The sequence below is a fragment of the Cydia amplana genome, chromosome 17 (assembly GCF_948474715.1).
Source record: "Cydia amplana chromosome 17, ilCydAmpl1.1, whole genome shotgun sequence".
Lineage (NCBI taxonomy): Eukaryota > Metazoa > Arthropoda > Insecta > Lepidoptera > Tortricidae > Cydia > Cydia amplana.
The window spans coordinates 13,890,924-14,806,243 of NC_086085.1; the positions used below are offsets into that span (position 1 = coordinate 13,890,924).

Consider the following 915,320-nt stretch of genomic DNA (forward strand, 5'->3'; position numbering starts at 1 on the left):
TGAAAATCTTCATTCAGGAAAGAAGATTCCTTCGTGCGGCTTCAGAAACCGTTGCAAGTTTTAGAAGAAACCGTTCAAAAATTCGTCAGAAAAGCAACAGTGTCATGGACTAATAGTATTGGCATTTCAATTTGAAAGAAGAAGAAAGAAAATACATTTATTTATGACACACATATGACAAAAACTTGTGGACACATATACAATGTATATATTATATAACATAAAGTGCAAATGCCATAAAAGGGTCACAACTCAGCATGTAGCTGGCAAAGCCAGCGCTGTTGTTCCGTTGTGACCCAGGTGTACGCCGTTCGACGACGAGGCGGCTATGCTTCAATTAACTAATTAATAACTAGATCTATAACTATACCTAAAACATAAAAATTAAACTAAACTATTACATAAAAATTAAACTAAACTATTAATACACTGCAACATTGCGGCAATTGCCGTATCTACAACAGCCCTGACAGCTGTCACTTGGCGTTGACAGCTGTCAGCTGGCCACACGTCACGGCCACGTCACACAGCACGGTACCAGAACGGCCATATTTAATTTTGTGCTATGACACAGCAAGCCACGTGTACATTTTGTGCAGAAAACTTAAAAACTTCCAGTCGTAAAAGTTTTTTAAAATTTAGGTAAGTACATTTGATATCGATTGGATTTCACTTTGACAAAGACGCAGTACATCTCACATGGAATAATAAATTGTTGCAAGCGTAATCATGCACTGCGCTGCGAGTGATATGAGTATGAGATCGAAAGTGAGGTCCAAATGGGTTTTACATAGTTTGCGAATTACGGGCAACGGCCTAAAAATCACCTTCCTCGCGTTATCCCGGCATTTTGCCACGGCTTATACTCCTATAAGCCCAGGCTCCCCTGGGGTCCGCTTGACAGCTAATCCCAAGAATTGACGTAGGCACTAGTTTTTACGAAAGCGAATGCCATCTGACCTTCCAACCCAGAGGGGAAACTAGACCTGGTTAGGATTAGTCCGGTTTCCTCACGATGTTTTCCTTCACCGAAAAGCGACTGGTAAATATCAAATGATGTTTCGTACTGTATAAGTTCCGAAAAACTCATTGATACGAGCCGGGGTTTGAACCCGCGACCTCCGGATGGATTGTCGCACGCTTTTAACGCTAGGCCACCAACGCTTCTCGGCCACGCCAGTGTGTATGCAGCTTAAATCAGATTATTATCTCTTGTTATTGTAAACGGCAGCGCAAAGGTATAAAATAAATGTTACTTGCATGTATTTAACAGTTATTTAGTTTCTTCTGCTTTTAAATGGACGGTATAATTTCAATACTTATCATTATCACACATTGGGTAACTTACAAACGGGTATTATATGAAACTGGTTTTAAGTACAGTCAAGTGTATAAATATGGGTGCACAAATCATCTCAAAAATATGTCCCATAGCTCTTACGATGGGGCATATTTTTGAGTAAGTTGTCTACACCCATATTATTACACTTGACTGTACAAATATGCATCGTACCTACTCTAAAACGTACTTACATGTGAACTAGCACTTCGCTCTGGTATGTTTATATGCAAATCTACATTTATATCATACTTAAATGTCAAATTTGAAATCAAAACGTAAACATTATCTTATTAAGTCGGCTTAATATAAACAGTTAAAAATAAGATACAACCATACGAAACTACTAAAAGATACCAGGCTTAGAAAGTTACTATTATTTTGGTAGTTTAGAAACAAATTTAGTTATCAAACTAAAAGCTATTATTTTTTAAGTATAAATACAAAGTTTCCTTTAACTACAAATATTTGTCTCATACAAAATTCGCTCTGAAACTATCGAAAATGCAAGTGGCTCCTTCATGCCATTTCTCCTCTATGTATACAAAATGGGGCATTATCTATGAAAAGGGACCTTATTGTCGATGGCGCTTACGCCGCATGGCCGATGGCATTGTATTTATATCGAAGCATCGTTAATAATGGCGTAAGCGCCATCGACAATAAGGTCCCTTTTCATAGATAACGTCACAAATAATTGACTCTTAACAACCAATAGGTTGCATCGCTTTCATGAAAGGCATAAACGTGGCCTACGCCATAAAAGGGGAAGAAAATATGGCCGATGGCATTGTATTTATATCGGAGCATTGTTAATAATGGCGTAAGCGCCATCGACAATAAGGTCCCTTTTCATAGATAACGTCACAAATAATTGACTCTTAACAACCAATAGGTTGCATCGCTTTCATGAAAGGCATAAACGTGGCCTACGCCATAAAAGGGGAAGAAAATAAAGCAATTTCCGATCCCATTTAGGATACCTTCGTAAAATGGACTATTAAACAATATACTATGTTGTTCAATACAGTCGAGTTATAGGATTGAGAGATAAAACCTCAAGTGTATGGAGCTATAGGAAAGAACATTAATGGATTAATGGTCAGTCATGGCAAAGAGAATTTTAGATAGAAGCGTATTATCAAAGTAAATTTTGCAGCCACAGTAAATTTACTGCCATCTTTCGACACATGATAAAACTTTTAGAAGGACATTTGACTTTAATTTAAACTTTTGTTAAATTTGTTAAATACCATGTTTATTTAATGTAGGCAAGTAGAATGAGCTCGTGATACCCATGAGAATAAGGAGGTTTCAATATTACAGTGTATTTGCTCTTGTACCTCGTTTAAAAAGTTAAACCGGGGAAATATTACGAATGGAAGCATAAAAGGAAAGAACAAAAGACATACGGTGATGAACAACGAATGAAAGTCTCAAAACGTAGTACAGTCGACTCTCGTTAATTCGAAATTCAAAGGACTTTTAAAATATTACGAATTATCGAGAGTTTGAAATATCAAATGGTTCGAAATTTTTGAGAGAAAAAATATGAAAGTTCGAATTATTGAGGAGGTTCAAATACTGATTAACTGCAATTTTTTTTACTATATAAGTACATAAAAGGTTAGTTTCGGAAGAAGTCTGAAACATGAGTTTACTTCAATGCACATTGCTGAGACTGATCTGAAAATTCTTTTGCAACATCACTTGTCTTCCCATCTACCTCCACTTTTTCGATTAACTCCTTCTTTTCAGCAATCGCCAAGCATTTATACTTTTTAGGACTAACACTAACTTTTAATATGTACACATAACCAACGAAACAGTGCAACGACGAACTTGAACTTGTCTCAAAATGTGCGGTCTATTATTTATTACCTCTGTGAGGTCTGCAATCTGATAATAACTTCGAATTGTAGAGTGTTTGACGCCTATGAGTACGAATTAACGCGTCGTTTTGTGTTACTTAGCGTTGATTATTTTTGTTCGAATTACCAAGAGCTTATAAATGTATTGATTTATTTCGATATATAAAGAGATATTCTAGGGAACTCGTGATAACTTCGAATTATAGAGAGGTTCGAATTATCGCAGGTTTGAATTAACAAGAGTCGACTGTATTTAAGGTTCATCATTATGTTTTTTGCCGATTCAGTTTTAGGAAAAAAATTGATATGGTTGAGCCAGGGTTCAGCGAGGTCTACAGGTCATAGAAGAGCCGCTTGTTATTACACCTAATATGAGGATTTAGCAGGATTTAGAACAAAATAGATACTATAATTCCACCCAACTAAAGTCCAAAAGCTTCAAACTGGTCCAAAAAGGATCTCGTCTATACGTATGTATAGCCGTGATGTCCTCAGCCGTGTCGTGCCACAGCATACGTCTTGGCCACAGAATAAATAATAATACTAGGTACAGAAGGTTCACTCTCTAACAAAACGCGTCTATTACGAGAGATACAAGTCCAGGCATACATACAGACGAGAGATACATACAGGCGTCCCTTCTGTAGCGGTGCGCGGCAACTACGAGTACTATGACGTCTATGGATAGACACCAAAATTGGTGTGGACCGCAAGTACTTTAAATGACGCGACGAAATCGCGGAGTAAACCACGCCTGTGTTGGCCTAATACTGGTGACGCATAAAGTCGGTAACTCACTTTGAGGATTTTGCTGTGACACCAGAGAGCCTTGTTGTGTGCCTAAAGCCGTAAAGCGGCACAAGATAGGTACTTGACTTCATGATAATCCTGTGAAAACTCGGCGTCTGCGGACGTGATTGCGGTTTTGACGACGTAAAAATGATCAGCTACAGACGTGGTGCCATATCACTAGTCACTATATAGGGTCTCATTTTACGTCTCTCGACGGATTGTTCGTGAGCGTGCTAAAAATATGAATACAAGCTATTAACTATTGTTCACAGGCGTCACAAGTATCGTTAAAAATTGTGTGTGACCCACGTAAGAAATTAACACATACGCCTACACATCGATATTACCTACATCGATCGAAACACGAAATAAACGACGCGGCGTTTATATTAATTGTACTCATTAGTAAAATGTCTTTCCCACACGCATTGCCATCTTAAATTGCAGCTTTTGACAAGAAGAGGTTGTAACGTAATCGTCGTTCTTAAAATATTTACACAAATTAGGAAAGTAAACTCAATGCAATAAAAAAATCAATCGCATATATTAATGGTGGTCCCACTCTGGCTGTGATATAATATTGCTAACAATTTACTTCACAAATATTTGGTATAGATACTTCAGATATTCAGATCAATCGAGGTGACTCACTCCCTCCCTATCACTACATAGTATAAAACAAAGTCGCTTCCCGCTGTCTGTCTGTATGTGTGCTTAGATCTTTAAAACAACTAAACGGATTTTGATGCGGTTTTTTTTAATAGATAGAGTGATTCAAGAGGAAGGTTTATGTATAATTTGTTACCCCGTGCGAAGCCAGGGCGGGTCGCTAGTTAATTATAGATGAGAAAGTAGCTCTGTCTGTCTGGGTGTAATACGTCTGAATAGATTTAGATGAAATTCGGTATAGAGATAGAGATAGTTAGAGGCCCATAGAAGGACATGGTGTTAAGGATGTAAATAAAACACCAAGTTCGGGCTGAGACTAACTCGTACTTTATTTACTTACCCACATGCGTATATCACAAATATCAGATCTACCCACAACCTCCTTTTTATAATAATTGTTTACAATTAAATTAAGCTACTACATTATCCTTTTCTAAACAAACAAAAAAAAAAAAGTAAAAAATGTAGCTTGACAAAGTACAATAAATTAGCCATTATTAGCTATTTTTACATCTTACACATGCATTTTCAACATCTATTCTTTACAAACAATAAAGAAAGATATGAATGTAAAAAAAATTCATAACTGAAAACATCGAATTATTACTATTTTTTATAATCAAAAGTAGAATTTATATTCAATGTATTTTAAACAATATAATGATTAATGTTGATTTAAATCTATAACTGCATTTGAAATAAATTCTTATACAAAAATAATTTTATTTGAATTGACATTTTAACTGTAAGTAGGTACGAGTACATATAGGTAGGTAGGTAGGTAGTATTTCTATTTTTTATTTATTTAACAATATACATTTAAGTATCTACTTATTACTGCAATGTAATTAATACCTTGTTTTATTTATAGGTAGACCTACCTTATGTTTTATTTTCATTAAATTACACAATAATTTATAATTAACATGCATTATCATATTTTAATATTACCTATTAATTTAAACACTTGTATGCATAAAATTTATAATAATTACCTATTATTATTATTACGAATTACAACTTATCATGGATTTATTATGATAACAGATATTTCCATTTACGGGTAACATCTTTAACGTGAGATAAAAACATAAGCCATAGGCATTGCACATTATACATCTTAGTGACATTTTTATACAGGTTTTTTTTTTTTTTTATACCTATAAATATATAATGTTTTTAAATATTAATACATTTCGTTTTACCACGACTTGATGAGTCATCAGTGTCATCACTCTGCACGTTTAGTAGCCCCATCGATCAGGTGGAATGACCGTCCTGCCGGAACGAGTAATATACAGATTATTGTTTGCATTATTATCATTAGACGCTGGGACCGGGCGAGAATCGCTTGCAGTGCAGAGGGCCTACCGCGAACCACGTTCGACGTGTTACCTCTTTGTCGCACTTGTAAATTCGTAAGTATGTGTGACAGGGAGACAACACCTCGAACGTGGTTCGCGGTAGGCCCTCAGTTGTCCGACCGCTGCATAAGTGAAGCATTCGAGAGTGACGTCATCGCGGCGTTATCAGTTGGAATGTCTAAGTCGTCATAAGGCAGGAGGCACACAGGGCTTTCAGATTCGGAATCCGAACGATTATCAGAATCACATATTAGGTGACGTCTGTTTCTTATTAAAATGCCTCCACCTATTATTTGTATTGCATACGATCGTATTCCACGAATCGATTGCACAATACCGTTGACCCACTTTTTGTTTACCCTAACTTTTACTTTCTGACCTGGCACAAGAGGAGTTAGATCGCGAGCACCTTTATCATAATAGTCTTTTTGCTTACTTTGCCGTAGTTGAAGCTCGGATCTAACATGCTTTGGAATTTTTGGTTTAAGAAGTTTCGGTGGGCAAGGAACTATACTTCTCAATTTGCGGCTATTAAGTAATTCAGAAGGAGAAGCGATTGTACTACTTATAGGGGTATTCAAGTATTCCAGCAAACCTAACCTAAACTCTGTACCCTCAACCTGCGTTTTCTTGAAAATTTTCTTAACCGTTTGTATAGTTCGCTCCACTTGGCCATTTGACTGGGCGTAATGGGGCGAAGAAGTGACATGCTGAAATTTCCATGATTGAGCAAATAACTTAAAGTTTTGGGAACTGAATTCAGGGCCATTATCAGACATAACTATATCTGGAATACCTTGACGGCTGAAAATCATCTTCATATGCTGAATTACATTGTCAGATGTCAACGACTTTAATTCTACAACTTCTACATACTTGCTGTAGTAGTCGACGACTATTAGATACTTTTTATCATTCCAGTGAAAAATGTCGGCACCGATTTTGGACCATGTTCTGCTAGGAACCTCATGCGAAATAAGTGTTTCCTTTCTATTTTCATTTTTAAATAATAAACAGGGTTGGCAATTATTGATTAAGTCTTCTAACTGTGAATTTATATTTGGCCAAAACATTATTTCACGAATTCTCAATTTACATTTTTCGAGACCAAGGTGACCAATGTGCACCCGCCTTAACAATTCACTACGCATGTCGGAGGGAATAATTATTCTATCACCCTTCCATAGCATACCGTAAGCCTCAGTTAATTCATCCCGATATCCCCAGTAGGGCCTAACTTCATTACATACTTCTTGTTTATTATTTGGCCACCCATTTTTTATATACTTTGCCAACAATTGTAATTCCGTATCCTCTTGTGTTAACTTCTGAATATGCATAAAATGTGTGTCTACAAGCGGGTTACTAACTGCCACAGCACAAACCTGCGCTCGGGCATCTAGGTAATCGCGCGGTTCTATTATCGGCGCACTGGACGGCTCAACAGCGCGCGACAGCGTATCGGCTATAAACAAATATTTACCCGGCTTGTACATTAATTTAAAAGTATACGGTTGCAAACGCAATAGCATTCTCTGTAGACGTGCCGGAGCCGATGCTATTGGTTTGCTAATAATACTGACAAGTGGTTTGTGGTCCGTCTCTATAGTAATATCGCTTCGACCGTATATGTACGTATAAAACTTTTCGCATGCGTACACGCAAGCCAAAAGCTCTTTTTCAATTTGAGCATACGATTGCTCAGCTTTAGTCATAGCACGTGACGCGTAACACACGGGCAAGTTATTTTGCATAAGGCAACATCCTAGACCGTTTTTACAAGCATCTACTGATATCACGACGGGGGTGTCCAAACTGTAATATTGTAAGATAGGAACACTTGTCAAGCATTCTTTAAGACTATTGAATGACTTTTCGTGCTCATTATTCCAGTGCCATTCTACTTCTTTCTTAAGAAGCTGTCTCAAAGCATGATTCCTATCTGATAAGTTAGGTATAAAATTACCAACATAATTAACCATACCTAGAAAACGTTCTAAGTCCTTTACGTTCAATGGACGTGGCATATTTCTTATCGCGGACGTGTGCGCATCGTCAGGGTAAATGCCGCGAGGAGTGATCTTGTGACCTAAATATTTAATTTCGGATAATCCAATTTTACATTTGTGTAAATTCAGTTTTAAATTTATTTCTCTGCATCTGTCCAATACCATTTTCAATCTACGGTCGTGTTCCTCCTTAGTACTGCCGTAAATAAGTAAATCGTCAACAAATAAACATACACCTGGAATGTCGTCGAAGTGCTCATACATTTTTTTATGAAACACTTCCGACGCAGATGAAATTCCGAAAGGAAGACGCAAGAATTTATATCTACCGAAACTGGTATTAAATGTACAAAGGTCTGTACTATCAGCATGTAATTTTAGTTGCCAGAAACCCTGTTTGGCATCCAAAGTACTGAAATACTTGGATCCACCTAGGTTAGCTGTAATTTCGTCCAAAGTAGGCAGTTTAAAATGCTCGCGCTTGATTGCTAAATTTAAATCACGTGGATCCAAGCAAATCCTAATGTCCCCGTTGGCCTTTCTAGCGACTGTCATGCTGTTGACCCAGTCTGTCGGGCCCTCAACCTTTGCAATAATTCCGTCTTTAATCATTTCATCTAATTTACACTTTACCGAATCTTTCAAGGCTACTGGGAGCTTTCTAGGTGCATGCACCACTGGCCTGACGTTTTCGTTGAGCTCAATTTTATAATGCCCTGGCATGCAACCTACCCCCTCAAAAACGTCACTGTACTGTGTAAAAATACTATGATTTAAATTACATTCCTCATCACTTTTCACCTCCAATACTAATTTTACTAAATTTAACTCGCGACAAGAGTCACGACCTAAAACAGGTGGCGAATCTACATCGGCTATTATAAAATCTAGAATGTAGCTACTATCTTTATGCTGCACTTTTAAATTACACTGGCCTACAACTTTTATGCCCGTACCAGAATAACCCTTTAATCGGACTAAAGACATTCCTAACTCTCGCTCAGCTATGCCTAAATCTCGCAAATATGTACGCGGGATAATATTCACGTCGGCCCCAGTGTCCAATTTAAACTTCAACTTACAATCATTAATCGTCAAATCGACGGACCAATCATTTTGAGAATCAGAAAGATAATATATTACTCGTACCTGATCGGTTGAGTCATCCGCTTGAATTTCGTAAATTGTGCACATCCGGGAAAAGTGATCAAATCGGTTGCAGTTCAAACACCTCTTTCCTGCAGCAGGACATCTAGAGTTCCCATGTTCATAACCACACATTGAACACCATGCACTACGCTCACTACCACGACCGTGTTTGTGCGTCAGCTGATTTCGTTGCATCGGTGGATCCCAGCGCTGCACTGGCGCGGGCGCGGGCGCGGGCGCGGGCGCGGGCGCGGGCGCGGGCGCGGGCGCGGGCGCGGGCGCGGGCGGGTGAGCGGGGAACGCACGAGGACGCGATAGCTGCTTACGACCGCGGGGCCACCCGCGCGTTGCTCCTCGATGCGCGGGCGCTCCTCGCCGAGATACCCACATTACGCGATTTACATCACTACTGTCTTCACAAACCGTTTCCCGCACTACTCCGTGATGCCCAAAATAATCTCGTTGTACCGCATAGGCATGATGCTCCACAGATTCTTTTTTTATGGCTCCGGCCTGTACCTTCGAAATTTGCGCAACATTACAAATATCTAATGATTTTTTCAAAGTTAACTCTGGTTCCCGTAGTAGTCTTTCCCGAATCGCCTGGTCCTTTATTCCACAAATAAGTCTGTCCCGAATTAACGTCTCCATTAGGTCTTTAAATTCACACGAACTCGCCAATTTTTTTAACTCGAACGAGTATTGTTCGATAGACTCGCCTTCCTTTTGATCGCGAGTAAAAAATCTGTGCCGTTCAATAGTTAGATTCTTTTGAGGCAGGAAAAATGAGTCAAACTTAGCCAATAATTCCGTTGATGTCGTTATCGACGATTTATCAAATTGCTCGTACACTTCTCGGCACTGCTCGCCGATGATATGTAAAAGGATGCTTAATTGCACTTTCTTGTCTTTCTTCGACAGCTCACACGCTTCATAATAAATGAGAAATGCGTTCTTCCATTTTTCCCACTCTTTTGATAAATTTCCCGTCGTAACATTTTCTAAACTATTAACGAACGAAAATGGCGGCGGCGGTGGCAAAATCGAGTCCATGATGAAAGTTCACACGAGTATTTTCACAAATTGTCACCAAATCGTATCTTCTACAGCACGTATACACACAGCTAACTACGTGAACCGTAAAACACAAATTACTTAAAAAAAATTCTGTGTAGATTCTTTTATTTCGGCTGCGCCATGTTAAGGATGTAAATAAAACACCAAGTTCGGGCTGAGACTAACTCGTACTTTATTTACTTACCCACATGCGTATATCACAAATATCAGATCTACCCACACATGGGACCGTTTTTATCAACCGAAGTCGCGGGCAGAAGCTAGTATTTAAAAAGTAGGTAACGAAACTCCGAGAACTTATTATTTTCGTTTTATTCTTTAGCGCGTTTATAAATCAAACCATAAACGCCCAAACTCATAAAATTTTGTAAAAGCATTCGAAATTGTCAATCCCAGATATAAAAAACCAATTAAAATACACCGGCCATTCTACCCTCGCCTGTAAAACTGTATCACGTTTTATTTATGGCACCCAATGGAAAACAAACAGAATTAATTGATGATTCACATGTCGATGCAAGCTTGATTATTTTGAATTAATTACGTCGCTTCCTCCTTTATGGATAGGTCTAGGCCCCTAGGGGCCGATTCGGTTTCACCAGTTTGGTTTTTTTGTTAGTAGTTCATAGGCATACTACGGTGACCGATTACCATCGAGCGGGCCGTATTCCTGTTTGCCACCATCATTGTAAGTACCTATTATTTAAAAACTTTACTACATCGGGAAAAATATATTTCTCTTGCGAAGTTTATGACAATTGTCACAAGATTTAAAAGAATTTTCAGTAATTCTTGACAGGAAATGAGGTCTGTGTCGGAATTTCGTGACAATTACTGTCGTGTTTCTAGTAACAATTGTCATTATAGCTTCGCAAAATAAGTACCTACTTCTTTATTGGCAATATAATGGAGTTTTTTAGGGTTCCGTACCTTATAAACGGGACCCTATACTAAGACTTCGCTGTCCGTCCGACCGTCCGTCCGTCCGTCCGTCTGTCACCAGGCTGTATCTCATGAACCGCGATAGCTAGACAGTTGAAATTTTCACAAATTATGTATCTCTGTTGCCGCTATAACAACAAATACTAAAAATAAAATAAAATAAATATTTAAGGGGGGCTCCCATACAACAAACACGATTTTTTGCTCTATTTTTTGTTGATGGTGCGGAACCCTCCGTGCGCGAGTCCGACTCGCACTTGGCCGGTTTTTTATTTATTAAAATGTTGGTGGCAAACAAGCACATCGCCATCGGACGGGCGATGTGTTGTAAGCGGTTACCGTACCCTATGGAGGCCTGTGACGTCAGCAACAGTGATGTCGACAATTGTTACACCTGTCACCGTGGTCAAATAGGGGCCAGGTGGGCTGGCTTGCTGGTTCTCCACCGACATAGTAAAAAACATCACAAGTCAAGGTCGTATCAAAATAAGAGCCCTAAAAATCAGAATCGATTCCCCGTGAGACGTAAAATTAATCAAAATTCATAAACGTCGACTTAATTAAAGCGTACGCAGTTTTCATTTGGAATTTGACGGGATTAGCGTATAAAGTCATGGTTTATTGATTTGAATGACAAAGCACAGTGAAATCTTAGCAGAATAGACATATAACATACAGTAGGTAGGTATTAATTTTATGCTATAAATAAATGAAATAGGAATGTTTTGAATAGATCAATGTAAAATGCCGTAACATTGTATTAAACCCGTATTATAATAGTAGGTAAACTTGGTCGTGTTAAGCAGTTTATATTTTAATTGTAGGTAAGTACTATCATATTAATTATTAATTCGATACCGAATCGAGTTTAACTTACAAACTATCGCTCAATAATAGCATTAACAGAAAAAACCGTATACTTAGGTAGGTCCAGACTTTAGTTACTAATCTAGTAAAAACTGGATTGCAAAAAAATAACAGATATTTTGTTATTAACATTCAGAAGGAACCCTACAATTGCAATTAGTTGCACAAAAACGAAAAAGTGCGAAATTAAAATAATCGTGTCTCGAAATCTGGCTTATTACACGGTTGGACGGTCGTTATTGCAAAGATCTGATACATTTTTGGAGATAATCTGATATAAAGTATGGTATTAACAGACTCACTGCTCCTTTAATTTGAAAATTAGCATCATTAAATTAAAACTATCGCGAATCATACGGTCATTAAATACTCATTAGCTTCTAGAATATCACGATTTTCAATTGGTATGAATATAAATCTTTATAATATATATGTAAAAGTAAATCATATCACCTTCCCTGAGACAGACATATTAAATACAAAAGAACGTGGTTTACGTGAGTGTCTTACTCACCTTTTTTTAGTGGAAGATTGCTCCACTTGTTTCATTCCACTCCACTCCACGTTCAATTGAGCCATTTTAATATCATATTCACTCGTGGGATCCTTTGAAGAAACTCACTTCGTTCGTTTCTTAAATACACACTCGTATTTTAATGCCTTTCATTATGTAGCAGTCACATAAACTATCATTACTCGTTTACTTAACACACCAACAAGCCTATGTTTTCGCTTCTGTCAAGAGATAGGTATCAATTGTGAAATAAAGGCATTTTTCAGTTAAATCAAATACGATTCATGGAACGTATAATCTGTTGAAGTGACTTTTTGTGTAATTCCACTAGTTGGCCGTCTAGACATGATCTTAACGGCACAAGGTAAAAGTGGACTCGGATTGAATGGCCCGGGTAATTTTTAGATATAGTTGAATATTCAAATAGCTTTTACTGTAGGTAAACTAGATATCCAACTTCTAACGTCTTAGGTACTCATTTTAATTATCTTTAAGTGGACATTTGCAGAAAAAGGTGTAGGTTTTTTATCACTTTTATCATTAACTTTTTATTAGATTTGGGCAATACATCTATTATTTTGCTAAATTTATTTTTCTATTCAAAATTACATAAGGTACTATCCTGACTTAAAATGCACAATATATATCGTTTTCGATAAGATTTTTGAAGTGAAAACTTCTTTAGCGGCGCTGGGCACTTTTTGAGGTGGGGAAAAAATGATAAACTCGAGCAGCGTAAGGCGATCACGTGACCGTAAGGGGCGTAAAGCGATCACATGACCGTAAGCTCCGTAAGGTGGCCACTCATAATTTAAATGGCATTTAAATCAACAAAGAAAAATATTTGACATTTATGTTGCGGACTCCTTTTCAAGACTCTTTACCTATCTTCAAATAATTTGACGTTGTCATGGCAGTATGTAAATAAACATGTCAATGAAAAAGTGTGATCTTATTTGAGAATGATAATAATATATAATAAATAAATAGAATACCTCCGCTAAACGTATGTACCTATATTGTATCGTGTTACCGGGCGTCGGTAACATAGTGAGGTGAGTTTTCACTTCTATCGGTACTCCCGGAGTGCAACCGTTGTTGCTTGTTTTTAAATAGATTACGCGGCTTAAGTGATTTAATTATAAAGTACCTAATATGTACCTACAAAAATATATAAGAAGGCATGTCAACACCAAATGTATTTACCTACTGTACTCCTACAAACACCTCAGCTTCCAACGTTCTGCATCTTTTCTTTTCTAGTCTATAATTACAAAAAAAATTAGCGTACTGTGTGGTCGCACCATACAAAAACTCGTTCCGAGATATTCCGATCTCTCTCCGAGTTCGAGCAATAGCCAGGACAATCCAGTGTAAGCGGAGACATGAGGGAATCATAATACGGTTGATGGCACATATCGGAAAAACACTGACATAGTGTAGTTTTCGTCGGGATGTAGTATATTTATTCATTTTATTCAATATACCTACGCGATATAATCCATTTTAATAGTTTTATTTCATGACTAACTATCGCGGTAACCAAAGACAATATTAACAACTATGTTCACATTTTTTTATACGCGATACTTCACTCAAAATTGAATATTATTAACATATTCCTCTAGATCATCGGTGCAGCAGTTTAGGTAAGTGTGTACAATTAAAAGATAGAAAACTGTACAGAGTGATTTTCGCAATCATAGTATTATAACCGGGATTAGTAATGTATAGGTATTCGTAAAACTTTATTCACCCGCGCATGCGCGCGCGCGTTCAACGATGTACCAGTGTACACCTACAGTTCCGGTCAGTACAATCGGGGACATTCCCGGTGAACCACTTCAGAAAAAAATTACCTTCGATCCTTACGAGCGAGCTAAACTCCGCCTCCCATAGAGATAACCAATTACGATGCATTTAGGATTCTTTATGTTAATAATGAAAAGGGTAAAAACAGGTAATGAGACAAACAATAGGTAGTAAGGACAGTTTATTAGTTGTTGTTGTTTAGGCTAATTAAGATTCGCCTCCCCATAAAGATAACCAATTAGGATGTATTCTGGATTCCTTATCTTATTTTGCAAATGACGGCAATAAACTTTACCTGAGCTAATATTTTTTTTCAACACCCACATTTTTAAGTGCCATGCATGCAAGCAAGCAAGCATGCAAAGTCTTCACTTTTATGATATCGCCTGACCGTCTGCAAGACGTTTAACCTTTTGAACGCCAAACGGCGCATCCATTTGTCGTGCCACTGACGCCACGGGGGTAAAATTTAGTTTTGTGAATAAATAATGCCAACCTAAAAGTGGGTTGTTTTTCAGTAGATTTTCATCAAAAAACGATCGACGTCAAATGCCATCTTTGGCGTCGTTGTCACGATTTTGCGTTGACGTCAATTGCCGTCTGTGGCGTTCAAAAGGTTAAACGAGTTTTGCCCTTAAGGTGGTTCACCACGAATGTCCCCGATTGAACATACTACCCTATACTTATATGTAGTACCAAAACACATCATCGGCTGTCAATTTAATTAAAAAAGAATTCATTTCACGGGTTAAGTCGGATGAAAGGGCTTGTTAACCCGTCGTTTGGGGCTCATTACGCGATGTTTCATCGTAACGAGCGCGTATAATGTACACTTAAGTATACAGGGTGGTTGGTAAGTTTAGATAAAATAAAATAGTTAACTATACCGAAAGATAGAAAATTATGTAGCTAGTCGACTTTGTTAAAGTTGTGGAGGATGGGATGGGATTTATCTTGCTAGCTTACAATACCTAATACATTTCTTCTTTTAAGGGGACCCCACCAAAAAGGTAAAAAGGATTATGAACCATAGTTCGACTCCGTCCGTTTGTCTGTCTGTCACATCCTCAGATCGCTAAATGTCGCGAGCACTAGCTACTCTATCGATTTAAAATTAGGTCTCACTCGCGCCAAATTAGGGCATGCTCCCGGGAATTCCCGGTTCTCAAATTCCCGGGAATTCCCGGGAATTTTATAGTGTCGAAAGAACCGGTACTGAAGACCCGGTACCGGTACTTCCCGGTTCTTATCAGTATGCGTATTTATTCCCATTTCAATAGTAGTTGTCTTAGTACTTTAGCTCCGGACATTAAATAACATTTTAATAATGGTGCTATGAAACGGGGAACCCAAAAATAACCCGACAAACTAACCTAGTAAACTTCAAAAGTTTTCTATTTCAACTTTGTTTTTATCTGAAACATCCTTCAGTACTCTTATGTCGGTTACATAAAGGACTAATGATATTAGCAATCTATGTATGTTTGTGTCATATGTCCCAATGGAGCCTTAAAGCCTAATTACACCCATTTAGATTAATTAGGTGTCTATATCTATACATTTTGACCCGGGTGACTTAAGCTATAATGTTTAAACAACTTTTGAGTCATAAGTAGGATATTATTTATTTATTATATTCGAATATTCTTCTCCTAGGTTTGGTTTTAGGTATATGAAAATATTCCGTACACGGGTTAAATTTTTAACTCCCGTATCCCGTCAATCCCGTGCCGTCATAGTCCTGAGTGCATCGACTACCGGCCGTGTTGCTCGTACACCCAGGCGCAGGCAAAGTGTGCCGGTTAATTTCGTAAAATAGGTGGGAACGCTAAAAGTGCTTTTTTATATCAAATAAGTCGTTTATTAATCCTTATAAAATTGTTCATATCAAAATAAGTAATTCATAAAGATTGTAGATACGCTATAACAAACAATTTCTTAAAAAGAATCATAAGATTCCTTGAGAACCGGGAAGAACCGGGAATCCCGGTTCCGGCCATGTTCAGAACCGGGAAATACAATTCTTGGTACCGGGACTGGTACTGCATGCCCTACGCCAAATACATACATACATGGACGAATACGAAAAAATACGAGCGAAATGGACGATAACTGAATGACATCATTTAGATGCCATTTATTTAGAATTTGATGTCAGTGTACGTTCGAATTGGCCTGTAGTACAACTTTATTCCAAAACATTTTTTTTTACTGAGGATGCCGAAGACCGGGCAAAGTGGAGAAGACAGCAGGAAAGCGGACCCTGGCGCTAGGCCGGGAAAACGCTAGGTTGAAGAAGAAGTGAAAAAAAAAATTGATGTCGTCCAATTTCCTCGTAAGGATTATCGAGGCAGAATCTCATCTCCAGTCAAGATAGTTAATCTAGTTTTTACTAAAACTAACTTCAGTCTGAAATAACTTCTTAACGCCATTCTCGCAAAGTTAAAATTTTTCTGTTGTAAAATAAGTTTTTACGAGATTAGGAAACTTTGAGTTTTATTAGCATATTTTATTAAGATTAACTTAAACTTAAAAAGAATAAGATCGGGCGGTGTAGCGCTTCAGGTACCTACTTATAAGCTCTTTTTACGGGAGTATAATAATTAAACCAACTTTCAAAATGGCGAAGATTCCCAATTTCATTTTTATGATGATAGTAAGTAATAAGACGTTCATTAGTGAATTAAATGACCGAAAGTCGTAACCAACAAAACTACATTTATAAGGTCAACCGAGGTAAATGTGTCTTTTTAAAGATTTCTTCTAGGCGGAACATTTTAGAACTATTGCAACCCTCTCTGTTTGAAGTATGGTCACTGAACTTTTAATTCAGACGGCTATAATAAGTTATAATATGTTGTGTTTCAAATAAATCTTTAAAACACGCATTTACCTCTAGTGACGCATTTACCTCGGTTGACCTTACTAGGCACCATCTAAAACCAAGTTCAAAAGAAGAGAACTGGCGACGCAGCGGTCGTGTGCTATATAAATTACACCACATGGGTCAAAAGTTGAACCATTTGGAGCATTTTTGACCCCTACGAAACTCAAAACATATAACATAAAGATATGAAATTTGGTTCATTTATTAAGACCCTTAAGGCTAACTAGAACTCCAAATTTCATGAATAAAGCTTATACTAGGAACAATATTACCTATACAAGACATGTAAAACAGTAAGTAGTTACCTACGCTTAAAAAGTGGTGGTGGGGGTGGATGGTAAGTATTTAGACACCTGCTATGTCAAAAACTTTAAAATAAAAAGTATGGAACTACTAGCTGTCGAATAGTGTTTTATTTGATTGTTCGTGATGCAACCGGTTTGGCGTGGGATGGTCACTTTCACTGCTGCCCTTTATATAAGAATAACTTATTTGATTGAAATGCTTACTAAGATACGACCTTCTAAACCTAGATGCAGTTACCCAATAAAAGTCGTCATGTTGTATATCTATTTTTTTGCATCCGTTTGTGTAAACTGTGTTTTGTTTTGTTTCTTTATTTTGTCTGTTACCTTCCGTGATTATTTCTTACTTGATGGTCTCATCGGAAGATCAGCGCTGGCAGTCGCCAGCAACATGCTGAGATAGGGCCGTTTCGTGACACTTTATTTTCACTATGTTTTTTATGTGTATACTTATGTGTATTGTCTGTGGTTACCTACGAATAAAAACTATTATATTCTATAAAGAACAAAATTACACATTCTAACACCAAAAATGTCCATACATAGTATACAAATGTAATATTTTTTTCTGTAACTGATTACAGTGATTACATCTCTAAATAGGTCAAATGTCAATCGTACTCATCTGTTTGTAGACGCCAGCGACGGATTTTCTAAAGTGATTTAGCTCCAAACCGAAGTTACAATCCAATTATTCAATAGTCCGGATAATCGATGTCGAGCTTTATCTTTGATCAGCTCCAATCACAAAAAGAGCTTAAAAGCAACCTTGGCTTGCTATTGCCACGGCGTATCGAGTGCCTGTATTATGAGCCCTACCGCATAAACTGAAATGTAAGTATACTTTTATTTGTCATTTAAAGGGTCGTGCACACGCCTTTAAAACCCTACCTTATAGTTGTCAAGACAAGTCTTTAGTCTATTCCCCAAAAAAGCATTTGTGCATACACGCATTATCTTTTTGGCACTTTACGATACTTCGTGTAAGTACCACTTAAACAATATTGAATGAATTACGGTGTTGCCAACCTTATTTTAAATGTCATCTCTGACAAATAAGTGAACCATAGACATGTTTTTTTAATACTATTTTTTTGTTCCAATAATTACACAGTACTAATTCGCTGTGAAATTAAATAAAAATGTATACATACATACTTGAACAAATAAATATTCTACATTAGGTCGAATTTAACTGGTTTCTGAAGCATGCGCACAGTAAACTGGGAATAACACCTAAGACCTTTGACCATCCAATCCTATTTAAGACCATGAAAACGACGAAACTCACACAGAATTCAATGTCGCTTAAGCTCTTTCTTACCGTCCCCGAAATATCGCGCCCATTAAGATTCCTGGCTTGGCCCCATTAATTCCGAGGGTTCCCTAAAGATCTGATGATAACTGGCCGGGGCGATACGCTCCTTGAACTAAGCTCCCCCGGAGATTCTTGGCTACTGATTGATGCTTCACTTGAACGATCGGCCGTGATCGGTTGCGCTCGGTTTTGAGGAGACCACCGAGACTGACCGAAATTATAGCAAACACGTTCGTACGTTTCTGTGAAAATACCTACGATGGAAAATAATTATCAGTGATCGTTAATTTTCCAGCAATTTTGCAGCATAGTAAAAATAAAGGATTTACTTAATTTTTTTTCTAGGGAGAGGATTGGTTAAGGTTAATATTACTGTTATTATTAACCCTAATTATCTATTTCACCTAGAGTAGGGCATACAGATGCTTTTAACCAACAATGCTGCACCAAAATTGCTGGAAAATTATCGATCTCTGATAATTATGCACTACATCTGTAATGTAATTTTGACATATTTTTACGCAATACAAATCAGTTAATTGTTTTATAACACAAATTGAGAATAGATAACGATTTATGTGTTTGCGGACCACAAAATGTGGGTTTTAGTAATTAATATCGTTCTATCATATTCAATTCTACTGCGATTGGCGATTTTTTTTGACAGGCAAATGCATTAACCTCGTGCCGCCCAATGTACTTTAGGATGTACACTCGGTTTCGAAGGAATATGCTGTGCTCCAAGTAAAACTCGTTCAACTGATGATTTAAAGGTATGCCTAATTTATATTTAAACTGTCCCATTACGGCATTTCACTGATTTATTCATCCTTCCAGCTATATTAGCCTAATTACTTGTTTGACAGGGACTTTCTGATGTGTATCGGGTTTTATTATTTCCTGTTGTAAGTACCAATGCCTTGCTAAGTTAAAAAGCGGTATCTCAAATGAAATTTAAATGCAAATATGTACCTTAAAATAATGATCTGAAAGTTCAATTTTCAAGTTCATTTGTTTTTGAGATACCGCATTTTAGCTTAGGAAGCCAGATCGGTTAATTGATCATTTTTGAGCTTTATTGCAACGAAATAAGGTATATGAATGGAAAGTCAGATTTAAATGTGTTGTAAGAAGAGGTGGTGAACATGAGTTTATGGTAAACAAGTGAACAGGAATATATGTTAAGTAGGAAATAATGGCTTGTTAGTTGTTTGGTTGTCATAGTGAATAGAGAGACGTAGGTGAGACTTAATGTTTTTTCCAATAGAATTACATTTATACTGACCCCGCACACTCTTAGCTCGTATATTTCTCGCTTATAGATAAGTACCTAAACCTTTTTGTCATACACACGTCTGAACTACTGAAAACTAAATAAAAACCCTGTAACCGCCTCACCTCTCACTGTAAGGTGAGGCGGGTGAAGTGCGCCATGTGGGATGAGTGCGGTTACCATTAATATATCAAAAACCGCTTTTAGAATACTAGTAATATTACTAGTAGATTGCAAAAAAAATTACGCTTCCGGCAGGACTTGAACCCGCATCCTCCACAATCCGTGTGTTGCTCTTAACCAATTGAGCTACGGAAGCCTACCAGGACCTCGCAAATCTTTCCATTCCTTCCCTTATCCCCTTATTCCTTCACGGATTGTGGAGGATGCGGGTTCAAGTCCTGCCGGAAGCGTAACTTTTTCCATTTTTTTCCTTTAATATAAAATTTGGAATATCGCTCGCAGACGTATCTGCTAGTTAAAAAATTGATTTAGTAGCTTGCAGTTTTATTAATATTATTACCTACTATCAGATATTAAGCAGTTTTTGATATATTATATTAACGGAAGGCGCACTTACTCCGCCTCACCTTACAGCTACTAACTTTTCTACCTACACTGTGTTTTTACGTTTTATTTTGTAGAAGCAATCTACTAAATACACCCCAATGAGTGCACACGCATAACTTGACGTGCGAGCAGGACAGACATAGTGTTGATTAAAACAAATGTTACTTTTTATTACCGATGCGCGGCGACGCGACGAATGCAAAATGCAACCCGTGTTAAACAGCGCATTCAGATTACAAAATCTGATACTGATTTGATAGTGTTATTATAATTATCATGAGCGTGACTACGGACAGACTGACAGCGGAGTCTTAGTAATAGGGTCCCGTTTTTACCTTGGGTACGGAACCTTAAAAATCAATTAAAGGAGGATTTTACATTTATTACCCTTAACCTTTTGGCCGCCGGACCTAGTCCGCAAAGACGCTCACTCACACGCCAGAGCAAATTTTAAGTAAACAACTAATAAAAAGTTTAGGGATTGCAAATAGTGATATCGATATTTACAATTTATGGTAAAAAAACTTCTCAATTTGGCTTTGTTCTTATCCAACTTTAATTTATTTCGAAAATGCCAAAAGTTAACATATTTTTTAAACACGACAATGTTAAAAATAAAGGTCTTTATCATTAAAAACGACCACTAAACAATATCGATTCATGACGTAATATCACCGCACTAGGCTGTACAAGAAGTCGTTTATACAAGACAACGGCGCGCATGGACTGTCCGCAGTGCAGACCGACAAGGACTGTTTCCGTGCGGATTAAGTAATAATAGTCTCTAGGTCAACGGCGTAAGCGCTTGTCGGTACGTAAACTTTATAAGCGTAACGTTAGAGCCGCGCATCGTGTGTCGATAATATAAATGTAAGTACCGGAACTGCATTGGGGAAAATTGCACGTGGGTTAATTGAATTGTCAATGAGTGAAGAACAATAATATTGGAAAAGGGTGGGGATCGGAAATGTTCGGGAATGCATGTTTCACATTCGACATGTTCCTTAGATGAGCTTCTCAGTTCCCGTATTACATCCTCCATACCATGACAATTTTTCGTCAATTTCAAATATATAACATTCTCATAGTTAGGCGACACTGACTATATAGTCCTAGCGTCCGCCTGTACCATTCTTGTGCGAAGCGGTCACTGCAGGGTATCGCTCCCCACTACACTATCATCTTAAAATGAATCTTTTGTTCTGCAAATAAACCACAAGGACAGATTTACTTGTCTGGCTCTACTATCAACAGCTGAAGAAGCTCCCTGAACTTCAGCTATAGTTAATGCCTGTCTCTCTCGTCTCGTTTTACGTATTCTAGTTACTAGTTACCACCAATTGGCATTTAACAAGTGTTCAAATGCTTAAATAAAACCAGATTTGCGATTTGATATTTATTTTGAATATTCTCATATCGAGTTAACATTCCCATCCCTAGCTGTCTTGTATACATGACAACGGCGACGAGGAACAAGAAAAACGTTGAAATCTGGAGCAATTTTTTTGAGAGCCTTATTATAAAAGAATGGATTTCTATAGCTGCAATAAATGCAATTTTTTTTTAACCAAGGACCTAAAACATTGACATGAGTGTAAAAAAAAATATAATTGATATTTTTTCCACATTTACCGAGCGGTTGAATTTTTGTCTTGTATACAAGACAGCGGCGCCAGTGTATCGTTCTATCGTTGTCTTGTATACATGCCAACGGCGGTCAAAGGGTTAATCAAAAATAAAGGCAAAACCTACCTTTCTCATGTTTACGAACTTTTAAATTTGAAATGCGAGGTCTAATTCCGATAAATCCAGATTCAATGCGTACCCCAAGGGATTCTCAACCCTAATTTTATTCAGATAAGTTTCAAATTCCCTTAATAAAAATCCTAAAACCTTTACACGGTTATAGGGCCGAACATCAAAACTAGTTTTAGTAGTTTTATGATTAAGCGCCATATTTTAGATAGGGATCTATCGGGTTGATCATTTTGTCCCTTATAATGCCCATTTCTCTGTACTATTCTACCGTACATTTCCAAAAAGACATAACTTCTATGAGTCTAGTATATTTTACGACTTTTCGACTTAGAAAACAGTTTTATAAAAGGGTTTAAGTAACTAGAAACGTAAGAACAGTTGTGACGTTTCGAATTTAAAAGTATCGCGCCATAGACGATTTCGTAAGTATTTTAAAGGGCATTTTTACTTTTTATTTGATCACTGGGCTGACAAATTGAGCTTCTTTGTGCCCAAAGCATTGGGTGTAGCAACATGAAATTGTTTGAATGTAATGAGCTACTCAAGAAATGTAAAAAAAACGATCAAAATTAAAGTAGGAATTTTACGGAACAAACTTTACCCACTTACCAGAACAGAATAGAGATAAGTAATAATATATTGGTTTTTGATTAACCCTACCTACATGTGTCAATGGTTTTTGCCAAAAATGTATACCTACACCTGGAATAATAATAAAAAAATGCTTTATTACGCCTAGCAAAGCCATATTTATGTCTGGCACCTGTAATTTCGGTTTAATGAAAAATTTAATTAATTTTACGCGATTTGCATTTAAATTGTTAGAGTCGCGGAAAGGGAAGAGCCGTGGAATATAAAAGAAACCAATACATTCTACGACTCTTCTCTTTCCACACAGACTCTAACTGAAGATTAATTACTTACCAAAGTTTTTTTAAGCTCAAGCCACCCGAATATAAAAGAAACCAATACATTCTACGACTCTTCTCTTTCCACACAGACTCTAACTGAAGATTAATTATTTACCAAAGTTTTTTTAAGCTCAAGCCACCCACAAAGCAAGCGAAAGTTGCTATAACATTCCCGAAGTTAACATTTGGGAGGTTGTAACTATAAGCTACAAATTCAAGGTTGCAATGTTGTGGCAAGCTACGAGAGAGGTGGCAAAGCTGTAACGGCCAAACGTTTCATGTTATTTACAACTTACCCATTTAGCTCATAGGGCCATAGGCAAGTTGTTGAAACTTACCAATGTAATTTTCCCAAAAGTTCCAAAAATAACATTAGCAGATGTGCGTTATTGTAATTTTTGTTAAGTTACTATCGGTAGGTACTTTGTAAAGACATTACAAGTGAAAATTTTGTGCAAGTTTCATACGGCTCATTGCTAAAAAAATTGCTTAGGTGCACCTAACTGATAAGCCCAAATTAGACCTCTTCACAGAGGTGGAGTATAGGGCTGCGAGGCCAAAAGCCACCGTCAAAAAGGTTGGATATTAATTATCGATGGGTTACTGGTTACTGCCTCTTGATGTAGATAAATCACCGGGTAATTGCGTCGGCTCAGACGAAGCTGCTCTAATGGCGGCCATTTGTTTTGGGTCACGTATGGGAGTTTAGGGGTCCGTGGGTAATAAATAATAAATAAATATTATAGGACATTCTTAAACAGATTGACTAAGTCCCACAGTAAGCTCAAGAATCCAGTATTCCCAGGCTCAGGATTTGAACCCAGGACCGCAGCTTCACAGGCAGGGTCACTACCCACTAGGCCAGACCGTCCAGACCAGGTAAGTGGTGTATCTGCAATGAGTTTTTTTTAATTATATAGGTGGCAAACAAGCAGACTAATCGCCTGTGTGTCAAAGGACTATCTCATTTCAAACATTGACAGAGAGAATCATACTATCTTTGTCTTACACTAGTACTAGCACCAAAAGAAAAGGATGAGTATAGGTATAGTTTTTTTTGTTCCTATTTTATTTGAACAAATAATGCACGTCATTGAAAAACGTAGAACCAAATGTATAGGTCACATACTCCGACACGAAGGGTTAAACAAAATCATATTGGAGGGCAGAATTGAGGAAAAAAGAGGAAGAGGAAGACCTAGAATATCATACATGACACAGATAAAAGAATGGTGCTGTAGCCACTCGTATCAGGAAATAAAAACGAAAGCCCAAAATAGGCTGGAATGGAAAATGCTGCAGCGACAGAGGGCCAGGCCCTCTTAATATTGATGATGATGATTTTATTTGACGAACTATATTACCGTCGCCATAGACGCCTGCAACACCAGAGGGGTTGTAAGTGCGTTGCCTGCCTTTGATATAAGAGTAGGTACCTACGCTCTTTTCTTGATGACTATAAATTGACAGACGATAATTACGATACAGATTACCGAAGCAAGGTTAAATAAAAAATCTTGCTTAATATTCCTTAAATTTTGCTTAAATTGCGTTAATTTATTGGTACCATAAATTATACAACTCTCCTAAACTTTTTTAATACGAACGACTCCCGCTTAACATGTTTTTTTACAACGGAAATTACATTTTTATTGTAAGGAATTATAACATAAATCATTATAATAATGTATTGAAACAGAAGCTCTGTTTCTGACTGATGGTCATTAAATTGCAGTTAGAGAGTTACACGGTTATCACACTGAACCCCGCTTACCGCTACAGATGTGCCTTAATGAAAGTTTCTAAAAAAGTTGGATTCAGGATTATAAGGAAAGTTTTAGAAATTCCATACATTACGATTTTCATTCAATTTGAGAAGTTCCGTTCCGTACATTTACAACGTTGCGTCGAGCAACAGCCTGAATTGACTAGACGTCGACGCTCGGGAGGTGGTATTCCACCTATCCAATTTCTTTGTCCAATGTGCATTGCGTCTCACTCTCGCACTTAGCAAAATGAGAGATGCAAATACACATTGAACAGATGGAATACCATCCGGAGACGATAGTGTACGGGTACGTGCTGTAACAGATTGAAACTTTTTTATTTAATTAGATACCTTTATTTTTACACGACTGCCCCAAAAAAGGAGTGTAGGTATTGTTTTTGTTATATATTATAGCATATTTTAAAATCAATGCCGTACAGCAGCACACATAGGACATACGAGGGCTGTTTGATAAGTACCCGTTTATGAAAAAAATAATCAGTTGTTTTTGTTTATATGCATTTATTTTTCTTCATAGTCTCCTTTTAACTCTATACACTTGTTCCACCTATATTCAAGCTTCAATAAACCATCCAAAAAGTATGATTTCGGAAAGTCATTAAAATAGGCCTCTGTGGCGGCAATGACTTCGTCATTTGATCCAAATCGCTTACCACCGAGCCATTTTTTCAGGTTGGGAAACAAAAATAAATCGCATGGGGTCAAATCTGGAGAATACGGGGGGTAAGGCAATAGGGCGTAGCGTAATTGTGTTAATTTAGCCATCACAACTCTAGACGAATGAGCTGGTGCGTTGTCGTGATGAGACAGTACTTTTTTATTTTTTAAATGGGGTCGTTTGTCCTTCAACCCAGCGTCAAATTCATCCAATAAATTGGCATAGTACTGCCCTGTTATCGTTTTCCCCTTTTCTAAGAACTCAATATGTATAATACCCTGCGAATCCCAAAAAACGGTCGCCATGACCTTTCCAGCCGATGGAACGATTTTTGCTATCTTTCGCGCAGGTTCACCCGGTAAAATCCACTGCTTCGACTGCCCTTTCATTTCCGGGGGGTAGTGGTGACCCACGTTTCGTCTACGGTCACGAAACGACGCAGAAACTCCTTCGGGTTACGTTTGAACACGGCCAAACACTGCTCCGAAGTAGTCAGTCGGTTCCGTTTTTGCTCCTCCGTGAGTAAACGTGGCACCCACCTCGCCGATACTGTCTTCATACCCAATTTTTCTTCTAATATGTTTTGTACCCGCTCGATTGGAACATTTACAGCATCAACGATTTCTCGAAGTTCAATTCGGCGGTCGGCTAAAACGATATTTTCAATTTTCTTAACCATATCGTCTGTAGTCACCTCAATTGGGCGGCCTGGGCGATCCTCATCAAAGACGGTTGTTCTCCCCCGCTTAAACTCGTTAAACCAGTATCTGACGGTTGTCATAGAAGGAGCACATTCATGGTAAACCACTTGCATTCTTACTTTTATTTCATCACATTTTTTAAATTTTCCCACCTCTAAAAAATGGCTTAAAACGATTGTATGCATATTTTCGGCCCGTGATATTAATACATTTGGAAAACGGGTACTTATCAAACAGCCCTCGTAGGTGCACCTAATGTGAACGCAGCCTTACAGAAGGTAAGAGTAACAGTTCGCTAATGAGACGGTAATTAATGTATGATTTAAACAGGTAAGGTTTTGACGGGGCCCAACTGTTTTGTAATGGTGGGCGGTTTGTCGGCACCTACATTTAATTTAGGTATTAATGGCTTAAGTTTTAAATGAACCGTTCAAGTGTAAGTCAGATTTTGGCACCGAGGGTTCTTTCTTTGGTTTTTTTACAGCTGACAACACTTTACAAAAAAAATATTTTTCTGGTTCTAAACAATGATATTATATAACCATAGATAGGTTATACTCATACTTGAGGAGCACAAAAAATATAGGTACTTCCATATTTATTTCTGTGCCTACGAAGAAATCTGTTATTTTTGATTAATTTTCTCATTCCATCCATCTTTGTCACACTCGTTGTTAAACATAAGGTCGACCCTTTCTCTTTCGGTGTGCGGGAGCTCGTTAGCACGTGCACATTCCTCGCTTGTCCAGCCGCGACTAAAGGAAACTTGTCCAATTTGTCACAAGTTAAGCGCTTCAATTTTGGAACGCCTAACGTAATGGACCCTATAATGGACGTGGAACCGGTAATGGGACATAAAACCACAAATCCTCTAAAATAAGTATGTAAAAGTAGTTTATAAACACTGGCAATATTTAACCATAAATAAGAGTCATATTAGAGCTGCTTAAGTTTGACTTTTTATTAATTTCGGTTACTTTTTAAGAAATTGGCGCCAACCCAAAAGTTGCCGTGTCACTGAAAAAATAACCAGTAAGAATTCTTAACAACTTCGCTAAGAGAGGTGAGTTCATATATTAAATTGTAATTAAATATTTCTTGGTGTAAACTAGAATGTGTTTTGTTAATTGCATTTACCATGAGATAAGGTATACAACACACTATGTTGTGACTCTAGATATGTATAAAAAATAGTGGTATTTTGCCCAATCCCATTATAGGAGCTGTAAAACTGCATACCTCCTATGATGGGACAATTTACATAATGATGCTTGCCATGGCGTAATTTCATGTTTAAACAATACAGAAGTATAATGTAGTTACGAACTATGTCAGGAGGTCTCCTCGGACCTGATCTTATGATGGAGACAGGAGGTGGCCATAGGAACTCTGTGATAAACGCAACCTAATTGTGTTTGTGTTTGTTAGAATTGTCTCGATGAGTATTAGTTGGCTGTCGAAAGAAAAATACATTCTTACATAAAAGCTTAAAATACCAAAAATGACTAATAACTAGTTTTTTGCCAAAAACTTATTCCCTTTTCCAATATCTTATACTGATCGGGTATGTCCATTATGGGGGGCCCATTACTGGAGCTTTGCTGTCCATGACGGGAGAAAAAAAACATACTTTTAATTTATTAATTATGTGGAAACTAATTGCAGTATCTTTGATACAACACGCCTTAAACATGAAAGAAGGATAGGATATTCATCTTTTAACAAGCTAAGCCGTAGTACTTTTACATGTATCAGGGAAATATCACAAATACTCCAGATTTCCTCTTAAATGTCCCATGACTGGTGCCGTTACTATATAACCTATCTTGAGTTATAAATCATTGGTTCTAAATAAATCCATCAAATAAATTATGTAAAACTCACAGTCGCATTAAGTCCCTGTTTACTGTAGATCTTTGCAAGTAGAACTCCATGTCATAAGAAAACACAAGTTGTCATACAATTTAACAAAGATTAATCGGTCGTAATTGCCTGTAAGAGCAGATACGATCTAGACTTTACACTTTACGAGATCTAAACGGAGTCTCCAAGCCGGCGCCTTTAGGTAATCATGCAATTTATATGTCATAGATTTTAGATGGGTTGGGAGATAGAGGCGGCCAATTGGAATGGCGCGTGGCGTGCGATTCGGACCCCAGCTCATGCCAGTGAGTCTCTTTCGTACAAGTCACTGCGGTGAATGAAAACATCGTGAGAAACCGGACTAAAATAAACCCCAATAAAGTGCCAGTGGCAAGTCGGATTTATGCAATATTGCCTGTGCTAATTCTTTGGATTAGGTTGCTAGGCGGACCCTAGGCTCCTTAAGAGATCCGTGACAAAATGACGGGGCAACGCTAGGAAGATAGACAAGGATTTCGTCGCTTTTAACTCTTGCGTTTATACAGTCAAGTGTAAAAATATACCCATATTTACTTACAACTTACTCAAAAATATGTCCCATAGTGCTTAATTCGCTGACATAAGAGCTATTATGGGACACATTTTTGAGTATGATGAATGCACACATATTTTTACACTTGACTGTACAAGTGTACACATACTTCGCTTGCAGAAGGCCAGTAGAGCAGAGCCCTTCCTTTGTGTTTGAGCGACGTACATATAAATACGTATCTAAGTATACGAAGACATATCATATTAAACATCGTAGGTATTGGTTATGTTATATATAACCACTAGCTACAATATTTGATATGTAATCGCATCTACCGCTTTACCCATTCTTTCCAAGGATAGGTCATTAGCATCGATGCCGCTAATGGCTTTCTAGAACCAGTCATTGAAACAAATAAGATGATATTTCTAGGATGCCTGTGTTGACTTCCATTCCTATTCTGGAATTTCAAAAGAATAAGATTGCCTACCGTTAGATACAATGTAAGTATTATTTAAATAGAATATTATGCATACCTATACTGTTACTTGTAGTATTACTTTCAATCGCTGGCAGATAAGCACAGATATCACACCGAAAAGCATCGTCTAAGACGTACCGCTTACAGTCCATAGTACCTAGTGAGTACCACCAACCTACCTACCTTTGAAAATCATAAGTAGGTATTAGGTACAGCAATAACATGAATGTTACCAATTGCGGAAAAAAGCTAAAATAAGAGTCCATCTAATCTAAGCTAACTTTCCTCAGACTTAAACCGAACAAAATGAAGTTGTTCCGCGGCCGCCTCCCTGACACTGCGGGGTTGCGTGCATCGCAATCATAATGTGATTTTTAGTGTTTAAGTACTTAGTTATATTTTTATAATGTTATGTATGCTAGTTTTAAGGTATTTATGTATGGGTCACTAGTTGCCTGAAATAAAGATTTCATTCATTCATTCATTAAAACCGTCATATTTTCATAGCAATTTTACTTTGTCATGCATAGTTAACTTGGTCCGACTTTATAATTTTTGCACTTTCTTCTAATCGTACAACGAGCGACATCTATCATATGACGATGCACACTGATAGTGAGAAACTCCGGCTTGGAATTACAACAGCGCTTTAAACACTTCCTAGATGGCGCTGACATTTAAAAAAAGGCGCAGGGTTCTGGTACGATTATTTAATATGTGTGCGTACTTTTTAACCCGACGCAAATGAAAAGAATCGTGTGATAAATTTGACCGCTATGTGTGTTTGTCCGTCTGTGGCAGCGTAGCTCGAAATGCGTGAACCGTTTTTAGATACGATTTTATTTGAAGGTTTTATAAAGATTGGTTCATCCGTTTCATTGCGTAGGGTTTTATTTTATGTGCGTAAGTATTGTTTTTAGTATTGAATGTTATTTTTTTTCTGTCGTATGTAGCTGGTAATGCAGGTAATCCTAATCTTGACGTCATATATCAAGGATAAGAGATATTTCAAAGACATTAGTTTAATTCTTTATTTATTCATAATTTTACGTTGTTTTGAAATCTACCAGCGCTTCGGAAAGGACCCATTGCTTAGAGAAGAAACGCTGCAAGAAACTCTGCAGGAAGTCATCTTTTATAACATTTCAACTTAAAACTAAATACAAACCAATTTTACATGTCTGAGTCTACCAGCGCTTTTCTAGAGGAAAAACGCTGAGAAACTACAAAAAAATCACATTTTTATTTTAACTCACTTAACTACATTAACCAACTTTAAAGTAAAGAGATTAAAATGGGTTAACTACTTAAGCTAAATTAAAAATATGTTTTGTAAACTAAATACTAAGCACAATTAAAGATAGATCGAATGGAATAGACATTATCGGATTTAAAATGAAAATAAAATTAAAGATAATTGCAATTACTAAAAGAAAAGAAAATGTTTTATATGTACTTATATAAATCAGAATTAGACTAACTACAAAAAATGTTTCGATACAAAATGTACCTATCTAATAATCCTATTGTTACTAAACAACTATGGAATCGGACTATTGACAATAATTAACATTATGTGTAGTGGGTGGTTTGAAAATGTGATGTCTACCCCAAACTTTTTCATACACTTTTCGTCGGGTAGTTGCACAAATCTCTGTTTTGACATTTTGCTGAGACTTTAGTTGGCCGCGACCATGACCAGTGAAACCTGTGTCGAAACGTCGGTATATAAAGGTAATTGAATAAATTTCGCGTTAGACCCGTCTATAAATGTGAGTTAATATGGAATCGGACTCTAATATTTTTTTCAGTCACTCAGTCTCTGTAACACGTTAGCTATTTTCGAAACCAGTGAAGGCACAGTCCTCATGATCATGATAAAAAAAATACCACTTTATTCAGCTAAGCCAATGTAGGCGCAGAGGGCCTACCCCGAAAACCGAATTTCGCAAATTGCGGGGATCTTTCTCTTTTACTCCAATGGAGACGTAATAGGGTAGGTATTTGACACATGTTGAATTTTATAACTAAATCTAGTTAAATAGATAGAAAATGAGCAATTTATCACAATACTCTGGAAATTTACAAAATATATGGGAATAGTAAAAAAATACAAGGCCATAAAGTTTCAAAAAAACATTTTTTTAACTTCCAAATAGTAAAAAAATAATGATACCATTGGATTATATTACATTACATTTTATTTAAAAAAATAATGTATAGCAACCATATACATAAACGCAATATTTCACCAACAAAATCGCAATTTCCTTGTTTTCCATACATTGAAACCGCTTCTAACGTTACATGATGACGTCACGATGTATTGCCATTTTCTATGAAGCGTTTCGTCAGTTAAGTTCGGGTGCCATACTTTGACCATCATTTGTGACTTTTGTATTGCTTTAAAACAATGGGTCCCATACAGACATTTGATCCTCAAAACATACCTGATCGACTGATACTATTTATAAAAAAATGTCAAATACCCTATTAGAGTGACAGAGAAAAATGCCCGCATTTGCGAACTTCAATTTTCGCGGTTATAGGTAGCCCAGCTCGCACGCAGCAGTTCGCGTCAGGATCCACTTAGCCACAGAAGAAGCTTCCTGGGGTAAATCACGTCGATGGCCTTAACACGATATTATAGTCTGTCAAGCCATTTCCGTCAGTAGAAAAAAGCGGCAAATATCAAAAATGTAGGCGCGAAGGGTAATCGTCCCATAGAAAATTTGAATTTTGCACCATTTTCTACTGACAGACTTGTCTGACCGACTATAGTAGCTTCATCCGCTGTGTCTGAAAAAAAGGGAAACAAAATCATAAGCAAATTAAAGAAAAATATCTATATTATTATGAGCTTCATTCTCTTCCCCAATAATAGCCTCTTTGTATTCAAATCTTAACCGGGACACAAATCAAGTTTTTGACCCATTTCCCGGTGCTTGATTAAGCTGAAATTTTGCATTCACATATGTTTCAGTCATCTAGTCACCAATTTGAATATCAGTCTTAGTAATATCAGTACTCCAGCGAATTTGAAAAATACTTTGCATCAGTAAATAATAACTAAGCATAACTACAAAAACGGGTAGGTATGCAGTCGTGTTAGAAAAAGACACTAGAGCGCAGTATCTATTTAGGGCTTTGTAAAAGTGCCTTTTTTGTTCCTTTCGTCTATAAATTGTCACCGCTTGCTGCCACGAGCTATGACCCACCGTATTATAAACTTTAACAAATATTTACAACAATTGTAACAAATAATAAACACTATCTACTTGTTGGAGATGTATAGGGTCTCCAAGCGTAACAAAGCTTTTCCTCGCCTCCATAGTTTCATTTTTGGAGGCGTAAAACATCTCTTAACAACAAAAAATGACTAGAAAATGTTGATTGTGATGATGCTTGTAAAGATCATCTATAATACCTCCAGTTCGGAGGTGTAAGAAATCTCCAAACAATTAGTGACATTTACAAGAAATATAAGATTCACGTCAGTGCCACTAGCGCATCTTATCATGCGACTCGACCGTAGGTGAGAAAAACTACTTTTCTTATTGGTAGGTACTTTGCGAAAGAGACGGAGGCTCTCTTGCGACTTGACAGACAGACAAATACTAGACTAAACCCTGATGTCCGTATAATGCAGAATTCAAAAAGCTAACAAAAAAAAAAAAGCAGCCTGTAGCAATAATCATGAAACAACACGCAGACTTTCAGAGTACCTTTGTTCGACTTTCAAACCTCAAACCTGGACAATAGTTCCGTTTATCTTCTTAAAGAGCGAGATGTACCGCTCTTATCGTCATACAGTTAGCAATAGAAATATATGCGCCCCTGTATAGAAGCTTCTATGCAGGTGAGTTTACTTTTCTCTGCTACTAACTGTAGGTTTCAAAGTCTCATCTCCGCCCTTACATTAGAGTTTAGTGCGTGAGATACTACAGTTTTGATAAAACGATAAATTAGTATTACACATTTCCTTTCAACCTTCTCCATTTCTTGTAGTATCTCACACAGTTACTCATGTATCTGATCACTCCGCGTCCGATCAGTATTCCAAAATACCTTATAGTGATGCTGCACTGGTTTCATACCAATGCCTCGAACAATGTCGAACCTGTCGATTTCTGCGTCTGCCTTGGAATGAGTAACATACAAAAAAACGACGGACTAGTACCTTAATTGGGTTCTTCAGTCGTATTGCCTTTTGTAGTCACGAGATAAATAGATATTAGATGTATTGTTGCTCTTAGGACCCAGTATCTTGTGCATACATTTTCTGTTTGATTACATAAAAACTCTTCATCATGTTCATGTCTCGTAAATCAGCCGAATGCCACTCCGAATCAGGTAGAGATTTCATAAAATATGTTTATAAGCGAGACTAAATCTCTTAATTTATTGGCAATTTGCATGTTATGGAATTCATTTTTAATATCTGACAATATTTTCCAACTTGTCTTAATGATGGGCTATTGCGATTGTATCTGTCTTCTTTCGTATTTTTTTTTAAATTTTAATTATTCACATAATTCAAATTTTCTGGAATTTTCCTCCTCCTCAGTCGTTGACTCTTGGCAGAATGGTGGTGGTTGTATGGTGATACGTATCTATTGTGGACAATGCAGCCCTCACAATGCACCTCCACTTGAAACAGCGGTCTTCAGCGTTACGGGAACATTGGACTATGATGGTTTTTGTGTCGCAGCTTTTGCTGTTTTGGTTTGTTTTAAATGTTAATCAGCTATGTAAGGTTTCTTCTTGATTGCCGCTGTATATGCTGACAAAACTCGTAAGGTGAGTTATACACGCGTGTCAGAGATGTACCTATAGATTTCCTTTTTCATTGCCACTGAGCAACATGACACAACTCCAACTCAAGGAGATCCATGAGTGTATTTTGTATATCATTCATCTTCTTTTTATTAAATTCCTTCCAGTCGCTTTGATCATTTTGAGCGGGTGATCAGATTAAGGGCGGTGAGTGTTGATTAGGCCAACCCAAGCGAAATAGCAGTTTGTAGAAGTTGAGGGGCTAGGCCTGAATAAATCATTCTCAGTTACATGTAGAGAAAAGGTCTTGTCTGGTGGGGTTGCCTCAAATCTTCATAGTTTTCAGATGTTTATTACCGCTGATCATCATCGTAAGAATATGTGGCAATAGAAAAAACAACGTGGAACAACGGGCCATACCGCCTTTGGGCCGAATCGGAATCAAAGTTGGTCGGAAGTACTTACCTAATGCAACCGACCCAAGTCTATGACGAAATGTAGAGCATGTCAGAATTGACAGAAGACAGAAGTGATACAAGAAAAACAATGAACAATACAAGAAAAACAATGAACAGACTGTTTAGAATAAATACAGTCTTAATCCTTTTGTGAAAGTCTGCAACAATACAAAATAATTGTCATTTCCACTCGAAGAATTAAGTTTCAATAATATGATATACTAAAAACCTATTACAAAACGTATGGGGAAGAATATAGTGCAAAATATAAAGTTAATTTAACTATGGAAGACTAAAAACAATATGAAACTTATCGAAGTTGGGTTTCGCGCATTCGTTTCGTATTGTCATCTTGTAATTGTACGGCTTGGCGTTTCCTCCATCTTAGCTTCTGTTCAAACCCCAATTTAACTGGACCCAGGAGTTCGGCACAGGTCGGACGGTCGTTAGGGTCGTCTTTCAGGAGAAGGCTGAAATTTAGAAAAGTGATTATTAACAATTACAATCAGGATTACACGCTGTTTATCCCCTTGAGACCTACGGACGCGATATCGTGTCCGGGTTAACAATAAATCAATTTTTGACTGGCCTTAGACCCCTGGGGCTCCAGGGGTTATTTTCTATCCAGTATTAGAAAAAGTAAACTTATAACTCCAGGCGTGTATTTTATCAGATTTACGACTTAAAATTACTCTGATTTCTGTAGCTCCATGATTTCTCAATCTTATTTCTTACATAAACACGCCTAAAAGTTTTTTTTTGCAAACTGCTGTCAGTTTTTCAAGTCTTGATATAATTTGATATCAGCTAAGTAAGGAAGTACCTAAGTCATTAGTTTATGCATACATCCCACTGTAGAACATTTTCTAGAGGTTTTTGCGCATTGATTACGTACCTTAATAAATATATTAAGGCCATGTTTTGCGGGTCTTTGTTCCGCAGAACAGTATCCTTCTTTAGACGCACATTCCAGCCACTGCATAGCTTCTTGTCAATTATAGAATACATGAACATATCCAGCAAAATCACGCCTAGACGGTAGATGTCGTCCTTTTGAGTATAACCTAAAACCAAATGCTAAATCAAAAACATTTTTATTGTTTCAACGATAAATAATTTTGAAGTTAGGTATAGATAGACAATATGAGATGGTTTAACATTATTAAATTAAACATAGTACAAAACTCTTTCATCAATTATGTATCTGCACATAAACGTCATTCATTACATATAAATTTAAATTAGTATTAACTATGTTTATTGTAATCAAAGTAATACTGGAGAGTAGGTATGTATTGACGCTACGGCCACCGTAATATAATGATGAAATATTAAAATCTTAAACTGGCACCGAATCGACAATGTGGAAGAAATATTTACCTAGATTGTTATAGTCTGTTTCTTTTTAAACCGTAATAGTACATTATTGCAGAGGCCGGGAAAGGGCAATTCGTGGATGAGTTTCGATTTTGTCGGACGACGCGAAGCGGAGTCCGACAAAGAAGACGAATCCACGAATTGCTATTCCTGCCGAGGCATATATAGTGCTTTTCTCCAAACATGCGAGGAAATAAGGTAAAATAATAATTATTTAAGCATCAAGCATGACTCAAATCGAACCTTCACATCAAAAATGTCAAAAACAATTTCCCTCTAAAATTAATTTTTAAAAGTTAAGGGCACAAAGTTATTCTGCCATTCAGTACCATTCAATATAATTGTTCAATATAGTTGGTCAAACCAATATGTCAGACAGTAAGAACCAGGAAAACTATACCCATCCTTTTCTTTTGGGTACTAGTACTAGTGTAAGACAAAGATAGTATGATTCTCTCTGTCTATGTTTGAAATGAGAAAGTCCTTTGACAAACTATATAAACTTTATGTACACGGATGAGATCCTTAAAAAAATATAAAAATAATCTTTGATTTTATTAAGCAGTATTCGCACGATCATACACGAGCACAACGGTCTTGTAAGGACGAGACAAGTAAGGTCGTTTATCTTACTATCTCACTCTATCCTATAGCTTGAAATGATAGCTGATCGGGTCGTGTAGACGCGGCTCGCGGCTTTAATAATTGGCTGTTTGCGTTTTTTATTTTTAAAAAGTAAAAAACACTACAGTAATAAGTTATTACTGTAGTGTTTTTTTCATTCCCGTCCGCTAGAACAGGACAGCGATAGTTTGGTTTTTTTAAATTAGAGTTTGACAATAACGTAGAACTTCCTGTACTATTTTTGCTACAATAAGGTGAACATTTCCGAGCATATTGGAGAAAAGTATCTTTCCTATGCAAGAAACAAATTAGTGTTCATACTATTTGCTATGGGCTGTACTTCAGTTAAAAAAAAACTATACGAAAGGATATCATTTTTTTTAATGATATAGGAGGCAAACGAGCAGACGGATCACCTGATGGTAAGCGATTACCGCCGCCCATGGACAGAGTGCAACACCAGAAGGGTTGTTAGTACATTTTGTAATAAACAGACTTTACAATATTTACCCGTAAATATATCCGATGTCAACTTAGTAAGTCCAAAATCTCCGATCTTAACGTCATCTGTGTCATCATCTGCATACAAAAAAATCGTTTATAATAAAAATGTAAGCTTCCGTCTTTATGACAACAAAAAATAGGTACAATAAATCCATTATAAGATCTATCTATCATAGTTTAAATATGTGTTACTTGACTCTAATAAGAAAATTACTTAGAGATGTATGAAGTCTCTAAGTTTTTATATTTAACCAACATTCTCATAGTGATCAAAATAATAAACAGAAAATTTAAAGGTGCACAAGGTCTCCAAGCGTCAATAATTTAGTAAAGTTGTGTTCATGTTACTTTTGACCGATTAGAGATATGCGAGACCCCCAACCATCAATAATGAAGTAAAATTGTTATATCATGTTATATCTGAATGAAAAGCTTTTTAAATTTGCCGCTTTTTTCTACTGACGGAAACGGCTTGACAGACTATAAATACAAAATAGATACCTTTGGCTATCAATGGAGGTGGTTCCCTCCTAATTTTGCGAGTCTTAGTTCTATCAGTCTCTTGCATTTGTACCATGTATTGAAAATTAATTCGGTACATGGTGTGTTGAATTCTTACGCTGCATTCTAGATATCCATCGTTAAATGCATTTTCTAAAGCGACGTTGTGTTGGTCACCGTATGGATACCATCCTGGGAAACAATATTTACTAAAAAAATACAATTAACAGGCTAAAGTGAAGGTCAAAGACAAATAAGTGACTTAAGTATCCAGTGCCCAGCGAATCGAACTTATCGAACCTGGCTTTTAGCAAAGAGAATTTGATTAATTCTAAGATCTGGGGCCCGTTTCTCAAAAGCTTGTAACTTGTAATACAAGCGGATGTCACTTTTTGACAGCTTTTGTTAGAAAGGGACTTCCACTTGTAATAAAAGTTATAACACTTATAACCTTTGAGAAACGGGCCTCTGCCCACGACGTTTGTATATTACCTATATGTTATCTTGAAGTTTTACAAAGACCTCGATACTTGAGTTGAGTTTATGAACACAACAAGATGTCATAATTATAATAAGAGCGAGATTTCAAGATTTCAGTAAGTACCTAAGTATATTACTTATACTGATTACAACTGATTGATTGACCAAAAAATGTTATCAAGCGACTTAGCTTAAAAATCGTTTACTTAAATCAAATTAATTATTTCACTACATTTTTTGCAATTATTAAGTTACTATACTACAAGTGTTTGTGTGTGTTTTAAAATACATTGATTTGTTCCATTCTTTACATCCTAAGTATATCAAAACTGAAACTTATACTATGTGTATATTGTGTATACGTACCCTTTTTTCCCGCAAATTTCCATTGGTACACTTCGTTTTCTTTATCAATACTTGCTTCTGGATTATCAAAATAACCAAAAGGGATCTTTAACTGGCATATGGCACACTCCTTAGATTCAAATGCAATTACCTAAAGGAAAATAAAACAATATGTCAATAATAAATAAGTTAACTCTTTAGCCGGCATCAATCATTATGAGTTGTTGGAAATTAAACTTACTGTCAATCAATTAAATTTTAATTTTGCATTCCCGCTGCGAGAGTAGTCATACTAAGTTTTTTTTTTAATTCATAAAGTTGAAAGTGCAAAGTAGTGCAAACTTACCTTAACACAATGGGAACAACAGATGTGTCTACACGGCAACTGAAAAGAACTGTAGCACCCTTGAAAACAGACTCCGCAATCACCTTCTGTAATATAAATAAACAGTTAATTTACTGAGCTTTTTTTACTACAAAAAACCGGCTAAGTGCGAGTCGGACTCGCGTTCCAAGGGTTCCGTACATTAAGTCCGACTCACGCTTGACTGCACATTTCTAATAGGTTTGCCATCTATAGGTAAAGAACTACATTTTTTTTTTTCAAATTTTAGACCTAGTAGTTTCGGAAATAAAGGGAATGGTCGGACAGACAGACAGACAGACAGACGCACGAGTTTTCCTATAAGGGTTCCATTTTTTCCTTTTGAGGTTCGGAACCCTAAAATCGATTTTTCACAGTTTTAAGGTAATATGCGTAATTGCGTATACTTACTTTTGTTTAAGTCCTTTTTCTTGACAAGTATATTGTCCGACCTCAGATCTCCGTGAATGAAGCCTCTGGCGTGCAAATAAGCCAGGCCTGAAATAATTATTTACGATACAAGTGCGGAAAAGAGGAAATTCGAAACGAGTGGCGATAAATTAAAACACGACCGAAGGGAGTGTTTTAAATCGACACGAGTTGCGAATTACCTATTCGCACGTGTATCGTACAACGTTTTACAGTACATATGGCCCTTTAAACTTTTGAAATCACACGAAAAGTGCTATTTTACGCACTAGTGCGGGAAAATAGGACCATATGTACTGTAAAATTGTTTTCCATTGTCATGCTAGTTCAATCAATGTCAGTCAGTACTTTTTATACCGAGACGAACTGAAATAGCAAACGTTCGTAAGTTTCCGTGAAATTACGATGGAACATAATTTTGCATTACATCTGTACATCAATTAGATGGTATATTAAATTAGTAATACTTATACTTAACCGCATAATTTCTAATGTAGGTAATTAGGTATTGGAAATGTTCAGATTAGATGAAAAAAGCGATTTCCTAACACGTTACTATTTTTAATAACAAAACTTCCGTGAGACACAGACATATTAAATTTATTGAGAACTCAGGATCACTTACACGTATTTTAAGTCCAAAACGACGATTTGCAGTTTTTACCTAAAATAAAAACTGATAGTTTCAGATATTCTGATTACATTTTATGTGTTTAGCTAGAAAATCAAATATATAAAAACAATATGTCATCATAATCAACGGCCTCCTAGCCTAGTCAGTAGTCATAGTTAGTATTGATTGACCCTGCTTACGAAGCCAGAGGTTCCGGGTTCGAATCTCGGTAAGGACATATTTGTGTTTATTACGAACTAGCGACCCGCCCCGGCTTCGAACGGGTTAACAAATTATACATAAACCTTCCTCTTGAATCACTCTATCTATTTAAAAAAAACCGCATCAAAATCCGTTGCGTAATTTTAAAGATCTAAGCATGCATAGGGACAGACAGACAGCGGGAAGCGACTTTGTTTTATACTAAAGTCCGTCAACCAAATCTTGTCAGTAGTAAAAGACGGCAAATTTGAAAAATCGCGGGTTAGCAACACTGTGTTCAAATAATTCCAAAACGCGTGTCATCTGTGTTTTATCTGTGGAATGTGGACCGTGAATGACAGCCGTCACCTTATTTGTTTTCATTTGGTTTTCATTCTGAATCGTTTCTGTTTCAAGAGATATTTCTGCTGTCACCATTAAATACCAATACATTAAATAAGAATAAGCAAAGCTAAGGGGCCTACAATGTACAATCATGCTCGTTGATGGTAAACATTACTAAAAATTGAGGTTATGACAAGTATTGGAAGAACTCTTTCGAACTTTTAAGATTATGTTCAGTTTTTTTGTTTTAGGGTTAAAAGGCATAAATAAAATTAAAACGTATGCCTAAATCTATCCAACAAGACCATAAATTGTGTCCTGGAAACCGTCCATAGGCCCACATGTCTAATATTTTCAGCAATCAGTTGTGACTATTTACAAAGGTAAACCTTTTAAACAGTATTAAGAGCCTTGATTATATCGCCGTTCTTTCGCAATATCTACCTAATCCATACATGTTTGTTGCAGGATTAAATCTTGCCCAATATAAGGCGTTCGTAGTAGGTAGTATCTTTTCAGACAATACTTACCTATGGCGGTTTATGTACGTGTACAACGCAACCAAGTCGAAAAGTGACCCTTATCTTATTTACCTTTAAATTAAATAAACACCCAAATATCAGTTGTTTTATTTTTAATATGTATATTGTACAATATATACCAATCAAAAAAATTACACAGGTATGTCATATTCATCCAGAACAGTACACTAATTTACATTAACAAGTGGCATATTATATTGTAAATAACAAATATATGCACTATCTAATTATCTGCATTTTGATATGATTTTATTTTAGTAAACTTAGAAGACATAGATAGGGAACAAAGAGAATATAAGCATTACGATAGGGAGTTGTTTTTGATATCTTCAAATTTGTTCATCATTTTGATTAACATTGTTTTAACATCGCTTTTAAATTGTCCGTCCATGTTTCAATTTTTTTCAATAAACCGCGAGTGACAATTTGAATTGACGTACGCAGGGCGCGCTCAGCGGAAAAAAAAACTGTTGGTTCGATGTACATTGCTGCTTTTCTTAGCGCAATACTGCTCTTTGAGTGTTGCCCTACTTTAGTTTGCTTTACATTGCTACTGACAAGATTTGGTTGACGGACTATATGTAGTGATATTTGTTCCTGTGTTATTTTATATTATTTTATTATGGATGTTATGTATGCATCTTTAAGTATGTATTAGCTTTGCTTAGTTTTGGGGCTTGGTGGATTTGTGTAAGATCGTCCCAAATTTTTCATTATATTTTATAAACTACAAGCCCGCAACTAAACTACCCGCACTTGGTCTTTTACAAGACCAAGTGCGGGTAGTTCGAAAAACTCGCACGGTTAGAAGATGTTGATGTCAACTTTAGCCAGTCTTCTCCGAGACCACGGGGACAACGCCGTCCTCGAAACGTCGGAGGTGAATCTTAAAATTTAGATACGCGATTAAGTCCCCTTGTACAGTTCAATAATGTGTAAAAATCGTGAAAGTTTAAATCAGTGTTTATAAACTAACTTTGGAATACCAGTACAATCATGCCCTCGTGTCATACCTTCCGCTATCTTCCAGAAAATACTCCTCGCTCTAGAAGGCTGTAGGTGTAAGTCGGCATCAATAAGTCGAGTTAGATTGGTGTCACATAATTCTGTTAGTATGCACAGGAGTGATGTCCTTGAACTATAATAAATACAGATTATAAATTACATATTAGAAAAAAAAACATGTAAATGGAGGTAAGTTTAAGTGTAAGGCCTGAGTGGACGCTCGAGTTGGACGTGCAGCGGGGCGGGGCGTGCGGCGTGCATGTTAAACAAATGCAAGCGTATAGGAGCGGCCTTAGTGCACGCTGCTCACATCACGCGTGAGCCCGACGCCACGCTGCACGCCCCGCCGAACGCTCCGTTTCGAGCGTCCACTCAGGCCTTACACTAACGGAGGCAGTTAGTAAGAATTTATTATGGTCAGTTATTGAAGGTTTGCTGCATGAAGCTGATTTATAATCAATGTATAAATTCGTTTTAGTCCCAAAACTCGGCTACACATCTTTATCAACAGCCAGAGATATGTGAGCGCCTGACCTACATGTATTACTCGCATGTGCAATGAACTGTCGCCTGCGGTATTTCCAACCGATACGACCGTACTAAAAGAGCGTACTCATATCTTACAACCCATCTGGTGTTGCGGGTGTCCATGGGTGGCGGTAATGGCTTACCATCAGGTGTATATCATTAAATAATTGTCGACAGATTCCATGCTGCGCCTTGACGCTACGCAGAGTGCGCGACAGCCGCCACAGTCTTCTGATCGTCGTGCTGCCGCGCTAAGCATAAGAGCAATAAGTCATTTTGAAATCTCTTTCAATTGTTCTATTGTTTCTGTATCTTTGTTTTGTTTAATACTATTATTATAGTTTTTTTTTGTAATTCGACATTTAGAGACTTTATACATCTCTATGTAATACTTTGGTTTAATTTGATATTTGCGGCTTAGATGTATTTTATAATTGCTGATGTGTTTTTTTTTGCTTGTATGTAAATTCCATGTTGACGTGTAAAAGTGCCCTTAATCATAATCATAATTCTTTATTGCTGTGGCCTATTTGCTGAATAAATGTTGATGTTGATGTTGAATTATAGAACAAGTACAAAGTCTATGTACATTAAATGACATTTCAAAATGAGTGACTGCTCTGCAGCGTGGCAGTCTCTTAACACTTACGTTTAGGTACTAACATAGGTTTTTAATATGTATATTATGTATTACTAGCACTGAAATGCACATATAACTATAAATGAAATATTATTATATTGTTCTAATTATGTTTTAAATTAAAATTTTCCTTTTAATGAAATTTACTTAATTTCAATATTTATTGTTCATGACATTATTGACATTATAATTTTTTGTTTATTTACTATTATTTCTTAGTGTAGGTTGGTGTAGGTATTTAATTTGACGTTTTGTATGTTTTGTTATATTATAAGTATTTTATAAGATTTGTAATTTATATGTAAATTCATTTCAAACACAATGAAAATTGTTTATGGATACCTAAACTATGACCATGACTGTAGGTATGGATTATTTTGTCGATGATCCTTTTGTCATTATGCAGCCGTGCGATGGCCAAGTCATTATATGTATTACAAATTAAAGATATCTTATTGATACGGTTTTAACACCCCCTGGCACTGATTAAAATAACCGACTTGGTTTTACATTACATCTCAAAACTTTTTTGTAGTAAAAGTGTTGCGAGACTTGCATCTTTTTACATGTAATGTTTTTGATGGGATGCTTTTTTCTTAATATACCTGATGTAGTTCAGAGTACTCACTCACCTAGTATTATCATTATCACAACATGATATATCTTCCAAGGGGTAATATATATTGATCCAGGAGTCACCATAACGAAGCAAGTTTTCATGTTTGAGCTCTGCTAGCGTTTTGGCCTCTTGCATTATTTTGATTCTTTTTTCTTTGTCTTCCGTAGTTAACTCAATACATTTTAAAGCATGAAATTGCTTATCTATTTGGTGGTGTACCTAGAATTTAAAATAGAAACATATAAAACACATTAATCATTATACACGAACAAGGCGATAAATGAATAGTAAGATTAGGGTTTGTATGATGGATCCGAAAAGAATGGGAATATCCGCGAATCCGGATCCGGATAATTTCATACATTTCGGATCCGGATTGCAAACCCTAAGTAAGATGCATTTCTATTTTGCAGTAGAAATAGAAATTTTACAATAAATTTGCAGATTTTGCAAATTTTGAAAGCAACTTACATAGTTAACATAGTTAACAGTATCGCTGGTGGCCTAGCGGTAAAAGCGTGCGACTTGCAATCCGGAGGTCGCGGGTTTGAACCCCGGCTCGTACCAATGAGTTTTCGGAACTTATGTATTTACCAGTCGCTTTTCGGTGAAGGAAAACATCGTGAGGAAACCAGACTAATCCCAATACGGGCCTAGTTTACCCTCTGGGTTGGAAGGTCAGATGGCAGTCGCTTTCGTAAAAACTAGTGGCCACGCCAATTACTGGGATTAGTTGCCAAGCGGACCCCAGGCTCCCATGAGCCGTGGCAAAATGCCGGGACAACGCGAGGAAGATGATGATGATGATGATGAACTTACATAGTTAACAACAAACATTACAAATTAAATAAAAGCCTGTAAAAATAAGAAAACGATATACTTACTTGTAACACAGTTCCAAAAGCACCTTCGTCAATTTTCCTAATTATTTTCATGTCATTACCGAGCCTTGATATTGGTATTATCGCATGAATAGGATCCTCAATGCAGGTTAAGCCTCCGCCAGTCTGGTGATTACTTCGATCAAAGAGTCCCTGTAAAGATAGGCGATAATCACTTTGGGAAGAATAACTGACCCCCCTGCATAAAAATTTGTTTGCTAACTATGCATCTGACTGTACATCAATTGTTGGATAACTGAGAGATAACCGTTGGATATTCCATCCTTAAGTTTGGAAAAACTAATTGGTAATTTGGTACAAGCTAGAATTTGACCCCACAACCTCCGGATTGAAAGACGGACAATTGGACATCAAATCAACTTGGCCACCACCATGTGCACTGATTAAACTGTTTAAAAATGAAAGTGTGGACAGGTAATAAATATACCTAATTATTAAATAGACTAGTTCAGTGATTGAGGCAGGGCTGCCAGATCGTATAGAATTGGATACGAAATTCGTATAATGGAATTTTTATTCATATAGGTGGTCAATCGGTATAATTGGATACGAAAAAAAACACCGATGTCAAACTACTGACAATGCTTCAAAAACAGTGAGTCAATACTGTTATAAAATTTAATGGAACCGTACCTCAACGTTAGGGCTATAATTGCAAAAATCGAAGATCACAAATTGCGAGCGTCCCTCTGTCACTCTTATTACGCCCTCATAGGAGTAAAAGAGAAAGACCCCCGCAATTTGCGAATTTCGGCCTTTGTGCTAAGACCCCAGTTTTTCAAAATATCGAGTTAATATTAATCGATTTTTTTTAAATTGTGTTCTCGTATAATGCAATCGAATTTCGTATAATGGCAGGCACTGGATCGTATAATCAAAAATTATGTAGGTACTGGCAGCCCTGGATTGAGGTCATTCACCTCTAGTGCAACCAAATCACCAATCACTGCTTATTAGAGTAAAATATGTATTAAAAATATGTAATGTCTTATTATAAACCTTGTCAAATCCTATTACATCATTTTGCATAATTATTTCTCAAAGCAAAATAAAGTTTTCATTCCCATGAATGAGAACTTTATTTATTTTGTGTCTTTTGAGTTGATATTTCATCATCATTCATATTATAATTATTTTTCATAAAATATATGATTATTCATAAGTTTTAGAGCCAAAAATATCAAATCCCCAATATAGTAATAATATGTCAATAAAGTAATTTAAACCACATATTTTTGGCTTGTAGATGGATATAATGCTTTGTTAAAAATATGACCAAGACAAACTTTTAAGACCAAGTTTATAAAAATGTATCAATGAAATTCTATACCTAGCTAAATAAAAAGATTATTACCTGATTTATTAATTCCTGATGTTCCTGATCAACCGGGCTCGCAGCCCGGGAAGATGCTGGGGTTAACAAAGTTAGTTCAGTAACTTCTCGCCGCTCATCACAATCAACATATTCAAAATTGTCCATTATTATATTAAAATATCACAAGTTTACAGTGATTCGAGCGATACTCAAATCAATAGCACCAAAATATGGTAAATTAAACTACTTTCTTCCTCTGAATGCACATGCGGTAGCAAATAATAAAAAAACACGTATACACCCCTCCGAATTCAACACCAAAATGGAGGAGGGACGAGCAGAGGGGGGACCATAACCTGAGGAGAGGAAGTCTAGACGTCCAGGTTTGACACTGACAGAGAAAAATCTAGATATATTTTCGCGCCTTTTTCCTATTCCGATCGATCAGTGTTTCAAGTAGTAAAATAAAAGTCAGAGAGCACAGTATTAAGAAAGGTAAAATTATTTGAAATAAATTCTAAATGTTTGAATAGTATGCTATTATGTCTTCTTAAAATTTCCAGCGTCGCTAAAATAAATATAATAATGAAATTATAATCCAATGCAACACTGCCACTGCCAGTCGGGGAAAATCATAATCATAATCGTCTGACAGTTCAGTCGTTCAGTGTTGCTCTTTTATTTTGTTTTCAACGTTTTCAGTCTTGCCAGATATTTGACATGACCATAGAAGGTAGGATCCTATAGAAGTGGTATACGCGTGCCTCCGTGAGGGACAAAACATACGCAATACGACACTATGATTGGTCGAATTTATTTGTTGCCCACCATAGTAATCCATACTATACTTGGTCAACCAGATCTTGACAGTAGAAAAAGGCGGCAAATTTGAAAAATGGCGCGAAGGGATATAGTCCCATAGAAAATTTGAATTTCGCGCCTTTTTTAGGGTTCCGTACCCAAAGGGTAAAAACGGGACCCTATTACTAAGACTTCGCTGTCCGTCCGTCCGTCCGTCCGTCCGTCTGTCACCAGGCTGTATCTCACAAACCGTGATAGCTAGACAGTTGAAATTTGAAAGTTGAAATGCCGCTATAACAACAAATACTAAAAACAGAATAAAATAAAGATTTAAGTGGGGCTCCCATACAACAAACGTGATTTTTGACCGAAGTTAAGCAACGTCGGGCGGGGTCAGTTCTTGGATGGGTGACCGTTTTTTTGCTTGTTTTTTTTTCTTGTTTTGCTCTATTTTTGTTGATGGTGCGGAACCCTCCGTGCGCGAGTCCGACTCGCACTTGGCCGGTTTTTTACTGACAAGATTTGGTTGACCAGCTATATCTAATTTAGGGTGAATAAAAAAAAATGTGAGACTGTGACAAGGACAAAGAATATTAGCCCTGTCGCTGCTACTCCTACTGAAACATACATAAGACTATCCCGTTCGGTCATTTCCCCACACCCCTCATGACCGATCCAGTTAAAATACTAGATTCATGGGCATGACATTTTATTGACAGTTGACACTGACAGTAGTGACAGTATCTTATTTATATGGCGAATGAATGTCTGTGAAAAGCTGTGTCTCAACTTCCTTCCACTGTGATGTGCGCCAGAAAACTATAAGTTTTTGCTGAAAACGCAAAATTATAGACAATTGATACGTGGTTTGTTTGAAATTGATGCAAAATGTACCGTTTATGTTAGCGAAATGGGTGACGAAACTAGGGAAGAGCGGCAGGACAACGAATATGCGGCTTTGGAGGTTAGTTTAGTTTATTTATTTTGGTAACATATTCCAATTAAATATTATGTGCAAATTGGTTAAAATCTCAATATAACAGTTAAAAACATGATTTTGAGGTTATTTACACATTTATAGATTTTTATTTCATTAAGACACTTAACAAGTTTTTTTAAATAAGTTATTTAATTTAAATGAAGATGATCATGTTTTTTTTTTATAATGTTACATCATTTTGGATTTTTGTTACAAGTTGGCCTTTAGAAAAAATAAAGTTTCTGATAACAGATTCATAAATAATATCTTATAGACTCTTGTCTTAGACTAAAATATACACATGAAATACACACATTAAGACTGGTTTTAGTGTCACGCGGACCGTCTGTGCGGTACCAATATGTATTAAGTTAAGCCTAAATCTATGACTCTTGTTATTCACAAAGGCATACCTACTTACAAATCACAGAACAAGTTAGAATGGCGATGCGAGCAGGGTACGTGTCGCCGCCGGTTTTGAGCAAAAGCTCGCATGCTACTCGCCTGCGCTGACCGAAAAGCGAAGTAAACATGCCTTTTTGCGCCACAATAACCTTCAGATTAAGAAGCCAGACATCAAATCTGTCTAAAGAAGGCGTATCCATTCACCACGCACACAAGGCGCTAGCTAGTTTTTACTACCGTTGAGCGAGTGTTAGTAAATGTGGAGAGGAACGAGCGGCGACACCGGTTCCGATACTAACTGCGCGCGATAGCCATTCTAACCTCTTTAATATGTTCTGTGTTACAAATAGTCATTCAATAACTCAATTTTGTAGCTAACACAAAATTGTATTTTTCATATTGAATTGTTCGGTTAGTACACATTTTATTGCTATTATATGAAACATTTCAAACAGAATGTTCCTACCTCTGGATGCAAGTTTCGCTTTTGGTACACTTGTAGATTTAATCTAGTCTTGGCCACTGTAGGAATTGGTCACTTTTTCCTTAGTATGTTGTTTCTATTTTGGTTCATCCATATTCCATTTAGGAAAATAAATAAATAAATTGACAGTTTCCTTACCCATTGCACAAATTAGTACATAAAAGTCAAGAGTAGAATATACTATTGTGATTGAATAGCACTGAATAAACATTATATCAAAATATACCATGCAATGTACACCTTTATTTATTTTCCAGTCCATATTTGGTGATGCGGTGTCTGACAACCGAGGGCAGAACGCCTGGAAGGTGTGGCGTCCACTGGACCTGATGCTAACACTCCATCCGTTGCATAATTCTGATGTGCAGGGCGTCCATTGCTCTGTTACATTGCATATAACATGCTGCCCAAACTATCCTGATAAGTATGTTCAAATTTTTATCCATCAAATTGGATAACAGTTATTAACTGCATAGCATAGGACCAATTTTCTATTTTTAGGCACACAATAATTCCGTAACATTGAATTACTATTATATATTTTGATAGTTTATTGCTGCTGGAAACTGAACTGATAGAAAAACTTGTATCTAATGATACAGAACTGCAATAAGAAAATTGTTGTTTGACCAACAGGAAGTTAATAACAGGGTTTTAAAGACAATAATTGCTGATCAATCATTTATAACTTGATGAAATTGTGCCCTAAGGCCTGCTCAAGGGTGAATCCAGCTTTATGGTCAGGGGCGGTCACATATAGCTAGTTATTTTTCGCAAGTAAAACATTGAAACTTATGTAGGCCGTAGGCCCAGTCCAGGTTCCAGGGGGTCATATACCTGGATCCGCCTATGGCCTGCTTAGTTCCCAAAAAATTTGCTTGTTTAAAATCGGTGTTTACTTCTATTTTATAAACTTTCAGGCCGCCAGACCTGAAGATCTATAAAATGCGTGGTCTGTCTACGGAGAATGCTGTCAAACTCTTGGACGAACTGAACGCATTGGCTCAACAGTTGTGTGGGGAAGTCATGATATTCGAACTAGCTCAGCATGCACAGGTAACTTTGCTTATTTTACAAGCTTTTATTTAACTTGCAATGTTTGTTGGTTTAGAATATGCTTGTTCCGGTAAAATCTTGCAAGGTAAATTAGACCCACTTCCCATTATTCAGTGGCTAATTCCGTCATAGGGTCTATTCCGTCCACTAGCGTTTTTCTCGAACAACAAACAAAATTGATAATTTCATCAACAAAGCAGCAATTACTTGAGTTTCAAAAGCAGATTTTTTTTTCCTACAAATGAAAATCAAACAACTTTACGCTCGTATACGTAATGCCCTATGACGGAATTAGCCACATTGACGTTACATATATGTATATATAAGTTAGGTGACAATGCAATATTATGGTACCACCAAGCTTATCTGATGATGGAGACAGGACATAATATAATTATGGCCATTGGAACTCTGTGATAAAACCTAACCTAATTGTTTTGGGTTTGTTAGAATTGTCCTGAGGAGTATTCGTTGCCTGTTGAAAGAAAAGTACAGTCAGCAATAAAGCTAGTATCAAAAATGCAATAAACTTATTCTAGACCAAATTATATCTGATCGTGCAACAAAGGGGACAGCCAAGTTTTTACGCAAAATATAAATTTACTTAAAAAGTATTTGTAATCAGGACGTATTATTATGTTTTCAGCAATTTCTACATGACCATAACAAGCCTACCCTTTCTTTCTACGAGGAAATGTTGAAACGGAAGACAGAGATGGAACAGCTTAAGTTACATGATAAGCAAGTGAAGGAAGATGAAGAGGTAACACTTATTGATTACGGCAAGTCCAGGCGTGGCTCACTCCGCGGTTTCGTCACGTCGCTACAAGTTCATGCGACCCACACCATTTTTGGTGTTTAGCATTAGGTTGCCGCGCTCCGCCGGAACGGACGCCTGCTCGCGCTTGCGCCAACTTACGGTCATAACTGTCGTAATAGACGCATTTTGTTAGAGAGTGAACCTTCTGTACCTAGTACTATTATTGATTCTGTGGCAAGGCTGAGGGGTTGTGTTTTTTATATTATAGGAGGCAAAAAAGCACACGAATCGCCTAATTGTAAGCGATTACCGTCGCCCATAGACACCGGCAACACCAGGGGTAGGATGTGTTGCCGGCCTTTAAGTATAGACTTTAGTATTAACTATAGAAGTAAAAAAAAAGATGGAAGTATATAAGATGTATGTACACGTATTAGTAGGGTTATTAGCGACAAAAACCGATTGATTGAATAAGACGTCTAAAGTTAATAACAAATTCGTGTCTCGAATCTCATAGCTGATATAGATGGCCCTGTACGGATCTTTACATCATGTGGTAACTCTAGCTGTCAAACGTATCTTTATTTTTTATATTTGCAGAGAAAGAAAATAAAAGATGAAATACAACGAAGGGAAGAGATCCTAAAAGCTGCTGGGAGACAAAGGATACATAGATCTAGTGCTAGTCAAGAAAATAGCACTGATGGACTAGAGGCTCCGGAGTTAGTCTAGTGAGTATTGAAATTTCAACCATATGTGCACTTGTATTGGGTTGAATTTACAATAAACAGTTGCCTTAACGTGTCATTTAAGAAAGAGCACCGATGGGATAGAAGCTCCGGAGTTAGTCTAGTGAGTATTGTAATTTCAACCGTATGTATTCTGGTATTAGGTTGAATTTACAATAAACAATGTCCATATCGTGTCATTCAAGGAAATAGCACTGATGGAATAGAAGCGCCAGAGTTAGGCTAGTGAGTATTGAAATATCAACCATATGTGCACTAATATTAGGTTGAATTTACAATAAAACTTGTTAGATGGAGCTTTACGATATTTTAAAACCCTATTGCTGCGAAATAAGTCTTAATAGTTGTCGATGGGAATGCTTTTAAACTGTTTAGACGACAACGGCTTCACTCACTTGAAATTTTAGTCGCTATTGGCGACTTGTTGCCCCGCGCCCCCCGCCCCCGCCCTGTCAGTGCGCGCGCAACGAGCGACGAGGCGCCCGAAGAAGGACCCCCGACGGGCCCGAAACATTTAAATTTATATATTGTTCTTTACTTACAGCTACGCAGACAACAAGGCGACACCAATAAAGACGTGTCGCAGTGAAAGTGTTAACGTGGCGTGTACTTGCAATATTAAGAGTGCGCAGGTAGTACGCGTCACACAACGTAATAACAAGAAGGTTTACGTTGGGAACTGTTTAGGTAAGTTGCCTGAATCCCAGTTAACACATTCAGTGTCGAAAACTCTATCGGGTATTTTATGATTTCGTTCTTAGGCCGGACGACCCGATAGTCGGGATCGTGGTACTACTGTAAGGTGCATTAGTTACTGTGTAAAACGAAACGTATTGGCTCAAAGCCGGGTCTCCACCAAGCGCACGCGCTCGCGAGGCAGCCTCGGATGTGTGGCTCGCGAGCCTGGCCTCGCGAGGCAGCCTCGAGGTTTAGCTCGGAGACACTGAGGCGAGCCTCGCGAGGCAGACCGAGCCATCAGAAGTCCGAGGCAATTCACAATGGATAGTTGTGTTATTTCTGCTGGTGCTATTTTTCTAGTGGCTTATTGTTTAAAAAAGAGGAAAAACTCACGTTTTAAGAAAAGACCAAGACGCTGGTGGATAAAAAAACTTTATGAGCGTCGCAATAAACACGGCAATAAATTATTTCAAGATTTGACACATGACGAAACCGTACATAATTTTACACGTATGTCCCTGGAAGATTTTGAAAATTTGTGCTCATTGTTATCTGAGAAAGTTAAAAAGTGCGACACAAATTATAGAGAAGCAATAACTGTGAGAGAAAGAATTTTAATAACTTTAAGATTTTTAGCAAGTGGGGACTCTTATACCAGCTTGCAATACTTATTTCGAATATCGAAACAGAGTATTTCAAAAATAATTCCAGATGTTTGCGACGCTATTATCGAAACCTTAAGTGATTACGTAAAGGTAAGTAAAAAAAATATTTATGTATAATATTTATTTTAGCTTTACAATCATTCAATTACCTAACTTTAGTGTATCGCGTTATTCTTTTACAAATTTGGTGTGTCCTCATCTTGCAAATCTAAATATTGTGCATCGGTAACGGCAGGTGATGATACAGCGGCAGGTGACGGTATCATAACTTGTGACATAGGTGACAACGGTGTCATGGCTAGTGACGATGACGATGTAGATGAATGCCGCGAGTATTTGCCTAAATCAGCTTCAAAAATAATATTATTTATCGCGTTCTTTACACAGGCTAATGTATGGTGATCATATTTTTTTAATTCATTAGCTATGTGTTTTCCAAAGGAAAAGTATGGATTATTGACGTCGTTAGAAGACTTTTGTAAGAACTGAAAGGCTTCTTGAAGCATGGTATCTGCAGAATCTACCTGCGGCTGCGTTTGAGATTTCGGATTTTTATTATTACGTTATGACGCTGTGTTAGACTGCGATTGTTGTGCCTGGTTCGATGAATCGTTGTCAGTATGTACGACCACCTCACAAATTGGAGAAGACCGCTGGACCTCCTGAAAACAAAAATTGTTATGAAATGTTATAAGCAGTGAGAACACGACTTATTGCAGAAACCATCAACCTACCGCTACGTTATTTTGAACCTTTGCGCGTTAGTTTAAATTACAATTTTGTCGCTCAGCCGTTTCTGGTTGATTGGGTCTATCTGAGGAACAATGGGGGCACGTGCATCTGTTGTTACTAGCCGGTTAACTGACCTGGCTTGTGCAAATTGTTTTGTTGTTCCTTCCTGGTTATTTATTTGTGCTTTTGTTTTATCCTGCCACGGTTTTTCTTTTGTTCGTTAATATCTCTCGTGTGCATAGTTGAAACTAGCAAACAGTGTCCCTTTATTTGTTAATGTCATCCTTTTTAGGGTTCCGTACCCAAAGGGTAAAAACGGGACCCTATTACTAAGACTCCGCTGTCCGTCTGTCCGTCCGTCTGTCCGTCCGTCCGTCCGTCCGTCCGTCCGTCTGTCACCAGGCTGTATCTCACGAACCGTGATAGCTAGACAGTTGAAATTTTCACAGATGATGTATTTCTGTTGCCGCTATAACAACAAATACTAAAAACAGAATAAAATAAAGATTTAAGTGGGGCTCCCATACAACAAACGTGATTTTTGACCGAAGTTAAGCAACGTCGGGCGGGGTCAGTACTTGGATGGGTGACCGTTTTTTTGCTTGTTTTTTGTTGATGGTGCGGAACCCTCCGTGCGCGAGTCCGACTCGCACTTGGCCGGTTTTTTTTAGTTTAATGATAAGGAATTGGTTGAGGGCCCATTTCTAGTGAAATGCACAATGTAGTAAAATCACATTTTTACTACATTGTCTACACAAAACGGTGCTGTTGGTAATGACCAACAGCACTGTTTTTGTGTTGGGTTACACTCTAAAAAATGAAGACCAACTAAGAGCAGTTTTCTCTTAGTTGACGTTAAGTTAATTATAACAATAACGATCTTATATAAATCAAAGAAACCTGATTACTTAAAACAATAAGTGTATCTGTGATTGAACTAATAAAGTAGGTATGTTATTAATCCTAACAATTGTATACTTTGCATCTATCATTAACTTGTTGGCATAATTATGTAACGTAGGTTGATTCAATCCTTAACAAATTAATTAAAACAGATAAATATGGTAATAGTTATGAACATCTTAATAGTTTATGTGATTATTTTCTCTTTGTTGATTTACGTAAGACTTGGTATTTTAATCAACTAAACATATAATATTTAGAACAACGAAGATAAAACATTCAATCCCATTATGATCAAGTTATTGTATTAATTACGAAACTAATATTCCATTCTATTAAGAATTATTTGTTAAATCGATTTTCTTCATAATTAAATTAAATAATCAGTTAATCCGTTCAATCAAGAGATAAGTAGGGGGGCGCCGGTGCACCCGCGGTCCTCCCCGCCCGCGCCCCTGCGGCGCCTGTGACCGTGCGAGTGGGGAGTCAGTCTCAGCCTCGACGTTCAACATTCAACTACTTAGTCATTCAAGTACGCGTCAACGAAATAAACTTTACTTGTGCCTTTATTTCACGGCAAGCCTGGAACAGTGAACGTGTTACCTTTGCTTTGTGTACCTAATGTATAATAGTGTATGTGCAACATGGAGCAAGTGCTAATCGCGGCGACGGGAATAAAAGGCGCGGGGACGGGCCGGGATGGTTATGTGGGCGTTGGCGGCCTCAAGGCTTTAAGGCGAGGCACGGGAAACGATCGGGACCATGCTTCCGAAACCCCGCCAGCGGCTGTCCGAACTGCGGACTCGACTTCGGAGGAACTGTTTCCCTTTACTTCTCTAAGAGTGCGCCATTTTTTGCGCATTGGCCATCCCAGGGACCCTCGTGTAGGCGACAGACGTCCCCGAGCCTGCCGCCAACGGGTACCCATAAGGGGGAAATCGACGGTTGTGCGCCAAACGGTCATTATATTTGTAGCCCGTTTTACGTAAATGTTAATTATAATATATATGTAAGGTATGTAAAAGAAAGTTCGATTTTTAAATGTAAAACGTTTAGTTTTCTAAATGTTTAGATGAATAAATAACATCTTATTATATATATTTTTTGTTTTATTCATTTACCCCCTTTTCATAAAACTTTACTTTGTTAAATTTGAATCTCAATTGTTTAATCAGTTCAACTATGAAGCTTGTTGTTTGTTGTTGTGTTTTATTGTACTAGTACAATTGATGAAGAATGGTATATTGTACTAGACAAGCTTCATAGTTGAACTGATTAAACAATTGAGATTCAAATTTAACAATTTCTTAGTTCTGGCTAATAAGATGCATAACTCGATGCAATCATGTTCTTAGTTGAACTTATTAGGGTCAAATAGTTGATACAGTAATTCTTCATGTTAACATTGATTTACATCTTAGTTGAAATGATTAAACAATTGAGATTCAAATTTAACAATATCTTAGTTCAGGCTAATAAGGTGCATTAGTCGATGTAATCATGTTCTTAGTTGAACTTATTTGGGTCAAATAGTTAATACAGTAATTCTTCATGTTAATATTGACCTACATCTTAGTTAAACTGACTTGTTTGTATTAGTTGGTACAGTAACTTATCATGATAATAATGATCAAGCCCTTAGTTGATCTTGCTAGGATCAATTAGTTAGCATAATTATTTTTCGTGTAAATATTGAACAAGATCTTAATTGGTTCAGTTACATAGATATAGTAATAGCAATCAGAATTACCTTATTTGATGTGTCTAAGTTCTTGTTAGGCTCGTATGGAATCAAGATGCTTGATTACGACTATCAAGATATTGATAGGGCCAATCAAATTTTTTTTAGAGTGTAGGACAAAGCAAAAACATAAATGCAATGAATAATACCTAGTATTTTTTTTAGATTCCGTCTACAGAAGAAGAGTGGCTAGCTATATCGGAAGAATTTGAGAACAAATGGAATTTCCCCCATGTGATTGGAGCAATGGATGGAAAACATGTTATGTTACAAGCACCAATTAATAGTGGGACTGATTATATCAATTATAAGCAATTCCCAAGCATTGTCCTCTTTGCATTGGTTGATGCTAATTACAATTTTCTGTATGTGAACGTAGGTAGCAAAGGGCGTATCTCGGATGGTGGAGTTTTTAAAAACACGTCATTATATAGAAAACTAGAATCTAAAGAATTAAACGTGCCTAAAGAGAGGATATTGGAAATACCATATGTAACGAAAGTGCCCTATTTTATTTTGTCAGATAAGGCATTTGCACTGAACGAATATACCATGAAGCCATTTGATGGTAACCCAGGACATGGTTCCAAAGAAAGAATATTTAATTATCGCCTCAGCCGAGCTCGACGTGTCGTTGAAAATGCATTTGGCATATTAAGTGCTGTTTTTCGCGTTTTTAGAAAACCCATTTTGCTAGATCCAAACAAAGCGAGAAAAGTAGTCTTAGCAGCTATATATTTGTATAACTATATCCGGAAAAACACTTCTACCAATAATATTCCACCCGAGCTATTTGACAGGGAACTTGAAGATGGTGTACTAATTCCCGGCCAATGGAGAAATAATATAAATGAAATTACATTCACACCAATTGCAGCGATTCCTAGGCGAGGTACTAATAACGCAAAAGAAACACGGTTGTACTTAGCAGAACATTTTGTAACTAATGGCTCTATTCCATGGCAACTTCAGTATGCATAATACAAAACATACTTACGATCGGCATCGTATCCTGAGTATCTCCAGGTTCATTTTTGTTTCTCATGAAATCAAAATAAGGGTACCCAAACCACTTTGATGTATATACGTCTTCAGCTCCTGCAGCAGAAAAAAATACAATGAATATTATAATATAAATATGATTAGACATTTTATGATAAAATAATAGTTTATAAAATTGAAGTTTTCTTGTGACGCGTGCATTGCAATCAGTTCGAATCTTTTGTATTCAAATCCTATTTCTGTGTAGGTATCAAAACGGTACCTAGGTATTCGCTTTTTCTTTGAGAGATAAGTATTTGTTCGTAAATGAATAATAGAAATAAATAATAAAGCAATCTTTACCTGAACCTGTAACATGGCTTTTCTTTTCTCTGCTTTTTTCGCGCCTGTATGATCCCAACAATGAATCCATTTTCCTTTTAACCTCATCAACAGAACATTGAATTTCTGCAGACATTTTCCTCCAACAGTCTTCCCGCGTAAATTTATTTAAATGTTTTGGATGTTTGGGATCCCACAACACCTTATGTTCACCATATAGTTGAATCAAACGGATCGACTGCTCTTGAGAGTTCATAATTATTTAAAACTATTTGCGCTCGCGAGCCAAAACCACCACCAGTCCACACCGAACGAACAGCGCACACTGAGGCACCTTTGAGCATGCCACATTTACCGACAGCGGACGGCTCAACCCCGAGGCACGCACGGCCGAGCCAACGTGCGCCCGAACGGCCTCGAGGCACGTCCACATAGACCGAGCATTTGGCTCGCGAGGCTGCCTCGCGGGCGCGTGCGCTTGGTGGAGACGCGGCTTTGAGTGAGCGAGACAGTATGATTGAAGATACCTTAGAAAGAAAGGGAAGGATGATTGATTGAATGAAAGAGATAGAAATAGGATTAGGTTAGAGTAAGTTGAGATAGAAATACATCCATTATGGCCGAAAACGTTGTTTCAATTCTTACACTACAGCTTTACTTATATGAAGAAATTGTTGTGGCGTGGCGCGGATGTCTTGTTTGGCTGGGTGGCAATAATGAATGTGTTAAGTACTATTTTATGCGCCTATTTTAGTGCGTACCTAATTAAAATTTTAAGACGATTTTTTTGTGTCCATTCATACCTATACCTGGGTGGATCAACTATTTCTTGTTGTTATTCTGTCCGGTCAGCCAAGAGACAATAGTAGCATAGTTTGTTAGAAGACATTGTACACCACCTTCTTCTGACACGCCTGGTAGACGACCCTCAATGGAAAGGGTTTATAAGTATCACAAAAAAGCGTGTTTTGTCAATTCCTAAAAATCAGGTTTTAAAGAGTGACCCAGGAGAACGTAACCATGGCAACGAGTGACAAGAAAAAGTTGATTCACCCACCTAATTTTATTTATTTTAATATTATCTTAGATGTATACCTATGGATCGTTGTTGTCTGGAATAAATCATTTATTTATTTATAATAGAAATAGATGTTTAAATTTCCAAAAAAAAAGTGTTCCTATGGAATTTACGTTATATAACCCAGCCCTTTTTTTAAATAAAGTATTCTAATTTTGTGTCCGATTGCTGGACAAGACAAAGGCTTCCCCTCATTTCTGCCACTCGATCCTTTCATTTGTACTATTTGTTTGTAAACAGAAAACTAAGAACTATAAATATAGATTGACGCTAGTCAGCGACTTGATGGTCTTGTCGCTAAGGTGATTACTTGATTAGGTCTTCAGTAGGTTTATTGGCATAACATGTTATGGGAGAATCCTCAATAATTGCTGGAGTATTTGTTCAGGCACGCCACAATCCATCCACGAATTATGTGCCCCGAAAGTTTATAATCGGCTAAGCCAAAAAAGTAAGGAAATTATTATATCAGCTAGTAGTATTGGCGGGATGACCTCGACGCCTTTGACAGGAACTGGTGGGGGACGGGTCAAGACCGGGATACGTGGAAAGGAAGGAGGGAGGCCTTTGCCCACCAGTGGGACACTAGGCTCATATAGGTATAGTTTGTAGCTTTCTAATAGACCCCGAAGGCTAATCCTATTGTCTATTGTTAAGAAAAACCGCTCGTGCCACGTGCCACAACCACCTGCATAAAAAATCGGTACTTCGGTTACTGAGTGCCGGCGAGCCGAACGCTACAGAACCAGTCTAAAATGTGTCATCGAGATGCGTAACAAAGGCGCGTTATCGGAGAGCGCACCTACACTGGTTTTTTGAGCGTTGGACTAGCCCGCGCTCAGGTGCCAAATAGAATAATTAGGACCCTTTTTTGCAGGTAAGTAGCACGTGCGGTTTTACTGAACAATAGACAATAGGATTAGCCTTCGGGGTCTATTAGAAAGCTACAAACTATAAATAGGTAATCAATCACAGACAATCCAACCTCTAGACATAGCATAGTCGCGCTACCCCCTCTGCCACACATACGGTAGTTTTACTCCATCTTCGAGTCAATCCCGTGCCGTGATTGGTCCGTGACTTTGAACGGACCAATCACGGCACGGGATTCGCTCACCTCGTCCCCCCGCACCCCCGTATTTTTGGCAGCATCGGTTTCATGAAATAATTGGCCTAAGCTCAGTCTAGAGGTTGGATTGTCAGTGTAATAAATAAATAAATAAATAGTAGTATGTGTGCCTGTGGGTGAGGTAGTGAGTTTATTTGTGTTCCGTTGCCTTGAAGGTAGTAAGGCTAACTTAATTCTTTAAAAAAACAGTGTACAGTCACCTGCAATAATATGTTACACAACGAAGGCCGCAAAAATATCTGACACGAACCTATTTGTAGAGCCATAAGAGCGTGTCACATATTTTTGCAGCCTTCGAAGAGTACCATATTATTGCAGGTGACTGTAGTTGGGTTAGTTTTTAAACCTTTCACTTATTTCTTTACAGGTCACTCATCAAACGGCTCAACAACCTACCTAGCAATAGACGATGAGACTGGCGAACGCCTAATAACCAAAAAATGGCTCCTCCCCCCCGCCACAGACTTCCAAACCCGCAGTAGACAACTCAACTCCCTACAACAGGACTTGAAAAACATGTGTCGCATCACCAAATCAACTTTACTACCCTACACCGCCATGGAAACGTCAAAAGAAACAAATAAACGAACTGTCAAAATATGCATTTACATATTCAGAGATTTCGTTCTAGGAACATCGCTGAATTACTTAAGGACCAAGTTGAAAGTGTATAAAGATAAATATGAAGCGCTGAAGTTGTTAAGGCATGTAGGTTTAGGTGTGTTTAGTGGTTTAAAAGTGTTACATGAAGTTGGTGTTGTGCATAAAGATGTGAGGAGTGAAAATGTGTTTTTAGATGATAGCGGGAGTGTGAAGTTGGTTGGTGCGAGTTTGGACATGAGGTTGTCGGAGATGATGGTGGGAGAAGATTATTGTGATAGGTAAGCGAGGTAATTCTATTTTTCTTTATTCTATAGTTCGTTTTTTTTAGCATTAGAAAAAGGTAAACAATCTTGATGTGTCTTTGAATTGAAAAACATGTTTTAATAATAAGTCATGGCAAATATGTAACAATTATGAATCTAATACGATCATTTATATTCTTCTGCTTTCATAAGTATAAGTTACTGATTTTTAAAAAGCGTTTTTCAATTAAAATACATGTCAAGATCGCTTACCTTCTTTCTAATGCTAAAAAAAACGAACTATAGTAAAAATACGAATGCTAGTTTTATTATCTGTATGTCACGTGACCGAAAACGATGACCACCATTTTTTCTCGTGAGTGACGTCACTATAGCAGAAATAAGTGTTAAATTTATAACAACGGCGAAAAGTTTGCGCTACACACTAGATGTTTCTGTGTGTTACTGCACTGATATTATGACGTCACAAAATGGCGTCACTTTTTGGCGCGAACATTTATCGTTTAAAGTTTAATTTTTCTTTACATAAAGGGATAGTGTTATTATTTTCAGGAAATAAAAATACCAGTTGGCTATATGAATAATTATAAATATATGTGGGATAGCCTATTGTTTTATACCGTCGTAAAAAAACAACTCAATATTTCCCCGCTCCGTTTCAGGCAAACCAAAGCTCAAGATATATATGCGGCAGCACTGATGCTTTTATCTATAGTATCACAAGACAGTGCTGTGCTCGAAGTACCTTCAGACCTGCCGAGCTCTGCAAAGGATTTTCTATCAAGGTAATTTTTTTACACACCAAATTTCAGGTCTCTTCTAGAGATTTCGAGCTTTGTCCTAGTTCGTTTGTGCTATGTTTTTAAACCAAAAGTTATAAATAAAAGTTAAGTTATAAGTAAATTGTCAATAAGTGGAAGAGATCCCTTGAAGGGATAAGTTCGCCTTTGTACTAATGACGAATGTTTTTTTTCCTGTTTTGTTCTGATTTTTTTACAGTAAAGTGTTTTACTACTACTACTACTACTAAGTCGCAACTGCCATAAATAACCCATTTTAGATTTTCCTTGTAATCGCTGGTACTTTTTACTTGAAAACTACACATTATTCAAGTGTAAAAAAAGCAAATGTCTAATTTTACTTTATTCTTTAGATGTTTGACAGAAGAAGAGCATTCCCAGTGGTCGGCCGAGCAACTCGTCAACCACGGGTTCTTGGTTGACACACCAGTCATTCAGCCTAGCGCCAACCATAAAGATGAAGTTGGCAGCGGTTCTGAGGTAGGTTACTATAGGGAACTAGAGTATATTCCATGTGGTTAACAGAGCATTCCCAGTGGTCGGCCGAGCAACTCGTCAACCACGGGTTCTTGGTTGACACACCAGTCATTCAGCCTAGTACCAACCATAAAGATGAAGTTGGCAGCGGTTCTGACGGAGGGTACTATAGGGAACCAGTGTATACTTCAGGTGGTTGAAAGAGCATTCCCAGTGGTCGGCCGAGCAACTCGTCAACCACGGGTTCTTGGTTGACACACCAGTCATTCAGCCTAGTGCGAACCATAAAGATGAAGTTGGCAGCGGTTCTGAGGTAGGTTACTATAGGGAACTAGTGTACACTCCAAGTGGTTGACAGAGCATTCCCAGTGGTAGGCCGAGCAACTTGTTAACCACGGGTTCTTGGTTGACACACCAGTCATTCAACCTAGTACCAACCATAAAGATGAAGTTGGCAGCGGTTCTGAGGTAGGTTACTATAGGGAACTAGAGTATACTCCATGTGGTTAACAGAGCATTCCCAGTGGTCGGCCGAGCAACTCGTCAACCACGGGTTCTTGGTTGACACACCAGTCATTCAGCCTAGCGCCAACCATAAAGATGAAGTTGGAAGCGGTTCTGAGGGAAGTTACTATAGGGAATTAGTGTATACTCCAAGTGGTTGACAGAGCATTCCCAGTGGTAGGCCGAGCAACTTGTCAACCACGGGTTCTTGGTTGACACACCAGTCATTCAGCCTAGCGCCAACCATAAAGATGAAGTTGGCAGCGGTTCTGAGGTAGGTTACTATAGGGAACTAGTGTATACTCCAGGTGGATGACAGAGCATTCCCAGTGGTCGGCCGAGCAACTCGTCAACCACGGGTTCTTGGTTGACACACCAGTCATTCAGCCTAGTACCAACTATAGAGAGGACGTTGGTAGCGGTTCTGAGGTAGGTTATTATAGGGAAGTAGTGTATACTCCAGGTGGTTAACATAGCATTCCCAGTGGTCGGCCGAGCAACTTGTCAACCACGGGTTCTTGGTTGACACACCAGTCATTCAGCCTAGCGCCAACCATAAAGATGAAGTTGGCAGCGGTTCTGAGGTAGGTTACTATAGGGAACTAGTGTACACTCCAAGTGGTTGACAGAGCATTCCCAGTGGTCGGCCGAGCAACTCGTCAACCACGGGTTCTTGGTTGACACACCAGTCATTCAGCCTAGTGCGAACCATAAAGATGAAGTTGGCAGCGGTTCTGAGGTAGGTTACTATAGGGAACTAGTGTACACTCCAAGTGGTTGACAGAGCATTCCCAGTGGTAGGCCGAGCAACTTGTCAACCACGGGTTCTTGGTTGACACACCAGTCTTTCAACCTAGTACCAACCATAAAGATGAAGTTGGCAGCGGTTCTGAGGTAGGTTACTATAGGGAACTAGAGTATACTCCATGTGGTTAACAGAGCATTCCCAGTGGTCGGCCGAGCAACTCGTCAACCACGGGTTCTTGGTTGACACACCAGTCATTCAGCCTAGTGCCAACCATAAAGATGAAGTTGGCAGCGGTTCTGAGGTAGGTTATTATAGGGAAGTAGTGTATACTCCAGGTGGTTAACATAGCATTCCCAGTGGTCGGCCGAGCAACTTGTCAACCACGGGTTCTTGGTTGACACACCAGTCATTCAGCCTAGCGCCAACCATAAAGATGAAGTTGGCAGCGGTTCTGAGGTAGGTTACTATAGGGAACTAGAGTATACTCCATGTGGTTAACAGAGCATTCCCAGTGGTCGGCCGAGCAACTTGTCAACCACGGGTTCTTGGTTGACACACCAGTCATTCAGCCTAGTGCGAACCATAAAGATGAAGTTGGCAGCGGTTCTGAGGTAAGTTACTATAGGGAACTAGTGTATACTCCAAGTGGTTGACAGAGCATTCCCAGTGGTCGGCCGAGCAACTCGTCAACCACGGGTTCTTGGTTGACACACCAGTCATTCAGCCTAGCGCCAACCATAAAGATGAAGTTGGCAGCGGTTCTGAGGTAGGTTACTATAGGGAACTAGTGTACACTCCAAGTGGTTGACAGAGCATTCCCAGTGGTCGGCCGAGCAACTCGTCAACCACGGGTTCTTGGTTGACACACCAGTCATTCAGCCTAGCGCCAACCATAAAGATGAAGTTGGCAGCGGTTCTGAGGTAGGTTACTATAGGGAACTAGTGTACACTCCAAGTGGTTGACAGAGCATTCCCAGTGGTCGGCCGAGCAACTCGTCAACCACGGGTTCTTGGTTGACACACCAGTCATTCAGCCTAGCGCCAACCATAAAGATGAAGTTGGCAGCGGTTCTGAGGTAGGTTACTATAGGGAACTAGTGTACACTCCAAGTGGTTGACAGAGCATTCCCAGTGGTCGGCCGAGCAACTCGTCAACCACGGGTTCTTGGTTGACACACCAGTCATTCAGCCTAGTGCCAACCATAAAGATGAAGTTGGCAGCGGTTCTGAGGTAGGTTATTATAGGGAAGTAGTGTATACTCCAGGTGGTTAACATAGCATTCCCAGTGGTCGGCCGAGCAACTTGTCAACCACGGGTTCTTGGTTGACACACCAGTCATTCAGCCTAGCGCCAACCATAAAGATGAAGTTGGCAGCGGTTCTGAGGTAGGTTACTATAGGGAAGTAGTGTATACTCCAGGTAGTTGACAGAGCATTTCAAGTGGTCGGCCGAGCAACTCGTCAACCACGGGTTCTTGGTTGACACACCAGTCTTTCAACCTAGTACCAACCATAAAGATGAAGTTGGCAGCGGTTCTGAGGTAGGTTACTATAGGGAACTAGAGTATACTCCATGTGGTTAACAGAGCATTCCCAGTGGTCGGCCGAGCAACTCGTCAACCACGGGTTCTTGGTTGACACACCAGTCATTCAGCCTAGCGCCAACCATAAAGATGAAGTTGGCAGCGGTTCTGAGGTAGGTTACTATAGGGAACTAGAGTATACTCCATGTGGTTAACAGAGCATTCCCAGTGGTCGGCCGAGCAACTCGTCAACCACGGGTTCTTGGTTGACACACCAGTCTTTCAACCTAGTACCAACCATAAAGATGAAGTTGGCAGCGGTTCTGAGGTAGGTTACTATAGGGAACTAGAGTATACTCCATGTGGTTAACAGAGCATTCCCAGTGGTCGGCCGAGCAACTTGTCAACCACGGGTTCTTGGTTGACACACCAGTCATTCAGCCTAGCGCCAACCATAAAGATGAAGTTGGCAGCGGTTCTGAGGTAGGTTATTATAGGGAAGTAGTGTATACTCCAGGTGGTTAACATAGCATTCCCAGTGGTCGGCCGAGCAACTTGTCAACCACGGGTTCTTGGTTGACACACCAGTCATTCAGCCTAGCGCCAACCATAAAGATGAAGTTGGCAGCGGTTCTGAGGTAGGTTACTATAGGGAACTAGAGTATACTCCATGTGGTTAACAGAGCATTCCCAGTGGTCGGCCGAGCAACTTGTCAACCACGGGTTCTTGGTTGACACACCAGTCTTTCAACCTAGTACCAACCATAAAGATGAAGTTGGCAGCGGTTCTGAGGTAGGTTACTATAGGGAACTAGAGTATACTCCATGTGGTTAACAGAGCATTCCCAGTGGTCGGCCGAGCAACTCGTCAACCACGGGTTCTTGGTTGACACACCAGTCATTCAGCCTAGTGCCAACCATAAAGATGAAGTTGGCAGCGGTTCTGAGGTAGGTTACTATAGGGAACTAGTGTATACTCCATGTGGTTAACAGAGCATTCCCAGTGGTCGGCCGAGCAACTTGTCAACCACGGGTTCTTGGTTGACACACCAGTCATTCAGCCTAGCGCCAACCATAAAGATGAAGTTGGCAGCGGTTCTGAGGTAGGTTACTATAGGGAACTAGTGTACACTCCAAGTGGTTGACAGAGCATTCCCAGTGGTCGGCCGAGCAACTCGTCAACCACGGGTTCTTGGTTGACACACCAGTCATTCAGCCTAGTGCGAACCATAAAGATGAAGTTGGCAGCGGTTCTGAGGTAGGTTACTATAGGGAACTAGTGTACACTCCAAGTGGTTGACAGAGCATTCCCAGTGGTAGGCCGAGCAACTTGTCAACCACGGGTTCTTGGTTGACACACCAGTCTTTCAACCTAGTACCAACCATAAAGATGAAGTTGGCAGCGGTTCTGAGGTAGGTTACTATAGGGAACTAGAGTATACTCCATGTGGTTAACAGAGCATTCCCAGTGGTCGGCCGAGCAACTCGTCAACCACGGGTTCTTGGTTGACACACCAGTCATTCAGCCTAGTGCCAACCATAAAGATGAAGTTGGCAGCGGTTCTGAGGTAGGTTATTATAGGGAAGTAGTGTATACTCCAGGTGGTTAACATAGCATTCCCAGTGGTCGGCCGAGCAACTTGTCAACCACGGGTTCTTGGTTGACACACCAGTCATTCAGCCTAGCGCCAACCATAAAGATGAAGTTGGCAGCGGTTCTGAGGTAGGTTACTATAGGGAACTAGAGTATACTCCATGTGGTTAACAGAGCATTCCCAGTGGTCGGCCGAGCAACTTGTCAACCACGGGTTCTTGGTTGACACACCAGTCATTCAGCCTAGTGCGAACCATAAAGATGAAGTTGGCAGCGGTTCTGAGGTAAGTTACTATAGGGAACTAGTGTATACTCCAAGTGGTTGACAGAGCATTCCCAGTGGTCGGCCGAGCAACTCGTCAACCACGGGTTCTTGGTTGACACACCAGTCATTCAGCCTAGCGCCAACCATAAAGATGAAGTTGGCAGCGGTTCTGAGGTAGGTTACTATAGGGAACTAGTGTACACTCCAAGTGGTTGACAGAGCATTCCCAGTGGTCGGCCGAGCAACTCGTCAACCACGGGTTCTTGGTTGACACACCAGTCATTCAGCCTAGCGCCAACCATAAAGATGAAGTTGGCAGCGGTTCTGAGGTAGGTTACTATAGGGAACTAGTGTACACTCCAAGTGGTTGACAGAGCATTCCCAGTGGTCGGCCGAGCAACTCGTCAACCACGGGTTCTTGGTTGACACACCAGTCATTCAGCCTAGCGCCAACCATAAAGATGAAGTTGGCAGCGGTTCTGAGGTAGGTTACTATAGGGAACTAGTGTACACTCCAAGTGGTTGACAGAGCATTCCCAGTGGTCGGCCGAGCAACTCGTCAACCACGGGTTCTTGGTTGACACACCAGTCATTCAGCCTAGTGCCAACCATAAAGATGAAGTTGGCAGCGGTTCTGAGGTAGGTTATTATAGGGAAGTAGTGTATACTCCAGGTGGTTAACATAGCATTCCCAGTGGTCGGCCGAGCAACTTGTCAACCACGGGTTCTTGGTTGACACACCAGTCATTCAGCCTAGCGCCAACCATAAAGATGAAGTTGGCAGCGGTTCTGAGGTAGGTTACTATAGGGAAGTAGTGTATACTCCAGGTAGTTGACAGAGCATTTCAAGTGGTCGGCCGAGCAACTCGTCAACCACGGGTTCTTGGTTGACACACCAGTCTTTCAACCTAGTACCAACCATAAAGATGAAGTTGGCAGCGGTTCTGAGGTAGGTTACTATAGGGAACTAGAGTATACTCCATGTGGTTAACAGAGCATTCCCAGTGGTCGGCCGAGCAACTCGTCAACCACGGGTTCTTGGTTGACACACCAGTCATTCAGCCTAGCGCCAACCATAAAGATGAAGTTGGCAGCGGTTCTGAGGTAGGTTACTATAGGGAACTAGAGTATACTCCATGTGGTTAACAGAGCATTCCCAGTGGTCGGCCGAGCAACTCGTCAACCACGGGTTCTTGGTTGACACACCAGTCTTTCAACCTAGTACCAACCATAAAGATGAAGTTGGCAGCGGTTCTGAGGTAGGTTACTATAGGGAACTAGAGTATACTCCATGTGGTTAACAGAGCATTCCCAGTGGTCGGCCGAGCAACTTGTCAACCACGGGTTCTTGGTTGACACACCAGTCATTCAGCCTAGCGCCAACCATAAAGATGAAGTTGGCAGCGGTTCTGAGGTAGGTTATTATAGGGAAGTAGTGTATACTCCAGGTGGTTAACATAGCATTCCCAGTGGTCGGCCGAGCAACTTGTCAACCACGGGTTCTTGGTTGACACACCAGTCATTCAGCCTAGCGCCAACCATAAAGATGAAGTTGGCAGCGGTTCTGAGGTAGGTTACTATAGGGAACTAGAGTATACTCCATGTGGTTAACAGAGCATTCCCAGTGGTCGGCCGAGCAACTTGTCAACCACGGGTTCTTGGTTGACACACCAGTCTTTCAACCTAGTACCAACCATAAAGATGAAGTTGGCAGCGGTTCTGAGGTAGGTTACTATAGGGAACTAGAGTATACTCCATGTGGTTAACAGAGCATTCCCAGTGGTCGGCCGAGCAACTCGTCAACCACGGGTTCTTGGTTGACACACCAGTCATTCAGCCTAGTGCCAACCATAAAGATGAAGTTGGCAGCGGTTCTGAGGTAGGTTACTATAGGGAACTAGTGTATACTCCATGTGGTTAACAGAGCATTCCCAGTGGTCGGCCGAGCAACTTGTCAACCACGGGTTCTTGGTTGACACACCAGTCATTCAGCCTAGTGCGAACCATAAAGATGAAGTTAGCAGCGGTTCTGAGGTAGGTTACTATAGGGAACTAGAGTATACTCCATGTGGTTAACAGAGCATTCCCAGTGGTCGGCCGAGCAACTCGTCAACCACGGGTTCTTGGTTGACACACCAGTCTTTCAACCTAGTACCAACCATAAAGATGAAGTTGGCAGCGGTTCTGAGGTAGGTTACTATAGGGAACTAGAGTATACTCCATGTGGTTAACAGAGCATTCCCAGTGGTCGGCCGAGCAACTTGTCAACCACGGGTTCTTGGTTGACACACCAGTCATTCAGCCTAGCGCCAACCATAAAGATGAAGTTGGCAGCGGTTCTGAGGTAGGTTATTATAGGGAAGTAGTGTATACTCCAGGTGGTTAACATAGCATTCCCAGTGGTCGGCCGAGCAACTTGTCAACCACGGGTTCTTGGTTGACACACCAGTCATTCAGCCTAGCGCCAACCATAAAGATGAAGTTGGCAGCGGTTCTGAGGTAGGTTACTATAGGGAACTAGAGTATACTCCATGTGGTTAACAGAGCATTCCCAGTGGTCGGCCGAGCAACTTGTCAACCACGGGTTCTTGGTTGACACACCAGTCTTTCAACCTAGTACCAACCATAAAGATGAAGTTGGCAGCGGTTCTGAGGTAGGTTATTATAGGGAAGTAGTGTATACTCCAGGTGGTTAACATAGCATTCCCAGTGGTCGGCCGAGCAACTTGTCAACCACGGGTTCTTGGTTGACACACCAGTCATTCAGCCTAGCGCCAACCATAAAGATGAAGTTGGCAGCGGTTCTGAGGTAGGTTACTATAGGGAACTAGAGTATACTCCATGTGGTTAACAGAGCATTCCCAGTGGTCGGCCGAGCAACTCGTCAACCACGGGTTCTTGGTTGACACACCAGTCATTCAGCCTAGTGCGAACCATAAAGAGGACATTGGCAGCGGTTCTGAGGTAGCTAGGTTTGTTCTGCTACTTAATGTTTAGTAGGAAGTCAAGGACTCTTTTTTTTACGCTGGAACGGTCCCGGAACGGGCTAAGGCTTTCTGTACACTACGTTTTCTATGACGGGTGAGCGGTTTTCACGTGATGTTTCTATCTATAGAAAACAATAGAAAACGAAGCGTCGGATCCATCGGCCCGGACCCGGACAGTTCTAACGTGAGTCCTTCTTTCATTAATATGTTCTCGTCAAGTACCCATAATAATACAAGCCTTATTAAGCTTGTTCTTGGTTTAGGCAGGCGTGGCTCACTCCGCGATTTCGTCGCGTCGCTAAAAGTGCCTACAAGTAGGTACATGCGGCCATAGAGAAATAAGTAAGACAAGAGTGCTCACTCCATACATCAGTTCAGACTATTAATTTCAGTATCTACATCTAGGATCGAGTAGCGGAACTATCAGTACTGCTATTTGACAATAGATGTAGCACCGACCGGAAAGTCTTATCTCATCAGCATAAGACTTTCCGGTCGGTGCTACATCTATTGTCAAGTAGCAGTACTGATAGTTCCGCTACTCGATGCTAGATGCTAATAGTCTTTTTGGTACTAAAACTGATGTATGGAGTGAGCACTCTATGTATTTTTTTCTCTATGATGCGGCCCACACCAATTTTGGTATCTAGCCATAGTAGTTGCTGCGCACCGCTACGGACGCCTGCTCGCGCTTGCGCCACCTACCGGTCATATCTGTCGTAATAACCGTGTTTTGCTAGAGAGTGAATCTTCTGTACCTAGTAGGTACCTACCTACTATTACTTATTCTGTGGTTTAGGTCCGTTTGTGTAAGATTGTAAATTTATGTTCAAAGGATGAAGACCCAGTGAAGCGGATCCAAAGAACAAGTCTACAGATGAACGGGCATTCGCGTCTCAACGCAGAGTTTGAGGTCCTAACCTGGCTTGGGAAAGGCGCTTTCGGTGATGTACTGAAGGTAGGCACACTCGGTATTATATCATCATCATCTTCCTCGCGTTGTCCCGGCATTTTGCCACGGCTCATGAGAGCCTGGGCTCCGCTTGGCAACCAATCCCAGTAATTGGCGTGGGCACTAGTTTTTACGAAAGCGACTGCCATACGACCTTCCAACCCAGAGGGTAAACTAGGCCCGTATTGGGATTAGACCGGTTTCCTCACGATGAAAACTCAATTACTACTGCAAAATGTCTGAGCACTATGTATAATTGAGGTTAACGCCATCTAGCGTTATTTCGTCGCATTACTTGAAACCCCTAAGCACATCACAGTACTCGAGTTATATTAATACCAGTTAGAGGGAAACTCACTAGATGGCATTTAAATCAATAAAGAAAAACTCAATGACATTGTAACAGTTTTTCTATCAGGTCACGTGTCCGTCTTACGCTTATGTCGCGAGTTTAACATTTTTTCCCCACCTCAAAAAGTGCACAGCGCCGCTAAAGAAGTTTTCACTTCAAAAAACACCAGGTATAAATTGTGCTGTACTGATAATACGAAGGAGTGTCACGTTCTAATCTAATTTCTAAATTAAATAATATTTAAATATTTATTACATTTTTCAGGTGAAGAACAAACTCGACGGCGGTTTCTACGCCATCAAACGCATCCAACTGAACCCCGAAAACGTGAATCTTAACAAGAAAATAACTCGCGAAGTTAAATTACTGTCTCGTTTGAATCACGAGAACGTCGTGAGATACTACAACGCTTGGATAGAGTCCAGCGTTGAGGTGTCAGAGTGTCCTAGCGAAGAGAAAACTCCTACTAGGTATGTCATTTAAGTGTTTAGTTAGTCTAAAGACAGTAAAAGAACCTAACCAAGAAAAAGCCCGCAAAGTGAAGTTACTGTCCCGTCTCAACCATGAGAACGTCGTGAGATACTACAACGCTTGCATAGAGTCCAGTGTTGAGGTGTCAGAGTGTCCTAGCGAAGAGAAAACTCCTACAAGGTATATAAAACTGTGTTAGTTATAGTTTGTCGATTTGGAACTGGTCCCGAACGGCTTATCCTTTGTCTATTGTTAAGTGTAACCGCGTGTGCTTCTACCTGCCTAACAAAATAGTGGGGCCGTTTTTATTTTATTTTACCGGTTATTGAATTACCACTCTATGGAGATTGCAATAAGGTTCAAAATGAACTAATGGAAAATATTTTTCTAGGCTGTGTGTGGTCCATTCGATTCGCCGGCACTCAGTACTACGGTTACTGAGTGCCGGCGAGTCGAACGCTACAGAACCAGTCTAAAATGTAACACTGATTTAAACTTTCACGATTTTTACACATTATTAAATTATACGCGATTAAGTCCCGTTGTATAATTTAACAGTCTAAAATGTGTCATCGACATGCGTAATAAAGGCGCGTTATCGGAGAGCGCACCTACACTGGTTTTTTGAGCGTTGGACTTGCCCGCGCTCAGGTGCCAATTAGAATAAATTAAGACCCTTTTTTTCCAGGTAAGTAGCACGTGCGGTTTTACTTAACAATAGACAAAGGATTAGCCGTCGGGGCCTATTAAAAATCAAATCGACAAACTATACACCTGACCATCTAGCATGAGTTGCGTTCTCGTGCGCGAGTCAATACTTGAAGTCGCGCTAGATGTATGGTGTCGCGCGTGATAACGCATCATGCTAGCAGGTCTGGTCTAGTTTTAAAGACGAGTCTCGTTTTTTTTAAGACTCTGCTAAGGCCTTGCTCACAACACCAACCTATAAAATTAGAAAGTTTCATGAGAGAGCTCATTAGAGGGGTATTCCATCTGTCCAATATGTATAGCGTTTCACATTTTGCTTCAATGAGAGAGTGTGAGACGCAATGACATTGGACCAAGAAATTGGACAGGTGGAATACCACCCTAAGTCAATAATTACTAGACAGAGCCATAGAGAAAAAAATACATAGAGTGCTCACTCCATACATCAGTTTTAGTACCAAAAAGACTATTAGCATGTAGCATCGAGAAGCGGAACTATCAGTACTGCTACTTGACAATAGATGTAGCACCGACCGGAAAGTCTTATGCTGTTGAGATAAGACTTTCCGGTCGGTGCTACATCTATTGTCAAGTAGCAGTACTGATAGTTCCGCTACTGGATGCTAGATGTAGACACTGAAATTAATAGTCTGAACTGATGTATGGAGTGAGCACTCTATGTATTTTTTTCTCTATGACAGAGCTAAGCATCCACCATCGCGAGCACGGACTTCTGGACGAACGGTGTACAATGTGCATTCCATATTCCGATGACGGTTCAGTGGGAATCTTATAACTTGTGTCGCCAAAATTGTTTTTTATTTTTAAAATTATAATTATTGTTTATTTTTGCGTGTTGCCTGATAATTAATGATATTTTTGATTGACACACAGCAAAGCAAGTATCCGTAACTATAAGATTTTATTTCATAATAACGGTATTTATTTACTAATTTCATTCCATTTCCTTTATAGAAAACGACCAGGCCTTAGCTTAGAAGGCGTGGTGGCGAAATTGGGACAAGAGGTGAAGGTGGAATGGTCCATGTCAGAAGGTATCGTGCAGAAATGCGAAGATAGCGAGGATGAAGACCCTTGGTTCAATGGCAGGTTGGTAAATAGTTATTTGTACAACAAGAGATCAAAGTTTGATATTTCTTCGAGTGCTTATTTTGAGTCCCGTGCAAGCGAAAGATTCTATACTAATTTAGAATCTTGAGCGTAGTAAGGGACTCAAAAGCTCACGAGATGTAAATAACTTTGATCTCGTGTAGTTCACAAAACTTTTCACCTCAGCAGTGAGAACATATTAGAGAACCCGAAAAATGTATTCCTTCTTCATCACTTACCTCTATTCACTCATGTTTTCTTAAGATATACCAACAATTAAATTTTCAGCTCAGCAGCTCGACCAAGGGTACTTTTCTACTTAAAAACAGTGAGCAAAATCTTATTTTGCTCACTGAGTGAGCAAAATCGCATTTTGCTCATTTTGTCTCACTCAGTGAGCAAAATGCGATTTTGCTCACTGTTTTTAAGTAGCAAAGTACCCTTGTTCGAGCTGCTGAGGTGAAAAAGTATCTTATGCTTTTAAACGAGCAATTCTTGTATATTATTGTTAATATAAATTACATAGTAAGGCACTATTGTATTATGGTTAACCTGTAACTTGGAGGATACAATTAAACGGAGTAGCCATTACAGGCTTACCCCTCTGTCGAAAATAGGCGGCCGACGGTCATACACAATGTATGGTCTGACGTTTATCTGACATGGCTATTTTTACGTTACGCATACATTTGACGTTCCCCTCCCCCGCAAAAATCGGCAGACTGTTTTGTACAGAAAATTACAGACATGGCGTCTCCATTTGATTATATCCTTCAAGGCCTGTAAGGATAGTTGCTAAGTGACAATAAATAAAATAAAAAATAAAATAAAATATATATTTCGGGATCTCGGAAACGGCTCTAACGATTTCGATGAAATTTGCGGGGCGTTCGGGGGCGAAAAACCGATCTAGCTAGGTCTTATCTCTGACAAAACGCGCAATTTTGAGTTTTTATATATGTTTCCTGAGCAAAGCTCGGTCTCCCAGATATTGGAGTTGATTTGTATAAGTTTCTAAAGGGTCGGCAACGCGCGTGTAGACGTCCATAGACTGCTTTCCATAGGGCGGACAGTATGCTTACTTGCCCCCAACGTGGCATAAAAGAACCACAGATGGACTAATTAGCTACTGATAGTGATAACTAAGAAGGTTTATTCAATTCGACTTTTAATTTTTTTTTGTTTCTTTGCGCCACCTATATTATAATCTTATTGTCTCCGATACCCAAAGGTTTTCTGGAAGAGATCGCTCTTAAGCGACAAGACTGCCTGATGTTACCTCTATTGTCTTTGTTTATTTTTTGTTTGTTACTGTACATTTATTGTAAACTACGAGTTTGGTGAGGTGTGCAATAAAGAGTATAGGGATGATGACACATGTTGAATTTTATAACAAAATCTAGTAAAATTGATAGCAAACGAGCAATTTATCACAATAATGTGGATATTAAAATAAAATATTGAAAAATTACAAAAATACAGGACCTGAAAGTTTCAAAATTTAAGTTTTTTTTAACTTCCAAAAACGATAAAAGTAAGGGTACTATTCGATTCCTTACATTTCATCCAAAAAAATATTGTATAGCAACTATATACATAAACGCAATATTTCACCGACAAAAACGCAATTTTCTTGTTTTGTCCATACTACTCCATACTACAAGATGGGCTCCCAGAGACCTTGACGTCACGGTCCCTTGCCGTTTTGTATAGGGCGTTTCGCGAGTGAAGTGCGACTGTCGGCCTTTGACTACAATTTCTGACTTTTGTGTTACTTTAATGCAATGGGTCCCATATAGACATTTGATCCTAAACATAAACCCGATCGATTGATACCATAAATGAAAATTAGTCATGTAGCCTATTGTATTGTTTATGAACCTTCGCTGTGGGAATCTTTGGGAAACCTAATTATTTTCAATGTAGAGCCACTTAACCACTCTCTGCATATGCTATACGGTATTTTCTTTTACCCGAAAAGAAAATACTTACGGTATAACATTTTTTTTGTATACCCGGATAGGGTAGCCGTTGTGACTAAATATTATGTATCATTTTAACATTTTGTTTTACACGGTATTATAAACAAATTCTTATTCTTACAGTCCCGAATCCGAATCCAGTGACGACATAGAATTCGAGGACCTATCCAACAAGTCGGAAACGATCCCGTCCGAAAATATTCCGTCAGACGCGCCAACCCGCCCGCCCTCTGAGAGGCTCAAGCAACTCCTTTACATACAGATGGAGTTCTGCGAGAAAAATACGCTGCGACACGCTATAGATAATGGTCTGTTTAAGGAGCGTTATAGGGCTTGGAGGCTTTTTAGGGAGATCGTTGAGGGTAAGTGGAAATCATTTATTGGCAAAAAAAAAATTTGGTAGGTACAGTCAGTAGCAGAAGTTGCTAAGCGGGTGAGGTGTTCAAAATGAATGAACGACTTTATTGTTAAAACAATAAGAGCGTGTGAAGGTAATTTTGAACACCTCGCCCGCTTAGCAACTTTTTCTGCTGACTGTACAAGCTTTTATCTCTTACTGTACTTTTCTACAGGCAACTAATACTCATCGAGACAATTGTAAAAATCCCAAACACAATTAGGTTGCGTTGTTTTATCACAGAGTTCCTATTGCCACCTACTGTCTCTATCATCAGATCAGCTCGATGGTACGATTTGTCACGTACAATGATAGATACATTGCAAGTTAAGAAAACGCTTGTAAAATTCACTGTCTTAGGTCTGATTGTCAAAAGTTGACGTTTGACAATTCAGTGACAGCAAAACATATGGCGCAGTACAGCGCCATCTGTTCTGGATGTCAAACTAAGAGGAACGTTTTTTCTTAGACATTACCTCTCTTTTTACAATCAATTATCTTTGTTATTAGTTTAAAACCTAGTAATTATTGTTTCAGGGTTGGCCCACGTCCATCAGAGAGGAATGATCCACAGAGACTTGAAGCCGGTGAATATTTTCTTGGATTCCAACGACCATGTCAAAATTGGAGACTTCGGTTTGGCCACCAAAGCTTTTAGTGGAATGCCAGTTGATGGTAAGATTAAGAATATGTAATACTAGCTTTTGCCCGCGACTTCGTCTGCGTGGAGTTAGTAATTTGGGTAGCTTATTTTTATCCAATCTGCTTTTTATCGATTCCCCTTACACACTTCCACCCCCTCGGGCGGTGACCCTTAAAGGGTGATTTCTGGGATAAAAACTAGCCTATGTCATTCCCCGGGACTCAAACTATCGCTATGCAAAATATAAACAAAATCGGAGGAGGTAACAGACAGACAGACATACACATAGTCGTACAGTCATCGTACAGTATGGATTTATGTACTTAAATAATTAATAATAATAATTTGAGCTTATATACATCCCACTGCTGGGCACAGGCCTCCTCTCATGCGCGAGAGGGCTTGGGCTATAGTCCCCACGCTAGCCCAATGCGGATTGGGGACTTCACATACACCTTTGAATTTCTTCGCATGTTTTCCTTCACCGAAAAGCTAGTGGTAGACATCAAATGATATTTCGTACATAAGTTCCGAAAAACTCATTGGTACGAGCCAGGATTTGAACCCGCGATCTCCGGATTGAAAGTCGGACGTCATATCCACTCGGCCACCACCGTTTTTTTTTGGCCACCATCACTTAAGGGCTTAAGGTTCAAATTTATTCAATTTTTCCCGCCAGTTATCAACTTCTTCCCGCCGTGTAGGTACGGATATTTTGTACCGTAGCTGATTTTCCTTATTGTTATTTTCAGAAAGAAGTAAACAGGAAGAAATTAGCGGCTCCCTTACTGGTCAGGTATGTTTTAGGTAATAACCGTGTTTTCTATTACGCTTAAGTACACTTCTTTGCTGAAAATTTGTACGGAACCCTCGGTGCGCGAGTTAAACGAACAAGCACTTGACCGGTTTATTAATTTACTCTACAACAAGAGAATGTGACATAATTTATCTATAAGAAACATTCAGAGTTTCAGCACCCATATGCTACTTTGTCTGAGTATATGATTATGTTTGTTGTCAAACTTTTGAAGTGAAAACTTCTTTAGTAGCGCTGTGCACTTTTTGTGATGGAGAAAAAATGTTAAACTCGTAACATGTGTCACGTGACCGTAAGACGCACACGTGACCTGATCGAAAAACTTACTTCAATGTCATTGAGTTTTTCTTTATTGATTTGAATGCCATCTAGTGAGTTTCGCTCTATCTGGTATTAATATAACTAGAGTACTAACAGTGATGTGTTTAGGGGTTTCAAGTATTTTTGCAATAGTCATTGAGTTTTCACTTCTGCCGGCACTCCCGGAGTGCAACCCGTTGTTTTTTTTATTAATTTATTCTACAACAAGAGAATTTGATGTATCTATAAGAAACATTCAGAGTTACAGCGTCCATATGCTACTTTTTGTGCTTACTATGACTATGTTTGTTGTTAAACTTTTTCATTCACAGATCGGCACAGCCCTATACGTGGCCCCAGAACTCCTACAGTCAGCCAGCAAAGTGATATACAACCAGAAAGTGGACATTTACTCGTTGGGTATAATTCTCTTCGAAATGTTTCACCCGCCGCTAAGTACGGGCATGGAACGTATGGTGGTGTTGACTAATTTGAGGACGAAGGATATCATCATGCCGGAAGAATTCGAGTGCGAGGATAATGACAAGCAGATTATTGTTATAAGGTACGTTTTTAAGGCACTAAACAAGCCATCAATGTGTAACAATATTTTTTTCACCTCAGCAGCTCGAACAAGGGTACTTTGCTACTTAAAAACAGTGAGCAAAATCGCATTTTGCTCACTGAGTGAGCAAAATCGCTTTTGCTCATTTTGTCTCACAAAGCAAAGCAAAGTACCCTTGTTCGAGCTGCTGAGGTGAAAACTTAATTGTTGATATATCTTAAGAAAACATGAGTGAATATAGGTAAGTGATGAAGAAGGAATACATTTTCGGGTTCTCTAATATGTTCTCACTGCTGAGGTGAAAAGTTTTGTGAACTACACGAGATCAAAGTTATTTACATCTCGTGCGCTTTTGAGTCCCTTACTACGCTCAAGATTCTAAATTAGATTCACTCGCTACGCTCGTGAATCTAGTATAGAATCTTTCGCTTGCACGGGACTCAAAATAAGCACTCGAAGAAATATCAAACTTTGATCTCTTGTTGCACAAATAACTATTAAGCCTCATTAGGTATTTGATTGTGTTGACTCGGTCTGAAGGCATAGTCTAATAAAACATGGTCTTCTCTTCCCAGAGTGACACAAGCCTACGTCACAATAACATTGCCACTTTATATAGCGCTATTGCATATTATTATATAGCGCTGTCGCATGATGACGTAGGCTTGTGTCAGTCACGTGGTCGAAAGAGAGTACCAGGCGGAGTATATTATTATACCATGATCTGAAGGTTAGTTTGTTGCGGAAAGGATTAACAGAGGGCGTAACTTAGCTCGCTATCTGCTTTTTCTTCAATAAAAGGTTTCCTTTTCTTAATATACAGAAATTAAAACCTAATTAAATGTTTTACAACTGTTATTCTTTCCTTTTTTGAAAATGATTATTATCTTTTTTTATTGAAACGGGTTTTGGAAGCTGTATCTACGTCGTACGCGCAACATAACGCAGCGGTAGTATCTGTGGTTTGATCTGTCAGCTGTCATTTGCATTTCGGATGAGATGTTGTAGTAAGACGAATCCGTTTTCTTTATAGGCCTGTGTGCCACATTGTTTTTAATCGCGGGGTACATTACTACATAGACAGGGAAATAGATAATTGCTGACCGAGAGTGATATAAAGTGCCTATAAGTTCGTTTTTTTAGCATTAGAAATAAGGTAAACAATCTTGATGTTTTTTAATTGAAAAACACATTTTAAAAATAAGTTACGGTAAATATGTAACAATTATGAATCTAATACAATCTTTTTCTCAAAAATGGACGGCAAAGTCGACGTTGCCGGTTAAAAAATAGGTCGCGAAGTGCGTAGTTTATGGTCATTCAAAAAATTAAAAAGTTAAAAACATTGCAGTCTCGATTTCGGGACTGCAATGTCGCATACAAATTCCATTATTTAACGAGTTCCAAACTTTTTAAAACTTCAAATGGCCATATCAAATGAAGGCATAGGTCCCTTAAACAGCCAAACAGATGATCAGTACTTATTATTATAAAGCCTATAACAGACTATCGCACCGCACCGCGACCTTGGAGCGTCGCACCCATAAGTGAGAGCGAGAAAGAGATATCTGTTTCTGTTACAGGCTTAATGTTGGTACCGCGACTATTTAGGTGTCTCAAATAGTTTGGCGTATTTTCAGCAGAAAAATACACTTCTTTTTTTTTTAAAGGCGGCAAGCTAATTTTTTTAATGGTTGTACTTTTTTCTGTGAAAATTAATGGAAAATTAGAACGTTGCTTCTGTAAGTTCTGTAAAATATTTCTATTTCTTGCACCATTTTTGAGAAAAGCACTATATATGACTCGGCTGGAAGGCTACTTGCTGGCTTCGGATTCAATTAAACGGACTCCCAAGGTCGTCCGTTTAAAACGAATCCTCAGCCTGCAAGTAGCTACTTCCGAACCTCGACAATAATGTACTATTATAGTCTTCTGCTTTCATAACTAATAGTTATTAATTTTTAAAAAGTGTTTTTCAAAGACATGTCAAAATCGCTTACCTTCTTTCAAGTTCTTTCTAATGCTAAAAAAAACGAACTATAGTGAAACGAAGCCATTTTATGAACACGGTATTTCTTATCCTGACTAAAGCATACTCAATAAGTTTTTCTAAAGACCTGCCTCTTACCGACTAATTTCCTTAAAGATGGCTACTAAACCACGACGCAAGCGTTCGACCAACCTGCGCCGAGCTATTATCTAGTTCGCACGTACCCCGCCCAGTAGCCGAAGGTGCCTTATCAGGGCTACTGTCACATACGCTTAGTTCGCGAGGGTCACGTGGTTACCAGAGGCTAATCGGTGCGTGCCTACAGCAGGCGCCTTCGACCGCAGAAGATATCACTTACCATAATGGGATGAGGCGAGTCCAGTTAAGATGGCTGACAGATCGAGTTGCCGAGGTAAGTACATATGTATAGAGAGGCACTATACATATCAGGAATGTTGCGAACATCCACATCCGCATCCGCAACCGCGGAACTTCCGCATTATTTTCAACATCCGCATCCGCATAAAATCGATGCGAAGCTTATGCGGATGCGGATGTCGAACAAGTCGGTACAGGAACGTCTTAGCAGTGGCGTAAGTGCTAGGTAATTTCGTCATTACCTATAATGAAATTGTCTAGATCCAGAAAAGTCGGCCAAGTTACTGTTTATTAAATATAAAGCACTATAAAGTATTATTCTTGCTCAAATACTAAACGTTTCGTTTTTTTTTAATAAAAAAAATACTAAAAATGTAATATTTGACGTTTTTAAGTACCTAATCTTGACATCCGCATCCGCATCCGCATCCGCGGATGTGAGCCTTTAAATATCCGCATCCGCGGATGTCAAAAAATCTACATCCGCAACATCCCTGATACATATCAATAGTCCTGTATCGGGATGAAACTGAAGGCGTTATTTTGAATTTGACAATCTCATCACCATAATATTTTTTTATCTGCTTTTTATGTTTCTGTTTGCTTCATTATATAATGTTTATTTTGATTTTCCTTGCCTTGCCTAGTTCTTGTAGTTGATTAGTTTTGAGTTTAATTTTTTTAATTTTATTACAGTTGGTGTCATAGTAGACACAAAAATTGTAGTACCTATACTTAGTACTGACTGTAATGAAGCATGCATTTTGTTAATTTAGCTGATAGTAGTGAATTCTTTAGCGCCTAATGTAATCAATAAAAAACTGGCAAACTAGGAAAAGTGCCATCCTGCGAGACAGGCATAGTCTAGTGCAGGTGTCACGGACAATTTATATATCTTGCAACAACTTTAGCAGTGTTTAACTATAGAATAAGTTTACGAAACCTTGTTTAATAATCATAAGTTTCACTGTCAATATTTATTGTTTAATGTTTTAATGTTTATTAGGGCATAAACGGTACATGTTGTGAAATAAAACCATAACTCTAACATTACCAGGTATTCAGAAGTCACGGCGCGGTCGAATTCTCCCCGCCTCTCCTGACCCCCCGGGTTAAGGCGTGGGACGCTTACCCCAACGCGGTCAAAGTCATGACCGCTTCTGGAACCGTCTGTCATCTGCCGCATGACTTGAGGCTGCCTTTTGCTAGGTAATGTATCAATGTGACCGTTATTTGTCTAAGTATTCAGAAGTCACGGCGCGGTCGAGTTCTCCCCGCCTCTCCTGACCCCCCGAGTTAAGGCGTGGGACGCTTACCCCAACGCGGTCAAAGTCATGAGCGCTTCTGGAACCGTATGTCATCTGCCGCATGACTTGAGGCTGCCTTTTGCTAGGTAATGTATCAATTGGACCATTATTTGACTAAGTATTCCGATGTCACGGGGCGGTCGAGTTCTCCTCGCCTCTCCTGACCCCCCGGGTTAAGGCGTGGGACGCTTACCCCAACGCGGTCAAAGTCATGACCGCTTCTGGAACCGTCTGTCATCTGCCGCATGACTTGAGGCTGCCTTTTGCTAGGTAATGTATCAATGTGACCGTTATTTGTCTAAGTATTCAGAAGTCACGGCGCGGTCGAGTTCTCTCCGCCTCTCCTGACCCCCCGAGTTAAGGCGTGGGACGCTTACCCCAACGCGGTCAAAGTCATGACCGCTTCTGTAAGTAAGTAAGTAAGTAAGTAAGTAAGTAATCATTTATTGTCAGATTGTGCATGTCAGTTTACAGATATTACAATATTATTAGATTGGTGAGTGTCACAATCAACCGGTTTACGGTATACAACCGTATACCGTAAGTATTCCGATGTCACGGGGCGGTCGAGTTCTCCCCGCCTCTCCCTAACCCTCGGGTTAAGGCTCGGGACGCTTACCCCAACGCGGTCAAAGTCATGACCGCTTCTGGAACCGTCTGTCATCTGCCGCATGACTTGAGGCTGCCCTTTGCTCGGTAAGTTTATATTTTATTGAAATATCTCCTCGCCTATCAGTACGGCTAGATCCACCCCCCCTCCCCCCTCGATATGAGCGTCAGGAACCAATTAGTACCTACTTGTTAATATAGTGACTAAATATTCTGTGTTATTTCCAGACACGTGGCATACTCCGGTTCGAAGTACATGCGTCGTTACGTTATTGATCGGGTGTTCAGGGAAAAACACGTACCAGGTTTTCATCCGAGAGAGATTATTGAGTGCGCGTTTGACATATTCAACCCTAAGTCAGGTGAGGAAGGTTTAATTTTGTAAATTCTGGTCATTAGCAACAGTGGTAAAACATCCTCAACAACAGCTTTATAAGTTTTCTACTACCCTGGAAATTAAGGCGAGAGCACATCGGTTGCGTACAGTCAACAGCAGAAGATGCTAAGCGGGTGAGGTGTTCAAAATGATCTTGACGTGACTTTAATCTTCACTACATAGTATGAAACAAAGTCGCTTCCCGATGTCTGTTCCTATGTATGCTTAGATCTTTAAAACTAAACAACGGATTTTGATGCGGTTTTTTAAATAGATAGACTGATTCAAGGGGAAGGTTTATGTATAATTGGTTAACCCGTGCGAAGCCGCCGGGTCGCTAGTAAGAGAATAAGGGTGAAGGTAATTTTGAACACCTCGCCCGCTTAGCAATTTCTGCTGCTGACTGTACACGTGCATTACATTTTCTGGTATTTTATTTGTGCATGGTGTGAAATAATTTCTTTTTCACCACACCAGCTCGGCTTACTTTGCACTTCAAAAACTGATAGCAAAGTTGCATTTTATTCACATGTGAGGCAAAGTAATCAAATGCTAATTGTGAGTTGTTTGCTGCTAGAATTGACTTTTAAATGATGATTTTCGATGATACATATTTAATAACATTCATTTGGATTTGATTTGGTTTGATTTTATTTGATATATTACATTTAATATTTGCTTCGGGTTGGTGTAGTGAAAAATTTTGTGTTTCACTCGGGGACAATTTTTGTTTAACCCTCGTGCTTTGAAACCCTCGAAAATTAAACCAAATCAAATCCAAATGAATGTTTGTTTGTATTTATCATTCAATCATCTATTAAAAGTCATATCTACCAGCAAACTTAAGAAGACAACTCAAAATTTGCATTTGATTACTTTGCCTCGCATGTGAAAAAAAGAAATTTTGTTGTTACTTTTCGAACAATCGAGAGAGCCTTTACCAGTTGGTGTGGTGAAAATAACTATTATCTTTCAGACACTCTCTGGCCAGATGCCGAGTTGCTAGTAGTCGCAAGTCGGGCGGCGTCTGAAAGTGGCCTGAAAGTGACCATACATCTCAACCATACAGAACTGCTAAAGGCTCTACTAATGTCCTGTGGGGTTCCATTGGATAAACATGCTGACATATACCCTATACTTGTTGATGTCACCTTTGGTAAGTTCAAGTAATATCTATAGGAAAGCGGCTTGAAAGTGACCATACACCTGAACCATACAGAACTGCTGAAGGCTTTACTAATGTCCTGTGGGGTTCCATTGGATAAACATGCTGACATATACCCTATACTTGTTGATGTTACCTTTGGTAAGTTCAAGTAATATCTATAGGGAAGTGGCTTGAAAGTGACCAAACACCTGAACCATACAGAACTGCTGAAGGCTCTACTAATGTCCTGTGGGGTGCCATTGGATAAACATGCTGACATATACCCTATACTAGTTGATGTTACCTTTGGTAAGTTCAAGTAATATCTATAGGAAAGTGGCCTGAAAGTGACCATACATCTGAACCATACAGAACTGCTGAAGGCTTTACTAATGTCCTGTGGAGTACCATTGGATAAACACGCTGACATATACCCTATACTTGTTGATGTCACCTTTGGTAAGTTCAAGTAATATCTATAGGAAAGTGGCCTTAAAATGACCATACACCTGAACCATACAGAGCTGCTGAAGGCTCTACTAATGTCCTGTGGGGTGCCATTTGATAAACATGCTGATATTTACCCTATACTTGTTGATGTTACCTTTGGCCAATTATAAGTGCCCAACATGTCAAACCATCAACAGACAGAGTGGAAAGACTGATCGCATTCGCGCTTCGTCCGCAAATAAAGGAAAAACTCAGCCCCGTGCCCAAAATGAAAGTAATACCTTAGCTCAGACAAAACTAAATAATCAAAAGTCCCCCATACGACATGCGGAATTAACAGAACCTGAACAATGCAGTATTAACCAAGAGAACTCAAAGAAGATTACTACTTCACTAAACCATTGTTCCTTAAATTTATCAAATATCTCGAAATCATATAGCGACGCCCTTAAATCTTCATTCTGTAGCGTCAACAGTTTTGAGGCCTTAAATTCTACTCCCAACGAAACGACGACTGAAGACATTGCCTCACTTAGCCTTCCAAATCTGGAATCTCAAAGCTCCACTGTCGAGGAACTTAAAACTAGGATCACACAGCTAGAAGAACACCTTCAAAGTGCCGATGCAGAGGTACAAAAGCTTCTAAATGAGAATTACGAGCTTCAGGACGCGCTACGTGATACACGGAAAAAATGCGACTTTTATCGAAATTTATTACAATGTCAAGCGGAAAAATCGCCCATTAAGACCCCCACCAATAAAACTAAGAAGCGCGATAAGGGACCGATTTTAAGCAAAGAGTCATCGTCAGATTCTACAGGAACAACCTCACCTTTGTCTAGGAAGACGACAGTCAATAGATTAACAACTACCGCGATAGAGCCAGCGTCTGCGCAAGTCACAACTAATCAAATCATAGAAGTGGAAAACGAGATCGATACAAACTCAACTAAACCAGTTTCTACCACACAGGCCACTCCAACTCCAGACTTGTCAAAAATATCCTTGCAAAACAACGAGAGTCAAGCAATGAAATCTAATAACATGCACCAGGATTATACCAAGAATAAAATCTGCATTGTGAGCGCGAATAATACAAATCAAGTGCTCCTTACTGCACAACGTCACCTGGCTGCGTTTTATCTGTGTCATTTTCTATACCCACGTGTAGGAATAAAGCATTTGTTAAAGGACTTACCGAGTAAGGTCAAAGGCCTTACAAAGCGTGACCATTGCATTATATTAATTGGGGAGGAAGACTTTAAAGAATCACAGAATTATTCGAAGCTAGTTACTGTTGTAAGAAACGGTGTCCAAACCATTGAACATACAAATATCATTATTTGCGTCCCAACCTTCTACTGTGGACATGACGCAAACTTGTTTAACGGAAGAGTGGAAGCTTTTAATAGATTACTATACCTTGACAATGTAAAGCATGAATATGCCTACATTCTAGATAGTAACAGAAATCTGGTTTATGACTATACAATGTTTTATAGGAAGTCTGGCCACATAAACAAGTCTGGTATAGAACAAATCTTCCAGGATTTAAAGTCATTCTTAGACGTCTTAACCTTCCTCAATATGGACACAAATAACACATTGTATCAGTCAAAATCAGTAGACCCTGACGTAGAATCCGTAAAGAACAAATCAAGTAGCTCTACCGTTAATAGAATCACAAACTACTTTAAGCCTAAGAGGAAAAGTGGAGATGGCCGGCTTTTTCGTGAATAATACTAGAGATATATTAATTTTGCACCAAAATATAGCGGGAATAATTAACAAAAAAGATATTTTTGAACTCACACTAGACATTCTATGTAAACAGATAGGGGAAATCGACATTATATGCCTAAGTGAAACATTTATTAAACTTGGATCAGAATCAAACTAGAAAATTAATGATTATAGGGTAGCAGCTTTCTATTCACGTCCCAATCAAAAAAGAGGGGGAACCTGTATTCTGGTTCGCTCTGATATACATTACATTCCCCTAGATGTTAATGAGTTTTCTCAGGATTATGATTTTGAATGCTGTGGTATTGAAATTCCATTTGTAAACCTTTTAGTAATATGTATTTATAGAACACCATCATCTAACGTATATATATTCTTTGAGGCTCTTAACAATCTCTTAAAAAGAGTCTGCCGAGGGAAAAATAAAAATATCATTTTGTGCGGTGACTGGAATATTGATATGATTAAATGTAACACTCAAAGTAGAGAGTTGAAAAGTATTCTAAGTAACTACAACATAATTAATTACATTACAAAACCAACGAGAAAGACATCATGCATTGACATAATAGCTAGCAATATTCAGAAGGGAATACCGGGTATACACACACTTGGCTTATCTGACCATGATACTGGTCAAACGTTATCGTGTAGTCTTAGCATAAAAAACAACTTTTATAAAAAACCTTTAGTGTGGTATGAAAAGAAAAGAGACTACAGTGATGAAAACATTCAGAAATTTATAAACGCTATTGCTTCGCTTTCGTTCTCCGAGGTCTATGAAAACAATACCACAAATGCGGCCTTCAATGCGTTTCACGACTTATTCATGTTATTCTATAACCTCTGCTTCCCATTTGTCCGAATCAAGCATGTAAGTAAACCCACTGGGAACGCGTGGATAACAAAAGGACTTAAAAAATGTTGCATTAAAAAAAGAATTTTATATTGCAAGTATCAATATTCCAATTCTAATAAAAAAGAAAATCTTAGCCGCTACAAACAATACTGCAAAATTCTTAAAAAATGTATGAATGCAGCACAACAAGCAATTAACCTCAAAAAAATTCGAAATGCCAAAAACGTGTGCAAGACTTCATGGAGCATTATAAAAAAAACTTGTAGCTCCGCCGCAGAACCTTTTGAAATAAAAGAAATTACTACAACAATATTACATACAACAACCCCTTAGAAATTGCAAAACAATTTAACCAATACCTAATAAAATTAACAAACAACAGTATTAAACACACTTGTAACGTAACATCCTTAATTGATCAAAACAGGCATACTATATTTTTCTTACCTGATGATCACTATGAGATTTTTAAAGCTATAAGGAACCTTAAAAATACCCAGTCTACGGGCTACGACGGCATCAATGCAAAACTCCTGAAATTAACTGCGAATATTATATCATTACCATTATATCATATTATAAATTTGTCATACGCAGAAGGGGTATTTCCGGATAGGCTCAAGATTTCTGTAGTGAAACCGCTATTTAAAAAGGGCGATAAATGTGACATGGCAAACTATCGTCCTATCACTTTAATCCCTGTCCTATCCAAAGTTTTTGAACGATTAGTATTTAGGAAAATAATCGACTTTCTAGCCAAGCATAATTTAATAACCCCTCAGCAATACGGTTTCCAAAAGAATAAATCAACAACACATGCCTGTTTCGAGCTAATACGAAACGTTACTTTAGGTTTAAATGACAAAGCAGCTGTAGTAGCACTTATGCTGGATATGAGTAAGGCGTTTGACTTCGTGTGCCATGAGTCCTTACTTGCAAAATTATATAAATTCGGCATAAGGGGACAAGCATATCTGTGGTTGGAAAGCTACCTCAATGGACGGCAACAATGTGTTGAAGTTACGAAAATGGTGAATAATCACAAGGAGTCATATAATTCACCCTATGTGGTAAATAAATGCGGCGTGCCACAGGGCAGCATACTGGGGCCGATATTGTTTCTATTATATATTAACGATTTACCTAGAGCCACACATAATGATACGATACTCTTCGCAGATGATACAACTATCATAATTAAAGAGACGAATGGTGGTTCTCTATGTCATAATATTGCACAGACGCTAACAAATATTACTAAATGGTTAGATGATAATAATCTTAATGTAAATCTAAAAAAAACACAGCTAATCCAATTTCAAACTTATAAAAGTAAATCATTTGATGTAACTACCGACTTTAATAGCGTGCAACTTAAGGAAACTGATGCTGCAGTTTTCTTAGGTATACATATTGATAAATACTGCAATTGGAAAGCTCATATCAACTACTTATGTAATAAGCTAGATCGTTTTGTTTATGTTTTGTATCGTTTGCGTTCTATTGTCTCTGAAGCGGCAGCAACCGCAGCCTTTCACGGCTATGTATCATCACAAATTCGATACGGGTTAATAATATGGGGCAACTCTACCGAGGCCGATAGAGTTTTCAAAGCGCAAAAAAGATGTGTGAGATCATTATGCGGGGCCCACTACTTAGATAGCTGCAAGCCATTATTTAAAAGAAAAAAAATTCTGCCTTTACCATCCTTGTACGTGTTCGAAATGTGTAAATTTGTTAAAAATAATATAGGTTTGTTTAAAAAAAAGGGCAACGATAAACGGCACAAATACGACCTAGAGATACCGACGCATCAAAGGCTTAAGCTGTTCCAAAATAACTGCTATTGTACGGCTGTAAATTTGTATAATTCTATTCCTGTTGCTATAAGGACACTAGAAGGAAAGGCTTTTCGGAAAAATTTGTATAGTTTACTATTGGAACATTGTTTTTATAACTTAAATGATATAATACAACATTTTAAAATTAATAATTTTAGATAGGATTTAGTTAAGTAGGAATTTGATATTGATACACATTAACATTTGTTTTTTTCCGTAAATTTTCTTTTATTGGAAATTTAATTTATACATAATACTATGAATGCTGAAATTTCAGCCGGACATGTGAATAACTGTACAGTTTACTGTCGAAAAATTGATAATGACATTAATGATTTAAATTTAATACAACTATTTATAATTAACAATATTGAGATAATTTAGTTCAGTAATTTGACATTGGTACACATTGTCATTTTTTTTCTCTTCAACATGATTCTATACTGCTTATTTAATATTTGTAATTTAATTTTGTAATAAATATTTGAATGCTGAAATTCCAGCCAGACATGTAAAGAACTGAATTTGTATATATTGACATCTTATGTATAACTCGTGTTTTATCAAATAAACGATTATCTTATCTTATCTTATCTTATCTTGGTGAGTCCATTATCAGCAATATCGTCATTAATTAAGGCTAGGATAGGGCCCTAAATATGACTATTAGTTTAGCCATAAAAGCTAACTATAGAAAACTGCTTGAAGAGAGAAAAAACAAGGTGAATTAAAAATAATGCAACAATCTAAGACTGGGTGTATTTCCAGCTACGCTTAGCTTTAATTTCGAAAGTTTAAAGTGGTAATTTTTTATGAATTTTGCCTAGTCTTAAATGTCAGTTTTGAATGTAACCAAAATGTACAAAAATCTACATTCAACCTTTCAAGAGTTGCTTGCTAACCAAACCTGACCTGTTCGTGTTTTATAAGACAATCTTACATAAGTCAACTTAGTCTCCCAGTAAGCTCAAATAGGCATCTGTTGTGGGTACCTACTCGACGAGATATGGAGGATACACGGAAAGAACATGTCTAATCACTTTAGTAACATTTTGAGTAGGTACTCGCTTTTTTTTAAAGTTTGGAACAATGTCAAAATGTATGTTAATTCCGTGACTAGACATAATAAAAAGTTGTGTTAAATATATTATACGGTGGTAAAAAAAGTAATAGTTCATTAAATGCTCTACATTTTGAGGTGAAAAATCTCATTTTCCGATAAAAAGTGACTAGACATGTTATCTGAATCATTCTGGGTGTCATTCTGAATCCCTAACAACGTTTGTCCTAAAGTCACTTGCCCTAACTGGTTTGTCCTAATGGGCACATGTCCTAACGATCAATTGTCATAACGATTATTTTCCATAATGTAAGGTTCTGAAAAATGGTTAGGTTTTAGAACTTGCTGCCACAAAAGTGGGTTAGGTTAGGGTTAGAACTGCGATCCTCGCAAAATAAAAAATATGCTTAAATAACATTAGGATAAGCAATCAATAATTAGGGAAACCAAAATTAGGGTTTTTAGTGTTAAGACAACTGATCATTATGACAAACAATATTAGGGAATGCAAAGATAGGAGAAAAGACTTTAGGGATTCAGATATAGATCCGTTCTTTCCGTGTACCCTTCATATACTTATAATAGATCTGCAGCTTCGTAGGCTAACTGTCTACGATTATATAGGCTAGGGGGCCGTTAACTATTATCATTGTCTATCCATATTAGGATGCCCTCCTCCAATTGAGGGGGGATTTAAATCTACTCGAGGCAGTAGGGTTGGAGCCGGTGTAGCTTTATTTGACGTTCATAAGCGCATTGTAATATGCCCACTTGAATAAACTATCTTTTATCTTGACTAAACAGTTCAAAATGGCGGCCGCTGACAATTACTTTTCTTCCAGGTCGCATAACCAGCTTACAGCTCCAAACCCACCTCACATCCCTCTGCATCACGAATCGCGACGTCTCGAACCTCCTCGGCCTCATGGAGGCAGACATCGCGGTGTACGAAGTGAAGGAGCTGGTCACACGCTTCGTGAAGCAAGCCAAGTGGGCGAAGTTGGTGGCCCAGGCCGTGGCCGAGTTGGAGGCGGTCTATAGGAACGCTAAGGCGCTAGGGTGCGAGGTAAGTTTGTTTTCGAGGGTCTTTATGAGAAAAAACATCAGTGGGCATGCACTAGTGGTATCTCTGTCACTCTGTATGCGCGAAGCGCATATAGCATGAGATCCCAAGCAATAGTGCTATCTCTATCAGTGTTAGACATTAGAGCTTGCGCACTAGCGCTATCTCTGTCACGTGGTCTAAAACCTCCTCGGGCTGATGGAGGCGGACATCGCGGTGTACGAAGTGAAGGAGCTGGTCACACGCTTCGTGAAGCAAGCCAAGTGGGCGAAGTTGGTGGCCCAGGCCGTGGCCGAGTTGGAGGCGGTCTATAGGAACGCTAAGGCGCTAGGGTGCGAGGTAAGTTTGTTTCCGAGGGTCTTTATAAGAAAATACATCAGTGGGCATGCACTAGTGCTATCTCTGTCGCTCTGTATGCGCGAAGCGCATATAGCATGAGATCCCAAGCAATAGTGCTATCTCTATCAGTGTTAGACATTAGAGCTTGCGCACTAGCGCTATCTCAGTCATGTGGTCTAAAACCTCCTCGGGCTGATGGAGGCGGACATCGCGGTGTACGAAGTGAAGGAGCTGGTCACACGCTTCGTGAAGCAAGCCAAGTGGGCGAAGTTGGTGGCCCAGGCCGTGGCCGAGTTGGAGGCGGTCTATAGGAACGCTAAGGCGCTAGGGTGCGAGGTAAGTTCGCCATCTTTGAATCCAATACCGACACAGTTCTTTGAATCCTCACGGATAAAATGTCTCGCTTGTTTACGCTATAAGTCGCTATCTCTATCAGTCTTTACTAGATATCAGAGCTTGCGCACTAGCGCTATCTCAGTCACGTGGTCTAAAACCTCCTCGGGCTGATGGAGGCGGACATCGCGGTGTACGAAGTGAAGGAGCTGGTCACACGCTTCGTGAAGCAAGCCAAGTGGGCGAAGTTGGTGGCCCAGGCCGTGGCCGAGTTGGAGGCGGTCTATAGGAACGCTAAGGCGCTAGGGTGCGAGGTAAGTTTGTTTTCGAGGGTCTTTATAAGGAAATACATTAGTAGCCATGCAGTAGTGCTATCTTTGTCAGTCTGTATGCGCGAAGCGCATATAGCATGAGATCCCAAGCAATAGTGCTATCTCTATCAGTGTTAGACATTAGAGCTTGCGCACTAGCGCTATCTCTGTCACGTGGTCTAAAACCTCCTCGGGCTGATGGAGGCGGACATCGCGGTGTACGAAGTGAAGGAGCTGGTCACACGCTTCGTGAAGCAAGCCAAGTGGGCGAAGTTGGTGGCCCAGGCCGTGGCCGAGTTGGAGGCGGTCTATAGGAACGCTAAGGCGCTAGGGTGCGAGGTAAGTTTGTTTCCGAGGGTCTTTATAAGAAAATACGTTAGTAGCCATGCAGTAGAGCTATCTTTGTCACTCTGTATGCGCGAAGCGCATATAGCATGAGATCCCAAGCAATAGTGCTATCTCTATCAGTGTTAGACATTAGAGCTTGCGCACTAGCGCTATCTCTGTCACGTGGTCTAAAACTTCCTCGGGCTGATGGAGGCGGACATCGCGGTGTACGAAGTGCAGGAGCTGGTCACACGCTTCGTGAAGCAAGCCAAGTGGGCGAAGTTGGTGGCCCAGGCCGTGGCCGAGTTGGAGGCGGTCTATAGGAACGCTAAGGCGCTAGGGTGCGAGGTAAGTTTGTTTCCGAGGGTCTTTATGAGAAAATACATCGGTGGGCATGCACTAGTGGTATCTCTGTCGCTCTGTATGCGCGAAGCACATATAGCATGAGATCCCAAGCAATAGTGCTATCTCTATCAGTGTTAGACATTAGAGCTTGCGCACTAGCGCTATCTCTGTCACGTGGCCTAAAACCTACTCGGGCTGATGGAGGCGGACATCGCGGTGTACGAAGTGAAGGAGCTGGTCACACGCTTCGTGAAGCAAGCCAAGTGGGCGAAGTTGGTGGCCCAGGCCGTGGCCGAGTTGGAGGCGGTCTATAGGAACGCTAAGGCGCTAGGGTGCGAGGTAAGTTTGTTTCCGAGGGTCTTTATAAGGAAATACATTAGTAGCCATGCAGTAGTGCTATCTTTGTCAGTCTGTATGCGCGAAGCGCATATAGCATGAGATCCCAAGCAATAGTGCTATCTCTATCAGTGTTAGACATTAGAGCTTGCGCACTAGCGCTATCTCTGTCACGTGGTCTAAAACCTCCTCGGGCTGATGGAGGCGGACATCGCGGTATACGAAGTGAAGGAGCTGGTCACACGCTTCGTGAAGCAAGCCAAGTGGGCGAAGTTGGTGGCCCAGGCCGTGGCCGAGTTGGAGGCGGTCTATAGGAACGCTAAGGCGCTAGGGTGCGAGGTAAGTTTGTTTCCGAGGGTCTTTATAAGAAAATACGTTAGTAGCCATGCAGTAGAGCTATCTTTGTCACTCTGTTTCGCGCATATAGCATGAGATCCCAAGCAATAGTGCTATCTCTATCAGTGTTAGACATTAGAGCTTGCGCACTAGCGCTATCTCTGTCACGTGGTCTAAAACTTCCTCGGGCTGATGGAGGCGGACATCGCGGTGTACGAAGTGAAGGAGCTGGTCACACGCTTCGTGAAGCAAGCCAAGTGGGCGAAGTTGGTGGCCCAGGCCGTGGCCGAGTTGGAGGCGGTCTATAGGAACGCTAAGGCGCTAGGGTGCGAGGTAAGTTTGTTTCCGAGGGTCTTTATAAGAAAATACGTTAGTAGCCATGCAGTAGAGCTATCTTTGTCACTCAGTATGCGCGAAGCGCATATAGCATGAGATCCCAAGCAATAGTGCTATCTCTATCAGTCTTAACTAGACGTTAGAGCTTGCGCACTAGCGCTATCTCAGTCATGTGGCCTAAAACCTACTCGGGCTAATGGAGGCGGACATCGCGGTGTACGAAGTGAAGGAGCTGGTCACACGCTTCGTGAAGCAAGCCAAGTGGGCGAAGTTGGTGGCCCAGGCCGTGGCCGAGTTGGAGGCGGTCTATAGGAACGCTAAGGCGCTAGGGTGCGAGGTAAGTTTGTTTCCGAGGGTTTTTATAAGAAAATACGTTAGTAGCCATGCAGTAGAGCTATCTTTGTCACTCAGTATGCGCGAAGCGCATATAGCATGAGATCCCAAGCAATAGTGCTATCTCTATCAGTCTTAACTAGACGTTAGAGCTTGCGCACTAGCGCTATCTCAGTCATGTGGCCTAAAACCTACTCGGGCTAATGGAGGCGGACATCGCGGTGTACGAAGTGAAGGAGCTGGTCACACGCTTCGTGAAGCAAGCCAAGTGGGCGAAGTTGGTGGCCCAGGCCGTGGCCGAGTTGGAGGCGGTCTATAGGAACGCTAAGGCGCTAGGGTGCGAGGTAAGTTTGTTTCCGAGGGTTTTTATAAGAAAATACGTTAGTAGCCATGCAGTAGAGCTATCTTTGTCACTCAGTATGCGCGAAGCGCATATAGCATGAGATCCCAAGCAATAGTGCTATCTCTATCAGTCTTAACTAGACGTTAGAGCTTGCGCACTAGCGCTATCTCAGTCATGTGGCCTAAAACCTACTCGGGCTAATGGAGGCGGACATCGCGGTGTACGAAGTGAAGGAGCTGGTCACACGCTTCGTGAAGCAAGCCAAGTGGGCGAAGTTGGTGGCCCAGGCCGTGGCCGAGTTGGAGGCGGTCTATAGGAACGCTAAGGCGCTAGGGTGCGAGGTAAGTTTGTTTCCGAGGGTCTTTATGAGAAAATACATCAGTGGGCATGCACTAGTGCTATCTCTGTCACGTGGTCTAAAACCTCCTCGGGCTGATGGAGGCGGACATCGCGGTGTACGAAGTGAAGGAGCTGGTCACACGCTTCGTCAAGCAAGCCAAGTGGGCGAAGTTGGTGGCCCAGGCCGTGGCCGAGTTGGAGGCGGTCTATAGGAACGCTAAGGCGCTAGGGTGCGAGGTAAGTTTGTTTCCGAGGGTCTTTATGAGAAAATACATCAGTGGGCATGCACTAGTGCTATCTCTGTCACGTGGTCTAAAACCTCCTCGGGCTGATGGAGGCGGACATCGCGGTGTACGAAGTGAAGGAGCTGGTCACACGCTTCGTGAAGCAAGCCAAGTGGGCGAAGTTGGTGGCCCAGGCCGTGGCCGAGTTGGAGGCGGTCTATAGGAACGCTAAGGCGCTAGGGTGCGAGGTAAGTTTGTTTCCGAGGGTTTTTATAAGAAAATACGTTAGTAGCCATGCAGTAGAGCTATCTTTGTCACTCTGTATGCGCGAAGCGCATATAGCATGAGATCCCAAGCAATAGTGCTATCTCTATCAGTCTTAACTAGACGTTAGAGCTTGCGCACTAGCGCTATCTCCGTCATGTGGCCTAAAACCTATTCGGGCTGACGGAGGCGGACATCGCGGTGTACGAAGTGAAGGAGCTGGTCACACGCTTCGTGAAGCAAGCCAAGTGGGCGAAGTTGGTGGCCCAGGCCGTGGCCGAGTTGGAGGCGGTCTATAGGAACGCTAAGGCGCTAGGGTGCGAGGTAAGTTTGTTTCCGAGGGTCTTTGTAAGAAAAAACATTAGTAGCCATGCAGTAGTGCTATCTCTGTCAGTAGCATGATATCCCAAGCAATAGTGCTATCTCTATCAGTCTTTACTAGATATCAGAGCTTGCGCACTAGCGCTATCTCTGTCACGTGGTCTAAAACCTCCTCGGGCTGATGGAGGCGGACATCGCGGTGTACGAAGTGAAGGAGCTGGTCACACGCTTCGTGAAGCAAGCCAAGTGGGCGAAGTTGGTGGCCCAGGCCGTGGCCGAGTTGGAGGCGGTCTATAGGAACGCTAAGGCGCTAGGGTGTGAGGTAAGTTCGCCATGTTTGAATCCAATACCGACACAGTTTGAATCCTCAAGGATAAGATGTCGCTCTTGTTTACGCTATAACTATCATAGTGTCTATATTTATCTACCGTGCGATATTAAAATTATTTTATCACTTATCACTTCCATGAATAAAGTCATGTCATTGTCATAAATTCATCATATCATCATATGCCTTTCAGTTGCATAACTATAAGTACCTATTACATATAATATGTCATACAAAACAGCATCCGCAGAAGAACAAATGATAAATTGCTATAAAATATTGTGTAGGTACTTATTCTGCAAAGTCTGTGCAGAGTTACCTTTGACAGATTCTATACCCGTCACAGTCTACCTATAAAACAACACAGTTATTCAACGAAGCCGTCTAGACAGGGCAATCGTGCGGGGTGCGAGGGGCGAGGGGTGGATCGCGCGCACCCGACCTGCATACATCGCCACTGTTAGTAGCTCGGTATTACTTGCAGGGCAAATACAAATCTTTATTAATAACACCAAAGTCACAGGTCAAATAGTCTCAATAATAGGTACAATAGTACTTAAACCAAATATCTCAATGTCAGAGTAATATTTCATATAGATCTGATTCATATTAATTATTCAACTATTATAAGTACAACGTATGAGTATCTTAATAACCTATGTTACCTATGTATACGGTAGTTTGAAAAACTCCTCGACGTCATACAAAGATAAGGTTAGTATTAGCCACTTTCGCAGTTTATATTTAAATATGTATATCGGTTGTCATTTTACTTTGTCATTAAACAAGCGCTGGTGGCCTAGCGGTAAGAGCGTGCGACTTGCAATCCGGAGGTCGCGGGTACGAACCCCGGCTCGTACCAATGAGTTTTTCGGAACTTATGTACGAAATATCATTTGATATTTACCAGTCGCTTTTCGGTGAAGGAAAACATCGTGAGGAAACCGGACTAATCCCAATACGGGCCTAGTTTACCCTCTGGGTAAGGTCAGATGGCAGTCGCTTTCGTAAAAACTAGTGCCCACGCCAATTACTGGGATTAGTTGCCAAGCGGACCCCAGGCTCCCATGAGCCGTGGCAAAAATTCCGGGACAAACGCGAGGACGATGGTTGTCATTTTACTTTGGTCAGTTGTGTAAAAGTCTGTGACGTCGGTCCACTGTTACTTTTTACACCCGTGTTGTGATTTGGCAATTTGTTTACAGTGCCCTATAACGGTAGCGCCATTCCTGGCGTACAACGCGACGCAGCACAGCGGTGTGTTCTGGCAGATGTCCATCGCGCGCGACGAGCGACACACGAAACGCAGAGCTGGGGACTTAATCGCGGCAGGTGGAAGGTGTGTACCATCGCCCACTTTGTAAACCTTATTACAAAAGGCATAAGGTCCACCGATGAGCAGTTAAGAGTGGTTTATTTGGCTGAATGGAAAACTATCATTGCCAAGTTGGCGTTAACAGAAAAAATTAAAATGTAAAACCGGCGCCCGCTATTTTCACTTAAAATGTAGTTGTATCAAAATAATTAACTTAAATTGCAACTGTAAGTGTTTTTGTGTGAAATGACTGACTGAATGACTTAATGTGATTTAATTTTGTAATGTAAATCAACGCGGAACGTAGTTTATAGTGCTGATTAATATATAATATACAAATCATTCCAGTTCAAGCGAAAATTCGTCACTGTAAGTGTAATTCTCAGTGAGGATAACCAATATTAGTTTTATTGTGACTTTTTTCGCAAATGTATTAAAAAAGTCGTTCATGAACGTGTGAAAGTGTTATTATTTACTTGTCCCGTGTCTTTTATTCGCCTACGGCTCATAAAAGACATTTCGGGACTCTTATGTAATAACACACTTTCCACACTTGCATTGAAATGTACTATTATATTGTCTGACAGATACGACGCCTTAGTAGAAGAGTTCCGCAAGATAGCCCGTACGAAAGAAATCGACAGTGCCAAGCAAAAAAGCTCTTGCGTCGGATTTTCCATGTCTTTAGAGAGAATGGCTACGATAGTCAAGAAAATGGAGTCGGATACGCCGCATGCTGTACCGAGCGAGGTAATTTGAACCTTATTGTGTGTTGTGAAAGTGCTTTATTGATAAATCTCTTACTGTACCTTGCCTATATTTTGTGGCCTGGTAATCACAGCTCATGAGAACAGAGTTCTCACTCCATACATGTAAAGAACTATTTATAATAGGGAATATTACGCGAAACTCTGCGTAGGGGGCGCCACTTCCACAATCCGTCACAATCTAAGGGTTTACCGCAAACGAGAGAGTCAAATTTTGTTATCTAACCTCTCTATCACTTGCATATTCGAGCGATAAAGAGGCAGATAGCTGAGTTTCTACTTTTGCGTTTCCCGGTAGGCCCTTCGTAAACAAACCGCCTTGATGTATCAATGTCATGTTTTATTGTCTGTGAAAACTTGTCAAAAAACAGTTTAAGGCACAGTATGTATAAGTTACTATATGGTTTACGATGGGTGTTAGTTCTGCACTCTAGCGGCAGAACATTGCAGTAATACCCCCTATTAGATTTAGGCTTAATAAGTACATATTTACATATATGACACTTCCCATACAATCTATTATTAATAAGTTACCTAATTCAATTAACTCACCTTTATAGACGGGTCTAACGCGAAATTTATTCAATTACAATTATTTACCGACGTTTCGACACAGGTTTCACTGGTCATGGTCGTGGCTAACTGATAACTAATTCAATTGCTCTTTATCAATCAATCAATCAATCAATCAATTCAATTCAATTGTTCTTTTATTCAACTTTTTTCTTCTAGCCAACTCTCATCTGCGTAAACGTCCACGGCAAGGCCGGCAATGGCCGCGACGGCCTCGCGGCCTCGCAACGGGCCAACCTAGCCCGAGACCTGTGGGCCTCCGGCCTCAGTTGCTGCCCCTGCCCAAGTACTGTGGACCGAGAAAACAGCGGCGCTGGTATAGTACTGGAGTATGAAGATTCTGGGGTTAAAGCCGCCTGGTACAGTGGAGACAGGTAAGAAAGGACTTTATTTTGAAGCGTTAAAGTTCATATTAGCTTGACATTTGATATTTATTCAAAGTTAAAACAACATATATTTTACAATGTACTTTATTACCAGGGTTTTAGAGTTCAAAGTGCCGTACATCGACGCGGTGGATTTCGTCAAACAGAAGTTGAATCCGGAAACAATGAGGACGCCTGAAAGTAAGTTATTTTATTTATACAGTCAACTTTATAAATATGTACCTACCTATTTTTTCGCCTTATTGCAATGGAGGTGAAGAAATGTATTTCTGAACTCGATTGTACCTATTTACGGATAGCTAAAAAGTTCGAAAAGTTCTAGAAAAAATAATAATCGAAAATTTTGAAGATTTTCCAATATTAAAATGTTTTTTTTTTTTTTGTATTAGTTATTAGCATTGTTTAACCTTATAAAACTTAAAATAATCTTATAAATAAACACATTAAAAACATCAAGTTTTTTAAACTACCTACATATTTATGTTACAAGATGTATTATTTCTGTTCTTAGTTTAATTTATTTTTGTTAGTTTTAATTTGAATAAATATACAAGTCCCATTTCCTGTTTGCTTTATTAAAGCTCTTGTAATACCTATTTTTTTTCTACATACTACTACTAATTTTAATAACTAAATTTTGCAATGACTTGCTTCAGGTTCCAACAGCCGCCTAACGTACCAAAACTGGAACGACGTGGAAAAGTCCAACAGCCCCAACATATCTGTCACATTTATCACGTCAGCCAGTGAGAAGATGAGCAAGAATTCTAAGAGGCACTGCGAAAACTCGGTGAGTGCTCATTTAAGACATCTCTGTTCGTAGTCGCTTTCCTCTACAGAGCGGGAAAACGCTGGGATCGGCTACGAGCGTAGCGCTATGAAAAAGGGGACGACCGCCTCGAAACTGGTTTCCTCTCTGGATATATACATTAGGTATTGAAAATATTTTTACACAATTTGATGTATTTTAATCATAGCTATGCCCGTTTGATTTCTTACTTTTTTTGGTTGTTATAAAAGTTAAATACGGGTTTCATACAAATATTTAAGTAAGTGCTCATAACTCTTAAAATAATGAAAAAATATATAAAAAAGCGGCCAAGTGCGAGTCGGACTCGCCCATGAAGGGTTCCGTATTTAGGCGATTTATGACGTATAAAAATAACTACTTACTAGATCTCGTTCAAACCAATTTTCGGTGGAAGTTTACATGGTAATGTACATCATATATTTTTTTTAGTTTTATCATTCTCTTATTTTAGAAGTTACAGGGGGGGGACACACATTTTACCACTTTGGAAGTGTCTCTCGCGCAAACTATTCAGTTTAGAAAAAAATTATATTAGAAACCTCAATATCATTTTTGAAGACCTATCCATAGATACCCCACACGTATGGGTAAAAATTTTTTGAGTTTCAGTTCGAAGTATGGGGAACCCCAAAAATTTATTGTTTTTTTTTCTATTTGTGTGTGAAATTCGTAATGCGGTTTACAGAATACATCTACTTACCAAGTTTCAACAGTATAGTTCTTATAGTTTCGGAGAAAAGTGGCTGTGACATACGGACGGACAGACAGACGGACAGACGGACAGACAGACAGACAGACATGACGAATCTATAAGGGTTCCGTTTTTTGCCATTTGGCTACGGAACCCTAAAAAGGCCCATAGCTATGATTAAAACACACCTATCAATAGAGTGACTCTTGAGGAAGGTTTAGGTGTATAATTTGTTAAGTTTTTGTGTAACCCGTTCGAAGCCGGGGCGCTTTCGCTAGTACTTATTATAAAAAAGTTACAAACTTTCTTTCTTACTATCCTTTTGCGCGATTCCTTGTTGTTGCAGTAATCATCTTTAAGTGAACCCTGAAGATAAGGCGTCCTGCACATTACGATAATATTGTTTATAAATATCCTGACATGCTACTGGTCCTTACTATTTATTGCGACCTGTTTGTCACTGCGATAACGAACCGTGTCAATTCTAAGGAAAACTAAAATACATTTCAACACGTTGGTCGTTAAATTCACCTTATAAAATAAATTACAATTAAATAAAAACTAAATTACAACTACTTAACACAAATAGTCTCCCAGATCCGATCCCTGCGGAAGGGTGCCCATAATGCTGGCTACATTCCCCCGCTGAATGGCAACTCCGATTCTTTGGCCAAGAAATGAGCCAGCCCTAGGATCTCTGGTGGTGTCAAGGAGCATCTTCTTCAAATCTTTATACAGACTAAGCGCATCCTGACACCAAGGTCCCAAAGTTTCAACCGCAAACGCCGCAAATAAGTGATTGCTTGATAGTCCAGCATAATTAATAATAACAAGAGATTACACCTAACGTTCATTGTACAGTCAAGGGTTAAATATCGACATGGACAATGTGCCATAAATATGTGTACCTACACGACCTTAGCGCCTATATGTTAAGGTATTGTGTACATATTTTTGGCAGTTTGTACGTGTCGATATTTAACCCTTGACTGTACAATGAACGTAAGGTGTAATCTCTTGTCATTATTAGTTATGTAAATACAAATAGTAACATATTGAGTGGAAATTATTTAGTTTTCTTATTATATATTTCGTTTTATATTTAATACCTTGACTGCACCCACGTTGGAAAGAAAACGGTGTAGGTAATAAGTTATTATTGTATATTTATTTGGAGGAATTGTTTTGTTTTTGTGATGATAATGATCATTGGACTTTGTATGCTGACAGTCCCCGTTAATTTTTGTAACTATTTTTTATTTGCACAAGGTCTCACCTGGGGATTTTCAAAAAGATTCGTGATAATCTTTTATCTATGAATTTGACCCAAAAGCAACCTAGAAAACAAGTGAATCGCTTCACAGATAAACACTCAGCTGACGTCCACCTTAGTAAACCTAGGCCTACAACCGTTGCTCAGCCGCGTGCGTTGCGCGTGCGTGGCGTTAGCGTGCGACGAGGCCTGCGTGCGCGTGCTGGCCGCGCGCCTCGCCGCGCCGCTGCGCGCGCAGGATGTACAGAATGCCATCGCACAGGTGGTTACTGAGTAAGTACAAGCAAACGTTAGCCATGTGTGACGATGTTGCTAATAAAGCCAGGGTTTTTAACCGCATAAACATTCAGACGTCTCTTATAAACGCTCATGGCGTTCGGCCCCATAACTCCCATAAGGAACTCAGCCTTCGGCCTCGCCGCGGCGAATATACATAATGCCACGCACATGTCGTCATCAAATTCTCAATCAATCAATCAATCAATCAATCAAAATGTTTATTTCAGGCAAAGATACCCATACATCAAAACATAAAATACGGATGTCTTTTTCGGAAGTTTTTTTAGAAAATGACTATTATTTAACTATCTTCAGTTTGTGCTTATTATATAACGTTTATGAATCTTTTCTAAATGTTTTTTTATCATATTAACCTAGGCCAAATGACAATCTGCGCGCCGAACTGTCAATTTTTTTATACATATTATTTTCCATACATCAAAACATAAAATACAGAAGTCTTTTTCGGAAGTTTTTTTATAAAATGACTATTATTTAACTATCTTCAGTTTGTGCTTATTATATAACGTTTATGAATCTTTTCTAAATGTTTTTTTATCATATTAACCTAGGCCAAATGACAATCTGCGCGCCGAACTGAAACTTTTTTATACATACCTATTATTTTACTTCAGATATCCAAAACGTCAGAAGATTCTAGAAGAGGCACAGGAGGAATTAATAAACATCAGTAAACAGAGTAGCCAGAGCCGATCGTCAGATGAAACGCAACTGTACGCGTTGTATTCTATACCCGACTCCTTATGTAGGCTTATTACTTGAATATGGAAACACAGTGGTATCTTTATTAAGGTATATCCAGCAGTAGGCGTTGCTAAAACGCTTCATACACCTTACCAAAGAGAATAGTGTATAGAGTTACTGTCAGGGTAAATTATGTAGTTCGACAGAAGGTTAAAACTGTTAGAACGTAGAACGCCATTTGAATTTGATCCAGAGCTGATTTGGATGGCGCGCAAACTCGCATACGATTTTAGTTACATTGCGGACTACCGACCGATCAAAACCCGCAATGTAATGAAACTCGCATGCGAGTTCTCGCATCGTCTAAATTGACCCTTATTCTTTCACTGATATGTGTCAATTTGTTAAATGTCAAAAATTAACGCCACCTACTAGACAGTAGGCCAAAGGTAAGGCGCCATCCCTCGAAAAGATTGCACCATAACTTTGGCCTAGTCTCGAGTAGATGGCGTTAATTTTTGACATTTAACAAATTGACACATATCAGTGAAAGAATAAGGATAAAAGTCAAATGGCGTTCTAACAGTTTTAATCTTCTGTCGAAAGATGATGACGACAATCCGCCTCTATTTCAAATTCCCTTTTACGCTTCATACACCTTTCTTTAACTTTTAACAGGACCGCAGCTATGGGCCGTACCCCACACTGGCGTCTTTTGAGCGTCGGTGTCTAGTCAGTGCTATGGAAAATGGCGTCGCACTTGCGCCAACGCTGCGTCGAGCAGCAGCCATAGAGTTGACTAGACGCCGACGCTCGGGAGACGCTAGTGTGGGGTGGATCTATATGTTAGACTGTGCATCTCACTTCTACGTATTGTTGCGTCCCTGTCGTTAGACTGAATTAAGTAAGGTGTGCGAAGCGCACTAAAGAAGCGCCAAAAAACTATTATGCATTTTTTACTAATAAAATACGGACCTTTACTAATAAAATTTAATCCTACTATGCGGCCTATGGGCGCTCGGAATTAAGTGGTTGATAACATTATAATTTAATTTAATACAGTATAAAAACAGTAAAGTAGTTAAATAATCCAAATGCAATTTCAACCATATGCGTAAATAAATAAAACTTAAATTTCTGCATGGAATGGTTTTATACTTTTTAAACTGAGATTGTATGTGCCAGTTACTAAGTTATAGTATTTTTAAGTTTTAAATTTATAGTTGGTCAAGCAGATCTTGTCAGTAAAAAAGGCGCGAAATTCAAATTTTCTATGGGACGATATCCCTTCGCGCCTACATTTTTCAAATTTGCCGCCTTTTTCTACTGACAAGATCTGCTTGACCATCTATATTCTATTCACTTCGCCGTGTACCTATACGCAAATACGTTTCTGCGTATTGTGTTTTTCTATGTATACCAAATAAATATTAAAGCAAATACTGTGAAGTGAATAGGAAGATTCGGATGATAACAAACTATTTAAAATAAGATGTTTTGTACAAATGAAAATAATGAATTTTGTAATGTTTGATTAAATTGTATTATTTTTAATATTTATTTCATTTTGCTAAATACAATAGAATTCAACATTAAAGGACCACTTAACGGACGCAGACAGGCTAAATATTAAATTACATAATATAATAACATATTGCATTTATACAGGCAGCAGATCACGAAAATTGAAAACCAATATGTCCTTATCTGTGTCCCTATCGCTCGAATATGCATAAATTTTCGCGGTAGACCTTGTTAAGTGACTTCCTTAAAAACTGACTTCATTTCCCATGAGGTTGGCAACTGTCAAAGGTTTGCATAGATGGCGCCATCACAGCTTGCCCCTTTTGCTATGAGATTTGGCTTTAAGGGCTGGCATCCAGGGCATTAAAAAACAAATTGACACAATTCTAGGGATTGATAGGGCAAGCTATAATGGCGCCATCTGTTAAATACTTCGACCGGACAACCCTTGGAGGATATAATCAAACGGAGACGCCATGTCTGTAATTTTCTGTACAAAACCGTCTGCCGATTTTTGCGGGGGAGGGGAACGTCAAATGTATGCGTAACGTAAAAATAGCCATGTAAGATTAACGTCAGTCCATACATTGTGTATGACCGTCGGCCGCCTATTTTCGACAGAGGGGAAAGCCTGTTAATGGCTACTCCGTTTAGTTGTATCCTCCAAGGGACAACCCCATTAGAGTATGTACGCATCAGCTCGCGTAGAAGCTATGAGCGGCGCCATCGTCAAATGTACTGGCGGTATCCCTTTAACACTGGACAGTTCTGGCCGACATTGTGTCTTCAGCAGCAGGCAAGTTATCATAGACAGGAACATAGCTATCGTCGCCCAGAATATCAGGATCAGGATGAGGCGACAGCGGCGCCAAATGCTGTTCTGACGGACGGCGAGAACCTCGTCGAAGGTTAAAGCTCTGAAAGAAGGTTTATCGTTTTAAATATGACTGTATAAAGTGTCATTTTATGGAACTTGGAACCGCCATAAGTATTGAAATTGTCTCTGAATGATGAATTTACTAGTGCCTTTTGTTTACATAGCAAGTTCGATAGAATGACACTAAGTAGATATTGCTTCTTGGAGTATTTTTGAAGTGAAAACTTCTTTAGCGGCGCTGTGCACTTTTTGAGGTGGGGAAAAAATGTTAAACTCGAGACAGCGTAAGACGATCACGTGACCGTAAGATTTAGATGGCCAGTCATTTAGATGGCATTTAAATCAATAAAGAACAACTCAATGACATTACATGAAAAACTGTTACATGTAATGTCATTGAGTTTTTCTTTATTGATTTAAATGCTATCTAGTGAGTTTCGCTCTAACTGGTATTAATATAACTCGAGTACTAACCGTGATGTGCTTAGGGGTTTCAAGTAATTAACGCTAACGCTAGATGGCGTTAACCTCAATTATACATAGTGCATTTTGCACTAGTCATTGAGTTTTCACTTCTGCCGGCACTCCCTGAGTGCAACCCGTTGTTTTTTGTTCTAGTTTAGGAGCACAGACTACTTAGACATATGTGCAATTTCAATTGAAAAATACTACGCCCCGAGCACAACCGTAAAATCAGGTAACTTTAGTCCATAATTTACAACTATCGAAAACTAGGGGCCTCTTGCATCATTCACTAACCCGGGGTTAACCGGTTAAACCTGGAGTTACCATGGTTACAATTTGACTGGGTTAACGGTTTAACCGGTTAACCCCGGGTTATTGGGATGGTAAGTGGCGCTAGGTATCGCATGCACCCACTTTACCTAACTCTCCGGCACCTCAAATCGGACAAAAGCGGCTGCCTCTCTGGATCCATCTATTTTATTTTAACACATCGCACGAGTATCAAACGTTGTACAGCATGAGTAGGTTTTGACACGAATAACTTTTTAGTGTTCCGTACAAAAGTTTGTTTACGGAAAACTTTGGGAACACTTCGGTCTTGTTTATTTTATAAGAACGTGTAGCTCAGGATGTCGAGCAGAGACTGTCCCACGCAAAAAGTGATAAGTAATCGAGGACGGCTTGTTATAAATAAACGATAGGTAGTAGTTATCTTTGAGTGTAAGTATTATTTACGAGAAATTACCAACGATATACTCGTAGTTATTAAGTAGGTACATATAGATAACTATATGAACGAGTAGGTACATACACTGGTATCAGAGGCCGACACAAACTACTAAGAAGATACTACGTGAGGCCGATTTCACGAAAACGTACGGAAGGCTCTTAGGTCCTTTTAAATTCCTATTACATAATACGAAAGTAACTTTGGCTGTCTGTCTGTCTTACCTCTATACGCTTAACCCGCTAACAGGTGAAAGAGTTTGTGTATCTGGGAACCTTGTTCACTATATAGGGACGGTAAGCATGATAAAGGCTGCTTTGTAGATGGTTTGAAGCCCAGGGGGGGCGTTGTAAGGGGGGACAAATATCTATTTCTCGCTCTCACTTATCGGTGGTGCGCGTGCGTGCGATAGTGTGTTACGGCCAGTTACGGCTGTTAATTGGAGCCCAGACGAGACAATTTTTCGCCAATCTGATGAAATTGTCCGATCGAATCAGGCCGTGCGGACGCAAACGCCAATTTGATTCCCCGATCAAATCAGCAGGCGCGGACACAAAAATGCTAATTTTAGAAGTTAGTAGGCCTATCTATGGAATGCAAATTGGTGATTGAAATTGTGTACCTACGTGTGGACGCTAGATCCCAAAACCAATAGATGAAATTGGCGCCAATTATTTTCCTGATCAAATCGTTCGATTTGCCCAGCTCGTCTGGATACGGCTTTAGAGCAAATCCGCCACTGGGCTACAACCGCGAAAATCGAAGTTCGCAAATTGCGGGCATTTTTCTCTGTCACTCTAATTAGGCCTTCATTGGAGTAAAAGTAAAATAGAAAGATCCCTGCAATATGCGAACCTATCGGTTTTCGCGGTAGCCCCTCTGAGACCAACTACATTTGGAAATTTCGTTTGCGATAAAATATATTGTAATCTTTGGTCGGAAACGTTGTTCAATTGTTTTGGAAACGTGTTTCAATATTTAAATGACAGCGAACTTTTTTGATGCATGTAAGTAATTTATTATCTAAATATAAAATATAGGCCTTAATTTGACATTTAACAATTAGAATTTTGGCATTATTTGATGAGCACGCAGTATGTAAATAGTTGACTTTTAGTAGTTTATGCAACAGTGATATAATAAGGGTTCTTAAAATCCAAGGGTCGAAGTTACAAAACGAGACGTAGTCGAGTTTTGTAAAAAAAGACCCGAGAATTTTAAGAACCAATTATGAGCTGTTGCATACATTACTTTTTCTATGACAGCTGCAGCAAAAAAAAAAAAAAAGACCCTTGAATTTTAAGAACCAATTATGAGCTGTTGCATACATTACTTTTTCTATGACAGCTGCAGCAAAAAAAAAAAAAAAAAAAAAAAAAAAAAAAAAAAAAAAAAAAAAAAAAAGAGAGATTATTAAAAAAAATTATTATTAAAAAAAAAGAGTTATTATTAAAAAAAAAGAGTTATTATTAAAAAAAAGAGTTATTATTTAAAAAAAATTGAGTTATTATTTAAAAAAAAAAAAAGAGTTATTATTGTAAATGAAAACATACCTCTTTCAATCAAGATGATCGGAACTTGTATCTTTAAAAAAAATATAGCAGTTGTATTATACTCATAAGATGACTGCTAGCAGTCATCTTATGAGCCTATAGACAAAGCATTCAAATGACATTGCTTTAGATATCACTGTCAGTCATTTAATTGACACATTTAAGTGCTGGAGTAGAAAAAATTATTAAGATGATGACAATTAATTTGTAACTCATGCATGAGCTACACCGCCACTCACGTTAAATATTTGTATGCCTCATACGGCCAAAAGTACTGAATGTCATCGAGGAATATCATCAATTTTGCATTATTTCGACTTTCCTTGAGGGAGCGCTCTTAATAAGCAATAGAAGCACCTTGAATTAAAATTCGAGATAATTACTGTGACAAAATAACATACAATGTACTTAGCTTTCAATATCGAATATTTTGCACTAAAAACACATTTTGACTCGTCACCGACGACGCTCACAGCGTCAGCTAGCGTCACAGGGAGCGGTCCCTGTGACGCTTGCCGCTCATAGAGCGAAGGATCCTGAACATCATATAGGCGCGTGGTGCGACAAAGTCGAATAGTTTAGGATTGGGAGCCCGAATTCGCCTGGGTTGTTCGCTTTACCCGGACTTCCCCTAAAGGATTTAATGTTGACATGTGTAAAGACCGAAAAGTGCGGTACCTAGTAGGTTTATATTCAAATTTCTAGTGGACGAAAACTAAAGCTGGACGAAAACTTCAAACTTCAACATTTATTCAGCAAATAGGCCACAAGGGCACTTTTACACGTCAACATTGAATTTACATACAAGCAAAAGCTAAAGCAAAGCGTCAAACCATCCCGCTAAATATTTACTTTTTTTTCGTTGCAGATTGCTTAAACAACTCAAGGATGCTTTCAAACGTAAGCGTTCACCGCGCGCCGACGCGTGCGCCGATTTGTTAAAATACTACAATGAAAATATTCAAGGCATCGCATATCGATGAAATAAGCGCCAATAGTTTTAGATCTTGACCTGTAAATAAAAATTGGAAGTCTAAAGACTTAACAATTTTTTTAAAGTCGCCCAATAAATCTATTTAATAGGTAAGATTTTTATAGGTTTGGTACAAGTGCCTACAAAAAAAATATTTAGATGTGTTTTAGAAGCGGTGGTGGCCGAGTGGATATGACGTCCTATTTTCAATCCGGAGGCCGCGGGTTCAAATCCTGGGAACTTGTGTACGAAATATCATTTCATATTTACCACTAGCTTTTAGGTGAAGGAAAACATCGTGAAAACCCTGCATACATCTGCGAAGAAATTCAAAGGTGTATGTGAAGTCTCCAATCCGCATTGGGCTAGCGTGGGGACTATAGCCCAAGCCCTCTCGCGCATGAGAGGAGGCCTATGCCCAGTAGTGGGACGTATATAGGCTCAAATTATATTATTTTTTTATTTTAGAAATTATACTCCGTTATGTAATATTAGAGTATAAAGAGCCATTAGGGAAGTAGTAGAACTATTTTTAAAATTTTACGAATTTATGCGATTAACATTATATATTCTGTAAACTTTTTTATAAATTTAAATAAATAATTTTATGAATTATGTTGGTACCAACTATTTTTATTGTAAATTGTATAAATAAAATATTGCTAAATTTAATAATTATATACATATAGAGTATTGTATTGTATTGTATTAATATTGCAGCAATGCTATTTTTTTTTTAGTTTTGTGTGTTAATAAACAGTTATTATTTTTATTATTAACCATGCCAGAATCATCTAATAAGGTAAACGTCCCAGTGCTCGACATGCTAAATTGCCCAATAGGCCCTTTGCCCTTTTGTCATCCTTTATTATTAATGAAGTACCCGGGGCCCGTTTCTCAAAAGATTGTAACTTGTAATACCTACAAGCGGATGCCACTTTATGACAGCTTTTATTAGAAAGGGACTTCCACTTGTATTACAAGTTACAAGCTTTTGAGAAACGGGCCTCCTTGTAACTTAATTGGGGGCTAGCCAAGTTGACAATCGTAAATCGATAAACGCCAAACGAAAAGACAAAATGTATCAGGATGACAGTTGCTACGATAAGTCACGTGGCTATTTCCGTACATTATTTAAGTTTCGGTTGGCGTTCTCTATCAACGAGTGTCATCTTAACTAGGCCCCCAGGCAAGATATCGTTGCCGTTGGTTAGTAAAATCGAAATACCGCCCCTAAATTCGCACTGTGGCGTCGCAATCAGGGATCAGAACCGGTTTTTCGCAAGAACTTCGAAATACCTATATTTCGAGTATAAAATAATTCGAACAATTATGGATTTTTCGAATTATTTTATACTCGAAATGTAGCACTCAGTTGTGTTTTTAGGTAACGACTTCGTATTATTAGATTGTCCAATTAGAAATGAAATAATTAGCAAAGAATGAAAAAATACAGTTTTCGTTCCCATACAAAAAATACCGGTATCCGATCCCTGGTCGCAATAACCTTAATTTAGCACTAGTAATTACGAGTGCGGCGTGTTGTTATTGCCTATAAACTATTCTAAAGCAATAATGCCTACTGGACTGCCGAATTTGTAATAAGAAACGTTTGAAACCAATGTGGCCGATCCGGGTTTGACAATTTGTGATTCAACTATTTTGGATAAGAGAGAATTAAGAGAAAATTTGGAATTTTTTTGATATTTGTAACATATACTTAAAATATTATTTACTACCGCTTTGAGTTAAAGTTGAATGTCCTATACCTACGTCTTTTATGATAGACGTGTTAATGAAATATGCAGGTATCTAGCTGAAATTGGTGTCAATATATACAACTTTGGGAACAAATCAAATTATTTTATTAAATATTTTGATTTATGTTTTTTTATACATATAATCCGGCCTTCACCACTGGAGGGCTTCGTCACTTGTTCTTTAATGCATGACATCTATTTCAGTTTATGGTTTCAATATAATTAATTTACAAATTAAAACTAATATAGTCTGGCAAACCAACTTAGTAAGAAAAGGTGCAAAATTTAAAATTTGTGTTTATCTAGCCTTCGTGCCTGGTTCTAAAATTGTCCGCCTTTTTCTACTGACAGAAATGACATTTCACTCACACTTAAATATTGGTGCTCTCGAGACTCCTTATCGACTCAAAGTCGTATCAAAATGAAATCAAAACCTTTTCAAATTGTATTAACAGAATGGACTCCAATGGCTCGCAAACTTTTTTATTGCACCCTCTTTCAGAGAATTTACTATAAACACTAATTTGGCACCCCTGGAAGATCTAGTGATATCGTTTCTCGAAGGGTAAGTTGAAAAAAAAATAATTGTAAGTACAGTCACGAGTGTCACGATTAAAAATATCGATACGAACAAAGTCCTAAAAATACCACCCAGCTACCACCGTTACGTGATACCTGATGTTCCAAAACAGATTAAATACGTACATATTTCTATCCGAGAATGACTGAAAGTGACAGTTTTATTTGCACGAAGATAGATGGCGCCATTCGGCCGTATTCGATATTTAAATCTCATTTGTTTTGAACTCCGAATTTGAATAACCTCGTTTCATGGCGCAATCTATTTTACATTTTTATTTGAATTTAGAACTGGAACCGACGTTATATTTTGATGGCGAGATTTGTAGAGACTATTTGTAACGAGGGCATGGCATGAGTGGTGGGGATAACTGACAGAACGGGATGGTCTTATGTATCTTTCACTAGGAATAGCAGAGAAAGCGCTATTATTGTTTGTCTTTGTCACAGTCTCATATTTTTTTATTCCCCACCGTAGTTTATGGTGGGATACAAACAATGCGTAAACGTCAAATTGGTGTGAAACATATGAACAGTGCAAAGATTATCAGGAAAAATATTGAAATCAGTGTTTCGTGTGCATGTAGTAGTACTTAACAATTCAACAAATATGGTGAATTGCTCAGTTTTGTGCTGTATAAGTGACTGCCGGCAAAAACAGGACAACGTAACATTTCACAGGTAAATACAGTATTTTATACTTCGGTCACATTATCATGCTTAGTAACAGCATCCTACAATCTATATCAATTAAAATCTGAGTAGAAAAAGCATTTACAGTAAATAATAACTCGGGTAAAAAAATTAACCTATAAATATTTCCTGATAAATTAACCGACCAAATTACGTACGCATATTGACAGTAAGCCGTCACCCTTTTAATAACGTGTATTCAATTTAGTCGCATTGCTATTATTCGAGGGATACCAGCCCGTGATGCATACAATTACCCCAAAATTCGGGTATTTTGTATTTTAATAACATTTTTATAAATAATTTTGCTGTAGAACTGGACATATACGAACAATAAAATTGAACTGTGTTTAAATTAGAATGTAAATTATATTTATTTAATCATTACGGATTCTTTCTAACGTTATAGGGCGTTTTGCCGCGACTCAGAGAATCTAATTGATATGCTGCAGGCACTAATTCTTAATTTTGCAATAAGAGTGACAGATTACAAAATGAATATTTCGTTTATTACCTCCAGATTTCCACAAGATGCAGGCACGCGTGCTAAATGGATTTTAGCAACCGGAAAGAGAAACTGGGCACCGACGCAAAACTGCCGAATATGCTCAAAGCATATTACGAAAACCTACCTTTTCTATTTCTTCCTGTGGCACACAGTATGCTAAAAATTCTTTCTTTAGGCGTACTTGTAATATGTATAATGAATCGCTTAATGATATAAGCCCTTGCTACACGGTCGCCGACAAGCCTTCTAACCGTCTGTCCTTGGTCTGACCTTGGTCAGTTTTGGTCAAATTTTGTTGGAAACAACTGTCTACACGGTCCGTCCACACCAAGGCCACGCGGTCTGAGGGGCTTGTCGGCGACCGTGTAGCAAGTGCTATAGACATTTTTGTTCATAGTTTGTCCGTTTTCAAGAATAAAGTTCGGCATATTTTGTTTACTAGTAATTGAAAAAAATTTTCAAGTAAATATTTTGCATTGTTTTCTTACTTTATTTGCGTGTTGTACTCACAACTATACCTACGGGTAATTTATAATTAAGTAACCTATTTACTTTTCTTTGTAATAGTCAACTTAGTAACGTATGAAACTTTAGGCCTATTTTTAGTCATTTTTGTAAGACTTATTTGTAAAAGGCTGTTTGTTTTCTAAATAAATAAGAAAAGAAAAGAAAATTGGCCCATTGATATTTTATTTATCGCTGCGTCTTACGTAGGCGAACAACTCGCGAACGTGATTAAAATTACCCCAACATTTGATAATATTGGGGTAATTTTTAACTATATGGTATCCCCGGGTTTGTGACGTCATCTATGTCTATCCCTTACGGGGGCACGCGGTAGGCCACATCTATAGAAATACTACCATCTATGATTTGTAAGCAATAAAAATAGTACATTATGATACAAGTGTGCTGTGTAATTAGTTAATTACCAATATATATATATTTATATATTTAATATTTAATTCAGATAACAAGATCCATACATTACAAATTAAATTAAACTAAAACTATTACTTAAATAACTTAAATAACTAAATTAGCCTAACAGCACCTCTATTATGGTCCATGTGCATATCGTTCCATTTGAGCACTATTGGACACTGTAAATTGTCAATAACAGTGTTCAGAAGGCTGCTGGGGCTGTCCCTAACACGGCGCATCAGGGAGGCCACTCTCTTGCGCATTATGGCTTGGAAGCCATCCACGCGAGCTTCGGCAAACATCCCCGACGCGCTGCAAAATCGAGGCAACCCCAACAACACCCTGAACCCGTTATTATACTGAATGCGTAAGGCATTGAGAGATCTCTGCGTACACTTGACCCACAGGCTGCACGTATAAAAAGATTGACAAAATGCTTTAAAAAGAGTTATTTTGACGGTCCTCGTGCAACGTGCAAACCTGCGAGCCAACATGTTGCTTCTCACCGCCAATGCCCTACGCTCCCGCTCCACATCAAGGTCGTCAGATAGGTCCTCGGTGACCCAGTGCCCCAGATACCTGAACTGAGTGACATTTTTTAATTCAGTTCCTCCAAGTTTTAGTGGTGGTATGTACATCGGTTTTTTTGAGCCCGCCTTAAACACGAGAAGCTCACTTTTCTTGGAGTTGTATCTGAGACCGTGGGTCTCCGCGTACCGCTCACAAATCCTAATCAGTATCTCGAGGGCTCCGATCGATGGGCTCAGCAGAGCCATGTCATCAGCGTAGCTTATATTGTTCATTATTTTTCCACCAACTGAGCACCCAATGCCGGCTCCGCTGAGCTCCTCGATCAGGTTGTTGACGTACAGATTGAAAAGCCGCGGATACGTCAACCCACCCTGTCTCACGCCGCATTCCAACCTGTACTCCTCTGAGTATGAACCGGCCCATCTTACACTGTTGTTCTGGTTCTGGTACCAGTATTTCATAATGTAGACCAACTCTCTGGGTGTAGACGTCTCCCTCAAGAGCTTATCACATAAGATATTGTACGAAACAAGGTCGAATGCCAATGCACACGCATTTCATACGACGTATTTCAACACTTGCGAGGAATAATAAACCTTATTTTAATTGTCAAAATGTTTTCCAAGAAAGACTCCGTTTTGCTGATTTTCCATTGTACAAAAGTTTCTCCAACCAAGCTACCTCTCAACAAACATTAATGTAGAATATTTATGAAAATAAGACGATTACATTGACACTTCCTCACTCCGTTCTATTCGCGTTTATGCGAAGTTAGCTTAGACGTACTCTATTAAAGTCTTATTCTTCCGGTAAAGCATCAAAGATCTTTGTCTAAAACTCATTTCGTGATTCCAATAGAACTGCACAATGGGAGACAAACAATGAGACAAAGCAGGACATAAATCAAGCGGTTAATCGATGTCGAGCGGTCGTTAATTTGTCGTTCGCTTTCAGAATAGGGGCGAGAATGACAGAAGGTTGGAAATTAATAGTACTGGAATGTCGATTTAACAAATTGATGAAATGAGGCACGAACTGCAATAAAAATACACAATAGGTGTGTATAATTTGTATATCTGTAATAGTTGAAGAGCTTTTCGGTTTCTACAATATGATGATGATTCGATGATAAAACAAAGATGTTTCGCTTCAAATACAAGGTTTATTCGCACCCATTAACAGCTTCACATAAACATAATTAATTGACATTTGACATAATTGTTTGGCATAAGAGCTTCGCCCGGTCAAATAATATGTCTTCTACTATAGCAAAAGCATGTTACGATACGATAATAAAAAAATATGTTTTAAATATTATGAAAGCTCGAATATGCCTCCTTGTCAATGTAAATATTCAGCCAAGCGCAGCGAGTGCTTTGCCAATATTTGCCGTTTAAAGACAATTGGGGGAATATGTTGTGAATTGTGCTGTTCGCTTTGTTTCATTTGCTTTCATATTTACTGGTTAATAATTTTAAGGTAAAATATGCGTCATAAAGATAAAAGGATTTTTACCACATATTTCTGAGACTATAAAGAAATAAGTTAACTTAGAGTACACTCCATACAAAAAGCGCTGGTGGCCTAGCGGTTAGAGCGTTTGACTTTCAATCCGGAGGTCGCAGGTTCAAACCCCAGCTCGTACCAATGAGTTTTTCGGAACTTATATACGAAAATATCATTTGATTACTAAAAACTAGGAAACTTAGATTACTTATATATTTGCAAGGCCTGACTCCAAATACCCTACTTCTTGGTTAAAGGTGGCTCTAAAATATGTCTAATTTTCATTTAATTTCAATTGTACCTACATATATCGTTACCATAATTATACCACAGAAGTATAAATTTACCATATAATAGATACTGTAAAATAAAGCCAAGCAGGCATGACGAGTAAAATTTTAAACAAATGTATTTTCCCCGTGCGATGGTCATATTTTTCGTCCCAAATTTATTTTGTTTATTTATTTTTCCCGGTTTTATGCCCCTTCAGTTTGACGTAGCCAAACCAGCGGATTATACGAGGTTTATGCCATTATTGTTTCTTCCTATTCGCGATTCTGCACAAAATAAATTCAACACAGCTGAGTTTGACTATAAAAAAAATTACAACCAGAATATTCTCCCACAACATACGAACAAATAAAAAAAACCGGCCAAGTGCGAGTCGGACTCGCGCACGGAGGGTTCCGCACCATCAACAAAAAACAAGCAAAAAAACGGTCACCCATCCAAGTACTGACCCCGCCCGACGTTGCTTTACTTCGGTCAAAAATCACGTTTGTTGTATGGGAGCCCCACTTAAATCTTTATTTTATTCTGTTTTTAGTATTTGTTGTTATAGCGGCAACAGAAATACATCATCTGTGAAAATTTCAACTGTCTAGCTATCACGGTTCGTGAGATACAGCCTGGTCACAGACGGACGGACGGACGGACGGACAGCGGAGTCTTAGTAATAGGGTCCCGTTTTTACCCTTTGGGTACGGAACCCTAAAAAGTAGCTTCTTAGATTATTGCAAAAGTTTGCAAATTAAGAATTTCTCTTTCGCCTATTACGATTAAAATTTCTGCGAAAACGAAAGTAGAAGTGCTTTCGTAGAATAATTTTTTCGTTTGTAGGAGCCCAATTCGACATTATTTTTAGGGTTCCGTACCCAAAGGGTAAAAACGGGAATATGCCATGAGGTTGATTTTAGCTAAACTTTGACGTGTTTATGTTTTTTATTAGACCCTTTCAAATGAGGTTTTCATGTGGGTCAAAGTTACCCTCCATTGGGTTAAAGTAACCCGAGTTTACGGTACTCATTATGATTGCGAAAGTAACTTTATCTGTCCGTCTGTCTGCAACCGATGGAGATGAAATTTGGTACGGAGACAGTAAGTGACTCTGGGAAGGACATAGGATAGGATGGTTTCTTATTACCTAATCATCATCAGTGCACGCAGACAAAGTTGCGGGCAGAAACTAGTACCTATATGCAAAATTTGGTTAAGGGTTACCTGTATGATATGAAACCATTTGTGAGCTACGTTCCACTGGCCCATGGCTCCACAAATATTGACACTTCCCGCCCTTGACCGCCCAAATGAGGACACACATTAGCTACTTTTTTAACCACAACGCCATGAAGTCATAAAATGACGTCACAGTCCCAGCGAGGTGACCCAAATAGCTACGAAGCATTTAGGAACGAGGGTCTGTTTCACTGCTAGTGACGGACCGTTTTAATGGCGAGTATTTTGCCTGCGAGTATTTTTTTAAAAGTATCTTAAATACTTAGTATTTGCGAATTGTAGGGAGCTACTCGGTTTCGAATAATTTCATTTTGATTTAAGCATATGTAATCATTACAGTGCTATACTAAAGCGCTTACATACTAGTCACATCAAATAACATTAAACATTATAAACACAAATTAATTCACGTAAAGTGCTAATTACCGCACTAGAGCAGTAAACTACACCATAATTATGTAAAAGGGAATTTTAAATTCTTGAGGTTCAACATATTTTAACAAGTATTTTTTACTCTGTAGGTATTCAATTGGGAATTCGGACAAGCCTTAGCGACCATAATGGGAAGTTACCGCCGAAGTAGAAAACTACAAAACTGTGTTTAGTTAAAGCACCACAGTTTTGTTTGTTTTTGTTGGTCTACTATTCTCAGTTAACTCCAGTATTTTATCGTATAAAAAGACTACGGTGTATGGTGATTTCACAACATTGCATAAGGTACAAACCTGTATAAGCATCGGAGGTCCTCACTCTAATTCTGCGCCCCAATCATCATCATCCTGCCCTGGCCGATTTTCTCGGCGACTGAGTCGTACTGGCTAGTGAGAGCAACGTTGGTGGCTGCCGTGGCCATTTTTTGCAGTAAATGTACGGCCACACTCACCGCAGGTCAGCACCCCTCCGACAAAATTGTAGTTTATGACTGCAGGTCGGGCGTTTAACTCGTCACGCTTCGCGTCGAATACCACTCGCCTCTGCTTGAAGAGGCTTGTACTTTTGTACTCACTGTATTCCTCCACTGCGCCCGAATATGGGAGATTCATATCAAATCAATACCATATTTATAATATCAGAATAAGTAGCTGTACGTCTTGTACCTACTTGAATGAGTACGTATACAAATTCAACACTTTCCCCGAACAAGCTTGAAATCAGTATTATTGAATATTCAACACGAAACAATACTCTTAAAATGCCTTGAAAATCTCGTTAACGTTACCTAAAGAAGGTGCGAGTTGGCACCTTTCCCATCCTAGAATACCACGATAACTTAACCACTTATCAAAGTCCTTAATGTATTTAAAATAGGGTATGATATCGCAGGTTTTATGAGTTTTATTAAGTGGTTTTTCCTTCAGCAAGGTTTGAACACGTTTACATAAAAAATGTGGAACATTACAGGCTGTATTGAGCTCAAAAACCGTTCGTACCCTAATCTCAGATAGGTACTATGTAGAAATGTAGGTAGTAGCGATGCAGGTACGAGTATATTACTTTTAGTTTGAGAGACTGAGCCTGGTAAATTTTTAAACTAGTAGGTACCAAGGTAACGAGAAAGTCAAGTATTTTATACCACACCCGCTCGTATAGGTTATATGAAAGAAAATACATTTAGGTAGAGGCAACAGAAGTATTATTGCTAAAATATAGAACGCAGGTTATAGATAATACATTTATTAAATGAAAAATATTTATTACATAGGGTCATATAAGTACCTACTCGTAAGGGTAATAATAACTAAAGGCTTATACTATGTCGAAAACAATTGTGATTAGATTTATTCAAACAAACGTATCTACATTTTAGTTATTTCATAGTAAATAAGAGTTCCTTGTGTACCTTTTTGGTACAGAACCCTTAAAAAAAGGACAATGAATGTAAATACCCAAATATGGACATTAAATTAATACAAAGAAAAAATAAAATAGAAACAAATCACCGTAAAAAAAGAATTAGAACACTAAGTAGTTACAATAAATTCAGACAATTATTTCAGGTAATTATAAATACATTGTTCATGTTTTATTTTTATGAATTGTATTTCTGACATAAGGTATTTTATTATATAGTTTTTAGGGTTTTAGCATTTTGAACGAATTTAGCTATTTCTTCAATGTTTGTCCACATCTTTTCCCACATTGGTTTTTGAGCAATAATGTTCATCATATGAGTGCCTGAACTCTGACTCAGGGCTTCCTTACTCTTTTCTGTAAATTGAGTCGCTATATTCACAGTTTCTCTTACCAACTTTTCGCATTGTTCAATTGACCTGACTTGATTATTTTCGTTAAAACTAATCATAGGTTCGTCTTCAAAATCGTCATAATCTTCATCTGAATCAATTAGATCTATTAAGTTAGCAGCAATCGGTTTTCTGATTTTAGGCTCAGTACTTTTCCACCTATCTGGTAGTTCATTATCCATTTTCTGTAGGAAAGCGGCTGCTGCTGAGATAGTGCGTTGCCCAGTTGCCTGCCATCTATTTAGGACAACATCTGAAAAATGGCTTATGATGTCAAAAACCAGGTCTTCTTCGGCGATTTGCCTTGTAAGCAATTTCGCTTGAGCTACCAGACAATTAAAGTGTTCTGCCATAGTCTCTCGTTTACTATCCCATACACCGCAAACAATTTCCCTTCTCAGCAAATTCTGTTCGGCGTGGCCCCAGTATTGTTGAAGGAAATCTTTCTTAAAATCGTCAACATTCGACCAACGTTCTTTAAATATTATTGCCCAACTGTACGCGTCTCCTTGTAAACAATCAACTATGTTCCCAACTGTGCGATATTCACTAGGTATCTCTTCTAAGTAATCGGTTAGATCTTCAAGGAAATTTAGCGGATGACGATATTTGGGTGACGCAAATTCTGGCCTCTTGGTATTATTCAATTCCGCCTTCATTTGTTCTTCTAATTCGTTTAGTTTTGTGTGTATATTGTCCACTTTTGCTATCGCCGATAGCACCTTTTCATTCTGGACATTTGTGGCGCATTGTTTTTCTTGTGGTGATAAACACATTTTAGATAATGTGGTTTCGGAGACTTTGATACCTTCTCTAACATAAGAAATTTTTTGAAGTGCATTTTTTAATTCATCTATTTTCTTTTTCATCGCCATTGTGATAAAATCTGAAAAAAATACACAATTTAAAGACTACGTTACTGTAAATATTTTATTCCTTCGCGTGCTAAATAATCGCAGTAAGAATTTGGAATGTCATTTGGAATTTAATTAATTGGCAGAAAATTTATTTTCAAAAAAAATCTAACGTGAAATATTGATTGTTAATAACCCAATAAAATATGATTGTAGGTAGGAATTTAATATGTAACCTATTTTTTATTATTAGTATTTTATGCAACCGTTGTTTAAGAGAGGTCAAAAAAGGCGAGTGGCGTGAGTAACAATTTGAGGCGAAGCCGAAAATTGTTAATAAAGACGCCACGAGTATTTTTTGACTCAGTTAAACAACGTTGCATACAATACTTTTTCTACGACCAAGCACTTACTTTGAAATAAAATTGTATATTTAACAATTTTTTTTAATTCAAGAAGTAGCAAAAATGGAGGGTACGGGCGGGAAGAGAATGAATGAATAAATGAAATTTAAAAAAAACATGTGTTCTATGGTTCACTTATTTGTCAGAGATGACATTTAAAATAAGGTTGGCAACACTGTATTTCATTCAATATTTTTTAAGTGGTCATTACACGAAGTATCGTAAATTCGCCAAAAAGATACTGCGTGTATGCACAAATATTTTTTTGGGGAATAGACTAAAGTCTTTACAACTATAAGGTAGGGTTTTAAAGGTGTGTGCACGACCCTTTAAATGACAAATAAAAGTACGGGAGTAGAAAAAATACTTTAAGTATATCATTGAAATCATTTAAAAACATTTACCTACTCAATTAAATTGACTTATGGCAAACTCCTAAATGAAAACCGCATCAAAATCGGTTCAGCCAAATGCGAGATAATCGCGGACAAACATACATACAAACATATGGGTCAAACTGAGAACCTCCTTTTTTAAGCTGAATAAAAAATAAAATTAATCTTAATCATATATTATTTTGATTGCTTACCAGACACGGGTACTTTGAACAGTAATAAGTCGTTTAGTCGAAAACAAATGATATTCACTGATACAATTAATTTATACTCTGTACGAAATACAAACACGTAAGTTACATTACATACTCTCCTAAAGTTTCACTTTAACTTACTTCACATGTTCAATGGACCGCGGTCCAAATCATACTGTGGATAAATTCACAAAAGCATGGTATTTATGCTATATTTGCGTTATCTCTCCCTTCTCATTAGTGACAGGAGAGGAACGACAAGAAGACATAAAATAATGATAGAAAGAGATAGCATTATTGTCAAGTATGTATGTGACATTACAGTGACTGTGTACTAAAGTCAGTAGCATTTTGCGTAGGGATTCTGACTACCCTTTTTTTAGCATTTTAGCATTAGAAAAAAGGTACACAATATTGATGTATTTTTATTGAAAAACACTTGTGAAAAAAAAACACGGCAAATATGTAACAATTATGATTAATATACGATTGTTTACATTCTTTTGCTTTCACTGATATTTAAAAAGCGTTTCTCAATTAAAAGGCACGTCAAGATCACGTAGGTAGTCTTTTTATGATGCTAAAAAAATAAACTATAGTAGGTAGCTCAGTTGCTGCGTCTGTATGTTTCCTCACTGACTATGTAATGAATTAAAAAAACTAATCGCTGCAGAGTTAATTTGGTCTGACTCTATTTCAATGATTGCTATGCATATTAACTTAATGAAACAAAAATACATTATATCTATATATTTTATTTATGAAATTTTACACGAAATGAGCTTACGGGTAACAACTTATATACTATCAGAGCAATATGCATCAGTGACATAATTTTACAAATCACGTTTGATTTTCTTATTTAGGTACATGTTGTTAATTAACTACATCACATGAAGTTTTATTAACACTTGTCACGTTTTCTCTTACACGAAACCTATACTTGCAGTTTATATTTCTTCTCTGCTTATTTTCTTTCAAATCTACCAACATTTCTATTTCATCCAATTTTCTTAAATACTCCGCCGCTTCTAAAACCGTACTTTTTTTATCGGCATACCATCCAACTTGAACTTGTTTAGGAAAATGATTCATGATATCTGCTATAAGCTCTTCATCCGGAATTTTATTCGGCAGCCATCTTGCTTGAGAAACTAGGTTTATGAAATATTTAGACATAGATTCATCTTCATCACTATAACTGCCACTGACAATTGTTTTCCGCAGCGCGTGTTGCGATGGTTTTTGCCAGAATCTCATAATAAAAGATTTTTTTAAATCATCTATGTTAGACCAGTATTCCCTATTAGCGCCAGCCCAATCTTTTGCAGCTCCTTCTAAGCATTCGAATGCTGTGTCCAATTGGTTTTCTTTTGGTACGTTCTTCAGATGAATATTTAAAATATCTAGAAAATTCAAAGGATGTTGTTGTTCGCAACAACTAAACACAGGTTTCTTCGCCTCTAAAAAACTTGTACTAGCTCTGAGTTCTAGCTTTGTTAGTTCATCAATTTTTTCTGAGGCTTTCGTGATTGCGATTCTAAGTTTCTTCTTGTTGTGGTAAAAAGCATCCATTTTGCGATTGGTTGATACTCGTATTGGTTGTTGTGGGTTGGTCCGTGCAGAGTGGTTCGTGTTCGTTGTTCGTATTATTTTATCAGTTTGAGGTCTTGTCGTCGCATTCTGAATTGCCTCGTTTACTCGTTCTTCATTTAATAACCCAGGATTCTTCGGTTGTTCCATTTTTAAACTGGAACAAGAATATTGAAGTAGGCAAAAAAAATGCACGAAGTTAAAGTAAAAAACGGAATACGTGTTAAATAAAAAAATAACATTATTATTACACATCGGTAACTCGTGGCATTTAGGTAGCACTTAAAAGATTAGTGATGTCTACACATCAGTAACTCGTGGCACTTAGGTAGCACTACTAGCACTTGACACTCTTGACAGTTTCTAACAGACTAGTGATGTGACAATGTTCTTCCTATACGAGTCGAGAAAAAGAAACCACTAAAAAAAGGAATCAATCTTTTAAGTGCTACCTAAATGTCACGAGTTACCGATGTGTAATTATTATCCTTATTTATCTCTAATATAAACCATTGTAAACTGTAATACATACAAAAGTAAGAACAACTAATGAAATTCTTTAAATACAAATATTTAAGAATAAAACTTACCTTATTTATACGTACCTAATACGTAAAAATTGATGGAAGTAAGTCTAACTAAAATTAAATTTGAAATGGTAACTGAATTATAATTTATTTGAGTTGGTGTTCTCACAACCAACAATATTAAGACACTGGCATAAATAAGTCCTACCTGCACTTTAAACACCTTCCCTCAATTATTTGAAAGAATGGTAATTTTTATCATCCATTAGTATTTGTATTTGCTAGAAATAGCGTTTAAGTGATAAGAAGAAAATATTCTCCGGTGATAACACAAACAATAGGATTATTTTTTGACCAAACCCGTATTCGTGGTGATTTGCTAACTAGATCAAGAACGACGCTTTTATAACTCTTCATTGTGTTCTTCCTCTTAAATATTTATCTGTGACATGTAGGTGTGTGTGCATGTAGGTATACAACACTATTAGAAAATGAAATAGAAATTTCAAGTTTAAGCAATAAACAGACGCAAAGGTGGTCAAGATATAGGTGTGATTAGGATGTTTTTCCTTTAATATATGTGATAATGCTAATGATATTATGTTAAATTTCATATTTTTCCATAACATTAATATTGAAGTTTGGTCTTCTCCTATTGAGTATTAAGGATAACTCACTAGACCGGGCCTAGGCGTCCGACATGTCATTTTCTATGACGGATCGTCACGTGGTGCTTTCCATAGAAAATGAAGCGCCGTAAGCTCCGGCCCGGCCCGTGCCCCGTCTAGCGTGAGTCATCCTTTATCCATAACGAATAAACCTTAATAAGTTAGCTTAGTTCGTAATTAATTAAAATTTCAAATCGATAGCCCTATTCGTTTTCGAGAAAACACAGAGCCTCACCTTTTTGGTACCTACGGAACCCTAAAAAGATGAACAGTGAAAAGAGATAACCATATACAAATAAGGAACATAAAGAAGAAGGATAGATAGAGAGGTTCGTCGGTATCGCTGTAGATAATGCCGCGGCACTAATTTGTTCTCTGGCACCTGAGACTACGGGCCGGTGGCGACACGGATTAACCATCGTTTTATTATCGGTATAGATACCTGTGGTTTTTAATTTATATTACGGGTATACCTCGATTATATTGAAGTTTCTGTTGCCGTTGAAATATTGATGTTCGCAAAATAATGTTTTTGAAACCTACAACATAAAGCAAGAACTAGTGCAAAGTACATAACCTAAAAAGTATTTCATTATGATGCCAGATTTAATTTCTTATATGATAACCAATATTACCTTAATAACGCATATTATAACATTTATAACCTCATCTAGATGTTCAAAAATAAACAATTATGTATAAAATAAATAAAAAAAAAAATTATGTATAAATAGGTACTGATATAATTTTTAATTTTTACTGACCATATAATAGTTTTTATTGAGTTCCCTATTTACTTACAGGTATATTTAAATAGCATAACCAACGTATCCAATTTGTTTATGTTGAAAGCGTTATTATTTTATAATTGATAAAAAATGTATTTAAAAAAACTTCACGAGTATTTATCATGAATTGTTCACTTCTTAAATATTCAACACGTGTTGTTGGTGGTAAAAATTAGAAGTCGTAAACTTGACTACTAGTTATCACTTTTACGATCAGTCTTTTATTTAACCCTTCCCAATGGAAATAAAAGAACGCTAATGGTTGTTAATAGGAGAAGCGTGTTATTTTGCAGCCACGTTTAAGATTGTTTTGTAGATTATGCATAATAGAAACAAAAGAAGTGCATTAATCCGTATTTGTAAAAGCCCCTTAGATAGTATGACAACAGCATTGGCTTTAAAAAAACCCATAATTATAAATGAATACTTTACTTGCTTGGTATGTACGCATTTGTACATATTATACATTATACCTATAAACTTAGTTATTCGTGTGGTATTTTGATAGTTGTTTAGTTTAACATCAATTTGCATGCATTGAATTACGTTGTCAAATATAATTGTCGACCGATGGTTAACTAAGAGTCATTAAATTGTTCAACCGGGCCTGACCCGCTTATTATGCAAGGGAGCAGTGGGGTGCTTCCGTAAAAATGACACGCGGAATGGGATGTACTTTTTCGTCCACTTAATTCCAGGAACCGCCCATCAGGAAAGGAATAAGCTATAGGGCCTTAAATCATTTTCGGAAATTGTTAAATTTCCTGAATGTAAAGGATGACTCACGCTAGACCAGGCCGGGGCCGGGTCGGAGCTTCCGGCGCTTCGTTTTCTATGGAAAGTACCATCATCGCCGATCAGCCGTTATTGAAAATGACATGTCAGACGCCTCGGCCCGGGCCCGGCCCGGTCTAGTGTGAGTCATCCAGCTCTCCGAAACTTGTTGAAGTTGAAATATCGAAAATAATGTATAATACAGTGTGATTTTGTTATGTCTTACCATATGTCTGTAGGTAACTATGTATTTAAGACTAAGTCAAACTGAACAAATTTTACGCTAAAAAAAATCTGCTGTGTCATACATTTCAGAGAATCATATGTATAATCATTCGAATGTCACCTTTACTTAAATTTTATTTTTAACAAAATTTTATTCTGATAACAATTTGTAAACTATACTTGGTCAACCAGATCTTGACAGTAGAAAAAGTCGGCAAATTTGAAAAATGTAGGCGCGAAGGGATATCGTCCCATAGAAAATTTGAATTTCGCGCCTTTTTTTACTGACAATATTTGGTTGACCAGCTATAAAGTAGGTACAAGTCTGTAGTCTGTGTCCTTATTTTTGCATTGTCATCTAAAACCCATTGCGGGCTCATCGAAAAAAGTTTATACCAGTACTTTCCGTTTTATAGCCCAGATTTAGTACTAGTTGAATGCCCATAAACGGTGATCCTGCTGTAAACCGATTCCAGAGACAGTTCGCTAATAAAGACTGCAAGTAACTGTACAAAATTCCATTACTTGTCGTTGTCACCGTTTTGTAATAAATGTTGACATTTGTAATTGTAATTTGTGATTCTGGAATTTTATATACTTATCTTCAGTATTTATTTTATTTTTTGATAACAATGTACATAATTTTAATTATTAAGCAATTCAATGTTCGACACAATAATTATTGTTCAGAATAAAGAAATAAATATAGAAATGTATACAGGAGTATTCAAAGGATCAGCAACGCGCATATTACAGCTTTACACCCCTGTGTAGGCGTCTAGATAGACTTTGCTTACCGCTTACCATTAGGCGGGCCGTATGCTTATTTGTCATTGACGAGGTATCAAAAAAGTTATTTCCCCACTTCGATTTGGATAGAACGAATTCGATCTAAGTCATTTGACATTAGTGGGATGACTCACGCTAAACCGGGTTGGGCCCGAGCGGAGGGGTCCGACATGTCATTTTCTATGATGGCTGATCGGTGATCACGTGGCGCTTTCCATAGAAAACGAAGCGCAGGAAGCTCCGGCCCGGCCCCGGCCCGGTCTAGCGTGAGTCATCCTTTACTCTCTCTAGAGAAAAATGTGTCATATATACTTGGTCAACTAGATCTTGACAGTAGAAAAAGGCGGCAAATTTGAAAAATGTAGTCGCGAAGGGATATCGTCCCATAGAAAATTTGAATTACGCGCCTTTTTTACTGACAAGATTTGGTTGACCAGCTATAATTAATAATGGAATAGCTAACGGATATCGTAACGAACGATATTAAGTAGGAATAAAAGCGTGTATAGTAGTAGTAGTGCTTAATCATTTTATTGTACAGTCGACGTCAAAATTATGTTTACACTGTTGAACCTTACTACTTTGTAATGAGGCGAAAGATGTAAACATATGTTTGACGTCGACTGTACACAACACAGGTGCAATAAAAGGTGGGGGTGGGCGTGTTGCAAAATATAATAGGTATCTAAAATACTTGATTGTACCAAATATATTTCTAAAAATTCTTTCTCAACGTATTTTTGGGTCACCCTGGATTGAAGAATCGCTACTTTGTATGGTAGTTAACAGTCTTTATTATTATCTTGTCTATGCCCATACCTAAGCGACAGAAAACGGATAAAACGAGATAAGGTTCTTTATGACCACACATGTCTACACACTGTGTGGTCTTTATTTTGTTTGTAACAGTCATAAACTTGATATTTTATTTTAAATTTTGTAGTGAGGTATATCATAATGCCATAACCCGAGTATGTAGTAATGGCAGTATACTATGTTATTATCACTACACCTTAGCCTGTACCATGAGTCACTGACAGTATCAAAACTGACATATACGCTATCGATAACGTAATTTACTTTCTATGCATCTCGCTCGCTCTAATACGCGAGTACGAGCGAGGTGCATAGAAAGTAAATTACGTTCTCAATGCTGTTTATGTCAGTGGCAAACTGGTGGTAGCTACACTTATAAAACAAAGTCCCCGCCGCGTCTGTCTGTGTGTATGTATGTTCGCGATAAACTCAAAAACTACTGAATGGATTTTCATTTTTTATCATTCAAAATCATTACCTACTAAAGTCAATTCCACCAGCCAAAATGGGGAATCAATTCAAAATTTGCACTCTTGTGGATAAAATGCAACTCTCATTTTTCAAGTATCAAGAGGGCTTTACGAGCTGGTGTGGTGAAAAGAATTTAGATTCACTTTGTGTGGAGATAGGTCAGATGTCAGTCGCTTTAAAAAAAAATAGTGCCTATGCTAATCCTGGGATTAGTTGCCAAGCGGACCCCAAGCTCCCATGAGCCGTGGCAAATGCCGGGACAACGCGAGGAAGATGATGATCGTATCGACAAAACAACATCGCATCGCTATAATAATCCAACCGTATACTTACTACATATTAATGACATACGAAAGCGCAATATTATACATCACAGACCGTGTGAACACTATAATACATTGTGAAAGCTCCATTTTGTACCTAAATCGTCTCGTGTCTGCGAGTCATATAATCTGAACACGTTAGACACATATCAATCCTAACTAACCGTGAACGTGGCTCATGTTACCTATTTGGATTTTATACACAGGAGACAAAGTACATATTTCAACACAGACAATCCAACCTCTAGACATAGCATAGTCGCGCTACCCCCTCTGCCACACATACGGTAGCGTTACTCCATCTTTGAGTCAATCCCGTGCCGTGATTGGTCCGTGTCTTTGAACGGACCAATCACGGCACGGGATTCGCTAACCCCGTCCCCCCACACCCCCGTATTTTTGGCAGCATCGGTTTCATGAAAGAATTGGCCTAAGCTCAGTCTAGAGGTTGGATTGTCAGTGTATTTCAATGACAATCAGTTATAGAAATGGGACACGCCTGCTTATTTAGATTCATTATAAATATTACTCGCTTGTTTGTTATACAGGGTGATTCAGGAGACGTGAGCAGGATCAAGCCTACGCATACAGTAAGTTATAAACAACCGTACCAGTATTTGTGACATTAACTTAAATTTATTTTAAACTGTTTAAAAAAGAAGTTATAATTTATTTACGACATTAATGGTCATCCTCTTTATTTTATTCATAACAAGTGCCAAAATGAATGTCATCGGGGTCTGGTTACTTTTGAAAAATCGTATCTCACTCAAGTGTGACATTTTATTTTCTTCTACTTCTACTTCTACTCAAAGTGCTGTCATAACGGTTAAAAAGGTTTTATCTTCGTTATTTAAATGTTGTAGTGTATCCATGATTGTAGATAATTAAATTTGTCCTTACCAAAAAGTGTAACAACAGAGAAAAAGCGTGATTGTTTTACTTAAATATTGTGGTGAACGATTCTTTTACATTTACCTACTTATTATGTAGGCTTAGTCCTGCTTACGTCTCATGAATCACCCTGTATTAAAATGGGGACTACTTTGTTACTTACTTACTTACTGTTGCTGTGAGCTTGTTACTTACACATGCGCTACGAGGGCGCTACGGAGTTACGGACGTGCTACGGATAAATACTCGCTTTGCTACGGAGACAGAATAAATGATGACTCACGTTAGACCGATATATGTCCGGGACGGAGCTTCCGGCGCTTACTTTTCTATGACAGATGACAGGTGATCACGTGGTGCTAGACATGGGCTGGTGGTGCTACAAATGTGTCAGTAGAGGGAAAAGATTGATATATATCTTTTTATCATTGGGATATGTATCACTCTTTTATATCTTTATATCCGTGTGTAACAGTCGTCCCGCTCGCAACATCGGCACCTGCTGACTTTGAGTCATGAGAGAGAGAGAGAGTAGTTAATTATAATGACGCGTCCGAATCCGTCCGAACGACCGCTGTCGCTCGTTCGTGTTACTTCGGTTGATGCGCGACCGAGACTTCGCTTATCGCTTTCATAAATCGTCGCCGAGGGAGTGAGACGTACGGATATACTGATACATTCGGATTCGTAAAGACAAGAAGAGTGATTCATGAAACGAGAAAGATATATATCTTTTTTATCTATCACTCCGGAGTTACCCATGTCTACGTGGTGCTTTCCATAGAAAACGAAGCTCCGGAAGCTCCGGCCCGGACACGGCCCGGTCTAACGTGAGTCATCATTTAAATGTAGGTCGTATTGGAACAATGCTTATAAGATTTCACAGCGATACGATAACGATCTGTCTTAGTCAAAAGTGTCATTTATTGAGCCAAAAACGACATAATAATCCGACATTATAGCCTGAACTTTCCTCGAATGATTTCTAAAAAATATAAATATATTACGAAGAAATGCCGCCAGCATCCTGGGTACAATGCCCCAAGGGCCTAAATATTATAGATTTAAGCTAGTAATTAATTTAGTTTTATATTCGTACGGTTACCTTTGTATATATGTATCTATTATGTAATAAATAATAATAATAAAATACAAATTGATTTATATTACAAATCTTCAACGCGCATTTTCAGCAATTAAAAACTTTTACTTCGAAAGTTGTCTCAATAAATTTAATCCGAAATCTTTGAACTCGCGACAAAGACAATAATGGTAAAGAAAGTGACAAAAGACAATTCCTAAATCATTAGAGAAATGAGACGGCGGAATATTAAACTGAAAACAACGATTTATTGCCTCGATTCATAAACTAGGAATCCTCTAGACGGAGTTTAGAGCAATTATTTCATGAAACCGATGCTGCCAAAAATACGGGGTTGCGGGGGGACGAGGTGAGCGAATCCCGTGCCGTGATTGGTCCGTTCAAAGACACGGACCAATCACGGCACGGGATTCTAACACTTTGGCTCGAAGATGGAGTAAAACTACCGTATATAGTGGCAGAGGGCTAGCGTTACTATGCTCAGTCTAGGGGATGTCTTGTCTGTGCCTCGATTTCATTGCCGAATAGATGACGCCATTATAAATTTGTACGGATGATTATTTAGTTAACCGATTCTTTGCAGATGGCACGACAGGCGTGTCATAAATATTTTTAACGTGTGGCGTATGATAGGCGTGCCATCATATTCTTTGGCGTAAGGCACGCCTGTCGTGTCATGAAATAATTGTTCGCCGCCACAGCTATTTAACCTTTTGGACGCCAATGACCGATATATCCGCACCGCAGGTTCAACGCCAAAGACCGATTAATCGGTCACAGACCACAGAGCAACATAGACCTACGTGCATATGCATAAAGTTCAATTTCAGTTTTGACACTTGGGTGACGTGACGTCCGAGTGACAGCTTTTGTGTTTGGCACGGCGTCGAAAAGGTTAAAAGTTTTCGAAAATTGAAAACGCAACGAAACGGTCAATTGGCCGAGCGGAGCGAAGGTCTTCGTTTCAGTCGTTGTCCTTGTACAAATATAGTGGCGCAACCAATTAAATTCGGACCAAGCTTACTCTGCACGGCATTTGCATTGTCAAAGTGTAGTAATTTCAACATTAATGTCAAAATACCATGAAAATATGACGTTTATAATGACAGACCCTCACTTTGTTCTGTTCACGTCGGTACAAAGTTAACTCAGATAGACTCGCACCCTTTCTTTGTTTCAAACCTAACTCGATCAACGGAGCACCGCCTTCCATTCAATTAACTCCCGATCGATGTAGTTTACGCCGACCCGCCGCCGAGCGATAATTTGATTGCAGTTTGATATCTTACTTTAACTTTAGAGAGTTAAGATCAAATCTTGTCAATAGAAAAAGGCGGCAAATTTGAAAAAATGCGGCTTTGCAACACTACCTTTTATCTGTTTTGTTTACATTTCATCGTTGTTCGATGTACCTACATGGCTGCTTTTTGTTCTTTTCCTAGGGATACCATACTTTAGTTTGCTTTACATTGATGCATTGCTACTGACATATCCAGCTTGACAGACTAGTATTTTCTGAACAATTTTGACTATTTAAATGTCGCCAGCAGTATTAAACAATATATAGGTACTTATATTGACAAAAAAAAAACTTTGCACATTGTGCGTCTTTATCTACGTGCAATGACAGCGTGATTACGTCAGTACATATATCGCGTGGTGTTAAAAATTGACGCTTATTTTATCACGTGGATAAACAAATCCATAGTACGTCTGCTGGAAGAATTATCAATTAGATTAGGTAGGTACTAATAAATAAGCGGTCGAAAAACAGTTTGCGAATTTTGACGATAACTAACACATACATATGTGCATAATTGCCTACTTACTTAAGAACACTGCAAACTCAATCCTCCAACAACAAACTAAGCAAAATACATTGTTGTACTACAAACCACTTAAAACACCTTCCCCAGCGAAACACCGGCTGGTATTAAGTAAGTTAGGGCCCTCATTTCACCGATCCCGGCGTTCGATTACCGGTAAATACTTTACCGATACGTACGAGGCTCAGCGGGGCAACTCGAGGCATTTAGCAAACATGGTGTGATGTATTCTGCCCTTTTAAAGAGGTTTATACCTATACAGTGTATTTTATATTCGTAATTTTATATTTGGTTTTAGAACCATGTCACTGTAAATAGAACAATTTGAATACGTTGCCATAGTAGTCTAAAAACCATCCTCGTCTTAACAAGACCTATTAATGTAACTTTTCCCTGTAAATAAATTGTGATTCGTTTAACAAGGTGTTTCTGTGATAGCGTGACCATTACATCTGGCGACCGTGACAGGACATGGGATTCGATCTTTTTTCAAATCAGTGCTTTTCGAATTGCGTACAATGCTTGTTATAACGTATAGTAGCCAGTCAGGAAAACTATTGGCTTAGCACCCCTGCATACATATTTGTACGAGTAAAGTTAATAGTTTAAGATAAGACCACTTGTTGTCTACCATAGTTTAAGTTTTTATATGCTTAATATACTGTATAATATGTATTGTATGTGTTAATATACTGTTTCAATGATTTCCGAAATAAAACATTTGTTTTGTATTTTTGAATTGTTATTGGTGAACAATAATTACATTATACATCGGAAACATCCACAAATAAATTGCTCTTACTAGGATTCGAATCCGGGACCTCCAGTTACGCAGGCAAAGTCACTACCAACTAGGCTAGGAGGCCGTCAAAGACCTATATTTCTGCAGCCTGAACACTAAATTTTCAACAAAATGACCTACAATTTATTCAACAAAACCAGCCTGAAAACCTCGGTAACTCCTAAATGTAATACTGTTATTCCGCTTACATTTAAATTGTTACAAATACACATTTCGCTCGCAACCTGTCAAGTCAAACCGCGAAATTCATGGTCAAATAAATTCTCTCATTTATTTACGCGATCCCACGCATTCGGGAGCCCGATTCAGATCTGATAACTTCTTATGGTTTTGATCTTATTTTGTTACATTACAACTTAGAAGATCGCTCACGCTGATTGGTGCATGAGAAATGAAGTGAAAGTCGCGCGTGGGTTACGCGTCAATCACCAAAACAATCGTGAAGGTCGCATCAAAACCATAGCAAAATGTTTAGTTAGAATCGACCTCAAAATCTGTGTGAAATCCCATTTATTACAATTGTGCTTGAATGATATTAATGTTTCATTACATTTAGCCTTAAACCTGATTTTCATGTTAATTGTAATGAATGTTGAAGGTTAATCAAAACTTAATTAACGCATGAAATATTTAGGTGTTTAAATAAATAAGAGCAAAAAGGTTAGCCATTATCAAGGCAATTGACAGTGATATCGCCCGTGTCGATTTCGCTACAGTAGGTATATCCGAATATCGAGTGAGAAATTTAATGTAAATCGCGAAGCGTCTGGTTGACGTAACTGGTGACCGAAGAGCTGGCGGCTACCTCGCACAACGTATCAGCATTGCGATACAGCGAGGAAATGTCGCCAGCATCCTTGGTACAATGCCTCAAGGGCCTATTTTAAATTTATACTAGTTTTTAATTTCTTTTAGTAATACCACTGTATATATCTTGTTTGTAAATAAATTATATTATTTCCATGTACCTATGTCATGAGTTAAGAAGGAACAGCGTCAATGTTGCAAAACATTTTAATTATGAACTGATAAGTAATCGAAAATACGACGAAACGTGCCGAGAAAAAATATGCAATGCCTTTTGCCATTTGTCTCATCTTGGTGGCGGCACGGCCGCGGCCGTGCCGTGCAGATTACTCTACTCTTCGTTCAATTGATTCCATTATACATATTACGAAAATTAGTTCATTTCTTTTGTAAACGCTAACACACCTATTAGCGTAATCTAGAAACTTATGAGTTTCCGCTTTTTAGTGCGCAATGTTATTGCGAATCCATTAAGTGATCTGTGTTTATGGCGACTGGTACAATTTTACACTCGTCCGCACAGTAACGTCACGTCCCGGGCAGATGCCTGCACACACTCGTGCAGTTTGGCATGCTCGTGGTCATTCCCAACCGATTCGGATTATTTAAATGTTGAAATTTGGGAAATGTGCACTTATTATTGTTGAAAACGAACGATTGCGAATCGGACTCGCCCACCGAGGGTTCCGTACTTTTTAGTATTTGTTGTTATAGCGGGAACAAAAATACATCGTCTGTGAAAATTTCAACTGTCTAGCTATCACGGTTCATGAGATGTAGCCTGGTGACAGACAAATGGACAGTGAAGTCTTAATCATACCTACTTAATCATTTATTTGCACATAAAAAGGGTTTTACATAAGTATAAAGTTACATGTCCTAGCCTTTTTAGCTGTAATAGAGTTCCGTTTTTACCCGTACGGAACCCTAAAAACTACATAGGTACTATGAATTGTAAGTTTACTAAAAATATTTTAAATTATATTTATTCACAATTCACAACAGTATCCACTGAAATACTTCAAATGCCAGCACGGCCAACAATCCCTAATCAAAACTCGGCCCCCGTTTGAAGTATAACTCGAAAAGTTTTAATGATCCCCTACTTCCGGGCCTCTAATGTTAATTATGTTACTTAAAATTTTCACTTAGGTAATCTTAGATTTTTGGAGACTAAGGGCTTGAAAGGGCAAGTGGGACACACACATCACGAAATAGTATTAAACAAAGTCACTTCCCGCTGTCTGTTTGTCCCTATGTATGCTTAGATCTTTATCCTACGCAACGGATTTTGATGCGTTTTTTTAATAATAATAATAGTTGTTTCAGCGAACGGTCTAATAGTGAAGAGTCTCGACCAACATCTTGAGAGACTCTCGCTAGGTGGTTGGATCAAGGGCCAGATGCAGAAGGCGGTGATCTTGGACACGGCGCGGATAGTCCGCCGGTTCCTCTCTCTGCGGCCCTGACCACCGGCAGCTTGGGCCTTGCCCCGCTGCTGGCGGCACCCTAGGTTAGGTTTTTTGTAATGTGTTTTATGTATTTTTTATTGTTTTGTGTTTTTTATTTTACTTTTATATTCATATTATAAAAACCCTAGCCTAAGAAGGATGATGAATAAAGAGAATATAATATATCATTTATTTCAGAATTAATAAATTATTCCATATATTAATAGATAGTGATTCAAGAGAAAGGTTTATGTATAATTTGTTAACCCGTGCAAAGCCGGGGCGGGTTGCTAGTAGGCTATTAAAAAAAAGATGAATGGGCAAAATGTGAGAATCTTATTCTGATTATATTTCTTATGTGGGTTGGTTTTCATTATCATTGGTGTCGCAAGAAAATAACGACTTATTATTAAGATTTTTTTTAAATATTTCAGATGCTATATATTAGTTATGTTAATATCAAGCCAAGTTCTGAACCAAATTATACTCCACAGTGGCCATTAAAGTTTTAGAATGATTATGGCTATCAGCATTGCTAATATTATAGGCATTTAAATTAAAAGTTTCGACCGATTTAAACGTCCCTGGTGTATAAATGGTCGCTGTATTATTTTAGAGCAAGTTAGGGGAACATGCATTTAGATTTAGGTATATCAAAAAGTGGAGTTCTCTTGGTAGCCATTAATTTCAGAGGATCATAATTTTCTAATATAAATGGAATGGTCAATTTGTTATAAAAAACATCCGTCTCGTTTATAAGTTATAAACGAGACGGATGTTTTTTAGTGAACCGGGATAAATATTGAATATCCTAGCAACTTATATAACCGTTATACAAGTATACATTTGTGATCACTTTATTGTACAAAACACAGGTTTATGTAAAATTTACATTGAAGTACAAAGGCGAACTTATCCCTATAAGTGATCTCTTTCTGCTAACTTTCGTAAGTTAATTTGTAATCTGGCCCTAAACCCTTAATTAATGATACCGAAGGTCTCTATCAGTTTTTGTTTTAATATAATTTCAATACTAAACTACTCAAGACTACAATTTTAAATACTAAAATTATTCACCAGTAATGAACCCAAGCTACGCCATCTTGTAATTGCACTGCCGATTGGAATTATAGTAAATTGTGCGAACTTGGCCTGCGCACTGCCGAGCCCGATCGGAAACTTTTCTTATTAACATGCAGATTGCATTGGACAACTTTGTTATTAAATTGTATGTCGTTCGGTAAGCGGGAGGCAGCAATGTAAATAAATATTTATTTATGTACCTACTTACAGAATTAATTTACACGCGAGTTAGGCCGTGGCCTGGTACAAAAGGGTCCAAAGACTCTCCATAGTTATCCGTCGTGGAAATGTTGCATCATGGGCACCTTCACACCGCAAACGGCAGGTAACGGTTTAGTTGTATACATTTTTAGTTCTAATTCTTAACCGTAATTTTTAGTCGTAATTTAGTTCGTATCATTAATTTTGTAATGTAAATAAATGAAACATTTGGACACAAAATATACATATATCAGTTATCACTTTAACCCAAAACAAAAAAAGACGCTAGACTTTTAAAACCGCTTTTCACACCACAAGAGTAACCTGTCGCTCACAAGCTATTATCCAATATTTTGTGCACAAAAGCAATGTATGTCTTTAGAATAGAGTTCAAATTAGAATGAAAAAAATAATGCTAGGGGCCTAGACATATTTAATAATAGTAGCCATTATATACAGTAGTCGTATGAAAGCTACGTGTCTAAAATATATTGGCATTCACAAGTTATGCGATGTCACCATTTCACCAGGGTGTTAACTGTTAACGGATTAGAATTAAGTATAAATCACTAACTACGAAATAACCACGAAATAGCTTTTTAATTACCTATACAACACTTCATCGATTCAGTTTATTGTTCGCGGCAAAAAGAAAACTCTCTGTATATACGGTAAGGGACCCGTTTCTCAATAGCTTGTAACTTATAATACAAGTGGATGTCCCTTTCTAACAAAAGCTGTCAAAAAGTGACATCTACTTGTATTACAATTTACAAGCCTCTGAGAAACGGGTCCAAAGGACACGTGGCCGTTAACACACATAGTGGCGTTTGCGTGGTCTACTTATACAATAAGTCTGTGCACAGTGATTCTTTTTTATTTGTTTTATATCTGGGCTATAAATCAGAGGTGTCGAAGGTCGAGGTGAGGCTTGAAAACTGTCGCTTGGCTTTTGTAAAGGGATTTGCTAAAGCCTGCCGTTGCTCATGGAGTGTTAACGTTTGACGCCAATGATGGAAATGTCGCCACCGTGATATGGCCGGATTTATCCCACAGTTTTATGGTCAAATCCGAGCTCAGTAGGGAAGGTGGAGATGGTGAACTAAAATTATCTTTTCAATTCTCATGCTTTATCCCACAGTTTTAAGGATGACTCACGTTAGACCGGGCCGAACGTTTCGCTTCGTTTTCTATGGAAAGCATCACGTGATCATCTGTCATAGAAAAGTAAGCGCCGGAAGCTCCGGCCCGGACACGGTCCGGTCGGCCAGGTCTAACGTGAGTCATCCTTTATGGTCAAATCCGTGCTCAGTAAGGAAGGTGGAGATGTCATTTAACTGAAATTATCTTTTCATTACTCATACCTACTCTGAAAGTGGGTCAATTTTATTAATATTTGTAGGTAGTTTATCTATGAAGCAGGCTGTAGGCTGCATAAGTGGATATAGGTACGTTTCTGCCCTAGATAAAATTAAAAAGATTCCGAAGGAACCACATCAAGAACGCGTCTTGTATGGGAAATGAATCGTGAAGATGTATGAAAACAAGTTGCAGGTAGGCTGTGTTGTGTTTACCTGTGTAAATTCGCGTGTTACGTAGGAACGTATCAAACGAAAAATTAATAGTATTAAGGGCGTTTTTTTTCTTGTCCCCTACACCTTTTTTTCAAATTTGGGATTTTTTATGTTATTTCTACTCAGAATCACGAGCTCTTTCTATCCTAATAGGGGAAAAAAGTGTCCTAAGGTTTTTATTTCCGTTACGTCACCATTTTTCATAGACTTTGTATGGCGGTCGCGGAATGGAAACATCGAAAAATGTATGGAAATTTTGCGACAATTTTTTCTCCTATTAGGATAGAAAGAGCTCGTGATTCTGAGTAGAAATAACATAAAAAATCCCGAATTTGGAAAAAAAAAGTGTAGGGGACAACAAAAAAAAAACGCCCTTAACCGAAAGCGACTGTATATAATATATTTCTATAGTTTTAATGGCTATTGATCTCCGTTTTCACGAATGTGAGATCTCGTAATCCAGCGGATCGAAGAAGAGATGTGGATTACAATGGGTTGACTCCCCCACGGTCGGTTCCTCGTCTCCACTTCAGTGGAAAGTAAGCCTTAAGGATGACTCACGCTAGACCGGGCCGTGGCCGGGCCGGAGCCGGAGTTTTCTATGGAAAGCACCACGTGATCATCGATGAGCCGTCATAGAAAATGACATGACGGACGCCTAAGTGCCCGGAGGTACGGCCCGGTCTTAGGGCCATTTTATTTAAAGTTGACCCTAAATTTTTTTGTAAATTGGGATAGTTTATGCCATTTCTACTCAGCATCATGAGCTCTTTTGATCCTAATAGGAGAAAAAAAGTGTCCCATAATTTCCATACATTTTTCGATCTTTCCATTCCGTGACCACTATACAAAGTCTGAAAAATGGTAAAGTAATGGGAAAAAACCTTGGGACACTTTTTTTCTCCTATTAGGATAGAAAGAGCTCGTGATTCTGAGTAGAAATAACATAGAAATTCACAAATTAAAAAAAAAAGTGTAGGGGACAACTTTAAATAAAATGGCCCTCTATCGTGAGTCATTCTTTACCCGCGAATACACCTAAGTATAATAGCTATAGAAATTTTTCTGTTAGATAATGTATCAGTGAGGAGTGCGCAGTTCTGTTCAGTTGGCACTAGAGCCTTTGGCGTCATTTCCGGGGCAGGAGGCCAACGACAGGGCGCGCTGAGGTAACGTACTGATACGGAAAGGCTTAACATCATAGAAAATCATAATCATATGTCTCACGAAAGTTTAATATCGATCATAGAAAATGTTTTACGCAGTATCTACCTAATACCTTTAAACAAACAATTCTTGTTTATTTATTTAATTTTGATAAATTTGATAAATATTATAAGAGTTTACATATTTGTGAGGAATCCGTTTTCGCTCCTAACTCTTAAATTATAAACAAAAATTTAATTTACAATAGTTTTTAAATGTTTTTCATTATGTATTGACATTGTAAAAAATATTGATAGATATTGAGCCAGGGAGGAAAATGAGGACGATGTTTTTGGATAAACGGTCGTCTTAACGGTTTTCGCAACGCAACATGATCGGATAATATTCGCGCATATCTTAATCTAATGAGGGGACGATTTCTGCCAGCGACATACCCCCACGCTTCACAGCGTCGATGTGAAGATTTACCGCCCCCTGCAGATAGGGCTGCGTATTTCATCCCCCCGATAGCGCCCGGCGGTTTTCATTCACTTAAGTACCGAGTAAACGGCCAAAAATATAAATTTCGGGATGGGTCGTTATGTCACTCCTGGCTAAAGTATAGCACGTACGTTTACGGATAAATCATAACATAATCCTTTATTTTGACCGAGCGTTACCGAAGGTCTCCTTTCAGCTTGGGCAAAAATGTTCTCCTCTCGAGGTTCTCAACAAATTTCTCGTGTAAATTTGTTAGCAGATTCGATTAATTTATTACCCTAAATAGTTTCATTTCTCGATTCAGTTTTAAGATTTTTTTTTCAAAATGGCGGAGTCTTACCTATATTTATTGAGTTTTAAGCTATGCTCGCGAGAAATAAAAAATATCAACGTATTTTTGGACCACTCTGTTCTGTATACTTGTCCAACAACATCTTAATTAAGGAGCGTAATTAAGATATTTTGGTGAACGTAAGCCCCCGCCATCGTTTTTCACGAAATTCTCGCAGGATTAATGGAGTGCCACTCTCCGCCGTCGTTAAGAACCAAATTGAGTTTTTCTGGAGGAAGATACGAATTATATTTCTATCGTGTTAAACTATAAACTCGTAGGCTCCATTATTTTTTTAGACAAGTGAAATAAGGACTCAGTATCCTAAAAGTGGGAAATTTATTTTAAACTCTCAGTTTCCAATATAAGGTCTAATTTTCTTTGAAAAGCCTAATGTTTTGGACCGTTATAACTAAATATTTTAGGCCTAATTATTTTGGACCTTACGAGGATAAATAGAGAGTGGTTTGTTTGTACGAGAAACGGCGCAAGCACTGGTTTATGCAAAAATTACTGCCATCTGACTAAACTGAAATTATTGCCACTAGACATTGTACATGTGGATAGGTAAGTTAATTATTCTTGCAAATTATATTTTCCTATTTAAAACAAAACAAGTCATTTATAAGCATAATGCTATCAAAATATTAGCCTAGCCCGAGCAAACATGTTGACTTGACCACTTAAACGGTTCCAGTAATTTTTGTTTAAATAAGAACATCACAAAACACGAACGAATCCATTTAAAGCAAATTGAACCCGTTATCCTTGAAATAAGGTCGAAATTAAGAATGAGTAGAAAAATATTTTTATTAGGAATCGTTTTTAAGAACAACTTTTCGTTTGGCAGCTTGAGTGCTAATTTAAAAAGAAACATGGGCACCAGTGTTTTTGTAACTTTTCATTTCTCATGCTCTGAAGGAGGGTCATTATTGTTCTAAAAGGTGTGCAGAAAATGATACGTTTCTGCACTAGAGCATTTAACTTTCCAAGAACGATCGTTTTATGATAAACAATTTAAATTTGTTTTTAAATGGGTCTGTTATACAATTTCCATTCTGATTTTTAACTCTCCATTCCATAAATAACGATTCTTTTACCTAACTTGGTTAGGTACCCTCGAGAAACAGTATAAAAAGTTATGCTCAGTTATGTTTTTAAAAATCACATGCATTTTACTTTCCTCGTATTCGAAATGAAAAGAAGAGTGTTTAACTCGGGTGCAAGGCATCATTTCAGCCTCGGACTATTGGCGCTCTCACTGCGTTCGAGCACCAAACTACCTCGGCAGAAATGAGTGCCTTTCACCCCTTGGTTAACAATCTACTATTGTTGTGTCGTAGTTGAATAGGTAGAGAGGTTGGTAGGTAGGTAGAGTCCCCAGCAAACTCGGTTCTGCTAGGTACTGCTAGCGACCTCTAGTTTAAGCGGATAGCGCTGGGAGTCGGATCGGTACCTACAGAATCGGGGGCTCGTTAATCTCAGCTTCGTTAACAACATCAATTTACGTTCTCAAGTTTGTTTCATAGCTGACACAGATACACAGTAGGTTAACAAAATGGAAACAAGACACAACAAACTCTACGAAAATATAGTCATTAACACATTCACTACCAACGTTTTCGTAGCGCGCTTTTTTTTTGACGGAGTGGGAATGCGTTTACGCACGGTGTGTGGGACTCGCCGCTCCTTTCCCCTCTCAGCGAGAGGGGGGGGGGGAGAGAATTTGGCCCTACCCTCTAAACCCACTCCGGCGTTTCACCTTCCTTGCCGTTCGTGAGGGCGCACAAATAACATGTTAGGGGTGTAAACGTCACATTTTAATAGTAATTTGACATTAATGACACTGCCAGATTTTATCATTGCAAATGCCATGCAGTTTTAGGTTGGTCCGACTCTAACTTTCCTTACAAGAAGTCAATAGGTACCTAAACTACTTTATTAAACGACCTAGAAAATATATTTTCATAAAAATCCTACAGAAATAATATCATTATTGTTATGTTTATTTCAACGAGCCTACTGCGTCCGTGCCTCTAGAGTAGTGTCGGACGACAGAACTCAATTTGTGTCGGGGCAGATAAATCGGTGTCGCTACTGATGGATGCTGACACCGCGACACCCAATACTAGACTACTAGTCCCACGTCCCAGGGTCCCAGGACACTATTCTACATGATTCAATGACAGTTTACGACATGGATATTCTGAGGGTAATTTTGTCAAAATTAACTATTCATCTGTTTTTTTCTGTGTTATTGCTTTATTTAATTACGTAACTATACAAAATAATAATAATCAGTTATGAGATTGTACATCCCACGGAAATGTGGAGGCCGAGGCTTCCTAAACGCCAAGGATCTCCACAACCGCGAGGTGTACAATCTCAGGAATTATTTCCTTAACAACGAGTGTGGGATGCATCGTGATGTGGTGGCAGTAGACAGGAACCTCACGCCGCTCTCCTTGGCAAACGAGAACTGGCGCAAACCTGTGGTACTAAGTACTGCGGATCGCAAGGCGGCATGGGAGAGTAAGGTGCTACACGGGCGGTTCTACAAGGCCCTCACGGGACCCGATGTAGATCTGCTCGCGTCGGTGAACTGGTTACGATTCGGGGACCTCTTCGGAGAAACCGAGGGTTTTGCCTGTGCAATTGCGGACGAAGTAATGATGACGAACAACTATCGGAAATATATCCTGAAGGACGGTACGGTCGACATTTGTCGGGCATGCCGCCGTCCCGGAGAGTCACTCAGGCATATCATTTCCGGTTGTTCTCATCTTGCTAACGGCGAGTACTTGCACAGACATAATCTCGTAGCCAGGATTATTCACCAGCAGCTTGCTCTTCTATACGGCCTTGTGGACCGCGAAGTACCGTACTACAAGTATTCACCTGCGCAAGTTCTCGAGAATGGTCGTGCCACGCTCTATTGGGATCGATCTATCATCACTGACAGGACTATTGTAGCCAATAAGCCTGACATTGTGATAATAGATCGATCGCAGCGCCGGGCCGTGCTCGTTGACATCACCATCCCCCATGATGAGAATCTCGTGAAAGCCGAGAAGGACAAGTCTAGTAAGTACCTAGACTTGGCTCACGAGATAACCGCCATGTGGGATGTTGATTCGACGATCATTGTCCCGATAGTTGTTTCAGCGAACGGTCTAATAGCGAAGAGTCTCGACCAACATCTTGAGAGACTCTCGCTAGGTGGTTGGATCAAGGGTCAGATGCAGAAGGCGGTGATCTTGGACACGGCGCGGATAGTCCGCCGGTTCCTCTCTCTGCAGCCCTGACCACCGGCAGCTTGGGCCTTGCCCCGCTGCTGGCGGCGCCCTAGGTTAGGTTTTTTATAATATGTTTATAAGTTTTTGTATTGTTTTTGTAAATGCTTTTGTATTTTATTTTTATATCCATATTATAAACAACCTAACTTGTGATGAAAAATAAATAGTAATATTGATTATAAAATAAGTAAATTAAATTACCTAGAAAGTAAATTAATTCTAACAAATAAAACATAAAAAGAAGAATAGAAAAATATACTTTCCTACATATTCTAATTTCTTGTATTGGTACGTTTTGGGAGATTCAAGCGGCTGTTAGCAGCCGCTATGTGGTTCAAAAGTGTGGTGTGGTGCATTTATAGTCTGCCTCTGTCGCACTCATGAAACATCATACGTGATGGCTTCCCTTTTGCACACTTTAATTATATTTAATTTAAGCATCATTCTGGATCTGTGAGCGTTACCAGCGATGTTATAACACAAGCGAGCTCATTTCCGACTTTTCGCCGGTGGTACGAAGCCCAGTAATTGGCCTAAGTAATAAATTTGCTTCGCTGACTAGATTAGTAGCGCTGAGCGGTAGTTTTTACCGTCCTGCGTCGGGGGACGGAATCTAAAATATATTTTCTGAAGGTTCTAAAAATGTTAGTGTACAACATTAAACAAAAATGACAACAGATGGAAACAAATCCATTATTAGGGCATATTCCACCACTTCAGCAGTCGTGACAGTCGTACATAGAAAACACCCAAGACTCAGGAACAAATAAATGCCTTTACCGGGATTCGAACCCAGGACCGCGGCTTCACAGCCAGGGTCACTACCCACTAGGCCAGACCAGTCGTCAGTTCGTAGTAGTTAATCACTTTTTTGTACCATTAAATAGGTAGTTCAGATGAAATTATAATATTTCGCAACTACATATTTCATTGTACAGTTTTAAAGATGAAATTCTATACAAACCTCCACTAAAAGTAAGCTTCCAAACATTTCCGTCTCCCAAAGAACCCTGGCTCCGTCACAGAGTTGAAGCATAACAGAGATAGCGATCCCGAATCAGATTAAACAATATGTAATGTGTCAAAACACGACCTTGAAGAGCGCTCAATTAAATTGCTAAAATAAAATCGACCTCAGGATTACTACAAAATTGTGACTTTATATATAGTTAATTTTGGACGCAAACATTTACATACACACACATATGATACTTCTGTCAGAGTCAAAAGTCACGTTTTTTCAACCGGAAACATCACTTTTTACACTGACAGATCGTATCCATAACAAATCCAGATCATATTTATAATCTATTATTACAAAATATGCCTCACTTAGAGGGTTTGAGTCATTTGCAAACTATAATAAGTATTGAATGTGTACGAGTCACGCGTAAAAGCGAGGAAATCTGCGTGTTATAAAATCACAGACTCGTTTCAGCAATTGTACCTCTGACTATCTTTATAACTCTGTGAGCTCTGCTGTATCTGATTAACTAGCTTGAAGAGTTTTAATTTCTGCAACGAAGCCAGACAATTACGGTTTGGAATTTACTGCGTCCTTCCAAAATGGCGGCCATGATTAATCAAAAATTTTACGATTCTTTTGGAATAAAAGGGGAATTAAATTACTTTTTGCCTCAATTTTATGAGTGAGTATTTTCGGTTTTATTTTGGGTTGATGCGCAGAGTGCTTTCCGCGAACCACGTTCGACGTGTTGCCTCTCTGTCGCACTTGTGAATTTGTACGTAAGTGTGACAGGGAGGCAGCACGTCGAACGCGGTAGGCCTTCTGATTTGGTCTTGAGCGACTAATTATTAGTGTAATTAATGAGCAGTGCCACATTAAACGTCATATTTTTATAGAAATGTGACATGGCGACATTTCCACACATTGTCATTGCAGAGACTGTACAGAATTAGTTTTGCCTTATATTATCAATTTATCACAATTTTACAGTTCAGCTATTTTTTTGTCTTTGTAACAAATAACAAAGTATGCAAAGACCAGTATTTCACAAGAAATATATATCCAGTCACCTTGTACGTTACGTTCACACCATTTGCTTTCCCTACGTTTCTCCTTATCACTCTACCCTCATAATTCTTGCCTAAAACATAGTAAACAAAGAAAAGAAAGTCATTCTAGTGAACTTTTGTAAATGTTGGATTTCAAAGCGAGTGTCCAGATGCTTCGATGTTTGCTTGCCAAGTGGCTCGTATGCTTGTTTGCCACCATAGTGATGCAAAAAATCCTACCTTCATACACAATATAATCTTAAGTAGGTATGATTTTTTTCATACATGACTAACCACTTGTTTGACATTGTTGAATTGGGGCCAGTTTCTCAAAAGCTTGTAACTTGTATTACAAGTGGAAGTCCATTTCTAACAAAAGCTGTCAAAAATGATATCCGCTTGTATTACAAGTTACAAACTTTTGAGAAACGGGCCTCTGTTCTGTCTGTCTTATTTTGCTCTTCGAAAAACAAACTATGTTCCTCTTATCTTATTTGACCCTTTGGAGTTAAAAATACCAGCCACTGAGCTCTGAATTACTGATAAAGAAAATTTAGGTACCTTATCTTAGTTATTTTAACAGAGATTTTTTTGTACTAAGTGACTAAGGCTTCGGGCTTTCATAAGTCATAAGTAATTTATTTACGAAAGATAGGGTAGGTATACATAGCATGTTACATTTCATAGTTAAGTGAGCCAAGCTACCTTGTCACACACAGTTTGAAAGGCCTTGGTCACTTTTTCCTAGCTCATAACTCATAAGTTAAAAGTCGCTTGTGTACTAGTTTAATTTAACTACGAAACTTGAAAATACCTCCCATAATAAATTACGATCGGTAATTAATAAAGTGCTTTTGAAAGGAAAAGTGTGAAGGCTTTTCGATATCGATTTTGCACTTTAATAAAAATGAACGGTTTTGAAAAAGTTTTTATGAAAAATAGACAGTGCAAATGATAAATCTGTTTAAAGTACCTACACTCACAATGGGCGCTCGTATTTTTTTAAGCAGCGCCTTGATAAACTTTAATTTGATTAATTTTTTTTTTATTTAATTTTTACTGTGTTGCTGATGACAAAAACGGTGCACCAGAGCTTACTGTGAATGAGCTACTTAATTAACTATCGCTAAAAAAAATCCCCACTTATCATCTTTTATGGTCACCCTACTCGGACCACGTGACTAAAAATGTTTTTTTTTTCAAGTACAAAGGTTAAGTAAGATTCACCAACAAAATAAATTTTACAATTAAATAGAGCAACACGAAAATACATGATACATTAAATTAAATATAGGTACATAGACACAGGGAATAGTTATTTGTACAACAAGAGATCAAAGTTTGATATTTCTTCGAGTGCTTATTTTGAGTCCCGTGCAAGCGAAAGATTCTATACTATCTAATTTAGGATCTTATCTAATTTAGGATCTTGAGCGTAGTAAGGGACTCAAAAGCGCACGACTCGCACGAGATGTAAATAACTTTGAACTCGTGTAGTTCACAAAACTTTTCAACTCAGCAGTGAGAACATATTAGAGAACCCGAAAAATGTATTCCTTCTTCATCACTTACCTATTCACTCATGTTTTCTTAAGATATACCAACAATTAAGTTTTCACCTCAGCAGCTCGAACAAGGGTACTTTGCTACTTAAAAACAGTGAGCAAAGTCGCATTTTGCTCACTGTTTTTAAGTAGCAAAGTACCCTTGTTCAAGCTGCTGAGGTGAAAAAAATTTCTACACACGTGCTTTGTACTTATAAGTAAGTATTTCGTTTCGTATTCACCTCGCGTTTCAAGCATCACGGTTGACTTTGATTGAAACTGGGTAAATGAAAAGTTTCGTTTCGTTGGGAAATCCCTAACGCATGTTTTAACCCAACTTCTGGCAGACATCAGGCAGCACAGGCATCTTCTGGGCAGGCTCGCTCCATCGTAGGCCACGTCTTCGCCTCGGCTAGTCTGTGGCCATGAGTAAGCCCATTTTTAATAAAAAAAATAAACTTAAAATTCACCCAATAAAGGCTATTGGATATTCAGATTTTTTAACACTACAATAAACTTCAGGTAATTGCCAAAATGTTTTTGAAAATTGCCCAATTTTGTCTTAAATTAATCAGCGGTTTTTGCGTGAATAAATAAAAGAATAATAATATCTTATAACCTTATAAATAGGTAAGTACATACTAAAAATTTTCCCATTGATAATATTAATGTGGTTAGATAATACAATATATGTAATTAACTTTTAAACTGACAAAACCAGGCGTAATCCAGCACCATTACACAATTATAAATTAAAATAAGAGCAATCAATGGATAAATACTCGGTTTTCATTATCCAAAGTGTAAAGCGAACTTCTGTTTCACCGGGAAATGGCGCGTTTTTGTCAAACAAACAAACAGACGGAGCAAACACAATTAGCGCTGTTTGAACGCCATAGGCTTCGGGACGCAGTTTTTAGGGTTCCGTACCCAAATAGTAAAAACGGGACCCTATTATTACTAAGACTCCGCTGTCCGTCTGTCCGTCCGTCCGTCCGTCTGTCTTTACCAGGCTGTATCTCACGAACCGTGATGTCTGTCTGTTACCACTTACCAGGCTGTAATTCATGAACGTTGCCGAAAAATTCTGTCGCCGCTATAACAATATATACTAAAAATAAAATAAAATAAATATTTAAGTGGGGTTCCCATACAACAAACGTGATATTTTTTACCGTTTTTTGCGTAATGGTACGGAACCCTTCTTGCGCGAGTCCAACTCTCACTTGGCCGGTTTTTGTAAAGTCATTTGATACGGGGAAAATAAAGTTGGTAAATGGAAAAAGTGCGATGGAATAGCTTTGTTGCCGATGCATAAAATAAAGTTAGGTTGTGTGTGTTTTTATGTTTTATTTCAATAGGTATGTTTCTGAGTTTCTTCATACATATAATACCGGTATTATCTAGTAATACGAAGTTGTTACCTAAAAACATAATCAAAAATATTTAATCATATTGGGCTATTTTCGGTTTTCCACAAAAACGGTTCCGAGCCCTGTTTCTGACACTATGTCCCATTGCTTAGTACTTAACAGAGACCTAAAAATCCAATTGATTAAAATTTGAGTGCTAAACTAAACGAGTACCTATCAAAATACCATATGAACAAATAAGTAGATTTAATACAAATCCATACATATTTAGTTACCGAAGAAGTAAGGTATTATCTGTTAATAATCATGGGGATTTTATTTTTATGTGAATGCTTATCTTGACTTAAAAGAGGAATTTGCAAACACCGATTAATGCCGCTCTATTGTTTCTATTATGTGTAACCTAAATATAAAAGAATGTCAAACGTGGCTGCAAAATAACACGCTTCTCCTGATAATGATTATTGAAATTCGTTTGTTTCCTTTTAAACGGTAAGGGCCGCTTGCACCATCCTACTAACCCGGGGTTAAGCGGTTAAACCGTTTTCCCAGTGTCAAATTGTACTTGTAACCATGGTAACTCCAGGTTAAACGGGTTTACCCCGGGTTAGTAGAATGGTGCAAGTCGCGCTAAGACTGATACGATAGTGCTAACTGGTGGGTATAATACTTTACTTCTTGTTTTTACTAACAATAACATGTGTTGGTTATAATATGTCTTACACCGATTCTTGCTTTATGGTGCAGAGCCTCTACCATCAGTTGCCTGAGTATTTCTCACTTACTTTATGTGAATAAACGTGCCTTATGTCACGTTTTACGTTTCTTTACGGTCTAATGTGCCTAACTTCACTCCACTAGAAACGATGCTGTCCCTTTCTAAGTATACTAAAAAACAGTGCAAGAATTATATCGGAGGATTGTACAGCGCCCCTAGGAGTCACCTAAAGAACTAAATATCAAAGTAACCTACCGAAAACATCGAAGTTTGCAAATTGCGGGCATCTTTCTCTGTCAGTCTAATTACTCCTTAATTAGAGTAAAAGAGAAGCATGCCCGCATATTGCGAACTGTGAAATGTTTTAGCTGTTTCTATGGTTTCTAATAGGGTGATCAAAAACATAAATGTGAAATGAGAGCCAAGTCCAATATTTAGAATATGCCTCGGTGTTGATTTTGCGGAAAAAAGAATTGATAGGGGAAACTGGGGAGGGTTGATCACCCCTTTTGTTTTTAGCATACATTTTCTTAACTATTTGTAGTATTGAAAAACTTCATAGACCATACGACTCAGAATTTATCTCTTCATTAATAGTTTGAATTAGAACAGATTTGTGCAATAAATTAGATCATTATTTAATGAAAACCCATACTGTTGACTTTTACCATGTGTCCCCTATGTAAGGGAGACTTGTTTACCCCTGGTCGGGAGCCTTGATCCTAGGGGGATCAAGTGACCCTGGTTCTTGGGACACATGGTAAACATATTTTTACCATGTCTCCCCATACCAGATTCTCATTGATTATATAACTCGGATCGCTATTAGCAATGCATCTATAATTTGTAAAATACACAGCAAACATATATATATTGCATCTTCCATGCTTTGAAGTTGTATTTCCGGTAATCAGATGTCTAAGCCGAAGGGATCAAGTCTTCCAGATTTGGGGACACTTGGTAAAAAGATTTTAAGGGGCAATGTCATATTTCGAGGGTAGTATCTACATTAATTTATTCACTTTATCTACAGAAAATTAATATATGAAGATATCAAACACATATTAATCCATAATCTTATACTTTTAAAAAACAATATAATCGTATTATCCATAAAACAACATAAAATAGGGAATCAATTTTTGTACCAAAAAAAAGTAAAAAAAAAAAAACAAAAATCTAAGTTATTAACATAAAATTTCTTGTAACAAGCTAATTTTTTTTAAAGTTCTTATGAAGGTATTTTTAGCGTCAGATACCTACAGCAATTTTAATTTTTTTACCCATCACTGGTCGTTATTGCTTACTATAATAAATAAGTTTAGAAATTTACTGCTCACGTTTCGAGGACGGTGTTTGAGCTGCATAATCCTAAAATCCTTTCTATGGACCGTCGGTTCTATAGTACATAAGGTCGGAAAGCCATTGAAATAGCATTTCATCCATAAAAACAAATATCGCCGGTTGAAAACCAAATATCGTTATAAGTGTTTCTTGTCGACCGAGTAACATCCCCTGTGTGTAAAACGTTTAACTTGATAAAAAAGACCAAGTACGGGTAGTTCGTAAAATGTTGATGTCAACTTAGTCAGTTTTTTCAAAGGCCACGGGGATAATTCCGTTTTCGGAGTCGGTTGTATAATTGAAAACTGAATTATACGCCATTAAATTCCGTTTTAATAAACAATAATGAGTCAAAAACCTTGAAAGTTTAAATCAGTGTTTCCTTTCGCGGCATGATTTACTAAAGAAAAGAAAATATTTATGATAGCTCTATGAATCATTTTGTAAGTAAATTTATTACAATGTATACTTGATCGCTTTGGGGGTGACATGATCCCGGAATCTTATCTCCCCTGAAGAAAAAGACAAAGTATCCCCATACATAGTAAGATTATAAAACGTGTCGTACTCGAAACATGTGTTCGCGTATATCAATGTAATCCAAGTTAATCATCACTTCAATAAACAACAAATAAAATAAGCACACTCACTAACATCATTTCCATCTCATATTATAAAATAAATCCAGTTAAAGCTTACCGAAAATTGAATATAGTACGCAGAAAATCTTTCACCGTCCGCCATTTTTGAACCACTGACTTTTCCGATACAGTGCCATGACAGAACGTGAAGTTAGGAACGAATGAATGAGTGTTACCAGCGCAAAAAATTGTATCTCGTTTGGTTTGATTAAAAATGAAGTTTACCAAGTGTCCCCTAGGGATCGACCCTCCCCACCCTCACCTATCTATATGGGTGCCAAGTTCTAGTTCGCTTGTGATGTAATTAAAGTTCAGGATTTTACTTGACTAGTTTTTACGTACACGCTATATTATATTTGTCTATGTTACTTTTTTAAGAATTTAGTTTGTTGGTATAAAAACTAGACAAGACAAATCCTGAACTTTAATTTCATCCCAAGCGAACTAGGACTTGCACCCAGGGTAATTCGCCAGTGACTGGCCAGCTGGCCACCTTAAACTAATGATGAATTCTATTCATCTATAAACAGAATTCAATGTAGTATAGGTTCAATAACTGGTCAGCTTTCAGTAACTGGCCACCTAATACTAAAATGAATTCTGTTTAATACGTGAATATAATTCATTTTTAGTTTAGGGCCAGTAACTGGCAAAATACCCCGTATAGGTAAAGATTTCAATTCGTTTTCCGGCGAAGTCAACAACGACGCATATTTTTTATAAGTACCTAGTATTGAACTTGACTTTCATTTCAAATTATTTTATGTTTTTGATGCATTATCATTACTTTTTGTACAGAAATTATTTGTATTCATCATAATTGATTTCGAAACTAACATTTATTTCTATTTAACAATTATTTCTAGTTAATATAACACATAGCCGCTGAGTCGCCAGTTCTCTTTTAAACTTGGCTTGACACGCTACCCGCCATTCTTGAATTTGTGCGAGCTATTTTGTCACTTTTTACAGATTCAACATTCATTCTACAATTTTTAAAGATTTGACGTTGCCATAGTTACGAAAATATTAAACATATCAATGTTAGTAAACAATGTATAAACAGTGCTGTGTTCAAGAAAAAAATGCAAAATAATATATGATAAATACGTAAACACCATTAATAATCGTGTTAGAATTATACCTTTGCGTGTTAAAAAATATGAAGCAAATTATACGGGCTACTTTTGGCTACATAAATAAGATTATTATGTACTTATGTTGAAAATAGTACACACGTGAGAAGAAATCTGTATTAAAATAGGTATGTATATATGTTAGGTCTTGCCCTGGCCTCGCTTTGTGTAGGTTGCTGTACGTGCCGGCGTACTAAGTAAGTAACATTATACGGCCTTAACAGCGATCTAAATTTTATGGTACCTAAATGATCTCGATCTTAGCACTTTCAGTGCCAAGCGCCCCTTCCCAATACAAAATGAACCCACTCAGCGGGTTTTTGGGCAGTGAATGTGTTAAACCTTATTTTAATTTTCAGATTGTGAACTACCAGCAAAAAATGTTAAGTTTTATATTTCCTGTTGCCAAACTGACGAGACATGAAACATCATCACCACACACATGAAACATCGAACTGAACTTGAACATCGGGAAATAATATATAGGTAGTAAAGAAAAATAAATAAACTCACAGAACATTTGTATGTTTTATTTTATTTAAGATATAAAATAATAGGTAATAATATAAAAAATACGTAGGAACTCTCTCTGTGTACATATAAACAACAGGTCTTGCAGTAAGTATGTATATTGTGTTACTATGTGGTATGTGCACCCGGCAACAACAACACAACATGTCTATGTACCGCTCCTTGACATCATCATCTTCCTCAAGTTGTTGTCCCGGAATTTAGCCACTTGCCAACTAATCACTTCTACAATGCATACAACAATGAACGATTTGCTTGCACGCATGTACCGCTGGATGCCATCCGGGTTTGTATGGAAATGTTGTTTTCAATCATAGGTTCATGCCTAAAAGCAAAAACTGCTCGTAAGTAATGTGATCTTTGCAAATGTACTTAACTAAACAGTAGAAATAGGAGTAAATATAACTCATTACCTTTGTATCAAATCAGCCTTTTTTCGAGCTACTAATTGATTTATTCCGTATTAGTTTTGCCTGGAGTTCACGTAACTCTTATAAATAAATACATACTACGTTGAAAATTGCAAAGATAATCGTGAAAAATATGTTTATTTGTTGTGTTTACAAGTTGACAGAAATGTAACGTCGAAAACGCACGTATTTTTCGATGACATCTGTCACGTTTATTCGCGTAAACGGCGTAAAGTAATTAACTTGTATAATTCTGGCTCAGTTTTCTTTATATAGTTAGAAAGAGAGCGTTTTAGGTGTGAAGTTAGGCATGAATAGAAAACTTACGTAAAAACGTTAGGAACTCATGGTACCAGTTGAAATTTTTAGTTCTTTAAGTGACCGGTAGAGGCACTGTACAAATACTCCATACATTTTCCTTAACGTTCTCACTATCGACTGTCATTTACGGAACTCATGGTAGTGCTTCAGGTACCTAATAAATTATTATGCGATTTCAAGGGTAACATAAACTTATATAATCGAGGCAAACCCATAAAATACATTATAAACCACAGGCATCTATGCCGAATTGCCGATTATAAAACGACTAACGACCCGCCCCGGCTTCGCACGGGTTAACAAATTATACATAAACCTTCCTCTTGAATCAATCTATCAATTAATAAAACCGCATCAAAATCCGTTGTGTAGTTTTAAAGATCTAAGCATACATACAGACAGAGGGGAGCGACTTTGTTTTATACTATCTAGTGAAGCTTAATCCGTGTCGTCACCGTCCCATAGTCTCAGGTGGCAGAGAACAGATTAGTGCCGCGGCATTATCTACAGCGCTACCGACGAACCTCTCTATCTATCCTTCTTCTTTATGTTTTTATTTGTATATGTTTATCTCTTTTCGCTGGTTCTATTTTATGGTGTTGTATAGTTCAAGTAGGCACACAGAACGGGTACATATTTCAGAGGATGGACAATGGACATAATACTGAGTTATATAAAAGTGTCGTTCTTAATCTAGATATTATTGTAAAATACCACGAGTCACACGAGTTAAATGGATAATCCCATCGTTTATGCTAGCGCCGTAAAATAGTTTCTCCTTATCACTCTTACTTAAATGATAGAAAGAGACAAAAGTAAATCGGCGATAAGAATTACCATTCTTAAAAAATTGGTGGGATGGGCTTAAAAGGGCAGGTAGGAATAATTTGTACCAGTGTCATAATAGTGCTGGTTATGAGAACACCAACTCACAATATATAAATAAGTTTATTTTAAATTTGGTTGTTATTATATTTATTTACATCCATCGCCTTCTTACGAATTTTATTAGTTAATTTTGGTTTTAAGAGATTTTCAAAAGTTGCTCTTATTTAAGTACCCATTGCAGTACTTCAAACTAGAGTTAGCAGAGAATATTTTTTTAAAATATATATACGTATTTTTCCATTTCGTATTTGAACACTTTACAAATAAATATACTTACGTACTTTCATTATTATTTTCATTCCAGGTAAAAAAAATGGAACAACCGAAGAATCCAGGATTACCACTAAACATGTCTGCAATTCAGAATATGATGAGACCTCAAACTGATCAAATGATACGAACAACGAACACGAACCAACTTTCAACAAGGACCAATCAAATAAAGGACGCTTATTACCACAACAAGAAGAAGCTTAGAACTGCAATAGTGAAAGCCAGTGAAAAAATAGATGGACTAGTGAAGCTGGAACTCAGAGCAAGTACAAGTTTTTTGGAGGCGAAGAAACCTGTGTTTAGTTGTTGCGAACAACAACATCCATTGAATTTTCTAGATATTCTAAATATTCATCTGAAAAACGTACCAATAGAAGAACAATTGGATACAGGAATCGAATGCTTGGTAGATTCTGCAAAAGACTGGACAGGACCAAATAGGCAGTACTGGTCTAATATAAGCGAATTTAAAAAATCTTTTATTATAAAATTCTGGGGGAAACCATCGCAGAATGCGCTGCGGAGAAAAATTGTTGGTGGCAGTTATACTGATGAAGATGAATCTATGTCTAAATATTTCATAAGCCTTATATCTCAAGCAAGATGGCTGCCGAATAAAATTCCGGATGAAGAGCTTATAGCAGATATAATGAATCATTTTCCTAAGCCAGTTCAAGTTGGATGGTACGCCAGTAAAAAAAGTACGGTTTTAGAAGCGGCGGAGTATTTAAGAAACTTGGATGAAGTAGAAATGTTATCCGACGTGAACAGAAATACCCAGAGAAGTAATATAAACAGCAAATACAAATTGCGTGTAAGAGAAAATGTGACGAATGGTATTAAAACTCCTGGGGGTGATATAGTTCATTATCAACCTGCAAATAAGAAAATCAGACATGAATCGTAAAATCTTGTCACGGATGCTGCATGTTGCTAGTATATAAGTTGTAACTGTAAGCTTATTTTTATTGTAAAAATTCATAAATAAAATATATATATTATAATTTATTTTGGTTTTATTAACTTAATGCATGTAAGGTTTATCTATTTATGCTAATATTACATTATAAAATAAACGAAAAAAGATGAAATAAATGCTGTGTAATCAATATAATCAATGAATCACTCCCTACCTAAAAATAATGAGATAATATTTTTTTCCTTTTGTCATCTCTCTCTCTCTCTCTCTCTGACAGGATTAGTGACAATAATGAGAAGGGGAAGGGGGGAGGTAACGCAAAAATAGCATAAATTACCATGCTTTTGTCAGTAGTCCGTTGAACAGGTCTATGTGAAGTGAGTTTGGACGAACTATTTAAATAAATAAAAAGTTAAAAACCATTAGGCATTACATGCGCCTTATGTATTTTGTACACTAAAGTATAAATCAATGAAACTTATAGGTACAGTCAGTGAATATCATTTATCTTGTGTTTTACTAAACGACTAGGTAGTTAAGTACCTAGCTACTTCCGGTAAGCAATCAAAATAATGTATGATTAGGATTAATATTAATTTTGCTTAGAAGTTTGTCTTAAGTATGCAACTTTAATTGTGGGAATGATTTTTTAATGAATTTGAATGTTTTGAAGCATTTTAATATTTTTTAATAAGTATTTATATTTGACTGTTTTAGTAGTCAATCAATATGTTAACAATAAATCTGATAACATGTAGATTAATTAAAACTATTACTTACTATCTCTTAATTTAAAAAAAACAAATAATAGACATTTTATATCTCCTTGCTGAAATATGCCACACGAAGGGTAAAAATATTTACGGGCATACAAACATTAAAACCGATATTTTATTTTTTGTTTCAGATTTTATTTTACAATGGAGATGAAAACTAAAATAGCAGAATTAAGGACTGCACTCAAAAAAACCATATACGTGAGAGAAGGTGTAAAAGTTGCCGAAACCACATTATCTAAAATGTGTTTATCGCCACAAGAAAAACAATGCGCGACTAGTGTACAGAATGAAAAAGTGCTATCGGCGATCGTGAAAGTAGATAACATACACAAAAATTTAAACGAGTTAGAAGAACAAATGAAGGCGGACTTGAACAATATTAAAAGGCCAGAATTTGCGTCACCTAAATTTCGTCATCCGCTAAATTTCCTTGAAGATCTATCCGATTATTTAGAAGCGATACCTAGTGAATATCGCACAGTTGAGAACGTGGTTGATTGTTTACAAGGAGATGCTTTCAGTTGGGCAATGATATTTAAAGAGCGTTGGTCGAATTTTGACGATTTTAAGAAAGATTTCCTTCAACAATACTGGGGCCACGCTGAACAGAGTTTGCTGAGAAGAGAAATCGTTTTCGGTGTATGGGATAGTAAACGAGAGACTATGGCAGAGCACTTTAATTCTCTGGTAGCTCAAGCGAAATTGCTTACAAGGAAAATCCCCGATGAAGAGTTGGCATTTGACATAATGAGTCATTTTTCGGATGTTATCCTAAGCAAGTGGCGAGTAAGTGGGCCAAGACATATTTCAGACGCAGCAGATTTCCTACAGCAAATGGATAAAGAACTGCCAGATAGGTGGAAACGTACTGAACCGAAAATTAGGAAACCGTTATCAGGTGACAACTTAATAGATCTAACTGATTCAGATGAAGATTATGACGATATAGATGACGAGCCTATGATGAGTTTTAACGGAAACCCTCATGGGTTACCATAGTTTCTTTTACCAACTTTTCACATTTTGCTAAACTAAAGCATAGAGAAATATAGTAAGACAAGAGTGCTCACTCCATACATCAGTCCAGACTATTAATTTCAGTGTCTACATCTAGCATCGAGTAGCGGAACTATCAGTACTGCTACTTGACAATAGATGTAGCACCGACCGGAAAGTCTTATCTCAACAGCATAAGACTTTCCGGTCGGTGCTACATCTATTGTCAAGTAGCAGTACTGATAGTTCCGCTACTCGATGCTAGATGCTAATAGTCTTTTTGGTACTAAAACTGATGTATGGAGTGAGCACTCTATGTATTTTTTTCTCTATGACTAAAGTGACTATTCACTTGAAATTATTGTAACTAGTAGGAATATACTATGATACACCGTTGTATTTTTTAACTATGACGTGTTTATAATGTCCTTTTTGTTTGATTAATTTAATATTGATATTTGAGTCTATGTATTATTTTTCCTCACTACCGTACCTTTTTACCGTGACATAACTAAAATAGAGATTAGTCTGTTAGTGTTAATCAAAGCATGATTGTTTTGTATAGTATAGGTAGTCCAAGAGGTTATGTAACTTAGTAATAAATATTTTTGATTGAATAAGTGTATTTATTAATAACCTACGTATAAAGTAACACGGCCCGATTCGAAATTTAAGATACGTCAAATATAACGTCTACGATTACATAACTCGTTTCTTCAAAAAAAATGTCACTTTTGACACTGACATATCTATATCCATATATTATCCATATATGTATAATCCATAGGTAAAAAAGGAATCATGGAGTTCCATCAAGAATAAAATCGCGCGTTATTAATAGGGCTCCTGATATCCGTGATACACGCCGATCCGTAGCTACCTAGCTACGGGTTCTTAAACCCGGCGGTACTAAGATCACGAATTTCACGAACACGGCAAGGTACGTACCTCGTACCTGCGTTCGCGTCCGGATTCACGTGACACTCCATGTGCGTTCGTGCGTTCGTGTGCGGAGCTTCGGACTTCGGACTCGGTTCCGTTGGATACTTATCGCACGTCTCGTAGGTTCGACACGCCCGGGAGAAAAATTAATAAGGACTAAGTATTATTGAATTGAGTTACCACTTAGTATATTGAATACGGGACGTTAGTCGGACAAACATTTACGTGTGAATTAAACTTAAATTGTATTTTTTGCATCGATTTGAATATAATGGTTATTATGGTTCCACTCATAGCACGTCTGGTCTCACAGGAAATATCTTAAGGGCTTTGCCCACAAACTGTGAGATTGCGGGCTTTGAGGACGCCAAAAATGCTTTTAAAATTGCTTGCCCAGGCAAACAATTTCCAGACAACCCAAATTCACAAAGGAGCTGGGATAATGTTTACTGTGATTTAGCTTACAATACTCTGCTAAACAACTGTACAGGTCCAGATCACGCGAGGCTTTTGGCGGTCGGAGCCCGGGAAGCCGGTTACTGGCTACATGCCCATCCTTCGCCCAATACTGGTACTTTCTTGGATCCGGCCTCCCTTAGACTGGCGACTGGTTTGCGACTTGGGGTTTCGGTGTGTACGCCACACATATGCTCTTGTGGCACGGACGTGGACCGACTGGGACACCATGGATTATCCTGTCAAAAAAGTGCAGGACGCTTTTCGAGACATGCGTCGCTTAATGACATAATCCGTCGGTCTCTTGCCACCATCAATGTGCCTGCTCTTCTTGAGCCGACTGGCATTTTCAGAGACGATGGCAAGAGGCCCGATGGGGTGTCCTTAGTTCCTTGGAGCTTGGGACGGATGTTAGTGTGGGATGCTACCTGCGTAGACACACTGGCATCGTCCCACCTCCAACGGACTAATGTAAAAGCGGGCGGGGCGGCGGAAAGCGCCGAAATTTTAAAACGTAACAAATATAAGAGCCTCGGTAGAGAGTACCATTTTGTACCATTTGGAGTTGAAACTCTAGGTCCATGGGGTCCCAGCGCGCATAAGTTGTTCGCAGAAATCGCGAAGCGTCTGGTTGACGTAACTGGTGACCGAAGAGCTGGCGGCTACCTCGCACAACGTATCAGCATTGCGATACAGCGAGGAAATGTCGCCAGCATCCTTGGTACAATGCCTCAAGGGCCTATTTTAGATTTAAGCTAGTTTTTAATTTCTTTTAGTAATACACTGTATATATCTTGTTTGTAAATAAATGATTTTTCTTTAAATAATTTATGGGGTTATTCTGTTTTCTGTATAATCAGCTATTGATTTTAGTCAAAACTAGCGACCTGCCCGTTGCATTGCACTAATATAAATATAAGGTGTAAAACTCCCTAGTAAGTAGGTACTTATCATTATAATTATGAACTTAAGCAACGCTATGCTACTGGTTGTTATTATTAAATCAAGAGAAGACATTTTTTCTGTTAAGTATTAATTAAATGAACGAAACATACTTGTAAAAGCTTGCTACTATCAGAGAATATAACGTAGCCTAAATATAAACAAGGCAATCCTAATTCAAAGAAACAAAAGGGTAAATTTCTGCAAATCTTCGGTAGGTATGATAAAGGTAATACAGGTAAACAAATTCAACAATAACACATGTACGGGGCCACGGAAAAAAAAATACGCAGCTGCAGTTCTTATCAGTTTCGAACTTTCGGCACACTAAAGAGTATTGTTTATTTCTAGATTGAAGGTAATAATGACATATTATTTTTAGAGTGTTTTATTGTATGACTAACAAGCTAAGCCAACCTACCGGGTTTTTTTTGTAGATAAGAAGTGCAGTTGCACGTGCAGACAAAGATAATAAGATTTGCGAGCGACTTATTAAAATGAAACAAACAATATACCTACATAAGTAGCTGTGGGCTTTACCTTTTGTTTGTAAAGTTGAAAGAAGTGACCGCGATGTTTTGTTTTACAAATTCGTGGTATTTTTTTATTGAATCTGAAGGGGTTTAATTAAGCAAATTTCATATCTTTATCTTTTGTGCCAAAATTGTTACGAATGTTTCAAGTCCGTTTTAGACCTATGTTCGTGATTGTTTTCTATCGAGCGACAGTCAAAAACTTGGGATTCGAATCGTGGAGTTCCGTATAAAAAGGCCTCAAGATTGCTAATACAATTCATGGCAGCCGTATGGTGATCCAAAAAAGTGCTACAATTTTTTTTTTAACTCCGTTTTCTGAACCCAATTCACCTTAAAACACTCCCTATGGTCGTTAAAACACTCACTAGTTGCGAATTACCTTTTCAAATAAAACACGGATTTACCAACATATTTATTCATATTAAGATACATCCACATCATGAAAGGAGAGTGCTTATGCTCCAACCTAATATCTCGTAGTCTACAATCTACATCTACAATACACTTTTAGAGTATAAATAACGTAATACTTACCTAAGCAGCTCTTATACACACCTACCTACATATATTTTATATGAGTAATGAATTTAATCGTTTTGTAAAATGTCCTGTATGGCCTAAATTATAATTAAATGCTTAAATCATACATTTCTCTCAGTTGTAGGTACTCTGAAGCTTCCTGATTACCGCCGCCTTCTCCGCCAAAGGCTTTTTCATCTGGTTGAATTTTTCAATTTCTTCATCAAGGTATTTTCCGAAAAGTTGAGTCTTATACACCAACACTGGCGGCGTTTCTATCACTGGCCTTATTTTACATATGGGGTCCACCGTGGCCCCAGGGTCAGGATTTGTATGGAACGTAATATAAGCATAGTCGGACATGTATTTCGGAGGAGCCTTAGCAGGTCTGCATGACACTCTCAAATTAAACTGCTTGTCAGGGCACGGGAGGGTTACTATGTGGTTTGATTCCATTCGTCTATAACATAGCTTTGTCTCAGAAATTAACAGGCGTGGCTCTATTCCGTGAAACCAGTATTCCACTTCGAAATAAACTTCCATTTCAGACACCAGATCATTCCTAAACGGCTTCCAATGGAAAAATAACACCGTTTCATCATACGCGTCTGTAAAATAACGCATTCGTAAGTCTGTCGGAGCGGCAAGTTTCGTAATCTCCAATAAGTCAACGTCAAACATTTGATTCACACAACCGAAATAATTGCAAATTTCTAACTGCAAATTCAGGTGTGGGTTTTCGGGATCTGTATCGTCCAGGTTGCTTAAATCAAACACACAATTAAACGAATAGTCATACCATATACCTTTTCTGCAAAGTTGTAATATTATAGTTCCATCTGGCTGTGTATAGGACAAGGAATAGTTACCTTTATCATTAGGTGAAGACCATGTACAATGAAGAAGTTCAAAATTGTCGGAATAACATTTGAAGTCTTCAATTTTAGGGTAATAGTCGGCCTGAACCATTGTATAGTGACTATAGTCAGACTGAAAATTAGAAGGACAAGTGTTACGGCACTCTATGAATCCATGATTATCTCTTGTAACTTTGATGATTGTGCTGATCGTAGTTGAGTTGATGATTTCTGAATATAGCTTATTGAAGTTGAATATTGCAAGTCGGTTTGGGGAGTCGCTCGAACAGAAAACTTGTACTGAGTATCCATCACGCACATAATGTGTTTTCTCGTTGTCACTATAAACTCCTCCAATCAGAGTCAATTTTGTATCGCTACAGCCCTCAGCACCGAAATTTAGGGCAATAAGTAGCATGAATTGAAACGCGTAATACATATTTCTTCCAGTATGATATCACAACCGGTTTGAACGAAATCCAACAACGATATAGCAAGAAACTTTATTCTAATGCTAATTAGTATACCAAATACCTAATTAAGTCAGTAAATATATTGTATTGTAATCTCAGTATGGTCTTGGTAGCAGTGATATAAATTCCTTTTATACTAGGTATTAGGAATTATGCAATTACAAGACTAAGTATATTACTTATTTGTTCTATAATGGCATGTTTATTCAAATACTTAAGCCATTTTTGGTATTGGATTTTTTATTGTAAGTGCATTAATACTTATCAATATGTTATCAATTATATTGTTATTTACCTTATGCGCATTTACTCATTATTATGTTTAATTTAATGGCTTTTATTGAATTAAATGGAACGTCATTGAAACTGAAACTGTTACTGTCACATTAATATGGAAGAGTGATAGAGAGTCACAAAGCGTCCGTCACCTTGGCTAGGCCTCCAGATACCGTAGTTAAAACAATACACATTTAAGTTTTTTTTCCAAAATCTGTTTATGCTCTATTTCGGTTGTTTTAAAAACTGGAGCTATATAAACTAATTACAGGACTAGATATACCTCATGTCATTGAATGTGCAAAGTTTCATTACAATCCAACACGTAGTTTTAAAATGAGAACGAAAGTCCGTTTGTATGGGAACGTGAAATTCGGCCGAGTGCTGCGGAGACTCTTAAGCCGTACAAGACGATTTTTTTAAAATGTTTGATTGTTTAATTCCGTCTTGGCAAACTTTGCACAGAACAAAGTTAGGGAATGTTATTATATACCTACGTCATATTTTCATATGTAGAAATTAATTTAACATTTGTGCTGGCATTGCCACACTTTTTCATTGCAAAGGCCATGCAGAAATACCTAGCTTTTGTGAAACTAATCATTACTAACTAACTAACCGTTTTGTGAAAATGATTAAATAGTTCATCATCTTCCTCGCGTTGGCAACTAATCCCAGTAATTGGCGTGGGCACTAGTTTTTACGAAAGCGACTGCCATCTGACCTTCCAACCCAGAACCCTCTCCTTCCTTCCTTCTCAGAAGGAAAACATCGTGAGGAAACAAGGGCCTAGTTTACCCAAACTAGGCCCTTGTTTCCTCACGATGTTTTCCTTCACCGAAAAGCGACTGGTAAATATCAAATTATATTTCGTACATAAGTTCCGAAAAACTCATTGGTATGAGCCAGGGTTTGAACCCGCGACCTCCGGATTGCAAGTCGCATGCTCTTACCGCTAGGCCACCAGCGCTTCCTCAGCGCAAATGATTAAATAGTTATTGGTTTAATAATTATAGGTAGTCCAAGAGGTTATGTAACTTAGCAATAAATATTTTTGATTGAATAAGTGTATTTATTAATAACCTGCGTATAAATTAACACGGCCCGATTCCAAATTTAAGATACGTCAAATATTACGTCTAGATACGATATGGATTACATAGTTCGTTTCTTAAAAAAAATGTCACTTTTGACACTGACATATCTAATCCATATCGTATCTAGACCGAATATTTGACGTATCTTATAGTTCGAACCGGGCCGATATGGTAAACAGTCAATCCGTGTTGTTTATTGCCCCGGTACCTACCTAAATTTGTTCTTCAGGAAATCATGGACAAATCTATAAATAGGCAATGTGTATATATAATAATAACTGATTAAAATATGAGTCCGAATGCGAATATCACCTTAGTTTCTTGTTCAGATTATCCGTGGAGCACGTTAGCACTCTAGTGCATTATCTAGTGAAAACATCTAGCCATTCTAGCCTCCTAAGGCCCAAGGTCCTACCTATAGTACCTATTCAGTTCGATGTAATTTAAACCATGTTCAATTGGAACAGAGTCGCTTTAGCTTTGTTTCGTTCAATTTTCAAACAACGCAAAATCAACTCTATTTCCTACAATTTAGGTTCAAATTTCAGTAGCAAATTTTGGATGTTTCGTTTGTATGGCTGGGCCTTTGAAGGCTAGAGTGGCTAAACCCATCAGTGTCACGTCTCAGCCTCGGGCTCCATAAAAGTGTAAGTTCTGCGGTCGTATAGTCGCCATCAGATATATCGGAGCGGCCAAGGTGCTCACAAACATCTGAACACGCCTCTATTGTCAAGGCGTTAGAGTGCGTGTTCAGATATTGCGAACACCTTGGCCGCTCCGATATATCTGATGGCGACTGTAGTAAAATCACAGTGTGGTTAAAGTCTGCTCCAGCACAGGTAACCTTATAACTATTTTGTACTTTATATGTTTATCGAAAAGTCTAATGTAATATTTAATATCTGGGAGACCGAGCTTTGCTCGGAAAACATATAAACACTCAAAAATGCGCGTTTTCCCAGAGATAAGACCGATCGATTTTTCGGCCCCGAAAACTCCTATATAGTAAATTCCATCGAAATTGTTAGAGCCGTTTCCGAGATCCTCAAAGGGAAAATAAAGGGATTTGATGTGCAAATTTTTAAACAGAAACATAGTTTCAGAAAAATTGAGATAAAAGCGCGATTGCCATTTCTTCCGTCGCAAGTCTCACGCGGCGCACCATATCTTTTGTCCCCTCCTAATTTCCTCGCTTTATGCCTTCTCGTCAGAGGGGCTACCGTGAAAAGCGGAATTCGCAAATTGCTGGGATCTTTCACTTTTACTCCAAATGCAGGCGTAATTAGAGTGACAGAGAAAGATGCCCGCAGTTTGCTAAATTCGATTTTCGCGGTTATAGCCCTGGTCACCTTCAGTATGGCCAAAATTATTAACATCAAATTTAATAAGATCCCCGAGCCTTAGGGCCCGATTCGGATTTTGTAATAGACATCTATTAGATATCGCCAAGATACGATAACGATATGTTTAAGATCTAACCTGTAAATTTGACATTTCCGCGATTCATGAGATACTCTTGAACGATTTCCACAAGATATTACTTAGAGATCGAATTCACATCTAATAGATATCTAACACGATCTATCGTAAAAGTCACATTGGTTGCCCGAATTGCGCTGCAAAAGAGAACTAGTTGAAATCTAAACTATAACGTATCTAGAATGGATCTAGTACGTGTCGCCTCTTGTGAATATCTTGAAGTTCGAATACGGCAGTTAGTCAACAGACATAGAAAAAGAGTTGTTTGTCTCATGTAAATAAGGCCCAAACTCGCCTGTGCAACGACGCGTCAAAAACATTCATCACTTTGTTTGACGGCAACATGTATTGAATTCGGACTGCGGCGGTTTTTGTATGAAGAAATGAGCGGAGAGGATGACACGCTAGAACGGTCCGAGTCCGGGCCGAGGTTTCCGACACTTCACTTTCTATGACGGATGATTCTATAGAAATCGAAGTGTCGGAAGCCTCGGCCCGGACCCGGGCCGTTCTAGCGTGAGCTATCCTTTATTCAACATTGCATTTTGACGCCGAAAGAGGGGTAAGTATAAGTTTAACCGCTATGTGTGTATGTGGGTGGTACCGTAGTTGTTAAACTGGTGAACCGATTTGGATAGGGTTTTTTGTTACTAATTAGTATGGGCATAGAGAAAAAAATACATAGAGTGCTCACTCATCAGTTTTAGTAACAAAAAGACTATTAGTATCTAGCGTCGAGTAGCGGAACTATCAGTACTGCTACATCTATTGTCAAGTAGCAGTACTGATAGTTCCGCTACTCGATGCTAGATGTAGACACTGAAATTAATAGTCTAACTGATGTATGGAGTGAGCACTCTTGTCTTACTATATTTCTCTATGGCATGGACTAACCTTAGGTATATAGGTTAGTCCATGTCTATGGTATGGGTTAATTCGATTAGCACATTATTTGGTACTAGTGAATTCTCAATATAACTTGAGACTCCGGTGCCGAGAAAGATGAACATTCTTACCTCCCTAAGGTGTGTAAATAAAAGGAAGGTTTGGAAAAATTCACACGCTTCTGGTAGGCTTCGGTAGCTCAGTTGGTTACGAGCGTTAGTATCGTATAGTATGTTTCAAAAGTTAGAAAAGTATTATATGACTATAAGAGTTATTTTTACAGTGTCGTTATCAGTGATCGTTAATTTTCCAGCAATTTTGGTGCAGCATAGTAAAAATAAAGGATTTTCTTTAAAAAAAATCTAGGGAGAGGATTGGTTAAGGTTAATATTACTGTTATTAACCCTAATTATTTATTCCACCTAGAGTAGGGCATACTGATGCTTTAAACCAACAATGCTGCACCAAAATTGCTGGAAAGTTATTTAAGTAGTTAAGATATAAATAAGCTACTATTTGACTGACTGGCGTTATCTTTTATATCTAAGATAAACATTATTTTAAACAGAAATAATCCAGTCTTTTATAACTTGCAACATTCCAGGTGAGCTGGAGAGCGAATGGAAAAGGTGCCTTTCCATCACGGAGGCTTTATTTATTATATCTTTTATCCACTCGGGCTGAAAGAGCGGTTTTGTGGTTATCAAATAGATTGCTTTTTGTGATATGATTATATTTTTGTCGTTTGTGGCGCCTGACTTTTTTTAAAGTGTGTGGTTTTGTAAAGGAAGTTGGGTCGTACGCATTGTATAGTAAATAATTATGTTTAACCTGCTCGCGTCTTTCGTGTAGACATCGAACAGTTAGGGGAAATTAAATTAAAGCAAATTTTTACACTGTACTCTTACAAGCGAGATACATTTTATTTTACTTGAGACTCAAACAATAAAAACGGTATATTATAGTCGTCATCTATTATTGTATTTCCCACAGATGTATATAATACTTTTCTAAAATGTGTTTGGCACAGTTAGTTTTCGAAAAATATTTAACTTTCATGTTTTTTCTGCAATTATTTTATAAGCCACCGTCAATAGGTAACCTTACTGAGTTTGACACTAACATATGATCGCTACCGTGTGCGTAACTTACTTTGCATGCATCTCGCTCGTACCGGTATTAGTGCGAGCGAGTAGAAAGCCACAACTTTCAAAGTGGGCACAGAAATAAATAAAACTGAGAAATATAATTGTAATAATCCGTGAACAGTCGATAAGGCCCGCGTTCCGTGTAAGGGCAGCCGTCCATCACGCTAATGATCGCTTCCGAGCCACGCGAGGAAATGGTATTAGGACGCAACCAAGCGATAACATAGTTTTTGTTATTGTGGCTAATCTTGGAAGAAAAAGTTGGTTTCTGTTAGGTTAATTCGACTCAATTGGTATTATATTTGTATATAAATGAAGAAATAAAGGCAGAACACACCTAATTACTTATCTGTAATAAAATTGGTCTCTAGTTGGAGCGTCAAAATTATATGCAAGCTAGCTATGTTGACTTTTCTGACTGAAAAGTGACTTAAAAGGAAAGTGGACAACCATTTCTCCATACAAACTTACTCAGCGTAATCCACATTTTCCTCACTGGCACTCTTATTAACCTGTCAAAGAGGCTGGGCTCACAAAGGTAAACAAAGACTCGCCCAAAGCATGCCAAGTAGGGCGGAAAGTTGCCCATCGATTGAAAAGTTTCCTTTGGAGGCAGCGGAGTTCTCTAAACAAATAGGTACATACGCTTTGGGCGGAAAGTAATATAGGGTAAAAGTTCCAATATTAAACGTCTTAATTCCTATATTTATTCATCATATGATTGTTATCTCCTGTTGTTTGTATTAGGGATCGGTTAGTTCAGTAAATAAAGGTATTAATTAAGCTTTTGTTTGCCGAGAACGTAGTAATTTATCACACCAATTTTAAACTCAAAATTACTGTGAGACTTATACCGCGGTATTCGGAAAACAAGATCCGTTCTAGAGAAGAGAACGATACGATATGTACTAGATACCTGGTAGTTTAGATTTCAACTAGATATCTTTTGAAGCCCAATTCGGGCAACCAATGTCACTTTTACGTTAAATTATCGTTAGTAAGATCGTTTCAAAATCGTTTTGAGATCTAAAAATAAATACATAACGAGACGTTTTAGACATTGTGGAAATCGTTGAAGAGTATCTCCAGAACCGCTGAAATGTCAAATTTGACAGGCTAGATCTTAAAAATATCGTTGTCGTATCTTGGTGATGTCTAATAGATATCTAATTGATATCTAGTTCAAAATCCGAATCGGGCCCATAGTATACGTATTAATTGTATCAAAATGGGTCACTCACGTTCCTGTTCGTAATTTAACTAAAGGCCAGACTAAAGCACAGAATAGAGATTAGGTATACCTATTCCAAATGAACTAAAACATTCACAGTTACCCATTCCAAGCGGGAACTGTGATTATGTGTAACGGCCTTAACCTGCCCTTAGAGATTTGTACCAACCGGCGCTATAAATTGGCATTTACTTCGGCCTTTTTTGCGCCCTTGATGTAAAAAGGACTATTCATTCTTATAGTTATTTTTCATAGAAAAACAAGCAGTTTCGATATTAAACTTTCGTTAGACATATTTATACATATTTTATTTTATTGTCGAGTTGCAGTCGCCGCGAGCACTCGAGCCTGAGGAAGGACCCCCGAAGGGCCCGAAACATGTCGCCAATAGCGACTAAAAATTCAAGTGAGTGAAACCGTTGTCGTATAAACAAGCAGTTTCGTTCAAAAAAGTGCCATTTGATGAAGTGGACCTGCTGGTGAAGACCAGGACCTCTTCAACGACGTGTATTTCACATTTGGTGATCTGTTTCTTCGTTAATTATGTTAATGAAGTAAGCTTTTGAAGGAAAATGTGTGTCAAGGTCCAGTTCTAACGATGGATCCCACAAGGAACTGAGGGAGCTCCTCAAATCTTAATGCATTCAGATTCAGGCAGTGTATTGACGCTTTAAGATTTGGCTTGGCATTCCGTTAAAAAACTATATCAGTTGCTACCGGTAAATGGTCCTACTTTGCTCCTTGGTGGGTAACTATGCTCCAATTTAAAGAAATGACTTAACGTTTATTATATCCAATGATATTTCTATATTATTATTTATATACTCAGATAAACGAACTTGTATATATTTTATGAATTGCTACTTTAGTCATAAAATTAATCTCTTTTCTTGGCGGGGTGGCGGGGTCTATTATTTGGCGCACAATGGGGTGACTTTGCACCTCTAAGTGAACTATAGGTAGGAGCAAAAATACCCCCAACAATGTTTTATGTTTTAATGTTTTAATGTTTATTTGGGCACAAACGGTACATGTTTCTTCTAACTAATGTCTATACATAATTCATAAACCAATACAGTTGCCACCACTTACTAGCTCATTCAAGAAAAACAAAATTCGGGATAGCTAGATTTTAAAAATTAACAACAGCAGTCAAATTAGGACAAGGGCTTAAATTAATGAGATATAACTATTTTTATACATTAAATACGCAATTAAAGTGTAAAGTTACAGTGTCTTTAATTCGTTTGTTCATTTAAAACCAAAAGTACTTGATGTTTAAATTTAGTCAAGGAGTCATTAAATATATCAATTTTTGAAAAAATATCATTGTTGAATCTACAAGCTCTTATCAGAAAGGAGTTTGATTTGTATTTCTTTTGAGTAAAAGGAATATGGAATAATTTATCACGACGTCGTGTGTTCAAGTGGGGAGTTTTAAAGCAAAGTCTACTTAACAAATAAGGGGAGTCTATTAAATTTCTTAATACTTTATACAAAAATACTTGATCTTTTAATGTGCGCCGGCTTTCGAGCGACACTAGTTTATCCAGGTTAAGCGATTGAGCTGACCGAAGGTTTTTATACTTTAAATGTTTGACGAGCTTCTTTTGAATTCTTTCAATACTATGAATATAACATTTATAGTTAGGGTTCCAAACTGTAGATCCATATTCCAGAATTGGCCTGACTAGTGAGTTGAAGAGTGTCAGCAAGGTGATAGCTTCTTTGAATTCTTTACAAGTTCTCAAGATGAACCCAAGTAAACTAAAGGCCCTATTTATTATGCTTTCAGTGTGGTCGCAGAATAATAACTTGCTATCCAAATGAATACCTAAGTCCTTAATGCTAGAAACTCTACATAATGGCACATTGTTTATATGGTAGTCGTAGTAAATAGTTTGCTTTTTTCTACTGAACGTAATTATGTTACACTTATTTATATTTAAGTGCAAATGATTCAATTGACAATATACATGCAGTCGGGTTAAGTCTTCCTGTAAAACTTGACAATCACTTAAGCTCTTAACAAGTTTCAGTATCTTTTTATCGTCGGCGTATAAAAGGCAAGTTGAAGATTTTAGATGGGAAGTCACGTCATTTATAAAAACATTAAAGAACAAGGGCCCCAAATGAGATCCCTGAGGGACGCCTGAACTGACAGGGACAAAACTAGAGCTGAATCCCTTAACAGCTACAGCCTGAGATCGGTCCCGCAGATATGAGGTAACCCACCGTAGGAGATCGCCATGCACTCCAACTAACTCTAGTTTTTGTAAAAATATAGGATGAGATATTTTGTCAAAGGCTTTAGAGTAATCGGTATACACAACATCTACTTGGTAACCGTCATTCATGCCAGACAAGATTCTATCAATGTATTCGCAAAGGTTAGTTTCGGTGGACTTCTTATCAACAAATCCATGCTGTTCTTGTACTAACAGGGGTCTGAGAACAGGAAAAATCTGATCATAAATTATTTTCTCAAACAATTTAGGCACTGTGTTAAGTTTAGAAATGGGCCTATAGTTCTGTACATCATGTTTATTTCCGCATTTGAAAACCGGAGTAACAAATGACTGCTTCCACAGCTTTGGCATAACTCCAGAACGCAATGACATGTTAAAAAGCGCAGCAATAGGCTCAGAAAGCTGGCTCCGACAGAGTCGCCAAAAGATTGGAGGTATTCCATCAGGGCCTGCTCCTTTCTTTGTATCGAGTTTTCTCAGGTACTCGCAAACTACATCATGGTTTAAGCTGACATTACTTAAATTTACCTCGCTCCTGGCAACAGAGCTGGTTGATTGTAAGTTGGCTAATGGTGAAGTAGGGGGCTCGAAAACTGATTGGAAGTACTGATTAAAAAGATTGCAGATACCACTCCCTGTCTTAGCTGTACAACCAGTTCCAAGATGCATCGTGTCCGGTATACCCGAGCGGTCACTCTTTGATTTAACGAAACGCCAAAAATATTTACTGTTCGTTTTAATTTTTGATTCTGCTAATTTTAGGTACTTTTGATAACATGACTGCTGCACAAGTTTTTGCCTGTTACGGAGCATTGAGAAAGTATCGTAATCATCCAAGCGACCATAAATTTTCCATTTTTTATGAAATTTTAGTTTTTCTGATATAATTTTTATTAAAGCTTTAGAATACCAAACCGGATATTTATTATTACTATATACAACTTTTAATGGGACATAGTTAGATATAATACTTTCTAAGATATCATAGAATCGTTTTACACATTGTTCCATGTCATCGGAGTCTAGGCAGCTGTTCCAATTGACCTCTGCAAGCGCAGAATTAACAGCATCATAATCGGCAGCTTGGAATAAGCGTACCTTCCGGGGTGGTGGCCTTAGTTCGGAAAAGCTTATATTTTTAATTATAATTTGAAGGGCAGGATGATGCTTATCCTCAGGAACCAGAGGTGAAAAACATCGTGTAGTTTCACACATCATGTTCAATGAGTATATTGTGCCCCGTAATTGTTTTATATATCATAAAGCTTCATTTTATATAAAACAATATTTCATAAAGTTGATTTACTGATGAAATATGTCACATGAGAAGTTCTTCTCCATATTTAATTTGTCTGAATATTTAATTAAGGAACAGTTTAAAAAATATTCAAAGTTCCTTAAAGTGGAGCCAATTTTGGAGCAAAGTAGGACCATTTTACGATAGCGCATAATAATAGGATGATACCGGTTTCATTTTACCGTTTTTGACGTAGCTTTTATTTATTTCTTAGAGGAGCTAATACAATGTAAGTTATGTAAGGAAATGTAAGTATTTCAAATTTCAAGTACAGTCAGCAGCAGAAGTTGCTAAGCGGGCGAGGTGTTCAAAATTACCTTGACACGCTCTTATTCTCATAACAATAAAGTCGCGTCAAGATCATTTTGAACACCTGGCCCGCTTAGCAACTTCTGCTGCTGACTGTACCTACCTACCTTTAAAGGTTAGGTATTTGTTGACTATTAGTATCTATATTTCTCAATCGTATCTCATGAAATTTTGTGAGAAACTTCGATATCTATTTATACGCGACAATTTTGTCAATTTTTTTTTTCATCTATAGACACAGCGCACAAAGCCACTAGTTTATTTCGATAAGGACTAAAGCACGTCCGTATTATACGATCCTCAATACACCTTCGCATGAAGATTTACAACTTATACCGTGACACGGGTACCTATCAAACGAAACACAGGTCAATTCGAATGTACACTGACATCATAACTATTACACTAAAAATTAAATAAGTTTTTGGCAAAAAAATATTGGTACAAGCTTTTTATCTATGACTGTACTTTTCTTACAACAGGCAACGAATACCTACTCATCGAGACAATTTTAAAAACCCCAAACACAATTAGGTTACCTACGTTGTTTTATCACAGAGTTCCTATAGCTACCTCGTGTCTCCATCATCAGATCAGCTCGATTAATATTGCATTGTCACCCGACTTACAATAATGTATGCAAATTTTCAGCTTCATTGGAAGTTGGGAAGTGGGTCAAATTTAACTTGCAAGATTTGACCCGTACAAACATACATACCTAGTTACATATAGATACGTAGGTACATTGTAAGTTAAATAAAAGCTTGTAAAAACCCTACGCCTTATCCATTTTTATGCTAAAAATGCCTGTAAAGCATGGAAAAGAGCTGATACTCTTCAAATTGCTAAATCGATTACTTTTAAACATAGCTAAGAACCGCAAGAAAACTCGCTCTCACGTAAAAAAAACCGCATCGAAATCGGCCCATCCGTTGGAGAGCTACGATGCCACAGACAGACAGATATTGGCGTGAAATATGTATCACCCCTCTTTTTGTGTCGGGGGTTACAAATGATGCCATTCAGTTATCGTGCATTTCACTCGCCCGTACCTACATGTATTGGCGCCAGCGAGACGCACAATAACAAATATCATTCAGATATCACTCTGTGTCAGTGTAAGTTCGAATAGGCCTGATAGTTGAGCGCCGCGTCACTCAGAAATACGTCAGGAAAAAATATATTTTCAGTACATTTGCAGCCCAGGCACGTAATCTGAGCCTTCCCGGCCTTATCTTTCCAGCTGGCTGCTATTGAAACCCCCCTTATCTGTTAGGGGTTTTATTTGCGTAATTTTTAGCGTGGCATAAAAAATGTTCACACTTTTGAAGCTTTGTTGTCGGAAAAAATATATATCCAACCTGCAGGGCAAAATGAGGCTACACAGCCAACATGCCAATTTTTTACGCTCTGTAGCGAACGAAACGCAATTGTGACTCGGCCCGATTCGAACTTTAAGATACGTCAAATATTAAATTACGTCTAGATATGACTGTCATGATATTATGTCTGTGTCAAAAGTGACGTTTCTTCAAACAAAAACGTCACTTTTGACACTGATATATCTAATCCATATCGTATACAGCGTGTGGCCTGTAACACGGGGGAAAAATTAAAACGTAGATTCTACGCCTCAAACTATTTAGACAATGTTTGTTCATCGACTTTTAAAAATAACTTGTGGTTTGGATTTTAAAACACTTTAAAATTTATTCGACCACGCAATGTATTACAAAATTGATTATGCCTGTACGGGGACAAGACTGACGGGCAATGTCAATTAGATGGAATTTAAAGTACATTGAAAATATTATTTAGTTTGTTTGAAAAAGGGACAATCTTAAGACTACATAATTTCAAAAAGTTGTTGAACAAAAGTTTTATTGTTTGAGGAGTAGAATCTACGTTTTAATTATTCGCCCGTGTTATAACACTGTATAGACTGACCTATAGGCCACACACTGTATAGACTTAATATTTGACGTATCTTAAAGTTCGAATCGGGCCGACTGTCGTACTAATTATGGAAGAGTGATAGAGAACCACAAAACGTTTCGTTATCGTAGCGCAAGCGATTGTCACCTTGGGTAGGCTTATTTCAATTTTAGTTTGGGCTTGATAAAATGTTTTTAATTTATTTCATTTTTTCGTGATATCTTAGTAGATTTAGTTTTGGAAAGATGGAATTAAAATGATTACTTCCGTAGGTACTTGTTCGGATTTCAATTTCATTTTTAGTCTTAAAGGTCCGAAAACGTATTAATAAAAAAAAACTGCCCACAAAGCACTCACATAACTGTGAATTGATATGACAAATGAAAAATGGTATTCAATCGGTATTAAGTATTTAAAATGCCCCAGCTGTGGCACAAAGCAAATAAAAGAATAACAGATGCCATCAAACGCCGATGATTGCCACATTGTGGGTTTCCGTAAGTGTTTATGACACGTTTTGTGTCCCTTATTTATTTACAATGAAGAACTTCACACTCACGTCGGTGATATTTTTAGGTACAGGGGAAACCAAGTATTTTGTCACTTGTTACCTAAATAACAGTGATATTTTATATAGGTACCTATAATTTTTACAAGCTCCAAGATCGCTCTCAATGGACAGGGTGAAAAGATATAACTGTTCTTCAATAAAAGTTACTCAATTTGTAACATATTCTTAAATCCAATCAGTCGTTTCCATTTTTTTCATAGGTAGTTGAGATTTTGAGCACAGACAGAGATGGCAGACACCTTCATCGGAAGATTTGATTACAGGCAACGGGACAGGTGAAAGTAAATAAAAGCTTGTAAAAACAATAGTACATTACTGCAGACGCCGGGAAAGAAGGGCTTGCCGGGTGAGTAGGTATAGCCGGCCGACCGTAGGGAGGCCGGATAGTGATACGAAGCCGGCAAGACCTTTTCACGGCTAGGCATGTATAGTGCTTTTCTCAAACATGCAATGAAATAAAAAAATACACCACTCAAAAAAAACAAATTTATAATCTTTATAATAAAAATCCAACTTCACAACAAAAGTTTTTTAATTTTCTTTCCAATCCCGCCATAATTGATTTTTTTTTACAGAAGTCGTCCGTATTTCGCGTGTGTATGGTTCGAATAGACCTTATTAGGGCCATTATACACACTCTGATAATAAGAATCTCAATTTCTATAAATAAAATAAATGCAGAGGATTTTAAATATTGTCTATGGTCTCTGGTGACTTACGTATAGACAAAATTTTAAATTTATTCATCAACACATTGAATCATACAGATTAGTATTCTTAATATCAGTACGTTCGTGTATAACAGGCGTTAACAAGGATATTTTGGTCCGATAACCATTCATTCGCTAAAAATAAAAAATATATTTCGGCTGTTTAGCCTGTTCATGGACACAGACCCCATGTTTACATTAGAATTAAAAAAAAAAAATTACTTCCCGGCCTAGGCCTTCAATTTCGTATGAAATTCCTTTACAGTTCTCTGGAGTTGCTCCGCCCTAAACGTGATACTTCGAAGCCTGATATAACGCCCGGAGCGACGACATTTCATTGCATGTTTGAGAAAAGATATTAATTTATCAAAGTGGTTCCAGTATTTTAGTGTCTGAGGTTTAGTCGTGCCACCAAAGTTCATTGTTTCTCCGTTAACTTGCCTAGATGCCCCTTGCCGCAAAATCTGCTGGGTCTGCTCATAAAATCCGCCAGACCACGGAATTCCTAGCCATATGAAACGCCGCATTTTCATGTTTTGACCAGCGACCACCCGCCATATCGTTTAACAATTTTCCTCGTTTAGGGGTTTAGGCATAAGTCGAATAAGTAGCGTCCAAATATTGACAAGGGCTAGTACAGCGGCTAGCACACAAATTCGCGCCAATCTAACGCCACAACGCGATTGGTCAACTAGGTCACATCACGCGCGCGATTGGTCGCAACTAGTTGCGTTAAACTGCAAAGAACTGCAACTGCAGATTGGCTGTAATTCGTGAGTGACACCGCTGAACTAGCACCATTCTTAGTGCCCGTAAGGCCCGTACTAATGTCAATGTGTCCAAAGCTTCAGCTTTCTTCTTCTTCTTCTTACTTAAGAGCTGTGCTCTTATCGGTGGAGCAATCTCCAACTCGTCCGGTCCTCTGCCAACTCCTTAACCTTCTGGTATGACACGACCTGAACCGTTTCTATTATTTGGTTGAAATATATGAAATAAATTGGATCTAGGCAAAATATTAAGCCTAAAAAATGTACTGGTTACTAAACAAAATATACGTGTCACCCCAATTCCCGCGCGGCACTTAGAGGTTGTAAATCAAAATAATGCGTGCCACTTCAGAATATTACGACAGCCATCGAAACCAACGACTTTTCTTCGGTCGCTCTTAAAAATTCAACAAATGTCTCTATTTCGCGTCATTTCCATAAAGGGACGATTTCTCTGTTTATGTTCTGTCTTTTTGGGTCTTTTATTGTCACCTCCAATTTGTGTGGAGGTGCGTATTTGCGAAGAAATATTTAGGTTATTGTAGGTACTCTGGGAAATTAAGACGTTTTGGAAAGTTAAAAATATCTCATTTCTTTTTATGGACTGAGGCTTTTGACACCACGTATTCTATGGCGGGTGATCGACGTGATCACTTGGTTACGTTATATAAAATTATTAATATATGGGAGACCGAGCTAAGCTCGGAAAACATATAAAAACTCGAAAATGCGCATTATCCTAGAGGTAAGACCAAGCTAGATCGATTTTTTGCCCCCGAAAACCCCCATATAGCAAATTTCATCGAAATCGTTAGAGCCGTTTCCGAAATATAAATAAATAAATATACAAGAATTGCTCGTTTAAAGGTATAAATAAATATATAGATATAATAGTATAAGATAGAAAACAGACGCCTCGGCTCGGACCATCTTAAGGTGATTTATTTTAGAACGGCTCGGGTCCGGGTCGAGTTGTTCGGACACCTCTACTTCTTTTTTAGGGTTCCGTACCCAAAGGGTAAAAACGGGACCCTATTACTAAGACTCCGCTGTCCGTCCGTCCGTCCGTCCGTCCGTCTGTCACCAAGCTGTATATCACGAACCGTGATAGCTAGACAGTTGAAATTTTCACAGATGATGTATTTCTGTTGCCGCTATAACAACAAATACTAAAAACAGAATAAAATAAAGATTTAAGTGGGGCTCCCATGCAACAAACGTGATTTTTGACCGAAGTTAATTAAGCAACGTCGGGCGGGGTCAGTACTTGGATGGGTGACCGTTTTATTGCTTGTTTTGCTCTATTTTTTGTTGATGGTGCGGAACCCTCCGTGCGCGAGTCCGACTCGCACTTGGCCGGTTTTTTAAGGAAATCGTCACCGATCACCGATCATAGAAAACGGTTTCGGTCTGGTTCCGGGCCGTTTTAGCATAAAACATCGTTTTGTCAGCAATAAAAGCTGAAATCGAAAGTGAACTTTTTATAAGTACTAATCTTTTACTAAGAGTGATTTTTTAATTAAATTCAAATAACTTTAAAATGCAAATTAAGCACGCCATTTTTCAAATGATACCCAAAATGAGGTCACGTTTTCTAGATAAATAGAGGACCCTCAGAAATCGACGGGAATACTGCTGTTATATAAAACCATTCAATAAATAACTTTATATACTTACACCATGGAGTTGATTTTCCCTAATCATAGTTTTTGAAGATACTTCCTTTTCAAAGTGAATCAGGAGTGAAAGAGCGATTTTAGATTAGAGACATTTGAGTTGTAATTTTAAAGAAGACGAATCGCAATATTTCTATTGAACGAAATCAAACTTTATCTTAAAGATACAAGGTTTATTTTTGCAATCCGCGTCAGATTGAGGCAAGCTAGTCAAAATGGTATATTGTAGGATTTCAATAAATATTTGTTTTAACCTACTCGGTTCTAAAATGGCGTTTTTCTGGTGATTTTAACATTACACATCATTTTTGTTAGTAACGAGTACTCGAATAGTTTTCAAGTAATTGATGTCTCACAATATTACATCGAAAGACATTTTGAAGTATGTGAAATTATGTTAAAGTTGGACAGTGGTACAAATTTATTTTTGCTCGTATTCTACAGGTCCCCGAATTCCAGTTTTGACATTTTTATCAAACAGTTAAGTAACTTTTTGAATAATTTCAGCTCACATAACATGATAATTGCAGGAGATTTTAATATTAATATCGCAGATAAAAACGATAGTAAGACTAAATTATTTTTGCAGACATTGTTAGAACATAACATCAAACCTACGATATCAGATTTCACACGAGTTACAACCAAAACTAAAACAGCATTAGACAACATAATGACTGACTATAGCGACTATGTAACTGCTTATGTGATTCCATGCAGTTTCTCAGACCATGACGTTCAAATACTTGAATTACCACCTCTGCTCAAAAAAGCAAAAAAACAACAGAAAGTTACAAATAGACGTTTCTACGGTAAAAAAGCAACGCATAACTTTCATAATGAACTTACTTGCATCGATTGGCAATCAGCTCTTGACAACAAAGACTGTAATAATAAATTACAGGAATTTTACAATATATTATTACCTTTAATTGATAAGCATTTTCCACTCAAAACAGTACAATCCCGATTAAAATCTAACAAATGGATCACAAAAGGTATCAGGACATCCAGCCGTACTAAACGTAAATTATTAATTAAAGCTCGACAGACTAACGATGACCATTTTGTCGAATATTTTAAACAGTATAAAAACACCCTTAAAACAGTCATAACCTACGCCAAAAAAATGCATTTGCATAGGACCATTTCTACTTCTAAAAACAAGGTCAAAACTATTTGGGAGTTAATTAAAGAGAGTACGGGTAAGGGTACTAAAACCCTGCCTAAACTAGTGATACAACTTGAAAATGGCCAAACAAATGATGTAAACACCATTGCAAATGCCTTTAATCGACATTTCTTAAGCGTAGGGAAGGCATCCGATGACACTTTATGCAACAAACACATGAGAAATATGCATAACCTAAAGATTGAAAACTGTAACTCTATCTTCTTAAGTCCCGTAACTGAATTAGAAATAGTCAAAACAGCAAAGAACCTCAAAAACAGCAACTCAATTGGACCAGATAACCTCAATACAAAATTTGTAAAAAATAACATAAGCTTTTTATGTACACCGTTATGTATAATTTTTAATGAATGTTTAGAAAAGGGTATTTTCCCTAATATACTGAAAAAAGCCAAAGTCGTTACGATATTTAAAAAAGGAAGTCGTGCTGAACTGAACAATTACAGACCTATATCTCTTCTGTCAGTAGTCTCCAAAATATTTGAGAAATGCCTAGCTGTAAGATTGGAAAAGCATTTTGAGAAACATAACCTGTTCACTTCATGTCAGTACGGTTTCAGGAAAGGGAGGAATACTTCCCATGCTGTAATAAATCTAGTAACTGAGGTAATGTCCAACCTGAACAAAGGGAACCAATGTGGAGGAGTGTTCTGTGACTTGACTAAAGCTTTCGACTGTGTCAGTCACAAAATACTCCTTAACAAACTTGAGTACTACGGAGTTCGTGGTACAGCCCTTAGTCTTTTTGAATCTTATCTGACTGATCGTTCACAATACGTAGAGATTTCGTGTGGAGATAATGTTGATACATGTCGTTCTGATGAAGGTGTAATTAAATACGGGGTGCCACAGGGTTCAGTGCTTGGGCCCTTATTATTTCTTATATTTATTAACGATTTACCAGCAAATCTTACTCACGGCTCACCCTACTTGTACGCCGATGACACCAGCATAATAATAAAAGCGAATACCGCTCAAGAGTTCTGTTTACAAATCGAAACGTGCTGGAAGGAACTTGAAAGTTGGTTTACTTGCAATGGGTTGAAAATAAATTGTGGGAAAAGTTTTTACACCATCTTTCGCCGGAGCTCTAGAAGTAAAGATTTAAGCTGTAATTTGCCTATAGAAAAATCTGATTGTATTCGATTTTTGGGAGTAGATCTTGATCCATATCTGAGGTGGCATAATCAAATAGAAACGGTATGCAAAAGATTGGCTAGTGCGTGTTACTCATTGAAAAGCATTTCAAAAATTGCAGACACTAATATTTTAAAAACTGTTTACTTCTCATATTTTGAAAGTATAATTAGATATTGTGTGGAAGTTTGGGGTAATGGCTCAAATATTAATTCGGTGTTACTCCTGCAGAAAAAGGCTCTACGCCTCATTACTGGATCCAAACATATACCAATTACCCACAGAGATATGTTCAAAGACCAAAAAATCATGACAATCACCTCAATGTACCTCTATCGCATATGTGTTTATGTTTACATAAATAGGAATAAGTATCCCACATCTGGTGAAAGTCATAACTTCAATCTGAGGAACAATGACAGACTAGCATGTACAAAATCAAGTTTTGTCAATTTTAATAATAGTGTTAATAACATGGCAATCAAAATTTTTAACAAGTTAACTCAGGACATAAAAAATTGTAAAGATTTTAGAATATTTAACAAAAAAGCAAAAGACTACTTTACTAATAGACCGTACTACACAATTAATGAATTTTTCGCGAATGCACTAGATTAGTTACTATTGAAATTAATGTAATGATTTTAATTTACTGTTACTGAATGACATACATGTACATAATAATTTTACGCATATCCTTACACATATAACCTAAGAATAAGCAATTTTAGCATGTAAATACCTTAGAGTATATTTTATAACTATATTTGCATGTATTTATATGTGAAAAGCAAATAAATGATCTGATTCTGATTCTGATTCTGATTCTGATTGCTTTTTTATAGGTATACCTATGTACAGTACCGGCAAAAAAGGAATAAATATTAAATTATTAAACCAATAACTCCGTACAGTATGGCGGGAAGAAGTTGATACTCGAAATATTTTATTGAAGAAATTTGAACTAAAAATAAATTACATAAGGTTCAAATTTCTTCAATTTTTTCCCGCCAGTTATCAACTTCTTTCCACCGTGTATAACTTACTTATACTTAACTATTTAATCACTTTCACAAAACGGTTAGTTCGTATTGATTAGTTTTTTTTATTATTGAAATGTTATGATACTTATGATTAGTTACTTAAAGACTATTTCTGCATGGCCTTTGCAATGAAAAAGTGTGGCAATGTCAGTATAAATGTTAAATTAATTTCTACATATGAAAATATGACGTAAGTGTATATAATAACATTCCCTAACTTTGTTCTGTGCAAAGTTTGCCAAGACGGAATTAAACAATCAAACATTTAAAAAATAATCGTCTTGTACGGCTTAAGAGTCTCCAGTAAGCTCGGCCGAATTTCGCCTTCGCATACAAACGGACTTTCGTTCTCATTTTAAAACTACGTGTTGGATTGTAATGAAACTTTGCACAGTCAATGACATGAGATATATCTACTCCTTTAATTCGTTTATATAGCTCCAGTTAAAAAAAAAACGAAATAGAGCAAAAACAAATTTTGCATGAAAAACTTAAATTCGCTGTATTTTTTAACTATGGTATCTGGAGGCCTAGCCAAGGTGACGGACGCTTTGTGACTCTCTATCACTCTTCCATATTAATGTGACAGTGACAGTTTCAGTTTCAATGACGTTCCATTTAATTCAATAAAAGCCATTAAATTAAACATAATAATTAGTAAATGCGCATAAGGCAAATAACAATATAATTGATAACATACTGATAAGTATTAAGGCACTTACTAAGTAATGGCTTAAGTAAATTTGAATAAACATGCCATTATAGAACATACAAGTAATATACTTAGTCTTGTAATCGCATAATTCCTAATAGAATAAAAGGAATTTATATCACTGCTACCAAGACCATACTGAAGTTACAATACAATATATTTACTGACTTAATTAGGTATTTGGTATACTAATTAGCATTAGAATAAAGTTTCTTGCTATATCGTTGTTGGATTTCGTTCAAACCGGTTGTGATATCATACTGGAAGAATGTGTTACGCGTTGGGATTAGTCCTACTTATTGCCCTAACGTTCAGTGCTGAGGGCTGTAACGATACAAAAATGACTCTGATTGGAGGAGTTTATAGTGACAACGAGAAAACACATTATGTGCGTGATGGATACTCAGTACAAGTTTTCTGTTCGAGCGACTCCCCAAACCGACTTGAAATATTCAACTTCAATAAGCTATATTCAGAAATCATCAACTCAACTACGATCAGCACAATCATCAAAGTCTCAAGAGATAATCATGGATACATAGAGTGTCGTAACACTTGTCCTTCTAACTTTCAGTCTGACTATACAGTGGTTAAGGCCGACTATTACCCTAAAATTGAAGACTTCAAATGTGATTCCGAAAATTTTGAGCTTCTTCATTGTACATGGTCTTCACCTAATGATAAAGGTAACTATTCCTTGTCCTACACACAGCCAGATGGGACTATAATGTTACAACTTTGCAGAAAAGGTATATGGTATGACTATTCGTTTACTTGTGTGTTTGATTTAAGCAACCTGGACGATACAGATTCAGAAAATCCACACGTGAATTTGCAGTTAGAAATTTGCAATTATTTCGGTTGTGTGAATCAAACGTTTGACGTTGACTTATTGGAGATTACGAAACTTGCCGCTCCGACAGACTTACGAATGCGTTATTTTACAGACGCGTATGATGAAACGGTATTATTTTTCCATTGGAAGCCATTTAGGAATGATCTGGTGTCTGAAATGGAAGTTTATTTCGAAGTGGAATACTGGTTCCACGGAATAGAGCCACGCCTGTTAATTTCTGAGACAAAGCTATGTTATAGACGAATAGAATCCAACCACATAGTAACCCTCCCTTGCCCTGACAAGCAGTTTAATTTGAGAGTGTCATGCAGACCTGCTAAGGCTCCTCCGAAATACATGTCCGACTATGCTTATATTACGTTCCATACAAATCCTGACCCTGGGGCCACGGTGGACCCCATATGTAAAATAAGGCCAGTGATAGAAACGCCGCCAGTGTTGGTGTATAAGACTCAACTTTTGGGAAAATACCTTGATGAACAAATTGAAAAATTCAACCAGATGAAAAAGCCTTTGGCGGATAAGGCGGCGGTAATCAGAAAACTTCAGAGTACCTATAACTGAGAGAAATGTGTGATTTTAGCGTTTAATTATAATTTAGGCTATAGGTACTCGTACAGGACATTTTACAAAACGATTAATCATAATCATAATCATAATCATCGCATTTATTCGTGATAAACTATAACATACACAAGTACACAACAAACAGAGAAAATTAATATAAATACATAGTTTACCACGAAATGGTCCCGCCTCAGCATAATGCTAACCCAGAAGTCAGCGCTGATCTTCCGGCGAGGCCATTTGTGGGTCACGAAACGAAACGCAGCTGTATGACACGGCCCCATCATAAAACCGAACGCGCCTTAGCGGTGGGAAGTGGACGGGCATCAGCGCCATCTATCTGCCGGTGAGATGTCATGATGACATAAGGCCATGTCGTACAACACGTGCTGAATTAAATTAAATTCATTACTCATATAAAGTACATGTAGGTAGGTATGTATATGCGCTATTGAGGTACATATTACGTTATAGGTACTCTAAATGTGTATTGTAGATGTAGAGTATGAGATATTAAGTTGGAGCATAAGCACTCTCCTTTCATGATGTGGGTATTTCTTAATATGAATAAATATGTAAGTAAATCCGTGTTTTATTTGAAAAGGTAATTCGCAACTAGTGTCGACCAAAGGGATTTGGCCGTGTTTCAATTATCGCCACTCGTTGCGAATTTCGCCGATGGACACCCGCAACACCAGAGGGATTGTAAGTACGTTGCCGAATTTAAGATGGGAGGTACGCTCTTTTCTTGAAGGTTTTCGCATTTTTTTGAGAAAGTTTTTTTCTGCTAAGTATATACTCGTAATTATACAGCACAACAAGGTTAATAATATTCTAATTGTGAAAATAAATGTAATTCTAATTGAGAAAATAAAAGTAGGCAATAGCGTAAAAGGCTAAATACAGTCAAAGTAAGTAACTTAATGACTTTTCCATCCGGGTTATTTCATTCGGAGCGCAAATGAAATGGTGTCCATTCGTTTCCATTAATTCAATCGGCATATGGGGATATATTCAGATTTTTTAATCTGTTATGACTTTGATATCACTCGCACTGGCATGACCAGGCGGCCTAGCCAAGGTGACAATCGCTATCGCTTCGCCATCGAATCGCTTTGTTTCTCTCTATCGAGTGATAGAAAATTCCATATTAATGTGACAGTGACAGTTGCGTTTCGTTCGCTACGGAGCGTTAGCGATTGCCATGTTGTCTATGCACGTAGACGCTGCGCGTTGCAATATACATATCCTTATGAGAGACGGAACACAGCTTGTGTGCCGTTTGCGTGCACATCTCTAATATTTCAGTGCACGCGCACGTGCACGTATAAGCACCCGATGTGCTCTAGCCTTAAGTAGTTTCAAGGTAGTTATATCCTCCATTTATGTCACTATACCATTATGGTTATAATATAATACCATAACACTATCAAAACCCTATCAAATTGTAATATCTAAATGCTGTTCGTGTGCATTCATTTATTTCACGTCAAATGCAAAAAATTACGTCCGGGAGCAAAAATTGAATTGTTCACGGGTTTTTTTAATTAGCGAGTTCATTTATACTGACCCATTTTTCTGGCTAATGTTTTGTGGAAGTGATTTGGAACAATTCGAACCATTATTTAAAGCAATGGAATATCTAACCTATTAGGTATCAGCAATTGTAAGATATATCTATATATTATTATAAGAGGTAATGACAAAACAAAATTATTCCTACTCTACTATGTGTCTAAATGGAATTAGGTAACATATATGTGTTAGTATTTTTGCTGTGATATAAGAGGCAAACGAGCAGAAGGCTTGCCTGTTGGTAAGAGATTACCGTCGGCCACGGACACCCGCAACACGTAGAGGGGTTGTAAGTGTAGGGGAAGTACGCTATTTTCTTGAAGGTTTGAAGGTCGTATCGGTCCGGGAATACCGCAGGCGACAGTTCATTCCACAGTTTAGCTGGGCAGGGCAGGAAGTTTCTGGAAAAACGCACAGTTGAGGACTGCCAACCATCTAAGTGATGAAGACGGACATGTGGTCGCATAGAGTAATAAATGACACCAGTCACGTTGAAAAATCATTAAAAACAGTAGTTTGATCTGATAGGCAGAATTCAGAAAGTGACTGAATGAGCATTATTTTTGTTTTCAAAAACAACTACGAACTTTGAATTATTCTATATTTGCATATTAGAAAAAATTACATTGGAAATGCAACTGTTTTCCTTTTGTCCAGACTTATTCTAGCGAAATTAAACAAACAATACTGTTCATAACATTTGATAGTTTAAAATTAAGATATACTAGAAATCGCCGAGTTCAATGGACCTGAAACGAAATTACAAATGGCCGTCGTTTCGTTGCATAAGACGTTCAGAACATGGCTGCATTCGGAAATGAAGATGCGGTGCCAATTTCATATCAATACAGTACACTTAAGGGTCACCACACACCCATTTCAAAATCAGCCGGCCTAGCCAAGGTGACAATCACTATCGCTACGACAACGAGACGCGCTTTGTGTCTCTATTACTCTTAGTGCGATAGTGGCATTTGCGTTTCGATCGTTACGGAGCGTAAGCGATTGGCATGTTGGCTACGCTGCCTGATTAAAATGTAGGCTAAGGTGACAATCATTGATAGAAAACGCGAATTGAAACTTAAATAATCCATGAAGATAGGTCACATAATACCTCCTATACTCTTGTTTATTAATTATTACATTTTAGATTTAGATCCATTGTTTGTGTCTTGTTTGTACAGTCAAGTGTAAAAATTTGGTTGCACGCAACCCGCTCAAAAATATGTCCTATAGTTCTTAATTCGCTGACATAAATCATAAATCATTTATTTTTCGTGATAAACTAGTTAAACATACAAAAGTAACATGATAAAGGTTAGAAATTCATAATTACATATTGTTTACCACGAAATGGGCTCGCCTCAGCATAATTCTGACCCGAGAGTCGGCGCTGATCTTCCGGCGAGTCCATTTATTGTGGGCCACGAACGCAGCTGTACATAAGCTATGAGACATTATACTGTCTTTGCAATAAACGTCTGATTTGATATCATGATGTTAATAAGTCTTGGTATCACGTTTTTGAATAAGCGTGCAGAGCAATGATTTCAAATATACCGCACTCCGCCTGGCTCTTGGGTAAGTTATATTACAGGTGATAATGTCGCGCACTTCTACTACTTACCTGGCGGTCTAGCATGAGTTGCGTTCTTGCGAGCGACTCCATACATCTTGCGCGACTTCAAGTATGGAGTCGCGCGCGAGAACGCAACTCATGTTAGACCGTCTGCAAAGGTTTTCTCGAGACATCACGCGTCTCTGGAGTTTCAGGCGACAATAGGCCACTGTAACCGTTTACCATAAGCAGTACGCTTGTTTGCCACCGACGTGTTTTTTATCATATAGGTATTAGGAGGCAAACCAGCAGACGAATCACCTGATGGTAAGCTATTACCGTCCCCCATGGACACCTGTAATACCAGGAGGGTTGCAAGTGCGTTGCCGAAATTTAAGTTCATTCCAGCATAGTCTAGCTTTGCGAGGCTGGAAGTACCCTACTCTGGGTCTGTAAGCTCTCTCGCAAGGCTTGTTGCTCAGCAGTGGAACACATACAGGGTGCTTCCTGTAACAGGAGCAATAAATTAAACTAAAGGCTGTACTGACTGAAAACTGACCAACATTTGTTCAGCAACTTTTGAAAATAACTCATGTTTTGATTTTTATTACACTTTAAAGTTTATTCTAAGACGCAATGTATTGCAAATTTTGTTATGTTTAAAGCGTGACAAGCAACGTCAAACACACTGATGTCAGCGTACATTGAAGGCAATATTTATATTGTATGAAAAAGAGGAAGTCTAAAGGATTCATAATTTTTAAAAGTTGCTGAACAAATGTTGGTCAGTTTGAGGAGTACAGCCTTTAGTTTAATTTATTGCTCCTGTTACAGGAAGCACCCTGTATATGACGTTATCTATGAAAAGGGATCTTATTGTCGATGGCGGCTACGCCATTATTAACGATGCTCCGATATAAATACAATGCCGCGCGACGCTGTGCGGCGTAAGCGCCATCGACAATAAGGTCCCTTTTCATAGATAATGCCCCATATAGGCTTCTAATAATCATCATCTTCCTTGCGTTATACCGGCATTTTGCCACGGCTCATGGAAGCCTGGGGTCCGCTTGGCAACTAATCCAAAGAGCACTAGTTTTTACGAAAGCGACTGCCATCTGACCTTCCAACCCAGAGGGTAAACTAGGCCCGTATTGGGATTAGTCCGGTTTCCTCACGATGTTTTCCTTCACCGAAAAGCGCCTGGTAAATATCAAATGATATTTCGTACATAAGTTCCGAAAAACTCATTGGTACGAGCCGGGGTTTCAACCCGCGACCTTCGGATTGCAATTCACACGCTCTTACCGCTAGGCCACCAGCGCTTCTTAGGCTATAGGCTTCTAATAATGATGAATCATATTTAGGTTTCTGAATAAACCTGCGGAGCAAAGAGCTCAAATATACCGCACTCGGAGATATGCCAGCGGCGGTGGCTCCTGCGGTAAATTATTGCTGGAGATATGTCGCCCACTTCTCTTTTATTTAAAATTTTGCTAGCATTCGTGTATCTACTGCATGTTGCTTTTAATTTAATTACATTACTACTAGTACCCGCAGAGGTTTGTTTGAAACAACACGCGCAACCTTTGGAGCCATAAACCGTAAGCTTCTTTACCACCGCCGTGGTTTTCTTGGTTCCGTATCCAAAGGGTAAAAACGGGACCCTATTACTAAGACTCCTGTCTGTTCTGTCTGTCCGTCTGTCTGTCACCAGGCTGTATGTCATGAACAGCGATAGCTAGACAGTTGAAATTTTCACAGATGATGTATTTCTATTGCCGCTATAACAACAAATACTAAAAAAATCATTTGTACGGAACTCTCGGTTGGTTTTTTTTTATAATTTAGGGACAAACAGGAATACGATACCCTTGATGGTTAGCGATCACCGTAGCCTATGGACGCCTGCAACTTCAGGGTTACTTGCACGTCATATTAATTCTATAACATTGATAGTTAGCTATAAAAATGCTTATGGTACATTGTTAAACCTAAATATATTGTTCCACGCTTAATTTTACAGAAATGCATAACAATTCACTGCAAAACAATACATTTCAATCTCGGTATAATTTACCGACATTATCACATTGTTTCCAACGCTACGGTGTTAACACATTCAATTTACCCCATCTGCACGTTCCTGACAAAGCACATCAAAAATGAACCTTAGTGTTGTTTAATAAGGTTCATAATATCATTGGAGAGAATGACACTTCAAAACAATTGAGGAATGTATTTTCAAAAGGGCTTATTTCTCTATGAAAACGGTACCAAAATAAGCCCTTTTGAAAAGAAACTCCTGAATTATAAAAGCAAGTGGAAACAATAGAGTCGCGTAAATTGGACTTCATTTTCCAATTATTTTGATACATTAATTTTGTAATTTTATTTGTATTGTAATTGGTTTCATACAACAACCTTTGTTTGAGTTCTATAATTTACAATGCGTGCTCAGAAAATATTATACCTTTAAACGAGCAATTCTTGTATATTCAGGGATCTCGGAAACGGCTTTAACGATTTCGACAAAATTGCTATATAGGGGGTTTCGGCGGCTAAAACGACCTTGCTAGGTCTTATCTCTCGGAAAACGTGCATTTTTCAAATTTTAGACAGTCAGACTTATAAAAACAACAATTTGCACAATACGTATATACCTCTCGCGTCCAATGATGATTCCTATGACAGTTTCTTCAAGTTTCTTTTGATTCGGCAATATAGGTATATGACGTAACAGACTTAAATAAAATAAAAAATAATAATAAATAAATATTAATGGACATTTTTACACAAATTGACTAAGCCCCACGGTAAGCTCAAGAAGGCTTGTGTTGTGGATACTCAGACAACGATAGATATAATATACAACCATGACTCAGGAACAAATATCTGTGCTCATCACACAAATAAATGCCCTTACTGGGATTCGACCTAGGACCGCGGCTTCACAGGCAGGGTCACTACCCACTAGGCAAGACCGGTCGTCAAATGTTACATTTCTAAATAAATTAATATGATAAACTTCTAGGGTTAATCAACTTTTTCTTGTCACACGTTGCTATGATTACGGTCTCCTGAGTCACTCTTAAAATGTTAGGTTTTTCGTATTTAAATGAACTAAACTTGCATTTTATAGTACTTATAAGACCTTTCCATAATGGGCATGTTAGTAGAACATGGTACAGCAGTTCTTCTAACAATCTATTGTCTCCTCGCTGATGGGACAGAATAACAACAAGAAATAGTTGATTGACCCTCTAACATCAATAAATAATAATAATAATGTGAGCCTATATGTGTCCCACTGCTGGGCACAGGCCTCCTCTCATGCGCGAGAGGGCTTGGGCTATAGTCCCCACGCTAGCCCAATGCGGATTGGGGACTTCACATACACCTTTGAATTTCTTCGCAGATGTATGCAGGTTTCCTCACGATGTTTTCCTTCACCAAAAAGCTATTGGTAAATATCAAATGATATTTCGTACATAAGTTCCGAAAAACTCATTGGTACGAGCCAGGATTTGAACCCGCGACCTCCAGATTGAAAGAACACATCACAACACACAACACACATCAACATCAAACATTTATTCAACATATAGGCCACAAGGGACTTTTACACGTCAACATGGAATTTACATGGAGGTACGGAATCATAATGAACTGTCATAGGGACCATTATTGGACGCGAAAGCTATAATTATTGCATTTTATCTCGAGTTCTCACTATCCATGTCAAAGAGGACCGAAGAGAAATATTTTCTACACTCAGGACAGAAATCGATTATCTAATCCTTTCTGTCTGTACTGCAGTGCAGGCGTGCTTACTCAATTATTGTTCGGACGTAGTGTCGTGCCATTTCTTACATTAGTTACAAATTTGGGAGACCGAGCTTTGCTCGGAAAACATTTCGCCCCCGAAAACCCACATATAGCAAATTTCATTGAAATCCTTAGAGCCGTTTACAAAAAACAAAAAAGCGGCCAAGTGCGAGTCGGACTCGCCCATGAAGGGTTCCGTATTTAGGCGATTTATGACGTATAAAAAAAAACTACTTACTAGATCTCGTTCAAACCAATTTTCGGTGGAAGTTTACATGGTAATGTACATCATATATTTTTTTTAGTTTTATCATTCTCTTATTTTAGAAGTTAGGGGGGGGGGACACATTTTACCACTTTGGAAGTGTCTCTCGCGCAAACTATTCAGTTTAGAAAAAAATGATATTAGGAACCTCAATATCATTTTTGAAGACCTATCCATAGATACCCCACACGTATGGGTTTGATGAAAAAAAAAATTTTTGAGTTTCAGTTCGAAGTATGGGGAACCCCAAAAATTAATTGTTTTTTTTCTATTTTTGTGTGAAAATCTTAATGCGGTTCACAGAATACATCTACTTACCAAGTTTCAACAGTATAGTTCTTATAGTTTCGGAGAAAAGTGGCTGTGACATACGGACGGACAGACAGACGGACAGACAGACGGACAGACAGACAGACAGACAGACATGACGAATCTATAAGGGTTCCGTTTTTTGCCATTTGGCTACGGAACCCTAAAAACAACGAGTTGCACTCAGGGAGTGCCGGCAGAAGTGAAAACTCAATGACTAGTGCAAAATGCACTATGTATAATTGAGATTAACGCCATCTAGCGTTAGCGTTAATTACTTGAAACCCCTAAGCACATCACTGTTAGTACTCGAGTTATATTAATACCAGTTAGAGCGAAACTCACTGGATGGCATTTAAATCAATAAAGAAAAACTCAATAACATTACATGTAACAGTTTTTCATGTACTTAATGTCATTGAGTTTTTCTTTATTGATTTAAATGCCATCTAAATCTTACGGTCACGTAATCGTCTTACGCTGTCACGAGTTTAACATTTTTTCCCCACCTCAAAAAGTGCACAGCGCCGCTAAAGAAGTTTTCACTTCAAAAATCAAAAGACAACAACAATACAACTCAAAGGCTTGTCATCTTGAAAATTTAACCAAAAATTATTTTCTTTTACATTTCTTACATATTTCCATGTGGAATGTTTCGCAAAGGAAACTTTCTTCAGTGCAACACTATCCGCACTAGACAAGACTCCATTAGTTGTGCTCGCTGGCCTGAGACAAATGCAGTTCTGACTTCGGAAGCTTCGACGTGACATACTCGTATCCTGAACTGTTTTATTCCAGTTTGAAAGCGTTGCATTTAGTGTTGTAAATAACGCTCATTTCGAGGCCTCAAAGGCGGCAAAGTCGATTTCTTATATCCATACGCGTAAAATAAATAAATTCAATTCTCAAATATAGTCGAGTCTTCGAGGCTTACGAGTCTTTAGGCCTAGTCTTTACCTACCTAAAAATAAGCGTTATTCACAACACTGGTTGCATTGCAGGATACTGTCTAAGTCTATTTGACTAATAGTCAAAACGCAGCAAAAGCTGGCCACTTGCCATCAATTTTAGTATGAACCGTAATTAAGTGTCCCTAACAATGTTGTTTTAAGTTTATCCTTAGGTTTTTTTAATGTTTGATTTTAGACTGTAGTTCGGTGATTTTATACTGGCATTATGTTAGGTACTAAGTAGAAATGTATTCAACCGCTAGCCATCGCCCAAGGAGAATGCAGTTTAAACATAACTTCCCAAACCCTCCCCCCCTCCTCCTCTTCTTAATTAGTGGCAGCATGAGCTGGCCACTTGCCATCAAACTTCAGCAGAGATACGGCACACCAGTCGAATTGGTTGCAGCTTGCCTTAAGTGCTTTCAGAGTTTTAGAGACCAGTACTTGTTACATGAACTTTTAGGTTATTATTTGTAAAGTGAATGAAACAAATTATTTATTACTTAACAAACACTTTAATAATATAACAATAATTTATCAAAATAACACAATCTATCGTCCGGCGTGCTGTCCATATAAAACTAATATTAAGTTGGATAGTGTCACAATATTTCAGTATAATTGAATTCGGATAATATCTAGTTCACAGGAACTCGCAAAAATTATATATACATCAAAATGCTTATGTTTGTTCACCAATATGAATGAAAAGGAAAAGACTTAAACCAAAACATTTATAGTGAGCATATTTTTATTATATTATAATAATTATAATAGTCATAAATTACCAATGATCATATACAGAAAAAGAGGTGTAGAAATTTAGGAAGTTGAGCAACAAATAGGAAACAAGACTTCAGGCCGGACATCACTTCCATTCCAAATAAAGGATGTCTCACATTAGAACGATGCGGGTCCGGGCCGTGGCTTCTGATATTTCGTTTTCTATGACGGGTGGTCGGTGACGCGATGCTTACCATAGAAAACTGAAGTGTCGGACGCATCGGCCCGGATCTGAACCGTTCTAGCATGAGTCATCCTAAATGGCGTTTAGTGGGTGCTCAAAGCTTGGGATCCCATGTCTCAGAAAAAAAAATGGTTTTGAGATTTTTCTCTGGTTATATATCTAAATAGAAACGGAGTTAACTGAAAACTGTGACACTAATCTATTATACAAAATAAATACATACTATAATGACTACTAAACCTATTATAATATTTAACAAATACGTAGAGCTTTGGATGAGTACATTAGAAAATAAACTTATTACATAAACCATTTAGTTAAAGCATAGGCCCGAAACACTTTGAATAGGAACCACAAGATTTGAAATAAATTGATGTACGAGTACCTAGTTTATTCTAAGAGAAACGTACAATCATAATATTATTTGAAAATTGCTGTTACAAGCACGTAGTTATTAAAATGAGGTTTATTAAACAAGACAGTAAAAACTTTTCTAAAGTAATTCAAATTATAAAATGCTATTTAGGATAAACCAACCTATTAAATGCTAACTTGCACTGATCAGTACGTGCGCATAAATTTAAAAATTCATTGTTTAATACAATAGGTTTATATTCGTTCACACTGATCAGTGCTTAGACATAAGAAGGGTTAGATAAATTATTTTATTATGTTATTTCTAAAACCCCAATAACATTTGCAAACTTATGTATAATGCATCGAAAAACAATAATAGAAGGGGTACATAATCAGTTTTTTTATATGGTTTGTAACAGCAACTTTTCATACAACATTTTATAGATTTAAAGAGATTAAGACATCTACCTTATAATAGAAATACTCTTTAGTATTTTCAGAAGATTTTCGACAACACATATTTTCTGGCGATTATTATTACTAGACTACATTTAGTTAAATATAGGTACATGGCATTATCTTCCATTTTTAATATCCTACATAAAGCTGATCGATTCTCTTTTTCCATAAATATTTTTTTGATTCTAACGCTAAATAAATTATGATCACGCCTTTGTTGTTAAGTTACACAGTCATTTGCAATTTTTTTCACCAAAAATTTTCAATTTTTTTATATATTACAGCGACTGCAACCGACCGTTTGACGGATGTAACAAGTAAAAAATTTAATGATATAAACATTTTCATATTATTGCAATCAAACCATACTAATATTTCATTATTTTATACACTCATAAAATCTTTTAAGCAAAATACATGCTTTCATTAGCAGAAATTAATTCGTTGTATTTGTACATGAGTAAAGCATCACTTTTTGAACTTTGAAATAATAAATTCATATATATTTGAGGGTGAGTAAATATAAAAATATTATGCCTTACAGCGGACGGTAATTAAATATTTTGTTCTATTGAAATACGTATCACGTTTTCTGAAATTATCACAAAAATATAAATAATAAATCAATTATTTTTGTTTTTTGGTGTTATTTTTCTTGAGTAAGCAATATCATGCACATTTGAAACTATATCGACATCTATTTACACTATCAGTTCGTTATATCTACATTCGAATTTGCGCACGATCATAGAGAAATATAGTAAGACAAGAGTGCTCACTCCATACATCAGTTAGACTATTAATTTCAGTGTCTACATCTAGCATCGAGTAGTGGAACTATCAGTACTGCTACATCTATTGTCAAGTAGCAGTACTGATAGTTCCGCTACTCGATGTTAGATGCTTATAGTTTTTTTGGTACTAAAACTGATGTATGGAGTGAGCAATCTATGTATGTTTTTCTCTATGGTACGATAACATTACAAGAATCCGGAGAAATCTAAACACTCACAACAATTAGATAGATAGGTTTATCGATGAGAACAATTTTTTTTTCTTCTTTATCAATTCCAAAATCTTGACAGATAGTTTTTAAGGCAAAAAAATCTTATGTGTCCTCATTTTGTCATAGACATAAACTAATTAGTAGTATTGAATTAGACACCGAGGAAAAATTCAAATCGATAAACCCGATAGAGCTTAGAAAATCCAAAACGTATGTAATTTACAAAGATATTGTAGCTTGAATCGCAATATTTATTGAGCAATATTTTTAGTTATTTTCCAGTATTAATGTTAATAAAATTTTTGATTCAATGGCCACGTGCAAAGTTTTGCACGAGTAATCATAATCTATTAGGTTTTAAAAATATTATCACGCCGATTTTTTTTATGGAGATTATTTTTACTTAATTTATTTAAAGCCATCAACTTTGACAGCTATTTCATTTCTTATTATGATAATGCAAATGATTTTAAGTAGAGAGGCATCTCTCGTGGCGTAGTCACGTATTTAATAAGAAAATGCGAACGTTATTCGGAATAGTAATAAGCGAGTAAGTGAAGTTTGATTCCATTTAAGATTAAATTTAAGTCTAGGGAAAGATTAATAAATCCATAGCTTAAAATCCCCGAATATCATCTCTGATAGTCTAAAATTTAAAATTAAATCGTTATAAAATTTCTATAATAATTCCGAGCACAATCTACATGTTATTGAAAATTTAGAAAATCTAATAAGTTCACTGAGGGCAGCGTAGAAAAATCCTAATTTAAATAAATTCGAAATTAATTTGGTCCAAATTCAGGCAGAAAATTGTTACATTTAAGTCAGAAAGAGTAAGAGTAGGTTGAAATTACTGTAAGTGTGAGTATATGAGAACGCTACTTTGGCTGACGATTGAGTATTCGCATTTTCACATGCAAGTAAAAAAATATTTTGAGAATACAAGAAGCACACGACAGGAAAACAAAAATTCGCACTTCACTTAATATACGTCAAATTTCCAATTCATCATTAGGCTGTAAAGCACTCTACATGCGTGATTTTTTATTAAATAGATGCCTGCTGCTGTCATCTAAGTAGAACATAATTATTTATTTAGCTATTCTTTAAAATATTTGGACAAAAACATTTTTCATTTTTTCCAACCTATTCATATCGTCCACATTATCAATCTGAATAACCGAATAACCATAAGACATGATTTGTTTTTATAACTGGAAAAAAGTAATTCGTAAAAAATGTATACCATAGAAGTTTATGAATAATAATATATCAAAATCCGAATTTTTTAAGATTCTAAATAAGAAAAACCAAACAAAAAAACATGTTAATTGGACAAAAAATTTATAAAAATGGCAGTATAATCTAAGGAAAAATAATAGACGGTGCCAACGAGTAAACTAATATGCGTAAGCACCTTAAATCTAATTTCAACAAAAAACAATACAGGAAAATTGACATTTTTAATGTCTACCTCGATTGATGTAACACGATAAGTGTTTTTAATAATGCTTAAAACTTGATTTTTATAATGTGACAAAGCAGTTAATAGTTTTACTTAACGCCTTGAAATAAAAACCCCTAAGCATTAAAAAAAATTATTTTTCTATTAGTTTTCTCGACAATTTATGTTTACTATTTAACATGCTGACACTTCGCTTAAAAACTTAATAATAATTGCATACTGCTATATACAATTGCAACTCAGGTGTTATTCTGATAATTCTAGATATTCGATTCATTATTCTGATTATTAATATAATTACTTCATAATCAAAATAATCAATTATATTTTTCATGGTACGCTATTGAACACTTGTTACTTGAACATAATTATTTATGCCTACAAATTTATTTACAGAACACTAATTAAAATTAAATAATTAACGATACCTACTGAATTGGCATTATCTACAATAAACTTTCTAAAAAATAAGTCGCGGCTCCTTATTTTTTATTAATTTTTGCTTGTAATCTTAAACAACTCTTAAGAACCTTAAGCTGCAATAAGTCCAGTAACATGATATTTTGTATTTTTTCGAGAATGTAAATCGGGCTTTCAACTTCTGATCTTGACTTAATTTTACTTTACTTGATAATGATAACAAATGCCATAAAACAAAATACTTATTAAATTTTCTCCCTTTACAATATGTATTAACAACATACTTTTTGTCAAAACTTGCAGGTAAGGTAATAAGAGTTATTCACTAGTACAAACTAAATTATAATTATAGCAATTTATATAATTTAAAATGTATTCATTCTGTAGATATTTTAAATTAGTAGACCATTATGGCACATTATTGTTGTATTTAGATGTTAATTTTATCATTTATTTCAAACTTATTGCAAATAATAAAACCATTATTAATTCAAAAGAGCACAATATCTAGTTGTAGTTAGAACAGATAGGTAAGTGAGTATTAACTTTAACTCTTATTTATATGTTAAATAAATAAAAGAATCTCGGTTATTAAATTAACACCTTTTATAAAAACAGTAATTAAAAGTTAATTAAATGGGAATTTAATAAAATCAAGATTTATACAACAGCATACATTAGCAAGTACTAAAAAAGCGCTGGTGGCCTAGCGGTAAGAGCGTGCGACTTGCAATCCGGAGGTCGCGGGTTTGAACCCCGGCTCGTACCAATGAGTTTTTCGGAACTTATGTACGAAATATCATTTGATATTTACCAGTCGCTTTTCGGTGAAGGAAAACATCGTGAGGAAACCGGACTAATCCCAATACGGGCCTAGTTTACCCTCTGGGTTGGAAGGTCAGATGGCAGTCGCTTTCGTAAAAACTAGTGCCCACGCCAATTACTGGGATTAGTTGCCAAGCGGACCCCAGGCTCCCATGAGCCGTGGCAAAATGCCGGGATAACGCGAGGAAGATGATGATGATACATTAGCAAGTACTAAAGTAATATCTAAGGTCATATAGGGTAAGATAAACATAATTTATTTTTCTCGGGCATGAGCAACGATATGAGGCCCGAGACACACTTGTAAGTTTTACTTACGTAAGTAGGGACAAAGCTATTTGTTAGAATGAGATAACGATATTCATTTCTAATTCTGTAGCATAGCTGTGTCCCTACTAACGTAAAGTAAAACGTGTATCTTGGGTCTGAGGATTCCCTATAAGTGTCCCTCTGTCACAATGTCTCATTTACCCCATCGAACTTTAAATAAATATGTTTACCTACATTAAATTATGCCAATATGGAATCATCATAATGCTATTATTTATTTATTACTTTACTTTTTTTCTAGCTAATTTTAACCTCCTAGGCTGTTACGAGACCAGTTTAGAAATTTTAGATAGAGAAAAATATTCAGGAAAGAGAAGATTTGAGAAATTTGTAAGGATTATAGTATCCATTTTTATGTCATTTCATTCCTTTGCAGGTTTTAACAAAGCAAGCTTTAAATTCAAGAATGAATTTTCATACACGTATAACGTGTCGTAAATTTGTATTTTTATAGATTTGAAGGTGCTCTTTCCAAATTCATTACTTGTTTAAATTAGTTTTAAACGTCTTTAGAAACAACAAGATAACATTTAAGAAGCTACTGCAAATGTAATCTCGCAACTGTCGCAAGCCTTGGAAAAGTTAGCAAAGCATGTTGTCAGAAAAACGATAGGTTATGTCACTAACACATTAAACTGGAGGGCAATTGGAACTTGATATTTTGACATCAAAATTATGCAATTTTGATATTTCGCCCGTGCGTCTGGCTCGCATCAATACATGTTTCTAGGGGTTTTCACGACGGATCCGAAATGTATGGGAATATACGCGGATCCGGATCCAGATCCGGATAATTTCATACATTTCGGATCCGGATTGCAAACCCTACATGTTTCGTACATATAAGTACAAGTACAAGCTAAATGTACGCGTATGTATATTAGAATTGGCCTCCATATCGCTAAAAGTCATATATTCGTCATCTTTGATTAGTTAGCGTATACAATTTGAAAGGGCATTTATTCTACCTTTTTGCTTTCGTATTAAAGACGTTAATTTACTTTTAAATACTAACCCCCTTATTCATAAACGTCTGTTAAGTTAATCAGCTGATGATCATCGTTTGTCCCTCTCTATGCCATAACAACAGCTAGGGACAAACGTTAGCAGCCGTTTATGAATAACGCCATAAGTATTTTAATGGCGACAAAACTCACAGCTGGGATGCAAATTGTCAGCATTGAGCACCTACAGCATATGAAAATAATAGTTCTAAATATTAGCAGCTATATTCGAACTTTAAGATACGTCACGTATTAGATAGTGTCAAAAGTGACGTTTCTTCAAACAAAAACTTCACTTTTGACACTTGTTTGAGACTGACATATTCGATCCATATCGTTTAGATATATAATAGTTGACGTACCAAGTTCGAATATGGCTGTATGTATCCCCAGTATGTAAAGAGCATTATATGTAACTACTGAAGTTAAATCATTCTGGATGCATATTAGTACAAAAATTCACAATTTGCCATTTAATGTCAATTTCGCAATACCTACAATATTTTGCCAAAAACAGTTCGTACTTAACTTAGAATCCTGGGATGATGTCATATGCTTCTAAGCTAGACATGGTAAGATAAATGAGCCAGAGAGAGAAAAAGAAGATGGATGTGCATATCTTGATGCCGCGCGGACCCCCGAGCTCTCCTCCGATGGACTTCCGTCTCCTGAGGACCAGAACCAGGACTGCGAGAGCAGCTTCTGAGCAGAACATCGTAACGCTGAAGGCGAGGCTGAGGAAAAAAAAAGTGTGAGTAATTGAGTATCTTGATTGGATTCATCAGGGGCATTCCAGAAAAGTTTTGGGTACTTGATGCTTTTTTAGGATTCCGTACCTAAAGGGTAAAAGGGCCATTTTATTTAAAGTTGTCCCCAACACTTTTTTTTAATTTGTGAATGTATATGTTATTTCTACTCAGAATCACGAGCTCTTTCTATCCTAATAGGAGGAAAAAAGCGTCCCAAGGGTTTTTTCCCATTCCGTTACCATTTTTTCCATAGACTTTGTATGGCGGTTTCGGAATGGAAAGATCGAAAAATGTATGGAAATCTTGAGACACTTGTTTCTCCTATTAGGATCAAAAGAACTCATGATTCTGAGTAGAAATAACATAAAAAAATCTCAATTATGAAAAAAAAGTTTAGGGGACAACTTTAAATAAAATGGCCTAAAAACGGGACCCTATTACCTACTAAGACTCCGCTGTCCGTCTGTCTGTCAATCCGTTTGTCTGTCTGTCTGACACAGTTGAAATATTTACAGATATTTCTGTTGCCGCTATAACAACAAATACTAAAAACAAAATAAAACGAATATTTAAGTGGGGCTCCCATACATCAAACATGATTTTTGCCGTTTTTTGCGTAATGGTACGGAACCCTTAGTGCGCGAATACGACTCGCACATAGCCGGTTTTATTTAAACACTTCTGATAAAGCTAAGAAGCCGATATTTAATTTAGTAGAATAATGTTTGATATATTAGCTTTAATTTATTTTCTAAGACAGGCAAGATTCAGTCAAGGCATACGGCAGGTTGCCTTTAAGCATTCGTCATAATCTCTTTGCGCTATTCCCTGACCCGTTAACAAGTCGATGAAGCCCCGCGAAGCGAATTTTCCACTCTAAAGAATACACGGTAATTTAAAAATGTTTCTAGATAAAAATATATCTCAAATGGACGAACGGAGCGGAAGAATGTACAAGTTCTACTTAGGATAACGAGGAACCACTGATCAGTTAATAATCATGAATCTGTTACCATTGCATCTTAGCAGATTGACCTGATCTTTGCTTGCATTAGGTATATCCAATACAAAAAAAAATGTATACTTGGTATGGTACCTTGTTGGTGCTTTATTGTAATGTTGGAATCATAATATGCTTTATTGGAATGCATGAAGGCTAATCATAAACTGTAATTGAGCGCGTCTGGTCGTATTTGGCAATGCAAAGGTTAAAAGATGTCCAAATCGAAAGTCCAAGTTATAACTTTTAAATGTGGTGACCATAGTTTGCTGTAATATCCTGGTTCAAGATACTTACTTCCCCGGATCAACAAGGAACTTCTCATCTTTGCTCCAATGGACGATGGCAGCCAGAGTCCACGCTACCCCGATGCCAAGGAACACGTTGACAGCGTTGGAGCCTGTCACGTTGCCAACCGACGCGTCCGCGTACTTATCCTGGATGGCTGCCACTTTGCTCGCAAATGTGTCTGGAGAGAATGGATGGAGTTAGAATTCAGTTGCAATAGAATCGTCTTATATGAGTCCCCCTGGCGCTCTGAGTCTCCTAGAAAAATCTGTGAAGCTGGCAGTTTTATCTTATAGTTTTCGGTGACCCTGGCGGATATGCATCAGCCTAACAATTTAGCGTGGAAAGGCTGCCAGCATGTAAATAAATTTACATAAAAAATATTCAGGGTTACTAGGTACATAATTTAAGTATGTAAGTATACCTACACGTTACAGCCATTACCTACCGTTGTATAAGATCTTCCCAGAGAGCTAAAAGCCTTATCTCCCTGAAGACTAGACCGCTGTAAAATGAGCCAGTCACGTTTTAGCCACTTATTTCGTGTAATGGACCCAATCCACTATGACAAGGATGTGACGCAATTTTTAAAGCCATTACGTTGTTATGAACTTTAAGGTTTTGAGTTAAAATTAACTATTAAACAGTGTCTTTGCCATTACACTTCGATATTCACTTGAGCATTTATTTTATCGAGTTTAACTCACATGGCATATGTTCAAAAAGTCTTCACCAAAAAACTCGCCGTTCAAGTAAGAATTCTTGTACATGGTATACTAGTTCCTAGTGTCACGAAAGCTATAGCAGTACAGATTCCTTGATTCCAAGCGTACAGCCAAGGCCACATATCCGATGATGGCAGTGACGAGGCCGATGCATGTAATGGATATCACCATGCATGTCGTCCACAAAATGTCAGGGGTGTTTTTAACACGCTTTTATTAGGTCGACCTGTATGTAACATCTTAATGTAATGTAATAATTTGTAATGAAATCTTGCAAGTTAAATTTGATCCACTGCCCGGTTTCCGATTGAACCGAAATTTTGCATACACATGTAAGTCGGGTGACAATGCAATATTATGGTACCATCGAGCTGATCTGATGATTGAGACAGGAGGTGGCCATAGGAACTTTGTGATAAAACAACGCAACCTAATTATGTTAGGGGTTTTTAGAATTGTCTCGATGACTATTAGTTGTCTGTCGTAAGAAAAGTACAGTCAGCGATAAAAGCTTGTACCAAAAATGAAATTTTTGCCAAGAACTTATTTAGAACATTAATTCACCTGGTATACTAGTTCCTAATGCTACGAAAACTATGGCAGTCACAGAGTCCTTAATTCCAAGCGTGCAGCCAAAGTGCGAGGCCACATCTCCGATGACGGCGGTGACGAGGCCGATGCAGATGATGGAGACCACGAAGCATACATAGCCTCCGCCGATATCTGGTAAAAACATAAAATATAAGTTCATATACACAGAGGTCGATTCTATTTTAACAATCTGTTATGGTTTGAACTAGTTTTGACACCACCTTGAAGGTCGTCTTGGTGATTGCGCATCTCACGCACGATTTTCACTTAATTTCGCATGCGCCAATCAGCGTGAGCGATCTTCAAGACTGTGATTGTATATTTTCAGTATAGGTAGAGATCGCGCAAAAGGCTAGTAATATATAAATAACAATAAACTAACAACTAACTCAGTCTGGACTATTTGTGTGTTACCTCATCGCGCTAAAATCGCTTGAACAATTTAAATTAAGTTCCAAGAAAGGACATAGAATTAGTTTATTATGGAAATCACCCCTAAAGGTGGTAAAAAGAGGGATGTGACTATTTACTATGTAATTAAATTGTTAATTTTATTAATTAATTCTATGCAGACGCAGTCGTGAGCAGTGTATAAAAATAAAACCGTAAAAACTTAACCTAAATTACGCCGGTCAGCTCAGCGTTAAATTACCAACAACAAAACCGCCAAAAAGGACCGAAATCCCACAGTTAAAAACGGTCTTTGAGACCACAACACATTAATAGCGCCCCAGGGACGGGCCCTGATTACCGCCTAATTTATAACGGAGGCCAATTCAGATGTTAAAATTTTATATGGTTTCCATTTTAGTACCATGGACATTCAGATGGTAATTTTTTGTGAAAAATACAGTAAAAAGAAAAATATTTATATAAATTATGAACTAAATATATCTAATTAAAAGTAAAAACCCTAAATATATCTAAAATAAAACAAGGAATATAAAAACTACCGAAAGAGGCCTCCACACGCTACCCCCGGTGCAACGGTGCCCGTCACATTAGCTGCGTTACCGCGTTGATTTTTTTGTTATGTTTGATGGATATACATCTGTTACAAGAAGATATACCTATACTAACACGTCCGTTCCATTATGTCGCGTTTTAGCTTAAATTTTCTTTTGTATGTGCGTGACGTCGTGGAAACTAAAATTTCCATACACATTTTTGGGACTGTTTTTAGCACCAGGATTGAATATGCTAGTGGTTCTGAATTGAAAAAATCCAAAAAGATCAGGGTCAGTAAGAATTGAGAAAAAGGTGAAATTATATTAAGTACATATTTATATTTTTTGGAAGAGACGAGCATTATCTATGTCACAGATCACATTCATTACATATTGATAACAAGAAAATACGATAATAATAGTTGTCCCTAAGGGTAACATTCCATTTCTGACCGCAGCTGCACTACTGGTATTGAACGAGTCGTTGTTTCCATAGTAAAATGAACAGTAGTGCAGCTGCGGTCAGAAATGGAATGTCACCTTAAGAGTCGTCAGGCATCTTAGCGTACCAATAAATGCGAGCTAGATGCTTTAAGAGACGACTCGTCATCTTGGCTAGGGCCCCCTAGCCAAGATGACCATCATTACATCGACAAACGCCAAACGAAAAGAAACGACTCAAGGTCATCTCAAAATTTAATTAAAATCATATTGGATTTTAAAATCAGAATCGGCCTTTCGCATCGTTTTGTCGAGGGACAAATTATTAGTCGAACACGAATGAGCTTCTTTGTGGTCATAACTCTTTTGAGAATAAAATTTTGTGTGGAGTAATTATTTATGTAATTACATTAATGACATGTTTACTTAAAATGTATGAAAAGCAGTTTAGTTAATATTTAGGTACCTAAATCCTTGCAAACGTCACATACATTTTAACGTAAGACCCTATTTTATGATACAATTTTAGAGTTAGATGCAACGAATAAGTGACGTGATCAGGCTAAGCTAAATCTGCATCGTCATAATTTCATAGAAGTTTGACGTTTATGATAACTATGTATGTGCTATCAAACATGGTGCAGAGTTAGATTAGCCTGACTCTATTATTGAAGTTACAATTGGCGTTTTCTATGTATCATAAATGTAACTTGGCTAGGTCCTGAGTAGACAAAATCAGTGGTTAGTCCTTCATCCCCCCTGGTGCCCCCGGACCAGATGGCATGCGTAAACGCATTTCCCCAACGTACAAAAAAAAAGATCCCGAGTGTATAAAATTTTCTTAATTTTTTTTTCTGTAGGATAAATGTTACTGTCACGTGAACTTACCTGTAGGGGGGATGAGAGCAAAAATAATCTTCCAGAACAGAGTTACTACGTGCATTAAGTAGTCTGACACCGAAGGAGGCTCTTCAGGGTTGTCGGATCCTGAAAAAAAGAGAACCCATTAGTTTATAAACAGGGATCGGAACCGGTATTTTGCAAAAACTTCGAAATAACCATATTTTTCGAATTATTCTATACTACTACCGCTTATTATTTTTGTGTGTTTAGGTATCGACTTCGTATTATTAGATTGCCCAATTAGAAAAGAAACAATTAGCAAATAACGAAAAAATACCGTTTTCGTTCCCATACACAAAATACCGGTATCCGATGCCTGGTTTATAGCTTCCATTAATTAAGGTGGGTTCAGCCAGCAGTTTTTAAAACAATTTAGCGCTTTTTTAGATCATTAAACGTTTGCCAAGAAATATCGCACCATTAAAAATTTGTCATAATTTTTGCACAACAGCGATGTAAATTGTTAAGAGCGTTCGGACACCTGTTCCAAAAAGTCTCAAGTTTGAGTCTTATCGGATCCAATTAATTTTTAGTTATTTCCTTTAACACTCTTACTTATGTAGTGCCGACAAGTTACTCATAAAACTTCTCTATAAAAACTAGACCAAAACTTGAAATAAAATCTCCACTAGAGGTGTCAAAGTTGGCGCAAAGAAATATTCTCAAACAGACCCAATTTATGTTTCCAGAATAACTGTAAACTTTTGAAATGAACGCGCCTACAACTTTTTTTACCTATTTAGGTTAAAAGCTTTTGCCTAATGGATGTTTTGAGAAGTTTCAATGGCATCTACAGACATTTTATTACGTAAACTGTGTACTTCAACTATAAAACTGTGCTTTATAGACAAAATTTAAGTTTACTCTAACTACAACCACAAATGTCCAGTTGTCATGTCAGTTTATCTGTGTTAATTCGTTTTATATCGAATGACGAATTAAAATATGAAAAAGGAAGCAACATGAAAATAATCTTTTTCATTATTGAATTTTTCAGTTCTCACAAAAATAGTAACTATATTGTTATAATTATAATCTAAAACTTAAAAACAGTTAAAACGCCGCTTATAATTTATACGGATTGAATGATAATGACTCAGAGGAACAATACTATAGAGTTTCAAAAAGAGAACCAAATTTTGACATTGATGCTTTATAATGTACTTTTTATCATCTAAATCTTATAACCTATTTTTCTTTTCTTTGTCTGCATTTCTTTACTTCTTCCAAGTAAAAATCAATAATTTAGTAGTATTTTATACAATTGTGTTATAACGGAGAGCTTTTCAGTCGAGTATCATGTTTAGTTAATAGTAGTTAGCTTGCTGAGTTGCCTAAGTAAGGTACGAGATTGAAATGAATATTATAATTGAGTGGGGAGCCCATACATTAAAAGTACCCAATTGCAGTTTGGTATACGAAATCTTAATTCAAGAATTACAGTCGACGAGTAGGAAAAAAAAGTTACATGTGAGCAAGCCTCACGCTTGTTACATTTTTTAACTTGTTCCTATAATGATAAGTCTGCCTTAGGGTAACATTCCATTCCTGACCGCAGCTGCACTACTGGTACTGAACGCGTCGCTGTTACTGTCAATTTCCATAGTAAAATGAACAGTACTGCAGCTGCGGTTGGAAATGGACTGTCACCTTTAGTTTTTCTTACCGGAACTGACAGTGAGCGCCTCAGAGAACTGTTCCTTCCACGAAGACGTGCCTATGATTATTGATGCGTTCGCCCTTTGTACCAGCTTGTCTACCGTGTTCTGAAACAAAGGAACAAAGATTGCAGGAATAGTTGAGGTCAAATGCGTCCTAGTGCAGAAAACTTGCATTCTTCGCTGTGCGTAGATAAAAGAAATGCTTACATTGTTAAAGCGGATAGAAACATTAATAAATGCACGATTAGTTTATGTGCAATAAAGTGACATACATACATACATTAGTTTTGTGGACTGGAGTAATTTCCATTACCGACTAAATACGAATTATTAAATATAAATGTAACAATCACCTGATATTTAATATAATATTTTGCCACAACAAGCATGACAAAATTATATGTTTTATTCGGCTAAAATCGAATCTGAGGAATATTGCAAAATCAGTTTGAATTTGGAACTTATTGCACGAGAATACGGTAAAAAAATATATTGAGTTTTGCAATGATCCCGTTGTCGCGCCTGGTTGGACTGGTTGGGCATATTATACCTAATGGTATTTTTTTAATACAATTTAAACATTCATCATGACACTAGTTTCTAGAATCTACTAGTGACTAAATTAAAAAATTATAGTTTAATAATCTGTCAAAACTTTTGACTCAAAAGGTTACATTCAATTACAAAAAAATGCATAGCTTCTTTACCTTAAATAATAATATAAAGCATTCATTATTAAAGCAAAGGCAAAGGTTATTTTCAGATAATCTGTAATATACCAACACACACGTAATCTATTCCTCCTTTTCCCTAGTAAACCTACTGAATAGGTACATTATATTCCGACCTTCGGTCGTCAATTCGCAATCAACGGAAATGGCAGACTTTTCCAAGGATCGCCTGTGTAGCCCTGTGCCTAACGATGTAAGCAACATTTATGTGCTTATATACCAATTTCAACCGTATGTATAGTCTATAAGAATGAAAATCGGATGATGAGAAGCCGCGTGTCGGTAACAAGAATAGTTAATTGACTTTATATAGTTTATTATAAGCTGTTCGCGTGATTTGTGTAATCAGTCGAGTGAAGTCGCTTTATTACACTTTGTTCGTATAATTTTGATATTACTATGTAAAGTACTAATACATTTTAGCAATTACCAAGACACATTTTAATTTGTGTTGAAGTTTCTTTTTATGTGCACGTTAGTTGTGATTTTAGCGTCTAAAAATTTACAGAAACTTTCAGAGACGTTGAAAGTTTGGAAACTTCTATTTCGTGCATGGAGATTTTGAGAACAATCAGAAAACGTTTATACTATTTTAGAAATATCTATTACATGACACTATTGCGTTATCGTACTAGAGTTTGTGCGGAAATAGAAGAGTCGTGGAATGTATGGGCTGCCTTACATTCCACGACTCTTCTCTTTCCGCACAGACTCTAGGTACATTCAAAAGTTCTATAGTAATCGTGTCCGTGCTTTCATTCTTTTACTTCGCGTTGGACAATTTAGAAAGATGTATAAATAATTAGGTGAGGGTGGGGAGGGTCGATCCCTAGGGGACACTTGGTAAACTTCATTTTCAATCAAACCAAACGAGATACATTTTTTTGCACTGTTAACACTCATTCATTCGTTCCTAACTTCACGTTCTGTCATGGCACTGTATCGGAAAAGTCAGTGGTTCAAAAATGGCGGACGGTGAAAGATTTTCTGCGTACTATATTCAATTTTCGGTAAGCTTTAACTGGATTTATTTTATAATATGAGATGGAAATGATGTTAGTGAGTGTGCTTATTTTATTTGTTGTTTATTGAAGTGATGATTAACTTGGATTACATTGATATACGCGAACACACGTTTCGAGTACGGCACGTTTTATAATCTTACTATGTATGGGGAGACTTTGTCTTTTTCTTCAGGGGAGATATGTTTCCGGGATCATGTCACCCCCAAAGCGATCAAGTACACATTGTAATAAATTTACTTACAAAAAGATTCATAGAGCTATCATAAATATTTTCTTTTCTTTAGTAAATCATGCCGCAAAATTACGACCAGTGAAACACTGATTCAAACTTTCAAGGTTTTTGACTCATTATTGTTTATTGAAACGGGATTTAATGGCGTATAATTCAGTTTTTTAATTATACAACTGACTTCGAACTCCGAAAACTGAATTATCCCCGTGGCCTTTGAAAAGACTAACTAAAGTTGACATCAACATTTTGCGAACTACCCGCACTTGGTCTTGATTATCAAGTTAAACATTTTACACACAGGGGATGTTACTCGGTCGACAAACAACACTTATAACGATATTTGGTTATCAACCGGCGATATTTGTTTTTATTGATGAAATGCTATTTTAATGGCTTTCCGACCTTATGTACTATAGAACCGACGGTCCATAGAAAGGATTTTAGGATTATGCAGCTCAAACACCGTCCTCGAAACGTGAGCAGTAAATTTCTATACTTATTTAATATAGTAAACAATAACGACCAGAGATGGGTAAAAAAATTAAAATTGCTGTAGGTATCTGACGCTAAAAATACCTTCATAATAACTTTAAAAAATTTAGCTTGTTACAAGAAATTTTATGTTAATAACTTAGATTTTTGTTTTTTTTTTAACTTTTTTTGGTTCAAAAATTGATTCCCTATTTTATGTTGTTTTATGGATAATACGATTACATTGTTTTTTTTTAAAGTATAAGATTATGGATTAATATGTGTTTGATATCTTCATATATTAATTTTCTGTAGATAAAGTGAATAAATTAATGTAGATACTACCCTCGAAATATGACATTGCCGCTTAAAATCTTTTTACCAAGTGTCCCCAAATCTGGAAGACTTGATCCCTTCGGCTTAGACATCTGATTACCGGAAATACAACTTCAAAGCATGGAAGATGCAATATATATATGTTTGCTGTGTATTTTACAAATTATAGATGCATTGCTAATAGCGATCCGAGTTATATAATCAATGAGAATCTGGTATGGGGAGACATGGTAAAAATCTGTTTACCATGTGTCCCAAGAACCAGGGTCACTTGATCCCCCTAGGATCAAGGCTCCCGACCAGGGGTAAACAAGTCTCCCTTACATAGGGGACACATGGTAAAAGTCCACAGTATGGGTTTTCATTAAATAACGGTCTAATTTATTGCACAAATCTGTTCTAATTCAAACTAGAACTGAAGAGATAAATTCTGAATCGTATGGTCTATAAAGTTTTTCAATACTACAAATAGTTAAGAAAATGTATGCTAAAAACAAAAGGGGTGATCAACCCTCCCCAGTTTCCCCTAAGTTTTGTAACAAAGGTACCTACTTGATGAGAGTTCAAAAACTTTCCTTAAATTTTTGGCTAAAAGAAATTTTCAATACCTACCGACTAACTTTTTTATTAATAAAAATGAATTATGTAGGTACCAAAATGATTTTAATATCAGTATAATATCATATTTTTTTCTTAGGTACCTATAATCAGTTTCTCAACCTCATTCATAGCATTGGAAAATTTTAAAAATTCAGAAGACTTCACTCAGACAGCCACCACAAAATCGTTGCTGCAGAGTGCAGAGGTATTGTCATAACGTTTTTTTCTACTCCAGCACTTAAATGTGTCAATTAAATGACTGACAGTGATATCTAAAGCAATGTCATTTGAATGCTTTGTCTATAGGCTCATAAGATGACTGCTAGCAGTCATCTTATGAGTATAATACAACTGCTTTATTTTTTTTAAAGATACAAGTTCCGATCATCTTGATTGAAAGAGGTATGTTTTCATTTACAATAATAACTCTTTTTTTTTAATAATAACTTTTTTTTTTTTTTTTTTGCTGCAGCTGTCATAGAAAAAGTAATGTATGCAACAGCTCATAATTGGTTCTTAAAATTCTCGGGTCTTTTTTTACAAAACTCGACTACGTCTCGTTTTGTAACTTCGACCCTTGAATTTTAAGAACCCTTATTATATCACTGTTGCATAAACTACTATTAGCGTCACTCGAAAGCACTGTCGTAAGGGGAATACTACTGGGGTTCATTTTAGAACGTCCACGAAGACAAGTTTAATGGTATGGAAAATGCAATGCGATACGATTATGAGCAGTGTAACGATAATGAGACTTTTAAAACCTGGCGAAGTATAGTAAAGCGAGCGAAGGAATTTCAAAAAAGCGGCCAAGTGCGAGTCGGACTCGCCCATGAAGGGTTCCGTATTTAGGCGATTTATGACGTATAAAAAAAAAACTACTTACTAGATCTCGTTCAAACCAATTTTCGGTGGAAGTTTACATGGTAATGTACATCATATATTTTTTTTAGTTTTATCATACTCTTATTTTAGAAGTTACAGGGGGGGGACACACATTTTACCACTTTGGAAGTGTCTCTCGCGCAAACTATTCAGTTTAGAAAAAAAATGATATTAGAAACCTCAATATCATTTTTGAAGACCTATCCATAGATACCCCACACGTATGGGTTTGATGAAAAAAAAATTTTTGAGTTTCAGTTCGAAGTATGGGGAACCCCAAAAATTTATTGTTTTTTTTCTATTTTTGTGTGAAAATCTTAATGCGGTTCACAGAATACATCTAGTTTCAACAGTATAGTTCTTATAGTTTCGGAGAAAAGTGGCTGTGACATACGGACGGACAGACAGACGGACAGACAGACGGACAGACAGACAGACAGACAGACATGACGAATCTATAAGGGTTCCGTTTTTTGCCATTTGGCTACGGAACCCTAAAAATGGACTTGCATGGAATTGCACGCACGCAGACGAGTCATCATCTTCATCATCTTCCTCGCGTTGTCCCGGCATTTTGCCACGGCTCATGGGAGCCTGGGGTCCGCTTGGCAACTAATCCCAGGAATTGGCGTGGGCACTACTTTTTACGAAAGCGACTGGCATCTGATTTTCCAACCCAGAGGGTAAACTAAGTTATTGGGATTAGTCCGGTTTCCTCACGATGTTTTCCTTCACCGAAAAGCGACTGGTAAATATCAAATATTTCGTACATAAGTTCCAAAAAACTCATTGGTACGAGCCGGGGTTTGAACCCGCTACTTCCGGATTGCAACTCGCACGACTTACCGCTAAGCCTGCAACCGCCCTTCAACGCAGACGAGTATACTTACAATATAATACAAATCCTCTTTATTTCACAACCTCAAAATAAATTTACAAGGAAACTCACATAATATAAAGATAGAGGTATAAAAAACCATTCCCAGTGAATTCCCTAAATGCCGCAAAAATCACCATAGAACGAATTCGCTCAGAGCTTTTTTGCGACCCTCTGAAAAAGACATTTATCTGTCACTGTCACGTTACTTGGATCTGTGATCTAATTCCCTTAAGGCCCTGTGGGTTCAGGTTCTCACTCTCACTGAGCGTAAGTGTGAGCGAGATGGCTGTACGTGCCCGGGATCGCAGATATGTTTTTGAAAATGCGATGCAGATGTATTTTGGCATAGATATCTCTCGGAGAGTTGAGGTGAATGATTACACAGACAGCCACTCAGAGTAGTAATCGCAAAAACAGTATTGAATGAATGAGTGAAAGTGACTAAGTGCACGATATAAAGCTAAAAAAACCGAACAAATTTATAATGCACCGGCATCATTTTTATAATGTCGAATTGGTTCCTTTAGCTACAGTCTGAAGTTCTGAACCCAGCCCATTAAGAATTTATTTCCTGTTATGGATTATTTTGCTTTTAAATTCTTCAACCTCTCATCAATACTCGGGCTGAATTTCAATCTTATCAATATCCGTTTATTCAAAAAACGTCCAATGCGAGCGCCATACAAACGAGCTCTTAACTGTCGGCCATGATGGAAATGTTTATAGCTTCAATCATAGACTAGGAATCCTCTAGACGGAGTTTAGAGCAATTATTTCATGAAACCGATGCTGCCAAAAATAGTGGGGTGCGGGGGACGAGGTGAGCGAGTCCCGTGCCGTGATTGGTCCGTTCAAAGACACGGATATCACACAAAGACACTTTGACTCGAAAATGGAGTAAAACTACCGTATATTTGTGGCAGAGGGGGTAGCGCTACTATGCTCAGTCTGGAGGATGTCTTGTCTGTGGTTTCAACTTACGAGATTCGGGATTAGAAATGCTCCATTTCACCAATGACAGTCTGAGTGGCCATACTGGGTGGAAAGATTAAACCAGACGCAAATGGGATACGAATTTTATAGTTTGTCAGACTGTCCCATTTCAAACATAGACAGAGATAATCATACTATCTTTGTCTTACACTAGTACTGGCACCTAAAAGAAAAGGATGAGTATAGTTTTTTTGGTTCCTATTTACTGACAAATTGGTTTGACCAACTATAATCGTTTTTTTGCGAATATAGTATGTACAGTCGTACACCCAGCCGCAAAATTGCGTGGCCGCGTTATGAATGAATTCATTTTGTAATTGTATTTGAAAACATTTAAATTCGCAGAGATATCCAGCGCAAAAAAAATATAGAGCTGCGTAATGAGTCCGATTCAGATTTCAATTTCTTGTTATAAAATGGTTTTGGATTTGTCAGCTGTCAACAGTGACGTTTTTGGACCAGAAATTACAATCTGAACTGGGCTCCATAATAATTTACTTTAAATAAATATTATAGGACATTCTTACACAGATTGACTAAGTCCCACATTAAGCTCAAGAAGGCTTGTGTTGTGGGTACTCAAACAACGATATATTATATACTAGCTGTTGCCCGCGACTTCGTACGCGTGGATTTGTATATTGGTGGTTATATATTCTACATTAGCTTAGAACATTATGCAGCAAGAGATTGCGGTAGGACGGTTAATCATTTCTTAATTATTAATATTATACGACGCATGAGACTTGTCTTTCACAACCTACGAAGTTTCAAGCCCCTAACTGAATAAAATTGTCCTCGATGTAATCCCTCTAAACCCCCTTAGAAGATTTTCATGTCCTCTATTTAATAAAACCTACTACCTAACAACCTATTTACGAAGTTTCAAGTTCCTAGCTTTAAATAAAATTTGCACCCTAAGACGAACTTTCATCCCCTTTTTAACCCCCTTAGGGGTTGAATTTCCAAAAACGTTGCAATTACTTTTTTTGTAATCGGCTATTATGCCTTTCTAAGAAGTTTCAAAGCATTTGTAATGGATTCAAACATTCAACCCCTGTTTAACCCTGTTAGGGGATGAATTATACAAAACGCTGAAATTACTTTCCCTGTATTTTAATAATATCCCGAAATACAAAGATTCAAGTCCCGCGTTCGAAAAAATGTTTGATATCCATACAAACTTTCAACCCCTTTTTCACCACTTTAGGGGATGAATATTCAATAACGCTGAAATTAGTTTTCTTGTATTTTAATAACATATATATTTACGAAGTTTCAAGTTCCTAGCTTAAAATAAAATTTGAACTCCATACCAAATTTCAACCCCTTATTAACCCTGTTAGGGGATTTACAAAACGCTGAAATAACTTTTCCTGTCTTCTAATAATATCCCCAAATACAAAGATTCAAGTCCCGCACTCTCAAAAATATTTGATATCCGTACAAATTTTCAACCCCATGTTTTACCACCATGGGGGATGAATTTTTAAAAACGCTGAAATTTGTTTTGTTTTATCTTAATTCAATACCTTTTTGCAAAGTTTCAAGTTCCTAGCTTAAAATAAAATTTGCACCCTAAGACGAACTTTAATCCCCTTTTTAACCCCCTTAGGGGTTGAATTTCCAAAAACGTTGCAATTACTTTTTTTTGTTATCGGCTATTATGCCTTTCTAAGAAGTTTCAAAGCATTTGTAATGGATTCAAACTTTCAACCCCTGTTTAACCCTGTTAGGGGATGAATTTTCAAAAACGCTGAAATTACTTTTCCCGTCTTATAATAATATCCCCATATACAAAGTTTCAAGTCCAACACTCACAAAAATATTTGATCTCCTTATAAACTTTCAACCCCTTTTTCACCACCTTGGGGGATGAATTTTCGAAAACGCAGAAATTTGTTTTCTTGTTTTTTAATATAGTACATTTTTACAAAGTTTCAATTTCCTAGCTCAAAATAAAACTTGAACCCCATACAAACTTTCATCCCCTTTTTTACCCCCTTAGAGGTTGAATTACCTAAAACGTCGCAATTACTTTTTTTTGTCATCGGCTATTATGCCTTTCTAAGAAGTTTCAAAGCATTTGTAATGGATTCAAACTTTCAACCCCTGTTTAACCCTGTTAGGGGATGAATTTTACAAAACGCTGAAATTACTTTTCCTGTATTTTAATAATATCCCCAAATACAAAGATTCAAGTCCCGCACTCTCAAAAATATTTGATCTCCGTACAAATTTTCAACCCCTTTTTTACCACCTTGGGGGATGAATTTTTAAAAACGCTGAAATTCGTTTTCTTGTTTTTTAATTTAATACCTTTTTACGAAGTTTCAAGGTCCTAGCTTAAAATAAAATTTGCACCCCAGGACAAAGTTTCATCCCCTTTTTTACCCCCTTAGAGGTTGAATTACCTAAAACGTCGCAATTACTTTTTTTTGTCATCGGCTATTATGCCTTTCTAAGAAGTTTCAAAGCATTTGTAATGGATTCAAACTTTCAACCCCTTTTTAACCCTGTTAGGGGATGAATTTTCAAAAACGCTGAAATTACTTTTCCCGTCTTATAATAATATCCCCATATACAAAGTTTCAAGTCCAACACTCATAAAAATATTTGATCTCCATATAAACTTTCAACCCCTTTTTCACCACCTTGGGGGATGAATTTTCGAAAACGCAGAAATTAGTTTTCTTGTTTTTTAATATAGTACATTTTTACAAAGTTTCAATTTCCTAGCTCAAAATAAAATTTGAACCCCATACAAACTTTCATCCCCTTTTTAACCCCCTTAGGGGTTGAATTTCTCAAAATCGCTCCTTAGCTCTTATACATTTTATAAATGCAACCTAGTGTCCAAATTTCAACTTTCTAGCATTTGTAGTTTCGGCTCTACGTTGATGAGTCAGTCAGTCAGTCAGTCAGTCAGTCAATCAGTCAGGACACGTGCATTTATATATATAGATAATATCTGGGAGACCGAGCTTTGCTCAGAAAACATAATATATAAAAACTCAAAAATGCGCGTTTTCCCAGAGATAATACCTAGCTAGATCGATTTTTCACCCCCAAAAACCCCTATATAGTAAATTTCATCGAAATCGTTAGAGCCGTTTCCGAGATCCCCGAAATATATATACATATAAATAAATAAATATACAAGAATTGCTCGTTTAAAGGTATTAGATAGAATATACAAACCTTACCTTAAATTCTTTGCTCTCCTTAATCCTCAGTTGCGCCCTGGTAATGTCACCAGCCCGAGGCAGCCCCATCAGGGCGACTGCCGCTTCCTCTTCAGGTAATGTCGCCAGGTGGTTAGCTTCGTTGTAGACGGGTTTGTCGTCATCTGTGAAGAAAATAAATCTATGAATGGGAGATATATAGAAAAGTTGGAGTGGAAGTTGTTATTATTGGTAGTAGAGCACCTCTGTATGCGGGAAGGAGTGTTAAAGAGAAAAATAAGGCCTCATAGCCAATAGGACATTTTTTAGGGTTTGGACATGTCCACAGGGGAAACATGAACGTAATCTTTGAGGTTGACCAATGTCTTTAAAATAAATCTCGAATCTCGATCGATATTAGTATAATCAGTAAATTATAGTATTTCTTTGGTAACAGTTGGTAAAAGGTTGCCAGTATAGTTTCTAAGTCAACTGACTATAACATCAAAAGACAAAAGTTTATTTTTTTCAGATTGAGATATAAAAATCTTTCATGATTTTTTAATTTAATTATGGGAAATACGATTCCAAGCTTCTGGTATTATACGTTAAATGACAGCCACATAGCAAAAACTCAGCAACTGGTTACTCTTTATTACAAAAATATAATTCGTCAGGTTTCAAAATAGAAGTACCTAAAGTTTGGATCTGATTTCGATTTTCAGGCATGTTCTGTGGAAATTATATTAATTAATCACACATATTCAACATCTAAATACTGTAGCAAATCGTACAACACTACAGATGAACAAATAACAAACACATACAACATACAAACCAGCAGGCGCATATAAATAAACGCATTTATCGTCCACGACATCATATAGCGCCGTGGCAATCGGTTTAAAGCTTTTGGTACCTGTGTTAGAAAGGGACGTTAGTGATTGTCTTGCGCCCATAGAAACGATAAAATTTCTACCCAATTCTGTACAAGACGTCACTCAGGTTATTTTTAATATCTGAGAGACCGAGATTTGCTTGGACAACGTATAAAAACTCAAAAATGCGCGTTTACCAAGAGATAAGAACAATCTAGATCGACTTTTCGCCCCCGAACACCCCCATATAGCAAATTTCATCAAAATAGAGCCGTTTCCGAGATTTCAGAAATATTAACAACAACAACAACATAAAAGAATTGCTCGTTTAAAGGTATTTTTATTTGTAGTAGACAGCAAAGAGATCCAAAAATCTGTTATTGAATTGATATTTAATATGATAATTATCTGAAAAAAAAAACACATTTCAGACCTCATTGTCACAAATGTACCTTAGATTTATGAAGTAAAAAGACAAAAATACGATTTAATACGATGGTTATTCTTATTTTTGCCTTTCTGTATCTGATTGAGAAGAGTTAATGACGCGTACATACGTGATAAATGAGTAATATAATAGTATGTCAAAAAAACAACGGGTTGCACTCTGGGAGTGCCGGCAGAAGTTAAAACTCAATGACATTGTAACAGTTTTTCGATCAGGTCACGTGTCCGTCTTACGGTCACGTGATCTGTCGCGAGTTTAACATTTTTTTTCCACCTCAAAAAGTGCACAGCGCCGCTAAAGAAGTTTTCACTTCAAAAAAACAATAATACATTTTTATTGTTCAAATACCGCTCAAGATATCAATGAAATGTTTGAAATGAAATATTTCACGAACGATTACTCTCATCCGGCTGAGCATGAAAAGAGGGACGGATAAGCCGCAAAACGAAAATAGGTTTGTTTCTAATCGCCTTAAAGCGTTTGTTTTAATGGAAAACAATATAATATTGGGTACTAGAGGATGACTGTTTATAGTTCAAATTTGCATACAGAGGTGATAAGCTAATAGTTTTGTTGACTGTACATTGTACATTCAGCTGTAGAAGCTGTATACTTAAGTACAATTCCATTTTTTATTTAGTTTATTATCTCGATTTACACCTGTGTGTGAATATTTCTATCTAATCTAATACCTTTAAGCGAGCAATTTTTGTATATTTATTTATTTATATTTCGGGGATCTCGCGACGGCTCGATGAATTTTACTATATACGGGTTTTTGGGGGCGATCTAACTAGGTTTTATCTCTGGAAAAACGCGCATTTTTGAGTTTTTATATGTTTTCCGAGCAAAGCTCGGTCTCCCAGATATTTAATTTATAATCTTTTCCATTCGCTTCCTCATAAAACGCAAAATCTAGGTATAATATTCAGCGGAGTACAGCAGGAAACTATAAACTATCAGAATAATGTAATAATAAACCACTTCCCGGTCTCTAACGTTTCTTTATTGCCAGTAAAATACATTGTAGTTGTTTATAGTGGGTTAAATTTTAATGTGATCAATAGAGAGTTTGTAGCAAATATGAAGCCTCATGGCCTTTCATGCTTTAATGTTTATAATAAGTTTTTGGCAAAAGTTTAATTTTTGGTACAAGCTTTTATCGCTGACTGTACTTTTCTTACGACAGACAACTAATACTCATCGAGACAATTCTAAAAACCCCTAACACAATTAGGTTGCGTTGTTTCATCACAGAGTTCCTATGGCCACCTCCTGTCTCCATCATCAGATCAGCTCGATGGTACCATAATATTGCATTGTCACCCAACTTACATGTGTTTGCGAAATTTGAGCTCAATCGAAAACCGGGAAGTGGATCAAATTTAACTTGCAAGATTCCATTACATAGTTACATACAGGTCGACCTAATAAAAGCTTGTTAAAAAATACGGACTATATTTATTATTCTTTTTTCGAACTCGTGATTATTCAGAATAATGTTGTCAGTTAGAAACATCAAAATACTTTTAGCTATATGACCGAAAATCTAATATACCAAGCTAAATTTGATGATCTGATAATTATGCAAGACCTTTAAGGCTGCCTTTCCACTGAGACGGAGACGAGCGGAGATGAGAGGACACGTGCGGGACTGCGGGCATGAACCTATCGTTGGTTGATTCCCGGATACACGTGACTATTTCAATAAGTAGGTACATTATTTAAGTTTCGTTTCGCGTTTTCTATCAATGATTGTCATCTTGGCTAGACCCCAGTTTATCCCGTACTACAAATAAACCTAACGAAATAAGATACCCTATCTCAAATAGAATATCCAGATAAAAATCTTCGCCATATTTTAAACCTGCAGAAATAAACACCGCGAAAACACTTAACCAGATAAAAATGAAAGCATAAAGCGCTCTTAATTCCCGGGAACGTGGAAATTCCACGGGTTTTCCTCTGAAATTCTATAGGCGCTTTTCTCGCTTTCCCGAGTGTTAACGCGATTTTTTATTAACGATGCCGCACTTAGTGTTTCTACGGAATTAAAGCATTATTTTGAGCAAGGGGCGAAAGTTTGGTGCATGTTTTGGGAAATGAGTCGATCTATCAGTAAAACCGTCTATAAATTCCACATTCGATTAAAAGTGGTCTCGTCAATCGCTTCTTAAGCGGGAAAGCGTAAAAAAATTTATGTAACCGATTCAGGGCCCATTGTAAAATGACGCGAGAAATTGTTTTAAACGTGATTTTATTAAGCCATCTAGGGATTCCAGAGTTCACTTGTTATAAATCGATATAAAACAGGGACACGCACGAATAGTTTCGTGTTCCATTACCGAACCAGAACGAATCTTTTTATTCAAAGCGGAGTGCCGGGTCAGTAGGAAGGACTCTGATTTGAATAAAGGGCTGTAAAGATGTTTACGTGCCGAGTTGCTGTGGGGACTTTATTCACAACTGACGGTTTGCCCTTTTTGAGGGGGGACTTAAATCTTCTCAAGGCAGAAGTGTAGGGTTGGAGCCGGTGTAGCTTTATTTGACGTTCATAAGCGCATTGTAATATGCCTACTTAAATAAACTATCTTTTATCTTTATCTTTAAAGCATTTTATGGATTGTCCCGTACAAACGCATTTTACTTCGAATAGGGTGATTGCTTTAGTAATTTGCCCCTCCATAGTAATTGGCAACTTTTAACAAGGCTTACCTATTGTCTTATTTATCCGAGTTCATGCTTCTATTGCCTTTGTTTCTTTCTACTAGGGTTCCGTACCCACAGGGTAAAAACGGCACCCTATTACTAAGACTCCACTTTCCGTCTGTATGTCTGTCACCAGGCTGTATCTCATGAACCGTGTACATGATACTAGACAGTTAAAATTTTCACAGATTATGTATTTCTGTTGCCACTATAACAACAAATATTAAAATAATAATTTGTACGGAACCCTCGGTGGGCGAGTCCGACTCGCACTTGTCCAATTTTTTAATTAGTGATGACACTTTCAATCTGCATTGAGATGAAAATCCCATTAGTAGAGGATGCAAAATCTTACTCATATCCCTAATAAACAAGTACCTACATATCACAAAAGTCATGTCGTTTTTAATTCCAGAGAAATTCTTATACGGTTCGTTCAACCAATATTTTAGATTAAAAAGCCTGTCGACCGAAAACGCATTAATAATAAAACTCTTTTTAGCATTTTCGTTCGATAACACGTCTCCTTGCCAAGTAGCAATCGCCTGAATTTACAACAAACATTTCCTTTGTTATCTGCGCAATGTTGCCAAGAAACGAGATATATCTCCAAAATATTTGACAGCGGAATCGTTGCGAAGCTTCCCTTCTCACAACGTGTATGGAATAGGAATACCGGCTATAGCTCGGGTAAGTGTAAGGCCTGAGTGGACGCTCGAGTTGGGCGTGCGGCGGGGCGGGGCGTGCGGCGTGCATGTTAAACAAAAGGAAAGCGTATAGGAGCGGCCTTAGTACACGCTGCTCAAATTACTTGTGAGCCCGACGCCACGCTGCACGCCCCGCCGAACGCTCCGCTTCGAGCGTCCACTCAGGCCTTACACTAAGACTTTGGTTTTAGCGAGGAGAGAAGCGGTTAGCGACAAACGGAGGGGTTAGCGGAAATGCCGGCCTAGCCAAGGTGACAATCGCTTGCGCTACGACAATGAAAAGTGTAATAGCTGATGTCGAGAAACATAAAGTTATCAAGCTTGCAATTTAGTCTATTATCATATGACACAAATATGCAACTGATCTTTTGAAAGCACGGGACATGTTTTCAATATTCTTGACACTTTACCTTACATTTGAGATTGAAATCCCCCTTATCGCTCTCTGCGCGCCGCATTCTAGCATCCTACGAGTATTACATAGGTATATTATGCAGGAGCATTGCGTTGTATGTGAGTGAGACATGGACACTGAGCCAAAAAGATATAAAAAGGTTGGAAGCTTTCGAAATGTGGTGTTGGCGAAGGATGATGAGTCCAGAGTATGATAGGAAAAAAACGGTTTATTAAATACAATAATAAATAGGAGTTGCATGATGGTAGGACACCTGATACGGCATGACAACTTTTTCCTAAACATCTTGGAAGGCAGGATTGAAAAGACAAGAGAAGAAGAATTACTTATCTCAGCCAAATAAAAAATAATGCATCGTATGATGAAATTAAAAGACTGGCACAAGAAAGAAATTATTGGCGATGATTCCAACGACAAGAGCAAAGCTCTTAAGTTATGATGATGATGATGATATTATGTATAGCAATGTATAAGATACTAGGCACCTACAAACTAATTTGCCGTTTGCCGCTCATCGCTGTCGCTAGTCGCTGCAGCTCCAAATCGTAGCCTAACATTTAAAAGCATCGTTCGCCCGCCAATCGCCAATTGGGCCTCAGTGGTCTCGCCCGCCGCGGACTTACGGGCCAACTGTGATGGGATTCTAGCTGTATAGTATGTATATGATACGTATAGGATACTATTAGGCACCTACAAACTAATTTGCCGTTTGCCGCTCATCGCTGTCGCTCGTCGCTGGCACCTCCATATCGTCGCGTAGGTTAAAAGCATCGTTCGCCCGCCAATCGGCAATTGGGCCTCAGTGGCCTCGCCCGCCGCGGACTTACGGCCAACTGCGATGGGATTCTGGTTGTAATAGCCGATGTGGAGTTGAAATAGAAATGTAGGTGCTTCGGGAACTAGCAGTTACGTTGAGATATTTCCTTTTTGATTTAAGTTTGGAACTTACACTTTGTTTTGTATTTTGTTTGTGATCTATTGTATGGTTTATGGTTAAGGAATTTATTTCTCCAAAAGAATATTACAATTCACTTACACGTAGGTCTATAAAACTCCCGTAACACTTAAAATTCCGAATCAGAATACTTTTTTGTAACACATTCTTGATGTACCTAGTTAACATTTTTAAATAAATTTCGGTAATTATTAAAATTACGCATAATTAATTATTAAATTGATCTGATTGTTCTTATATCTTCAATGCGTAGTTTTTTCTATATGTTTACTTAAATAAATCTGATATCATCACTCATCATCCTTCTAGCTTTCCTACTTTTCTTCTTCGACTTCGCTCTATCCAGGGAGCTCGGACATCGGTTTATGTAAATAGGTAAGCTTTTTGATATACATATTTATAAGTAAAAAACTTATTATAAATTCGTTTGGTGCTCCACTACACGAATCCATTTAGCTGAAGGTTACAGTATCGTGCCTCAAGTTATTAAAGTTAGCCGTAAAACTATTGAAATATTTCCTTATACCTATAAGGAAATATTTCAATCTTAGTTTCTGTAATGCAAATGACCTAATTTGCATTACAAAAATGAAGTGTAGGTAGGTATAGTTACCTATCAACCACACCTACAGAATGTGCCTGTTTTACTGTTTAATATCCGGGAGAGCGAGCTTTGCTCGGAAAACATATAAAAACTAAAAATGCGCGTTTTTTCCAGAGATAAGACCTAGCTAGATCGATTTTTCGCCCCCGAAAACCCCCATATAGCAAGTTTCGTCGAAATCTTAGAGAAATATAATTATATCAAAGAATTGCTCGTTTAAAGGCATAACATACTCACTATACTTTTTCCGTAGGCGAGCCAATTTTTTTGACAGATTTTGTTAGAAATTGGTAGGTTTAAAGAACTCATCATAAACAATTCCGTTGAGTTTCGAAAATTCCATACGTTTTCGTAACTCATTGTCAGTGGAAGATTTAGTAGGACTTACTTAGGGTGAAATTACGCTATGTTGTACAGAATAGGGAACTCTATCTATCCACCAAAATGTAAAGTATGTTTTGATAACAAAATCTGAGAAAATTAAAAAAAAAACCCATAAGTACATGAAATTGAAGGGATGTTTACAAAAACAACATAACTGCTTAGAGCGGTTGACACTTTTTAGGGTTCCGTAGCCAAATGGCAAAAAACGGAACCCTTATAGATTCGTCATGTCTGTCTGTCTGTCCGTCTGTCTGTCCGTCCGTATGTCACAGCCACTTTTCTCCTAAACTATAAGAACTATACTGTTGAAACTTGGTAAGTAGATGTATTCTGTGAACCGCATTAAGATTTTCACACAAAAATAGAAAAAAAAACAATTAATTTTTGGGGTTCCCCATACTTCGAACTGAAACTCAAAATTTTTTTTTTCATCAAACCCATACGTGTGGGGTATCTATGGATAGGTCTTCAAAAATGATATTGAGGTTCCTAATATCATTTTTTTCTAAACTGAATAGTTTGCGCGAGAGACACTTCCAAAGTGGTAAAATGTGTGTCCCCCCCCCCCCCTAACTTCTAAAATAAGAGAATGATAAAACTAAAAAAAATATATGATGTACATTACCATGTAAACTTCCACCGAAAATTGGTTTGAACGAGATCTAGCAAGTAGTTTTTTTTTAATACGTCATAAATCGCCTAAATACGGAACCCTTCATGGGCGAGTCCGACTTGCACTTGGCCGCTTTTTTTAAGAACATTGTTAATCGTTTCAGGTGTCAACCAGTGTAGTCAGTTATGTTGTTTTTGTAAACATCCCTTCAATTATTTAAAAAACATTTAGTTAATCTCAACTTTTCCAATGTTCATGACGATTGTATAATGAAGTAAAACAAAAGTGCTTTTATCGTTTTAATGTCGATTTCTTCGCAGAACGTAAACGCGCCAAATTGTAGCGTTCTAGACGATTTAACACAGTAAACAGTTTAAAACCAGTACTGCAAAATAATATAAATTCAACTCTTTTGTGTTTGTTAAATTTAGGTTTTTGTGTTAGATTAACGCATTAAGTCCACCTGTTGTACCCACTCTTTTTTATGTGCAGTCAGAGTTTAAAAATGAATTAAATAAACAAATAAACTTTTTTGTATTAATGTATTACTGTGGAACTAACAAATATTAACATATAAATAAACGCTTCGAAAACATTTTTCTAGACAATATTTCAAATCCAATGAGGTAACGTATCACACGTATTTTTAGGTATAGTATTGTGATGGGGTCACGTTCGCCGGGGCGGGCGTGGCCTCATACAACTCCCCAGTTCCAGACAGGAACCAGGGTTTCCTAGTTAGCTCAGAGGAGAGAGGGGTACAGGGTAGCTAATAGAAACACAGATGCAAAATGATAATCGACGGGCTTTTATGCCGGTTTATTGAATCTAAACTATTTAGGGCTTAAGTCTAGGTATCCTAGGCTAAGACGGCGCGGGGTGACTCCGTTAGTCACTACGGTACGCGATCCCTACGCTACACGCGATTTGGGATACTCGGGCTCCCCAAAGGGTAAGGGGGATGAAGACGGATAGGTATACAGGACGATCCTGGATCTAGGGTGCCTACGCGGAAACCCCAGGCCGGCACAACCGAGACGCAGGACCGGGATAGGCGGGAAGCGGATCGGGTGCCTACGCGGAAACCCCAGGCCGGCACAACCGAAACGCAGGAACGGGATAGGGGGGAAGCAAAGGAACGGGTGCCTACGCGGTAACCCCAGGCCGGCACAACCGTGGGAGAGCCGTGCTCACAGCAGAAGGCGGCGAGGACGACTGCCGATTCATAAGTGCTTGTTGCTAGGCCTACATGAATAAAGTATATTTTGACTATTGACTATTGACTATTGATGGTACGGACGCGCGCTCGCGCTTTTATAGTGGCTCGCGGGGTGCGGCGCGCGGAGTGGCGAGCGGCCGATCGTCGTGGGTGGTCTGCGCGGCGGTGAAGCGCGATGGCTCGGTGCGTCGCGCGGCGGTGAAGCGGGATGTTGTGTGCGCGCTGTTACAGCGCCATCACAGTCCCGTCACCCGTCTGGAGATTTTTACCTGTAGGGGAAAAATCACCGTATTAGTACATGATGCTTTTTAATGTCCCCTTCCTGTATCCCCCTTTTCTTTTTTTTTCTTTTTTTTTATTATTATTTTTTAACTTTTTTTTTGTTTATATATATATTTTTTTAATGTCTCTATCTAAATTCTAAATCTATACTAAATGTATGTATATATTTTTTCTCTTATGCTATGTTTTCTCTTTTCCCTTATGGTTGCTTTCGGTGCTTTCATTTTCTGTAGGTAAGTAATGTAGATACCGGTTGGTTTCTTTTTTTTTGAATTTTTCCTTATTTTTGTATTTTGTCGTTGAGCCTTATGTCGCCTTATTAAGGTTGGTTTTTGTTCGGTCGTGTTGTATTTAGTTTTATTGTGTTTTTAATTTTATTTTATGTCAGTTTAATAATGGTATGGTTCGATATCTTTTATATGGGCGGTTATGATCTTTGTTCTTCTCGTGTTATCCCGTAGTAGGTATATCGCTGGTGATTTTTGTTGAAACACTACGTATGGTCCTAGGTATTTCGGTGCTAGTTTTGCGGAATAGTTGCGGTCTGCGTTTGATAGGGTGAAATTTGTTTTTAGTACAAGGTCGTTTACTTGGGGGGTCCACTGGCGTTTGTTTCCGTCGCAATACCCTTTTTGTTTTCTCAATGCTTGTTTTTGATTTTTACGTATTATATTGTATATTTCCTGTAGTTTGGCGAATCCTTGTACTTGTGGCATCGGAAAATCGTTCTGGTCGTCGGAAAATTGTTTGTTATGCGGTAGTTCTGTGTTGTGTCGGGGTGGTTGTTTGTTTGCTTCCACATGTCCTTTCTTGAATAATTTTACTAGCGGTGCTGTTATCACAGAGTAGTTTGGTATGAATTTGCGGTACCGGGATGTCATCCCTATGAAGGTTCTTACTTCTTTAGCGGTTTTCGGTGTGTTTTGGTTCGTGATTGCTCTGATTTTTTCTTGGTTCATCTTGATGCCTTGTCTTGTTACTGTGTGTCCCAGGTATTCGATTTCTGTCTTGGCGAACTCGCATTTGTCCCTGTTTATGCGTAGACCTGCCTCTCTTCTCCTTTTAAATACTTCTTGTAGGTGTTTGATGTGATCCTGGAATATCGGGCTGTGTGATCTTTCGATTACTCCCTGTTGTAGTATCTCGTTTACTTTCTTGTTAATAATTTCTTGTTGTTTCGGGTTTCTCGGATAGTATCTTCGTTTTACAGGTTCTGTGTGTTTCAGTTTTATTTTATGTTGTACCCAGGTGTTCCCTTTTGGGCTTTTTTGGCAGAGCTCGAACTGTTGTTGTAGCATTTCTTGCAGTTGTGCCTGTTCCACTTCTGTGAGTGGGTGGTCTGGTGGCTGCTGCGCGGAGTCTAAGTTTGTGGACGTCTGGCGTTGCTCTTCTGGCTGTGTTTCGTGTGTCTCCTCTTTGTTCTCTGTGGTTTTTCCGTCTCCGCGTTCTCCGGTCTCCTTGTGTTCTGTCTGTGTACTCTTGCCATCGTGTTCTTCGGGTTCTTGGTCTCCTCCTGGCCATTTTATGGACATTCCGACTCGCTTCAGGATGTCCATGCCTATTATGATGTCCGTTGCTGCCGGTAGCACTCTCAGCCAATGTTTTATCGTTACTTCATTGATCTTGAGGTCAACAAGTAGGTTATTGTGGGCTCGGGTGCGGGTTCCATTCGCTAGAATTATTTCTCTTGTTTTTACCTTGTCTTGGTACGCGATGTGTTTGCATTCGTTGTACACCTGTTGGTTAATGTAGGAGTTGGTAGAGCCTGTGTCTATGACGCCTCGGTATGGTTTTCGCATTATCTGTATATCTACATACAGGCGATTGTCATTCGGTTGTGGGCTGTTTGATGCTCCCAGTTTTTCGTGACCTTTCCAGGTTGTTTTCCTGCAGCAGGCCCTGCTGAGCACTCCCAGCTTTCCACACTGGCTGCAAAATATCTGGCGTCTGCCTCTGCATTCGTCTGCATTGTGGCCTGGCTTCCCACAGGACCAGCAACTGGTTTTGGGATCATATCTCGGATGCACTGTTTGGCTCGTACTGTCTCGCTGTTCGGCTTTCGGTCTCTGGTCGCTGTGTCGTCCGTTGCTCCTACCTTGAGTTGTGTGTTCCGGTTCTTCCTCATTTCTCCACTTTCCATATTCGGTGGTTTGCCGCCACGTTCCTGGTGATGACATGGTTTCGTCCGTAGATGTTGTTATATTTTCATACTCCTTTCCTAGCTTTAATAGTTCCGGTAGGGTCTTGTAGTCTTGTTTTTTGATGTATAGCTTGTAGTTACGCAGCATATTCTCATGAATGCGGTGTAATTTTTCTGATTCGTCAAGGTTCCCGTACCTGCGCACTAGCGTCTGTATGTCTGTGACATAGTCGGTGAATTTTTCTCGGACCCTCTGTTTCCTTGATATGATCCTGGCCATTAAGTCTTCTTCGTAGTCGGTTGGGTAGTAATACTGTTTAAATACCTTTAGGAATTGGTCCCAATTGCTCCAGGTTTCCGAGTTGTTCCTGTACCATAATAGTGCTCTGCCTTGTAGGATGCGTGGTAAGGCGGGCAGTATGTCTCCCTTCTCGACGTTACTGGCGTTAATGAGTTCCTCCAGTCTCTCTATGAATTCAACGGCGTTGTCTGTGGTCCTAAATGACAGGTTCCACTCTTTTAGTAACTTATTTATTACCTTGGCTTTGTCTTCTGCCATGTTTTCTTCTTTCAGGATGTCTGCTAGGCCTTTTCGTATCTCCTCGACGGTTAGACCCTCGGTCGGGATGTCTCGCTTCGTAGCTTCTTGTATTAGTTGGGGCTTCTTTAGTCGGTATATCCAACTTGTAGGCATTTGCTGTACCTACCGGTATGGTTGCCAGGTACCTGATGTCGTTACCTGTAGTCTGGTGCCTTCTGGGCTTCTGGTGCCTGCATATACAGGCCGGTTGTAATGTCCGGACGGGTAGCTGTACGGGCGGGTAGCAAACGGGCGGGTGGGGCGCAATATCTCCCCTGAAATAAACTTGTTAAAGGCACATTTAAGGGCCCTACGGTACAAAAATTTATTTATTTATTTATTCCTGTCCCTCTCGAGCACCGGTTCCTTCCAGGATACCGTTTAGACTCCTACGTGAGTTATTTCGTTGGGCGCCAGATGTGATGGGGTCACGTTCGCCGGGGCGGGCGTGGCCTCATACAACTCCCCAGTTCCAGACAGGAACCAGGGTTTCCTAGTTAGCTCAGAGGAGAGAGGGGTACAGGGTAGCTAATAGAAACACAGATGCAAAATGATAATCGACGGGCTTTTATGCCGGTTTATTGAATCTAAACTATTTAGGGCTCAAGTCTAGGTATCCTAGGCTAAGACGGCGCGGGGTGACTCCGTTAGTCACTACGGTACGCGATCCCTACGCTACACGCGATTTGGGATACTCGGGCTCCCCAAAGGGTAAGGGGGATGAAGACGGATAGGTATACAGGACGATCCTGGATCTAGGGTGCATACGCGGAAACCCCAGGCCGGCACAACCGAGACGCAGGACCGGGATAGGCGGGAAGCGGATCGGGTGCCTACGCGGAAACCCCAGGCCGGCACAACCGAAACGCAGGAACGGGATAGGGGGGAAGCAAAGGAACGGGTGCCTACGCGGTAACCCCAGGCCGGCACAACCGTGGGAGAGCCGTGCTCACAGCAGAAGGCGGCGAGGACGACTGCCGATGGTACGGACGCGCGCTCGCGCTTTTATAGTGGCTCGCGGGGTGCGGCGCGCGGAGTGGCGAGCGGCCGATCGTCGTGGGTGGTCTGCGCGGCGGTGAAGCGCGATGGCTCGGTGCGTCGCGCGGCGGTGAAGCGGGATGTTGTGTGCGCGCTGTTACAGCGCCATCACAGTATCTCTATTTTTCACCATTTTTTTTTTTGAAATTTTCGAATAGACTATTTATGCCGAAAACCTCAACAAATATCACAAAGAGGGAAGGGGGGTCAAAAAGTAGCCGAAAACACCTCGCGTGATTTGTGCACAACCCCGAATTTGTATTGTTGTCTGTAAATAAAAAAATAAATAAAAATAAAAATCTATATTGCAACTTTGAGTGGTTACATAGCATTGGTTCCTGGCTCTCAAAGTAGGTGTCCCTGTGTCTCAAGAGCTAGTTCCTTCCCAATTACAAGCGTCGGTAATGTTACAAGTTAGACATTTTATATTTCTGTTTCAACAATATTAAAATTAAAATTAAAGAAGGATAATCTAAACATGCGAAACTATGATGTGTGTGTACGCGCGTGTTAGAATATTGTTGTTCTATGTACAAATTGTATTACGTATGAAACTGACCTGTTTCTCTTTGACGTCCAATGTTGATAATATATTACACTAATTAAACACTTAACACAACATCACGTGAATTTTACAGAATTTGTTATTTATGTGGGTACGATACGAAACCACGGTTGACAAGAGAAACGGTAATTTAACCTACTACTAAGATTTGTAAACTACTTTGAAATGATTATATTTTGTATTAATATTACTGATTAATAATTATTTATAACGGAGTTTATTGAAAAGATGTTCTAATAGTTTTATTCTGCATAATTCGATAAGTGGACGAGGTACATGAGAAACTACTTCTGTGACGTCACTTACCGAATGACAAGTGGCATGATCAACCAGTTGCCAGGTAGAAATTGGTATAAAAGGGACCGACCTATCCATTATTGATTCATTCTACTTTGATCATTCTGCTTTGATCATTCTGCTTGAGCATTCTGCTTTGCGCTGCGGCACTGAGTTAATCATCGCCAAAGGAATATTGAAAGTTAAGTATTTACTATGTTGGTAATTATTGTAATAATTATGTACTTACTTGATTAACTTTATCTTTACTTAAAAGTTAAATAGTATCCAGTTGTTGATTTAGCAGTTTTACAAAATTTTGAATCAAGGTAAATAAATATCTTAATGACAAGTTATGCATTTGCAATTAATATTGACCATTGATTTTGATTTTTTATTAATACCAAAAAAATGTAAATATTCATTAATCTAACACGCGCGTGTGTAAGTATTCTGTATGTCTGATTTTTATGTGTGTTTACGCGCGTGTGTGTCTGGTTATTTTAGATTGTATGTACTAGAACACGCTTCGTAATAGCTCTTCCGCTTCATTATAATTTAATGATTTTAACCAAGTCTTGATTTTGTTTTTTAATTGAAAATTACTAATGGTGTTTATATTAAGGGTTTTGTTTGCTTTATTATATAAGTATGGTGCCAAAAAAGAAAAATGCCTTTTAGACCATGCACTATTACAGCGAGGTACGGGATAGTGAGCTATGCGTTTGTTGCCAAGTGTGATTGTAGGTGCTATTAGTCTGTGGTATCTTCGTAATGTTTGATAAATAAAAAGTTTGCGTACACTTAATACTTCTGCTATGTTGAAAAGTAGCTCAATAGGGTATCGATATGGAAGATAGAACATTACTTTTAGAACTGCTCGTTGAGCCCGCTCGAGCTCGATAAGATGTGTTTTAGAGGCACCTCCCCATGAGCATATGCAGTAGGTCAAATATTATGATTACTTATTTATTTATTATTTGTAGGTACTGTCACAACAATGTCGACTGTGCCAAGGCTTCCACTAGTAACATTAATGATACCTTTGCCTTCATAAAAGGGATCACGAACCATTGTGAACCTTTAAAAGCGTTTTGAACGTTCTTTGTTACATTTTAAATCGTAGCTATTAAACTTTGACCCTGTTTCGCAAAACAAAGAAACGGAAAAGAGTATTTTAAGTGAAATAATTGTTTACTGTATTTTTTTTTTTTTATATAATAGTTAAACGCTCATCATTAAAATACCTTTCAGATAGAGTTGATAAGATTTTTACAATGGTCAGTCGGTCCTGAAATCATTACGGGAAAACATAGTTGGTCAAACCAATTTGTCAGTCAGTAAGAACCAGGAAAATTACACTCATCCTTTTCTTTTGGGTGTTAGTACTAGTGTAAGACAAAGATGTATGATTCTCACTTTCTCTCTGTCTCTGTAAATGAGACAGTCCTTTGACAAATTATACTATACAACGTGAACAAGATCAACATTTACATTATAATTAATTTAAAAAGGGCGGTTTGTTAACAAATCGTTTTGATGTTTAATTAAGAGTAACGAGGCCGGTTTTTCTTTTGTTGTCGTTCTTTTCTCAAAATTTCATCAAAATTTGAAAAAAAAAGGATTTTAATAAAATAACAATTAAATTGTAAATAGCAACATCTCATTGTACGAGTAGAGTGCCTAATAAACATTTAAAACTTTACTACTTAGCGCGGTTTCCTTCAAATGTGTCTTTCCGAATTACTATCCCATTATGCTTTTTTTTAGATTATACGTAATATTACATTTTATATTTAAAAAAAAAACAACGGGTTGCACTTCGGGAGTGCCGGCAGAAGTGAAAACTCAATGACATTGTAACAGTTTTTCGATCAGGTCACGTGTCCGTCTTATGAATTTTCAATCTGTCGAATCTGTCGGTCACGTGACCTGTCGCGACTTTAAGATTTTTTCCCCACCTCAAAAAGTGCACAGCGCCGCTAAAGAAGTTTTCACTTCAAAAATGCGATTGTAGGTACCTACCATCGCCCACACTGTTAACCTTAAACAAACCTTATCACAAAAGGCATAAGATCCACCGATGGACAGTTAATAATGTCCATCGCTCATGCTCATAATAATGTCATGTTAATAATGTCATGATGCTGTTTGTGCTTTCTCATAATCTGGCAATAATTTGAGGTAGGTATGCTTTGTATAACCTACTTTATAGAACCTCCAACGTCCAACTACATTTCATTTGCCCCCTAATATTCCATGTCTGGCTATCGCAAACTGCATCGTAATGTGACATTATGCGCGCAGGTGGTTTAGATTACCTAGGTCCCAGTCAGCCACATGTTCGACCATTTTAGTACCTTGTAAAAGGAAAAATTTTACGTCTGTCGAAATTTTATGACACAAAGTTATTGGAAGTCGGACTAAGTCCATGTGAATCGGGTACTAAAATGCCGCTCCCATACAATTTTCACACGAAAAAAAATACTTTGACTAAGATAAAAACTTAAAAACATACAACACAACACAAAACAAACTTCAAAACACACGTCATCATAAAACTTGCACAAAGAAGTAAAAACACTATCTAGCAAACAAAAACCAAAATAACTCTTACTTGTCGGAAATAAAAGCCGCCAGAAGAAGATAGAAAGAAAAACATTACAATTAATAAGTATAAATAGAAGATGTAAACGATACAATTAATAAGTATAAATAGAAGACTTAAGTGTCAGCCCATTAATGACGTAATATGTATAAATTTTATGTAAAATAGGTATGAATATCTGGGAAACCGAGCTTTGCTCGGAAAACAAACGCAAAATTGCGCGTTTTCCCAGAAATAAGACCCAGCTAGATCGATTTTTCGCCCCCGTAAACCCCCATATAGCAAATTTCATCGGAATCGTTAGAGCCATTCCGAGATTCTCAATAATTATAAATAAATAAATATAGAAGAATTGCTCATTTAAAGGTACAAGATAAGATAAGTAGAAAATTTCTAAGTAACCTATAAGGTAACAATTTTCTGCCGAAAATTATCTTCTGGTGCAAGTATATTAAGTACCGTCAACCGGGGTGAGTAGGGATGGCTGAGATGAATAGGGACAAAACTAAAAATGTTATTTGCCTGACAATTTCTTAAAACACACACACACAAATACAATTTCAAACCTAAACCAGTTTCAATAACTCGGTCAAATCTCTTTCCGTTTATTTTTTCATCCGAACTCCGTGCAAAATGCACAAAAAGCTGAAAACTACGAAAAAGTTGGTACAGTGGACAAATTCAGGCGAAATTGGCGTACAGATCCGAATCGAAAATATTCTACGTAAAAATACAAACAGTGGAGAATGGACGGGAAAAACATTTACCAACAGTGAGTTAGGGCGATCTCCTTAGGTACAAGTATAACCTCTACTCATAGACTAGGAATCCTCTAGACTGAGTTTAGAGCAATTATTTCATGAAACCGATGCTGCCAAAAATACGGGGGTGCGGGGGGACGAGGTGAGCGAATCCCGTGCTGTGATTGGTCCGTTCAAAGACACGGACCAATCACGGCACGGGATTGACTCGAAGATGGAGTAAAACTACCGTATGAGTGGCAGAGGGGGTAGCGTTACTATGCTCAGTCTAGAGGATGTCTTGTCTGTGCCTCTACTTTACGGGAAGGTTGGCTTTAAAAATAGAATTTCAAAGTTATGATACATAGGTATTATTATTTGTAGAATTTTCTGATGTCTTGTATTAATCTGCATAACGTCATCAATCTTAATTATGTGTTATTTATTGTCCATATTTTTGACATGTTCTGTTTAAATTGGTCTGATACTGTGTATCCACTACTGCATGGACACTTCCTTATTTGCAATAAAGATATTGAGTATGAGTATGAGTATGTTCTTAATTAGTATGTCATAAAAATTTGCCTAAAAATGTATTTAGAATACAAAGAATTAGTTCTCAATCTTGACGCGACTTTATTGTTAAGAGAATAAGAGCGCGTGAAGGTAATTTTGAACTCTTCGCCTGGTTAGCAACTTCTGCTGCTGACTGTAAAGTAGTACGGAGTAGTGTGTCTTCCTGTAGTAAATAAGTATAAGGCAAACTTCCTGAATAAGACATCAGACTCCAACCATATCGCGTTATGCGAATCCCGACATTTATCTCAATTTGTGTAACGCCAAGTTCTATTCTGATCGCTTGAGTAAGGACGGGCAAGTTGAGGCTCCGGCAAACGAATAGTGTAACTTGACGTCTCTAAAGACTTGACCTCAAGATCTGTAATGACTAAGAGAGATTTTGGCAAAAAAACGAGTTTTTCAACTCACATTCATGACAAATAATTTTTAAAACTAAGTCATTAATAGCGAGACTTCGTAACAAAATATACTAAAAACAGAACATACAACAGACGTGATTTTTTTGCCGTTTTTTGCATAATGGTACGAAACCCTTCATGCGCAAGTCCGACTCGCACTTGGCGGGTTTTTAAACTCTAGTCAGACTTCTATAGTTCCTAATTTCGTTCGTAATTAAATCACCTGAGCGTTCGATTCACCTGAACCCGGGAAGCGTTTAGAATTCTACTCCTGGTGTCAATTCTCTGTCCAAGTTCCACGTTGAATTATTTATAAGACTAGGCGAAGGTAAATAAGACCTTTTTGTGTAAAGCTCTGAAAGAAAACATTTCTAAAGCCTTTGTTTGAGCGCGAATTGTGAGATTATTTTTGTTTATTTGGCTCACGAAGTGAAAATAAAGCTATTGTTTGCATTGGAGATTTTATAACTGGTTTAAATAAGCCAAATTTCAAATATAAAAATAATAATTTGGTTGGATTTAACAGGAACACAATATACTAAATTATAAAATGGTTATAATTTACACTACCTTTTTTAAAAAAAAGCTAGAGATAAAAAAAATCAGACCGCCGCCGCCGTAGTATTTTTGTTATTTACGAGAAAAAGTGGTGGCTGCCATCTTTCACATAAGTAAACAACTAAAACAACAATAAAATTAACTAGCAGTAAGATATTTAATAAAAACTAGCATTTAAAGTTATCGCCACTTACTCGTAATATATTTTTATGTATATTTTCCTATAATGTTAGAATAAGTAATTAGTGTAGGTACTGTACATACTATTATACCTCTACTATTGGTATATTTCTAAAAACAACGTTCAAATCATAAACCCTTAGCAATAGAAATGACTAAAAATAAAAAGCATAAAAAATTTCGACATTCTACACAACGTCCACCCGGATCCAGATAACAGAGAACATATGATAAAAAAATAATATAAAATCAATAATGGAATGTCATTCCGTTTGTAAGGGAATCGGTTTGTTTTTTTCCGCCCCACGATCTGAGCTCGAGTCCGATTCAGATTTAACAACTTGTTATAGTTTTGATCTTATTTCAATACCTTGAATTGGTGCATGCGAACGGATGTGTAATTCGTGTGTGAGATGCGCGCCAACCAATTAAATTGAAAATATCGAAGCGAGATAGAACGAGTAAGTATTGCTATCCCTTTCACGTAAGACAACGAGTTTAACCGAGAGTCTCCAAAAGCCTAGAGTAACCGGTATTATATCGTTCCCTGCGAACCAAAAATTCCGTTCCCTCTTACCGGTTAGGAGAGAAAACGTATTTTTTTTTAGTTCACGTTCCATCAACTAGCCGGTTTTTTAATGAACGAAATAATATAACGGTTTTGGAACGATATTAACAGGTATTTCAATACCGGTTCCGAGCCCAGCCCTAGTAGCACGGTCGCATTTTTATCGTTTATCACCATTCCTGTCACGTTCTAACAAGTATGTAAGTGCGAAAGTGACGGGCATAGTGATAGTTGATAAAAATGGAACCGTGTTAAGCCCGCTGCAATCACCAAGACGATTGTCAAGATCGTATTAAAACCAGATCAAAACTATAAGAAATTGTTGAACTAGAATCGACCTCCTAGGTGGGTTTCAGGGACAAATGGACTTAGAAGATAAGGGCAAATATATCAATATGTCGTGTTGTAAAAGGCCTCGTCCTATATACTCGTACATAGGAGGAAAATCTTTTTGGGGTCAACTTTCCCAATATCATTTATCAATCAGATTTGACTCTGCTTACAGTATTTTATCGTAGGTATGCTTTGACCAGATTTGAGGCCGGCTTTTTATAAGAGAAGGGAAGTTTCTCAAAAGCTTGTAAGTTGAAATACAAGCGGATGTCACTTTTTGACAGCTTTTGTTAGAAAGGGACTTCCACTTGTATTACAAGTTACAAGTTTTTGAGTTACGGGCCCCAGCAATTAATTTAATGTTGACTGTTAGTTTTATAATTATTATTTTAAAAGTTTGTCACACTCGTGTTAATTAATCAATTTGACATCATTTCTAATAAACGGCACAGCCGGACATCCGTTTCCAAAAATGTGATATTTCCACATCGAAAATCTGATACTTCTCGTACGTATTTTGTAATTTTCCATTTCCAAAATGAAAATACCCTTTTTACCACACCAGCTGGTAAAGGACCTCTTGATTGCATTCACTAGTTTAATATCCCTGAAATAATCATTTAGTGTTAAAGCAAACAAAATGGCCGCCAGTCCAAATTGGCCGATATTTACACATATCGCACCTAATCCCATTTATACCTACTAGCTAGGGCATCGTTCGCATGGAGGTTGAACCCCGATTACACATGGATAGTTTAACACCCCAAATCGTCTGTCCAGTGGTTAAGAGCGGAGTGGTTAATTCGTACCGTGAAATTGATCAATGAGATATCATTGATCAATTTTACGGTACGAATTCTATTTACTAAGTATATTAATGAAGGGTTTTGCAGTTTCATTAAATACATGTGAAGATTGTGAAGGTATTAGCCACACATCAACTCTTTAACCCTTTCAGCAAGAATGGTATGTGATGAGAGAGTACGATAATTAAAAATAAATATTATAGGACATTCTTACACAGATTTACTAAGTCCCACAGCTCAAGAAGCTTGTGTTGTGGGTACTCAGACAATGATATTATGTATAATTTTACAAATAGGTACATAAATACATAGAAAACAACCAAGAATCAGGAACAAATATCTGTGCTCATCGCACTAAAAAATTAATTAAGGGCATTTATTTTCGCCGGGATTTCCAGGACCGCAGCTTCACAGGCAGGACCACTACTAGGCCAGACCAGTCGTCAAAACACACACATACAAATGTAGTGCATAATTATTTTTGATCGTATTTTCACAGAAACGCACGAACGTGTCTTGCTGTTTCAGTCAGTCTCGGTACAATGAAATGAAATGAAATGATTTATTAATAACAGTATTATACATAATTTATACATAAATTTATTGAGTACACGTTCGCAACACTTTGACTTATATTAGAATAGGTAGGTTAAAGAACTCTTCATAACTATACATCACAATTATAAGGGTTATACGTTTTTTCCTATACGGAAACCTAAAAAGTACTGAGGTTGACTGAAGAAGTATGACAAATACTAACGTTTAAGAGAAAATGAGATGGAAAAGAATTATACACTACTATAGGTACCTAATATAATATTGCAACATTGTGTGCATCAAATAATACGCTTACGAGTAAGCATTAAGTTAAAGAATACGAACAACCTTAGAAGGACAATCGATTTTTACTCAAATGTCAGGCATTGGTATGTGCCTACTAATTTAATAATTACTAGAGTTTCCCGATGGCTGTATTGTACACATAAAATATTTTCACTAGCTTATATTTCTAGACCCAGACCTTCGGAGTAGCCGTTAACCTTTTGGACGCCAATGACCGATATATCCGCAGCGCAGGTTCAACGCCAAAGACCGATTAATCGGTCACAGACCACAGAGCAACATAGACCTACGTGCATATGCATAAAGTTCAATTTCAGTTTTGACACTTGGGTGACGTGGCGTCCGAGTGACAGCTATTGTGTTTGACATGGCGTCGAAAAGGTTAACAGGCGTTCCCCTCTGTCGAAAATGGCGGCCAATGGTCGTACACAATGTATAGACTGACGTTTATCTGACATGGCTATTTTTACGTTACGTATACATTTGACGTGCCCCTCCCCGCAAAAATCGACTGACTGTTTCGTACAGAAAATTACAGACAAGGCATCTCCGAAGGCCCAGACAGAGATGGCGGGACGACTTAAACACCTTGAATACCTTCATCAGTAACTGGCCGGAAAAAGCACAACAACGGCAGTTGTGGAGATCAAGGGGAGATGCCTTTGCCCAGCAGTGGGACACTATAACCGGCTAACAAAAAAAAAACATTCTAATGGCTCCTCTACACGATGGGCCAACGCCGGCCACTCCAAGGGACGCATTTATGCGTTAGAGGGAGCAAGTGATATTGCTATCTCATTCTACCGTATGGCTGCGTCCCTTGGAGTGGCCGGCGTTGGCCCATCGTGTAGAGGAGCCATAAAGAAAGGACGGTAACAACGAATATATTCGTACATTGACCCTGTTCCTATATCTATTCTATCCTCCTGAGACCCAGAAGCATTAAAGGTCACGTTAGTATTAGCTCTAGAACAAATGTGTAATGATGAGTTTAAAATACCTATTGTCAATCAAAGGTTAATAAGAAACAGAGATAGTAATAAATTGTTGGTACCTAGTTTTACGAATTATTATGGCCAGAGAAGTAGAGAATATTTAGTCCCTAAGATCTATAACGAGTTACCGTCGGATTTAAAGACCACAAGGATGACAAAACAAACATTTAAAAAGAAACTAAGCAATTTTTATTAAACAAAATAAAAAGTCAAATACAACCTATATAAACTATACATAATACATTACATTTTTTTTTACTGTACGCTAAGAATATAGAGTTAAGCCCTTACTTCATGTCATAAATAAAAAGTATTTGTTTAAAAATGAACTTTGATAGTTGCCATATAGGGCTGCGCATGCGGTAAAGGGTTAAGTAGATACCTATGTTTAAGTTACATATCAACTACCTAGCTTGCATAAACATAAAGGAGCCTCGTCTGCCAACAAACCACTTTGTGGTTTGGCAGAAGAATATATATAATTAGTTGTAAGCAAGATTTCTGAATAAACGTTTTTTTTTTTTTTTGTTTTGTTTTTGAATTTAGAACCCTTAGTTACTCAATGAAAGTTCAAAATATTTTTGGAATATGTACAAAAATTTGTACGCAGGTCCTTAGGATGCCCTCTATGCCGGGAAAACGATGGAAATGATAGCCAAGGAATCTTATAAATTTCCTGCCCAATATAATAAATGAAATACCTAGGTACGTCATAATCTCGTTCGGGGCTTATCGGTTGATCAGAACTGGGGGCCCGATTCGGATTTTGAAATAGACATCTATAAGATATCTTTTAGTCGTCACCAAGATACGATAATGATATGTTTAAGATCTAACCTGTCAAATTTGACATTTGCGCGATTCTGGAGATACTCTTGAACGATTTCCACAAGATATGGCTTAGAGATCTAATTCACATCTATTAGATATCTAACTCTATCTAACGTAAAAGTGACATTGGTTGCCCAAATTGCGCTGCAAAAGAGAACTAGTTGAAATCTAAACTATAACGTATCTAGAATAGATCTAGTACGTGTCGTCTCTTGTGAATATCTTGAAGTTCGAATACGACAGTGGGTCAATGCTCCCAAGGTCCTCCCTGGATAAGGGATGTTCTAATCGCTATAGAGTGGCGGGTTGAGCGGGCCTACCGTCCTACCAGTAGTACTAAATTACTAATTACTTCAATGTAATTTAAACCATTTTGAATTGGAACAGAGTTGTATTTCTTTTGTTTCGTTCGATTAAAAAATAAAAAGTAATTCAAGCATAGCATACTCGTATTTTGCTTCACTATTTATTTCAAACTTCGCAGTGCTCAAGTGAACAGGATATTTCAAAAATAAGACAATTTTTGTCACGATTTAAAACAAAACTTTTTAAAAGTGTCTTTTATGGTAACAGATCTTGAGGTTATAGCTAAACTGGTTTTGCCTGAGCTTGCCTGCCCTCGGCTCGCAATAGGAAATCTCGACCCGGCTGTATTATGTCATGTAATATCTAACGTTAAGGAAAAATGGCGCGTTAGGTAGACCGAAGGATATTGGAGTAAAGCCGAAAATTGCTTGTTCGTACAAGTTATAAATCATCGCATATTTGGGCATAAGGGTATTTAATTTTTGGAGTTTATTGTGCGAAGGATTTAGGAGTTTTATTAGAATATTGGTTACGTGATCGCGCCTCGGAAGTATCCAACCAGAAGGTATTAAACGGATGTCATATTTTTATATTCCTTTAAACCCGTATAATAGGTATTTATCCCCATATAAAATTCTTAAAAAATTGTACTCTCAACATTTTTTGCGGAACAAATTCCTTTATTTAATGAGATTTTTCATTCATAAAATAGTAGGTAATTGGAAAAAAAAATTGGACCTACTATTTTCCAGGAAAGTAAGTATGGTTCTATGTGTATTTAGACTGTTAAAGCACGTTTTCAGTGTCTGAAAATAGGCAGTCTTCATAACCTTAACTTTTTACAAAATTTCATACATACAATACACACATACCTACCGTAAATGACAACTGTCTCATCAAACCAAGAAAGCCTCCTTAATGTCAAAGTTTCAGTGTGTTCTCGTTGAACAAACTTTATTTTTATCTTCTACCCCAACTTGTATTTCCGGCTCTCAAAACAACATAACTTTTTACGGTAACGCGTGTCAAATTTAACGATGTTGTCGAGAAAGTCGCCACTCCTTCAGACTCGTCAACATTTCGTACTAAGTCAAGATACTGATGTAGTTTCACGACAGCAATGTTAAGTTGGCAGTATTTTTCGATACTATACTTCGCGTGAGATTGTGATTGGTTTGCTTTTATGTTTATAACCGTTCGGAAAACAATACAAACACGGCCATAAAGAAACACACAAATGTTTTAGGAATCATGGTTGTTTGAGCAGTTTCCTTCTGCTATACGGTTATTTTATTTATCTACACACATATCATAAACCCTGTATGATGCGTTCAAATACCGGAAATTACGACCAGTGCGAAGATAAAATATTTTGTTAGAATAATGATTCTTAATTAAGAAATGTCTTATCTGTGAAAATAGTATTATTGCGTAATAATAAGGTCGGTATCGATTTAATAATGACATTCAAGTTCCAAACATCTCTGAAAAACAATGGAATTCAACTTGACTTAATTTCTAGTATCAGTCGAAATGACGTTTCCTTAAGTGTGTGACCAAAATGACGCAATGGCGGTCGTAACATGCGGTTCCTGAAACACATCATAGTGAGCTTATTAAATGTGTGTCGATAAAGCAGAGTATGTACACCTAACTGTACATAATTAGACATTAAGACACTCGCTTAGTAGTCACATAAACTACTATTATTCATTGGTTAGAATTAAAATATATATATGTATAATAATAGCGGTCGTAAGTAATTAAAAATAAAGACTGTGATGTAGTTACTGAACTAGGTAATAGGTAATATACTTATGCTTGCTAGATCAGAAGGTAACTTAGATCTTACACATAGAGTCATTAATAGGCTGACACTGAAACTGTTCAAATCACGTGCAGTCAATATACTTAACCCCAAAAAGTGAAATTATTCACACGCAACAATAAACATTCTGAAGCAAACTACAATATCCGTAAAAAACGGTAGCCAAAATAATAAAACTCATTGGGTTACGCTTGGTAAACACTATCAAGACAAAAAATGACAAGTATAGGTCACTTTTAAACAAATAATAAAAAAAAAATTTCAAGATATTGAAAATTGGAATTGTTTTAACTGACTCCACGAGACAGGCCTAAGCCGGTACCATAGTCACTGACAGTGTCAAAACTGACATAAACAGCATCGAAAACGTAATTTACTTTCTATACATCTCGTTCGCACTAATATGCGAGTACGAGCGAGATGTATAGAAAGTAATTTTCTATCACCGCACCGCTCGCCATCGGCAGGGTGTTCATCCACACACCCTAGAACCTAAATGGTCGCGTACTGTGCAGTTTAAGAGGAATTTCCTCCCGCGGACGCTCCGGCTGTGGAATGAGCTCCCTTCCGAGGTTTTCCCGAGGGTCTACGATATGGGGTTCTTCAAAAAAGGAGTGTACAGGTTTTTAAATAAAGGTCGGCAACGCGCATGTAACACCTCTGGAGTTGCAGGCGTCCATAGGCTACGGTGACTGCTTACCATCAGGCGGCCCGTATGCTTGTTTGCCACCTATGTGGTATAAAAAAAAAAAAAAAAAAAGTAAATTACGTTCTCGATGGCGTTTATGTCAGTGCCAAACTGATGGTAGCCGTACTAGCCTAGTGTGGCGGTCATAGGTTAAGTAAACCATATGTATTCTTTCTGATAAATAAAGTATTTTTATTCTTTTATTTTTTTGATACCGCAGCCTTCTTCCCTAACTCGCGGAATTCATTGATAAGTACGAAATGAAATTACCGTGGCAAAACTTAAAATTCGATTTTAACATCATATCAGGGTTGCGAGTACGTTGCCGACCTTTCAGAGTACGATCCTTTCTTGGAGGTATCTGCTGGCGACGGTTCATTCCACAGTTTAACTGAGCGAGACAGAGTTTCTGGAAAAATGCACAGTGTGGCTACCACCAGTTTGGCACTGACATAAACGCTATCGAGAACGTAACTTACTTTCTATGCATCTCGCTCGTACTCGCATATTAATGCGAGTGATATGTATAGAAAGTAAATTACATAGACGTTAGCGTATACGTCAGTTTGGACACTGTCAGTGATAAATAATCCGAAGAATTCCTCGATATCAAAGCATGATAAAGATAGTTTATTATTCAAGTAGGCATATTACAATGCGCTTATGAACGTCAAATAAAGCTACACCGGCTCCAACCCAGACCACTCCCTCGAGAAGATTTAAATCCCCCCGCAATTGGAGGAGGGTATCCCAAAATGGGACCGGCAACAAACTCGGCGGGACAGAATCTTTTCAAAACATTACATCTTAAAATTACCATGTATTACGAGTAAATAAGAATAGTCTTGAAGTATTTTCAGTTTAATAGTTATTACCAAGCGTAACCCATACCACAACACAACTTACCAGGCTCAAACGCTACTGAGACAGTAGCCGATGCATCAGGGAGGAATGTTTCAAATACTTCTGCCGGGACAAAATTAATTCATGCATAAACTGGGATTAAAGCCAATTTAAACACTAATGGGTCAAATGCATCGACTATGTTTTATCTATGAAAACATGTTTAGTAATGTCAAATCAGTGCTCGGTCAAAATGATTAGATTAAGTATTGGTAAGGTTAGTCTTGGTTATAAGTGCGCCTCTAAGTTATTTTTATTCGTCCTCTTTGTAAAAAAAACATGTTAAACAATCAGAATGACAGGAATGATTGTTTTGTCCCTTTCTTGAAAATGTATTTAAAATATTTAAATATGCATATGTATGAATTTGTCTACAGTCTGACAAGAAATTGTAGAAATTAGAAAGTAGCAATACTGTAGTGTCCGTTTCAAATAAATCTAAGAAAACGGGACGGCACTACAATATTGCCACTTTTTGAGTTCTACAATTTCTTGTCGGGCTATAAGCTAACTCTGCAAAGATTCTACAGTTACAAAGTGTGAAAATACCACTGTTCGCGAGGCTATTAATTGTGTACCAGTGATCAACTGATGAACGGCCGACCCTAATCTTAAGGGGCCCACTGATGGTCAGTCCGCCGGACGATATCGGCCTGTCAGTTGTTCGGAGCTGTCACCTTTTGCGTTCAATTGACAGACCGATATAGTCCGGCGGAGTGACTAACAGTGGGCCTTTAGAACTTTGAAGTTTATGGCACTTCCATACTTTGTTTTTACCAAAGCTTAATCTGACTTTAGATATCCAAAACATGGTCTTACCATTTTCACCGAGCAACACAAAAACATAGTTAATGCACTTGCCGACTCCACGAACTAACTGGATCTCCGCCATGCTTAAAATTAACTAATTAACTAGTAAAATGCATTAATAAATTCTAAATAATCAAAAAACTCCGTTGAACGTTCCTAGATTTCGTAATGTTAATGGAAAATCAATCTTAATTCCTCTCATTAAAGCATACGGGGTGATTTAGGAGACGTGAGCTGGGTCAACCCTACACATTCAGTAAATTATAATCTACTATTTCGTACCAGTATTAGTGACATTAACACATTGAGTGCCGGGAACCGGCAGGCGCTCTGTTCTTAGTCGCTTTTCTCTACAAAGCGGGAAAATGCTAGAATCGGCTACGCGTGTAGCCCTACGAGAACGTTGGCAGTGAATACGTTAAGGCTTTTTTTTAATCGTCCTGCGTAAGGACACTTCCAACATCGTCTTTGCTTTATCCATGACAAAGTGTCAAATTGAATTTCATCAGAGTCTAGTTACATTTGAAAAATCATATCTCACTCAAGTATCACGGTTTATTTTTTTCATAAGTAATTAATCAAAATGCTATAAAAACTGTATAAGAGGTTTTATCTATATTACCTACTAATTGGATGTTGTAGGTGACATAAGTCAAAATATTTGATAATAACAATTTAATTTGTTCCCAAAGTTGTTGTAGGGTGACCATGATTGTAGAAAAGTTACTTAAGAAAAATTTAAAAATAAAGGATAAAGGTTTGGTTAAAATACTATGGCAAACAATCCATTACCTTTTACTGAACGCGTGGTGTTAATCCTGCTCACATTTTCTGAACCATCCTGTATTTTAAAACGGAAAAGCAAGATGCGACCCTCCGTGAGTTAGTCGGTTAAGTCTCACGGGCCAACAGTCTAAGTTTTGTATGTTGGCAGTTCGTGAGTTGGCACGAGTATGTTGGTTAACTTGCGAGCGCTGTTATCGTTAGGTTGTCAGTACTGGGCCGTTTGCAGAGTTTGAAAATGGAACTGCGGCGTTCGAAACTTACGACTGTGATATCGTTTTAGTTTCCTGTGGAATATCTGATATTATTTTGGTAGCCGCTTTATCATAAAATCAGTTAACACTGTATAATATAATCCGTTAGGTAAGTAGGTAAGTATCAGCAGGTATCAATTGAAAAGAAAGATTTTTCCTCGCAAACACTATCTTTTTGTAGCGAGATTAATATTGAATAGAATAAAAACAGTCATAAATTTCGATAACATTCGTTCACTTTCAATTTGTTACCAATTTACCTAATTTTGCGATCCATTCTTGATGACAGCATTCAAAAAATAATATCTGCCAATTAAAAAAAATGTCTTCCCTTTAGAATTTTAACTAGGTAGTAAGTATCCATGGTACGGCAGTGTTTGCTTCGCGCTCAACTTGGCGGGGGCACTGCCTTGCCCCCAGATTATTATTGTTTTTTTTTTCGTAAGGCAGACAAAGTTTTAGTTCCGTACAAAATGAAATAAAACGGAATACTACTAATGGATGCCTACGTTTTTTTGTCAAAAATAACGGACATCACAGTAATGAATAGTGATGTTACTAAATGATGATCTAATATTTGTTAAATTTTCTCCTAAAGGTGACAGTCCATTTCCAACCGCAGCTGCACTACTGTTCATTTTGCTATGGAAATTGACAGTAACAGCGACGCGTTCGGTACCAGTAGTGCAGCTGCGGTCAGAAATGGAATATTACCCTAATGTTACTTATATGTTAATGTATTACATACCACCGATCAACTCCGGGTTGCCCAGGTTGACGTAGAATAGCACATCTTTCTCATAACTGTCTTCTTCTATGATATGCAGTGGGATGAACTTTCTGGAACAAGCAAAAATAGATGCTATAATAAATATTCAAGAGTAAAAAAATATACATATTGTTACCTATTACTTCTTCTTATTTAAAATCTGAGTTAAGAATATCAAACTAAAACTAAAGTATTTTAGGTCTAAACTCGTATCTTGCCTACATTTCTGCGGTAGGTACAATAATTCCATCATTTTTGGGTAACCTACTACAGATGTAGGTAGTCCATAATTATTTTCCATTGTATTTTCACGGAGGCGTACAAAAGTATCTTGCTATTTCAGTCTCGGTAAAAAAATACTCAGGTTGACTGAAGTAGCATGACAAACACAAACGTTTCCGAGAAATTACCATGAAAAACAATTATATGCAAAACATCTTACAAACTTTGTATATAAACGTTTACCAGTACAAATACAAAGTCTGTATGTGATGTCTAAAGTCTGTATCTGGACAATCGGGCATTATTAATATGGACCGGCCAAAGGAATAAATTTATCGTTTTGCCCGAGTCATTATTAAATTCCCTAGACATTATTTATACTGCCTGGTCATTATTTATACTGCCCGGTTAATCAATTTGCCCGTAACATATCTTTATTATCAAATTGCCCAACGATCACTTAGCAATATTCAGAATGACCAGATAATGTGATTTATAATTTATAATGTAGTTTAGATAATAATTAATCACTTGGCCCGATATAGCTTGTCATTATTCATAATGCCTGGGCATTATACATAATGCCCTAATTAATCACTTGGTCCATAACATATACAAATTTTGTATTACTCTCTTAAACTGGTAATCTCGTAAACACAGCAAATTAACTGCAGAAAACGCTTACTGAGTCCATAATACCCATATCAAACAAAAGAGGCACAGGAAAAAAACCTACACAACAGTTTACGAAAGACATCCCACGGGAACTCGATAACGGTAACTCGGTTAGGTGAGAAAATATTAGCCTTATTCAGGGAGCGTATTCAGAAACGTACATTTAATGCCTATTTCGTACAAAATACGTAAATACGTACGAGCACTAAAGTCGAAGCACGCTTCACGTCAAGTGCCACGTCAAGTATGGAACTTATAGAGGTTAGGGATACGCATTCTTACAGCCAAGTTTGTTAAAGTGTGTTTGTTGTTGTGTGTTGTTCGTTTGTCGTGTTGTGTGTGTTGGTTGTTGTTTGTGGATGTTGTTGTGTGTGTTGTTTTACATGTTGATCAGAGTTTACAGTTCTGTGTTGCGTAACCACGTAAAACAGCTATAACAGCTATTGGAAAATCAGTTAGAATCAGTTAAAATTGGCTATTGGAAAATCAGTTTTTTTTTATTAATAGGTATCGAGGCTGTAATGGCAGTTAATGCCGCGATAAGACATAAGCGTAAGTACATTATTTCAGAGGTAGGAAAATGGAAATTCATGGATGAGATTCAATATTGTTGGACGATGCGAAATTGAGCCCACATAGAAGACGAATCCACGAATTGATATCACTGCTACATTGCGACGTGTGTGACCCTTATGAGGAGAACTTAAAGCGATTTACTTTGGGAAAAACGGCCCAGAGAGACGATGGTTAGTAATAAGTAATCTTTGTAAGGATATTAGGCCTATTAGAGGGAGATAGTGGGCGTTTATGTAGCGTCTTACAAAATATTAGCTGAGGGCGACCGTTTTTCGGTTTTATATTTAGGTCACTATTTTGTATTGTAAATATTGTAATGCGCAATAAAACATGTATTATGTAAATGTAATGCAAATTCCATCCGATAACCGGCAAAGCCATCACAGTCATCATACCGGGCCGACCGGACCGTGTCCGGGCCGGAGCTTCCGGCGCTTACTTTTCTATGACAGCTGACAGGTGATCACGTGATGCTTTCCATAGAAAACGAAGCGCCGGAAGCTCTGGCCCGGACACGGCCCAGTCTAACGTGAGTGTGAGTAGGGCGGGGCAGAAATGTATTCAAAATTTAAAAAAAAAATCAATTCTTACAAATTGCTGCGTAGGTAATTTTATTTTGATTCACTCACAACTCACTTTTAACGGCACTCTAATTTCTAAGCGCCGCCACTTGCACCATCCAACTAACCCGGGGTTAGGCGGTTAAACCGTTAACCCAGTGTCAAATTGTACTGATAGCCATGGTTTAGGGCCACTTTCACCATCCCACTAACCCGGGGTTAAGCGGTTAAACCGTTAACCCAGGGTCAAATTGTACTGATAACTATGGTAACTCCAGGTTTAGCCGGTTAACCCCGGTTTAGTGGAATGGTGCAAGTGGTGCTTAAAATACCAAGTAAAGACTGTATACATTGAATTTATTAGTGCATACAAACTTAATATACATAACTAGGAAAAAAAACATAATTAAATAAATAACCTACAAATCTTAAAAACTAAATCTTAAAATAGATAAAACTAAACTTAAAATAAATAATTACAAAATATCCCCCTGCGGAATGGTGCCGTAGATACTGGCAGCATTTCCTCGCTGTATCGAAATACTTATTTTTTGTGCGAGGAAGCTGCCAGATCTACGGTCACCAGTGGCGTCAGCTATCCTTTTTGATAGATCCTTAAAAAGGGTAGACGCGTTCGGACCCCACGGGCCAAGGGTCTCGACACCAAAAGGTACGAAATCGTATTCGGGGCCGAGACCCCTATATTTGGTATTTTTTAATTTTAAGACTGTATTATATTTTTACGTACCTACTTATATTTTTGAACGTACCCAGCGGTGACCGCTGCATTGGTAAGGCGCTATCGATCCTATCGCCACCATACGGGCTAAGTATAGCCGTCCTTCGAATAGGACAAAACACGAACTGCCAGTAGGTTAACTTGCCTAATGACTTGCCCTTGAATAACTAAAATATAATAAAGATTATAAGGCAATGCCCATGCCCTTGATTTATTTAGTTATTACCTCAAAACGAGTCTGATGTTTCGAAACAAAAACTATACGGGCTAAGTATATTAAATAGTAATAAATAAAATAATAAGCTTTTATTTCAGGCAGTTACCCATATTGCATACAAAAATTAAAACTAATTGACACTGTAAACGGGTGGCTCATGTTAAAAATAAAAATGTTAAAAATAAATCTAGTTAGTTACAATTTAGGTAGCACATATTAAGTGCAGTCATAGAGTACCGTCCTTTAGGTAGGACAAAACCCGAACTGCCACTAGGTTAGCTTGCCCAGTGACCTTGAATAACTAAAATATAATAAAGACATTTTATTTTAAAGGAAAAAATGGAAAAGAGTTACGCTTCCGGCAGGACTTGAACCCGCATCCTCCGCAATCCGTGCGTTGCTCTTAACCAATTGAGCTACGTATAAATACGCCACCCTTATGGCGTGTATGCATAAAGGAAGGGATGGAAAGTTTTGCGATGTCCTGGTAGGCTCAATTGGTTAAGAGCAACGCACGGATTGCAGAGGATGCGGGTTCAAGTCCTGCCGGAAGCGTAACTTTTTCCATTTTTTCCTATAATATAAAATTTGGAATATCGCTCGCAGACGTATCTGCTTGTTAAAAAATTGAATAAAGACATTGTTACACAAATCGACTAAGCACCACGTTAAGCTCAATCAGCTAAAAGTTGTCTTCTCGAACACAAATTTTACAGCATCGACGAATTTTTAAAGGCTCATATTAATGGTTACCTATAGTATTAATTAATTTTCATTCAATATTTTTTGTAAATAATTGACATAATATTAATATTATACAATAAATAATTATGATTATGATTAAGGCTGATGTTGTGGGCTGTTATGTTGTCGCTCAAATTCAGTCATATATTTCGAAACAAGAATTATAGAATATAATATATATGTGCATCAAATAAGACAAAACACGAAATGCGAGTAGGTTAACCAATGACCAATTAAATAAGTTATTTACTTTAGTAGATTAAGTAAGGGTAGTTATGCCAATTCCCGACCACTTTAGCTGTTGACCCAAAACCGATCTTGGTCTCCGACGCAAGGGAACGCCATTTTGCTCTATTCTGCGCCAGTTAGGTACATTTTAAAATTAATTTTGTATATGTTGAGACAGTTCCACCTTTTTGCAGTCTGGTAAACAATAATGAAACTACTGTTACGTACTTTACTACGACGGCGTCGTGTTACGTCACCTGATAGTCAATCTTGGCGAATCATTCATGCAAGACTAGTGATTTGGTTTCCTTTGATCGTATCGTTGGCACGAACCGAATGGCTAGGTAATAGTTATTTACGATACAAGTGCGGAAAGTAGGAAATTCGCAACGAGTGGTGATCAGTGTGGCGATAAATTAAAACACGACCGATGGAAGTGTCGACACCAATTGCGAATTACCTATTCACACGTGTATCATACAACGTTTTACAGTACATATGGCCCTTTAAACTTTCGACATTTAAAGGCACAGAAAGAGCTCATTCCCGCACAAGTGCGGAAAAGTAGCACCATAGGTATTGTAAAAATCATTACATTATTAACAAAAATATTACCTCATCTTCGCAGTTGGGCTAAAAATGCGTTAGCATTTACTGTAAGCAACCCACTAGGCCGGTTCTCTGTTCGTAGAGTGTCTTTCTATACCTACTAAATGGTGTGTTACGAGTATATTTACTGCCGAATGAAAAATACCTACCTCCCTTTTCCCATGACAAATTAAATTCATATTTTTTTTATATCAGCGCATCTTGGTATTTTGCCTGAGGTTAAATTCATGATGGTATGTTGTTGATGATACCTACTTAAATCAATATTTTTTCTCCAATATGCTCGGAAATGTTCACCTTATTGTGGCAAAAATAGTACGGGAAGATCTTCGTTATTGTCAAACTCTAATTTAATAAATCAAACTATCGCTGTCCTGTTCTAGCGGACGGGAAGTAAAAAAACACTACAGTAATAACTTATTACTGTAGTGTTTTTTACTTTTTAAAAATAAAAAACGCAAACAGCCAATTATTATAGCCGCGAGCCGCGTCTACACAACCCGATCAGCTATAATTTCAAGCTATAGGATAGAGTGAGATAGTAACATAAACGACCTTATTTGTCTCGTTCTTACAAGACCGTTGTGCTCGTGTATGATCGTGCGAATGCTGCTTAATAAAATCAAAGATTATTTTTATAATTTTTTAAAGATCTCATCCGTGTTCATAAAGCTTATATAGTTTGTCAAAGGACTTTCTCATTTCAAACATAGACAGAGAGAATCATACTATCTTTGTCTTACACTAGTACTAGCGCCCAAAAGAAAAGGATGGGTATAGTTTTCCTGGTTCTTACTGACTGACAAATTGGTTTGACCAACTATATTGCACAATTATATTGAATGGTACTGAATGGCAGAATAAGTTTGTGCCTTTAACTTTTAAAAATTATTTAAAGAGGGAAATTGTTTTTGATATTTTTGATGTGAAGGTTTGATTTGAGTGATGCTTGATGCTTAAATAATTATTATACTGGGTCAACCAAATCTTGTCAGTAAATAGGAACAAAAAAAACTATACTCATCCTTTTCTTTTGGGTGCTAGTATTAGTGTAAGACAAAGATAGTATGATTCTCTCTGCCTATGTTTGAAATCAAACAGACCTTTGACACACTATATTTTACCTTATTTCCTCGCATGTTTGGAAAAAAGCACTATATATGCCTCGGCAGGAATAACAATTCGTGGATTCGTCTTCTTTGTCGAAACTCATCCACGAATTGCCCTTTCCCGGCCTCTGCAATAATGTACTATTATGAGTTGCCTCATTTTGGAATAGGAATAATAAAATGAAATTTCCGAAACATTTATAATAAGATTACAAACGCCATAAGGATGTCAGTAAGGAATTGAATTTTTCAAATACCGTTTTTGCGTTTCCGTGGGGTTGGTTCTATTAGTAAAAGCTGTTCAGTGTGATCGAGGTAGGTATATACATACATAATATTATTATTCAGATAGGTATAACAAAATCCCTAAATCACCAAATCAGTAGGAAATTCTAATTATAGGATATGTATTTGGTGCAAATAATACAATTATTCAGCAAACCCCTCAAATTAAACCTTACATCAGCATAATAAGGTTCAAATTACATTGACTAGCCAGCATTTAGATTGCTAGCGCTGATAAAATCCTTATACATCTACATAATAAGTAGACCGAAAATGCTCTGTATAAACCAACGTAGTATAGATAATTACAACTGATAAAGACTTAACACAAATACAGAAGGTTCAATTTCCCCTGATTTGGCCACATAAGTATTCAGAATAAGTATGGTTATTTACGTACGTGCGTTCACTTAGTAGAAGCTTTAAGGGTATGAAAATAGAGTCACAATTTGCTTAACCTACCCGCATAATTCAGTACTAGTAAAGAGGGTCCTAATTTTGTATAAGGACGAATGTCAGTAGGAGTTTCTTGGTTGTTAAGCCGTTTTCGAATAAAGTCTAGACAGCTTAGGCTAGGATAGCTAAACTGCGTGTAGATAGGCCTGGCTATCTGCCAGATTTGGGCTAGGACATGTTTCTGAGTTAGGTTCGGGCGTGTAGTAGATAAATATGAGCGGCGCGGAAGACCGTTTAGGAAGATTGAGGTTACGATGCGATAAAGAAATGGACCAAATTCTAGTTATTTGTGTTTATAAAGTGCTTTGGGATAATCTCACTTCGAAAATGGGAAAACGGTCTATAGGTTTTATACAGGGTGCTTCCTGTAACAGGAGCAATAAAAAGTTTTAGTTCCGTACAAAATGAAATAAAACGGAATACTACTAATGGATGTCTACGTTTTTTTGTCAAAATAACGGACATCACGGTAATAAATAGTGATGTTACTATGATGATCTAATATTTGTTAAATTTTCTCCTAAAGCTGACAGTCCATTTCCAACCGCAGCTGCACTACTGTTCATTTTGCTATGGAAATTGACAGTAACAGCGACGCGTTCGGTACCAGTAGTGCAGCTGCGGTCAGAAATGGAATGTTACCCTAATGTTACTTATACAGGGTGCTTCCTGCAACAGGAGCAATAAATTAAACTGTAGGCTGCACTAATAAAATAACTCATGTTTTGATTTTTATTACACTTTTAAGTTTATTCTAAGACGCAAGCGTACATTGAAGGCAATATTTATTTTGTATGAAAAAGAAGAAGTCTAAAGGATTCATAATTTTCAAAAGTTGCTGAACAAATGTTGGTCAGTTTGAGGAGTACAGCCTTAAATTTAATTTATTGCTCCTGTTACAGGAAGCACCCTGTATAATTTGCCTCCGCTGAGTTTTTTCGTTAATTAATTAATTTAAGTGCACCACGTGATCATATAAAATGACGTGTCGGACGCATTGGTCCAGCCCCCGCCCGGTCTAGCGGCGTCTGGCGGCATCAACAGTATATCAACACCGCAGCTGTAATAGATGGCGTTCGTTGCTGGCTACGTCGTGCCACAAGATTTTAATAGATGGCGTTAGCATTAGCTACATCGCGCCATAGAGAAAAAAATACATAGAGTGCTCACTCCATACATCAGTTTTAGTACCAAAAAGACTATTAGCATCTAGCATCGAGTAGCGGAACTATCAGTACTGCTACTTGACAATAGATGTAGCACCGACCGGAAAGTCTTATGCTGTTGAGATAAGACTTTCCGGTCGGTGCTACATCTATTGTCAAGTAGCAGTACTGATAGTTCCGCTATTCGATGCTAGATGTAGACACTGAAATTAATAGTCTGAACTGATGTATGGAGTGAGCACTCTTGTCTTACTCATTTATCTATGATCGCGCTTACGATTTCCGAATGTCAGTTGCAATTAGGTATATACAACTCCTAATAACCATTGAACTTCGGTCCCGAGGCGCAGCACCCGGCCTGAAGAGAGAGTACTCTATAATTGCCCTCTCACTACATTCTATATATCTAAATCTAAACCTATTCTTTACCCTCATACGTACCTATTTAAAAATTCGTTGAAAACTGACTTTAGACTTGAACCCACAAAACTTGTAACATTTCCATACATAACAGTTTTGAATGATTCACGGTTAGTTTCACTAGAGGCTTATATCGACCGGGATCTGAACCATCAGTTACCCGTCTTACTAGTGTTTTCATATTCGTGTCGTTCGTGTGAATGTGAACAAGATGCATGTAACTGCGTCGAAATGTTGGGAGCTCAAAAACAATATAAAAGGTAACGGTTCATATCCCGGTCGATATAAAACTAATATTTTCATACATCTCCTTAGGCGCCTCACGTCTTTTCCAAGTTCCTGAATATAATTTAACATTACAATGGATGAATGGACCTTTACGACATACTTAGCGTGAAGCACTTACGACACATTTGTAGCCATTGTGCGACTATCGCCCTTCAATAACGGTAACGTATGGCGACTGATCGGTTCCGGTACGGTACAAGTGTGGAAAATTCTGCGTAAACAAGTACATTTCCATCTTCACCGCTAAGGCCTGAGTGGACGCTCGAGATGGGCGTGCAGCGGGGCGGGGCGTGCGGCGTGCATGTTAAACAAATGCAAACGTATAGGAGCGGCCTTAGTGCACGCTGCTCAAATTACCCCCGACCCCGACGCCACGCTGCACGCCCCGCCGAACGCTCCGCTTCGAGCGTCTACTCAGGCCTACACTTAGATGGTTGGCAGTCCTCAACTGTGCGTTTCTCCAGAAACTTCCTGGAATGAACTGTCGCCTGCGGTACCTTCTAATCTGTCTTTACACACCATTTATAATACATACATGTAAGGGATAAGTTCGCCTTTATACTGCCAATCCTGTGCCATATATTTGTGTTCCGTGTTTTGTACAATAAAGAGTTTAGACATACCTACATACATACAGTATTTCTACTACTGTAATTAAAAAAAAGACACATTACTGTGGTTCGGAGGGTCTACAGCGAAACAAGAAAATCGAAATTTCGTTATCTAACCTCTCTATCACTTGTATATTCGAGCGACAAAGAGTTAGATAACTAAATTTCGATTTTCGTGTTTCCCGGTAGGCCCTCAGAATGTTGTTGTTAAAGTGTCATTCTATAGAACTTGCTATGTAAACAAAAGTAAACAAAAACTAGTAAATCGACATTCAGAGACAATTTCTATATGGCGGTTTGTTTACATACATAGTTAGCAAGTTCCATAGAATGACACTTTACACGCCCGCCCTATCGCTCACCGCCTGTCACTTCAGCGACATTGTCTCCCTAATCGCTACTATCGAAGTCCTAATGATACCTTTTAGTTATGGGTATTAGGGAAAATGGCCTCCCATTTTTCAATGTATTATTATAAGTTTATGTCATATTTTACCCTTTGTTCTGTTATTTTATGACTTAGGTAGCCTGTAGCAGGCGTGGCTCACACCACGATTTCATCGCGTCGCTACAAGTACCTACAAATACATGCGGCCTACACCAATTTTGGTACGGGGGCTACGGAACGTACGCTTTCTCGCGTTCTCAAATAAAGATATAGGTATTATTTTATTTTTATTTTTTATTAAATAGGTACAGAAATTTACACACTTATAACTAGGTAAATATAAAAACTAGGGGTATTATATGCTATTTATTTTTTATTTTATTTTTGCAAACATACAATGATTCATATTCGGGACCATTGAAAACCTTCCTAACCTCGAGAAAACAACACTAAGTACATAGACATAAGCACAGAGTCAGTAGCAGTGCTAGTATAGCTGTAGTCTTCTGCTTTATCAAATACAAATACAAATCTTTATTAATAACACCAAAGTTACAGGTCAAAATATCTCAATAATAGGTATCTGGGTGACTATACAAGAATTGCTCGTTTAAAGGTATTAGATTAATTTACAATTCGCATGAAAATATGAGTACCTTAATAACCTATGTTACCCATGTATATGGTAGTAAAAAAACTCTTCGACATTATACAAAGATAAGGTTAGTAGCCACTTTCGCTAAAAATATACTTACTCGTATCGGTAAAAGCCGCTGCGAGCAGTCTGTTATTAAATGGTATTTTATATTTATATTTATTTATTGTATACATGTACAGTACAGTGATGCATAAAAATACATGGTGTATCGATAACGTAAAACGATATAACGATAAAGTTATTATTCTTGTAAACGTTTCCGTTCTTCTGTAGGTAATCCTTTTGTAAATAAAGGTACTTGATAAGTAAACTCACGTACCTACACTTAATCCATTAATAAACGGAACCTCTTAACCTGCTAAAAAAATCGATACGTATCTCATAAAATACGCCCAATGAATTATTCACACTCACATTAGCTTATAAGCGTGCCGCATACGCATTCCTACACACTATTACAAAATGGTAACATCTTCAGTTCTAAACGAACTCGAATTTATACTTAAACTTTCAGAGAATAAGGTTGAAGTTTAAGCATGCCTTAAGAAACATATGATGTTGTGAAAGCAAGTGGTGTAAAAGTAAAAAGATGCGTAAGTCAGCTCGGGTGAGATCATTTATCACGGGTCCCGAGCTGGAAGTTGCGAGACAGTTCCGTATCTTTTCAAGCGGTGAAGGCAACGCAGGAGGAAAGAGATAATATTGGATGTAATTGATTTTCTATCGTTGTGTTTACGGCCTTAGTTAGCTGTTTGTCGACGTTATATCGAATGGAAGAGAAATCTACATATAATGTGAAGTTGATTACACAAATTTTACAGCCAACTGCCGAATAAGTTTCTTCACAGTATTTAGTAAAATATTGTGACTTTCAAACTGCTTTAAAACACAAACTTTCATTCGCTACTTTTTAATGCTATCAGCAGTACTCTACATTTACTACATTTATTTTTGGTAATTTACTACATGTAAAAGTAGTTCTTATTCAGTACCGTAAAATGGGGTGATTAGGGTCAAAACTGAAATTCAAACCTCGATAACATTTTATTTTTCCATATGAAAACTGAATGGTGTATATAATAAGTGTTCCGGACGTTTGTATTTTAGTTTTTATTTTATTTTGGGTAGTTTCATTTCATAACTTTGACGATAAAGAGGAAAACCCACCTCACCCCGTAGTGCCTCGTATTTGGGGTGAGAGAGGTTTTCATACAAAGGTGATTTTGGAAGATTGTTGGATCGATTTTTTTTTATTATGCGTATTACTATAGCTCCATTTTAAATTGTAATACATTATTTTTGTAGCAGTAGCCTTAAAATCCCTTCTCACCCCCCTCTCAAACCTTCTCTCCCCATTCATAACCCACCTCTCCCCGCGAAACCTACTCACCCCGTTTTACGGTAGTTCTTTTTATGTCGCGGGATTATTAAGTAAATAATAGCAAAATTTCCTGCTCGTTAATCAAAAATAATTTCTTCACTTCATTAATACTATAGCGTAAGAGACCAAGAAAGTCGTATTTGGGCTTCATCTTTTATCAAGTCTGCAATATGGAACAAAAATGTTGTGCTTTATTAAGAACCACAATATGTATATATTACCAATTTTAGGGTTTCCCTGCACGCGGACATATAATCTCGCGAACTAGTTGTCCTGTTCTTTGTTGTTGTTGTTGGCTATATGAGGAAATCCCACTCGTTACTGTTGCCACTAACTTTATTCTTTTTCCGCGATATTTTATTGTCATGTGCACACTCGTTAGTTACAGCAAAGAGAATATAGTATAATAATATAGAGGGGTCCTGTCATAGTAAATTTTGTAGTTTTAGTAAATTTACTGCCATCGACATACGATTAAAACTCAAAATGAAAATGTATAAAACTATCAAAAAAATTTATATATAATAATAATAAAATTCTTACATAAGTATTATATATATGGATTTTTTTAATAAAATTTCGAGGCCAAAGGTGTGTGCGCCATCTGTCCGAGAATGACTTTTTCTTGATTTCCAAGGTACGTTTTTTTCCTTAGACTCTATTCATCTTATACGGAGTTACATATATGTCTTTGGTTGTCAGTGACAAAAAGTGTAGTTTTTTTAACCAAAAACTTCACTGACACTAAAAGATCACTACCTATCGTATCGCGGTGACATAAGCATTGTTCGAGTCGGGCCGATAGAGATAGTTATTTTGAAAGGGGGCAAAGTTGGTAATTAAATTAAATTAAATTAGACAAGCATTGTTAAAATCGGGCCGTATTTCACTGGCATAAGAATGAGTGGATTTTAGTTGTTCTAAGCTACCCTCTATATTACGCATTTCAAGGATTCTGCACCCAAATCTTCTTGCGTTGCTTCTTACGTTGCGTAATCTTGTGTCGTTATTCTAGGGATATGAGAAAATTCCCTTTTTGTTGGAAGGCTGATGAATTTCGGCTTCATTTACTAACGTAATTATGTCCTAATTAGGTGGCAGCAATTTCATTTTATATGTTGGTATTTTTACCCTCAGATTTATTTTAAGATTATTTTTTCTTTTCTTATTTTCATTCTGGTAATACATTTATTAATAAAACAGAGATCCCCGCGTTCCCCTCTGCACAGTGAGGCTGAGTTTTTGTGCAAAAAATGCGCCAGACACCCAGACTAGTTTGGTAAACATTTCTTTTACTAGTTTTTTGGTGTGTTTTGTTGAAATAGATTGAATACCTAAGTGGAATTACAAGGGGCTCTTTACAAGGCAGCCTTCTAGATCCAAAATAGTTCTCATTATAGCCTAACGTAACTTATAAGGCGTTCTATTCCAGCCACATACAAAGCCTCATTCATGTTCAGTTTGCAAAGCCCTTTCACGCACTTCACGACGAAAAGATCCTTCTGTTAGGGATTAGTTCGCCCAGTTACACCCCTGTCATAGCAACCCGTGCCTCATAATAATGGTCCTTAATGCCTTTGTAATAAAGATGGTACGTGAGATTTTATGTGGTGTGAAGATGATTAATAGGACGGAAACGTATTGCGTAATCTATGATGTGGTTCTTGGAGACTAGACGTGAATATTACGGTTAGATTAGTACATGTGGCGAATATGTAGGTATGGATAAAGAGCTCTACATGCTCATGTTAAATAGTTAACAGTAAATAGTTAACACCCTGTCTTTTGGAACTCTCTGACATTGCAACAACGCACACGAAATCTTAACGAAATATTATCTCAAATTTAATACATAAATACGAGTATTTTAAGTGTTTTACACAACAAAGCTTTAGTAAGACACTAACTTATTAAATATAGTTATTAAAATGGGTCACTTACGAATATTAAGTCGCAGATTGCATGACATGTCGATATTTATTGAATGACGTAGCGAGTGTTGTGTTAAACAGTTTCATTTGACAATAATGCCTAAAACGAGGGTAGTTTCTCGCCGAGCAATCGGTCGCGGAGAGCTGCAGCCCGCAGTCTGCGTCGGTTTATCGTGTGCTCCCATTGAAGCTCCTCTTTATGGTGCCAAACATGTCGAGCAAGATTTGACTTAAAACACGTGAGTGACCCATTTCAATATATTTATATATAACATATGAATGAGTGGTGAAAATAGTGTTATTAGTTTATAACGACTTCCAAGCGGATGAAATCATGGGCGGAGTCTGGTTTAACAATAAAGTGTCATTCAATGGAACTTGCTAACTATGTAAACAAACCGCAATACTAAAATTGACACTGAATATCAATTTACTTGTAACTTTTGTTTACATAGTTAGCAAGTTCTATTGAATGACACTTTACGTGCCTTATTGTTTTATACACATTAATTAGGAACCCGATCTAAAACAGTGTAGGTACTTACTAGGTATTCTTCTTAAAAGTCGTCTGACAAGAAAAGCCCATAACGTAATTGTAAACGGAGCCGATTACCATTCAAATTCCAAGAACGCCTGTAAGCCAAGGGGATTTGGGTAAATGACCGGTCTTTTTATCGTTACAGCCAAGTCATTGTTCAGGAAAATGTTGGGATAATTCAGATAACCTTAAATTCCGAATTAACGGCAGGTTTTTTTTGCTTCGTTGATTTGAAACAACCGTTTAAGCGCTCTTTAGGGTAAGTATTTTATCCAGGCTCTAGTTGGTTAGTTAGATTTTCAAAATCATTTATTTACAAACAAGATAAAAGATATTATACAGTGGTATTACTAAAAGAAATTAATAACTAGCTTAAATCTAAAATAGGCCCTTGAGGCATTGTACCAAGGATGCTGGCGGCATTTCCTCACTGCATCGCAAAGCTGATACGTTGTGCGAAGTAGCCGCCAGCTCTTCGGTCACCAGTTACGTCAACCAGGCGTTTCGCGATTTCTGCGAACAACTTATGCGCGCTGGGACCCCATGGACCTAGAGTTTCAACTCCAAATGGTAAAAAATGGTACCATGGTTGGTTAGTTATGCTGGGCATTTCCCGCAAATCGACATCCATTGTGCCTTTTTGCGTGAAACGATGTAGCGCTACTCTAATCACGCCAGCTCCTCCACTAAATCTAGAAAAGTCTTCAGGTTGCTATGCCTCCTTCAGTGTGCACTGATTCCCTAGATATTTGCTCCTGTATACCCTACCTGTTTACAGTCTACGAGAATATGTTTTGTTTTTTCCTCTATTTAGGTTCTTATTACAAACATTTATATTACTTGCCCTGTTATTTATGTTAGTGTGGGTCAAATTTTGGAAGCTAAATTTGACCCACTTCCTGTTTTTCGATTGTGCTTATACAGAGTGACCTACTTTCTCATTTATAATATTAGTAGGGATTAGTCTCTCATCGCTTTCGTTGACGGTAAGCCTAAATAAATATTATGGTAATGTGGCTAACAAGGCCAAACATACTTCTAAATACCTGTAAAATATTCCGTAACCGTAAACCCTCTTTATTTAAAACTGGACAACAATACATGCCAAGTTAGACTCTCGAACGATAGGAACCTTCGTCCGGATTATAAAAGTCGCCTGAAGCCTTGACTGACGCGCCTACAATGGGACCGTGCTCAGACACGATTGCCATCAAATTGATTGATTCCTGTAGCACATAGTTTAATACAGTAGGATCAGAAACATTTTCAGTAAGGTCAATGTGGCTAATTCCGTCATAGGGACTATTCCGTCCACGAGCGTATATTTCTTTGATTTTTAATCGTAGGAAAATAAAACCATCTGCTTTTAATTGCTGAAACTAAAAGTAATCGCTGCTTTGTCGATGAAATTATCATTAAACTTTTGGCAGCTCTCTCAAGCAGTAAATGCCGCCATAATTTAACGTTGCGTTGATTACTTTGTTGATAGCGTATGCAACACGGTCCTGTTACTGATCCACTAGGAGCGCTATGAAAGTATCTCGCCTGCAGGATAGACTACCTGACCCTCTCTAACACAGTACAGCTAAAAAAGACTGGAAATAAGTTTGCCTTTGAGAGCGTAAGTGGGTTCGTAACCTACCGACTGCGCCAAGTCCGGAGATATATAAACGACAATTACTGAGCATAGATTACTGAATTCATGTTCAGCTACCCACATTATTGTTATTAACATAACACACACACACACACACACAGATAGACACAGTCACGGCGCTCTTATGCTAAGCCGATTGAGGGGTTAAAATGTTTTCAGTTCAGTAATTACTTTCGCCGTTCATACTATAATATTTTGGTGCCTGCGGAACTTCTTCGTAAGGCATTAATCGGATTGGATTTTTCCCTGTCGAAGCGGGTTTAACACGTGTGACTTGTACAGTCACGCTCCGTGATTATAGCCATTTAGGGGGGTCTAGCTAAATTGGACATTCCATAGCGTGAGTATGGAACAAGCAATTTAGCTAGGACCCTAAATGGCGTAACAGTCCCGTGTGTTGACTGTACGAACACCACGATTGACATCATCACGATTAAAGAGATTGCTCTTCGCCAAAGTTTTCGCTTCTCGCGGCAGAGTTCGTCACTGTTTGTTTCTTTCTGGGATTAAAGGCGTAACACGAGCAAACAATTTAACGGTAAAACACTTGTATTAACTTGTTTAAATCACTTGATTTCAACAGGAAAATCGCCTGAACGAAAGACATGATTTTGAAAGTCTTTTGTGTCTTATATTTTACTTCTATTTATTTCCGTACCTGTTTTATATACAATACAGATAGATAGATAGATAGTCCATTTATTTGTTTGCCACAATACACACAAGATATTCAAAGTACAACAATGACATACAAAAACAATCCAGAGAAAAATGGAAAATTACAAAGACAGATAATAGTCACACAGATTTTTACAAAATAGAAATAGAAAGAAAACATACCTACATAAAAACACTTTTCATACAAATAAATAATGCTGTGTGCATCGCAGCAAAACAAAAGGGTTCTGGTTCAGTATTAGTGTAAGTGTAAGGCCTGAGTGGACGCTCGAAGCGGAGCGTTCGGTGAGGCGTGCAGCGTGGCGTCGAGCTCACGAGTAATGTGAGCAACGTGCACTAAGGCCGCTCCTATACGTTTGCATTTGTTTAACATGCACGCCACACGCCCCGCCCCGCTGCGCGCCCAACTCGAGCGTCCACTCAGGCCTTACACTTACGCTTCACCCATTGGAATGGAGAAGCACTGGTATTCTGCCAGGACCAAGATCACAAAAATCAGTGCAAAAGATGAAATAGTGTAAAAGTTGGTACTTACCTAATGTTTACATACGCGAAATGCACGCGCAAAAATAACTAAACTAATTTTGATATCGGAATGTAAGTTCGAATTGGCCTTTTGTGAATGTATCGTGCATTAAGTAGAAGCAGCGCCAATTTGCCGCTTCACATAACTCCTCGCTGATTTATCTGAGAGGGAATACAGCCTTCGCATTACCTTATGTGTATATCAAAACTTACACAATTATGTACCTTATTACCATGCAAGAAGGCACATATTTGAATAAACTATCTAAGAGTTTGTAGGAGAATGTAGTTATAGGACCTTTAATCTTTTAAGAGCCATTGCAAGTTTAGCCAGCGAAATGTACATTCGACATCAAATAAATGTTTACACTTTTGCACCTTACTCCTTTGTAATAAGGCGAAAAATGTACACATATCTTTGACGTCGACCGTACCTTTCAGTTGTGATATATCGTGATTCAGGATGAACTTTGTATTGAACAAGTTTTATGTTTGATTACTAATCTTAAGTAGGTACCTAGTTTTACCAAATTTATTTTTTTATATTGAAGAATTAGTAAAATCAACACAGTAATCACTAAAGAACTGCCGCTGACAACTAGAAATTATCAGCTTTAATATAACAAAGACGTAGCGGCATTCCTAACTTCAACTTTATTTCATGTTTAATAAAGTCCAAAATAGAAATTCCCAGTTTTGTCACTCTAATAGCCTTTGCTAAAGTAAACCAACATGTGTCGAGCTCACACATTAGCTTGTAAAATACTAATTTTCGACCTAACAAGCAAACTTTTGAGCATATATATCCACTGTTTTATATGTAAACACGGATTATTACTTTGCTTGTATCTGCTTTTAGTGTTGTATTAGGGAAATTTTGCGTCGTAAAAATAGGTGTAGGTACTGTGGAGTACCTTAGCATGCATATGACTAGATATACTCTGCCAACTGATGGTAGATGTCGCTAGAGTCCCCTAGACCCATATGGTGGAAAGATTCGCTGGCTATGGATGAGGTCAGTTGGCAGAGCGCTGAAGTATCGATCCAGAGGCCGTGAGTTCAAGTCTCAGCCAAGGCAGTATACATTTTCCACTTTTAAATTTAATATTTTTACTAGTTAGTAAACATAGGAAACAAAAACATTATTTTGCTTTACTGCAATCATTAACAAATGGTTTTATTTAAGCAAAGCGACATGAATTAATTAAATACTACAATGCGCAACATCTATTAACAAACCGCAAGCGCTGTTTCATATTAAATCTGACATTGTGATATTTAACACGATACACAGTTGTAAAAAGCACAGTAGGTACTGCCGTTTTTAAAGTACCGTAAAATGGGGTGAGTAGGTGCAATACTGACATTCAAACCTCGATAACATTTTATTTTTACATATGAAAACTGAATGGTGTATACATATAATAAGTGTTTCGGACGTTTGTATTTTAGTTTTTATTTTTATTTTGGGTAGTTCCATTGCATAACTTTGACGATAAACAGGAAATCCCACCTCACCCCGTAGTCCCTCGTATTTGGGGTGAGTTGGGTTTTCATACAAAGGTGATTTTGGAAGATTGTTGGATCGATTTTTTTTATTATGAGTATTACTATAGCTCCATTTCAAAATTGGAATAAATTATTTTTGTAGCAGTAGCCTTAAAAACCCATCTCACCCCCCTTTCATCCCTTCTCTCCCCATTCATAAATATGTTGACGAAAGATACATAGTATATAGGTGCGACCGGTCGGAGGTCGACAGCGGCGCCGCGCGCGGCGGCGGCGTGCTGGTGGCGGCGCGCCGCGAGCTGCTGCCGCTGCGCCGCGCCTGGCCCTGCCCCTAGCATGTGTATACATTCCGCACGGATCTAACCACAAAGATGCTGTCGAATCATTTTTTGACATAACTTCTCGACTTATTCTCGATCACCCTGATGATGTATTCCTTATTACCGGGGATTTTAACATCTCACATGCTGAATGGTTGGGTGGAGGCTCCGGAGTACTATCCTTAAATAATTCTACTAATGTTTTAGTCCAATTTGTGCATGATTTTATGGCGCTCAGTAATTTAAATCAATTTAACAATATTGTTAATGTCAATAATCGTGTCCTTGACCTCATATTTAGTAACGAGCTTTGTTCAGTTACCAGGTGTAACATTCCTTTGACTCAAGAGGATGTACACCATGCGGCATTATTTTTAAATTTAAAACTTAATTATACTGCGCCAATTAAACCCGCCAAAACTCTCATATATAAATTCTATTCAGCAAATTATGACGACATTAACAGCGACCTATTAAATACGGATTGGAACACATTTTTCAATAATTTAAATATCGAAGGTTGCGTAACCAAGTTTTATAATCTGTTATATACCTTAATAGATAAACATGTACCTTGCCGTTATTCTAGAAACTCGCGTGCAAATTATCCTGTATGGCATAGTAGGTCTTTAAGAAAGATTTTGAAAGAAAAAAGAAAATATCATAAATTATGGAAATGTTATGGTAACCCGTTAGATTATGAAAGTTTTAAAATTTTAAGAAAAAGAGCTGAAAAAATTGAAAATGAGTGTTATAAAAATTATATAGAAAGCTCCGAGGATAAAATAAATTCACATGTAAAGCATTTTTGGAAATTTGTTAAGTCTTCAATGTCCAATAAAGGTTTACCACAAACAATGAGTTACAGGGGTGTTTCAGTATCAGACGGTGAAAATATTTGTAATATGTTCAGTGATCACTTCCAATCAGTCTTTGAAAATTCCACCTTGCCACCTCTGGACATCGACTGCCTGGAACCACCGCCTAAGCCAGTTTTAAATTTCAGTTCAATTATGTTGACAAATGAAATGGTCCTCAAATATTTGAAATCTGTTGATATAAATAAAGGCGCAGGACCTGATCGTATACATCCTTTACTAATTAGTAAATGTGCTGGTACTTTGGTGGTTCCTGTCACCAAATTATATCAGCAGTCTATCAAGGAGGGAAAGGTTCCGCAAATCTGGAAAACGGCATGGATTACACCTATACCTAAGGGTTCTATGAGTCAGGACGTCGAAAAGTATAGGCCTATCTCTAAGTTGTGCCAATTCGGTAAAATATTGGAAAAAATCGTTACTGACCAATTATCACACGCTGTACGGCGTCATATCAATCCGAGTCAGCACGGGTTCTTCAAGGGTCGAAGTGTGGAGAGTAATCTTTTGTCCTTTAGTGAAGTAATACGAGATGCAATGGATAATAAGTATCAAGTCGACGCAGTTTACACAGACTTCGCCAAAGCGTTCGACAAAATTTCTTACAGTACGCTTCTGGTGAAACTTTGGAACCTTGGCATCCATGGTGATCTTTTCCGATGGGTGAAATCTTATATAGAAAATAGGTCCCAAAGTGTTGTAATCGGAGGATATTCATCGGCTTTTAAATTAACCACTTCAGGGGTCCCTCAAGGGTCCCATTTGGGCCCTTTATTATTTATTTTATATATAAATGATATCACGGAGTGTCTAATAAATTCGAAAGCTCTTTTATACGCCGATGATACTAAAATATTTCGAGTAATTAAAACAGACGCTGACTGTGCTCTATTGCAGGACGATTTAACTAGCTTTGGAACATATTGTGTGCAAAATAATCTGTTTTTAAATAGTGACAAATGTTCAGTTATTACTTTCACTCGGAAAAGGGATCCTATTGTATTCAATTACCGGCTGTGCGGCAGTACTCTAACACGACAAAATAGTATACGTGACCTAGGGGTATTAATGGATTCAAAACTAACGTTTAACCCACATATAGATCATATTTTAAACAAAGCATACAAACAACTGGGCTTCGTTCTTCGCATAGCAAAACCTTTTCGTAGACCTCTCACTTATAAACTTCTTTATAATAGTTACGTTCGTAGTAGATTGGAATTTGCTTCTGTAGTTTGGAATCCTTTCTTTAATGTCCATAAGACCCGAATTGAAAGACTCCAGAAAAAGTTCATTAAAGCACTGGAATTTCGAGTGGGTCGTAACTATGTAAATTACGCTTCCTCGGCTACGCATCATAATATCCAGCCGCTTTCACTTAGACGGTCTTGTACAGATTTAGTATTTTTATTCAAAATTATTAATAATGTTGTAGATGCCCCTGACTTACTACATAAAATTGGCTTCCGAGTCCCCCGTAAGAACGAACGTAGTTGTCGCAGTAAGGCATTATTTAGCATTCCTAACAGCAGAACGAAACACGCACAGCATTCGTATATTGGGCGCGCATGTAAACAGTACAATGAAAAATGTATGGACGCAGAATTGTTTGGCAGTTCATTAAATCTCTTTAAGAGGACTGTATATTCTCTATTAAAATAAGGGTGTAATGTTGTAAGTATAGTAGGCACTGGTTTTTTGAGTATCTTCTCTTGTTCACTCGTTATGTACAACTATAAGGTTACACTTTTTTATTATTTTTTTAATTGTACCTCGATACAATTTGTAGATAATTTATTTACAAACAAGATATATACAGTGTATTACTAAAATAAATTAAAAACTAGCTTAAATCTAAAATAGGGAACTATAGGTCTATAAATAAATCAATTTGTAGCTATTAGCTAAGTTGCTCTTATGTTTATTATAAGACTGTTTGTTTCTCAATAAAAAAAAAAAAAAAATAACCCAACTCTCCCCGCGAACCCTACTCACCCCATTTTACGGTACCTAATATTGGGCATGCATCCTGTCCTGATAATATCAGGACTATTATATTATGATAGTCGTATAATTGTCTACGTAACAGCATGACAATGGTACCTATCAGTCTCTTTTAGTCGCTCTACAAGGTATCTGATAACTTTTTGACAGTGCGAGCCTTATGGTTTCGTCTTGGCAACATTTTACATGAAAATGTTTTTGATGTTGTACCTACTGTAGATAGATAATTACAGACATAGGAATCCGTGGGGCAAATTTTCTTGACAGACAGGGACATCCTATATCGATAAACTCAATTATCGATGCTCGTTCTATATACTAGTGATCACTCAATGGTTTGCTTGTAAAAATATGTTTTTATTAAAAGTGTAAAAATCAAATAAAATAATAAGTAACTCAATTCGCTTTGATTGATAATCAATCAATAAAGAGGTTGAGATAATATTGACTATTTCATAGTACAATAAGTATTACGCCCTTTATATAACCTAGCGATTATTTAAAATATGCTATGTGTGATTTCATACATGTCTTCAAAACAATAGTTACAAAAAACACAGTTGGGAGCGATCACTAGTATATAGAACAAGCATCGATAATTGAGTTTATCGATATAGGAAGTCCCTACCTGTCAAGAAAATTTGCCCCACGGATTCCTATGTCTCCCACCCAACCCAACCCAAGTGTTGCATTTATATGCAACATATGCCTTCTGCATCCAATAGTTTTATAGCTCATGCATAATTAACACAATCGGCTGATATAGTAAACGGCTTTCCATTAAGTGGTTCATATCGTGTCGTGCTGTCGAGAGGTTGACACGTGACAAGGTCGATTGAGTATTAGGATAACATTCCATTTCTGACCGCAGCTGCACTACTGGTACTGACTGCGTCGCTGTTACTGTCAACTTCCATAGTAAAATTGACAGTAGTGCAGCTGTCGTTGGAAATGGACTGTCACCTTTAGTGTAAGGCCTGAGTGGACGCTCGAAGTGGAGCGTTCGGCGGGGCGTGCAACGTGGCGTCGGACTCACAAGTGATTTGAGCAGCGTGCACTAAGGCCGCTCCTATACGCTTGCATTTGTTTAACATGCACGCCGCACGCCCCGCCCCGCTGCACGTCCAACTCGAGCGTCCACTCAGGCCTTACACTTAACGCATAACAACAGTAAGTAAGTGATAGGCTCGTAAAAGGTTCACTATCATCATCATCTTCCTCGCGTTATTCCGGCTTTGTCACGGCTCATGGAAGCCTGTGGCGGCATGGTCGCATTTTTATCACCTGTCATGTCATGCGTCACTTTCGCACTTTACCATAGTAACTTGTTAGAACGTGACAGGCATGATGACAGATGATAAAAACCGACCATCTTAGCCCTACTGGTGTCCACTTGGCAATACCAATAATTCACGTATGCATTAGATTTTAAACAAACCGGAGGGGAAACTGAGGGCCACATTCGACGTGGTGCCTCCCTGTCACAGATACGTACAAATTTACAAGTACGACAGAGAGGCAACACGTCTAACGTGGTTCGCGGTAGGGGAAATTAGTCCTGTTTCCTCACGATGTTTTCCGTCAACGAAAGGCGACTGGTTATCAAACGAATATCAAACGATTTATCGTATAATAACTTCCAAATAACTCATTGGTACAAGCCGGGTTTGAACCAGAAACCTCCGGATTGAAAGACGCACGCTCTTAAGTACAAAATTCCTATTTTTAGTCTTCCTACGAATTTGTACTATTATTATAAAATAAATATTTATTTATTTAAACTTTATTGCACAATACACACAAATAATGTACAAATGGCGGACTTAATGCCTAATGGCATTCTCTACCAGTCAACCATCGGGCCAAACAGAGACATGTAAAATTAGTGCAAGGGTGCATTGGTACATGTAAAAATGTTGGTAATTATCTTTATTCTGAGTAAGTAATCATAATTATCAAGTAAGTAAGTATATTTAGTTCTTTCTAATCCTAAATAAATAACTCTAAAACTATATAATACATTAATAAATATACTTAGAGGGCAGGGCACACAATATTTGGACGAAGGAAACATGTCAAATAAAATTACTCCATGTTACGTAAATTCCTACCCAAGCGTTCATATAGACGAAATAGCCACGAATACAAGCAAAAGTAAAGGCTCGTGCACACTGAAGTTAGTTATAAAGTAAGTGTATTTCGCATTTAGGTCGACCTGCGCAAAGTTTCAGTAGCTGCATTTGTACGACATTATATACATATAATTTGTAAACAATTGTTCAGAAGAACATATTAAGTATTATGTATTTTAAATTTAGTATTTTACCCGTCGCGGTCGCGCGTCGTTCGAGTCTCCCGGGGTTTTATAGTTGGAAGTATTTATTTAGTATAAGAGTAACATTCCATTTCTGACCGCAGTTGCACTACTGGTACTGAACGCGTTACTGTTACTGTCAATTTCCATAGTAAAATGAACAGTAGTGCAGGTGCGGTTGCAAATGGACTGTCACCTTAAATATAATATTAGGTAAATGAAAAATTAACTTAAAAAAAAAACAAAGTGGGAAGAACTTGATGAGAGATACTAAATCGATGACAGCGCGTGACATTGCATGCATTATGCATGCTAGAACTTGATAGTGACGTTTTTTACACAAAAAAACAAACGTATCGAAATGACTGGTCTCATAATTTACTTCCAAGTGGTGAATAACAATACTTTGCTGAGTATTAGTTGCTTTGCTTGTTAAAAAAAAAGTAAAATCAGCCACAAAATCTAGTACCTAAGTATCAAAAATATTTTTTGTCAAAAACTTCTTTAACGTGGTTTGTGTGTGGTGTAAACACAACTTAACATGTCCTTTCCGTCCCAGCGAGCTGAAATGAAACGAAATCTGCTGAAATTGCCGAAACACGCAACATTCCACTTTTATTCGTCACCATAAACAAGGTTTCTGAATGAGACGACCGATATTGTATGAATGGCTGTGGGTGTTACGACGTTTAGTTTTGAATAGAATAGAAATAGAATAGAAAAATCTTTATTCAAAAACGCTTAATTTAAACTTAACTAATAAAAACACTGACATAGATTGGTTATAAAGCGTTCCTGAAATGGTCTCCACTCAGCTTCATGTCAAGGAACCTTTGAAGTCCCCGACGCTGGTCTTCCGTGGAAACCCTTTCGAGAGAGCGCAACTATAAGCTATACAATTTAAATTAAATATAATACTACAGTTATACAAATTAAATTAAATATAATTTAGTTAAATTATTAAGACTATTGATCCACAATAAAACTGTAAAAACTATTGACCCATACAGTAACAGTAAGTCATACTTGTGTTTGTGTTACTTGTAAAATTAGTTTCACAAAGAAGAAAGAAACACATAGGCACACAAAAAGAAGAATTAGCACAGACTTCTAACCACGGTTTTTCTGTACACTTAAAATGATTTTTTTGTAATTATTTTTAAACGAATTCACTGACAATGAGTTCCTAAGAGGAGGCGGTATATTGTTCCAGCATTTCGTGGCAGAGTATTTAAAGCTGCCACGAAATGCGGCGGTGCTGTGCCGTGGACAAAGCAAACGAGTAGCTCCCCTAATATGCCTTTGTGAAAAAGTTAATTTTTCGTAAAGATATTGTGGCGTCATTGTCTTTACAATACCAAAAAGCATACAGGCGAAATGCAATTGTAGTAAAACTCCACAATACGATATAATATATAATTTTAATCGATTACTATTACACGGTAGGTACTACAATGATCCCCTATAATAGGTAACTTTGTTGAACACCTTTCGCTTGTCCCAAGCGTCCGAACCGTACGGCCGTTAACCTTCGAATCCCGCCATGCTCCCACTTGCCGCCAAACCAACCTGACAGCTGTCACCAGCTGTCATAAGTGTCATAACTGACAGCTGACTTCCAACCGATTTTAATAATACCCTCAAATGATTATTAATTCAGTCAAATCACCTTACACTCGTCCATCCTGACCGCGTGTATGTCCCCATACACGTAGCCAGAGTGGTTGTATTAAAAGAAACTATATTTTCACCTTACACTCGGCAAGTAAGAGCATCGTGGTTTACAAAATATCTAAATGTAAGTCATGATTACGTACATCAACATTACAAAAAAATATATATATTACAAATGTTAAACATTAGTTTACCCAATCCAACCAACATAATCAACAAAACAATCAAATAGGAATAAATTATCCTCCTACATTGTCAAAGGAGGTGTAGGTATTCTATTTTTCCCTCTTTCTCTCTTTTGTTTTTCGCTTATCAACTTTTCAATTTTCCATTTTTCTCTCTTTTAGCGAAATCAATTTCACAACCTCGTGAACCCATCCATTCTCACGAGGCACCATTATTTAAAGAAATATCATTTTACTAACCCATCCATTCTAGTAAAATGTATTTCATTCCAAACAACCCAAGCAGATTTCGTGAACCCATCGATTCTCACGAGTACATATTATAAAATCTTATTTTGCTAGCCAGTCCATATTAGCAAAAATAGATATCACAACAACCAGTTCAACATAACATTATCCACAATCAATAATTAACAGACTATATTAAACATTTATCCATAGAAACTTCTACATTCGTATACTTGGTACCAAACACCACCATAATATACTTAAAATAACAGCAAAATCGACATATTCAATCACCGTGTGCGACAAGTACAATATATTTAAACATCATCATCACCATCTGACATGGAGCAACTTATATCATCATGAGAATCGCTATCCTGAACTTCAAGGGCAGCTATATGCACCCAAGGCATCATGCGGTCTGACGCAACAACTGTAGATCGCTTGTGTCTACTACCAGTTAACCCCGGAATAGCAGCCACTTTATAGCGATCATGACCTAAAACCGTAACTACTCTATAAGGACCAATATATGATGGCATAAGTTTTGTGCTTTTGCCGTCATTGTTGAAAGATACCTTCGTTATTTTAACCAAGTCTCCTATCTCGTAAATTCTAGCTGGTTTCCTATTTTTATCGAAATTCTCTTTTTGTTTTATCTGGCTCTCCTTGATTTTATCCTTAACCTCTTCTCGTATGGCTGTCACGTCACTATTTTCTTGTAAACTCTGCCTAATCTCATTAAGCCTCGGATCTACCTCAGCGTTCATTGAAACTCCAAACATGACCTCAGAAGGAGCCCTGCCGGTTGTCTTCTGTTTCGTGTTGTTAAGGCCCCACTGCACAATACCAACTCTCTCATCCCATTCCCTCTCGTCATGATTCAGGTTTTGCGCCGTCAGTGAGTCCAAGATAGAACGATTGTATCGTTCTACTTGTCCGTTCGATCTCGGACTCGCCACGGCATTCAAAATATGCTTTATGCCCTTATCAAGACAAAATCTACGAAAGGCATTGGATGTAAAACACGAACCTCGATCACTAATCAATCTGTCTGGAAACCTAAATGTATAGAACACGTCTTGTAGCGCTCGTATTGCATTCGCGGTGTTCGTATTCCTGACAGGGCGAATGAAGACAAATTTGGTAAAGGCCTCCACCAAGACTAGTAAATGAGTGTTTCCCCGTTTCGACCGCACAAAGGGCCCGAGATGGTCGATGTGCACGGTGTGAAAAACAATATCAACCTTTTCAATGACATGCAACTGTCCTTCTTTTGAATGAGATGACTTCTTGGCATAAGCACACTGAACACAAGCGTTTACGTACTTTTTGACAAACTTTGCCATCTTCGGAAACCAATAAGTATCTTTAATTCGATCAAGTGTCTTTTCAACACCGAAGTGACCCATCTCATCATGATTGAGACGGCACAACTGCCATCTCGCGCCCTTCGGCACAACCCAACGTAATTTACTTTTATCGCCATCTACACATTTGTACAGCTTGTTGTCCTGAATTACGTAGCTGTCCTTAATGTCCTTCAACTCGTCAACATCTATGTCTGAAGAAAGAATATCCCTGATTCTATTTAGCTCAGTGTCCCCTAGTTGAAGAGTTTGTAACCAATCGTCACTAGTTATAGACATTACTGATGGGTAAGAGTCTAAAGCGTCGAGTGTTTCTTTATCTGGAATAGGATTCCGAGACAACGCATCCACATGTGTCATTTTGGAACCGGAGCGGTATTCGATGGAGCATTGAAATTCTTGTAAGAGAAGCCACCACCTAGCCACACGTGGTATGATGTCTCGTCTAGAAAACGTACTCCTTAAAGCACTACAATCCGTTACGACTTTAAAGTCTTGGCCTATCAAATAGACGCGAAATTTCTTTAAGGAGCATATTACTGCCAAAGTTTCCAGCTCATAGGCATGGAAATGTTTTTCCTCAGGGCTAGTCTGTCGGCTATAAAATGCTACCGGACGAAAAGTGTCATTGCTACCTCGCGGGCGTTGCAAAAGTATACCGCCAATCCCTACTTTGCTTGCGTCCGTATGTAATTCAGTCTCGGCATTGGGGTCAAATATAGCTAAGATTGGTCGCTCTACAAGTCTATCTTTCAGAAGGGTGAACGCATTTTCTTGTTCATATGTCCAAGACCAGGCGGCCTCCTTTTTTAATAATTTACACAATGGGTGTGCGACTTGTGCAAAATTTCTAATGAATTTGCGGAAATATCCGACCAATCCCAAGAACTGTCGAACCGAGTGTTGATTTGTGGGTCGAGGGAAATCTAAGACAGACTGTATCTTCTTGTCACCCGGTCTAACACCGGCAGCACTAATTTCATAACCGAGGTAATCTATTGACTCGCGCAAGAATTTACATTTCCCCAAATTCAACGTCAGATTGGCTTCATCAAGTAATCCCAGAATTTTGTCTAATCGATCCAGACATTCATCTTTAGTTTTACCATAAATCAACACATCGTCTATGTACGCAGTAGCCTCATTATAACGAGCTGATCCTAATACCCTGTTCATCATACGCTGAAAGACAGCGGGCGCGTTTGCAAGACCGAAGGGCATACGATTAAATTCGTACTGCCCGTCCGGTGTTACAAACGACGTCAGAGGCTTGGATGATTCCGATATTGGGACCTGATAGTAGCCCGATGCCAGGTCAAGCGTGATGAAATAAGCTTGTCCCGAAAGTCTTGCGATTTCATCTTCGATTACGGGCATCGGGTAACGTTCTTTAACCGTAGCTGAATTTAGTAACCTATAGTCAACACACATGCGCAAGTTACCATCTTTTTTCCGTACTAATATTATTGGGCTCGCAAATTCCGATACGCTCTCCCGTATAATATCTGCCTCTAACATATCATTTACCATACTGCGAACTTGTTCGCGTTCTTTGTGCGATAAGCGATATGGGCGGTAGACTACAGGACGCTTGCTATTTAATTCAATAGACATTTCGGCGGCATCAGTACAACCTAGCTCTTTTAATTCAAACGCAAAACAATGCCTATATTTATGCAATATATCATAAAGTCTCTGCCTGTCCGCATCGCTTGCACATTCACCTGTATGTATCAAGTCCTTGTCCAACTGTTCGGGCAATGAAATCGAATTGCTACCAGGAACAATACGCTTGACAATTTGAACTTTTACTGCTCGACACAAAGTCATTCCGGCAAGCAGCTGAACTCGGCTTGAAAGGGGTATGATATTTAAGTGAGCTTGACCATTTTTAACTTGACAAATACCTTCACATACAAAATACTGTTGACACGGTTTTCCAACAACTTTGCCACTTACGAGAATTTCGCCATCAATACTCGGTTCAGTAACGACTCTAACAGTAGCAGGTCCACCTATGTCAACACATGACAAAACCTTAACCCTGACTGACCTATCATCATCTATCACGCTCTTTGGAGCTGGTATTTCTTTTCCAATATCGTAGAACATCAGATTTTGGGGATCCTTAACGACAATTATATGGGGTAGCTCCGTGAACGACTGCCCTACCAGTATCGGAGAATCAAGAAGATCGTCATCAACTATATGGACTTTAATTTGAGCTGGCACACCGTCAACAGATAAATCAGCAACTACACTTCCATACGATTGCACAACCTTATTGCCAAATCCTTTAAAAGGGACAGGAGCATTATTGGACACGAGCCCTAACGAATTTGCAGCGAATTTTGTTATTAAGGTTGCTGCACTTCCGAAATCTATGAAAGCTGGGAATTGCGTATTGTTAAACAAAACGTCCTTATAATATTTTGTGTTTGATGCAACTGAATTAATGCACATCTGTTTGCGAGCTATCTCATCTTTAGTTTCAGTGCTGCCTAGCTTAGTTCGACAGTTGTCGGCCGCATGACCAAACCTATTACAATTTGCACATTTAGATATGGGTTTAGGGCATTTCGAGTAAGGATGACCTTTCTCTTTACAATTGTAACAAGTGATTTGATTATTAATTTTAAATTTGTCACCATTTTTATGATCTGCATTACTATTAATGGACTTGGCATCTGCAACCAATCTATTCTTAAATTGAGGTCGCTCAAAACTCTGTGAAATGTCTTTATTTGTAAGTAGAAACTGTAGCAATTGATCGGGTTGTGAGCATCGAATTGCGTTGGCTGCAGATCTCATAGTTCTATCGTTTAATCCGTGTATTATGCAGTCTACCGCATGCTTACCTTCAATGCCACATCGATTCAGGAGAGCAATCTTCTCGTAATAGTAAACTTCGATCGGTTCATTGAACTTACTTTTACGCCTGAGCATATCTTCGAGGGATTGGCCATAATTCTGTTCATACGGGAATGCTTCTTTAAGCTTATCCTGCCACTCTGCCCACGTGAACAGAATGGTTTGCAAGCTATCGTACCAGGTTTTGGCCAATCCCTGAAGCTTTTGCACAGCAAAATGTACAATCGTTTTGTCGTCCCAGCCGTAGACGGTGGCACATTCATTGACCTTCTTAAGCCAGGTGTCTATAGTTTGGGTCTTCACCGACGGGTCAAACTCTGGCAGAATATTTTTATGGCTTAATTTGCCACTGTTATTATCGAATGGGCCATTCTGCGGCTGAGACGACTGTGGTTTTATTTTTTTAATAGAGCTTAAAATACTAGCTACATCTTTAGCAGAAAAACCAGGGCTAGCCGACCTTTTACCACGCGTTCGACCTCGCTCCTCTTCATGGTGACGTGTATGCTTCTCCCCTGAACGTGGCTTCGAAGATCGTCCACCGTGTGCTGTGTTGCCTAGATTTGTCACGACGGAAACCTTACTAGTAGTGCCACGCAAGCTCTGCCATTAAATGTTCCAGCTTTTCACATTTTCGTTGCAGGTCCTCCTCTGTTCCCCGGCGACTACTGCTGCGTCTACCAGGGCTGCGACTCCTATGACGAGTGTGACTTACATTAGACCCGCTGCGTCTGGTATAACTTCGGCTGCGTCGACTACCTCTATGGTCTCTCCGAATTGGACTGCGGCTTCGGTTACGCGTGCGGCTTCCGCGAGAATCCCCTCGTCTTTCAAGAGTTCGGCTTTTCCGGCTAGTGCGATTGTCCTCTCTCATTCCGCTTTCGCGCCGAGCACTAGGCGTTCGCAAGCGCCTGCTGCGGTCTGGTTCCTTGTCACTCATTATCTGGAACTCGTAAACAATAACATATATGTCTCAATGTCATAATTAATTAAAACATGTTTATAGAGAAATATTAGTATTTGTTAATCATCATTTGTCCCTCTGCACGCATTAAACTAATTGCATAGTGTACAGTGATTATTACATTATTATTGTCGAAAAACTAAACTTAACTCTGCTTTCTCTATGCTTAATATATTTGTCATATTAAGGTATTTGCTGAAAAGGTCTTTCAATGCTTACCACGTGGTTGCTAAACCATGTGTTATGGCTTTCAATAATTTAAGTAAAGGTTCACATACTCACTGTCAAGATATAAGATATATAATAAGCTAGCGACCCGCCCCGGCTTCCCACAGGTTAACAAATTATACTAAACCTTCCTCTTGAATCACTCAATCTATTAAAAAAAACCGCATCAAAATCCGTTGCGTAGTTTTAAAGATCTAAGGCTACATAGGGACAGACAGCGGGAAGCGACCCTGTTTTATACTATGTAGTGAAGTATCGCAAGTATCAAATACCTACTATTATACAAGGAAAGGTTAGTTGCCGTCATACAAAGTAGAATATCTTTATAGGCCTTTATCTCCTAAACCGTGCATCGTAGCACAAAAATAATGAAATTTTCGTTCCCCTTTAATACCCCCTACCCTGAATAACCTATCACATGAGGGCATGAAACATTGTTATCATCATCATATCACTGTGTATTTATGTCTGTGTATAACTTAAATCATCAAGAAATAAGAAGATTTATATTGTAGAATCTAAATAAAACATTAAGCTTCATATTGTAGTTGTTTTTAGCTTCATATTGTAGTTGTTTTTTTTTTCTTATCTACCAAACTATTTCAGGGGAAATTCGTGACAGATTACACAAACAAAGCGCACAGCAATTTCGACTATTAATTCATTAAAAGAACCGTTAGGTAATCAAGTATATTATTTCTAAATATTACAGTTCGTAAAAATCATTATTTTCGTTAAGGTTTTTTTTTTATAATTCAAAAGTACAGTCAAGAGAATGTCATTATACGTAAGTCAAATTATTAATAAATAATTGACATAGCTTTATCTTTGTACGCGCATCTAGCCATAACAATCATAAGTGTAACGAATGTTCTATACACATACACAGACGCAGCACATACTTAAATCACGACACTGACAAAATATGTGGGCATGTACTTACCACGTCTGATCTGTAGTAAAACTCCACAATACGATATAATATATAATTTTAATCGATTACTATTACACGGTAGGTACTACAATGATCCCCTATAATAGGTAACTTTGTTGAACACCTTTCGCTTGTCCCAAGCGTCCGAACCGTACGGCCGTTAACCTTCGAATCCCGCCATGCTCCCACTTGCCGCCAAACCAACCTGACAGCTGTCACCAGCTGTCATAAGTGTCATAACTGACAGCTGACTTCCAACCGATTTTAATAATACCCTCAAATGATTATTAATTCAGTCAAATCACCTTACACAATGCACGTCGCGACTCCATATTCATTAACCCACTGTTATTTAGGTAAGGAGTAACATGGCTTCGAGGTGGAATGTAAAAACAAAAACGTGCACATGCATTCTGCATACGCTGTATTAGCTTTTTGGTTTTTGACAACAGACAGCCACCTATAACAGTATCGGCATAATTGAGTTTTGACAATATCAAAGATTCACACAGAGATATTCTGACTTCAGTACTCAAATACCTACGTACGTTATATAATATTTTGAGTCTATAAAAACATACTCGACAGGTCTCTACTACATGGTTGTGAAATCTAAGGTTACCGTCCATGAGCACTCCTAAGTTCCTTACTTCTGCTACCTGCTCAATACATTGACCCCCGACTTCAATCGTGGGGTTTTGGTTTAGAATCTTGCGCCTCTGTTTCTCAGTACCCAATATTAGAAACTTGGACTTTTGAGGGTTTAAAAAGTTTTGAGTGAGTTTTCTTATTATCATTATTGTCATTTTTGTAGATGTGAGTGGATCGATTATAGTTTGTGTTGTGTTAATATGAACATAATGGTTGTTTTTGTCGTAACTGAATGAGGGAAATCATTACGACTCGGCCCCGACATTGAGCGACTTGCGACGGCGGCAGCGATAACCATAGGTTGGAGCGAGACACAGCGATCGGACCTTTCGTTTCCACCTATGGTTGTTGCTGCCGCCATCGCCAGTCGCGTAAAGTCGTGGCCGAGCCATTAATCTACCTACATGTATAAGTATTAGGACAGTCATATGTACCTACACAAATCAATTTAGTCCCGCAATAAACTCTGAAAGACTGTATTGTGGGTACTAGGCAAAAGATATATATAGACATATATGTATACTTATAAATACATAGGAATACTACACCAAGTCAGACGACGCAACGGAGCCACGCTGTTATGTCTTCGCCCAAATCTAATGTTTAATTTGTCTTCGGTTTTAATCTATTTTTTTTTTCTTTGTATTTTTACATATTTATTTGAGTAATAAATAAAATAAAATAAATTAGAAATATCTATCAGGAACAAATATCCGTGATAAACACAATTTGGACCCGGAACCTCCTGATTCAAAGGCAGGTCAGTATCGACTAGGCTAGGAGGCCATTTCTATGATTAACTTATTCCATCAAATAAAATACGGGTGTTTATTGACAAAACGTACCCGTTTGTCAACATTATGATAACAAACTCCACACCAACTCCTATATCATTCACAATACACATAAAGCAATAAATAATAACTTATACGACTCTGAATAACATTACGGCCATTAAAGAAAGTTCCACCAGTCACTTAGCGATGTAATAATAAATATCATTAAAAACGAGAATACATTAATATAACCTTTTTATGACTATTATACCACTAGTTTCCTGAAATAAAAGATTTCATTAATTCATTCAATACAAATAAAGCAATCAATAATAAATTACGACTCTGAATAACATTACGGCCATTAAAGAAACTTTCACCAGTCCCTCACAGATGTAATAATAAATACCATTAAAGACGAAAACACCTTAATATAACCTTTTATGACTATTATAAGGGCCTTATTCAGCTAAGCAATAATGCTAGCATTAAACAGTGGGCGGTGGAAGTAATCCTTATAGTAATTTATAGCGGTCACTTTTGGCAAAATGCCTAGGATTTTTTTTGGGAATAGGTGGATTAAGTGACCAAGCGGACTCCGGGCTACATCAGCAAGCTGTGGCAAAAACCCGAAGGACTGCCCGTAGCATTTCCATAACGATAATTGTGTGATTCAGTCATTGGCTATTCATAAATTAGAGTCTTGATCAATAAAAACTCCTAGTTGTATTACTTGTATTTTACTATTAAATAATTAATGTACTTCTATTTATATTAATACAAGTGACACACCGGTCAACAGCCTTACTAAAGCTGTATCCTAAAATGGTAGTATGAACACCAGTTTTTTATAAACATAATACCTTTTTCTCGATAAAAAAAGCTTGCCACAAGCACGCAATAACGCAATTTGTGTTCCATAACAGTTTCTCAATCGACTTATTTCTAGTGAAAGTCGTAAATTACGCTTATTTTCTGTAGGAACTCGTGATAAAATAAGCTTTTTCTACTCCAGCACTTAAATGTGTCAATTAAATGACTGACAGTGATATCTAAAGCAACTCGACTACGTCTCGTTTTGTAACTTCGACCCTTGAATTTTAAGAACCCTTATTATATCACTGTTGCATAAACTACTATTGTGTAACTTTGCTGTTATCAAAAGGTGCGAAATTAGTTTATTTGTGTGTGGCCTCAACCTTCCGAGAGTTCCGAGTAGGTACCTATACTTATTATACAACGTAAGTCAAAAACACAACTTCCGTGAGACACAGACATATTAAATATATTAAAAACGGGTCACTCACGTATTTTAAGTCGAAAACGCACGACATGTTTCACTCCATACCGAGAACTATCATCAGGAGCTTGCGTTGACGGTGACGGTGTTGACAATCCTCGGTACCGAGTGAAACATGTCGAGTGTTTTCGACTTAAAATACGTGAGTGACCCGTTTTTAATACATTTAATAGGTCAAAAATGTTTGGGAATATTGGCGCCTTTTCTGTATTTCTGTAAACATTACAAAAGTTAACCTTAGATACATTTATCTAATGGTGTGAATACACCGCAGTTAACTTTTGTGAAGCAACTATTGAGCAGCACTGTCCAACAGTTAGTAATTAAGTATATAAGTTACTTAATGTTACCGTGTTGTGTGTGATATTCATTGCTACATTACTGCCGCGATAAGAACGTCCGTCATTCATTTTATCGCCTATGTACTGCCCATTCTGTACCATATTATTTGTGTCTTCGTGTATTATATACAAAAAATAATTAATAAAATAATAGGTACATAATCAAGTCTTAAACCCCGTTGGCAAATCATTCACGCGCTACAAACCTCCATACTCCATACGTGACCTCTCTCTGACATGGAAATAGGCTAATAAAATACGTGTCACCTTATAAGTTTTTATCAATGTATCATCTCCGCATGCGAATATTTCACCCGGAACTGACTAATATGTCAGCTTTAACCTCAAGGCTCATTCTAGTGACTTGCCAAGGACGAGCGAACATTCCTAGAGTCGGACCAAGCTACAAAAATACACACTATTTTAGTGTTTATATTGAATTTTTACCTAAATATTAATCAAGGTCATGACATGACAAAATTCACATGAAAACTAAACTGCTGGAAATCGCGTGAATGGGGCACTTAACGCTTTTATGAGCAGCCAAAAGGTGTTGCAAAGAGCACGGTTGGCTGTGCATAGAGGGGTGTGTTGGTGCCTACACCAGGCGTGTCTCACTCCGCGATTTCGTCACTTTGCTACAGGTAGCTAAAAGTACATCCGTTCGGCCCCAATTTTGGGAAAAGCCATAAGCCGCGCGTGGCGCTGTCGCCACCTAGCGGCCATATCTGTGCTGATCGTAACAGACGCGTTTTCTTAGAGAGTGAGTCTTCTGTACTTAGTACTATTATTTATTTTGTGCCTCTACTCATGTATGGTAGCGAAAGTTGGGTATGGCAGAAGAGGCATCAGAGCCAAGTGAATGCAGTGGAAATGATAGCGTTGAGAAGTGTGTGTGGTGTGAAATTCCAAGATAGAATTTGGAACAGTGTAATAAGGGAAAAGTGTGGACTGAACGAAGATGTAGTGTCAAAAATTGAGAAAGGTATGTTGAGATGGTTTGAACATGTGGAAAGAATGAGTGAAAGAAGGCTGAGAAAGAGAGTGTATAAGGGAGAAGTAAAAGAGGGAGTTGGAAGGGGCAGACCTAGGCGGACTTTCTCCGATCAGATCGGGGAAATTCTGAAGAAAGGCCAGGTCAAGAGCACCCTAAACCGGGGAGCGTGTATGAGGAATGTTATGAAAGTAACGGAAGCGAAAGAGGTATGTCAGGATCGTAGCAAGTGGAAATCCGTGGTCTCTGCCTACCCCTCCGGGAAATTGGCGTGATTATATGTATGTATGTATGTACTAAACTGAAATTGGCAAGGGCAGACTCCAAATAAAATTTAAAGTTGGCTCGGTGTAATAAATCGCGTCCATTACTAACATGTCGCTCCTAATTTGCAATTAGTGCAAGCGAGATGCAGTGAAATGTCAAAATGATATCCGAACGAAATTGTGTATTGTTCGAATGTGGCTCAAGGAGGGTTCCCTCGAAACTCGATTCGCTACCGCTCTTGTAAGCAATCGAAATACGCCAGGATGTTTATACAATGATGGTAATTCTGACCTATTTTCCTCGACCTATTTTGTGATCAAATTTTATTCCCACTGTGTTATGTACGCAACATATGTATGTATGGCAACATAATATTGTAATTGTATGAGGTGCGAGAAATGGACTTAAATTAATTAATTTTAAGTCATTAATTTTAACTGCCAGTGCCAACGAAATACAGCAGAATTAGTAAGTAAAGTACATAGTACATGTATGCTATTAAATTAATTTAATTGTGCCTATCGCTAGAAAATCTTGAAAGACTAAGTCTAAATAGGTACCTTTTTAATCTGAACAAGTTTTCTAGTAGTATAGAAAACTAGTTCAGATTTAAAACCGACCGAACGAAACCGAAAAAAAAACGAATCTGACGAGATTCGATTTAAAAATGCGACGTATACAGGAGAACAGCCGAGATACGAGAGCTTTTTTACCCAAGTTGAAACGGAGAGTTTCACTCTCGCCTAGTCAAAATGTGACCCAATTATTTCAGAGCATATTCGTGTTTAGTCACGCACCTTCCTGTTTCAAGTTTATTTTAAACACGACCTTGTGTTAACCCAAAACTGGGCAGATGTCACGTTCTAAAATAACATCGCTCCTAATGAGCTTGTTAGCCATTTGCGTCGGTCTTTATACTAAAGGGTTTAAAAGCTAATATACAGGATGGGAATTTCAAATGGGTCAATAAATGGCTAAGAGCTATTACTTGCACATTAGAATTATGAAGCTAATACAACACAGGCCCAAGCTGATTACATAATTAGTTAAGGGTTTAATCTTCATATGAACTTGACGCAAAGCTGATTGATGCCGCTATTAGAGAAGAGGGCAGCACAAGAGCTCTAATTCTAATTCTAATTTAGTCACAAGATGGCAGAACCTACAACGCGGGAACCTACAAAGGAGCAGCACCTGCTTTAACCAGAAGTCAATGTCAAATTTATATTATGTTCCCGATTTAGGCCGCAAGATGGCACGCACGGTCCCTATAAGCAGCGTTTAAAATTACATACTTCAAAACACTGATTTAAAAAAGCATTAGACTTATGTCGTGTTCTGTCGTGATTGTTTCACTGGATGGTCTCATCGGAAGATCAGCGCTGGAAGTCGCCAGCAACATGCTGAGGTAAGACCATTTCGTGGCACTTTATACTTTTATGTTGCTTTGTTTTTAATAATTTTATATTTTGTGTTTGTGCTCATGAATAAAATTATTTATATTCGGGACACATTTGCCGTATGCCAGATGACTTGTGATGACCTCGATGCCTTTGACAGGAACTGGTGGGAGACGTTTCAAGACCGGGATACGTGGAAAGGGAGGACGGAGGCCTTTGCCCAGCATTGGGACACTCTAGGCTCAAATAAATAAATATTCCATTATATTTTATTCTATTCTAATATAAAAGCAGCATATGTTCTAAAGCAACTACACTACTTCCTCTAATCCCACCACAAATAGTACGAAGGCTGCGAAGCCTTACACACTTCCGCACAACCCCGACGGTAATTAAATTACCGGGGTTTGTAATCGTTATGTACTCTCTTATGTATATGATCATGCGATATGTCTGACATTTGCTATGCCTTTTTTAGAACCACGGTGGTTTTATTTAGGCGTAACGCATATTTTTACAAAAAAGGCAACTAGCCCGTTTAAGCATAGAGAAATATAAGTAAAGAACGAGTGACTGTGACTCTCAAAATGCGAGTTATTTCGTAGTCGACATCTAACTTCAAATAGCGGACAATGTCAGTTCTGCTAGTTGACAATAGATGTAACGGAAAACTAAAACTCTAATGCTCGACAATTTTTAGCTAATATTATAACCGGAACTCTATTTTCAACCCTTTCTGCTTATAATATTAGTTGTAAATTGTTTTAGTAGTAGGTACATTTTTCGTCAGTAGCGAAACTTATGACATCAAGTGTCAAGTAACGGTACTGACAGTACCACTGCCTTGACGTTAGATGTCGACTACGAAATAACTCGCGTTTTGGTAAGAAAATTGATGTATGGAGTTACCACTATTTCTTTACTTATATTTCTCTATGCGTTTAAGAGCACCGGTTACACAGACAGATCACCAGACAGACACATACAAATAAGGGTCAAACATATATAACACCCCTCTCATTGCATCGAGGGTTAAAAATGAAAGCTCGAAAGCGGAAAACGCCAGTCGTTAACACAGCTCGATTTATCGGTAGTAAGTATCGCTAAACTTCATAAATTTCTAGGAATTGATGTTTCCAATACCGCTGTGAATCTTGCGCTAAGTTTCAAAAAGTTTAACTTGGAGTATTTCATCTTCAAGAACTTTTCCTTAAGGCCGAGAAATAAATACCTACTCTGCGGATTGAACTCGATCGCATTCCGTCTCTATCGCACCAATATATCAGTGCGAGCGAGATGGACTGCGATCGAGTTACGCAGTCGGTAACGTAAACGTCAAGTCTTTTGCCCGATGTAACACATAGGTAGTTCGCCAGTCCCATTTTTTTGTTAGTAGTAACAAAATATTTTTACTGTTATGCAAACATTTATTTTAGTTTACCTTCAAAAGTCACCCTGTAGTGTATGTTTTAGTAAAATCCTTTGTGTTTCAAAAATCTCAATTTACGATTCAAAAAATGCTACATGAAAAAAGTGCAGATACGAGGGCTGTTTGATAAGTACCCGTTTATGAAAAAAATAATCAGTTGTTTTTGTTTATATGCATTTATTTTTCTTCATAGTCTCCTTTTAACTCTATACACTTGTTCCACCTATATTGAAGCTTCAATAAACCATCCAAAAAGTATGATTTCGGAAAGTCATTAAAATAGGCCTCTGTGGCGGCAATGACTTCGTCATTTGATCCAAATCGCTTACCACCGAGCCATTTTTTCAGGTTGGGAAACAAAAATAAATCGCATGGGGTCAAATCTGGAGAATACGGGGGATGAGGCAATAGGGCATAGCGTAATTGTGTTAATTTAGCCATCACAACTCTAGACGAATGAGCTGGTGCGTTGTCGTGATGAAACAGTACTTTTTTATTTTTTAAATGGGGTCGTTTGTCCTTCAACACAGCGTCAAATTCATCCAATAAATTGGCATAGTACTACCCTGTTATCGTTTTCCCCTTTTCTAAGAACTCAATATGTATAATACCCTGCGAATCCCAAAAAACGATCGCCATGACCTTTCCAGCCGATGGAACGATTTTTGCTATCTTTCGCGCAGGTTCACCCGGTAAAATCCACTGCTTCGACTGCCCTTTTATTTCCGGGGTGTAGTGGTGACCCACGTTTCGTCCACGGTCACGAAACGACGCAGAAACTCCTTCGGGTTACGTTTGAACACGGCCAAACACTGCTCCGAAGTAGTCAGTCGGTTCCGTTTTTGCTCCTCCGTGAGTAAACGCGGCACCCACCTCGCCGATACTGTCTTCATACCCAATTTTTCTTCCAATATGTTTTGTACCCGCTTGATTGGAACATTTACAGCATCAACGATTTCTCGAAGTTCAATTCGGCGGTCGGCTAAAACGATATTTTCAATTTTCTTAACCATATCGTCTGTAGTCACCTCAATTGGGCGGCCTGGGCGATCCTCATCAAAGACGGTTGTTCTCCCCCGCTTAAACTCGTTAAACCAGTATCTGACGGTTGTCATAGAAGGAGCACATTCATGGTAAACCGCTTGCATTCTTACTTTTATTTCATCACATGTTTTTCCTTCCAAAAACAAGAATCTAATTACAGACCGATACTGCTCTTTCTCCATTTTCACAATTTTAAGTTCACGCTTTCACTGAATCGCTGTCAAATGAGAAAAAAACAAAAGAATGCTGTTTTTTTTTTAAATTTTCCCACCTCTGAAAAATGGCTTAAAACGATTGTATACATATTTTCGGCCCGTGATATTAATACATTTGGAAAACGGGTACTTATCGCACAGCCCTCGTAGAACCTAATGCACGTTTCGCCGCAAAACTTATTTAGCTGTTGCACAGGTTTAAAAATATATGCTAAACTTTGAAATAAAGCCATTTTTCGAGTAAAAACAGAGCGGCCATTAAAACTGCCAACTAAACGACCACAGCAAAAACTGGTTCAAGGTCCAGCTTAATCGTTTTCAGCGTTATTTTTCATACTGGTGCTGACATCTGCAAAATTATTCAACTATTTCGGGGTGTGATAAATGAGAGGTGAAAGCTCGCCAAGTCGAGCAAAACAAAGAGGCACGGCCGTACCATCCTTTTCTCGAAGCGATTCAGGCCATTTTCGACGTCCTGTAATTTTGTGCTAGCTGAAGCTAGAACCCTGAACTTTCAGTGAAATATAGGGCTTAACATGCTTTAGATACATTCTCAAAAACATTAAATCTGAACTTGTTTAAGAATTATTGTACGTCAAAATTCCTTAGTTTCGACACTGACACACTCATTCACTCACTCACCGATCATCATACTCGATCTCATACTTCTAGCATACCCACCAGCTTCAAATCTTAAACATAAGTAGTTTTCAGCTTATCAAGCCATAGAAAACCTAAAAATATTGCAATATCAGTCACGTTTTAATGATCTAAGAACTGCATACGTAAGTTTGTAATCCCATATAAATATATGATATTACAATGTTACTGTTGCAGTTCCTACAAATAGTAGGTAAAGGTACACTACGATGTACGTATGAGTATGAATGAAGATATGTCTAGTGCGATTGCCAAGTCATTATACGTATTATAAATTAAAGATATCTTATTGATACGGTTTTAACACCCCCTGGCACTGATTAAAATAACCGACTTGGTTTCATATTACATTTCAAAACATTTTTGTAGTAAAAGCGTTGCGAGACTTGCACCTTTTTACGTGTAATGTTTTTGATGGGATTTGGTGTTTTATAGAAACATGGAGTTTCTTATTTAAACTTTCACGATTTTTACTCATTATTATTAACAACGACGGGACTTAATCGCGTAAAATTAAGTTTTAAATAATTTACCTCCGACTTTTCGAGGACGGCGTTGTCCCCGTGGTCTCGGAGAAGACCAGTCTTCTAACGCACTAGTTTTATTTTTTTTAATACGTTGAATCGTGTTTTTAATTATAGACATCAAAGTTTACAAAATATAACTAAAGAGCATTTTAAAGCGTACACAGAAGAAGAAGTAGTTGTTTTGTTATTTGAATAAAAGCAATATTTTAAAATATCTGACAACCAGTATTAGTTTAAGCAGCTACATGCAGTTCGTATCGTATGCAATTAAGACTTGATTTCAATTAAAAATGTAAATACTCACTATTTAATTTAGCTGATTTGGCCAAACTGTCGTTGGTTTCATGTTAATTAGAAACTAGTTAAATGGATACCCGCTACGTTGGACTACAGAAAATTGAAGTTAAATTAAATTACTCGGTAACAAATCGGAATACAAGACAAAATATATGGAAATGGGGGTAAGTAAATAGTTAAACATTCACAATTTAATCAGGCTCCATTGAGATTGCAATTTTGGTTGTTAATTATTTATATTTAAATAATGAAAACAATCGTTTAATAGTTCATGTGACTGCTACATAATTTAAGCATTGTTTTAATGCCTAATTTATGTACAGTTATACATTAGGGTGGAGCGTCGTTGTATGGGAAAAAAATAAAAATTTGATTATCAATGTGGAACCGGTACAAAAAGTTGCAGTTTGTCATGTAGATTATAGTGATTATATCAAGTTTCAAAATAAACACTACTTTTAGCCCTCTACCCAGCCGCTAAAGAAATTAATAAAGGTAAATTTTCATCAATTATTTAAATATACTATTTCACTAATATGTGTACATTTTATTGAAATTATATAATACTTAATAAGCATTTAATAAGTTATTACCAAAATTTTTGTGCCTTTTTCAATATTTATGAAATAATAAAATTTCAAACTTTCATATTAAACAGCAATTTCATGCAAAACAAGGAAAATGCTACAGTGTAAAAAAATTATATGAGTTATTTTTTTTAGACGTTCTTGTGCCAAAGTAACGGTGTTATTGATTACGAAAAGTATCATTTTACTGCAAAAAATGGGTTACTTATATGTTTAAATGAGCGTCAAATATTGCCCTTCGGCGTCGCTTACGCCCTTTTTGGATCATGTTCACACGTATGTTAGGCATATATTTACTTTTACTAGTAGTATTTTTATTATCTTATCACGTTCAAAATAGTTTTCACGGTTCTGTACGGTTACCATCAGTTTGTCACTGACATAAACGCTGTCGAGAACGTAATTTACTTTCTATCCCGTTTGCACGAATATGCGAGTGCGAGCGAGATGTATAGAAAGTAAATTACGTTCTCGACGGCGTTTATGTCAGTGACAAACTGATGGTAACCGTACTGTAATAAGTTGTAAACTGCAATTTGTGCACAATATCCGGATTAAAGGGCCTTTTCCATAAAACCTCTATTTACGTGGTTTTACCATGTCATAAAAATATACGTTATAAACAAAAATAAGTATAGGAATCGAGTATATCTGTAACAAAAAGATGTTATTTAATGAATAAAACTTGTTATAAAAAAATAAGCATAAATTAAATTTATTAAAAATATACAAATATTGCTATATATAATCGAATAGTAGAGGGCTAAAAGTATATACCAATATTTTTTTATTATTTTTCCCTTAAACAATAAAAAATTAGACATCCTTTTAGAGGGGTTCCATTGCTATATTCAAGAATTTTGGATTTCGCTCCACCCTATTATAGATATACACTTGCTTTATACAAATATCATAATATGCCATTGCGGCATTTGATCACATTGTTTGCAATTGACATTTAATCATTCTGAGTAGGTATTAGTTCTTTCAAATGCCAAAAAATGAACTGAAACTTTAGTTCCTGATGTATCTAAATTTAAACTTCACTCTATATGGTAATGTATTTTTTCCCTTTTCCAACCTTTTTCAAGAAAAGACACATAATCATTTATCAAACAGCTAACAAAGCAATTCACTTAAAAACTAAATCCCGTAAAAAAGTCGTTAACGGCGCTGTCTTGCTGAGGTGAAAAATGGTAACACTTTCTTAAACAAGAGCACCTATTATTTCTGCTCTCCAGGCGACCATGCTTCATGCAAAACTAACTTGACACCGGCATTAAATTTCATAGCAACATTATGCCCCGGTCTCCCCCCGTTTTTCTTCGTTAAGCGGAAAGGGGACGGCCGCTTTTCCATACAAACGTAATCCCCATTTTCCTCTCTCGATATTGACATTATAGAAAATATTTTTACATAATTTGTGTATTAAACATAGTCATGATTATTTTTGTTTCCTTCCCGTTTCCTTCGTTTGACGATTTTTTGATTATTATAAGAATTAGGAGCGAAAACAAATTTGTTCATTCTAACTGTTAAAAAAATTGAATATTCGAAAAATATCAAACAGAGGTTAGGGTTATAGCTGTGGTTACACTGTGTGAAAATATTTACAATACCGTAAAAGTATAAAACGTTGCCCTTTAACATAACTTTGCCCACCGCGTCACAGTTGATTAAAAGAGAAATAACTTAAAAGTAGTTAACTTTTAAAGCTATTTCGCTTTTACTGAACTGTGACGCGAAGTTATGTTTAACTTTAACTGTGACGCGATGGGCAAAGTTATGTTAAAGGGCAAAGTTTTAAGTTAAGACGGTAGGTACTGTTAATATCCAGAGAGGAAAACGAGGACCACGTTTGTATGAAAAGTCCATTTTGCGCGGCAGTCCCCTTTTGTCTTAAGCGCGGCAGCATGGAATGTTCATCCTATATTTATTTGCATAATGGATAATACTGCGTAAAAGGGGAGGGAGGGGAATTATGACATCATTTGCCGCAGGCCTAATATGTTCCCAATGCTCTTAGTTCAGACCCAGACAAAAACCATATCCTCTCGTGTGAGTTTTTCAAATATTTGGTGTTGTTTTATCTTCTAGTGAAATATCTATGTTTAAAAGGAAAAAAAAAGAACACTTGGGCAAGATTCGTACAAACGGCAATAAAAATTTTAGTTATTCAAAAAGAGTGTGCAGATTTTGAAAAGACCGGCAAATCGCATGTCTACAGATGGTACAATTTGTCTTTGATTTTTTCATAATTTTGCCACAATTCCACTTCGATTTATCAGCTTTATTGATACCTTTGGTCTCATTCTAAGGCTGCGTTTCCTCATCCTACATTACTTACTACAGATGAAGTTATTGCGTCAAAGCCACATTTCATTGGCTGTAGCAGCCATACTCTAAGTGTGTTCCGCGGAACCCTAGGGTTCCGCAAGAATTAAGAAAACACTATGCTTTAGTCGCCTCGAGAAATTTTACTATGCTGCCACCGTATTGTAGGGTTCCATCAAGTATTTCGCTTTCCAAAAGGGTTCCGTCAAAAAAAAAAGATTAAGAACCGCTGGGCTATAGTAACCCTCGCTATGCTTTAGGAATCCGGGCCTGATTACAAAAGATGTATAAAGTAAACAATTTACTGGAAGGGCCTCGGGGTCCGGGGTGGAAATATGATATCATAATTGTACTTTCGCGTTGAGTGTTTGGCGTTACGCGATTCGTGGGTGAAAGAGGCCATATTAGATTTATAATGTCATGATTTAGAATGTTTAGATCAGGGATGTTGCGGATGCCGATTTTTTGACATCCGCGGATGCGGATGCCGATGCGGATTTTTAAAGGCTCACATCCGCGGATGCGGATGCGGATGTCAAGATAGGTACATAAAAAACGTCAAATATTACATTTTAGTAATTTTTATTTAAAAAAAACCGGCCAAGTGCGAGTCGGACTCGCGTTCCAAGGGTTCCGTACATTATGTCCCACTCACGCTTGACTGCTAATTTCTAATAGGTTTTTTTGGCTAATGACTAAATTACCTAGCAATCTAGCACTTACGCCGATGCTAAGACGTTCCTGTACCGACCTGTTCCACATCCGCATCCGCATTAAATCCGCATCGATTTTATGCGGATGCGGATGCAGATGCGGATGTTGACAACAATGCGGAAGTTACGCGGTTGCGGATGCGGATATTCGCAACATCCCTGGTTTAGATGTACGAAATTGTTATTAGGGATTGACTACGCGCACGACAAAGTCATCTTAGTCAAGTCCCATTTATATTATAACAATATAATATTATCGTGACTATCAAAATTGGTCAAGATGCAGCCCTAGTAGCACGGTCGCATTTTTAACATTTATCACCATGCCTGTCACGTTCTAACAAGTTTGTAAGTGCGAAAGTGACGGGCATAGTGATAGTCGATAAAAATGGAACCGTGCTGAGCCCGCAGGCAGTCGTTTTTAACTAGAAATTGGGTAAGATAATCTATGTTAAATGTACTCAAACTATCGCCTAATATTTTTTTTAATGTTTCACATAGATTTAAAATATAATTGTGAGTTATACATTATACGTTAAGCGGTATAGTAATATTAAAGCCGTGGCTCTATCTGTACACATTGCTTACAGATTTCTCTATTGGAGACAAACCTTTAATGTTAAGCGATGTATGAAAGCCGTGAGTGGACTCTTAGCCTCGTTTGCGAAACGCCTGTTGCCTCCGTCAACTCAAGGGGCGCTTTTATACGTTTTTTTTACACTTTAGAAGATTTCGAGAGATATTTATTTAATATCTACAAAAAGAAATGAGGAATACGGGTTTTCATCTATATATATTTCAGCAAATTCACAATACAAGCAAATAATTCTTGATAGTTTCACCGAATTTTGAATTTACATTGAAACAAAACTTTTTTTATAAAAAAAAACTTTGTGGTTAATACTTAAGAAAGGACTACCTAATCCCAAAATCTTCGCAAATCGCAAAGTGATAAAAGTTTGGCGTGGCCGTTTTCGTTCTTTAAATTAAATGTTGAATAAGGATTTGCAATATCGGCACATTAAGTCAGTTAGGGTATTAAAAAATTGTTTCAAATCCTTATAAGCCGAGTTTTTATCTTTTTTTACATCGGTTTCCTTACTTTCGCGGGGTTCTAAGAACCCCATACGAATACCGTGTAACCTGCGTGTAACCAACTATCTATAGTTGTTTAAGTACCAATACCATTACACTGATTTAAACTTTCACGATTTTTACACATTATTAAATTATACAACGGGACTTAATCGCGTATCTAAGTTTTAAGATTTACCTCCGACGTTTCGAGGACGGCGTTGTCCCCGTGGTCTCGGAGAAGACTGGCTTAAGTTGACATCAGCATCGTCTAACCGTGCGAGTTTTTCGTACTACCCGCACTTGGTCTTGTTTATCCGCTCGAAACGTCGGAGGTAAATCTTAAAACTTAGATACGCGATTAAGTCCCGTTGTATAATTTACCAATACCATTGTTTCGGATTTTTTTCGGAACTTATGTACGAAATATCATTTGATATTTACCAGTCGCTTTTCGGTGAAGGAAAACATCGTGAGGAAATCGGACTAATCCCAATAAGGTCTATTTTACCCTCTGGGTTTGAAGGTCAGATGGCAGTCACTTTCGTAAAAACTAGTGCCTACGCCAATTCCTGGGATTATTTGCCAAGCGGACCCCAGGCTCCCATGAGCCGTGGCCAAAATGCTGGGACAACGCGAGGAAGAAGACCATTGTTATTTTTATGATTTTTAACCAAGGTATTCGAGTTTATCCAGAAAAAAGAGATAAACTAGGTACGTTATCATGCAGTTAAAAAAACATGTTATATATAATAGAATGTTCCGTTAATTTTTTTCCAACAATGTCTTTTTGCGGCACGTAACTCTGATTGGTATGTAAATTGGTAAATTGGTTTGTTAATTTACTGCGGTTCAGATCGAGTTGAATCGAAATCCCTAAAACTCCACGATCCAAAAAAAAAGTACTAACCAATCGTCAGATCCAATGTACTCGTACCACAGATCATTTACCTACAAAATAAACAGACGACTCGTGACATCTGACGGCTGAGCCGAGGCTAACCTCAAGGCAAGGCTCGATTACCGCGACCGTATGCAATCTAGAAAGGCGCCTGCAACCATATTATTGTAGGTAACTAGAAATGACATATGAAATGGTGTAATGTGCAAATACTCTAATGCCTTATGGGAAACGGTCGAAGAAATTAAGAGCCTGAAACCGCTACCAATCTTTAGTATGTTGTTGAGCATGGTATTTGGGCCCCATAACTGCCGGGAGGCAGCCGCGCAGGCCATTTAATTCAGCGGAATGACGTCATCAAAATGACTCTCGCCTCGTTGAAATGATCTCGCAAAATTGTATTGAGATGACATCTATCAGCGTACCCTTTCTGTTGGCAAAATGCAACAGAGCAGGGCAGCTCCCTGTGAATAGGGAATATTACGCGAAACTCTGCATAGGGGCGCCACTACCACAATTACTAACAATCTGAGCGTCTACTGCATACGAGAGATTCGAAATTTTGTTATCTAACCTCTCCATCACTCTTGCATACCTATTCGAGCGAAAAAGAGGCAGATAGCTGAGTTACGATTTTCGCGTTTCCCGGTAGACCCTTTGTTAACAAGGCGGTTTGTTAACAATGTCATTTTTTATTGTCTGTGAAAACTTGTCAAAAAGACAGTTTAAGGTGTAAGTAATTCTGCTGCCAAACATTGCAGAAACACCCCCTATTAGTTAAATTAAAGACGGGGCCTTTATCTAAGCTTCATGCAGCGTAGTCTGAGTATGGTAGTCTACGAAACACACTCGAAACGTAGGGGAAAATCGGGATAGCTCAATTTTTCCACTTTTTGATTAACGGAACCGCCTTTCACTGCCCTCAGGGGACCCGGTGCTTTTATTATGAAACGTGGAAACGATATTATTTTTTGATACAATTATTTCCACAGCCCATTGGGAGGAACGATAAATCTTTGATGCGAAGGAGTTTGCTAAAGATGTTTGTTAAAGATGAGAAAATAGATGAAAATAAAGTAAAGTAAATATCTCTCTTCAGGTACCGTAAAATGGGGTGAGTAGGGTTCGCGGGGAGAGTTGGGTTATGAATGGGGATGAAAGGGGGGTGAGATGGGATTTTAAAGCTACTGCTACAAAAATAATGTATTCCAATTTAAAATGGAGCTATAGTAATACTCATAATTATAAAAAAATCGAATCAACAATCTTCCAAAATCACCTTTGTATGAAATGCCATCTCACCCCAATTACGAGGGACTACGGGGTGAGGTGGGATTTCCTGTTTATCGTCAAAGTTATGAAATGGAACTACCCAAAATAAAATAAAAACTAAAATACAAACGTCTGGAACACTTATTATATCCACCGTTCAGTTTGCATATGTAAAAATAAAATGTTATCGAGGTTTGAATGTCAGTTTTGCCCCTACGTACCCCATTTTACGGTAAGCATGCTCCACTCTAGACCACATCGGCACGGTGAGATTGTGGTCAAATGCTAAAAATGTATGTGACAAACTTGAAAAAGCGGCCAAGTGCGAGTCAGACTCGCCCATGAAGGGTTCCGTATTTAGGCGATTTATGACGTATTAAAAAAAAACTACTTGCTAGATCTCGTTCAAACCAATTTTCGGTGGAAGTTTACATGGTAATGTACATCATATATTTTTTTTAGTTTTATCATTCTCTTATTTTAGAAGTTAGGGGGGGGGGACACACATTTTACCACTTTGGAAGTGTCTCTCGCGCAAACTATTCAGTTTAGAAAAAAATGATATTAGGAACCTCAATATTATTTTTGAAGACCTATCCATAGATACCCCACACGTATGGGTTTGATGAAAAAAAAAATTTTGAGTTTCAGTTCGAAGTATGGGGAACCCCAAAAATTAATTGTTTTTTTTTCTATTTTTGTGTGAAAATCTTAATGCGGTTCACAGAATACATCTACTTACCAAGTTTCAACAGTATAGTTCTTATAGTTTCGGAGAAAAGTGGCTGTGACATACGGACGGACAGACAGACGGACAGACAGACGGACAGACAGACGGACAGACAGACAGACATGACGAATCTATAAGGGTTCCGTTTTTTGCCATTTGGCTACGGAACCCTAAAAACGACAACAAAATAAAAATACTACTTATTTACGACGCCTTAAACAGAGCAGAACCCTATAAGATCCATCTTTAGAGTTCCAAAAGACCCCTAACCCCTCTCTTTGTTTTTGCCACTCCAAGTCCTCGCAAGAACTCGGGTTAAGTGTATTAAACCTTACGTTAGGGGTCCCACGCACGAGCGATTATAAAGGGCAACTGAAAGTTTATACGATAGGGGTCCGACCCAATTTGTCATTGAGATATAAGACTTGTTTTAGGTGGGAAGGTTCAATTTCTATTGGTGATTGTTTTAGTAAATAAATCTAGTTTTTTTGACAAAGGTATGTTAAGAAGGCCCATTACTCTTTTTGACATACTTACTTTGAGCAATGTTCTAGAAACTCGATCTGATACCAATACCTTGTACTTAATTCATTTAATGCTTGACTAAAGCCCTTGCTACACGGTCGCCGACAAGCCCCCAGACCGCGTGGCCTTGGTCCGTCCCGGACCGTGTAGACAGTTGTTTCCAACAAAATTTGACCAAACTGACCAAGGTCAGACCAAGGTCAGACGGTTAGTAGGCTTGTCGGCGACACGTGTAGCAAGGGCTTACGCTTGTAGGTATCGTTGATCGTAGTTAGGTAGGTACTTAGAGGTATTTTATCTCACTAGCTAGTCACGACCTTAGATATGAATATTAAGAAGTCAAATAATTTGATTTCCGTACCATTTAGTACCATGTTACAATGACAATCGATATGAAACCCGCTAGGAATATCATATTATTACGATACATTTACTCTTACTGTGACAAGATACGAAATAGTACAGAAAACAATTAAAGTACCTACAAGTATCTATTAAACTTAGTAAGATTATAATCGCTACAGCAAAAATCGTTACTACTGGGCCGTCCTTACCGCTGTCGCCCGAAGTTAATCACGGCTCGGATGCCGGAACCGAAACTTGCGCGACGCCGGCTTGAGATTAAATTCAGACTAATTCGGTTACTCCCAGACTTGTGTTATTTGGAAGAAACATATGTAATAAGTATAGTAATAATTCTGGCGTCGCATCATCAACACTAACTGATACTAGAGAGGATAGGTAGGGGAGCATAGACATCGGAATGTATGAAACAGCCAAATTTTTTTTTCGTGATTTCTGCATCGGTCCCATAATAAAAGTTGTTCAGTATAACCTATAAAGTTACTACGCAGAGTATGACGCCTGACTAAAATTTCACCCTGTATTTTGAGCTCAAAATTAAGTTTGCTCTTTTTGCTCAATTAAGTCTTAACCCAATGACATAAAATCCAAATTTCAAGGATCTTCTTTGAGTAGCTTTCCTTTTGTTTCGAAAATGCGGAACGACGTGTCTCTAGCTAAAACTTGGGACAGTATAATTCTGTCCCACCACGAACCATAACAACCATTTAAATAAAAGTTAGATTTTGAGATTTATTGCCCGAGAATACGGTCTACAATTGAATGGGTGTCCCAATGTCTGTTACGGCTTTTATGAGTAGTGGGGAAATATAATTGTGCGAATGCTTTCGTTTCGCGGTTGCAATTTGTGAGTGCAAGAGTTGAATAAGTAATGAAGAAGAGATTTTAAACCCGTCGTCGGAATCCTTGTTTATTTTACTGTGTGGTTAAAATGCAAAACACTATCTTTTATTAGCCATGGGACGACACATGACAGTTATTGCGATTCTGTTATACCTATATATATATCCCGTTTTTCTTTTTTGAGTCTAAGTCAGAACTGAGAAAAATCTAACAACTGTAAGGGTAAGGGCTAGGGTAGAATAAGTTTTCTGCCAACAAACTGCTATGCAGTTTAGCAGATAAGTAACAACAATTAATGTAAATTCTCTTTAAATAATAATAATAAAAAAAGATAAATAGCTAGATTTACTTTAAATAGGTACGTGCAGTATTTCGAAATCTTCATTTAAAAGAGCACATTGTCCAAAATCTAATTTCAAATTAGATTTAAGCTAGTTTTTAATTTCTTTTAGTAATACACTGTATATATCTTGTTTGTAAATAAATGATTTTATTATTTCAAACCGTTAACATTGAAAATTGAATTCAGTCCCAAGGTTTTGCATTCCATGTAAAGTAGGGTTGTCGCGCGAACTCACAAAGGCTCGTATCAAATATTCAAATGTAACGAGCCAGCCCTGCGTGTTCAATTCGCGAAAAAATAGAATATCCAAGGAACTTCATCGGAGGAGGCTACAGGCTATACTAGTGATGGAGCTAGAACAAAAATGAGACGCGTCAAAAAAATATTCTTCTACTTTTTTCTAATCAGAGCACGATACATAATATGTTCTTTTTCTACTCCAGCACTTAAATGTGTCAATTAAATGACTGACAGTGATATCTAAAGCAATGTCATTTGAATGCTTTGTCTATAGGCTCATAAGATGACTGCTAGCAGTCATCTTATGAGTATAATACAACTGCTTTATTTTTTTTAAAGATACAAGTTCCGATCATCTTGATTGAAAGAGGTATGTTTTCATTTACAATAATAACTCTTTTTTTTTTTTTAATTATAACTCAATTTTTTTTAAATAATAACTCTTTTTTTTTAAATAATAACTCTTTTTTTTTAATAATAACTCTTTTTTTTTTTAATAATAACTCTTTTTTTTAATAATAACTTTTTTTTTTTTTTTTTTTTTTTTTTTTTTTTTTTTTTTTTTTTTTTGCTGCAGCTGTCATAGAAAAAGTAATGTATGCAACAGCTCATAATTGGTTCTTAAAATTCTCGGGTCTTTTTTTACAAAACTCGACTACGTCTCGTTTTGTAACTTCGACCCTTGAATTTTAAGAACCCTTATTATATCACTGTTGCATAAACTACTATTTTTGTACACCTTTATTGTATACACTCAAGGACAAATTTAAAGGACCACAAAAAGGTTTAGTTACTGGATAGTTACAGTACCTAAAGTAATTGCAAAATTAGTAATTTTTAAACTGTATTTTGCGTTTTTCTTAATTTATCCATGAGTGTATGGTTAATTGAATGTTCTTGTGAAATGTCATGTTAATTAACAATCTTGTTTTAACAATTTAACATACAGAGCGTTCCTTCAATTGTATGGCAGAGCCTAGGTTCGCGAGGCTCTTAATAGTGATATTTCCATAGGTACCTTTAAACGACGATGTTAGCTTAGAATAACCTGTTACATTTCCACTCCAATCAATATTGCTGACAATGTTGGCAATAATTTTAACTTCGGCAATATCGACCAGGAAAAGCACATCACTCTAAGGTACCGTTTTGCGCTTATTGAACGTTTTGTGCTTCATCTCGTCTATTTTTCGTATTTTCTTGGGAATATTCATAAAACCCGTATATTTTATTGGTCCCTGATAAAACCTAGAAGAGTCTATCCAGACATTTTTTATAAAGAAATACTTTCGTATCATAAGAATTGTTATAATTTGCTTTTTTTAGACATTGAGTTATTATTACTATAGATAAGCCATACCAAACAATGAAATTGTCGCAATCACAACCTGTACCACGCGACCAGAACGTCGTAAGCGCCGTAAAATTCAAGGCGCTTACGCGTTAGGTCGCGAGATTCACGCTCCGCTTCTATGGTTTGTTGTCAAAACAACAACAACTCATGGCGCAAAATACTGGTTCTCTGTGCCGGTTCTATACGTTAGTAATAATATATCAATGTTTTTAGAATAGAAGGTATCAATAAATAACAATAAATGTTTTGTGTTAAATTTGTAGCTAATTGAAGATTATTAAAGTACTAAGCGGAACTTACCCGATTTTCATACTTTGGCTCTAATAGTTTTGACACAAGTAGGTATGTCACTTACCTGAAACAAAATAAAATAACATTAATTAAAATTAATAATAAATAAATAAAATAAGTTAAGTATGTACTAATATATGTAGTTTCGTGCGAACTACCTAAGTATAACACAAGCCTTCTCGCGCATCAGAGACCTGTGCCTACTCTTATAAGTTAGTCATTTTTGTCTTATAATTAGACTGTGTCCTGTAAAGGGTAAAATTTAATAAAATTGAAGATTTATTACTTATATTAGGACCGTGAGTTGCTAGAGGCTATATCCATATATTATTACGGCTAACGTCAAAACGAAGTCGAGCGAGCGGTAAAGTAAAGACATAATGGGGTTCATGATGTGGGTTGGTTATGGGTTAAAACAGACGCTATCCGACACAGACGTTATAATATTATCGATTTTGCACAAACTGTAGTTACTTAGTTTATGCATAGATAAATATAAGTAAAGAAAGAGTGGTAACTCCATACATCAGTTTTCTTACCAAAACGCGAGTTATTTCGTAGTCAACATCTAACGTCAAGTAGCGGACATTATCTAGCGCAGCGGTCGGCAACCCGCGGCCCGCGGGCCGCATGTGGCCCGTGAACCTGTCAATTGCGGCCCGCGAGCCTCCCTGGCTATTTTGTATGTAATATTGACAAACGACAATGTCTGATAAAGTCATAAATAAATAACAACGTGCGGCCCGCGTCAACTTCGTTAACTACTATGTGGCCCTTGGCTGCTAAAAGGTTGCCGACCGCTAAATCTAGCGCATATTATAGGAACTCATATCTAGCCAGAATAGATCAGTAACGTCCCTTCTTAAGAGTAAGCGCTTCTGGTCATTGAGTTATAATTACTATAGAGAAGCAATACTAAACAATAAAATTGTCGCAATCGCAACATGTACCACACGACCAAAACGTCGTAGGCGCCGTAAAATTCATAGCGCTTACGCGTTTAGGTCGCGAGATTCACGCTCCGCTTCTATGGTTCGTTGTCAAAACGGCAGCAACTCGTGGCGCGAAATACTGGTTCTCTGTCTCGGTTCTATACGAAAACAGGACACGTGGTATATAACATTTCCTTGTTTGAGTAATTATTTTTTATTTAAATTATACAAATTGTTTTAATTGCATTTAGACACATAGGTATGTGCAATGTGATCTGCGCAAAAACCATGACGAATAAAGGAAAAATGATTGTTCAAAAATGTCGCCACGTGAATTATCATAAATGATTTATTATCTTTTGTCGCATATTCTATCCTCGCGGCCATTCATGTGTGTGCACATCTGATCAGCTCTGACGCGCAAACGCACGTCATGCGTTCATGTGTATCTAGCCTTAATGAGTTTAACACGGCAATTGGCTATTTTATTCCTACTAGTCAAATCAGTTTCTTTTTTAGAATTGTCAAAACGATTTGCCAATACCTATGGAATTTATATGAAAACGTGTTTAGTGACGTCACGGTCAACTCGCCTACTTTTTATATTTCTATCCGATTTATTAAATATAATTAGTGTTTAAATATAACTGTATTTATGTTTTTGTAATAATTATCTGGTAGTTTATTTCGTGCACGGTGTGAAATAATTTATTTTAAGTAAAGGAAAGTACCGATTATATATACTGTTACATTAGATACGTGGTGGAACTTTAATCTTAAATAAAAACAGATAAATAGAGATTTTTGTTGATTCCAGCTATACTTCGCATTTTTATCATTAGAAAAAGGGAATCTTGATGTGTCTTTTTATGGTAACACACTTATAATATAACCCCTGTAGTGTTGCGGGTGTCCATGGGCGACGGTAATCGCTTACTATCAGGCGATTTGTCTGCTCGTTTGCCTCATATATCACAAAAAATTCTAATTACAGTTCCTTTATATTTGTTCAATCGGGATTTGCAAAGATAAAACGAGTTAAAATTGACAATTTTATTACGTTTAATCAACCCCTATTGTTTTTGACTGGGTATTTCCCGGGAGGCGTAAAATACGTCAAATGCGAACGCGTGTATATTAAACACGTTCGCGATCCCTCAAGTGAATTATAATAATTAATAATTAATGAATAATTAGTGAATTATAATATATCTACTTCTGTTCGCCTTTGCAATCATTCTGGCGTGTGCACAAAGAAATGATGTGGCGAACGCAGGTCACGCGTTCATGTGGACATAGCCGTATGCACATCAGTTAATCTGTCTAATACCTTTAAACGAGCAATTCTTGTATGTTTATTTTTGTATATTTATCGATATATTTCGGGGATCTTGGAAACGGCTCTAACGATTTCGATGAAATTTTCTATATGGGAATTTTCGGGGGCGAAAAATCTATCTATGTATTACTCTTGGAAAACGCGCATTTTTGAGCTTTTATATGTTTTCCAAGCAAAGCTTGGTCTCCCAGATATGACATTATGTATGGAAATTTCTTATGCAAATCGGTAGGTCGTGCAGTCAAGTGCAGGTTGTGCCTTAAAATTATACATTATTTTTTAAGCTCGTAAATTGTGTAAAAACAACTCTGAATTTCTGGATCATAGTTTGATGATAAAATATAAAGATTTTGTTATACCTACAATTTTTTTTTAGGATATTCTACGCATGATTACATTTTTGCAGGTCAGTAAATTGAACAAAATGAGCTTCTATCATTATGTTTGACATCGAATTCTGATAATATTTTACCGGCATCGTAAAATCGCCCAACATTCATTTTGAAATTCACGCTGCAAAATTAGGGCTGTCACTTCACATTACAGAAGCTCACTATATCGCTATATATTCTATTAAGCCCCACAGCCTAGGTCCCATTTACGGTCTAGCTATTAATCATTCCATTGGAGCAAGCGTGAATCGTGATTAAACTAGAATCTGTTACCGTGGGGATATTCATAAACAAATGTCAGGTAGGACACACATTTCTATAAATTATTCCTGTTATTGGTAGGGTCATTCGTCAATTACTGACCACCTTAAACTCGAAAATGAATTATATTCACCTATAAACAGAATTCATTTTAGTAGAAGGTGGCTAGTTATTGAAGGGTGGCCAGTAATTGACGACTTACCCTATAATTATAACTATTATAAGCCAATCTTATTTACAAAAAAAATGTGCTCCCTACGTACTAGTTTGTGAAAAACTTCAAAAATTACAAACTTTTTTAAGATTCTAAAAACGTATAAAAAAGACTATGATTCTTTTCGCAATATTTACTTTATAGTGTTAAAAGTATAATATTATTATTAAATTAGTAACAAAACGTAGGGCACTGCACAGAGGTTTCTTTTTAGCTGATAAATTTGTGGCTAAAATATTTGGAGTATTTTATACCCTTTTTGTGCAGTTGAAAAGTCTTATAGAAGTACTTAAATAAATTATACTCTAATTTGTGGTTAAATATTTTGAACTCATCGTCCTCCTAGCGATATCCCGGCATTTTGCCACGGCTCATGGGAGCCTGAGGTCCGCTTGACAACTAATCCCAAGACTTGACGTAGGCACTAGTTTTTTTACAAAAGCGACTACCATCTGCCACTGCCACCTTCCAACCCAGAGGGGAAACTAAGCCTTATTAGGATCAATCCGGTTTGCTCACGATGTTTTCCTTCACTGAAAATCGACTGGTAAATACCTAACAAATGATATTTCGTACGTAAGTTCCGAAAAACTCATTGGTACATGCCGGGGTTTGAACCCACGATCTCCGGATGGCAAGTCGCACGCTCTTACCGCTGGGCCACCAGCGCTTCCAAGTCTTTATAAATAACTAAAAGTCTACTTTCTGGTTCAATATTAGGATTATTAGGTGGTCTTAATGAAAAGCAGTTCATTAATACTCAAGTTTCAATCTGCTCGTTCGTGACTCGCTCTCGAAACTATTTTAATTTATCTTAGAACATGCATATGATTATATAATAGAACTAGCTTGAAACAAATTTATTAGTCACTAAAATTAAACCACAAAGTTGTCTAAACTAGTTAATATGATTTTGCTTAGGCTAAAATATTGCAGTTTATGTGACGGTTACATAATAAAAAGCATTAAAATGCGAGTGGTTACAAAACGAGCTAAAAGCGAGTTGCCAGCCACACTTATTTACTGACCTTATAACAGTTATAACATAGATATAAAATAACACATACTCTTCAAACACTTCAAAAGACAACTCAGTAAAGAAAAGTGTTTTTGCAACCATCAGCCAAAGCATTTTGGCGCGCGATAAATCTTTTGGTGTTGCCAGCGCGAAAAAGAAACTGCAGTAAACTGCAGCTGACACTGGTGATTCAGAATCTTACAAACTTCTTTTCCTTTTCTTTTCTTTCCAATACTTGAACAAAGAAAAGCATATACGTGAAATATTTTTCTCAGCTACTAAGTTCAGGAGTCAAAATAGTTAATTTATTTTACAACGGCGTAAAGTTATTGTATAACTCCACGTGCTAACATTGATACCTGAACAAGTGAAAGATTCGAAAATCGAACCAAGAGTGTAGCGAGCGGTTTGCAAAATGGAATCTTGAGCATTGCGAGGGTTTCAAGGCACAAGGGTTAAACGAACTTAGATTCCGATTGAAACACAATTTTGTCACCACACCAATATGAGACACAATTCAAAAATATTCTTATATAAGGTACAAAACCGTGTCAAAAACAATAAATAAAAACAACTTAAACTAACAATAATCTAAATACAAACTAGGTATTCTAAGAAAATATTTACATCAAATTTTTACCACTCTTTTGCTTGACAACACAAGGAAGATGATAATATTTGGCGCACTTGCTCGTTTCTTCCACCATAATTATGTACCTACTCGTATAAGTATGTACTATGTAAATCGTATTTCCATTGGTCAGTGCAAACCGTATTTGCATTGGCAAGTGCAGACAGATAATGCATAATCAATGCACCCGCCGTCGACGGATCGCAATCGTTTTCCAAACGCGCCATTTTGGAATATCGGACCATAGAGCTGACGGTCAATAAAATTGTTTAAATTTTAGTTGTTGTTAGCGACAGGTCCGTTTCTCATTCAGTCAAAACAGATGTTAAGTTTTTGTTATATTTTTATGAATTAAGTTTGATGGTCGTTCCAAAATTAATAGGTATTGCAAGATTTATAATGAATTTAATGAGTACAAAGTATATATAAACTATTGTAGACAATATGCACTAAAAGGTCTACAGGCTACCTACAGAACCCTCCATATATTCAACGAAAAATGGTGTTTTCCTCAGAAAATTTAATTAAAAAGCGCTACTTTGTTAGCTTTAAGTAAAATCATAGAATGAAATATGTAGATGTTATAGTATCAAATATTTCAATGATTGATATGAGAACTTCATGAAGTAGAAAGCTTATTTGATTGTATCACACTTTATAAGTGTAAAGACATATCACGTTAGCTATCCACATAAGAGTATACTAGTAAACCTATCACACGGTCAATATAATTTATCATACTTCTACCATAACATAGCGATCCCCGTTGTTTACACAAGCCAAACCTTGGAGACATTTTTCCTCCGCAATCCACTTGTGACGTCGTAAATCACAATCCTGCCACTATATAAATACCCGTAGTTACAGTCAGAATCAACAGTAGCTGAAAAAACAATGCGAGAAAAGTTTTTGCCACAAACGTATTCGTTTTGCAAATCTTTAAAATCAAAGTCCAATTACTTTACATAAAGAGGCTTCTCTTTTTCAATCAACACATCATATTATATATGTCGGCGACGGATGGTCCCGATGGCGGTGGGCGCGTGGGGGTAGTACCTAGATGTATTACTTCACAGCCAAAATAGTAGGTATGCTACCAACGCATGAAATAAACATTCGGACTCATTAACCATACTAGTGCCTACTATTATTTCAGTACTAAATAAACGATCTTACGATGGAATCGTATTCAATAAAAAGATCACATGAAATCGTTCAAATCTTTATTTAAGTCAAACTACACCGGCTCCAACCCTACACCTCTGACCCGAGAAGATTTAACCCGGCAACAAACTCGGCGGGACACATCTTTTCAAAACAACACATAGTTTCTTTATTTTACAAAAGTAAGCTTCTAATGGCACATAAGAAATCAAAATAACACTTGGAATAAAACACTTAGCTAAACGGTTAAACAACGTGAGAATCTATAAGCTTTCAGAATAATCCTTCAGGTGTAAGCCTTCAGGAACGTAGCGAATTAGGCACGAGCTTGGCTAACGTCCGATCTCTAGCGCGGTCCGATCAAGAAGACTGAAGCCAGTTCCAGCGGCGGAGCCAACGGCTCCCGCCTCCAATTCAAGTTGGTAAACCTGCCTGACCAGTCTACCAACATAACGACAAAAATGCCTGCTCGTGCCTACCTTCACTCAAGATACGCATCTTGACGTTCCAAAGCCTTCTACCTGTCATTTTAGTTCAATAATACGCCAATAGATGGTGGCGTTACTCACTACGCAGCTTCATTATTTCGTTACAAGCAAATAATACATAGTCAAACATTGCTAATCGACTTTTACAGGCGTCTAACTATGAACTGTAATGCTGCAATACGTCTTTCTGGTGTCTCGCTCCGACACGGCCGTCCTGCGCTACACACGTCCTCGTGTGTGGGTGTATGCATTTGATTCTGTAACAAAATACTCAGCACAGTATCTCATCGCTCGGTCATTCCTGACCAACAATTTGGGTCTCACTCAAATTACTATTAAAATCAAACTTTGTTATCAATCAAACCAGAAAAAATAATTGTTCAAAATTACTTTAACAATCCTCAATTCTCTAGTCAAAAATAGTCCATCGAGCAACGACTAAATAAAAATAATCATCAGTAATCATCGCCGCTATCTAACGGATACACTCCAATAATCATCGCCTCCATCTGGCGGATACTCTCAAATTTATGTGAAAACAGAACAATCCCAAACATCAAAAACACAAATCACAACAGCTCTAATTCATTGCTCGACAGTATCACTAGTATCACTACTATTGTCGTCAAACTCGTCAACATCAATTTACGGGGAAATTATCTGGCATTAAAAAAAAAATTAGTCATATGTGATCTAAATTTTTGTAAGACATCTTAAAATAAATAAGATTCTGAATTGATAGTTCCAATTTTACTCATATGAACACAGTACATAAACGGGAATTCATTTTTAACAAAACAACACCAGTCCTTCGGTGCATTGCCAGTCCTTCGGCAGATACCAGACCCTCGTCAGAAGTAACCATCTCAGCCGCGTAAGTGCTACTCCTCGCAAAGAGCATTCTGCACATAAAAAGCAGACCACGTGCACCTCTTACATGCTCCGGCACTTCTGATGCGGTCACTAAACAATACCCAGTCCATCGAAAGCAAAACACTAGTGCCCAGTCCATCGGGCGTACTTTCAGTCCATCGAAAGCAAAACAGTATTGCCCAGTCCATCGGGCGTGCCTTCAGTCCATCGAAAGCATGACAGTATTGCCCAGTCCATCGGGCGTGCCTTCAGTCTATTGAAAGCAAAACAGTAGTGCCCAGTCCATCGGGCATAATTTCAGTCCTACGAAAGTACAAGCTTTCAATCCATCGAAAGCACAAAAAAAATGTTAAGAGTGAATCCCGGAAAGAAAATAAACACAGGCGTTACAATCATGTAACTCAGAATTACTGACACTATCAGCGTCAACTGATCGACTGAAACTGAACTTTACTGATCAAAATAACTGAAAATCGCTTTTTACTTTAGCTTTTACAACAGAAACTCGCTCAAGAGTTCTAAACAGATGTAAGACATCTAAAAATAATCCCAACGAAATGGGAACTGCTCACCAGCTTAATAAAGTATGATGCACGCGACCAAGTCAAAGGTGGTGGTGGTGAGGTCCAACCCAAGCACGGAGGCCGATCCCTTCCGCCCGCCGCTGCCGTTGCTGCGGCAGGTTGCGAGAGACACGATGTGGTTCAAGATAGCTGGCTGTTACTGAAATCATCATTTGCACGGTATCAGGTTTATCATGTATGCAGGCTAAACTCAAAAGGGTTATGAAATGCAAGGTAACAGACACAAAAAACATGTTTCCAATGTATACGGGACTTCAAAAATCTCAGAATAAAATTTAAATTTAAAATTCTATGAACAAACAAAAACGTGTTCCAAAAATAAGTAACACGGTAAAATGGGCCAATACGAAAAGTGACAGCTTATTAGTTACGTTCGACTGTTATGCTTCGCCAACTCAAGTGTAAACTCAAAATAAAATTCACTAATAAACAATTAGAACGAAACCTGTCCTTTTATTTCCAAATCTCCAGCACAGAAGATACTGCACAGCTGCTTCTGTGTCACGGGCGTAATGGTGTTTGCAAAGTTCGCTCGGCTCTGGCTGCAGGACACTGTAACATTAATTTTCATATGCGTAGCTCATGTTTCCATAGTATGCACGATTTGTGATCTATCACGGCATTACGAGCAATAATTTGTCGCAATTTTATTAATTACTAAACGTTACAGGGTAAAGATTACATAATCCTTGCATTGGCAAATCAGCAGGATCAATTTCTAACGGTGCATTGTATTTTCATGAAAAAAAAATATTTTTTGAGGGTAGATGCACAAGTGAGCGATGAAATAATATCACGTCGCGACAGCCAATATTTGATTTTAATTAACAATATAGATTTCACATCAAAATAACTTAAGATCACTTAGATTTCAACGGATTTTAAAAATTATTTGTACTTTCAAATCAATTATTGAGGGTAGATTCACAAGTGAGCGATGAAATAATATCACGTCGCGACAGCCAATATTTGATTTTAATTAACAATATGGATTTCATACCAAAATAACTTAAGATCACTTAGATTTCAACGGATTTTAAAAATTATTTGTATTTTCAAATCAATTATTGAGGGTAGATTCACAAGTGAGCGATGAAATAATATCACGTCGCGACAGCCAATATTTGATTTTAATTAACAATATGGATTTCATACCAAAATAACTTAAGATCACTTAGATTTAAATGGATTTTAAAAATTAATTGTATTTTCATGAAAAATCAATTATTGAGGGTAGATTCACAAGTGAGCGATGAATAATATCACGTCGTGATAGCTAATACTTGGTTTTAATTAACAGTATGGATTTCAAATCAAAATAACTCAAGATCGCTTCGATTTAAATGGATTACAAAAATTAATTACAAAGAAACATAACGATCCCAGACATGACGTCACGTAACGACCGCCCGCTATGCTCGACTGCCTCAATCATAATTCACAATTTCACAATAATTCTCACCAAATAACAATGAATTACACTCACCATTCAATCAAGGTTAGACACGTGAGCTTACCATTACAAAGTGTCCAGATTATGGAATGTAGGTCACCAGAAATACACCACGCTCCCAGGTGGCTGTGTAAGCAATACATGAAACTCCGCATCTATCCCACTTCTGATGTCGGCGACGGATGGTCCCGATGGCGGTGGGCGCGTGGGGGTAGTACCTAGATGTATTACTTCACAGCCAAAATAGTAGGTATGCTACCAACGCATGAAATAAACATTCGGACTCATTAACCATACTAGTGCCTACTATTATTTCAGTACTAAATAAACGATCTTACGATGGAATCGTATTCAATAAAAATAAAAAGATCACATGAAATCGTTCAAATCTTTATTTAAGTCAAACTACACCGGCTCCAACCCTACACCTCTGACCCGAGAAGATTTAACCCGGCAACAAACTCGGCGGGACACATCTTTTCAAAACAACACATAGTTTCTTTATTTTACAAAAGTAAGCTTCTAATGGCACATAAGAAATCAAAATAACACTTGGAATAAAACACTTAGCTAAACGGTTAAACAACGTGAGAATCTATAAGCTTTCAGAATAATCCTTCAGGTGTAAGCCTTCAGGAACGTAGCGAATTAGGCACGAGCTTGGCTAACGTCCGATCTCTAGCGCGGTCCGATCAAGAAGACTGAAGCCAGTTCCAGCGGCGGAGCCAACGGCTCCCGCCTCCAATTCAAGTTGGTAAACCTGCCTGACCAGTCTACCAACATAACGACAAAAATGCCTGCTCGTGCCTACCTTCACTCAAGATACACATCTTGACGTTCCAAAGCCTTCTACCTGTCATTTTAGTTCAATAATACGCCAATAGATGGTGGCGTTACTCACTACGCAGCTTCATTATTTCGTTACAAGCAAATAATACATAGTCAAACATTGCTAATCGACTTTTACAGGCGTCTAACTATGAACTGTAATGCTGCAATACGTCTTTCTGGTGTCTCGCTCCGACATATATATAGTTCTTGGTACTACTTTTTAATTTTATTAGTTGGTAAAGTTAAACATGTGATGAATAATTCAACAAAAACTCTTAATTATGATAAAGTCATAAAGCTATCATAAACGATTTTTCGCTTACTGTACCACCCCCTTAGCCACTGTTGTTTATATAGGAGTAAGAAAATATGGTTTCACAACCGTACATACATGTTTTTTGAAAAGTTAAAACAATCAATTAAGCTTTATTTTTGTTGTCATTTATTTTATGTTGTTTCTCATTACATTACTTTTGCTTCCGTTGCCTTTTTAATTAAAACTAATGAATTCAACCTTTGAGTATTTCTGAAAGGTAAATACGTAATTCAGTATTTCTCAATGAAATCTTTGAAAAAAAAATTTTTTTTTGAGCCAAGTCTCATTTTGCTTTTTTCAATATATTTTTCTCAGCTAAATTTATCTACAGAATTTATCTCAGAGGCCGTATTTTGCACAGTCGTTTTTATAGGAATTTTAAAAGTTTCTCAACCACGTTCCAGACTTGCAATAACTCGCCGTGAAAAAGCCGCTACCCTACAATCAAAATTACGCTCTCATTTTAAAACGACATGCTTAAATTAAAATAGGTACATGAAACTTCGCAACTTGGGATGAATATATACATTAAACAGATTTCTATGTTTGGTACTAGTTCTACTTCCTTTGTATTCCTCTATCTAGCATCGAAAACCACGCGAATGTCGCCTTTATTGCGGTGAACGCGTGATGCGTGATGCACTGCAACGCGTATCAAGATCGTATCATAACATGATCAAAACTATGACAAATTGTGGATTCGGAATAGCTTCCATTGTCTCAATAAACCTTTTGTGAAATATTTTGAAGTCAAACCGCAAAAGTGTTTGAAGACTTTGAAGTGTACGCATTTGACATATCACCCAGGTTACTGTGAGAATACAGTCTCTAAAATAACAATTCAATTTGAATAAGAACTAAATCAATACGATCCTTGTTTCCGATGTTTGTTTAGGAGTAAGATAATATGGACGTTTAGCTGTGTCTATATACCCGTAGACTCTGAAGTCGGTATCTAACTAAATTACATTTGAAAACTCATTATTAAAAGTTAAACACTCATCTCGATTCAGATTTAAAAATTTGTTACGATTTTGATCTTATTTTGATACGACCTTGAAGATGACTCACGCTGATTGGCGCGTGCGAAGCGAAGTGAATGTCGTGCGTGAGATGCGTGCCTCATCAAGGCGATTTCAAGGTCGTGACAAAACCAGTTCAAAACTATAACAAATTGTAAAATCAGAATCGGGGTATATTTAGTGCTAAAGTACTTTTGTCATTAAAGTGTTACCTTTGTTTCCCTTCTGTAACAGATATTAGACCACACCCAGATGAACCTGTCAATAAATCTAGCTTGTTCATTAATTCAACAACAATGTGCCGTAACGTAACGGCCATTGAAAAACCAGTTTCAATTTGGAATTTATTGCGCGGCAATACGGTGCATAATTGAATGATTTTCCAATGACTGTTACGACACTTACGACTGTATGAGTGGTGTGATGGAATTGTACACTTTGTATTATTGTCTGTCCTGAAATAAGTACGTAATAAAGAATATTGGCAGCTGAATGAAAACACACAAAGGCTTTGATGAAGTTCTCGATAAGAGAACGAATAAAAAAACCGGCCAAGTGCGAGTCGGACTCGCGCACGGAGGGTTCCGCACCATCAACAAAAAATAGAGCATAACAAGCAAAAAAACGGCCACCCATCCAAGTACTGACCCCGCCCGACGTTGCTTAACTTCGATTAAAAATCACGTTTGTTGTATGGGAGCCCCACCTAAATCTTTATTTTATTCTGTTTTTAGTATTTGTTGTAATAGCAACAACAGAAATACATCATCTGTGAAAATTTCAACTGTCTAGCTATCACGGTTCGTGAGATACAGCCTGGTGACAGACGGACGGACGGACGGACGGACGGACAGCAGAGTCTTAGTAATAGGGTCCCATTTTTACCCTTTGGGTACGGAACCCTAAAAACGTATAAATCTTCCTTCTGATTAGGCTATGCTGATGACCGTATATTTACTATGTCGAAGTTTTCTCGAGGGACTACAGTATGGTGTTCTTCAAAAAAAAGCATGTACAGGTTTTTAAAGGGTCAGCCAAAAAAACTAAATAAAATCATACAGTCATATTAACGTTACCATTAGCAAAATGATAATAACGGTTTAACATATTTGTAAGGGTAGCTAGTGTTCTAAATCTAATTTCAGTTTGTTTTTCCAGCACGAGGCAACTAAGTAATTTCATTATAACTATTGGCAAACCAACTTTTCGGACTAATGGCAACGGATACAATATGACAATCAAACGTGTGCTTCAAATAGAATGACATAAGGTTCCAATTTGAGTGATTTTTTACATGTTTTATTACAAAATGGGATGCAATCACATAAACATTGTTTTTGTTGAGTTTCTTACCTATTTTTATAATGCGCCTACAAATATTAAGTTTGTTATAAACTGAAATAGATATCATACACATACGCTAAAGAAAAAGTGACCAAGTCCACCGGTGGCCGAGGCGGGAATTGAACCCGCGTCTTCAGCTTACGCGACTTACTTAAAACATATCAAATCAAAATATATTTCATAAAATAATTTGATTTGTTCCCTAGTTGATTAAGTTTTTTCTTAGATTTATTCCACGAATTCAGGAGTATACATACCATATTATGTACCTATTGCATGTAGAATCTGGTGTCCCCCAAGGATGATAATTGGGCCCAATGCTTTTAATGTTTGTTCATAATATTAATTAAATGGATATTGTAGCATAGGTATTTTACGACCCTACGGCTACTTTACGACTAGTTTCTTACCCGTTACAAGTCATAATATACCTAAAAATAATAATATAGTGCTATATGGAACTTTAAATTACAACATTATACTCATTCTCATACTTTTTTGCATTTTATCACAACGCCATAAAAAGCATTGCTCACCAGCCTAAACAGAAATATATTGCCTCCTAAATACCTCAAAAGAGCGCAAATTTGTATATAAAGTTATATCCTCTTCTCGCCGAGTCCTGAGGGAAATATAGGGAAACGGCCGCCATGGACGAGAGAAAGGGGTCCTTTACTGAAGCAGGAGTTTATCTGCGATTTTAGACAATAATTTTCTTTAGATGTAATTTTAGTAGAAAACTTTTAATCCGAAACTATTTTTTATACAGCGAGACGTCTTCGCAAGATACTAAATAAAATCCTTTTATTATAGGTATTTTTTTTTACAAAAATAAATGTAATAGGAAAATCGCGAAATATCAATTTGAAAGTGATTTAAAAGCGATAATGTCACCTTATCACTATAACTACATAGCATAAAACAAAGTCGCTTCCCTGTCTGTCTGTATGTATGCTTAGATCTTTAAAACTACGCAACGGATTTTGATGCAGGTTTTTTTTTATAGATAGAGTGATTCAAGAGGAAGGTTTATGTATATATTGTTAACCCGTGCGTGCCGGGGCGGGTCGCTAGTTTATAATAAACATTTATGTATAGTCAATTGATGTTAACAAAGAATGTGATTAAAATAGGGGCTCTATAAAGGGAGAATAAGAGAGAAAAATACATATCAATACAATTAAATTGTAAATAAACCAAGAAAAAGTACGAAGGAAATAATTAATCATGTAAAGTTTGTCGCTCAGAAAACAAATCTAAGAAATGGTGAAATTCGAGGCGGATGGCATACCTATGCATAGCACAGAAACCTACGTAAAAGTTGTATTCAGAAACGAACCCCAAAAATTTGTACATCGACTTTATCACCATCTCTCCCTTCTGCCTTACTGGAGCGACAGAGATGGAGTACACAATTTTTTTCGAAGTTTAGGTACTTTTCTTCCGGCTTTTTATATTGGCGTGGACAAACAAACGCGAATACCGCGAGACTTGAGGGAATTAATTTTGATTTATTGTTTTTTGGTTCAGAGGGGCTACCGCGAAAAACAAATTTCGCAAATTGCGGGCATTTTTCTCTGTCACTCTAATTACGCCTTCATTAGAGTAAAAGAGAAAGATCCCCGCAATTTGCGAAATTCGGTTTTCGCGGTAACCCCTCAGTAGGTACAGTGGGGTGCAAGCGGTGCGGAGCTTAAAAAGTATAATAAATTGGAATTTAGAGATGTAATCTTGTAAGCCATTGATTGATTCTAGTGGAAATTGGATTTGTTTACTGACTCTGTTACCTATTTTTATCATACAATTAAAAGCAATTTAGCAATGTGCGCGTCGGACCACATCTTATGGACTGTTTATATTTCTATGTCGGTCATGTCGGATATTTATATATTTCGGGGATCCCGGAAACGGCTCTAACGATTTCGATGAGATTTGCTATGCATGGGTTTGGGGGGCAAAATATCGATTTAGCTAGTTATTTTCTCTGGGAAAACGCGCATTTTCGAGTTTTTATATGATTATTATTTAAGTTTCGATCAACAATTTTATTGTGATCTTGCACATTACTCGTTCCATTCACTTCTTAAGCCCTGTACGGCTACTATCAGTTTGTCACTGACATAAACGCCGTCGAGAACGTAATTTACTTTCTATACATCTCGCTCGTACTCGCATATTAGTGCAAACGAGATGTATAGAAAGTAAATTACGTTCTCGATAGCGTAAATGTCAGTTTTGACACTGTCAGTGACTCATGGTACGGGCTCTGGTTACACTTAGAGCCACTTGCACCATTCACTAATCCGGGGTTAACCAGTTAAACCTGGGGTTACCATGGTTACCAGTATAATTTAACACTGGGTTTTACCGGTTTAACCGGTTAACCCCGGGTTAGTGGGATGGTGCAAGTGGCGTTTATAATCGAGTCATACCACAGAATAAATAATAGTACTAGGTACAGAAGACTCACTCTCTAACAAAACGCGTCTGTTACGATCAGGACAGATATGGCCGCTAGGTGGCGACAGCGCCACGCGCGGCTTATGGCTAGCCACCAAAATTGGTGTGGAACGGATGTACTTTTAGCTATCTGTAGCAAAGCGACGAAATCGCGGAGTGAGCCACGCCTGGTCATAGACTAGAAGCTACGGAAGCTCACTTTTTCAGGCACTCTCGGCTAGGTGCTTCTTTGCGTGACTCTTATCACTCCAAAATGCATTAAACCTAGATATCTAACGGCAATCTCGCACGGCAACCCACCCACAGACATATTCTGTAAAGTTCTCCCATCGTCACAGATTTTTATACAGGGCGCTCGTTTAGAAAACTTTTTATAAGCTGAAATATGATTAATTATTTATTTATTTTATTTTTATTCAAAGAATAACTGAACTTAGGTGATAAAAAACCGGACAAGCGCGAGTCGGACTCGCGCACCGAGGGTTCTGCACTTTTTAGTATTTGTTGTTATAGCGGCAACATAAATACATCATCTGTGACAGTTTCAAAAGTCAAGCTATCAGTTCATGAGATACAGCCTGGTGACAGACAGACAGACGGACGGACAGCGGAGTCTTAGTAATAGGGTCCCGTTTTTACCCTTTGGGTACGGAACCCTAAAAACGGATTCTAAAATAACCGCTTTGCTATTCCAAGAAAAGCTGGAACTTACTAAGGCCCACTTGCACCATTCCGCTAATTCAATTCAATTCAATTCAAAAATAATTTATTCAAGTAGGCTTAATAATGAATTAATAAGCACTTTTGACAAGTCATACAAAGTATACGTAAATATTACAAAGATTAATTAAAACAGAAAATAATAATATTAAAAAAACAATACAATTGGTAACAATTAACAATAAATAAAAAGACCATGTCAAACACAAAAAAGGAATAAAAGTCAACAGAAACAATATAAATAATAGAAGTGCGTAAGTCAGCTCAGTCCCAGGCATTTTTGTCATTTACATAATCCTTGATATTATAATAGGCTTTACAAATTAATCTACTCTTAATATGTTTTTCTACTCCAGCACTTAAATGTGTCAATTAAATGACTGACAGTGATATCTAAAGCAATGTCATTTGAATGATTTGTCTATAGGCTCATAAGATGACTGCTAGCAGTCATCTTATGAGTATAATACAACTGCTTTATTTTTTTTAAAGATACAAGTTGATCGGAACTGATCTTGATTGAAAGAGGTATGTTTTCATTTACAATAATAAGTCTTTTTTTTTTTAAATAATAACTCAATTTTTTTTAAATAATAACTCTTTTTTTTTAATAATAACTCTTTTTTTTAATAATATATATATATATATATATTTTTTTTTTTTTTTTTTTTTTGCTGCAGCTGTCATAGAAAAAGTAATGTATGCAACAGCTCATAATTGGTTCTTAAAATTCTCGGGTCTTTTTTTACAAAACTCGACTACGTCTCGTTTTGTAACTTCGACCCTTGAATTTTAAGAACCCTTATTATATCACTGTTGCATAAACTACTATTCTTGAATTTATTAAATGGAAGTTCAGTTACACTACTTGGCAGTTTATTGTAGAACCGCACACAGTTACCCTTAAAAGAGTTTTAGATCTAACGCGGGGTTAACCGGTTAAACTTGGAGTTACCATGGTTACCAGTACAATTTGACACTAGTTTAACGGTTTAACTGCTTAACCCCAGGTTAGTGGGATGCTGCAAGTGGGCCTAAAGTGGTTAATAATTCCATATGAAGCCGTCATCACATTATTAATTACATCCTACGAACGAAATTGAGAACAATTTATAGTAGGATGTATTTATCACTAAATAGGAACTTCACCATTTGCACATTCTACAGACATCTAAGAAAATTGCTACGTCGACATGCAATTATCTCCTTTATTACCTGTCAACACAGTCGAAATTCGAATGACATCATACATATCGTGTGCGTGTGCAATTTTATTAATGCAGTTACTCGGCAGTTTTAACGGGACATTTTAGATAAGTTCTAAGAGTTTTCAAATGGCAAATAAAAGTTTGTTTTAAGTATACGGTCGCTATCGTGGCGTATTTCCGTTGTTTTATTAGACTACTTCCTATTAGGGGGGGGCGGAAGACAAGTAGCCGTACCACGAGTTGACACTTGACGTTTACGTTAGTGACTGCGTCAATTAAACTCGATCGCAGTCGATTTCGCTCGCGTGTTGGTGTCACAAAGAGGGAAACTTAAAATGAAAATGTTAAAAATACTAGAATTGTAAATGAATAGGTACTTAGGTATATGTGAGTAGACAGAATATAAGGTAATATCAAAAACAGTAAGTATAAGAAAAATATATTGGTTGTATGTCATATTATAGTGCATGTTATATTTTAATACCATATTCTATTACTTATAAATTATTAGGTACACTGACATTACAGATACTGATATAAAGTGCTTATACTCTAGGGATCAACTATCACTTACTGTGTGTGGATTACTTTTCTATAGCCTGGATTGATAAAGTATAATTCGTGCTCCGATAAAATTAGATTTATATGTAAAACACCCACATTGTCTGTAGAAAAAGGCAGCAAAGGACTATGCGTCAAAATTGCCCCAAAACCAACAGAGTTGAGAGTTAGGTCATTAGATAGGTATTTTTCTGTAGGTACTTCATTTCGTTCTATGGGCACCAAGCGGAATTCCATTGCAGAACTGAGAATTTGGTATTTTAGTCAAAATGTCGTCACCCTTATTACCAAGGCAATAGAGTCCACCGCCGGGCGAGCGCGGCAAATCATTCGGTGTGCTCGCCCGGCGGTGCGCGAACATCTGCCCTGCAGTAATTAATTTACTTACTTGGACTTTATTGCCTAGGTAATAAGGGTGACGTCATTTTGGCTAAAATACCAATATCTCAGTTCTACAGTGGAATTCCGATTGGTGCCCATAGAAAAAAATGAAGTACATAGAAATACCTATCTATTACCTTACTCTCATTTCTGTTGGCGTTGGGTCCAGGCTCCATACAAAGTTGCCCATGGTCCTTTAAAAATGTAGACGCGAAGGTTTGGTCTCCCATAGAACATTTGAATTTCGCACCTTTCTCTACTGACAAAGTGGGTATGGCTGAGTATAGTAATTAAATTTTCCAATTCCGAATCCACTCCGGTCAGGATGTCCCCATTATTTATCGTGTGAAGCAATTATAGGCGTCATAAATAACGGTGCGTGTGAAGTGTGCTTTATAGATAATTCTAGTTTAACACTGGAGGACGTTTCGTGATATTAACTTGTTAAGGCTGTAATTATTATTAGGTTAAAGTTGTCAAGTGGGACTATTCCATTCTCCTAGAGGCCGATACTTAACTTACAAACAGTAGTTTACGGTACCACATAAATAATACAGAGTAATTTTCCAACGTGCCAACTTGTAAACTCTTACCTGCCTAAGTGCCTACTCTTATAAATTTGGCACGTGCCAGGTTTCGAACCCACACGGTAATTAGCAATTAGTTACCTTTGTTCAACCCGCTCGCTGTGTAAGCTCTTTTTCAAGATGGCACAGAAAAATCTATGCAGTAGCGAGAGACTAATATAGTCGTCACACAAATAAACTCATCACGGCTTGTAAAGTATGATCAAGATTCTGACCCAGGATTACCAGATTAACAGGCCGTCATCAACTATAAATACCAATTATAGGCTTTAGTGGTCGTTATCAGCGTCTTTCATGCAAGCATGATGAAATATATAATGAAAAATAATGGGACTAAAAAGTACCCACGCTTTTCAAGTTCATAATTAAATAATACCTAAAGCTGTGTACTTGCATATAAAACTTATTTATTTTATATTTAATTTTTATAAGCCTAGTTACGAATATAAAATTGAGACTTTGGACTACGTAATTTAAAATGTACTATGTATTTATTTATTATTTACAAACATACAATACAATGCAATACAAATCCTCTTTATCGCACAACCTCAATTATTATCTACATATTTAAAAACAACATAATTATACTTATGATTCATTACGGTTCCTGCGAACTTACTAGTACGAAGTTCGCTTACTGTTTTATTATTTTCTGTGTAGTTTTCTTCGTTCACTAATGAGAAACTTTCTTTATTGGGAGTTCCATTGTCATTAAGGCCGCCTATCGGAACCAGGGAAGTTACTTCCAGTTCGTGCTAATTAATTGCCTAAAAGATATATCGCCATTTATTAGTACTGTCAAAAGTTTTCTTACAAATAAATTGATTTTAAAGTTAAACGGAGTTAAACACATAGGTGCAAAATATTAAGCTATAAATTTCACGGATTAACTCACGTGTTTTTAGACTTTTTAGTCACTCGTGCGACACGTTTCGGAGAGCATAGGTCTCCTTTTTTTTCAAGCACTAACAGCCTGTAAAATTAGCTTATTTAATGTTAGTATGTCTCACGATAGTTTAAATTCTATTAATACAAAATAACAACGACTTGACTTTAAGCCACTTTATTTGATCGTGTAATGTCTCATCTACCCTCAATTGTCTTAAGGAGAATTTTAATTTTAATCGGAAGTTTTTGACAACAGTACGTCCCATTTTTTCCAAGTACTAGATCGAACTGAAACCTTTTCTTTGCGCCAAATAGAACTCCTGAATATTCGAGAGGATAAATAGCCGCTCCAGGAAATGAATTGCACTTTGCAGTGAAATAGGAGCAAAAGCAAGAGTTACGAGCGAAGGAACCGAGGGGGCGCTGACACGTTCGAGTCGAGGATACGGACTTTGAACGCGGTGCTATAAAATACTTTTATTCGTTGGAAGGAAAGTTTGGAAGCAAGAGCTTCCTTTAAAACTGGAAGAGCTGGCAGCTTTCTCGCGCAGCGTATTAGCCCCGCTATACAGCGGGGAAATGCTGCCAGCGTCTTCGGCACCATGCCAAAGGGGTCTAATTTTTTAGATTTATTTTAATTTTATTTAGTATTAGTTTTTAGTTTTAATTTAGTTTTATTTAGTTAAGTTAGTTTATTTCTTTATTAATGTACATTTACCTGTTAATTTATTTAATTATAGTCACAGCAAATAAAAAAAAAATAAGTACTTACACCAAGTAAAGTCAAAAATGATGAGGACGACTATCATAAACATTATGTCCGTCCCTAGTGGGCGTTTTTTTTTTAAGTTGTCCCCTACACTTTTTTTCAAATTTGTGATTGTTTATGTTATATCTACTCAGAATCACGAGCTCTTTCTATCCTAATAGGAGAAAAAAAGTGTCCCAAATATTCCATACATTTTTCGATCTTTCCATTCCGCGACCGCCGTACAAAGTCTATGGAAAATGGTGACGGAATGGAAATAAAAACCTTAGGACACTTTTTTCTCCTATTAGTATAGAAAGAGCTCGTGATTCTGAGTAGAAATAACATAAAAAATCCCAGATTTGAAAAAAAAGTGTTGGGGACAACTTAAAAAAAAAACGCCCTAGTAGTGCAGCGGAACGCAGCTCTCAGACTATAATATAGGATGCTTCGTTGCGTTGCATATTTTATTAAGAGAAAAGCCCTGCATTGTCCCGGCCTTTTATAAAATTGTCGATCTTATTCAGCTTGATATTGCATTCTTACATTTTTCTTGGATAAAATAGCTGGCGAAGATAAAAAGCATTTGGTAGCCTAGCGGTAAGAGCGAGCGGTTCAAACCCCGTCTCGTAACCAATGAGTTTTTCGGAACTAAGTTACGATATATCATTTGATATAATATTTGTCAATCGCTTTTCGATGAAGAAAAATATCGTGAAGAAACCGGCTATCTCAATAAGGTCTAGATTCCACTCTGGGCTAAAAGGTCAGATGGCAGTCGCTTTCGTAAAAACTAGTTCCTACGCCAATTCGTTGGAATAGTTGCCAAGCGGACTCCTAAATAAGGAGTTACCAAGCCCTCCAATCAAGGTAGCCGAGGCCGAAAACAAACCGGCGTCTTCAGCTTACTTTAGTAGGTATATGACATCCATTTCAGTTTATAATTATAAATAAAATAATAATAATAAATATTAGGGGACATCTTACACAGATCAACCTATATACATAGAAAATACCCAAGACTCAGGAACAAATATCTGTGCTCATCACACAAATAAATGCCCTTACTGGGATTCGAACCCAGGACCGCGGCTTCACAGGCAGGGTCACTACCCACTAGGCCAGACCACTCGTCAATTTATTCAGTTTTAATATATATTTGGGTAACATTCCATTTCTGACCGCAGCTCTGCTGCACTATACTACTGACTGGTACTGAACGCGGCGCTGTTAGGTACTGTCAATTTCCATAGTAAAATGAACAGTAGTACAGCTGCGGTTGGAAATGGACTGTCACCTTTAGTGTGACTAACTTAAAAACACATGAAAAAAATAAAAATATAATAATTTGATTTAATCCCAAGTTGTATCATAAAGTCATCATCACTATTTGTGTCATGACTGAATAATCACTAAATATACCAGCTCGGGGTCACTAAAAGATAATTAGCGGCCTCAAGCGCTCGTTAGAGGCCTATTCATAAGGTCCCGCATTTTAGGCGCGAAGTCAATTTCGTTTAGTCCGACCGTTTTTTGTTTTCATTATTTTAACCCTTTATAGGCCACATTGTACTACAGTATAGTTAATAAATGTCCATAATATAATGAACTATACAATGAACTGTAGTCCGAGGTATTTCCGGACCGATACGACCTTCAAACCTTCAAGAAAAGACAGTGCCTCCATCTTAAATACCGGCAAAGCACTTGGATCTGGTGTTGCATGTGTCCGTGGGTGACGATAATTGATGACCATCAAGCGATTCAACTGTTTGTTTACCTTATATAATTCCTATATCTTTAAAAATAATATCAGAAAAAACTTAATAAGAATAAAGCAGTAAACTACATGTAGTGTGTAGTGTGACTACTTAATTTTATTTTATTTTATTTTATTGGTATTCAGGACAACAACAGCCGTAAATATAACTCAGACATATTAATGCTTACATAAAAATAATGCCAATAACAGTCATCCATTGAATTACATTTTATAACGATTAAAAATAGCAAAGATAAGAAAACAACGAGAATGTACAATACACACAAATGCTCGATACGCTAGAAATACTATAAACCGGTTGTACAAAGTTTAAGTAATGTAGTTAAAAATACCTACTTCTGATACAAAACAAAACCATGACATTGCATCAGTTCACAAAAAATATTAAGATAAACACCATAACACACATAATTATCACAATATTTGATAAAATAATTTTATTTGTTCCCAAAGTTGTGCGAAGAATAAAGCCGATTCAACGGTATTTATACAATACAGATTTCTGCAGATTTAAACGCGTCACGACGCCGTAGATATTTTTGTGGAATGCCCCTAAAACATAAATAAATTCCAACCAAGCAATGTTTCATCAGTATTAACCAACTTTAAGCCCCAATAAAACCGAGAGAATCTGTAATAAAAGGCTCATCAACGTCGGTATTAATTTTGACAGTAATATTTTCATCAACCCCCGCCGAAAGGCTAAACCGCCATACATATTCAATGACCAATTGACTTGGGATCGAATTAATTTTGAATTTCTAACGAACTTCTTTAGCGGGAGACTTAACTTTTACTCGTAATTCCTTGTACTCTATAGCGTTTTATTTTTAAATATATTAAAAACGGGTCACTCACGTAATTTAAGTCGAAGACGCTCGACATATTCGCTCGTTTTAATTTTATTTAAAAATATAAATAATAAATATTTTTTTACAGTTTCCTTGTCGAAAAATACGCGCGATACAGAAAGCGGACAAACAACACTTGATGATTAAAGTGAATATAAAAAAAAACCGGTCAATTGAGAGTTCATTAATATAACGCGCGGACCGAGGGTTGCGTCAAAACTTTCAACTATCTCATGCAACTAACAAACACGAAAGATTTTTGACCAGAAGTATACCGACTAAACTTGTGTACAGCGCCATCTATCGGCAAATCGGCTCACTATTGGGAACTGGTATTTTTTTTTTCATTTTCCTTTAGAAATATTTTGTTTTTTACCGTAAAAACAATAAAGAGGTTTTAGAGTGTATAAAAATCAAGCTCTTACTTTTAAGATATCCCACTTCACCTAGTAGGTAACTAGATTTTGAAATTTTGCAAATAAAATACGCTTACAGGGTATTGTTATGGAAATTTAATTTATATATGTGCAAGACTTTAACCATTAAAATTAATGACGAAAACTCAGAAACCGTTGTCAAAAATCTTAATTGCTAAAATAAACACTCGAGCTTTCCCGCACAAGGGAGTAATGAATAATTTATGTGCTCATGTTTACAATAAACAGTCTGCTGATCTCGTAAACTATTCAATTAATTTGATTCCATTTGATTTACGTCATTGACACATTATAATATAAATATCTGCCTACGATTTTGTCTGCGTAAAATTTTATTAAAATGTATCTGTCGTGGCCAGATCATAGATTTGATCATTTCATGAAATTCCATTCTAAAAATTTTATGATGTCGCCAACCAATCATCATGAAACTTTTGCCACGTCATGAAATGATAAAATTTTTAGATTTGGTCACGACATCTACGTAATATGTAGGTAACTCAGTTGATGCTAGAATTTCCTGTAGGTATCAAGGAGTTTAAATTACGTTTTGCCGTTGAAAAAACATAAAAATATGATCTATTCTGTACTTTATAAATTAAAAAGGAGCATTGTTGTTACACGTTACCCATTTATCATTTTTGGCATAGGTAATATCTTCGGTTTCGTTCGAAATTAAGATAAAGTCATCATTTTTAGATCACGATGAGTGATGTGCGATGGGTATTTGGAAGACATATCATCGCTACACATTCCTTGATAGCTCTCAGAATTTACGAACGAAAATTAAAGTTTATAAATATACGTTACCTATATGATACAAAAATAGGTATGTACAGTGTAAGGTGAAATCCTCGTTGACACTAAAATAAAGTGCTATTCCCTCATTTCAATATTTTACCTCGTTTACTCAAAAAATTAAATTTGACCTCTTGAACTAAGGATAGCCTGACAAGAAATTGTATAAAATGATTGAGGGCGCCACTTCCTACGTCTGTCACATTTAATATAGCGTTTCTTTTATTTTTTGCCATTTTTATATATTGTGTCATTTTTTGCCTCTTTTGCGTTATTTCTGGTCAGGATCGCGAGCCTTTTTCATCCTTATAGGAGAAAAAGGTGTCCTAAAATTTCCATACATTTTTCAAACTTTCCTTTTTGTTACCACCATACAAAGTATATGGGGACATGGTAACACAATAGGGAAAAAACTCTGGGACATTTTTTTATCCCATTAGGATCGAAAGAGCTTGTGATTCTGAGTTGAAATAACACAAAAGTGGCAAAAAAGGTCACAAAAATAAAAGAATTTCTTTTATTTCCATTTTATTTAATTTCTACTATAGTCTGTCAAGCAGAATATGTCCGTACACTTACAGTAGTAATGTAAAGCAAACTAAAGTATGGTGTCCCTAAGAAACGAATTAAAAGCAGCAATGTACATCGAACAACGATGAAATGTAAACAAAACAGATAAGATATAAATGACACGCGATTTTCGAACAATTCAAACGTAGTGTTGCTAACCCGCGATTTGTCATATTTGCCGCCTTTTTCTACTGACAAGATTTGCTTGACCAAGTATATTTAAATATGTCGCACTATACATGTAATTGATTTTGTCCGTATTTCCCCTACTTTTACTATTTATCTCCTCGCTTCATTGCTCAGTGAAAGTCAGTGACATTCGAGCTCTGTGGTAACCTAGCCCAGCTAGCCCTATAACATCCTCCTCAGGCCCAAGGTCCTACCTATAGTACCTATTCAGTTCGAAGTAATTTAAACCATGTTCAATTGGAACAGAGTCGATTTTGCTCAAATGCAAAATCAACTCTATTTCCGACAGTTTCTTAAAGGTTCAAATTTCAGTGGAAAATTTCGGATGTTTCGTTTGTATGGCTGGACCTTAGGAGGCTATAGAAACTTCAGCTGCACTCAGCTGCAGTAATTGCAGCCATGCGGTCTGCTCGATACGATTAAACGCGTTTCGGTCACGCGTTGCGCTGATTGCCTCCATTTTGGTTATGTGCATAGGGTCATCCACATATTACGTCACGGCAACAGGAGAGGAGCGGTCATGCCAAAAGTGACAAGACATGTTAAAGAGATAGGAAAAAGCGTGACAAGGTGGGTCCAAAATCTCGAAATTTTGTGTGACGTAATTAATGTAATAATGTAATGTAACATTTATTGCATACAAATAATCCATATCATACCTATACATAACCAGTTACAAACAGAATAATAACAATAACAGAATAATAATTAATGAATGAGATGCCCCTATATATGAGACCAAGAAAGCTGAAACAGAAGTGTATAGAACAGATTCTCGACAGCACAAATCTGAAGCGAAACGCCAAAAAGTTCGTTACGTATTATCGTCTAAGGTAAGGTGGGATAGGACTATCACCGGGCCAAGACAAACACTTGTATGGAATCGTCATACTGCTTGTGTTGGCCCGAGCAAAATAAACTATGTTCATCTTATCCGGGGTCCTTATACGTTATCAACTTAGCGTAGTTTGATAATGGATTACTAAGTTTAGTATAATGCAAACTACTACGATTACTATAGGTACATTAGGTACTAATACATGGCAAATAAACATTTCTATTATACCTATTCTATTCTATGGAGATATGACAATTCAGACAAATACAGAAAAAGAACTTATACGCATTTATAATTTTAGGACAAAAAGCAAGACTGTACTATAGCGATTTTTCAGAATAACCACAGATTTCAGTAGTTAACGAACTTTTCCATCACGAGTTTAAATTGTTTGCTCGTATTAACATACGTGCATACATATTGGTTGATTACTCGTGTACAGCGCTTGTTGAAAGTTTTTAGTCTAGCGTTTTTTCCGTGCATGTAAGTCGATACAAGAAATAAGTGCCTAATCGTCGATACAGTCACCATTTTATCCTCTAAAGTCCCCGTGTACTTTGTAACTCATATAGAAATAAAAGAAAGTTCCAAGTTCAAAAGCGCCTAAATTGCCCTGGATCTTACGAGGTTATTTATACGTTATGTCTTAAAACTTTTTGGGAAACTATAGAGACCCGTATCTTGTCTCAATCAGGTGTATAACCCACATTCGGTCTGGCTTCGGAAGCCCTACGTATCACTGCCGCTCCAGTAGGCGGGTCAGGCCGTAAGCCGGGATCATCCACAAGCGTCGTAAGCGCTTACTGGTAAGTTTAGGCGTTTTGTAGCCAAATATAGTCGTGGTAGTGGTAAAAATAGACGAGGTACGAGATGCGTTCACGTAATCATAAGACACACATTTTTTAAGAGGCTAACGCAATATTTTAGTTCATAATTAATAATTAGGGCGAGCGAAGCGAGCCCTATCACTATTCGACAAACTATGCATTCTTGTGGTACACTTTACGGAAAAACAATCGCACTTATAGGTTTGAAATTTAACATAGTAATTTAAATTCATGTCTAGATGTGTTATCAAACATAAAAATATCATTTTATAAACCTAAAAAAATAAAATAAAGGAATAACACTTTGTATTACTACTAGCGCCATCTGTTCGAAAAATTATGAATTAAAATTCGTGCTAATGTACTACGTGCAATAACAACGATGAATACAAAAAGCGGCCAAGTGCGAGTCGGACTCGCCCATGAAGGGTTCCGTATTTAGGCGATTTATGACGTATTAAAAAAAAACTACTTGCTAGATCTCGTTCAAACCAATTTTCGGTGGAAGTTTACATGGTAATGTACATCATATATTTTTTTTAGTTTTATCATTCTCTTATTTTAGAAGTTAGGGGGGGGGGGACACACATTTTACCACTTTGGAAGTGTCTCTCGCGCAAACTATTCAGTTTAGAAAAAAATGATATTAGGAACCTCAATATCATTTTTGAAGACCTATCCATAGATACCCCACACGTATGGGTTTGATGAAAAAAAAAAATTTTGAGTTTCAGTTCGAAGTATGGGGAACCCCAAAAATGTATTGTTTTTTTTTCTATTTTTGTGTGAAAATCTTAATGCGGTTCACAGAATACATCTACTTACCAAGTTTCAACAGTATAGTTCTTATAGTTTCGGAGAAAAGTGGCTGTGACATACGGACGGACAGACAGACGGACAGACAGACAGACAGACAGACAGACAGACATGACGAATCTATAAGGGTTCCGTTTTTTGCCATTTGGCTACGGAACCCTAAAAAGGGTAAAATTTTTGGATTCTGACCCATCTCGCTTCGCTGGTTTGATTCCCAATTTAGCAATTAAGTTTCTGTGAATTGGGAACATTCAATCTTGCTGTATATTCACTGCGGAGGTCAATTTACTCGTATGTTCTGTTCTGTGACGCCGATGAACTGATCAGTCATGTTGTGTTAGCAACCTTAAATCGGGTATTTTCAGTTCGAGAAACAGTTTTAGTGTTACTATTGCTGTGCTTGGAACTGCCAAAATTATAAATAAAGATAAGCATATTAGGCCGTCTGTATCCGCCCTAAATCACTAAAGTTTGTATTAACAATACAGATGGTCTACAACCCGACTGCAACTTGTATGGAATCTGCACGCCGACTGCACGCCAATTGCAACGTCGGCGTGCAGTTCAACAAAATGACCCAGAACCCTGGCAGTACCTAGTGGAACTCAGGTTTGGTGCAACATAGGCACACGCTGTTTTAGTAATTCGACATGTCTTGATGAGCACTTGGGAGAGCAGTACGATAGAGCTGATGCTGAACCCTGGCTGTATCTAGCGGAACTCAGGTTTGGTGCAACATAGACACACACTGGGTTGGACATCCGACTCGTCATGATGATCACTTGGTAGAGCAGTACCCAAGATAGCTGATGCTGAACCTTGGCAGTACCTAGTGGAGCTCAGGTTTGGTGCAACATAGGCACACGCTGTTTTAGTCATTCGACAAGTCTTGATGGGCATTTGGGAGAGCAGTACCCAAGATAGAGCTGATGAGCTGATGCTAAACCCTGGCTGTACCTGGTAGAACTCAGGTTTGGTGCAACATAGATACACGCTGTTTTGGACATCGGACTCGTCAGAATGAGCACTTGGGAGAGCAGTACCCAAGATAGAGCTGATGCTGAACCCTGGCAGTACCTATTGGAACTCAGGTTTGGTGCAAGTGGTACAACATAGACACACGCTGTTTTAGTCATTTAACAAGTCTTGATGAGCACTTGGGAGAGCAGTACCCAAGATAGTGCGGATTCTGAACCCTGGCTGTACCTAGTGGAACTCAGGTTTGGTGCAACATAGGTACACGCTGTTTTAGTCATCCGACACGTCTTGATGGGCATTTGGGAGAGCAGTACCCAAGATAGAGCTGATGAGCTGATGTTAAACCCTGGCTGTACCTAGTAGAACTCAGGTTTGGTGCAACATAGATACACGCTGTTGTGGACATTTGAGTCGTCAGAATGAGAACTTGGGAGTGCAGTACCCAAGATAGAGCTGATGCTGAACCCTGGCAGTACCTATTGGAACTCAGGTTTGGTACAACATAGGCAAACGCTGTTTTGGTCATTCGACTCGTTTTTTTGAGCACTTGGGAGATACCCAAAATAGAGCTGTAGCTGAACCCTGGCAGTATTTAGTGGAATTCAGGTTTGTTGCAATATAGGCACACGATGTTTTGGTCATCTCACTCGTCTTGATGAGCACTTAGGAGAGTACTACCCAAGATAGAGCTGATGCTGAACCCTGGCAGTACCTAGTGGAGGTCGGGTTTGGGTCTGGGACGCTGTTTTGGACATCCGACTCGTCATGATGATCACTTGGTAGAGTAGTACCCAAGGTAGCTGATGCTGAACTCTGGCAGTAAGTACCTACCTAGTGGAGCTCGGGTTTTATACAATATGGGCACACGCTATTTTAGTCATCCGACTGGACTCGTCTTTTTGCGCAGTTAGGAGATACGCACGATAGAGCTGTAGCTGAATCCTGACAGTAGGTATTTAGTGGAACTCACGTTTGTTGTAACATAGGCACACGCTGTTTTGGTCATCTCACTCGTCTTGATGAGCACTTAAGAGAGCAAATTATACGTAAGTTTATGTGCGGAGCAGCATGATTACCGCCAGTAGGTGTCCAGACGGGATAGTTTTACGCTCAATTGTGTGGCGTGGACGCATAAATAAATTCAAGGACATTGTCTCGCTGACCCAACATAATGTAGGAAAGCCAGTTGGCTTCCATACAAAAACTACTGGGCGACCGCGCAGGATGTATAGGCGCTTATGAAATTGTATATTACGTGTGGATGATTTTGGCAATTTGATTTTGTCGTCATGGACACGTTTTAATGGACAAAGTAAAAGCTGTAACAGACAGGCGTACCGGACAGCGACTGGGGTCCAATTAGTAGGTATATTTCTTTCTTGCTCTCACTTATAGCTGCGTCCTTAACGGACTTATCGAACATGGAACAAGTCTCTGACTGTATCAAAGTCGCGGTCCGGTACGGTACGTTTAGGTAGAAAAACTCCGCGAGCCCTTACAAAGCTCTGCTTTTTGCTAGTATATGTAACAGTTTTGAATGATTCACGGTTAGTTTCACTAGACTTATATCGACCGGGATATAAACCGTGATTACCTTTTTCGACGCAGTTACATGCATTTTGTTGTGTTGAAATATTGGGAGCTCGAAAACAATACAAAAGGTAGGTACATAATCATGGTTAATATCCCGGTGGATATAGGTAATAATTATATTTATTAAATTAAGTATAACACATTTTAATCAAGGAGAATTCCAAGAAAGTTATCTTTCCAAAAAAAAAATATTTATTTTCAGGCAAAAAAGGTTCATAGATAGACAATACAGATTAATATATTATCAGAAAAAAAACTAAACATAATTTTGGAGACAACAGTTTTTGCTGCGTCATCACCTGTTCTGGTGTAAGATCGAGCAGATTCCCACGAAACAGCCTTCAGCCTGAAATATGATTAGTACCTAAAGTGTCATTCTATGGAACTTGCTAACTATGTAAACAAAAGTCACTAGCAAATTGACGTTCAGAGACAATTTTAATATGGCGGTTTGTTTACATAGTTAGCAAGTTCCATAGAATTTAATGACACTCTATTAGCTCGATATCTAAATTAAACCAAATAACTATTTATTTTAATAAAAGGTCTTGCGTTCGGTACCAAAACTGGAAATATAATTTAGAGCAGACTTTTATATTGCCTGGCAAAAAGGCTGGCTATTCATTTATTTCCATCAAAATTCAATTTAGTCAGAAATAGAACTGTCACTAACAGAGTATGCTATAATAAAAGCTAGAATCAAATCAATTTCATTTTAAAAGCATTTTTGATAGAATAAATTGAACTGTTGTGAAACGTTTCCTTTCAATACTTTAATTTATACAAATAGTACTTGTCGAACACACAAGTTTTCTCCCCCGTGGACAATATTGAACAGCTTGTGGGCTATAGGTAATGATTTTATCATACTTATCCAGATGAAAGGAGTACCTTTTCATGTGGATAAGGGTACGCGTTCCAAGGGTTCCGTACATTAAGTCCGACTCACGCTTGACTGCACATTTCTAATAGGTTTTCCTGTCGTTTATAGGTAAAGAACTATTTTGTGTATTTTTTTCAAAATTTTAGACCCAGTAGTTTCAAAGATAAGGGGGGGGGGGAATGGTCGGACAGACAGACAGACGCAAGAGTGATCCTATAAGGGTTCCGTTTTTTTCCTTTTGAGGTACGGAACCCTAAAAATTAACCTTTATAGTCCTTAACTTTTGGGTATGGCTACAGGAAAGACGTGAAAACAGTTTTTCATTTCTCATGCTCTGAAAGAGGGTCATTGTTGTTCTAAAAGGTGTGCAGAAAATGATATGTTTCTGCACTAGAGCATTTTATGCTCCAAGTACGATTTTATGATTTTTTTGTGATAGGAAACTGAAATTTGGGTTTTAATAGATTTGGTATACAATTTCCATTCTGATATTTAACTCCCCATTCCATAAATAACGATACTTTTGACTAAATTGTTAATTGAAAGTACTTACCCTCAAGATTTACTATAAAATGTTATACTCAGTCATGTTTTTTAAAAAACACATGCATTTTACTTTCCTCGTATTCGAAATGAAAAGTAGAGTGTTTAACTCGGGTGAAAGGCATCGTTTCAGCCTCGGACAAACTACCTCGGCAGAAACGAGTGCCTTTCATCCCTCGGTTAACAACCTACTATTGTGTTTGACCCAAATGCACCAACACCAACTGTCATAAGTTTACACTCAGATGAAATACCCCTACATCCGTATCCAGACGAGCTGGGCAAATCGACCGATTTGATCAGGAAAATAATTGGCGCCAATCTCATCTAGCGTCCACACGTACACAATTTAATCACCAATTTGCATTCCATAGATACTAACTTCTAAAATTGGCATTTTTGTGTCCGTATCTGCTGATTTGATCGGGGAATCAAATTGGCGTTTGCGTCCGGTCCGCACGGCCTGATTCGATCGGACAATTTCATCAGATCGGCGAAAAATTGTCTCGTCTGGACTCCACTTACTCTATCTGATACAAGTTAGTAATCCCCAATAAATTCAAGCTGAAATATGGATCCAACCACTCACCTCGTTAAAAATTTACGAACGCAACTTTCTAACACGTTTTCATTATTTTCTGAGAAATTCAAGCGAGTAATGTTGGATCTTATGGCTCTACACGATGGGCCAACGCCGGCCACTCCAAGGGACGCAGCCATGCGGTAGAATGAGATAGCAATTTAGCAATATCACTTGCTCCCTCTAACGCATAAATGCGTCCCTTGGAGTGGCCGGCGTTGGCCCATCGTGTAGAGGAGCCATTAGGAACTTTTCAACTACAAAGCTCATAAACAAGTTCTCGCATTGTCTCATTAGACAAATTAATTGCTTCATTCCGCCTTGCATTGAATAAGGGGCTGGTTTTTAGGGTTCCGTACCCAAAGGGTAAAAACGGGACCCTATTACTAAGACTCCGCTGTCCGTCTGTCTGTCACCAGGTTGTAACTCATGAACCGTCATAGCTAGACAGTTGAAATTTTGATGAATGATGTATTCTGTTGCCGCTATAACAACAAACACAAAAAACAAAATAAAATAAATATTTAAGTGGGGCTCCCATACAACAAACGTGATTTTTGCGCCGTTTTTGCGCCAGTTCGACTCGCACTTGGCCGGTTTTTTATTATGTAACATCAACAAAGTGCTCATGTTACCTAAATTCAAGTCTCTGACCTTGAAAGCTCAACATTGTCAAATAACCTACTTGAAAAACCATGACATTTTCGGATATTTTTTTGATTTTGTCAAAGTTCTCTGCTAAAGACTGTTTTCGTTATACGGCAAAAGTCAAATTTTGCCTATTTTCACGATAAGGTTTTTGAAGCTGTAGACATTGAGCATTTTCATCAAATACGTAAACGGAAAAACCATCCAATTACACAAAAATATGGCCTCAACAGCGATTCGAAAAAGCGCCAAATAATGATGTGACTGTAGTACCGACATCATTAGCGGGTGTCACAAAAAAAGAACACTTTTACACTCTACAGGCTCGTCCCTTTCCAATCAATGTAAGAAAACAGGACGACGCTACAATGTTGTCACTATTTAATTTTTACAATTTCTTGTCGGACTATATGCAGGCGTGGCTCACTCCACGATTTCGTCGCGTCGCTACAAGTACCTAGAAGTTGATGCGGCCCACACCAATTTTGGTGTCTAGCCCTAGTAGTTGCCGCGCACCGCTACGGAACGGATGCCACCTAGCGGTCATATCTGTCGTAATAAACGGGTTTTGTTAGAGAGTGAATCTTCTGTACTAGTACTATTATTTATTCTGTGCTATACATATATGTCATACATGAGCGGTGCTTCCTTTTGATGGTTTATACCGAAAACTTGCTTCTTTTAGATGCGAGTTTCTTATTACGAGTCATCGAATTTACAAGTATGTTATTTAAATAACATTGCTATATCGTAATAGCTTACGATACAATTGCGAAACGAACACGACCGTAGGGATTGTTTTAAATCGACACGAGTTGCGAATTACCTATTCCGACGTATATCGTACAACGTTAAAATTTTCGAAGTAGTTACATAATGTGCTTATTATAACACAGGGTGCAATGGAACACCAGATGTACTATAAAACTTTATATGGGTTCAATGGGTTGATTTTTATTTTGATGCAGTTTTTTTTTCATCATTCATTTTTATTTTTGATGAGTTTGAAGCTCCTCATTCTGGGCTGATAACTTCCAAATTCAAATTTGTTTCCCTAAGGTTGTTGTGGTAAAATGGTATGCGTATATTTGCTAGCCCACGTCACATCTTGTCAGTATGCCAAGTCGAATAGGCCCCCGGTATAAGTTAGCTGTCCCGATAACTTCCCGTCGAGGCACGGATCCTGTCGCCTGTGCTCGTTAAAAATGCACGAAGGAACTTGTAAACATAGTTAACTTCGTTCTGCGGCTTTCCTCGATTATTGAGGAGTGGAATTTAGGAAGTTTGTAATTACTGAACATGTGAAAAAAACCAGACGTAAAAATACAAAGCGTGTGACAGGGGTCTCTATTGTTTCCCATAAAGTGTTAAGTCATAATGTATTGTTTGTCCGCATTTTCGTTAGTCATAATTTGGTTTCTCTCAGAAACGCGTAACTTTTCAGGATTGCCATAAAACAAACCTACCCTAACATAACCTATCTATAGGATAGCCTTGGAAAATTCCTAAAAAATTAACGGTTTCAGAAATATGACTAATGATAATCTGACAATCGTTAGGTACATTATGACTTTCAATCATTATTATGTCAAACAAAGGGATCCGGTGTTACGGCCTTTTCTTAACGATACAACAAAAATAAATGAGACAGCTAATTTTACGGTTTCATTAACGTGTTTTTAGTCACTCGCGCGACATATTTGACCGCTACTCACTCATGCACTGTTAGTGCTTGAAAATGGAGATTTGGATGGTAAGGTCGAAAGGCTAGGTCTCCATCTAGGCTCTCCGAAACATGACGTGCGAGTGACTAAAAAGTCTAATAACGTGAGTGACTTGGGTGTTAGTATGTCTCACGATAATATAAATACAAATAAATGAGATCGTTAGAACATGGTTAGAACTAATATAAGAGGCACATAATTATGTGGGTATATTCTTATATTTTACGGTTAAATTATACTTTATTAGCGACTCGAAACATCATATACAATTCTAGCGTTTATCACATAATATACATTAGTTACCTGTCCTCCTTACACATACTAATCAGAAAGAGAGGTAATGAATAGCGTGAAAAGGAATTGCGAGCCCAATTAGTCAGTCAATTAAAAAACATGATATGCTTTTTCGAAAGCTTTGGAATTTACGTCATACAATGTTTATTACGCTCTTTCTGTTTTAAAAAAATCCCTTCAATTACTATGTTCGTTCGCCGCCGCATTGTTGCCGCTATTATGACGTTCAATCATTCACTCACTTTATCAAGGCGTGGCTCACTCCGCGATTTCGTCGCGTCGCAACAAGTAAGTACCTACAAGTACATCCGTCCCACACCAATTTTGGGGGCTAGCCATAGGCCGCGCGTGGCGCTTGCGCCACCTAGCGGTCATATCTGTCCTAATCGTAACAGACGCGTTTTTAAGAGAGTGATTCTTCTGTACCTAGTACATACTATTATTTATTCTGTGTCAAGGACGACTCATTTTATCAATGAAATTGACAGATATAGCGTCTGCGTCAAAGCCGCAGCAGTCATGTCGCAACAGTAGGTAATACAGCTGCAGTTGCCGTCCGATCGTTACCTTTAAGTACTCCCGTACCTACTAATTTTCCATAACTTTACCCCGGGGAAGATATCTAGGAAAAGGTATCCCGTTCCTCACTATCTTTTAGGCTTAATATCATTAAAATTTGTTTAGCACTTAGAGCAATTACTGCGATTAACAGGGACAAACAAAATCAATACTTTCACGTTATTAGTCTTATTATGATTTTCAATCGCATTATTCAAGATTTTTTGTTCATTAGGTACCTAAGTAGGCGCCTTAGTCTTTCTGTTACACAATAACTATATTATAATTTATAATACTTATTTATTTATGATTTTATACAAATAGCTTCTGTCATTGTTTATCTGACTATCTGGGGCCCGTTTTTGAAAAGCTTGTAACTTGTAACACAAGCGGAAGCCCCTTTCTAACAAAAGCTATCAAAAAGAGACATCCGCTTGTATTACAAGTTACAAGCTTTTGAGAAACGGGCCCCAGAACGTCGCACTTGAACATATTTGCTAATTTCTGTGCCTCACAACAGCAATACATACCTATTGAAGTTCAACATGAGTCACCAATTGCTGCTAAATGAGTACATCCGTTGATCCGGAGACAATGAAGTGACTGCTAGTCGAGTTTTGGCTTTAATCGTACAGATGTAGTGCATAATTATTTTCCATCGTATTTCCACGGAAACGTGTCTCGCTATTTCAGTCAGTCTCGGTACACAAAGTACTTTGACTGAAGTAGCATGACAAATACAAACGTTTCCGAGAAAATACGATGGAAAACAATTAAAAATACACTACATCCCTATAATCAATTCCTGTGGGCTTATGACGGTTGCGGTTTTATCGTCTGCCACCATGCCCAAGGCCATCGGATTCCAAGAAGTATGTTAGAGAGATGGATAACACGATAAATGATATAACCGGTCCAGTGATTGTCAGAACATACGTTAGACCAGGCCGTGACCGGGCCGGACGAGTTTCCGGCGCTTACTTTTCTATGACAGATAACAGGTAATCACGTGATCCTTTCCTTTCCATAGAAAACGAAGCTCCGGAAGCTCCGGCCCGGACGCGGCCCGGTCTAACGTGAGTCATCCTTACTGAAGGGTTCCATACTTTCATGCGATAGAAAAAGTTATTCAAGCAAAAGAGCGTATTTTCGCGGCATTTACGTCGTCGTGAAGAAACGTTTTTATGAAACAATTTTTTTTTTACTTATCGATTCGATTGGTGTGTTCGCTGATTTTCACTACTCATATTTATTTTTCGCTTTTAGTTTCATTGTATGGAGTGCCGCCCCTAAAAGTATATTCTTGTGAGATTGCTATAGATTTATTTTAGCCTTAAATAGTAAAAGAATTTGTAGAGGCATGCTACAAACTTTATCCAGTTAAAATATCTTGATACAGACTTAAAGTTTATAGTTGAATATTTGCATTTAGAGTAGACGGAACCATTTTGAAATAAAGTAGATTTGATAGTAAAACATTATTATACTACCATTTCATTGATGAGATGTGAAACGCAAAACGTATGCCGTCTTTCATCTCAGGCGTGCAACAAATTATTTTAATGGTTTAAGAGGAAAGAAGACGGCCGCGTCTCCATACAAACGTAGTCCCCATTTTCCTCCCTAGACATCGGCATTATGGATTTATCTATTATCGATAATGTTAATAATAACTGATCGATACCCAAATATAATATATGTTAATGTTTTGGCAAAATGTCGAATCAGAGGGCCTACCGCGAACCACGTTCGTCGTGTTGGCTCTCTGTCGCACTTGTAAATTCGTACGTAAGTGTGACAGGGAGGCAACACGTCGAACGTGGTTCGCGGTAGACCCTCAGGCCGCGTAGCCAATGTGCCAATCGCTTACGCTCCGTAGCGATCGAAACGCAACTATTGTCGCACTAATAAAGAAGAGTGATAAAGAGACACAAAGCGTTTCGTTTTCGAAGCAATAGCGATTGTCAGCTTGGCTAGGCCGGCAGCTACATTAGTCGATTAACGTCGCCGTCACCATTCAGGAACGCCTCCCACTATGTGGTTAGCAAATAGCGCTAACATGGATGACATAACGCGGGACAGCGGGCATCTGCAAAATCCATTTGCGTAATCCTTCGCTAACCGAATTTACCGAAACAGCAAATTCGAACGAACATAGAAGATTAACTCACTATTAATGGCTTAAAATAATGTTAAGTTAGGTTAGGTGAGATTAGTCAGTAAATAGAAAACTTAACGGCAAAATCGATAGATATCGCACATTCTCATTAACACGCATATTTCGAATTATTGAGGAGACTTATAATTTATCTCCGACCTCGAACATTTTCATTAACTATTTTCGGTCAGTTTAGTGTTGTCTTCCCATGTCTTCATTGAGATTTTGCTCGGAGTTAGTCATCCGTGACCACAATGGTGTAACCCAGCTGAATCTCCGGATAAAATAAAAATAATGAGATGACGCAATTACGTTAGACTCGTTCTAATCACTAAATATATGTACAAAAACGCAAGTGCTATAAATACTCACTCAGTTTCGTTGTTTTCAAAGATGACGTGTCCTTCAGCAGGCTCGTACTGAGCACCGCTCTTGGCAGTTCCATCCTCCGTCCAGTACGGGACGCGCACCTTGCCTCTCGCTCCCGCAGTCCGCCCTACTCGAAGATCGTACGTCCCCACCGACTCCGTCAACTCAAAGTCCCTTTGAGGGAACGAGAACACACCGGAATGATCATCGTCTAGTATCACTACAGTGGCGGACGATGGTGATGCCAAACAAGCACCTTTAGCCGAGACCAAACGCACGTAAAAGTGTTCATCTTCTTCGAACACGTCGTCGTCGATTACTTGGACTGTGAAGGTTTTTTCCGTCTCCCCGGGCTTGAAGACTAGAGTACCCTGAGCGGCTACGTAGTCTGACCCGGCTTCGGCCGTGCCGTCTTCAGTGGTATACTGCACGCTGACTTCTCCGCTCAAGTCTCCCGCCCGAACCACTCGAACCTCAAACGAACCACAGTTCTCCATGACGGTATAGTGGTCAGGCTCGAAACGGACATTAGGGCCGCGAGGTTCAATCGACGGTGAGCCTGACCCTCGCCGCTGCAACTCGGCCTTCACCTCACTAAGATCACTTTGAGCCCTTTCCGATATTTTCCGCGAGAAGTCACCTCCACCAGTCATCTTCCGCGTTGCGGCCACACGATAAAAGGCCCGAGACTTGGGACCTTTCGACATTAGAGTCTCTAATGCCATTCTTTCTACGGTTTCCAAATCCTCTTCAGGGTGTTGTCTCCTCAATTCTCGGAGAACTGCAACATAATCTCGGCGAGATTTCTCCACTTCCCGACCTTCGTCATCATCGGATGCAAAATCATCGCCCGGTTTTAATGCCATTTCTACGGAACCATCGCCTTCAGCTTCCACGATCACTCCACGCTCATTGACACGATAGCCTTTCTTTAAATACTTGTACACTAGCAGCCGGCGATCTGCTATGTAAGCTGTCATAACCGTCGCTGGAAAGAAGAGGAAGGTGACAGTGCCCTCCCACACTTCGACTTCGTTCGGTGATATAACAGCCAGGATGAGGTAGAGCCACACATACGCGAATATGGACCAAGTGGCGGTCACGAGAAACACTCGGAGATGCTTGATCTTCCGCACCTCACCGTCAGGAATGACACCCACACATATCGCCATGATAACGAACAAATTATAAGCGGCGGAGCCCACGATAGTCCCGGGCCCCAAATCGCCCGCTTCAAAGTTCTTTCCAGCTATTTCTATAACGGACAACAAAATCTCAGGCGCACTAGACCCTAAGGCCATTAAAGTCAAGTTGGCAACAGTCTCATTCCACACGCGAACGACAACGATCTGGTCGCTGCCGTTCCGCCGCACGCGCACCTCCTTCTCACGCGACGTGATGACTTCGATGGCGGCCATGAAGCGGTCCGAGACGATGGACACGCCGATGAAGAGGTACATGAGCGCCAAGAAGTAGACGATACCGCGGAGCGCGATGTCGAGGGTCGGGACATCTTCGAGCGGGTGCCAGACGGGCAGGACGAGCCCCTCGGAGCACTGGAGGCGGTGCGGGGTGGTGGCGTTGCGCGGCGCGGGGCGCGCTGGCGGCTCGGCGCGGGCCACCACGCAGCAGGCCGCGAGCGCGGCGAGCGCGGGCCGCATGCCGCGTTACCTGACGCCACCCATGCGCGGCGACCGGCGCTGGTCGTAGCCGGCGCCCGACTGAGCGTCGCGACGCCGTCCCGCCCCGCGCCGATCACCGTGGAGGCTTCTTGCGGTTAACTAAAACTCACATGCGAACACTTAGGCTTTGTACACGTTTTGATATACGCAACGTTGTTTTCATTTGGCGGTGGCTTAGAAAGTTTGCAGTAAAAAGGTTATTAGCTCGCGCTAAGTTATCAAACTTAGTTTAAATTCGTTTCTTGTTATCAGAAGTTTGGCTAAGTTGGGGGGTAGGCGGTTATATTGTCGTTTGCGGTTGAGGGGTGCGAATATTAAGAAGTTTGGAAGATTAAGTTATTTATGTTGTCTTATGGAAGGGAGTGAATCAATAAAGGGGGTTGTAATCTTTTAAGTTGACTCGTCTGTTGCGGAGCGCCCAGAGATAATAATTTAGAAGACTGACGGCTTTAATAAATTCGCTGATTGATGCAGCTTAATATTTCACAGAGACGTTTTCATTATTCCCGAGTTAGAAACATGTCAAATTTAGAATTATAACGTCTTAGGTTATTCTTTTCAAAAAGATAATGTTGAAAATTCTACTAAGTTAATATCATGACAAACCGATATAATTATAACACTTTGTCTATGAGCAAAGGTGTTATAACATTTGAAATTTTTACGTTTTGAAATATGTTTTAACATAAAATATATTGAAAACCGGATCTATCGCGAATTTACTTGGTTAGGTACCTAAACAAATAACCTAAATTCGCGATAGACCCGCCGGTTTTAAATTTGTTTTAAGATGAGCACAGGTATGTCAGTAGGCTATCGATTGATTTAAAATTAAAGTATCGTGAGTTATATTATAATACTTATAATGAAAATAAACAGTCAGGTAATTAACAGCCGTCGCTTTTGTGATTGCAAACAAAACGGATGATGATGGATGCCCGGTGAATCTGAATTAAGTCTCTCTTGTATATATTACATACCAATAGGTATAGGTACGTAAACCGCTTGTTAATTTAAAATTATACTTCTAGCTAAATGATTAATTACCTATTAATATAAGTTCATGCTCCTGGGGTCACATTCCAAAATATTATGATATTAGAATACCTGACGGCGGTGCAACTCAGCTGAAACGTCGGAATTTAAGGTAAAAACAATGAAAATATATCGCGTTAGACCCGTTTGTGAAATTAAATACCTGACGGCTTTTCCAAATACCTATCAAGCCTTCCCCACCATGCATAATAGCCGAAATAGCCATTGGACATTTCATACTAATTGTTTATCCTTATTCTCGCGAAATAATATTATTAAATTATAAAACAGGACTTAATCGCGTATAATTAAGATTTAAGATTTAGGTACCTCCGACGTTTCGAGGACGGCGTTGCGTTATCCCTGTGATCTCGGAGAAGACTGGCTGAAGTTGACATCAACATCTAACCCCCCTCGGCCTCACGTGATATTCGCCGGCTGAGAATACATTTGTGCCATCTCCATTTTTGAGCAAAATCGTTTTTTAATGATTTCTATAATAACAAAAAATATGCTATAATTGACACTAATCGGTTTTTCGAAAAACATATTTTTCATAAACCTTGTGCCATATCCGCATTTTACTACAGGATAATTACACTCTGTTAACAGAAAATTATCACAAAAGTGTGACATATCCAAAACTTTTGTGTCTCATTTTACGTTTAACATTTACTCATCAAAAACGGATATGGCAATAATAACAGTGCTTTTATTTCATGATTACCACTATATTCACAATATTTGTGTAGTACTTTTTTTTTTATTCTGATTACTATTTTATTTGACCTGTTACTAAATTAATTTTCTAGTATTATAAATATTGGCGAAAATTGTCATTAATCCTGTAAGTGTATCTAATTTTAAATGACTGAGTGACTATATATCACTGACAAATATTTTCACATGTCTATATTGACTGAATGTATAATGGGAAGCAATGTATTTAAATTAAGATCCTATTTTTACCATATGTTCATTGTGAATAAACGATTTCATTCATTCATTCATTCATACTATAAATAGTAAACATATGTGCCTAAATGATAAATAATTTCAATATTTCCTAAATGTAAAACTTTTCGAGATTTTTTTTTTTGCTTCTTTTCGCTCTCCTGTAAACCAATGTAACTAATGTAAGTGGCGTATGGCACAAACGTATTCTTACCCAGCGCAGCGATTTGGTGGTATTCATTCGTGATATCTGCGCCGAGGTTGTACTCACGACCTTCCGTGTTTTGTGTCAATTACGGTAACAGTACAAATAAAAATACTTCACATAAAAATAATATGATTTGTTACCTACATATTTAATTGTAACCCATTGTATTACAAGTAAGGTCAAATATGGGATTATTTTTTTGTTACTACTCGATTAGTCGGAACGCCTATGTTACGTTTTATTCTCCAAGTAGCTGAAGGCTTTTATCACGAGATGACGGGAGCTCTTGTTATCCACGTTGTTTACAAAGGAACTCAAATATAATATTTAAAGCTTTCGCGTTTTGAACACATATTAACTCACATTCATACACTTTTCGTCGGGTAGCTGCACAAATCTCGGTTTGGGTTTTGCTGGGACATCATTAGCCGCTACCACGACCAGTGAAACCTGTGTCGTAACGTCGGTAAATAAAGGTAATAAAATAAATTTCGCGATAGACCCGTCCACAAACGTGAGTTAATATGAGAACACAAATAGTCTTAATAACCCCATAACATAGTTGCATTTATCCCGGTGGACGTAATTAAGTGTTTATGTTGTGTGAACACAACATAAACACTTATTATTTTACCTACAATATTATATAAATGGGCAAGGTACGAGGGGCGTTCAAAATATTCTCGGTATTGATATCTTACAACCTCTTCTAAAATTTCTTTCGTTACTGGCCGCTAAGGTTTATTCATTGACATTAAAAAAAAGTATAATTCGAACCGAGATGTTCTTTTGTTTTTCTGCAATTGCTGAACAAACATGAACATCATGTGGGAATTGACAATGTTAACTAAATTAGAACATCGATGCGTGATAAAATTCTTGACAAAACAGGGTAAAAATCAAAAAACCATAAAAGAGGAAATGGATTGTGTTTACCGTGAGTCTGCTCCTTCTTTATCTACCATTCAAAAGTGGTCAAGCGAGTTTAAACGTGGAAGGGAGAGTGTTGAAGACGACCCTAGACCTGGCCGGCCTGTAGTAGCTACTTCACAAGAAAATATTGATAAAGTGGAAAAACTTATATTGGAAGATGGTCGAGTGAAGGTAAAATCTATAGCACAAGTAACCAATCTCTCTATTGGTACCGTACATGATATTATCCATGACCATCTTAATATGTCAAAAGTAAGTGCAAGATGGGTTCCGCGAATGCTGACTCGGCTTCAAAAAGACATGCGTGTAGCTTGTTGTTCCGATTTTATTGACCTGTGCGGTGAAAATCCTGATGAGGTGCTGCAAAGAATAGTTACTGGAGATGAAACCTGGGTTCATCATTATGACCCAGAGAGTAAACAAGAGTCCATGCAGTGGCACATTAAGGGTTCAGCTCATCCCAAGAAGTTCAAGGTCATCCCTTCAGCTGGCAAGGTCATGGCCACGATATTTTGGGATTGTGAAGGAGTATTACTGATCGATTATAAAGAAAAAGGTGTAAATATCACAGGACAGTACTACGCTAACATTCTACGTCAATTAAAGGATGCAATCAAAGAAAAGAGGCGAGGAAAGTTAACCAAAGGTGTTATGCTTCTGCATGACAACGCCCCCGTCCATACTGCTCATATTGCCAAGGCAGCTATTGTTGAATGTGGGTTTGAAACTGTTACTCACCCACCGTATAGTCCGGACTTAGCCCCCAGCGACTTCTTTTTGTTCCCCAATCTTAAAAAGGATCTGCGTGGAAATAAATTTTCCGATGATGAAGCATTGAAGGCGGCAGTGGAGGAGCATTTTTACACCAAAGATAAAAAATATTTTTATGCAGGATAAAAAAAAGTAATTGATCGATCTTTTAAGTGTATGAACATAGGGGGGGAGTATATTGAAAAATAAAAATATCAAACTTTTCGTACTTGTTTGTTTTCATTCTCATACCGAGAATATTTTGAATACCCCTCGTATCAATCAAATTAGTAATAGAGTCACGTAACGACCTAACTGAGTTTGAGTCGACTCCTCGGGGCACGACTCCATATTGAATTCCTGCCGAAACTAGCTGGTGGTAATTAGTTTACTTTAACATGTTTTTGTATTACCTACGTTAGTGTCAGACGTTGTGACAGCGGAAAGTATAACGTGAGCGTGCTTAGGCTATAGATAGATAGATAGAATACTCTTTATTGGCACACCTCAGTAAAAAGATACAAAAGAAAAGAACAATTGATTCAATGTAGAGGCAGACAACAGGCGGTCTTATCGCTAAAGAGCGATCTCTTCCACACAACCTTTGGGTAGCGGAAACAGATAAATAGTCGAAAAAGTAGGTGTTGCAAAAACATTATGGAGCCTATTTATATTATATACACACAATCACATTGAATAAACATACACATACCTATACGAAATACAAATATACATACGTAAACATACATATAAATGTAGGCATATAGCATAGGTTTGCCATACGTCAGAATTTCTGGACTCATTTCAGGACAGGAATGTGAGGATTTTTAGAGAGATCTCCGGTCTATTGTCAAAATAATTTCAGGTTTAGCCAACAAAAGAGACCGAAAATCCACAAATTTGTGTAACTCTCATTTATAGCGCTTATTACGATATTAGGTTTAATTTTAATATAAGAAGCAGTTGGTCTTCTGAAATTATTTATGATTGACGTGTAAATAAAAAAATTATGGTCACGAATCAGTTAGTCATTTTGAAAATAATGATTAACCGTAAAATGTGTACAACAGTTTTTATACACTATATCCCAACCTCATTCAAGTGTTACAATACAACCATAGTATAGTGATAATCTACATTAAATCGGCATATCATTTTAACAATTTAAATTTAATTTTGGAACGCATTTTGAAGCAAAGTAAGAACATTTTACGGTGTATACTTATTTGCAACCGTACGCTTATTTACATCATTGCTGTCTGTAAACTTAAATAAATGTCATATACTAAGAAAAAGTTACCAAGGCCTCCAGTTTTCTGAAAATAATTTAATTTGTTGTAATACTTCTAATAGTGCTGTCTGTATCCAATAAAACGCGACAGACAAGCCCCTGAATAAATCAGTGTCAAGGAAATTAGTGACGTCACCACAAACGTTTCCTGGCCAGATAATGATGCTACAGCAATAAATGGGGATTTCCGGCCGAGGGTGTTGTGAAAGGACGAGCGGAGCGAAAACGTTTACCTAGTCAAGGTTGACAATTAGAAAGGAAGAAGAAAAACATAAATTTGTTAACATTTACAAAAACAAATATGCACAAAATTGCTTCTTCTTCTTTTTAGATATGATATGTAAGTGCGAAAGTGACGGGCATAGTGACAGGCGATAAAAACCGGCCAAGTGCGAGTCGGACTCGCGCACGGAGGGTTCCGCACCATGAACAAAAAATAGAGCAAAACAAGCAAAAAAACGGTCACCCATCCAAGTACTGACCCCGCCCGACGTTGCTTAACTTCGGTCAAAAATCACGTTTGTTGTATGGGAGCCCCACTTAAATCTTTATTTTATTCTGTTTTTAGTATTTGTTATTAGGTATAGCGGCAACAGAAATACATCATCTGTGAAAATTTCAACTGTCTAGCTATTACGGTTCGTGAGATACAGCCTGGTGACAGACGGACGGACGGACGGACGGACGGACGGATGGACGGACGGACGGACAGCGGAGTCTTAGTAATAGGGTCCCGTTTTTACCCTTTGGGTACGGAACCCTAAAAATGGAACCATGCTGCGCCCGCTGCAAGAAATTACTATCAGAGTAGCCCATACTCGTTCTAATTTTTCTTTCAAAATATGTGACGCTCATTCAAATTTTAAGGTTTTTTAAGAGGAAAGGGCATGAAGTCACTTGACCGCTTCTCCATACAACCGTAGGTTGTCTCCATTTTCCCCTCTAGATATAAAACTTATATGATATATTATTTACAAACACAGTATTATTTGACGTCAGCGCGAAGCAAAAATTGCCATGTTTGGTAGAGAAAAAAATACCCACAAAACAGCAGACTCCTTAGTTACTGCTTAGTAAAGGGTGGTTAGGGGTATAAGTGATATTTATCGTCCGAACCCCACTAGCCCTCTGACCCCATATATCGCGTGTGACCTTAATCAAGATGCTGGACTAAGACTGTTAAGTTGACAGATATATACGGTCAAGCTTAATTGCGTGTAAATCTTACTGATAATGTTATTTATTTTATTCTAAGATTTGTACTTATGAGACAATCCTTTGACAAACTATATTTATACAGTCAACAACCCTATTGGACTTAGGTGCTTATTGTGTCTTTTTCTTTGTTAGATTTGTTACTGTATGTTTTCTTTTCGACAATAAACTACTTTTTACTTTACTTTATATGCGTACCTATTTATCTTAAGAGAGCCTCACTCTAATGTCGTTTGCGAAGATCTTTTTGTGACTGCATTTTATTTTGACATAAAATGAAATATAATGTACATTTTCAATGAGAAATACGAGTACCTAAAGTCTATTTTTTTATTCCGTAGACTGAAATGACAGTTAATAGTATGAACATGAAATGTCATTTCATACTATTAACTGTCATTTCAGTCTACCGAATAAAAAAATAGACTTTACATGAATCTAATCTAATCTAAGTAATGTTATTTACTATACAGTACCTACATACTTTACAGTGTAAAGAATACTATAGAGCAGCGGTCGGCAACCTGCGGCCCGTGAACCCGTCACTTGCGGCCCGCGAGCCTCCCTGGCTATTTTGTATCTAATATTGACAAACGACAACGGCTGATAAAGTCATAAATATTAACAAAGTACGGCCCGCGTCAACTTCGTTAACTACTTTGTGGCCCTTGTCTGCTAAAAGGTTGCCGACCGCTGCTATAGAGCGTATAACAACATAATTATGTGGTGTCGTGAACACTCTAATCACTAATGGATTGCAAAACAAGCGGCAAGCGATCCGAGCGACAAGCACGAGTCATACTTAGCTACTTGATTTGAAAAAAAAAAGAAAATTAAAATTAAAATTTAAAATGTTTTTTTTGAAGTGAAAACTTCTTTAGCGGCGCTGGGCACTTTTTGAGGTGGGGAAAAAATGATAAACTCGAGCAGCGTAAGGCGATCACGTGACCGTAAGGGGCGTAAGGCGATCACGTGACCGTAAGCCCCGTAAGGTGGCCACTCATAATTTGAATGGCATTTAAATCAATAAAGAAAAACTCAATGTTATTTGACATTTATGTTGCGGACTCCTTTTCAAGACTCTTTACCTATGTTCAAATAATTTGACGTTGTCATGGCAGTATGTAAATAAACATGTCAATGAAAAAGTGTGATCTTATTTGAGAATGATAATAATATATAATAAATAAATAGAATACCTCCGCTAAACCGCGTATCTATCGTGTTACCGGGCGTCGGTAACATAGTGAGGTGAGTTTTCACTTCTATCGGCACTCCCGGAGTGCAACCGTTGTTGCTTGTTTTATGTTTTATTAGCCTATATTGTGTCCCACCGCTGGGCAAAGGCCTCCCCTGTCTTTCGCCACTCGTCACGGCTTTGTGCATGCTCCCGCCAGTCGCCACAGAATGAGTCCGCCGTTTCGCCATCTCATGTTTATTTCTGTTAAAACATACAGGTTAATTGATAATGGTAAAGATCTTCTAATAGGTATACATACAATACCTGTGGCATGAAATCCTGCTCATCCGTTATGTAAGTTTGTTAATTTTTAGATTAGGATTTTAATCCGACTGATGAAAATAATAGGTTCTCGATTATGTTGATTTTTAACCTGCTTATATTTTTGCCACAGGTTATTTTTAAGAGCTATGCAATTATTGCTTATTTTGAGTCCTGAGAAAGCAAAAAGTAGGTCACAGGGAGTCATAATATTAAAGAAATTAGAAACGAATTATCTATTTGATTCCAATGATCCTTGGCTGAATCTAGTTTTTACATGCCAATAATCGGATCATTGAATTTCTCTGTCCAGGTAACTCGGACGAAATAAGAATTACCAGCCTTGTGTTACTAAACAGCCTCGCTTCGTTATCCTGCTCGGCCGGCAAAAGTCCCTCATTTACCGGTCTTTGAAAGTAGTATTTAATGTACTGTAAAATGCGAGACCTACTTCGTTTCATATAAAATGAAGTGTTTTTTACCAAGGAACCCTACAAGCCATTTGCGCCACTTTTCTAGAATGTTTGTTCTCGACTCTTCCTTGAAAGTGAAAACAAACAGCACGAGATTTCCTTGTAATTAGATCACCTGCCAAAAACTTTTTGGCATTTAGGTTTCTTAAAGAACGTATATTAAACTTATATTCACCCATTATAATATAATATCTGGGAGACCGAGCTTTGCTCGGAAAACATATTAAAACTCAAAAATGCGCGTTTTCCCAGAGATAAGACCTAGCTAAATCGATTTTTCGCTCCCGTAAACCCAAGGCCATATAGCAAATTTCATCCAAATCGTTAGAGCCGTTTCTGAGATCCCCGAAATATATAAATATCCAAGAATTGCTCGTTTAAAAGTATAAGATAAGATATCAAATTAAAATATGACAAATATGCCTACGGCCAAGAACAGTAGTCAGATTTTTCCCCGATTACGGCAAAGCAAAGGAGGGTTATGATAAAATTTGTTAAAGATTTTTAATCTGGTTACGACCTTAACGATCTTCATTAGCCATTTCACCCACTCCAATAAGTGCGAGCGAGATGCCTAACTTCACCAAATTGTATCAAATCGGATCACTATCAAAACCTTAACAAATTATTAACAAACCTTAACAGAATCTGACTTCTGATTATTTTATATCGGCTGCTTCGGTTCATTTCGTAGCAGAGCCCGTACCATGAGTCACTGACAGTGTCAAAACTGACATTTACGCTATCGAGAACGTAATTTACTTTTTATACATCTCGTTTGCACTAATATGCGAGTACGAGCGAGATGTATAGAAAGTAAATTACGTTCTCGACGGCGTTTATGTCAGTGACAAACTGATGGTAGCCGTAAAGGTGTAGTTCGTAGCGCGATAAGCCTGCTACGGCATCTGGCGTAGCACGGACTGTCGTAGCACTTCGTAATTGGATTGAGGTGAATTGATAATATAATTATCGCACCACTAATCTCATTTTGAAATTCAATGAAGGGCTAAGTGCATTTGTGCAAGCTGTTATTGGAATAAGTATGATTGAAGTTGGTTGATTTATAAAAAAAATACAGGTTCATTCGATCGTGCGCTGACATCAGACCGATATTTGAATGATCATCATCTTCCTCGCGTTATCCCGGCATATTGCCACGGCTCATGGGAGCCTGGGGTCCGCTTGACAAGTAATCCCAAGAATTGACATAGGCAGTAATTTTTACGAAAGCGACTGCCATCTGACCTTCCAACCCAGAGGGGAAACTAGACCTTATTAGGGATTAGTCCAGTTTCCTCACGATGTTTTCCTACACCGAAAAGCGACTGGTAAATATCAAACGATATTTCGTACGTAAGTTCCGAAAAAGTCATTGGTACGAGCCGGGGTTTGAACCCGTGACCTCCGGATTGAAAGTCGCACGCTCTTACCGCTAGGCCACCAGCGCTTCAGCGTAGATATTTGAATGATATTGGAATAATACCAGTAAGCTGTCATTCGCGCGTCCATTTTGCTCTGACTACCTATCTATTAGTGCGAGCGAAACGCCCGAGCGAATGACAGTTAACTGATATGATTCCAATATCATTAAAATAAGCGCTGGTGGCCTAGCGGTAAGAGCATGCGACTTGCAATCCGGAGGTCGCGGGTTCAAACCCCGGCTCGTACCAATGAGTTTTTTGGAACTTATGTACGAAATATCATTTGATATTTACCAGTCACTTTTCGGTGAAGGAAAACATCGTGAGGAAACCGGACTAATCCCAATAAGGCCTAGTTTACCCTCTGGGGAAGGTCAGATGGCAGTCGCTTTCGTAAAAACTAGTGCCTACGCCAATTCCTGGGATTAGTTGCCAAGCGGACCCCAGGCTCCCATGAGCCGTGGCCAAAATGCCGGGACAACGCGAAGAATAAGATCACTAAAATATCGGTTTGATGTCAGATGCACGTTTGAAAAGTAAAAACTGTATTGGGAATAACAAAAACCTAGTAAGAAAAGTCACGTGACCGTCTAATACATAAAAAATCTCAAATTGATTTGAAATTAAACTTCACTGAATAAGTTATTTTATCGGCATCATGTCTTCTTACGCTAAATTAAGTCACCTATCTTTTGACCGACCGGTCTGGCCTAGTGGGTAGTGACCCTGCCTGTGAAGCCGCGGTCCTGGGTTCGAATCCCAGTAAGGGCATTTATTTGTGTGATGAGCACAGATATTTGTTCCTGAGTCATGGTTGTTTTCTATGTATTTAAGTATTTGTATATTATATATATATCGTTGTCTGAGTACCCACAACACAAGCTTTCTTGAGCTTACCGTGGGGCTTAGTCAATTTGTGTAATAATGTCCTATAATATTTATTTATTACTTATATCTATTATTTCTTATTTTTTTCGCCCAATTTATATGAACACCCTGTATACCCATAACCACCTTATTCCCTCACCGGTCGATAGTAATTTTCGTGTACCAAAACCGCGATATGATATATGGTGACGGATTAACCTCTAGCCATTGAAAAACTCATGCAATTTGTTACCTTAGTATCGTGCAACAAAGTCCAAATTTAAACTAGTTGTTCAGCTGTTATATATGGTGGTTCTCATGAGATTAATTAAAACTCTGGATCAAAGTATGTAGTTCAGGCGGGAGTTTAGGAGTTTGGCGGGTTTTGGAGGTTTCCAATTAAATAGGGTAAACCACCTAAATTAAAGAGGTTCTCACTTTAATACTGCAACTTCAAAAAAAGAGAAGGGTATTCATTCCACTGTATTTTGCACTGTTTGTTTTGGTTTTTTTTTTGTTCAAAAAAATTCATCGTTTGCATTCAAAATAGAGCCATTTGGTGAAGACATTTTTAATTGTTTCAAGACTTTCAAGATATTTTCTAAAACTGCTTTATGAGATCAAATTCAGCAACTATACCCCTAATATACATTTCATTCGATAGCGTGACTCCACGTTTACGTTTGTGTTATGTCTATATTTCTATGGGATTTATGGAAACTCAAAATTCCATACAAATTGACGCAAACGCGTACGTCACGTCACGCTATCGAATGAAATTTACACTAGGGATTTCGAGAGAATAAAAAAACATATTTTACCAAAAGAAAACCGGTGGTCCACTATCCTCTTAAGGCCTATACAAAGCTGACCCTTTTCGATTCACAACAAGAAACCAATCTAACACTTTGTTAAGCAAATCGTAGCTCTGAATGCGCCGGAATATTGCACTTCTCACCACGGACAAAAAGGAGTAACTTCATAGGTAACTCGTGGCGCTTGTGACCTTTTGAATGTGGTGTTGTTCGTGCCGTTCAGTCGGTTAATTAGCTGACGTTGTCGTTTCTTTATAGAAAGTTCTGTAGGCGTTATTCATTGGCGCCCTGTAGCCCGGGCATAATAAGAATACGGCTACGGCATCCCCTGCCTGTCGTAAAAGGCTACTAAAAGGGGTTCTCGGGGTCGGAGACGGTCGCTGCTAGGGACTGCGACTGAAAAAAGAGGGGTACAAAGAAAAGAGGGGTACTAGGACGGCACTGGCGCGTTCATTGGAGATCCCAGAGCCGTCCGGAATGCGTCGAGGAGGATGACTGGGAGGTTTTTAGTCGGTGAAAGTCCGACATACCCTCCGCGCTGTCCCTGCGGTGCGGAGGTATCCATAACGGATTTTACTCCCAATAAAAAGAATGGTGTTATTCATTGAGTTTATTATTACTACTATACAAAAGCCATACCAAACCATCTTTCTTTTGTTTTCTTGTGTTTTCTTTCATCTTCTAGTTAGTAACCGTGAAACATAAATAAAATAAAAAGATCCGAACGAATCGGGAAACCCCGCCTTCTAAATATTGAAGTCAAAAACAGCTTCGATGGCGACGTTTTTATTTATAAGCTACTAAACAACAACTCGCCCATTTTGCGATGAAATTAATGATGTCGTTTGAAGGAAATTACTGTTTTTCACAGACCATTATTATAATAGACGCAGCAAATGATCTGCCTACACAGCTGTCATGTTTTGTTACTGCTCCATACCAAACTTGGTTTACGGTCACTTATGGAATCAGTCTACCTCCGGTTTGGCACTGGCATATTCGCTATCGTCTTCTTACTTGCGAGTACGAGCGTGCTAACATAGTCGTGCCTGCCTTACAGTTCGGTGTCTGTACTTCTCTAGCAAGAGTTTTTCTCACATACTGTTTGGTCTGTTTGACGTAGAACGCTGACATGATAATTTATGTATTTAGAGGCGGAAAGGTGCCATGCAGACATCATTCCTCAATCGCACTCCTATTCTATACTTATATCATGTCAGATCCCTATTGCGACAAATTGTAAATTGTATGAATTCAGCCAAAGTTCAAAAGTAGTCTCCCATTTAAAAAGTTGTCCCTACTATTAACCTGTCGAATCCCACGATATGACGTCACCATAAGCGTTCTGGCTCATATATGAGCCGTGGGAGCTGACAGATTAAGGGTGCTTGCGGTATCTATTTCAATCTATGATCTGTGCACTTTTTCATCATTCTCTGCAGCAAAATAATAATGGGAAATTAATGTTGATGCTTTCGCATTTCAAAGTAATGTTATAGATGACTCACGCTAGCTGCGGCCCGTTCTTGGTTTGGGGTTTTGGACGTAGGGGAGGTATAGGTATGTATGTCCCCCATTGGCCAGTCGGGAGGCTCGGGCACCCCCTTATAAATCAGGACTTATTACAAGGGGGTGCCCGATTCTCCCGACAGCCCGAGGGTCCCCTACCTCCCCTACAGCTTTCAATCGGAAGCGTTCTTCGTGATGTTCAAGCAAAGATAGGCAATGAAAAGATTGAAAGAAATACAGCCTATTTTGTTTAACCTTTTGAACGCCAAACGCGCCATCCATTTGCCGTGCCACTGACGCCACGGGGGTATAATCTAGTTTTGTGAATAAATAATGCCAACCTCTTCCATCTTCGGGCGCACGAGCGCCAAGCAAACTAGGAGTCGTAGTGGTCGCCATGGCCGAAATCGGCCGGAAGGATCATCATCATCATCAATGCCAACCTAAAAGTGGGATGTTTTTCAGTAGATTTTCATCAATAAACGATCGACGGCAAATGCCGTCTTTCGCGTCGTTGTCACGATTTTACGTTGACGTCAATTGCCGTCTGTGGCGTTCAAAAGGTTAATATACATACCTATTGATAACTGTCGTTTTCAATGGTGTTGCGAGATCGCATAGGCATTTCACCGGCAAGTTCATAGCGGCAACATATTTGCTACATCATCATCCTCGCGTTGTCCCGGCATTTTTGCTACGGCTCATGGGATCCTGGGGTCCGCTTGGCAACTAATCCCATTTATTCGTGTAGGCACTAGTTTTTATCACACATACGCATCTCTACAATAATAATTACGGTCCGAAATCGAATAACTAGTAAGGAATCAAATGGTTTAAGAGTTAAGCTTGACTTTACAGAAACAAGACGGTGTTAAGACTCGAAACCAAACAATTATTGATTGTTTTAATTAGCTCACATTTATAGACGGGTCTAACGCGAAATTTATTCAATTACCTTTATTTACAGACGTTTCGACACAGGTTTCACTGGTCATGGTCGCGGCTAACAAAATAAATATTAAAATTATTTAAATATTATATTATACCTAGTTAGATAAAGTTAAAAAAAAAGAAGTGACCCCTGTTTAATTCAAGATACGAGTTATAAAAGTTGCAAAAACAAATCCCATTTACCATTAAAAGGACCCATAAAACCGGTTTTAACCGGTATAGTCCGGTTTCCTGCGCCCTATTTCTCCGCCATTACGGCAGCTTGTCATTTCCTCTAATCTAAAAGGCAGTCGCTATCGCCTTTCCGGTTCCGGTGCGCCCTAATTGTATTTGTTTATAGTTATGAGGGTGTATACTTGAGCGATGTAGGTAATTTAATTGTGACTAGGTTTTTGAGGTGATACGGTAAGCGAGTAGACATTAGTAGCCGTATTCGAACAATGAGATACGTCAAATATTAGATATTGAAACGATATGGATCAGATATCTCAGTGTCACTTTTGATACTTGATTGACACTGATATAATATCCGATTACACACGCTAGTACACCCGTACGTACACTAGCGTTTTTGTGCCGCGTTTTCTCAGTTTTTTTATACAAAATTACGAACAACGGAGTCGCCTCACTGCACTTCATTGATCGATTGTATATTAGGGTTGGCACTACCCGTATTAATTTATAGATGTTTTAAGATAAGTGGGGAAATGCGACCAGTGTCTGACATTTCACATTAGGTTAGGTTAGGTTACGATGAAAGTTAACTTTCTTAGACGTCCTAAGAAATAAACTCTATCTTAAAGTGCGATTGCAAAACGGAACCCTAACTTTTAAAAGTCATTATACTTTATAAAACAAAGTACCCCGCTGCGTCTGTCTGTATGTATATATATGTTAGCGATAAACTCAAAAACGACTGAACGGATTTTCATTCGGCTCTGACCTATCACCACAGTGATTCTTGAGGAAGGTTTAGGTGTATAATTTGTTAAGGTTTTGTATAACCCGTGCGAAGCCGGGGCGGGTCGCTAGTCATATTATAAACTAAAATTACTTTATAAATACAGATAAAAATATTTGATAACAAATATTTAATATATAGTTTATTTATATAAAATAATTTATAGAGAAAACCTTATTGCTAATGTTACATTATGCGTGCGCTTTAACATATTACCGTTCATCGTTAGATTGTTACGTGCGCCTAAACTAGGAATATAATCCTGTATCTCAGGCAAAGAGATAATATATTAATTTAAAGAACAATAAAACAAATTAAAATCATGAACATAGAGACATAAATAGGTATTGAATTACCTTACACTTAGTAACCACGTATTGCTGAGTCAGTGTCAAATTATTTGATTTGTCTCCAAAAAGAAATCATATTCGAACAAAATTTTCGCAACCAATTAAAATTTTCTATCGCTGCCAACCCTAGCTATTAGCGTCCAATCCCGTAAGTGGCCAGAGAGCTGTAATCAGGGCTGTGAAGCCCGCGATGATTTGTGGCTTGTAAAATGATATAGCCCTGCCTTTCACGATAGGCTACGTACCAAAGTATTATTAAATCGGCCAAGTGCGAGTTACACTCGTGCGCTGCGGGTTCCGTACCACCACACAAGTGTATACAGAGTTGCTTGATAATAAGATAGGTACATATTATTTTTCTTACTTACGCGTTTTTTTATTACAAAATAAAATTTAATATAGGTATATTATCCTCAAGCTTTGATACACAAGCGTCGTTTATTAAAATTATCTACAATTATGAAAAATTAAATTGGATAACTTAATTATAGTGCATAGTGTTCTTAAAATGTAGCCGACCATCTAATTAATCCAAAAAATATATTCGTTTTCTACATTATTTTGTTTTGCTAAAGAAGGAGACCACTTCGACCCACTGACTCTCATTACCCGTTTCTCCCCTATGCGACATCATCACTACATAGTATAAAACAAAGTCGCTTCCCGCTGTCTGTCCGTCCCTATGTATGCTTAGATCTACAAAACTACGCAACGGATTTTGATGCGTTTTTTTAAATATATAGGTAGAGTGATTCAAGAGGAAGGTTTATGTATAATTTGTTAACCCGTGCGAAGCCGGGACGGGACGCTAGTTTCATCATAAAATTAACCCATTACTGCTCAAGGGAGCTGTCCTTTAAGATTTTAGACCTCGTAAACTTAAGATCTTAGAGATAAATGAGATAGCTTCCTTCAGTTTACTGTTGCACTTAAGTCTTTGTAGTCTTCAGAATATAATTTATAGTATTTGGACCCTGGTTGTTAGGGAAACGGATCCTAGCAGATTGTGATTGATAGCCAAAGTAACCAAGGACACATCACATCAGTAACTATACAGGACCCAAAAGTAGGTACAGTCAGCAGCAGAAGTTGCTCAGCGGGCGAGGCGTTCATAATTACCTTGAGGCGCTCTTATTCTATTAAAAATATTAATGTCCCGTCAAGATTATTTTAAACACCTCGCCCGCTTAGCAACTATTACGTACGTTTAATACGTTGACAATGTTTTTTGAAGAAGATTTTTCATACATGTCATTGATTTTTTTTATTAAAAATTAAATCTACATCCGTTTACTAAAACCATTTCTTCACTTTGATACACAAAAGCAGACATTTGTTAAAATTATCAAGAATATGCCGCAGTAAAAGAGATTTTAGGACACTTTTTTATGGTTTGTCCCTAAAAAGGAAAAAACGGAACCCCTGTCCGCCCATCCGTCTGTCCGTCAAGACGTATGGAGTTATCACGCTCATTTTTTGTCGTATGGCAGAACCGTAGGTAGGTACGAGTATACTTAGGTCTACAGTCTTTTGAAGCTGTGAAAAATTAAACTTCTAAGGTTGCGTAAAAAAAGAAACGACCGTTTATGCCGCAAAAAACGTATATTTTGACACTGAAGGGAATCAAAATTAAAGTATGAAATTTGGCAAGTAAAATCATCTTATACTTCAAATACAGGGAAAAATCTGAAAACGATAGGTAACTTTGTAAAAAATAAGTTAAATTTGTATCGGAACGCACGGTGGGCGAGTCTGACTGGCACTTTTCCAGTTTATTCTCAAATTAGAATCAAAAGAGCTCATGATACTCAGTAGAAAAAACGTAAAAAATCCCAAATCTGAAAAAAACTTTAAATCAAATGACCCATATATTCCTCATATTTAGTTTCAAATGTCCCCTTGCTGACCCAAGTGACCCATTTTTTATACCACTTCAGTGGCAAATAAGCATACGGGCCGCCTGATGGTAAGCAGTCACCGTAGCCTATGGACGCCTGCAACTCCAGAGGTGCTACATGCGCGTTGCCGACCTTTTAAACACCTGTACACTCCTTTTTTTAAGAACCCCATACTGTAGGCCCTCGGGAAAACCTCGGAAGGGAGCTCATTCCACAGCCGGAGCGTCCGCGGGAGGATTTAGATTTTGTAAGTAAGTAAGTTATATTTATTAGCACAAGAAATTAACAAATTAGCATAAAAATTAACAAAATATAATAACAAAAATTAATTAGGACGAACAGAAATATAAAAGAACATTGTGCTAAAAGGACCTCACTCAGCTTTATGTCACGTGACGCTGATTTTCAGTGAGGCCATAAAACTAAAAACTATAACTAGAACTAAAACTATATCTAACTAATACAAATATCCGAGAAAACATAATAATTGCTTATGGCCTGCGCGAATGTGCGTTTGTGTGTGTGTATGTGTGTGTGTGTGTGTGTATTTTGCACTCCGATTAATCCTCTTGAAGTGAATGAGTCACTTTATTTCGTCGTTTACGAAATATCCGTACAATTGTAAACACAGCTCGTTGATTGGTGCCGAATCGGCATAAATGAATACTTCAGTGTTGACCTTTGCCGTTCGCTTTCGGAGAAATAAATGCTGATGAAATAGTAAAATTGTGATTTTGTTTGCCGCACGTAGTGGATTTTTGACAGATTTGTACCCATAATAGCAGTTGATTCTATATTAGTGGCTCTATGAGCAGTAGAACTGGCGAGCATAATAGCTTAAGACTGAATAAATGTATGACTCCGCCATTTTGAAAAAAATAACAATATTTCACGAGAATCGGTTGTAAATTGCGATCTAGGTTAGTCGCTTGCACGAGAATAAAAATAAGCACTCGGAGAAATATCGAACTTTGTTCTCTTGTTACACAAATCACTATTACTTACATACATGTAGACATATCTTTAACGTCACCCGTCATAATAATGTTATCTATCGCACTTATCGTTATCAGCTTACTGAAAATTTACTACAAAGTTTGATAACAGATTTATTCTATTATAAGATCAATAAGTAACAGTTTATTTTGTTCCTCAATAAAGTGTATTCGTCTTTGGCTTAAGCAGACCCAGGTATATCACAAAATTATATGTAGAATACAAACGTAATATTAGGCGCCATTGCAATAATTTCATTGTTATTATTTTTCAATATAAAACAAATTGTAAACTAACTTAAATAACAAAAACTAGCTTAATAAAACTACCGTAAAATGGGGTGAGTAGGGTCAAAACTGAAATTCAAACCTCGATAACATTTTATTTTTACATATGAAAACTGAATGGTGTATAATAAGTGTTCCGGACGAATGTATTTTAGTTTTTATTTTATTTTGGGTAGTTCCATTTCATAACTTTGACGATAAAGAGGAAAACCCACCTCACCCCGTAGTGCCTCGTATTTGGGGTGAGAGGGGTTTTCATACAAAGATGATTTTGGAAGATTGTTGGATCGATTTTTTTTTATTGAGCGTATTACTATAGCTCCATTTTAAATTGGAATAAATTATTCTTGTAGCAGTAGCCTTAAAATCCCTTGTCACCCCCCTCTCAAACCTTCTCTCCCCATTCATAACCCACCTCTCCCCGCGAAACCTACTCACCCCGTTTTACGGTACTTATCTATACTTCGTGTTTTTAGCATTAGAAAAAGTGTAAACAATCTTGACGTGTCTATTTATTGAAAGCACTTTTGAAAAATAAATTAGAGCAATGTAACAATCAGGGATGTTGCGAATATCCGCATCCGCAACCGCGGAACTTCCGCATTATTTTCAACATCCGCATCCGCATAAAATCGATGCGGATTTAATGCGGATGCGGATGTGGAACAGGTCGGTACAGGAACGTCTTAGCATCGGCGTAAGTTCTAGACTGCTAGGTAATTTAGTCATTAACCAAAAAAACCTATTAGAAATGAGCAGTCAAGCGTGAGTGGGACTTAATGTACGGAACCCTTGGAACGCGAGTCCGACTCGCACTTGGCCGGTTTTTTGAAAAAATAATTACTAAAATGTAATATTTGACGTTTTTTATGGTACTATCTTGACATCCGCATCCGCGGATGTGAGCCTTTAAAAATCCGCATCCACATCCGCATCCGCGGATGTCAAAAAATCGGCATCCGCAACATCCCTGGTAACAATTACATAGCAAGGATGTATATTTACATATTTTTTAAAAGCGTTTTCAATTAAAAGACATGTCAAGATTGTTTACCATTTTTCTAATGCAAAAAAAAAGGTATAAATTGCTCCATTTCAGCTAGTCCAAAAGGATCAAAAATACTAGCAGCATTTATCGAGTTTCACGGTAAGGTAAATGTACTAGTGCTCGACATGCTAATGCCCAATAGATGATACCCTGCTGTCACCTCTATTGACAATGGCTTAAGTTTCAAGATGACATGGACTGGGACCGCGTCGAGCACCAGTACATTTACCTTACTTACAGCGAGATTTTGCTGGTACAGTCACCTACAATAATATGTTACACAACGAAGGCCGCAAAAATATCTGCCACGATCTTATTTGTAGAGCTACAAGAGCGTGTCACATATTTTTGCTGCCTTCGAGGGGTAACATATTATTGCAGGTGACTGTAATAGCCGTCTAAGTGTTCAAAAAGTTGTAATAATTATAAAAGAATGTAATTTAATTAGTTTAGTAATTCGTGCTCTGCTTGTAACAAAAATATTGTAGTGTGCAAAGTAGGTACATTTTATAATAAGGGTTTTTTTTTAATCTCAAAGAATGTGAAATTTTCTAGTAAATTACAATGTATGCCGTAATTCTTATATTGGGGTCCTAACTAATAATTTTGTTGATTAAACACATTAAATAATTACTCAGTATTTTTTTTACGACGTACGGAACCATATGCCAGACAGACTCGGACTTTGTCGGTTTTTCCAAGCATTGTTTTTGAAATATAGTGTAACTTTTAATAATTTACTGCACCTTTGTGTTTCTTTTGTACATTTGACACTTTTGCACTTTGTGACATTGTGCGCTACCGAAATATAGGAGTATTTACAAATATTATACTTTCAACGAAGCCAAACTGTAAAGCATGACAAAATCTATTTTGTTTTGCTTACAATACAACACAATAGCTGATTATCTTCTAAATGGACGGTCAACAATAATAACTATCGATATCCTACACAATTCACGGCAGACGTGTTTCTAATTAGCTACAGTAAGCACCTCACTAAATTAGAAACGAGTTTCACTACAGAACAGACCTTAATCCAAATGCATCAGTGATTCTTAAATTTGTAACTGCCCTGGTATTTCTCCTCAGTCAATATTTACAGCGCGCTTAAAGAAAAAAAAATTTTTTCAAATATTAAGGAGCTGCGAACAAAAATGCTTTTACCATGCCTACTAATATTTGGCTACACCTCAGCCTTAAGCCCCGAAAGATGGGACAAAGAAAGCCGTGATAAATACAGCGAGGAACGACCATTATCCAACTCGGAAGAAATAAATTTTTCACCTTCGCCTCTTTCGGAGAGCCTAAAAATCTGGACATTCCGTGATGCGAGCGGTTCGAGAGATGTGAGAATCGACAGTGGGATTGTCAGAGGGCATTTGGAGAAAGACAGTGACTCAGAATACTTCGCGTTCCTGGGGATACCTTATGCTGCGCCACCGACTGGAAGTAGTCGATTTATGGTGAGTAAAATTAACTCATAAACTCCGAGCATTTTCAAGCACCGGTAGTGTAGGATGGCAAGCTAATAAGGCTCCCCGATGATTCCTTATGCATTTATAAATGAACTCTATTTCCCTATCAAACAGTTTAACAAATGGTTTTCATTATATTAGCCCAACAGACAATCTCAAGTCTCAACAGATCATTATTATTAACGAGTAATTTCTTTTTCAGGCTCCATTCCCTCCTAAACCATGGATAAATATATTGTACGCGAACCGGACAGTCATGTGCCCTCAACTAGGCATGGGCGACGAGAACTGCCTCGTCGTCAACGTGTTCACCCCCACCACCCTCCGCACGCAGCTCCCCGTCTTCGTCTACATTCACGGGGGATCCTTTCTCATGGGCTCGGGACCGACCAAAGGACTCGGTCTCCTCATCAAACAGAACTTCATTGTAGTCACATTAAACTACAGGCTCGGAGTACTAGGCTTCTTATGTTTAGGAATAGAGGAAGCTCTCGGAAACGCAGGGCTGAAAGACCAGACTGCAGCACTTCAATGGGTCCAAAGAAACATTCAGCAATTTGGGGGAGACCCTGCCATGGTGACCGTATACGGTATGAGTGCCGGCGCCGCGTCGGTCGAATACCACATACTGGCTGCGCCGGAAGGCTTGTTCCAAAAGGCAATTATCGAGTCCGGATCTGCCACCTCCGTCTGGTCAGTGGACCCCGAACCCATTGATACTGCTAAGCAATTCGCCAATATGCTAAAACCAGAATCACCGATCAGGAATTTGGAAGAACTCGTTCACTTCTTGCACACCAGAACGGCCGATGAATTGAGCGAAGTCAACTATAGGCTCTATCGCTCTTTAACGGATGGGACATTCGGTTTCGTCCCGTGTGTAGAGAACAAATATAATTCCCGAGATGCATTTATATTGAATCCACCTTTTGAGATATTAGAATCTCGGAACTATTCTGATATCCCAATAATGTTTGTACATAGCTCTCTAGAAGGTCTTTACTTAAGAAGCGCAGAATATTATGAGTTGGATTACAAAGTTGGTATGAACGAAAATTTCCTTGCATATATGCCGAAAGATCTTAACATTGACAGAGAACCGACTAGGAAACCAGTTATAAAGAAAGTAATTCGGGAATACTTTGGTCCCAGGGGGGTAATAGATGACGAGCATTTGTTAGGATATTTGAATTTTTTCGGCGACTCTCTTATAATGCATGGAATGTTAACTTCAGCAGAAAAGTACGCTGAACCTGGTAAACCGGTTTACCTGTTGGAATTTGCTTATAAGAGTGAACGGGGAGGTTACGAGCAGTTCTACGAGTACATAAACCTGCCAGGGCATGGTGACATTGCGAGGAACCTAATATCGACTGTGCCGATAACGAGTCGGAGTGACAGACTGACAGTGACTCGTCTGGCACGACTCATAGGGAATTTCGCAAAGTTTAGGTGAGTTGTCCACTTAGTTTAATTATCTGTCCATGTGTATTAATCTACCAGTGTGTTTTGCGACTACCACTTAGGGCCACCCCGCACTAGCGTATTTTGAGCGTCAGCGTCTGGTGAGAGCTAAAGAAAATGGCGTCGCTGCACAGTTGCGCCAACGTTGCATCAGCAGCCATAGAGTTAACTAGAAGCGTATGGTATTTTAGGTCTATTTAAATACCACAGTGTACGCTCAGTTATTTTTGTTTTAAATAACGGTAACTCAAACCAAACGGTATTAAAGCTAGTAACAGACTATCGGACCGGACCGCAACCTTGGAGCGTCGCACCCATAAGTGTGAGCGAGAAACATATATCTCTTTCTCGCTCTCACTTATGGGTGTGACGCTCAAGGTCGCGGTCCGGTCCGATAGTCTGTTACCACTATAAAACAAGAAATAACGTTCAGTTAAGAAGTAGCTTTATGATTTTTTTTATCTTAATTTTTAAAGGGGTTTTGTCACACAGTGACTATGGCACCCCTGTAGCTTTATGATAAAATTAAGTATTTAGAACTCACCTCGATGGCTCTGAAGTTTTTCATCAACAAACACTTGCTTAGAAATTGTATAATTATTTTTCAGTGACCCAACGCCGAATCATACCCCAATGCTCCCAATAAAGTGGCCCATAGTCCAACCCGGCAACCTGACGTACCTGCACCTCGACCAGGAGTTCAGCTTGCGACAACACTACAATTGCTCGAGAAAGCGTCTGTGGGACGAGCTGTATGCTTTGTATAAGAAGCCTGTCACGGCTGTTAACCCGTTTATTTACATTTAGGAATATTGTAACTCTGTAAAGGCCGCAGTACGCAATGGCTAACGATGACGTGCCAAGCCACTGCCATGGGCGACTGTGTGAACACCACAGGCCACGCTACGCCACGATTCCTTTGAAGTGTCAAGAAAACCGACAACTTCCCGATTGCGCATCACGATAGACAAATGATGGCCAGTCATCGGCCATTGTATGCTGTACACAATGGCGCTGGCTTGTCATGGACCATTCTTGACCACTGCGTACTGGGGCCTTAAGATTGTCATTACTATTGATAAACCATAAAACATAGAAGCTTTTTAAAGGGTTATTCCCACTAGTTAGCACCAAGTTGTTACCAGTGGTAACTACTGGGATTTTTTTTTCCCACCTTTTACCACTGGTATTTTTCCCAGTAGTTACCACTGGTAAAAGGTGGGATTTTTTTTTCCCAGTAGTTACCACCAAAACTGTGTTAGAGTTCAATACGTACTAATAAAACACTATAGGTAAATACAGGATGTTTTTATAGTCAACTGCAATAATTTACAGTGTGAATATATAGGTCATACTAAACAACTTTTACTGTGGAACCAATACCGAAATCATGAAAAAAATATTGACTCTCCCATACAAATATCAACATCAGACCAGACAAAATATGAGTATGCCACAGCCAATTTTTTTTAATAAATTTTGCTGTAATAATAAGTTATTATAAATTGATTAAATGTTTCATTTCAGTAACCAGCCTTGAATTTTTTTAAATACTAAACTGTTTAATTACCTAATAAAATCATTTGAAAAATAATCTAAATGGATTAAATTTATCCTTACATATATTATAGTTTTTGCACTAGTGCCGGTTAATCTCTTTCAATATGTTTGATCACTTTTGAGGCAGTTTACTAAAACACTAATCGACTTATAATTATTTATTATTTAAATCACTCTATATTTATACTGTTTTTATTTAACTCTAACAAAATGTTGGTGGTAAAAGGTGGGAAAAAAGAGTCTTATTTTCACAGAAATATGACATAAATGGTGACATTGCCATAATTTGTCATTGCAAAATACCATGCATTAGCTTGGTCCTACTCTATGCATTTTGGACTCACCTCTGATAAAACCTAGAGTGCGATTTTTACTGTAGCTATTATTTTGTAACATTTACGCTTAATTGTAAAATCTGTAAAACATGATGTGTACAGTGTACACTTGTTTTGGATCTCGTGTCAGTTCTTAAGCCATAATAAATGCAAATGTATGTTTTTCATGATATTGTACGATATCTGTTTAGTACCTAAATAAAAAGATTAAATAAAAAGATTTAAAAAAACAGTGAACATTCTTTTATTTTATTATTAGAGACCCGTCCTGGCTTCGCACGGGTAGTCCAAAAAATTTACACAAAACCTTTACAAGTTATACACCGAAACCTTCCTCAATAATCAGTCTATTGATTGGTGAAAACAGCATGAAAATCCGTTTGGTAGTTTTTACGTATCGCGAATATACAGACGGACGCGACAACGACTTTTATAATTATGTATTGATAATTGATATATAGTTCTAACTTCGATTCGATTGTGTCCTATTAAAAGGTCATCGGAACCTAGGAGGCTCTAAGGAGCGTGCATGAACTGTATAGCACGAAATAGCTCAAGCTTAAGTTTCTAATTTACGCCACAAGATGGCAGAACCTACAACGCGCAACATAGCTTGCGTGAACTGTAGGGGGCAACACTTTAAAACGTGATGTGTCAATGTCAAGTTTATGTTTCCGATTTAGGCCACAAGATGGGAGATCCTCCAACGAGCACGATCCCTATAGTCCAACCAGTTTATTTACATTTAGAACCCTAAATGCTGGCAGTCATTAGTAAAAATGTTATTATAAACGACAGAACATGCTAGGGAGGTTCTCAAAGTTCACGGAATGGAAAACTTATCAATTAAATATAAAGCTATTTTTTAAATTATATTTTTCCTTTTCAATATAGGTAATCTTCCTTAAAGTAGTGAGTACAAACTTTTCCACAGATACATTCTAATACAAAAAAATTATATTATTTGCTGTCAAAAAGAGCCATAATTGCATGCTTAACTTCATAATGCTTTGAAGAAACTTTGCCGCTTTTTAAATTCATACTCTCTCTTCTCTTCTTCCTCGCGTTGTCCCGGCATTTTGGCCACGGCTCATGGGAACCTGGGGTCCGCTTGGCAACTAATCCCAGGAATTGGCGTAGGCACTAGTTTTTACGAAAGCGACTGCCATCTGACCTTCCAACCCAGAGGGTAAACTAGGCCTTATTGGGATTAGTCCGGTTTCCTCACAATGTTTTCCTTCACCGAAAAGCGACTGGTAAGTATCATATGATATTTCGTAAGTACATAAGTTCCGAAAAACTCATTGGTACGAGCCGGGGTTTGAACCCGCGACCTCAGGATTGAAAGTCGCAGGCTCTTACCGCTAGGCCACCAGCGCTTTTTTCCAATATTATAAATGCGAAAGTGTGTCTGTCTGTCTGTCTGTTACCTCTTCACGCTTAAACCGCTGAACCGATTTAGTTGAAATTTGGTATAGGGATAGTTTAAGTCCCGGGAAAGGACATAGGATACTTTTTATCCCAGAAATCACCCATTAAGGGGGTGAAAAGGGGGGTGGAAATTTGTATGGGCAAACAATAATCGCTGAACCGTTTTAGATGAAATTTGGTATGGAGATAGTTTGAGTCTCAGGGACCGACATAGGGTAGTTATTATCCTATAAATCACCCTTTAAGGGGGTGAAAAGGGGAGTAGAAGTTTGTATGGTGAATCGATAAAAAACAGATCGGATATAAAAACAAACCTACCCAAATTACTAATTCCACGCAGACGAAGTCGCGGGCAAAAGCTAGTAATAAATAAATATAAATAATAAATACTCACTGGTTAATTGTCCATCGTAGGCATAGTATTCTTTGCACTGGGTACATAAATTAATATATATGTAAGTTTATTTAATTATAGTATGTATATGTAAGTTTATTTTCGTTAGTATGTATTATATATCGCTATATTTTTTTTGTCTTAAGTTACCTATTCTGCGTTTTTTTTTTGTTTAATGCCTGCACCTACTGTTTCTGTTTAGCCTGGTGGTTGACTGGTAGAGAATGCCTTTAGGCATTAAGTCCGCCATTTGTACTTTATTTGTTATATTGTGCAATAAAGTTTAAAATAAATAAAAATAAAAAATAAGTAGGTAGGTAGAGGTACCTAAGTGACATATTTCCGGAAAACGCTCATTGTACAAAATGTAAATTGCGTTACCAGCAACTCTGGCTTAATTCCTTTAGCGAATGCATTTATATTATTACCTACGTACGGCGAAACTTTTGAGTTATAACCATCATAAATTTCCTCTTGGCGTGTGTCCAAGTGAGGAGGTAACTTATTTTGAGATCTAAGTAACAGGATAGGCAGCATTGACATATATCTAAGGACGGGCCTTACGGCACTAATAATGGTGCTAGTTCAGCAGTGTTGTCACACTTGTACTCACGAATTCGACCCGATCGTGCAGTCAAGCTGTGTCTAACGCAACTAGTTGCGACCAATCGCGCGCGTGATGCGAACTCAGCAACCAATTGCGTTTTGGCGTTAGACACGCACGATTGGCTCGAATTCGTGTGCCTGACACCGCTGTACTGGCCCCATTCTTATTACCCGTAAGGCCCTTTCTTGGATACCTATATGTCAATAATGATAGGAAGTCTTCCCTAGAGTGCTCGCGCTATGAACATTTTGCCGCCCGTGGCGAAATAACTGTGATTACACTGATTACTTGAACACGGTAAGTACATTTGTCAATGTCGTGCGTATGTCCGAAGAAAATAACTCATTTATTGCATAATAAGTGTTATAAAATGAATATAAAACTAAAATTAAGTACAACTAATACTAAAGCTAAAAAATTAAAAATACCTATCGAAATTTTGCGCCTTTGGTAAGGTGCCCATCACGCAGGCAGCGTTCCCGCGCTGGATTGCTATGCTATATGTCCGAATGTTCTTCTCTGCAGGTGCCTTACCATGATGTCCTTATTGCGATTCTCGTTTAGGACCTAAACTGAATCGCTAAAGAACGGAGCTATGCGACTTATATACATATAGCTCCGTCCTTTAGCGATTGAGTTTGGGTCCTAAACAGAATCGCAATAAGGACGTCATGGTAAGGCCCCAGATCGCACTTCTTAACCGATTCTCGTGAAATATAAATTTTCTGTCGTTTTGTTTTTTGAAAAATGTTTAAAATGGTGGAAATTGATTGGTAAGGACTTAAAAAGCTTCAGGAGAGTCTGTGACACTTAAAACTATATATATAGACTACTATCCTAAAATCAAATTTGTTATTTATTAAAAACCGTCTCTTGACTGGTGTAAGACATAGCCGCAGTCGCAAGTCCTAATTTTGTGTAAGTAGTAACACTAATAACAAAATATTTGGTTACTGTTAATTGTTAATACAAACTTTTCTTTTGGTGTACTCACAATGAAAGGAATGAATTCTTTTGTAGCAAATAATACAATGATTTTAATGATCAGCACCTATTGTTGACAGTATCTCACAATACATGCAAACATCAAGGCGTTTGCTATTACTGTTTTGTTTATTCATATTAGATGACGCTATGTTTGATAACTATATGATCTCAGAAGTAGCTGCTTCATGCATCAGTCTATTCCAAACTGCCATTTACCTAGCATGGTCAGTTGGTCAACTATCTCGACAGACGATTAAAAAAAGAAAATGTCTTGGTTTTCCGTTTTAGTTTGTCTTAGTCTTTATATATTCAGTGGGGCAGGAAGTGAGATTCGAGAGGTCTTCATTTCGCCTCCTTATATAACGACGGAAAATGGGGTTGTGAAAGGGAAATTAGTGAAAAGTGTTGATTTTTCGTACATGGCTTATTTAGGGATACCTTACGCTGCGCCACCGGTAGGAGAAAATCGATTTAAGGTTAGTAGATACAGTACCGGTCAATGTTAACCGGTTCAACCCAAAGTTACCAGTCCAATTTAACCCTAGGTTAACGGTTAACTTCGAGTTAGTGGCTAACCCATGGTTGGTGCAAGGTTTCTTTGTAAATTCTAAGTATAATTATTTTAAATATATACTACGTTTGTTATCCAGAGTCCATTACCAGCAATGCCATGGAATGGAGTGTACGAAGCGAACAGAACAGTCCAGTGCCCACAATCCGGCTACGGTGAAGAAGACTGCCTCGTCATCAACATCTTCACCCCGATCCCCGTCCACCGACATCACCATCGACGTCCCCTACCAATCCTGGTCTTCATCCACGGAGGCGCTTTCATCAGAGGAACCGGCCCAACCACAGGCATGGAGTATCTCCTTAAACATGACATCGCAGTGGTGACGTTCAACTACAGATTAGGCGTTTTAGGCTTTTTATGCCTCGGCACTGAGGACGCACCCGGCAACGCCGGCTTGAAGGACCAAGTAGCCGCATTGCAGTGGATCCAAAGAAACATTATCAATTTCGGTGGACATCCACGACATGTGGTCGTCTATGGTACGGATGCCGGAGCCGTGTCTGTAGACCTTTTAATCATGTCGAAGATGGGTGCTGGTTTATTCAAAGGGGCTATAGTGGAATCAGGATCAGCCACGTCTCCATGGTCAGTCGATGTCAACCCAATAGGAACGGCTACTAAGCTAGCAGAAACTTTAAACTTTGTCCCAAAAGATATAGACGATTTAGCCCTGTTTTACAGAAACAAAATTGTAGATGATTTAACTACCGTAAATGAGCTGTACTATAATAGTTTGAATGATGGGACTGTCGGATTTTCGCCATGCATTGAAACTTTATCTAGGGCAAGACCGCATATTAGACAATTTCTGCAAGAGTCACCGTATGACATGCTGGTGAATGGTAAATACGAACAGGTACCAGTCATGCTAATTTTCTCTTCGTTAGAGGGGCTTTTCCTCAAGAGTGCGCAGTATTATCAACAGATCTTTAAAGAGAGATTGGAAAACGAATTCGAGTATTTCTTGCCAGGCAATCTACGTTTTGAAACTGAGGAAGATAAAAGGATTTTAGCTGAAGCGATCAAGATATTTTATTACGGGAATAGAACTATAGGCGTGGAGACACTGGTGGAAAACTTGGAGTATTTTGGGGATAGTCTTGTATTGCATGGCATTTTGAAATCTGTAGAATATCATTGTAAACGGATGCCTGTTTATTTGATGGATTTCTTTTATAAAGGCAACCTGAAGACGTACGATTCAATGTATGAGAACATTACAGTGGCAGGACATAGCGCGGCATCAGAGCATGCTTTTGTTTCATCATTAATCACGAATTTTGAAGATATGAGAGCCGTAGAAACATTCGCAGAGTTGATAACGAACTTTGTAAAACATGAGTAAGTTGATTTATTTGCAGATTTTTTTGTTTATTTATGCCGTTTGCTTTATATGCATAGTATTTAAAATAACATTTTTTTTATGCATCGTCATTAACATTCGTTAATATCTTGTATATCACATAATTTACTATTTTAATAGACATAATTCCACTCATCCCATCGTCTTCCTCGCGTTGTTCCGGCATTTTGCCACGGCTCATTGGAGCCTGGGGTCCGCTTGGCAACTAATCCCAGGAATTGGCGTAGGCACTAGTTTTTACGAAAGCGACTGCCTTCTAACCTTCCAGTCCAGAGAGTAAACTAGGCCTTATTGGGACAATTACATGGAACTTAATAGACATTCCACAATGTCGTAAGTCATTAGTAGGTGCCTTACTTAGTAAACACCCATAACTCAGGAATGATTAAGTAGGTATCTGGGACGCAACAAATAAATCCCTTACCAGGATTTTAACCCGAGACCTCCTGTTTCGTAGGCCACCTCCGACTAGGCTAAGAGGTCGTTAAGCATACAATAAAACCGGAAGTGCGAGTCAGACTCGCCCACCGAGGGTTCCGTACTTTTTAGTATTTTTTGTTATAGCGGCAACAGAAATACATCATCTGTGAAAATTTCAACTGTCACTATCACGGTTCATGAGATACAGCCGGTGACAGACAGACAGACGGACAGAGAAGTCTTAGTAATAGGGCAGGCGTGTCTCACTCCGCGATTTCGTCGCTTTGCTACAGGTAGCTAAAAGTACATCCGTTCGGCCCCAATTTTGGGGAAAGCCATAAGCCGCGCGTGGCGCTGTCGCCACCTAGCGGCCATATCTGTGCTGATCGTAACAGACGCGTTTTGTTAGAGAGTGAGTCTTCTGTACTTAGTACTATTATTTATTCTGTGAATAGGGTCCCGTTTTCACCCTTTGGGTACGGAGCCCTAAAAATATCTATATTTTGACGACTGATCTGGCCTAGTGGGTAGTGACCCTGCCTGTGAATTTGTGTGATGAGCACAGTTATTTGTTCCTGAGTCTTGGGTGTTTTCTATGTATTTATGTATTTGTATAGGTAGGTATTATATACATCGTCGTCTGAATACCCACAACACAAGCCTTCTTGAGCTTACTGTGGGACTTAGTCAATCTGTATAAGAATGTCCTGTAATATTTATTTATTTATTATATTTCAGCAATCCAACCCCACGCCTAAGCTGCCTTACGACCATCGCTTGGCCGCGCGTGAACAGCCCCCACAAGATGAGGTATATGCGCTTCGACGGGAACCTCATGACGGCGATCAAACCTCACTGGAGACGGAAACAGTTTTGGGACAATGTGTACAAGCTTTATAGGACACAGCTCAATCCTGTGGAATCCTGTTGAGATTTTATGTAACAAGACTAATTTTTAAATACTATATATGTTTTTTGACAGATTGTTTTTAAATAGTATTAACTACAAAGAGCGCGACGAACTAATGACAGAATTTTTAAATGAATAGGGTGTATTACTGCAATGTTCTGCCGCCAGAGTGCAGCACTAGCACAAACCTTAACTTAAACCATAGAGTATAACTTATATATAGGTAATACTATGCCGTAAACAGTTTTTCGATAAGTTTTCACAGATTCTTTGTTACGAATAAATATGACATTGATGCATCAAGTCTGTTTGTTTACTGTTTGTGCTAATGACGCCCCCTCCGCAGAATTGTGTGTAATATTCCCTATTATAATACTTAATTAACTACATTCAGTAATCCAACCACCGCATGGTCGCGCGTAGACAGCACATGCGGTGCGACGGGAACCTCATGATGGCGGTCAGACCTCACTGGAGACTAGGAGACGGAAGCAGTTTTGGGGCAATGTGTACAAGCTTTATAGGACACAGCTCAATCCTGTGGAGTCTTGTTAAAGTCATTATACAGGGTGCTTCCTGTAACAGGAGCAATAAATTAAAGTAAAGGCTGTACTCCTCAAACTGACCAACATTTAATCAGCAATTTTTTAAAATTATGAATCCTTTAGACTTCCTCTTTTTCATACAAAATAAATATTGCCTTCAATGTACGCTGACATCAGTGTGTTTGACGTTGCTTGTATACATAACAACATAATAAACTTAAAAGTGTAATAAAAATCAAAACATGAGTTATTTTCAAAAGTTACTAAACAAATGTTGGTCACTTTGAGGAGTACAGCCTACAGTTTAATTTATTGCTCCTGTTACAGGAAGCACCCTGTATAATAAAACATATTTTTTATTATACATTTCTGTCCATTTATTTTAATTTGGTATTTGGAAATGATGTTCATAACACTAATAAACTACTGCGAGCAGGCACTAAGAAGCAGCTGTGAGTGCGAGGAACTATAAAAACGAGAGTGAAAAATGGCGAACCATACTGTTCTACCTTAGGGGTGGCCAGGGGGCGCCATAAGCTTTCAGTAAGAAGTGCATATACTTGGAAAAATTCGACCTATGCCGCTGTGGCCCGGTGGCCGAATGGCACAGGCACCTGACGCGATAGCAGAGGACGCTGGTTCGATTCCAGCCTGGGGCACTGGAGGCATTGGTCAATTTTTCTTAGTATATGACATTTTTTTCAGTTTACTAACAATACTATCATGTTGTCCTTGTCACACGCTGTTGTATATACAAAGTAGTCACGAGGAACCCGAAAGGTTTTAACCAGAAAGCTGAGAGCAAAAGAAGGAAGACCAGTATAACTGCCAGTGTGATGATGATGATTATAAAACGAGTGTGTAACTTATATCCAATATAAGTAATAATATAATATAAGTATATAATATAAGTTATACCGTCCTCTGCTATCGCGTCAGGTGCCTGTGCCATTCGGCCACCGGGCCACAGCGGCATAGGTCGAATTTTTCCAAGTATATGCACTTCTTACTGAAAGCTTATGGCGCCCCCTGGCCACCCCTAAGGTAGAACAGTATGGTTCGACCTTCTAACTGGATCATCTCAGATGATACTGAAAAAAATTTAATTTATTCTAATACTTCTAATAGTATCGTTAGTGTTATATGTATTATGTTGTCCCTGTCACACAATGTTATATAACTACCAACATAGGAACACCATAAGCTTCTTAGAAAGGACCTAAAACCTAAAAGTCAAGGTTTCAAACCGTCAGCATTAAGAGTCCGAAGCAAGCTCGGCCGAATTTCGCTTTCCGATACAAACGGATTTTCGTTCTCATTTTAAAACTACGTGTTGTATTGTAATTAAACTTTGCACAAACAATGACCTAAGGTATATCTAAATCCTGTAATTAGTTTATATATATAGCTCTAGTTTAAAAAACAAACGAAATAGAGCAAAAACAAGTTTTTTATGATAAAGGCTATAGGCGCCTTTCGCTGTATTTTTTTAACTACGAGTATGGTATCTAAATACAAATAAACTAATTACAGAGCAGCTATCATGGTCGCATTTTTATCACCTGTCATACTATCTCGCTTATCTCACTTTCACACTTACATATTGTTAGAACGTGGCAGCCATGGTGACAAATGATAAAGAGCCGGCCATTTTAGCCCTACATGACTAGATATTCCTCATGTCATTCTATATACAAAGCTTCATTACAATCCTACACGTAGTTTTAAAATGAGAGCGTAACTACGTTTGTATGGAGAATCGAGCTTGCTGAATCACAACCACAAGTGATAAAACTGTTTGTGTGCCTCGAGCACCGAGTTAATGCAGCGGCTATTATTCTTTTATGAAGCCACAAACTTGGGCACTGCTCTAACGTTAGCTTTATAAGTCTCAAGACGTTACAAACACATTAAAGTTAGGTCAAGGAAGACACGACGGAATGGTAAAGTATTCTAACATGTTGAGTAAAGGTATCGTTCAGATTCAAACAACACCAGACCGTTATCATGGTCGCATTTTTATCACCAGCCGGGCTAGCACATGATTGGCGCGACAGTATCTCGCGGCGAGATAGACTACCCGTCCCTCTTTTATTAACATTAGAAAAAGACGGGTATATAGTGGGGGTGCTGTCATGCTATGCGTCACTTTCGCACTTACATATTTGTTAGAACGAGACAGCCATAGAGACAAATGATAAAGAGCCGGCCATCTTAGCCCTACAGTGGTCGCATTTTTATCGCTTGTCACGTTCTAACAAGTGTGTAAGTGCGAAAGTGACGGGCATAAGTGACATGCGATAAAAATTTAACCTTGCTTTACTGAAGCAGTATTGCAGCGCGACATTACTCGAATCTTCTGACCGTAGGTAGGTACTATTATTTATTCTGTGCTTCTGGTAACAGACTTTGCGATTCGTAAAAGGTTTCAGAAAATTTGTCATGCATCCTCTCATGTTTTTAAATGTTCATACAACAAAAAAATACATAAAAAGGATATAATTATTCATTTCAAAATATTTGAATTGCAAAAAACCGCCATTCGCACGGATGAATAAATTAAAAACACATGCTTGGATCGTTTCATTTCAATTACAACTCGAAAACCATGAACGAGCTTTCATCTTTTTTAGGGTTCCGTACAAAGTGACAAACGAAACCTTATTACTAAAGGTTGACTCACGCTAGAACGGTCCGAATACGGGACGAGGCGTCATACACTTCATTTTCTCTAACGGATGATCGCAAATTTTTGAGACGAGAAGTTCTTGAGACGCTAGTCCGATTCAAATTAAACAACTTGTTACGGTTGTGATCTTATTTTGATACGACCTTTAAATGGCTCACTCTGATTGGTGCATGCGAAATGAAGTGAAAGTCGCGCGTGAGATGCACGCCAATCACCAAGACGATCGTCAAACTCGTATCGAAACCATTACACATTGTTAAATTAGAATCGACCTCCATGTCGCACTTGTTAGTTTTTAGGGTTCCGTGCCTCAAAAGAAAAAGACGGAACCCTTATAGGATCACTTTGTTGTCCGTCCGTCCGTCTGCCTGTCAGTCAAGACCCTTTATCTCGGGAACGCGTGCAAGTATCGCGTTGAGATTAAAACCATATACTTAGGTTTAAGAGTGCTATTACATTTCGGGGATGAGCGAGTTTAGGTATTTTACGCGCTGCGGCAGGCCCCGCGAGCTCAGGTCGCCGAACCCTTCCACCGCATTTTCCCTCGGTCGCACTACAATGATGGATTAAACATTCTTGATCCGAACGTGAAGCACATTGAAATCAATCATAACAACACTAACTGTACTTTAATATAAGAAGAAGAAGAAGAAGAAGAAATACATTTATTTAGCATCAGGTACAAGTAACACACAATACAAGTAACACAAACAACTTAGATGCTAAACAGGATCCCCACTCAGCATAATGCCACGGCAAGCCATGACGCTGATTTTCAGTGGGTACCTGACTTAAAACTAATCTACATCTAAAGTTCTAAACTAAGACTAAACGAGTGGCAACACACAATTCAGACACAGATTACAAAATACATACAATAAAAGAGGGAAACTACAACCAAGAATAAACTTAAATTAAACAGTAGTTCAGCATTTTAGCATGCTTAACGTTGCGGACCGTTGTTGGCTTGCATACTGGAGTTACTGGGTAGGTAAGCAAGCAGGCGACAGGAAGGAGGAATATCAAAGTCCTAAAAATGTTATTTGGTACGAAAATACTAAATCCAGTGCAAATATACATACTTATGTAGGTCATTATTACTAGAAAGAAATTATACGTACTTACTTAGGTACTCGCTTATTTTCATTTTTCGTCATTGCATATGGTATAGGTTGTATAGTGAAACTATTTTAGCTATATAATAAAACCTTTAATTTGTATCTTAAGTTTAGAAACGAGCTGATACTAAGCATCTGATGATGAAGCCTGATGATGATGATGAAGGTGGTCACGGATACCAATCAACCATGTAGTAACATGATTAGGCTCGTTTGATTCGTCTCAACAAGATCTTTGGCACTAGGTGACACTCAGGGTCTGATAATGGAGCTGGAAGATGGCCACTGATACCAGTCAATTATGCAATTAAACCACTTCGTGTTTGAGCTCGTTTGATTCATCTCAACAAGATCTTTGGCACTAGGTGATACTCAGGGTCTGATGATGGAGCTGGAAGGTGGTCACCGGTACCATTCAACCATGCAACTAAACCACTTCGTGTTTGGGCTCGTTTGATTCATTTCAACAAGATTTTTGACACAAGATATGACTCAGGGTCTGATGATGGAGCTGGAAGGTGGTCACCGGTACCAGTCAACCATGCAACTAAACCACTTCGTGTTTGAGCTCGTTTGATTCGTTTCAACAAGATCTTGGACACTAGGTGATATTCAGGGTCTGATGATGGAGCTGGAAGGTGGTCACCGGTACCAGTAAACTATGAAACTAAACCACTTCGTGTTTGGGCTCGTTTTATTCATTTCAACAAGATCTTTGACACAAGATAGGACTCAGGGTCTGATGATGAAGCTGGAAGGTGGTCACCGGTACCAGTCAACCATGCAACTAAACCACTTCGTGTTTGAGCTCGTTTGATTCGTTTCAACAAGATCTTTGACACTAGGTGATACTCAGGGTCTGATGATGGAGCTGGAAGGTGGTCACCGGTACCAGTCAACCATGCAACTAAACCACTTCGTGTTTATGCTCGTTTGATTCGTCTCAACAAGATCTTGGACACTAGGTGATACTCAGGGTCTGATGATGGAGCTGAATGGTGGTCACCGGTACCAGTCAACCATGCAACTAAACCACTTCGTGTCTGGGATGACAACCTTCCAGCTGCACATCAGACCCTGTGAGTACTATGTTGTGTCAAAGATCTTGTTGAAACAAATCAAACGAGCCCAAACACGAAGTGGTTTAGTTGCATGATTGACTGGTACCAGTGACCACCTTCCAGCTCCATAATCAGACCCTCAGTATTATCTTGTGTCAAAGATCTCGTTGAGAGGAATCAAACGAGCCCAAACACGAAGTGGTTTAGTTGCATGGTTGACTGGTACTGGTGACCACCGTCTAGCTCCATCATCAGACCCTGAGTCCTATCTTGTGACAAAGATCTTGTTGAGACGAATCAAACGAGCCGAAACACGAAGTGGTTTAGTTGCATGGTTGACTGGTACCGTTGACCACCTTCCAGCTCCATCATCAGACCCTCAGTACTATCTTGTGTCAAAGATCTCGTTGAGAGGAATCAAACGAGCCCCAACACGAAGTGGTTTAGTTGACTGGTACTGGTGACCACCGTCCAGCTCCATCATCAGACCCTCAGTACTATCTTGTGTCAAAGATCTTGTTGAGACGAATCAAACGAGCCCAAACACGAAGTGGTTTAGGTGCATGGTTGACTGGTACCGTTGACCACGTTCCAGCTTCATCGTCAGACCCTGAGTTCTATCTTGTGTCAAAGATCTCGTTGAGAGGAATAAAACGAGCCCAAACACGAAGTGGTTTAGTTGCGTGGTTGACTGGTACCGATGCCAACCTTCCAGCTCCATCATCAGACCCTCAGTACTATCTTGTGTCAAAGATCTTGTTGAGACGAATCAAACGAGCCGAAACACGAAGTGGTTTAGTTGCATGGTTGACTGGTACCATTGACCACCTTCCAACTCCATCATCAGACCCTGAGTCCTATCTTGTGACAAAGATCTCGTTGAGAGGAATCAAACGAGCCGAAACACGAAGTGGTTTAGTTGCATGGTTGACTGGTACCGTTGACCACCTTCCAGCTCCATCATCAGACCCTCAGTACTATCTTGTGTCAAAGATCTCGTTGAGAGGAATCAAACGAGCACAAACACGAAGTGGTTTAGTTGCGTGGTTGACTGGTACCGATGCCAACCTTCCAGCTCCATCATCAGACCCTCAGTACTATCTTGTGTCAAAGATCTTGTTGAGACGAATCAAACGAGCCGAAACACGAAGTGGTTTAGTTGCATGGTTGACTGGTACCATTGACCACCTTCCAACTCCATCATCAGACCCTGAGTCCTATCTTGTGACAAAGATCTTGTTGAGACGAATCAAACGAGCCGAAACACGAAGTGGTTTAGTTGCATGGTTGACTGGTACCGTTGACCACCTTCCAGCTCCATCATCAGACCCTCAGTACTATCTTGTGTCAAAGATCTCGTTGAGAGGAATCAAACGAGCCCAAACACGAAGTGGTTTAGTTGCGTGGTTGACTGGTACCGGTGACCACCTTCCAGCTCCATCATCAGACCCTGAGTCCTATCTTGTGTCAAAGATCTTGTTGAGACGAATCAAACGAGCCCAAACACGAAGTGGTTTAGTTGCGTGGTTGACTGGTACCGGTGACCACCTTCCAGCCTCTAGACATAGCATAGTCGCGCTACCCCCTCTGCCACACATACGGTAGCGTTACTCCATCTTCGAGTCACGCCTACACCGCTTACTTCAGTCGGCGGACCGGGCTCGGTCTAGAAACTTCGATAGCTCGAAGAAGTTTTTGCTATCAAAAATGCATTATTGTTGTGTCAAATTGTGTGGCAAGAACACTAAAAACTCTAGTGTACAAAAAAATGGCATTTCATTTCACAGGTAAGCCGATTTTTTAGAGATTTGGATAAAAAAATATTTTAATTTAAGCGTCTCATCAAATTTGACAGCGCTTGAAACTCGATGACGTCTTTTAAGAAAGTCTCTTTCTATCGCGCTGCATCCGTATACATCCTTTCTTGTCTTTTATTACGTGACATTCCTAAGCCCAAACTAGTGATGTCCATATCCATAGAATGTGATTGTTTACTATTGACAAGGTAATTCAATTCAAATCGCATAGGTATTTGCGAAAAATTCACTATAAAACAAATAAATAATATGAGAATTACACTTACGGTCAGGTACCAATTTTCCCTTGAACATAAACGATATTGTCAATTCAGCACTACATAGGTACTCGTATTACTTTTAGCGATTATAAAAACATTGCAAAAATTAATCACAAGACCAATTTTATACAAAAACACACGGTTGCGATTTAAAATGCATTATTTTGATTCCATTTTTGTTGAGAATAGTGGGCGCCGGTTTAACTTTTTAATTTTTGCTTTTTTTCTGTGTACGACTGCCAACATGGCAATGATACCTACTTGAACATTCGGCCAAATAATTTAAACCTCATTTAGTTAGATTATGTTAAATAACATTTCATTTACATAATAACAAATAAATATTTGATTTAAACCATGTAATAACTCTTAATAGAATTATACAGGATGTTTTTAATGGGTGGGTATAGTAGGATACCGCGAATACAGGGTGGATTTTCTTTTTGGCTCAGTGAGGGCAGCTACCAGATCCCGTACTGCTACGAGAAAACGGTCTTAAGAGACCTTCCCTCGATTTTAAATTAATGAAGATTGGCATTTACAGATTTTGGAAAAAAACATACAGGATACGAGATAAAGGTCATTTTTGACAAACTTTTTTTTTATGCCAATCGATCCCATTCCTATTGAGGATCAAAAGCTTGTATGGAAGCAAAAAAAAAATTCCGGCTAGAAAAGCCACACATCGAGGAAAACTTTTCCCATAATATTTGAATGAAAATGAAAACTTTTTTTTTCACATGCTACTTTTGTATGCCAATCGATTCCATTCATATCCAGTACCAATAGTTTCCTAGGGGTCGACTTACGGTAACGTACTAAAAAGCCACAAATTGAAGAAAACTCCATACATTTACTATGGAGAAAACGTGAAATTTAATTCACAGTTTTCTATCTGGCCAATCAGTCCTGTCCTGTTACATTTAAGAACCATAATACTGTATGAAGACATTGCTGTACGAATGATTGGCGAGGTAGAAAATTGTGAATAAAATTTCACATTTTCTCCATAGTAAATGTATGGAAAAAGTTTTTATTAATTTGTGGCTTTTTAGTACATTACCGTAAGTCGACCCCTAGGAAACTATTGATACTGGATAGGAATGGAATCGATTGGCATACAAAAGTAGCATGTGAAAAATAAAAGTTTTCATTTTCATTCAAATATTATGGGAAAAGATTTCCTCGATTTGTGGCTTTTCTAGCCGGAATTTTTTTTTTGCTTCCATACAAGCTTTTGATCCTCAATAGGAATGGGATCTAATTTGAAATCGAGGGAAGGTCTCCTAAGACCGTTTTCTCGTAGCAGTACGGGATCTGGTAGCTGCCCTCACTGAGCCAAAAAGAAAATCCACCCTGTATATAAAGCCGCAACCCGACTGATTAATTGACATAATTGCTCTCCCAGAACAGAAGGGGGTTCCTGGGGTATTTGACTTTGATACGGTCGTATAGAGGGGGTGGTTTGATGACTTCCAGAAAAATCCGACTTTTGGTAGACCAAATCCGATAATCCGGTAGACCGGATTATCCGACTTTTGGTCACTAAACGGTGACAGATACGTGGGAGATGCTCGACCAAATGTCATAGAGGGACGCTGACAGTTTCTGAAGCCGCCATTATTTTTTCAAAATGGCGGATTCAAAATGGCGATCATTTTTCAAAATGCTCCCAGCGCGCTAAAATTTTGGTCACGAAAACTCGGGGTCACCTAGCTGTATTCCTATGGATTTTTTTTTTAATAAAACCAATATGGCGGTAAAAATGGCCACTTATTTTTTATGAAAAGCTTCAAAGGTGAGAGATAGGTGGGGGGTGCTCGACCAAATGCCATAGAGAGCCCGAGACAACACAAATTGCATTTAAAAAGTTTCAAAATGTACTAACTAACATAAGAACACCTTGTAATACCATGGTTGCAATAAAGAATTATGATTATGATTATGAAAATGGCCGTCTTTTTTTTTCAAGTTGGTCTGAGCGCGTTGAGATTTGGCATGCGGCGAGCTTGGGGGCCCAAGATTAGTATGTGAATTATTTTTTGAAAACACTCAAAATGGCGGCGGACACGGGCAAAGGAAAATTTCCAAGTAGGTTAAGCGAACCCGAAGGGCGAATATCAGGCTGGGAGGCCGAAGGCTGACCCGCCGAAGGCCCGAAGCCTTCACCCCGACTCCCAAGCGTGCAGCCCTCAGTAATTTAAAGCGAGGCCGAAGGGCGAGCTGCGTGAATGAAGTGCTTCCAAGCAGGGATGTTGCGAATATCCGCATCCGCATCTCGTCTCGTCTCGCGCTTCTCTAAATCTCATAAGACGCCTTTTTACCAATAGTTTATTTTTAAATTAATTATATAAAGCAGATACACCTGCTAACGAAACCACAACGTTATGGGTTAATGTTTTCGAACGAACGAATCAACATAGCATTCAAAACATGCTTGCATATTATTACTGTTATTACATTATTGACCGTGATTGACAATGTTATTATTCAACGTGTCACATCACTAGCGCCCGGCAGATATTTCTGTCTGACGCCCACGTGTGTTTGAACGGACCAATCACGGCACGGGACTCGCTCACCTCGTCCCCCGCACCCCTGTATTTTTGGCAGCATCGGTTTCATGAAAGAATTGGCCTAAGTTGAGTCTAGAGGCTGGATGGTCAGTGATTGGTACCGGTGACCACCTCCCAGCTCCATCATCAGACCTATATATTCTGATTCTGACATGTCATCAAAAGCATTTGTATTTTGCCATTTTTTAATTTAGTACCTATAAAATATCAGATCATTTCAAATATCTTTAATGCTGTCCGGTAGTTACATACTATACTATAAAACCAAATACACAGTACTAGGATCAAAGTTTCTCAGTCGCCGTATACACGCACTGTCACGCACACAGTATAGCATTTTACACGGCGCCTGCCGCACACAATGATAAAAAACCTCGTCGTCGCCGTTGAAAACGTGCGGAGCCGACCGACACACGTCCTACCTCTACAAGCTCTGCCGCGGCACTGAGCTCACGACCGCGCGTCATCGGTAATATTAGAGTCGTTTTCAAAAAATTGCCAAAAAATTATAGTAGAATTTCATAAACACTAATGTATACCATCAGTATAAGCAAACGCTGTAGATTGCTTGAGTATGAAAATGACTTCGATATTAAGTAGAATTTCGTAGGAATTGACACTTGTTTCGGAGAGAAAATTGAGTTTGTTTTTCTTCGATTTTCTCTTTCTCAAAGGTATTTAGGAAAAATGTCAAAAGTAATTCCTAATGTACAGGGTATTAGTAATACAAAATAGCCAGCTTTACCAGAGTAAACTTCTCAACATTTACAAATACGAGCTCACAATTTAGTGCTTCACGTGGTTTTTCGGAAACAACCATCAGAAAAAAAATCATTACTAATTTAATAAGCCCTTTTTCCAATATTTAAAAAGTAATTCCTAAAGATAAGAAGACGCTTTTACCGTAACAAGTACTCATTGTTTCTAATAATGACCCTAAAGTACTGAATGTCATCGAGGAATATCATCAATTTTGCATTATTTTGACTTTCATGTTGGAGCGCTCTTAAAGGCCCTTGAAGCTGTGAAAGAATGTAACTTCTAAGTTAACGTAAAAAAAGATACGGCCGTTTATGCCGCAAAAAAAGCTATATTTCGACACTCTCAATGGAATCAAAATTCATAGGGTACTTCCCGTTGACCTAGAACTAGTTATAAAATTTGGCAAATAATATCGTCTTACATATGGAAAAACCTGAAAAATATAAACTAAAAAAATAAATAAATAAAAGTCATTAACGTATAATATCTAAGGACGGGCTAATGGGGCACTAAACATCATACTAGTTCAGCGGTGCTAACGAATTCCAGCCAATCGTGCAGTCTAACGCGACTAGTTGCGACCAATAGCGCGCGTAATGCGAACTCGTCAACCTATCGCGCGCGTGATGCGAAATTGCGAACTCATCAACCAATCGCGTTGTAGCGACTGGCCCCTGTCATGCCTCATTATTATTGCCCGTAAAGCCAGTCCCTAGATATCTATGTCAATGATAAAAGTACAATTTGTACGGAACGCACGGTGGGCGGGTCCGACTCGCACATGCCCAGCTTTTCATAAAGTCCTTGGTCCGCATAAAGTCCTATTTCAGTCACGTTTCCCTTATTTATGCTGTCCTCTTTTGTTTTTAAAAGCACTTTGATACGCGGTGCTGAAAAACTTAATGAATACAACATTCCGACCAAATTGGAAATTCGTGCTACATTGTAGAATTTGTAGGTTGACTTTGAAATTTTACGGTGGTATTTTGGCGTGGTGTTACGGCGTTATTCATAATTCATAAACGGCTGCTAACTTAATCAGTTGATGATCGTCGTTTGTCCCTATCTGTCGTTAAGCCATAGAGAGGTACAAACGACGATCATCAGCTAATTAACTTCGAGATTTTAAATTACCACAAAAAGAGGAAAGGGGACGATCGAATCTCCATACAAACGTAATCCTCATTTTCCTCCCTGGATATTAGCATTAAAATATTTTTTTTACACAATTTTATGTACCTATTTTAGTCATAGCTATAAGTACATGTCCAACCATTTGATTTATTCGTTTTCTTCATTATTATAAAAGCTACTGAAAATAGGGTATTATACTGTATTTAATATAAATTATTTTACACCATGCATGAAATAAAGCCCGCAGCCCCAGAAGGGCTAAGATGGCCGGCTCTTTATCATTTGTCACCATGCCTGTACACGTTCTAACAAGTATGTAAGTGTGAAAGTGACGCATGACATGACAGGTGATAAAAACGCGACCATATATGATACCGTTGATTAATTTTACGGTTTAAACTCACTTGTTTTGAGTCACTCGCGCGACCAAAGCCCAAACACACCACTATGCCCGCCTACAGCGTATTTAATTACAATTCTAAATATAATGGCGAACAAAGTGCTTGAAAACTTAGTACGCGAACTCCAGAAGAAGTTATCCACTCTGGTAGAGAAAGTCAGCACTCTAGAAGCAAAGATAGGTGAGCAAAATAACCTAATACTAGCACTCTCAAAACCGATTCCACATAACGGTCATGAAGATGACATAGACAAAGGTGACGGCGGTTCAAAATCCACCCGCAAATCGCTACCAGCACCACCTGTCACTACCGCCAAAGTACCGCCACCTCAGCGCCCAGTTCGAGAGGCGAGACAGATAGCGGCGGCGGCCATTAGCGACATAGCAAGTGCAACAAGGAGGAAGAACTCTGGTGGGGCCAGCGGAACGACTGTACGAGGTATGAATCGTCAACCGAATACTCCCGATTGCCTACGACAATCTGTCACGAGTGTTGGGGCCACGAAAACAGCGACCGTGGAAGTTGATACTGACACTTCCACCCCTGGTACGCCCACTGTGCTAATTCAGGAAAACCAGCACTCCATTGTGCATGATGATGATGAAGGCCCATGGACCAAACATTCTAACAAGAAAAAAAGAAAAATAAATAAAGTCGTTGTTGGGACTGGGCAGTCTGATAATGACATTAAAACTGTTGAATCGATGAAGTATATTCAAGCGTGGGCTTTCCAGCCTGAGACAACGGAAGAAAATATATCGAATTTCCTTAAAAAAGTCGATAATTCTGCAGAGTACTTCGTCGAAAAGAGGAAAATAAATACTAACAGGCACGCCTCATTTATCATCGGAATGCCAGAAAGTCTATTCGAGCGGTTTACTTCGCCGGCGGTGTGGCCACACGGAGTAAAGTTTGCGAACTGGTTTCGCGTGCGCCCCCGCCGCCCCGCCCGGAGCGGCTCGCCCGCGCATCGCGAACACTGCAGCTCGACCCCAGTCGACGGTTCATCGGCCAACGGGCAACAGCCAGGTGCAGCGCATGAATAGTGAATGTGATAAACTGCATATATTACTCCAAAACGTTAGATGTTTACGCAATAAGACTACATCTATCGAAAGCATACTCCAAGGAGCTACTAAATACGATCTACTGTTAATAACTGAGCACTGGTTAACATCTAATGAAATTGCTGTAAGAAGTTTAATGAATTATACTTTAATCTCTGGCTTCTGCCGTAATAATCGCCTTCACGGCGGTGTTTGTATATACGCGCATAACAGTGTTTCCGTGTTAGATAGGAGTGATTTGGGCATAAAATATTCAATTGAAATGCACATCGAGATAGCAGCGGTGCAACTTGTAAACTGTAATGTTATTGTTTTGTGTGTATATCGTTCCAATACGGAGGGTGACTTTAACATATTTATTGATCAGTTGGAACTACTACTGAACGATATTAGTCAGGACAGCGCGGACATTTTAATAATGGGAGATATTAATGTGGATTCCTTGAAACGATCGAAAGAGATCAGGTTACTCTATGAACTATTAGCTAGGTATAATATATCTTCTAGGGTAAACTTCCCAACCCGTATACAGGGTGAATCCAGAACCAGTTTGGACCATGCGTATACGGACCTGCCCCTGGATCGCACTAAAACATACCCATTGGAATTTAATATAAGCGATCATTGTGCGGTTTGTGTTGTAATATCCACACCTAAAAATATGTGCACCACGCGCCGGGTACGAAAACGAATAATGAACGACTGTCATATGCGTAAATTTATCGAGTTTTTGGAACTATATGACTGGTCTAAATTCTCTGACTCTAATGAATTTAACTTTGATGATATTTATAATGTCTTTATAACGAACTTTAATCTTAACTGCCCTTATAAGTCTGTTTTGGTGCGACCTAGGGATTCAGTCTGGAGTAATGACAAAACTATAAAAAGTAAACAGTTTCTTTTGTTTCTCGGAATGCTCGCGCGATTATATCCCTTAAATACCGACCTAGCTCGAATAATTAACGCTCATAAATGCAAACATAATAGTTTACTTACTAACACTAGACGGTCGTTTATAAATAAAAATATAGAATCCAGTGAGAATAAAAGTGGCGCCTTATGGAACTCAATTAAACTAGAAATAAATAAAGGTAGGATATCAGGAGATGAGTTTCGTGTGCTTAGGCATGCTGTGTGTGGATCGCAGGGCTCCGGTCGCGAGCTGGCGGACGCGCTCAATCAGCACTACCTGGCGGTGGTGCGCGACACCCCAACCAGGCCCAACATGCCCGAGGCTCTGAAACTGTTGCGCGCCTCCAGACCACCAGTACCGAACACTATGTTTATGACTCCATTTACGGCACCGGAGTTGGTTAAAATTATTAAAAATATTAAATCGAAGGCCACTAGAGACGTCTATGGGTTCCCAACCTCTGCGCTGCGTAAACTACCTTACACTTTCCTAAACCTGCTATGCAACCATCTTAATACCTCAATGTCGAACGGTTCTTATCCTGACACCTTAAAGAGTATAAAAGTAACACCGGTGTATAAAGGTAAGGGTAGCAAGAAGGAATTAAAAAGCTATCGTCCGATATCGCTGGTGCCCGCAATCTCTAAAATATTTGAGATGGGAATTTGTGATAGGTTGATGAGCTTCTTTAGCTCGAAAGAAACGCTATGCTCTCAGCAGTATGCTTATCAGGCTGGTCGATCGACGGTGGAGGCAGCACGCGAGGTGGTAAAGAACGTACTAGGCGGACTAGAATCCAAAAAACGAGTCGCCGCTATATTCTTCGACCTATCTCGCGCTTTTGACCTTGTTGATCACAAACTGATAGCAGCTAAACTAGAACACTGCGGCGTACGTGGGGTGACCCTGGATTTCATCATTTCCTTCCTTAGCAACCGCTCCCAAAGAACTGAAGTGGCTGGTGATGCTTCAGTACCGGGTGATATTGGTGACCGGTCAGTTCCTCAAGGGTCCAATGTTGGTAACATGATGTTTCTGGTGCTGATGAATGACTTGCCATTTCTATCTTCTCACACGCAGCTCATTATGTATGCAGACGATATCTGCGCCGTGGTGAGTGGGGACTGTGAGGATGAGCTCCGTATCAATGTCGAAACGGTAATAGTGAAGCTCTTGCACTGGTTTACCGCGAACGGTATGCAGCTCAACCTCGAAAAAACGAACATTCTGGAATTCTCATTGGCTACGAATAAGACTACAAACTTAATCCCTGTAGTAATACAAAACACTAAAATTGAGGCCGTGAGCTCCGCAAGATTCGTAGGCTTCACTCTAGACGGTAGACTGCAGTGGCAGGAGCATATTGATTCCCTCTGTGCTAGGCTAAACTCTGCCTATTATGCCGTAACCAGACTCAAAAGCTCACTGTCCCAAAATAATCTGCTAGCAGCCTACTACGCTTATTTTCACTCCCATCTTTCCTATGGAATTGATCTTTGGGGTTTAGCTGCAGACCGTGATCGCCCCTTTATAATTCAAAAAAAAGTCGTCCGGTCTATGTGCCGAGTACCGCCCGACGAACCGGCAAGAGAGCTTTTTATTAAATTATGTATCCTAACGGTTCCCTCTCTCTTTATATTCGAGGTAGGAAAACTAATCCGGCGGAGTAGGAAACACTTTACTACCTCCACACGTGAGTCGTCAAGACGAACGCAGGCACTTATAATTCCTAGGCATAGACTTGCGAAAACAGGTAACTTTTCCCAAATTATAGGCCCACGCATCTACAACAGGTTACCGTCTGATATAAAGGATATTGCCTCAGATCTCATTTTTATAAAAAAACTCAAGTGTTTCCTGATCCAAAAGGCATTTTATTCGGTCAAGGAATTCATGGAAGGCTAATTAATGTTAAATGGAAGCAAGTATTATTATTCCTGACGTATTGGAACGGGGTATAGGTATAGCTACTCTATTGACAATTTAATTATGTTCATTTTTCTAGAATTTACAATGATACCTAATTTTAATTGTATATTATATTTCCGACATACCCATTGTATATAATAATGTAAATAACGCGGCTGTGACAATGTATGATCAATACAAATAAAGAATATGAATATGAATATGAATATGAATACAATGACAGCGGAAGACCTCCCCCAACCGGTTTTCTCGGCGCGCGCGCAGCGTGCGACGCGGCGTGCCGCAGTTCAATACACGGCCGTCGTGAACGCTGCTCGCACTGTTAGTGCTTGAGAAAGGAGACCTAGGCTCTCCGAAACATGTCGCGCGAGTGACTTAAAACAAGTGAGTCTAAACCGTAAAATAATTCAATGTTAGTATGTCTCACAACAGTTTAAATTCGACCATGATACCGCTGCAGATGTGTGCAAAATGGCGTTTGACACACGAATGGCTAGGTAATAACAAAGAGAATAGAGTGTATAGAGACAGACTTACTGTCATGGTAAATTATATAGCCACAGTAAATTTACTGCCATCTTTCGACAGAAGATTAAAACTGTTAGAACGCCATTTGACTTTGATCCTTATTCTTTCACTGATATATGTCAATGTGTTAAATGTCAAAATTTTACGCCATCCTGGGACCTCGCCGTATAACAGTGAGGCGGCAACAGAGGGGTTTTAGTGGGTCCATGAGTCCCATTAGCCTGTATGGGAGTCCCACATAACCATCCCAGGCCCGTCCCCGATATGTGTATATATTAATTGTCCCATTAGATATATTTATTTATGACACCTCTGTTGTGAATAAGCCACATTATAAGTATTATAACGAACATTCCACCAATTGTAAGTTTCTGTTTGGCCCAATGGTTGACTGGTAGAGAATGTTTCATGGCATTAAGTCCGCCATTTTTGTTTTCTTGTATTGTGCAATAAAGGTTAAATAAAATAAATAACATTCCTCAGTAACCTTTTACTTTGACTTACTGAGGAGGACATTCTTACAACAACAATATCACAATATCTTATCCTATAAGTACGGTTCATTTACGGCGCGCGAACTCGCATGCGATTTTAGTTACATTGCGGACCATTGAGGTTACAACAATTCAGCCGATCGATCAAATACCGCAATGTAATGAAACTTGCATGCGAGTTCTCGCACCGTCTAAATGAGCCCTTAATCTTATAAATTAGTTTGGTTAAGTTGCAAAAGTAATCCCACCATAACGCGAAGCCAAGATTCGCAATTTTACCAAAACATTCTATCAAAACTTTTCTAGCACCCTCCTAATATCGAAAGGTAACAAAACCTATGTTATCATCGACAGTTAAATATTAAGGACTGTCAGTTATTAAAATAAAAATCACTACACCTTATAAAACATAGCCCCGCCGCGTCTGTCTGCTTGTATGTTCGCGATAAACTCAAAAACTACTGATCGGATTTTCATGCGGTTTTCACCTATGAATATTGAATAGAGTAATTCTTGAGGAAGGTTTAAGTGTATAATTTGTTAACCCGTGCGAAGCCGGGCGGTCGCTAGTTATATACATAACATATAGCAGGTTTTTCATTGTTGTTGTAGAATTAGGTGATCCATTGACCACATTTAACATGGCATAAATAGTTCGATAGCAAATAATTACTTTATTATAACGCCATTATTTTATATAATATCGGTATCTACCATGATTAAAGTTGATCGGGTTTTTAGGGTCCACACTGTAGGTACCTATTAGAGAGAGCATTCTTATTTTGAGATTTGAATTTTTAATGTTATTTCTATTCTGAACTGAACCATGAGCTCTTTAGATCATATGAGGGGAAAGGTGTCCCAAAATTTCCATGTATTTTTCGTTCCCTCCGTTCCATTACCGCCATTCAAAGTCTATTAAAAATGGTAACGGAATTGAAATAAAATGTTTGGGACACTTCTCCTATTCGGATCGAAAGTGCCACGAGCAGTTTTATTCTGAGTAAAAATAACATAAATATTTCCAAGTAAAGAAAGTGTCGTGTACAATTTTAAAGAAATGAAGACTGAATGAATGAAGAAATGACTCTTTCGAATAGACTGAGTTCTGCAGCTTTTGCAGTGAGCAAAATCCGTCTGTTAACTGATGTGAAAACAGCTCGATTAGTATATTTTAGTTACTTCCATAGCATTATGGCATTATGGTATTTTACTGTGGGGTGGTGCTTCAGAGATAAATACCATTTTTGTTCTTCAGAAGAGGGCTATTCGAGCAATATACAAAATGAACCATAGAGATTCACTTAGAGATAAATTTAAGGAAATTGACATAATGACAGTGCACTGTCAATACATTTATGAGAATATTCTGTATGTACATAAAAACATTGTAAATTTTAGAAAAAATTGTGAAATTCATAATATTAATACTAGAAATAAACATAAGCTCGCAGTGCCCTTCACTCGGCTCCATAAAATTAAAAAATCATTCATGGGTAATTGTGTGAGATTTTATAACAAACTTCCAAACCATATTACTGAATTATCTATTAATAAATTTAAGAATTATGTAAAGCGTAAACTTATTTCTAAAGCGTATTATACCACACAAGACTACATGAATGATTTAACAACGTGGGATTAGTTGTTATTCGAAATGATTATTTTTTTAGGTATATTTGATTAATGATGAGGAAATTGATATTCCGATGTACATACTTCTTTTGTGTTTTTATTTATTTATTTGACATTTAGATTTTATTCTAGAAACATTCTAGACTAGTATTTTTTATACAATTTTTTTTTTCATGTTTGACGATCCTTAAAAGGATCCTTAAATCCACAAAATTGTGAAATTCTTAATTTAATTTAATTTGTGTTTAATTTGATTTGTATAATAATCCAATATTCTTATGGAATAATAACATCAATAAATTGCTCTGATAATTAGCTTAAGATAATTTATAAGTATGTTACGATTCATAAGTGCTTGTTGCTAGGCCTACATGAATAAAGTATATTTTGACTTTTGACTTTTTTTTTTGAAGCCCTAAACGACTTTTTCTACTACAATGATGACTAATTAAGAAGAACGTCGTTTAGATTGACAGTTTTTATATTTTATTGGTCTCTACCGCAACATACAAGGTACCTAAAGTTTCTAAAGATTAGGAGTTGGCAAAACAAAAGCCAGCAAGGCACAATGCATGCTGGGTATTCTTTGCGTGTTGTTTCGAGATCTTTCCCTTTATAACTATTGCGGCGTGAAACATGTGTCCGTTGAGCGTGAAACAAGCTACGAGTATCTTATTTTCTTGTGGTTATGTGTTAGAGTCCGTCTAAGTTAACTTAGCATCGACTTAAATAGAACGACTCTTGACAACGTAATCAAACAACCCTCAGGGCCGTAGGTATTCGAAAAAATGCTTATCAGTTATAAGATGTCACAGCGATACGATACTGATCTGTCAGCTTCAACAGTGACGTTATTGGCGGCGAAATCAGATCGGTATCGTATCGCTATGACATATTATAAGCATTGTTGGAATACGTCTGTCAGTATTCGAATGAAGAGCCTGCGTTTTTCAAACCGCTCGCTATTTATTCAACTATACAACAACCCAAATTCGACATCATAGACGATATTGCCGACGATTGCGGCGATTGCGTGGACGTACAATCCCCCCTCTCAAACGGGCGCCCCCTCTACGCCGATCGCGCCCTCTCCGGTGCTTAGAGCCCCCGCTCCGACGGGCCCCTCTCTGCCGGGTAAAGTCCACCTTCACGAACTCCTTCGGCAAGAACCCCTGCAACTCAGGATACGCCCCCACCAACATCTTCGCCGCCCTAAGCGATACCGTCTTATTAACTAGTATTTGCCTAAACGTCTCGTTCGTCATGAAATCAGCGTTCAAATCTTTGATTTGATTCAATCTGTCCATCAACTCTTGGTCGACTTCCAGCATCTGCATCTCATGTATATCCTTGGCTGACTCCCGATCCAACCTATACTGTTTTTTGAGAAATTTGATAAATTTCTTCATAGTATTTGTCTTTCTCTTTCGGATTTTGCTGCCGTTTTTGTATGCTTTGTCGAGGATTCTGCGGACCTCTTTGATAATCCTGTTGATGGCTCGCTTGATCTTACGCTTTCGTTCTTCTCTCAGTCTCTTGCGTCGTTTTCTTCTGCGTTCGCTTCGTTTACGTCGTTCTTTTGAGTTCTTTTTCTTAGCTTTTTCCCGTTCATCAGCACTGTTGGCCTCCATGGTGGATTCTCCAAAGGACACGGAAAGTCCTTGGTACAAGTCATAGGTGTGGAAGTTCAAGGAGCAACATACCCACTGGGTGCGTCCGCAGAAGTAGTCACCTTTGTAGATTCTGTATTCTGCGCTGCATTCTGCGGGCAGCACGCATGACCCCCAGGGCATGTCGTGCTGGCTAGGGTCGCCGCACGGGACGCCCCACGGTCCTGGCAATATGAAACCGAACTTAATAAAGGACTCGATTCTCTGATTCTGATACTCCGATACTTACAGTCAAGGTCGCGTTTTATAATCGCGTAATTTGCAATCGCTTTCTGAGTTTTTTTCGAGAGAGACGCAAACAGAGATTACAGTGTGGCTACCGCCAGTTTGGCACTGACATAATCGCTATTAGCTTGAACATACTTTCTATGCCTCGCGCTCGTACTGACATATTAGTGCGAGCGAGATGACTGTATAGAAAGTAAATTACGTAGACGTTGGCGTATGTCAGTTTTGACACTACACTGTCAGTGACTCATGGTACGGGTACTGGTATTACTTGGACCTTTATAAAACGCCACTCTGATATGTGGAGGCCTAACCAAGGTGACAATCGTGGAATAATTTTACGGTTTAAACTCACTTGTTTTAAGTCAGTCACGCGACATGTTTCGAAGAGCCTAGGTCTCCTTTCTCAAGCAATAACAGTGCGAGCTGCGTTCACGACGGCCGTGTATCGCATGTGTCGCGCGAGTGACTAAAAACAAGTGAGTCTAAACCGTAAAATTATTAAATGTTAGTATGTCTCACAACGGTTTAAATTCGATAACAATCGTTGTCTCTATCGCACTAATATGGTAGAGTGATAGAGACAATAGAGTTTCGTTTCGTTTTCTGCAAACGATTGTTTGATCTGAGTAGGTATCCGATATTTTCAGGAAGCTAATAGATGTCTCATTTAGGAATAAACAAACATATACCTAAATATATTTGAGTAATATATACCTCCTGTGCCGTTTATCAAAAGCTTGTAACTTGTAATACAAGTGGAAGTCCCTTTCTAACAAAAGCTATCAAAAAGGAACTCCAACTTGTATTACGAGTTACAAGCTTTTGATAAACAGTGCACTGGTGTATAAAAATATGTGAAACTTACTTGCCGCCGCCATATTAACAACATCGCTCTCAATACGGTTTGAAAAATTCTTCGTTTCCAATTTTATCTTGTTCCACATTTCCTTCCATTCCTCTTTCCAGTTTTGGAACTCCCTGCTCGAGCTCCCCGAACTCGTATCCCCGTCGCTATCCCCGCGTCTCCTCACCTCATTCAGTATGGGGTCTAACTGGTACCCAATCCTTAAATTTGACTTCGTGGCTACGTTCGTCATAAAATTGTCATCGTTCAATCTCTCAATTGAATCTCGTACTCGCTTCACCGTTTTCGCTTTGTTTCTGGCAATTAAATTATCAAAATCATTTCTAACAGTCCTTTTTTGTAGATATTTTCTTATTAAATTAGGATCTCCATAGCTATTTAGTAACTCTGCTGCCTTTTGCCCTGTTCTTAAGTACAGATCTCTATCCACATGATCTTTTGTTTGAGATAACGTTATTAGAATGGATAACGAAATTAGAACCGAGTTCATTTTTTGGAATTTTTCATCGCGCGTACTTTTTAGTTGGTGTTTGACAATAAAATAAAATTGTGGTGAAACAGCGATTGTCGAATTGCGAAATGCGTAGTGCGATAAAGTTTATATCGACTTTTTATAGAAGAACCAAAGATCACTTTCCCGATTTATGGAGCACTATATTTTGCCCGCGACTTCGTCTGCGTGGAATTATTTATTAGAATATTAAGTTTTATTCCCTACATAAGAAACTATTTATTCCCAATACAAACTTTCACCCTCCTTTGTACACCCTGAAGGGATGATTTCGGGCATGTGTCAAACTATCTCCATACCAAATAATCTAATGTGGTTCAGCGGTTATTGATTCCATATACAAATTTCCACCCTTCTTTTCACCCCCCTGACAGATGATTTCTGGGATAAAAACTACCCTACGTCCTTTCTCAGGACTCACACTATTTCTATACCAAATTTCATCTAAATCGGGTCAGCGGTTTAAGCGTGAGATGTAACAGACTGACACACCTTCGCATGTATTGTATTATAGTATGGAAGTACGGATTTGATACGACTCAAGGTTTTACGATTCAACAATCTCAACACTGGCTTACTCATAGTAACAATATGAGGTTCCGAAATTTTTCCAAATTGATATTTCGCAATTTTGAAGTTTTTGAAGGCTCATCAGTAATGCGGAGTGTAGTGAGGATAGTCTACGGGTAGAATATTCGCGTAGGTATTCGTTAAGCCCCCTCCACACCCGTGCGCAAATCGCGGAGTCGATTTTCGCTGACAGCGAAATTAACTCCACACTCGCGTTCGCGGCTTCGCCCGCGATTCACGCACATAGTCTGGAGGGGGCTTTAAGGGAGGCCGTTCAGAGGATTGTCAGGTAGCGGTTAATAGGCGCGTTAAAAGTCCCCTATCTATGAAATGGCACGGGGGATTCCTAATAGTTACCTAACGAACAAATGAAATGTTAAAGGGGAATGATTTTTGGGCGGTTAACTTTTTGTAGCCATATTAAAATGGCCGTTTGCCGCCGTTTGACGAAATAGGTAAAGGCATAAAGTACCTACCTAATCATATTTATGTGGCTTTTATCAGAGAAAAGTCAAAGCCATATGTGGTTAGTCTATAGTACCTACTATAGACTAACCACATGTGGCTACTAATATTTCTCACGCTCTGAAAGAGGGTCATTGTTGTTCAAAAAGTGTGCAGAAAGTGATATGTTTCAACACTAGAGCATTTTACTTTCCAAGTATGATTTATTTTCTATATCACTGATTTAAACTTTCACGATTTTTACACATTATTAAATTATACAACGGGACTTAATCGCGTATCTAAGTTTTAAGATTTACCTCCGACGTTTCGAGGACGGCGTTGTCCCCGTGGTCTCGGAGAAGACTGGCTTAAGTTGACATCATGGTATAATAATATACTCCGCCTGGTACTCTCTTCCGAGATTCGCGAATGATCTAACTGTCACTTGCCTACGTCATCATGCTGTTTACAGGTTCTCAAACTTTAAAATGTGGGAGAATTTTAACCAACGGTGAAAATTATTTTAACGGCATTCATTTTAAGTTATTCATGTAGAAACATAGTAAAATAAAACAAATCTATACTGCACTTTTCACTCCTACACTTACAGTTCCGAATAGAGCAGCCAACCATTTTCGTAACAAATCATTAATTACCAAGCTTACGACGTGAAAAGTTTGGAAAACACTGCAACTGCTGACACTGAGCGAGAAGGAAATAACAATTAACACGCGTTCGACAAGGATGACGGTCAGGGACAAAATGGCGGATTGTCAAATGTGACAGCGCTATCCTGTGATGCCAGTAGTGTAAACAGAATTACCCGAACGTCTGAAATTTCTTTCGTAAATCGGAAGATATTGCTAACGAATAATTAAAAATGACGTGTTATTGTAAAATTTAAGATAAAATACATATAAATGAAAATTATGAAGAAATATTTTAACTTATTAACCATAGATATAATGTACCCATGTAACATGTTATGTTGAAATAAAGTGGCAATGTTATTGTGACGTAGGCAAGTGACACTCTGGGAAGAGAAGACCATGTTTTATTAGACCATGGTTGACATCAGCATCGTCTAACCGCGCGAGTTTTTCGAACTACCCGCACTTGGTCTTGTTTATCAGCTTGAACGTTTTGCGCACTAAGGATGTCACTCTGTCGACACACAACACTAACGATATTCGATTTATCGACTGTCGATATTCGTTTACGCTTACATTTACTAATGACTGGATTCCATGTGGATGAGATCTTGAAACCCTCGTCCCGATTGAAATTACTATGTTTTTTGATTTCAATGGCTTCCCGTACTTAAAACTTAGATACGCGATTAAGTCCCGTTATTTTCTATATACCAACACCAACCACATTATGTGCTGATAAATCATTGAGAAACTCAGTAACCTAAATTACACAGAAATTCCTAACTTAACACTAAAACAATTAATTAATTAACCTCAATAACAGCTTCATCTCTTTCTAGCCATAGTGGGTCCTTGTCTTTAGAGGCTGGAAGAGATTTCTTAGTGCTACAGGTGTTGCAGGTCCATTCTACAATCTTTTGTTTATTCTTAGTCTTTATCTTCATTTTAGCCGTCTCTCCGAATATCAAAATGCAGCGGCATTTCTTACAGATCTGTCTTTTTATGTCTGGATGCCTAAAACAATAAATAGTATAAATTGCTATTACTACAATAAAACAGGACATTCTGCCAAAATGTCATATTAAATACAAGCTTTTATTGCTGACTTTATTTTTCTTTGTACACAAAATTATGTATAATCAATACAACATGATTACTACTAACCAAAATAACAAGAAATAGCTTAGTTATGAATTACTACGAAATTAGAAGCCTGAAAAGGCCTAACAGAATAGGATATTATTTACACTAATCAGATTCTACATACAAACATACTGTATGTACATTATTTAATAATAAATATTTTACCAACATACTGACTTTTTTTAAATTCTATTATTACACCAAATCACTTAAAGCATGCATTACAGGTTTGTGTTAAAAACTGATGAAATACCTATAACTATAGTGCAAGTTGTTGCAATATAACGCAACAGTATAATAGTTTCTTTTATACATATAAATAAATATATACTTACATTTTCAAGACATTCTTCTTTGCAACATTTATCATTAGGTTACCATAGTACGAAGATAAGGCTGGATTTATTTTAACTATATGTTTACTTATCTGTAAATAATAAAAACGATGTAATAGTACATTACATACCTAGGGAGGTGAATTCGTGAATGCTCCAGATCATAGGTGTTTGTATATATAAATATGCGACCTGGGGCTTTACGAATTACCGCCCGTGGTTTGTCTAAAGTTTTACGTCTTGCCATGGCCAAGAAGTGAGATTTTCTCCTCGCGTAGCGGGGAGAAAATCCCACTTACGAGTCTAGGGTGACGTAAAATATATTTTACAAATCAAAACATTGAACAAAGAACAGTAAGTACGTGAAATGAAAGTTTAAACTTACTTGGTACAAGTAATTTATACGATGAAACGAATCATTTCCCTGAACTTTCTTCATAATTCCTATTCTTATTAATAAGTTACAATAAACTAAATGTGGTTTATTTAGCGCACACAATCACCTAGTATGAATTTGTTTTGAATTTTGACAGTTTTGACATTAACAATCAGCTGGTAATTTGACATCCTAGTATGTAGGTATACGGTAGAACGTTAATTAACGTTAATAATGATATTGCATTACCGTTCTAGACGTGTATCTGAACCAATTTTGGAAAAAAAAAACAAAATTCTGTTTTTTTTTTTATTAATATTTTCAACCATATTTTTGCAGTTGAATTACCGTTTCGCAAATGCATAATGCAGAAATAAAACGTATCTGACGTTTTAAAAGCGTTTTTTTGACTCTTTTAAAAACTTTTTTAATGTCTTTTTCTTGGAACTACTTATTTGATAAAATTACATAAATATACTTGGTCAACCAGATCTTGACAGTAGAAAAAGGCGGCAAATTTGAAAAATGTAGGCGCGAAGGGATATCGTCCCATAGAAAATTTGAATTTCGCGCCTTTTTTTACTGACAAGATTTGGTTGACCAGCTATATAATTTTAATTTTTTTCACCTTTTTTTCATAAAATTTTAATAATTCGACATTTTCATACGTAAAACTCTTTGAGTATATAGCCTAAGGAGATGTGATACACAGGCGACCCCCTCCGGCAAAGTACATTGGTCAACTGTTCAAACACGTTATATAAAACTACTTGAAGTCGCTTCACCGCCATTTTACACCGCTCTCCTACACCTTTCACACACACACACACACACACACACACACACACACACACACACACACACACACACACACACACACACACACATATACACACCCTAAAAGCTTACACCTTATCACCCTCTTTCACACATCATTTTAATTAGGTTTAGTTACCGTATGTTACCTACTCTTTTGTAAGCCCCAAGATACAGGCTCAGCCTAGTTTGGTGCTTACCGGACACCTTTGTGATTGCCTACCTATTTTATTATAAATAAATTATTCTTATTCTTATTCTTATTCTTATTCTTATTTTGCATCGTTCCGTGTCGCGAGACGTTTCTCTTAAAAAATGGTGACTTGTGCAGTATTATCGTGTAAAAGGCGATCTGATAGCTCAAATTCGCAACAAGATCGAGTTTCCTATCATAAATAAGTATTTATACTAACTATTAAATGTATATTGAAGTACAATCTCCATTTAAAGAAAAAACCGTTGCGATACATAAACGACAGAAAAATGTAAACATGAATACAGTGGTACGGGGACGAATCGGTCTTAAGGGATGTGACAAAGTCAAGAAAGCGACTCAACATTTGAATGATTGAATGAATCATTCATTCATTCAATCACTGCAGTTTGTTTAATATAGCTGATCAAGCAAATAATGTCAGTAAAAAAAGGCGCGAAATTCAAATTTTCTATGGGACGATATCTTTACCTATGTATCAGCCCGGAAAACCCGCGGGCGACAGTTCATTCCACAGTTTAGCTGTGCGTGCGGGCTAAGACACAAATACAGACAGCCATACATACAAAATAAACAATCATTTTATTGGCTACCTAATATCTTCAATGTACAGAATTTTCATTTTTACAATTTTATAATAAATAGTATAAGCCAATTCAGTTCATTCATCAAACTGATTTGACACATTCTTCAGATGTGACCCATCACTATCATGTTCGTATGTATGCTACATAGTTATGTGAAAACTCTGTCTGTGTGCGTGTAATTTTTGATGTGTTGAATTTTTTTGTAGTGTGTGTTTGTCGCAACAGCAAAATCTGTGTCTGTTGAGTTACTTATCTTTTGGTGGTGTGCTGTAGGTGTTTACCTCGCCCCCCGCTTAAAGTGGCGAAAAAATTTGTTCGAAGAGTTTACGTTATCACATCTCCTTAGGCTATATACTCAAAGGTAAAACTTGGTTAGTTCAAAACGATGTCAATCTACTTGAACTTTGAAACAAGTTTGAAATGGAAACGTCAAAAAACGTCTATTGAAATTCGGCAGAGAAGGAGAAAACTTAAAAATTAATAGAATTTTTGATTTTATAAATATTTCCGATCTTTCTTCTATTAGTTTTACAGAAATTAGATTACCCTTATAACGTAAACACGGCTAAAGGCCGTTCGGTTCAATATACTGGTGTATTTGTTATTAATGCCCTTCCTTGACCCATTGCCGAAATATTAAAAGATGTTATCCAAACACAGGCTTCTATCTAAGTTAAAAGCAAGGGCAAGTTTCCATTATAATGTTCTCTCAACACAAGCGTCGGTGGGAAAGATAGACATCCCATTTTCAAATGAGTAAGTATTCACATTTTTAGGTTATGTTAGGTTAGCTTAACATTGGAACTGTTACCCTTTAAACCCCTTAAACATAACTACCTTAATTAATTCCGTTATTTATCGTTAACATGCATTTTAACAGCCTCTAAACAAAGTAACATTATGAAAATGTGGATAAATATTATTTTCATATGCAGAACTTCGCTAAAGCTATCAACGGGTCAGTATGCGCGCTTCGCCGATGGCGCCTGTGTGGCCACGCTCGGGAACACCAGTGTGCTGGCTACAGTGGTGTCCCAAGCTAAGCAGAGCAGCAGTACGTTCCTGCCGCTGGTTGTGGACTATAGGCAGAAAGCAGCAGCAGCTGGACGAATACCTACTAATTTCTTGAGGAGAGAACTGGGTAAGTGCGTTATTTGTCAGGGTTGCAAGCAGTATTTGGACCCTTCTACCAAATCATATTGTTCAAAATATAATGGTAATCACTTTTATTTGGTTGAGAGTAAAATTATACTTCCCTTCCCTTTACATTCCGTAGGGAACCCCCTAAAATCAGTATATTAAATTTAAAATTTTCCATGCACATTATATTTTACTGTTGCCAGGCAGTTACATATTATAGAACAGGGGTTCCAAAACTGTGTGGGGCGCCGTAGACAGTAGAGAGGGGCGTCTATCTATTTCGAATAGCCTAACTAGGTTAGCGCTGCCGTAATTTTAAACTTTGCAAGTGCAGATCTGGATATAGAAAATTAAGTTATTATTTTATGTTAATTTGTGTTATTTTCAGTTATTAGTTAATGTTTTGATGATAAAAAGATAATATTTCAATCCAATAAATTTTAAACAATTGGTCTTTAAGAGAAATATTTCCACCAGGTCCCACAGAGCGCGAAATCCTCACCTCCCGCCTGATAGACCGTTCACTCCGGCCCCTCTTTCCAAACAACTACTTCTACGACACACAAATAGTCTGCAACATGCTGGCTGTAGACTCAACGAACCCTCCAGAGACGGTTGCCATCAATGCTGCCAGTGCTGCGTTGGCGTTGTCTGATGTGCCGTGGAACGGACCTATTGGGGCTGTCAGGTAAGCCAAATTATATATCAAGGGCTCAGAGATCAAAACCGATAAATCAAAATATTTTTTCATTCAAATTAAAGTTCAATCAGTATTTTGCACAAAAACTCAGCCTCATTGTGAACTCAAAACAAAAACGGCCGTTTTAACTTTAGACGCATAGATTCACGAATCCCGCAACATAAAAACTAGTTTGCTGTATTCAAAAGGTACTTTAATACAAGATACATTACGTAGCGGCCCCCTTTCTTAAATATCTTTAATTAAATTTAAATAATCACGATTATTTAGCAGTGGCGTTAGTGTGCACGTTGAGAATCAATGTAGCAGAAACATTTTAAACCTAAACCTGTATAAAATTAATTATTTTAACACATGCATGAAGAAATCAGCATTCTAAAGAATCAACACAACCACAGGGCGGACACGCCATACATCAAAAATGATTTGCGTTTATATGTGTGCGCGGCACGTCTGTACACGCGTCATTGAGTATCTGACGGAATCCTGACATGCTCTCAGTAGAGCGACTTACGCACACATTCATGTCGCGGCCAGTCGCGGGGCGAGGTAATCCGAGTCGGGGCGGGGCGGTGCGTGTCCGTTCTGTATGATAATACTATTACTTATTCTATGACACAACATAAATTCTTGTTTTAATTTTTGCCCTTTCCAGACTAGGCCTGATAGACAACGAAGTGATCATCAACCCCACCCGCAAGGATCTACAGACGTCCCAGTTAAACTTAGTCGTAGCTGCGACCTCACAAAACCTGGTCGTGATGCTGGAGGGCAGCGCCAATGACATACTGCAACAGGATCTGCTCAAGGCCATCAAAACAGGTATGGTAAGTTCTTTTTGTTACATTCTTATGTATTACAGTACTATTAGTTATTCTGTGGTATTACAGTGGATAAAATGGATTGGAGTAGAGTAGGTACATGTACATATTATGTAATTTTTGCACAATAATAAAAAATCGTTTAAAGCTGCGATTGTGATAAAAATTAATAACAATCAAGTGGAGGAGTGAACACACACACACACGCGCGCGCACACACACACACACACACACACACACACACACACACACACACACACGCACAGTCGACGCACACACAATTGTGTAATACCTACTATAACCTAGTACCTAAGCAAATCCGTAATATTTTCAATTGTATCTGTTAGGGAGACCTGTTATTGGCTTCATGATTGTATCCTAGTTATAAGTCTATATAGTTTGTTAAAGCTGTTGGTCTTCTAATAAAATAAAATAAAAATAAAATAAAATAATCTAATGTGTTAACTTCAGGGTTCGAAATAATTATCGCGATAAATTACCCAGGTATGGATATGGATAGTGCTATATTTATTTTCTTTGGATTCTTTGATAGTAATAAATAATTATTGGGGCGTTTTTTGCTATGTACAAATGATAACTGACCTAATATTGATTAGTTTTTTTATTAACCATTGAAATGATTAAAATATAAGAAAATCAATGTTCCAATACACGCGCGATTTGTTTTTAAACATACCGCATTTTATAAATTTTAGGTTACTATCAAATCGATAATTATCATGCATAAAAATCGCGATAAATATCATGATAGCTATCATTGATAATTATCATTTCCAACCCTGGTTAACTTTAATTTATTTGTAGTTCTAGTTTATTTAAATAAGCTAGTTTACGTTTATGTTATTTACTTCAATTTACGCTCATTTTGTATCGTTATTAATTTAATAAATATAGAACTCAGTGTAACCTAAGTTAATTTTAAAACTATTATATGATTAGGAACCAAGGAAGCAATGCACATAGTCCGCGGCATCGAGAAATTGCAAAAGGAACACGGCAAGACAAAGAGAGAGTACGATACGCAGATACCTGTCCCACAGAACGTTGTGGATGCTGTCAAGACACTGTCTACTATGAAGATTAGAGAAATTTTAAGGTGAGCCTATTAATATGTGTCCCGCCCAGTTTGTTGCCGGTCCCATATTGGGATACCCTCCTCCAATTGAGGGGGGATTTAAATCGTCTCAAGGCAGAGGTGTAGGGTTGGAGCCGGTGTAGCTTTATTTGACGTTCATAAGCGCATTGTAATATGCCTACTTGAATAAACTAAATTGAAATTAATTTTTCTCTTCCATACATCTCGGTCACCCGCCATCATCACTCCTATTCATGTCGTCTGTGATACAGGACAAATTAACACTAAAAAAATGGATTTTTAACAAGCAGAAACGTCTGCGAACGCTGCTATTAAGCTTATGCTCCGTATCCAGAGGCCGTGAGTTCAAGTCTCACCCAAGACAGTTATTTTTCCACTTTAAAATTTATTCTAAGACTAAGATTTTTTTTACATATATCCCTTTTTCAGTGATTTTTCCCACGACAAAACCTCCCGTGACATCGCAATATCAGACCTTCGGCAGACAGTCCTCGATCAGCTCCGAGAAGAGGGTGCTGGTCAGTTGCAGGAATGCTTCAGCAGTCATCTTCGTCAAACATTCCGGGACATGATCTTTGAGACGGAGACAAGATGTGATGGCAGACGCTTAGATGAACTTAGGAAGATCAGTTGTCAGGTATGTATGGTGTCAAACCATCATCAGACAGTTCTAGATCAGCGTCAAGAAGCAACAGAATGCTTCAACAGTTATCTGCGGCAGACATTTTGGGACATGATCTTTGAGATGGATACTCGATGTGATGGCAGACGATTGGATGAACTTAGGAAGATCAGTTGTCAGGTATGTATGGTGTCAAACCATCATCAGACAGTTCTAGATCAGCTTCGAGAAGGCGACCCTGGTCAGCTGAAGGAATGCTTCACCAGTCATCTGCGACAAACATTCTGGGACATGATTTTTGAGACGGAGACAAGATGTGCTTGATGCAGGAAGATTAGTTGTCATGTGTGTAAACCCTAGGGCATATACGTATGGCTATCAGACCTTTAACAGTTCTGGATTAGCTACATGGTGATATAGTCTATAGAGAACAGCTTCAAGAACTCTTCTGCAGTCATCTTGGCCAAATGTTTTGGGATATAATCTTTGAGACATACTGGATGTGATGGCAGACGGCTGGATGAACTTAGAAAAAACAACAACTTTGTAGGATTGGTTTTTTTTTCTGTCTATTTCTGCAATAAGTAATTAGGATTGTATTTTAGGTGGGACTATACGAGCCACTACACGGCAGCGCGGTGTTCCAGCGCGGGCAAACCCAGGTGCTGTGCACAGTCGCTTTTGATTCCCCGGAGAGTGCGCTAAAGATGGACACACTCACTATGCTCACTAGGTAATTCTTATTCATATCGAATAGGGTATTTGACTGTATTTAAAATAAATTATTTGCATAAAATAAAGCACCAGAGGATTAATAGAGAAACGTAGACAGCAGTTATTTTTAGACACAATTTCTATTTTACAACCCGTATAAAACTATAAAGAGTAGGTAATTTGATTGTGACGTCACATGCCAGTGTTTCATATAAATTCCATAGTAGCGCAATCGTTTTGACAGTTCGAAAAAAAGAAACTGATTGAGCTAGTAGTCAAATACTCTATTGCAGTTACGCACAAATAATCCTGATTTAAACTTTCACGATTTTTACACATTATTAAATTATACAACGGGACTTAATCGCGTATCTAAGTTTTAAGATTTACCTCCGACGTTTCGAGGACGGCGTTGTCCCCGTGGTCTCGGAGAAGACTGGCTTAAGTTGACATCAGCATCGTCTAACCGCGCGAGTTTTTCGAACTACCCGCACTTGGTCTTGTTTATCCGCTTGAACGTTTTGCGCACTAGGGATGTCACTCCGTCGACACACAACACTAACGATATTCGATTTATCGACTGTCGATATTCGGAGGTAAATCTTAAAACTTAGACACGCGATTAAGTCCCGTTGTATAATTTAATAATGCACAAATAATCCTTGATAAAGGCCAAGCCACACCGGATGCGTGTGCGTGACGTGCACGTACACGTACGCGTCCCGCTGCGTTGTAGAATACGAAAAAACATAAGAGAGGACACACCGCTTGCGTGACGTGCGCGTACGCGTGACTTGCACGCAACGCAGCTCCGACGAGACAAACCAGCTGCGTACTGCGTGCACGCGTCCACGCAGCGGAGCGGCAACGTCGCTTCGTTGCGTGCAGTGATGACGTTGTGTTTAACTGCGATCCCTATGAGAGGGCGAACCGAGCAGGTTCGGACACGCACAGCTCGGTGCTGCATAGGTGCTGTGCGTGTACACGCGCAGCTCGCTTGTATTTATTTACAACTCGGTCGGTGCGCGTGCTGGTTTTTAATATGGATTCAGTGATAAAAGAAAAACTAATTAAAATCTTTCGTCAATACGAATGTATATTTACAACATAGCACAAAGATTACAAAAAAATACGTCTTATATAAATAATTTGGCCTGTGGGAACAAATCGATGTTAGGTATTAACCAGGCATGTTATATGTGTAATAATTGCAATGGCGGCATTAGGTGAGCTGCTTCCATTTGCAACGGGAGTCACATGATGTAGGTACTGTCGCAGGAGTATTTTATTTTATTGCACGCATGACTGAGCTGCAGCGTGCACACGCAGCCGGTGTGGCTCGGCCTTAAATGTCAAAATTAAATTTTTTTTTTCAAGCGGTATAAAAGAGAAAAGCTTTTTCCTCCACTACGAGTTCCCCTCCTACGCGACCGGGGAAGTGGGCCGCGGCGGAGCCCCCGGGCGCCGCGAGGCGGGCCACGGAGCCCTAGCCGAGAGAGGGCTGCTGCCAGTTGTACCACCGCAGCCCTACGCTGTCAGGCTTACTGCTGAAGTACTAGAGTCTAACGGTAAGTTCATATAGAATTATCTTCGATCAACACGGGCTTCCGACACGTCGGAAGGGATAGGCCCAAGCGATATCTTGACATTCAAATCATTCTGCCATTTTTCGCGGCGGGGAACGTGCACACAGTCGCACTTCTCACACACTTACATACAAAATCCAATCTGTAATGACGACACAAATACATACAAAATGACACACGTCAAAGACAAATCTTGCAAACCTCGATCTCTTTTTCTGTACGGACGAGTCACAAGTGTGACAACACGCACACTAACACAGTTACGTCGAAGAATGTTATTGTATTCTGAGAGATGAGAAGTCGGATTTGTCGCTCGACCGATCCGCAATTTGTACTGGGCGAGCAAAATCGATAAATCCAACAATTTCATGAGACTAAAATATAATAATTGTGTTTAAATGTAATGAAACGTATGATATGTAAAAAAAATATTATATGTGAAATGTAACACCTTCTTTTTGTAAATTTGATGTCCCCAACCTCTTTTTACAACAAAAAACCGAGCAATTATTATTTTTTCTGCTGCTGTGTTCACTCGCGCGTCTGGACTCGGTCTAGTTTAAAATCCGAGCACAACTAGTTTTATTACCCGCGCTAGATCAGTTGATCTTGTACCTAGGCAGAGGGGAAATAGTGCGAATGCCGCATCCCTTCCGTGTTGATCGAAGAGAATTATAGACCAATACCACAGAATAAGTAATAGTATTATCATACAGAACGGACACGCACCGCCCCGCCCCGATTCGGATTACCTCGCCCGCGACATGAATGTGTGCGTAAGTCGCTCTACTGAGAGCATGTCAGGATTCCGTCAGAAACTCAATGACGCGTGTACAGACGTGCCGCGCACACATATAAACGCAAATCATTTTTGATGTATGGCGTGTCCGCCCTGTGCCAATACTTATATTGTAAAATTGTCATCTAGGGTAATTCCGGGGAAGATGGTCCATCGAAATATTTCATGGTCACGCTTGGGAGCAAGGATATGGCCAAAATTTTAGTGGTATTTTTTTAAACTACTTAAAAGCGGTGTTGTTTGTTCTGACTAGTGAAAATATTTTTACAGCGCATATGGGCTACTTTTCCGCACTAGTGCGTAAAATAGCACTTTTCGTGCGTATGTCGAAACTTTAAAGTGCCATATGTACTGTAAAACGTTGTTCGATACACGTGCGAATAGGTAATTCGCAACTCGTGTCGATTTAAAACACTCTCTTCGATCGTGTTTTAAATTATCGCCACTCGTTTCGAATTTCCTCTTTTTGCACTTGTATCGAAAATAACTATTTTAGAAGGTTCATATTTTACATGGTGGTGATGCTAATGTATTATTCTAATGGTGTTATTTGCTTTCGGTGCCAATTATATCGTTGAAGTTTAGTTATATAATACAAGTATCTAAAAAAAACCTATAATTGTATTACTATACCGCCGCCATAGAGAAAAAAATACATAGAGTGCTCACTCCATACATCAGTTTTAGTACCAAAAAGACTATTAGCATCTAGCATCGTGTACCGGAAGTATCAGTACTACTACTTGACAATAGATGTAGCACCGACCGGAAAGTCTTATTTATGATGTTGAGATAAGAATTTCCGATCGGTGCTACATCTATTGTCAAGTAGCAGTACTGATACTTCCGGTACTCGATGCTAGATGTAGACACTGAAATTAATAGTCTGAACTGATGTATGGAGTGAGCACTCTTGTCTTACTATATTTCTCTATGCCGCCGTAGAGTTTCTAAACAAATAAATAAAGACCTAAAATGGAGTTTTTTTTTTCAGGTTCAAGCTCAATGGCGTCCGTATGCGGAGGCTCTCTCGCCCTTTTAGACGCGGGCGTCCCATTAACCAGTCCCGCGGCCGGCGTCGCAATAGGACTCGTGACCCGCGCTGACGCCAACTCGCATGTGGCTGACTACAGGATACTCACGGATTTGTTAGTGAGTGAGTTTGTTAGTGAGACTTTTAGACGCGGGCGTCCCGCTGACCAGCCCCGTTGCTGGCGTCGCAATAGGGCTCGTGACACGAGCTGACGGCAACTCGCATTTGGCTGACTACAGGATACTCACGGATTTGTTAGTGAGTTTGTTTGTTAGTGAGACTTTTAGACGCGGGCGTCCCACTGACCAGCCCCGCGGCCGGCGTCGCAATAGGACTCGTGATACGAGCTGACGGCAACTCGCATGTGGCTGACTACAGGATACTCACGGATTTGTTAGTGAGTGAGTTTGTTTGTTAGTGAGACTTTTAGACACGGGCGTCCCGCTGACCAGTCCCGCCGCCGGCGTCGCAATAGGCCTCGTGACCCGCGCTGACGGCAACTCGCATGTGGCTGACTACAGGATACTCACGGATTTGTTAGTGAGTGAGTTTGTTTGTTAGTGAGACTTTTAGACGCGGGCGTCCCACTGACCAGCCCCGCGGCTGGCATCGCAATAGGCCTCGTGACCCGCGCTGACGGCAACTCGCATGTGGCTGACTACAGGATACTCACGGATTTGTTAGTGAGTGAGTTTGTTTGTTAGTGAGACTTTTAGACGCGGGCGTCCCACTGACGGATTTGTTAGTGAGTGAGTCCCTAAATAATACCAGAAGCCAGTAAATATCAATGAACTTTTTACAACCTACGAAGTGGCTTTATTTTAGCAATTACCTTATGGCTTAAAAGTAGATTGAAATAATAATTAAGGTATTTTAGGCTTTTTTTTAAAGCGGTGTTTAGTATGCTCTCTGAGAAGGTTAATTGACTTAATTGTAGACGGCTTAGATAAAAATATGCCTAAAATGCTAAAAGTTTATGTGTTTTTAGACCATGTTGTGAAATATCACCGAATCACTTTTCAATTCCTCGATTTTAAACTGATTTCCATAAAAAAAATTGTTTTATGCTTTCGATCAGCAGTCAGCAACAACCGTGTAATGATAAGAATAGAGATGTGTTTAGAAATTTTTTTTCACTTTGTTTTTATCTAACCTCTAGCCGCCCGTACGTCAAACATTGCCAAGCAAAATGAAATTTTATCTTGTCAACACAAAGTTCAAATTAGAATGCAACAGCAGACCTTTTTATAGGTCTCTGGGCGGTTAGAGAAACTTTTGATGCTGACTCTGTCTGTTTTGCCAGGGCTCACTGGGACTGACACTGCCTAGTGCCTAGGGTCTGCTCGTGCTCAGCAACCTACGCCCAAAAATTGACATAGGCAGTATTTTCTACGTGTTTGTACAAGTTACAACAACTAAATCCACTTTAAGGGCCAACAGGAGCTAAGATTAAAATATTTTAGGTAAATATATGTCTCGCTAACGGAAGCGGCTCCTAAAACTAGTGCGATAAGGACAAGGCGAAAAATCCTGCGTAAAAATACCAAAAATCGAGGTTTCGTACTCGACTGTTTCCTCTTCCAAAACTTAACCAATCGTAACCAAATTTGGAAATCTAAATGATTATGATATTATTTGTGTCGGACCGTTTTGCTTTTTTGACTAATTGATGTCAGTTTTGAATAGCACGCCTCTCATTGCGGCATAGTCAATTAGGCCATTTTGGCCATTTTTGAAGGGCTCTAGCGCCTTAAAAAACAAAAACATCAAAAAAAGCAAAACGGTTCGACACAGATATTGACAATATTAATCTGTGTTGAAAAAATCATTGCTCTAGCTTCAAAACCCACGGAGGAAACAGTCGAGTACGTTAGTATGGAGAAATGACCACTCCTGTTGGCTCTTAATTCCCCAGGGTATAGAAGACTACATGGGCGATATGGACTTCAAGGTCGCCGGCACCAGTAGAGGTATCACGGCGCTGCAGGCAGACGTGAAGCTGCCGGGCCTGCCGCTCAAGGTCGTCATGGAGTCCGTGCAGAGGGCCTGCGACGCCAAGAGCAGTATCATTGGTATCATGAACCAGTGCATCAGCCAACCCAGGTTAGAAAACATCCGTAAAATTATCGACCATGCTCAATTTTCACGAGAATTTGTGAGCCAAGCCGACAATCGCTATCGCTTCGACTACGAAACGCTTTGTGTCTCTCTATGACTCTGCCATATTAGTGCGACAGTGACAGTTGCGTTTCGATCGCTACGGAGCGTAAGCGATTGGCACGTTGGCTACGCGGGCAGATGGACATTAGAAAGCCATTTTTACTTAAGCTGAAACACACCTCGCTTCGTGCTCGCTTGGCAATAAGACTCAACATTACTTTTATATCTTGTTTATTGAAAATTTTGCAACAAGACGCCTCGCTTGCTCTCTTTCTAATGATATGCGGAAGATAAGGTAAGTGGCATGTAGTGGCATCACGGCCCTGCAGGCAGACGTGAAGCTGCCGGGCCTGCCGCTCAAGGTCGTCATGGAGTCCGTGCAGAGGGCCTGCGACGCCAAGAGCAGTATCATTGGTATCATGAACCAGTGCATCAGTCAACCCAGGTGAGAAAGACTCCATAAAATTATCGACCAAGCTCAATTTTCACGAGAATCTGTGAGCCAAGCCGACAATCGCTATCGCTTCGACTACGAAACGCTTTGTGTCTCTCTGACTCCTCCATATTAGTGCGACAGTGACAGTTGCGTTTCGATCGCTACGGAGCGTAAGCGATTGGCACGTTGGCTACGCGGGCAGATGGACATTAGAAAGCCATTTTTACTTAAGCTGAAACACACCTCGCTTCGTACTCGCTTGGCAATAAGACTCAACATTACTTTTATATCTTGTTTATTGAAAATTTTGCAACAAGACGCCTCGCTAGCTCTCTTTCTAATGATATGGGGAAGATAAGGTAAGTGGCATGTAGTGGCATCACGGCACTGCAGGCAGACGTGAAGCTGCCGGGCCTGCCGCTCAAGGTCGTCATGGAGTCCGTGCAGAGGGCCTGCGACGCCAAGAGCAGTATCATTGGTATCATGAACCAGTGCATCAGTCAACCCAGGTACTGGTCGTGTTGGTTAAGACTGGAGTCCTTTGAGCCCTCTGATTTAAGACTTAACCTTTTCGAAGACGTCAAACATGTCAAACACAAAAGCTGTCACTCGGACGCCACGTCATCGAAGTGTCAAAACTGAAATTGAACTTTATGCATATGCAGTTATAATTATATGCACGTAGATCTATGTTGCTCTGTTTAGCGTTGGACCTGCGGTTCGGATTTATCCGTCGTGGCATCGAAAAGGTTAAGGGCCTACTGCAGCCGCGTCTGGCGCTTCGTAAACCACGCCCGCTAGTTCTTCCCTCCCCGCTAACACGCACACATGGAAACGCTTCGCGCCGCACGTGAAGTTTGTGTGACCTTTTAGCACCATCTAACGTTACAGAAGTTAACTACCATTATACGCGGTCGCTGCGGTCGGCCATAAACTTAAATTCGGAAAAAATTGAAACAGATGGCGTTGTTACTTGTTCATAATAGCAAACAATAAAATAATTAATTAATAAACCTGAATATTTATTGTTGTTTTGGAAGATGTTAACAGCATAGAAGCAGCAGCGTATATAGCATATAAGTTAAGAGTATTGATAATAAGAAAATAGCACAAGAACAGAAAAGAGATTATTTTTGATAAAATATGATGAAAAGTGATTTACTTGATTACGCTCACCTGACTTTGCGGTCACTAAATGCAAATTTCAACCTTATTGTTATGGGGTTACAATACCCCTGGGGTTGCAGGCGTCCATAGTCGTTATTATTATAAATGCTTTGGTTGAAATGCTTTTTAACACTCGAATTTTTCATAGGTACAGTCACCTGCAATAATATGTTATGTTACTCTTCGACGGCCGCAAAAATATGTGACACGCTCTTATGGCCAGAGATGTACAAAATGGTTTTAAAAAAGCATTTAAATACAAAATGCAAAATACTTTTCAGATTTACTATTTCAAATGCAAAATACCAAATAGTTTTGCGTTTTGTATTTCAAATGCTAAATGCAAAATAGGTATTTTCAAAATACTTTTTCAAAATAAAATACCTTTTGACCAAATCTCAGATATTTTTATTTATTTTAGGTATTTATCACGAGAATAGCCATAGAATAGATAATGTTCCTCATTTTCGTTTCACATTGACACTAGTCAGACATAATAGCCGGTTTAGACTCTCGTGACTCGCAAGCTCGTCGAGCTAATATAATTTAAACACTAACGGCACGGCATAAGGTTTATAACCGAATGACAAGCCGAATGCGAGTGTGTCGAGGCGAGCCACGAGACGCGCCGCGAGCCGAGCCGCGAGTCTAAACGGCTATAGGCGCGCACTCTGACCAAAGAAAAAAAAGGGCGCGCATGGCTAGCAGACGCCTCTATCGGTCAAATTCGGCAATACAAGCGTCATTCGTTCTTTTCATTTTGTTTGACTGGTAATGTTGGCTAAACTTAATCACAAAGTATTTTGCATTTTGAAATGAATATTAAAAATGCAAAATACATCTCGAAAAGTATTTCAAATAAAATACAAAATGTTTTTTACTAAAAGGCATTTAAATGCAAAATACAAAATAGGTATTTTGCATTTTGTATTTGCATTTTAAATAGAAGTATTTCAAATAAATCGCATCTCTGCTTATGGCTCTACAAATAAGATCTAACATGATCTACCGCGAAACGGCCTTCGGTGTGTAACATATTATTGCAGCTGACTGTACTCGTATTCATTGTTGTATAGGTAGGTATTAATATCTTTTATCCGATCGATTTGCATTTATTTGAAATAAATCACAGTGTTTAGTAATTATATGTTTTATTGAATAAGAGATTATTTAGGTATGTAAGGAATACAGGGTGCCTTTTTGAAACACTCATTTTTAGGGTTCCGTAGCCAAATGGCAAAAAACGGAACCCTTATAGATTCGTCATGTCTGTCTGTCTGTCTGTCTGTCCGTCTGTCCGTCCGTATGTCACAGCCACTTTTTTCCGAAACTATAAGAACTATACTGTTGAAACTTGGTAAGTAGATGTATTCTGTGAACCGCATTAAGATTTTCACACAAAAATAGAAAAAAAATTTTTTTTTGGGGGTTCCCCATACTTAGAACTGAAACTCAAAAAATGTTTTTTCATCAAACCCATACGTGTGGGGTATCTATGGATAGGTCTTCAAAAATGATATTGAGGTTTCTAACATCATTTTTTTCTAAACTGAATAGTTTGCGCGAGAGACACTTCCAAAGTGGTAAAATGTGTGTCCCCCCCCTGTAACTTCTAAAATAAGAGAATGATAAAACTAAAAAAAAATATATGATGTACATTACCATGCAAACTTCCACCGAAAATTGGTTTGAACAAGATCTAGTAAGTAGTTGTTTTTTAATACGTCATAAATCCCCTAAATACGGAACCCTTCATGGGCGAGTCCCACTCGCACTTGGCCGCTTTTTCTGGATAATTTTGAATTTCAATTGTCAGGGGTGCCTACATTATTTTTTAATACATTTTACAACGACAACAAACAAAAGTTCAAATTCGCCGTATTTTTATTACCCGGGTCGATCGCAACAAAATAGAAAATCATGTTTTTCAAATCTAAGCGTTATTGTAATTTATCTCAAATAACCAAAAAGTCAATCTGACTAGAACTTAAAAACGAAGTGAATTATTTTAATATGTCGATTTTTCTTGGTGACCCAGGAGAATTTTTTTTTGTATCCCATACAAAAAGAGCGTATCCCAATCGCGTATCGGTTTTGGTTTTTACTTATAAGTGTGAAAAATATATTCTACCATATACGAAGGATGTGTGTTTTTTCATGTTTTATGTGTCTTTTTGTACAATAAAGTGTTTTACTGCTACTAATATATCATATTAACGATTAACTAAAAAGGTATTTACATCTAATTTAACTGGTAAATTATTAAAGTCCGCTAAAATTAATATATACCTATTCAAAAAAATATTTGTTAATATGTCCCAAAATCATGGCTCATTTTTTAAGTCTCCTGACTTACCAAACATATCGCAACGAAGGCAAGGGCACAACGCGGCATCGTGAACCTAATAACGTAACGTTTCAGTTACTTTTTTAGTCGCCGACCATTTTATCCGGGGTACGAAAAGAGGTATTAGATCTATCCTGGGTCTAATATGTTATATAAACATAGTTTTTTGAAAAATGTTCGTAGGTAGTACACAAAATTTACCTTTTCTTTTAAATGTGATTTGGGTCATCGTTCTCCCTGGTGACTTTTCTGGTGACCCAAGAGACATCAATTTTATTATGACTCAGGAGACTTTTTTTCTATGCACTTTGATTTTTTTGATGCGCTAATTTTGTAATCTAAAATAACTTTAAACTGCTGATATACTTATATCACTTTGCTGATGAGTGGAAGTGGAATTAAAACTTAATTTATTGTTCTCTCCCTTGACATTTTGGCATACATTTGATATGCTGCAGTGCACTCCTAACGTTAATAAAGACATAATTTTTAGAAAAAGCTTTAGGAAAACTCACTCTTGAGCTTAAAACGATTAAGTCCTTATTGTCCTGTTAGATTTTTAGTACAGATTTGGATCAGTGAAAATGTCTCTTAGCCAACTAAATTTGTCTCTGGGAAAAGTACGATATCCCTAAAAATTGTACGTACATTTCGCATTTTTCTGAAGGAACGGAATTCATAAATTGGGTTATTATTATTTTTTCAGATTATTTGATTGCATTGACATATCACCAAGATAGATAGAACATTTAAGTTACCAGAAGAAAAGCATTTGTGCTATTTTATACAGTGTGGAAAAAGTAGGTTCGATTCCCGGGCGCGACTAAGCGAATTTAAAAAAAACAACGTGTTGCATTCCGGGAGTGCCGACAGAAGTGAAAACTCAATGACTAGTCCAAAATGTCTGCAGCACTATGTATAATTGACCCATCCTCCTTTCTATTGAAAACTTTTGGTTCCGAAATTGCTGGTCAGTGAGCTTGTTTAAAATTCGAAATTCAAATTTATAGCGTTAATTGTTTAAAATTCGAATAGAAATTGTAAAGTTACCTTGCAGACCTCGCATCTAAATATATTTGGTCATGATATTTTGAGTTTTATTCACCAGTACTAGAGTTCACTTTTATTAGCGATTTCATCAAGATGTAGCTTTATTGAATTATATTTGAGTGATATAAAGTTATAATACTGTGAGATCCTCGTATTTCAGCCCGTACAAGATTATAACCTTTTTCATGTAATGTCATTGAGTTTTTCTTTATTGATTTAAATGCCATCTAAACCTTACGGTCACATGATCGCCTTACGCTGTCTCGAGTTTATAATTTTTTCCCCACCTCAAAAAGTTCCTAGCGCCGCTAAAGAAGTTTTCACTTCAAAAATCTTTGAATGCAGTTGTTTCTTTAAAAACAATAATGTTTCATTTAAGTAAAATGAGCAAACTTAAGGTTTTAAGGCACTTTCCCTCCAGGGCCCATAATTTTTTTCCACCCGGTAGTAGACAACAATTTTTTTCGACTAAATGAAGTTTTATTAGATAAATCGTTGATCACATGGTTCGTTTCACACATCACATCAAATCGTTTGTCATCACAATCAAAATTTGTCAAAAGTAATGAAATTTATGCCAAAAAAACATAAATAAAACATATATACTCAACACATTTTTTTAATAAAAATCTTTCTCGATGATATAAAAAAGAACATCGACAAATTATGTTCAAAGAATTAATATCAAAACAGATGTCATATAGTCCGTCAACCAAATCTTGTCAGTAGCAATGTAAAGCAAACTAAAGTAGGGCAACACTCAAAGAGCAGTATTGCGCTAAGAATAGCAGCAATGTACATCGAACCAAAAGATTTTTTTTTCCGCTGAGCGCGCCCTGCGTACGTCAATTCAAATTGTCACTCGCGGTTTATTGAAAAAATTTGAAACATGGACGGACAATTTAAAAGCGATGTTAAAACAATGTTAATCAAAATGATGAACAGATTTGAAGATATCAAAAACAACTCCCTATGGTAGTGCTTATATTCTCTTTGTTCCCTATCTATGTCTTCTATGTTTACTAAAATAAAATCATATCAAAATGCAGATAATTAGATAGTGCATATATTTGTTATTTACAATATAATATGCCACTTGTTAATGTAAATTAGTGTACTCTTCTGGATGAATATGTCATACCTGTGTAATTTTTTTGATTGGTATATATTGTACAATAGGATTACATACTAAAAATAAAACAACTGATATTTGGGTGTTTATTTAATTTAAAGGTAAATAAGATAAGGGTCACTTTAGCTTACACTATAATTCAGGTCATTAATTGAAAAAATATAATGAAGTTACCAATGTTACCGGGTCACTTCAACCAAGCATAATACTCTGTAGTATTCTATATTGCATCTTTGTAAATAGTCACAACTGTACGGTTACCATCAGTTTGTCACTGACATAAACGCCGTCGAGAACGTAATTTACTTTCTATACATCCCGTTTGCACTAATATGCGAGTGCGAGCGAGATGTATAGAAAGTAAATTACGTTCTCGACGGCGTTTATGTCAGTGACAAACTGATGGTAACCGTACTGATTGCTGAAAATATTAGACATGTGGGCCTATGGACGGTTTCCAGGACACAATTTATGGTCTTGTTGGATAGATTTAGGCATACGTTTTAATTTTATTTATGCCTTTTAACCAGGGATGTTGCGGATGCCGATTTTTTGACATCCGCGGATGCGGATGCGGATGCGGATTTTTAAAGGCTCACATCCGCGGATGCGGATGCGGATGCGGATGTCAAGATAGTATCATAAAAAACGTCAAATATTACATTTTAGTAATTTTTATTTCAAAAAATCGGCCAAGTGCGAGTCAGACTCGCGTTCCAAGGGTTCCGTACATTAAGTCCCACTCACGCTTGACTGCTCATTTCTAATAGGTTTTTTTGGTTAATGACTAAATTACCTAGCAGTGTAGCACTTACGCCAATGCTAAGACGTTCCTGTACCGACCTGTTCCACATCCGCATCCGCATTAAATCCGCATCGATTTTATGCGGATGCGGATGCGGATGCGGATGTTGAAAATCATGCGGATGTTCCGCGGTTGCAGATGCGGATGCGGATATTCGCAACATCCCTGCTTTTAACCCTAAAACAAAAAAACTGAACATAATCTTAAAAGTTCGAAAGAGTTCTTCCAGTATGTACTTGTCATAACCTCAATTTTTAGTAATGTTTACCATCAACGAGCATGATTGTACATTGTAGGCCCCTTAGCTTTGCTTATTCTTATTTAATGTATTGGTATTTAATGGTGACAGCAGAAATATCTCTTGAAACAGAAACGATTCAGAATGAAAACCAAATGAAAACAAATAAGGTGACGGCTGTCGTTCACGATACACATTCCACAGATAAAACACAGATGACACGCATTTTGGAATTATTCGAACACAGTGTTGCTAACCCGCGATTTTTCAAATTTGCCGCCTTTTACTACTGACAAGATTTGGTTGACGGACTTTAATTAGGATTGGCTACTTTAAGAAAGGGACAGAGAGATTTAATCCTCTCGCTCTGCACGTTTTTCTCATTCCTCCTTGTCAAGCCAAAATAAACTATAAAATGATAGTAACACAGTACATTGTAATATTCACTTTTTCCACGGTATCATGTCATTGTAAATTACTTATGTGAAATTGTAGTGGCGTGCGACTTTCAAACCGGAGGTCACGGGTTCGAACCCCGGCCCGTGCAAGTGAGTTTTTGTAAGTAGGGACCTTTTTTAGTGGTACTTAAATATAATAACTTTTCGTATTATTGAAATAAAATATTTTATTCAAACAAACTTAATAATATAATAATTAAAACGAATAATATCAATTAGTTTTCAATATTTATTCAATTATTTTAAATTATTTGAGCATGAAACATACTAGATTTATTTTTATCATTACAATAGAAAAAAAGCAAAAAATATATTCTTATAGATATTTTATTTTCAAACAAAAATAAAGCAAAAAGTTACGGTTAGATTCTGATGGCTAAATACCAAACAGCTACCGATACATTTCAATATCTGTCGAAATTTCCTAACCCGTTGTAACTGACAAAGAGTATAGAGTTCGACGTAGCATGACGTAGCTAAGCAAACACGCACACATGCGTAACGTATAGGCCTGTAAGAAGGCACCATCATAGGTTTACCTCCGATTCCGTTACTACTCAATGGAGTTACGACTCAACGTTTATTGGATATTAAAATTTTACGTAATTCGGAGCGCTGCGCGAAGTGACATAGGTCTTACCTCTTTGAGGCACGACGGCCATCTAACATTACTGGCATAAATGATGCATTTATGACTTTGACGCATGACAGAAAGAGAAACCGAACTGCGTAAAATGGGCGTTTGCTGTTGAATTCATAAAATCAAAAATCGATAATAAATCCATCGGTAAAGGATAATAAGTTAATATTTAGTTCTTTGAAAGTTAAGACGAGATGAAAACCTTTGCTGTAAGGTGGATTGTGCTGGATATGGATGTGTTTTCTAGTTGCACGAAGCTAAAACCGAAAAATGAACACGTAAGTTTGGATTTATTTTCTATCGAGAAAATTTTAAGCATTCGTGTTTCAACTACTACGAAATCTCTTATCATATAGTCAAGAAACATATATCCGAAAATCACTACTGTTTGTTTCCGGGGCTAGCCACTGCCACCTTTCTAAGATCCTGTTATTTTTCGATGCACGGCCTTAAAATTAAGTCGAAACTGGAATTCTCTTCAACTTGTTAGATACCCGTGTCTTTTGAGAGACTTGAGTCATCATCATTCTACGCAGACGAACTCGCGGGCAGAAACTAGTAAATAAATAGAACGAAATATCCTATGTTTTCACCTTTCAAAACTCGTTGCGTCTCTGGGTAGCCTCTAAATTAAACTATATATTTAAAAATGTAAGGTCTATTGTTAAATAGGTACCTAACAATTTATTGTAAAAACTTAAATATAAATACAAACTAAATATATAAAAAATAACTACGTACTAAAACCCGTCCCGGGCTACCCCCGACGCAAAGGTGCCCATCACGCTCGCTGCGTTGCCGCGTTGGATTGCGATGGACAGCCCTATTTTAAATTGAACCTCTCTAAGGGAGCCAGCTTAGAGAGGTTCAAAAAAGCCAAATGTCGTAAGTTTATAAATTACCAACAGGCAAGGCCGTAAGGAAAACATGCCCGTGATGGAAGAGTTAGAGGTGGAAGTCCACAAACGAGCGAAGCTGCTCGGTCTCGGCGGCGGAAACCTGAAGAAACTTTACGTGGAAACTGGAGTACAGGTACAGATACACTCAAAGAATTTAAGAGCAAACAGGTGCTAAGATTTAAATATTTTAGGTAAATATACCCGTCTCGCTAACGGAAGCGGCTCCTAAAACTAGTGCGATAAGGACAAGGCGAAAAATCCTGCGTAAAAATATCAAAAATCGAGGTTTCGTACTCGACTGTTTCCTCCTCCAAAACTTAACCAATCGTAACCAAATTTGGAAATCTAAATGATTATGACATTATCTGTGTCGGACCGTTTTGCTTTTTTGACTAATTGATGTCAGTTTTGAATAGCACGCCTCTCATTGCGGCATAGTCAATTAGGCCATTTTGGCCATTTTTGAAGGGCTCTAGCGCCTTAAAAAACAAAAATATCAAAAAAAGCAAAACGACACAGATATTGACAATATTAATCTGTCACAAAAAATTGTTGACAAAAAATCACTGCTCTAGCTTCAAAACCCACGGAGGAAACAGTCGAGTACGTTTGTATGGAGAAATGACCACTCCTGTTGGCTCTTAATTTCCCACCCATTTTGCACCTTGTCACAGTGACAATATTATGATATCTCTAGCGACTTTCATATTAATTGTCACTGTGACAAGGTATGAAATGGGTCGGAAATTAAATTCTTTGACTGTACCTATACATTATTGGATAAGGACTTATTACTACTTGCATAAGGTAAACTATTCTGTTAGAAAGTCACCATTGCTACTGATAAGATTAAAGATGCCCACACTGAGGTGCTGATAGTAGGGAAGTTTACCCTAATTCCAGAACGTTGACAGATTGGCTACTTGTCAATTCAAATCATTTAGTTTAGTCCATTGACCATCTTTTTGTAAATCAACTGGTTGAAAATAAACAATCAACAACCAACCCTCATTGTTGAATAGATGACACAGAAAATAAATAAAAATGTTGTATTATAGGGCTCATTTAGACGGTGCGAGAACTCGCATGCGAGTTTCATTACATTGCGTCATTTGATCGGTCGGCTGAATTGATGTAACCTCAATGGTCCGCAGTGTAACTAAAACCGTATACGAGTTCGCGCGCCGTCTAAACGAGCCTTTATTCTTTGTGAAGTATGCAATAAAGAATATTTTCCGCATTTTAGCGAAAAGCACCTACAAATAGGTGAATCGCGCTGCAGGTCGCTGGCAGTGAACGTGTTAATGATATTTTAATAATAATAATTTGAGCCTATATACGTCCCACTGCTGGGCACAGGCCTCCTCTCATGCGCGTGAGGGCTTGGGCTATAGTCCCCACGCTAGCCCAATGCGGATTGGGGACTTCACATACACATTTTGAATTTCTTCGCAGATGTATGCAGGTTTCCTCACGATGTTTTCCTTCACCGAAAAGCTTGTGGTAAATATCAAATGATATTTCATACATAAGTTCCGAAAAACTCATTGGTACGAGCCAGGATTTGAACCCGCGACCTCCGGATTGAAAGTCGGACGTCATATCCACTCGGCTACCACCGCTTATATTATTTAATGATATTTTATTAATGACAAACACAGACAATCCAACCTCTAGACATAGCATAGTCGCGCTACCCCCTCTGCCACACATACGGTAGCGTTACTCCATCTTCGAGTCAATCCCGTGCCGTGATTGGTCCGTGTCTTTGAACGGACCAATCACGGCACGGGATTCGCTCACCTCGTCCCCCCGCACCCCCGTATTTTTGGCAGCATCGGTTTCAAGAAAGAATTGGCCCTAGCTCAGTCTAGAGGTTGGATTGTCACTGATGACAAATGACAAAGATATAATATTTTTCGCAGATCACCCCAATAGACGAAACAAAGTACAGCGTGTTCGCGCCGTCCCAGGCCGCGATGGACGAGGCTCGCGCCCGAATAGACTCGTGGCTCAGCGCAGAGAGAACTCCAGAGTTGGAGTTCGGCGCCATCTATAAAGCCAAGGTCGTCGAGGTCAAGGACATCGGGGTTCTGGTGACCTTGTATCCCGGCATGGCGCCGGCGTTGGTGCATAACTCACAGTTGGACCATAGAAAGGTATACTTTCTATAATTACTCCTAGTAGTTAAAGTAATAAAGCCAAGGTCGAGGTCTATGACATCGGGGTTCTGGTGACCTTGTATCCCGGCATGGCGCCCGCGTTGGTGCATAACTCACAGTTGGATCATAGAAAGGTATACTTTCATTATTCCTAGTACTTAGTAAGCCAAGGTCGTCGAGGTCAAGGACATCGGGGTTCTGACCTTGTATCCCGGCATGGCGCCCGCGTTGGTGCATAACTCACAGTTGGATCATAGAAAGGTATACTTTCATTATTCCTAGTACTTAGTAAGCCAAGGTCGTCGAGGTCAAGGACATCGGGGTTCTGACCTTGTATCCCGGCATGGCGCCCGCGTTGGTGCATAACTCACAGTTGGACCATAGAAAGGTATACTTTCATTATTCCTAGTACTTAGTAAGCCAAGGTCGTCGAGGTCAAGGACATCGGGGTTCTGGTGACCTTTTGTCCCGGCATGGCGCCGGCGTTGGTGCATAACTCACAGTTGGATCATAGAAAGGTATACTTTGTACATTATTTAGTAGTTAAAGTAATATTATTATTTATTTAATAAAGCCAAGGTTATCAAGGGCAAGGATATTGGGGTTCTGCTGACCTTGTATCTCGGCATGGCGCCCGCGTTGGTGCATTACACACAGTTGGATCATAGAAAGGTATACTTTCTATAATTACTCCTAGTAGTTAGAGTAATAAATCCAAGTACGAAGTGAAACATGTCGAGCGTTTTTCGACTTAAAATACGTGAGTGACCCGTTTTTAATATATTTAATATGTATTTGTCTCACGGAAGTTTTGTTATTAAAATTAATAAAGCCAAGGTCGTCAAGGTCAAGGACATCGGGGTTCTAGTCACCTTGTATCCCGGCATGGCGCCCGCGTTGGTGCATAACTCACAGTTGGACCATAGAAAGGTATTGGCAAGGTGCGAAGTCGGTGGAGGGGGAAGTGGCGCTGATCGTCACAAACACAGGTAATCTTATGGAATGTCCGACATTAGTACTAGCGGCAGCCGCTTGAACTAATTTTACTCCATAAGATTTAACGTAGAAAGTCCGCCAAAATGAGGGCAGCACCAGTCGTGCACCTAGCGAATACTTTCATAATTTTTCCTAGTAGTTAAAGTAATAAAGCCAAGGTCGTCGAGGTCAGGCTCAATGACCTCGGGGTTCTGCTGACCTTGTATCCCAGCATGGCGGCGGCGTTGGTGCATAACTCACAGTTGGACCATAGAAAGGTATACTTTCATTATTCCTACTACCTAGTTAAAGTAATAAAGCCAAGGTCGTCGAGGTCAAGGACATCGGGGTTCTAGTGAGCATTCACAAATACTTTGAACATTTCTAATTTCAATAACAAAACTTCAGTGAGACACAGCATATAAAAATATACTAAGCACGGGTCACTCACGTGTAAAGTAATATGTGAGTGACCCGTTCTTAACACTCGGTTTAGACTCTCGCGCGAGCCACGAGACGAGCCGCGAGCCGCGCCACGAGACGCGAGTCCACCGTTTACACTCACGTTCGGCTTGTCATTCGGTTATAAACCTTATGCCGTGCCGTTAGTGTTTAAATTATATTAGCTCGACGAGCTTGCGAGCCGCGAGCCCACCGCTTACACTCGCGTCTCGTGGCTCGGCTCGCGGCTCGTCTCGTGGCTCGCGCGAGAGTCTAAATCGACTATAACATTTAATATTTCTCCTAGTAGTAATAAATGCTTGGCTTAGTTCAGCGCCATCTAGTCAAGGGTGTCGAGATCAACTACATCTAGATTTTTTTTTTTTTTTCAGATAATGCACCCATCCGTACTAGGCCTTGACGTGGGCTCCGAGATCCAAGTGAAATACTTCGGCCGCGACCCCGTCTCGGGGCAAGTGCGTCTCTCCAAGAAAGTGCTCACATCACCGCCGCCCGGCGTAGTGCGGAAACTCGATAAAAGCTAGTGAACCTTATTGTGTAGTGGATAGAGTTGCAAATTGAACTGTATAGTGATTGGAAAGTTACAGTGTGGAATAGGGAGTATTACTGCAATGCTTTGCCGCTATAGTGCAACACTAGCGCCTTTAGTAACCATAAAGTAACTTGTACATACTGTACCTTAAACTGTTTTTTGACAAGTTTTCACAGAAGTATGACATTGATACATCAAGGCGGTTTGTTTACAAAGGGCCTGCCGGGAAACGCGAAATTTAAACGGCTAACTGCCTCTTTATCGCTCGAATAAGCAAGAGTGAGAGGATAGATAACAAAATTTCGACTCTCGTTTGCGGTAGACCCTTAGGTTGTGACTGAATGTGGTAGTGGCGCCCCCTACGCAGAGTTTCGCGTAATATTCCCTATTGGGACCGTGTATGAACAGTAGGCAGCAATAGGAGCGGCTTATTGGCGTGGTGTAAGTCAAGTATAGTATTGAGTCACAAGATGGCAGCACTTCCGACGCGCAAGGGAGTTTGTTTGGACTTTAGAGGGCAGCACCTGCTTATAAAGCTTTGGATTCCTCCGAAAACGGTGCCGTCATATGACGGCCGTCATATAGCGGCCGCAAAAGACGGCCGTCTTTACGGTGGCGACATGTGGAAAGTACCACGGCGTCATAACACACCGTCATCCACCAAGGTCAAAGCGGCAAATTTGAAAAATGTAGGCGCGAAGGGATAACGTCCCATAGAAAATTTGAATTTCGCGCCTTTTTCTACTGACAAGATTTGCTTGAACATCTATAATTTACTTGGAGGATGAAATATCATCAGAAGAGGAAAATAATCGTAGTACGGAATCATTTATTCAAATCTCGTGTCATTTATTCAAAATGGCGTCACCGCTATCTAATAAAACGTTCACGGAACTATCGACACCGTCATGACGGCCGTCATCTTACGTTACGTTGACAGTCAACGTAACGTAACGCCGGCTAGGAAACCGCGCCATCTTGTTTACATAGACAACGTTCTAATGACGTCATTCAACGCTATATAGCGGCCGTCATATTACGGCACCGTTTTCGGAGGAATCCAAAGCTTAAGCGTGAAGTGTCTCATAGCTCCAACACGCGCATTTAAGGGTCGGTTACACCAAACTTTTCATATCGTTAAAGAGTTCGCTAAATTTCTATGTATGGAAAGTTTCATAGTAGCGCCGGCTAACGTTGATCAGTCTGTCAAATGTGGTTGGTGCAACTGGCCCTAAGTGTTATGGAGTACACCCGGCTGCAAAAGTGCATACCCACTTTTTGAATGAATTCCATTTATAAAATGGGTAGGTATATACTTTTGTATGTATTCCATTCATAAAGTGGATATGCACTTTTGCAGTTTGCCATCTATTTCAGCTTACGAACTATATATTAAGGCATTTCCTTCCGATTTTACATCTGTACTAAAATTATCTCGCTCGCGTATGATCTTGGTACAGTAGCCATCAGATATATCGGAGCGTCCGAGATGCTCAAAAATAACTGAATACGCACTCTAACGCCTTGACAATGACAATAGAGGCATGTTCAGATATTTTTGAGCACTTCGGCCGCTCAGATATATCTGATGGCAACTGTACGAGTGACATTTTTGAATATATGAGATACGAGTCATATTTTAATGACGAATGGCGTTCCAAGTTTTAGTATTGTTAATCCTCAATATGAGTCAAGGCAGAACTTGCTAAGCAAGGTTGCTAAATACTGCCTCTAAATAGTAAATATAATATAAAAGACATTGTATTATGTACATAATATGTTACTGTTGTATGAACAATGTTAATTCAAGAAAATAGTTTTACAATAAAATGCTACTTTTGTTTATAATGACAGCTACTGCTACTTCTATTGTTAATTATACTGCCTATTGACAGCAATTATATTCAACTAAATACCAAAAAATGTGTAAATAGTTTTTATTTAATTAAATATTAAACTTAAGTTTCGAAACTATGATTTTTATTTAAAGTGAGTCGTGAACAGTCGTTTTCAAAGGGCTGACTTATTACTTACTTACGCCAAATTATTAAACATCGAGTGATTCTAGTTCAATTAACTATCGTCCTAGGCATCAAATTAGTTGCCGGCGTTTGATGAATATAGCCTAGGCGACTAATTAGCTGGCTAATTTAACCAGATGCTGCGACATATATAATACTCTTGAAATAAAAAGCAACTTTTTATTTAATTGTATATTGAAAGAAATAATCTGTACAATCTACAGAAAATAATATTTTATCACAAAGGGACGTTTTGTCGAAGGCACTACTAATTACTATACCCGCGGGTACGTATTTACAATAATTATATCATTTACATAATCATTTGTAACACTTAGTAAATACAACCCGGGTACCTTACAACTAGAACATGATTGTCAAAAAATAAAGGAATCAACAATACATTAAAGATTAAACATGTAAAAAATACAGTACAAAACAATTAACATTTATTACTCCAATAATACTTGCAGTCTTTGATTTCGTTGTGACTACCAGCATTATTTAACAAGGATATAAGTAACTATTTACAATATAATGTATTCGATGAAAATATAGTGCTCTGCGCAGAGCTATGCTTAGAACTACCACCGTGCACGGAGAGAATAGTGGCAACAGTACTTGGACACAGTTAGCCATAAGAGTGTTTGCATTTTCACATTTACTGCTTAGAAAATAAGGCTCAAACTCAATAATTAAAGGCGCTTGCATAAGCATGTTCTTTAAAATGTTAGCTGAATTCATTTTATTGATTTTACACACGGAATGTGCCTCGCGAGGTACTTCCGCACGAGGCAACTTGTCGGTGTAGACGTGTCCCGTCCGAGGCAAATGCTTCGACTCTTAATGGCTTACTGAAGGCAATATGAACTATTCTTATAATCTAATGGCAGAACGCAGCACAACTCCGGAGACGTACATCTTTAAACAATATGGCGACAGATCGCCAGACGGAGTCGTATTACGTCGATATTTGGAACTGTTAGTAATATGACCTGACACTTTAAAGTTTAACCCTTTCAACGCCAATGACGCTTATAGTCGCCCAATTGGACAAAGTTTAGCGAAAAGGAAGGAAGTTTATCCAAAATTTGTCATTTAAATTAATGACTCCTTTTTGCAACTGTCATGGCGAAAATTTTCTAAATAATTGTAGCTTTGAATATGGATTACATTAGCTGCTTTGTTGCAAAGTTTTAACTAACTATTGGCGAGGAAAGGGTTAAGACTACTACCGTCCTTATCTGGCAAAGCTAAGGTACAGTACATCAGTGCTTAAAAGTGCCTATGGTCTACTATAGTAAATTAAAGGCCACAAATGGCAAGTATTTGTAAAGGCGTACACACACGGACTTGAGATCATTCTGACTAAAGCAAAGTTGCCACTATAAGGAAACACATGTGCAAAACGCTAAACAACATAAAAAGCTTCATAATTAAAAATAGACAATAATAATAATAAATCGCGTCATATTATGCTCGGTTTGTGAGCGTATACAAATGGCATTAGTGAACATTGCGTTCAGGTACGCTCTTAAAAAATAAAACGTGGGTAGTATGAACTTTTTTCAGCCTGGCGACATTTTTTTATAGTGACATCCTATTTTGTCAGTGGTTTTAACGCTAGTCTCAAATACACACGTTTTATTTTTCAATCATTAAATGTAATCATAATCATTTCAATTTGTCATTCTGTCACAATTATATTAGAGAGCCAATAACGACTCTATATAAGTCACTGTATATTAGTTTTCATAGCCAATTGAACATATAGTTAGTCATTAATCAATGGCAAGACTATTCGAATGCAATCAGTACAAACTTTAACCCTTTAAATGCTCCTGACGTCTTATGACGTCTAGAATGTATACCGGCGTTTAAAGGGTTAAGTCACTAAATGATTATTGGTGTAAAATTAATTGTTAACCTAACCATTCGATAAACTTTCGTATTGCCAATTTTTCGATCAGAAATGCATACGTTTACCAAATCTGAGTATTGCTTTTCGAGACTTTCGCCGGCCGTAGCTAAGTAATGAGCCCTAATTTACGCAGTTTCTTAGTCCCATGTAAGCCCGATACTTGATGCCAAAGACATAAATTAATTGTTTTATTATAATTATCTTGTTTTAGCTGCCTGAGCTACATATATTTGTATAGCTTTAAATAGACGAGTCTATGGCATCAACGATTAGGGCATTTAAATGTTTTTGACAGAGACCGGTACTCTATAAAAACTTAGAAGAACTAGGGACCTCGAAAGGCATTTTTTTCCTCATAAACCTTAATTCGTACTCTTTGTTTCATTTGACCTTCGATTTCATATTAATTTAAATTAATTCTTATAAATTACTTTAGCTACGGCCACTTCGTATTCTTACATTAATAACGTCTGAAGATACCATCAAACATACGCCATCACTCAATAATGAGTAAAGGCAATTTTAACCCAATAATTGACATCATGTTCAGCATATTCAATGGAGATTGAATCGCTAGTATCATCATTTTCATAATTTAACGTTGTGGTCGACTTTTAGTGACACTAGTAGTCAACGGGTTAAACATTACAAGTCGATAATATTTTCTGGGTTAATCATACTAAACAATATTTTACCTAACGACCGGTCGCTTATAGCAACCTATATATAATTCATGTTACATGATTATATAAGTTCAAGAAATATTGCTATTTATAAATAAACATTACTTTTTGGTCGTTATAATTATCGATCTCTTACTGTTGATTAAAGGCACTTAAATTACTTGACCCAATTATAATTTCTCGTCGTCTTACTTAATTATAAAAAATAAATATATTATGCATATTAATTTCTCAATTATAAGCAAGGATACCCAAATATTGTGTGTCCTTGGTAAACTAAATAAAATTGTGGTTATTTAAATCCATGTCACAAAGACAATTTCATGTTAACGTAATTTTAACCTCGTGCCGCCCACCATACAAAATTATAGCCCAGGAAATTAGAATCTTGTTGTATTTTCCATTAGGTTGAATTTAATCTGTTAAAAAAATTACGCGACAAATGAAATGCCACTTTGTTATTAATTAAGGTTGACATTCCGTCGAAACTGAGTGTACATCCTAATGTACATAGGGCGGCACGAGGTTAAGTGTAAGGCCTGAGTGGACGCTCGAGTTGGGCGTGCAGCGGGGCGGGGCGTGCGGCGTGCATGTTAAACAAATGCAAGCGTATAGGAGCGGCCTTAGTGCACGCTGCTCAAATTACTCGTGAGCCCGACGCTCCGCTTCGAGCTTGGAGGACATAATCAAACGGAGACGCCATGTCTGTAATTTTCTGTACAAAACAGTCTGCCGATTTTTGCGGGGGAGGGGAACGTCAAATGTATGCGTAACGTAAAAATAGCCATGTCAAATAAACGTCAGTCCATACATTGTGTATGACCGTTGGCCGCCTATTTTCGACAGAGGGGAAAGTCTGTTAATGGCTACTCCGTTTAGTTGTATCCTCCAAGGCTTCGAGCGTTCACCCAACTACGAAACCCAAGATTTAGTTTACCAAGTTGACTTTACAGTGGCTTACTGGCTGAGCCCGAAGATCTTTAACGCGTTGAAGGCAGTAGCCAGCGCGACGTCCTCGGGGCTCTGGCCTAGGAACCCGGCCACCAGCTCAACGATGGCGGGCAGCGCGCACGGCTCGTTGCGTTGAAACGTGCAGTAGCGGTTAACGAATGCCATAGATCTGAAAGATTTATTTATCTACTGCAGGGATGTAACGGATGTGGTTTTATCGGAACCGAAAGCGGAACCAGATGTTTTAAATTTAGTTTATCGGAACCAGAAACGGAATCGGAACCGGAAACGGAACCGGAACCAGAACCGGAGCCTGAGTCAGTACTATCAGTAGGTATACATTACATAACACAACACATACGAATAGGTACATTAAATTCAAAAACACGGATATACCAGAACATCTAATTACTGCAGCACGTGGCAAGCGGGGCTATGAGCGAATGACTGGTATAAACCTGATTGTTTTTGATGTACACCGCTCATGTCCCGCTGCCACGCTAAGCATTGACATCCGATATAACTTCCGTTTCAAAAGTAACGGAACCGGAACAGAAACGGATGTGTAATACCAAACGGAAGTTCCGACTTAACGGAAACGGAAACGGAGCTCTGTAACATCCCTGATCTACTGTAAAAATCAATGAAGATAGGGAGTATTACTGTAATGTTTTGCCGCCAGAGTGCAGCACTAGTTTAGTAAACCATAGAGTAACTTGTACATGCTTATACATACTGTGCATTAAACTGTTTTTGACAAGTTTTGACAGACAATAAAATACGACATTGATACATCAAGGTGGTTTGTTTACAAAGGGCGTACCGGGAAATGCGAAATCGAAACTCAGTTATCTGCCTCTTTATCGCTCGAATATGCAAGAGTGATAGAGAGATATTTTTTTATATTTATAATAATCAAATAATCATAAGTATTAGACGTCATATTATTTGGCGGCTCAGTCTAGAGATATAAAAGTTCCAAATAAACCATCACAATCTAGAAATAATTAACATGTAAGATAGGTACAAGATACCATACAAAATAAAAATCATTCATTTTATTTTCTAAATCACCACAATATCCCCAGCTGCAGTAACAAACGGTTGGTAACAAGAAATACATTAAACGCGTTTCACATCACACCTCACAAAAACGGCGGCAAAAAAACAAACAAATACTGATCGTATCCCACGGCACAAAGAGATTCGGGCGATTATCAAAAAAACTGCGACATACCGACATGCCCGCCAACTTAATGGAGTACTGTCCAATGGACTGTCCAATTTTCATTAAAATATATATTATAGTTTCCGAGTCAAATGGCTGTGACATACAGACAGACAGACGGACATGACGAGACTGTGATGTTTAATATTTCGTTTTAAAAATGGCTCTCGCATAGCCAATCGAGCCGAAATAAAACAACCAACTTTTTCACCATATTCAACTCCCCGAGTATTGTTAAATGTTCAAGAAACAACACGTACGTTTTGAGACCGTGCACAAAAGTCGAATTCCGACTTCAAAATTAGGTATCTAAATCTTCTAAGGCGGCACACACTATATGCTAAGCATGGAAGTAATAATAAAATAAATAAATAAATATTATAGGACATTTTTACACAAATTAACTAAGCCCCACAGTAAGCTCAAGAAGGCTTGTGTTGTGGGTACTCAGACAACGATAGATATAATATACAAATACTTAAATACAAAGAAAACAACCATGACTCAGGAACAAATATCTGTGCTCATCACACAAATAAATGCCCTTACTGGGATTCGAACCCAGGACCGCGGCTTCACAGGCAGGGTCACTACCCACTAGGCCAGACCGGTCGTCACCGTCGGTTAATAAATAATAACCTACGTAATACTCGTAAACGTGCGGAGCATGCGTTCTAATAGAGAACTTCCGTTAGTACCATTCACAAAACACAATCATAATAATATTCATGATCAAATATCAGTAACCACTCATCATGCGTGCGGAAAATTTTAGCCTACAAATGAATGTTTACGTTATTAAATGTAATTAGTATTAATGTTATAAGTAGAGAAATGTACGTACATGCATGTGGAATGAGTAATCGCATGACAGTTACCGATCACACCGATGTTTGTTGATAAAAACTTAATTGTTTACATGTGTGGAATGAAATAAACGAAATGCCTGCTGTACGATTCATAAAGAAGAGTATGTACGTTGCAATTTATTATAATAAACTACTACATAGTTATACCTATCGGCACCAAGCACGGCAAGTCACGCACACAAAAACTGTCATGTAATGATTGAAGTTAGAGACATTTTTTTTCGTAGCGTTAGCACTAGCTAACTGATGTACTAAAAGTTTATTCAAGGTTAAAGTTCAAGCCATACTCCATCCATGTACATACTCCATACAGCTACATGAACAGCTGTGTATGTAAATTCACCTCAACTCTCCTGTCGATAGATATAATTACGTATACTAGCTCCAAGACATTGTGCGGCGCCAGTCACTTCCGCAGCTCGAAAATGCACAGAATTCGCACCCAAACTAGGAACTTCACAAACTATTACGACTATCACTCACCTCTCAGTCAACGAGTCCTTCACATGCAACGGCAGTTTCGAAGCCCTCATATTCGGATACATGAACGGCGAATCTGTCTCCACCAATAACTTATCCAACGGCAATATATTCTCAGACAACAGCCTCCTTATTCCCCCATCTGACTTATCCTTACATATGTACCCCGTGATCCCTAAATAGAACCCTTTTTCGATGTATTTGATGCCTTGTTCAACGGAGCCAGAGAAGGAGTGAATGACCACAGGGGGGAGGCGGCTTGCGAAATCGTCGAGGATTTTTAGGAGGTCTTCTTGAGCTTCTTTTTCGTGTACGAATAGGGGTTTCCTTAGGTCGCACGCGATTTCAACCTGGAGGGAAAATAATTGGTTAGTTAGAATACAAGAAAACTCCAATTTTTAATTTAGTGATAGTCAGACCAAGCTAACTCTGCAGCGATTTTGATAGCACAAACTGTGCGAGTGTTATTTTAATCGTCATAATTTGATAGAAGTCAGACGTTTAATTTTAAGATCTTTTATTAGAGTTAAGTACGTACACAACACAAAACAAGATTGAATTTTATTTTGATTAAGGTAAACGTACTAGTACTCGACATGCTAATGCCCAATAGATGACACCTTGCTGTCACCTCTATTGACAATGACTTAAGTTTCAAGATGACATGTACTGGGACCGCGTCGAGCACCAGTACCTTATATGCGTATAAAATCTTCGGTAGGCGAGTCGAACTCTTTTTCGACGTATAAATTGAATAGACTGAATACATAAGTAAGTACGCGTATTGCGTGTAGGAGTCTTTTCTAAGAATGATTCGAAAGGAATAAATGTAACGCTTTTTGTGAGTTGTCGTTACATATGATTAATGATACCTATACTTTTAAGAGACTTGAACATTTATTTATGAACTGATTATTGCATTGTCATCCAACTTTTAAGCAATAGGCGACCCAGAATGAGCTGCCTCGCAAGGAAATTGCCGCACGAAGCAGCTCGGTCTACGTAGACGTGCCTCGGCCGCATTGCCTCGGGCCAAGCACGTCTCCACCGACCTGAATGCACGTGCATAAGTTGTTGCCCAACAATAACGTGTTAACGAGTCAAAGAAGAACGAACAATGGGAGCAATTTAACACATTCATTGCCACCCAGCCAAACAAGACATCCGCGCCAGGCCACAAAAATGTCGTCATATAAAGCTGTAGTACCACGATCCCGACTATCGGGCCGTCCGGTCTGGGAACGGAATCCTAAAATACCCTATAGTCGGGTTTTAGGCGCTGAATGTGTTAAGCAATAGGCGGGTCCACCCAGAATGAGCTGCCTCGCGAGTCGTGAGGAAGTTGCCGCGCGAAGCAGCTCGGTCTACGTAGACATGCCTCGGCCGCATTGCCTCGGGCCAAGCACGTCTCCACCGACCTGAATAGTGCCTGCGTTTTTTTGTTAGACGCACGTGCACAAGTTGTTGCCCAACAATAACGTGATTACGAGTCAAAGATCCCACAATGGGAGCAATTTAAAATTCCAAGCCGTCTATTCACGCTGCGCCGTATTACTGGCGGCCTCGCATCGATTTAAAACTTCGCGTCATGACTTGAAGTTTAAAATGAACGATAGTGGAAAAAGATTCGTGATATTGTCATGGGTTAATTTTTGGATCAGGCGATTCGTCTACTTATTTGCCTACTAATCATTAAAAAAAAAATCCTCGGAGTTTTCTCCATTATATAATATATGCCTTTATAAAACCCGACCCTGGCTGGTCGAAGTTCAAAATTACCTCACTTTGTTTACAATCATTGACACGTAGGTACCTATATATAAAACACTCATTATTAGTTTGATCTGGTTTGATCGCTGTAATGCCTTATCATCGGGATGTTTATGAAAACAAAAGTAAATATTTACAATAATAAGTCAAATTAACCGTGAGTTATTTGTTATGTATAATCACTGAAAGTTTTTGTTTGTGTTAATTAGGTTAATTTTCATCAAGAGTTTTTTTAACTCAACATAATAGTATGTTCCTTATTCTTATTTTAGCTTCGTGCATGCGCAGATACAGATGGCATGGATGGGTGGATATGGATATCTTGGAATATACTAAATCTACTAATACTAATCTATCTTTTCTACTTTCTGAATCCAATACTTCGTAGGACACTTAATTGACATCGTTCCGATTTTCGTCGCACTTTTGATAATTGACAGGCAATCTTGTGCCGTCGCAAAAAAATATCTGAACACGCACTCTAGCGCCTTAACAATAGAGGCCTTTTCAGATATTTGTGAGCACTTTGGCCGCTCCAATATGATCTGATGGCCGCTGCGGTGTCAAGTGTAAAAATATGGGTGCATACTATTTACTCAAAAATATGTCCCATAGTTCTTAATTCGCTGACATACAGTGTGTAAGTCAAATACGGGCAATAAATTAAACCAGATATAGAATTTACCCGTCTTATCATTAATTAAGATGTTTTTTTAAATTACACTCAATTATGACCCCGTGATTAATATTAAGAAACAGAAGATGATAATGACATTACGAGATACGAGCTTTTCATAGTAACTGCCAACAAGCGTTGACAGTTACTTTAAAGAGCTCGTATCCCGTAACGTGTGTGGTGTATTACATTGCGGGCCGAATTATTTTGTATGGTTAAAATTTTCAATGCATTTCTAAGTAAAATCTATCTCAATATACTTTTTAGGTCCTATGCTAACCACCGTTTAAATATTCGCCCGTATTGGATTTACACACTGTATAAGCTATGGGCCATATTTTTGAGTATGCTGAGTGAACCCATATTTTTACACTTGACTGTACATCTAGACCTATTTAGGTATACAGGCAAAGACATCAAGACTAAAACTAAATTTTGCACTGCATGAAAACAAAGTGAATACTGTGATGAGATAATGACACGCATGAATCATCTCGATTCTATAATACAGTCTCGGTTGTAATATAGGTACTAATAGACCACTTCAAATTGTGAGTCAGTGTGCAAACATAATTGTAAATAACTACATGTGTAACTTCCAGTATAATTAGGCCCCCAGATTCGTAACAATTTAAGTATACGTAATCAGTTAATCTTTTTTTTTAAACTGGCAAAAAAGTCAAGTAGCAAATATATTCCGAAAAGGTAGTATTCGAATATACCTACAACCGAAAGGTTCGGCAGTTTTTTTGGCCGAAGTCGAACCTTCGGCTGAAACATGATTTTTATGAAAAAACCGATACTTCGGTCGACTAAATATCAGTCGGATACTACCGAAAATACAATTATGAGGCGGCCGACGGATTCGGCAGGTTTTTGGCCAAAACCGAATCTTCGGTCAAAACATGATTTTTATGCTGAAATCGGACATCATTCGGTATTACTGAATCAGAGACATATACTGGTCGGCATGCGGGCGCTGAGCGTTAATGACAACACAGACATATACCTACATGATTCCGCATCAAGTGGTTAATGCGTATCATTACCGTTGCAAGTGCACCCACTTCTTCTGAATTAATATAACCTTAAGAGCAAATTCATCGCGAATTCCGACAGTGGAATGATACTTGCTATCAAGGAGTTGGTCATTATAAGTGTTTTAAAAGCTTTATGGTACGCGGAAAATGAGATAATCATGTTTTCTTTCTAGGGTTCCGTACCCAAAGGGTAAAAACGGGACCTTATTACTAAGACTCCGCTGTCCGTCTGTCTGTCACAAAAAATTTTGCTAAGTTTTGCTTAGGCCTTTTATATAAAGGCATTTCCTCACGAATTTCTCAGAAACACGAAATCAATACCTACATAATACGATCTTGTTTAGTTTGCGTTTATTAAACGTATAGTAAGGAAACTAATAAGGAAGTTCGTAAGCATGATTGGAACATTAGGCCCAATTTATGTCTAAATAAATCAAATAAAAGGAATTTATTCCATTTATAGAAGCAATAAGGAAATGGGGCAATATCCAATCAATCATCGTCTTGTGTTGTGTCATTGTCTGATAAATAGTATTGCAGTACTTATCATAATATCAACAACAAGAAGTAGTATTATCTGTCAAATCTCCAATAATAGGAGTAACAATAGATTAGCACTGTCATGTAGATAAAAAAAGTAGGTCAATTTTATGAGATAATAGTATTTTATACAACAAAGCTTGCTGAGTTGCCTAAGTGAGGTACGAGATTGAAAAGCTTGATTATATCACTATTGTATACATACCTTTTGTACACCATTCTAAAATTTTAATGGAGATTGTACTTCCAAAACAAGGGTTTTTACTATGCCATTATATAAATAAAAGTTAATATTGCATGAAAGGAACATGGTATCAAACTGTTGTTTACAATAGCCACATTTAGACTGTTCAAGGACTTACATGCATTTTGTTACATTGAGGTGTTTAGATGATCAGCAAATTCTTGAAATGTCTAAATGGGGCTTGCTCTTGTTGTGTAATGACCCAAATTGACTGTTAACATACCTGCCGTTTAAACACTTCTCTCTGCACACCGGGTTCCGAGAAATCCTTGCTATAATTGAGCCCACATTCACCGATGGCCACACACTCGGGCGCCTGGGCAGTTTCATGTAGTTCGGCCCACATGTCTTCTTCCACCATTGACTTGGCATCGTGAGGGTGGACACCTAGTTAAATATGAAAAAAAATATGGATATTAGACTGAAAAAATATTGATAAAAACTATTTATCTATCATTAATATTATTGTTATTGCTTATATTGTTTGTTTATGTCTTCAGTTGGAATTTTGGATCTAACTTGCAACAGAATTTATTTTTAAATACCACATCAGTGGCAAACAAGCATACGGCCTGCCTGATGGTAAGCATATCCAATATCTATAGTAGCTACGGTTAAGGTTTTTTTAGCCCATCAGAAATTAACATAAAAAAGAAAGGGGTTGCATAGTGTAACTTTGTATATGTAGGATGCTGATGATGATGACTGATTCCTTAGGCCTTCCTTAGGCCTCAAGATATGTTACCAAATTTCATTTAAATTCCCATGAGCCGTGGCAAAATGCCAGGATAACACGAGGAAGAAATAGGGATTAAGAATACTTAGAACTCACCGGCTGTGGAGTAAATGGTTCCGGGATAGAGGCGTGTCAGTCTTAAGGCTTCTTTACTGTTTTTTACTGATGTTCCCGTGACCATAATTTTTTGGACACCTAAAAGTAAAAATAAGTTTTTGGCAAAAATTTCATTTTTGGTACAAGCTGTTATCGCTGACTGTACTTTTCTTACGACAGACAGCTAATACTTATCGAGATAATTCTAAAAACCCTTAACACAATTAGGTTGCGTTGTTTCATCACAGAGTTCCTATGGCCACCTCCTGTCTCCATCAAATCAGCTTGATGGTACCATAATATTGCATTGTCACCCGACTTACATATGTATGCAAAATTTCAGCTCAATCGGAAACCGGGAAGTGGATTAAATTTAACTTGCAAGATTCCATTACATAGTTAATTACATACAGGTCGACCTAATAAAAGCTTGTTAAAAACCTACAAATTCCGAAGATGTACTAGCATAATTAAATTGATTTGTATATGAATTAACAAGTTCACTTCTAAAATTTAATTAAAAACAAACAGGATGCAGTTAATTATCATAAACAACTTTCTTTCGTCACATAATTCTTTTCGGCTTGTTAACTTCAAAACCAGGTCAGTAAATAATCAGCAAGCGCAACAATTCAGTAAGCGCTAGAATATATTAGAGCGTATTCACACTGCCTATATCACGCATTCATTACAATCAGCTACTTGTTGAACAGCTGGGTTGAGTTATTATGCGGTGACACGAAACACAAGAATTTCACTACACAACGTAATACCTGCATCTTTTGCCCTCTGCACCACCGAGTCCAGATCACGGCCGTATTTCTTATTGGTCAAGTTTGCGCCCACATCAACAACGATCAGATTTTCATAACATCCTTTCAGGTCTCGTACGTTTTTGGTATCTTCAGACGTCATCTTTCGAATTTTATATGAAGCTTATTGGTCGGTGTTTATCTGAAATGAAACGCTCTGTTAGCATATCTTCGTATTACGAAATATTGCAGTATGCATAAATAGAGTTTACCAATTGTATCAAACACTCCTGCTAAATAAGCCTCTTGAATTCTAATGACTAGTCAAAAAGTTCACCCTATTCACTGAGCTGCCACCATGTTTTTGACTGAATGAAGTTTGTTTTAGCTATTCCCTGAACATTTTATTTTCATACGCACTGTGATTGGATGCCACCAATGAAGTTTTCATCTGATTGGTGAAAAGTTTTACTAAATAAAAGTGACAGTATGCGTTTAGATAACTCATTATCTTAATAATAACATTATACTCTTTGTCATTGTTAATATAATTTTATTCTTAATACATTTATATATAAACTGAACTATACTGGGTCAACCAAATCTTGTCAGTAGAAAAAGGCGGCAAATTTGAAAAATGTAGGCGCGAAGGGATATCGTCGCATAGAAAATTTGAATTTCGCGCCTTTTTGTACTGACAAGATTTGGTTGACCATCTATAAAATAGTTATTTATATATTTTCAAAGTGATAAGATACGACAATATTCATAAGTACTTTTGGTTATTAAATAAATATGAAAGATAAAAAACTACACGCAATTTAAAAACAAAACGCACGCCAGTTTGCGTCAAGCCCGTTTAGAGACCTATTGGATTCTTTATAAATTTTATACATATGAATTCTTTAAATAATTTTCATAACTGCAAATTTAATTGTATTAAAACAATTCAACGAATTTATTATCCTAATAGTTTATTGAAACTATATATTATTACTAAACAAAATAAAATTGTAAGATGTTTCAACAAAATATATTGTCTTTTGAACGTGGTTTGGCAATCATATTTTGACAGTGACATCTAAAAACAAATGAAAGCTTAGGTAAGAAATATTAGACGAAAAAATATCCAAATAGCCTATTTCTTTAAGTTCAGTTCGATATCCCGACGTATTCCTCAAAATGAACGTCCGGGCGTTTGTAACGAAGAACCTTCTGGCAATAGTCATGGTACCAGCTATCATTGGCAGTCACTACACTTGGTACAAGCTTCAGCAAGACGACAGACTTGTTTCTAAGGAGGAACGCGACAAAATTCCAATATTTACTGTAAGTTACTCATCTTAATATATTCAGTTATCCTCGCCAGGGTCTTATTCAAACTAGATGAGCCTTACATGCAGTAAGCTATACACCCTCTTCAGCGTAAGACATTTTGCGTCTTTATGCTCTTCATTGCAGGGTTTATTCTTATATTTATACGAATTATACAATACAAATTCTCTTATTGCACAGCCTCAATAAAACATTTACAGAGAGCCACACATAATAAATAAGAATTATACGTGTATTTAAATTAGTTTTCTTTTTTAAAATATAATTATAGTATTAACTTCATTCAAACTCTGTTACAGTAATATTATCTTTCAGCATTTTTTTTTCTATTGTTTTATAGTTCTTCAAGAAACTGGGTGCTCTCGGTGGCAACAGCGAGTGACGAGAAATGCAGATGAAGTCTGTAAATATGTAAAATACCATTGGGAGGGTCGAGTGATGCTTTTAGAAATAAGTTATTTTTAGTAAATTTTTAGTGACTCATTTGTAAGATTATGATTAAAAGATATTAAAAGAAATTGTTTCACCTATTTACTTCATCACATAACAAACCTTTTTTATATTCTGATATCTAATGGTGAAATTTAGCAAGTTATAAAATATAGTTCGCTTTCATTTCCCGGCACACTGTTTCAACTATCAAGGGTTACCAAATTTGTATGAAATTGCATAAATGATTGGCACTAAAAAACTTATTATTATTGTAAAGAAAGTGCAATCTAATTTGAACCTTAAATTGGAAAGCTAAAGTTGAAATTCTATCTATATATATAAATGCAAGTGTCCTGACTGACTGACTGACTGACTGACTGACTGACTGATTCATCAACGCAGAGCCGAAACTACAAAAGCTAGAAAGTTGAAATTTGCACACTAGGTTGAATTTATAAAGTGTACAAGAGATAAGAAACGATTTTGAAAAATTCAACCCCTAAGGGGGTTAAAAAGGGGATGAAAGGTTGTATGGGGTACAAGTTTTATTTTAAGCTAGGAATTTAAAACTTTGTAAAAATGTATTATATTAAAAAACAAGAAAACTAATTTCAGCGTTTTTGAAAATTCATCCCCCAAGGTGGTGAAAAAGGGGTTGAAAGTTTGTATGGAGATCAAATATTTTTGTGAGTGTGGGACTTGAAACTTTGTATATGGGGATATTATTATAAGACAGGAAAAGTAATTTCAGCGTTTTTGAAAATTCATCCCCTAACAGGGTTAAAAAGGGGTTGAAAGATTGAATCCATTACAAATGCTTTGAAACTTCTTAGAAAGGCATAATAGCCGATTACAAAATAAAGTAATTGCGACGTTTTTGGAAATTCAACCCCTAAGGGGGTTAAAAAGGGGATGAAAGTTCGTCTTGGGGTGCAAATTTCATTTTAAGCTAGGAACTTGAAACTTTGCAAATAGATATTAAATTTAAATACAAGAAAACTAATTTCAGCGTTTTTGAAAATTCATCCCCTAAGGTGGTGAAAAAAGGGTTGAAAGTTTGTATGGATATCAAACATTTTTTCGAGCGCGGGACTTGAATCTTTGTATTTGGGGATATTATTAAAAGACAAGAAAAGTAATTTCAGCCTTTTGTAAAATTCATCCCCTAACAGGGTTAAAAAGAGGTTGAAAGTTTGTATGTGGTTCAAATTTTATTTTAAGCTAGGTACTTGAAAGTTCGTAAAAAGATATATTATTAAAATGCAAGAAAACTAATTTCAGCGTTTTTGAAAGTTCATCCCCTAAGGTGGTGAAAAAAGGGTTGAAAGTTTGTATGGATATCAAACATTTTTTCGAGCGCGGGACTTGAATCTTTGTATTTGGGGATATTATTAAAAGACAAGAAAAGTAATTTCAGCGTTTTGTAAAATTCATCCCCTAACAGGGTTAAAAAGAGGTTGAAAGTTTGTATGTGGTTCAAATTTTATTTTAAGCTAGGTACTTGAAAGTTCGTAAAAAGATATATTATTAAAATACAAGAAAACAAATTTCTGCGTTTTTGAAAATTCATCCCGTAAAGTGGTAAAAAAGGGGTTGAAAGTTTGTATGGATATCAAACATTTTTTCGAACGCGGGACTTGAATCTTTGTATTTGGGGATATTATTAAAAGACAGGAAAAGTAATTTCAGCGTTTTGTAAAATTCATCCCCTAACAGGGTTAAAAAGGGGTTAAAAGTTTGAATCCATAACAAATGCTTTGAAACTTCTTAGAAAGGCATAATAGCCGATTACAAAATAAAGTAATTGCAACGTTTTTGGAAGTTCAAACCCCTAAGGGATTTAAAAAGGGGATGAAAGTTCGTCTTGGGGTGCAAATTTGATTTTAAGGTAGGAACTTGAAAATTTGCAAAAAGATATTAAATTTAAACACAAGGAAACTAATTTCAGTGTTTTTGAAAATTCATCCCCTAAGGTGACGAAAAAGGGGTTGAAAGTTTGTATGGATATCAAAATTTTTTTAGAGCGCGGGACTTGAATCTTTGTATTTGGGGATATTATTAGAAGATAATACAAGTAATTTCAGCGTTTTGTAAAATTCATCCCCTAACAGGTTTAAAAAGGGGTTGAAAGGTTGTACAGGGTACAAATTTTATTTTAAGCTAGGAACTTGAAACTTCATAAAAAGGTATTATTTTAAAACGAAAAAAAAAATTCAGCGTTTTTGAAACTTTATATCTCAAGGTGTTGAAAAAGGGGTTGAAAGTTTGTATGGAGTTCAAACATTTTTGTGAGAACGGGCTTGAATCTTTGTACAGAGGCATATTATTAGAATACAAGAAAAGTAATTTCAGCGTTTTTAAAATTTCATCCCCTAAAATGGTTAAAAAGGGGTTGAAAGTTTATATACGGTTCAAATTGTATTTACTTCAAACTTCGTAAATAGGTAGTTAGGTAGTAGGTCTTATTAAATAGAGGACATGAAAATCTTCTAAGGGGGTTGAGAGGGATTATGTCGAGAACAATTTTATTTAGTTAGGGGCTAGAAACTTCGTAGGTTGTGAAAGACAAATCTCATGCGTTGTATAATATTAATAATTAACAAATGATTAACCGTCCTACTGCAATATTTTGCTGCATAATGTTCTAAGCTAATGTAGAATATATAACCACCAATATACAAATCCACGCGTACGAAGTCGCGGGCAACAGCTATCTATCTATCTATCTATCTATATATATAAATGCACGTGTCCTGACTGATTGACTGACTGACTGACTCATCAACGCAGAGCCGAAACTACAAATGCTAGAAAGTTAAAATTTGGACACGAGGTTGCATTTATAAAATGTATAAGAGCTAAGAAGCGATTTTGAGAAATTCTACCCCTAAGGGGGTTAAAAAGGGGATGAAAGATTGTATGGGGTTCAAGTTTTATTTTGAACTAGGAATTAGAAACTTTATCAAAAGGTATAATATTAAAAAACAAGAAAACTAATTTCAGCGTCTTTGAAAATTCATCCCCTAAGGTGGTGAAAAAGGGGTTGAAAGTTTGTATGGAGAAGTAAAATTTCTTTTGATTGCGGGACTTGAAACTTTGTATATCGAGATAGTATTATTAGAATACAAGAAAAGTAATTTCAGCGTTTTTGAAAATTCATCCCCTAAAAGGGATAAAAAGGGGTTGAAAGTTTGAATCCATTACAAATGCTTTGAAACTTCTTAGACATTGGATATAGTTCTTTAATTATTTATTACTTTCTAATACTTTAAGCGACTCGAATCTTGCCATACGATTAAATAAAAAGAAAGGCATAATAGCCGATTACAAAAAAAAGCTATGGGACGTTTTTTGGAAATTCAACCCCTAAGGGGGTTAAAAAGGGGATGAAAGTTTGTCTTGGGGTTCAAATTTTATTGTAAGCTAGGAACTTGAAACTTCGTAAAAAGGTATTATAATAAAAGAGAAGAAAACTAATTTCAGCGTTTTGGAAAATTCATCCGTCAAGGTGGTGAAAAAGGGGTTGAAAGTTTGTATGCACATCAAATATTTTTTTGAGTGCGGGACTTGAATCTTTGTACAAGGGCATACTATAAGAATACAAGAAAAGTAATTTCAGCGTTTTTTAAAATTCATCCCTTGAAAGGGTTAAATAGGGGTTGAAAGTTTGTATGGAGATCAAACATTTTTTTTCAGTGCGGGACTTGAATCTTTGTATAAAGGCATATTATTAGAATACAAGAAAAGTAATTTCAGCGTTTTTGAAAATTCATCCCCCAAGGTGGTGAAAAAGAGGTTGAAAGTTTGTATGCACATCAAATATTTTATTGAGTGCGGGATTTGAATCTTCGTATAAGGGCATATTATAAGAATACAAGAAAATTGATTTTAGCGTTTTTAAAAATTCATCCCTTAAAAGGGTTAAATAGGGGTTGAAAGTTTGTATGGAGATCAAACATTTTTGTGTGCGGAACTTGAATCTTTGTATAAAGACATATTATTAGAATACAAGAAAAGTAATTTCGGCATTTTTGAAAATTCTTCCCTCAAGTTGGTAAAAAAGGGGTTGAAAATTTGTATGGAGGTCAAACATTTTTTTGAGTGCGGGGCTTGAATCGTTGTATAAAGGCATATTATTATAATACATAATAAGTAATTTCAGCTTTTTTAAAAATTCATCCCCTAAAAGGTTTAAGAAGGGGTTGAAAGTTGGTAGAGAGTTCAAATTTTATTTAAAGCTAGGAACTTCAAACTTCGTAAATAGGTAGTTAGGTAGTAGGTTTTACTAAATAGTGGACTTGAAAATATGCTGGGGGTTGAGGGGGATTATATCGAGAACAATTTTATTCAGTTAGGGGCTTGAAACTTCGTAGCCAGGTTGTGTAAATAATTAACAAATGATTAACTGCAGTCCCTACTGCTATCGTTTTCTGCATAATGTTCTAAGCTAATATAGAATATATAACCACCAATATACAAATCCACGCGTACGAAGTCGCGGGCAACAGCTAGTTGGTGCATATGTGGTCAATAAATTAGACTAAGCCTGGAAAAGTACTAACAATAGGGTAGTTTCACAGTAGCAGTTGGCAGAGGGGTAGTCTCTGTTTTACTGGCACTGATGTTCCATGAATATATTCATTCAAGTTATACATTAACTTCTAACTGGGGTTGAAAGGATTAATAAAACCTCAATATAGTTGTGATCAAATTGATTTATTAGTGTAGATTATAGCCGTTTGGCCTTGTACATAACTCCTTTCTCAACAACAAATCCCAATAGAGATAGGATTCTGATAAATCATGTTATGTTAAGTGATTCATTCTTTCCTCATTAAATTGTCTGGCAAAATGGATGATGGCAAGAAACTTATATCTACAACATCTTTCATTATCAATACCTGGCTCAATACCAGTAGGGTAACTGCTATAGTTATTGGCTACTTTTTTTTTATATGTATATTATAAATGGGCTTACTGATGGCCACAGACTAGCCGAGGCGAAGACGTGGCCTACGATGGAGTGAGCCTGCCCAGAAGGTGCCTGTTCACCCTTGATTTGAAGGTTAGTATAATTGGCCTTTTCTAACAAATCAGAAAAAAACAAGCCAAAAGTCTTATTGTTAAGAGTGGCCAGAAACTATAGCAGTCACCCTATACACACACAGTAGATTGCTTTTTGGTACCAACACACCTGCCTACAATAGGCTCAATAACTGTAACTGCTCGCGAATATTCCAAATGCTGTGTTCGCGCCGTTCAGGTTTGATATTGCAGGGGCTTACTTGACAGATCTACACACCTTTTCACGTAGAATAAGCAATTTCCAAAGTGCACCTCTCTCCCATGCAGCATAATCATATAAACATAACAAAAGTTTACAATACATTTTAAAAGTGGAAAAATTACTGCCTTCGGTGAACCTTGAATTCACAACCTCTGGATCGACACTCCAGCGCCCTGCCAACTGAGCCACCAAGACCTCATCCATAGCCACATCTACCGTATTTAGAGCGTTACACTAATAACAAAAGTAGTTGAGCGTAGGGATCTCTTGGGCAGGGTTAGGCACTTTGAAAATGCTTAGTTATTAATGAACTTTCATCCCTGTTCCCGACTGTTTGCAGTAAAATAGAGTTAGACCAAGAAAAGTCTGCAACGATTTTGATAGCATAAGCAGTGCAAGTGTTATTTTATTTAGTACGTCATAATTTCATAGAAGTGCGCAATCAAAATCGTTGCAGACTTATCTTGGTCTAACTCTAGTTTTGTGTTGCTAGGAACAACATATTCCAAGGAGCTTATAAAAATACTTGAGGTTGCACGCATTACTTTTGTAAGGCGAAAGTACGTGATAACAATAAGATACATTCACTTATTCGCTAGGTGCACGACTGGTGCTGCCCTCATTTTGGCAGACTTTCTACGTTAAATCTTATGGAGTAAAATTAGTTCAAGCGGCTGCCGCTAGTACTAATGTCAGACATTCCATAAGATTACCTGTGTTTGTGACGATCAGCGCCACTTCCCCCTCCACCGACTGCGCACCTTGCCAATAGGAGCTACTATTAGCCTTTATTGTATGTGCAACCTCAACTGTTTACATAAGCTTCTTGACAGGGGCCTAGCCAAAATGCCAACCGTACATCGACAAACGCCAAAAGTCACGTGACTATTTCCGTAGGTTATTTAAGTTTCGATTGGCGTTTTCTATCAACAATAGGGAGTATTACTGCAATGGTCCGCCGCCAGAGTGCAGCACTAGCACAAACCGTACACCAGTAACTTATACATACTATGCCGTAAACAGTTTGACTAATTTTCACAGTTACCTACAAATAAATACGGCATTGAAGCTTTAAGGCGTTGTTTGGAACTAGCGTATATTGGGTCGCATAATAATTGATTGTCCCAATGTAATGTTACGCATAATACTCATTTCGCATAATTGTTATTGTGCTGAAACTATTACCATTTCTGAAAAATTATAAAACAAACCTAACCTATTCTACACAACCTATGCAAAATATTTTCGAAAATTTCTGTTTCGGGTGGAGAAAAATTATGCGCAACATTACATTAGGACCACAGACAGATAATAGTAGTTTATGCAACAGTGATATAATAAGGGTTCTTAAAATTCAAGGGTCGAAGTTACAAAACGAGACGTAGTCGAGTTTTGTAAAAAAAGACCCGAGAATTTTAAGAACCAATTATGAGCTGTTGCATACATTACTTTTTCTATAACAGCTGCAGCAAAAAAAAAAAAAAAAAAAAAAAAAAAAAAAAAAAAAAAAAAAAAGTTATTATTAAAAAAAAAGAGTTATTATTAAAAAAAAAGAGTTATTATTTAAAAAAAATTGAGTTATTATTTAAAAAAAAGAGTTATTATTTAAAAAAAAAAAGAGTTATTATTGTAAATGAAAACATACCTCTTTCAATCAAGATGATCGGAACTTGTATCTTTAAAAAAAATAAAGCAGTTGTATTATACTCATAAGATGACTGCTTGCAGTCATCTTATGAGCCTATAGACAAAGCATTCAAATGACATTGCTTTAGATATCACTGTCAGTCATTTAATTGACACATTTAAGTGCTGGAGTAGAAAAAGAAAATATCAGGATTTGTATTGAAACCAAGCGTGCCGACTTTTTACCACCTACTGTGACGTCACAGCCGCAATTTAGTGATGGGAAACCCTAACCGATTCAAAGACACCGATGCCCCTCTGCCCCGCTACGATTGAACTGTCTTGCTCATACTCATAGATTTTATATCTGCGGTCTCGCTCGCTAACTCCCCGCTCCCCCGCGTACCACGCCAAAATTCACAAATCGATTGTCATGAATGACATCGATTTTCTGACAGACGAATGATCTTCTTCCCAACTTTTCCCTTCAATGAAACTGGTATTTTCAAACTATGACTGGATCATGTGGAAAACAAAAATAATGAAAGTTTTTTTGAAACACGGTAGTAATTTTAAACATACTAAACGTATAAACATATATATTCAAATTACCCTCCTTTTTTAATAATAACGATTAAATTGTTGTTTTTTAATACTAGATAATATCATTCGTCTGTTCGAAATAGAGTAATCGATTAGAATCGATTATTGATATTGTAGAACGAACAACACTAGTCGCTAAATTTGACGGACGAATGAGAAATGGCTTGTACCACGAAGTCGAAGCGATGCGCGACAGTATCGCTAGTCCGATATTCATCGACTCTTTAACACACAACGTCAAACCAAACGCTCAAAGCAAACGCGCAATGTAATGTAAATATAGTTTTATAACGTTAGTCTATAGTTACTTAGGTATATTATTGGAAACACAACTTGGAATACTTAAAAAATTGTTTTAAAATGAATTTACGCATAATATCATTTTAAAAATACTTACCTGTGATAGGAAATATGTCCTTGCCCTTGGGTGCTTGCAATTTTTGGGCTGTTGCAGTTACTTATCACGCAACGAGGCATTTTTTATTTTTTTACGAACTACCGGCTGCAACAACTGACGCGCGTGGACTGTCAGTAGCGACGGTCAACCTCGACGATTCGTCGGGGTTCGGACACGCGAAGTAGATGCATTTGCGTCATCTAGGTATATTTAAGTCTGTGATTAGGACAATCAATTATTATGCGACGAGATAGGAACCCGGTTTGTTTACTGTTTGCGCTAGTGGCGCCCCCTAAAGGTTTGCGTAATACCCCCTATGCCCTGGCTAGGCGCAGTAGACCCTAAGCTACGGTTTGCGTAGCGCGGGCAGCCCCTGCAGTCAGATGGTGGGGAGGTGCGCGCGCGCATCGTCCTTCTTGCCCTTGTGCGGCGCCGCGCGCTCCGTCTGCAGCTGCGGCAGGAGCGGGGAGGACTGCACCTTGAACAAACTTGTATTGGTTATCTACTCTTTATTCAAAACTAGCGACCCGCCCCGGCTTCGCACGGGTTAACAAAATATACATAAACCTTCCTCTTGAATCCCTGTATTAAAAAAATTACCGCATCAAAATCCGTTGCGTAGTTAAAGATCTAAGCATACATAGGGACAAACAGACAGCGGGAAGCGACTTTGTTTTATACTATTGATGGAGGGAAAGGACTCAGTGTAAGGCCTGAGTGGACGCTCGGAGCAGAGCGTTCGGCGGGGCGTGCAGCGTGGCGTCGGGCTCACGCGTGATGTGAGCAGCGTGCACTAAGGCCGCTCCTATACGCTTGCATTTGTTTAACATGCACGCCGCACGCCCCGCCCCGCTGCACGCCCAACTTGAGCGTCCACTCAGGCCTTACACTCAGAGATGCGATTTATTTGAAATACTTCTATTTAAAATGCAAATACAAAATGCAAAATACCTATTTTGTATTTTGCATTTAAATGCCTTTTAGTAAAAAACATTTTGTATTTTATTTGAAATACTTTTCGAGATGTATTTTGCATTTTTAATATTCATTTCAAAATGCAAAATACTTTGTGATTAAGTTTAGCCAACATTACCAGTCAAACAAAATGAAATGAACGAATGACGCTTGTATTGCCGAATTTGACCGATAGAGGCGTCTGCTAGCCATGCGCGCCCTTTTTTTAGGGTTCCGTACCCAAAGGGTAAAAACGGGACCCTATTACTAAGACTCCGCTGTCCGTCCGTCCGTCTGTCACCAGGCTGTATCTCACGAACCGTGATAGCTAGACAGTTCAAATTTTCACAGATGATGTATTTCTGTTGCCGCTATAACAACAAATACTAAAAACAGAATAAAATCAAGATTTAACAACAAACGTGATTTTTGACCGAAGTTAAGCAACGTCGGGCGGGGTCAGTACTTGGATGGGTGACCGTTTTTTTGCTTGTTTTGCTCTATTTTTTGTTGATGGTGCGGAACCCTCCGTGCGCGAGTCCGACTCGCACTTGGCCGGTTTTTCTTTGGTCAGAGTGCGCGCCTTATAGCCGTTTAGACTCGCGGCTCGGCTCGCGGCGCGTCTCGTGGCTCGCCTCGACACACTCGCATTCGGCTTGTCATTCGGTTATAAACCTTATGCCGTGCCGTTAGTGTTTAAATTATATTAGCTCGATGAGCTTGCGAGCCACGAGAGTCTAAACTGGCTATTATGTCTGACTAGTGTCAATGTGAAACGAAAATGACGAACATTATCTATTCTATGGCTATTCTCATGATAAATACCTAAAATAAATAAAAATATCTGAGATTTGGTCAAAAGGTATTTTATTTTGAAAAAGTATTTTGAAAATACCTATTTTGCATTTAGCATTTAAAATACAAAACGCAAAACTATTTGGTATTTTGCATTTGAAATAGTAAATCTGAAAAGTATTTTGCATTTTGTATTTAAATGCTTTTTTTAAACCATTTTGTACATCTCTGCTTACACTCATGGTCTCAAGTTCACAGTTGCGGGAACCTACTAAACATTTCTACATTATAGGAAAGAGGAAAGAGGCGAATAAAGAAATTTAAATCGAATGTCGAAGAAAGGTCATGACGAACGCTACAGTTACAATTAATAATAAACAAATTACCAATACATTATACAACTCTTATCTAACAGTAGGTAACTCCCAATTATTTACTTCCAATGTCTACAAAATTCCCGCTAGGGAGACCGAGGTGAGTTGTGACAGAGGAGAGTTGTGACATCATCGATTTTTTGGAATCTATTAACTAATAACGAGCTCGAAGTAGCGCGTGTTTGTTAGTTCAAGTTTACTAACTACTTAACAGACGCGCACTGTTGCGAACTCGCTAACAGTTAATATTAGGTTCCAGAAAATCGACAATGTCTCTCTCCTCTGTCACAACTCACCTCGGTCTCCCCAATATATACCACCTTAACAATTCACCCCAAATCAAGCGCCGAAGAATTCAAATCACAACTTCATTTGTAAGCTTCAGTTTCTCTCTCATTATGATCCTATGGTTATGGACTTTTATTTCTGGTCCTGGATATGGTCTGGACCTTCACCTTCAGGATGTAGGAAATCGAGCTAAAATAAGGAAGGTCGTCATAAATAAGTAGTCATTCAAATCCATTATATCCGTTAAAAAAATCATAAATCCGGCTCGAAGGACCGTTTACTTTTCGAAGAATTTTTGATGGTTGGACCTAAAAATTATGTTTCTTCATCGACATAAATAGTTACTTAAGATTGTAACTACGTGGGGTAGGCTGTGTGCAACTGATATTGGGCATTTGTTGTTTGACAGTTGACAGATATCAGATGAATAGTATGGTTATTCGGTCCCATGAAAATTTATATCATTCAAACCGCGTACACGGTTTTGAGACCCAAATCTAAAATTTAACTTTGACGTGGACGTTTTTGGCTAAAAGCTCTAATGCTTTGGTTTCCTAGGATAGCGTTGCGGCGGTGCCGTCATATAGCGGCCGTCTCCATACAAATACTACGACATCCATATTTAGCCATATTTAGTATGGAGACGGCCGCTATATGACGGCACCTCAATCCTAGGAAAACCGATCTTAACTGTCACTAGGTATATACCTACTCTTTTGTGCCCCGGTGTTAAGCCGGGGCCGCCGGAGGGCGCCGTAGTGGAATGACATAGTTTCTAAATTTTCTAATGCTAAAAAAAGCGGCCAAGTGCGAGTCGGACTCGCCCATGAAGGGTTCCGTATTTAGGCGATTTATGACGTATAAAAAAAAACTACTTACTAGATCTCGTTCAAACCAATTTTCGGTGGAAGTTTACATGGTAATGTACATCATATATTTTTTTTAGTTTTATCATTCTCTTATTTTAGAAGTTACGGGGGGGGGGGGGGACACACATTTTACCACTTTGGAAGTGTCTCTCGCGCAAACTATTCAGTTTAGAAAAAAATGATATTAGAAACCTCAATATCATTTTTGAAGACCTATCCATAGATACCCCACACGTATGTGTTTGATGAAAAAAAAATTTTTGAGTTTCAGTTCGAAGTATGGGGAACCCCAAAAATTTATTGTTTTTTTTTTCTATTTTTGTGTGAAAATCTTAATGCGGTTCACAGAATACATCTACTTACCAAGTTTCAACAGTATAGTTCTTATAGTTTCGGAGAAAAGTGGCTGTGACATACGGACGGACAGACAGACGGACAGACAGACAGACATGACGAATCTATAAGGGTTCCGTTTTTTGCCATTTGGCTACGGAACCCTAAAAACGAACTAGAACGCTACGTAGCGAACGAAACGCAACTGTAATTATCGCACTAATAGGAAGAGTGATAGAGTTAGACCAAAAAGGGTGAATCAACTTTTAGAACACTGATTTCGTGTCCCTAGACTCCCTAGCAAAAATTTTTTTTTTTCAAAAACCATGTTGTTTTTTTTAATTTTTTGTTTACGAGGGCATTATTAAATACGTACATATTTAATTAACACAATAAATTGACAACGTGATCAGATAAAAGTTACATTTTGTACGGTAACGCAGTAGAAAAAGGCAAAAATGGTGTGTCCCTGATTTTTGTATGGGAGATAACTTTTTTTCTCCTGCGTTACCGTACAAAATGTAACTTTTATCTGATCAAGTTGTTAAGTTTAATGTGTTCTTAAATACTTATGGATCTAATAACGCCCGTGTAAACAAACAAGTAAAAATATCGACTTGGTTTTTGAAAAAATAATTTTTTATTGGTAGGGAGTTTTCGGGACACGAAAAAAGTGTTCTAAAAGTTGATCCACCCAAAAAAGTCTGCAACGATTTTGATAGCATACGCAGTGAAAGTGTTATTTAAACATCATAATTTCATACAAGTTGCAGAATTGTCTTGGTCTAACTCTAGTAACCGATGGTCACCTTGGCTAGACCGCCTGTTGTGTTGTTAGTTTAGTACCTGTGCCCTCCGCAGGCGCTCGTAGTCGGCTTGCTCGGAGTTGGGGACGGTGAAGAGGAAGTTCTCGAAGATGGCGTGCCGGAGGAGCTGCTCGCACGTCCACCGCATCACCGGGTCCTTGTCCAGGCATTTCTGGGAAGTCATTAACAATGGGGTTGGCAACTGTCAAAGGTTTGCATAGATGCCATCATATTAGCTTGCCCCTTTTTTAGGGTTCCGTAGCCAAATGGCAAAAAACGGAACCCTTATAGATTCGTCATGTCTGTCTGTCTGTCTGTCTGTCTGTCTGTCTGTCTGTCCGTCTGTCTGTCCGTCCGTATGTCACAGCCACTTTTCTCCGAAACTATAAGAACTATACTGTTGAAACTTGGTAAGTAGATGTATTCTGTGAACCGCATTAAGATTTTCACACAAAAATAGAAAAAAAAACAATAATTTTTTGGGGTTCCCCATACTTTGAACTGAAATACAAAAATTTTTTTTTCATCAAACCCATACGTGTATCTATGGATAGGTCTTCAAAAATGATATTGAGGTTTCTAATATCATTTTTTTCTAAACTGAATAGTTTGCGCGAGAGACACTTCCAAAGTGGTAAAATGTGTGTCCCCCCCCCCCCGTAACTTCTAAAATAAGAGAATGATAAAACTAAAAAAATATATGATGTACATTACCATGTAAACTTCCACCGAAAATTGGTTTGAACGAGATCTAGTAAGTAGTTTTTTTTTATACGTCATAAATCGCCTAAATACGGAACCCTTCATGGGCGAGTCCGACTCGCACTTGGCCGCTTTTTCTATGAGATTTGGCTTAAAGGGCTGGCATCCAGAGCATTAAAAAAAAATTGACACATTTCTAGGGATTGACAGGGCAAGCTGTGATGGCGCCATCTGCTAAATACTTCGACCGGCCAACCCCATTTAAGCGCCATCTAGTGATGTCTTTCAGAGGGTTAAAGGTACATAAGGGGGCCCAGATATTACCAGATATCAGCCTGTCAGTTAAACGCAAAAGGTGACAGTTCCGAAACTTCGGAGGAAAGGAAAACCGAGGAAAAGGCGGATGGACTGTGTGAGAGATGATACAAAACGAACGCAAGTGAATGATGAGATGACGGGCGACAGAGAGGTATGGAAGATAAAGACATGCTGCGCCGACCCCAAGTGAATGGGACAAGGGCTCAATGTGTGCCTTACCTGTAAGAAGTCTAAAACGAGTTCATTGCGGGCGTATCTTTGTGGTAGTTTTGATTCTAGTGGCTCTAGTGTGGTAGGTTCTGGCAGCACCAAACCCTGCAATACACGAATAATATGAAATATAAGAGAATTATGGAAGGTTGTCTGGAAGAGATCGCTCTTAAGCGATAAGACCGCCTGTTGTTACCTCTATTGTCTTTGTTTATGTTATTGTACATTTATTGTAAACTACGTGTATGTGAGGTGTGCAATAAAGAGTTTTGTATTTGTATTGTATTGTATATGGCCATAATATAGGTATGTAGCGTGGGCTGATAGATTACATTAAAATTTAGGCAACTACTTAACCCGACATAGAGGGTACGACGTACGACATATAGTCTGTCAAGCCGGATATGTCAGTAGCAATGTAAAGCAAACTAAAGTATGGTATCCGAACTATCTAGGAAACGAACAAAAAGCAGCAATGTACATCGAACATCGATGAAATGTAAACAAAACAGTTCCACAGATAAGATATAAATGACACGCGATTTTCGAATAATTCAAACGTAGTGTTGCTAACCCGCGATTTTTCAAATCTGCCGCCTTTTTCTACTGACAAGATTTGCTTGAACGGGTATAGGTAAGAAAGAACCATTTCGACATTGCAACCAAACATTATGGACCTGAAAGAAGGTGTTCTGCGAGAATATGGTCATGTGCCTCGGCAGCAGGTCGCCCAGGGTCTTCCGGATCAGGTACAGCTGGTCCAAATCACTTTTGCCCGGCCACAGCGCCTCGCTTGACAGCAGCTCGGCGAACACGCAGCCTGGGGACATTGCTATGTGTTAATATTCAGGCGTTCACTTGTTATCGTACTTTTTTTAAACAAAAAAAAACTAAAAGTGCATGTTATACTACCACGATTTTCACGGTTTTTCTGTGTCTTCTTTCTCGCGCTATCCCGGCATTTTGCCACGGCTCATGGGAGCCTCCCCAGGCTCGCAAGAGCCGCTTGACAACTAATCCCAAGAATTGACGTAGGCTCTAGTTTTTACGGAAGCGACTGCCATCTGACCTTCCAACCGAGAGGGGAAACTAGACCTTACTGGGATTAGTCCGGTTTCCTCACGATGTTTTCCTTCACCGAAAAGCAACTGGTAAATATCAAATGATATTTCGTACCTACATAATAAGTTCCGAAAAACTGATTGGTACGAGCCGGGGTTTGAACCCGTGACCTCCGGATTGCAAGTCTTTATGATAACAACGAGTGATATAACGCTATTTTGCTCACTGTTTTTAAGTAGCAAAGTACCCTTGTTCGAGCTGCTGAGGTGAAAATTTAATTGTTGATATATCTTAAGAAAACATGAGTGAATAGAGGTAAGTGAAGAAGAAGGAATACATTTTTCGGGTTCTCTAATATGTTCTCACTGCTGAGGTGAAAAGTTTTGTGAACTACACGAGATCAAAGTTATTTACATCTCGTGCGCTTTTGAGTCCCTTACTACGCTCAAGATTCTAAATTAGATTCACGAGCGTAGCGAGCGTAGTATAGAATCTTTCGCTTGCACGGGACTCAAAATAAGCACTCGAAGAAATATCAAACTTTGATCTCTTGTTGTACAAATAACTATTACCTACCTATAGCCCAAACGTCAACAGGCGCGCTGTATTGCGTGTCACCGACCAGCAGTTCTGGAGCCCGGTACCAGCGAGTAGCCACGTAGTCCGTGTAGCTCTCGCCGGGGCCTGAGCATGTTGGTGGAAGAGTTTTATTAGTTACGTCAATCTACCAACTATTTTAACTAATACTCTAAATATATGCCGTACAGTCTAGTCCACGCCTCCTAAGACCATGCGTAGGTAGGTACACATTTTTGCACATATTCTACAATTTATTTTGTTTTACAGAGTATAACTATGGTGGGCTCCAAATTCACTGGGTCTCAGACTCAGGAGGCTATTCAAGTATTCATGGCACACTTTCGCTAGTCATTTTTTAAAGAAAGTTCACCCGTAGTATGCCTATATAAACGGCTCTACCTTCAGACTCATTTGTTGTATTTTTAGAGTACCTAGTTAATTTGCCCCATAGTTGTATTGCAACAGCCCTGGCTGACCTTACAGTATTTTTCTCGTATAATAGTGTGGTCTTAGTTTTAATTAATTGTCTCCTAATCTAGCCGAATAAAACCTTAAGAATTTACATAACAGACTTTATCAGAAAGGTCAATGGATGGTACACGCAAAGACCGTTGTAGATAACGTTTCATGCACGAAAGAAATAGGCTCTCAGAGGGCCTACCGCGAACCACGTTCGACATGTTGCCTCCCTGTCACACTTACGTACGAATTTACGAGTGTGACAGGGAGGCAACACGTCGCACGTGGTTCGCGGTAGGCCCTCAGGCACGGTAGCTTGCAATGGGCGTTCTTTATGGAATGGTTGCTGCCGACGCCATATTTAACTCTTCGAACGCCACGCTATCGTGTATGTGTGTATGTGTGTGTGAATTTTCAGGAGATTTTCTTAATTAACTTATTCTAAATACAATAATACAATGAGTGCCAGTAATTAAACACATTTCATGGTATCATCGACATGTTTCAAAAACATGTCAAATAGGGCCACAGCCACAGTACTGTGACTACAGTAATTGGTTGCGCAACACTTTGAGGTGTAATTATAAGTACTATTAAGTTACAGCGAATATAGTTAGCAATTTCATTCGACCTTGGCAGGGCCGGATTAAGCATGTCGGGGCCCCTAGGCAGTGCAATGCTCGGGGCCCCCTTACAGTTAATTCTGCATACATAAGTTCAGTTGTTCAGTACAGGGAAGTAAGTTTGCGGTTATAATTTCAACCTTCAGGTGTCGGTTGAGCCGATCCGAACATGCCGAATGATGTCTTTTTCGCTCTTGCGTGGACATAAAGGTTTTTTATATTAGTTTTTGCCGATTCCTCCTTGCGTCCAGTGTGGGGAGAGCTTTTTTTTTCTCAATAAGTAGTTAAATATTTTGCGAGGCTGAACAACGATTGTCCGACCATACCACATGATTAAAATTAACCTAATAATAAATATTTGACGTGTGTTTAAATGATTATTCATTAACCAGTCAAACTAGCATGTAAGTACAGGGTAAATCGGAAAAGGAATTTAAATCGCGAGCGCAGCGAGCGCGAAATTTTTTGTGAAAAAATTGTGAAATCGTGTATAAAAATCCGAAGTTACCCAGTGAGGCGAGCTTTCATGCGAGGTCAAAGCCATGCTTCAGGATAAGCTCAGCTAGGTCACACGCCAACCAATGTCCATTGTATTAAAAAGCGAGACCGCAGGCCGAACTTGGCGTAGCGAGGCCAAAGGCTAAGCTGAAGAAGAGATTTGGTAGACGAACCAAAAATTGAGGTAATAAGTGAGGCTGAAGGTCGAGTTCAGCAATCTCCACATACTTAACAAGCCCGAAGCATACTTATAACCAGCGAGGTGAGCTTTCATGCGAGGCTTTTGCCTTTTGGCTAAGCTTCTGAAATCAATGTTTATATTTGTTAAAAAGCGACGCCGAAGGTCGAGCTGTAAGAAAGCAGCGCTCGTCTGATACGAACCAATCGTCAAATGTTACTCAACAATAATATATGTGTCATACAACAGTTACTCGGAGGGTCGAAGTTTCATTAATGAGGTTTTAGGCCCTCGGAAGCCTGAAATTCGAGCTCGATTTACGGACTTTAAAAGCTATAAAATAACATAATTTACGTAATCATTTGATGATTGTGTGTCTGAGAAACTGATATTGGACATTAGGTATAAGTAGGTACCATAAAAAAATATTTATGAATTTTGGCCATATGAAACACATTTTTTTTTGCGCGCGCGAGGCCGCCGGGGCCCCCTAGCCGAGGCGGGGCCCCCTAGCTGAGGCGGGGCCCATAGGCAGTTGCCTACTCTGCCTTAGGGTTAATCCGGCCCTGGACCTTGGCATGTATAAGCCTTGTTTATTAGCTTATGTTTGTTAAAAACTAAACTCAAGGGTACAAGTAACGAGATGACAACAAAAAAGATAAGTACACATATCATATAATAAATATGTATATTGTTTCCCAAATAGTTTTAAGTCATAATGTATTTTTTGCCCGCATTTTCGTTAGCCATAATTTATTTGGTTCAGAAACGCGTCACTTTTCAGGATTGCCATAAAACAAACCTAACCTTACCTAACCCATCTATAGGATGACCTGACGAAAATCCTGAAAAATTAACGGTTTCAGTATTATGACTAATGATAATATGATAAACAATACATTATGACTTAAAACTATTAAATGTGCTCACTGCTGGTGAATTTATAAGCTGTCATAATTATCCGATATTTATTCTACAATTTTATAGCAGTTTCGTAAATATTAAATGCACGCGTGTATAATATGATAACTAAACGACATCAGGTATTTAATTATAATTTTGAAGTCAACGTACGTTCGGATTGACCTCTTGTAGTGCCCTGTATAAATATGTAAAGAGGTCAAAGCTCTGTGGGCTAGTTCAAGACTTAGCCAACGATATCTTGACAGCAATCTAATCTAATCTAAAAACTACCAGCAGGTGCCATCACGCTCCGCGATTGTTTCGCCATTTAGGGTCCTAGATAAACTGGTTGTTTAATACTTACACTATAGAATTTCCAATTTAGCAAGAACCCTAAATGGCATAACAATCCCATGTGGTGACTGTAGGTGTAACATATACCTATGTATATCTACAGTTGCCTATTTAGCATATATAACCGGTCGAAGACGCAAGGGTAATGAAATGACACAAATGACCGCGAATAGGTCAAATACTAGTGTTAATATATTTAGCAGCGAGCAATTATAGTTTGACAGGTAATTAATTTTAGATAACTTAATTATTATTATTGTTAATAATTATTTAGGTATAGTCTTTACACAAAATATGCAATAGGTACCTATGGTGATATCGGATTTTTTGAACGTCAGATATTTAATAGGTATAGGATTTCGTCGTAGTGAAGGTTGACTGGAAGAAATCCCTAGGAATATGTTCGCCTATAATAATAATTCGCTGCGTGCATGACTGTCACGCAACCTACCATCCGCAACTCTAGGGGAAAACGTCCAGTTACTACATCTTATAAAAACTAGGTACCTACTCCAAACTCAAAAACTACTGAATGGATTTTCAGACAATTTTCATCTATTATGTGATGTGCTTGTCCTGTTGTGCGTTTTATACAATTAAGTAAATAATATCTACTATTACAACTACTATTTACCTACTAATTATTATTTACTGGGTCAGGGTTTCATTTTGTTGATTTTTAGGGTTCCGTACACAAAGGGTAAAAACGCGGGACCCTATTACTAAGACTCCGGTGCCCGTCTGTCCGTTCGTCTGTCCGTCTGTCTGTCACCAAGCTGTAACTCATCATAAACCGTGATGAACCGTGAACTGTCTAGCAGTTGAAATTTTCACAGATGATGTATTTCTGTTGCCGCTACAACAACAAATACTTAAACAAAATAAAATATATAGGTATTTAAGTGGGGCTCCCATACACCAAACGTGATTTTTTTGCCGTTTTTTGCGTAATGGTACGGAACCCTTCGAGCGCGAGTCCGACTCACACTTGGCCGGTTTTTTAAATACCTGCGAAGGAAATCAAGAGTTTCTAATTAATTTATTTAAATAATCCAATCGACAATACGTAAAATGTATATATTCATTAAGATTGCACTTTAAATGAGCCAAAATAAATATAAACAAAATCGAAGTGGTTGATCAATTGGAATACATAATTACCCAATTTAAATTAATTAAACTGTATAAATTTGCAATTAAATTAAATTAAATGTATTATTTATATGGGGGTGTGTCGCAATCCGTACAATTCTTCTGTCGGCCTCCAAAGTTGGGTCAATGGAAGTACTTGTTTGTTATTTAAATTCAACCTTAGTTGTAACTTGTAACCAAGTTTATTTTTAACCGATTTGTATTTATTCTGAATTTATTTGTTTTTATAATAACGATCGATAGGATCGTAAGGTTTTCCTTTTTTTGTGGGTCTCATCTTAATGGTACTGACATGCCTGAAACAATAGCTTTTAATTTTTACTTTATTTTATTTTTTAAACGTTTTTTAAACGTTTTAAAATAATCTAAATTGATGTTTAAAATATTTTATATTTAAGTAGGTATATTTTGCCTTGTTAGCTTACGGCACAAGCAGTTGAAATCGCGCTTTCAATGTGTACATTATTGTATATTTCTACAGCCTACCGTTAAATTAGATAGTTTCAATACCGCCTCTCAGGAGTCAGGACTCAGGGTGAAGCAACGTAAGAATTTCTTTAACTCATTAACTGGTTTATCTTAATAGACGTTAGGTTAGGTTAGGTCTGAACTGAGGACCACATGGACACAGGAATCCGGTTAAACACGTGATTTCAGTATACGAGTACTAAAGTTAAAATATAAACAGTATGTTGACATAAAAACACGCTTGAAACTTGGGCGTCGCGTCGGCGGGCAAGTCAAATGAGTATACAAAGATAAACCTACAATTACACTTTTACATTAGTAGGTACTGCATAAAATGTAGGTATGCGGCTTAATTTCGAGTCAATATGGCAATTGGCAACCAGATGATGAATACAGAGATTACTTACATACTTACGTTCTTTTACACTTTATAACCACACGCTGTTAATTGTGTAGCTATCACAAAACTCACAAATCGTGACCACATAAAGTCATTTATAACTCAAAATAATTTAGTCCTAAATACACTCTGCACAGAAGCTCTAAGGAATTTTAGGTTCGGAAACGCATGAGCTCGTGACTGGACTGAATTGGGACGGACCAATAATACTGAGAATTCTGTACCTCTAGCTACCGGAGCCGTAGCCGCCGATGACTTCGTCGATTTGCAGAGTACCTCGGAGATCCTCTCACTAATATGCGACCATTGCGACATTAAGTTATTTATAAAGTCGAACTCTTTCCGAACGACTCTATTAGGGGCAAGAGGGGACGGTAGGGGTCTAGGGGTATGTACTGGAGAACTAGAAAGGAAAAGAGGATAACGCAGCGTACTACGTAGGCGAACAATACGTGAACACGAAGCGAAGCGATGCGGCGAGGGGTTAATCAATCCTTTGATATATTATACCAATAGAAGTGTCCTACGTGGGCGATCTCTTTGCGAACGCGAACGCCGTGGGCCCGCCGCGCCGCTTCGCTTCGCGTTCCCGAGTTGTTCGCTTACGTATGTTATGGCATTTTTTCGACGTCATCGTCAAGATACTGAACTGACTATACAAACTTATTTGTGACAAGAGGTGCGACCGCGTTTACTTCGCTCACGTGTTGCAACGAGTTTAAGGACCGTATTGGCAAAGCCCGTGCCGCAACTGCCGCAACCGTAGCACAATTTGGAAACCTAACCTTAGCTTCATCGTGTCAAATAAATATAAACAATAGAAAATTTTAATACTTAGGTTTATGTAGTTATTTTGTTGTAAATGTACCTAAATGCACAATCTCCTTGTACAGGGCTATAACCGCCAAAATCGAAGTTCGCAAATTGCGGGCATCCGTCTCTGTCTCTCTAATTACGCCTTCATTGGAGTAAAAGAGAATGATCCCCGCAATTTGCGAAATTCGATTTTCGCGGTAGCCCCTCGTCTGTTCTTCTACTCAACCGACCTTCTGTAAGTGGGGTATGTGTACAGACGCAATAGGTGGCGACCACAGAGCTTGTAGACGGTATTCTCTATATTGACCTCATATCATTTTGAACCAAAACTCATTATCGACCCGCCTGTAATACCGTTGTGGACGCTAACACAGATTTAATAGCAGCCAAGGCCGATGGCTGATAAGGTCCAACATAGTACATAAATCACTTGGTATTACGAACGTAACGATTTTGCTCGATAACGGCGAAAGCTTTTCAAAATACTAATAACGAGAAATCCAACGAAGCTTCCGTAATTTTTTTATCAAATGAAAATGTGAAAATGGCTGTCTGAACTCCGGACCCCACTCTGGGGAAAAACAAAATACCCCTCCTCCACAGTGGCCGTGTTGCGTAACCTAACAGAGAATTTAAAAAAACTTACAGAGTGTTTGCAGATGTGTAATGTACGTATGTTACTATGTTACTATACAGAATTGATTTATGCCAGTGTCAGGCTATTTTAATTTACATGAAAGTCATATAAATATGTTAAAACATGTATCTACCTAGTACCTACTTACTGAAGCGATATTGTATTCAAATAAATACAGTGACTAACATAATGCATATAAACAATTGTAGTTAAATCTATAAGTAATTTCTTGAACCCATCGGACGAAAAAATAAAAATGTAGCTACCTATAACATTCACCTATTAATAAAAATGTAATCAAAATTAATGTAAGTTCGAATTGGCCTCACAGTATCCGACGATAAGAAAGTTCATCAAGTAAAAGGTACCTACCTCTAATAACCCCCTGTTTGTTGATATCGACGTTTCCTGAAGTAAAACAATATATAATGAGATCGTATCGATCGGGGTCCCGTTGTTTCCCATAAAGTTTTAAGTCATAATGTATTGTTTGTCATATTATCATTAGTCATAAAACTGAAACCGTTAACATTTCAGGATTTTCGTTAGGTTATCCTATAGATAGGTCAGGTTAGGTTAGGTTTATTTTATGGCAGAACGTCACCCAACTGCGTCAAGCGCAACGGGTGATGGCAACAAGGGCAATACGGGGCTACAGAACAATTTCCGGCGAAGCTGCATGCGTGCTGGCCGGATCCCTGCCATGGGACTTGGAGGCGAGAGCCCTTGCGTCAGTTTTCTTCTGGCGCGAGGAGGCGCGGACCCAGGATTTCAGGCCAGCACCGCGAGAGATAGAGGCCAAGCGCGAAGAGCTCTTTCGCGAGGCAATTGAAGAGTGGGTCAACCGGCTCGAGCAACCGGACAATTGCGGCGATTCGTCCCGTCATGCTGGAGTGGCTGGAACGACCACACGGCGCTCTCACCTACCGGCTCGTGCAGATCCTCTTGGGGCACGGCTGCTTCGGGAGATATCTGCACAAAATTGCCGGCAAAGAGCCAACTGAGGAGTGCCACGAATGCGGTGCGGCAGTCGATACCGCACAACACACCCTAGAGGAGTGCCCAGTGTGGGGGCCGGAGCGCGCTGACATGATAGCCATAGTGGGGCAGGATCTGTCGCTGCCGGCCGTGGTCAAGTGTCGACAGTGACAGATCGTGGCAAGCGGTAAAAGCCTTCTGCGAAGACGTCCTGCAGCAGAAGGAAATGGCGGAACGCGCAAGAGAAGTCGACCCAATGGCCGACCAACGGCGCCGTAAGCGTGCTCGACGCAGACGGGTCGCACAAGACCGCCGCCTGCCTCCGTAGGTTGACCTCAGGATGACAGGCACGGGGACGCCTGCCATCCGTGACATACGAGGTCCCTGAGAGGGTTACCGTATTGATACGGCCCAAAGTAATAAGAGGACACTTAGGGCCTCCGGAGGCGGTGATCCGCCAACACGGACTGGTGCTGGTGGGCTGTAGAAATAAAGCGCGAGCGTTCCTACAGCCCTCCGCTACAACACAATGGCGACAGACGGGGGGGTTGTTTAGTGGGTATTAGACTCAGGGTCTCATCAGCCCCAAGGAGTCCCACATAACCACTCGGGTCCGTCCCCGCACCAATTGCAAAAAAAGGTTTATTTTATGGCAATCCTGAAAAGTGACGCGTTTCTGAACCAAAATTGTAAATAACGAAAATTCGGTCAAACAATACATTATGGCTTAAAACTATTTGGGAAACAATAGAGACCCCGTATCGATTCTAACATGTGTACCGATACTATCAGCATTGTCTTTTATTTTATTATCATTTACGTAGGTATACTATTAGTATCGAACGTTGCGTGATCGCCCGTACAAGGGCATTTAACCCATGAGTGAAGGGCTTAAACGAACTCATTTAGCGTTAAAAAAAATTAAAAAGCTTTTATTTCGGACAAGATATCCATATTACAATTACAATTACACACAAACAATAACGGTACACACAAAGATTAACACAATAAATTAAATAAATCATTCCTAAATAAATTAAACTATATTAAATTAAACTGGGCATGTGGCGCGTGGGATTTCGCCCAGTGTCCAAATATTGGGCTGTCATGGGCCCCTGCGACCGCGCTCAAGAGCCCGTTGGTGCCGCCGCGCACACGGCGCATCAGGGACGCGACGCGTTTAACCCGAATACGGTAAACCAGGAGGAGGGGTAAAGATTTCAGCAGTTCTTGATAAACGCTATAATAACGTAATACCTATCTGGGAGACCGAGCTTTGCTCGGAAAAAATATAAAAACTCGAAAAGGCGCGTTATTACAAAGATTAAACCTAGTTAGATCGATTTTTCGTCCCCAAAAACCCCCACATAGCAAATTTCATCGAAATCGTTAGAGCCGTTTCCAAGATCCCCGAAATATATATATATAAATAAATAAATAAATATACAAGAATTGCTCGTTTAAAGGTATAAGATGAAGAACATTATCTCTCATTTCTGGCGTACATCAGTCGCCATCAGATATACCTATCGGAGCGGCCAAGGTGACAGGTGTTCACAATATCTGAACACACACTCTAACGCCCTGACAATTATAGGCGTCTTCAGATATTTGTGAGAGCCTTAGCCGCTCCGATATATCTGATGGCGACTGTACAACACGATACCGCTATCGTTTCTTCGGCAGTGTTCTACGACTTCTACGGCATCTAAACTACAGCGTTCGAGCTTAAACTAATATTTCATTGTGTTTATACATAACTGTCTGTTATACTTATACATATATCGTCGTCTAGTATATATCTACCCACAATATATACAAGCCTTACTGAGCTCACTATGGGACTAGGGGCCCGTTTCTCAAAAGCTTGTAACTTGTAATAAAAGCGGATGTCTTTTTTTGACAGCTTTTGTTAGACAGGGACTTCCACTTATATTACAAGTTAGAAGCTTTTGAGAAACGGGCCCTAGGTCGATTTGTGTAAAATTGTCCTAGAATATTTATTTATTTTTATTTATTTATAATGTTTTCAGTTTTAACTAAGTAACTGCTAATGGAACCCTACACTGAGCGTGACCCAACATGCTCTTAGCCGGTTTTTCCATTTCATCCAAGTGTAGCCTAGTAACCTAAATAAGTAGGTATATTTTAATATTTCAAGAGTAGCACAAACATTGATATTGACTTTGACAACGACATGCCCTGAATGTTTTCTCTACCAGTCAACCATGTTACTTGAAAAATGTTTGAAATGTAAATATGTCATTTAAGTTGTTACTAGGTATGTACTTACCTACTTTCAATGTATAAATTATCCAAAGTTACGATATTAACCTTCAAGTATTCAACTTGATGAAGGAACAAAGGCCCTGATTTTAAGCAGATTCATACATTAGTGATAAACCGTATGCAATCTGGTCTAAAGCTACTTACGACCTATATGTGACTTCAAAAACGTTTTCAGATGTTTAATATATTATATTGATGATGAGGAAAGTGATCGAAACACCAAGAGGCATTAACTGGGGTACTAAGGAACTGGATGATCTTGATTACGCCGATGACATCGTGCTGATTTCGCCATCGTTAGCCTATCTTAAAGCGAAACTTGTGAGAGCCTTCAAGAGGAAGCTGAAGGCATGGGCCTGCGAATCAACCGACGGAAGACTGTCAACATGCGAGTAAAATCAGATTGTGCGGATCCATTATTGCTCAAAAACGATCGCCTTGAATCAGTCTCCAAGTTTGTATATCTCGGCAGTACACTAACATGTCGGGGAGGTGCAGACGAAGACGTCGATAGCAGAATTAAGAAGGCAAAAGCTGCATTTGCTCAACTCAAGCATGTCTGGGACTCAAACGTTCTCACTCGCCGCGTAAAAATCTCCCTCTTCGAATCCATCGTCAAGTCCGTGCTGCTCTTCGGCTGTGAGACGTGGAGAGTGACAAAGGGGCTGACACACAAGCTACAAGTGTTTGTCAATAAGTCCCTCCGGTCGATCCTCCGCATATTCTGGCCGAAGACCATAAGAAATGAGGATTTGTGGAGTATGTGCCGACAACCTCCGATCGCCCAAGAAGTAGCGTTGCGGAAGTGGAGATGGATCGGTCATACCCTGCGAAGAGGAGATACAAACAACGCCAGTATCGCGTTCGAGTGGCGGCCTCAGGGCGGGAAGCGAGCCCGCAAACGCCCTGTGCACACCTTGAGGCGCAACATAGCGAATGAGCTGACAGCTGTAGGACTAAACTGGAACGAGGCCAAGACGGTTGCTCAAGACAGGAAGGCGTGGAAGGATCTTGTGGAGGCCCTATGCACCTCCGGGGTGCCCTAGGACAGACAAAACAACAACAATATATTATATAGTCTGTGAAGCCATTTCCGTCAGTAGAAAAAGCGACAAATTTAAACAATGTAGGCGCGAAGGGTTATCGTCCCATAGAAATTTTGAATTTCGCGCTGTTTTCTACTAACAAAGTTGTTTGACAGACTATATCTGCGAGTTTACGAAGAGATCTCCACATAAAATAAAATACTTGTCACAAAACTACATGATTCTAGATTCAAGCAAACTTTACATACAAGTACCTATGCGTAAAAAGTAAAAAAAAATAGTTACAGGTTCTCTTTCTAATATCTTGGCCGAAGGGAATCATGGCGTGGACAGAATAGTCTGAGGCGCCGCCTGGAGAAGGAAAGGAGTGGTTAACCAAGGAGGTTAGGAATTCAGGAAGGATCCACATACAACGCGTGCTTGTAGGTACGTATGCTAAGCACGTACAGGCAGCAGAAGTTGCTAAGCGGGCAATTTAGGTGTTCAAAATGATCTTGACGCGACTTTATTGTTAAGAGAATAAGAGCTTGTTCGGGGAGCATGCCATGCCAACCATCTAACTAAGTGTAAGGTCTGAGTGGACGCTCGAGTTGGGCGTGCAGCGGGGCGGGGTGCATGTTAAACAAATGCAAACGTATAGGAGCGGCCTTAGTGCACGCTGCTCAAATCACTTGGGAGCTCGACGCCACGCTGCATGCCCCGCCGAACGCTCCGCTTCGAGCGTCCACTCAGGCCTTACACTTACACTAAAGCAGTTGTGCCGGCGGCAGTACGTACTGATCATCCTGGCGAAGCCGAAGTCGCACAGCTTGACGATGCCCTCGCTCGTGAGCAGGATGTTCTCCGGCTTGACGTCGCGGTGGATGCAGTTGTGCCGGTGGCAGTACGCCACGCCTTGCAGCGTCTGCCAGATTATCTGCTTCGAGAGGAGCTCTGGGCAACCCTGTGGACAACATTATAATTTCTAAATAGGAGCTCTGGGAAAACCCTGGGGACAAAATTGTAATTTATAAATCTGGGGGCACGGTAGTGCCCTCGCCAAGACGAGCAAAGCGAAGCGCAAGGGCACTACCTACCTTTTCTCGAAGCGCTTCGTCGTTTTTTTGAACCCTCTTAACTTGGGTTTGGATTATACCAGACAAACAAAACTCTCGGGATATGATGTCAATAGTGGACTTATTAAGCATAAAGAAATTCAATTGCATAGCTCTTATACTTTGGATTTTATTAATGTCTAAAACACCCCGATTTCGTCACTGACTCATTCACTCACTGTTGATCATCAAAACCTCTAGGGTACTTCCTGAAGTCCTAGGAAGCTGAAATTTGGTATGTGAGATAGTATTAGTCCACAAACAACAAAAAATCCAAAAAATTGAAATTATTAGCCCCTAAGGGGGTGGAATTTTGTATGGGAAATCGATAACCGCGGAACCGATTTAGTTGAAATGTGGTAGGTATGTAGATAGTTATTGTTATGGGGAAGGATATAAAATAGTTTCAACCCCAAAATCACCCCGTAAGGGTGAAAAGGGGTGGAAAAAGACGTTAGGGGAAAAAGGGGGTTGAAGTTTGTATGGGGAATCAGTAAAAAAGCAGATTGTATATAAAAGATGCCCCCCCCCCCCCCAAAGTACGTATTTCAGGATTTTTAATAGTAAATCACCCGCAACCCTTTAAATCAGAAGATTGTCATAAGCAACTTACAAAAAGATGTGAAATCCCACCAAAAACATTTTCATGTAAAATGTTGCCAAGACGAAACCATAAGACTCGTCGCACTGACAAAAAGTTCTCTACAGGTCCTACCTTCACATCAGACTCTACACCTTAGTCAAAATATGTGGCTTGGCCGTTTCATTATTACAAGAACTATTTTATAATAAAAAATAATGAATAGTGAATACATATTTCACCTTACGCCCATGTGACGAAACGGCCAAGCCACATATTTTGACTAAGGTGTAGAGTCTGTGAAGGTAGGACCTGTAGAGTTAGAAGCTTGGCTCTCAAGATATCTGATAACTTTTTGTCAGTGCGAGTCTTATGGTTTCGTCTTGGCAACATTTTACATGAAAATGTTTTTTATTATTATTATTTAACATTTTAAATCAGACAACAAGGCCCATATTACAAATACCTTACAGACTAACATATATATGCATTTTATATAAACTTAAAAAACTAAACACTATTTAGGCGACAAAACGGCGTGGCTCCGTTGAATCGTCTGGTCTTGTGTCGGATTCGACAGTTTGCCCCGGAACCTCCGAAACACGACACCCTTCGGCCAGAAGTCGGCGCACTCGATGGTCCCCTGCAGCGGTCGCGGCACGCGCACCACAAACGAGTTGAAGTGCACGTAGTGGCGCGATCGAAGCTGGAACACCCTCAGCGTATAGCCGGTCTTCTGGTGTACATACTCCACCACTTCAGCAGCCGTGGCGGTGTAATGCAGGCGCGACACATACAGCGCCTTACTTGTTTTTGGTGGGATATTTTATCTCATTAAATTATAGCGTCACTTTCCTAATAAGTACAAATTCATTAAGTACAAATTAATTCAGCGAGTGTGTCCGCACATTTACTGCAAAGATTAACTATGTCAGTCACCTGAGACTGCACCAGCGACGCTCTCAGCGTTAGAAAGCAGTCGCTGTGGCCGAAAACGGCTAGGAGATGATGATTTAACTCACGTATTATTAACGCGCCAGTACACGTCGCACCTTTAAAGTATAGCAAGTCGTAGTAAAGGCGAATCGTTGCTCCGAGACGAAGATCCTCGAAAATTGGATCGATGTAAGCCGTTGATAATAATTTTACATAATGTCTATGAAATTAACATAAATATGAAAAAAATATGTTTTATATTATTTCATAGATACAATAAGACCATGTTTGTTTCATAAACCATTACAAAGGAAGTTTGCTCAACACCTGAAGGTCAAGATCTGTTGCCACATCGGACGTGCTTCCTTTCCTGTCTGTACTAACAATGCGATTAATGTCTCTGGTCATGGACAATATGTATCTAGTCTCCCGTCTCCCTGCCACAGATTATATAATACCTAGTTACCCCTGCTCTTATGATCTGAACGAAGCTTTTAATTCAAGACGTTAAAGTTAAAGTGCTTTTACACTTGTACAGATATCTTTGAGCAACTTGGCCGCAGTGTGTGTAGACAAGCATGTGTAATGTTATGTATTATGTAAAGTTTAGTATTCCGATCGGCTATAGATAAGGGCCGAGGTCTTCATCTCGTTATGACGCAGATTTCGATGCGAGCCCGGGTCGAGGTCTGAAGGTTCTAGATTTAGCAAAATGCCTTAGAGCACGCGATCGTGCGTCTGTTATGTAACGCCTCATTTACTCGTAACTGTAATCGTGGTAAAGGTCGGGTAAGTAATTGACGTGAGAATAAACGTAAAACTAAACGTGCCTAATCTAACTGATATAAGGTCAAATACCTATCTGGGAGACCGAGATATTATGCTCGGAAAACAAATAAAAACTCAGCGCGTTTTCCCATAGATAAGACCTAGCTAATTCGATTTTTCGCCCCCGAAAACCCCCGTATAGCAAATTTCATCGAAATCGTTAGAGCCGTTCCGAGATCCCTGAAATAACCTACTTACCTATATAAATAAATATACAAGAATTGCTCGTTTAAAGGTATAAGATAAGATAAGATGTAGCGAATACCGGCATATAAAATTGTTACTTGGTATAACGGTCATATTATAGGGCAAGAACTCTCAAATTTGTAATGCCGGGGCCACACTAACGGAAAACGCCGTTGATAATCACGATAATCCCAGTGTGGACCTATGAAAAGTGTCAATTATCGCAATAATCAATGGAGTTTCCCATTAGTGTGGCCCCGGCACAGCATACGTACATCGCTGAGACAGTCAGAAAGGAACATCTTCCCTCCTTTCCCACATGTTTCCCACACAGTGTGCCGTTTGGAGGGGCGTCCTGGGATCGTGAACATTTTACCACGACGCATCCCCACTCTTTAGTAAAGCTTCCTCTTGTTTTCATCTACAAACCAGAGCCCGTACCATGACTCATTGAAAGTGTCAAAACTGACACAAACTCAGTGCCAAACTGGTGGTAGTGGTACAGTTACCTCTGACAGTAACTTGCAATAGCTACGTAACAAAAAAAAATCGATTCTATCCAAAAATAGAATTCTGATCTGATTAACGACAAGAAATTCCAACGACTACCTCTGCAGACGGTGACAACTTATATACCTACTTATACCCAATTTAAAAGGACTTAACTATGCTTAGAACGTTCGTAACATAGGCTCTTCTAAAACAGCGTATATGAAACCATAATGTATTTATAAAACGGCCTGTGTTCTCAGGATCAGAGTATACTTACGTCGTTTTAAAAGTGACAAGTTATTTGGTAGCGAAAAAACTTTAATGTCTCACGGGTCAGGGCCATAGTCTCTTGACCGCCCTTCAGAGCACGCGAAAGAGTTAGACAAACATTGGAAATATAAATAAGTCACGGTACTGTAATGACGGGGAAAAATAGTACCTACTTAGTAGTAGGAAAATTTTTCGAAATTACCTTCGTTTGAAACAAACCGCGGAACCGTTTTGTTGACAAATTTTCGTCGCAGTATATTGCAATAGCGATCTGTCGCATTCGTTCATTCCACGTTTGGAATTTGTTAAAAGTCACACTCAACACAAAGTGACAAACTAAAAAAATACGGTCCCACTCGTTGTCGTTGCCACACGAGATCTCGGCGAAAGTGGGTGAAAAATCACTAAAATCTGAGACGGACCGATACGACCCTCAAACCTTCAAGAAAAGAACATATTCCTATCTTAAAGCCGGCCACGCACTTGTAATCCTTTTGGTGTTGCAGGGGTCCATCTTGCAAAGTCTGTAGAAGCCTAGAGAGAGCCCACAGCTTTTTTTGAGCGTTAGCGTTTAGTCAGTGCTATGGAAAATGGCGTCGCTGCGCCAACGTTACGTCGAGCAGCAGCCAAAGAGTTGACCAATGACCAGAGGCTCGGGAGACGTTTAGGGCTCATTTACACGGTGCGAGAACTCGCATGCGAGTTTCATTACATCGCGTTATTTGATCGGTCGGCTGAATTGTTGCAACCTCAATGGTCCGCAAAGTAACTAAAATCGCATGCGAGTTCGCGCGCCGTCTAAAGGTGTCCACTGATTACCAGTCCGCCGGCCGATATCGGCCTATCGGCCTGTCAGTTGTTCGGAGCTGTTAACTTTTAGTTCTAACTGACAGGTCGATATCGTCCGGGAGACTGTTAATCAGTGGGCCCCTTAAATGAGCCCTAAAGTGTGGGTTCTCTCTAAAATCGCATGGCATTCGTTGCAAGTTGCAAGGTCTGTAGAAGCCTTTAGACAAGTGTTTTGTTGTCATTGCGAGTAGTCCAATAGTATTGATGCAATGCACCGGCAAGGTTCTGTTTGCTGTAGCTATCGAGCCTTCACACTGTGTTAAGAAATAATTGGAAACGATTAGAACATTTTGAACCATGTATGTACTAACAGCTGTGTGCAATATTATAGCAAACTTCTTCTTCTTATTGTGTGAAGGGATCATAACTAAATAATATTTAGCCAATATCTTGCCACCTCTAACCCCCTGGGGGTAGCTCTTATGAGGTCTTCTGTAGTGCACGTAATTGGACACAGGGAACACTGCATCATATGTCGCGTTGTTTGTTGGTCGCCACATTCGCATAGTACATCACTTTGCCCCGGGATGATTCCCCATTTCAGGAGGTTATCTTTGGATCGGCCAACTCCCGATCTTAATCTATTTAGAGATTTCCAGGTTATCCATTTTTCTCTTGCGCCAGATGGTAAGTGCTCGTTAGGTGTAATGATTAGCGAGTCTTCATTGAGCTGCGATTTCCATGCTACAAGACGGGCCTCTTGTGCCGTTTGGTACTCGAGGGCTGGATTGGTGACGAAACTTCTGCGTGACTTTAGCCTGCCGGTTATAGGAGTATGCGAGTGTAGTGGGTGGCGGGAATCACGCAGTTGTTTTGCGCGTTCTACAGCGGTTGCCACGTCTCTACGTATGTGAGGAGGAGCGATTCCGCTCATTTGGTAGAGATGATCGCGTTTGGTGGGTTTAAGACACCCAGTGATCAGTCGACAGGTTTCGTTGCAAACTAATGTTTAGCAGACACGACGGCGAGCGATACTAGAAAATTAGAAAATTTTAATATAAAAGTAAAAATGGAAAAGGTCACCGCATCGGGTAAGACTCGAACTTGCGACCTTTCGGAACACAGGTCCGGTCGCTCTAAACCATCTAAGAGTGTTGTGAATAACGCTCATTTCGAGGCTTAAAGACTCGAACCCTTAAAGGCTTCGTCACACAGGCGCGTTTTCCGGGCGCGGCGTGAGCGGGGCGCGCCGCTTTTGTACATACAAAACGCTCACGCCCCACTCACGTCGCGCCCGGAAAACGCACCTGTGTGCGCAAAGATTTCTTACATCCATACGCGTAAAATAAATAAATACAATTCTCAAATATATTTAAGTCTTCAAGACTTACGAGTCTTGAGGGCTCGAGTCTTTAAGCCTAAAAATAAGCGTTATTCACAACACTGCATCTAAGGCATCTTATGGTACTAATGGTAATGACAAACAACGTGTTTTCACAAAAACCTCGGGTCTATGAGACCTATACTCACATAAAATTACATTCAAAATCGAAAGTGACTCTTCATCTTATAACTTTCGATTTCTAAAAGCTAAATGTAAAATTCTTAAAACTCGCTAAAGATCTATTTGTGGATTCAATGACACATCCAGTCTGACTCCTCTCTCTTATCAGAGACCATTAATTAATGAAAACTGCCAACCTCCATACAAATTTGAGTTAATTTAATTTGCGACTTCAGTGTGGCTACCAGTTTGGCACTGACATAAAAGCTGTCGAGAACGTAACTAATTATTACTTTCTATGCATCTATCTCGCCCGTACTCGCATATTAGTACGAACGAGTGAGTATAGAAAGTAAGTTACGTAGACGTTACCGTACTTATATGCCAGTTTTGACACTGTCAGTGACTTATGGTCCGGGTATAGCTCGTAATTAAGTATTTAAAAATTTTACTTGCTCATTGAATTCTTTTATAGTTGAAATACCGTAATAAATGACTGGTTACTCACCAGAAAAAAATGAATAAAATGGTTCCACTCGACTAAATCACTGACTAATCTACTCGAATACATTTCTGGTGTTCAGACACGTTTATAGTACCTAACTAAAATACTCGCTACTCGACTAAATTACTAACGGAGTCCGAACAAGCGGCGCGGCGCCTTTACGTTATTGAAAATGTTCTAGAACCAGTTTTGTACCATCAGCATAATAAAATTTTACGGGATCTTTTGTCACTATCCTCAACAGAAAATGACAAACGGGTGTTTAAATCATCAAAAGATTCGCCAAATCAATCGCAATGTAACTTTCCATACCTATTAACATTATCAGTCTTTATGTTCTCTCGTCTCTCGTATACTCGATATTCTGTATTTGCGGAAGCCCATTCCGGTTTGAAGCGAGTCGTAAAAATATACAACAGTTAACTGTTACCGGGTCACTCACGTGTGACCTTACAACGGGTTTATGTGAGCAATGTGCGGTTAATGTGGTTAGTGCACAATGTTGTATACAAAGGAAGAAAATACATTTATTTAACGCCACTAACACATTTATTTTCGTTTAATGTAGTATTAAACGAAAATAATAGAAAAATAAATTGCAATTTTTTTTTGAGGGAAGATAATAACCACCCATATGTAATTTCACTAAAAGTCATTGCAACGACAGCTTGACCCTGCCTGACCCTTGCATGTTTGTAACGAATTCATTAAATGCATTTGCATGTTAAACTATACCATCAATATTAAAGGTACCTTGTATTCAGACAAGTGCTGCAGAAATTGTGGAAAAAGTAAATTACCGTCTTTACATTGAAATGCTGGTGAGTTTATTCGATCCCAAGGTAACGGAGACGCTTCGCACTCTCTCGGTCAGTGAGAGATCGGGTAGGCAAATCGGGGTAAACAAAATGTCATAAAAATAGAGTTTTAAGGCCTGTCCAGACGAGGACAATTTTTCCCCAATCTGATGAAATTGTCCGATCAAATCAGGCCGTGCGGATGCAAACGTAAATTTGGCTCACTGATTTCGATCGCCGATTATGACCAATATTTTACCGATAAAATGGAGGTGCGGACGCAAGACCAATTTGTGACTCCAGTATTCGCGTTTGGGAACGCTCAAATATCACCATAAACTAAAATTGGTGCTTAAATTGGAGATTGACGCCAATTTATTTTCTGTTCAAATCGGTTGATTTGATCATCCCGTCTGGACACTACTTTAATAAGGTACTTATAGCTGGTCAACCAAATCTTGTCAGTAAAAAAAGGCGCGAAATTCAAATTTTCTATGGTACGATATCCCTTCGCGCCTACATTTTTCAAATTTGCCGCCTTTTTCTACTGACAAGATCTGGTTGACCAAGTATAGTACTTACAGCTGGGTGTTTTTCTAGCTCGTTCAGAACGGTATGATCGCAGTACTCGAAGACGAGGTGCAGTTTACGCTTACGGCGGAACACTTCGATCAGGTTCACAAGGTTTGGGTGCTTCAGGTTCTGGAACAACAAATTTATGGTTATCTGTGAATTTTAATTTGTTCTTTTTAGAAAGCATACCGTAAAAGTAATAAACTTTTCCCTTTACCATAAATTTTCCCAACGCGTCACAGTCAGTTAAAGCGAAATAACTTAAAAGTAGTTACAGATAGAAAGTGTATCTGTAAAGTTTTATAGGTACTTCTAGCGGTAGCTAGGGGAATCCCAGCAAGGTAGACCGATGATCTGTTAAAGATCGCGGGGTTGGAGGACAAGGAAAAAAATATTATAATAATATATTATGAGGCAAACGAGCAGACGAATCGCCTGATGGTAAGAAATTACCATCCCCATGGACACACAACACTAGAGAAGTTGCAAGTGCATTGTCGGCCTGGGAGTAGGGCTCTTTTTTGCAATTTGAATCTTTTTTGCGGTCGTATCGGTCCTGAAATACCACAGGCAACAGTTATATAACTTCAGTTTACCTTTTCAGGTTAGGTATCGCCCCGATTCCGTTAGTTTCAAAATACACCAGTCGAACTAGGTAAGTATAAATACCAAGCGATACTGACCTAAAATGTAGATAAGATACCTACCTATCTCCCTAATCAATTTAAATAGAAGTGCATTCAATAATTAGCATACGAAACTAATGTAAGTAAATTACGGAACTCATACAAATTCAACGCGCAGGAAACGTCGGGTCAGAATAATCACATAATGCCTGTTATGCGATTCATGAATGTATACGAATCGTAGTATACATGGTGTAACATGGTGTAATAGAGCGCCTTTCAGTCGAGTACTGTGTTAAGGCCACGAAGCTTGCTGAGTGGCCTAATGAAGGTACGAGATTGAAAAGCTTGATTATATACAATACTTTTTCTACGAGTCATCTAAAACAATATTTTTTCTACTATAAAACCTAAATAATGAAAGAAAATTTGGTAAGTATCTCAATTCTCAGTACTACAAAAGACATAAATCAACGCTTGCATAAGCATAATTGGAAATTAAACGAACTTACCTGTAAGTGAAGTTCATTTCAATTATATTAGCTGCACAAACTTCGAAATGATATATAACTATGTAGTACGCGCTTATCATTTTAGCCTATTCCATGAATGTTACAGAGAGGCAAAGCCAAAATTAAAAATATGTATCTGATTTATGAACGTAACTCCTACGTTGAACGGTTCCCGCGCTGTCAACTGTCAATGTCATTTAGTTTAGAGTAACAAGCCAAGACATAACACTTTCACTGCCAGTAGCCCGCTAGGGTTCTCTATTCTTAGGTACTTATCGCTACAAAGCGGAAAAAACATATAGTATCCGCTATGCTTGTAGCTCACGCTGGCAGTGAATATGCCAATAGATGGAACAACTTGGCCCCCAATTCAGCAAAGCCAATATTACCATAACTTTGACAGGGATTATAGGTACACGAATCCCTGGTTGTCTCAGGACAACGTGGGTACTGGGTGGGATGGGTTATCATTTCGAAGTTTGTGCAGCTAATATAATTGAAATGAACTTCACTTACAGGTAAGTTCGTTTAATTTCCAATTATTATTACGCTGCACAAACTTCTTCAATGATATATAACTATGTAGATGTTTAGAGATAAGTATTCAAAGTTTGTTTTGGCTTTGTATTATAACAATGAAATCGTTGATTAACAATGATTTATTATTTCATTTTAAATTGGGTACCTTTTTAGTTATCTGTAACTATTTCCAAAATATAGGTAGGTATGTATATTTAGTTTACAACATTATTTAGAGATCTAGTGATATCATTTCATCAAACTGTCTATCGTATAGTATATAGATAGTTGAAACAAAAATAATTTGATCCTTATTTAGTAATAGGTAAGTATTTTCATTTATACCACCAAATACCACATAAAAACTTAATTATTATAGGAATATCAAAGAAATCAAAGGATAGCATGAGATGCAATTATTGGCGAATACAACAACTAAGTATAAGCAACTCTTGGCAGTGTGTTGCTGGTTACACCTTTAAGTAACACTTATTTTCTCATTTATCATAGTAAGGATTTACCAAAATTATTGGATGGAACCATGATTATGAAATTGAGAAATATCATTAAGTACAAGAATCACTCCACCTTGATGTTTTTCTTCCACTAATATTAACTCCTAAACGATTTACGGTTGACACCAACACATAACAGGTTAAATAGGTGGTGAAAATAAAAATAAATCTTTTAAGAATTGACTTAATCCCTCTACAAATCATTTGGGAAGTGATTTTTTCATGATTTTGAGGGCAATAAATAATCACTAACAAGTTAATAACTACCATCACGAATATTATTGTTCATTATTTATATATAGGTAATCAATGTTTTACACCTCATTCAATTTAAAATTAGTGTTTTCCCTGAAAAAAAATAATGCTATGGATAGCATGGGTTGCTGAAATTTATCAATCAGAATAACAGTAAAGTTTGATGTTTTATCAAGGACAGGGTTTTGCACGTTGTGTACAATCACAACAGCTAATAAAAGTGATAAAGTAATTTCTTACTTTTTCTTAATACTGTAATGAATAATTTTCATTAGTTGGTGACATTGTTAATCAATAATTTAAGACCGATTAAGGGTACTAGGTCACACTTTAAGGTTGAGTTTTGTGTAATCGAAAAAACGTTCTTCATAAAGTGTTCAATTCTATCATTTGAGGAGAGCCTATTCTCCAATAAAAGCACAAGAGCAGATTTACAATTATTTACACATCTATACCTAGCTCCCTCATTACATAAGTAATGCTATTAAAACGGCAAGCACTTCTGAAACAGATGCCATAAAATAATTAATGTAATTATTTTTACATAACATACACCAGTATTTCAAGTGTGTGTGTGTGTGTGTGCTTGACGGTGTAGGGCGCAAGGGATTACACTGTACCATACTGTACTGTACTCCTTTCTCCTCTTCCTCTTCTCCTTCAGTGATGGCTGATGGCACTTCCTGGATAACACTAGGGTAACCAGGATAAAACGCTGTTGAAACTTGAAACCAGTTAATAAAATATGCTTTTATATATGAGAGCTGGGGCGCAAATCTATACAATTATATGTAAGTACATAGGTATGCATATAAATATTTCGTAAACTGAGTAGTTACAATGACCGTGCCTTGATGCCTTCTACTTTTCCTAAATTTTAATACCTTAGATTTCGTTTCAGTTGGAAGGAAAACATAGATAAAATATTTTTTGCAAAAGCATCTAAGTACTTATGTAGAAAAAACATCTGGGTTACTTCACCAGGATATTTGTATAATATCCAATAACTCGGTAGGTATATGGATTTCCAAAATGTTGTAAGAAATTTCAAATTTAATTTTCGTTAAATCTGAAATCTTACATTATTTTCTCTCAATCAGCTTATGACACTTGAAGCACATATAGCATTTAAGTAGAATATTGTAATGTCTCTTTTCACACCACTGCTAATGTTCCTAGACATAAAAATACTGTATTTCATTTCACCGGTTTATAAATAATTGCGATAGCTGTGTTGTCTTCTCTCAGATGTATCTCAGTGTGGTAAACCGGAAAAGAGGGTCTTTAAACATAAACAAGACCACCATAACCTGAACAAAATTAATGTACCTAATGCATTCTATTAGGCTCATTTAATAATTTCCACACGGGTGTAAGTGTTACTGTAAGTAATTAAATATCTGCAAAAAATATATATTTATAACCCTTTATTTTAATTAGCCATCAATATACGAAATTCAGTATAGGTACTTTTATCTATTCAGCTCTTTAAATACACACATAACCATATTCATTGGCCAAACTTGTAGCTATAGGTACAACAACCCATTTATATGAGCAAAGTTCATTAAAACTAATAACAATGCGACCAATATATAAAGGACTTTATCTGTTGTTTAAGTTTGTATTTGTCCTTATCGGCTAAAGAAATAATTCTAGTATTACCCAGCTTTCTGAGGTAAGTACTAAGGAGCTAGTTTCATTTGATTATAGCTGCATATAGGTAATGGTATCAAGACTAATTAAGTGTATTTTGTATATGTATGCACCTACATAGTATAAAAAACATTTATAATAATGAGCTTCAACAATAGATATATAATCTAAACAATTGCTCATTATGTGACCTCTAGATCTTAGACACTTCATGAAAGGTCTGACACATATCGACACCTAGTCTAATAGTCTAATAATTGGACTTATGTTGTCATTACTTCATTAGTTTCATAACAGTTCCAATTCCCTGTTGACAACCTGTCAGATCCCACGGCTCAGATTTGAGCCAGAACGCTTATGGGTGACGTCACACCTGGGAGTTGACGGGTTAAACTGCTTAGTTGCAATAAATTGACTTCTTAAATATATAGGTATCTGTATTTATTTCTCTTAGGATTTGGTAGAGAAAATATTAAAGTCAATATTAAACTGTATAAAGTGTACATTATTTTATAAGAACATCATAGGCATATACACACAGTATATATCACAGTCACATAGTTTTCTAGTATTTGACTATCAATTTCACAGAATTGATCATATTTCGGAATTGTAACCTTCGGTATTGGCACTGACAAAAATTTAATTTTGTATGACAAAATCCTTGTAAATATTGAATATGATGTCACTGCAATTAAAGAAGTGTATTTAAATAAACCACAGCTTTTGAGAATTGTTCTAAATGAACACAGGCTGTTGTAATGTCACTTGAGTGCGACCACATTGTGACTGCAGAGAGGAAAGTGTTGCTCCGCTTCTTTATCGCTGCTTTTGACCAGGGTTTTTGTATGTTGTAATGTTAAATGAATACTTTATTATATGAAACAAATACAAGTAACAGCAAAACATACATTGGAAAATATGATTGATAATTGAGCCCTTGAAGTTGAAGTACCGGGCCGTAAGCCATTCGTTTTTCTGCTAGATTTTCTTATAATATCACTTGTCGACAGCATGTTTAAAAATAAAATAAAAAATCTCTAATGCCATTTATTGTGCTTTAGTATTTAAAGGACCACTGCCTTAGCGAAGATTCTCAGTGATGATAATCACACAAAAGACGGTCAGTCACTTAAAAGCGACACCAGCTTGTCATAGCCGGTTTCAGCACAAAATTGATTGAGAGCTAAATCATCACAGTTAGCAAACAAATACTTAGCCTTGTTCCTTACTGACAAGCATCTCACCAATAGAGCACCAATAAAATTTTTACAGCGCAGATTATTTTGCATAATCTTGTTTGGGTCATACTGGTTTTGTAATGTTCTTAATTGTACATCTGAAAACAAACAACGAGGTTGTCCTATTAGGATTTTTCCATATCCAAATTTCTGGTGCCTCCGTCCCATGATGTCAAGATTTACTCGCTTAATTCCTTGCTTGCTGAAATAAGAATAAATGTTTTAATTCACCTACTTGAAGTCATAGTACATACCAAGAGACGGCCTAATTTTGCATACCACATTGATTAACTCATGGGGTTAAGAGCCGTGTCTAGTCTACAAAACCCAGTTCTAGCAAGACTTGTGGCCTTCCACTGCCATTGGCAGGTAGGATATGAGCCATATCTCAGTGCTGTTAGTAAGGAATAAGTGACAACACCACAATGCCCCAAAGATACTGGCATTGAATGCACCTAGTATTAGTATGTGAAAGATTGCCAAGTCCAAATATCATCAGAGATACCTAGGTTAGTACTCCAAAAAGCTTAGTATAGCTATTTTGCAAACAGATGCACCTAGAATAGTGCTCCAGAATGCAGTGCACAGCTCAGTCACCATGTGCAGTTAGCAGACAGACACACCTATAATAGTGGCCCAGAATGCACAGTGCACAGCACAACCACCGTGTGCAGGTAGCAGACAGATGCACCTAGAATAGTGCTCCAGAATGCACAGTGCACAGCACAACCACCGTGTGCGGTTAGCAGACAGATGCACCTAGAATAGTGCTCCAGAATGCACAGTGCACAGCACAACCACCGTGTGCAGTTAGCAGACAGATGCACCTAGAATAGTGCTCCAGAATGCAGTGCACAGCTCAGTCACCATGTGTACATTCGGTCGCTGGCGAGCGAGGAGGGCACAGATTGCTTTTTATACGCCACGCGAAAATCGCTTTTTTCTCTACGCCGCTGGCGGAGATGGAGATGATGATGCTGCTAGATTCTTATTTTGATATGCAACATGTCCGGGTGGATAGTCATGCTATCCACGAAACGACGCCGCCTTTGACCTTGGTCGCGAAAGTAGCATTTTCTTCTTCAATCTTCTTGTATTTTCTTCCAATTTTGTAATTGGTCGGACTGTCGTACACTAATATTTTATTTTTTCACATATTTATTATATATTTACTATTATTTCCTATTAAAAAAGTTATATTTTATTAAGCCCTAATGGTCTAGGCTAACATGAATAAACACAATGACATTGACAGTTGACAGCGCGGGAACCGTTCAACGTAGGAGTTACGTTCATAAATCAGATACATATTTTTAATTTTGGCTTTGCCTCTCTGTAACATTCATGGAATAGGCTAAAATGATAAGCGCGTACTACATAGTTATATATCATTGAAGAAGTTTGTGCAGCGTAATAATAATAATATATGAATAGGTATTAGGTATTCATGGAATAGTCGCGCGTGGGTGTCTTTTCCACTGGACCACAGCGCCACGTGATTGGTCAAATTCATTTTACTTAGTTGACTAAACCATTTCGAAATGAATATTTGCGATGTAATCCATATATTTCAGCCACCCTGTACAAAGCATCAAACTAAAGATCAAATTATGGTTCACTATTCCGACTATTCAGAGGTGTGAAATTGAAATTATACCTATCTACATTATGAACTTTGTTGTGTAAGAAATAAGATTCAATATTAATACGCACATTTTCGCCCTGACCGCACAATGCACTCATTACCGCTTGCTACACATTGTAACACATTCGATTATAGTAATAATGAATGTAAAGTACTTAGCTACAAAAACGTACGCTCGTACTTGCATTTATAAGCAAGTGCATGCAGCACAGATATTATGCATTGTGTTGTTTAGTTACCTTTACGAAAATGTTAATTGGAATTCAATTGGAATCATTTATTTCAGGTTTTAGCCCATGAATGGTGCCCCTCATCATCTTCCTCGCGTTGTTACGGCATTTTGCTACGGCTTGTGGGGAGCCTAGGGGTCCGCTTGGCAACTAATCTCAAGAATTGGCGAAGGCACTAGCTTTTACGAAAGCTACTGCCATCTGCCGGCCTAGCCAAGCTGACAATCGCTATCGCTTCGACAACGAAACGGTTTGTGTCTAGTGGCGTTGTTACGGCATTTTGCTACGGCTTGTGGGGAGCCTAGGGGTCCGCTTGGCAACTAATCTCAAGAATTGGCGAAGGCACTAGCTTTTACGAAAGCTACTGCCATCTGCCGGCCTAGCCAAGCTGACAATCGCTATCGCTTCGACAACGAAACGGTTTGTGTCTAGTGTTGTGAATAACGCTCATTTCGAGGCTTAAAGACTCGTACCCTTAAGACTCTCGAGGCTTAACGCCTCAAAGGGGGCAAAGACGATTTCTTACATTACATCCATACGCGTTAAATAAATAAATATACAATTCTCAAATATAGTCGAGTCTTGAAGACTTACGAGTCTTGTGGGCTCGAGTCTTTTTTAAGCCTAAAAATAAGCGTTATCCACAACACAGTTTGTGTCTCTCTTCCATATTAGTGCGACAATGATAGTTGTGTTTCGATCGCTACGGAGCGTAAGCGATAGGCAGTACAGCACCTAAAGTAATTTTAATATATTAGTAGGTAAATAATTTTTATTTGCGTTCCTCTGAATTTGTCCATAACTGCATTTTTACAACCATTGTTTAAAAGCCCGTTACGCTCGCGACTCAAAAATCCTTCAAATTAAAAAAGGCAATTTTAACCTCCACGACCGTGACCCATGACACTGGGAAAACCGTTCACCCACAGAGAAAACCCGCGCGTATGTATGTGCTATGACATAATACTTAATAACAATAACAAGACATGTTTAGGAGTCACATATCTAGAATGACACTTACGCTTAAAGATAATTGAAGTGTACAGTCGCCATCAAATATATCGGAGCGGCTAAGGCGCTTACAAATATCTGAACACGCCTCTATTGTCAGGGCGTGTTCAGATATTGTGAACACCTTGGCCGCTCCGATATATCTGATGGCGACTGTACAAAAGGAAAGGGACCAACTAGAAACCATGTCCTTTCAAACAAATATTAGTTAGTTATTTGTTTTACAAGGGCGCAAAGTTGTTACAACGTGGTAAAGGGGCGATGGACGGTACCTTGAAATTATTTTAATAAGGTATTTACCTATAAGTACATAAATAATAGATCCCTGAATAGGTACTTTGTGACAAAACTTCTACTGGCTCTATTTTCTTTGTGTCAATTCAATGTTAGGTCAATACTTATGTTAGGTACGTAAATGTTCATGCCAAGTTTCATGTTAACTTCGATTATATGGGAGCGGCTTTTAGGCAGCGGGGCGGGTTTGAAACAAAGCAATAGAGCGTCTGGGTCGTAGGGGCTACTATACCTATTTCTTACAACATAATAATATTAAAATGAAAAATATGAAAATAATTAACAAGTCATTTAAAAAAAATTAAATGACTGAAGGACAAAAGGTTTACTGTCAAAATTTAAATATCTTTTGGGAACAAATGGACAAGTTTTATTGTTTGTCATATAGGTAATAATTGAAGGTCCCGTCGTATTGTTATTGTGTATTAATTAAAAACACGTGTTGGCACACGTTGGCACGTGACTGAAGATTTTTGTTGGTTATTGGGAGATTTGGGAGATTATGTACATAATTATTATTTATATTATGTGTTTGCATAGCGATTAACCGATGAACGTTCTACGAAATGAAAAGCAAATATCGTCGCTATACTTACTCAACCTCATATCTGCAACAATCATTTGATGGGAATGTCGCTTTTCTTTCATTCGGAATACGGGTGTTTTTGTCATCAGTGTTGCAGATACGAGGTTGAGTAAGTATAGCGGCGATATGAGTTTTGCAAATGTAAGAATTAGTTTAAGTTAGTTACGATCTTAGGATACAAGTGTTTGTTCCTTTAGGACACTTTAGGTAATATTTGTTTTCCAATAAACAAATAGGTACCTACGTTCTGCAAGTGGTAGGTAGATTCAGATTTATCCCTGTACTTGTAGTATACTCGTAGAGTCTGTGCGGAAAGAGTAGAGTCGTAGAATGTATGGGGCCCAAATACATTCCACGACTCTTCTCTTTCCAAACGAACTCTACTTAAGACGATATTACTTGCCAAATTTCATAGTTCTAGTTCTAGGTCAACGGAAAGAACCCTATAAATTTTGATTACCTTGAAAGTGTCGAAATATAGGTACGTTTTTTTGTGTCATAAACGGTCGTATATATTTTTTACGTTAACTTAGAAGTTTGATTTCTTAGATCGAGTACCTACTTATGTACCTATTTCAGCTTGATACCTCCACGCGTTCCAGAGACTTAGGGTCTTGACGACAAGACGGACAACAAAATGATCCTATATGGATCCCGTTTTTTTTTTCTTTTGAAGTACGAAACCGTAAAAACAGTTGTATCTTTACTCTTTTTTAAATCTGGATATACCTAGGTACAGAGTGCTTCCTGTAACAGGAGCAATAAATTAAACTGTAGGCGGCTGTACTCCTCAAACTGACCAAAATTACTTAAAAATAGTTCAGCAACTTTTTAAAATAACTCAGGTTTTGATTTTCATTACACTTTAAAGTTTATTCTAAGACGCAATGTATTGCAAATTTTGTTATGTTTAAAGCATGACAAGCAACGTCAAACACACTGATGTCAGCGTACATTGAAGGCAATATTTATTTTGTATGAAAAAGGGGAAGTCTAAAGGATTCATAATTTTTAAAAGTTGAATGTTGGTCAGTTTGAGGAGTACAGCCTACAGTTTAATTTATTGCTCCTGTTACAGGAAGCACCCGTATTATGAGTGTACCTACTGTAATAGGTATACACATGTGTACTTAGTTGTACACAAGCGGTTGATTATAAACTGTCTTGCTTTGTCTAATACGACACCGCCATTACACTCATTAACGAATACAATATTCATGTGCGTGTGAGTCAAGCCGATGCGATCGGTGACTAATGTCAAGTCAGAATGAATATTACGTATTGATTGGTCAGTGCTTCTCAAGGTTGAATAGGAAAATTCAAATTATTAAAGTAATAAAGTGATATCTAGAATCACATAAAATACAGGCAAAATTTGAGCTAAAAAAAAAATTTCTGCCCTCCGACCAAAAAGCGTCAACTTTCGGCCCTCTGCGCTAAACAAAGTCAGCACTTTCCGGCTCTAGAAAAATAGTACCTGAAGGTACCTATACACCTCGGCCAGCAGTTATCACATGTTATATTTGTAAGTGCATTGCATTCACAGTGTACAGTGCATTCTAAAAAATCCTGACCTAACGTCTACTTTTTTAAACTAAACAAATTTTAAGCTAAGTATACCTATTTCAAAACGGGCCAAAGCTTTCCTATTTATGACACAAAGACGTCTCGAGGTGGTTCCGAGACTCGTTTCACTGAACACGAGCTAACCTATAGGGGTTAAACTTGTAAATGTAAACCGAGGCATTATGAACAAAGGAAAACATAGGTAATACTAAAATATTTATTATTAAATATTGACGACGACGCTCAAACTCGCGTTCACGTGTTGTATTGTATGCTCAGAATTTGCTGTAGAATTTTAAAATGTAACAATGAGAAATAAGATTTGTAAACATTTTATGTGAGGGTTTTGTTGAAACATATACATAGTTAATTCTCAATTTTAATAAACCTACAAATTGAGATTAAAAATAAAAAAAAGTACCTATTATATTTAGGTATTAGAACTATTAGAAGTCAAAATCTTCCTTGCGTTGTCCCGGCATTTTGCCACGGCTCATGGGAGCCTGGGGTCCCAGCAGGCAATCCCAGGAATTGGCGTAGGCAGTAGGCACTAGTTTTTACGAAAGCGACTGCCATCTGAACTTCCAACTCTGCCTGGGGTCCCGGCAATCCCAGGAATTGGCGTAGGCAGTAGGCACTAGTTTTTACGAAAGCGACTGCCATCTGAACTTCCAACCCAGAGGGTAAACTAGGCCTTATTGGGACTAGTCCGGTTTCCCCGCGATATGTATTCCGTATTTCTTCATCGAAAAGCGACTGGTAAATATCAAATGGTATTTCATACATAAGTTCCAAAAAACTCATTGGTACGAGCCGGGGTTTGAACCCGCGACCTCCGGATTGCAAGTCGCACGCTCTTACCGCTAGGCCACCAACGCTTAAGGCTTCGTCACACAGGCGCGTTTTCCAGGCGCGGCGTGAGCGTTTTATATGTAAAAGCGGCGCGCCCCGCTCACGCCCCGCCCGGAAAACGCGCCTGTGTGACGAAGCCTTTACTTACTTACCTACCAAGTTTAGATTTTAATGTAATGCCGGTGTTGCCTTATCAATTAAACATTAAAACAAACTTTAAATTAAGTAGGTACTATTTCTTCCTTACCATAAGCATCCGTATCTCCCGAAGCGCGATCTTGCGTATAAGAGGATCATCCTCAAGTCATTCTCCACAAATTTCTTGACCGCGACCACCTCGCCTGTGTCTCTGTTGCGACATTTGTACACCAGGGTACGTTGCCAAGTTTAGCCAACGTTTTTCACCTTAAGCATCCGTATTTCCCGAAGTGCGATCTTGCGTATAAGAGGATCATCTTCATTCTCCACAAAATTCTTGACCGCGACCACCTCGCCTGTTTCTCTGTTGCGAGATTTGTACACCAGGGTACGTTGCCAAGTTTAGCCAACATTTCTCACCTTAAGCATCCGTATTTCCCGAAGTGCGATCTTGCGTATAAGAGGATCATCTTCATTCTCCACAAAATTCTTGACCGCGACCACCTCGCCTGTGTCTCTGTTGCGAGATTTGTACACCAGGGTACGTTGCCAAGTTTAGCCAACATTTCTCACCTTAAGCATCCGTATCTCCCGAAGCGCGATCTTGCGTATAAGAGGATCATCTTCATTCTCCACAAATTTCTTGACTGCGACCACCTCGCCTGTGTCTCTGCTGTTGCGAGATTTGTACACCAGGGTACGTTGCCAAGTTTAGCCAACATTTCTCACCTTAAGCATCCGTATCTCCCGAAGCGCGATCTTGCGTATAAGAGGATCATCTTCATTCTCCACAAATTTCTTGACTGCGACCACCTCGCCAGTGTCTCTGTTGCGACATTTGTACACTAGGCCGTACGAGCCCTCGCCAAGCTTGGCCAGCTTCTCGTATCGCTCCATCGCGCGGCTGCTGGCGCGCGATCTGAAAAGACGAAATAATATAGCGTGTATATTGTAATACTACATGTAGGCATATTAGCTAATAAACTATAGATATTAATATGTGAGTATGCTTTTCGCGCTTGACCATTGTTTTAGTTTTGAATAAACTATTTTAAATAACATCGACATACATATACATATCATTTGGCGCAGTCGGTAGGATCAATCATATTCCAATAGGGAATATTACGCTAAACTCTGCGTAGAGGGCGCCACTCCCACAATCAGTCACAACCTAAGGGTCTACCGTACAGATGTGCAAGTTGCGGAAAGTTTCCATAAAATTCTATAAATTCTCGTAAATTTCATGAAACTTTCACTAGGAAATATGGGAAATTTAAATTTAAAATTGGAAAGTTTCAATTCTCATACAAAAATGTAAGAAATTTTTCGAATTTTTCCTACGTTGATTTTCCGAAACATTTCGCAATTTTGGAAAGTTTCCTTAGGCACATCAGTAGTCTACCGCAAACGAGAGAGTCGAAATGTTGTTATCTAACTCTTGCATATTCGAGCGATAAAGAGGCTGTTTAAGGCACAGTATGTATAAGTTACTCTATGGTTTACGGAAGGCGCTAGTGCTGCAGTCTGGCGGCAAAACATTGCAGTAATACTCCCTATTAGATGCCCTTTGGGATGTGTTGGTCCTATAGTAGCCCAGTGGTGTCTACAGAAGGTTTCACGAGTTCACGCCACGTCTCTCGAACGTCAGCAGCGCTCCTAGTCCTAGCGTCACTCCAGTGCATTAGAGCCAGCCATACTCAACTTGCGGCCTTAGCTCTTATGCTTATCTAAATTCTTCCTACTGCCTTGTTTTAAGCAATGACCATAATTATAACTCTTTACGAAGGCAGTGTAATGTAACCAAATAACATGAGGAAGGAGCCCTATTTTTTCAGATATCAAAGCACTAGGCAGTGTGGATTTCTTGATTCCTCGAAGCCCCACGCGCGAAGTCGCGAACTGTAACTACTATAAAAGCTATAATAAAAGGGCGTACCGGACCGCGACCTTGGTCTGGTTCGGGGCCTGTTCGATCGTGTGTTAGGTGGTCCGCCGTACGGCCGTTCGAAAGCGAGAAAGAGGTATGCTAACTGGATCAATGTCGCGGACGGTACGGCCGTCTGTTACAGTTTAAAGCCATAACACACTACCGCACCGCACCAAGGTCGCAGTGCGGTGCGATTGTGTGTTATGGCTTTTAGAAGAATACGTACGTCTCAGAAACGTTTTGGGGCGCCCTTAGCGCCCGATATATTCCACCTTTCATTAAAACTGTGTATTTCACAATAACCGACAATCCCCAACCGGTAACGGTAAATAATAGGTATTATGGAATTCAATAAGTCTCCGTCCAACTGGACTATATTCTGATTCATTTAAAACATTTAATTTACGAGAAATAGAAAGCTATACTCATAATTTTCATCACTTAAAATATATAAATTTAAAAATATAAAAATTTGTATAAAATTAACGAAAATATAGAATACGTATAAAACATGTATAAAAATAGAAATGGTATGACAGAAGATGTCAAAGAAGAATAACATCTCAGAATTTTTTAAAGCGTTGGCAACAGTAAGAATTCGACCTTTTCCGAATTAAGCAAAACCTACATGGAATAAATAAATAAATAATAATTAGTTTTGTGAGTTGAAAATTATAGACCGAGATCCGAGCCTAAAAGCACGTGTATTATTAGGTCCCATTTTTGTAGATGAGTAGATAGGTACCTATTAGCTGCATTTAGGGTTGCCAGATGGTCGGGATTCGGCGGGATTCTCCCGATTTTTAGCATGTGTTCCCGATTCCCGACAAAGTGAAAATTGTCCCGAAAAACAGCTTCACGTTATAAACAATAATTTCAAGTTCCGAACTGTCGTCGAGCGAGCAAGCGACCCGCGTCGAGCCCGTCAGCGCGCGCGCGTGGCGAGAGTGGGCAGAGCAGCTGACGTAATGCCAATAATGTAAAATATCGTTGTTTTTATTAGTTTTTAATACAATTAATTTAGTTTGAATGGATTTTTTCCCGACTTAAAGCCCAAAGCCCAAAATCCCGAAAAATTTATATTTTTTCCCGATAATAGCGCCTTTCGATCTGGCAACCCTAGCTGCATTATGTTTTTTTATAATCAAAGTAAACTACGTAGACGTTAGACTATATGTCAGTTTTGAGTTTTGACACTGTCAGTGATTCATGGTACGGGTACTGTTCTACTCCGATAATTTATTTTGTAAATAACTGACAATTGTAACTACATATTAAACGTTCACACAAGATAATCTTTAAAAACTTTCATAACCACATACGATAGGCAATTTGACAACAACATAAGCGAGCGCGTCGTGATAATGATTCAAACAAATTACTAAAACCATTTGTATTAAAATTAGATTATTTTTGTGATTTGTGTCGACACGATAGCATGCCCGATGTCACGTAGTGTTGTTTAATTAATTGCCTCTTAATTAAGCTTTAATCAGCGAGGAAATGCTGCCAGTATCTATGCCCCAGGGGCCCTCTTTAGACATAGATTTATAGTTTTTCTTTTTTAAGTAGTAGTTTTAGTTTTGTAATTAGTTTTAATTTTATTAAGGTTACTTTATTGTTAATTTATACTTATGTTGTTGTTCAATAAAGATTTCCCAATAAGTTGAAGCTTTAATGACTTGCTGTTTAGTATCATTTAAGTTATTTTTCACCACACCAGCTCGGAAAGGCTTACTTTGCACTTCAAAAACCGATAGCAAAGTTGCATTTTATTCACATGTGAGGCAAAGTAATCAAATACAAATTTTGAGTTGTTTTCTTCTGTTTGCTGGTAGAATTTACTTTTAAATGATGATTTTGGGTGATAAATATTTAATAATTGCCGATAATTAGCAAGAAACGGCGCAGGATCGGGAAAAATGGTGTGCTCTCGTTTCGGAGGCCAAGATCCTCTTTGGGTCGCTGAGCCGTAATAGTTAGTTAGTTAGTTAGTTAAATATTTAATAACATTCATTTGGATTTGATTTGGTTTGACATTTAATATTTGCTTCGGGTTGGTGTGGTGAAAAGTTTTGTGTTTCACTCGGGGGCAAATTTTGTTTAACCCTCGTGCTTTGAAATCCTCGCAACGCTCAAGATTCCATTATTCGAACCACTCGCTACGCTCGTGGTTCAATTCTGGAATCTTTCGCTTGCTCGGGCATCAATATTAGCACGAGCGGTTAAACAACAACATACAAGAAAATAAAAAAAAATTAAAATCGTTTATTTCAGACTAAGTATGTCCATAAAAATGTTAGTTGTATTACAAACTTAAAAAAGGCTATGTTAGTTAAGAATCAGCAAAAACAAACAAAAAACAAAATTAATTTAAAAAAAAAAGGTTCCACTGACAGGAGCAGGTAGTAGATATTTGTAAGCTACAAAACATCGCACCGACTCGCACTCGCTACAAATTTCCAATTATTAGGGATTCAGAATTTAATACCTATATGCAAATAAAATTGACTCAGTACAGTACCTAGTTACTTTATCATTTAATTTAGTATAGCTCACAACAACACAATTAAAGTACCTACGTACCTAAAATATGTATAATATTTACTGATTTGTGTTAGGTTCCAAATGTACACCACGCCACCACCACCACCACACACTACCAGTACACCAGTGTGAGCTTCGAGCAAAAAGTTAGGCACCTAAGTAATCCAATTATGATTTTCTGTAGCAAGCCGCCTAAGCGAGCGCTTTTAGAGAAACGCCACGTCATAGAGCAAAGGAATTACAGAAAACAGAACGGAAAAGCAGCTAAAAATGTAGTCGTATAACATGAAATCTCACCTCCTCGGTAGCAAAGGCAGGTTGTTACCGAATAACCACAGCCGCTTATCACCGAACCATTTCTCCATGCAGGACGCCACGTTGTTCCACAGTTTGAACTTAGAACACTCCAACGAGTCCAACGTATCACTCATTCGCGTTCCCGAACGAACTCTGTGCGCATTTCCCGCCAAAATTAACCACGAATTACGTAATGTTTTTTTATGTTTTTTTTAAGCACTGAGGTGTTTTCTTCGTGAAAGCTGCAAGCCTTTTAGTTGTAGTATAGAGGGATATCGATCGAGGTTTTGTTTACAGTTTGAGTCGGGCTGTGTACATGACAACCGCGGTGGTAGGGTAAAAATTAGACGCAGAGCAACCGTACATTTATTTCTTCAAGTTATCTAATTTTACGAAAAGTGTAATTGGGTAATTCGAAGACTTTAAAAAGTTTTTAAAAGTTTCTAAGTTTTCGATGTAAGTAGACTAACACTATGGATGTAAAAGTCTGAAATAAACAAATTTTATTTTATTTATTTTATTTATTTATTTAAAACAGAACGTTGAACATATCCGAAAATGGACTCTCAAATTATGGATTTAAGGATGCTTTTGAAATTTAAAAGAAACATATTTGTGTACAAATAAGTACCTACCTACTTAATAAAAGTAATAAAGTTAGAAAACAGTAAAAAAAAAAACTAGTGGAAATACATAGTTTATTATAGATAGAAATTACAATGTGTTTGTTTTTAACTATGTCCAATTTCATTGGATAGCTCCTGGTCTATAACACTTTTACCCAGCCTTAGCCATGTCAAATCGAACTTAATAATCGTAATAGGTTAGGAATGGTCTACTTTTTCTTGGCTTACGTACCTTAATTTTATGAAATAGGCAGTACCTGGGTAGTACAGTCAAGGTGGTAAATAGGTATCGATATACTGTAAAAGTGCCAAATATATGTATACACGACCTACCTACCCTTACCCTACCTATATATTAAGGGTGCCGTGTGGTGCCGGCATCAGAAAAGAATAGCACCACCCCATCTCGTCTCGTGGGTGTCGTATAAGGCGACTAAGGGAAAACTGGCGACAGATATGCATATGAGCAAGGCTCGCCCGTATCCTTAGCGGGGACCTTGCTCACAAGAGCTGTGCGCGCGCCACATCGAAAAAAAAAACCTATATTAAGGTAGTATATATGTAGGTACTTAAACGAATAAGTAGGTATATATTTTTTACGCTCTGTCCAATTAGATTCTAATTAGAAAACCATACACCGACTAGACTACTAGAGTCTGTTCGAAAAGAGAAGAGTCGTGGAATGTATTGGGCCCCATACATTCCACGACTCTTCTCTTTCAGCACAGACTCTAGCTGTCTATTATTCATTTTCACACGTGTTTAAAAAAACTAGCACGTGTAAACAATAGACGCAATAAAACCTCATACGGTAGGTACCACCACAGACATTAATGTCATCGCTGACGCTTGATTTATTTCTATGGGTACCACATACATAGGTACATGTCGTTTATGGGAGATATTAACAAGTTATAATGGTATGCCTCCGGTCCGTAGGTACAGTCACCTGCAATAATATGTTACACAACGAAGGCCGCAAAAATATCTGACACGATCTTTTTTTGTAGAGCCATAAGAGCGGTCACATATTTTTGCGGCCCTCAAAAAGTACATATTATTGCAGGTGACTGTACCCAAGGTCGTGCTAAAGTTAGCACTAGGCACTAGTAACTTCCGCAGTTAGCATCTACGTACTTTTTGCACGCTATCAATAAGGGGAAGGTTGATGAAATACCAAAGTTGAACCTGAAATGTAATTAAGCTATAAATAACTATATTAGGTCATTTATACTGAAACTTAGCGAAAACTTTGGGGAATCCTTTGTTGATAAAATGTTAAGTGTGTGGGAGTGGAAATGAATTAGGTACGCAAATAGGTATAATTTTGAATAGGCACCGACTTGAATAATTTATTTTAATCATAAAAAAAATGTTATTTAGTAACACATTCTGTATAGGTAAACTTTGGAAGGTATAGCTGGTCAAGCAGATCTTGTCAGTAGAAAAAGGCGGTAAATTTGAAAAATGTAGCCGCGAGGGATATCGTCCCATATTGGTCCCATAGAAAAATTGAATTTCGCGCCTTTTTTTACTGACAAGATTTGCTTGACCAGCTTTAACAGCAGAGCACCCAGTTACTACCTACCCCAAGTTCTACTAGTTGAGAGTTCAAGTGTTAAAGATCACTAGGTGCCATTATCTATCGTGTGTAACGTATCCAATGATAATAATGAGTCAATTTTAACCGATTGTGATTACCATTTCATTATTCTTGCGAAATAGCATTGAAACACAAAAATGCGATCACGCGAGCCCAACCGGCTCGTGACTCGTGAAGTGAACGCATCCGACGCGGTTGTTTTGTTCCGTTCACGTTTTGCTGGCCGTCGAACGAAACGCCACCCACACCATTCTGTCAAATCGTGTCAAACGCAGCGGTACTCGGTTTCGCTGTGGCCGTCTTATATTTTAACACGATCAATGATTTTGTTATTGTTGTGACCGCACGAAATGAAAACATTTCAGACGTCGCGTAGTTAAAATAGAATCAGTGTTGTCCTAAATTGAAAACGTGTTAAAATTGTCATGAAATATCCGTTTTGGTTTTGCAAAATAGATCGTTTGGCAAGGTCAAGAAAGTCTGGAGTGCGTGGGAACTGATGCATTCTGTTGTACTTGTTGTAGTTTCTGGTGGTTTGCAGTGTTGTGTTGTTGGTTGATAAGCGGAGTGTTCGCGATGGGGTCTACGGGGCTCACATTGGCAGACTTGCCAAATATTTTTATTATGATCGGCGCGCTGGTCGCGCTGTTCGCGATGCTTGTTATACTCCTCAGGTGAGTCACGGGAGTTAAATTTAGATGTTATTTGTTATGTAGGCTGCCGCTAGCTTTGTCTTCTTAGTAGTTGTAGTCTTAGATAGATTGGATTAGCGCATAAGCATGTTACAAAAGATAAGCTCACAAAGACATGTCATAAGCTTGTGTGACGTTTTAAAAAACAAATAATCATCTGGTGACACAGTCTGGTGAGATCTGGTGACCTTAGGCATTGTTTTAAAGCCAATATCACATTAGCATAATTATTACATGTTTTTTAACAAATTACCTAGTTAACTATATTTTTTACACATGACACCTATATGTTTTGCTCTCCATAACAAGTTTTTAATTATTATGGTTTCAAATATTTTATTTTAAAATATTTGAGTAAAATACTATATTAAGCTGAAATTATTTAATAATATCAGTATTTTGTATATCAGTATATTTAGATTCTTTGTCATAAAATCATTTGCAATTTTAGTATATACAATTGGATAACTAGCCAAGAGCCTTGAGCGAGTCTTATTATTTAGATATCTTAACACCACAATGGGTTACCTCACACTTTTGAGGAGTCACATCACACCCAGCTGCCAAAGTGCATGGCTACTTTATGAATTAATTTCATTCCCATTCATAATGCTGCCGCACTAAGCATAAGAGCAGTAACTGATTTTGAAATCTCTTTCGATTGTAGACATTTCGTACAAGTAGAAGTTATACATTTGAAAAAAAAATCAAAATTTCTTATGCTTAGCGCTGCTGAATGTGTCCATTCGATTTTGCAGGTCATTGTACGTAACGCTATTCTTTATTTTGATCCTGATGATGATATCCTATATTAATAGTTAAATTGCCACAATTTGTCTAACTGATCTGTCATGTTAGGAAAAAAATGGTACAAAGGAGAATGAAACTGTTTTTTGTAAGAAATTTGCTATGATTTTTTTTCTTATAACTAAGCAAAATAAAAATATAATAAATATTTAGCTAATGAACTTATAATACTTTAAATATTTTCAGAGCAAAACTCAAATTTATTTTATATACAGGGTGTCCCAAGAAGTAGTGATATACTGAAGCTGGGAGGTAGAGGACCTAGAGGGCTATCTGAATCACCCCCATGTATGTTCCGCGATTTTTCGTATTTTCAGAGTTATGATTTTTTTTAATTTTTCACCTATCGCCGAGTACGATGAGATTTTTATTTATGGTGACGTGAATTATTGCGGTAGATGCTTGATTTTTTTTGTGTGCTAAGCTGATAGATAGGCCAATTCAGTATGGCAACATTTACTATCGTTAGATCTCTGAATGGAATTAAAAAAAAATTGAATGCCAAGAAAAGATAAAATTACCCAGTATGTTTTATTTTTCTAAGCACCCTTGAAGTTGTGAACATACTGGGTAATTTTATCTTTCTTGGCATTATTTTTTTTTTAATTCCATTCAAAGATCTAACGATCATAAATGTTACCATACTGAATTGGCCTATCTATCAGCGTAGCACACAAAAAAAATCAAGCATCTACCGCAATAATTCACGTCACCATAAATAAAAATCTCATCGTACTCTGCGATAAGTGAAAAATTAAAAAAAATCATAACTCCGAAAATACGAAAAATCGCGGAACATACATGGGGGTGATTCAGATAGCCCTCTAGGTCCTCTACCTCCCAGCTTCAGTATATCACTACTTCTTGGGACACCCTGTATATAATAACAACCGTCTGAGAGATCATCAGTATCAGCTGGTGTCTCGCAGGTCCTACAATAATCCTCATAGACACTTTTTTAGCAACAGAGTGGTCAAAGCTTGGAACAAACTCCCAGAAGACGTAGTATCAGCCCAAAGTGTCAATGAGTTCAAGAACAAATTAGATAAGCACAATGCAAACTCTACTCAACACGGAAAACTCTGTTGATGACTCTGGATACAGGCATTATCAGTTATTTCAACTGCCTGCCTGCTTTATAAATAATAATAATATATTATGTTCTTATTTATTAACTTCAACGTGGTTGGCATTTTTTTTCAAGTGATCCCTTATCACTAGAAGGTTAAGAATGACTGCTGTTATATTACTATATAATGACAAAATCTTTAGTACTTATCTGTGTTTTCAATATTTGATAATAAACTATCACTCTGTAATTACATGTTGTAAGAGATAACTCGTTATCAACACTAAGAACCAAGAATATTATTTTTAATGGTCATTGTGTAAATATTTTTGTCAGTTACCCGTTTACAACTTACCAGAATTTATTTAATTTCTTCTTTATCATATCCTCATGACTGAGGGACGTGACGACTGTGGACATTCTTCACCTGTGCTCTCCGAGGCGCTCTATATTGGGCCCGGTGCATGGCCGTATTGCAGGCAACATACCACATTTCGTTGGTAACCCAGCAAATTAGTTTCAACCCAATGTTGTACCTACAAGTGTTATTCACCATCACAGAAATTATAATTACGCAAAACTACTAGTTTTTTAATTACTTAATCACACGTACATGCCAAAGTACTTATTCAAATATTTTTAAACGTTTTACACTTGAGCAAAAAACCCATGTTAAATGTAATTATAGAGGGGAATTATATGACAGGGAATACCCTAATTCGGGGCCAACATTGACTACATGGTATAACTAATAGTATTCGACTATTAGTAATATACTTATTCTGTGGTTGGTATGACTGGTCAATGTAAACAGTTTTAGCAGTCTGGGTCATTCCACGAAAAAGTATTCCACTTAACTGACTTGCTTTACTATTGCCGTGGAAGAACCCGTTTGATAATGCTCATTGCGAATAATAAAATAAATTGCAAGCTTTAATGTGTGATGAAAATGGCAAAAATCCTTCCTAATTACCTTTTCTGGTTGGTTGGAAATACTCAATTTAATTCAATTTTAAGACGCCAAAGTCACCTTCAAGAGTAACATCGTCTAAAGCTGCATCTCCGTAAGAATGTTTGAATGTTACTGCCCTTCGCGCGCGAAGTATGAGATATTTCATGGAGACGAGACGAAGTATGAGATATTTCATTGAGATGCGCTGGCCTGCGACGTGGAACACCCAGGAACGTGTGGAGCAATCGGGGCCAGGGTTCGAAAGGATAATTATCAAAGATACCTAGTTATCTTGATAATTATCGTGATTGTTATGCCTGATCATGATTGATTTGATAATAACCTAAAATTAAAAAACTAAAATACAAAAAACGCGCCAATCTATCATTGAATTCACAGAAAATAAATATAGCACCATCCATACCTGGGATAATTAACCGATATTTATCGGATAATTATCGCGTTAATAATTATCAAAGACTCTAATTATATGGATAATTTCGAACCCTGATCGGGGCTCCCATATGATTGATGCAATGCGTAATATTGACTAAGTTACTTTTGTTCTAGGAACATGGAGTTTATCGGCATAGTGGGCGAGGGTAGGCACCACGACGCGTGGGCGATGCAGCCCCCGCGGCTGCTCATGCAGCGCGTGCACATACCCTTCACGTTCAAACTGGAGGAGAACCACTCCATAGGCTACAGCGGTAAGTTTATTTATAAGTTTATTATGTTTAGTTTCTTTAATTTTTTCAGCATTTCGTAAAATACTGGTGATAATGGAATGCACGGGCCAAAGCCAAGTGCATTTCATATTCTATAAATTTTCGAGAAATTGTTGGTCATTTTGAGTTTGGTTTAATCCGGCACAGACAACATATATACTTACTTTATGAATCCGGGTAGGGTGTGTATTGCCGATGGACGTTGATTCTGTGTGTTAGGGAGCTGTAGATCATTTTGAAGGAATTTTCTAACTATTCGACATGTGTTCAGAATTACTCCTTTTTATTATTATAAATGTAAAGCTGATACGTGCACATCAATGTCCACTTGTGTTTTGTAGTCTACGAAAGTGTTCATCGAGTTTGTTTTTAAAAGAGTTTATCGAGGGTGCACTGATCACTGTCTCGGGCAAACTGTTCCACACTTTCACTACGCGGTTAGATAGGAAGATCCTTGAATAAAACGTCTAGAGGGACTCTAGGACCTCCGGCTAGTTTACAGTTTGAAGGAAGTTGCAGATGTAGTGTAGGGACGCCTGACCAGAAGCAGGCGGGCTGTCGATCACGTGTCGCGTTCATTCAGCCCAGTTCCCCGAGGTTGGAGCTGCAGGTACTGGCCCGGCGGCATTCCCACACCATTCTCTTCAAATCTTCCTGTTCTTCTTCTTGAAGGAAGTTAGGGGAACATGGAGTTTATCGGCATACAGACCCCCCCCCCCCTCTTCCCAGCTACTCATGCAGCGTGAGCACATACAGTGACAGTTGCGTTTCGTTCGCTACGGAGCGTAAACGATTGGCATGTGCTAGTCTTTCGACTGGAAGATCTTTTTCGCTCATATCATTGTATTGTTGCAATATTTTTTTCTAACGTTCAAAACTCTGTTTTCCGTTAGTATTATCGACACTAAATCGCGTATTTCTGTAAGCCACCTGCATCTAAAGTGTGTCAAATCTGTTAGCGCAGTTAGCGCATTATTCGTGCAGATTCGAGCGGCACCTAACCGTATAAGTACAATATATTTCCCTTCACACCAAAACATCAACCCACTTAAATAAATCGAATTACTTGTTTACTATTAATCAAGCAACATTTTAAACACACTTATATTAACTTCACTTCTAACTAACTAAATTACTAAGGGCGTCCGCTAGCTGGCGCGGTTGCACGGAGCGGGTGAGCGGCCTAACGAAATATAATAGTATAAGCACCGGTTACTGGCGAAGAAGCGCGCAACGGATTTTCTCCACAATGGTACAGTCGCCATCAGATACATCGGAGCGCCCGAGGTGATCAAAATATCTGAACACGCATGTAGTGAGGCCACACAGCTGATCACAGCTGATCAGCTGACAAATAGATAAATTATAATTCTTTTCACGCTTCAATAATAATTGGCATTCCAATGTAACTCGAGACGACACAATAAATATTATTATGATTCATTGCGATTTTCCACATGATTGAACTCAGACAAAGGATGTAAATTAGTATATAAGGCCAACAGTTTCTATTAAAGTATTCATTATTTACCCGACTATAGTGGTGTTACTTTCTGCCCTTCATCCTCATATTTCATGGCGACCCTGCCAGTCGGGGTGCTTAAGGCAGCCCCAGTTTAGACGCCGCCCAGTAGCCCAGCCAGCCAGCCACCCAGCCAGCCAGCCAGCCAGTCAGCCAGCTAGCCCAGCAGCATAAAATAAATACACGAACGAAGATCGCGCCGACCAGCCCAGCCAAGCCGAACCAAGCACCAACCCGAGGTCATGGACAGCCAGCCCGCTAAAACCTACCAAAAAGGAAAGGTCATCATCGCTCCGAAGGAGGCGTCCAACAGCGCAAGCACTAGCCAAGCTAACAGCGGCACAGTGACAATGATAACGATAACGATAACGGTAGATACCACGGGACAGAAAACCGCAACAAGATCAGTCCAGTGGGCCACAAAACAACCTGGTTTTCAACGTCGACCCCAACTACCAACCCGGCCGGACCACCAACCGCCTCATGGACATAGCAGAGTCAACACTTCCAGGAAGCAGAACCGAAGCCGATACGTATGCCGCAGCCAAGCGAACATGACGACCAAAACAGCATCGAAAAACATAGAAGACGAAGGAAAAGAACATGAAAACTAACAAGTAAGCAACCACACCAACGACTTAAGATTATTAATTTGTTTTTCTCGCCTTATTAGGATTTGTCAGTTAAAATTATCATTAAGTATAATATTAATCAAATCCATAATTTATCTATCTATGGGAAGATAGATCTATAATCACAATAATGTATAATCTATTCTTTAAACATGCAGATCCGTCTGCGAGCGATATTCCAAATTCTACTATCTATTTATCTATTAATAAAATTATAATTAATTTACGATTACTACTTTATGACGAAAAACAAAACATGAATACATGTTAAATATATATATATATATATACATACCTATATTATTTTCTACACAAACTAAAATAGTCTTAGCCGTAGAGTTTCCGACAAACAGCAAGCAAATTCGTATTGTACGAAGGGTCGGCCTGAAAACCAGCGTTGCAGTAGGTAAGCCTGCTGCAACACATGCTGAGGTTCGCTCCTTTTTAGCATCATAATTAAAAAAAAAAAAACTTATATCTACATGTAAACAAATTAATTTGTGCCTATTTAAGTTTAATTCTAAGGCTTGTAATGTTTTGTAGCATTGCCTGTAAACATTTTTCAATGTGGTGTTAAATAAAAAAATTTCTATGTCTATGTCTACATGTTAGTGCAACAATGCATTCAATAACTATCTTAAAAATGTAATGTTAGAAATAGGCATGTAAGCAAATTATGTATCCAGGTAGCAGTAAGACTTGTTTATTTAATCTTTAAGAACCAATATGTATACCGTAGAATTAACACATATACTTGTAAACCAAAAATAGTTCTGTAAATGTACCATTTTTGTCTCAAAAAAAAAGGAGAGAGTTGTAGTGAGGCCACACAGCTGATCACAGCTGATCAGCTGACAAATAGATAAATTATAATTCTTTTCACGCTTCAATAATAATTGGCATTCCAATGTAACTCGAGACGACACAATAAATATTATTATGATTCATTGCGATTTTCCACATGATTGAACTCAGACAAAGGATGTACGAGGGGTGTTCAAAATATTCTCGGTATGAGAATGAAAACAAACAAGTACGAAAAGTTTGATATTTTTATTTTTCAATATACTCCCCCCCTATGTTCATACACTTAAAAGATCGATCAATTATTTTTTTTAATCCTGCATAAAAATATTTTTTATCTTTGGTGTAAAAATGCTCCTCCACTGCCGCCTTCAATGCTTCATCATCGGAAAATTTATTTCCACGCAGATCCTTTTTAAGATTGGGGAACAAAAAGAAGTCGCTGGGGGCTAAGTCCGGACTATACGGTGGGTGAGTAATAGTTTCAAACCCACATTCAACAATAGCTGCCTTGGCAATATGAGCAGTATGGACGGGGGCGTTGTCATGCAGAAGCATAACACCTTTGGTTAACTTTCCTCGCCTCTTTTCTTTGATTGCATCCTTTAATTGACGTAGAATGTTAGCGTAGTACTGTCCTGTGATATTTACACCTTTTTCTTTATAATCGATCAGTAATACTCCTTCACAATCCCAAAATATCGTGGCCATGACCTTGCCAGCTGAAGGGATGACCTTGAACTTCTTGGGATGAGCTGAACCCTTAATGTGCCACTGCATGGACTCTTGTTTACTCTCTGGGTCATAATGATGAACCCAGGTTTCATCTCCAGTAACTATTCTTTGCAGCACCTCATCAGGATTTTCACCGCACAGGTCAATAAAATCGGAACAACAAGCTACACGCATGTCTTTTTGAAGCCGAGTCAGCATTCGCGGAACCCATCTTGCACTTACTTTTGACATATTAAGATGGTCATGGATAATATCATGTACGGTACCAATAGAGAGATTGGTTACTTGTGCTATAGATTTTACCTTCACTCGACCATCTTCCAATATAAGTTTTTCCACTTTATCAATATTTTCTTGTGAAGTAGCTACTACAGGCCGGCCAGGTCTAGGGTCGTCTTCAACACTCTCCCTTCCACGTTTAAACTCGCTTGACCACTTTTGAATGGTAGATAAAGAAGGAGCAGACTCACGGTAAACACAATCCATTTCCTCTTTTATGGTTTTTTGATTTTTACCCTGTTTTGTCAAGAATTTTATCACGCATCGATGTTCTAATTTAGTTAACATTGCCAATTCCCACATGATGTTCATGTTTGTTCAGCAATTGCAGAAAAACAAAAGAACATCTCGGTTCGAATTATACTTTTTTTTAATGTCAATGAATAAACCTTAGCGGCCAGTAACGAAAGAAATTTTAGAAGAGGTTGTAAGATATCAATACTGAGAATATTTTGAACGCCCCTCGTAAATTAGTATATAAGGCCAACAGTTTCTATTAAAGTATTCATTATTTACCCGACTATAGTGGTGTTACTTTCTGCCCTTCATCCTCATATTTCACGCACTCAAACGTCATGACAGTAGAGGCGTGCTCAGATATTTGTGACCAGCTTGGAAGCTCCGATATATCTGATGGCGACTGTACCTGCGTGCGTCCGCTCCGTGCAGTCCGTGCACCCGCGCCAGCTAGCGGATGTATTAAAATTTTGCTAGTCTATTTGGACCTACTTCGAATAGTCGTATCGATTTTAAACTTTGCAAGTAGGTACATATATTGAGCTGATCTGTCGATGGAGCCAGAACATAATGGAACTCAATGGTGTAGGCCCCTCGTGATTGGGCTCATATGATTCATTTTGACGAGTCCAATTATCAGGGGGCGTGACGTACAGTCGGCAATAAGTATGTTTTTAAAAATGGAATTTTTGTCAGAAACTTACGCTCCCTTCCAATGCAGTTGATTACCGAGTTAATACGAAGAGAAATCATGTTGCACATCAACTCAACTGTGTCACTGCAACTGGGAACATGTTTGTTTACATGCTAAGTAAGGCCCTATACCCGTTTTACTGCTCATCCAATATTGAACCTTTTAGAACCAGTAATAAAGTTCACTTTTCCCTGATTAAAAAGGCGAGTTACGTTACGAGTGTGCGTAAGTGAAAATTGTATGTCCAGTTACACGAATTTGCTAATTGATACCGATAGCGGTCACCGTGTGACCCATTATTGGAGACAATGGATGTTAGGAAAATTCTAATAGCTACACTAGGGTTGCAAAGTTGCGAAATCTTGAGTTAACTTAGTGTTCACCTAAGATTATTAACGGAAAATGAGCTTGGAGTTTTTTAATTTGAAAATTGAAATGTACGTACGAAATATCCTTTTAATACATATTACATTCAACTTCAACTTCAACTTCAACTTCAACATTTATTCAGCAAATAGGCCACAAGGGCACTTTTACACGTCAACATTGAATTTACATAAAAGCAAAATAATAATAATTATACATCAACAATTATTAAATACAACTACAACTACCAAATCAAACTAACGTAATACAATTACATAGAGATGTATAAGGTCTCTTAATGTCGAATTACATAAAAAAACTATAATAATAATATTAAAATAAAAACAAAACAGATACATGGAAAAAAAAAATCTAAACTTATTTAGAGGTGTAAATGTCTCTAAGTGTCAGAACTAAAAAATAACATAGTTTATCAAATTATCCTTAGAGATGTATAGGGTCTCCAAGAGTCACAATCCTGTATGATTAACACATTACGAGAAAAAAAAAAACATACGAGAACCGAATGAGGCGTCTCACTGCAATTAAATTAAAAAATAAAGTTACTAAGTATATTCGTGTTAGCTTAAACAGACCCGTCTCCACAAACAGCACCCGTTCACGAGTACGACGCGTATCTCAGCCATCGCCTCCCTCACCCTTCATTCGGGAAAGTGGCGACCCGATCAACGACGCCACCGTAAGCAAAGACTTTTAAGCGAGCATGACATGTTCAAGCTACCGGCCTATATTAATATTAAAATAGTGATAACACTTAGCTGTGAGACACAGCATTTTGTGCTCGTATGTTACATAAAAGACGGTATAGCTTCACATAATTACTAGCCTAAATTGACTTAGAGATGTAAAGGTCTCTAAGTGTCCGAATCATTAAAAATATAAGTATGTACAATAAAATAAAAATAATAAAATGAATAAATACTTAGGGATGTAAAGGTCTCCAAGTGTCAGAATCATTAAAAATAAAATAAATAATTACTTAGAGATGTATATGGTCTCCAAGTGTCCAAAACTAAAATTAAATTAAACAATATAATCAAGCGAGAACATGATTGTCTCATGTGTCAATTCTACTGGACACTAGCATATTTAATTTACAATGAAAAAACAATATTTATTGAACTCTTATCATACTATCGAAATCAAGCTACAGGCTTAAAGGCATCTCTATCGTGTATAAAATCATTTACAGTGTAGTACGCCTTACTTAACAAGGAGCGCTTAATGTGTGACTTAAATTTGGTAAGTGGTAAATTCGCTATGTCAGTAGGGACTTTGTTATAAAAACGTGTACAGTTCCCGACGAAAGACGTACTAACCTTACGGAGGCGGTGGGCGGGCACAGCAAGTTTATGTTTGTTTCTAGTGTTATAGTTATGGATGTCACTGTTAAGCTTGAATTCGTGGATGTTTTTCCGAACATACATAATATTCTCAAGTATGTATTGAGATGCAATGGTAAGAATGTTAACCTCTTTGAATTTCTCTCTCAGAGATACTCGAGCGCCCAGTCCATAGATGGAACGTACAGCTCGTTTTTGCAGCACAAATATTGTCTGAATGTCTGCCGCTTTTCCCCACAACAGAATTCCATACGACATAACACTATGGAAATAACTAAAGTATACCAGCCTGGCCGTCTCTACGTTTGTTAGCTGTCTGATTCTCCTCACTGCATAGGCTGCTGAACTGAGTTTGCCGGCTAGAGTGGCTATATGTGCATGCCATTGCAGTTTTGAGTCTAAAGTGACTCCCAGGAAAACAGTTCGATCTTCAAATTCCAGCGTATCACCTTTTATTTTAATCTTGCTGTTAGTTACCTGCTTGACGTTAGGTAGCGTAAACTTGATGCATTTGGTTTTCTTGGCGTTCAAAAGCAAATTGTTTGCCGTAAACCAGTTTACTACGGTAGATAGCGCTTCATTAATGCTATCGAAGCTATTTTCCTTTCTGTCCACTTTAAATATAAGGGAAGTGTCATCTGCGAATAACACTATATTATGTCTATCTTGCACAACTTTTGGTAAATCATTAATGTATACCAAAAACAGGAAGGGACCAAGAATTGAACCTTGAGGCACTCCGAGGGCTACCGGGGACCCCGCTGATTGAGCTCCATTAATAACTACTCGCTGAGTTCTATCCGAAAGGTACGATGAGACTAGGTCAAGGGCACTAGCCTTTATCCCATAGCGGCTTAATTTTCTCTTTAAATTTTCGTGATCAACGCAATCAAATGCCTTTGACAGATCACAGAAAATTCCCACAGCATCTCGAGCTTTTTCCCAAGCGTCAAAGATGTGTTTTAGAAGTACCGCACCGGCGTCAGTAGTAGATCGACCTCTGGTAAAACCAAATTGATTGCTATCCAGCAGTTTATTTCTGTTGAAATGTGACAATAGTTGATTCAGAATAAGTTTCTCGAACACTTTGCTTAATGCCGGTAGTATTGAAATTGGTCTAAAGTTCGCTGGATCTGTTTTCGTTCCTGATTTAAACAGCGGGATGATTTTACTATGTTTCATAATATCTGGAAAAATACCAGCATCAATGCATCTGTTGAAAATCTCAGCCAAGTATGGTGTAATCGATTCAATAATGGAATGTAATACTTTGACTGACAGGCCCCAAAGATCTTCTGTTTTCTTTAAATTTAATGACCTAAAAGTCTTAAGAACAGTGTTCGGAGTGACATATGAAAATTTGAAGATTTCTGTACATGCCGCCACATTTGTCTTCAAAATTTCTTCAGCGACGTCTGGCGATGAATTAAGAGCCTTTGTCGTTTCTACCGGTATATTCGAGAAAAACCGCTCAAAATGATCTGCCACTTCACGATCGGAACTTACAAAGTGTCAGCAAGTCATTATTAATACATAACATTTTAACGAATAAATTGAAGCAGACCATTGACATCCCACGTACGTAACGGATAGTAACAGTCTTGAAAGAATGGTCACAGTCATTGCCACGCGCCCAACGGTTCTTAACCAACGTTGACAGTCATTTGACCATTAATGTAATGACTCTTAATACAATGAGATAAGGTCTACCTATGGTCAGTGAAGTTATGCCATCGTTGACGGTTAATTTGACCATTAATGACTCTTATTGTAACGAGATAAGGCTTGCCAATGGTCTTTCCCGTGTGCTTGTTGTCAGTACGAAAAACAATTACTTTTTGTCTGTCTTGGGATCTTATAGAACGTTGTCCAACATTTTTTACGTCGGCACAAAACAATTGGTAACGAATATTTGGCTCCGCTACATTTTGGTAAAAGTAGTAAAAAAAACTACTTTTTTTACCACTTTTACCAAAATGTAGCGGTTTTCTTTATTAGATAAGTTTTTCGCGTTCGGCTTACCAAGTTTCTAGCCCTTCAGTGGGCTCATCCCAAAAGCTAATAAATAGTTCACAATATAAACCCTACAAAACCGGATGTATACAAGAGAATAGGTTGTAAATTGTAAAGACATAGTATTATTATTTGTTATGCATAGCTACATGATTCACTTGATGAACACAATCAAGTACTTACCTAATTAAACAATGAACAATTAGCATATCGCATACCAATTCATCGTAGTGTTTGCCGTTACGTAAGTAAAAAAGGTGCAAATGGATTATTGCATCAAGGTCACATATCAGTCGAATATGCACTGACGGAAAGTTAAACCTAGTCTTCTGCCATATTTCAGAAATAGTTTTCAGGCAGTGGCGTTACAAGCCGCGAGTTAGTTCGCGACTAGCCGTGAGTTCCGTGACAGAAACGACGCTGCAATACCGGTCGTAACATGCGGTTCCTGACCACATCATAGAGAGCTTATACCTAATACATACACACCCAACACCAAATCACGTGTTTTTGGTATACCTAAATAATATAAAGTACTGATTCATAAATATGTATACACTTTTGTTTCTTATTTTAATGGTTTAAGGTTGAGTATTGAATCGATATTTAAATTTATCATTGTCTGTACACAGGAAGTTAAAGGTTTAGGTTAATAACTCACCTTGATTCCTTAAGAATTTCCAAACTAAATACATACTTGTCACGAACGAATATGTAAAGACGAATTAATACGAGAGACTTATTTTACTACTTATTTCCATAGAAAATAACCAAAAGTATAACATTTTTTTATAGCTTGGGTATGGTGACAGCTGTCATCTTCGTATAATTTAAAACGCACAATTGTATTGAGATGACAACTGTTACCATCACCAAGCTATGTGAAAAGTATTGTAGTAGCCATAGTAGGCGCTTGTAAGTTCTGCTATGTGCGGGATTTAAAGAAAAAAAAACTATAATTAGTTAATTTTCAGTTCATATTTTAAATAGGTACCCAAATAACTTTACTACTGTTATGAAAACATTTCTTTCAGTGCACGCCATAACAGTCTAACAATTACTCATCTCTCTCTTGACGAGCGGATACATGTGTACATGATATACATTGTTTTTAAAGTTGACACAAGCTGTTTCAACATCACGAAACTTAACAACAACGTTTTGTCCTGTTCATACTAAATACACCACTTGTAAACCTTAATACAACGGCATAAGGTCCACAGATGGTCAGTTAAATATAGCTGTTAGTACTTACAGATTCACAATAGATTTACCCAGTTAAAAGTAATGCGAGACGGACATAATGCCCGGTTTTGACGCCATATTGTTTCTTTTGTACATTTTCTACGGCGTTTGGTAAGATGTTTCGTAATTCTGTTACAGCGATTCCTTTGAAAACAATTATGCTGGCCTACACGCATGAGCACGTTAAAATAACGCACAATAGCATACGATACCAGGCGTGTCTCACTCCGCGATTTCGTCGCTTTGCTACAGGTAGCTAAAAGTACATTCGTTCGGCCCCAATTTTGGGGAAAGCCATAAGCCGCGCGTGGCGCTGTCGCCACCTAGCGGCCATATCTGTGCTGATCGTAACAGACGCGTTTTGTTAGAGAGTGAGTCTTCTGTACTTAGTACTATTATTTATTCTGTGATGACTGATGATACGCAATAGGAAGACGAAGACCAATAGTGAAAAGGCGGGACGAACTAGAGAAATATTGTGAAAAGTGCCGGGAGTGTCCATTGGATAGGCCCAAATGGCGGGAAAGAGCCAGCGTTTGCCTATAATTCTAGATAGTTCTAGAAAAATTATTTCAGGCTAAAAAAACATACACTTGCGTGTGGTGTGCGTCTAACATTTCAGCGCACGTGCACGTGCACGTCTATTTCTATGCAGACATCATGACTACCGAACCGACTAGGCCAGACAGGTCGTCTATCTTATCTTATACCTTTAAACGAGCAATTCTTGTATATATATTTACATATTTATTTATTTATTTATATGTATATATATTTCGGGGATCTCGGAAACAGCTCTAACGATTTCGTATGAAATTTGCTATATGGGGGTTTTCGGGAGCGTAAAATCGATCTAGCTAGGTGTTATCTCTGGGAAAACGCGCATTTTTCAGTTTTTATATGTTTTCCAAGCAAAGCTCGGTCTCCCAGATAGCTTATATCTGGGAAAACGAGCATTTTTCAGTTTTTATATGTTTTGTCTGCCAGATATTAATTATAAGGTTTCCAAATACTAACGATGTTAGGAAGGGAACCAATCTGAATCAAAACGCCTCATAAATGTGACGTTATCTATGAAAAGGGACCTTGTTGTGGTTGGCGGTTACGCCATTATTAACGATGCTCCGATATAAATACAATGCCGCGCGACGCTGTGCGGCGTAAGCGCCATCGACAATAAGGTCCCTTTTCATAGATAATGCCCCAAATGTGTTCCAATTCGATTAAATGTCGCTGACAACTTGTCAGTGACAAGCAATAAAATATTTATTGGCATGACTTTACAGTACAAAGCAATGAATTCCAAGTTTTATAGCGAAGAAAATGTAAAACTGGGACGATAAAAATAAATACGTGTATTCAATCGGCAGTGTAATTTTACTCTATTTGCTTGTTTTTATCGTCGTAGAAGATTTTCCACTGACGAGTAAATAGTTATTTGTTTTACAAGAGGGCAAAGTTGTTGTTTAACCGTTCGTGCTAATATTAAAAGTTGAAACCCGAGCAAGCGAAAGATTCCAAAATTGAACCACGAGCGTAGCGAGTGAAACACAAAATTTTGCACCACACCAACCCGAAGCAAATATTAAATGTAAAATATCAAACAAAATCAAATTCAAATGAATAGTATTAAATAATTATCGTCCAAAGCATCATTTAAAAGTCAATTTTACCAGCAAACATAAGAAAACAACTCAAAATTTGCATTTGATTACTTTGCCTCACATGTGAATGACTGTACATACAGTTGCCATCGGATATACCGGAGCGGCCAAGGTGTTCACAATATCTGAATTCTGAACAAGCACTCTAAAGCCTTGACAATAGAGGCGTGCTCAGATATTTGTGAGCACCTTGGCTGCTCCGATACATCTGATGGCGACTGTACATGCAATTTCTGTCACATGTATAACCAAGAGTGCTCCGAGGAATTGTTATTAGCATTATTCCCTGCCGCTTCTTTCCGCCATCGCTCTATGACTTTTCCATCTCCACTGTCTCCACCACGTAGTTGGTTGGCTGTGCTCAACTGTACGTTTCTCTAAAAACTTGCTACACGCCCAGCTGGCTCCTCTACACGATGGGCCAGCGCCGGCCACTCCAAGAGACGCATTTATGCGTTAGAGGGAGCAAGTGATATTGCTATCTCATTCTACCGCATGGCTGCGTCCCTTGGAGTGGCCGGCGTTGGCCCATCGTGTAGAGGAGCCATAAACTGTGGAAAGAACTGTCGCCCGCGGAATTTCCGGACCGACACGACCTTCAAACCTTCAAGAACAGAGCGTACCCTTGGGGGTACGCTCTGCTCTTGAAGGTTTGAAGGTCATGCCGGTGCATGCCAGGTGTGTGATATGTAGTCAATGTTGGCAATGATTACATATCACTACATACATGGTATAAAACAGCGGTCGGCAACCTTTTAACAGCCAAGGGCCACATAGTAGTTAACGAAGTTGACGCGGGCGTACTGTGTTAATATTTATGACTTTATCAGACATTGTCGTTTGTCAATATTACATATATTACATTACATTACAATAGCCAGGGAGGCTCGCGGGCCGCAAGTGACAGGTTCACGGGCCGCGGGTTGCCGACCGCTGGTATAAAATAAAACAAAGTCGCTTCCCGCTGTCCTGCCTGTCCCTATGTATGCTTAGATCTTTAAAACTACGCAACGGATTTTGATGCGGTTTTTTTTAATAGATAGAGTGATTCAAGAGGAAGGTTTATGTATAATTTGTTAACCCGTGCGAAGCCGGGGCGGGTCGCTAGTATATTATATATTACTTCGTAGAGACGGGCCTTACGGGCACTACAAAGTGGGCAAGTTTGTTTTCATTGGGGGCGCGAATGGCGTTTGTGCACGTTTGTCCCCCAACTTAAATGCCGGCAACGCTCTTGCAACGGGAAGACCGTTTAGTTTAGAGAACCTTGACGTAGACAGACTCTAGCTACGTTTTACCTTAGTATATAGTCTATGGTTAGTATTGGTCTATAGACTCTATAGGTATTACAAGCAAACAGGTTCGCTCGGCTGTTCGGAAAGGTGCTAACCTAACCTCCCGCCGTAAACGAGTTAGATGGGTGAAAGTCAATTTGAAATAGAAAGTGAAGTCACGGCTTACCCCTTCCATAGTAAAACGAGTAGTACTAGTACATCCACGTTGAATATAAGTATCGAATTGATAGACCCTTATGCGTATGAAGGTCGAAAACATCGTTCCCATCGCATCAGTGTCCCATGTCCCAAAGTCCTACATTTAACACAATTCAGTTAGAGTCTGACCAAGTGTAATAGCAAAATCATCATTAATGTCAAATTTCTTTATAATGACACTCCCTCACTTTGTTCCGTTCAAGTCGGTGCACAAATAGCGTAGACGGACTCTATGTGTACAGAATTTTCACTGTCCGTACATGTATGGGCGTAAACGAGACGCATGAGCGACCGACATCATTTTGATGTCACAAGTCACAATGTAAATTTAATTTGATGATTTGTAATTTTGATATTTGAATTGGTCTCATGATCCCAAACCACAGTCCACGCTAAACGAACGCAGGCGTGGCTCACTCCGCGTTTTCGTCGCGTCGCTACAACTGCTACAAGTACCTACAAGAACATGCGACCCACACCAATTTTGGTGTTTAGCCCTAGTATAGTTGCCGCGCACCGCTACGGAACGGACGCCTGCTCGCGCTTGCGCCACCTAGCAGTCATATGAGTCATATCTGTCGTAATAGACGCGTTTTGTTTGGGAGTGAATCTTCTGTACCTAGTACTATTATTTATTCTGTGACGAATGTCTGAATGTGGGATCTTTATTATTGGTGGGTGCGCGCGCACCGGCGGCGCGTGCGTTGAACTCGCCATCGAGACAGAGTACATTCATGTGAGTAGTTTATCTTCAATTTAAACAAATGCAGCCGGCAAACAGTAGCACAGAACAAATCATAGTACTAGGTACAGAAGATTCACTCTCTAACAAAACGCGTTTATTACGACAAATATGACCGCTAGGTGGCGCAAGCGCGAGCAGGCGTCCATTCCGTCGCGGTGCGCGGCAATTACTAGGGCTAAACACCAAAATTGGTGTGGACCCCACATGTACTTGTTGGTACTTGTAAAAATTAAAAAATCCAGCTTTAGGATTATAATATAATAACTCGATTGTAGATCACTTAGAATTAGATAACACTATCCTTTCAGCTTAGTCTCTAGAAATGTTCCACTCTGTATGTACTAGCGAATAATACAAATAATAGATTGGTCCTCTCAGTTTCCCGCTGTATGCGACAGTGTTGCAACGCTTTAAGGTCATTCTACGGGCTGGAAAACTATATTACTGCACACATCTGCTCATGTAAACCATGTCTTATTAACATACAATAAGGTCGCTTTTGCGACGAGATAATTTTAGAGCTTGTGAAATTCATTCGTATATAGGTAAGATAAATGGTTATGGACTATGGTTCTTAGAAACGTGGGGATTGTTTTAGCGGTTAGTTAAATGTTAAATACAATGACAGTGCAGCTATGTTTATTTACTTATACAAAGTATGCTATTTAAATTATTCTTGATATAGACGTGTACGTAGATATGTATGACAAAGTTCATACATCGGGAAAATTACTAAGAAAGCCGATTGCAGTCAAAATTATCAAAAAGAAAATGTAAAATATAGGCGCCTTTCTCCTTCCGCGTGAAAAAAAAAAAGGATTAGGACCTTCTCCTAAATTCAATTTCCGTCATATTTTCTAATATGTGGGTTTATGATATGATTTAAGTATACGTGTACTACCTGAATTTAAACCAATAAAAATACACAGGGACATGATTTTCGTAAAAAGTTATCGAAGCGTATAATTACCCATAAAACCACAGGCTTCCATTTCTGGGTACCATTTAACAAATTATATGTCTCGCACTATTATATTATCGAATATCGACCGTTATCTGCGGCCATGTTAATATTTAATAGGCAATCGAAATGTAGGTATTCATTACCGTTCGATCATCAATATTTATTCATAGGGCTATTCGAAAGTTAATACGAAATATGGATATTTATCGAAACGGCTACTATGTCTACTCTATACCGTTTAGGGCCACCCCACATCTAGCGTCTTTCGAGTGTCGGCGTCTACAACTCTATGGCCGCTGCTCGACGCAACTGCGCAGCGACGTCATTTTCCATAGCGCTGACCAGACGCCGGTAGACGCCGACGCTCGAAAGACGCTAGATGTGGGGTGGCCCTTAGAGTCTGTGCGGAAAGAGAAGAGTCGTGGAATGTATGGGGCCCAATACAATCCACGACTCTTCTCTTTCCGCACAGACTCTAACAGAGGGCGAGGCGGTTGGGAAGTAAATAGTCTACACTACAGACTGGTTGAGGATTTTAGGATCATGTCAATAAAATTATAATTGACCGAGTGTGAACAAAGGTCTCCGCTTCAGCTTGCGAAAAATTGCTTTCGTGTGTCCGGATGTCCTACTCTACAGGTCGCAATTCTCAAACGATATTCGTGAAATTTTGTGACCAAGTATCAGACTATCAGTAATCAAAGATATTTTTGTTGATTCATTATTTCAAATTTCAATTGGTAATTGTTGTCTACTTAAGGTACCGCATGGAAGGTGCCTACATACTACCACAGTATAATAAAGAGTACTAGCATACAGAATGGACGCTCCCTGCCTCCCGTTGAAAGTGCCGCCCACCCGCTGAGACCCGCTCTCGGTTACCTCACAGTTACCCTGCAATGTCTTATCTCACTCACACAAGCATGGTACGCATTCACCTACACGAGCTTAGGCTGTGTGCGTAGGAACGCGTTTGTTTCATACATTTGATCGCCAGTGTCCGAGGTGTGATACTACTAAGTAACTCGTAGGCATATTGTAATAACAGGTTATGACTTTGATTTGGGTTTGTTATAGATATCAAATGACACATCACCCTCACAAACATCACAATTGACAACAACAGATCATATTTCCATAACAAATCCAGATCAAATTCATAACCTATTTTTACAATCAGAATACGCCTCACGGTCTCAGGAAATAAACAATTGTTAGAATGAACGGAACCCTCAGTCCTAAAGTACGACACATTTGACCTAATGTATTTTCTCAGTCTTCCTTTTATACATACACATTCAATTTCGTCCGCTAATTTTATGACGGAGTGGAACGCAAATGTGTGACTCACTTGAATCGCGGTTTATGCAAATATTCTCGGTTGGGAAGCCTCGACAAAAATAACTTTTACTTCTCTAATAAAATAACAGATAGGCCTTTATTTAGACTTTATCTTAAGCAATTTTTATTTTTACCAAGTGGGTATGGTCAGGGTCACAGTAAAAGCATCAATGACTCTACTGAGCTGATATTATTGAATGCGTTGTATCATTCATTCACTAAAAATCGATCTTAAAAATATAGCCTATGCCTATACTAATGAAATCAATCATAGTTTTAAGATAGATTCTGGTTTTCTTAAAAAAAAACCGCGTTGTCTGATTAATGTTGTAGTTCTGAATGTGTGTAATAGTTTAAACGATTTTAAAATTTATTTATTTTTTTATGTAGGGCATCCATCCTGGTTTTACCTTCCAATCGCTTCAATTGTATCCGCAATTTCGTTTCGCCGGACAAATATCCCGCTCTCAAACAACCGAGTTGTTTATGCAAATCGTCTAAATTGTGCACAAAATTAGCTACGCAAATTGAGCAGATTTCATACGAGCGCTGTTTTTGATTCCTTTGTTCCACCCAGTTAACCAAGTTTGATAATTGGTTATCTATGTAGAGTTGTAGACCATTTCTTCCGCAGAGAAAACCAGTTGTATGAGTGGAATTGTTTACCTATGTATTAATAAACATTGTTAATGTATGGAAAACTCTAGAAATATTTGACTATGCTATTTATTTATTTATTTATTTAAAATTTAAATCAGGCAACAAGGCACATATTGGCTTACAGACTAAAGTTCGGTTTATTAGCATTAGAAAAAGACTACGCGATCTTGACGTATCTTTTTAAAAATCAGTAACTATTACTTATGAAAGAAAAACAATGTAAACATTCGTACGTACGCACGTATATGATTCATAATTGTTAAATATTTGCCGTGACTTATTTTTCAAAAGTGTTTTACAATAAAAAAACACGTTAAGATTATTTACCTTTTTTCTAATGCTGAAATACGAACTATAACATAGGTCAACATAACCTCTACGCATTTTATGAACTGGCGACAAAACGGCGTGGCTCTGTTAAATCGGCAGCTTTCAACTGACTAAATTATTCGTAAGTCTAAAGTAGGTTTTTAATGTTCTTCTCAAGTCCTGCATTACTGTAATTATGATGATGAGATGAGATTTTATGAAACAATAGAACATCGATTTGTTGATTATGGTAATTTTTTTAAATTACGCACTCGTGCAATCTAATCTGTAAGATTGTCCATACAAATTTGCAATGTATTGTACTGAAAATAGAAATAGTAAATGAGGTGAGTAATTCACAAACGCAACAACACCCATAAAAAAACTAGCACGTGCATATCGGTTATACGAGGGGTATTCAAAATATTCTCGGTATGAGAATGAAAACAAACAAGTACGAAAAGTTTGATATTTTTATTTTTCAATATACTCCCCCCCTATGTTCATACACTTAAAAGATCGATCAATTATTTTTTTTAATCCCTCGTAAAAATATTTTTTATCTTTCGTGGAAAAATGCTCCTCCACTGCCGCCTTCAATGCTTCATCGTCAGAAAATTTATTTCCACGCAGATCCTTTTTAAGATTGGGGAGCAAAAAGAAGTCGCTGGGGGCTAAGTCCGGACTATACGGTGGGTGAGTAACAGTTTTAAACCCACGTTCAACAATAGCTGCCTTGGCAATATGAGCAGTATGGACGGGGGCGTTGTCATGCAGAAGCAGAATACCTTTGGTTAACTTTCCTCGCCTCTTTTCTTTAATTACATCCTTTAATTGACGTAGAATGTTAGCGTAGTACTGTCCTGTGATATTTACACCTTTTTCTTTATAATCGATTAGTAATACTCCTTCACAATCCCAAAATATCGTGGCCATGACCTTGCCAGCTGAAGGGATGACCTTCAACTTCTTGGGATGAGCTGAACCCTTAATGTGCCACTGCATGGACTCTTGTTTACTCTCTGGGTCATAATGATGAACCCAGGTTTCATCTCCAGTAACTATTCTTTGCAGCACCTCATCAGGATTTTCACCGCACAGGTCAATAAAATCGGAACAACAAGCTACACGCATGTCTTTTTGAAGCCGAGTCAGCATTCGCGGAACCCATCTTGCACTTACTTTTGACATATTAAGATGGTCATGTATAATATCATGTACGGTACCAATAGAGAGATTGGTTACTTGTGCTATAGATTTTACCTTCACTCGACCATCTTCCAATATAAGTTTTTCCACTTTATCAATATTTTCTTGTGAAGTAGCTACTACAGGCCGGCCAGGTCTAGGGTCATCTTCAATACTCTCCCTTCCGCGTTTAAACTCGCTTGACCACTTTTGAATGGTAGATAAAGAAGGAGCAGACTCACGGTAAACACAATCCATTTCCTCTTTTATGGTTTTTTGATTTTTACCCTGTTTTGTCAAGAATTTTATCACGCATCGATGTTCTAATTTAGTTAACATTGTCAATTCGCACAGGATGTTCATGTTTGTTCAGCAATTGCAGAAAAACAAAAGACTATCTCGGTTCGAATTATACTTTTTTTTAATGTCAATGAATAAACCTTAGCGGCCAGTAACGAAAGAAATTTTAGAAGAGGTCGTAAGATATCAATACCGAGAATATTTTGAACGCCCCTCGTAGTTTACCCATGTAAAGACTATTTTTTATAGACTCAGTATTAACGTAGTAATTGCATATCTAGGAGATAAAGTAATCAACATTCATCAGAATGCCAGGACTCAGGCCTCCCCCAGCTGCATACATCTTAGTGCCAGTTGCACCATCCGCACTTGACAGGCTGATCAACGTCACTCGGCGCCGCGGCGGTTTACTATGAAACTTTCCAATTTCCATACAATCACAGAATAAATAATAGTACTAGTAGTTAGGGAGGCGAGGTAGCTAAATGGCGTAATTCAACGGCGCCGTCGAGACCTATCAAAATCGAAAGATAAAATAATTTCGAAAAGAAAAGCTCGTATGGCAAAAACCATTTTAGCGGTGGGTTTGGCGTGTACGGTTTTTCAAAAATGTTAAAAAAAACAGTTACTTGGGCATTCTCGAGCGCGTCAGATATTCATACTACGTATGCCCCGAGTGCCTCTGATAACAACGGTATACTAATCTGCCGGTTTGCGTGGTGGGGGTAGGCATATAAAGTAGTCAAAAATGCAAAAAAAAAAATTTACTCGAGCGCGTCAGATTTTCGGAAGGGGTGTTAAGTAGGCCCCAAGGAAGCTTCCTTTAAAAAAACTGACGATTTCGGCGTGACGATAAGTTACGATGAATTTTTGAAAATGCAAAAAAAAAAGTTTTTTTGAAATACTCGAGCGCGTCAGATTTTCATAGGGGAGGTTTATCTCGGTATCCTGAAAGCATATTTTTTTAATCTGACAAAAATGTTGGTGGGTTCTCTTAATCTGACCGGGAGTTTGAGTTTTTATTAACCGCCTTCAAAAAAAAAGAAGGTTCTCAGTTTGACCCGTATGTATGTATGTATGTATGTATGTATGTATGTATGTATGTATGTATGTATGTATGTATATTTGTTCGCGATTATCTCGCGTTTGGCTGAACCGATTTTGATGCGGTTTTCAGAAAAGTGTTTCTTACATTCTGGAGAAGGTTTTAGTATACATAGATCTGAGCTGATGCTGAACCCTGGCTGTACCTAGTGGAACTCAGGTTTGGTGCAACATAGGCTCACGCTGTTTTGGTCATCCGACACGCCTTGATGAGCACTTGTGAGAGCAGTACCCAAGATAGGGCTCATGCTGAACCCTGGATGTACCTAGTGGAACTCGGGATGTACCTAGTGGAACTCAGGTTTGGTGCAACATAGGCCCACGCTGTTTTGGTCATCCGTCTCATCTTGATGAGCACTTGGGAGAGCAGTATCCAAGATAGAGCTGATGCTGAACCCTGGCTGTACCTAGTGGAACTCAGGTTTGGTGCAACATAGGCCAACGCTATTTTGGCTATCCGTCTCATCTTGATGAGCACTTGGGAGAGCAGTACCCAAGATAGAGCTGATGCACCAAACCACCCTGGCTGGCAGGGTTCACCCTGGCTGTACCTAGTGGAACTCAAGTTTGGTGCAACATAGGCCCACGCTATTTTGGTCATCCGGCACATCTTGATGAGCACTTGGGAGAGCAGTACCCAAGATAGAACTGATGCACCAAACCACCCTGGCTGGCAGGGTTCACCCTGGCTGTACCTAGTGGAACTCAAGTTTGGTGCAACATAGGCCCACGCTATTTTGGTCATCCGTCACATCTTGATGAGCACTTGGGGGAGCAGTACCCAAGATAGAACTGATGCTGAACCCTGGCTGTACTTAGTGGAACTCAGGTTTGGTGCAACATAGGCCAACGCTATTTTGGCCATCCGTCACATCTTGATGAGCACTTGGGAGAGCAGTACCCAAGACGGAGCTGATGCTGAACCCTTGCTGTACCTAGTGGAACTCAGGTTTGGTGAAACATAGGCCCACGCTATTTTGGTAATCTGTCACATCTTGATGAGCACTTGGGAGAGCAGTACCCAAGATAGAGCTGATGCTAAACCCTTGCTGTACCTAGTGGAACTTAGGTTTGGTGCAACATAGGCACACTTTGTTTTGGTTAACCGACTTGTCGTCGTTTGCCTATGTTGCAGAGGTCCACTAGGTGGGTCGATGAACTTTTTTCTAACTGCCTTTAAAAAAAGGACGTTCTCAGTTTGACCCGTATGTATGTACGTATGTATGTGTGTATATTTGTTCGTGATTATCTCGCGTTTGGCTGAACCGATTTTGATGCGGTTTTCAGAAAAGTGTTTGTTACATTCTGGAGAAGGTTTTAGTGTACAGTACATGGATGGTTTGAAAAACCAATTGGACCCGGTAGGTGGCCATGCTATCGGTATTCGGTATACCTACCAACAAATTTATGTTGCTAAAACCGATTTAGATAAAATAGTGGGAGTGGGAGTCGGACTCGGACTGGGACTGGGAATGGGAGTGGGAGTGGGAGCAATATACATACAAATCGTTTAGCACCAAAACGTCATATTATGTGTGTCGCGATTATCATCGAATTAGGCCATCACCAACATTAATAGACTAAATAGAGAGCCTAACAAACTAGTATTTTAGCCCAAAACCTAAAATAAATGAAGTACCTACCTATCACTAAAAAGTAAAAAATAAAATAAAATAAATTAAAAATAATTAAAAAATTAAAATAAACAAAAATAAAACCAAAATAAAATAACTTAATATAATATCTTCTTTAAAAAAAGGGAACCGCCTTCAAAAAACCAACCCACTGAATAGTACAAAATAATTTTTATATGGCACCCCTTTACGTGTCCAGTCCCTATCCCACGGCGTAAAGCAAATTTTTGCCAAACCAAAAAGTAATTAATACCTAATAATAAGAAAATTTATAATCACCCGGGTAATTACTTAGTTTTTGAAGGCGGTGCCAAACCAACAAAAACAGTCTTTACTACCAATCAGAAAAACAATACGAGTACGTAGTACTTAACCTACAAGAACTAAATTAATGAGTAAACTAAGTATGTATTTATAATGCAAGTAAGTGCAGCGTTCTTCGTTGTATAAGATATCGGTTCTCAAAAATTTTGGTTTGGCACCGACTTCAAAAACTAAGTAATTACCCGGGTGATTATTAATTTTCTTATTATTAGGTATTAATTACTTTTTGGTTTGGCAAAAATTTGCTTTACGCCGTGGGATAGGGACTGGACACGTAAAGGGGTGCCATATAAAAATTATTTTGTACTTTTCAGTGGGTTGGTTTTTTGAAGGCGGTTCCCTTTTTTTTTAAAAGATATATTAAGTTATTTAATTTTGGTTTTATTTTTGTTTATTTTAATTTTTTAATTATTTTTAATTTTGATGCTTCAAGTCAAAAAGTTTTAACTTTGGACAAAAATGTAAAGAGACCTTTTTTGTGTAAAATAAAATTACCTTTTTTGTTTATTTAAACTTTTTTTTTGTAAAATGTATCGTTCGCGACTTATATGCCGCAACGCGTTCTTAGGAAGACGAAATGGCTCCTCCACACTTCCGGTCATGCGGAAACCGGCAGATTTTGTATTTTTAGTAAGTTTTAGATTATATTCTTCAAAATAAAAAAATAAAAAATCTCGCTCGAGAATGCCGGATTAACGTTTTTTTTTTACAAGTTCGCGACCCTATAACTCGGCGGCGTCAAGGACTTATCGTCAGATTAGTTAAATTTAGTCTTTAAACACTAAAATCAACTCCCAATATCTTAATCTGACGCGCTCGAGTATTTCAGACTATCCATTTTTTGTTACTAATCTGATCGTCTATCCTAGGCGCGCGTCACTACATATAGAGCTAAATACTTTACAAGGTTGTTCTATTAGGTCTAAGGTATCTCTCATATCTTAAACTGCCACGCTCGAGTATTGCCGAAAATTCCCCTATTCGCCTCCCTAACTATAGGTACAGAAGACTCACTCTCTAACAAAATGCGTCTGTTACGATCAGGCGGCCTAGCATGAGTTGCGTTCTCGCGCGCGACTCCATACTTGAAGTCGCGCCAGATGTATGGAGTCGCGGCAACAGCGCCGCGCGCGGCTTATGGCTAGCCACCAAAATTGGTGTGGAATGGATGTACTTTTAGCTACCTGTAGTGTAGCAAACCGACGAAATCGCGGAGTGAGCCACGCCTGATACAATATAATTTAGCGAGCTCTTTAACGATGACAGTTTGGTGCAACCGACCCTTAATAGAAAAGTTGATAAAACGCTTCCAACTGGGCAAGTATCCCGAACTGACCCCGTTAATTCTCGATTCGTTTTGTCACACATATTTGACATTCTCTCTACAGCTTGACAGCATCTTGGCGCCATGAGGTTATAAAAGTTGACGCAATAAACACTATCACGCTAAACAGAAGATAAACAGATCCGAGTATGGAACCAAGGTTGATGGATCCTTTACGTGGCGTAATGGCGTAAATCTAATTAGATGTTGTAGCCACGACGTTAATTCAGGGTCATGGCCGTTTATTAGGGTCTGTCACCAGGCTGTATCTCACGAACCGCGATAGCTAGACAGTTGAAATTTTCACAGATGATGTATTTCTGTTGCCGCTATAACAACAATTACTAAAAACAGAATAAAATAAAGATTTAAGTGGGGCTCCCATACAACAAACGTGATTTTTGACCGAAGTTAAGCAACGTCGGGCGGGGTCAGTACTTGGATGGGTGACCGTTTTTAGGGTTCCGTAGCCAAATGGCAAAAAACGGAACCCTTATAGATTCGTCATGTCTGTCTGTCTGTCCGTCTGTCCGTCTGTCCGTCCGTATGTCACAGCCACTTTTCTCCGAAACTATAAGAACTATACTGTTGAAACTTGGTAAGTAGATGTATTCTGTGAACCGCATTAAGATTTTCACACAAAAATAGAAAAAAAACAATTAATTTTTGGGGTTCCCCATACTTCGAACTGAAACTCAAAATTTTTTTTTTCATCAAACCCATACGTGTGGGGTATCTATGGATAAGTCTTCAAAAACGATATTGAGGTTCCTAATATCATTTTTTTCTAAACTGAATAGTTTGCGCTAGAGACACTTCCAAAGTGGTAAAATGTGTGTCCCCCCCCCCCCCCTAACTTCTAAAATAAGAGAATGATAAAACTAAAAAAAATATATGATGTACATTACCATGTAAACTTCCACCGAAAATTGGTTTGAACGAGATCTAGCAAGTAGTTTTTTTTTAATACGTCATAAATCGCCTAAATACGGAACCCTTCATGGGCGAGTCCGACTCGCACTTGGCCGCTTTTTTTGCTTGTTTTGCTCTATTTTTTGTTGATGGTGCGGAACCCTCCGTGCGCGAGTCCGACTCGCACTTGGCCGGTTTTTAATTTACTGCATAGTTCTTTGCAAGTAGATGGATTTAGATATAAGTATATCAGCTATGAATTATGATAGGAACTTGTCAATGCACGATTGTCATCTTCGCTAGGACCGCAGAAGGTACATCGAAAATTGTATCGAGAAGACGAAAGTCACGTGACTATTTCCATGCATTCTATAAGTTGCCATTGGTGTTTTCTATCAACGAATGTCGTTTTGGCTAGGCCCCCTGATCCACTTACGATGCGGGGTCTAGTGACCGATCTCTCGATCTCTTATCGCATTGACTTTAATTTTAATATGTATACTTATTACGTCGTAAAGATGTTACGTAAGCATTTGCTAAAGCAAGAGTTCGAATAATATCCATCATTATTATATTTATAGTATGTATTTTATAAATATGTGGTAGTTTATATATATTTTATTTATTTATGTAATTTATAAGTATATGTAGTTTGCTTTTTTTTAACTCACTCAATATATTTTCTCTCTCTGCACCAATTGAAGGTATATCTGTTTGGCCCCATGGTTGACTGGTAGAGAATGCCATTTGGCATTAAGTCCGCCATTTGTACATTGTTGTATATGTTTTGTGCAATAAAGTTTAAATAAATAAATAAAGACGGGCACTAGGAAATGGGCCAGTTCGTTGGTGGACAAATCGCGTGGGTCTATCTTTACTCCTGAAATCTTTGGATTATCGCGGCGTTTCTCTGATGGCGTTGTCTAGACTGCGGGCGCAGCATGGTTCCATTTTTATCGCCTGTCACTATGCCCGTCACTTTCGCACTTACATACTTGTTAGAACGTGACAGGCATGGTGACAAGCGATAAAAATGCGACCGTGCTACCGCCGCTGGCCAATATGTCTTACGAATTTTTCGTAGGCCGCTCTGCGTTAGGACATTGCACGTGCCAAATGCCAAATATTTATTTTTATTTGACCTCTATATGGATATTTGAACAAAGAGTTGACAGCGGTATGTATTCGATTGCAATTTATTAGCGTCTAGAGCGTGTCTACATTTTATTGACCTTCACTGGTTGTCGAGTCAATCAATGTTTACTCGGCCGAAACATTTCCGCGTAGTTCGTGCATTATTTGACCCAGCTCTTTTTGTTATTTTGATAGGGTCTTATTTTTAATGATATTTGAGGCAAACGAACAGACAAATCGCCTGATGGTAAGCAATTGCCCTTGCCCATGGACACCTGCAACACCAGAGAAGATGGAGGCGCCTTGCCAGCCTTTATGATGGGAGTACGTTCTTTTCTTGAAGGTTTGAAGTTGAAGGTCGTATCGGTCCGGAAATACCGACGACAGTTCATTCCACAGTGCTTTGCGAGGCAGGAAGTTAGGAAGTTTCTGGAGAAACGCACAGTTGATGAAATGTTGTCGCGTAGAGCGATGGCGGAAAGAAACAGAAAAGATGCGAATAATTCCTCGTTAAATATTATGTACCTACATGTCAGCTGCAGAGAAAAGGTAGGTATAGCCGCCATCAGATATATCGGAGCGGCCAAGGTGCTCACAAATATCTGAACACGCCTCTATTGTCAGGGCGTTAGAGTGCGTGTTTAGATATTGTGAACACCTTGGCCGCTCCGATATATCTGATGGCGACTGCACCCCTCCTTCATGGACGTTTGTATTGTATGCAAAGGTTCTAAGCAATCTAAGCGAATACCATTGCTGACTGTAACAGACACCTGGCCGCAAAAATATGTGACACGCTCTAAATAATGGCTCTACAAATAAAATCGTGTCAGACATTTTTGCGGCCTTCGTTATGTAACATTTTTTTTTTTCGAATAATTCACGTTTAATTATCAAAAATTTAAAATTATAAAAAAAACAGAATAAGCAACAACAAAAACATGGCGCTAGTGCAGGGTGGAGGCAGACGGGCTAGGTATGGCTGCACCGTCATTGAGACCGAAGAAATGTTGGATGGGTTTGAATTTGTGCCGTGTCCCACGGATACACATGCTGGTGGCTCGGATTATCGAAATCATAATTTTGGATCTTAGCCAGCCCATTACTACGCTAAGGGATCTGTCCCAACGGTCAGCGATGGCTTCACCGAGATGTTTGATGAAGTAACTTATTATTGCAGGTGACTGTACACTCGATAGCAAATCTTGCAGTTTATGACCCTATATGTTATTTTGATAGGGTCTATTTTGTTCAAACTAACTTTCCAAACAAAGTTACCCTTTTTCAACACTCTTAAGTGTAAATTTACAACATGAATGGTAATGAATCGCGGCGTATTAGTATAGCGGCGAGCCGCAGCTGCGGTTAGGGCTCCGCTAATGGCCACTGGCTCATTACTTTAATGGCCGTGAACAAAATCGGAGAAGCCATTTTGAATCCCAAATTATAACTGTCATTTTCATTTGTAAACTCTGAAATGAATGACGGTCGAAGTTAGTTCAAATACTAGGTTAAAGTCAATGTAGAGAAGATCGGCATATAAAATGTATTGCTGCAGACGTATTACGGATGGCTTTATCCACGTGATAAAATAACTGTCACTTTTTAACAGCGCGGGATAGAAAGTGACGGACACCGTTTCATCACGCTGTCACGTAGACCAGACTGACCATCATATCCGTACTGGGACAGTCATAGGGCAAGATCCCTCGTATTTGTATATGTATATGTACGTCGCTCAGACAAAGACAGAAAGGAACAGCTTCGCTCCTTCAGGTCTACCGACCTTCTCCATAATTCATCTAAAGCGGTACAGCTGTTTAAGCGTGAAGAGGTAACAGACAGACAGACAGACTTTCGCATTTATAATATAATTAGGGATGTGTACGGAAAATAATTAGGCATAGACATAGAATTTTTTTATTCAACATACATACATATAATCACGCCTATTTTCCGGAGGGGTAGGCAGAGACCGCGGATTTCCACTTGCTACGATCCTGACATACCTCTTTCGCTCTTTTTATTCAACATCACATGAAATGGCAGAGTTAACAGATAGTGTAACACATTTTTAGATTTTTACAGATGAATTGTATTTTCTATTTCCATTGTTACATTTTCGCCTATCAACTTACAAAATTACCCAGTAAGGATATGATGGTCGTCTCTTGTCTACGTGACAGCGTGATAAAACGGTATTCGTAAACTTTCAATCGCGCTCTGTTAAAAAGTGACGGATATTTTTGTCACGGATAAAGCCATGCATAATAGGCCTGCTGAACATAGTTCGATGACATCTGCGATATATTGGCCGGTGAAACTAGAGCACACCACTTATGACGACCCCGAACAGTGCCAATTGTCAACTCGAAACTAGCACAGATTGCACGCATTGTACTTTGCGATGCGAAAATAAATGGGAATAGGTACTTCCGAGATGATTTTGATGGGTAAAAACGTTATGGATAACGGATTCATGTGAGCACTATCAAAATTACCGATTTGGTTACATTATACTAAGGCTTTTGTCAGCTTTCAAGACGTAGAAATGGCTAAAACGGTCTAAAAAATGTGGTGTCTTGACAATACATATAGTTGTGTTCAAATCATTTTGAACTTTACGAAACTACGCTGCTAACTACATTTTAATATTAACGTATCGGTATCGCACCCAACCCCGATTAACGTGAACCAGACAGCGTATCAGACACACAAAACCTTTTAGTAGCCCAAACATTTCCGGAAACGACCTTAAAGGCTTGGCCAGACACAGAGCGCGACTTGGCGCGACGCAGCGCCGCGTGATGCCGACGCGATGACTGTTCAAACTGGGCGCGCGCGGACCGCGCTCTCAACACGCCCTCATCGCGCGCGCGAACGCGGCGCGGCCGCGCGGGAACGCGGCGCGGCCGCGCGCCACCGCTCGCTGCCTAACGTCCGATCCGACTGATGTGACCCAGCGCAACGCGGCGGCCCGCCGCGTCCGCGCGGCGCAGCGCTGCGCGGACGCAAGGGGCCGCGCGGCGCGGGGCGCGACTGAAGCGGGGCGTGATACCGGCGGGACGCAGTCTGTTTGACGTCGGTAACCTGTTAGCATGTGCCGCGGTCGCGCGGCGCGGACGCGTCGCTGCGTCGCGCTCTGTGTCTGGCCAAGCCTTTAGGTGACGGGCGCACCTCGAGGCTGATATATATTGATATTAGTGACTGGCTTTAAACGTTATAAATTGGTTATAAAATGCCTGAAAACTCGCCTCTTTAACCTTTTCCACGCCGTATCAAACACAAAAGCTGTCACTCAGACGCCACATCATTGAAGTGTCAAAACTGAAGTTGACCTTTATGTATATGCACGTAGGTCGATGTTGCTCTGTGGTATGTGACCGATTAATCGGTCTGTGGCGTTGAACCTACGCTGCGGATATATCGGTCATTAGCGTCCAAAAGGTTAACCAATGTATCCTGCCCACCATGACCTACGCGGTGGTGCCGTAAAATGGACGCTCACTAAGGAAGCTGTGCATAAAATCCGAGTGGCACACAGAGCCATGGAGCGCGCCATGCTCGGCATCAAACTGCAAGACCGAGTGAGGAATGTCGAGATCCGACGACGCACCAAGGTGCAAAACGTCGGATACGTCATTACCAAACTTAAATGGACCTGGGCGAGACATGATGGCAGGTGGGCCAAAATGTTAACGGAGCGGTGGCCGCTTTCAGACGAAAGGAGTCCCTGGGGTCCGTTGGCTCGTTGGGAGGACGATATTCGGAATATTGCGGGTCACTTCTGGATGAGATTGGCTCAGGACCGGGATAAGTGGCGTACTCGAAGAGAGGCCTATGCTCAGCAGTGGGCGATAAAAGGCTGATATGATGATTATGATGATGAAATTGGTTTTTGATTCGATGTTACTTGCAGACCCTGCATGTTGCACCTCGCACTGGACTGGCCCCTACTGTTAATCTGCTAATCGTTGTAGGTCAATAAGACACAAACAAGATTGTCACGAATCACGACCGATCATGTATAATAAATATTTAGTGTCGTGAGCGTAAGTTACTGGCACGTAAACATGGCACACCAACCCGTGCTGAAATATAAGGAAAACTAACAAAAAATTATGTACATACCATACATAACATGGTAGTGTAAACCATAGAGAAATATAAGTAAAGAAAGAGTGGTAACCCCACCCCATACATCAGTTTTCTTACCAAAACGCGAGTTATTTCGTAGTCGACTTCTAACGTGAAGTAGCGGACATTATCAATTCTGCATGTTTCGGGCCCTTCGGGGGTCCTTCCTCAGGCTCGAGTGCTCGCGGCGACTGCAACTCGTGCACTGATCGCCCCCCCCCCCTTTTATTTATGACTAGACTAGTCGTTTGTCAATATTACATACAAAATAGCCAGGGAGGCTCGCGGGCCGCAAGTGACAGGTTCACGGGCCGCGGGTTGCTGACCGCTGGTCTAGACATTACTAATAATGATATTCCTATGTTTGGTAATGAAATTCAGTAATCTCTTCACACACTTGTCAATATTCTACATCATTACTACCCACGGGTAGTTTAAATTGTTAATTCGCTGACATAAGAGCTATGGGACATATTTTTGAATATGATGTGTGCACCCATATATTTACACTTGACTGTATGTATCGAAGAACCAAAACCTTTATCGATTGCATCCTAAAAGAACACGGAGACCGTTACGCGTACAATCAAACAATTTATATTAATTTAACTTGACACAAATTCGACCACTTGGATTGAATCCTTGTCAAAATGTCGGAAGCATTTTACCAATATCAATTTATAACTATACAAGTTATTATCGCTCCATGGATGTACGTAGTACTTTGATGTTTCTTCCTCTACTTAATAGTACCACTCCTTCGCTTCCAATGCGTGGTGTATGGGGTAGGGCACAACTATTGGCTATTTGATGTGGGCGGTGGTTGAAGTGCAAAACTTAGGGGGCCCACTGATTACCAGTTCGCCGGACGATATTAGCCTGTCAGTTAAAAGCAAAAGGTGACAGCTCCGAACAACGGAGCATTTATACACTTCATAGATCTTTGATAGAGGGTAAACATTTGCTATCCAGAGTTCAGTTTATTTTGTGACATCAGGAGCCCGTTTCTCAAAAGCTTGTAACTTACAAGTGGAAGTCCCTATCTAACAAAAGCTGTCAAAAAGTGCCATCCGTTTGTATTACAAGTTACAAGCTTTTGAGAAACAGGCCCCAGATCAGAGTTATTGCTTGTAAAGATCCGGTCCAGTCGCATCAACCACAATCGACGAATTAACAATGAAAAAGAACTGAATTACTTATTTAATTCGTCCTTACTTTGTTTCAGGCGTAAGCAGCGTCGTGTCCTCCACAGTGCGTTACTACCACGCAGCCTGGTGGGGCGCGCCAGTACGAGAGTTACACGCAACTCTGTGGGGATCCCTACCGCAGATCCTCGCCTCGCCGCACCTCAGCTTCACCAGGTAGTGTACTACAGCGTGTCATCCACAGTGCGTTACTACCACGCAGCCTGGTGGGGCGCGCCAGTACGAGAGTTACACGCAACTCTGTGGGGATTCCTACCGCAGATCCTCGCCTCGCCGCACCTCAGCTTCACCAGGTAGTGTACTACAGCGTGTCATCCACAGTGCGTTACTACCACGCCGTCTGTTGGGGCGCGCCAATACGAGAGTTACACGCAAATCTGGGGATCCCTACCGCAGATCCTCGCCTCGCCGCACCTCAGCTTCACCAGGTAGTGTACTACAGCGTGTCATCCACAGTGCGTTACTACCACGCCGTCTGGCCTGGTGGGGCGCGCCAGTACGAGGGTTACACGCAAAGAAGTTTTCACTTCAACAAGCCGTGAACAAACTTTTGATTTATTTGATTTGCATTTTTTTACGCTCACATGTTTTGTTTATACCAAATTAAGGACTCACCTCAAAGTACATAGGTGTGTTAAAATTGAATAAATATTATGATGACAGAACTGACTAAATGTTATTAAGTCGGATCCATCTGTATAATTTAATAAGGTAAACGTACTAGTGCTCGACATGCTAATGCCCAATAGATGACACCCTGCTGTCACGTCTATTGACAACGACTTACGTTTCAAGATGACAGGTACTGGGACCGCGTCGAGCACCAGTACGTTTAACTACGATTACCTTATCAGAAAATAATGGTAACATTAAAACAAAATGTTATAAAATATGTTCATGATTGTGTCATCTCACACGTGACCTTGTTAATGATGGATGAACTATTATATCGATACTTAATAGCTCGTTATTTATTTTATAGTGTTGTGTTGTAAGATCTATTAGCCACTAAGTACAGCCGTCATCAGATATAGTATAGCGGAGCGGCCAAGGTGCTCATAAATATCTTAACAATCGTGAGTATGTTTTCAAGGCGTTATAAAATATTATTTTAGCGACATGACCGCTGCGATAAATCTGATGGCTGTACGAAAATGTACATATGTATATCGCAGTATGTATCTACTAGAGGTTTCGCATATTAATTAATCCATTCAGCGGGCTCAGCACGGTTCCATTTTTTATCCACTATCACTAAGCCCGTCACTTTCGCACTTACATACTTGTTAGAACGTGACAGGCATGGTGATAAATGATAAAAATGCGACCGTGCTACTAGGGCTGAGCTATATTTTAGAATTGTAAAGGCATGTGTAAAAACGAAGATTACAATTTTATGTATAAACATGATTTACCTATTTATGTACCTACCTATGGACAGTCAACCAATCTGATTGAAAGGCCACTATAGAACCTTCAACCTTGTGACTTTAATAACTACTAGATACCATGCCATACATCACTCGATAAGCACTGTCGTAGAAGATAAACAAATCGATTCATTAAGACATGGTTCTATAGTGACCAAAGGAATCAAATATACAGCATAATTAAGGGGCCCACTGATGAGCAGTCCGCCGGAGGATATAGGCCTGTCAGTTGTTCGGAGCTGTCACCTTTTGCGTTTAAGGCTCCGTTAACGATTTTAGAGCAAAAATGTAAAATTGATAGATTTAGTCGTTGAAATTGTACTCCTTTTGTTACGTAACATCTAAATAACAAGTATTGGTTTCTATTAACACGTCTTCTCATCTTGCCTTTTAATAATAAGGTCCCGAGCGTGCGTTACCGGCAATATATGATGAGAAGAAGCAGTTTTTAAAAATTCATCAAAAAATTATAGTTATAAATTATAAAAAATGATGTATAAGAACAGTTTCAGGAAATGTTGTAGATGGTTTAAGTATTGCGTTGAAATTAAGTCGATATTCACGAAAAATGTTCACTTGTTTTCAAGTAATTTCTGGTGAAAATTGATTTCGTCTAACTTTCATTTACTCTTGTTCAATATCATATAACAAAAATGTAGTCTATGCAAGTTGGAGTACAGGATATGTGTAATACAAAATTACCATTTTTAGCAGTCCAAACTTTACGAAATTTACAAATAAGATCGACTAAATCAGTGCTTTACGCGCGTTTACCTAAACGTATATCAGAAAAAAAATCATTACTAATTTAGTGAGTCAGTTTTCATAAAAATGATCTGTACAAATGCAAGATAAGAAGACGTGCTAATAGATACCAGTACTTGTTATTTCTATTACGTAACAAAAGGTGGACAATTTCATCGACTAAATCTATCAATTTTCATTTTTGCGACTAAAATCGATACCGGCCTCTTAACTGACAGGCCGATATCCTCCGGCGGACTGATCATCAGTGGGCCCCTTTAAACATCTATTTATGTAGTCTACTTCATTTCCCTCAACCAAATCCATCTAGCCTACACACATTGATGTTTTAAGGGGCCTACTGATTAACAGTCCGCCGGCCGGTATCGGCCTGTCAGTTAGAAAAAAAAATTGACAGTTCCGAACAACTGGCAGGCCGATCCGTCCGGCGGACTGTTAATCAGTGGGCCCCTTTAGTTTATAGAACGCTTGGTTAAATTAAGCCGTTGATTTGTGGAATCGATTATTTATACGCACGAAGCTTGCGGTGCCTAATCAAGGCCTTAAAATTGGGGCGAAGGTGAGAGGTAGGTACCCATAGGAATGTGCCGGTCCCACTTCCGATAGCCTTCGCAGTCTAGCTTTGAGCTTTTAAATATTCCGAATATTTTAAAACAAAACATACATAGTATAAAACAAAGTCGCTTCCCGCTGTCTGTATCTGTCTCTATGTATGCTTAGATCTTTAAAACTACGCAGCGGATTTTGATGCGGTTTATTTAATAAATAGAGTGATTCAAGAGGAAGGTTTATGTATAATTTGTTAACCCATTCGAAGCTGGGGCGGGTCGCTAGTTAGGGTCTATAATCGAATACAGTGAAACATGGTTAAATGGGAAGACTTTTTTCACAGCTTCAAGGGACCGTAAACGTGAGTATATGGTTTATACCTCGACGCGTTCCCGAGATAAAGTGTCTTGACAGACAGACAGACGGACGGACGGACAGATGGATGGACAACAAAGTGATCCTATAAGGGTTCCGTTTGTTTCCTTTTGAGGTACGAAACCCTAAAAAGGCTAACCCAAACGCATTGATAGCGTTTTTTTTAATGTTTAAGGGGCCCACTGATTAACAGTCCGCCGGACGGTATCGGCCTGTCAGTTAGAACAAAAATTTGACAGTTCCGAACAACTGACAGGCCGATATCGTCCGGCGGACTGGTAATCAGTGGGCCCCTTTATATCTTTCTTGAACTCCATAATTCCTATCCAAGCATTGCAACTCGTAACAAGAACATTACTTGACTCAGTGACTGTAGCCGTGGCAATTTTTTGCCTCCTTCCGATTGGGTCAGAAGCCAATCAGAATCACAATGCCATTGTATTACTCGTAACTCGATCGCAATTGCAGTTTTATAGCATTTCATAAGATTTACGATGCTTACAATATGAAGTATAAATTCTTTGGACCTTGGGTTTCTATAGGGGAGACTAAGACTCAATCCTAGGGGAGCTTTGGTCACCGAAATCATACAAGCATAATTAATTGCTAATACTTAATTGCAAAATAAATGTCCTAAAAGTAACCATCGCTATTACGAAGTATTAGAGTTACAATTGCTATTTTAGATCTATTTTAAATTTAATATAACTTTGGAGTCTTGGGACCAAGTGTCCCTAGTCTCCCCTATGCACGAGTTAAATAAATTGAAAATGTTATTGCCTGTATACTATTGTTTTAATTCAATCGCCATTGTTAAGTTTAATAGTTTAGAATTACTGTAGCCTGAGAAATTTTATAATCTGTGTAATAAATCAGTCAAGTCAATCATGTTTAATTATTATACGTAAACTTTAAATGAAAGAGACCCATTAATTCCTCCATTGTGACATTCCATTCATTTATGACGATTCTGTTAATGACAAAATTGACAAAGCATTTACTAGCTGCATTTTTAAAGAAATTAAAATGGTGTTTTCATCTGATGGAAATGCGCAAAAAAGGTTTTTTTGATAACATGCTTTTATTGCTGACTTTACTTTACCACCAATTGGACTCGTTAAAGTGAAAAATATTAAGGGAAATGCTTTATTAGTAGCTCTGTGGACAAGAAAAACATGGGTCATTTGAAACAAGCTCGACACCTCCAAAACGAACCGTGATAACAAAACAAATTAGAAAAAAAAGAGAGCAGAGTAGAGTCTGTGTGGAACAGACTCTAGACAAAAACGTTCCAGTTGACCCCAGTCTCCCCTACCTACCCAAGAGTTTTATTATAGGTATATCTCGTCATCTCGTGTCCGTGAAACTAATACGTAGTTTAAAAATAAACCGGAATATCGTTGCTAACGTTATTTTACTATGTTTTTAACAAAAATATACTATTTTTATAAACTAACATTCGTTCGCAAGTTCGCAACCGGACGCCCTTGACGACCTGACGTGTTTTCGCGTCTTGTTTTGGTGATGTCGTTGACCCGCCACGCCCATCTGACCCTACCGCTTTAAAATACAGTTTCCCTATTTTTAATTTGAACCATGTTGCAAAGTAGATTAGGGTGGCTTTCGTTTGCTTTAGAAATCAATTAAACAAAAGAAATGCTACCTTATTTAGTTTTTGAAAGGTTCGAATTAGATTGAAACAGTGTACATTGTAATGCGCATTGGGCCTTACGAGGTTAACTCGTTCGAAATCGTGTAGGTCGGAAATCGCCGCTATACTTACTCAACCTCGTATCTGCAACACTCATTTGATGACAAAAACACCCATATTCCGAATGAAAGAAAAGCGACATTTCCATCAAATGATTGTTGCAGATATGAGGAGTATAGCGACGAAATGTGTACATTGTTTAATGATATCGAAAGTGTGTTCAGTGAGCAATTGTGTGAATGAACGATGTCGCTTCCGTTCTCGAAGTGTGTCAACATTCAATCCCCTTGCTTCAACAACATCTAAAACACTACATATCGTCAGGTTACAAGCAAAACTCAGTAATTACCACCACAAGTTCATAGCCATAAGTGAACCATATTAGTACTAAGAGAAGGTTGATTTTTGTTTAATTCTTTTTTAGTAATTAGTGAGTTTTGCTTGTCACCTGACGATTTATGCACATAGCTTTTAATACTCTTTTTGCCTTGATATTGTCTCCTTTAGAGACTCACGATAGGGTTATTACGCCAAAAAGTTCCTTGGTTCTTCAATCTAATCATCTATAATAGCAGTCAACCACCCAAAATTCCCGCAAAAAGCAACTAAATAAATTCCTCTTTAAACTTTAATCTATAAATTTTTGAAAATCAGAGTTTGAAACACTGCCAGCACCCACTAAACGTGTTTTGTTTCTACAGAAGCAACCCACATGACGAGCGGCCTCTACGGCTGAGTTCAGAGGAGCCACTCCAGCTGGGACCGCCGCCTCGAACCTGCTACCCTCTAGTCGTGATCCTCGCGCGCGACCCGCGCGACACCACTGAGCTACGGCCTGATGACACGGTAAGCGTACTTCGGAACCCGGGGTCTGCTTTTCGACTTTTCCTTGTATAAACAAGGTAATAGGAAAGCTAGGGCTGCGACATTTATTTTTCCGTACAATTATATTTATACAGAAAGAAGATAGAAAATAAATGTATCCGACGCTTACAGGATTGCTGAAATCCAATACAACACTTTTATTAATAAAAAACATAAACGTCACTGAAAAGGTCTCCCCTCAGCTTGATGTTAAGTACCTTTGAACTGTCTTGAGGCTGGTCTTCCGTGGAGACCTGTCCAAGTGATCACGTCAGCGCGTAAACTTAACTAACATTAATTAAATATGTACCATCTAACTTATGCAGTCGATGCGCGTAGCAAAAAGCAAGATTTTGACCATTACCTATCGCGCCCGAACAATTGAAGGATATATCACAGACACTAATGTAATTTATAGTTTGTAGCTTTCTAGTAGACCCCGAAGGCTTATCCTATTGTCTATTGTTCAGTAAAACCGCACGTGCTACTTACCTGCAAAAAAGGGTCCTAATTATTCTATTTGGCACCTGAGCGCGGGCTAGTCCAACGCTCAAAAAACCAGTGTAGGTGCGCTCTCCGATAACGCGCCTTTGTTACGCATCTCGATGACACATTTTAGACTGGTTCTGTAGCGTTCGACTCGCCGGCACTCAGTAACCGAAGTACCGATTTTTTATGCAGGTGGTTGTGGCACGTGGCACGAGCGGTTTTTCTTAACAATAGACAATAGGATTAGCCTTCGGGGTCTATTAGAAAGCTACAAACTATACTAACATTTTCCAATCTCTAAAGTTGAATATCGTCATTACAGGTAGCATTGGTGAGCGTGGTACATATTCGCGATGACCAGTGCCCGCTGCCGAGCGGCATCATCGCGCAATATCTCAAGCAAGCGAACGGGCATCTCTCCTGTCTCAAGGTAAACAATACCAGGTCTGGCTCACTCCGCGAAGTCTTCGCGTCGCTACAAGTACCTACATGCGGCCCACACCAATTTCGGTGTCTAGCCATAGTGGTTAATCGTTTTAATAGTTCGAAAAAGATACTGATTTGACTACTAGTCAAATACTCTGCCCGAATTTAACATTCTACTTTTCATTTCTACTCTAAGGAAAGTAAAATACATAAGCAATTAAGCATTTATACAATTTAAAATTATGGAATAAACATACATATAGTACTTAAGTCGTATTTTTTATTTGATAATGAGAAAAATTGTCATAATTTATATTAAGCATTATAATTTAAATATGTAAATAAACTCAATTCCTTATCTAAGTATGTAATAAATACTATTAGCTACCTCTTAGTCTTATGTTAATGATGTCTTATAAGTACTCCTATTTGCATCGTTATCCTCCTAACGTAATTTTCTGGCTAATGGTATCATGCAATTTATAGTCTGTGATATCACGAATTGGTGTCCAAGGTATGGACAATCTGACTGCCGGAGGTCGATTACCAGTGTCCAGACAGGACAATTTCTCGCACAATCTGGTTTAATTGTCCATTTCGTCACGGTGGTGTGGACGCAAAAATAAAATTGACTGGCCCATGTCACTGATTCGATTGTAAAATTATAACCAATCAAATGAAAGAATGCCAATTTCAATGCTTAGTGAGCGACGTTTGGTGATTTGTTTTAGTTTCGAGCGCTGGAATGTCATCAAAAGTTGATTAAATTCTGTACGAGTTTGAATGAACACTTTATGAATTTGACGCCGATTTAATTTCTGGTCAAATTGTCAATTTGATTGTCTCGTCTGGACACCCACTAATGTTTTTTTTTTTGTTTTCCAGCAACTGTACGTGACGGGCGAGCAATGCGACCCGTCCGAGCGGTACGCGGGCGCGGAGTCTGCGTTGTGCTGCGTGTGCGCATCCGCGCCGCTGTCGCGCGCACTGCTGCCCTGCAGACACGCCTGTCTCTGCGCACACTGCCTGCGTGAGTACATGCACTATTTGTGACGTCCCACGGGTAAAGGTACCTTATGGCGGTTGGCGCTTACGCTATTATTAACGCCGCTCCAAATATTATTGCGGCGCTATGCGACGTAAGCGCCAGCGGCCATAAAGTACCTTTTACCGTGGAACGTCACATTTATGTACCATAACAGGAACTGTGTAGCTACCACCACTTTGGCACTGACAAAAATGCTATCGAGAACGTAACTTACTTTCGATGGATCTCGCTTCTCGCATATTAGTGCGAGCGAGATGTATAGAAAGTAAATTACGTAGACGTTAGCGTATATGTCAGTTTTGACACTGTCAGTGACTCATGGTACGGGTACTGATAGATAATGTTAAAATATAAAACGTACACAATGAGGTTGGCCGGTCGAAGTATTTAGCAGATGGCGCGAACATAGTTTGCCCTGTCAATCCCTAGAATTGTGTCAAATTCTGGTTTTTTTATGCCCTGGATGTCAGCTCTTTAAGCCAAATCTCCTAGAAAAAGGGGCAAGCTATGATGGCGCCATCTGTGCAAACCTTTGACAGTTGCCAACCCCATTGGGATACCTTGGGTAAATTCTACTGTGACGCCCGTAATGGGGTGATGCCCATCTGATAGTATGGGCCACGCCATAGTACGGCGAATATCTGCGTTCATCTAGTAATCTGGGTGTAGTGTATTATAATCTATGCTTTATTAGATAGAATCCCCTCAATGACTTTTGAAAGAAAATACAATAACGATACATTTTAAATAAAAAAAACCTGTACCTATTAATTAATGAAATAACGCGTGCTACGTGCCTACGTGCAAGCACGCGTTTTACTAATTGATAATTAGTTGTAAGTATTTATCGTTACATCCGCATTACAGACGCATAATGTACCATCTTTGACTTAAATTGACTATTATAAGTCTTGTCTCAAAGCCAATGTCTACCGATATTCAACATGTTGCAATTCGTATAGTCGCCATCAGATATATCGGGGCAGCCAACGCGCTCACAAATATCTGAACACTCCTCTATTGTCAAGGCGCTAGAGTGCGTGTTCAGATATTTGTGAGCACCTCGGGCGCTCCGATATATCTGATGGCGACTGTGCCTACATAATGCGCGACCACTAACAATCCCGTTTCATTAAAATCTTATTACTCTAATGAGCAGTTTCGGCACACGCTTAGTAGTCTAACCTAACTAATTAATTAGATCCAAAAATATACTTGTGTCCAATTGTCCATACAAGTAGACTTGCTACGTGACTGGCGCCGAGAGCGATTAAAAAATAATTATCAATGAATACTAAATTACTAATAACTTACTGCGAACATATTTAATTAATTTTTGAATCCGTAACAACCAGACAGACAAGAAACTATTAATTTAACAAGATGTTGACGTAGTCGTCATATAATTAAGGCTAAGCTTAGTTTAAATAGTCTCCAAATATAGAGATTGTAACTGAGATTGATTGTACAACTAACCTCTTGATTGAAAATAAACAGATTTAAATTTAAATTTTTTTTTAGGCATTATAAAGAATCAGATCTCTTTAATATACCGAAAAGGAGGATTTCCATTTCTTTTCGGTGTGATATTTGACCTAGAAAACGAATTCCGTTGACCCTAGTTTCCTAGGTATTATTACCTAAATAAACCTACAATCAATACACCTTATAAAACAAAGTCCCCCGCCGCGACTGTCTGTTTGTATGTTCGCGATAAACTGAAAAACTACTAAACGGATTTTCATGCGGCATTCGCCTATCAATAGTGATATAGATTCTTGAGGAAGGTTTAGTTGTATAATTTGTTAACCCGTGCGAAGCCGGGGCGGATCGCTAGTTATAATTTATATAGGTAGATACAAACAAACAAATCGTGTTTAATATCTATTATTATTTGTATTGGCCAGATATAAATAATGTGTAATATAAGTCGCCTCTCAGTTATTAAATCAATCACGAAATTGTTTTTAACCTTACTAACTAACAGCATCACCGGTGGACCGTATGCCCTTGTATCAAGTCAGCTAACACCAAAGCTCGGATAAACGCCCGCCATTTTGAAAACAAATCCTAATTTAGGATCCATTTACGAGTCGAAAATGTTCGTTTACGGTCTACGGATGTCTTCTTCTTCCTCGATTCCTCATGTCTGAGGGTCGCGACCACATGAGGTTATTTCGTGCACCAAGGCTCTCCATTCTGCACGGTTTTCCGCCTTCCTGATAATAGGCCCCTGTGTAGATCCCTGGCAGGCCTTCTTTACAGTGCACCCAGCGGGATGTCATTGGGGCATATTTAATCGTTGACATTGGTATTTTATTTTATTGATTAGGCACACAAAACAGATAACATTTGTTACATGAAATAATTATTTTCAGCACAGGTTTTGGTTGGGAATGCCATCCAAAGCATGTATGCACATCATGAAAACATATTGGAGCGAAAACTACAACTATGCTAAGGCTGTAGCCTTAGCATAGTTGTAGTGTAGCTGTAGCTAACTAACTTAATTACACAGTAAAGCAATTTTTGACACAAAACATAATAATTAAAGAAGTCTATGTTGTATTACGGAACAGGGTAATGTTTTCAAAATGGCGGGCGTTTTTCCGAGCCTTGGCTAACATATACGATGATCTAACTGGGATGCGCCAATGCCGCTGCGTGCGGTAATAATAAAAGGTGTATCGATTAATTCGTCTCACGTATCACCTTGGCCCTCGCTGGCCGTCCCCCGACCGGTCACAGTGTGAATGTTAAACGCTTTTGACGCTATCAATAGTATCAATTGATGGTATACTACAAATTGTATATACACATATGTCATATTTCATGACATCATGATGCCGCTCCTAAGAAAAGGTGTATCGATTAATACGCGTCACACTTTTAACGCTTTCAATGGTATTAATTGATAGAATCCTACATATTGTATAATATACATAATTACATATTATATTAGGTAGCCGGTTGACTCTTGAGTGCAACTGAGATAAGTTTTTGGCAAAAAAAAAATTTTTGGTACAAGCTTATGAACGATTTACGAAGTGAATTGACGAACTATGAACTAAGGTTTACCTGACGAAGATTTTGTTATTAGAATTCATAACTGACCGAAGCGTAGCGAAGGCCTACGTTTTGACTCGGGCATTTTGCTTTTGTATGTCCGGATGTTCTCCTCTACAGGTCACAATTCTCAACCGATTCTTGTGAAATTTTGTGACCAGATTCTATGAGTAAATATATTTTTTTTGTCGATCCCGTTTTTGTAAATTTTCAAAAATGGAGGAGTTGTGATACCTCGCGCTTAAACAAATAGTCGTATCGATATCATAAGAGTATTTTCTTTTTGAGACATATTTACATAGTAAATGGCAAAAAATGCAAAAAAATTGTATTGCTGGTTTAGGCGGTATTTAGATATTTAGTTTGTACTCGAGAATGAGTAACCGAATTTAATCAGCTTAGCTAAGAACTATCATGGCGCATTTTGTAAACAATCGCTTTTTTGTTTGCACACAGAAAGTCTGGGTTCGATCACCAGACATAACTTTTTGTTTTTTTTTTTCACTTAAACTTCGTATTTTTTTAATAAATTAAAATCTTTGTATTGTTGATTGATCAAACCGCTGTGTGGCGCTGTCATCGTGCACGGTCCCAATAAGCTATGCTCGCGAGGTCTACAGCTCACAGAGCCACTAGTTATTATTGCTTTGCTAACCTGGATACCCGTATGACCTACACATTCACCTCTTGGGTACAGTATGACAGAATTGACAAACAGCAAAAACAACGCAACAGCCACTTTTGGCCAGTTTTCCTATCCTATACTATAGCAGTTGACTGTAAGTAGACTGTAATAACTATAAACGATTTGAAATGGTAACTATTACGTGTCCAACCTCGATGATCAATAATGACATCAGACTCTCAGCGCACAACATACGTGATATCCTTAACAGTCAACAAGGACTGGTCTTATTGAACACGTAGCAAACCCAGAGGAAAATATCGGCATAAATATCCTGCAATGTGTATGCATGTTATCTACTATATTCTTAACCCTTCTATTGACGTGCGCGACTACACCCCAATATCAACCTACGTGCATTCCTATAAGATTCATGATACCGTCACGCACGATAGGCTTGGCGTTCAAAGGATTAAAACGTTATTTTTTTGTTAAGATCTCGAGTTGTGTTTTAGCTTACAGGGGCAGGGGTGTCCAACCTTGTATAAAAGCCGTCCAAAATAAATGCATATAACCCATATTTTTTTAACCTTTCATGTGTTATCTGGAGGTCGAAGATCAGTATCAGTTCTTTTCCAAAATGATGTCAGGCATTTTTGTCCGTAGGGGTTTTTAAATGTTAATGTAATCAGATCAGATCAGATAATTTATTTGCTTTTCACGTATAAATACATGCAAATACAGTTATAATACAAAACAATGTGATGATGATGGTATCCTGTTATCCCTCATCGGGGACATAGGGCTCTCAGAAGGGATTTCCATTTTTCGCGGTCCAGCGCGGCCTTCTCCAGCTCCGCCCAGCCGAGGCCAACTGGTGCAGCCTCCTACAAACAATGTACTTACTAAAATCATATTTTCTGATTACAGCAAAGCTGGACAAGTGCCCGATGTGCCGCAGCGCGATCACGTCCTACTTCTGCATCCGAAACGACGAGGAACCGCTTTCCGAGCTCAAGCAGCAGCGGTTCCCGTTCAACAGGCGGCTCTTCAACCTGTTCCACTACCACTAGTGGGACTAGTTCCATCACTGGTAACATCACGTCCTACTTCTGCATCCGAAACGACGAGGAGCCACTTGGAGCTCAAGCAGCAACGCTTCCCGTTCAACAGGCGGCTGTTTAACGTGTTCCACTACCACTAGTGGAACTAGTTCCATAACTGGTAACATCACGTCCTACTTCTGCATTCGAAACGACGAGGAGCCACTTGGAGCTCAAGCAGCAACGCTTCCCGTTCAACAGGCGGCTGTTTAACTTGTTCCACTACCACTAGTGGAACTAGTTCCATCACTGGTAACATCACGTCCTACTTCTGCATTCGAAACGACGAGGAGCCACTTGGAGCTCAAGCAGCAACGCTTCCCGTTCAACAGGCGGCTGTTTAACTTGTTCCACTACCACTAGTGGAACTAGTTCCATAACTGGTAACATCACGTCCTACTTCTGCATCCGAAACGACGAGGAGCCACTTGGAGCTCAAGCAGCAACGCTTCCCGTTCAACAGGCGGCTGTTTAACGTGTTCCACTACCACTAGTGGAACTAGTTCCATAACTGGTAACATCACGTCCTACTTCTGCATTCGAAACGACGAGGAGCCACTTGGAGCTCAAGCAGCAACGCTTCCCGTTCAACAGGCGGCTGTTTAACTTGTTCCACTACCACTAGTGGAACTAGTTCCATCACTGGTAACATCACGTCCTACTTCTGCATTCGAAACGACGAGGAGCCACTTGGAGCTCAAGCAGCAACGCTTCCCGTTCAACAGGCGGCTGTTTAACTTGTTCCACTGCCACTAGTGGAACTAGTTCCATAACTGGTAACATCACGTCCTACTTCTGCATCCGAAACGACGAGGAGTCGCTCTCCGAGCTCAAGCAGCAACGCTTCCCGTTCAACAGGTGGCTGTTTAACTTGTTCCACTACCACTAGTGGAACTAGTTCCATAACTAGTAACATCACGTCCTACTTCTGCATCCGAAACGACGAGGAACCGCTTTCCGAGCTCAAGCAGCAGCGGTTCCCGTTCAACAGGCGGCTGTTTAACCTGTTCCACTACCACTAGTGGAACTAGTTCCATAACTGGTAACATCACGTCCTACTTCTGCATCCGAAACGACGAGGAACCGCTGTCCGAGCTCAAGCAGCAACGCTTCCCGTTCAACAGGCGGCTGTTTAACTTGTTCCACTACCACTAGTGGAACTAGTTCCATAACTGGTAACATCACGTCCTACTTCTGCATCCGAAACGACGAGGAGCCACTCGGAGCTCAAGCAGCAACGCTTCCCGTTCAACAGGCGGCTCTTCAACCTGTTCCATTACCACTAGTGGAACTAGATCTATCCTACTGCATCCGAAACGACGAAAAACCGCTCCGAGCTCAAGCAGCAGCGCTTCAGCAAGCGGCTATTTTACTTGTTCCACTAACACTAGTGGAACTAGTTCCATAACTGGTAACAAGTTCCGGCACACCTATAACAACACTAGTTGAATAAATGCTCCGATACCACTAGTGGAAGAATTTGTTTCATCACAACCACACGATTGACTATACTAGTAGTACCGTAACAGAATGTATGTTTGAATACCAATAGTGTAATCATTTGGTGTAACATGTTGCCGCACTAAAAGTACCAATAATATAATGAATGTTCTGAAATCAGTAACGGAATAACTAGTTCCATGGGTTCCATGCATTCAGCACCAGAAATACCAATAGTAAAATAAAAGTTTCGAAAGAGCTTCATCTCTAGTGACTTTTTCATCACTACTAGCAGTTCCATTAGTTAAATATGTTTGGGAACAAGTTCCACCACTACTAGTGACAACAAGTAGTGACACGAGCACTCAACTATGTAGTTGTATACACACTAGTGGAATCTACTGTTAGGTATAAATAGCAAACTGTTCTGCACTAATGGAACACTCGAAAGTTCCATAGCCACCTTGGAACATGTTATGGACTACGAAAAATGTGATTAAAGTATAAAAATAGTAATTTTAAATGGCACTATTTGATGTTACACTTAGAAATTGTAGTGGACTTTATTACAATAGCAACAGTGAAGTGAACGTTGCCATTTGACTGAAGTGATGTGAATATGACTAAGTGATACAAACGATAAATTCAGTGTTAAGTTATGATAAATTGGCGATAAAATCGTAATATCGTCGGTCGATGTTTATGAACTTATGGGACATTTAAACAGCAATATATCCTTTGAAAAATATTCCTACGATTGACTTTTCTAAGCTAATCACATTGCAAGAAATCAATGTGTAGATATTTTGTGTTTATTTTGCATTTGAATTAATATTTTTGTTTAGATTGGCCTTAAGTTCTGGAGTTACTTAGGAAATGTTTATACTAATAATATTCTAAGTAAATTGTATTATCAGATAAACATTTTTTAAGAAACGGCTCTATGTACTGGCATCTATTTATGTTAACTGTTTAGCTTTAGAGGCTATTGCATGTCTCAGGGTACTCTGTGTACAAAATGTCCTATTTTTACAGTCGCCATCAGATATATCGGGGCGGCCACGGAGCTCACAAATATCTGAACACATCTTCATTGTCAAGGCGCTAGAGTGCGTGTAGATATTTTTGGAGCGCCTATAGATATTGCTCTGAAGGTTGACCTTACATACATTATCTGTACCCCTAGTGTAAATTTCATTCGATAGCATGTCGGACGTACGCGTTTGCGTTAAGGTTCATTTTGCATGGGATTTTGAACAGCGCGCCAAGCGGGACGTTTTGGAAACTCAAAAAAATGACACTTAATGCAAACGCGTACAGTCACCTGCAATAATATGTTACTCTTCGAAGCCCGCAAAAATATATGGCACGCTCTTATGGCTCTACAAATAAGATCGTGTCAGATATTTTTACGGTCTTCGTTGTGTAACATATTATTGCAGGTGACTGTACGTCACGTCTCGCTATCGAATGAAATTTAAACTAGGGGTACAGATCCCTGAGAATTTTAAATATCAGTAACTCTTTCATATTTTAATTTAGTTTATTTTAGTGCTTTTAATTTCTTAGTCAGAATAGTTGTAAGTTATTTTGGACTTGTGATGTTTGTTTGAAGGAATGTTATTTTTATTATTTAAAATACAAAAAGACAATGTTTATTTGAGATTGTATGCGCTGCGTATATATTTTCGTGTGATATGAAAGAATTTATTGTTTCACATTTTTCTTTATAAATATATTATTTTAGTTCAATTATATGACTGTGAGAGCCTTTTCGAAATTATATACTTACTATGTAAACAAGTTAACTGGGGTATTAGCGACTATAGGGCAAAAGCATATCTTAAAAAAAGAATGGAAAAGGTTGACACTATTTCAACGTCACGTTTTCCCTTTAGCCACAGATCATTGTATTTCTAGTTTCCTAGTAAGTGCATTTGTCCCATAGATCCAATTTCCCTGATAATCTTATGTTAAAATTGAGGACACAATATAAAATAAGAAAATAGGGATTCATTGCGTAATTCAAAATTTAAATTACACTATCATCGTATTCTATTAAATTATAGTAGTTTACTTAATATCTTGTGACGCAGTAATATAAATTACCATTTAACCCTCTGAACGCCAGACGGCGAAGGAATAGCCGTGCCCCGGCCAGGCGATCGCGATTATTTAAGCGAAATTGAACTTTACGGAGACCCGCGTAAGTCCATATTGGATTGGTGAAGCTGACGGCTCTGACCGTCGTTGGTGACCTTGGCCAGACTACGATGACGTCCACAGCCGTCTATGGCGGTCAAAAGGTTAATAATATTATAATAACCATAATAATATTCTCACAATATTGTAGATTTTCGATCTGTAGTATTTTCTTCTATAAGTACTCATCTTATGACGTATAAATGTACGATTTACGAAAATTCCTAGTAATTTCATTAGCCAATAAGACGTTTGTTAGTTGAAAATGTTGTTTGGATACTTGTGTACAATATCCTCGAAATCGTGATTTAAAAAAATTGGCAGATTTATTGCCAAATATTGAAACAATTACGTATATCATATATCTTTGAGGATAATCTTATACCTACTACCTTCGCCTTTGTAATGTATAAACCTGGTAAAATATCAACATATCGACTGTTGACTGCCAAAACTATTAACACATACATAATAACGTATTATAAGGTCAATGTGGCTAATTCCGTCATAGGGCCTATTCCGTCTACTAGCGTTTTCGAACAACGAACAAAATTGATAATTTCATCGACAAAGCAGCGATTGCTTTTAGTTTCAGCAATCAAAAGCAGATGGGATTTTCCTACGATTGAAAATCAAAGAAATATACGCTCGTGGAAGGAATAAAACCTCTTCGTTGGCCAACCCTCTTCCCAGCTCATCTGGAGTGGGGTCTCCTTGTACCTTTGCGCCAGAGAGGTCTGCCCTAGTAGCACGGTCGCATTTTTATCGTTTATCACCATGCCTGTCACGTTCTAACAAGTATGATATGATATGATTTATTTATCTCACAATATACAATTTCACTTAAAATTACACATGGTAGATTGTCAGGAATTTATATTGTGATTGTCAGTTTTTTACATTACGAATAATTGAATAAGTATGTAAGTGCGAAAGTGATGGGCATAGTGTAGTCGATAAAAATGGAACCGTGCTGAGCCCGCTGTTCTGGGTTGTCTGCGTAGTTAGGCCCTGATTCATCTGTTTGTACTTTGGTCCACCAAGTAGCAGGGGGTATATCTCGTCCTCTGGATCGGTTTGGTATGTTCAGGACCTTTTTGACTACATAGTCTACACAGGACGGAATAGGCCCTATGACGGAATTAACCACATTGACCGAGTCATCTTCATCTACACAGGACGGAATAGGCCCTGTGACGGAATTAACCACATTGACCGTACATCTTTCAAGTACGGATTCAAATTGATGACAATATAATACTTTGGTACCATCGAGCTGATGATGGAGCCAGGAGTTGGATACTTGGATAGTGGAACACGGCAGCTACTAGCTAGTAGGTAAACCTCAATTTTGGGCTAACGTCACTCGTTTTTACGTGTCTAATACTTTGGAAGCGTAAAGTATAGTCATCAATGAAAGTGTGTATCAATACTTTCATTCTTGTAAGAATTTAATTACTAAAGTACAGTCAGCAGCAGCTCTTGTTCTCTTAACAATAAAGTCGCGTCAAGATCATTTTGAACACCTCGCCCGCTTAGCAACTATTGCTGCTGACTGTACGTGTTAATTTATGTTGGTAGTCAACAGACGATATATTTGATTGAATCAACTTTTAATTTTCAGGGCAATCGTTCTCAGTAATTATGTACCTAACGACGTAGGTAACTAGGTGCATATTGCAACGGATTTCCCCTAATAAATGTGTATATATGTGTGAAGTGAGGCGCTGTGATATCGGACAGGTTCGTGTAAATATAGCATGTATGTTAGTGTTAAACACATAAGACAGTGAAATGCTTGTTTATGTATCTATCGTATAACTCTTGCTTTCAAAGTTTGACTGTTTAAGGTCTGCGCACACCGGGTGCGTGTGCTTGGACTTGTAAGTGCGCGTTGTAATATACAGATCCTTATGAGAGACGACACACCGCTTGCGTGACGTGTGCGTGCGCGGCTCAAACATTTTAGCGCACGTATGCGTATACGCAGCCTGTGTGTTGTGGCCTTTAAAGGTATTCCAATTTTAAGTTCTTTATGTGTATATTAGAGTCTTACCGAGCAAACTCTGCATTTGCAAAGTGTGGAATTGTCATCATGAATGTCAAATTTCTTTGAAAATATGAAGTATATAATGACACCCCCTCACTTTGTTCTGTTCAAGTCGGTGTAAAGATAGCTTCTAAGATAATACAGACTAAGAGTTTTTTTTTGTTCTTGTTTTTGCATGCTTGAACAAGTGGCACATCACATCACCTTTAGAAAAAAATTAAGATTTTTTTTTAATGTAGGTATTTTAAACGTCTGGAAAGCATATGTTAGACTTTTTTTGCCTTTTGTTTAATGTATAGCAAATACTACGTATACAAACAAGCAATGAGTAGGTACAGCTTAAAAAAAGGCGTATTGATGAATGAAAATGTAATAATAACCCCATACTATACGATACGATTATATATCTCGGTAAAATACGTATTTTACTCACTTTAATTTATTTATAGCTTAGTCCAACCATTCTAATTGTAAATTATTTTACGAGTAGTCTTCCAACTATGAACCCTATTGTTAGTGTCGTAGATCTCATTATCGCGTTACACCTGACACTTAGATTACCTTCAAAATCACTGTTAGGGCTGTCCATATGTCGTAGTCAGATCGTATAATCCGCCGTATTACATTACGGCTAGCCGTTTTCAAAAACGGGCGTTTTGAAATGCGGCGGTTCGACGATTAGCCGGTTTGCCTAGTTAAGTTGCGGAGGAAATGTTTTTTGAAAAGAAACAGTCCGACGAACTCCACATTTGATGGACACCCCAGCGTTTTTCATAGTTTGTTATGTCAGGCAGCGCCACGAGTGTTAAAAATGAGAACTAAAAACTGTCAAAGCGACGGCTAATGACTCGCTGTATTACATTACGGCTAGCCGTGTTGAAGAACGTATGGCGCCGAATACATTCCGGCGGATTTTCATTCAGCCGCATTCAATCCGGCTAATCGTCGAACCGCCGCATTTCAAAACGCCCCTGTTTTTGAAAAGGGCTAGCCGTAATGTAATACGGCGGATTATACGATCTGACTGCGACACATATATCACGTGACGTATTTTCGATAATTTCAACTACTGTTCTCTAGAGATTTTGATCGTAAGAGAGTTGACATTAAGATGTCACGTGATATATAGACGACCCCGTAGTTCAATTTAGTGATGTTACACCTAGTAAGTACTCTTTGGTCCAATGTTTTAGAATAAGTTAGTGATGCAAAAATTATAAGAGGAGTAAGTAGGTACACTAATTTCTTGTGGCACTGGCATATGAAGTAAGTTTAAGAGGGGCTATTCTGTACAAACAGCAACTCTTAACTATCCATCGGTGGACCTTATGCCTTTTGTAATAAGGTTTACCGTCAGTTAACAAGCAATTTTCTTTTCACACCTATTCAGAAAAGAGCTTTTCTTCCCTGCTAGGAGGGATCAAAGTGGCACTTTTCCGCCCTGCTAGGAGGGATCAAAGTAACCCTTTTCTGTTCTAGCACAATATTTTTTCATTTTTTTTACATTATTTTTTTAGCTTAAATAATCTGTTTAAGCATCAGATTGTGTCAACACTAAGGGCGTTAACACTTGAATCCCTCATTACGCTTAGGATTCAATGTACGCCCTTGACGGAAATATATCATTTTGATCCCTTGTAATGTAACACAAACTACTATTTCTAATTAGGTGGTCGCTGGTCAGTTATCTAGTAACATTATTGAGAATAAAGCCTGTTGTAACCAATTGACGTTATTATCCCTCTGTCGGAAAAGTCCCTCTTGTACATTTGTTTTTTAACCTTTTCGACGCCGTGTCAAACACAAAAGCTGTCACGCTGAGGCCACGTCACCGAAGTGTCAAAACTGAAATTGAACTTAAAGGTGACAGTCCATTTCCAACCGCAGCTGCACTACTGTTCATTTTGAGCCCTTGCTACACGGTCGCCGACAAGCCTTCTAACCGTCTGTCCTTGGTCTGACCTTGGTCAGTTTTGGTCAAATTTTGTTGGAAACAACTGTCTACACGGTCCGTCCAGACCAAGGCCACGCGGTCTGAGGGGCTTGTCGGCGACCGTGTAGCAAGGGCTTTACTATGGAAATTGACAGTAACAGCGACGCGTTCAGTACCAGTTGGTCATTGGCGTCCAAAAGGTTAATTCTTTAGATTTGGACCGAAGCGTTACTTAGTGACAGGATCAGATACGATTTGCCGTCCACGCTCATGGTAATATGCGTCAATCTGCCAATACCGTTAGTATACTATGTACAGTTTACTTTTGGACTCCTTTAAATCTGCTTTTCTCGAGGCTCAAGACTTGCAGCGATTATTAATTAATTACTTTGTTTTATATTTTTCTGCCCTCCGGCCGGAAAGCGGCAACTTTCGGTCCGGTGCGCTAAACGAAGTTGCCGCTTTCCGGCTCCGACGCGCAAAAAAATTGTATAGGTACACACCTCGGCCAGTAAATAAGAAAGCCTCAAATCACACGTATAGTGCGACATAAAATAGTAGAAATTAAATAAACCGGGACTAAAAAACTTCCATACTAAATTGTTGCCATGTTTAACCTTTTCCACGCCGTGTCAAACACAAAAGCTGACACTCAGACGCCACATCATTGAAGTGTCGAAACTGAAGTTGAACTTTATGTATATGCACGTAGGTCGATGTTGCTCTGTGGTCTGTGACCAATTAATCGGTCTTTGGCGTTGAACCAACGGTGTGGATATATCGGTCATTGGCGTCCAAAAGGTTAAGCATATTACGTCAAAAATGTGTGACAGTTGCGTAGGATGTGGCGCCCTCAATAATTTTCTACAATTTCTTGTCGGACTATAATCTGAGACATTTCTTACTTTACCGCCTAGGTATTTAATAAAAATATACTATTGTTTTATATTATTTTGATTGAAAGAGTGTAATGGCAATACGTGTTAATTGGGTAATGCCACAGTGTATGTGATATTTTGAATGTGTTTATTGATAATATAGATTCTAGTCTGTACTGCAGAAAGTTTTTTTTCTGTAAATGGTGATTTAATTTGTTTAAAATTGTGAAATAAAGGAGTCTAGATAAATGTAATTAATCAAGTGTTTAGATATCGCAATTCGGTATTATTAAAACGCTAGTATTAACACAACATAAAAATAAAGTGTATATTTTTATTTAGAACATTGTAACGAAATTGGAAAATAAACGTAATTGCCAAAGTAATTTTTGTTTCATCTTCAAATGTTACCACAGGGGACAACCGGGACCCACCCCTTTTTAGGGTTCCGTACCCAAAGGGTAAAAACGGGACCCTATTACTAAGACTACACTGTCCGTCTGTCACCAGGCTGTATCTCATGAACCGTGATAGCTAGACAGTTGAAATCTTCACAGGTGTATTTCTGTTGCCGCTATAACAACAAATACTATAAACGAATAAAATAAATATGGAGTGGGAGTTGCATTCGAGTAGCTCCTTCGAAGAATGATTACTTGATTAGACGAAGCTCGATATTTATTTAGGTAAAGCATTGAAATATTCAGGTAGCTTGTGTTTGACACGGCGTCGTCAAACACAAAAGCTGTCACGCTGACGCTACGTCACCGAAGTGTCAAAACTGAAATTGAACTTTGCAGATGTTGCTCTGTGGTCTGTGACCGATTAATCGGTCTTTGGCGTTAAACCTACGGTGTGGATATATCGGTCATTGGCGTCCAAAAGGTTAAGTTAACCGACGCTCTCCTTCTCTTCGTTCTGCCTCTCGGCGTAGAGCTGCGAGTTCTTCACATGCGTGTACAGACTAAACAGCAGGTGCAGACTCGCGCCTGCAGCGTGTCGCCCGCCACCGGGATGTCGAACATACCACAAACCTACAAATACGTAATGAGACAAAGAAAACTCGACAAATATCACAACCAACATTTATTAAGTCAACCGACGCTCTCCTTCTCTTCATTCTGCCTCTCAGCATACAGCTGCGAGTTCTTCACGTGCGTATACAGACTAAACAGCAGGTGCAGCGCCTGCACGCGCGCCTGCAGCGTGTCGCCCGCCACCGGGATGTCAAACATACCACAAACCTACAAATACGTAATGAGACAAAGAAAACTCAACAAATATCACAACCAACATTTATTAAGTCAACCGACGCTCTCCTTCTCTTCATTCTGCCTCTCAGCATACAGCTGCGAGTTCTTCACGTGCGTATACAGACTAAACAGCAGGTGCAGCGCCTGCACGCGCGCCTGCAGCGTGTCGCCCGCCACCGGGATGTCAAACATACCACAAACCTACAAATACGTAATGAGACAAAGAAAACTCAACAAATATCACAACCAACATTTATTAAGTCAACCGACGCTCTCCTTCTCTTCATTCTGCCTCTCAGCATACAGCTGCGAGTTCTTCACGTGCGTATACAGACTAAACAGCAGGTGCAGCGCCTGCACGCGCGCCTGCAGCGTGTCGCCCGCCACCGGGATGTCAAACATACCACAAACCTACAAATACGTAATGAGACAAAGAAAACTCAACAAATATCACAACCAACATTTATTAAGTCAACCGACGCTCTCCTTCTCTTCATTCTGCCTCTCAGCATACAGCTGCGAGTTCTTCACGTGCGTATACAGACTAAACAGCAGGTGCAGCGCCTGCACGCGCGCCTGCAGCGTGTCGCCCGCCACCGGGATGTCAAACATACCACAAACCTACAAATACGTAATGAGACAAAGAAAACTCAACAAATATCACAACCAACATTTATTAAGTTAACCGACGCTCTCCTTCTCTTCATTCTGCCTCTCGGCGTACAGCTGCGAGTTCTTGACGTGCGTGTACAGACTAAACAGCAGGTGCAGCGCCTGCACGCGCGCCTGCAGCGTGTCGCCCGCCACCGGGATGTCGAACATGCCGCACACCTGCAAACATTACGTAAAATTACTTGTCACTAAAAAAATAACAGCTTAACGCATTCACTGCAAAATAATCGTGATTATTTAAATTTTACGAAATACATTTAAAAAAGGGGGCCGCTACGTACTGTATCTTGTATTAAAGTACCTTTTGAATACATCAAACTAGTTTCTATGTTGCTGGATTCGTCAATAATCTATGCGTCCAAAGTTAAAACGGCCGTTTTTGTTTTGAGTTCTCTGTGTGCACGTTGGTGGATTAAAAAATGGGAAATTCAAAATAAAGTAGGGCCATTAAAATTAAGATTATTTCTAGATTATCTAGAAGGAACGCAATAATCGCCAGTAGGTCGAATTGGGTACCTATACCCCTTTTTTTTAAGATTAGTTTTTTTTCTAACCTCAAAAAGTTTGACATGTAACAAATTGACACATATCAGTGAAAGAATAAGGATCAAAGTCAAATGGCATTTTAACAGTTTTAATCTTCTGTCGAAACATGGCAGTAAATGAACTGTGGCTACATAATTTACCATGACAATCTCTCTATACACTATACGAGGAGCGGCTGAAAAGTTCGCGGCCTTAGATTTTTTTTAAAAGAGAGCATTAAAGTTAATGTTAATCGTTATATAGTAATGGCGGCGATATTTAAATTGCCAAAGATGCGGGGAAAAAAAGGAGCATAGCTTTTTTTAATTTTTTTTCTAGCTTAGGCCGCGAATATTTCAGTCCCCCCCCCCCCTAATTCTTTTTGATAATAATTTGAAAAATATTTATTTCGAGCAACTATGGACTCATACAGATTTGTTAGTAGACTTACGTTCCTAATGTTAGTACCTAATTAACTATTACAATATATATACACTGCTGGAAACATGCATTTCGCAGCAGTGTCTCATATACGGGCAGTCAAGTCTGTCCGCTATCACACACAATAATAAATAAATAATATTGGCTAGGTGCGAAGTCGGTGGAGGGGGAAGTGGCGCTGATCGTCACAAACACAGGTAATCTTATGGAATGTCCGCCATTAATACTAGCGGCAGCCGCTTGAACTAATTTTACTCCATAAGATTTAACGTAGAAAGTCCGCCAAAATGACGGCAGCACCAGTCGTGCACCTAGCGAATAATATAAATAATAATATAATACAATACCAGCTCAGCGTACTGCGACAGTGAACAGTCCAGGGTGGCGGGCGGGAAGCCGACGGTGTTGAGGGCTTGTTCCACGCTGTCCGGCCATTCCTCCATTAGAGTGTCGATGTAGGGTTGCCAGATGGTCGGGATTTGGCGGGATTCTCCCGATTTTTAGCATGTGTTCCCGATTTCCGACAAAGTGATAACTGTCCCGAAAAACAGCTTCACGTTATAAAACAATAATTTCAAGTTCCAAACTGTCGTCGAGCAAGCGAGTGACCCGCATCGAGCCCGTCAGCACGCGCGCGAAGCGAGATTGGGCAGAGCAGCTAACGTAGTGCCAATAATGTAAAATATCGTTGTTTTTAATACAATTACTATTTTTTTTTATCCCGACTTAAGTCCCAAAATCCCGAAAAATTGATATTTTTTCCCGATAATAGCGCCTTTCGATCTGGCAACCCTATGTCGATGTCGGGCATTTTTGACCGGTTTATCCAACCAAAGGGATAATATAATACAATACCAGCTCAGCGTACTGCGACAGCAAACAGTCCAAGGTGGCGGGCGGGAAGCCGACGGTGTTGAGGGCTTGTTCCACGCTGTCCGGCCATTCCTCCATTAGAGTGTCGATATCGGGCATTTTCCTGAAAATATAGTATAGTATAGTATATCGTTTATTGCAAACCATGGTACAATATAAAAGATGTTACAATAGAAACAGATCACATGGCACCCTGGTAGGGTATGGCAATTATCCTTAAAACTACATTAACTAAATATAATATTTAGTACACTTAAACATACTTTGCTTGCTACTTGCTACATATTATTATTTTCTATGTTTAGGAACTTTGTTTACAAATATTATCATAATAGATCATCCTGCATAAATTCTTCGATGGTATAGTATGATTTTTGCAATAGAACGGACTTGAGTTTTTGTGTAAATAAATGATTTATTTGTATGTTTTTTATTTCAGTAGGTAGTTTATTATATATATTTATTACTCGGTAGTACGGTCCAAATATCAAATATCAAATATCAACATTTATTCAGCAAATAGGCCACAAGGGCACTTTTACACGTCAATATGGAATTTACATACAGCAAAAAAAAACACATCAATAATTATAAAATACAACTAAGCCGTAAATATCAAATCAAACTAACATAGAGATGTATAAAGCCTCTAAATGTCGAATTACAGAAAACGCAATAACAATAGTATTGAAAAAAAAAAAAAACACAAAGATACAAAAACTATAATCTAAAATTATTTAGAGATGTAAATGTCTCTAAGTGTCATCATAACTAAAAGATTAAAATATATAGTAGTTAATCAAATTATCCTTAGAGATGTATAGGGTCTCCAAGAGTCAAAATCCTGTATACCTAATTAAAACATTCATTAAATTAAAGAAAATGATAGTAAAAATAAAATAGCATACGAGAACCGAATGAGGTGTGTCCATGTAATTATACTCAAAAATAAAGTTACTAAATATAATAGCTCGTGTTAGCTTAAATAGACCAGTCTCCACAAACAGCACCCGTTCACGAGTATGACGCGTATCTCAGCCATCGCCTCTCTCAACCTTCATTCGGGAAAGTGGCGACCCGATCAACAACGCCACCGTAAGCAAAGACTTTTAAGCGAGCATGACATATTCAAGCTGCCGGGCAATATTAATATTTAAATTGTAATAACGTATAGCTGTGAGACACAACATTTTGTTCTTGTATGTTACATGAAAAACGGTATATCTTCACATAATTACTAAGCAAAATGCCCTATATTGACTAAGAGATGTATAGGTCTCTCAAGTGTCAGAATCATTAAAAATATAAATATGTACAAACAAATTAAAAATAAAATTAAAACTTAGAGATGTATAAGGTCTCCAAGTGTCAAAAACTAAAATTAAATTAAGCAATATAAACAATATACCTAATTAATCGAGAACATGATGGTCTCATGTGTCAATTCTACTGGAGACTAGCATGATTAATTCACAATGAAAAGAAAAAAAAAGAAAAGAAAAACAATACATATTAACTCTTATTATACTATCGAAATCAAGCTGCCGGCTTAAAGGCATCTCTATCATCTATAAAATCATTTACAGTGTAGTACGCCTTACTCAACAAGGAGCGCTTAATGTGTGACTTAAATTTGTTAAGTGGTAAATTCGCTATATCAGTGGGAACTTTGTTATAAAAACGTGTGCAGTTCCCGACGAAAGACGTACTAACCTTACGGAGGCGGTGGGCGGGCACAGAAAGTTTATGTTTGTTTCTAGTGTTATAGTTATGGAGATCACTGTTAAGCTTGAATTCGTGGACGTTTTTCCGAACATACATAATATTCTCAAGTATGTATTGAGATGCAAGGGTAAGAATGTTCACTTCTTTGAATTTCTCTCTCAGGGATGCTCGAGCGCCCAGTCCATAGATAGAACGTACAGCTCGTTTTTGCAGCACAAATATTGTCTGAATGTCTGCCGCTTTTCCCCACAACAGGATTCCATACGACATAACACTGTGGAAGTAGCTAAAGTATACCAGCCTGGCCGTCTCTACGTTTGTCAGCTGTCTGATTCGCCTCACTGCATAGGCAGCAGAACTAAGTTTGCCGGCTAGAGTGGCTATATGTGCATGCCACTGCAGTTTTGCGTCTAAAGTGACTCCAAGGAAAACCGTTCGATCTTCGAATTCCAGCGTATTACCTTTTATTTTAATATTGCTGTTGTTTACCTGCTTGACGTTCGGCAGCGTAAATTTGATGCACTTGGTTTTCTTGGCATTCAAAAGTAAGTTATTTGCCGTAAACCAGTCTACTATGGTGGAAAGTGCATCGTTAATGTTATCGAAGCTGTTTTCCTTCCTGTCTACTTTAAATATAAGAGACGTGTCATCTGCAAATAACACTATATCATGTCTATCTTGCACTAGTTTTGGTAGATCATTAATGTATACCAAAAACAGAAAGGGACCAAGAATGGAACCTTGAGGCACTCCAAGAGCTACTGGGGACCCCGCCGATTGAGCTCCATTGATAACTACTCGCTGAGTTCTATCCGAAAGGTACGAAGAAACAAGATCAAGGGCAGTAGCTTTTATCCCATAGCGGCATAATTTTCTTCTTAAATTCTCGTGATCAACGCAATCAAATGCCTTTGATAGATCACAGAAAATTCCAACAGCATCTTGAGCTTTTTCCCAAGCGTCAAAGATGTGTTTTAGAAGTACCGCACCGGCGTCAGTAGTTGACCGACCTCGGGTAAAACCAAATTGATTATTGTCAAGCAATTTATTTCTGTTAAAATGAGACAAAAGTTGATTAAGAATAAGTTTCTCGAAAACTTTGCTTAACGCCGGTAGTATAGAAATTGGTCTAAAGTTGGTGGGGTCTGTTCTCGTTCCAGATTTAAACAGTGGGATAATTTTGCTGTGTTTCATAATATCTGGAAAAATTCCAGTATCAATGCATCTGTTGAAAATCCCGGCTAAATATGGTGCGATCGATTCTACAATAGAATGTAATACTTTTACTGATAATCCCCAGAGATCTTCCGTTTTCTTTAAGTTTAATGATCTGAAAGTTTTAAGAACTATATTCGGAGTGACATAAGAAAATGTGAACATTTCTGTACATTCCGCTACGGTTGTCTTCAGAATTTCTTCAGCGACCTCTGGGGATGAATTAAGTGACTTTGTTGTTTCTACCGGTATATTCGAGAAAAACTGCTCGAAATGATCTGCCACTTCACGGTCGGAACTTACTAAAGTGTCAGCGATTCGTAGGTTGTAATGCGGATCCTTCATTTTACGTTTTCCAGTTTCGTTGTTGATTACTTGCCATACAGTTTTAACTTTATCGCTGGAATTTAGAATCTTTTTGGACAAATAATCAGCTTTAGCGGCGACACACATCATCTTAAAAGATTTTGAAAAATTCTTTACGTACTCTAGAAATTCCGGCCTTTTATCTGTTGTTCTCAAATCATATAAATCATAGAGTTGGCGTCTCTTCTCGTGAATATCCGGCGTAGCCCAGTCGCTAAAATTAGTCTTGATCTTGCCCTGCAACTTCTTTGGAATGAAACAGGCATCAAATTCCTTTTTAATACAGTTAAACAACTCTGAGCTCAAACAGTCAGGGTTATCCTGGGTACATGAAAGATAACATAATCTTCTCTTGATATTTCGATTGAATAACTCCAAACGCCTTTCGGAAATCGGTCTGCACATAGTGTCTTGTGGAATTTCCTCAATTATCCCGCTGAACGAGGCTTTTACTCCACAGTGGTCAGAACTTAGGGTATTTATAACAGATTTACAAATCGCATCCTGGTTACTGAAGATGTTATCTATACATGTAGCACTGGTTGCCGTGATTCTAGTAGGTTCACAAAATAAATTGACTAAATTGAAGGACTTAAAAGTATTTAGTAACCTTCCACATAATGGCGATTTTTCTAGCAAATTAATGTTAAAATCACCACATACAATTATAATTTTCTGACTTCTAAAAACAGCACTAAGCACTTCATCTATGACCGATTCGAATAAGTTATAGTCTGCCGATGGGGGTCTGTACACGCATATGATTATAAATTGTTCCAACTCAACGCAGGAAAGTTCTATATGGCGTTCCACAGACATGTCAACAATGTCTCTACGCTCCTTACTTTTTAAATTATGTTTAACCATTATCAATGACCCGCCGCGGTTGCAAGATTTCCTAAAAAAAGAACTTACTATACTATGATTATTGAAGTTAAACATAAATTCATGACCTTTAAGCCAGTGCTCAGTTACACAGAGAATGTCAACATTCGTGGACTGTAAAAACAGATCAATTTCGAGTTCCTTACAGGTAAATCCTTGGATATTTTGGTGAACCAAGTTCAATAAATTGGTTTTACTAATCATACTAGCATCGCAGCGATCAATAGGAACGGAGCCGGCCGGTGCACACGTTGTCGGAGCGATTAGTTTAAATTCATATCACCAGGCGGCTCCATCTCAAAACCTACACTACCAAGGCGTACAATATTATTACGCGACTTAAGGCTACTAGACGCCGGGCTAGCCACGACGGGGTCTTCAATATTATATGCTAACAGATTAGCACACCGTACTAGACATCTTCTCGGGAGGTAGGTTCTTTTATGGGGCATAACAAAATCGTCTACAAATTTATTCGTATCAAAATACGAAATCGTACTACTGTACAAGGAAAGGTTGTACAACAAAGAATTGTAACGAAACACCCTCCTATTGACCTCGCTCGACATTCTATATGGGAGCGCACAAATAATTATTTTTGCAACCCCGCGCCGGTCAATCGCCGAGAGCGTAGCGGATAATTTTAAGATATCTCGCTTAGTACAGTCGACACTATTCCCTAAGAAGACTACGAGCGTCGAGTCGCGGTCAAACTCGCCCGCGGCAATACAATCGACCAGACGACCGACGGAGGCCCCCGGGTGACAGTAGTTGATGACGCCCCGCGACAAGCGCTCCGCCAGCAGCGCGCCCAGGCCGGCGTACTTTTTTATAAATATCTAAGATTGGTTCTGGGAGGATGAGATTATCTTTGCGACGCGCACTCTTGTTAAATTCGAATAGGTGTAAATTATTTTTGACAAATGAAGTTATTTCCAGGATATACAGAGAGGGGAGAGTCAATAATTGAAGTTCCTGATATATATAATACCAATGAGTTTTTCGGAACTTGTACGAAATATCATTTGATATTTACCACTAGCATTCGGTGAAGGAAAACATCGTGAGGAAACCTGCATACATCTGCGAAGAAATTCAAAAGGTGTATGTGAAGTCCCCAATCCGCATTGGGCTAGCGTGGGGACTATAGCCCAAGCCCTCTCGCGCATGAGAGGAGGCCTGTGCCCAGCAGTGGGACGTATATAGGCTCAAATTATTATTATTAAATTATTAATGAATATATTTGACGACCGGTCTGGCCTAGTGGGTAGTGACCCTGCCTGTGAAGCCGCGCTCCTGGGTTCGAATCCCAGTAAGGGCATTTATTTGTGTGATGAGCACAGATATTTGTTCCTGAGTCATGGTTGTTTTCTATGTATTTAAGTATTTGTATATTATATATATCGTTGGCTGAGTACCCACAACACAAGCCTAGGCTAACCGTGGGGCTTAGTCAATTTGTGTAAAATGTCCTCTAATATTTATTTATTTATTATTTATTTATTTATTATTCCTCTTTCGACAGCGGCCTCGTAAGGGTACCTAGTTTTAGAGGATTAAAGGATGCACATTTCAAATATTTTGGAACCCAGGAAGGACGATGCGAGAGCTCGCATGCGAGTTTCATTACATTGCGGGTTTTGATCGGTCGGTTGAATTGGGCGTAACCAAACAGTCCGCAATGTAATTAAAATCGCATGCGAGTTCGCGCGCCGTCTATGTCAGCCCTAAGTATTTCTAAGAAAATCGTATTGGGCCAAAGTAGACCAATTAAGGGATGCGTTTGTGCGTTAGATGGAGCACCTCTCTCCTTCCTCCGTATAGTTGTGTCCCTTAGTTCGGCCTACGTTGGTTCAATATGTGTACGAACAGAAACACTCTTAACTGTCCATCGGTGGCCCAGCTTATTACAAAAGGCATAAAGTCCACCGATGGAGAGTTAACAGTGTGAGCGATGGTACTCAGCATAACATGGACACCGCGCCAGACGCTCCGATGGTCTCACACAGTGTTAAGGCCTGAGTGGACGCTCGAGTTGGGCGTGCAGCGGGGCGGGGCGTGCGGCGTGCATGTTAACCCTTAAATGCATAATGATGTATATATGCATCGTATATTTGATGGTCCGTGGCTCAATATGCAGCTATCCAAAATAAATGACAATGAGTGATATCATAAGAAAAACTAATCCGGTTTCCGATTTTTTATATAAATTTACGCAATATTTTAATTTATAAAAATTACATTCGTTTTAAGACGATATGTCAGAAAATTTGAAAAAATTCATAATTTGATGATTTTTAGTATGTGATATTGTATGTTTTTTTGGGTTTAGTAATTATTTTATATTTAAAAACTCTATCATAGGTGTATCACAAATAGTGTACCTTTCTGATGATAGTAGTATTTATCATATATCTCTTACTGAAAATTATATATTTACATAAATATGATTTAGCCTATGCAACTTCTAACACTGATTTCGCAGTGAAAATCGATGTTATATTTTTTTTACCATTTTTCCCATAATCAGCAAACAATTACGTAACACATATATTAATTTCGGGCAAACAGAAAAAATCATTCATTTAAGGGTTAAACAAATGCAAACGTATAGGAGCGGCCTTAGTACACGCTGCTCAAATTACTTGTGAGCCCGACGCCACGCTGCACGCCCCGCAGAACGCTCCGCTTCGAGCGTCCACTCAGGCCTTACACTTACGCTTACCGTGAGTAAGCGACAGTGGGCGGCGGCTTGGCTCGGTGTAACTCGCTCACGTCTTTGATCCAGCGATCGAGCGCTTTGCCATTTTTCTCAGCGTTATCCAGCTTCTTTGTCACCTGAAATTAAAAAAATAAAATCAATAAAAGTTCATTATCTACTTATACATCTTCCTTTCTAAATATTCCGTAATTCCGTTCCTTAACGTCAGTCTCTCAGTTGTCTTAACTTAAGTCTTTATGACTTATACCTACCAGCATTATAAATTTCTGCAATTAAGGTAAACGTACTGGTGCTCGACGCGGTCCCAGTACATGTCATCTTGAAACTTAAGTCATTGTCAATAGAGGTGACAGCAGGGTGTCATCTATTGGGCATTAGCATGTCGAGCACTAGTACGTTTACGTTAATATGTTAAATGGAGAAACATACAGAAAGCGACAACATGGTCTACTAATTTAACCAGCTGTTGACTTTGTTGTTGAAAAAAACCTGTACTTTTTTAATTGTTATTTTTCTTAACAGATAGTACAAGATATTCGTTAATAATCGACATCACAAATATCACAATCTATATTGTATATGTGACGTTATCTATGAAAAGGGACCTTATTGTCGATGGTTATTAACGATTATTAACGATGCTCCGATATAAATACGAGGCCGCGCGACGCTGTGAGGCGTAAGCGCCATCGACAATAAGGTCCCTTTTCATAGATAATGCCCCATATAGTAAGATAGAACCACGATAGAACTGATTGTGAGAATCAGAGCATAAACTGTCAAGCCGTCAGCCGAACTGACAGGCTTTCAACACGATGCTACGTGTAACACGATAGGCGCCGTCCTCGTTTGTTCATCTAACCGCACTCACCGCAGCGCCGGCAGGTTTCAAACGAATAGGTATCATAACATTATGTGTAGGTAATTATTAGTTAGGTATCGGCACCAAAGTTCACGCACACAAAATGTCATGTTATGATAGCGACATTTGAAATTAGTGTTCATTTTACATAAGTTCACTAAAAAAAAAATTAAATAAACATTGAGCACATAAATGACATTCGCTCATTCGTTCCTTCTCTATTTTTTTACGATGTAGTCTATCGACACTTATGTACCCCTAATTACGTAGTACTAAAAACCGGCCAAGTGCGAGTCGGACTCGCGCACGGAGGGTTCCGCAGCATCAACAAAAAATAAAGCAAAACAAGCAAAAAAACGGTCACCCTTCCAAGTACTGACCCCGCCCGACGTTGCTTAACTTCGGTCAAAAATCACGTTTGTTGTTTGGAGCCCCACTTAAATCTTTATTTTATTCTGTTTTTAGTATTTGTTATTATAGCGGCAACAGAAATACATCATCTGTGAAAATTTCAACTGTCTAGCTATCACGGTTCGTGAGATACAGCCTGGTGACGGACGGACGGACGGACGGACGGACAGCGGAGTCTTACTAATAGGGTCCCGTTTTTACCCTTTGGGTACGGAACCCTAAAAATGATACACCGTTGTGATGATAGTCTAAAATATCGAGAACTCCCTACATTTTCGAATGCACTGAATTCATTGACCAAAATCATCATTACACCAAAAATCGGTTTTTTTATATTTATAGAAGCGTTCAGGATACTAGGAATGTCACTGATTTAAACTTTCACGATTTTTACACATTATTAAATTGTACAACGGGACTTAATCGCTTATCTAAGTTTTAAGATTTACCTCCGACGTTTCGAGGACGGCGTTGTCCCCGTGGTCTCGGAGAAGACTGGCTTAAGTTGACATCAGCATCTTCTAACCGCGCGAGTTTTTCGAACTACCCGCACTTGGTCTTGTTTATCCGCTTGAACGTTTTGCGCACTAGGGATGTCACTCTGTCGACACACAACACTAACGATATTCGATTTATCGACTGTCGATATTCGTTTACGCTTACATTTACTTAGATACGCGATTAAGTCCCGTTATACAATTTACTAGGAATGTGTCTAAACTTGTAAGCAGTTAAGGACTCACCACGGTGGGCTTGGCGCTGGTTTTAGACAACGCTCGCAACTGCAGGTGCAACAAGGCTGACTCGCTCTGCTCCGCCGCTGGTTCGTCCAACACCGTTAGTCCTGTAATGTGAATCAGGGATGTTGCGGATGCCGATTTTTTGACATCCGCGGATGCGGATTTTTAAAGGCTCACATCCGCGGACGCGGATGTCAAGATAGTACCATAAAAAACGTCAAATATTACATTTTAGTCATTTTTATTATAAAAAACCGGCCAAGGGCGAGTCGGACTCGCGTTCCGAGGGTTCCGTACATTAAGTCCCACTCACGCTTGACTGCTCATTTCTAATAGTTTTTTTTGGTTAATGACTAAATTGCCTAGCAGTCTAGCACTTACGCCGATGCTAAGACGTTCCTGTACCGACCTGTTCCACATTCGCATTAAATCCGCATCGATTTTATGCGGATGTTGAAAATAATGCGGAAGTTCCGCGGTTGCGGATGCGGATATTCGCAACATCCCTGATGTGAATTAACAATGATCAACAATATCCTAAGGCTGCTTCTATGAGGTGTCGATACCTACTGTATATATTTCCTGTGCCGAAGTTGTCGACGTTTTCTAACTTTTCTAAGAACAGCTCAATGATCGCTCGTATTTCAAAAATCAGCATTCGCCGTTTTCCACCGATTTTTGAAATACGAGCGATAGAAATTTGGAATCTAGTGGTATTGACCGCTCGATTTCAATTCTATTAGTAGAATTTAAATGCCTAGTAGTGGAGATATTATTGAACGAAATACACGAAATCGAGCGGTCGAAATTCAAAAATCGGCCCCCAGGCGTGGTTACTTGAACGCATGCATCTACTTTATATGTGCCATGGTCTTAATACGCTTACACAGGTTGTCGATATGTTCTAAGAACTGTTCGCGAACGGGTCCCCACGCACGCCTACAAGTGACTCACCTAGGTTGTCGATGTGTTCTAAGAACTGTTCGTCGAGCTGCTCGCCGCGTACCCCACGCGCAGGCGTGGTGACTTTGAGGAACACATCTATTATGTCCCCTACTGATTGTAACAAGCGACTCACCCAGGTTGTCGATGTGTTCTAAGAACTGTTCGTCGAGCGGTTCGCCGCGTACCCCACGCGCAGGCGTGGTAACTTTGAGGAACGCATCTATGTCCCCTACTGCTGGAACGTACTCCGGTACAAACGGCTGCAGCTTGAACTCAATGTCGATTTTCTGGGGCGTGTATCTGACAACAACGTAATGTGTTAGTAATTAGAAATTTTTTAATTTATAATATGCGTAAAATTTTACAGCGCCTATAACGAGGTTAGGAACCATGGCTTAGCCTACAAGTAAATTTAGGAAGAAAGAAAATACGTTCTTGTCTAGACAAATAACAATTATCGTTTTATGGTATTACATATTGTTTTATCCATCCGCACGTACCTATATCGTCAATATTTTGTTTTACAACTAATACCTACTACTGGTATTGGTCCCCGCGATACAGGCGTGCCTAGTGCGGGTACCAAGTTAATCCTTAAGAAATTGTAACTCATAAATATTTTTTCATTTTCACTTTAATTCACTGCTCCAATACATTCACGCTAGCTTCAATAAATCGGCCTATAAATGTAATCTTAAAAGATTTAATTTTAATCGCAATATTTGAAAAATTATAAACTGAAAATAGATATCATACACTAAAGAAAAAGTGACCAAGTCCATGTGGCGTTGCGGTAAGCTGAAGGCGCGGGTTCGATTCCCGGCTCGGCCACCGATGGACTTGGTCACTTTTTCTTTAGTGTATGATATCTATTTTCAGTTTATAATTTATACGACTTAAAACACAAATCAAAATCAACCATAATTTGATTTGTTCCTTAGTTGTATTTGACGTTGTGTTGTGTTAGCCTCACTAGCCTCTAATCTAATAATCTTATATCGACCTTGTCGAAAGTCTAATGTAGACACAGTTAATATTAATATTAACCCACTAATTCATACCACGCGACAGGTATGACCGGCGTTGACAAATGCAATACCAAAGTATAACTATTACCAGCAGAATGACTTTAAGTACAGAAAATTGCAAATTGTTCACTCTGCCAACTGCAGCATTTAGTCATCGACTGACTCGAATCGAACTCGTAATGAAGCTGCGAATCGATGTTTCGATCAAAAGTCCAAAATCATCCCTTTTGCTTCGAGTCCAACGTCACTTTAACAAAATTAGGTAGTATTATGAAATAGCATATTTGGAAGAGGTGTAAAATTGGGCATTTTTGATCGTACTATTTTGCCACAGGGTTATTTATTTTGCGAAAGGGAAATCATGCAAATTCAGCACTTTCGGACACAGTCGGACGGGATGGTTTTTGGACCGTTTTAGTGGGTTCGTTCCGTTCATCGGAATTCGCTAAAACCCTAACCCGCTAAAATAATATCCTGATCAATTAATTAACTGTGACACGGTCAACCTACACAGTCGCTAATTAGTTCAATTAAGTTTAAACTGTATCCCATTGAGCACACGGTCTAATTTTAGCTGTCGCGGTCAGTGGGGCGACAGTGCGCGGGCGGTCAATGCGGTGCAATGAAATGAAGTTGGAAATTATGTATTATTAAATTATCTTTACACTTTTGCACCTTACTCCTTTGTAATAAGGCGAAAAATGTAAACATATCTTTGACGTCGACTGTACCATTAACTGACAACTCGTGAACCTTATTGCAAAGACATAAGACTTACCAATGGTTAGGTTAGGTTAGGTTAGGAGAGTAGCTGGTTAATACTTTAATGTGTGAATGACTATATTATTTCTGGACTTACTGAGCGAATGGAAGAAAGACCTAGAGATGAAGGTTAGCGAAGATATTAAATTTCGACCGATTGTCGTCGTATCCGTATCGTTATATGAAAAGCTTTAGATAAAGTGGAGTTTTTGACCATACACTGCGAGGTTAATATGTGTCACTGGAAGCTAGTAAAACTTAAGGCCCAACCTGGACATATGCAAAACAAATCAGGTGTCCAATAGAAATAATTGAATATTCTAAAGCCTGCGCCTAACAAACGTCTCTTTTTGACCCATTCGTGGACTGATATCGAAATCGAAGTCCGCCATTTGTACTAATTATTTAATGTGTGTGTAAAGGTTAAATAAATAAATACCTAATCGACTTCCGTAATGTATCAAACATTGAATTTTTATGGCACCATCTTTACCTAGAATAGTAACTATACTCTATAGACTTATATCCTGTAGTCAGTCGCGGAGACAGCCTTTATTTCTCTATGTCACATTATTCTGATCATAATGTCTTGAATTCTTGAGTTAATGAAAAATGCTTGTCATGACCGCTAATGACTCAGAGGATCAAATGAAATGCACTGAATTTTATTTTTAATCTCAAAACAAAATACGTCACCTTGTAAGTAGGCGAATGTTTACGGAGCTCAACTCCGTGTTAAAAGAAAAAAGTTATAACTGCATATTGAACCCATAAGTTGTTACTGTGTTTTAGTACGAAGCGTTCGATATCATATCAACAAAACTCGGAAAACATTTTAAGCCAATGTCAACGATCCGATGACTCGGTTTCAGGAAACGAGTCTGCTATATATACAGTGAAACCTGGATAAGTGAGACTTCAAGGGACGAGCAGATTTGTCTCACTTAAAGAGGTATTTCACTTACCCAGGCTCTCAGTTAGCCAGGTACAAATAAATGTCTGTCTCATTTACAGAGGGTCCCATTAATAGAGGTGAGAATAGAGGATATATTTCAGTTATAGAAGTGGTTAATAAGGTATTTTGTAATTCACTTTAAAAATAAATAAGGTAAAAATAATCCTTACCCTAAATATTTTTTAAGTCTGTTTAAATATTTCTTTGAATTTACTTTGAATGATTCTCCAAAGGATAGATTTTTTCAATTAAATTTGATACGGACTTCATTGCGTCTTAGAAATGTATTAAATGAAAATCTGTTTATTCGTGTTACTTATCAAAATTTCAACTTTCGTTTCGATAGTTTTAACTACATAAAGTAACTAAATGAAACTTGAAGTCGTTTAGACACAATTAAGCAAATGCGGAATTTGTGCATAGACTAAGAGTTAGTAAGAATACGGAAATTGATCAATAAAGTCCAAGTTAGAGAGGTCATAGATTGACGTTATCTCAGATACAGAGGTCAACTCCTATACAATTCTAAAAAAAAACAATTAGGAAAATGTAATCTTATAAATATAGTCTCAGTAAAAGAGGTAAAATACACTCTCTGTCTCACTTATAGAGGTAAATGTGACTATAAAATCACAACAGCTAATCCCAGTTATAGAGGTTCGTTTTTTCTCACTAACAGAGGTAATTCAGAGCTAAAGTGTCGGGACCGCACCATGAGTCCCAGCTATAGAGGTTTCTCACTTATCCAGGTCCCACTTAACCAGGTTTCACTGTATTTACCATTTTTAGGTGATTATTCAAAGTTTTAACGGTAAGTATTGTACTTGCTTACCTACTCCATACAATTGCTTATTAGTAATCTTATACATTATTAATTTATTATTATTCTAGGTGTCTAGTAACCTATTTAAAAAGATAACTGCAATAAATTTACTTAAGCATCAAGCGTTGTATCGACTCTTAACCATGCATTCAGATAAAGTACGCTATAAACGCATTTATAATCAACTACTGAATATTTAGTGGGCCGCCATGTTCCGGCACGCTTCAGCGATTTCGCTAATAAACGGTAAAAAGTTAAATTGCAGTTGAAAGAAAATACAAGCGCAATTTATTTTTATTTTTATTGTAGATTGATTAATGGAAAAAAAATCAGATTACCGCAGTGCACGAGTATGAAGATGGACGCCACTTAAAACGGGGCATTGCTGAGCACACCTCTTCTGAGAAGCGTGGAAATACTTACACAATGACATATCGCTCTCAAAGTTTTAGAAACAAAAAAAAGTCCCAGCTTAGGCCGAGACTCGATTTCGGGAATTTGGGATACTAGCCCGCCACTGAACTGCCGAGACTTCCGAGAGCAGCGAATATTTCCACTAAGTATATCCTACATGCTTATACGAGCGTTTTACACCCAGGGACGGGGCAGTGAATTTTTCTTTTATTACAAACCTTGTGGTATCATCTCCTCTCCTGTACGTAATTTAAGAATAAGCCATCAAGTTATTCCTCACTTCATGATGTACTGGAAGATGTTCTCGATGTCAGCAGGCACCTTCAGGTCTTGGAACTGCTTGGGGCCATAGGCCCCCTCAGCTGGTATCACCACACTAGTTCTCTTCCTTGACTAAGCCCTCAGTAACTCACTTCATGATGTACTGGAAGATGTTCTCCATGTCAGCAGGCACCTTCAGGTCCTGGAACTGCTTGGGGTCATAGGCCCCCTCTGCTGGTATCACCACGCCGGTTCCCTTCTTTCCGCTGGCTAGAGGCCGGTCCGGTCCCAGTTCTGCACTGTCACTTTCTGGATAGAATAAAATAACTGTAGGCAACCTAATTATGTCGCTAAAAAAGACAGCCAAATAGGAAAATGTACCTACGTACGATTTTCCATGTTTTATCCGCGCTTTGTTACTGATAAATAGGTTCGCCAGAAAGTGAAGAACTTCAATTGGTCTACAGTTTATTACATTTATCTGTGTAGCGAAAGTTACTAGTAAGTATCACTAAACCATATCATTTTAATCGTACTAAATAAGGAAACAAGACATAAAAACACACTAAACAATGAAGCCCGTAGTATGTTCAAAATCGATATCGATTCCGTGCTGAGATACGACATTTTCACAGATTTGCCTAGTCAACTATAGACATATGCATATCATGCATATGCTGAACTAAAATAATGCGCTGGTATGGTGAGTTTGGCAACCGGCATGAAAAGCAAATAAAATACACGATGCATATTTGGCAGCCAACATTATCAAAAATTATTAACGGTAATTTTTTTGCCAATACCTTCATACACCTACGCGAAGCGCTCGGCTCAATTTAAATTCGGTACTGTATTACATTACACACCGTAAAGGACAAAGGATGTGGATGTGACAAATAAGATAAGTCTCGTCATCACACATACCTAGCAGCTTAGTAGGTATACATATTCATATGCGTAGTATAGTCAAGAAACTAGCTAAGAAAACTACCAAAAGAAAACAAAATTCACTATTATGTTCTCATCAAATAAATTATTAGGTACCTGCTATTATAAATAAGGAAAAGAAATATTAAGGAATAACAAGAAGTAGATAAAAAAGGGATTTTTCCAATTAGTATTTTCATATCAATGTGAAACTAGTACTAGTTCCTTATGAACTGCGTAGGCAATGAAAGGAACTAGCTATCTACATCCTTAATTCAAAATCATTTAATGAATTATCATCGACGAAAAACGTACACGGGCTTTTTCTAAAATAAATATCGAAAACCCGATTCTTTCAAATCTGGACATTCTTGGGCTCATTCTACTCAGAATCGACAGCACTCTCCATCCTAGGATTAAAAAAAGATGTCCCAAAATGTCCATTCCATTACGTCACGTTTTTAGTATGAGAAAATGTTTCACTTGTATGTAACGTGACGTAGTGGAATGTACAATTTTCATACAAATTTTTGGGACATTTTTTCTGGGAGAATCGGGTTTTCAATATTTATTTTATAAAACGCCACACACAGCAAATTATAATTTAGACGACCGTTTCCTCATTAGGATACCTACATTATTAGGTGTTTTCGTACCTGAATTTTCCGAAGAATCCGCCCTTTTAGTCGTCGGTCTGACCGACCGGTCTTTGAAACTCTCATCCTTCGAAGATTGCTTCGATAGCTCAGCTTTCTCGGGCGCCTTCCGTTCCGGACTCTGTATTACACAATCGGCCATAAACGGACAATTAGAACAAACAATCTCACATATAATTAAAGTTATCTTACCGCATCTCTCTTGATATTGTTTAAAAAATTCTCATTCTCAGGGTCCGAATCGCTTTCGCTTTCTGAATCGAAATCGTGTCGCGCCGTGTGACGCGCTGGGGGGTTGAACTTGGACATGGCCGCTTTAACCACTTCTTCGTCAGAGCTAGAAGGACTATCGACTTCCCTAGCGTTAACCTCCACTGTTTCGTCATACATACGGGCAGGATCGCTGATAACTTCGCTCTCCTCGTGATACGTTTGACAGTGTTTGTCCCGCATTGCCATGGCAACGCGCGCGCGAGCGAACCTCCCTGGTCGAGCTCTTGGGCAAAAAGAGTCGAGCAATGCCCTCGGAAACAAACTTTTTGTGAAGAATAATGGCTTGCTGATACAGCTTGGCACGGCATGGTACTGGAGAACGTGTCGGTGTATCACATGCATTTACCTACGGTAAATTACCGTTCAAAATATGACATCAATAGGCGTATTCCTAAACGAGAGCATTGGACGTTGTAAATACGATAGCTTTGCTTCGGAACAAGTACAGTTAACGACATGAATCAGTTATTTATGAAATTAAACCTTGTCCATTCGATACATAAGGACATTGGAGCAATTTTTTTTATAATCTAATAAACGTAATACTTTAAAAATATCTTCACAATATTGGCTAGTACCGGCCGTTGACATGAAATATATAATCAAAACAGTAAAAAGCAAAAAAAAATACTTTGTTAAAAAAATAAAAGGAATTGCAGATCATTTTCAATACCAGACTCGCTTAGTCACTTAAGGGCCTACTGCAGCCGCGTCTGGCGCTTCGTAAACCACGCCCGCTAGTTCTTCCCTCCCCGCTAACACGCACACATGGAAACGCTTCGCGCCGCACGTGAAGTTTGTGTGACCTTTTAGCACCATCTAACGTTACAGAAGTTAACTACCATTATACGCGGTCGCTGCGGTCGGCCAGAAACTTAAATTCGGAAAAAATTGAAACAGATGGCGTTGTTACTTGTTCATAATAGCAAACAATAAAATAATTAATTAATAAACCTGAATATTTATTGTTGTTTTGGAAGATGTTAACAGCATAGAAGCAGCAGCGTATATAGCATATAAGTTAAGAGTATTGATAATAAGAAAATAGCACAAGAACAGAAAAGAGATTATTTTTGATAAAATATGATGAAAACAGATTTACTTGATTACGCTCACCTGACTTTGCGGTCACTAAATGCAAATTTCAACCTTATTGTTATGGGGTTACAATACCCCTGGGGTTGCAGGCGTCCATAGTCGTTATTATTATAAATGCTTTGGTTGAAATGCTTTTTAACCCTCGAATTTTTCATAGGTACAGTCACCTGCAATAATATGTTACTCTTCGACGGCCGCAAAAATATGTGACACGCTCTTATGGCTCTACAAATAAGATCTAACATGATCTACCGCGAAACGGCCTTCGGTGTGTAACATATTATTGCAGCTGACTGTACTCGTACTCATTGTTGTATAGGTAGGTATTAATATCTTTTATCCGATCGATTTGCATTTATTTGAAATAAATCACAGTGTTTAGTAATTATATGTTTTATTGAATAAGAGATTATTTAGGTATGTAAGGAATACAGGATGCCTTTTTGAAACACTCATTTTTAGGGTTCCGTAGCCAAATGGCAAAAAACGGAACCCTTATAGATTCGTCATGTCTGTCTGTCTGTCTGTCCGTCTGTCCGTCTGTCCGTCCGTATGTCACAGCCACTTTTTTCCGAAACTATAAGAACTATACTGTTGAAACTTGGTAAGTAGATGTATTCTGTGAACCGCATTAAGATTTTCACACTAAAATAGAAAAAAAAAATTTTTTGGGGGTTCCCCATACTTAGAACTGAAACTCAATAAAAAAAATTTCATCAAACCCATACGTGTGGGGTATCTATGGATAGGTCTTCAAAAATGATATTGAGGTTTCTAACATCATTTTTTTCTAAACTGAATAGTTTGCGCGAGAGACACTTCCAAAGTGGTAAAATGTGTGTTTTATCATTCTCTTATTTTAGAAGTTACAGGGGGGGGGGGGCTGTAACTTCTAAAATAAGAGAATGATAAAACTAAAAAAAATATATGATGTACATTACCATGCAAACTTCCACCGAAAATTAGTTTGAACAAGATCTAGTAAGTAGTTTTTTTTTTAATACGTCATAAATCCCCTAAATACGGAACCCTTCATGGGCGAGTCCGACTCGCACTTGGCCGCTTTTTCTGGATAATTTTGAATTTCAATTGTCAGGGGTGCCTACATAATTTTTTAATATATTTTACAACGACAACAAACAAAAGTTCAAATTCGCCGTATTTTTATTACCCGGGTCGATCGCAACAAAATAGAAAATCATGTTTTTCAAATCTAAGCGTTATTGTAATTTATCTCAAATAACCAAAAAGTCAATCTGACTAGAACTTAAAAACGAACTGAATTATTTTAATATGTCGATTTTTCTTGGTGACCCAGGAGAATTTTTTTTTGTATCCCATACAAAAAGAGCGTATCCCAATCGCGTATCGGTTTTAGTTTTTACTTATAAGTGTGAAAAATATATTCTACCATATACGAAGGATGTGTGTTTTTTCATGTTTTATGTGTCTTTTTGTACAATAAAGTGTTTTACTGCTACTAATATATCATATTAACGATTAACTAAAAAGGTATTTACATCTAATTTAACTGGTAAATTATTAAAGTCAGCTAAAATTAATATATATTCAAAAAAATATTTGTTAATATGTCTCAAAATCATGGCTCATTTTTTAAGTCTCCTGACTTACCAAACATATCGCAACGAAGGCAAGGGTACAACGCGGCATCGTGAACCTAATAACGTAACGTTTCAGTTACTTTTTTAGTCGCCGACCATTTTATCCGGGGTACGAAAAGAGGTATTAGATCTATATGTTATAAAAACATAGTTTTTTGAAAAATGTTCGTAGGTAGTACACAAAATTTACATTTTCTTTTAAATGTGATTTGGGTCATCGTTCTCCCTGGTGACTTTTCTGGTGACCCAAGAGACATCAATTTTATTATGACTCAGGAGACTTTTTTTCTATGCACTTTGATTTTTTTGATGCGTTAATTTTGTAATCAAAAATAACTTTAAACTGCTGATATACTTATATCACTTTGCTGATGAGTGGAAGTGGAATTGAAACTTAATTTATTGTTCTCTCCCTTGACATTTTGGCATACATTTGACATGCTGCAGTGCACTCCTAACGTTAATAAAGACATAATTTTTAGAAAAAGCTTTAGGAAAACTCACTCTTGAGCTTAAAACGATTAAGTCCTTATCATATTATGTTAGATTTTTAGAGCCCAGACCCCAAATCAGTGAAAATGTCTCTTAGCCAACTAAATTTGTCTCTGGGAAAAGTACGATATCCCTAAAAATTGTACGTACATTTCGCATTTTTATGAAGGAACGGAATTCATAAATTGGGTTATTATTATTTTTTCAGATTATTTGATTGCATTGACATATCACCAAGATAGATAGAACATTTAAGTTACCAGAAGAAAAGCATTTGTGTTCTTTTATACAGTGTGGAAAAAGTAGATTCGATTCCCGGGCGCGACTAAGCGAATTTAAAAAAAACAACGTGTTGCATTCCGGGAGTGCCGACAGAAGTGAAAACTCAATGACTAGTCCAAAATGTCTGCAGCACTATGTATAATTGACCCATCCTCCTTTCTATTGAAAACTTTTGGTTCAGAAATTGCTCGTCAGTGAGCTTGTTTAAAATTCGAAATTCAAATTTATAGCGTTAATTGTTTAAAATTCGAATAGAAATTGTAAAGTTACCTTGCAGACCTCGCATCTAAGTATATTTGGTCATGATATTTTGAGTTTTATTCACCAGTACTAGAGTTCACTTTTATTAGCGATTTCATCAAGATGTAGCTTTATTGAATTATATTTGAGTGATATAAAGTTATAATACTGTTAGATCCTCGACGTATGTCAGCCCGTACAAGATTATAACCTTTTTCATGTAATGTCATTGAGTTTTTCTTTATTGATTTAAATGCCATCTAAATGATTGGCCATCTAAACCTTACGGTCACATGATCGCCTTACGCTGTCTCGAGTTTATCATTTTTTCCCCACCTCAAAAAGTGCCTAGCGCCGCTAAAGAAGTTTTCACTTCAAAAATCTTTGAATGCAGTTGTTTCTTTAAAAAACAATAATGTTTCATTTAAGTAAAATGAGCAAACTTAAGGTTTTAAGGCACTTTCCCTCCAGGGCCCATAAATTTTTTCCACCCGGTAGTAGACAACTATTTTTTTCAACTAAATGAAGTTTTATTAGATAAATCGTTGATCACATGGTTCGTTTCACACATCACATCAAATCGTTTGTCATCACAATCAAAATTTGTCAAAAGTAAAGAAATTTATGCCAAAAAACATAAATAAAACATATAAATTCAACACATTTTTTTAATAAAAATCTTTCTCGATGATATAAAAAAGAACATCGACAAATGATGTTCAAAGAATTAATATCAAAACAGATGTCATAATTAGGATTGGCTACTTTAAGAAAGGGACAGAGAGATTTAATCCTCTCGCTCTGCACGTTTTTCTCATTCCTCCTTGTCAAGCCAAAATAAACTATAAAATTATGGTAACACAGTACATTGTAATATTCACTTTTTCCACGGTATCATGTCATTGTAAATTACTTATGTGAAATTGTAGTGGCGTGCGACTTTCAAACCGGAGGTCACGGGTTCGAACCCCGGCCCGTGCAAGTGAGTTTTTGTAAGTAGGGACCTTTTTTTAGTGGTACTTAAATATAATAACTTTTCGTATTATTGAAATAAAATATTTTATTCAAACAAACTTAATAATATAATAATTAAAACGAATAATATCAATTAGTTTTTAATATTTATTCAATTATTTTAAATTATTTGAGCATGAAAAATACTAGATTTATTTTTATCATCACAATAGAAAAAAAGCAAAAAATATATTCTTATAGATATTTTATTTTCAAACAAAAATAAAGCAAAAAGTTACGCTTAGATTCTGATGGCTAAATACCAAACAGCTACCGATACATTTCAATATCTGTCGAAATTTCCTAACCCGTTGTAACTGACAAAGAGTATAGATTTCGACGTAGCATGACGTAGCTAAGCAAACACGCACACATGCGTAACGTATAGGCCTGTAAGAAGGCACCATCATAGGTTTACCTCCGATTCCGTTACTACTCAATGGAGTTACGACTCAACGTTTATTGGATATTAACATTTTACGTAATTCGGAGCGCTGCGCGAAGTGACATAGGTCTCACCTCTTTGAGGCACGACGGCCATCTAACATTACTGGCATAAAGAATGCATTTATGACTTTGACGCATGACAGAAAGAGAAACGGAACTGCGTAAAATGGGCGTTTGCTGTTGAATTCATAAAATCAAAAATCGATAATAAATCCATCGGTAAAGGATAATAAGTTAATATTTAGTTCTTTGAAAGTTAAGACGAGATGAAAACCTTTGCTGTAAGGTGGGTTGTGCTGGATATGGATGTGTTTTCTAGTTGCACGAAGCTAAAACCGAAAAATGAACACGTAAGTTTGGATTTATTTTCTATCGAGAAAATTTTAAGCATTCGTGTTTCGACAACTATGAAATCACTTATCATATAGTCAAGAAACATATATCCGAAAATCACTACTGTTTGTTTCCGGGGCTAGCCACTGCCACGTTTCTAAGATCCTGTTATTTTTCGATGCACGGCCTTAAGCTTTGGTTTCCTCCGATAGCAGTACCGTCATATAGCGGCCGTCTCCATACAAATACTACGACATCCATATTTAGCGTATATAGCCGTATTATTTAGTATGGAGACGGCCGCTATATGACGGCACCGCTATCCTAGGAAAACCGATCTTTAGGGCTCATTAAAACGGCGCGCGAACTGACATGCGATTTTAGTTACATTGCGGACCATTGAGGTTACAACAATTCAGCCGGCCGATCAAATAACGCAATGTAATGAAACTCGCATGCGAGTTCTCGCAGCGTCTAAATGAGCCCTTATACTGCTGGCAGTGCGTTAGGTACAAGTGAAACAATTATTTTAAAGAGTCAAGAACTTTAATAACTAAAATAGTCTAATATAATACAAAACATATTGTACCTAACATTGAAACAAGTGCGGATAAAATACCATTTCAAATCTCAAACTTGTACAATTTCCTTTCTAAAAATATTACGAAATTATATGAAACACTGTTAAAAAGTATCGATATCATATAAAAATATACTAAGCATAATTATTTTGATGAGAGATCCGCCAACGCTAATATAACACTCAAAATGTCTATAAAAATTATGTCATATAATTTTAAATGATGTGGAAATAGTGTCTTTAGTACAGATTTATAAAAATATGTTGAGTAGGCATCAAGATGAATTTTACGAGTAAACTGCCGCAAAAATATGTTCCCTACACATAAATATTTTAAGATTAAAAAAATACAGCTAAACACATGCAAAAATATACACTATTCACAATTATAAAATAACTACTGAAACTGGATTGATACGGAAGAATATTCAATTAATTGACATACAATAACACATTTTCACTATGACCAGCATAGTACAAAACGTGTTACGCACATAATTTTGTTATTTAAAAGTATGTACTATTTAGTTACGTCGTATACGCGATCGTCGCGAACTAATTAAACAAATAGCAACAATGATCACACATCGAATTATATCCAATTGAATTTTTTTATCACAATTTGCAGTCTTAAATTCAGGAGGAAAATTTGTTTTAGATGTACATTTTATTTGGCACATTGAAACAAGGAGACCAGCTCACATTGGCAGTGCTTACTCACGATAAGCACACAAGCAACAAGCCCCGAGATATCAATCTGTTCATACATCAGGAAAACTATAAAACATTAATGTTTATGTAGGACTAAAATTAGTTCAACCGACTTTGTTGATGAGTTCATCGCATATGGCCGTCAGTTCCTCGTTCGCTTTGGTTTTCTGCGCGAGGCTTTCCTCCAGCGACGTGATGTGAACCTCTTTGCGCTTCAGCATAGCGTTGAATTTCAAAATTTCCCCTTCGTGAGCTTTATTAATCTTCTCTAATTCCTGGTTCGCGTGATTAAGTTTCGAAGTCGCGTGCTGTTTCAGCAGCTCATAATTCGTGTGCATTTTCGCGAGATTCTCTTCAAATTCTTGTATAGACTTTTTATATGCTTCTTCATTTGTTTTGTAACCCAATATCACTTGTTTACTCTTCTCATATTTGCTGTGGAGGTCGTTGAAAGAGACCTCCATGCTGGTAAGATGCGCCGTCTGCTCGTCCCTATCTCTAATAAGCTGATTGCGTTCCTCTGCGAACCGTTTCTTGTCTTGTTCAGTTTCTGATATTAAACTAGCGATGGTCCGTTCGTACTCTTCTACCACTGTCGCCATGTTCCTGTTCATTTTAGTCTTTTCAGCTAGATTCTCATTTAATTCGTTAACTTTCTTTAATCTTTCTGCACTTTCCACTTCCAGAGTTTTCATCTGAGTTTCTAAAGTTGATAATCTGTCTTTTAGTTCCTTAGTTTCACACCTTAAGTTGTACACATGTATTTCCTTTTCAGCTAACAGTTCTCTAAGTTGTGTAAGAGCTTGGTCTGTCTCATTGTGTGATCTGTCAGCATGAGTAACTGTCGTATCGAGGCCTACTGTCGGGCTGCTGCCGCTTAACGACAGAAGCCTATCAATCACAGCCATGGCCGGTGAGGTAAACGTCATGGAAAGCCTGTTTGATCTATTAGGCGTCAAAGATTTTCTAGGCGTCACAACCGGGTTAACAGCTGGCGTGACGGCCATCATCGGCTTCGATACGGTGACGTTCATGTCGTCAGATTTTTCCTCGACCACACTTTGTGTTTCATATGTACCATTCAAATCTGAAGGTCCAGCGACAGGCTTCTCAAAGGATAAAAGTTCAACTTCCTTGCGAGGTGCTTGTCTAGGAGCTTTCTTGGGAGTAATCTGTTTTCTTTTTATATCATTTAATGCAGCTGCCACTCCTTCTGACGTCACTCTTCTCGCAAAAAGTGGATCAAACTTGAGGAATAAGCTCTCTTTCCCACTGTAAGCGACCTCATCTGTTTTATTTTGATTCATCAAAAATTCAAAAGCTTCTGCGTCTATAAACATTTCTGCAGCGTCATCGTTATCTTGCTGATGAATATTATGAAAATCTACCACGTCTACTTTATCCTCGGGTAACTCTGGTATCTTTTCAGCTTCGTCGCCATCGTCGGCTTCGAGGAAGGGTCCTTCTAGAGTATCTTCATCTTCAGTGTGAATCTCATGAGGTCCATGGACAGTGACATCTTTTTCGTCACTTGTCTTAGACGATCCACTGCAATTCGCTTCTTTTAATTCCTCTTCATTGCCCATTGTTACAGTATCGTTACAATTTTTCTCTGTAACAATGAACGATGTTTCCGGAGAGGACTTAATTTTACTTTTAGTGGCAAATGGATTATCGATATCGAAATCTCTCGGTGGTGATTGGCGTATTTTAGATTTGGTTGCAAATGGATTAGAATCGTCTAGTTCAGGCAAATTGAATACGTTTTTCGATTCTGTCAGTTCGGTAGATGAAGCGCCCGCAGAGAAATATGTAGATTGTTCCGAAGAGGATGTATCTGGTTTTGCTGGAGATTTATCACTTGCACTCATAACGACATCTTCATCTATTTTAGTTTCGCTACTCACGGTTTCATCTTTGGGATGGTCTAAACTTGGAGTAGGTGTAGGTTCTTTTTTAACTTTGTCCTCGTGTGTAATGATTTCTGATGATATAGCGATATCAATGCTATCTTTATTAACCTCTACTTTGACAGGAGCGACAGTGCTGATGTCATGTTGGTTTAGTTCTGGTTGGCTCAACTGTGGTTGTTCTTGTTCGATTTGAGTTTGAGTAGGGCTTTTAACTTCATCGTTTTTAGATGGAGTTGTCTGTGGTGAAGCTTTTTCTGTACTATCGACACTAGAATTCAAATGCCTCTTTGCTTTTAAAGGCTTCTTTCTTTCTGGCATTGACTTTCTTCTATTGACATTCTTTTCACTCTTTATAGGCTCTACAATTTCAGTTTTGTTAAGCTTTTCTGTCGATAGTGAGTTATTTGGAGAAACACAAGGTGGTGGTGACATTCTAATCTTAGTTTTGGTAGCAAAAGGATTGATATTATCAATGTCATCAAAGTTAAAGTTATATCCCTTAGAAACAATTTTAGGAGATATCGGCGGTGACTGGGCAACTTTCGATTCTCTCGAAAATGGATTATCAATATTTTCAAAATCATCCTTTTTCGATTCAGGATCATATTCTTCTTCAGCTGACATTGATACAAATGGACTATTGCTTTCTGATAAAATTATTTCTTCGTCAATTTTTTCTTCACATTTCGGGGTACTTTCTGCCCTATGAGACGAATCTAAATGAATTGTAGTGTCAGAGCCCTCCGGTTGATGTGGAAGAACGATGTTGTCTTTGGCATCGCACATTTCTTTTTCGTTAGGATCTGTAAGTACTGTGGCAACTATCGATGACGTAGTTGTCGTATTCAATTCTCTAACTATATCCTGAACGACTGGAACACCTACATCGTGTATTATTGATTCTTCGATTTTTTGGGCGTTATTATCAACCGTAATCTTAGTTTCATTTATAGATACTCCCGTTTCAAGTAAAGTGGGTAAATATGAACTTTCAGGTTTTGATTCATCGTTTACCGTTAAATCTTTGTCTGTGACGGTGTCTGGAGTAATTTCTTTATTTATACTTTTTACAATTTTATTTTCAGATTCCAGTTGAACACTGTCCGATATTTGTTTATTTTCTTGATTCTGAGCAAGCTTTTCAGCATTGACAATATCGGTCATAGCAGACTTGATGTAGTCATTAGTTATCTCACGTAACTCAGGCATGACATTAGATGGTTGAGTATCTTTTTGACTTTCTTCTGGTAGTCCTTCAGCGACTTCTACCGTTTTGTGCGCATCAACCAAACTTACGTCCATATTTATAGTTTCGAAAAGTTTGTCGTTGTTAGATTCAATAAAAGATATTTCCATGTGTTCTTCTTCTGGTTTAACTGAATTCGGCATTGTGTTTACAATGGCAACATCAACTATTTCGCTTTCAACATGATCAATATCTGCTGATCTGAGACTCTCAACACTTGTGTGATCTTTCGTTGCACTGTCTTCAATTGAAACTTGGTCTGATTTCTGAGAAACACGTTGAAGTGATTCAGCCGCAATAGCTACAGCTTGTTGTGCTAAATCTTGTGTATCAATTGGATTGTCGTCATCCTTTCCCGGTAGCGGAATATCACTGGGCGATAGGACGGGCGGGCAAGGACTCTCCATTTCTTTGCTTTCAGCCTTAGTTTCTACGCGAGGTATGTCATCAGTTGTGTGACTGATCGGTATGTTGACGACGTCATTAATAACATCGGTATTTGTAACAGGTTTATCAGTATCTGGTGGCTGTGCAGGATCAAGAACTACAGTAATAGCTTCGTGCGGTATATCAGTTTTTACAGAATCTTCATCTTTATTGGGTAATGGAACATCACTAGGTAATAAATTGAGTGGACAAGTGATAACATCTTTTTGTGGTTCAACTTGCGTATGTTGGGCATCAGGGATTACCACGGAAATTGATTTATCGAGGGCTGCCATCAGCACACTTTGAGAGGTGCTTGCATTAAGCGTATCCTTATCTTGTAACTCGGTACATATATTTTCATCCAAATTATCATTAATTTCATTAATATCATCGTCATTTGGTAAAGGAATGTCAACTGGCGAGGGGTAACTAATAGCGTTTTCACTTTTTCCTTCTGATGTCTTTGTGGTTTCAGTTTCATCAGGAAATGGCATTGGAGAAGCAACTTCAAGAGTTGTTACTTTATCAGCATCAACAGGGGCTAAACTATTTTTAGGTTCAACAGATACTATATGAGGCACAATAGTATTACAAACAATACCTGATGTATGAACTAAATTATCATTTTCATTGCTTACCTGAGCTGTAGAAGAGGAATCTGTAACATTGTTGACAGGGCTTGTTACTTGGTTTTCTGGCAATGCTGTTACATTATTATTTGTGGTTTGCACATCACTAACAATTGAAGTATCAAGTTTTTCTAAAATTACAGTGTCTTTATTTTCAACAGAAATTGCATTTGTTGCACTTGTTTCGGATTCGTTTATAAGGTCAGACAATTGATTAACAATATCAGTAGTAGAAAAATCGAGTGGCTGTCCATGATCTCCTATAATAACATGAGAATCATCTATTGAGTTAATTATATCTTTAGTTGTATCTAATGTAAATGGTTCCGCAACTGTTGTAACATTTTGCACTAATTCTTTTTCAGGTGCATTTGGAAGTTGTCCATCATTGGTTTTTGCTGTATTCACATCTTCACTGTTAGAGTTTGCTTCATTCTGTGTAAATGTAGTTTCACAATCAAGAAATTCTCCATCTGACTCTACCAATTCATTTACTTTGTTTTTGTTTACAGTTCCATTTAAAGTTCTGTCTTTTACAGACAAATCATTGTATGAAACATCCATATATTCAACAGTGGAATTGGCATCTTCTTGTTGAACTTTTTCATTTAAGATAGAAGATTTGGAGGGCTTATCTTGGAAAAATAACTTGTGTATCGGGATCTTCTCTGTACTGAACACAATAGTCGAATCATCATTCCATTGCAATTCTTTTTCTAAATCTTCATTAAATACTATGCTTTCCTTGTGTGGACTGTTTCTTCTGGACAGACTTTTCTCTTTATTGTTCTCACTCTTTGGAGTTGATGCGATGGCTCTAGGCTTAGAGTCCGGTAGTGGCACATCGGCAGGACTTACTACTGGCTGCAATGCCTTGGGGTCCTCTTCCTCAGGTGGTATGGGGCTCTGTGAGGATCTGAACATACTTAACACAGACTTGAGCCCTCTCATGATCGGGGAGCCACCATCATGCTTTGGTATTTCTTTTGTTGGTGTAGTAGCTTCAGGAGTTTGAGCCATAGAGGAGGATGAGCTTGGAAATGAAAGGTTGTCAATTTCATTTTCATTACTTACAGTTATAGTAATGTCATTGCCAGTCTCAGGGTCCAAAGATCGAAGAACAGAACTCCTGTTACCATCAAGGTCTGTTGGCAAAGCTTGCAAAGGTAATATTTTCGATGTCTTTACTTCAGTTTTGTTCAATGTGGAATTTAAGGAGCGAGTTAAATTATTTTCATAGTCATTAATGACTGTGTTGTTGAGAGACTCGTCTGTTAAGTTATTTTGTCGGTTGTCCAAGCAATGTGACATACTTTTAGACATAGGTGAGGCCGCCGGAGTGATGGAGTACCTTAGCTTCATGTTGAGCTCAGACACATCTAGCTCCTCATATCCTTTCTCAGTACAGGGAGTCTTTGAAAGCACATTGCTGTGTTGATATGTGTTTTCCTTATTATCAAAATCACCTTCGTCGTCTATGTCCATCGGCTCCGCGTGCTGAGCCATTTTAACAGTTTATTATTCACTTAGCACTAAAGCACTACAATATTCACTCGAACAAATCCATAGGAACTGCAAATCACCACGAACGCGTTCACGTAAACAATGAATATTCTATTCCACGCTGCACGTCAATCAGGAGACGAGATGCAAACAAAAAATCAGTACAATGTTTACAGTTAACCGATTTCAGTAAGTTTCACTTTAGATTTCTAATACGTAATACGAGCGTCGTCTCGGTATGTATGTCATTTGAAAACAAAAATGTCGGCGCTGAATGCGCGCAACACACACTGAAAATCTATTTTTATCCTTTTTGTGGTGCACGCAGTGCGACGTTCGTTTTATGTAACGCGCGCGCCCGAGGGAAACTTGCCAAAAAGCGGTTGAGCTCGAGCGTAAACTCACAGCGACGACCGTTGTTTGAATCCGGTGATTTTTTTATATTTCAACTGACAGTAGTGTCAGTTTAAACATCATACAATTTTAAAGCTGTCATACACTACCAATCGTATCGTATACAAATAACTTCTTATATTTAAAAAAACCGGCCAAGTGCGAGTCGGACTCGCGCACGGAGGGTTCCGCACCGTCAACGAAAATAGAGCAAAACAAGCAATAAAACGGTCACCCATCCAAGTACTGACCCCGCCCGACGTTGCTTAACTTCGGTCAAAAACTTGGAGGATACAACTAAACGGAGTAGCCATTAACAGGCTTTCCCCTCTGTCGAAAATAGGCGGCCAACGGTCATACACAATGTATGGACTGACGTTTATCTGACATGGCTATTTTTACGTTACGCATACATTTGACGTTCCCCTCCCCCGCAAAAATCGGCAGACTGTTTTGTACAGAAAATTACAGACATGGCGTCTCCGTTTGATTATATCCTCCAAGGTCAAAAATCACGTTTGTTGTATGGGAGCCCCACTTAAATCTTTATTTTATTCTGTTTTTAGTATTTGTTGTTATAGCGGCAACAGAAATACGTCATCAGTGAAAATTTCAACTGTCTAGCTATCACGGTTCGTGAGATACAGCCTGGTGACAGACGGACGGGCGGACGGACGGACGGACGGACGGACGGCCGGACGGACGGACGGATGGACGGACGCCCGGACGGACGGACGGACAGCGGAGTCTTAGTAATAATAGGGTCCCGTTTTTACCCTTTGGGTACGGAACCCTAAAAAAGGCGATTAATATATATTTGGAACTCAAATATAATAATATATTATAACTTTTCTTTGAAATGGTACATTTTTACAATAAAAGACTTTTATCGGATGTAATATTAAAGTCCGTCAACCAAATCTTGTCAGTAGTAAAAGGCGGCAAATTTGAAAAATCGCGGGTTAGCAACACTGTGTTCAAATAATTCCAAAACGCGTGTCATCAGTGTTTTATCTGTGGAATGTGGATCGTGATATCGTGAATGACAGCCGTCACCTTATTTGTTTTCATTTGGTTTTCATTCTGAATCGTTTCTGTTTCAAGAGATATTTCTGCTGTCACCATTAAATACCAATACATTAAATAAGAATAAGCAAAGCTAAGGGGCCTACAATGTACAATCATGCTCGTTGATGGTAAACATTACTAAAAATGGAGGTTATGACAAGTACTGGAAGAACTCTTTCGAACTTTTAAGATTATGTCAAAGAGTAGTATAATATATGGATTATGTTCAGTTTTTTTGTTTTAGGGTTAAAAGGCATAAATAAAATGAAAACGTATGCCTAAATCTATCCAACAAGACCATAAATTGTGTCCTGGAAACCGTCCATAGGCCCACATGTCTAATATTTTCAGCAATCACTTGTGACTATTTACAAAGGTAAACCTTTTAAACAGTATTAAGAGCCTTGATTATATCGCCGTTCTTTCGCAATATCTACCTAATCCATACATGTTTGTTGCAGGATTAAATCTTGCCCAATATAAGGCGTTCGTAGTAGAAAGTATCTCTTCAGACAATACTTACCTATGGCGGTTTATATACGTGTACAACGCAACCAAGTCGAAAAGTGCCCCTTATCTTATTTACCTTTAAATTAAATAAACACCCAAATATCAGTTGTTTTATTTTTAATATGTATATTGTACAATATATACCAATAAAAAAAATTACACAGGTATGTCATATTCATTCAGAACAGTACACTAATTTACATTAACAAGTGGCATATTATATTGTAAATAACAAATATATGCACTATCTAATTATCTGCATTTTGATATGATTTTATTTTAGTAAACTTAGAAGACATAGGGAACAAAGAGAATATAAGCACTACGATAGAGAGTTGTTTTTGATATCTTCAAATTTGTTCATCATTTTGATTAACATTGTTTTAACATCGCTTTTAAATTGTCCGTCCATGTTTCAATTTTTTTCAATAAACCGCGAGTGACAATTTGAATTGACGTACGCAGGGCGCGCTCAGCGGAAAAAAAATCTTATGGTTCGATGTACATTGCTGCTTTTCTTAGCGCAATACTGCTCTTTGAGTGTTGCCCTACTTTAGTTTGCTTTACATTGCTACTGACAAGATTTGGTTGACGGACTATATGAATGAGTTATTCCAAATTGTATTTTTATAAAATGCTTGATAATTGCTTGCACATGAATGGCACACGGTGAGTATCGTTTATGAAGTTTGCGAGATGCTTTGAATTCAGCAGCCACTTTTTTATTTTTAGTTGATGGTAAATAAATTAAATTGTTCTTTATTTTATCTAATTTATATATATAACTAAGACTTAATTATTATTAGAGCGTCATTTGAGTAGTTGTAACAACCCTTATAAACTATTTTGAATGAATGTTGCCACCTTGTTACCACAAAATTGCTAAATTATAAAACAATATATAATAATTACATGAACATAGATCGTGTCGTAGAACTACAAATAGTACAAATGTATATTTAAGTATAAGTTATAGTTATTCAGTCAAATTCACACAATAATAATATATGATCGTTCAAAAAAATACTTATTATATTAAGAGAAACAAACCTCTACAGGCATGTTTCTATTAGAAATATGTGCTCAACTTATATTTGACTGACGATAATTCACACATAATCCACATTAATCTTAACCAGAATAAATCACAATTTAATGAATTTTACAAATATTTAAGTAAATTTTGTAGAATGGCAAGAAAGGTAAATGTCAGCTGTCATCCCAAGCATGCTGACCTTGGCTGTCAAATTACTCAAATTGTCAATGTCACTAATGTCATCAATCCCGGCCGCCGTCGCATGGTTGACAAAACAAATTTTACTATAATTAGCCCACGAGATTTGAATAAAATGCGTCACAGTAATTAATTAATTAGATGAACGCAGCGCTAAGAATGATCACCGGCGCCTAAAATGCTAGTCAAGGTAGTACCGCAGTTTTAATCGATATAGCGAAACTTGTTTTTTACGCTCGGGTGATCTTTATACATTACGAAACCGGCTCCTCCGTTGCCAAATGCAATACAGTTGCAGTTCGCAGTCCGTGCGTGAAAGTCTGTCTGTGCTGTCGTTGTTTTTTCCATTTTTTTCCTGTACGTGCAAATACTTAACCAAACTTTTTATTCACATACCAAGATTCGTATTTTTTTTTTTACTGTATTTTATTGTAGTGTATATGTGATACTAGCTATTTTTAATTCAAATAAAGACAATAATGTTATGCTGCCAATTTTCAGTTAGGCCTTGCCAATTACCAATGTGCATTATTGTGCTTATGTTTTTCTTTATTTTTTATCTTGGACTTGTTTTTTCGCTCATCCCCAGTCTATTACCATATTTTTTAAATTGATTTCAAAATATTAGGACATAAATAAATAAATAAATATTATAGGACATTCTTACACAGATTGACTAAGTCCCACAGTAAGCTCAAGAAGGCTTGTGTTGTGGGTACTCAGACAATGATATATATAACTTACTAAAACTTACTTATTACTTTACCAATATAAAAAAGATGTTTTTCCTTTAGTTTTAAGCAACTATTGCAAATTCTGGTTGTGACAACAGCGTGTTAACTGAACCAGAAGGTATTACATTACTAGATTTATTTTATTTTCTATTACAGGATGAACTATGGAAATTGAGCATGCGGTAAATGTGAAACTCCTATTCTTTGCTCAATCCAAGGAACTGGCAGGTACCAAGGAGTCTTCCATCCTATTGCCAAAGAAGATCAGCTACCAACAGCTTCTGAACATTATTACAGAAAACTATAATCTGCAGGCCATAAGGAATAATATATTGTTGGCGAAAAACGAGGAAGTCTGTGACGAAAGTTTGGATATTGAGATTAACGAGAGAGATCATATTGCTGTGATACCGCCACTAAGTGGGGGCTAATTTGAACACAATTCGGCATTCTAAAGAAGCCCGGGCTCTTTTTACTACCTAATCTAAAGATAGTTGAGTTATCATGGATCATTTGAAGTTAACGGTGGATAAGTTATCGGTGGATGCGGTGAGCGAGCTGGTGGTAGACGACAGCTGCGGTGCTGTGTCTATCTTTGTGGGGACTACTAGAGATAACTTTGAAGGCAAAAAGGTAAGTTTCATTCAAGCACATAGAGTCGGACCAATAAAAGTCTGCAGCGGATTTGATAGCCCACGCAGTGCAAGTGTTATTTATACGTCATAATTTCATAGAAGTTTTACGTTTAAAATAACACTTGCACTGCGTGGGCTATCAAATCCGCTGCAGACTTTTCTTGGTCTGAATCTATCCTTGATTTATACTTATACTATATTAATACTTGATTTGTATACATGGTTTGCTGCGTAATTAAAATATATAAATTGGAATATTGTTCTGTCATCTTTTTATATTGATATGTAGTGTTAATACATTCCACTTCATGCACATGTTGTTGTGACTTCCAACCTCTGTGGCGACCTGACATAGACCAACTGACTGACTTGCTGACTGACATATTTGGAACTACAGACATTTAAATTCAAAATTAGACATGACAACGATACAAGAATAATATCAGTTCACAATGGACAGCCAGACCGACCAGACAGACTGTTCACATGCCATGTCATGAGTACCTATTTCATTACAGCATTACAATCATACCTGAAAATTATGAAGTCATAATATGTAAATAACAACTTTATGACGACGTTTTTCTACTCATATCATGTTTTTCATATTTTTGTTAGTAAATATTGTGTATTATGTAATTTATGTACCTACATACACCAATAATATTTTTCACGAATAGTCTTTACGAGGCAGAAGGAATATATTTCCCACATGAATTTTAACTTTGTTACAAAGTGATAGAGTTCAATTTTGCATAATTTCTGACACCCTTATGCTTATTAAAGGGTTAGTTACTTAATGATAAAGAAATGTTTTGTTTAAATCATGTCACACTTAACAAAGATAAAAATCTCTTTTTGTCTTCTTTAGTGTCAGGTATAAATACTATTGTTTTTCCATTTGGTGTCATAATTAATGCTTCTTTTTGCATGTTGAATAATAATACAAAAATTTAAAACGCACATTTTTGAGTTTTTATATGTTTTCCGAGCAAAGCTCGGTATCCCAGATATATTTGATAAGATTTATTTATCTCACAATATACAATTTCACTAAAAATTACACATGGTAAATTTTCAGGAGTTTATATAAGAATAATGCATTATATTATTATCATTAAGGTGTGTTATACTAATAAATATTGCATTGTCATCAGAAAACTTAGACAAGAACATTCAGAGCATTATTTCCAATAGTTGACATTTAATTCATTAACATTTAAGAAGTCCACTTCTTATTGTTATTCACATTATCCATAATGTGGTGTAATAACAATTTGACAAAAACAATCAAATGAGTCAATGTCTTCTTCAATGCACATTCAACCTTGATGTCTGCAATATAGAGCATACAATACAACCACAGAATAATAAGCAATAGTATTAGTAGTAAAGATTTTTCATAAAAAATAAGTAATGTTAAAACAGGTTTAATATAAACAGCAAACTCTTGCTTAGCCCATTTTGAATCCAAATCTGGGGGCACGGTAGTGCCCCCGCCAAGACGAGCAAAGCGAAGCGCAAGGGCACTACTACCTTTTCTCGAAGCGCTTCGTCGTTTTTTTGAACCCTCATAACTTGGGTTTGGATTATACCAGATAAACAAAATTCTCGGGATATGATGTCAATAGTGGACTTATTAAACATAAAAAATTTCAATTGCATAGCTCTTATACTTAAGATTTTATTCATAACTAAAAAACCCCGATTTCGTCACTGACTCACTCACTCACTGTTGATCATCAAAACCTCTAGGGTACTTCCTGAAGTCCTAGGAAGCTGAAATTTGGTATGTAAGATAATATTAGTACACAAACAACAAAAAAATTCAAAAACTTGAAATTTTTTGTCCCTAAGGGGGGGAAAAGGGGGGTGGAATTTTGTATGGGAAATCAATAACCGCTGAACCGATTTAGTTGAAATTTGGTATGTAGATAGTTTTTGTAATGGGGAATGGCATAGAATAGTTTTCAAACCCCAAAATCACCCTGTTAGGGGTGAAAAGGGGGTGGAAAAGGGCGTTAGGGGAAAAAGAGGGTTGAAGGTTGTATGGGGAATCAGTAAAAAGCAGATTGTATAAAAGATGCCCCGAGGTACGTATTTCAGGATTTTTAATAGTAGGTCCTTAAATCAAACGCGCAACCCTTTAAATTAGGGGATGGAAGCAACTTACAAAAAGAAGTGAAATCCCACCAAAAACATTTTCATGTAAAATGTTGCCAAGACGAAACCATAAGGCTCGCACTGACAAAAAGTTATCAGATCTCTTGTAGAGCCAAGCTTCTAACTCTACGAGTACAAGCCCTAACTTCACAAACTCACACCTTAGTCAAAATATGTGGCTTGGCCGTTTCGTTACTCCAAGAACTATTGTATTATAAAAAATAATGAATATTGAATACATTTTTCACCTTACGTCCATGTGACAGTAGCGAAACGGTCAAGCCACATATTTTGACTAAGGTGTAGAGTTTGTGAAGTTAGGGCTTGTACTCGTAGAGTTAGAAGCTTGGCTCTACAAGAGATCTGATAACTTTTTGTCAATGCGAGCCTTATGGTTTCGTCTTGGCAACATTTTACATGAAAATGTTTTTGGTGGGATATATTATTAATAAAGTTGAAAACCCAAGTTTAACGAGTTGCTATTAGTGCAGGTGCTGCGACTACGAGGCATACGAGCCAATGACGCTGAAAGCCACAAAGACCAAAGACACCTAGCTAGCTCATTCCACTTTGAACCCTACCACAATATCTATAAAGTCTAAAATCGAAGATTAACAAGTTATTGTTGGTGTCGCATCTGGTCTTATTCCACTTCGAACCCTAACATATTGTCCATAAAGTTGATAATCCAAGTTTAACAAGTTGCTATTGATGCAGGTGCTGAGACTGGAGTATGAGGCTTACGAGCCGATGGCGCTAAAAGCGATGAAGGCCATCTGCGACGAAGTTAGGAGCAAATGGAGCGCTGTACATAGCATAGCTATATATCATAGGTAAGTCATACTTTAAACTATAATAACTGTATAATTTTATTTAATATAAAAACATATGCATATAAAACACAAGGTACAAACAAAGACACTAAAACTAACTAAAAGAACTTGGCCGGTTTTTTATATGTTATACTGTATAAAAAAACCGGCTAAGTGCAAGTCGGATTCTCGTTCCAAGGGTTCCGTACATTAAGTCCGACTCACGCTTGACTGCACATTTCTAATAGGTTTTCCTGTCATCTATATAGGTAAAGAACTATGTAGGTATTATGTATATCGTCGCCAAATACCTATAGTACGAGCTTTGGCTACTTTGGGGTAGGTTACGATCTGTTTAAGATTGTCCCTAGCCTCCTAAGGCCCAAGGTCCTACCTATAGTACTTCTTCAGTTAGATGAAATTTAAATCTTATTCAATTGGAAGTATTGGAACAGAGTCACTTTTGCTTTGTTTCGTTAAATTTTCACACAATGCAAAATCAACTCTATTTTCTACACTTTAGGTTCAAATTTAGTGGCAAATTTTAGATTTTTTATTTGTATGGCTGGGCCTTAGGAGGCTAAATTATTTATAAATATTGTTACCCTCTGAATACCTATATTTTATTATATATTTCCCAGTCTATCTCAAGTATCTCAGTAAAAATAACCTTTATAGAATAATTGCATCATTATATGCAGTAAAAAGTGATAGTTGTTACTTATCAGTAAACAAATACTATCACTATCACTTTTACATAATACGAGTATATACTCATAACAACTTTAACTAATATAGTGTCCGATTTTATCTCCAGAAACGAGCTAAAGATGCTGTTATCAAATGACGTCACAATGTTATCAGTTGTCCAATAACAGTACAATAATAACATGGAATAAACTTGCTAGCAGAATGAAGAATTTGAGTGTTTACTTTATAACGTTGTAATTACTGTAATTAGGTACATATGTAAATATTAGGTACACTCTGATACTCTACATACTCAAAACTAGCATGTGTCATTGACATAGATATCTAGGGACTGGCTTTACGGGCAATAATAATGAGGCAATACAGGGGCCAGTACAGCGGTGTGAAACCGCTACAACGCGATTGGTTGATGAGTTCGCGTCACGCGCGCGATTGGTTGACAAGTTCGCATTACGCGCGCTATTGGTCGCAACTAGTTGCGTTAGACTGCACGACTGACTAGAATTCGTGAGTAACACCGCTGAACTAGTACCATTTTTAGTGCCCCATTAGCCCGTCCTTAGATATTATACGTCAATGGCATGTGTATTGCCGGTACTTTAAAGTAATAGACAATTTTAGTACCTAATTCTAAAATGCTAGTACTATTTATGTAGTATTTATGAACACCGGTTTTTCCTAGCTCTCACCACCAGTATATATTTGACACATTAATTGCCACCCAGCCAAACAAGACATCCGCGCCAGGCCACAACAATTTTGTCATATAAAGCCGTAGTACCATGATCCCGGCTATCGGGTCGTCCGGCCTGGGAACGAAATCATAAAATACCCGATAGTCGGGTTTTCGGCACTGAATCTGTTAAGTTTAGTTAGAGTTCGACCTAGCTAAGTTCTTGCCAAATGCTTGAATTGCTACGTCAAGTATGGAGCTTATTATGAATATATGTATGCTTTGTTACTGTCAAGTGTGTGCAAAGTTAGGGTGGTCAAAGTCTAAGGACTCTTATCTTAGTAGTTACTTTGGTAAAAGATGAGAAAATAAATCCTACCACCTAAAGCGTTACGTTTTTGGCTTCGACTCCGAGAACGTCTCCGGCGGTCTCCCAAATGTCCGGTACACCATTGTTTCTTGAACGGAAAATAAGTAAATATGTAGGTAAAATAAACAAATTGATTTATTGTATGTTTTTATTGAATGTTATTATTAGTTATTAGGTACCAAATTAACGATTACGTGTAGCAATCTAGCAATGTAGCAATCAAACAAAGCGGCGGAGCGTGATCGCCGGCAATTCCGACCATCCAACAAACGAGCAACATCCTCTTTTTCAATAATTTTACAACACATACAATTATGTCTTTTTCCGTAGCTGGGCATTCAAAAATAACCCTTAATGGAATAGTTGTAAAGACCGAATTTGAATAAGTGTTGCGTTTTAAGAAGCAAAAATTTGACAACACATAGGACAGTAATAACATATACTAATCTATGCACATATGTACAATTATGCCTTATTTCCGTAGTTGAGCATTCAAAAATAACTCTTAATGAAATAGTTGTAAAGTCCGAATTTGAATAATTGTTGCGTTTTAAGAAGCAAAAGATGATTTCTTACTTATGTATTGGGTTTGAGGATTTTTATACTCCTGAAGGCCGATTTTTGAAATTCGACCGCTCGATTTCGTGTATTTCGTTCAGTAATATCTCCACTACTAGGCATGTAAATTCTACTAATAGAATCAAAAACTAGTGGTCAATACCACTAAATTCACAATTTATATCGCTCGTATTTCAAAAATCAGCATCTCGCCGTTTTCCACCGATTTTCGAGTGACGAAATCGAGCGATCGAAATTCAAAAATCGGCCCCCTGTACTGACTTTTAAACCCCATTTTACCGCTTTAAGAGATAACGGCAGATACCTACTCTACTTGTTTGACAAACATCTGAATACATTACGTTTTTCTGTACTTGGGCAACAAAAACACAAATTTTCACATTTATTTGTGGGATTATCAATATTATTATCAGCATTGAATTGATTCATGTATTTCGAGTATACGTTTTAAACCTTAATTCAGGGGAGTACATTCAAAATCGCTTGCTTGTTTAGACTCTTGGTGAATCACGGTGAATCGTAAGAAAACACATGGTACCTACTCTAAACTAAAATAGCTTGTATGCACATTAAAATAAAGTCTTTAAATTAATAATATACCTGCATTAACTGACCTCGAAGGTTGCCAACATGTTCCATTGATATGCAATGACTTTATCTTATACCTACAATACTTATGTAAAATAAGACGGATTGACATATCAGAGCTGACGCTAATCCGATGTGACGACGTGACTCTGAAATGGCGATGACACACTAAAATATAACCAATATGTATTTCATACATTTAAAAATAAATAAATAATAAATTATGCTTACACCAGGGGTTAATCTTTTTCAGTCCGCGACGCACTCGCAAGTTTAAAATTTAATCGCGGCGCCCTAGCCTAGCTAGGGTATTCGAAATAGATGGCTCACGGCGCACAGTTTGGGAACCCCTGGCTTACACTATATAATAAACCGGTTATTCAAGAAATCCATTCAGACAGTGTTGAGTTGACCTCTGACCTTGGGCTCTGTACCAGACCAGATACAGCACAAAGATAACGACCCGACCCTTACAACATAAATCGCAATAGGTAGGTTGTACCATAGAGAAATATAGTAAGACAAGAGTGCTCACTCCATACATCAGTTCAGACTATTAATTTCAGTGTCTACATCTAGCATCGAGTAGCGGAACTATCAGTACTGCTACTTGACAATAGATGTAGCACCGACCGGAAAGTCTTATCTCAACAGCATAACACTTTCTGGTCGGTGCTACATCTATTGTCAAGTAGCAGTAGTTCCGCTACTCGATGCTAGATGCTAATAGTCTTTTTGGTACTAAAACTGATGTATGGAGTGTTCACTCTATGTATTTTTTTCTCTATGGTTGTACGTTGTCGAACATTTAGCCATGTCGATAAAAAGGTATCTAATATTCAAGGAGGCCATATAGGCCGTCCGGAATACTGAAACTATGCGCCGTTTGCAATGGACAAAAAAAATGGGAAGGAACTGGACAAGTGCGAGTCGGACTCGCCCACCGAGCGTTCCGTACATTTTAGCATTTGTTATTATAGCGGCAAGAAAAAAACATCCTCTGTGAAAATTTCAACTGTACCTATAGCTACCACGGTTCATGAGATACAGCCTGGTGACAGACAGACAGAGGAGTCTTAGTAATAGGGTTTTTACCCTTTGGGTACGGAACTCTAAAAAAGGAGTCTCATTACAAAAACTTAGTTCACATACTAGAGCGTATTATTTTTAGTTATTAATATTAAACTGTTTAGACGACAACGGTTTCACTCACTTGAATTTTTAGTCGCTATTGGCGACATGTTTCGGGCCCCTCGGGGGTCCTTCCTCAGGCTCGAGTGCTCGAGGTGGTCGCAATTCGTGCACTGAGCGCCTAAAAATTGAAGTGAGTGAATCCGTTGTCGTCTAAACAGTTTAAAATATGTCTCACGAAAGCAGGGATCGGAACCGGTTTTTTGCAAAAACTTAGAAATAACCATATATTTCGAATTATTTTATACTCGAAATGTAGGACTCAGTTGTGTTTTTAGGTTACGACTTCGTATTATTAATAGATTGCCCAATTAGAAATGAAGTAATTAGCAAAGAACGAAAAAATACCGTTTCCGTTCCCATACAAAAAATACCGGTATCCGATCCCTGCACGAAAGTTTAATCTCGATTACTAATATTAGCAAATTATTCCCAGATTAGGCAACGTCCCTACCCGCGAAGCGTCCGTAATCATCGCAGTCTCCAGCCCGCACCGGCGCGACTCGTTAGATGCCGTCTCGCTCTGCATCGAGCTGCTGAAGGCGAAGGTGCCCGTGTGGAAGCGAGAGGTGTACGCGGACGCAGCGCCCGCTTGGAAGGAGAACCGAGAATGTGCGTGGAGTACCCATCATACTAATAACAGTCAAAATGGCCAGAAAGTTTAACAACCGTTTTCTATTAACGATTGTCACTTTGCTAGCACCCCTGGCCCCTATTTCACCACGGTGGCAGGTGCGACAGTTATAAAACATCACTGTTGCTGACGTCACAGGCATCCATGGGCTACGGTTACCGCTTACCATCGGGCGGGCCGTATTCCTGTTTGCCGCCGTCATTGTATTATTTAAAAATACTTTACCTATATGTATAAAACAAAACATATTTCTTGCGAAGTTTATGACAATTGTCACAAGATTTAAAATATTTTTTGGTAATTCTTGACAGGAGATGAGTTCTGTGTCGGAATTTCGTGACAATTGTCGTGTTTCTTATGACAATTGTCATTAGCTTCGCAAAATTATTTATTGGAGATATAATGCAGTTTTTTTCCATTAAAATGTTGGTGGCAAACAAGCACACCCGGGCGGTGGTAAGCGGATACCGTAGCCTATGGATGCCTGTGACGTCAGCAACAGTGATGTCGACAATTGTCCTGTCACCGCGGTGAAATAGGGGCCTGGTGTAGGAGTCGTTTAACATAAATAAATACAAATGAAATAATATATCCGAATTTAAACTGTTGTGAGACATACTAACATTGAATAATTTTACGGTTTAGACTCACTTGTTTTAAGTCACTCGCGCGAAATAATATATACTGGGTCAACCAAATCTTGTCAGTAAATAGGAACAAAAAAACCCGGCCAAGTGCGAGTCGGACTCGCGCACGGAGGGTTCCGCACCATCGACAAAAAATAGAGCAAAACAGGCAAAAAAAAAACAAGCAAAAAAACGGTCACCCATCCAAGTACTGACCCCGCCCGACGTTGCTTAACTTCGGTCAAAAATCATGTTTGTTGTATGGGAGCCCCACTTAAATCTTTATTTTATTCTGTTTTTAGTGTTTGTTGTTATAGCGGCAACAGAAATACATCATCTGTGAAAATTTCCACTGTCTAGCTATCACGGTTCGTGAGATACAGCCTGGTAACAGACGGACAGCGGAGTCTTAGTAATAGGGTCCCGTTTTTACCCTTTGGGTACAGAACCCTAAAAACTATACTCATTATTTTCTTTTGGGTGCTAGTACTAGTGTAAGACAAAGATATGTAGTATGATTCTCTCTGTCTATGTTTGAAATCAAACAGACCTTTGACACACTATATTACATATAATTATTCATAATAATACATTATATACCTCGTAAAGTCGTGACTCGTGATATGACTTGAGCAATTTTAGTACCTAATAGTTGGACGTCATAATCACTACATAGTATAAAACAAAGTCACTTCCCGCTGTCTGTATTGTTAGATCTTTAAAACTACGCAACGGATTTTGATGCGGTTTTTTTTAATAGATAGAGTGATTCAAGAGGAAAGTTTTTGTATAATCTGTTAACCCGTGCGAAGCCGGGGCGAGTCGCTAGTATGACAATAAAGTAGGGTTCCTTATGAATAACAAAAGACTAGCTAATTAGCTATACATATAGTCGCCATCAGATATATCGGAGCGGTCAAGGTACTCACAAATATCTGCCCACGCCTTTATTGTCAAGGCGTTAGAGTGCGTGTTCAGATATTTTCGAGCGCCTCGGCCGCTCTGATATATCTGATGGCGAATGTACATAAATATTTTATACGCATAGCGTCATTATTGTTTATTAAGAGAAGTACATTTGAATAATAATATGTTGTATGCTGCATCCAACTATTATATTACATATATACTATAAGTACATATGTATTTGTATGCTTAAATAAAAGAGCTTTTGTTTGCAATATACATAGAATGCTAATAATGCTATTAGCAATGTTCCCATGCTAATATGGTATATGTAACGTTACGTTATATTTTAATTATTTTACTAGTTTTTTTTTGTGATTTAGGTACTGTGTTACGAATTTATATATTTACTGATCAAATTAGATTCTTTTTTGCAATTGTTGCACTGGTTGTTTTATTATTAGTAGATTAAATATTTTGCAATTAAATGCTTTGTTGGTTACGTGTTTCGTAGTTTTATTTCGAGTTGTACTCACTGTACAGTCCAGTGTAAAAATATGGATGCACTAATTATACTCAAAAATATGTCCCATTATAGCTCTTATGTCAGCGAATTAAGAATTAAGGGACATATTTTTGAATAAGTTGTATGCACCCATATTTTTACACTGGACTGTACCTACCCTAAAACGATGTTTTCCTTTAAATTCATTTTCCATGAAGCCTATTAGAATCATATGTAAGGGAATCAAAAATACAATAACAGATTTACAATGTAAATAAAGGTAGCAACAGGCGGTCTTATCGCTGTAAGCGATCTCTTCCAGACAACCTTGGGGTAGCAGGATATAAAGAACAGAAAACTTTTAAAACAGGACCTAACTAAACTAAAACTAACTAAACTTAAACGTAAACTTTTTTTATATTACATGTTGATAATTTAAATTGCCTTTAGGTAGACTGAGAATCACATTTCATACAATGGCGTAAAGAGATAATACATTTAAATTCACCTGTTTAAGATAAGATAGGATTTCTTTATTGTCAAAGCTGGTACATAGGTCTTATAAATATCACAAAAGTCCATCAGTTTGCCCATTTCAGTTTATATTTGCTTACCAAATATGTATGTTCGGTTGAAAATATAGTAGGTAGCAGTTAATTAAATAGATAAGTAGGTACTTGCGTCAGAGTAGTTTACACCTTGTATTTTTGAAGATATCTATGTATATAGAAGATATTCAATATCGCCGCTATACTTACTCAACCTCGTATCTGCAACACTCATTTGATGACAATAACACCCGTATTCCGAATGAAAGAAAAGCGACATTTCCATCAAATGATTGTTGCAGATATGAGGTTGAGTAAGTATAGCGACGATATACCTATTAATAGACATTAAACTGTATAAATATTTATGCGTAGGGGCATTGTTTAGGATGTGGACGAGCGTTAATACTGACACCATTATTACAAGCTGTGTATACAGCCTATTTATTTGAGTTTAACCTGTTAACATACGGGTTAGGTATACGAGTTGCTATTGGAAAATAAAATAAGTAGTTTAGAATTTCGATTCAGTTAAAGATTTGGTACGTTGTATTACAAAAAAATAAGTTTTTGGTACCGTTAGTAACGGTAGAAAAAGTTATATGAAGTAAAGGAGCATGTAAGGGCCGTGTCATACCAGGACACTAAAGGGCAGGCTTCGGATCGACCAAGGTGGAGACAACTTCATGACGCCGCACCGACAAGAGCCCAGATCTTAAATTGAAAATAAAAGTACTACGGTCCTCACGGGCTAACGCCTGGAGGCTAGAATAAGCTTTTGTCTTTAGCTACTGTGCCCAAAACATAAACATTGGTAAATGGCGACTTTGGTATCTTATGGCGTTATTCATAATTTTCATAAACGGCTGCTAATTTAATCAGTTGATGATCGTCGTTATGTCGTAGAGAGGGAGAAACGATGATCATCAGCTGATTAACTTAGCAGTTATGAATAACGGGGTTTACTGTTTAACCCTTCGAACGCCACGCCGATCGTGTGCGGCGCATCATCGTGAACCTTGTCGGAATGCACGAAGGTTGATATTGGGCTGTAGCCGCACTCGTCAGGTTGACCTTTGGCGGTCAAAGGGTTCAGTTAAGTTCAGGGCTATATCCTCGACAATCGAAGTTCTCAAATTGCGGGCATCTGTCTCTTTCACTAATTCATTGGAGTAAAAGAGAAAGATCCCCGCAATTTGCGAATTTCGGTTTTCGCGGTAACCCCCCAGGCGCTATATACCACAAACCACAACCAGATTGTTTAACTTTCGAGAACAAAACGGACAACTTGTTTATCTGCTGATACATGACCTAGAGATATGCTAATTAGATTATTAAATTGATAATTCTTGTTTTATTTTGCAGGTGAGCCAACCCCACCCTCTCCGCCGGACACGGTGGACAAGAACCTGATCCAAATCAACGTGTCCACTGACGAGCTGCAGAAACGTATTCAGAACTTCATCGAGAGGAAGAGAGAACAGGTAAATGCATTTTTTTCTAACTATATAGGAGGCAAACGAGCAGACGGATCGCCTGATGGTAAGCGATTATCGTCGCCCATGGACAACTGCAACACCAGAGGGGTTGTGCGTTATCGGACTTTCAAAACATACGTCTAATCTAAGACATATTGGCAAAAATGTTCAAAAATACCCTTAAAGTTTTACACCTAAGTACCAACCACACTGTATTAAATATAACGACTGATCTGGCCTAGTGGGTAGTGACCCTGCCTGTGAAGCCGAGGTCCTGGGTTCGAATCCCGGTAAGTGTGATGTATTTGTGTGATGAGCACAGATGTTTGTTCCTGAGTCTTGGGTGTTTTCTATTTATTTATGTATTTGTATATTATATATATCGTTGTCTGAGTGCCCACAACACAAGCCTTCTTGAGCTTACCGTGGGACTTAGTCAAACTGTGTAAGAATGTCCTATAATTTAATCCTATAATTTAGTCCTTAATTTTTAATTGTTATTTATGAAATTGTAATTGTGATAATTTGATAATAATGTAAAATTCAAACGCAATGTATATTATTCTATGAATAAATTACTATGACTAATGTTTATTTATTATTTATATTTATTTATTTATTATGATACGGAAGATATTATATGTACTTATGTGGGTAACTATATGGGTAAAGTTCTTCAAACGGTTTTTTTTTTTGCCATTCCTACAAAATGTTCATCATTTAGGTAAACATCAGCAACATCCACGATTTCATACCCGGGGTAGATCAAGAGAGCGAGACAGAAGACACATGTGCGAGAGTGCGCACACAATTTGTGAGAAGGAGCGACTCTAAGGGACATTTGAAAAGTGAGTAACATGTAACTTAGGTATGTGTGTGTGTGAGAGAGAATAGGCTACATGACTAATTTTTTTATGGTATCAATCGATCGGGTTTGTTTTTAGGATCAAATGTCTATATGGGACCCATTGCATTAAAGTAACACAAAAGTCAGAAATTGTAGTCAAAGTCCGACAGTCGCACTTCACTCGCGAAACGCCCTATACAAAACGGCCAAGGGCCGTGACGTCATCGCCCATCTTGTAGTATGGACAAAACAAGAAAATTGCGTTTTTGTCGGTGAAATATTGCGTTTATGTATATAGTTGCTATACAATATTTTATTGCATGAAATGTAAGGAATCGAATGGTACGCTTACTTTTATCTTTTTGGAAGTTAAAAAAAAAACTTAAATTTTGAAACTTTCAGGTCCTGTATTTTTGTAATTTTTCAATATTTTATTTTAATATCCACATTATTGTGATAAATTGCTCGTTTGCTATCTATTTTACTAGATTTTGTTATAAAATTCAACATGTGTCATCATCCCTATTAGCAACATGAATCTAGTATAACTGGATCAGGCATGAGGGGTGGGGGGAAAAGACCGAACGGGATAGTCTTATGTATCTTTCAGTGGGAGTAGCAGCGAAAGCGCTATTATTGTTTGTCCTTATCACAGTCTCACATTTTTTTCATTCCCCACCGTAAATTAGTATGTATTATGGTGGGCAACAAATAAACTCGACCAATCATAGTGTCGCATTGCGTATCTTCGGAGCCACGCGTATAGCACATCTATAGGATCCTACCATCTATGATTAGCAACCTTCATAACTTTGCCTTTCGTTCGAAAGTAAGCATATAATTAGCCTTACTAAACAACATCCCGATCATTTTCAGCTTTCGATATTTCGGGTCTTTGTTGAAAAATGTTTGTCATCTTGGCTACAGCTATGAACAGCCAATAATCGTCCTTATTCTCCAGTCCGCAAGGTCCACAACGAATGGGGCCCGCAAACGGTCTCCTCCCCTCCCCAGCCCGCACCCCTGCCGGGCGCCATCGCAGAAAGGGTCCTCAATATAGAGAAGTTCCTCAACATGGGGCCTGTGGCGCCTGACATCTACAGGCGCCTGAAGGAGATGGAAGACAGAATAGCGCAGCTGCAGGCCATATCGCCGGAGTATGCGGAGTTCTGGGTAAGTGAGACAGCTATGTATAAGAACGGGTCCTCAATATAGAGAAGTTCCTCAACATGGAGCCCGTGGCGCCCGACATCTACAGGCGCCTGAAGAAGATGGAAGACAGAATAGCGCAGCTGCAGGCCATATCGCCGGAGTATGCGGAGTTCTGGGTAAGTGAGACAGCTATGTATAAGAACGGGTCCTCAATATAGAGAAGTTCCTCAACATGGAGCCCGTGGCGCCCGACATCTACAGGCGCCTGAAGGAGATGGAAGACAGAATAGCGCAGCTGCAGGCCATATCGCCGGAGTATGCGGAGTTCTGGGTGAGTGAGACAGCTATGTATAAGAACGGGTCCTCAATATAGAGAAGTTCCTCAACATGGGGCCTGTGGCGCCCGACATCTACAGGCGCCTGAAGGAGATGGAAGACAGAATAGCGCAGCTGCAGGCCATATCGCCGGAGTATGCGGAGTTCTGGGTGAGTGAGACAGCTATGTATAAGAACGGGTCCTCAATATAGAGGTTCCTCAACATGCAGCCCGTGGCGCCCGACATCTACAGGCGCCTGAAGAAGATGGAAGACAGAATAGCGCAGCTGCAGGCCATATCGCCGGAGTATGCGGAGTTCTGGGTGAGTGAGACAGCTATGTATAAGAACGGGTCCTCAATATAGAGAAGTTCCTCAACATGGAGCCCGTGGCGCCTGAAGGAGATGGAAGACAGAATAGCGCAGCTGCAGGCCATATCGCCGGAGTATGCGGACTTTTGGGTGAGTGAGACAGCCATGTATAAGAACGGGTCCTCAATATAGAGAAGTTCCTCAACATGGGGCCCGTGGCGCCTGACATCTACAGGCGCCTGAAGGAGATGGAAGACAGAATAGCGCTCTGGTTATGTTTGACTTATATCATCGCGCAAATTATGGCTAGACGTTTAAAAACATTGTTGTTTGATATTTCATTCTAGGTATAGGTATGACTCCTTTTAATTTTTCATCATTTTCACGTTTTTTTTATAGAAAATTCAAAAGGATTGTAGCGAGCAGAAACCAACCGTCGACTTCATATATTCGGCCGACGACATCGCTCGTAAGATCGAGCAGCTCGAGAATATGGAAGACACGTGTTCATGAACGTTTTACATTTGTACAAAATAAACACAACTATTTCATTTTTAACTGTCAACCTTACGGCATTTTAATAGAGGCTTGCCGTGACCCATGTGGGGCACGGGACAGTGGACGTGTTAAATAAATAAGTTCATTGGATTATTGTACAAATCCAGATGATTACATGTATGAGGTAAAAAATAAAAGAAAGTAAAATTGTCTTACCATTCTATATTTCACGTTTTATTTACAAATTCATTTGAACATCAAACCATATTTTGGTGTCACCCCATTTGATTGTATACCATCGTTCGCACCGTTAACCCCTTGACCGCCGAAGACGTGCGCTACAGCCCGTAGCGTTCAAAGGGTTGACATTTCGTAAACCTATCTAAGCCCTGAGATACACTGGTATGTTTTACTTATGTAAGTAGGGACAAAGCTATTTGTTAGAAAGAGATAACGATATTCATAAATCATTCTGTAGTATAGCTGTGTCCCTAGTTACGTAAGTAATTACGTAAGTAAAAATTACAAGTCTATCTTGGGCCTAAGGCCGCCTTTACACCTGTAAGTTTTACTTACGTAAGTAGGGACAAAGCTATTTGTTAGAATGAGATAACGATATTCATCTCTCATTCTGTGGTATAGCTGTGTCCCTACTTACGTAAGTAAAACTTACAAGTGTAAAGGCCGCCTAACAGTCAGTATCAAATATATAGTGACGGCTAAGGATGTGTTACAGTGCGACATAAAATAGTAGAAAATAAATGAGGCCGCCAATTTCTGCGTAATTGTCACATTTTTGACGTAAAATGCTTAAACTTGGCAACAATTTAGTATGTTTTTTTAGTTCAATTTCTTTTAATTGCTACTATTGTCGCACTATACTATATATTTCGTAACTTCGGCCGTCACTACTTGATACTGACTGGACTAACCTATTGCACAGAAATCTTGTCCATATTCTTACAACAGTAGCAGAAGTAAATACACGGTCGCTGTACTCAAAAATATCTGATCACAAGATAAAGGTTTGCACAGCATATTTTTTTAAAGTTACTTCTGCTGCTGATGCTCTTACAAATAAACAAATACAAATTTATAGTCTCGTCTTGCTAAAATGATCGCTATCTTAAATGCATAGTGACGCATGCAGCCTACACAACAAAAACATAATTTTATGCATTTAAGGGTTAAAAAGGACCTTACGGTGGTGGTGTTTAAAAAATAAAATAAAAGTACGGACGTAATTTGATAAATTATCATCAACCTTTTCAAAACCAGGTTTTTTTTACACATTAGTAAACGAGTCGCAAGCAATTTTTTTTATTTATGCCTTATGTGTGCCTTATATTAGTTCATATGGCAACTATTTGGTTAAATAACCTGTCTTTGAATTACATATATTGTTAGTAACGCGTTTTTTTACAATGACTACTCTTTTATGACTTGTCAGAATCCTTCACAATTTTGACACTTTATCGAGTCACCGTAAGGTCCATTAAATGGAGACTGAAATAAATTCAATTTGTAAGAAACTTTGCATCTCAGTACCCATATTATGTAAACATAAATACAAGTAAATCTTGAATAAAATTAAATAAACAACTATAAAACTATCACATAGTATATTTGCCTATGATATCAGAAAGATCATGTTATATTTTTCTTTCCATCCAAATATACAAATATAGGGACTGACTCTTATATATTATCAAAAGAGTAAAAACTTTACATTATAATATAATCTTTCTGGATAGGTAAGTAATAAGTATATAGTATAGTGAAATAAGGACACAATATATGTCACCTATTTTACTCACAAAAGTGTATTGCATGTTAAATTAAAACATTAGAAGAAAATATTGCATTAAATTTAAAGGCTTACCACAAAAGTAGTGCATAATCTTTTACCATCGTATTTTCACGGAAACGCACGAACACGTTATGCCATTTCAGTCAGTCTCAGTACAAAAAGTACTGAGACTGACTGAAATGGTACAAGAGGTTGACTGAAATAGCATGACAAATACGAATGTTTTAAAGAAGATACGATGGCAAAGGATTATAATATATACTACATCAGGGCCCGTTTCTCAAAAGCTTGTAACTTGTAATACAAGCGGATGTCACTTTTTGACAGCTTTTGTTAGACAGGGACTTCCACTTGTATTACAAGTTACAAGCTTTTGAGAAACGGAACCCTGGTACTTTCTGTATGGTATAATGTGTTAAAATATGATTGAAAATTTAGACAAAATCAAAGCATACAGTCCAGTAACGCTCTCTTTGGTTTTTAGAGATTTATATATTATTAGTAACTGTTAATTAGTTAATGTAACTACTACATAAAATAAGATGTGGTGCCTGGTGGTTTGTAAAAATTGGCAATCGAATTTTACCCACTCACCGGCAAAGGTTATTTGCACAGATAAATTGATTTCACAAGTGTATAAACGATTTATATATTAGGAAGCCTTATGCTCAGGATAAGACAAAGTCCCCTGGGTAACTATGTAAGTCAGTGATTCAGCTAAAAAGAAACCACTGTGTCTTTTGAACACTGACAGCCTGGACGCTTCGGGTCTTAAGGCCTTCGTACGCGGAGCTCGGCCTTCGCATTTAGTCACTTGTTCTGTGTTAAAGCACTAACATCCTGTATGGCTAAGATGGCCGGCTCTTTATCATTTGTCACCATGGCTGTCACGTTCTAACAAATATGTAAGTGCGAAAGTGACGCATAGCATGACAGGTGATATCATCTTACTTACATTGTCCCGGCATTTTGCCACGGCTCATGGGAGCCTGGGGTCCGCTTGGCAACTAATCCCAAGAATTGGCGTAGGCACTAGTTTTTACGAAAGCGACTGCCATCTGACCTTCCAACCCATAGGGTAAACTAGGCCTTATTGGGATTAGTCCGGTTTCCTCGCGATGTTTTCTTTCACCGAAAAGCGACAAGTAAATATCAAATGATATTTCGTACATAAGTTCCGAAAAACTCATTGGTACGAGCCGGGGTTTGAACCCGCGACCTTCGGATTGAAAGTCGCACGCTCTTACCGCTAGGCCACCAGCGCTTCAGCATGACAGGTGATAAGAAAGCGACCATGATAGCTGGTCTGGACGCGTCGGGAGATAAAGATTGCTGTCTATTAGGATTTATTTACTAAATGCATCTTTATATTATTAGCAAGTTATTGACAAGAGGCATAGTGGTTTTGCCACAGAATGACCGGGGTTAGGAGGTCCGTGACGAGGTACACATCCCAGTTGTACGTTCCAAGTTTATACATGTATGTAACCATAGAGAAATATAGTTAGAATAGAGTGCTCACTCCATACATCAGTTTTGGTACCAAAAAGACTTGAATAATTTTACGGTTTAGGCTCACTTGTTTTAAGTCACTCGCGCGACATGTTTCGGAGAGCCTAGGTCTCCGAAACATGTCGCGCGAGTGACTTAAAACAAGTGAGTCTAAACCGTAAAATTATTCAATTTTAGTATGCCTCACAACAGTTTAAATTCGATAGAGACTATTATTTTCGTAGTAGACATCTAGCATCGAGTAGCGGAATTATCAGTACCGCTACTTGATAATCCGTTTACTAGCTGAAAATTGTTGAGCATTTGACTTTTGGGTCGGTGCAACATTTATCGTCAAGTAGCAGTACTGATAGGTAATTCCGCTACTCGACGCTAGATGTCGACTATTAAAATAATAGTCTTTTTGGTACTAAAACAGATGTATGGAGCATAGACTAGGAATCCTCTAGACAGAGTTTAGAGCAATTATTTCATGAAAAATGCTGCCAAAAATAGTGGGGTGCGGGGGACGACGTGAGCGAGTCCCGTGCCGTGATTGGTCCGTTCAAAGACACGGACGTCACACAAAGACACTGACTCGAAAATGGAGTAAAACTACCGTATATTTGCGGCAGAGGGGGTAGCGCTACTATGCTCAGTCTGGAGGATATCTTGTCTGTGGTATGGAGTAAGCACTCTATGTATTTTTTCTCTATGTAACACAAGTGTTTAGGGAGCGTTAATCGCAGCCTAGACGTTTATAAGTTTATACATGTGTTGTAACTCAAGTCTTTAGGGAGATAATCAATCTAGAGTGTAGACGCGGGCGTGGCTCACTCCGCGACTTCGCGTCGCTAAAAGTACATGCGGCCTACACCAATGTTGGTGTCTAGCCATAGTAGTTGCCGCGCGCTACGGAACGGACGCCTGCTCGCGCTTGCGCCACCTAGCGCCATCTGTCGTAATAGACGCGTTTTGTTAGACAGTGAATCTGTACCTAGTACTATTATTTATTCTGTGGTAGACGTTACCCCCAATTTAGACTCGCGCGAGCCACGAGACGAGCCGCGAGCCGCGCCACGAGACGCGAGTGTAAGCGGTGGGCTCGCGGCTCGTCTAGTGGCTCGCAAGCTCGTCGAGCTAATATAATTTAAACACTAACGGCACGGCATAAGGTTTATAACCGAATGACAAGCCGAACGCGAGTGTAAGCGGTGGACTCGCGTCTCGTGGCGCGGCTCGTCTCGTGGCTCGCGCGAGAGTCTAATTCGCCTAGGGCCACTTGCACCATTCACTAACCCAGGGTTAACCGTTCAAACCTGGAATTACCATGGTTACCAGTACAATTTGACACTGGGTTAACGGTTGAACCGGTTAACCCCGGGTTAGTGGGATGGTGCAAGTGGCGCTTATTAGAGTAAACCTCTACGGGCCCACAGTCGTAGAATGATGCGTATGATCCAGGGTCAGTTCTGTGGGCGGCGCAGGTAGACCACCAGCCCGAGTGCGCCGAGCAGCGCCGTGATGAGGTACACGTCCCAGTTGGAGACTGCGTCGCCGGCGATGGCGGCCGCGAACGGTGTCACCCACACGGACTGGAACAAAGATAGGTAACAATAGGATAAAAAGGAAACATAACATAAAATACGATATTATGCTTTACAGTACCTATTGTATAAGAAGTTCCGAAAAGTTCAACATATTCACTTGCACTCACACGATCTCACACACAGTCATATACCTAGACATACACACACACACACTTCTGTATGCTAGTTAAATATTTCTTAAATCTACAACTTGTTGCTACGGAGGAGCGGGGCTTCCTGATACAGGTATAATATACTTAATAGGGAGTCCCAACCTGTTACCTTGTTATGTAACATTTATTAATGTAAATAAATATTTTCATTTTTAATTTTCATAACACAAAAAAACAAATAATATAATAAGTAAAATAACCTTTGGAAACAATTTCAAGGGGCCCACTGATCATCAGTCCGCCGGACGATATCGGCCTGTCAGTTAAACCATAGAGAAAAAACCGGCCAAGTGCGAGTCGGACTCGCGCACGGAGGGTTCCGCACCATCAACAAAAAATAGAGCAAAACAAGCAAAAAAACGGTCACCCATCCAAGTACTGACCCCGCCCGACGTTGCTTAACTTCGGTCAAAAATCACGTTTGTTGTATGGGAGCCCCACTTAATTCTTTATTTTATTCTGTTTTTAGTATTTGTTGTTATAGCAGCAACAGAAATACATCATCTGTGAAAATTTCAACTGTCTAGCTATTACGGTTCGTGAGATACAGCCTGGTGACAGACGGACGGACGGACGGACGGACAGCGGAGTCTTAGTAATAGGGTCCCGTTTTTACCCTTTGGGTACGGAACCCTAAAAAATACCTCCATACATCAGTTTTAGTACCAAAAAGACTATTAGCATCTAGCATCGAGTAGCGGAACTATCTTGCTACTTGACAATAGATGTAGCACCGACCGGAAAGTCTTATGCTGTTTGAGATAGGTAAGACTTTCCGGTCGGTGCTACATCTATTGTCAAGTAGCAGTACTGATAGTTCCGCTACTCGATGCTAGATGTAGACACTGAAATTAATAGTCTGAACTGATGTATGGAGTGAGCACTCTATGTTATTTTTTTCTCTATGGTTAAACGCAAAAGATGATAGCTCCGAACAACTGACAGGCCAATATCGTCTGGCGGACTGACCATCAGTGGGCCCCTTAAAGTTATGTTTTCCTAGGATAGCAGTCCGTCATATAGCGGCCGTCTTCATACAAAATAATACGGCGAAATATGGATGAAGTAGTATTTTGTATGGCGGCACCGCTATCCTAGGAAACCAGAGCTCAAGGCTCATATATGGTGGAAATATTCGCTGTATTCGGTAAGGACTTGGTAGCTCAGATGGAAGAGCACCGGGCTAGCGATCCGGTGGTCGTGGGTTCAAGCCCCATCCAAGGCAGTGAATTTTTCCACTTTTAATTTGTTTATTAGCTAAATTAAAACATAAATCCTAAGTTTTTACTCGTGGGCAAGTTTCGTGATGGCTGCTTCAGCATTAAGTCGGGCTAAAGCTAGCGCAGTAGGCAGACGGGCGTCGGGCGAAGTGTCGGCCGCTAGGTCGTAGCAGCGTTTAGCTAGATGCAGGTCTTGGGTGAGACCTAGGCCTCTCTCATGATTGTAGGCGATAGTTCGGTCACAACTAGAGGCACTTACATTAGTCAACTTAGTGATGGCCGCCTCAGCGTTAAGTCGGGCTAGAGCTAGCGCAGTAGGCAGACGGGCGTCGGGCGAAGTGTCGGCCGCTAGGTCGTAGCAGCGTTTAGCTAGATGCAGGTCTTGAGTGAGACCTAGGCTTCTCTCATGCTTGTTGGTGATACTTTGGTGACAACTAGAGGTACTTACATTAGTCAACTTAGTGATGGCCGCCTCAGCGTTAAGTCGGGCTAGAGCTAGCGCAGTAGGCAGACGGGCGTCGGGCGAAGTGTCGGCCGCTAGGTCGTAGCAGCGTTTAGCTAGATGCAGGTCTTGAGTGAGACCTAGGCTTCTCTCATGCTTGTTGGTGATACTTTGGTGACAACTAGAGGTACTTACATTAGTCAACTTAGTGATGGCCGCTTCAGCATTAAGTCGGGCTAAAGCTAGCGCAGTAGGCAGACGGGCGTCGGGCGAAGTGTCGGCCGCTAGGTCGTAGCAGCGTTTAGCTAGATGCAGGTCTTGGGTGAGACCTAGGCCTCGCTCGTGCATGTAGCCTAGGTTGAACGTCGCTTGCGCGTTGTGGAGTTGCTCTGACGCTATCCTGTTATGACAATAATTTGTTGTTAAATAGGGATGACACATGTTGAATTTTCCAACAAAATGTAGTAAAATAGATGGCAAATGAGCAATTTATCATAATAATGTGGATATTCAAATATTATGAAAATGAAAAAACGATAACAAATAATGGTACCATTCGATTCCTTACAATTTATCCAAAAAAATATTGTATGGCAATTATAAACGCAATATTTCACCGATAAATCGCAATACTCTCGTTTTCCATATCTTAGTATGGACCGTGACGTACTTAATGTTCACTTATCGTTTTGTTAGGAGCGTTTCGCGAGCGAGGTACGACTGGTCCTGGGGTGTGCCGGCCGTAGTATCGGTAGCCAATGTTGTCCACAGTCGGCCCCTTTTTTCGCATAAGTGCACGGTTTTGATATAATATAATTTGATATAAATTTGTCAGTCTTAAATAAGAACAAAAAAAAACTATACTCATCCGTAAATTAATTTTGTATTAATCAGAAACGTCTGCGAACGATGCTATTATTATTGATGATTGCAGTGGTCGTGGGTTCAAGTCCCACCCAAGACAGTGAATTTTTCCACTTTTAATTTATACTCATCCGTTTCTGTCGGGTGCTAGTACTAGTGTAAGACAAAGATGGTATGATTCTCTCTGTCTATGTTTAAATGAGACAGTCCTTTGACAAACCATGAAAGGTGTTTGGGTGTGAGGTATAGTTTGTAGCTTTCTAATAGACCCCGAAGGCTAATCCTATTGTCTATTGTTAAGAAAAACCGCTCGTGCCACGTGCCACAACCACCTGCATAAAAAATCGGTACTTCGGTTACTGAGTGCCGGCGAGTCGAACGCTACAGAACCAGTCTAAAATGTGTCATCGAGATGCGTAACAAAGGCGCGTTATCGGAGAGCGCACCTACACTGGTTTTTTGAGCGTCGGACTAGCCCGCGCTCAGGTGCCAAATAGAATAATTAGGACCCTTTTTTGCAGGTAAGTAGCACGTGCGGTTTTACTGAACAATAGACAATAGGATTAGCCTTCGGGGTCTATTAGAAAGCTACAAACCATGGTATAATAATATACTCCGCCTGGTACTCTCTTCCGAGATTCGCGAATGACCTAACTGTCACTTGCCTACGTCATCATGCTGTTTACAGGTTCTCAAACTTTAAAATGTGGGAGAATTTTAACCAACGGTGAAAATTATTTTAACGGCATTAATTTTAAGTTATTCATGTAGAAACATAGTAAAATAAAACAAATCTATACTGCACTTTTCACTCCTACTCTTACAGTTCCGAATAGAGCAGCCAACCATTTTCGTAACAAAACATTAATTACCAAGTTTACGACGTGAAAAGTTTGGAAAACACTGCGACTGCTGACACTGAGCGAGAAGGAAATAACAATTAACACGCGTTCGACAAGGATGACGGTCAGGGACAAAATGGCGGATTGTCAAATGTAACAGCGCTATCCTGTGTTGCCAGTAGTGTAAACAGAACTACCCGAACGTCTGAAATTTCTTTCGTGAATCGGAAGATATTGCTAACCAATAATTAAAAATGACGTGTTATTGTAAAATTTAAGATAAAATACATATAAATGAAATTTATAAAATTATAAAGAAATATTTTAACTTATTAACCATAGATATAATGTACCCATGTAACATGTTATGTTGAAATAAAGTGGCAATGTTTTTGTGACGTAGGCAAGTGACACTCTGGGAAGAGAAGACCATGTTTTATTAGACCATGCTACAAACTATACCTGTAGTGGTGCGCGGCGGCCTCGAGGTCTTGGTGCGTGCCCTGGCCGTAGTAATGATAGTCGCCGAGCTTGACGCGCGCCGCGGAGTAGCCCTGCGCGGCGGCGCGGCCCCACAGCTGAAGGGCGCGCCGGTAGCGCTCCTCTTCGGGGAACAGGCTCACTTCACCTGTGGACAAATATTTATGTACAGTCATCAGCAGAACTTGCTCAAAATTACCTTGACGCGCACTAATTCTCTTAAAAATAAAGTCGAGACAAGATCATTTTCAATACCTCGCCCGCTTAGCATTATTGCTACTGACTGTAACTCCAGTAGTGGATAGAATAAATGTTTGTGTCTCCTCCAATTGAGGGGGGATTTAAATCTTCTCGGGGCAGAGGTGTAGAGTTGGAGCCGGTGTAGCTTTATTTGACGTTCATAAGCGCATTGTAATTATGCCTACTTGAATAAACTATCTTTTATCTTTTTTTTTATCTTTTGTGATGTTGTGTAATTTTAAATCAAGATGGATAATTGATTACAATGGTCAAAAAATTAACGCTTACGCGCGCTTAACTCGCGGACTATGCTTTATAAAAAAACCGGCCAAATGTGAATCGGACTCACGTTCCAAGAGTGCCGTGCATTAAGTCCGACTAACGCTTGACTGCACATTTCTAATAGGTTTTCCTGTCATCTATAAGTAAGTGTATTTCTTTTATTTTTGACCCAGTAGTTTCGGATATAAAAGGTGGGGGGGGGGGGGGTCGGACAGACAGGAAGACGCACGAACGATCCTATAAAGGTTCAATTTTTTTCTTTCGAAATACGGAACCCTAAAAATATGGCTGTGGCTAGTAATTGAGCAAAACAAGTCTATAAAGTGCACTTACCGATATCGAGTAGGAAGGCCGCGTTGGACATGGCCAGCTCATAACCTCGCTCGGCGAGGGAGAGGTATTGCAGGAGCGAGGAGTCGGAATCCCGAGCGCGCCAGGCCGCGTGAGCTAACATGAGGCGTGAGCCCCAAGCGCCTCGCTCGCACACGTTCTTGAACAGCTGGTGAAATAAATAAGAGAGTAATGTGACGTCTAATGTTGTATATCTATGTATCTTGATACTTTATGTCAAATTATTACAATTTTATTTTTGAAACAAATGTTAAGTTTCTACGGTATAGGGTCAAAGAACACGATTTTATTGAAACGTCGGGAGTATTTGTAATTTTTTTCAAGGCACTTGTGCAAAGACAACAGCGTGAGCAAGATTTAAAAACACTAATTAATTGTTGTTACAGAAAGCAATAATGAGTTTCTTCAAATTCTACGTAGGGAGCACTGCTACAGGCATGAAAATACAACTGTCATTTTAGAATCTTTTAGAGCCGAAACGTTCAAATTTTTCTTTAATATTTTTACGCTAAACAGCCACCTCCAATAAATACTAACCTCGACAGCGGTGGTACAGGATCGTAGAACACCCAATCCTTGTGCGTGAGTGTGAGCCAGGTGGTACAAGGCCAGTACGTGTCCTGATTGAGAAGCCAATGAGAAGTATTTATTGGCCTGTTTGAAATAAATACTAACCTCGACAGCGGTGGTACAGGATCGTAGAACACCCAATCCCTGTGCGTGAGTGTGCGCCAGGTGGTACAAGGCCAACACGTGTCCTGACTGGGAAGCCAATGAGAAGTATTTATTGGCCTGTTTGAAATAAATACTAACCTCGACAGCGGTGGTACAGGATCGTAGAACACCCAATCCTTGTGCGTGAGTGTGCGCCAGATGGTACAAGGCCAGCACGTGTCCTGATTGGGAAGCCAATGAGAAGTATTTATTGGTCTGTTTGAAATAAATACTAACCTCGACTGCGGTGGTACAGGATCGTAAAACACCCAATCCTTGTGCGTGAGTGTGCGCCAGATGGTACAAGGCCAACACGTGTCCTGACTGAGAAGCCAATGAGAAGTATTTATTGGCCTGTTTGATATAAATATTAACCTCAACAGCGGTGGTACAGGATCGTAGAACACCCAATCCTTGTACGTGAGTGTGCGCCAGATGGTACAAGGCCAACACGTGTCCTGACTGGGAAGCCAATGAGAAGTATTTATTGGTCTGTTTGAAATAAATACTAACCTCGACAGCGGTGGTACAGGATCGTAAAACACCCAATCCTTGTGCGTGAGTATGAGCGAGATGGTACAAGGCCAACACGTGTCCTGACTGGGAGGCCAGTGAGAGGTATTTATTGGCCTGTTTGAAATAAATACTAACCTCGACAGCGGTGGTACAGGATCGTAGAACACCCAATCCTCGTGCGTGAGTGTGCGCCAGATGGTACAAAGCCAACACGTGTCCTGACTGAGAGGCCAGTGAGAGGTATTTATTGGCCTGTTTGAAATAAATACTAACCTCGACAGCGGTGGTACAGGATCGTAAAACACCCAATCCTTGTGCGTGAGTGTGCGCCAGATGGTACAAGGCCAACACGTGTCCTGACTGAGAAGCCAATGAGAAGTATTTATTGGCCTGTTTGATATAAATACTAACCTCAACAGCGGTGGTACAGGATCGTAGAACACCCAATCCTTGTGCGTGAGTGTGCGCCAGGTGGTACAAGGCCAGCACGTGTCCTGATTGGGAAGCCAATGAGAAGTATTTATTGGTCTGTTTGAAATAAATACTAACCTCGACAGCGGTGGTACAGGATCGTAGAACACCCAATCCTTGTGCGTGAGTGTGAGCCAGATGGTACAAGGCCAACACATGTCCTGACTGGGAAGCTAATGAGAAGTATTTATTGGTCTGTTTGAAATAAATACTAACCTCAACAGCGGTGGTACAGGATCGTAGAACACCCAATTCCTGTGCGTGAGTGTGCGCCAGGTGGTACAAGGCCAACACGTGTCCTGACTGGGAAGCTAATGAGAAGTATTTATTGGTCTGTTTGAAATAAATACTAACCTCGACAGCGGTGGTACAGGATCGTAGAACACCCAATCCTTGTGCGTGAGTGTGAGCCAGGTGGTACAAGGCCAGTACGTGTCCTGATTGAGAAGCCAATGAGAAGTATTTATTGGCCTGTTTGAAATAAATACTAACCTCGACAGCGGTGGTACAGGATCGTAGAACACCCAATCCCTGTGCGTGAGTGTGCGCCAGGTGGTACAAGGCCAACACGTGTCCTGACTGGGAAGCCAATGAGAAGTATTTATTGGCCTGTTTGAAATAAATACTAACCTCGACAGCGGTGGTACAGGATCGTAGAACACCCAATCCTTGTGCGTGAGTGTGCGCCAGATGGTACAAGGCCAGCACGTGTCCTGATTGGGAAGCCAATGAGAAGTATTTATTGGTCTGTTTGAAATAAATACTAACCTCGACTGCGGTGGTACAGGATCGTAAAACACCCAATCCTTGTGCGTGAGTGTGCGCCAGATGGTACAAGGCCAACACGTGTCCTGACTGAGAAGCCAATGAGAAGTATTTATTGGCCTGTTTGATATAAATATTAACCTCAACAGCGGTGGTACAGGATCGTAGAACACCCAATCCTTGTACGTGAGTGTGCGCCAGATGGTACAAGGCCAACACGTGTCCTGACTGGGAAGCCAATGAGAAGTATTTATTGGTCTGTTTGAAATAAATACTAACCTCGACAGCGGTGGTACAGGATCGTAAAACACCCAATCCTTGTGCGTGAGTATGAGCGAGATGGTACAAGGCCAACACGTGTCCTGACTGGGAGGCCAGTGAGAGGTATTTATTGGCCTGTTTGAAATAAATACTAACCTCGACAGCGGTGGTACAGGATCGTAGAACACCCAATCCTCGTGCGTGAGTGTGCGCCAGATGGTACAAAGCCAACACGTGTCCTGACTGGGAGGCCAGTGAGAGGTATTTATTGGCCTGTTTGAAATAAATACTAACCTCGACAGCGGTGGTACAGGATCGTAAAACACCCAATCCTTGTGCGTGAGTGTGCGCCAGATGGTACAAGGCCAACACGTGTCCTGACTGAGAAGCCAATGAGAAGTATTTATTGGCCTGTTTGATATAAATACTAACCTCAACAGCGGTGGTACAGGATCGTAGAACACCCAATCCTTGTGCGTGAGTGTGCGCCAGGTGGTACAAGGCCAGCACGTGTCCTGATTGGGAAGCCAATGAGAAGTATTTATTGGTCTGTTTGAAATAAATACTAACCTCGACAGCGGTGGTACAGGATCGTAGAACACCCAATCCTTGTGCGTGAGTGTGAGCCAGATGGTACAAGGCCAACACATGTCCTGACTGGGAAGCTAATGAGAAGTATTTATTGGTCTGTTTGAAATAAATACTAACCTCAACAGCGGTGGTACAGGATCGTAGAACACCCAATTCCTGTGCGTGAGTGTGCGCCAGGTGGTACAAGGCCAACACGTGTCCTGACTGGGAAGCTAATGAGAAGTATTTATTGGTCTGTTTGAAATAAATACTAACCTCGACAGCGGTGGTACAGGATCGTAGAACACCCAATCCCTGTGCGTGAGTGTGAGCCAAATGGTACAAGGCCAGCACGTGTCCTGACTGGGAAGCCAATGAGAAGTATTTATTGGCTTGTTTGAAATCACGTCGGACACCAATGCCGCCTGCAAAGAAAACATCAAATCTTGATCCATATTAGGGCTTGGTTGATATACACTGCAGAGGCAGTACATATCACAGTGTAGGCAATGATTGTGTGGTTTATATCTTCTTCTTCTTCCTCGCGTTGTCCCGGCATTTTGCCACGGCTCATGGGAGCCTGGGGTCCGCTTGGCAACTAATCCCAGTAATTGGCGTGGGCACTAGTTTTTACGAAAGCGACTGCCATCTGACCTTCCAACCCAGAGGGTAAACTAGGCCCGTATTGGGATTAGTCCGGTTTCCTTCACCGAAAAGCGACTGGTAAATATCAAATGATATTTCGTACATAAGTTCCGAAAAACTCATTGGTACGAGCCGGGGTTCGAACCCGCGACCTCCGGATTGCAAGTCGCACGCTCTTACCGCTAGGCCACCAGCGCTTCCGATTGTGTGGTTTATATAAAGACACATATTATCGTAAAAAACCGGCCAAGTGCGAGTCGAACTCGCGCACGGAGGGTTCCGCACCATCAACAAAAAATAGAGTAAAACAAGCAAAAAAACGGTCACCCATCCAAGTACTGACAACGCACGACGTTGCTTAACTTCGGTCAAAAATCACGTTTGTTGTATGGGAGCCCCACTTAAATCTTTATTTTATTCTGTTTTTAGTATTTGTTGTTATAGCGGCAACAGAAATACATCATCTGTGAAAATTTCAACTCTCTAGCTATCACGGTCGGTGAGATACAGCCTGGTGACAGACGGACGGACGGACGGACGGACGGACAGCGGAGTCTTAGTAATAGGGTCCCGTTTTTACCCTTTGGGTACGGAACCCTAAAAAGAAGTATGTGTACCTTCACTATGGTACTTTTTATATTGTATCCATGTTTAGGGAAAGATCCATGGCCGTTTTACGCTTTTCTACTGAAAATTAAGATAAAAACTGTTTTTTGAAGGCAGTCCCGAAAATACCGGATAATCCCGGTTCCAATTTTGCCTAGTACCGAAAATCCCGGTTCTTTTAAAAAGTACCGGTTCTGCAATCCCTAATATACAGGTTGTTTGGTTGTTTTGTCGATAATGTTGATTTCAAATTGAAGCTATATAGAATCAGCGCCTTATTGACAACCGACAATACGGGATTACAGTACAATGTTGCCATTTTTTAATTTCTACAATTTCTTGTCAGACTATAAGTACCGTTTTGGTTGAGAACGGTCTAAGATATAGTGTTTGACACATTTTTTTTGTTAGCCTGGTTTAGTGTCCCACTGCTGGGCAAAGGCCTCCCATCGTTTCCTCCACTCAACTTCCCTACTTTCCCGGAAATCCGGATAAAATGCGTCCAAATCGTCCCGCCATCTCCTTTTCGGTCTGCCTGAACCCCCGCCACAAAATGGCGGCGGTTTGGGACATAAAGACAAGTTTTTAGTAGTGTCCGACCGAAACATGTTTTTTTGCCGAAACCGAAACCGAAGGTTCGGCATTGGCTCTAGTTTCGGCCGAAACCGAAACTTTTGCAGATTTATTAAAATCGTTAAATAAATTTCATTAAACCGCCTTTATACACATATTAAGACTGCGTCGACCGTCCAGTGGCGCTAACATTAGGGGAATTGTGTTTTCTAATAAACCAATTAATTTCTGTATACATAAATATTGTTGTCCTACTTGCTCCCCAACTGTTGGTCTTTGTCACATAGTTAATTTCGTAGCTATGCCGAAACGTTCGGCCGTTTTTTGGCCAAAACCGAAACTACGGCCGAAACATTTTATGGCCGAAACTGGCCGAAACCGAAACCGAATCTTCGGTAGGACACTAGTTTTTAGATTAGTAATAGATATTAGATAACTATACATACTGAAGTACATGAAGCCGAGATGCAGCTGCCCCTCTACCCAGCCCTGGTTAGCGGCCATCGTGAAGAATTTCAGCGCCGACGCCGTGTCTTTCGGCACGCCTCGACCCTATTTCATGAAAAAGGTTTACCATAATGAAATCCATAATCACACTAGCTATCGGATAATATTTTGTAAAACAATAAAATACAATACCAATACTCTTTATTACACACCTCAATAAAAGAAAACAGTACGGTTACCATCAGTTTGTCACTGACATAAACGCCGTCGAAAACGTAATTTAATTTACTTTCTATTGGCAAGGTGCGCATTCGGTGGAGGGGGAAGTGGCGCTGATCGTCACAAAAACAGGTAATCTTATGGAATGTCCGCCATTAGTACTAGCGGCAGCCGCTTGAACTAATTTTACTCCATAAGATTTAACGTAGAAAGTCCGCCAAAATGAGGGCAGCACCAGTCGTGCACCTAGCGAATACATCCCGTTTGCACTAATATGCGAGTGCGAGCGAGATGTATAGAAAGTAAATTACGTTCTCGACGGCGTTTATGTCAGTGACAAACTGATGGTAACCGTACAGAAACACAAGCAGAAGTAAACAACAGGCGGTCTTATCGCTTAAAAGCGATCTCTTCCAGGCAACCTCCAGGAAAATCTTATTTCTTTAAGCCAATAATTTCACTAAGAAAAAGATTAATCAATGGTAATAGGTAGGAAATGGGAAAATTACGCAAAATTCTGCGGAGGGCGCTACTAGCACAAACTGAGGGCCTGCCGCGAAGCACAAAAATCTAATTTTTGTTATCTGCCTCTCTGTCACTCTTGCATATTCGCTATAGAGAGACAGATAACGAAGTTTTGACTCTCGCGTTTCGCGGTAGTCTGTAAAAAAACCGCCTTGATGCATCAAAGCAGGGCCGGATCTAGGGTAGAGCGAGTGGAGCGGCCGCTCTAGGCGCCAAATGAAAGGGGAGCGCCAAAATGGCAAATACTGTAAAAACAAACATCTTGAAAAAACGGACGGGTAACTACGGAACCTAAATACTGAGCATGGAGCGCCAAAACTTAATCTAGCTCTACCCTGATCCAGTACTCAGGTCGGCGCTGCATCAAAGTCATAGTGAAAACTTGTCAAAAAACTGTTTAAGGAATAGTATGTTCGACTATAAGTTAATCTATGGTTTACAATATACGAGTATGCTAGTGCTGCACTCAAGCGGCAGAACATTGCAGTAATCCCCCTAAATAAGCTAAATAAGGCTAAAGCTAGTCTTAAGTTGTTATTGTCTTATGTATTTTTATTTTTGATTTGATTTTTTGAATACCGCCTAAATTGGTGAAAATAGTAAAACCTACCTGCAAGTACATGATACCCAGCCCGCTTTGCCCGACCGGGTTGTTTTGTTCCGCGGCCTTGCGGAAGTACCGCAGCGCTGTCTCATTGTCCGCCTTGATGCCGTCACCGCCTTCTAGATAAATCTAAAAACATCCTACGTTATAGGACAGCGTAATTCAGTAGGGCTATGTTCCGAATCACGCTCACTACGCTCACAACGCTTAAGCTTTGGTTTCCTCCGATAGCGGTGCCGTCATATAGCGGCCGTCTCCATACAAATACTGCGACATCCATATTTAGCCGTATTATTTAGTATGACGGCCGCTATATGACGGCACCGCTATCCTAGGAAAACCGATCTTTAGCCAACTGTTTTTTTTCGCGCTTGTCCTGTCATTGTCAAACGTGACCTTGACGTTTGCGGTCAAGGTGCTTACGCCTGGGAGCACCGTGAGCGCCGTCCATTGGCGTCAATCAATGACGTCACGATATCTCATTTAAGCGTGAATCGATCGTGAGCGTGCTATGAGCGTAATTTGGAACATAACCTAGATTATTCACCTAAGCTGACTCGAAAAGAATGAACGAAACTTTCATTGTGTGAGTGACATAGCTGTATCGGTATACAGTCGGAGCATATTTTCATTCACTCATTCGCTCCATTCGTGCCCATTCAGCTCTTGTAAATCGATCTGTACTACTGATTGAGTGTAGTGAGTGTGACGTCACGTATCTTGTTGTTTTTCCCGGTTTGTTTTAAGGTACAAAACTACACTAATAAAAAGGGTGTTCCGGTTATTTTTTTCAAATAAATGTGCAAATTTTTCTTAAGTTGCTGCCAACAGGCATGAAATTAAACAGTGTTTTTTTAAACTATTCATTTTGTCGAAGCAAGAAACATATACGGTATCAACTTTAACAGTAACTTTAAAGAGTGGAAAATACAGGAGGCAATTTTTTTTTCAAATTCAAACGTATTTCAAATTCAAGCGGTATTGTAGCGCCTCAGCAATGTTTGCTGAGGCTCGTACAGACTGTTTTTTCGCCATCATGAGAAAGCGATGCGCGTCACTCCTCACTCGCAGCCGAAGCAGCACGAACAGCATCCTAAGTACGCTGGCGCAGCGTTGGGACTCGCCCCTAGTCAAGCGGTGTGTGCAGCAGGGATGTTGCGGATGCCGATTTTTTGACATCCGCGGATGCGGATTTTTCGAGGCTCACATCCGCGGACGCGGATGTCAAGATAGGTACATAAAAAACGTCAAATATTACATTTTAGTAATTTTTATTTCAAAAAACCGGCCAAGTGCGAGTCGGACTCGCGTTCCAAGGGTTCCTTACAATAAGTCCCACTCACGCTTGACTGCTAATTTCTAATAGGTTTTTTTGGCTAATTACTAAATTACCTAGCAGTCTAGCACTTCCGCCGATGCTAAGACGTTCCTGTACCGAACTGTTCCACATCCGCATCCGCATTAAATCCGCATCGATTTTATGCGGATGCGGATGTTGAAAATAATGCGGAAATTCCGCGGTTGCGGATGCGGATGCGGATGTTCGCAACATCCCTGGTGTGCAGCTACACTCACCTGTTCCGCCGCGAAAGTTATAAATGTTTTGTTTGTTTGTTTCGTCTTAATTATAATACTAACTATAGATATAAGTTATTGTAATACCTAACCCTATATATGGACCACATGTTCGTAATAAAAATATTTCATTTTATTTCAAACACAAGTTTCACCTTTCCAAGAAAAGCATTGGCCACAGCATTGCCCGTCTTGGCCGCTTGCTGGAAGTAGTGAAGCGCCTTGTTCACATCCAGTGTCACTCCGCGGCCCCCTTGGAAGTGCAGCTGGCAGCCCGACCTGTCAAACTGACTAAGCTGACAGCTGTCAAACTGACTGAGCTGACAGTAGTTTAGAAATCTCACCTTCCCTAGAAAAGCGTTGGCCACAGCATTGCCCGTCTTGGCCGCTTGCTGGAAATAGTGCAGCGCCTTGTTCACGTCCAGCGTCACCCCGCGGCCCCCTTGGAAGTGCAATTGGCCCAGCCCGACCTGTTAAATAAAATCGAAGAAACTTAATAACACATTCACTGCCACCGACGCACATATGCGTCGACCGTCATACAAGTTTGTTCCTAAGTAGGCCACGCCCCCTGGCAGTGAATGCGTTAAATAGCGACTTCTACGTGTACACCTTGCGTTTGAGGAACTGAGATTTGAAAGTATCAATCTCGAGTCGATCTGTCGAAAAAGGAGCGACTCTAACAATCACTATCACTACATAGTATAAAACAAAGTCGCTTCCCGCTGTCTGTCTGTCCCTATGTATGTTTCGGCAAAAAAACATGTTTCGGCCGGACACTAATTATATCATCGTGTTTATAAGGTTGACTTTGTTTATCTGAGCTCCTTTTGCAGTCAACAACTGGTGTTATTCAATAAGGTCCAAGTTCAAAACCACACCCTCTCCAGTGCATTCGACCTCGTCTAATAATCGAGTCCGGCTATGGCTTGAACATAAGTATCAATTCCAAAGCTATGGCTTAAATACTAGTGGCTCTGTGAGCTGTAGACCTCGCGAGCATAGCTTATTGGGACCGTGCACGATGACAGCGCCACACAACGGTTTGATCAATCAACAATACAAAGATTTAAATTTATTTAAAAAAAATACGAAGTTTAAGTGAAAAAAAAATACAAAAAGTTATGTCTTACTGGGGATCGAACCCAGCATTCTGTGTGCAAACAAAAAAAGCGATTGTTTACAAAATGCGCCATGATAGTTCTTAGCTAAGCTGACGAAATTCGGCTACTCATTCTCGAGCAGAGATGTACAAAATGGTTTTAAAAAAGCATTTAAATACAAAATGCAAAATACTTTTCAGATTTACTATTTCAAATGCAAAATACCAAATAGTTTTGCGTTTTGTATTTCAAATGCTAAATGCAAAATAGGTATTTTCAAAATACTATTTCTAAATAAAATACCTTTTGACCAAATCTCGGATATTTTTATTTATTTTAGGTATTTATCATGAGAAATAGAGACACAATGCCGAGCCGAACAAAAACGTCTAATAACATGGCACCGTATGCATGACATTTTGGTCATAATAACCGGTTTAGACTCTCGCGCGAGCCACGAGACGAGCCGCGAGCCGCGCCACGAGACGCGAGTGTAAGCGGTGGGCTCGCGACTCGTCTCGTGGCTCGCAAGCTCGTCGAGCTAATATAATTTAAACACTAACGGCACGGCATAAGGTTTATAACCAATTGACAAGCCGAAGCCGAGTGTGTCGCGGCGAGCCACGAGACGCGCCGCGAGCCGAGTCGCGAGTCTAAACGGCTATAAGGCGCAGGCGCGCACTCTGACCAAAGACGAAAAAAAACCGGCCAAGTGCGAGTCGAACTCGCGCACGGAGGGTTCCGCACCATCAACAAAAAATAGAGCAAAACAAGCAAAAAACGGTCACCCATCCAAGTACTGTCCCCGCCCGACGTTGCTTAACTTCGGTCAAAAATCACGTTTGTTGTATGGGAGCCCCACTTAAATCTTTATTTTATTCTGTTTTTAGTATTTGTTGTTATAGCGGCAACAGAAATACATCATCTGTGAAAATTTCAACTGTCTAGCTATCACGGTTCGTGAGATACAGCCTGGTGACAGACGGACGGACGGACGGACAGCGGAGTCTTAGTAATAGGGTCCCGTTTTTACCCTTTGGGTACGGAACCCTAAAAAGGGCGCGCATGGCTAGCAGGCGCCTCTATCGGTCAAATTCGGCAATACAAGCGTCATTCGTTCATTTCATTTTGTTTGACTGGTAATGTTGGCTAAACTTAATCGCAAAGTATTTTGCATTTTGAAATGAATATTAAAAATGCAAAATACATCTCGAAAAGTATTTCAAATAAAATAAAAAATGTTTTTTACTAAAAGGCATTTAAATGCAAAATACAAAATAGGTATTTTGCATTTTGTATTTGCATTTTAAATAGAAGTATTTCAAATAAATCGCATCTCTGTTCTCGAGTACAAACTAAATATCTAAATACCGCATAAACCAGCAATACAATTTTTCTGCATTTTTGCCATTTACTATGTAAATATGTCTCAAAAAGAAAATACTCTTATGATATTGATACGAATATTTGTTTAAGCGCGAGGTATCACAACTCCTCCATTTTTGAAAATTTCCAAAAACGGGATCGACAAAAAATTTTTATTTACTCATAGAATCTGGTCACAAAATTTCACAAGAATCGGTTGAGAATTGTGACCTGTAGAGGAGAACATCCGGACATACAAAAGCAAAATGCCCGAGTCAAAACGTAGACCTTCGCTACGCTTCGGTCAATAAGTAACAATTTCCCTTACCTGAGCTTGTACATCTCCCTTCTCAGCCAACAGCTGGTAGTACTCAATAAGGTCCGAGTCCAGAGCCCCGCCCCCTCCAGTGCCTTCGGCCTCGTCTAGTAATCGAGTCCGCTATGGCTTGAACATAAGTATTAATTCCAAAGCTATGGCTTAAATATAAGTATCAATTTCTCCTACCTGAGCTTGTACATCTCCCTTCTCAGCCAACAGCTGGTAGTACTCAATAAGGTCCGAGTCCAGAGCCCCGCCCCCTCCAGTGCCTTCGGCCTCGTCTAGTAATCGAGTCCGCTATGGCTTGAACATAAGTATCAATTCCAAAGCTATGGCTTGAATATAAGTATCAATTTCTCCTACCTGAGCTTGTACATCTCCCTTCTCAGCCAACAGCTGGTAGTACTCAATAAGGTCCGAGTCCAGAGCCCCGCCCCCTCCAGTGCCTTCGGCCTCGTCTAGTAATCGAGTCCGCTATGGCTTGAACATAAGTATCAATTCCAAAGCTATATATGGCTTAAATTTAAGTATCAATTTCTCCTACCTGAGCTTGTACATCTCCCTTCTCAGCCAACAGCTGGTAGTACTCAATAAGGTCCGAGTCCAGAGCCCCGCCCCCTCCAGTGCCTTCGGCCTCGTCTAGTAATCGAGTCCGCTATGGCTTGAACATAAGTCTTAATTCCAAAGCTATGGCTTAAATATAAGTAACAATTTCCCTTACCTGAGCTTGTACATCTCCCTTCTCAGCCAACAGCTGGTAGTACTCAATAAGGTCCGAGTCCAGAGCCCCGCCCCCTCCAGTGCCTTCGGCCTCGTCTAGTAATCGAGTCCGCTGGATGGATGGGCCTCCGCTTAAAGTCACGCCGCTAGCCACTGTGGACAAGCATTCATATGCATACTTAGCAGGCGCTATAAGGCGAGAAAGTGCAATGAATATTATAGTATAGTCTTTTAAATCGTTGTATAAACATTATAGTTCACTAAACGTATTATAATATTTTTCTTAGTATATGACATTAATTTCAGGTTATAATTTATATAGGCAGTAGTGTTTCTACTTGAAAATAATTTGCGCTGCGAGTGACCGAATGGCTCAGGCAATGCCGCGATAGCAGAGGACGCTGGTTCGATTCCAGCCTCAGCTCCGCCACTGGTCTAATATTTTGAAAAAAAAATACAGGAAATAAAATAATCCTTTACCTATAGGAAAACCTATTAGAAATGTGCAGTCGAGCGTGAGTAGCACTTAATGTACGGCACCCTTGGAACGCGAGTCCGACTCGCACTTGGCCGGTTTTTAAAGCGCCCATAGTGTAGTGGACTAAGGCATTCGCTACTGGGACGGTGATATAGCTAAGAGTGACAGAGGTAGCACTACTGTATGGGGCTCTCATGCTATTAAATCGTAAATAATCACACTTCAGTTCACAGTACCTTTGGCGGCGACCTTCATGTACAGGTCCATGGCCTTCTGGCAGGAGCTGGGCGCGGTGACGCCCGCCCAGTAGCGGTACGCGAGCGCCATCTGTGCGTAGTCGCTGTTACCAAGCGCTCCCATAGTGTAGTGGACTAAGGCCTTCGCTACTGGGACGGTGATATAGCTAAGAGTGACAGAGACAGCACTACTGCATGGGGCTCTCATGCTATTCAGTTCACAGTACCTTTGGCGGCGACCTTCATGTACAAGTCCATGGCCTTCTGGCAGGAGCTGGGCACGGTGACGCACGCCCAGTAGCGGTACGCGAGCGCCATCTGTGCGTAGTCGCTGTTACCAAGCGCGCCCATAGTGTAGTGGACTAGGGCCTTCGCTACTGGGACGGTGATATAGCTAAGAGTGACAGAGATAGCACTACTGCATGAGGCTCTCATGCTATTCAGTTCACAGTACCTTTAGCAGCGACCTTCATGTACAGGTCCATGGCCTTCTGGCAGGAGCTGGGCACGGTGACGCCCGCCCAGTAGCGGTACGCGAGCGCCATCTGCGCGTAGTCGCTGTTACCAAGAGCGCCGATAGTGTAGTGGACTAGGGCCTTCGCTTGAGAGACGGGCACGGCTATACCGGTGGCGTACAAGAAGCCCATACCCTAAAAAAAAAATCATAACTTTTTTTATTCTTGTTATGGACTTGAGGGCGGTGTTGGCCGTAGACGACGTCAAATAAATGGGGTTAGCAATTATTGTTTTTTGTTCAAAATTATGACCTCAGTCCAGTAGGACTATTTCGCCAGTGTCAAGTTAGTAGGAGTTTTAAATACGACTAAAATTGTATAGTTAGTACAAGATTGTGAACGGTGATTTTATTAGCTCTTGTAAAGCGATAGCCGGCTTTTACAAGTAGCACGTGGACTATCGGCCGTTGACTCCAAAATGGTGGTTAAACGCGTTTCAAGGTTAATCCATTCACTGCACACTACCACATTAGTGATAAAATAATACTCAAGACTAGAATAAGTGGTAGAAAGAGAAGGAGGCTTTTGACAAGCAGTTGGGTACAACTTTGCACTTAAATTAATAATTCTATTTATTCAGCTAACCTCAATGATTGTTGCTTTTAAACTTACTCAGTCACTGTAACATTGCACAATACACTTCCACTCTCGAAAACTGATTTAAGGGCCATTTTCACTTAAAAGTGTACCACTTACTCTTTTTCGAAACCCATCAACTTTTGGGTTACTTCTACTCTAAAAAAAATTGGTCCAAAAAAATGACCATTTTGTAACGCATTTTCACATACATTTCGTATGGGCCGTTACAAAACTGACACCCAATTTTTTTTTTAAATAAAAAATATAAAATGAACTTACAGCATGAGCATCAGCATTCCCCTCTCCAACCAGCTCCTCAAAAATACCCCGCGCCTTCTCCAGGTCCAATTCGACCCCCTCTCCGAACAGGTAGCTCCAAGCCAGCTTGATCTTAGCGGGGCCGTAGCCCATGTCGGCGGCTTGCTTGACCTGGAGAATGGAGGCGCGCAGGTCGGGCGAGCGGCGGTTCAGCTTGGCTAGGGCTGCGTCGTAGAGCTCTTTAGCTGTGAAAAAAAAAGTTTTTTCACACCACCTATTCGGTAAAGAGCTTTTTCACCTCAGCAGCTCCAACAAGGGTACTTTGCTACTTGAAAACAGTGAGCAAAATCGCATTTTGCTCACTGAGTGAGACAAAATGAGCAAAATGCGATTTTGCTCACTGTTTTTAAGTAGCAAAGTACCCTTGTTCAAGCTGCTGAGGTGAAAACTTAATTGTTGGTATATCTTAAGAAAACATGAGTGAATAGAGGTAAGTGATGAAGAAGGAATACATTTTTCGGGTTCTCTAATATGTTCTCACTGCTGAGGTGAAAAGTTTTGTGAACTACACGAGATCAAAGTTATTTACATCTCGTGCGCTTTTGAGTCCCTTACTACGCTCAAGATTCTAGTATAGAATCTTTCGCTTGCACGGGACTCAAAATAAGCACTCGAAGAAATATCAAACTTTGATCTCTTGTTGTACAAATAACTATTTCTTCCCTGCTAGGAGGGATCAAAGTGGCACTTTTCCTCCCTGCTAGGAGGGAGCAAAGTAACACTTTTCTGTTCTAGCACACTATTTTTACATTTTTTTGCACATTATTTGGGATTCTAAAGCAAACAAGAGATAAGACCAAATAAGAAATAAAAAAAAGAAATAAGCAGATAAGAGAGGCTTTATATAGTGACGTGCAACAAATAGCTAAGACAACGCTAAGATGATGGCCACAATGAATATTTAGCTGGTTTGCTGCTGAATAAATAATTTCAGGATGTGACTTACCTTCTTTTAGCTCTGGTGTCAATTCTGGTTCCTCTTCTTGAGGGATAGGTGGTAATGTGTCTAGAATGTCCTGTGGATTCTCATCTAGTTTCTGAAAATACAGATAAATATATTCTATAACCATTTACTAAAATGGACATGAGAGTTTTTTTAGTGTATGCTGCTATGTACTGACTGAAACTTTCACGATTTTTACTAATTATTATTCACAACGACGGGACTTAATCGCGTAAAATTAAGTTTTAAAGGTACCTCCGACGTTTCGAGGACGGCGTTGTCCCAGTGGTCTCGGAGAAGACTGGCTAAAGTTGACATCAACATCTAGGCGCGTTTTTCGGCGTTCGAGTATTAATTTTACGTCTCGTCGTTGTGAATAATAATGTCAACCAACAACACATAAAAATGTAGCAATTATAAGTGATTATTATATTGTTTAATACACTAGCAGCTGAAAGCTGATGCGTGTATATCACTGCACTTGTTTTTTTAACGATTAATGTTAAATTTTTTTTGTTGTTTTTAGTGTTTGTCAATTGTATCATCATCATCATTTTAGCCTTCGGTCGCCCACTGCTGAGCCGCCTAGGGTTCTCTTCATGTACCTATTACGCTACACCTCACTTGTCCCGGTCCTGTGCTAGTCTCATCCAAAAGTGCCCTGCGATATTTCGAATGTCATCCACCCAACGAGCCAACGGACGCCAGGCGCTTCTTTCATCCGAAAGCAGCCACCAATCCGTCAACATTCTGGTCCTCCTGCCATTGCCATCACAAAAATTGTATATAAGCTGCAAAGACTTACGTCCAGGTCTCCTCCTTCTGAGTCATCGTCTTTCAAGTCTCCGAGCCAAGTTCCTTCCGTATGGCGCAGAAGGTTCTTCTTCAACATCTTCAGAGAAAACTCCATTTGCTTCAGCTGATTATCTGTAATGGAAAACCACTTAGTTAAATTATAAAATGAAAGTATGGGTTTAGGAAACATATGTTGTAGAAATGAAAGTTTTTATCAATTAATAAAATACACAAATAATTTACATAATAGTCCAATCCTCCTAAGGCCCAAGGTCCTACCTATAGTACTTCTTCAGTTTGATGAAATTTAAAAACCATATTCAATTGGAACAAACTTGCAAAAGTGTAACTGCGTTCATAATTCATTTTCGACATTTTGTCCCTTACGCCCTTTGAGCCTACGGTAGTCAATTTCTTGTTTCGTTAAATTTTCAAACAAATAAAAATCAACTCTATTCCCTGCACTATGGGTTCAAATTTCTGTGGCAATTTTGGGTTTTTCATTTATACGGCTGGCCCTTAGGAGGCTATTAGAATGTCAGATATATGTCATAATATGTTTAACGATGATAGCAGAAGCCATGGAGTATTTTAAGTAATTAAATTTTATTACACAAAACACACATTATGTAAGGTCAATGTGGCTAATTCCGTTATCTATAGGGGCTATTCCGTCCATTAGCGTTTTTCTCAATCAATGAACAAAATTGATATATTCATTGACAAAGCAGCGATTGCTTTTAGTTTCAGCGATCAAAAGCAAATGGGTTTATTTTCCTACCGTTGAAAATCAAAGAAATATACGCTTGTGGACGGAATAGTCCCTATGACGGAATTAGCCATATTGACCTTACCTTACATTTGGCATCATTCATGATAAATGCTTATAACAAATACATTATAAAAAATATATATATTTTATTATAGGTACCTATTATATAACCATTTATTTTATTACTTAGTATAAAGGTCTTTTATTACCAGTGATAAGTATGGCATTTCAACTATTCTAAACTTAGTAACTAACATGCAGTTATATTCATTTTTAAGTTGATGTCCACAACCCTAGCTACAGCCTTTTTGCTACATCAACTTATGAAACACTAGCGACTCGCCCCGGCTTTGCACGGGTTAACAAATTATACATAAACCTTCCTCTTGAATCACTCTATCTATTAAAATAAAACCGCATCAAAATCCGTTGCGTAGTTTTAAAGATCTAAGTATACATACAGACAGACAGACAGGGGGAAGCGACTTTGTTTTATACTATGGTCTATGTAGTGATTTTTGTAGAAACTGGTTACCTTCAGCAATATCATCTTCTTTGGGCAAGTCTTGGGTCTTCCGTATAGCTTCAGCGTATTCATGCAACGTTATAATTTCCTTGTTGAGCCCTTTGATGTACTCCTGTTCGAAATCCAGGGATTCTTGCTCCCCACGATCATCTTCACTCTCTTTATCTTTGTCATCTTTTTTCTTGCTCTCGGGCCCAAGCAACTCCGCCGCCGACACAATTATACACAAACATATTATAAACACCTTAATCCCCCTCATTGTTTAATAAACAGGCACCGACTATTTCATTAGTTCAAGACTTACGTGTCCCAAAGCAGTGTCAATTAATACATTTTTAACACTGATTGTATACATTTAAATGGGAAGTAATTGTTACGAAATACCATTAGCAAAAGTACACGTGTACCGCTTTTAATCACGTTGCGAACTACGAAGAGTTACTCGTAGTATTTTGCTGTAAGAATAATTTCTGGAATAAATCCATTTACAGCACAGCACAGCTGTCAACTTGGCAGCCATCAAATTTGTACGTTTCAGTTTACGAAGAAGGACCAAAAAAACACAACATATTGATATGCAAAGAAAATAGTTGACATAGTACAATATCAATGTTTATATCGGTATATTAATAAGAAATTTAATACATTTAATCCGAAATAAAAAATCTGGATAGTGATATTTTTCTGTTTTCCGGTTTATTCACCAAAGAGTTCACACCTTTTTGTTTTTCACTTTTCGTCTTCTGTCAATGTCAGTTACTTCAGTTAGTATATTTTAATGTCTGTGCGTGATTGCGATCTATTATTTTAAAAAGAAACTTTTCTTTTACGTAAACAAAAGCGGCTAAACTAAACCGATATTCATTTATGTATCTTAAAAAATATTGAGTACAAGGAATTTTTAATAATTTTATTGTGTGTTTAAAACTGGGAAGAACAGTATAACCTATAACAATAATATGTTACGAATACCGGTTCGAAGTAGAGTAGGGCTTGAAAAGTCGCTGGTTCGGATGAAGTCGTCGAGCAGCTTTATACGAAGCACTTTTATCGATTATTTTGTTCATAATCACGGCCATAAGCATGTAAAATCAAGCTCCGTGGTACCCCTGTGCGACCCCTCGGTGCCCTTCGTGAATGCTGGCATGAATCAGGTAAACAATATACATATTCTTATTATATTCTAGTCTAGAATAGACGAAAATCTCTCTCTTTGACTGCCTCTGGTAGTTCTCTATGGTTCTCAATGAGCTATGATATAAAATCAACGTTTATCAAGAGTTAAAGTTATTAGAAAAAGCTCTAAAGTTATTAGAAATTCGAAAAATTAACCTGATAGGCTAATTTTGAACCTTCCAGTTTAAAGGTGTGTTCCTCGGTCGAGTGGAGCCACCGTGTCCTCGTGCTGTCAACTCTCAGAAGTGTGTCCGTGTTGGAGGCAAACACAATGATCTGGAAGTGGTCGGCTCTGACGGACACCATCATACCTTCTTTGAGATGCTTGGAAACTGGTCCTTTGGGGACTATCATAAGGTATTATTCGGAATAACAAACTAAAATTTGTGAGCCACATGCTTGACTTGCTTTTATAATACAAATCAGTCAATTCAACTGAGCCATGCCATTCTGTTGCCAAAATAGTTTTTAAGTTCATAAAATTATACTGTATGTTAGTCTATAAGGTACATGTATGTATGTGTACAAAATAAAATAAATAAATGTCCTAAATTTATTTTAAAATTTAATTCAGGCAACAAGGCCCACATTACATACATGTACCTTATAGATAAGTAATTTTTGTATCTTTGTGTATTTTTTTTTTCAATAAGTACTATTGTTATTGCGTTTTTTGTAATTCGACATTTAGAGACTTTATACATCTTTATGTTAGTTTGATTTGATATTTACGGCTTAGTTGTATTTTATAATTGTTGATGTGGTATTTTTTGCTGTATGTAAATTCCATATTTACGTGTAAAAGTGCCCTTGTGGCCTATTTGCTAAATAAATGTTGATATTTGATATTTGATTTTTATTGAGTTTATAAAAGCCCTCATTGAATGCTTATTTATAATTTTCAGAAAGAAGCATGTAAAATGGCATGGGACCTCCTCCTGGGCCCGTACCGGTTCAAGCCGGAAGACCTAGTGGTGACATACTTCGAGGGTGATCCTATCATTGGCATCACGGAAGACAGGGAGTGCAGGGACATTTGGAAATCCCTAGGGTAAGGCTAGTTGAAAATATTTGAAGTTCCTATACTCGGTACTGTTTCATGAAAGTTAGAAAAATTTAAATATGTAAACCCAACCTTTAATGAAAAACAATTCGGCGCTCGATTTCTTTGTATTGTATTGTATTGTATTGTATTTATTTATTGCAATTCACATGTACATTACAGGTTTTCCAAGTACTTAAGAGTATAGGTAGGTACACAAATGACACATGAAACCCTGTTGGGCGCAGCAATCAGGTAGATATGTAAACAATACTAGTCGTTTCGAGCATAATTTCATCAATTGCAGGGTGGTTGAATAGTAAATATTCTAGAATTATACAAATAAGTAGGTATGTAAATTTTTCTTTCGCACCGAGACCGTGGTACACACAAGTACGATTATGTAAAATGGATCAGCTATATTTACTCGCAAGTAGGTATCTAGAAGTTAGACCAGCGTACCTAATATTTATTTGCTGTTTACTCATTTTCATTAAAATACTCCTGTAAGCTGTAATGACATTTTTTGATTAAGTATTGTTTTAAAGTTTTATTAAATATTTTTTCCAATTCGATGTCTTTTATTTCGTTAGGTAAATTGTTATAAATTTTTATGGCCATATTTTGTGGGCTTGTGCTATGTAGTTTCAGATTTGAGTTTGTTGTCTGTATAAGGTTATTTTTATATCTCGATTCGTATCGTCTAGGTTGGTCAGCAATTTTTTTAAATAAAGCGGGGTATTTACGTACAAATTTGCAAATTTCAAAGATATAAATTGAAGTTAAGGTTAAGAGTTTAAATTTTATGAAGTAGGGTTGGCAACTGTCAGGGCAATAGATATTTGCTAATATTCTTACGCATGTTTTTTGGAGAATAAACAACTCGTTTGCATCTGTGCTATTCCCCCATAGGATGATAGAATATTTTAACCATGAATAGGCGTACGCGTAGTAAGCTGCAAGGGCAGATTTTAGGTCAGTGGTTTTTTTTAGTTCTCTTAATGCATAGGTGAATTTAGACATTTTATTTGCAATCTTTTTTACGTGCGCTTTCCAATTTATATTGGAGTCGATATCCAAGCCAAGAAGTGTAAAGCTATCAACGCATTCTAGTTTTATGTTATTGTATGAGAAGTCTATTTGTAACGGGGTTTTTTGGTAGGGCCTAAATTGCATTAACTTAGTCTTTGAAAAATTTATTTCTAAGTTATGATCGTTCATCCAGTGAGTTATATTTGTCAATATGTTTTTTAGATTTTCGTTAAGATTTTGGTCATTTAGGCATGATGTGAGCACGGAAATATCGTCAGCGAATAGTACGCAATTTTGATTTATTATTTTTGGGAGGTCGTTTATATAAATTAAAAATAGCAAACATCCGACGACACTTCCTTGAGGGATGGAATTCTGTACGTGTTGCACATCAGATTTGACGTAATTTATACTACCGGTTTTGTAATCGATACTTTGTAGTTCCACGTATTGTATTCGATTTTCTAGATAAGAGGTAAACCATTTATGGGTTATTCCTCTCACGCCGATCCCGTATAATTTTTGTAGAAGTATTTGATATTGAACTTTGTCATAGGCTTTGGACATGTCTAATAGAATTCCAATGGCATAATGTTTACTATTAAGTATATCTAGTACTTTCTGCATATATGTATAGACGGCTAAGGTGGTCGAACGGTTTTTCCGGAATCCATTTTGGTTGTCATCGAAAATCAGATATTTTTCACAAAAAGAATAAAGGCGCTTGCAGATGGCTCTTTCGAATATCTTTGATGATGTTGGGAGTAGTGAAATGGGTCGATAGTTACTGGGGTTAGTTCGGTCTCCTTTCTTTTTGTATATAGGTTTTATTAGGGCGGTCTTTAAAAGGTCCGGGAATGTCCCCTCAGCGAACGATTGGTTAATGAGCATATAGTAAGGGATAGTAAGTTCGTCGGCACATTTTTTTATCAAAGCAGGTGATAGTTCGTCGATTCCAAAGCTATGTTTATTTTTTAGAGATTTTATTATGTAATTTACTTCTTTTAACTCCACCGGGCGCAGATACATGGTATTGGTGGTTGAGTTGAGCACAGGCCGGCCGCGCGGAGGGGCCGTGCCTGTATCCCCGCCAGCCGTCCCCATCCCCACCGATACGTAATAACTGTTGAAAGCATTTGCAACCTGTTTCGAATCCGACGTAAGTTTATTACGGATCGACAACTCGATATTATGATTGTATCTTTTTTCATTTTTGTTTGTGCGTTCTCTAATAATTCGCCACATAGATTTCGTTACGTTTTCAGATTGTTTTATTTCATTTATATATTGATGTTTTTTAGACTTGGCAACTACTATTTTTAATATTTTTTCGTAGTCTTTATAATGTTTTGTAAGTATAGGATTTTTGGTGTATGTTGCGAGAATCCGGAGTAGCCTTTTATTTTTACACGATATTTTGATGCCTTTTGTGAGCCATTTTTTTCGCGGTTTGTTTGATATTTTAACTTTTTTTATTGGTATACAGCTGTCTAAAATACGTTTTAATGTTTCATTAAACATGTTATAGTTATAATTAAGAGTTTGTTTTTCTAATATAATTTTTTCCCAGTCAATTTTTTGAAGTGCTAATTTAAATGATCTTATATTCTCTGTATTATATAGCCTTTTGTTTATCGTCCATGTGGTGTAATAATTTTGTGGTTCTAGTATACATATACTAGTTGCTTTGTGGTCCGAGAATCCTAAATTTTGTACATTTGTTTTTACATTTTCTGTCGAAAAATTCGTAAAAATGAGGTCTAGGCAGGTTGAACTAGTCTGGGTTATACGAGTAGGTTCACTTATTTGTTGTGAAAAGTTATATTGTAGCATTAAGTTATTGAGTGTTGTCGAGTGTTTGTTATTTTCTAGTATGTTTACATTAAAGTCGCCCCCGATAATGATTTTTTGTTTATTATATTTTTTTACTAAAAGTTCTAAAAGCAGTTTTATTTGTCTATAAAATATATCGGTCTCTCTGGTGTTCCAGTAAATTACTATTATTATTACATTTAACTTATATAATTCTACTGCAGCTATTTCTATCACATATTCAATTGACATGTCCATAATATCCGTTCGTTGCATGTATTCCAATTCTTCCCGTAACAATATGCAAACGCCGCCGCCTGCGTAGTTAGTACGGCTGTATGATGCCGCGAGGACGTACTTATCTATATGCACTAATTCCAATTTTTTTTGTGTCAACCATGTTTCCGATACGCCTATTGCATGATATTGGTTACGATTTGTTTCCAGGTAGGCTTCAAGGTCCGGTAGCTTATTAAAAATGCTTTGCATATTCTGGAAGAGTATTTTTAGTGTGTTATCTTTATTAACGAAAATTAGACGGCCTTGTTACGTTTGCATAGGACTGTGAGTGTGTAGTGCTTGTGTTAACGTCGCTTTCCGTGGTATTATCTCTGGTGTTATTGCAGTCTTGTTCCTTATAGTGTAGGGTAGGGTTCATCTGTGAGTTAGTGATCTTTCCGTTGATGATAAGTTTGTTGTTGCGTATGACGGCATGATTGCCGTTTTGCCTTGCTAGCCGAAGATTTTCTTGTAACAATTTCCTTTCTTTTAGTATCGATTCATCACATATGTACTCAGCGATTGATAGGCCTGTGCCTTTAAAGAACCTGGAGTTTTCTAAAATATACTTTTTCATTTTTTTACTTAGAAATTCGACGACAAGGGGCCTCTTTTTACCTCTTAAATTTTTCCCTAGGCGAGTGTGGTCCTCTATGTAGCCAGTGAGATTAATGTTTAGAATATCTTGAAATAAGTAGATAAGGCGATCGTGCAAATCGTAACTGTTTTCTCCTTGGTATTCTGTGAGACCATAGAGGACAATTTTTTTACTATTGTCTTCTGCTTGCTTTGTTTTTGTGTTGTTTATTTGTTTGTGTAGTTCATGTAATTCCGTTTTTAGTTTGATATTTTCATTCTGTAGGTGTTCAATTTTGTTGTAAATTTCTGAGACGTCAGATTTAATTTGTTTTTGATCCGAGGTTAGTTCTTCTATGTTTTTTGTTAGGTTTTTATTTAGATCAGTTATTGCTTTTTTTATTTCACATTGGATAGTGTTTCTGAACTCTATGATAATATCCTCTTTATTTTGCCTTAGCTTTTGGTCTAGTAGTGCACTGAAGCTCTCAAAAGTGAGGGAGTTATTTGGTATGTTTTGTGTCTGTACTATGTTTTCTGGTGTGCGAGGTGATTTGTGGAGCCTATTGTTTTCTTCGCTTAAGGTTGAAGAATTATGGAAGTCTATTGACATATTTGTTTCTTCCAATTGTACTGAGGCCAGTTTTCGCACTGGTGTATTATCATGTCTTATACGGCGGGTCACGTTTTGGCATGACGGGCATAGCCAGGACTGGTCTAGTTCGTGTTTATGGGCATTGTAGAATTCTGAGGTCATGCCTAGGCAACCATAGTGGTAGTGTCCTGTGCAGGTAGTACAACTTACTCGCTCGCTGTGGCATTTAATAGCCTCATCACAACCCAGGCAATTCATTTTCGTCGATTTCAGTTGGTATATTCCTTATGAAAGTTTGAGTGTAGAAGTCTGTCTCCCGACCGAGGTGCGTAGCCAATCAGCGCTGCCCATTTACGTTCGGATCGGCTGCTATTGGTCCGGGTGGGGTTAACGTCTGCGTTCGGGGTAAACACTAGTTAGCTTTGAAACGATAATTCGAAACGGTTTTTAGTTATTCACTTATTTTCACTAAAACTAACAATTAAATCATAAAATTGTTTATCACATTTTCATCCTGAGGTCTTGTACTGTCATTTAATTGGCTTTAAATTACGATATGTTCACTGTTTCAAATTAAAACGTAGGACTGGGTCGTAAATACGTGTTGGCACTTCGTAGCCGGTCGGCCATCCGTTTGTCTTGCCTGTTGCTGAAAGAGACTATCTGGCACAAGTAAATATACTCATCAACATAGTGTTGGTTATAATTATGTTAGTAGTGTTATAATATGATAACCAAATGGAAAGGCCCACTGGGCAAACGAAACTCAGGGAAACAAAGAAAAATATGGGTTGACAACATCATAGCAATTGCAGGAAAGACTTGGGAGAATAATGCTGCAGACAAAGAGGAATGGAAAAAGATGGAGGAGGCTTTTACCCGCAAGGGATCACACATCAGGAAAATATAACAAAGAAAAAGTAAATTTTATAACGGATGTGTGAGAAACAAAGCTTAAATCGTCGGGTGACAAGTAATAGTACATTGTTGTCGAGGTTCGGAAGTAGCTACTTGCAGGCTGAGGATTCGTTTTAAACGGACGACCTTGGGAGTCCGTTTAATTGAATCCGAAGCCAGCAAGTAGCCTTCCAGCCGAGTCATATGTAGTGCTTTTCTCAAAAATGGTGCAAGAAATAGAAATATTTTACAGAACTTACAGAAGCAACGTTCTAATTTTCACAGAAAAAAATACAACTATTAAAAAATTATGCTTACCGCCTTTAAAAAAAAAGAAGTGTATTTTTCTGCTGAAAAGACGCCAACCTATTTGAGACACCTAAATAGTCGCGGTACCAACATTAAGCCTGTAACAGACTATCGCACCGCACCGCGACCTTGGAGCGTCGCACCCATAAGTGAGAGCGAGTAAGAGATATAGATATCTGTTTCTCGCTCTCACTTATGGGTGCGACGCTCCAAGGTCGCGGTGCGGTGCGATAGTCTGTTATTGGCTTTATAATAATAAGTGCTGATCATCTGTTTGGCTGTTTAAGGGACCTATGCCTTCATTTGATATGGCCATTTAAAGTTTTAAAAAGTTTGGAACTCGTTAAATAATGGAATTTGTATGCGACATTGCAGTCCCGAAATCGAGACTGCAATGTTTTTAACTTTTTAATTTTTTGAATGACCATAAACTACGCACTTCGCGACCCATGTTTTAACCGGCAACGTCGACTTTGCCGTCCATTTTTGAGAAAAAGTCACTAACTAACACCATTGAAATTATTGGACAATAAACCGTGTTACAAGTGTAATAAAGTGCATTGTTACTTTAATTTTTTGATAGTACTTAGTGACTTTTACTTGTCACCCGACGAAATAATTAATAATAATAATAACGTATGAAACTAAAATGTCCCTTACATTTCAGTGTGCCACCCAGCAGACTCAAAGCCTTGGGGACAGCAGACAACTTCTGGGAGATGGGCACCACTGGGCCCTGCGGACCCTGCACCGAGATACACTATGTCAACCCCGATGGCAGCCTCACAGAGATATGGAACATTGTGTTCATACAGTGCAACAGGTAAGACGAGTCTATATTGACTAAGAGCTAGTCTTAAACAAGTTTTTGGCAAAAATTTCATTGACAATCCTGAATCCGCCTCTATTTAAAATTCTGTTTGGTTTCATTCTGTCTTAAGGCAAGCCTTCTCTGTGCATATACCGTTGTTGTACTATATTGTAGGGAGAGGGCGTTGTTATAGCTAGTTCTATTATAAGGTTAACAAATAAAACACATAAGCTTAAGAAAGAAAGAAAGAGAATATATTTATTCAGGACGCTCAGTATTGCTTAAATCTAATACAACACTTTTATTAATATAAAGCGTAAACGTCCCTGAAAAGGTTTCCCCTCATCTTGTCACCTTGTGAACTTTCAGGTACCATTTTCCTCTCTGGATATTAACATTATTGAAAATATTTTGACACAATAATAATTATGTTGTATATCAACCACAGCTATGCCCGCACGTTTGATTTTTTCGAATTTCTAACCATTATAAGAGTTAAAATGCTTTTAAACATTTGTCATGAAATCTGTTTTTCTCGCGTAATTTTTACAATAATCAAAAAATCGGAAAAAGTCAAACGCAGCTATGGTTAATGTATATCAAATTATGTTAAAATATTTTCCATAATGTTAATTTCGAGTAATTTTACGGGTTAGGGCTCTTACAGACGAGCGACAGCACGCCAGCTACCGCCCGCGACAGCAATCGGCGACCTTCGCCAGCTGCAGCTGGCGAACGCTCGCGACGGTCGTCGACGGTCGGCGACTGTCGCTCGTCTGTAAGAGCCCTTAGACTCACTTGTTTTAAGTCACTCGCGCGACATGTTTCGGAGAGCCTAGGTCTCCTTTCTCGAAGAACACCAACAGCACGAGCAGCGTTCACGACGGCCGCGTATCGACAACAGTGTAAGTAGTGGACATAGTGAGTTCGTGCTGTGTATCGCTACAAGTGTTAGGTGACCCAAGCTCAAACACACCATTCACTATGCCCGCCTACAGTGGCAGCGGAAGACATCCCCCAACAGCCGTTGTGGACGCTGCTCGCACTGTTAGTGCTCGAGAAAGAAGACCTAGGCTCTCCGAAACATATCGCGCGAGTGACTAAAAACAAGTGAGTCTAAACCGTAAAATTATTCAATGTTAGTATGTCTCACAACAGTTTAAATTCGATCATAATGTTAATATTCAGAGAGGAAAATGGGGACTGCGTTTGTATGGAAAGCGGCCGTCCCCTATCCTCGTAAACATAAGTTTACTTGTCATAACACACGCACAGATCGTTGCTGTAACAGTAGCCCGTGTTGCGTCTCAGTCTCTCCCAGCACGCCGGAGTGCATAGCTCCTCTGTGCATAGGACGTCGCCGTTGTAGTTTAGTGGGAGGTAGGAGATCTCGGGAGTTGTCTCCGAGTTGGCTGGGGAGAAATAAATGATTTTAATGGACTAGGACTCTACCCTTTGCCGAATTGGATAAAGCTTGATTTTTATTACATTGGATATGTCTAAGTCTCAAGGAATTTTGTATTTATTTATCAAAGATATTAGCTTACGTAGTTTCTGTCCTTGGCTTTTCATCGCACATGACACCAATGTTAGCGTAATAAGCACAAGAATGTTCGTCATGACCGTGTTTGCTGTTATATGGTTTTGTTTGGTTTTAATTCATCTAAATAAATTCGTAGGACCAAACGCAGAAAGGTAGCTACTGTTAATTAGGGATGTAACGATACCGATACCGATACGATATATCGGTCGATATAATCGGCAGGCCGATATATCGGCATCGCCGATTTAAATACTCCCGATATCATAACAAAATGTAAACAACCCACAGTAAGGTATTTTATTGGGCAAGAATATTCTTCACCTCAATTTTAACTTGATGTGTCAAAACTTACGTAAGTTTCAACGTAACGTAACAGTGAAGCTGCTGTAATCGTGCTATTTTGCTAATAGGAATATATTTTTCTTTATTTTTATTTTTCAGTTTTTCACACTTCTTAAAATCGAGTGTCTATTAAACATAAGTATGTTTTATGCGTATAAAGGATATAATTCTTTATTTATTTGATTGATTAACTAACTTCCAGGCTATCGATATCGGTATCGGCATAGAGAAATATAGTAAGACAAGAGTGCTCACTCCATACATCAGTTCATACTATTAATTTCAGTGTCTACATCTAGCATCGAGTAGCGGAACTATCCGTACTGCTACTTGACAATATGTCTTATGTTGTTGAGATAAGACTTTCCGGTCGGTGCTACATCTATTGTCAAGTAGCAGTACATGATAGTTCCGCTACTCGATGCTAGATGCTAATAGTCTTTTTGGTACTAAAACTGATGTATGGAGTGAGCACTCTATGTATTTTTTTCTCTATGGTATCGGTATCGGTATCGTATCGGCAAAATCATGTATCGTTACATCCCTACTGTTAATCATGTGGCATGTTTAAACAGGTCACTAGAAAATTGATTTGAAACAGGTAATGATTTCCATTTGGATTGGTTATCTTATCTATTGGTCGTAAAATTAAAGTTTACGTAACGTTAGCGATTGGCATGTTGTCTACGGTAACAGCTTCTCTTAAAATATGTCGCCACCTCTTTCTGTCTGTCGCCGAATGTATAGTTCATTTTTTTTAGCATTAGAAAAAAGGTAAACAATATTTTTATTGAAAAACACTTTTGAAAAATAAGTCACGGCAAATATGTAACAATAGGGATGATGACACATGTTGAATTTTATAACAAAATCTAGTCAAATAGATAGCAAACGAGCAATTTATCACAATAATGTGGATATTAAAATAAAATATTGAAAAATTACAAAATTACAGGACCTGAAAGTTTCAAAATTTAAGTTTTTTTTAACTTCCAAAAACGATAAAAGTAAGAGTACCATTCGATTCCTTACATTTCATCCAAAAAAAATATTGTATAGCAACTATATACATAAACGCAATATTTCACCGACAAAAACGCAATTTTCTTGTTTTGTCCATACTACAAGATGGGCGATGACGTCAATTTCTGACTTTTGTGTTACTTTAATACAATGGGTCCCATATAGACATTTGATCCTAAAAACAAACCCGATCGATTGATACCATAAAAAAAAACTAGTCATGTAGCCTATTACGAATCAATATCAATATCCAAAGAATGTAAATAATTGCATATATTTACATGGTCATATTATTTATTAAAACAGAGATTAAATAACAAAATAAATAAATAAATCATAAATCTAAACCTAAATTAGCCTGCCTGAGGCATTGTTCCCAGGACACTGGCCAACATTTTACAGTGTTGCTTTCATAAATAATAGTTACTGATTATTAAAAAGCGTTTTTCAATTAAAAACACGTCGAGATCGCGTAGTATTTTTCTAATGCTATAAAAACGTTCTAATGGGCATCGTGGAACGTTGCATTTACTCAATATGTGACGGTGTCTGTGAAAAGGAACCTCCTTGCTCTGTTCAGGGTCCAGAAGGTCGGACACTTTAAAGAGTTGGTGGGATTTGCAGACGCGCCTGGCGATTGTCAAAGTTTTTCAAAAGAAAATTCATGGAAATATGAAAATGGCTGTGAAAGTTAGCTGTAATATTCTGTATTTCTTTAAGCGTCTTAGACATCTTATTTGTGACGTTATATATGAAAAGGGACCTTATTGTCGATGGCGCTTACGCCATTATTAACGATGCTCCGATATAAATACAATGCCGCGCGAAGCTGTGCCGCGTAAGCGCCATCGACAATAAGGTCCCTTCTCATAGATAATGCCCCATATCTTGTTCAACCGTGTTATGTGGCCAGGGAAGCCGACGGTTCAGTGAAGCCGCTTCGTAAGCACCACGTGGACACGGGCATGGGTCTGGAGCGGGCCACGGCCCTCATACAAGGCGTCAAGTCCAACTACGATACGGACTTGTTCCTGCCACTTATGAAGGCGATTGAGCAGGTGAGTGACTTAATAGGCACAATATAGGTATATATAGTTCGTTTGTTAGCATTAGAAAAAAGGTAAACAATCTTGACGTGTCATTTAATTGAAAAACGCTTTTTAAAAATCAGTAAATATTACGTATGGAAGCAAAAGAATGTAAATAATCGTATATGATTCATAATTGTTACATATTTGCCGTGACTTATTTTTCAAAAGCGTTTTTCAATAAAAAGATACGACACGATTGTTTACCTTTTTTCTAATGCTAAATAACGAACTACAATTTAGGTACTACCCAATGGTTTGTTACTACACACAGTGAAAATTTAATTTAGAATTAAGTATATTTAATTCTCTTTGCTCATATCATATCACATGGTGTCGTGGGAAGCGGGAAGTTAAATATACTTGGTCAACCAGATCTTGACAGTAGAAAAACGCGGCAAATTTGAAAAATGTAGGCGCGAAGGGATATCGCCCCATAGAAAATTTGAATTTCGCGCCTTTTTTTACTGACAAGATGGTTGACCAGCTATATCTACCTTAAAGTTGAGGTTCACTTACGGAGATGTTGTGATATTGTAACGCTGCCATGTTCTGTTGTCGGTAGAGCAGCCCGGGTGCGCCGCGCTACTCGGGGCAGTTCGGCGCCGGCGCGCCGCTCGACGCCGCGTGCCGCCGCCTCGCCGACCACGCGCGCATGCTGGCCGTGTGCCTCGCGGACGGCGCCTTCCCCAACACCAAGTAAACATATCTTATATTGTCACGCTGCCATGTTCCCTGCCCCAGCCCGGGTGCGCCGCGCTACTCGGGGCAGTTCGGCGCCGGCGACTTAATATTTATAGAAAGAAAGAAAGAAAGAAAAAGCATTTATTAACACAATAACAACCTTAAAAACGAACAAAAGAGAACACAAAATGAGAGGTTGCGCTAAATGGTCCTCACTCAGCTAGGTGTCACGGTATGAGCCACATGGCACACTCCGCGACGCTGATTTTCAGTAAGGCCCAGTGGATGGACTAGGTGACACTCAGTAATGGACACAATGTACAAAAATAAGGGAAAACTTAAGTAAAAGTTATCTTATCTTTTCACCACACCAACTGGTAAAAGGCTCTCTTGATTGTTCAAAAACTAATAGCAAAGTTGTATTGGTCATATGGTAGTCGCTTTCGTAAAAACTAATGCCCACGCCAATTCCTGGGATTAGTTGCCATTGCCAAACGGACCTCAGGCTCCCATGAGCCGTGGCAAAATGCCGGGATAACGCGAGGAAAATAATGATCACGAAGTAAATAACTTATTATAATATCTCAGAGCAATAGCTAGCTAAATTACCACTTGAAATTCTAACTAACATAACCCCTCCTTTCTTGTTTCAGCCTAAACCTAAAACAAATAATGCGTACATCCCTAAAGATCGCCACCGACATATTCGGCAACCATCGACTCGTGCGCATATTATACGACGAAGTAGCTTCCACACTGGGGCACGCCTACCCAGAGCTTGAGTCAAGAGCTAAGGACGCCAAGCTGATTATAGAGCATGAAGAGCAGGCTTACAAGAGGTTAGTGTGTATCCATAGACAGTAGACATAGTTATAGTAGCTTCCACACTTGGGCACGCCTACCCAGAGCTTGAGTCAAGAGCTAAGGACGCCAAGCTGATTATAGAGCACGAGAAGCAGGCTTACAAGAGGTTAGTGTGTATCCATAGACAGTAGACATAGTTATAGTAGCTTCCACACTTGGGCACGCCTACCCAGAGCTTGAGTCAAGAGCTAAGGACGCCAAGCTGATTATAGAGCACGAGGAGCAGGCTTACAAGAGGTTAGTGTGTATCCATAGACATTAGACATAGTTATAGTAGCTTCCACACTTGGGCACGCCTACCCAGAGCTTGAGTCAAGAGCTAAGGACGCCAAGCTGATTATAGAGCACGAGGAGCAGGCTTACAAGAGGTTAGTGTGTATCCATAGACAGTAGACATAGTTATAGTAGCTTCCACACTTGGGCACGCCTACCCAGAGCTTGAGTCAAGAGCTAAGGACGCCAAGCTGATTATAGAGCACGAGGAGCAGGCTTACAAGAGGTTAGTGTGTATCCATAGACAGTAGACATAGTTATAGTAGCTTCCACACTTGGGCACGCCTACCCAGAGCTTGAGTCAAGAGCTAAGGACGCCAAGCTGATTATAGAGCACGAGGAGCAGGCTTACAAGAGGTTAGTGTGTATCCATAGACAGTAGACATAGTTATAGTAGCTTCCACACTTGGGCACGCCTACCCAGAGCTTGAGTCAAGAGCTAAGGACGCCAAGCTGATTATAGAGCACGAGGAGCAGGCTTACAAGAGGTTAGTGTGTATCCATAGACAGTAGACATAGTTATAGTAGCTTCCACACTTGGGCACGCCTACCCAGAGCTTGAGTCAAGAGCTAAGGACGCCAAGCTGATTATAGAGCACGAGGAGCAGGCTTACAAGAGGTTAGTGTGTATCCATAGACAGTAGACATAGTTATAGTAGCTTCCACACTTGGGCACGCCTACCCAGAGCTTGAGACAAGAGCTAAGGACGCCAAGCTGATTATAGAGCACGAGGAGCAGGCTTACAAGAGGTTAGTGTGTATCCATAGACAGTAGACATAGTTATACCAAAGAGAATTTGAAATAGAAGCGAATTGTCAAAGTTATGTAGCCACAGTGAATTTACTGCCATCTTTCGACAGAAGATTAAAACTGTTAAAACGCCATTTGACTTTGATCCTTATTCTTTCACTGATATGTGTTAATTATTGAAATATAAAAAAAATACGCCATCTACTCGAAACTAGGCCAAAGGTATGGTGCAATCTTTTCGAGCGATGGCGCCATACCTTTGGCCTAGTCTCGAGTACATGGCGTTAATTTTTGATTTAAAAGATGGAAGAGAATTGAAACGCTATAGAAATTTGTGTTTTACGTGTCTCAAAAAGTCAGTAATATAAATCACTTGGGTGGTCTAAGTCCTCCGAGATGTTTTTTGGTGTCTTTAAGAGCATACTTTAGTAAGTATATGTGACGTTATCTATGAAAAGGGACCTTATTGTCGATGGCGCTTACGCCATTATTAACGATGCTCCGATATAAATGCAATGCCGCGCGACGCTGTGCGGCGTAAGCGCCATCGACAATAAGGTCCCTTTTCATAGATAATGCCCCATATAATAAATATGTTTTGTTTCAGATTGCGGTCAGAGCTGGTCAAGAAGTGGCGGGATCTGCTATCGCAGCACCCGGAGGCCGAGGCTATGGACGACGTGGAGATGCCTGGCTTCCCGCGAGGTTATAAGGAGTTTAAGGAAGTATGTTACAAGTACTGATTTAAACTTTCACGATTTTTAGGGTTCCGTACCCAAAGGGTAAAAACGGGACCCTATTACTAAGACTCCGCTGTCCGTCCGTCCGTCCGTCCGTCCGTCCGTCTGTCACCAGGCTGTATCTCACGAACCGTGATAGCTAGACAGTTGAAATTTTCACAGATGATGTATTTCTGTTGCCGCTATAACAACAAATACTAAAAACAGAATAAAATAAAGATTTAAGTGGGGCTCCCATACAACAAACTTGATTTTTGACCGAAGTTAAGCAACGTCGGGCGGGGTCAGTACTTGGATGGGTGACCGTTTTTTTGCTTGTTTTGCTCTATTTTTTGTTGATGGAACCCTCCGTGCGCGAGTCCGACTCGCACTTGGCCGGTTTTTACACATTATTAAATTGTACAACGGGACTTAATCGCGTATCTAAGTTTTATGATTTACCTCCGACGTTTCGAGGACGGCGTTGTCCCCGTGGTCTCCGAGAAGACTCAACTTAACAAATCAACTCAGCATAAACGCTTTAAACGCTCAATTTAGATACGAAATTAAGTCCCGTTGTACAATTTAATAATATGTTAGAAGTATTACTTTTCACTCTTTTAAGCCACATGTTGTCTGATCAAAAGATCATTCGCGGCGTATCAGTCCGCAAATTGCGAGCATCTTTCTCTGCCACTCTGATTACGCCATAATTAGAGTGAAAGAGAAAAATACCCGCAACTTGCAAACTTCGTTAGTGGCCCTCAGGTGAAGCGCCGTCGCTAAATCGCTGTATCTTATAGTTGGTCAAACCAAATTTGTCAGTAAATAAGAACAAAAAAAACTGTACTCATCCTCATGAGGTTTGGGTGCTAGTACTAGTGTAAGACAGAGATAGTATGATTCTCTCTGTCTATGTTTGAAATGAGACAGGTCTTTGACAAACTATAAAAGCATTTACAATAGAGATGGTCGTTTGTTCGACTTCTATTTCTGTCATACTAAATTTTTATCCAATCCAATATACTGCTGAATGTGTCAATATCTTGTTTTCATTTTCAGGTCATGGCCAAGCAAAACTCATCCGTAATACCAGCGGAGCTAGTATTCAAACTGTATGACACGCACGGTTTCCAAGAAGACGTGATCGAACGTATCGCCAAACTAAACAACTTGACCATAGACAAGAAAGGCTTCTGGAAGCTTCTTCAACAACACAAGACCAGGCACAAGACTGCCATTCAAGAGCAAACCGCCAGCAGAGCGCAAATGTTCGACAAAGCCATAGACAATCTTAAAAAAGACAACATTAACTCAACAGACGACTCATATAAATACAAATACTCAATAGTAGATAATAAACTCAAATTTGAGCCGCTTAAAACTAAAGTAGCAGCAATTTTAAACGAAGAAGGCCAATGGATAGACTTTTTAGAGCCATCCGAAAATCAACCTTACTACCTAATAACTAAAGACACTAATTTCTATTGCGAGGAAGGCGGACAGATTGCGGATAGCGGCGTTATTCATATAAATAAAAAAGTTTATTTAAAAGTGGACAGCGTTTTTAAAATTCGCGATTTCGTGTTCCATAAAGGCTGTTTCACAATAACGGACGCCATAGACAATGATTTCGGTTGTGATAGTGAAGTGTTATTAGAAATAGATAGTGAGAAACGTGTTAATGTTATGCGGAATCATACGGCAGTGCATTTATTGAACGCGGCGGTTAGAAAAGTGCTGCCGGATAGTGTGGTGTGTCAGACTGGGTCTAGTGTTACTGATAAGGGGTTGTCTTTGAATTTGTCGGTTTATGGACATCGGTTGACACAGGATGTGGTGATGCGAGTGCAGGATTTGATTCGGTAAGTTATCTAGTTCCGGTGTTGTTCCGGTTTTTAGTAGATAATTCAACGTGATTTTAACCACCTAACAGCCTGCTTCCCAAAATAGTGCTTTCACAACCATCTATCCAACCTAAAGGTGAATAAGGGTATTTTTTCTACTCCCGTCCTTTTATTTGTCATTTAAAGGGTCGTGCACACATCTTTAAAACCCTATCTTAAAGTTGTCAAGACAAGTCTTTAGTCTATTCCCTAAAAAAGCATTTGTACATACACGCAGTATCTTTTTGGCTCTTTTACAATACTTCGTGTAATGGCCACTTAAAAAATACATTGTTGCCAACCTTATAGTCATAACACACTGTCGCACCGCAACGCGACCTTGGTTCGTCGCACCCATAAGTGAGAGCGAGAAAGAAATATATCTTTCTCGCTCTCGCTTATGGGTGTGAATGTCATATCTGACAAATAAGTGAACCATAGACATGTTTTTTTTTAAATTTCATTCATTTTTTTTCCCGCTCGTACCCTCCATTATTTGCTAAATACTTCTTGAATATTGTGAATCTTGAATATGAATACTATTGTGCCTGTCGAATGAAAACTTAACTTTTGTGTTAAAAAACAGTGTGTCTTTCAAGTTAAAATGGATGAAGACAAAAACTTAGTGTCTACGCCTGAAGAAATATCAGTAATAGCACAAGAATCACTAAAAACAGGTAGATACCGTAGGTAGAAGTTTACTAGATGACATGAAAAATATTTGTTAAATTTACAATTTTATTTCAAAGTCAGTGTTTGGTCGTAGAAAAAGTATTATATGCAACGTTGTTTAACTCAGTCAAAAAATACTCGTGGCGTCTTTATTAACAATTTTCGGCTTCGCTTCAAATTGTTACTCACGCCACTCGCCTTTTTTGACCCCTCTTAAACAACGGTTGCATAAAATACTATAGTATTAGCACAGAATAAATAATAGTACTAAGTACAGAAGACTCACTCTCTAACAAAACGCGTCTATTACGATCAGCACTGATATGGCCGCTAGGTGGCGACAGCGCCACGCGCGGCTTATGGCTTTCCCCAAAATTGGGGCCGAACGGATGTACTTTTAGCTACCTGTAGCAAAGCGACGAAATCGCGGAGTGAGACACGCCTGGTATTAGTCTGAATAATCTGGGTTCTTCACGATACCATAGGTACCTTTTCTGATGCGCTACTGGTATAATATATGATTTAACATAATAAATAATAAAAAAAAAAAAATTGAGCCTATATACGTCCCACTGCTGGACACAGGCCTCCTCTCATGCGCGAGAGGGCTTGGGCTATAGTCCCCACGCTAGCCCAATGCGGATTGGGGACTTTACATACACCTTTGAATTTCTTCGCAGATGTATGCAGGGATTTAACATAAGTTCCAAAAAATCATTAGTAGAACCAGTAGAACTATAGGGTTCGAACTCGAACTGTCACCCTTCGATTTGGATCCGCACGCCTTAATACTGCAATGCTTAGCCGCCAGACATCAAACATCAAACATCAACATTTATTCAGCAAATAGGCCACAAGGGCACTTTTACACGTCAACATGGAATTTACATACAGCAAAAAAAAACACATCTACAATTATAAAATACAACTTTCTAAGCCGCAAACATAAAATCAAACTAAAGTATTACATAGAGATGTATAAAGTCTCTAAATGTCGAATTACAAAAAAAAACGCGATAACAATAGTATTGAAAAAAAGAACACAAAGATACAAAACTATAATCTAAAATTATTTAGAGATGTAAATGTCTCTAAGTGTCATCATAACTAAAAGATTACAATATATAGTAGTTAATCAAATTATCCTTAGAGATGTATAGGGTCTCCAAGAGTCAAAATCCTGTCCTGTATCCAGAGTGCAGCACTAGCGCCTTTCGTAAACCATAGAGTAACTTAAACATACTGTGCCGTAAACTGTTTTATGACAAGTTTTCACAGACAATAAAATATGACATTGATATATCAAGGCGGGTTGTTTACAAAGGGCCTACCGGGAAAGGCGAAATCGAAACTCAGCTATCTGCCTCTTTATCGCTCGAATATGGAAAGTGATAGAGAGGTTAGATAACAAAGTCGCCTCTCTCGTTTGCGATACCCTTATAGATTGTAACTAATTGTAGAAGTGCCGCCCCCTGCGCAGAGTTTCGCGTAATATTCCCTATTAGTCACCAATGGTAGCTATGGTATAATATTTATTTGACTCTTAGTTTATTTGAATTTTGTATTTTTGCTATTTATTTAATTTTTAGTGTATTTTGAATTGTACTGTATGTATTTTAGGTATAAGGAAATTGTATACCGTAAACCGGTTGATTGTGACACTCACCAATCTAATAATATTGTAATATCTGTAAACTGACATGCACAATCTGACAATAAATGGTTACTTGTAAGTAAACTTACATACTATGAAGATAATAAGTAATGTTTTTTTCAACAGTGAAGCAATTCAGGCGAACACTCCAGTGGAATCCCGTGTCATCGACAGTCTTCAGCTAAACGAGTCCATTCTATCGGTTCCCGGGGAGACCTACCCTGAAACTGGCTTACGCGTCGTAGAAACCGGCGCGCCGCTACCTTCCAAGTTAGTTATGTTTGTTCTAAGTTCAGCCGCCTGGCGAGGAAGTGGGATAGTATCCTAAAAAACCGGTCAAGTGCGAGTCGGACTTGCCCACCTAGAGCATTCCGTATTTATCTAATTTTGATTTTTTTTACAAATTTACCGAGTTCAGATTTCTCCCTGTATTTGTAGTGTAAGACGACATTAGGTAGGTACTTGTCAAATTTCATAGTTTTAGGTCAACAGGAAGTAGGTACCCTATCAATTCTGTTTCCCTTGAGAGTGTCGAAATTTAGATATGTTTTTTGGGGCATAAAAGGTCTTGACAGACAGACGGATGGACGGACAACAAAGTGATCCTATAAGGATTTTTTTGAGGTACGGAACCCTAAAAATACAATTACTACGTCAGACTACGAAAAAGAACCTAGAGTTGTAAGCAGTAAGGTTCGAATTTAATTTTTTACAACCAGAAACGTCTGCGACCGATGCTATTAAGCTTAGAATAAATTTAAAAGTGGAAAACTACTGTCTTGGGTGGCGCTCAGATGGCAGAGCGCTGGAATATCGATCCAGACGCCGTGAGTTCAAGTCTCACCCAAGACAGTAGTTTTTCCACTTTTAAATTTATTCTAAGTAAGGTTCGAGTTTGTAAATATAGTGAAGACTTCAGCTCCCAAATGCATGAATGGTTTGGTTATTATTCTTCTATGATTACCTGTTTTCAAACATTTGGTATTTGTTCTCAGAGAGCTATGTTGCGGCACACACGTCCCGTCCACGGGCCTTATCGGCGAACTGTGTATAACACTAGTTAAAGCCGCTGGAGGCACTTCACCGAACATCCATGCCATCACGGGCCCGAGAGCTACTGAGGTAGGTACTTCTAGTTATACTCATAAGGAATAAGCTGCTGTATGGTATTGTAGTTAAATGACAGTTGAACAGGGAATATTACGCGAAACTCTGCGCAGGGGGCGCCACTTCCACAATCCGTCACAATCTAAGGGTCTACAAACGAGAGAGTCGAAATTTTGTTATCTAACCTCTCTATCACTTGCATATTCGAGCGATAAAGAGGCAGATAGCCGAGTTTCGATTTTCCCGTTTCCCGGTTGGTCCTTTGTAAACGAACCGCCTTGATGTATCAATGTCATATTTTGTTGTCTGTGAAAACTTGTCAAATAACAGTTTAAGGCACGGTATGTATAAATTACTCTATGGTTTACGATGGGCGTTAGTGCTGCACTCTGGCGGCAGAACATTGCAGTAATATCCCCTATTAAGCAGATATAGACTTAGCTACTAGAACTGACATTTTATTATTTGGAATATAAAAATTACATTAAGTTTATTTACAGTACAATATAAATTGTACTGTAAGTAAACCTAATAACCTATTGATGGGGCGTTTGATTCAGCTGTATAAAATGTGGCTAAATAATAATATACACGTCTTCGTATATGGTTATTTCAGTTATTTGCCCGTTAAACATATTTTGAATCTTGTTTTACAGATAATAAAGTTGATATTTGAGTGAAATTCACACCATTTTCATATTTACTTGTTTTTTTATTTTTTTAAAACGTTCCTATTTCAAGGCGCGTGAACTGTTCTGCAAGTCCCACCAACTCTTCAAAGTGTCCGACCTCCTCGACCCTGAACAGAGCAAGGAGCAGGTGACAGATGTCAAACAGCGGCTGTCTGAGCTGTGCGCCGGCAGCGGGGCGCCCTACGCTGAATATAGCCAGTGCCTCGACGTGCTGGATACAGTACAGAAAACTGTTGCTACCAACGATCTAGCTTTACAGTAAGTATTCTAATCATCTTTAGGGTTCCGTACCAGGGATGTTGCGAACATCCGCATCCGCATCCGCAACCGCGGAACTTCCGCATTATTTTCAACATCCGCATCCGCATCCGCATGAAATCGATGCGGAGCTTATGCGGATGCGGATGTCGAACAAGTCGGCCCAGGAACGTTTTAGCGGCGGCGTAAGTGCTAGGTAATTTCGTCATTACCTATAACGAAATCGTCTAGATCCAGAAAAGTCGGCCAAGTTACTGTTTATTAAATATGACGCACCTATATTCTTGCTCAAATACTAAACGTTACGTTTTTTTAAATAAAAAAATACTAAAAATGTAATATTTGACATTTTCTAAGTACCTAATCTTGACATCCGCATCCGCGGATGTGAGCCTTTAAATATCCGCATCCGCATCCGCGGATGTCAAACAATCTGCATCCGCAACATCCCTGTAATCCGTACCCAAAGGGTAAAAACGGGACTGGATTGGTAATATGAGGGTTGCAGGAACAGGCTTTATCATGTTTATTTTGTGGCTCATTCTCTTTGTCAAAGTTGGGTCTCTATTGTTTCCCAAAAAGTTTTAAGTCATAATGTATTGTTTGCCCGCATTTTCGTTAGTCCTAATTTATTTTGTTGAGAAACGCGTCACTTTTCAGGATTGCCATAAAATAAACCGAACTTAACCCAACCTATCTGTAGGATAACGTTATGAAAATCCTGAAAGTTAACGGTGTCAGTTTTATAACTAATGATAATATGACAAACGATACATTAAGACTTAAAACTTTATGGGAAACAAAGGGACCCTTAAAGTTTTGTTCTTTCTCAGTTCTATCGTGGAAGAAGAGATTCGCGACGCAACCGACGAAGCAACCCGGGACGGCCGACGCTTCGTAGTCCACTTCCTACGCTGTTCCTACATCATGGCGCCCATCACCGCCACTACGGCGCTGAGGAGTCACCGAGCTGGTGGCACACCCACGCTACTGCTGGGCTGCGCTCAGGGCGTCATCACGGCCGTCTGCACGGTGCCCAAGGTCAGTTAACACCCGCGACGGCCGACGCTTCGTAGTCCACTTCCTACGCTGTTCCTACATCATGGCGCCCATCACCGCCACTACGGCGCTGAGGAGTCACCGAGCTGGTGGCACACCCACGCTACTGCTGGGCTGCGCTCAGGGCGTCATCACGGCCGTCTGCACGGTGCCCAAGGTCAGTTAACACCCGCGACGGCCGACGCTTCGTAGTCCACTTCCTACGCTGTTCCTACATCATGGCGCCCATCACCGCCACTACGGCGCTGAGGAGTCACCGAGCTGGTGGCACACCCACGCTACTGCTGGGCTGTGCTCAGGGCGTCATCGCGGCCGTCTGCACGGTGCCCAAGGTCAGTTAACACCCGCGACGGCCGACGCTTCGTAGTCCACTTCCTACGCTGTTCCTACATCATGGCGCCCATCACCGCCACTACGGCGCTGAGGAGTCACCGAGCTGGTGGCACACCCACGCTACTGCTGGGCTGCGCTCAGGGCGTCATCACGGCCGTCTGCACGGTGCCCAAGGTCAGTTAACACCCGCGACGGCCGACGCTTCGTAGTCCACTTCCTACGCTGTTCCTACATCATGGCGCCCATCACCGCCACTACGGCGCTGAGGAGTCACCGAGCTGGTGGCACACCCACGCTACTGCTGGGCTGTGCTCAGGGCGTCATCGCGGCCGTCTGCACGGTGCCCAAGGTCAGTTAACACCCGCGACGGCCGACGCTTCGTAGTCCACTTCCTACGCTGTTCCTACATCATGGCGCCCATCACCGCCACTACGGCGCTGAGGAGTCACCGAGCTGGTGGCACACCCACGCTACTGCTGGGCTGTGCTCAGGGCGTCATCGCGGCCGTCTGCACGGTGCCCAAGGTCAGTTAACACCCGCGACGGCCGACGCTTCGTAGTCCACTTCCTACGCTGTTCCTACATCATGGCGCCCATCACCGCCACTACGGCGCTGAGGAGTCACCGAGCTGGTGGCACACCCACGCTACTGCTGGGCTGTGCTCAGGGCGTCATCGCGGCCGTCTGCACGGTGCCCAAGGTCAGTTAACACCCGCGACGGCCGACGCTTCGTAGTCCACTTCCTACGCTGTTCCTACATCATGGCGCCCATCACCGCCACTACGGCGCTGAGGAGTCACCGAGCTGGTGGCACACCCACGCTACTGCTGGGCTGCGCTCAGGGCGTCATCACGGCCGTCTGCACGGTGCCCAAGGTCAGTTAACACCCGCGACGGCCGACGCTTCGTAGTCCACTTCCTACGCTGTTCCTACATCATGGCGCCCATCACCGCCACTACGGCGCTGAGGAGTCACCGAGCTGGTGGCACACCCACGCTACTGCTGGGCTGCGCTCAGGGCGTCATCACGGCCGTCTGCACGGTGCCCAAGGTCAGTTAACACCCGCGACGGCCGACGCTTCGTAGTCCACTTCCTACGCTGTTCCTACATCATGGCGCCCATCACCGCCACTACGGCGCTGAGGAGTCACCGAGCTGGTGGCACACCCACGCTACTGCTGGGCTGTGCTCAGGGCGTCATCGCGGCCGTCTGCACGGTGCCCAAGGTCAGTTAACACCCGCGACGGTCGACGCGAATGCGAATGCGGATGTGGAACAGGTCGGTACAGGAACGTCTTAACATCGGCGTAAGTGCTAGACTGCTAGGTAATTTAGTCATTAGCCAAAAAACCAATTAGAAATTAGCAGTCAAGCGTGAGTGGGACTTAATGTACGGAACCCTTGGAACGCGAGTCCGACTCGCACTTGGCCGGTTTTTTTAAATAAAAATTACTAAAATGTAATATTTGACGTTTTTTATGTACCTATCTTGACATCCGCATCCGCATCCGCGGTTGTGAGCCTTTAAAAATCCGCATCCGCGGATGTCAAAAAATCGGCATCCGCAACATCCCTGGTCAATACTGTCGATTCATTATTATATTTGCGATGTGCATGAATAATCAATATATCATTCAGTTCACAGTTATTGTATCATTTAACATAACTTACACGTAATACCATGTTTTTATTCTGCAGGAAATGACGTCACACTCGTTTAACGCGAAGCAATGGTTAAGCAGTATCTTGCCAGTATTCAAAGCGGAGTTAGTACCAACACCCGACAATGAATCCAACACATATGCGGAGATGACTGGCACCAAGGTATGTTACATTTATTATTTATTAAACGCCACATAAAAAAAATATCACATCCCGAAATAGTTTCATTTCCCAAATTTTCACTTCGCATTTAACTTGTTTGGTCAAACTATCATTTGGCATCATTTCACTTTGTCAAATTTTAATAAGACATAAACTTATTTAACAAACGTTTTTCATTGGCTAATATAAATTCCAAAAATAAGTTTTTGGCCCATTCATTAGTAAATCATAGTACTTATTTAGTATGATGAAATTTGATTCATTTTCAGTTGGAGAAAAGTTTTTATTTTCAACCAAATCCAACATATGAAATCTTGTTTCATGACACGAAACACTTTATTAAATTAAAAACTGGTCACTCACGTATTTTAAGTCGAAAACTCTCGACACCGATCCGTCGCCGCGCTGGTCCGTCACCGTCAACGCAAGCTCCTGATGACACTCCTCGGTAAGGAGTGAAACATGTCGAGCGTTTTCGACTTAAAATACGTGATTGACCCGTCTTTAAAATATTTAATATGTCAGTGACTCACGGATGACCAGTTTTTAATATATGTCTGTGTATCACGGAAGTTTTGTCACGAAAACACTTTTCTCAAAAATGGACGGCAAAGTCGACGTTGCCGGTTAAAAAATAGGTCTCGAAGTGCGTAGTTTATGGTCATTCAAAAAATTAAAAAGTTAAAAACATTGCAGTCTCGATTTCGGGACTGCAATGTCGCATACAAATTCCATTATTTAACGAGTTCCAAACTTTTTAAAACTTCAAATGGCCATATCAAATGAAGGCATAGGTCCCTTAAACAGCCAAACAGATGATCAGCACTTATTATTATAAAGCCTATAACAGACTATCGCACCGCACCGCGACCTTGGAGCGTCGCACCCATAAGTGAGAGCGAGAAACAGATATCTCTTTCTCGCTCTCACTTATGGGTGCGACGCTCCAAGGTCGCGGTGCGGTGCGATAGTCTATTACAGGCTTAATGTTGGTACCGCGACTATTTAGGTGTCTCAAATAGGTTGGCGTATTTTCAGCAGAAAAATACACTTCTTTTTTTTTTAAAGGCGGCAAGCTAATTTTTTTAATGGTTGTATTTTTTCTGTGAAAATTAATGGAAAATTAGAACGTTGCTTCTGTAAGTTCTGTAAAATATTTCTATTTCTTGCACCATTTTTGAGAAAAGCACTATATATGACTCGGCTGGAAGGCTACTTGCTGGCTTCGGATTCAATTAAACGGACTCCCAAGGTCGTCCGTTTAAAACGAATCCTCAGCCTGCAAGTAGCTACTTCCGAACCTCGACAATAATGTACTATTATTAATTATTATAAATTGAAAACCATTCCAGGTGAGCCTAATAACCTGCGAGCAGTTAGTGCAGGACGCGATGCGCGCCGCCATCAAGTTCGCCAACACCCACACCACCACCACAGACGACTCCAACACCAAACTCGCCTCAACCAACTGAACCCAACGGTTTTAGTCAACGACAAGCGCCGTGTACTAACGTATAGCCTTAGAGGTCGTATGGCAGACCATGTGTTCCAAGAGAGCCTATTCAACTGTGAACAGTGCGGCGGTAGCACGGTCGCATTTTTATCGCATGTCAGCATGTCACTAACTGAACAACTTTTACTACAACCACAGAATAAATAATAGTACTAGGTACAGAAGATTCACTCTCTAACAAAACGCGTCTGTTACGTTTAGGACAGATATTACCGCTACGAGGCGCAAGCGCGGCTTATGGCTAGCCACCATAATGAACAAATGCAAATGTATACGGGGAAATAAATAGATTCGCCCAGTCTGGTGCTCGACAAGTTGACGGACCGTAAATATAGTGTAAAAACCGGCCAAGTGCGAGTCGGACTCGCGCACGAAGGGTTCCGTACCATTACGGAAAAAACGGCAAAAAAAATCACGTTTGTTATATGGGAGCCCCACTTAAGTATTTATTTCATTGTGTATTTAGCAACAACAGAAATACATCATCTGTGAAAATTTCAACTGTCTAGTTATCACGGTTCATGAGTTACAGCCTGGTGACAGACAGCGGAGTATTAGTAATAGGGTCCCGTTTTTACCCTAAGGGTACGGAACCCTAAAAAGCACGGCTGAAAGTGTCACAGTGTGTGATATAGGTGCAATGAGATTAATTTTAGTTGTTAAAATGACGTATAATTTAATTACAGCTGCTTACACTAAAACTTTGCATCCCATAATTTGGTTAATTTTGATTTTTGTAAATAAAGATAAATCCTCATCTTTAATTTCAACATTCTGGGGCCTGTTTCTCAAAAGCTTGTAACTTGTAATACAAGTCAGAAGTCCCTTTTAACAAAAGCTGTCAAAAAGTGACATCAGGGACCGATTGATAATACAAGCGGACGCCTCTTTTCATTCCCTTTTATTAGAAAGAGACTTCCGCTTGTATTATGAGTTGTAAAATGTTATGCAATAGGCCCCCGCTTGTATTACAAGTTACAAGCTTTTGAGAAACGGGCCCCTGGTTACGGGTTTATGATTCGTAATGTAATTTTAAATTTTATTTATTAATCAAAAATACATAAAACACACAAACAAAAAGCAAGGATTATAAAATAAAATAAATACTAATGTAATTGTACTTTTTATAAGGCTGATAATACGTAAAGGTTGGAGAGAGTAATAATTATTTTGTATTATTTTACCATGGTATTTTATGATGTTATAAAATAACACATGTTGCTTCGAAATTTCATGAATTCAATTCAATACTAGTCTTCCTTTGTTTTCGTCGATACGCTAATAAATATTTTAATTATAAATTCGTCTTTTATTTAGGACATATTGAATAAAAAAAATAGTAAAATTTCATATTTATTTTATTACATCTTAGCAAATATAATTTATATACAGTCTTGTGGGTTTTAGATTTAGATCCTCACAGATCATATCAATGCTAAAACTAGGGCTCTATAATGGGAACTATGACATCACAATGTATCCGATTCGATCAATTTGTAAATCTTATTACTAGGGCATAAGGTCTACTTTAGCATAGCCTAATAATACATAGACGGCTAATCCGTCAGTACCGCTACTTGACACTAGATGTCGCAACAAACGAAAAGTGTATTGCTCAACAATTTCAACTCCTTGCGCTTGTAATATTAGTTGTAAATTCATTGTTCGTTTGTCGCGACACACATGACATCTAGCGATCTAGCATAAGTTGCGTTCTCGCGCGCGAGTCCATACTCAAATTCATGCTAGCAGATCTAGTGTCGTGCCATCTATGTATTATTAGTCTATGTCTTTAGGCCATTTGAGCATGTCTTTCGGTCTGAATTCCCACGATGTCCGTCCATATCTGGCGAATACGTCACCGCGAACATTCGCGGCGCGTTCGCCAGATGTGGACGTACTAATGGTTGTCCATGTACTGTAGTTCGGAGAGGAGTAACACAGTGTTGGGTAGTGGCCGCGGCTGCGGGGAGAGGATTGTGAGCATCTGGCGGTCCATGTCCACTGCGGTCCTGTAAAAAAAAACTTGGATTTAAATGAGCTAATATCAGTTTTCATCACACCAACTGGTAAAGGCTCTCTTGATTGTTCAAAAACTGATAGCAAAGTTGCTTTTTCTTCACATGTGAGGCAAAGTAATCAAATGCAAATTTTGAGTTGTTTTCTTATGTTTGCTGGTAGAAATGACTTTTAAAGGATAGGATAGGAACTTAGAGGATATAATCAAACTGAGACGCCTTGTCTGTAATTTTCTGTACAAAACAGTCTGCCGATTTTTGCGGGGGAGGGGAACGTCAAATGTATGCGTAACGTAAAAATAGTCATGTCAGATAAACGTCAGTCCATACATTGTGTATGACCGTTGGCCGCCTATTTTCGACAGAGGGGAAAGCCTGTTAATGGCTACTCCGTTTAGTTGTATCCTCCAAGGATAGGAAGGATATATCTAAAAATCAGTTTTTGTAATTTTTCAAAATCACCCATTGAGTTTTAAGACTTTAAAGCTATGCAAAGACTGACTTGTTGGTCCCACAGAGCCCCCGGTGATACTTACAGGGGCGTATTTACCCTAGGGCCATCCGGGCCATGGCCCGGGGCGCCAACCCTTAGGGGCGGCATGGGGCGGCATATATGCCGCCCCTAGTGGATTGCATTTTGTTTTTCTTCCTTGACTTCTGGGACGGCGAAACGTATTTGGCCCGGGGCGGCAAATTTCAAAATACGCCCCTGGATACTTACACACACACGATCCCTGCCAGGTTAGAGCAGGGCGCGTCATCGTCCGGGCCCGCGGCGAACGTGACGGCGAGCAGGCGGTGCGCGAGCGCGGGCGTGACGGTGACGGCGACCAGCTTCGTGAGCGCGTCCTCGGCGCGCATGCCCAGCGGCATGCACGAGTCGGGCAGCGACGGAGCGCCCACCTGCGACCAAACCGTTTGTTTATTAAATAAATAAATATTATAGGACATTCTTACACAGATTGACTAAGTCCCACAGTAAGCTCGAGAAGGCTTGTGTTGTGGGTACTCGGACAACGATATATATAATATACAAATTCATAAATAGATAGAAAACACCCAAGACCATAGACTAGGAATCCTCTAGACGGAGTTTAGAGCAATTATTTCATGTAACCGATGCTGCCAAAAATACTGGGGTGCGGGGGGACGAGGTGAGCGAATCCCGCGCCGTGATTGGTCCGTTCAAAGACACGGACCAATCACGGCACGGGATTGACTCGAAAATGGAGTAAAACTACCGTATAAGTGGCAGAGGGGGTAGCGTTACTATGCTCAGTCTAGAGGATGTCTTGTCTGTGCCCAAGACTCAGGAACAAATATCTGTGCTCATCACACAAATAAACGGCCTTACCGGGATTCGAACCCAGGACCGCGGCTTCACAGGCAGGGTCACTACCCACTAGGTCAGACCAGTCGTCAGATTAGATGTCAATTATTTGAACTTAACAACAATGGATCGCCATCTAGTGGTCTAAATCGAAAACCTAAATAGTAGATTGTTAACCTTGATGAAAGGCACTCATTTCTGCCGAGATAGTTTGGTGCTCGAACGCAGCGAGAGCGCCAATAGTCCGAGGCTGAAATGATGCTTTTCACTCGAGTTAAAAACTACTTTTCATTTCGAATACGAGGAAAGTAATTTGCATGTGATTTTAAAAACATGACTGAGTGTAAATTTTTATACTGTTTCTTGGTGGTACTTTGTATTAACAATTTAAGTAAAAAAATCGTTATTTATGGAATGGCGAGTTAAAAATCAGAATGAAAATTGTATAACGAATCCATTTAAAACCGAATACAAATCGTTTAATCGTTATCTACTGCAGAAACGTATCACTTTCTGCACAACTTTTAGAGCAACAATGGCTCTCTTTCAGAGCATGAGAAATGAAAATGGACATTTACACTTCGCGCCAATAAACGGGGACACCTGTGGTGCCCTCTACAGTTCATGTACGCGAAAGCGTATCAGCTCGGTACGTATACCTCCTAAGGTGGTTGAGCGAGATGTACACTGAAGTCTTGTGAGCGTCAGCTGTCGTTCCATTGGTAGATTAAGAACCATCATTATACGTAGAAAAATAGTACATTTCAATGCAAGTGTGAAAAGTGTGTTATTATAGTGCGTCAAGCAAATCTTGTCAGTACCAATGTACTGCAAATTAAAGTAGGGTAACACCATGTCAAAGAGCAGAATTGCGCTAAGAAAAGCAGCAATGTACATCGAACCAAAACGTGTTTATTTTTCCGCCCTTCATACGTCAGTTCGAGTGAATTATCATAACCTCAAATTTTAGTAATGTTTACCGTCAACGAGCATGATTGTACATTGTAGGCACCTTAGCTTTGCTTGAGGTCATGCATAATCTTGGTATTTAATGGTGACAGCAGAAATTTCTCTTGAAATAGAAACGATTCAGAATGTAAACAGTAAGATGATGGCTGTCATTCACGATCCACATTCCACAGATAACACACAGATGACACCCGATTTTGGAATTATTCGAACACAGTGTTGCTAACCCGCGATTTTTCAAATTTGCCGCCTTTTACTACTGACAAGATTTGGTTGATCCAGTATATTTACGAGTCCCAAGATGTCTTTTATGAGCCGTAGGCGAATAAAAGACACGGGACAAGTAAATAATAACACTTTCACACGTACATTGAACGACGTTTTTAAATACATTTGCGAAAAAATCACAATAAATCAAATATTAGTTACACGAGTACTTACAGTTACAGTTACGAATTTTCGCTTGAACTGGAATGATATTGTATATTATGTATATATTATTCAGCACTATAAACTACGTTCAGCATTGATTTACATTGCTAAAATTAATGACATTAACTCATTTCATACAAAACACTCTTAAAGTTGCAATTTAAGTTCATTATTTTGATACAACTAAATTTTAAGTGAAAATCACAGACCTAGAATCCGCTCGCGCTTGACAGACAGCTTAAGTGTGCGAAAGGGAAGCCATCACGTATATGAACATCCCATGAGTGCGAAAGAGTCGGACTACCAATGAGAAAACGTAACCACTTTTGAGTTTGACGACGGCCGCTGACGGCCAAGAGCGTATCCCGGTAATTTTCAAATTGAAAAATATACACGGATTAGGATGAAAAGTATTAAATAAAGTAATTCAGTGAAGATGGTGTCTTGTAGTGTGCTGGGTTGCAGTGTCACAGGGCCAAATAATCCAAGCAAATACTCATTTCAGAGGATTTATGATATTCCGAGCGAAATTTTCATAACGATATTTTGTCAAATTAGCAGCGTAAAAAGTGTAAGAAGCCGGTTTATACAGTTCATTATAAGTTTTTCTTCCTTTGTGTGCTAATATTTTATCATATTAGGCTATAATTTAAAATATTTTGTGTAAAAACATAATCTGTTACTTTACGCTAGGGCTTGACAAAATGTTCATATGACGGTATCGATAACTTGTCGGTATATCAATAGCTATGTAATTATTTCTTCACAAGACATCATTAAGATATTAGCTTTTATAACCGACTTGAAATAATAACGAATGTTATACCTTTTTGAAGGTGCTCATGTTTAGCAATAAATTTAAACTTCACTTTCCAACACAGTAAGAGTTACATTAAGATAAATCTGCAAGGATGTTGATAGCACATGCAGTGCAAGTGTTATTTATACGTCTTAATGTCGTAGAATTTTTACGTTTAAAATAACACATTTGAAAAAGTAGTCGATAAAGCAATCAAACATCGACAGATTATTAATATGCTGTAACTTGACATCACTATTTTTGATCTCACATAGATAATTTACGCACACACTTGCATTTCATTTTTGGTCACACTTTTGAAGATTGACAGTTGTTCTTGTTCATCTAATTATATGGTGAAAATAGCGAGCGTCGGTATGGCGCCGGTTTTACTTTTTAATTTTTTATTTTTTCTGTTAACGACAGCCAACGCGGCAATGATAGTTTTCCATTCAGCCAAATTATAAAAAAAGTTTTTTAGTGAAATATAGCTGGTCAACCAAATCTTGTCAGTAAAAAAAGGCGCGAAATTCAAATTTTCTATGGGACAATATCCCTTCGCGCCTACATTTTTCAAATTTGCCGCCTTTTTCTACTGTCAAGATCTGGTTGACCAAGTATATCGTATTATATAACATTTTATATATACATATATAATAACAAATAAATATTTACTTTATATCGTGTAACAATACTTTTTGTACGCATTATATGTCTAATATCAAAATAAAAATCATATAAAGTTTTTGATCATCCAAACTTTTTGGTGTGGACGTATCGATTACGGGCAGAATTAAATTTAAAAAAAATCGAAAAGTAAAAAGCACTAGTTCGCAAAAACACAACTTTGCGAACGCTAAACAGCTACTTAAAAGAGCACTTTTTGAGCAACTGTATTAAAAATTATATAAAGTTTTTGATCATCCAAACTTTTTGGTGTGGACGTATCGATTACGGTCAGAATTAAATTAAAAAAAAATCGATATGTAAAAAGCACTAGTTCGCAAAAACACAACTTTGCGAACGCTGAACAGCTACGTAAAATAGCACTTTTTGAGCAACTGTATTAAAAATATGTTTTTTTTTTATTCAATTTATTCTCCAGAAGACGGAGGCCAGACTATAATCTACAAAGCTTATAACTCAGTACCTTGTATATCTTGAGATCCTGGAACTTGACATCGAAAGAGTGCGGGTAGTAGGGCGTGCGCTTGCCGTAGAAGTACTCTCGTATGCGGCAGTCGCGGACCTCAGCGCGGGCTTGGCTCGAGCGTTCTACCACCTGCACAATATAAAATAAAAAAATATTAAAAATAAAATATTTTTATTGTCAAAAAACAAGTTACTAAGTGGGTTTTGAAGTCCCTGACTGAGCTAGGTAAAGACCTGTGTTACAGAAGTCAGTGTCCTCTCCTAGACAATAGAAACTATATAAGGAACATCGAATCTAGTATGACTTATTTACTACATTTCCCATTTTGTTTTTATTTTATATTTAAAGCAATTAAGTATAGGGCCTGTTTTGATACCAGAAAACAATGCCATTCTAATATGAGTGCATAGCAACTACATTATATATATATATACATATGGTGTGTGTGTGTGTGTGTGTGTGTGTGTGTGTGTGTGTGTGTGTGTGTGAGTATTCTAATGTAGGATGCTTTCAGTTTGATCATAGTCTAATGCCAGTAACCAGGACTTAAGTTTTCTCTTACACTCATGTTTAGGTAGGGGATAGATATTTAGAGTTTTGTTAATCTTATTATATATAAAGATGCTCATAAATAATTAGTACACAAAACAAGTAGATGGGTACATAACAGAAATACAGTTAGCAGCAAAAGTTAAAAAAAATACTACATCGGTGGCAAACAAGCATACGGGCCGCCTGATGGTAAGCAGTCACCGTAGCCTATGGACGAAATGATCATGACGCGACTTTATTGTTAAGAGAATAAGAGCGTGTCAAGGTAATTTTGAACACCTCGTCCGCTTAGCAACTTCTGCAACTGTGGTTTTATAGTTAGGTACCTATAAGTTCAACACAGTAAGGCCCGAGATACACTTGTAAGTTTTACTTACGTAAGTAGGGACAAAGGTATTTATTAGAATGAGATAACGATATTCATCTCTCATTCTGTAGTATAGCTGTACTTACGTAAGTTAAACTTACAAGTTTATCTTGGGCCTTAATGTTCATTGTTTGAAATTAAAATATACGAAGTATTTAAACTAATTAAATAAATTAATAAAAATAAATGTGTCACTGGCTGGTGTCACTGGATATTAGGATTATGTTGTAAATACACATGTAAATCTTATCATCATCTTCCTCGCGTTGTCCCAGCATTTTGCCACGGCTCATGGGAGCCTGGGGTCCGCTTGGCAACTAATCCCAGTAATTGGCGTGGGCACTAGTTTTTACGAAAGCGACTGCCATTTGACCTTCCAACCCAGAGGGTAAACTAGGCCCTTATTGGGATTAGTCCGGTTTCCTCACGATGTTTTCCTTCACCGAAAAGCGATTGGTAAATATCAAATGATATTTCGTAAATTAGTTCCGAAAAATCTCATTGGTACGAGCCGGGGTTCGAACCCGCGACCTCTGGATTGCAAGTCGCACGCTCTTACGGCTAGGCCACCAGCGCTTAACACATATAAATCTTATATTATGATAAAATAAATGAAAAACACACTCACCCCACCACTCTTTGGTAAGTAAACAACTTTGACGAACTTTGGCATGTCCCTTTTGAGCTCATTGTACAATCTCTCATTATCCAATACTAATATGACGTCGACCTGTGGAAAAACTATCGCTTTAATGCCATCTTAAACGCACCTAAAAACGTATCGAAATCGGTCCATCCGTTTGAGTGCTACGATGCCACAGACATTGGTGTCAAACGTATAACACCCCTCTATTTGCGTCGGGAGTTAAGCGGATTTACATTACGAAATTGGTGGCGTGAAATTCATTTCGTGACGTTGTTTTACCAACTGTTTCACGTGTAATTTAATATTAAGAAAGCAAATCAATTTCGTGCCCTGCGCGATTTTTTGGTGAAATTAGTCGCATCATGTAACTAATTTTGTAGTGTAAATGCGACGTGAAAAACTAGTGTCGCGAAAGTGCCTGCGCTGTGCGGACGTGTAGCTTCGATGCTGATGGGGTCACTGCGATACTGTGAATTTCACGACACTAATTATTTCACGAAATTACTTTCGCATATACCATATACTAACTACTTTCGTGAAATCGAGTTCAACATGCATGACACTCATTTCATAACGTAAATCCCGCTTTAACCTTTTCGACGCCGTGTCAAACACAAAAGATGTCACGCTTACGCCACGTCACCGAAGTGTCAAAACTGAAATTGAACTTTATGCATGTGCACATAGGTCTATGTTGCTCTGTGGTATGTGACCGATTAATCCGTCTTCGGCGTTGGACCTGCGGTGCTGTTATATCCGTCATTGGCGTCCAAAAGGTTAATGAGTCTTACCTCAAAAGGTTAATGAGTCTTACCTCAAAAGGTTAATGAGTTTTACCTCAAAAGGTTAATCAGTCTTACCTCAAAAGCCTGAGCGGCGTGCGTGAGCATCTTGTACCCCGCGCCCTTGATCCAGCCACATGTATTAATGATAACGCCTGATGTTGACGCTGGATGGACAAATAAACAATTATATAAGCAGTTATTGAGATCATTCACTCTCAACAGTCAACTAATATAATACTCATTGAGATCATTTTAATAAGTCCAAACACAAGGTTCAGTTGTTTTAATGCAGATTTTCTATGGCCACAGCTGTCAGGCGTGACTCACAAGTACCTACAAGTACATGCGGCCCACACCAATTTTGGTGTCTAGCCATAGTAGTTGCCGCGCACCGCTATGGAACGGACGCCTGCTCGCGCTTGCGCCACCTAGCGGTCATATCTGTCATAATAGAAGCGTTTTGTTTAGAGAGTGAATCTTCTGTACCTAGTACTATGATTTATTCTGTGCCTCTGGTCTTCATTATCAAATCAGCTTGATGGTACAATAATATTTGAATTGTCACCCAACATACAGTATGAAACTTAATATACAGAGTATGTGAAGTTACAGCTCAATCAAGTAATGGGAAGGCGGCCTAATATAGCTTGCAAGATTAGATTACAAACATACATACAATGGGACAGGTACAGCACCCCTGGCACATGAATAGCGCAACAGTATCTCGCGGCGAGATAGACTAGCCGTCTTTCTCTATGTTAATAAAAGAGGGACCGGTAGTCAAATATCTCGCCACAAGATACTGTCGCGCCAATCATGTGCTAGCCTGGCAGGTGAAATTAAATAAAAGCTCGTAAAAATTACCTTTCTTGTTATTCTCACATCTCTCAGCAATGACCTCAGCTAGCCTGGACACGATGGTATTGTAAAGCTCCAAGTTTTCTGAAGGTGACTTGTGCCCAAAGTGGTATACTAGAGGTGCCTGTTGACTGAAACCTTCTTCTATTGACGCTGGTCTTTCCACTAGTAGGGCTCCTGAAATTATATTTTTTCCAATAAGTAGTGTTGTTTGCAACACTAAAGTCAATTTTTTTATTCGGTAGACTGAAATGACAGTTAATAGTATGAAATGACATTTCATGTTCATACTATTAACTGTCATTTCAGTCTACCGAATAAAAAAATAGACTTTAAGGTGTGTGATTTTTTATATTAAATATATTAAAAACGGGTCACTCACGTATTTGAAGTCGAAAAACGCTCGACATATTTCACTCCGTACTGAGGAGTAGGTGTGATTTTTTGTTTAAAAATATATCCATTCCTCTATTTAGTCTATTTAAATGCAAAGGTTTCCTGTATATCCTCTAAATCTTAAGTCTTAGTTCCAGAAGATAACAAGACAAGTGATCAAGGTTGTGTATGTACCTTGTGAAACAAATATTTTTAGTACATAGTAATTTTTATGATAGTTCTAAATTTACAAATTATTTTTCACATGAAATTTGGTTAAGTATTCTATGTAAGTTCCTGGCTTCCTAATAAAGGTTTAACCTAGTGCAAAAAAGTTGCCAATAAATCTATTTGACATTCCTAATTTATATTTTCTTGGTACTAACTTACCAATAGTTCCAGGCACACTAATCTGCCCCTGTCCCACGTCCAAGTCCACATATATCGGTCTCCGGCCCATCCTCACAGCGTAGTTGAGCAGTATCCTCGTCAGTGTTGATTTACCGACGTCTCCGGGCCCCACGACCATGGTCACCGGGCCTCTGGTGTTCTCCTGCTCTGCTGCTACTCGCTGCTGCTCTAACGCTGCATGGACGTTTAGGTAGACAACCTAGGGAATTTAAATTGCAATATTTGTGCATGCCAATTTTCAGTGGGTTGATAAAATAACCTAATCAACTTTAGATGGTTTATTAGTGCATACAAACTTAATATACATAACTAGGAAAAAAAAAACATAATTAAATAACTAACCTACAAAACTTAAAAACTAAATCTAAAAATAAATAAAACTAAACTTAAAATAAATAATTACAAAATATCCCCCTGCGGAATGGTGCCATAGATACTGGCAGCATTTCCTCGCTGTATCGCAATACTTATTCTTTGTGCGAGGAAGCTGCCAGATCTACGGTCACCAGTGGCGTCAGCTATCCTACTTTAGACTACATAAAATGTTTGTAGGTTTGATCAGAGTTCACCTAAATATCATGTCATGTCATACCTATCTCTTGAGTTACACAATATATGTATGTGTATATGTAATGGTTGTGCAACCAACAAGCATAAGACATAACCAAATTTGTCTGGAATCCATCCCAATTGAGTTAGGTACAGTCGTCTACAAAGAGATGTATCCACTTTTTCACCTTACTGCCTTGTAATAAGGTGAAAAAGTGGATACATCTCTTTGTAGTCGACCCTACATAACTATTGATGATATTGCTAGGAATTGATTTAGGTATCTTGAACCAAAAGCATTCACAGGAAGTTGCTTACGAATTATTGTTTTAACTTTTAAGTTTTAATTGTTTACAATAGCAAAACATTTCTACTTGTAACAAAAACTAAAATAACAAGATGTGTCAAAATGATATACCATGGGGGTCTCTTTAGCTACGTAGCTGACTTCAGTCCGACCTCGCAGCTCCACCGTGCAGCCGTGCCACGTGAATACCGCAACTTTTGCTCCCGTATGGAACTCATAGGGCTTCCCTTTGACTAGCTCGGTACCAAACAGCTCCGCGTAACCGCTTTTTATCTACGCATTAAAAAAAACAAGGATATCATTATCAACCGGAATTAAGTTAGATCTCATTACAATGTACTGCTAATATAGATTTCGTATTGTATTACCTCCAAAACAACTTTCTCGTTCTTGGATTCGACTTCGAAACGAAGCTCCGAATCGGGGTCCAGTTTAAATTCCTGTAGTTGCACTTCAGTCATTTTAATTTCAACTAAAATTCAGGTAAAAGTTGAAAAGGTGGATATTTAGCCTACGTAATATATTTTGGGAATTTATTTTAAATCCTAGACAGAAATCTACAAGTGAAAACAACACAAACGTGACAAACCATTGACAAATGACAATGACAAACAAAAGTCAAATACAATGGTTGTCTTTTTTTTATTCAAAGGACGATGGACGATATAACGATGAACATTCAGTCACGTATGTTTGTTTGTCACTAATTATTCTGACTTAACAATTATTGACGAAACCATACTTTGATATCTTTCCCGACCATTTAAATTTCTGATTATTCCAGTGAGTTAATTGCAACAAATCTTTATCATTATTAGATTCTGAAAAGTAACCTACATACGTTAATCGAAACGCAATTATTTCGAAGGTTTTCAGTGCACTTTGAGTGCACTGACAAAACGCTTTTCGCTTATTGACAGCGTTTTACACAAAAATAAAACGCTAATTAAATAACTTACCATATTCGGAACCTAAAGTAATATATTGAGAGTGGCAACACTGTAGTTAGTCGTATTGTCCTATTCTAGCATATACGTCCATCTCTCTCCCACACCCCCACCACTTCAGGCAGTTGCGTTTGACAATTTTGACAGTTAGAAACAAACGCAAATTACCTAGTCATTGTCTCAAAATTATACATATTTACACCAGGCAGGATTAAAACTTTAGGTTCCGAATATGGTAAGTTATTTAATTAGCGTTTTATTTTTGTGTAAAACGCTGTCATTAAACAACTGTACCGATATTCGGAACCTAAAGTAATATATTGAGACGTGTTTGTTATCGCCTGGTGGTGGGAAGACGCCAAGCCAATGTGATTATACATGTACTTACATATTATGTATATGTAATATTATTATATTAGGAGTGTTTAATTAATTAATTAATTATGTAGTACACCCTTTATTTTAATACATGTGAGGAGAGAGGTATTTAGTAAAGCATACAATTTTATATACCATTATATTATGATACCAACTTTCCATTTTATATACGTATTTAATGTAGGTACTTATAAATTTTCAACGAAAATAAGTGAGTCACCACAAGGGTGCTATAGTACTTAATTATATGTATGTGAAACTATGTAAAAGAAGATAAGTCAGTCTACTCTTCAGGGAGCATACAACATCTGTGATATGGAGTGATGTAATTAAAATATGAAAAGATAAAAATCATAAAGTACTCGAGTAGTTTTTATTTATAACTCCCAATTATTGACAAATTTGATAATAATTATCTAGTAAGGTAAGCAGTTGCAGGATATAACGAGGACAAGACCTTTCTTATTTCCAGAATCCCTCAGGATTAAGTAGACGAATATTTTAAATATTCGTTATATCACTATCACTACCCACAAAGTTAATATTGGGTAGGTAGTTAATAAAATGTCATAGGGAATACTTTTAATGATTTTACTGAATTCTTTTAATGACTGTGAGCCAGTGTGAGCTATTTATTTGGTTATAGCTATAAAATGCATTTAATCGTTTGTACGCTTTACTAACGCGAACGCGAGCTAATGGACCTAAACAAACCTTACTTAAAATTGTGAAGGTTACTTTGAGAGCTTAAGCCATATCATAATACTCATGTGGGCACTAGTTACGACGCTTTTTGGTGCTCTTGGCGTTCAAATGGTAAATGTAGAATTGCCACAGAGCTTTATCAATGATATTTGTATAGGTGCAGCTCATTCTGCTTATATTCATGTTTAGCTATCATCAAGTGACCTTAATTGTACTCATTATTGTCTATATATGCAGTATGAGTAGTTTACCTTATCTGGTGCCTACTAGTAGACATAAACTTGATTGTTTCTGAACGCTAAAGTGGCTTAATTTATGTAAACCATTCATAGACATAGCTTAATTCTGAATATTCAGTCTTCTCTTTCCAGATTAAGAATAAGGTACTTAATTCGAAACCTTAGCTCATCGCATATGTGTTTTTAACCAAAATGATAATTTGTGTTTATTTTGTGATTTTACATTATTTGCAATAACTGTGCGGAACCATGGGGTCCCCGACCTTTTGCCGGGCACCCGTGGGCCCAAAGCCAACAGCGCAGATGCCGTTTAAGAGGAACCTATTTTATCCAATGCTAGGGTAGGTAATTGTAACTTTTTGATATCAAATATACGCAGAATAGTCAATTATTTTGTATTCTGAAATGCATATAATATTACTGGATTTGGGCCAGTGTGCTTTTGTATACTATATCTCTGGCCTACTATATAGGCTAGTCTATTAACATCCCGCCTCCTGGAAGGCAGTATACAGACTTCTTAGAAATATTCACGGTAGTGCTAAGAGTGTGGACCTGGTTTTCCGACACTTGACTGCATGAGATTATTTTTCAGGTCTCGAGCAAGAAGGGTGCCTAGATAGGTTGAGGTCCTCAACTTGTGGATTTGGTAGGAGCAAGACACAGACGGGGTGTAAATTAGTTAATCCACCATGTTTCAAGAGATTCATGTGCATTCATGCCTTCAGGTTACACTGTAGAGACAGACTAACACTTTGGCAGAGTTTTGCTAACATATAATAAATGATTGCATTTGTTTGGGTGTACAATTACATGTTCCACACCAAAAACATAATTATTTATATATTTCAATCTATTTTTGAAAGGTTTGCGTTTCAAAATAGCTTCGCCTTTTCGCAAGGCGTGCTCCTGTTCCCCTATTTTATTGTGCAAAGCGAACAGTATCACAATGCTATAATTTTGTATAAATTGAGAACTAGAGGGTCATGCCCTAGACGTGACCGCCCAGAAACTGTGCTAGAACCGTTCGTGCAAACCATTCAGTCACTATTTTTAAAAACCTTTTGTAGTGGGTACATTCCACGGTCTTAAATTTATTAAACGTGTAGTATCAAACTATGACAAGTCATGATAAGTGAAATAAGTGATAACAGTGTCTGGTCCGTGCATAGAAGCACTTGCCCTTGAGGCTAGGGCATGGGTAGTTTATTATAAACTTAATTCGTGCATAGGAGCACTTACGATACAGGTGGTTTAAAACTTCCAGGGTCACAATACAGACACAAGGGTGTAAAATACATAATTCATAAACGCCCGTTAGGCCAGTTTTGTATATTTTATTTCAAACATGCTTGTGCAGCACCGCCAGCACATGATAATTTTCCTAATATACCATGGCAGTCAGGGATATAATAATTATGTAAAAAGGTAGGTAACCTTGGTCATGTCGTGTACATAGGTAGGTACTCGTAAACATGTTAACTGAAAGACAAGTGCTCTCCAGCCAAATATAATTTATGCAACTGTGAGCTGCTCTTACATTGGGATCATATGTATTTATTTCTAGTCTGTCATATTGTAGCAGGCCTAGACTTCAAAGGTTTTTAGATATTTATAGGGCCGTTAAACGGACCCTTTGTACACCTTGAGCAGGCTGTTTGTTTCACACCATGGGTATATATTGTAAACATAGCTTATTTCAGAATGGAATCGTAAGCTCTGTCGTGTCGTGAGCTTACCGAGCCTGATTTAATTAGAGTCCACAGATTGTATGGACCTTGGAGGATTGACCACTCCTTATTCTAATTATCACTATTCTGCCTGGGCTTATAGTCAAAATTAGGTGACTAAATCTCTTAGTATTATCTATGCCACCCAAGTTATGAGGCTTAGCGCCTCCAGACCACAATTTTATATTAGGGTGCAAAGATTTTTTCATCTTTAAAATAAAAATGAGTCGAGATAGGCCTGGAATCTTAGGTTTTTATTTTACCTATTATAATTTTAGAAATGTTATGTAAATGGAAAGCAGTTTTCACTTTTACCACAGTTAATTAGCCCAATTTTGGGTTTAGCCAATAGGGTGTTCGGGACCCTTGAAATAGATTGGTAAACAAAAATGAAAACTCTAATAACGAAGCCTTGCCTATTTCGACTGATTTTTACCCAAAACATTATTTTAAACCATTTTTACTTTCTCTAAAAAGAGATATTTACAACTTAATCTTTGTAATATTTTTGTGATTGTGGTCTACTCGCACGCCTGTGTTATGACCATATCATTTATATTTCTGTGAATATGTCTGACGTGCCTTGCGCAGGCTTACATAGGTTATAATATCATCATCAATAACTTGACGTCAGTTTGTGAACGAATCAAAGATTCTTTTGGCACACCTTACGCAGGTGTAAACATGGCAGCCTTGCGCAGGTTTAGATAGGTACATAATATATTGGTTTCACCACAAATAACTTGACGTTAGTTTGTGAACGAATCAAAGATTCTTTTGGCACACCTTACGCAGGTGTAAACATGGCAGCCTTGCGCAGGTTTAGATAGGTACATAATATATTGGTTTCATCACAAATAACTTGACGTTAGTTTGTGAACGAATAAAAGATTCTCTTAGGCGCACCTTAGCAGGTGGAATCATAACAAACGTAAGTTTAAGAATAAGTATCATTCAAATCAAATACCCTGAGTTTATGGGTAATATTCCCTAAGTTGCGGGTTCCTTGCTCGACAAGGTGAAAGGCTTTACGCAGGCTTTAACAGGCACTTTTAGAAAGTGTCATTCACGGTGACGCGCAGATTTGCCAAAACTAAACTTTAACTCTACAGTTAACTAATATAATTTGACAATATGAACCAAACCATGCGTCTTCGTCAATGAATCAATCTAAAGATTCCCGTATCGTTAATGCCCTTCCATGTCACAGGCTTCCGATTTTATTTGAAACGTTTAATTTAAGTGTACTATTTATGTAGGTAGGTAAGTAGGCTTAAGAATTGACCCTCTTGTATGTAGTTACTTATAGAATTAATAATCAAGTTATTCAAATTCAAAATAACACAAGCACATATAGCACCTACATGCAAGAGTTCTTTTCCTTAACCTTTTAAGCTGTAAGTACCTGCTAAGTTATATATTTAAGTAGGTACCTACCTACATAAATCAAAGATCTAGTTGGAGAGATATAAGTTGGTAGATACAGAGTGAAATACTTCACGAATTCGCATGTCATTCTTGCGCAGAGCCATGCTAATCTCTCTCTATGTCAGATTTAAGTTTATGTACTGCCGAAGTACTCACTTTCCACAAAAATAAATGCAATGTTTGCGATGTAGGTTTGTTCGTTACCTTGTGTCCCTTAGAGCGGAAATATCGTCGACTCCTATTCGGGTACACGTTATTTATCAGCAAGTTTATTACCAAAAAATTAATTTTGCAATATTATATTAACCCGGAACGGGATAAAAAGATAAATTGCTGATAGATACTTGGACAGACAAAAAAAAACCTACACGTCTATAAGCTTCTACTTTAATACGTAGGTTCTACGTAACACGTATTAACTATCCGATCCATTCGTATTCGAAAACACAAATCACTTGAAAGGGTATACCTCCACACATCACCATTTAAGTATTATATAATTTCAACCGTTATTATACACACACAAAGATTTAAACTAACAAGACTCGGAAGAGACTTAATAAAATTAAATTATAATGGTGACACGTGCACGCTTTACCAGCTCGATGTGTTTTCTACCATGTGTTTTAGTATTTTCATTGGCATAGCCACGGTGCGCGCAGGCAGCCTTTGAAAACACTTGCACATCACTATTCCGGATCATTTTTATTTGCTAGATAGTTTAACGGACAACTAAATTTAAATATTTATTTCGAACGGCAAAAGCCGTTAGAAACTGTTTTTCAATATAGTCAGCTAAACTGGGGTACAAATTCAAAAACTCACCAGCAGTTTAGCTTCACGACCTTCCAGATGGAAAAACAGCAAGCCAATGACTAGGTAATTTGCGTTTGTTTCTAACTGTCAAAATTGTCAAACGCAACTGCCTGAAGTGGTGGGGGTGTGGGAGAGAGATGGACGTATATGCTAGAATAGGACAATACGACTAACTACAGTGTTGCCACTCTCAATATATTACTTTAGGTTCCGAATATCGGTACAGTTGTTTAATTTGCATAATTATTATACCAATTAAATGCATAATAATGTTATTAATCTGTTGCATTTTTCCATTTTATATAATTATAAGTTACTGAAATTAAAAGTTTGCAAATATTTGTTATTATTTTTAAATAAGAGTTTGAAAAAGTTAACCTTTAAAATATTATGCAAAGGAATATCGAAACGCGGACAACGACATTTCATTTCAAAATAATATTTTGCAATGGAAATGGAATATAGATTTGTGTTAGTAAAATAAAATAACATTGTTATCCTAATTTTGGTCACAAAAATGGAGAATTCATTTTTTGAATACCGAGATAAGTCGTTAGAGGAAGTAGAAAGTGATTCAGATACTGACATTATCGAAGAAAGTGTTCTCGAAGACTTGATGCCAAAAACTCCTATGAAAACTCCCATGCGAAATAACCACACGGTTGTACCTGATTCAGAGGAATCTCTTGTTTACGGTAGGTAGAAATCAATTATTTTCTGTTGGACTTATAGTAATTTATAACAATACATAATTTTGAACAGTTAATACACTACACACATGCCTATTTACTTTTGTACCTTGTGAAAAATTTGGTTCATATTTTTAGTTTGTTGTGCAATATATCAATTCAATTTTTACTGTATCTACTTCACTCAACTTTAGACACAGTGTATTCGTAAACTAACAAATAAAAGGTTGGAAATGGTTAAAAAGTTTAACATTGTGACAGTAATGGGTTGTGGTGGAAGTATAACATAAGCTGGCATATTTCCTGCTTTTTTTTAGTACCTATATGAAGTACTTATGAGATTAGATTGCAAGGCTCATGTTTTACTATATTTTGAATATCTGATACTTATAAAAGTTGCAATTTTACACAAGAGAGCAGTTATTAATTTATCATTGTGAAAAGGTGATTTAAAAAATTATAACATGCATTTAATCTAACTAAACTGTATTGTTACTGTTGAATTTATTTACAGATGGCTCGGACGATGAAAAAGACACCCCCCAGGCTTCCAAAAGTGTGGTAGGGAGCAGTGATGATGGTAACATATTTTTATTTATTTATTTATTTAATATTTATATTTATTAGTAAATTCATGGTTAGGATGGTAAAGAGAAGTTTGAAGAGATTGTGCTATAGTTTCTCTTAAGCCCTGTCTCCATATCGCGCGGCAAACCATCGAACATTGAACATTGGCTCGCGCGGCAGCCGCGCGCAATGGATACCGGGTGCATCGAGTTGGCTCGCGCGGCAGCCCGGTATCTATTGCGCGCGGCTGCCGTGCGAGCCAATGTTCGATGGTTTGCCGCGCGATATGGAGATGGGGCTTTAAATGTCTGAGTACATGTCTTTTAGTTGGGCTTAAATAAAAATAATAATTTAACACATGTTTTTACCATATTTCTATAACTAAAATGCTACTGTTTTAAATAATCTAACTAAACTTTGATGCATATATTATTGTTATATTTATTTACAAGTGTTGTTATTTTATTTATTTATACAAGGAATTCCAACAGCTATGAAATATTTGTTTAATATTTTATTGTTCTTTTTATTTACAGATGGATCAGAAGATGAAAAAGACACCCCTCAGGCTCCCAAAAATGTTGTAATGAGCAGTGATGATGGTAATCTTTATTTTCATTAGTAGGGTGGATCAACTATTTCTTGTTGTTATTCTGTCCGGTCAGCCAAGAGACAGTAGTAGCATAGTTTGTTGGAAGACATTGTCCACCACCTTCTTCTGACACGCTTGGTAGACGACCCTCAATGGAAAGGGTTCATAAGTACCACAAAGAAGCGTGTTTGGTGAATTTAAATGCCTAAAAATCGGGTTTTAGAGTGACCAAGGAGAACGTAACCATCATGGCAACGAGTGACAAGAAAAAGTTGATTCACCCAGTAAATTCATGGTTAGGATGGTAAAGAGTGTTAGTGACATTACTTTAAAGAGATTTTGCTATAGTTTCTCTTAAAAGTCTGTGTTCAAACAGTAACACTCCTAACTGTACATTGTTCAACCTTATTTCACAAGGCATAAGGTCCATCGATGTACAGTTAACAGTGTGGGTGATGGGACATGCTCTATCTTACATTTAGAAACTTAATTTTATCTCTTAAAGACAAGAAAATGCCCAAATTTTGTGCAAATTGATTGCATGTGAAGGCCCTTTGGCTCACAGCGCACAGTTGCTGTTAAAACTAATTACTTTTCACAGAGGAAGTCTCACCAGAACTGGTGCCCAAACGTCGTCCACCTATCCGCCCGAAATCCCTGAACACCACAACAGACTCTCCCATCATCCGCAGAGTCAAGAAGCGCATGGTTGTTGACTCTGACTCTGACAACTCCATAATTCTTGATAAAGCCGAGAAAAGCAAAATGAAATGTCTGAAAGATACACCGTTAAAGATTGATGGTGGGAAAGGTAAAATAAATGATAGCGAGGAAAGCGGTGACGATACTATAGAAGATAGTGAAACTTTTATGATTGACCAAGGGAAAGGTGATGGTGATGAAAGTGATTATGATGCTAGGGATGTAAAGAAGATTGACAATGATAAAGCCAGCGACTATAATTTTACCGATGATAATGATGAAAGTGATTCTAGTCATGATGAAGATATGGAGCAGGGTGATGACAAAGACGATGGCAGTGAAAGTGATGATGATGGTAAATATATTAATTTAGTATTTTTAACCCCCAACGCAGTTAGACGCCAATCTGCGTCTGTGGCATTGTAGCTCTCAAACGGCGGGACCGATTTAGATTTAGATTCGGTTTTTTACGTGAAAGCTAGTTTCATTGCAGTGGTTCTTAGCTATGTTTGAAAAAAATCAATACAGCAGTTTGAAGAGTATCAGCTCTTTGTCAAAATGACTTTAGATCCCAACAAAAAAATCTATAGTTTAGTTTCTAATGATATTACTGATAAAATATTTTTTATTTTATTTATTAGTGTTTTTTTGCTGCGGGGATTTGTTAATTTATTTATTTATTGCTATTTAGGTATTATTTATAGTTTTAGTTAATACTTGTGGTTTGTTCTTTGCAATATTTAATAATCAAACTGAGGAACTAGATCATCTCAGCGATCTATCAACAATTGCCATCTTGGCTAAGGGTGGTATTCTATCTGTCCAATATGTTTGTCTAATCTCATGGCGTCTCACTCTCTCACAAGCAAAATGTGAGACAAAACACACATTGAACAAAGAAATTGGACAAGTGGAGGTGGAATCCCATATATCGGCGATATCCCATGACAATAAATAATTTCTTATTCTTAAAGGCGCCAAAGTCGGTGAGGAAAGGGCTGACCATAATGGGGAAGATGATGATGATGAAGGTCCTAACGAGGACCTGATGGTGATGTCGCGCGCGACAAGAATGAGTATTATGGGGATAATACCGAAAGATGACGAAAGTGACGAGTCGGACTTTATCGAGACTGATGAGGTAAGTACCATCGCCCACACGGGATCCCCAATGACCTTCGATCTGAATCCCTTAGACTTCTAATGTTTTTTGTAGCTTATCATATTAACCAGGGATGTTGCGGATGCAGATTTTTTGACATCCGCGGATGCGGATGCGGATGCGGATTTTTAAAGGCTCACATCCGCGGATGCGGATGCGGATGCGGATTTTTAAAGGCTCACATCCGCGGATGCGGATGCGGATGCGGATGTCAAGATTAGGTACTTAGAAAACGTCAAATATTACATTTTTAGTATTTTTTTATTAAAAAAAACCAAACGTTTAGTATTTGAGCAAGAATATAGGTGCGTTATATTTAATAAACAGTAACTTGGCCGACTTTTCTGGATCTAGACGATTTCGTTAGAGGTAATGACGAAATTACCTAGCACTTACGCCGCCGCTAAGACGTTCCTGTACCGACTTGTTCGACATCCGCATCCGCATAAGCTCCGCATCGATTTTATGCGGATGCGGATGCGGATGTTGAAAATAAAGCGGATGTTCCGCGGTTGCGGATGCCGATGCGGATGTTCGCAACATCCCTGATATTAACAGCAACGGCTTTAAGCAATATAGTAGCCCATATTTACTTCAAAGTTCATAGTCTTCGAGATATTTGGCATCAATCGTCTGACAATTACATGTAAACTGAGCTATTTCTTACTTTACTGCCCTATGGTGCTAATTTCCGCCCTAGTGCGGTAACTGCTCGCAATAGGTGCACATGTCGAAAATTTAAAGGGACATTACTGTAAAACGTTGTACAATACACGTGCTAAAAGGTAATTCGCAACTCGTGTCTATTTTTTTTTTTTATTTTTTTTTTTTTTTTTTACTTTATTAGGTACACTAAACAGACATCGTACAATATCATGGGTAATACAATTGTACATTATGGCTTAAATCTAGCACGAGATCCAAAACAAGTGTACACAGCATGTTTTACAATTTAGCGGAAGTATTACAAACTAATTAACACCATAGGTATTATAGCTACAGTGAAAAATATCAGAGAAGAAAAAACTATCTAAACATTACAATATAAATTTAAAACACTTCCTTCGGTCGTGTTTCATATTATCGCTACTCATTGCGAATTTCCTACTTTTCGCACTTGTATTGTAATGTACTAATACTGACCACTGTATTCCAGAGCGTAAAACGTAGCATCGGAGACTCTACAGAAAGCTTGAACGACCTACCCGCTGATATCCCAACAACCAGAATACCTCTGGCTGAATCCACCCGCCGAGCCACAGGAATGAACCTGTCACCTCTAGAAGAAGCCGGTCTTGACAGCAACTCAGATTTACCAGAAGTCGACAGAACCACTCGGACACCACACAAGGCAAAACCAAAACCGTTGACTCCAGTAAGAGACTCCTTACAAGATAATAATGATCATTCAGAAATGGACTCCGCACCTCCTGAAGAAGATCTTCAAGACAGTGACTCCGATTTACCAGAAGTTAATATAACCACCCGGACACCGCATAAGCCAAGAACACCGAAACCTTTGACACCAGTAAAGACGTCAGACGATTCAGACAAAAATGATGATTCCGTGTTAACCTGCTCACCAATACAGAGCCCTTTGCGTGATGTCACTGCAGATTTTAACAATTCCCCAAAATTACCCAAAAATACACTTAAAGACAAAAAATTTAAAAATTTACCAGAAATTGATGATAATACTTATTACGACGGAGAAGTTACAGTGGTTGACGATGGTTTTGAGAAACCAAAAAGTAAAAGTAAAATGGCGAAACCAAAAATTAGGAATACTTACTATGACGGTGAAGTGACAGTTGTGGAGGAAGCGGGGAGAGCGGGGAAGGTGAATGTTGGTGAAGATGAAGATGTGGCTGTGATCGAGTCCGTGCCTGAGGTCATCATGCTGAGCAGTGATGAGGACGATGAGGTAAGTACTAGAGATGCACCGGATATCCGGTTACTATCCGGTATCCGGCCTATCCGGCCACTATTTTAGTATCCGGCCGGATACCGGATAGTGACCTACTATCCGGCCGGATACCGGATAGTAAAATTAACACATTTTGGGGTAAAAAATGGAATCTAAAAAACAGTCACGGTCATAATCGAATCAGTATATTCTTTTAATACAATATTAACTTAATATTTTCTTTAATAAAACAATTTTAATTAAGTTTGATGATCATTAAAAAAACGAGTTATTTGTCTTTAATATTGGAAATCCATCAAAGGCAAATTGTGACAGGTACGTAATGACATGATAAAACTCGTTACGATCCTAGAAATGTGTCCGCGCGAACGTTCACTACGAAACAGGTCGAAACCTGCACGACGCGCAACTGGAAAACTCAAAATATAGGTATAGTACCGCCGGCCAAATACCCGGCGGCCGGATACCGGATATTCGGCCAGTGTCCAGGCCGGATATCCGGTATCCGGCCAAACTACTATCCGTTGCATCTCTAGTAAGTACTGTTAGGATTAATGTATAAAAAGTTTTTTAATAAGTTTTTTACGGGAAACTCTGCGTAGGGGGCGCCACTTCCACAAACGAGAGAATCGAAATTTTGTTATCTAACCTCTCTATGACTCTTGCATATTCGAGCGATAAAGACGCAGAAAGCTGAGTTTCGATTTCGCGTTGCTGACACAACTGTGTCACTGTGACAACTTGTCAAAAAACGGTTTAAGGCACAGTATGTATAAGTTACTCTATGGTTTACGAATGTTTACGATGGGTGCTAGTGCTGCACTCTGGCGGCAGAATATTGCAGTAATACCCTATTAACGCAACTTAAACGCACCTTAAGTATTTTTTTTACAAAATATAAGATGGGTCATAAAAAAATATTAGCTTATGAAATTTAAGTTTTCCCACGCGCACTTCACACACAGTTAATACCACAACATACAAATGAAAAATTTCAAAATCTGTACCAGAATTTTACCAATATTAATATAACTAGATTTCCATAGGTCCTTTACTTTCCACAATAACTATGTATTACCTACATTGTATATTACCTACTACGAGTATGCTGTATGCTGCCATTTGGAATATTTTCGCATTTAAACTGATGAGTGCACCCAAGTGTTAAACCTGCTATTGAAAAACTCCTTTGAATATCATTTAGATTAGAGGGTAGATAGTTTTTGCTCAACTAAAAAGCCGTCTTAAAATGGAAGGTAGTCCGAAAATTAGTAACGGATAAAAAGCGAATGTGATAACGTGGCGAACTTCTAATTTATAATATTAATTTAATTTTTATTTAGTGTTAATCCTGTGACATCAATATATTTATTCAAGTCTATTTATGTTGACGTTATAGTGTGAATAAGATACGATGCCTAGGAAATCTCCGGACACGGTAATTTTTGTTTTTACTTTTTAGCTAATTTTCACGTATTGAGACTTCCGATTGATCTCGAACTTTTTAGTGATTTGCGTAATATTCGATTAAATTAATCGAACTGCTTGTTTATATATATATTTAGGGGATTTCGGAAACGGCTCTAACGTTTTCAATAAATTTCAATGGGTTTTCGGGGCAGAAAAATCGATCTAGCTAATAGGTCTTATTTCTGGGAAAACGCGCATTTTTGAGTTTTTATATGTTTTCCGAGCAAGTCTCCCAGATATATTAACTCTTATATCACATGTATAATTGCTACAAGGGTTTGCGATATTAATCTATTTTCAGATTCCGAATATTACGAATTGGGATGACCGAATATTTAGGATATCCGCTTAGCTAACTTAATTACCACCTCCCGAGAAAAAATACTGTAGTCTATAGACTACAAGCTATAACTAAGCTAATAGCTTAAGATGAGAGTGGAGGACCCGCGCGATTTCGCCTTTTCATATAAACGTAGTCCTCATTTTCCTCTCAGAATATCAACATTATTGAAAATATTTTGACACAATTCATTGTATATCAACCACAGCGATAGCTAACCTACAGTTAGGAGCATTTCAAAATTTGTATGATACATATCTGTTTTTCGCTGCTAATTTTTACAACTAGTCAAAAAATCGAAAAAAAAAGTCAAACGTAGGCGTGTAGCTATATACGAGGGGCGTTCAAAATATTCTCGGTATTGATATCTTACGACCTCTTCTAAAATTTCTTTCGTTACTGGCCGCTAAGGTTTATTCATTGACATTAAAAAAAAGTATAATTCGAACCGAGATAGTCTTTTGTTTTTCTGCAATTGCTGAACAAACATGAACATCATGTGCGAATTGACAATGTTAACTAAATTAGAACATCGATGCGTGATAAAATTCTTGACAAAACAGGGTAAAAATCAAAAAACCATAAAAGAGGAAATGGATTGTGTTTACCGTGAGTCTGCTCCTTCTTTATCTACCATTCAAAAGTGGTCAAGCGAGTTTAAACGCGGAAGGGAGAGTATTGAAGATGACCCTAGACCTGGCCGGCCTGTAGTAGCTACTTCACAAGAAAATATTGATAAAGTGGAAAAACTTATATTGGAAGATGGTCGAGTGAAGGTAAAATCTATAGCACAAGTAACCAATCTCTCTATTGGTACCGTACATGATATTATACATGACCATCTTAATATGTCAAAAGTAAGTGCAAGATGGGTTCCGCGAATGCTGACTCGGCTTCAAAAAGACATGCGTGTAGCTTGTTGTTCCGATTTTATTGACCTGTGCGGTGAAAATCCTGATGAGGTGCTGCAAAGAATAGTTACTGGAGATGAAACCTGGGTTCATCATTATGATCCAGAGAGTAAACAAGAGTCCATGCAGTGGCACATTAAGGGTTCAGCTCATCCCAAGAAGATCAAGGTCATCCCTTCAGCTGGCAAGGTCATGGCCACGATATTTTGGGATTGTGAAGGAGTATTACTAATCGATTATAAAGAAAAAGGTGTAAATATCACAGGACAGTACTACGCTAACATTCTACGTCAATTAAAGGATGTAATTAAAGAAAAGAGGCGAGGAAAGTTAACCAAAGGTATTCTGCTTCTGCATGACAACGCCCCCGTCCATACTGCTCATATTGCCAAGGCAGCTATTGTTGAATGTGGGTTTAAAACTGTTACTCACCTACCGTATAGTCCGGACTTAGCCCCCAGCGACTTCTTTTTGCTCCCCAATCTTAAAAAGGATCTGCGTGGAAATAAATTTTCTGACGATGAAGCATTGAAGGCGGCAGTGGAGGAGCATGATTACACGAAAGATAAAAAATATTTTTACGAGGGATTAAAAAAAAAATTGATCGATCTTTTAAGTGTATGAACATAGGGGGGGAGTATATTGAAAAATAAAAATATCAAACTTTTCGTACTTGTTTGTTTTCATTCTCATACCGAGAATATTTTGAACACCCCTCGTACATTCAATTTTGTAAAAATATTTTCCATTATGTCAAATTGTCAATATCCAGAGAGGAAAATGGGGACTACGTTTGCACGGAGAAACGGCCACCCCCTTTCCTCTTAACTCATTGTCTATCTATAGTTGCCAAAAAATATACACAATTAGCCACTTGTCTGGGACGCTACCTGCGTAGATAGTTAGATACCCTAGCGCCGTCCCATATTCCAAGCACCAAAGTTGGCGCTGGTGCGGCCGCATCCTCAGCCGAAAGCCTCAAACGTCGTAAATATACGACACTAGGTAGTAGCTACATATTTGCGGCGTTTGGGGTGGAAACCCTGGGGCCGTGGGGACCTAGCGCGCGTAGCCTCTATAAGGAGCTGTCTAAGCGCCTTTATTATAGAGGTTTCTGGTGACCATCGGGATGGCCAATATTTTGCCCAGCGGATCAGCATTGCCATCTAAAGTCTATTTTTTTATTCGGTAGACTGATATGACAGTTAATAGTATGAAATGACATTTCATGTTCATACTATTAACTGTCATTTCAGTCTACCGAATAAAAAAATAGACTTTAGTGGGACAATGCGGCCAGCCTTCTGGGCACCCGACCGAGCGACTACGACTTAGGCCAAATTTTTTACACAATTTCATCGGTAATATTGCTTCCAGTTATCCGCCCCAAAGGCCACCGTCAAAACTTCCCCGAAGTCAAAAACTTCTCCAAAGCCGAAGCCAGGCAAGCGCGACAACACCATGCACCAGTACCTGCCTCCGCCCAGCTACCCAAACCAAGTGGAGTACGTGCAGAAACATCAGCTCGACAACGAACTTAGCAAGCTCAATGGCATGCAAGGGGACTTGCAAAACATCAGGGTATGTTATATTATTACTAGGTTTTATTTAACTTGCAATCATCATCATCACCTCATCACAATTTTAAGAGCCTGGCTCTTGTCGGTGGAGTAATCGCCATTCTGTTCTCTCTGCCACTGTTTTGAGCTGATACGTCACTTGCAATGTTTGTACTTATTGCGATTGCGCTGTCTACACGGCTTCGTCGAATGACCAAGATAACGGGGTCTACTTAATTGTAAAAGGCTGCACACACAAATGTTCCAAATAAATTAAAAAATATATATTTATGAAGTTAACTTCATAAACAACATTAAGTTTTGTGCTTTTTTAGGGTTCCGTGCCTCAGAAGGAAATAAACGGAACCCTTATGGGATCACTCGTGCGTCTGTCTGTCTTTATCAGGGATGTTGCGAATATCCGCATCCGCATCCGCAACCGCGGAACTTCCGCATTATTTTCAACATCCGCATCCGCATAAAATCGATGCGGATTTAATGCGGATGCGGATGTGGAACAGGTCGGTACAGGAACGTCTTAGCATCGGCGTAAGTGCTAGACTGCTAGGTAATTTATTAATTAACCAAAAAAACCTATTAAAAATGAGCAGTCAAGCGTGAGTGGGACTTAATGTACGGAACCCTTGGAACGCGACTCCGACTCGCACTTGGCCGGTTTTTGAAATAAAAATTACTAAAATGTAATATTTGACGTTTTTTATGGTACTATCTTGACATCCGCATCCGCATCCGCATCCGCGGATGTGAGCCTTTAAAAATCCGCATCCGCATCCGCATCCGCGGATGTCAAAAAATCTGCATCCGCAACATCCCTGGTCTTTATCTCCGAAACTATTGTGTCTAAAATTTTGAAAAAAAAATACACAAAATAGTTCTTTACCTACGAGGGGTATTCAAAATATTCTCGGTATGAGAATGAAAACAAACAAGTACGAAAAGTTTGATATTTTTATTTTTCAATATACTCCCCCCCTATGTTCATACACTTAAAAGATCGATCAATTATTTTTTTTAATCCCTCGTAAAAATATTTTTTATCTTTCGTGTAAAAATGCTCCTCCACTGCCGCCTTCAATGCTTCATCGTCAGAAAATTTATTTCCACGCAGATCCTTTTTAAGATTGGGGAGCAAAAAGAAGTCGCTGGGGGCTAAGTCCGGACTATACGGTGGGTGAGTAACAGTTTTAAACCCACGTTCAACAATAGCTGCCTTGGCAATATGAGCAGTATGGACGGGGGCGTTGTCATGCAGAAGCAGAATACCTTTGGTTAACTTTCCTCGCCTCTTTTCTTTAATTACATCCTTTAATTGACGTAGAATGTTAGCGTAGTACTGTCCTGTGATATTTACACCTTTTTCTTTATAATCGATTAGTAATACTCCTTCACAATCCCAAAATATCGTGGCCATGACCTTGCCAGCTAAAGGGATGACCTTCAACTTCTTGGGATGAGCTGAACCCTTAATGTGCCACTGCATGGACTCTTGTTTACTCTCTGGGTCATAATGATGAACCCAGGTTTCATCTCCAGTAACTATTCTTTACAGCACCTCATCAGGATTTTCACCGCACAGGTCAATAAAATCGGAACAACAAGCTACAGGCATGTCTTTTTGAAGCCGAGTCAGCATTCGCGGAACCCATCTTGCACTTACTTTTGACATATTAAGATGGTCATGTATAATATCATGTACGGTACCAATAGAGAGATTGGTTACTTGTGCTATAGATTTTACCTTCACTCGACCATCTTCCAATATAAGTTTTTCCACTTTATCAATATTTTCTTGTGAAGTAGCTACTACAGGCCGGCCAGGTCTAGGGTCATCTTCAATACTCTCCCTTCCGCGTTTAAACTCGCTTGACCACTTTTGAATGGTAGATAAAGAAGGAGCAGACTCACGGTAAACACAATCCATTTCCTCTTTTATGGTTTTTTGATTTTTACCCTGTTTTGTCAAGAATTTTATCACGCATCGATGTTCTAATTTAGTTAACATTGTCAATTCGCACAGGATGTTCATGTTTGTTCAGCAATTGCAGAAAAACAAAAGACTATCTCGGTTCGAATTATACTTTTTTTTAATGTCAATGAATAAACCTTAGCGGCCAGTAACGAAAGAAATTTTAGAAGAGGTCGTAAGATATCAATACCGAGAATATTTTGAACGCCCCTCGTATGTCAGGAAAACCTATTAGAAATATGCAATCAATCGTGAGTCGGACATAATTACTTAGTTTTTGATCCGACCCCTACGGGTTTTTTAAAGACTCACTCTTCATAAAAAAAACATATTGTTAAAAATTGGGTAATGTACGGTGAATAAAATTGGTGTATTTCCTCGTGTAATATCGTAAATAAATAAAATTTCGAAAATTATATCAAAGATCGACCCATTTTTATTTTGTGACAGATGTGAGTGAAAATTCTGCTTGACACAATTCTATTTAAATACAAAATTCAAAATTATGTCATTGTACAACTATGTAGGTAAGTACAGTAAAAAGGTTGCGAACTGAACATGCCGCCCACCAAGAACGACTGTTCTTAACTAACTTTTAGTACAATGCAACATATGCTGATATTAAACTAAACACAACAAGTAAATTATGATCATCATGATAATAACTCTCATGTAATTCTTTCGATAGCTCTCATAAGGTTCACACAACATAAACAGTTCCTTCAACTTGAAAACATAACAATCATAAAATCTGTTTTAAGCAAAGTCATTCATTACATGAAACCAATAAAACATTAAATAACACCAAATTGTGTTATGAATAGTTGAAAATAATAATACAATATATTGAAACAAACAATTAATCTGCTAAAGGTAAGACACAAAGTTTAGACACTGGTCGTTTAATCAAAGAATTTTTATAGCGCAACGTAACAACCCGCGTAACGTTGTCCACTCCAGGGTGTTTTTCAACAATTTGACCTAACAACCACCGAGCTGGAGGCAAATCAAGCTCCTTTACTAGAACAACATCTCCAACCTTTGGTTCAGGTACAACCTGTGTCCACTTATATCTTTGCATGAAACGTGTAAGATATTCTTGCGACCAACGCCGCCAAAAGTCCTGTAACATTCGTTGTAAAAGTTGCCATCTTCTCAATGAACTAACTGGCGAATGTTCGTAGTTATGATCTGGAACAGCTAATAAAGGTTCTCCCACAAGAAAATGTCCGGGTGTTAAGGGCATGGGATCACCTTGATCTTGGATACATGTCATTGGTCTTGAATTTAGACAGGCTTCAATCTGCGCAAGCACGGTAGTTATCTCTTCAAACGTCAGTGTTGAGTTGCCAATAATTCGCTTCAGATGAAATTTACAGGACCGGACACCGGCTTCCCAAAGACCTCCGAAATTGGGTGCTTGTGGTGGAATAAAGTGCCACTGTGTTCCGTTTGTAGCCAACCAATCTGCGATCTCTGGTAGAAATCTTGATTTTTCTTCATCGAACAATTCTTTCAACTCTCTGGCTGCTCCCACAAAATTTGTCCCATTGTCACTGTATAATTCGCTGCAATGACCTCGACGTGACACGAACCGCTTGAATGCAGCCAAAAAGGCCTGTGAAGTCAAATCGCTCACTGCTTCTAAATGTATAGCACGAGTGGCCATACATACGAATAGACATATGTATCCTTTATAGGATTTATTACCTCGACCTTTTGATACCCGTATGTTTATTGGGCCTGCGTAATCAACACCTGAATGAAGAAACGCTCTACTTATGTTCACTCTCGGTGAAGGTAATTGCCCCATCAGTTGAGGTTTGTTTGTTGCTGCATATCTAATGCATGTGACACATTTCCTGCAATATAATTTAACTATTGACTTAAGACCAAAGATATAATATTTCTCCCGAATGATGTTTATCATCAGCTGTGGCGCTCCGTGCAGTGTAACCTTGTGTGCATTTCGTATAACGAGAGTCGTCAATAGCGATTGCTTTGGTAAAATAATGGGATGCTTTTGGTCTTCATCTAATTCAGCGTAATGCAGCCGCCCACCAACTCGGAGTAATTCCGAGTCGTCCAGCTGTGGATTCAGAGTGGTAAGTACACTTTTCTTGCTTACTGGTTTTCCTTGCTTAATATCCTTCCACTCCTCAAAGAATGCTTGAAGTTGACACTTTTTTATCATTATTATCAACGCATCATCAATTTCTTTCTTTAGGAGGTACTGATGTTTTGGTTTCTCCTTACACAGGAATCTGCGGCAATATGCTATGACTCTCAGCAGTTTCGTCAACGATGAGAATTTCGCCCAGATGTCGTCAACTTCGCCGTGATCTCCTACTGAAGTAGTGAGGTGAGTTTTTACTTTTCTTTCTTCTAAATTGGTCTCCAATTCCTTAGGATTAGAATATTGAATAACCTTTTCATTCAACCAAGAAGGTCCTCTTAACCAGAGCTCCAATCCAATTAATTCAGAGGCTCGAATGCCCCGTGATGCACAATCTGCTGGATTATGTTCAGATTTGACATGTGACCATTGGTTACGGTCTGTGACCGTCAGTATCTCTGAACACCTATTCCCGATGAATGTTTTCCAACGACTAGGATGACTGCTCAACCACGCAAGCACTATCTCAGAGTCAGTCCACGCGTGTATATTTGATTTCGGTATATTCAAAACACCCGACACTTCAATAAGTAGCTTTGCTAGCAGAACAGCACCTGATAATTCCAATCTTGGAAGACTAAGTTGTTTGATTGGGGAAACTCTTGTTTTTGCTGTAATCAAACTGACGTGAACTTCTCCTCTTGCATCTATCACTCGCAAGTATATAACTGCAGCAAATGCAGAATTTGAAGCATCACAGAAGCCATGGAGTTCCACTAACTTTGTGTCTGCTTTGTAGTATACCCAGCGCTTCAACCGAAATTGTGTCAGGTCAGAAAGATCTTCCCTATACTTTGTCCATTCTTGCAATAGCGGTTGTGGTAATTCTTCGTCCCAGCCAATACCCGCAAGCCATAACTTCTGAATGAAAATCTTTGCTTTGATTATACTCGGTGCTATCCAGCCTTGTGGATCATACAACTTTGAAATATCCGAGATAACTTTTCTTTTTGTTACAGGTGCAGACATCGGAGGCAACTGAACTGCGTACACAAACTCATCGGAAGTACGACTCCAGGTAAGTCCCAATATCTTGTTAGTAGCTTCTAATTTGACTTCTATCTTCTTTTCATCTTGCTTTCCTAAACTCCCTTGTTGTATTTGCTTCAACATTGCTTCACTGTTGCTAGCCCATTTTTGCAATTCGAAACCGCCCCTTTTTAGCAATTCATTCATTTGCTTGTATATTTCGATTGCTTCTTCTTCGCTCTCGCAACCCGACATCAAATCATCCATATAAAATTCATGTTTTACTCTTTCAGCTGCTAGAGGGAAGTCTTGCCCTTCATCTTTTGCCACTTGTATCAAGCTTTTTACAGATTAGGAGCTGAAGAAGTTCCAAATGTAACACGAAGCATCTTATATTCTTTGATGTTCTCTTCCGGTGTTTCACGCCACAAAATACGCTGGAATTCTGAGTCTTCGTCATCAACCTTTATTTGGCGGTACATTTTAACTATATCTGCAATGAAGCAGATTGGGTACATACGCCAACGCATTATTATATGACGCAACTCTGGTTGCAATCTAGGGCCTACCATTAAATCGTCGTTTAAAGATACGCCGTTCGTACCTTTGCATGACGCATCAAAGACAGCCCGAAATTTGGTTGTCTGTCTGTCTTCGCGTATGACAGCGTGATATGGTATGTAACAACCCTTTGCTTTGTTGTCATGAATTTCCTTCATGTGATTTAACTCTAAGTATTCATCAAATACTTTCTTGTATTCCTGTTTCAGACGCTCATCGTTCTGCATCTTCTTCTCAAGATAGTGGAATCTCTTCAATGCAATATCCCGCGAATGACCATCTGCGCAGGCTGGTTCACTATCTCGAAATGGAAGTTTGACAACATATCGTCCCTCTTCATCTCGTGTGGTGGTTGAATGGAAGATATCTTCACACCGCTGCTCTTCGATTGACAAAATCTTCTGTTTGTTGGACGGCTCTGCTTCAACCTCCCAAAAGGACTTGAGCAATTCTTCTACAGGCTCTACATGTGTGTGCAATGTTGTAACCTTAATATTTGTGTTTTGATCCGACTTGACCGCCCCAAATAATATCCATCCCAGGGTTGTATTTTGTGCCGCTAAAGACCCCGAGGGACATTTGATAATACCATCTTGAATAATCCTAGCATAAACCTCCGCCCCTAATAAGATATCTATCTTATTCGAAGTGTGATATTCCGGGTCAGCTAAAGTTACTAGTTCTAACTCCGGCCATGAGGTGATTGATACAGCAGTTGAAGGTAAGTCTCTCGTCACTTTGTCGAGGACATACGCTGAAACACGAAACACGCAACCTGGATTGAGACGTGAACTGATTGATATCTCCACTATGGACCTTGTTGAAGGGCCCTGTTCACCTCCCAAACCTGATGTATCTGCCCTGGTTGGTGTGGTTTTTAATCCAAGTAATTGAACTGCTGACCTTGCAATAAAGGACTCTTCCGACCCTTGATCTATAAGAGCTCGCAAGAGTTGATATTCCCCGCCATTTTGTGAATGAGCTGATACTACAGCTGTTGCCAATAGCTTTCGAGGTGCTATACCCTTCACAAAATGGTTGGTGATGTGTGCCGACGTTGATGGATGCTCATCCGATGATGAAGCATTGATAGGTGACTTGATTTGACTCACAACTGGTGAAGTTTGATCACTAATGGAATGATTCGCCACAGTAGTGTGCGATTCGCTCTTTTGGTGTAATAATGAATGATGCCTTTTGTTACATATTTGACACGAGGTGGTGCTTTTGCAGTGTTTTACTGAGTGATTGTTGCCCAAACAATTATAACACAACCTTTGGTCTTGGACAAAGTTACGCTTGCTGTCAAGATCCCTGTTAATAAAATCCTTACAACTCCTAATATGGTGATCTTGTTTGCATAAAGCACAAGTTGTCTGAGCTACATATAACATGTTAATCGAGTTTGATTTATTTATTTGATTACTGTGAGAATTAAAAGTGCGCTGTTTCTGAAAAGTGTTTGATTTTGAATCTAAGAACTCCAACGAATGGTATTTTGTTTCCAAAAACTCTTTGAATTGTTTAATTGTTGGCAAATTATCTGAACTTGATACCAATTCGCTGACCTTAGACTCCCATTGCTTCCTACTCTCAGAATCTAATCTCTGGCTAACAATATAAATTATCATGACATCCCATGTACCAGTGTCAATACCTAACCCTTTCAAGGCATTTAATGTTTCTGTTGTGACATCTAGTAATTGCTTGATTGCACTGGAGGACTCGGTTGAAATGCTTTTTTGACCGAAAAACCGCTGAAAAATGCTATTAACTAAATACTGTTTATTGTTGTATCGGCTTTTCAAAAGAGTCCAGCATTGCTCGTAACTATCATTAGTTATGGGTATATGTCGTAACAATTGTTCAGCTTCTCCCTTGAGATGTCCCTTCAAGTAATGTAATTTCTGTACATCATCAATTTCATTATTGTCGTGAATGAGTGATACAAATAGATCCCTGAAACTCATCCATTCTGTATACAGTCCAGAAAATGTTGGAATGGTAATCTTTGGTAGCCTGACATGACTGGTCTTTGAAGTTGTAGCTTTTGACATGTGCACCGAAGTATCGGAGTTACTTGGATTTGGTTTCAATCTGGTAAGTGCATCTTTCAGTGCGCATTTATAATCCAAGTAATTTTCCTCAGTTACATCGTATACTGTTTCTGTTCCATATATAGATTTTTGTATGTCTGGCGCTGCATAGGCTTTAACCAATTCGTCATGTCCTGAAGAAAACTTTTCCCACAGTGATTCCAAATTCTCTAGTCGCGATTCTACATATGAAACTGTCACACGCTCCTTGGGTGACTTTCTGAAGTTAGTATGTCCTTTCGCGATGCGTACAGAAACGTCAACAAGCAATGATATTTCCGCGTCCATATTGACAATAATGAATTGAAATTACAAGTTGAAGAGTTAAAAAAAAATTCAAAATCCAGAGATGGATGAACGTAAAAATGTCCAAAGTCCGTTGAAAATTTATAATTTAGTCGTAAATAATGTTTTGAAACAAAAGGGTATCATGTCTCCAATACTTTTGTTGAAGGTGTACGAAACTGGTCACATTTCCCCTTTTTCATTTTTCCGGGGGGTACGAAACGTATACGATTTCCCCTTTTGTAAATTTTGTCGAAAATAGTTTTTGGTTATTGTTGCTAATATAAACACTTTTAAATCCGTAATTGATAATTTGAAACTCGATGTGCGACACTAATAATTAACTTGAATGTACTCACAGTTTATCTTCTTAGATTGAAACTTAAAAACACTGCACTTCCCTTTATATCCGGTTGCGATAAGGACCATGAATAAAATTGGTGTATTTCCTCGTGTAATATCGTAAATAAATAAAATTTCGAAAATTATATCAAAGATCGACCCATTTTTATTTTGTGACAGATGTGAGTGAAAATTCTGCTTGACACAATTCTATTTAAATACAAAATTCAAAATTATGTCATTGTACAACTATGTAGGTAAGTACAGTAAAAAGGTTGCGAACTGAACATACGGTAAAATTTTGAAAAAAAAAATACACAAAATAGTTCTTTACCTATGTCAGGAAAACCTATTAGAAATATGCAGTCAATCGTGAGTCGGACATAATTACTTAGTTTTTGATCCGACCCCTACGGGTTTTTTAAAGACTCACTCTTCAAAAGCGGCCAAGTGCGAGTCGGACTCGCCCATGAAGGGTTCCGTATTTAAGCGATTTAAGACGTATAAAAAAAAACTACTTACTAGATCTCGTTCAAACCAATTTTCGGTGGAAGTTTACATGGTAATGTACATCATATATTTTTTTTAGTTTTATCATTCTCTTATTTTAGAAGTTACAGGGGGGGGGGACACACACATTTTACCACTTTGGAAGTGTCTCTCGCGCAAACTATTCAGTTTAGAAAAAAATGATATTAGAAACCTCAATATCATTTTTGAAGACCTATCCATAGATATCCCACACGTATGGGTTTGATGAAAAAAAAAATTTTGAGTTTCAGTCGAAGTATGGGGAACCCCAAAAATTTATTGTTTTTTTTTCTATTTTTGTGTGAAAATCTTAATGCGGTTCACAGAATACATCTACTTACCAGGTTTCAACAGTATAGTTCTTATAGTTTCGGAGAAAAGTGGCTGTGACATACGGACGGACAGACAGACGGACAGACAGACATGACGAATCTATAAGGGTTCCGTTTTTTGCCATTTGGCTACGGAACCCTAATAAAAAAACATATTGTTAAAAATTGGGTAATGTACGGAACCCTTAACGCGAGTCCGACTCGCACTTGACCGGTTTTATTGCTTTATTTTTTATTTACTTACGGTATCGCAGGGGATTTTCCCTCGTCAGTATGCGCTGCGCGTAGATAATCCTCGATGATCTGCGCTGCGCTGCGCTCCGCTCCGCCAGTTCGCGCAGGCCTTTGGATGCCTTTTTATCCACCCTATTTTATACACCCAAGTGAAACCATTATCTGTCCTGGCAGAACCTCCTGGACAACATGGACGTGAACACGCTCCCTGACGGCGGTTCCAAGCTCATCACCCGTCTCACCGAACTAGAGGCGGCCGTGCGGCGACAAGGCAATAAGGTCGGCAATATGGTGGTCGAACCTAGTCAACCCACACCGGCGGATGTGGCAAGGGATGGATATGACCAGGGACTGTCCTGGGACGACCTGCAGAAGGCCAGCAATGCCGTGCAGCCCAGGATGTTTGGCAAGCAGGGTAAGTGTCTCACTAGAGGCAGATTAATGGCATATGGTGGTCGAACCTTCTCAACCCACACCGGCGGATGTGGCAAGGGATGGATATGACCAGGGACTGTCCTGGGACGACCTGCAGAAGGCCACCAATGCCGTGCAGCCCAGGATGTTTGGCAAGCAGGGTAAGTGTCTCACTAGAGGCAGATTAATGGCATATGGTGGTCGAACCTTCTCAACCCACACCGGCGGATGTGGCAAGGGATGGATATGACCAGGGACTGTCCTGGGACGACCTGCAGAAGGCCAGCAATGCCGTGCAGCCCAGGATGTTTGGCAAGCAGGGTAAGTGTCTCACTAGAGGCAGATATAATGGCATATGGTGGTCGAACCTTCTCAACCCACACCGGCGGATGTGGCAAGGGATGGATATGACCAGGGACTGTCCTGGGACGACCTGCAGAAGGCCAGCAATGCTGTGCAGCCCCGGATGTTTGGCAAGCAGGGTAAGTATCTCAGTAGAAGCAGAGGTACATAAAAGAAAGGTTAAAAAACTTGGTGGAACATAACACTGATTTCACGATTTTTACTTATTATTATTTACCAATGGGACAACGCTGTCCTCGAAACGTCGGAGGTACATTTAAAACTTAATTTTACGCGATTATGTCCCGTCGTTGTGAATAATAATTGGTGAAACAGCCCACACTGGCTGATATGGCTAGGGACTGTCCTAGAGCATTTCATGATGTTTGGCAAGCGGGATTTAGATTAAGTTTTTTTCCTTTGCAGCGATGTCAACCCATTTTGCGGAGCGAAACCTGATCCTAGAGCGTCTCCGGGACCTCCACTCAGCATTAGACACACGGCCGGCTGAAGAGAAACAGGCTACAGCGCCGGCCGCCATGAAGACGGAACTCATGCCGCATCAGAAACACGCGCTGGCTTGGCTGCGGTGGCGGGAGGCACTCAACCCGCACGGCGGGATCCTTGGTGAGTTACTTCTTCCTCTTGGTTTTGTCGCTCAGCATTAGACACACGACCAGCTGAAGAGAAACAGGCTACAGCGCCGGCCGCCATGAAGACGGAACTCATGCCGCATCAGAAACACGCGCTGGCTTGGCTGCGGTGGCGGGAGGCACTCAACCCGCACGGCGGGATCCTTGGTGAGTTACTTCTTCCTCTTGGTTTTGTCGCTCAGCATTAGACACACGACCAGCTGAAGAGAAACAGGCTACAGCGCCGGCCGCCATGAAGACGGAACTCATGCCGCATCAGAAACACGCGCTGGCTTGGCTGCGGTGGCGGGAGGCACTCAACCCGCACGGCGGGATCCTTGGTGAGTTTCTTCTTCCTCTTGGTTTTATCGGGTTATTCCCACTATAGTTCGTTTTTTTAGCATTAGAAAGAAGGTAAACAATATTGACGTGTCTTTTTATTTAAACATATTGAAAGAGGCTTAAAAAATTAGTTTATATTACTTATGAAAGCAAAAGAATGTAAAAGATCGTTTATGATTTATAATTCTAACATATTTGCTGTGACTTATTTTTCAATGGTGATTTTTAATAAAAAGACATGTCAATGAAATGAAATGTATGTATTTGTTTGTAATGTACCTATGTATGTGTTTGTTTGTATTTGTTTTGTGTGTATTTGTTTGTATGGTACATTGATGTGATCTTAAATTAGAATTAATGCAAGTTCCATCATATTCTACCGTGAACTCGGTGTACAAATACTTTTACTTATATCTATTTCTTACATCTATATCTTTGGTTTACACAATATATTAAAATATAACTAGGTACAATCAAACAGCTAAACTATGAAGCTAATCAGTGTGATCCAGAAAGATCAAGATCACTTACCTTCTTTCTAATGCTTAAAAAAACGAATTATAGTTACCACCAAGTTGTTACCAGCTAGTCCAGCTTCTGGGATTTTTTTTCAGTAGTTACCACCGGTAAAAGGTAAAAAAAAAAGCTGTATTTAACGACGGCCCCGTGGTAACAACTTGGTGGGAACTAGTGGGAATAACCCGTTTTATCCCATTTTACTTGGGGTCACGACCATCCCACTGTAGTGTCATTTTATTTTATTTTTATTTTATTTATTTGGAGATCCAACAGCTATGACATTAACATAGAAATTTTGGTAGATACAGGAAGCCAATTATAGGAACTCACAGGTAGTGACATAATATTAAACTAACAGATACTACTTATTACTAAGGTTACGCACTATCGCAATCACATATGTGAACAAAGCCAATACAAATTCTATCTAATAAGGATATTTTGGAAGTAACTAAGATACTAATTAATTAACAACTAACATAACATAATGAGGACTAAGGTAAAAATGTAAATAATACATAAGTAGGTATTTAAGAAGGCGACAACACGCTCACGCAAATGACTCGAAATATCTCTGCACTAAATTACGTCTCACGCTAGGGATTCTACAGTTGAATACATCAATATCAAATTCTTTAGACAACTCATTTAGGTTACGACTCATTGACCGAAGCGTAGCGAAGGTCTACGTTTTGACTCGGGCATTTTGCTTTTGTATGTCCGGATGTTCTCCTCTACAGGTCACAATTCTCAACCGATTCTTGTGAAATTTTGTGACCAGATTCTATGAGTAAATATTTTTTTTTGTCGATCCCGTTTTTGGAAATTTTCAAAAATGGAGGAGTTGTGATACCTCGCGCTTAACCAAATAGTCGTATCGATATCATAAGAGTATTTTCTTTTTGTGACATATTTACATAGTAAATGGCAAATAATGCAGAAAAATTGTATTTCTAGTTTAGGCGGTATTTAGATATTTAGTTTGTACTCGAGAATGAGTAGCCGAATTTCGTCAGCTTAGCTAAGAATTATCATGGCGCGTTTTGTAAACAATCGCTTTTTTTGTTTGCACACAGAAAGTCTGGGTTCGATCCCCAGTAAGACATAACATTTTGTATTTTTTTTTTCACTTAAAATTCGTTTTTTTTTTATAAATTAAAATCTTTGTATTGTTGATTGATCAAACCGCTGTGTGGCGCTGTCATCGTGCACGGTCCCAATAAGCTATGCTCGCGAGGTCTACAGCTCACAGAGCCACTAGTTTAGGTTAAGTAGTTGTTTAACCATAATCTTGGTTTAACCACAGCGGACGACATGGGTTTGGGCAAGACCATCACAATGATCTCCCTGATCGCGGGCGACCGGGAGATCGCTGATGATGGGGAGGAATCCGACGACGATGTTGCTGCAGACAGAGCCAGGGGCAAACGTGAGTATGGGCTCATGTAGACGGCGCGCGAACTCCCATGCGATTTTAGTTACATTGCGGACCGTTGAGGTTACAACAATTCCGCCGACCTATCAAATAACGCGATGTAATGAAACTCGCATGCGAGTTCTCGCACCATAGACTAGGAATCCTCTAGACGGAGTTTAGAGCAATTATTTCATAAAACCGATGCTGCCAAAAATACTGGGGTGCGGGGGACGAGGTGAGCGAGTCCCGTGCCGTGATTGGTCCGTTCAAAGACACGGACTAATCACGGCACGGGATTCTGACACTTTGACTCGAAGATGGAGTAAAACTACCGTATATAGTGGCAGAGGGGGTAGCGTTACTGTGCTCAGTCTAGAGGATGTCTTGTCTGTGTCTCGCACCGTCTAAATGAGCCCTATAACTTGTGTTTCAGAGGAGACTAACGCAAGATTTTAATTTTTATACTGTGCAATAAATCAAACCGGGCGTAGAATTCACCCGTGTAATCAGGCATTAAGAAGTTTTTTGAAGTTACACTTAATTATGACCCGGTGATTAATTTTTTAAAATGTACCGAGCAGCAACATTTGCCATTTTTAGGTTATGGAGATGACATCTATCATCGTACCAGTTTGAAAAATATTAGTGTCCCGTAGGTATTTGAAGTAATGTTTTTTTTGTAGTAACAAATGGCGGCACGTTGGTAGTATGCCCGGCATCTCTCATGACCCAGTGGGAAGGAGAGGTGAAGAAGCACTGTCTCCCTCACCGAGTAACCACGGTCTTACATCACGGGGCTTCGCGGGCCACGCAGCCGCAACGACTCGCGCACATCGATATTGTGATGACTACCTACAACATTCTGCAGCGGGATAGTGAAAAGGTACGAAATTGGTAATTTGTTTCCAACGGATACGTTATTTGTTTTCAGAGATGTGTTTGATAAGTCAGAAACAAGTTACATACATACATTTCTAAACTGTTCATTCCCTAAAATCTTATAGGCGTGGCGCTATGGAATATGGCGTAATTACCATTTGACTTATATATAAAGACGGGCCTTACGGGCACTAAGAATGATGCTAGTTCAGCGGTGTCACTCACGAATTCGAGCCAATCGTGCAGTCTAACGCAACTAGTTGCGACCAACGGCGCGCGTGATGCGAACTCATCAACCAATCGCGTTATAGATATAGTTGGAAACATCTTCATTTAATTAACCATGTTAAATCGCAGAATGGAGTCCTGATGCGCATGTCGTGGCGGCGCGTCATCTTAGACGAGGCACACATGGTGCGCAACCACAAGAGCGCCACCTCGCGCGCCGTGTGCGGCCTGCGCGCGCGCCGCCGCTGGGCGCTCACCGGCACGCCGCTGCACAACAAGGTGCGTGTCTACTGTGTACTGTAGTGTGTAGTGTGTAGTCATCCTGGACGAGGAACCACAAGAGCGCCACCTCGCGCGCCGTATGAACTATGAAAAACCCCCCTCCCCCCCCCCCCTTTGTAAGAAAAAATAAGACATATAGCTGGTCAACCAAATCTTGTCAGTAAAAAAAGGCGCGAAATTTAAATTTTCTATGGGACGATATCCCTTCGCGCCTACATTTTTCAAATTTGCCGCCTTTTTCTACTGTCAAGATCTGGTTGACCAAGTATAAATAATATTACAGGACATTTTTACACAAATTGACTAAGCCCCACGGTAAGCTCAAGAAAGCTTGTGTTGTGGGTACTCAGACAACGATGTATATAATATACAAATACTTAAATACATAGAAAACAACCATGACTCAGGTACAAATATATTCACATTATAGACATGTTCGGCCCCCTCCCCGCCGAAATCATCTTACGTATTAAATGTATAGCGCCTTGCCAATGGCTAACGTGTGTTTTCATATGTTAGTCTCTTGTAATGTGAATATAACTTTTAAGACCGGGCTTTGTGACCTAATATTTGTTATTTTAAGGACTTGGACCTGTTCGCGCTGCTCAAGTTCCTACGGTGTACGCCGTTCGATGATCTCGCCGTGAGTATACGTAAATAAAGTGACTTCAAAGAAAATACTAAAAAACCGGCCAAGTGCGAGCCGAACTCGGCGCACGAAAGGTTCCGTTCTGTATCATTGCACAAAAAAACGGCAATAAAAATCACGTTTGTTGTATGGGAGCCCCACTTAAATATTCATTTTATTTTGTTTTTAGTATTTGTTGTTATAGCGGCAACAGAAATACATCATCTGTGTAAATTTCAACTGTCTAGGTATCAAGGTTCATGAGTTACAGCCTGGTGACAGACCCTTAACCCTTCGTGCGCGAGTCCGACTCGCACTTGGCCGGTTTTTAATAAAAGATAGTTTATTCAAGTAGGCGTATTACAATGCAATTATTTAAACTTTATTGCACAGTAAAAAATGTACAAAAGGCGAACTTAATGCCTGAAGGCATTCTCTACCAGTTAACCCTCGGGCCAAAGAGAGAGCAAGCAGTAATAGGTGCAAGAAAAATTAAAAGTACGAACAGTTTAATATTAAACATATTTTTTTATGTTGTACAACATACTATTTCAAATATACATATTATTATTGCTATAATATACTTACTTATACATACATAATATACTAATATACATATACCTAAATATATACCTGCTTTAAGATTTTATGAACATCAAATAAAGCTACACCGGCTCCAACCCTACACCTCTCCCCCGAGAAGATTTAAATCCCCCTCAATTGGAGGAGGGTATCCCAATATGCATCCGGCAACAAACTCGGTGGGACACATCTTTTCAAAAAAATACATCTTATAATTAACATGCATTACAAGTAAATAAGGAAAGATACAATTTAAATTACTATAGAATTCATGCAATTATACACATAAGGTACTTCTGGGTCTCTATTGTTTCCCAAATAGTTTTAAACCATAATGTATTGTTTGCCCGAATTTTCGTTAGTCATAATTCATTTGGTTCAGAAACGCGTCACTTTTCAGGATTGCCATAAAACAAACCTAACCTAACCTAACCTATCTATAGGATAACCTAACGAAAATCCTGAAATGTTAACGGTTTCAGTTTTATGACTAATGATAATATGACAAACAATACATTATGAATTAAAACTTTATGGGAACCAACGGGACCCCGGTACTTCTCTTTGTGGAAATTTGTAAAAATCTGATGAGTCTTGTTAATCTACATTTGTTTGATAGATGTGGAAGAAATGGATCGACAATAAAAGCCAAGGCGGGCAGGAGCGGCTGAGCACCATCATGCGCTGCATCATGCTGCGCAGGACCAAAGTGCAGCTGCAGGCCAAGGGGCAGCTCAAGGTAATAGCTTCAACAATAAGGGTGTACGGTCCACATACCGCACATTGCCATCTCAGCGAAATTACTTACAATTGCGTAAAGCAATATAATACGAGTCAGTACACGTTCAGCATTAGAACCTATCACGCGTGTCCTCATTTGCACTATCATTCATAATGTCGCGCTTTTATAGTTAGTTATCAATAAAGTGTTTAATTTCGGCTATATTGTGAGTTATCATTATGTCAAGCAACCAACAGAATACAATTGGTGTATGTGACACTAGCAGCCCATACAAAGGGCCATCCCACATCTAGCGTCTTTCGAGCGTCGGCGTCTACCGGCGTCTGGTCAGCGCTATGGAAAATGACGTCGCTGCGCAGTTGCGTCGACGTTGCGTCGAGCAGCGGCCATAGAGTTGTAGACGCCGACGCTCGAAAGACGCTAGATGTGGGGTGGCCCTAAACCAACATCACCATCATCATCATATCAGCCTTTTTCGCCCACTGCTGAGCCACTGATAGGCCTCTCTTCGAGTAAGCCACTTTCATCCAGAAGTGACCTGCAATCTTCCGAATGTCGTCCACCCAACGAGCCAACGGACGCCAGGAAATAGGCTACATGACTAATTTTCATTTATGGTATCAATTGATCGGATTTGTTTTTAGGATCAAATGTGTATATGGGACCCATTGCATTAAAGTAACACAAATGTCAGAAATTGTAGTCAAAGGCCGACAGTCGCACTTCACTCGCGAAACGCCCTATACAAAACGGTAAAGGAACGTGACGTCAAGCTCTCTGGGAGCCCATCTTGTAGTATGGACAAAACAAGAAAATTGCGTTTTTGTCGGTGAAATATTGCGTTTATGTATATAGTTGCTATACAATATTTTTTTGGGTGAAATGTAAGGAATCGAATGGTACCCTTACTTTTATCGTTTTTGGAAGTTAAAAAAAAAATTAAATTTTGTAACTTTCAGGTCCTGTATTTTTGTAATTTTTCAATATTTTATTTTAATATTTACATTATTGTGATAAATTGCTCGTTTGCTATCTATTTTACTAGATTTTGTTATAAAATTCAACATGTGTCATCATCCCTATTATATGAAACACTAGCATGTGCCGTCACATTCATAATTCATAATATCTTTATTGCGTCCATGTTCATGTTTACATAGGATAGGATGTGGTATTACAACATTATAAAGTCGGTACATGGTACCCTGTTAGGGCATGGCAATAATCTTAATACTAAATACTAATTAACGGTGACTATTTACAAATAATAAATTCAAATTACCTACTCTTTATTGTTATATACGGTTTTTAAAATATAAATTGTGTCTAAAAATAAATGCTGCCTACGTTCCTCTATTAATCTTCTGGTGCTTTATTTGATGCATGGGGTAAAATAATTTATTTTAAATACAGTCAAATACCCTCACGAATCGATGTTCGATCTTTCCACATGCGATATTCCTTTTCGCTTATATTTGCTAATGACTGGGTTCCATGTGGATCTTAAAACCTTCGTCTCGATTCAAATTTCTATGTTTTTAATTTTAGATGTAATTAAATAATTATAATTGCAGGACCTGCCGGAGCGAACCGCGCACCAGTGCCACGTGACGCTCACTAAAGAGGAAATGAACGTCTACCAGAAAGTAAGTTACAGTAACACTGATTGACCATTAGAATACTCATAAGGCCCATCATACACAAAAATGGCAATTGAATTATTATTAATTCAAAACAGTATATTTCAGTTAGTGTTGGTTAAGACTAAAGTCCTTTGAGTCCTCTACTTCATGACTCGATTCAGTTTTTAGGCTCTTATAATTAAGTCTAAACTCAAGTTCTTTTCAACTTGTTAGAGATCCGAGTCTTTGAGTCCTCTACTTCAAGACTCGATTCAGTTTTTAGGCTCTTATAATTAAGTCTAAACTCGAGTTCTTTTCAACTTGTTAGAGATCCGAGTCTTTTGTAGAGACTTGAGGCCTTTTGAGAGAACTCTCGATTTTTTTTTACAACAATTTCGAAATGCATTGTGTTTATCTAAAATTCCTGATTTAGATACACAAATCATACAAAAATGTCTAACTTCTTTACTGTTTAAGAAAAACCTTTAAAAATTGTTGATGGAGTCTTTATTCGGAGGCTCGAGTCCTTTTGAGTTGCTCTTAAAAAAGACTCGACAAAGGACTTAAAAAAGACTAAGTTTTTTAAGCGCCGAGTCTCGTAAAAACGAACCGAGTTCTTCAAATTTAGACTCGACTTCCTGCCAACACTTATTTCAGTTGCAGTTGCACTCAAACTTGCTATTGGCACGAAAAAAGAACACTAATTTCATAAACCTGCTTTCATTACAATGACAAGTTAGTACAAATAACCATTTGGCAATATATTGTGGACGCTATTTACTTAGACTTAGTTTTAAGCTTTGACGTCATTTATTTTTAATTTTTAATTTAATTTATTACTAATAAGTAAATGGTATTAATGTTATTATGCTGCCTTATAGACTAGCTTAGAATAGAATAGAATAATAATACTATTGTGTGCCCTAACAGGGTGTCATGATCTGACCATATACAATGTAACATCTAATGTACATGACAATACAATATGAAATAAATGACAAGTTCACACCAGGGGTGTTGCGAATATCCGCATCCGCATCCGCAACCGCGGAACTTCCGCATTATTTTCAACATCCGCATCCGCATAAAATCGATGCGGATTTAATGCGGATGCGGATGTGGAACAGGTCGGTACAGGAACGTCTTAGCATCGGCGTAAGTGCTAGACTGCTAGGTAATTTAGTAATTAACCAAAAAACCTATTAGAAATGAGCAGTCAAGCGTGAGTGGGACTTAATGTACGGAACCCTTGGAACGCGATTCCGACTCGCACTTGGCCGGTTTTTTGAAATAAAAATTACTAAAATGTAATATTTGACGTTTTTTATGGTGCTATCTTGATATCCGCATCCGCATCCGCGGATGTGAGCCTTTAAAAATCCGCATCCGCATCCGCATCCGCGGATGTCAAAAAATCGGCATCCGCAACATCCCTGGTTCACACACACGACCTCAATACACTATAATGCGAGTTTTTCATAGGTGTTGGTGTTCTCGAAGACGTTATTCGCCCAGTTCCTTCACCAGCGCGCCGAGAAGGACGCCGACAATGGCCTCATGCCGAGAGGGGCACAGAAGGATTCCGCCTACTACGAGATGCACAAGAAGATGATTGCGCTGCAAGGTATGAACAAACGAATCATATATAACTGTTAAATAAAAACCGGCCAAGTGCGAGTCGGACCCGCGTTCCAAGGGTTCCGTACATTAAGTCCGACTCACGCTTGACTGCACATTTCTAATAGGTTTTCCTGTCATCTATATGTAAAGAACTTTTTATTTATTTATTTAAACTTTATTGCACAAACACAGGAAAATGTACAAATGGCGGACTTAATGCCTAAAGGCATTCTCTACCAGTCAACCATTGGGTCAAACAGAGACAAATGTTGGTGCAGGAGATACATAATTTATAAAGAGAAATGTAGCCGAGAAGTCAAATATTATATATGTCGCAGGGAAATGATCAAAACAGAGATTTGAACAAATATCTAAGGGATATGATCAAATCACGCAGGATGTTAAAATGGCGAATCCATATCATCATTTCCCTAGAAAAATTCAGTCATTTGACCAAATCACTGACTCTGTTTAGTGAAAAGACAAAATCGGCCAATAAACGCGAAACGCTTTTTCATTTCACTAGATTTGTTTAGGGATTTGACAAAATCCCTAACCACGACAGTAAGTTGACGAAACGAACTCAAAAAGTCAACTAGTTTTATCATTTCGCTAAACAGGTTTAGTGAAATGATGAAGTCTCAACTGGAAGATGGTATAATTATGGTGATTTGATTAAATCTCTGAACGGTTTAGTGAAATGACGAAAGCAAGTACAGAATACAACAGTTTACTCTCTACAGTTAAGTGATTTGATCAAATCTCTCGTTTTGACAGTTCTAAAAATGTAGCTGATTTGACTAGTATGAAAGTAGCCAATTATTTGTTAAAACATGTGTAGATTTGTGGCATCTTGGTGACACACATGTCATTTTTTTTACAGGCAAATATAATCTAATCTTCGTCGGGTGACAAGTAAAAGTCACTAAGTACTATCAAAAAATTAAAGTAACAATGCACTTTACGAGTATTACACTTGTAACAGTTGTAACACGGTTTATTGTCCAATAATTTCAATGATGTTAGTTAGTGACTTTTACTTGTCACCCGACGATTTGTTTTGCATTGTACTTTGGACTTTTTACAGGAACACTTCTTGAACCCCTGATCTCTAAATACAGATAACTTAGCTGCAATTTCACGTACACTATACTTCGTAGAGGGAACTGCTGCAGTGAATGACGTTGTGGTTGGCTGAAGTGCGTTTCTAGGTCTTTTATGATGCCAACAGATTTACCGATTTGGTACAGATTATTTTTAATATTTAAAACAATCCCCGGTGCATTACTTCCATCTAATGGACCTCTGTCTACCTAGGGACGTCCACCAACACGCTTGATTTCATTAGCAACTCTTTGAATTTGTGCAGAGAAGTCTCTTTTTCATTTTTTCAGCCGATATTTTCAAAAAAATCACTTAATAATCGCTTAACTGTAGAGAGTAAACTGTTGTATTCTGTAGGTACTTGCTTTCGTCATTTCACTAAACCGTTCAGAGATTTAATCAAATCACCATATAGGTACCATCTTCCAGTTGAGACTTTATCATTTCACTAAACCTGTTTAGCGAAATGATAAAACTAGTTGACTTTTTAAGTTCGTTTCGTCATCTTACTGTCGTGGTTAGGAATTTTGTCAAATCCCTAAACAAATCTAGTGAAATGAAAAAGCGTTTCGCGTTTATTGGCCGATTTTGCCTTTTCACTAAACAGAGTCAGTGATTTGGTCAAATGACTGAACTTTTCTAGGGAAATGATGATATGGATTCGCCATTTTAACATCCTGCGTGATTTGATCATATCCCTTAGATATTTGTTCAAATCTCTGTTTTGATCATTTCCCTGCGACATATATAAACATAATAAGATAAACCTACAAAATTATGATAAAATACTAATACTTAAATGATATACAAAGATAAACCGATAAATATTACTAGGTACATAAAAGATGTATTTTATTGTATGCTTTTTATGTATTTTTTTTTTTCAAAATTTTAGACCCTATAGTTTCGGGGGGGGGGGGGGGTCGGACAGACAGACGCACGTGCTCCGTGCGCATAAGTGCTCCGTTTTTTCCTTTTTGAGGTACGGAACCCTAAAAAACCCTTTTAAAAAAGCCGTACGCTATATGCCAAAAAACCCATTTCATGCCAAAAATGCCTTACATCATTTTGGAAAAGAGCTGATACCTACTCTTCAAACTGGATTACGAATGGCCTATCATATTAATTCATTTACAGGAGCAAAACCCGTCAAAGCCCACGAGATCTTAGTTCTACTTCTGCGGCTCCGACAAGTGTGCTGTCACTGCGGTCTCATCGCCGCCATGTTGGACGGGGATGACACCGGCGCCATTGAAGAGGACGAGGGGGGGAAGGATCTGTTGGCCGAGCTGAACAAGCTGACCCTGGAGGACGCTAATAAGGTACATGTCAACATCAGGACACTGCGGCCTCATCGCCGCCATGTTGGACGGGGATGACACCGGCGCCATTGAAGAGGACGAGGGGGGGAAGGATCTGTTGGCCGAGCTGAACAAGCTGACCTTGGAGGACGCTAATAAGGTACATGTCAACATCAGGACACTGGTCTCATCGCCGCCATGTTGGACGGGGATGACACCGGCGCCATTGAAGAGGACGAGGGGGGGAAGGATCTGTTGGCCGAGCTGAACAAGCTGACCTTGGAGGACGCTAATAAGGTACATGTCAACATCAGGACACTGGTCTCATCGCCGCCATGTTGGACGGGGATGACACCGGCGCCATTGAAGAGGACGAGGGGGGGAAGGATCTGTTGGCCGAGCTGAACAAGCTGACCTTGGAGGACGCTAATAAGGTACATGTCAACATCAGGACACTGGTCTCATCGCCGCCATGTTGGACGGGGATGACACCGGCGCCATTGAAGAGGACGAGGGGGGGAAGGATCTGTTGGCCGAGCTGAACAAGCTGACCTTGGAGGACGCTAATAAGGTACATGTCAACATCAGGACACTGGTCTCATCGCCGCCATGTTGGACGGGGATGACACCGGCGCCATTGAAGAGGACGAGGGGGGGAAGGATCTGTTGGCCGAGCTGAACAAGCTGACCCTGGAGGACGCTAATAAGGTACATGTCAACATCAGGACACTGCGGCCTCATCGCCGCCATGTTGGACGGGGATGACACCGGCGCCTTTAAAGAGGACGAGGGGACTTTAGTTTGTAAGTTGTGTTTGACCAATAAACACATGTAATCACTATTCTATTTTATTTATTAAAACATCCATCCGTACATGGCGATCCTGTCAGGATCCTACTCCTTTCAAACTTTGCAGCCTACATTTGGTAAGTCTATGCTGAAATCTGCCATTTTAACGTGGTCATGTGTCATTTTTAACGCTCATACTTTTGTTCCCAGAGCGGAGATAAGGTGAACGAGTCTACAACGTCCCCAGAGGAAGAAGGCACGACGGTAGCCGAGGCCATCCGCTCCGTGCTGTCTCCGAATAACCCCGTGTTCCAACTCACCATGCGCTCCTCTAAGATTCAAGCTGTCATGGACTGTCTTAAAGAAAATGTGTTGGTCAATAAAGGTAACTTGTCCCATTGGCCATTCATGCTCTATCCGAACAACCTCGTGTTCCAACTTAGCACGCGCTCCTCTAAGATTCAAGCTGTCATGGACTGTCTTAAAGAAAATGTGTTGGTCAATAAAGGTAACTTGTCCCATTGGCCATTCATGCTCTATCCGAACAACCTCGTGTTCCAACTTAGCACGCGCTCCTCTAAGATTCAAGCTGTCATGGACTGTCTTAAAGAAAATGTGTTGGTCAATAAAGGTAACTTGTCCCATTGGCAATTCATGTTCCCTCCGAATAACCTCGTGTTCCAACTTGCCACACGCTCCTCTAAGATCCGAGCCGTCATGGATTACCTTAAGGAAAATGTGCTGGTCAACAAAGGTAACTTGTCCCATTGGCCATTCATGCTCTCTCCGAACAACCCCGTGATCCAACTTACCATGCGGAGAGTTAAGACAGTCCATGACAGCTTGAATCTTAGAGGAGCGCGTGCTAAGTTGGAACACGAGGTTGTTCGGATAGAGCATGAATGGCCAATGGGACAAGTTACCTTTATTGACCAGCACATTTTCTTTAAGACAGTCCATGACAGCTTTAATCTTAGAGGAGCGCGTGCTAAAGCTTTGGATTCCTCCGAAAACGGTGCCGTCATATTACGGCCGCTATATAGCGTTGACTGACGTCACTAGAACGTTGTCTATGTAAACAAGATGGCGCGGTTTCCTAGACGGCGTTACGTTACGTTGATTGCCAACGTAACATAAGATGACGGCCGTCATGACGGTGTCGATAGTTTCGTGAACGTTTTATTAGATAGCGGTGACGCCATTTTGGAATAAATGACACGAGATTTGAATAAGTGATTCCGTACTACGATTATTTTCCTCTTCTGATGATATTTCATCCTCCAAGTAAATTATAGATGATCAAGCAAATCTTGTCAGTAGGAAAAGGCGCGAAATTCAAATTTTCTATGGGACGTTATCCCATCGCGCCTACATTTTTCAAATTTGCCGCTTTGACCTTGGTGGATGACGGTGTGTTATGACGCCGTGGTACTTTCCACATGTCGCCACCGTAAAGACGGCCGTCTTTTGCGGCCGCTATATGACGGCCGTCATATGACGGCACCGTTTTCGGAGGAATCCAAAGCTTTAGCACGCGCTCCTCTAAGATTAAAGCTGTCATGGACTGTCTTAAAGAAAATGTGCTGGTCAATAAAGGTAACTTGTCCCATTGGCCATTCATGCTCTATCCGAACAACCTCGTGTTCCAACTTAGCACGCGCTCCTCTAAGATTAAAGCTGTCATGGATTGTCTTAAAAACAAATCAAAATATTTTTATGAAAATAATTTGATTTGTTTCCTAGCTTGTCAATAAAGGTAACTTTTCTTAGTCTATTTTTCTAATCACTATACTTTATAAAACAAAGTCGCGCCGCGCCGTCTGTCTGTTTGTATGTTCGCGGTAAGCTCAAAAACTACTGAACGATTTTCATGCGGCTTTCACTATGACTGAAATAGCGGGTATGACATATATTCGTAAGTAAGCAAATTTACAGATAAATTCGTGGTTCTCATCTCACATCTCAATAACTTTTCTTATTTCTGCCCTGGTAATTCCTTGAGCAATGTGCCACAACCACGAGCAGACGTCACAATATTTCTTTTTTGTTTTCAGGTGAAAAAGCGGTAGTGGTATCCCAATGGACGTCAGTGCTGAGCCTCGTGGAGACGGAGCTGAAGCAGGAGCGCGTGAGGAGCGTCACGCTCAGCGGCAGCGTGCCCGTGCCGGCGCGCGCCGCGCTAGTCAACGCGCTCAACGATGCCAAGTCTGACGTCCGGGTATGATATATACTAAAAATAATATCTGGAAAACATAATAAAAACACAAAAATGCGCAGTTTCCCAGAGTTTCCAGTTTTTCGTCCCCGGAAATAGTAAATTTTATCGAAATCGTTAGACACGTCAAGATTGTTTCCCTTCTTTCTAATGCTAAAAAAGCGAACTATGACCACTATAATTTCGTATTCAGATAATGCTCCTCTCCCTGTGCGCCGGCGGCGTGGGTCTCAACTTGTGCGGCGCGTCCCACCTGCTGCTGCTGGACCCGCACTGGAACCCGCAGCTGGAGGAGCAGGCGCAGGACCGGATATACCGCGTCGGGCAGACACGCCCCGTGCACGTGTACAGGTACATGGACAACTTGTGCGGCGCGTCCCACCTGCTGCTGCTGGACCCGCACTGGAACCCGCAGCTGGAGGAGCAGGCGCAGGACCGGATATACCGCGTCGGGCAGACACGCCCCGTGCACGTGTACAGGTACATGGACAACTTGTGCGGCGCGTCCCACCTGCTGCTGCTGGACCCGCACTGGAACCCGCAGCTGGAGGAGCAGGCGCAGGACCGGATATACCGCGTCGGGCAGACACGCCCCGTGCACGTGTACAGGTACATGGACAACTTGTGCGGCGCGTCCCACCTGCTGCTGCTGGACCCGCACTGGAACCCGCAGCTGGAGGAGCAGGCGCAGGACCGGATATACCGCGTCGGGCAGACACGCCCCGTGCACGTGTACAGGTACATGGACAACTTGTGCGGCGCGTCCCACCTGCTGCTGCTGGACCCGCACTGGAACCCGCAGCTGGAGGAGCAGGCGCAGGACCGGATATACCGCGTCGGGCAGACACGCCCCGTGCACGTGTACAGGTACATGGACAACTTGTGCGGCGCGTCCCACCTGCTGCTGCTGGACCCGCACTGGAACCCGCAGCTGGAGGAGCAGGCGCAGGACCGGATATACCGCGTCGGGCAGACACGCCCCGTGCACGTGTACAGGTACATGGACAACTTGTGCGGCGCGTCCCACCTGCTGCTGCTGGACCCGCACTGGAACCCGCAGCTGGAGGAGCAGGCGCAGGACCGGATATACCGCGTCGGGCAGACACGCCCCGTGCACGTGTACAGGTACATGGACAACTTGTGCGGCGCGTCCCACCTGCTGCTGCTGGACCCGCACTGGAACCCGCAGCTGGAGGAGCAGGCGCAGGACCGGATATACCGCGTCGGGCAGACACGCCCCGTGCACGTGTACAGGTACATGGACAACTTGTGCGGCGCGTCCCACCTGCTGCTGCTGGACCCGCACTGGAACCCGCAGCTGGAGGAGCAGGCGCAGGACCGGATATACCGCGTCGGGCAGACACGCCCCGTGCACGTGTACAGGTACATGGACAATTAAAAAAGTTCTACAGTCACCTGCAATAATATGTTACACAACGAACGCCTCAATAATATCTGACACAATCTTCGAATTTAAACTGTTGTGAGACATACTAACATTGAATAATTTTACGGGTAAATGACACGATCTTATTTGTAGAACCATATGAGCGCGTCACATATTTTTGCGGCCTTCAAAGTGTAACATATTATTGCAGGTGACTGCCAAGCACACCATTTCCCATCACCCAAAATTACGAAATCTTTCGATCGAATTTTTTTAAAACCTCCTAACTCATACAAAGGCGCATAGCAATGTCAATATCCAGAAAGGAAAATGAGGACCACTTTCATCTTAAGGATGTTTAGTATAGCTAGTTTATGCTTAGTAATCTAATATCTAAAAATGATATAATTTTTGAATATTACAGCATTTCTTTTAGCCATATTTATTTTCGATCGGAAAAAGAAATATGTATGTAAAATTATTATTGTTTATGTCCGTAAACACTTCACAACATTTTGAATAGAGAAGAAAGCCATCAAGAAACGAAACGAACAGACTAAACTTGTTTAAAGTATCACATTAGATACAAACTATTATTCATCTTAACCACTCATTTCCATTTCCTTGTAAAACACGTCAGTTTGTCAATGGAATAATGTCTCACCACTCTCACCACATAAAAATAACACTTGTACAAGCCGCGAAAATGCAGCGATCGCTGACAAATTTCCCGAGACTGTGTGGGTGTACCTTAATAAAAAACTTTAACCGTTTGCTAAATATGACATTTGGAATGTGAACTTTATTATATGAGTACCAGGGTTGGTTTTATAACTGACAAGGAAGGGTACCCAACTGTCCGGCTCCGATTTGATTAATTTTTATATATGTTATAGAGTAGTCTAAAATAACAGACACGTATTTTTTTTAGCTGCCCATACTCAACTTACTGCGAGAAATTGGCCTCCAAAGTGCTGAAAAGTGACAAAACGCTCTAACTTCTATAGAGAGTTTTGTTCAAGAAAATTGCTAGTTAAATATTGGTTTAAATATATGTTGGAGAACATGAAAAAATAATGGAGACGTATTTTTCTATTTCGGCTCAAATTCATATTTTACAAAAAAAAGCACACTTCAAAGTTTCATACTTTGAAGTGTGGCAAAAATTTCATTTTTGGTACAAGCTTTTATCGCTGAATACAGTCAGTTTCTTACGACATACAACTAATACTCATCGAGACAATTCTAAAAACCCCTTACACAAGTAGGTTGCGTTGTTTCATCACAGAGTTCCTATGGCCACCTCCTGTCTCCATCATCAGATCAGCTCGATGGTACCATAATATTGCATTGTCACCTGGCTTTCATATTGATTTTTTAGTTTTAGTTTATTTATTAACCATAATGTAACATGATCATTACATGGTAAGTCAGCATTTCACAATATTATACTTATAGAGTATGAATTTACTATATAAAGTAAATACGCTTAATAATAATGTAATCTACTTACAATTTGCGTCAATTAAAATATTTTGTAAAGACAGATATTCAGTAATCGAATAGAAGGCATGGTTTTGGAAAAAAGTCTTGACTGTCTTTTTGAATAAATTAAAAGGTAAATCCGTGACATTTGTGGGCAGTTTATTAAATAGCTTTATTTTTATAAAAATTCCCTGTTTTTGACACTTTTTTAATCTTAGTGATGGAAGTATTAGTTTGCTATTGTTCCTCGTATTATAATTGTGGCAATCCGAACGCTTAAGTAGAGTGCTTGCTTTCTTGTGAATTTCTAGTACAGAGTTGTACATAAACAATGATATGACCGTCATTACTTCCAGCTTCACAAAGTAGGATCTCGCAGATGTGCGCCAATTTACCCCGCATATTATTCTAATCGAGCGTTTTTGTAGAATCAATGCCCGCTTTACATCCACTGTAAAATGCAAAATTTCAGCTTCATTGGAAGTCGGAAGGTGGGTCAAATTTAGCTTGCAAGATTTGACCCGTACAAACATAGTTAACTACATATTTACACACATAGGTAGGTACATTGCAACTATTGCAAGTTAAATAAAAGCTTGAAAAATATGGGTGCACACATATTTAAAAATATGTATTTTTACACTTGACTGTACACATATAGTGAAATTTCGCAGATTCTCATTGAACACATTCTTTGCCACCCAGCCAAACAAGACATCCGCGTCAGGCCACAAAAATTTCTTCATATAAAGCTGTAGTACCACGATCCCGACTATCGGGTCGTCCGGCTTGGGAACGAACGGGTTTTCGGCACTGAATGTGTTAAGACATTTATGTACACATCATAGACTAGGAATCCTCTAGACGGAGTTTAGAGCAATTATTTCATGAAACTGATGCTGCCAAAAATACGGGGGTACGGGGGGACGAGGTGAGCGAATCCCGTGCCGTGATTGGTCCGTTCAAAGACACGGACCAATCACGGCATGGGATTGACTCGAAGATGGAGTAAAACTACCGTATAAGTGGCAGAGGGGGTAGCGTTACTATGCTCAGTCTAGAGGATGTCTTGTCTGTGGTACACGTATAGTGACATTGCGCAGATTTATCGCCGACGATCGCTCGTTTCCTGCGAGTTCAACGAACACGTTCGCGGCGCGTGGGCGCGAGCGTAATTTGCGCGCTGTCCATCAACTTCACTCTCGCGGCTGACTTTGGCATTGAATACTAACAGTTTTGGGGACAGAAGAGCGTATTTGATGATCAAAAACAGGGATGTTGCGAATATCCGCAACCGCGGAACTTCGCATTATTTTCAACATCCGCATAAAATCGATGCGGAGTTTAATGCGGATGTGGAACAGGTCGGTACAGGAACGTCTTAGCATCGGCGTGAGTGCTAGATTGCTAGGTAATTTAGTCATTGGCCAAAAAAACCTATTAGAAATGAGCAGTCAAGCGTGAGTGGGACTTAATGTACGGAACCCTTGGAACGCGAGTCCGACTCGCACTAGGCCGGTTTTTTGAAATAAAAATTACTAAAATGTAATATTTGACGTTTTTAGGGTTCCGTACCCAAAGGGTAAAAAACGGGACCCTATTACTAAGACTTCGCTGTCCGTCCGTCCGTCTGTCCGTCCTTCCGTCCGTCCGTCTGTCACCAGGCTGTATCTCATGAACCGCAATAGCTAGACAGTTGAAATTTTCACAAATGATGTATCTCTGTTGCCGCTATAACAACAAATACTAAAAATAAAATAAAATAAATATTTAAGGGGGGCTCCCATACAACAAACACGATTTTTTTGCTCTATTTTTTGTTGATGGTGCGGAACCCTCCGTGCGCGAGTCCGACTCGCACTTGGCCGGTTTTTTTTATGTGCCTGTCTTGACATCCGCATCCGCGGATGTGAGCCTTTAAAAATCCGCGTCCGCGGATGTCAAATAATCGGCATCCACAACATCCCTGATCCAAAACTATGAAGATTGGACCCTTTCCTTCTGACTATAACCAGAATGATCGCGAATATGTACACTAGTTACTGCCCGCGATTTCGTCCGCGTAGCGAGAGCTTTTCCGCTTTAAAATATAGCGATTATGGTTCTAAAAATATCGTAATCTCATATCATGAGTACCTATCCGTAATATATCCTCAAGTAATACTGTAAACTTGTAGAGGTACCTACTTACAAAACCTTTAAGGTACCGTCACACAGGCGCGTTTTCCGGGCGGGGCGTGAACGGAACCTTTACAGTTTCAGTGCACGTTAAGTCGCAGTAAAACATTAAAAATGCGAATGTGGCGACAAGTAATATCCCTACCTAATGGCCGTCGTTTCGGAATTACCTGTCGGAAAAAGCCGTCTGCGCTGTGACGTAAACATCCTTTTTTAGGGTTCCGTACCCAAAGGGTAAAAACGGGACCCTATTACTAAGACTCCGCTGTCGGTCCGTCCCGTCCGTCCGTCTGTCACCAGGCTGTATCTCACGAACCGTGATAGCTAAACAGTTGAAATTTTCACAGATGATGTATTTCTGTTGCCGCTATAACAACAAATACTAAAAACAGAATAAAATAAAGATTTAAGTGGGGCTCCCATACAACAAACGTGATTTTTGACCGAAGTTAAGCAACGTCGGGCGGGGTCAGTACTTGGATGGGTGACCGTTTTTTTGCTTGTTTTGCTCTATTTTTTGTTGATGGTGCGGAACCCTCCGTGCGCGAGTCCGACTCGCACTTGGCCGGTTTTTCTCTTTATCCATGTAATAACACTAATGAAACCTCTCTGCCAACTCCACCGCCATTCCGAAAGGTCACATGTATCAAACATAACTGTAACTTTACTTCGTTTTTGAACTGCATGTTAGAAATATTTACCAGAGAAGTGGAAATTTGGCGCAAGTACTGCGATAAAGTAAGGGACTTGGCTAGTGAAATGCTGTATGAAAGGTGTAAACAACATTGTATGCAGATTTTGCAAGAACTATGTTGCTCCCGAGGTTACAGAAATTATTAGGTACAATAACTTTCAACAGGAAACCGTTTCGAACAAAGCCGGTCGGTTGACTAATCAAGTAATCATACACAGGTAAAAATAAGACTAAGTTTTCCTGTGTCTTATATTTACCCCACCTGACCTAGTATTTTTTTTTACATTTTGTACATCTGTCTAGTTCGAAAATGAATGAATTCTTAATGATGAAAATTAGAAAGAATTCTGCAGAACATGAATTCTTAATGATGAAAATTAGAAAGAATTCTGCAGAACTCAGCATGGCATGAGGTTTTAAATCTGTCTTAACGACTATTGAAGAAAATATAGTACCCACTCATGATGCTTGATAAGATAATTTTGCCCGATACCAGCCGTAGGCCCTTTTGGCTTCAGCCTTTTAGTTGATTTTAGGGTTCCGTACCTCAAAAGGAAAAAAACGGAACCCTTTTAGGATCACTTGTGCGTCTGTCTGTCCCGTCCCCCCCTTTATCTCCGACGCTACCTACTGGGTCTGAAAATTTAAAAAAAATAGGTACACAAAATTAGTTCTTTACCTATATATGACAGGAAAACCTATTTAGATATGTACAGTCAAGCGTGAGTCGGACTTAATGTACCCTTGGAACGCGAGTCCGACTCGCGCTTGGCCGGTTTTTTCACACACATCTCTCGTTTCCAGATTCATGTGCGTGGACACAGTGGAGCAGAGCATCCGAAAGCTGCAGGACGCGAAACTAGAGATGGCGGCCAACGTGCTCACCGGCGCGAGGCACACCAGCGCCTCCAAGCTGAGCATCGAGGACCTGAAAGTGCTTTTCAACATGGGACAACAGTAATATTAACCTCCTGAACATAACAAATAGTTAAGGACATGGACCCCTTAAGAGGGAAGAATAGCTACTTTACAATTGGTAAGGTCAACCGAGGTAAATGCGTCTTTTAAAGATTTCTTCTAAACGGGTCATTTAGAACTATTATAACCGTATGCATTAAAAGTTCAGTGACCACACTTGAAACAGAGAGGGTTGCAACAGTTCTAAAATGTTCCGTATAGAAGAAATCTTTAAAAGACGCATTTACCTCTGTTGACCTTACTATTTTCATACAATTTCCATTTTAGGTGGGGTTTCCACTAAATAAATGTTAACAAATCACTTTGATGTCGATCACCTCAGCATAATATATTCTAGGTTTATAGGTTTAAAAAAAAATTGTATTGCAAATTTTGGAAAAAGGAAAACCTATAAAGCTAGTTTTTCATTGTGTCAATAACATACTAAAAAATCATGGAAAATATTTAGAAGTGGATAAACATTTTCTCTTTTTGTATACAAGTACGTTGTATACTTCCCTCTTAAGAGGCTGTCATGTCAATACCTAAAACGCGCACACTGTCTATTTTTATCGGAGTAAATGAGTTAGCACTGATGCATATTAATACTGGGCCTGGGCGAATGAATAATAAGGAAACTATAGAAATAAAAAAATATTTGGATTATTTAAAAAAAAAGTCATTTAGTGTCGCTAAAAAAAACCTTACAACAAACAAAATTTGTGTAATATTACTCGTTAGCGATTTAGGTATAAATGTTAAAAATTGTGATTTTAATTGCAGACCCATAAGTCAAAAAATACATAGAACCGTATATGTGTTTTTTGACTTAGTAGGAATTTATGGTACTAATTAAATTTTGCTTTGATGACTCTTTATATTGAATACAAAATGCATTGAATTTTATAGAGAAATGTAGGAAAGTATAGTCGGTGCCATAAGTAATGAATATGGGGCATTATCTATGAAAAGGGACCTTATTGTCGATGGCGCTTACGCCGCACAGCGTCGTATTTATATCGGAGCATCGTTAATAATGGAGTAAGCGCTATCGACAATAAGATCCCTTTTCATAGATAACGTCACAAATAATTCTGAAATAATGGTAGGCTTCTCTTTTGTTTTTGTTACTTTTGACACTGGCTAATATATCGTGATAATAAATGGTTAATTAATAATTTTCAAGGGTACTTGACATATTTTAGATTTATAAATGGTTTTAATGTTATCTTTGAATTCTTATAAGAGAAGAGACCGTCTATTTTTTATAATAAATAATAATGTAAAGAAATTGGTTTTTTTTTTCTTCCTTTAGAAATTAATATTTTATTGAACAGGATATATCTATATATAAATAGAATTACATATGTATATTTCACAAACATTTTTGCAAATATTACCTACAATAGGTCAATGTGGCTCATTCCGTCATAGGGACTATTGTGTCCATTAGCGTTTTTCTCGAACAACGAACAAAATTGATAAATTCATCGACAAAGCAGCGATTGCTTTTTTGTTTCAGCCGCTCGTGGACGAAATAGTCCCTATGACGGAATTAGCCACATTGACCTTACCTACTTTTTTCCATTATCATCATGTTAAATAAAGGTATTTCTTTTCCCACCTACACTTACCAAACAAAGCCTACATGAATATTAATTGCAAGGGAAAGAAATGCATAGGTAATAATGTAATATAATAACGGGCCCATCCTGTTACTTTTCCCAATAACAGAAGGACAGGTTACGATGAAAGGGGCTAACCCTTTATTCACGACGGATTTTATACTGTCAAAAACAAATCCTTTTCTGCAGCAATCGAGTAACATTGTAAAGAGACATCCTTATTTACTGTAATGTTACCGACTGTACAGTCACCTGCAATAATATGTTACACAACGAAAGCACCAAAATAGTCTGACACGATCTTATTTGTAGAGCCATAGAGCGTGTCACATATTTTTGCGGCCTTCGAAGAGTAAGATATTATTGCAGGGGACTGTATAAGGAAAACGAAAATGAAATGGTTCGCCGCGAACATGATGGACGGACATTAACACCCGCAGACACAACGTGAGACCGCGGCTAAAAATAAAGGTAAAACACGGCGCGGGAACGCCCGACACCGAAATATCAGCATTGCATGCCGACTGTGCGGCGCATCGGGACCTAAACTAGTCCTCTGTTTAGTGAAATAGTTCAAATATTTGAAGATCGTGAACTTTTCAATATGAGTATCGAGCGTGCTCGGGCCTGCGTCATCGGGCCCTCGCCCGTCACGAAGCGCCTCTGCGCTACCATCGTGTTTTTCATCGGAGTAATCTGTGTTTTTGGAGGTGAGATTTTATTTACTAACAAACTGGTGCGTGACAATATTTTTACAAGTGGTTTTGACAAGTTTTATGTTTGAGACACTTGTTTATCAGTTTTATTGGATAAAAGCAGTGAGATAATATAATAACCTTCACAAAGTGATTGATGGAGCAGAGATGTGTTGTTTTAGCCGCATAACTCACATGAAACCGTCAGTGAAAGTGCAATCTAAACAGAACTTTAACTACATGCATTTAGAGTCCACATTAATTTTCGGAGCGTATTACCTCATCTTGATCATTTTCCAGGTTATTTATTTTGCCGCATGTCGCGAAACGATGTCAAGAGGAGCAACGAGATCGTATCATTCAATTTGACGATCGCAGCCGAGAATTTGTACAAAAAAGCGAAGAGAATTTCGCCGAAAGCTGTCCTTCACAACGACCCGGAGAAGGTTACGGCTAGACTCCTGGATATCTTTAATTGCTCGCAAGCGGACTGTGGAACCATTAGTCACTATAATGTGGCACAGTTTATAAAACGTTCCATCAACTTGAAGGTTATCAGACTGTTGAAATCTGTGAATAATGCCACTATGTATTTGGACTCTTTGAGATGACAGTAAATGATTTCTCACTAGTTGTAGGTATGGCTGTTCAATTATCAGGTACATTCATGAGGTTATGCGATTTCTTTTTAAATCTTGATGGAATAACCAGCACTAAAATATAAATACAAACTCCACTCCAACTATGAATAAACCCAATATTTGGACATAATTATTATTCTTTCTGTTAATACCCAAGACAATGTTTTGTGTTGATAAGACTAAAAAAGAATAATCTATTAAATATGATTAAATATCTGCCTATAAAAAATGTGATTTATTAAAGATACTAGACTAAAAAATATCGTATTGTACTATTTTAGGGTGTAAGCAAAGTGAAAATAAAAAGTTGAAATTCTTATACATTCGTTTATTTGTCTCTCAAGCAAACAGACCATAACCAATGATCGTTAATTTCAACGAGCAGTTATTCTCTGACCAAAATCCAGAGGGCGACACCGAGCACCATCAGTAGTTTTCAGAGCCACTTCAGAGATGTCTCTTCAACCAGGCGTCCTGTAAAACGAAAAAATATTAACATCGAGCCAGATCATGATCGGCCTACTGGCGTTCTCCATTTATCCGATTAAGTCAGTATTTTAGACGAATTTAATTATAAAAATAACCGCTTAATTTGTCGTTATGCTACATCGCAATTTTTTGTCAACGACTAACCGAATTTTGGACGTATTTATAAATCGACTGCAGCGTTATAACGTCATAATATTAAATTCAGAAGATCGGATGGTTTTTAATGCTTATTAATTTAAATGTAAAACTGAAGATTGTTAGTAGTTTTTAGCAGTATCAACGAAGCAATTTTTTTACGCTGCTCAGTTTAAATTTTAAGTAGATCGTTTACGAAAGTCGTTTTAGTGGAGAACTTTACAATGATCGCATGCCGTGGAACGTTGGCATACGCCGTACTTACGATTGCCTTATCGCATCGCCGTCTTCAGTCGGTGTCGCCTAACGTTTACGCCGTAACGTGCAGTTTGTGGTCCTAGCGCGGCGCCGGGCGTGTGGCGTCAACCGTCAAGCCGCTACTAACTATCTGAAAGGACTCGCACGCTTCCAAGTCGACGCTCGTTAGATACAATGTAGACGAATGCTTAGATTACAGAGCAGGCGAGATTGTGACGCCTAGTAGCCTGTTCTACCTACAGACCGAGCCTCAGTCGCAGGAGGACCTAGTACTCTGTAATCCACGTATCGGATGATCCGACTTCGCTGAATGCTTAGCATTTATAGGAGAATCATTAAGCATGGTCTTGCGACACGTTCGATAAATCTAAATACAAATATCAGTCAAATTGGACACCGCAACCACAGGAGAAGCATTGAGGCGTTCGAGGATCGCATGCATGAACTATCCGGGAAGGAGAAAATCAAAATAATAAAATGATATTCTACGAAATTTAATTCATACGAAAATATACAACTTAAAACAACAGCGCTACCAATATTCTCATTTAAGTCTCACTTTATAATCGGTAATTATACAAATCAAGTCAAGATGTCGCCGGACGCCGGAGCTCGACCGGGAAATGAAAACCGTCTCGTTAAAATGATTTTCGTTTATTGAAATTACAAAGCGATTCACATAGCGGTCACCGTCTTCAACTTACTGTCTAGGGGCCGCTAGCGCGGTATAATCTCCTAATCGTTAGGTACGCGAGCCCGGGATCGGAGTCGGGGCCGGAAGACTACGGTATATTTGTTCGTGTCGCGTCTCGGGCTACGGCTTAGTCTAGTGCAGGCTCCGTGTCCTAGTACCGCCTGCCGAGCCCGCCGTCGCGAGCGCCGCGCGCCGCGCCGCCGCCGCCGCTACAACACCCATACACCCAACATCAGCAACCCGCCATACAGTGCCATAGACAACCGTTAGACACCGCTTAGTTCGAGGACGTCCGACGCTAATCCTGCCTCACTGAGCGCTGGCAACGTCCGTAAACTACTACTCGTAATGTTACTGCCCGTTAGCTGATATACGTGATCGGTAGGAACGTTTCGCAGTCCGTACGTACGGGTCTACGTCGCTCCGACCTAAGAGGCGTCCCACTGCGTTAACTATGCGTAAGGCGTACAAAATACAGAAAAAAATCAGCACTCTATCCAGTTAATCCATTTAGCTGCGTTGTAAGACTATGTTATTTATAGTATACGGTAGAAACTGTTATCTAGTTGACCATATTGAATTTATTAGTCACCTAACAGGTGTTACGGTGGTGACTCATTATGCTTCGCAAGAAAACCAGAGAGTAAACAGATTACAGGAATTTACTTATATTTGTTTAAAACATGCTATTGTAGCAATAAAATGGTAATGTAATTAATATTTTTATAACAGCACAATTTTATTTAGCAAATTTATTACTACTACTAGATTTTCTTAAGTTTATTAACTATGTAACTTCATTTACCAACCTTCATTAGAAATCAAACTAAATTTGACATTGATAAATTAGCATTTATCACATTCAAGTATAAGTATTTCTATAAATTTTATGTAAAAAATTTAATTGTTAGTTTTCATATCTTCTACTTATGTCCAACTCTGAAGTCCTGTCTGTTTACTCCGAGGTTGCAGTTAGACACAACAGGTGTGAACACTCACCGGCCCATAGGGGGGTACTGTTGAGTGTATGGGTCCCGGTCATAGCCGGCTCCCGCGCCAGCGCGCCTGAAATTAATAACACAGAGATTTAATATTGAAAACTCAGTATGTTTTACTGTTAGTATGATGTTTAAACCATGAACTTAATGTAGGAAGTCTTCAAGTTATAAAAATAAAATGTTAGACCAAAACTGCAACATTACTCAGCTGCCTACAGTTTACTTTATCATTAGTTTGCTCTAGCATTTTATGACTAAATATAAAGTCTTGGTATTTGTGGGTGAACAAAGCTAATTCTACATAACTTTACGAGACAATAAAGTTTATAATACCACTAATAAACCTGTTAGACAAAATAATAACAGGTCAGGTAATGTACTTAAGTTTAAATGTTACATTTCAACAAAAATAATAATAGCCAAAAGAATATTGAACCATCATTCATTCAGGTACCCATCTAATAACCAGGAAATTGAGCCGGTAAAAAATACCAAAGACAAAAGCAATAGAAGTACCTAATAACAGGATACATTTTAGGAGTGTTTAAGTATCCTTAAAGTTATTATTACTCAGAATTTTAAAAACTGTGTAGTTCAAAACAAATAGTAGGGTAATTGTGTCTGTTTGCCGTCCAGTGCCTGTTTCCGTCCACTTGGCGGAGTTGCTACAAAGAATTGCGGAAAATTTGAATATAAACAAGCCTTCTCACACATGTTTGGATTTGTTGCAATCCATAATGTCTAAGCAATATTTTTACCAAAATAAAAGTGTTATTTGACAAATAGCGGCTTTAAAAAAAATTATGTAAGTGGCGGCATTGCATCCAGAGCTTGAAAACGTCATTTTGCAAGAAAAAAAAAGTGTTGGCGGCAAATGTTCACGGTAAGTTTATTAATTAATTTAACTAGTTTAAGTTACGTTATTGGCACATACTGCAACTTAAAAGTATAGTAAACGCAATTTTAAGTGTTTTTTATAGTTTTTTCATAATAATCTTTGATAAATTTAGTGGACGAGTACTGACATACTAATTTTGAAAAATATTTAGTTTCCGACCACACGGACGGTAACTGGAACAGCTAGGTGAGTATTTGTTATGATCGTTTTACTTCAAAAGACTTATAAACTACTATATATTTTCTCTTAAAATGATGTTTCTTGCTTATAAGATTATACATTTTAGTTTTCGTCCACGATTTTGTCAGTGTTGCTTGATTAAAATCATGTTTAAAATACGTGGTCGAAAACTAAAAATAGCTTTAAATATTGTTTCAGTTTCCGTCCATGTACTATGAGTGGTGTAGACGAGATTTATTATTACATGATTACTGAGGGCGAAAATAGCAATTCGTGGATGAGTTTCGATTTTGTTCGACGAAATGAAAGAATTGAACTGAGTCCGACAATGAGACGATTCCACGAATTGCTATTCCCACCGGAGCATAGTGGTTTGCCCCAAATATGCGAGGAAATAAGTTAAAATAGGCAATTAATTATTTAAGCATCAAGCATTACTCGAATCTTAATATAAAAAATGTCAAATCTTACGATTTTCCCTCCTTAATATCTCGCGCACGAGTGTGGAGCGGGCTTTAAAATAATTGAAATGTCTATGATTATTAAGCAGTATTTACACGATGTTACAAAATAGTCCTGCAAGAATGAGACATATAATTGTCTCCCTATCTCGCTCTATATCCTACAGCATGAACTGATAGCTGTACCAGGCCGTGTGGATGCTGGTTTAATAAGTATCTGTTTTTCGCTCTCACTTAAGCCCCGCATTCACACTCCTACCTTGTAGGCCGCCTCGTAGTCCGCCTCGTTGGGTAGGATTGTGTATGGGGGTTGTAGACTACGAGCCGTCCTACCGTTTAGCCGTTTGTAGGACGGCTCGTAGTCCACAACCCCCATACACAATCCTACCCAACGAGGCGGACTACGAGGCGGCCTACACGGTAGGAGTGTGAATGTGGGGCTTTATAAAACTGCGTCCTTAAAAGCCATCTCTTTCTCGCTCTCACTCATGGGTGCGGTTGTCTGTTACACGGCTTTAATGGACGTACATACGGCGGATCACCTTACACACGATCGAACGTGCGCCGGACCGCAAAGTCACGGTCCGGGCGTCTGTAAGGCCAAGCGCGCACCACGATTTTAATTTTTGCGAGACAATTTTAGAATCGCGCTGTAATTTATCGCAGAAAATTCACTGCGCGCACTGCGATGAAAAGTCGACGATTTGTTCATTCTCGACATGGATTTCGTACCAGTCGCCAGGCGTGAAACAATATGCAATCGCTGTATGACTGAGTATTTATACCACAAAGGTGATCTCCTTCTATTTCTATAATTAAACGGTCAACATCTAGCGTCTCATCTTGTGACTCCATTGGAGAAGCAGGTTCCGATATGTTGACTCTTGGAGAGCGAAATGCCGACTGAGGTCCGGGGTGCGATTTTATTATCGCAGTGCGCGCGGGGCCATACAACTCCGTATGCTGCAATTCACTTTGTGACAATGGCGTCGCGAGCAGTCGCGGAAAAATGTGACAAATCACAATTTTAAAATCGCTGCGATTTTTTTGTCGCATATGCAAAACAAAACTAAGTCGGTACTAGTAACGTACATAGCTTAAAAATAAATGATTCCTTATTATATTGATATTATATATTATAAATGCGAATGTAACACTGTTTGTCGGTCTGAGTCCTGAGGAAGGAAATATATATAAATATTTATCACGAAAATAACCATTCTACGCGGTCGAAGTCACGGGCAGAAGCTAGTAACTAACTAAGAATTATCTATATAACATAAAAACAAAAAATAAAGATAGGTATAATTGATTTTCAATGCAATAATGCACCCTACAGTACTTTTTCATACAGTGGACGAAAACTGACTCATACGTGGACGAAAAGTAGCTCACAGGCGGACGGAAACTGAAATAACCCTACTTTTTCAAAATATATTTTTTATAAAATAAACCGTAAATATTATTTAAGGTCACGTAATATTAACCTAAAATAGACAATATGAGCAATAAAAACAAATATAGCACATTTAAGTAAGACTACTTAAATATTTTTTTTTAGCATTTCAAAGTAGACATCTCCTATAATTGGACGGTATCTGACACAATTACCCTATGTGCTCAAAACAGCACAGATCACTTAAAAATTCAAATTTATGATCTTTCCAAGCAAAGTTGTCAAATATCCAAACTTTAAATCTAGCTTGATTTAAAGATAATACCACATCAGTTGATAATACAATAACAAATGCTTGATAGTTATGTAATAACAGCGAGTTCTAGGTTAGGTTCAGATTAGTAAGCCATTTACAATGTAAACAGATAGCATGTATTGCTTTAATACTTCTAATACTCATGCATGTTAAATAAGTGAATTTCCACTTATCTTACATCATTTTAGTTCTATGAAATATCATATGACTTGAGTGGTCTTGTTAGATAAGAGACTATACAGGTTTTTAAGTGCTAATCCACAGGACAAAAATATCCTGTTCCAAATGTGTGCATAGCCTAGAGATAAATGTAAATTTTACTTACATGGGGGATCTTCGGCTGAACATGTCTCCGTTGCCCATGGGTGCCGCTCGGGGAGGCGCTCCTCGGTCATAACCGCCAGACATGGGCATGGCGCCTCGCATGGGCGCTCGTCGGTCCATCATGTCTCGCTCGTCGGGGTACATCGGCGCGCGGCGTTCCTCCGCGTACATCCCGCTCATGTCCTCGGCGGCGTAGCCCCCGCGCCGGTCGTCGTACATGGGGGCGGCGCCGTAGCCGTCGCGGGCGAGCGCGAAGCCGCGGCGGTCCTCGCCGCCGTACCCGCCGTAGCGGTCGTCCCCGTAGCCCCCGCCGCCGCCGCCGAAGCCGCGGTCGGCGCCGCGCTCGTAGCCGCCGCCGCCCATGCCGTTCCTCATGCCCATGCCGCCGCCGCCGCCCATGGCCGGGCCGCGCATGTCCCGGCCGCCCATGGGCCCCATGCCGCGGTCGCGCATGTAGGGCGCATCCCGGGCGCCGGGCGGGCCGCCGCGCATGGGCCCGCCGCCGCGCCGCTCCATGCCGCCGCTGCGGCCGCCCATGCCGCCGCCGCGCCCGCCCATGCCCCCGCGGCCGCCGCCGCCGGGCCCGCCGCGCTGGCCCCGCTCCTTGATCCGGCCGCGCTCGACCGTGATGACGCCGCCGTTGAAGGTCGCGTTATTTAAGCCCCGGATGGCGGCCGCCGCCTGATCCTCGGTCTGCATGTGCACGAAGCCGCACCGGTTCATTATGTCGCATTCTGTCACGACGCCGAAGCGTTCGAACAGTTTGCGGAGCTCCTCCGGCTTCGAGCCCTGGGGCAGGCTCCCGATGAACACTTTCGTTTGCTAAAATGACACGCGAAATACGTAAATGACGAGTTTTTGATTAAATACACACTGTTTCATGTTATGGACGACACTTACCGGCACCATATTTTGTTCACTTCTTATATCTATCCTTAATTATTAAAATAATCAGTATAACATTTAGCGCGACACACCACACTGGAGCCAGCTTCACTGTAGTAACAAAATGGCGCCGAAAAATGACGCCGCTAGTTATTGACGCTTAGTCCTGATTGGTTAATTTTTGCATAATACTTGCTAGCTCAAAAAATGTTTTACATTATCAAATGTCAGCACTCAGCACTCTTCTAAATAATATTGGTAAATTGCTTGATAATGCATAGGAGGCTTTAAGCAATACGTACATAGCTGGCGCATGGCCATGGCAGCCCCGATTTAAAAAGGTGGGAAACTTGGAACAAAATATTGAAACTTACTGTGCTGTACTATTATAGTACCGCAGTGGGACGTATATAGTATATTATTTTCGTTGGTTATAGTAGTAGAGTACAGCATGCCTCCTCTCATGCGCGAGAGTTAAGTAATAGTAGTTTATGCAACAGTGATATAATAAGGGTTCTTAAAATTCAAGGGTCGAAGTTACAAAACGAGACGTAGTCGAGTTTTGTAAAAAAAGACCCGAGAATTTTAAGAACCAATTATGAGCTGTTGCATACATTACTTTTTCTATGACAGCTGCAGCAAAAAAAAAGAGTTATTATTAAAAAAAAAAGAGTTATTATTTTAAAAAAATTGAGTTATTATTTAAAAAAAAAAGAGTTATTATTGTAAATGAAAACATACCTCTTTCAATCAAGATGATCGGAACTTGTATCTTTAAAAAAAAAAAAGCAGTTGTATTATACTCATAAGATGACTGCTAGCAGTCATCTTATGAGCCTATAGACAAATCATTCAAATGACATTGCTTTAGATATCACTGTCAGTCATTTAATTGACACATTTAAGTGCTGGAGTAGAAAAAACAATTTTTAATACGGTAGACTAAAATGACATTTCTTAGTATGAAATGATATTTTATGTTCATTCATACTATGAACTGTCATTTCAGTCTACCGAATAAAAAATTAGATTTTAGGTATGTCGAATCGATTCATTCCCTTACCATAGTCGTAGTCGCCGTAGTTGGGTAAAAACTACAATGTCATTGCAAGTAGGTATCCGAAAGGTAGTCTGTGCGGAAAGAGATGAGTCGTGGAATGTATGGGGCCCAATACATCCACAAGTCTTCTCTTTCCGCACAGACTCTATATTGGCCATAAATAAAAGATCTGCGGTGACGGAACACGTATTGGATTCGGATTCGACTCACTATATACGTTTCGATAAGGTAACCGTGCTGGCGAAAGAAAAGTTTGTGATTCAGCGAAAAGTACGGGAGGCTATCGAAATTAGTCGTCATCCGAATTTTAACCGTGATTGTGGTTGGTCAGTGCCTACAAGCTGGAAAACTGTTTTGGGTACTACGTCGGTGGACAGTGTGGACGATCCATTAGCGAGTGACGTAGTGAGTGTTGTGTGCAACCCATCGTTTGACAATAATGCCATAAATGAGGGTAGTTTCTCGCCCCCCCTGCCGCCACCGGCGCCTGCGCCGAGTCATCGGGCGCGGAGAGCTGCGGCCCGCAGTCTGCGCCGGTCCGTCACCGTAAACGCAAGCTCCTGATGACACTTCTCGGTACGAAGTGAAACATGTCGAGCGTTTTTCGACTTAAAATACGTGAGTGACCCGTTTTTAATATATTTACTATAAATAAAAGACTTCAATGAAATGTTTAATTTATCAGCTCAAAATATATTTCACAATAGGAGATAAAATTTCTGGTGGAGGATACTAAATTCATCACTTTGTACTTGGCGGAGCAAAGCTTCACTAAAATATTGTAATATTTATGTCTAAAATATTGCGGTAACAAATTAAAGTGTTTTAGGTAAGCATATGGCACGTAAACGGAGTAAGAGTCAATACAAAACTGAGCCAATATTTAAATATAGCTAAGACTAGCTAGGCTAGCTAAGACAATATAAAAATAATTCAATTTGTTTATCATCAAAATATACATATTCAAATAAAATAAATGGAAACAATGGAGATCAAATCACGGAAAACCATACATGTTTTATATTTATAAAATATTTCTTCGACATTGAGTCATACATAGTTAGGTAGTTTAATTAAACTGTAAATGAAGAATTTTCAATTCAAAAAAATCAAGCCAACAAATTATTAAAATATTAAATTTTGTTAAAAGGGTCAATCAACTATTTCTTGTTGTTAATTGTTATTCTGTCCCGTCAGCGAGGAGACAATAGTAGCATAGATTGTTAGAAGAACTACTGTACCATGTTCTACTAACATGCTCAGTAGATGTCCCATTATGGAAAGGTCTTAAAATGCAAGTTTGGTTCATTTAAATACGAAAAACCTAGAATTTTAAGAGTGACTCAGGAGACCGTAACCATAGCAAAGTGTGTCAAGAAAAAGTTGATTAACCCAAAAGCAGTTTAGGTTAATTTAATATTTAAGTATATCTTTTGTAATTTGAGGAAAGCTTGGCAAACATTGCTATAGAAGTATAACTCTATTATGAAACAAGCATTAATACGGAATTTTAAGACATTTTGGATTTTGGTGAAGATTATACAGTTTTAATAAATTATTTCCAATATATTAGTATGTATTCTCTTTTCTCATGTAAAATAATTCATGAATCGGTAAAATGTATAGGTACAATCAATGGAAATTTATAAAAATACTTGTTTACAATAAATACAAATTTGTTATATGCTTACAATTAGTTAAGTACCTACAATTTTACGTGGTAAATTAATTATGACTATTATAATTTTAAATCAAAACATATCAATTTGCTTTAAGTAATTAAATTAAGTTTTATTGTAAATAAAATATAACATACTCTAATTTGGATTGTCAGTAAAAGTATTCCAAGCATATTTTTTAATACCATGAATGTGGCAAACAAGTATGCCGCTTGCGTCATTGTAACCTATTTTAAACATTTGACGGCCACGACTATGTTATATAACAAGCAATAGTAAACTTTATAACAATGTACCAAGGTTAAATTTATAAATACTGTTCTTTGCGGCTGTGACCGACTGTGGCGGTCAAAGGGTGGATGTCCAGTTACTGCATGCAACACGAGTACTGTGACAAGCTAAGGACGTGAATAAATAAACTTTGGCGCCTTAGCCTAGGTGTGACCTATCCGGACTAGCATCGGTTTTCTCATCACTAACACTAATATGCTAAATCTCCGTACCTATGCTAATGAACACTAATATATTGCGTTAGCTACTTGAGTACATAAGAATTGCAACGAGCGCGGCTAAACAAACAGAATAAAATTATAAATTATTTATAATAATAAAATCGATGTGTCTTACAGAATACAAACAAATGTCTGTAAATGTTTAAATGAATTAAAGAATAAATTTAACTGGTTCTATGTATTTAATACGGATTTAATTATTTTTGGTAGGTAGGTACTAAGCTATTGCTTAATGCTAACATGCAATTAAAATAATACAAAAATATACTTAACAGAAAATTAAAAGTGATAAAATTTGCTTTAGAAGCGACTTTGCCATTAGAGTATAAATAACAATGAATAATACTCATCTAAATAGTATTTCCAAAGGATTATCAACTGTATTATTAATAACTCTTGGCTAATTGGGTGAATCAACTATTTATTGATGTTATTCTGTCCCGTTACCCAGGAGACAATAGTAACATAGTCTATCAAACACATTATTACAGTTCAGTCAGTAAAATTAACACAAAAAAATTATATTAAGTAGGTAAATAAAAATCCATTTAAATATATAGCTTTAAATAGTGACACAGGAGACAAAAAAAGTTGATTCACTCAATAGTAAAAAAAATAACAAATAGCAAAGCGGCTAAATACAGTTCGTAAAACAACCTATGTTATTAGCTCGTTATGTCTCAGTCCATATACCTATGTCTATTTAAGTATGGGAAGCTATCTTTTATCATACAGAATACATAAAAGTACTTTTGGTGAAATACAATACAGAATGCCATTAAAAATATCTACACTAGAGATGCCCCGAATAGTAGTTTTCGCCGAATACCGAATATTCGGCCCCTCTCTCGGCCGAATACCGAATATTCGGCATGACATGTGAACATTTTGAGTCACTATTATTATGAAAACTTATCGCTAACAAAGCTCAACGTTAGATGACGTTAGCTAAGATATATTTTTGTTAAACAGCATTAATGAATAGAGTCAAACAAAACAGACTCATGATAAAAATAAAATGTTTTGTAATCAACAAATGCTCAAAAAAGGGTCTTCGTATTTAACAACTTTCCAAGAACACATTCTAAATATACCTACATAGTTTTTGATTATTTTTATTGTGCAATATTTTTTTTCTAGTAGGTGCAACAGATATTCGGTATTCGGCCGAATAGTAGGCAACATTCGGCAGAATACCGAATATTCGGCAAAGTGGCCGAATAGGCCGAATACCGAATAGTTGCCGAATATTCGTGGCATCTCTAATCTACACTATACAAGTGGCTCAATCTTGTAATATGAAGGTCAATTCTTTGACATTGGCAATAGAATATCATACCAGTTATGTACAAGCTTTTGAGAAATGGGCCCCAGAACTCAACTCGTGTTCTGATATTATTGAGCGCCTTAATTTCGCCAATATATTCGAAGACATCTGCACATCAGATTCTTTGAGAAAATCTAAAATTTATAAATTTCGTTACTATGGGTTTGGTAACTGTCAAAGGTTTGCATAGATGGCGCCATCATAGCTTGCCCCTTTCTCTAGTTTTGTTCTATGAGATTTGGCTTAATTAAGGAGATGGCATCCAGGATATAGAATTCCAAATAAAACAAAAATTTGACACAATTCTGGGTATTGACAGGGCACGCTATACTGGCGCCATCTGTAAAATACTTCGACCGGTCAACCGCATTTGTTAGTAAGAAATCCAGGTTTTTTATAATACTTTGGTGTTGGTCAACAAAATTGACACGTACCTTTGATAGTTTTAGCACCCTATGATTGTTTATGCTACTTCTAGTGGAGTGTACTATTTTGGTAATAAAGGTATTTCGATTCTCTTTGGTAAACTATAGACAGGTAACATTAGCGGGGTCCCGTTGTTTCCCATAAAGTTTTAAGTCATAATGTATTGTTTATCATATTATCATTAGTCATAAAACTGAAAACGTTAACATTTCAGGATTTTCGTTACGTCATCCTATAGATAGGTTAGGTTTGTTTTATGGCAATCCTGAAAAGTGACGCGTTTCTGAATCAAATGAATTGAAACGAAAATGCGGGCAAACAAGACATTATGGCTTAAAACTGTTTAGGAAACAATAGAGACCCAACATTAACGCATGTTTATTGAAACATTTTAGGTAGTTTATTATCAGAATGATAATGGACCAAGTGGGTTGAAAGAACCCACTAATCCCAATACATTTACAGTAGGTATGTATGTATAATACTATTTAAAAATATAATTTAATTATTACATATTACTATTAAGTTTATTTCAAGATAAGATGCAAAGCTAATTCATTTATTTGAGATAATCTAGAAAATTCGAATTTTAGAACAGACACAAAACTGAACCTACCTACTCTATCTGATATGACAAAGTAGATAAATTTCAACCAACTTCACACCTCTTGAGATTCTTATACATTTACTAAGACATACGTGGCCCGTTTGTACCCGAATTTAGACTACCTACTAGTCTCATGATATTTGGCTTTACGCGGTAATCACACTGATGTGGATACGCACGACGCTCCGGCGTGTGAGCGAGACAGTGATATGCACTTATAGCTATGTCCCGCTCGCACACCGGAGAAGCATGTATATCATCGAATGTGAAAACCGCTTTAGTCATAGCCGCTGCCTTTAACCATTTATCCATCAGAATACCCAGATTTTTTGCAAAATCCCTTAAGTACACTGCCAAAATCTAGCGGCCTAATTTTATATTAAACCTTTATTATCACGTGGTATTATTAAATAAATATATCCTTATAGTAAATAATTGTTTTCACATCCGTTTTTAAGCGAGGTAAGCATAGATAAGAGATTCAAGCATAGAAAAATACCACACAATATTATTAATTTTAATGTTTGTAGGTAAACTCATCTCACGACTTAATTGCGTGGTAGCGGGATAGGTTCTAAGTGTTGTAATCTTATGATTTGATGCGTGGTAGCGTGAGGTTCAAGGCTTTGAGCAGCGAGTTCACGGAGTCTTCGACCACAGATATCACAGTAGGTATCTCCTCACGACTTGATGCGTTGTAGCGTGATACCTTATGATTTAATGCGTGGTAGCGTGAAGTTCCTCAGGGTCCTGTGCTATGACCGCGCGTACTTCAAGGCTTTGAGCAGCGAGTTCACGGAGTCTTCGACCACAGATATCACAGTAGGTATCTCCTCACGACTTGATGCGTTGTAGCGTGATACCTTATGATTTAATGCGAGGTAGCGTGAAGTTCCTCAGGGTCCTGTGCTATGACCTCGCGTACTTCAAGGCTTGAGGAAGCGAGTTCATGGAGTCTTCGACCACAGATATCACAGTATGTATCTCCTCACGACTTGATGCGTTGTAGCGTGATACCTTATGATTTAATGCGTGGTAGCGTGAAGTTCCTCAGGGTCCTGTGCTATGACCTCGCGTACTTCAAGGCTTGGGGAAGCGAGTTCATGGAGTCTTCGACCACAGATATCACAGTAGGTATCTCCTCACGACTTGATGCGTTGTGGCGTGATACCTTATGACTGAATGCGTGGTAGCGTGATACCTTATGACTTAATGCGTGGTAGCGTGAAGTTCCTCAGGGTCCTGTGCTATGACCGCGCGTACTTCAAGGCTTGGGGAAGCGAGTTCACGGAGTCTTCGACCACAGATATCATAGTAGGTATCTCCTCACGACTTGATGCGTTGTGGCGTGATACCTTATGACTGAATGCGTGGTAGCGTGATACCTTATGACTTAATGCGTGGTAGCGTGAGGTTCCTCAGGGTCCTGTGCTATGACCGCGCGTACTTCAGGGCTTGGGGCAGCGGCTTCTCCTGTTTCATGGACTCTTTGACGACCACGTCGGAATCGGTGAAGGAAGGCATCGAGGAGTTCATGGAGTCCTCGGCTTCCATTTTGCTAGAGGAGTCTGAGGGTGGCCTGGGGAAAAAAAAATCACTAGATAGTACAAAGTCGCTTCCCGCTGTCTGTCTGTCCCTATGTATGCTCAGATCTTTTACGCAACGGATTATGATGCGGTTTTTTGAAGTGAAAACTTCTTTAGCGGCGCTGGGAACTTTTTGAGGTGGGGAAAAAATGATAAACTCGAGACAGCGTAAGCCGATCACGTGACCGTAAGGACCGTAGTGTGATCTTATTTGAGAATGATAATAATATATAATAAATAAATAGAATACCTCCGCTAAACGTATGTATCGTGTTACCGGGCGTCGGTAACATAGTGAGGTGAGTTTTCACTTCTATCGACACTCCCGGAGTGCAACCATTGTTGCTTGTTTTAATAGATAGAGTGATTCAAGCGGAAGGTTTATGTATAATTTGTTAACCCGTGCGAAGCCGGGGTGGGTCGCTAGTGAGTAATAAGAAAGATATTAAATAAGAGGTCTTTCATTGACTCAATATCGGGTCAGCAATGACAATCAAAATTCTATCCTAATTTAAAAACTTCAAGGTTGTTTTTTGAAAGACACGATCGTTCTTAATGTAATGGATTGTGGTTTGGCCAGGGGTCTAATACCTGCATCTAGTATTAATATTAATAGGCGCGAGACATATGGGGTTCTATTCTATGTGTTTGGGTGGCTATCGTTCATAGTTTCACCAACGGATCGGCAGCTGACTTTCACGAAGCTTCATGATATATCTCTTTTAACTAGTTTACGACCTATAAGATTGTAATACCTGTATCTCCTAGTGTTGACGGGCGCGAGGCACGCGAGGTATTTGATAGGTGCCGCTGAGTTTAGAGGAGGGAGGTCCACGCAGATATGACTTTCATTATTTTAGATTATTGAGTTAGTTGTAATTTCGGCAGAAAATTACAAAAAAAAAATATGTTTCATGCCGTTCCTTATCCACTGAATGACGGAGCGGCAGCTGACTTTCACGAGGCTTCATGATACCTCACCCACTTAACGAGTTATCCGGGAAGGAAAGACTAATGGATTTGGGGCCGGCCCGAGGTCTAATACTTTAATAGGTACCTGTATCTCCTAGTATTTGGGTGGCTATATCGTTCATAGTTTCACCAACGGATCGGCAGCTGACTTTCACGAAGCTTCATGATACATCTCTTTTAACTAGTTTACGACCTATAAGATTCTAATACCTATATCTCCTAGTGTTGACGGGCGCGAGGCACGCGAGGTACTTGATAGGTGCCGCTGAGTTTAGAGGCGGGGAGGTTCACGCAGATATGACTTTCATTATTTTAGATTATTGGGTTAGTTATAATTTCGGCAGAAAATTGCAAAAAAAAAAATGTTTCATGCCGTTCCTTATCCACTGACGGAGCGGCAGCTGACTTTCACGAGGTTTCATGATACCTCACCCACTTAACGAGTTATCCGGGAAGGAAAGACTAATGGATTTGGGGCCGGCCCGAGGTCTAATAGTTTAATAGGTACCTGTATCTCCTAGTATTTGGGTGGCTATATCGTTCATAGTTTCACCAACGGATCGGCAGCTGACTTTCACGAAGCTTCATGATACATCTCTTTTAACTACTTTACGACCTATAAGATTCTAATACCTGTATCTCCTAGTGTTGACGGGCGCGAGGCACGCGAGGTACTTGATAGGTGCCGCTGAGTTTAGAGGCGGGGAGGTTCACGCAGATATGACTTTCATTATTTTAGATTATTGGGTTAGTTATAATTTCGGCAGAAAATTACAAAAAAAAAATATGTTTCATGCCGTTCCTTATCCACTGACGGAGCGGCAGCTGACTTTCACGAGGCTTCATGATACCTCACCCACTTAACGAGTTTGAAAGACTAATGGATTTGGGGCCGGCCCGAGGTCTAATAGTTTAATAGGTACCTGTATCTCCTAGTATTTGGGTGGCTATATCGTTCATAGTTTCACCAACGGATCGGCAGCTGACTTTCACGAAGGTTCATGATATATCTATTTGAACTAGTTAACGAGTATAAGATTGTAATACCTGTATCTCCTAGTGTTGACGGGCGCGAGGCACGCGAGGTACTTGATAGGTGCCGCTAAGTTTAGAGGAGGGGAGGTCCACGCAGATATGACTTTCATTATTTTAGATTATTGAGTTAGTTGTAATTTCGGCAGAAAATTACAAAAAAAATATGTTTCATGCCGTTCCTTATCCACTGACGGAGCGGCAGCTGACTTTCACGAGGTTTCATGATACCTCACCCACTTAACGAGTTATCCGGGAAGGAAAGACTAATGGATTTGGGGCCGGCCCGAGGTCTAATAGTTTAATAGGTACCTGTATCTCCTAGTATTTGGGTGGCTATATCGTTCATAGTTTCACCAACGGATCGGCAGCTGACTTTCACGAAGCTTCATGATACATCTATTTGAACTTGTTTACGAGTCTAATACCTGTATCTCCTAGTGTTGACGGGCGCGAGGCACGCGAGGTACTTGAGCAGCGTGTGCCGGCCGGTGCCGCTGAGCTTGGAGGGGGGGAGGTCCACGCAATACGGGGCGCGGGTGTCGCTCAGGAACAGGGTCACGTAGTGCTCCATCTTCAGCTGGAGGAGTAGCACGTCCTCTAGGTCCGCTTCGCTGTGAAATAATGTGGTCATTTCACAGGTCGTATTTTAAATTAAATAAGACAAGAAACGATTGCTATGATAAATGTCTAAAAGCCGGCAGGAATGCCGCCATCAAGCCGGCAAGGTATTCCAGGAGAGTGTTTTAGTCGCCGGGTTTGCATTCGCCAGGACTGATTATGCCGGCGGCATACCCGGGTAAAAACCCGCCGGCATAGTGTGTAGAAGCCTTAAGAGTAAAAAGTGTCTTTTCCATATTTTTTTCAAATTTAATTTATTCTATTTTAAACGTGAAATAAGATTTTAGTCGGTATGTATGATTAATTTAACTTAGGGTGGTATTCCACCTGACCAATTTCATTGCGTCTCTCTCTCTCTCTCATTAAGCAAAATGTGAGATGCAATACAGATTGGACAAAGAAATTGGATAGGTGAAATACCACCCTTATCTAATTTTCTATCTGACCTACATCTGCCGTAAGCGAAAGTATGCAGCCTCCAGCGATGTGAATAACAATATAATATTTAATCGTCACTTTTTTACTCACCTGGCAGAATAGAGGAACTGCGCAAAGTTGATGTTAGACACACAGTTCTCCTTGTCTTCGCTGTCGGTGTATAAGTCCGTCTCCCGATAGTACATGTACAGGAAGTCGTTGAGTTGCTTGGCGACGACAGCGCAGCGGTCCTTGTCGCACATCTTCACTGAGGGGCCCTGGAGATAGAGAAAGATACACTTATTAAGGGGCACCCCCACGCCAATGACCTTCGATCAGAATCCCTTAATTTTCTAATGTTTTTGTAGCTTATCATATTAAAAGCAACGGCTATAAACAATATAGTATCCCAAATTTACTTCAAAGTTCATAGTCTTCGTGATATTTGGCATCAAAGATGAACAAAGTTTTAGGCCAAAAAACTGGTTTTCTGGCCATAACTTTTGTGTTCATTAGGTTAAAATTAAAATCCTCGACACGTTTTTCGAGACGTCAAAGACGAACCCAAATATGTAGATTACGTATATCTAAGATCCTTCACAGCAAACTAAATACGAAAAAATGTGCTTTTAAAAATAATAAAAAAAAGCATTCATTTCTTTCAAAATCTGGTTGACAAGAATGGAGATGAAAGTTTGAAGAACTGATAGCCGTTTGTATTATAATTCTATTTGTGGTGCAAAGGTAGGAGATACGATTCAAAAGTTGTCTAAAATCGATGAAACACGCAGGTACTTAGCCCCTTAAAAGTGAAACTTAGGTAAGGGTATCAATACTATGTGGGCCAACTAACAATCGTTTAAAAGAAAACGCCCATGTCTTTCGTAAACAGCAACACTCTTAACTGCCTATCGGTGGACCTTATGCCTCTTGTAATAAGGTTTGCGAACTGTCAGTTAACAGTGTGGGCGATGGTAAACAAAGTGAGCAACACTGCGCATCACGGTAACATTAGGCTCCACAAAAGTTAACTGCGGTGTATATGAACCATGTAGGTATATGTATTGTTTAAGGGTAAAGATGTGGTTTCATACTACAGTACAGTACTGGTGTCACCGTGTACAGTCAGCAGCAGAAGTTGCTAAGTGGGCGAGGTCTTCAAAGTGATCTTGACGCGACTTTATTATTAAGAGAATAAGAGCGTGTGAAGGTAATTTTGAACACCTAGCCCGCTTAGCAACTTCTGCTGACTGTACATTTAAGGAAGCAGTTAGCAACCTGTAAACCTTACTAGCAGCAGAGCAGAATTTTCACGGAAAACAGGCTCATCAGCTGTCGATTAGCGGAAAATGTCGAGTAAAACTAACTACAGTGCACCTTTACACTGAACGTTTTGATACAGTGTAGAATTTTCAAGCAAAATAGACACAACGGCTGTCGGTTTGCGTGAAATGTGTAATAAAAGCAAGTAAGTAGTGCACCTTTACATTGTAGGGCATCCGGAGCGAGTTGGAGGCGCGCTTGAGGAAGCGCAGCACGAGCGCCGCGTGCGCCGCGCCCAGCTCCGTGGGCGGGCACGACATGCGCTTCAGCACGTGCGTCAGGTACAACCCGAACGCGCGGCGGACCTCGCCCGTCCTGCATCATATAAACTAGTAGTTTATGTGACTGCTACATAATGAGAGGCATTAAAATACGAGTGTGGGTTTAAGAAACGAACGTTAGTGAGTTTCTTAAAAGGATCACACGAGTGTTTTAATGCCTAATTATGTACAGTTACATACACTACTTTATCTAAACACATACTTAAAACTAACTAAAAGATAAACTGTACGTCAAATGGCGGTGAATGAAAACTTTTTCACGCATGTCACACATCCGTAGTTTTTTTTAATTCTTAGACAAAAGAATGAAGTCCCTATTCTCATGTCACTCGAGATCAAATATCGTGCGGTTTTAATTTAAAAAACGTACTAAATTGACGTTTCGTATCGATAACTGTTTTAATATCTATGGATACTAGAATAGAGACCCACTTGAGTTTTGACTGCTGTTCCAAATTTAAACTCATAACCTTACAAAAATCTATAACGTTACCTATGTACTCGTACATTAAAGTACAAATTTTCCTACTACCACAGATAAGAAAGTTCTCATAGTAAAATTGGTTGTAATAAAGCTTGTCATTTCCTACGGTTTCTGAACGCATTATAGAGCAGTAATGACATGTGTGTAGATAAACTATTTATACTTGACACTGATTTAAACTTTCACGATTTTTACACATTATTAAATTATACACCGGGACTTAATCGCGTATCTAAGTCTTCGCCGAGACCACGGGGACAACGCCGTCCTCGAAACGTCGGAGGTAAATCTTAAAACTTAGATACGCGATTAAGTCCCGGTGTATAATTTTATTTATACTTGGTCAAGCAAATCTTGTCAGTGGAAAAAGGCAGCAAATTTGAAAAATCGAGGGTTAGCATCACTACGTTTGAATTGTTCGAAAAGCGTGTGTGTCATATATGTATATCTTATCTGTGGAACTATTTTGTTTATCTATCTAATACCTTTAAACGAGCAATTCTTGTTTATTTATTTATTTATATATATATATATATTTCGGGGATTTCGAAAACAGCTCTAACGATTTCGATGAAATTTGCTATACGGGAGTTTTTGGGGGCGAAAAATCGATCTAGCTAGGTATTATCTCTGGGAAAACGCGCATTTTCTAGTTTTTATATGTTTTCCGAGCGAAGCTCGGTCACCCAGATATAAGGTACTTAATCGTTGTTCGATGTACATTACTACTTTTTGTTCGTTTCCTAAGGATAGGTAGGTACCATACTTTAGTTTGCTTTACATTGCTACTGACATATCCGGCTTGACAGACTATATTAACCCCTCGAATCTCATCGTGAAATTTGGTAAACCAGGTACCAGGCTTGTATCTCGTAAACCGTGAAAGCTAGGCAGTTGAAATGTTCACAGATGATGTATTTTTGTTGCCGCTATAACAAATACTAAAAACAGAATAAAATAAATATTTAAGTGGCGCTCCCATACAACAAACGTGATTTTTTTTGCCGTTTTTTGCCTATTCGTACGGAACCCTTCGTGCGCGAGTCCGACTCGCACTTGGCCGGTTTTACTCGCTAATTGTTAGCGCCACTTGCACCATCCCTCTAACCCGGAATTAAGCGATTAAACTGTTTACCTAGTGTCAAATTGTACTAGTAACCATGGTTACTTCAGGTTTCGATGTATGTACTTACTTCTCTTGTTAATTTTTTTTGACATGAAAATTTTATTCTAGAAATTCTAGACTAGTATTTTTAAACAACTTTTTTATGTTTGACGATCTTTTTGTGAAATTCTTAGTGTTAAATTTGATCTGTATAATAAATAATCCAATGTTATTTATTATAGAAATTTTGTTCATTATTTTATTGTTAATCCTGTGTAAATTGTAATGTGATTGTGTTGGACCTATGTTGTCTTGAATAAATGGATTTATTATTATTCTCTTTATTTACTTGAACTCTTAGGCTAGGTGATTTATAATATGAATATAAAAGTAAAATATAAAACCGGCCAAGTGCGAGTCGGACTCGCGCACGGAGGGTTCCGCACCATCAACAAAAAACAAGCAAAAAACGGTCACCCATCCAAGTACTGACCCCGCCCGACGTTGCTTAACTTCGGTCAAAAATCACGTTTGTTGTATGGGAGCCCCACTTAAATCTTTATTTTATTTTCTTTTTAGTATTTGTTGTTATAGCGGCAACAGAAATACATCATCTGTGAAAATTTCAACTGTCTAGCTATCACGGTTCGTGAGATACAGCCTAGTGACAGACGGACGGACGGACGGACGGACAGCGGAGTCTTAGTAATAGGGTCCCGTTTTTACCCTTTGGGTACGGAACCCTAAAAAATACATATAAACACATTATTATACTCACGTGAGCCTCATCCCGTCGGCGAGTTGTTTCTTGACGAGCGCCTTGGCGTGCCGCGAGTCGTTGGGCGCGCGCGGCGGCGAGTGCTCGCACAGACTGATGGCCGGCGCTGTACTAGTTATACTCACCGCCTCGTAGCGTTTCAATCTGAAGCAATAGGGAATATTACGCGAAACTCTGCGCAGGGGGCGCCACTCCCACAATAAGTCACAATCTAAGGGTCTACCGCAAACGAGAGAGTCGAAATTTTGTTATCTAAACTCTCTATCTTGCATATTATTTGAGCGATAAAAAGGCAGATAGCTGAGTTTCGATTTCGCGTTTCCCGGTAGGCCCTTTGTAAACAAACCGCCTTGATGTATCAATGACATATTTGATTGTCTGTGAAAACTTGTCAAAAAACAGTTTATGGTATAGTATGTATAAGTTATTCTACAGTTTACTAAAGACGCTAGTACTGCACTCTGGCGGCAAAACATTGCAGTAATACTCTCTATTACACGAACGGATCATTTTGCTTGTCAATATTGAGTCCCATTCGAATCCAAAATACGATGCCGGTTTGCAGGTAGACTTGGTGACATTTTCTGGTGGCACATGAGGGGGCAGAGCAAATTATCAACAAATAATAAAAATCGTAAACAAGCATTACAAAACTAACATTTTTCAATCACAAAGGTTAATAACCGACTACAAAAATAAGGTATTTAGAGTTAGACCAAGATAAGTTTGCAACGATTTTGATAGCACACGCAGTGCAAGTGTTATTTTAGGCGTCAAACTTCTATACAATTATGACATATAAATACCTAACACTTGCACTTTGTGTGCTATCAAAATCGTTGCAGACTTATCTTGGGCTAACTCTAAGTAAATTGAGGAATTATCTGTATACAGAGCTAATAAAGAGTCATTACAAGATTTACAAGGTAATCCAGTTCTTCAACCGGTTTTACGCTTTATTTCTCATAAGTTTAAATTGGGGTCCCGTTCTTTCCCATAAAGTTTTAAGTCATAATGTATTGTTTGTCATATTATCATTAGTCATAAAATTTAAACCGTTATATTTCAGGATTATCGTTAGGTTATTCTATAGATAGCTTAGGTTAGGTTTGTTTTATGGCAATCCTGAAAAGTGACGCGTTTCTGAATCAAATGAATTATGACTAACGAAAATGCTGGCAAACAATACATTATGGCTTAAAACTATTTGGGAAACAATAGAGACCCATTTAAATTGTAGTGGTCCACGTCGTACAGTGGCGTTCAAAAGTGCATGGATATATGTCGACCGTAGTGCCTTAATATTAAGGTTGAAACGTGTCCATGCACTTTTGAACGCCAGGTGCGTGGTTGAGGTTACGGATGACTGACCTGTTCGGAGTGGGCATGGGCTGCGGCGCGAGGCTGGCGCTGGTGGCGGCGGTGGCGTGCGCGAAGTGGGGTAGCACATGCGCGTGGACCAGCAGGTTGTAATTGTGCGGGACCACATTGTATGGCACGTTGTTGTTTAGGGAGGTGGAGCATACTGGGATGCCGGATACAGGGTCTGTGAACAAATGGTTATACAGTATGAAAACTAACAAAAGCAAAGGGTAAAATGCTTTTAGGCATTAAGTCCGCCATTTGTCGCCTAATATGTATTGTGTAATAAAGAATAAATAAAACGGACTATAACAACACAACAACAAGAGTATAGTCTTGCTAAGAACAGAAAGCATACTCGTAAGTTGAGTGATTATTCGGGTTTTATTTTCAAAACCACCTCAGGGACACATTATTGTAAAAATTACAGATTATGATTGCCGGTTCGATTATCCCGTAAAAGTGCAAATACCTACATAATTTTAAATAAGTACGGGAACCTCTACCAAACACTTACAAATGCTTTCAAAGCTTATAACCAATCCGGAAAAGAATTATCCACAAAAGTGACGGTCAAAATATCCGAATGACGACCTAATCTGTCGACATATATCCCTAGTGAGAAATAAACATAGGTGGAATTAGAATCCTTCCGATCTATTCCCGGCGGAGACAGGAAGCAATCATGCCCGTCGGAACCGTCTCAGGGTGAAATCACATCTGTCAGCATCGAGCCGATTTTATATAAGAGAAATCGCTCGTTAGTATGAAGATGCGTACGCATCGGAAAGCTGAAAACATGCGCACGCATCTTCATACTAACGAGCAATTTCTCATATACAGGGTGCCCGGTAATTAGTGGATAACCTTCTAACCACCGACAGAGCACCTTAGGCTGGTCCAGAAAATGCACTTATAGGTCTAGTAAAAGTTTCGTGGTTTTCGAGATAATCGAACTTTTCTGTCTTTTTTCATTGGAGCCATCTAGCCATTAAAAAAGACAGAAAAGTTCGATTATCACGAAAACCACGAAACTTTTACTAGACCTATAAGTGCATTTTCTGGACCAGCCTAAGGTGCTCTGTCGGTGGTTAGAAGGTTATCCACTACTTACCGGGCACCCTGTATAAAATGCGGGTCGATGCTGACAGATGTGATTCCACCCTCAGTCACGGTCAAGACGGAGACAGAGGGAAATGCACCTAAATAGCATATATAGTATTATATAGCCCTCCTCATCGATTTGGATGACGGCGAACTAAGGAATTACGGATCAAGCTTATTACCTATGGGCCCGAATGTGGCTGGCCAGGCCGAATTTGGTCTTAAAGACTCTTTTGCAGGCGTTACAATAACAGAGTTGGCCAGATGGTACGCGTTGTACGTATACGCGTAAGAGGGCTTAGATAGTGTACTGACCGAGGTACTGCGCGTACTTCTGCCAGCTGTTCTGGCTGGGGAAGATGCGCACGAAGCCTCCCCGCCTGGCGTACTGCGCCCGCACCGCTCGCACTAGACGTAGCTCTTTGCTGGTCACGGCCGCTATAACTACTACTGTAACTTTCTAATACTAAAATACGAAGTATAGTACTGACCGAGGTACTGCGCGTACTTCTGCCAGCTGTTCTGGCTGGGGAAGATGCGCACGAAGCCTCCCCGCCGGGCGTACTGCGCTCGCACCACTCGCACTAGACGTAGCTCTTCACTTGTCAAGGCCGCTATAACTGCTACTGTAACTTTCTAATGCTAAAAACGAAGTATAGTACTGACCGAGGTACTGCGCGTACTTCTGCCAGCTGTTCTGGCTGGGGAAGATGCGCACGAAGCCCCCCCGCCTGGCGTACTGCGCCCGCACCGCTCGCACTAGACGTAGCTCTTCGCTGGTCAAGGCCGCTGGTTCGGTTTGACCGCTGGCTTTGTTCGTTCGACCCGCGCACACGTTCTCGGCGGAGTGTACGCGCCGACACTGTGGGAAATAAATCGATAAAGTTAAAAGATAATTCTTTTGGCACGTGCTTTGGAAATTTTCTGGAGACTGAAGAAGCGAAAGATGTGACACGGAGAGTGTACAGAAATCACCTACAATTCCTCGGAGCTAGGGGGTCGTCCATTAATTATATCACACAAAATTTCGATTTCAATTTTGACTGAAACTGACTTAGGCTTTACTGTATGGCGTGGCGAGTAAATATGGGGCGACGAATTGGCGCAGTCGGTAGGATAGGTACTTAAACTTCAAGAAGTTACGTTATTTATTATGGAGTTATTCATAAACGGACTACTAGCCTGAATTTGCTATGAATCGTTTGTCTTTATCAGTCATTTTGACATTTTTGACTTATGTATTTGTAAGAAAGGGATAAAACATAATTTAACTAAATCAGGCCCGTAAAGTTAACACAAAAAAATTATGTAAGTAAGGTAAGTTTTATAACAGTAGATTTGTAGTTTTTTGTAAGTTTTAGTGAGGAAATTAAAAGACTGGCACAGGGAAGAATATGATTGTCGATTACTCCAACGACAAGAGCAAAGCTCTAAACTCTAAAGTTATGATGATGATGAAAGTTTTATGAATGGGGCTAGTAATTACAAGAGAACGTACCGCTCCGATCCTCATCTTGAGTGAGTTCTGTGGCGCAGCCTCCGTTTTCCCCATGGACACGGCCGGGAGCCCTACTAGGGTCAGCGTGTCAGCCACGAGGGCTGACTTGACGCGCGCGTCTAGAGGACTCTCGCAGGCTAAGCTGTGGGACAAGAAATAATTTTTTCTCAAAAATGGACGACAAAGTCGACGTTGCCGGTTAAAAAATAGGTCGCGAAGTGCGTAGTTTATGGTCATTCAAAAAATTAAAAAGTTAAATACATTGCAGTCTCGATTTCGGGACTGCAATGTTGCATACAAATTCCATTATTTAACGAGTTCCAAACTTTTTAAAACTTTAAATGGCCATATCAAATGAAGGCATAGGTCCATTAAACAGCCAAACAGATGTTCAGCACTTATTATTATAATGTTGGTACCGCGACTATTTAGGTGTCTCAAATACGTTGGCGTATTTTCAGCAGAAAAATACACGTCTTTTTTTTTAAAGGCGGCAAGCAAATCTTTTTAATGGTTTTACTTTATTCTGTAAAAATTAGAAGGTTGCTTCTGTAAAATATTTCTATATCTTGCACCATTTTTGAGAAAAGCACTATATATGACTCGGCTGGAAGGCTACTTGCTGGCTTCGGATTCAATTAAACGGACTCCCAAGGTCGTCCGTTTAAAACGAATCCTCAGCCTGCAAGTACCTACTTCCGAACCTCGACAATAATGTACTATTTCTCAAAAATGGACGGCAAAGTCGACGTTACCGGTAAAAAAATAGGTTGCGAAGTGCGTAGTTTATGGTCATTCCAAAAATTAAAAAGTTAAAAACATTGCAGTCTCGATTTCGGGACTGCAATGTTGCATACAAATTCCATTATTTAACGAGTTCCAAACTTTTTAAAACTTTAAATGGCCATATCAAATGAAGGCATAGGTCCATTAAACAGCCAAACAGATATCAGCACTTAATTATTATAATGTTGGTACCGCGACTATTTAGGTGTCTCAAATACGTTGGCGTATTTTCAGCAGAAAAATACACTTCTTTTTTTTTTTAAAGGCGGGAAGCAAATCTTTTTAATTGTTTTACTTTTTTCCGTGAAAATTAGAACGTTGCTTCTGTAAAATATTTCTATTTCTTGCACCATTTTTGAGAAAAGCACTATATATGACTCGGCTGGAAGGCTACTTGCTGGCTTCGGATTCAATTAAACGGACTCCCAAGGTCGTCCGTTTAAAACGAATCCTCAGCCTGCAAGTAGCTACTTCCGAACCTCGACAATAATGTACTATTTCACACCTCCTATTCGGAAAAGAGCTTTATCTTCCCTGCTAGGAGGGATCAAAGTAACACTTTTCTGTTCTAGCACACTATTTTTACATTTTTTTGCACATTATTTTTTTTGCTTAAATAATCTGTTTAAGCATCAGATTGTGTCAACACTAAGATTTTTTTATTTTTCTCATAGTTGATGTGAAAAGCAGTATGTGTCACACGTTATCAAAATTATTTCGTCTTGGGCGTTAACACTTGAATCCCTCATTACGCTCAGTATTCTACTTTAGAATCTCTGACTACGTTCGGGATTCTATTGTAGAATCCATCGCTTCATTCAGGATTCAATGTACGCCCTTGACGGAAATATATCATTTTGATCCCTTGTAACTCAAACTACTATAATAGCAAAACTTCCGTGAGACACAGACATATTAAAAAAGTAAGCTTCTGATGACACTCCTCGGTAGGGAGTGAAACATGTCGAGCGTTTTCGACTTAAAATACGTGAGTGACCCGTTTTTAATATATTCAAGAAATAATTATTGGCAGCTATTAAAACATTTTATTTATTACTCACTAGCGACTGAGTAGCGACCCGCCCCGGCACCGAACGGGTTAACAAATTATACACAAATCTTCCTCAAGAATCACTCTATAAATAGGTGAACGCTACATGAAAATCCGTTGAGTAGTTTTTGAGTTCATCACGAACATACAAACACAAACAGACAGACGCGGCGGGGGACTTTGTTTTATGAGGTGTAGTGATCTTTTTTATAAGATATAACTTTGTGGAGTTTTATAGCTGCGAGTGATTAATGTGATTATTATAGAATTAGGAAAAGTTAAGTTATCTACTTAAGTTGTTACTCGCCTGGGTGATAAGTTGATCTCAAGAAGCCACGGCTTCAGCATGTCGTCGACCAGGATGTCGTACCCAAACAACTCTGGAAATAATTATAGAAATAGACATTTATTTATGATTCATAATACTTAATGTTTTTCTTAATTTTTCCAAGATTTCATTACCTAATGTTGCCGCAAATTGCCAGCTGAAGTAGATGGCGTTGTACATTATGCGCAAGTAAACTAAGGTCAACCGAGATAAATGCGCCGCTTGAGGTAAATGCGTCTTTTAAAGATTTCTTCTAAACGGAACATTTTAGAACTATTGCAACCCTCTCTGTTTGAAGTGTGGTCACTGAACTTTTAATGCAGACGGCTATAATAGTTATACTATGTTGCGTTTCGAAGATATCTTCAAATGACGCATTTACCACAAGAGACGCATTTACCTCGGTTGACCTTATGTTAAAATTTTTGATTATCCAGTTATTAAACGTATGGTGCCATACATCGCCTTAGGCGCGTCTTAGTAGGTATAAATTTGCCTTAGGGCTTTGAGTAATCTCATACCAAAACAGTCTTGATGACCAAATTTTCAATGGAAGCCATGAGGGCTGTTGTGTTGCAGTCCTGCTTTCATAGATGGCGTAACAGAGCGAGAACATAATATATAGCTATCAGTGTCTCTCTCTCACCGAAACAGTTGAAGAAGTTAGGCACGAACACCCTCGCGGCGGCCGTGATGGTCTGCGCCGAGGACAGAACGGACTTGATGACCAAGTCCTCGATGGAAGCCATGAGGGCTGTTGTGTTGCGGTCCTGCTTTCATAGATGGCGTAACAGAGCGAGAACCTAATATAAAGCTATCAGTGTGTCTCTCTCTTACCGAAACAGTTGAAGAAATTAGGCACGAACACCCTCGCGGCGGCCGTGATGGTCTGCGCCGAGGACAGAACGGACTTGATGACCAAGTCCTCGATGGAAGCCATGAGGGCGGTTGTGTTGCGGCCCTGCTTTCGTAGATGGCGCAGTAGTGCGGATAGAGTCCATTTGTGGCCGATGTTGCCAGCGTTTGGGTCGTCGCATCTGATAAAAATAGATTTTGGATTAATGATTTGAGATGATTAAAAGAAGATGATTAATGATTATAAAATTTACAGTGGTGTTTAGAAAGTACCTAGTTTAAGATAAATACATCGTGTACCAAACCAATAGACAACTACAGATTAAGCCGAGGTCTTATTAAACAAATTTAATAGCCTTGTAGATCAGAATAATATAAGTCTAGACCCTCTTCTTGCATTTTTGTCCTAAGCTTATAATAATCAAAAAACCTATTGAGCGTAAAGGAGCAATTATCTACCCTCAAATAGGACAATGATACAAATGTATACAGGGTAGCTAAAAAATAACTGCATTCCCGTTACCACGCTTTTAGGATTATATTGAGGAACTTTTACTATGGGATCAACCCCGAAATTGCGAAAAAAAAAAAATTGGCTAATTCATACATTTTGGCTGGTCCATTTTCTATGGGAGGGTAATTTTTTTTTCGCGATTTCGGGGTTGGTCCCATAGTAAAAGTTGTTCAGTATAATTCCAAATCCTCCCTGGTAACGGAAATTAGTAATTTTTAGCCACCGTGTATATGTATGTAATGTATACTCACTTGATATAATCCGTGTGATATTTATTAATGCTATAATTGCACAGATGCATGCACGGGTTCCATAGATTCTTGTTAGTCTTATCATACTTGACAGTCGCGAACCGCACCAAGCCTTCCTCGTACAGGTATATAAGTAGTGGGTCTATCGACGTCACGCACACGTAGAGGCGCAGGTCGCATTTGTGTCCGCCGATTAGAAGTGGCTTGTCTATGTATTTGGCGACGACCACGTTCTCGCCTTTTGGGATTTGTTCGGGCTGAAACAGATAACATATCGCCGCTATACTTACTCAACCTCGTATCTGCAACACTCATTTGATGACAAAAACACCCGTATTCCGAATGAAAGAAAAGCGACATTTCCATCAAATGATTGTTGCAGATATGAGGTTGAGTAAGTATAGCGACGACATGGAAAATAATGCATTGGATGTGTCTTTAGAGATGTCGAGTGAAGTGGCGCGACATTTCCGGATTTCGCTCGACATGTACTTATCGCGCGACACATGTCGCCAGGTGTGTAATAAGTCGAGCGATATCGCCAGTATGTCAGGCGAAGTTTCGCGAAGTCGCACGATTTCGCCTGACGTCGCTACGAACATAAGTGGCGCGATGTCACCAAATATTGTCAAGCGAAGTCGTTCGACTTGCGTTTGAGTCGCACTTGACTTTCATCCTTCCGCATCACATGCCCGTACCACGCTAGGCGATTCGCCCTTCCTTTTTCTGTTATGGTTGCAACTTTCAGACTTCCTCTTATATACTCATTCCTTATCCTATCCATTCTCGTCACGCCACACATCCATCTTAACATATTCTCATCTCCTCTTCATGCAATCTCTTTTCATTCGTCACCTTTAGGGGCCAACATTCTGATCCATACATGACGACAGGTATTATGATTGATTGACATTTTAACCTTCAACCGAAGAGGCATTCGGGCGTCGCAAGCGATTAGCCGGGTACTGACTGAGCGAGCAGCTTTGCGAGGCAACCTCGGACAATTGCCGCGCAACGTTTGCCGCGCGAGGCAGCCTCGGTCAGTAGGATTTGTTGCACGATGCTGCCGCGCATGTCATGAGGTCGGGACATTTCGCATCCCATAATCGTCTATATTCACCATATAGTTGTATAAATTTAAGGCACTGAACTTTATCCATGACGCTAACATGTGGCGAACAAGCGAGGCAAAACACAACCGTCTTGAGTGAGCGCGGCAAACGTGCTGAGGCGCCTTTGAGCATGGACAAAAACCGACAACGCTCGGCTCGGGCCGAGGCGCGCTCGGCCGAGGCCGCGGATAATGATAAAGATAAAAGATAGTTTATTCAAGTAGGCATAATTACAATGCGCTTATGAACGTCAAATAAAGCTAGGTAGACCGGCTCCAACCCTACACCTCTGCCCCGAGAAGATTTAACGCGGATATGCGTTTGCCTCGGGCGAGGCACGTCCTGACTGACCGAGGATTTTCCTCGGGAGGCTGCTCGCTCAGTCAGTACCCGGCTGTTCCCGTGACCTGTCGCCATTTCATCCATCCTGTGATAACGAAACACTTACAGTATTAACTATATAAATCCCCCTTCCTCTACTAGAAGCAGCAGGCTTCACTATCCACGGCCCTTTGGTCCTGTAATGCGCCGTGCATAATTCCTTGAACTCGGCGGGCATGAGAAACGTGGTGGGAATGAAGTCGAAGTGCTTCAGGCCGCGGAAGTACTGCATCTTCTCAATGTTCTTGAATAACTTGTCTTTGCGTGTGAGCTCGTAGGATCTGAGGACAAGAGGGGACGATTAAATATTATAATAATAATAATCGGAAATATATCCTGAAGGACGGTACGGTCGACATTTGTCGGCCATGCCGCCGTCCCGGAGAGTCACTCAGGCATATCATTTCCGGTTGCTCTCATCTTGCTAACGGCGAGTACTTGCACAGACATAATCTCGTAGCCAGGATTATTCACCAGCAGCTTGCTCTTCTATACGGCCTTGTGGACCGCGAAGTACCGTACTACAAGTACTTACCTGCGCCTGTTCTCGAGAATGGTCGTGCCACGCTCTATTGGGATCGATCTATCATCACTGACAGGACTATTGTAGCCAATAAGCCTGACATTGTGATAATAGATCGAGCGCAACGCCGGGCCGTGCTCGTTGACATCACCATCCCCCATGATGAGAATGACAAGTCCAGTAAGTACCTAGACTTGGCTCACGAGATAACCGCCATGTGGGATGTTGATTCGACGATCATTGTCCCGATAGTTGTTTCAGCGAACGGTCTAATAGCGAAGAGTCTCGACCAACATCTTGAGAGACTCTCGCTAGGTGGTTGGATCAAGGGCCAGATGCAGAAGGCGGTGATCTTGGACACGGCGCGGATAGTCCGCCGGTTCCTCTCTCTGCGGCCCTGACCACCGGCAGCTTGGGCCCTGCCCCGCTGCTGGCGGCACCCTAGGTTAGGTTTTTTATAATGTGTTTATATCTGGTTTATATGTATTTTTTATTGTTTTGTAAGTGTTTTTATATTTTACTTTTATATTCATATTATAAAGAACCTAAACTGAGAAGATAAATAAATAAAGAGGATAAATAATTTGAGCCTATATACGTCCCACTGCTGGGCACAGGCCTCTTGTCATGCGCGAGAGAGATTATATATTTAATTTTAGTAAATATAAAAATAGAGGCTATATGTAAGCAGATCTCGCCAAGCACCATAGCTACGCAAGTTAATTTTTTTTAATAGTGTATCAACCTTTAAAAAAACATAATTATCGAAAAAAAAAATTGGGATTAGTTGAGAATTGCAACCTGTAAGAGGACAGACAGAAATATGAAAACATTTTTCCCAAGCTGAAATGCAGACGCTTTGTTTAACTTATTCAAAAATTCTCATTCAGCAAAAAAAAACTTTGCGTAGGTACATGTAGCTTGAATCTGAACAAAAAAATATATGGAGTAGTAAAGTTGTCGAGTGATATTTTATATTTTCTGCTACGTATAGTTTTTGTGATCCGGATTTTGAGTCATCGGACACGGTATAATAAGTCAGATATGCTATATTTTATTCGTTTATAGTATTTTATGCAACCGTTGTTTAAGAGGGGTCAATAAAGGCGAGTGGCGTGAGTAACAATTTGAGGCGAAGCCGAAAATTGTTAATAAAGACGCCACGAGTATTTTTTGACTCAGTTAAACAACGTTGGATACAATACTTTTTCTACGACCAAGCACTTACTTTAAAAAAAAATGTAAATTTAACAAATATTTTTCATTCAACAAAAATAATACTTAACAAGTGGAATCATAAAGGACATATATGTAGGTAAACAAACCAAACCCGGCCACCGCGCCCCACGGCCGGTTGGTCAGCGACACCTTCTTGTAACTCATGAGGCCCTGGTACTTGCTCTTAGTTATAGTGTGTCAAAGGACTGTCTTATTTCAAACATAGACAGAGATAATCATACTATCTTTGTCTTACACTAGTACTAGCACCCAAAAGAAAAGGATAAAAATAGTTTTTTTTGTTCCTATTTACTGACAAATTGGTTTGACCAACTATAAATTACAATTTTGGATAGTTTTTTTTCTCGATTTTGGCCAACCGCGCCCCGCGCCCCATGGCCGGTTGGTCAGCGACACCTTCTTGTAACTTATGAGGCCCTGGTACTTGCTCTTAGTTAAATTACAATTTTGGATAGTTTTTTTTCTCGATTTTGGCCACAGTAGCCTATGGAGACTAACAAGCAACGCTAAGCGGTGTTCGTAGTCTATGGATCTTGCTATATTACGGGTGTCACATGCGCGTTTCTGACTTCTGAAGCAATTTTATTGTTTCTACTATAGAACCTAATGAATATTTTGTAAATTGGCAGCAATGCACTTGGTACTCATCTGTCAGAGATGACAATTAAAATTAGGTTGGCAATAATGTATTTCATACAATATTTTTTAAGTGGTGATTACACGAAGTATCGTAAAAGTACCAAAAAGATATTGCGTGTATGCACAAATACTTTTTTGGGGAATAGACTAAAGACTTGTCTTGACAACTATAACATAGGGGTTTAAAGGTGTGTGTACGACCTTTTAAATGACAAATAAAGGTACGGGAGTAGAAAAAAGCTTTTATGGGACTTTAATAAATACATAAACCTCTACAAAAAAGTTCAATTAGAGTGCCCATGAAAAAAGTATATTAGAGAATATAATTTACTTCAAACACGCATCGTCATTGCTAAGTTTACTCGTAAAAAGTGTCCCAAAAAAGGCTGTGTTAACCATAAACAACTCGATAGCTTATTTCCTGACTCATGGTAGGTATTTGTTTGTCAAAGGACTGTCTCATTTCAAACATAGACAGAGAGAATCATACTATCTTTGTCTTACACTAGTACTAGCACCCAAAAGAAAAGGAGGAGTATAGTTTTTTTTGTTCTTATTTACTGCCAATTTGGTTTGACCAACTATATATATCTTGATAAATAAAGTACTTCGCAGTACTTACGTTAGAACGAGCAATAACTTTTTCACAGCGAAGTTTTTATAGGTAGCATTCATGTTTGGAGAACATTACGGTAAGAAATAAGTTCAAAAGTGTAACCTACTTTAGATGTAAAAGCGAGAAGTAATGCTATAAATCAACTTATCTCAGGTTTGCATGCAAATAAATCGTTGTTTTTATTATGTTGTACCATACTATAGTTCGTTTTTTTAGCATTAGAAACAAGGTAAACAAACAATCTTGACGTGTCTTTTTATAAAAAAATATAGAAAAACGGTTTATAAAATTAGTTTGTATTACTTATCAAAGCAAAAAAATTTAAAAAATCGTATATATGATTTATAAATTTTATAATTCTAACATATTATCAAAAATGTAAAATTATATAAAAAAAAAAATAGAATAAGCAACAACAAATTCTAACATATTTGCTGTGACTTATTTTTCAATGGTGATTTTTAATAAAAAGACTGTCAAGATCGCTTAATACTTTCTAATGCAAAAAAAAAGAACTATAAATAAATGCATGAAGTAAAAGTAGAACTCATTGCCTTCGTTGGTTTTGTGTGATATACCTAATAGAGAGCTTTTCAGTCGAGTACCGTGTTTAGGCTACGAAGTTTGCTGAGTGGCCTAAGTAAGGCAGGAGATTGAAAAGCTTGGTTATATTATATTGTATGTAAGACTTTTTCCTTAACTTACCCATCGTCATAGTGGGACCATTCTCATGTAAAATACTTCTATTTTATCAATAAAAGTTTGATTGATTGATTCTAAACCTTACCTCGGTAAGTGGTTGACTCGCTGCCTGTCCAGTAACGCCTGCAGCACATCGCAGGGGATTGGGCAGTCCGACCACATCAGGGCCCAGTCGGAGGCTAAGGGCGCCGCCTCCAGCAGCCCGTGCGCTTGCAGTAGCAACGGAACCAGGCGCCCCCTTTAGTAAACCACAGATATAAGTTATTATGATAGTATTTGTAAGCGCAGAAAGGGTTTCTAAAGATTAAAGTAAGTCAACTGTTATGGGGTTAACACATTCAGTGCCGAAAACCCGACTATCGGGTATTTTATGATTTCGTTCCCAGGCCGGACGACCCGATAGTCGGGATCGTGGTATTACAGCTTTATATGACGAAAATTTTGTTTGGCTGGGTGGCAATGAATGTGTTAAGTATAATGTTATGATTGACTACAATACTTTATTTACCATACGATTAATTTCTGCGCTACGTCATTATCATTATAACTCATACATATGGTAATACTGTTTCCGAATTTACTTTTTAGTTTATAAGTGACCTTGGTACAAAATCTTACCTCGGGAAGTGGTTGACCTCTGATACGGCGAAAGCGACCTTAACACGTTAGGTTTAGGGTGTAAAACGGACCACATGAAGTTAGTCTTTTACATCGGGCCCACAGATTACCAGTTCGCCGGACGATATCAGCCTGTCAGTTAAACGTAAGAGGTCACAGTTCCGAAAAACTGACAGGCTGATATCGTCCGGCGAACTGGTAATCTATGGGCCCCTTTAAGTTTTCTGTTCAACTTGGTACAATCATACCTCGGAAAATGGTTGACTCGTTGATAAGGCGATACATCTGCGGGCTCAGCACGGTTCCATTTTTATCGACTATCACTATGCCCGTCACTTTCGCACTTACATACTTGTTAGAACGTGACAGGCATGGTGATAAATGATAAAAATGCTACCGTGCTACTAGGGCTGGTTTAGGGTGTAAACCGGACCACATGAGGTTAGTCTTTTACGTGGGGCCCACAGCATCTTAAGTTTTCTGTTCAACTTTTAGTGATCTTGGTACAAAATCTTACCTCGGGAAGTGGTTGACCTCTGATACGGCGAAAGCGACCTTAACACGTTAGGTTTAGGGTGTAAACCGGACTACGTGAGGTTAGTATTTTACGTCGGACCCATTAAACCGTTAACTCGGGGTCAAGTTGAACTGGTAACCATGGGAACTCCAGGTTTTACCGGTTAACCCCAGGTTAGTAAATGGTGCAAGTGGCCCTTAGTGATCTTTGTATGAAATCTTACCTCGGAAAATGGTTGACTCGTTGATAAGGCGACAGGGATCTCAGTACATCTGGTTTAGGGTGTAATCCGGACCACATGAGGTTGAAATCTTTGGCGTCGGGCACAGCCTCTACTAGACCATGGGCTTGGAGTAATCGGTGCAGGAGTTTGGTTTCTGTGTTGACTAGTTTGTATGTTATTTTGAGCAGTCGGGCGGGCATGCAGTTGCTTTCTAGGACCTGGAAGATGCGTTAGATCTGATAATAATTAAATTAAAACAAGCAACAACGGTTGCACTCCGGGAGTGCCGATAGAAGTGAAAACTCACCTCACTATGTTACCGACGCCTGGTAATACGATACATACGTTTAGCGGAGGTATTCTCTTTATTTACTATATATTATTATCATTCTCGAATAAGATCACACTTTTTCATTGGCATGTTTATTACACTGCCATGACAACGTCAAATTATTTGAACACAGGTAAAGAGTCTTGAAAAGGAGTCCGCAACATAAATGTCAAATAACATTGAGTTTTTCTTTATTGATTTAAATGCTATTTAAATTATGAGTGGCCACCTTACGGGGCTTACGGTCACGTGATCGCCTTACGCCCCTTACGGTCACGTGATCGCCTTACGCTCTTGAGTTTATAATTTTTTCCCCACCTCAAAAAGTGCCCAGCGCCGCTAAAGAAGTTTTCACTTCAAAAAAGCTAACAGTCAGCAGCAGAAGTTGCTAGACGGGCGAGGTGTTCAAAATTACCTTGACACGCTCTTATTCTTTTAACAATAAAGTCGCGTCAAGATCATTTTAAACACCTGGCCTGCTTAGCAACTTCTGCTGCTGACTGTACTAATGGTACCTACTATTACTATTACCTCGTGGTCGCGGTGTCAAACAAAAAGTATTGTAAGAAATATACAACAAAAAAGTAATAACACCTCGAATAGTTGACTCAATCTGAGGCCATCAAATTATTGGTTGCAATAATTAAAATTTTAGCGATTTTAACTCTAGATTACGTTTGTCCTTAAGTGCCACTTACACCATTAAACCTGGAGTTACCATGGTTACCAGTACAATTTGACACTGGGTTAAAGGTTTAACCGCTTAACCCCAGGTTAGTGGGATGGTGCAAGAGGCCCTAAGAAGCCGACAAGTTTACGGATCGTCACAATTTTGTACTTATTAAGTTTTATTTTATTCGTATGTGCGTGTAAGTAAGCTCAGGGACTTAATTTGCCATACAATTAATTAGAATTTCGAATTTCCTGACAAAATTCCTGATTTCCGAATATTTTTCCAGACATTCATATTTTTCACGACGACGACTGGTGTCTAGCCGTTAGCGATGGCCATCCGATTGAGCCGAGCCGCGCGCGTCCTGTATATGTATGCTTGATTAAAGATTTGTTAATTAATAATTACGAAGTTATTGATAAATTGAGTGGATCTCATTTATTATTTTTAACCGACTTCCAAATCTAAAAGGAGGAGGTTATCAATTCGGTTGTATGTTTTTTTTAATTTTTTTTTTTTATGTTTGTTACTCCATATCTCCGTCATTACTGGACCGATTTTGAAATTTTTTTTTGATTGTATGTATATGCATACAGATTGGTCCCGTTTTTGTCAAAACCCAGTTCTGATGATGGGATCCATGAGTAATCGAGGGAACTCCTCAAATCTTAAAGGCATACATATAGTGATTTTTGTGTTTTTATCAACAAATCAAGCATATACATTTAAAAAAGTGACATTTGATGAAGTGGAACTGCTGATGATGATCAGAACGGAACTCTTCAACGACGCATAGTACACGTTTGACGATTTGTCCTCTTCGTTATGTTTGTTAAACAAGTTAAGTTTTTAAGCCACATTTTTGTCAAGCTCGAGTTCTGATGATGGGATCCATGAAGAATCGAGGGAACTCCTCAAATCTTAAAGGCATGCATATAGAGATTTTTGTATTTTCATCAAAAAATTAAGCATTTTCATTAAAAACTGTCGCATTTGATGCAGTGGAACTGCTGATGATGATGATAACGGAACTCTTCAAAGACGCATAGCTCGCATTTGGCGATTTGTCCTTTTCGTTATGTTTGTTAAGCAAGTTAGGTTTTTAGGCACATTTATGTCAATCTCAAGTCCTGAACATGGGATCCATGAGGAATCGAGGGAACTCCTCAAATCTTAAAGGCATACGTATAGAATTTTATATATTTTCATCAGAAAATCAAGCATTTACATTACAAACTGTGGCATTTGATGAAGCGGAACTGCTGATGATGATCAGAACAGAACTCTTCAACGACGCATAGTACACGTTTTGTGATTCTGAATTTCGATTTTGACTTGGACTGGGCCCCGGACTCCGGACTCGGACCCGTACTCGGACTCGGACCCGTACTCGGACTCGGACCCGGATCCGGACACGGACCCGGACCTTGATCCGGAAAACCACTATGATACCTAAACTAAACAAACCACTATGATTACCATAAAATGTATACATATTACCAAATAAAGTATAAGCGCCGTTAAGTGGGTCCAGGCTAGTAGTTAGAGAAGTCGGTTTTTTTCTATTAAAGATTATTTACAATGTTTTTGATTACTTTAAGTAAATAAAAAGGTACTTTATAATAAAGTCTATCACTTCAAAAAATTCCTTACATTTTCGTGTTCCGTCCCCATTCCTGACAAAAGGCCAAAATTCCTGACATGTCAGGAAAATTCCTGTCATCTGGTAACCCTACCTACGTGGGCGATCTCATTGCGAACTCGCGAACGCCTTGGACCCGCCGCGCCGCGCCGCGCCGCGTCGCGTCGCGTTCGCGAGTTGTTCGCTTACGTAAGACGCAGCGTTAGTATCAATTTTGTTACCATACCTTGACGCTGTCCACCTCTTTGACTAGTTGCTCCGAATCGTCGCTGTCCAATGGGCTGCCAGTCTGAAGATTTGTTATGGAAATTTTCTTATGTATATTAGTTTTTTTCTTGATTTTCGCTTTGTTCTTTTTGGACTTTTTTTCGTCTGAAAAAATAAACGAACCTAACTTTTAAAAGCAACAAAAACGATGTAAAAAGTGGTCTCATTGTGACGTCACCGTTTTCGTTTCCTATATCATTCTAATAGTAGTCTATTAGAGTTAGAGTTAGACCAAGAAAATTCTGCAACGATTTTGATTGCACACGCAGTGCAAGTGTTATTTTAGACGTCAAACTTCTATGAAATTAAATTGTAAGGGGGGGGGGGGGGAGTAATAATTACCGACAGCGGGTGGTGGGGGGTCTTCGGCTGGCTTGATGTTCGCTGTTGTGTTCTCGATGTTCAGATGTTTCTTCAGCGTGATCTTACTCAGGTCGTTCAACACATCCTCTATGTCTCTCTTATGTCCCATCGGGTCTATGCTTTCGTGGCCCTGCTCTTCCAATGACACTGTCTCTGGTACTTCTGATTATAAAATACAAGTTCATTTGAGATATAAGTCACAATTAAATTATAATCATAAAGGCCTGTGCACGGGTGCGTGTGCGCAAGTGCACGTTGTAATACTTGTAATATACAGATCCCGGTGAAATACGATACACCCCTTGCGTGAGGTGTGCAGCTCCAAGCTTCGATCAACACGGGTTTCGGACACGTCGGAAGGGATAGGCCCAAGCGATATCTTGACATTCAAATCATTCTGCCATATTTCGCGGGGGGGGGGGGGGGGGGAACGTGCACACAGTCGCACTTTTCACACACTTATGTACAAAATCCAATCTGTAATGACGACACAAATACATAGAAAATGACACACGTCAAAGACAAATCTTGCAAACCTCGATCTCTTTTTGTGTACGGACGAGTCACAAGTGTGACAACACGCACACTAACACATTTACGTCGAAGAATTTTATTGTATTCTGAGAGATGAGAAGTCGGATTTGTCGCTCGACCGATCCGCAATTTGTACTGGGCGAGCAAAATCGATAAATCCAGCAATTACATGAGACTAAAATATAATAATTGTGTTTAATTGTAATTAAACGTATGACATGTAAAAAAAAATATTACATGTGAAATGTAACACCTTCTTTTTGTAAATTTGATGTCCCCGACCTCCTTTTACAACAAAAAACCGAGCAAATAGGCATTTTTTTCTGCTGCTGTGTTCACTCGCGCGTCTGGACTCGGTCTAGTTAAAAATCCGAATGCAACTAGTTTTATTACCCACGCTAGATCAGTTGATCTTGTACCTAGGCAGAGGGGAAATAGTGCGAATGCCGCATCCCTTCCGTGTTGATCGAAGGCTCCAAGTCTCCAATATACCTATTAGTGCAAATAGGCATTTTTTTCTGCTGCTGTGTTCACTCGCGCGTCTGGACTCGGTCTAGTTAAAAATCCGAATGCAACTAGTTTTATTACCCACGCTAGATCAGTTGATCTTGTACCTAGGCAGAGGGGAAATAGTGCGAATGCCGCATCCCTTCCGTGTTGATCGAAGGCTCCAAGTCTCCAATATACCTATTAGTGCACGCACACGTGTACTACGCACAGTGCACACGCATCCCGTGTGCTCTGGCTTTAAAAATTGGAGCGAAATCTTACCCAATCTCTGGCGGGGTAAAGGGTACTTTCGGTAAGTGATACGTTTTATGCGACAAGCTGTAAAATTGCGAGAAAACTGAACGTCAATACTGGATTTTTTGAGTCTCACCTAAACAGGCATTTGAAGCACTTTTTCACCAATATAACTACCTAGTCGAGCTCAGATTAACTCTGATAAGAGTGTGTGTCATGTATAGCATAGTTATTTGGCGGAATGGGTCGAGAAATTTCAAATTATAGTAAAATGACCAGTGATCGCACGGACGGCGCGACACCTCGGGTTTCCGAATAGAACTCTTATTCAAAAACTCTATAAAAATCTTTTTTTTTAATTACACCCGATGGAATTACTTTTTCAAACAAGATCGCGGCATTTGAGTCGTATCCATCCATGTCCATTTAAGATTTTTGTTCGGAATCCCGCGGTGTGGCACCGTCCGTGCCAATCACTGAAAATAATAGTGTCAAAAAAATTGACAAATCTCGGCCGAGTGGAAAAATCTCCAAAATCCGACATTGTCAACCTACCTAATTAACTAACATGTTGGTCGGACGATGTAAGCCTGCCCCGCGAACTTGTTTCTATTGCCGAACGTCTCCATGACTTCGTGCATTACGAGTATGTTGTTGGGTTTGAACATGTGCGGCTCGGGGACTAGTCTCGCCATGTTTTTGACTGAGTCATTGACAACATACCTGATTCACTGACATGTCGGACGACGTAAGCCTGACCCGCGAACTTGTTGCTATTGCCGAACGTCTCCATGACCTCTTGCATTATGTTGTTGGGTCTCAACGTGTGCAGCTCGGGGACTAGTCTCGCCATGTTTTTGGCTGAGTCATTGATAACATACCTGATTCACTGACATGTCGGACGACGTAAGCCTGTCCCGCGAACTTGTTGCTATTGCCGAACGTCTCCATGACATCGTGCATTATGTTGTTGGGTTTGAACGTGTGGGGCTCGGGGACTAGTCTCGCCATGTTATTGGCCGAGTCATTGATAACATATCTGATTCACTGACATGTCGGACGACGTAAGCCTGACCCGCGAACTTGTTGCTATTGCCGAACGTCTCCATGACATCGTGCATTATGTTGTTGGGTCTGAACATGCGGTTCGGGGACTAGTCTCGCCATGTTATTAGCCGTCATTGACAACATACCTGATTCACTGACATGTCGGACGACATAAGCCTGCCCCGCGAACTTGTTGCTATTGCCGAACGTCTCCATGACATCGTGCATTATGTTGTTGGGTTTGAAAGTGTGCGGCTCGGGGACTAGTCTTCTCGCCATGTGTTTGGCTTTGTTTAATAAAATAGCGTTGCCTGAAATAGTCATGGAATGGTTATCTTGTTAATTCTTGAGTTCATGAAGTATGGATGACTATGACTTTTTCTTCTATATGAGGTCATATAGCTATAAAACCAATTATCAATTCTATCCTCTACTTAATACGTTGCGTAAGATGAATTTTATTGTTATATGCTCTCGTTGTACAACTTATTATTACAACTAAGCCAAAAAGTAGGTACCTACTTTTACATTAGGGGGGGAGGGGGTCTATAAATTAAGCTTCAGTGGCACCGTTTGATAGTTGACAGATATCGAATAGATAGGACAATTTAGGACCCGAAAGACAAAATTATAAACGAAAACTTATAAAACATATTTATACGCGATTAAGTCCCGTTTTATAGTTACAAAATTGTGAAAGGAAAACGCACTACACATACTTATTACAACACTACCTGTGTTTTGTCCTGTAGACTTGGTGGTGGATTCCATAGAGGGAGTCCGGGAAGCCAGGACACATGATCGGAACACGAGTACCACACCTTTGGAACCGAGGGGTCCGCCTGAAAGTACATGGATTAGGCCAGGGGTCGGCAAACTCTTGACAACGACAATTAAAATCACCAGTTTTAAGAATCTCCAAAAATGTTGTTTTCTGTAGGCTCCAATTGTTAATGTTTTGAGTGGCTTGAAGAGCCGCAATTGTACCAACAAAGAGCAGCATGCGGCCCCCAAGCCGCGTTTTCCGACCCCTGGATTAGGCTATTGGGAAACGATTGGGTTTTTATACATTTTGGCGCAGCCATGCGAGCGGTGACGTCGCAGGCCGAGCTTTTTGTACGGAGCGTTTTTACTTACAGTCACGGTGTAGATATTACGCGCCTCGTTTATTTTCGCAATTTGGAAGTTCGCAGTTTGGATATCAGGTTTTTAGAACCATTTAAATCCCACGGGAAGTACATTGATACCATCATAAAAATTCATGAATGTAGCTAATTGTCAGTTTAAAGTGTGGACGGCGATGGTAGCTTTGCCAAAAGAGTGATCGCTCTTCAGCGATAAGACTGCTTGTTGTCTACGTCTATCCTAAATCAATTGTTTTCTGTAAGCCGCATCTTTTACTGAGGTGTGCCAATAAAGAATATTCTATCTACGAGTATGTAGGTATCTACTCGTATCTATAAAAAGGTCTAAGTGTTATAAAAAGCTACCTGAAAGCCAGTCGGACACAGATGCCTCCCTATTGTCCGTATCTCTCCCTGTATTGACTTCTTCATTTTTTTTCATGCTGTCCTCCGTTTGAAGGCCGGAGGTAGACGGATTCGATGCTCCTGATAGGACATGTGGACTGAAAAATGGAAAATTATTACTGATATGTATGATAAGTTCAAGCAGTGGCGTAGCGTGAACTAATCCGTGGGCGAAATCGCATCTACGGGGCCCTTTTCTTTTACTGTGCCCGAAGGGGTCTCGCGCGAGGCCCTTCTTTGGGTGCAAGGCCGTGGGCGACGACCCACTTCGCCCATGCCTAGCTACGCCACTGATAAGTTGTACAGAAAGAGTAACCAATGAAGCCGTCCTAAATAGAGTGAAGGAAAAGAGAAGCTTAATAAGCATTATTAAAAATAGCTTTCGGGTGAAAGAAGCGGCTGGCGTCCGTTGGCTCGTTGGGTAGATGACGTTCGAAATGTCGCGGGGCACTTTTGGATGAGACTAGCACAGGACCGGGACAAGTTGCGTGGCGTACGCGAAGAGAGATCTATGCTCAGCAGTGAGCGACCGAAGGCTAAAATGATGATGATGATTAAAAATAGAAAAGGAAAATTGACCGGCCACCTGCGACGACACGACCACTTCATCAGAAACATAATAGAAGGGAAAATAAATGGAAGGAGAGGGAGGGGAAGACCAAGGAAAAGTTATATGAGCAAGGAGGGCATGCAGAAGCCGTGTCGTACCGACACTAAGGGGCTGGCTTCGGATCGACCAAGGTGGAGAGAACTTCATCACGCTGCACCGACAAGAGCCCAGCTCTTAAATTGAATGAATTATGCATGAAAAGAGAAAGAGAGGAGAGATGAGTATTGAGGGTCTATTCCCACTAATTCTACCAATAGAACTAGTAAAAGTAATGTAAATGGAGCTCAATATGTGGGTACCGCCCACATATTGAGCTACATAGAGGAAACAAAAACTTTGCTTCCTTGTTGCGGAAAATTCACTAAATAAAACAACAGAAAAGGGAACAAAAACCATTTTTACTCCCTCTACACAGGTCAGAAAAAGCTTTGTTTGAACATAAGAAAATGGGTAGTAGACTGCTTTGGTAAGTATGGGGTTTAAGCCTCCTAGATTTGTAAACTAGTACTGTATATAGGTACTTTAATAACACATAATTACTCGTACTAATAAAAATATAGCAGGTAAAGTGTATACATACAATATGTAGATCAATTTAAATTCCCTATAGCTTTAAAATAATTGTATGTAAACTAACAAGCAATTATGGATCGCCACGATAAGCGTATTAAAACATGCAATATGCAATTAAGATTTGCATGCTAAGTATCGTACCGGTAAGTGTAAGAAAATACGGAAATATAGAAAAGCTAGTCATATCATAGCTTGCGTTAGAGCACAGACTTCGAAGTGATAAAGTGTGGAACTGTCACTATAAAACGTCCCATTTTACGTTACTTAGAAGTTTAAGTACGCAGAGATACCACTACCACTTCGGGTTTTCAGTTAAATGGATTTTATTAAATGTATTAAAAACGACCCACTCACGTATTTTAAGTCGAAAACGCTCGACATGTTTCACTCCGTGTATACCGAGATCCCTGGGACCTGGGACCCTGAGGTTAGTGACCCGTTTTTAAAATATTTAATATGTCTGTCTCAAGAAGTTTTGTTATTAAATGGATTTTCTGATTAAAATGATTGAAACCATCTGTCAATTAACCGAAGAAGCAATGGCCAATGGTGGTGTAACTGGCACTGGTTCACACGTGCCACATACACTATGCAAATATAAGTAGGTGCACATGTGTGAGCATATGGTCAATGGGCGATTGTCGACCAAATAAGGTCAGCTTCGATTTGACGCGCTTGACGGTGTTCAATAACTTTTGACCGCACGTTACACCGTTGCGTAATGATGGGGTTTTGATGAAACATATGGTCAAAATTTGATGAGGTATTTTTTTTATTTGATAATAACGGTACAGCGCGATAGAATATTTCAACACGCCTCTATTGTCAAGGCCCTAGAGCGCGTATTCAGATACTTTTCAGCACTTCGGCCGCTTCGATATACCTATCTGATGGTGACTGTTAGTACAGTTAAAGTAAACTTGTTACCGATAACGAATTTCGAAATTTTATATTGTGTATCTCCATATCCATCCCACCTTCCAAAGTAAAAGTGATTAATAATGAAAATAATCGCTCATCGAATTACGATGTTTGCGATGGTTTCGCCAATTTTAATAATTACCTATTGCACAAATTAAAATGTTAAATCCGATGCCCAAATAGGTCTGAGAGGGCAGAAATACATTACTGAAATGTTATCTAACTAAATATCTTGAATCTAAAGTTCCATCGCGAAAATCTAATTTTCGTTATCTGCCTCTACAAATACAAAATACAAATACAAATGTTTATTTCTTAGAATATGGTAGATACAATGATGGTCAAATTACAATAAGTGCGTCATATTCTGCCTCTACCGGCGTAGAAATATTACAAATATTACAATTAAGTTGCTATACCTACTTGATTACCTCTTGCATATGCGAGCGTTTGAGTTAGATAACTTTTTTTTTACAGTAGATCAGGGGTCACCAAATGGCGGACCACATATTTTTTTTACTTATTTAATAAACTCAAATAGAAACGGACCGCGATGATGATACCGGACCCCTGAAGAAACTAATTGGTGACCCCTGCAGTAGACCCTCTGTTCCAGCCGAGACTTTGTAAATATACCACGGTGTAATAGTCAAAATATGGGCACGGTATTTTTATACTTCGCTATTATTACGAAACTGGCACTTTGATTTACAATTACAGCCAAATGCAATGGACCGCGACCTCCGGTACAGAACATTCATAGTTGCTTATAAAACGGTACCATACCGTATACATATAATAAAATTATAGAAATAGGTAGGTATAGAAACCAGTTAATGATGAATTATTAGGCATGACAAAAGTAGTCCTTTACAAATAGACCATAGCCTTATTGGATGGTACGTGACATATCCTATGACAAGCTTTGGTTAAGTAATAGGTATTCAATTTACTTTAGTTTTAAAACGATGAACTCTACATGTTTTTTTTTATATTTATGTCTGTAGACATATATTTGATGAACTCTACATGTTTTTTTTATATTTATGTCTGTTTTTATATTTATGTTAGTATCAATACATAATAAATTGCAATAAAACATAACTTATAGGCACGTAACTCTAGGTATATTACTCTACTCACTAGAGATTCAATACAAAAATGAACCTAATGTTTTTTCAGAATAAGGCATTTTATTATTTAAACGTGACCTATAGGTAGGTAAGTGTCGTTGGTGAAATATTGTATTGTGCAGTGACTTCTGAATATATCATAATTGAACAGGTGTGCTATATTTAGGCATGATAATACAGCCTGGCATACAATAACTTTGGTAGATAGGGGCTATAAACTGTTAGCTATTGTTAAGTTTGCAAGAGCCATGGAGCGCACCATGCTGGACATTAAACTGCAAGACCGAGTGAGGAATGTCGAGATCCGACGCCGCACCAAGGTGCGGGACGTGGGTGACGTCATTGCCAAGCTTAAGTGGAGTTGGGCGGGACATGTTGCTAGGCAGAGTGATGGCAGGTGGACCAAAATGTTGACGGATTGATGGCCGCTTACGGATGAAAGAAGCGCCTGGCGTCCGTTGGCTCGTTGGGTGGATGACGTTCGAAGTATCGCGGGGCACTTTTGGATGAAACTAGCACAGGACCGGGACAAGTGGCGTACAAGAAGAGAGGCCTATGCTCAGCAGTGGGCGACCGAAGGCTAAAATGATGATGATGAAGTTTGTAAGCATTACTAAACTTTGTAATATGAAAATATAACCTATAATTTATATAGGTAGGTATACCTAATACATTGGTACTACTAAACTAAATTAATAACTAGCTTAAATCTATAATGCCCTTGAGGTATTGTACCAAGGATGCTGGCGGCATATCCTCGCTGTATCGCAATGCTGATACGTTGTGCGAGGAAGCCGCCAGCTCTTCGGTCACCACCACCAGTTACGTCAACCAGACGCTTCACGATTTCTGCAAACAACTTGTGCGCGCTGGGACCCCATATACCTAGAGTTTCAACTCCAAATGGTATTTTAACTCAGAAACATATTAACTTGATATCATACGTGATATCACTCTCAGCGATGTATTTTTGAAGGGATCTACCTTCATGCAACTTGAGCAATATTTACTTCGAATAAACTTAGCTGACACTCATTAACACTTACGCCCCCCTAGTGTAAATTTCATTCGAAAGTTTGAGGTGCGTTAGCGTTTGCGTTATGTCTATCCATGTATGGGATTTTGAACAGCGCGCCAAGCGTTAAGCGGGCCGTTTTGGACACTCATAATCTCATACAAAATGACACTTAACGCAAACGCGTACACGTCACGCTATCGAATGAAATTTACACTAGGGGTACTGTTACCGCGGCTGGCGGTAGTAAATCGACAAATGCGTTAACTTTAATTTATGAACATGTGTTTTTTGCAATCCCCCATACATAATGTATGAATCCGGCTGCAATATCATTATAATTAGGTAATTAGTCATCTTGCGAGCAAACTGATTACAATGCGTAGGCCGAGCCGATGTCAATGTCTGCGACAATTATCTTCTGACAAATAACTACAAGACGACAAAACATTTATAATAATCTCTACTGCCATTTACTTTTAGTTAAAGTATCCGTTCTATTAGGTATTTCAAAAAAAAAAACGTAAAAAATATATTCGACGCCGTATTTTAAGCTTAGAATCAATTTAATAGTGGAAAAATCCAGAGGCCGTGAGTTAAAGTCTCACCCAAAACAGTAATTTTTTCACTTGTAAATTTATTCTGCCGTATTTGCTTAGCTTTTTTCAAACTTTTGTCGATCTGCATCATGATTTATTGGCTAAAATTTCCACAAGATTGATGGATGAATCTAGATCAGATTCCGTTTGAAAGCAAACTATAAGCAAAACAGTATCTAAAATACTGTTTTGCTTATAGTTTCCTACAGATCGGCGGCCGACCGTCTGGCACCGACGGTGGATTGAGACCTAATATTACATGACGTCACGCAGACGCACTGATCATAAAAGCAAGTGATGATTAATATTTTTTTCTACTCCCGTACTTTTGTTTGTCATTTAAAGGGTCGTGCACACACCTTTAAAACCCTACCTTATAGTTGTCAAGACAAGTCTTTAGTCTATTCCCCAAAAAAGAATTTGTGCTTACACGAAGTATCTTTTTGGCGATTTTACGATACTTCGTGTAATGACCACTTAAAAAATATTGAATGAAATACAGTGTTGCCAACTTTATTTTTAATGTCATCTCTGACAAATAAGAGAACCATAGACATGTTTTTTTTTTAATTTCATTCATTCATTCATTCTTTTCCCGCCCGTCCCCATTTTTGCTACTTCTTGAATTAAAAATATTTGTTAAATTTACAATTTTATTTCAAAGTAAGTACTTGGTCGTAGAAAAAATATTGTATGCAACGTTGTTTAACTGAGTCAAAAAATACTCGTGGCGTCTTTATTAACAATTTTCGGCTTCGCCTCAAATTGTTACTCACGCCACTCGCCTTTTTTGACCTCTCTTAAACAACGGTTTCATAAAATACTATTAAAAGAGGACATTGAAACCACGTAATAAATCATTGTACTGACATTATTTAGTATTCTAACTATAGCCGCTATAGCTAGGCGGCCGACCGTCCGGCACCGATGGTGGATTAAGAATTTAAGACCTATCTGTGGGCTTAGCACGGTAGCAGTTATCACGCAATATGGTATAAAATATGTGAATAAAACGTTAGTTACCGACGATTTTATCATGCATACTATGGTAGCAGACGATATATGGAGTTATCCACATTTGACAGCGGTAGATGACAGAAGACAATTTGCATAACATGGGGGTTGGATAATTTGACATATTATCCCATTTTGACAGTTCAACTTAGTTAATTTTATCTAAGTGCTTCTTAGGTGACGATAAGCCTTGTCGTGAAAGCAAAACTAGTGAATAAACCTATTACAAATACAAATTACAGGTAAATATCCGTTTTTCTATGATTATATTGAGAGTTATTAGTTACAATGTTCCGCTTTATATAATATAGTCAATATTTTATTTGCAGGGAAGTCAAATTTTATTATTCCTACTCGCGGCTGCTGTTGAAGAAACAAAGCGTCGAAAAATCTCGTGCATAGCTTTAAGAAACGCTTGGAACCCGTTTGATATGCCAGACGAAGAGTTTCGGCATATTTACAGAGTGTAAGGAGTGTGCAGTGCATTTATGTGCCGAACTTAACGCAGAGTCTCAAAACGGTGATGGATTACCAAAACACCTTAAAGGTAAAGCTTAATAAAATTGTAGTGTTTCTTTAAAGTTAATATGTATTCCATGTAAGACAGGCGTCTCAATGACAATGCTACTAAACTCTTAAATACTATCTCATATTATAATTGTAAAAATTAGTATGTTAAGATATTCTGTTGCACAATCTTATACTTACTAACAGAGGTTACTTATTTAAGCCACTTTTTACCTCAACATTCATATCCTAACCTAAAGGGGAAAGTCTACTTACCTAGGTACAAATATTACATCTATGTTCTTATTTGTTTTAGGTTTTAACAGTATTAGCTGTAATACTGGTAGCTGATGGCAACTACCAACGCGGGACTAGTCAAGATGATGGCTTGTCCATTGGCCAGACTACTGTAAGTCAATACCTTTCTCGAGCAACTTGCACACAGAAGGTAAGTTCTCTTGAGCACTGAATTAAGTACTTACTAGACATAAAAAACTGTGACGTTCCACTAGGCGTGTCTTAGTAACTTTTTTGAATAAGTATGAGTGTGGCTGTATTGTGCAATGAGATAGGTAACTATTGTTTGATAGTTATGTTAAGTAGTTACTGGGTCTAGGATACATACTGTTATTCTTCATATTCAATTATTCATTATGTGAAAAAAACTGACAATCACAATATAAATTCCTGAAAATCTACCATGTGTAATTTTAAGTGAAATTGTATATTGTGAGATAAATAAATCATATCATATCATATCATAATCTGGGAATGCATTTAAGGTTTAACTAAGGCATCCAGTTCTAGTTCTAATGTGCTGCATTGTTGACAAACATACTTAGTCATATTTTTATTCAAAAAAAATAATACATGCCTATTGCTTGATGACTAGCGGAATGCGCAGCAAGCAGCAACCTCGAGTCTAGGACAAAACTTAACTTTCATATTTTTGGTGTGCATCAGTAAGCGTTCATATTGCTCTTCACGAGACTCCAATGGATAATACATATATATAAAAACTAGCGGATAATATATATAAAAACCAATGGATATTATTCCCCGAAATGGTCGTTCCCGTCGATTAGTTACTAGTAGCTATATTTTGGGTGCAAATAGCCTGCACTCATGTGAAAATATTTCATTCATAGCTGCCACATGAACCTGTTGTTACTTATTTCCTTATTTTTCTTCCAGAAAACTTCTCGTGGATACAGGGGGAAATTAAGGAAGGCGCTCCCCGAGGACTTCCTAAGCATCATGCACAAAACCGGCTGTTGTTAAGAGCCCATCAACCTGCACACTAGCGCCACTGCTAAGTAATCGTGATTATTTCAATTTAACGAAATATATTTAAAAAAGGGGGCCGCTACGCATTGTATCTTGTATTAAAGTACCTTTTGAATACTCGTACATCAAACTAGTTTCTATGTTGCTGGATTCGTCAATCTATGCGTCCAAGTTAAAACGGCCGTTTTTGTTTTGAGTTTATAGATTGACGAATTCAGCAACATAGAAACTAGTTTGATATATTCACAAGGTACTTTAATACAAGATACAGTACGTAGCGGCCCCCCTTTTTTAAATATCTTTCGTTAAATTGAAATAATCATGATTATTTAGCAGTGGCGCTAGTGTGCACGTTGATGGGCTCTTGAGAATGTGCGCGTGCGAGCCAGCTTAATAAATACTTATTTCGCCTATAACCAACTATGTTTTACTATCACACAAATACCTACCTAATCTATTTACCTATTTTTCTATGGTCAATCTTCATACAAAACAGCATTCCCCGCATGTAGGTGTCGCTTATTCTTATTTTTCATTTTAGCGTACAAAATCTGTCACTGTTACTACTTATAGCTTCTAAATGTATTTAATCCGACTTTCATATATATACACTATAGTATAATTAAAGCATTTTAAGCACGTTCTTATTTAAAGACGCATCTAGTTAGTCTGTGGCGGCATAGAGAAAAAAATACATAGAGTGCTCACTCCATACATCAGTTTCAGTACCAAAAAGACTATTAGCATCTAGCATCGAGTAGCGGAACTATCAGTACTGCTACTTGACAATAGATGTAGCACCGACAGGAAAGTCTTATGCTGTTGAGATAAGACTTTCCGGTCGGTGCGACATCTACTGTCAAGTAGCAGTACTGATAGTTCCGCTACTCGATGCTAGATGTAGACACTGAAATTAATAGTCTGCTGATGTATGGAGTGAGCACTCTTGTCTTACTATATTTCTCTATGGTGGCGGTCAAAAGGTTAAATAAGAATATTCCTAAATGCTCTATTATGCTATAAGTCTACCTAGTTTAGTAACTATAACTACGGTCAGACAGAGTTTAATACTCTAATAATTAATGTTAAATTTTAAAAAACTATGTTAAATCCATTAACAACAATGTCAATATTCTCGCGGCGTTGGCACTGTTGTCAGTCTTCTATGTTTACTAGGTAAGTTAAGAGCCCGTCAACGTGCACACTAGCGCCACTGCTAAATAATCGTGATAATTTAAATTTAACGAAAGATTTTTTTAAAGGGGGCCGCTACGTATTGTATCTACATAGTATTAAAGTAACTTTTGAATACATCAAACTAGTTTTATGTTGCTGGATTCGCCGATCTATGAACTTAAAACAAAAACGGCCGTTTTAACTTTGGACGCATAGATTGAAGAATCCAGCAACATAAAAACTAGTTTGATGTATTCAAGAGGTACTTAAATGTGACGGAATCTATGAAAAGGGACCTTATTGTCGATGGCGCTTACGTCATTATTAAAGATGCTCCGATATAAATATAATGCCGCGCGATGTAAGCGCCATCGACAATAAGGTCCCTTTTCATAGATAATGCCCCAAATACAAAATACAGTACGTAGCGGCCCCCTTTTTTAAATACCTGACGTTAATTTGAAATAATCACGATTATTTAGCAGTGGCGCTAGTGTGCACGTTGATGGGCTCTTAACAATATCGGCTCTGTGCTGCTGGAGAGAATATTATAAATGGGTAAATAACACAACTATTGCCAAAAAGATAAACCAAGTTTATTTTCACATTAAATTATGGTATACAAACAAATCATTAATTGTCGTCCCCGGTGCGAAAGTGCCCATGATGCTAGCAACTTTTCAACGCTGGATTACTATGGGCAGCTTTTGCACCAGGAACGGCTCGGAGCGAGGGCCGTAATGTATAGGTATACATAGTAATGACCTGAAAAGGGAAAAAGTGTTTTGGTCTCAGACACACTCAGAGTACTCAGACAACGATATAACCGGAGAGTTAGACACGGAAATAGGTACTTATGCAATTTATAGAGCAACGTAATCCCTCTAGTTAGTGGGCCATACTATCATTATTAATTAATCCAGCATGGCAGCAGTTCAGCGGTGGGTGTGTGAGTGGATGGGCAACAAAGGGGTTGTAAAATGATATCATAGCTAATTATATATTTAATTCAAATATAACAATGCCAGGCGTTTTATTTGGGGGAATAGTAGTGTCAGGTGATGAAAGTACACAAACCACTTGAGCGCCTGCAGGAAGACCATGAGCAAATTCCACCTGACTCACAATTGCTTCACGCATAGTTGTATATGTCTTCTACTTTTTCTTAACACATACCTAGGCGTAATCGAACAGAGTAGTACTATTATTTATTCTGTGACAGAGTACAAAAAGTACGATTGCGAAAAGTACGAGTGGATTATATATATTAAGCTCTTAGACTAATATATATAATATACAAATACTTAAATACATAGAAAACATCCATGACTCGGGAACAAATATCTGTGCTCATCACACAAATTAATGCCCTTACCGGGATTCGAACCAGGACCGCGGCTTCACAGACAGGGTGACTACCCATTAGACCAGACCGGTCGTCAAAACATATATATGTACTTACATAAGAGAATTTGGGACGTTAGCCGCGTACCCTGCCTCGTTTCCAGCCTTGGCCACCGGTGGACTTGATCACTTTATCTTTAGTGTATGACATATATTTCAATTTATAAGAACTGAAACAAACTACTAATGATGTCGCGGGGTAAACTATAAAAATACTAACGCGTTGGCCACATTGCGCGACTGGCTCCGGCTAAGGCAGGGAAGGCTAGATGGGAACGAAAGGTCCGATCGCTGTGTCTCGCTACAACCTATGGTTGTCGCCTTAGCCGAAGCCAGTCGAGCAATGTCATGGCCAAGCCGTAAGGCTAAAGGCTTCGTCACACAGGCGCGTTTTCCGGGCGGGGCGTTAGCGGGGCGCGCCGCTTTTACATATAAAACGCTCACGCCCCGCCCGGGAAACGCGCCTGTGTGACGGAAACTTAAGCGTATGCTGAGACGCAGGCGACGTAGGTCACGCAGCGCAGCACAGAGCAGATTTTTGTAAAGTATAGAACGTCCTTTAGGTACGCACACTCCAGAGTAAGGACGTTCCATACTTTACAAAATCTGCTCTGTGCTGCGCTGCATGAACTGCGTCGCCTGCGTCTCATAATACGCTTAGCCTAGTGGCATTATTCATAAAAGTGTTACTGCCCTGAATTAGCTATGAATCGTTTGTCTTTATCTGTCATTTTGACTTAGATAAAGATAAGATAAAAGATAGTTTATTCAAGTAGGCATAATTACAATGCGCTTATGAACGTCAAATAAAGCTAGGTAGACCGGCTCCCTTATGTATTTGAAAGAAAGGGATAAAAAATTATTTAACTAAATCAGGTCCGTAAAGTTTTATGAATAAGGTGGTAAGTACATATCTTGTCAAATAAAAATGATATTTTTGATAAAAGTTTTTATTGCCGACTATAAAGGCCCCTGTACACAATGGGCCATCGCCGGCCAAACCAAGGGACGCAGCCATGCGGTAGAATGAGATAGCAATATCACTTGCTCCCTCTAACGCATAAATGCGTCCCCCAGAATGGCGCATTGTGTACTGGGGCCTTAACAGGCAATTAATACCTACTCATAAAAACAATTTCTAAGAAACCCAAACACAAATTAGGTTGCTTTATATATATCAAAGAGTTTCTTTGCCCACATCCTGCGTCCATCATCAGATATTCGGTGGTACCATAATATTGCGTTATCAGTTATCACCCAACTTAAATAATGTATATTAAGTTTTAGCTCAATCGAATAGAGACGTGGGGTCTAATTTATCTTGTAATATGTACTTGATACATACATTGAAACTTAAAGGTTTGTTAGAAAAAACCTTTTAAATACCACTGTAATAGTTTCACCTACATATGCTTAACAAATAAACACTTTTACTATTGACTTCGAAATGCATGGACGTGCCTGCTGAGAAGTGTGTTCCAGGCAGAAAGTCAGAACTTTTTTTTGGCGCACTCTCTCGTTCTATAGCTAAATATTATGACTATCCCTTTTCTAAATAAGTCATTAAATAATTGAGGCTGCAGATTTTAGTTAATTTCTATCGTGTCCTCGATAACTTGAGTGTCCTCCAATATGTTATGACTGAAACAGAAACAAATAGATTAGATGAGGTCATGATTCTATAGTGGCGCAGGCTAGTACAGAGGTTCATTTGCAAATTATAAGAAATTAATGTCATTTTTAGAAAGCTGTCGTTTTTAAGTCAGGGGGATTTTATAGTTTCATTGGTCCGATTTCGTTTCGACTGAAAATAAATTAAATTTTGTTCCAGTAACTATTAATCCGTTATTTAAAGCATTTTTGTTATTATTATTTTATTAAAGAGTACCTATTATGTATTAAAGTGTAGTCTATGCCACCTGCGGCATAAAAACATACCAATGAACATCTTATTCAACAATATTTGTCTCAGTAGTTAAGCTTTTATGCTAGGGTAATACACGACACAAACATACCCACACACATACATACATACCTACATACATAGGCTGCTAAAATCATAATTCTTCCCATTGTCACGTATACAATCAAACCACTTAGGGTATTGCAAATGAAAACATTTAAAATAAGAGTACCTACTTAAATCTTTCAATTAAACTGCTGGCAATACACACTAGGCTATGCCTGCGCAGTTTAGCATGTACACTGTACAGTTCAACTGCACAGGTAAAGCCGGTTTGGAAACTGCAGTCGAATGCCTTTTTACCTGTGCAGTTAGACTGTACGTAAAAATTAAATATTAATAATATTTTATCCTTATGTCTTAGATTCATGGCACAAAGTGTGGTGGTGTTTTTCTTTTGTCAATACACTTGAATTCTTACATACAAAACCAGCTTCTACAATATTCAGACAGGGTAAAAAAACAATTTTGAAAGTGAGGTCTGCGGGTTCCAAAGTTTTTAATTGTTGTTACAATCATTATGACCTTTTTCTGCAGTGTGAAAAAAATGTCAATTGGTAGTTTAGTAGTGTATCTTTCAATGTTGTTAACTCTAGTTTACCAAAAACAAGTATAACAAACTAGAACTTTCTAGTTAGGTAATTAATCTACAGTTGGATCAACTTTTACAACATCCATTGTTGCCATGACAACTTCATGCAATTATAGTAGTCATAGAACAGTTTTTAACAAACTTTTGTCACTTAGTAGAACATAGTCATAGTAGAAGATCAGTGTCAATAGTTTTAAATGGCACAATAAACTCTTCATGGTTTTAGTTTAAGAAAGGTGTACTTACATCTCCAATCCTTGATTCTTCTGGATCCATTTTAGACAAGCCAGTTCTCCCGGTAATTGGTTGAGTTACCGCTCACTGCTAGCGGAGCCTGGGTTGCTGCCACATTGATTTTTCTAACTTTGCAGCTCAATTAACGACAAGTCTGACAATAAAAATAGAATTTATAGATAATTGACACATTTAACAGCTAAATTGTATTCAGTGATGACTTGATGACCCTACCTGCAACGGTAGTTAGAAACTGGATTTGGGCTAATATCAACAAGATAAACAACAAACATTAACACATTAACTGCCAGCGACTCACTAGGGGAGTTCACTGTTCGTAGGCGCTTTTTGCTACATACGGGTTTTCCCGTGTTATCGGCTACACTCGTAGCGCGTAGCTCGCGCTGGCACTGAATGTTTTAAGTAATGCTAAGTTATGGATGTTTCTTGTATCCATACTACAAACTTTGCTTAGTTTGAGATGAGGTTGATCTGTATTAATTATTAGCATAGTACTTACCGACTTCCATGCCTGCTGCCACTGATGCCACTGATCTGTACGGATCGTGCTCTCATAGAACTTGTATGCAGCACTGCACTTATCTCTGGCTTCCGAGAGGCTCATGGTCCTCCCTGTACTCCCTGTAGGCGAACAGGGGATGCTGAGTTATATATTTTGCTAGCATTTTCTTCTGCGTCAAAGAATCGACTGAAAAACATATTCATGACAAAATCAGTTATGATCAAACGAATTATAACTTTTTCTGTAAATAAATTATTGGTTTTTAGAGAAACTTACATTATGCGTGGCATTTTCTTTAGATTTCACAGCAAATCAGTATTTTTCTTCAACTTGGTTTGTATTCTGATATTTTCACTGATCACGCGCGTACGCGATGCTTGTCAATGTCAAATTATTGTCAATTGACTCAATTGTCAAACACGATTATCCGTGCATGTTATAATGTAGGTCAATTTGTATAAAGCTGTCACTCATTTAAACACTTTTCAATTTGGAAGTGTAGTAATAAAATTGACTATTCATGTTCAAACTATGTCCGACACACGTCCGACATATGAATAAGGGCAGCCATTGAATAGATTTTTCATAAGCTCTACGCATAGACAGTCGTGGTCACTATCGTATGATAGTCGATAACTTTATTCAATATCGACGTGGTAGGCTTATCGTAGCTCGGGGCCATGCTCAGCGATATGACAAATTTACCAATAACGTTAGAAGACAACGTATCATACCACGTGCAATATGATACGCCCGTGCTAAGCCCGCTGGGCGCTATTATATGACGTCATGGTCATGCAGACAGGCAGATAAAAAAAGCTGGCAAGTAAAAGCATGTAAATGCAAGAGTAGAAAGAAGATTTACGCTGAATGATCGTTTACCTAGTTGCAAAACACATTTCTTTGTTTGCATCGTTTCTCGCATTTTTTCGTATTTGTCATAGATGAAAAGCAAATAGCTGCGCATATATTACAAAAAAGATGAACTCTACATGTTCTTTTTTTATATTTATGTTTGTAGTCGTTAGTATCAATACATAATACATTGCAATAAAACATAACTTATAGGCACGTAACTCTAGGTATATTACTCACTAGAGATTCAATACAAAAATGAACCTAATGTTTTTTCAGAATAAGGCATTTTATTATTTAAACGTAACCTATAGGTAGGTAAGTGTCGTTGGCGAAATATTGTATTGTGCAGTGACTTCTGAATATATCATAATTGCACAGGTGTGCTATATTTAGGCATGATAATACAGCCTGGCATACAATAACTTTGGTAGATAGGGGCTATAAACTGTTAGCTATTGTTAAGTTTGTAAGAGCCATGGAGCGCACCATGCTGGGCATTAAACTGCAAGACCTAGTGAGGAATGTCGAGATCCGACGCCGCGTCATTGCCAAGCTTAAGTGGAGTTGGGCGGGACATGTTGCTAGGCAGAGTGATGGCAGGTGGACCAAAATGTTGACGGATTGGTGGCCGCTTACGGATGAAAGAAGCGCCTGGCGTCTGTTGGCTCGTTGGGTGGATGACGTTCGAAGTATCGTGGGGCACTTTTGGATGAAACTAGCACAGGACCGGGACAAGTGGCGCACAAGAAGAGAGGCCTATGCTCAGCAGTGGGCGACCGAAGGCTAAAATGATGATGATGAAGTTTGTAAGCATTACTAAACTTTGTAATATGAAAATATAACCTATAATTTATATAGGTAGGTATACCTAATACATTGGTACTACTAAACTAAATTAATAACAAGCTTAAATCTATAATGCCCTTGAGGTATTGTACCAAGGATGCTGGCGGCATTTCCTCGCTGTATCGCAATGCTGATACGTTGTGCGAGGAAGCCGCCAGCTCTTCGGTCACCACCACCAGTTACGTCAACCAGACGCTTCACGATTTCTGCAAACAACTTGTGCGCGCTGGGACCCCATATACCTAGAGTTTCAACTCCAAATGGTATTTTAACTCAGAAACATATTAACTTGATATCATACGTGATATCACTCTCAGCGATGTATTTTTGAAGGGATCTACCTTCATGCAACTTGAGCAATATTTACTTCGAATAAACTTAGCTGACACTCATTAACACTTACGCCCCCCTAGTGTAAATTTCATTCGAAAGTTTGAGGTGCGTTAGCGTTTGCGTTATGTCTATCCATGTATGGGATTTTGAACAGCGCGCCAAGCGTTAAGCGGGCCGTTTTGGACACTCATAATCTCATACAAAATGACACTTAACGCAAACGCGTACACGTCACGCTATCGAATGAAATTTACACTAGGGGTACTGTTACCGCGGCTGGCGGTAGTAAATCGACAAATGCGTTAACTTTAATTTATGAACATGTGTTTTTTGCAATCCCCCATACATAATGTATGAATCCGGCTGCAATATCATTATAATTAATTAGTCATCTTGCGAGCAAACTGATTACAATGCGTAGGCCGAGCCGATGTCAATGTCTGCGACAATTATCTTCTGACAAATAACTACAAGACGACAAAACATTTATAATAATCTCTACTGCCATTTACTTTTAGTTAAAGTATCCGTTCTATTAGGTATTTAAAAAAAAAAACGTAAAAAATATATTCGACGCCGTATTTTAAGCTTAGAATCAATTTAATAGTGGAAAAATCCAGAGGCCGTGAGTTAAAGTCTCACCTAAAACAGTAATTTTTTCACTTGTAAATTTATTCTGCCGTATTTGCTTAGCTTTTTTCAAACTTTTGTCGATCTGCATCATGATTTATTGGCTAAAATTTCCACAAGATTGATGGATGAATCTATGTAGATCAGATTCCGTTTGAAAGCAAACTATAAGCAAAACAGTATCTAAAATACTGTTTTGCTTATAGTTTCCTACAGATCGGCGGCCGACCGTCTGGCACCGACGGTGGATTGAGACCTAATATTACATGACGTCACGCAGACGCACTGATCATAAAAGCAAGTGATGATTAATATTTTTTTCTACTCCCGTACTTTTATTTGTCATTTAAAGGGTCGTGCACACACCTTTAAAACCCTACCTTATAGTTGTCAAGACAAGTCTTTAGTCTATTCCCCAAAAAAGAATTTGTGCTTACACGAAGTATCTTTTTGGCGATTTTACGATACTTCGTGTAATGACCACTTAAAAAATATTGAATGAAATACAGTGTTGCCAACTTTATTTTTAATGTCATCTCTGACAAATAAGAGAACCATAGACATGTTTTTTTTTTTTAATTTCATTCATTCATTCATTCTTTTCCCGCCCGTCCCCATTTTTGCTACTTCTTGAATTAAAAATATTTGTTAAATTTACAATTTTATTTCAAAGTAAGTACTTGGTCGTAGAAAAAATATTGTATGCAACGTTGTTTAACTGAGTCAAAAAATACTCGTGGCGTCTTTATTAACAATTTTCGGCTTCGCCTCAAATTGTTACTCACGCCACTCGCCTGTTTTGACCTCTCTTAAACAACGGTTTCATAAAATACTATTAAAAGAGGACATTGAAACCACGTAATAAATCATTGTACTGACATTATTTAGTATTCTAACTATAGCCGCTATAGCTAGGCGGCCGACCGTCCGGCACCGATGGTGGATTAAGAATTTAAGACCTATCTGGGCGCTATTATATGACGTCATGGTCATGCAGACAGGCAGATAAAAAAAGCTGGCAAGTAAAAGCATGTAAATGCAAGAGTAGAAAGAAGATTGAATTTTTATGAGGTCATTGAACTTATTAAAGATTTTTTTTATAAGAGCTCATTGAACTTATGAAGTAAACAAATTGAAACAACGATTACCTTTGTATAGTCATCTGCAATATTTTGAACAACGAAACGCGCGAAAATATATACCTACAAATTAGATTTTAGGAGTTATCTTTTCGTGTTTCGTTGTGCAAGGCATTATTTCTTAGCATTTCATGGGTGTGGTGGTCAAATATTGGAGGTCCAAACCTCGATTGTATATTTGTTCTTTCGTGTGATAAAATTACGCTGAATGATCGTTTACCTAGTTGCAAAACACATTTCTTTGTTTGCATCGTTTCTCGCATTTTTTCGTATTTGTCATAGATGAAAAGCAAATAGCTGCGCATATATTACAAAACCATCAATTATTCTAACATCGGACATGATCAAATGACATGACAAATCTATTTCCGCCTCAGGAAGTAATTTGGCACATTCTAATGTAGGATAACAAAAAAGTGTCAATAAAGTTGATTGAACCTTTCCACTATGATAGCAAAAGAGCCTATGCACCTAATAATAAAACGTTGATATGCTTTTTTGGCCTAACGCGGCACCCAAGCATCTAATGTAGGAGTCTTACGTAATTTCAAATGGTCTCCTACTTTCCAAACAACTTTGGAATAACAACTCTATTTCTCCAATTATAGGGTCCCTTATCAAATAACATATTTCACGTAGAAATTATGTTTCCATAGTTATGGTTAGATATTGGTATGCCTTGGGCCATGGGGTGCCCATATTGGACAAGTGGCGGCGCATTATTTTGGAGACATGACGAAAGTGCCATTGTCAGCCGACCGGGAAAACGAGGGTAATGATTTTTCGTAACGAATGCGTGGGTGTTGGGGATTGACAAATTTATTTTGGGAGTTTATCATTTGGCCGTTTGAATATTTGACTTGTTTTATAAAAGCTCGTGATATGACGATCATATAATAAGTATTTAAAACTTTCGTGCCAAACTAACAGTCATGTTATCACATCGTAAAAAGCTGAATTTACCATATTACTAAACTAGCTTCTACCCGTGACTTTATCTGTGTGGAATGGTGTCCGGGATAAATACTATCCTTTATGTTCTTTCCCGGGTCTCGAACTATCTCCATATCAAATTGAATCTAAATCGGTTTAGGGTTTTAAGCGTGAAGAGTTAACAGATAGTCAGACAAATAGAGGGAGTTACTTTTCGTATTTACGTTATTAGTAGGCTGTTACAAATTGTCAAAGTACGGCAACGGTTGACCGAATGATCTATAATGGCAACATTGGCAACTACAACATATGGATTTATTATTAGCTGAATAAAGTACTTTATTATGTGTGAATAAAGGTAAATGAGTATGCTGTAACACTATTATTGTAGTTATTAGTTATTAATTAGTTAATTAAAGCATAGCCGCCTCGTCGTCGAACGGCGTACACCTGGGTCACAACGGAAGAACAGCGCTGGCTTTGCCAGCTACATGCTGAGTTGTGACCCTTTTATGGCATTTGCACTTTATGTATATAATATATACATTGTATATGTGTCAACAAGTTTTTGTCATATGTGTGTCATAAATAAATGTATTTTCTTTCTTTCTTTCTTTCTATTATCAATTAGCGACTGGGTAAACTCGATCGCACTGATGTAATGGTGAGCACATGCAGAAGCTAAAATAAATGTTACACGCCAACTCGTGGTAGCCGTGCAGATCACGCATAATCGAATGTGACATCAACAACCAGTTGGAATTTGTACTTTTGAGCGGAGATACTGTGAACTATTAAATGAGTTTTTGAATCTAACATAACGGTTGTTAAACCGCGTTATTGTAACCATGGAAACGGCTTCTTTTTTAAACCCAAGCTTAACTACAAATAAGTTGATTCTGTTTGGACGATTTGGTATGGCTTCAGCTAATTTTGATACCACCTTGAGTCAGATAGGTTTCACTTTCCTAAATTTAAATAAGAGTAGGTAAATTAAAATTGATGATGAAACTCACGAGTCGTAAAGGTCTTTCTCCAGTTGTCTCCAAACGCGTATGTTTCTATGTTCAACAACCACTACATTCACTTCATGTATAGACATAATCATTCACTAGTTCAAAACTTTTTCATCAACACTTTTTATGTCAACTACAGTCATATATCCTTCAGGACACATAAAAATTGTACCTAAAGTGTCATTCTATGGAACTTGCTAACTATGTAAACAAAAGTCACTAGTTACGAGTAATTCAGAGACAATTTCAATATGGCGGTTTGTTTACATAGTTAGCAAGTTCCATAGAATGACACTTAAAACTTGAAAATGGAATTCGTTCGATTCGGGCCTTTCTAACACAATCGTATCACTATTTTTGTACTTATTTGGGATTTTTTTGTTCCACTCAGAATCAAGAGCTCTTTCGGTTCTAATAGGAGACAAAAATATCTCAGCATGATATGATACACTTGTCGTACCTGTTTTCCCATTCCCGTTATATATGAAAATTGGTAACGGAATGAGGAAAATGTAAGATTTTCTTTCCTCGTGCTTTTGATTATGAGTAGAAATAACATAAAATTACCGAAAAAGTGAGGGGATAGGTACAGTTATATCTGACACAACGAGTACCTAGTTATAAACGCTATAGGTGACTTTTCTATTCAAGAACGCACAGAAAATGCCATTTACAATTGTCATATTTCCGAAACAGGCCACTATTTTTATAACGAGCCTGACATGTTCACGTTTAAACGGCTAAAGACTATCTGCATGGTGTCGCGAACATTGCCAGCGGCATTTACATTCATGTTGGGGGACATACCCGAAACTCCCTAAAGTGACACGCAACTTCGGGAAAGCGGCGTCTGGTGGGAATGAGGGGAAATCGCCTTAAATATCGTTTGTTTACGAAAAGGCGTATTAACGCTTAGCTGTTTACATTATTATTAGTTTGATTTAGATTTAGAGAAACCCATATGATATCACATTCAGTGCCGAAAACCAGACTATCGGGTATTTTATGGTTTCGTTCCCAGGTCTACCTACAGCTTTATATGAAGAAAAATTGTTGTGGCCTGGCGCGGATGTCTTGTTTGGCTGGGTGGCAATGAATGTGATATAAGACTAATATAAGATTGCAAAGTAACGCGTAATTGTCACAAAGGTATTTGTGGGGTGTATGTATGACTGTGGTGAAAATTAACAGACACAAGTATGTAGTATGAAAATTTAAGAAAAGGACTATGTAGGTAGTACCTACTAGGTACCTATTTGTTTCATAATTTTTGGAAAAAAGAAATAAATGAGAACCTTATTCTCTGTATTCCAATCAATTTTGTTAACTAAAACGTACGTTCCACTTTAAGAATTATTTTTGGTCACCAAGAATTGTACCAATGAATAGTTAAAGAAATGAGATTGGAAGTTACACTAAAGGGAACGTTTCTATTCGCCAGCAGTATCATCGTTAATGCAGTTAACTGATCTAAACCTTATTGCAACATCATAAGGTTCACCTGCAGTCTTTCTGTTGCACCCAAAGTATAACTATCCAACGACGTGCGCTCGGTGCTTCACACGAACCAAGTAAAAGTGTCTGCGGGTTTCCATGACAACGCGATTCGGGTATCGATCCAGGAATCGTTAAATTACATTTGTTAGCTCTTATGTCTTTGTGATAAGGTTTACGAATGGGCAAGTGTGTCGAATATGGAACACGTGTTGGAGCCCTAAGCAGGGACAGTTAATGAACAGGTTTGAAACAAAGGGGAATGTCACGGTCGTAGGGGATCGTATGCAGATCGCTGAGTCATTTCCCTCATTATAGAAGGAGACTTGAAAGAGTATACTTAAACATTTGAACTGCTAAGTATCGAAAGAACTAGTCGAGACGCAACATAATAAGTCGTCTCACTACGTTGCGTGAAGCTGAAGCCATCATACTGCCATCCAAACCAACATAGTCGTGTTTCGAAACCAGGCAGTCCAGGCATATTTTAGCAGAAAAAGGGTATAAGTATATCATTGGTACTTCAAACAGTTTAGGTATCCACCCGCTTTCTATAGCTCGTCAATATTCAACCACCACAATGTACCGTGCACCGCAACATGCAAGCATGGCTGATCCAACTAGACAACCCCCATCAACTATCAAGTGGGTGGGCCGCTTTTTTAATACATAGGTATTGCCCTATTCGGGACACGCTAGCTATAGTTCCTTGCTGTGACAATAGATAATATCTGGGAGACCCAGCTTTGCTCGGAAAACATATAAAAGGCCTAGCTAGATCGATTTTTATATCTTTAGACATGACTGCACCGTACCAGTATTACCTATTTATTTATTCTGTGACTAAGGGGCTCGCATCGCAGACTAGATTTACGCTCAGCCGCTTTAATCCCTCTCGGCAGTCTAGGTTAGCAGAACCTTAATTCGGAATCCTTATAATAATATACAATTTAATAATGGCAACAATTTCTATAGCGATACCTACTTAATAAAAGCTTACGTTTGAAACTATAAATCCTAAACACACTACGTTGCTTTCATCTTTATGGCAAGATTTTATTGCCATGTCTATACCTCAATTCCCGTGCAAATTTCGTGGATATAACTAGGTCTGAGCCCCGTGTCGATCCCTCCTTAGTACGGACCATATTCCATCGTAATATTTCCCCTGAGGCAGTATTATGGCAGCAGTTGTATTGGAAATTGTGTTGTTGTTGTTGTTGCATAGCGGTCTTTGGTGTCGGAGGCTAAGATCCACTTCGGGTCGTTGCGCCACAGCAGTTAGTACCTAAGTAACGTTTACTTTGGGGCTAATAGGTCGATCTATGTACGATTGTCCTTAATATATATATTATTTATTTAGTTAAGACTTTTTTCGCCTACATTACAATTTTAGAAGTCTACTAAACCATCATTTTAGCCCATACCCTCCGAATAGTCGCAGTTACGGGGTCGTATCGTATCTCGTCGCATAATAATTGATTGTCCTAATGTAATGTTACGCATAAAACTCTTTTCGCATAATTTTTCTCCAGCTGAAATAGAAAGTATTTTCGAAAATATTTTGCATAGGTTGTGTAGAACAGGGTAGGTTAGGTAAGGTTTCTTTTATAATTTTTCAGAAATATGAATAGTTTCAGCACAATAACAATTATGCGAAATTAGTTTTATGCGTAACATTACATTAGGACAATCAATTATTATGCGACCCAATATGGACCTTGTAGTTACGAATCTAGTATTTAAATGTATACCTATACTGGTAGACTAGACTCATGTCAAGTAAATGTTTTATCAATAGCTGGTATCAGCTTTACAATCGTAGTAAAACGTGAAATACCGTGTGAAACTAGCTCGTACGTCCAATGTGGCTATAAATTATTCTACGGTCCTGAAATAGAACTAATAGTGAAAAATTAATACATTAGGTGCGGTCTGGGTTGGGCTTCTCAAGGTCGTAGCTTGGTTCTCATTTGTCTATCGACTTCCTTCCGTTCTTGAAACGCTTTATCGAAATTTTTTCCGCTTTCAAAAGTCTAATAATTTAATTTCAAGGATTCGTATTTTTGGAATTTTATTAGGAAAACTATGTCACTCAAAGAAAAGGTCTAGCTATATGCAATGGTTTAATTTAGGTACACTACATGAACGTAACCAGCGGTTTTTTTCTCCGACCTTAACGTGTTTGTTTTAATATCAGGTTTTTTTATATACATACATAATATTAAAATTCTAGCTAATACTAAACCCGACATTCAGTACAACTAGTACAAGAGCTAAGGTTTGTTAGACTACTATAAAATAAAATACCATGGATTAGTGTCCACATATTTTCCCCAGATTATAAGAATCTTCTTATTGATAAATGTAATGTAAACAGTATGTTGGCAATGTTGGCATATATACCTACCTACTGAATATCAGATACAATATTTTTTAGAGCCATAAGAGCAAGTCATATAATTATGTCTTTTGCGCGCTTCGTTACTGTACAAATAAATATACACATTACTTATAGTGGTTAAACTAGCTATAATATTTACCTATAATCGTCACAAAACAGTCCCAAATTAAAATAATGCCCGAATGTTATAATAGTGACTAATTACCTAATTATAAATCCTCTCATATCACGCACATAACCTGTGTTTAGTCATTCTGAGTCACGGGCGGGACTGGGACTCGCATGGGCCAATCATGGCGAAGAAAGACTAACTGTGTTGACTATTTTGAATTGAATAATGTCCCCAATGTTTTACTGAATAATTATTTAGTTGTAAATCTTCGCATATCACGCAAATAACCTGTGTTTAGTCACTCTGAGTCACGGGCGGGACTGGGACTCGCATGGGCCAAATATGGCGAAAAAAGACTAACCGTAATTGGAATATTTTGAATTTATAATAAGCGGTCACGGATACCACACCACAGCCTATAGGACGCTTTGTCACGCCTCAAAGGACACATGCGCGTTTCTGATCCTTTAAAAATCTGTAGGCAATTTTTTATTGACAAACCCAACGCTCTGATTTTCTTGAGTAAAACTTAAGTTTTATTTTACAGTGGAACTAAATATATCTCTCTGGTCTATCTTGGCGTGTGATACACGCTTTTCTATAGTCTGTATTAACATGACGGATTTAAAAGGCTACCACTACCACGCTCTAGCGCCTTTAGGTACGTGAAACGATATGTCAACAAAAGTACAGTACCATCCACAGTGTTAAACTATGTAATGTTATGTGTTATATGTAATCCTTACTGCGAAGGCATAATGCAGGCTTTTGCACGGTACACTTCTGTTAGTACGGTCGAGTTCACAAATATCTTTACAAACCAACGTTCCAAAATATATTTACACGACCTTAGGGGCTACCGTGAAAACAGAAATTCTCCAATGAAGGCGTAATTAGAGTGACAAAGAAAAATGCCCGCAATTTGCGAACTTATTGACAGATGCGTGTAAATATTTTTACAGTACATATGGGGCTACTTTTCCGCACTAGTGCGTAAAATAGCACTTTTCGTGCGTATGTCGAAACTTTAAAGTGCCATATGTACTGTAAAACGTTGTTCGATACACGTGCGAATAAGTAATTCGCAACTCGTGTCGATTTAAAACACTCCCTTCGGTCGTGTTTTAATTTATCGCCACTCGTTTCGAATTTCCTCTTTTTCGCACTTGTATCGAAAATAACTATTGGAACGTTGGCTTGTAAAGATGTTTGTGAACTCGACTGTACGTGTACATTTAAGTACGGATGTTTACAATCGGCTCGAGTCTGAATGGAAATGTAAGAAGTGTTGACTTATGGTTTAACAACATTGGGATAAGGTCGTGGAAACTTGACATTTTGACCTTTCTGCTCGTTGTAAGTAATTTTAACTTAAACTGGCAAGAATAAGTCGAGTTTACGTTACTATTCTTGAATAAGGTACAAAGTATAGTCACGAAACTTGAAATTCTTTTTATAGATAGGTATACAACTAGGTATATAATTATTTTCTTGATTATGTACCTACTTATGTGCCGTCGGAAATTTCCAAAACTACGGCATTTTCACATAGAAAAATTTCGGCAACTTCTCATACTTTTGTATGGGGATCGAAATTTTTAGTTTTCAAAATGAAAGTATTCCAACTTTTTTGAAATTATCCGCACATTCACATGTGTAATCTTGGTTTTACTTTATGATACATTTATATTATATACGCTCACAGAATAACAATGTTATTTTTAAATCGATTGACGATAAAGAGATTAAATCTACTAATACAATGTCAATGTAATCTATTATTAATCGAGTAGCTATACTTAGAAAAAATCAATAGGACATATGGATATAAGTAAACTTCATACGTTTTTACCTAGTGTAAGATTACATAGTGTAATCTACATACCATAATTACTGTTAGTACACTTTTTTATATATATTAATTAGTAAGGAAATAAATTAAGTACCTAAGAAACAAAGTATTATTTTATTCAAGGAATTAAATATTAAGTATACCAATTTTAAGTAAATTGTTAACAATGATTATAATTTGCCATAAACAGTAGGTATATTAACAATAAAATAGAAAACTCACTCGAATATTTTTCCCATCGCAAAATTTTCACAACACATTCGACAGCACACAGCGCTACGCCGCTGAGTCACCTCGCGACTGACAGGTTCAAAACACGCGCTACGTTAGAACGAGACGCATTTACACGAGACAGATAAGCCCGTCTCGCTCTGGGAAAACTTTTTCATCGAGATTTATCAATGGCGCGAAAAACCCGAATCGTTAAAAAAACAATTGATTGTCGATGGACGTGCCAGTGTGCCAGTGTTGTGTGAGTATTGTTTATCGATTAGTAGTTTTAAGAAGCTCTTACAGAGTTGACGTTAGTTAAGAATTTGAACTTTCCGTATGTGAATTTAAAGTAGTTTTTGCAATAACGCAAACAGTGAGGTTGCTATGGTAACAAATGTTACTATTAACATTAACAGAGCGTAATTTCAGATACGGTTGACTGACGATAGACGAGTTAGTTACCCCATAGGGTAAATAACACAAAGTGAAAACTTGTATTTGAATGAATATTCAGTATACAAAAAATATTGAATAAACAAGTTATTACAATGAGGAATAATAAACTGATTGACGCCATGATTTTTTCTTATCAAAATACGTATTCTGTATTGCTTACAGTTTCAAGAACCAGTAATTTAAGATGATAGTGGACATAAGGACATTTCTTGGAAAAATAGGTTTTTAATAAAAAAAAATTTTTTTTTTGTAAGTTGTACTATGTTTGTACAACAGATACAGCACGGAAATAAGGTACTTACCTATAACTGCTACTCAAGCCAATTATTAACTCTAACTCTAAGAAACCACCCTAACATGCGTCAATCTAATAAAAATAGAATATACAAATGAGATAGGATCAATGTTTTAATTGTTCACATAGAAATTGAGCAAGTATTTTATCAACAAATATTATAATTGGTTTGGTTTATATATTTTAATTGTAGGGTTTAAATGTGATAATTTATTAATAAATAAAAAAATATTGTTAATATCTAAAGAAATATTTTTAAAAGTATAAGCATGCAATAATAGCCATAAGTATCAATGCATAGTATTTAGCATAATTTCTTAGTATAAAAAAGCTAAAATATAACCTAAATGGAAGCAGCAACAATAGCAACATTCTGCTTAGTGTAACAAATATAACATGCAGTATGGAATTGTGTAAATAAAGTAAATGTTATAATATTATGTGGTAAGTAATGTTCTTGAAATCCAATAAGAATTGACCACAAAGTTACATATTCTTTAAGTTTAAAAAAATATATGTACTCATAAAACATACAAACAATTAAAATAATATTTACAAAACTATTATATTGCTTCAAGTTAATAAATAAGTGGTAAGTAAAGTGAAAAGTTTAATTAGAGTAAATAGAGTATTTTCACTACTATATATTATGTAGTATTATCAGTTATCATTTTACCGAACTGAACCTAATTCTTGCTTTAATCCTACTATTTATAAGTGTACATAATAATAAACATTTTAACAATTTGGATTTCAAAAACATTGTAATATAAAATATTTATAATAAAAGTATTATGTCAAGTACAGAGGACCACCTGGTATGTGGACGGTTGTGGCATTTTGCATGTACCCTAGGTGTGTCCGGGACGGGAGGGGTCTTACTCACTAGCACAGCCTCCTCCACAGGATCCATGGCTCGAGCCAACATGGGGAAAACAAACTATTACTGTTTTATATGGTGATTAATATGTTTCTTTCAAGATTTTTTTCATACGGGCCCTGTATACAGTCTTGCTTGCATTCCTGCAAATAACTGCATTCTGCTAGAGAGAGGTGGCAATATCTAACTATATTTAATTTCACACTACTCATTTAGACATTTATTTATTTTATTTACAACTTGACTTTAAAAGGCTACCTCCAACTTAGACAAAACTGCAAGCAGGAACTATATGGCTTAAATACATGGGTGTTTAAATATTATTCATATATAAATCTTTCAAGGTCCACTGGCCCTTTATGTAATAGAACTTGCTAACTATGTAAACAAACCGCCATACTAGAATTGACACTAAATGTCAAATTACTAGTAACTTTTGTTTACATAGTTCGCAAGTTCTATTGAATGACACTTTAGCTATTAATTATGTGTTTTATTTAATCTGTCTAAATTTATTTCTTTAGATGCACTGGCTACCTAAAGGAACAGCTGGAACCGAAAAGTTAATAGTTAAATATATAAATAATTTGGAATATAGTAAATTAGACAAATAATGGGTATATAGAGTACATAGAGGCAGATAAGAAGATTATAGGGTTTTTTAAAGCCAATTATTTTGCACAAGTAAAATTACGACCATGTCGCAAGCCGCAGTCAGAAGCTAGAAGCGAAAACACATTTACAACCGCATTCTGTTTTGAACAATCACAAATCGATAACATTATGCGGCATTACAGCACATTAAAACATTTTTATTATCTCGTCAAACTAACGCCTAGGTTACTTACAAGTTAAAGACCGATCCCGCTCGAGGTGTCCCGCAGGCGAAGATAATTTATTTTTGCACTAATAATTTCACATTTCTATTTTTTTGGTATAATTTTACTCTATTTTAAAAAGGTATTCAAAAAGATCACTAGAATTTTGACAGCTCCTTTTCAATGTTTCAAATTTAGCACAACGGTACGGCCTTTAGCTGCGCTGCGTTCAACAAAGAGCGTTAAATTCAATTTGAACGCGTCTTAAAACCCAGTATTCACTATCCAGCAATCACCAACATTAAAAGCTGGAGACAAATACTTCCCACAGCTGAGGGGTTATATCTTTAAATATTTTTAATAGAAACCTTCCTCGCGACCTTACTGAAGTATATGCAATGCACGACACGAAAATTGTGGCTAGGTTAGGTCTACGCATGACCAACAAATCAATGTTAATGAATGGCAGATTTTAACTCTTACAATAAGTTGGCAACATTACAAAACGTCACTGTCACTGTCATGTGTACAAACTGACAGCTGATCCGAGCAAGCAGTTTCAAAGGAGGACACACAACAAAATTAATTCAAATCGCCCCACCACGACCGCTTTCACCATGGTACGGCATCTTCATTACCGAGTGGCATGTCTTGGACACCGGTTCATTCCAACCGTTGGTGTTTTAAGTTAACTGTACATTCTAGGGCACAGCTATGTTCGCGAGGGTGACGTTCTATCCAACCTTATTGTATAATGTGATGATGGAGCGGATGACCAGCCGGCGCTGGTATGACCGGATGGATGACACGGTGATCCTTGGCGCCCTGCCTTTCCAGGGGATGACGAAACAGGTACTCATTTGAGGTTATAATCTGAAGTTTTTGCATTGGAAAGTGAAACTTTTTGAAAGGGAATTTAGTTTAATTGAATGAATGGTCAGGGTAGTATGACGTTTGGTTTACTTATTTGCATAGTTTTGCTAACTTTGTTTGTTAATGTATGTCTTAGTTATACTTGAAATATGTACTTAATGTTAGTTTGGTATGGGTATATTAGTTGTAGGCCTTTTATGTCAATAATGTGTTTGTTCAGTGATTAGTAATTGAACCAGTATCATAAACTAATGGCAAACAATTACCAGTTAAAGTGCTGGCTTATTGTATGAACTACAAATGTCAATACCAAGGTTTAGTGTATAAAGAACAAGAGTTTTGTACTTAATACTCCAATTTGTGATACATTGTAAAGTATGTGAATTAGATCAGCGTTTAGAATAGGGGTCACCAGATGGTGGTCCCAATGCGGATCGTCAACCTATTTTATTTTTTGCTTATTTAATAAACTCAAGGAGAAAAGGACAGCTATGGTCATTTTATTTTAAGAACCGGACCCCTGAAAAAACGAATTGATTAGTTTGAACTAAGCTACTTGCTTCAGCTGGCTAACTGGTAATGGGGGGCATTACTGCTATTTCTCATAAGATTAGTTGAAATTGTAACTCTATAAGTGTATAAAGTTAATATAAAAGAAATCAAAAACTATGCCCTATGCACTATTCAAGTGTTCCACAGGCACTAGCTATAACTTTAACCCAAAACCCAACAGGCACCACTTACTACTGGCATAAAGATCTCTCTCTTTCGCTCTCTAAAAAAAAATTTGCAATCCAAAACACAATCTTGAAAATTAATAATTGAACTTTGGCTGAGGGTCAATTTGAATTCAACAACTTGCTATGCTATATTTTTTTGGCTGGATGAGGTATGATGAAATCGAATGTAAATCTTAAAATGTAAATGTGTTTTTTTTTTAGTTGAAGGAGGAGGAAAACTTAAAGGCAGTAGTGTCAATGAATGAGACATATGAATTAAAGATATTTTCAAACGATGCTGAGGTAAGATTCTGACATTTTTGCTAGTCACTACATTACACCTCATAAAACATTCATATGACACTCTCACAATATTCTTTCAACTAAAAAGCTGAAAGAAGAAGTGCGCCCAAATCGCGTCGTCGGATCCTTCTCTCAACCAAATAGCTGAAAGAGAAACATAATACTGCCTTTCTTATGACATAATTTGCTAGTTGGGAAAGCCCCCGGCGGTGCCTGCCTGTTTGTGTGTATGTATATTCGTTTCAAGAATGTTAATTCGGAATTTTCCTAATGCTGTCTGATTTGTCTCCATTTTTTGGATGTTATTTGAAAAATTCCTATATTAATTTAGTTGAAATGCATAATTATATGAGGACTTCCTTTCTCATAATGTCTAACAAAACTCACCAGGTAAATATAATAAAAACATTGCTATTCTCCTTATTTGTTATGACTAACATTAGCTATTATTCATTAGCACATTTACCGCCAACGCTAAATAGGCGTTCATAGGCGCTCTTCGCTACATATGGTTTTTCCCGCATTATTGGCTACGCTCTTAGCGCGTAGCTCGCGCTGGTATTTTGATTGACATGAAGGGCATTTTGTTTAAGATTCTCAATAGGAGCACTTAACTTTTTTAATAATATGTGCACGAGCTTTAAAGTGATGTTAATTATAAGTTTATTATCTTAGGAGCCTCGATATTAGACATGACCAGGCGTGGCTCATTCCGCGATTTCTTCGCGTCGCTACAAGTACATGCGGCCCACACCAATTTTGGTGTCTAGCCATAGTAGTTGCCGCGCACCGAACGGAACGGACGCTTGCTCGCGCTTGCGCTACCTAGCGGCCATATTTGTCGTAATAAACGCGTTTTGTTAGAGAGTGAATCTTCTGTACCTAGTACCTACTATTATTTATTCTGTGACGTGACATGATATCGAACTTCTTTAATTACAGTAATACAGGATTTTAATGATCTATGTATAATTAATTTTGTTACAATAATTCCTGTGGCATGTTCATGTTCTACGTGATCTGGATATTTCCCGCAAGAATTCTACGATGTTAATGAGTAATTTACTGCTTCAATTTCATTGTTTTATTCATAACTTTATACCCATTTATAACATTCATATTCAGCGATATTGCTTTTAAAGCCCCGCAAACGGTTAAGAGTGCTTGTACAATCGACGTCAAAGATATGTTTACACTTTTGCACCTAACTCCTCACTACATAGTATAAAACAAAGTCGCTTCCCGCTGTATGTCTGTCCCTATGTATGATTAGATTTTAAAAACTACGCAAAGAATTTTGATGCGGTTTTTAGGGTTCTGTACCCTAAGGGTAAAAACGGGACCCTATTACTAAGACTCCGCTGTCCGTCCGTCCGTCCGTCTGTCACCAGGCTGTATCTCACGAACCGTGATAGATAAACAGTTGAAATTTTCACAGATGATGTATTTCTGTTGCCGCTATAACAACAAATACTAAAAACAGAATAAAATAAAGATTTAAGTGGGGCTCCCTTACAACAAACGTGAATTTTGTCCGAAGTTAAGCAACGTCGGGCGGGGTCAGTACTTGGATGGGTGACCGTTTTTTTGCTTGTTTTGCTCTATTTTTTGTTGATGGTGCGGAACCCTCCGCGCGCGAGTCCGACTCGCACTTGGCCGGTTTTATTTAAAATATATAGTGTGATTCAAGAGGAAGGTTTATGGTTAATTTGTTAACCCCTGCGAAGCCGGAACTAAGGCGAAAAATGTAAACATATCTTTGACGTCGACTATTTTTTTAGTCTTTAAAATGCGTAGCGGTAAACAACAGAACAGATTTTTCAAATGTAAATAAAGTTCACAGTTCAGAGACAAATGTATATTGTTCCCAATATATTCCTTTTTCTTTATGAATGATCGTTATGTTACGATAAGTGAACATGTACATTATCTGTAGGGTCTTTGTTAGTAAATAGATCGCGTTGGTAGATCCTAATGCGTGCGTGCGAGATGTCATGTTTTATTTATATTAGGTACCTATACTTATAGTATAGTTTTCGACTTCCTCGTTTATTAGAATAATAATAAGAAAAAAAATGTGTACTATATAGAAAACCTATCATCAACGCCATTGTTGATTTTGTTCAAAAGTAGCTGTAAACTTTATTGTTAAGAGAATAAGAGCGAGCGTAGGTAATTTTTAACACCTAATCCTCTTAGGTACTTCTAATGATGATTACTGTACCCAATGTGCACTCGAACATCGAGGGTCTCCAAGTTAAAATAAAAAGCGGCCAAGTGCGAGTCGGACTCGCCCATGAAGGGTTCCGCATTTAGGCGATTTATGACGTATTAAAAAAAAACTACTTGCTACATCTCGTTCAAACCAATTTTCGGTGGAAGTTTACATGGTAATGTACATCATATAGTTTTTTTAGTTTTATCATTCTCTTATTTTAGAAGTTAGGGGGGGGGGGGGGGGGGGACACACATTTTACCACTTTGGAAGTGTCTCTCGCGCAAACTATTCAGTTTGGAAAAAAATGATATTAGAAACCTCAATATCATTTTTGAAGACCTATCCATAGATACCCCACACGTATGGGTTTGATGAAAAAAAAATTTTTGAGTTTCAGTTCGAAGTATGGGGAACCCCAAAAATTTATTGTTTTTTTTGTGTGAAAATCTTAATGCGGTTCACAGAATACATCTACTTACCAAGTTTCAACAGTATAGTTCTTATAGTTTCGGAGAAAAGTGGCTGTGACATACGGACCGACAGACAGACAGACAGACATGACGAATCTATAAGGGTTCCGTTTTTTGCCATTTGGCTACGGAACCCTAAAAAGAACATTGATTTGATTGGGTTTTCAAAAATGGTTGCCATCTTTGAAAACCCAATAAATGTTATTTTTTTTAAATTCTTTGGGATTGATTGTGTAGGTACATATTTTTTGCACGCTTCGTTGTGCAGTATCACTACATAGTATAAAACAAAGTCGCTTCCCGCTGTCTCTCTGTCTGTATGCTTAGATCTTTAAAACTACGCAACGGATTTTAAATATTAGAAGTTTTTTTAAATAGATAGAGTGATTCATAAACCTTGTATAATTTGTTAACTCGGGCGAAGCCGGGGCGGGTCGCTAGTAATAAACAAGAACTGCTCAATTTATCGTTATGTTTATCATTGCTTGTTGCAGAAATGGCGCGAGCACGGCGTAGAGTTCCTTCAGCTAGCGACCACAGACATATTCGAGACCCCCGACCAGGACAAGCTGTACGAAGGAGTTAGGTTCATTAACAGGTGAGCCTTAGTCTGTTTATTTAGATAATTAGGTAAAGTACCTATGTACTTGACTCACCATTGGTAAACCTTATAACTTTGGAATAAGGTCCACAATCATTTAACCTTGTAAATTAATTATCATTTACAAGGCTTGTATAACAAATGCTCTCTTTCACTTCATTTGCCATTTCTTTATTATTACTCAGCAGTAGATAACATCTACGCCATAGCGCAGGGGTCACCAATTTGTTTCTTCAGGGGTCCGGTTTTTAAAATTAAATGACCATCCCGGTCCATTTCTACTTGAGTTTATTACATACGGTACGTAACCTTTACATGTCATTTACATGTACACCTTAAAGTTGTATATATTGTCGTTCCAGGTTTCTGCCAATGGACAGTAAAATAAAGCGGATAACAAGTGAGAACCCGGTGAACAGCGGCACTGTGTACGTGCACTGCAAGGCCGGGCGGACCCGCAGCGCCACGCTAGTCGGCTGCTACCTTATGATGGTAAGTTTATAAATATAACACAGACTTTACTAACTAAACAGAAGTTCGATGGAGAGGCATATAACAATTTTGATTTTTAAACGAATATAGTTATTTGTACAACAAGAGATCAAAGTTTGATATTTCTTCGAGTGCTTATTTTGAGTCCCGTGCAAGCGAAATATTCTATAATAGATTCACGAGCTTTTTTTGCTAACAGTGTGAAAGGGACAGAAATAATAAACCCAAGTATTTCGAACTTTTATTAGACCCCGCATGTTGAAATGACATTTGACTATAAAGGTCACTTGAATGTCATTTTGTCTCACTCAGTGAGCAAAATCGCATTTATCGCACTTTTGGACAGCTTCTGTTATAAAGGGGCTTCCACTTGTATTACAAGTTACAAGCTTTAGAGAAACGGACCCGGTCGAATCACGAAAGCTGACACAAATGGAATGAACGAAACGAATTGTATCTATCATTCTGTGACAGCCATTCACAATTTTTTTGGTTAATCTGATACACACAGATATTTCCATTCACTCATTCATTCCATTCGTGAATCGACCTGTATTTAATTGTATAAGATACTAGCAACCCGGCGGCTTCGAACGGGTTAACAAATGATACACAAACCTTCCTCGAGAATCACTCTATCGATAGGTGAAAACTGCATGGAAATACGTTTAGTAGATTTGAGTTTATCGCGAACATACAAACAGACAGACGCGGCGGGGGACTTTGTTTTATAAGGTGTAGTGATACTGATTTGCGGCACAGTTTTCGACCATAACGTTCAATGGATTTTTCATAAATGTTAATAAGGTGTTTATTTTTTTAGAAAAACGGCTGGTCTCCGGCGGAGGCAGTAGAGCACATGCGTAATCGGCGGCCACATATATTGCTGCACACTAAACAGTGGGAGGCGCTGCAGATATTCCACAGGAACCATGTACAGGCATAGTAGCTAGCAACATAGACAAGAAATATACTAGAGGGGTCTCTAAATTCGCGAATTAGATCCGCAAGAGCCAAATTTTATCCTCGTGCAATGTACCTTTAGATTAGGGTTGCCAGATGGTCGGGATTTGGCGGGATTCCCCCGATTTTTAGCATGTGTTCCCGATTCCCGACCAAGTGAAAATTGTCCCGAAAAACGGTTTCACGTTATAAAACAATAATTTCAAGTTCCGAACTGTCGTCGAGCGAGCGAGCGACCCGCGTCGAACCGTAATGGGAAGAGCAGCTGACGTAGTGCCAATAATGTAAAATATCGTTGTTATTAATACAATTACTTTAATTTGAATGGTTTTTTTTCCGACTTAAGTCCCAAAATCCCGAAAAATTGATATTTTTTCCCGATAATAGCGCCTTTCGATCTGGCAACCCTACAGTTTAGATGTACACTCGGTTTCGATGGAATGTCAACCTTAATTAATAACGAAGTAGGTAGCATTTCATTTGTCAAGTAACATTTTCGAACAAATGAAATTCAACCCAACTGAAAATACAACAAGGTTCCAACTTCCTTGGCTACAATTTTGTATGGTTCGCGCACAGGGGTATCTGAGTCTAAAAGCTGGCCTCGGGCGGCACGAGGTTAAATACCTAATTCGAAAAGGATCAAAAAGGTTGGAGACCCCTGTTCTAGACGCTCGGAGTCATAGACTAATACAAGATGTTTTAATAATGATCCTGACACTTGTTTTAATATAAGGGTTAATCAACTTTTTCTTGTCACACGTTGCTATGGTTACGGTCGCCTGAGTCACTCTTCAAGTTCTAGGTTTTTCGTATTTTAAATGAACCAAACTTGCATTTTATGGTAGTTACTTTCCATAATGGGACATCTACTGAGCATGTTAGTAGAACATGGTACAGCAGTTCTTCTAACAATCTATGCTACTATTGTCTCCTCGCTGATGGGACAGAATAACAAACAAGAAATAGTTGATTGACCCATAATGTTGTTTCCTACATCACAAGGCCAATCAGATGTTAATATTCTCTTTGAGCATCTAGTATATTCCTGCAGACTAAGCGATATAGGTATAGATAGGAAATGTTTTTAATTTAATAAACGAACGATAAGATGCGTTTGTGTGTGTTTTGGTAATTTATGGTTACCGCACCGTAGAGGCTATGTGTAATTACATAAAATTATCATTCATTCAATTCGCCTCATAAATTTACTTAGGTACGATGATATTTCATATGAGTATATAAAATTAAGTCTTAAGTCTATATAAAATTGTTGGATAAATTTTCAATTACTGTCAGATATGTTTTTCGAATAAGGGGCTAGAGGGGGGGGGGGTCTGGACATCGGATGATGGTAGGATGACGTAGGAGGAAACGGGGTCATTTGAAGCATGATTATTGGATGATTTTAGGGGGGGGGGGGGTCAAAAATAGATGACGTAATTTATGAACAGCCCCTAAGTGCATTTGTGGTTCGTAGTATACCGAGTATGCGACAACCTTACGTAGCTAATTATTAATTTATAACGTAAAAAAGTATGTATGTAATAAAATAATTGTATTTCGACTACCTCCTCCAAATATGTGAAAATAAAATATGCTGAGTATTTTTACATAATACCTATGAATCATATGATCCTTTGATATTTATATCTGCAGTATTTATATGAATATGTTCACAGGTAGGTATTAGTTTGTATATTTCGCGAATTGTATATGCAGTACACAGAAATTAAAACAAAAAATGCTATTGGCTACGGTACTAATAGATCTAAATTATTTATGTATTTGTGTTTTAAAGAATTTGAAGCTATGTATTTTAATTCTAAACGCATAGCTTAATGTTTTTAATCAATGACGAATAAAGAACAATGCATTACATGTGCTCAAACTATTTTTGTAAATATAGTCACTTATTTTAAGAGCTTAAATTTATAGTTACCTGCGGTATGATAAAACTAATTTGCAAATTGAAGCATAATATTTATATGAAATATATGAATGTTATTTAAATAAGTCATTACTTATTTAAATAACTTATTTTTAATAATTTTTTTGTTTTTTTAATATAGCCCTGTAAGATCTTATGTTTCGTGATTGATTTTATTTTTGACCGCTTCCGAATTTCCGATAATAATACATGGTAGGAGTTCGTAAGTTTTATTATCAGCGGTCAGTACCTATTTGGGGTAAACCTTTTGATTGGCACCCAAGTAACAAAAATGGCCGGCTGCCAACTTTGATGAAATAAAAGTACGATTTAAAAAAACCGTCTACAGGCACTTTTACCCTACAGCAATCATGGTTAATTTAATATTTATGGTAAGGTATCAATGAAAAACTGAATAAAAGGTACTTCCTTTATTAAACTATAATAAATTAATCACATCAAAACCCACCGATACTTCACAGCACAATCGTGACTACGCTAAACCGAATTAATACTTTCAAAAAGTAAAGAGTTGTGCTACGCATTAAGTACCTGGTATTGTCTCGAATGAGCACGTTCATTTATTACATAAGCATAAAATATTCAAACTGATACTCGAAAAACTTTTGCTTTTAATTCACATGACAATATATTTTACGATTCATTCAAGAATCTTGTGCCAGTAAGATCTTACGTAATAAATGAACGGCCCCCAAGCCAGATGTCTGATTCGAGGCAAGCATGCAAATATACAAATAGTCCATATGGTAAAAAAATAATTTCAATTTAAATACATCAGCCCATAAAAAAAATCTCATTAAAATTTCGAATTTGTCACTAAATAAATTAGGTACAGCCATGGGTAACTTTAAAAATGGTAAAAGATAATAAAGGCAATAAATAATACATTCTCGAGTCAAATATCTGGCAACATTTTCATAATATCCTAGTTATCGGTAAAATTTGCCGCTACACACTTGGTTCAGTGCCCTTCAAAATGCTGTTGTCTCAATTCACAAAAAAGAATTGAGTCAACTATTGTTATTATTTACGAATTGGACTTTATAGTAGCAAATATTACTTATAACTTAAACGTCGATTGTGCAAATCGCAAGCGCCAGTACAAACTAAAAAAACAACGGGTTGCACTCAGGGAGTGCCGACAGAAGTGAAAAGTCAATCACTATTGCAAAATGTCTGCAGCACTAAGTATAATTGAGGTTAACGCCATCTAGCGTTATTTCGTCGCATTCCGTCGCGTTACTTGAAACCCCTAAGCACATCACTGTTAGTACTCGAGTTATATTAATACCAGTTAGATCGAAGCTCACTAGATGGCATTAAAAAAAATATCTGTTAACACGTTCACTGTCAAGAAAATGTATGTGTGTTCATTTTGTATTGGAAATGGGACGCCCGGCACTGAAAGTGTTAATAGTTTCATGTTCATAGACTGGTCCAAGCGATTTGCAAATAAGTCTTAACCCTTTCCATATGCATGTGGGTTTTTATAGTAATCTTTAGTGTTAGGAACATTCCACGTGTTTGTTCTGTACCTTATTAGCATTGTAATTAATTGACGACGCTGTTTGTAAGCATTTTTTTAAATTTTATTTGGAATAGAAGAAATACTTTTTCACCTCAGCAGCTCGAACAAGGGTACTTTGCTACTTAAAAACAGTGAGCAAAATCGCATTTTGCTCACTGTTTTTAAGTAGCAAAGTGGTGGGAGTGGGACAAAATGAGCAAAATACGATTTTGCTCACTCAGTGAGCAAAATGCGATTTTGCTCACTGTTTTTAAGTAGCAAAGTACTCTTGTTCGAGCTGCTGAGGTAAAATTTAATTGTTGGTATATCTTAAGAAAACATGAGTGAATAGAGGTAAGTGATGAAGAAGGAATACATTTTTCGGGTTCTCTAATATGTTCTCACTGCTGAGGTGAAAAATGTTGTGTACTACACGAGATCAAAGTTATTTACATCTCGTGCGCTTTTGAGTCCCTTACTACGCTCAAGATTCTAAATTAGATTCACTCGCTACGCTCGTGAATCTATTATAGAATCTTTCGCTTGCACGGGACTCAAAATAAGCACTCGAAGAAATATCAAACTTTGATCTCTTGTTGTACAAATAACTATTCTTCATTAAGCATGGCATTCTAAATCAGGCACTTTTTGCGGCAAAAAATTAAGTAAATAGAGAGTAGTAATCTACTTGAGATTATTTTATTATTAGGTAATGCCCACAGACAAGACATCCTCTAGACTGAACGCTACCCCCTCCGCCACTTATACGGTAGTTTTATTCTATCTTCGAGTCAATCCCGTGCCGTGATTGGTCCGTGTCTTTGAACGGACCAATCACGGCACGGGATTCGCTCACCTCGTCCCCCCCGCACCCCAGTATTTTTGGCAGCATCGGTTTCATGAAATAATTGCTCTAAACTCAGTAGTAGTAAACTCTAGAGGATTCCTAGTCTATGGGTAATGCCACATTAAGTTCCCGATAAATATCTTCTTAGAATAAATTTAAAAATGGAAAAATTACTGTCTTGTTAAGAAGTGTAACGCTCTTACGGTAGATGTCGCTAGGGTTCCCTAGACGAATAAAATTAAATATGGTGGAAAGATTTGATATGGATGAGGTCTTGGTGGCTCAGATGGCAGAGCGCTGGAGTATCGATCCAGAGGCCGTGAGTTAAAGTCTCACCCAAGACTAGGGTTGCCAACCGTACTATATTATATAGTATTGTACTATATTTTGGCTCTCTGTACTATATACTTTTGGAAAAATATATAGTACGCTATAATACTATATTTCCGATTAAACGTATGTTACACTTATGTTTAGTATTTTATCTAAAAGTACCATATTTTTTTGAAATGTACTATATTTTTGATGCCCTATTCTGGAAAATACTATATTCTACCAAAAAATAGTTGGCAACCCTACCCAAGACAGTAATTTTTCAACTTTTAAATTTATTCTATGCTTAATAGCATCGGTCGAAGACGTTACTGCTTGTTAAACATTAAAATATCTTGCTTACTTCTGCGGAGTTCCTTCTAATGCTAAAAATATATCTAAAACGGTAAAAAAAAAACCGGTTGCACTCCGGGACCGACCGTAGTGAAAACTCAATGACATCTTACGTCTTACGGTCACGTGATCGTCTCACGCTGTCTCGAGTTTAACATTTTTACCTCACCTCAAAAAGTGCGCCGCTAAAGAAGTTTTAACTTCAAAAATGTACAGGACAAGATAGGAAATTCCGTAGAACGCTCGATGGAGCGCCCTAACAAGACACGTGTGCTAGTAACTAGTATAGGAGTTCCATACTACGGTAATTCTGGGGCGCTCCAGGGGTTAAGATACCTACATTTCTTCATACATGCATATAAAAAGGGCAGTTTTCACTCAAAACCTACGCCTGCTTAGCCTTAACCCCCCAGAACTGTTTGACGGCGTTAGCGAGGCCCACGTCATGGCTGATGAGGTAGAAAAGGCCGCCTAGGGTCGCGATGGAGACCAGGTACACGAGGCCGATTGCCAGCTTCGGGATGAAGGGGCCGAAAATGCTGGCGCGGACGTAGTCAACAGCTATGGCTTCGAGACCCCTGGAATGGGCATCGTAAGTTATGTTTAATAGTATTTTGTGCAACATTTTAAATAAATTTCAAAATTATCCAGATAATTATAGTCTTTGATAGTTATCGCGATAATTATCCGATAAATATCGGATAATTATCCCAGGTATGGATGGTGGATATATATATATTTTCACTGAAAAAAAGAAATATATATATATCGCATTTTATAAATTTTAGGTTATTATCAAATTGATAATTATCAGGCACAAAATCACAATCATTGATAATTATCCTTTCGCACCCTGTCATCATAAGTTATATTTAATAGTATTTTGTGCATCATTTTAAATAAAATCCAAGTAGGTAAATATTTCTTTGTAGGTCTTTGCCTAGCAGTCAGAAAAAAAAATCAAAAGGCCCTAGTTGGCTTAGCACAGGAGCAATTAGTCCCTTTCTAATTAATACTGTCAGAAAAAGACGGATAGTCGTACTGTCGAGGCGTTAAGCTAGGCACACTGGACTAACACACCCCCGATTTAAATTAATAATAAATTGATAACCTGAGGGCCCTGAGGCGGTCCACTCGGCGCTCCCGTATTTTTCATATTCTTCCAGATCTTCCAGAACGCCCGAGAGATGCCGATATCATTGAAGTTGACGTAAAACAACCCTCCAAGCGTCAAGGCAGTCAGGAAGTAGACTATGGCCATGGCGATCTTGGGGATCACCTCGCCGAAGAGGATCACGCGGATGTATTCCACCACCATGGCTTCTAGGCCCCTGGGAGGGGGGGGGGGGACAGGATTAGGTGGATATTGGGACGTGGATATAATCATATAAGGAATGCAGTTGGGGTTGTAGTGGGAGCAGGCCATAAGTTTGGAGACTCCTGCTGCCAGGGTTCGAAATTATCCAGATAATTATAGGCTTTGATAATTATCGTGATAATTATCCCAGGTGTGGATGGTGCTATATTCAATTTCTTTGAATTCCTTGATAGTAAAAAATAATTGTGGCGTTTTCTGCTATTTTTTATCAATTTTATTAGGTTATTATCAAATCGATAATTATAAACTGAAATAGATGTCATATATTAAAGAAAAAGTGACGAAACCCTCTAGTGGCCTTCACCACTGGAAAGCTTCGTCACTTTTTCTTTAATATACGACATCTGTTTCAGTTTATAATTTATATATAGTAGTGTGATTAATTAAAAAACACAAATCAAAATATTTAATAAAATAATTTGATTTGTTCCCAAAGTTGTGAAAATTGTGTAATCGATAATTATCAAGCATAAATATCACGATAATTATCAAGACAACTTTCATTGATAATTATCCTTTCGAACCCTGCCTGCTGCCTCAATTAAACGGTGTCTGTTGCTATGTTAGGTACCTATTATCATCCTCAACGTTGACCCAAAACTTGCTATACACTTACCAGAAGCTGTGTGCAGTGATGAGTATGGCCAGTACCGAGTCAAACACTTTGTTGGGCATCAGCAGCGCCAAGGGGATGAGCGGCACCATGGCGGCCGTGACTGCCTTCTCGATGACCCAGAGCTTGGAGTGGTCGTGGGCGTGCTCGGCCAGCGCGGGCGCCGTCGTGCGGAACGAGCGCACCTGAGACAATCGAGTTTTATTATTATTATTATTTATAAAGCAGGCAGGCAGTTGAAATAACTGATAATGCCTGTCTCCAGAGTCATCAACAGAGTTTTCCGTGCTGAGTAGAATTTGCGTTGTGCTTATCTAATTTGTTCTTGAACTCATTGACACTTTGGGCCGATACTACGTCTTCTGGGAGTTTGTTCCAAGCTTTGACCACTCTGTTGCTAAAGAAGTGTCTATGAGGATTATTGTAGGACCTGCGAGACACCAGCTTATACTGATGACCTCTCAGACGGTTTTAGGTTAGAATTTACACTGTTGCGAGTAATACCAATATAATTGTACGGTTTAATTCACGAGTTTTAGCCGCTCGTGCGACATGTTGCGAAGAGCCTACATTTTCAAGTGGTGATGATTATTCATTTTTTGAAACATCCGGCGTGAGTGTCTAAAGGTAGGTACGTCAGTTAATACATTCACTGAGCGCACACAGGAACCCACCTGGTGGGCGCTCGTGAACTTTGCTCAGATGCCGGACAACCCGCTGGGCGGGTTTTTTTTATACGCAGCTATAGACCGGTTTCTGGGGTAGTGCGTGCGCTGTTTTTTGTCTAGTATTTAATGTGTTAAGTGCCTGCATGTGCACAACGAATGCGTGTGCATAGAAGTACACGTGCGCGTTGTAATTTATTTATTTTATTTTATTTATAGTATAATGTAATATACAGATCCTTATAAGTAAGAGGCGGCACACCGCTTGCATGACGTGTGCGTGTACGAATCAAACATTTGGCTCTGGCCGTAAACCATCAAATTCATTGCATTCTTGTTTCTGGATTTAATTTAATTTAATTTTGTTGGTGGCGGACAAAAACTTATATCACCAATGACTAGTTTCAAAGAGCCACCAATATTCATTTGGTAAACTGGGTCTGACAAAATTATCCTTTTTAGACCCAATGGCCATAACACTCCTTAGATAAATTACAGACCAAAACTTGGCTTAATGGCTTTGTAACCCCTTTATTAGCATGAAAGATGTACAGGATATACTCACAGCATTAAGAATAGGCGTGCTATTGCTCTGGTTAAGAGCTAAGCTCTTGAGAGGCACGGAGGCGGCGGCGGCGCGCTGCGCAAACGCAGGCTGAGTTGCTAGCCGCATTACTTGCTGGCTGAATATGCGGCTTGTGCATGCTGGAACAATTAATTTTACATGAGTAACACTTGTGGCAGTAGCACGGTCGCATTTTTATCGCTTGTCACTATGCCTGTCACGTTCTAACAAGTCTGTAACTGCAAAAGTGACGGGCATTGTGACAGGGGATAAAAATGGAACCATGCTGCGCCTCGTACTAGATTAAACTTTTCATATCACGGGTGAAGCAAGCATATGGCCTGTCTGAAAATTAAGCACCGACTTTGCAGTGTCTAAGCGTGGAATCACCCTTATTTTCATAATAATTGGATATTAATGGTACACCGACACTATTTCACTTCAAAGTCTGGTCAGTGTGAGCTTGGTCCACAGACCGCATGTAATTTCTGGACTTTTCCAGATAAGTACAGGCTTTTATTCTTCCTCATAGTTACTTTCCAATGAACTAAAGTGTTATTTAATACCATAATTCTATTATTGTGGTATTTGTTTGATAGTGGTAGGCAATTTAGGTCAAGACATAGCATTGAACTTAATTAAAACTTGTTATTTAGCTAAATAGTTATTATGAGGAAAGTAATGTCTGAATCTGAGTATGATTATGAGTGACAAATTACTAAAATAATGACTCTCTTATTACAAATTTATGTAACTTTAGGGATTACCCAAACAATTACTAATTAATAGTAACCATTAAAAAATATTTACATATGGTAATTATGACGTCAGTAGACATTGATATAGAAGATTATACATATTAAATTTATGTTAGTAAACATTTGAAAATTACCACCACTGTAATAAATAATCAAAAACAAGATATTGCTATGAAATAATTCTAACCTAAAATGTAATAAATAGTTTTGATCACAGATGAATGTCGAGATCGTAATTGTTGCATAATAACTATAAATTAGTTTAATACCTTAGAATTTCACTAATGACATTAATAATTGTGCATTCTAAATGCATCTAGAAAAACAAAACATCTGTTATGTAATAGTAAATACACAAGTGATAGAAAAATATTACCTGAATTGCGAAGAAACATGGACAAAGCCATCTTTAATTTAAATGTAAAAACAAAAAAGCCACAAAACACTTATATATTAGATGGAATTAAAAATAATTCCACGACTCCCTTTTTTTTTTTTTTTTTTTTGTTAGAATGGCTTTTGCTGCCAGGGCACTTTGCCAATGTCAAGTTTAGTTATAATATAAGGGCAAACTGAGGAGTGCACCTAATATGATTTAGCCCAGAATTTTGAATTTAGAGAATTATACACTTATAAAAATAGTTTTAATAATATAACATTAGCAATAAACACATATAGCTGAACATACATAAGAAATATTTATAGACTTATATTATTTTTATCAATAAAATATGCCAACAGTTTTAATACATTGGGTTCAGAACTAGCCAGAAGAGATTTGACATTACAGGGGAGGCAGACTTTGAATTTTATCAAGAGATCGTATAAGGAAAGACGGTTCAACGGACATTCGAAAAATATATGTTCAATTGTACCTACACCATACCCACATTGGCATTCCGGGCTACCTTTTACATTAATCCTAAATAGAAACTCCGGAGAGCACACATGACCCATTCTAAGGCGAATCAGAACACTTGTTACTTTTTTTTTGAACCTATGTTTATAAAACCAAGGTTTGCGATAAATATTTTTTTGAATTTGAAAGAATTGTAATTTGTTATTAGAAACCCAAAGATCCGACCAAACAGAAAGTAGCTTTGATGATGAAACTACGTCCAAGTCCTTACTGAAGCATTTAAAAAAGGACCTACTACCATTTGTAGCCGCCTCTTTGGCAGCTTCATCTGCTTTTTCGTTACCGTGGATTCCTTTGTGGCTTGGAATCCATGATAACTGTACTTCTAAATTTAACAAGTGGCAAGAAAAAAGAGCTTCTTTAATTAGGCAAATTATAGGGGCTTTTGAGCAATTTTTGATAGAATTACAGGTAATGGCCTGGATCGAGCTTAAACTATCAGAAAAGATTACCGATTTGGGCACCTTGAGTTCTATTATATATTTAACTGCTTTCAAAATGGCTACGCATTCTCCGGTGAAGATAGAGCAAACTGAGGGAAGTTGAAATTTGCGGGTTGTCATCAAATTATCATGAATGAAGGCACATCCAACTAAACTATTGTTAGATTTTGAAGCATCCGAGAAGAGTAAATCCCATTCCTGCCACTTAGTTCTTACTGAAGACAGGAATCTGTCATTGACGTCAGTCGAACTACGGTTGACGCCAATGTTCACTGATTTCTGCTGGAACGTGAGGGCCTCGAAAGGAACTGTATAAATGGGGATCTTAGAGAATTTAGTTAAGGGAACCTCAATATTATTTAATCTAACTAGACTGGTAACAAGATTTGGTTTTGGTCTTCTCAGCCATAACCGATTCACATCAACATGGGATTGTAATATTTGAAGCTTTGGGAAGATAGGGTGGTTTTCTAATTGAGCAACACGGAATAAATATCTATCAGCTAGATACTGACGACGAATCTTTAAGGGGGGATCAGCGCATTCTACTTGAAGCGCTCTAATGGGGGAAGATCTCATGGCACCGGTAACTATTCTGAGGGCTTTAGATTGGATCCTATCTAGTTTCTTAAGATCTTTTTTGCGACACGGCTCAATTATAATAGAACCGAAATCGAGAAGAGACCTGACTAAGGCGTTATATAATAATTTCTGAGAATATGGGTGGGCTCCCCACCAGGAGCCAGATAGGGCCCGGATTATATTTAAATTTTTTTCACACTTTCCAATTGAACTTTTAATATGTTCGATCCATGATAATTTGGAATCAAAGATAACACCGAGAAATTTTACATTACTATGGACTGGGATGATTTGAGAACGAAAAAACACATTAATAGGAGGGCAATTTCGGCCTCTGAAAAAGACTAGAGCTGAGCTCTTAGAAGGAGACAAGTCTAAACCATGGGCCTCTAGCCAAAGACCCAGAGAGGCGAGAGAATTGTTTATGTAATGGGTCGCATCAACGACGTTCCTATGAGCCGAATATATTGCAATGTCATCCGCATACTGGAGGATATTGCAATGCTGATTGATGGACTGATCTAAGTCAGAGGTATATATACTGTAAAGTAATGGACTTAAAACCGAGCCCTGTGGAAGACCTCTCCAAACAAGTTTTGAATTGTCATGCATGTTAATTACTCTTAATGAAATTTTCCTGCCTGATAAGAGATTATTAATGAAAAGAACAACTTTCTCCGGAATTCTCATGGAACGCAGTTTCCTGCAGAGTACCGGGAGAAGAACATTGTCATAGGCAGAGGATATGTCAAGGAAAGCAGCAACAACGGCTTGTTTTTGAGAAAAAGCTATTCTGACATCTGTTGATAATAGAGCATGGCTATCAGTAACACTTCTTCCTTTTCTAAAACCAAATTGGGTCTCCGAGAGAAGCCCCGAGCTCTCAACATACCATTCCAATCTGTTTTTAAGCATATGCTCAACTATCTTGCATAGAACCGAGGAGAGAGCAATGGGACGATAAGAGCTGAAGTTCTCAGGATCTTTTCCCGGTTTCAGGATAGGAAGAATGATTTGAAGCTTCCACAATTCAGGGACATCACCTGACTCAAAAGTTTTATTAATTAAATCCAAGTAGAAATTAAGGCACGCTGGGCCAGCCTTTTTCAAGAAAGAGTAAACAATACCATCAGAGCCTGGGGATGAGTCAGTTACTGCAGCAAGAGCCGTTTTGAGTTCATCTAAACTAAAATCCTTATCCAATAAATTGTCCGATTTGTTAAAAGAGTAAGTAGCTGGAATATCGAGCTCATTAGGAGCAGTAGGAGGAGCTAGTTTATTTAAAAAATCATTTGTCCAGTTGAGAGACGATCCAGAGGCTGTTACAGGAGCAATGCCTCTGCGAAATCTTCGTATATTCCTCCATACTGTCGTAGAGGGAGTGGAGGGGGAAATAGATTCGCAAAACGAGTTCCAACCATCAGATTTCTTGGTTGAGAGAGTTTTACGACATTTCGCTCTAATTTTTTTGAACTTGATGTAGTTTTCAATAGTTATATTTTTAGCGTATTCTAATTCAGCCTTATTTCGTTCTTTTACCGCGGCAGAACACTCTGAGTCCCACCATGGTTGAGAAGGTTTATTATTACGACGGACAAAGGTTTTTTTGAGAGGGATAGATTCCTCTGCTGATTTGTGGATAGCAGAGACGAATGACTCGTGAGCAGAATTTAAGTTTGGGTGGGTGACAGAGAACAGGATCTGAATGTTGTCATCCAAAGTGGAAGAATATTTATCCCAGTCTGCTTTACCTAGTCTATATTTTAGTAACGGAGGAAGAGAGGCTGAAGGACTAAGGTTTCCGGGTAAGGAAATAAATATAGGGAAATGATCACTATTGTGAGATAGTAAAGAGATATTCCATGATAATTGAGGGGCTAAATTGGAGGAACATAGAGTTAAATCTACTGCTGAGGAAAACTGATTTGGGGCCGTACGTCTAGTTGGTCTGCCGTCATTCAGACAACAAAGGTTCAATTTATCCAATAAACCAAGTAAATACCTGCCATTTCTATCAGAAGTGCCTGAACCCCAACACGTATGGTGACAGTTCAGATCACCCATAATAACAATCGGATTGGGAATATTCTTTATTATAGAGTAGAATTCGTTCAGATTGGCTATAGAAGGATGTGGAATGTAAATTGAGACATAAGAAATATTATTAATGCTGGCTGCAACAATATAAATGTCGTTAGAGTGAACGGGAATTTGTATGTGGTGGAAGGGGATTTTGTTATGAATTAAAAGGGCGGAACCATCCCACCCATCTATCCTGTCATCTCTTAGCGCTAAAAACCCCGGCAATTTAAAGAATTGCTGGGGTTTAAGCCAAGATTCGCTTATGGCAAATAGTATTGGATTATATTTGTTGCAAAGGAATGATAATTCCGATTTTTTGTTTAAAATACTACGCGAATTCCATTGCACTGCCGTACACATCTTGTAGTCTTTTGTTAAGCAATACACACAGGGATTCTATTTTAGGAGCAGCGTGGTACGGTAAATTGTCTAAACTAAGGAGCATCAGCAAGGTAGTTAAAAGAGAATCTAGGATTTTGTCATCTAGTTGAGCTTTCCCACGGAAAGCGTTTTGGGGTTGACGGATAGTCGGAGGAGAGAAAGAGTTGGCACTGTCAAAATGATTCTCTAGGTCTGCGTTCGGCTTTTCGCGGAGAGCGCAACCATTTACAGGATCAGGGATTCTGTAACTATTTATTAATGCTTGATGGGCTACCTTGTCATATCCCGGTTGAAGAGGAGCTCTGGGTTTCCTGGTGATAGTAACGGTTTTCTTGTAGGATGATGGAGTAGCAGATTCGGCAATTTCAGCGTAGGATCGTTTTGATGAGGGGAAGAGATGAGAGGCTTCACTGAATGATATGGCCTCCTCCGACATAGCAGCTTTGATTTTATGTTGACGGTTGTATTCTGGGCATTTTTTATCGTCAGCTGAATGGGCACCAGAGCAGAAAAGGCAAACTACATCATTAAATGAAGTACACTGCGAACTTAAATGTGGCTGGCTGCATTTTGAGCAGCGGGGCTGAGATCTGCAGTGAGCCATAATATGACCATATCTGCAGCATTGCCGGCATTGGATTACCGGCAAATTGTATTTTTCGGTAAGAAAAGAGTTGTGGAAAAGGTACACTCTCTGGGGAATTTTTTGACCATCGATTGTTACGACTACTGTTTCCGTGGGGACCCATTCGTGGCCTTCACTTACCTTTTTTTTAGCATTGAGTCGCCTCGCCTTAATTATTTTTCCAAATCCTTCGGGCGTTATCATGCCCGCTACTAATTCTTCGATGGTCAGATCTTTGGGCACATGTCGAATGATAAACAATCTTGCCACGTTGAAAGTCGGGATAAACGCAAGGTAACGAGAGTTCTCTTTATTAACTATTTCTAGGAACCTGTTAGCAGAAACACCGTTAACAAAGTCAAGGCTTAACCGATTCCTGCCCACCTTACGGATTCCCCCCTCAAGCAAACCTTTAACATTTATAGAGCACAAATATTGCCCAAATTTCACGGGGTGAAGTGAAACGTCATGTGTATTATCGGGAGATAGATCTGACTTCATTTGCACGTGAATCACATACGGACCAACGTCCGATTGGGTGTAGCACTGCCTACCAATGGGGGGTGATGCTGATGCTTGAATCTTCGAAGATTGACCTACTTTTGTTTTTTTAGGAATGTCAGACGAGATCTCTTTTAAATTAACCGCGGATCTTTTGAGGGAAGACGATTTGGCCATTACGTATTCTTCTTCCATATCAGGAGAGATTGATGCTTCGCGGTCTGCCGCCGGAGGACTTTGCGGGGAGTTTGACGCAAGATTAATGGCCGCCATGGCCGGCCCGGGTGATGGGTTAGAAGAACCCATCACTCTGCCGGCCATATGAGAACAATCTGAACCCAACAAAATGTAATAAATATATAATAATTGGACAAATAAATAAATAAAATACTATTTGCATAAAATCCGCCCCTAGAATGAATAAATATAAAAATTTGGGCCGAAAAGATTTTAAACGTCACTACCCTTCCCGCACTCCAAAATCGAAATCCCACGACCAGTCTCTGGAAACTCCCTTATTGACAAAAAATATGTGGCGATAAAGTTCGCAAGGCGACAACATACCGGACCGGAACCGGAACTTGACATTAATGCGTACATACGAGTGTCAGTCGACCATTTTGCAAAAATTTGAAATCCTACATTGGATTGTTGTGTGTGTGAAAATGGTCGGAAAAAGCCGATATTGTGAGATATGCGGCGTGAGAGAAATTTTCAGAGGAGGCTTCTTTGCCAAATTTCCCAAGGATGAACTGCGGTAAGTCAACAAGTTCCTAAATACAACTAGGGAATAAATCAAATTACTTTATTAAACATTTTGATTTGTTAGCCGCGTAAGCTGAAGGCCGACTGAGAAGCCGGTTCGAATCCTTCACTCCGTAATGCCGCAAGGGATTCAAATAGGAGGAGCAAGCACGTACTGCTCGCCCATAGAACTTTGGTTTAGACTTTCTAGGGTGACATCATAGACCGTAGTCTGTTCCTATATGAAGTTTAATTACTTACCTACTACAAAAGCTTTGATGTAATTCATTTTCATATTTAGCTACCTTTCTAAAGTACTTAAATTATTGGTTTACAGGTGTAAAACTTGGCTTAGACTGGTTGGAAAAGAAGATCTGATTCATGTCCCCATAGAGAAGTTGCATGAGCTACGTCATGTTTGTGGTGACCACTTTGACCGGAGAGACTTTGGGAAGACAGGAAATAAGCTAAAAAAAAGAGCATATCCAAAATTAAATCTTGCCGCACCTCCACTGACAGACCATCAATTAAGAGGATTCCCTCAACATGTAGCAAGTAGACGAGGTAACTTTTTATTAGTTAACATATTTATTAATTATCCTTTAAAACAGTGGATAGGTCCAGCACAGCAACAAATAAATTTCATTTCTATCACATATATGCGACTACTTATATATATTAGTGATAAAAAGAGTCCCATATACGTGACAGAAATGTTTCTATCACTGGAAAAAGGCCACAGTTTTACAGCTATAGTATGGAAGTAGTATAGGTACATACTCTACTTGGTTAACAGCCGACTACAACTGACAAATAAAAGTGATAAGTGATGGTAATGTAATATGTACCTTTCACTTACCACTACCAGGTATGTTTGTAATATCTTTTTTAAACTTATTATACGTGCTGCGGCGCCTGCGGGACAGCCGCAACAGTCTCCCGGCAGTTATAGCTGACAGGCTTGATAGTCAGCTTCTCGTGCACCGGACCAGGGTACACTCAATGGTGTATGTAGTTATTATTAGTAGTGTATATGCCTGGCTCCAGCCAAATAGATATATTATAATATTGTAAATTAAAATTAATAACTTATAAAAATATTCAACCGGATAAAGGTAAGCGTATTATTATGAGGATGTTACTTGTTGAATAATTTCTAATAACAATAATTTATTTTAGTTCCTTATTAAGATAGTAAGTATTAAGTACTAACATGTATGGACCGTTATGAAGAAGTCTGCAATAAACAAATTTTATATTATTTTTATAACATGAGAAATGTCTTTAGATAATGTAGTTATGTATTTTTTTTGGGTTCCAGCACAAACTTCATCAGCTGCTGCATCTACCAGTACTAGCCAAGCTTGTCTGCAATATGGACTATTAGGCATTCAACCGGATAAAGGTAAGCATATTATTATGAGGATGTTACTTGTTGAATTATTTCTAATAACAATAATTTATTTTAGTTCCTTATTAAGATAGTAGGTATTAAGTACCGTATGTATGGACCGTTATGAAGAAGTCTGAAATAAACAAATTTTATTTTATTTTTATATCATGTGAAATGCCTTTAGATAATGTATTTATGTATTTTTTTTTTGGTTCCAGCACAAACTTCATCAGCTGCTGCATCTACCAGTACTAGCCAAGCTTGTCTGCAATCTGGACTATTAGGCATTCAACCGGATAAAGGTAAGCATATTATTATGAGGATGTTACTTGTTGAATAATTTCTAATAACAATAATTTATTTTAGTTCCTTATTAAGATAGTAAGTATTAAGTACTAACATGTATGGACCGTTATGAAGAAGTCTGCAATAAACAAATTTTATTTTATTTTTATAACATGTGAAATGTCTTTAGATAATGTAGTTATGTATTTTTTTGGGTTCCAGCACAAACTTCATCAGATGCTGCATCTACCAGTACTAGCCAAGCTTGTCTGCAATCTGGATTATTAGGCATTCAACCGGATAAAGGTAAGCGTATTATATATTAAGTAACATCCTCATTTACTTGTTGAATTATTTGTTTATTATTTCCTATTGAGTACATATGCGAATTGTCTGCGAACTGGCAAGAAAATTAGGTAGTCATATTTAGGTTTGGTTGCACCAAAGATTCTGTCATCATTAAAACGTTCGCAAAGTTTTATAGTAAGCATGGAAAGTTTCATAGTTTTCTTACTATAAAACTGAGTGACGTAGATTAAAATAGAGTACATAGCTGATTTCCTCGACTGGGCATTTTTAAGTAAAGGTGTGATGGAGTTTTGGAGAGATCTTTTTAGGGTTCCGTAGCCAAATGGCAAAAAACGGAACCCTTATGGATTCGTCATGTCTGTCCGTCTGGCTGTCCGTCTGTCTGTTCGTCTGTCTGTCCGTCTGTCTGTCCGTGTATGTGACAGCTACTTTTTCCCGAAACTATAAGAACTATACTGTTGAAACTTGGTAAGTAGATGTATTATGTGAACCGCATTAAGATTTTTACACAAAAATAGAAAAAAAACGATAAATTTTGGAGGTCCCCCATACTTATTTTCATCAAACCCATACGTGTGGGGTATCTATGGATAGGTCTTCAAAAATGATATTGAGGTTTCTAATGTAATGCGAATGCGCGAGAGACACTTCCAAAGTGGTCCCCCCCTGTAACTTCTAAAATAAAGAGAATGATAAAACTAAAACAAATATATGATGTACATTACCATGCAAACTTCCACCGAAAATTGGTTTGAACGAGATCTAGTAAGTAGTTTTTTGTTTAATCGTCATAGATCGTGAACCGCTATTTTATTATGTTACTTGCTGTTACGGAACCCTTCATGCGCGAGTCCGGCTCGCACTTGGCCGCTTTTTAGGGTTCCGTACCCAAAGGGTAAAACGGGATCCTATATTACTAAGACTTCGCTGTCCGTCCGTCCGTCCGTCCGTCCGTCTGTCACCGGGCTGTATCTCACGAACCGTGATAGCTAGACAGTTGAAATTTTCACAGATGGTGTATTTCTGTTGCCGCTATAACAACAAATACTAAAAACAGAATAAAATAAAGATTTAAGTGGGGCTCCCATACAACAAACGTGATTTTTGACCGAAGTAAAGCAGCGTCGGGCGGGGTCAGTACTTGGATGGGTGACCGTTTTTTTTTGCCGTTTTTTTGCATTATGGTACGGAACCCTTCGTGCGCGAATCCGACTCGCACTTGCCCGGTTTTTTAGTTACTTGGTATTGTATTGTACCCTTTTTAGGATTCCGTAGTCAACTAGGAACATCTCCTCTACAAGTTAAGTGGAAGTGAATTTTTTTGTACTTTGTTAATACCAGTGAAAATGGTAATTATATGCTAGTTTTGTTTTAAAAGTATTTTCACACAGATCTCAAGATCACGTTGCTATTCGAAACCTATATTCCGATTTGTGAACATTTTTAGGGTTCCGTAGCCAAAATGGCAAAAAAGAAACCCTCATAGTTTCGTCATGGCCGTCTGTTCGTCCGTATGTCACAGTCATTTTACTCCAAAACTATAAGATTATGGGTATTTTAATAAAATTTGGAACATGTGTTTTTATATGACATAGGAGGCAAACGAGCACACGAGTCACCGTGATGGTAAGAGATTACCGTTGTCCATGGATACCCGCAACACCATAGGGGTTGTAATTTCATTGCAGGCCTCTTTTATTGAAAGTTTGAAGGTTGTAACGGTCCGAAAATACCACACGCGACAGTTCATTCCACAGTTTGTCTGTGCGAGGCAGGACGTGTCTGGAGAAACTCATAGTTGATGGTCTTCGCATGCTCTGACTGCTTTGTAATAGTTTACTTGAGGACTCTTTACTAGGTACCTACTACTCCTACTAGATAAGTGAGATTTGCTCTCACGCGGACGCCGATATGCATGTCTTCAAGCAGGTTATTAGTATCAGCTATAAGTAGGTCAAATAGATCGGTATAAGGGCCCCCCCACATCTGGCGTCTTTCGAGCGTCGGCTTCTACAATTCTATGGCCGCTGCTCGATGCAACGTCGACGCAGCGTCGACGCAACTGCGCAGCGACGTCATTTTCCATAGCGCTGACCAGACGCCGACAGACGCCGACGCTCGAAGGACGCTAGATGTGGGGGGGGCCTAAAACAGATAAGAATAAGTTCAAAGTAATGTACATACCTACATATTTACACTTGGTTTACCGCCTCCGCCTACTAGGACTGACAAATAAAAATAAGTGATGGTACTAACTAATGTATTATGTACCTACCTACCTATGATTGTAATTTCTTTTTGAAACTTATTTTAACGTGTGAAATTTCTTTAGATAATTTAATGTAGGTATGTATTTTTTTGGGTTCCAGCACAAACTTCATCAGCTGCTGCATCTACCAGTACTAGCCAAGCTTGTCTGCAATCTGGACTATTAGGCATTCAACCGGATAAAGGTACCTTTTTTAACCGACTTTCAAATCTCAAAAGGAGGAGGTTATCAATTCGGTTGTGTTTTTTAGGGTTCCGTAGTCAAATGGCAAAAAAACGGAACCCTTATAGATTCGTCAGGGGTCATCCATTAATTACGTCACACCAATTTCTATGTTTTTTGACTCCCCCCCCCCTTGTCACACTTGGTCACATTTGGCAAACCCCTCCACCCCTAGTGTGACGTCACATTTTTTCTACGAAATCGCCAAATAGAATTAAGTAAGTACCTAAGTATTATTTTAATATACTAACTTGGTCAAGCAGATCTTGTCAGTAGAAAAAGGCGGCAAATTTGAAAAATGTAGGCGCGAAGGGATATCGTCCCATAGAAAATTTGAATTTCGCGCCTTTTTCTACTGACAAGATCTGCTTGACCAAGTATATTTTAAACTTTCGCGTTTTGAATACATATTAACTCACATTATAGACGGGTCTAACGCGAATTATATTCAATTACCTTTATTTACCGACGTTTCGACACAGGTCCACCACACACAGGACCAGTGAAACCTGTGTCGAAACGTCGGTAAATAAAGGTAATTGAATATAATTCGCGTTAGACCCGTCTATAATGTGAGTTAACAAGTATATTTTATCAAAATATTTCTGACGATATAAATATTAGTAATTTTATAACCCAAAACTGCTTAGGAAAGAAAATTAAACGATTAAAAACTATTTTCGTTTTAAAAACTTGTTATTTAAATATACAGCGAACTAAATAATTTACATCAATTTTCGGTTACTGATGAAGTTAAAGTGACGTCACAAAGTTTGTCTCCCCCCCTCCCCCATGTCACAATATGTCACATTTTCTTGACCCCCTCCCTCCCCCTAAACGTGTGACGTAATTAATGGATGACCCCTCATGTCTGTCTGTCTGTCTGTCCGTCCGTATGTCACAGCCACTTTTTTCCGAAAGTATAAGCACTATACTGTTGAAACTTGGTGAGTAGATGTATTCTGTGAACCGCATTAAGATTTTCATACAAAAATAGAAAAAAGACATTAAATTTTTAGGGTTCCCCATACATAGAACTGAAACCCAAAATTTTTTTTTTCATCAAACCCATACGACCATGTGGGGTATCTATGGATAGGTCTTCAAAAATGATTGAGGTTTCTAATATCATTTTCTTCTAAACTCTAAATAGTTTGCGCGAGAGACACTTCCAAAGTGGTAAAATGTGTGTGTCCCCCCCTGTAACTTCTAAAATAAAGAGAATGATAAACCTAAAAAAAATGTATGATGTACATTACCATGCAAATTTCCATCGAAAATTGGTTTGAACAAGATTTGGTAAGTAGTTTTTTTTAATACGTCATAACATAAACCGTAAACCCCAATTTTATTATGTTACTTGCTGTCACGGAACTCTTCATGGGCGAGTCCGACTCGCACTTGGCCGCTTTTTTTCTATTAAGCGTATTACTAGTATGAGGGTGGTGAAGTTACACCAAGAAAAGTCTGCAACGATTTGACAGCCCTCGCAGTGCCAGTGTTATTTTAATCGTCAAACTTCCATGAAATTATGACGTATAAATAACACTTCCACTGCGTGGGCTATCAAAATCGCTGCAGACTTTTCTTGGTGTAACTCTAAGTACCTACTGGTAGAATTATTTCCTAATGAGTAGGTATGCTAATTGTCTGCGAAGCGGCAAGAAAATTAGGCATCTAGATTTAGGGTCGGTTGCACCAAACAGTCTGTCACCGTTAAAACGTTCGCTAAGTTTTATTGTCTGGGAAGTTTCATAGTTCACTCCTGACTCTCCTGAGTGATGTTTATCAGTCCATTATATCGATGATTATGTGACGTTATAGATTTAAATTAGTTGTGCGATGAAAATAGTACCTTTGTATTTTAGTTTTAAGTATGATTTGCTCGACAGGGCGTGACAAATTTTAATGGATGGGGTGATAGAGTTTTGATTTTTAGGGTTTTGTAAATGTAAGTATAGTCAACCAGGAACTCTTACAGTTTCGCCGTGTCCGTTCATCTATTTGTCTGTGCGTGGCTTTTAGCTCAGTGACCTTTAAGTACTCGGAGATAGTAAAGCTACAGACATGGGTATACATATAATATATCTGTTTTATATTTTACTTCTGTCCCGATTGGTTTTAATGCTATTAATTTAAATTAATTTTGTTTCAGTGCAAGATGTTCTTCGTGATCACAATTATTTTAAACATAATGATGATGAGGAAGACACGTCGACGAAAGCACAAACCCCAGTGTTTGACACCGCAACGTCTGCGACTACCATTCGAGCTGATCTTCAATCTACATGCCTAAGAATTCAACCGGATAAAGGTAAGCGTAGAATTATGAAAATGTTATTGGCTCAATTAAATGCTATTGAGCATGCGACTTGTCCACCGAACAAGAAATGGTTAGGTATGGGATCATCCATTAATTACGTCACACGAATTTCTAGGTTTTTGACCCCTCCCCCCTCCTTGTCACACTTGGTCACATTTGCGGGCAAGTGCGAGTCGGACTCGCGCACGAAGGGTAAAAAGCAAAAAAAAACGGTCACCCATCCAAGTACTGACCACGCGACGTCCGACGTTGCTTAACTTTGTTGTCCCATACAACTTAATCTTTAATTTTATTGCCCCATTTAAATCTTTATTTTATTCTGTTTTTAATATTTGTTGTTATAGCGGCAACAGAAATACATCATCTGTGAAAATTTCAACTGTCTAGCTATCACGGTTCGTGAGATACAGCCTGGTGACAGACAGACGGACGGACGGACAGCGAAGTCTTAGTAATATAGGGTGCCGTTTTACCCTTTGGGTACGGAACCCTAGGGTCCCGTTTTACCCTTTGGGTACGGAACCCTAGGGTCCCGTTTTACCCTTTGGGTACGGAACCCTAAAAATAAGTTTATCTCTCAGTAGTTTGAAGCATTAATTCCAAAGTTCATATTTATGCACAGCATATTATTATCTCATCTTCGGTTTAAAGGATGTATACGGCGGAATGGTACCAAATAATACTTTTTAATATTAGCCTGCATAATACATACCATTGCTTAAAACAAACCTAATTTCATCCACTTGGTAAAAGGTTCTCATACATCTTTTAATTTTTCCGCGGATGTAGTATTATGTTTGCATTGTACGAATAATGCATTTACGAGACCAAAGATTTCTACGGAGTTTCTTTAAAATTAATTTGGACTTGTTACAGATTACACTACAACGAAGAATGAATTGCTGAAGAAGCTCCAGAAAGTGTAATCGACTTTACTTTATTCAGCTTTTTGCCATCTTAAAACCATAGCTAGGAGTACAGAGGGAAGTAGGATATAAATAGTAAGCCTAATTCATAACTGCCATAACGAAAACTACTTAGAACACAGTTATAGGATTATTTGTATCTTGTTGACATATTTTACATGTCAAGATATTAGGTACATTTTATTCACAAAAAGATTGTCACATAGGTATATTTATATATTTATTTAAAAAACACAAGACAATAACAGTGACATAATCTAAACTAAAACAATGAGCATTAAAGTAATAAGTCCTCGCTGTATCACAATACTTATTCATGGCACGTATTTAACCGGTCAACTAATTAATTGAATTTGAGTAGTTTAAAAAAATAGAAATGGGTACTAAAATTAATAGATTGGCAACAAAAACTGAGCCTTAAAATATATCAATATGAGACAACATTTAATGCCGTTGCAGCTTTTGTTTATTTTTAAGCAGGTACCAAATATTTATTTGGCAACTGAATTATTATATTGGAGACCATTTATGAAGCACATTTTAAAAAGAAAACGGCTATCTATTAATTAAAAAATTAAGTTCTTTTAAAATATTTTGTCTGGTCACTACACGATCCTGTTTTCTTTTCAAAATGTGCTTCATAAATAGTCTCCAATATAATAATTCAGTTGCAAATAAATATTTGGTACCTGCCTAAAAATAAACAAAAGCTGTAATGGTATTAAAATGTTGTCTCATATTATATATTTTAAGGCTCCGTTTTTGTTGCCTAACTATTAATTTTAGTACCCATTTCTATTGTTTTAAACGTAGGTCAGGAAATGAATGCTCAAAAAACGTTGTAGAGGGAAATGCTAGGAACACAATTTTTGACTCCGTAACTTTGTTTGGACTAGTTAGGAGGTGAACATATCAAAAGTCCCCGGCTGTAGCCCCAGTGCTGGGGGGTAGAGGGGGGTAAGAAGGTCGGATTTTTCGATTTTTCATTGATATCTTGGAATGTCTTGGAAACTTTGCGTCTTAGCGACATGAATACTAAGACAAACCGAAAGCTTGTAAAATTAGTTACAAGCTTTATCCAGTCAAGTTTTTCGATATCTTGAATAGTTTTTGAGATACCCGCTCTTGAAAGTTTATTCAGGGATTTTAATTTTATCTTGATATCTACATCAGTGAAGCTGTTAGGCCATGTTTGGTATCATTTTCGTATAAATCGGGGGTGCTGAATTTTATTTTTGTTGGGTGGTCCACCACCATTCCTAAGAAAAAACTTTCAAGAGCGGATATCTCAAAAACTATTCAAGATATCGAAAAACTTGACTGAATAAAACTTGTAACAAATTTTATCAGCTTTTGGTGTTTCTTAGTAGTCATTTCGCTAAGACGCAAAGTTTCCAAGATATAAGTGAAAAACCGAAAAATGAGACCTTTTTTGCCCCCTCTACCCCCCCAGCACCGCGGCTACGGCCGGGGACTTTTGATATGTTCACCTCCTAACTAGTCCAAACAAAGTTACGGAGTCAAAAATTGTGTTCCTAGCTTTTCCCTCTATAACTTCTTATTGCTTGCCCTACCTACCCAAATTCGATTAATTAGTTGACCAGTTAAATACGTGCCTTTTGTTTTATTCGTATTAACTTGGTGATTGTACTTATGTAGCCATTCTGTGTCAGGGGTTAATAAGGGTCACATCACACAGTCCACAGCAGATCCGGCTTAAAGTTACCTACCTAGGCATATATAATTTCGATTCTTAAGTGTGTTAGGTATATATAATTCGGTTAGTTCCTACTTCCCTCCTACAGTTATATTTTTGTTTACCTTATCCTATTTAAATATATTAAATTCTAAGATTGGGTAAAAAATCTTTAGACCAAAATATTTGATTTTGTAACGAGCACAGTGTATCCGTTTTTAAATTCTACCTGAATATATTTTGTACAGTTCAGTGTGTAAAAATATAGGTACAGCATAATTATTTGTACATTCAGTATTCAAATTGTGCAATAAGAACAAATATGTATATACCAAGTATCAACTTAAGAAATTAATAAACTTTGTTATAAACTCACTGGTGTTTTATTTTCTACGATAAAAAAAATGTATGAGTAGGAGAGGAGTAGGATTATCAAGCGGACGGTTTTTATCGGTTTAGGAAGTCACTATTATCGATTTTTCGCAGCACTACTTTCTGTCATGTCGGTTATTATCGTTTCGAGAACTCACTATTATTGATTTTTCGCAGCACTACTTTCCATAAACTAATTGTCATTTGGCTTAAAGGTCTCGTAACCAGGCCATAAAATCCCAGAAAAAAAACTTTTCATTATGTTGGTATGAATGGAACTCCGACGATAAACGTCAAACCAAACCGTTTGACAAGTACTGTCAAATAATTACGTACTATGGAGTTCCGTCTCTTAGAACGTAGTGATTATATGCTCTTTGCCCACGACTCCCTTCGCAAATTTCGAAATTCGTGTAATGTCGTTCATTCAAAGTTGACAGTGGCATTAATTTTCATTCGTTCAATTACCGCATATCATTCATTTGTGAGTGTTTCGTTTAACTATGGTTTTACATGTTGGATATGCTTGACATTCGACAGTAACCTTTTTTTTTTTTTTTTTTCTCTGTTTTGGCTTTTGTTAGGTTAGCCAATGTCAAGTTGTGAAGGTATTAAAAGTTAGGGAAACAAGGAATTAGGAAATACGGATAAGACGAAAATTTGGAAAGGAAAGGATTGGATTTACTGTAATATATATAATTATATTATATGTATACTATATTTTTATATCATTCTTTTCTAAAAATGCTGATATGATTTTATAAATATCATACGAGTTACTAAATAACAAGCAAATTATGGATGTAGGAAATGGTATGCGTAATGATTCAAGGCTGGAAAGAAAATCAGACCGATCATAAAGAGAGCATGCAAAGAAAATATGGTTCATGTCCCCATATTCACCACAAGGACAATCAGGATCCGCTTTTTTGTTTATTGTGTGTAAATGCGCCGGGGAACAAACATGTCCCAGGCGCATTCTACACAAAATAGAAGTTACAGTTTTCGAAAAAAGTATTTTGCTAAACCAGGGTTTCCTTGGAATTGACGGCTGAATATGCCTATAATGTTCACCTTTTGAGGTTTCCTTATTCCAAATCCCATTCCAATTTTCATACAAATAAACTTTTGACAAATTTATTAAGTCATGACAATAATTATGGTATGGTACAATATCTCCCACGTGAATAGCCTCATTTGCCAATTGGTCAGCTCTTTCATTGCCAGGAATACCCACATGGCTTGGTACCCAAGCCAGCATGACAGCACAACTCTTCTGTGAACATTTATATAAAAGATTCCTAATATTAAAAACAACTGGAGACTGTTTATGAGACTTAAATGGGAACCTCATTATGGCTTCTAAAGCACTGCGAGAGTCTGAAAAAATTATGGTTTTAGGTATCTTCAGCATAAGTATATATTCTATAGCCTTAAGTAAACCATAACACTCTAATCTAAAACACTTCTAATCAAAGCGTTATATAGCAATCTCATAGTAAAAGGGTGAGCCCCCCACCAGACTCCTGTCAGGCATCTTAAAATGTTCAGATTCCGTTCACATCTTAATGCAATATTTTCAAAATGAGGAAGTCCAGTAAGTTTACGGTCCAATATAACTCCCAAAAATTTTACATAATCTTTAATTACCAATGGAGTACCATTATAATTTATGTTAATAGGAGGAATATTTTGCTTTCGAGAAAAAACTACAACTGAACTTTTAGAGGGCGAAAGATCTAAACCATTATTATTTAACCAATTATTTAAGGCACCCAAAGATGATGATAATACATTACTAATGTTTTCTAAAGATCGCCCAGAAACATATAGGAGCAAATCATCGGCATATTGAAGAACATTTACTTGCCCTTCAACAGAAAGTTCCAAATCATAAGTATAAATGTTGTATAGTAAAGGACTCAAAACAGATCCTTGTGGCAGGCCCTTCCAAACTGTTCTTTTAATTACTTCATTTCCAGACTGGTCTAATGGATACTTTATATACCTTTCATGCAACATATTTATTATAAAATTAATCAAAAAGTTAGGAACATCTAGTTGAATTAATTTATTTTTTAAGATTGAAATGTTGACGTTGTCGTACGCAGCATTTATATCTAGAAAGGCAGCAACTAAAAAGTCATTTCTAGAGAAACTTATTCTGATATCTGTGGTAAAAATGCTTAAACTGTCAAGAGTACATTTACCTTTCCTAAAACCAAATTGATTACAAGATAAAAGTTTATTATGTTCTATAAACCATTCCAATCGAATTTTTACTAAGTGTTCAGCAACTTTAGCTAATACAGTTGATAAAGCTATTGGTCTATACGATGTGGGATCTGAATTGGGCTTATTCGGCTTCTGAATTAAAATCAATGTTTGAGTCTTCCACTCTTTAGGAACACAGCCTGTTATCATAACATTGTTAATCAAATTAAGGAAGTAACAAAGACTGTTATCGTCAAGTTTTGACAAGAAAGAGTAAGGAATCCCGTCTTCACCGGGTGCAGAATCTTTAGTTGACGAAAGTACACCTTTCAATTCAAAAAGTGAAAAAGGAGAATTTAAAACATCTTCAACCTTATTATTAGATAACATGAGTGGCCTTAGAATCATAGGATGCTCTGGGACATAAGGTGGACCCAAACGATCCATGACTTGTTCTGCTAAAAGTGGTGATATTTTACATTGTGTGTCTTTAAATGCCGATCTAAACCTTCTAATGTTTTGCCAAACTATAGATGGTGCAACATTAGGACTTAACGATTTACAAAACCTATGCCACCCTTCAAACTTTTTTGTTCTAAGTAATTCTTTAGTGGATTTAGCAACTTCTAAGTAGTTATCAAAGTTATTATCAGTCATTTCATGGCAATACCTTTTCTCTGCCTCCTTTCTTTGTTTAACTGCAAGAGTGCAATCTGAATCCCACCAAGGTGGGGATGGAATGAATTCTGGACCACTACTTTTCAAAGGAAAGGTTTCATTAGCAGCCTCAACCAAAGCTGTGGCAAATGCTTGTGAACTGTCTAATATATTCAAATGGCTTATTTCTGGCAAATTATTAATTTTTTGTTCTACAGCCTCTCTATACTGATGCCATTTATCATCAATCAGCCTGTGTTTTATACGGGGATGTCTGACATGCTTTTGAGGTTTCTTAAAAAAAGGAAAGGTAATAAGAATAGGATAATGGTCGCTACCATACGTGGAAACTGCGGTCGACCAATATAGAGATGAAGCAAGATCAGGAGTACAAATGGACAGATCTATTGCACTTGGATTTCGAGCGAGCCTAGTTGGAGATCCAGTGTTCAATATGCATAAATTACGTGAGCTAATTAGTTCCAACAATTTTTTCCCATAGTATAAAGTTTGAGCAGAGCCCCAGAACTCATGGTGAGCATTAAAATCCCCTAAGCATACAAACGGTTTAGGTAAGAACTTAAAAAGTTGTTCAATTTCTTTTAAAATATTATTATTAGGTGTTTTATAATATAATGACACGAAACAAATGCTATTTACAACCACTGCTATAACAGATAATTCATCACTATGTACAGGTAGAGTGATAGAATAGAGTGTTAATGAGTTTTTGACAAGTATGGCCACTCCACCATACCCATCAGGTCTGTCTTCTCTCAGACAGACATATCCTGGTATTTTAAACACTGAATCCTTTCTCAACCATGTCTCTTGAAGACAGATTAGAAAGGGATCATGTTTATTAATTACATGTATTAAATCTTGTTTTCTATTGATTAGACTGCGAACGTTCCACTGAACCACTAAGGGTCTCTGATCCATTATTGTTGTTTCTGAGTTGGTATAAAGCATTAATAACTGCTGCAACGTTGGACGGTGATACTGTGTTAGATTGGGACATTAAATTCATAAGAGCTTTTACTATGGCATCAATACTAAGCGTTTCTTCTTTGTTATTACTATTAAAAACAGGTTTTTCCCTATGAATAACTGGTTGTTTTACTATTTCAGAATGAGCATTCCTATCATACCCTTTGCCTAACTTTACAGGAGCCCTGGGTTTAAGAAAAACAGTTTTTTTATAAGATTGGTTATTGAACACTGGTATTATATCCTGGTTACTCTGTGAATCATGCTGTGCTTGTGAGGAAGATGACAATGGTGTTGCAAGCAAGGCCTCAGCATATGAGACCCTAGACACAGGCGGGTGAATTTTGGAAGCTTCCATGTAAGAGATGCAACTTTTGCTCATAGTTTCTTTAATAGCTCTTTGTCTGTTAAATTCTAAACATTTTTTACTTGTGGCTTGATGTGAACCTTTACACAAACAACACTGATAGTCATCCTCCTCTACATCACAAGAATCACCAGAGTGACCTTGTCCACACTTGAAACACCTTGGATTTGAACGGCACTGATTTTTAACATGCCCATAGCGGCAACAAAGGAAACATTGAACGGTAGGATATATATATAGTTCTACTGGCAAAGCCATGTAGCACATGTACACCCGGGTTGGTAATACTTGCCCATCAAAAGTAAGTATAACGGTACCAGTATTCACAAATTGAGTATTGTTATTGACAACAATTTTCCTTTTTATTCTTCTTATTTTTATAATTGGCCCACAGCCAATTGGCAGGTTAATAGAAGTCTGAACTTCATCATCAGTCAAGTCAAGTGGAACACCTTTAATCACTCCCATGCGTGTGACATTGAATGTTGGGATGAAAGCATTGTACTTATTTATTCCTAAGCTATCATTACTTAAAAAATTGTTAGCATCAGTGAATGTAGCAAATGCAATGCTTACTCTATTTCTGCCTATTCTCTTTAGACTGCCATTGACAACACCTTGAATGTTATTTTGTCGCATAAAACGACCAAAAGTTATGGGATGGAGAGTTGTGCCATCACTGCTGGCTTCTTTTTGAACATGTACAACAAAAGGTGCAATGTCAGACTGTTGGTAGCGGTCACGACCAACAGGCACATGAGTAGGTGGAGAGTTATTAAGAGTATTTGTATTTTCAGAGGACAAGTTTGCAATGGGATTCGCTTTTTTTATTGGCTGTTGATAAATGGTATCATCCTCTTTTAATTTTGCTTCAGCAACGCAAACACAATCTGTATTTTTATTCTTGTTTGATCCAGATTTGCGTTTTCTTTTATTACAATTTGTACACATTTTTGAAAGAATTTTTCTTTTTAAAGTTACGTCCGAGGTATTTGATACTGACGCATCAGTATCCATCGATGATTCCATCGCAGAAATTAAAATATCTATTGATGTTTTCGACCCTGAGGGAATCGTTCCCCCAGGGTCAGGGGGCTGGCTATCCCCGTCCCCCATAAAAAACTACATATAATTAGCACTTACCTCTATATGTACACCAAACTACTAAATAATATTAAAAACTAAGTCAAAATCTACAAATATATACACTAAATACAGACTCCAATCCTTTAAAAATACAATTTCAAAACTTTAGTTACGAAAACCGCGTCCGCCGCGCCCGAAGTTTCCCGCCCTTTTTTCGACAGTAACCTTTAATTTATGTGGGTGTGTTGGTAGCAACGGATAATGTTGCCATTTGATATGGGTTATTTGGTTTGGTAGAATATTTTATGGCAATTCTATATTTAAAACGCCATTACATGTATAATTTCAAAATATGTTATAAAAAAGTATTATTATACTAGTTTACTTCGCCTCCATAATATGCCAATTTTTTATTTATGTTTAAATGTAACTGTACAGTTTTTGGTAGATTTTGATTTCCAATAGTATGGTAACCCTTACTCGAATAATGACAATTCATTTTCCATGTTTGTGACTGAAACCGAAACAAATTCACTTTGTAATTTTAGCTTCATTATAAACTGGTACATTAGCTTTATTTCACTTTTATAATATAACAATAACATGGCCACAACACTTGAAGACAAATCAATCTGGGAGGATGGGGAGGAGGCCCTCAGCGAGGAAGTACTTCGCATGCCAACAGACGAGATTATCAGCCGGACTCGCCTCCTGGACAATGAAATAAAGATCATGAAGAGCGAGGTCATGAGGATATCCCACGAGCTACAAGCCCAGAACGAGAAAATCAAAGAGAACACGGAAAAAATCAAAGTCAACAAAACGCTGCCTTACTTAGTCTCAAATGTGATTGAACTGCTAGACGTAGATCCTCAAGAAGAGGAAGAGGATGGAGCGGTGGTGGACCTAGACTCGCAGCGTAAAGGAAAGTGTGCAGTGATTAAGACTTCTACGCGTCAGACCTACTTTTTGCCAGTCATCGGGCTGGTTGACGCAGAGAAACTGAAACCTGGTGACTTGGTGGGAGTGAATAAGGACTCGTATCTGATCCTGGAGACATTGCCGGCGGAGTACGACGCTCGGGTGAAGGCTATGGAGGTGGATGAGAGGCCTACGGAACAGTATTCTGATATTGGTGGCTTGGACAAACAGATTCAGGTCTGTACAGTTTCTTATAATCTTGGTTAGTATTTATAGTGTTTAAATGTTTTGCTGAAATAATAATGACTTAGTGTAGTAATTTACAATTATTCATTGATTTCCTTTGTCTTTAAAATTTTTGAAGACCTCAAGACAAATATTTTCAAGTAAAGTAAAGTAAAAATTTATTTGTGGAACACAGGTGATACAGTTATGAGGTCTTATTATTATATAAAATAATAAATAGAGCTCTGTGTTCAAATATATTATACTGTAGGTATTGTGTGTAGAAGCAATATTTTGTTGCGTTCCTTATATCCTAACAATAGTTATTTACTAAGATTTCCATTAAGCACCTATAGTAAGATTCCTGTACTAACAGTAAATATGATAGTTCCACTTTTATTTCTATGCCTTACTAACCAAGATAACTTTGCCAAGATTTTGGCAGCACAGACTGCAACTGTTATTTATACGTCATCATTTCATAGAAGTTTAACATTTGAAATAACACTCGCATAGTCAAAAATTGCTGCAGATTTATCTTGGTCTAACTGATGACCAAGATGAATAATGGCGGTCAAATGTTCAATATTAAAATTTCATCTTCCAGGAGTTGATTGAAGCTGTGGTGCTCCCCATGACTCACAAGGAGAAGTTTGTGAACCTGGGCATCCACCCACCAAAGGGTGTGCTCCTGTACGGGCCCCCGGGTACCGGCAAGACTCTGCTGGCCAGAGCTTGTGCTGCGCAGACCAAGTCTACCTTCCTGAAGCTAGCTGGACCGCAGCTGGTGCAGATGTTTATTGGTATGTTCCTCATTTTATTACACATAACTTTAAGACTAGCAAGATGTACTCAGAAAATATATTCCTTTTTAGTTTGTTTTCAAAAATAAGAAAAATTGGGTTAATTCTGAACACTGAAGGCTAAATAGAAATACGTAACAAACTAAGTATGTAGTTTGCCTCTTCTTAATTTTCTGTATTATTTGTATGGTGTTCTGTATTTAGTTGTGAAATAAAGTGTACTTGTATTGTAAGTCTTAAAGCCGCTCTGGAAAGACTTCTTCCAGACTTTTGTGTACCTTTGTGACTTAATGGAGTTACTATTTTTTTCTTCAACAATACTCCTAATTGTACACATACACACATATATTCGGAATACCTTATAAAACATAATCAATACTTTCCAAATTTGAAATATAAATTACATCTTTTAGAAGTAATATCCAATGTAATTCGTCTGTATTTTATATATTTTTTACCAATTCCTATGTAAAGTTTGAATATTGAATACTATGGTATTGTATTGTCTATTATAGCGTTTGTCTGTATTCACTATCCATTTTACTAATATATTTTAACCATCTTTCCAGGTGACGGCGCGAAGCTCGTGCGCGACGCTTTCGCACTCGCCAAGGAGAAGGCCCCGGCTATCATCTTCATAGATGAACTGGACGCCATCGGCACCAAGCGGTTTGACTCGGAGAAGGCCGGAGACAGGGAGGTGCAGCGTACCATGCTGGAGCTGCTTAACCAGCTCGATGGGTTCAGCTCTACTGCTGATATTAAGGTGAGGGTTGGGAGACAGACCTTCAACAATCTGGCCCCGTAGACAACATGCCAATTGCTAACGCTCCGTAGCAAACGAAACAAAACTGTCACTGTCACACTAATATGGAAGAGTGATAGAGAAACACAAAGCGATTCGATGGCAAAACGCAAGGGATTGTCACCTTGGCTAGACCGCCTGTCTGGCCTAGTGGGTAGTGTCCCTGTCTATGAAGCTGATAGTCCCGGGTTCAAATCCTGGTAAGGGCATTTATTTGTGTGATGAGTTTAAATTATGAGTCATGGGTGTTTCCTATGTGTTTTTATATATATTATTGTCTAAGTACCCTCAACACAAGCGTTATTGAGCTCTTACTGTGGGACCTTTTTTTTCATTTATTTAGGTAAACAAACAGCCCAGGTGTAGTACTTACAGTAAAACTTACTATACTAATTAGTCTAATTACCATAATATCTACAATATGTGTGGGACTTAATCAAGTTGTGTAATAATGTCTATAACATTTATTTATCTTAGCGACCCGCGCCGGCTTTGCACGGGTTACAAATTATACATAAACCTTCCTCTTGAATCACTCTATCTATAAAAAAAACCGCATCAAAATCCGTTGCGTAGTTTTAAAGATCTAAGCATACATAGGGACAGACAGACAGCGGGAAGCGACTTTGTTTTATATCATGTAGTGATCTGCATGCGGCAGACGTGACCCGCCCAGTCCCTTCAGCCTGGCGGTCTTCTACCTCACTTATGCCCACAGACAAGACATCCTCCAGACTGAGCATAGTAGCGCTACCCCCTCTGCCACAAATATACGGTAGTTTTACTTCATTTTCGAGTCAAAGAGTCTTTGTGTGACGTCCGTGTGTTTGAACGGACCAATCACGGCACGGGATTCGCTCACCTCGTCCCCCGCACCCCAGTATTTTTGGCAGCATCGGTTTCATGAAATAATTGCTCTAAACTCCGTCTAGAGGATTCCTAGTCTATGCTTATGCCTGTTATAAATTTTATGATAATATAAATCGAAATGCTTGTTTATCCCAGGTGATCGCGGCCACGAACAGAGTGGACATCTTGGACCCGGCACTGCTCCGGTCCGGGCGCCTGGACAGGAAGATCGAGTTCCCGCACCCCAACGAGGAGGCCCGGGCTAGGATTATGCAGATCCATTCACGGTATGTTCTTTGCATTTTATGTCATATAAATAGATTAGCGACCCGCCATGGCTTCGCACGGGTCAACAAATTAAACACCTAAACCTTACTCAAAAACACTAGGTGAAAACCGCATGAAAATCCGTTCAGTAGTTTATGAGTTTATTTCGAACATACAAACACACTTGCTAACAATTGGTTTGTGTGTATTTTTGAATGAGACTAATGGCGGTCAAAAGCCTAAAAAAAGTTGCCAGGACCAAGGCTTGCCATATAAAAAAAACCGGACAAGTGCGAGTCGCACTCGCCCACCGAGGGTTCCGTACTTTTTAGTATTTGGGGCATTGTCTATGAAAAGGGACCTTATTGTCGATGGCTCTTACGCCGCACGGGTCGCGCGGCCTCCCGTGCCGTAATAATGGCGTAAGCGCCATCGATAATAAGGTCCCTTTTCATATATAACGTCACATTTGTTGTTATAGCGGCAACAGAAATACATCTGTAAAAATTTCAACTGTCTCGGTTCATGAGATACAGCCTGGTGACAAACAGACGGACAGGGAGTCTTAGTAATAAGGTCCCGTTTTTACCCTTTAGGTACGGAACCCTAAGTGTAAAGCCTGAGTGGACGCTCGAGTCGGGCGTGCAGCGGGGCGGGGCGCGCGGCGTGCATGTTAAACAAATGCAAGCGTATAGGAGCGGCCTTAGTGCACGCTGCTCACATCACGCGTGAGCCCACAGCCACGCTGCACGCCCCGCCGAACGCTCCGCTTCGAGCGTCCACTCAAGCCTTAGACTAATTGGAATATTTGTTTTTTTTTTTTAGGGTTCCGTAGCCAAATGGCAAAAAACGGAACCCTTATAGATTCGTCATGTCTGTCTGTCTGTCTGTCCGTCTGTCTGTCCGTCCGTATGTCACAGCCACTTTTCTCCGAAACTATAAGAACTATACTGTTGAAACTTGGTAAGTAGATGTATTCTGTGAACCGCATTAAGATTTTCACACAAAAATAGAAAAAAAACAATAAATTTTTGGGGTTCCCCATACTTCGAACTGAAACTCAAAAAATTTTTTTTTATCAAACCCATACGTGTGTTGTATCTATGGATAGGTCTTCAAAAATGATATTGAGGTTTCTAATATCATTTTTTTCTAAACTGAATAGTTTGCGCGAGAGACACTTCCAAAGTGGTAAAATGTGTGTCCCCCACCCTGTAACTTCTAAAATAAGAGAATGATAAAACTAAAAAAAATATATGATGTACATTACCATGTAAACTTCCACCGAAAATTGGTTTGAACGAGATCTAGTAAGTAGTTTTTTTTTATACGTCATAAATCGCCTAAATACGGAACCCTTCATGGGCGAGTCCGACTCGCACTTGGCCGTTTTTTTAATTATTGATAACTTGTTTTTTTTAGTAAAATGAACGTGAGCCCCGACGTGAACTTCGAGGAGTTGTCCCGCTCCACGGACGACTTTAACGGCGCGCAGTGCAAGGCGGTGTGCGTGGAGGCCGGCATGATCGCGCTGCGCCGCTCCGCCACCGCCGTCACGCACGAGGACTTCATGGACGCCATCTTGGAGGTCCAGGCCAAGAAAAAGGCGAACCTTAGCTACTATGCTTAGATATAACCATAGAGAAATATAGTAAGACAAGAGTGCTCACTCCATACATCAGTTAGACTATTAATTTCAGTGTCTACATCTAGCATCGAGTAGCGGAACTATCAGTACTGCTACTTGACAATAGATGTAGCACCGACCGGAAAGTCTTATCTCAACAGCATAACACTTTCCGGTCGGTGCTACATCTATTGTCAAGTAGCAGTACTGATAGTTCCGCTACTCGATGCTAGATGCTAATAGTCTTTTTGATACTAAAACTAATGTATGGAGTGAGCAATCTATGTATTTTTTCTCTATGATATAACAGATGTATGATTAAGATTTTGTGTAATACAATAAAATATAGTTATTGCTTTTTTCGTGTTTTTATTTTTTACATATTTACATATGACGATGGCGCTCGAATTTTTAGGAAAAAATCTTAAGTCACATTTTTTTTTTGGAATAGAAAATGGGTGGTAAAAAAATACTAACACAGGTATTTTCACGTCCACGCCTTAGTAAAAATGATTCAGGGATCCCTTTTACTCAAAACTTAGTAAAATCAAGCACTTTATGGGTGATAATTTATAATTACTAGTTAGGTGTAACATTTTATTTTTATAAAACTATGAACACTTCATCACAAAAAATGCATTCGCGAATTTAGAGAGTCTAATTTCGTGTTTTCATCTCGTCACTCTAAAAACGCGAGAGCGCTATACCTACACACAGACAATGAGGTTGGCCGGTCGAAGTATTTAGCAGATGGCGCCATCATAGCTTGCCCTGTCAATCCCTAGAATAGGGATGTTGACATGAATCGCGAATATTATGTATGCACATGCATGTAATATATGCGCATGTTATGTTTTTACCATAGCAGGGAATATTAGAACGCGGAAAATCATATTTTGCAAATGTAAATATGCGTAATAAATTAATTAAAAATAATCAAAAGTATTTATAATAATGCCCAGTATCACGTGACTGCAAACGCCAATCGGAGCGCGTGACGTAATCACAGTGGAATCACCAAAGACAAGTTATAAAATTTGCCTAAGTGTCTACAGATTATCGTACCGAAACGCGATCTTGGTGCGGTGCGGCGCACGGCGCACGAATCGATAGTGTGTAAGGGGGTGCGTTAAGGACGCAGCTATAAGTTACAGCGAGAAAGAAGGTCGCTGTCCGATGCGGTAGTGTGTTAAGGCTTTAAAAAAAATTGTCATCTGCCATATAAAGAATTTAAAAAAATGACTGACAGCTGTTTGTAACGCCGTTACGTCATCAAGGTCACGTGACAGGTTTGGAGCGTTTAGGCGCGAAAAAACACGAAACTTATTATACATGTTTTTTTATTCAAAATTAATGAATATATTTTTTTAATATTTTTTTCTGTAATTATTACGTGTGTAGATAGCTACAAAATGAAACCAGTTCCAAAAAATTGTCAACATCCCTATTGTGTTAAAATTTTTGTTTTTTTAATGTCCTGGATGCCAGCATTTTAGGCCAAATCTCATAGAAAAAGGGGCAAGCCTGATGGCGCCATCTATGAAAACCTTTGACAGTTGCCAACCCCATTTTTGCGTTTAGATTCTCGCCCTGGATGTCACCAGTTCTTAGGCTGGAGTTTCATGAAGTAGTGGCAGGCGAACTGGCACTCGTCGCGGCTGTAGAACCGGTTGCCGTTGCCTCCGCAGCCCGAGTACACGAACGGGCGGCACTGGTGGCTCGTTGTGTCGAAGAAGAAGCTGAAATATAAATACAATTGCTCAAAGGTTAACTGGAACAGATCCCTTAAAGGGATAAGTTCGCCTTTGTACTAATGACGAATGTTATTTTTCCTGTTTTGTTCTGATTTTTGAACAATAAAGTGTTTTACGACGACTACTACTACAATTTTAGTGGCGAAGTTAGGTTTGATAGGCGAGGTTAGGGCATTAGGGTGTATTCTATGCATAAAACCTCCCTAAGTGGCGCTGTTTGGAATTGTGGGACCTTAGGGGAAATCCTAAAATTGTTGTTATTGCAACCGGCACTGTTTCTCTTTTCATGCACGGAGTTATCAGTAGATAGTCGATCGAACAAAATAGACAAGCATAGTATAATTGTTCTTATCAGAATGCTTCTATTCATACGCACGACGTTAATCGATGTGTGGGTATTATGTTCCCAAAGGTGTTAATGTTAAGGTATGCGACTAATTTATTTAATTTTAGCAGAAACTATGTCATCTAGGTGGGTACTATTTACTTGCCTCTGCAATAAATGACAATAATTATGGACTTACAACAGCGCCCGATAAAATAAGAATAGCAAACACCATTTACAATATCAGACTGATATTTCACTAGGTAATAAGTAGCAGTTCGGTAAGGCTAAGTTAGTCCACGGTAATGTCTTCATAAATATACATAAATGAACGTCTACGCAGGGTCACAGAATAAATAATAGTACCTACTAGGTAGAGTGAATCTTTCACTCTAACAAAACGCGTCTATTACGACAGATATGGCAAGCGCGAGCAGGCGTCCCCGTTCCGTAGCGGTGCGCGACAAGTATTACTATGTATGTATATGGCTAATAGACACCTAAATTGGTGTGGGCCGCATGTACTTGTAGGTACATCGTGGAGTGAGCCACGCCTGGCAGGGTCGAGGTATTTATAGTTAGGTACCCATACTTTGCGAAATGCCATAGTACCCTACTTACTATGTTATACCTACTTAAATGCAATAAAATATAGATTAAATAATTATGATACCTCCGGATTCTGCCTCTGCAATTGCCGACTACTTTTGGAAGCTCACAATCTGATCCCGTACCTTGAAAAGAAACATGATTATTAGGCAATTTATACAATAAAGGTACTTAAGTAAGTAATTGAGATATACAGTGCCAACCACTTAAATAGCCTCACCTATATATTGTGAGTATTATAATTATACGTGATTATTTTTATCAATATATCTTAAATTTGAATTGTACGCCCTGACGTTTATCGAACGACACATTAACAAGTCCGAATTTGTCTGCGCGCGAAACGTTGTGGACGCAAGAGCTAATACGGGCCGTCCACATGAATAGCCTCAGTGTAACATAATCGTCCAAACTGTGCATTTAAGTTTCGCTTTCAAATTTATTTTATTATGATTAGATAATACAGATGGCATTCTATTAAGTACCTGCAGTAACGCGATAAACACAGTGTTTTTGTGACTATGGGACGTGGAAAAAACTTACAAGTTTAGAAATTGAAAAGGTTAATTTTTATTTAACTCTAAAATTATCCCATCGTGAGATAGCTCAAAAAATAGGTCGCAGCCCTAAAGTTATTAATAATTATGTTAAAAATAAGGAAAATTACGGCCACCAGTATAAAGGACGCACAAAATTTGCCACTACGGATCGTGAACGTCGAGTTATTTTACGCACTGCTTCAAATTCCACCAAGACCGCCAGGCAAATAGCTAGTGAAATAAATACTAGAGCACCTCTCTCTACAGTTCGACGGATTATTAGAACATCATCCCACCTCAAACGAAAAAAAATCATGAGTAAACCTCCTTTGCGCGAACAACATGTGGCGGGTCGACTGTCTTTGGCTAAAAAGTACATGTGCTGGAAAACCGAGTGGCGAAATGTGATTTTTAGTGATGAGAAAAAGTTTAATCTAGATGGTCCAGATGGATTTAAATATTATTTTCATGACCTAAGGAAAGAACCGAAAGTACTATCACGTCATCATTCAACTCTCGGATCGGTGATGGTTTGGGGAGCAATTTCTTACTATGGTACTGTTGATTTAATTGTGGTAGACGGAAGACTAAATTCTGAAAAGTATTTAAATTTATTAAAAGAAACAAAAAGTAAGATCAGAAAAGTAATAGGTAGAAAAAAAGTGTTTTTTTAGCATGATAATGCTCCCATACACAAGTCAGCCATAGTTACAAAGTGGTTTGAAGAAAACCAGATTGAAGTTCTAGATTGGCCATCCTTGTCCCCTGATCTGAACATCATGGAAAATGCCTGGGGTTGGCTTTCTCGGCAAGTATATTACAACGGAAGACAGTTTAGTAATAAAGAAGAACTCATTCAAGCTATTTACACTGTTTGGGATTCTGTGGACGTTAATTACATACATTCTTTATATGAATCACTACCTAAACGTATTTTCGAATTAATAAGGTCTAATGGAAGGTATACGAAATATTAAACGAGAGTTTTAATAACTAAACAGTATCTTTTAGCATGTCAGGCTATTCAAGTGGAAGGGTCAATTTATTTGTTTGACGTTATTTCTTAAAACTTTGATTAGATAACAATAAATATTGTATTTACTATTACAAGGCTTCTTGTTTTATTTCATATTTAATGTTTAATATATATCTCCTTTTTATATTACTATGAGAAATATTAATTTTGTTGAGTGAGGCTATTCAAGTGGCTGGCACTGTATAATATACGGGCAAGTATGAAATGCAAGCCTTAATGTGAGCCATTTACTACGCATGTTAGTACAAAGAAGTAGATACATTTTTAACAAACTGTGTTGTTTATGTTCTCTAGCATACTCCACAGAATAACAACAATAAATAGTTGATCCAACCATTTACATACTTAGTGCAGTGCTAGAGGGAATGCTTTATCTGACATAAGCACGATCGTGCTACCGGTGCTGAGGCATTATTTTACCGCCGTACGCGTTTAAAATACTACTACCTCTACCTACCTAAGGGCAGATAGACTCGAGGGCCGATTCTAATTTGACAATCTGTTATAGTTTTGAACTGGTTTTGACACGACCTGCACGATCGTCTTCGTGATTGGCGCGCATCTTAAGGGCGAATTTACACTTTAATTTTTCATGCTCGAATCAGCGTAAGCTATCTTCAAGGTCGTGTCATAATAAAATTAACGCCCTAAGAAATTGTTAAATAAGTTAAATTAGAATCGGACTCTGGACTAAGCTATAGATGGCTATAGATAGGTATATTGGTACCAAAGATTCGCGATGACCTATATATTCAATTATTCAATCCGTAAATTATTGCAGGTGACTAAATAAACAACCTGTATTGATTATTGAAAATATTTAAAACTCCATCCTTACAGAAACAACTCAAATTTGCATCACATTACCTAGCGCTCTAATGTGATTTTGCTGAGTTGCTTCTGAATAAAAAGAGCTTATGCTAGCGGGTCTGGTGAAAAAAAAAAACAACGGGTTGCACTCAGGGAGTGCCGGCAGAAGTGAAAACTCAATGACTAGTCCAAAATGCACTATGTATAATTGAGGTTAACGCCATCTAGCGTTAGCGTTAATTACTTGAAACCCCTAAGCACATCACTGTTAGTAAGTAGGTACTCTAGTTATATTAATACCAGTTAGAGTGAAACTCACTAGATGGCATTTAAATCAATAAAGAAAAACTCACTGACATTTGTTACAGTTTTTCGATGGTCACGTGTCCGTCTTACGGTCACGTGACCGTCTTACGGTTACGTGATCGTATTACGCTGTCTCGAGTTTAACATTTTTTCCCCACCTCAAAAAGTGCACAGCGCCGCTAAAGAAGTTTTCACTTAAAAAAAATCTTACCATAGACAAGGCACACCACCATCATAAAAATCAAGCACAACGTAATTTTTCGTAATTTTTTTTTTTTTAATTTTTTTTAATTTTTTAATTTTTTATTTTTTTTATTTTTTATTTTTTTTTTATTTTTTTTTTTCCCATGGAGCGGCTAATAGATGACGAAGGACCAGCGGAAGGAAGCGCAGCCCGAAGATAAGATGGGGCTATGGCTATGTATGAATAAATTATGGGATTAATGGGCCGACCTTACCTGCATGTAATTTTCATTGGTTTCGGCGGCCGCCAGAAATGTGGTTCGTTATTCCTTCTTCCTTCTCCGTTCTCTTTTAACCTCTATATTATTCACACGCGAAACGTATTTTCATAATAGTTTATATTGATCGATGTATTTTTGCTCAATGACAGCAAAGCCAATATTTAAATTGTTTACTTTTTATTTGCGGTTTGATAGGTCGGCAGAAAAGGCGGGTGATGTGAAAAATGAGGTCGAATATATTTATGAAAGAAAGAGTGAGCGATATGGATGAATGTGAATGATAATGAATGAAAAGGGGCGCGAACATTCTCCCCCGGCTTTAAAGGGTTCCTTTAAAGGAAACAAAACTGAATAAAGTAAGAGATAACCCTTCTCATCAAACTAAGAAACGAACATTCACAACAATAGCGAAATAACAAACTAAAGAAAAATATTATCCTAACGAATTATACTATGTACATATTATTGGTTAGGCAATGGGCACAATCGCACGACAGGCCGTACAAAACTTCCCTTATTTGTCCTGACAGTGACAACGCGGGTTGAGCCGTCCTTTGAAGGATGTTCTGCCTCTACAACGCCTAAAGGCCACGAAAATGGCGGCGCATTATCTACCTTTATAACAACCACAGTGCCAATTACGATAGGAACTGATGACGTGGTCCATTTAGCTCGAGACTGCAACTGATGCAGATACTCTGCACGCCATCGCTGCCAGAAAGACTGCACTATCTTATCCAGGAGGGCATGTCGGTCACGTAAATTTCCTGACTCCACCAATGGAACAGGTAAAGACAACAGCGGAGCAGTGTTGAGAAAATGAGCCGGGGTGAGAGCTGACGGTTCAGCGGGATCACTGCTCAGGGCTGTCAGTGGTCGTGAATTTACCAGAGCCTCTATCTGCGCAAGCGTGGTCAGAAGTTCCTCGTATGACAGTATTTGCGTACCGATTACCTTGAAAAGGTGATTTTTGACTATTTTCACCATACTTTCCCATGCGCCTCCAAAGTGTGGAGAAGCGGGAGGAATAAACTTCCAATCAATACGGTTCTCCGCGAGCTCCATCTCAAGATGTGGACGTTGTTCGTCCAAAAACTTGTAGAGGTCTCGCATATAAGAATTGGCGCCAGTAAAATTAGTCCCATTATCCGAATATATGCATTGGACGGGGCCACGCCGCGCCAAGAAGCGCTTTAAAGCAGCCAAGAAGTTAGCGGTACTCAATTCCGTCGCTATCTCGATATGAAGGCAGCGCGTCGTGAGGCAAGTGAAAATGCATAACCAAGCCTTGCGACTCTTGACTCCTCTGCCACGAGTAGGTGTGTATTGCAAAGGACCTGCATAATCACACCCCGTATGCGTAAAAGGTTTATCTACCTGATTCACGCGACAGCTCGGCAAGTCTGCCATGAGTGGGAAAGACGATTGTGGATTCGCTCTGAAACACGTGTTGCATTTGGAAACGCGGTCACGAATGACACGACGAGCCGACAGTATCCAATACTGAAGCCTAAGTATAGACATCAATGACTCAGGACCAGCATGCAAATGCTTTCTGTGGAAGTAATCAACAATCATATTAACTACATGATCACGTCGCGGAAGCACAATTGGGTGTTTCTGCGAATATTCTAAGTCAGCATTTGATAGTCGGCCTCCAACACGAATCAGACCGTCGTTATCTATGAACGGTTTTAGCTTTTGTAAGGCCGGTGAGCAATACTTCTTGCTCTTAATTTTGTCAATATCGTCACTAAAGTGTTGACTTTGTAACGATGAAAGAATTTTACCTTCAGCGAACTCTAAGTCAGATCGAGTAAGTGCCGTAGAGCGCGGTTTCGGTTTAAGAATGCGATACACGTATACGATGATGCGCAATAATCGAGACCACGACGATATCCGCTGAGCGAGCGAATAAAGTGGCGACTCTGACACATCCGTAGTTGTAGCGTGTGTAAGAGGTTTAAGCTCTGGCACTTCACCGATGGACTCTCGATCGAGCTCCCTTAAAGGCCACTCTGATGGATGCTTGGAAGCCCAAGCTGGTCCCGTGAACCACAAAGGATGATCCACTAGCTTAGCAGGCGTCAGTCCACGGGACAGGCAATCCGCGGGATTTTCCAAGCCCGCCACATGATAGAAGCAGCTGGCCGGAATAGCTTCGATAATCTTAACTACCCGGTTGGCAACAAACGTTTGCCAGCGGTGTGGTGATGACTGAATCCAGCAGAGGGCAACCTTCGAATCAGTAAACGCGTAGATCTCGTTAATGTTATAACGGGATTCGAAGTTATCTTGCACCTTCCGCATGAGCTTTGCCAGGAGGACCGCAGCACACAGTTCTAACCTCGCGACGGAGACTGTTTTAAGGGGACAGACCTTCGACTTGGAACACACCAGCCGGACAGTCACTTCGTCTCCCTTTAGAACCTGAAGATATACTACACCTCCATATGCACGCTCAGATGCATCACCGAAGCCTAAAAGGTTTATAGTACAACCCTGTACTACTCCAAGATGGCGCGGTATGTGGATTTCATTGAGTTTAGGCAACTCCGAACGGAATCGTTCCCATAAATCCACAATATGGGGTGGGGGAGTCTCATCCCAGTCGCATTTGATCAACCAAAGCTCCTGGATGAGGAGTTTTGCATATAAGACCACTGGAGCTACTAAGCCCACATTATCCCATAGACGTGCCACTGCGGACAAGATCGTCCTTTTAGTGCACGTTGAGTCTGGTTCTTTCACTTTGAAATGGAAGTAATCCCCAGATTTATTCCAACATAAGCCAAGAACCTTTTGCGAGACCCCTGGGTCAATTTCAATGTCTACGGAAGCCCGATGCGAAGCAGGTATTTCACGTAGCACGGCGTCTGAATTGCAGGTCCATTTCACAAGATCAAATTGACCGCATTTGAATAGATCAATCAGCTCCTTAGCCGCGGCAATAGCAACAAACTCATCCTGCTGTTGCGAGTCATCTGACATAATGCTAAAGCATACGTCATCCATGTAAGTACAGGAGGACGCAATCGCTGCAGCCTTGGGAAACTTATGCCCGTCGTCTGCAATCAGCTGACGGACGACGCGGAGCGCGTGATAGGGACTCGACTTCATGCCAAAACACACACGATTAAACTCGTATGTAGTAATGGGATCTGCCGGGCGGAATCTATATAAGATTCGTTGAAACTGGCGGTCCGCTTCGCGAATACCAATCTGTAGAAACATTTGACGACAATCGGCCGAAAGCGCTATTTTGAATAAGCGAAAGTTTAGAAGGATTGAAAACAAATCCCCTTGAAGGTTGGGCCCTGAGTGCAAAACATCATTCAGCGACAGGCCTGTGCTTGTTTTGCTACTCGAGTCCAGGACCATACGCACTTTTGTCGTCGTTTTGTCCTCGCGCACGACAGCATGGTGAGGAATTATATACGCGATGGCTAGTGAGGCGTTCATGGAGTTAGTTACCTCCGATATGTAACCCTTACTGACGTATTCACGAATGATATCGTCATAGGCGGCACGTAAGATACTCGATAACTCTAGCTTCCTTTCAAGGCAAAGAAAGCGCCTCTTAGCAGCAGAGTGCGACTCTCCAAGCTTGAACACGTCATCTCGGAAAGGCAATGCGACAGTATATCTACCACTAGCGTCGCGCGTGGTGGTAGCACGAAAGTAATCCTCGCATTCAAGGTCATCTTGACTTTGAGCGGGCGGAGCGAAAACTTCCTCAAGCTCCCAGAACCTTTTGAGGAGGTGGTCCATGGAGTCCTGAACGGAAGTACAACATGCCGAAGTATATTTACGCGGTGCCTGTAAAGCAGGGACCGAACCCATTAAAATATACCCCAATACCGTCTGAATAGCCGGTGGCATATGGTTCACGTCGCTTTTAACAATGTGCGGTAGCAACAAATGTGGGAATATAGTTGCACCCACCAGCACATCAATTGCGACGGGCGTATCTAACGTGCCGTCCCTCCATGAACATGCGTGAGTGTTGACATGTCCACGGGCACTGACGGCAAGTCGTCGGTAATGCGATCTACCACAAGACTCGAAACGTCAAAGTTGACGTTTTCGTCAAACCGCGAAAATACTTTAATGTTTGCGTTCCCTTTAACAATTTTTTTAGTTTTCCCAATGCCAAATACAGCGCTTGGTTTTTTATTAAAATTCAAACCTAATCGCTTACAACACTCCTCAGTAATGAAGTTACTTTGTGACGCGGTGTCAAGTAAACATTTGATGACTTGTGTGCCACCCTTATTATCGCGGACGATAACCTTTGCGGTGGACAGCAAAACCGTATCACACGAAGATGTTGAGTTTTGATTTGACATCTTATTGTTAGAGGCCGCTAGTGCTTGAGTCACGATAGACGTGTTACAAGATGTGCTCTCCGGCGGTGAAGACGACTCAGCCGCGGCGCTCGCAGATGTATTTGACACATCAGACGTCGTAGCCTTTTCATCCTTGTCGTTGTCAAAATGCAACAGAGTATGATGCTTTTGACGGCAAACTCGACATTTCACCTCGGAATTGCACTCGCGGGTGCGGTGTTTGATACTAAGGCAGTTAACACATGCCTTAAGCTCTTTAGCGCGTTTGAAGCGTTCGGAAGGCGTTAAGTTGTTGAGGGACGGACATTTAAATAAATGTTCATGGACAATATTGTCACACAAACATTTAGTAGTGCTCGCGCAAGCGACATAACTTTGTAGTTTTGGTGCGGCACTACGCGGTTGAGACGACTTAACACCCTTTTCGCGCGATGGATTTACGGCGGCGGAGACGGCGGTACATGGTTGCACATTTTGACAAATCCTAAACTGACTCTTCATAAAATCTGACAGATCACGAAAGGTAGGCAACTTCGTATTGCGGTGCAGCATTTCAAATGCTCGTAGAGATTCCTGGTCTAACTTTTTTAATGCTATATGCAGAAGCATAAAGTCGCTTAAGTCATCAAGCTTAAGCGCTTTAAGCGCATTCGCAGCTGTGACGAATTTATCGATGAATGTCTGAAAGTTAGAATTAACCTTTAAATTGAGCATTTGATCCATGTAGGTCGAGGCAAGAGTGCGCTTGTCTTGAAATCTGTCAATTAAACTATCGAGGATAAGCTGATAATTTTCAGCGCTCGGAGTTATACCCGCGAAGACAGTTTGAGCTTTTGGTGACAATTTCCCAATAAGATAGAAAAGCTTCTCTTCGTCGGTAAGCGACAGATTGTCGTGCACTCTAGATTTAAAACTAGCGTAGAACAGCGGCCAGTTACGTATGTCTCCATCGAACGCTATCAGTTCCATCGTTGGCAAAGAAGGTCTGGCTCTCTCCACTATAGAAGGTGGCGAAGAGGCCGGCGGTGCGGCTGGTTGCAGCCGCTTAACCGCTCTCCTGATGCGGCAGTACAAATCTTCGAAGGCTATGATCGGCTGATAATTAGGGACGGCAGCCGCCTTAGCCCTAAGCAACGTGCGATTATACTCATTAACAACCTCTTTGAACTCCGAGCGAAGTTCGTCGATATTTTCCGCAGCGGCAAGGAAACTCTCGCGACTGTCTGCATCTGTATCAACGACTAGCGACTTATTGTAAATGCCCTGGACGAGTTCAAAGAAGATATTGCGTTTTGCTTCAAGCATCAACAACTCATCTTCATAATACGCGCTGTCGACGCTTTCGATTTTTTTTGTATCTTTCGCCATAGTGCAGGAGACGGGTTAAGTATGCGGTAAAACAATTTATGTTCCTATAAATAAGGATAAACTCTTGTAAACGTAAGTATACCTAAATTGCGGGTGCGGTTAAGAAATTATATTTAGGTAACTAGTTTATAAGGGCGGCGCGGAGAATAATAATACTCATATAAATAAATACCTAAACTGCGGGAGCGATTAATAAAGAATAATTTAGGTAATATTTATACGGGCGGAGCGGGAGGAGAACGATTCGCAATGAATGTATGAGGAGAGAAAAGGGAAAAGAAGAGAAGAGAATCCGGTTCGAAGGACCAGAAATGGAGCGGCTAATAGATGACGAAGGACCAGCGGAAGGAAGCGCAGCCCGAAGATAAGATGGGGCTATGGCTATGTATGAATAAATTATGGGATTAATGGGCCGACCTTACCTGCATGTAATTTTCATTGGTTTCGGCGGCCGCCAGAAATGTGGTTCGTTATTCCTTCTTCCTTCTCCGTTCTCTTTTAACCTCTATATTATTCACACGCGAAACGTATTTTCATAATAGTTTATATTGATCGATGTATTTTTGCTCAATGACAGCAAAGCCAATATTTAAATTGTTTACTTTTTATTTGCGGTTTGATAGGTCGGCAGAAAAGGCGGGTGATGTGAAAAATGAGGTCGAATATATTTATGAAAGAAAGAGTGAGCGATATGGATGAATGTGAATGATAATGAATGAAAAGGGGCGCGAACAGGTTGCACTCAGGGAGTGCCGGCAGAAGTGAAAACTCAATGACTAGTCCAAAATGCACTATGTATAATTGAGGTTAACGCCATCTAGCGTTAGCGTTAATTACTTGAAACCCCTAAGCACATCACTGTTAGTAAGTAGGTACTCTAGTTATATTAATACCAGTTAGAGTGAAACTCACTAGATGGCATTTAAATCAATAAAGAAAAACTCACTGACATTTGTTACAGTTTTTCGATGGTCACGTGTCCGTCTTACGGTCACGTGACCGTCTTACGGTTACGTGATCGTATTACGCTGTCTCGAGTTTAACATTTTTTCCCCACCTCAAAAAGTGCACAGCGCCGCTAAAGAAGTTTTCACTTAAAAAAAATCTTACCATAGACAAGGCACACCACCATCATAAAAATCAAGCACAACGTAATTTTTCGCGCCATTTTGGAAACTAAACGTCAACGACCGTTTCTCGCGTTTATATTAAATCTTGAGCCCATTAGCATTATCTCGAGTTGATAAGTCGCTCATACTTTAATTAAGTACATAGGCCCAGACATATTGGATTTTAATAAGTTTTTAATGGAGATAACATTGTCGTGTTTAATTTGTTTTTGGATTTAAGTACGTCCCTCCGACCGACGTCTTTGATATTTCAAGTGATTTTTACAAGATTTTATTTAGTTTCACCTCTGTCACCCTCTGTCCCGTTGTCTGTGTGTCGGTCTGTAATCAAATCTTCAAAGTTAAATTTGACCCACTTCCCGGTTTCCAATTAAGCTGAAAAAGCTGGGTGACAATGCAATATTATTGTACCATCGAGCTGATCTGATGATGGAGACAGGAGGTGGCCATAGGAACTCCGTGATAAAACAAAGAAAGCTAATTGTGTTTTTGTTAGAATTGTTGCGATGAATAAGTACTAGAACAGTTATCTGTTGAAAGAAAAGTACAGTCAGGGATAAAAGCTTGTATCAAAAATTATTTTTTTGACACAAACTTTTATTTTTAATATTACTTCCGCAAGGGGTAGTCTGTCTGTTCGGAAAGAGAAGAGTCGTGGAGTGTATTGGGCCACATACATTCCACGATTCTTCTCTTTCCGCACAGACTCTAAGATAATAAAATCTATTTTGGAATTTTAATGAAACTTAAAACCTACCAACTATTTACAAAAGGTTTTATTGACGTTTAATAATCTTACAATTCAATTATTATTTTATAATGCTATTTGGCATTAAGTCCGCTATTTGTACATTGTTGTACCTATATGTACATATATTTTATTCAATAAAGTTTAAATAAATAAATAAAACAACCGTTGAAAGATTATTTAATGACGTTAACAATTAGTACAATGCATATCTAATATGTACTTCCGTTTAGTAGGTTATCTTATTGCTAGTTAAGCTACTGTACATACATAGGGGCGTGGACCGTTAATGACTCCAAATAATTAACTTTTGTGTCATTACCCAAATTAAAAATCACCTAATCCATCAAGTCAAGGTAACCCAACGAGGTCATGATACCAACTAATTATTTAATCTACTAGGTTTCAAGTCTCAAAATCACCTTGAAGGGTTATTTTTTATTAGTCCCACCATTTATTAATCCTCCAACGTTTTAAAAATTGAAAGAGATATCATCGGGTTGATGTATCGGCGCCATTTGTAAGCGCAGCGGGGGCGCGCTACACGACATTCCGAATTCGAATTAAATTAAAACGCGGTAAAAACAACGTGTTTCCGTTCGCCGCGTTCGCTATTCAAATTCGAAATAGATTCGATCTGCGCTAATTTGTCTATGCCTCCAGTAGTCAGATAGTGTACCGAGAAATAGAAAAAAATACGTTTTTTTCTTTGGTTGTGGACAAATTGCCTACAGGAATGGTTTTCTGTGTGTTCTGAGAAACAATGGGAAGGGTCAAGGAATAATGAGTTGATAATTAAATTTGGTGCAGTAATGACGAACATTTGTTACTCGTTAAATGAAACGAATGTTCGCCCGTTCCCAATGAGAAAGACAATTGTGTTTTGTTTGAAGCAGATTGTCCTTTTTTGTTTACGGACCGAAGCTATTAATTTAAAAAGAAAGTTGCATTAGGATAATTGTTAAATCGACAGTTGTGCGCTTTCTTGGAATTTTTATTCATGAGTTTTTGTTACCCTGCGGTCACACGACGTAATGTGACAGTTCATAATTTATAACCTAAAAGAGCTGTTAGTACTTAGGCGGATTACAAAACTGGGGCACAGAAAAATGACCACAAATAAATAGGCGATATTCCAGAGCTGTCCACCCACGACTTATGTTAATTAGGTGCATTGAAATGAAATAATTTACTTTATAATAAACTATTTTTTTCAACAACGATACTGATCGTTACAGAATCTGAACATTAAAACGCATTAAAGCTCCCCGCCTCATCTGTCATCATTAATGCCGCGTATACTAATAAGTTTGCTGCAATAAATAAAAAGAGGATATCAAAGAGTTGCGCCCAGTTTAATGGTTGTAATTGTGGCCAAATGAATTATGGCACCGACCGATATGAACTCTCGGACGAACCCTCTCTCGTGGGTGTCTACCGTCTTAATATCGACGTTTACACGCTATATTTTAAATATTACCGCTTTTAATGCGGCATTAAAGTCGTCACTTGGACCTAAGGCGGCTAAAACTTTCACGCAAACGCTCAATGTCTCGTAAACTGCGGGTAAATCGAGCGCATTATGCGCGTCCCGTCGAACATCAGACGCTTATTTGTGTCCGAAAAGCGCTCGAAAGACTTAAAGCCTCTGCGCTTGATGTATGGCGGCGACACGTGAATGCCGACCTTTATATTCAAATCGGCGTATTCAAATCAGCCGCTTGTCTATGCCCGCGTTGACAATTCGCGGGCATTTCGAAAAAGGAACGCGGGAAACGTCATATCATCGTCCGTTCGCGTTTGTTTTTTGGCGCGGCGATATGCATCTGGCTCCCGAGAGTTTTGCCTCGGTTTTATTTTAGCTCGATTGTGTCCGAGAGAGATATAGTTTGAGATCGGTAGATATTTGACGTGAGGGACTGATAAAGTTAGTGTTTTGCGGCGGTCGCGACGTTAACGAGCCGCTGAGTAATGAGCGGCCCATTGTGATGTGAACAATGGCTGGTCTCTATAACCATTATTTCTATTATTGAAAATGATATCTTTAAGAACACTTAACACACTTTGCGGTTTATCTCGATTGATTATAATTTTAAAACACCTATCTCAAGATACTTATTGTCACTTATAACGTATATATATTTACCCACCTTACATTGTTGTAAACGTTGACTCACGTGCCGCACATACATGTAGTAATACCACAATAATGAGGGTCAAGTGTCCTATTATTTTTTAACTTGTTATATCGTGATAGACACTACAACCCACGCTATGCACTACAGGGTGAAATCTGAGACGTGATCAGAAATAATATGACATTATAAAGGTTTTTCGAACTACCCGCATCTGGTTTTCATAACGTACTTTTAGGGTTATGTACTTTTGATAGGGTTGTCTCTTGGTTTGCACACAAACAACACTCGACATCCGTTTGACATCATTTTCAAAAATACATGCTGTATAAAAACCGTGTACATGTCGTTATGTGTAGTGAAAGATAAATCTTTCCTCCTCCACCTCCTCCTCCTCACATCGGTTCCCTCATCACCGAGGGTCACGGCCACTTCTAGGGAACAGCTTCGTGGAGCGGTACATCAAGAGCTGAGTGAACAAATCTTCTCACCCTTAGAATATTTAAACTTCCCGTTATTTTCTATTTAGTCAGTGACACGATAGTCGGACAGACTAATATAGAAACGGTGTTTGATAGAGCTAAAAATTGACCCTTATATCGTCGCCGATTTTACTTACTAGTTTGGCGCGATGACCCAATGAGTCTTGGGCTCTTGGCTTCCAACACAAGAGCACGCCATTTTACCCGGTCGTGCGCGGATTCACGCCAGTTTTCACTGCCGCCGAGCTCCCGGAGATCTGCCTCTACTCTATCCGATTTTATTCTGTATTTTCCCCCTGTATAGCTGTTTGGAGTCTAAAAAGCTGATCCTCGATCATTTCTTTTCATCCTGCTGCGTCCTGTATAGTTGCAGCTATAGCTATAATTAGACGAGCGTATCCATCCGAAACGTGATGCAAATGTGCGTCGGATCTGCATACAATGTGCCGCTCCAGTTTGAGCTAGATGTCGTCCGGAGATAGCCGCTGCCTAATTTAAACCCTTTAGCGACTTAAAAGGGAATATGTGGCTGAAAGGGTACGAATTAGCGGTGATTATATGTTGTAGCGTGTTTACTACTTAAATAGTTGCTGTCGATATATGTTTGTGTCTATAAGCGGTGTAGGTAGGTACAGGTATAGAGTCAGTGCGGAAAGAGAAGAGTCGTGGAATGTATGGGGCCCAATACATTCCACGACTCTTCTCTTTCAGAATAGACTCTTAAGATCGTTTAAGGCTTCTACAGATGTCGCCACAAGTGGCATGCGATTTTAGATCCAACCACGACTTCCAGTTTAGAAGCCTCAATGTGACCGCGATTCGATTCCTTATTTTGTTTTAAAGAGGGCTTGCTCTTTCTGTTCCTTGATTTTTTAAAGTTGTGTATTCTTAATTACCATTATTTTTCATTACTAGTTTACCAAGTTTATTATCATGAGAAAACCCTTGTGTACATAAATATAGTATAAATGTTTTTTTTTCACTGAAACGCCGTCGCGTGAAATGTCTCACTTATAGACGCTGCAACAACTATTGACAAGTTTATTAGACACATTTTTTCTTTAATTTGTCCTTGCTACGATACGGCAATTAAAGTCAGCAGGTACTTTAAAAAAATAGAAATACATAGACCATTAATGCTATATTTATTCAATTTGAAAAAAGTAGCACTATTCGTTCAGCAATAACTGACGTAAAAATAATGACTCTTTTACGCAACTGCATTCAATAATTCATTATGGTAATTTCATGTGGGTATCATTTAGGACTTATAAAATACCAGTGGGCGTGTGTGGTGAACTGAATAAACAATGCAATTTTTAACCACCGACCGCCAATTACCGACTTTGGAACGCCCCTTGCTGACAAATTACATGCGTCGTAATCGAAAATGGAACACACCGCGCCTTTTTTCAAACATGGCCGGCGGCAAAATATTGCCGCCTAAAACCATAGATAATTGAATTTAAACATTCAAATGTCACTAAATATATTCTACTGTATTTAAAATAAATTATTTTACACCATGCATGAAATAAAGCACCAGATATACTGGGTCAACCAAATCTTGTCAGTAAATAGGAACAAAAAAAACTATACTCATCCTTTTCTTTTGGGTGCTGGTACTAGTGTAAGACAAAGATAGTATGATTCTCTCTGTCTATGTTTGAAATCAAACAGACCTTTGACAAACTATAATTATTAGAAAAACATAGATAGGAGTTATTTTTAAACACAAGTTCTATTTAATAAATCTGATAGAAATATAAAAAGTAAGTGAGTTGACCGTGACGCGCGTCACGATGTAATGTTTCATATAAATTCTATAGCTGGTCAACCAAATCTTGTCAGTAAAAAAAGGCGCGAAATTCAAATTTTCTATGGGACGATACCCCTTCGCGCCTATTAGGGTTCCGTAGCCAAATGGCAAAAAACGGAACCCTTATAGATTCGTCATGTCTGTCTGTCTGTCTGTCCGTCTGTCCGTCTGTCTGTCCGTCCGTATGTCACAGCCACTTTTCTCCGAAACTATAAGAACTATACTGTTGAAACTTGGTAAGTAGATGTATTCTGTGAACCGCATTAAGATTTTCACACAAAAATAGAAAAAAAACAATAAATTTTTGGGGTTCCCCATACTTCGAACTGAAACTCAAAAAATTTTTTTTCATCAAACCCATACGTGTGGGGTATCTATGGATAGGTCTTCAAAAATGATATTGAGGTTTCTAATATCATTTTTTTCTAAACTGAATAGTTTGCGCGAGAGACACTTCCAAAGTGGTAAAATGTGTGTCCCCCCCCCTGTAACTTCTAAAATAAGAGAATGATAAAACTAAAAAAAATATATGATGTACATTACCATGTAAACTTCCACCGAAAATTGGTTTGAACGAGATCTAGTAAGTAGTTTTTTTTTATACGTCATAAATCGCCTAAATACGGAACCCTTCATGGGCGAGTCCGACTCGCACTTGGCCGCTTTTCAAATTTGCCGCCTTTTTCTACTGTCAAGATCTGGTTGACCAAGTATATATTAGCAAATCGTTTTGACAGTTCTGAAAAAGTATCTGATTTGACTAGTAGGAAAATTACCCTATTAGGTGCATTTGAAAAATTTGGTAGGTATGTATTTAAAAATGTTGAATTACATTTTATCGAAACCACCTGGCTTCTTGCACGCTACAAATTTAACTCCTATATATTTTAACACCTCCGAGGCGAAAGGCCGCTAATTTGCATTTCTTATAATTTAATTGCAGCCTGCTGCATGCACCTGCGATTTTCGTAGTCGACGCCATTACTCTTGCCCGCCAATAATTATTATTCCGTGAGTAAGTTATTTAAAGCACAACAACCTACTGGAACTTTGAATATTCAATAGTACTTACATGCTTTAAGTTAATGTTATACCTACTTACATTATGTGCATTAGTAAAGATTACTATAAATTTCTATAGGTCTATAGATTTCGTTTTTTCCGACTTTTTAAATTTTTTTTTGGTTATTTTATTAACTCGCTTCTTTTAAACTAAAAAACCACTAAAGTCTTTCAGAATCTATAGAACAATTTTATTTGAAATTGTATCCTCAGCTGCTTAACTTGTTGGTAAAAAAATCGGCAAATTTCACGATCTGCATGGTCAATCTGCTTAATGTGGATATTCTGGCTGCAGTATTCAGATTATTCCACTGCAACTTCAGAAGCCTACCGTTTATTTGCCCGCCAACCCTTCAACAAAACTAAAACGCTAGATGTTGTCTAAACAAAACAAACCTAACAGTTTAAATTCAATTCAAATGAGCGGCATTGTTGTCTGCCAACCACTTTATTTCTCCCATTTTTAAACGACTTATCAACGTGATGAACGGCTCCCACATCACTTAAATCACCGTTACTCTAACCACAGACAATTAATTACTTTTTTCGAATCGAAAACAAATCGCCAACTCTATTAAAGATTTTGACAAAACGTCATTTGGGGGACGGTTAATCAAAATCAGTGGCTCAAACGTCGCTATACATCAGCGGGACCATTGTCCTTGTCAAATTTAATTCGATTGCTACCGGTGACTCTTGACAGCTTTATGGATGACCCATTGACAGTCGTGTGCGCGTTTGACAGTTTGACTAATGCTCGTCTATGGTAAAGTTTGGCGTTTGAATAAAGATGGAGGCGAGGGTGTGAACGGAGGTGTCGTTAACGGTAATCCGAAGAATTTGAGATTTTGAGACGTTCTCATTTTTTCTTTACTATTAACGTTTGTTTTTCTAGATTTATGTTAGTAAAAGATGGTAAAAGATAGGCTATATTCAATTCTGTGAGTGGAATTTTAAGATTCTTGACATTTGAGAACCAGGATTTTAAGTAGGTACATATTCTCAAAAGGTAGAGTTTTTGTAAGCTATTTAGGTAATACAAAAGTAAAGGCAAGATTAAGCGTAGATTCATCAACCTGCACCAAATTGACAGCGACAATGTATGGGAGCACCATACTTGTCACAATAGCCATAGTGGACTCTAGTATTTACGTTGTTAGGTTTGTATTTATTGATGAAATTTCAGCAGGAGCAGGCAATTGATCTTCAATTCTTTACAGTGAGTTCTTGTCAGAGTTGGTTCTCGAGTTGGAGTCGGCTTTGAAAACTGTCCCCACTTTAGCCAGTTGGCGGCAACCCAAGTACTCTGAAAATCTGTCACTGTTCCAATAAGATCCATCCATCGGGTAGGAGATCGCCTGCGCCGTGTGCCAGCCATCAAACCGTGTCCTTAGACTAATAGTCGTTTTATAGATTTGTCGTTTTCTAAAGATGGATAAAAAAAAACAGCCTATATACGTCCCACTGCTGGGCACAGGCCTGCTCTCATGCGCGAGAGGGCTTGGGCTATTAGTCCCCACGCTAGCCCAATGCGGATTGGGGATTTCACATACACCTTTGAATTTCTTCGCAGATGTATGCAGGTTTCCTCCACCGAAAAGCTAGAGATGAATAATTTGATTTAAAACTGATTTAAAACGGAAAATTGGTGCAAAATGAGGTTCAAGGAAGTTTAGAAAAGCATTGACTCCGACCATGCTAACTTTGCACAAACTGGGCAGTAAGAATGCATACATAATGTATCCTTATAAGCTCCATACGTAGCATTTGGCATGAAATCTTAGCCCGGCTTTATATACCTACAAGTAGCCACTAGCACTACATTTCTAGTGGGTCAAAATTACATCGGCCATGTAGATTAAGGGTCCAGTCCAGGTCTCGTCTGCGTAAAAGAGATTGAAAATAATTCGTCTGTCGTTAGACTGATTTTAGACCAGATCAAAGTCACAAATACCCTGCGCATCGGCTCCCAGCACATAAGCGACATAAACAAACCAACAACGGTGACATTCCACCTCGAATGCCGCCTCGATAACCCATCTCGCTTCTAATCGAACGTACCGATCGGAAACCAACTTAAAAAACAAATCTCCCAACAAGAAAACACACGAAACTCCCCCTTAATGACAAGTTTTAAGAGCCTAATTTGAATTTTGAGCAGTATTTTTAAGTTGGCAGTACATTCTTATGTCGATTATTTGACGTCTCAATTCAAACATGACTATTTATCTTTGAGTGGGAACTGATCGGTTGCATGTACTAGTTAATTTTTTAAAGATTAATGTATTTAGATAACTGTCATTTAAAGCAAAAGGTCGTAGGAATACACGTCCCACACGTTCATATGCTTTTCTTCTCTGTGGTAATGGTGCTACATGCTTGGCTGGCAAGAAAAAAAAGTATTTGTCTTAGTCTATGGTAGCAATACCTACAATAAAAAGTATTGAAACATTTTATCGCTCTCAGTTGTAAATGTTATGCTTGTACCTATATTAAAGATGTATTTTTATTTTTCAAGTCAAGCAGGTATATTTGCAATGCAATGGCTAATTTACATCTAAAAACAGTCTGGTAAATGCATAGACCAAACACCCCTATAATAGACGTGGCACCAAGCACCAATAATGAAACGTACTCCATAAATCCTGTAAAATACCTAGTGCATATTTGAATGAATGAATGAATGAAATCGTTTATTTCAGGCAACTAGTGGCCCATACATAAATACCTTAAAACTAGCATACATATTATAAAAATATAACTAAACACTAAAAAACACATTAAGATCATGATCATTTAAGATCAGACAACATTTTACCATTAACAAGAGTCGAAGAGCTGTTTTTAGTTTTTATATTTGAACACTGAACAGGGACGACTGGAAGGAGAGGGGGGAGGCCTTTGCCCAGCAGTGGGATACAGTGGGCTCTGTATAATATTTGAAAATGGCGGAGCAATGGGGGTTCGCTAAATCTATAGCTCCAGCTACTAATTTAATTTACGCAGCCGGAAACGAATAGGGCCAAGACCACAAGTTTCCGTCGATAGACCATAGACAATTTACCTACTGACTTAGCTACGTTACGACTTGTTGTCTTTATGCAAAAACGTATTAAACGTATTGTGTCGTTCATAGAAAAAAGTGACCGTAGTGCTTCAGGCGCTTACGTCGCTAAGCAACGCACTTGTATGTTGAACAAACATTAAAAAAGACAAGCTTCCATCTCTCTAAGGTCACTTTTCCCTAAGCATCACACATGAACTTCATTAGTAGTTAGTTCGTTCTTCTGTTAAATATATAATTTGCCTTTAGCGATGTTCCCTAGCACAAAATGAAGATGGTAGTTGCCTATTGTTTATGCTGACACAATGTTAATGTGTTGTGTAACTGCCAGTTTTGACTTTAACGTGTCTGTTAATGTTTAATGGTTTGACAAGCGGGACACGGGCGCCTGTTGACACAGACTTCAAAACATGTGTTACTGTTGCGTAGGTAATTTTATCTGATAATGAAACGTTTTAGGTAGATCGATTTGAAAGTAGGTTGGAAGATCTCAAGGCAAATAATTCTTAATAAAATTCCAGGAAAAAAGTAGTAACATATTTTACGATGCATACTTATAGGTGTGTAGAGAAGTATTTTTATAATTTTCCAAGTATTTTAGAACTTTCAGGATTTCCTAACTAAAGCGTTGTTTATTTTCATTTCCTTGAAAATTTTTGATTGACTAAATTTTTCGAATGGCTGTCATTTTACTTTTCTAATTGTGGATATCACAGGCTAAGGAGTAGGTAAGACTGAGGACGGGCTAGGTGTGGCTTAGCAGGGCGCGTTGCACATGCAACCACTATATACTCGACACTTACCGAGCTATAATTATCTTTAGGCAAACCAGTATAATCATTACTTACGCGAATAAAGCTGGACAAAAAAAAATGGCGGGTAGCCGGATTGTCAGTTCTTTTTGAAATCTCAACCAGTGAAACAGTCATACAAATGCAATCTGATGATACCAAGGAACTGCTTAATATTTGTTTTCCTCATAGTTAAATTTATCGTACCAGCGACCCGCCCCGGCATCGCATGGGTTAACAAATTATACAGAAACCTTTCTCAAGAATCACTCTATCCATAGGTGAAAACCGCATGGAAATCCATTCAGTAGTTTTTCAGTTTATCGCGAACATACAAACACACAAATAGAGAGACGCGGCGGGGGACTTTTTTTTATAAGTTCTAGTGATAGACATGTAATATTTTGTATTACGGGGGTGGCTTAGCGCATTGCTAAAACTCCCAGGTTAAATCAATGATTTAAAAAAAAGAAAGCAGTGTTTCTATCTCAGCCTAAGCAGGCGTGTCTCACTCCGCGATTTCGTCGCTTTGCTACAGGTAGCTAAAAGTACATAATATCCGTTCGGCCCCAATTTTGGGGAAAGCCATAAGCCGCGCGTGGCGCTGTCGCCACCTAGCGGACATATCTGTGCTGATCGTAACAGACGCGTTTTGTTAGAGAGTGAGTCTTCTGTACTTAGTACTATTATTTATTCTGTGGCCTAAGCCTAAAGATACATACAAGTGGCTCTAGCTCTAGACTCACTTCTTGTGGATATTTTTAAGAGTAGTCATTTGCCCCATAGTTGTAATTACCCTGGCTGACCTTACTGACTGACTATAATGGTGGCCCTAACACTAGTTCCTCTGCGTCCACGGCTAGGCAAGATGGCGCAATCAGGGTCAGCTTTATGCCCCGCCGCACGCGACGCTGATTGGAATTGAAATGGGGTTCCGTGAACGCTTCCTCCTGGATTAGTTAATAGTTACAGATAGTTGTGATACCGTGTTACTTGCGTACCTACCTACTTACTCTTACTACTTAGTATTTTGTTCAAAACAGAACTTTGTACCTAACGGATTAAGAAGAGGCGGATCTGCAAAAAGGCTACTTTAAAAAAAAAGAGAAGTCTTTTAATTTTAAACTTTCGAGAGACATATTTTAAACTGTTTAGACGACAACGGTTTCACTAGTGCACGAGTTGCAGTCGCCGCGAGCACTCGAGCCTGAAGAAGGACCCCCGAAGGGCCCGAAACATGTCGCCAATAGCGACTAAAAATTCACATGGGTATTTATTATAGGAACATTATATGTAATTATTTGTTCGAGGAATTCAGATGACGAACGTATTTTTTTTGTTTCATGAAATTCTTTACGATAGGTAGGTATTATTTCTTTTGTGTAAGGTATTGCATGATTATAATACAATCTAGGGCAAGATATCTTGACCAAATGTTTAATTTCCACCATTGATATACATAATATATATTTTCATGAATAGGTAGGTACATTGACTTCTCAACGACTCTACCGACTTTGTCCTAAATTTACTTGGAGGATATAATCAAACGGAGACGCCATGTCTGTAATTTTCTGTACAAAACAGTCTGCCGATTTTTGCGGGGGAGGGGAACGTCAAATGTATGCGTAACGTAAAAATAGCCATGTCAGATAAACGTCAGTCCATACATTGTGTATGACCGTTGGCCGCCTATTTTCGACAGAGGGGAAAGCCTGTTAATGGCTACTCCGTTTAGTTGTATCCTCCAAGTAAATTTAATAAAAATAAATCATGTAACCAATAAAAACTACAAAATGTTCAGGTTGACCCGCGGATTGGTCGCGGTCGCCGGGCGGTTTTTGTGATCATTTCGGGTTCCATCGGGTTTTTAATCATCGTAGGAGGTGGTCATTTTGGTGTGGCAATGAATGTGTATGGTATCTATAGAATATATATGTGTGTGTGCAAATTGCCATGGGCGGGGCAAATTACGAATACTATAAAAGGTAGTATAGGTAAGTATTACTGTACGTATATGAACTATTATAAACTGGAAACTGCAGATAAAGACACTAGGTATATACGGATGTTTGTGTTTCTGTTACTGAGAAGAGTTGAGTCTCTATGGAGTGCAAGTGTTGATCGCATGATATTTAAGCGGATTATCCTCTTGTTTGCCACCACGAATGACAATGACAAATATGGACAGATAAATGATTCGGGCTAATATATTGCTATGCCACATTCATCGATCCTAGCCAAGTTGACAAATCATTTGAAACGAAACAAAACTTTATAATTTCCATAAATACGTTCCGTTTTCAGCAAATTGACATCTTGGCTTAGGACCCCAGAGTTTTCTTCTGGTTGTGCCTCGTTGTCGCTGGAATATCCAAGATTTTGGGTTTTTAAATTCTTACAGTAGGGTAAAGGCACCAGTAGTCAGCCTTATAACGACTTTGTTAAGTTTGAACGTTCGGCATTTCTACAGGATTAGTCGGATAATTAAACAAATGACATGGTTAGATCAATTGTTTATCAGAGTTTTAAAACAAAATATAAAAAAAATAACAATCCTCTTTATAATATCTCTAATTATGTTTAAACAAAAAGTGGCACTTTTCTCCAGTAGTCAGCCTCTAAAATCCAGTAAGCAGCCTCTGTGTACCCAGTACTCAGCCTACATAAACTATTCATAATAATTAGATCAAAATCACTAATATTTATATCAAAATCAACGATATTATAATATTTATTTTTCTTTATAATTTTTGTTATCGTTATTGTAGTTAGTTGTAGTTTTTAATTTTAGTTTACAATTTTTTGCATATTATATCAAAATCAACGATGTTATACAAATATCTATTTTTTATTACGATTTTAGTTATTGTTATTGTAGTTAGTTGTAGTTTTTAATTTTAGTTTATAATTTTTTTGCATATACATATGAACATATGTATTACTTACCTACTTGTTTACTTATTTAATAAATAAAAAATCTTATAGGTACATACAATTCTTATGACACGAAATTTGTTGGCCATAGGTACTTAATTAACTAACATTATTCTTGCAAACTAAGAATCGCAATATTTATTTTCTAATAATTAATCCGTCAAAAATTAATGAGGTATTTCAGGTAATAATAATAGGTATAATTATGTTCCTAGTAGGTATTCGGTAAAAAATAATTAATCGAGTCTATGCAGATCTAATTATCATTAATAAACAAAGTCATATACCGACCAGGAAAAAGCAAAATGATAGTTATGTATAGTTAACGTCAAAAATATGTATACACTTTTGAACCTTATTTCAATGAGATAGGGTTTAAAAATGTGGACATATTTTTGGCGGCGACGTACCAAGCAAGGTCAATGGCGGAGTACTGGATCCGCGAAACCCAGTGCTCAGCCGCATTAAAACGTTATTTCAAATGCGGTTGACTACTGGGTTTTACTTTAAATTGACTAGGGCATGCCTAACTAAATTTGAAAATGTAAATTTAACGGTCCTAACGGTCGCATTGGCTCGAAAATAATAAAATAAACGAATAACCCAAAGGTCAGCCGTGGGGGGCTGGGCACTGGATTCTTTGGAAAAAAGTGTTATCCAGTGGCCAGCCCCCTCAATTTATAAGTGAAATATTGATATTTTCATTCAAATATAATGCAATTTAATAGATAAACTAATAAATAAACCAATCATTAACAAAAACAATTACTTTTAACATTAAAACATAGTTTTTCTTGCCTGTTAAGAGAACACCACGTGCAGTAAAAAATATGGCGGACATGACACTATTGCACTCGTCGACAAACAGCACCTGTATGAACGAGTATATTTCTTCCCCCCGTTCCCTCACCGCACCTGTCGTGTGACGTATTAACCAATAAGGAATCAAAGCTCCTATTTGACTACTCGCGATTTGTTTAAATGAATATACCAGATATTTATGACCAATAAACGGCTCAAAAGGCTGACCACTGGTACCCGGCTGGCCACTGGTGCCGTTACCCTAGGTCCTTTGTTTTGATTTCTCTTAAGTGCTTACAGGTCAAACCGCGCGGACACTTGCCATGTCAGCCAGCAATGATTCACGGAACTCGCCTATGAATACAAAGTGCGCATTAGGCACCGTCAAATGCTCAGATTAATTGCGCTCTTTCCCACTTTAATTGCGACCCTCGCTTGACCTATGTCAACTTTTTTCCATTAGCAATACTACCTGTCAGCCACCCACCGGGAAACCCGACGGCATAATGCCAGGGTTTCATGCTTTTCACAAATAAAAAAAAGTTGATACGTGCTCTACAATCTACAAGTGACGTTTAGTTTAATAAGGTCATAGCTATTAAAATATTTTAAACGTTTTATAATTGTGTTTCTAACACTCCAATATCGAAGTACTTTTAAAAATAGGGGAATTTAATTATGGTTTTTAAATAGGCATTTAAACAACTATAATTAATGCTATTTTGTATGCTCCATTCCGTACGACAGTAAAATTTTGAGACTAACATTTCATAGCATATGTTTAATATAATCCTAGTCTACCATAAAGTTAAATATTCATGGTATTGTTTAGTTAAGTCTAACCATTTATTATTTTATGTAGCAGCTCATAATCTAACTAGAGATTACTAAATTATGTCATAAAACCCGCTAACTATTCTACTCTATTGCATATGTTTACTTCTAGCCAACCAGCTGATTGCAACTACCCACACAGGTAAACAAAATAATAATAACAGAGGCCATTGCGAACCCAAATTTAATAACAAAACAAACAGCGCGTGCGTCCAAACGCTTTGCGCGGGAAAAGTAAACATGGCTGCATAACCTCAAAATTACCAGTGAAAAAATCTTTTCTAACAGCAAAATCGCCTTTATTTTAAAGCTAGTAAGAGTTTGAATGTTTTTTTATTGGCGGTAAATGTAATTTGGTGAAAATATAAACAGATTTGGCGGGTAAAACTGTGCGAAATCTGGATAATTTCGCGTTCTGTCAACAAACATGGCTGCCAACAAGGCATCGCACGTGTCTAAATATCAGATGCACTGTTATTATATCACGTTTGGATAAATGCAATGGTTTTCATTGGTTTCATCATCATTGATTGCAATGGTTAAATAGATGCAGGCAGACCGTGATTGCTTTTAGACGCACTGCAGAATATTCAGTCGTTACACTTGTTTACCAGTATCATCTATAGAATTCAATTCAAGTAGATTTTTCTCTCAATAATGAATATATCATGCAAGTATCTAAATATTTACCATAATTACACACTTGCACTATTATTCTTCTTCTTCTTATTAATTACCCGATTTATTCGTTGACATAGGTATATTAATAATATTATACATTTGTAATTTTGATAAGAGAAGCGCTGCGGTCATGGATACAGTTCGACAAGTAATTGTAGAAAAAATATCGAGAGCGCTACTTCCTATGTAACTGTCACATTTTTGACGTAAAATGCTTAAACATGGCAACAATTCAGTACCGTAAACCGGGGTGACTTTCAAATGCAGGGGCGACTTCGATATTTCAGTTTTTCAGCCGTTACATATTTTTATTCGGATTTTTTAGTAGTAGGTAAACAAGTATGTATAATAATCTAACTTGTTACACGAACAGTTCGAGAAAATAATGAATAATGATAATTTAGTGGCAGTTTTAAAACTATCAAAGTATCCCCAAAATTTCCTAAAGTCACCTCGTTTTACGGTATGGATTTTTTTAGTTCAATTTTATTTAATTTCTACTATTTTATGTCGCACTAGTATTGTTTTCCCTCAAATTGCAGTCGGTTCAGTTCGATAGAACTATTAGCCTGTGTTTATTCTCTAGCCAAGCGGTCCCAAGGCTTCTTAGCGAGCCAGGATAACGCTATCACATCAGCTTGCTCCTAGTATTCTAATTTACACCATTAAGCTTGACTTGAGGCCGGCGTTAAGGTTTAAATATCTACATAGGATGGATGTTGAGACATAATTGACGCTTTTTTTTGACGACTGATGGGATATCTAGGAGTATATATTATTATAAAAGTAAAATAATGTCTTTTCCCAGCAATGGGGCAATTTAGACTCTTAAATAAATAAAATAAGTGGTAGAAATGCGACCCGAAATAAAGTGAACACACCGTGAATCCATCAAACGCGCGCAGATTCCATTATCAGTGGAATAAATCAAACGGCGCGCGCGCAGCGGGCTGCCACAGATTATATACAATGCATAGATCCTTACCTGTTAGATGAAGCATACTGCACCGTCAGATTTTATATGCCCAAGTTAACATATTAACAGTAACTATTCGTTACTGCTTGCGTCAAATGAAAATAAATAAATAAATAACGACAAATATGCGACGCGCGTAATTGTATAAATAACATGTAAGCAATAATAGCCTATAAATGTGTCTAGATATACTTTGCCCTCTCTCTATACTTGGATACCGAGAATATGACACATCTTCGGTAATGTTTGGCTTTACTTAATCTCCATTCGACCCTCCGACTACCAACTCATCTGAGGTAAAACTGTGGAATCTATGGGCGGTAATCAACAATACAAAGTTGATGTTATTCGAAGTGACGTAGACAGACACGTCAAAAACGCGCGTTTAAACAAGCGTGACGGATCGTGACGGCCGGTAAATCTAGTAACGGCCGTGTAATCTTCTAATAACATTTGTTTCGTTATAAAACGTAGGTATTTGGTATTTTTTTGAAGTTTTAGACGATTGTTAATCTAGCTTTGTATGATTTATAAACATATAGGTATAAGCAGGAAGCCCGTGGAATCGTAGGGGAATGTCCAATGCTAAGCCCCCTCTAGACTATGTGTACGAATCGCGTGCGAAGCAGCGAGCGCGAGTCGATTTCGCTGTCTGTGAAAATAAATAAATAGTGTGGAGGGGGCTCTGGTGGCCTGGTGGAAGCGCTGGTGGCCTAGCGGTAAGAGCGTGTGACTAGGTCGCGGGTTCGAACCCCGGCTCGTACCAATAAGTTTTTCGGAACTTATGTACGAAATATCATTTGATATTTACCAGTCGCTTTTCGGTGAAGGAAAACATCGTGAGGAAACCGGACTAATCTCAATACGGGCCTAGTTTACCCCCTGGGTTGGAAGGTCAGATGGCAGTCGCTTTCGTAAAAACTAGTGCCCACGCCAATTACTGGGATTAGTTGCCAAGCGGACCCCAGGCTCCCATGAGCCGTGGCAAAAATGCCGGGACAACGCGAGGAAAATGAATGAGTGTGGAGGGGGCTCTAGGCTAATAAAGTAGGCTGCGCGAAAATCCTGAGGTTCCGTCTCCACCGTCTACTTTAATTTAAACTATATCGCGTTTTGTGCAGTCACCTGCAATAATATGTTACACAACGAAGACCGCTAACATATCTGACACTATCTTATTTGAAGAGCCATAATATCCATGCCACATATTTTTGCGGCCTTCGAAGAGTAACATATTATTGCAGGTGACTGTACCTACACATATTTAATGTCATTAACGAGTTTAACGCGACTCAACATAATTTTTCGACATTTCAGCCACTCTTTGTAATCAGCAAACAGCTTTAGAAACTTTCGGAACATTTTTTTTTTAATGAAATATTTTGATTTGTGTTTCTCTCGCTATATCGTAATTCCGTAAGGAATTCGTATAAGAGGTGAAAGCGCATATTGCTTGCCCTTAGAGTTAATCAAAGACGCCTATAGTCTTAGTAAGATGGCATATAGTCGAGAAATTGGGACGGGTTCCGCCGTGGCGGGGTGGCCTAGGGGTTGAAGGCGTTAGCCCGGATTGCTAAAGACGCGTTCGAATCCGGCCTTCACCACTGGAGGGCTTCGTCACTTTTTCTTTAATATATGACACCTATTTAAGTTCATAGCTTTATAACATTTTAGAAAGCTAAAACGAATCGAATCAGTTTTGTCATTACGAGTACACTCATTACAAAGATTATTAGTAACTGACATACAGGGTTGGGCAAAATACTGGCTTCCACGTATTTGAAATACAAATTACAAAATACATTTTTAAAAGTATTTGAAATACAAAATACAAACTACTTTGGTGACGGGTATTTGAAATACAAAATACAAATTACAGTGTTTAAAATAATGTATTTCAATTACAAAATATACCTTTATTTATTTTTTTGTTTAGCATTTAGTTTTAACGTTAACGAATATCCTTTCATATAAACTTATAGGGTCATTGCGCTAGTTTTCGTCCAGCTCTAGTTTACGTCCACTTGACGAAATTTGAATATATATACTGGATCAACCAAATCTTGTCAGTAGTAAAAGGCGGCAAATTTGAAAAATCGCGGGTTAGCAACACTGTGTTCGAATAATTCCAAAATCGCGTGTCATCTGTGTGTTATCTGTGGAATATGGATCGTGAATGACAGCCATCATCTTATTGTTTACATTCTGAATCGTTTCTATTTCAAGATAAATTTCTGCTGTCACCATTAAATACCAAGATTATGCATGACCTCAAGCAAAGCTAAGGTGCCTACAATGTACAATCATTCTCGTTGACGGTAAGCATTACTAAAATTTGAGGTTATGATAATTCACTCGAACTGACGTATGAAGAACGTAGTGATTATATTCTCTTTGGTATGAAGGGCGGAAAAATAAACACGTTTTGGTTCGATGTACATTGCTGCTTTTCTTAGCGCAATTCTGCTCTTTGAGTGTTACATGGTGTTACCCTACTTTAATTTGCAGTACATTGCTACTGACAACATTTGCTTGACGCACTATACCTACATTCCTGCACAAATTTGGACTGATTTCAATCCTTATGTCTAAGGCGTCTAAGCAATATATCTGTCTACATATAACAATGATATTTCGCAAAAAGGAAGCTCTGGTGGCCTAGCGGTAAGAGCGTGCGACTTGCAATCCGGAGGTCGCGAGTTCGAACCCCGGCTCGAACCAATGAGTTTTTCGGAACTATGTACGAAATATCATTTGATATTTACCAGTCGCTTTTCGGTGAAGGAAAACATCGTGAGGAAACCGGACTAATTCCAATTACGGCCCTAGTTTACCCTCTGGGTTGGAAGGTCAGATGGCAGTCGCTATCGTAAAAACTAGTGCCAACGCCAATTACTGGGATTAGTTTCCAAGCGGACCCCAGGCTCCCATGAGCCGTGGCAAAATGCCGGGACAACGCGAGGAAAATGAATGAGTGTGGAGGGGGCTCTAGGCTAATAAAGTAGGCTGCGCGAAAATCCTGAGGTTCCGTCTCCACCGTCTACTTTAATTTAAACTATATCGCGTTTTGTGCAGTCACCTGCAATAATATGTTACACAACGAAGACCGCTAACATATCTGACACTATCTTATTTGAAGAGCCATAATATCCATGTCACATATTTTTGCGGCCTTCGAAGAGTAACATATTATTGCAGGTGACTGTACCTACACATATTTAATGTCATTAACGAGTTTAACGCGACTCAACATAATTTTTCGACATTTCAGCCACTCTTTGTAATCAGCAAACAGCTTTAGAAACTTTCGGAACATTTTTTTTTTAATGAAATATTTTGATTTGCGTTTCTCTCGCTATATCGTAATTCCGTAAGGAATTCGTATAAGAGGTGAAAGCGCATATTGCTTGCCCTTAGAGTTAATCAAAGACGCCTATAGTCTTAGTAAGATGGCATATAGTCGAGAAATTGGGACGGGTTCCGCCGTGGCGGGGTGGCCTAGGGGTTGAAGGCGTTAGCCCGGATTGCTAAAGACGCGTTCGAATCCGGCCTTCACCACTGGAGGGCTTCGTCACTTTTTCTTTAATATATGACACCTATTTAAGTTCATAGCTTTATAACATTTTAGAAAGCTAAAACGAATCGAATCAGTTTTGTCATTACGAGTACACTCATTACAAAGATTATTAGTAACTGACATACAGGGTTGGGCAAAATACTGGCTTCCACGTATTTGAAATACAAATTACAAAATACATTTTTAAAAGTATTTGAAATACAAAATACAAACTACTTTGGTGACGGGTATTTGAAATACAAAATACAAATTACAGTGTTTAAAATAATGTATTTCAATTACAAAATATACCTTTATTTATTTTTTTGTTTAGCATTTAGTTTTAACGTTAACGAATATCCTTTCATATAAACTTATAGGGTCATTGCGCTAGTTTTCGTCCAGCTCTAGTTTACGTCCACTTGACGAAATTTGAATATATATACTGGATCAACCAAATCTTGTCAGTAGTAAAAGGCGGCAAATTTGAAAAATCGCGGGTTAGCAACACTGTGTTCGAATAATTCCAAAATCGCGTGTCATCTGTGTGTTATCTGTGGAATATGGATCGTGAATGACAGCCATCATCTTATTGTTTACATTCTGAATCGTTTCTATTTCAAGATAAATTTCTGCTGTCACCATTAAATACCAAGATTATGCATGACCTCAAGCAAAGCTAAGGTGCCTACAATGTACAATCATTCTCGTTGACGGTAAGCATTACTAAAATTTGAGGTTATGATAATTCACTCGAACTGACGTATGAAGAACGTAGTGATTATATTCTCTTTGGTATGAAGGGCGGAAAAATAAACACGTTTTGGTTCGATGTACATTGCTGCTTTTCTTAGCGCAATTCTGCTCTTTGAGTGTTACATGGTGTTACCCTACTTTAATTTGCAGTACATTGCTACTGACAACATTTGCTTGACGCACTATACCTACATTCCTGCACAAATTTGGACTGATTTCAATCCTTATGTCTAAGGCGTCTAAGCAATATATCTGTCTACATATAACAATGATATTTCGCAAAAAGGAAGCTCTGGTGGCCTAGCGGTAAGAGCGTGCGACTTGCAATCCGGAGGTCGCGAGTTCGAACCCCGGCTCGAACCAATGAGTTTTTCGGAACTATGTACGAAATATCATTTGATATTTACCAGTCGCTTTTCGGTGAAGGAAAACATCGTGAGGAAACCGGACTAATTCCAATTACGGCCCTAGTTTACCCTCTGGGTTGGAAGGTCAGATGGCAGTCGCTATCGTAAAAACTAGTGCCAACGCCAATTACTGGGATTAGTTTCCAAGCGGACCCCAGGCTCCCATGAGCCGTGGCAAAATGCCGGGACAACGCGAGGAAGATGAAGATTTCGCAAAAAATAGTAAATTAAAAATGAAATATATATTTGATAATCCGTCAAGTCGTCGAAAACTAGTGCATGGACGGAAACTACTGCAATGACCCTATCCCCTAGATTTAAACGAAAAGTTCCACGCAGAAGTTGACCTAATATAGATCCAGTATCCAGCCAATGAAAATTGTATCTCGGCTGGATCGGAGGTTCGCGGTCGCCTCACAGCTTGTGCGAGAGATTAGACATTTTAGGATTATAGAATTTAATAAAATGTATTTATAGAAATGTATTTTGAAGCTTGAAGTATTTGAAATACAAAATACTAAATACATGTGAGTGCAGTATTTGAAATACCAAATACAAAATACTTTTGAGGTAGTATTTGAAATACAAATACAAAATACTAATTTGTATTTCAAATACGTATTTCAAATACATGTAATTGAAATACTGCCCAACCCTGCTGACATAAGACCATAATCTAGTTTCCAAAGTGTAAAGCACTGTTAGATAACTACGGACAGGAAGTTTCCGCTGCCGTTCATCTCTCGTTTTACTTTCATTTCGTAATACGAGAGGCTAAATGATACTAGTGGCTTTCCTTTTGCGGTTACACTCGTAGTAGAGCTAATATCAGTACGGCTACCACGAGTTGACACTTGACGTTTACGCTAGCGACTAGGTATAGGTAATATGTAAAATTTGAGCACCCCCTGCTCCTACCTACCTACCTATGTCCATTTTATTCGGTGTTATTGATATATAATTGTAAAACAAAAAACCGGTCAAGTGCTAGTCGGACTCGCGTTCCAAGGGTTCCGTACATTACCCAATTTTTAATAATGTTTTTTTTTTTTATGTGGAACGTGAAAGAGGGGGGGATGGTCGAACAGACAGACAGACAGACGCACGAGTGATCCAATAAGGGTTACGTTTTTTCCTTTTGAGGTACGGAACCCTAAAAAAAGTAAATTATTAAATTTTAAATTGGCAAACGCCAACGGTCAATAGATAGCACAGAGGCCTAGGTACCACGAACACGCAAATGTCGGGTATCTTTCTCTTTTACTCCAAAGGCGTAATTAGAGTAGCAGAGATAGCTGCTAGATCGAACTTCGATTTTCGCGCTTGTAGCACAGATTACTACTGTTACTGAACGCATTTGCCAGAATGACCGCGGAAAATGGCGAGAAATCGTACGGCAAGCAACATCTATGCCTGTTGTCAGCACTCAGCAGTTGACCACGACAATGCAAAGAGTATAACGACAAAGAAGAAGCACAGATTAGCGAGGAAGTGCACGCGAGACAGATCTCGCGATTCCCGCGGTAATGACTTTCACTGCGGTCACGGCCGGGACGATGACTCCGTGACGTCACGCCCGTGCGCACGTCGCACGCGCAGATGTCGTACCGGCGCTTGCAGAACACGGGCCAGGCGAAGAGTATAGACAAGAATCCCGACTATCCCTACTTACAAGATATCCAAAGGAGGAGGTTCTCAATTCGGTTTGTAACTCCATAACTTCGTCATTTCTCGATCGATTTTGAGCAATCTTATATGTTTTTCTAACTCCATAAACAACGAGCAATTTAATGTCCCTACTCTTACTAAAATCAGACAAGATTTTTTTTTATTCTTGAAACTAAAAGCAATCACTGCTTTTTCGAGGAAATTATCAATGTTCGTTGTTCGAGAAAAACGTACGCCAGTACACGGAATAGTCCCTATGACGGAATTAGCCACATTGACCTTAAATTATTTTATAAATGCGATTGTGACTCTGTCTGTCTGTTACCTCTTCACCGACTGCCTTAACCGAATCTCACGTTAGCGGAGCCTCAGGCATTGCAACACTGCTAGTTGCATACCTATGTCCGGTAAAATAATATAATGTTAGATTTTTAGGAAGGTTCACCTTTATAATTCACTAGCGACCCGCCCCGGCTTCGCGCGAGTTACATAAAACCTTAACAAGTTAAATACATTTAATCCTTCACCAAGAACCACTCTATTGATAGGTGAAAACCTCATGAAAATCCGTTCAGTAGTTTTTGAGTTTATCGCTAACATACACAGAAACAGACAGACGCGGCGGGACTTTGTTTTATAAGGTGTAGTGATGTCAAAATTACACCATTAAAGTTAACGGAAAGTCAAGAAATATTTTGTACATTATTTATTTAACAAACTTACATTAAAGTACAATTAACAACAATTACTCAATAGTCAACAACGATCAAACAATATCAACACACAATAATAAATATCACAATGAACAACTGCGGTGTGGGACCCACGAACTAGCCTTAAACATCCATAACTATTTATTTACATGAAGCCAAATATGGCAACACCGAACGGCAAAAGACACGGTTTACATTGTAAACTTTTTTCTTTTCCAAATTTGAATTTGTTCGATTTTTGAATTGGAAAAATACCTACGCTTGCGTTGTAGTTTGGCAAGCCATTTCCGTCAGTAGAATAGGCGGCAAAAAAAATGTAGGCGCGAAAAATCCTCAGTAAATTTGAATTTTGCGCCTTTTTCTACTGAAAAAGTAGGTTTGCCAGTACAAGCTTTTTTTTTTCTAAGGCGTTTTTAGTGCTTGCCTCCCTTGTGGTGGTAGATGTGTTTGTAGACCGGCACGTGGACGGGGTAGGGCTTGGGGACGGGGATCTCGACCTTCTTTTCGACCTCGACAGGGTACGGCTTTTCAACATCATAGGGCACGGGCTTCTCCACAGTATAGGGCACGGGTTTTTCTACGATATGGGGCACGACCTGGAAATTAAAAAAAAATAGGTACATGCTTACTGCCTTTTTTTAGAATCAGCGTGACTATTTGAACGTGGGATGCGATAACTAAAATACGAGTTATGTACCGTTTTCTCCATGTTCAAATTAAATAGGGTCATTGCGCTAGTTTTCGACTACTCGAGAAAAATTTGAATATAAAACATCGCTGCACACATTTGGACTTATTGCAATCCTTAATCTCAAAACAATATATCTACCTAAAATACCTCCCTACATAAAAAATATATTTCGCAAGTAGCAAATTAATAATAAATATATTATTTGCTAATCCGTCAAGTGGACGAAAACTAGAGCTTGGATGGAAACTAGCGTAATAACCCCATTTACAGACAATATTCAATTCACTAATTTGGACCCAACCAGTCTTGACCAATCGTTTTTTTTTAATTTATCTGATAAAGTAAACAAAACAGAAGCGTTAAATCCAATAATGTTCAATGAGCGGCTTGGTTAGCGTTCGATTTTAGAATGTTACGCCAATCACCATCAACGGACGCGGGAAGAATGGACGTTTTTTTTTTTCAAAATAAGAACACGCTCTAGTAACCGTCACTTACTTTTACTTTAGCAAATGGCTTTTATGTAATAATTGACAGTTATGAGTGTCGTGATGCGGTTGCATGTTGAGATTAAACTGATTTTTGAATATACTTGGTCAACCAGATCTTGACAGTAGAAAAAGGCGGCAAATTTGAAAAATGTAGGCGCGAAGGGATATCGTCCCATAGAAAATTTGAATTTCGCGCCTTTTTTTACTGACAAGATTTGGTTGACCAGCTATAGCTTGCGAATAGAATGATTTTAAAGTAACGTTTTTGTTGCAATAGCGCTTCCGGTCGTAATGATACGCTTGAAACTCTCCAAATAGTCGCGAACGCGATCTCTAATTTTCTAGCAATACAGGTTATACACTATACAGGTGACAGACAAGAATACAGCAAAATATAGGTAACAATTAAGCCGGTCAATACGTCATTATTTTTCTTCTATAACTATGAAACAGGTACACAGCGGTACCTAGAGTAATAGGTACTACAATTATTATTTACCTACGCGCCAAGAACTTTTGTCACATTTACCTATTACGATTTCGTAGACTTTTAACAGTCAAAACAATAGAAAGAAATGCGGTTTCGCTAACAATCAGAGTTGTGGCGTGAAGAGAAAATTAATTGCATAATCGGTGCAGCACACGACATTTGCAGAATGTAGGTGAATGACATTTATCGATGACTTTATGCTGAATGCTGATATTTACTTCTCAATGCAAATACCTAATTTTACTAGTTATCTTTTTTAGGGTTCCGTACCCAAAGGGTAAAAACGGGACCCTATTACTAAGACTCCGCTGTCCGTCCGTCCGTCCGTCCGTCTGTCACCAGGAGGCCGATTTTTGAATTTCAATCACTCGATTTCGCCACTCGATATTCGGTGGAAAACGGCGAAATGATAATTTTTGAAATACGAGCCATAGAAATTGGAAATCTAGTGGTATCGACCACTTGATTTCAATTCTATTAGTAGAATTTAGATGCCTAGCAGTGGAGATATTATTTAACGAAATACATGAAATCGAGCGGTCGAAATTCAAAAATCGGCCCCCAGGCTGTATCTCACGAACCGTGATAGCTAGACAGTTGAAATTTTCACACATGATGTATTTTTGTTGCCGCTATAACAACAAATACTTACTAAAAACAGAACAAAATAAAGATTTAAGTGGGGCTCCCATCCAACAAATGTGATTTTTGACCGAAGTTAAGCAACGTCGGGCGGGGTCAGTACTTTGATGGGTGACCGTTTTTTTGCTTGTTTTGCTCTATTTTTGTTGATGGTGCGGAACCCTCCGTGCGCGAGTCCGACTCGCACTTGGCCGGTTTTTTTTTGCTCATGGAAGAGATGCAATACGTTCAGGCATTTGGAAATTTAGGGTGAGCTCATGTTTCTGTCTGTTGTGGACTTGGATCTCTGTTTCAAACGTCTAAATCTGTGCTGATCGGCTGATTAAGTAATCAAAGACTTGTGGAATTAAAGTGATAGACAAATGATTAAGACACTCTTTTTTAAATATGGGTACAATAAGCACTTATCTGCCAAACTGCAGAGCACCAAACTGCAGAGCAGTTTGTTGGCAGAAAACTAAATGTACCCTTGATAGGTCACTGTCACTGACAAGCACAGAAAAAGGTGTTTCACACATCGTCTCCGTTAAACTTCTTACATGCTTATATTGCTTATGATTAACAATTGGCAGACGATCAAACGACGTGCCTCATTGTTACGTGGATGTGTGCCAGTTACAAGGAAGTTACAGAAAACCAGGATTTGAAGCCTAAGGTTGGCCTCTCTTGATGGTTGTACCTTTTTGAATGTATAATGTTTATTCTTTGTCAATATCATTAATTCCACTAGCAGCAGGTAAACCATTAATGATCTTACCTGTGTATCTATAAAGTTCATTAATTGTTGAATGTTGTGTCCTCTGGGATTATTTTTACTTTTTTAATCGAAGATCATTTCTCTGCGGTTTCTGTCATTTCATTTCAGTGAAGTGGCACCGATAGCTACTCCTGTGATGCTGTGAGATTTTTCTTATAGCAGGGCTAGATGTATGACATATACATATATATGTCTATGTAATGTAACAAAACGTTTATTTAACGTAAATAGTACAAACTTAATAATTAAGTACCTTATAAAATAAAATAACTAAAACTAAACCTAATAAAAATAAAAAACCCTAAAACCTACCTTCTAACCCTAGGCCCCTCGGCAAGGTGCCCATCACGCAGGCAGCATTCCCGCGCTGTATAGCGATGGCAATCCTTTGCGCGAGAAAGCTGCCTGCGCGAGAGTCCCCTGTTGCCTCCCTTAACCGCTTACCAAGCTTCTTAAGGAGCCCACGCGCTCCTCTACCCCACGGTCCGAGTGTCTCGACGCCAAAAGCTACGAACTCGTAGTTGGCGCCGAGACAGCTGTATTTATGGGCCTTAGCTCGCTCTCGGGCGTCCGCCGCTGCCCCGGCATTTCTGCTGGTTGCTTGAGTGTAGGACGCTGCCAACGTGTCGGCGCAGGTAGCGTCCCACACCAGCGCGCGGCCCATTCTCCATGGGATTAACGACATCCCGTCCGGGCGCTTGCCATCGTCCCGCGCGATCCGGGGCTCCAGAGCTGCGGGGACGCCGGCACTGACAAGAGCCCTTCTAAGGATGTCGTTGAGGGCAGCGTGGCGAGACAGGCGGCCGGCGCCCGAGGAGCAGGAAAGGCCGTGGTGGCCAAGCCTGTCCACTTGGGCCCCACAAGAAGCACAAGTGTGGTCTGTGCATATCTCGATTCCGAGCCGGAGACCAATGGCAATGCGTAAGGTACCAGGGTCAATTAAAGTACCCGCGTTGGGCGAGGGATAGGCGTGAAGCCAGTGACCTGATTCCGGTTTCGACACGGCTAAGAGCCTCGCAAGGTCTTTGCCTGAAGATGTTGCCACGAGAGAGTTCAGGGTGGCAACGGAGGCTATTGTGTCCCATGCTCTTTGTTGTGTGGGTTTGGATGTGTGTCTATGTAATGTTTCTCTGGCTCTGGGTATAACTTCTTTATGTCTATGTGATGTTTCCTTTACCCATGGCTGGCTTACGGTTAGACAACAGAAAGAACTTGTTCATTAAGCTTTTCTTTAGAAGACTTACCTTGTAGACAGGGACATGAATCGGTTGTTCCACAGTGACATGCACAGGGTACGGTTGCGGAATCGGGATCTTCACATACTGCGGTACCGACACGGCGACCGGATGCGGTATCGGTACGCCGATCTTCTTGATCACGGTAGTATGGTAGGGTTTGGTGTGCTCTTGGTGTGAGTGGCCTTCTGGCTGCCATTCGTCCGGGTACGGGTATGGGTACGCCGCTGCGCAGGCGACCAGTAGGAGGATGGTTGTTGACTTCTGGAACAGAATTACATTCTATACTATAAATCATATTAAGTATACTTAGGTATACAGATTACGATCACAATAAAATTGTCTGTAATAAACTCTGGCCAACGTGGCCGGGGTTCGAACTACTTCGAACCCACATCTTTGGATTACCGGTCCAATGCGCTACCAATGCCAGGCGTGTCTCACTCCGCGATTTCGTCGCTTTGCTACAGGTACTTAGCTAAAAGTACATCCGTTCGGCCCCAATTTTGGGGAAAGCCATAAGCCGCGCGTGGTGCTGTCGCCACCTAGCGACCATATCTGTGCTAATCGTAACAGACGCGTTTTGTTAGAGAGTGAGTCTTCTGTAGTTAGTACTATTATTTATTCTGTGCCAATGCCAACAATGTTTATATTTGAGGTGATAGCTTTTTCTGTTTGATATAATTAATACATTATGTATCTTTGCACTGTTTATACTGGGTTCTTACCCAAGTGACTGAATGGAAGGATAATTTTTTGCTTTTTAGTTCATGTTTTAATTTCTGATAAAGATAATATTATGAATAAGAGAAGTCAGTATTTGAATGGAATGTCAATTAACATCTTTATAAAAAAAGTGATTTCGTATATGCGCAAAATCATGTGCCTTTTTATACATTACATATACAATTGTGACTTATTAAATATCCACCCATAGGTGCAATTATTAATCTGGATAAACTATAAAAGTTTATGATTCATCATTATGTACTTCAATTTTAAAGTACAAAGTAAACAATGACCCAAAAACATCATTTCAAATACGGAAGTAGCACACACAAATGACATAACTGTTGCATAAATTCAAAAACAGAACAAAAACATAAATGAGACGTATTTTTCACTCTATTAACCAAGTTCCAAGATCCGTTACGTCACTTTCGCGAGGCGTTTTTTTACTTTTAACTGTAAGTACTGTAACACTTACTATGGCGATCATGTTGCTGGATTTGATTCGACGACAAATTGTTAACTGATGCATTGTACGATGCCCGCTACGTTTTATAGTTGGTGAAATGTAGCTGCACCTTTCCATTCAGTGATAGGGTCTGCGTAACACGAGACTTTCAATTTCGATAGATGCCTTGAGATTCTGACAGTACGCCTCTCCATTACTGCTTTTCGTAAGCAGAATTTTAACGACTTTAAACGTAACGTAAAGCAATGGATAACATGTATTTGTGAATTATCTAAAGATTGCTCATTGATAAGTGATCATTGTATTAGTTTGGCTTAGTAATACTATGTCGTTTTATTTGCATTTATGTATATCAGATTTTGGTACCTTAACTTATTACATCCATCTATGTCATCACAACAGGAAATAGGAACTAGATTTAAAAGCAATCGCCTTCTTTGCCATTTCTTTTATGGCTTATTATGGCTATTTTTGCCTTTTATGGGGGTTTGTTGATTTGTAAGACCTGAATCGGTTTTGTTATGATTATGATCGTGTCCATAAAATAAGATCTTGCAATTGTCGTGGGCATTCTACGCTCGAGTTACGATTAACTGTCTGTTATTTCCTGTTTTTTTTTGAGAGGACAAAAACTAGACGGTGACTAGACATTGGTAATTTGGCACACTGACTCAAAAATTACGCATTGATGCTTACCTGTTAACCTAATTTTTCAGTGTTACGTTCAAGCCCTTTATTGTGAGTTATAATTAGAACTAAGAAATCATTGATTATTAGATATTCTTTCACATTAACCATTAAATTATTTTCAGAAAATATTTTAATTTGTTATTATTTCGAGTAGTTATTTCAGTTTATAACATGGACAAATTTTACATAAAACAAATTTCTAGAGTTGGTCCAAGATAAATCTGCAACGGTTTAGACAGCACAGATTGTGTTATTTATACGTCATAATTTCATAGAAATTTGACGTTTAAAATAACACTTGCACCGTCTGGGCTATCAAACTCTGCAGAATTATCTAGGTCTAACACTCTACTCGCTTTAGCAACGAAAACTAGTAAAAGTACCTGACATAGATATATACTAGTCTAGTATGTAGTGAGTATGTATTATGTTGTTACGTAAATGTGCATGCCAATTAAGTTTCATGTAATTTAAACGTGTTGTTTTACTCGTAAAATAAGAGCATATAGATGGTCAAGCAAATCTTGTCAGTAGAAAAAGGCGCGAAATGGTAATTTTCTATGGGACGATATCCCTTCGCGCCTACATTTTTCAAATTTGCCGCCTTTTTCTACTGACAAGATCTGCTTGACCATCTATAACTTCGATGGCGACGGCAAGATGTGTGTGATTCTTAAGATCCGAACTAGTGACGACTTACCGCACCTCAATTTGTAATACCTACCTACTTACAGAAATCGCGAAGCGTCTGGTGGACGTAACTGGCCTCATAGCCAACATGCCAATCGCTTACGCTCCGTAGCAATCGAAACGCAACCTGTCACTATCGCACTAATAGGTATGGATGGACGAGTGATAGAGAGACACAATGACAAAGCGTTTCGTTGTCGAAGCAATAGCGATTGTCATCACAGAACATTTTAAATTGTCACCTTGGCTAGCCCGCCAGCATCCTTGGTACAATATCTCAAGGGCCTATTTTAGATTTTAGCTAGTTATTAATTTAGTTTTGAATTTGTACAGTTACTGTAATACCCCTGTACCTTATATCTATTATGTAAAGAGATTTGTATGATGTAGGTAGCTCTCGTTATGCAGGTGCAACGAAAAGCAAATCTTTATCGAAACCGCAGTTGTCGACGAGGTACTTTCACATACACCTTTTTTTTCTACCCAGTAGTTAATACGGTAGAAAGTAATTCGCTAGACAAAATAAGAAATGAATGCTGCCAATTTATTAATTGGGTTGCATTAAGGATGACTCACATTAGACCGGGCCGTGTCCGGGCCGGAGTTTCCGGCTCTTCGTTTTCTATGGAAAGCATCACGTGATTATGTCATAGAAAAGTAAGCGCCGGAAGCTCCGGCCCGGACACGGCCCGATCAAACGTGAATCATCCATATGGCTCGGCCACGCGACTGGCGACGGCGGCAGCGACCACCATAGGTGGGAACGAAGGGTCCGATAGCTGGTCTCGCTCCAATTTATGGTTATCGCTGCCGCCGCCGCAAGTCGCTCAATGTCGTGGCCGAGCCGTTAGTGAAGATAGTCTATCTATAAAACAACATATCCGTAAGTAGACCGGAGAGAGTGCAGTTTTAATTTTTAACCAATAGCTGCAGAAGTAAAGGTTAACGACCTGTCTGGCCTAGTGGGTTAAGTAAGTGGGTATGAAGCCGATGGTCCTGGGTTCGAATCCCGGTAAGGGCATATATTTGTGTGGCTGTTTTCTATGTATTTACCTAAGTATTTATATGTATATGTATTATATCTATCGTTGTCTGAGTACCCACAATACAAACCTTCTTGAGCTTACTGTGGGGTATAAGTAGTCAATTTGTGTAAGAATGTCATCCAATTTTTATTTTTTATTGCTACGATGTGCTTTACAGTTAGCAAAATACGTGATAAGCAGACATTGGCTACTACCTACTCCTAGTGACAACATGACAGATAGGGAGTTCAACTACCAATGCTTTTCCTATCAAATATATCGGGGCGGCCAAGGTGTTCACAAATATCTGAACACGCCTCTATTGTCAAGGTGTTAGAGTGCGTGTTCACATATTTTTGAGCACCTCGGCCGCTCCGATATATCTGATGTGGACTGTACTAGTAATGTGTAGTATTCGTGATCGCTACGATTAAAGCTATGAATATGATTGAGTGCTATTCTAATGGTATTTTAAATATACTTGGTCAAGCAGATCTTGTCAGTAGAAAAAGGCGGCAAATTTGAAAAATGTAGGCGCAAAGGGATATCGTCCCATAGAAAATTTGAATTTGGCGCCTTTTTTTACTGACAAGATTTGCTTGACCAGCTATATACGTGATTATGGTAGTCAAAACAACGTTTAAGGCATTATGAGGAAGGACCCCCGAAGGGCCCGAAACATGTCGCCAATAGCGACTAAAAATTCAAGTGAGTGAAACCGTTGTCGTCTAAACAGTTTAAGGCATTTACAAGATAGTTAAACGACACAGACTGGCAATTAGTCGTGCGCCGCGGAATCGGCTGACGTAATTTACTGCGTCGGCGCAAGCGCACAGCTGAAGCGATTTCTCTTAAAGCCCCGTAGGTTCGTCGTGTTCTTCTCTCACTCTCACTCAGCGTGAGAAAGATGGATGTGCGTGCTCGGAACCGCGGATATCACGTTTTTGAATTTTAATTTGTTGTAAGTTTTACCAAAAAAAAATGTAAGTTCACTCAAAAATAAGCAATTTTCATATTTTTAGCTTTTGTGCATACATTAAAAAAAAAATTAACGTGCGTTTTAGACCTATGTTCGTGATTTTTTTCTTTCGAGCGAAAGTCAATAAATCAGGCTTCGAATCGATGAATTCACTAGAGAGAATCCTCAAGATTAAATTTTGGGCAACCGTATTGTGATGTGATTTTTGGCAATTTGGCTTTTATAAAAGCGGTACGATTTTTCAAAAACTGCGCTCTCTGAACCTACGGCACCCTACGCCACCTTAAGAGTCACACGAACCTAGAGTCGCCATACAACCGAAGTTACGCTCTCATTATAAAAAAACATTCCTACTGAAATAATACGAAACTCGCCCCCGAAAACCTCCATATAGCAAATTTTATTGAAATCGTTAGAGCCTTTTCCGAGATCCCGAAATATATTATACATATGTATAAATAAATATACATATATACAAGAATTGCTCATTTAAAGTTATAAGATTTGCACAGCTTGGGCTATCAAAATCGCTGCCGATGCCGACGTAGTAAGCTAAACGTACTAGTGCTCGACATGCTAATGCCCGATAGATGACACCCTGCTGTCACCTCTATTGACAATGACTTAAGTTTCAAGATGACATGTACTGGGACCGCGTCGAGGACCAGTACAAACGTAGGTACTGGTGCTTGACGCGGTAGGGTAGGCAGGCCGGGTAGGTTAAACACCTTATGGTCTAATCTAACTCTATACGTTTCCTCTTATATCTTGCGCCCGCGCATCAAGTTGCAGGCTTCCGCTGGTCTTCCGCTGCATTGTCTCGCTATCTCGTTTTTGTTGCGCCGATACTGTAACTTTGCTTATCTACATACATTATATTTAATTAATAAGTATATTTTACGAAGTGTGTTGAGTGGTTAAGTAGCTATAAAATAAGGCTGGTGGCTATAATAAGTACCTAGCTATAAAGTACGTTGGCCTTTTTAATAATATAATTAAAACTGCATATACAGGATGTTGCCTGTAACACGAGCAAATAATTGAAACATATAATAATACTCCTCAAACTATAAAACTTTTGTTAAACAACTTTTAAAAATGATGAATCTTTTAGACTTCCTCTTTTTCATACAAAATAAACATTGCTTTCAATGTATGCTGACATCAGTGTGATTGACGTTGCTTGTCACGCTTTAAACATAACAAAACTTGCAATAAGTACATTGCGTCTTAGAAAAAACTTGAAAGTGTAGGTAATAAAAATCAAAACATAAGTTATTTTTAAAAGTTGCTGAACAAGTGTTGGTCAGTTTGAGGAGTACAGCGTACAGTTTGATTTATTGCTCCTGTTACAGGAAACACCCTGTATAAAAGTTGTATTCATATAGCGACTGCAACAGGGTTGTAGTTGTAGCGTTACTGTTGTCGATACGTAGTCGGGGCGATGTTCTTGTCATAAGACTCATAAGTGACCTTCAATATGGAAGCCGCTAAGGATCTTACGGGCCCCACAATAGCGTCTTCTGAACGTCATGCAGCATCCAGTTAACTCTATGGCTGTTGCTCGACGCAACATTGCTGCTATGGATGCTGCTCGACGCGACGCGACTAGACGTCACCGCTCAAAGGTGCTAGTGGCGGGTGGCTCTATATCTATGACCTCTATGTTATTGTCACTCAGGTAAGAAATGGTACAGCAACCAGATTCCTTGACCGCAAATATGTATTTGCGGTCAAGGAATAAGGTTAGCTGGCTTGCTGAAAAGTGAAAATTTAGTATTATTAGTCGTCTCGCGGCCGCTGAAGAGGCTAATAGTATGTTCTTCAGCGATTCTGAGATAACCTGGTGCCGTGCCGAATCCTGGAACACCTGTCGAATCCTGCGCCGAAGCAGAAAACGTCATGGATTAAATGAAGTGTAGGATGCCTCGGCTTGGGCCCGGACCGTTCTAGAGTGAATCATCCTTAAATTTTAATGCACTAGTTGGCATATTTAGGTGGCTTTTGGAAATAGCGCATTTTTATATCTATACATATACATATTGTAAGTACCTACGCTACATGTAAGCATGTGTATCTGGACACTGTCCTTTAAGCACATTAGCATTAACGACACGACACGATAAAACGATAAACGATAAATTATCGCAGCTGTCGTAATTAGGCCGACACCTTTGGTGCATACATGAATATGTTTGAATAGGTTAGATGAGCTGATTGGTAACGACTGACTTTGGAGAAATGGGACAGGGTGTTTAAAGTAATAAAATTAATGCTGGGAGACAATCTTACACAAATGTGGAATATTACGCGAAAATCTGCGTAGGGGGCGCCACTGCCACAATCAGTCACAATCTTAGGGTCTACGGCAAACGAGAGAGTCGAAATTTTGTTATAGTCTAACGTCTCTATCACGCTTGCATATTCGACCGATAAAGAAGCAGATAGCAGAGTTACGGCTTTCGCGTTTCCCGGTAGGTAGGCCATTTGTAAACAAATCGCCTTGATGTATCAATGTCATATTTTAATGTCTGTGAAATCTTGTCAAAAAACAGTTTAAGGCACAGTATGTATATGTTACTCTATGGTTTACGATGGGTGCTAGTGCTGTACTCTGGCGGCAGAACAATGCAGTAATACCCCCTATTGCATCACGTAAGCGCAATGGCTTCGGCTTGTATTGTAGCCGTTGTAGGCACTATAATGTGATGACGAAATTAATACTGGGTGATATGTTTTAGCTGATACAAAATAATGTACGTGATCGACTTTTATTAGCAGTAACTCTGAAATCACAAATAAAATCCTGGTCTCTATATAAATTGTCGAATTGAATTTTAACTCGAGCTTTTATTGCGATTTTAGAGTTGCTTCACTCGCTCTCATACAAGTATTTTGCCCTCTTCATATTAGGCATTTTCCGTGGTGAATAAAAATAAAAAAATACTTTAAAAAAACTGACTTCAACAAGGATAATATAAATTATTATCCTATTTATTCTAATGCGTCTGAGCACAGAATAAATAATAGTACTAAGTATAGAAGACTCACTCTCTAACAAAACGCGTCTGTTACGATCAGCACAGATATGGCCGCTAGGTGGTGACAGCGCCACGCGCGGCTTATGGCTTTCCCCAAAATTGGGGCCGAACGGATGTACTTTTAGCTACCTAGCAAAGCGACGAAATCGCGGAGTGAGGCACGCCTGGTCTGAGTTAGGCTTGTTCGTAACTATTCCAAATTTCAAATCGATAGCGTAATAGAATTCTCTAGATATTTTAACGATGTTGACAGAGAACGGCACAGAGTCAGATCATTAAGGGTTCCTTTTTACGATTTTGGTACGGACCCCTAAAAACAGTACCCAACCCAAACTTCGTTGTGCGATGGATGTCATAATGCGCTTTTGGTACATTTACAGAAAAGATGACACGTGTACGTGCTACCACCACCAACGGAGCTATGCTATAAATCAATCGCGCAGCTATTTTGACAGACTCTCCCGTCGTTGCGCCTCTGTGTGGTCCTAAAAAATATGGCGCGACAAGTAGTCAAGATTGTCTGTCAATATTTGGATGGGATGTTTTGCGCACTTCATTTTATAACGATAGTGCATTGTCAAAGAGAAGACCGGTGCAAAACAGGTGAGCAAAACGAATCATCGTTTTGCTCTTACGAACTTTACGAACCTTACGAACTTGCTTAGTAACTTTACACGCGGTTATATTCATATTCATATTCATTTAATTTGTATTAATCATACATTGACACTTTTATAATTAGGTACATACGCATGCGAGGTGGATGTCAAACATAAATACATTAATACAGAAAAAAAAATGTCAATAAAATTCTAAGAATGTCATTAAGAAAATAAAATAAGTAGTTAATCGTCGAGCTATTCATCCAAGAATTCAGCAACGGAATAATAGGCCTTTTGGATTAAAAACGACTTAAGTTTTAATATAAATCCTAAGTTGGTGCGAACGTTTTTTATACTCGTCGGGATCTTATTATAAAGTTTAGGTCCTAATACATGTAAAGAGAGAGCGGAGTTTTCTCAACCTATGTTTAGGCAGTTCTAGGTCGTGTCGCCTCTGGTCCTGGAAGCGATTGCTGGTCCATATTTTCCTCGGAAACTTTTCTAAATTTATATTTTAAGATTCAGATTTTTTTTTGTTTAATGCAGCCTAATCAAGCGGTAGAGTCACACCAAGCTAACTCTGCATGGTATTTGCAATTACAAATTGTGGCAGTGTCATTAATGGCATTTTTTATTATAGTATATGCCGTTTGTAATGACACCTCTTCACGTAAGCTGGTGCAAATTTAACTTAGACGGACTCTAAAAAAAAAAAACTAAAAATTAAAAATACCTATCAAAATTTGGTGCCCTTGGGAGGGTGCCCAATACGCAGGCAGCGTTCCCGCGCTGGATTGCGATTGCAATTCTCTGCGCGAGAAAGCTGCCCGCGCGGGGGTCGCCCGTTGCCTCCCTCAGCCGTTTCCCGAGCGCCTTGTGGAGCATCTGTGCGCCTCTGCCCCACGAACCAAGCGTCTCGACGCCAAATGCGACGAATTCGTAAAAAAAATTAGTTTCAGCCACAAAAAAATTGTTCTCCGTCGGACTCTATCCGGTCAAGGATGACTCACGCTAGACCGGGACGTGCCCGGGTCGAGACGTCGTCATGTCATTTTCTATGACGGCTGATCGGTGATCACGTGGCATCCATAGGAAACGAAGCGCCGGAGGCCCCGGCCCGGCCCCGGTCCTTAAAGGATTCACACGTCGCCTCGGAGTATGTAGCGATATAGCGATGTATATAGCGGCGTATATAGCGATGTCCCGCTCGCACACCGGAGCGGCGTGCGAATCCGCATTCAATGTGGAAACCGCCTTAGCTTGTTTTCTGTTTCTGAAAACGACCTTGTTACAACATTCGTCATGTTTAAATCCATAAAAAGTTATGACTCGAAACATATTGCTGTGAAAATGTCAATAGGCGTTTATTGGCCTAGGCTTTACTCTAGTCTAGTGACTAGTCAAAGGCAATAAAATATCTAGGTACTTAATTATCTTTGCTCTAGCTAGTGCTCTCTACGTGCAGATTATTAAGTATTTAAAAATACTTATCCCTTTAGAGATCCCTTTTAGGGATAAGTTCGCCTTTGTACCTACATAACATTTTTATTTTTGTTTTGGTTTGTCAGTTTTATGTAAACATGTTTATGTGCAATAAAATAAAGTGGCATACATACATAGGTACTTATAAACTAATGTTCTTCTTTCGTGTCGAGGTTCTGTTAACTTTTTGAACGTAATCTGTCAAACCAACGTCAATACAACGTCACGTCATAGACATGCCAATAATAAGCTAGCAATAGCCCGGTCGCTTTTTTATCGATTGTCACCATGCCTGTCACGTTCTAACAAGTATGGTAAGTGCGAAAGTGACGGGCATAGTGACAAGCGATAAAAATGGAACCATGCTGCGCCCGCTGGAAACGTCAGAGGTTACTTTGACAACGTCCGTCATCACGGGCCCGAATTCATACCACCCATTTAAGGATTATTGGTGTTCAAAGGGTTAAACAGTGGATGCCCAGAAAGCATCAACGCTGACAGCCCTGACCATCGCGTTATCGTCAGAGGCCTATCGCTCGAATAAGAAGTTTTTCGATTTTTCAATATTGGCGGTAGGCACTCAGATTCCGAGCAGGAATACAGGCACGCAGGGTAGGTATGACAACTTGCCAACAGGTGCAGTGATGGCATTGCGTCTCGAAGCAATTTCTGAAAGTATTAGCGCTTTGTCCTGTGACAATAAGGTGGTTAAAACTTAGGGTAGGTATCTTAAATATGTATTTTCTGACCGGTTGGCGGCAGCGGCTGCTTCTGAGAGAACTGAGGTTGATTTCGCACCCGACTTCTCAGAAATAGTCGCACAGTATAAAGGTAAAATGTATGGTCGCTGGAATGAGTTCTTTGATGAGAGATCGCAAGAGAAAGGAACCTGGTACAAGACCATGTGAGCCTCCTCGGATACCCTGGCTACTTCTCGGCTGACTTAAAACCGGGCGAAAATTGTACATGCTCACAGGCTTCGGTCTGGTCACATTCCATTAAATATGTTTGCTCATCATGAGGAAAGCAGAGTCCAACTTCTATATTTGCGACTCTGTCGAGGATGCATAGCACTTCCCAATGGAATGTGTTCGGACTCGAGACAAGTGGGCGCAACTATTTCAAGACGCCCTGTAGTAAGTACCCCTAGGTACACATGCAGTAACTAATATTGGGGTTTTTCACTCGATATTGGCGGAGCCCCTGTCTAAAACTGCGAAATTCGTGTAGTTTTTTTGATATACTAGTTATCAACTACACTTATTGAAACTCTGTATGGAGCCGACATGTCTCATTGATAAAGGCATATTTTAAATACGATATGTAGATATAAAAAAAAAACTTTATAGGGACAATAAGGAGTTCATTTATACTTTAAGAAAAGTTTGTCTAAAATTTGCCTATGGCATGCCTATGGGAATTCTTTAACCTCTTAGATTTTTTGACCAAGCTGGTGGAAATTGCTTTTTTCATTCATGAACATTAAAGATGTTGAAGTTTATTTAGTTATGAATTATACTTATAATCATGAGTAGACGTATATAGTTAGGTATAAAGTTAAATGCTCTTTAAAATTGACACCTTGCCTTGCCCTACAGATATACCTACCTACTTATCTGATGGCAAAGACTGACTACCGGTCTGGCCCAGTCAGTGTGAGTGCTGGTGTGACCCTGCCTACGCAGCAGGAGATCCCAGGTTCGAATACTGGTTATATGTTTTCTATGTAGGTACCTAATAAAGTAATGATCAATTACAGCCATCAACGTAACAATGGCTGATAGAGTAGGTACATATTACCATCTAAAGTGTTTTATTCCCGTACGTAGACTTAACTCTAATTGCATAAATTACACACTCATTAATATCATTATCAAGCGATAAGTTCCCACTAAACCTACGTATGTAGCTACAAATAATTAGTCACAATCACATAATCTTAGATAATGCCAGTCAAGAAAATTCTTCACATAACAGTCATGATTTAAAAATAAAAAAACCGTGTCTTTGACAAGAAACTGGACTTTGCTTTCAAGGCAAGTTTTTCTGCGTACAGGCGTCAGAGGCATTTTCCCGCGCCTTCCGCTTTCCCGCCCGCGGGGAGGTTCCCGCCAAAAGCCTGCCAATCAACAAATACGCCATGTTGTTAACGGGGCGGGGCCGCACCTCCTCTCTCACTCTATTTCACCCAAAAAACTCGCCCACTCGCTCGCACCCGACGCCCGCTCATTGGCGGGAGCGCAATTAAGCGCGGGAATTCGAATTCTATTTTTGAAGTAAATGTTTTTTCAGCACTTGTTTATGGTTGCTAGCCCGGCGTAACTGGCCGGTTTTAGCGACACCTGTTGGTTAGGACGTTCGATATTTAAATGTTCCTTTTATTTTAGCTGGGTTGTAATGGCGTCTCGTGGTTTTTAACATGAGTATCTAAATTCGTCGAAGATTTATGAGTGTAAATTAACACGTTGTGGTGTGGATCTTTGATGGATTTATTGGTTGTGGCGCGATTAATATGACGATAAATCGGGAATACAGCTCAGGTGGGCGGGCTACTGTGTATTTCGTAATTCCCTGTAGAAAGGGTGTTTGACCTTTTGTCGCCGCATAAGTACCACAATGTTTAAAAATTTAATTTGCACTAAAACCTTTTTTGCCTTTTAAGTATTTGTAAATTAATTACTCGAATCCTTAATTAACGTTACATTGTGTTTGGGTTGAGTTGTTTATTTTCCATCATAAATATTTAAGCAAACTTTTTTCCGTAATCGGCTGAAAGTGCCTGTTTTCAATCTAAAGCTATTAATTACAATTATAAGTTAAGGTTAAAGCTAGGTTTTTTAGGTTGAGAAGAATGCTAGCGTGCTTCGTTAAACTACGACTTGGTAATAAGTAATACATGCGAGGAGTTTGTAGACGTTTTTATGACTGCTTAGTGCTAGTTTTATCAGATTAGTTTGTACTAATAGATAAAATGTTGAAATCTAGTCATGCAACATGTGTTTAAACCACCAGCTAATAGGTAACTTGTATAGAAAATTCATTATATAATGGATAATTATTTAAACAATAATATAATAATTATCACAGTGTAAATAAAATATTTCGGACCTTTTAAAGAGTAGGTATTATGCTATACTTACGTCGTACACGTAACAATAGGGTTGTTGACACATGTTGAATTTTATATCACAATACATTGGAAACTAAATTATTCTCTGTCCCTTCCCATCGAACCACTTACGCTAGGAACAGATTTATCGTAAGAGCGTGTAAAAATTACAAAAAAATTAGGTACAAAAAATTACAATGATAAATATTCTCATGTTGACTTGTTTTTCATTTCGTCAGTACAAAAATTTGTTTCTGCAATTAAGAGCGAATGAACTAATAATATATTACTCTACAGCTAATAGAGCAAAACTAATACCATAAACTGATTTTGATAGTTTACTATTGTACAATTAAATTAATGCACTGTAGGTATATATGTATCTTGTTTGTAAATAAATGATTATTTGACTTAAAAAAAATGCATGTCACATTTATATTTTAATTTATTGAATGATATTGAATTGAATTGTATAAACAAAACAAGTCTTGTCTGAGCAACCATAATGAGCTAATTAATTAGTGGAAACTGTTTTGGCTTATGTAATATTTAATTGTAATCATCTATATGTGTTATAGCTGGTCAAGCAGATCCAGTCAGTAAAAAAAGGCGCGAAATTCAAATTTTCTATGGGATGATATCCCTTCGCGCCTACATTTTTCAAATTTGCCGCCTTTTTCTACTGTCAAGATCAGGTTGACCAAGTATATATTTCGCTGTTTGTTTCCCATTATCAATAAAAAAAAACTTAAATAATAAGTAAGTTAAAAAAATATATATATTTTTTAAACTTTTAAATGGAAAAAGTAATGGTACCATTAGATTCCATATATTTTATTTAAAATAATATTGTATGGGAACTATATACCTACATAAACGCAACATTTCACCGATGTAATCGCAAGTTCCTTGTTTTCCATATATGTATATCGAAACGGCTTCTAACCTTATATGGTGACGTCAGCGTCACGATGTAGTATTATCATTTTGTTAGTGTCATACGGACATTTGATCCTCAAAACAAACCATCGACTGATACCATTAATAAAAAAATGTCAAATACCCTATTTAGAAAAAGTTAGAGTTGATTTGTCGAGAAGGGACCTACATAATTAGAAATTTAACCTACATCCGGAATTACCTATTGCTTGAAAACGGTATATTTATAACCCTCTGGTATATTTATATACACAGTCGTTCTAAACTGGCCGAAACGCAACTGTGACTTTCGCACTAATATGGAAGAGTGATAGAGAGACACAAAGCGTTTCGTTATTGAAGCGATAGCGATTGTCAGCTTGGCTAGGCCGGCTCTCTCTTTAGAACATATTTTATATATTTAATGGAGATTGACTCCACCAAGAACATAGAAATAAGTTAATCTTTTTATGAGCTAACGGGACATAGCTTTCATGTGACAGTGTCTACTTTCTATGAACATTTCCGCTGTAAATAACTTTGCAGTAACCGGGAGAGGTGTAGTTTTACCCTATGAGTTTTACCAGTACGGCTACCATCAGTTTGGCACTGACATAAACGCCATCGAGAACATAATTTACTCTCTATACATCTCGCTCGTAGTCGCATATTTGTGCAAACGAGATGTATAGAAAGTAAATTACGTTCTCGATAACGTAAATGTCAGTTTTGACACTGTCAGTGACTCATGGTACGGGCTCTGAATGTATGTACTTAGGTACGTGTACCTACCTAATTTACGGGAAACGCCGGGAAACGCCGTTGATAATCGCGATAATCCCAGTATGGTTGTATGAAAAGAGACAATTATCGCGTTAATCAACGGCGTTTACGTTAGTGTGACCCCGGCATAAGAAAAGTTTCCCCGATAGAGCCATTCTGTTTTTGTTTAATTTTGAAAGTTCGGCTTCATAGAACTATTCTAGGTTTATTTATAACGACGCGTGTGTACGCGTTTGACTCGCCTACTCAGCCTGTGTATGTAATAACGCCATCTTACTTATTGTAAGCGCCGCTAGCATCCTGCACCACCAAACACTATCTCACATCTCTGTTGTCCCAAGACTTTATCACGACTTTCGCTTAACATAATAAACATAATATCGTACCAACAACTCTGTTTGCGCTCTAATCCCGACATCCTGAGCCAAACGGTAGCTCCAATTTATGACATACGGCTCTATCTTATCTGTGGACAGCATATGTCGCGCCTAATGGACCGAATGAAACGGTAAACAATATGCCCTAAAACTAAAAACCCTTTTTCGCATCAGAGTGTGCTATTTTTGTTCAATAAGTAATCTGCGGTAAAAATTAGACACATGTTTGCAAAATGTTCAAACAATATGTTTGGTATTATAAAATGTCCAATGAAGGTATCTGATAGCTACTTATATTTACACTGTATAGATAGGTAAGGCATGTTACGAAATTATAAAGTAGCTAGTTCAATTCCTTTTACGGTAAAATTACTCGCAAATTTGAAAGTTGACAAATGTGCAAAAGTTTGCAAATTTTATTTGTAGTTTTCCGACAGTTTGTTTTAGTAAAAGCGAAAATAATCTACATTACAACGCGATCCGCTATTGTAGATGCGACATTAATGAGTACAATACAAAATGGCGGTCATTTTCGCGCCCTTTCACCTGTCAATCTCACGTCGGGCGGAGACGCGAAGCCGGAATTAGCAACGTTGTTAAAACGTCCGCGCACGAAAATTGCGCACATTTCGCTAAATCGCTGTAATGACTCAGTGTAAATACTTAAGTATATTGTAAAGTGATTTAGGATATCAGAGGGGTATAAAAGTTTTCACACAGCGATCCGTCAGGGTGATGTTTTGGGACGGCGTCACGTTTGCACGAGTTTAGTGTTTGGCATTAGTACTAAACCCGTACCTATCCAGGACTAAATACCTACCTGCTTAGAGTAAAATGATAGCAAATTGAACAAATAAAATGTTTCGGGCTTATTTACGAAAAATATGATTAAAAGCTATGAAATACTTTTAATTCATAAAAAGTAAAAGATATATAGGTATAAGCCATTTCACAGTATATGTCCGCATATACTGTGAAATGGCTTATACCTATATATTAAATGGAGAGTAGTGCCCAGCGTCGTAGTTTGGAACAGGTTAACTTTTTGTATTTCAAGAGTGTTTAGGCTATATGTAGTCTCCAAACCTTTGAATTTCTTTTGACAGAAGTAATAGGCTTATTTTCCTTCACTGAAGAGTAACGATAAGAAAACTCAAATGACCTACCCGATAAAATCCGAGAAACTCATTGCTACGAGCCAGGAGGCCTATTCTGTTTCAAAACAAGATCAAAACCGTAACAAATGGTTGAAGATTGCTCATGCTGATTGGTGCAAGATATAGGTATGCAATAAAAGCTCTGTGTGAAATACGCATGGTCGTATCAAAACCATCAATATTTTTTTGTAAATCAGGATCGGCGTTAAGGCTTCAAGTTCAACCTCACACCCTCCGGTTTGAAAACCGCACACCATACCGCTAGGCGCTAGGCTATCACCACTGTACATTGTACAAGCAAGTTAAGCTGCTAGTACTAAGTACAAGTCACTAAGCTCATGTAAACCCAGCATAGACTAATCTTGCGTGTACGCACATTATAAAATTAAGAGGATTAATGCGCACGTTGACATCCAAGACAATTTAGGCTGCGCCGGCGTCTCGGACGAGCTGTTCATGTTAGCGACACACCATTGGATGAGTGAGTGATTGAATGAATGAAGTTATTTGCTACTAGGGGCTTAATATGGTGATAACATTTTAAGATTGCATTTTTATATTTTGTTGTATTTTTTTGTCGCAAACCATTAGCCAAACTATAAATAGTATATATAATCATATTTTGTAAGAATAAGCCGAAAGAGCACCTAGTTACCACCCGAACCCAAAGTAATAAATTGTTTGTTGGAACTTGCAAGTTTAAACTTAACAAAACATCGCGTGATATTTTCCTCTTCGGTGATGGAAAACATCGAAAAAATAGTCACACCTGAACGAAGATATTTGAATTAATTTTGGAACATAGTTGGGAGCTTTTGGACCACAATTTACGGTAATACTTTTGGCGTAGATTGGGCAATGGAGCTGCTTTGAAATGAAATGAAATGAAATTTATTAATGTGTATGTGTGTGTTTGGTAACTAGGATCCTTTATAAAGCTTAATAGGATAATAGGTTATAAAGCTGGTCAACCAAATCTTGTCAGTAAAAAAAGGCGCGAAATTCAAATTTTCTATGGGACGATATCCCTTCGCGCCTACATTTTTCAAATTTGCCGCCTTTTTCTACTGTCAAGATCTGGTTGACCAAGTATATCTACCTATTCTGTGGCTAAAGCACGAAATGGAGGGAAAGATTAACATTAACACGCACGTTGACAAGCCTGCGCCGGTGCACGGCGTTTATTTAACGATGTTTACCACCACTATCGTCACCATAATAGTCTGATAAAACACTGAGATTTTTTATTTACCCTTTTAGTGTCCCGTACAAAAATTGTGAACGGGGCAATTATGGTATTCTTCTTTGTCGTTCCTAGGGTTTCTAAGTTCTCGACCCATTTTAATTCTCGATCTCGAATTCTCGAGTTGCCTCGAGTCTTTTTTAGAAACAATTAATTAGTAGGAAAAATCGTCTATTTACTGGCCACCTTCCAATACCAAATACCTTATATTGAAACTGGAGATTTCTCGAGTTACGGACATTTTATTCTCGTCTCGAATAAAGCTAAAATTGTCTCGACTCGATTCAAGATTTCTATTCTACATGTACCTACTCTTAAGTTTCAGAGTGATAAAGGTAGGTATTATGGTAGGTAGGTAGGTATATTATGTACTCGTACGTCTATGATATAACGATATTTGCACCTCGTAAGTAATCAGTTTAAGTTAATATCAAACATATGTACATTCTACGAATGACATCACTGTTCTGTTAGAGAATATCTATGTAAACAATAGTTTCATAATCTATGGCAAACATTTGTGTGATACATTTGTTACAATGTAACTTAGAAATGCTGATGGCTCCGTAAACATGGTAATGTTTAGTTTTACTCGTCTATTGTTAAGTTATAGATGACATACTAATAAATGACGACTGGTCTGGCCTAGTGGGTAGTGACCCTGCCTGTGAAGCCGCGGTCCTGGGTTCGAATCCCAGTAAGGGCATTTATTTGTGTGATGAGCACAGATATTTGTTCCTGAGTCTTGGTTGTTTTCTATGTATTTATGTTTTTGTATATTATATATATCGTTGTCTGAGTACCAACACAAGCCTTCTTGAGCTTACTGTGGGACTTAGTCAATTTGTGTAAGAATGTCCTATAATATTTATTTATTATTATTTATTAAATACAGGGTTTATTAATTAATTAAATTATTAATGACTAAATTGCACTATCTATCTATCTAATACCTTTAAACGAGCAATAAGCAAAGCTTGTATATTTATTTATTTATCTCGGAAACGGCTCTAACGATTTAGATGAAATTTGTTATATGGGGGGTTTCGGGGACGAAAAATCGATCTAGCTAGGTCTTATTACGACGCGCGCATTTTTGAGTTTTTATAGGTTTTCCGAGCAAAGCTCGGTTTCCCAGATACTAACGAAATATAAATAACCAAATACCAAACGCATACACATATTTAGTGATTGGATCGAGTTTAATAACAGAACGTTATTCTTAAACGTTTGCCAAATTGAACAAAGCGTTGATAACCGTTTGTCTTTGTCCGACATTTTAACATTTCTGTTTATAAAGAGAACAGAGTTTTGTGAGACGTTGCTATGTTTTATGAATAATGCGATTTTATAACATAAACGTAAGCGGTTAGTTTCAATGTCTTTGTCTACCTTGAACGTTTTTATGAAGTATTTTGGGCAGTGGAGTGGGCTGTGGATCAAGAGCTGGGTGTATTGGGGATGGGGTGGGAGGAGGCTACCCAAGCTGCCCAGGACTCCGGTCCTTGGTCAGTGGAAGAAAAAGATTCTAGCCCTACACCCCAGTAGGGAGACAGGATGGAAACAAGAAGAGAGATTTTGAGAAGTTTAGTGTTGTTTACCATATCTCCGTTGACATTTTACTGAGACTAGCCATGCGTGACCACGGCGGGTGCAACCCAGCTGAAACGTCAGAAAAAGCAAAAAAAAAAGAAATATCCCGTTCTAGGAAAATAATCAGCCTGTTCACATATACAGCACCTAAGTGTTATCACAGGACTATTGACTGACCAATCACGCGCATGTCACTGTCACCGATAGGCTAATGTCACGATGTCACCGGTGACATGACAGCTTGACAGCTCGCCCTGATTGCTGAATTGGACAAGTGTTTTTAGTAATCCATTTACCCTTTGGTAAGTCTATTTGAATTGACTTGTTGTCATTTTTATTGTTTCCGCCAATAAGTCGTTCCGATGTTTTGTTTAGCTTGACCCCGTATCTTCTTTGTATATTATATGTATGTATATATCTACATATATGTGCTTCAAATCTTGCAATCGATTTTTCGACCACTTCTGCTTAACCGATTTTTTGGTACACTTTCTGACTAACATAAAACCGTTTAACTTAAAACTTTTTTAACATAATTTTATTAGGGTTCCGTACCTCAAAATGAAAAAACGGAACCCTTATAGGATCACTCGTGCGTCTGGCTGTCTGTCTGTCTGTCCGTCCGAATATCCTCCCCACCTTTATTCTAAGCCAGGGCCAGGGGCACATGGCCTCAGGTACAATTCTAATAAGACTGAGTTACTAATTTTCAAAGCTGGCACAAAAACATACAACATAGTACCACCAGTCATATTAGGGGGCGCTCAGTTGAAATTAGTAACCCAGTTTAAGTACCTGGGGCATTGGGTCACTGAGTCTCAAAATGATGATACGGACGTAGAGAGGGAGCGCAGGGCACTATCAGTGAGAACTGAGAAGCAACATGTTGATCCGCAGGTTTGCAAAATGCACAACAAGTGTTAAATTAACCTTCTACAGATCGTATTGCCAAACTTTTTACACTTGCAGCCTGTGGATCAACTACACAAAGAAAGCTTATAGTGCGCTGCGTGTCCTCTACAATAACGCGTTCAGGATGCTGATGGGGCTGCCGCGGTACTGCAGTGCTTCGGGGATGTTCGCGGAGGCACACACGGACGATTTCCATGCCATTATGCGCAAACGCGTCGCGTCCCTGATGCGCCGTGTGCGCGGCGGCACCAACGGGCTCTTGAGCGCGGTCGCAGGGGCCCATGACAGCCCAATATTTGGACACTGGGCGAAATCCCACGCGCCACATGCCCAGTTTAATTTAATATAGTTTAATTTATTTAGGAATGATTTATTTAACTTATTGTATGTTAATTTATTGTGTTAATCTTTGTGTGTACCGTTATTGTTTGTTTGTAATTGTAATATGGATATCTTGTCCGAAGTAAAAGCTTTTTAATTATAATTTTTTAATTTATTTCCGAAAGGTACTGGCTGTAAAATTTTGAAAAAATACACAAAATAGTTCTTTACCTATCAGTCATCTGACAGGAAAACCTATTAGAAATGTACAGTCAAGCGTGAGTCGGATTTAATGTACGGAACCCTTGAAACGCGAGTCCGACTTGCACTTGCACTTTAAAAAGTGAAATAGGTATTGATAGCTTATTATGCAGTGAACTTACGTGGAAGTGTGCAGCTAATTAATGTTTTTTTAGTAGGTAGGGTAGGTATATAGTTTGTGCGGAATGAGAAGAGTCGTGATGGAATGTAGGTATGGGGCCCAATCACGGCCCAATATATTGCGCGAGTCTTCTCTTTCCGAACAGACTCTCACCCGGTAATCCTTCGTGGCTATATCTACAAAAATTAATTACCGACTTACTAAATTAGTAGCAAAAGTAAAACTTCCATCTCTATAAATACTTTATTTATGCAAATACATAAACAATTCCAGACTTTAAACACAATCTCTCGTTTCCATCGTAAATGTTTCCGAACGAAACATTAAAAAGTTACGTTTCTAAACTTCACAATGTTATTCCATCTTCCTGTCATCTGGATAGAGTTTAAAATCGCTTGATCGATATTACAGTTTTAAATGGCCGGTTTACAATTAGCAATAAGCAAGCAGAGGAGAGGTTATTGAGCATTGTTATGGAAAATTAAGACGTTTCCGAAGGCCGAGAACCATCTTCATTTAGGTTAAGCTTGATGGGACCTATTGTTCCGATCAGAAATTGGGCATATTTTAGCAGTTGACGGGTAAATTAAACGAGCATGCATGGTTTAAGACACCACACACATTCATTGTATGGATTCAGGGGATGAGCAAGCATGTATGGACTCTACAAATGGTCTTGGGCTATTGTAAGTAGTAATTATGACTTTTTATTTACTTTATGTGCTTTCAAAAAATCTTACGACACATGAAAACGAAAATAAAAATGTTAGTATTTACTATACAAAGTTGTACGTTGTACGGGGATTTAGGACCCGGCTCTAACGATTTCGATGAAATTTGCTAATGGGGGTTTTCGGGGGCCTAACTAGGCCTTATAAAATCAATCTAACTAGGCCTTAACTCTGGGAAAACGCGCATTTTTGAGTTTTAATATGTTTTCCGAGCAAAGCTCGGTCATATCATATCATATCATATTATCATATCATTTATTCAGTAATAGTCATACATTGTCATTTATTCCCCCAGATATTAATATTATACTTGGTCAACCAGATCTTGACAGTAGAAAAAGGCGGCAAATTTGAAAAATGTAGGCGCAAAGGGATACTTCCCATAGACAATTTGAATTTCGCGCCTTTTTTTACTGACAAGGTTTGGTTGACCAGCTATATCTAAAGTCTAAACTAACAACTTATTCTGCCAGTCATAATGTTAAGCCCGCCAACCTTTCGTCAAACGGCATTAAGAAAAAACTCGATCAAACTCGCGTGTTCCAATTTTAATTTCAAATTTGACAGTTAAATGCACACGGTAGCTCTAGTCAGCCTGTGGCGTTTGACACTTTAAAAAAAAATGTTTATGTTTATGGTTTTTATTTGACCAACGAACAGAAGGCAGTTAGTGACGTTCGATTAGCGTTCGACGTTTGAAAGAGCGATTTGTAAATTAATTTATCACGTCGTTTTTCAAGATGGTGGCGTTCAGGGTGCATCATTTGGTTGTTAATTATTGCATTGTTATGAATTTTGTGTTGCTTATAGTGTTTGCTTGCGGTTTTACTTAAGTTTGTGGTTGCGATGTTTTCTGAAATTGCTTTAGATTTGTGCCAGTTTGTGTCAATAAAAAAACCGCAATTTTCTATGTTGCCGCTTCTATTTTCACAACAAAAAGGTCAAAAAGTGTCACAAATTCTGTTTAACTGTTTGTTTGTACACTTTCTCTTCAAACATACAAACATGCTTATTTTAATTTTAGCAACATAAGAACTGAAATATTTACGGTCCAATTGTTACATAGCTTTCTATCTTTGTTTCTGGACTCTATAGAAAGTTGGCTAATCGGTTGTTTCCTTTAAATCGGCTGCTTTGAAATGGTAATTGGTCACTACACTCGCTACAGACGAACGAGCTGGTGGAATGGAGTGGGTGATAATGCACATTTATTAAAATTTTAATGCATTAAATACAGGATTTGGCGGTGATGTCAAATATTAAGTACAAAAGTCAATCTTAGAGGACTTAGAGTCCAATAAAGACAGCGATTTAATATACAGTGACATAAAATAAGTGAGCCGCCACTTTCTTCGTAACTGTCACATTTTTGACGTAAAAATCTTAAAATGCTTAAACATGGCAACAATTTCGTATGGATATTGTTTAGTTCAATTTTATTTAATTTCTACTCTTTCATGTCGCACTATACCTATACCTATCCTTTACATACAACAGCATACAAGTTATATTTTAAATATGTATATGGTGCGTTGGGGTAAGATTGAAAGGGTATAACGAAGCAATACCCCAACGCACCTTATTTCATTTTGGTATATCGTAAACAACGCATAAATAAACGTAAATACTCATAAATTTTCTAAATACAATTTCGGAGTAGGTAATACAACGCAAATGGAAACTTTTGAGATAAAATTTGAAATACAAGAAATGATCACTCATGATTTATTTTTCGCCGAAAGAATCAGACGTAAACCAGGAACGCGGGTCAATCTGATACTTTTAAATTCAATTAAAGGCCGGCAAAATGGTTTCCGGTGCGGACACTCGTGGCTATCCCTATAATAGCTCATAATTTTGTCACCAGAGGAAGACGAGATTAAAAAAATGTAGCGTAGTTTTTTTTATAATTTGTAGGTACCTTACAGATGCATAATTATTTTCCATCGTCCATCGAAACGTGTCTTGTTATTCAGTCAGTCTCGGTACAAAAAGTACTGACATTGACTGAACTAGCATGACAAATACGAAGGTTTCCGAGTATATACGATGGAAAACAATTATGCACTACATCTGTACGAAAATATACATATATATAGCTGGTCAACCAAATCTTGTCAGTAAAAAAAGGCGCGAAATTCAAATTTTCTATGGGACGATATACCTTCGCGCCTAGATTTTTCAAATATGCCGCCTTTTTCGACTGTCAAGATCTGGTTGACTAAGTATATATATTATACTCGATCAGTGTTTTTTTCTCTACAGTCAACGTTTCCTTAGCGCCACCAGCAATCATATCTGACAGCGTGGTTAAACATATCTAACACCTATCTAAGGCTCTAAAGAATTGTGTCGGACATTTACGAGCGTCCGTATGTCGGATGTTATTGCGATAGATAATAAACCTTATAATTTGACCGTGTTTATCTGTACGTCCATCCGCGTATTTTATTACGCAAATAATTTTTAGAATCATGTTCGGTATTAAAACCTTCTGCGTTTTAGTTATACTTATTGATTTTCTACATTTAAAACATTGACATATAAAAAGAATGTGACTTATCGTTTACATTTGTATTAGAAACACGTATTTTATATAATAATAAAGAAACCATTAGAAATATGTGTTTAAATAACCATACATATACATAATCCACTTCATTTTTGGTCCTTCAAGCCGGATAATAAAATTTTTGGAGTCAATTTGCTTGCATACACAATTTTCTTTTGACCGTCGGGGCAGAGGGATCATTGCCTTAATTAGGCGTTCTAGCATAGTTAATAATATCTGGGAGACCGAGCAAAGCTCGGAAAACATATAAAAACTAGAAAATGCGCGTTTTCCTAATAGAGATGAGACCTAGCTAGATCGATTTTTCGCCCCCGAAAACCCCCATATAGCAAATTTCATCGAAATCGTTAGAGCCGTTTCCGAGATCCCCGAAATATATATACATATAAATAAATAAATAAACAAGAATTGTTCGTTTAAAGGTATAAGATTTAAGTTTTTTTAAATATGTATTAAGGTTACAAGTATATAAGGATTAGTTTGTCTGAATTAAATTATATTTTTAACTCTCCTGCTGTATGACTATAAACTTCCGTCTTTCAAATATTGGACACAAAACTGCTCTTAGTAATTTGACAAATTGTAAGATTAATGAACGCTATCACCACCCATAAAAGTCCTCCGCTCCTGCCTCCAGCAGAAACCGTCTTTTTAATACGTCTAAAACCACCTAAACTATTAAAATTACGTTTCCTACGTATGTAATTGCCTTATTTTATAGCTAATTTTGGCCACAACATTTTATTACTTTAATTTATTCATAACAATCAGATACAATTTTTGCACCTGAAGCAACGCACAGTTTATAGCCCATTACGTGAAATATTAGGCTTATTAGTCGTAAAAATAAGTAGGTAGGTAGGTCATTAATTTTAAAAAGTCGAGTTATTACTTTAGCTCAAATGTCTCTATACGTGCCAGTAATTAAAAAAAAAAAAAACCGTTGGCTGTCAAGCAGCCGCCCGTGCCCGACAGAACATGAATTATCTATGGTCTAGCTTATCTGTGCTCGATCGCGGTAGCGTTTCGTTGCAAATTTCCGTTTAATTAATGTGCGAATAGAAGCCTTTCTTTCGCTTCGTAACTTAGTTGCACGATTCAATTTGGCATTTTAAGCGTAATTTAATTCGACTTGGCATTTATAAAACTATTAACACTTTAATTATAAACCGCGTTTATAATTAAAGTGTTATAATCTAAAGTAAAAACACCTTCAAGTAGACAAGTTATTAACTAAATGTGTCTGAAAAGCGAAATCCACGATATTTTACAACCAAAGAAACCGTTTACTTCCCTACTTATTATTTGCTTACCTGAGTCTTAACGCCCCTGTAATAACCCGATTTCCATTTTATAGTTCATTTTACTAAGCTCTGTTAAACGCTTAAGTTATTTACTATTTTTATGTCTTTTCCTATTAAAGAGACTCATTTCGACCGCCATTGTGCGCTACCAAAGTGTCGGTGCCACAATCAGCCTGTTTTATTTTACGACCTTACACGATTAACCGGCATTAATAGTAAAACTGTATTTTATATTTTCATTCGGATGATTATGAAGTCAGTGGACCGGCCCATAAAAGCCACTCTATCGACCATAATTACAAAAAAGCAGCGTAAAAATCCAATTGGGATATATTTACCGAAACCTAATCAAAGGAGGTCCTATGATCGTATCGCGTTTACGACCAGTTCCAATGTTTTTATAATCTAGCAAGACAAATCGACTCTCGATTGGGCCATGAAACTAGATATGTGTTGAATATTAAATATGGATCTATAAAGCTACCGCCGGCGCGGGACGGCTCTCGTAACCTCAATCAAAACGCCGATAAACTTTGACAAAAATTCCACCTTAAGCCGTCCTTTAATTATCCATATATTACAGAACTCGAGCTCGAAACTACCTGATAGCAATTATACACGCGCTCACCCACGTCAAAAACGACCCATTCACTGACATTTATGAAAAAAAGAGCAATCGCCGTCTTAAACCTTATAACAAAACTGGCCGGCGATAATTCAAGCGAAATGTCCAAACTGTTCCAAAAAAATTGAATTTCGAACATAGAAAGTGTTAGCGACAATAGAATATTCAAAATCTTGTTAATAAAGAGTCTAGGGCCCGCTCGGATGCCTCCGACAATGGCACGAGAAAAAAAAGTATTCGAAAAAGGAGCGGACCAGAGAGAATTATTTTTTCTCGGACGCAGCGTGAGATCGTTTTGGAGGGAATTTCGGATTTGGAACAGGCGTCATGTGCGGATAGGTGTTTTTTTGTAGTGTTCATTTGAAGTTGAGGCCACATGGGCCAGCGGGCGGCTTTTCAGAATTATTATTATGCGAATTGATCTTCTTAGTTATAAGGAAATCCGCTAAATGGGCGTTGCATCGAGAGCTTAGCGTCGAGGGCCTCGTCAGATTTATGACGGTTGCTGTTTGTTTACTTGACGGGATTGAGTTGAAATGATTTACGCATACTTTCTTATTTGCGTTTTGTGGTTGCGTCCTATCAGGTTACGGTGCAAGTGATTTGGTAATAAAAAAATGGTAAAATACCTACGCGTAATTCCACACAAAATGTTTAAGTCAATGTTACTTTATTAGGTACACCTGAAGATCACAATTGTGTCCCTTATCTTAAAGTAAATTCACTTTTAGAAATAGTCAAAATCAAGGAACAAACTAAGGTTAAAATCTTATTCATATTTTCTGTGGTCAAAACCTTTAGCAAAGCAATTACGAAATGAAATGAATGATTAGGTCTTGTATGTACATGTACTATAGGTACTTATGTAAAAAGGTTTATTATTTTCGTATTGTATTGTAAGTTGGATTAAATCAAGGTGACAGATTTCCGTGACAGTAAACATTTTGATCTGAATTTATACAGAAACATTAGACATTGGATCTGATTTCGATGTGTCTGTTTTAGCCCGAAATAATTCTTTGATTCTTGTTTCTCTTCATTGTCTAATTTAAAGAAAAAGACTCAAATATCGAATAAGATACGCCAGTCACTACAACGGTTACATTCATAACCTCAACCCCGTGTAACCCAAAACGCGGTATGGTAAAGGTCACCAAACATCTGACAGTTCCAAAACGAATGAAGTACCCCCTATTTTTAATACATCTTAGACATTACCAAGGCACGTGACAATGGATATCTATGAAAAAGTAAAAAGATTTAAGTTGGCTTTGATCTTGACGGAGATGTGACGTTATAAAATTGTACGAATGCTTCGGTCATCCATCTCCCTGGAGATGTGAGATAGAGACGAACCGACAAAAAAACTGATCGAAGATATGTTTTGTTTGTTTAATTCGTTATTTTATGAAGGTAAAGGAGTATGAAACTTAGGCAGGTTTGGTGGATTACTGATCCTATATTTTAAAAAATATAACCAGTTATTTTTGAATCCGATTTCCATGCATTTACTATTAACCAATTAGCCATTAGTGTGGTTATGGTCACAAGCAAGCATCATTTTACGTAAAATGAACTTATAGATGAGACTGCCATAAAATGACACTCAATAACCTTAAATAGCTATATCTAAGCCTGTAGGTTATAGTACTTAGTAGTAATTAATGCAATTATTATCTACTGTGGATAGGGACTTAGTTTAATAGTTGTTAAAGCATTATAGCTTTTAATTGAGTCTTATTTTTTATTTTCATCTTGTTTATATTATTCGTAAACGTCTTACTTACATATGTTTTCAAAGCCTATTTGACTCGTCAGTATGATATAACGTGACTTGGACACCATATATAGGTATAAAGGTAGAAGGTAGACATGTCACGTGTTGTCACTGATGAGTTAATGACTTGACTCAAATAAGCCCCGTGATAATGTACTTACTGTTTGCCTGAGGTATGAGATGAGATTAAAAACAACGACTGTATAAAGACTCAATCACTGACCATAGACATGACAGCGGCTGTCACACGACACAACGACATTCAAGCTCAAAAATGCATCTACAACAAAAAAGTACCGCCAGATTACAGGGTTCATAGTGCCGACAATAAAGAACCTTACCATAGACAATATAACACACTCTTTAAACCAAAGCGTTAAGTGTTGTTCTACAAGCGAAAATAGCAACGTCACCATAATCAATCACCATTTTAAATATCGAAAATTATTATATTAATTCTTAGGGGTATTATTTGACTAAGCCCACTCACAATAGACGCAATGAGTGAAAGATAAAGGCAAAAAGAGTCGAAGGATGACATGTCAATTATAAGACCATCAATTGTCAGTTTTAGGTTTTTTATGGTTGTGATATCGTAGACGCTATGGAGCCTTGCGGTCAGCGGTGGGGCATTCCGCAAGGTTAAATTATTAGTTTAACTGACGCATCAATCAAATAGAATTGTGTAGGATAAAATACCTAGAATTCTCGCCCACGCATCATGTGAATTTTGTGAGTCATTTTAAGATTATTTGAGGTTAAAGGTGTTTTAAACGAGAATGAGCATACCTACTGCGACTTTATGTTATCAAATTTAAGCTTGCGCAACAATCTGCGCAATATTAATAACAAAACTTCCGTGAGACATAGTAAAGAGCGTTTTTCGACTTAAAATACGTGAGTGACCTGCTTTTAATATATTTACTAAATCTGCGCAATAGTTTTACGCAATTTATTAATTCGTTTCATTTTTTTATTGGATAAAGGTAAGATTTGGTCACAATCTCACCTGGTGGTAAGTGCCGAATCGGCACTGCTAGGATGGAGAATGTCAATGCAATTCAAGATTTTAGGTACTTATAGTGTAATTTCTCGCATTTTAGCAACTATCGATGTTCGACAACGACAACTATCTGTTGTGATTTCACCGGTAGAGTCTGTTCGGAAAGAGAAGAGTCGTGAAATGTATAGGGCCCAATACATTCCACGACTTCTCTTACAATACAGACTTTTATTATTTATGTCAGTTGCTGCGTTGGCACTGCTGTCACCTTAAAAACTGCTTTTAGACGTCGCTGAAAAGCTAGCTTGAAGCCAATTTGAACTTTACAATTATACATACCATCTTGTTACTTATGTTATGTCCTAAACTTGATATTGATATTCTGTTCATCTCTCTCAGTACGATGCACAATCTTTGCACAGTAATGTATTTATTTAAAACTAAAGACGGTTTAAATTTCAAAAATGGCTTCTAGCATAATTTAGCCATACCTATCTAAAGGCCGTATAAAACTTCGTGAAATCATTTTGGTGGCTATTGTAAACTGATAGGCGGATTCCACGAAGTCGACTAAGCTTCTTAATTAAATGTTAGGAATGTGTTTCCGTCCTCAATACATACCTATATGTGCAAAAGCTCTTGGGAGTGTTATAGATAATTATGAAAAAAGGGCGCTGAAGACCTAGCGCTTATTTGGGTGGTTTCCAACACGGAAGATATGAATTTTCAGAAGGACTTTAAAAAAATATATAAATATCGATAAATTCGAACTGGGGACAAACTAGGAAAAAAGTCTAATGAGAAAATAGGGACTACTTTTGTATGAAGAAGGAATATACATATGTCAAATTGACTAAGTCCCACGCCCACGGTAAGCTCAAGAAGGCCGCCTCGATATATCCGATGGCGACTGTACACAAGTCAAGGTGCGGTTATGCTGTAAATAGACGCATTAAAACCTAGCGCTGGCGGGTAGGTAATTTATTAGAAAACAATAGTCGTAGTTATGTCACAATAGGTACCTACATACATACATAATAATATATTGTAGGTAATTAAAATTATTTTAAACAGGTTACTCACGTAGTTCGTAGAGTCGAATAAATGCTCGACATGTTTCAATTGGGAATATAAACCATGGCACAATTTATTGAAATAAAGATAACTAAACTATAAAATACAAAAAAATCCCCCTGCGGCATGGTGTAGTATAGATGCTGGCAGCTTTTCCTTTTCAACATTGGGAATTAATATAGTTATTTTCGATACAAGTGCGAAAAAGAGGAAATTCGAAACGAGGGCGATAAATTAAAACACGACCGAAGGGAGTGTTTTTAAATCGACACGAGTTGCAAATTACCTATTCGCACGTGTATCGAACAACGTTTTACAGTACATATGGCCCTTTAAAATTTGACATTCGCACGAAAAGTGCTATTTTACGCACTAGTGTATATGTACTGTACAATTATTTATTTATTGCATCCATGTTTGGTAGGTAGGTACCTATGTACCTAGTGTTACATAGTAGGTACTTACCTAGTACCTAGTAAGTTTCACGTGGACCCTGAGAGAGCACAGCAATAGTCATAAATGTACTTGTATCTACTTACACCTACACTCCTTTCTTGAAGGTGTCACGTATTATTTTTATTATATACATTGGTGAGTTAGACAACTGATTGTAATACTTGAACTGTACCTATATGAGCAATGCTTGAGCTAAACGATCTTTAGCAATCACTATAGAACAAGTAATTACAAGTTATTGGTTTATTTTACTGTTATTATATGTACAATAGGTACGTAATATTATTCTAGAGGAGATTACGTAACTTCATTTACCGGAGGACTGGCGCCAGCCATGGCAATGAACTAGTACTTACCGTCCCATCAGATATATAGAACGGGCAAGGTGCTCGAAAATATCTGAACAAACACTTAAACTAGTGGCTCTGTGAGCTGTAGACCTCGCGAGCATTAACTTAAAACTGAAAGTATTTAATCTACCTATATTTAATTAATTATCGAAGCTGCTCACAAAATATCACGAGTATTTTTTATGAATTATGACCATGTAGAGGATAGCAATGATAGCCATACGAATGCATTTTTGCCCAAGCTGAAATAAAGACCTTGGCTAACGCTCGGTCAATTATGTCTTGATTATAGAGACTGTTCAAATATTTAAGAACATCTTGGCCTCTCTTGATTAGTCGGGTTTGTTCGTTACATTTGGATAAAATTTGGCTAGTTTGACGAGCTCCTTACTATAGATATAGTTGGTCAAACGAATTTGTCAGTCAGTAAGAACCAGGAAAACTATACCTACTCATCCTTTTCTTTTGGGTATACATAGTATGATTCTCTCTGTCTATGTTTGAAATGAGACAGTCCTTTGACAAACTTTATAAAGGATGACTCACGCTAGCCCGGGCCGGGCCGGGCCGGAGCTTCCGGCGCTTCGTTTTCTATGGAAAGCACCACGTGATCACCGATCAGCCGTCATAGAAAATGACATGTCGGACGGCTCGGCCCGGGCCCGGCCCGGTCTAGCGTGAGTCGTCCTTAAGCGGGGATAGATGTAGAGATTGCGGAGCGCATACTTGTGCTTTCAAACGGGATGCGGCATCGGCATTTCTTGGAAGCTTGGGTGACGGGAAACACTTCAAATTAGTTCGGCAATGGCGCTCAAACTGTGGTTGCTTCTTAAATTTATGTTTTTATTAAGACAGGACAGCAATACAGCACATAGTGTAGGTACAAAAATAATACAATACAATACAATACAAATACTCTTTATTGCACACCTCATTACAGAAAACAATACAAATAATACAGGAAGAAGAGGTTAAACAACAGGCGGTCTTATCGCTAAAAAGCGATCTCTTCCAGACAGATTAGCCAGCCTTAAGATAATGGTGATTATTTAGAAATTATGTTGTCGATTTCCATTTTTCGTCATGTTTTGATAAAGTTTGGTGGATATACAGTGTAAACTCTATATACTATATAACGACACTCATTATTGAGAGTTTTCGTTATGTGTAGGTAGATAAATTAATACCTACATATTGAAGTAAAGCAACTATAGCCAATAAATTATGACGTTATATAGGGTTCCCTATTCTGTAGGCACAATCCGTACAATATTAGCGCAATTTCAACATATATCCTACTAAATTTTACTTTGAGTTACGAAAATGTATGGTATTTTCCTAACTCAATGGAATATCACATATATTTTAGTTTCAGAACATACAGATAATTTATTCACCAAATTTCGTTAATACAGTCCTTAAAAAAATAACTTAAATAGTATAGAATAGTATTTCAATTCAACAATTCAACTCAATCTTCTTTCGTATTTATTCCGCCCAGACTGAGAAAATCTTCATAATTGAAACATCAATTTATACCCTTTTTTACACAAATAAACGATTCTATTCTATTTTATTCTTAATCTCCTAATTTACTTAAAAAAAAAACAAGTGCATGTTTTATGTTTGTTCATATTTGTTACAATTGGTATTTACTCATTGCTATTATTTCTATTAGGTAGCAATAAGGTTTTCTCAATAAGTAAAATATTCTTTTATTCTTATATTTTTCAGTCAAACTATACATTTCTAAAGTTTCAGAACCGCCTTGCACTCGGGGGCCACAGATGCCAGTTTTTTTGCCACGGCCGAATGTTTTGAGCGGCCAAATTTACGAGCTGCTAGCTCCAGCGCCGACGAGTGATGCGCTCCAAAATGATTTACTGACTGATTATTATACTAATACTGATTTAAACTTTCACGATTTTTACACATTATTAAATTATACAACGGGACTTAATCGCGTATCTAAGTTTTAAGATTTACCTCCGACGTTTCGAGGACGGCGTTGTCCCCGTGGTCTCGGAGTGGTAAATCTTAAAACTTAGATACGCGATTAAGTCCCGTTGTATAATTTAATAATATTATACTAATCTTTACTAAACTATGCACTTTCATTGAAATATAGTTTAGAAAGCGCTGGTGGCCTAGCGGTAAGTGCGTGTGACTTTCAATCCGGAGGTCGTGGGTTCAAATCCCGGCTCGTACCAATGAGTTTTTCGGGAACGAAATATCATTTGATATTTACCAGTTGCTTTTCGGTGAAGGAAAACATCGTGAGGAAACCGGACTAATCCCAATAAGGCATAGTTTCCGCTCTGGGTTGGAAGGCAGTCGCTTTCGTAAAAGCTATTGCTTTCGCCAATTCTTGAAATTCGTTGCCAAGTGGACCCCTAGGCTAGGGAGCCGTGGGAAATTGGGGTTTATAAACTTTATTAAATTATTAAATTATTTTGTATAAATTTTATTAAACTAATAGGTCTAATTAAACTAAAATGTCGTCGAAAACTAGTACCAGACATAAACGTTACGTAAATATTCATTCCAATTTTCATGTTTAAGGCCTGTCCAGACGGGGACAGTTTTTCGCCAATCTGATTAAATTGTCCGATCAAATCAGGCCGTGCGGATGCAAACGCCTATTTGGCTAGCCGAATTAGATAGCCGATTATTATGACTGATGAAATGGGGTGCGGACGTAAGAATACCAATTTGTGACGCTATTATTCGATTTGGGGCATATTTTTAATTTAAAATTGGTGAAACTGGCCAAATTGGCGTTTGCATCCGCACGTCCCGATTTGATCGGACAATTTAATCAGATTGGCGAAAAACTGTCCCCGTCTGGGCAGGTCTTGAGTAATTTAAACATGATATAAAATGAGAGCGTAAGTTCGATTATTTATTTATTTAATCTTTATTGCACAAATGAAAATACAAACGTACAAAAGGCGGACTTAATGCTAAAATGCATTCTCTACCAGTCAACCTTCGGGCAAAGCAGATAACTTGTAGGCGGTGCAATATCACGTTGTAATTACAAAACAAAGTAGGTACCTACTTTTACACAACTAAACAAATACAATGAATATAAATAATAAATAAATATAATACATACATAATACATATAAGATATTACAATACATATACATAAGAAATCTGATGAAACTAACAAAAATGTGATTATATGATAAGATAAAATAAAGATAAAAGATAGTTTATTCAAGTAGGCATATTACAATGCGCTTATGAACGTCAAATAAAGCTACACCGTCTCCAATTGGCGGCGGTTAGGTCCGTGTGACTATTAAGTTTATAAGTTTAGCGTATAAAACGCATAGAAAACGGTTATCACTGTTATCAGACATGTTTTTCGTACCAACTACTTTGCTAGCCTGCAACGGACTACAGGTACTAATTTACGAATTAAACTTTTAAGTGAATTAAAAAAGTACTCCGTTTGATTAGAGGTGCAGCCACGCGATGCTATAATGAATTGCTCCCAGACATAATACATTATCTGGTTGGGGTTATCTGTGGCTAATCAGATACTAATAAAATAATCTTTAATAGAAAAAAACCGACTTCTCTAACTACTAGCCTGGACCCACTTAACGGCGCTAATACTTTATTTGGTAATATGTATACATTTTATGGTAATCATAGTGGTTTGTTTAGTTTAGGTATTATAGTGGTTTTCCGGATCAAGGTCCGAGTACGGGTCCGAGTCCGAGTACGGGTCCGAGTCCGAGTACGGGTCCGAGTCCGGAGTCCGGGGCCCAGTCCAAGTCAAAATCGAAATTCAGAATTCCAAAACGTGTACTATGCGTCGTTGAAGAGTTCTGTTCTGATCATCATCAGCAGTCCCGCTTCATCAAATGCCACAGTTTGTAATGTAAATGCTTGATTTTCTGATGAAAATATATAAAATTCTATACGTATGCCTTTAAGATTTGAGGAGTTCCCTCGATTCCTCATGGATCCCATGTTCAGGACTTGAGATTGACATAAATGTGCCTAAAAACCTAACTTGCTTAACAAACATAACGAAAAGGACAAATCGCCAAATGCGAGCTATGCGTCGTTGAAGAGTTCCGTTATGATCATCATCAGCAGTTCCACTGCATCAAATGCGACAGTTTTTAATGAAAATGCTTAATTTTTTGATGAAAATACAAAAATCTCTATATGCATGCCTTTAAGATAAGTGTGTGTGTGAGTTAAGTGTGCGCTCACCGAATAAATATGTATTTTGCATGAAAAAATAAGAAATTCTCGTGTAAGTGAATATTATGTATTCTTATGAGAAATGAAGATCTTTAAACCTAAGATTTGAGGAGTTCCCTCGATTCCTCATGGATCCCATCATCAGCTGGGCTGTGGCTTAAAAACTTAACTTGCTTAACAAACATAACGAAGAGGACAAATCGTCAAACGTGTACTATGCGTCGTTGAAGAGTTCTGTTCTGATCATCATCAGCAGTTCCACTGCATCAAATGCGACAGTTTTTAATGAAAATGCTTAATTTTTTGATGAAAATAAAAAAATCTCTATATGCATGCCTTTAAGATTTGAGGAGTTCCCTCGATTCCTCATGGATCCCATCATCAGAACTCGAGCTTGACAAAAATGTGGCTTAAAAACTTAACTTGCTTAACAAACATAACGAAGAGGACAAATCGTCAAACGTGTACTATGCGTCGTTGAAGAGTTCCGTTCTGATCATCATCAGCAGTTCCACTTCATCAAATGTCACTTTTTTAAATGTATATGCTTGATTTGTTGATAAAAACACAAAAATCACTATATGTATGCCTTTAAGATTTGAGGAGTTCCCTCGATTCCTCATGGATCCCATCATCAGAACTGGGTTTTGACAAAAACGGGACCAATCTGTATGCATATACATACAATAAAAAAAAATTTTCAAAATCGGTCCAGTAATGACGGAGATATGGAGTAACAAACATAAAAAAAAATAAAAAAAATAAATAAAAAAAAACATACAACCGAATTGATAACCTCCTCCTTTTAGATTTGGAAGTCGGTTAAAAAATAGAATAGTTCCCTCGATTCCTCATGGATCCCATCATCAGAACTCGAGCTTGACAAAAATGTGGCTTAAAAACTTAACTTGCTTAACAAACATAACGAAGAGGACAAATCGTCAAACGTGTACTATGCGTCGTTGAAGAGTTCCGTTCTGATCATCATCAGCAGTTCCACTTCATCAAATGTCACTTTTTTAAATGTATATGCTTGATTTGTTGATAAAAACACAAAAATCACTATATGTATGCCTTTAAGATTTGAGGAGTTCTCTCGATTCCTCATGGATCCCATCATCAGAACTGGGTTTTGACAAAAACGGGACCAATCTGTATGCATATACATACAATCAAAAAAAAAATTTTCAAAATCGGTCCAGTAATGACGGAGATATGGAGTAACAAACATAAAAAAAAATAAAAAAAAAAATAAATAAATAAAAAAAAACATACAACCGAATTGATAACCTCCTCCTTTTAGATTTGGAAGTCGGTTAAAAAATAGAATAGAATAGAAATAATTGTATTCATGAGCACAAACACAAAATAGAAAATTATACATACCTAATAGAGAAACATAAAAGGAGGAAGTGCCACGAAATGGTCTCACCTCAGCATGTTGCTGGCGACTTCCAGCGCTGATCTTCCGATGAGACCATCTGGTGAAGCAATCACGACAGGTGTAGACTGTGTAGATTGTTAACCAAGGGATGAAAGGCACCCATTTCTGTCGAGGTAGTTTGACGCTCGTACAATTGTTGTGGGTGATCTGGCATAGAAGGAAGCAAATATGACAGAATTGCATTGCATTTGACATAGTTGCAACCACAGACTTAAATACACCTAGATGACGCAAATGCATCTACTTCGCGTGTCCGAACCCCGACGAATCGTCGAGGTTGACCGTTGCTACTGACAGTCCACGCGCGTCAGTTGTTGCAGCCGGTAGTTCGTAAAAAATTAAAAAATGGCTCGTTGCGTGATAAGTAACTGCAACAGCCCAAAAATTGCAAGCACCCAAGGGCAAGGACATATTTCCTATCACAGGTAAGTAATTTTAAAATGATATTATGCGTAAATTCATTTTAAAACAATTTTTTAAGTATTCCAAGTTGTGTTTCCAATGATATACCTAAGTAACTATAGATTAACGTTACAAAACTATATTTACATTACATTGCGCGTTTGCTTTGAGCGTTTGATCTGACGTTGTGTGTTAAAGAGTCGATGAATATCGGAACTAGCGATACTGTCGCGCATCGCTTCGACTTCGTGGTACAGGCCATTTCTCATTCGTCCATCAAATTTAGCGACTAGTGTTGTTCGTTCTACAATATCAATAATCGATTCTAATCGATTACTCGATTTCGAACAGACGAATGATATTATCTAGTATTAAAAAAAAACAATTTAATCGTTTTTATTAAAAAAGCGGCCAAGTGCGAGTCGGACTCGCCCATGAAGGGTCCCGTATTTAGGAGATTTTGACGTATTAAAAAAAAAGCGGCCAAGTGCGAGTCGGACTCGCCCATGAAGGGTTCCGTATTGAGGCGATTTATGACGTATTAAAAAAAACTACTTACTAGATCTCGTTCAAACCAATTTTCGGTGGAAGTTTACATGGTAATGTACATCATATATTTTTTTTAGTTTTATCATTCTGTTATTTTAGAAGTTACAGGTGGGGGGGGACACACATTTTACCACTTTGGAAGTGTCTCTCGCGCAAACTATTCAGTTTAGAAAAAAATGATATTAGAAACCTCAATATCATTTTTGAAGACCTATCCATAGATATCCCACACGTATGGGTTTGATGAAAAAAAATTTTTTTGAGTTTCAGTTCTAAGTATGGGGAACCCCCAAAATTAATTGTTTTTTTTCTATTTTAGTGTGAAAATCTTAATGCGGTTCACAGAATACATCTACTTACCAAGTTTCAACAGTATAGTTCTTATAGTTTCGGAGAAAAGTGGCTGTGACATACGGACGGACAGACAGACGGACAGACAGACGGACAGACAGACAGACAGACAGACAGACAGACAGACAGACAGACAGACAGACATGACGAATCTATAAGGGTTCCGTTTTTTGCCATTTGGCTACGGAACCCTAAAAAAAGGGGCGGGCTTTCACCCTTGTAGCGAAAAACGTTATATGTACCTATGTATATCCAAACGCGAATACAAAAACATACGTTTTTGCACCTTGTTACTATAGTAATAGAGTGTGCAAATTTATATATATTTATCATTTCGCTCTTCTATTAGGGCTTTGATCGAAAGCTGCTAAGCGCATGCGAGGCTGACATACAAGTAGACCAGTGTTACTTTGAGATCCGTATTATATATGACAAATAGCTAAAATAACTATAATAGATGTCTGACTATCAGAGCTTAAAAATGACTCTACGTGTATTGTACTGCAAGGGACTCAACTGTACAAATGTACCTAGTCTTCATTTTCCTCTCTGGATATTGCCATTATGGAAAATATGTTTACATGATTTGATGTTTATTGACCATAGCTATGCCCTACGTTTGAGTTTTTTAGATTTTCCAATTATTGTAAAAAATAGAAGCCAAAAACAAACATTCATACAAATTTTTAAATGCTACAAATCTATGCATATCTGTGGTTGATAACAACAAATTGTGTCAAAATAATTTCAATATTGTTAATATCCAGAGTGGAAATTGATGACCACGTTTGTATGAAAAGGCGACGCAGATCCTCCACTTTCGTCTTAAATATTGTAATGCCGATGCAGCCCAAAAGGTTTGATATAACTAATTTTATTTTATCCAATAGAAACTTTCGTTTTTGAAGTCAAAAATATACCTACTGAGAGCTTTGTTTCATTGTCAAAATCGTCTTTTTCTTAGACTTAGGTATATCGACTGGGTTATGAACCTTGATTACTTTTTGTATTGTCCTGATCGATATAAGTCTAGTGAAACTAACCGTGAATCATTCAAAATCGTAATTTTCTTGTTTCTCATATTCCAAGACGCCACGATCAAGTTCCGAGTCTTCCTTTCCTAATCACACTTCGTACTGGTTGACCTGACAGTTCGACTCTGTATGTGATTGTAACTACAGTGTAATAATTACAGTCCCGCCATACGCGTAGGTACTTTAGGGCCTCAAATTAAACGATACGAATACCTAATACGACTTTAATTCCATATACCGATTATTAACGATCTCCAGGAAGTTTTCAACCGAACCGAACTTTGGGTTATCATTCATTTGAAATCTGGATAAACGCTGCATTATAAGTATTTTACGATACAGGTAAAATTATTTTGTATTTGCGTGATTTTGGATTGTATTTCGCGAGTTTAAGCTGAGTCATGCATTGATAATTCAAACGAAAAACCTAAGTAAGTAGTAGAGGAAAATAATGACTAATTCAAAAAGGATAAAATACAGTATTTTCCTTTTTATATGAGCTAAGAACTAATATTATCTCAGGCTGCCTTTCCTCGGAGGCCGAGATATGAGGAATCAACCAATAGAATTGGTTGTAATCTAGTCGAGCGGAGAAGTGATGTGAATTACAACCAGCCCTAGTAGCACGGTCGCATTTTTATCGTTTATCACCATGCCTGTCACGTTCTAACAAGTATGTAAGTGCAAAAGTGACGGGCATAGTGATAGTCGATAAAAATGGAACCGTGCTGAGCCCGCAGGGCTAGGTATTGATTGAAACCTCATCTGCTGCTCAGTGGAAAGGCAAGTCTTCTTATAAAATTACTTTCTCTATTTATACACTTTGATTTTGTGTGTACAATTACCTTTAACTTCTTGTCTTCGATTATTCTGTCTAACTTTATTTTAATACTAAGTAGGTACCTATTATTATACAATGACTAAACTAAAACTGTAAGTAATTCATTAACCGCCAATAGACCACCTGTTGTTAACTTTGTTTCATTTTCTGTATATTTTTAACTGTATGGTGCACAATAAAGATATTTACTTAATACTTACTGACTTAACAGTAAAATCTTGTATAATCATGATATTTAATTTAAACTCAGTCGTTCAATTTTACTTCTTGTTTAATAGTTAATAATATTAGCGCTCTAAATAGGCACTAAAACGTAATGTGAGAAATACTTGCACATATTGTAGTTACGAGGTTGTAAAACTGAGGTAACTAACTATTACTAAGAATGAATTGTACGAATTATATGAAGCCAGGTAGCTAAGTATGTACCTACTTACTGCATGAAGACATATCGACTGGGATATGCACTGTGATGATTACCTTTTTTTATTGTTTTCGATCACGAATGAGGATAGACCGAGCGCGGTCTACACAACTTTGACACCCACCCGCTATCTTCAGTTATATTATACCCGTGAACAAGATGCATACTGTAACTGCGGCGAAATATTAATACAAATGTAATCACGGTTCATATCCCGGTCGATATAAATCTAGCTAAACAGTTAAATCTTAATATGCCAGTGTTTAATAACTTTACGTTTATTGTCGTTTCGTAAATATGGTTTCAGCGGCCCAGCCCGAGCGGCTCGCTGTATCGCAATGCTGATACGTTGTGCGAAGAAGCCGCCAGCTCTTCGGTCACGTTACGTCAACCAGACGCTTCGCGATTTCTGCAAACAACTTGTGCGCGAACAGAGGGCCTACCGCGAACCACTTTCGACGTGATGCCTCCCTGTCACACTTACGTACGAATTTACAAGTGCGACAGAGAGGCAACGCGTCGAACGTGGTTCGCGGTAGGCCTTCTGGCAACCCATGGACCTAATTTCAACTCCAAATGGAACAAAATGTTACTCTGTACCGAGGCTCTTATATTTATTACGTCTTAAAATTTCGGCGCTTTAAAACTGACTTGTAATTGTAACTAACAAATACCGTCAGACGACATCAAATCAACAGAAATAGCAAAAATACTCGCCTTACATCATGTCAACAAGTTCTAAGAAACAACTAATCTTCCTTATTCCAATTTCGAATCCAAACGAAACCGTTAATCCCCGTGAAATAGGTTAATTTACCCCTAGCGAGAGAAAGACTATGATAAAAAATATTTCAAGTGACATGCGACTTTCTTCCATCGGGTATTAACTATTCTGAAAATCGGTTGTTTGAAATATGTCACGTTGAAAGGGGATTATGTGATCAACTGTAATTTGAAAAATAACAGGGAAAGGATTCATTTTTCAGCGGGTGCTCATTTGTCACAATTGTCAACAAGTAACTATTTTTATTAAAAATAAACTAAGTACTAAAACAAACAATAAAAAGCCTTAAAATAAAAATTACAAACTAAAATTAAAAACTAGAATTAAAAACTAAGCTTAAAAACTAAGCATAAAAATAAACTATAGATAAAAAATTTGGCCCAAATCGCCGTCCATTGGCAGCGTGCCCAGAAGGCTGGCAGCATTGCCACGTTGTATGGCAATGCTGATCCGCTGTGCTAGATATGACCCAGCCCTCTGGTCACGCGTCAATCCCACCAACCTGTGGCTACATTCTTTAAAGACCCTGTGAGCGCTTTCCCCTCAAGGCCCCATGGTCTCAACCCCAAACGGCTCAAATATGCAACCACTGTTTATGGTTGCATATTTGCGCCGCTTGAGGACCTCGGCCGAATTGGCAGCCGAGCCAGCCTTAACTGCAGTGCCATGGAGATGGGACAGCGCTAGGGTATCAGCACAGGTTGCGTCCCAAACCAGCGGCCGACCCATCTTCCATGGCACGAGGGTCATACCGTCGGGCCTCTTACCGTCATCGCGGGCGAGGCCGGTCGGTTCCAAAACGGCCGGTGCACCCGCACTGGCTAAGGCCCGACGGATGATATCATTAAGGCCGGCATGGCGGGGGGCACGCCCAGCGCTTCTGCAGCAGGATAGTCCATGGTGGCCCAACCGGTCAACTGGGTCACCACAACGACAACGATGTGGGGCAACACAGTTCACTCCCAGGCGGAGAGCGACGGAGAGGCGGAAGGTCGAGTTGTCCAAAAGTGTTCCAGTTGATATGGAAGGCAGAGCTTGGAGCCACTGCCCGGATTCCCATTCGAAAGAGGCAAGTAGGCGAGCGCGCTCTTGAAGGCTGGTTGCCGTTTGATACAGGTTATTCCGTACCAGCCTACAAAGCGGCTCATCCCAAAGACGCTGCGAATTGGGATTTTCGGGCAGGTCAGTGTTTGGGCATGAAACGCTCCATGCATTTCTGGCCTCTAAATTAAAAGGTATGTCTAATTGATCGATTGGAGACTTTAGAATTTTAGATACTAGTTCCTGTGAACTATGGGTTGAGGACAGATATGCAGGGAGCGAAACGCTGGATACTTTTCTGATACCCAGGCCACCATGCCTTACAGGCAGGGAAGCCTGGGTCCATGAGCGGTCGTCCAGGTTTATATTGATTACTGATATTAAAAGATTTTGAATAATTTGGTCGATTTTTTCTAAAAGAGCGGGAAATTTCCAAAAATGACTGCATCTTAGAACGTAAGTGAATTTTGGTACAAAAAGGCAGTATCGGATAACGGTGTATGCTACATGAGCATTTATTTTGGACATGCGATCCGAAACTTCGTTGAGGTTTTTAATTTTGTTCTCTAAAAAATCTGAAAATGATTCGTCTAACACAGGTGCCCCTAGGAGGTGAAGTGAGCTTTTCTCCGTAATTTGAATACTAGGAGCAAGATGACGGAATTCAGAGATTACGAAATCTTTGTCTGGACATGTATCGGAAAAGAAAAGTTCACATTTAGAAGAGTTCAGCTCTAGTCCGATACCGTGGAATTCTTCAATTAAAACGCGAAGATCCTCTAGAACTTCGCTTACGTCACCTCCTATAGTGCCGTCGTCCAAGTACCATACATTGAATTTGGAATTTAATTTTACTATTATAGGGTGAATTGCTAAACTGAAAAGCGCTGGGCCAAGCGGGTCACCCTGTTGGCAGCCTACAGCTGAGGAGACATGATTTTCTTTAAAAAGTAATTGGGAAGCGTTGCTGTAACATTGCCAAATAAAGTTATAAATTTGTGGTACTTTTATGCGTGTTTGTTCTAAGAGGGCAGATCTGTCGACACTGTTGAAGGCATTTTTGACGTCCACCTTCAGTAGGACCTTACCACAAGATTGCGTTATATGAGTTCGGAGTGCATGGACCGCGGCCTCACAACCTCCCTTTGAACCGAAGCCCAATTGAGTAGGCTGGAAGTATTCGCTCAGAGGGCGAGATACAGCAGCGCAGCCGATTTTAGCTACCAGACGGCGATAGGTTGTACCCACAGCAATTGGCCTGATGCCACCATCCTTTTTCAAAAGCGCACACAGGTTGGCCCCGTACAGTGTGCTCGTAACTCCTGTATGTATTTTTCCGGCTAACATAAGGTTGCTTAGGTCTGCCAGTGACTTGAGGAGCAACTCGCCGTCATTACCTGAACTATGTGCGAGGAGGTCCTTCAAATGTTGTGGGGTCAACCCATCCAGCCCACTAGCTGAACCGCTCTGGAAAGACATGATAGCTTTAAGGACCCCATCGGTAGAGGTAGTGAGGGGAGGTGTTGATGAATCGGGTGAATCTGGGAAGTTTTGGTTTGTTGATGGTGATGGGTGCTTGGTTTTTAAAGCTGAAAGAGTTTCCTGGTTATTAGGAGCAATACAGTCTGTCGAAAAAAGTAGACGGGCAGCTCCTCTGATGTCACCTTCCCCTACTTTGTTTTCAATATTTTTGTATAAAGATGTATTTTGTATTGGAGTTATTCTGTGGAGGTCTTCGAGGGGATGTGGATGTTGACAGTTACGTTTTATTTTTGCCGTAAGAGACGTAGTTTTGTTCTGGTCGGTTATATGTAGGGTTCGATAGGGAAAGGTAAGTAGTTGCTCCCAGGCCTGGTAAGAATTTTCGGACACAACATTTTGTAACAAAGAAGTAAGTTTTTGTGTAACCGATACTCTTGCACCTCTCGGGACTCGTTTGATAATACGAATGCTATGTTTTAGGCGGCTTAAGGTTTCTGAAATGTCGTTTGTAACTTGGTGGTCTAAAGTATCTATTGAAATTGGATGGTCAGCATTCAAAGGAGTATCTGAGGATTTGTGTTTTTTGCCCACGTGTACACTAAGGCCATGTTGGTTCTTAAAATATTTGGGTTGGGAGCACAGAGAACATTGCAACTTTGGCGAGAAGTCGTCGTTGACGATGATCGAAGATGCATTACCGCCTGGAAGTGACATACCTTGATATCTATTTAAAACTTAAAAATACAATAAAAACTAAAATTAATAGTATAAAAACACAACCCGAAGGTATAAATTATGTTAAGTCCTGGAAATAAACAAAGCTGACAGCGAAGGTGGCAGCAGCTGTCAGCAAGCAAACACAGTCGGAGTCGGCGCATGGCGAGCTTTCGGGCGGAGCATGTGTGGTACGTTTCGTTGCCTAGCAGCGCAACGCCTTAGCATCCTTGTTTGTTGTCATTCTTAAGTCAGTTAAAAACTTGAAGAAAAGATTCCAGTTTTTCCAAAATATGATCGGCTGAACTTTGTCCCCATGCGTGCGTGTACAGAGAAATATTTGTGGCTCAAGTATTGGTACTGCAGGGGCAAAGGAAACGAAAATATGGTGAAAATCAATATTAAATAGGGAGCCGATTTGTCAGGTTGACTGCTATTTTTTTTTTTTTAAGTTAATTACCTAATTAATTAAAAATACAAAATTTTTGGTATATAAACAGTGACCAGTGATATATGATCATGAACACGCGCCATGTTGCGGAATTTCACTGGAACTATTTTTTTTATACTATACTAAACTGTCATCATAACAGCGCCCTCTTGAAAATGATCATATATTACTGGTCAGGCTTTACATACCAAATCTGAGCGAGTAAAGTCTGTTCGGAAAGAGAAGAGTCACCTACTCTCTATATTTTCTTTGTATATAACAACTATTAGCAACGAAAGCTAGTACTACCACATAGATATATGTTAGCTACTTGAATATCCATGTTAAATTTCATGTTATTTCAAAATGTCGTTTTAAATGACAGCGCAACTTTGATTGTGTGGCGGCGGTTACATTCGTGTGAATCTAAGAATAAATATTATGTTGCGGTGCTTTACGTAACCCCGAGACATTAGGGAAGCAGATGGCGAACATTTTGGATTGCTTGCCTAAAATAAACTTATAAAACTTATTATTGTTCTAATTTTTTTTCAGTAAATATCTTGAAGAAACTAAATACTTATACCTAGGCATAACGCCATACACGACAACACGAGTTCTGTATTAAAATATAAGTAATAAGTAATATTTAAAGAGTTTCCTCGACGTCTTCAGAATCCTAAAGGGGTAATAATTTGACCCAGAAGTCTTCGACAATCGGAGACCTTGAATAAAAAAAAACTAATTATCAGTATTTAGGTACTAATTAATATTCTCCGCATTTTTTTGTTTAATAAATTATAGATTTTATTCTATTTAAATTATTCGTTTAAAACGTCGTAAAAGTTTTTATTTTCTGATAGGTATGTTTAGTAATTTATTATCTCTTAGCAAAACTACAGTTTATTATTATACTAATATCACTTAAAATGTATTAACAAAAACAAAAATGACAGTATAATAGGTACATAAAATCCGTTGGGCTGTATGAGTCCATCGTTCGTTTTCATTCACAACAGCACAAGCTATAGTTTAGTTCCGCTACTCGGCACGAGGTGGCGCTAGTAGTATCGCAAACAGCTAGAGTCTAGTCGCTATACAAGCGAGGTTCGAGTATCTTCACAAGAAAGTGGAAGCTAAGTTAAGCTTTTGATCTTTATAGTATACAAATAAATAGATAAGATAAGATAAAAAATATTTAATTGAAAAATATCCAACAATCATAAATTCATAATATATAAATATTATAAATGTACAATCATGGTTTAAAAAAGTAAACATAAAATTAAAGATTTTACATCAATACCTAAACTAAGTAACTTAATACTTGTATCTTAGGTATTTCTTAATATGTCACTTAAACAAATAAAACATTTGTTTTGTAGTATACATAACAACAATTAAAAGAACTAAAAGGGCTCAAAATTTTGATAGGCGTTTTTAATTTTTAGTTTTAGTTATTTTAATTGTAGGTAGTTGTCCGGAAGATTGCGGGTCACTTCTGGATCAGATTAGCTCAGGACCGGGACAAGTCGCGTACTAGAAGAGAGGCCTATGCTCAGCAGTGGGCGATAAAGGGCTGATATGATGATGATGATGAATTGTAGTTAGTTTTAGTTTGATAACAATAATAGGTAGATATGAAAGTTTCTTCTTTCAGTTCATTATTAGTTTTTTGAATAAAAGTTGCAGGATGTGACTTTTACCAGGCGTGTCTCACTCCGCGATTTCGTAGCTTTGCTACAGGTATCTAAAAGTACATATCCGTTCGGCCCCAATTTTGGGGAAAGCCATAAGCCGCGCGTGGCGCTGTCGCCACCTAGCGGCCATATCTGTGCTGATCGTAACAGACGCGTTTTGTTAGAGAGTGAGTCTTCTGTACTTAGTACTATTATTTATTCTGTGCTTTTACTGACCTTTCCCTAGGTAGGTATAGTACGGCTCTTCTGAGGTGAACTTTTCGCTTCAAACCTTATCTTTCAAACAAAGGCCATTGTCTCTATTATCGCAAAACCGCTTGCTCCCGACTTAGCACGTGCCAGTACAACATTCATATTGAAAAACAACCGGTATCGTCATAGTATTAAGGTTCAAATTTAATGTCACTGATATTCTAGATATTACGTTTTGGTAGTGTAGGACGATAAACCGCCCCGAAGCGATACGGCGCTCATATTATTTTGATACTTAGTGTGGTGTTAAAAATGAAACAGCAGCGAAAAGTTCACCTCAGAAGAGCCGTACTATGCGTGTGTTACCTACTTTACAATGTAGGGTCCAAAACACAACACTCTTAATTTACCATGGGTCTTATACCTTTGCAATAAGGTTTATCAAGTTAGTGGTAAAAACGTTGGTGCAAAACAGTTTGGCTTTTTTATCGTAAAGATATTTAGTTTCCTCCATTAAGTTATTTGTTGTCCTCCGCTGCCTGAAACACAGGGAATCCTATTTCAGGCATTTGTAAACCACTTGTCTTTATAAATTCTTTAAGAGCAACCTACCTATACTTTTCACAATAAATATGATTGTATTTGTAATTTCGATTCTCTACCGATTTCCGGGTTCAAATCCTGGTAAGGCCATAATATTTATTTGTGTGTTCATCACAGGTATCTGTTCTGGAGTTATGGATGTTGTTTATGTATTAGTATTTATCTATATCTATCTATTATATAAATAAATCGTCGTCTAGTACCCACAACACTAGCTTTATTGAGCTTACTGTGCGACTAAGTTGAAAAGTGTAGACTGTAGATTTGTCCTGTAAAATTTATTTATGTATTTATAATACACTTTTAGCGGCAGAAATAATATTAAAGTTTGTCAGTGTAGTAGGATATATAGAGATAACATAATGTTTCTCTTTTATTACCCCCAAAAACAGGGATGAGTGTAGTGAAAAAACTTGTTTGCCTGACTGTATTTATGTATATTTTATGATTATGTACCTACCTAGGTATCAAAAATATTGTACCTAAATGAATCTGTTAGCGTTTCGAATGAATGCTACGCTATGAATTTTTAATGAGATTTAAAATGAAATTTAAATCTTTTGTGATTTTATTTCTTTAAACGTTATTTGGGTTTTGTATTTATGAGTTTTTTTTTTCAACTTTTGTGTACGAGTGTTTGGTTTACGAGAATATATGTATGTAGGTATCTTTTGAGACCGAGGGGTGGATTTTATGAAAACGTGGAATCTGGACCTTTAACCAATAATTTTGGCTAGGACCTATTTGAGACCATAATAATACCAATTACCTACTTAAATATAGGTATTTCAATATAGAATATAATCGCTTACCATCAGGCGATCCGTTTGCTCGTTTGCCTCCTATATAAAAAAAGATTAGATTATATATCCCCGTCTAACAGGTACTTTATAGTTACCTACCCATAACACAAGCCTTATTGAGCTTACTGTAAGACTAGATCGATATATGTGTAAAAATGTCCAGTGATTATTTATTCCTTTATTAATTTAGATTAAGCAAAATTTCATTGTGGTACACGAAACAATTTTTTGTACCGAAAACATATTGTATGTAACTGTACATAATTAGACATTAAAACACTCGTGTGATCCTTTTAAGGAACTCACTTCGTTCGTTTCTTAAACCCACACTCGTATTTTAATGCCTTTCATTATGGCTCAGTCACAAAAACTACTATTAAATAGTAATAAATTAATAAGTTTTTGGCAAAAATTTCATTTTAGGTACAAGCTTTTATCGCTGACGGTACTTTTCTTACGACAGACAACTAATACTCATCGAGACAATTCTAAAAACCCCTAACACAATTAGGTTGCGTTGTTTCATCACAGAGTTCCTATGGCCACCTTCTGCCTCCATCATTAGATCAGTTCGACAGTACCATATTATTGTATTGTCATCAGAACTACATACAGCTGCCAATTTTCATGACGCTACGATCCTTGGAAGATGGTTAAATTAGTTACCTTAGATTCCATTACATAGTAACATACAGGTCGACCTAATAAAAGCTTATTAAAAATGGAAATAGCGGGATTATTCAACTCCGGCAAGTAATTATCTGCAAGTTCCAATTTTAAAGTTAAAATTGGATTAAAGTCCGCTTCGTAACGAACTGTCAATTTTAATAATAAAATAAGCTTTTATTTAAGTAAGTATTGAACGTTTATTTTTGACTGTATTGCGAGTGAAGTATGAGTATGTACTTACTAAAATAAATGTAGCTCGAATTTTATAATATATTATGCTGTAATTGAAATTGAGAGGTACACAGCGTAAAATAAAACTTCTGGTATAGTCAAAATCAACAGCAGTTTAAAGAGCAACGCGTCAAAAATATCTGACTACCTCTAAAACTTTTAGAAATAGGTATATGTAGATAGAGACAGACCAAGCTAATTCAGCTGCGATTTTGATAGCACAGACTGTGCAAGTATTATTTTAAACTTCAAACTTCTATTCAATTATGATGTTTTACTATGTTCCCACAGTCCCAAGGCACAGCCCTTACCATGTTAGGGAGTATTGGGATCCTTGGTGTCGGCATCTCCAGTGACGTCCAATTCCGTAGCCACCTGGAAGGTAAGGCTAAGCTGGCATCGAAAAAACTCGGTGTGCTCAATAAAGCGAGGCGATACTTTACTCCGGGGCAAAGACTGCTGCTTTATAAATCGCAAGTCAGACCCCATATGGAGTACTGCTGTCACCTTTAGGCAGGAGCACCTGGATGCCAGCTTGGACCCTTCGACTCAATCCAAAGGTGCGCTGTACGAATCGTCGATGATCCCAAACTCACAAGCGATATTGAACCTTTAAGTCTGAGGAGAGACCTTGCCTCCTTATGTGTGTTCTACCGCTTGTACAATGGGCTGTGCTCTGAAGAATTGTTTGACATGATGCCAACGGCAGCTTTCTATCACCGCACCGCTCGCCATCGGCAGGGTGTTCATCCACACACCCTAGAACCTAAATGGTCGCGTACTGTGCGGTTTAAGAAGAATTTCCTCCCGCGGACGCTCCGGCTGTGGAATGAGCTCCCTTCCGAGGTTTTCCCGAGGGTCTACAGTATGGGGTTCTTCAAAAAAGGAGTATACAGGTTTTTAAAAAGGTCGGCAACGCGCATGTAACACCTCTGGAGAGACGCCTGGTCCATAGGCTACGGTGACTGCTTACCATCAGGCGGCCCGTATGCTAGTTTGCCACCGATGTGGTATTAAAAAAAATGTTTAAAATAACACTTGCACAGTCTGTGCTATCAATATCGCTGCCGAGTTAGCTTGGTCTAACTCTATATAGTTTGGCCAGGGATTGTCTCATTTCAAACATAGATAGAGTCTAGCTATCACGGCTCATGAGATACAGCCTGGTAACAGACAGATGGATAGACAAACGGACAGTGGAGTCTTAGTAATAGGGTCCCGTTTTTACCCTTTGGGTACGGAATCCTAAAAACGGTCGCGCTCTCAGACTAAATTTGTACGGGCGCTCTTATGTGTGGTAACCTCGCTGTTCTATACCTAATATGCTCCGTCTAAGTACCTATTTAGTTCAGGTGGTCTGTGTATACCTATTAGCTACTCCTAGGTTTCATGGTTCTAGCAAAACAGCAGCAAAAACTAGCCGTAGTTTACCCACGAACTCCTGTACAGTCGCCATCAGATATATCGGAGCGGCCAAGGTGCTCACAAATATCTTAACAAGCACTCTAACGCCTTGACAATAGAGGCGTGTTCAGATATTTGTGACCACCTTGGTCGCTCCGTTATATCTGATGGCGACTGTACCTAATCGTAGTAGGCGGGGCTTGCGACACGGCCTGCATGCGTAATGAACGTAGCTGTGTAGTCGCCATTATATCGGAGCGGCCAAGAAGCTCACAAATATGTGGACGCCTCTATTGTCAACCGTTAGTGCTTGAGAGGATATTCTGCACATTAATTCGCTGCTTCAATACAGGTGCAGACTGTACTTTTAAATTATTTCAGTACCGTAAAATGGGGTGAGTAGGGTCAAAACTGAAATTCAAACCTCGATAACATTTTATTTTTACATATGAAAACTGAATGGTGTATATAATAAGTGTTCCGTACGTTTGTATTTTAGTTTTTATTTTATTTTGGGTAGTTCCATTACATAACTTTGACGATAAAGAGGAAACCCCACCTCACCCCGTAGTGCCTCGTATTTGGGGTGAGAGGGGTTTTCATACAAAGGGGTTTTCAAGGTGAATTTGGA

The 915,320-nt window shown here is 38.5% G+C and overlaps 30 protein-coding genes, 1 non-coding gene and 1 pseudogene across 41 annotated transcripts; 14 read left to right on the forward strand and 18 right to left on the reverse strand.

Annotated features, from left to right (window-relative positions):
* Positions 1-5,915: 5,915 nt before the first annotated feature.
* On the reverse strand, positions 5,916-10,349 carry LOC134656020 (uncharacterized). The gene is made up of 2 exons (XM_063511536.1): positions 9,462-10,349; positions 5,916-5,949 (listed from the first exon to the last, which is right to left on the reverse strand). The coding sequence occupies exons 1-2, from the start codon at positions 10,244-10,246 to the stop codon at positions 5,916-5,918; spliced, it is 819 nt and encodes a 272-aa protein (XP_063367606.1). The 5' UTR covers positions 10,247-10,349.
* A 24,584-nt stretch (positions 10,350-34,933) lies between these two features.
* Positions 34,934-44,824, reverse strand: LOC134655812 (uncharacterized). The gene is made up of 10 exons (XM_063511290.1): positions 44,687-44,824; positions 43,816-44,021; positions 42,024-42,148; positions 39,292-39,378; positions 38,863-38,948; positions 38,538-38,667; positions 37,692-37,883; positions 37,197-37,265; positions 35,581-35,749; positions 34,934-35,155 (listed from the first exon to the last, which is right to left on the reverse strand). The coding sequence occupies exons 1-10, from the start codon at positions 44,735-44,737 to the stop codon at positions 34,996-34,998; spliced, it is 1,275 nt and encodes a 424-aa protein (XP_063367360.1). The 5' UTR covers positions 44,738-44,824; the 3' UTR covers positions 34,934-34,995.
* On the reverse strand, positions 43,791-336,702 carry LOC134655802 (sodium/calcium exchanger 3). 6 transcript variants are annotated; one of them, XM_063511271.1, is made up of 9 exons: positions 334,968-336,702; positions 243,478-243,569; positions 240,886-240,945; positions 213,948-214,090; positions 204,594-204,693; positions 202,913-203,011; positions 200,610-200,768; positions 199,326-199,501; positions 43,791-43,806 (listed from the first exon to the last, which is right to left on the reverse strand). In XM_063511271.1, exons 1-8 carry the CDS (start codon positions 336,623-336,625, stop codon positions 199,326-199,328), a joined length of 2,487 nt encoding a protein of 828 aa, XP_063367341.1. In that variant the 5' UTR covers positions 336,626-336,702; the 3' UTR covers positions 43,791-43,806. The 6 variants fall into 6 exon arrangements, with proteins under 6 accessions (XP_063367341.1, XP_063367336.1, XP_063367335.1 ...); XM_063511266.1 differs by lacking the exon at positions 43,791-43,806 and adding an exon at positions 197,772-198,017 and having other exon boundaries at positions 199,330-199,501; positions 213,948-214,063; XM_063511265.1 differs by lacking the exon at positions 43,791-43,806 and adding an exon at positions 197,772-198,017 and having other exon boundaries at positions 199,330-199,501.
* Positions 47,708-102,100, forward strand: LOC134655835 (eIF-2-alpha kinase GCN2). The gene is made up of 28 exons (XM_063511326.1): positions 47,708-47,784; positions 48,946-49,112; positions 49,609-49,744; positions 50,391-50,507; positions 51,105-51,235; positions 51,798-51,940; positions 59,870-60,383; positions 61,031-61,153; positions 61,522-61,648; positions 70,102-70,224; positions 70,835-71,040; positions 72,725-72,859; positions 74,965-75,203; positions 75,776-75,913; positions 76,634-76,677; positions 77,331-77,563; positions 79,710-79,965; positions 80,989-81,140; positions 82,076-82,209; positions 83,200-83,379; positions 90,166-90,389; positions 96,407-96,540; positions 97,104-97,266; positions 98,016-98,230; positions 98,337-98,422; positions 98,899-99,032; positions 101,109-101,290; positions 101,932-102,100. Exons 1-28 carry the CDS (start codon positions 47,731-47,733, stop codon positions 102,077-102,079), a joined length of 4,638 nt encoding a protein of 1,545 aa, XP_063367396.1. The 5' UTR covers positions 47,708-47,730; the 3' UTR covers positions 102,080-102,100.
* On the reverse strand, positions 104,205-105,370 carry LOC134656022 (uncharacterized). The gene is made up of 2 exons (XM_063511537.1): positions 105,287-105,370; positions 104,205-104,442 (listed from the first exon to the last, which is right to left on the reverse strand). Exons 1-2 carry the CDS (start codon positions 105,337-105,339, stop codon positions 104,205-104,207), a joined length of 291 nt encoding a protein of 96 aa, XP_063367607.1. The 5' UTR covers positions 105,340-105,370.
* Positions 336,703-353,351: 16,649 nt separating the features above from the next.
* On the forward strand, positions 353,352-580,142 carry LOC134655832 (molybdopterin synthase sulfur carrier subunit). Of its 2 annotated transcripts, none has more exons than XM_063511321.1 (2): positions 353,352-353,364; positions 579,861-580,142. In XM_063511321.1, the coding sequence occupies exon 2, from the start codon at positions 579,869-579,871 to the stop codon at positions 580,133-580,135; it is 267 nt and encodes an 88-aa protein (XP_063367391.1). In that variant the 5' UTR covers positions 353,352-353,364; positions 579,861-579,868; the 3' UTR covers positions 580,136-580,142. The 2 variants fall into 2 exon arrangements, with proteins under 2 accessions (XP_063367391.1, XP_063367390.1); XM_063511320.1 differs by lacking the exon at positions 353,352-353,364 and adding an exon at positions 579,057-579,160.
* LOC134655810 (esterase E4-like) lies at positions 357,237-359,871 on the forward strand. Its single transcript, XM_063511288.1, has 3 exons — positions 357,237-357,578; positions 357,793-359,042; positions 359,663-359,871. Exons 1-3 carry the CDS (start codon positions 357,270-357,272, stop codon positions 359,859-359,861), a joined length of 1,758 nt encoding a protein of 585 aa, XP_063367358.1. The 5' UTR covers positions 357,237-357,269; the 3' UTR covers positions 359,862-359,871.
* LOC134656092 (esterase FE4-like) lies at positions 364,635-367,656 on the forward strand. The gene is made up of 3 exons (XM_063511610.1): positions 364,635-364,844; positions 365,019-366,283; positions 367,464-367,656. Exons 1-3 carry the CDS (start codon positions 364,635-364,637, stop codon positions 367,654-367,656), a joined length of 1,668 nt encoding a protein of 555 aa, XP_063367680.1.
* On the reverse strand, positions 387,566-389,565 carry LOC134656093 (uncharacterized). Its single transcript, XM_063511611.1, has 2 exons — positions 389,334-389,565; positions 387,566-388,401 (listed from the first exon to the last, which is right to left on the reverse strand). The coding sequence occupies exons 1-2, from the start codon at positions 389,563-389,565 to the stop codon at positions 387,566-387,568; spliced, it is 1,068 nt and encodes a 355-aa protein (XP_063367681.1).
* Positions 392,282-393,490, reverse strand: LOC134655773 (uncharacterized). The gene is made up of 3 exons (XM_063511234.1): positions 393,378-393,490; positions 392,993-393,084; positions 392,282-392,528 (listed from the first exon to the last, which is right to left on the reverse strand). Exons 1-3 carry the CDS (start codon positions 393,429-393,431, stop codon positions 392,318-392,320), a joined length of 357 nt encoding a protein of 118 aa, XP_063367304.1. The 5' UTR covers positions 393,432-393,490; the 3' UTR covers positions 392,282-392,317.
* On the forward strand, positions 395,477-419,043 carry LOC134655844 (polyribonucleotide nucleotidyltransferase 1, mitochondrial). The gene is given in 13 exon segments (XM_063511335.1): positions 395,477-395,741; positions 395,921-396,126; positions 396,603-396,813; positions 397,481-397,647; positions 398,607-398,763; positions 399,193-399,400; positions 399,991-400,118; positions 401,477-401,667; positions 403,479-403,636; positions 405,433-405,620; positions 414,841-414,982; positions 416,775-417,008; positions 418,820-419,043. Coding segments are annotated over 13 exon segments (2,256 nt in total). The 5' UTR covers positions 395,477-395,628; the 3' UTR covers positions 418,973-419,043.
* On the reverse strand, positions 424,552-433,390 carry LOC134655826 (3'-5' ssDNA/RNA exonuclease TatD). The gene is made up of 6 exons (XM_063511310.1): positions 433,260-433,390; positions 433,009-433,189; positions 432,236-432,334; positions 431,627-431,790; positions 427,137-427,483; positions 424,552-424,725 (listed from the first exon to the last, which is right to left on the reverse strand). The coding sequence occupies exons 2-6, from the start codon at positions 433,148-433,150 to the stop codon at positions 424,563-424,565; spliced, it is 915 nt and encodes a 304-aa protein (XP_063367380.1). The 5' UTR covers positions 433,151-433,189; positions 433,260-433,390; the 3' UTR covers positions 424,552-424,562.
* On the forward strand, positions 434,063-434,793 carry LOC134655630 (uncharacterized). Its single transcript, XM_063511065.1, has 2 exons — positions 434,063-434,316; positions 434,663-434,793. The coding sequence occupies exons 1-2, from the start codon at positions 434,170-434,172 to the stop codon at positions 434,702-434,704; spliced, it is 189 nt and encodes a 62-aa protein (XP_063367135.1). The 5' UTR covers positions 434,063-434,169; the 3' UTR covers positions 434,705-434,793.
* On the reverse strand, positions 442,997-485,865 carry LOC134655853 (cyclin-dependent kinase-like 1). Its single transcript, XM_063511343.1, has 9 exons — positions 485,733-485,865; positions 481,688-481,877; positions 469,322-469,441; positions 461,536-461,701; positions 449,955-450,062; positions 448,994-449,136; positions 448,326-448,421; positions 447,127-447,258; positions 442,997-443,145 (listed from the first exon to the last, which is right to left on the reverse strand). The coding sequence occupies exons 1-9, from the start codon at positions 485,798-485,800 to the stop codon at positions 443,047-443,049; spliced, it is 1,122 nt and encodes a 373-aa protein (XP_063367413.1). The 5' UTR covers positions 485,801-485,865; the 3' UTR covers positions 442,997-443,046.
* LOC134655827 (cell growth regulator with RING finger domain protein 1-like) lies at positions 488,196-535,510 on the forward strand. 3 transcript variants are annotated; one of them, XM_063511313.1, is made up of 8 exons: positions 488,196-488,635; positions 492,052-492,191; positions 522,559-522,694; positions 528,070-528,214; positions 529,044-529,151; positions 530,033-530,177; positions 534,817-534,913; positions 535,453-535,510. In XM_063511313.1, exons 1-8 carry the CDS (start codon positions 488,538-488,540, stop codon positions 535,481-535,483), a joined length of 900 nt encoding a protein of 299 aa, XP_063367383.1. In that variant the 5' UTR covers positions 488,196-488,537; the 3' UTR covers positions 535,484-535,510. The 3 variants fall into 3 exon arrangements, with proteins under 3 accessions (XP_063367383.1, XP_063367382.1, XP_063367381.1); XM_063511312.1 differs by lacking the exon at positions 535,453-535,510 and adding an exon at positions 535,322-535,386; XM_063511311.1 differs by lacking the exon at positions 535,453-535,510 and having other exon boundaries at positions 534,817-535,044.
* On the reverse strand, positions 545,425-563,545 carry LOC134655854 (intraflagellar transport protein 46 homolog). Its single transcript, XM_063511344.1, has 8 exons — positions 563,146-563,545; positions 562,954-563,074; positions 561,523-561,679; positions 557,261-557,427; positions 556,186-556,286; positions 554,173-554,285; positions 547,239-547,359; positions 545,425-545,576 (listed from the first exon to the last, which is right to left on the reverse strand). Exons 1-8 carry the CDS (start codon positions 563,410-563,412, stop codon positions 545,427-545,429), a joined length of 1,197 nt encoding a protein of 398 aa, XP_063367414.1. The 5' UTR covers positions 563,413-563,545; the 3' UTR covers positions 545,425-545,426.
* LOC134656094 (uncharacterized) lies at positions 570,138-576,226 on the reverse strand. Its single transcript, XM_063511612.1, has one exon. It carries the CDS (start codon positions 575,766-575,768, stop codon positions 570,150-570,152), a length of 5,619 nt encoding a protein of 1,872 aa, XP_063367682.1. The 5' UTR covers positions 575,769-576,226; the 3' UTR covers positions 570,138-570,149.
* A 48-nt stretch (positions 580,143-580,190) lies between the features above and the next one.
* On the forward strand, positions 580,191-594,495 carry LOC134656095 (molybdopterin synthase catalytic subunit). Its single transcript, XM_063511613.1, has 8 exons — positions 580,191-580,337; positions 583,220-583,335; positions 587,863-588,038; positions 592,011-592,129; positions 592,848-592,971; positions 593,932-594,143; positions 594,191-594,298; positions 594,346-594,495. Exons 1-8 carry the CDS (start codon positions 580,209-580,211, stop codon positions 594,493-594,495), a joined length of 1,134 nt encoding a protein of 377 aa, XP_063367683.1. The 5' UTR covers positions 580,191-580,208.
* Positions 594,496-599,993: 5,498 nt separating this feature from the next.
* Positions 599,994-622,731, reverse strand: LOC134656097 (protein sel-1 homolog 1). The gene is made up of 14 exons (XM_063511614.1): positions 622,201-622,731; positions 620,904-621,025; positions 620,102-620,192; positions 619,117-619,340; positions 618,198-618,393; positions 617,031-617,182; positions 613,867-613,992; positions 611,954-612,076; positions 610,599-610,704; positions 608,605-608,753; positions 605,014-605,179; positions 604,141-604,306; positions 601,790-602,372; positions 599,994-600,143 (listed from the first exon to the last, which is right to left on the reverse strand). Exons 1-14 carry the CDS (start codon positions 622,448-622,450, stop codon positions 600,015-600,017), a joined length of 2,583 nt encoding a protein of 860 aa, XP_063367684.1. The 5' UTR covers positions 622,451-622,731; the 3' UTR covers positions 599,994-600,014.
* On the forward strand, positions 601,463-601,535 carry Trnaa-agc (transfer RNA alanine (anticodon AGC)). The gene has a single exon. It is a non-coding gene; the product is annotated as a tRNA-Ala (tRNA).
* Positions 622,732-623,111: 380 nt separating the features above from the next.
* LOC134656098 (alanine--tRNA ligase, mitochondrial) lies at positions 623,112-648,962 on the forward strand. Its single transcript, XM_063511615.1, has 15 exons — positions 623,112-623,345; positions 623,551-623,724; positions 624,273-624,418; positions 630,577-630,732; positions 634,542-634,686; positions 635,282-635,415; positions 636,054-636,239; positions 637,896-638,013; positions 639,070-639,872; positions 642,346-642,489; positions 643,215-643,341; positions 644,068-644,276; positions 645,110-645,317; positions 647,365-647,490; positions 648,843-648,962. Exons 1-15 carry the CDS (start codon positions 623,151-623,153, stop codon positions 648,960-648,962), a joined length of 2,991 nt encoding a protein of 996 aa, XP_063367685.1. The 5' UTR covers positions 623,112-623,150.
* A 1,803-nt stretch (positions 648,963-650,765) lies between these two features.
* On the reverse strand, positions 650,766-661,153 carry LOC134655813 (protein CLP1 homolog). The gene is made up of 9 exons (XM_063511291.1): positions 660,923-661,153; positions 660,666-660,827; positions 659,678-659,897; positions 658,919-659,089; positions 658,130-658,218; positions 657,252-657,353; positions 655,702-655,833; positions 651,743-651,924; positions 650,766-651,015 (listed from the first exon to the last, which is right to left on the reverse strand). Exons 1-9 carry the CDS (start codon positions 661,013-661,015, stop codon positions 650,904-650,906), a joined length of 1,263 nt encoding a protein of 420 aa, XP_063367361.1. The 5' UTR covers positions 661,016-661,153; the 3' UTR covers positions 650,766-650,903.
* A 4,881-nt stretch (positions 661,154-666,034) lies between these two features.
* LOC134656174 (U6 spliceosomal RNA) lies at positions 666,035-666,133 on the reverse strand (annotated as a pseudogene).
* Positions 666,134-667,281: 1,148 nt separating this feature from the next.
* Positions 667,282-708,597, forward strand: LOC134656099 (transcription termination factor 2). The gene is made up of 21 exons (XM_063511616.1): positions 667,282-667,492; positions 668,001-668,066; positions 668,590-668,655; positions 669,247-669,702; positions 670,322-670,488; positions 671,666-672,433; positions 676,535-676,738; positions 686,404-686,644; positions 687,412-687,612; positions 689,785-689,907; positions 690,579-690,778; positions 691,132-691,281; positions 691,868-691,927; positions 693,114-693,233; positions 694,811-694,882; positions 696,341-696,482; positions 698,720-698,904; positions 699,883-700,057; positions 701,727-701,890; positions 702,081-702,238; positions 708,436-708,597. Exons 1-21 carry the CDS (start codon positions 667,315-667,317, stop codon positions 708,590-708,592), a joined length of 4,053 nt encoding a protein of 1,350 aa, XP_063367686.1. The 5' UTR covers positions 667,282-667,314; the 3' UTR covers positions 708,593-708,597.
* A 2,154-nt stretch (positions 708,598-710,751) lies between these two features.
* LOC134655786 (uncharacterized) lies at positions 710,752-711,560 on the forward strand. Its single transcript, XM_063511248.1, has 2 exons — positions 710,752-710,923; positions 711,209-711,560. The coding sequence occupies exons 1-2, from the start codon at positions 710,818-710,820 to the stop codon at positions 711,517-711,519; spliced, it is 417 nt and encodes a 138-aa protein (XP_063367318.1). The 5' UTR covers positions 710,752-710,817; the 3' UTR covers positions 711,520-711,560.
* A 296-nt stretch (positions 711,561-711,856) lies between these two features.
* Positions 711,857-718,725, reverse strand: LOC134655770 (uncharacterized). Of its 2 annotated transcripts, none has more exons than XM_063511232.1 (4): positions 718,599-718,725; positions 717,700-718,520; positions 714,125-714,190; positions 711,857-712,023 (listed from the first exon to the last, which is right to left on the reverse strand). In XM_063511232.1, the coding sequence occupies exons 1-4, from the start codon at positions 718,605-718,607 to the stop codon at positions 712,011-712,013; spliced, it is 909 nt and encodes a 302-aa protein (XP_063367302.1). In that variant the 5' UTR covers positions 718,608-718,725; the 3' UTR covers positions 711,857-712,010. The 2 variants fall into 2 exon arrangements, with proteins under 2 accessions (XP_063367302.1, XP_063367301.1); XM_063511231.1 differs by lacking the exon at positions 711,857-712,023 and adding an exon at positions 712,910-713,334.
* A 6,842-nt stretch (positions 718,726-725,567) lies between these two features.
* On the reverse strand, positions 725,568-781,311 carry LOC134655841 (tubulin polyglutamylase TTLL5). The gene is made up of 19 exons (XM_063511331.1): positions 781,190-781,311; positions 754,204-754,340; positions 753,448-753,555; positions 752,860-753,024; positions 750,368-750,550; positions 749,985-750,130; positions 747,113-747,330; positions 742,103-742,316; positions 740,543-740,799; positions 739,760-739,959; positions 738,902-738,974; positions 736,758-736,899; positions 735,926-736,121; positions 734,165-734,339; positions 732,794-732,937; positions 730,304-730,460; positions 728,934-729,100; positions 728,213-728,398; positions 725,568-725,773 (listed from the first exon to the last, which is right to left on the reverse strand). Exons 1-19 carry the CDS (start codon positions 781,300-781,302, stop codon positions 725,626-725,628), a joined length of 3,129 nt encoding a protein of 1,042 aa, XP_063367401.1. The 5' UTR covers positions 781,303-781,311; the 3' UTR covers positions 725,568-725,625.
* Positions 781,312-782,568: 1,257 nt separating this feature from the next.
* LOC134655831 (phosphatidylglycerophosphatase and protein-tyrosine phosphatase 1) lies at positions 782,569-788,721 on the forward strand. Its single transcript, XM_063511319.1, has 6 exons — positions 782,569-782,692; positions 782,778-782,924; positions 783,887-783,967; positions 787,150-787,253; positions 787,619-787,748; positions 788,572-788,721. Exons 1-6 carry the CDS (start codon positions 782,690-782,692, stop codon positions 788,692-788,694), a joined length of 588 nt encoding a protein of 195 aa, XP_063367389.1. The 5' UTR covers positions 782,569-782,689; the 3' UTR covers positions 788,695-788,721.
* A 5,292-nt stretch (positions 788,722-794,013) lies between these two features.
* LOC134655963 (succinate dehydrogenase [ubiquinone] cytochrome b small subunit, mitochondrial) lies at positions 794,014-798,149 on the reverse strand. Its single transcript, XM_063511477.1, has 4 exons — positions 798,038-798,149; positions 796,904-797,043; positions 795,677-795,858; positions 794,014-794,260 (listed from the first exon to the last, which is right to left on the reverse strand). The coding sequence occupies exons 1-4, from the start codon at positions 798,066-798,068 to the stop codon at positions 794,068-794,070; spliced, it is 546 nt and encodes a 181-aa protein (XP_063367547.1). The 5' UTR covers positions 798,069-798,149; the 3' UTR covers positions 794,014-794,067.
* A 21,370-nt stretch (positions 798,150-819,519) lies between these two features.
* LOC134655774 (26S proteasome regulatory subunit 6A-B) lies at positions 819,520-824,550 on the forward strand. Its single transcript, XM_063511236.1, has 5 exons — positions 819,520-820,205; positions 820,801-820,996; positions 821,566-821,762; positions 822,807-822,937; positions 824,340-824,550. Exons 1-5 carry the CDS (start codon positions 819,651-819,653, stop codon positions 824,545-824,547), a joined length of 1,287 nt encoding a protein of 428 aa, XP_063367306.1. The 5' UTR covers positions 819,520-819,650; the 3' UTR covers positions 824,548-824,550.
* Positions 824,551-826,136: 1,586 nt separating this feature from the next.
* On the reverse strand, positions 826,137-837,307 carry LOC134655833 (PI-stichotoxin-Hcr2o-like). Of its 2 annotated transcripts, none has more exons than XM_063511323.1 (3): positions 837,215-837,307; positions 827,297-827,357; positions 826,137-826,283 (listed from the first exon to the last, which is right to left on the reverse strand). In XM_063511323.1, exons 1-3 carry the CDS (start codon positions 837,270-837,272, stop codon positions 826,142-826,144), a joined length of 261 nt encoding a protein of 86 aa, XP_063367393.1. In that variant the 5' UTR covers positions 837,273-837,307; the 3' UTR covers positions 826,137-826,141. The 2 variants fall into 2 exon arrangements, with proteins under 2 accessions (XP_063367393.1, XP_063367394.1); XM_063511324.1 differs by lacking the exon at positions 837,215-837,307 and adding an exon at positions 830,135-830,183.
* A 23,767-nt stretch (positions 837,308-861,074) lies between these two features.
* Positions 861,075-866,303, reverse strand: LOC134655606 (uncharacterized). The gene is made up of 3 exons (XM_063511041.1): positions 866,178-866,303; positions 864,980-865,234; positions 861,075-861,260 (listed from the first exon to the last, which is right to left on the reverse strand). Exons 1-3 carry the CDS (start codon positions 866,283-866,285, stop codon positions 861,078-861,080), a joined length of 546 nt encoding a protein of 181 aa, XP_063367111.1. The 5' UTR covers positions 866,286-866,303; the 3' UTR covers positions 861,075-861,077.
* Positions 866,304-915,320: the final 49,017 nt, after the last annotated feature.

Coding starts and splice junctions, on each gene's coding strand:
- LOC134656020 (XM_063511536.1), bottom strand. CDS start 10,246: ATGGACTCGATTTTGCCACCGCCGCCGCCATTTTCGTTCGTTAATAGT. Junction 5,950..9,461: donor CCGCCCGCGCCCGCGCCCGC/GCCCGCGCCCGC, acceptor TCGTTCCGGCAG/GACGGTCATTCCACCTGATC.
- LOC134655812 (XM_063511290.1), bottom strand. CDS start 44,737: ATGAAAATAATTAGGAAAATTGACGAAGGTGCTTTTGGAACTGTGTTA. Junction 44,022..44,686: donor CTTTTGGAACTGTGTTACAA/GTAAGTATATCG, acceptor TTTAAATTCTAG/GTACACCACCAAATAGATAA. Junction 38,949..39,291: donor GAAAAAGGACTTAAACAAAA/GTAAGTATACGC, acceptor TTTATATTACAG/AAGGTGATTGCGGAGTCTGT.
- LOC134655835 (XM_063511326.1), top strand. CDS start 47,731: ATGGGTGACGAAACTAGGGAAGAGCGGCAGGACAACGAATATGCGGCT. Junction 50,508..51,104: donor AAGTGAAGGAAGATGAAGAG/GTAACACTTATT, acceptor TTATATTTGCAG/AGAAAGAAAATAAAAGATGA. Junction 81,141..82,075: donor TTGAGGCTGCCTTTTGCTAG/GTAATGTATCAA, acceptor TGTTATTTCCAG/ACACGTGGCATACTCCGGTT.
- LOC134656022 (XM_063511537.1), bottom strand. CDS start 105,339: ATGGATCCAGAGAGGCAGCCGCTTTTGTCCGATTTGAGGTGCCGGAGA. Junction 104,443..105,286: donor TTGAGGTGCCGGAGAGTTAG/GTAAAGTGGGTG, acceptor ACCTTCTTTCAG/AGCTTTAACCTTCGACGAGG.
- LOC134655802 (XM_063511265.1), bottom strand. CDS start 336,625: ATGCGGCCCGCGCTCGCCGCGCTCGCGGCCTGCTGCGTGGTGGCCCGC. Junction 204,694..213,947: donor AGGAGAGCAAAGAATTTAAG/GTAAGGTTTGTA, acceptor CCTTTGTTTCAG/AACACGGTAGACAAGCTGGT. Junction 198,018..199,329: donor TTCCTTGTTGATCCGGGGAA/GTAAGTATCTTG, acceptor TTTTTTCCTCAG/CCTCGCCTTCAGCGTTACGA.
- LOC134655810 (XM_063511288.1), top strand. CDS start 357,270: ATGCTTTTACCATGCCTACTAATATTTGGCTACACCTCAGCCTTAAGC. Junction 357,579..357,792: donor CTGGAAGTAGTCGATTTATG/GTGAGTAAAATT, acceptor TTTCTTTTTCAG/GCTCCATTCCCTCCTAAACC. Junction 359,043..359,662: donor GGGAATTTCGCAAAGTTTAG/GTGAGTTGTCCA, acceptor ATTATTTTTCAG/TGACCCAACGCCGAATCATA.
- LOC134656092 (XM_063511610.1), top strand. CDS start 364,635: ATGTCTTGGTTTTCCGTTTTAGTTTGTCTTAGTCTTTATATATTCAGT. Junction 364,845..365,018: donor TAGGAGAAAATCGATTTAAG/GTTAGTAGATAC, acceptor TTTGTTATCCAG/AGTCCATTACCAGCAATGCC. Junction 366,284..367,463: donor ACGAACTTTGTAAAACATGA/GTAAGTTGATTT, acceptor ATTATATTTCAG/CAATCCAACCCCACGCCTAA.
- LOC134656093 (XM_063511611.1), bottom strand. CDS start 389,565: ATGACGAACGTAGCCACGAAGTCAAATTTAAGGATTGGGTACCAGTTA. Junction 388,402..389,333: donor TGTTAATATGGCGGCGGCAA/GTAAGTTTCACA, acceptor TCATATTGCCAG/GACCGTGGGGCGTCCCGTGC.
- LOC134655773 (XM_063511234.1), bottom strand. CDS start 393,431: ATGAAGAAAGTTCAGGGAAATGATTCGTTTCATCGTATAAATTACTTG. Junction 393,085..393,377: donor GTATAAATTACTTGTACCAA/GTAAGTTTAAAC, acceptor TATTATTTACAG/ATAAGTAAACATATAGTTAA. Junction 392,529..392,992: donor AAGAAGAATGTCTTGAAAAT/GTAAGTATATAT, acceptor TTATTGTTTTAG/GCATCCAGACATAAAAAGAC.
- LOC134655826 (XM_063511310.1), bottom strand. CDS start 433,150: ATGACGTCTGAAGATACCAAAAACGTACGAGACCTGAAAGGATGTTAT. Junction 427,484..431,626: donor GAGAAGTGTTTAAACGGCAG/GTATGTTAACAG, acceptor TTTTCCCTCCAG/GTTGAAATCGCGTGCGACCT. Junction 424,726..427,136: donor AAGGACTCGTTGACTGAGAG/GTGAGTGATAGT, acceptor TAAATCTTTCAG/ATCTATGGCATTCGTTAACC.
- LOC134655630 (XM_063511065.1), top strand. CDS start 434,170: ATGAACGTCCGGGCGTTTGTAACGAAGAACCTTCTGGCAATAGTCATG. Junction 434,317..434,662: donor ACAAAATTCCAATATTTACT/GTAAGTTACTCA, acceptor ATTGTTTTATAG/TTCTTCAAGAAACTGGGTGC.
- LOC134655853 (XM_063511343.1), bottom strand. CDS start 485,800: ATGGAGAAATGGTTCGGTGATAAGCGGCTGTGGTTATTCGGTAACAAC. Junction 461,702..469,321: donor AGCTAGAAAAACACCCAGCT/GTAAGTACTATA, acceptor TGTTGTCCACAG/GGTTGCCCAGAGCTCCTCTC. Junction 450,063..461,535: donor CGGCTTCGCCAGGATGATCA/GTACGTACTGCC, acceptor CAACATGCTCAG/GCCCCGGCGAGAGCTACACG.
- LOC134655827 (XM_063511311.1), top strand. CDS start 488,538: ATGGGGTCTACGGGGCTCACATTGGCAGACTTGCCAAATATTTTTATT. Junction 528,215..529,043: donor AGCTACGGCCTGATGACACG/GTAAGCGTACTT, acceptor TCGTCATTACAG/GTAGCATTGGTGAGCGTGGT. Junction 530,178..534,816: donor TCTCTGCGCACACTGCCTGC/GTGAGTACATGC, acceptor TTCTGATTACAG/CAAAGCTGGACAAGTGCCCG.
- LOC134655854 (XM_063511344.1), bottom strand. CDS start 563,412: ATGGCAATGCGGGACAAACACTGTCAAACGTATCACGAGGAGAGCGAA. Junction 561,680..562,953: donor GGATTCTTCGGAAAATTCAG/GTACGAAAACAC, acceptor TATTCTATCCAG/AAAGTGACAGTGCAGAACTG. Junction 545,577..547,238: donor TGTCGCAGTACGCTGAGCTG/GTATTGTATTAT, acceptor TAATGTTTGCAG/GTGTGCGGCATGTTCGACAT.
- LOC134656094 (XM_063511612.1), bottom strand. CDS start 575,768: ATGGCTCAGCACGCGGAGCCGATGGACATAGACGACGAAGGTGATTTT.
- LOC134655832 (XM_063511321.1), top strand. CDS start 579,869: ATGGAAATTGAGCATGCGGTAAATGTGAAACTCCTATTCTTTGCTCAA.
- LOC134656095 (XM_063511613.1), top strand. CDS start 580,209: ATGGATCATTTGAAGTTAACGGTGGATAAGTTATCGGTGGATGCGGTG. Junction 592,130..592,847: donor TCGAGAGGAAGAGAGAACAG/GTAAATGCATTT, acceptor TTCATCATTTAG/GTAAACATCAGCAACATCCA. Junction 594,144..594,190: donor CGGAGTATGCGGAGTTCTGG/GTAAGTGAGACA, acceptor AATATAGAGAAG/TTCCTCAACATGGAGCCCGT.
- LOC134656097 (XM_063511614.1), bottom strand. CDS start 622,450: ATGAGGGGGATTAAGGTGTTTATAATATGTTTGTGTATAATTGTGTCG. Junction 620,193..620,903: donor CAGAAGGAGGAGACCTGGAC/GTAAGTCTTTGC, acceptor CTGTATTTTCAG/AAACTAGATGAGAATCCACA. Junction 617,183..618,197: donor CATGAAGGTCGCTGCTAAAG/GTACTGTGAACT, acceptor GCTTGTCCACAG/TGGCTAGCGGCGTGACTTTA.
- LOC134656098 (XM_063511615.1), top strand. CDS start 623,151: ATGTTACGAATACCGGTTCGAAGTAGAGTAGGGCTTGAAAAGTCGCTG. Junction 623,346..623,550: donor TGAATGCTGGCATGAATCAG/GTAAACAATATA, acceptor TGAACCTTCCAG/TTTAAAGGTGTGTTCCTCGG. Junction 634,687..635,281: donor TTATGAAGGCGATTGAGCAG/GTGAGTGACTTA, acceptor TGTTGTCGGTAG/AGCAGCCCGGGTGCGCCGCG.
- LOC134655813 (XM_063511291.1), bottom strand. CDS start 661,015: ATGACTGAAGTGCAACTACAGGAATTTAAACTGGACCCCGATTCGGAG. Junction 660,828..660,922: donor ACGAGAAAGTTGTTTTGGAG/GTAATACAATAC, acceptor TTTAATGCGTAG/ATAAAAAGCGGTTACGCGGA. Junction 659,090..659,677: donor TAGTGTGCCTGGAACTATTG/GTAAGTTAGTAC, acceptor ATATAATTTCAG/GAGCCCTACTAGTGGAAAGA.
- LOC134656099 (XM_063511616.1), top strand. CDS start 667,315: ATGGAGAATTCATTTTTTGAATACCGAGATAAGTCGTTAGAGGAAGTA. Junction 667,493..668,000: donor AGAGGAATCTCTTGTTTACG/GTAGGTAGAAAT, acceptor ATTTATTTACAG/ATGGCTCGGACGATGAAAAA. Junction 687,613..689,784: donor CCCGCACGGCGGGATCCTTG/GTGAGTTACTTC, acceptor GTTTAACCACAG/CGGACGACATGGGTTTGGGC.
- LOC134655786 (XM_063511248.1), top strand. CDS start 710,818: ATGAGTATCGAGCGTGCTCGGGCCTGCGTCATCGGGCCCTCGCCCGTC. Junction 710,924..711,208: donor AGTAATCTGTGTTTTTGGAG/GTGAGATTTTAT, acceptor ATCATTTTCCAG/GTTATTTATTTTGCCGCATG.
- LOC134655770 (XM_063511231.1), bottom strand. Junction 714,191..717,699: donor TTCAGCCGAAGATCCCCCAT/GTAAGTAAAATT, acceptor TATTAATTTCAG/GCGCGCTGGCGCGGGAGCCG. Junction 713,335..714,124: donor CAGTACCCCCCTATGGGCCG/GTGAGTGTTCAC, acceptor TGGGTGTTGTAG/CGGCGGCGGCGGCGCGGCGC.
- LOC134655841 (XM_063511331.1), bottom strand. CDS start 781,302: ATGTTGGCTCGAGCCATGGATCCTGTGGAGGAGGCTGTGCTAGTGAGT. Junction 753,556..754,203: donor TGTGTCCGACTGGCTTTCAG/GTAGCTTTTTAT, acceptor ATGTACTTTCAG/GCGGACCCCTCGGTTCCAAA. Junction 753,025..753,447: donor GTCTACAGGACAAAACACAG/GTAGTGTTGTAA, acceptor TGACTATTTCAG/GCAACGCTATTTTATTAAAC.
- LOC134655831 (XM_063511319.1), top strand. Junction 782,925..783,886: donor TCCAGGGGATGACGAAACAG/GTACTCATTTGA, acceptor TTTTTTTTTTAG/TTGAAGGAGGAGGAAAACTT. Junction 783,968..787,149: donor TATTTTCAAACGATGCTGAG/GTAAGATTCTGA, acceptor TGCTTGTTGCAG/AAATGGCGCGAGCACGGCGT.
- LOC134655963 (XM_063511477.1), bottom strand. CDS start 798,068: ATGGCTTTGTCCATGTTTCTTCGCAATTCAG. Junction 797,044..798,037: donor CATGTTTCTTCGCAATTCAG/GTAATATTTTTC, acceptor TAATTGTTCCAG/CATGCACAAGCCGCATATTC. Junction 794,261..795,676: donor ATCACTGCACACAGCTTCTG/GTAAGTGTATAG, acceptor TGCCCATTCCAG/GGGTCTCGAAGCCATAGCTG.
- LOC134655774 (XM_063511236.1), top strand. CDS start 819,651: ATGGCCACAACACTTGAAGACAAATCAATCTGGGAGGATGGGGAGGAG. Junction 821,763..822,806: donor GCTCTACTGCTGATATTAAG/GTGAGGGTTGGG, acceptor TGTTTATCCCAG/GTGATCGCGGCCACGAACAG. Junction 822,938..824,339: donor ATTATGCAGATCCATTCACG/GTATGTTCTTTG, acceptor TGTTTTTTTTAG/TAAAATGAACGTGAGCCCCG.
- LOC134655833 (XM_063511323.1), bottom strand. CDS start 837,272: ATGGCGCGAAAAATTACGTTGTGCTTGATTTTTATGATGGTGGTGTGC. Junction 827,358..837,214: donor GGTGGTGTGCCTTGTCTATG/GTAAGATTTTTT, acceptor TTTCTTTTCAAG/GTACGGGATCAGATTGTGAG. Junction 826,284..827,296: donor TGCAGAGGCAGAATCCGGAG/GTATCATAATTA, acceptor TTTATATTTCAG/CTTCTTCTTCGACACAACGA.
- LOC134655606 (XM_063511041.1), bottom strand. CDS start 866,285: ATGGAAAGGTGCAGCTACATTTCACCAACTATAAAACGTAGCGGGCAT. Junction 865,235..866,177: donor CCAGCAACATGATCGCCATA/GTAAGTGTTACA, acceptor ATTCTGTTCCAG/AAGTCAACAACCATCCTCCT. Junction 861,261..864,979: donor TTCATGTCCCTGTCTACAAG/GTAAGTCTTCTA, acceptor TTTAATTTCCAG/GTCGTGCCCCATATCGTAGA.